The sequence below is a fragment of the Hypanus sabinus genome, chromosome 2, assembly GCF_030144855.1.
Source record: "Hypanus sabinus isolate sHypSab1 chromosome 2, sHypSab1.hap1, whole genome shotgun sequence".
In the NCBI taxonomy this organism is placed as follows: domain Eukaryota; kingdom Metazoa; phylum Chordata; class Chondrichthyes; order Myliobatiformes; family Dasyatidae; genus Hypanus; species Hypanus sabinus.
Window position 1 is genome coordinate 135,930,801 of NC_082707.1, and position 1,138,624 is coordinate 137,069,424.

At 39.3% G+C, this 1,138,624-nt stretch overlaps 9 protein-coding genes across 11 annotated transcripts; 4 read left to right on the plus strand and 5 right to left on the minus strand.

Moving 5' to 3' along the window:
- The first annotated feature begins 8,022 nt into the window (after nt 1-8,022).
- On the plus strand, nt 8,023-25,516 carry emc7b (ER membrane protein complex subunit 7b). Its single transcript, XM_059955593.1, has 5 exons — nt 8,023-8,268; nt 12,498-12,617; nt 13,151-13,289; nt 14,960-15,040; nt 24,910-25,516. The coding sequence occupies exons 1-5, from the start codon at nt 8,057-8,059 to the stop codon at nt 25,054-25,056; spliced, it is 699 nt and encodes a 232-aa protein (XP_059811576.1). The 5' UTR covers nt 8,023-8,056; the 3' UTR covers nt 25,057-25,516.
- Nucleotides 25,517-38,546: 13,030 nt separating this feature from the next.
- On the plus strand, nt 38,547-42,950 carry zgc:194887 (uncharacterized protein LOC571819 homolog). The gene is made up of 3 exons (XM_059955608.1): nt 38,547-39,419; nt 40,218-40,389; nt 40,734-42,950. The coding sequence occupies exons 2-3, from the start codon at nt 40,230-40,232 to the stop codon at nt 41,426-41,428; spliced, it is 855 nt and encodes a 284-aa protein (XP_059811591.1). The 5' UTR covers nt 38,547-39,419; nt 40,218-40,229; the 3' UTR covers nt 41,429-42,950.
- A 93-nt stretch (nt 42,951-43,043) lies between these two features.
- On the minus strand, nt 43,044-67,914 carry chrm5b (cholinergic receptor, muscarinic 5b). Its single transcript, XM_059955601.1, has 3 exons — nt 67,817-67,914; nt 66,630-66,746; nt 43,044-47,179 (listed from the first exon to the last, which is right to left on the minus strand). Exon 3 carries the CDS (start codon nt 47,063-47,065, stop codon nt 45,530-45,532), a length of 1,536 nt encoding a protein of 511 aa, XP_059811584.1. The 5' UTR covers nt 47,066-47,179; nt 66,630-66,746; nt 67,817-67,914; the 3' UTR covers nt 43,044-45,529.
- An 8,366-nt stretch (nt 67,915-76,280) lies between these two features.
- On the plus strand, nt 76,281-171,024 carry aven (apoptosis, caspase activation inhibitor). Its single transcript, XM_059955627.1, has 6 exons — nt 76,281-76,773; nt 90,862-91,027; nt 150,323-150,393; nt 154,792-154,887; nt 169,275-169,599; nt 170,280-171,024. Exons 1-6 carry the CDS (start codon nt 76,555-76,557, stop codon nt 170,387-170,389), a joined length of 987 nt encoding a protein of 328 aa, XP_059811610.1. The 5' UTR covers nt 76,281-76,554; the 3' UTR covers nt 170,390-171,024.
- A 588-nt stretch (nt 171,025-171,612) lies between these two features.
- On the minus strand, nt 171,613-546,949 carry ryr3 (ryanodine receptor 3). The gene is given in 106 exon segments (XM_059955616.1): nt 171,613-171,746; nt 180,013-180,064; nt 184,086-184,186; nt 184,602-184,666; nt 185,464-185,620; nt 187,596-187,730; nt 190,064-190,210; nt 191,062-191,122; nt 196,695-196,822; nt 197,850-197,892; nt 198,795-198,925; nt 202,123-202,299; nt 203,888-203,974; nt 211,531-211,699; nt 211,805-211,854; nt 211,962-213,265; nt 213,781-213,862; nt 217,579-217,683; nt 221,608-221,736; nt 222,399-222,487; nt 232,191-232,271; nt 232,996-233,013; nt 233,276-233,349; nt 235,123-235,199; nt 235,505-235,584; nt 235,797-235,896; nt 237,187-237,237; nt 238,616-238,667; nt 241,717-241,823; nt 252,345-252,444; nt 253,075-253,187; nt 255,018-255,149; nt 256,621-256,680; nt 257,078-257,248; nt 265,937-266,029; nt 267,201-267,288; nt 268,175-268,415; nt 269,424-269,738; nt 272,998-273,128; nt 285,539-285,620; nt 291,581-291,819; nt 291,960-292,020; nt 293,632-293,681; nt 294,310-294,431; nt 300,118-300,182; nt 301,599-301,714; nt 302,642-302,765; nt 304,739-304,814; nt 310,589-310,654; nt 311,980-312,117; nt 314,836-314,925; nt 317,050-317,128; nt 317,975-318,138; nt 319,528-319,668; nt 320,444-320,534; nt 322,557-322,777; nt 323,325-323,494; nt 325,547-325,667; nt 325,842-325,944; nt 327,960-328,140; nt 335,352-335,487; nt 337,058-337,161; nt 337,918-338,050; nt 343,662-343,776; nt 351,808-352,081; nt 356,569-356,706; nt 370,337-370,439; nt 374,284-374,484; nt 377,722-378,529; nt 379,955-380,181; nt 382,676-382,762; nt 383,773-383,938; nt 386,896-387,056; nt 389,004-389,073; nt 393,979-394,193; nt 400,554-400,762; nt 401,802-401,976; nt 404,646-404,851; nt 416,763-416,910; nt 417,991-418,150; nt 423,829-423,912; nt 424,026-424,129; nt 429,834-429,938; nt 431,886-432,102; nt 433,379-433,571; nt 437,456-437,697; nt 438,520-438,653; nt 442,472-442,590; nt 444,886-444,981; nt 446,855-446,990; nt 454,900-455,074; nt 457,060-457,181; nt 459,066-459,230; nt 460,162-460,318; nt 463,853-463,927; nt 466,875-466,968; nt 467,213-467,312; nt 467,404-467,516; nt 467,818-467,896; nt 471,165-471,239; nt 477,334-477,348; nt 479,148-479,198; nt 490,355-490,375; nt 493,037-493,144; nt 507,949-508,068; nt 546,800-546,949. Coding segments are annotated over 106 exon segments (14,778 nt in total). The 3' UTR covers nt 171,613-171,650.
- A 118,257-nt stretch (nt 546,950-665,206) lies between these two features.
- fmn1 (formin 1) lies at nt 665,207-944,619 on the plus strand. Of its 2 annotated transcripts, XM_059955635.1 has the most exons (18): nt 665,207-667,431; nt 668,112-668,144; nt 678,962-679,076; nt 699,567-699,628; nt 746,850-747,661; nt 755,376-755,526; nt 789,269-789,356; nt 794,254-794,315; nt 812,122-812,210; nt 814,703-814,832; nt 815,558-815,704; nt 820,730-820,789; nt 823,171-823,291; nt 844,622-844,714; nt 872,684-872,735; nt 900,076-900,225; nt 938,656-938,737; nt 940,624-944,619. In XM_059955635.1, exons 1-18 carry the CDS (start codon nt 666,076-666,078, stop codon nt 940,666-940,668), a joined length of 3,648 nt encoding a protein of 1,215 aa, XP_059811618.1. In that variant the 5' UTR covers nt 665,207-666,075; the 3' UTR covers nt 940,669-944,619. The 2 variants fall into 2 exon arrangements, with proteins under 2 accessions (XP_059811618.1, XP_059811625.1); XM_059955642.1 differs by lacking the exon at nt 668,112-668,144.
- On the minus strand, nt 795,466-798,623 carry LOC132390627 (MAGUK p55 subfamily member 2-like). Its single transcript, XM_059963225.1, has 2 exons — nt 797,796-798,623; nt 795,466-795,651 (listed from the first exon to the last, which is right to left on the minus strand). Exons 1-2 carry the CDS (start codon nt 798,621-798,623, stop codon nt 795,466-795,468), a joined length of 1,014 nt encoding a protein of 337 aa, XP_059819208.1.
- A 458-nt stretch (nt 944,620-945,077) lies between the features above and the next one.
- grem1a (gremlin 1a, DAN family BMP antagonist) lies at nt 945,078-965,206 on the minus strand. 2 transcript variants are annotated; one of them, XM_059990287.1, is made up of 2 exons: nt 964,768-965,206; nt 945,078-947,880 (listed from the first exon to the last, which is right to left on the minus strand). In XM_059990287.1, exon 2 carries the CDS (start codon nt 947,877-947,879, stop codon nt 947,364-947,366), a length of 516 nt encoding a protein of 171 aa, XP_059846270.1. In that variant the 5' UTR covers nt 947,880; nt 964,768-965,206; the 3' UTR covers nt 945,078-947,363. The 2 variants fall into 2 exon arrangements, with proteins under 2 accessions (XP_059846270.1, XP_059846279.1); XM_059990296.1 differs by lacking the exon at nt 964,768-965,206 and adding an exon at nt 963,674-963,747.
- A 29,079-nt stretch (nt 965,207-994,285) lies between these two features.
- Nucleotides 994,286-1,055,515, minus strand: LOC132384498 (rho GTPase-activating protein 11A-like). The gene is made up of 13 exons (XM_059955650.1): nt 1,055,265-1,055,515; nt 1,047,772-1,047,860; nt 1,043,214-1,043,310; nt 1,040,074-1,040,327; nt 1,030,014-1,030,177; nt 1,019,643-1,019,789; nt 1,017,466-1,017,537; nt 1,009,039-1,009,135; nt 1,006,102-1,006,199; nt 1,005,291-1,005,420; nt 1,001,684-1,001,789; nt 998,682-998,826; nt 994,286-997,633 (listed from the first exon to the last, which is right to left on the minus strand). Exons 1-13 carry the CDS (start codon nt 1,055,376-1,055,378, stop codon nt 995,952-995,954), a joined length of 3,195 nt encoding a protein of 1,064 aa, XP_059811633.1. The 5' UTR covers nt 1,055,379-1,055,515; the 3' UTR covers nt 994,286-995,951.
- Nucleotides 1,055,516-1,138,624: the final 83,109 nt, after the last annotated feature.

A 1,138,624-nucleotide genomic window follows, 5' to 3' on the forward strand; every position in this document is an offset into this window, starting at 1 on the left:
CTCTGGGGATGATCTTTGCATCATCAATGTCCCAGGAGAGCTTCTGGAGGATTGGAGGGTTGCAGATGTTGCTCCTTTATTCAAGAAAGGGCGTATAGATAGCCCAAGAAATTATACACCAGTGAGTCTTACCTCAGTGGTTGGTAAGTTGATGGAGAAGATCCTGAGAGGCAGAATTTATGAACATTTGGAGAGGCATAATATGATTAGGAATAGTCAGCATGGCTTTGTCAAGGGCAGGCCATGCCTTATGAGCCTGATTGAATTTTTTGAGGATGTGACTAAACACATTGATGAAGGAAGAACAGTAGATGTAGTGTATATGGATTTCAGCAAGGCATTTGATAAGTTAGCCCATGCAAGGCTTATTGAGAAAGTAAGGAGGCATGGGATTCAAGGGAATCTTTGTGGAACCGGAACTGGCTTGCCCACAGAAGGCATGAGTGGCTGTAGACAGGTCATATTCTGCATGGAGGCCGGTCACCAGTGGAGTGCCTCAGGGATCTGTTCTGGGACCCTTACTCTTCGTGATTTTTATAAATGACCTGGATGAGGAAGTGGAGGGATGAGTTCATTAGTTTGCTGATGACACAAAGGTTGGAGGTGTTCTGGATAGTGTGGAGGGCTGTCAGAGGTTACAGCAGGACATTGATAGGATGCAAAACTGGGCTGAGAAGTGGCAGATGGAGTTCAACCCAGATAAGTGTGAAGTGGTTCATTTTGGTAAGTCAAATATGATGGCAGAATATAGTATTAATGGTAAGACTCTTGGCAGTGTGGAGGATCAGAGGGATCTTGGGGCATGAATCCATACAATGCTCAAAGCAGCTGTGCAGGTTGACTCTGTGGTTAAGAAGGCATACGGTGTATTGACCTTCATCAATTGTGGAATTGAATTTAGGAGCCAAGAGGTAATGCTGCAGCTATATAGGACCCTGGTCAGATCCCACTTGGAGTACTGTGCTCAGTTCTGGTCGCCTCACTACAGGAAGGATGTGGAAGCCATAGAAAGGGTGCAAAGGAGATTTACAAGAATGTTGCCTGGATTGGGGAGCATGCCTTATGAGAACAGATTGAGTACACTCAGTCTTTTCTCCTTGGAGTGACGGAGGATGAGAAGTGACCTTATAGAGGTGTACAAGATGATGAGAGGCATTAATCGTGTGGACAATCAGAGGTTTTTTCCCAGGCTGAAATGGTTGCCACAAGAGGACACAGGTTTAAGGTGCTGGGGAGCAGGTACAGAGGAAATGTCAGGGGTAAATTTTTTTTACTCAGAGAGTGGTGAGTGAGTGACATGGGCTGCCGGCAACGGTGGTGGAGATGGATACAATAGGGTCTTTTAAGAGTCTTTTAGATAGGTACATGGAGCTTAGTAAAATAGAGAGCTATAGATAAGCCTAGTCATTTCTGAGGTAGGGACATGTTCAGCACAACTTTATGTTTCAAAGGCCTGTATTGTGCTGTCGGTTTTCTATGTTTCTAATAGAGAGCAAAATAATGAAGTAGTGTTCATGGACCGTTGAGAAATCTGATGGCAAAGAGAAAGAAATTGCCCTAAAACATTGAGTATGTTTTTGCTGGCTCCTGTGTCTCCTTATTGATGGTAGTAATGAAAGCGGGCATGTCTTGGATGGCAAGTTTCCTTCATGATGGATGCCATCTTCTGGAGGCATCACTTTTTGAAGATGTCCTCGATGGTGGACAGGCTACTGCCCATGATGCAGCTGGCTGGGTTTACAACCTTCTGCAGCTTTTTCTAAGCCTGAGCACTGGTGCCGCCATACCAAATGATGATGCAGTCAGTCAGAATTATCTCCATGGCACCATTACCTATATCATGATCATAATTTTAAATATTACATGTTTATCAAGCTGCTGCTGGATGTCTAAATTAAAATGACTCGGTTAGTCAGCCATGACACTGCAAGGTTGGGGTATCGTTGTATGACTTTATCAAGGGCAGGTCATGCCTTATGAATCTGATTGAATTATTTAAGGAAATAACAAAAATATTGTTGAAGGTAGAGGAGTGAATGTAGTGTATATGGATTTCAGTAAGGCATTTGATATGGTTCCTAATGCAATCTCATTCAGAAAGTACGGAGGCATGGGATCCAAGGAGACCTTGCTTAATGGATCCAGAATTGGCTTGCCCACAGAAGGCAAAGGGTGGTTGTAGATGGTCTGTATGCTGCGTGGAGAATAGTACCCAGTGGTGTTCTGCAGGGATCAGTTCTAGGACCCCTCCTCATTATGATTTTTATAAATGACCTGGATAAAGAAGTAGAAGGGTGGGTTAGTAAGTTTGCTAATGACACAAAGGTTGGGGGTGTTGTGGACAATGTGGAGGGTTGTCAGAGGTTACAGCAGGTCATCAGTAGGATGCAGAACTGGGCTGAGAACTGACAGATAGAGTTCAACCCAGATAGGTGTGAAGTGGTTCATTTAAGACCTTGGTAAGACCCCATTTGGAGTACAGTATTCAGTTCTGGTCTCTTCACTACAGGAAGAACATGGATACTATAGAAAGAGTGCAGAGGAGATTTACAAGAAAGTTGCCTGGATTGGAGAGCGTACCTTATGAAAATAGGTTGAGTGAACTTGGCCTTTTCTCCTGGGAGTGACAAAGGATGAGAGGTGACCCAATAGGCATTCATCATGTGGATAGCCAGAGACTTTTTCCCGGCGCTGAAATGGCTAACAGGAGGAGGAGCGGCTGTAACGGAACACAATTTCCCTTGGGATCAATAAAGTATGTCTGTCTGTCTGTCATAGTTTTAAGGTGCTTGTAAGAAGGTACAGAGGAGATGTCAGGGGCAAGTTTTTCACACAGAGTGGTGCACTGGAATGCACTGCTGGTGATGGTGGTGGAGGCAGATACAATAGGGTCTTTTAAGAGACTTTTAGATAGGTACATGGAGCTTGGAAAAATAGAGGGCTAAACAGTAGGATAATTCTAGGCAGTTTCTAGAGTAGGTTACATGGTTGGAAGAACATTGTGGGCCGAAAAGCCTGTAATGTGCTGTAGATTTGTATGGTTTATGCTCTATATAAAAGGGTATTAATGTTTCTATCTTCCTTGCAGATAACTTTTATTGTACTGGAGAACCACATGGGCATCAGGATATGATGGATATGATGGCAAAATGATTCTAAGGGACCACTTGTATCAAATAATAATGGGGGGGGGGGGGGTGAGGTGGAACCAGATCAGAAAGCGTCTGAGAACCAAGACAAACAAAGGTAAAATTATTTATGTTTTGTCGATGATTGCTCACCTGTACAGGATGGTGAAAAGGGAGCCAAATGTGGGATATCTCTGAGGGTAAAAGAATACATTTACAAAGGTGAAAGCTCACATCAAGTATCCCAGAGGGAACAATAGTTTTTTTGTGTCCATTTACTGAACAGCCCTTAGTTAGTGACATCCATGGTAAGTTTACAGTTCTGTGAGATCACACTCAAGTGAATGGGAGTTGGGGCAGTGATTCACTCGAAATATCTATTGGGGTAGTTGCAGCCAAGTTTTTTCCAAAGGATGCTTTGGTTATTAACTGTACGCAAGATAACATTGTATGAGGGTGGGGGCAGGTGGGGGGGGGAGATGCTGAATTAAAAGAGTTCACAATTTTGGTAAATATCATGAGAATACGTGGAAATCCCTAAATAACCCATCAACACATGTTATTGTTATGAATGGTACTGGAAAAGGGATCGATTTATCAAGATGTCATCAAGGACGAGACCATTGGTCTTGTCTGGAAGAAATCGCAAAACAGAAACTTACAAATTGTGATTTCAGTACTTATGAAAATTGTTCATTGTCTATTTTCCCTGGATATAATCAGTCTTTCATATAATATGTATTGGTGGGGACAGACATATCACGTAGTAACAGTCACCACAAGTTATACCAAGGGATGGAAACAATACCCTTTTGAAAGTCACAATGTCACCGTACGGACTTTTGGAAGACAAACTTTGCCTCAACCAGCATGACACAGCAAAGAAGGAGAATTTCAAGAACCAACGCACTGAGACAGATAGAGTATCTGTGGGACTATGTTGTTGCTGAGTTGCCACCAATTTCTCACTTAACTGCAGACTGGACATGTGTTATGGAGGAGGCAAAGGACATAGTCCATCAGTGGACTAAATGCACTAAAGTAATTAAAACACGTGCTGGTAAGGCAAATGAAAAATTGAGTGAGACCCAGGCTTTTGGAGTAAGTTTTGGAATTGGGGAACAAGTGTTCAAATACATCTGTGGGTGAGAATAGTATCAGCTGCTGCTGTAATACTAATTTTATGTACACTGATAATTGTAATGCTTAATGCATATCAACTGAGAAGGTGGAAGGCTGAAATCATGCAAAAATTAGAGGATAATGCTTTTGTGAAACAGCAGAGACAATTGTTGGTATAAAGTGTGTGAATTTAGTAAGTAAATGTTAGTATCATTTATAGAATGTAAGTATTGCACACCTACTAGGGTTCCATGGCAGTCCTGTGGGCAGTCAACAGAATGAGAGGATAATGATCCTAAAATCAATATCTTCGGATCAAGAGTAGGTAATTGTTGGCCAGAAGGAACTACAGTATACAAATCAATGGATTCCGATGAATCAAGGAGATGGAGAGCAGACGAACCAATTGTCTGTCCCCACCCCCATTTTGCGGACTCTAAGCTGATGCTTGCTCTGGGATAATCTAATTAGAGCAATTGAGTGTGGACACAAGGTTCAGCTGCTAAATCCGAGACCACTCTCAGATGAGTAACTATTTACTCTGTAAAGTGGCAGATGTGATCTGTCATCTCATTAGACAGTGTCTGGGTCACCTGGTTTTGACTGTTTGAGCCAGTCAGAGCTGAAAGGAACGGGGCTGGGGGGAAGAAACCATAAAAGAATATTGGTTGTAACCCTGGAATAGAGCCAGTAAGAAGGTAACCCAAGTTGGTCAGGTGATCTTGAGCCAATGTGATGGAGATCCATCAGTTCAATTGATGAGGAACACCACAAGAGCCAGGAGCTCCAAATATGTAACGACAATAACTCTTCAGCAACCACAGAACAACCAATACGGATGAGGAGGACCCCACGGACACATGGAGATCGAGGAACGCCTGGCCAGCACAGACTCCTTTCCCTAGTAATACCTTTTCTCTGTATTGACTGTTCATGGAGGGTCAGGGACTTCTGTGGGTGTGCACACAGATAGTTTGTGAACCCACATGCTTTTTAGTTGAGACAATAAAGGTTACTTGTTAGTAATTACAGACTTTCTCTGTGCCTCTATGATCATTGTTACTAAGAGATAGACCCTTATTACACTGGTCACAAGCGACACAGCGTCAACTGACTGCAAATCTCCTGGTTCATCCACAGCTTTTGGTTTGGGTATATCTGGTATGTTCGCAGGTCCTGTAAGCACTCGTCCAGCTTCCTTGACCATACCTCAACGGTCTTCACCACAAGTGCGGCAGTCTTCAGTCTTTGTCTGTATGTCAGGAGTAGAAGTACAACCTGGTAATCAAACTTGCCAAGATACAGGCGTAAGCGTACCTAATGGTAGTTAACAGTGGTCCAGTATACTGGCTCTTCTGGTTCCACAAGAGGCGTGTTGGTCAAAGACTTCTTTAAGCTGGCATGGTTGATCGGGAAGGTTTTAGGGTGTGCTGTCTTGCGACTGCTTTTCACGGTACTCAGCTCCTCCAGTAGCAGCCCGACATTGACCAGCGGTGGAATGTACACTGCAACCAGTATGATGGCAGAAAACTCCCTCAGCAGCTAGAACGTACTCCACTTGACCGCCAGATATTCCAGGTTGGGCAAACAGGACTGAGACAGGTAAAGCCCCTAGGTTGAAGTACTGTGGATGAGCCATGTCTCTGGGAAACAAGTACACATTAGTCCCTGATGTCCCTGTGGTACTGCAGTCTTTTCCGGGAGCCTCAGCTTTAGTTTCCAGAGACTGTATATTAGACAGGTGGATGGTAGGGAGTGGAGGCCTCAGGACCCTACATTCCGGTTTTGCCTGCAGATCCTGTGCAGTCTGTTTATGATTTCCAGGGTGCAATTTGTCCCTGCCAAAAAAAAAATAATGTTCCTTGCAATAAGAGTCATGGAAATATTGAAATCTGTGTTAAAGTGTAAGGCCAATAGATGCTAAAATTAAGACAAAACTATAACGAGCTGTTATGTGGCTGAGCATGAACATCAAAATTCTGATTAACTATCTGCTCCTCTATAATTAGATAAGAAATTGATTAAAAGATGCACATGGGTTGTAGAAGTACAGGTTTGCAGGGTTTTACTATTTCCTGGTAGTCAAATACTGGAGACCGCCTAATGTTTATTTTACCTTAGTTGGAAGCTAATCATGAAGCAATTATCACACACAAGCAGCTATTTGCTCCAATATGTATTTGTCTGCATCAGGTGCTTGCTTTGTTTAATGTGCCATTTAGGAAGTTGGATGACATTTCATCAGAATTGCTGATTGGTTGTTGATTTCACCTTGGCAATTATGTGCAACTTTATGATTACAACTTCGAAAATTGTTAACCAAGTTCTCTCTGAAAATTATCAAGAAGCTCAGGGAGATTTTTTTCTCACCAGTCGTATTCTGGTTGCAGAATGTTCTTTGCTCTATCCCTTTACTTGCTGTTTCTTTAATAAACCCCGAGTGAATCAAGATATGAAATAGCATGAAAAACCAATCTAAGAATATGCAATAACATCCTTTGTTCCTGCTTTGCCATTCCACAAGATCATGCTTTATCTCAGTCACTTTCCTGTACTAACACCAAACTCTTGAATTCTTAAATAATCAAAAATAAATCATTTGCTGTCCTGAAATACTCAATAACAAAACTTCCACAATGCTCTAAGGTACACAATTCCAAGCATTCACGATCTTGTGTGAAGGAATTTCTTCTCAATTCTGAATAGCTGACCAACTACACATTATTCATTTCCATTGATGCTGCCTGACCTGCTGTGTTCCTCCAGCATTTTGTGTGTTGCTCTGGATTTCCAACATTTGCAGAATCTCTTATGTTGAGGAATAATTGGGTCTTTCTTAGGATGGCATATGGCCTCCACATTGGTGAGACCTGTCATAAATTGGGTGACTACTTTGTCGAGCTCCTCTGCTCCATCCGCCACAAGCAGGGCTTCCTGGTGGCCAAACATTTTAATTCCGATTTGCGCCAAGATGAGGCCACCCTCAGGGTGGTGAGCAACACCTTATATTCCCATCTGGTGGCCTCCAACCTGATAGCATGAATATCGATTTTTGTAAAATAAAAATTCCCCCCCCCCCCATTTCTCACTCTAACCTTTTACCTCTTCTCACAGGCCTATCACTTTCCCCTGAGTTCCCTCGCCCTTCCCTTTCTCCTATGGTTCACTCACGTCTCCTATCAGATTAATTCTTCTCCAGCCCTTTACCTTTCCCACTCACCTGGCCTCACCGATCACCTTCCAGCTAGCCTCCTTCCCCTCTCCCACCTTTTTATTCTGGCATGTCCCGCCTTACTTCTCAGTCCTGAAGAAGCCTCTCGGCTACTCACTTCCATAGATGCTTCCTGACTTTCCGAGTTCCTCTAGCACTTTGTGTGTGTTGATATGGCCGAATTATCTACTCCTGCAACCTATTTTCCATAACTCCGTTTACCTAACGATAGACCTGAAAACTGAATGATCTTTTTCATTCAAATGAACAAAGGCATTCTTATATACGAAATCATTTTTAAAAGGGCCACTTAATCGATCGTTGAAAAGTCTTGTTGAATTGTAAAATAAAATGTTAATTGAAACGTAAGACGTTGATTAACTTTTTCCCTCTGGGTATCCCACTTTTACAGTCCCGGCTCTAAGCAATGTGTTCTCAGCTTTTTTTTTCATATAGTTAGATTTACTTTTTAGGAAGTTCGCAGCTGCTAAACTTGCCGTAACCGGACCGCAAAGCTCCTGCGTTACAATAATCGGTGCGGGGTCAGAGTTGACGGCGACAGTGCGGCTGCGCAGCTCTCCTTGCTGGAGACGGAATGATGGCGGCGGTCTGCTGCTGTTGTCGGTTCCTCCCGTATTTGCTGCTGACAGCTCGCTGGTGGTTATGCGCTGGCTCGGAGGCCGAAGGCACCAGCGGGGAAAGGTTTAAGATCGAGGGCAGAGCAGTGGTGCCGGGAGTCAAGGCGCAGGACTGGATTTACACGGCGCGGGTGTTGGTTGAGGGAGAGGAGCACGTCGGCTTCTTCAAGTAACGACCGTGGAGAGGGGAGGGGGGAAGGGAGGTTTGGGGGAACAGAAGTTGGGAAGAGGGTGTGGGGTGGGGAGAAGATGTGGCTGTAGGCCCGGGCCGGAGGGAGCGCTGGGTCATTTTAACCTCCGGCTGCCAGTAGTCGCAAGGTGTCAGTCTCAAGATGTTTTCTTTAATTATATAAACAGTGGTGCCAGCTGTGGCTAAAACCCTCTAAATTTGGCACAAAGGAGAAGTAACCGGTTTGTACAGAGGTATGGAAAGTGGTGGTGAAACTGTTTAGGATTTCTATTTGGAATTACTTTGACTGGTTCATTGAATCAAAAGGGTGTATTCCTTAATATTTCAGAGCCTAAAAACATGTTGCTTTAAAGATCCTTAATGGTTTTTGAGTTTTCTTTTTATGGTATAACGTTGAAAACTCAACTGCCAATTTGCCCAGCACAGGCTCCCACAAACAGCAATGTCCTAATAATCTGACAGTGGTATTTTTTGAGGTATAAGCATGGACAGGAGATTGGGATGAAATGTCAGCTCTGCCATCAGACTTCTTGCTTCCACCTGAGATTGTAAAGCCTCAGTTTAATACCAACCCAAGATGTCTGATTTCTGACAAAATACCTAGTGACAGCCTGTTTGTTGTGTGTCTGGATTATGGTACTCTGGAGTGGGAATGGAAACCAAAATTTGAATTATTGCTCCCCAGCTAGAAGCTTAGGTGCAATTAGTCTCTCAATGCAGGCCAACAATTGGATTTTGGACTTGTTTTGTAGGATTCATCAGGCTATCTTATCACTCCTGCTAGTGTAACTGCAGTAGATCTTGAAATTCCAAAATTAGGATTCATAATCTCTGATTCATAATCTGTTATGAAGTGATATGAGTAGAATTGTTGCTTGTGCTAGTGACTAAATTAACACTGTTGTGATCTACATTTTTCCAACACACTCTTAACTGGCCTCCCATTGAAAATTCATAAATTTAGCACATTCAGGAATTTGGTGGTTCCAGACTAACAGACTTTTATGACGATTGGATATTATTTCTGACCACACTTCATATTCCAATCATCCCAGAGAATTAAAAGGAAATGTGAGAGCCAGGGAAAAGTTAGCATGAGAACCAGGGCCTGGTTGAATGGAAAGGAAATGTGGGAGCTGGGGCCCCAGTTGCTATTGTCCCTTTCCACTGGAACCAGAGCTCAGATGTGTCCAGAATCAGGTTTATCATCACTGACATAGGTTGTGAAATTTGTGCTTTGTGGCAGCAGTGTAGTTTAAGACATAAAAATTGCTATAAGTTACAAATAATTAGTGCAAAAGAGGGATAGAGCAGCAGTGTTCATGGGCCATTCAGAAATTGGATGGTGGAGGGAAAAGACTATTCTTAAAATGTTGAGTGTGGATCTTCAGGCTTCTGTACTCCTCCCCTGTACCTCCTCCCAGATGGTTGTAATGAGAAGAGGGCAGGTCCCCAATAGTGAGGATCCTTAAAATGGATACTGCCTTCTTGAGGCATCACCTTTTGAACATGTCCGCAGTGCCAGGGAGTGCTGACTCAACCAGTCAGAATGCTCTCCACAGTGTATTGTAGAAACTTGCTGGAGTCTTTGCCCACTCTCCTCAAATTCCTAATGATGTGTAGCCCCTGCATGTCATCTTTGTAATTGCATCAATATATTGGGCCCAGGATAGATCCTCTGAGATGCTGACATCCAGGACCGTGAAGCTGCTCACCCTTTCCTTGATGAGGATGTGTGCTCTCCTTATTTCACCTTGAAGTTCACAGTGAATTCTTTGGTTTTGCTGATGTCGAGACGCAAAGTAGTTGAGACACCATCCAAGCATCTGTTTTCTCTCACTCCCTCATTGCCATCTGAAATTCTGCCATCAATAGTTGTGTCATCAGCAAATTTTCAGATGACATTTGAGCTGTGCCCCATCACACAGTCACTAATGTAGAGAGCTTAGAGCAACGGGCTAAGCGTGCATCCTTGAGGTGCACCAGTGTTCATTGTCTGCAAAGAGGGGATGTTAATACTGATGTGTACTGTCTGTAATCTCCCAGTAAGGAAGTTAAGGATCCAGTTGCAGAGAGAAGTACCGGTGCCCAGGTTTTGAAGCTTGTTGATTGATGGTGTTGGATGCTAAGCTATAATTAATAAACAGCAGCCTTGATTGTGCAGGTGCACCAAAGCCAAGTGAAGTGTCAGGGACACCATGTTTGTTATGGAGTTGATGTGGCGGTAGGCAAATTGTAGAAGGTTCACATCATTGTTCAGGCAGTAGTTAATTCAGGCCGTGACCAGCCTCTTAAACCACTTAATTACAGTAGATGTGAGTGCTACTGGGGATAATAATTGAGGTAGCTCACCTTGCTCTCCAGTACGTTTGATACCCTTTTGAAGTAGCTGGGATCCTCTGACTGCAGCACTGGGTTGAAGATTGTTGGAGTTTTCAAGGACAGTTGGTTGGCACAGGTTTTCAGTACCCTGACTGGTATGCTTTTGGAGTCTAATGTCCTTTCAAGGATTATCTCTTGAAGGATGTTCTGACATCAGCCTTTGAGACAGATCACAAGGCCACCAGATTCTGTGGGGATTTGCAATGACATGGTGTTGTTTTCCCTTTCAAAGCATGCATGAAAGATGTTGAACTCCTCAGGGAGTGAAGCATCACTGCCATTTATCCTGTTGGGTTTCACATTTTAGAATGGCATGTAAATTCTGCCATAACTGTCACGCATCTAATTAACTTCATGCTGAATTGCTTTCTCACTCTCACGATGGCCTTCTGTAGGATGTACGTGGACTTCTTGTAGAGTTCTGGATCACTGGTCGTAAACACCCCAGATCCTGCCTTCAGCAAATTGCAGATCTCCAGGTTTATCCAGGGACTCTGGTTTGAATATCTTCTTGAAAACAGCATCCATCATCAAGGACCCCCCACATCCAAGTCATGCTGTCTTCTCACTGTCACCATCAGGAAGGAGATACAGGAGCTTTGAGTCCCATATCACCAGTTTTAAGGACAGTTATTACCCTCAACCATCAGGCTCTTGAACCAGAGTAGGTAACTTCACTCACCCCAACACTGAATTGATTCCATAACCTGTGGACTTACTTTCAAGGACTCTACAAGTCATGTTCTCAGTATTTATTTATTGTTGTTTCTTTTTTGTATTTGCACAATTTGTTGGCTTTTGCACATTGGTTGTTTGTGTGTCCTTGTGTGCAGTTTTTCATTGATTCTGTTGTGTTTATTTGAAAATGAATCTCAGGATAGTATATGGTGACATTATACTTTGACAATAAATTTACTTGGAACTCCTCCACAAGTGTCTTGCTGAAGTAAATCTTGTCCTCAGTTGCTCTGTCAAAATGGCTACAGGTGGCTTGTTGATTTGTAGATTGTGTGCAGTCCAGAAATTCCTTGTGTACTTTTCATGATGTTTACTACTGGGATGCAATGTAGTAAATAACTCTTATGGGGAAATGGTGAACTTAATTTATTAATAATTTGATTTGATGTATTTTAATTTAAGTTCACTAAGGTCTTCGATCTCAGAGTGATCTGCGTATGTTCAGGATATTCTTGAAGCATTAGCAAGATTAATGTTCTATAGTCAGAAAGAATCATTGACAAATTTGAAAGATATACAGAACTGAGTATTGGTTTTTAAATTTCTTGTAAATATGAAAGAATATATTCACCCCTAATCCATCAGCCCAGAAGAAATTGATTGGTCAATCCTAGCAGTGTTCAGCTGCTCTTTAATTCTGGGATTTTGCCTCCACTGCCCAATTTCAGGGGTATTTCTGTGTGATCTTCATGCTTTGCATAAGAACTTGCCTTTATATAATTAGAATTTGTTTTGTCATCATTGTTCAGTTTGTAAAAACACACTTGCCATACAGTGCTTTAGTGTTTTTATTGTTGCATTTGTTCATGGGTGAAAACCCAATCTTCATTCAAAACGCAGTCTTCTGTACCATTTTAGATTTCTACACAACAATGATGTCTTCATTGTTTTCATCACCTTCAGAACTATGGTTCCATTTTCTGCAGTGATTAGATATGTTAGGCATTGAGCGCAACTGAGAAATTTTGCCCTTTGTCTTCTTGCAGTACTTAATATTGCATTACAGTGACACAGTATGTGGGAACTTAAAATTATGTTTCTTTATAGAATAGCTTTAAGTATTTCATACAATATAACTTACTTTATAGGACAGATGGAACTTTCACTGTAAATGATGTCCCTTCTGGATCATATGTAGTGGAAATAGTTTCACCAGCATACCGCTTTGAGCCCGTGCGAGTTGACATTACCTCCAAAGGTAAAATCAGGTAAGAATGTTCCAACACTTGGAGTTGATTTTCTTGTACTGCAGCATGACATCATGTATTTTGATAGGTTTAAAAACTAATTTTTAAATGTATATCATGTTGGTTTTAATAATAATTAAAATAATTATTAAATAATTAAATAATCCCTCTAGCCCTTGTGGCTAAAGGGATCAAGGTGTATGGAGAGAAAGCAGGTACAGGGTTCTGAGTTGGATGATCAGCCATGATCATACTGAATGGTGGTGCAGGCTCAAAGGGCTGAATGGCCTACTCCTGCACCTATTTTCTATGTTTCTATGTTTTTTTTTTGTCAATAAGATTAAAAACAAACCATAACTACTGTAGTAAAGCTTATGTTTGCTTTCAAATTTTAAATAGTTCCCAGACTTTGCCATTGTTCAGGATCATATGTGAATAAATTAAATTCAACACCTTAACAAATTAGGGCAATTTCTAAATGAAACAAAAGGATGGAAAATAGTTGCTGCATTTTGGACAAGAAAATACTTCCTCATTATTTGCTTTCTTACCAGGGCAAGGCAGGTGAATTATTTAAAGGCATCTGAAGTCATTAGGCTACCATATCCAATACAAATCAAATCTACTGGTCCTCCTCCATACTTCATGAAGCGAGAAACATGGGGTTGGACAGATTTCCTCATGAATCCTATGGTACGTGTTTGTCAAAGATATATTACTACATCTCTTTACTTTGTTCTTATGAAACTGGAAGCTAAAAGACGGTTCTGCACAATATATTCAAAATATTTTATTTGGAATTTTATTACCTGTAATGGTGGACATGTTGAAATGACTTTCACCAATAATCTCACTAGGTATAACAGCCCTGTAATACTTCCCAAAAGCAAAAGAAGGGAAAGCTTCCCAATAATTAATTGGCCTTTATTTTGCATTGTTGGAACAAATCAACTAATGTATTTAAATGAATTGTGAAACCCCCTGGTTTCCTTGGCTGCACAAGTCTAAGGAAGAGACTCTCTGGTCCCGTGAGATTGAGATGACTCAATCCCACCCCAAACCTTGGTTTGTGTTAATGCTGTGTAATTTGCTACTTTGTTACAAATTAGTGCCAAATAGCAGACAGTACACTGCATACAGTTAAAAGAATGGTATTTATGAATCTTAACTAAAGGGTTAGTAAAAAACAAAAAGAAAAGGGCCCATTGTAATTAAGCAGTCAAATGTGCACAAGTTAGAGCTCAACTTTTCACCATATTGATTTCAGCACCTAGCTTCATCAAATAACGTCTTGCACTGGGTCGAATCCTATGACTTGTTCTCTCCATCGTCTTCTCTCTTCATCTCCCGCCAAACAAATATCCCAAGACCAACCTGGAGTCCCTCACCAAAAAAACCTCCCCCAGTTCCACCATCCAAATTGGATGGTACATGTTCCTCATCATCCCTTATCTTCAACAATAACCTAGACAGGCTGAAAGCACAACAGACTGCCCTTACAGAACTGCTAAATGAAATACCTACAGCATAACAGTAAAAATGTAAAACCAGGACATTACAGCTGCTATTTGTGGGAAGTTGTTACTTTATCTGATAGTTAATGTTTGTCTTCAATGACAGTGACTATTTAAAAAAAGTAATTTACATTGAACATTTTAAGATATTTCTTAGTAACAGACAGTAACTGTCTTAAGTTGTGTAGTTAAGGAAGAAATTATTATTCGTTCTTGTATTCTAATTGAGGAAGAATGGGAAGATAATCAATGTATAAGCTAGCTTAATGTTCATCTATATTGCAGAGCTTTTTTTTCAGCAAAAGCAGCTGCACAGTGCACTTTTTATGGAACAAGCCCATTCTGCATTCAATTACCCTTCCCTTCCGAATTCATCTTTATGCAGTAGGTCAGGCTCAGAGGTTAGCAGCAGTCTTGGAGCAATTCCTGAGTTGCTCAAAAGTATTTTCAGTCATGGGTTTGGGTGGAGTCAGGGTAATGATTGAGTTAAGTTTGATTCAGCCAGGAATTTGTACAATCTTTTGAGTGGTCTGTAATGAAATGTAAACATTTCAAGCAGTTATTGGTATGATTTAACATTATAAATTAGAATTAATTCGCTGGCTCAGTTTATACAAATAGATTATACAGAAATAGGCTAAGGGAAAATTACATACTTACCATTGTTCGACAGTTATTCTTTTTCATCTTTCTGTAGTGTTGTGCTTGTTTTGGTTGCAACGTTATACATAATTATTTTGAATGATAAAAGTTTGGAGTTGTGTCATATAGTTTTCCTCAGATGGGCTGAAAGTCAGTGAAAACTTCGTTTATAATAACTTAAGATTTGTACTTGTTGCAATTTCACAGGTAATGATGATGGTTCTTCCCTTGCTGATCATCCTCTTGTTGCCTAAAGTGGTCAACACTAATGATCCTGAGATGAGAAGGGTGAGTATTCAGCATTAAATCAAATACTGTGTGACAAAGTTAGTGAAGAGAAATTTGATCTGGATTTCAAAATGGACTGTATTATAAATTTCAAAAGAATGCTTGTGGTATGCTGTTGAGCCACTGGTATGCAATTTGAGGGAAGTACAGAACAGGATTTAAAATATTGAATTCATGGCAATCTTCACCTAATAACCTTTTATTAACTAACTTGGTTGATCAATTCACTTGTAATTTCCAAGAACTATTTAACTCTTTGTGTAATGATGTAGCAGTGTGCTACACGCAGCGCTGAAATAACGACACGGAGTCGGTAAACTGCAGTTAAAGAAGATTTTATTCGAACTTTGCGGCTTCGCTTTAAAGGCCTCCCTGATCCCGCCCTCGCCGGGCGCAGATGCTGTAGGAGGCACGTATTCATAGTCCCGCGCGAGCTTTTCCCTTTGTTAGTGAAGCAGACCTGGCACTGGCACCCTTTTCGGACTGGCCTTTATGCCGGCGCGCTGGCTATTTGTGAGCCGGTTCGAGTGCTCTAGGAAGTGGGTCGCCACATAACCCCCCCCCAGAACCGGCGATACACCCTCCAATGTCCACAGTCTGGGCTGGACCCTGTTTGGAAGGTCGGCCTCTGCGCCGCGGTGCCGGGAACTTGACCGGTTGTGCCATGTCCACATGGGCCGGTTTGAGTCGGTCCACCGTGAAAACCTCCTCTCTCCCCCCAACGTCCAGCACGAACGTGGACCCGTTGTTCCTGAGCACCGTAAATGGCCCCTCGTAGGGCCGCTGCAGCGCTGGCCGATGCCAGCCCCTTTGTACAAACACAAACTTAGAGTTCTGCAGGTCTTTGGGTACGCAGGTCAGGTTCTGCCCATGCTGCGAAGTGGGTATGGGGGCCAGGTTGCCGAGCCTCTCGTGTAGTCTGCCCAGGACTGCTGCGGGTTCTTCGTCGTGCCCCCTTGGGGCTGGTATGAACTCCCCGGGGACGACCAGGGGTGCGCGGTACACCAACTCGGCCGACGAGGCGTGCAGATCGTCTTTGGGCGCTGTGCGGTTGCCGAGTAGGACCCAGGGAAGCTCGTCCACCCAGTTAGCTCCTCGCAGGCAGGCCATGAGAGCCGACTTTAGGTGGCGGTGGAAACACTCCACTAGTCCGTTCGACTGTGGGTGGTAGGCAGTGGTGTGGTGCAGCTGAGTCCCCAAAAGGCTGGCCATAGCTGACCACAGGCTGGAGGTGAACTGGGCACCTCTGTCGGAGGTAATGTGAGCCGGTACACCAAAGCAGGACACCCAGGTGGTGATCGGTGCCTGGGCGCAAGATTTGGAGGTGGTGTCGGTGAGCGGGATCGCCTCTGGCCATCTTGTAAACCAGTCCAGAATAATCAGGAGGTGCCGCGCTCCTCGTGACACTGGCAGGGGGCCCACGATATCCACATGAACGTGGTCGAAACGCCGGTGGGTGGGGTGGAACTGCTGTGGCAGAGCATTGGTGTGCCGCTGCACCTTGGCCGCCTGGCAGTGGATGCACGTCTTGGCCCATTCACTGACCTGCTTGCGGAGACTGTACCAAACGAACCTGCTGGAGACCATCCGGACGGTTGTCCTGATGGAGGGGTGCGCTAAGTTATGAAGAATCGAAAACACGGCGCCGCCAGTTTGCCGGGACAACGGGACGGGGTTGGCCGGTGGTGACGTCACAGAGTAGGGTCCTCTCACCTGGGCCTATGGGGAGGTCCTGGAGCTGCAAACCGGAGACTGCGGTTCTGTAACTAGGGATCTCCTCGTCTGCCTGCTGCGCCTCTGCCAGTGCCTCAAAGTCTACCCCTTGGGAAAGGGCATGAATGTTAGGGCAAGAGAGCGCGTCCGCTACGACATTGTCCTTACCCGAGACGTGTCGGATATCCGTCGTGTATTCAGAGATGTAGGACAGATGGCGCTGCTGGCCAAGGATCGGACACCTTCGTGAACGTAAAGGTAAGTGGCTTGTGGTCCGTGAACGCGGTGAAGGGCCTACCTTCCAAGAAGTACCTGAAATGCTGGATTGTCAGGTATAGCGCCAACAGTTCCCGGTCGAAAGCACTGTATTTGAGCTCGGGCGGTCGCAGGTGTTTGCTGAAAAACGCCAGGGGTTGCCAGCGACCCGCGTTGAGTTGCTCCAGTACCCCACTGACTGCCATGTTAGATGCGTCCACTGTGAGGGCGGTAGGGACGTCCATTTTGGGGTGCACTAGCATCGTGGCGTTTGCCAAGGCTTCTTTCGTTTTAATGAAAGCAGCGACGGACTCCTCGTCCCAGGTAACGTCCTTGCCCGGACCCGACATCAGGGCGAACAGGGGGCGCATGATTCGGGCAGCTGAAGGGAGGAAACAGTGGTAGAAATTTACCATACCCACGAATTCCTGAAGGCCTTTGATTGTGGTGGGTCGGGTGAAATGGCGGACTGCGTCTACCTTAGCGGGCAGAGGGGTTGCCCCGTCTTTAGTAATCCTGTGGCCCAGGAAGTCGATGGTGTTGAGCCCGAACTGGCATTTGGCCGGGTTGATTGTTAGACCGTATTCACTCAGTCGGGCGTAGAGTTGACAGAGGTGGGACAGATGCTCCTGACGACTGCTGCTTGCTATGAGGATGTCGTCCAAATAGATGAAAGTGAAGTCCAGGTCGCGTCCCACCATGTCCATTAACCGCTGGAACGTCTATGCGGCATTCTTCAGGCCAAACGGCATGCGGAGGAACCCGAAAAGGCCAAACGGGGTGATGAGTGCCGTTTTGGGGACGTCGTCAGGATGCATCGGGATTTGATGGTATCCCCGGATGAGGTCTACCTTGGAGAAGATCCGTGCGCCGTGCAGGTTTGCTGCAAAATCCTGAATGTGCGGCACAGGGTAGCGGTCCGGTGTAGTAGCCTCGTTCAGCCTGCGATAGTCGCCGCATGGTCTCCAGCCCCCTGTTGCTTTGGGCACCATGTGCAGGGGGGAGGCCCATGAGCTGTCGGACCTCCGTTTGATCCCCAATTCCTCCATCCTCTTGAACTCCTTTGCCAGTCGGAGCTTGTCTGGAGGAAGCCTTCGAGCACGGGTGGTCCCTGGGTCGGGAGGTGGTGCTGTACGCCGTGTCGGGGGCGTGAACTGTGGTGTCAGAACCGATGGGAAATCCGCCAGGACTCTGGTGAAGTCGTTATCGGACAGCGTGATGGAGCCGAGGTGAGGGGCTGGCAACTGGGCTGCACCCAGGGAGAACGTCTGAAGGTCTCAGCGTGGACCAGTCTCTTCCTGGACAGGTTGACCAGTAGGCTGTGAGCCCGCAAAAAATCCGCACCCAGAAGCAGTTGGGTTACGGCGGCCAGTGTGAAGTCCCACGTGAACCGGCTGGAGCCAAACTGTAGCTGCACTGTACGGGTGCCATAGGTCCTTACTGTGCTGCCGTTCACAGCCCTCGGGGGGGACCCGGTGCCCTGTTGCGGGTGTCGTAACTTGTCGGAGGTAAGACGCTGATCTCGGCACTGTTGTCGACCAAAAAACGGCGTCCCGACCGCTTGTCCCACACATACAGGAGGCTATCCCGATGGCCAGCCGCCGTAGCCATCAGCAGCGGCTGGCCCTGGCGTTTCCCGGGAACTTGCAGGGCGGGCTACAGTGGCAGGCTTCTGCGCCCCACCGCTGGTGGTAGAAGCACCATTGTTCGTTGGGCTCCCCACCCCTGCCTCTGGGGTTAGCGGGCTCTGTGGCTGGGCCGGGTCTGGTTTGCTGCTGGGAGCGTGGCCTGGTGATCCGTGCGACAGACGCCTCACTCACCTTCTTAGTGTTCCACAGCAAGTCCGCCCAGGCTGCCACCTTCCGGGGGTCGCTGAAATTCACGTCGGACAGCAGCAGGTGTATGTCTTCGGGCATCTGCTCCAGGAATACCTGCTCAAACATGAGGGAGGGCTTGTGTCCTCCAGCCAGAGACAACATCTCATTCATTGAAGCCGATGGAGATCTGTCCCCCAAACCATCCAGGTGCAGTAAACGGGCAGCTCGCTCGCACCATGAGAGTCCAAAAGTCCTTATGAGCAGGGCTTTGAATTCCGTGTACTTGCCGTCCGCTGGGGGAGACTGTACAAACTCCTCAACCTGGGCCGCTGTGTCCTGGTTGAGGGAGCTCACCACGTAGTAGTAACGTGTGTCCTCTGAGGTTATCTGCCGAATGTGGAATTGGGCTTCTGCTTGCTGGAACCAAAGGTGAGGTCGCAGCGTCCAGAAGCTTGGCAGTTTCAACGAACAGATGCGGCGTCGTTCATCTCCGGTCCAAATATCGTTTCGACCGTTGGGATCACCAATTGTAGCGGTGTGCTACACGCAGAGCTGAAATAATGACACAGAGTCGGTAAACTGCAGGTAAAGAAGATTTTATTCGAACCACGGCTTCGCTTCAAAGCCTCCCTGATCCCGCCCTCCCCGGGTGCGGACGCTGTAGGAGGCACGTATTCACAGTCCCGCGCGAGCTTTTCCCTTTGTTAGTGAAGCAGACCTGGCGCCCTTTTGGGACTGGCCTTTATGCCGGCGCGCTGGCTATTTGTGAGCCGGTTCGAGTGTGCTAGGAGGTGGGTCGCCACAATGAGGTAATATAATTTTGTGATTCTCGGCAAAAGTATAAATAAAATAATTAATGTTTCTTAATCTGGTTATTTCATGATGTGTTGTAAGACTTGACTAATATACCCACTGATGCCCAAATATCTTTGGCTATGAGATTCTGAAAGTTCTAACTTTAAACTTGGGGAAGAGTTGATTTCACATGGAGACATTTATAAGATCATAGAGTTAGACTCGTATAGTACAGAGAACAGGCCTGTCAGATCCCTGAGGTACTCCATTGGTGACCGACCTCCATGCAGGATATGACCCGTCTACAACCACTCTTTGCCTTCTGTGGGCAAGCCAGCTCTGGATCCACAAAGCAATGTCCCCTTGGATCCCATGCCTCCTTACTTTCTCAAAAAGCCTTGCATGGGGTACCTTGTCAAATGCCTTGCCTGAAATCCACGTACACTACATCAACTGCTCTACCTTCATCAATGTGTTTAGTCACATCCTCAAAAAAATTCAGTCAGACTCGTAAGGTACGACCTGCCTTCTACAAAGCCATGCTGACTATTCCTAATCATATTATACCTCTCCAAATGTTCATAAATCCTGCCTCGCGATCTTCTCCCTCAACTTACCAACCACTGAAGTAAGACTCACTGGTCTATAATTTCCTGGTCTATCTCTACTCCCTTTCTTGAAAAATGAAACAACATCTGCAACACTCCAATTCTCCGGAACCTCTCCCATCCCCATTGATGACGTAAAGATCATCGCCAGAGGCTCAGCAATCTCTACCCTTGCCTCCCACAGTAACCCCGGGTACATCTCGTCTTGACTCAGTGACTTATCCAACTTGATGTTTTCCAAAAACTCCAGCGCATCCTCTTTCTTAATACCTACATGCTCAAGCTTTTCAGTCCGCTGGAAGTCATCCCGACAATCGCCAAGATCCTTTTCTGAGGTGAATACTAAAGCAAAGTATTCATTAAGTACCTCTGCTATTTTCTCTGGTTCCATACACACTTTTCCACTGTCACACTTCATTGGTCCTATTCTGTCACATCTTATCCTCTTGCTCTTCACGTACTTGACTTGGAGTTTTCCTTAATCCTGTGCGCCAAGGCCTTCTCATGGCCCCTTCTGGATCTTCTAATTTCTTTCTTAAACTCCTTCCTGCTAGCCTTATAATCTTTTGGATCTCTGTCATTACCTAGTTTTTTTGAGCCTTTCATAAGCTCCTCTTTTCTTCTTGTCTAGACTTACAACAGCGTTTGTACACCACTGTTCCTGTACCCTACCATGCTTTCCCTGTCTTATTGGAACATACTTGTGCCGAACTGCATGCAAATATCCCCTGAATATTTGCCAAATTTCTTCCCTACATTTCCCTGAGAACATCTGTCCTCAATTTATGCTTCCAAGTTCTTCCCTGATACTCTCATGTTTCCCCTTGCTCCAATTAAACACTTCCGAAGTTGTCTGTTTCTATCTCTCTCCAATGCTATGGTAAAGGAGATAGAATTGTGATCACTATCTCCAAAATGCTCTCCCACGGAGAGATCTGACACCTGACCAGGTTCATTTCCCAAAACCAGATCAAGTACAGCCTCTCCTCGTGTAGACTTATTTACATATTGTGTCAAGAAACCTTCTTGAACACATCTTAACAAACTTCACCAAATCCAAACTCCTTGCTCTAGGGACATGCCGATAGATATTTGGGAAATTAAAATCTCTCACCATGACAACGCTGCTGTTATTGCCTCTTTCCAGAATCTGTCTCCCTATCTGCTTCTCGATGTGCCTGTTACTATTGGGTGGTCTATAAAAAGAACTCAGTAGAGTTATTGACCCCTTCCTGTTCCTAAGTTCCACCCGCAAAGATATAGAGACAATCCCTCCATGTATTCCTCCTTTGTTGCAGCTGTGACACTATTTCTGATCAACGGTGCAACGCCCCCACCTCTTTTGCCTCCCTCCCTGTCCTCTCTGAAACATCTGAAGCCTGGCACTCAGAAGTAACTATTCCTGCCCCTGAGCCATTTAAGTCTCTGTAATGCCCACAACGTCACAGCTCCAAGTACTGATTCACGCTCTAAGCTCATCGACTTTGTTCATAATACTCTTTGCATTAGAATAGACACATCTCAAACCATCAGTCTGAGCACATCCCTTCTCTATCACCTGCCTATCCTCTCACACTGTCTACAAGCTTTCTGTATTTATGAGCCAACCACCTCTTCCTCTGTCTCATCAGTTTGGTTCCCACCCCCAGCAATCCTAGTTTAAACTCTCCCAATAGCCTTAGTAAACCTCCCTGCCAGGATATTGATCCCTGTAGGATTAAAGTGCAACCCATCCTTTTTGTACAGGTCACTCCTTACCCAAAAGAGGTCCCAATGATCCAGAAATCTGAATCCCTGCCACTCCAATCACTCAGCCATGCATTTATCCTCCACCTTACTCTATTCCTATATTCATTGTCGCATGGCACAGGCAGCAATCCTGTATTACCTCTTTGGTGCTGCTTCTCAACTTCCTTCCTAACTCCCTGTAGTCTGCTTTCAGGACCTCTTCCCTTTTCCTGCCTGTGTCGTTGGTATCAATATGTACCACAACCTCTGGCTGTTCTCTTTCCCACTTCAGTATATCGTAGATGTGATCAGAAACAGTCCGGACCCTGGCATCTGGGAGGCAAACTATCATCCATGCTTCTTTCCTGCGTCAACAGAATTGCTTGTCTGACCCCCTAACTGTAGAGTTCCCTATTACTGCTGCCATCCTCTTCCTTTCCCTACCCTTCTGAGCCACAGGGCCAGACTCTGTGCCAGAGGTGCAGCCACTATTTCTTCCTCCTGGTAGGCCATCTCCCCCCAACAGTACTCAAGCAGGAGTACTTGTAGCCAAGGGGTACAGCCACAGGAGTGCTCTAGCCTCTGATTCCTGCTCTTCCCTCTCCTTGCTTTTACCCACTTATCTGTCTCCCCAGGCCCTGGTGTGACTACCTGCCAATAGCTCCAATCTATCACCTCCTCATTTATCCCTGACCAGATGAAAGTCATCGAGCTGTATCTCCAGTTCCCTAACGTAGTCCTTAAGGAGCTGCAGCTCGATGCACCTGGTACAGATGTGGCCATCCCCGAGGCTGGGAGTCTCCTAGACTTCTCACATCTGACACCCAGCACAGAACACTGGCCTTGCACACATTCTTCCTGTTTGTATTCTACACAGGTGACCTACCTCACCTCAACCCGTTACTGCTAAAGCTCTCCTACGCTGTCTCCCTGTACTCTCTTGCCCGGCCTATAAAGCTGTCTCCTTTTAAACTCTTCTCGCTGTTCTCACTGGCTGATGTCCATGCGCTTGCGCAGTCACGCCCCGATCAAACCACTAAAGAAATAACCCATCCCTCCACTTCTTCATCCAGGCCATATTCTTCTAAATCTCTCCTATCCATGTATCGGTCCAAGTGTCTTTTAAATGTCATGATGTATCTCTCTCTATTACTTCCTCTGGCAGCTAGTTCCATGTATAGATCACTCTCTGTGAAAAAAGGTTGCCTTTCAGGTCCCTTTTCAGTCTTCTGCTCACATTGAACCTATGCCATCTAGCTATGGACTCCCTTTCCCTGGGAAAAAGACTGTGACTATGCATAATATCTATGCCCCTGATAATTTTACAAAGTTATATAAGGTCTCCACTTGGCTCCTATGCTCTGGGAAGAAAAAGTAAGAGCCTTTCCAGTCTGTTCTTATAACTCAGTTTCAAGTTCCTGGACATTAACATCTCTGATGATCTATCTTGGTCCCAACACATTGATGCAATTACAAAGAAGGCACAACAGTGGCTATATTTTGTTTGGAATTTGAGGAGACTTGGTATGTCACCATTGACACTCGCAATTTTCTGTTAATGTAATGTGGAGAGCATTCTAACTAGTATGGATAGGCCCCTGCACAGGAAAGTTGTAAACTTAATCAGCTTCAAATGAAGACACCTTCAAATGATGAAGCCTCAATAAGGCAGCATCTGTCATCAAGGGCATCCATCACCCAGGATATGCCCTCTTCTCATTGCTACTATCAAGGAGGAGCTACAGGAGCCTGAAACCACACACTCAACATTTCAGGAACAGCTTCTTCCCTTTTGCCAACAGATTTCTGAATGGACAGTAAGCCCATGAACACCACATTTTGCCCTCCCTTTTTGCACTACTTATCTACTTTTAATTTTTTAATATAGATACTATATAGTTTTTTTAAAATATGTTTTGCTGCCACAAAACAGATTTCATGACATATGCCAGTGATATTAAATCTGATGCAGATTCACAACTGGTCACTGACCTCCAGTCTGAAAAACAACCCTCAACCACCATCCTCTGTCTTCCAGCGTCAAGTCAATTTTGTAAGCAATTAGCCAGGTTGCATTCAAGCCCATGTGATCAAACCTTATAGACCAGTCTACCATGTGGAACCTTGTCAAAGGTTTTGCTAAGGTTTATGCAGATGTTGTCTAATGCATTGCTGTTGTCATCTGTCGATATGGTCACCTCTTCAAAACAATTCAGTCAAATTCATGTGTCAATGTGTCAAATTTACCACTCAAAACAAAGCTGATTGTTGTTAATCAGTCCTTTTTCTTTCAAGGTGCTTGTAGATCTTGTCTCCCAGAATCCTCTCAAATAACTTGCCCGTCAGCAATATTAGGTTACTGGTCTGTAGTTCAAAGGTCTGCAGCCTTTCTTAAATAAAAGCACAACATTAAAAACCTTCATCTTTCTGGAATTTGGTTGTTAAATGCTGAGTGTTTAAGATGCTTTTAGTTTGCTCCTTGCTTAATTCGCTTTAATTTGTATATTCAATTTTATCAATTTCAGATGTTTTGAAACACCAACTATTACTTGGAGCATGAATAAATATTTTATTTCCTATGAATGTAAATTAATCTAATTTGTTTGATCCAGCCTGGCTTTCCTTGTTAAATCAGAATGGTTACTGTTGTACGTAAGGTCAAAACTGGGGTATTGTTTTATAAGAACATATAAAAGTAAAAGAATATTTGTTTCTCTAAACTGCATGGTAGTCTTTGGAATCTTTTTTGTTAATTTCAGATTCGTCTCTGAAAATGTCTCAATATTTCACAATGTTTATGTTGATACACTGAGACTGAGGTGTGTGTGTTGCTGGCCCAAACTCAGTTTACTGCTGTATTGTGTGTTCTTAAAAGCTTTACTTAGTGTCATTGCATTTATTTACATGTACTTTATGAAGCATTGTAACAGCATGTGGTTGTTTACTGTTCTAGGAGATGGAGCAGTCCATGAACATGCTGAACCCGAATCACGAGTTACCAGATGTTTCAGAGTTTATGACTCGCCTCTTCTCTTCTAAATCTTCTAAGTCTGGAAGTGGCAGTAAGGCTGGGAAGAGTGGTGCAGTAAAGAGGAGGTAGTCCTTTGGAACATCATTCGAGGTTAATACACTGCCTATTTGTGCTCTAAAGAGAAATCACTGGTAGAACACTCGGCTGTTCACAAGGCAAAATAAAATCTGAGAAACAACATATGACTTCTTGAAGACAGGGGTTTAGTGTTTATGTATATTTTGAAACATCAAAAATTCTGTGTGCTTGCAGTGACTAGTACATTTGGAAGATTTATTATAATTAAATTAAAATGTAATGCAACATAATATCCTAGTTTATTTACTGCAATTTTTGGTAAGTATTTTTAATACATATAAAGTTTGTGCAAGAAATGAAAGTAATATAAAAATATTTCAAATCCTTGTTCATTTTCTGTTGTACAAGAAGGTCAAAAATTCATGATAGTATATTGACGATAACTTTGTTTCTGAGCTATGTACAGTATATTTCCAAGTGCACAAAATAAAATTGTACAATGTCAATGTAAGACTCTGACTTTTGGTATGATCATTATAGTATTATTAATAGCCACTTTGAATGATTGGGAGTTTGTTCTCCTGATTATAAGATTCTGTTTTGCTCCCATTTAATAGAAGTACAATATTTCACAAATTTAATTGCAGATGTCAAAAACCTCTTACTTCATCTATGACGATCCTCCCAAGAAATTGCATTTTCTGCTCATAGCATCTAAACATCTTGATGATGTCTATTGTGGCTGTTAATCACTATGGTAAGTTAGATAATAGCACGGACATGGAGACTGTATCAGTATACAGGTGTGCGCCACTTAACGTCCATTCGGACAACGTCAGATCGCATATACGTCCGTAATCCCAATCGGAGAACATGACATAGCAGGCGTAACCAATCTTGTGTATTGCGCGTCTCTTGAGTGTAGTAGTGTTATCTTTCTGTTTAATTTTCTTTTGAAAATATTACCATAAAGTGCATCATGGATTCTAAACACAGCAAAACCACTCCTAGTGTTAGTAGCAGCAAGAGGCAAAGGAAAAATATTGACTTGGAAGTGAAACAAGGTTATTAAACAATATGAAGGTGGAAAACCAGTGAATGCTATTGCTCAGTATTTAGGCATGTCGCACTCGACAATCATGATGATAGTAAAAAACAAAGAAAAAGTTCTCAAAGCTGTTAAAGGATCAGCTTCACTGAAAACTACAAGGCTTGTGAAAATGGGAGAGGGACCTATATCGGATATGGAGAAATTGCTAAGTATGTAATATGGTGTTCGCATAACGTCTGATTTCACAGAACGTATTGTGGATGTTAAGCAACGCATACCTGTAATAGAATTGACTCTGCAATTTGAAAGGGAGAAACTAAAATCGGATGTATGAGTATTACAGTGAAGTAAAGGGGACTACAGAAGCATGAGAGAGGAGCTGCTTCGTTAATTGGAAGGGAACATTATGGGATTGGAAGGGATGTTGGCAAAGCAGGAATGGCTGAACTTTAAGCAAGCAATTTGGAAGGCACAGGATAGATATATCCCAAATACGATTAAATATTCTAAAGGAAGGATCAGACAACTGAGGCTGACAAAATGTCAAAGACAACATAAAAGCAAAAGGGAGGGCATACAATATAGCAAAAGTTAGAGGCTGGAGGATTGGGAAACATGAACACCAACAGAAGGCAACTAATAAATCAATAAGAATAGGAAAGACAAAATATGAAGGTAAGCTAGCTAATAATATCAAAGAGGACACCAAAAGTTTTTTTTTACAGATATATAAAGAGTAACAAGAGTCAGGAGTGGATATTGGACCATTGGAAAATGAGGCTGGAGAGATAGTAATGGGGGACAAAAAAAATGACAGTATGCCAGAAATTAGAGCGTGTCAGAGGTTGAGTAGTGAGTAGTTGCTATTACTAAAGAGAAGGTACTTTGGAAGCTGAAAGTTGAAAGGTCACCTAGACCAGTTGGACTACACCCCAAGGTTCTGAAAGGAAGCTGAAGAGATCGTGGAGGCATTTGTTGTGATCTTTAAAGAATCAATTGATTCTGAAATGGTTCCAGAGGACTAGAGAATGTACATGCCACTCCGCTCTTTAAGAAGGGAGAGAGACAAAAGGACAGGAAATTAAAGGCCAGTTAGCCTGACTTCAGTGGTTGGTGAGGAGTGTTAGATGTTATTAAGGATGAGGTTTCGGGGTACTTAGAAACATCATAAAATAGGCCGAAGTTGGCTTGATTTCTTTAAGGGGAAATTTTATCTGACAAATTTGTTGGAAATCTTTGAGGAATTAACAGGCAGGATAGAGAAAGGAGAGTCGATGGATGTTGTTTGCTTGGATTTTCAGAAGACCTTTGAACAAGGTATTGTACATGAGGCAACTAGGCAAGATAAGAGTCCATTATGTTACAGGAACAATACTAGCATGGACAGAAGACTGGCTGATTTGCAGAAGGAAAGGAGTGGGAATACAGTGGGCCTTTTCTGGTTGTCTGCCAGTAACTAGTGGTGCTCTGCAGAGTTTGTTGTTGAGTCTGCTTTTCATGTTGTATAGCAATAATTTGACGGAATTGATGGCTTTATGGCCAAATTTGCAGATCGATGAATAAAAGATAGGTGGAGGGGCAGGTGTTGTGGATGCAGGGAATCTGTAGAAGGACTTGAACAGATTAGGAGAATGGGCAAAGAAGTGGAATACAGTGTGGAGAATGAAAAAAAGTTTAGACTATTCTCTAAACGGGCAGCAAAATCGGGAATCAGAAGTACAAAGGTTTGGGAGTCCTCATGCAGGTTAACTTGCAGTTGAGGCAGTGGTAAGGAAAGCAAATGCAATGTTTGCATTTGTTTTGAGAGGAATTAGAATGTAATCAAGAATATAATACTGAGGCTTTAAATGACATCAGTCAGACCACACTTGGAGTATTGTGAGCAGTTTTTCACTCCTTATTGAAGAGGGTTGTGATGCATTTGAAATAATCCAGAGGAAATTCAAAAGCATGATCCCAGGAATGTAAGAGTTAATGTATGAGGAGCGTTAGATGGCTTTTGGCCTGTAGTCAATAGAGTTTATAAGAATGATGGGGGGATCTCATTGAATCCTATCGATGTTGAAAGGCTTAAGTAGAGTGGAGATGGAGAGGATATTTTCATCTAATGGGGGAGTCTTGGTAGCACTAACGGGCACGGCCTCAGAATAGAAGGAGATTTGTTTTAGAACAAGATGAGGAATTTCTGTAGCAAGAGGTTGGTCAATCAGTGGAATTCGTTGCCACAAACAACTGTGGAGACCAAGTCATTGGATATATTTGAAGCGGAGATTGAGAAGACCATAAGATACTGGAGCAGAATTAGGCCTTTCGGCACATCCAGTGTGCTCTACCATTCCATTATGGCTGATTTATTATCCGTCTCAACCCCATACTTCTGCCTTCTCCCCGTAGCCTTTGACACCCTGATTAATCAGGAACCTATCAACCTCTACCTTAAATATACCCAATGACTTGGCCTGTACAGCTGGCTGAGACAATGAATGCCACTGATTCATCATCCTCTGGCTAAAGAAATTGTGTTTCATCTGTGTTCTAAATAGACAGTGCCCTCTGGGCCTGGACTCGCCCACTATAGGAAACATTCTCTGCATCCACTTTATCCAGACTTTTAAGTATTTGATAGGTTGCAATGAGATACCCTCACCATCTAAACTTCGGAGAGTGTAGGACAAGAGTTACCAAATACTCTTCATCTGTTAATCCTTTCATTTCTGGGATCATTCTCATGAATCTCTTCTGGACTGTCTCCAATGCCATCACATCTTTTCTTAGATAAGGAGCCCAAAACTGCTCACAATACTGCAAGTGTTGTCTGATGAATGCTTTATAAACCTTCAGCATTACATCTTTGCTTTTTGTATTCTAGTCCTCTCAAAATGAATGTTAATGTTACATTTGCCTTCCTTACCGCTGACTCAACCTTCAAGTTAACCTTTAGGAAATCCTGCACGAGGACTCCCAAATCCCTTTGCATCTCTGATTTTTGAATTTTCTCCCCATATAGAAAACAGTCCGCACTTTTATTCCTTCTGCCAAAGTGCATGACAATGTTATATTCCATTTGCTACTTCATTGCCCATTCCCCTGATCTGTCTCAGCTGTTGATAAGTAAGGGTGTCAAAGGTTATGGGGGTAGAGAATGCAGGAGAACAGGGTTCAGAGGAATAATAGATCAGCCATGATGGAATAGCAGAGCAGACTCAATGGACCAAATGGCTTAATTCTGTTCATATGTCCTATGGTTTTCCAGTAAGTACACCAAGCTAAGATGTTATGGCCATCACGAAGACTTGCTAAAACAGGGAGGAGCCTTCATGAGCTCCCATAGCCCCTGATAACCCTGTGATGTCAGTCTCTGAGATTGACATGAGAGTATCTTTCAGGAGGGTGTTATGAGACATGCAGGCTCATACTGTGAGTGTTACTTTAAGTGCACCTGAGTGAGGCGGGACTATGACGTCAGTCACAGGCTGGAGCAGCCTGCTGTGGACTTAACACAGAGAGTAAGAGAGAGACTGGGGAAGCCGGCACCTTCAGCTTGTCGCAGCTAAGGCTTGGAACTCTCCTATGCCCACAAGGGTGAGTTGATCATCAGATAAGTGACTGTGTCTTCGTATAATCCATAGGAGTGGATTTTGGGATATCCTGAGGGACCACTTTTGTGTTAACCCTTGCATGGGTATGTTGTGTGGTAACCAGTCGAAGATGATATTCCTGTGACAGGTTACAATTCATATGTGGATACGGACGGACTTGACGGACAAGATCTTCAACGACTGTTATCTCATTTTACCAGCGTGGAACCTGTGGAATTCGATGTGAATCATCCTCTCTCTACATTCCACTCTGAATTACAAAATCTCTCCAATCATCATTTATTCTGTGCATTACTGAACCATACTAATTTGCCATCTTAAGACTTCAATAACTAATCCTAAGCTTGATAGTTACACACACACCCATAACACTGTTAACTTTTGTTCATCTTGGTTAAGTTACTATATTAGAAGTAGATACTAATAAAGATAGTGGTTTTAATATTAAAACAGGACTCAGTGTGAAATCTCTTGCTGCTGATTTGTTTCTAAAACATTACAATTTGTAACAAGGGTGAACCCACAGAATGCAACCAGCATTGATAGGTACCTGGCTGAGTACTAAAGGTCTATGCTGATCAACTGGTTGGAGTGTTTTCCGATATCTTTAACTTCTCAGTTTGGCAGTCTAAGTTACTCACTGGCTTCAAGCAGGATTCAATTATACAGGTGCCTAAGTGGTAACCTGCTGCAAAGACTATTGTACAATAACACTTACAACCACTGTGATGAAGTGTTTTGAGAGGATGGTGATGAAACATATCAACTCTTGCCTGAGAAGCAACTTGGATCAGCTCCAAATTGCCTACCAGCACCAAAGTTCCACAGCAAAAGCCATTTCATTGGCTTTTCACTCAACCCTGAAACATTAGAATTTTCTATTGACTACAGCTCAGCATTCAATACGATCATCCTCTCAAAACTAAGCAATCAGTTTCAATACCTTGGCCTCAATATCTCCTTGTACAATTGGATCCTCAAGTTCCTCACTTGTGGACCCAAGTCAGTTCAAATTGACAACAGCTCCACAATCTCCATCAGCACAGGTGTGTGCTTAGCCCCCTGCTCTACTTGCTTTATACTTCTGTGAGGCTAAGCACAGCTCCAATGCCATATTTAAGTTTGCTGACAACACCGCTGTCATAGGCTGAGACACAGGTGGTTGCAAAGTACAGTATATTGTGTGGTGGAGAGTATATTAACTGGTTGCATCACGGCCTGGTATGGAAATACCAATGCTTTTGAATGGAAAGTCCTGCAAAATGTAGTGGATACAACCCAGTCCATTCTGGGGAAAGCCCTCCCTGCCATTGAGCACATCTACACAGAATGCTGTAGCAGGAAAGCAGCATCCATCAATGACGTCCACCACCACACAGGCCATGCTCTCTTGCTGCTGCCATCAGGAGAAAGGTACCGGAGCCTCATGACCCACACCACCAGGTTCAGGAACAGTTATTACCCCTCAATCATCAGACTCTTGAATCAGTGGGGATAACTTCACTCAGCTTCACTCACACCATCAATGAACTGTGTCACTTTCAAGGACTCTCGTTCTCATGTTCTTAATATTTATTGCTTATTTTTTATAATTATTTATATTTTTGTTTCTTTTGTACTAACCCGGTTTGTTGTCTTTTACACATTGGTTGTTTGTCAGTCCTTTTGTGTGATTCTATTATATTTCCTGGACTTATCTAGTATGCCGGCAAGAAAACAAATCTCAGGGTCGTATATGGTGACATATGTACTTCGATAATAAATTTACCTTAAGTTGTGAGCTTTGCTTACGAGAGGGACAGGACTGATAGCTCATCATACTTGGGTTTTGATGTTTTAGACAGGTTAGGAACGGAGGTGGGAGAGCTGCATTCTTAATGACGGAGAATGTCACAGCTGCACTCAGAGAAGACATCCTGCAGACTCATCCACTGAGGCAACACAGGGAGAGATCCAAAACAGGAAGGATGCCGTCTTTCTGATGCTTTTGAATTGTAGGTCTCTCAATAGCCAGTGGAAGATGGAGGTACAGATATGTAGACAAATATGTAGATAGATGGAAAAGCAACAGAACTGTTGTAGTGGGTGACATTAATTTCCCTAATATTTTTCAAATAATAGAGAACTATTATTCTAATGTTTCCATTTCCAACCTTTTCCTCTTGTCCTGTCTTTGTGATCTAATATAAAACAATGCTTTAGACAGTTTTATTTCACAATTCCACTTAATATCCCATATATTCCCGAGGTTTTTCCTTGGCACTTTGAGTACTCTTTTCAGTCATTCCTCGTAAGTTTACATGTGGAAGGAGAGAGGGAAGTGCTTCGGGGAGAGCAGCGTTTTACTTTCACAGGTCATCTGCGACTTGGGGCTTTTTTAGAGTAGACTAATGACTAATGACAATGACGTTCTACTAACGCAAAGAGAATTTAGTGTAAGGCTTCATTTCAGAGCCTGTCTTCCTCAGTTTAACCTGTAGCTGTGCATGGTTGATCAACGATTTTGAGTCCCTTCTAAAACAATGCTGTTATTAGGTAATTATTTGCATTAAGAATACATTGCAGATTATGATCTGCTCACTGTGATACACTGACTTGCTTTGTTTTTGCTGCTCCCCTCTGTGCCCTCTGGTGCTTTGGGCAGCAACCTTGCTGCTCCTTTAGCGTTTGCCCGTTTTTCACGAGGCCAAGTTGCTCACTCAGCCGAAGGAAGAGCATGCAAAGAGCCGGCTGAATTCAAACCTGTGACCATTCGCCTCGAAGTCCAGTGCACCAGCAGCCAGCTGATACACTGACTCTTGCCAACTAATTCTGCGGAAGTCTGAATATTTCATAGAGCATGATTATTGCTCTTAAGTTACCCAGAAGATTTTTTTTTGCATTTTGCAATGTTGGTTGTTACTTTAACTACATGGATAAAGGGGAATCTCCACAAAATCTTCACAGTGTTACGTCAAGCATGTTGGGATGGGAGAGGAACAAAGTTGTGCCTTGTACTTGGAAAAACAGTAATTTCCAAATTATTGTATGAGGGTGCTAACCTATTTTAGCTTGTTCCACTGGATGTTCAGTATATGAATATGCAAAACTAAGACTTAGACTTGTCAAGTATATCAAAGCCTTCAAAGAAGATTGCTGCTACACCATGTGTTGAAATTGTTTCTGCAGATTAATTATCTTGTAAGAATTTGAACAACTTGTTAGATTTTAAACTTGCTAATATGCTTGGTTCAGTGATAGCATATAAAAAAGATTTTCAGTATTTTGGTTTACCTTTTGGTCCTGTAATTATAGCTTTTTGAACTAAGTTTTAATTTCTATTCAGAGATTTTTGTTTTGTTTTGTTCTGAATCTGTTGTAATTGAGTCCGTTGTACTCATGACACAGCTTCAAATCTTATGCAAAAATGACTGACTGACTTATCTGCGACCCTGCACCACCATCTGGCTGAAGGTGGTCTTCCTCAATTACTTTTAAATCTAAATACCCAATTTACTGACACTGTGCTGGCTCAGTAATTCCAACCCACTTTCTCTAAAGCACGTATAAAGCAATTTCAATTAAATCTCCCCTCAGTGTCTATTAAAAGAACAAACTGAAGCTGTTAGATCTTTCCTGTATGCCAAATCTCCTGTACCAGCAATCCCCTGGCTTAGTTTGAATTTTATAATATCCTTGTAAGTATCAAAACACTTCTGCATATCTTCAGGGATCTGTTGGGAATGGATTGAATTCCATCTGCCCTTCTCCCCTTCTCCCCTGCTAATCAGTTTAAAGTAGATTCCTGGAGATCCTGCTCACAATACTGATGCATGTGTCTAATACTTGACCACATGACTCTGGTCACTTGACATTGAATCAAATTAAATCCTAATTTAAGAGCATAATTCAGAGAGAATGCTGGATGGACAAGAACAAATTCAGAAAAGTACTGCAACATCTCAAAGGAAAGAATGCAATACCAAAAAGAATATTGCAATAATTTTTTATAGAGTGTAATATGAGTTTAGACAAATCTTAACTTTGTGTAATGGTGCAAATTGGGTAGAGTCATTAATTAATTTACCTATATATATTTAATATTTTAAAGTCTTGTATCTCATGGATTCAAATTTTGTCCTATCATATTTTTGACTTATTTGCCAATTTTAAGGTATCATTACCAATTGGTAACTTTTAAGGTGATTAGAGCCAAATTAAAAATGGCTTGCTGACACCAACTTTATACAATTTTGTGTTAATAGGCTATAATATTTTAGTCTGTTCTTGAATTTCTGTTTGTAGACTTTAACCTTTGAACAATTTTGTAATTGTACATATGGTTTTTAATGGCTTTATCTACTTTATTAAATAATTCTCTCTTCCCACCGCCAGGCTGGTTAGTAACTTCTCATGTTTGGACAGGGTATGGATTCTTTAGCTTGTTATGATCTTATACAAAATCAATGGATAACTAATAAGCTTTCTCTCTGAATCATTATTATTGGTTAACTCAGCTGAGATAAAGAACTTCATTGATCTATGTGCCCTATTGAATGATGGTATTAGCTGAAGTATTGAAGGGAATGAAAATTATTTTAAAATGTCTTATAATTACAATCATCACTAAATATTCTTGAAGAAATCAATTGTGAATTTGTGGAACCCTTGATTATTTTCCAGGAAAACAATGAAAATTTTACCTCTTCAGACAACAGAAAAAAAATCAACTAATGCAATTTTTAGGAAATTAACTACAGAAGTCAATTATTTTACCAAACTAAATTTTTGGGTGAGACTGTTTCTTTGCAAGTTATTTATTGCATTATGATTTTTTAAAACTACTTTATATATTGTTACGAATGTGCCGCAACCCTGAGGGGCCGAAGGGTACAAAGTCGCCCCCTCCTTTTTGAGAATCGCAAAATCGCTATTAATTCGGGTCTGGGACCCAGGAAATGAGAGAGAGACACACAGAATCCACAAGGTTTGGAATGTGTCCTGGCCTCAGCGAAACTAAGCCACTGATAACGGCCATAGTCTCTTGGAGACGGAATTGTGTATTGAGTACTGTACTATTCATTGACGCCCCTCAGGGGACGTCCAGAGTGGGCTGGTTGAGGGATTGCATCATCCCAACCTGATTGACATCTGAGACCTCGTGAGTAAGGATAAAAGAGGGTCTGGGGAACAACCCCTTTAGAGGCACCAGGAGAAACATTAGAAATCCCATGACAGCATTTATTAGCGACAGCCGGTGGGGGCTCGTGTGCATCCTTCCCTTGCCTGGGATTGGCGGGCTCACCACAGAAGAACGGCTTAGCTAAAGGAGAGGCCACAAGTGAACGGCCACACCAACGAGACTCCGACGGATCGAAATCATAAAAGGAAAAGCCGGCAAGTTTTTCTCCCAAAACTCTCTCTCTCTCCAACTTTTGAAACACAGCAGTGCCCAAAGGCTGCAGCCTGCATGAACTGAGTGAACTTTATATTTCCATCGGACAATACATTATCCCCTAGACAATGATAGAGCTTATTTCTTATTGATTATTATTATACCCACACTTTTATTTGTATTGACGACGTATATTATCTGTATATTTGCATTGATATTATTTTTGTGTATTTTTACTAATAAATACTGTTAAAAATAGTACCATCAGACTTCAACGGGCCTCTCTATCTTTGCTGGAAAGTGACCCAATTACAGGGTTCGTAACAATATTGACATCATTGACTATGTAGTTACTTATTTGCTTGAGTGGGACAATGTGAAGAAAAGATTGTGCAGTGATTTTGTTTACTTGATATCTTCATTGAGCTTTGTAATTATTTTTTCTGTATTTTCTACCCTTCATTTATCTCATGTTATATCAGTAGGTGGAGTTGATGTGCCATGATATTCATATCTGTAATTGTATCATTTATGCCTTTATGTGGCACTGTGGCATGTATTTTCTATGACAACTACATCATAGGCAATGTTGTGGTTGAAGGTTTGCTATTTATAAAGTATAAATTAGACATAGATGGTGACAATACATCCTTACTTTAATAAAGAAATCCAGAAGTTGCTGTTGAAAATGATATGCCCACCCTGAAGCATCGTGTTCAAAGGTGAAATAGCAGGTTCATTGTTGCAGTGACCTTTGGACATGGTAAGCTTTATTTATTACCAAGTAATTTCTGCAGTACTGAAAATTAACTTCCCCATCTGTCCTATTGTCCTTTCAGATTTTAATTGTACTGTTTTATTTAATGTAACCTTCTCTATGACAATATTGAAGGCCATTTGAGCAATCAATCAATGCGGGCTCCCAGCAAAAGAGTTGTATTAGACACATTCTCCCTCTTATTTCCCTTTAATCTTACAACTTATTCTTTGTCACTTGCCTACCAGTTCCAATTATATAGTTTGCTTCAACCTGCATTAAGGAGTAATTTACAGTAGCCAGTCAATTTAGTACCATCTCCTTGAACTTGGAAATAAACTGGTGTACCTGACAGGATCCTGTATGGGTGCAAGGAGAAATTGCAAATTCCACACAGACAGCACGAAGATCAGGGTCAACTTCCAGTCACTGGATCTGTGAGGGAGGAGGACCAACTAACGTTCTGTCATGCTGGTTATCCATCTCTCTTAAACCAACCTTTGTTTGTTTCATATTCCATACTTCATTTGACATTAGATACTTTGTCTAGTGCTTCCTGCTTCTGTCCCAGTGTCCAGAACCTCCAATCTGAATTGGTTAAGTTCCTTACACTGGAGCACTGTAGTAGAAAAGCAGAATCCATCATTGAGGATGCCCACCATCCAGTCCGTGCTTTCTTTTTGCTGACGGCCACTTGCTGAGGTACAGGAACCTTAGTTCCCACAATACCAGGCTCGGAAACAGTTATTACCCTTTAACCATCAAGCTGCTGAACTAGAGTGGGTAACTTCACTCACCTGAACACTGAACTGGTTCCACAACCTGTGGACTCTCTTTCAAGGACTTTTCAACTCATGTTCTCAATACTTATTATTTATTTATTAATATTTTGTTTTTGTCTCTTTTTTTTTTGTATTAGCAGAATTCTTTTGCACATTGGTTGGTTGTGCAGCCTAGTGTGCAGTTTTTCATTGATTCCATTGTGTTTATTTGAAAATTAATCTCAGGGTGGTATATGGCAACAAGTGTGTACTTTGACAATAAATTCACTTTGAACTTTGAACTTAAACCTTGCACGTGAGCCTTATATCCTCTAGTGGAGATATGCATTATTGCCAGCTGTCATGATCTTATAGCTTAAAAGTTTAGCAACTGACATCTCCCACCGACAGGAAAGCCATGATGCATATTTTTACTGTACCTATAAACCTAATGGTGTTATGTTGTGTTCAGACAAGCCCTTATTGTGCTTTGGCCTCAGGAGCAGCATTCCCATTAGCAAGCAAGTAGAATTATTCCACTGATTGAAATGCTTACAGATGTGCTAACTAAGAAGTCTTAACATGAGGCATCCTTTGGCCCATCCTTTATAAAGCCTGGAATATTTAAATGTAGATAGGAAAACACCACTTTCCTCTTTAAAATGATTAAATGAGACACTTGAAACTTTTTCTCAAGAGGAATGTGTACTGCAGGCACTAATGCTCAACACTGAATTGAATACTGTATTTCATTACAGTATTGCGGTCATGCTGTCCTTTCAGAGATGCTCTTTGTTTTTTGAGTGGTCCATTAAGCAAAAGCTATTTTGTTTTCTTCGACCAGGCCGGAACATTACTTGGTTCTGAGTTTCCCCTATATAGATAAGTTAGAATCTAGAGCGAAATTGCAAAGCAGGGAGAAATCAATGGAAGTTGTTTACTAGGATTATCTGAAGGCCTTTCATGTGCCACACATGAGGCTGTGAAACAAGATAAGACCATGAGACATAAGAATAATTTGGAAGGCTTGTGAAGGTAGAGGGCAAAGTGAATGCAGCAAATGCAGAGAGGAAAACCTGATGCAGTCGGCAAGAGGACTGTGACTTGGGAGAAGATTTGTTTTCCAGCAAGACAATGACCCCAAGCCTAAAGCCAAAGCTACACAGGAATAGCTTAAAAACCAGAAAGCTAATGTCCTGGAGTGGCCAAGTCAGAGCCCAGATCTCAATCCAATTGAGAATTTGTGGCTGGGCTTGAAAAAAGCTGTTCACTCATGATCCCCATGCAATCTGACAGAGCTTGAGTAGTTTTGTAAAGAAGAATGGGGAAAAATTGCAGTGTCCAGATATCCAAAGCTGATAGGCTCAAGGCTATAGCTGCTGCCAAAGCTGCATTTACTAAATACTGACTTGAAGGGAGTTAATACTTACACAATCAATTATTTTGTTTTTTTATATTTTTAATTAATTTAAATCACTTTGTAGATGTCTGCTTTCACTTTGACATTAAAGAGGCTTTTTTCTGTCAATAGTTTTTAAAAAAAGCCAAATTAAATCCACTGTGATTCAATGTTGCAAAAAAATGAAACATGAAAATTTCTTGGGGGGGGGTGAATTCTTTTTATAGGTATTTTTATACTCAGTGACTTGGCCTCCACAGCTGTCTATGCCAATGAATTCCACAGATTCAGCACCTTCTTGCTGTGCCCTCTGGACTCTCCCTCTAATGGAAACATTCTGTCCACTTCCACGGTATCCAGCCTTTCAATATTTGGTAGGTTTCAATGAGATCCTCCCCCCCCCCCCCCCCATTCTTCTGATCTCCAGCAAGCGCAGGTTCCTGCAGGCTCCTCATATATTAAGCCTTTCATCTGCAGGATCATTCTTGTACCGCAACCACCCCCCCCCCCCCCGCGGATCTTTTCTGAGATAAGGGGCGCAAAACTGCTCACAATACTCCAAGTGTAGTCTGACCAATGCCTTACAAAGCTTCAGCATTACAAGCTTGCTTCTATATTCTGATGCTCACTGAATGAATGCTTTTCTCACCACCGACTCCGTTCCAGTGTTTGTCCTCCACTGTAAGTTTACACAATTGACACTTCTCCAGCACACCGTTCATTCTTTATTGCCTCTTTTATCTATTTCCCTCAGCTGGCTCCATCATCAGTTTAAAATCCCCTGCTCTGTTACAGATCTTCCCTTTAGTTCTCAAGACATACTTCATTTCTAACTCTCAGTTCTGATGAAACTTTAAATATCCCGATGCCTAAATAGATTGCAGACGCTGCAATCTGGAACAAAAAAAAAGGACACTGGAAGAAATCAGCGGGCCAAGCAGAACCCCTGAAGCACTAGTGTCAGGTCTGGGTCTGAAACATACACTGTCTGCCTCTACAGATGCTGCTCGATCTACTGAGTGCCTCCAGAGATGATGCTGAACGTGCGGAGTTCCTTCGCTCTTATCACAAATAAACACATCTCACCAGAATCACGGTGTTTTTATGATCTTTGTTTTCCACAGTTTGACTGCTCCATTTCTCCAGTGGCCCTCCCTTGAAAGAATGGCATTGACTGTGGAATAATCAGAGGCCAAGAAAGCTACTGTGTTTTATTATACACATTCTTTCCTTCACAAGTCTAGTTCAAAGTGCACATATAGCAAATGAAATCCTGTAAAATTGTCATGTTAGACTTTGGTTACTGAACGCACCCTGGCTAATGAGAACTAATTGTACATTGAACTGAAATGTCAGCACTTCCCAAAGTACATTAAGGGATGAATAGGTGCTGACAAGTTCCTTCACATATATTCTTTCTGCTTTGATGAGATTTGCTATGTGTGTATAACTGAATTTACTTCACATCGAAAGGTAAGTTCTGATACATTCGTATGTTTCCTGTTAATATCTAGTTTGTTAGAACTAGATTGGAGGACCAGTTTAAAAGAGTAGGATTTTAAAATAATTGACACTTAATTGTATTTAACAATAGATGATTAAACTGTATACTGTAGATATTTACACACAGAATGCGTACAAAAGCTTAGTATATAAAAGTATTTGTACTTAAGTGATTAAATTCACACAACTGAACCAATTATTAGTTCAGGACCGAATGCCTGACTTCTGCCCCTTTGTCTTATGGTCTATTAGTTGATTAGTGTAGCAGTAGAAACCTTAGAATAAATGAGTTAATAATTACACAGCTTAATAATTTTTACTCTTTGCATATTTCCATTAAATTGATAAATTATTTCACTGTAATGATTTCTCTATATTTACTGCCAGTTTCTGTACATCAATGTCAAAAAAATTGATTATTACCTGCCAGTAGCTTGGATAAAGTCTCAAAGTGAGATATCAATTTGTGCTTATCTTCCAACATTGATGTGGTGATCCATGAAGCCTTTTACATAGGAACTCTTGCCAGAACAAAAGAATCTCATCAGAATTGTAGCAATTAATCTGGACTGACAAGTAGCTTCTAGTCTCTGTTTGAAACCATCTGATGGTGAGGCCAAAGCTGTTACCTTTATGTTGCCAACCAGTGTGCTCCAGTTTGAAGTGATCATGTACACTGGGGCAACAATGTATGGACGGGAAATTGTTTAATCCATATTTTTGACACAAGGTTTATGTAATCTTTTTCTTATCTTATTTTTTCCCAAGAATTCAAGCGCAATGTTAGTGATGAATTTGAGGAGCCTTTTCACCATTACCCTTCTGATGTTGTTGAAGTATACCACTTTGATAAGCACTGAATCATCAATGGAACTCAGAAATGCAGATCTTTTAGCTTCTAAAGATTATGCTCGTATCATCAATTTGAGTCAGCAAGGCGGTAAGTCTGAATTAGCTTCAGTTTGGATGTTGTGTATGTCCTTGTGAGGCAATAATTATAGTTGTGTGGATCAATTTTTTTTTGTACCTTTACCACAGTAAAATACAATGCAGCAAGAAAGTAGAGCTATTGGGATGTCAGAATTAGTATTAATATTATGTTAACACAGAATAAACCACAGAAATTGGCATCTGCAAAATAAAGGGCTTGTTTAATGTGGATTACATGTCTGGCTACTTGTTTCACAAATTGACAATTTTCCTTTTCTTCTAATGCATTTTTGCTAGATGAAAAATGTAAAATTGCTCAACTGATTGTTGTACTAATCATTTTGTGTTGTGCAGGTTTTCCAAGTGACTGTCATGAGATTTTTCAGCAGTCAGAAAGCAAAGCTGAAGATGGCCTCTATGTCATTCAGTTAATGAAGGATCTTCTCGTTGTTTACTGTGACATGCACAGTGCAGATGGGGGGTGGACAGTCATCCAGCACATCACTGTTAATAGCTCATTGGACTTTGACAGAACGTGGCAGGACTACAAGCAAGGATTTGGTTTTATTAATGGTGATCACTGGTTGGGCAATGAGTTAATACATAGAATCACCAGCAGGCCAAATGAATATAGTTTGGGAATCAAATTAGTCAACATGAATGGAGAGGTGAAGTGGGGAGAATATGACCCATTTCTCATTGAAGGTGAAGAATCCAAATATAAAATCAGACTTGGTCTTTATCGTGGAACTGCAACTGATGCTTTGACACAAGATACAGAAGCTTATATTCATGACAACCAAAAATTCACCACAAAAGACAGTGATAATGACAACTATTATCGGAATTGTGCCAAACTGGAGCTCAATGGGATACCAGGTGGAGGATGGTGGTATAATGCCTGTGCTGGAGCCAATCTAAACAGAAAAAATGTTATTTACTGGCAGAATGATTGCAATAAAGATAACCAGTGCAAGTATGCATGGATGATGGTAAAGCCTAATAACAGGGAAGTCAAATGCAGCAGTACCTTGCGTGATGAGTTATAACTATGGTGCAAAAATTAAAATAAATCTAATAATTCATTTGTAAGTTCAACAATTCATTGATTTTTTTTGAACAAGTGCATGTTGTGCTTATTTACCAGAAAGAATGGTAAAAGAAGATGCCCGATGTAATTGAGCAAATTAGATTAGTTACTCGCTCTACAGCATCATACTGCCTGCATGAGTAAATTTTTATGTGGAAAAGTTTTTAAATACTCTGACATGATTAATATAGTTGTTTTGAAATATGATTGCTTCTGTTTGTGATGTGAGTTCAAATCTCTTCAGATGGAAGAATGAAAGTCTTTGCATGATAATAATGAAGAGCTTGAAATTAAATAGTGTCATATTCAAAGTTGCAATAGTGCCATTATATATCCAATATTGAAATATCCGGGGAAATGACTTTGGGTGAGAGTATATGCTGAATAAATAAACATTACCTGTAGATGAATATAATGAAATATTGATAACGTTTTGAAAGAGAATATATCCCTTATCAGCAAAAAGTTGCGAAACCCAACTGAAAAATCAAACTTAAGATCCGCACTGACGGTGTGAGGTACAGAAAATGCAAATTAAAACAAGCAACAGTTTCAAGATGACCTATGTATGATTGCAACAATCCTTTATCCTCTGCACAAATTAATTCTCCTCAAATTTATAAACTGTGCTAATAATTTAATTATTTCCAGGGCAAATTTTCTTATATGCAATTTAGATATTACTTAAAAGTTTAAAGATCTATTTGTTTATTTTACTCTGTGAATAAAATAATTTGGCTATAATACATGTGTGTGATGATTTGGCTAAGATGTATGACACTCTCTGTTCCATCGGCTTGATTGTCACTAAATACTAGCAGTTATGAATGAAACTGCCAGCATTTGCCTGTTTAAACATCAGTAAGTCCAAAACTTATGTGCATGTATTGTCAAATGTGGATATCTCTACTTGTGTATCTTGAAACGCCAACATGTTCCACCTCTCCAGATTAGCCCCATCACCCATTGATGTTAGTGACCATTGGAGGACTACATGGAAAAATAGAAAAGAGAAAGCTTCCTTTTATTTAATTATTTGTGGTTTGTTCAATATTTGTAATTATTTAAAATATTTTATATTTGTTGTTTAGTTTTAGTACAAATATACTATGTATATAATTTCCTAAATCATTATTCTACTTTAATAGATTTTAAATGTTAATCATGAATATGGAGGACCTCCCTAATTAATTTAATTTTAGCATCTAATTTTTAGTGGATGCAATTTTATAAGTTTTATTAAGTTCTCAGGCTATACAAAAGAATAAAATAGATTGGATTCAGCTCCTGATTCTTATTAGTATCTTTCTTGGAAGTGATTGAAGATGTGAGACCCAGCTCAGATAATTCCAGTGGATGTTTAACTGTGCAAATGTCCGTTTCAGAAGGTTGACTGTCTGGACAAAAAAAATTTATTTATTTTTATCCTGGTGAGTTGTTTCCATTGAAAGAAAAAGATACCTTACAGAATTGTTCTTTTCTTCGAAGCCTAAATGAATAAAAACTCCATGAATCTTAAACAGGTCTATTTGTAGGTTTTGTACATATGGCTGTGAATTAGGAGAATGTTATACTTGACTTTATTGACAAGATATATGATACATTTGTGGTAAAATATTAAATTGAAACAATACGATAATTGTACAAACATATACAAACCTGCACATCTGCAATACCAACGTTTTTGTAACAAAGGCTTTCCATTCAGTTTGCCAAATAGATATAACATTATTAGATGTAAATTATGAATCAGGTGTTTAGAAGTTCAGTAATCGGCATACAGGACATGTCAATAGTTAGCATGTAAGCAGACCATAGTCAAGAAATGCCCTCATGGAGCCTAATTTAAGATTGATAAAGAAAGAATTGTTTAAATTAGAAAGATACAGTTTTACTACTGACACCACAGCTAAGGGCAGATAGTCACAAGAACCCAAAATCTGATGATTTTTTTATGCATGTATATAACATACCTCTCAATTAGTAAAAATTATTAAATTTTGCATTGGACATTTCCTCTGGAATTTCAGAAAACAGTTCGGGAACCTAACATCAAGAAAGTATGCTCAATAAAGCTTTTTGCAAGTAATGTGAATGAATGCCGAAGCTTTATACAGTTCACTAGAATTGATAAAATACTTTTGAAGATAATAGCATTGTCAATGCAAATGTTTTTTAACTGTAACGAAAAGCACCGAAACATTCACTACTTTAGCAAAGACCTTGGTTGTAACAACATTGTTTTGAACAAAAGAAAACTCAAAATTAAAAAAACAAGGTTTTCTGCATTTAATTTTCATTTTGATTTTAAAAACTATTTTGACAAAATTACAGGCAGGATGGTCAGTTAATATCTAAATATACTATAGGCACATTTCCATTTTTAATTATTATTGGGTGAATTGATTTGTGCTCATGGAAGTGGAAAATGGAATTTCTTGTAGTTTTGGATGTAATTTTAATCTATATGACAGAACTCTTATATAGACCAGACCAGGTTTAAAATATAAAATGTTCATGCATCACAACAGCCCCGACATGGGAAACCATTCTATTGGTGTCAATGCAATCTTTTACACACCCTATACCACTCGTCCTTGCAGCTTCCTCAACAGACAGTGCCATTTAGCATAATACATACAGTTCTGCACACTAAACTCAAATTTGGGACTAAGTAGAATCTTAAATATCTCATTTTACTTAAAAGCTAGCATTTTTAAGGTAATTGAGTTCCTTGTGGAACAGGTGGCATAGTGGTGCCACGGCCTTGCAGGACCAGTGACCAGTGTTCAGTTTCAATGTACACCTTGTATCTGCATATCCTTTTGATACCATGGCTCCTAGGTTAATTGGAAACTAAATTGTCACTGGTGGGTAGGTAAGCGGTGGAAGCTGGAGGGAGTTAGTGGTAATATGGAAGAATAAAATGGGATCGGTGAAGTGTTAGTGTAAACGTGTGCTTGATGGTCAGTGCAGATATTATAGGCTGAAGGATGTATTTCCATGTTGTGTTGCTCTGTGGTCTCACTTTATGAAATAAAGGTATGGTGTATTTTATGCGTTTGTAGTTTAAAGTAAGATTTTGCTGAATGAGGTTTGCCACTTCATTGTGCCTGTGTAAGTAGTCAGATTGAGTTAAACTGCTGTGGGATCCTGTAATGGGTTGGACTGTTTCTGGTTTTTGTATTTATCATACTGAATTTGTTGGCCTCTTGTTAAGTATTTTTGATTTTGTTGTTGTGCTAACCACCTGGTCCTGTACTGCCACATGGAGCCCCTCTATTTTTGGGAAGAGGTCTCCGACTCTGAGCCATGCGTTCGATTATTATAATTCGTAATACAACATTTCAGGGAGTGAAAATTCACTCCGAGCTTCATTTCCTGATCACCATCCAGTAACTCTGTTGAACAGAGACTTCACATGCACAGGTGGTGAGGTGGCTTAAATCAGCCTTGCATTCACACCTTTCCCCCTTCCAGTACTGCAATGGCCTGCTGATCCTGTCACATTTACAGCTGTAGGATATCAAGTGCTGTGAAGCCCCACCTGTCAGTAGGTACTGCTTTTAAGGAAGGAAGGAAGGGAAGAGTAGTAAAACAAGTTACCAAAAAAAACAGACACCTCAGTGTAAATGAAACAACCCTTTCTCTGCACAAGGGATGCATTATGGCATTATTTGACCTATAATTCAGAACCTTAAGCACTGTGATTTGCGTTTGGTGTAATAGTCTTTTTGAATAGTGAAGTGTTTATCATTGTGACAAGATAGCTTGAGGATTAACAAGGGTATGGTGACCAGTGTCATGTGATTTTCCACAAAAAAATTCAGTGCCAGCTCTTAGACTTCATTCCATGTGCTTACAGTTAGCGTTTGGTCTGTTCAGTTTCTTTAATCATAAGGAAGAAGTTCTGTCGAGGCTGTTATTTCAATTCCGATATTTTGCAAATAAACAGTTATTGAAGAGTAGTCAATAATTAGAGGTGGAACATTGAAAGAACTATGTAATATCCGCTTTAATCTCATATTTTAAAGATGTAACTTGCTGCTGGCTAGACAATTCACTTTCGCTTCCACTGAAATAGTAACAGCATTTTGAAAGTCGTACGGAAGGTTTTGTTACACAGAGCATAGCACATGGGGTTAACTGTGCTGTTAACGTAACAGAGCCAGTATCCCAGATGCCACAGTGACGTTGGGATACAGTATGAGCAGAACGTTGAGACTAATACCATGATATTGTACGGTGTCCATGTGATAATGAAAGCCAGTAGAATCGCGCTAAGTGTTTGTGCTGCCTTTTTTTCTTTAATCAAAACCAACCGTTTTCTCTTGGTGATCTGCAGTCTGAGATTTGGATCCATATTTCTAACATATGGAACTTCTGGTTCAGTGGTTGGGCAGGGTGTTACTTTTATTTCAGTGCAACCATTACTTGTGTCTGAGGTGGATGAGGAGCTGCTATTTTTGACAGCTACTTTATTACCTTTGTAAGAGATGTACCTTTTATCCTTCTGTCTTTTCACAGGGGTCACCAAATAATTTTGATTTTCATAATTATTTATCGCAGGAGGCTCTTCTGAGGACACATTTGTGTCATCCTCTCCAGGGTATTCATCGATCTGATTCTGTCCTTGAGACGCTGAGGAGGCAGATTTTGGGGTGAGCCTTTCATCGTCTTCTGACATGGGGTAGTTTGCAAAAGAATCTAGGTTGCCACCTTTTAACCATTCATCTGTAGCATTCTGTATGTGTGTGGATCTTAGAGTCACTGTTGTGCTTCTGTTTGAAGACCACGATACTTGGAATCTTTCCCTGTGTGTGAGCTTGTGGCCTACACATCCAAAGCAGGATGCTAACAGAGTCCTTTTGGAAACAACTACCTCATCTTCAGGGGCGAGGTTTGATGCTTGCAATTCCGCCAGGTCCTTAGTGCGTCTTTCGGTCTCTTTATAGATGCGACAATACAATATCGTCATCACTGACACAGGGATGTAGAAAGCAGCTATGGCCGTGCCAAAGGTAATAGTAGGTACAGATAAAAATTGTATCTGACATTCATTCGAAGGAACCGTTCTTTCTCCAACTAAGTATTGCCAGCATAAAATTGCAGGGGCCCACAAGATAAAGGATATTAACCATGCAAGTCCAATCATGATACCAGCCCTTCTGGGAGTACGCTTAGCCCTATAGGTTAATGGCCGTGTGATTGAGAAATACCGGTCGAAGCTTATAAGGAGCAAATTCATGACAGAAGCATTACTGGCTACGTAATCCAATGCAAGCCACAAATCGCACGTCAGATTTCCCAGCAACCAGGAGCCAATTAATATATAAGAAGCGTAGAGATTCATTGAAAAAATTCCAATGATGAGGTCAGCACAGGCCAAACTTAACAGGAAATAGTTATTCACTGTCTTTAGCTGGCTGTTCACTTTGAATGAAACAATGACTAAAATATTACCTATTATCGTTACAAGGCTCACAATAGCAGTAATAATGGAAATTGATACTACTTTCAATAGACTCTGTCCATCCTCTTGATTGGAGCTGTTACCAGTCATGGATCCATTCCTGAAGAGATCTGATTCCATCATTCTTGAAACTGTCACAATATCCACAATAAGCAAAGAGCAAAGCTTGCTATTCCAATGATGAAAACTAAGGAGTTGCTTTTGCAGGCGTTCTCCTCCTTTGCTTCTTTGATTCTTCTGAGGAAGAAAACATGTTGTTACTGATTTTATCTCATTAAGTAACTTGCTTCTTGACCTCCAGAAGTTAACCTGATTTAATTATTCTAAATGACTTGGCTGATTGATGAAAAACAACCAGGGCAACTCATACAGTTTCAAGTACATCTCAATTGTAAATTTTTGATTCTTCCTAAGATGAAAACTTGAGTTCCTTTTCTTGAAGTAGTCCTTGGTCAGCCAGTAGTAACTTACTACAGAATGACAATAACATTGGTGAAATAAAACACAGTGTAAAAAGTAACAATTATTTGTAGTATAACTTGTTTCTGAAATATTACTGTGCCATAGAAGTAACATAAGTAAGCAGGTTCTTCTCATGAGTGGAAAGTGATCTGTACCCATTACCTTTAATTAACGCAAGCTTTATGAATCTGAATTCCTGCTGAAAGCAGAATCAAGGAATTGAATCCAAATACATTCAGCAATGTGATAGTAAGGTTACGGTGAGGCCACCCACTGATTATTCTGTACAGTTTTGGTCTCATCTAAAATTGGATATATTCACCATAGAAGAAGTGAAGCAAAGATTCACCAGATGGATTTCTGGGATGGCAGCTAGTCATTATGAGAAGAGACTGAGTGGGCTGTGAAATGCTCATAATTTTAGATGCCTTTGAAAGCAAGGAGGATGTTTTCCCTCAACGAAGAAGGGTGTCACAGTTTCAAAATAAGAAGCAAGGAGACATTTCTTCACACAGAGGGTAGTGAATCTTTGGAATCATCTGACTTGAGAGCTGTGGATTTATTGTGTTCAAAACAAAGACCTACAGATGTCTGGATACTGGAAGAATTAAGGGGTACAAGTAGATTGAAGTGGGCGAATGGCCTATTCTAGTTTCTAATTCTTGTATTCATTAAATAAATGCAATTGTATGTCCCTCATCTTGGGGACAAGCCCTCTTCTCATTACTAACATCAGGAAAGAGACACAGGAGCCTAAAGACTCACACTGAAAATGTTTTAGGAAAACCTTCTTCCCCTCTGCCATTTTTTTTCCAAATGGGCCATAAATCCATGAACACCATGTCACCATTCCTCTTTTGAACTGTTTATTTATATCTTTATTGGAACATAGTAATTTTTTTAATGTCTTGCTCTGTGCTGTTGCCACAAAGCAACATGTTTCATGGCATGTCAGTGATAAACCAGATTCTGATCCTGGAAAGTGTAACTATTTCTGTCCTTTAACCAATTCTGTGAGTGGCATATCAGGTTAAAGCTCAAAGTACATGTATGTAACCATCTGCAACCCCGAGATTCATTTTCTTGCGGGCATTCACAGCAAATACAAGGAAACACGATAGAATCAATGAAAAACCACCCACAACAAGACAAACAACCAATGTGCAAAAGACAATAAATTGCGCAAATACAAAAAAAAATAATGATATTAAAAGCAGACAGCCTTGTGGTGCATCAGTACCGATGGTGATTGCGGAGGAGATGTTGTTGCCAATCTGAACTGACTGGGGTCTGCAAGTGAGGAAATTGAAGAAACCAGTTGCACACAGAGGTATTGAGGCTTAGGTCTTGGGGCTCTTGATTAGTTTTGAGGGGATGATAGTACTGAATGCAGACCTGTAGTCAATGAAGAGCGTCCTGACGTTCACATCTTCACTGTCCGGATGCACTCATTTTGCTGCTGCCATCAGGAGGGAGGTACAGGAGTCTTGGGATCCCCATCTCCAGGTTCGGGAACAGTTATTACCCCTTGGTGACAGATAAGTATTGTTTGAATGTGCAGAGAAGCTTATATTTCACAGCTTTTGGAGTGGCTTTTTAAACCTATATGTTATACTCATAAGTACATATAAGAATCAGGTTTATTATCACTGTGAAATCTGCTGTTTTATGACAGCAGTACAGTGTAGTACATAAAGTATTTCTATAAGTTACAAAAAAATATAAATTTGTGCCAAAAAAAGAGCAGCATAGTGTTGAGTTCTGGTCATTTGGAATATGTAAGTATTTAGTAAGCAAGCGCACTCCCCCGTTATGTGTGTGCGCATGGGAGGAGGAAAGGGAATTGTGGGATATAAAGGTGGCAGGCCTCAGGAATTGAACGGAGATGTTGATAGTAAAGTTGCTTAAACAAATGAAAAATGTGACATTGTTCTTTGGGTGTTAACAGGATAGTTTCCAATTATAGAATGCCACTAGCATTTGATGACAGCAAGCTTTATGAAAGCTGGAACATGGACTTGTGTTATGGAACTGGAGAGAATGAAGCAAGCCTTGGCTGTTGTGTCATCGTTTTCGGGAAGAGCAAGAGAGTCCACGATGGGAATTTTGGTGGAAGACTTGAACAAAGATGACGGTATGAATATGCTCTGTCTTGAATTGACTCTGTTTTTACAAAGAAAAGGATTGGATCTATGAGGCTTATTCAGACTTCCACAAAATTTATAGACAATTCTAAAAATATGGCTAATTATTATTACTGATTTTGAACAGAAGTACAGGTGCATACATTGAATATAAAATGGAACTTTCTGACACTATTAGCTTTTAAATTGTTGGATACTGCATATCTAGGCATACAGGTCAGACAGCTAGTGTTAATTGTATGCAGAGAACTTACATTTGCACTTATGAAATCAGCACTGAAGAGGACTTTTGGAGAAAAGGTCACTAAGACAACAGTTGAAATTAGTTTGAATCAGAAAATGGCAAACTTCACTGAGAAGAAACAAGCGAATAGCAAGCGTAGGTCCCAGAAGGACCAAATAAGGGTACCATTATCTGGCACAAATCCAATAAACACGTACAGTAGGAGATTAAAATGTGCGGTATCTCTAAGTATTTATCACTGGGCAAGAAACTGTTGACACAGAAACAAACAAGTTAAGCTAACTGAAGAAAATAACAAATGTTAAGATGTAGAAGTGCCATATCACATTGTTTGTGAGGTAATCACTTACTAATGCAGAGATTTCCCAGCCAGAGGTTTTGATGAAGATCTGCTGTTATTGATACAGCATGCACACGCACAGTGTGTGGAGAAAAATGGCTTGAAAGCTGTGTAAGTGAACTAAACTGGAATGAAGTGCAGAAACTGGTGAACACAGATACAGCCAGTTTTGAGGCATTCAAATTTGGTGATGGAAATACTGTATGTTCCACAAAAAGAGTGAAAGTACCCATAAACACAGGGCAGACAAATTGTTACATTGAACAATTTAATGGTGGTACCAGTGAACATTCCATTACTCTTGAGTAAATCTTCCCTAAAGGAAGCAGGAGCAGTTACTGGATATGGAGAATGATTCAACAGCCACTGTCTCTTCAGCTCATCGGCTCCAGATATTACAGTGTGAACATTCCAGATGAAGGTATTACTGAGAATGAATGTGAGAGTGAAGTATTAACTTTCACACAAAACATGACTATAGATGAGAAAATGTTGTTTGTTTGAACTTCACAAGAAGTTTGGACACGCTTCAATTGATAGACTTCGCAAACTGCTCAAGAGTTCAGGAAACAAAGATGCAGATTATTTTTCAATTCTAAAATTGACAGCTGTGAGACATGCCAAAAGTTTGGAAAATCCAAACCTAATCCTGCATTTGGTCTGCCACTAGCATCTGAATACAATGAAACAGTAGCCATAGACCTACATGAACTGCAGCAAGAAGTATGGTATCTCCATATCATTGATAGTTCACACCTTTCAGTGCTGGTAGCATTGTTAATACAAAGAGACCCTCAGAGATACTGCAGAGAACTTTAACACTGAAACAAAGACAACAGTGGCATATAGTACTTGGAGTAATGGACATCTGGAGTGAAACAATCAAACGCTTACAGAAATAATGCTGAAGGTAAAGAAAAGCAAGGGCTATGATTGGAATACAGCCCTGGACTGGGCCCTTATGGTGAAGAATACCATGTACAATGTATATGGCTACAGCCCGTTATCGATTGCTGTTTGGTCAGAATCCAAACCTTCCCTCTGTACTGGTTGACAGACCACCTGCTCTAGGTGACCCTACAAGGAGTGATTGGGTTGGGAAACATATTTCAACACTGCATGCAACAAGGAAAGCTTTCACTGAAGCAGAGTGTTCACGGAATTTGAAGAGCACTGAGGGTACGGGTCCATCCTACAAATGACAAATATGACACAGGGGACAAAGTGTATTACAAAACAGCATACTATACAGAATAGAAAGGTCAGGTTGGAGTATTCGTGAGACATGGAGGTACAAATGTGGGAGTGTATCATTCTAGACTAGATAAAGCACAAAATGAAGACCATCAGAACACCATGGAGAATGACATAAAAAATGAAAAGCACTTACCAGGAACATGGCCACATAGCACAGACAGGGATGAAGAGAGTGCAGTTGGGGACTCAATAGAGTTGCTCAATGGTGGCACAGACAGTGCGGAAGAGAGTGCAGATGGGAACTTAACAGACTTGCCTGAGCAGAAATTATCACAAGTGCAAAGACAACATGGAAGTTTCAGTCTTAAAACAGGACAAACTGTGAGATTTGTAGATAGATATTGGTATCTCATACAAGGCTGAAGTCTTAGGTCGAGCAGGCAAAGCCACAGGGAGAAACAAAAGTTGGTAGAACTTGAATTCCCTAGAACCAGTCATGGACACTGGCACTGCAGAGTCAATTGACATGTCACGTGTTTTCAGACTTCATGTTGAATCAAGTACAGATCAGGCTGGACTATCTGAGAAATGTCAAGTTGAAGATGTCCTAGTAACTAAGGAGGTGTCTTTTGAATCTGCAAAACAGGATAAAATCAGTAGTTGGAGAAATAACGGTGTGTTTGAGGAAGTTAGAGAGATTAGCCAAAAGACAGTGTCTACAAGATGGATGTGCACCCTGAAAGAAACCCCTTCAGGAATTATACCAAAAGCACACCTAGTAGCTAGAGCTTTTGAGGAACCGAAATTAGAAGAACTCTGAAAAGACTCACCAATGTATGCATCAGTCTCTCCCACTACTTTTCTCAGTAATATGTTAAAAGAATTGGCAACCCCACCGTATGGACATAAAATCCGCATTCTTACAGGGAATGGACTTGTCACATGACATTTGTATTCAACCCTGCCTGAAGCCAGAAGTGAAAGAACACTGTGGAAACTCAGGAAGTGTGTGTATGGTCTAACAAATGCATCACTCTACTGGTATAAAAGGGTCAAGGAAATAATGCTAAAAACAGATGGAAAGATGTCACAAGTGGATCCAGCTGTGTCTTACCGGTAGATTCAGGATTTCATGTGATTGGAGTATTTACCTGTCCTGTAGATGACCTCAGAGGGGAGGCTCACAAAACTTTGCCACGAAGGTTATCTCTCAGCTAAAGTCAGACTTTCAGGTTGGACAGGATGAATGTGCTATGCAGGGATAGGATCCCTTGCTGTCGACAGAACAGTAGAACTGGACAAGGAAAGCTTCTTCAGACAATCTGCATTGAATCCTACTGTGCCACACAATGGGAGGCACCCCTCAGTGAAAGATGGGCCAGATTCTATGGGTGGAAAGACACGGCACACCTGACATTATGTTTGAAGCCTGCAACTTGGCATCCAGCAGAAAAAATGCCACAGTATATATTTTAGGAGAGGCAAACAAGATAGTGCACAGAATTTAATCTGAAAGTGTAGCCTGGAAGTTTCAACAGCTTGGAAAAGATAACTCACTGAGACATGTTGTCTTCGGTGATGCCTCACTCTGAAATCCTTCTGATGGAGGGATTCATGGGGGATATTTTATTGTACTGATGGGAGAAGGAAGATTTTCATCCCTCTGTTGGGAATCAAAAAGGATCTGAAGAGTTGTAAGGAGTACGCTGGCAGGAGAAACCCTGGCAATGTCTGAAGGCATTGACAATGCTGATTTTCTGGCCACACTCTATTCTGAGCTTTTCCATAGTGACCCAAAGAAGAACAGTCTACAAATAACTTGTGTCACAGATGAAACTACTCTTTGGTTGATGCCATCAAATCCACTAGTCAGTTACAGAGAAGAGGCTTCATCTAGAGATAAGCAGTATCAAAGAACTTGTCCAAGCATTGAGAATTCATCACGTGCTATGGTCAACTACAAAGGAGCAACTAGCTGACTGTCTCACAAAGAAGGGAGCTCCAGCTCTTGAGTTGTTAAAGGCACTTGGTGAAGGCATTTGGTACCTTGAGAATTGTATTAACATCAAGGGTTAGAACTATTTCTCATATCCCAATGGACATTCAAATTGTTTGGACATTTGAACTGTCTTTAAATTTATTTTCAAATTTGAAGTTTGTAACATATACATAAAAAATATGGGAGATTGTTGACTCCTGTTCACTTGAACTATGTAAATAATTAGTACATATGCGTACTCTCCGTTTTGCATGTGGGAGGACGAGAGAGAATTGTGGGATGTAAAGGTGGTGGCCCTCAGGTATTGAATGGAGACATTGAAAGTAAAGTTGTTTAAATAAAAGAAAAACTTGTCCTAGTTGTTTGGGCGTTAATACATAGCAAGATAGTGTTCATAGACCACTCAGAAATCTGATGCCAGAGGGGAAGATGCTGTTCTTAAAATATTGAGTGTGTGTCTTCAGGTTCGTGTATTGAGAAGAGGTCATGTCCTGAATAGTGAGGGTCCTTAATGATGGATGTCTTTGCAATGCCTTTTGAATATGTCCTCTTCAATGGGGAAGCTCATGTTCATGATGGAGCTGGCTGAGTCTAAAAACTTCTGCAGCTTTTTCTATCCTGATATACATGCATGCTCTTAATGATCGTTATGGAATGTTTAAAAAGCAAACACAAGGAAATCTGCAGATGCTGGAAATTCAAGCAACACACACAAAATGCTGGTGGAATGCAGCAGGCCAGGCAGCATCTATAGGGAGAAGCACAGTCGACGTTTCGGGCTGAGACCCTTTGTCAGGAATGTTTGGAGGGGTGTTCTCTTCTACTGACCTACTCTTTCCATCCCATTAGTAGTATATTTGACATGATAATTATTCACAGGAGAAGAGAAAATGTTAATAAATAAATAAAGTGTGAAATAAAGGTATGTAGGATGACTCATGTCTTTAAATCGTCAAATAGACTGATGAATCCAAATTTAACATCTAAATGATTTACAGCACATAATGGGGCCATTCTACCCTTCATTTCCATGCTGGCCAAAGGATTCAGTATTCTAGCTTCCCTGGCCTTGATAAGTGACAGTGCCTCAAGTACTCTTCCACGTCCTCTTTAAATATATTAGGAAGTTCTCCCTCTACCAACTTTATTAGTAGCAACATTCATACCAAAAATTTCCCTAATGCCCTTTTCATCCTTTTACCCAATAGTTCATATGTATGTCTCGTTGTGATTGTTCTCTTGATGAAAATGGTCTCCCCATACACTCTGTGTCTCCATGGGGTTTCCGCAATATCGCCATGTTTGAGTCTCCATGGAGTTTCAGCACCTTGATTAAATCTTTTCTCAACTTCTTATATTCTGTAGAAAATAATCTCAGTCTAGCCAATATCGCCTCAAAGTGAAAAGTTTTCAACTCTCACAATATTGGTAAAACTTCTCTGCATGGTCTTTCGTGCTATCAGATCCTTGCATATCAGACTCTTTTAGAGAGACTGAGGAAGGCTAAACAGTGGATAAGGCATAAATGCAGTCAGTTTGATGGGTTGAAATGTGACTATTTTAATGCAGGAAGTATCAGGGAAATGGTGATGAATTTAGAGCATAGGTTAGTACATGAAACTGCAACATCCTGGCCATTACAGATATTTGGCTGACACAAGGGCAGGAATGGCTGCTGGACATTTCAGGGTTTAGATATTTTAAAAGGTACAGGGAGGGAGAAGAGATGGGGGAGTTGCATTGCTAATCATGGATAGTAAGACAGCTGCAGAAAGGGAGGACATCATGGATGGGTTGTCTACTGAGTCAGTATGGGTAGAATTTAGAAACAAGAAGGGAGCAGTCACTCTATTGGGCTATTCTATAGACCCAATTGCAACAGAGACACTGAGGAGCAGATTGGGAAGCTGTGGTGAACTACATATACCTGTCTGGACATGCCCCCCCACCCCCACTAACTGCTCCTGTGGCTCCTCCCACAGACCCCTGTATAAAGGTGATTGGAGGCACTGCTCCTCCCGCAGTCTTCAGGATGTTGTGTGGTGGTCTCTTGCTGCTGACAGTGCATTCTTCCAGCTAATAAAAGCCCATCTCGACTCACGTCTCCGAGAGTTATTGATGGTGCATCAGAAGCAGATTTTGGAAAGGTGAAAAATAACATGTTTGTTGTTATGGGTGACCGTAACTTCCCTCATATTGACTGGCACCTCCTTAGTCCAATAGACTTACCTAATTATTGCCCGTCACACTGCTGGCATTTAGGGCAGCATTGATGGTTCCTCTTGGTCTTGGCATTGTTCAGTGTTTCCTTCATCTTACCAGTAACTTTCTCTTGGTTATCACTACGGTCAGCCCTTAATAGTTTTGCTAAACAGAGAGATCTTGGGATCCAAGTTCATAGCTCTTTGAAAGCGGCTACACAGGTCCACAAGGTGGTTAAGAGGGCTATGCAATGCTTGCTTTTATTAGTCGAGGCTTTGCGTTCAGAAGTCAGGAAGTTAGGTTGCAACTTTATAAAACTCTGGTCAGGCTACATCTGGAGTATTGTAAACAGTTCTGGTCACCCTACTAAAGAAAATACGTTGAGGTTTTGGAGAGACTGCAGAAGAGGTTTACCAAGATGCTGCCTGGTTTAGAGGGCACGTGCTACCACGAGAGGCTGGATAAACTTGGGTTGTTTTCTCTTGGAGCGTCAGAGGCTGAGGGGAGATCTGATAAAGATCTACAAGATTATGAGAGGCAAAGATAGAGTGGACAGAGAGTATTGATTTCCCATGGTTGAAATGTCTAATACCAGAGTGGGCATTAAGGTAACAGAGGATAGGTTCATCAGGGATGTAAAGGGTAAGTTTTTCCTCAGATAGTTGTGGATGGCCAGAATGTGCTGCCTGGTATGGTGGTGGAGCAAGTACATCAGAGGCTTTTAAGAGACGTTTGTATAGGCACATAAATGAGAGGAAGATGGAGGGATATGGACATGGTGTAGGTAGAAGAGATTAGTGTTTGGGTGTTTTCGATTTGTTTTTTAGCTGATACGGCACAATATTGAGGGCCAAATGGCGTGCTGTACTGTTCTAAGTTCTATTATACGTTGCTATTCTGAAAAAAACATCAAACCAGCACTAACATTAATATTGTGCAGTACCTGTGAAATCAACTGATTGTAATTTAGTGCTTAAAAAACATGGAGATTGTAATCCAGTGAGGGAAATATTGCCACTTGCAAATCAATAATATATCGATTGCAATCCTACAAGAAATTCCAATTGCAATCTTACAAAAAGTTCAGAGTGCAAACCTATGATATTTTGATGCAATCCAACAATATTTTGATTGCAGTGCTAGTGATAAAAAGTACATGCAAATTAAGTTTTACATGAGATTAAACTGAGACAATGCCAAAGTTGAGAAACCTACTACACGAAAAGGGGGAGCTGAATCTCCAGTAATGTGTGAACAGATGATTGATGGTTTGAGTTCTTACCCAAAGAAAATGTTTCAATTTGATAAGAAAATATCTGAATGAAGTATACCATCAATGTAGAGTTGATAAAGAAGGCACGTCATAAGACCTTGAGAATGCCTGAGGAAAAGAGCAAACTTGGATAGGGTAACTGTTTTATCACAGTTAAAGATACAAACATGTGGTCAGTCTGAACAAGTGAAGAAGTTTGCTGATCAATTGGGAGAGAAATGTGAAACGTTTGGTAAACTACAAAAACAGTAAAAAGTCTAAAAGCAAATATTTGCACTAACTGAACAAGTGAATAAACAACATTGGTATAATCGAATCTAAGGGTATTGTATGGAGCTAAGAAATAAACTGAAGCAGTATCAGAAAGTCCAGCAACCCCTGACATCTCCTTTGTATCTACTTCCAAGTGCCCTAAAACTGTGCCCTCTCATATTAGCAATTTCAGCCCTGGGAAAAAGCCTCTCACTATCCATATGATCAATACCTCTCATTTTATACTCCTTTATCAGGTCACCTCTCATCCTCCATCACTCCAAGGAGAAAAGAACGAGTTCACTCAACCTATTCTCATAAGGCTCCCCACTCCAGGTAACATCCTTATAAATCTACCCTGTACCCTTTCTATAGTTTCCATATCCTTCCTGTAGTGAGGTGACCAGAACTGAGCACAGTACTCCAAGTGGGGTCCTATATAGCTGAAAGATTACCTGTCAGCTCTTGGACTCAATCCCATGGTTGATGAATACCAATACATCGTATGCTTTCTTTACACACAGTCAATCTGTGCAGCAGCTTTGAAAGTTCAATGGATTCAGACCCCAAGATCCCTCTGATCCTCCACTCTGCCAAGAGTCTTACCATTAATAATGTATCCCGCCATCATATTTGACCTACCAAAATGAAGCACCTCACACTTACCTGGGTTGAGCTCCATCTGCCCTCTCTGCCCAGTTTTGCATCCTATCGATGTCCCGCTGTAACATCTGACAGCTCTCCACACTAAAAACAACACCCCCAACTTTTGTGTCATCAGCAAAATTACTAACCCATCTCTCCACTTCCTCATTCAAGTCATTTATAAAAATAACAAAAAGTAGGGGGTTCCAGAACAGATCCCTTAAGCACAGCACTGGTCACCAACCTCCATGCAGAATATGACCTGTCTACAACAATTCTTTGCCTTCTGTGCGCAAGCCAGTTCTGGATCCACAAAGCAAGGTCCCCTTGAATCTCATATCTCCTTATTTTCTCAATAAGCCTTGCATGGGCCACCTTATCAAACACCTTGCTGAAATCTATATACATTATATCCACTGCTCTACCTTCATCAATGTGTTTAGTCACATCCTCAAAAAATTTCAATCAGGCTCATAAGACATGACCTGCCTTTGACAAAGCCATGCTGACTATTCCTAATCATATTATACCTCTCCAAATGTTCATAAATCCTGCCTTTCAGGATCTTCTCCATCAACTTACCAACCACTGAAGTAACTAAGACTCATTGGTCTACGAGTTCCTGCGCTATTTCTACTCCCCTTCTTGAATAAGAGAACAACATCTGCAATCCTTCAATCCTCCGGAACCTCTCCCATCCCAACAAACATCATTGCCAGAGGCTCAACAATCTCCTCCCTCACTTCCCACAGAAGCCTGGGGTATATCTCGTCCAGTCCCGGTGACTTAGTCAACTTGATGCTCTCCAAAAGCTCCAGCACATCCTCTTCCTTAATGTCTATATGCTCAAGCTTTTCAGTCTGCTATAAGTCATCCCTACAATGGCCAAGGTCCTTTTCCATAGTAAATACTGAGGCAAAGTATTCATTAAATATCTCTGTTTGATCCTTTGGCTACATACACACTTTTCCACTGTCACACCAGATTGGTCCTATTATCTCATGTTTTATCCTCTCGCTCTTCACATATTTGTAGAATGCCTTGGGGTTTTCCTTAATCCTGCTCAGCAAGGCCTTCTCATACCCCCTTCTGGCTCTCCTAATTTCATTCTTAAACTCCTTCCTACTAGTCTTATAAATTTCCAGATCTCTATCATTACCTAGCTTTTTGAACCTTTCATAAGACTTTCTTTTCTTCTTGACTAGATTTTCAACAACCTTTGTCCACCACGGTTCCTGTACCCTACCATCCTTTTCCTCATTGGAACGTACCTATGTAGAAGGCCACACAAATATCCCCTGAATATTTGCCACATTTCTGCCATATATTTCCCTGAGAACATTTGTTCCCAATTTATACTTCCAAATTCATGAGTGATAGCTTCATATTTCTCCTTACTCCAATTAAATGTTTTCCTATCTAGTTTGTTCCTATCCCTCTCCAATGCCATGGTAAAGGAGATAGAATTGTGATCACTATATCCAAAATGTTCTCCCACTGAGAGACCTGACACCTGACCAGGTTAATTTCACAATACCAGGTCAAGTACAGCCTCTCTTCTTGTAGGTTTGTCTACATACAGTGTCAGGATATCTTCCTGAACACACCTAACCAACTCCACTCCATCTAAACCCCTTGCTCTAGGGAGATGCCAATCAATATTGGAAAAATTAAAATCTCCCATCACGACAACTCTGTTCTTATTACACCTTTCCAGGATCTATCTCCCTATCTGCTCCTCGATGTCCTTGCTGCAATTGGGTGGTTTATAATAAAACACCCAGTAGAGTTATTGACACCTTCCTGTTTCTAACTTCCACCCACAGAGACTCTGTAGACAATCCCTCCATGTCTTCCTCCTTTTCTGCAGCTGTGACACTATCTCTGATCAACAGTGCAATGCCCCCACCTCTTTTGCCTCCCTCCCTGTCCTCTCTGAAACATCTAAAGCCTGGCACTCTAAGTAACCATTCCTGCCCCGGAACCATCCAAGTCTCTGTAATGGCCACAACATCATAGCTCGAAGTACTGATCCACACACTAGGCTCATCTGCTTTGTTCATGATACTCCTTGCATTAAAATAGACAGTCTGAGCGCATTCTTTCTCTATCACCTGCCTATCCTCCCTCTCACACTGTCTACAAGCTTTCTCTATTTGTGAGCCAACCGCCCCTTCCTCTGTCTCTTTAGTTTTGTTTCCATCCCCCCATCAATTCTAGTTTAAACTCTCCCCAAGAGCTTTAGCAAACCTCCCCGCCAGGATATTGGTCCCCCTTGGATTCAAGTGCAACCCTTCGTTTTAGTACAGGTCACACCTGCCCAGAAGCGGTCCCAATGATCCAGAAATCTGAATCCATACCTCTTGCTCCAATTCCTCAACCACGCATTTATCCTCCACCTCACTCTTTTCCTATACTCACCGTTGCATGGCACAGGCAGTAATCCCGAGATCATTGCCTTTGACATCCTACATTTCAGCTTCTTTCCTAACTCCCTGTGGTCCGTTTTCAGGACTTCCTTCCTTTTCCTGCTTATGAGGTTGGTATCAAGATGTACCACAACTTCTGGCTGTTTTCCTTCCCACTTCAGGATATTGTGGACATGATCAGAAACATCCCAGACCTGGCACCTGGGAGGCAAACTACTATCCATGTTTCTTTCCTGCGTCCACAGAATCGCCTGTCTGCCCCTCTGGCTATAGAGTACCCTAGTCTTCTGAGCCACAGGGCCAGATTCTGTGCCAGAGGCATGGCCACTGTTGTTTCCCCCAAGTAGTTCCCCCCCCCCCAACAGTACAAAAACAGGAGTACTTATTGTTAAGGGGGACAGCCGCAGGGGTACTCTGTACTCTCTAGTATCTGACTCTTGCCCTTCCCTCTCTTGACTGTTACCCATTTATCTGTCTCCCTAGGCCCTGGAGTGACTACTTGCCTGTAGCTCCTCTCCATCACCTCCTCACTTACCCTGACCAGCTGAAGGTCATCAAGTTGCATCTCCAGTTCCCTAATCCGGTCCCTAAGGAGCTGCAGCTCTCCTGGACATCCCACATCTGACACCCAGTACAGAATATCGGCCTCACAGACATACATCCTATTCATATTCTTCACAAGTAACTTACCTCACCTTGACCCGTTATTGCCGAAGCCCTGTTGAGCCAAAGCCCTCCTACTCTGACTCCCTCTACTCTGTTGCCCGCTCTATAAAGCTGTCTTCTTTTAAAATTCTTCCCACCGGTCTAATTCACTGTCATCCATGTGCCTGCACAGTCATGCCTTGACTTGTAATGTATACTTGTGAGTATCACATGATTTTGATGATGTTGTTAATGCTGTTGGGTATATCTGAAAGAAATAGTAGTCTTCCTTAAGACAGCATCATGTACTAGCACTTAAGTGGTGGGGGGGGGGGGAATGTGCAGTAATAGGCAGGGAGCACTGTACTTAAATACCTGACAAGTAACAGGATTTGAACAGAATATCTGTTAACTATGAAAATTCAATAGAATTAGCAATCTGGTATAAGAAGTCCATCCAACATTGCCTCAGCCTCTTTTGTCTTTCCTCTTTGTTCTGTTAGGGTCTCTTTCTCCCCCTCCATCCACTCTCACGCTTCATTTTTCTGCTTTCATCTTCTTTGCGATATTAGCACTTAATAAACAATCGTAAGCAACAAGTTTTATGCCTCAGTCTTGACTTCTGAAGAACCTCAGAACGAGAGCATTGGTACCAAACAGGACATTCTTTTAAAGTGAATGGAAAACAGCTTAGGAGAGCTGTCAGCGGTAGGTTTGTGTACATAGAAATTGATAAATGTCTAGAATGCCCTGCTGGGAGTAGTGGTACATTAGCAATATTTAAGAGACTCTTAGATAATCATATGGAGGAAAGAAAAATGGATGGCTATGTGTGAGGGAAGGATTAGATTGATCTTAGGGTAGCTCAAAAGAGTGGTAAAATATCATGGGCCAAGGTGCCTGTACTATGCTGTACTGTTCTATATTCTATGCCTAGTGTCATCAGGTTTGATTAGAGAATCTACAGTTATATTTACTAGAATTTAGAAGATGAACAGTTAACTTGATTGGCTATTTTGGGGATCTGATGGGGATGGGGAGGGGTTGGTAGATAGATAATCCAATTAATTCCACCATTTGAAGTGACTTGGACTTGTGGTAATGTTTGGAAGTTGGGGTCAGGTCTTTCAGAAGTGAAGCGAGCGAGCATTGCAACATGATGAACTGGTAGAAATTTGAAGCGTTTTCCCACAAATGGGAGTTGATGCTTGGTTAATTGTATTAATCTGTTCACCAAGGATATATGGAAAAGGCAGTTATATATAATTAGGTCACATAAACCATTAATTGGTGGATCAGCTTCTAGATGCCAAATAGCTTCCTCCTTTTGTAATAATTCTCAATAGATTTTGATCAAAAGTGTTTATGTGAAGATTTGTAAATGTAATGCATTTATATTTTACTCAGAAACACAGCAACATAGTTAACTCTAAACTAACCTCTAAAGTAGGAAGTCACGGCTTAAGAGAAGTTGGTGATTTCCAATCAATTTCAGTTTTGGAAGTGAATCTTACATAAACAAATAAATGAAATAGCAAGAAGTTTGGTGATAGACGTATGACAGGAGTGATGTTCCAGGAGACTTCAAGAGCATGGGGTAGAATGATTGAATGAAGTCAGGGCAAAAGGTCACTCACACCTCCTTCATAACATCTCTTAACTATTTCATAGACTTGGTCACTTAGCCCAAGGTTAAAATGTTTGAGCAACTCAACAGGTCAGGCAGTGTCTATGGAAAAGAGTAAATTGCTGACATTTCAAGCTGAGATCCTTCATCAGGACTGGAAAAAAGACATTAGACTAAGAAAATGGGGGGGAGGGGGAGGCAGAAGTACAAGGTGAAACCAGGAGAGGGGTAATGGTGAAGCAAAGAGCTGGGAAGTCAATTGGAGAAAGAGATAAAGGGCTGTAGAAGAGGAATCTGATGGGAGAGGACATAAGGCCTTGGAAGAAAGAGAAGTGGGAGGAGCACTAGAGGAAGGTGGTGGGCAGGTAAGGAGATAAGTTGAGAGAGGAAAATGGGAATGAGGAATGGTGAAGGAGAAGCTTGGGGTGGGGTGCATTTACCAGAACTTTGAGAAATCAGTGTTCATGCCATCAGAATATGAGGTGTTGCTCCTCCAATCCGAGTGTGGCCTCATCACGACAGCAGAGGAAGCCATGGACTGACATGTCAGAATGGAAATGGGAAGTAGAATTGGAACAGGTGGCCACAGGGAGATCCCACATTTTCTGGCGGATAGAACATAGGTGCTCAGTGAAGCAGTCTCCCAGTTTACGTCAGGTCTCACCAATATACAGGAGGCCACACTGGGAGCACTGAATAGGTGTCCAAGATGATGAGAGACATTGATCGTGTGGATAGTTGGAGGCTTTCTCCCAGGGCTGAGATGGCTAGCACGAGAGGGCACAGTTTTAAGGTGCTTGGAAGTAAGTACAGAGGATATGTCAGGGGTAAGTTTTTTACACAGAGAGTGGTGAGTGTGTGGAATGGGCTGCTGGCGATAGTGGTGGAGGCAGATATGATAGGGTCTTTTAAGAGACTCCTGGATAGGTACATGGAGCTTAGAAAAATAGAGGGCTAGGGGTAACCCTAGGTAATTTCTAACATAAAGACATGTTCGGCACAGCTTTGTGGGCCAAAGGGCCTGTATTGAGCTGTAGGTTTTCTATGTTTCTGTAACTATCTAATATATAGAAAGGAGAGATTTATTGGTGCAGGTGCATAGTTTCCTGAAAGTGATGACACATATGCAAATGATAAAGACAACATTAGGCATGCTTGCCTTCTTCAGTCAGGGTACTGAGTATAGGGATAGGGATGCCATGTTATAGCCATACAAGACCAAATATATGGCCATATTTGGAGTACTGCATTGTTGCTCTGCTGTGGGAAGGATGTCCATTTAACTGGAACAGCTGCAAAAATTATTTAGGAGGATATTTACCAGGACTAAAGGATATGAATAATAAGGAGAGAATGGAAGGACTAGGACTGTATCATGATATGATAGAATTCACCCTGCAATTTGAGAAGGAGAAGATAAAGTCAGATGTATCAGTATTATAGTGGAGTAAAGGGAATTCGGGCGGCATGAAAGATTAGCTGGCCAGAATTGATTGGAAGGGAACACTAGCAGGGATGATGGAAGCATTGCAATGGTTGGAGTCTTTGAGAGCAATTCAGAAGGCACAGAATAGATAAATCCCGAAGAAGAAAGGCAATCATGGCTGACGAGAGAAGTCAAAGACAAGAGAGTGGGCACATAATAGTGCAAAAATTAGAGGGAAGCCTTTAAAAACCAAAAGAAGGCAACTAAAAAAGTCATAAAGAAGGAAAAGATGGAATACAAAGGTAAGCTAGGCAATAATATATATACCAAAAGTATCTTCAGATATATGGATTGACATGTCGGAATGTGAACAGGAAGTAGAGTTGAAGTGGCTGGCTGCCGGTGACTAGTGGTGTTCCATAGGGGCCTGTTTTGGGACCGATTCTTTTTATATTACATGTCAGTGATCTGGGTGACAGAACTGATAGCTTTGTGGCCAAGTTAGCAGATGAAACAAAGATAGGTGGAGGGGCAGGTAGTGTTGAGAATGTAGAGAGGCTACAGAAAGACAGACAGATCAGGAGAAGGGGCAAAGAAGTGACAGATGGAATACTGTGTTGGAAAGTGTATTGTCATGCACTTTGGTAGAAGAAATAAAAGTATAGGCTATCTTCTAAATGGAGAGAAAATTCAAAAATCCGAGGCGCAAAGGGACTTGTGAGTCCTTGTGCTGGATTATCTAAAGGTTGAGTCAATGGTGAGAAAGACAAATGCAATGTTAGCCTTCATTTCAACAAGACTAGAATATAAAAGCAAGGATGTTATGTTGAGGCTTTATAAGACACTGGTGAGGCATAACTTGGAGTATTGTAGGCAGTTTTGGGCACCTTATCTAAGAAAGGATGTACTGACATTGGAGAGGGTTCGAAGAGGTTCATGAAAATGATTCTGGGATTCAAAGGCTTTTCATATGAGGAGTGATTGAGACTGGGCCTGTACTCACTGGAATTCAAAAAAATGAAGGCGGACCTCATTGAAAACTATTAAATGTTGAAAGGCCTCAATGGAGTGGATGTGGAGATGATGGTGGGTTATTTAAGACCAAGGGACACAACCTCAGAATAGAGTGATGTCCATTTCGAATGGAGTTGAGGAGGAATTATTTTAGCAAGAGAGTGGCGAATCTGTGGAATTCATTGCCACAGGCAGCTGTGGAGGCTAAATCATTGGGCATATTTAATGCAGAGATTGATAAGCTCTCATTTAGTCAAGAAAAAAAGGCAGCAGATTGGGGTTGAGTGGGAAATGAATCAGCCATGATGAAATGGCATAGCATACCCAATGAGCCAAATGGTCTAATTCTGCTCCTGTGGTTTTTGATCTTATGGTCTTTCTCCGCTGGTATGTTGGTGGCTGAGAGGTGAATTAGAATATTATGAAATTGTTATAAAATAATGAGAAGAGATAAGGTGAATTGCATTGTGTTTTCTCCAGGGTGGTGGGGGGGGGGGGTCGCTAAATTGAAAAGTCATAGGTTTAAAGTGAGAAGAAAAACAATTAAAAGGGAACTGTGGGGTAACTTTTTCCAAACAGCAACTCATACATATGTAGAATGTGCTGCTAGAGGAAGTGGTGGAGGCCGGTGCAGTTAAGATATTTTAAGCACATTTATTACAGGGATAAGGAAGGTTTAAGGCGTATGGGCCAAGTGTGGGAAAACAGGACTGGTTTAGTTAGGCATCTTGGATGGCATAGGCAAGTTGGTTTGAAGAGCCTGTTTCTATGATGTCTGTCTCTATCATGCAAAGATCCTGCAGAATGCAGCATGGCATTGAAAATTCTGTACTTGGCTCACTGAGGGCCTTGTGCCTCTCCAGATCAGCAGGAGTGATTAACAAGATGTTATATGTCAACATATGAGAGGCAGCCTAGGAAATGGAGTAGGTTGGAAGTGGATCAGCCTCTTCTGTCACAAGCTGCTCGGCTGGCATACTTCCTATTGCACTTGAAAGAATTTAAGAAGGAAGCAAGAGCAAGGAATGTAGTCTGGGTGCAAAGTTTCAATATTAATCACAAGGAAGGGCTTGTCAGCTCAAGGAAATAGCAGCTTTATTGGGCTTGCAGCAGCTGGAGGGAGAATCATACGGGGGACAAGTGAACTTGACTTTGATCTTGCCAATTTGCTTGTTGCCAGCCTCTAGCAATAACTGGACACAAAGAATCATGGAAAAGAAAGGTCATGGCGCTGAAAGGTGCATCTTTCAGTTCCTTTCCCACACCTTTTCCCCATAGCTCTGCAAACAATTTTCCATCACTGGCTATCCAATTCCCTTTTAACATTGTTTCTACCCCTTCAAGTCCCTGATTAAACTAATATTCTTTGAAACAAGATTATTTCCCTTGCAGAATTTTATAGTATCTTAAAATGATGTTTCAAAAATCTTGACCCATTTGCTCAGGGGAAAGATAACTTCCATTTATCTAAACTCATCTTAATTCTGTACATTTCTGTAAAATTTCTTCAGTGAAAATATCAGTAGCAGAAGAATTGTTTTCAGAAATGTTCTGGACAGTACGATCAGGTGCCATTTACCATTACCCTGCTCATCAATGACCAGACTGAATTTTGCCAAGACCACATGGCTCTAACCTTATGGTCCAAGTGCATGCAGCGCACTGAGATTAATAGGTAAGGTGGGAGTGACTGCCCTTGACATTAACCTGAGCGAAACGTCAAGGAGCTTTGGTAACGTAAAAGATATGCACACAAAAATGAAAACATTCCAATGATTGGAACCATACCTCATAGAGAGGTCGATGATTGTAGTTATTGGATATCAATCATCCAATCCCCAGGACATCTTTGATGGAGTTCCACAAGTCAGCATCCAAAACCCAGCTGGCTGCTTCATCAAAGACCTTTATAACACAAGGTCAGAGTTAAGGGTTGGAGACACATGACACTACCAGTGATTGTTTCATGATATTTAGTTCTATTCACAATCACTTAGTGAATGAAACAGACTATGCCTACACACAGCAAGATGTAGATAACATTTAGTTATGGCCTGATAAGTGCCAAGTAATATTCATATCAAGCAATGTCTATTTGCAACAAGAAAAAAATCTAATCACCTTTTCTTAACATTAAATAGGATTATCATTGTCAGATCCAACTACCATCACCATTCTGGGGTGCATCACTGGCCAGAAACATCGAGAACATCCACAAAATTACTCTGGCTTCATGAGGAAGGTTAGGGGCTGGGGGTACTACAGTTAGTGATTTACCACTTAACATCCAAAACCTTTCAGACACCTATAGGATGCAATGTATATTTGTCTACAAAATATACAGCTTTTACTCACCTAGGCTTCTCCAGCAGGACATCCAAAACCAATGACCTCTTTCACCAAGAAGGACAAAGGCTTCAGGTGTATGGGAAAAGCACTACATAAACTTCTCCTCTAATTTACACATCATCCTGACTTGGAAATACATGGCCGTTCCATGATTGTTGCTCAAGTATATATCCTGGAACTCCTATGCCATGGCTACTGCACCAGAAGGACTGCACTTACAACAAGCTGGAGGAACTCAGCAGGTCGGACAGCATCCGTAGAAATGAGCAGTCAACGTTTCAAGCCGAGACCCTTCATCAGGACTCACTGATGAAGGACTTCGCTGATTCATTTAGGGGTGGGCATAAAAACTGCCTTTGCCTTTAATGCCTTGAGCTCAAGAAGCTCCCAAATTAAACTAATTACTGTTCTGATGTCCTAGCATGTTCTTTGTTCTTTTATTTCTGTCAAGTCATAAGACCAGAAACACAGGAGCAGAATATGGCCATTCAGCCCATTGAGTTTGCTCCAGTCATGGTCACATGGCTGATTTATTCTTTTCCTCTCAACCCATTCTCCTACCTTGTCCCTGTAATCATTAACACGCTTACTAAGCAAGAACCTACCAAACACCACTTTAAACATACCCAATGACTTGGCCTCCACAGCCAAACCAGGGGACTTGCTGCAGAGTTCTCAGTCAGTCGTACATCCTGCACGAAAATAAGCATACAAAGATTAGTTCAGACTTTATCTTAATCTCAATAGTAAAGATGAAAGTAGTTATTTCAAAAAGGTTTTTATTTGAAATAATGACAAAAATTCAAATACTTAAATAATTCTAGATATTTTAAATGCTAACTCCTGACAAGAAATTCATATAGAAAGAGTCTGTTAAATCTTATTTGAATCCTGCTCAGTCTTTATTTTAAAGTTAATATTGCCCCTGACCATCTGGCCTCTTGATGCTTCTAGCTCCAGGTGGTAACCATAAGCCATGCCATTTATTTGATCTAAAATTATCGCTGCTATCATCTTTCCAATAGTTATTATAACTCCCACTGTTTCTGGATTAGTGGTGACTCTGGTTGTGTATGTTGAAACCTCTATATTGCTCCTTGTGGGTAACATTTTGCTCCGCCCTCTGGGTGACATAAGGGTTGCTGGTATCCAGGCATTTCTGCCAATATCTAGTGTATCTCAAAACCCGAGTGAATCTATTTTATTTGGTCATTTCTATTCACAAGGTGCCCTTAACTTCATCTCACTATTATAAATGTTTTGCCTGCATCTGGTGGCTGCTGGTGAATCTTTTGCTGTAAATAAATCAGTGTTCTGTTCTAAACCAGTTCCTCTGTATTCTTTTTATGTGATGTTCAGGGTTGAAGTACTATGTTGATCTTTCCTGTGCTTATGATCTCTGTCTGTTCTGGGAGAGCTATTGATTTCATTTATTTCTTTTAGGTATTTAAGTTTGGAACATTATGTTGAATGAAGGTTATTTTTTATGTGTGTCTCTTATAATTGGATGTAAATTCAAATCAATCTGATATGTTTGGTTGCATCAAATGCTTTTTGAGGCCATTTAGTTTTACATCCCAGTCATGGTACATTGCTGTGCACACATAGATTAAGTCATAACATATGTTAACTTTCTTAGGTAGTCATCCACAGTCTTTGGAAGTGCACTTCTGTTTGCCGTCAAATTTTTATTTCAATTAGCCGAAGTGTTAAATTCAGTTTTGGTTTGCAGATCACTGCTGACCTTGGCTTGAACTTCCAGTACTGTGGTGATCTAAAATCAGGTTTTCTATTTTACTGGCCAGCAATATAAAACAGAAGCAAGTTATTCTCCAAAATTTGCACCTAAGAATTTATAATCACTACTTGCCTATTCCTGTGATCTGGACTTATTTGCTAGATATATTTCTAGATATAGATATATATAGTCTATATTTGCTAGATATTTGCTATATCCCCCTTCCCCGCACAAAAAAAATGAACAAAGAAAGGAATGAGCACATTAACCCCCAAATAACCTCCTCCTGCACAAAAAAATGAACAAAAGGGAACTGGCAAATGGACCCCCAAATCCCTCTCCATGTACAAAAAAAACCCCAAAAGAGATCGGGCGAAACACACAGAATATAAAAAACTTTGAAACTGGAAGAAAGTCTATAGTCCAAGTCCACAATCAAAATGCATAAAAACTGGGCAACACTCTCTGGCAGGCCTTTTCCTCTCTGTAGCAGAGCTATCAAAAGACAGACAGGTGTTGTTATCCCCCTCCACACTTGGCTTGATGCCTCGATCTTCCTCATTGCTTTAATCAGTGAATAATCACTTTGATCAGCGAAATGGAGTCAAACGTCGATTTGCACCCACTGAAGTTTGCAAACATTGCTTCAGTCTCCCGGAATCACCTCAGAGACTGCAGAGTGCTGAAGCACCCAAACAATCTCCAAGCTTCCACAATCACCTCGATGTTTCAATCTCCCTCATTGCTTTAATCAGCGAAATGGAGTCAAACATCAGCCCCACAGCCATCCTGCGGCCTGCCTGCCTTGAGGTTTGTGCATGCTGCCTCTGCCTCCCAGAATCCTCTTGGAGATTGCGGAGCACTGGAACACCCAAACGATCTTCAAACTGCAAACCACAAGCTCTAACTGTTCCAGAATCACAGCCAAGATGAAAAACAAATGTAAATGACATAAAAGGAGTGATATATATGGTTTCAAGATCTATCCAGAGGATGTCAAATGAAGGAGTGTTGTACGCAGGCGTCATCTTGACCGGATAAGTCCCCGAGTCAACAGAGGCAGATTTTGGAAAGATGTAAGATCAACAGGTTGAGCTGTAATGGGTGACTTTAATTTTCCCTGAATTTATCTTGGACTTCTTCAGTACAGAGTGCCATGTTGCACAGTGGTTAGCCTGATGTTATTACAGTTCAAGGCATCCAAATGTTTTCCCTGTGACCATGTAGGTTTCTTCCTACAGCCCAAAGATATACCAGTTAGTAGGTTAATTGGTCATTGTAAACTGTCCTGTGATTAGGCTAGTGATAAATAGAAGGGTTGCTGAGTGGCTAGGCTTATTGGACCAGAAAGCTCTGTTCCATGCTGTATCTCAAAAGAAAAACAAAGTAAAAAGTAACCAAGCAAGAAGCTTAGTCTGGGTAGAGGAACACACACAACAAGCTTGTGGAACTCAGCAGGTCGGGCAGCATCCGCGGTACAACAGGCTGGAGAAACTCATCAGCACGGATGCTGCCTGACCTGCAGAGTTCCTCCAGCTTGTTGTACGTGTTGCTTTGACCACAGCATCTGCAGTGTACTTTGTGCTTAGTCTGGGTAGAGTTTGTTGTTTGCATCCAGGAGGGTTTCTTGGAACAGAATATAGGTAGCCTAGCCAGGAATGTGGCTATGATGGACCTTTTATTGGGAAATGAGCTCAGCCAGGTAATTGGGGTTTCCTTGGGAGAGCATTTTGAGAACAGTGATCACAACTCTGGAATTTTAAGATAGTTAAGGATAAATCCAGAACTCAGAGGAAAGTTTGGCGTTAGCAGAACTACAACATGATAAGGCAGGAACTGGAAATAAATGGGGAGCAGCCGTCTCTGAGTGTCATCTGATACGGGAGTGTATTTTTAAAAATCATCTGTCCGAAGTCAGGACTGAAATATTCCAAAGAAGAAGAAAGTGAAGGATAGGATGATTTGTAAACTGTGAACAGGCTCCCTGAGGTGCCACCCCTTTCACTTTTCAAGCGGCTTTTCTGCCCCGCATGTGCAGTAGCAGAAGGAGCCTATACTGTGGTCCTTCCCTAGAAAACCTTAGGATTGGTTATACCAAGCTTCAGTGCATTCACCAACACGTATACTGAGCCAATTTTCTCACATCCTCTCACAAACATCTCCCTGTCCAGGATGACCAACAGGTTTTGGGTTGGCCAGAGAGTGCACACCAAATTAGAGCAAATACCTCAAGGAATGGACCATAGATCAGAGCATCCTCTGGTACACAACTGCTGAGAATAAACCAGGACATGGACCCTTGCCTCCATCTCCACATCCTTTTAGCAAATCTGCATTATGCAAAGAGGTGGTTGACTGTCCCTTCCCCACCACAGCCAACCTGTGGGTTGTGTATATTGGGGTGACCATCTGTAGAGAAAGGCTTAGGGAACAAGCACACAGAATCCAAATTGTCTCTGTCTCATAGCGTCTGCAATCCATTCAGTGCTAACCACTGCCTGATGGACTTGTGGTCAAAGGTGTTAACTTGGAAGAACTCTTCCACATAGGACAGGCAGTACAGCAATGTTCAGCTGACTGGGGTACTGCATGGTAGAGGGACCAGTCCTATCTTCCACATCAGTTAGAACCTCATTACATAGTGACCCAGTGCCAACATAACTTTGGGTCCATACACCACCTGATACAGCCACACACAAAGAAGGCCATCAGGATGAAAGCACCATTGGGTACATTTTTTACCCCATTCTCAAGGGACTTGTGCATCATGACTTGGTGGATCCCAGATAAACTGGAAGATGTCTCCAGTACTGAAACAGAGGAGTGGGGAACAGGCTACTCATGTACCTAACAGCATCCAGAGAACATATCACATCATTTACCAAATTATTCCCAGTTATTGCCAAAGAACACCATTTCTACAAAGCTAAGTTATGTTTGACCTTCCTTAATTTGCTCCAAACAGTTCTTGTTATACATCTTAGTTCGTCCAAACCAGATTTCCAGCACCTTCAGGTTGTCAGGCCTGATAGTGAAGAGGACAGCTGCCAACTGCCCTGAGGTTGATTCTGGCTCTCAATGCCATTCAAACTGGTCATAGATGTTGATCAGTCTGAAAATTGACCATGGAACCAAGCAGGAGATGGCTAGATCATCCAGCAGTAGAGAGATTTCTACTTGTGTCACCATTTCCTGACAATGTCACTTTTCTTATACTCTTTTCCTTCCTGATGGGTTCAGCAAAGTTTCTACACAGCACACAAACGTGGGGCGAGTGGACAACTCTGCCTGACTCTAGATGATGAGGAAGCTATCTGTCTCCCATCCATTTATTTGGACTGCTGTATGGATATTTGTTTACAGCAGTTGGATCTAATTTATAATTCCCACCTCAAACCCATTTTGGAGGACACACCCATCATGTATGGTATCCTGTCTAAGCTGACCAGGCAGCACCCGTCCCTCTGTCCTATACAGAGGTACTGGTATCCCCGAGTAGCACGTGGCTGCCCGTGATTTTCTAGAGCAGCACAGATTTGGTGTAGGTGGATAATTGGTCTCAGAGTAGACTTGACCTGGTTGGTGATGGTCTTTGACAGAATCTTATAATCCACACTCCACAGTGTAATTGGTTTCTAATTATTGACGTCCTTCCTCTCCCACACCACTCCTGCTTGTTGATGAGGGTGGATTATACTCTTCCTCGTGGAGTCTGACATGCTCCCAGCTAGAAACATAATGTTGTACACTTCCTGGAGACCTGGAGCATCCAGTCCCACAATTCTGACAGTATGCTATCACTTCCTGGATTCTTCAACTCTTCCGGGGCCAATGGCTGATCCTGGATCTCCCACTTACTGTCGAGCACCTCTGTGACAGAGTATAGGAAGTTCTGTGCTGTCTGTGGTTTTACTGTTATACAAACTGGTAAAAAGATATCTGCAGGTCCTTAGTACGTCTGTCTGTGAAGATGTAATTAAATTGTCCTCTTCCTTAAGGTTGTGTATCACAGGGCTTCCCCTGTGAACCTGTCAGAAGCATTAGCATGCCTCATCCTGTTCCACAAAGTGGACCTTGGACCCTTAGATGATGTTGGGGGATTCAGAGTTAAGGGCCACAGCTTGCTGGCTCTTGCTGGTTCCCATCCACCCCTCTTGACTGCATATGGGGAGGTTGTTGCAAATCTTATATGGGGATAGTTCTTGGTTGCTTCTCACCAGTAAATTGGGATTTCAAAGAGAGACTTCACAGTTCTCCAATCTGTGTAATCTCTCTTTACAATGCTTTCTGGGGTCAACAGCATGACATTCAACATTCGTGTCGCCCTACCTGCCTTCTTGCCCTCCGGTAGGTGACAAGCGGCATGAAGGACGCTGTGGTTAGAGAATATTAGTGCAATGTCGGTGGTACTGTCTGTGACCGTCTTTGGTGTGAAAAGGAAATTATCTGAGGCCATACTGAGCTGTCTGAATCGGTCCATATGTGCTCCACCTGCAGGGTGCTAAAGGCATTGCACAATTTTGTACCTTTAACCATTTCCATCCGGAGTTGAGTTGCTGTCCAGTTTCCTGTTGGCACTACCAGATTTTCCAACTGCATCAATGATGAGGTTGAAGGCTGTGGACAGAACAACAGATAGGGACCTTGCCAGTAGTGGTGGGACCTGCTGGAGGATAGCTTGTCATTCATTTAGCATGGACGAGCCGTACACATTGATTAGCCGGAGTGGCCTTTATTTCAACCACAAGGCATCATCCCATTCCCTTCACCTCTTTGCCACCACTACAATGACCTCTAATCGTTGTGGAGTGTGGCAGCCTGCACTCCTGTAAAAAAGATTACATCTGTCTTGACTTTGGTAAAGTATTGGAAGATGTTAACACATTGTACAGTGTTTAAAAAAGGAGGGAGAGAAAAACCGAGGAATTATAGACTGGTGAGTCTGACGTCGGTGGTGGGGAAAATGCTGGAGTCGGTTATCAAAGATGTGATAACAGCACATTTGGAAAGAGGTGAAATCATCAAAGTCAGCATGGATTTGTGAAAGGAAAATCATGTCTGACGAATCTTATAGAATTCTTTGAAGATGTAACTAGTAGAGTGGATAGGGGAGAGCCAGTGGATGTGGTATATTTAGATTTTCAAAAGGCTTTTGACAAGATCCCACACAGATTAGTGTGCAAACTTAAAGCACACGGTATTGGGAGTATGGTATTGATGTGGATAGAGAATTGGTTGGCAGACAGGAAGCAAAGAGTGGGAGTAAACGGGACTTTTTCAGAATAGCAGGCAGTGACTAGTGGGGTACCACAAGGCTCAGTGCTGGGACCCCAGTTGTTTACAATATATATTAATGATTTAGACGAGGGAATTAAATGCAGCATCTCCAAGTTTGCGGATGACAGGAAGCTGGGTGACGGTGTTAGCTGTAAGGAGGATGCTAAGAGGATGCATGGTGACTTGGATAGGTTAGGTGAGTGGGCAAATTCATGGCAGATGCAATTTAATGTGGATAAATGTGAGGTTATCCACTTTGGTTGCAAGAACAGGAAAACAGATTATTATCTGAATAGTGGCCGATTAGGAAAAGGGGAGGTGCAACAAGGCCTGGGTGTCATTGTACATCAGTCATTGAAGGTGGGCATGCAGGTACAGCAGGCGGTGAAAAAGGCAAATGGTATGTTGGCATTCATAGCAAAAGGATTTAAGTACAGGAGCAGGGAGGTTCTACTGCAGTTGTAGAAGGCCTTAGTGAAACCGCACCTAGAGTATTGTGCACAGTTTTGGACCCCTAATCTGAGGAAAGACATTCTTGCCATAGAGGGAGTACAAAGAAGGTTCACCAGATTGATTCCTGGGATGGCAGGACTTTCACATGAAAAAAGACTGGATATTCTAGGCTTGTACTCACTGGAATTTAGAAGATTGAGGGGGGATCTTATTGAAACGTATAAAATTCTAAAGGAATTGGACAGGCTAGATGCAGGAAAATTGTTTCCGATGTTGGGGAAGTCCAGAATGAGGGGTCACAGTTTAAGGATAAAGGGGAAGCCATTTAGGACCGAGATGAGGAAAAACTTCTTGACACAGAGAGTGGTGAATCTGTGGAATTCTCTGCCACAGGAAACAGTTGAGGCCAGTTCATTGGCTATATTTAAGATAAAGCTAGATATGGCCCTTGTGGCTAAAGGGATCAGGGGGTATGGAGAGAAAGCAGGTACAGGGTTTTGAGTTGGATGATCAGCCATGATCATACTGAATGGAGGTGCAGGCTCGAAGGGCCGAATGGCCTATTCCTGCACCTATTTTCTATGTTTCTATGTTCTTCACACTGCATGTTTAGAGATGCCAGTTTTCTCTCTGTGGTTATATTATCTGAGTTCTAAGATCACAAATGTAGTCTGTTGTTAATCAGTCTGAGACCTCCGGCACAACAGACTTGGCGAATTGCCAGTATTTTTGGGCACAGGTACTAGGAATGGTGCCTGGCTCTCTCTCTTTGTGGTCTCCTCACGGCCTGTGATTCTTTCTGTATTCTCCGCTCATAGCCCGTGACTCTCCTCTGCGCTCCCCTCTCACAGCCCGTGACTCTCTGTGCACTTGTCACAGCCCGACTCTCTCTGTACCTTACAGCCCGTGACTCTCTCTGTGCACTTGTCACAGCCCGTTACTCTCTGTGTACCTTACAGCCCGTGACTCTCTCTGTGCACTTGTCACAGCCCGTGACTCTCTCTGTGCACCTTACAGCCCGTGACTCTCTCCGTGCACTTCTTACAGCCCGTGACTCTCTCTGTGCACTTGTCACAGCCCGTGACTCTCTCTGTGCACTTGTCACAGCCCGACTCTCTCTGTGCACTTGTCACAGCCCGACTCTCTCTGTGTACCTTACAGCCCGTGACTCTCTGTGCACTTGTCACAGCCCGTGACTCTCTCTGTGCACTTGTCACAGCCCGTTACTCTCTGTGTACCTTACAGCCCGTGACTCTCTCTGTGCACTTGTCACAGCCCGTGACTCTCTCTGTGCACTTGTCACAGCCCGTGACTCTCTCCGTGCACTTGTCACAGCCCGACTCTCTCTGTACCTTACAGCCCGTGACTCTCTCTGTGCACTTGTCACAGCCCGTGACTCTCTCTGTGCACTTGTCACAGCCCGTGACTCTCTCCGTGCACTTGTCACAGCCCGTTACTCTCTGTGTACCTTACAGCCCGTGACTCTCTCTGTGCACTTGTCACAGCCCGTGACTCTCTCTGTGCACTTGTCACAGCCCGTGACTCTCTCCGTGCACTTGTCACAGCCTGTGACTCTCTCCGTGCACTTCTTACAGCCCGTGACTCTCTCCGTGCACTTCTTACAGCCCGTGACTCTCTCCGTGCACTTCTTACAGCCCGTGACTGTCTTTGACTCTCTTTCCCTCTCTCATTTTCCCGTCACTGCCTGTAACTTTGTGGCTGTGATCTTTTGCTCCACTGTGACTTTTTTCCCTCTCTCTGCCCGCCCCTTGCTGTCTCTCCTCTCTCGTTGCCTGGCTGCACCTCTCCTTCGCCGCTCCTGGTCCTCTCCCTGTCCCTGACTTTCTCTCTGCTCTATTCACTGCCTGCACATATTATTCGCCGCCCGCTTCGGCTATGGAGGAGGTGCCGCAACGGACTGGGAGCAGAGGCCAAGGCCGAGGCCGCGGTCGCCGGGGAGGAGGGAGAGGCCGCGGCGGCGGCCGAGGTTCGCGTGGGACCGGGGACCGACAGCAGCAGCCAGCGGAGCCCGAGCGGCGGACACCGGGCCGCGACTTCCGGGAGGCACGGCCGCCCCGAGGCCGAGGCCTCGCCTCCCGGCCGCCAGAGCAGCAGGTAGGAGGAGCGCCCACTCGAGGGGTGGGTTAGGCGTCAGGTTGAATGTGAGCGGACTTGGACTCAGGTGCTCGGTCTCTAACCCCATCCGCCAAGGGCCGGGCCCTGCACCCAGGACGGCGGAACTGCCGCCACTTTCCTCCGGACTTTGCACCTGGCTGGTGGAGGAGGTTGGCTGGATGTACAAGCTGCCCCCGAAACAATCACCATCTCTCCACAGCTTCCTCTTCCTTCCCAGTGCATTCAATTTCCCGCTCGCGGTCCACACATTTATACCTGGTTCTGCTCCTAGTATTACACAAACGCTGAACACGTTGCACTAACTGCTGTGAATGATCTGATCATATGACTGATTGTGGAAAGAAATTCAACAACGAGGTCGAAATTCAACCCTCGCAGTGTCAAGTTTTCGGCCCTTTTCAATATCAATGCAGTGCAATCACGTTTCCTGTAATAACTGAATGGTGTGCAGTGCTCAATTTGTGGGTTAACTTGTGTATGATTCCTTGATTTTATATCCCTGTTTGAACCTTTTATTGATTTTTTGAGGGATTAAAGCTTTATTGGCAAGGCTATCTTTTAAACCCCACTCATATTTGCCCCAGAGAAGATTTTGGTAATGAAGAAAGGAATCCCTTTGCCTTTTTAACCACCTGACTGATCTTCAAGAATTTAAGGCCCATACTATGGTCCTGTTGTTCCAGCACACCACTCCATAGTTCATTGTTTTGCCTTTTTGTACCTCCCCAAATCTATTAGTTTACACATTGATGTCCTTTTGCCACTTTTTGTCCTGACTACAACTAAAAAATAGGTTGAATAAGATACTGAGGCCTGTTGCATATTGCTGTATGAGATTTTTTCCTCCACAGTAGGTAACTGAGAGCTAGAGGTCATAGATTTAAGCTGAGGCAGAGAGATTTAATAGGAATCTGAGGGGCAAATTTTTCACTTAGAATGTGGCCAGTATATGGAATGAGCTGCTTAAGGAATTTTTTTTGGGGGTGGGGTACATTAACAACATTTAAAAGGTACTTGGAGAGGTATATGGATAGGATTGAGGGATATGGGCAAAGGGATCTCAGTTGGCATGGACTATTTGGGCCAAAGGGCTTGTTAGCATGTTGTAGGATTCCCTGAGAGAACAGATGCAGCTAGATTTCAAGGATAGACATATGTAGTGCTAAAATCAAAGTTTGCGGGAGCAGTGGGTGTCAGGCTGCATCAAACATAAGCAGTGTGATGTTCACTCGTTCGTTATATTGCTGTGTTGTATGACATAAGCGATCGTGGTCTTTTCATGAAAGAAGTGGTTTACCGCTACCTTCTCCCGGGGCAGTGTCTTTACGTGACAGGTGATCCCAATTATTACCAATACTCTTCAGAGTTTGTCTGCCTGGGTCATTGGTTGCATAACCAGGATTTGTCTGCTCCCATGGCTTCACATGACCCTGATTGGGGGTGGGTGGGCTAAACAGATGCAAAAATTGCCCAAGGGTGACCTGCGGGCTAATGGAGGGAAGGAGCGCCTTACATCTCTTTTGGTAGCGACGCATCTCTACCCCGGCACCTGGATGAGCAAGGTAAAATTTCCAGATGTGGTAGATAAAACTTAATACAGGGGAATGGAAAAAATATGGAACAATAATTAATGGGTGTTTTTGGCCCTCATTAATGTCCTTGCCATCCAACATGTAGACTGCTCCCACATCTCGGTGATGAGTAACCAGATCACTCATTCTGATCTGTTTGGTGGAGCCTCTCTTCACCAAGCTCAGATTCGATGAAGTGCAGGGATTCATTCCAAGTTCACAGCATAGCATCAAGTCTGAAGTCAGTGGGGTACTTAACTTTGAGTATTGGGACTGCGGGACATGGGGGCACAGAAGCACCTGCTCCACAAATTGGCACCATGTGGATTCAAATGTCTCTGTCATCAGGTCTTTCTGTATGGTACCAACATCATGGTAATCAGTAGCTATTGTGCCTTACAAACTTAGTGCTCTGCAGAGTGGTGTTGAGCTTGGTACAGAGGATTGAAAGACACTGTTTTGAAGGATGTACAGAAAAAGGCTGGTTTTTGCTGCTGAGCTACTTAATCATGCCATTGCCTTCTTGTGGCAATCTCAATAGAATTCTATTTGGCCTATTTTTTTCCTTCTCTTCATTAACTTCAGATCATGCAAAGCACAGTGCCTATGTTCAAATGCTCAGCAAATTCCATTTATCCATCACCTTGTGCCTGTTTATTCACATGCTCTTGGTTAAGCATTGTTTCAACTCTTGTTCATATCCATCAGTGGCTTCATCTGTCCATCTTTTTGTAATCTTTCTGAGCACTCTAATCTTCTGATTTGCTTTCTCTGAGCTAATCCTGAATTCGAATGCATTTCAAACTTAATTGCACTATCTTTGGCAGCTGTGTTTTCAGTACTTAGACCTTGAATTTTTCCCTCCTACCAAAGGTAAGAACTTTGTTCTTTTATCAGCTTAATTACTACTTTGTTTGATAATGTTCTTCAGGGGTGCCCTGGGATATTTTTTTGCTATTTAAAAGCATTACATCAGTGGAAGTTGTTGTTTAGGCTTCGAGGTTCATCTGTATCTCCTAGTTCAGTACAATTCACCCTGATAAAAGAATACATTTATATATCTTGTCAAGAAACAGACAAACCATTTCACATTATTCTATGTTATACAAAATATATTTAGGAAGCAGATGTATGGCCTGAGGAAATCCCAATTGTTTTTCAGTCAGCAGTTTCAGGGCAGGTACTTGATAGAGTGTGGCATCAAGGCAGCCTGATAGAGCTGCAGTTGTTGCACATACTGGCACAAAGGAAAATGGTTGTGGTTGTTGGATGTCAATCATCCCAGCCCAGAATATCATTGCCAGAGACAATGAGTTTATTGTTGTATGTATTTATACATGTAGGCACTGGTGCAGTGACAAACTTACTTGCAGCAGCATCACAGGCACATTGTTCATCATGAGTCATCAGCACTTCCGGAGGACTGTGTCCTTGGCCCAGCCATCATCATCTGCTTCACCAATGACCTTGTTTGCATCGTAAGGTCAAAAATAGGGGATGCACAATGGTCAATTCCTGCATGAACCGAGACCTGGATAACATTTAGCATGGACTGCCACAAAAGTGCCAGACAGTGATCATTTCCATTAAGAGAGATGAACCATCTACCTTAGGCATGCATATCCTGTCTTCATTAGTAATTTGGGCGGTGGGTGCAGTGGGTCATCATTGATCTGAAACTTAACTGGACTAGCTGATTGAATGTTGGGGCTACATGAGCAGGTCAAAGATTAGATATCCTGTTGCGAGTGATTTAGTTTCTGACTCCCCCTAAGTTACCACTATTCCTAAGACATCCCATGAAATGCTCTGTATTTGTCAGGCTGTGGTAGTCTTCAACCTCAAATGTTAACTATGTTTCTCTTTCTTCAGATGCTTTTTTTTGTTGGTATAGGATATAAATCTTATTCCTATATAGTAGTTAATTTTCCTTTCATCATTAACCATAGAAGTTATCCATTAGTTTACTCCAGACAGAGTTTGCAAATTGCAAACTCTAGGGTCAATGTAAATCTTTAAATTGTGTGAGGGATGAGGCAGAAGATGTTTAGAAAGGTTGAAATTAATGTTGAACGTAATATTCATATAATTAGATTTGTTTGAAAATAATTTTGAAATACATGATTTAATTGATGCCCAGAATCCAGTCTACATTGATGTTTTAAAGAAAATGAGTCGATGTTTCTGGCAACTGTTGCTTATGGAGGAAATATTCTTTTTATCATTAATATTTTAAAAATGACTAATCTTTATCTCAAGTAATTTTTCAATCAATGTTTACTTATATCTCCCAATAATTCAAGTGTTAGCTTTAATTGCAATTCAGCAGAATTATAGATGGGATTTTTTTTGTCTGTTATTTCCTGGTTCGAATTTAATGATTTACTATCATTTTTACAATTAAGTGAACTTCGCAGTGTTTGGAGTTATATAGATAAGGCAGGTTCCTTGGTCAACACAGTGGTTCCAGCAACTGAAACACTGGAGTTCATGATTGTTGGCCAGTAATTGAACAGTAAAACAGCAATGTTTTACATTGAGTGTGCTGTGGAAATGGCCTAGGATGCCGCCATGCAATCTGGCAGAACACTGCCATGGAAAACTATGCCAATCATGAAAAGATTTTTTATTAGTTTTGAAAAACTTGATAATCTAATATACACCAGATTTTACTGATAGTTTAGCTTAATATCAGGACAGATAAGTTCCCCATGCCAGGCATGATCTACCCTAGGCTACTATAGGAAGTGAGGGAAGAGATTGCTGCAATGTTGTCAATGATCTTCGTGTCCTCACTGTCCACAGGAGTAGCACTAGAGGATTGTGGAAGATGGCACATGTTGTTTAAGAAAGGAAATAGGGATAAATCCTAGGAATTTTAGACCAGTTAGTCTCGTGTCAGTACTGAGAGAACTAATGGAAGGGATTCTTAGGGACAGGATTTATGAGCACTTAGAGGAACACAGTCTGATTAGGGATAATCAGGGCATATTGAAAACCCGGTCTCCAGCACCATCAGTGCATGCTCCAACGACCATGGACAGCTTCAAAGCGATTGCGCAGCCACCGACTGCGACTCCAGCCTTGAACTCCAGGCCGGGTCTTCACATGCTGTGACTGTGACTCCTGTCTCCCCTTCCCCACCACCACTCTGCAATCCCCTCTCCCTCAGATCCCATCGTCAGCTCCTGGGCCCTCAGAGGCTCCATCTTCCTTTCACTCTAACCCTTCCCTCTCCACTGACACTACCAGCCTCCCTCCCCCACCCCCCCAATCCCATCTCTCATCCGTGCCGGGTCTTTACCATTCCCTCTGACCTTCAGCTCTCTGAGGCAGAGCGCTCTGTCCTCAGTAAGGGCCTCACCTTTGTCCCCCTTCACTCACACCTCAGCGAGGTGAACTCTTCTTCCGCCGGCTCTGTCTTTGAGCTTTGGCAAGGACTCTCATACCCCCACTGATGACCCCTTCTCCTGTCTTCAACCCTCCTCCTCTTCGTGGACACCCCGCTCTGGTCTTCTGCCTGCTCTGAACCTCTTATTGCTAATTGCCGATGGGACATCAACCGTCTCGACTTCACCACACCCTGTTCCAATTCCAACCTCACTCCTGAACGCTCTGCTCTCCGCTCCCTCCGCACCAATCCCAACCTCACTATAAAACCCGCTGATAAGGGGGGAGCTGTTGTTGTCTGGCATATTGACCTCTACCTTGCCAAGGCACAGTGACAATTCTCTGATACCTCCTCTTATTTACCCCTTGATCATGACCCCACTAAGGAGTACCAGGCCACTGTCTCCTATACCATCACCAACCTTGTCAGCTCTGGGGATCTCCCATCCACTGCCACCAACCTCATAGTCCCACACACCTCACTTCCCGTTTCTACCTCTTGCCTAAGATCCACAAATCTGCCTGTCCAGGTAGACCTGTTGTCTCAGCTTGCTCCTGCCCCATCAAACTCATTTCTCCATACCTTGACACCGTTTTATCCCCCCTTGTTCAATCTCTTCCCACCTATGTTCATGACACTTCTCACGCTTTGAATTTTTTCAGTGATTTTAAGTTCCCTGGCCCCCACCACCTTATTTTCACCATGGACGTCCAGTCCCTATATACTTCCATCCCCCACCAGGACGGTCTCAAAGCTCTTCGCTTCTTTTTGGATTCCAAACCTAACCAATTCCCCTCTACCACCACTCTCCTTCATCTAGCAGAGTTAGTTCTTACTCTCAATAATTTCTCCTTTTGCTCCTCCCACTTCCTCCAAACCAAGGGTGTACCCATGGGCACCCACATGGGTCCCAGTCATGCCTGCCTTTTTGTTGGCTTTGTGGAGCAGTCAATGTTCCAAGTCTATACGGGTATCCGTCCCCCTCTTTTCCTTCACCACATTGATGACTGCATTGGCGCTGCCTCCTGCACACATGCTGAGCTCGTTGACTTCATTAACTTTGCCTCCAACTTTCACCCTGCCCTCAAATTTACCTGGTCCATTTCCGACAAGTGCTACACCTGCCCTTACACTTCCTCCCTCACCACCATTCAGGGCCCCAGACAGTCCTTCCAGGTGAGGCGACACTTCTCCTGTGAGTCGGCTGGTGTGGTATATTGCATCCGGTGCTCCCGGTGTGGCCTTTTATATATTGGTGAGACCCGACGCAGACTGGGAGACCGTTTCGCTGAACACCTACGCTTGGTCTGCCAGAGAAAGCAGGATCTCCCAGTGGCCACACATTTTAATTCCACGTTGCATTCCCATTCTGATATGTCTATCCATGGCCTCCTCTACTGTCAAGATGAATCCAAACTCAGGTTGGAGGAACAACACCGTATATACCGGCTGGGTAGCCTTCAACCTACGGCATGAACATTGACTTCTCTAACTCCATTAATGCCCCTCCTCCCCTTCTTACCCCATCCCTGACATATTTAGTTGTTTGTTTTATTCTCTCTATCTGCCCATCACTCTGCCTGTTCTCCATCTCCCTCTGGTGCTCCCCCCGCCTCCCGCCCCACGATCCTTTCCCTTCTCCAGCTCTGTATCACTTTCGCCAATCACCTTTCCAGCTCTGAGCTTCATCCCACCCCTCCGGTCTTCTCCTATCATTTCGCATTTCCCACTCCCCCCACTAATTTCAAATCTCTTAGTACCTTTCCTTTCAGTTAGTCCTGACGAAGGGTCTCGGCCCAAAACGTCGACAGTGCTTCGCCTATAGATGCTGCCTGGCCTGCTGTGTTCCACCAGCATTTTGTGTGTGTTGTCTGATTAGGGATAGTCAGGATGGCATTGTACCTCACAAACCAAATTGACTTTTCTGAGGAAGTGACAAAGCAAATTGATGTAGGTAGAACTGTGGACATTGTGTACACTTAGTGGCCATTTTATTCGGTACACCTGTACACCTGCTCACTAATGCAAATATCTAATCAACCAGTCGTGTGGCAGCTCAATGCATAAAAACATCCAGACATGGTCAAGGGGTTCCGTTGTTGATCAGACCGTACATCAGAATGGGGAAGAAAAGTGATCTAATTGGCTTTACCATGGAGTTGATGCCAGACGGGGTGATTTGAATATCTCAGATACTGCTGATCTCCTGGGATTTTCACGCATAACAGTCTAGAGTTTACAGAGAATAGTGTGAAAAGCGATAAAAAATCTAATGAGTGGCAGTTCTGTGGCCAAAAATGCTTTGTTAATGAGAGAGGTCAGAGGAAAATGGGCAGACTGGTTTAAGCTGATAGGAAAGTGACAGTAACACAAATAACCACACACTACAAAAATGGTGTACAGAAGAGCATCTCTCAATGCACAGCATGTCAAACTGTGGATGGGCTACAACAACAGAAAATACAAATAGACACTCAGTGTCTATAGATTTTAGCAAGCCAGTTGACAAGGCTCATGCAGAAAATCATGAGCGTGAGATCCATGGAAACCTGGCTGTGTGTATTTGGAATTGGAATTCCCACAGAATACAGAAGGTGGTAGTAGATGGAGCATATCTGCCTGGGCGTCATTGAATAGTGGTGTTCCAGAAGGATCTGTTCTGGGACCTTTACTCTTAGTAATTTTTAAATATGACTTGGATGAGTTAGTAGAAGGATGGGCTGGTAAGTTTGTAGATGACACAGAGGTTGGTGGTTTTGGGGTTACTCTAGAAGGTTGTAGGTGACAAAGGGACATAGACAGGATGTAGAGCTGGACTGATAAGAAGCAGATGGAGTTCAATCCAGAAAAGTGTGAAGTGCTACAGTTTAGAAGGTTGAATTTGAAGTTAGAGTGCAGGATTAATGACAGGGTTTTTAGTAGTATGGAGGAACAGAGGGATCTTGGGGCCCAAGTCCATACATCCCTCAAGGTTGCCACTCAGGATGATAGGTTGGTTAAGAAGGCATATGGTGTGTTGGCCTTCATTAGTCAGAGGATCGGGTTCAAAAGCTGTGAGGTAATTTGTAGCTCTGTTTTGGTCAATGCACACTTGGAGTATTGTGTTCTGTTCTGGTTGCCCCATTATAGGAAGGATATTGAAACTTTAGGGAAGGTGCAGAGAAATTTACCAGGAGAAAATGTCTGATGAGGAAAGGTTGAGCGAGCTAGGGCTTATATCTTTGGAGTGATGGAGAATGAGAGGTGACTTGATAGAGGTGTGCAAGATTATAAGAGGCATAGATAGAGTTAATAGCCAGTGCCTTTTTCCCAGGGCAACAATGACTAACACCAGAGGGCCTTCTTTAAAGTCAGTGGAGGAAAGTTAAGGAGAGTGGTGGTTGAGGGTGGTATATCAGGGACATTTAAGAGACTCTTAGATAGGCACATGAATGAAAGAAAAATGAGGGATATGTGCTATATAGGAAGAAAGGGTCAGGTTGATGCGAACCAGGTTACACATCAGTATGACCTAATGGGTCAACTGGCCCATGCAGTCCTGTACTGTTCTACATTAATATAACCACACATCCATCATCACATTAGATAGAAATCTATTATTTAGATTCCACATACAGTGTGACAGATTATCATGAAAGTCTACCAAAACTGCCAAGTCTGCTGTATATATCTCTGGGCAAACAGTTAGCAATTGTTAAATTACAAAACTCGACCTTGATCTGATTAAACTTTCTGAATCAAAGCTCAAATCCTGCAACTTAATTACCAAGGACGTTACAGAGGAAATTGCACTGAATTTCTGCGGTGAAGGTGGCCACGTATTTTCAAATGTGTGTTTGAATCACACAAGTGAAAGAAAACCTATGATAGGGTGGTAGGCAATTTGGTGCATTTTGTCAGCTGAGAAGGTCTGATCTAATCCTACCTTCCAGCACTCGTCTGTTTTAATTGTGATGAAGTTTTCTGCTTCTACCATCTTTCAAGCAGTGAGATCCAGATCCCTACCACTCACTGGGTAGAAATAGCATTTCCTTATTTACAGTCAGCTTCTATATTTACTTCAAATCCATGCTCCATTCTTTAATCCTCTGCCAAAGGAAGTAAGATCTTTCTGCTATCTAAGCCCTAGCTGATTTTATATACCTTCAATCAAATTTCAAAGGAAAACAATTTGCCCCATAGCTACTGTTCTTCACTCCTGGCAATGTTCTTATAGTAGTTTTCTGTACCTCTCCAGTTCACTTTTTTCAGAATTGTTATCTGTAATTGAAGAGGTAGTCTAGCCTATGTTATATATTCCCTCGCCCTGTTGCACCTTCCCCAAACTCTGGATTAAATTCTGTTTTCCACTTTTCTGCCCAACTGAACAGAACTTCTGTATTCTCCAGCTACTTAAAGCTTTCCTTCTCATGGTCATCCACACAGGTAATTTTGCATCATGTGCAAAGTCCTTTATCACATCCACCACATTTAGACCTAATTGTATTACCAAAAGCAGGTGGTAAGGGACCACTGGTAACAATCTTGCAGTTACAGAATCACCTACCAACCATAACCCTTTGCTTCTTATTACTAGACTAGGTTTGGATCCAATCTGCCCTTGATCTCTCCCTGGCTTTTCTTTTTGACTAGCCTGCCATATTGGAATCTTGTCAAAAGCTTTGCTGAAATCCAGTTAGGCCACATCAAATACACTTCCCTCACTGTCCCTCCTTGTTACCCCCCCCCCCCCCAAAGATTCCATTGTTAGACGTAATCTTGCCTTAAAATATTTGTGCTATTTCTGATTTCTCTTTTTTTTACAAAAATTGGTTTATCCTCTTCCTTAGATTCCAACCTGTCATGGAAATTTAGCTAACTTTCCTGTAGTTATTTGGTTATTCGTTTCTTCCTTTTTAAACGGTAGCATGGCACAGGAGCCCTCCAATCTTCTAACTCCACTTTTTAGCCAGGCTGATTGAAAAGTTATGGTTGGGGATCTGACATTTTTCCCTTGTTTTTATTAATGGCCTTGGATATATTTCATGCAGGGCAGTACAGTAGTGTAGTGGTTAGCACGACCCTTTACAGTGCAGGTGTCCTGGGTTCAATTCCCACCACTGTCTGTAGGGAGCCTGTACATTCTCCTCATGACTGCATAGGTTTCCTCCAGGTATCCTGTTTCCTCCCATAGCCCAACACCGTACCGGTTGGTAGATTAATTGGTCATTGTAAATTGCCCCGCGATTAGATTCAGATTAAATTGGGAGATTGATGGGCGATACGGCTGGGAGGGCCTGTTCCACACTGTAAGTCAATAAATAAATAATCTGATGACTAAGATGATAAACCTCTGTAATACTTTCCCTTTTACAGTAAGACTCTGATCATTCCTTAACCTTGGGTGTTTGGTAGAGCTGGTTTGGCCACTTTTCCAGACTCTTGGATATCACACCAATTAATACACCTGCACCCTTTTAATTCAAAATTTTTTAGATCTTCTTCCCAATAAATAAGTTTCCTGGTGAACCAGATAAGCTTAAAGGGAATGTGGAAGAGAAAACAGTGTTTAATAGGAGCATGGGAAACAGGGCCCCAGTGAGTTTAAAGGGAGAGTGGAAACAGGGCCTCTGAAGGCATTGTAGGAATAGAAACCTGATGTGTGTATAAAACCACAAGAGTCAGTAGTTGGGTGAATGCACACAGTCTTTGTCAAAAACTGTAAATCAAAATGTAGAGGACATAGGTTTGTGAGAGGGAAGAGATTTAATAGGAACCCGAGGGGGCAACTTTATCACAGCGAGGGTGATCCGCATTTGGAATAAGATGCTTGAGAAAGTAATTTGAGTCAAGTATATTAGCAACATTTAAAAGACACTTGGACAGGTACATGGAAAGGGATATGGGACTAGTGTTATTGGGGATCTTGTTTGGCCTGAAGAGCCTGTTTTCTTGCTCTCTGACTATGTGTCTAAAGGGAGTATGGGAACCAAGATCCTAATGAGCCAGATGTTGAACCATCAGGATTTCCAAAGAACTGGAAGCAGATTATTTTATTATACAGTATTTGTCTCATCTAATATTTCATATCTTTTGCCTTAATCACGCCCCTCTTTTGTGTAGATAATTGCAAAGCATTGTAAGTCCTACCTGCATCGAGGAATGCCAGTTTGCAGCAGTGAAATTTAGGCCTTTTCAGCCTCTTCAAGATGGGAAGCATGCATAACTGCCAAAGGTCACCTCCAGCTGACCTGCTCTAACCTATTGCGTGGTTATGCCAAATCCTACGGATACTCTAGCCCTGGTAAAGCAATATACATGGTGGACTCGCGTTTGCTGCTTGTACACCTTAATGTCTCCAGGATAAGTTATAACTAAGGAGAAGGATATTGAATTGTGTAAGGTAAGGGAAACAAGTAGGGTAGTTATGGAAACTATGATGATTAATGAAGAGGATGTACTGGTGCTTTTAAAGAATATAAAGGTGGATAAGTCTCCGGGTCCTGACAGGATATTCACTAGGACCTTGAGGGACGTTAGTGTAGAAATGGCAGGGGCTCTGACAGAAATATTTCAAATGTCATTAGAAACGGGGATGGTGCTGGAGGATTGGCTTATTGCTCATGTGGTTCCATTGTTTAAAAAGGGTTCTAAGAGTAAACCTAGCAATTATAGTAAGTTTGAACGTCAGTGGTGGGTAAATTAATAGAAAGTATTCTTAGAGGTGGTATATATAATTATCTGGATAGACAGGGTCTGATTAGGAACAGTCAACATGGATTTGTGCGTGGAAGTCCACGTTTGACAAATCTTATTGAATTTTTTGAAGAGGTTACTAGGAAAGTTGATGAGGGTAAAGCAGTGGATGTTGTCTGTATGGACTTCAGTAAGGCCTTTGACAAGGTTAGTTAGGAAGGTTCAATTGTTAGGTATTAATATTGAAGTAGTAAAATGGATTCAACAGTGGCTAGATGGGAGATGCCAGAGAGTAGTGGTGGATAACTGTTTGTCAGGTTAGAGGCCAGTGACTAGTGGTGTGCCTCAGGTGTCTGTACTGGGTCCAATGTTTTTTGTCATATACATTAACGATCTGGATGATGATTGGATTAGTAAGTATGCAGATGATACTAAGATAGGTGGCGTTGTAGATAATGAAGTAGGTTTTCCAAGCTTGCAGAGAAATTTAGGCCAGTTAGAAGAGTGGGCTGAAAGATGGCAGATGGAGTTTAATGCTGATAAGTGTGTGGTGCTACATTTTGGTACGACTAACCAAAATAGGACATACATGATAAATGGTAGGGCATTGAGGAATGTAGTAGAACGGAGTGATCTAGGAATAATGGTGCATAGTTCCCTGAAGGTAGAATCTCATGTGGACAGGGTGGTGAAGAAAGCTTTTGGTATGCTGGCCTTAATAAATCAGAGCATTGAGTATAGGAATTGGGATGTAATGTTAAAATTGTACAAGGCATTGGTGAGGCCAAATTTGGAGTATTGTGTACAGTTCTGGTCACCGAATTATAGGAAAGATGTCAACAAAATAGAGAGAGTACAGAGGAGATTTACTAGAATGTTACTTGGGTTTCAGCACCTAAGTTACAGAGAAAGGTTGAACAAGTTAGGTCTTTATTCTTTGGAGCATAGAAGGTTGAGGAGGGACTTGATAGAGGTATTTAAAATTATGAGGGGGATAGATAGAGTTGATGTGGATAGGCTTTTTCCATTGAGAGTAGGGAGGATTCAAACAAGTGGACATGAGTTGAGAGTTAACAGGCAAAAGTTTAGGGGTAACACAAAGGAGAACTTCTTTACTCAGAGAGTGGTAGCTGTGTGGAACAAGCTTCCAGTAGAAGTGGTAGAGGCAGGTTCGATTTTGTAATAAAAAAAATTGGATAGGTATATGAACATGAAAGGAATGGAGGGTTATGGGCTAAGTGCAGGTTGGTAAGACTAGGTGAGAGTAAGCATTCAGCACAGACTAGAAAGGCCAAGATGGCCTGTTTCCATGCTGTAATTGTTATATGGTAAAATAAAACTTCCCATTTTTCTGCATAAGATAGCCAACCAGGTTGCAAAGCTGTGAGTTTATGGCCTGTTCTAAATTTCTAATGAGTGGAGTAACACTGCTTTGTTTGGCTGTATTCATGGGTATTCATGTTAGTTGAATGACAATTAAACATGAATTTGAAATTAATCGTAGGTTTATCCCTACCTACAGAGGAGGTAGCTACAAGAGTTTAAAGAAGGTCTGCAAAATATTTTAAGGAACCTTGTGGACTTATGCAAGATAATGTGTAAAATGCATTTGTTTTTGGAAGTATGAACAGTAGCTATAATAAAAAGTGGGTAAAGTCATGGTACCATAGTGGTCAGCACAATGCTATTCATCTGAGTTTGAAGTTCAATTCCAGCAACATCAGTAAGGAGTCTCTTCAAGTCCTTCCTGTGGATTTCCCCCAGGTGCTCTAGTTTCATCCCACAGACCAAAGGTGTAGCAGTTAGGTTAATTGGTCATTGTAGATTGTTCAGTGATTAGGTTAGGGTTAGTCAGGGTTGCGGGGGTTACTGGGGCGGCATGGCTTGAAGAGCCAGGAGGGCCTACTCTGCTCTATCTCGCTAATTAAATAAAATGAAGAAATAGACTTCAATGGATGTTGGTTGATTGCAGGAACGGAATAAGCTATGAAGCTCAAAAGTCATGGCATAGAGACATGATTTGTGCGTTTCATGTCTTGTGCAGTGTGTTTCTTCTAATAACTGATTTTGCCCTAAGGGCTGTGCATGATTTGTATGTGGTCATTACATAAATGTTCAAGTTTGCTGTCTGCAGATTAATCATAATGCAATCTTTCAAAACAGTCTAGGGTAGTAACATATTACTGCCAGTAAGGGGTTGAAAAAGCCTGTGTAGATTTCATTATTGCACAGAGCATTGATTATGAACTTGACAAGATTGTCCCTTTATTTGACGGATCAAAGTGGTCAGGCACCCATGGTGAAGTACAAAAGTGCATTTCATGTTGAATATGGTATACTATAAGGGTTATGAGCTTTACTTATTCAAATTGACTGCTTTTTCAGTCCCGATACACATTTTGCTTTAGCAGTTTTTTTTAATTTTGAAAGGTTGAGGAGGACGTGGAAACAAAGGATGAGTGCATTCAGCTTAATGAATTTTCGAGAAGACAAATAGTTTCAAACTGGGACAGATATAAAACTGAAGAGAAAGAAGGCGATGATGTTGAAGAAACTTTGCGAGGTGCTGATTTCAATGTGCTGTTAAGTTTTGCAGGTAGGAAATCATTGGTCCTCAATTATTCAATTATATTAAATACTGTAATAAATTTTTACAAATGAAGATTCTTTTGACATTTATGAGTTGCAGTTTTTATCGTGATTTGCTAATGCTGAAAATAAGTATGGTGCAGCACAGGTGGAAGATAACTTGAGCAAAGAAATCAGTCTCTGTTGTTGCATGTGCATTTTTTTCTTGTTCGCCATAATTTTCTTTTGGAATAGCAACGACCCCCCTAATTTCCTTTCTCACTAGCTTTCGAGGGAGACTTTCTGTTGGAAATGTGCCATTAGAAGATCAATATTATGGGCCTATTCACATTTGATTTATAGATTTTAATATAAATTAAGTCAAATTAAAATACAGGCTTACACAAATAATAAATGTTATTTTATGTGGAAAAGTGGTTGCTATGTTGTTCACAGCAACAGAAAGCATGTCTCGTCCTTAAACTGAGTGCAAGAAGAAAAGTTTTAGAGTATGTCAAAGATTTATTAATGTAGTGAGAAAGACATAGGAAAAGAGGGCTGCAGTTTTAGCAATCTGAAGTTCAGGTCCTAAAGAACAATGTTTAAGTAACATTTAGATTTGTTATTTTAGCATTTGGCATATTGTGTTCCATTTTGGTGTATATATCGTAATTTTTGATTTATGTTTGGTATTTTGGGGAGAACCTTAAAATTGAATGTAATTTTGATATTCTTAGAGGGAAAGATTATCAATACCTTAGAAAAGTGTTGCACTACATTGCAACTTCTGAAGATGGGAGTAGGCCTGCCTGATGAACTGGTCCTTTTTTTGCTTGCAGAGAATATTCAAACATGTCTTTACCTAACTTTCCTAATAGAGTATAGAACTAATCAGGTTTTGTAATGACTTGCAAAAAAAATCAGACATAAATGAACAATCTCATTGAGAATAACATTTCAGTTTTACAGAAAGCCACATAATGGCTGATACTGTTTTCACGTGACCGGTAACGCTAATTATTCATTAGGAATATGCATATTCTAATTTCCTCCTACTGCATCTGTCACAAATTACTATTCTAGGTACAGCAGTGATCCAGATGGTACCCCAGCATAGATCAGCTCACTCATTGAAGTAGAGGTAGAACATAGTTAACCCTGACAAAAACCCATCTAGCATTTCATTGCATACAAGATCTTTTTGCAACAGAAAAGTTGAAAGTCTGCAAGAAGTGTTTCTGTTGAACCTGCATATCAGTGTCATTGTTCCAAATCCTTGAACCTAGGTAGATACTGAACTATTTATGTGGTTTACACTACCTCAAGTTATGATGATGATGACACTACTTCAAGTTATACTTCTGTAAAAAGAGAGGTTATAAAAAGAGACAATAGAACTGAAAAACAAGTATTCAAGCATAATGAAGTATGAGACAAATAAGGCATCAAAATAAGTGTCAGATTGTACTGATGAATTTTATAGAAGATTAATTCTTATAACTTAAGGAATAGAAACAGGAGAGGCCCCATGTATGTGATCATCAGGATCATGGCTGATCTTTAATAGCTGTACCACTTTTACATGGAAGTCTTGTTTCCTCTAAATCTCTTAATATCTAAAATTAATATCTGAAATTAATATCTTAATATCTGAAATGTATGTGGTGAATGAGCTTCTGCTATCTCTTTGGCTTGAGGATTATATTGATTCAAAATCTTCTGAGTGAAAATTTACTTTTCTTCTCTAAATGGTCAACACCTAATTTTGTGATTGTGATCCTGGTTATGGACATATCATCTCCACCTTCCTTTCTCGTCCTGATGAAGGGTCTCAGAGGAAACATCATCTCTCTATCTTTTCTAACCTTCTGTGAGATTACCTCTTATTCTTCTAAATTCCAGTGGGAACAGGCCCAGTTTGTTTAACCTCACTTTGTATGATAAATCATTCATTCACAACAATCAATTTGCTGCAAACTCTCTACTGTAAACATATTCTTCCTTGACTAAGGAGACTAAATCAGTGCAGAGTATTTTAGAATTATCTTGCCAGCACTCTGTACTATTAGAGCAAGATACTGCTATTCTTGTTCTCAAGATCTCGTGCAATGAAAAGCAAAAGCACACAGAAAGTGCTGGAGGAACTCAGCATGTCAGGTGGCAACTATGAAAACGATAAACAGTCGATGTTTCAGGCTGAGGCCTTTCATCAAGACTGGAAAGGAAGCTGGAAGATGACAGAATAAAAAGTTGGGGAGAGGAGAAGGAGAATTGCTAGAAGATGTGAGGTGAAGCCAGGTGGGTAGGAAAGGCAAAGAGCTGGAGAGAAAGGAATCTGATAGGAGAGTAGAGTGGATGAGAAGAGAAAGGGAAGGAGGAGAGGACCCATGAAGAGATGATAGGCAGGTAAGAAGAGGTAAGGGGCCAGAGTGAGGAATAGAAGAAGAGGGGAGGGGTAGTGATTTTTTTATATATCAAAAAGAGAAATCGATATTTATGCCATCAGGTTGGAGGCTGCCCAGGCAGAATATAAGGTGTTGCTCCTCCACCCCGAGTGTAGCGTCATTGTGCCACAGAAGGAGGCCATGGACTACCACATCTCCGACACCTCATCAACTTTGGAGAACTCTCATTCACTGGCTCCCTTGGGGTGGCAGAGAAACATAGAGTGAATCAACAAGCTGTTTTCAATTCTAAGACTCTAGTTCTGTTTCTTAAAAAAAATCTTCCAGATATAGGACATCTAATATAAAACATAAAATGCTGAAAATTCTCAGCAGGTGAAGCTGCATCTGTGGGTAGAGAAACAGAGCTCACGTTGCAAAGATGATGGGGAAGGGCAAGAGGATGTCCCTGATAGGGTAAGGCTGGGATAACCATGGGAATAAACTGTAATCAAGGTTATCTGGTCAATGCACTTCTCCCAATGTCACGTACTGAATTGCAGAAGTTAAACACAGATTTGGTGACCACTTTGTGGCATACCAGTATTCAGAGGTTGCCCTGAGCTTCCCATTGCCTGCTACTTTTGTTCTCCACTACTTTGAAGTATTGGTGTGTGGTTGCAATGACACCCAACACAAGCATGAGCGATAAAACCTCATCATGGTGTTGCAACCTTGAGTTTAACATTGAAATCTACAGTTTAACATAACTCTATCAGTTGCCATCCATGGCAGTGATTTAGCTTGGTTCTGCCACTGTCATCCATCCACCCACCTCCCCCATCTTTGATCTGTATCTTTCTCTGGGAGTAAGTGACCTGCTGACTCTGCTCTGCCAGCACAGTCTTCCTGCTTTGCATTTCACAACTCCCATGTGTTTGTCGCCAACTGTTCCCATTCATTCATTGACAAGATAACCAGCTTACCAGTTTATCTCCAGGATCACCCTAATTTTACTCCATCAGGGATATCCTCATTACACCCACCCTCTCTGTAGCTATATCAGCATTTTTTTTTGTCGCCTTCCCAGCTTTGACAAAGGAGCGTCGTCCTGAAACATCAGCTGTTTCACTTTTCACACACGCAGCCTGACCTCCTGAGTATTTCCAGTTTTTTTTCTGTTTTTATTTTAGGATATCCTAACATTATTGTTTGATATTCTGAGAGTTAGGTATGTGGCTGGTATATTCGAGATTCGTTTTGGACTAGTAAAAGTGATATAACACATTGCTGCCTTTGTGAATATTGCCATGTTTTTGGTCAAAATTAATGTTTATTTCATGTGTGTAATCAGATATTTACAGTTTAGGTTTCCAGATTGAATTTTAAGTTTATTCATCTTACTAGCTAATAACTGAAACTGAAATAGGTTGCAGGTGGAGTTCTAGAGGTTACTCATTTATGCTTCACTGACTCCCACAAAGGTTGTTTGCTGGTAGCTTCTGTATTTATGTTTTACTCAGTTTTCACTGCTGATTTAGGAAGATTAGTTTGTTGTGGAAGGAATGCTGAAAATTGCAGGGATGTCTGCTGTGTCCTTAGGTTTGCCTGGTGATGCCATTAATTCCTCTTTGCTGCTCTGTGTGTGTTCCACATGTGATTACATGTTAACCTTCTATTTTTCCTACTCAATCTATCTGCTTAATTACTTTTCCCATACTGATTCTTTATTTTTTTTGGGCATTGAATTGAAAACATAACATCGTGACAGATACTTAGAAATTTTACATATAGTCATATTATGAGCATTACCTGAATGTATTTACTGGCAATGTCTCACACCACAACGGATATTTGTCTTCAGTGGTGGGTACTCCATATATCCTCTGGAAAATTTACATTCCACTTGAGAGATTTTAACTTAAGTACAGACACCCTATGTAAAGTGTTACTTGGCAAGCATAGAACAATTGTATGCTAATTAACTCAGCAGTAAGGTTGTTTAAAATTGTCAGTAATTTGTGGAATGTGGCCATTTGTAGTGTTACAAATAAAGCTTGTACAGTGTCTCATGCTTCAGTAATTGTTTGCAAACATCATGAGGTTTGTAGACAGCAACTTCCATTTCTATCGTGCACTTTCATAGTGTTTTAGTGCATGCTACAAAAACATAACTCCAAGCAGTTTAGAAAAAGCCAGACACATGAGGCAGCTCTCTGAGGTTTGGGGAAAACCAAGCAGTTGGGAGGGTTGCACGAGCAGAGTTAATGCAACTAATATTAAGGATGCTTTTGAAAGCATTATAGTAAGAAAGATGATGGATTTTAAGCAATTCCAGAAGCCAGGAGCATAGCAGCTGAAGGAATGAAGAATAATTTTGTATCAGGGAGTGAAAAATATGAGGAGGCAAGTATAAATGAAGGTTATAAGGGACAGTAAAGCAATGGAATAATTTAAACATCAGGATGGAAGTTTTATAATTGATTTTTCGGTCATGGAACATCAACCAGTATGATTATGATACTTCAGTGTGGAACGTGACAGATGCTGCTTCATTTGAAGTGATAGACAAAGGTTAGTTCCCCATTGTTGTTGGGGCATGTAGCTAGGACAGAAATAGCATAATGATGCTTTAAAAAATGTAGAAAATGCTTCTTTAACTGTATTCAGACTTTGCACCATTGATTTATGCTTATTTAAAATATATACAGTCTGTTGAAGATAATTTTTAAAGCATAAAAACTGTATTAATCTTTCATATTTGCTTTTGCAATGAATATTAACTTTTGAAATCAGTATTGGTGGGGTTTTATTCATATATTCAATATATTTGGCTGGCTTTTTTTTCTATCTTATATTCCTGTTATATGTACCCTGCCTCACTGTTGTTGGTAGTCCTTGGAAGCCACAACTAATTAACTGTTGTTATATGTGAGCAATAATTTCAATAAGGTATTTGGCTATGGGATGCATCGGAGCTGAATTTAGCAGTGGGCTTTCCTAGGCATACACAATTTTCTTTGAAAGAATTAAACTGTAAATCGAGGACCTCTGGCCAATTATCCATTACAACATTTTCATCAGTGATTTGGTTAATAATTGATTGGTTTTGAACTTGAGGTGTTCCTGGTTCTCTAAATCTGTTAGCAGAATATGATTAAGTTTTTTTTTTGTGCTGTACATTCCATTACCAAGCCTCAGTGCAGACTTTACGTTGAGAGTGAATGCATTAATGCTCGACTTTCTTTGGAGTTCTTGATTCAGTGAATTTTGTATATTATTTAGAGAAACAGTGCATTGAAAGGAAGTCCAGGCTCCCTCCTCCGAAAGGTACTCTCAAAAGCCTGGGTGTCCTTTTGGCTTTAATTTTTCACCATTTGTGTTGATAGTTGAATTTAGCACTGGATGAAAGAACGGAAGATACGCTCAGTTACATGGAAGCCTTCTAAATATTAGAAGTTCAGATAAAATCCAAAATAAAATTGGGAGTTGTTAGCCTAATTAAATATGCTGGGAAAGCGCCTTGAAGATGTGGACTTTTTTACTTTCTAATAGGCATGTAGTATCATAAATCAATTTTTGTCCAGTCTTGGACCAGTTTTGCATCCCCAAGCACCTTTCTCCCCTAACACTAGGAATAAAAGTATTCAGCTCCCACAGAGTAAGGTGTTTTATGGCAGTGCTGGAATAGAAAGGGTAAAATTGTTGAGCCCTATATGGTGTAAAATTAGACGTAAAATTGTTGTCTCTTTTAAGTTAGAATCTTATCTTTATGTCTTTGCATGTATTATTTTTCGTGAGAGCAGAGCATTCAGATAATAGCTGCTATTCTGACCTTAGTTATTTGACACTTTTGTATTTTTCTTTGTGAATTTGAACAAATATTTAATGCTGAATTAGATGGCAAACAAAAATGGATCTCAATGTTCTTAGATACCAAATTTTGCTTTGTGACTTGAAGACCAGGGCCAGTTTTGTTTGTATTGAGATGTAGTTATTTGCAGAACAAGAAATTTTATTGTCTAAAATGGTTATGTATAATAATTACTCTACAGATTCATTTAGGCATGTGGCTGGGTAAAGATAAATGAGTTCCTTTTGACTCAATTCCAATTTAATCAAAAATCCTTTGTAGTCTATTGACTTTCATTTACAAAATGCACATGGGGCTTAGTCATAGGAATTGAAAAGGGCAAAATTTGCAAAGAACCAGTAAGGCAGGGCTGTATAATACAACGCCACACGTAAAGATTATTTAGATATCTTAAAATGGCTAAAATATCATAATAACATATTACTTATTAAACATATACTCAGAGAACGTGATCCACACAACTGATTAAAAAACATGCACAACAAACAATCTGCTAACAAAATAACAATATGCATGTATATAGCTTCATTTTCACTGACCAGTATTCTTCAAAGCAGATCTAATAAGAGTCTGAAGGCAGAAGGTTAAGCATGCAAATACAGCCGTATCCCATCGGTTTTTCTTCTCTTCAAAAATGTGAATTCCAATTTTTAGCAATTTTTCTTCGTAAAGATGATGTCCTTTAGAAGCTTTTAGTCCCCTTTTGTCATCGTCACTGTACAAAGCTGTTTCAGACTTTCCCTCGCATTCTGCATGAGGAAATAACATTGACAGCTATAAAAAATTAAAAGCTGTCACTTCTGTTTACACAGTGTGGCTAAGTCAACTGATCTGAAATAATTCCAGGGTTCACAACGATCTTTTAAAAATTCAACAACTGCCGAAGCCTCTGTAACGTGCTCTGGTTGTTCTGATGGTCACTATTGTCTTTGCTAATTAAAGTCTGCTGCTCATTGGCATAAGAGCTGATACCAGGGGGCTTTGCTGGAAGTTTACAGGTTTGCATTTTTAGTTTGAAGAGACGGATCAGGGTGGAGATAAATGTTCATCGTGTCCTGCATTTCAGCTTCTTGCAACTACATTGTACACACTAAGAGATTTAAAAAAACTTAAAGGGCAAGATGTGTCATAATCTCTCAGGAGAACGAGGATGTACGGCATCAAAACCCTGCTGATTGAGCTGTTCAGTTTATGCAATGACATGCTTTCATACATAGTAAACTAATTGATGTATTTGAAGGAAAGCAGTGTTTGCAAATTGGGGCAGCAAATGATATGATAACTGCTCCTTATTTGCTTTTGTAAAGCCTTTTCATGAAGGATTAATTTATAATGACTAGTAGATCTGATTTTTTGTTAAATTTTATATTTTACAACATGATAATCTCTGCTACTCCCTTGTGTTTTGTTATAGGTACAAAATGTTAATTTCTGTTATAAGTTATATTAATCAAGGTGTGGAAGTGAAATACTGAGTACAGTTTAACATTGACCCATTGAGCCATCATGTGATGGCTCAGGTAGGCAACACACTGAATATGATTTTTGAACGATAAAAATCATGCCATATTTGATCCTTGGTCATTGTCTGATATGAATTGTGCAAGTGTGACAGACATTTTTTATGACAAATATTTTTGAAGCAAATACAAACAAAGATATAAGGAAGGTGTTTTTAGTTAGCACTATAGGTGTGGTACCATTTTTATGCCATTTACAGCTTAGAATTAATAGGTTCCGTTGCCTGATTCTGCATTGGATTAACTGCACAGCAGTGAATTCATGAAGCCACTTTTATGCTTGAGCTGTGTTGAGTTTGTGGGTTTATGTTGATTTTACAGAATAAGTATGTACTTGATTGGCTATGCACAAATCATTTTCTGTTCACTGCATCCAGCAATGTGATTTTTCCTTACACTCAAGAAAACAACAAGACCTTTGAGCCATGAAAATGTGGTACTACGAGTGCACAGAAGAAGCAGTTTCCAGAAATTGAACTTAGACAGCCGGCTCCACACATATACTCTTGTCAGAATGTTCTACTGCAAAACTGATAGTGACAGAAGACTGACAGTTGAAGTTGGGCTTTGAATTGACTGCCCTAGGTGATCTGTCTTCAGTGTTCTGCAGTGCCCCAGTGAAGCTAATGGAAGATCAGCACATCATCATTCATTGAGGTACATTGCAATCTTTTGGGCACCGCGAACCAGACCAGTAAATTTACTTTGGTGGAATGTAGATACCATGTACGTGCCATTGTGTATTATTTTCTAGATTCACCTTTTATTATTTTGCACGGGACTTTCAATTACCTTTTGCCATCACCTCCTCTGGAATTCAATCAGTTCCGCCTTCCAGCTTATCACGGACAGTCTAGTCCTTCAACCCCACTCAGAAATTGATAGCAACAAGATAGAACATGAAAATTAACTTGCAAAGAATATAAGCATGGACTTTGGGAAAGGTGATTTGAAAAAGGGATGACTGGCAAGGACATCGCAGTATCTTTACAAATAGAATCAGAAGAATTATTTTGAGGAGTAAGGATTTAGAAGAGGGTTAAAATTACTTTGCATCTATCCTTGTGGGAGCTGAATGAATAAATATACAAAAATATTGCATTTTTGAAGTTAGTGAACTGGAAAGCTGATAAATCCAAAGGACCTGATACTCTACAGCCCAAGGTTTTGAAATGATGTGATTTCGAGATGGTTTAGAGTTGTATCCAAAATTCTACAGACACTGTCAATAGTAAAGTAAGTGTTGAAATCCTTAAGAAAAGATCAAATATCATAATAACTTGGAAAGGATATGAGGACTTAGCAGAAACATCATAGATTTATGACTTTGCTTCTGGAGTTCTTTGGGGATGCGACTAGTACAACAGATAAGGAGGAACCAGTGGATGTGATGTGTATGGATATCTGGAAGACCTTCAATAAATTCAACACAGAAGCAAGGGTAAAATGCATGGAACTAGAAGTGGTATACTGAAGTAGATTGAACATAAAGCAACAAATGGGAATAAACAATTAGTTCTCAGATTGGCAGATTGTGAATAGTGGAGTATTGCAGAGTTCAATGCTTGAGCAGTTTGATATCTGGTACTTTTGTGTTCTAGTTGTGTTTTCAGAAACTTTATATTCATTAAAAATACTTCTGTTTGAATTGATTTGGGAGAGAACTAACTTCCAGAATTAGAATACAAATATAGTTTAAAATAAAATTGAACATTTACAAAAGTACTAGATTTGAAGGAGTTTCATCTGTAAACTATTTGATTCCTTTTAGTGTTTAAAAAAAATAAGGGGACATGATCATAGAGCCATAGAGTCATACAGCACAGAAACAAACCCTTTGGCCAAACTGGACCCCACTGGCCATCAGGCACAATAATTATTTTGGTTAAATGGCATGATACTGTTATTCTTCGAAGTGCTGAATAAGCAGCTCTACTTCCCTTGTGGTTTGTGCAGTATATTTAGAAAATGAACTTTGAAACTTCTTTGTCTTTAAGGACAATGCTAAATGTTTGGCAGCAGTTATAAAGGAGCATATTCGGGACAGCTGTACATAGCCATCACGTTATTAGACCAAAATGGAGTTTTTAATGACAATTTTCTGATATTTGTGGGGCAATGATTTTTACAGCTTTAACTTTGATAGTCATTAAGCTATTAAGTATTCGTCACCCTAATGCAGCTCATCATACTTTTGATGATGGACCATCTATTTCATTCTGTATCCAAGGGTGCGGTTTAACTAACTTGCCTTTTCTCCATTGTGTGGTAGTGACTTGACATTTGTTTGGTGCAATGCTGAAATAGAACTGACAAAACAAATTTATTCTGCTGTGATTAAGCATTAGTCTTGCCTTTGTGATAATATTGCTTTCATTTGTTTGTCAGTGCTTCCATTTCAATCTGCTGGCTGTTGTGTTTTTCATGACTTAGCTGGTAATAAATCTGACCCAGACTCTTTACAATATGTTTTAGAAATAGCTGGAATAACAGGTTGTATATGCCGGATAGGGTAATTAAACACAGTCCAAAATCTATTTACTTAGGCTTATTAGGGGCAACACTCCCTGCTAGTTTTTAACCCACTTTCATTTTCATTTCTAACATCTATTAACCGGGCTCAAGACTTTAATGCATGGATCTTGTTTCTGCCATTGGTGGTGAATAAGCCATGTATGTGGTGACGTCAAAAACTGACCTGAAGTTGAATATTATCATATGACTAGTGAGAAAACATTTTGACTTGAAATTGAGGTTTGGATGTAAGTATGTTCCCTTTGGATTAGAATAGAAAAGAGGCAAGCAATTGCTGATAAAGCTTCATGCGCCTAATTGCTAATACTTTTATCAATGGCATTTGGTCAGTAGAATGCTCAGAGCACCGACACAATTAGTTTAGGTAAGTGGTGGTGTGTAGCATGCCACTAAGGACAATCTTTGGCTTGTGTGACACAGCTGGTGAGAAATTAAAAGCACAGCAGTCTAATAACAAACTATTTGCCACATTATAATACGGACTGAATGATGGGTGGGTGTGGTACTGGTAGCGACTGTAAGAATGGTCACTCTTGTCTTAAATAGCTGCAAGGTATTGTTGGGAGATTTGGTTTTTGAAGCTCAGTAATCTCATCAGTAACCAAAGAGATCTGTAGCTTCCTTTGAATAAAACCACCTGGCTTCCGGATATAATTGGAGAAGTGCGGTAGTGAATTGTTAATTTCAGAAATGAATTGTTATTTCTATGTTCCAGGCAAGTCTAAAAGCCAAATCTTGGAGGTGAATGAAGACTAATCCCTTGTCCTGTGCATTGCAGGCTTTAGAAAGTCTTTGAGGTGTCTGAAAGTGGGTCATTTGTCAAATTCTGATCAGTTGTTGTAGCCATGTGATTTTTATGGGAGGTCCAGTTATTTCTGGTTAATGTGATTTCCAGAATGTTGTTGGTGGATGATGCCATTAAGTATCCAGAGCGGATCGTTAGATCAGCTCTTGTTGAAGATGGTCACTGTACCTGCACTTCTGTAGTTTGAGCGTTACTTTCCATAAATCTTCCCTTGCTTGCCTGGTCTCTGCGTTTTGCTGCGTGCAGGCAGGAACTGCATCATTTGTGAATGGAGTCAAATATTGTGTAAGCTACAGCAAGCACCCCTTAACTAAATTCATGATGAAAGGAGGATGTTCTACGAGTCTGTGGTGGCCAGTGCTATCATGTTTGCTGTTGTGTGCTGGGGCAGCAGGCTGAAGGGAGCAGGCACCAACAGAATCAACAAACTCATTCGTAAGGCCAGTGATGTTGTGGGGGTGGAACTGGATTCTCTGACGGTGGTGTCTGAAAAGAGGATGCTGTCCAAGTTGCATGTCATCTTGCACAATGTCTCCCAACCACTCCATAATGTACTGGTTAGGCACAGGAGTACATTCAGGCAGAGACTCATTCCACTGAGATGTAACACTGAGCATCATAGGAAGTCATTTCCGCCTGTGGCCATCAAACTTTACAACTCCTCCCTCGATGTGTCAGCCACCCTGAGCCAATAGGCTGGTCCTGGACTAATTTCCACTTGGCATTATTTACTTATTATTTAATTATTTATGGTTTTATATTGCTATATTTCTACACTATTCTTGGTTGGTACGACTGTAAGGAAACCCAATTTCCCTCGGGATCAATAAAGTATGTATATCTCTTATTCAGGAACCAGCTAAAGATGGTTAGGCTTCAGACATTGTCCTGAGGACTTCCCATATCTTGTTTATGGGATAATTGACCTCCAATGGTCACAACTGTCTTTGTTTGTGAAAGATGAGGCTCCAGCTATGGCAGTACTTTGCAGCTGGCTTCAGTTTTACTGGGGCTTCTTGATACCACATTTAGAAATGTGCTTTTAGGGTGTCAAGGAGCAGTCACTCTCGCAACATCTGTGGAATTCAACTCTTCGGTATTTGGACCAAGGCTTTTGTAATGGTTGGAGCCAAGTGGTCCAGGCAGGATGCAAGCTTTGATGAGCAGCTTGTTATGGCAGAAATACTGCTTGATAATATTGATAACAGCTTCTGTCAGGTTGCTGCTGATTGATAGAAGACTAATTGGTCATAATTAGACAGAGAAAATGTATTGCTTTTCAGGAATAGCAAAGATTATTATTTTCTTCTTCTTAAGGTAACCCTTAAGTAGATTTCTTTGCTTAATGTGTAAGTTGTTGTCTATGCTATGACAATATTTTAGAATAATTTCCTCCCATACTTACCACTTCAGTCTGTCTATAACACCTCTTACGATTCAAAAGAACACTGAAAATGTATTCATCTGCATATTGCCAAAGCATATCTTATAACCATAATTATGTCATAGAGGAGTTAGGCTTTCATTCTTTTCTAATAACTTTAAATATAAAGGTAAATAGAAATCTAAATATCTAAAAATGTAATTTGATGGAGTTTGAAGAACTAATGAAGGGTTTCTTAAGATGTTCTAATTAACATTTTAAAAGAAAGATCAGAATAACTGCAGTTCTACAAATGTATTTTTAATTGATTGAAATATTTTATGACTTGATGACCTGTAGAACTGTTTTTTTATATAGTTTTTAATTTGTTTTAGAATATTAAGCATTCTAAGAGCTTGAATGGTGTAATTGCTGTTAAAGCCTGGGTACGAGGCCTTGCTGGCTTTCAAGCCCTTTTTTCACCTGGTTCTGGATAATTACCGCTCCTGTGAAAGAACTGACAATAATGCAGGCTTGTTGCTATGTTGGACTAGAATGGTTTCAGGCAGCAAGCTGACACTGACAGAGACTGAAATTACTGATTTTTGAAATTTTATTTTTTGGGGATCTGGAATCAATGGCAAGGCCAGTGTTTTCAAGGAATCAACCACGTATGTTCTCAGTATTTACTTACATATTTGTCTTTTTTTTGTATTTGCACAGTTTGTATTTATTTGCTTATCAATCTTCGTGTGTAGTTTTCATTGATTCTATTTGTATTTATTTGTTGTACAATAAATGCCTGCAAGAAAATGCATCTCAGGGTAGTATAAGTTGACATGCATAGTTAGAGAATAAATTTACCTTGAACTTTGATTGATTATCTACATTTATTTGCCCTTGAAAGGTTTGTGGTGAGGGAACCTTTGTTCTCTGTGTGGTTAAGATATTCTCAGAGTGCTGTTGGATAGGCAGGGAGCTTCAGGATTTAGACTCAGTAGTGGAGAAGGACCAGTGACTTGGAAGGACTGGTTCCAAGTCAGGATGGTGCAGTACTTGGAAATGAATCTACCAATGGCAGTACTGCCATCTGCTTTCCTTTTGCCTGCTGCTTTTCTTTTTCTTAATATTACACTTCGCAGGATTGCAAGGTCCTCTCACTTTCAAGCTCTCTGGCACTGGCACACTGTTGATAAACATTTGCAGTACACTTGAGTACATCTGGGTTCATTGGAAGGGTGCTAGAAAGTAAGTTTGATTGGACTGAGAAAGAATGTAATTTGATATCTTCTGAAAGACTGATAAAAATGTAGTATAGAGAATTGCCCCAGGTTTCCATGTAAATGGGCAATAGCAAAGTGGGGCTAGAGATACATTTATATTATAGTTCAAACAAAATGTAGCAGTTCTTAAATATTGAACTAAATTGATTCAGAAATTACAGAAATTAGTATTCCAACAAGGTTTTACAGCCCACCTTTTCTGTCCTAGGCTTTAAAGAGCTATCCAACTTAATCCCACTTCCAGATTCATAGCCCTGTAGGTTATGGCATAGCAAATACTTATCCAGGTAACTTTTAAAAGCATTTGGGTTTTCCACTTCTTATCACCCTGCTCCATATGCTCATAGACTTCTGGGTTAAAGACTTTTATTCTCAACTTCTTAATAATCCTTCTGCATATTATTTTGAATCAATGATTCTTGCTTCTTTGCTTCATTACTAACGAAAATGAAATATTCCTGTCCATTTTTTATTCTGCCTCAAATAGATTTTCCCAGATAAACTAAATTTCCTTTCAACCTTTCCTCAAACTGAACAAGGAGTGCAAGAGTAGTAGTTTCTGTGTCCTTTAGAGACATTTTGTATGTTCTATCTAATAGGATCACAACTGGTGAAACACTGTACCATTTACTGGTCATTCTAAATAGGGCTCACTTAAAGTTAATCATAAAACTCAGTGGCCACTTTATTTGGAAACTCCTGTACCTAATAATGTGGCCACTGAGTGTATGTTCGTGGTCCTCAGCTGCTGTAGCCCATCCACTTCAAGGTCTGATGTGTTTGAAGACATGCCGCTCGACACACTGTCACTTTCTTGTCAGCTTGAACCAGTCCTTCCATTCTCCTTTACCATCTCTCATTAATAAGGCGTATTCACTCACAGAACTGCTGCTCACCGGATTTCTTTTTTTTGTTTTTCACACTATTCTCCATAAAGTCTAGAGAGTGTTGTTCTTGAAAATCCCAGGAGATTAGCAGTTTCTGAGATCCTCAAACCACCCAGCCTGGAACCAGCAATCATTCCACAGTCAAAGTCATTTAGATCACATTTTTCCCCATTCTGATGTTTGTTCTGAACAGCAAGTGAACCTCTTGACCATGCTTGCTTTTATGCATTGAGTTGCTGACCAATGATTGGCTGATTAGATATTTGTATTAGCATATGTGCCTAATAAAGAGGTCTCACTGAGTGTATATGAATCTATAGTACATGTCTAAATTTGGTAATGAAACCTTTTTATTTGAGCACCTGTGCTCTTAATATATCCTCCATTGAGCACTCTGTATTCATTTTATACAGATTTAGCAACAAATCACTGTTATTACAACTTGTCAGTTTTTCATTGTTCATTTTTAAATTGTTGTCTTTTGTTTTTCTGAGAAGAAATCCTGCTCATTGCCAAAGTGATGACGAATATCAAGCTGGCATACAAGAGATTTATTGGTGTCTTCACACTGGAAATAATTTACATTTCTTAAGTAAATAGAACTTGATATATCCTGACATTGCACAGATGTGTAAACAAGTTCTAATGGAATAAGCATCTTGTTTAAATTTAACTTGTAAAATTTCCCAACCAGTTTGAAAAAGTCCCCAGGGGTGCAATTTATATTACAAGCTTTCCATTTATTTTGGTATTTTACTTCACGAAATCAAACATTGCAAAATGAATTAGGAATATTGACAAATACATAATAAAACATCCAAGCAGAAACATTACATAAATGTCAATTTCTCCTAATTATCTTTCATTAACTTTCATAAAGGCACCGTGCCACAGAATATTTTCAACACAGTACATCCAAAGAGGTGTATTAAATGCCTAATTGTTTTTCAGATCATAGATAGGCATCAGTGCACAAGTCAATTCCTTAGCAGTCATTGGTCAAATTTACTGCATAGATGGGCATCAGAAATTATGTTCCCCTTGGCGCTAACCTGACCTTTAGTAACATTTTAACAAAGCCTGTTTTTTGAGCTACAAAAAAAAAAGGAATTCAAGTGGTTTATGTTTTCTCTTTCCTACCTATCACATAAACTAGCTTGAAATATTAGTAAACCAGAAAAAAATCCTTAAATCACAAGCATGCAAATAGAATTTTTTTGGTCATCTATAGCATAGGACTTTAGTTCCTAATGGATAGTCCTCAGAAAGAGACTGTCCCATTCATTAGGAACTAAAGTGGCAATTGTGATTGGAGGCCAGATGTGAGTGAAAACTTAAACAAATACTTCTCACAAACAAGAGAAAATCTGCAGATGCTGGAAGTCCGAGCAACACACACAAAATGTTGGAGGAACTCAGCAGGCCAGGCAGCATCTATGGAAAAAAGTACCGTCAACGTTTGGGGCCGAAACCCTTCAGTAAGACTGGAGAAAAATAACTGAGGAGTAGATTTAAAAGGTGGAGTGAGGAGAGAGAGAAACACCAGGTAATAGGTAAAACTTGGAGGGGGGAATGAAGTAAAGAGCTGGAAAGTTGATTGGTGAAAAGCAGAAGCCATGGGAGGAAGGAGTACTGGAGGGAGACAATGGGTGGGCAAGTAGATAAGGTAAGAGAGGGAAAATGGGATTGAAAATGGTGAAGGGGAGGTGGGGTGGGGGGGGGGGGGGTAGGCAGCATTGCCGGAGTTTTGAAAAATTGATGTTCATACCATCAGCTTGAAGGCTACCCAAACGGAATATAAGGTGTTGTTTCTCCAACCTGAGTGTGGCCTCATCACGACAGTGGAGGAGGCCACGATGGACATATCAGAATGGGAATAGAAAGTGGGATTAAAATGGGTGGCCACTGGGAGATGCCGCTTGTTCTGGTGGATAGAGTGTAGATGCTCAGCAAAGCGGTCTAGTAGACAGAGCGTAAGTACTCAGTGAAGCATCTCATATTCATTCACTGTGGAGATGAACATAGGATTGGAGAATTCTGGTACAAATTGCCATGGAACACAAGGAGATAGTAGCTGCTGTTACAGGCTTAAAGGTTGATAATCATCTGGGGGCAGATAGTGTATATCCCATAGTGATCTGGAAGACAAGAGATGGGATTGCTGAGGCTCTGAACAGAAATTTTCAAATCTTTTACAGCCATGAAAGAGATTCTGGATGACCCGAGTACATCAAATGTAATACCATTTTACAATAAAAAGTAGGGTGGGACTACAACCAGAGGACATAGGTTATTGTGTTCAATTCTGTTCACCTCATTATAGGAAGTATGTGGAAGCTATGGAGAGGATGCAGAGGAGATTTACCAGGATGTTGCCTGGTTTGGAGAACAAATCATATGAAGCAAGGTTAGCAGAGCTGGGACTTTTCACTTTGGAGTGTAGAAGAATGAGAGGGGACTTGATAGAGATCTACAAGATTATGAGAGGCATAGATAGGGTGGATAATCAGTACTTGTTTCCCAGGGCACCAATAGCAAACACCAGAGGGCATATGTACAAAATTAAGGGAGGGAAGTTTAGGGGAGACATCAGGGGTAAGTTTTTTACACAGAGGGTTGTGAGTGCCTGGAATGACTTGCCAGGGATGGTGGTGGAGGCTAAAACATTAGGGGTATTTAAGAGCCTCTTGGATAGGCATATGGATGAAAGAAAAATGGACAGTTATGGGTTAGTGTGGGTTTAGTCCTTTTTTTTAAGGATTATATGGGTCGGCACAACACAAAGGGCTGAAGGGCCTGTACTGTGCTGTAGTGATCTATGGTTCTATGGTTAAGGGGGAAATGTGAGAGGTTTAATATGAACATGAGGGGACACTACTTCACTCAGAGTGAGAGTGTGGAATGAGCTGCTAGCACAAGTGCTGCATGTAAGCTCCATTTCAATGTTTAAGAGGAATTTGGGTAGGTACATGGATAGTAGGGACGTGGAGGGCAATGGTCCCAGTGCAAGTTGATGGAAGAAGGCAGTTTAAATGTCGTCATGGACTAGATGGGCTTAAAAGCCTTTTTTTTGTGCTGTACTTCTCTATGACTTTTATTCAAGAAGGACAGCAGGTCTCAGCCAGGTAACTACAGACTGGTAACCATAGGGGTAGGGAAATTACTTTTAAAAATTCCAGGCGACAAAATTAATCTACACTTGGAGAGACAGGATTTAACCAGGATGGTCAGCATGGCTTTGTTCAGGGGATATCTTATGAGAAAATTTTTCAAGAAGGTCACCATGATGTAGTCCATATGGACTTCAGGAAGGTCTTTAACAAAGTGAGGTAAGAAACATAGATCCAGTGCAATTTTGCGGATTGAGTCCAATATTGGTATGGTGATCAGAATTAGAGGGTGATATGTGAGCTTTTAGATGACACAAGAGTTGGTGCTGTTAATAGTGAGGACTGTCTTCAGCTATGGAACAATATTGATCAGTTAGTGAAATGGGCAGAGAAGTGGCAGATGGAATGAAATCCTGAATAATGTAAGGTAGTGTATTGAGGGAGAACTTGGTGAACATAATAAATGGTAGGATCTTATAAAGTGGGGAGAAACAGAAGGACTAGGGCACAACTGTTTAAGGATTCCTGAAGGCAACAACACAGATACTGTAGATAAAGCGATTAAGGAGATATAATCAGAATCAGGTTTATTATCACCGGCATGTGACATGAAATTTGTTAACTTAGCAGCAGCAGTTCAACATAATACATAATCTAGCAGAGAGAAAAAAAATAAACAAGTAAATTAATTATGTATATTGAATAGATTTTTTAAAAATGTACAAAAACAGAAATACTGTGTATTTTAAAAAAAAGTGAGGTAGTGTCCAAAGATTCAATGTCTCTTTGGGAATCGGATGGCAGAGGGGAAGAAGCTGTTCCTGATCCTGAAGCTGTTACTTTTCTCATTCACTGGGGCATAGGATATAAACACATGGAAGTATGGTATAACAACAATATTGTGCAAAAGCCTTAGGCACATATCTATACCTAGGGTGGCTAAGGCTTTTGAACGGTACTGTGTTTGTCAATGTGGAGTGGAGTGTGAGTTTGTAAATTTAGTGGGAGCAAAGCATGTTGGGAATGGTGAGAGTGGAGAGCTGATGGAGGGGTGCAGGACAGGTGCCAGAGAAGGAGTGCCAGGGGTGGAGGGCAGCATGGGTGCAGACACACAGCCCTGAGACACCAGGCAGGGTCATTTTATTCCAAATAGTTAGGTTATTGATCATTACGTAATGTCTCTATGGTGCTTCCTGCTCCCTCCCCTCTCCATTCCCCTTTTCCCAATCATGATTCCCCTCCTCTCCCTGCCCCCTTCCCACTCTCAATCCACAATAGAGACCAATATCAGAATCAGGTTTATCATCACTCACATATGTCATAAAATTAGTTTTTATTTTAAAGCAGTATGGTGCAAAATATAAAATTACTACAGCACTGTGCAAAACTCTAGGCACCCTAGCTAAATAGAATGTGCCTAAGACTTTTGCACAGTTGGGGTTGTTGGTGGCACAGGTCGAAGAGCTGGAAGTGTTGTATCGCAATGAATAAATAAAGTGCTATATAAGATAGAGGAGCAGAATTAGGCCATTTGGCCCATTGAGTCTGCTCTGCCATTTCATCATGACTGGTCCAGTTTTCCTCTCAGCTCCAGTCTCCTGCCTTCTCCCTGTATCCCTTCAGGCCCTGACCAATCAAGAGTCTGTCAACCTCTTCCTTAAGTATACTTAACGACTTGGCCTCCACAGCTGTCTGTGGCAACAAATTCCACAGACTCAGTACACTCTGGTGAAAGAAATTCCTCCTCATCTCTGTCCTAAAAGGACACTCCTCTATTCTGAGGCTGTGCCCTCTGGGTTTAGACACTCCAAATGTAGGAAATGTAGCAATGTACTACATACAGAACTAGAGACAATGACACACAATCGGTAAGTCGTTTCGAGACTAGTTCATTCAAACTTCGCGACGCTGGCATTTAATCCCTAGTGCCTGCCCTCTCCAGGCGGAAATGACATCAGAGGTGCATTACCAAATTCTCCCCCCGCGCGCTGGCTATTTATGAGAGGGTTCGCCTGCGCAGAAAGTGGTTTGCCACAGAAACATTCTTTCCACATCACTCTATGAAGGCCTTTCACCTTTCGATAGGTTTCAATTAGGTCACCCCTCATACTTCTAAATTCCAGTGGATACAGGCTCCGAGCCATCAAACACTCTTCATATGACAAGCCCATTCAATCTTGAAATAATTTCACGAACTTCTTTTGAACCCTGTCCAGTTTCAGCACATCCAATCTAAGATAAGGGGCCCAAAACTGCTCACAATGCTCCAAGTGAGGCCTCACCAGTGCTTTATAAAGTCTCAAAATTACATCATTACTTCTATATTCAAGTCCTCTTGAAATGAATGCTCATACAGCATTTGCCTTCCACACCACAAACTCAACCTGCAAGTTAACCTTTAGGGAATCCTGCACAAGGACTCCCAAGTCCTGTTGCACATCAGTTTTTTTTTTGTATTTTCTCTCCATTCATAGAATGGTCTACCTTTTCATTTCTTCTACCAAAGTGCATGACCATGCACTTCCTGACACTATATTCCATCTGCCACTTCTTTGCCCACTCTCCTAATCTAAGTCCTTCTGTAGCCTTGCTACTCCCTCAAAACTACCTGCCCCTCCACCAATCTTCATATTGTCTGCAAACTTTATTGTCCAAAAGTCAATTGAATAAGCATTCACAAAGAAAAGAATATGGGAAAAATCTAGGACAAAATGTAGTGTACCTTGGATAATTCCATTGGAAGACCAAGCAGTATTTTACATTTGATTTTTTGTTCGGCCTCCTTTTCCAAAAAGAAAATTTGGACTTTTCTTAAATTGTATAATGTATAAATTACGCAAGAAAAAAATAAACAATTGAAGTGAACAACAACAGCATTCCAAATCGAAGCTGAGTCCTCAGACCCGAACCTCGGAGCAGCCTGGAGTAGGCCCAAGCTCTGTTTATTAGTTCGTTGTATTAGCGGCCAGGGAACACAGCAGCCAGGGCAGTCTTTATAGCCTCATATATATATTGCGGTACACTTCACACACTTTTTTTCTCACCGTAACATATGAGCTAGTTCATATTAGAACTGGCATGGTAAAGATGATTTATACTTTTTGGTAAATGTAGAAGGGATCACAGTTGGAAAAATTTGTGATCCATTTTGACTTGAGGCATAGCATCAGTTAATTCTTCAGTTATTTTGAGCAATGGTTGCCGCTGAACTTTTACATTCTGTTTTTTGTTCACCCTACCATTGTCATTTTGGCCAATTGACATTTTTGCTTGAGCTCTTAGCATATGGTCCACCATCTAATATTTCTACTTCCATCAGCTATTCCTTCTAAAACATCTGAATGTAACAGCCTGAAACAACAGCAGTAGTCCATTAAAACTTGCTGCAGCACATGCATTTTGCACAGCTATTTCGAAAAACATCAGCTGGCACTTTTCTCTTCATTCATAATCCAAAACTAGTCAACTGTTTTATACTATAAGTCTAAGTAGCATTTATAGTTGACTTTTTCATGTTTAAGCTTTGTTTAATATTTAATAGACTCCCGATTAACCTGTTATTTGCTGTAGAACTCAAAAAGTACATTCAAGTATGTTGGCTCATTTAGCTGTAAGTGTTTCATCATTTAACCTGATTACTTAGTTAATAGAAAAGCTAAACATTTAATTGCAATAACTACTTATTTTACAATATTTGATTTCTTGCTATGTGTAAGTTCACTTGATCTATTTCTTCTGTGATTGCATACTAGAACAAATGGTAAATTGCTGCTAAATAATGAAACATTAATTTAATCTTTTTCCCCAAGTTTATATTAGAGACAGAGTGGAAGGTCTTTATGTTAATGTGAAGGATTTTTTTGCATGTAAGTATCCATGAATCTTTTTAAGCACTGACCTCTGTCCTTAAATATGGTGATACCTTGATATATAGCTAATATCCATCAAAAAGTCATCTCAAATAGAGAAAAAGAAGTAAATTCCAATGAATGCATTGATTTCAATTTTATTTAACAATGATAAGTTTTCTAATTTAAATTGAAGGTTGCTGTGTATTCACTGGAACAATGCTAAATGTCATCTACCGTTTTGATTAAAACTTGGCATCAAAATAGGTCATGAAGTGTTAGATTGGTAAAAAGAGATTTATGAACATTGCAATTAAAGTTTATGGAAATGAATCAAATTAAAACAAGATTCTTTGCAAGCTACTTGACACCTGTCTGCATAATTAAGCAGATGTTGTGGAGAAGTAAGATAGTAAGGAAGAAGAGCTTTGTGGTTGGGTCTTGAAATTTGTCAGTGTCGATAACCTACCGGATATCTATGATCAGTGCTGTTTATTTGTTCCCTGGTTATCATTTCCATATTGATAATTATGTTGATTATAGAAGATTTCACAATTTTATAAGTTACTTTATTGAGAATATGTGTTTTATTATTGTTTAGAAGAAATTAAGTCAAATTACTGCTATTAAAGGCAAACTGAAGTAGTATAAAATAGAAATGTTGTTTAGGGCATAATATTCTTAAATCTTTAAAAGAACAAAATATTTTATGTACAGGCTTGTTTTCAAGGGGGTCTTAACGAACCTTCCCTTCAGTGGTATCAGTATCTAATATTTTAAATCATTGTTGTCTTCATCATCCCCATCTGTTTTCTCTGATGAAGTCCATAGAATCATAAATATTGTAATTGTTAAACATTTTATTAAAATATTACAAGGTCTCATTTTTAGCATATACTTTGTATAGTTGTACTTTTTACCCAAATGTATCGCGAATTTACATAAAGGAATGTCTGAAGGACATCTAAAATGTGACAGTTATAACGTTAGTCTCTGTTCCTGTCGAATAGTGGTCTGGGAATATGATCTTTCAAAACCCAAGAACATTTTGTCTTTGAGTTGATTGACCATGATTCTGCATAGACTATACCCGTTGTTAGCCTCCTCTTTTGATATGGTTGTCCTTTAGGGTTAGGGTGAGTACGCTCTTTCACTTTTAATGTACCTTTTTCTCCCCGCAACCACTTCAATATTTTGTTTTCAGTTATTAAGGTAGCTTCCATGAGAACAGTGCCAAGAAAACTCACCTACAGGAATATAATGTAAATCAATTTTCTGAACAGTTTCTAAGGATACACTCCGCAGGTTAAATCTGAAAAGATATTTGTCAGTATCCACTGCACAGGGAAAAAGACTCCACTGTCTTGCCTTTTGTCAAAAACGAAATTGCTAACCTGAACCTGCAGTGGTGTTGGTCACTGTCAGGCAGATGCCATTTATCTTGGTCAAACGCAGCATACTGTATATGCAAACTATAATTTTATCAGGAATTTCAGTGGGGAATGGCCACAGAGCAAAACTGATATTCTTCATTGATTGAAATACATGAACTGAAAATTTTTCCTGATGTCTGTAGCACCATAACAAAGGACGTTCTGGATTGAACTCCTCGGGTCACTGCACTGACAAGATAAAGTAATTTTCTCAATTTCAGCTGCAGGAATCTTTGATGAAGCAATTCAATGATGATAATAAACAATTATTCTGCTTTGGGCACTGCCTGATTGACCATTCTAAAGTGGCTTCTGAAACATTAAATATTTCCAAAATAAATATGACCACAAACATACTTTGATTAATATTAGTTCATCTGGCTAAAGAGAGAAAAAAAATTACAGTTGTGCTTGAATGATTTAGCTTTCATCTTTTCTGTATTCCACATATCCATTTTAAGCTTGTGATAAAATTGTACTTGTCATTTCAGCCTTCACCAATTTGAAACTGTACTTTCCCTTATTGTCAGGAATAGCCTTGAAGTCATTTATATACTTGCCTTTGTTACCCTTCTTATGATTTTCTATTTGACTACAAATCTTCAAACGTCAATATTTTTCTCTTGTCCTGTAGTTCCCATTGATGCTGAAGTTCTATGTATGTAAGACATTTCTCATCTGTCAGCGTCATATCATCTGTTGACTTGGCCAGCTTGTGTGAATTTCTGAATCTCAGCTGGTTTGTAGTAATAACAGTTGGGAACTCAGTACTGAGCTCTGGAATACTCAGCTCAGAGATGGCATAATTTCTCAACCTTAAACTTGAAATTGTGCAAGTTATCAGCTCATTTGGAAGTTACTCTGCTCTATTTAATACACGATTAATTTGTATCCTCCAGAGCTGGAGAGTGAGAAGCAAGTGTATTTGTAGCATAATTAATGAAGCAAAGCTGCTATTCACTAGGTTGTTACCATCACTTTTTCCCTACCAGAAAGCACTGCATCCAGCATCTTAGTTGTATGTTTGTAAAACAGGCTTCAAATGGGATAGTCCATCCCAAGGTACTATTCCAGTGAAAGGAAGTTGTTACCACGGCTTTCATGACACGTGCAGTAATTATGAGAACACTAACGAAACAGAAGTACTCTCACGCTGGATCAAACATGGATCCCAGACTTTTAATGACACAGCCTCTAGCCATGGCATAAGTATGAATCAAGTATTACTATTATATTCTGGTAATCTTTTTTTTGCCGCAAACTGAATTTCAAGGATTTTCAGTAATATTTAATGTGTTAAATTACAGAAAGATAGCTAGCATTTTTGGGACTAAACCAAATTCACATTTGGTCTTTAATTGCTTCTTTGGATGGTATTTTGCACACCAACAGTTGTTGTGGAGAGATTGTGAGATGAAAAGGATCTTATGCCATCAATTTACCAAATTGAATAGAATATTTGTAGCATTCTGAAGCCATTGCATTTAGGAACTGCATACAACTCAGTGTTGAAAACTGTTGAATTATACACCAAAAGACATGATTTATTTTTATCTAACAGGAAAATACTCAGTTTAGGAACAATGCCGTATTTCTTTTGAGGAGATGAGCTCAAGATCTGTTTCATAAGTTATTAAACTTCAGGCCATGATGATAAAGTGCATCAGAGCATTCACAGTGTGGAGCATTCCTGTTGGGCACAGCATCCATGTATGTCTCCAAGTGGTACTTTCTCATGAGATGTGAATCTGCAAGGCACTCTGCAATCTTATGCCCTGGCTCAGTGCACTTCCATGTGTGCTTAGTTTGGCTATTGCCACAGAAGATTACTTTCTGCTTTTGGCATGGACTGTCATAGCGATGTGGGTGCCCATGACTAGTATGTTGCAGATGTTGAAGGATTATCTACTGTGCCAGTTTGTGAACAGGTGCAAAATCTTAATTTGAGGAAAATTGTCTCTGGCTTAGAAAACGTGTGTGAAGATTATAACAAATGAGTAGCTGATTGGAGATGGAAGATCTTACTTTTTTTTGCTCTGAAAAATATGGCCTATTTGAATTCTGACACAACCGATTATATTGTGTTGTGTTAGCATTATTCTTGTGAATTCCAGTTTGATCTGGTTAATGATTTTAAAATATTTTTTTTCAGATAATACTGAGCTTAATTTAATTGACCCAGTGCTAGGTTGGTTAATACTCTTTGGATTAGTGTGCAGTGTTAGAACACTACAGGATAGTACAGGTCTTTCGGCCCACAATACTGTACCAACTTTTTAACCAACTCTATGATCAATTTAACCCTTCCCTCCATAGCCCTCTATTTTTCTATCATCCATGTGCCCGTTTAAGATTATTTTAAATGTCATCAATGTATTTACCTTAACCACTGCACATGGCTGGATATTCCATGCATCCACCACTCCCCGTATATAAAAAAAAACGTATCTCTGAAATCCCCCCATATTTTCAAAGGTTCAAACATTTATTTATCATCAAAGTGTACAACTCTGAAATTCTTCTTCTCCGGATAGCCTCAAAACTAAGAAAGAAAAAGGATGACAGCACGATCATCAACCCCCAAATCTCCCCTCCCCGCACAAAAAAATAAACAAAAATCGGACAGGCACATCAGCCCCCAAATACCATCCCCCTCCCCGCACACAGAAAAACGAGAAAGATTGGGCAAAAAACACATTATGTAAAAAACTGTTAGACTAAAAAGAAAAGTCTGTAGTTCAAGTCCACATCCAAAACGCCGAAAACCTGGTAACACTTGCTGGGCACAGTGGCTGACTCTCCTCTCTCAGGTCACAGAGCGCTCCCCAGCGGTCAAAAGGCAGGCAGCTGGTGCTTAACATCCACATTTGCCTCGATGTTTCAATCTCCCTCCTCGATTAGCAAACTACAGAAGCTTTAATTGACAAAATGGAGTCCCACTCACCTTAAAATTATGCTCCCTGGTATTAGCCATTTCCACCCTGTGAAAAAACCTCTGGCTATCGACTCGATCTATGTTCAGTGGCCACTTTATTGGGTATTTCCTGTACCTAATAACATGGCCACTGGGTTTATGTTTGTGGTCTTCTGCTGTTGTAGACCATCTACTTCAAAGTTTGGTGTGTTGATCAGAGATGCTCTTCTGCACATCACTGTTGTAATCTGTGGGTATTTGAGTTACGGTTGCCTTCCAGTCATGTTGAACCATTCTGACTTTTCTCTTATGACCTCTCTCGTTAAAAAGGAGTTTTCACCCACGGAACTGCTGCTCACCGGATGTATTTTGTTTCTCGCACCTTTCTCTATAAAGTCTAGAGACTGCTGTGTGTGTGAAAATCCCAGGAGATCAGCAGTATCTGAGATACTGAAACTACCCTGTCTGGCACCAACAATTGTTCCACGATCAAAATCCATTTCTTCCACATTCTGATGTTTGGTCTGAACAGCAACTGAATCTCTTGACCATGTCTGCATGCATTTTCAATGTCATTTCCAATATGTAAGTGTAAAAGAGAACAAAATAATTGTTGCTCCAGATCTGATGCAGCATATAAAAGACACACTAAAATAAAGAACACAATAATAAAAGAAACATGATAAATGCATACTTAGATTAGTTATATGTATATAACATGATGCTAGTTACAGGAGTGTCTGTACATAAGGTGATTCTAACAGGAGATGATAAAGTGGTGGGGTGGGGTGAATTGGGGGGGGTAGAGATGTTGATCAGTTTTGCTGCTTGGAGCAAGTAACTGTTTTTGAGTCTGGTGGTCCTGGTGGATACCATGTAGCTCCTCCCTGATGGGGGTGGGACTAACAGGCCATGAGCAGGGTGGGTGGGATCCTTCATGATGTTACTGACCTTTTCCCAGCACCTTTCTGTATACATGCCTTTGATGGCGGGTAGGCTGGTGCTGGTAATGCATTAGGTAGCCTACCCACCACTGTACAGTTTCTGTACCATGTGGAGATGCAACATGTTAAGATCCTCTACCGCACGTATCTAGAAGAATGTAAGTATTGATGTGCATATTCCAGCTCTCTTCAGCCTCCTCCAAAAGTAGAGGTGTTGGTGAGCTTTCTTGATTGTGTAGAAATGTACCGGAATCGTGAGAGGTTATATGATGGGTATGCACTCCCAGGAGTTTGAAACTGCTTACAGTTTCATTGCTGGGCTGCAAAATGTAAAGAGGGGTGTGAGTGGTGCAAGTTGTCCCAAAGTCGATAACCAACTCCTTGTCTTGTTGACATTAAGGAAGAGGTTATTTGCCTGTCACATGATTAGATATTTGCATTAACAAGCAGGTGTAAAGCTGGACATAAAAAGTGGACCACTGATAGTACACCTCTATCAACTTGCCTCTCATCCTGCTTTGATCCAAAGCAAAAAGTCCCGTCCTCATATGACATGCTCTCTAATCCAGGTAACATCCTGATAAATCTCCTCTGGGCCCTCTCAAAAGGTTCCACGTCCTCCCTAGAATGATATGATCAGAACTGAACATAATATTCCAAGTGCTGTATAACCAGGGTTTTATAAAGCTGCAACCTCACCTCTTGGCTTTTGAACTCAATCCCCTGACTAATGAAGGCCAAATCACCATACACTTTCTTAAACACACTATCAACTTTCTTGGCAACTTTGAAGAATCTATGGATGTGAACCCTAAGATCTCTCTGTTCCTCCATATTGCTAAGAATCTTGTCAGTAGTCCTGTATTCTGTCTTCAAATTTGAGTTTACAAAGTAAGTCACTTCACATTTTTCTGCTTTGAACTCCATCTGCCACTCCTCAGTTCTGCCTCCTGTCGATGTCCTGTTGTAATGTACAACCAACTTCTACACTATCCACAACTCCACCAGCCTTCCTGTTAATCGGCAGTTGTTAAGTTCCCATTATTATCTTATTTCAATTCAATTTCCCTCTGGTAGTCAATAATTCTCAGATGACTGACATACTTAAAGTGGAGATTGATAGGTTTTGATTAGTAAGGGTGTCAAAGGTTACACAGAGAAAGCAGAAGAATGGGATTGAGAGGGATAATAAATCAGCCATGATGGAATGGCAGAGTGGACTTAATGGACTGAATAGGCTAATTCTTCTCCTCTGTCTTTTGATCTTATGGTCTAAAGGGCACAGGAAGATGAAGGACTTTCAAGGACACAGGCAGGTCTTCAGCTCCTGTCAGTCTTGTTATAATTTGCAACTGAATGTTTTGTTACAGATCAAAGCTCTTACCTTGAGCTGTCTTTTTTACAAAGACTGTGGACTTTAGTCAATAGGATCTGTTGAAATTATATTTTTTTTGTTTTTCAGTTAATTATGACTGTAGTCCAAGAAGTTAAGATATGTAGGGCGTTGTGTATTTAATGTTTCACTAATTTTTGAGTAATCTTGTGTATTGGTTGATTAAACAATTTTGTTTATTTAGTTAATTAATTGGGGGACATTGGTATAAAAACATGAAATGCATATATCACGCTACCACGTGATATGTGCATACCTCACTTAAAGTAAACACGAAGTTAGACTCACATTCCTGAGAAGCTACAAAATATATCACAAGATAAATTTTTTTTGAAAAAATTTTATCAACTGGTTGATGATAATTGGCTCTCAAGTTAACTGGCCATTTTCAATTTTAAATCTAATTGGTGGTCAGTTTATAATGTAACAAATCTTTGAGAGCAGGCCCCTTGAAAATTGTACTCACCATTTTTTTTAGTTTGGCAACAGGTCAAAGAAGCACTTGTCCAGAGAAATCAAGGAGGTCATTCCATACATCATAACTCATCATTCAGAAAAAGAATAACTATTCACTCTGTCATGGCTGCACTCTGGTGCAGTAGCCAGAAGCTGATGGGTTGAATTCTGATTTGAGTACTTTGTGACATCATTTCTGCTGTTGTGTAAGTATAGTTTTGGTGGATTGTAGTATTGTCAAAGATGTGCAGTTTTCCAGGAGGTATTGGACGAAATCTGGCTGGATCCAGTCTCCTCACTTGCCGAATGGGTTGCAGAAGGCTGTTCTTGCTAGCCGTGTGCACTGTTGATTGGGCAGTGAAAACTCAGCTGTAACCAGGCGCTGCACTGTGCGGTGTGGTGTGTTTTAGTCCCAGCCAGTTCTTGAAGTCCCTTAAAAGATGTGCAGACAACTTTGTGGGTCATGTGCCACCCCCAGTTTCACTCTGTATACCAAAACTTTGCTTTTTGAACTTATCATGGGTCACCTTCTATAAGGCTGCAGCACTGATGTGTTAGATAATCCACGTTCTTGGGCTAGGCTGAAACAAAGGTATATTCATCTTAATATCATTTATATGAAATGTTTTTAATACTACTGCATGACATTTTTGGTAAGCCTTATTCGATGACTAACTGAATTAGCTTTTTGCACATTTAAGACACTTCTACATGGAATAAAACTTTGTCTATGACTACAGTTGCATTTTTTATCTGTTAATGGAAATGAGTTTTTGAACAGTATTAAATAATATTTGCTGAAAGAAGTTGCTTTTATAATCTGTTGACCATGTGGGCTGTGTCTTTAAATAGCGAAGCAGTAAAACTAATATTATTGTTGCTTCAGTGTAAATTGATTTTGGAGGCACATGTTTAATAAAATGTTTCCGAAAGTCCGCAAAGGATATAAGTCTTAGCTTTCATTTAAATAGGCAGCCTTCTCACGGTGGTTAGGAATGGAAAATAAATTAATCTGGTCACCTACAACAAACAAAAATTTCCTCAGTTGACTGGCTACATAGGCATTGGCAGTAAGGTCAACTGACCAATCTATGTAAATTGTTTAATTGATTAAAAATATGATGTGAATTAATTCTGCTTTGCACAAATCATTTTGTGGCTACAACATTTCTTTGTCTGTCTGGATATGTTGCCTATGATAATGTATTCTACACAGTTAATTGGTCTTTGAAAAAAATTAAAAGTTGAAGTGATAATTATTTTTCACAAGCAGAAAAATGCTAGAAATACTCTATAGGTCAAACAGCGTGTATGGAGAGAATAACATAATGCAAGGTCATTGACCTAAAGTTTGCTTCATTTTCCCCCTGATGCTGCCAGAGCGGATGAGCATTTCAAGCACCTTGTTTCTAATTCAGATTTCCAGCATCTGCATTGTTTACCTTTCTGGTTTAATAGTTTACTGTTAATTTGCATGATATCAATTCTTGGAACCGTAGAATTCTTATATCACTGAAGAGGCTCATAAGCCTGTGTGAACTTTGTGCTAGGTTAGAGCAATCTGAATGGTCCTTTCCCTCAGTGTCCAATTTTATCCTTCACATTCCTCTCTACTTTTTTGAAAGGTGCTTCCTCTATCATTTCAGCAGCGCATTCCAGATTATAAGAGATTACTATGAAAAAATGTTCCCCTTGTCAATGTTCTCTACTTCTTAATCCTTGAACTTCCAGTTGCCTTTTTATTTGTTGTCTAACTCTGGACAATTTTGTGAACTCTTCTAATCTTCTGTGTTTTTAAAGAATTGTCCCCAGTTCAATCAGCCAAGTGAAACTTCCCAGCTTCTCCATTCTGACAAGTAAGGAGAGCTTTTCCGGTTCTCCAGATCATTAATATAGCGGTCTAAATTACATTGAATCTGACACAGTCCAATCATTCTACTAGCTTCCCTATGTCCCTTTCTTCTCTATTGTACTTCCATTTTTATGACTAGGAGTTCAGTATTTTTTTACTTCTATTTCTTTTTGCTCAATTGTTGACAAAGGTATTCATCCAGACTCAGTTACAACCAGTCTTTTGTGTTCTTTCTTTTTCTCAATGTTTAGCCTTATTATTCCTTTTCTCCCCCTCTCCCTCTCCCCCTCTCCCTCTCCCCCTCTCCCTCCCCCCCCCCCCACTTCCTCCCTTTTTGGAAAAGGCAGGTATCAAGTTTTCTTTAACATTCTCTCCAAAGTCTTCTGCCTTCTTGTATCGATATCCCAACTGGTTATTTTCACACTAAATTATCTAGTTGTGTACATTCATCTTTCTCCATCTTAACTATTGCACACCTTGTCATCTTTCACTCTGAATCCTTTTTATAAAAAAAAATTAATATAAAATATATAGCCTCTCAAACCTGAGGTTACCTGGCTGATTGTAGGTAATTTCACCTGTCTACTTTCCTGTCCTTTAGTAATTTTGCCTAATAATAATCAGTTAATCTCAGTCTTACAATTTCAATTGTCTACCTCTTGAGGAAGAACGATTTCCATTACCATCAGGCCTTTAAAGTCTTTGAATTACTGTCCTAGTTCTTTCCGTTCTCGTGCAGTAAACTTTACTGTTGCCATTGTTGATGTACTCCTTTGATCTTTTCAGACCCTCATCTTGAGTTCCCAATAATGATAATAAATAAATAAATTATGTTGTGTGATACTAGGCAAATCCAGTCAATTTGCATTTCAGTTAAGGAAACTGCTTCAAAATTACTAAGAAGCCTTGATTTAATAAAAGGTTGTTAAATAATTCCTTCAAAGCTTAGGTAGAAGCTCACAGTGTGAGCTTCTTGAAATGTGACTCTAAGCAAATTATTCCAATTCAGCTTACTTCATCAAGAGGATGTAGAGACTTTGGAGAAGGTTCACCAGGATGTTGTCTGGATTAGCGAGTTGGCTATAAAGCAGCAGTTCCCAACCTTTTTATGCCAAAGGGCTCTGTGGACCCCAGGTTGTGAACCTTGCTATAAAGAGAAGTCAGACAACCTTGGATTGTTTTCTCTGAAGTGTTGGAGGCTACAGCCAAGCTGATAAAGGTTCATAAAACTAAGAGAAGCATAGGTAGGGTTGCTGGTCAGAGTCTTTTTCCCAGGATAGGAACATTAAATACTAGATAAAAATAACATAACAAAGAAAATGTGTAGGGAGTGTTTGGTGCCTGAAATGCACTGCCAGGAGTGATGACAAGCATATATGAAAGTGCATTTAGATGGATATATGAATATACAGGCAGATAGGTTTTGTTTAATTTGGCATCATGGTTAGCACGGGTTTTGTAGGCTGAAGGGTTTGTTCCTGTGCCATATTCTTGTATAATTTGAGTTGTTTAACATTACACGATACAGGAAAAATAAATTTGATGCATCATTTGAACTAAATGCTTTTATTTCGAGGAGAGGCTGTACTGTTCTGCTGCAAAATTAGAAGCACTTATTTTAAATCACACAGTCGTGGTTGAAAAGTGATTCTTAAGAACTTTGTAGATCATTCATTATTTCTGGCCCCATTGAAAACACTGAAGTAATGATATGACAAGCAGTAGCTGGTAGGGCATTTCAATAATACTGGCTATTCTAGTGTTTCACAGACTGATACACATCCTGTTTTTAAACAGCTCTTATGACAGCTGAGTCTTCCACTTCAGAAGTAAGCAGGTGTTAAGCTTGATCCATTATGCATATTGTAATTGTGAGCTGCTGCACACAGAAATTGTGGAAATTTGTTTGTTCCTGTACATGGCGCATTCAACTCATGCACTGCGTTTATGTGACCATGTGATTGTGGTTGAATACAAATGTGCTAAGTACCCTAGTTATATAACCATATAACAATCACAGCACGGAAACAGGCCATCTCGGCCCTCTTAGTCCGTGCCGAACTCTTAATCTCACCTAGTCCCACCTACCCGCACTCAGCCCATAACCCTCCACTCCTTTCCTGTCCATATACCTATCCAATTTTACCTTAAATGACACAACTGAACTGGCTACTACTTCTACAGGAAGCTCATTCCACACAGCTATCACTCTCTGAGTAAAGAAATACCCCCTCGTGTTTCCCTTAAACTTCTGCCCCCTAACTCTCAAATCATGTCCTCTCGTTTGAATGTGGCAACCAAAGCAAATTTGCTTGCAAGACTCAGTAACCCAAGCAGCATCCGTGAAGAGAGAAAGAGTTAATGTTTCGGTTTGATGACTGTCTATTGACCGTTGACCTGTCAACCTTATTCCATTGCTATGATTGTAGCTTCAGAAGCAGATTGCACATGGGATGTCTTTCTGGAGGTCTGGAACATGCACTTCCACTTCATGCTGAAGTTACTCCTTCTGTTCAGGATTCAGACTCTTCTCATATGGGACGGAGGTTCCAAGATGGTGACTGAAAAATAAATAATATAGGAAAGAGAAATTCGGTGCAGAAAGTGAACTAAGTGTGTTTAATTAGAGGAGGGTCTGTACTGTTCTGGTGTAAAATCAGAAGCAGTTAATAGAAGCCAAAGTTGTCACTTACTACAGGATATGTAGTTCCCTCCATACACTTGAAGTTCAATTAAAGGCCTACTTCATTCCCCATTCTGTTCTGCTTTCTGCATGATAATTCTAAAGTATGAACTTCCAAATGAAGTTTTCAATGTGCTGTACAGTGCAGATGGGTAGTACTGATGAAAAGCGGTTATTGTAGCACTATTACAGAGCTCGGTAAATTCAACTTCAAGATGTTTCTAGTGAAGTCAATGTGTATTCATTGGAGATTTATATGGGCATTTGGTGGCAGCATTCAAATCAAAGATTATGTCATCGTACAGAAACATAACCCCTGGACTTTAAAGAAGTTGATTGTCAGTTCAAATATGTAATAGTGGAAGAGACACGATGTCGCTCTTTATCTATCCATGGTATGAGCAATGAAGAAAGTGCATTTAATGTGAATGGTACTTTACTTGACCATGTCACTGCTTTCTTTGAGTCGACACATTCCCCTGATGGTTTGGGGGAATTGGAAATTTTGTTTCTCTCAGGACCTCAAGGCATCTCAAACTGGCTTTTGCTGATTATGCATTGTCACTGCTGTAGGAAACATGCAACTAATCTGTCCTGGAGGCGTTGAAATAGACTCTGACCCATCGTGTCCATGCTGACTATAAAGTACTATTGATGGTAGTCCCATTTACCAGCAATTGGTCCATTGCTGAGTTTGCTTTCACTATTTAAGCGCTTGTCCAGCTGCTTCTTAAATGTGAGAGTTTCTGCCTCCACTATCTTTTCAGTAAGCCATTTTTGATTCCAGCTACCCTCTTGATGAAAAACATGTCATCCTCTAATCCCCTCTAAACCTCTTATTCCTTATCGGAAACTCTGCTTTTTCCAATAAAGTCTGAAGAATATTGCCGTGATAATGCGGCTTACCTTGATCTAAGGTCTAATTTTGTGGTTGACACCTGTGGTTCTTTCATCCTTTACATCTGAATGCCATCTTTATCATGCACTCACTGAAGCTTCCTTAAGCTTCAAGATTCATTTATTATCATAGAATATATAAATTATACAACCTTGAGGGATGGTTGCTCACTGGTAGTACCAAAGCTTCAGAGCCTGTCTTAAATAATGGAACAACTTTAGCTATCCTCATATCCTGCAGCACCTCACCTCTGCCAGAGGCCCTGCAGTTTCTGAACAAGCCTTCCACAAGGTCCAAGGGAAAAGCTTGTCAGGCAGTGGGGATTTATCCACCCTAATTTTCCTCAAGGAAGCAAGAGCCTCCTCCTCTGTAACCTGTATATGATACACAACCTTACCCCTTCTCCTCTTCTCCACTACCCACGTCCCCCCCTCGCTGTCCCCCGACTCCCCCCCCCCACCGTCCTCCAAACCCCCTCACCGTCCTCTGCCCCCTCCGCTGACCTCCGACCCCTCCTTGTCGTTCTCTGAACTCCTCCGCTATCCTCTGACTCCCCCTCCATCCTCCCCCAATTGCTGCCCTTTCCCTCACCATCCTTCTTCCCCAACCCCTCATCCTCCATCCTCCTCTCCCCTCCCCCTAATCCTCCTCTCTCCCTTCCACCCTTATAGCCTCACTAAACAAGCTGTCCCGTCTGTCCTATCTGACCTCTGCCCTGAAATTTCTCCTACCTACCAATGCCATCCCTCCTGCACTAACATGTCTAAAACAACAGAAATCCAGAGCATTGAGCTGCCAGTCCTCCCCCTCCCACTATGAATTCTGACTACACACACAAAATGCTGGTGGAACGCAGTAGGCCAGGCAGCATCTATAAGGAGAAGCACTGTCGACGTTTCGGGCCGAGACCCTTCATCAAAACTAACTGTGTTCCACCAGCATTTTGTGTGTGCTTCTCATTATAGATGCAGCCTGGCCTGCTGTGTTCCACCAGCATTTTGTGTGTGTTTGAATTTCCAGCATCTGCAGATTTCCTCGTGTTTGATCAATTCTGACTAATGGCCACAGTTTCGTCATTTCACATGCTGATCCATGCTTTGAGCTTCTCTGCCTTACCTACAAAATTTGCATGGAGATGGACGCAGCTCAGAACTTTATTCCCACTATGCTCAACCTTTTGATTCCTGTCTTTGTATGAAGGCTTAACATCATCGTTCACCACAACCACTGCACTCTCTGCTCTGGTACTTTGGTTCCCACCCCCTGCAACTCTAACTCTACAGAGCAGGCTTGGCAAAACTTCCCACAAAGATATTAACCTCTTTCAGTACAGCTTCCACCTTACCTAGAAGATACCCCAATGATCCAAATAGTCTCCTTAACCACATGTTAAACTGTATTATCTTCTTATTTCTGGCCACAATAGCACGTAGCACTGGTAGCAGACCTGAGAACACAACCTTGGAAGTCCTGTCCTTTAACTTAGCGCCTAATTCCCTGAACGCTGCAGGAGCTCATCATCTTTCTTACCCATGTCATTGGTACTGACATGGACCGCGATGTCTTGCTGCTTGCCCTCCCACTTAAAAATGCTGCAGGCTCCATATGAGATGTTCCAGACCCTGGCACCCGGGAGGCAACATACTATTCCGGAATCTCATTCCCATCCACAGAATCTCCTGTCTGTTCCCCAAACCAATGAATTCCCTAACACGACAGCTCGCCTCTTCACTCCCTTCCCTTCTGAGCCACAGAGCCAGAGACCTTTCTCCACCTTTCCTCTCCACATTAATGCATCTCAGAAAATATTTTTTTCACTGTATTTATCATCCCATTTCTCTCTTGCTGTGCTATCCTGTTCATTGACAACCTTCCTTTCACACTCGAGTTTCTTTTTGTACATGAGGACATGATATTTAGGGATATGTGCATTGAAAAACTAAAGTATTAAATTGCCTGTATAGCGGTGTACTGTATTAGCAGCAATTGGTGTGAAACGTCACACAAGTGAGGAATATATCATTAGGGCTACATTCAAGGTGAAAGCACTCGACAGATGAGAGCTCTGCCAATGAATGCACATCGGATAAAAAAATTAAAGAAATGAGTCAGAAGCACCAATTGAGCTAATCGGCTGTGATGTAGCAGTCATTACAGAGAGCAGGGACATGCTTAGCAATTAAATATTCAAAGCAATCAGAAACAATTAGGAGCTTCAAACATTGCAGTGGATTCAAACCTAATGGGCTCTTGAGGGAAAATGTGGGCAGTTAGAATCAGAAACCATGATTGTCTTTTCCCCTGGGTTGGGGAACCCATAATTAGAAGGCACAGACACAGGACATTATGGGAGGGAACTTCTTTACACAGAGTGTAGAGACTATCTGGAATGTGTTGCTAGATCGAGTGGACGAGGCGGATACTATTGCAACCTAAGAGGCATGGGTACATGGAAGGAATTGGAGTATTAGGGGCCAAATGTGGGTAACTGGGTCTAAACAGAAAGGATAGCATGGTTGGCAGGGACCTGTTGGGTTGGAAAAGGCCAGTTGCTGTGCTCAATGACTCTATAAAGATAATATTATGACATATAATAAAGTGTCAGACTTGAAATTACTGCAGTCCATCCATTTCAGAGTAGAGGAAGAGGATGAAATACCAGCAGCATAACCAAGCCAAATGTAAGTTGGGGCATGTGCAGTCATTATCTGAACATAATTAAGAGATTGTAATGGTGAATGGTGTAATTTAAAATGGACAGATTTACTATGATTAGAAAGAAGATGTCACAGCTGTCAGTGCTCCTGCCTTATGTGTCCCAGCACTGAGATTTCATCCTGATTGACTGGTTTCTCTGTGCACTATAAAGATTGTTTATTTTTTGAGATAGAGCACAGAATAGGCCCTTCCGGCTCTTGACTGCACCGCCTAGCAGTTTAATCCTAGCTAATCACGATTTACAATGACCAATTAGCCTACTGACTGGTACATCTTTGGACTGTGGGAGGAAACCGGAGCACCCGGAGGAAATCCATGCAGTTACACAGTGGTAGGAAATGAACCTGGGGTGCTGGTACTGTAAGGCATTGTGTTAACCACTACACTACCGAGCCACTACACTACCATGGGTGAATGTTAAGTATATTGTGTGTAGGAACTGTTTTTGCCATGAGCTGCTCATGGGTTTTTCCACCTACTGGGCAATATTCTGTCACATTTATGGTTTGCCCCTTAATGGGGAGAGTGATTTTGGGAATGAGGTGAGCCATGCTTGTAGAAAGAGCAACTTCTGACTTGCTCAGTTATTGATAGGGTAATGGTGATTCTCTAGATTATTCTCCTTGCTTTCCAATTGTTGGAGATTATTACATGAATGTTACTTGTCACTTATCAGGCCAAGTCTGGGAATTATCCAAGTTTTGTGCATGGACTATTTTTAAAAAAAACTTAAAATGCAAAAGGAATTGCTTAGAATGCAGTCATTGAACAGTCTGTGTTATATTAGATTTTGTAAAACATTGGATGAATTTCTGGAAGGTCAAAAATGACAATTTAGCTCCTTCCGATCTTCTTGCATGTGTGGTCTGTTAGTGGGTAATGTTTGTGAAATGCCTGTACAGAGTAAACACTGTAGGTCTATTAGTGACTAAGTGTCTGTTGGTCACTTTGAGGGCTGGGTTGATGGATTCTTTCTTAGTATCTACATTTGAGCTTATTGTTTATGTGTCCAAGGAATGTTGTGTGCTACAAGATAATGGAGAGTGACCATCAAAGTGTCTGTCTGATTTATGAGGGTACTCTGAAGCTGAACACTGTGTTAAAGGACACAGGATGTGTTTGGAAAAAAAGCAGGCTGTGTTGAGACAAAAGATCAAAGAGATGGTCTCTGTGTGTCCCTGCCTTGTGAAGCTTGTGATTATATTGGGCTACCTTCCTCAGCTTCGTCGAACTTCAACTAAGGATTGGAAATCAAGATCAGTGCCTAGGACCCGGGGTAGTTTCATGTGCGAGTCATAATTCAGAGTTCCCCCAATGACAACGACAATCAAGTGGTGACTGAGAATTGTGAGCCTTGAAACCTTTGTGCTTTGCAACAATCTTTGGGAGTTGTGTAGTATTGTATGTGGTTTATTTGTGCTTTCTCTTTTATGATAATAAATTAGTTTTAAGTTACTTTGTTATGCTTGTACACTTATTGCTATGGCTCCCAGACACTTTCTTGAATAGTTTGGGTGTGATCATTCCAGCCCATTGAACTTTGGTGCTGCGAGCAGGATCTAGGAAAATGTGAAGGTTGAGAAGCAAGTTGAGTGTTCAGGTCCCTAAGACTTATCAGATCCATGGATCACAGATAACTCTGAGGGTTTTGGATCGCTGACTAATGTTCTGAATAAATGGGGTCCTCCTGAATATAAGGAGAAAGTATTTGCTGAATAGTCTGGTGTTAAGCTTCAATTTGTAGTATCACAGTGCCTTAAGCGTATAGTTTTTCCCTCTAAAAGTGATTCTCTGCCTCTGTAGGGATGAATTTTATGACTGCATTGTGGCTGTTGAGTATTGAAACAGCTAAGCTTTCTGAAGAAAACAAGCGACTGCAGTGTGAGTTGGCCTCTTTGAGTTCTCAGAACACATTTTAAGTGACACGCCACAGACGGGGCAGGAGCGTGCTAAATGCTCCAAACCTGAATAGGCTGCCGTGGCTGTTGGGAATATCTGGTATGATGACAATTCAGATGGGGATGAAAACAATAGAATCAGACATGTGAACTTTAAGGAGGATCGCTGGAATGCTGATGAAGAAAATCAAGCTGTGGCGGCTATGACTACCACCGCTGAGACCAGTATCTGTAACTACATGACCAGTTACAGAATTTAGCCCAAAGGCTAAATGTTTTTTAATGTGCATGAATTGATTCAGTTAGGGTCATTAACGACAGAACCATTGGTCCCGACTGAATTGTGAGCCAGTGAGGCTGCCGAGGTTGAATGCTTCCTGTGGGGACTGGTCATACAAGCTGTCCGTGCTTGCTACCCTGCCCGTTTGGATTGGGATGAGTGTCCTCATGCTTGAGGCTATTTCACACCTCTGTGATATGGCATCACAGTCTACCATTGGCTATCTCCTTTTCCCTTGGTATGCACATCTGATTGATGGGATGGGGACCCTCATGATGGAAAGGCATCTTGTGGCTCTATTTGGGCTTATTGCAAGAGACTAACAGTCTACTGACCCACCTGGAAGTGTCAGATGTAGATTGGGAATGGGAGTAAGTTAAGGCTGTTTTTGAATCCCCGCAGCAGTAGGGGCATTCTGGGCGCATGGTGAATGGTACTAGGAATGCCCTAAAGCAGCCAATGACTGTGCCCTAGCATCAGTATCAAAGAGCCCCTCTTTCTGCCATAGGAAATGTTCCTGACCCTGCTGAAGGCTTTCCTGCTGGTGTTCTCTTTGTGTTATACCATGAGCATTGTGACCCAGGCGGGTTGCATTCTATTCTATTAACCCTGATAAAGTACAGGGCCCAGCTGCGATTGTTCATTTTCTGTGAATACAGTGGACTAAAAACAATAGAATCATTGCTGATAAGGTTGGAAATAAGATCCTAGGCATAGCCCACCCCCCACCCCCAAGGATGAAAGGTCTTCCTGTTTTGTTGGTAATGCTATGTCTTGGACTTTATTTTGGCTTTTATGGCCTTTTGGGATACTGGCGGCATTACATACTGCATTTGACTATGTTCCACCACCCTTGTACACTGTGACCAGAAAGAGATGTAATTTTGTAATGGGGTCCCAAGCAACATCAGCTTTTGAGGCTGTCGCCTCTGTGTTACCTCATCTCCTTATTGAGAGGGCCTCCCCTTTGAATTGCAAGTTTCTGTTAACGTTGATGTGGCTGTCCGGAGCCTATGGTAGAAATATGGAGGAAGGATTATGCCTCTGGGTTTATGGTTCCGAAAGCTTCCTGATGTTGTCTTCAGATACACTGCATTTGAGAAATTACTTTTTGCCTGCTGCTAGGCTTTGATAGAGACTGAAACACAGATAGGACATTCTCTCATTTCTCTAAAGATTTGAGATCCATTTATTAGCCAAGTATAAATGATATAACGTTGAGATTTGCATGCTCACAGGTAGCCACAAAACTAGAAATCTGAAAGAACCCAATTAAAGAAAGCAAAGAATAAAAACAAAAAATAAAGACTAACAACACTCAATGTGCATGAGAAAACAAAATCATGCAGATATTTGAAGCAAACAACAACAGCATTCCCAACCAAAACTGAGTCCTCAGATCCAAACCCTGGAGCAGCCCACAGTAGGCCCAAAGCCTTATCAGTTCATTATATTAGCAGGCAAGGAGCACAGCTGGGGCAGTTCTTCATAGCCTCAACAGCATGGAGATGACCACCGCGGAGTACACACTGACCTTCCCATTATGGGGTGGGTACTCTGACACACTTACTCATAAGGTAGGGCGTGCACAATAGAGTTCAGTAGTTAAGTGGAAATGGTGTGTTTCAGAATGAGCATCAAAGGGACCAGACAGAATTAATAAAGTACATGAACTGGTTGCTGAATCCCCTCAGGCTATGACACCCTCACCTGAAGCTACTCTGGTTGAAGTCTCACCTTTGATCTTCTTACTCCTGCTCAACAGCAGCATGCCTGGTTCACCGCTGGCTCTGCGATGTGGAAGAATGGTGCTTTAAATCCTCTCACACAGTAAGTTTTGAAGAAGGGAGGCTCTGATGGGCTGAGTCATTACGCAGTGTTTGTAGCAGTGCATACTGTCATTATGCGTGGACCCGAAGAAGCCTATATTTATACCGATTCTTGGGCTGTTGCTAATGGACTTGCTGTCTGGTTGTCCTAGTGGAACCAGCAGTCTTGTACTTTTATGGGGTGTGCCTTCTGGAGACTGGGGTTATGGGAGGACACTTGGAGGCGATCAGCACATTACCAATTCGACACCCATTTGAAGCATGACTATATTTAACGATGTTACTGACAAACTCTCGTGTTGATGCAGTGACATCTAGCTCTCAGCCTCAAATACCATAATGGCCACTCGTCCGGTAGGTCCATGAGCCTTCTGGTCGTTTGTCGGTACGGAGTACCGTGGAGTGGTCTTGGCTGTGTGGATTATTCCTTCCCACCGATATACTTGGACAACAGTAGGGAATTGGAGTTATGTTTAGAAACTAAGGACTGATAGCTTGCAAAATGACCCTTGGCTGCCTTACACCATGGGTGTGCCTCTGCTCAGATTTGGCAATAGGCTATTCAGTCCCCTTCCTTTTCAGAAGTGATTCCAGCACCTACGGTGGACACAATTTGGGCATTAGAATATTTTGCTTATGCCTATGGTAATCCGCTTTAAATTCTATCCAGTAATTGTTTGCACTTTCAGGTTGAACAAATGAATGGCCTATTAAAACAGCAAATGTTTTTACTTACTCCTGCCATGACTTTGTCTGGTTGGTTACCTGTCCTTCCCCATGCTTTGTAAAATTTGAGCAACCTCATCTTGAAAGGAGGCACTCCCTTTTGTTAATGACAGGACAATCTATTCCTTTTGTTCATGATGGCATAATGGAACGTGCTGATAAAGAGACAATTCAGTTCTGCAATGGGGCTATATTATGGGTGACATACCCAACCTCCCCTCCAATGGAGCCAACGGTCAATGAAATACATACTGGGTGATGGTAGGAGGACAGACCCATCATCCCTGTGTGGACATGGATAGCAGGGAATGAAAACATTTCTAACTATCCACTTTTGTTTTTAAATGTTCCTGTCAGAATGTTGTTTTGTTCTATTTCAATGCTTGCCTTGTGTTTTGTTGGATGTTGGATTTCTGTTAACCTGACAAGCCACTGATAACTTTGTGATTTGTAAAAGTGATATTATTCTTTAGGGAAAAGATGTACATTATATGATATGCTGGGGGCCTAGAAGTGTGAGGGAATGTTGTAAACCTAGAGTGACTGGCCTCATACAGTTTTTTTTTGTGAAACAAGTGGCAAATTGATTGCAATCTGAACATTGATTGAACATTGAATTCTCCAACTTCTGGTAATTCCCTCCCTCTCCCTTTCTCTATCACACTTTCACTCTGCTTCCTCTTCTAGCTGCCTATCACCTCTCTCATGATTCTGCCTTCTTCTGCTACCCATAGTGCTTTCCCCTTACTTTCCTTCTTCATCTTTCCTGCCTATCCCCTCCCTGCTTCCCCACCCCCACCCCTTAATCTTCCCTCTGATTGGTTTTTCACCTGCACCTTCCCCCCCACCTTCTTTATAGGCCCCGCCCCCTCCTTCAGTCCTGACGAAGGGTCTCAGCCCGAAACGTTGACTGCTCCTTTCAACAGATGCTGCCCGGCCTACTGAGTTCATCCAACTTGTTTGTACATATTGATTTGACAACAGCATCTGCAGTGTACGTTGTGTTTACTGATTGTAATCTGACTCTTAACATCCCTGATCACAATGTAGAATTTGTAAATCTTATTCATTCTGTTTGAATGGTCAGTGAGATGTTGTTAATTCCCCCCCCCCACCCCGTTACAGATGAGGACCTTTATTTTAATGTGAATATTGAGGTTTATACTTGGATCTGTATAATTTCTCAAATTTTAATTATCCAAGGGATGTTAATAGGTATTCTTCGTTTTAAGCAGAAGGAATAGTTCTGTGTATCTTTATACTGCCAGACGTTCAAGGGGTGAAATGTGAAATTAGATTTTGTAGAACATTGGGTGAATGCCTGGAAAGTCAAAGTGACAATTTAGCTCTCTCTGATCATCTTGCATGTGTGGTCTGATAGTGGGTAATGTTTGTGAACTGCCTGTTCAGAGTAAGTACTGTAGGTCTGTAAACACTGGAGCAGACTTGATGGGCTGAATGGCCTAATTCAGCTCCTGTGTCTTATAGTCTTGTGGTCTGTTATTGTCTGTGAGTGATTAAATGTCTGTTGGTCACTTTGAAGGCTGTGTTGATGGATTCTTTCTTAGTGTCTACATTCGAGCTCATTGTATATGTATATAGACATTAATGTCCTTTTGTAAGTCCAAGAAATGTTGTGTGCTACAAGATAACGGAGAGTGACCATCAAAGTGTCTATTTGATTTATGAGGGAACGCTGAACACTGTTAATGGACAGGATTGTTTGAAAAAAAGCAGGCTGCGTTGAGACAAATGATCAATGAGTCAGTCCGTCTTTCTCTGTGTGTCTGTGCCTTGTGAAGCTTGGGATTATATTGGACCAAAGTCCAACAAATTCCAGCTGTGTTGGACTTCAACCAATGATTGGAAATTGCGATCAGTACCTAGAACCCAATGGTGGTTTTATGAGGAGTTGGTATTGCCCAGACAACAGTGATGGCCAGGGATCTTGAGCCCTGAAATCTTTGTGACTTGCATGGTTTATTTGTGCTTTCTTTTTTTAATGATAAATTAGGTTTAAGTTACTTTGGTGTGGTTGCACACTTTTTACCACATCTCCTGAATGCTCAGATAGCTTGGGTCTGATTAATCCAGCCCATTCCACAGCCCCATCTCTGAATTTACAGTGGGACAATAGTAATTAATGCTTTCCTGAAAAATTCAATAAATAAGATCCCGGCTCTTCTCGGGCTTCCAGCTGGGTACAGGTATTGGTTTTAAACAACACTTCAATGGCAAACTCTGCCATCTTCAATAGGCATTATCCCCGATGAAGATGGCAGAGTTTGTCATTGGAACATTGCAGATATTGATTAAGCCAGAGAAAAGTTTATTCATCATGTACTCCAGGATAGCACTAGATCCTTTTTCAATATCCAGGTTAATATATAAAGCAAACTTAAGGTGCTTTGTACACTTTCGTGATTAAACAAAGTATCTTTCTCTGTATATTAACAAAGAAGCACGTGATTTTTTTTGTTTGTAAGGTTTTTTTCTCTTTGCTGTCAAAATAAAATTAAAATTAATGGTACTTTTGTTGTTATTGTGCAAATTATTCATTAGCTTGTGGCAGCAAAGATATAACTAAATTATGAGTCACCATTTACTGAGCTATTTGCATATTTGTGAATGACACAAACTTGATAAATGTGTGCATTAATGACCAATTAATGCGATAATTAATGGCCACAACTTAAAATTAAGACCGGCACAGTAGTGCCACTGTAAAATTGCGGCTCTTGGCCCCAGAGACCCAGACTGAACCCTGTCCTCAGATACTGCTGTTTTGGGGTTTATACCTTCTCCATGCCACCATGTGGGTCCTCCGAATGTTCTACATTCTTATCGCATCCCAAAAAGGTGCATTTTGGTAGGTTAATGGGCCACTAAAAATTCTCTCTATTGTATAGGTAAGTGATAGGATGTGGGTGAGCTGGCCAGAATAAAGTACGTGATTAACGTAGTTTTGGTGTAATGACTGCTTGATGGACAGCACGGACTAGTGGGCCAAGCTGCTTGTTTCTGCATGTAATGTCTCTTGTCTCTTAGGTTTTAATCCAGTCCTTCTTTCCTCCTCTTTATTTCACTCTGTATCTGGTTTCAGTAGAATTTACACTTCTTTATTTGTTTCTTATGCTATCTTTCAGTCTTAATGGTTAAGGTGATGAAAAGGGAAGAGGTCCTGAAAGCAGGTTACAGGGAGTTAGGAAGGAAGTTGAGAAGCAGGACTGCAAAGGTAGTAATCTCGGGATTACTGCCTGTGCCACGTGACAGTGAGAATAGGAATAGATTGAGATGGAGGATAAATGCGTGGCTGAGAGATTGGAGCAGGGGGAAGCGATTCGGATTTCTGGATCATTGGAACCTCTTTTGGGGCAGGTGTGACCTGTACGAAAAGGACGGGTTGCACTTGAATCTCAGGGGGACCAATATCCTGCCAGGGAGGTTTGCTAAGGCCGCTGGGAAGAGATTAAACTAGAATTGTTTGGGGGTGGGAACTGAACTGAAGAGACTGGGCAAGAGGAGGTTCGCTCACAAATAGACAAAACTTGTAGACAGTGCGAGAGGGAGGATAGGCAGGTGATAGAGAAGGGAAGCGCTCAGACCGAAGGTTTGAGATGCATCTATTTTAACGCAAGGAGTGTTGTGAACAAAGCAGATGAGCTTAGAGCATGGATCAGTACTTGGAGATAGGATGTAGTGACCATTACAGAGACTTGGATGGCTAAGGGATAGGAATGGTTACTTCAAGTGCTGGGTTTTAGATGTTTCAGAAAGGACAGGGAGGGAGGCAAAATAGGTCAGGGTGTGGCACTGTCGATCAGAGATACTGTCACAGCTGCAGAAATGGTGGACACCATGGAAGGAGGTTAGAAACAGGAAGGGGTCAATAACTTCACTTGGTGTTTTTGATAGGCCGCCCAATAGTACCATGAATATCAAGGCGCAGATAGGGAAACAGATCTGGAAAGTTGTAATAATAACAGAGTTGTTGCGATGGGAGATTTTAATTCTCCAAATATCGATTGGCATCTCCCTAGAGCAAGGGGCTTAGATGGGGTGGAGTTTGCTAGGTGTGTTCAGGAAGGTTTCTTGACACAATATGTAGATAAGCCTACAAGCGGAGAGGCTGTACTTGATTTGGTATTGGGAAATGAACCTGGTCAGTTGTCAGATCTCTCAGTGGGAGAGCATTTTGGAGATAGTGATCATAATTCTATCTCCTTTACAATAGCATTGTAGAGAGATAGGAACAGACAAGTTAGAAAAGCATTTAATTGAGGTAAGGGGAATTATCAGGCAGGAAATTGGAAGCTTAAATTGGAAACAGATATTCTCAGGGAAAAGTTTAGTGTGGAGTTCTGCATAGGTACGTTCCAGTGAGACAGGGAAGTTATGGTAGGGTACAGGAACTGTGGTGTACAAAGGCTGTAATAAATCTTGTCAAGAAGAGAAGTAAAGAAAAGCTTTCAAAAAGTTGAGAGAGCCAGGTAATGTTAGATATCTAGAATATTATAAGGCTAATAGGAAGGAGCTTGAGAAGGAAATTAGGAGAACCAGAAGGGACCATGAGAAGGCCTTGGCGGGCAGGATTAAAGAAAACCCCAAGGCACTCTACAAGTATGTGAAGAGCTAGAGGATAAGACGTGAAAGAATAGGACCTGTCAAGTGTGACAGTGGGAAAGTGTGTATGGAACCGGAGGAAATAGCAGAGTACTTAATGAATACTTTACTCCAGTATTCACTATGGAAGAGGATCTTAGTGATTGTAGTGATGACTTGCAACAGACTGAAAAGCTTGAGCATGTAGATATTAAGTAAGAGGATGTGCTGGAGCTTTTGGAAAGCATCAAGTTGGATAAGTTGCCGGGACTGGATGAAATGTACCCCAGGCTACTGTGGGAGGCGAGGGAGGAGATTGCTGAGCCTCTGGTGATGATCATTGCATCATTAATGGGGACGGGAGAGGTTCCGGAGGATTGGAGGGTTGCAGATGTTGTTCCTTTATTCCAGAAAGTGAGAAGAGATAGCCCAGTTAATTATAGACCTGTGAGTCTTACCTCAGTGGTTGGTAAGGTGATGGAGAAGATCCTGAGAGGCAGGATTTATGAACATTTGTAGATGTATAATATGATTAGAAATAGTCAGCAAGGCTTTGTCAAGAGCAGATCGTGCCTTACGAGCCTGGTTGAATATTTTGAGGATGTGACTAAACACATTGATGAAGGAAGAGCAGTAGATGTAGTGTATATGGAATTCAGGCAAGGCATTTGATAAGGTACCCCACTGAAGGCTTATTGAGAAAGTAAGGAGGCATGGGATCCAAGGGGACATTGCTTTGTGGATCCAGAACTGGTTTGCCCACAGAAGGCAAAGGGTGGTTGTAGACGGGTCATATTCTGCATGGAGGCCAGTTACCAGTGTAGTCCTCAGGGATCTGTTCTGGGACCCTTACTCTTCATGATTTTTATACATCACCTGAATGAGGAAGTGGAGGGATGGGTTAGCATGTTTGCTGATGACACAAAGGTTGGAGGTATTGTGGACAGTGTGGAAGGCTGTCAGAGGTTACAGAGGGATATTGATAGGATGTAAAACTGGACCGAGAAGTGGCAGATGGCATTCAACCCAGATAAATGTGAAATGGTTCATTTGGTAGGTCAAATATGACGGCAGAATATAGTATTAATAGTAAGACTCTTGGCAGTGTGGAGGATCAGAGTAATCCTGGGGTCCGAGTCCATAGGACACTCAAAGCAGCTGCGCAGGTTGACTCTGGTTAAGAAGGCGTATGGTGTATTGGCCTTCATCAATCATGGAATTGAATTTAGGAGCTGAGAGGTAATGTTGCAGCTATATAGGACCCTGGTTAGACCCCACTTGGAGTACTGTGCTCAGTTCTAGTCGCCTCACTACAGGAAGGAATTAGAAGCCATAGAAAGGGTGCAGAGGAGATTTATAAGGATGTTGCCTGGATTGGGGAGCATGCTTTATGAGAGTAGGTTGAGTGAACTCAGCCTTTTATCCTTGGAGCAATGGAGGATGAGAGGTGACCTGATAGAGGTGTATAAGATGATGAGAGGCATTGATCATGTGTATAGTCAGAGGCTTATTCCCAGGGCTGAAATGGTTGCCACAAGAGGACACAGGTTTAAGGTGCTGGGGAGCAGGTACAGAGGAGATGTCAGGGGTAAGTTTTTTACTCAGAGAGTGGTGAGTGTGTGGAAGGGGCTGCTGGCAACGGTGATGGAGGTGAATACGATAGGGTCTTTTAAGAGACTTTTGGATAGGTACGTGGAGCTCAGAAAAATAGAGGGCTATAGGGAAGCCTAGTAATTTCTAAGGTAGGGATATGTTCGGCACAACTTTGTGGGCCGAAGGGCCTGCATTGTGCTGTAGGTTTTCTATGTTTCTATTGGTACCATCATTCACCAAGTCCCTAGGTGCCCCTTTAATCTACTTCAAACTAATTTTCAAAAAAAGGTGAGTCTAACTAATGGGGCCTGTTCCAGTAAAATCAGAGGTGGTTAGATATTTGTATCCCGTGTGCTGCATGTATTTGAGAAACCCCTTAGGTGAATAGATGGAACATAATGAGCAGGAATTGTTAAAAGGAATGCCCTCCGAAACACTTCCTACCTACTGCCTGTTATGCCACTGGTGTTTAGGGCAACAATGAAGGTTCCCCATTTCTGGTGGTGGTCAGGATTTCCTTTATCGTGAAAGTAGCTTACTCTCAATTTTCACTACTGTTGGTCATGTAAGTTCCAGGCGGAGACTCAGGAATACCATCGCACTCAGATGTAGAAGGGTTCTTCATTGCTGTTTCCATAACAGTTTTGTCTTACTGGTCAGGGTTGTAGCCCTAAGCTGAACTCCTGCACCTGAAGGTCCGGTGGACCTCTCTTAGTCTGGCCTGTATCCTTTGACCTGTTTAGCATGGGTGACTCTAGCAAGAGCCAAAGTATAAGACCCTGACTCCACCCAGCGTAGTTCTCCAGGTCACTGAGGCATGCAAGCCTCCAAACTGCAAGAAGGTTGTGGTCGTCTTGGAGGTCTGAAACACTTTAGTTCATTTGAAATCTGAGGGTGGTTCGATCACATTCTGTTTGGATAAGATTTCTCAACGTTATATCCTTTATGAGGTGTGCTTAACTGTACCTTTTGGATTATCTGGACTTCTCTGTACAAGAATCCTTCATTTGCTGTATATAGTCTAATGGAAATGAATAAAACTTAGGCTGTGTCTGGAATATTGTGTGCAGTCCTCTTGTCATGTTACAGAAAGGAAGCAGAGGCTTTGGAGAGGGTGCAGAAGAGGTTCAGCAGCTGCCTGGATTAGAGACTAAAGACTTTAAGGAGAGGTTGGACAAACTTGGATTATTTTCTCTGGAGTGTTGGAGGCTGAGTGGTGACCTGATCGAAGTTTATAAGATGATGAGACACAAAGATAGGACAGGTAGTCGCAGTCTGTTTCCTTGGGTGGAAATGTCTAATACTAGAGGGCATCATTTTTAGATGAGGGTGGGGGAATTTTAGTGTGTTTTCTGAAGCAAGTTTTTTTTTAATGCAGAAAGAGGTAGGTGTATCTAACTTGCTGCTTGAAAATGGAGTGGAAGCGGATAAGAGGCATTTCAAGAGCTGCATGGCATTCAGAAAATGGGGGGGGCATAGACCATGTGTTGGCAGGTGGGATTAGTTTAAATTGGCATCATGGCCAGCACCAGTGTTGTGTTCTATATATGTAATCTATGTTCTATATACGTCATCAAAAATATGAAAATGATTAAATAGGAACATAGTGGTATTGACCTTTCCTGCATTTTGACCTTTCCCTGCAATATGTCAAGAAACTCTTCTTGAAAATGATGTCTTGCCAGTATAGAAAATGCAAGAATATTCTACAAATCTCAAAAGCAAACATAATTTGTAAAAAAATCAAATAACTCCAGTTGCTGGAAATCTAAAGCAAAAGCATTAAATGCCGGAAATACTCAGCAGGTCAGGCCATAAATATGGATAGAGAAACAGGATCAATGTTTTAGACCTTTGAAGTGGTCACCATCATAACTGCGAAGGAGACAAAGTAGCTTTTAGAGCTACAGGGAGGGTTGGGGAGAAAGAATGTCGCTGACAACGAGATTAGCTGCAAATCAGGTTAACTGCACAATGAGTGGATGGGAGGTGAGTGTGAGAACATTTTGCAAAAGTGAAATGCAGAGCAGGAGCCCATCAGTCAGGCTGGGGATGTTCTCCACTCCCACAGAGAGGAAGAAATGGGGGGGGGGGGGGGGAGAAAACTGTGATATTATTCCAGCTGCGGACAGGGAAGTCAAGTTACCTGAAGTAAATGAATTCATTTTTCAGGCTACAAGGCTGCAAAATACCCAGATTACCTCGAGCCTTGTGTTTGGCTTCACTGTAACAATACAGGAAGCCAAAAACCGAGAGACCACAGTGGGAATGGGATGAGGAGTGGGATAGTTCCTCATCTCAGTATTACCTCAGCTGATTTTTCTTTTTTCCTTTTAATTTCTCTCTCACTCTCTCACTCACTCTCCCTTGACATGGCCTGACCTGCTGGGCATTTATAGCACTTCTTGTCTTTGCATTTAAAGAGCTGGAGTTGCAAGGGAATGGGAACCAGAGCACCAGAACTAGTGGAGTGGTTATGAAGAAAGATGGTGGTAAGCCTACAAACAAGGTCAGGAATCAAAAGGTTGAGCATGATGGGATTAATGTTCACAGCTGCAAGTATTTCAACAGAAGGGGTATTGTAGGAAAGACGATTGGGGGGCATAGATCAACACGTGGAATTACGACATTGTAGCCATAATAAGGGTTGCAGGAAGGGCAGCACTGGCAGCTCAATTCTTTGGAGTTCTTTCTGCTGTTTTAGACATAGTAGAGCAAGAGGGATGATCTTACTAGTCAGGGAAAATGTCACGACCGACTGATGAGCTTGTCTAGTCAGGCTTCATTTGTAGAACTGAGGAATAAAAAAGGTATGACCATGTTAATGAGATTATATTAAAGACCACCCAATAGTCCGCGGGATTTAGAGGAACAGATTTGTGGAGAAATCACAGACTGTTGCAAGAAACATAACTTTGTGATGGTAGGTGACTTTAACTTTCCAAATATTGACTGAAACTCCCAAACTATAAAAGGGCTGCATGGGAAAGAGTTTGTCAAACGTGTTCAGGCCTTAATCAGTACATAGAAGTCCCAACTAGAGAGAGGGTGATACTGGATCTCCTATTAGGGAATGAGACAGGGCAGGTGATAGAAGTTTGTGTCACCATTATGTCACTAAGGGGAATCACCTTGCATCTAGTGATCATAACACCATTAGTTTCAAGATAATTATGGAGAAGGATTGGGACAGACTGTTTTCAGTCAAATGTGTACTTGATACAAGACCTTCAAAAGTGAAATTTTGAGGGTACAGAGTTTATATGATCCTGTCAGAATAGAAGGCAAGGAGAATAGGTTTAGAGAACTTTGGTTTTCGAGAGACATTGAAGCTGTGTTTAAGGAAAAGGAGGAGGTGGAAAGTAGATAAAGGCAGGTAGGAACAAATGAGGTATTTGAGTATAAGAAATGCAAGAGAACACAAGAGAATCAGGAGAGATAAAAGGAGACATGAGGTTGCTCTAGCAGACAATGTGAAGGAGAATGCTCAGGGCTTCTTCAGATACGTTAGATCAAAAGGATATCAAGGGACACAGTTGGTCCTCTGGAAGATAAGACTAGTAATCTATGCATGAAGCCAAAAGAGATGCGGAGATCTTTTGGATTGTATTTACTTGAGAAATACACAAAGTCTATAGATGTGAAACAATGCAGCAGCAAAGTCATTGACACCATACAGATTACAGAGGAGTAGGTGTTTGCTGTCTTTTAGCAAATTAGGGTGGATAAATCTCCAGAGCCTGACAAGGTGTTCCCTCGGACCCTGTGGAAAACTGGTGCTAAAATTGCATATCTTTAGCCATGGGTGAGGTGCCGGAGGATTGGAGGATAGTTGTTTCATTGTTTAAGAAAGGTTGTTAAGAAGAACCCAAGAAGATATAGATTGTTGATGAGCCTGACATCAGTAGTGGGAAAGTTATTGGAAGGTATTCTAAGGGACTGGATATGTAAGTGTCTAAAACGTATACCTTCAGTCCCTTAGAATGCCTTCATTAGAATATGGGACTGATTCGGGGTAGTCAACATGGCTTTGTGTGTGGTAAGTCATATCTAACCAATGTTAGAGAGTTTTTCAAAGAAGTTACCCAGAAAGATAATGAAGGCAAGGCAGTGGGTATTGTCTACATGGGGGAGGTCCCACATGGGGTTAGTCAAGCAGGCTCAGTTGTTTGGCATTGAAGAGGAAGTAGTAAATTTGATTAGACATTGGCTTTGCAGAAGAGGCCAGAGAGTGGTTGTAGATGGTTGCCTCTGACTGGAGACCTGTGAATAGTGATGTGCTGCAGGAATTGGTGCTGGTTATGTTGTAGTTTGTCATCTATATCGATCATCTGGGTGATAGAGTGGTAAACTGAATCAGCAAATTTGTGGATGGCACCAAGATGGGGGGTGTAGTCAGGAAGACTATCAAAGCATGCAGCAGAATCTGGACCAGCTGGAAAAATGGGCAGAAAAATGGGAACTTACTGCAGATAAATGTGATATCTTGCACTTTGGGAGGTCAAACCAGGGTAGGTCTCATACGGTAAGCAATGAGGTGCTGAAGAGTACAGTAGAACAGAGAAATCTGGGCATGCAGATCCCTAATTCCCTGAAAGTGGTGTCACAGCTAGATAGGTTCGTAAAGAAAGCTTTTGGCACATTGACCTTCATAAATCAATGTATTAAATGCAGGAGTTGGAATGTTATATCAAAATTGTACAAGATGTTGCTGAGGCCTAGTTTGGAACGGTGTGTGCAGTTTTGGTCACCTACCTACAGGAAAGATGTAAATAAGATATGAAGAGGACGTCTTCACTCAGAGTGGTGAGAGCGTGGCAGCGGTTGATGAGAGTTTGATATCAATATTGAAGAGAAATTTGGATTTCTCTTCAATTCTATGGATGGGAGGGATATGAAAGGCTGTGGTCTGGGTACAGGTCGATGGGACTAGGCAGATTAATAATTTGGCATGGACTAGATGGTCTGAAGGGCCTGTTTGTATGCTGTAGTGTTTTATGACTCTCTGATTATAATCTTGCAGGCCACCATTTGTTCTTGGAGTCTCCTCTAAAATTTATTGCTAGAATGATTAGTCTCAGCTTTTTTTATGCGTAATGGTAATATACGCTGGAGGGAAAGAAGGAATTGTTGAGAATAGTATGATGATGGCCTGCTGTTAGCTTATTTTATCTAACTGTGTGTGTAGGCGATATTTTTCAAATATTTATTTCCACCTTAAATATTTCTAATTAAATGGCCTCCACACCCCTCAGAGTGGGGGAGTTGTCAGGAAACTTTCAGACATTTTCTACCCTTTCTTTTTGTGCTGCCCCACCCTTTGCAAGTCTTCTTCTTCCCCCACCCCAGTCTGTCTTTCTATCTCTCTTTTTCCCTCTGATCTTTGCTTCTCTTTATCTTGATTTTTTTTGTATTATATATTAAAGTATTATATATGAATGCACAAAGCATAAGGAATAAAGTAGATGAGCTTGAGGCTCAGTTGGAAATTGGCAAGTACGATGTTGTGGGAATAACAGAGGCATGGCTTCAAGCGGACAGGGCCTAGGGAATGAATATTCAAGGATATACATCTTATCGAAAGGACAGACTGACTGGCAGAGTGGCTCTGTTGGTGAGGAATGATATTCAGTCCCTTGCAAGGGGGGGGGTTATAGAATCTGGGGATGTAGAGTCAGTATGGATAGAACTGAGAAATTCTAAGGGTAGAAAGACCCTAATGGGAGATATCTACAGGCCCCCAATCAGCAGTCTGGATGTAGGGTGTAAGTTGAATGAAGAGTTAAAATTGGCATGTCGCAAAGGTAATGATACAGTTGTCATGGGGGATTTCAACATGCAGGTAGACTGGGAGAATCAGAATGGTACTGGACCCCAAGAAAGGGATTGTGGAGTGCCTCTGAGATGGATTCTTAGAACAGCTTGTACTGGAGCCGACCAGGGAGAAGGTAATTCTAGATTTAGGGTTGTGCAATGAACCAGAGTTGATCAGGGACCTGGAAGTAAAGGAACCATTAGGAGGTAGTGACCATAATATGATATGTTTTAACCTACAATTTGAGAAGGAGAAGGGAAAATCAGATGTGTCAGTATTACAGTTGAACAAAGGGAACTATGGAGCTATGAGGGAGAAGCTGGCCAAAGGTCAATGGAACAATACCCTAGCAGGGAAGACAGTGGAACAACAATGGCAGGTATTTCTGGGAATAATGCAGAAGGTACAGGATCGGTTCATTCCAAAGAGGAAGAAAGATCCTGAGGGGAGTAAGGGGTGGCCGTGGCTGACGTGGGAAGTAAAGGGCAGTATAAAAATAAAAGAGAAGTATAACATAGCAGCGATGAGCGGGGAAACCGGAGGACTGGGAAGCTTTTAAAGAGCGACAGAAGATAACAAAAAAAGGCAATACGCCAAGAAAAAATGAGGTACGAAGGTAAACTAGCCAAGAATATAAAGGAGGATAGTAAAAGCTTCTTTAGGTATGTGAATGGCAAAAAAATAGTTAAGACCAAAGTTGGGCCATTGAAGACAGAAACAGGTGAATTTATTATGGGGAACAGGGAAATGGCAGATGAGTTGAACAGGAACTTTGGATCTGTCTTCACTAGGGAAGACACAAACAATCTCCCAGATGTAATAGTGGCCAAAGGAACTAGGGTAAAGGATGAACTGAAGGAAATTTATATTAGGCAAGAAACGGTGTTGGATAGACTGTTGAGTCTGAAGGCTGATAAGTCCCCGGGACCTGATGGTCTGCATCCCAGGGTACTTAAAGAGGTGGCTGTAGAAATCGTGGATGCATTGGTAATCATTTTCCAATGTTCTGTAGATTCAGGAACAGTTCCTGCTGATTGGAGGGTGGCTAATGTTGTCCCACTTTTCAAGAAAAGTGGGAGAGAGAAAACAGGGAATTATAGACTGGTTAGCCTGACGTCAGTGGTGGGAAAGGTACTGGAGTCAATTATAAAAGAAGAAATTATGACACATTTGGATAGCAGTAAAAGAGTCAGTCCAAGTCAGCATGGATTTATGAAGGGAAAATCATGCTTAACTAATCTTCTGGAGCTTTTTGAGGATGTAACTATGAAAATGGACAAGGGAGAGCCAGTGGATGTAGTGTACCTGGACTTCCAGAAAGCTTTTGATAAAGTCCCACATAGGAGATTAATGGGCAAAATTAGGGCACATGATATTGGGGGCAGAGTACTGACATGAATTGAAAATTGGCTGGCTGACAGGAAACAAAGAGTAGTGATTAACGGGTCCTTTCGGAATGGCAGGCTGTGACCAGTGGGGTACCGCAAGGTTTGGTGCTGGGACCACAGCTGTTTACACTATACATTAATGATTTAGATGAAGGGATTAAAAGTAACATTAGCAAATTTGCTGATGACACAAAGCTGGGTGGCAGTGTGAAATGTCAGGAGGATGTTATGAGAATGCAAGGTGACTTGGACAGGTTGGGTGAGTGGGCAAATATATGGCAGATGCAGTTTAATGTAGATAAATGTGAGGTTATCCACTTTGGTGGCAAGAACAGGAAGGCAGATTACTATCTAAATGGAGTCAAGTTAGGAAAAGGGGAAGTACAAAGAGATCTATGTGTTCTTGTACATCAGTCAATGAAAGCAAGCATGCAGGTACAGCAGGCAGTGAAGAAAGCTAATGGCATGCTGGCTTTTATAACAAGAGGAATTGAGTATAGGAGTAAGGAGGTCCTTCTGCAGTTGTACAGGACCCTGGTGAGGCCCCACCTAGAGTATTGTGTGCAGTTTTGGTTTCCAAATTTGAGGAAGGACATTCTTGCTATTGAGGGAGTGCAGCGTAGGTTCACAAGATTAATTCCCAGAATGGTGGGACTGTCATATGTTGAAAGATTGGAGCGACTGGGCTTATATACACTGGAATTTAGAAGGATGAGAGGAAATCTAATTGAAACATATAAGATTATTAAGGGATTGGACACACTGGAGGCAGGAAGCATGTTCCTGCTGATGGGTGAGTCCAGATCTGGAGGCCACAGTTTAAGAATAAGGGGTAGGCCATTTAGAACAGAGATGCGGAAAAACTTTTTCACCCAGAAAGTGGTGGATATGTGGAATGCTCTGCCCCAGAAGGCAGTGGAGGCCAAGTCTCTGGATGCATTCAAGAGAGAGTTAGATAGAGCTCTTATAGATAGCGGGGTCAAGGGATATGGGGAGAGGGCAGGAATGGGGTACTGATTGTGTATGATCAGCCATGATCACAGTGAATGGTGGTGCTGGCTAGAAGGGCCGAATGGCCTACTCCTACACCTACTGTCTATTGTCTATTGATGTCAAAGACAGGTGAACAGTTCTAGACCTGGTGACAATCAATTGTATGACTGTTAAGATTTTGTTAGTTTTGGTAACTGTTACAAGGTGGGGGGGGGGGGCGAGGGTGCTCGCGGAGGACCCAAAAGCAGGACACAAACACGTTTTTCTAAGGTTCAATAAAATAGAGTTTATTACTCTTTATAAGGAGAACCGTGATGCAAGGATAGAACAGGGAAATCAAGGAGGGCAAAGAGGAAATGGGAATAGGCGTCATGAACGAGGGCTCAGGCCCAGGACTAGGCTGGGACTCGGGGTCTGGGGGGCCAGGACTTGGAGATCAGGGATCAGAGCCAGGACTCGTAACACAGACCTTGGACTTAGAGACTTGGAACGCCGCAGCCAGCACCTGGTACTTTGGACTTGGAAGACCAAGGCCAGGACTTGATATTTAAACACAGGACATGAAACACTGAGCCGGGACTCCGCCTTAAGACACCAGGCATGGAGCCGAGACTCTTTAACACCGGGTCAGGACCCTTCTAGGGTACAGGGCCGGGACCCCTCTTAAGACAGGACATGGATACGGAGACCACACAACGACAGTCCATTCGAGTAGCGGCAAACGGCCTACCTACTGAACTGGATACAAGACGACAAGACAACGGATGGTACTATCATTGGATTCACGCTTGTTCCAAGCTGTGGGAGCTCTTAACTCACCCCTGGCGGGTTAACCTTGCCCGGACCCACACTGGCAAGGGAAGACGAATTGCTGGCACTTGCTGCGAGAGGAGTCTTGGCTTGCTCTGGCTAGAAACTTAAGTGACTCCAGCTAGATGACTTTGGCTCGCGGTAGCTACGGTGATTTCGCTAATGCTCCATAATGCTCTCGTGCTGAACAGCTGAAGCCGGGGGCTTATAAACTGCTGGTTCAGTCAAGAGTAGATTGCCTTAATCAACAAGCTTGAGGGACACAGGAAACAGGGAACAAGGAGTCAACGGTCCAGATCATAACACAACCTAGATAAATTTAAAGGGAACCTGATCCAGACCATGACAGTAACACACCACTGCCACACTAAAGTGGCACACTTTTGTGTGTGAACTGGGACTGAACATGTTACAGTGATATTTCCTGGGTGGACTTACAAAGGTTGAATGAATTCTGCCTTAACAAAGCAGGTGGAAAGTACATAGTACTATCTAGAATGGGCAGCTTGATAACTTGAATGAATTTAGTATTGTGGGCATGTTTAGAAAAGTATGACACCGAATAGGCCCTTCAGCCCATCTTGTCTATTCAAAACCACTTAAGCTACATACTCCCATCAACTGGCTCCGGGACCATAGTCCTCCATACCCCTACCATCCATGTACCTATCCAAATTTCTCTTAAATGCTGAAATCAAGCTCACTTACACCGCTTATGCTGACAACTTGTTCCACATTCTCATGACCCTCTGAGTGAAGAAGTTTCCCTTCATGTTCCCTTAAACTTTTCACCTTTCACCCTTAACCCATGACCTCTGGTTTGGTTGTAGTTCCACCCAACCTCAGTGGAAAAGGCCTGCTTGCAATACCCTATCTATACCCCTTATAATTTTGAATACCGCTATCAAATCTCCTCTCAGTCTTCTACATTCTAAGAAATTAAGTCCTAGCCTATTCAAAGTGTCACATTATTTGTTGAATTAATGCTTAGAGCAATGGGTACTGAAGAGAAAATTCACCTTTGTGAAAGTACACAGATATGAAATACTTGCTTTTGAATTTTCACATCACATGCTGTTAAAAGTAATTGATATTTTATGTTTATGCTGCTCGGATACTCGTATCTGTAGGCCAGCTTCTGGCATTTAAATTATTAAATCTGGCTGTCTTGCCTGGCTATATAGTTGTTGAACTAGCTTATCACAGGTCTGCGAAGCTGCTTCTGAGATAAGAAAGCTAGACTTTGCATTGTAAATCCTGAAAGCTGGGGCACAAAAACTAGTCCCTGAGAATCCGATTAAAGCTACGCCAAAGACAAGCTGTGCAATTGAGTGTAAAGCCACTGGGCTGTGGTGAGATAGGCTTTAGTAATCAGTATAGTGTAGATCTGTAGAACAAAAATCATTTGGAATTAAATTTGTCCCCAAGTATCTAGGTGTAAATCAATGTTGTTGAAAACTTGGACCGCCTTCAATAATAGTTATTCTGAACATTCAAGCAATAACTACAACATTTAAGTTTGAAGATGGTTGTATATACTTTGTTAATTTAGACTTCTGTTTCAAAACAAAATGGGCAGGCAAATTGAGTGATAATCTTTGTGATTTAAAATAAATATTATAAATGAATATGAATATTTAAACTTAATATGAATATTTTCACTGGTGAATATGCTGATAAAATTCAAGTCTTGCGTCATAGATTTAAGTGCATTGTCCTGGCTATAATTATATTACTGAAAGAATATGGAATTGCCAGAAAGTGCTGGATTTCAGATGATATTTTAGTCTGGAATCTTCTGTGGATATGTGAAACAAAAGTCCAAGGTACAATTGTAAGAAGTGGGGCACTTTTCCAACATTCAACCAGCATTAATAAACAGATTATCTGGTTGTTTACATCATCATCTCTCATTGGAGTTTGATATGTGATTGACCACATTAGAGGCAGTGATTAAATTTCAAAAGTACTTCAGTGGCTGTGAAAGGTGCTGTACAAAATGCAAATACTTTCTCATAGGACATAATATTTCAAAACCTTTTTGTCAGATTGTACTAATGTGCCTTTTAGAATTGAAATTTAAAAAAAAGTTTCAATCTGGAAATTAAAATTAAATTTCAATATAAAAGCACTGTATGCTTTAGGTAACATTTCAACATTGTAGGATAGTATATATGTATATTTGTAAAATAATCTTAACTGATATTTTAAAATCATTCTATTTTTAATAATTTTATGTAAGATCAATGATTCTATTCCCCATTTATGTGAGATAGTAAGAATATGATTTCTGCTGAAGGGTCTCAGCCCGTAAAGTTGACCTGCTGAATCCCTCCAGCACTCTGTGTGTGTATTTTCAGTATCTGCAGAATCTCTTGTGTTTAGAATGTGATTACTGTTTGACGTATATGATTGATAGAAAAAGATTTCTGTGAATTGAAATGTAACTAGAACTTGTCAGGCTTAATTATGCCTTTGTTTTATTACAGGTGATTCATTTGCACAGTTCCGTTTTGCTGAAGAAAAGGAATGGGAATTAGAAGTTTCCACATGTAAACAGGTAAGACTGTGCAAACATTTCAAATCATATCAGAATCAGGTTTATTATATATACACACACCACCTCCCTGATGGTAGCAATGAGAAAAGGGAGTGTCCTGTGAAGGGGCTCTTTAATGATGGAAGTTGCCTTTTTGAGGCATTGCTCCTTGAAGATGTCCTGGATGTTGGGGAGGCTTGTGCCCACGATGGAGCTGACTGAGTTTACTACTTTCTACAGCTTATTTTGCCCACAGTTCATCAATTTTATGGTAGTAAGGCTGGCAATGAAATTGCATTGGCTTTGTAATCCTTTGCTGTATTGTTTGCACTGGGGTCTTGCCTCAGTTCAAGCCCAATCCATTTCAGGGTCCATGTGCAACTTATGACGCTGTTATTTGATTCCCTGACTTCTTTGGTATTTGAGACTGGAGAATAGCCATTTCAGAAGACAGGAAATGCAAGAAACTGCAAATGCTGGAATTTAGAGCAAAAAATGAGTTTGTGGGGGAACTCAACAGGTCAGGCAGCATCTGTGGAAGGAAATAGATATAATCTACTGCCCTTTGTTGCTTTCACTTGTCTTCTTCCAACCTCCATTGCTATATCTACATTTCCCCACACCAACTTGATTCTATCTTATGAAAACAGGTTGAGGGAACTCGGCCTTTTCTCCTTGGAGCGACGGAGAATGAGGGGTGACCTGATAGAGTTGTATAAATCTATGAGAGGCATTGATCGTGTAGATAGAGGCTTTTTCCCCAGGGCTGAAATGGCTACCACAAGAGGACACAGGTTTAAGGTGCTTGGGAGTAGGTACAGAGGAGATATCAGGGGTAAGTTTTTTTATGCAGAGTGGTGAATGCGTGGAATGGTCTGCCAGCAACGGTGGTGGAGGCAGATACAATAGGGTCTTTTAAGAGACTTTTGGATAGGTACATGGAACTTAGAAAAATAGAGGGCTATAGGTAAGCCTAGTAATTTCTAAGGTAGTGACGTGTTCGGTACAACTTCGTGGGCCGAAGGGCCTGTACTGTGCTGTAGGTTTTCTGTTTCTATCTGCCAAACATCCATTCTACCTAGATCCAGCTATCATTTGTCAGTTCTTGCCTTATCTCTCCCTCTTACCTGTTTATACTACCAATCTTCTTTCTACTCTTTCAACACAAATGACGTGTCTTGACCTAAAACATGCATTTCCCTCTCCGTATGCTGCCTGACCTGCTGAGTTCTTTGAGGAACTCACTTTTTGCTCCAAGACAGACAAATAATTTCCTGTCAAACTTTGACATGTAATTGGACATACAGCCTATTCACAATGGTATAGCCCAGGGGAAGCCATCTAGCCTGTTGAGTGAATGTTGGCTTTAACGTTATTAGTACCATTCTCTAGCTCTTTCTATTTGACTCTTAGCTAATTCCTTTCTGAATCTGTTGTTTGAATCTTCTTCTGTCACCCTTATTTGTGTTTAAGCCAATGCATTCCAATGGGCTGTTGTAACCATAAAAGCAAAATTAATTAGAGTAACTGAAATTCAGAAAATGTCATGATTTACTCTTGAACAGATAACAGTTAGGGTACTTGTAGGAAAAGGAAGGTCATTAGAGAAATAAATTCTATAATTGGATGACTCATCTATCATCATTTAATGTCCTGTCCCTCGCCGGTCCAGTTTGTTTCTGCTTTTCACGAAGGATAATGACTCACACTGGGATTTTGTTTTAGTACAATTTTCAGTATGTGGGTGTTGCTGAAAAGCCTTACGTTTATTACCTATCCCTAACTGCCCTTGAGAAGATGATGATGATCCACCATCTTGAACAGCTACAGTCAGGAAATAGTACAGTTTGCTGGTAAACTACACTTGGTACCAATGAAGGGACAACGATGTATTTTCATACATTGGGTAGGTTGAAGGCAAACTGTATTCCCTTCTAAATGGTGGCGGGGTGTGGCTATGTCCAAAGTTAATTTGTAATGACCAGTGTGTGCAAAATCTTGTGCTGTGCAATTTTTTGCCCAGTGGCAACATGTGTGCACTGTATAATTTCTTCAATAAAATCAGTGTGAGTAAGCCAGTTCTAAAATCTGCAGACCAATTATTGCAAACTCCATGTTGTCAACACCATCTGCGTCAGAAACCAGAAAAGGAAATGTGATTGTGTATGATCATGAAATATACTTAACACGCCAACGAGGTAGAGGGTGACAACCTTTTGTGTGCAAGTAGCAAAAGATGTGTGTGCATGCACACATGCACAACTTAGAGGGAACATTGGCTGTGTCTCTGTCAAAGGAGGTGTAATACACTCTTTCACTTTGCTAGCCTACGGGTCACCCTTAGGCAAGATGTAACACCTGCTTAGCCCTCTAATCAAGGTCACATGAAGTCATGGGAGCAAGTGGTGGATATCACAAGTCCTGGTTACACGACCACTGACACCAAGCAGACAATCTCTGAAGAGTATCGATAATACCCGGGGTCACCAGTCTAGTAAAGACACTGCTCAGAAGAAGTAATGGCAGACCACTTCTGTAGAAAAATTTGCCAATAATAATCATGGTCAAAGACCATGATCAGCCACTTCATACAACCTGCCACATGATGATGATGATAATTCCCTTCTATAATGTTCTACCAAACATACTGAGGCAGGTGCAACAAAATTTATACATTGGTTAAAGCTCCCTATATAATCTGGTCTCTAAACCATAATCTTCCTCACTCTCTCAGTGTGTTCTCATTGTCCTCACTGTCACTATATTTTTCCATTTTCGCTCCTTTCTCACTCACTCTTTTTCTTTCTCATTTCCCTTCCTCTGCACTTCACCCTCTGTTGTCCTCACTCACCCTTTTGATTCCCAGAATCCAGAGCACATAGGATAGGACCCAGCTCATTTTGATACAGATTATGGCTCCCTCTGCACAGGAACTTAAAATAGTCCCAAGGCTATAATTGTCCCTTTAAATGAAACTAGGGCAGGAAGAATATGTTTGAATGTGGTGAAAAACTTCTGTGCCATACTGTTGAAAACTTCAGATGAACACATAAGCCATTAGTAACAGATTAAGACTTAAAACTCCCTCTTTCAATCTCTGTGTGCTTATCTAGGTATCCCTTTCTCTCAACAACCTTGCATTCAATGTCAGTAAGACAAAAGAGCTGATCAGGAAGGGTGGAAGGGTAAGACGCGGGAACACAAACCAATTCTCAAAGACGGATCAAAAGTGGAGAGAGTGAACAATTTCAAGTTTCTGGGTGTCAAGATCTCTGAGGATTTAACGATTCTGCAATGAAAGCAAGACAACCGCTATATTTCATTAGGAGTTTTAAGAGATTTGGTTTGTCATCTAAAACACTCAAAAACTTCTATAGATGTACAGTGGAGAGCATTCTGACAGGCTGCGTCACTGACTGGTATCAGAGTGGAGGTGGAGGGCTACTCCACTGGACCAAAAGAAGCTACAGGAAGTTGTAAAATTAGTCAGCTCCATCATGGGTATCAGAGTGGAGGTGGAGGGCTACTCCACTGGACCAAAAGAAGCTACAGGAAGTTGTAAAATTAGTCAGCTCCATCATGGGTACTACCCTCTGAAGAATCCAAGACATCTTCAAAGACCAGTACCTTAGAAAGGTGGTGTCCATTATTAAGGACCCCCATCACCCAGGACATGCCCTCTGCTTATTGTTACCATCAGGAAGGAGGTACAGAAGCCTGAAGGCACACACTCAGTGATTCAGGAATAGCTTCTTCCCTCTGCCATCCGATTCCTAAATGGACATTGAACCCTTGAACACTACCTTACTTTTTTTTTATATATTACTTCTGTTTTGCATTATTTTGAATCTACATATATATACGAACTGTAATTGATTACTTTTTTTTGTATTGTACTGCTGCCGCTAAGTTAACAAATTTCATGACTCATGCTGGTGACAATAAACCTGATTCTGTAATTCTCTCTCTCCCTTTCCCTTCTCCTCCCACTTCCCATTTATGGATAAAAGAGAGGTGTGGGACCAATGGGATTTCTCTCCCAGGAACTCAGTGAGCTGAATGATCCCTTTCTGTGATTCCCTGGTTACTGCTCCTGACCTGAAGCCTATTAAACATACGACTAAACTTTTCCTTTACTGGAAAACTCAATGCTGCAACATATTTTTACCCACACATCTCATTTAAGGGAAGTAATGTTTTCCTTTTTGGCCTGATATTTAAGTCAATTTGTATTTGGTTAGGACACAACTGAAAAAAATTAAAAGTTAATGTTCAGAGTTAAACAACATAGTATTTAATAGTTACAACTGGAAACCAATATTGACCTTTTTCCAGAGAGTTGAATTAGTTCGTATACTGTAATTCATATGTACTTCCTACTTGCTTAATGATGTACTGTCAATTGGTTCGGTATTTCAGGTATCACCCCTGTTTATAGATTGTCACTCTCTGGCTCAGTCTCTTCAAGAACTGCCACTTCACCTTCAACTGAATTTGGAACCTGAATTGGTACAGGTAGGATATCTTTATTAACTGTTCACACAACACGGAAATGTTGATTTACGTTAGCACTTTTCAAGTATTTCTGTGAGTAGTTTATTTTTCATTGATTTGGTAGATGAAAATAAGTACCAGTAGCGGCTCTTCCTTGGGTTTTGATATTAGAGTGTATGTTATGAATATAACTCGTTCCATTGGCTTCCCTTCGAGAGTAATGTCTGCTGAAGCAGAGTAGATCTGTTTGTAGCTCTTTGTTTTCACGCATTTAGATCAGTCGCTAGGAGGTGCAGTAAGGGCAGTGGTATTGTTATAGTCACCCCTTCCACAAAGAAAGAGCAAGCAGGAGCATTCCAGTGGCCATTGGTGCCATGACTTCAGAAGGAGTTAAATTTTGTTTAATTGAACAGTTTAGTTTTATTTCTCCATGGCGCTTTACATGAAATCTAAAATAAAATAATCTGGAAGTACTCGGCAGTATCTGTGGAAATAAGAACAGAATTAATGTTTCAGGTTGAGAAAAGTTAGAAAAGAATATGCGGAGGAAGTGAAGGGCGGAGCAGAAGGGGACACGCTATATAGTGGAGGTCATGAGATACAGTGGTGACTGAAAACGAACAACAAATATGCATTAAAATGAAGCTTAAATGGGGACAACAGATGAAATCTGACAAACAAGAACAGGAGAAATGGGGTAAAAATAACCAAGAGCTGGAAATGAGGTACAATATTTACCTAAAGTTGTTAACTTTGATGTTGAAGACTGATGTGTAGCATTGTTCTCTTGAAGACGAGATACTCTTCCTCAAGATAACATTTAGCTTTGCTGGAACTGGGTGAGGAGCCAATGCCAGATGAAGAGTGAGAGGGGTTAGAGAATTGAAGTGACTGGAAATTGAAAGTACAGGGCCACTTTTGCATATTGTATGGGGGTGATCAGCAAAACACCCATCCATCCAGTCCGTCAACCTTTTCTTGTCACTATCCTTTCACAGACTTTCCCCTTCCTGTTCATTACCCAGTTCTGATCAAGTATGTTCAGTCCAAAATATTACTGCATTTTCTAATGTTGCATTAGGAATTTTCATTGGATCTGGTTGTGTGAAGATGTATGACTGTTGCTTTATTTATTTCTGATATTGTGGCCTGCAATTCAAATGATTGACGGCAAAGCATAAAACATAGAGGAAGTATTAAGTAAAAACACAAAATGCTGGCAGAACTCAGCAGGCCAGACAGCATCTATGGGAGGAGGTAGTGACGACGTTTCGGGCCGAAGCCCTTCATCAGGCTGATCAGGGTTGCGGCCTGAAACGTCGTCACTACCTCCTCCCATAGATGCTGTTTGGCCTGCTGAGTTCGGCCAGCATTTTGTGTTTTTATTTATTTCCATCATCTGGAGATTCAGTCGTGTTGCCGAGGAAGTATTAAGTCTCATTTTCTGCTCGTTAACCATGACCTGTGCTTGTTTCCCTCTTAAAAGTATTTATTCCTTTTGAAAGCTACTCTGAAACATGCGTTCACCAACCTTTCGGACAGTGTAATTTTCCTCCACTGTCAGATAACCTCTGATTCCTACAACATGGAAACAGAATCTTATCTACTGCATCCAAGCCAGCCAGAAACACTCATCTACACTAATCCTATTTATAATGGGCAGTTTACATTAGCCATTTACCCATCTAAACATGATATCTTTGGCATGTGGGAAGAATTTGGTGTTTCGAGAAATACCCATCATGTCACTGTAGGGAACATGCAAGCTCCACACAGTCAATGCCCGAAGTTTAGGACTGAATCCCAGTCTCTTGTTTTGTGAAATAGTAGCACTAAATACTGCACCTTTCTGCTGTCAATTACCAGCATTCACAAGTATCCAATGTTATGCTTTTGACCCAAAGAAAATAACTTCACCTGCTCCATTGTCAAAGCATTCCCACAACCAATGGACTCACTTTATCTCATGTTCTCAATATTTATTGCTTATTTTTTTTCTTTTTGTATTTGCACAGTTTGTTGTCTTTTGTACACTGGAAGTCCAAGCTGGTGCAGGCTTACATTGATTCTATTACAGTTATTATTCTATTATGGATATATTGAATTTGCCTGCAAGAAAATGAATCTCAGACTTGTACATGGTGACATACTGTATATATACCTTGATAATAAATTTACTTTGAACTTGTGTTTTGTAATCCCAGAAACCGATCAAAAGAAAAACACAGGAGCTGGGATGGTATCTACTTAGTTTCTTGCTTAGTGAGGTGCAGATGTGACAAGGTGGTATAATAACATATGCCATTCACGTGTTTATGTATAACTCAAAATGAATTATATAAACAACAAAGGATGCTTATCAAACAATATTATTCAAATATTACTGAAATATTAAATATTATTATGAAGGTAATAAATTCTGGATCTTGAAGCAAAGTAGCATTGAGTCTCCAAGATCTAGTATTAATGGAAGAGTCTGAAATCTTGATAGATAAGTCTTAAATTGTCCCATTCAGTCCTGAAGATTTCATCGCAGTGGAAGATTTTTTACTCTTGTGGGATAACGTCTGTGCTGTCTTTACGACAGTTATTTAGTTTATAATATTTTCGCTTAGTAATTCATTCAATAGTATTTTCTAGTTAGAATTAGAAGTGTTTAAAGTATATTCATTGCATGTAAAATATATCGGCATGCGATGACGTCACATCCGGTTTCGCCGCGTCTTGTGGGAAAACACCGGTTTGAAATTAGCGCGAGGGTGGGGGCTTTCCACGAGGCTCACCTGAGCACAAGCAGTTTTGCAGGCATGAGAAATCACAGTGAGAGCAACGCTGTAAGTTAATAGATAATCGATATATTGAACTAAGATGTTAATAGTGATCCTGTTAGAGGTAACGTCGGTAGATAATGTTTATGCTTTCGTTAGTTAAAGAGTCGCGGATAGTTTGCATGGAAGTGTATTTAAAGTAGTCAATGGAGCAGGTAAACTCTCCCTGTATACTGCACCTTAGTGTAATGTAGTTATAGTCACCTTTGCAAGTATTTACACTTGAAATGTGATATTAAGGAAGGAACAAATACTGTATCAATCTTGTATTGTTTTATCAACAGTTTTCACCATATGTTAATGTGAAGAGTGAACAGTAAATGGTTAATCTTACTGCGATCTGGTTCTTATTAACTGTGGTTTATCCGGACGTTAAATTCGGCGTTTCGTTACACCCGAAGGAGAACGTGACAGTGAAAAAGCGGCATTATCAGGTGTTTCAAGTGCTGCAATGTCAGCTCAATCCAGCATCAAGTCGACGCCGCCCAGCGACAAGGGCAGTAAACCGACATCAAGTAAGCCCACCCAGGCGTTATCAGGTGTTCCAAGTGCTGCAATGTCAGCTCGATCCGGGATCAAGTCGATGGCGCCCAGCGACAAGGGCAGTAGAACGACATCAAGTAAGTCCACACAGGCAAGAGCCAAGGCAGAAGCCGCCAAGGTGCGACTGCATTACGCCAAACAAGAGGCAGTTTTGAAAATGAAACTGGCCACCAAAGAAGCCGAAAGGGCCGCCAGACAAAGAGAAGAGGCTGCCAGAGAAAGAGAAGAGGCTGCCAGACAAAGAGAAGAGGCTGCCAGAGAAGCCGAAATCCAGAGAGAACAGGCCGCCAGAGAAGCCGAAACCCAGTTGGAAATGACAAAAATATCGACAGAGTTGCATGTGCTGCAGCTAGAAGGAGAAGGAGAAGCTGCCAGGGTGGAAGCAGAGTACATAGAAGAAGCTGAAGGGTCGCGTGATCTGACCGAAACAAGCTCTGCTTTGGAAAGGACCAGACTGGAACGCACGAGCGACTATGTACAATATCAAGCAGACAGGCAGGCTCGTCTCCCCTCTCCATACCTATTCGATAACTTCCCCAGCTACGAGGAGGAGAATTTACCCTCGCGGCCCCGCGATGAAGTCAAGAATGAAAGAGCTGACAACCGATATACTTTGACACCAAAGTTACAAAGTTCGATGCGAAGAGACGCGGAGGTTGAATCCAGGATGGCAAATTCCATGAGAAACGTGCGTTCTCAGTCATATGGGCGCCAACGCACTTCTCCAGCCCACATGCCGCTTGCAGCCGATCCCACGCTGCAGTATTTAGCACGACGGGATCTCGTCACTTCGGGACTGTACCAGTTTGACGATAAACCCGAAAATTACCGTGCTTGGCTCTCCACATTCACCAACGTGATTGACGGGGTCCAGCTCAGTGCAACCCAAAGGTTGGACCTTATGGCGAAATGGCTGGGGAAAGAATCACGCGACCAGGTGAGACGCATGCGTTCAGTGTACATCAACAAACCTGAGCTAGCCTTAAGCGAAGCGTGGGAGAGACTTTGGGAGAGATATGGGTCCCCCGACATTATTGAAAGGGCGCTATATCGACGTCTGGAAAACTTTCCTAAGGTGTCAGCCAAAGATCACTTTAAGTTAAGAGAATTCGGAGATTTACTCATGGAGATCCAAGGCGCCAAAGAAGATGGCTATTCAGCTGGTCTAGTATTCCTAGATACTCCATCCGGGATTAGACCAATTGTGGACAAACTTCCATTTGGGCTGCAGGACAAGTGGCTGACTGTTGCCTCAGAGTACAAGGAAGACCACGATGGTCGATTTCCTCCCTTTGAGCTCCTCACTAGGTTTGTGTGCAAGGAGGCGAAGAGGCGAAACGACCCTAGCCTTGTAGGTCCAGGAAGCAGTTCGATTTACACCAAGCCAAGCAGATCCGTTTCGAATGTTTTCAACATTGATAAACCCGTGTCAGTGCTCAAGACCGAAGCCCTTACAACTAACAACGACCCTGGCAAGTATTGTCCATTGCATAACAAACCTCACCCCCTGAAAGCATGCAGAATGTTTAGGGAAAAACCCCTTGAAGAGAGGACGGCTCTTCTCAAGGAGAAAAGAATATGTTTTAGATGCTGTTCCTCAACCTCTCACCTCGCCAGAGAGTGTACGATCGCCGTGAAGTGTCCGGAATGTGGCAGCCCAGATCACGTCGAGGCCATGCATCCCGACCTGTCACCACAAACCGAGAGCGCTCCTTCACCCCCACAACAGGACGGCGGGGAGGGAGAGGCTCACTCTAGGTCAATAGCTGTCAGCACGAACTGTACAGAAGTTTGCGGTCAAGCTCAGTCAAGTCGTTCTTGTTCCAAGATCTGCCTCACTAAGGTGTACCCTAAAGGAGCCAAAGACAAGGCCATCAAAGCCTACGTGATTCTGGACGATCAGAGCAATCGTTCACTAGTCAGTCCAGAGTTCTTTAAATTATTCAACATTGAGAGTGAGCGGTTCCCATACTACCTCAAAACTTGCTCAGGCAACATGAAAACCCAAGGAAGGAAGGCAGAAGGCATCCAGATCGAGTCCCTGGATGGTAAAGTCGTCATCTGTCTCCCTCCGCTCTTAGAGTGCAATGAAATCATGAATAACCGCGCTGGGATCCCGACACCAAGTGCGGTGCTACACCAGCCGCATCTCCACCACATCGCCAAACACATCCCAGAACTGGATCCGAAAGCGGAAATACTCCTGCTATTAGGAAGAGATGTTATCCAGGTACACAAGGTTAGGCAGCAGATCAATGGACCACTCAACGCCCCCTTCGCGCAACGTCTGGATCTGGGCTGGGTGGTGATAGGAGAGGTGTGTCTCGGTGACGTACACAAACCGATGGTTAACACACTCAAGACCAATGTGCTAGAGAGTGGCCGCCATTCAATCTTTCGACCCTGCCCGAGTGTCCCGTGCATCAAGGAAGCACAACAAGGCGTTAACAAGCGCGAGGCAAGCGACGAGTCGCTGGGCCAGTCAGTCTTCGCTCTAACGAAGTATGACAACAAACTTGCACAATCAGCTCAAGATACCATTTCTTTAAAAACCAAAGACACCAAGGTCTTCAGAGATGAAGCAAATAATGGGGTTGCCCCATTGCCAATCAGAGAACCACGCCAGCGCTCACCAGATAACAAAGAGCAGGCAGTCAAACGGTTCACGTCCTTACGGAAAACCTGGAAAAGGAAACCTGAGATACAGCAACGCACCCGATTGGCCCACGAGGTACTGTGCACCCTAATGACAGAGGTCACAGCCATTATAAACGCACAATCATTCCTACCTGTGTCTTCTGACCCAGAAAACCCCTTTATACTTTCGCCATCAACGCTCCTTACGCAGAAGGCAGGAGCACCTCCTCCACCAGGAGACTTCTCAGACAAGGATTTGTACACAAAGCAATGGAGACAAGTCCAGGCTCTGGCAAATCCGTTCTGGTCCCGCTGGAGACAAAAATATCTACCTTTGTTGCAACAGAGACAAAAGTGGACAGAACCCCGAAGGAATCTTCAAGTTGAAGACTTAGTCCTGCTCAGGGACAAGCAAGCCACCCGCAACAGCTGGCCAATGGCCAGAATCACTGCTACATTCCCTAGCGAGGATGGACATGTCAGGAAGATCGAATTGAAGACTACCGACCAAGGCGATGTGAAAATTTACCAAGGGCCAGTTACAGAAGTTATTCTACTTCTACCCAATGACTGATTAAGAGACTAAGTTTGTACTCTGCTCATTGTGACCTTACGAAGGTCAAGCGGGGAGTGTGCTGTCTTTACGACAGTTATTTAGTTTATAATATTTTCGCTTAGTAATTCATTCAATAGTATTTTCTAGTTAGAATTAGAAGTGTTTAAAGTATATTCATTGCATGTAAAATATATCGGCATGCGATGACGTCACATCCGGTTTCGCCGCGTCTTGTGGGAAAACACCGGTTTGAAATTAGCGCGAGGGTGGGGGCTTTCCACGAGGCTCACCTGAGCACAAGCAGTTTTGCAGGCATGAGAAATCACAGTGAGAGCAACGCTGTAAGTTAATAGATAATCGATATATTGAACTAAGATGTTAATAGTGATCCTGTTAGAGGTAACGTCGGTAGATAATGTTTATGCTTTCGTTAGTTAAAGAGTCGCGGATAGTTTGCATGGAAGTGTATTTAAAGTAGTCAATGGAGCAGGTAAACTCTCCCTGTATACTGCACCTTAGTGTAATGTAGTTATAGTCACCTTTGCAAGTATTTACACTTGAAATGTGATATTAAGGAAGGAACAAATACTGTATCAATCTTGTATTGTTTTATCAACAGTTTTCACCATATGTTAATGTGAAGAGTGAACAGTAAATGGTTAATCTTACTGCGATCTGGTTCTTATTAACTGTGGTTTATCCGGACGTTAAATTCGGCGTTTCGTTACACCCGAAGGAGAACGTGACAACGTCCTTACTGACAAGGGGGTGTAGGGTCACTCTGCTTGGCAGGTGAGATTTGTGGCTGTGAAACAATCTCAGGTTCTGGGGCCCTGGGGCCTCCTCCATGGTGATAGTAGGAGTAAACTGGGACTGCAGGTAGTGGTTCTGACAGCTCTGGACCCCTTTCTTCTCTAACAATTGACTCTGCACTCCTCAACTGATCGATGTGTTGTCTCCAGATGACATCAGACACAATCTCCACTGTGCAGGAGAGTGGTGAGAGTGGTCCAGTTCTGAACTTGGATCTTGCCAGGTACCTACTTTTGATCACCTTGCCAGGAGTGTTTGCCCAGTAGTGAAACATCAAGCCATTGTTTGAGGAACCCTCAATTTGTCCCAGCTGTTGGTCCTGCATACTCCTTCTGAGATTAGGTTTGAGGAGATCCAAGTGTGAGCACAAGTGACAACCCAGGAGCAGCACAGCTGGTGAGTTGTTTGTTGTGGAGTATACTTCATTGAGACAAGCAAATAAGAAATTGACGAGCTTCAGGTTCAATATCAGTGTAGGATGTCCTGCTGACATTGTTTGCAGAGCATTCTTTGGACTCTAAACAGAATTTTCTGCCAAGCCATTTGTTGCTGGGTGGTATGGTGCAGATGTAATAATATGCCTTATTCCATTCATTTTCAGGAATGACTGAAAGTGTTTTGCAACAAACTGGTCCATTGTTACTGACAACCAGTCCTTGGAGGAGGCTTCTAACGTATCAGCAATGTGAGGATGTAGTGGAAACTGTTGGGAACACTTCTGGCCTCGCTCTAACTAGGGCCACACAGCTCCCCTGCCATCTGCCACTGATAAATCAGTAAATCAAGTTTGCAGCATACCACATTAACAATGTTCAAAAGGATCTTGCAGTCAGAAGAAAAGCGACCGTGGCGGCCATTTGCTATTAGACTGCAAATCTCCATCGACTCAGGCAGCAGCACATCGTGCAGCTCCTTCATTTTCTCTGCTAGCTAGCTGATGTGGTAGACCTGCAGTCCTTTAAGTTCTTAATGTGTAGCAGGATCTTGCGATCATTAAAAATATATTAAATATGACAGTGGCACCTTTTGTTGACCCCCTAGAAGCCGCTGCAACAGGACCCAAACACGCCGTCTTCTTACGGGAAGATGCAGTAAACCCACATGAATTCTCTGCCAGGGCAATGCAGGCCATTCCCAGGGATGGAGAGGCAGTGCTCTTGGCATCTCAGACAATGCATGGCAAGCTGCTAGATCTGCTGATCCATACCAGGCCACCAGACAAAGGGTCAAGCCAACACTTTTATTTTGACCACGACTATATGACTGGCGTATAGTCGCTCCAGCACTTTAGCTGTCAGCTTGGATGGTAGAACAGCTCTCAATCCCCACATAAGGCAACACCTGTCAAGAGCAGATTCCTCCCAGTGCTGGTAAAACTGGGTGTCCTGGAATTTCTGCAGCACATTCCAGCCATTTTGGGTTGCCATGTAGACCTGAGACAAGGTGGGGCCTTTTCTGGTTTCCTTTGGATCATCTCTGCTGTAATAGGAAGACTTTAAAGGCTGCAGAAGGATTTAGACAGATTAGGAGAATGGGCAAGAAAATGGCAAATGAAATACAATGTTGGAAAATGCATAATCATGCTCTTTGGTAGAATAAATGTGCAGACAATTTTCTAAATAGGGAGAAAATCCAAAAATCTGAGATGCAAAGGGACTTGGTAGCCCTTGTGCAGAACACCCTAAAGGTTAACTTGCAGATTGAGTCGATGGTAAGGAAGGCAAATGCAATGTTAGCATTCATTTCTAAAGGTCTAGAATATAAGTGCAGGGATGTGATACTGTGGCTTTATAAGGCACTGGTGAGGCCTCATCTTGAATATTGTGAACAGTTTTGAGCCCTTACCTATGAAAAACTGCTGGCATTGGAGAGGGTCCAGAGGAAGTTCACAAGAATGATTCATTCCAGGAATGAAAGGGTTATCATCTGAGGAACATTTGATGGCTCTGGGCCTGTATTCGCTGGAATTTAGAAGGATGAGGGGGAATCTCATTGAAACCTTTTGACTGTTGAAAGGCCTAGACGGAGTAGATGTAGAAAGGATGTTTCCCACAGTGGGGAAGTCTAGGACAAGAGGGCACAGCCTCAGGATAGAGGGGCGTGCATTTGAAACAGAGATGAGGAGAAATTTCTTTAGCCAGAGGGTGGTGAATTTGTGGAATTTGTTACCACAGGCAGTTGTGGAGGCCAGGTCGATGGGTATATTGAAGGTGGAGATTGATTGATTTCTGACTGGCCACGATATCAAAGGTTTTGGGGAGAATGGGGCCGAAGAGGAGAGTAGAAAGGATCAGTCATGTTTGAATTGCAGAGCAAACTCGATGGGCCAAGTGGCCTAATCCTGCTCCTAGTCTTATGGTCTTATGGACTTTCAATTTGCATTAGGGAAAATACATCAAGAGGAGAGTCTTCTTTTGTAAATTTTTCAGGTATTTCCTTTTCCAAGGGTAAACAGGACAATGCATTAGCATTTCTATGAATAGTTGTCCTCTTGAATTTGATTTTGTAATGGTGTCCTCCAAGAAACAGAGCCCATCTCTGCATTTATGCTGCTGCCTTTAGTGGAACACTCTTCTGTGGACTGAAAATGGATTTAAAGTGGTTGACGATTAGTAATGAGGGTAAACTCTCTACCATACAAGTACTAGTTGAAACATTTTATAGTCCAAACCAGACTCCAGGCCTCTCTGTCTATCTTTGCATATTTTTTCTTTGTAGTGGTAAGGGAACATGATGCAAAACTATGGGGCATTCACTTCCATCACTCAGAATATGTGACATGACTGCACCTCAACATAAGGTGAGGTTTTACAGGCAATCTTCACTGGATGATGTAGATCATAATGTGTGAATACAGTGTCTTATATCACCACTTCCTTTGTCTTTGGGGAAAGTTACCTCACACTGCTTTCTCCATGGCCATTTCTTCCTGATCTGTAATAATGAGTTCAAGGGGTGAAGCACAGTAGCCAAGTTTACCAGGAACCTGTTTTAGTAGTTGACAAATCTTAAAAAGGACAGCAACTGTGACACATCCTTTGGCTTTGGGGCAGCCACCACTACTTGGATTTTCTTAGTACACTTGTGTTTCAATGGTGTGACCACAGTAAGTGATGCTTGGTTTAAAGAATTCACACTTATTGTGTCATGCTTTGAGCCCATAATCTTTCTAAATCTTTTTATTAGTATTAATAATATGGACAGAATACAAATGATATATTGATAAAGAAATTAACAACATACACATTCCATTACATATGAAAAAAGAAACATACATAATAGTTACAATATATATGAGTTTACCAAGACCTAAGCCATAAGATATATGTATGGACATAGTAAATCTAAATATTTCATAATGTATAATATAAAGAAAACCGAAAAGAAAAAAAACAAAAAAAAAATTTATAATGCAAAACTAGCTAATCTAATAACTATAAAAAAAGAAACAAAAAAAAGAGAAGGAAAACAAAAAGGGGGGCTGTTTATAATATCTCACAAAAATAAGTATTCATCAATGCCGTCACTTCCGGTCCTATCAAAATACATAAGCTAAAAGCTGGGAAATCAAATGAACTTGGCACAGGGTCATATTACATCATATGAAAATGTTGAATAAATGGTCTCCATAACTCTTCAAATTTAATAGGTCTCAAAAGTACCACTTCTAATTTTTTCTAAATTTAAACATAACATAGTTTGAGAGAACCAATTAAATACAGTGGGAGGATCAATTTCTTTCCAATTCAACAATATAGATCTTCTAGCCATCAGAGTTAGAAATGCAATCATTCGACGAGCTGAAGAAGATAAATGCAGTGAGTCTAACATTGGTAAACCAAAAATTGCGGTAATAGGATGAGGTTGTAAATCGATATTCAAAACCGCAGAAATAATATCAAAAATATCTTTCCAATATTTCTCCAAAAATGAACACGACCAAAACATATGAGTTAAAGATGCAATTTCAGAATGACATCTATCACAAATAGGACTTACATGAGAGTAAAAACGAGCTAATTTATCCTTGGACATATGGGCCCTATGTACGACCTTAAATTGTATTAGTGAATGTTTGGCACATAACGATGATGTATTAACTAATTGAAGAATTCTATCCCAATTCTCACTAGAAATACTAAAACTAAGCTCTCTTTCCCAATCCTTTTTAGTCTTATAAAGAGGCTCTGAACGTATGAGCCCATAATCTATTTATCTTTTTAACACTGTCTTGAGGTTTTGGAGGTGTTCCTTGTCTTCCTTACTGGTAACAATGATGTCATCCTGGGCAGCCTTGTAGCACCTGGTTCATAGCTTTCTGCCAGAGTGCAGGTACAGATACTGCTTGTAAAATAAAGCCTATTATAAAGTTAAAGCCCTTTGTGGGTACTTATGGTGAGAAATGCTTTGGACTATACTTCCTTCTGCATCTGGAGTTAGGCTTCTGCTAAGTCCACTTTGCTGAATTGTTTCCCTCCAGAAAGGTTTGCAAAAATATCCTGTATCCTGGGTAGTGGGTTTTGATCTACTTTCAGTAGTGTGTTGATGGTGGCATTAAAATCACCACAGATCCTGACAAACCCACACTTCTTGGCTATTGGGATCACTGGCATTGCCCATGGGCTCCACTCAATATTGGATAGAATTCCTTCAGCGTTTTTGTGATCGAGCTCACTGGCTACTTTATCACAAATGATACAAGGAACTGGACAGGCTTTGCAAAAACTGGTGTTGCATTTTCACATTATTTTAACCTTGATATGTTTGAGTTTTCCAGTGCTATCCTTGGACACTGCTGTGGCATCATCCAGTACCTTTCTTAATTCAGTTTCAGTTGACTCTATTGCAGGGAATGTGATATGCAAATACAAGGATGGATCACCAATCAAGTTGCAGTTGTCTCAGGCAACCATGGCCTCACAATGCTGGTCCTCCTGTTTTTACTACATAAAATGTGGCTTGTCGGTTGTTGTATTTCAGTGCTACAGCTGTCATTCCCACTGTGTAAGTTCTTATTCGGATATCTGCAGGCTTCAGTGCAATATCTTTGATCTGTTTTTCAAACTCATTTTGTGGAATGACTGAAATAGCCGAACCAGTGTCCAATTCCGATTTAAGTAATGTGTTGTTCACTTCTAGTGTAAGCCATATAGCTTGTTTCTTGCTAGTTTTCACATTGTAAATCTTAAGACTATCCAATCCTGTGTCACTCTCATCATTAACAGATTTTTCATCAACAGAATGCACATTAGTGCTCTAATTTGTTGCATTTTAAACCCGCAGTGGTGTGATGTATGAGACCCTGCCACAACAAAATCCAATTTGTTCGGCCTAACATGTTTCTGTTCAGATGTTGCAATTTTGTTCACGTACAGTTTCACTCCTGATTGCAGTTCAAATGCATTTCTGGATGCTTTTTCATTGATACAGCAACTTCAACTGCTCTCTTAAATGTGAGTTGGGCTTCAGTTAGGAGGCATTTTAGAATGCTTTCTTGTGAGGTTTCACAAACTAAACGATTTCTCATTGCATCATTAAGCCCATTACTGAACTGACTATACTCAATTTCTTCAATTCAGCCACATAAGCTAAAATGGATTCCACTTCCTTTTGATTCCGCTTATGAAATGTAAAGCGTTCTGCGATCAACAATGTTTTCAATTCTAAATGTTCCTGCATTATGTTCATGATACCAGCAAAGCTCACTTTGGCTGGTTTGGTTGGGGTAGTTAAACTTCTGAACAAGCTGTATGTTTTTCCACCTATTGCACTCAGTAACGCTGGAACTTGCTTTTCATTTGCTTCAAAATACTGCTCAATTCATTCAGTATACATCATCCGGTTATCCACTGCGCAGTCGAACGTGTCATCTTTCCATTGTAGCCAGCCATTTCTGCTTTTTTTTATACTTATTACTATTATTATCATCTCCCAGTACTTACTGTTTATGAACCCGTGAATTTCATCCATTTTCTGCCTTTTTTAAACTCAACCATCTTTCTCCCTTTCCGAAGAAACAACGTTATGCACTTTTTTTAAAAACTCTGACATCTGTCTCCCCTTTGTGAAGAAATAATGTGCTGCACTTTTTTATGTTGAACGTCTTGCTGCATCTCAATAGGCAGGTAGTCATCTCAGTTTAATTTTAAAACTTCCTCGTCACCACAGTTATGTTGTGTAACTCCAGAAACTAATTAGAAGGAAAATACAGGAGCAAGGGCGGTGTCTACTTACTTTCTTCTTTAGTGTGGCACACACATATGATGTGGTGGCATACTAACGTATGCCATTCATGTACTTCTGACATATAACCCATAATGAGTAAGGCAAAAACAAGAATGCGTAATCAAATAATATATTTACAATATTAATCAAATATTTTTGAAATATTAAATACACTACATCCAGTTCTCCATAATTTTTAAACAGTTGTGTTCTCTTAACCTTTTAATATTCTGTGAAGAATATGACTGAAATAGTACTAAGGAAGTAAATCTCCACAGCAGCTTTCCGTTACTTTAGCTTACGGTATTCATTTCTTTGATTATCTATATTTACCTTTAACTTGTCCATCCTGCTTTTTTTTATTAATCAAATTTTGTTAGTTTTATTTTACATAAATGTCAGTCAGCCCTGTATGACAACGAACTGATTAGGTAGATGTTAGGTTTACTTTATTGTTAAACATCTACAGTTTTCCAGTCCTTTTTCACAATTTGTAAGCATTAGAAGACTGCGGCCAGAGGCTCTGCAACATCCACCCTCACTCCTCCTAGTAACCTAATTTACCTCTGTTGCAGGCTGTCTCATTCTTCAACTTTAAAAACCATAAGATCATAAATACATGCCAATATTTTAATTATCTCATTTTACTATTTTATCCTGTTTCTCAGTGAACTTTCTCAGTAGCTGAAAAGGCAGGAATGAAAGCAATGTGGAACAATAACATTTTAATCTTCAGTAGTTAACATTTTTAATGAAAAGGCCAAAGTGAATGTCGGTGTTACGTTTTAAGTTTCTTTCATATTTAGGTAAATCCTCCTGCAGAGCTACCACAGATCAGACTGAAGAGTGTGGATGAAGAGCACAGTAAATTTGGTCAATTTAGAGTACCTACTCCGGCTTCCTCAACGAATGTGGACACCATTCCGGTCAACTGCATGCCCGACCCTCTAACACAAGTAGCTGATAGTATTAACCCTGCGCCTGCATTGCAGGAGCCAGCAGACCATCTGGATGAGGAGCTAGAATTTTTACTTCAATTGGAAACGCCTGTCAACAAGAATGATATTTCCTTAAAAGGAGCTAAGAATGTAGAAGTTCTCCATGATCCTGAAATGGTTAATAATTTAACTGGTGAGACATTTAGACACTAAAAGCATATTTTATTTTTAAATGGTACAAATGACCTTATTTTGAAGATTTAGTAAAATAGCATTAATTTCCTCTGCTTGAATGTAGATGAATAATGTATTTGATCTAATGCAGCGTACTTTCCAAAGTGCATGTGAAAACAGTAAGTTACAATGTAATACATGATAAATCCAAGTTGTAGTTTATGAACTTGCTATTTTATTTCAATTTATTGAAATACAGTGCGGAATAGGCCCTTCTGGCCCTTCGAGTCACACCGCCCAGCAGTACCCTCAATTTGATCCTAGCCTAATCACGGGATAATTTACAATGAGCAGTTAACCAACCAGCTGGTATGTCTTTAGACTGTGGGAGGACTGTGGGAGCACCCGGATAAACCCACATGATCACAAGGAGAACATGCAAACTCCTCACAGGCAGCAGTGGGGATTGAACCCTGGTCTCGTATACTGTAAAGCATTGTGCTAACCACTACTCTTACTGTGCCACCCTATTTTATTTGAGATTGGGGGAAACAAAGCAAGAAAACACATTAATTATTGCATCTGTACATATGCATGCTTAGACTTGAAGTTGATTTTGTTGTATAGTAAGCATGCAAGGTGGTTTTATTTTTTATATATTGTTGTTGTTACAATATGATTTCTTTGCCTTTCGAACAGACTCCTGTGGTGCAGAGGTGATAGACAATACAAATTCACAACCAAGAGTAACAACTAAGAAGGACACCGAGGAGGAGCTTGAAGATTGGTTAGATAGCATGATCTCATAATGTTACCATGACAGACTTACAAGTGCATGAATCCTGACAAAGAGTACTTGACGCCAAACACAACAGCAGCATTGCATTTCCTGCACAAAGCAGTTGGGTAATTGCTTCAAAAGCATTTATTTCAACAGTATGATATCAAAGTGGAGTTTAGGAGTTTTACCCTTAGCTATTGAAAACATGTTCAATTCAATGAATGGCTTAGAATTATATGTAAAAGGAAACCATCTAAACAGTTATGGAAAAGGTAAAATTCACAAGCTTACTTTGTTATTTTCTCAATGAAGGGTTAAGTTACACATTAATAAAATGCCATTAAGCAAAGAGATTAATTTTAAGAGCTTTGATTGTCTATGTGTACATCAGTGCTGGTGTGATTCACATTAATGCAATTACAGTAGGTTTAAAAAAAAAATCTTTTCACAGGTTGATTCAAAAAAGAGATGTCACATTCATAGCCAAAGGAATACAGTATTTATTTTGTGCCTTCAGTGTGCTCCAGTATCGGTTGTAACAGAATGATACACTGTCATTATTCTCAGATTAAACAAAAGCATATTCTTCTAAAAAAGATACTTTACTGAAGTTCATTGCTTTGTTTCAAAATTATGCATTAAGTTGCAGTTAGCACATTTGAATGACTTAAAATTGAAGCTTTTAAATTGTAAATGGTGTTAATTTGAAAATGTACAATAAAGCATACAGCCAGATGCACAAGAAAGATTTGAAGGATTATAGAGTTTCATGAAATTAAATGCTATATCCAGAAAAAAACATTATAAATTAACAGCTCAGCTGCTGCTTTGGCAACAGGTTTGTCTACAGGTTTGTACAGCATACAGTAAGACTCAACAATGTGAATAAACTGAACAAATACTAACTTAGTTAATTTTGTTTTGAGAAGCATAGGCTAGAAAACAGACATACAAATTGTTGTTTAGCTTGGCCACAGGTAAGGCACAATTTCTTTTGGTTATTTCTTGGAATTTATGACAATGTGGTTCTGTTTAATCAGTTAGCCAAAAGCCACAGAAGAGTTTAACTTCAATATCTTCATAACACTTCCAATTCTGTTAAATATTACACTTTGTTTACTTTAAAGTTGAATGTCATTGTGTTTAAGACGGTTGTATTTTCAACACCTTTCACATTTATTTTTATTTTGACTTGGAATAGTAAATGTCCATTCGCTTTATTTTGTATAATACACTCATGTCAAGTTCCATGTGTTCAATCAGTAGGTAAGTTCAAGCAGGGTTAACATTTATCCAAGCTGATCCTCATACTGTTTACGGAAACAGTCTCCAGCAGGGAAGAAGTCCCAGCAGCGTTCTTGATACATCTTCCATACAAAAGACTCCTTAAATTGATTGAAAATAATGATTAAAATTATATTTTGTGTATAATGCATTGATAATTTCATGATTATTTCATGATTACTTTTAAAATTAACTTTACATTATTATTATACAGTATCTTGAAAAAGGATTCAGCCCCTACATTTTCACATTTTTCTGTATCATTTTTTAAATTTAAAATATAGATCGAAGTAGGTTTTTTTAGCTAAATATTATGCATCATGTCCAATCAAAAGAAAAATTCCAAAACCTGTCAACAGTTTACTAAGAAGTAAAAACCAACATTGTGAGGCTTAAACAATATTCATCCCCTTTGTAATTACTACGCTAACTTTCCTCAGGTGCAGTACCATATATCATCTTACCAACTCACCTAATTCGTTGATGTAGAGAATTGAAAGATCATCTGTTATCAATGAATTCATAAGAATAAGTACTCTCTCTGTCTCTGTAAGGTCCAACAGTATGGTAGATTTTCAACAGACCAAACCAAAATGAAGACAGAAGAGCATTTGAAAGAAAAATAGAGGGTTATGGGGTAGTGCGGTTTAGTACTTTTTTTTAAGGATTTATCTGGGTCGGCACAACATGGAGGGCTGAAGGGCCTGTACTGTGCTGTAGTGTTCTATGGTTCTATTTAAGGCAAGTTAGGGAAATGATAATAGAGGCACACAAATCTGGGGAAGGATACAAGACCATTTCAAAGGCATTGAACAAGCTCAGTGCAGACCATTGTTTTAAAAAAAAAGCGGAAAATATATGAAATCACAGCCACACTGCATAGATCAGGCTGCCCCTCTAAACTCAATTGCTAGAGCAGAATGGCACTTATAAGAGGGCTACTGTGATGACAACAATCACTGAGTGAGCTGCAGTAGTCAGTGGTGCAACTGGAGATGAGGTTCTTGGCCCCACAATCTCAAAGGAAGAGTTATGGAAGAGTAGCAGGGAAGAAACCCTGCCTAAAAATAAAAAAAATAACCTTGCTCATAAAGACTTTGCAAAGCGTCACCTAGAAGATGTTGTAAATATGTGGAAGGATGTCTTGTGGTCAGATAAGACTAAAGAGGAACTTTCTGGCTTCAACACTAAACAGAGTGTGTGGCATAAATCTAATACTGAGCACCAGCCAGGTAACACCATCCCTACTGTGAAGTATGGTGGAGGTAGTGCCATGTTATGGGGATGCTTTTCAGCAGCAGGGATGGGAAATCTGGTCAGGATTGATGGCAAGATGATTGCTGTAAAATACAGAGAGATCCTGGATTAAAAACCTGCTAACCTCTACCAGAAAGCTTAAACTGGGGAGGAAGCTCATCTTTCAGCAGGACAATGATCCATTGCACACCACCAGAACAACCATACAATGGAAATAACTCAGAAAATGTGTAGCTCAGGTATTTGATGGTTGGGTTGAGTTGTTCCCTGATCTTGTCAATCCATTTGCAAATGTTTTTTCACGATATGAGGAGATATCATCAGCTCGCTGCACATTTGAGGTGGGCCCTTCAAATGCTTGGCTTTTATATACTCATCAATCATCTGGTTGGTCCGACTGCTCCAAGAACATAGAATACATAGAATTTTGGACATGCATAAGCAAACAGCAACACTGAGAAGAGTATTCTGCAGACCTAAAGAAAAAACCAGGCTATTGGACAAGACTAATGTTGCCTACTAAATCCAATGCAGGGACTGCAGCAAATATTACATCATCTAAACTAGGAGAAATCTATGCACAAGGATCCATGAACAGCAACTGACTGTTAAGCGACATGACAAACTCTCCCTAGTCTCTACCCATGAAGATTGAGAGGGGCAAAAATTTGACTGGGTATCAATGAAAGTCATGGCACAAGTGAACACACGGCATGCAAGAGAATTCTTAGAAGCATGGTTTTCCGCAAACAGACATGTAGACCTGGAACCTACTTATAGGCCAATACGGGCAAAATTCCAGACCACATTGCACGGAGTGATGAGACCACGTCTTTTGTGTCACAATTGAGTTTCGTAATGACGCCCAATCAGCTGATTAAGTACATAAAGGCCAAGCATTCGGAGAACACACCACAAGTGATCAGCACAATGATGATGTCTCCATATGGAGATGAAACATTTGCAAATGGATTGCCGTGATCAGACTCAACTCAACCACAAACAACCATGGAATATATTCAAATGAAGAAAGTGATATCTTTGAGTGGCCCAGTCCTGACCTTAACCCAATCAAGCATCTCTGGCAAGACCTCAGGATTGCTTTCCACCTCCTCTCCCCAACCAATGTTCTGCTGCTTGAGCTATTTTGCAGGGAAGAATGGGCAAATCTTATTCAATCACATTGTGCAAATTTAAAGCAGACTTATCTAAAAGGACTACTGGCTGCAACAGCTGTGAGAGGAGCTTCAACTAAGTACTGAGCAAAGGGGGAATGAATACTTTTGAACAGCTGATATTTCACTTTTTGAATTTTTTTGTTTTTCTTACTTTACAATTCTCCATTTTTGGTTTTACTGTGAAAAAAAGGAGCATGCGATTCACAAATAAATATTCTCAGTTAATTTGTTCAAAATCCCTGCTTGGAATTCAAGGCACCAAATATATACAGCTCAACCAGTCCACAATCACCATTTATGCTCCACTTGAACCTCCTGCCTCTTGTGTTTGCTTATCTAAACCTTTATTCCCTTTTCCATTTATTAGTGTTCACCTCTAGTTTGTTATATACCTCCGCAGTATTAAGTATACACTCTCCATTTAGCATGTCATGCACATTCATAAATTTTGTTGTTCATTTCAGAATGTAAAACAGAAATGTAGATGGTGAACAGCAGTGATCCTAACATGTTCTCAGGGAATATCCTCAGAATTTCATTTGCTTATTTATCGCCTTTTGCTGTTCTAAGTGCACTGATTTCATTATCTGGTATCATTCCATCTGCTAAACCCTGAAGCAAAGTAGTAATTTTGTATTTGTGCCATCTTGTATTGTTAATGATATTATATTTCTATTCCAACTCTCATCCAAACCATCCTCCTCTTGATGTTTCTGGAAAATATTTTGATAGAAGACCATAATATATAGGAACAGAATTAGGCCACTTGGCCCATAGACTGTGTCCTACCATTTCAACATGGCTGATCCTTTTTCCCTCTCGGCCCCAAGCTCCTGCCTTCCTTCATGCCACGACTAATCAAGAGCCTATCAAGCTCTGCCTCAAATATACCTAATGACTTGGCCTCTACAGCCGCTTGTGGCCTCAAATTCCACAGATTGATCACCTGGCTAAAGAAATTACTACTCATCTCTGTTCTAAAAGGCTATTCTGAGGCTGTGTTCTCTGGTTTTACATTCTCCCTCCATAGGAAACATCCTCTCCACATCCACTCTATCGAGGCCTTTCAACCTTCAATAGATTTCAATGAGGTCAACCCTCATTCTTCTGAATTCCAGTGAATAAAGCCCAGATCCACTAAATGCTCTTCATAAGACAAGCTTTTCAATCCTGGAATCATTTTCATGAACCTCCTTTAAACCCTTTCCAATGTCAGCACATCCTTTCTTAGATAAGGGACCCAAAACTGCGCTCAGTACTCCAAATGAGGCCTCACAGTGCTGTATAAAGCCAGAACATTACATCCTTGCTTTTATATTCTAGTTCTCTTGAAATGCATGTGAACATCGCATTTGCCTTTTTCACCATTGACTCAACCTGCAAATTAACCTTTAGGGAAATCTGCACAAGGACTCTCAAATCCCTTTGCCCCTCAAATTTTAAATTTTCACTCCATTTAGAAAATAGTTTATCCTTTTATTTCTTTTACCAAAGTACATCACCATACACTTCCCAACTCTATTCCATCTGTCACTTCTTTGTCCATTCTCTCATTCTCTTAATCTATCCAAGTCCTTCTGTAGCCTCTCTACTTCCTCAGAACTACCGCCACCTCCGCTCATCTTTGTATAATCTGCGAACTTGGCCAGAAAACCATCAATTCTGTCATCCAAATCATTGAAATAACATTAAATGAAGCGGTCCCTACCCAGACCCCTGTGGAACACCTCTTGTCACCGGCAGTCAACCAGAAAAAACTCCCTCTGTTCCCGCCCTTTGCCTCATGCCAATCAGCCAATGCTTATTCATGCTGGTATCTTTCTTGTAATACCATGGACTCTTAACTTGTTAAGTAGCCTCATGTGTGACACCTTGTCAAAGGCCTTCTGCAAATCCTAGTACACAACACTAACTAATTCTCCTTTGTCTATCCTGCTTGTTATTCTTGAATAATGTTTTTTCATTAGTACTCTAACTACAGAACTGTTTTGATTTTCCCAATCCTTTCATCTCTCATTATATACTTGATGCATACTTTTATATCTTCAGATGTTAAATTATTTTTTCTTCATCCATGAAGTCTTGTGTACATTTAATTTGTTACACATCAAAATATATTCTTCCTGCAATATGATGAACCCAATTTTGAATGTTGATTGCCCTCAGCATTGCCCATTTTATTTTACTAATTCCAAACACACCTCTCAATTTCAGGCTTTCTCTCGTCTACAAACCTGGCTTTAAACATGCTTATGTCATAAGAATATAAGAACATAAGAAGTAGGAGTAGGAGGTAGGCCATTGGGTGCATCGAGCCTTCTTTGCCCTTCAACAAGATCATAGCCCTTAATTTCCCTAATATGCAAAAATCTATCTAACCTTGTCTTAAATATATTTTACCTAAATATATTTACTCCGCCGTTTCTTTGGGCAGGTTCACCAGTCTCTGGGAAATGCAGTTTGTCCTCATCTCCTTTCTAAACTTACTCCCTCAAATCTTGAGGCTATGTCCCCTAGTTCTAGTCTTACCTACCAGTGGAAACAACTTCCTGCCTCTATTTTATCTATCCTTTTCATAATTTCATATGTTTCTGTAAGATCTTCTCTCATGCTTCTGAATTCCAGCAAGTACAGTCCAAGGCAACTTAATCTCTCCTCACAGTCTAACCCCCTCATCTTGGAATCAATCTGGTGAACCTTCTCTGCAGTACCTCTAAAGCCAGTATATCCTTCCCCAAGTAATGAGACCAGAACTGTACGCAGTATCCAGATGTAGACTCACCAGTACCCTGTACAGTTGCAGCATAACTTCCCTGCTCTTAAAATTCAATCCCTCTAGCAATGACGGCCAACATTCCATTTGCCTTCTTGCTAGCCTGCTGCATCTGCAAACCAACCTTTTGCAATTCATGCACAAGCACTCCCAAGTCCTCTTGCACAGCAGCATGCTACAATCTTTTACCATTTAAGTAATAATCTGATCTTCCATTTTTCCTTCCAAAGTGGATGATCTCGCATTTACCAACATTGCACTCCATCTGCCAGACCCTTGCCCACTCACTTAATCTATCTCTCTCTGCAGACTCCCCATATCCTCTGCAAAATTTGCTTTTCCACTCAATTCAAGGTCATCAGCAAACTTAGATACACTACACTCAGTCCCCTCTTCCAGATCGTTACTGTATATCATGGACAGTTGCGTGCCCAGTACTGACCCCTGTGGCACACCACTCACCACTGATTGCCAACCAGAGGTAACACCTATGTATCCCAAATCTCTGCCTTCTATTGGTTAACCAATCCTCTATCCATACTAATAATTTACCCCCAACTTATCTTATGGAATGGCTTTTTATGTGGCATCTTATTGAATGCCTTCTGGAAATCCAAGTAAATAACATCCACCTGTTCCCCTCTATCCACTGCGCTTGTTATATCCTCAAAGAACTCCAGTAAGTTTGTCAAAAAGGACCTGCCTTTGCTGAATCCATATTGTGTCTGCCTAATGGATTCATTTCTTTTCAGATGCCTCACTATTTCTTCTTTAATGATAGCTTCAAGCATTTTCCCGACTACAGGTGTTAAACTAACTGGCCTATAGTTTCCTGCCTTTTACCTACATCATGTTTTGAACAGTGGTGTGACATTTGCCTCCTTCCAATCCATCGGGACCTGCCCAGAGTCTTAAGAATTTTGGTAAATTATCACCTAAACCTCAACTGTAACCTGCCTGTGCAGGTTATTGCCTATGCCATTGTAATTTACTATTCAGTAGCCAATAGACAACTTCCACCAGTGATTTTTTTCCCTTTACTTTTCCTAATCTCTACCCAGATGGATTCAACATTCTGCTCCTCAGATCTTATATCATCTCTCATTATTGCCAATTTCACCCTCAATTATGAGCGCTACCTTTCTGCCTGTCCTTCTGTGTTACCTGATATCCTTGGAGATTTAATTCCCAATCCTCTCCACCCTGCACCACGGTTCTGTAATGGTCACCAAATCATACCCCTTTATTTGTGCTGCAAGTTCACTGACCTTCTTACAAGTACTGTGGGCATTCAGATAAAGTGCCCTTATACTCATTGTGCTTTAAAATCTAAATCTTTGTCTCTTATGCACTTGACTTTTCTGCATTCCACCCTCACTTTTAGCTCTTTTAGCTTTTTCTTTTACTTTATCTATTCACACTTTTCACTTTTACTTTATCCATACTTCTTCAATCTGTTGAACCCACCCCCCTGCTACTTAGTTTGAAGCCCTAACCATAACCCTAGTTATGCGATTTGCCAGGATCCAGGTCCCATCACGGTTCAGGTGGAGCCCATCCCCAATGGATGAGCTCCCTCCTTCCCCAATACTTGTGCCAGTTTCCCATGAATTCAAACCCACTTCTCTCACACCAGTTCTTGAGCCAAGCACTTAACTCTTTAATCTTCTTAACTCTGTGCCAATTTGCACATAGCTCGGTTAGTAATCTAGATATTACCACCTTTTTGGTTTTGCTTTTTAATTTGGTCCCTAGCTGCTCAAATTCCCTTAGCAGAACCTCTTTCCTTCTTCCACCTATGTTGTTGATACTCACATGGAGCACAACAGATGGATCTTTCCACTCCCACTGCAAATTCCTCTGCAGGTCAGATAAGATGACATTTTTCTGTATGAAATTCTTAAAAAATGCTGTTCCTTCTTCGTTTTTAGTTGAAGTACCTCATGGTAATGGATCTTTTCAACCCAATAAGCCTGTGTTGCCCAATTATACCCATGTGACCAATTAACGTCCTCATATGTACGTCTTTGGAACGTGCAAAGGAATCACAGCACCCAGAGGAAACCCAGTGGTCACGGGGGCAGCATACAAACAGACAGAAGTGTAACTGAACCTGGTTTACTGGCACTTAAAAGCGTTTACACTAACCTCTACACTACTGTACCGCTCTTCCTTCTCTGGGTTTCTACTGAGATCTGAATCCAATATCCAACGGTCCTTAATTGGGTTGTTTACATAATGAGTTAGAAATAAGTCTTGCATATTATTAGAGTTGCTTTTTTCCCCAGCCAATTAATAATATTTACAATGCTAATGTAGTTGAAATTCCCCTATTACTGATCATTTCTTTAATTTATGTGCATATTGTGCTCGCTGGGCTGAAGGTCTGGCTCTGAGCTGTATGACTATATTTCACTAGTAGTTTTTTAATAGACCTGCTTTCACATTGAACAATCCTGTGTGAACTCTGGTTCTACAACTTTAGTTGCCCTAAGTGCTTCCTGTTTCTCCATTTTCCTGTTCTGTTCAGCCCATCAATTGCTCCTCAATATAATGGGCATCATGTGCAGCTCTCTCCTCTCCTCACCACAGCTTTATTTGTAATGTTACATAACAACAGAACTATTATCTTTGAATGGTCCAATGAAATATCTGTAATTTGATCATTGGTAAAGTTTTTAAAGTATTGACATTTAAAATCAGTTTGTGGGTTTGCCAAGTTCTGTATCTTCCAACTGTTCTACAAGGCAAACTGCTCTGCATTCATAGCTTCTTGTATGCTTCAAGGATGTTATTCCTTGCAGCATTTGTGACTCACTATGCAACTTCAATTCTTCATCTTGTTCTTGATCTTAACTTTAATCAAAGAAAAATATTTCTCATTGTGAGTTAGCATAGGCTTGTTCAGTCTCACTGCCTTCCTCACTTATATAATCAATATTTCCCGAAACGCTTAAAACAAAATGTATATTCCATGTGGATACAATGAATTAAAAGAGGAGAATTCATTGAAAAAGAATGCAAAGACTTTTGCCCTTTGTCAGATTTCAAATGAAGCACAAGTGTCAAAACAAAGGCAATTTATTCAACTTCAGTTCGTTCACTTCACCTCGCCCATAGTTCTTCCCCTCCCCATCCACCCCAAATTCCCCTTCCTACCTGACCAGTGTGTTCAGTTTCATCCTTATTAATGAGGTACATCATGAAGAACCTGAAAGAAAATAAAAATGTTTTTAATTCCAGTCAGTTTGCACAAACTGCAGCCCATAGCTTCTTTGTGCTCATGACATGGTGCAGAGTACTTATTCACATGGCGTAGAAATAAGCCCTTTGGTCCACCTCAACCATACACCCTCTCTTTCTTGATGACATCTGGCTGTAGCTGGGCATTCAGAACAGCACACAACACTCCCAGTGCAGTCTCACAGCAATAATGTGACATCAGCTCTTGTATGCACTGCCCTCTTCACTATTTTCAAATAGCTCTCCCGTGCTTTTCCTTTTCTACAACCACTCTCCAGGACCCTAGTATTTTCTGTTTTATGTTCTGTCCTGGTTTGACTTCCCAAAATGCAACATTTCACCCTTGTCCAAGTTAAATTTCATCTGTTCCTTGACTTATTACCAACAACCTTAATGTTCTCTGTAAGCTTACTATGTCATCAACATTCTCATCCAAATCATTAACTTAGATTATGAATGGGGGGGGGGTGTCCAGCATTGGTCCCTGTGGCCCACCACTAATCACAGGCTGCTAATCTACACCCTTCAACACCACACTCTACTTCCTGTCATCATGCCAGTTGTGTCTAGTTGCCCAAATCCCATATGCTCTAATCTCCTGGACCAGCCTACCACGACAAACCTTATCAAAGGCCTTGCTAATGACAAAGTCCATATTAGCAACAACTAACACCCTGCCCTTGTTAGTCTTTGGTCATTTCTTCAAAAAGATACATTCAAGTTCTGAGAAACAATTTCCCATATACAAAGCTATGCTGACTATCCTTAATCAGTCTTTGTCTTTCCAAATGCTGTCAGACCCTGCCTCTTGGAATCCTTTGCAGTAAGTTTCCCACTACTGATGTTAAACACACCAGCCAGTATGATTGGTGTTGCTCAATTCATGAGGTGGAGCTTGGCTACTTGTATTGAAAAGATACGTCAGTTACATGGTTTTAAAATGCAGGTTCAAAGAGATAAAAATGAAGAAAGTTGTGGCTGCAGTGAGCATCTCAGAAAAGTAACATCTCAACAGGTCAAATGGCCTTTTAAATCAATACCAGTGCTGTTCAAGAGCAATATATGCAGTTCTTTCATCGTCTTGGCGGTTCTTTAAGATATTTACTCAGCTCCCTTTTGTATCTGTTTCCACTACTCCCTCTGGCTAGAGCCTCTTTATTAACTGTTCAGTTTTTGTTGAAAAGCAGTTTGATGGCCTTTAGTAGCAAACACAAAATGCTAGAAGAACTCAACAAGTCAGACAGTATCTATGAAGGGTCTCACCCCCAAACTTTGACTATTTATTCTCCATAGATGCTGCCTGACTTGCTGAGTTCCTCAAGCATTTTGTGTGTGTTGCTTAAGATTTCCAGCATCTGCGGAAGCTGTTGTGCTATTGAAGGCCTTTACCTGCAGTGAGCTGTTAAATTGCATAAAATGCAGTCCCTTGGGATCAGATACTTAGAGCTGAATTTAAGTCAAGGAGGTAAAAAAAGAATTGATATAACCATGGTGACCGTATGGGTGAGATCAAACACAACCTGGCAATATGAATTTAATATTTGAAATAACAGTATTGTATCTGTTAGAACTTGACCAACAATTGAAAAAAATTACTATGCTTGGTGCTTTAATACATTGTGAACGTATGGGGTGCAATGGGATGATGATGCATTTCTGCCCTGATTGGCACTGAGCACTTTTTATGTGCATTACTTTGCTAGCAAGAGCAGTGAAATGGCCACAATTGTCATGCTAATCTCTCTCATTTGCCTATTTATTTTGAAACCCATCTTTATTGACACTAATAATGTCTGTTGTTTGCCAGGCAGCTACTTTCCTTGCAATAGCCAGTTCTCCATTTCTGTTTTGATGTTAACAGCACTCAAAAGTGCACAAATATGAAATGTCCTAAATTGATGTGGCAGCTCATTTATAGCATTAATTTCAGAAGTCAAACTCAGTTCATACAGAAAAATGCAGATCAAAGCTTCTGATAGCTGTGACTTGGAATCAGACTAAATATATTTTCAACAGTAATTTATCAGAGCATGCCATTGTCTCCCCACTTTAGGCTGATCATCCCAACTATACACAATGTCAGTAATATGTAGTTCCCTTCACTAGATATCCTCATTGACTCAACCCTGGAACATCTGGACAGCACAGGTGTTTACATCAGAATGCTCTTCATCGACCACACCTCAACATTCACTACCCATCACCCCCTCAAATCTAATCAATAAGCTACAAGACATTGGTCTGATTACCTCCTTGTGCAATTGGATCCTGGATCACTTACAGACTCTAGTCAGTTCAGATTAGCAGCAACATCTCCATGATCTCTATCAGCACAGGTGCACCACAAAGCTCTGTGCTTAGCCCCCTGCTCTACTTGCTTTACACTTATGACTGTGTGGCTGAGCACAACTCCAAAGCCATATTCAGGTTTGCTGGTGACACCTTTGTCATAGGCTGAATAAAAGGTGGCGATGAATCAGCAAATAGGAAGGAGATTGAAATCTGGCTGAGTGTTGTCATAACAATAACCACTTCCTTAATGTCAGCAAAACTGAGGAGCTGATTATTGATCTCAGGAGGACACTGGATGTCCATGAACCAGTCCTCATTGGATGATCAGGGGTGGAGAGGGTTAGCAAATTTAAAGCTAATATCTTAGGTGCTATTATTTCTGAGGACCAGTCCTGGTCCCAGCATGTAAATGCAATTATGAAGAAAGCACAGCAGTGCCTTGACTTTTTTAGGAGTTTGCAGAGATTTGGCATGACATCTAAAGCTTTGACAAACTTCTATGGATGTATGGTGGAGAGTATATTGACTGGCATCACAGCCAGATACGGAAACACCAATGTGAACTTACTTGTACAAGAAGCAGTGTATACAGCCCAGTCTATGACGGGCAAAACCCTCCCCACCATTGAGCACATCTACATGAAATGTGTTGCAGGAAAGCAGCATCCATCTTCTGGGTCTCACCACCCAGGACATGATCCCTTCTCATTTTTGCCATCAGAAAGGTGGTACAAGAGCATCAGGACTCACCACCACCACCAGGTTCAGCAATAGGTACTACCCCTCAACACATCAGGCTCTTGGACAAAAGTGGATAACTTCACTCAACTTCACTTGCCTCCTTATTGAAATGTGCTCACAACCAATGGACTCACTTTCAAGACTCTTCATCTCATGTTCTCGATATTTATTGCTTAATTATTTATTATTATTTCTTCATTTTGTATTTGCACAGTGTGTTATCTTCTGCACTGTGGTTGAATGCCTTAGTTGGGGAGTATTTCATTGATTCTGTTATGGTTACTATTCTATAGATTCTGTATGCCCACAAGAAATTGAATCTTAGGGTTGTATATGGTGACATATATGTACTTAAATAATAAAAATTACTTTTGAACTTTGCCGGATACAGACTTTGGAGACTTTTGTATTTATGTGGTCTTTATTCTACTGATTTTTTTCTGAAAAACTCATATCATAGAAAGACTCCATTCCTGACATACAAAGACATTTATGAAATTATTTTTACTTAGTTTCAATTTATTTTAGTAATCACTAGAAAGAATGATATGATGGCAGACCATAAAAAAAAAACATGCTGTCTTTTTTTCCCTCATAGCCAAACATTCAGCTGAATGGCTTAAACTGAATTTATACAATCACTATGACTGTGTTGTATTTAGATTGTATAAAATATTCAAGTTCATATCCTGTTTTTGGAGCCAGGTGGGGGTGAACAACAACCAAAAAAAATACTAGATGATTTAGTTTAGGACTGCAAGCAAAACCCATCAAAATTTGGGCCATTATTCCCCAAGCAGTTATTTATTTAGTTCTCTTTAAATAGTTTATATTTCAAACTTGAATTATTGGATTCCTTCTGACAGATTTCCCTTCCTCAGAGGAAGACTGGCTATCTCTCCTTCATGTGACTTTGTTATCTTTACAAAACTGTTTAATATAGCATTCATACTCACAGGTAGTTTGCAAGGTTGTGCTCTTGCAAAGTATGTATCTCAAAACCATGCGGTGTTGTGTCAAAGTAGTCATTTCCAATCCCGCAAATAAAGCATTTGGTCTAGGACAGAATGAAAAAGCAATCATTGATTCAAGTCATTATTGACAATTATCGTCTTATCTCCTTTACGTTATTATTAATGTGTACCATTTCTTCACTTTCTGAGGATTTTTTTAACTTCTTGTTTAATAGCATGTTTGTATAATTAACCCAGAATTAATCTTGGCCTCTGGTACTGTTTGGTTGTGCATTCTTCCAGTTTCCTTCACCTGCTCTGATTTTCTTCCACATCCCAAAGGCTTGGTGGTTGGTCAGTTAACACTCTTACTTTAATTTACCTTGAGTAAACGATAAATTAATCATAGGAGAAGTGCAGAGATTTGTTGAGAGACAATAGGTACAGGGAAATGAGAGAAGGAAATAAACATCACCTAATGCCAGAAAGCAATTAGAGTATTAATTGTAGCGTACACACCTCCATGTCTTCTCGCACTTGCTCCTGTTGGTCTCTCAGCTCCCCAAAAGCATCAATAATCAAACCTAATCACAGAAAGTGATAGCATAAGCAATTTACTAGTTGTTTATGGATTACATGGCACTAATACCATACACTCATTCAAATCCAGATCTACATGTTCCTGAGAAGAGGCAACACTTCGTCACCAAAACCAAATGAAATTTGACTTATCTTTAATAGACGTCTGATACCAAGTGTTTTGCTCAAAGCACAGAATTAACTGTCACCATTAATTGAGATAATATGATCTTCGTTAATATGCTGGACACATTTTGATAGGCACAATCTGTACAAAATCTCTGTAATTTCAGCCTCAATGATGGGTCTTGATCCAAAATTTTGACTGATTATAATACTTCTGTCTAAAGATGCTGCCTGACTTGCTCCAGCATTTTGTGTTGCTCCAGATTTCCAGAACCTGCAGTCGCTCTTGTACCTTTGTAATTTAGAAACCTTTGAACTGGTACAATCTTTGTATCAACTAACAGGAAATCCCAGACTTTTCCAGAGGGAAGAGCAAAGCCCAATCATCCCACCCCATCCCCCATTTCTGCTGTCATTTTCACATATATTTTTGAACTATTCTCAGTGTTCCTGTTCCCTTTATGACAAGTAGACCAGCACCGCCAAAGTAGTCCAAGTGTACTCTGGGAATGCTACATTATATGCTGGATATTTAAAAATAAGGAACCATGGAAGAAATTTGATGCAACTCTGTGCAAAGGTGAAGAGTGAATAAAACTAGTCAGACAACTCTTCCATGAAGTGATTATTGAAAACAAATTCTTGCTCAAGTTTTTCTTGTAATAAGAAAACATACCCTGAATAATAGCTAGTAGGATGACAATGACAAAGAAGAAGAATGTGATGTCAAAGATGATTCGGTACATTTCAGAAGGATCACCAGCAGGGTCTTCAATTTCATCTCCAATGCCACCTCCAGCTCTTACACCCACATACATGTGGAACAAATAGCACTGAAATGAAAAAAAAAACATTGCCATAATCTTGTTGGTGTTTGTCTGCATTGTCAAAGACTTAAGTGTGTTGTAAAGGTAGGGAGCATTGAATTAAGTCAGAATGGCAAAAAGTGAGTCATTCTTTGAATCAGTGCTGCAGTTTCAAGGTCCATTAAATATTCTCTTGCTTGCTTTACCTTTCCTGGGTTGAATATGTGGAAGTCAGCTAGTGTTCCTACTTTATGAGATATGAGCATGTGTTTGAATATCCCCATGTGACTAATTCATAGTTTGCAGATGATCACAGAGATGGAAGATAATGCAAGGTTGCTAGGAGATGTTGAATTATATCCCATCTAAAACTCCATTTATTCCATATGGAAATAGAGGGAGAGGAAATTGAAAATATATAATTAATGATACTCAAGTGCTAAGAAAAGAGAATTATAGCTAAATAATGTATGATACTGAAAGTGGATGGTGCAATAGTGGCATCAGAAACAAAATTTTACATGATTGGGAATAGCCTCTGGACAATAAATGGTTACATAGAGGATAGGATGCATAAGACTTTTACACAATACTGTAGTAATTTAATGTATTGCATTGTACCACTGCCAAAAAAAAATATTTCATGACATATATGAGTGATGATAAGCATGATTCTGATATAGGTCTCTATTATGGACTGAGAGTGGGAAAGGGGATAGGGAGAAGGGAATGATGGTTGGAAAAAGGGGAAGGAAGAGGGGAGAAAGCAGGAAGCACCAGAGGGACATTCTGTAATGATTAATAAACCAATTGTTGGAAATCAAATAACCTTGCCTGGTGTCTCAAGGGTGGGTGTGTCTACACCCGCACCACCTTCTGCCCCCAGCACTCTTCCTCTGCCTCCCGTCACCTGTCCCACACCCCTCACCCAGCACTGCACCTTCACTATTCCCAACATCCTTTGCTCCTGTCAGACTTACAAACTTGTTCCCCTTCACATTGACAAAGACAGTTCTGCACAAAAGTCTTAGGCACGCTTGCTGTATATACAGTATGTGCCCAAGATTTTTGCACAGTACTGTATGTAATTATATTTATTATAACTCAGGAACAAATTGGTGTCTATTTGAAGCAAACTTATATAATGTGAATTCTGCCTTACTGAAAGTACATTAAGCTGATCTAAGGATCAAAACTGAGTGAGATATTGCTGTGGTGTTCAGTTAAATTACCCACTTTACTTTTCTTGGCTTTGCATGATTCTGAAAATGCATTTCTACAGCAATTTCAGCACAATTATGCCAAAAAGTGAGCTCTCAATGATAATTGCAGGATATCCACTTGCATTCACAATTCCCAAGGTAAAAAAGCAACTGCACAAATTTGTGGCAAGGCCTGAGCTAGGATCAGACTCAGCCAGGTGTAAGCAAAGATACAGTACATGTGCCTTCAATCCCACTTTTTCATGACTTTCTAAGCATTACCACTATTAAAATGATAACAAAGTTCATTACTATCCCAGAGATCAGAAATTTAACTCTATCAGCAACATAAATATACAACTCTAACAGCAGGTCAGTTCTGCACTTCCTAACACTTTACCAACATCTACATGTCACATCAGGAGTGACTTGGAAAACTCATGTCTGGACGAGTATACTTTTCAACAGCACACAGAAAGCTTGAAACATCTTGTTAAACAGAGTTCCCACATTGACACACTCTCATTATCTACACAGCATGGGTACATTCTAAAGCACTGACAAAATCCACTGCAGCAGCTCACCAAGACAGAGCTAACAGTGAGTTACAACCCCCTAGCCTGTACGGCAAAAAGTGCTACTTGGGCCATAAAGAGTCAACCCTTTCTCTTCACTCATTCAAAATCCGGAAACTGCCAACTGCAGAATAGCCGTAGTGACAGTACCTTCCCTTTGTGAATGAAAGGGAAGGTGTATAATTATGCAAAATAAAGGTGGTGGTATTTATATTAAATTCCTACCGTCATCATGTCATCACACTTCATATCTGGTTCATCTTCATCTTCGCTTTTGTTGTAGAATTTGCGGAAAAAGTTGAAAGCAACCACTGTGTAGAGATACACGACAACTGCCAGGAGACCAACAGTCAGCACAAGCTACATGAAGGAAATGAAAAAAAGTTTTAATATAGTGCAATGCCAAATAAAGAGTCCTGCCCTTTTAAATGCTGTCCAGGTACTATACAAACCAAAGGAAAATGCACTAATTGATGAGCCAGAATAAGGTCTATATTACAAATGCAAGTTAAATAGCTGTTCACAAAGGTGGTGGAGGAATGATGGAAGAAACTGGGAAACAATAGATGGAAGTGACAAAGGTCTGAAGAAGACAAGACTCCAATAGGAGAGGACATGTAACTCAGAAGTTGCAGTTAGTATCTTATTTACACTCTTTATAAAACCAGCAAGGGTACAAGTAATCTTGTTAAATTTACCGACACTTGGGTAAAGTTAATTCATCAGAAATAACTTTTGATATTAACCTTAGCAGCTACCTTCAAGTCAGACAGGTAGGATGTAGAAAGATTGATTTTCCTGAATGTTTCAGCTGTAATCAGGACTGCTTGATATTGATATGTGAGTATCAAGCCGCACCCGGTGCCTCTTTCAGAGTCAGGATCTGAATACCTCTTGTTCTGGTTTTAGTAATGTGGCAGTTGGAATTCCTCCAGCACATGTATTTTTATTGCTATTTTGCAGCTGAGAAATGGTCACCACACCACCAATTCTTACCCCTGTTCAGACTTGAAATATGATCTAATGTGGTCATAACAAATTAAGTAAAACTATGGAAAGGGTAAGTTAAATCTCTTCAATCATGCAATTCTCTCTAGTGATTACTGGAGGTCAAGAAGATTGCAAATAGTCCAGCACTTCTGAATGAAGGGAAGTGTGATAAATCTGGCAGGTACTTTTCTCAGGCCTGTCAGTACAGATTTGTTGAAAGCAAATTGTGCCTGATACATTGATCGAGTGATCAATTGAGCAGGGTAATAGGCAGAGTGGAAGATTGTGCTGTCGATACCGCACCATTCAATTAACATAAGACATTTTGACGAAACCCTTATTTAAAGGCATTAGGAAAATTTAAACTCTGGGAAGTAAAACCACCTCCGAAGCCTGTATACAAAACTGACTAAATGAAAATGCAGGTAGTAGTGATATGATAAGAAGCTTTTAAAACTGGAGGAAAATAAAGAAGACTTACAGCATCTGTGGAAACAGTTAATGCTCTGATGAAGGACTTCAAACTGAAAAAATAACTGTTTCTCTCTCCACAGATGTTGCCTGATCTGCTGAGTTTCTAGCATTTTTGTCTTTAAAGAAGCACCACTGTCTCCCAGGCTGAAAATTGAGTCTTGCACTTCATGGTACATATTAATGATAGGTTGCATTACAAAGTAATTATAAGTTGCATTACATATACAAGGCATAATTTCAAAATTTTTATTATTTATCAAGAGCACCAAAGTTGACAATGAGAAATGCAACAACACACCTCAGGAATGTAGACATACAAGTAAATTTAGAAAGTGAAATAATAATAGACAAAATACTAAATATTACTTTACAATCGTCAGGAAAAACAAAAGAGCAATATAAATTCAATTTTTTTTGAGTGAGTGCAGTATATTAGCGAGAAGGTAGGGATGTCAGGACAAGTGACTTGGGTTTTCGATGAGTTGTTCACAGGATATGGACATCAACTGCAATGCCAGTATTTATCAGTTATCCATTAACTTAAAAGGGTGGTGGAAGTAGATTCTGTGATCAAAAAACATAGTCACTGAAAAGCGAAATACTTTCAGAGCTATAGTAAGATGCCTAGTGACCTGGCATAAGCACAATGATTCAAATGGATTCCTCCCAGGTTCCCATTTTCTTTATTTTTGAGGATGCAATCATATTTTGGTATACAAGTTTTGTTTTAGGAAACTTTGTTCACAGAAAGAACAATGAAAATATGAATGAAAGTTTCAGTTAATTAAGCATGGAAGACCAATAATTTACTGGAACGTTAGATGTAATTGGTGAGAGACCAGCATCTCTACAAATCAATGCACTAAAATGGGCCAAATACCTCTATCATCTTTTGAACCTTCTTAAATATAAATCAATTAGACAGCTGGACGATTACAAATAGTATATCACTTGTAAAAAAAACTGGAGGAATAAACCAACAAGCATATGTCAATAAATCTAGAATTGATAGTAGATTCAACACAGCTGAAGTTAAGTCATGTTTGACAAACTGGATTTTGTTCAAAGTCTATAATCCTATTTACAATAATATTATGAAAAACAAAACGTTTGGATCTACTTTTTCAAGCTATTACTAATCTCACATAAATCTTAACAATAATTTTTCAGATTATTCAAGATTAAAAATTCTAAGACATTAATCTTGGCTTTTGTTTCATAATTCTCACCTGTTTCCCATTGTGTGTTACAGATGACAATATCGTACGCAGTGTCTTAAAACCCATAGCAATATCTAGCAAGTGAGCAGCAAAGAAGAAGTTGTTGTAGTGGCCCAAAATGGACATGGTTGTGTACCAAGCCAGATACAAAAATGACTGCAAATAAAAATTATAATAGAGAATTTTCATTACAAGTCCTTAGGAAACAGTTAGTTATTACATTCGAAATAATGTATTTAATTTGAAGCAGAAAATCTCTTGGAACTAAGACAAAAGCCATTTAAAGAAATCGTTATGTCATTGTTTTAAAACCTTTAGTTTACTGTTAATATCTTGTCAAATGTATTGACAACCAAATGTCACATTCAGAATGGTAAGCATTTTGTCCAAGTCACTACAATGCTGTAAACTGTAGCTGAAATAAAACAGCAGCATTAGCTGTGTGTTTCAGGCAGATGTCTAGCTTGAGAACCACAGTTCGAGAATTATGAGATACAAGAGCTAAATTGTTGAATCCTTAGGGAAAAGAATTTGCAAATTAAGACACATTGGAATAAATTGTTAAGTACAGCTCAAGGAACAGAAGAAAAAGCATGAGGTGAGAAAACTAGAGTAAGGATAAGAAAGAGCAGGTTGGCTGAGCAGAACTTCATAATTTAAATTTTAAAGTGTCATTCAATTTGAATTACTTCATTCCATAGATTAAGCTACATTTATCAATGCAGGGTGAAGGATTTTCCTCTAAACTGACTTTTTGGAAACATAGCCGACCAACGTAGGCTGCAAGGTTTAGTTTCTTACAATACATTACTTATTTAAGTAGACAATTGTTGGATGATTGAACATATCAGTAATACTGACATCGAACGTTTTTATATGATGAAAAGAAATTACAATACGATTTGCACAAACAAATCTAATATTTTCAGGTAGAGAAGATGCACACTGTAAATATAGAAATGAGAGCAGATTAAATAAAATGAGTACTTGCTTTTGATTGTACTTACATTATCAGTGAACACAACTCCAAGTTTCCAAATATGGTATTTTAAATCAATGGAACCCAACCTGCAATTAAACCAAAATGAAATGTTGAAATGGTCAGGAGTTTCTTCTTGATTTTTTTTCCTCAGTTTTCCTTCTGACAAAGAAGATCTTTCCTCCAAGTGGAAGCTGCTGTTGGACTTCAGAGTGCTGGCCTGATATCTCACAGATAACTTGTCCATTGTTCAAATTATTTATGGAACAAATGTATGATGCAGGATATCTAGCTCAACATTTCGTGCAATGTATGTGGATATCAGAAAAAAAAGATCATTTTGTAAGATCTGCCAAGGGTAGGACATTCACAAAAGGCAAGTCTCTTGGGAGTATTGAGGAATTGAGAGACCTCAGTATATGAATGATTGCATAGGTAGATAAGATAGCAGAAAAGCTGTGCAGGATACTGCCCTTCATTAGTTGGGGTATACAATACAATATAACATAAGAGCACAGAGGTCATTGCACAACTTGATAAAACAGCAGGAACATTGTTTACAGTTCCTGTGCCACACTATAGGATTGTACTGAAAATCAGAATCAGGTTCAATATTGGCATACAAAACTAAATTGGATTTTTTGCGACAGCAATATATTAGACAGTAAGACCATAAAATACACAAGCAGAATTAGGTCATTTAGCCCATCAAGTTTTCTCCACCATTTCCTCAAGACAGATCCATGTTTCCTCTTAGCACAATCTCCTGCCTTATCCCCATATCCCTTCATGCCCTGACTCCACCTCTGCCTTAAATATACATAATAAATACTTGGCCTCTACAGCTGCCTGTAGCAACAAGTCCCACAGATTCACCAGTCTGGCTAAAGAAATTCCTCCTCATTTCTGTTCTAAAAGGATGCCCCTCTATTCTGAGGTTTGGCCTCTGGTCTTAGACACTCCCACCATTGAAAACTTTCTCTCCACATCCACTCTTTCACAATTTGATAGGTTTCAATTAAGTCACTCCTCATTCTGCTGAAATCCAGTGAATACAGGCCCAAAGCCATCAAACACTTTTCGTGTGACAAGCCATACAATCTGGGAATCATTTTTGTGAACTTCCTTTGATCCGTCTCCAATTTCAGGACATCCATTCTAAGGTAAGAGGCCCAAAACTGCTCATAATGCTCTAAGCGAGGCCAGTGCTTTATAAGGTCTCAACTTTACATCCTTGCTTTTATATTCTAGTCCACTTGAAATGAATTGTAACATTGCATTTGCCTTCCTCAGCACAAATTCAACCTGCAAGTTAACCTTCACGGAATCCTGCACAAGGACTCCCAAGTCACTTTGCATCTTAATTTTTGTGTTTTCTCTTCGTTTAGAAAATAGTCAACTGTTTCATTTCTTCTACCAAAGTGCTTTGACTATACACTTCCCAACACTGTATTCCATCCGCCATTTCTTTGCCCATTCTCCTACTTCCTCTCTACTTCCTCAAACTAGCTGCCCCTCCACCTATCTTCACATCTTCTGCAAACTTAGCAACAAAGCCATCAATTCTGCCATCCAAATCATTGACATAAAATTGACATAAAAAGAATCGGTCCCAACACAGACCCCTGTGGAACACCACTAGTCATCTGCAGCCAGTCAGAAAAGGCTCCCTTTATTCCCACTCAGCCACGACTTTATCCATGCATAATCTTCATTGTAATACCATGGACTCGTAAGCTTGTTAAGTAGCCTCATGTTTGGCATCTTGTCAAAGGTCTTCTGAAAATACAAGTACACAACATCAACCAAATCTCCTTTGTCTATCTTCCTTATTATTTCTTCAAAGAATTCCAACAGATTTGTCCGGCAAGATTTTCCCTGAAGGAAAACATGCTGACTATGGCCTATTTTATCAAGAGCCTCCAAGGACCCCAAAACCATATCCTTATCAATTGACACCAGCATCTTCCCAAACACTGACGTCACACTAACTGGCCTCTATAATTTTCTTTTTTCTACCTTTCTCCCTTCTTGAAGAGTGGAGTGACATTTGCAATTGTCCACTCTTTCAGAACTATTCCAGAATCTAGAGGTTCTTAAAAGCTCATTACTAAGGCCCCCACAATCTCTTTCAGAACCCTGGGGTGTACACCATCTGGTCCAGGTGATTTATCTACCTCCAGACCTTTCAGTTTCCCAAGAAACTTCTCCCTAGTAATGGTAATTTCACACACTTCTGACTCCTGACACCTGGAACTTCCACCATACTGCTAATGTCTTCCACATCATGATCAAAACCATTCATGATGTTAGGTTTTCCTTTGTAGGAAGTAATGGCCTGCAGACCCTGATGTGTACCTGACTTCGTCTCTAACCTCAATCAGAATTGTTTTATCAGTCTTAAGATTGCTTTCTGTAGGCTGTACCTGGACTTCTTGTATAGTTCTGGATCACTGGTTTTGAATGCCATAGATCTAGCTCTCAGAAGACTACAAATCTCCTGGTTGATCCATGGCTTTTAATTTGGGTATGTCAGTATGTACAGGTTTTGATGAAGTTGGTGACAACTATGATGTATCATTCAAATTCAAATACGAATCCCTGAATGTTATACAGTCCACTGGCTCAAAGTGGTCCTGTAAGCACTCCTCTACCTCCCTTGATAATACGTTCCTGTCCCTCACCACAATTGCTGCGGTCTTTAGTCTCTACCTATATGTTGAGAGTTGAAGTACAGCCAGGTGATTGTACTTGCCAAAGTGTGGGCATGGGATGTCATGGTAAGCATTCTTTTTGGTGGTATAGTAGTGGTCAAGTCTGTTGGCACCTCTAGTTCCATAGATGATATTTTGGTGGTAGTTGTTCCGAGACATCTTCAAGCTGACCTGGTTGACATTCCCCATGATGATAGGAAAGGCTGTGTGCTGTTTTATGCCTGCTGTTACAGAGCTGAGTTCCTCCAGTGCCAACCAGATGTTGGGCCTGAGGTGGAGTGCACACCACTACCAAGAGGATAGTGGGAAGTTCCCTTGGCTAATAAAATGGACAACCCTTGACCACTAGATGTTCCAGTTTGGGTGAGCAGGATTGAGGCAGAACTGCCACATCTGTGCACCTTGATGTGTTAATCATAAATATCCTCTCCCTCCTATTCCTTTAAAATACTTAGTTGTAGCGCTGCATCCAAAATAGCAGGTGTGATCCATGTTTCCATGAAGCAATGTACACAGCAGTCCCTGATGTCCCTCTGGTACTGCAGTCTTGGTCTGGGGTCTTCAAAAGGGTACAGAAAACACTTAAGAAACTTGCCTGTGATGGATAGACTTGACTTGAAATGTAGGAGGCCATGGAGAAGATAGATAGGAGAAAATCGTTCATTATCGTCGAGGCGTCTTTAGCCAGAGCAAACAAGTTTAGGATAGGTGAAAGAGGTTCGGAAGAGATCTGAAAATCATTTTTTTTTTAACCAGAAGGAGATTGGAATTTTAAACACAATGCGTGAGTGGATGGTGGAGATAGGTAGTCTCAGAAGCTCTGGATAATTATTTGAATTGCCATGGGCCAAGTGCTGATAGAACAGGATTAGTATGGATGAGTGCTTTATGGTTATTATGGATAAGGTGGACTGATGAGTTCATTTTGACTCAATAATACAGTTAAATAAATCTTTTTGTCTTTTATGAGAGGTGATTGATAAGTTCGTGGCCCAAGGTAGAAGGAGTCAATATTAGAAAACCTAGCTCTTTTAGTTTTCCTACATTTACACACTTAGTCCAGTGGTCATGGAGCACACGGATCCCTTCTTTGTAGAAGTCGGCGTCTTGGACTTCCAGAAGTGGTCCACAGCATTGGTGATTGATAAATTTGTGGCCTCGTGTAGAAGGAGATAAGTTATTAACTTCAAACTTTCTGCATAATCACTTAAAGAGTTGAACTGCATATGCATGTAACGAGAACTGTATAACTCATCTCCTTCTACCTTAGGCCACAAACGCATCAATCACCCCGCTATCAATCACCACTTCTACAAAGAAGGATCCGTATGCTCCACGACCACTGAACTGTGTAAATGTAGGAGGGGACAATGTTGAAAAATAAATGTGCTAGGTTTTCTAAAATTGACTCCTTTTACCCTAGGCCACAAACTTATCAATCACTCCATTGTATAATACATGTTGAGAAACTTTTGCAATTTTGTTTTGCAAGTTATAACTAGCAGAATAGATAAAGATGAACCCGTTCACGTGGGGTGCATTTGTATTTCCATAAAACCCTTGACCAACTACAACTTGAAAGGCCACTAACAAGATTACACCACATGATATTGGAATAGTATGCTGGCATAAATTGAAAATTAGCTAACAGACGAAAATTGAGTAAAAATGCACAGGCTATTTTAGGGTTCTGAGGGTATGACCAGGGTATGAGTCTTAGCCCCAGGAGATGGTACAGGAGGCTGAAGACCTACACCCAATGTTTTTTGAACAACTTCAGACTTCTGAATGGCCCATAAACACTACTTCACCATTCCTCTTTTACATTATTTAATTATTTTTTGACTTTGTAATATTTTATGCCTTGCACAGTACTGCTGCCATAAATGAACAAATCTCACAACATGTCATTGAAAATACAGTATACATATTCTGATTCAGTCCATAATAATGAGTTGAGTGAGAAGATTAATTGAAGTACATCTAACTTTGCTGTTGATACTAAAGAGATCACATGGGCTGTTAGGGGGATATAGTGATCTTTGGTAAATGAACTGGCTGAGTGAATGGCAAAGATGTGGCTGGTGGAATATATATGTAAACATATGAAGTCAACCACTTTGAGTGGAAAAGAAAAGTAAGAAGGTGGAAAACTGTTTTAATCATTGACTGAAAGCTTTTGATGTTCAGAAGAACCTGAAACATTGAAAGTTATATAAATTCAACAAACAACCAGGAAGGTGAAAACTATCAGTTTGAGTCTGAAAGAAGACATTAATTATATCGGACTCTAGTGAAACTGGATCTGGAAATATCATGTACAGGTCATGCCTCCCTAATGAGGGGAGAATGTGATTTAAATAAAGGGAGCATAAAAAAGGTTAATGAGTTAAAATTCCCCAGATGCATTTTTTCCCTGAGAGATTAAGTAAACTGCAAACATATTGCTTTAAGTTTTGAAGAATGAGAATGATCTCAATGAAATAAACAAAATTGTATAACGGTTTGACAGGGAGGATATGAACCCGGCTGGGTTGTCTAGAACAGGGTGTCAGTGCCTCAAAAGAAGAGTCCATAAACAGTTCGTCCTTCATTCTTACAGTTAGTCAGACCCACAATGGCTTGACTTCATCCGATGTCCTGCTTATAAAATTCACTTTTCTAAGGCTATATAGAAGATCAACTTAAAGTCTTCAGCAAATACTAACAGAGGGTAGGCAGTGCCAACATTAATTTAAAATCGTATTATTGAATACTTCTAGACAAAGTTCCCCTTTGCACAAATGTGTTTGAACACATGAGAAACAAATATGCTGAGCTGAAAGTCTGTTGTGTTGCTCTAATCAAATTCAGCATAAATTTGTAAGCTTGATCAAAGTATTCTAAAGCTATATTTTGATTCCTTCTCTATAAGATGTTAAAGAATATGGATTCAAAGTTCACTCACCAGGATAACAGTGTTGCTTCTTGTTCTGGGGCCTCCTCAATGGGACTAAAATCTAAAGAACTTCTGTCCACACCCAGGAGCTCTGCAATCCGTTCAACTCCATAAAGGTCTCCATACTTATTAATAACCTGAGAGACATCAATGGTCACAGAGTTGTATGCAAACAAACATAGGTAATTTCAACAAACGCAAACAAATTAATATGATGTCAAAATGTCCCATGAGACTTCATAATGGGGAAAGAGCAGTTATTTTTGACTACAATGCAAAACAAGAGATGCATGGTGTCACTGAAATAGCATGTACAGCCATGGGATAACAGAGATGGAGTTGGTCAATGTATGAAAACATATTAACCAGAAGAATGGTTTAGGGCACTGTAAGAATGGGTTCCCAACAACTTCATGATGTCTTGAGATCTCCAAGCATTTAAATAAAGTTCATATTTCTGCCTGCCGTAGGAGCAAAATGGTGTGTTCAGTCATTTATAGTATGGCATCAGTCCTGCATTTCTTATTTTGTTTTTCTTTGACTGAGTTGCACTCATTTAGACCTAAGCCTCATTTCTGCTTTTAGGCATGTTACAGTACCAACTGATGAGAGATCTTTGGCCAGTTTTTATAGACTTGTCTCCTGGTCATTATCACATTTCTCTCTGCTGGAGGGTGGGTAGGAGCACTTACGCTAAGGATGATGAACATTCCTTTGAAACTAAACTTTAAACTTAGTGTCCATTCACTGCTCAGATACCAGATGGTGGTGGTGGTACAGAGGGAGTGGAGGGTCAGAGAAATTGGTTGTTATGTTCTTAATTTACATTTTATTGATACAAAGTGAACACTGCTTCAGTATGAGGTGTGAAAATGAGAGATTTTTCTTGGACACATCAGGGTATTTTGAAACTGTCTGGAGGTGCAAGATGTTTTTGCAATATCCTGACCATCAATGCTCCATCAACAAATGCCATTGTAGAGTAACTTCAATTTCTCTCCTTGCTGCTTATGAAACAGCATGCAAAATGAGTTACAAATATTTTTTCTGATAATAAGGATAGTACAACCTAACTCACTCTAAGTACTTTAGCATATTTGAAGCTATGAGTAATACTACACCAATAGTTTGCTATTATTAGTGACACTAGTCAACGTTGCTTACCTTTCTTTTGACAAACTTGTCCCAATAATTGTTGGGGAAGGATCTGCAACAGTATAAGAAATGTTTAAGAAATTGTGCGGTGTGTAATTCAATTGAAGGCTAGATCCTCTTGACTATTTAAATTCAATGAACACCCTTTTCTATCCATCAAAAGTAATTTTCCCTTTAGGTGATGGCTAAAAGAGAAGTGACTTCAGATTGATCTCTTTTGTACCCACCAAAATCAATAGTAATGTGCATAAAGTTTGTCAGAATTAGATCAATAAACACATTCAAGCATTTAAATACTTAACAGCTTTCATTAAAACTTACAAGCAGTGATGGGTTTTGAAATCACAAGAAGCAGCTGTGCTAAACAAAGACTATGCTATATTATAGTACAAAGGTAAAACACAGTGGGGAACCAATTGACATAAATGGTCTAGAACCTCAGCACTGAACTAATACAGAAACTAATCATTTCCTCAATATGTACATAGATGTTGTCGTTCGAAAAATTATGAAAGGGTCTCACTAGAATGTAGACATGAGAATAGTAAATCAGTGAATAATAAGGGCTGAGTGTAATTGGCATTGAGCAGGGAAGTTAAGTTATTTTAACTGAATGCATAAGCATTTATAACCAGAAATGAAGTTATGGGATGTGAATAGTTCTTTCTGATCTGTACAGCTGTGGGGAGATGACAAAAGGGAAAAGAAACATCAGTCTCTGCTCTTTTACACCTGTTCGTTGTGGTCTTGATGGACAACAGTGAGTGAGTTACCTATCCACAAATCGCTGTACCAATTAAGGAATCCAAAGTAAGGCAGCGTTTGACAATAAAACAAGCTCTTAAGAAGCACAGCTTGTTTCTCCGTAATACTGCTGATTAATCAAAATGGACATGGTTCCTGGTTTTGTGTGGACCTGTCATCTGTATAACTTGAATGGAGCTCTTTACGTACGGTGTGTTGATGACAAGGCGATCCCACTGTCCTTTAATATCATCATCGGACGGTTGCTCTGTTATGTACAGCCCATCAAACTCCAGCTTTCTGGCAATCTCCTTTTCACGCTTGAAAACTACAAGAGGGACCTTTGAAGATAATAAATTAATGAAATACTGCAGATGCTGGAAAGCCAAAGCAACACACACATGTTGGAAGAACTCAGCAAGTCAGGCAGCATCTATGGAAATAAACAAACAGTCCACGTTTCAGGCTGAGACTTTTCTTTAGGACAGAACCGAAGTAGGATCTCAGCCCGAAATGTCAACTTTGTTCATTTCAATGGATGCTGCTTGACTTGCTGAGTTCTTCCTGCATTTTGTGTGTGTTAAATGAATAAAACCAATTTCCATATTCAGTTACACAAAGATTATTGTTATCAAGAAAAATGAATGTTTCAGTGTATGCTTTAAGTATTACTTACTGACCAAGTAACATTTGCTTGAACCCTTGAGATAGTGGAAGGCATTATTAGTCATCATCTAGAATTGATGTTATTGCAATAACAAATTACATTTAAAAAATGCCCTCTTCGCAACCATACTATTGGAAGTTAAAAACAGAATTGGTCCAGATGAAATAAAGAACATAACGTAAAGTAAATTTTATGGCATAGCCCAAAAGTCAGCAGAGTGGTGGAAAGACAAACTTGTTTTTGAATGCAAGGTCCAGGAGTGTGAAACATGGGCCAGTCAGTATTGCGACAGTGAATAAAAATGAATAAAGCAGTTAAACTGGGGAAACTCAGAGTATTGGTGAAGATTATAGAAATAAGAGTCATGGAAACGGGCCCAGCTTATCCATGGTGCCCACCAAGGTAATCCCAGCTGTTCGCTTTTGGCCAATGTCCCTCTAAACCCTTCCAATCCATGTATTTATCTACACAAAGCAAAACACAATATTCCAAGTTCAATCTCAATAACGTCATGTAGAGCTGCAACATAACATCACAACGACTGTACTCAGTGCCCTGACTGATGAAGATCCAGCAAGGCCACCAGTCTACCTGTGATGCCACTTTCAGCAAACTACGTACTTGTACTCTGAGGTCCTCTGTCCCTCAACCCTCCCCAGGAACTGGCCATTCACTATGCAAGTAGTACACGAGTTTGATTGACACTAATGACACATCTGAAAACCACAGAGAGATTTGAACATGATGAAAGGATGTATTGAGATGTATTTTCCTACTAGAAACAAATGTAACTAACCTCAAACAAGACTGAGATGTGAGGCAATGGTGCACAATAATGCACGTTTTGCATCATATCAGGTATTTGCGAATTGAGAAATAAAACAGAACCAAAAAAGCATACGGTAACAAAATGCAAGTGGGGGTTTCAGGAGCAGGATCAATGAGGCAGGCATGGAGACAAGTAATATTACTTAGGCTGAAATTGCTATCATTTTATTAGAGAGAATAAAGGGTCAGAAACTCAGTTCAAGTGGGTTGCCATGGTTGCAAACTAACTGAAAAAATTGCAAGTGAAGGCTAGTGAACTGATGGTTAGGGACTGGCGTGTTATGACAGCGATGAAAGGCAGAAGCTTGTCTACCCAGTTTTTATCTGGAGGAAATATTCTCTCATCTCCTTCAAATGTTGAATCAGATAAAAGACAATGAGCTGGTTAGAGGGAGAAGAATGCTGAGTAGTTAGCTTTCAGATAATCCTGACACTGGTGGTTTTAGATTATGTTGCCATGTGATAGGATATCAAGAGAAGCAGATTGGGTGTCAAGGATAGAATTTTTTTGGGGGGGGGGAAGAATCCAGTGATAACAATGGACAATTGAAAGGAGAAGCATCATTTTTTTGGCTATGACTAGGATTTTAAAGCAACACTGCCTAAAGTGTATTTTTATCAGATAACCTCTGTAATGTGCAGTTGAAGTTATGGTTTATAACCAAAAATTTCTCTGACAATCTTAAAGGATATTTACAAAGTGATGAGCATAATAATAGATACAAAACCAGTGAACCACAAAAATGCAGGAACTGGTGGTGCCAATATTCTGAAAGTTGTAACTTCTGCATTGCAGCATATGAAAGAAATAGGATAGATGTGGCAAGAGCAACATCAACAGTGGGGGAGCTAGGACAGTCCAATCTGTGGATCTTGGGCAACGAGCAGTGCGTGGGTTGAGACACTATCAGGTTAGAGGCTGACCTAACGGAAGGGGACTCTAGTGATTTGATGAGTTCATTGGTGGTGCCATGGTCCAGGGATTGGCATGAGCAAGTACTGAGAGCTGCTGTCTGGCACTTGCAAGAAAGAAGTCTGTCTGCCAGACTACAATGGCACCGCCCTTGTTTGTGGGATTGATGACTATGTTGCGATTAGTGTGAAGTGAATAATTGGGAGAGATGACATCGGGGCTGACAGGGGGAGTAGAGAAATCAAGGCAGATGATGTTACGGAAGCAAAGGCAGAAACAATGAGGTCAGAACCATCAGGTTAGAAGCTATGGAGTTGGGACCCTACCAATTTATTTGTTGCATATGATAACACTCTTTGTTCCTGTTGTGTTTATGTCTGTGAGGATTGTTTTTTATTATGCATGTGTTAAGCTAGGTTGTAAAGCGAAGTATTATTGAGCTTTCAGCACATCTTGTGTTTCTCATGATTTAAAGTAAGAGGCATTACTACTCTAAAAAATCATACTGTTATAAATCTTAGTATCAGTAGTGAAATTAACGGCAACCATACCAAAAGAAAACTGGCTATAGTCAGTTTTAAAAGAAAGCTGATGCCTTTTTTAAAACATGGATATAAATACCTTACATAAGGTATACTTAAGGTAATAGAGGCTTTTCCCTAGGGCTGAAATGGCTAGCATGAGAGGGCATAGTTTTAAGGTGCTTGGAAGTAAGTACAGAGGAGATGTCAGGGATAAGTTTTTTTTACACAGAGAGTAGTGAGTGTGTGGAATGGGCTGCCGGCAGTGGTGGTGGAGGCGGAAACGATAGGGCCTTTTAAGACACTCCTGGATGGCTACATGGAGCCTAGAAAAATAGAGGGCTATGGGTAAAGCCTAGGTAGTTCTAAGGTAGGGGCATGTTCGGCACAGCTTTGTGGGCCGAAGGGCCTGTATTGTGTTGTATGTTTTCTATGTTTCTATGATACTATTTTACAGTATCAATTAGGCATTTCAAATCTTGAGAATTAGTTTGTGACAAAAAAGGTTAAAGTTTGGCTTCTGGACCTTCTTTCTGAAACGGTCTAAAAGAGATAAATCTCTGTACAATGTTTTTGAAAGTGGGAGAGCTTGAAATTGTTGTACTATACCTTCAATATGTAGTAGCCAATAACACAAAGCATTGAGATGACAGTGTGAATAATTGCAAGAAATGTCAGCATCGGAGCCATGTATCCTGTAGTCTCCTGTAACACGTAGTAATCCACATTATCATCATTCCAGAAACTGAAATCCTCTTCATCTTCATCAGCTGGAGGCTCAGTCACCTTGAAATAGACAAACGATTTGAAATGCAAAGATTTCATGGCCAAACATCTATTGTATCAAACCTGAGCAAAATTTCTGTTTCTAATCAAAATAAATTATTCAAAATTATATTCTGAGTGCAAAATACTCAAAATATAATAAATTAACAGGTTTTGTATGTATTCTGAAAAATAATAAATAATCATATTTTCTATGAACTGAAATGTTTTAAATTTAAAATATAAAGTTTTTTTCATTACAACTGAAATTAATTTCCATGTACGTAAATATATTTAGTATAATTTTTCATATTTACTGCCTTCAGGTATTTTAATATCAAACATGGATTTAGAGCAATGATTTTCAGGATAAAATAGTTATAGCATTGTTGCAAAGATGGATTCAAAGATTCTGAATATTGATTAAGATCAGTTTGAAGTCCAATTATGGAATATAACTTACTAATGTTTCTATTGACTACCATCCAAACAAGTAGCATAACAACATGAGAAATAGAAGCCAAAGTACGTCAGTCCAGCTGGTTGAAATTGGATAACCCTGCATCTTTCTACACCATAGTTTACTTGCCATGTACTTAACTTCACATAAGCTGTCCATTTTCTCCTGAAGCCACTCTGTCTTGAACCTACACTGCCATCAATATCATTAGACAACTTGGATTTTTTCCCCATTAGATTGAATTTTAAAATCATTAATAAAAGTCATGAACAGCAGAGATGCCTAATGTAAGATCTACTCCCTACTTGATCCATAAGGAAAAGAATTGCTATTTGTCAAAAAAAAAGTTTTCCTAGCAAACCTCCTCCGATCTCAAAATATAATAATGGTGGCAGTCACTAATTAAAGCAATCAATCTCAATTGATCTGTCAACAAATCTGGATGTGATGTGAAGCCTAGGTCCAAAACCACCTGTTGTTTCCAATATGGCAAGGCTTACCATGCCAGTTCTCAGATTATTCAGATGCATAACAAAACTACTAAAAAGTAATTTATGCAGTGAGATATTCAAATATGTACAAAATATAAAATGATACTGGTTATATTTAAGAATGATTTGTATTTGCTTCAAATGTCTGGCAATACAAGGCATACACTAATGCCATCTTCTTTTAAAACATTGACAGTTACTGAATGTAGTTAGTATTTGGAGTTCACCTGGAGCTTTACCTCCAATATCACAATAAGGTCCATTCCCTTTTAATCCAACAGATAGATGCCTAATTCTGTGGGAATTCCAACTACTGATCCCCTGTTTTTTTAGCTTATTTTTTGCAAGCATAAAGCTCATGACGAAAAAATCTTTCCCAGCATGAACTCTCTCTAGACTTGTCCCAATCGTCTTGGTATCACTGAGGCCCAAATGGCACCCTCTGCTTTAATTTTCATTGGATACTCACAGCAAAATTACCATTTAGATTACTCTGTATGATCTGATTCATTTAATCTTCATTGGTTAGGAACATATTATTATCTCAACCTTGCCATTCTGCTGAAATAGTCTTTGTTTTATTTTTGCAATGTTGCCCGAGAAATATAATGCAAAGCAGCAGTAACATTAAAAGAAGTGCTGACACTATTTTCAATACCTTGTAGAAAAGCAGAATGAAATTGATCGCAAATGCCACAAATAGAGCAAGTAGCCTCAGATTGTAGAAATTCCTGGCTAGATAATTCTGAAACAAAAAGTAATGGTTTTGTGATATAATAACAGTTAATCAGAGCCACAGGTAATTTTTAATTTGATCACTTACAGACAACTTCTGTCTTGCCACATCTGAATGCTTACGTTGAATAATTTCCCCCAAATACCACAGAGACATTTCTATTGAAGAGAGCTACGATAGCAACTATTCTCATTTAAAATCATGACACATACTGCTTCTGAATTCACATTTGCAGAATGAAGAGCAATTAAAAGTGGATAAACCCGCATCCAAAATGCCTATTACAGCGAAAAAATAAAATAACAGATGGAAAAAGAACAGACAATTTGATTTTCTTTTAGCTATGAGAAATACGGCTTTAATCGATATGGCCTTAAACAGATGGCCTCAGTCGAAATTTCAGCTAAAGTTCATCTTCCATTGACTCATGAAATAAGTTAAGAATTCTTGAATTACATTAAATTGAAATGTGACAGCTAATTGTGAACCTATGTAATATTTATGCAAAAGAACTTCCAAATAGTGCCACTATTTTAATATCCTTCCGCTTAACCACGCATGGACAGGCTGGCAAGCGACAAAAGAACTGCAAGCATGTCCAAGCCTATTAATCACCCAGAAAGATAGCTGTGTAGCAATAACATCAAAGTTTAATTTCAACCCTTGGTTGGATCATATTCATTGAGGCAACAATCCATTATAAATATTCACAGTGATAATGGTTAAAAGGGTGGTTGATTAACCTTGGGCTCTGCTTGATGTTTATTGTATTTCTTCTCGTCACTTGGATTTGATTAAATGATCACTCATGTTGACAAATGAGGTATTAGAAACTAACAAATTATGATTGCTGGAGGGTTTTACACCACTGATTGTTCTGACATTGTGCAATGTAGAGGGCACAAATGGTAGCAGCTTTGCACACTTAAATGTGTATTTTTATTTCTGTCAATAGGTTCAAAATTCTGTCCAATATCTTGACATGTAGTTAAAATCGTACATGCCCTGCAGATATTGGGAAGAAGGAATATTTCAGTGACTGCTTCAAGCAGATGTTCAGACATTGTGGGGTTTTAGGTAGTGGAAGTTAAAATAATGGTAGTTTTGCATTTACGTGTATGTAATAATTTGTCAAGTTAACATATCAGCATATTTTTGCTCACTTCACAATTTTTCCACAAGTCAAACAGGACAAGGTTATTTTAATACAAATTTTTCAATTTATTAATCAATGGATGAAGAATAACATGCAAATTTACACAAGCCCATCTTCCATCTTTCATAGCATGAGTAATGTTGGCTTTGAAGACATCAAGGCCATCTGGTGATCTGTTGAATATTCAACATTCACAGAACCAGGATATATTGTAATCAGCAGAGCATGAAGAATGAATATACCAGCAAGTTTTGGTTGCCTTCTCTACTGCATTACATAATGTTCCATGATGAAGTCACTTCAGTACTTTTTAAACAGTCTATTTGATGGCAAGCAAGAGAATTGCTCATGCAGATATATATTGATTCAATCAATCTTTCACCTCATGAAAGGAGAGAAAGTCCCGTGTACCTTAATAGTGTGATCCGCATGCCCTCTCTTCTGCGCAAGGCACAGAATTTCAACAACTACTGAAATAAGCTATAGCATTTTCACCAGCGTTCAGTTATATTCCTTGACCAAACCAAGATGAGAAGACATGTGATCGTTGGCTTCTGATACCACCTTACCTGCATGATCTTCACAGGCTTTAGAAACCCCTGCCTTAGAGATCTGGAGTGACATTTTCGCATTCACTCCAATTCACATTACAGTAATTGAGCCATCTCTGTTGAGTAAAAGACTGAGATTTTCCAGCCAGGTCAAGCTTGTCCTAATTTTGTACTTTAACTCGAAGACAGAATGTTAGAAGGGAAGTATTTTTAAACATCATGTGTATTCTTCAACAATTAAGCATTTGGAATACTGTGCCTCAGCTGTGCTATGCAAAAATTTAGTTGAGAGAAGGACAGCTCAATATCCCAGGATACAGATGTTGCAGATGTGATGCAGGTACGGATGAATGAGGAGTAGGAGTTGCCTTTTTGAATAGAGAGGACATAACAGTAATACATAGAGGTGACGTTCTTGGGGATCATTCATGAGGTGATATGGGTAGAACTTAGAAACAAAAAGGGGAGGGTCATTCTAGTATGACTGCATTATAGATCCCCTAATAGACAGCAGGAACTTCAGGTGTGTAGAGAAATCGCCCATAGTTGTAAAATAATAGAATTGTATTTGTGAGTGATTTTAATTTCCCTAGTATTGACTAGGTGACCCAGACTGTTAAGGGCCTGGACAAAGTGGAATTTGAGAAATATATCCAGGAAAGTTTGCTGAGTCAATATATAAAGGATCCTGCTTGTGGTGCAATACTGGATCTTCACCTAGGAACAGGGCAGGGAGAATAACTGAATTGGAAGTCTTAAAGCACTTTGGTTCTAATTACCATAATTCCATTAGTTTTAAGGTAGTGATGGAAAGGATAGGACAGCTCCAGAATATGGTGTCCTAAAGTGGACCAGAACTAATTTTGGGGTAATTAGAAAGTGAACCTCTTTCTGAATGGTAAGCGGTGTGGTGAACTACATACACCTGTCTGGACACGCCCCCCCCCCCCCCCCGACTGCTCCTGTGGCTCCTCCCACTGACCCCGGTATAAAGGCAATTGGAGCCTGGGCCCAGCCCTCAGTCTCCAGGATGTAGTATGGTGGTCAATTGCTGCTTGTTCTTTCTTCCAGCCAGTAAAAGCCTATATCTCGCCTCACGTCTCTGAGAGTTATTGATGGTGCATCAAGTAGGAAGTCTTTAAGAGTGCAATAGCAAGTTTACAGGAGCAGCGTGGTCCTGTTAGGGTGAACGATAAAACTGGCAGGTTTAAGGAACACTGACTGATGAGAGATTTGAGGCTCTGGTCAAGAAAGAGGAGAAAACATATATTGCAATACATGCAAAATGCTGGAGGAACTCAGCAGGCCGGGCAGGATTATGGAAAAGAGCAAACAGTCGATGTTTTGGCCTGAGACTGCGGTCCTGATGAAGCATCTCACCCCGAAACATTGACTGTACTCTTTTCCATCGATGCTGCCTGGCCTGCTGAGTTCCTCCAGCATTTTGCATGTATTACTTTGATTACCAGCAGCTGCAGATTTTCTCTTGTTTTTGAAGCATATATTGGGTTTATAAGATGTTAGGTTTATAGGTATATAAAATGATGAGAGGCATTGATCATGTGGATAGCCAGAGGCTTTTTCCCGGGGTTGAAATGGCTAACACGAGGGGCATGGTTTTAAGGTGCTTGGAAGTAGATATAGAAGGGATGTCAGGGGTAAGTCTTTCACCAAAGAGTAGTGGGTGTGCGGAATGCACTGCCAGTGATGGTGGTGGAAGCAGATACAATAGCGTCTTTTAAAAGACTCTTAGATAGGTACATGGAGATTAGGAAAATAGAGGACTATGCAGTAGGGTAATCCTAGGCAGTTTCTAGAGTAGGTTAAAGACAATCTCAAGAGGTCCTACAGCTATGTTAAGAGCAAAAGGGTGGCTATGGAGAGAATAGGGCTCCTTGGAGATTAGCAGAACTGCATTCATATGAAGAGTGAGGAGTTATTTGCAGCCTTATGGCACATTATGGTGAATAAATCTCAAGAATATGACTGAGTGCATCCTTAGAATTTATGGGAGGTCGAAGAGGAACTTACAAAGACCCATGTGGAGATACTTGTTTCATCACTAAGCCCACCGATGAGGTTCCCAAAGACTAGAAAGTGGTAATGGTGTTCTGTTGTTTGAGAAATGTATCAAGGACGAACATGGAATTACAGGCCAGTCAGCCTGACAACACTAGTGAGGAAGTTACTGCAGGAAGTTCTGAAGGACATGGTCTAGCAACATTTGGATAGATGGTCTGATTAGGAGGAGACAGCAAAGCTTTATGTATGGAAAGTCATGTTTGTTGAGAATTTCAGAGTTTTTAAAAGAGGTAACCAAGAAAGATAGATGAGGGTAGGACAGTGGGTATTGACTATATAGACTTTAGCAAGGCCTTTGACAAGGTCCTGCATGGTATCTAGTCTGGAAGGCTATGTTCCACAGAAACCAGGGAGATCTACTTAGGTGGATTCAAAATTGGTTCAGAGGTAAGAAGAAAAGGTGGTGGTTGAAGATTGTTTCTTGGAACGGAGGCCTGTAACTAGTGCCACAGGTGTTGACATTGGGATCCTTATATTTGATTTATCCAGTATGTAAATAATCTGGATGTGAATATGCAAGGTTGGATCTGTAGGTTGTGGATGAATTGAAATTAGGAGGTGTTGTTGATAATGAGGAGGGTTATTGTCAATTACAGAGGGATCTCATTCAATTAAAAAATGGATCAAAGAATGGCAAATAGATTTCAATATAGACAAGTGTGAAGTGATGCATTTCTGAAAGTCAATCCAGTGTAGGAATGAGGGATAACCCAGAGGAATGTTTAAAATTATGAGAGGCACAGTTAAGGTGGATGGTAACAATCTTTCCTTCATGATAGGGGAGATCAAAGCTAGGGGGCATAAACTTAGAGGGAAAGAGGACAGACTTAAAAAGGACCTGAGAGACTTTTACATGCAGAGGATGGTGAATACGTGGAAGAGATTGCCAGAAGAAGTGTTTGTGACAGTACAACAGTATCGTTTGAGAAACACTTTGGATAGGTACATGGAGGGGAGGGGCAGAGGGATTTGGGTTGAACATAGGAAAATGGGTGGGAGCCATCATTGGCATGGATTCGCTGGGGTGAATAACCTGTATATGTGCTCTATTGCTCTATGACTCTATGACTCCATGTTGTAGCATATTACTGCACAGAGACATCATTCTAACAAAAATCACAGACCAAGAAACTAATTCTGTTTCTCCCTCCACTGATCCAGCCTGATATGTTGAGTTTTTCCAGCAGTTCCTGGTCCATGTTCCACATTCTGAGACAAAAGAGGATATATTTTGAGTAGTGAGGAAAATGCTTAGTTGGGAGTACCCCCAGGGAGAAAGAATATAAAAGCAGAGCTGTTGGGGAAGGGAATATCAGAGTGCAGAGCTCAAAGAGATAAGCTCACAGTGAAACAAATATACTGGATAAAAGATCATTGGAGCTAAACAAAGATCTGGATGTCCAAAGTTTGTAGGACTCCAAAAAGAGAAGGTATGAAAAGGTAAAAGCATGAAGAAATTTGATTACATGAATAAGCAAATTGCCTTTGAAGGTGTTAAGAAACTGGACACGGATGTAATACAGAAAGCACAGTCTGATGGATCAATGATCTAGAAGATTTTAAAGCTACAAGGAAGGAGAATAAGGAGGAAATTAGGAGAGCCTGAAGGGGCCATGAGAAGACCTTGGTGGCAGAATTAAGGAAAACCCCAAGGCATTCTACAAGTATGTGAAGAGCAAGAGGATAAGACGTGAAAGAATAGGACCTATCAAGTGTGACAGTGGTAAAGTGTGTATGGAACTGGAGGAAATAGCAAAGGTACTTAATGAATACTTCAGTATTCACTATGGAAAAGGATCTTGGTGATTGTAGTGATAACTTGCAGCAGACTGAAAAGCTTGAGCATGTAGATATTAAGAAAGAGGATGTGCTGGAGATTTTAGAAAGCATCAAATTGGAAAAGTCACCGGGACCGGATGAAATGTACCCCAGGCTACTGTGGGAGGTGAGGGAGGAGATCACTGAGCCGCTGGCGATGATCTTTGGATCATCAATGGGGATGGGAGAGGTTCCGGAGGATTGGAGGGTTGCGGATGTTGCTCCCTTATTCAAGAAAGGGAGTAGAGATAGCTCAGGAAATTATAGACCAGTGAGTCTTACCTCAGTGGTTAGTAAGTTGATGGAGAAGATCCTGAGAGGTAGGATCTATGAACATTTGGAGAGGTATAATATAATTAGTAGTCAGTATGGCTTTGTCAAGGGCAGGTCATGCCTTATGAGCCTGATTGAATTTTTTGATGATGTGACTAAACACGTTGATGAAGGAAGAGCAGTAGATGTAGTGTATATGGATTTCAGCAAGGCATTTGATAAGGTACCCCATTCAAGGCTTACTGAGAAGGTAAGGAGGCATGGGATCCAAGGGGATATTGCTTTGTGGATCCAGAACTGGTTTGCCCACAGAAGGCAAAGAGTGGTTGTAGACGGGTCATATTCTGCATTGAGGTCAGTGACCAGTGGAGTGCCTCAGGGATCTGTACTGGGACCATTACTCTTCATGATTTTTATAAATGACTTGGATGAGGAAGTGGAGGAATGTGTTAGTAAGTTTTCTGATGACACAAAGGTTGGAGGTGGTGTGGATAGTGTGGAGGGCTGTCAGAAGTTAAAGCAGGACATTGATAGGATGCAAAACTGGGCTGAGAAGTGGCAGATAGAGTTCAACCCAGAGAAGTGTGAAGTAGTTCATTTTGGTAGGTCAAATATGATGGCAGAATATAGTATTAATGGTAAGACTCTTGGCAGCGTGGACGATCGGAGGGATCTTGGGGTCCAAGTCCATAGGACACTCAAAGTAGCTGCGCAGGTTGACTCTGTGGTTAAGAAGGCATAAGGGGTAATGGACTTCATCAATCGTGGAATTGAATTTAGGAGCCAAGAGGTAATGTTGCAGCTATATAGGATCCTGGTCAGACCCCACTTGGAATACTGTGATCAGTTCTGGTCGCCTCACTACAGGAAGGATGTGGAAGCCATAGAAAGGGTATAGAGGAGATTTACAAGGATGTTGCCTGGATTGGGGAGCATGCCTAATGAGAATAGGTTGAGTGAACTCAGCCTTTACTCCTTGGAGCAACGGAGGATGAGAGGTGACCTGATAGAGGTGTACAAGATAATGAGAGGCATTAATCGTGTGGATAGTCAGAGGCTTTTTCCCAGGGCTGAAATGGTTGCCACAAGAGGACACAGGTTTAAGGGGAGTAGGTATAGAGGAGATGTCAGGAGTAAGTTTTTCACTCAGAGAGTGGTGAGTGCATGGAATGGGCTGCCAGCAACGGTGGTGGAGGTGGATATGATAGGATCTTTTAAGAAGCTTTTAGATAGGTACTTGGAGCTTAGTAAAATAGAGGCCTATAGGTAAGCCTAGTAATTTCTAAGGTAGGGACATGCTTGGCACAACTTTGTGGGCCGAAGGGCCTGTATTGTGTTGTAGGTTTTCTATATTTCTAATGGGACTTTACAATTCCTGCTATATAGATAGCAGAGACTGGGAATGTCAGGATTATGTTGGGTAGATGAAGAGATAATTGGAATAGTGGTGTTTGGGTCATTATGATGATATTACAGACCTCGTCATCCTACAAGACGACATTAAACTACAATTCAACACATACCAAAATAACTTGAGTAATATTAGACCATCCAACAATCCTTTCATATTATGGCTTTGTAATTGAAGTAGAGAGGAGGTTAAGACTGAACCCCAAACCAGATTTAATGCAATGCATAATTTGAACACCGAATGCACTATATAAATTGGAAGCTGAGCCACCTACCAGAGTCTTGGTTTGGTAAATTTCCAGTCCCTCCCAGAAGTTAGCCAAGAATGCCTCTGGTTCTTTCTTAGCCTGCCCACGTCGCCGCTTCTTTATCTTCTGTTCTTTTTCTTCACTTTCAACTAGTTGTTCTTCTTTGGCTTTGTCCTCCTTCTCGCCATCCTCCATGCTACCAAGGCAGCAACACGCCAGAAAACAGAAATTATTTACAGAGCACTAACTCACAATTTTAATGTAAATTTTTCTCCACAACATGGTTGGTAAAAACACTTACTCGGCCTTCTCAGACTCGGTTTTACTCTCAGCTTTATTCTTCCGTTCAATCTTGAGATTTAGTTCAATGGACAATTAAAAAAAAAGACTGTGAGCTTCATGAAAATTAAAACATTAAAGTAATGTTTTTAAAAACAGAATATGTGCTTAAAACTAACCTCTGCTTTCTTTTTTTGAGATACTGCCTTTTCAAAACTAGGGGGGCTTTCTGTTCCCATAATTTCCGAGACATCACCAAGACCTCCATGTGTATCACCTCCTGCCTTGCCTACTTTTTTGACACTTATACCAAATATATCAGGTATCATCTCAGTTTCGCTTTTTTCATCTTGCACTGTAGACTGAAGCTCTGTAACAACTCCCGTCTCTGGAGTTTCTGCCCTTTCCAACTCAGTCACATCTCCATGAATTTCAAGTTGTGTTGGATCCGGCATGCTAGCTAAAAGGTCAGTGACCGTGATGTTTTTAGCACCTTCAACTAGTCCACCCCCAAACATGGCATTCCACACAATCTGGAAAAATCCTTGTACTATGTTGAAGATAAAGAAAACAATGCCAATAAACAACATCCAGAAGAAGGAGAAAAATGCCATCAATAGCTCCTTGGTTGTCATCCTCTTAATTTTCTTAAACTGCCTTCTGATATTTCTAAATGTGAATATCCCAAAAAACTTCAGGAGCGCACTTTTGAAATCATGACAAGCTGACGCAAATGCATTTGAGGGCTGAGCCACCTCCTCCTCCTCTTCAGTTGGAGGAGGCTCTTCTTCATCATCATCAGCTCTTTCAGCTGCATCTGGCTCAGAGATTTCAGATGCTAATTGCATTTCAAATATGGTGTCCTCACAAAAATTCACAAAGAGTTCCATTTTTTCTGATTCTCCGCCTTCATTCACAACATCAAAGATGAACTGCCTTTTAGATTCCTTGACCTGAGGTTTCTCCCACTGTGTCCGACTTGATTCACTGATTTCAAAGTAGACTCTTTCTATGCGTTTTGCTGCACCCATGATTTCAATGCGTCCTAAATAGGGCTCAAAGTATGTGAGGACACTTTGTGCTGGTTTCAAGAATGTCTTCAGACGGCTATCATTAGGCATGTGCTCCGATAGATTGGTCAGTAATACAGCAACATTAAACCCGATATCCTTGGCTGGTTCATGAAAGCGGTCAATAAATTCCATATAATTAAATGAATCATTTTCGTCTGCTTCAACGCAAGATAGTAAGAATTCTATTTCTGACTGTACATATTTCTTCTGACTTTCCAAAGCCTTTTGGAATTCTTTCTTTGAAATCATTCCTTTACCATCTGGATCAAAATCTCTGAAGGTATCAGAAGTGGTTATATCCTTTAATTTAAGAAACATATCGAAGAACTTGAGTATCATCTCCACATTGCTGGAAGACTCAACCAATGTGTCTACCATTTGTTTACCTATAGTTCCATTTACAACATTCCCTAAGATTAAAAGAGAACATTAATTATAACTAAACACAAAAAAAGTATTAAAAAAAATTTCTAGGCAATGATATAAAAGAATTTCCATAATAATAATGCAATTTATTTCAACAAAAACAATCTAATTCTCCTAACTGATTTACTTAACAAAAGATGCATTTATCTATTTTCAAACAATGACAAAAAAAGTAGTAAACAAATTGCCTCTGCTTATTTCACAAATGCAAAGGCAATAAATAAGTGAGTGAGCAGGAAGTAAAATGCAATCAGGATAAACCATCAAATCAATATTATTAACCATTAAATCCTATGTAGCATTTGAACTCTTGCAGAGCAGTTCTTTAGTAATGGAACAAAGCTGTTATTACTAGTAAAAATAAATATCTGATAAAAATGTCTGAAAAAATTTACTTTGATAGTTGGAAATGTTTATATCATTAGCTAAACATGTTGCCAGTTTTAGACCAGATTCCGATTAATCTTCTAAAGCTTCTCAGCATGTAAAAAATATTAACCTTCCAACAATGACAACAGCATCACCACCATATCTTTCTGCAAATCCAATAACTCCTTGAGCAACTCAATCTGACTTGAATCCTGAAAACAAAAGAATACATTTGAAGTTTCTGTTAGTTGATTTTTATATAATAGAAAAGATATAAGCCTTCAGCTATTTTGTTATATTTAGTAATTTGAATTGACACTTACAGAGGCCAAGTGAGGAGAAGAATAGCTTGAGATCCAAAATCTATCAAAGTATTTCAGTATTATTGTAATTTAACATATACAAATACTGAAGCCCTTGATGAAGATTATGTTAAAAATTGTCATTGTAAATATTTTCAGCAAGAGAAGTCAAACCAATCTTGGAAAAAATATAAATATAGATTTGTATACTTCTTTTAAACTACCATTTTAAGTAGAAATTAATCTCAGTGCTAAGCTGGCAGCTTCTGTTAACTTGCTATTCTAAAGTAATTGAATTTTACTCAAATCCATGGCTCTGTCAACCCAAGGGCTTCAAAGATTAAATGGAGAGAGGAAATGAGAGGAAGACTTAAAATACCCATTTCCCCAAAGGACAGACTTACCAGTCTGTCCAACCACTCTGACTTTTTCAATCAGAAATGGTAAACTGTTTATAGAGTACTACCGGGGGAAGCTGCAGTGACCACATTGCTGGCACTGATGCCGTGGCTCAGAAGGGAAGGGGGAGAAGAAGAGTGCAGTAGTGATAGAGGACTCCATAATTAGAGGAGCAGATGCAGACTCTGTGGATGTGGAAGAGACACCTAAGTACCAGCATCAGGGATATCTCCAACTGGGTCTGCAACATTCTAAAGGAGGGTAGATGGAAGTAGATGGAAAAAGATAGATGATCTTGTAGCACAGTTAGAGATGTACAGGTATGATGTTGGGGGCAACACCAAGTCACGGCTGAAAGAAGATTATAGTCAGGAGTTTAACAACCAAGAATAAACTTTGTATTGAAAGGATAGGCAGCTTGGCAGATGGGTGGCATGGCTCTGTCGGTAAGAGATGAAATCAAATCCTTAGAAAGAGGTGACATAGGATCAGAAGATGCAGAGTCATTGTGGGCAGAGTTCTGGAATTTCAAGGGTAAAAAGACCCTGACTGAAGTTCTACATTGGCTTCCAGACAGCAGCCAGAATGTGGGGTACAAATTACAATGAGAGATAGAAAATGCATGTCAAAGGGGCAATGTTACGATAGTCATGGGAATTTAAATATGCAGGTAAATTAGAGAAATCAGGTCAGTGCCAATTTTGGATTCCAAAAGAGAACATTTATACAATGCCAACAAAATGGCTTTTAAGAGCAGCTTGTGGATGAGCCCACCAGGGAGTTAGCTATTATTATGGATTGGCTGTTGTGCAATGAACTGGATTTGATAGGGAACTTAAGGTAGAAGAACCCATAGGAGTTAGTGATCATAATATGATAGAATTCACCCTGCAATTTGAGATGGAGAAACTAAAGCTATTAGTATAAAGGGAATTACAGAGGAGCTGGCCAACATTAATTGGAAAGGGACACCAGCAGAGCTAACAGCAGAGCAGCAATTACTGGAATTTGTGGGAGCAATTTGGAAGGTGCAGGATAGATACATCCCAAAGAAAAAAGTAGTATTCTAAAGACTGGATGACACAACTGTGGCTGGCAAGGCAAGTCATAACCAATGTAAAAGCAAAACAGAGGACATATAATAGAGCAAAAACATTGGTGGGAAATTAAAGGACTGGGAAGCTTTCAAAAATCAACAGAAGGCAACAAATAAAGCCATAATGACAGAAGAAGATGAAATATGAAGGTAAGCTAGCCAATAATATTAAAGAGGATGATGAGTAAAAGAGAGGCAAGAGTGGATTTCAGGCCACCGGAAAATAATGCTGCAGAGGTAGTAATAGGGGACATGGGAATGGTGGATGAACTGAATAAGTAATTTGCATCATTGTTCACTCTGGAAGATGCTAGCAGTATGCCTGAAGTTCAAGAGTGCCGAAGGACTGATGTGCAGTTGCTATTACTAGGGAAAAGGAGCTTGGAAGCTGAAAGGTCTGAAGGTAGATAAGACACCTAGCCTAATTCTGCTCCTATGTCTTATGGTATCACGGTCTACTTTCCTGGAGCTTGAATATTTTAGTTTTAACCAAGCCCTTCTGTTCACTGGTCCACACTAAGATGGTGGTGAGTAAGCAGTTAGTAACAAATTCAGTACATTTTTTGATATGCAGACTTCATTTTTATTATTGACTTGGGTTCAGAGATCAGAAATTGATGTATCTCTTAACTTGTGTTAATTTAAAAAGTCTATTTTGATAAGTGCAATTAATTACCTCTGAAATGTTCCAAAAATAAAAACAAGTTTAAGCTCAAATTATATTGTGTTTCATTCAACAACTGCACCTCTACATTATTTGCATTTATGAAATTAGATTATCTAAATACTTTATAGAATTATATTATGCTTAGAATAACTGACTTCATTTAGGGCATTTGCCATTTATTAGATATATCTTTGCATGATCGGGTTTTTAAAAATTTTGCAAAGCATATTACTAAAATCGTGTGATGATGATGATATTTTAACTGAGAAAAATAGAGTATCTTGGATCTGAGCAAGCAGGACTGGAAAGAAAAAAGACATTTTACTCCTGTGAGTTTAGTTTGTAGTTACTAAAGATGCATATTCAGTACATTTAAGAGATAGGCAATGAGACTGGAATTTTTACAGAAGTGATTGTGGACTAGTGCAACTTGTGGAGCTGTATTTATAAAAACATATACTGTAATGGCACATTTATTATAGCAATATACCTGAAGGTCTTTCGAAGGAGCACTATCAAATAAAACATGATGTCAAGCTATGTAAAGAGCTATTCCGTTTAAAGTTAAGAGCAGTGGTTAGCCAATGTCCATCACAAGGACATCATCAAGTCATGGTGTCCTAAGAAGGCTGTGTCTATCACTAAAGACCCTCTCCATCAAGGACATGCCTTATTCTTACTATTACCATCAGAATCCTGATGACCCATATCAATGATCTAGAAACAACCTCTTCCCCTCTAACATCAGATTTTTGAATGATCCATGAATCTATGAACATTAGGTTGTTATTCCTTCTGTTACACTATTTTTTATGACTCTGAATTGTACTGCTGCTGCAGAACGACAAAATTTCACATCACGTAAATTAGAGATAATAAATCTGATTCTGATACTGAACAAGTTGAGACCATTTTCTGTGGTTTGTATGGCACAAATCTTTCTTTCCATTTAGGAACCCATGCCTGCATGTCCTCGAATTCCATTCTTCCAGTTGCTTTTCAAAGCAGTTTATGGAAACGAACACTGAGCAATCATCATCAAGTATACCTTTATTCAACTCTATGGAAAGAAAGTCATTAACAAGTTGCTGAAAATGGTTGGGCTGAGAACATTCCCCTATAACTGCTGCAGGAATGTCTGACCTCCACCAACTTAATGCTCAGTATAATTCCAACAAGTGGAATATATTTCTCTTTATCATACCTTAACTTATATTGATGTCAAAGTCAGTTATCATAAAACAATTTTCACCACTCAATATCCTTTTCTTTTAAATGCAAGACATGCAGTTCAATTCAGGACATCTCAATTTCATATTTGAAATAGCAGATAGATGGTCCTGGACAAAGTGGGCCATTCAGAAGCAAATCTAGGATTTTTAGAGCCTCTGTGCGATTTATTTCCTCAAACAATATTACGAATGCAGAAACTTGTGTTCATTAGCACTTGAGAGGTAGATATACCTGTGAAAGTTTCATTTGCATATTCGCAAAGACGTGCAGGAAACCGATCACTGCATCCCAGAGCCTGCTGTGGGCAAGACTCTGCTGATTACCAATGCAAGGGCCCTGCAGGAATAAAAGCAGATGAGATCTCTCTTAGAACAGTATGCCACTGACAAACACTGAAGGATACTTAGGTGTTAGTTAATTAGATTGGATAATTGATCATTCACTACAGTTCACATAGTGTGAATTTAGACTTCTGTTGATAACATAGTAAACATCCAATTTTTCAAAGTCATTAAACGCACTGTAGTTACACTATAATAACAAGGACATTCTTCCCAAACAGTTACTGCTGACCATAAATAATTCACAAGAGTACAGTGGTTTCCATTTAATTGAGACACATCAGGACCAGTACATTAACGGCTGCCCCAATTAGCTGATGTTTCTTGGAAATAGTTTAAAAAGGTATATAAAAGAAGACAAACTACTGTTTAACTGAGTAACAAATTATGTATTTAAATGAAACACAGAACAAATTAGAGTACTAGCAATATCATTACAGTACAATAACACTGTGGATTAGTTCCTAATAGATATTGGTGGAGGAACTCAGCCAGTGTACGAGCCCTTTTAATTGACTGTAAGTGAACAACGCCAGTGCAGTCACTAAGTACAGATAATAGACTGCCTTCAACAACTGGATCTCCAAATCTTCACTTTCCTTGTAACATTCAAGATGATTGTAAATACCTTAAAATTCTTTGTAGTTCCTAACTTGTTGAAGTAGTGAAATCACTTCATTTTCACTCCTGACTGTTTCTGGCATCTCTAGACCTGAATGCTTGAAACCGCAGTGAGCAAAAGAGTTCTGAATTGCCTTAGTGCATACTTCTTGCCAACTATCAGTGACAAAAATCACTGATTTTTGAACACAAGCACAAGCAACTGACTATTTAAAAACTGTTCACTCCTAGCATGATGCAGTGTCTAATGGCCACAGAAATGCACTCGACTGATGCTAGTTAGAAACTGTTTGGCAACAGTCTCCTGTCCGAATTAAGCAGCATAGTGCCCTAAATAAACAAAGGGAATCCCAGCTATTTTCTCAATTAGTTTTTGTTCTTTACGAGTTGTCCCAAATAAGTGACTGCCCTGATTAAATGGCCCAATTAAACAGAATCTACTGTAGTTAGTTTTAATTATATCTGACCATTGCCTTTTCCAATCTCTTCATCACTTGTCTATTCATGCAATGCTGCCTTTAATGATGGTGTTATTCACACACATTATGTGGGTGGATAGCTGATCTCACCGTCAGTCATTCCTATCAGCTGTGACGCTGCAAATTCAATTATTTGATTTCTATATAACTGTCCTTGACTTCCAGAATATTTTGACAAAAGCCTCCTTCCAGTTGAAAGATTGCGCTGTAATTTCTATCATGAATTTTGTTTCCTCTACCCCGTATTCTGATGAAACTGCCTTTCTTTGTTGTACCATTGCAAGATCTCTCTGGACAAGGTATATATCCTGATTTGCTTCCATCTCACAGACTATTACATTACTGTCAACAAATACTCTATTCAATTTAATCAGTATCTTTTCCTTAACCCTCAACATAGTTCCATGCTTTTCACAGAAACTAAGGATCTCAAACCAGCTCACTTTCTCCCTTTCTGTTCTCTGCATGATAGAACAGTAATGAAGGTATTGACTAGTTATTTTGTATCTTTTAAACAACAGATCCAGATCCATATTGCTGAAGAAAACCTCAGTGGTGAAACGTTATGTGAACAATAGGTTAGAGTCCATCTGTTCCTCCCAAGCACAATACTCTCACATTGTTAGACTTCAAATCTAAAGTATTGATTGCAAAAGATGAAATGATTCCCTGAAGATATGATAAGTATTTCATATCTTTTCTTTTTAATTTTTTTGTTAAATTATGATTCAAAGATATGGAATGAATCTTATTATAACCCTTCTTCAGAAATCAAAGTTTGGTTATATACTCTGAAGTTGTACCGGCCTCAATAGTTGCAAATTTGCCTGTGAATCAGAACATTAAAGATGCAGCCTCACACCAAAAGAAAAAAAGCAATACATTCACTGCATGACTTTAGTGCAGTACTGCCACTGGTGTTGAATTTTGGATGAAGATTTAAATTGTGATCTACCTGGCCTCTGAGGTTATTAAAGATTTTGTTGTAGTATTTTATTAGTAGGTAAGAGAGTTCTACCTGGTGATCTTGTAAACAAATATCCCTATCTCTGCTCTGAAAAGTATATCAGAGGGGCTATATAAGTAAGTCTTGTTTTTGACTTCTACATTCTCCAAAACTTCAGTAGGGTTGAATTTTATAGTCATAAGAAGTTTGCCACAATATTATGGGCCACAGAACCCATTCCTGTGCCATACTGTTGTTTGTTCTACATAATTATGTTGAAAATACTAGTGTTTACCATCAGCATTAAGCAGCAGTTGTGAGGTTTCCGCATGTGATTTTACAAGGAAATCCTGAATACAAGAGATTCTGCAGATGCTGGAAATCCAGAGTGGACCTCTTTTCCTTACCTGCCGCCCCTCCTTCTTCCTTTTCCTATGGTCCACTTTCTTCTTCTATCAGATCCTTCTTCTCCAGCCCCTTACCTTTCCCAACCACCTGGCTTCACCTATCATCTTCTTGCTATCCCCCTTTCCCTTTCCACACCTTTTGATTCTGGCATCTTCCCCCTTCCTTTCCAGTCCTGAAGAAGGGTCTTGGCCCAAAATGTTGACTGTTAATTCATTTCCATAGGAAACCCTGAAGTTGCTATCAATTCTTCCCCATATGCGGGTTTCATTTTTGATCTTTTTTTTGAAACAATGATAGGAAATAGGTGAACTGATGGAACTAAAGTGATGCATGAACTAATTTATTTCTAAGTATTCCTAAAATCTTATGAAAAGTGGTGTGATGCATAACTATCAGCTGTATAGAACCATGACTGCTCAGCAATCTGTCCTGAAAATAATTAGTTTTGTGTATGTTTTTCCTCAGATAAATGTTCCATAATATTATAAAATTTACAGAATTTTTATATAATTATGAATAATGAATTTTCAGATGCTAGATTAATTATATATTGTTCTACTTTTATTTAGCACACCAAACAATTGATTCGGAAAACAATTTTCATCCTTCTTTGCTGTTTATGATGAATTCTTTAATGTGATTGCCTGCTTAATTAGCTCAATAATGCTAGACACCAGGGATCCTTATGAACTGATGACGAACAGTACCAAATGTCAAACAAGGAGAATTTCACACTGCAGAGACAAATTGTTGCAGAGAGCTTTCTTCAAGGTCAGTCCTGAGCATGGTTGCTTTGCTGCTGCCCTCAAATCCTCAGCCAAATTTCTTCTTTTATGTAGAGGATAATGCAGAACTGTGTACTCTAATGGAGGCTACGTTAAGGTTTTGGCTTCATTCATCCCTATTATATTGTGTTCCTTATGGTACGTATAGAAGAGCATTAGCTTCCACTCCCTCCCACACACGGTATGCATATCCCTTTTAATGTTCCGTTAATCTTTTCTACCGGATCTCTTTGCTGTACTGCAAAACAAAATCTGTTCCTATCAGAGTACAAATACTCCTGTCATTTGACTCCCCATGTTCACTTCTTCACCCCGATACAGAAATAAACTTCAATTTCTGGAGAATAAATATATTTAGATGTAATTCTTGTATTTGAATTAAAGAAAGAAAAATGCTAATTCTAATCACATGTTCAGGCTATTTTAAAATGTTTCTCAACAAGAATGGATATTGTACTTCAACATATGAAATCTATAATGGACTTAAATACAGCTAAGGTCGAAAATGTAAAATTCACGAAAGTTCTAGTTAATCTATATTCCTTAAAGGAATTCGCCATGACACGAAGTCATGAATTGTAACATATCAAAGGTTAAGGTATTTTGCAATCCTTTAATTTAAAATACAGAACTGATCTGATACATACTGAATCTACATTTCTATATAGGAGCCATGTTACCTGGATATACTCAGTCAGCGAGTTGAAGATTTGTTTGGCCACTGCTAATGCTTTAGAGAAGTTGCGCTGACCTTGTCCATCCATAACATCTTTTCCTGAGTAATACCAATAGAAGTCACTGATAGACTCCTGGAATTTAATGAGACAAATTATATTAATTTTTTTTGGTTAACAAAACAATATATCTGAAACTTCTGCCTTCACTAAATCTGGATTTGAGGATGTTGGCATGCTCAGCTTTCTGTGCATTCCTCTACTGTCTCTCTCTTCACTTGTCATAACACGCCAATACCTGTAGTATTAGATTAACAGAATTTACCCTGAAAGTAATCAAGCTTCCCCTTTTTATTGCAAAATGAAATTATATCCCAAAGTTAAAAGTTTTGCACAAATGCTTTCTCTGCAAGTCAGGAAAACAAGAGAACATTTTATAGAAAATTTTAGTTTTTATGTTACCAAGTTGTAAAAATAGTGCTACTCAATAAATTACTGAGACATATTTTAAAAAGCATTTAGAATGAGTTCTATGTTTTCTTTCAAGCCCATCCTTGAGAAATTACTGGCATTCCATACAGTAGGTATCAACAATATTGTTCTATGGAGTGTGGCCTTGACTGGAAATATAATCAAGGCTCCCAGTCTATAGCAGCCATTCTAAAAGATCTTTGTATGCAGAGAATGAAGAACGGCAGCAGAAACTTTATTTTTTTTTCTACCTGCACTGGTCCCAAATAGGGCGTCATAAATATCAACCACTTTGTTACAAAAATCACTGCAGAGTTTTGGAATACCTGAAGACGCAGCAAATAGTCTACAGTGCTGATAATGATATTCACTGTAGTTGTGTTTCCTGTTTGAGTTCTTAGGTAATTCTGGAAGTCTATGGATTAAAATATTGGAGATTATACAATTAGATGTTATGTGTATAACTTTAGAGCTTATATTCAATATAAATCTTGAATCACAATCAGCATTAAAATCTAACAATAGGATGGTTACTAATAATCGAGGCTTAAAAGAAGATACAACATGTTCTTTGGCAAAATGGTAGGAACTTCTCCAGCACTAAAGTCCTGAAACAGAAACACTTTTCCAAACTTTGTCATGGCAAGAGATTACCAGGTGGATAGAGGAAAAGATTCTAAAACTCCCTGAGGAAAAGTAACCTTCTCCATGACCCTTGGGGTTCTCTGGTCTGGACTGTTCAAGGTGGAGAAAGAGATTTAAATGAGAACTTCAAATCCATGCACCAGGAACCATAGAAGAGAAGTGTTAATGATGGAGGGAGGGCACCACCTCACAAACCACCTTATCAGGCACCTAATACCTGAATATGGGAGAATCAGTGATTCCTACAATTTCCACATCTGTCTCCTCAGAACCAACAAAACAAGCAATTTATCTGAAGGGATTCCCTAAGAAGAAACCGGAATTTGGCTGCAACCAACCAAGTTAAACTTCTTACATGAATTAATAACCAGTAATTTCTTCATTGTTCATTGTGATAATGTAACAGTGCAGTATAGTTTCACGTTTCCCTTTGAAAAATCATTTAAGAACTTGCTGTTTCAGTATTTTTTGCTCGCACTATCAAGTCCGATTGGTTTAAAGTGATAGCTGCCAGTGGGAACTATAGACACTTCAGCGTATAATCCTTTGAATCTCTTTGGTTTTGTCTCTTAATGGAAGTGATAGCTTTCTAGGACTTTACAAAAGCAAATTGTTGTTTATATGTCAGAAAATGTAAGAAAAAAAAACATTAAATGACCCTGTCAGATGTTTGAGTTGAAAGCTTTGGAGTTGATAGAGACTGGCTCAGTGCCTTGAAACAAACAAGTTGATGTTAAATGGGTAAATAAAATACAGTATATTCTGGTTAATTGGGCCATAATTTAATCAGGACAGCTGTTTATTTGGAACAACTCTTAAAGAACAAAAGCTCAATTGAGGAAATAGCTAGGATTTCCTTCATTTATTTGGATCAGCTTAAGTAAGGCAGGAGAGTGTTGCCGATTTCTAACTGGCAGCAGTCACATGCATTTGTGCACCCGTTAGACACTACTGTGCTTAAAGTGACCAATATTTAAATAGCGTCAGTTGTGTGTGTTCGTGTTCAAAAAGCTCTGATTTTTGTCACTGATAGTTGGAGAGAAATGAGCAGCAAGACAACTCAGGATTGTTTTGCTCACTGCGGTTTCAAGCACTCAGGTTTGGAGATGCCAGAAATGGCCAGGAGTGAAGATGAAACTACTTCACTACTTCAACAAGTTAAGAAGTATGCCAAATTTGAAGGTATTGACAATCATCTTGAATGTTACAATGAAAATGAAGATTTAGAGGATGCAATTGTCTAATATTGTATAAAGGCAGTCCAATATTGGCACTAGGTGTCTGCACTGATTTTGTTCATTTACAGGTCAGTCAAAGGAACACGACAGATGAATTCCTCTGCTGATAACTAATCAGAACTGATACTAGGACTGTAGAGACATTGGTGGTGTCCTAATTTGTTATGTATTTCATTTAATACATAAATTGTTACTCAGTTAAATGGTAGCTTTTTAATACCTTTTCTGTATTTCCATGAAACTTCGGCTAATTGGAGCCACCACTTAATTGTGCCAAGCTGTACTGGTCCCGATGTGTGCCAATTAACCAGAATGCACTGTACTAAAATCTCCAAACTGAAACTCTTCCAGTTTTAGAGGAGGTGGCATGAGCAACACACTCATCTGTGTACTCAAAGTTCTTATTTCAGTTTCAACATTAGCATTGGCCTTCCATATTTCTCATACCTCAGCCTGCCAAAAACAAAAAAATTATGCTGCAAGGAACAAGGAGTGCCTTTTCATGATTGCCCATGAGCCAGGAAGAACAAGAACAGTTCTATACAACCTGATTAAGGATTGGATCTTTCCATGACCGTGCTGAATCTAGTGTCCCTCAGAGTCCATTTAATCCTCATGGCCTTCTTGTAATGACCTCCACAGGTACTCAGATTGCCACAACTCTTTCAGCTTTATCCATTTCTGAATAATTCAGCCCCCACCTCTCTAATACTTCCCTCGCATATATTTACCTTTCTGCCACCAGACAAGTCTCTTGGCTTTCCTGCAGCAATCCTTGAAGTAAACCTCCACAATACAAAGCTGTCCACCACACCAACCCCTACCTATTCATCACTGCACTTATCCCTGATTCCCATGAAGGAACTCTGCATGTTTATTTTGGGCCATGTTCAGTGTTATTGCAGAATTAACAAGGGATTTTGATGTAAATTAACAAGATGAGATGGGAGGTTAAAGCATTATAATCTTCTGCATTGTTTCTTATCAGTACTTTGAACCATTCTTAATGAGACTCTCTTGCAATTGATACTCTTAAAATTAATCTGCTGAAATTTTATTCCATGTACCCTTCTGGGCATACGCCAAATATGGTAATATACATATTGCATATGCTTTCATCACTAGAATAAATGAAGGAATTTTGTATAATACTACCCTTTAAACAATATTTACACCACTGGATATGACACATACTAGAAAAAATATATTGATGGAAGCAAAGCAATGCACACAAAATGTTGGAGGAACTCAGCAGGCCAGGCAGCATCTATGGAAAGAAGTTAACAGTTGACATTTCAGACTGAGACCATCAGGACTAGGAAGAAAAGACGAGAAGTCAGAGTAAGAAGGTGGGGGAGGGGAGTAAGGTGCTAGGTGATAGGTAAAACCTGGAGAATGGAAGGGGTTGAAGTAAAGAGCTGGGAAGTTGATTGGTGAAAGAGATAAAGGGCTGGATGAGGGGGAATCTGATAGGAGAGGGTAGAAGACCATGGAAAAAGGGAAGGGGGAGGAGAACCAGAAGGAAGTGATGGGCAGGTAAGGAGATAAGGTGAAAGAGGGAAATAGGAATGGGGAATGTTGAAGGGGCAGTAATTCCCATAAGTTCAAGAAATTGATGTCCATGCTATCATGTTGGAGGTTACCCAGATGGAATATAAGGAGTTGCTCCTCCAACCTGAGTGTGGCCTCATCGCAACAGTAGAGGAAGCCATGGACTGACATGTTGGAATAAGAAGGGGAAGTAGAACTGAAATGGGAAGCTATTGGGAGATCCCACTGTTTCTGGTGGATGGAGTAGAGGTGTTTGGCAGAGCAGTCTCTCAATCTATGTCAGGTCTCACTGATATATAGGAGGCCACATTGAGAGCACCGGATATAGCAAGTGATCACAACAGACTCACGGGTGAAGTGTTACCTTGCCTGGAAGGATTGTTTGGGGCTCTGAATAGTAGTGAGGGCAAAGGGTAGGGGCAAGTTTTTTCTTACTGTGACTTCTCATAATTTTTTCCCTTACTCTGACGTCTTATCTTTTTCTCCATTCCTAAAGAAAGGGCTCAGCCTGAAACTTCAACCGTTTACTCTTTTCCATAGATGCTGCCTGACCTGCTTAGTTCCTCCAGCATTTTTTTCTGTATTGTTTTGGATTTCCAGCATCTGTCGATGTTATCGTGTTGATTTGAGCAATCTTGCTACAACTTCTTTAAAAATTTTTTTTTTGAAAGCATTTCATAAAAATAAATTGGAACAACAAACTGCAGATCTTGGAAATCCAAATCAGTAGCAGAAAGTGCTAAAAATACTCAGCAGGTAAGGCTGCATCAATGGGGAAAGAAACAGAGTTAATATTTCAGATCAAGGACCCTTCATCAGAATGGGATAAGTGAGAAAAGATTTTAAGTTGTAGAAGAACAGAGGTGATGGAAACAGAAGGGCTGTAGGTGATTGGCTGTTGACTTTAAAGCCTAGCAGTCAGAGGCAGAAGACAAAGAAAGAAACCAATTCAAACAAAGGGTACAGTAAATCAACAGGGAGAAGGAAAAAAGGGTAGTTTTCAGAAATATTTAAGTTCAATATCCCAGGCCCTATAACATACCAATGTAGGAAAAGAGAGATGCTGATTTTAGTTAGACATCTCTGGAACAGTGTAGAAAGTCAAAGGCAAGGGTCTGAGCAGGAGTGGGACTAAGCATTAATGACTTCGCATCTTAGGACTGCCCTGGCAGACTGAACATAGGTGTTCTGAAAGCAACTGCTCAGTCTTCATTTGATTTCTATAACGTAGGAGTCAATACATTCAGAAGTACAAAAGCATCAGACTAAATTGACCCAAGTGCAAGTTAATGACTGCTTCATCTGTGGATATGTTTGGGAGGGGGTAAGAAGTAAAAAAGCAGGTGTTGGTTGCATTATGAGAAAGGGAGTGGTTAGTAGACACTCAGGAAGAAACCAAGGTTTCACAGAGGGAACAGTTTGGTCAGAGTGGTAAGGAGAAGGAAAGAGGAATATGTATTGGGTGGTGGAATTCATTAAAGGAGGTGGTGGAGCTTGGTCTACTCCAAGGGTCGGCAACCCGCGGCTCCGGAGCCGCATGCGACTCTTTGATCTCTGTGCTGCGGCTCCCCGTAGTTTGTTAGTTTTTGAAATGTAATTCGAAATTTGAAGATTATGGTGATCTTGTACAATCTAAAAACATTGTGGAGACCCCATTTCCTGGCACATCTGAACCGGCTCACAATTAGCCACCGTTCCTGCTAAGGGAGATAGCCTATGGGGGTTTGTGAGTACGTGTCTTTTGGAGCATCCACGCCCATGGGGACGGGTTGAGGGAGGCTTTAAAGCAAGGCTGTTTAGTTCGAATAAAGTTACCTTTGACTGCAGTGTCTTTATTTTAGCGCTGCGTGTAGCGCTACACCGCTACAACGTGTTTTTTATCTGTATTAATATACATCACCACTGTCAATGCCTGACACCCGCCAGTGCGCGCTTTCTTTTAATTCTTCGATCCAAGGTAGGCTACCTATGGAGTAACCTTCAACCCAATGTCTTTTTTTTGGAGTTCAAAATGTTTTTGTTGCATGCAGAAATGTAATTTCGTTTTCTCTGCAGGAGTTCATCAATTTCATAAATGCAACACATTATAGTTTGTTTATACATAGCATAAAGGCAAAAAAAAACGTTGTATGCAGTGTTATTTCATTTTAAATGTCCAACGGGTTTTGTGGCTCCCAGTGTTTTCTTTTCTGTGGGAAATGGGTCCATATTGGCTCTTTCAGTGGTAAACGTTGCCGACCCCTGGTCTACTCAATGTGTAGGCTGGTTTGGTGGAGAGTAAGGAGAAAGGGGACCCAATCTCTTTTCTGGCTGAGAGAGGCTGAGAACTGAAGTTCAAGGCTGATAGCTGAGTCACTTATGATAGAGCAGAAATCACTGTTGTGGACATAGGGAAGTAGCCTGCCAGGTTAACTTTGATCAAGTAAAATCGTAGAGTAAAAGTGTCCAATAAACCAGTAAATTTGATTTCCCAGGGTCAGCAGTACGAAATAAGAAACAAGCCCATTGCAATGTGCTCACAAAGAATGCATTCTTAAACTTATAACTTATGAATATTAAAATAACTTCCTTTACAGAAAGGTAATCAACAAATGGTTTAATAATTTTATTGGGAAAGTGTTATGGGGTGAGCAATTTAAGTAATTTGTTCTTAGTTTTTGCTTATTAATAACAAGCACATATCCTGCTGACTTTAGGCAAACTGCTTACGTTAATATGCAACTACATTTTCTAGATTTGTATCATGCCACTTCTATCTTCTGTTGTTAATTTAAATATGCTCAGTGCCATAAATCCCTCTTTTGAACAATACATTCAATGTTTCAGTTTCATTATGGTTTTCTGTCTCTAATAAAACAATATCACCCTGAAAATTCAGTTTCAAAATTTGCCAATAACGTTACTGATGTACATTATTTTGATTAATATTTGAATAATGATACATTGTTGGATTTACTTAACCAACTTAAAGCTTTTGTGAATTGATTTCATTTAGATATGATGTTATGGGCATCATAGTGTAATGGTTCAAAGAAGATCCCAGCTGGGAGCTTAACATCCAAGGGTACACATCTTATTGAAAGGATAGGTGGGTGGACAGAAGGAATGGGGTTTCTTAGTTCATAAAAAATGAAATCAAATCCTCAGAAAGAAGTGACATGTAGCTGTAGAATCTTGATGGGTACAGTTAAGAAATTACAAGGGTAAAAAGACCTTGATGGGAGTCATATAGAAGTCTCCGAATAGCGGCCAGGCTGTGAGGAATAAGTTAGAATGGGAAAATGAAAAGGAATAGGGCAATGTTATGAAGATCATGGGGAATTTCAATAAGTTGGTAAATTGGGAAAATCTGGTTGGTGCTGAGTCCCAAAGGAAGGAATTTTTAGGGTGCCTGTGAAATGACTTTTTTTTGAGTAGCTTGAGGTCAAGCCCACTTAGGGAAAAGACTATTTTGGATGGGGTGCTATTCAATGAACCAAATTTGATTAGGGAGCTTAAGGTAAAGAAACCTTAAGGGCCTGTGATAGAATTAACAGTAATATGATAGAATTTACCCTGCAGTTTAAAAAAGACAAACTAAAATTGGATGTATCAATATTACAGTTGAGTAAAGGTAACTATAAACTAAAAGAGTGGATCTGGCCAGAGATTATTGGAAGAAGAAACTAGCAGAAATGATTGGAGTTTCTGTGAGTAATATGGAAGATACAAAATCAGTTTATCTCAAAGACGAAGCAGCATTCAGAAGGGAAAATGAAAAAGACCACCTGTACTAAAGGGACTACACCCTTGGGTTCTGAAAGAGGTAGCTAAATAAAATGTGGAGGCATTAGCAGTGATAGGATTGCTAGATTCTAGAATGGTTCTAGAAGATTGGAAAATTGCAAATTTCAATCCATTTTTTAAGAAGGGAGGGAGGCAAAAGATAAGAAATTATATGTCCATTAAACTGCCTTGAGTTGTTGGGAAGATTTTAGAGTCCATTACTAAGGATGTAGTTTTGGGGCATTTGGAAGCACACATAAAATAGGTTGAAGTCTGCAAGGTATCCTTCGGGGAAAGTCTTGCCTGACAAATCTGTTGGAAATCTTTGAGGAAATAACAGGCATGATAGACAAAGGAGACTCAGTGGATGTTGTTTACTTAGATTCTCAGAAGGCCTTTGACAAAGTGCACAGACGAGGCTGCTTAACAAGAAAAGATAATAGCATGGGCAAAAAATTGGCTGATTGGTAGAAGGCAAGGAGTGGGAATAAAGAGGACCTTTTCTGACTAGCTGCCAGTGACTAGTGGTGTTTTGGAGTTATTGGTGCTGGGTCAACTGCTTTTCATATTGTAGGTTAATGATCCGGATGACAGTTTGAGGATATATGGCATGTCACCAAAGATTTGCAAATTTCTACAGAGATACTGTGAGAAGCATTCAAGCTGCTTGTATCCTCATCTGGTATGCAGGGGCCACTGCACAGAATAGGCAAAAGTTGCAGAAATTGGCAGACTCAGCCAGGTCAATCATGGGCACTAACCTCCAAAGCATCAAGGATATCTTCAAAAGGTGGCATCTAAAAGTAAGGACACCATTTACCCAGGACTTGCCCACTTCTCATTGCTACCATTAATGAGGAAGTACAAGGGGCTGAAGACTGACACTCAAAGTTTTAGGAACAGTTTCTTCCCCACTGGCATCAGAGTTCTGAACCCATGAACACAACCTCACTATTTTGTTTTATTTTTTGCTCTTTTTTTGCACTAATTTAATTTAACTTTATATATGTATATTTCTTATTGTAATTTACAACTTTCTTTTATTATTTTTTGCAATTTACTCTTTCCACAAAACAACATATTTCACAACATATGTCAGTTATTCTAAACCTGGTTTTGATTCTGATTCTGGAATTGATGGCTTTGTGGCCAAGTTTGTAGATAGTAAATAGTTAGGTAGAGAAGCAGGTAGTGATGAGGAAGCAGGGATTCTGCAGAAGGACTTGGACAGATTAAGAGAACGGGCAATGAAATGTATGTTCATGCACTTTGGTTATAGGTATAAATGCATAGACTATTTTCTAAATAGAGAGCACATTCATAAAGCAGAGGTACAGAGGCATTTGGAAGCCCGAAAGCAGAATTCTCTAAAGGTTAACTTGCAATTTGAGTCAGTAGAAAGGAAGCAAATGCACCATTAGGATTCATTTCGTGATGACTAAAATATAAAAGCAAGGGTGTAAGGCTGTGAGTTTCTAAGGAATTGGTTCAACCACAGTTGGAGCATTGTGAGCAGCTTTGGGCCCCTTATCTAAGTAAGGTTGTGCTGGAATTGTAGAGGTTCCAAAGGAGATTCATGAGAATAATCCCAGGAATGAAAGGTTAATGTATAAGAAGCGTTTGATGGAGTCTAAACTGATAAAGGGGAATCTCAATGAAAGTTATCAAGTATTGGAAGTCCTAGATAGAGTGGAAAGGATGTTACCTATAATTCTAGATTCAAGGACCAGAGAGCACAGCCTTGGAATACAAGGATATCACTTTAAAAAAATAAATTAGGAGGAATTTCTTTAGCTAGAGGGTGGTGAATCTGTGAAGTTCTTTGCCACAAATGGTTCTGGACACCAAGTCAATGAGTATATTTAAAATGGAGATTGATACTATCTTGATTAGTGAGGGCATCAAAGATTATGAGGAGAAGGCAGGTGAATGGAGCTGAGAGGGAAAATAAATCAGCTATGTTCAAATGGTGGAGCAGACCTGATGGACCAAATAGCCTAATTCTGCTCTTATAGTATTATGGTAATATTTACTTTGGTAACAGTTCCACATGGAAGACTTTGGTGAGTGATCAATTAAGCCCAATTATTTCCTTTTTCCCAAAATAAATACTTTTTTATGTTTACACATTTCCTATTTCAGGGTAAGGGTTTACTATCATTTTAATTGTTTTCTCCTTCCATATTTGATATTGGGCATTGATTTTAATTTTTGTTGTTGAGTACATTTCTCAAGATGCTATTGGTATTTTGCCCAAATACAAGTTGTTCATGCATATGTATCAACAGGGAGTACAGGCAAGCTGCCAGTCCTCTGAGGCAATAATATGATCCTGACATAAGGTTGTGCGTTCAGAATTTGGAATAAACCTTTGATCAAAGTGATTCAGACACTGGACAATTAAACTCACTAAATCAACAGAGAAACCAACCTCTTGTTTATTATGCATATTAAAATCAGGTGCAAATTTACTTAATGAGTTTTTTTCTACATTTATCACCTTGTCACAAGGAGAACTATCATTTGCAAATTTCAAAACACACCAAGCATTACATTTCTTCAAGTTGCTAATTAATATAGTCAGTGAGGCAAAACAGATCCCACTCAGTGTTTCACAGAGGGGAAATCAGATGAAACCAACTAATGCAGAATTATAAAACTGAATGGAGCATTTAAAGCCACATCATTGCATGAATAATTGGTGTACATACATTATTACTTTTACCTAATCAAATGATGCAAAAAAATAACTTTTTGGAAGTAACACAGTTCAGAGAATATTACAAATAAGTTTGTTCATAATAAGATTCTTTCCTATAAGAACCCATTTGTAATCACAGCTTACTTTTGTATCTCCACTACTTTCAAGTACTTGAGCTCATTTTGATGCATGCCAGCTCACAGATGAACTGAACTTACCATCATTATGTCCCTCACACAGCAGTTGCAAAAACCGAAACAAATCCCGAGTAAATTCATCATTCTGCAACACCTTGTCAGCTGGCAAGGTTGAAGAAAAATGAGAAGCGTACTGTTAAACATACATTTACGCTTAGCACACCAGTATAGAACCCATTTGAAATCAGGGTTTAATAAATGATGAATATTCACATGATACTGTAAGATAAAATTACTATTCATCACATTGCTTTAAGGTGTGTTCTTATTTTTATTTTCAAACTCTATATTTTTTTGTAATAGAACATTTGGCGAAAGGGCAAATTTTAAACATTTTAAACATTTTCATGTACATTCCTACAGACTTAAATTATTGACTTTTTTATGCATATCAATAAATAATCAACAATAAAAACAAGTGCAAAGCTAATGCAAATACACACTTTGAAAATTGATGCTGTTAAAAAGACACACACACACAAAGCTCTAAAGTGCATTCGAACAGCATCCACAAGGATTTAAAATTAAATCAAACCATGTTAAGAAAATAATAACCTTTCTATTTGATTTATCTTAAAATGCATTCCTCATCAACAAACATCAGTTGTCTGTAAGAATTCTAACAAACAAGCATTTTCAAATTATACTCAATGCAAGTCACAAAATAAGCATTTTCAATGGACCAGAAAAAAACTCTCAATTAACATCCATTGGTTATTAAAGGGTGATAATTCCAAATTTTAAAAAATATTAATATTGTATTAGTACTTTTTCTGGTGCACATTTGGTCAGTTTGCATTCAAAAATATCCAAACCATGTATTTACCATGTTCACGAACAACGACTGTGGATCAATGGTTTAAAGGTTCAAGGGAGGAGAAAAGAATCTGAGTAAATGATTTATTAATAAATTATCCCAAATAAAATAACAAAACATTAGTCATAACAATATGAACTTGAAAGACAAGTTACATTCAGCAATGAGAATGTCATAGTATTAAAATAATAAAGGTACAATTACAGAATATAATTCGGTAACATTTGCGTATTTCTGCTGGATAAACTTGTTACTGTTCTAATGACATGATAAAATACATAGTTCTTACGTGTTCCATCTTCAGATACCATTCCCAAACCTTCTGCTTTGTTTTGTCTCTCAAAGGCATTCAAGTCAAGGATGCTAAAATTACATAAATGGAAACAATGAACCAAGTGCAAAAGTTGCTTCTCTTATGGGGAGATTGAGTAATTATTAAATTGGACTGTTCTTTAAATGATATTCAATATATCACCACATTGAAATAAAATATAACTAAGTTAACACTGGATAGCACAGAGATGGGATTTTCAAAAAAAAACAGACGTCATCTCTGCTCTGCGTTGGAAAAACCTTGCAGACGTCATCTCTGCTCTGCGTTGGAAAAACCTTGCAGAGGTCATTTCTGCTCTGCGTTGGAAAAACCTTGCAGAATATCTTTGCTATTAACTATAGAAGCCTGACCCTAAGCTTGCAGTTGTCTGTCACTTGATTGCTCTATTACCACCATTCCAGGTTCTTTGTGATTGGCCTCTTATAGTTTTTCAATAAAGTCCAATCTAGGCTCAAGGAATTGTGGTGGTTCATTTTCCAAATAGGCCTACTGTTGGAATTCAGCGTTGAATGGAACAATTTCAGATCATCAGCTTTTCTTGCATCAGAGAAGGTTAGCTTTGAGGCAACATCAACTCAGACCTATTTTCCCTCCACAGGTACCACCTAATTTCCTGGTCTTTTCTGACATTCCCATTTACTCCAGGTTTCTGACAACTTCTGCATCCGGTACCTGGCATTTCCTGCATATGTTTCTCTTGTCCACTCTTCTCATTCAGCTCACTCTACTTACATCTTTTCCAGATAGATTAGTTGCCATTATTCAAGCCTTGTTCACCTTTTCAGAACTGACATAGAATTAAGTTATCTGCTGTCTCTAGGTAGCTACTCTATCAAAGTCATTTCATTTGTTCTTTTCACTCTTCCCCTTTCTAAGCAATTTAAAACATCTTCTGTTTTCTAACATTACCTGGTTCTGACCTGAAATATTAACTCTGTCTCACACACCAGCTGAAAATTAATAACCCAGTTGTTATTAATACCAGCTTTCCAACTGCTTTTGACCACTTTTACTTTAGAAACATTTTTATCATGTTTCCTTATGCAAATAAATCACATTCACATTCTTAAACAGGAGGCTTGTATAGATTATCAGCCAGCACTCTAAAATTTTACATTTTAAAGGAGCTATATTGATGGTGATTGATATCATTACTGAAATAGAATACCTTGTGATTTTCAGCCTGATTATGCAAAACAAATGCTATAATTTGTGATATGATGATACTTAAATTCCAAGGAAATATGAATCTGTAGAGTGTTTTTAAATTATGAAACATCACTTTCAGAACCTCTGCATTTCAGGGAAATTCTGAACATGGTTGCACATCTGTTGATACTCTATCTATTGTGAAACTGTCATGATTATGAATTACAATGTCGCTTTCATGCTCTGGCACCATTAATCTACAGCATATAATTACAAATCTCAGCAGTTTGGAATGTTTTAAACCACTACTGCAAAGTACCACCAGAACTGATAACAAGTGGGCAAGCGGTCCTACACACTTCACCAATATAAGTGACTTCTAGTACCCTATAAGGTTCTGCAGAACACTTAAAATGTGTCAAATTACTACACTGTGGTACTAGAAGTTCCACAGCAAAATTTTTAGGAAAAAAATAGACAATGAATAATAGATATGCTAAAACCATTCAGGTGCAATCCTACCTTTACTCAGAGAACAAAATCTTCAGAGTTGCATAAATAAGCAGGACTATATACAAACTAATAAACCTACAGAAAGGCAATTGCAAATTCAACACAACCCCATGTATATTTAGCTAATTTTGTTCTTTTACCTGCAGGATCGCATTAATCCAGATAGACTCCTGAAAAAGCCACTTTCCTTCTTCTCTTTCAAATAGTCCAACATTTTCTAAAGAAAAAGTAATAGGCTATGTGTTAAATATTTAGCAAATATGGTGTATTTTTATTCACCTCCATAGCCTATGCTAAATAAATGCAATTAATAGTTTCCTTCTGTATTTATGATTCCTATCAGTGCAGTTTTTTAGAGCCAACTTCAAAGCTAATTTGCTTCATTTTTTATTCTTTAATTAATGTTTTAAAATAATCGCTTTTGTGCACAGATAAATAAATCAGCCTACTTATAAACAAGATAGTTTTTTTCAAACTTTATTCAAACTAGCACAGAGGCTTTAATTGCAAATATTGATTTACCCGCTGAACATCAGGGTTACCACCATTCAGAATGGCAATACCTAGCTTCAAGCTTGTGGTCACCATGGGGCTTAATACACCTGTAAAACAATATAAAGTTATGAAGGACAATGGCAAAGACAAACTTAGAATAGTTAAATTAACACAATAGTAACAGAACAACATATAAAATTGTATCCATCCATTCCTTGTACTTCAACCACAAAACACAATCCATATTCATAAGTGCTTTAGCAACAGCTAGTTGGTAAATAATCTGGTTTGGTGTCATGTTACCATGGTTATAATCTACCTTTGCTTGCGCTAATCATCTGTAGAACCATCTCGGCTGCGGCACGTTGGTGAAGCCTTGCTTGCTGGTAAAGTGTCATTTGTTTCTCCATTTCCTTTTCCTTGTGGAACACAAATACAATCAATTTTAATGTACATTGCCAGGAAATACACAGTTTTTAAAGGGAATATTTGAGAATACAGTTTGTAATAATTCATAATAAAGGGGAAATATAACACAAAATATTTTTACCTGTACCATTGCAAACAAAATTCAGGGTAAATTTTAAAAACTCACTCATTTTAAAATAACTTTTACATTTTCACAAGGGGCTTCAAAAGGTGTTCTCAAAATGCCAGCTCTCAATCCCCAAAGCTTCCAGAACAAAATGAATTGTAGAGAAGTGTTGAGGTTGTGTTCATGAACTGATTTGACAGTAAAGGGGCAGATATACAATGCTATAGTCACTTTGCATAATCACCCCTAATATATCCTGTTTGATTAGTTACCCTTGGGCAATCAAACTAATGGACTATAGTTTAACAAACCTGTGACATAAACCTTATTTTCTCATAAAGAACTTACTATGATCAATATAATGTAAATAAAATGATACCATTTGGTATTCCATTATAGCCTTCTCCCATTTTGACTGTGAGGTCCACAGATCAAATGTAAAGAAGGGTGGGCTTTAACTACCGCATTACTGATGGCTTAAGTAGACCAATACACACAGCTGAAAATGCCATGATGCCAAATGTGCCCTCAGATATTTCAGCCAGATGATCATGCTAGGTGGCCACACAGTGCAGGTTGCTGCTTTATTCTCTCCTAGGTTTTCCTTTTCTAAAGTGGCCATCACAAAGAATTGCTCTCCCCAGGGTTCAGCAAATCAGTGATTTTCTATCAGTCTGGTACCCTCTTGCAACTGTTAGTTGGGTCCACATAGGCACCATTTTTGCTGAAAACCGATCTAAAAATTTTTTGAAAAATCATGTTCATGAGTTTTTTTTGCAGGACATCTGACGTTAATAGTGCTAACTGTAGCATCTGTTTAGAATTATAAAGGTGCAATGCATTTTCTAAACAATTGAGTGATATTCATCACAGCATTTAATTGAATGGGTTTGTTTTCTGTCACTTTACACTGGGATAATTGCTTCAGATTTGTTTTGCATAAACTGTAGATTAACATGTCGTGGAGAAATGTCTTGGGAACTCAACGACTCAGGATTTCAATGCCCATCAAATAGCAGAGTCCATTGTACATTACTACAAACCTTTTCATACTCCAGTATCACTGACATTATTGTCTATTTTTAGCACAACAAAAGGATATTATTTTAAAGAATTAGGCAATTTTGCAGAATAAACAAGCTCAATTTTTGACAACTTGCTTTTATCAACTTACTTCAAAGCTTTTTTCTTTCTCTTCATCTTCTTCTTCAGCAACATGGCAGCTCTAAGCATTGAATCAAAACATTAAAATTAGGTACTTTTGCTCAGCAAGCCAGTCAGGCATTGCAATGTCTTTGTAAAACAAAGTTTGCAAAAAAAAAAGCATTAATTTCAGTAGCATTATCATTTCTAACCTTAGTAGATTCCAAAATACAGATTTATCCAAGCCAGAAAACACATTACCATTTGAATAAGTTAAAGTCTATGACCACAAGGCTGGTTGGTCATAAGGCTGGCATTCTAACCTCAATTATTGCATATTGTCTTATCAGATCTTCTGCTATCTAAGAACAGATCAATTAACAATTAATGAGTTGATCAAAATTTTAAGTTTGATTCCACAGACACCATTGAGTTGGACTCCTTAGTACTGACAAAGAGGGTTTTGTGGAAAAGAGGATCAATGACATGATTATTGTAGCAATCTGCAATTATTCAGAATCATTTCGGGTATTTTGAAGATTCTATTTCCTAGTCAATACCCAGTCAGTGACTGTACTCTCAAGTACATGAACAAAGCCAACTGGAGGGGAATGCAGGTGTACAAACTCTTCAGTCATCATCCAATTGAATCATGCACAGCTCAAGTATTTGGACTCCATATATGCTTGCATCATAATTACGAGGCTGAACAGGTCAGGCCCTCCAGAAGCCACTGTGCTTCTGTAAATAGCAACAAATATAGACAACCTACATCTGAAGCTGTGAGGAAGAGTGGAGGGTGCAAAGGCCACAGCTATCCTCTACTCCTCCTATCCATTGCTGGTTTTACACTGAAAATACTAGGAATATTCAGGAGGTCAAGTAACATGTGGAGGAAGAAATAGAGTTGATATGTCAGGTCAATAATTTTATTTTGACTTTTCAATAACTATTGTTGGTGCCTTATAAGTAGTAGTTCCTTCCCTTTTCGGAAGGGCCTCTACACCATGGGTTAACCTCACCAATCTACCTGACATTCTGCTCAGCCCCCCCCACTATTATTATCTTGCTAACAAATCATTTTATTTACAGTACATTTCCCTTCAGAATTCATTGCTATTTAGGGCTTTTGCTATTCATATTTTAATCATTACACTCAGCTCTGTTGACTAAAGCTGAGTAAAGCCTCCTTGTTGAGGCTTGGCTCAAATTTATCATCATTAGGACAGTGTGCATCGTTTCACAATTGATATTTAATTTTGTTTCCACCATAATCCAAGTGTCTGTGCATCTCCACCCCTTTTCTTCATCTAATAGAAGCCAGATGATGAGTATTGGTGACTTCCCTTTGCACCCCGTCATCTGCATGATGATGAACAAAACGGGACATAGGAACAGTTTGAACAGTATGGCTTTAGCCAAAGAAATGCTTTATTTCTCCAACACTCCAGAGAGCTTACCTTTGCCATCATGTCAGCATATGCAAGGTATAAAGGGTCCTCTCCAATTGCACTGCAAACAGGTGGTATAGGGATTAATTAATTCTGCACCGTTGTCATATTTTATTGCGTACAACTTCTGATAAAAACTCATGTTTTGGTTAACATGATCATATATATAGAATCTTATAAACAGTAGAAGATATAACTGTCACAAACAAGAGAAAATCTGGTGATGGTGGAAATCTAAGAAACACACACAAAATGCTGGAGGAACTCAGCAGTCCAGGCAGAATCTATGGGAAAGAATCTGAGCCCCTTCATCAGAACCTGCCCGGCCTGCTGAGTTCCTCCAGCATTTTGTGTGTTTTGCAAAGATATAACCGTTGCAGCAGTTGCAATGACGTTTTGCAAACATCCAGCGACTACTGAGATCTCAGGTTTTAGGTCAGGATGAGCTCTTTGGGAACAGAAGCAAGCGTTTACGATACGAAGAACAAAGTATTCATCACTTTCAGCACAATCTCATAAAACGAGAAGAAATGGGAATGGCAGTTACGAGCCTCTTTTCTGAAATTGAGTTCACACTTGTTGGCTATTGGCGTCACTTCCTCCCTCAGCTTGTAACTTCTTATTGAACCACAGCTTAGGTTCACAACTGAGCAGCACAGAAAATGACTACAATTTGAAAATTACAAAATAATGTTGAGGTAGGTTTTCAGTCTCAAATCAAATATTATCAAATGAATTTAATTGTTCTGAATATCCCAGAAAAAGCCAATGAAAAATGCAACCTGGAGTCACTTGAAGCAAAGATAAGACCAAATTAAACTGCAGTAATAAGGCGGATGACTACTGAACACACGTCGCCTGCCTTCATAGAACATTATATAAAAAAATACAAAAATATTGTGTAGAAGTAGGCTTCAATGAGTGTGAAGAATTTTCTGTATTCTGAGAAAGCATTGGATACATTATTAGGGTTAAAAGACCACAACTCCCCAGACTCAAATTCCTCACACCATAGGGTTCTAACAGAGGTAGCTGCAAAGACAATGGATTCATTTGTGTAATTTTCAAACATTATTTAGACTTGGAAACTGTGTTAATTGATTTGAAGGTTGCCAATGGGATATCTCTTCAACAAAGGAGAGGTATAACATGAAACATCTTGCTAGACATTTTCAAGTATTTGAAAACTGGACACTTTGAAAATCATAATACATTAAAAAGGGGTTAATGTGATTATATAAATAGAACTAATGTTTGGCAAATCTAATCTGGATCTTTGTGTTTGTAATGAGCTAAGATACAAAGGGAAAAATTAGTGGCTGTGGTATATATAGATTTGCTAAAGACGTTTGTTCTAGTAATAGACAAAAGCTTATTGTATAAAATAAGGATTCAGGAGTTTATGGGCAGCATATGAGCATAATAGCAATGGAATGCTTCAAACAATAGTACTGAACCCTCAACTATTTATTAATAATGGTTGAAATGTATTCAGATTAGCTCGCATCACAAGATATTGCAAAACAGGAGAGTGAGAAAGTGAGTTTACAGAGGAGATGCAGAGAAACACAGAATGTGGGCTGGGGTGGCAGAAGGAGTAAAAAAGTGGAATATTTTTAAACAAAAGGGTGGGTGAACACAAAATTAACAGGCAGCTACATCAGTTGACCTACTATGCTGGGCTTCATGGTGAGAACGTTGTAGAAGAAGAATAAAGAGGTCTCCAGGTCCACACCTGGATCCGCAAGTATAGGTCTGGCCATTGAGTTCATGATATTCTGATTTGCAGGGAAGAAAGGCCGGTCCAATGAAGAGAGATGGTACAGAATGTACCCGCCCTCTGTGCAGTTTTGGAGGAATAAGCTGTAACCTCACTGATGCTGAGAAGGAGTGACAAGACTGAATGCTAAGCAGCTATGCCTCCAACTATAAAGTCCAGAGTTCATTGACCACATTATCAGGACAAACTATCAATCACTCAGGATCATACTCGGAGAAGTCTCTTTACTCAATAGGTAATGCACTGTTTATATTGTTTTTACCTCAGCTGTTCAGATCAATTCTTTGATGAATTAGGAGAATGGGAACGGATAAGAAATTAGAATTGAGGCAAAGGATCAAGCATAACCTTTTGAAAGATGAGGCAGGTTCAATGGAACTAATCATGCTTTCTGCTTCTATTTCTTATATTACTGAATACCTTTCATGGGAGATCATCTTACTACAAGCTTGAAGAACAGTGGGCAACATAACCATATAACAATCACAGCACGGAAACAGGCCATCTTGGCCCTCCTAGTCCGTGCCGAACCCTTAATCTCACCTAGTCCCACCTACCCGCACTCAGCCCATAACCCTCCACTCCTATCCAATTTTACCTTAAATGACACAACTGAACTGGCCTCTACTACTTCTACAGGAAGCTCATTCCACACAGCTATCACTCTTTGAGTAAAGAAATACCCCCTCGTGTTTCCCTTAAACTTCTGCCCCCTAACTCTCAAATCATGTCCTCTCGTTTGAATCTCCCCTACTCTCAATGGAAACAGCCTGTTCACGTCAACTCTATCTATCCCTCTCAAAATTTTAAATACCTCGATCAAATCCCCCCTCAACCTTCTACACTCCAATGAATAGAGACCTAACTTGTTCAACCTTTCTCTGTAACTTAATTGCTGAAACCCAGGTAACATCCTAGTAAATCGTCTCTGCACTCTCTCTAATTTATTGATATCTTTCCTATAATTCAGTGACCAGAACTGCACACAATATTCCAAATTTGGCCTTAGCAATGCCTTGTACAACTTTAGCATTACATCCCAACTTCTGTACTCAATGCTTTGATTTATAAAGGCCAGCGTTCCAAAAGCCCTCTTCACCACCCTATCTACATGAGACTCCACTTTTAGGGAACTATGCACAATTATTCCTAGATCTCTCTGTTCCTCTGCATTCCTCAATGCCCTACCATTTAATGCCCTACAATAACATAATGCACATTTATAAATTCCCTGAACACAGAAGTATTTCCCCCTAATTTCCAGTTGAGCTACCTTTTATAACATCAATATAGTCAATTTTACAAAAGTAGAGCAAGGTCTTTATTGTACCTTCGTTCAGTGAGGGCAGTGCGACTGAAGTGTAGTATAAGCTGATGAAGTGGGTCAGGTGCCTTCTCAGACTCTTCCTCCTCTTCTTCTGACGCAGTTGTGGATTTCTAAGCACATTTAAAGGTTTGTTTTTGTCCAAGTGGATGCAACAGCTTGCAAAAACTAAAGCTAGTGCATATTGTTATAAGAACACTCATGTTTGGCATCTGTTTAAAATTATTAAGCAGTGGTGTTAACTTGAAATATGAAAACAAAGTAAGTAGAAGAGAGCCAAAGCAGCATAATGTTTTGCATTAGCTTTTCATCTAAAAACAAAGAGAAACCATTTCAATCATAGGCTTTCTATTTACAGTGTTTTAGTGTGTACATTAAGCACATTAGAGGATTATCATGAGGTTCAAAGTGATTAAAATAAAATCTCAATAGTTTGAAAGGTATTTTGAAAAGGTCACCTACAAGACATGCTCATATATTAGATGGCTTGGATGTAGTTTAGTTAAAGTCAAAACAGATTACTTTGACAGCACTGATGAAACAGAGAAGTGTTGTGGAAAGAACATTATTGCATATAGTTTATGATAAAACCTGAGAATTTTTCACCTACAGAATCCAGTCAACATTGGACCTGTGGCAAAAGACCAGGAGAAGGCTTGAAATAAATCCTTGTGTGTGTAGTTGCCAAGCTCTCTAACACTGGAGTGAAATGTATGTATATTATTCAGGTTGGATATTTCATTTTTTCACCTGCTGGAAATCAGGCTTGGGTTATTAGGAACAGTTCAGCACACTGGCTTCTCACACCACTCTGCATGATTGCACATTTATCTCAGTAATGGGACACCAGACTCCATCAGGAGCATTCCTTCTTAAATAGACAGACCAGGCTCTAACTTCATAATCAGTAATATCTTCTCTTTAACCTTCCCTTGAATCACAGGAATCTGGGTTCTTAAAGGAAGCCGAGGATTCTTTCGCTCTCATGTTTTTCTCTCTTTAATTCCTGTAACAGATTCTATACTCACCTTCCTCCACCCACCCCCCCCCCACCCCAATTTCTTCACCCTACTATTGCCACGAGTAAAATGACATGTTCAGGTCTGTTTTGTATGACTTCCTGCTGTTCTGTTATAACGTTGAGGAATTGAACCAATTGTGCTACATTTCTACGTGACACTTAAGTCATGTTGATGCAAGGGGCCCAATTATTGATATGCATTAATAAATTAGCCTTTGCTTCATTATATTTTCCTTTTTATGCTCAATATTAATTAACTTTTTTGACTAGTACCCTTCTCTCATGATAAAACGTTGAATCATAGAATCATACAACATGGAGAAAGGCCCTTTGGCCTAACTTATTTATACTGATCAAGAGATTTATCTGAGCTAGTATCAGTTGCTTGGGTATGGCACATATTCTGCTTGTCCTTTTCTATCCTTGTACCTGTCCGAAAGTCTGTTAAACATTGTAATTACACCTGGCTCCATAGCTTCTTCAGATAGCTCATTCCAGATACCAAACACTCTCTGTGAAAAAGTTGCATCTCAGATCCTTCTAGATCTCTCCCTTCTCACAGATAATTTTAGACTTCCTTACCTGGGAAACAGAGTGTGAACACCAGCCTTGTCTATGCCCTATGATGCCACTATAAGGTCAAGCTTCAGGAACAAAACTCCCAGCCTATCCAACCTCTTCTTGTAATTTAAGTCTCCAGTCCTGCTAACATTCCCATGAACCTTTCCCACACCTGTTTTTTGGCTTAATTGGGGATTTCTGCACCCTTTTCAACTTAATTCTGGATTGGATGTTGTGTAATGAATCAGATTTAATTGGCAAGCTTACGGTAAAGGAACCTTTGGAAGGCAGTGATCAATCATAATATGAGTGAATTCACCCTGCAGTTTGAGGGAGGAGATAAAGTCAGTGGAATAAAGGGAATTACAGACGACTGAGCGAGGAGCTGGCCAAAGTTAATTGATAGGGGATACTAGCAGGGATATGATGTCAGAACAGCAATGGCTGGAGTTTCTGGGAGTAATTCAGAAGGTGCAGGATAGAAACATCCCAAAGAAGAAATAATATTCTAAAGGCAGGATGATGCAACTGTGGCTGACAAGGGAAAGTCCAAGTCAAAATAAAAGGAACAGAGAGGGCATATAATATAGTAAAAATTAGTGGGAAGTTAGATTGGGAAGCTTTCAAAAACCAACAGAAGGCAACTAAAAGAAAACATAAGGAGAAAAATATGAAGGTAAGCCAATAAAGAGGACACCAAAAGATTTTTCAGATACACAGAGAGTAAAAGAGAGGCAAGAGTGGATATTGGGCTGCTGGAAAATGATGCTGGAGAGGTAGTAATGGGGGACAAAGAAATGGCTGGACAAATTTAATAAGTATTTTGCATCAGTCTTCACTAGCAGTACGCAAGAAATTCAAGAGTGTCAGAGAGCAAAAGTGAGTGTAGTTATTGTTACAAAGAAAGTGCCTGGGAAGCTGGAAGGTCTAAAGGCAGATAAATAACTTGGACCAGATGAACTATTCCTACAATTCTGAAAGAGGTAGCTGAAGAGATTGTGGAGGCATTAGTAATGATCTTTCAAGAATCCCTAGATACTGGAATGGTTCCAGAGGACTGGAAAATTGCTAATGTCACTCCGCTGTTCAAGAAAGGAAGGAACGGGAAAAAAAGAACTTACAGGACAGTAAGCCTGACCTCAGTGGTTGGGAAGATGTTGGTATACATAACTGAGGTTAAGATTTTGGGATACTTGGAGGTGAATGATAAAGTAGGCCAAAGTTAGCATGTTTTCAGGAGAAATCTTAGCTGACAAGCTTGTTGGAATTCTTTAAGGAAAAAAAATCTGGCAGGATAGACAAAGGAGAATCCGTGGATGTTGTTTACTTAGATTTTCAGAGGGCCTTTGACAAGGTGCTGCACATGAACCTGCTTAACAAGATAAAAGCCCATAGTATTACAGGAAAGTTACAAGCTTAGATAGATTAGCTGATTGGCAGGAGGCAGAGAGGTGGAAAGAAGGTGGTCTTCTCTGGTTGGCTGCCGATGAGAAGTGGTGTACCACAGGGGTCAGTACTGGGACCGTTTCTTTTCACCTCAGATGTCAACAATTTGAACGACAGAATTGATAACTTTGTTTTCAAGTTTGCAGATGATATGAAGATGGGTGGAGGGGCAGGTAGTGTCGAGGAAGCAGGAAGTCTGCAGAAGAACGGATGGATTGGGAGAATGGTCAAAGAAGTGGCAGATGGAATAAAGTGTGGGGAAGTGTATGGTCATGCACTTTGGAAGAAGGAATAAAGGTGTAGACTATTTTGTAAATGGTAGGAAAATTCAAAAATCAGAGGTGCAAGGGGACTTAGGAGTCTTTGTGCAGGTTAACATGCAGGTTAAGTCAGTGGTGAGAAAGGCAAATGCAATCTTATTATTCATTCAAGAGGACTAGAATGTAAGTGATGTGATGCTTATAATGCATTGTTCAGACCGCACTTGGAGCATTGTAAGCAGATTTGCACCCCTTATCTAAGAAAAGGTATGCTGGCATTGGAGGGTCCAGAGAAGATTCATTTGAAGGACTCTGGGAATGAAAGAGTTAACACATGAGGAGCATTTGACGGCTCTAGACCTGTACTCACTAGAGTTTAGAAGAATGCGGGAGGATCTCATTGAAACCTATTAGAGACTGAAAAGCCTAAACGGAATTGGAGAGGAGAGAATGTTTCCTGCTGTGGGTGAGTCTAGAACCAAATGGCACAGCTGCAGAATCGAGGGACAAAGATGAGAAGAAATTTATTTAGACAGAGGGTGGTGAGTATTTGGCTGTGAATGGCAAGATAAAGCAGAGGTTGATACGTTCTTAGTTAGGCAGAGCATCAATGGCTATGGGGAGAAGGCAGGAGAATAGGTTTAAGAGGGATAAAAAATCAGTCATAATAGAACGGCAGAGCATACTTGGTGGGCTGAGTGGCCTAATTCTGCTCCTAAGTCTTATGATCTTAATTACATCCTTCCTATAGTTTGGCTACTATGATGTGAATCATATGTTGGATCAATCCATCCTAACTCCTGTACTCAAACCCTGACTGATGAAGACTAGTGTGCTAAATGCCTTACTCTCCACCCAGTCTATTGTGTGTTGCCATTTTCAGGAATTTTTCTACCTATACTGTTGTTGTAAGGTTAGCTAACCTTCTTAACTGAATACTACACTACCAAGTATGGCATCATCCACAAACTCACTATGTTAAGAACACTGTTATCCAGAATATTAATACTGATGTAAACAAAGGTGTACCAGTGTCCATTCAATTTTCTGTTGTCATCATATAGATTTCTCCGTCTTAAATGTTTGTTTTAAATTCATTTTTGAGATCGGGATGTTGTTGACAACTCAGTACTAATGGTCATTTCTCCATGTCCTTGAAGCAAGTGGTTAACTATATCATTTCAGTTGAGAAACAAGTAATATAAATGTATGTCACAGATCAGAGAAAGATCAGAAGCGTTACAATGGCAGATTTCCTTCCCTAAAGGCCATTTTGAACTAAGAGTTTTTAAACAATCTGGAAAATTTCTATTTACCATTTTAAAAACTAACTTATTAATTCCAGATTTATTTATTCATTTGAATTTAACTTACTGCCATGGTGGGATTGGAAACTCTGTTAATCGGTCCTCAGATGAGGTTTGTACATTGTGAATTATATACATTTCTCCCAATTATATAACCCCACATTCTTATGAAAATGTAAATGTGTGGTTTAGCAAGCTTCTAGATGACGCCAAGAGAGATGGAATTGTGAACAGTGTAAAGGACTATCAAAAATACAACAGGGTATAGATCAATTATAGGTATGGGCAGAGAAGAGTCAGTACACCTGCTTCCAGTACTCCTGAAGTTATAGACACTGTCACAGACGTCAGATCCATTGTCCAGAGGGTGAACCCATGGAAAGCATTGGATTTGGCCAAAGGGCCCACAATGTTGTGTCAAACCAATTAAATTAGTAATCAAATTGGTAACCTAATCCCTTCTGCCTACAGAATGCCCATATACTTTCATTTTTCTCACACTTGTGCCTATCTAAAAGTCTCCTGGAAGTCTCTAATGTATCTGCCTCTACCACCATCTCAGACGGTGCATTCCAGATACGCACCACTCGGTAAAAAGCTTGCTCCTCACATCTTATTTGAAATGACCCCCTCTTACCTTAAATGCATTCCCTCTATCATTAGACATTTCAAAGTTCAAAGCAGATTTATAATCAAAGTATCTGTATGTCAGTATACACTACTCTGAGATTCATTGTCTTGTAGACATTCGCAGTAAATTCAAAGGAACACAATAGAACCTATGAAAAACGGCACACAGGACAAACAACCAATGTACAAAAGACAATAAACTGTGCAAATACAAAAAGAAAAAAGTAACAAACAAAAAAAAAATAACATGCAATAAAGATTCCCGAAACGTGCGTCTCATAGCTGTGTGTTGGGAGAGTGAAGTAATCCCGTCTGATGGGTGTGGGTCCTGAACCTGGTGTTGTGGGTTCTGAGGCTCCTGCAAAACATATACTGTCTGTCTACTCTATCTATGTCTCTCATAATCTTCTCAATCTCTATCAGATCTCCCCTCAGTCTCCACTGCTCCAGAGAAAAAAATTCAAGTTTGCCCAGCCTCTCATGATAACACAGACCCTCTAATCCAGGCAGCATCCTGGTAAACCTCTTCTGCACCCTCTCCAAAGCCTCGACATCCTCCCTTTAATGGGGCAACAAGAACCTTATACAATGTACAATACTTCAGATGAGGCTTAACTAGAGGTTTATAAAACTGCAACATAACTTTCTGACTTTTGAACTCGGTGTCTCAACTAATAGAGACGAGCATGCCATAAGACTTATCAAACTGGGTAGCCGATTGCAAACATTTTTAACTTCTCTCTGCTTCAGACTGTGGTTCCCTCTATTTTAAGAAGACCACTTTACTATTGGTAGCAAAGAAAAATAAGATAAGATGCCTTCATGACTGATGCCCAGTGGCTTTAACACCTACCATTATGAAGTACTTTTAATGGCTGGCCATGACATGCATCATTTCCAACTTTCCAGACAACTCGACTCACTGCAACTTCCTTACACTCAACTCTGGAACACCTAGACCGTAAAGACAGCTATGCCAGATTATTGTTTATTTTTCTACAGTTCTGCTTTCAATACTATTATTCCAAGCAAACTTATCAACAATCTCCAGTCCCTGGAGGGGTTAATGCCTCACTCTGCAACTAGCTCCTTGACTTTTTGACCAAAAGACCACAATTAGGATAGGCAGCAAAAGCTCCATCACGATTATTTTAAACACTGGTACTCCACATGGTTGCTTCCTCAGCCCCCCTACTCTACTCCCTGTACACTCATGCTGTCTGTCCAGATTCTGCTTAAACTGCATCTGCATCAAGTAGAGGCACATTCTGCAAGTTTGGTAACAAGCACCGGAGTATGAGATACTAACGTCATGAATAGCTTTTACTTAGCTGGTGCTATCAACACTATTGAGAATCAGGAAGTGGATTCATTAATGAATAATTAGGCTCAGATACCTTTGGCAGCCATAGCATTTATGTGGCTGAACAAGATGCCTTTCTATATGTGGATGAAGATTTGTGAAAATAGTGTCATTGTATTTCAAGAGGAAGTAGTGAGACTTTCTCTCGGATGTGTTGGTCAATCCTTGGCCATTAAGTGGCAAGTAACAATCCTGCCATGTATTAATTAAAGACTAAGCATTGCCCAGGAACCATGGCTTTGAACTACTTATCTGCTGAAATACAAATAGCAGATGAAGTGAAACTAAGCCATAAAGACAATAAAACAAACTTAATCAACAATATTAATAATGCAACTCAACCCATAAAAAGTTCACTTATTTCCACCACAGAAATGCAGTGAAGACTTAAATTATCACTGAAGACCGTCACTACAGGGGAATACTATAATACCTCTAATATGGATGAACTGTCACTACCTTAACATTTTTTGATTCTGTTACAATTTATCTTTCATCTTATTGTATGTCAATGATCTATCTTTCTTGCATTATTTCATACTCCGGGCATCAAAAACACTGATCAATGTGAGATATGTTATAATGTAAGACTTAATAAATGCAACACTGAAAATTTTCGCTATCAAAAGTGGTGTCCTAATACCTTTCATAATCAGCATACTAAAGTTCATAAGCAAGCATAATCTAGTAACACATTCACATTCAATGCAATTTAACATTTTCATAGTTATATATAAAATAAAATTAGTATCCATTAGTTTGTTACAAGGCTCTTATATAACCTCTGTTAATGATGATATTATAAATTCTATACTGCACTGCCATGTTTTATGATAAGGACAAGAGCTATGATGTCTAACTAAAAGTACACAGGACCTTAAGGAAACAGCAGTTGGACAATTTTGGTCTCTTTATCGTAAGAAAGTATGTGCTAAATAGGGGATGCAGCAAAAAAAACACCACTAGGCTGGTTGCTGATATGGTGAGTGTATCATAAGAAGAATGATTAAATAAGCTCAGACTATTAGAAGAACGAGGCATGACCTCATTGGAACACACAAAATACCTGGAGGGATCAAGATTAGATGCAGGGGGGATCTTTCTCCTGAGTATGGAGTCCAGAATTCTCTCAAGATTCGAGGTAAACCAATTACATTTGAAATAAGGTGAAGTTTCTCACTCACTGAATGGTGAATCTTTGGAACTCCCTACACTGTGGGGATGCATAGCTCAAATAATAACTTCACAAAACTATGAGTGATATTTTGTTGGAGAGTAGAGAAAGCAAGAGATAAGAGGATAGGGCAGGAAAATGGCCTTGAGGTGGACTATTAGCCATCACATTATTGCACAATGGAGCTGAAGCAAGGGGCCAAATAGGTTAACTCCTGCCCCCCCCTCCCACCCGGCCTCATGTTTTGGGTTACCTTGAAGCCTTGTAACACACTCAGCAATGTATTATTTCATAACTAAGCATGCAGCAATAGCTCTCCAATGCATATCAACATTATAGCCATGGATCCTCTCTCATCCAATGAGAAGTAAAGGTTAGTGGCTAATGACACTGCTCCACCACATGGATGCTGAGGTTTTGGAGCTGTGTCAATTGTCCATTCTTTCAAAAGGAAACTGACATACTTCTACCCCGGGAAGGGCAGAAGACTTGTTCACAATTATTGTCTTCAACTAGTTGCGGTGAACATTGGCCTTGGTCTAGAAGTAGGTCAGTTGCCATCTGCTGGGCTAGATCAATTTTAATGGAGAAAGAGGTGAAAGTAATACTTAAAATATAAAAAAATAAATTCTGAGTAGAAACTGCATTATAAATGGCATTCAGTTTCTAGTTTAGGAATACAGATCAAATCTCACTCACAAAAAAAGGCCTTTCAATTTACTTAAAGCATTGTTACTCCAGAATAATCAATTCTTGCAGACAACTATCACCAAATTATTACTTCCACGATGTGTTATTTCAGATTCAGTGCCAAGTTCAAGCTGATGAATGCAAAAGCCAGTCCATCTTACTCAGCTCAAAAAGTACCTACCATTCACAGTAGCCAAGTTTTCATTCCAATTTCCAATGCAAAGCATCAAGGGAAAACAATTACCCCCAAACCAACCTTTCAGAACTGACAGAGAAAGGTGCACAGGTTGTAGACAGCTTGGCAACAGCACTACTTGCAGAATGCAGCATGGCCACTTGTGCTAAAGGTAGAAACCAGCTGCACAGGGGCCAGTACTTACAGCTAAATCCTCAATTAGTTTCTCCTCAAAAGAGTACTCCTCTGTCTCTATCCATGATTTCAGATAACTCTGAAGGAAGAGATTAACAGCACGATGCCTAGGAAGCGGGAGGGGATAGTAAGATTGGGAGGAGTGGGAGGTGAGACACATCTTTTAGTAGATTAAGGGAGACTTTTATTAATTGAAATAACAGTATAAGTCTATTAGTAGAGATTTGTACAACTTCAGCTCTCTGATTGGTCAATGGTATGAAGATTATATATCATGACAGTGCTAACTAAAGTATGAATGGCATATAAAATGGTTCTCAAGAGATTTGATGTTCATGTGCAACTGAAGTGAAAGAAAGAAATGAGGAACAGAAAGAGGATGAAATGCTGTTTCATCATAAACAGTCATTCGCTGTCATAGTTAGTTACAGATGTCATCGGATTCACGTATTTTAACTACAATTTTGGACTACACTGTAGTTAGCCCAAGTATTGGTAACAGTTAACAAATGGATTCTTGAATCTTGAAGGTCTGCTTAAATTTGTTCCTCCCCACCCTCCATCCTTCCTCCAGTATCTCACAAGAAATATCACTGATACATCCTCAACTTCTCTGTAAAAGTAATAGGTGTAAAATTTCAGATGACAACAGAAGTTAACACTCCACTGGTTATAATTGGTTAGAATCCTTTGTCCTCATGTGCTGTAACACAGAAATGCAGCGCCTCTTGAAATATATTAACTTTACAATAGTAAAAACATAATATGTGTCTAAAGGCATGTGCATTTATGATGCCTTTAAAGATTAATATCTATTTTTTATATGTACAGTGACCATTTTAGTAGGTACACAAATGTACCTAATACAGTGGTCACAGAAGTGGAATTCAGTGTGATCTGCGGCTGCTGTAGTCCATCTACTGCCAGGTTCGATGTGATGTTCCTTCAGCGGTGCTTGGCTGCACACCACTGTTGCAACGCATGGTTATTTGAGTTACCATTGCCTTCCTGTCATCTTGAACCAAACTGGCCATTCTCCTCTGACCTCTCTCATAGGACTGCCACTCACTGGATGACTTTTGTTTCTCGCACTGTTCTCTGCAAACTCTAGAGACTGTTGTATGTGAAAATCCCAGGAGACTTCCATTCACTGAGATATTCAAACCACCCCGTCTGGTACCAACATCCATTCCACAGTCAAGGTCACTTAGGTCACATTACTTCCCTGTTTTGATGTTTGGTCTGAACAATAGCTAAACCTCTTGACCACATCTGCATGCTTTTATGCACTGTTAAAGTTAAGTTAAAGTCTGTCCCGAGCCTGAGTGGAGTGACTGAGAGTACGAGACTTCCCCCCCCCCCCGGCCCCCAGATAGGACACCAGTCTATTATGAAGTTAACCCCCAGCATTTTGCCGGTACCCATTATCAGCTGGGTGGACTGGAGCAATGTGTGATTAAGTGCCTTGCTCAAGGACACAACATGTAGCCTCGGCTGGGGCTTGAACTCACGACCTTCAGATTGCTAGACCACTGCCTTAACCACTCGGCCACGCGCCACACACTTTATGCATTGAGTTGCTGCCATTTGATTGGCTGATTGGATATTTGCTTTAATGAGGTGTACAGGTGTACCTAATAAAATAGCCACTGAGCATATCTTTCTTCATGCAAGATTGCTGAGAGCTTTGGTTGATGGATTGACCAATCAGATTCTGTAAGGTTTACTGTACAAATTGAAGATGGTTGGTGTGCCAAGGGAAATGATTGCACAGGATAGGAAGCAGTGTCTATCAATCAAATGTTACTTTACCGCCAAACAGACGATAAGATTCTCAAAGTCAGTTTTCTTATATAGTTTTTCCAGCCACAGATGTTGATAGGCGTTCAGGAAGTAAATGTTAATTTTGTGTCTAAAGAAAAGGGATACATTTTTTGCATTGATCAATTTAAAAGCACAGATTTTTCTATATTATCTGCGGGATAATTCTCCATGTAGTGTGAATTAAAGCACGGTTTCTGCAATTAGTTCACTGCATTAAAATGATTTTTCTTAAGCATGTACATTGTTGTTTGCAAAGACAAAACTGCATATATATTCTGTATAGCATGATGAACAGACATGATTTTTGACTGGCTTCATAAACTTCATTAATTTAATATAAAAAGTTTGCACTGTGATTACTGACTTGACATTTTTGACCCAACCCGAAGCAGAACTGGAGCTCCAAATTGAAATGAGGTGCTCTCTTACAAGAAAGGAGGAAGAAATGCTAACAGGGGAAATTACTGTAGATGTTCTAGTCCAAATGATAGAGAACAGGGAATTGGTTTTCCCCTGGAACAGTGGATGCAGCTTGGAAGCTGAAGCTGGAAATGAAGTTTGGGAGTGATTGTTAATATATCAACAGCTTTATCAAAAAACAACTTCGAAATGGAAAATAAAGTTCAAGAAAGTAGCTAAATGAGATAAAGAATAAATAGAAATAATTGTTTTAAATATAATTTTCTTATTTACATGCAAAACACAGCATTTCTTCTACCTGGGAAGGTTATAAAGTGGTGCCATCCGGAAGCAGGCAACCACTGCTCGTTTGCGTTGTTTAGACATCAGTTTGTGCCAGCCTGTCTTCTTTGACCGTAATGGCTGCTCCACCTCGAAAAAACACATTCACTTCCTTAAATTTGGTTCAGATTTACTGGAAAAACAATGGATGCCATTAATAAAATGTGGATTGACTAGAAAATTCAGGGATAAAGGAACACACCGTGATGTACAAGCCTCCAGAATGTGCTAATTGCAATGGAGTCTGACAGCATCTCTTGGCTTAAACATATATACAGCCCCATGTGGGAATTCAAGGGTTCTAAGAGAAACCTTGCTCTTCTACAAGGATGCACTGTGTTAAGGAAGGTGCTTGGGATATTTCATCTCAAGTCTTCCACTAAAACTGAGAACGTTAGGGCTATTGCATTTGAGAGCAAATTGAATTTTAAAGATATTGAGTTTTAAAAGATACATTAATGATCATTACTGCTTTAAGGTCCACATTTTGATTTCTTAAGCTTGCTTACATTTTATTTATGTTCCCTGCTATCTAATGACTGCTGAATTTTATTTAAGAAGTTCAATGGTGCTCATGGCATTCACAGATACTGCATGGAACCTTCAAAAACACGGCAAGCAACTGCCAGTATAAGGAGTGGTCAATGTCATTCTGTTGGTGCTGAGCAGGATGGTTCTTTTAAATGTTATCTCTATTTATATTACACTGAGGTTAATATTGATGTAAGAGGTTCTTATCACTTTAAATCTTTACAAGCACTTCTTCCTGGTACTCTCAATGACGATACAAGCTAATGAACTAGATAACAAAGTGTAATTAATACTTCAGTAAAATTTGAGTAATATTGTAAATATGGTATATTGTTTGATCAAGCATTCCTTCCTGATAACATAATTCATTGTGGATTTTATGTAAGAAGTACGTGCATGGCTTACGTCATTACATCACCACATCATATACTGCATCTCTCACTAAGTTTAAAAAAAAACAAAGCAAACACATTCTCCTGGGCCCGTGTTTTTCTTTTGATTAATTTATGAAATTACAAAAAACAAATAGTGTGATAGATTCCAACTACAATATGACTATTACCGATGTAAATGGCCAAAAACTTTATTCAATCAGTTGTGTTATTTTCTCCATATTTTGTGTCATTGGAGAATTGATTATTATGCTCACTATTTTCTCATTATCAACATTTATTATGTTAACGGATTCTTAAAGCAGCTGGATATAATTGGAAAAAAGAACTGAGTGCAATTTCTTTAAACATATCAAAGCTTTCCATTAGATTTTGGTCTGAAGGGAATGAATCCTAATAAAAACTCCCAAAATGCAGATTTTTGTGCCAATCTATCCGTAAATAACTTACTGATTTAATTGCCCAGGGATGCAGTATAATGCTCTGAAATTTAGTTCTGTACCGTTATTACATACAGGGGATAAAACTCACATACCATTGATACACCAGTTACCAAAGTGCTCAGAGGTGTATAGATGATCAGTATCAAGCAACTGCTGTGTCTATTTGGAGAATGTGACAAGTTTGTTCTCTGCTATCTGAGAGTGATGAAAAATTTCTGAAAATGCAAAAATGAAACCTCTACAAGACGCAAGACATGTTATCCTTTTAACTAAATGACAGGAAAATTAACAAGCCATCAAGTTACAACAACATACTGAATAAATCTATCAGTATTCAATCATTAAGAAATTATTGCTATCATTAAGAAATGCAGTCAGTTTTGTGATGTCTATTAGTAGGAAACAGCTTCAAATGTTCCATTTGCCCTTGGTCATCCTGACACATCAGACAGTGGGATTTTTAATATGTCCATAAGATGATTGTTTATTTTATTATAAGGGATTATAGTTTTCAACACTTCTTTACGTTATTTGTTTATGTTTGCTCTGGTTACCTGTTCCAAGTGGAAAATAGCAGCTGAAATCTTTTGCACACGTTCCACAATCTTCTGAGGATCCATTCTCTCTTCGGGCTTGGCAATATCTTTATACAAATCCAACTGCCATCGAACTGCTGGGTCATCAGTCTGAATGGGAAATTGAAGGAATATTAAAACAAGTAGAAGGCAACCACAGGCAAGATTTGCATTCGGCAGCAAATAATGAATCGTTTCACTGAACTTCAAATCTAAATTGGGCGACAGCAGAAGTTGCCTTCTCTGATCAAGTTTCAGAAATGCTGGCCACAACCCAGCAATTTGACTTGTAAATTGATCAAGACACAGGCGTTACCTCTGGTGTTAATTACATTAATGTTTTAAACAGATTTTGTGTTAAGTTATGACCTTCAAACTATTTCCTAAAAGCCAATCTGAAATGTGGGGCATCTTTGGCAGAGACCATGAGTTTTTGTCCTTCCCTGGCTGCCATTAAGATCACAGATGAGCTGAGTGGCTCAGGTAGTGAGCGAGGGAGTTTCAGGTTTTAGCTTTGGTGATAATGAGTGATTGATATATCAGGTCGGGAATGTGACCGAATTGACTCTTGCTCTGGATGAGACAACCAGTACCATGATGGAAATGCTCTGCTGTGACTGTACAATGCTCACGTTAGCTGCTGACTAGAGATGGGAAGCCTGCCTCTCTGCCACATTTGTTCCAAATCTTCCTGCACATTTGCAGTCCCATGCTCTGGTGAAAAGCTTTTCCCTGAGCGCATCATTCAGATTATGGATGCAGAGTATAATATGCACCCAATCCTGCTCCTTCACAAATGCAACTCACTTTCAAGATTGCTAACGAGAATCCAGTTCTTTGAAATAATTGTATGATCAGATAAGCCTTTGTCCATTTTTGTTTTCTGTTACTGGTAAGGACGACTGAGTTTCCAAAGCAAGGGTGTGGGTCTCAGCTCATTCAAACATTGACCTGTTTGTGTAAATTGTCTTTATACTGTGAACATTATAATGCAGGTATCGGGTGGAAATCCACATTTGTCAATGCATTTGGTGTACTATTTAAAGAAGGCTTCATTTACAAGTATAGGAATTATGCTTAGATGACATATCAGGAGCTCATGTTCAAAATAAAATGCAGTTTAAGTAATAAGATGGTTAAAAAAAGACTTGATGTAACAAGTATTAGATGGTAGGATATCACAAAACATACAGAATGTGAAAATCAACACCTGACTAACAGTTCAGACGTGGGAACTCATGTTCTCAGTACTATTTATTATCATGACTTGTTTCTTTTTGTATTTGTATAATTTGTCAGTCTTTGTGTGTAGTTTTTATGTTTTCATTGATTCTATTGTACTTCTTTGTTCAACTATGAATGCCCTGTAATCTCAGGGTAGTATTAGTGACAAATACATTCTTTAATACAATTCACTTTGAATTTTGAAGTTAATCCTTTCAGCAGAAACATTGAAACATAGAAAACTTACAGCACAATACAGGTCCTTCAGCCCACAAAGCTGTGCCGAAATTAAGTAGAAAACAAGGTTGGATGTAACATGTGATCACATCCTTACAGTAATGCTTTTCTCAAATCCTACCTTATCCTGCAAATGTAAGTTATTTGCAAGGAACTCTTTCACTTCTTCATCGGTGTCTTTCTGTTGATGAAACAATACAGCTTTAAGGAAAACATTTGGCTGGATTAAGTTAAGTTTTTGTGCTTGTGAAAAGGCAGTAACATACATTTATAAAGTATTTTCATTATATGTTAATTTATAGGCAAATCTCTACCACCACATCCACATCAGACTGTAAGTTAGTCAATACAAGTTTTGTTTCCTTTTTTCCTTGAAGATACAGAAAATATTAAGAATACTGTGTGAATTTAAGATGAAGGGGCATTTTGTTTTAAATACATCAGTCAAATGCTGTCATGATCTAACCCAGGAATACTTAGATGTAGGTTTAACATCAACATGTCAAGTTTGTTGATTTGCTGTTTATGTTTTTAAAATTTACAAGAGACAATACTTAAGAAAAATACCAGAAACTTACCAGACTGTACCTCTGCTTGGCCAATGAGATTAATTCTTGGTCTCCTGCTGTGCACATATTTAAACCAATTGGAAGTAACTTTTTAACAGCTGCCACAATCAGTGATGTATGTATCGAGTAATAGTCACCTCTGCGCTTAATTTTTTTCCGTTCCTGGTTATCTCCCTCTGCCTGAAATAAATTAAATTGTTTATGGCAATACAGTATTTTGTATGAATGCTTATTTCAAATAGGTTATGCTATTTAGTGAATGTTGTGTGGTACTGACATATGATATGGTAACATATCCCATGTTCCATGGAATATCCCATGTTCTGAACTCCAATTACATACAAAGCTGACACAAAATTTCAAATTCAACACATCTCTCCACCCACTCAAAAGCTTCCTTTTCATTCCTGAAGGTGTTATAATGCTAGCATTTGGATCTATAAGTATAAAATGTGGTGTTTGCTCAACTGATGAGCCATTCTTTATAAGAAAGTTTTGAAATAGAATACTGGTAAGCTACTTAAGGGGCATTTAAAAGTAAGATCTCTCTTACTTGTTATCTACTATATAACATACACTCCAAACTATTGATCCCTGAAACTGGCACTGTTGCAATTACATGTAATTGTTTATTTACAATATTAACTAAATCATTGCTAGCCAAGGATCTAAACATTGTTCCTACCAATGCATACCATGTATCAGATCTATATTATGCAATTTACCACAAGATTTTTTTCATATACAGTAATACAAGCTATCACTTTGGTTTGCTTCACTTCACAGCAATGATGGATCAAGAACATAATAAAGAAGTCCTCTCAAGTCTGCTTCACTGTTCAATAGATTATAGTTGATCTGATCTTGGCCCCAAATCCACTCTCCTGCCTGTTCTCCAGGATCTCCAACTCACCCGGTCTAATTATCCATCTACTCAGCTTTAAATATATTAATGAATTAACGTTCGCAATTATTTGGAAGAGAGAATTCCAAAAGATTCCTCCTCATTCCTGTTCTAAATAGGCAACCCTTTGAAATTTTATGCCGTTTCTATATCCCTATATGAGGGAAAGATCTTCACAGTATAAATCCTGTCAAATCCTATTCATTTCAATAATATAATGCCTCATTCTTCTCTCAATATGTATATCATTCAGCTGTGAGATTTAAAGATGAAACCTTATTTAGCACGCCAGTGTTCTTGGCAGATTTAAAATCATTCTGAAGCTGAAAGCTTTTATGCACATGCTCCTGTGTAATCGTTAGAAAATGCTGAGAACCACTGCACCACTGAGAGGCTAAAATATCACTTTTTCACTACTTTACAAAGTGATGATGGCCATTGAATGCTTTGTGAACAGTTAGCTCTTGTAGTTCAGGATAATTTGACACCACACCTCTTTAATATAATAAACTGGAACTGATTGCAGTATTAACTGTTCAGACTGTGAGACAAACACAGTACTGCGCGCAAAGTTCATTGAAGAAAAACAATGTGGTTTTGTATAAATTATAAGGTAACCAACCGCATTTTCACTCAATCATTTAATTTTCATGTCAGCTAATACAAAAGGAAAGTATTTAATTAATAATACTGCCCCAACACATATTTACACACACAAAGGTAAATTGAATATGATACAAGAAAATGCATTGCCAGTACAAGAAACACAAAGATGATGATGCAGATGAAATGTATTGGTAAGCTGTGCTTATGGTGGGTTAGATGCACACTGGCTTTGATTTCAATGCTATCAACTCTCAGCTTCTCTTAGCTTAATTTAAGTGGAGCTGTACAATTCTGTTTAAAAATAGGCTCCTCGCATTAAACAATCTTGAATCTTGTTGCAGCTTTAAGTTTTACCACACTTTGATAAAGAAATAAATCAACCATTCATCAAAAATGTATTACATTGCTCTATCTACAGTCAAATTTGCTGTTACAAACTGCTTTCTTAAAGAAGTGTTTTAGGGCTGCAATGCATTGTATTATAAATCACAGATTGACATCTCATTCGGACAGTCGGTTAGATTATTTCTTTTCTATTATATTTTTGTTTAGAAGAACTGTGCAGCCAAATTTTTCCCCAGCAGTCCTCACTTTTTTCTCACTTTCATGCAATTTCTTTTTCAATTATTACTTTTACACAATGCATTCTAGATCAGCATAGACTATTATAAAATGTCATTTGGTGTTTCTGGCTCATGTGGTCTCTGGTTGCTGATGGTTTTATTACAGCAAGAGTTTCTCCTTCTTTTGTCTATAAAATAACTACTCGGGGTTCATATTGCATCCTTCTTCTTACCAAACTTCAACTTCTCATTTCCCTGCAGTAAAATTCATGCTCTATGTCTGTTCATTTCACCAGCCCAAGTAAGAACATAATGAATAGGAGCACAGGCAGCCATCTACCCCTTGAGCTGCCAACACTATTTGATAGGATTGTGGTTGATCATCAAATTCAGTTACAGGTCTGATTTCCATATTGCCATTTCTCTGAATTCCTTGCATTCACACCTTTCTGATTCTGATTCAGTAACAGAATATACTGTCACTAACTTCCTCATTGTAGATGACAGAATGCTAGTGAACAAAGTTGAAACCCTTACCGAGTCATTAGTGTACCCTACACTGCTCGTGTTAATGAGGTAGTGACTTGAACCAGGCAAGTGATTGGCAAAAGAGCCATAGTGGCATGAACATACACTTCTTTTGTTGGGATATGGAATACTGCACATTGCTAAGAGGCATGGAAGCAGGTTCAATGGTGGCTTTCAAGTGAGAAGAGGGTAAAAAAGGGACCATAAAAGATTCCATTATCTTAGTGAAGTGGGAGATAAGTAGACCTCAATGTACAGTCAGTACAGCTATAACGAGCTGAAAAACCACTTTTTGAATCTAACCAAGTGGCCGTTTAAAGTGAGGGTTAGTTTGGAAAACAAGATGCTGTGGGTGATTAATATTTTGCACAATCACTTTTATTGGATGTTCACCCTATTTCCATCAGGCAAGTTGGGTCAATTCTTTCTACCATTTTTTTATTCAGTTGCTGAACCAGCCTGGGGGATCCAAGCTAGCAATGATAGATGCCACAATTAGATTGAATAATAAATCACTTCAGATTAATGAAGAGGAAATTGGTCTCTTTTTAAAGCATTTGAACATTACATGAAATGTTAAACTTTGTCCTGTCTTAATCTGATGATGATCTGCTAATCCATTAAAATCATGCTAATCTTTGCACTTGAGAACATTTCAATAATGGATATATTATGTTAGATGGAAAAGTGCTTAAACCTTTAATCCAATATCCTTTAATGATATTACCCTGTCTTATAACAAAGGGTCTAAAACATGTAGTATACAACATAATTTCTGGAGAAATAAGGATTTGTACCTGCAGTCAAGTGAATCTAAATCCTGACTAAAATATTACTCTCACATTTACCACAGAGCAATGAAAAAGAACTGTTGAGTTTAGGAGAGAAATTCAATCTCCCAATTCTGCTAAAGTTCAATGAACCATATAAATGAATTTACTTATTTAGCAACACAGCACAGACTAGGCCCTTTTGGCCTTTCAAGCCACGCTGCCCCAGCAACCCCACGATCCCGGTCAATCCTAACCTAATCACAGAACAATTAGTCTACCCAGTATATCTTTGGACTGTGGGCTTTGTCACTAGTAGCACATTAGCCTCGATTTACCCTATGCAAAAGCTATGCTTTGAGAGCTGATTTTTACACATACTTCTCAGAAGCTGTACAATGTATGGCAAACACAGTTAGTCTTCTGCAGAGGTTTCAGACAATGAGCACAGTACAGTTTTCAGACAACTGCATATGCTATGAGTGTGGTCATTTAAAAAAAAAGACCTTAAGTCTCCAAGTCTGTTGTGCAGCCTTTTGCATGATGATGCAATCATGCAATCTGACCTTTAGGACAACTTGCTTACATCGCTTTGAAAAGGGAGAAAATAAACACAAAAAACATTAGTAATATGTTAAAACATCAAACAATTTAAAAATGAATAGATTTCATATGTTTTAACCATTAGTTTTGATCTGTCAAAAGCAAAAAAAAAGATCAAAGTGCTTTAAGTGGGTTTCCATTTTAGTGCTGTTAATTAATATAAAATATAAAACTGTGGAATTCTAAATGCACATTTATCATTTCAGTGATTTGATTTTTGTGCCCAAAAGGTGAGATATTAACACTTGGAAATGAAACTTTTTCTCTTTGCACCATTACCATTTGTAGAATAAAGAACTGACAGTAACAAGCTTTAACCTCCAACCTCAACAAAACATTGGTTTAAAATACCACTCTTTTTTTTCCACTTTATACAAAAATACATTGTTAGTAAGAATTCTAATGTTGTGTTAACTTGGGAGACTTTTGTATTTGTTTCTGAGGACCAGTAGGGAAAAGCGAAGTCAGGAAGGCCTTCTGTGATAGGAGAGTTGACCGTTAAGGGCAGAAGGTTCTACAGATGTAAAAGAGATGTCAGGATGGTGTGTTACATCCTAGATGCCAAGGTCAAATGTCTCAGAGCGACTGTAGAACATTCCCAAGGGGAGGGCAAGCAACCAGACATTGTGGTGCACATTGTCACCAAGGATATAGGTTGAAAAGGGGACAAAGTTCTGTGCAGTGAATATGGGGAATAAGGAAAAGAAAAAGTGAAAAGCAGGAGCTCAAAAGGTAGTAATCTATTGATTACTCCCAGTCTCATATAATTATTATTGGGGCAGGAATAGAACAATAGAACAAATGATTGTACAGCTGAAGAACTGGTGCAAGGGGTAAAATTCCATATTGTTGAATCAGTGCAACTTCTTCTGAGGAAGGAACAATGTGCACAAGAGGGATAAGTTGTACCTTAACTGGAGGGGAACCAATATCCTGGTGAGGAGGTTTGTTGGTACCGCTTGGGGGAGTTTAAACTAGTTTGACAGGGGGATGGGAATCAGATCACCAGGTCAGTAGGTGGAGGGATTGAGAGGAAGGTAAATACAGCAAGACCTTAAAGGAATTTCAGCAGGAGCAAGGTGATAGAGAAGATGGGACGGACAAGCTGAAAGGTACTCACTTTAATGCTAGGAGGATTAAGAGTGAGAATGATGACGTTAAACCATGGAACAGTACATGGAACTAAGATGTTCTGCCTATTACAGAGAGCGACAGGAATGTGTACTTAATGTCACAGGGTTTCAATGATTTAGAAAAGATAGAGAGAGAAGTTGAAGCTAGGTGGGGGGAGGAGTAGGGCCAACATCTCAACTGCACTCAGAGGTAACATAATGGAGGGCTCATCCATTGAGTCTATATGAGTAGAACTCAAAAAATTTAAAAGGTGCAATCAGTCTAATGGGATCATTCTGCAGATCCCCCCCCCCCACCCCCCAGTAGCTATCAGGACATTGGGGAGCAGATATACAGGCAAATTTTGGAAAACTGCAAAAACACAGGGTTGTAGTTAATTTCAACTTCCCCAATATAGACTGGAGCACCTCGGTGTGAAAGGTTAAGACAGGGGTAAAATCTGTTAGATGCACCCAAAAGGGTTGGAATTGGTCTTGAGAAATGAGCTTGTCCAAGTGACTGACTTTTCAATGGGAGATAATTTAGGAAAAAATGGGCACAACACCACAAGTTTTAAGACAGGTACCGATTAGAAGTATGGACTTGGTGGGAAGGTGTTTAGGTTGGTGTTGGTCAAAGTAAAAGGGTATTGGGTAGGAACCAGGGAGAGTTAATTTGGATCAACTGTTTTTGGGCAAGTCCATAGCTAACATGTGGAGTGTGCTTTTAGACTAACTGCACAGAGTGAAGGACAGGTATGCTCCTATCAGAAGGAGGAACAAGGACAACAATGTAAGGGATCTTTGGGTTACAAGACAGATGGTGAGTTTAATCAAGAAGGGAAAAAAATGCATGTAAGGATTAGAAAGCTAAAATCATCAGGGCCCTTGAAGATTATAAAGAAGCCTGCAAAGAAATCAAGAAGGGAATTAAGTGAGAAAAGAAGGGCCATGAAAAATTCTTAGGCATTCTATACTTATTAAGAGCAAGAATTAGGCAAAGGGTAGGACTCAAGGATAAAGGAGAAAATGTATACATGAGAGCAGAGGAAATGTGCAAGGTCATAAATGAATAGTCAGTGTTGGTACTTACCATGAGGAAGGAAGTGGTGGACAGTGAAATCAGTGTAATGAAGTCTGATAATAAGGTATTGTATTTGAGATTAAGGAAGAAAAAGGGCAGAGTCTCTTGAAGAACATTATTACTGATTAAATATACCCCAGATTTCTGAGAGAGGCCTTGGTATGTGTCCTCTCTAGCTACAGGTGAGGTCATGGAGGGCTGGAAAGTATCTAATCTTGCAACTGATGAATTTCATGGCAGTACTACAGAGGATTCTTTGGGATAGCAATTATGAGCATTTGAAAAACAATAGCTTAATTAGTGACAGTCAGCATAGCTTTGTGTGGGTAAGTGATGTCCTACTGACTTGATTGAGGCACTGTGTTTTAGAAGATTGTGAAGGTGATTGATGAGGGTGGAGCAATGGATATTGTCTACGTAGATTCTGCTAAGGTGTTTGATAAGGTCCCACATGATTGGCTCATCCGGAAGATTGAAATACATGCAATCCATGGTGACTTGGCTGTTTGGATTCAGAATTGGCTTGCCCATTGAAGACATGGAGGGGTATTTGATGAGACTTATTCTGGCTGGAGTTCTGTAACAAGTGGTATTCCAAGGGGATCCATACGGAATCTCTGTTGTTTAATGTATATAGAAATGGCTTGGATGAAAACATGGATGGTGGGTTAGTAAGTTCACAGATAATAGAAAGAGTGGTGGCATTGTGGGTAGCGTGGATGATTGCCAAGTGGTACAGTGGAATATAAATCAGGCTTGGCCTGAAATGTTGACCGTTTACTCTTTTCTAAAGACACTGGCCTGCTGAGTTCCTCCAGCATTTTGTGATTATTATTTTGATTTCCAGCATCTCCAGATATTCCCTTGTTTGTAAAGGCACAAAAAAAGGCAAAGCCCTTAACAGTGTTGATGTATGGAGGGATTTGGGGATCCAAATCCATAGCTCCCTGAAAATGGCTCCACATGTTGACAGGCTGGAAAAGAAGACAGATGGCATGCTAGTATTTATTAGCTGAGGCATCAGGTTCGAGAGCCAGCAATTGATATCTAGATTACTGCATTCGGTTCTGGTTGCTCCATTGTCGGAAGGATGTGGAGACTTTGCAGAGGATGCAGAAGGGATTTACCAGGATGCTGCCTGAATCAGAGGGCTTTAGCTATAAGTAGGGGTTACAAAAATTTGGGTTTTTTTTTTCTGGAGGCAGAAGGGAGATCCGATAGTTTATAAGATTATGAGAGGCATACATGAAGTCAACTGTCGGTATCATTATTCCAGGGGAGAAGGGTCTAAAATGGAGTGCTTTCATTTAAATAAAGAGGGGAGTAAGTTCAAAGGAGACATGTGGGGCTGGAAATTTCTTTTCCACAGAGAATTGTGGGTTCCTAGAATTCACTGTCACAGTTAATAGTAGAGGGAAATATGAGAGAGCCATTGAAGACACTTTTAGATAGGCTCATGAATGTGCAGAAAGTGGAGGGACATGGACATTGTGTAGGCAGAAGGGATTCATTTTTCTGTAGGTAGGCATTTAATTACATATTCAATTAATTCCACACAACATCATGTGCTGGAGGGCCTGTTCCTGTGCTCTGTTGTTCTTTATTCCATAGTACTGTGGAGTTAAATGTATAAGGAATTGGAAGAGTCTGACCAATGTACAGATAGACAGAGCTTCAATTTGATATTCATGTCTCCTTGCGGTCAAAATGTGAAAGGAACTTACTTTTATTAAAACCCAAATAGTGGTTCATTTAAAAAAAACAAGTTTCTCTCTTTTAAGATGACCTGATTAATAATAATTACCAATAATTAAACTTAGTTTATTTTTCAAACTCTTTTGTTTTCTAGGAGCATATTCCTATATTCATTGAATCAATATACAGATTCATATCTTTAATATTCAGTCCCTATAAAAAGAGTGATGCTTCAGGCATCAATCAGGAATTTTCCTTGGATTTTTCTGGAACCCTCAGGAGTCAATTTTGAATTTGAGGTAACCAGCTTTTTATTTCTTTATTCAGATATTGCTGAATGCTTCAGTTTCAATTTGTTCCTTTCTTCCTTTTCTCTTCTGCCTCTAATTACCAGTATTTAAAATTATTGCTACTGTAACAACTTTGGTCCCTACTCTTTTGCAGACATTCTGCCCATTCTCTCTATCCTGGACCCACCCCCCCACACTCAAACATTTTCTGCAAAACAAAACACTCTTGTTTTCTCACATTTTCAGTTCTGATGAAAGGTTATTGACAGGAAATGTTGTGACTCCGTTTTCCTTTCTCCAAAAATACTGTCTGACTAGCTGAGTTCTTCCAGCATCCTCTGTTTTTATTTAAATACATTAATTACATTGGCTTAGCTGCTTTGGAAAGCAAATACTTATCTTCCATTCCATTTCCTTTGTTGACATTTCTCCATGATCCCTGATCAGAAGCATTGCCAGATCAATAATTCACCAATTGATAGAAAGTGAAAAAAAGATTTTCTCTTCAATGTTTTTGATACATGAAGTGAAATTATTTATAAAAATACTTAGAGTGTGAAATACAGTTTCAAATGTGATCTGTAATTACCTCAGTTCTGCCATTCTGTACATTTGTCAACATTATCAAGACACTAACACAACTTAGCTTCAAAATAAGAAATTTAATCCTGGCATATATGTAGCAAATCAAGGAATCTGTAATTAATATTTACCTTGGACATTTTGCTCTTATTGTCTGCAATCAGGAAAGCCATGTTGTTGATTTCATTTTGAATCACAAAATTCTGCTCTTCCCGTTTAAAATTCTGTAGAATGGTGAGCGAAAAATACAAAGGTTGTTTGAGTTTTGCTCTTAGCTTACATTACTCCAACAAATAACAAAGTTTCTGAAATGATAGTCTCGTTGAAATGCTTACAGTAGTCTCTCCGACAGGCCTATTTACACATTAGAATGAAAAACTCTATGGATTGTTTTTCTCTAAAAGCACTTTTTAGCAACTAATATCCAAGCTCCAGTTCTTATGTTCAGGGATTGCTTAAATTATTCTCATCTGATAATTTTTGCTACTATTTGCGACCTCAGCAAAAGGCCATGAGGAAACCGTGTCTCTTTTGACAGTTTAAAATCAAGACATGAGATGGACTGATGGTATGGAATATTCTGAATGCAGGTGATTCTATGGACATATCTGATCTCCAGCCATCAACATGATTTGGTCTTCAGCTGAAGGTCAGGATGTAACTTACAACTGGTCCTTCAACCTTACACCACCCATGGCTGGCACATGTAGCACCACCTCACTCACTTCAATGAGGTCCCTGACCTGAATGTAGAAGCTAAGTGGAATGTTGTATTTTTTTTATTTTACTGCATTAATGTTTTAATTTTTTAACAATTAAAAAAGTTAAATAAATTAATTCCTTATTTAATTTTTTTTCATTTTTAGATTTTTTTTCCTACTTCAACCACTTTTAATGGTCTCTAATCATCAGAGATTTTTGGAAACAGTTGAAATAGCCTGTCAAAGCTGCGAAGATAGCAAGCAACTATTTTACAATTGAATGAAATATTTTATTTTAATATTCTACTACTTACAGTTTTAATAATCTTGCTTTATAATATTTTAACAGCATAATATCTATCTGAAGGCATGAAGGTCATCTCAATTCAGTTATCTAATTGCGCTAGGTGTAAAGGCATCAGCTTAATTTTTGTCAGCTTTAATTCTCACAGTTCAAGAGATTACATGAAGTAGGCATGAAAGGAGGGTAGCAAACCTTGGCAGAGTACAGCAAAGTCCTGAAAAGTCGTCAAATGACAGCATCACACAGGAACTAAGAGCACCAACTTGCTGCTACAACGAGTAGCTCAGTAAAAAGGATGCTTTTTTGCAACGTTCAGAATTAAGAGCTCTGCTCTAAAGTGAGGCATCATTAAAGTTAGCTTTTACACCAGTTTGTAAATTTATTCCTTACATGTGATTTACACCACAAGATGAAAATCTCAGCCACCATATGGAAGAGTTCATCAGCATCTGCATTTGGCTCCTTGAGCCATCTTGCCCTAGAAAAATAAAGCACAATTGTAGAATTCCAGAGAAACAGAGTGTAGTTTTCATCATGTTGAAAGTTTGAAGTAAATTTATTATCAAGATACATATAAGTCACCATAAACAACCATGGGGTTAATTTTCATACTCAATACATAATTGGATAACCATAACAGAATCAATGAAAGACCACTGTGCAAGTACAAAAATAAATAATAATAATAATAATACTAATAATAAGCGATAAATATCGAGAACATAAGATGAAGAGTTCTTGAAAGTGAGCCTATAAGTTGTGGGACATTTCAATGATGGGGCAAGTATTGTCTGTGACATACCCAGATAACCTGAAACTGCTTTGTAGGTTTGATTTTAAAAAAAGTAGGTTTTGTTAAATTCCCATATGTATAATAACAGTAAATTGCTTTTTCTTTGGAAGTATTTTGCCTTCCAAATTGTCCTTCCCTTACTTGTTTAAGGTGCTACTGTTACTGGGTTTATATGACCATCAACTGTTTTCAATAACAAGATGAGAAATATTTAACAACCAAGTGAAATTTGTCATAGTGAATTTCTAATATGATTCACATTAAATTTCATTAAAACTCTATGCTGTGTTCTTTAGTTATTTTCAGTAGAATGCCTATTTGTCTGTTTATCTAATGAGATAAATAGTTTGGAATGGACTAGCTGGGTCAACTTCTGTGCCGTATTTTTTCATGATTCTATGGCATGAGTAGTGATCATAAGTTGGAATCTCTATTCTAATCAGAAAGTATTGAATGTATATTCCAATGTAGCTGCATGTAGTGAACTCTTTGCTTTGAGTCTGCAATTACTCAGAATATCACTAAAAATTACATAGCCATTGATGCTTAACAATCATGTTAGTAATCTTACCTGTTATAATCCACATAGCGGATCAAAATTGGGTAGAAGGAGTAGAGATCTCGGCAGAGAACAGCAAATTCATCTAGGATTAGCAGTTCAGTCTCCTGGAAATCTACCTTATACTCTGCTTTCAGTTGTTCTTCTTCTAAAACAACTTTTATTGCTTTCTTTTTCAGTTTCTCTAGTGTTGGAATGAATTGGTTTTTCAGCAATTCAGGTTTGGCTTTGCTGATGATTGGCTGAGCATACACTGGAGAATTCAAAAAGAAATAGAAGTGGAAGTTTAACATGGTGGAATTTTAACATGGTTAGTCTTTTCTACTAACTATATGCATCATGCATGAAAATACCCCACGTGGTTCAAGAAATCATCTAACTTATACTGCATTTAGACCAAGTGGACAAAGTGTGTATTGCTGGTTCAAGTATTATGCACTTTTGCTTATTGTGGTTAGTTCCCAGCTTGAAACCAACCTACTCAAAGTAACAATTCAGCAATGGTACTGTCCATTAAGAACCTTTGGAGAAGTTGTTATTTATTTTAAGAATCCCGATATTCTGCTAAATTTTCTCTAATTGCTGGGATTGCTGTACACCTGAGGTCTTGTTGAACTGGTCAGTAAAGGGAAGCCCATGCAGCAGACATTACCATATCCTGTATGCAGTTTCTATTGAACCCTGATATCTCACCACTGTTCCCTTTACCTAGGCTACCATTTCCTCTGCCAGTTAATTCAAGAATGATATTAATAAGGTGCTTTCCTTAGAAGGGAGAATGAAAATGTGGAATTATCTTCCTCATATAACATCAGTTACATCAACCGAAAAATTACTAGTTTGTCTATATAGAGTTAAGAAGGCTTGTTGCTATAAAGGGCTACCAAAGTTTGTAGAGCAAAACTGGAAGTATAAAGTCAATGTACAAATTAGCTATGAGACAATTAAATGTGAAATCAGCTCAATGGAATGTACGGCCATTTCCATTCAATGCACACAATTAAATGACTGCAAAGGCATTTAGAGTGTGCTAAGTATTCAAAAGTCATTGCACTCTGCTGTGCTTCAGTTTAGAAATGGTATATAATTACTTTTACCATAAAATTGACTTGGGTATTATGTAATATCCATCAAATTTCATGCCGTACATTTAATAAGTTCATGAAGTCAAAACAGGTCTTTTGCTTCTACAAGTATGAAGCAGGATATTATCAACAAAACACAAGTCCCTATAGGGACCATTAAAATATTGCACTTTTACCTGCTAGCCTCTTCATCCATGAAGCATCATCGATGCCCAGGTTATTGTTCAAGATCTTCAAGATGTTGCCCAAGATTGCACTGAGATGCTCCGAGGTGACCACAGTACAGCAGTCCCCACTGGGGTTGTTCTCAGGGCCCCGTTCCCACCAGTATGACAGATAATTACACAACATGGGCAAAACTACCTCAATGATGTGAGGCATTTCTGTGTATCGAGCTCCAGACTCAGCTGTCTCACTGATCTCTTTTATTAGTGCATCTAGTTGAGGTACCTCTGGGCACACTTCCTCCACAGTATCTGGCAAACCTAGAACTAACAAAGCAAATTAAGTGTCAATATCATAAGCACAAGCAATTCTGCGCATGATGGAAATCAGAAGCAAACACAAAAAAAAAACTGGAGGAACTCAGTAAGTCAGGCAGCATCTACGGAGGGGAATAAACAGTCGATGTTTCGGCCAGAGACCCTTCATCATGGAGGCTTGGAGCCAAGAACTCAGTGAAGGCAGATGGGTTTGGATGGTAAACATTTGGATGAACTGTGTTCTAGAACATGCAGGCTGCAGCAGCCTAAGACAGAAATGCATGAGTCAGTTTTGATGAGCACTGCAGCAGGTAACCTTCAGATAGATCAAGCAAATCGAATGGTCATAAGTAGCTTTGAGCACCAGAAAAGACATCTAGCATTAGTCCATAGTGGAACCAACCAGGAGATTTGGTCATGTGAATTAAAACACGATTAATTAACATTCTCATAGTAAAACATCCTTTCAAAAAGGATTACGATAATATGATAAAAATCTCAAAACTTGATACAAACCATTGTTTCTGTGTCATGTCATTCATTGTCTTTGTTCGAAGGGAGACAACTGCAAAATTGCTGATTCAACCACAACAGCAGATACTGTTGCTGTTACAAACTGGGATGGGTTTAATGCTTTAAATTTTTATGATGTGACTTTCCTTTGCTCACTGCATTTTACTAGAGAAACCCCGTACTTCTAATTAGATACGTTGCTGTCTTGAGGTGTGGTTGCTCTGCTTTGTCATGCCCTTTCTAATTTGAGTTTGTGCTGAAACTTTGGTTTGGAAGTGAAAAGCTAAGGGCACTATGTGAGAGCAAATGCAAAGCAGGGGGTGGGTCAAATAAGATTCAGCCCATTGTTTATTGATTCAAATACTTATGCCTTCTCTACTGAATACAGACATAATTAACATAAAGCTCCTAGAAGTCTTGCCAAATCACACCCTAATTCATTGGGTCGACAGAGCTCAGTAGCTGATACTGAGACTTCAATACTATTTCTTCGTTTCATGGATTTTTCTTTGTTTAATTCTCTGTACCTGATTGGCCATAAACAGTTAAACAGCAAGAGGATGGTGTTTGCAAGTCCCAGGGCCATCTATTATCCAGCTTAATGTCCTTGATCAGTAATTTGGGAGCAATTCTTGTTGCATCATTCAAAAATGCAAGTTTCTGTAAAAAAAAGGCTGTTAATCTAATTGTATAGCAATTTCTAACTTTGGGTACTTGTGTTTCTTCACATTTCATACTGATATTGACCATTGCAGTGGCAACGTTGTTATCATTGTAATGACCATTTTCCCAAACACAAAAATTAAGAGGAGGCAAAGGATCATCTACATTGCCAAGATGTTTACAGGCCTTAAAGAAAGAGCTGTGGGTGGGGAGACAATTAGAATTTGTATCGGAACAAGCAAAATATTTAAAATAAAAGATGAGCAAACCTTTACTTCACTTTTGCTTTTCTCATGGTTTACATTTAAAATTTTAGATTAATTAATTAGTGGGTTACGCCAAAATACATATACATTGGGCTGTTGTCAGATTTAGCTCCCTCCTCTGACAGAGTGCATTGCTGCAGTTATGAGCAAAGGAATCTGGACTGAGATGATGCGCATTCAGGCTACTTCTCCATTAACTCTCAACAAAAGATGGAAGTACATTAGGCTCAGTATAATTGTGATTTCAAAATAAAATCAAAGTAGCTAGCTACTAATTAACTTCTCTAGCCCTGAACAATTTATTTTAAAAGTGAAGCATCTCATTCTCGCAGATATTATTCTCGCACCTCTTCTAACTTTTTCTGTTTATGCTTCCTCTTAAAACACCTTGACTTCAATATCTTTATTTTGCTGTTCATCATTTAGATAGAATTTCAATTTCCTTATTTAGATTCTGCATTTCTTAATGAGGATTCATCAATTAGATTGGTGGAAGAGCCTCAGTATTTCTCGCCCTTCCTGAACATGCTAAAGATTCCCAGTAGGATAGAAACCAGATTAGATTTTGGGATCTATCAGTGATGCAATTAACAAGTGTCATTGCTTGCCAACCAACTGGAAAATCTAGGCCAGAAGGTCTAGGGCCATACAAGGTGCACATTTAATGGTAACATTATAAACAGAACGATTTATATTTACAGAAGGACAATCACATAACAAGGTGTATATAGGAGGAAAATTGAATACTAAGTTACGAATGTGGTTCTGATGACTGAAGTCAAAGGACCGAGTTTAAAGGACAATTTGAAGAAGCATATGTTTTTAGTCAAAGGTACAGATGAGAATGATGGAGACATTACATTACAGTAAGAGACATTTTAAATTGGCTGGCTGAAGAAAAGTGTACAAGGATGTCACTAACTTGGTACAGTGAGCCTGCGGAGCTACAGGCTCCAGGAAGGGGCATCAGCCTTCAAAGGACCTTCCTGAAAGCAAACTGGGACTGCAGCATAATAAAGGGTGAGTGCGGAAAAAATACCTGCTTGGTACTTGGGTTCTCATAACCTCAGCGTTGCTGCAATGCAAAAGACAGAAGAGAACAGCCAGCAACAATCTGAACATTTTGTGCAGACAGAGAAAGCTTGTAAAAAATGGCCCAAAATTACTGACAGGTTCAGCATTCCAAATTCTGCTGAGAATCCCTTGCATTCCCTGAAAAATGGCCTCGGATACAGTGGTGATAAAGCTTGTGATTGACAGTAATGTGGGAAGGCTTTATTCAAAATGATTTGTTTCATATTTTTGATTATTTGTCAGTATTTTAGCTGTTTTAACATAAAAATGCTTCACTATATTTTGAATCATTTTGAAATGCTTTAGATTGGCTGAACGACGATATAACTTCTGTAGTTTCGACAGCTGGTAAAGCTGGAGTTGGGGGTGGGACAAATGTTTCCTTGCTGTCAAAACCTTTGGGAATGTTTCAATGACAGAGCTTCATTGGGCTACCAATAGAGGTATTGTGAACGCTTAGTCTAGCTGTTGGATTCCAGGAGCTTCAACTCAGCAAGGCCGGTTCTCTGGATCCCATTCCATTAAAAAACAGAGTGAGGAGTCCATAGCCTCTATTCCACACAATAAATATCAAATGTTGTAATTGTGACCAACTATTCAGTTTTGTACTTAATGTTATAAATTCACCTACAGTTCCATTAACCACATTCTAATCAAATGAACACAAGGTATTTGCCAATATAGATGCTGCATAGTGTTAGTTGACCCTGAAAACAAGTGTTTTATCCCCACAGAAAGACCACGTCACTTACTGATACGTTCTCGGGGTGATTTTGTGTTGAAAACTGAATGCGTATTGTGTATGTTGATAGATGGCTCAAGAAAAGCGACTGGCATGGCAGCTGCCAGTGTGGCAAGACATTCTCCAAGGACAGGTCGTTGTCTAAACAAAGGCAGAAGAAAAAGTATAAAGCCACGTTCTTGTCAAATAAAGGGCAATTATCTCCTCTAAAATATTCAACTGTACCAATATTGGAGAAGCTATGTTTGCCATAGCTGAGAACATGCTACATATTTTATGTACAATACTTTGATTGAAGGAGCATGTTGTATCGTAACTCAAACATTTTTAAGACTTATACAAGCAGTAAGAAAAAAAGTTATCCAGGAGATTATCAGAGATAAGATCCCACAAGTTCCTTTTCTCAATTAGACTAAATTTCACAGAGGTCAGCAAAAATATGAAGTGTTATGAAAGTGTAATTCTCCACCACTGGTTAGTAACTCAGTAATATTTTCTTGCTAATTCTAAAGCCAAATAATAAAAAAGTTACAATTGCAATTCTCAACACATGAGAAATTCCATTACTCTGTTAAAGCAGAATCCGTTGACTCCTTTATGGTAAAAAGTGATCGGTGTTAAGATAGTGGAATGCCTAACGACATAGGTCCATAGACACAAACTTAGAGTGAATGTTTAATGACCCCATGTTTAAAGAAAAGTAAACGTGAAACACCTGCCCCTACACCTCCTCCCTCACTACTATTCAGGGCCGCAAATAGTCCTTCCAGGTGAGACGACACTTCACCTGTGAATCTTTTGGGGTCATATACTGTGTCTGGTGCTCTCAGTGTTGGCTGCTGTATATCAGGGAGACCTGACATAGATTAGGAGACCACTTTGCTGAGCATCTACGTTCTGTCCACCTGAAAAAGCAGGATCTCTCAGTGGCCACCCATTTTAGTTCCGCTTCCCAATCTCATCCCAATATGTCTATCCATGCCCTCCTTCACTGTCATGATAAGGCCACACTCAGGTGGAAGGAACAACACCTTATATTCCACTTAGGCAGCCTCCAAACTGGTGCCATGAATATCGATTTCTCAAACTTCCGGTAATTCCTCCTCCCCTTCACCATTCCCCATCTCCTTTTCCCTCTTTCACTTTATCTCCTTGTCTGCCAATCATCTCCCTATGGTGCTCCTCCCCCCTTTTCTTTCTTCCATGGCCTTCTGTCCTCTCCTATTAGATTCCCCCTTCTCCATCCCTGTATTTCTTTCACCAATCAACTTCCCAGCTCTTTACTACACCTCTCCCTCTCCTGGTTTCACCATCACCTTGTATTTCTACTTTCCCTCCCCCCACCTTTTAAATCTACTCCTCATCTTTTTTTCTTCAGTCCTGTTGAAGGGTCTCGGGCCCAAAATGTCGACTGTACTTCTTTCGATAGATACTGCCTGGCCTGCTGAGTTCCTCCAGCATCTTGCGTGTGTTGCTTGGATTTCCAGCATCTGCATATTTTCTCTTGAGTGAGAAATTAGATTTGATGTGTAGTAAGAACTAATATTGAATTTTGACACTGGTTAACTCTGTCTCTGTATTGCCTCAATATACTTCTGCACAGCATTCAAAGAGGCGCACCTCAGGGGTGTGTGCTTAGCCCACTGCTCTACTCTCTCTATACGCTTGACTGTGTGGCTAGGAATAGCTCAAATACCATCTATAAATTTGCTGACAATACAACCATTGTTGGTAGAATCTCAGATGGAGATAAGAGGGCGTACAGGACTGAGATATGCCAACTAGTGGAGTGGTGTCGCAGCAACAACCTGGCACTCAACGTCAGTAAGATGAAAGAGCTAGTTGTGGACTTCAGGAAGGGTGACAGGAAGGAACACATACCAATTCTCATAGAGGGATCAGAGAGCAGCTTCAAGTTCCTGGATGTCAAGATCTCTGAGGACCTAACCTGGTCCCAACATATCAATGCAGGTATAAAGAAGGCAAGACAGCAACTATACTTCATTAGGAGTTTAATCTGGTATGTCAATAAATACACTCAGAAACTTCTGTAGGTGTACTGTGGAGAGTATTCTGACAGGCTTCACCACTGTCTGGTATGGGGCGCTACTACACAGGACTGAAAGAAGCTGCAGAGGATTGTAAATTCAGTGGGCTCCATCTTGGGCACTACCCTACAAAGTACCCAGGACATCTTCAAGGAGCGTTGTCTTAGAAAGGCAGCATCAATTATTAAGGACCTCCAGCACCCAGGGCATACCCTTCTCTCACTGTTACCATCAGGTAGGAGGTACAGAAGCCTGAAGGCACACACTCAGTCATTCAGGAACAGCTTCTTCCCCTCTGTCATCTGACTCCTAAATGGACATTGAAACCATAAATTCTACCTCACTTATTAAATATATATTGTTTCTGCTTTTTGCACAATTTTAAATCTATTCAATATATGTATATTGCAATTGAGTTACTTACTTATTATTGTTATTATTTTCTTTTTCTACATTATACATTGCATTGAGCTGCTGCTGCTAAGTTAACAAATTTCACGACACATGCCGGTGATAATAAACTGATTCTGATTCTGAGATGTCGTATTGTTAGCTCTGTCTGCTATGATTGACAGTACTTGACCAAGGTAAAACACTGACTGAATTGACAAGGTTGGGCGTTGCTGCCTGTGAGACTAACAGGAGATGAAGGTTGTGGATGTAGAAACAGGAAAACCAAGTTCTCCAAGTGAGAAGAAGCACTGTGAATTTGTCATAAGGAGGACGTGAGAGTGAGATTTGTCGAAAAGTTTGATGAGCATGCGTGGACTCAGCCATTCACTCTTTATATGGACTGTGTGAATGTGTTGTTTTTAAGGTGATCAAGCGTTATTGAGGTTCCAGGAAAGACCAGAGAAGAGCACAGCAGGATAGACGTGAGGCAAGGAACGATACTGGGCAGGAGGCCCAGAAGCATGTGACATCAGGGAGTTTATACGTACCATGGATGACAGACAAGTCACTAATAAGAACATTATAAATCTCATGAAGGACTATTATAATTCAAAAACATTGGAAGTTGTTTAATTGCAATGGAGCAAATGCTTGAGGGAGCAAACAGAACAGCAACTGGAAGTGAGATTGTATGGTAAGCTGAGAGACAGTTTTGCTCAGGGCATGATTCTGGGGTGCAAGCAGGCCCCAGGCCCATAATGCTGTTAATAGCAATTTCAACACTAATGGCAAGTCATGTAGATTGAAAATTGGCAGATACGTGAGTGCCAATCGCTCGGAGTCATCTGTTGCATGTCTCTGACCTTCTGTAAGCAACAATCTTTCATCTTCTGGTGCGTCACCATGCCTCTCTGTTCTTCAGCCTTTCCTCAGACCTTAGTGATGCTGTTGACCCTAACCAATCTCCACTTGGTCTCTTGGTAATGATCCTCAGCCTCACAATGCCCAATCACATTCTTGAAGAAGTTGAATAGCTAATAGAGGATGCAGACCCCAAGCGCATTAGAAGTGGAAACTGCAATGCATGCCAAGAGGTGGAACAGTCATTGTCAACAGTATTTATTGCTTGATACAGAGATAGGACTTAGTGTGACAGAATTACATTGGATATTTTACAGGGTATTTTAAATTCCGTGTGGCATTTTATAATGGTCGTATTTTAAAGTGAAATAGATGTGGTGTCTGCCTCACAATGGAACTATGATCAGTTCACAGTTATCTGTGCTGCAGATAGCATTGTCAAGACAAAAGATTTGACAATACTTATTGCAGGTCAGCCTGTACACATTGATAAGCTTAAAGGGCATCCAAAGAAAAGATTGTTACCATTGAATTCATTGTATTTAGTAGAGTGCTAAATAGATTGTAGAATTTTATTTGGTTATCAGTGTTGTGAGGAGTTTGTATTGAAATTTTTGTACACTGTATACCACATGGAGTATTTTTAAATGCTTGGGAATATTTATGTACATATTATGTAGATGAGGGGAAAGGACCAGATGTATATGTATCAATGGCTGAAGTAATCACTTCAGAGGTGTTAAAAATAAACTGTGATATAGGGTTTATAGACAGGAAAATTAAGAAACTAATTATAATTAGATAATTGCATGATTTCATATGTACAATATTTATTTGATGGCATATATTACTATATTCAGGCAGTTGTTGACATGGTTGTACAACTCTCGTTTGGAAAGGGAAACCAGTGTTGACTGTATACATACCTTTAAGGAGTCAATATGTCATAGTGTGGCCTTGATATACCTTTGCAAATGACAAGCTTTTTAATTTGAGAATGGCTGCTTTCAGTATAGGATACTCTGCTATTTCTACTCTCCAGCCTAAGTGACTGTAGTCACAGCAAAACAGACCTTGCAGCAAAGAGCTTCATTAACAGCTTTCAAATTGCTCTTGATTTTGTAAATGTGCGTGGAAACACAATTTGCAGAGGAAGAATGCATAATAGCTAATCCCACAGACTTTTCTTGCACAGCTGTTCCTGTCTACTCATGATCGACCTAATTTCCTAATGCATGGAGCGACTTAGCTCTCTTAACATTCTCTGTCATCTACACCTGCTTGGGCTTTAACAGTTCTGTTATATTAACAGTTATTTAAAGCTTCAAGCTCTGATTGATGAGGAAATGAAGGTAAAGTGTATCATAAAATAGTGTTTGAAACAGAATTTTTCCAGAACTATTGATGAAGCTTTCAGCAGAAGTCCATGAAATGAGGAAGAGCAACCCATCCAGAACACTATTTATCCTCTGCAAATGTCATGAAAAATGAATGGTTGCAGATGGCAGTCCATTCGACAATAAAGAATTATTACAGGATATTGCTCTCCATTGTAAATGGATACCCCCAAGCTTTCCTTTTTAATTGCTGCTCCATGTACAGCACAGAGGCAAACTCAGAGCTTTACAATGCAGAGTCTGTAGCAGAGAGCAAGTATTAGCCATAGCTTATAAAAATGATTTTATAACACTGTTATGTTAGCTGATATTCTTATAGTATAAACACAAGGTCTTGCTGATGCTGGAAATCCAGAGCAACACACACAAAATACTTAAGGATCCCATCAGGCCAGGCAGCAGCTATGGAAATGAATAAACAGTCAGCGTTTCAGGCCGGAACCCTGCGTCTGAACTGGAAAAGAAGGTGGAAGATGCCAGAATAAGATGGTTGGGGAGACATGAAGGAGAAGGGGCACCAGGGGGAGGTGATAGGCAGGTGAGGAGAAGAAGTAAGAGAGCAGAGTGGGAAAAAGAAGAAGAGGACAGGGAGAGGGAGAAATTACCGGAAGTTGGAGAAATCGATGTTCATGCCATCAGGTTGAAGGCTACCTAGACAGAACGTGAGGTGAGGTGTTGCTCCTCCACCCTGAGTGTGCCCTCAGTTTATCTATCATGGCTAAGTATTCCTCAAGTTTGCAGCAAACTATGTATGAAAGATTTACTGGAACATTTCTACAGTTTCCATCTATCAGATGTAAAATAAAATTCTTTTAAAATCTTCTGCTTATTCTAGCTAGTATATGTAAAAGATCCCTTAAAGAGGAGTAAAGTCTTCACATGACATATTGACTAACTCCATTCTCTGAACTAACATCACTAAGCCATTTATCTGGTTCAATCTTAATTGCTGATTATGTAGCTCTGATGTGTATTGACATAGAGAAAAGAATCACAAAAAGATCAAAAGAAAGAAGAGCCAAAAATAGAAATGCTGGAAATGCTCATCATCTTTCTGCATTTGTAGAAAGAGAAACAGACCATGTTTCATTTCTGTGACCCTTCATCAGGACCGGAAAAGAGAACATGCAAGTTTGTTTTCAGTGGGAGATAAGTGGAAGGGATATGTAGAACAAAGATAGTGTCTCTATTAGGACGAGTCAAAATGTTTTAATAATACAATTATTGGCACATTAAGCTTCTGAGCCTACATAATGAGTTGTTAACAGTTAGGTTCACAGCAGGCTAAATTTAAGCATTTAGGATAAGAAAAACTAAGCCAGCATGAAACTACAAGCACAAAAAAGAGGGGAAAAAACTAAGCAGATAGAATCGGGACAGTGAGACAGGTCATGTTTCAGTGAAGATACCTACATCAAACCTGTGGAAGAGAGAAATAATTTAGTCTGTGGAATGGTAAAATGAATGAAGCTAAGGGAATTTCTTTGATAGAGTCAATATGTGGCAGGTAGGATGGGGTGCAATGGTTGCGTCCAATGGTTTGACATAGTTCTGGCTTACTGGGGTGTATTCAGCAAGCCACACTCTAAACAAAGATGAAAAGAGAAAGATGGTCAGTTAAATTACTCTTATATGGACAGGAAGAGCGAGCACATTATTTAAAGCTAGATAGATTTAAAGTGAATAAATCCCCAGGACCTGACAGAGTGCATCTTCAGACTTTGTTGGAGGCTAGAGGATAAATTGCAGAGACTTCTGCAGAGATATTTACTTCATCACTGACCACTGATGAAGTTCCTGAAGACTGGAAGGTAGCTAACATTACTTAAGAAGGCTGGCAAGGATAAACAAGGGAACTGCATGCCAGCCAGCCTGATATCAATAGTGGAGAAGTTTCTGGAAGAAATTCTATTGAACAGGATCTACCAGCACTTGGGTAGACAGAGTCTGATTAGGACCAATCATTATGGCTTTGTGTGTGTGGAAAATCATGCTTGATGAGACTTTTAGAGGTTTTTTATTGAAAAAGGTAACCTCAAATATAGATTAGGGTAGGGAAGTGGATATTGTGTATTTAGATTTTAGTAAGGCCTTTGATGATGTCCCATACATAGGCAGGTCAGGAGGGTTAGGTCCCATGGAATCCAGGGAGATCTAGGTAGGCAGATTCAGAATAGGAGGTAGGAAGCAGAGAGTGACGGTTGAAAGTTATTTCTTGGAAAGCAGACTGATAACTAGTGTTGTGCCACAGAAGTCAGTGCTGAGACCTTTGTTACTTGCTTTATGTATGTATATATATTGTTTGGATGTTAATGAACAAAACTTGATCAATAAGTTTAAGGGTGACACAAAATTAGCAGGTGTGTTGATAGTGAAGAAGGTTATCGCAGTTTAGAAGGGGATCATGATTAGTTAGGATTGGGCTGAAGAGAGGCAAATGGATTTCAATACAGATAAGAGTGAGGTGATACATTTTGGAAAGTAAAGCTAATGTAGAACTTGTACTACGACTGGTAGGACACTAAGGGAATGTAATGGAACTGAGGGACTTCAGAGTATAGATGCATATTTTTTTGAAAGTGGCATCTTGGGTAAGCGGGGTAGTAAAAAAGGAATTTAGCATGCTGGTCTTTATCAGTCAGAGCATTGAGTAAAGGAGATGAAACATTATGTTGCGATTGTACAAAATAATAAGGCAAAGGAACAAAATTCGACCTTTCAGCCCATTGAGTCTGCTCCGCCATTCCATCATGGCTGATCCCGGATCCCACTCAACCCCATACACCTGCCTTCTCACCATATCCTTTGATGCCCTGACCAATCAGGAAATAATCAACTTCCACCTTAAATATACCGATGGACTTGGCCTCCACCGCAGTCTGTGACAAAGCATACACAGATTTACTACTCTCTGGCTTAATAAATTCCTCCTTACCTCTGTTCTAAAAGGTCACCCCTCGATTTTGAAGCTGTGCCCTCTAGTTCTGGATACCCCACCACAGGAAACATCTTCTCCACAACCACCCTATCTAGTCCTTTCAACATTCGGTAAGTTTCAATGAGGTGCACCCACATTCTTCTAAATTCCAGTGAGTACAGGCCCAGAGCTGCTGATTGTAGGCAGAATTTCAGATGGTGAGGAGAAGGCGTACACTAGTGAGATCAATCAGCTGGTTGAGTGGTGTTGCAACAACAACCTTGCACTCAACATCAGTAAGCCCAAGGAATTGATGGTGAACTCAGGAATGAGAAGTCTAGGGAACAGATACCAACCCTTATTCAGGGATCAGCAGTGGAAAGGGTGAGCAGTTCCAAGTTCCTGGGTGCCAGCATCACTGAGGACCTATCCTGGTCCAACATATTGATGCCAAAGAAGGCACAATAGCCTCTAAATTTCATTAAGTGTTTGAGGAGATTTAGTACGTCACCAGTAACTCTCGCAAATTTCTACAGATGTACTGTGGAAGGCATTCTAACTGGTTACATCACAGACTGGTATGGAGGGGCCACTGCATAGGATCAAAAATAGCTGCAGGAAGTTACAAACTCACCCAGCTCCATCATAGGCACTAGCCTCCCTGGCATCCAGGACCTCTTCAAGAGGTGAAGTCTCAAAAAGGCAGCATCTGTTATTAAGGAATCCTATCTCCCAGGCCATGTCTGTTCAGAAATCTGATGGTGGAGGGAAAGAATATTCCTAAAATATTGAATGTGTCTTCAATCTCCTGTACTTCTCCTTGATGAAGCAATGAGAAGTAGACAAGGACTGGGAGATGGGAATCCTTAATAATGGATGCACTGTTTATTTAATTTAAATTTATATATATTTTTATTGTGATTCATAGCTTTTGTTATTATGTCTTTCACTATACTGCTGCTGCAAAACAATAAGTTACATGACACATGCCGATGATATTAAACCTGATTCTGATTCTGAATGAATGGTGTCACAGCAACAACCTTGAACTCATTGTTAGCAAGAGCAGGAATTACTTGTGGCTTCGGGAATGAGGAGGAAGGTCCTCATTGAGGGATCAGAAGGTGGAGAGGGAAGGCATCCTTAAATTCCTGGGTGACAACATCTCAATGGATCTATCCTAGGCCAACACATTAATGAAATCACAAATAAGACATGCCAGTGGCCCTACTTCTTTAAGTGTTTGAAGAGATTTGATATGTCACCAAGGACTCTTGCAGATGTACAGTGGAGAGCACTCTTAGTGGTTGTATTACAGCCTGGTATGGAGGCTCCAATGCAATGGATCGCAAGAGGCTTCACAGAGTTGTAGACACAGCTAGCTTCATAATGGCACAACCCACTCTACTATGTCCGAACTACAGTGACAACCATGAGGACATTTTGAAGAAGTGGTGCCTCAAAAAGACAACATCCATCATTATGGACTGAGGACATGCCCTCTTCTCTTTACTACCATCGGGGGGAGAAACCGGAGTCTGAAGACTCCCACTCAGGAAAAGATTGTTCCTCTCCACCGTCATCAGATTTCTGAATGGTCCATGAACACCACCTCAATACTCCTTTCTATCTATTTATTTATTTATTTATTTATTTATTTATTTTATAATGTGTAGTAATCTTATGTCTTTACACTGTACTGCTGCTGTTAAACGATTAATTTCATGCCATATAAGTCAGTGACAATAAATCAGATCCTGAAACTGAAAAGAAGGCAGAAAAGATTTATGAGGATGTTGTCAGGACTGGAGTGCTTAAATCAAAGGGAATGGTAGGCTTGGCAAGGTTTTTATTCCTTGGAATGAAGGAGAACAAGGGGTAACCTTAGACAAAAGTTAAAACTACAAGAGGCCAAAATAAGATGGATGATGACAGTCTTTTCCGCAGGGTAGGGAAGAACAAAACTAGGGAGCATATAGTATATTTAGGGTGAGAGGGAGAAGCTTTATAGCAAACTTTTCATGAAGAGTGTGGTGAGTACAGGGAATGAGCTGCCAGAAGTAGTTGAGCTAGGTACAAGGGTATCATGGAGGGATTGGGACCAGCTGGGTGGGCAGCTTGGTCAGCATGGGGCCATTGGCTGAAAGGACTGTTTCCACACTGTTTTGCTCTATGACTCTAGAGAATTCAATATTAAGTCTGGACCTTAAATGTTTGTTTTACTTTTAACAGAAGTTGCCTGACCTGCTGAGTGTTTCCAGCATTTTCTGGACATGTTTCAGATTTCCAGCAATGGCTGTTCTTTTGATTTTCCAGTCATCATAACTAGACATTAAATGGGGCAGAATGTGCTATCAAAATCTGGCACAATAGCAGATGCCATACCTCTGTTTGGTTACATAGTCAATGTGAGAATGTCATTGTAAAAAAAATAGATTGCTGTCTGCTGAAAACGGCCTTTGCAACTGTGTCCTTTTAATGACAGGAGGTGGTTAAGGATAAAGATAAAAATTAGCTTCAGGTATTTTTAAAACAATCAGCTGCTTTTGTGACTAAAACTAAGGAGGAGTGCAACAAATAATAAGATGGGAACAATACTTTTCTATAATGGATATATAATGGTTCAACAAGTTTCAATGTAGATAACTGTTGGATATCACAGTTTGATTAAGCAAAAATAGGAGGTTATATATTACAAATAAAACATTTTGTAGAGGTAGAAGAATAATATAAATTGAGTAAGAATACGCAAATCACTGAATGTTGTGACATAAGCTAACAAAAGCATTAAAATAAAACTCTAGAATTCTTTGTTATTTCCTACAGGGATTGAATTGAAGAGAAGAAATGCAAAGGACAGCAATCGTAAGTTAAAAGAAGAATGCAGAACAAAATTCTCTGTTCACCGATGAGAATGCCACTTGGAGTGGTTGAATGGAAGGTGATGGATGCATTTGGTGATCAGCCAAATGTGAAGGTTACCGAAGAGATGGATAAGGAGAGCAAAAGGAAAAGATACAAGATGTGTGGGTATCTAATATAGAGGCACTGCTATTCTATGACACATACAAGATAAAGGCAAAGTCGAGAAGAAAGAAAGAAATTTAATTTTCCATTAATGCTATCTGCACCCCAGTGCAGTAGAAATTGCACCACTTGCATTAGGAGGGTATCTTTCTGCATAGATAATATTTAAATAGCTGTACAGGTTTGACGGCACACGCATCATTGCTTTAAACCATGTTTACTGCAAGGCTGCTACATGGGTAGAATATGAACAATTTAGGGCAAGATTAAGATTATTTTGTTGCACCTTGTAAGGACAATGAAACAGTACACTAAAAGCAAGATCCTTAACAGTGCTGCTGAGAAAGAGATCTTGGGATCCAAGTTTATAGCTCCTTGAAAGTGGCTACACAGGTCGATAAGGTGACTAAGAAGGCTTTAGAATGCTTTCTTTTATAGTCGAGACATTGAGTTCAAAAGTCAAGAGGTTATGTTGCAACTTTATAAAACTCTGATTTGGCCACATCTGGTTGCCCCAATATAGGAAAGATATTGAGGCTTTAAAGAGGATACAGAAGAGACTTACCAGGATGCTGCCTGGTTTAGAAGGCATGTGCTATCATGAGAGGCTGGATAAACTTGGGCTGTTTTCTTTGGAGCAGCACAGGCTGAGGGGAGATCTGATAGTGGTTTATAAGATTATGAGAGGCGCAGATAGAGTAGGCAGGAAGTATATGTTTCCCAGGGCTGAAATGTCTAATACCAGAGGGCATGCATTGAAGGTGAGAGGGGGTAGGTTCAAAGGGAATGTGAGGGTAAGCTTTTTACTCTGAATGTCGTGGATGCCTGGCATGTGCTTCCCTGTATGGTGGTCGAGGGAAATACATTAGACGAAGATGGAGGGATATGGATATTGAGTGGGTAGAAGGGATTAGTGTTTGGGTGTTTTTGATCTGCTTTTTTAGCTGGATCAGCACGACACTGAGGGCCAAAGGGCCTGTTCCTGTGCTGTACTGTTCTCCGTTGTCCATAATGATATAAGAACTCTTGTACCTCAGCTCACCCAAACTGAAAGTTTTGCTTCTGCAGGAGCAGGCCATTGGTCATTACTACTGAGAGTTACACCATGGTCCTGATAAAGCACAATGTTCACAGTTGGAGTCGAAGTCTGTCCAAACAACTGGAAACAAATCTGTGGCCCAACTACATCAACTCATATCTCCTCCCCAGAGACATCTACCCCCTATTCATTCTATACCCTGTTTGGAAATGGTGTCTGTATTCCAAGCTAAAGATGAGCAGTGTTGCAAGAGTAAGACAGACACAACTGTCTTCAACTGTTTGGCCATCCTACTCTGAACGGACTTCCGGTGCCATAGGGATGTACTAGCAGTTAAACTGGAGAACTTAGCATTGCTGTTGAACGCCTATCAGGGAGATCATTAGAGAACCTTAGTGGACATCAGCACATTGCTGAAATCCAGGTATGTTATTTTCTGGGATCATCCTTTCAGCGTATCACCTCTGTAAATTCTAGCGTTACTTTCCTGTTAAAAATTAATCTACCTTCATTGCTAAGGTAACTGTGGTGATAGCATGCCTGATTATTTTAGAACAATATATACTTATTAGAGAGCTTGTGTAAAAAAAAATCTCAATATTGTAGAATCTTTGCTGCCAGTAAGGAGTTTGTAAGTTCTCTCTGTGACTGCACAGATTTCCTCAGGTGCTCCAGTTTCCTTCCACGGTCCAAAGATGTACTGACTGGTAGGTTAATTGGTCATTGTAAACTGTCCTATGATTAGCCCAATGTTAAATTGGGGGTTGCTGGGCACCGTGGCTCATGGGGCTAGAAGGACCTATTCCATGCTGTATCTTAATAATAAATAAATAGATAAATCTAATTAAAACTAAAAATGATGGCATTACCTTTCCACATAGACATTCTTCCCTGTCCCCAAAGCATACAGGCTGCACAGGATCCTATAGCATGACACTTGGACATCATCCACTGTAAACACAAAACCATATTTCTGTGAGTTTAAAGCTCTCATTAAGCAATCTCCTACAACAGTTCTAATTGAAGTAAATATTTACCTGATATGAAATTAAAACCCTTTTCATTCTGAAATACCAATTCAGTCTTCCTAATTTTCCAACATTACGAAATGAAGGAAAAACTGGAAGAAAAGTATTCTAGGGCTCAAATAAGAGTCCTTTTCCTGTTTTTTTGGAGTAATATGTCACACTTATTATACCAGGAAACAACAAATAAGCTAGTTCAGTTGACAGTAGATTTTTTTTGTTTTCCATCCACTGACAACAAAATGCAGCAAGAAACCAGTTGTAAAACACTAATAAAGGCAGCAGCTGAAAGTACACCTATACTTTGAACATTATTTCTTCTTGATATCCTTTCAACTGACTTAGCCAGTATTACATTTCTGTACAAAAATACTTTCTCATTTATTCTGTTGCATTATACTATGCACCAATATGTTTACTGGTCTTTACTGACTTCATACTACAGACAGGAAAATCTGACTTTCCTCGTACTGGGCTGTACCCCCACCACCATCCACTCAATGGCTCCTATTTACAATCTCAAGGTTCTTGCAGAATTTCCTAGATATGACTTGATTTCAAACCTGAGACAGAAGTTATGAATATCAGTCCCATATATTCATAAACTACCAATGTCACAGCAAAAAACAGCATCACCTGTTACTGCTACATTGCCATTCCGAAAGAGCTTTTATTTCAATGGTCCTATTTGACTGATGTTTGTACACATTCTTTCTCAGTGTAACTTGCAAACACATATTGGCAACTCTTACAAGTTCCATAGGATTCTGCCTTCACCATCCTTTCTGAAATGGTAATCCACGATTAGGAAGTTAATGCAAAGAATCATGGAGTTGCACAGCATGAAAACTCGCCCTTCAGTTCATCACATTCACACCAAACTTTTGCCTCATTAGTTCTCTTCTCTCTTCTTCCCCCTTCCATCAAGCAGATAATGTAACAGTTTGAGAACACATACCATCAGGCCCAAGAATAATTTCTATCCTCCTGTTTCTATCCTCCTTGAATAATCTTCTTATATGATCAAGATGATTTTGATCTCTCAATCTACTTTGTCATGGCATTTGCATTTTACATATTTGTCTACCTACACTGCACTTTCTCTGTAACTGCAAGACTGTATTTTGTGTTTTGCCTTCCATTTGTTGAAATTATATATGGAATAATTTGTCAAGATGGCATGCAAAATCAACCTTTTCACTGTCTTGTGACTTGTATCTGATTCCACCATCTCCTCTGGCAGCAAGTTCCAGATATCAGTCACTTTCAGGGTAAAAAAACTAGCTCTCAAATCCCCTTTCAAGCTCTAAAAATAATGGTAGGATACACAGACTTGTTAACATGCAAGTTGATAACAACCTGCAGCCCGGATGGGATATTTAGTGAATAGTGCATCAGTAATTTCTGAATGATTCAGTGTGATCGTAGCAAAAACATTAACTTCTGTTCACGTTTCCTACATTTCATGTATCCATATCACAACTGATCAATAAGTATCAGTTTTGTCTTGACTCATGGTCCAATAGAAGTTTTTTTAAAAATTGGTCCTAAATGGTGACACCGGAAACCGAGCTCCTTTCAGACTCAGGCTTAACTACAGAAGATGGGGAATCTTGCAAACACGAGGAAATCTGCAGATGCTGGAAATTCAAACAACAACACACACAAAATGCTGGTGGAACACAGCAGGCCAGGCAGCATCTATAGGAGAAGCACTGTCGACGTTTTGGGCCGAGACCCTTCGTCAGGACTAACCGAAAGGAAAGATAGTATGAGATTTGAAAGCAGTGGGGGGAGGGGGAAATGCAAAATGATAGGAGAAGACCAGAGGGGGTGGGGTGAAGCTGAGAGCTGGAAAAGTGATTGGCAAAAGGGATACAGAGCTGGAGAAGGGAAAGGATCATGGGACGGGAGGCCTCGGGAGAAAGAAGGGTGGGGGGGAACACCAGAGGGAGATGGAGAACAGGCAAACAACTAAATATTTCAGGGATGGGGTAAGAAGGGGAGGAGGGGCATTAATGGAAGTTAGAGAAGTCAATGTTCATGCCATCAGGTTGGAGGCTACCCAGCCGGTATATAAGGTGTTGTTCCTCCAACCTGAGTTTGGATTCATTTTGACAGTAGAGGAGGCCATGGATATACATGTCAGAATGGGAATGGGACGTGGAATTAAAATGTGTGGCCACTGGGAGATCCTGCTTTTTCTGGCGGACCGAACGTAGGTGTTCAGCGAAACAGTCTCCCAGTCTGTGTCGGGTCTCACCAATATATAAATGGCCACACCGGGAGCACCGGACGCAGTATACCACACCAGCCGACTCACAGGTGAAGTGTCGCCTCACCTGGAAGGACTGTCTGGGACCCTGAATGGTAGTGAGGGAGGAAGTGTAAGGGCAGGTGTAGCACTTGTTCCATTTACAAGGATAAGTGCCAGGAGGGAGATCCGTGGGAAGGGATGGGGGGATACGAGTCATTGGGGGAGAGGAAATCTAGCACGCAGGCCTATTGGCATGTGGACATGCCCTGGTGCTTGTGAACGCGATCCTCAGCTATGGGTAAGTAGCCCCGCTGCCTTGTGGGCAGTTTCGGGTGAGATCAAGGCTACAGGAGTAAACCCAGACAGCAAATCTAGAGTGGAGCCCCTAAGGTGGCTGGACATCATTGAATATCCTTCCAGTACCTCCTGCAGCTAAGCTAGTGCCAAACATATTGCTTCATAAGCTTTCCTTTGGACTACACTGGTGAGGCCAAGAGAGAGATCTTGACGACTGGGCATTTCAAGATCTCCATATTTTCTGCCAAGGCTTGCGATGATTATGATGATCACCCATTGTTCCTTCAAGACAGATGGATGCCAACCAACCCATGTCAATCAATCACTTTATCCCAGAAAGTGAGCAGTTAAACATGTCATTCTACATGGTAATGAATTATTGCTGTATATTTAAAAAATGCATGATTTCCTAAGATTAACTTTATCTCACTTTTAATTCCTCCCATTTTTCATATTCTCTTTTAACTTAAATTTAATTTTCCCCTCTGTAATCTATCTGTGCCTTATATGACTCTAATTCACATTTGTTTATTGCCTTTTGGTTTTTAATACTCAATGGCCAAGAGACATTTTATTGTATTTTGATTAAATGTCAGCATCCTTCAATATCAGCTCTATTTCTCCCTGCGTAATGCTACCTAAAAGGCTTGGTATTTGCATTTTTTTTAACTTCAGATTTTAACATCAGTGATATATACAGTACTGTGTAAAAGTCAGAGGCACATATATATAGCTAGGGTGCCTAATCTCTTTTGTATAGGTTCAATAGGTACATTTAATGTCAGAGAAATGTATATAATATACATCCTGAAATTCTTTTTCTTTGCAAACATCCACAAAAACATATTACATCTTTCCAGTTAACAATTAACACTTAATACTACTGAACGAATACAAAGCTAAGTACTGTTATCTCTGTTTCTCAATCATTTTATTTTAATCAATATATAGTACTGTTCAAAAGTCTCAGACATCCTAGCTATATATATATATATATATATATATATATATATATATATATATATATACACTTCTGACTTTTGCATAGTCCTGTAGCTACAAACGAAGGAATTCTGCAGATGCTGGAAATCCAAGCAACAAACACAAAATGCTGGAGCAACTCAGCAGGACAGGCAGTGTCTATGGAAATGAATGAGCAGTCGACATTTTGGGCCGAGCCCCTTCATCAGGACTGTAAAGGAAGGGAGAAGAAGGTGAGGGGAGGGGAGGGGAGGAAGGAATGTAAGGTAGCAGGTGATAGGTGAGACCAGAAGAGGGAGGGGGATAAGGTAAAGAGTTGGGAATTAGTGAGGAGATAAGGGCTGGGGAAGGGGAAATCTGATAGGAGAGGACAGAAGACCATGGAAGAAAGGGAGTGGGGGAGTACCAGTGGGAGGCAATAGGCAGGTAGGAAGAGGTGTGAGAGGGAAATAAAAATGGTGAATGGTGAAGGATGGGGGGGGGGGGGATAATTACCAGGAAGTTTGAGAAATCGACGTACATGCCATCAGATTTGAGGCTACCCAGATAGAACATTAGGTGTTGCTCCTCCAACCTGAGTGTGGCCTCATCAGTAGAGGAGTAGAGGAGACATGGACTGACATGTTGGAATAGGAATGGGAAATAGAATTGAAATGGGTGGCCAACAGGAATTCCTGCTTTTTGAGGTGGACAGAGTGTAGGTGCTCGGCAAAGCAGTCTCCCAATCTACGTCGGGTCTCACCAATATACGGGAGGCCACACTGGAAGCACCAGATACTGTAAATAACCCCAACAGACTCACAGGTGAAGTGTCACCTCACCTGAAAGGACAGTTTGGGGCCCTGAATGGTAGTGAGAGAGGAGGTGTAGGGGCAGGTGTGGCACTTGTTCAGCTTGCAAGGATAAGTACCAGGAGGGAGATCAGTGGGGAGAGATGAATGGACAAGGGAATCATGCAGGGATCAATCCCTGCGGAAACTGAGGGGGAGGGAAAGTTGTTCTTGGTGGTGGGATCCTGTAGGAGATGGCAGAAGTTACTGAGAATTGTGTGCTGGATGTGGAGGCTTGTGGGGACGTAGGTGAGGACATGAGCAACCCTATCCCTCATGTGGCAGTGTGAGGATTGGTCAGGGTAGATGTGTGCGTAACAGAAGAGATGTAGTTGAGGCCAGCTCCTTTCTTTGAAGAAGGAGGACATCTCAGTTGTTCTGGAATGAAAAGCCTCACCCTGAGAGCAGATGCAGTGGAGACAGAGGAACTGAACAAAGAGAATGGCATTTTTACAAGTGACAGGGTGGGAAAGAGGTACAGTCACTGTAACTATTCACAGGCTGATCAAAACATCTTCCAAAGTTCCTTTTGTCCAACTTCTCTCTCTCTCTGCTACATAAGCTTACTTCTCTAGTAACTTACAGCATTTTTGAGCTGAACGGTGTGGGAGAGTCCAATGAAGCAGAAAATGCCAATCCAAACTCTCATCTCTTTATACACCACTACATTGGGGGATCGGTAGTGGAGAGGGTCAGTTCCTGGACATTAACATATTGAATGACCTATCCTGGGTCTAGCACGTAGATGCAATCACAAGGAAAATGTGCCAGTGCCTTTATTTTCTTATGAGGTTATGGAGGGTCAGCTTGTTCCCAAACACTTTATCAAACCTCTACAGATGGACTGTTGAATGTACTGGTTGCATCATGGTCTGATTCAGAAAGTCAAATACACAGAAAGCTGCAGAGAGTAGTGGGCTCTGCACAATACAATCAGAAGTGCACCCCACCCCCTCCCCCCCCACTATCTGCAGCACCATCAGATGTGTCTCCAAAAGGCTCTGCCTCAAGAAGGTAACAAGAAAGAAGATCTCTACCTTTCGAGCCATCCCATCTTTTCGCAGCTAACATTGGGCGGGAGGTGCAAAAACCTGAAGTCCCACACCACCAGGTTCAGGAAAAGTTGCTCCCCTTTGATCGTTTGGTTCTTGATCCAGAAAACCCTAATCACCTCTACAGTTTAGCAACACTATGATCACTTTGCCTAAAATCCACACTTTTGTACAAATTTTTTCTCTTGTAAAAATTGTGCCTAATTCATTTTTAATTTATATTTTTCTTGTGAATGCTGCTTAGATGATGCTATATTCCTGGGCTGCTGCTGCAAAGAAGCTTTTTTTTATTGCTTCTGCATTTATATACAGTATGCTTATGCATATGACAATAAACTTGACTCGTCTTTCTGTTTTCAGTCAATGCAAAAAACCAAATGGTTGCAAATAAAAGTCAAATTAAAGTCTACAAGTGAGGTAATGAAGACCCTTATATCTTTGCACTACGTTGAGGAACCGGGCTACTCACAGATCAAGTCAGTTCCAAACTGATGTTGACTAATATGGCCAAAGAATGATGTTAGCACAGGCAGCAGAACTACAGTCGTGTAATTGATATTCTGTGTAACTCCCTTCAGTTGAGATCGTGAATGTGTGAATTTTCCAAGTTTCAGATTTTCCAGCGTCTTTTCCAGATCTTCAGCTGCATTTTCAAAGAATGAACGCAGACCAGCTTTTACCAACTCTAAGCCAGACTTCATAACAGTCCTGGAATGCACAAAGGATAAGATGTACAATCTACTCATTTCCAGTGGGGGTTGGTGGGGGGGGGGGGGAAACAAGCTTTGCTTAAAAATCTTGAAGTAGGCGAAAAATTTAATGAAATATGAAAAAAATGCTGCAAATACCTGGGATCTAAAGTACGTGCCAAGATATGTAAACAGTTCACCATTGTTCCAGAATCAGTGCCTATAGAAGTAATTAAACAACTGAATATTATTTTTTTATTTACGCAAATACTATTAATATTTTAAATCTCAGTACCCCAATCAGGATTTTTATATATTAGAAGGCTACTTTTAACTACAAATAGGCAAGTGTGTAGAATTTGCAGCTGTAATCCTAAGGTGGTATCAGTTGGTTAATGCTACATCCTTAAAAAGCCCTTAGTGAATAGCAAGAGCGGAAAAACTGCTCTGTTACTGGATGGGAACAAGAAAGGAATCTGCTGGCTTTCATATAACTCTTCAGCAGGTAAGGTGTGATGCTTGGCAAAGGTGGCTGTGTAACTTATTTGCACATTTCCAAAGTTCACTCTTGCTTCCCCAAGAAAACAGCTTTCAGATGGCAAAGGCATATTCTACCAACCATGCAGCATATGTAATACTATATTTATGCACATACAGAACTTTGTGGTGTTGGTAGTCAAGAATAATTAGGTGGCACTCTTTCTGACTGCAGCAATGCATTTCTGAGGCCTAATTAGTTTTAAACATCTTTGTATTTGCTGTTGTGTGCTGGGGCAGCAGGCTGAAGGGAGCAGACACCAACAGAATCAACAAACTCATTCGTAAGGCCAGTGATGTTGTGGGGGTGGAACTGGACTCTCTGACGGTGGTGTCTGAAAAGAGGATGCTGTCCAAGTTGCATGCCATCTTGGACAATGTCTCCCATCCACTCCATAATGTACTGGATAGACACAGGAGTACATTCAGCCAGAGACTCATTCCACCGAGATGTAACACTAAGCATCATGGGAAGTCATTCCTGCCTGTGGCCATCAAACTTTACAACTCCTCCCTCAGAGTGTCAGACACCCTGAGCCAGTAGCCTGGTCGTGGACTTATTTCCACTTGGCATAATTAACCTATTATTATTTAATTACTTATGGTTTTATATTGCTATATTTCTACACTATTCTTGGTTGGTGCCACTGTAACAAAACCCAATTTCCCTCGGGATCGATAAAGTATGTCTGTTTGTCTGTATTTCTGGAAATTAACAACTATTATTCTCACAACTATATGTTTATGGAGATGTTGCACCCAAAATTTCAAGTTAGTTTGGTCCTAGGGGCACAGACACCAGATTACCTTGGATATCATCCACTGACAGATCAGGGAATACATTTTTTTCCGACTATCTTAAGAAACTTATCCTTCAGATCACTTTTGTAAAAGAACAGAGCTGGGTTCAGTTTGGTCAACATACTTATGCAAAAATGCAAATAAGTAGCACAACAAAAGTATAGATGACAAGCTGTGATTGATCACCACCCAAAAGCACAGATTTTCTTCAAACACATTTTCCTTCATATAGAAGAAACACATTGGCTTTTATTCCCTTTTTCCTGGGGATCTGTTGGAGGCAGCCTTCGAAAAAAGAGGATTATGAAAAATATTTTCAGATCATCTGAAGGATTTGGTTGTAGAAAAAAACTCTAAACAATAGGATGGATTGTAACCAATTCACACAAGTACCAGCCCCACTATTATATTCATAGGATGATCCTTAGCTATCCCAGCCTTGGTGCAATTGGATAATATTCAGATAATCAAGATTTTAGGGTAGGCTGCTTACCAAAGAGTGAGATCCTATGTCTGACTAGGGCTGCAAGTTTGCAGAAAATACTAGATCAGGAAAAAGCAGAAAAGAAGAAAAGGTAATAGAAATACATAGTTACAGAAATGTCCTCTGATATTGAACTATTAATAACAAGAATAAAACAAGCATTTTCACAGATTAAAGGTTCTAACATAAGCTATCTAAAAAGCTCCTACTTTCATGACTCAAGATCAAAGCAATAAAGTTGGGAAAATGCTTAATATATTTTATATTGAGATTCTCTAGTTCCCCAGTAGAATAAATTGGACTCTTTGCCTCCCAGTATATCTCATTATGATCTTGCACCTTATTGTTTACCTACACTGCACTTTCCTTGTAACTGTTACACTTTATTCTGCGTTGTTATTGTTTTACCTTGTGCTGCCTCAATGCTCTGTGTAATGATCTGATCTGTATAACCAGTGTGCAGGACAAGCTCTTCACTGTAGCTCAGTACATGAGACAACAATAAACCAACTCCAATATTTTAAATTTGGATTTGATAATTATTTGATAAACAGTGGCTTCCTCTTATTAGAACATAATTTAAAATATAATCATAATTCTCTGCACTTGAAAATTATTCCTTTCAAATGAATTGTCATGTAAAATTTCTGTAAAGTATGACAACTTGTAGAAACGAGCTTTGCCAACCTGGCCATCATTTCCTTTTCTTTATTGGATGCATATCCACTGCTGCTGAGGCTTTTGGTTGGAGAGGACAGGAAGTACATATAGTGATTCTTGAAGTATTCATCAATCAGGGGAAGCAGAATCTGGGAAAGAAATATATGAACGATTATTTCTACCAAGCACTGATTCTTAATTCTTTGCACTTTGTTCAAACTTTATTGCACAATAAATGTCCATTAACTCTTGAGGAAATATAACATGGATAAAAAAATGCCTCAACAATTACAAATTCTTAGCAATACATTTCAACTGATACAATATTCTGACATAGGCTGAATAAATTGACAAAGTAATTGGTAAACAGTGTCAGTGGTTTTCCACATGAAAACAATTTAACCAAGCTTTGTTTTATTGGGATGCAACATGAAAGAATTTGTTAGGAACCTATTCCACATGGTGTGGTTGACATGGATTACATTCTGAGATTGAAGCCTATCATGATAACAAAATGAGAAAAGAATACTTTGGAAAGCTCAGTGCTCAGCTTTCAAAAGAAAAGTAGCACTGCTCAGAGTCTCAGGATGTTTCACAATTTTACAGCCAGCGGAGCACTCTAGGAAATACAGCTTCAGAAGCATGGCAGCTGGTTCGTGCACAGTAAGTGTGCACAATGAGCTTTCAGGTGCAGCCAGCTTACCTGGTGGTGTAAACTGAGGGGCACCACAGATACTGCCCCTGTTTATTTCATAAGCTTCTATGTTCATTTGAGAGGCAAAACAAATCTTTTTTTACACCTCACCCAAAAGACGGCATCTCTGAAAATACAGTACCTTCTTTATGGAACACAACTTATTTCTCAAAGGTGGGACTCAATAAACTCAGTTGCAGCTAACACTGAATTTAACAGTTTTCCTTGATGTGTACCATGTTATATCTGCCATGTGGATCCTCCGATGCATCTATTTTAGAGTAAAGGCTGGTGCAGGATGAGTTCTTATTTGGCAGCTTCTCATTTATATCAAGAGGCTGGAATAACAATTCCCCAACACATTTATGCACGTACAAACCGGTCTTCACACTCAATCTATAAGCATTCTTATGGCCCGGATGGCCATTTCTCAGGACATACACTCCATGGATTATCAAACTCAGACAACACAATATTTTCTACATTTGCATCATTTTTTTGAATCCTGCTCTTGAGTTCCATTGTCATTTTATCAATGCAGTGCTTCCAAGATTGTAGTTTGATGCATGTTTATATTTGAACTCTAACTGCTTAGGCCTGCTCTTTAGGAATAATCTTCCAAAATTTTATTTTATTATCTCTCACTGCTGGAACAAGTTGCCCAAAGAGGTGCAATAGTGAAACCACAAGCTTCATAAACTATGGTTCCCATTGGATAAAATATCCTGCCAATCTACAATATCTCTCAATTTGAAGTAGCGAATAAGAGAGAGAGAGAGAGAGAGAGAGAGAGAGAGACTTAATAGCAGGTTGGGAGTGGTTTGAAAGGAAGAAGCCTCACTGACAGTGAGTGTTTTTGAGCCAATAAAAGGAAGGGACATGTAAGTGGGTGACATTTGTTGGAGCGGGCCAGGTCTAGAGTGGGAAACTTTGGCTCAACAGGTTTGGACAAGCACAAGTGTAAGTTCTAAGTAAGTTTCTAATAAGATTATTTAAGATTTTAAGATTTAAAATTTCTCCTCTTTCTTTGTCTATTAGTACATAGCTGGTGCACTAAGAATGGATCCAGGGTGAGTGTTCTTCGTGTGAGCTGGGGAGCTCTAGCAGACCTCCAGTCTCCCTGATAACTACATCTGCATGAAGTGCATTGAGCCACAACTCCTTAGAGACCACGTTAAGGAAATAGGACTGTGTTGCGAGCTCCATTCAAATTCTACGGTATACTACTAATTTCTACAATTTTCTCAGCATTCTCTGTTCAAGTAGCTGATAGTCACATTGGATATGATAGACTGACCCTTCTGAACATCGGAAAGATGGCATTTACCCACTATGTGCCACCTTTTCCTACACTGGGATCCCCTGTTTGCACGATCCATGGGGGGGACACATCTCTTACACCACCATTACCTTGGAAGAAGCAACAGAGGCGAGGGAGAAGAGCCAGCATCCTGGTGAGGTTGAGGCGGCATGCTAATTGGCTGCTGCTCCCTGGTATATTCCTGGCTAACGTTCAGTCCCTGGACAACAAGCTGTGCGAACAGTGGGAAAGAAAGGAATGCAATGTTTTGTGCTTTGTGGAGACCTGGCTGACAGAGGAGATTCTAGATCAGGCCAGCGAGCCCTCTGGGTTCTCTCTGTTCCTGGCAGACAGGCCGAAAAACCTCTCTGGGAGCTGTGTACGTTCCGCCGCAGGATGATACTGACCTGGCTCTCAAGGAACTGTACTAGACCATCAACACGCTGGAGACTGCACACCCAGAGGCTGCCTTCATTATCACCGGTGACTTTAATTGAGTGCCGCTGATGAAAGTCTCTCCGAAGTTTTATCGGAACATCCAGGTGAAAACTCATGGAGATAAGATTCTTGACCACTGTTACATTCCCTTACACAACACTTACAAAGCTCTCCTTCGTCCTGCTTTTGGAAAATCAGATCACTCTTTGATCCTGCTTTTGCCAACATACAGGCAGAAGCTGAAACAAGAGGCAGCCATAGTTAAAACCGTCCACTGTTGGTCTGACCAATCGACCTCCATGATGCGAGACTGCTTCAATGACATCAACTGGAATGTCTCCGAGTTGACGGCTGGAGTCACGTGCTTCATCCGGAAGTGCATTGACGATGTTGTCCCCCAGAAGTTGGTCAGGGTCTTCTCGAACCAGAAACCCTGGATCAATAGTTCCGTGCAAGCAGCACATAATGCGCGACATCAAGCTTCCATTGCTGGCAATCAACTACAGCTCAAGAAAAGCAGCTATGACCTGCACAAAGCTATCAAGGCTGCGAAACAACAATATAGGGACAAGATTGCGTCAAGATTCACAATGAATAGCACAAGTGACTTGTGGCGAGGGCTGCATACCGTCGCAGACTTCAAAGCCAAACATCGTGGTGGTGCTGCCAACATCGTGGCCTCTCTCCCAGATGAGCTCAATTGCTTTTAATCTAGGTTAGATGTCACTGACTCTGAGCCTCCGATGAAAGCCACCACTACAACCTGCAACCTGTCATCTCTGAGGCACGCAGATGTTTCCCATGTGTGGACAGTCACAAGACTGCGGGACTGGATGACATCCCAGGGCGAGTACGCAGGATGTGCACAGTACAACTGGCAGGTGTGTTTACAGACATTTTTAATCTCTCCCTCTACCAGTGCAGAGTGCCCTCCTGCTTCAAATTGTCCACTATTGTCCTTGTACCAAAAAAGACCAAGGTAACATGCCTGAACGATTGGCATCCTGTCACAGTCACCTCAATAATAAGCAAATGCTTTGAGAAGGTGGTCATAGATTACGTCTGCAGCATGCTACCACCCACACTGGACCCCCTACAATTCGCCTACTGACACAACTGATTGACAGATGACGCAAAAGCCACTGCTCTATATACCATCCTTACACATCTGGAGAAGAGGGATGCTTATGTGAGAATGCTGTTCTTTGACTACAGTTCAGCATTCAACACCATAGTTCCCTCCAGGCTCAACAAGAAGCTCAGAGACCTCGGCCTTAACCCTGCCTTGTGCAGCTGGATCCTGGACTTGCTGTCAGATCACCAGCAGGTGGTAAGAGTGGGTTCCCTCACCTCCACCCCTCTGACTCTCAACACAGGAGCCCCTCAGGGCTGCATTCTGAGTCCTCTCCTTTATTCCCTGTATACCCATGACTGTGTCGCCACCCACAGCTCTAATCTGCTAATTAAATTTGCCGACGACACTACATTGACTGGCCTTATCTCAAACAATAATAGGGAAGAAGTCATCTCTCTGACAGTGGTGTCAAGTAAACAACCTCTCCCTCAATATCGCAAAAACAAAGGAGCTGGTTGTGGATTACAGGAGGGATGGAGACAGGCTAACCCCTATTGACATCAATGGATCTGGGGTTGAGAGGGTTAACAGCTTTAAGTTCCTCGGCATCCCCATCACCGAGGACCTCATGTGGTCTGTGCATACCAGCTGTGTGGTGAAAAAGGCACAACAACGCCTGTTTCACCTCAGACAGTTGAAGTTTGGTATGGACCCCCAAATCCTAAGAACTTTCTACAGGGGCACAATTGAGAGCATCCTGACTGGTTGCATCACTGTACTTCCCTTAGTCGCAGGACTCTGCAGAGAGTGGTGCGGACAGCCCAGCACATCTGTAGTTGTGAACTTCCCAAGATTCAGGACATTTACAAATACAGCTGTGTAAGAAGGGCCCATAGAATCATTGGGAAACCTGAGTCACCCCAACCACAAACTGTTCCAGCTGCTACTATCTGGGAAACAGTACCGCAGCATAAAAACCAGGACCAACAGGCTCTGGGACAACTTCCTCCACCAGGCCATCAGACTGATTAACTGAGTGTATTTTATGTTACATTGACTGTTCTATTTATTAGAAATTATTATAACTGAACATTGCATATTTAGACAGAGACACAATGCAAAGATTTTTACTCCCCACTTATGTGAAGGATGTAAGAAATAAAGTCAATTCAATTCAATTCAATGCAACTCATATGGGATCCTGATGAAGGGTCTTGGCCTGAAACATCAACTGCTTACTCTTTTCCATAGATGCTGCCTGGCCTGCTGAGTTCTTCCAGCATTTTGTGTGTGATTAGTCAGGGATTGAAAGGTTATGGGGAGAAGGCAGAAAAATGGGATTGAGAGAGATAATAAAACAACCATGATGGAATGGTGAAGCATATTTGATGTGCCAAATGGCCAAATTCTGCTCCTAGGTCTTAAAGTCTAATTTATTTCATAAGTTCTCCAGCAACCATTTCGCCTTTTCTCTAATATCATGGAATATGATATTTGGAGTACTGCATACTGTTTTGATCAGCACACTTCAGTAAGATGTGGTAGCAACTGAGCGCAGAAGAAATTCACCAGGATATTGCCTGGAATGAGGGCTACAAGTTATAAGGAGAAATTGAATAGGCTAAATTGAGTCTCACTGAAACAAAGCAAGCTGATCTTATGGAGATTGGTAAAATTATGAGGGGCATAGATAGGATTAATATTCAGAGTCTTTTTTCTCTGGGCAGAGGAAATTAGAATGAGAGGGCACAGGTTTAATGTGAGATGACAGAAATTTAAAGAAAACATAAAAGGTGCTAAATATCTGGAACAAGTTGGCTAAGGAGGTGCCATAGTGAAACTACAAGCTTAAGATTGGATAAAATATCCTGTCAATCACACATGTGGAGACTGTGCTACTCTAACATCTTGGGACCAGTTTTATATTCAGTTTATATTATTATTCCCTATCTGCATTTTTATTGGAAAAATGTTTTGCTGATCTCAGAGATCATTTTCTGTCAGTTCAATTTTCTTTTAGGTTTTTTTTTACTGCTGTCATCATTATATTAAAAGTCTTGACCCATCACCAACTCAATAGTTGATGCACTTGTGTCTTTATTTGTTCATATTAAAATAAAACTTTATGAAATAATGAATGAATAAAAATTGCTGTCAATAGGTTTAAACTAAAATATTTGTTTAATGTTCCCTTTCGAGTAATTGAATACTACTTATTAATAGGAATCCGTGTCAAGTTGCTAGGTTTTGCCAACACTACAAATTCAACATACATTATCTATTGGGAAGTCAGAAATTTCTTTAGCAACCCCTTGTAATATAACATACCTTAGCAAAAAACTTTATCTCTTGCTCGTGAGATTTGTCTGCTTTACCACTACTGACAATGGCCTCTGTCAATACAAAAATAAATGGTTCAGTCACAGCAAGGTATTAATCTGAAATTAAACAATTACAGTCAAATAAATCAGATTCAGACAACTTCTGAAATGTATAAAGTGGAGCTCCAACTCCAATAATAAAATAAATGACATCTGTTAGTTCAAAAGGCTATGTTTCCAACAAACAAGCAATTTGTGAATCTATCAAAGCGAGTAAGTCTTCTTTTAAGAATCAGATCAAATGCTTCAAAAAGGTTTTTTTTTAAATAGCAGTTGAGTTTCTCAGTTCCTGTTTTGGCATTATGTATACTAGCTACATCTACAAATGAAATGTTAAGTGAAAGGGAGGTTGAGTTTGCTCCTGTGGATCACTTCAAAGTGGATTATGCCTAAAGAATACCCACTGCCTGGGTACAATTGTTCCACTCAGAACATACTGTAATCCTGCCCTGGAAAAAAATCTAGATATCAAATCTTTCTTACAGAATAAACAGGACTGATTTTCTTACTCAAACATTGATATTTTTAAATGTGCTAATTTTTCCTGCAAACTGTAACTTAATTGGTGTAAAATTAATTATGGCATAGAATTTGGATCTGGATCCTTTGGTTGATAGAGGAAGATGGAGAAAAATCCAGCATGGTGGTGGCTGGTGGGGGGGGGGGGCAGCTTTCCAAACATTAATCATGCAATACAGTAATCACACATCATTTGATATCAAAGTATAGACTTAGCAATTCAACTTCAACAATATTTCACAAACTCAGTGTTTCGAAATAAACACACAAGCCAGCATGCAGAAATTGGTTTACAGGCACAGTTTCCAAGTAAAGATGGGGGTGGGGGAGAGAATACAATCTTAACCCACGTTCTCACAGGAAAACATAGGTGAACAATTGAAATCTGCCCGAGCTGCCTGATTCCCAATGTAACCTACTGTCACAACAAATGGTAAGCAGATCTTTCTTTATGTACAAGTCTGACCCTCTCTCAGCATCAAGATCAGACTACACTTTTAAATTTAATTGCCAGAGAAAATCTGGTGTTTCAATTTCCTCTTAAGAAATTAAGAGGGCTGATTTTTCTCAATAATAATTAATTTGCCTTTCTAAAAATACAATCAGTTTGTGGATTTAGGGACAGGAATATTCCTCTGGATCCATGATGAAGACTTAAAACTCCTTTGCAACAGCTGAGAAGTTGGCCAATGTGGTTTAAGTATGGGCCTTGTATGATCACCAGGAGACCCAGACCTGCATACCATTACATACACAGTATTGACCCGGAGTTGTAAATCAGTTCTATAAACTGGTATAAATCCTTGAGTATTAATAATTTAAGAATGAGTATTTCTGTTGTGGTCTGTAACAATAAAGACAAAGAAGCAGTAACTGTTTGAATGTGAGTGAGAAGGAAGAATCACGTACCTAAATGTGCTATAAATTCCTGAGCTGTGTCGACACATTTTAACACCCTTACCAGGAATTTATAAGCAAATCGTTTCTCAAAAGAAGAAGAATCCAATTCCATATCTTTCAAGCCTCTGAAAATATATCATAATGATTAAAGTGTTGTGACATACAATGTTTAATACTGATAACTTCAACAATGCATTATTACTGTTCAACACCACACTAATTCTATACATAACACAAAGCTTCTCACAATGGCTTAGCAATTTCTGTGTCATCCTGCATCATGATTCGAGACTGTAATAATGAGGACTTCAGAAGTAGGAGCAGAAATCAGCCACGTATATGATTCAATAAAATCCTAAGATCTGAACTTGACCTCAGATCCACATTCCTCATAGCAGTTGAATTCTTTATAGACCAAAAATCAATTGCAGTCTTGAATATAGTTGATGATTCAGCTACTACAGCTCTCAATGGTGGAGAATTCCAAATATTCACAAATCTTGGAAAATAAACTTGCATCCCATGTCTAAATTCAGTATCTCAGAGCTGTAATTTAATTCTAGAAACCAATTTAAGTCTTTGTGAATTTCTAACTTTCAAATTGAACACTTTTGTTGTAGATCTTTAAATGTGCTATGAATTCCTGAGTGAATCCAACGTCTCAGTATCCGTCAATCACCCTCAGGGCTTTTTGTATTTCATTAAGATTACCGCTTATTATTTTAAATTCAAATGCATATCCATACAAATTGCTCAAAAATGTTTCCTCACAAGACAATTCTTCTGTACCAGGAATCAACCTGTTGAACAGTCTCTAAACTGCCTCTAATACAAATATATTACTCTTTAAGTCAGGAGACTAAATCTCTACACAATAATCCAGTTATAATGAGGCTTTCTCACTTTCATGCTCAATATCCAATGAAATAAAAGGCAAACATTCTACTTTCTTTCCTAATTACTTTACTTGTACCTACTTCCTAACTTTTTGAGTGTCATGTGTGAGCATACTATTCTCCCACTTGCTAAGTTGCATCAAGCTCATCCATTACCTAGATACTGCATAGCCATTCACTTGGAGGAACTTGAACAGCTCATGAGCCTTATCACGATCACGGGCCTTCTCCTTGGCAGTCAAGGTATCATAAGGCATAAGAGAGATTTGGCTGCCTCCACCTAGTTCAGGTTAGAAACAGGTTAGTTAATGACAAAGTTCAAAGTAAGTTTATTATCAAAGTACATATATGTCACCATATGCAACCGAGATTCATTTTCTTGTGGGCATACTCAAATAATCCATAATAAAATAATAATCATAATAGAATCAATGAGAGATTGTATCAGCTTGGGCATTCAACCAGTATACAAAAGACAACAAACTGTTCAAATACAAAAGAAAAAAAAAGCAATAAGTATCAAGAACATGAGATGAAGAGTCCTTGAGAGTGAATCCAGCAGTTGTGGGAATAGTTCAAAGATGGGGCAAGCGAAGTTATCTACACTGGTTCAAGGGCCTGTTGGTTGGGGCAGGTAACAACTGTTTCTGAACCTGGTGGTGTGAGTGCTGAGGCTCCTGTACCTTCTTCCTGATGGCTGAAGTGAGAAGAGGTGATTGGTGGCAGAGGTTCTTGATGATGGATGCTGCTTTTCAGTGACAACATTTCATGCAGATGTGCTCAGTGGAGTGGAAGGTCATATCCAATACTTCTTGTAGGATTTTCGTTCAAGGGGATTGGTGCTTCCTTACGAGACCACAATGCAACCAGACAATATACTCTTCACCACATATCTATAGAAGTTTGTCAAAGTTTTAGATGTCATTCTGAATCTTCACAAACTCCCAAGGATGAAGAGGCACCGCTGTGCTTTCTTCGTAATTGCACTTAAATGCTGGGCCCAAGATAGGTCCTGCAAAATAATAACACTGAGGAATTTAAAGTGTTGACCCTCTTCATCTCTGATCCCCCGATGAGGACTGGCTCATGGACCTCTGGTTTCCTCCTCCTGAAGTCAATAATCAGCTCCTTGGTCTTGCTGGTTGTTGTTATGGCACCACTCGGCCAGATTTTCTATCTCGCTTCTATGTGCTGATTTGGTGTATTAATCATGACTTGTTTATCAGAAAGCAAGCAATGCAACCTTCTTCCTGACAAATTACAATGAAATTACAGTCAGAAAGCAAAGCCAAAGGGCTTTCAAAGTACGTTCATTACATAGCACCTTCCACAATTCCGAGATGTCGTAACAAGCTTTACAATAAGGTATTTTGCAGGGTAGTCCTATTCTGGCAGTGAAAATGGAGTAGCCACGGATAGCAATAAATTATATGATCAAAAGGGAGTTGTGGGATCTTCAGTGTCTGCCAGAGAGGTTGAAAGTTACACTTGAATGATGATACCTCCAACAACACTGAAGTCAAACATGTTGTGAAACTTGGGAGTTGTGAAATACTTGAGATATCTCAGTTAAATTTTCTGTGTTTCTGGGTAATTTTTGATACTCCCAATAAATCCCATAACCAACCTATTTCAGCTTGCTGCAGCAAGGAACTTCACATCGAGAACTTTCAGAAGTAAGTTTTTATTACACATATTTGGTCCAAAGGATGACGATGATTATGCAAGGTGTTTTCGTAATAAACTCACATGTACAACCAAACATTTCAGATATTGAAAAACAAATGCAGTTTGGTCACCACTCACAAATACGTGGCTAGAGAGTTAGACTTTAGATTCCTTAAATGTTTTGGGTAGAATGTCGTTCACTGTCACTAACATGAGAAACACAAAGTAGGAACACCTGCACAGTGGGTTCTGCTTCCATTTAAGTCAAGGGCAAAAAAAAACATTGAACATAGAGTTTTAATTACAGTCATAATTGCACATTTTAGGCATGGATGACTGAAGGCAAATTTCTACATCCCATCCTAACCCTCCCTACCTCCACCACTGTCTTTATTACACTAGAAGAATCAATACATATAATGAACAATACAGTTCAAAAACAATTGTTGCAAGCTCATCTTGCTGAAACATAAATTGTGTCTCTCTTCACAGATGCTATCTGACCTGTTGTTTTTAAAATTTTATGTTGTTACTTTACATTTCCAGCATCTTCAAATAATTGTCTTGCAAAATTCACAGACTCACCTTTGCTTTCTAATTCAGTTTTCCTTTTCTTGGCCCAGATATTATAATAGTTTTCGGCTATGAGCTCTGCCATTGCCTGGGTAAGAAACCAACAGCAACATAAGGTTCTCATTGCTTTACTTATTAATGCTGATGTAGGTACATACTGACAATTTGCAATTCTCTTTATCACATGTGGTTGAAGTGACACAACATTTTAAAAAGTGATAAATTAAAGCTACCACCAAAAGTATGCTCTACAGTTCATTGCTTGCTTATGAAGTAGCAACATGAATAAAACTTACATGCACATCAGACATCATTTAACTGTGGAGAAATGGCAGAAAGATCCAGGGTGTTCTTACTATTATTTACCTAGCTCAATGTTACAATTAGAGTGCAAATCTGTACAGCTTCTGTGCTCTGATACTTGACTCAGCACGATTCATCAGAAGAGATTAAGTTATATGTTTGTATTCTTGGCGGGGAGGGGTGATTTAAAAAAAGTCAAGTGTTCATATATGTTGAAGCCATTTCCAGTGTACTTAAGTTGTGTTTTTTTACATTTCTCGATATTTAAAATGCTTGATTAATATTGAAATATCTTTGAATATCAGAAGCAACAAGTGTTTTGACAACTGTAGAAAGAATTCTGGCTTAGTGAAAAGACAACATTCTTTCATCAGCTTGCTATGGACCCCGGGTGATGGGATATAAGAATGCAGATACCTCAACTACACACAATACGTTTACCAGGAGCTAAGGTTGTATTTTGACATTTAGTTCTTCTTGGGCGAACAACATGAGGACAGGGCAACCTATTATTGTGGGTATGTGTGTAAACACAGGGAGCTGTAGGCCTGCAGTGAGCATGAGGCAGGGAAGAGAGGAATCGAGTCTGTGGGAATTATAGCGATGAACGTGATAAGAGTGTCTTTGGTGAGTACTGGGGTGATCTGAGGTGAGGTTGGAGATCATAAGCAAGGGGTGAGTGGGGCACTCTATGTACTGAAGACAAGTTTTTTTTTGAGGGGGGAGAAGAATATGCCAGTGGTTAGTATGAGGTGGGAGAGATATGCACAATGTAAGTGGGAAGCCTGGGGTGACCATATTTTGGATATGTGGGGAAGGGTCTGTCATGATGACAAGGGTAGCTAATGTCAAGCTCATGCATGTGGAGGGGGGAGGGTTCTTGTTGAGCATTTGGATGGGTGGTTATCACCGAGTATGAGGAGCAAAACGTGGGCCAATGTGCTTGTTGAGTAGGCAGGGCAGGTTTGGTCTGTGGAGAACAGTACACTGTAAATCCTATATCATGAACAAGAGGAAGTAATAATGAGATTTGTCAGATTTATTTTGGCACCAATAACAATTAAGTCCCTGTATCTTAATTTAGTTTTGACTTCTATATTCCCTCCTTTCTCTACATCTTAAAACCTGTTCATCTCTATTACTCCCCATTTTTAGGTGAAAGGCTGTTGACATTAAATATTACATTTGTTTAGTGAGCACAAGTAAGTCTTCACCAAAGAATTATGCAAGGAATTGGCAGAACATTAAACCTGCTCTTATTTGCAACAATGCTATTGCATCTTTTGCATCATCCACCAAAGTAGAAGGCTTAGTTTACCTTCTCAGTCAAGGAACAGATTCTCCTGCAGAGCAGCCCTCCCCATCTAGTGCAATGGACAGTCAGCTTGGCCTGCGCTCAATTCTCCAGCTTTCTGCATTACTTATATATCAATGATCTGGATGACAGAATTGACGTCTTTCTTTATGGATGATACAAAGATAGGTGGAGGGGCAGGTAGTGTTGAGGAAGCAGGAAGTCTGCAGAGGACTAAGACAGCACTTCAGTAAAAGAAATACAGGCATAGACCTTTCTCTAATGGGGAAAGAATTGAGAAATTGGAGGTGCAAAGGGATTTGGGAATCCTAGTGCGAGATCCCCTACAGCTGAACTTGAGGGTTGAGTCAGTGGTAAGGTAGGCAAATGTATTGTTAGTATTCATTTCAAGAGGACAAGAATATAAAAAACAAAGATGTAATGCTGGGGCTTTTTAAAGTATTGGTCAGACCACATTTGGAGTATTGTGAGTATCTTTAGGCCCCATATCTAAGGAAGGACGTGCTGGTATTGGAGAGGATTCCAAGGAGGTTTATGAGACTGATCCCAGGGATGAAAGAGTTAACATGTAAGGAGTATTTAATGGCTCTGGGCCTGTACTAACTGGAGATCAGAAGAATGTGGGGGCACTTCATTACTACCCACCAATTGCTGAAAAGCTTAGACAGAGTGGACATGGAGTGATGTTTCCATTAGTGAGAGAATTTTGGATCAGAGGGCACAGCCTCAGAATAAAAGGACATCCCTTTAGAACAGAGATGAGATAGTGAATATTTGGAATTGATTGCCACAGATGGCTGTAGAGGCCAAGTCACTGCGTATATTTAAAGCAGAAGTTAATGGGGTCTTGATTAATAAAGGTGTCAAAGGTTAAGGGGAGAAGGCAGGAGAACGGGGTTGAAAGGGGAAAATAAATCAGCCATGATCAAATGACAGAGCAGACTAGATGGGGTGAATGGCCCAATTCTACTCTTGTGTCTTATATGTTAAAAGATGACTTATATGAAAGGCTCTGATAGAGTGGATGTGGACAGGATGTTTCCTATTGTGAGAGTGCCTAAGACCAGGGAACACAGCCTCAGAATAGAGGGGCGTCCTTTTAGAACAGAGATGAGCCAAAATTTCTTTAGCCAGAGAGTAATAAATCTGTGGAATTTGTTGCCACAGGCAGCTGTGGAGGCCAAGTCTTTATGTATATTTAAGGCAGAGGTTGATAGATTCTTGACTGGTCAGGGCATGAAGGGATACAGGAAGAAGGCTAGAGATTGGGACTGAGAGGAAAAATAGATCAGACATGAAGAAATGGTAGAGCAGACTTGATGGGCCAAATATCCTAATTCTGCTGTATTTTATGGTTTTATGTTAAAAGTTAATTTACATGTCTAAAAGATGAGTGGATATTTTAAAAAGATGAGATGAATGATAATCATCTCACTGATCAAGGAATTAAGGACAATTAAAAGTCTGGACAATGGGGTTGACCTTAATCTTTACCATACTGAGGTGAGAATGTATACAGCACCCTGAATCCATTTAGACATTAGCATGGACTGACCCACTTTCAGATTAGATTAGATTAGATTCAACTTTATTGTCATTCTGTGGAGTACAGATACAAAGCTAAGTGAAATGCAGTTAGCATCTAACCAGAAATGCAAAGACTAGTGTTATTTACAAAATAACTGTGAATAAAAAGTAAGCACACAAATATAAAAGTACTGAGACAGTCTAATATGGGTGCAATACTGCTTAGCGCTGTGATGTGAGGTTCAGCAGGGTCACAGCCTCAAGGAAGAAACTCTTCCTCTGCCTGCTGGTGTGGGAGCAGAGGCTCCTGTAGCACCTACTGGATGGGAGGAGAGTAAAAATTCCATGGTTAGGGTGAGATGCATCCTTGATAATGCTTTTCGCTCTGCCCAGGGAGAGTTTATAGTAGATGTTCTCAATGGTGGGCCATTGGGTGCCGATAATCAGCTGGACAGTTTTCACCACATGCTGAAGTGCTTTGCGGTCGGACACGGGACAATTGCCATACCACACTGAGATGCAGTTGGTGAATTTGATCTCAATGGTACAGCGGTAAAGGTCTGTCAGTATCCTGGGACAGAGGTGAGCTTTCTTGATGTTCTGCAGGAAATAAAGGCACTGTTGCGCCTTTTTGATCAGGATGGAGGAGTTCAGGGACCAGATGAGATCCTCGGAAATGTGGACACCAAGAAATTTGGAGCTTGATATGCTGGAATTTCAATGCTGGAAATTGAACTAAACAGCAGAATAATAAACTTCACCCTTGACTCTCTCAGAGACTAAAGATTGTTGATGAAACAGCTGGAGATGTGTGAATACGATGACCAGATAACTTATCTCCAAGATACAAAATTATTTGTACATCAGGAATGACTTTGATCACTTTGGTATTTTCCTTGCTAAATGGAGCTCAGTTTGTTAAAACTTGCCACTTTTGAAAGGGGAAGTTACATGTTTTTGGGCATTGAGTTCTTATGCCCATTTCTAAAATCAAGTTTGGTCTTCAGCCAGAAAGGTTGAACAAAACCTCAGAATCAGATTTATTACCACCGGCATGTGATGTGAAATTTGTTAACTTAGCAGCAGCAGTTCAATGCAATACATAATCTAAAAGAGAAAAAGCATAATAAAAAAATTAAAAATAATAAATAAACGTGCAGAATAATAACAGTATACATATATTGAATAGATTTTAAAAACTGTGCAAAAAAACAGAAATACTGTATAGTAAAAAGAAGGAGGTAGTGTCCAAGGATTCACTGTCCATTCAGGAATTGGATGGCAGAGGGGAAGAAGCTGTTGCTGAATCGCTGAGTGTGTGCCTTCAGGCTTCTGTACCTCCTACTTGATGGTAACAGTGAGAAAAAGGCATGCCCTGAGTGCTAGATATCCTTAATAATGGACGCTGCCTTTCTGAGACACAGCTCCCTGAAGCTGTCCTGGGTACTTTGTAGGCTAGTACCCAAGATGGGGCTGACTAGATTTATATCCTTCTGCAGCTTCTTTTAGTCCTGTGCAGTCACCCCCGCTCCCCCGATAGCGGATAGTGAGATGCAGTCTGTCAGAATATTCTCTTGTGGTACACCTATAGAAGTTTTTGAGTATATTTGTTGACATGTCAAATCTCTTCAAACTTCTAATGAAGTATAGCCACTGTATTGTCTTCTTTATAACTACATTGATATGTTGGGACCAGATTAGATCCTCAGAGATCTTGACATCTAGGAATTTGAAGCCGCTGACTCTCTCCACTTCTGATCCCTCTATGAGGATTGATATGTGTTCCTTTGTCTTACCCTTCCTGAAGTCCTCACTCAACTCATTCGTCTCACTGACATTTGAGTGCCAGGTTGTTGCTGTGACACCACTCCACTAGTTGGCATATGTCACTCCTGTACACCCTCTCATCACCACCTGAGATTCTACCAACAATGGTTGTATCATCAGCAAACTTACAGATGGTATTTGAGCTATGCCTAGCCACACAGTCACGGGTATAGAGAGAGTAGAGCAGTGGGCTAAGCACACACCCCTGAGGTGCACCAGTGTTGATTGTCAGCAAGGAGCAGATATTATCACCCAACTGCACAGATTGTGGTCTTCAGGTTAGGAAGTCAAGGATCCAATTGCAGGGGGAGGTACAGAGGCCTGGACTGAAAACTGTTAAGTAAGTAACAAATGACATTATCAGTGTCAACTTCTCCCATCCTTTTCCTGATAAGTGAAGAGATTAATACAGTGGTAAATAAAGGTTTGGATATATTACGATTATTGTGAAGACCATACACTGAACAACATCCTACACAGTTAGGTAAACACATCAATATTGGAATAGTTTAGTTGGGGAGAGTTAGTTTTGGTGTGCTTCTGCATGTCACATGGAAGAGCAGTAGACCAAAGCAAACTAAATTAATCAATATTAATACCCATTTCAGGTTGCCTTTACATAGTGAAACTGTCTCTTCTGAATCATATCAATTATTCAGCAGAAATCCTAATAAGCCATTTACTGCTTTTGTTAATTTATCGGGATTAAGGTTTTGGCTTCCCTGCTTGAGAGTAAAATATTTGCAAATGAAGAGTGGACTATTTTGGAAAATTTCCCATCAAGCAGCTTTATCTGAAAACAAAAGTGGATGAAATCTGATCACATTACAGGAAGTCTCATTTGAACTGCAATTTATATGAGAAGGCAGGCAGCAGATGGTGCCACTGACCTGATTCTCTCTGGAGAGCAGAGCATTTGACAAGTCAACAGGAACTGGAGTGTATCCCCCCGAACTCTGCAAGAGAAAATTCAACAAGTTATCACCACCGATTAAGTGGCAGTTTAGCTCTCAATTTGTAACAAATTAAATGCCTTTATCCTGGACTACCCAGTAAAAATATTTATACCAGTAAAGACTTGGGAGGCACCATTCAGCCCACTGGATTCATGCTAGGTCCCAGAGGGACAATCCCATTAATCCCATTCCCCCCATGTTATTTTCCCTGTTCCCATACAACTTAATTTCTCACACAAGCCCACTAACTCATTTAATTTTTTTATATCATTAACTCACACCACCTTGGGAAGTGGGAAGAAACTAGAGTGACTAGACTATGGAGAGTCATGGAGAGAACATGTGAACACCACATTGAACATCCCTTCCCCTGAAACATTAGTTTCATTTACGACAGTGAGGTACATTTGCCTCTGGATTTGCAGGTAGGCAGGTGGATCCAAGGGGCTGTGAAGCAGATGAAGACTCAGTAGAGCTGGGAATGAGGAGGACTTGATCAATACAAATGATCATTTATTCCTTGATTTCCAACAAGGTAAGTGGCCAAATTGACACGATGGTGAGGTGTTGTATGGAGAATCACAGAGGAAGTCCACAAAAGGGAATTTGGCAGAAGGAAAAATGTTCTAACTATGATCTTGGTACGATTAGGGAAAGGTATCAGGTGAGGTCAAAAATAGCAAAGGAGATAATGATAAAGAAAACAAGGAAAGAAATATCAATATTTTTATGGATGACCTTTCACCGAGTGACTTGGGTAGAACATCTGCTCCTTCTGGCTATTTTATTGTGGAGTTCATTTCTCATCTTTCCTTCACTTCATCCATGGGAAACACATGGACATACAAAGAATCTGCAGGATTTAAACCAGCTGTTTGCTCACACAGTGGGACACTTTCATGGAACAAAGTCTGCCGCTGGAGATATACCAGCAGGTGTATATTCGACCCATTGGGTCATATTCAGCATTCTTTATGTCTCATCATACTGCTTGTTACTTTCCCATCTTGTCATGTTAACATCAAGACAATCACGTCAGAATAATTTGGGAAAATCCATTGGTCCAATTACTTATTAATTTAGAAAGATAACATGCACACTAAATGAAATCTCATCACATCAAGAACTTGCAGGTAGCTAACAACTTAGTTGAAATCAATGCTACAGAGATAACTGGCTTACAGGGTCTGATCAAAGCTGAACATATACCAAAAAGCCACATGAATAAGTGAAATCAAAAATGAATATTTCTCCAATCTCCTCATAAAACATACTTGAGAAAGTAACAGGAGCCACTTTGGTAGATCAGAGAGAAGTTGCTGTACCTGAGAGGACTTGCGTAATTTCTCGTTTTCAACATGCTGCATCATGGCTTCACTTTCTTTTGTCCTTTCAATGTTCCAGTTTAAAGCCAGCATGATCCGGAAAGATTCCTTGGATGGCCAGCGATACAATTCCTTTTCCTGTGTAGCAGGAGTAGCTTAATTCAATAATTTTAAAACTATATTGGAAATATGCAAAGCAGTTTTAAGGACTCTGCAAATTTCCATGACTACTTGATATTTATAGACTTTGCTGGAGTGATGCATATACCTAAAAATGAAATTAGAATATAAAGCATTATGAGGTTTATATTATTCTGTTATTGGGGATAAACCTATAGATACAAAGTCAGACCCCCAGTTACATAGTCTTGAGGGTTGTGTATTTTTGCTTTAAATAATGACTCCAATGTGTCATCTCACGTGGTGGCCTGTTTCACATTTCTACTCTACACTGGTACCTCCTGCTGTGCTGAGAAACTCTGTGCAAACCCTTGCCCTCTGCTGCTGCATTCTGGGAACTGGGCATAATCCTCAAACCTTCTCATTGTCGCTGCAGCAAGAATCTGACACTATGTCCTCCTCTGGTGCTCTCAACACTGAATCACCGAAGCTCAGCATAAAAATGATGTCCAAGAGACTGATGTTTGGTGAGCTGGGGCAGGCAGTGCAGCTGGTTAGCATTGAAATATGATATTCTGCCATGCCAAGGACGGTTACATACTGTTGAGCTTTCTTTACTATAGAGAAATCTCAAGGCTTGGGAGAGCTGTGCTGACAAAAAAGAGCTGTGGAGAAGGCAGATTTCATATGTAACAGGAGGTGATGAAAGATACCATATGATCTGGGCAGTCTGTCAACACTTGAAGCAGGTGCTGCCAGTCCCTGCAATGGCACACATTCAGTCTGCCAGCCCGCATGCATCCTGAGTTGATGTCTTTGTTTTTAAAAAGTACAAGCAATGTTTAATTAGAACTATCTAGAGCACCATAACCCATCAGTGCAATGGGAGTGTAGCTTGAAGTGGAAATCAGTATAGAGCATTTGAAAAAGGCTACTATTTCCATTATTTTGTTCAAATAATCTTTTTGAAATGAAGGTTACAAAACCTTGGCTAAAGCCCGTCTAAAATAGACAATGCCCAACATGGTTTCAACTGACACAAGGTATCTCTGATTGACTGAATTTACAGAAGTGATCTTTACCCCAATGAACTTTATAACATTACAATATTGAATCAGGCAATATGTTATATGATGTAATAAATACATCACAACATGTGAATTGCAAAGAAAAGACAAACTTTATAAAACCTTTCATGGTAACCCAGTATAAAAATGCAAAAAAGTTTAAAGAGATTTATTTAATCTGCTTAAAAATTTGACAAAATTGTTCAGCAAAAGTTGCTCTACAACATTTATAATACTTAACCCCAATACTTTAAAAATATTTCAAAGTAATCAATATACAACTATTGGAAAACAAATACATTAAAGGAGAGAGAATTTTCTATGTACTGGATACAAAATTGCTTGTTAATATTGAAAACAAAACATGACAAAATATAGCCTAAAATATGGATTAAGAATATGGGATTTAAACCTACTTTCATTATATCTACTTTAACATTACCACCAGCAGACTAAAGATAATTGGACATTTGTCGGAAGCAAAATATACCTTTGCATTTGTTTGATATTGCCATCAAACAGATAAAAGCTAATCTTAGCAAGGAAATCAATTTCAGCCAACTGGCACACATATTTAAATAGTGTCATGGTCTAAAGCACCTGCATTATTCAACCACAGAAGTGCTCTAATATCAGCTATGACATTATTAGGTGTAGCAAGGAAAATGTAACCAGGTCAACACACAGGTGTTCAGCATCAAATTAAGTTAAGGGACCCTTGCATTAAAGTAGTCCAAGCCGTGGAAATTCACCCTTAGGGAACACACAATCCACAACCAAAACAAATGATTTATGGAATAAAATCTGCTCTATGTGGGAAATAATATAGATAGAAAACACAAAATGGGTAAGAAGCAGCCTACTTTGTTGATTTTTGACTCAGTGATATAGATTGAAGAAGTCCTTTTCCAGGTTGAAAATGTCAAACACTGGAGGTGTTTAAGTTTAAAGGGGATTTAAAAGGACATTTTATGCAGAAAGAAAATGACAGGTGCCTGGAATGTGCTATAAGGCAAAGTGGTAGAAACAGATACAAATAGCATTATGTAGATGGGCACATAAATAGGCATGGGATGGTGGGATGTAGACCACATGCAGACAGATGGGATTAGTTTAAATTGGCATTATGATCGGCACAAATATTGGGCATTGTAGAGCCTGTTCCTGTGCTGTACTGCTCTACATCCTGATACTATGGGGCAATAAGATTTGGATGTGGGATGACAGTCATAACTGAGTCCCTTGTTTGCCAAACCTCTCCTAGCCTGATGTTGCCCGAATAGATATCTCAAAGTGTAGTAGTCCTGTGCTCTTAATCTGTGAGACCTCTTCTAATTGCACTGCACTGTGGAGAGCTGCAATAGTCATGTCCAGCTCTTACACTGACCCCTTAAAGTAATCCCTCATCCATTACTCCAGTTCTGTTATCAACATATTTTAACCCATTACCCACCTGTGCTCCTTCTATAACAGCTTTCTCCCATGAAACACTATCCTTAAACCCTGATATGAAACAAACACTTCCCTAACAGTTATACCAATGAATAAAAATTCAAGAGTGTAGTTGGAGCCAAAGCTTCATTAAGTGCTCCTATAATTTCATGAAAACAATGTAGCGACCACTAGTAACAACTCAATTTAAACACAAAACATTCATGAAATCCCTTACTCTTTCGGTTAATGTTTTAAACGGTCTCAATAACGGATGAGTCTTCATATTCTCATTGATTGTATCATTATATGTCCACCCATTTTGTATCTGTAAATAAGTAGCAAAACAATCTCATTTGCTGAAATGTACAATTATGCACTTTTCACAATTCCCTTTCATAATGATTTCATTACATTTTTCTCTAATATTATCATTCTCTCTTTACTTCACTTTACAATATAAACATTCCATATTTAACATTCCATATTACTCAGTGTTCGAGACTGGACACTCTTGGCAAGGCTGGCATTTATTAACTCTCTCTAAATGTCCTAGAGAAAGTTGCAGTGAGCCATCTCTTGAACTGTTGCAGATCTTCTGGTGAAGGTACCCCATAATACTGTCGGGTTCGGGATTCCAGGGTTTTTAGATCCAGCAACAGTAAAGAAATTACCTTGCAGTTCTACATTGGGATGATGGGCCAGTGAAAGGGAAACTTATTGGTGCCCAAGCTCCTGCTGCTCTTGTCCTAGTTAGTGGTGAAGGTCATTGATATGTCAGATGCTGTTGAAACAGCACAGGCAAGTAGTTGTAGCGCATTTTGTACATAATACGCACTGCAGCCACAGGACACTGATGGTCATTGGCATATCAAGTGGGCTATAGTGTCCTGGAAATCTCTGGTGCTCTGTGAGTAATATTGGAGCAGCACTCCTCCAGGAAAGCAGAGAGTATTTCTTTACTCCCTAATCCGTACCATGTAGAATTAGCTTCCATTTTTTAAAATGCTTTTGGCAAGTTACCTGCACTACCTGAGCAAGCGGACACACAAGTCCAAAAAAAATCTACACAGGTTTTCTGTGCAGTTGGATTGTCAAGTGTAAACAGAATGCAATGTTCAGAATTTCAATGTTGCTGAGCATTCTGCATTGTAGTTGCACTTGCAACTTGAATGTCACTCTAAAATGCAATTAAAATCAGTCATATGACAAGGCAAAGAGCTGCTGTGACTATAAAATTCCTACAAGGAGTTAGGCCTTCAACTTATTAAGTGTGGTAACTTGATGTAGATGCATTGTACCTTTCAGATGCCTGCTTAACCTTGAAGCAGTATTTAAATTTTTGTCCAATTCAGTACTAAATGCAAGTTAATGAAAAGTCTTATACTTAAAAGCCACCAGTTCCAATTCAAGGCTGTTGGCTTGTATAGATGCCTCTGTGTGGATTACTCTGAATGAAAGCACAAGCCTCAAGCTTCTTAACAGACGATGGATCAACAGTACTCTACATGGAGTCCAGCTGGAGAGCAAAAATTACAGCAGATTTCATCGCACTTCGGTTGGGAATTCTCCTGTCAGACTTGGCTTAAGTTCAGCAGTCCCTTTGGTTTTAATGGAGAAACATCAGCTAAGGAGTAAAGTGCAAGTATGAGCCTTTTTTATTTAATCAAGTTGATTTAAATGTATTTAGTTGTTTCCTAGTGTTTATATGGATTAAGTTTTCTACTTGTATTTTAATTGATCTTATTATTTAATAATGCATTTAATAGAATTGTTTCTGAATGATTGCTACTCCATGCCAGTGAGTTTCAATTTCAGCGAAGCTGGGGCTGGGGCTTATCTGGATTGTAAAGCATTTTTTCGTCACATCTTGTTAACATTGATTGCAAGTACTGATTGCACTAGGTCCTGCTGACCAGCAGAGAACCTGCTTCCCATTGGAAGAAGGCACCCAGGAACTTGTTTCATGTAAGGACAGCAGGCTGTGCAGAGTGCGCTGAAGAATAGAGATTAGGTTTAATTCTGGATGGGAGTCATTCAGTTACAGAGCATGAAAGCACAGCAGACCATTCAGCATCTGCGCATTCATTTCATTCAATTGTCCACACAGTCCCACCAAATCTGCCCGCATTTTACCATTCATCTCCAAACCAGAGGAAATTTCTAGTGGCCTATTACGCATCCTGCCATTTTTGGGACATGGAAGGAAACAGGGGCTTCCCGAGGAAACCCACAGAGTCACGGGAAGAAGTTGTACTCTCCACACAGTCAGCACCAAGGTCAGGATTTAACCTGGTTCGGTAGTTCCACTCGTCGTTTACTCATCATTAGAAGCTAGAGCTGCTGCAGATTTTCAGCATTATCATTTTAACTCTAACTTAAAATTAACTTCTTTTCAACTCCTTTTACTGAAAATACTGCCAATGTCCAAAATATGCCCTTAATATTTTACCTTCTCAAGAGCCCATTTCTCATGGAGATGTTCTGCATATTTGTTCACAATATGCTCCAACTTCTCAGGAATTGAAATACTGAAAGACAGGTTTAAAGACACTAAACAAGTTGAAATGAAGTTTTTAAGAAGCTATATTTTCAAAACAAAATTACCCTGCAACTAGGTTATGCAATTATTTATAATGAAACTAATGGAGGATTGCCAAATTGGTCAAAGAACCACCAAATTTGGTCAAGATCTTGCACCAAATAGTTTCTGAATGAAGTTTGAAATTGATTATTTTACCTTACTGCCAACGGGTTTTAAAGTTTCAACAAAGTGCTTTGTCAATGCTGTTCTCTAGGTAAGTGTGGGTTTTATATATTTTCTGTCAAAATTGTGCCAATTATGAGACAAAGAAAAGATGAGGATACATAGTTTTACATGAACTATATAAAATTATTCAGTGGTGTTGGTGCCATCTCAATTACCCTTACTTCCTCTCTTAATAGCTCCAGTTTATTTCTGCAAATCCCTTGGTAAATGCAGATTAAAAAGCAATATTCATGAACCTTATGTAATGCTGACATAGTTCATGCATGTTATTCAACGAAAAATTACTTTAGGAATAACTTTACAAATATTCAAACAAAATGAAAAGATGTTAGAAATTCTAATAAATTGCTTCATCTGTGAAGAGGCATTAACAGCAAAAATTTCTTCAATGAAATGTAAAACCTTCAGGATGAAGCTCAGAATTGCATTGTCTTTTAAACAGATGTGAATTTACAATTCTTTTTTAACATTATTAATGACCTAAGCATTGAGAGTTATTTTGCAGATTCACATTAATATCCAGTTCAAATCATAAACACTGATAAGTACTTATTGTATAGGGACCATATTCATTGAAGACCATTGTTACTTTATTCTGATATCATACTTAGAAGTGTTGATGGGTTTCGGGTCAAAGTTGCCTTTGTCATCCACTGATGCCTGTCTGTCCAAATCATTGGAAAAGCTGGAATCGACATAGTCAGGGGAGAGGGCCCCTCCAATAGCACTTAGACATGGCAAGGCCATTTTAAAGAGATCAGGGTGATATTTCTGTTGGAGAGATGTGACAATTAAATGGCAGGATCATTAACATCAATGAGAAGTACAGCTGATTACTGATAAAACACTAAATGTAACTATAAGCAATATATTCAGACCTTCAATTCAAACTGACGGAGCTGATCATTGCCAGCAATATATGTAAATAGCATCAATAATTTATACATTCACAAACACTGCACAACACAATAGATTGCCTATTAACTTCCTTCAATAATGTTGAAGATGTTTGAAATAATAACACTGTTTGCATATTGCTCTGTGATAGTCAAACTTAGGGTGGTGTTTAACAAAAAAAGACACACTATTGAAGCCCATTATCTATCACTTTCTCACACTTTCTTGAGATAAACAAGGACATTGCCTCATCAAGATTTTGCTGTTCTCAGAGCAAGCCCATTGCCCAACGTATCTTGCTGTTCTGTTAACATCTTCACTTTTATTATAGTTAATCCCTATTTCTCTATGTTACTGCCAGATCATCTCCAGTACCATTCAGCTCTGTGATTCTACTCCTCACATTTACATCTCTGTTTTTTCATTTGTTCTGTTACCACCCTCTTTGGCTCGGTGGAATTATCCACTTATCACAGGGTCTAGAAAAATATAGCATAGAAACAGATCCTTCAGCTCATCTAGTCCGTGCTGAACTATTCTTCTCTTTTGCTCATTTCTTGGTTGCCTGCTTCTTAAAACTTGTCTTCTTAAAACAAGTTCACTTGTGACTGAGGTCACTAAGCAAAAAAACTTGTTTATTTTTTTATATAGATGCTGCCTTTCTTATGTTTCCTTTTTCAATTTCAGCTGAATGCACTGCCTTCTAATATGGCCTTCAGGGGGGAATGGGATAAAAATCCAGTGCAGCAAAGTTACAGAGAAAAGACTGGAGTCGGGAGATGGAACTAGAAAATTGCTCTGATAAATAACCAGCACACACACAATGGGCCAAATGGCCCCCTTCAGCACTGCACCCATTCTGTGACTCTCTGGTTTTAGATTTCCAAAATCTATCTGAGCTTGTCAAAATGCGTTTATGTAATTCAAGAGAATTAACAGTGCTGCTTTGGATTCCTATGTTCAAGAGGATACCAAATACACTTCTTAGGCTTTTGCATTATTCTTAAAACACCAATTAGTCAAGGCTCAGAGATTTGTTTTCAATAAAAATGTACCTCTAAGAAAGCATGATTAAAATGTTTGAAATAATATGAGGCATATATACCATTTCAGTAGCTTGTTTACCTTTTTTTAAACCTTGGTGAAATACAGATATTTCCTTGCCTTTTTTGACATAATTCTCATTTACAGCTCTAATTTTCAATAACCAATGCAAGCCCAGATTTTAGGAAACCTTTAATGCGATTAAAGAATTAACCTTACTTTTGTTGAGAGTGCATCCAGAATTCCCCAGAACAATTTCTTGGTAAGGTGTAACTCTTCATCAGATGCACTTCCATAACTGCCCCATCCACATGCCAAGCAATAGTACTTCCAGCACTGTGTATAATGATTACTTAGAAGCTATAATTGAAATAAGAAATTAACATGAGGAGCATAAAAAGTTCCCCTTACACCCCTTCTGCTTTCTTCACCTTCCCATTTGCTCCCTCTTGAGTCCCTCCACCTTCCCTTTCTTCTATGGTCTATTGTCCTCTCCTGTTAGAGTCTTTCTTCTTCAGTCCTTTACCTGACCACCTATCACCTCTCAGCTTCTTACTTCATCCCCACTTCTCCACAAACACACCTCCCCCTCACCTGGTTTCACCTATCACCTGCAAGCTTGTACTCCTCTCCCTCTCCTCAGCTTCTATCATTTTGCCCCTTCCTTTCCAGTCCTGAATAAGAGTCTAGGCCTGAAATGACAACTGTTTATTCCCCCTCACAGATGCTACTCGACATGCTGCCTTGTTCTTGCATTTTGTGTTTGTTGCTCAAGAGTTCCAGCATCTGTAGAATCCCTTGAGTTTAAGAACAGGGTGGATGTCAACAAATGTCTGGGTGCAAGACCGGTACTGTCACAGAATCCATTGCAATTTCTCCTTGACTGGGAAATCTATGCCCAGATTCAGTATTTTCCATATACTTTATTAATATGAGAAATCAGTATTCCATAAATTATATCAAAAATATATCAAAAGATTTCTCAACTTTGGGACATTTTTTAATAAAATCTGGGAACTCAAACTTTAAACTTGTTGGAATTATAAACTTGACTTCCAACTGCAATTTAACGAATGATCAACAATTGTAAAGTACATAATTTTTAAATCCGTGAAAGACTATGTTAGGCATATACCTTTAGTGGCATTTTACAGTATTCGTTCAGAAGGGGAACGTCAAAAACAAAGCGGCGCAGAAGTGGTTGCAACATAGAAGGTTGAAGATACCTGCAAAGTAATAACAATTAAAAATTGTGTAGCGTAGGGAAAATTAAAGGTTCTTTAGATTTATCATTGAAAACATGCACAGTTTAATAAGTTCACTAAGGGTGAGATAGCACCATGGTTTACAAGTAATGGACATCATCTTCATTATCCTACATGGAATGTGATGATGGGGATTTGCACCCAATTTCTGTGTAAACAGATCCAGAACAAGATAAATCAAGCAGGAACTGGCAATAATTCTGGTCATTTTGATGCATAGCAGCCAAAGACCCAGATGAGAACCTCCTGAAAATGTCTTAAATGTTGTTCTTAGTCATAAGGAGAATCTCAGGTAATTGCTTCTTTTCCTATCCTGAATTGTTCTCTTGGGTTTCCCAAGAATGTATCCTGAACTTGCTCCTTTCTATATCTGATCTTTGACAACATGATCTAGAGACACCGTAACCTCCACACAATGTACGTTCATGGCATAGCTCCACTTCTTCATCGCTTTTCACAATCTCTTCAATATCTCTACACAGCAAGATTGTTGATTTCCTCTGATTTCCAGACGAATGAATAACGAATTCCTCATATCTTAGAATGACCTTTGTTTCTATCACAAGGCTCTGTACCATGGTAGTCCATCCATCCTCCTTCAGAATTATTGAGACAGACTTACATCCCCATATCCTGTAATTACAAAAACTCTTTCCTTTCACCCCTATTACGCACATCTACATCCTCTGCCTGCTGCTAAAACAGTTAATTCTCTAGAGTTAATGTTATGTTCTCCTGACTGGCTTCATATCCTTTAGAGAGGGAAGAGAACATGACAAAGTGATTATACCTACTCAACTCTCGTGATGATAGTTTCTGACCTGTTAGGTTCTCAGCCTCCTGGTGCTCCCTTGTCCTCATTTTTAGATCCCTACTCTTGCTGGTCATCACTTCTCTACATTTTTATTATGTTACAACTACCAACTCCAAAGTCATCATTCCTCTCACCCGATCTCTTGTATGTTTGCCACCTTTGCCCAGCTGCTGTGTATCTTATCCAGCCAAGGTCCCAGGCTCCACCCCTTTACAGTACTGTGCAAATAGCCTTAGGCACATATATACAAAGACTTCTGCACAGTACTGTGGTAATTTTACCTATTGCACTGTACTATGCCGCAAAAAAAGCAACAAATTTAATGGCATGTATGAGTGATGATAAACTTGATTCTGATATGGGTCTCTATTATGGACCGACAGTGGGAAGAGGGCAGGGAGATGGGAATCATGGTTGGAAATGGGGAAAGGAGAGTGGAGGGTGTGGGAAGCACCAGAGAGATATTCTGTAATGACCAATAAACCAATTGTTTGGAATCAAATGACCTTGCTTGATGTCTCAGTTCTGCGTGTGTCTGCACCCATTCCACACCACCACCCCTCCCCACCCCAAGACTTCTCCTCTGCCACTTGTGGTGCGCCACTCTCGCCATTCCCAATATGCTTTGCTCTCACCAGATTTACAAACTCACTCTCTGCTCTATGTTGACAAATACAGTACTGTGCTAAAGACTTAGACACCTTAGGTATATATATCTGCCTGAGACTTTTGTAGAGTACTGTATGTCAAATCCAGGGGAAGAGGATACAGTCAAAAAATTAAGGCCTGTTGCGACGAAATAGATCTACATGCTGAGTATGGTAGGAGCTCATTATTTTGCCATCAGATGGCATTTTTATATAAGGCTATTGGTAACTTTCAATCTGATGTTGAAAGGTACTTTTCTTAATCAAACATATTTAACTAAATACAACAAATACAAGTATTTGGAGTGAGGGTACAGGACAACATTGGTTCCTGGTCAAAAATCGGAAAATCTTTTGATGGATTAGGTGAGCAAATTTTTAAAAAATCACTATTTAAATTTTGTTTCCTTCACTCTACCCAAGGTACTTGAAAGATGATCAGCATAGTCATGTGAAATATGAAAAGACATATCACCAAATGTAATTCTCAAGATTTGAAATCGTGAATTAAAATGATTGTACCGGCATATTGACAGCAAGCATTCTTCAATTGACTCTCGCTGTGCTTTGGTAAGACAACGTCCTTTGGATAATCTGTATATTGTATGCAATGTGGAATCTATCAAAGGGGCAAAGTGTTCTGTCCCAGCAAAAAGAGGAGAGCATCTCGTGAGCAATGGAAGCACTGCTGAACAGAGATATCTGTTCAGGGCAAGGGCTACCTCCGTTGTATTTAAGTCAGCCTGTTGGAATGGAAAAACAATTATTGATGGGTAAACTGTAAAGACAGCAAATTTGTTTTTATTTGAATTAATGATAATTATAACACAAGGAAGATAAAAAGAACACTGCAATGAATATCTAATTTATTGATTTTATCTTAGGTTGTGACTTGACTGTTACTTCTTCAGCATGTGATTAGAATATATTATTGTCAATTACTCTGATTAGGCATGCTCTACAAATTCAATTTTGGCCAATTAGAATATTGCCCTCCAAGTGTAATTCTATTCCATTTAATCCCTCTAATGGAAGAACAGAAGCAATGGATAAAGTTTCTATCTGAAATCTCTTGTTGGTTTGCCATGTCGTAACGGAGAGAAGCCTAATACATATTAACTCTCCCAAACTTAATTTACATGTCATTGATCAAATTAATAAACATATAAGGAGAGATGGTCAACCAAAATAATGCATTATGACATACTAACTCAATAGAAGAAACAGTACAAGTAGCAGTGAACCAAAATTACATAACATTGCTGATGTTATTAAATCACTTTTACTTACTGATTCGAGAGAGGCAGATGCTCTTAGATCAGGTAAAAACCCAACTTCCAGCAAATGAAGGAGGAAACTTTGGTCCTCAATACCATAAACACGATCCAGAAACAGTACCATGGGTGCTTTGTGGTCAGGACAGAAACTTGCAGACATTGTTGGCTCAGAAATGGTTCCATCTGTCAAACCACCAAAATATAGTTCATAAAGTGCAGCTTGACAAAATGATTGTTCTGTTGCTGCATTAAATCAGATCTTATTATTGATAAAGTCCAAGAAATAATCATACATTCAAAATCCTTTTTCCCACCTTCTTCCTCTCCCAAAGATATTCATTGTAACTGCGTTTGGGTTTAAGGATGGCTGCAGCCTTTTACACCTCAATTTGTACTTATGACTGCATGGCAATACACAGCACCAATACATATGTAAGTTTGCTGATGACACCCTTGTTCTCAAGGGTGGTGATGAATCAGCATATAGGAGGGAGATTGAAAATCTATTTGAATGGTTCCACAACAACCCCCGACACAATGTCAGCAAGAACAAGTTAATTATTGACTTCGGGAGGACAAAACCGGAGGTTCATGAGCTAGTTCTCATTGGAGTATCAGAAGAGGAGAGATCAGCAACTTTAAATTCCTTGGTGTTATCACTTGAGAGGATCTGTCCTGGGTCCAGCACATAGATAAGTCCATTACAAAGAAAGCATGGCATCACCTCTACTTTCTTAGAAGTTTGCAAAGATTTGATATGTTATCTAAAACTTTGAAGAGTGGTGGAGAGTATATTGACTGGTTACATCACAGATTGGTATGGAAATACCAATGCCCTTGAATTGAAAAGCCTACAAAAAGTAGCAGATAAAGCCTTCCCCACCATTAAGCACGTCTATATGGAGCGTTGTCGCAGGTAGGCAGCATCCATCCTCAGAGACCCTCACCATCCAGGCCATGCTCTCTTCTCACTGCTGGTACAGGAGCCTCAGAACCCACTCCACCAAATTCAGGAACAATTATTACCCCTCAACCATCAGGCTCTTGAATCAGAAGGGGCAACTTCACTCACCCCAACACTGAACTGTTCCCACAGCCTATGGCCACTCTTTCATGAACTCTTCATCTCACGTTCCTGATATATATTGCTTATTTAATTTTTATTACTACTTTGCATGTTTTTTGTTTCTTTATATTTCCATATATGCCCATAAAAAATGAATCTCAGTGTTTTATATGGTGACATCTATGTACTTTGATAATAAATTTACTTTGAACTTTGAACTCAATTATCAATTCTCTGAGAGTGAGCTTGGATAAACTGTGTCAACATTGTTGATTCTCTCTTTGTGTCATCCATCAAAGTCAAATTTCTCTTCAGTCCTGATCTGTTATGATCCATGTATGCCAACTGCTGCAAGGTCTTGTACCATGCAGGAGTCATCCTCAAGTTGTGGAAAGACTATGAAGTCTTACGAGACTGTCTCTTCTGCAATCAGAGGCTTTGGCTGTTGTAGAATATCCCCATTTCATCGCAACAGCTCTTCATCTGCCAACTTCGGTGGTGAGAAAATTAAAAAACTGCATTCAGTCGCACAGAAGGAGCAGTCTGGCATTATAGCAAAACCCAATCTGGTTCTCACACAATACATACACAAGCTTTCAGTTGGCGTAATGACTGGAGGTAGAAAGTCTGCCTGATTTTCTCTTCCTTGACTGGATTTGCTGCAACCAGCTATTGTGCCTCACCTACATTCCCTGGCATTGAGCACCCAATAAAGTGATTTTAATAATACTTTTATAGTTCTCTGAACAAATGTCCCCACAACCTTCTTGCAAGCTGTAGTTCTGAGAGGAACTCCACAAAAATAGCAGCAGATAAAACCAGATTGGACATGCCTTCCTCCTGCTGGATGACACATCCTAGTGTCAGAGCTAACTAAGATCACTAACAACTACAACAAGCAAGCTGAAATGTGGTACACATTCAAGACCTGAAATGCGTTGTTTCAAATAATTCCAGCCACATTACAGCCGGCAAGGGCAGAGCAAATGTTAAAGTCTGCTCATTACATACAGATGTAGAGAAAAATATTTTTATGTGCCACTTATGTCATGGCTAGTCATAAAATGATGTATAATTTGACTCACCGTGAGGAAAGTTATGGGAAAAAATTACTTGCAATGAAGGGCTACCAATGTGTTTAACAATGTACTTCAATAGAAACGGCATACCTGGATTGACGACAGGCAATTTCAGTGGTATACTAATAATGCCCACCAGGTCCTCAGTTGGCACTAGAGAACGAAGAATAGCTCGGATTCGGATAGCTTCACCTTTGCCAGCTTGGATTAACTGGGGGATTAGTGATGAAAAGGTAGATGTTGGCAGACTGAAGACTTAAAAAATAATGTATCTCTACATTCAGTAAATTGCAAACCCAGTGAATATCTCAGAATAGATATTTCATTAATTTGATATAGGGGTAGAATGATCTTTTTAAAATAAACTCCTGAAAAGGTTTCTTACATGCATCTCTGGAGCACATCGTCCAAGAAGATCAATCAGAGCCGAATAGAAGGACATAATAGAATTACCCATATGCACAACTTCTTCATCCTCTTCTTTACCACTGTTTTAAAGAGGAGCCATTTAAACATTTTAAGTTATTCAAATAAATGAATGCAAAATAAAACTGTACAGAATTTTGGGTGCTGTCACATAACTTTGGTGAAAATGATTTCTTCTTCATGTTGATGCAGCAAACATAATGAAAACAAATTGGGGTTCAGGTACCAGAGCAAAGTGGAGAGAGATTATATCAGGATAGATTATGTTAGGGTCTCATTACACTTCATCTTATGACAACATACTTAATTTACATACAGTTCAATTCTGGTGTACGCTATTTCATTTTGAATTAATTCTAAATTATTAACTCAGAGAGCCTTGTATACAAACTCCTTGGCTTAAGTGCCAAAAGACTTTTGTGATCTGAAAAGAAATGCTGGAAGAGGCCCTAAATGCATTTTATGATAGATTGAAGTTTACAGTAATTGCAAATGCCTGGAAAAGTTCTGATGTGTTTGCAAAATGTAAATCTGGTTCGCAGTGGTACAATGGGTGTCCAATTTCAGTAAAGTACATGGAGTGCTCTACTTTGTCTTCTCATTTTTTAAACTTCCTCCATTTCTGCCCAAAGATCTTGATTCCATTGTAATATCAAGCTTTGCTGGTTAACCTTTTTTTAACCTCAAAGCTTAGAGATTAGGAGGATGATGGCACCTAACAGCGACTCCTTTGCCTGCATCTTTGGAAACAGCTCTACTTCTATCTTCAGTGTCTCTATTTTTCCTTTTCAGGGTACTTTTGAAGACCCTGATCTGCAGTTATACGCTGCCTTCGGTTTTGCAGACATGGGACCCGATCTTGGGGTCTCACTACCGGTAGCTGTTCAACATGCCAAGGACACGGCCTAGAAGATGAGCATACCTTCAGGATTCCAGGATTTCATGGCTCTGGAGGCAGGCCGACTCGAGGTCAGTGCTGTCGCTGAAAACTGGTGTGTCATGGGAGATGGAAGATCAAAAGCAGAAAAAGCAGGGAGCTGGCTGCTGGCTGTGTGCTCAGAGACCCAAGTTCTTTGGGCACAGAGCTTGGAAGAAGCAATGGAACAGATTTTTAACACCATAAATCAATGAGTTGTTTTTTTTTGTCTCCCATTTCACTGTGAAATGGGGACTCCTCTTTTTCCCTTATTAGAGAGAGAGAGAGAGAGAGAGAGAGAGAGAGAGAGAGAGAGAGAGAGAGAGAGAGAGAGAGAGAGAGAGAGAGAGAGAGAGAGAGAGAGAGAGAGAGAGAGAGCGAGAGCCTGTGGTATGTCCAATACTGGGTGAATGAGTAGTCTTTGGGGTACTGCAAGTCTGTGTCTTTATTGATGCTTTGTTACACAATTGAGAGCTGTGGGGGGTGTCATTGCTTTTTTGCTGGTGGAGTGGGGGGGTTGTTGCTTTTCTGCTGCTTACACGTGGGTGGGGGAGCTGGGGGGGCTTTAACATTATAACATTTAACTGTCATTCATTCTTTGGGGCACTCCTGTTTTTGTGGATGTTTGCGAAGAAAATGAATTTCAGGATGTATATTGTATAAATTTCTCTGACATTAAATGTACCTATTGAAACTTATTGAAGTTAATTTTACTTACTTACTTGTCATTGTCATGTTAATTTGTTAAAATGCTAAATACAAACAAGAATCTGCTGATGAGATTGAAGTCCAGTGACTGGAGACTGGAGGGTTGTCCTGAGATTAAAGGGCTGTGTATGTATGTGGGTGGATGGGTGGAATGGGGCTTGTTTTGTTGTTTGTTGTGTTCTGTGCTATTCTGCCAAGCATTGTGGACATGCTATGTTGGCACCGGAACGTGTGGCGACACTTGTGGGCTGCCCCCAGCACACCTTCAGGTGTGTTGGTTGTTAATGCAAACAACACATTGCTCAGTATGTTTAGGTGCACGTGACAGATAAACTTGAATCTTGATTCAAGATTCAATGGAAATTTTTATCCACACAGGCAACCTATACATAATTCTATTGGATTGTTAACTTCAGAACAGGAACTTGATTGAAAAAGAGAATTGTGACTCACCCATTTTTCCCAGCTTCAACAGGAGGGAGATCACGGCAGGGATCTTCTGAGATTTCAATGGCCTCCTTCATTGCCACTAACAAGCCACTTCCTCCTTCACCTCTTAGAGCAGGCCCAAAGCACTCTGGGCGACGAATCAGCAATTTCACAACAACACTTGCATTTTCCGCAACACTTTCACCTTAAACAACAAGGAGGATCATTTTTCTAACATGCATTCATTAGATCACACCTCTTTAGCGAGGTAAATTTATGGGAGAAATATGCAATTCAGATGAACACTTAATATCTTGCCATGCATAACGTGGCAGGAACTGATCTGAGATTGACATATAAAGCCATATTTAGAGCATGACAGATTTCTGAATATTAAGGGAATCAAGGGTTATTAGAAGAGTGCCTTAAAAATCCCAATACACCAAATCCACTGATCACCCTCATTTATTACTTATCTATTACATATTCTCCTTTACATTTGTTACTTCCTCAAATAACTCCAGCCATTTAGTTACACATAGTTTTTCTTTCCTAGATCCCTGTATGCTGTGCTCAGTTTGATGATTCTTTATAAGATGCTCTGCTATTACATCCTTTGGTATGGATTCCAGTATTTTCCTTTCTTTCTTTTTTTAAAAAAGTAGTGTGGGTCACACTTATCAGATCCTGACCTGCTCATTTAACCTATCTACATCCTTTTGTGGCTTCTCCATATTCGTATCACAATTTATTTTCCTACCAACCTTTGTGTCGTCAAAAAAAAAATTAGTGCTTCTGCCCAAATTATTTATGTAAATTGTAAAAGGTAGAGGCACCAGCACTGATCCCTTGGCATGTGTGCCAAGCAGATGCAGACTATTTATGCCTGTTTATTTTTGTTAGCCAGTCAATCTTCTAGCCATACCATAAGCACAGAAAATGCTGGAAATACTCAGCAAGTAAGGGAGCATCTGTAGAAAGAGAAACAGTTAATATTTCAGGTCCGGGGCTCTCAGCAGCAATGGGGAAGAGAAAAAAAAACAAGTTGATTTTAAATGGAAGAGTCAATGAAGAAAGCCTGGTAGAAAAGAGGGAATCTCTCTGATAGGGTAGACCAAATGGCTAAGTGTGGTAGTTAACTCTTAGTTTCCACAGATGTGCCTGGCCTGTCAAGTTCTTCAGAATTGCCTTGCTTTATTTTGCAGATTTCCAAAATCTGTAGTTTTTTTCTTATTTTATCCTATGCCAGTATGCTATCTCTTGCACTATGAGTATTTACTTTATCCAGTATCCTTTGTTATGACACCTTATTAAAGCTCTTATGAAGTCTACACTCAGTGCCCACTTTATTATGTACCTTCTGCATCTAATAAAGTGGCCACTGAGTGTATATTTGTAGTCTTGTGCTGCTGTAGCCCATCCACTTCAAGCTTCAACATGTTGTGCATTCAAATACGCCCTTCTGCACACCACTGCTGTAATGCATGGTTATTTGTTAGTTGCTTCCCTGTCAGTTTGAACAAGTCTGGCTGTTCTCCTCTGACCTTTCTCATTAACAAGACAATCACTGGATTTTTTTGTTTTTCACCTCATTCTAGAGACTCGTGTGCATGAAAATCCCCAACAATCAGCAGTTTCTGAGACACTCAAACTACCCTATCTGGCACCAACAATCATGACACAGTTAAATCACTAAGATCAGATTTCTTCCCTATTCTAATGTTTGGACTGAACAACAACTGAACCTCTTGACCATATCTGCATGCTTTTTTTGCATTGAATTGTGGCCACAGGATTGGCTGATTAGATATTTGCATTGATGAGCAGGTGTACATCAAGTGGACACAAAGTGTATGAACAATACTGTTCTTTTAGTTACCCTTTATTCATTGAATGTGCTCAAACACAATTACCTTTCACAATTGCGTGTTATGTCTGATTACCTTGTCTTTTTCTAATTGTCCTCTTCTGTCAACCTTAATAATACTTTTTCACAATTTTCCAATGACTTACAGTATTTTACTTATCTTGAAATTTCCTACTTTCTGACTCCCTTGCTTTTTGAATAAAGGAGTTACATTTGATATTTTGCAAAATGGAACCTTTCCCAAATCCAGAGTATTTTTGAAAATTAAAACCATCAACTATCAATTAAAGTCATCAAATATCTAGGTTGGTTTACTTTGAAGGGCTGTACTTACTAAAGTCAAGGTCTTAACTGGCCATGGCAGGGTATCAAGGTTGTTAAATTGATTCATTAATGTCACTTGTATCTAGGTTCAGTGAAAATCTTTGTTTTGCAAACCAACCATACAGATCATCACATCAATTGATTGGGAAAATATAAAGGAGAATAACAGAATGCAGAATAGTATTGTAGTTAGAGAAAGTACGCTGCAGGCGGACAATAATGTACAAAGCCATAACTAGGTAGACTGCGAGGTCAAGATATGTTTTCAATAGTGGACGAATCTCAAATGAGAGAACATACAAGATTGATAAGTGAGCTAAGTAAGAACAACTTTTTATTAACAGGGTGCTGAATCTCTGAAACTCTCTTTCCACTCTTACCTGTGAGTTTGACACAGAATTGAAATCTATGGGGAACTGTCACATAACACGAGGCGAGGCTTGGGCTGATCATAAAGTATTTTGGGATAGAACTGAGGGGTTTGGTGGCCTACTCCTGTTCCTTTTGTCTTAGAACTTTATATTCTTAACTCGTCGGCCAATTTTTTAAGTTACACAACTGAAACTAAGTATTTACAAAGGTCAAACAGAAATTATTTCTTGTAATAAAGCACATCATATATTTCACAGAAATGCCACAACCTGTAAGCAAATTAGGTCATTAGCCTCATTTTGCCACCTATGCCCAGAACACCATCTTAAAAAGACAAGTCACTGTCAGGAAGTCTGCAAGTCGCCACCATCCATCAGTAACAACTTTACATGATGTCTTCTTTTGGAAGAGGACAGCGAGGCTTGAGAGGAAGTGCGGCAGCGGCCATTTTCAAATTGTCCAATTGCTTCTCAGATCGGAGTTCTGAGAGGCGGGACTGCGCAGGCACGTGAAGGAGGCCCGGAAAGGAGGGAAGATATATAAAGAATGCCGCCTTAAGAAGCGGGCAGCTTCGTTTGCGGGCAGCAGAGTGAGCCGGGCGCAGAGTGTAGGGCTTGGGCTCAGGGGGCTTAGGCGGAAGAGGGCACAGTAGGCTTATCTTTTAGTTCTTGTATTTTCAGTTATTTGGGAGGTATGAGTGTGAGGGCAGCTTGTTGTTCTCGGTGTCAGATGTGGGAGATCCTGGAGTCTCCGAGCCTCCCGGACGTCCACATCTGCGCCAGGTGCGCCGAACTGCAGCTCCTGAGGGACCGAGTTAGGGAACTGGAGCTGCAGCTCGATGACCTTCGCCTGGTCAGGGAGAGTGAGGAGGTGATAGAGAGGAGTTACAGGCAGGTGGTCACTCCGGGACCACGGGAGGCAGATAGGTGGGTTACAGTCAGGAAGGGGAAGAGGCAGGTACTAGAGAGTACCCCAGTGGCTGTACCCTTTGACAATAAGTACTCATGTTTGAGTACTGTTGGGGGGGACAGCCTACCTGGTGGGAGTGACAGTGGCCGAGCCTCCGGCACAGAGGGCGGCCCTGTAGCTCAGAAGGGTAGGGTTAGAAGAAAGAGGTCCATAGTAATAGGGGACTCAATAGTCAGGGGCTCAGACAGGCGTTTCTGTGGAGGTGACCGGGAGTCCCGGATGGTAATTTGCCTCCCTGGTGCCAGGGTTCAGGACGTTTCTGATCGCGTCCAAGATATCCTGAAGTGGGAGGGTGAAGAGCCAGAGGTCGTGGTACATGTAGGTACCAATGACATAGGAAGGAAAGGGGAAGAGGTCCTGAAACGAGAGTATAGGGAGTTAGGAAGGCAGTTAAGAAGAAGGACTGCAAAGGTAGTAATCTCGGGATTACTGCCTGTGCCACGCGACAGTGAGAGTAGGAATAGAATTAGGTGGAGGATGAATGCGTGGCTGTGGGATTGGAGCAGGGGGCAGGGATTCAAGTTTCTGGATCATTGGGACCTCTTCTGGGGCAGGAGTGACCTGTTCAAGAAGGACGGGTTACACTTGAATCGTGGGGGGACCAATATCCTAGCAGGGAGGTTTGCTAGGGCTACAGGGCGGACTTTAAACTAGTAAGATGGGGGGGGCGGGAGACTATTTGAGGAGACTATGGGAGAGGAGGTTAGTTCACCAGTGGAGCAAGTAAATAGACAGTGTGTGAGGGAGGAAAGGCAGGTGATGGAGAAGGGATGCGCTCAGCCCAAAGATGTAGGGGAGAAGAAAGAAAAGGATAATAAATTTGAATGCATTGTTAGGGATGGAAAGAGAGGAGGAGATGGAGAGTATCTTAAATGTATCTATTTTAATGCTAGGAGCATTGTAAGAAAGGTGGATGAGCTTAAAGCGTGGATTGATACCTGGAATTATGATGTTGTAGCTATTAGTGAAACATGGTTGCAGGAAGGGTGTGATTGGCAACTAAATATTCCTGGATTTAGTTGCTTCAGGTGTGATAGAGTAGGAGGGGCCAGAGGAGGAGGTGTTGCATTGCTTGTCTGAGAAAATCTTATGGCGGTGCTTTGGAAGGATAGATTAGAGAGCTCCTCTAGGGAGGCCATTTGGGTGGAATTGAAGAATGGGAAAGGTGCAGTAACACTGATAGGAGTGTATTATAGGCCACCTAATGGAGAGCGTGAGTTGGAAGAGCAAATGTGTAAGGAGATAGCAGATATTTGTAGTAAACACAAGGTGGTGATTGTGGGAGATTTTAATTTTCCACACGTAGACTGGAAAGCTCATTCTGTAAAAGGGCTGGATGGTTTAGAGTTTGTTAAATGTGTGCAGGATAGTTTTTTGCAACAATACATAGAAGTACCGATTAGAGTTGGGGCAGTGTTGGATCTCCTGTTAGGGAATGCGATAGGTCAGCTGACAGATGTATGTGTTGGGGAGCACTTCGGGTCCAGTGATCACAATAGCATTAGCTTCAATATAATTATGGAGAAGGACAGGACTGGACCTAGAGTTGAGATTTTTGATTGGAGAAAGGCTAATTTTGAGGGGATGCGAAGGGATTTAGAGAGAGTGGATTGGGTCAAGTTGTTTTATGGGAAGGATGTAATAGAGAAATGGAGGTCATTTAAGGGTGAAATTATGAGGGTACAGAATTTTTATGTTCCTGTTAGGGTGAAAGGAAAGGTTAAAGGTTTGAGAGCACCATGGTTTTCAAGGGATATTAGAAATTTGGTTCAGAAAAAGAGGGATGTCTACAATAGTTATAGGCAGCATGGAGTAAAGGAATTGCTTGAAGAATATAAAGAATGTAAAAGGAATCTTAAGAAAGAGATTAGAAAAGCTAAAAGAAGATACAAGGTTGGTTTGGCAAATAAGGTGAAAGTAAATCCGAAAGGTTTCTACGGTTATATTAAAAGCAAGAGGATAGTGAGGGATAAAATTGGCCCCTTAGAGAATCAGAGTGGTCAGCTATGTGTGGAACCGAAGGAGATGGGAGAGATTTTGAATGATTTCTTCTCTTCGGTATTCACTAAGGAGAAGGATATTGAATTGTCTAAGGTGTGGGAAACAAGTAAGGAAGTTATGGAACCTATGACAATTAAAGAGGTGGAGGTACTGGCGCTTTTAAGAAATTTAAAAGTGGATAAATCTCCGGGTCCTGACAGGATATTCCCCAGGACCTTGAGGGAAGTTTGTGTAGAAATAGCAGGAGCTCTGACGGAGATCTTTAATATGTCATTAGAAACGGGGATTGTGCCGGAGGATTGGCGTATTGCTCATGTGGTTCCATTGTTTAAAAAGGGTTCTAGAAGGAAGCCTAGCAATTATAGACCTGTCAGTTTGACATCAGTGGTGGGTAAATTAATGGAAAATATTCTTAGAGATAGTATTTATAATTATCTGGATAGACGGGATCTGATTAGAAGTAGCCAGCATGGATTTGTGCGTGGAAGGTCATGTTTGACAAACCTTATTGAATTTTTTGAAGAAGTTACGAGGAATGTTGACGAGGGTAAGGCAGTGGATGTAGTCTATATGGACTTCAGCAAAGCCTTTGACAAAGTTCCACATGGAAGGTTAGTTAAGAAGGTTCAGTCGTTAGGTATTAATGCTGGAGTAATAAAATGGATTCAACAGTGGCTAGATGGGAGATGCCAGAGAGTAGTGGTGGATAATTGTTTATCGGGATGGAGGCCGATGACTAGCGGGGTGCCTCAGGGATCTGTTTTGGGCCCAATGTTGTTTGTAATAGACATAAATGATCTGGATGATGGGGTGGTAAATTGGATTAGTAAGTATGCCGATGATACTAAGGTAGGAGGTGTTGTGGATAATGAGGTGGATTTTCAAAGCTTGCAGGGAGATTTATGCCGGTTAGAAGAATGGGCTGAACGTTGGCAGATGGAGTTTAATGCTGAGAAGTGTGAGGTTCTACATTTTGGCAGGAATAATCCAAATAGAACATACAGAGTAAATGGTAGGGCATTGAGGAATGCAGAGGAACAGAGAGATCTAGGAATAATTGTGCATAGTTCCCTGAAAGTGGAGTCTCATGTAGATAGGGTGGTGAAGAGGGCTTTTGGAACCCTGGCCTTTATAAATCATTGAGTACAGAAGTTGGGATGTAATGCTAAAGTTGTACAAGGCATTGGTAAGGCCAAATTTGGAATATTGTGTGCAGTTCTGGTCACCGAATTATAGGAAAGATATCAATAAATTAGAGAGAGTGCAGAGACGATTTACTAGGATGTTACCTGGGTTTCAGCAATTAAGTTACAGAGAAAGGTTGAACAAGTTAGGTCTCTATTCATTGGAGCGTAGAAGGTTGAGGGGGGATCTGATCGAGGTATTTAAAATTTTGAGAGGGATAGATAGAGTTGACGTGAACAGGCTGTTTCCATTGAGAGTACGGGAGATTCAAACTAGAGGACATGATTTGAGAGTTAGGGGGCAGAAGTTTAAGGAAAACACGAGGGGGTATTTCTTTACTCAAAGAGTGATAGCTGTGTGGAATGAGCTTCCTGGAGAAGTAGTAGAGGCCAGTTCAGTTGTGTCATTTAGGGTAAAATTGGATAGTTATATGGACAGGAAAGGAGTGGAGGGTTATGGGCTGAGTGCGGGTAGGTGGGACTAGGTGAGATTAAGGGTTCAGCACGGACTAGGAGGGCCAAGATGGCCTGTTTCCGTGCTGTGATTGTTATATATGTTATATCAGTAAACACAAGAGCAGTTCCAATACTCCCTAGCTTGGACTTAATGTAGCAGAAACTGAGGCTAATTGGGACCAGCCCTAAATTTTGAACTTATCTCAACATTCGCCATGATCGCAAATCTGACATGAAACTTACCATTGACAAAGACTGCAAATCGTAAGAACAACAAGTAACGTTCTCCTTCAATAGGATTCCAGCCAATATCAGGATAACCTTTGGCCACTAGCATTGGGCAGCTCTGTAAGCCACATGCAGCAAGATAGGTTACCACCTGTCGAATGGAAGCATTCATCTGTTATTTATACCACTTTTATAATTGAAACAATATATATTGTCATTACCTTATTTAACATTTTCAACTTGTAACATTATAATAAGACACTTGAAAGTTAATGATCTCAGCCAAAAAATATTGTTATTACTCTTCAGGCATTGTACTTGGAGAGACGTCCTTGTGAACATAACCTTCATTAGTTTCATCTGCACATTTGTTCAGATTATTCACATTTTAGCTTACGCTGTTGTAACTAATTCAATAAGCTAACGAGATGCTTTGTCCTAGCTCATAACAATGGAACCTTACTATATGCTGGGGAAGACCTGCACTCGTTTTATGCCAAACACAAGAAAATCTGCAGATCCTGGAGATCCAAAGCAACACGCGCATAATGCTGTACGAGCTCAGCAGGCCAGGCATCATCTATGGAAAAGAGTAGACCTTCATCGGGGTCTCGGCTTGAAACATCGACTGTTTACTCTTTCCCACAGGTTCCTCCAGCATGTTGTGGGTGTTGCTTTGCTTTGTGCTACCTTGAACAAAAAGCACAATGTCAAAATGGCACCTTCATCTTAAACCCATGATACCACTCTGTGCCTTCAATTTCCAAATTCTCTTATCTTTTATTTGAGAAAATGGTGTTCCCCTCTTGCAAGCTTCTTCCAATGGTGTTTTGGGAATCCCACTCATCATACCACATCATGAATTTTAGGTTGGTGCCAAAGAGCAGGTTAAATAAATACTCAAATTAACAGTGCCACAAGAAATAAAGCACCCAAAAATAAACAACATGAATTAAAGCACACCAACAAGAAAGCATGTATTAAAACTCTGCTGCTTACTGCTGTGTGGAGTGAAGCAAAAATGATGCACCCAGACATTCCAAAGCCCATCAACGCTTTTCACACAAGTTCTTAAGTTGAATTAGTCCCTAAGATGATTCAGAGTATTGAAATGTACAATACCCTTAGAGAATAAGACCATATATTTTGGATATATACCTCAAGAATGGTTGAAAAGAGATAAATATTTAATGAACATACTGTTGGTGGCTGGTAAAAAGACTCTTACTAGGAAATGGTTATCACAGGAGAGCCCAACTTTGAACGCATGGATGGAAATTACAATGGACATTTACAAAATGGAGAAGATAACAGCATTTGTTAATCATAAGCTGGAACAATTTGATTCATACTGGGAAAAATGGTTTAACTACATAATGCCTCATAGTCCTGATTTTGTTCTCACAAATCAATGAATATGTTGTAAAAAAAGATTACTCCCTAATTGTACATAGTTGTTTCCTTTTGCTTGTTTTTTCTTTCTGCTCTTTTCTATAAGTGTGTACCTCAGATAAATAATTTGTGGAGATTTGTGATATATATGATTATATCACATATATGTACAATGTCTGAAATACATCTTATGGAAATGTTTGTTTGATGATGAACTTCAATAAAAAATAAATTACAAAAAAAAAGAAATGTACCAAGGGTCCTCCTGAAATGCTTCAGATATAAGAAGATCAACGTAAGTGATATTGACCCTATATTAGCGGAATTACCTTTTCCAAATCAGGTTCCTGCAAGTCAAGTGACAGCTCGTTGTTGTCCATCACTGAGGCGGCTGCCACATCTAGAGGAGTGGAACCTCGCATACTAGGGGATGCTGTTTGGAAAGAGTAAGTGCATTTACAATAATATAATTTCCATTGCTGTCAACAAACCAAAATAACTGTTAACAATGTATGACCACAGTCTAGACATTGTTCCAAAGCCCTCATCCACTCCAGGAACTGCATTTGCAGTTCAGTCATTCATACAGCAGAGGGCAGCCTCTCCTATATGTGCGTGTGGAGAAGGGTTATCTTCATTTTCAACAAAAGTATGAGAATACAATTCCAATGTCAAATTCACAAACCAACTTTGGCACCTGTCATTATGGGCCACTCCCAAATGCTATTTTCCACTTAATACCAATAGCATTATCACTAGTATTCAATAATAATGGGAGAAGATCCTGCTGTTGACTACTGCTACTTTTTAAGATATTCTTAGAAATATAATCAACACTGAAAGCTGTGTTAAGTATGACATGCCAAAGAAAGAAACTTGATAAAAGAGCTATTGATATAGCCCTGTGCCTTATGAACAGTTCAGAAATGAACCAGCATAACAGTAAAACAATGGACCAACTAAACTTGAATGTTTTGTTTTGCAAAGCATGTTCTAATGTGAAAGTGCGAAAGTATTAAAAGTAGCTTCCAAAATACTTCAATGCAATTTAAAAAAAAAGAATCTCTGGCAAACATAAATGCAGAAACTGTAGAACTTGTGTACTCCTGGCCCATTAGCTCAAGGTTAATGCTGTGACACCTATCTGTTCACATGAAACGATCTCATCAGTTAAAATTAAACTAGGTACCCAGTCCAACACTGCTATTTTCCAACAAGTAACTGAGATGATCAAACATGGCCTTCTGGTTCTGGCGGCTGATGCGGCAGAAGTAACACAGGAATCGACAGCAGCTTGCCACCATCTCAGGGAAAGCAATCTCCTATGCAGAGGCAATAAAAAGATTTTAGAAAGTGCCTGCTGAAACTAAAATGCAAACAAAACTTCAAATACCGACGCAAAGGCAAAAGTACTGCAGATGCCGAAAATCTGGAGAAATGGTGGAAAGTTTGAAATGTGAGGAGACAGTGATAGGTTAAGAGAAATGTCAAAACATTGACAAATGGTGCATAATATGGGGAAATGTGATATTGCTCATTTTGTAGCGAGAAGAACAGAGTTTTATTTGAATTGAGGAAATAAACTGCAAAAGCACTAACATAAGGGACTTGGGGATTCTTGTGCATGAAATACAAAAAGCCAGCAGACAAACGCAGCAAGTTATAGGGAAGGCCATAAATGTTGCCACTTATTTCAACTTATAAACATAGAGCAGTGTTATTGCAACTATATAAAGCACTGGAGTACTGAGCCTCGAAATGATGAGAACTATTATATTATTGGAGATGGGCCAGAGGAGTTTCACCAATTTGATCCTGTATACGGAGCGATTGTTGTACGAGGAAAAGTTAAGCATACCGGGGCTCTACTCAACAGAGTTCAGAAGAATGAGAGGTGATCTTAATGAAACATGTATGTCTCTAAGCGGACAGGACAACATAAATGCTGAAAAATGCTTCCTCTTATGGGAGAGATTTGAACTGAGCATGGACTCAGGGTATGAATGAATGAATGAATGTATGAAATTTTTATTTTGGTCAGTACAAACATAACAACAAGCATAATTTTCAACAATGATTTCATAAAACAAAATTAAATAATAAAAGTCTTTAAAACAGACGAAAAGGGTGTAGGTTGAAGCTACAGCTTATTATGCCTACTCCTCTTACTTATACAAAAACATATTTGGCATCGATCATCACATCAAAACAAAAAACGTCATAATCTTTTAACACAAAATCCAATTCCAAGTATCATTTATTTACTTTACTCCCATTTATTTTAAATCATGTATTTTATATTTGTTCTTTAAATTAATTTTAAATAATTTTTTAAACTTGTTAAATGTGGTGCATGTTTTTAAATTCTCACTACATCTGTTCCATAGATTCACCCCTCTGACTGAAATACAATGATTTTTTACATTTGTTCTTATCCTTTGTTTTTGAAATATACATGTACCTCTCAAACCATGTTGACTTTCTCTCATTTTAAACAACCTTTGGATACTTTGTGGGAACTGTCCATTTTTTACTTTATACATAATTTGTATTATTTAAAAATCTACGAAATCTTTGAATTTTAAAGTAATTAGTTGAATAAATAGTGGATTGGTTGGCTCATAATAACTTGTCTTATTTACAATTCGTATGGCTTTCTTCTGGAGTAGAAAAATTGAGTTTGTATTGGTTTTGCATGTATTTCCCCATACCTCTACACAGTAAGTCATGTATAAGTGAACAGCATAATGTATAGAAAGATGCCTGATTTAAGAATTCTTGCAACTGGGATGAGGATCGAGTCTTTGAAATTCCTTACCAGTTACATGTACAGTCTTTGTGTATATTTAAGGCTGAGGTAGGTAAGCTCTAATTAGCAAGGGAATCAAGGTTTATCAGGAAAGTGGACTTGAAGAACATTAAATCTTATTGAATGGCAGAACAAGCCAGCCAAGATGGCGGTGAGACGCAGTGGCCACTCCAGGATGAATATCTGTTATCTGTCAAGTAGGATGCCATGTACAATCCTGATTTGATGGAGGCGGACGTGTGAAGCACGGAGGAACACCTGGTGAAACTTTTGAAATGCTTGTTTCACTGCCGCTGCTACTGTGCAATCGAAAAATCTCTGGGAGGAAGGCCCCGAATCCTTGGCTTTGCCTGTTGCTTGGCGGCCGGTGCCCCCGTGCCGGGGTCATAGCGCTCGGCAGAGATGGTGCTCGGTGTTGGAGGGCTGGTCAGAGGCTCAAAGTTTTCGGACAGACTCGGAGTTGGCTGTGGTTGGAGCTCCCAAAGTGCTGTATCAGCAGGCTGTGGCGCTGGAGGTTCATGACAGGAAGAGTTTTTTCTTCCTTCTACCATCTGCGTGAGATGATGGGCTGTCGGGACTTTGAGACTTTCTTTTAAATCGTGCCATGGACTGCTCTTTACCAGATTATGGTATTAGTTTCAACAGTGCAAAGCATGTGTTATAATTATGTGGTCTTTGTCAGTTAGTCTTTTATCAATTATGGTATCGTCTGCACTGTTGAAACTATATGTTAACTATATGTAATCTATGTGGTTTTGTGTAGGTCTTGTAGCTTTAGGTTTGTCTGATGGGTTTGTAGTTCCTTTCCGGGGAACGTGCTAAGACGGTAGCGCGATATCGATACGCAGCAGCCTCTCCGGACTCTGGATTGGGGATTACCAAACATTATGTGGTTTTTCTTGTGTGCTCTGTTTTGTGCTTTTTCGTGATATCATTCCGGAGAATGTTGTCTCAGTTTTTAACTGCATTGTATTTGTGGTTTATAAATGACAATAAACTTAATCTGAATCTGAACAAGCTTGATGATCTGAATGGCCTACTCCTGGTGCCACAGTTATTATGTAATGGAATGCAAGAAACACTCATGCAGTTTAGGTTTGCTCTTGTGCAGAGAGAAACACAGTTAATTCTTAAAGTTGATGAGCTTTCATCAGAACTCTATTATTTTGATTGAGGATTTGTATACATTTGAAATCCACCTTGCTTGTGGATGAAGGTGGATTTAGAAATGAGTCAGTCTTCATTACTAAATCCACCTTTATCACAAAAACAAATTAGAAGAAAAATAGTTGTAAAATTTTGACTTTGGTTTAGAATATCTATTTCAGAGGGAGATTCTTCTCAGAAGTACCAACTGCCAGTTTTCTAATTTAAGGAGAGAAAATGAATTGTCCTGAAAACAGCTTTAAGATGATCTTTTGCACAAACATTTTAAAGGTGAACTTCAATGGTGTTGGAAGTCCTCTCTCTCAAAGTAGTAGATTTTGATTTTACACAAGTGTAAAGCTGAAAATACAAATTGGCAGAGGCTTATTGTAAGTTTCTCTTCTCTTCCATTTAATTAACTTTTTTTTCATATGATTAGTTAATTGCAAACTTTTGCTGAAGCTGGGATTTGAACTTAGGTTCGCAGACACTATTTCCTTTAACATAATTAAAATGTACCCACTTAGTTTCATGAGTCAATCTAATTACCTCCTCTGTTTCTGCCAGACCTTGTTATTTAAGCAAGCTCATCTTACTGACAGTTAGAAATTGTAGCGGATAGCATGGGAACGCTGAACAGAAATCTGAAAGGATTTGCTAGACTTGAACCTTATGTTATAATACAACCAATGCAAACAGCAGCAAGATCCAGGTAAGATTTAAAAACAGACTGGCAAGAGTGTAATAACCACCAATACAAGTGCCAGGAAATAACTATCACCAGCAGAATGGGTCTTAACACCTCCTTTATTATTTGACCGCATTACCATTGCCAAGTCTCGCAACGTTACAGTCCTGGAGTTACCAGTGAACAGAAAAGTTAGTGGATTAGCCACATAAATATTGTATCCACTATGACTAGAGCAAGCCAGAAGCTTGATACTCGGTGGGAATTTGGCCTTTCTACAGTTTATACAGCATGTCAGGAAAGCCATAGAACAATGTTCACATGCCTGAATGAATACACCTTCAATAATGCTCAAGTACTTTGATCACTTCAGTATAATTAATCTAGCTTCTGATATATATTGATGACTTGAGTGTGAATGTATAAATATAAGTTTGCAAATGACACAAATATTGATAGTGGTGTTTATAGTAGGGATGGTTGTCTAAGGCCACAGCAGGATATTGTCAGAAGTTGAGCAGAGCACTAGCAGGTGGAAGTAATTCATAACAAATACAAGGTGATATACTTGGTAAGTCAGTTAAGACTAGGACCAATACAATAGAGGGTAGGGACCGAAAGAGTGTTGATGAATAAGGAGATCATAGGAATCAAGTACATAATTCTCTATAAGTGGAAACAAGGGTGGATAGGATGGTGAAGGCATATGGATGTCTGCCTTCATGAGCTGTCTCTACTCTCTAAAACACTGACAGATGTCACACAAGTATCTAGTATATAGTTCTGAGGCATGCAGAAGCCCAACTGGAAATGCCTATTCATTCACATGTCATCCATCTTTTGAAAGATCTTAAACATTCTTCAATAGTTTGAAAATTTCCAATCGTTTATGCAGGGTTACAAGGAGCAGGGACAAGGGCAGTACAGTAGTGCAGCAGAAAGTTCTGCTGTCCCACCACTTCAGTGACCCAGGCTCCATCCTGCCCTCTCATGATGTCTATATGGAATTTGCATATTCTTTCACTGACAGCACTGGATTCCCTGAATGCCCTAGTTTTCTTACACATTCCAAAGATGTCAGGGCTAGTAACTTAATTGATTACTGTAAATTACTGCTAGTTTCAAATGGAGAGAGTCAGCAGCTTCAAATTCCTGGGTGTTATTAATTCAGAGAATCTGTCCTGGGCCCTGCATGCGAGTGCCATTATGAAGAAAGCACAGTAGCACCTCTGCCTTCTGAGAAGTTTGTGAAGATTTGGCATGTCATCGAGAACTTTGACAAACTTTAATATATGTGTGGTGGAGAGTATATTGACTGATCACTGTTTCAGGAAAGCAGTATCTACCATCAAGGACACTCACCATCTACACCACGCTCTCTTCTTGTTACTGCTATCAAGAAGATGGTACAGGAGCTGTAGAAACCACACCACCAGGTTCAGGAACCGCTAGTACCCCTCAACTATCAGGGTCTTGAACCAGAGGGGATAATTTCACTCAACTTTGCTAGCCTCATCATTGAAATGTTCCCACAAACAATGGACTCACTTTCTAGGACTCTTCATCTCATGTTCCCATTATTTATTGTTAATTTATTAATATTATTATTTCTTTTTTTCTCTTTCTTTGTGTATTTGTACAGTTTGTAGTTATTTTTTGTTGTTGCCTGTCCTTTTGGGTGTGTTCTGTCAGTGACTCTATTGTGTTTCTTGAATTTAGTGTGATTATCTGCAAGAAATTGCATCTCAGGATTGTATATGGTGATATATATGAACTTTGATAATAAATTTACCTTGAACTTTAAATTAAGGTGGAGTTGATGGGCAGTGAGAGAGATTAGGAGAGAAATACATGAGGACATGAGACTGACAAATTTGTTCTGAAAGCTGGCATCGGCTCATTGGGCTGAATGGCTCCATTCTTTGTTGTAAGAAAATAAATAAAAGGTGAACCTTGTTTACAATTTTGCACAAGGCCAGTAAGTTGTTTATAGATTCAGACAAATGGAAGAGAGGATTCAATCCCAGTTTCCTGGACAGAGGAAGAGAATCATTGACAATAGTCTGTGGCGAAGGGACCTGAGAAGTTCTTGGCAATAGTTAATGGGCCAGAAGTACTGGGCACGACTCCAAGGAGCAAAGATTTACAATACATTGTATGGCAATGAAAAGCAATTGCACAATTCATATTGGATTAATAGAAGATCAATAATGAAAACTTAGACAGGTATTTAAATTTTAAAGCAAATCCCACCTGGGGATACTTAGTTCACTTCTCTCCACCAAATTACCTGTGATTTGTTTCCTCCAAGCACGCTCACCATGATGTCCATTACGGTCTCGTGCATCCCCAGCACTCGCATCAGGTTTGGATGCTGATAGAACACCTTATTGTTGATGATGTCCCTGAAGAACACAACCCATCGGATATTAGCACAGGAGAACACAATTTAAATATCATTTACCCAGAGTATGACCTGCTAATGCTGATTCCAATTTATTTGTTGAAACAATTTTTCTCACTTTCTCCCTGAAGATATTAGCTTTTCGCTGAGTCCACTTCCTCAACATGGACTGTCTTCTGTCACCTTCACCAATTAACCATTAATAAAGTGTCACTCCATAAGACATAGGAGCAGAATTAGGCCATTCAGCCATCGAGTCTGCTCCCCCATTCAATCATGGCTGATCCCAAATCCTATTCGACCCCATATACCTGCCTTCTCACCATATCCTTTGATGCCCTGACTGATCAGGAAATGATCAACTTCTGCCTTAAGTATACCCACAGTCTTGGCCTCCACCACAGTCTGTGGCAGAACATTTCACAGATTCACTACTCTTTGGCTAAAATAAAATCCTTCTTACCTCCATTCTAAAAGGGTGCCCCTCAATTTTGAGGCTGTGCCCTCTAGTTCTGGATATGCCCACTATAGGAAACATTCTCTCCACATCCACCCTTTCTAGTCCTTTCAACATTCGGTAGGTTTCAAAGAGATTCCACCCCCCCACCCCCAGGCATTCTTCTAAATTCCAGAAAGTATTAGCCCAAAGCTGCCAAACATTCCTATGTTAACCCCTTCATTCCTGGAATCATCCTCATGAACCTTCTCTGGACTCTCTCCAATGACAACACCCTTTCTGACATACGGGGCGCCAAAGAGCTTGGAAAAATAGAGGGCTATGCAGTTGGGTAATTCTAGGCAGATTTGAGAGTAGGTTACATGGTCAGCACAACACTGTGGGTCGAAGCGCCTGTAATGTGCTGTAGATTTTCTATGTTCTATGTAAAACTATTGGCAATACTCCAAGTGTGGCCTGACTAGTGTCTTATAAAGGCTCAGTATTATCTCCTTGCTTTTATATTCTATTTCCCTTGAAATAAATGCCAACATTGCATTTGCCTTCTTTACCACCGATTCAACCTGTAAATTAACCTTCTGGGAGTCTGGCACGAGGATTCCCAAGTCCCTCTGCATGTCTGATGTTTGAACCTTCTTCTCATTTAGATAATAGTCCGCACTATTGTTCTTTTTACCAAAATACATTATCATACATTTTCCAACACTGTATTCCATCTGGCACCTTTTTGCCCATTCTTCCAATTTGTCTAAGCATTGCTTCCTCAGCAGTACCTACCCCTCCACCTATCTTCATATCATCTGCAAACTTTGCTGCGAAGCCATCAATTCCATCATCCAAATCAATAACAGACAATGTGAAAAGTAGTGGTCTCAACACTGACTCCTGAGATACACCACTAGTCACTGACAGCTAACCAAAAAAGCCCCCTTTATTCCAATTCACTACCTCATGCCTGTCAGCCATTCCTCTATCCATGCCAGTATCTTGCCTGTAATGCCATAGCATTTCATCTTGTTAAGCAGCCTCATGTGTGGCACCTTATCAAATACCTTCTGAAAATCCAAGTAATTTCCTTTGACTGCCCTGCTTGTTACTTCCTCGGAGAACTCTAACGGATTTCCCTTTCCAGAGACCAAGCTGACCTTGACTTAGTTTATTACTAGTCTCCAAATACCCTGAAACCTCATCCTTAATAATAGTCTCCAACACTTTCCCAACCATTGAAGTTAGGCTAACTGAGTCCTGACAGTAAATATTCACAGACCATTGGACAAACAAGCTCTGCCCAGTCAGAGCCAGAATTCTACTCAGCCTTCAAAGTTATGCATCCTCAGCATGGAATCTTGAATTATGCAGGCCGGGAGTAACTGTCTGCTCAGAGATGATGCTCATTAACAAAGGTTAGCTATGGTGCCCTCATAACTTAGACAAAGGCCAAATCACAAATTGGGTTTTGACCATGTCACCTCACTACCATCTCTCTCTGAATTTTGACTTGTCCTGACTGACATATAGTTACAACTCTGCTTTTTAGTCTGATACTTCTTCTAACAGATAAATCAGAATTTAAAGCTACACCAAAATTATGAACATACTTATAATAATAAAAACAAACATTTACAAGCAGAAGTGTAGGAAAGGCAGATGAGCTTAGGGCATGGATCAGCATGTGGAATTATGATATTGTAGCCATTAGTGAGACTTAGTTGCAGGAAGGGCAGGACTGGCAGCTCAGTGTTCCTGGGTACTGTTGTTTTGGTCATGATAAAGCAGGATGGATTAACTAGAGAGAATGCAATACTAGATCTCCGATTTGGGAATGAGGCAGAGCAGGTGACAGAAGTTGTGTAGGGGAATGCTTTGCATCTAGTGATCATAATGCAATTTCTTTCAAGATAAATATGCAGAAGGATAGATCTGATCCTCAGCGTTGAAATTCTAAATTGGAGGATGGTTATCAAAAAGGATCTGGCAACTGTGGATTGGGACAGGTTGTTTTCTGGCAAAGGCATACTTGGTAAGTGGGATGCCTTCACAAATGCAATTTTGAGATTAAAGAGTTTATACGTTCCTGTCAGAATAAAAGGCAAGGATAACAGCTCTAAGGAACCTTGGTTTTTGAGAGATATTGAGGCCCGGGTTAAACAAAGAAACAGGTACATAGCAGATGTAGGCAGGAAGAAGCAAATGAGATACTCGAGAAATATAAGAGAAGCTTGGAGGCAGTGCGAGGGGGAGGATAAGTAAGTGATGGAGAAGGGACACGCTCAGACCGATGGTCTGAGATGTGTCTATTTTAATGCAAGGAGTATTGTGAACAAAGCTGATGAGCCTAGAGCTTGGATCAGTACTTGGAGCTATGATGGGGTGGCCATTACAGAGACTGGGATGGCTCAGGGGCAGGAATGGTTACTTCAAGTGCTGGGTTTTAGATGTTTCAGAAAGGAAAGGGAAGGAGGCAAAACAGATGGGGGCGTAGCACTGTTGATCAGAGATAGTATCACAGCTGCAGAAAAGGAGGAAGACATGGAGGGATTGTCTACTGAGTCTCTGTGGGTGGAAGTTGGGAACAGGAAGGGGTCAATAACTCTATTGGGTGTTTTTTTTATATACCACCCAATAGTAATAGGGACATCGAGGAGCAGCGCTGGAGACAGATCCTGGAAAGGTGTAATAATAACAGGGTTGTTGTGGTGGGAGAGTTTAACTTCCTAAATATTGATTGGCATGTCCCTAGAGCAAGGGGTTTAGAGGGGGTGGAGTTTGTTTGGTGTGTTCAAGAAGGTTTCTTGACACAATATGTAGATAAGCCTACAAGAGGAGAGGCTGTACTTGATCTGGTATTGGGAAATGAACCTGGACAGGTTTCAGGTTTCTCAGTGGGAGAGCATTTTGGAGATAGTGATCATAATTCTATCTCCTTTACCTTAGCATTGGAGAGAGATAAGAACAGACAAGTTAGGAAAGCATTTAATTGGAGCAAGGGGAAATATTAGGCTATCAGGCAAGAACTTGGAAGAATAAATTGGGAACAGATGTTCTCAGGGAAATGTACAGAAGAAATGTGGCAAATGTTTGTGTGGATATTTGGGTGGAATTCTGCACAGGTACATTCCAATGAGACAGGGAAAGGCTAGCAGGAAGGAGCTTAAAAGAGAAATCAGGAGAGCCAGAAGGGGCCATGAGAAGGCCTTGGTGGGCAGGATTAAGGAAAAACCCAAGGCATTCTACAAGTATGTGAAGAGCAAGAGGATAAGACATGAGAGAATAGGACCAATCAAGTGTGACAGTGGAAAAGTGTGTATGGAACCACAGGAAATAGCAGAGGTACTTAATGAGTACTTTGCCTCAGTATTCACTATGGAAAAGGATCTTGGCAATTGTAAAGATGACTTACAGCGGACTGAAAAGCTTCAGCATGTAGACATTAAGAAAGAGGATGTGCTGGAGCTTTTGGAAAGCATCAAGTTGGATAAGTCACCGGGACTGGACAAGATGTACCCAGGCTACTGTGGGAGGTGAGGGAAGAGATTGCTGAGCCTCTGGCAATGATCTTTGCATCAGTGGGGACGGGAGAGGTTCTAGAGGATTGGAGGGTTGCGTATGTTGTTCCATTATTCAAAAAAGGGAGTAGAGATAGCCCTGGAAATTATAATCCAGTGAGTCTTACTTCAGTGGTTGTTAAGTTGATGGAGATGATTCTGAGAGGCAGTATTTATGAACATTTGGAGAGGCATAACATGATTAGGAATAATCAGCATGGCTTTGTGAAAGACAGGTCGTGCCTTACGAGCCTGATTGAATTTTTTGAGAATGTGACTAAACACATTGATGAAGGAAGAGCAGTAGATGTGGTGTATATGGATTTCAGCAAGGCATTTGACAAGGTACACCATGCAAGGCTTATTGAGAAGGTAAGGAGGCATGGGATCCAAGGGGACCTTGCTTTGTGGATCCAGAACTGGCTTGCCCACAGAAAGCAAAGAGTGGCTGTAGACGGGTCATACTCTGCATGGAGGTTGGTCACCAGTGGAGTGCCTCAAGGATCTGTTCTGGGACTCCTACTCTTCGTGATTTTTATAAATGACCTGGATGAGGAAGTGGAGGGATGGGTTAGTAAATTTGCTGATGACACAAAGATTGGAGGTGTTGTGGATAGTGTGGAGTGCTGTCAGAGATTACAGGGGACATTGATAGGATGCAAAACTTGGCTGAGAAGTGGCAGATGGAGTTCAACCCAGATAAGTGTGAGGTGGTTCATTTTGGTAGGACAAATATGATGACAGAATATAATATTAATGGTAAGACTTGGCAGTTTGGAGGATCAGAAGGATCTTGGGATCTGGATCCATAGGACACTCAAAGCTGCTGCGCAGGTTGACTCTGTGGTTAAGAAGGCATATAGTGTATTGGCCTTCATCAATCGTGGGATTTAGCTTAGGAGCTGAGAGGTAATGTTTCAGCTATATAGGACCCTGGTCAGACCCCACTTGGAGTACTGTGCTCAGTTCTGGTCACCTTACTATAGGAAGGATGTGGAAACCATAGAAAGGACGCAGAGGAGATTTACAAGGGTGTTGCCTGGATTAGGGAGTATGCCTTATGAGAATAGGTTGAGTGAACTTGGCCTTTTTTCCTGGGAGTGACGGAGGATGAGAGGTGTACAAGATAATGAGAGGCATTGATCATGTGGATAGTCAGAGGCTTTCTCCCAGAGCTGAAGTGACTAGCAAGAGAGGGCACAGGTTTAAAGTGCTTGGAAGTAGATACAGAGGTGTCAGGGGTAAGTTTTTTTTACACAGAGTGGTGAGTGCGTGGAATAGGCTGCGAGTGATGGTGGTAAAGGCAGAAACGATAGGGTCTTTTTAGAGACTCCTCGACAGGTACATGGAGCTCAGAAAAATAGAGGGCTATGGGTAACCCTAGGTAATTTATAAGGTACGGACATGTTCGGCACAGCTTTGTGGGCCAAAGGGCCTGTACTGTTCTATAGGTTTTCTATGTTTCTATGCAAGAGAACACTTAAGAAGCAAATCAGGAGGGCTAAAGAAGACATGAGATTGCTCTGGCAAACAAGATGAAGGAGAAGCCCAAGGGCTTCTACAGCTATGTTAAGAGCAAAAGGATAGCAAGAGACAAAATTGATCCTCTGGAAGATCAGAGTGGTAATCAAAGCCAAAAGAGATGGCGGAGATCTTAAGTAGATTTTTGTTTTACATCTGTGTTTGCTGGAGAGATAAATATAGAGTCTACAGGTGTGAGCTAATACAGCAGTGAGGAACATAGGAATCTACAGCACATTACAGGCCCTTCGGCCCACAATGTCGTGCCGACCATGCAACCTGCTCTAAAAACTCCCTAGAATTTTCCTAGCGTATAGCCCTCTCTTTTTCTCAGCTCCATGTACCTATATAAAAGTCTGTTAAAACGCCCTATTGTATCCACCTCTACTACCGTCTCTAGTCAGGCCACACTTGGAGCATTGTCAACAGTTTTGGGCCCCATATCTCAGAAAGGATGTGTTGTCATTGGAGAGACTACATTGGGACTAATTCCTTTTACATTTTTGTTAACGATTTAGATGATGGAATTGATGGCTTTGTTGCAAAGTTTGCAAACAATACCAAGATAGGTGGAGGGGAAGGTAGTTCTGGGGAAGTAGAGAGGCTACAGAAGGACTTACACAGATTAGAAGAATGGGCAAAGAAATGGCAGATGGTCTATAGTGTTGGGAAGTGTATGGTCATGCACTTTGGTAGAAAAAATGAAAGGGTTGGCCATTTTCTAAACAAAGAGAAAATACAAAAAATAAGGAGCAAAGGGACTTGAGAGTGCTTGTGAACATTAATTTACAGGTTGAATCTGTGTTGAGGAAAGCAAGTACAACGTTAGCATTCATTTCAAGTGGACTAGAATATAAAAGCAAGGATGTAATGTTGAAACTTATAAAGCACTGGTGAGGCCTCACTTGAAGTATTGTGAACAATTTTGGGCCCTTTATCTTAGAAAGTAAGTGCTGAAACTGGACAGAGTTCAAAGGAGGTTTATGAAAATGATTCCAGGATTAAACAGCTTTTTCATATGAAGAGCGTTTGATGGCTCTGGGCCTGTATTCACAGGAATTCAGAAGAATGAGGGGTGACCTCATTGAAACCTATCGAATGGTGAAAGGCCTTGATAGAGTGGATGTGGAGAAGATGTTTCCTATGGTGGGAGAGTCTAAGAACAGAGGACTCATCCTTAGAATAGAGGAGCATCCTTTTAGGACAGAAATGAGGAGAAACTTCCTTAGCCAGAGAGTGGTGAATCTGTGGAATTTTTTGTCAGAGGCAGCCAAGGAGGTCAGGTTTGTATGTATATTTAAGGCAGAGGTTGATGCATTCTTGATTAGTTGGGGTATGAAGGGATGTGGGGAGATGGCAGGAGATTGGGGCTGAGGGGAAAATAGATCAGCCATGATGAAATGGCAGGGCAAACTTCATCGGCCTAATGGCCTAATTCTGCCACTATGTCTTATGACCTACGGTCTTGTGGATCTGTGTTGGGTCCATAAATTGTTTGTCATTTATATCAATGATCTGGATGATAAAGTGGTAAACTGGATCAGCAAATTTGCAGTTGACACCAAAATTGGAGATGTGGTGGATAGTGAGGAAAATGATCAAAGCTTGCAGCAGGATGTGGACCAGTGGAAAAATGGGCTGGAAAATGGCAGATGGAATGTAATGTAGACAAGTTTGTGGTGTTGCACTTTGGGAGGAAAAAACAGCGTAGGACTTACACAGTGAATGGTAGGGTACCGAGGAGTGCAGTAGAACCAAGAAATCTGGGAATAGAGATCCATAATTCCTTGAAAGTGGAATTTCAGGTAGATAGGGTCATAAAGAATGCTCTTGGCTCATTGGCCTTCATAAATCAAAGTACTGAATACAAGAGTTGGGATATTATGTTGAAGTTGTAGAAGACGTTGGTGAGGACTAATTTGAAGTACCGTGTGTAGTTTTTGTCATCCACCTGCTGGAGAGATATCAATAAAATTGAAAGTGAAAATTTGCAAGTGTGTTGCCAGGACTTGAGGATCTGAGCTATAGGGAAAATTTGAATAGGTTCGAACTTTAACCTCTGGAGCGTAAAATGTGGAGAGATTTGATAGACTTATACAAAATTATGAGATATATAGACAGGCTAAATGCAAGCAGGCTTTTTCCATTGAGCACAGGTGAGAGTGCAACTAGAGGTCATGGGTTAAGGGTAAAAGGTGAAATGTTTAAGGGGAACATGAGGGGAAACTTCTTTACTCAGAAGGTAGTGAGAGTGTGGAAATAGCGGGCATGAAAGTGGTAGATGCAAGTTTGATTTTTACACTTAAGAGAAATTTTGAAGGGTACATGGATGGGAGGGCTATGGGCCAGATGCAGATCAGTGGAGCTTGGCAGATTAATAGTTCGGGATGCACTAGACGGGTCAAACAGCCAGTTTCATTGGTACAGTGTTTTATGACTCTACAAAATATTTCCTGCTGAAAGCAGCAAAATAACAGAGACATTTTAAAAAGGTCTTACTGGTCCATACCCTAATCCGCGAATCATTAGTGTTTCTTCCTGCTTTCCCATTCTAACACTAAGGAGTGATCGAATTTGTCCAAGGGAAACAAGTAGAGTGATCGTTTCCTGTATGGAGGCAGCACTGATGGTATATGCTTTCCGCATCGCTTGCAGGAGCTCACCAATTGCATCATATTGCCGGCGCAAAAGGCTAAACATAGTTTTAATCAGTTCTGCATCCTGAATGTACGATTCTTGAGACCAATGAGTAATAGTCCGTGAGATTAGTTGCGACAGGTTGGCTGAAACAGAGAAAGTTCAGAATACAAATGATTCACACTTGGTGAGTTACTTAATTAAATTGATATTCTTGACGCTACATAAAAATAGTGGATAATTTGACAGGAATAAAATAAATTTATTATTTAAGGAGCGATCAAAGTTTTGGCTGTAAAATGCTAGAGATTTTGTGCAGAGTTACAAAGAGGTAGAAATAAATGAAGGGATTAGGGGAAGAAATATGTAGTTTGATGGTGGAAACTGCTATTACAGATTGAGATGCGTGAATCTGAAGAGTAGATACACAAGAGGTGTGACCTGAGAGTGTGGTAGGAGGATGAGTGACTGAGACTTAAATGCGATAGGATCTTGGCAGCAGAGCAAAAGTCACACAGAGGTGAAAAGGCTGCGAAAATATGTCAACTGGTTATTTAAATCCATTAAACAGTAATTCCCTTGTTCGTGCGGTGATCAGATAACACTTCAATCTATTTTTAAAAGTCACTTTGAATGTTATTTTGCCAGCGTTCATTATTTTGGAAGATCCTGCATTCAGTGTGCAGGAGGGCAATGGGGCAAACTGCTCTCTGGCTGACTTCACTACCAAGTGACAGCCAGATCCAATTCCACTCTTAACTTTCAGAGGGACTTACAAATGTATTCGAAGAGACTTAAGCAGATAAGCCAACCCTGGAATCAACTATATGCTCTAAATTACTGAATATGCGTATGTAGTTTCATATTTTGAGGGTATCCAGATCCAAAACCAAATGCAGCAACCATATTTACCTTGAACTTATTACAGCTGTGGCCAAGTACCATTTGGGCCAAGTGGTATTTTAATTTTAATTTTACACCAAGCACAATTCAATGGTAAGCAATCAAGGTTACAGCAACGGGAGAGAATGTCCACCTGCTATACTGAACATTTTTTCCCACGCTTTTCTTTTTGAAGAGCTTCCAATGAAAAGCAACTTAAAATTTACTCCATACATCAAAGATAGACTGTACCTGTTTAGAATTATAAAACTGAAGCATCCTCCTTTGCCAAAAAAGTTACCTAAAACTTCAGATACATTTAAGACATTCAAAATCAACAAACTAGAATTAGTATAAATTTAAACTGTAAAATAAGTATGATTATTAGTTAAGCAACTTTAAGGATGGAGGCTGTATTAAAATTTTAAAAAGTATGGAAACAACATTCATTTATAACTGCTCATTGGCAACTTGATGTATGGAATGCCCATGGACGGGGATTCATAAACCCTTTTAAATCAATGACAAAATGGAGGTATTTAGTTTCAACATCTGCTCAGTCACTCCTGAAATTCATAGTGTTCTCTCTCAAAGATTTGTTGCCATAAATGCAGATAATAAAAGTGTTCTTTTCCTCTGAAGCCTGACTTTGACGTTTTGATAGATCAGTCAGTGCAGAAGCACTTTATCTATCTTTGCATATATCTGGAGGTGTTAATATGTGGTAGCCAATGTCTTTATATTGTAGCCAAGTAGCCACCTTTCATGCAGAGAAAAGAAGTGACCCTCAAATGGCCTAATCCACTTTTATGATTATGCCCAGTTAATTTGGATTGCTCCAATGACAAAACAGATATTCTTATGTTATATATTAATATTTCCAAAGAAGAATGAAAGCTGTCAGACAGGCCATAAGCTCGTGTTACAAACAGGCAATTCCTTCATTGATTCAGACAGCCTCTTCTTCAATACTTGGGGAAATTACAGCAATTTTTCTTAGGTGAATTAGACCAAGGAAGGTAATCACTAGTAATGATATGCTGCTATGGGCTGGAGAGGTTCCTGCTTATCAACCTGTTGACCCTACAAATATTTCTCTACCCTTGCAGAAAATTAAAAACACTAACGCTCAAGATTCAACTGCAAAATTAATCAGCTCAACTGCCTGCAGTGTCATCAGTAAATACAGTCTCAAGGGGTCTATTACAACCCATTGTGCTGAGGGTTTAATGTTTGGTGTAAACAGCAAATGAGTCTCAGAATCAAACACACTGGAGTTACTGAAGTAAAACTGTGGAACTGCAGATGACAGTACATCCCCAGTCTTAACTCATACAGGGACTTCATTATTCAAAGTAATATAATGAAAAATATCTTGCTCCAAGGAAAGTGCTTTGCTAGTAAAGGGGAGAAATCACCTTTTCATGCATATGCAATAAGCATTATTATTTATTTACTATATGCAGAAATTTTAGCATGCTTCTAACTATTTGGAAATCAGGATGGTGAAATAATTAGTTTAGATTGTCAGGCTGGACACAAACTTAAATACTTATTCGAGTGCTTGAACAAAAGACAGAATTTGTTGTAAATGCAGGGTACTGGCATCATCCTGTCCCTCATGAGAATGTGAATGTAGAAATACTTAAGTACGCCTAACGATATCATTGAGGTGCTGTCAGGAAGACAAGTGGCAGAGTGCAGAATTGCTGTCTTCCCCAACATTTAAGCAAGGGAATCAGCCTCCTCAGTTTGCACCTAGTTGAAGGCTCCAACAATCATGGTCCATTCACTTGAATGGGGAGGAATAACTGCAAAGGTAAACGTATATGACTGCAATTTTTTGTGTTATTCAAATTAGTTTTAGCAGAGCTTAGTGTGATTTAAAATCTTTTTTTCAAATGCTACACAATTTTTGTAATTTTAATTAATTTTTAATTTTCTTAATTTGTAAAGCTTGGTGTCTGGCCGTTCCTGTTGTCGCATTTTCTTAGACATCCCCATGATAACACTATATAACCTACGGTCTGTTAGCAGTAAGGTCATGTCAGAGGATCTGCAACTTAGAGTGCCACAACATAGAAGTAGCCCCTTCAGCCCAATTAACCTGCAATAACCATCAACCACCCACTTACACAGCTCCTACATTCATTTCTTTATTTTTTTTATTCTCCATGGATTCTTATGAACACGCCCACAATTCTACCATTCCCTTCACAGACCTGGGACAATTACAATGCTCAAGCATTCAGTAGTTGCTCAAGATTTCCAGCAAAATTAGAATCTCTTCGGTCTATAACCTACCAACACATGTTTATAGGATGTGGGTGTGGTGAACTACGTGTGCCTGTCTGGACACGCCCCCTGCTGACTGCTCTTGTGACTCCTCCCACAGGCCCCTGTATAAAGGCGATCAGAGCCTGGGCCTGGCCTCTCAGTCTCCAGGATGTAGTATGGTGGTCATTCACTGCTGGTTCCTTCTTCCAGTCAATGAAAGCCGATATCTCGCCTTTACGTCTCAGAGTGAGTTATTGATGGTGCATCAGTGGGTAAACACCAGCACCCCTGGAATAAACTAAGCGGACACTGGGAGAAAATGCAATCTGCACATAGACTGCAGATTTGCAGCTGCAGTTGACACCAAGGTTGCCAGCTCACAGGACAGTGGAGAAAGCTATCAAGGCTTGCAGTGTGATCTGGATCAGCTGGAAAAATGAGCTGAGAAATGACAGATGGAATTTAATGTAGACAAGCGTGAGGTGTTCCTCACTGGGAGGACAAACCAGGGAAGGACTTCAATAATAAATGACAGGGCTCTGAGGAGAACAAAGGGGCCTTGGAAAACAGATCCATAATTCCTTGAATGTGGCAACATAGGTAGTCAGGGTGATAAAGAGTGCTTTTGTCACATTGGCCTTTGTAAATCAAAGTATTGATACAGATATTGAGACGCTATGTTGGAGCTGTATGATATATGGTGAGGCTGGATATGGAGTATTGTATGTAGTTCTGGTAACCTACCTATAGGAAAGATATCAGTAAGATTGAAAAAGTACAGAGAAAATTTACAGAGATGTTACTGAGATCTGAGTTATACAGGCCAGTTGTGATTTCATTCCATGAAATATCAGAGAATGAGGAGTAATTTGAAAGAAGTATACAAATTATGAAGGGTATAGACAGGGTTAATGCAAACAGGCTTTTTCTCGTGAAATTGGGTGAAATTAGAACTAAAGGTCAAAGTTTAAGGGTGAAATGTGAAATATTTAAGAGGAATCAGAGGGAGTTTCTTCACTGAGAGTGTAGTGTGAGCACGGAGCAAGCTGCTAGAGGAAGAGGTGGATGTGGGTTTTATTTCTACAAACGTTTGTACGTTCAAGAGGAGTTTGGATGCATGCGTGGAAGGGAGGGGTGTGGAGAGCTATGGTCCATGTTCAGGTCAATGGGACAAGGCAGAATAACAGGATAGGCATGGACTAGATGGGCCGAAGTGCCCACTTGTGTGTGATTGTGCTCCATGACTCTACCAGTCCAGTGGTCAGTCCTGAACATAGGTTTGTGGTGCTGTGAGGCAGCTGTACCACAGTACCATCTACAAATCTGTACCTCATTCAGGGGTGACCACAGGCAGTCTGTTTCCTTTAGCAATTACTGGTCCAAGAGGTCTAAAAATGCGAAGAAGCTGATGCTCATCTTCAGAAGAGTCCAGATTGAAAGCTTGCAGTACTTCCATCTACATCTTAGCACTCACCAGGTTTTTCCACTTCTTCTTCACGTGGTGGCTCTTCTACTTTCTTTGGCTTCCCTTTGATTTTATGCACTATATAAAGTAATTTTCCCATCACAGATTCATCTTTTTCTTCTTCCTCCTCATCTTCAAATGGAATACCTAAAGGCAAAGCATATTGTCAGAATGCTGGCATTCAGTTCATGATCACTGGCATTGATAAAATATCAGTTGTGATCAATGGTGTTATGACAATGGGGTGCAACTAGTTTCTCACAGCTCCTGTGACCTGGGCTTCATCTGTCTGTATAAAGTATGCATGTCCTCTCTGTGACCACGTGGCCACATGAATTCTTCTGATTTCCTTCTACATACAGAGGTGCAGTTGCTTAGGTTAATTGGCTACAGAAAATAGTCCTCGACACGTTGGTGAGTAGTAGAATTGGCCGAGTTGATAGAAAGAAAAGTGGGAGAATAAAATGGAATTTTTATAACTGGGTGCTTTATGTTTGACATGGACTTCAAGGGCCAAAGGGGCCATACACTGCATTATTACCCTATCTCTATAAGTCTTCACAACTGATTGAGGAGGCAGAAAAGGGAAATTTAGAACAAAGTTAATTTGGACATGTATTTCACATTCCGTTTTATCTAGATTCTTGATTGTCCTATTTTCTTAAGTATTACAATCTGTGCTTCAAAAATCTGCACGGCAAAAATACATACATCAAGACGCTGTTTATCAGTTATAGGTCAGCTTTTAATACCATCATCCCCTCTAAACTAGTCAGTAAACTTTAAGAGCTAGACTTCGATACCTCCTTGTGCAATTGGATCCTGGATTTCCTCATTTGCAGACCCCAGTCAGTTCAGATTGGCAAAAATCCTCTCCTCCACAATCTCCAAAAACACAGGAGCACTACGGGGAAGTGTGCTCAGCCCCCTGCTCTAATTGTTTTATATCTATGACAGTGTGGCTAAGTACAGCTCCAACACCATATGCAAGTTTGCTGATGACACCACTATTTTGGGCTGTATCAAAGGTGGTGATGAATCAGCATACAGGAGGGAGTTGGAAATTTGGCTGAGTGGTGTGATAACAACAACCTCTCACTCATTGTCAATAAGACCAAGAAACTGATTGTAGATCAGGAGAGGGAAACCAGAGGTGTATGAGCCAGTACTCATCAGACAATCAGTGGCGGAGTTGGTCAGTAACTTTAAATTTCTGGGTGTCACTATCTCAGAAACCTATAAATATAACCTATCTCAGACACATATAAATATAACTGCAAAGAAAGCATGATAGCACCTTTATTTACCCAGGAGTCTGCGGAGATTCAGCATGTCAACAAAGACCTTGGTATGTGTGGTGGAAAGTGTGCTGACTGGCTACATTATGGCCTGGTATGGAAACATCAATGGCTTTGAGCAGAAAATCCTCCAAAAGGTAATGGATTTGACCCACTATATCACAGGGTAAAACTCTCCCTACTATTGAGCATATCTACATGCAACATTGCTGTGGGAAAGCAGCATCCATCTTCAAAGATCCTCACCACCCAGGCCAGGCTCTTTGCTCACTGCTGCCATCAGGCTGAAGGTACAAGTGCCTCAGGACTTACAACCAGGTTCAAGAAGAGTTACTACCCATCAAGCATCAGGTTTTTCAACGAAAGGGGATAACTGCACTCATATTTCACTTGAAATTGCCTTGTCTCATCTTAAATGCATGCTCTTTGGTATTAGACATTTCAACTCAGGGAATAAAATATACTATTTGTTTGCTCTATCTATGCTTCTCATAGTCTTATAAAGAACCATCGGGGTGATTGATCTTTGTGCACCAAGTTTTTATTGTTTCCAATAGCACTGTCAAATTTTGTATGGATCCTTGGGAAGAACATTCGCAACTGAGTTCACTCCATAAACAGCTGCATTAAGTTCATATGTGATACACATTCAGTCTTATTTAAATAGGGCATATATGTCATTTTCAATTAATGGCAAAGGGCATCAGTGCCCAGTGAGTAAATAAGACAATAAGATATAAGAGCAGTCCTCTCTTTACTTTTGTTCCTCTTCCGGGTGCATGAGTTTACAAGTTGGTTAACCCTTTCTATACCAAAGGATTGATTTTAGAATTATGGCTCAGACCATTAATTTTGTGTCTTGGAATACTAATGGTTTAAATCATCCAATTAAACGAAAGAAGATTTTCAAATTATTCCAAAGACTTAATGCTCATATCATTTTTGTACAAGAAACTCATGTGAGGAAGGAGGACAAATTTCGTTTCTTTTAGATTTTGGCGGGGTCAACAGTATCACGCAAATTCGAATGCTAAAGTAAAAGGAGTTTCAATTTTTATTGACTCCTCTATTCCATTTGTTCAACATGATATTTTTTCGGATCCTAATGGTAGATTTTTGTTAGTTATGGGTTTACTTTGTAATAAAAAGGTTGCTTTGGTTAATGTTTATGCTCCAAATGTGGATTGTCCTGACTTTTTTAAGTCCTTATTTACCTCTTTACCCAATCTAAATGAATATAAGTTAATAATGGGTGGTGACTTTAATTGCTGTTTAAATCCTTTGATGGATAAATCTTTATCTATCCAGACTTTACCTAATAAGTCAGCCACTTGTATTAATTCTTTTTTGACTGACAATGGAGTTTTTGATGTTTGGAGATTTCTGCATCCTAATGACAAAGAGTTTTCTTTTTTCTCACATGTTTATCACTCTTATTCGAGAATTGATTATTTTTTGTAGACTCTTGTTTTATTCCATTGGTAATCGGTTGTAACTATGATATTATAGCTATCTCTGATCATGCTCCATTATTACTTTCTATGAAATTTACGGATACAGCTTCTAATGCCAGACAATGGCGATTTGACTCTACCTTATTGCAAGACTCGGACTTTATAAAATTTATGAAGGAGCAGATCGACTTCTTCTTTTCAACTAATTCTACAGATGATATCTCCTGCGGAACACTTTGGGACACTTTTAAAGTGTATATACGTGGACAGATTATTTCTTATTCTGTTGGTTTGAGAAAATGTACTAAGATGGAAACTCTTTTATTGGTTGATAAAATTAAAGAGATTGATAAGAAATATTCGATTGCTCCTAGTAAGGAACTTTACAAACAAAGGGTTGAACTTCAAATGGAACATAGTTTATTACTTACATCCTCGATTGAAAATCAATTAATGAAAACTAGATCTGATTTTTATATACATAGTGATAAATCTGGTAAACTGTTAGCTAGTCAATTGAAGAATGCTTTGGTTAAACGTCAAATCACTAAGATTTGTCAGCAGAATGGGAATTTGATAGTTAATCATGATGAGATAAATAAGGCATTTCAAGACTTCTATACCTCCCTGTATCAACCTGAATTTCCTCAAGATCATAATACCATGTCTGATTTTCTTGGGAAATTAAATTTTCCAAGATTATCATCTGATGATCTTTCAATATTGGATACTCCTATTACGGATGTAGAAATTAAAGGAGCTATTTCCTCAATGAATTCTGGGAAAGCACCGGGTCCAGATGGTTATACAGTTGAATTTTTAAAATTTTTTTCCGCTACTCTTTCCCCTTGGTTATGTAAGGTTTTTGAGGAAGCCATTAGATTGGGGAATTTGCCACAATCTTTTTATAGAGCTTCCATTTCTCTAATATTGAAGAAAGATAAAGACCCTACTAACTGTGCTTCATATAGACCAATATCTTTATTGAATGTAGACTCCAAGATTTTTTCCAAGTTACTGGCATCTAGATTGGAGAAGGTATTACCCAAAATTATTTCAGAAGATCAAACTGGTTTTATTAAAAATCGCTATTCTTTTTTTAACATTAGGAGATTATTGAATATTGTTTATACTCCCTCACACGACACTTCAGAATGCGTGATTTCATTAGATGCGGAGAAAGCATTTGATAGAGTTGAATGGCCTTACTTATTTAATGTGTTGGAGAAGTTTAATTTTAGTCCGATATTCATATCATGGATTAAATTGATTTATCATACTCCAGTAGCCTCAGTGTTTACCAATAATCAAGGATCTCCCTTTTTTCACCTATTTCGGGGCACTAGACAAGGATGTCCACTTAGTCCATTACTATTTAACATTGCCTTAGAACCTTTGGCAATTGCCATCAGACAATCACAGGATATTTTGGGTATTAATCGTGGGACAGACATTCATAAGTTATCTTTGTATGCAGATGATTTATTACTATTCATTTCTAACCCGGAGAACTCTATCCCAGCAGTTTTATCATTATTGGCTCAATTTAGTGAGTTTTCTGGGTATAAGTTAAATCTTAATAAAAGTGAATTGTTTCCATTAAATAAACGGGTCCCAATTTATGGAAATTTACCCTTTAAATTAGTTAATGACTCTTTTACTTATTTAGGGATCAAAATCACAAAGAACCATAAAGATTTGTTTGGATTTAATTTTTTACCCTTAATTGATCAGATTAAAGGTTTGTTTACTAGGTGGTCACCTTTGTCTCTATCTCTAATAGGCATAATATAATTATGAAGATACGTTCAGAGCCCCTTTATAAGACCAAAAAGGATTGGGAAAGAGAGCTTAACCTTATTATTTCTACTGAGAATTGGGATAGAATTCTTCAATTAGTTAATACATCATTGATATGTGCCAAACATTCATTAATACAATTTAAGGTCGTACATAGGGCCCATATGTCCAAGGATAAATTAGCTCATTTTTACTCTCATATTAGTCCTATTTGTGATAGATGTCAATCTGAAATTGCGTCTTTAACTCATATGTTTTGGTCTTGTTCATTTTTGGAAAAATATTTGAAAGATATTTTTGATATTATTTCTGCGGTTTTGAATATTGATTTACAACCTCATCCTATTACCGCAATTTTTGGTTTACCAATGTCAGACTCACTGCATTTATCTTCTTCTGCCCGTCGAATGATTGCATTTCTAACTCTGATGGCTAGAAGATCTATATTGTTGAATTGGAAGGAAATTAATCCTCCCACTGTATTTAATTGGTTCTCTCAAACTATGTTATGTTTAAATTTAGAAAAAATTAGAAGTGGTGTTTTTGAGACTTCTATTAAATTTGAAAAGTTATGGAGACCATTTATTCAACATTTTCATATGATGTAATATGACCCTGTTCCAAGTTCATTTGATTTCCCAGCTTTTAGCTTATGTATGTTGAGAGGACCGGAAGTGACGGCATTGATAAATATTTATTCTTGTGAGATATTATAAACAGCCCCCTTTTTATGTTTTTTTTCTCTTTTTTTCCTTTTTTTGCTTCTTTTTTCTTCTATATTAGTTATTAGATTAGTAGATTAGCTAATTTTGCATTATATATATATTTTTTCTTTTTTTTCTGTTTTTTTATATCATATATTATGAAATATTTAGACTTACCATGGTCATACATATGTTGTATGGTTGATATCTTGGTAAACTCATTTATATTGTAACTACTGTTTATGGTTTTTTTCATCTGTAATGGAATTTGTATGTTTGTAATTTCTTTATTAATATATCATTTGTATTCTGTCCATATTACTACTAATAATAAAAAGATTTAGAAAGAAAGAAAGATATAAGAGCAGATTAGACTATTTAGCCCATCGAGTCTGCTCCGCCATTTCATCATGGCTGATCCATTTTTCCTCTCAGCCCCAATCTCCTGCCTTCCCTCTGTATCACTTCATCCCCTGACCAATGAAGAATCCTCAACCTCTGAATTAAACATACATTCAGACTTGGCCTCCACAGCTGCCTGTGGTAATGAATTCCACAGAATCACCACTCTTTGGCTAAAGAAATTCCTCCTCATCTCTGCTCTAAAAGGATACCCGTCTATTCTGAGGCTGTATCTTTGGTCTTAGATTCTCTCACCAGAGGAAACATCCTCTACACATCTACTCTATCAAGGCCTTTCACCATTTGATAAGTTTCAATTAGGTCATCCCCTATTCTTCTGAATTCTAGTGAATACAAGCTCAGAGCTATCAAAAGCTCTTCATATGACAAGCCATTCAATGCTGGAATCATTTTCATGAGCCTCCTTTGAAACTTCTCCAGTTTCAGCACATTCTTTCTAAGATAAAACTGCTCACAATTCTCCAAGTGAGGCCTCAGCAGTGTTTTATAAAGTCTCAATGTTACATCCTTGCTTTTATATTCTGGTCTTCTTGCAATGAATGCTAACATCGCATTTGCCTTCCTCACTACAGATTCAACCTGCAAATTAACCTTTACACAATTTTGCACAAGGACTCCCAAGTCTTTGTGCCTCAGATTTTTTTGTATTCTCCCTTCGTTTAGAAAATAGTCAACCCTTTCATTTCTCCTACCAAAGTGCATGACCATATACTTCCCAGCACTGTATTCCATCTGCCATTTCTTTGCCCATTCTCCTAATCCATCTAAGTCCTTCTATAGCCTCTCTACTACCTCAAAGCTATCTATCTCTTCACTTATCTTCATATCATATGCAAACTTTCCAACAAAGCCATCAATTCCAAAATCCAAATCACTGACATAACGGAAAAAGAATTGGTCCCAACTCACTCCCCTGTGGAACACCTCTAGTCACCGGCAGCCAATCAGAATAGGCTCTCTTTATTCTCACTCTTTGCCTCCTGCCAATCAGCCACTGTTTTATCCATGCTAGAATCCTTCCTATAATACCATGGGCTCACAGTTTGTTAAGCAGCCTCTTATGTGGCATCTTGTCAAAGACTTAAAAATTCAAGTATGCAACATCAACCAAATCACCTTTCTCTATCCTGCTTGTTATTTCTTCAAGGAATTCCAACAGATTTGCCAGGCAAGATTTTCCCTTGAAGAAACCATGATGACTACGACCTATTTTATCATGCGCCTCCAAGTATCCCGAGACCTCTTCCTTAATAATAGACTCCAACATCCTTCTAACCATTCTGGTCCGACTAACTGGCCTATAGTTTCCTGTCTGCTGCCTCTCTCCCTTCTTGAAGAGTAAAATGACATTCGCAACTTTCCAGTCCTCCAGAACCATTCCAGAATCTAGTGATTCTTTAAAGATCTTTACTAATGCCTTCACAATCTCTTCAGCCACCTCTTTCAGAACCTTGGGTGTACACCATTTGGTCCAGGTGATTTATTTCCCTTCAGACCTTCCAGTTTCCAATGAATCTTCAACCTGGTAATGATAACTTCACACACTTCAATATACCTGCCACCTGGAACTTTCACCATACTGCTAGTGTCTTCCACAATGAAGAATGATGTAAAATACTTACACAGTTCATCTTCCATTTCTGTTACTACCTCTTCAGCATTGTTTTCCAGTGGTCTGATATCTACTACACCTCTGTTTTACGTTTCATGTATCTGAAGAAACTTTTGGTATCCTCTCTAATATTACTGGATGGCTTACTTTCATATTCCATCTTTACCTTCTTATTGTCTTTTCTAGTTGCCTCCTGTTAGCTTTTAAAAGCTTCCCAATCCTCTAACTTCCCACTAGTTTTTGATCTATTATATGCCCCCTCTTTGGGTTTCATGTTGGCTTTGACTTCTCTTGAATATCACTCATTTCATTTTTCTTAAAGAGGTACAGAATGGAACAGGCCCTTCCAACCCAACGAGTTGCAGTGCCCAGCAACCCATCTATTTAACACAAGCCTGGCTTACAATGATCAATTAACCTTCTAACTGTTACGTCTTTAGGCCGTGGGAGGAAACCGGAACACCCAGAAGAAACCTACGGGCTCAAGGGGAGAACATACAAACTCCTGACGCCAGAATTGAACTTCAAACTCCATTGCCCTGATCTCTAATGGTGTTACACTAACCACTATGCTACCATTCTCTAATCTAACTTTACACAACCACTACCTTGCTCTTTGTAATCTCCTTGCTCCTCATTCTGTTTTTCTCAGTTCACAGGATTTAGGTTATCTTTTAGCGTTTTTGTGTATTTCACAGCATCTTACTCGATTATACTTGTTTTCCATGGTTATGTCATTTTGCCTTTAGAATGCTTCTTCTTCTTTGCTATGTATATATCCTGTGCCTTCCGAATTGTTTCCAGAAATTCCAGCCATTGCTGCTTTGCCGATATCCCTGCCAGTGTCCTTTCCAATCAATCCTGGCCAACTCCTCTCTCACGCCTCTGTAATTCACTTTTCTCTACTGTAATATTGATATATCTGATATTAGCTTCTCTTTCTCAAACTTCAGCGTGCATTTGATCATATTATGATCACTTTCCCTTAAGGGTTCTTTTACCTTAAGCTTTCTGATCAATTACAGTTCATTATAGAACACTCAGTCCAGAATAGCCGATCCCCTCGTGGACTCAACCATGAGCTGCTCTAAAGAGACATCTTGTAGGCATTCTAGAAATTCCCCCTCCTGGAATCCAGCATCAACCTCATTTTCCCAATCTGCCTGCATATTGAAATCACCCATGAATATTACAACTTGATCTTTTGGCAGGTATTTTTTATCTCCCTTTGTAATTTGTAGACCACATCTTTACTACTATTTGGGGGTCTCTATGTAACTCCCATCAAGGTTTTTTTTTTACTCTTGCAGTTCCTTAGCTCTATCCACAACAATTCAGCATCTTCAAACCCTATTTCAACCTATTTATAATGATTTGATTTCATTTTTTACCAACAGAGCAACACTGCCCCCTCTGCCTTCCTCCCTGTCCTATTGATACAATGTGTATCCTTGGACATTAAGCTCCCAGTTATAATCTTCTTTCAGCCATGATGCCGTGATGCACACAACATCATACATGTCAATCTGCAAATGCATCTACCTTATTCTGTACACTGCACGCATTCAAGTATAACATCTTAGGTCTCTATTCATTGGAACGTAGAAGGTTGAGGGGGGATTTGATCGAGGTATTTAAAATTTTGAGAGGGATAGATAGAGTTGACCTGAATAGGCTGTTTCCATTGAGAGTAGGGGAGATTCAAACGAGAGGACATGTTTTGAGAGTTGGGGGGCAGAAGTTTAAGGGAAACACGAAGGGGTATTTCTTTACTCAGAGAGTGATAGCTGTGTGGAATGAGCTTCCTGTAGAAGTAGTAGAGGCCAGTACAGTTGTGTCATTTAAGGTAAAATTGGATAGGTATATGGACAGGAAAGGAGTGGAGGGTTATGGGCTGAGTGCAGGTAGGTGGGACTAGGTGAGATTAAGAGTTCGGCACGGACTAGGAGGGCCAAGATGGCCTGTTTCCGTGCTGTGATTGTTATATGGTTATATCTTCAGTCTGTTTTCACCCTTTTTGATTGTGTTGACTACAATTTTGTCCTATCAATAGACTCTTCTCACTACATATTGCTTCTGTTTGTAAACCTGCTACCTCATCTTTAACACTATCACTTTGGTTACCACCCCCTTGCCAAATTAGTTTAAGCTCACCTGAACAACTCTAGTTGACTTGTCTGCAAGTATATTGGACCCCCTCAGGTTCAGGTGTAGCCAGGCCCTTTTGTACAGGTCATACCTTCCCCATAAGAGATTCCAGTGGTCCATTACTCTGAACCACTGACACCTGCACCAGTTCCTCATTCACACATTTACCTGCCAAATCATCCTACTCTTACTCTCACTGTCACATTGCACAAGCAGTAATCCTGAGATTACTACACTGGAGGTTCTGTTCCCAGCTTTCTACCTAGTTCCCTACAATCTCTGTTCAGGACCTCCTCATCTTGTCTACCTATATCACTGGTGCCAACTGGTGCCAATATGTACCAAGACTTATGACCGTTCAACATTGCCCTTGAGAATGCCATGGAACCAATCCAAGACATCCCTGATTCTGGCACCAGGGAGGCAACAAGCCATCCGGGTGTCTCCATCATGCCCACAGAACCTTATTTCTGTTCCTCCGACTAGGGAATCTCCTATCAAGACTGCTCAGTCCTCTTCACCTCTCTGCTCTTCTGATTTACATCACCAGGCTCAGTGCCAGAAACCTGCTCACCTCTGGTAGGTCGTCTCCCTCTACAGTATCTAAGGTTTTTAAAAGAACAATTGATTGGTAGTTGTTAACCTATAGAGGTGACAAATACTCATACTTCACCTGATAGCCCACGGTGTTTCAGGAACAGGCCATTAATCCATACATTGTGCCAATTTTGTCTTTTTTTTTTTGAAACTGATAGAAATACTTAATTGAACACTAAATAAATGAAATACTTGTGGACTTTGAAATGTCTACTGAAACACACTGACTTACAAGTGGCCTCCCAAATGGAACCTGCTACATTAAAAGTGACGAACAGATGGAAGGCTGGTTAGAATCCAAGGGTATATATAGCCTGTCAGTACAGTTTCATAAACCTATTATGTTGATGTGTTAAAATCACTAGAATGGCCTGAGAGTGAATGGGGGTGGAGGAGGGAAAGGAAGGGAGGAAGAGGGGGAAAGGGTGGGGGAGAGGGTGGGGGAGAGAGGGGGGAGAGAGGGGGGAGAGAGGGGGGAGAGAGGGGGGAGAGAGGGGGGAGAGAGAGGGGAGAGAGAGGGGAGAGAGAGGGGAGAGAGAGGGGAGAGAGAGGGGAGAGAGAGGGGAGAGAGAGGGGAGAGAGAGGGGGGAGAGAGGGGAGAGAGGGGAGAGAGGGGAGAAGGAGGAAGTTGAGAGGGAGGGAAAGGTGGGCAGGATGAGGAGGGGAGGGCAAGGGGATGAAAAATTGGTGAGAGAGGAGATGGGATGGGGAGAGGGGGAGGGGAAAGAAGGGAGGGAGGAGAAGAGGAGAAGGGAAAGGGGGAGGGAGAGGGGGAGATGGAAGAAGGGGAGGGGGAGATGGGAGAAGGGGGAAGAGGAAGAATGAGAGAGAAAGACAGACAGATAGACGCAGACAGTGAGAAAGAAAGTTAGTGACCAATAGAGAGTAAACAAAAGATAGAGTGAGAAAGAGACATTAACAGGAATCTTTTACAAGTTTAAGTTATTTCCCGTCTAGAAATATAGTTATAGTGATAGGAGAACCACTCTTGAGGGTGAACATTTCTCAAATCTATGGAGACCTTGACTTTCTTTGAAATTTAAAAGTGTGAGGGGATTTATTTTTATGGCACTGTGATGTTGATGCAACTGATACAAATATGTTGCAACAGAATAAGTACCTCTGAACTATTAAGTAAACTCTCCCTGATCCCTGTAATTGAGCTAGCAGACTGGGCATAATAAACACACAGCCTGCTGGAGCACTTTTAAAGACGTGAAGATCCACCGGTTTGTTCCTAAAGCAGTTAGCCTCTGCAGAAATGCAGGAAGAGTTGAATGCTATTGGAGCACAAATGGTCTGGTGACAAAACATGGCTACTAAGAAGCTACCTGTTGGGGATGAATGATCTATCAAAGAAGGTTTAATAAAGAAGCTGATCATATATAATGCATATCCTTAAGAATGGATCATACTGGTCACTTATATTCATCATGATGAGTATAATAACCACTGTAGAAGCTACTGGGTGGTGGGGTGGCGATATGTCTCTGCCAAAGGAGGAGTAAGATGCTGCTTCCCTCTGCTAGCCTAAAGGTCACACTTGGGCAAGGGGTAGGATCTGCTCAGCCCTCCAGTCAGGGCAACATGAAGCCATAGGAGCAGGTGGTAGATGATCATTTGAGTGGCCAGTGCATATCACAAGTCCTGGTTATGCAACCACTGACGCCAGGCTGACAATCTGTGAAGAAAATCAATCATGACTGGCGTCACTTGTCTTGTAAAAATACTACCCAGAAGTGGTTTAGTATTTCCTTCATCTGCAGAAAAATTTGCAAAGAACAATCACGATCATAAGACCATGATCACCTACATCATATGACAAGGCACATAATGACGATGATAGTATAGGAGCTATGATTTAGATGTCCTAGAAATCCATATCTGGGTGATTTCCTTCAATGTGCTTAAATAAAATGATGATCTAAATGATGATTATTGAGGAGGTCCACAGGGTGATTGAATCTCACAATAAAGAGCAATTGAGAATTCTTTGCATTTAAATGGAAAGTGAGCTACAAGATCATCATGGACTAGATGAGCTAAAAAGCCCATTTCTGAGTTGTAGTGTTCTATGACTCTATGATGAATTCATTGCTTCAATGAGCAGTGGAAAAGGCCATGTTAGGAGCCACATTAAGCAAGCTTAAAAATGAAATGGTGACCAGGCAGTGCTGCAACATTGGATTAATTCTTGCTTAATTCATTTTTAAGGATCTTGGCATTGCTGATATGGCAAGATTTATTGACCATCCTGCATTGATCTTGGGATGGTGGTGGTGCATGACCTTCAACTATTGCAATCCTTCTAGGGAAGATACTCCCTCAATGCTGATGGAAAGAGAGGTCCTGGATCTAGACCCACTGAAGATAAATGAATGGCTGCAGGACAGGAAATGAGGTGGTGGTGGCGCCAGCATCATTTATGGTCACACACACCATGCCGTAACCCTTTTCTTTTGCTTTGGGCTACCCAGCTGACTTTTCCACCCAGTAGGTAGCCAGTCTCTCAATCTGGTCAACTGCTGGAAGGGAACCGGAATTGAAGTTTTGTCATTAAATCCAGCAGGCATTCACAGGCTTCCTCAGCCATTACGTTTCCTCTCCACTTCACCAGCAATATCGAGGCACAAGCAGAAGAGGGAACGAACCGGTGACTCAGCTTCAGCAAAAGCTCGCCATGGATTGGATGGTAAGTGGAGCTGGTCGTTGATCTGAATAAAGAACTGAGAATCAGAGATAATTACACCCTATATTGGAAGATGGCTGTCTAGATTGTCAGCCTCTGATAATAGATTAATGCTGGGTCTTTAGTCTTTCAAGGAGGAAAGATAGGGCAGTATTGCAGGTTTGGTTGAACTGCTCTGCTGATACAGTGCAAGCAACCAGAATTTCATGCAAATGCATTCATGACTTTAAGAGTTATAGAGGTTTTTCCAGTGCCATGATTCAGACCCTAACATGTTGGTATAAATGGCACCTCAGAAGACACATGCAGAACCATTAATACTACAGGGTCTGGATTAACTGCCTACAAAAATCACTCCCAGCTATTATGAGATGTGTCCTCATTGCCAGCTGCTCCAGAGCCTCTGAGACTGCTCTTAGCTTGTTATGAAGGTCATCCCACACATTGCTACAGGTTCCTTGTATAGCATCACAGGATTGCATCAGGCAGCTTACTGTCTACAGTCAAGGCGCAAATAATAGGGCCCATGCTTGCAAATGGAACTACAGAATTTTCCCTTGAGAAAGGCCATGCCAGCTGAAGACGCGGCTCGAATTTTCAAGATGGCAGGTTTTCCAGTAGCCCAAGCTACCTTAAATGGTGCTGGGCAAAGTTGCCTCAATACGCTATTTCTGCATTACTTCCGTTTATATTTGATTTCTTCTCTATCTACAAATGGAATAAGAGAGCTTCTATTTGATGAATCAGTCGAGCAGCCTACTGGAGAAGCATCATGTGTACTTTTCAAGCTTCAGAGATGCCTGTGTTGATATTGAATCTGAACTTCCGTACTCTTGGCCAAATATATTGTCACCAGCACCAAACTAGTACATTGTGCCTTTTAATCCTTTAGTAGTTATTTCCTAAATTTCATTACTTAGACGTATTCATTGATTTATTAATTTGGCAAGAGGACAAGGTAACATTACCATTACTATAAATAAACACTGCAGCTTGGCTCAATGGAACAGCTGAAATGGTATACCCAGGGACCTCAGAGTCTCATTACTCACCGCAATGTGTTTGAAGGTCATCATGGAAGTCACACAGCTCTTCACGCATGTCTTCAGGGCAAGTGGAATTGTCATCACTCCTGAAGTTCAGTAGCATATTAATCTGCAGGAAAACATCAAAACTCAAACTGATATGCATGCAAGAACAGGCTATTAAAACGTAACTTGTTACCGGTGTTAATATTGTTTTTTAAAATGTAGTTTCACTGAGCAGGTCTGCAGACCATTGGCTTTTCATTTTCCATGAGGATACAGCTCAGTTAGTTGTCACAGGTTTCATGTGAATGGTACACTATAGTTTTCTCATTGTATCGAAAAGGCTCTGAAATGGGAACATGAAGTGCACCTGTGCACGACATACATACTCTCAAACATATTGAGTTACGTTAATTCTTCACCCTGTATTCAATAGTGGTTTGTAGAATTGTTTACTTTTGTAATGTGAAACTGCTTGTCCAGTCTTATTCTTAGTTCAGTTTGGGGAAGATGATCCCATTTTAGCTATTGTATGCAAAGATGGATGCAGAAAACAATCTGGCTATGGTAGAATTTACCTAGTATAGGATCCTCGTGATTCAGAATCAAAGCTATTTACAGTAACCTGATAACTCTTAATCTTCCATTGTTTTCCAAGATATCTGCAATTGTTTTCGCAACCAACTGTATATTCAAAAGGACATTGATAATTAATGAACCTATTTCATTTTCAGACATCATTCGCCAGACCACAAAATCTTGTCGTGTAAAAACTGTTTTCTTTCTTAAAGTTATCAATTATACTATATCTGTATTTTGTTTGCCGACTTATCTCCCACTGGAAAGAGTTTCAGGATATTCACTCTGCCAAAAGGTTTTGATTTTGAGCACCTTCATGAAGTGCTAAACAGCCTGTCCAACCCTTATAAAGAATAACTACAGCTGGTCCATATTACTATAGGCTCAGCTCTGGTGCAATGTCATCTGCACTGTCTCCAAAATGTGAACATTCAATAGCTAGAAATGGCTGCAATAAATCAGCTGTGGTCTAACTAGTGTTTTGAAAAGGGTCCAGCCAAACTTTCTTGCATAGTTTCAATGGATTTGTTTAGCTTCTAGGCATCCCAGAAACACATTTAAGATCATTGAAAATTTATCTTTCCAACTTTAATTATATATTTTAATTAATTTTATACAGATCTCTGCATATATAAAATTAACATCCACATATTGTTGTTTCTGTATCCTTTTAAAATGTGTCATTTGTTAATACAGTCTATCCTGATGATTTCCACCAAATGTATCACTTCACTTTTTTTAAAAAAATAACACAGTTAAGCTGCGTAGCCAGGAAACTGGGATCACGTGGTAATTGGAAATCACACACAGAGTACATCCGCTCCATAGTCTGAAGCTTGCAATCTGGAAAGTTAGTGCTGAAAAATTTGAATGATGTTCTGTTATCATTACTATGGGGAACCTGGACATTTTGACAATAACATTGCTCTCCTAAGTGAGATCTGATGGACAGCAGATGGCTAGTTTAAAGATTAAAGCAGTGGGTATGCCTTTATCTGCAGCCATAATCTGAAAGATCAGCATTGTCTTCAGGGAATTGGTTTCACTATCAACAATGGCCTGACATCTTAGTTACACCTTTGGAGGTTCTAGTACACCTTGTGGCCCATGGGTTCACTCTGGCACAGAATCAGTGCCTACACCTGTAAAATATGGATGACGTTATGGAGGACTTCCACGTGGACCTTGAGAAACATCCTGGTCTACATTCTAGGGACAATCTAATCCTCCTGGACACCTTCACTGCATGATTGGAAAAGGATGCAGTCCTGTGTCATGGTGTGATCTGCAAGGAGGGAGAAGAAAAGGCAAGCTGCAGTGGAGCCCTTATTTGACACAATGCTTGGAGAAGAGCTCTGTCAACAAACACCTTGTTCCTTCAACATGGCCCTAAAACAACAATGTTGCTACAAGTAGATCAAGATCGAACATCTCAGTCTCACAAAGATACTTCTTCCCACTCAGTATCTCACAGGCAACATTTGTGTACAAAATCCTTCACATCTCCAGGAAGGATGTGGCACCCAAGGACAATCTCCAACCATCAAGCCATTTGCACACATTTCTATCTGCTGGGCAAGCCAGGTTATTCGCTGCCTCCTACTGCAGCCCGGACACACTCTATTTTGAAAGTGTCACCAAGAGGTTACAAAGTGAATGGAGGAAAAGATTCAAAGATGCATTTAAAACCTCCATGACAAAAGTGCAACATCTCAACGGACACTTTGCAATCCCAGGCACGCACCCATGCAAAACAGAGATGTTACTGGAAACTTTGAATCATCTATAGAAGAGTCTGTTGTTCCTGCATTTGCCTCAATGATCCACACCACCAGAGTGGAAGAAAACCACCCTCAATCCTGAGACACTACTTAGGAAGACATTCAGTATGTACTTTAAAGTCAGCTTCTAGATGAATTAAAAACATATTTTCAAAGTTTGCCTTTCTCCCAAATAATTGCCCCACAAAACCCTGATATTCCTCAGTTGTTCCCTCGTTTGGTGTAGTATGGCCAGCTAGCTCCTCTTCAGCCTAAAAGGTCACCAATGGGAAAAGCTCTAAGCTGCTGAGTCACCAAGGACAATGCACTATCATGTGATCTTCCCAAGGCGCTCTTGATAAACTGAGTTGGCTATTCATCCAGAGCAACAAATAATGAATGTTATCTCAAACTATTGGTGAGTTGCTGGCAGATGCTCAACACATTGATCACATTGTCACATGTATACTTACTCAACACTTTAAACCACTGTGCTAATTTTTATTGTTAATAATTCTGTACAATTCCACTAAATTCATGGAAGTAGAAAACTCTGAGTATTTGGTATAAATGGTATCAGGTCTGGTATCAAGCTTGTGGTCAATTAACTGTGGATAACCTAGAGCAGCACAGGAGAAATATCACCATCACTCTCTCTACAAAATAATACAAATCCTTTCACAGGTTTGGCACTCAATGTCAGTGTCCTCTCCCTGACCACAGTTCCCAAGAATGAAGCTGTGATCATGCTCAGCCAGCTCTGATGGGCAGATCACATTGTCCGCTTGCCTGAAAAGGCTCTGGAAGGGAGCATCCCACTCTGAGCCCAGTAACAATAGACTTACTGGAAGACAGGAGTAAAGCACTTCTCTATGAAAAAGTGTAATGTCCCCAACAACTTCTGGGAATCTTTGATCTGTGATTACTCAATCTGGAGAAGTCATGAACACTTACAGACTCTATAATAGCAGGACACGGGTAAACAGTGACCAATTAAATTGTCTACTGTCCTTACAAAATCAATTTTTAAAAATTTTACCACTATTTATCAAAAAATTATCCTGCTACCAGTAAAATTTTACTTCAATGGTCTGTGAAGTATTTGTACTTGCCTTGTTATGGTCCAGGCAGCAAATGGACTTCCTTTGTCCTGGCCCCACCTCACATCTAAACTTGCATCTGCTTAGATGTAATTGAATGAGAAATTTGAGTGCTGAAGATATTGCCCTGGAGGATGTTACCATTGGTGGACATCATGGACACTGCTTGTGGAAACTGCCTATATAGGAAAATCTTAACACATCTATACTGAAATCATTACATAGTAATCTCCTGAGGGTAATTTTCCAATAAATGGCTTACTATATTTTCTAGGAGCGCTGAATAAATTGCTGGATTTGCAGCAATGCCCACTCAGAACCACTCTGCATTGATGTAAAAGTGGAATTACAAATGCATTCAAAAGATCAGAATAAAAATTATCTCATGTCACCTGAAGAAATCTGCTTTTAAATTCTCTGGAAGCAGCAGCATTCCTTTATAGTGCTGTCTCTGAAATACCCAAAAGCAAGGAGAGATATGCTGTTAATTACTATATGCAATTAACCCGTTCATAGAAATGTTGGACATTACCTGCTCCTGAGGAGGTGACCGGAACTCCCTTGACTTCTTGGCCGTTAAGGCTGCCGACATATCAAAGGCCAGCATAAGTTCTTCGTACCGGAACCTTTGGTTCCTTTGCAGCTTTACAACAAACTTGTCAGCAAAAGATGCAATGGCTTCCACTCGATGTCGGAGTTCACAGTCACAGAAGTAGTGAAGCAGTTCACACATCTAGAAAGGAGAACAAACTGCTTTTCATACATAAGTGACTGTTGTGGAAACACTAACTAAGAACACCAGAGTGACTTTGAGTTTCATTTTAAGAGTTTATTAGCGTGACATTACAGAGAGAGCCTGCAGCAGTCTCCACTGCCACCAGAACTCTGATTTTTAGGTTATACCGAGCTCATATTTATACAGCAAGACAAACAACTTCACATATCTTTGTTTGGAATCCCACGGTCAGTACATGATCAATCGTTTAAAAGACAGGTCAATTATCCCTCAGCACATCTAACAGTTCTTCCTGCTTCCTGTTATGAGGGTTCAAGTTTTACCCCCAGAGGCATCCTCCCTCCTGGGTCCAGGAGCCTAGCATCTTATTTACTGGAGTTCTTGATACTGTGCTTATCGTTCAAGGTTATGCTTGACACGCATCAGCAGTCTTAAGCCCAGCTGCTCCAGAATGGTCAAGTACACCATCATAAACTAGTTTTAACTATTTCTACCACAGTGCCCAATCATCTCCAAACAATCTGTTTGGCTAAAATTATACCTTTTAGTTCATCATGTCTTGTGAATATCACTTTCAAGCCTGGCAGGTATTGGCTGTACCCAATACAGCAAATATTGATTTGAATTTTAAATCCCTTATAAAGGAAATGACCAAAGCAGTATTTCCACACTTAAGAAACATTGCAAAGGTACACCCATTCCTGTCATGTAATGATACTGAAAAACTGATACACTCTATATAAAATAGATTATATTACTGCTATGCACTTTTTAATGGCCTTCCAAAGCAATCTATTGACAGACTTCAACTCATTCAGAACAGCACTGCTAGATTGGAAAGAAAACCAGGATGAGAGAGGGTAGCACTCCCATCCTAGCTACTCTGCACTGGCTTCCTGTATCTTTTAGAATTGATTTTAAAGTTTTCTTACTTGTTTTAAAACTCTCAATGATCTGGGACCAGAGTACATCACAGAATCACTTTAGATTTATAACCCAAGTTGAGCTTTCAGGTCTTCTTCCGCCAGTCTCTTAAATTTAAACAATCTCCCTCAAAAGATGATTGACGGGTCAGCTTTTTTGAACTACACTCCTAAACGGTGGAGTTCAGTAAGTGATGCAGACTCGGGTGACATTTTTAAACACAAGCTGAAAACCTATTTATTTAACTGTTCTTTTAACTAACATCTTTTTCTCTTTAATTCTCATGTTTGCATTTTATCCCATAATAAAGCACTTTGAATGTATGAAAAGTACTTTGTAAATAAGTTATTATTTTTATTCTTCTTCTTATTATTATTATTATTACCCTAAATATTCCTTGAATTGATTTGGATTATTAATCAATTTTAATCACATTACTTTGAATCGGAAGTCCTGTATTGACCAGAAAAGAACAGAAGATTTCCTTCCTAATTGGTTTCCATGGCAATCTGAGTGCCATCATAAATACCAGATATTTATTTACCAAAATTACAGGGTTATCCCAATTCAATTGTCCAAAATCTAGAAACTAATCCAATAGGTTAGACATTTTGCTCTCCTATTCAGTGTTTGTCCATCTACTGTAGATGGAAATAAATGCCAGTTCAACATTAAACAAATCATAAGCTGGTCAGAATCAACACTTCAGTTTTGTAAAGTGAAGTGCAGTTTGCTGTAGGAACTGTTGAGCAATGAACTGACAGCCAGCATTCTGTAGTGTGTAAAGTCTGAGTAATTATAGCTTAAATTATATTTGTAAAGAGGCTCTTCAAATTATCATATTCCATAATTTTACCCAAATGAATCCTATTAACTTGACTAGATATTCAAGTACAAAATATATTGCTGAGTCCCTTGTTGATATTTATTCATTTTTCAGGATCCGTGCTTGACTGTCAGCATTTATTCCTCACTCCCAGCTGCCTCCGAGTAAATAGCAGTGAGCCATCTTCTGGTAAAAGTGTTCACACAACGTTACTGGCAAAGTAGGCCCAGAATTTAGATCTAGCAATGAAATAGTCGAAAATTAACACTCAACTTGTCACTGACACCGCATCTTGCGAAAACATTTGAAAATAAAGTCAAATAGTGCAAGAGGGGCGGGGGCTGGGATCAACCTATGGTTCACAGCCCTGACCAGCTGAATCATTGGAAATTTTTTTTTCCATAAACAAAATGATTTTACTGTGCTCTATTTGGGGTTGTGTTTGATCAGTTTCTTTTCAGTTTAAAACATACCAAGTTAAACTAGCATGTTTCTTTTAGATAAATATATCTACTTTAGGGCATTGTTTATTTCCTAATTTCCTCTCCCTCCCAAAACCCCAACCAGCAAATTATTCACTCAGATGAGTATTGCAGTCAATTTCAAAATTCACTGACTGTTAAAGTTCAGCATGATATTAGTATGTAGTGACCAGAATAAACTTTGCCACACATGAATATCCATACTTATAATGGGAAAACTCCAATCCCCAGCTGACCATCTTCCTGCAACCTGAAGTTTATGCAAATGACATCAATGCCAACACTTTAGGCTTTTGCCCAATAGGTGGCACTATGGTGCCATTGCTCTGCCAGCAGTAATTGGGTCCAGCTAATACACACTATGTATACCAGGCATCTTCTCAGAGTTTTACTTAAATTTTGCATGCATCTTTGGCTGCCCTAGCGTCCAGCTGGTGTAGCCTCTCAAATTCTGCTGTCTGCTCACAGTTATTCACTTTCCTAACCCTTTATGTGGAAACCTTTCCAATCAGGTGACCTTCTGAATTTCTAGCCTCCTACAAGTGCATACGTGACACCAAAGGATTTCCTAGCACATATACAGGGCATGTTGCAGGAAGGTGTACTCTGGCTTTGGACTTGACAGGAATATCACAAGGAGTCAAAATTGGGAGTGCCAAGACCAGCTGTGCAAACCTTAGGCTTCCAGCAGGTGTCTGAATAAGTAGTGTGGAAGTCCCTCACACATTTTTGTTTCCCTAACTTTCACAGTTGTTGTTGGCATTACTGCAGCAGATCACGGCCATTATTTTTTTTTATCTGTTCATTTAGCTCTTCCATTTGTTAAACTTAAATTTTCTGGGCAAACTTCTACAGTAAGTTCCTTCATACACTAAAACTTCCTGGGTAATGCACTGTTCCCTAAGCTTTCCATTAATCTTTCAGGTACTCTAAAACAAAAATAAACACAAAATATGCATAGTTTGCCACACAGTGCAGAAATTGTACTGAAGTGTATCGTACCTGAAGTTTAACAGACTCTGGCAAACTTTTCTCCAGCAGTCCTTTGAAAGGGGGTTGAGTAACCTGTGTTACTGCTTCTCCGGCCTCTATAGTCTTCTCTTCATTTTTAGTGACAATCTCTTTCTCTGTTTTATCTTCATCCACTCTCTCCTCTTGGTGTTCACCAAACAAGTCAGATTCAATCAGTAGCAGAATTTTTTGGACGTCATTATCATCAAACATGCCTGTGATCAGCATGGTTTTAATCAGTTTGAGAATAGGAACTAACTGAAACTCCACACTTCCCCCCACTGGGTCTCGAATGTGTGGTCCACCACCCATTACAGCCTCTGTGAGCATTTCGATTGCTTTGACCTTAAGAATATTAAATGGCAACTTAGGGCTATATTGACGTCTATCGTCACTGGTGTTAACAAAACATGGCGATGAAAAGTTTAATCGAGGTCTCAAACAGGTGCTGAGTCCAACACCGGGAAGTCCATAAGTCCGATTATTATTTGGAAACAATGTTATACTCCTGGTTTCATCAGTTACAGGAATAATGAATTCGTTGTTCATAATTAATCTGGCTTCTTTAGCTGATTCAAGGTGTATACTTAAGAGGAGGTCATAGAATCCACTGCGTAGAAGCCCTGGCAGATATTTATTATCAATTGTATACAATAGTTGAGATTGATCGATGTGGCTACAAAGTGCATGGGCTACACGAGTGTTGCCCACGGCACACAAGGCACAGTACAGTTTCAATGTATGGTAATGGAACTTCATGAGGTCTTGATTTTCAATTAGCTCAAGGATGTCTATTGATCTGAAAAATATGATAAATATATTTCATTATGGCTCATCAGGCAAAACAAAACTGCGTGGTAATAATAAGAGTTAAAGAAATATGACAATAGTGCAATATTCCAGATGGTTGTAAAGGACTTTCCTAGTTTACAAATCAATAGATCATCACATCTAAACATACATAATTACAAAATTATATTATAAATGGATAAACCTACATACATGTGATTTTGGGCCCTCTTCTTCTATTGAGGATTAAATGAAAATCTAGGTATTATGGGGTCTCTGTGTATCATATTAATTAAACCAGCAAGGAATTACCCAAGTCACTGGAATTTAAACAATGCAATGTTTAGTAAAGTTTAGTAATGTTTTGTAAAGTTCACTAATTTTCACTTTGACGTCTAGCGCACAAAGGTAATGAAATATGAAAATTACCTAAATATTCAACAATTAAAATAGAAGAATTGCCTTGCAAAACAGCTTCATTTGAATGTTTCAAATTAGTATCTGTTATTTAATCAATTCAATGAACATCTCTTATCAATTCATTGTCTGTAACTAGTAAATAAGACGTGATTACAAATAAATCAGTTACTTTATATGTCAAATTCTGAAAATAGTCATTTCTAATCACAGCTTAACTGCACCTTGAAAAATGTTTTAATATAAAATATCTTATAATTATTGACCAAATCTAAAAGCCTTTTCATGAAATACCTTTGGATATTTAACTATTTCTCAATTTATCAGTGAGAGCAGTGTTAAATGTATTGTGTTTTTAGTAAAATATACTTAAAGGTGGCATTTTTGAAAAAGTGCAACCAATTGGACGTTTAGATGCAGCAAACTGAAAACACTATTACAGCTCTCATCTTGGATTAAAGAAGATGATGGTGAACACTGTCAAACCCATTGTGCGTAGCACAGAGATCCAGAAATCCTCCCCTACAGACCTATTTGCAGACTTTAAAAAATAATTCCCTATTGATCTGAACAAACCAAGATGTTGCAGCAGTGGCCCTCCTGGTATCATATTAAAAATGTATCGAATTGATTACCGACTGCCTCTAATTGCTGTTAATAGTGTGAATAGCCAAGATAAACAGTTAATTGTGAACAAATATGGGACAGTTAAAAAAAAGGATCTTCAGGTAGTTTCAATCAGCCGATAAATTTCAGAGAGATTAGTTCAATTATAAATGAATGGGTTATATTTATTGCTGTCTTGTTTCTATTGCAAAATGAATGTTGAATGCATGTAGCTGTTTAAAGAAGGTATCTTTGAATCAGTAGGAATTGAGCTGTATATAAGAATGCTTAATAGTATTCAAATAGAATCTTTTGCACTTCTTTCCCAAGGTACTAACAAATGGTTAATGCAAATTAGCTGTGATTTGCACTGCACGTATGATAGGACTTTAACAGTTTAAAGTATACCAACCGATTCTCCTCTGGAATATGCAATACCATCATCTGCAACGGCTGAAGACACTGCACAACCCAACCATGGTGATCACTAATCCTTGCTGTCTCCACGTTGAGAAAGTCAATGGGCATTCTGCTCCACATAACCGGAGTGATCATCTGTACGTCAAGTCGAGGAGGGCACTGTGGAATGGGATTCTTCTCTTCACTTTTAAATATAGCCGCAGACAGAGGCATTGCATTCTTTAGCAAAAGATATTAATAGTTTTGTTAATGTACAGCAATATGAATAGAACAATTAAACTGTCACCATTATTTAATTTTCATTTTATAAGTACAAAGTAGGAGAATGAAATAGCCCCAGAAACAAAACATTTCTAAATAAACCTTCCAACATTTAGAAGGTTTACATGTTAATTACAATTGGTATATTTCTAAGATGAAGTTCTTGTGCTAATTATAAAAGTCTCTTAAACACCTTGGTTACACAGCTTTCAAGTCAATAGTGTGTTTGTCTCTCTACTAATCAAGACATTTTTAGGTCACCAAAAGGACCTCAGCGTATGATTCACTTAGACTAGCAAGCCTCATAAAACGGTAAAATTCTGGTACTGCAACAGCCATGGGACTTGGCTGGGGATGGATTAGGAGACATTCCAAACTATTTAATCCTATTCCAATTCTTTCACTCTCTTTTAATATGTTAAACAAGTATCTACTAATTTTCCAGTGAGCCCAGTAAGTTTAAAGAGAGCAGAAAATATGTATGTACTCTGGACCCTGGCTCTGTCTGCAAACCGATCGACATACCTGAATTCCGATATTCCAGACTGCAAACTCAGATTCAGGATGTACAGTTCAGACCTGAATTCTGGCTGCACCCCCAGTTCGCACACTTAGACCCTCTGTTCACAGTCTGGATGATTGAGTGAGCCAGATACTGGAAATCTTTTTCTATCAGATGCTGGATTATCAGTTTAACAGTAGTCTGACACTGAACAAATTAACATCTTCCAGCTCCAGCTGTCAGCTAATTGCGCACGTGTTGAAGATTTGGTATTCCTAAAATTCGGAAATCTCCAATTGTATGTTTTAGGTTAACAAGTGAACCAGATGCTGAACCATCAGGATTTTAAATAAATTAGACCACATCACATAAATAAATTAGAATTACCCAAAATTTTACCAGGCTTCAGTCAGACTTTGTTCTGCACTTAGGGTATTTCACCAAGTAACCACTGCCTGTCTCAAGAGAATCACCGAACAATTTGAGGACAAAGCATTCAGAAAACACTGTGGAGGGCATTCTGACTGGTTGCATCACTGTCTGGTATGGAGACGCTCATGCACAGGAGGCTATATACTCAGCCAGCACCATCACGGGTACGAGATTCCCCACCATTGAAGACATTTTCAAAACCCAATGCCCCAAGAAGGCAGCATCCATCAGTAAGGATCCTCACCGTCTGAGAGTCATGCCCTCTTCTCATTATTACCATAAGGGAGGAGGTACGTGAGCCTGAAACTCACTCTACATTTTGGGACCAATATCTTCTGAACAGTATATGAAAGCTCCCTCATTATTCCTTTTTTGCATTATTTGTTTATTTATAATGCAACTTATAATAGCTTGTTATGCTCGCACTTTCCCAAAATGACAAATGTCATGACTTATGTCAGTAACACTGAATTGATTCTGATTCTGACGTATGAATAGGCCTCTCACAGTAAATCAATGTATGAACATAACTATGTTAATCGATAGTCAAACTGAAGGATCTTCATGATATGTAACTGTGTTATCATTCATGTATTCTGTGAACTCAAAACACAAAATACTACTTTGTGTGCTTGATGAGACATGAAACATTATCATATACGACTCTTTTAGAGTTAGTTCTTGGATCTGTCATTCTAACAAAAGTTCCTCTTTTTACAATGTATGGTTGCTAACTAGCTGGTCTGAAGAAGCAGCCAATGACATCCCCCTAAGCCACTTTCACTGCAAATACATATATAGAAGCGGAATCTTTAAGTAGGATCCACTGGATGAGTTCAAGTATGCAAGGGAAGAGAAGCAGTTATGCCACAATAACTTCCAGATGCTGTGTGGCTGCTATTAAGGCCCTATGATGCTTTGGGATTTCCAACATCTCAGGGAATCTGTAACATGTAAGCATAGTGACTCTTCACAACAGTGCTTGGTATATATGTGGTAAATTACAAGGTTTCCTGCCCCTATGGTGGGGGTTTCACCGTAGAACACTTTGGAGAAATGGTGCATTTGTGTAAAATGTCTCCCAAGCACAAAATGAAGCTGCCCTTAATTATTGTCAGTTAGATATACTGGAACTTGCCAAAGAAATGTGATACAGCCAAATCTGCATTTACCCTTGCAAATCGCTCTGGCAAAGTCTACTTTCACCATATACCACTTCTGCCAGTGGTACTCTGCATACATACCTCGACATGAAATACACTTTGAATCTTTGAAACTTAGTGGCGGGCATTTAATAAAAGTAGGCCCAACATTACTTTTCCATTTAATTGAGAAGCAGTACAGAGCTCCGTAGTTTAAAGGTAGGCACTGCACTGTCCCTGAGCTGGAGGCAGTGATTGTTCCAACAGTCACTTTACCATACCAACATTCTCAGGATTTTTCTTCCAATATACATTACAACAGCCAATCTTTCACAACCTATTTATAAAGCAGAACAATTGACATTACAACACCCACCTTCAATTTTCCAAGTTCAAACTGGAATAGATTCGGGCTTGTGGCCTGCATGAAAACAGCAGGAAACAACCTTGTGCTTGGCTCAACCTGGGAAACAAAAACATACAATTTACAAGTTTTATTTGGAATTCTTAACACTCAGGTCTTACAAAAAGAAATCCTCAAAATAAGCAATGAGGGTAGCTGACAGATACCTCATCTGTCCCAGGGTAAGCAAATGTCTTTTATCAAATGGTTGCGGAACATAGGGAGTGAAAAGTCATTTGATAATCTCAGCTCAGTTCCTAATCAAATTTATTTCAGATTGACTATAATCCGCCTGGCTATCTAAATATAATTAGATCCTCAAATTTACTGGATGAAGTGCACCAAGAAGTTGCAGCAGGATTAATTAGGTTGGAATTAGCAACAGCTATCTGGTCTGTGCTTCATAGACAGCATTATGTGATTATGGACATTCACACCTTTGACTTTCCTATTAACCTTTATTATGATACAGGTAATTTTAACAGAACCAAGCACCAACCATGCAGCCCTGACACTCCCATTCTGCCTAAGCAGTAGGAACAAAAACTGAATTTCCATAAGGGAATTGGATAAAATTGAAAGAGAATACTCTGCAGGACCATGGGAGTCAGTGAGTTGAATGATCTCTTTGAGTGTTGTAGCTGTTCAGTAATTTCTGAAGAGAGAGAGATATATATATACACACACACACACACACACACACACACACACATATATATATACATACATATATATATAGTATTGTGCATTTCAATTTTTTAAATTTTTTAAATTGCATTTTAAATTTTAAATTGCATTACTTCTCAACAGGCTCTCCTATTAGGAGAGAGAGATGAAGGTGACATGGCCGAGATGTTCATATGCCTTAAATGCAAATGAGCAAAGTAAAACTTCCTTGCTCTTAAATGCCAACCTACAGTTTTTTATGGGGATTAAATTTAATAAGCCTAGATACATTTAGGAAACTTTAAGTATGACATAGTTAGTTTGCAGAATATAGAGATCTGTACACATTTGCAGCTTTGTAAGCTAACTAACATTCCCAAAACAGCATTGGACAAGCCATTTACCTGGTAACGGATACCAAGATCCTTTCCATTTGCTGTGAAGGTTAACCAGCCGTTTGCGAGATCAACCAAGCAACCAACTACTAAGTCAGCACTGCTACCGCTTGATCCCTTTGAGCTGCTGAGAAGATCTCCTCCCCAAACCATATAACAATTGCTGCGCTTGACACTGCAAAGGAAGCAAACAAGCCAAACAAGTTTAGCACTTAGTCAAAAATAAAGATCATCCGGCAGGCAGGCATGTCAAGTAACAGAGCTCTAAATGACTGCCACCTTTCATGCAATTAAACTCAGTGGGAACTTTATTAGGTGCACCTAATCATTAATGCAAATATCTAATCATTTGCAATCAATGCATAAAAGCATGCAGACATGGTCAAGATGGTCAATCACTGTTCAGAGCAAATGGGGTAAGAAATGTGATCAAAGTGAATTTGACTAGACAGATTGTTGGTGCCAGACAGGGTGGTTTGAACACCTCAGAAACTGCTCATATCCTGGGATTTTCACACACAACAGTCTGTAGAGTTTACAGAGAATAGTGTGAGAAGAAGGGCAGTTCTGTGAGCAAAAATGCCGTGTTAATGAGAGAGGTCAGAGGAGAACGGCCAGACCAGTTCAAGCTGACAGGAAGGCGACAGTAACACAAATAACTATGCATTACAACAGTGGTGTGCAGAAGAGTATCTCCCAATGTACAATACATCAAAACTTGAAGTGGATGGGCTACAGCAGCAGAAGACCATGAACATACACTAAGTGGCCACCTATTAGGTACCTAATAAAGTTCCACTGAAGGTATTTCAGTGGAAAAGGCTGGGATGAAGTTGATACAAAACAAAGATCTCTCAGTTATTTTTTTTTGCCTTAGGAATCATTGGAATTTCAGAGATAAAAACCCTTGAATACGTCATACATATCTCATGGGTTGTTACAATTCTTATTCACTATTAATGTTGCACGATATGGTATTGAAATCACCAAATGTTAGCTCATTGTTTAATGCTACGTAATGTTCAGAGTTCATTCTGACGATATCTGTAAGCAGTCTGTCCATCCTCCCTGGGGAATGCATGGGTTTTCTTCGGTTTACTCCAGGAGTTTCTGAATCCTCCCACAGTCCAAAGACCTACCAGCAGGTAAACTACTCATTGTAAATTATCCTGCGTATAGGCCAGGTTGCTGATTGGGCCAGAAGGGCATATTCTGTACTGTATCTCAAATAAGTAAATAAAACATTCCAGTTTTGGTGAATCTCTTTAGTGTAGTTATCACAATTGCTTCCAGAGGTTTGGGGAGCTGCTATTGCTTTAAGAGACATACCACGTAGATTGTAACATTGTTACTCAGTGTTTGTGGCTTCATTTGCATGACAGTGATAACTTTTATACTTCACTTGATGATCTGTGCCCAGGTAGGTAAATGAGCAGAAATGATACCTAGCTCAAGAGAAGGTCCCAGTAAATGAGCAAATGGGATACCGGTATATTGAAAATGTGTGGAAGTAATGGAAGTACTTGCTCCTATTATTCACAGCTAATAACATGGTAAAGACAATATTAGACAAGACAGAAAAACATTCAAGTAATGCTTCAGTAAAGGAAAAATACTTCAGTAACAAAGGAAGGGTGTGAATAAAACTGGCAATGTAAAATTAAGGAAACCCTGAAGCTGTTTTACAAATACATTCAAAGGAAATGGATAATTAAGGAAAGAATGTAAACCAATGGAGATTTCCAAGGTGACAGATTCTGAGTGAACAAAATAGTAACACAAATAGATAGGGTTATGAACATAGGGCTGTTATGCTTGCCTTCATGGGTTATGGCATTGAGTAAGAGTTGGCATGTTCTACAAAACTTTGGTCAGACTGCACTCAGAGTAGCACGCACAATTCTAGTCATCGCATTATAGGAAGGATGTGAAATGGTGCAGAAAACAATTCACAACAGTATTGCCTAGATTGGAGGGCTTGAGTTACATGGAGACACTGAACAGGCTGGAGCTGTTTTCCTTGGAACAAAGAAGGCTCAACACGTTAAAGAGGTTTCTAAAGTTATGTAGGGCATAGCTAGGGTAGAAAGTCATAATCCTTTTCTGAGGAAAGGAGAATCTAAAACTAGAAAGTATAGGTTTAAGCTGTGAGGGGAAAGACTGAATGGGTATTTCAGGGGTAAGTTTTTCACACAGAAAGAGGGTGGTAGATATTTGGAATGAGCTGTCAGAGGAGGTGGAAGAGGCAGATATAATTACAATGTTTAAAAGACATTGGAATAGATAAATGGATGGGAAAGGTTTGGATGGGGATGGACATTGATCAAATACAGGCAAATGGCTTTAGCTTAAATAGGCATCTTGGTGCACATGGACTAGTTGAATGGACTATTTCCATGATTATTCTTTGAATCTATGAATCCATTTGATGCTGGACAAGATGCACAAACTTCTAGGATGTTGTTCAATGCAGGAACAAAGGGCAAGCAGCACAGAACAAGTAAATAAAGTGGTTAGAAACACACAAAAAAAACTTGATTTTAATAGCTGAGGAACAGAATACAGAATACAGGTTGATGTCAGAAAGTAAAACACAACTTTGACCAAGAATGAAGTCCTACATAAAATTCAACTTAACTGATGATGTGATTGTACCAGCGAGAAGAGAATTGTATCCATGAGGAAAGAATGTCCAGGCAAACGATAGATGGCTTTTTTTTGGTGAAGGGTGGTTAAATTTTCCGCAAAAGTTGTAAGAGGTCAACAGAGAATGGAGACAAAAAAAGGGAATTTCCCTCAGCAGAGAGTCAGTGACCAGAGAAGTTGATGAATACACGGTGAAATAAGATAGCAAATTTAAATGTGTGGGGACTGGTCACATTGCCACTCCAGGGAAGGCAATTTTGATGCTGAAAGCTCCAAAAAACTTCTTAAACACAGTACAATTCTCTTTCATTGCTTTTGAAGTATAAAGAAAAATCTTCTGTTTCTTAGGATTTTTATTTTCTGTTTTAAAGATTCTACCTCCCAGCATATACAGCAGATAAGGCTATAAATTATTACAGATTATTTATTTCATTAAAGAACATAATCATAATATATTACATGAAACTCTCAAACTATAGGGCATACCTTTCATGAACTCTGCCTTTCTCATCTCCAAGAGTGACAGTGACAGTCCGATGTTTATTCAGGTCAAATGACTTGCTGTGGTAATGGTAGTCAGGAGTTACCCAGCCAATCCACACCATAGATGGATCTTGGCCTGCAAATATTCTCACTGCATAATAATACTGTGTAGCAAAGAGACAACAGGAACACCTTACTATGAATATAAAGAATAGTCATTGTAAGAATCCTTTTTTGTGTAATACCATATGTGTGAATATTGTTTCTGAGGTAACAATAGCCTAAAATTACTTACAGATTTTATCAATGAAGTGATTATTCTCAATGGTAAAACACCAGATTCTTTTCAATATAGAATTGTTTGAATGATTTTTATACATATGCTTAATCAAACAAAGTAGTTTGAATTTGGAAGACATTGACAGCAAGAGAGAGATGTTCCGACAACATGGTCTCCACCTGAACCATTCCCTTGGAGAATCACATAATCAGGGCTGTGGTTAGGGCTTTAAGGGGAGATCTTGACTGACAAATCTGCTAGAATTCCTCGAGAAAATGACAAACAGAATAGACAAAGGAGAATCAGTGGATGTTGTTTACTCAGACTTTTAGAAGGCCTTTGACAAGGTGCCACACATAGGACTGCTAAACAAGACAGGAAAGGCACTAATTAGCACGGTCAGAAGTTTTCTAACTGACAGGAGGCAAAGGGTGAGAATAAAGGGAGCCTTTTCTGGTTGGCTGCTAGTGACTAGTGGTATTCCTCAGGGGCCAGTGTTGGGTTTGCAATTTTTCAGGTTTATGTTAATGTTCTGGATGATGTAGCCAAGATTGTATATGGTACAGGAGTCCTTATGCAAGCTTCCCTAAAGGTTACTTCCCAGATTGACTCAGAAATGAAGATGGCAAATGCAATGTCAGCTTTAATTGGAGAGGACCATAATATAAAATCACATTAAGAGTATTGTAAGCAGTTTTGGGCTCCAAATCTAAGGATGTGCTGCTATTGGAGAGGGTCCAGAGGAGGTTTGCAAGAATGCTCCTGGGGATGAATGAGTTAACATTTGAGGAGCACTTTATGGCTCTGGCCTATACTCACTGGAGTTAGAAGGATGAGGGGGATCTCACTGAAACCTACCAAATATTGAAAGGTCTGGTTAGGGTGTATGTGGAGAGGATGTTTCCAGTAGTGGGAGTATCTACGACCAGAGGGCACAGCCTCAGTATATTAAAAAAAACACCTCTTTACAACAGAGATGAGGAGTAATTTATTTAGCCAGAGGGTGTTGAACTGGGGGAATTTATTGCCACAAACTTGTCTGTGGAGGCCAAGTCATTGGGTATATTTAAAGCATAAGCTGATAATGTATTGATTAGTAAGGGGTAAAAGTTTGGAGAATGGGGTTGAGAGGGAGGAATAAATCAGCTATGATCGAAAAGCAGAGCAGACTCAATGAACTGAATGTCAGAATTCTGCTCCTACGTCTTATTGGTGATCCCCATACTGGATGTTGGGTGTTCTTTCAACACCAGTTAGTCAACAAATTAACAAATTTCACATCACCTGATTATGATTCAAATGTGACTTCATCCGAGCTTAGGCTCAGAAACTAAGCTACATTATTGAGCCATTATTGTTTTATTCAAGAGATTAAACCGAAACCCCATCTTCTTCCCATGTGGTGTAAATTATTCCATGCCAGTTTTCTGCAAAGGTATTGCAGCCTCTCACCTCACCTTCATGATGCAGGTGATTTGGTTAGTGCCATATTTCTCTTTGTGGATGTCTGTTGTGTGCAATGCCTTTCATTCAAGGTAACAGAGTCAACAGCACAAAGTACTTAAAGGCTGTATCCTCTCTATGAAGCGCCAAGGTCACAAAAGATTCTTTCTAAAAGCAAGTCTACTCTTTAAAAAGTCATGATCCAATTATCTTTCTCAGGACCTTAAAATTAAAAAGTGGACCTTATTTTGACATGAGTGCAGGTAATACAAAATATACATAGAAAAGATACTTTATGTCTCTGTAAGCACTATCTGAACATTGGTTAAAAGGCTTTTAATCATGTATGGGAATAAGCAGAGTTTCGTTATTGGTAATTGTACATTACCATTGAGGATTTTTTAATAACTTCTTGGTCAGCTCTGTCTCCAGATACATCGCGGCTCAATTTTGCACCCCTATGTGTAAAGAAGTAAATATTTTTAATCGAGAATAGTCCTTCAATAGTAAGAAATTTTCCTCACTGAAAATTAAAGGGACAAGTGTCCATTTCAAAAGAACATTTTAATCATTCATGCATAAATTTAAAAAAATAATTGTAAGAAAATGCAACAATTTGTGCTTCAATAGAAAAAAATTAGCAATGTTAAGTTGTTACGAATGTGCAAAGGTGAAGAGGGAGCAGGACAGAGCTGAGATGCAGAGGGAGCATGAAATTCAGTTAAAACAGCTGGAAGCAGCTGAAAAGGAGAAGGAAAGGGCCGAAAATCAAAGGGAGAAGGAGAAACAGAGGCAACATGACTTGGACATAGAGAAGTTAAGGCAAGAGCAAAGAGCTCAAGGGTCAGACTGAGAGGAGCAGTTTAGTGTTAGTAGGGAGTTTAGGTTAGTACCTCCGTTCGAGGAGATGGATGTTGATAATTATTTCTTGCATTTTGAAAAGGTGGCAGTGAGTCAGAAGTTTCGCAAAGATCAGTGCGTGGCATTGTTACAAAGTGTGTTAAAAGGGATGGCACAACGGGAATATGCGGCGTTGTACATGAAGGAGGAGGAGTCCGAGAATTATAAGAAAGTAAAGGAGGCCATTCTTCGGACCTATGAATTGGTACCTGAAGCCTATAGACAAAAGTAAAGAAATTTAAAGAAAGGGTGGAATCAGACATATGCAGAGTTTGCCTATGAGAAGGGTGTGCTCTTGGATCGTTGGTGTGCAGCAGAAATGGTGGAAGAAGATTTTTGGCGTCTCAGGGTGTTAATTCTGATTGAGGAATTTAAAGGTTGTGTTTCCGATGTATTTGAAAGAGAAGCCAAATAAGTCCATATCCGAATTTGCTAGGTTCGCAGATGAATATGCCCTAACCCACAAGACAAAGTTTTCCTTGAATAAAAGTTACCAGAGAGACTGTGGGAACGATAGAGAAAGCCCGCCGGCTGAGGCAGAGATCCCTCCGGGAGCTAGTGGTAAAATTAAGGAGGAAAGGCAAGACGGCAGGAGAGGTCCTGGCTTGACCTGTTTTAATTGTGGAAAGGGGAGTCATATTGCATCTAAGTGCCTTGCTCCAAGGAAGGAAAATGGAAAGCAGCAGTCCCTACAGGATGTATTGTGGTGATCAGTAAATCGACGAGAAAGCCCCAGGTAGACAGAATACGAGAGGGGCCTGAGAAATTTATTGCAGAAGGAACCGTGTCTGTGAAAGAGGGAGACACACTAGTTCCAGTGCGGATCTGGAGAGACACGGGAGCTGAGCTGTCATTGATTGGCAGTACGGTACTAGATTTTGGTCACGAGACTGGAGAGGTAGCTTTGAGAAGCATAGGAAAAGAGACAGAAGCAGTGCCCTTGCATAGGATCATTATAAATTGTGAGCTGGTATCTGGACCAGTTGAAATAGGGGTGTGATCAGAATTCCCGAGAATTGACGTAGACCTCCTTCTGGGTAACGATTTAGCTGGTGGTGACGTTTGGTCGGCCATGGAGCTGACAAGCCAGCCTGTAAGTGTTGAGGACCCGCCCCTAGATTCCATGATCTATCCTGCATGCGTGACCACTTGCAGCATGTTGAGAAAGGCAGCTGAGAATGAGACCAGTTTAAATCAGGCCAGTATCGATCTGGCCAAGACATTTTTACCGACCCTGTACCAAGAGGAGTTAGAGGGTGGTAAAATGGAGAATAGGAAAGTGAAAGAGAGTAAGGGAGAGGAGGTAGACCTGCCCTTAGCCAGGATGAAATTTATAGAGGCACGGAGTAAAGATGAGAAACAGATAAGGCTGTTAAAAGGTCCAGGGTTGGACATGGATGATTTGTCTGGTTTGGCAGAACTGTTTGAAGAAGTTGAAAATTTTAAATGTGTTCCCGATAATGAAATGAGAGCAGTCCTAGATGAAAAGGATGCCATTACCTTGAAGAAGTCTGCTGGGTTGGCAGATGAGGTTGTTTCAGCCCGCAGGGTTGAGTTTACTCTGGAAAGGAGTTTCCCAGAGAGTAACTGGGAGGATCAGGGGAACTTAGAATTTGAAAAGGGTACGGGTACTGAAAGCCTGGAAGAGGCAGATGTCCCGTTTGAGTGTGTTCAAGATGTGGATGCATGTGGTACTGAACCTAGTAAGGGAACTCAGAAAAAGTCTGAGATATTTGATTCAGTTGAAAAGGAATACAACCCTTGTGGGTCAGATGGACTTGGTTCAGTGAAGAAAGGGTTAACCTTGGTGTTAGTGAGAATTCCCAGTTGTTTGTGTTTGAAGGTGTGTTAAAAGTTAGTGAGGAGATAAAAGATGGTGAGGTGAATATTATTATTGAAGGGAAAGGGAAAAGTGGAGTTCCTAAATTGAATGAAGAAAATTTAAAGTCAGATGCAGCAACCAGGCTACAGAGACAATGACTTGGTAACACAGTGCCTGCGAATCAATTACAGGTTGATTTGGAATGTAAAGGTGCCCCACACGTTATTGTTACTCAAGAGAGTGCTGTGAAGAGGCAGAATTCGAAATGCTGTTTGGACAAAGAGGGGTTGCTTGCAGATCTTAAATTGAAACCTAATAGAATCAAGTGTCCTGAAGATAAAATTAACGACTTGCTTAAAGAATTGTGTGGAAATTTGGAAAATGGTCTAAGTTTGGAACACATTGTTGATAAAATAACTCCTATGAAAGGAGCATGCGAAAGCCTATTCCACACTGGTGCACAAGCTAACCACACGGGAGTTAACTGGAAAAGGGGCGAGGGTTGATGGGAAGCCATTTTAAATAACAGGATCCGGTTTTAAGGGATTTCAACAAAGCATGTGAATAATAAAGACAACCCCATGGAAGATTGACTGTTAAGTTTGAAAGTAACATGAAGATTAGTATTTGCATGAATTTTTGTAATATACACGTAAGCTAAGATCACAACTCTTTAGTTTCTGTTTGCTGGAGAAAAGGAATAAAAATTGGTGGTTCTCAAATTGGAGTCTGATGCTACAAGAATTTATTAAGGTACAAGATGTTAAGATATTAAAGGAAGTGACAACGTAATCGCTAACTGTTTAGATGCTGAATTGAATGTATAACTGTATTACTCTGTAGTGAAAAAAAACCTCTTTTGTATTGTGTTAGATTCTGAAATCCTGTAAGACTCTGTATTAATTAATTTTTACCAGTGGTAAAAATCTTAGAAGGAAGGGGGTGTTACGAATGTGCCACAACTCTGAGGGGCCAAAGGGTACAAAGTCGCCCCCCCCCCCCTTTTCAAGAATCGCAAGATCGCTATTAATTCGGGTCTGGGACCCAGGAAATGAGAGCGAGACATGCAGAATCCACATGGTTTGGAATGTGTCCTGGCCTCAGTGAAAACGGAACCGCTGATAACGGCTATTGTCTCTTGGAGACGGGATTGTGTATTGAGTACTGTACTATTCATTGAAGCCCCTCAGGGGATGACCAGAGTGGGCTGGTTGAGGGATTGCATCATCCCAACCTGATTGACACCTGAGACCCCGTGAGTAAGGATAAAAGAGGGTCTAGGGAACAATCCCTTTAGACGCACCAGGAGAAACGCTAGAAATCCCGTGACAGCGTTTAATAGCGACAGCTGGTGGGGGTTCATGTGCGTCCTTCCCTTGCCTGGGATTGGCAGGCTCACCACGGAAGAACGGCTTTAGCTAAAGGAGAGGCCACAAGTGAAAGGCCATGACAACGAGACACCTGACAAATCAAAATCATGAAGGTTGGAAAACCAGTAGCGGTAACTGTTCCCATTCGATTCCTATTTCTCTCTCTCACCAACAAAGTGCAACACAGTGACAACCAAAAGACGGCAGCTTGTGGAACTGCAGTGAACTGTATATTTTCATTGGACAATTCATTATCCCCTAGACAACGATAGAGCTTATTTCTTACTGGTTATTATTATACTTGCACTTCTAGATTTAGTATTGACGATGTATATTATCTGTATATTTGCATTAATATTATTTTTGTGTGTTTTTACTAATAAATACAGTTAAGAATAATATCATCAGACTTCAACGGACCTCTCTATCTTTGCTGGTAAGTCACCCAGTTATGGGGTTCGTAACAAAGTAAATTGAGGTAATATTATAATTCTAAAAAAAAAGAACAGAACATTTGTTAATCTAAGAATATGGGTGTACTGCAACCCTTGATTAAAACTTCCATTTATTTAATTCCCTAAAAATAGCTCCTTAACTTCTAAACTGCATTTGAAAGTCTGAACATTAATTTCTAAAGAATTCCTTTACAGTGAAACTGAGGAAGTGCCTAACTAGGTAAATGCATCCTGAGCAACACTGGTCATCTGTGATTGCCAGCTTGAATTTTGCTTCTAAGCCAGAAAATGACAGGCACAAATCCCATTACGGAAAATCCAAAAACATGGATAATATTTTTAAAGTGCATTTCCTGAAATTTGAAATCTGTTTCCTGTCGGTGACTTGCATGAATGGAGACTAAGGTAAAATTCAATTTGAGCACTGGTGTGCAAAGTATGCACTGCAGATTTCCTCAAATGAGGATTAATAAAAGAAGAATAAATGTGCCTTCTAAGAATCTGGTCAGCATTTCTTTTTCAAAGAGAGAATCTGATCATATATTCATGCATTTTGAAATTTTATTGTATGTGCAAAATTGATAGACTCATCGGTTATCCGATTTAAAAGTAGTCCATTTTGGTATTTGATATTTTGAAATCTACTGAAGATGAAGTATGAATACACATGCTTTTCTTTACAAGTTAAGCTTCCTTTAAAAGCTTTGACAATCAAGCCCTATATTGTGATTATCTGTGCATACACATTTATATACACGCAAAAGCCTACTTGTTCATGTAGCAAATAACATAATCAAATAAATGAAGGAAACTGACCTTAATTTAGTCTTTCCTAACAAAGTATCCGCAGTATGAGGTCCATTGTCATCAGTTGTATGAGGAATACTATCATGTTTAAACGCTGAATAAAACTCAATAGGCATACTCAAACGGTAGTATGACATTTCAGTTATGCAATTCTGAGTGCCAAATGTTTTATGGGTAACTTTTAAACAGGGTGGGCTGTCAACAGTTCCATCTATTCTTGTTACCTAGAAAATAAGATTCTAATTTTAGTTGGACATTTATTTTTCCACACTTTGTAAAGCTCCACAACTTTTATTGGTATTCAGCACTTCGGATGTTTATACAAATACAGTGCATTGAATTCCAGATAATTGGGCCATCATTTCATTGGGGCAGCTGCTTATTTGGGACAACTCTTAAGAACAAAAGCTGATAAGAAAATAGCCAGGATTCCTTTATTTGGGACACTATGCTACTTAATTGGGTCAGGGGACTGTTGTCGAACAGTTTCTAACTAGCATCAGTCATATGCACTTATGTAGCCATTAGATACTACGCTGTGGTCAGTTGCATGTGTTTGTGTTCAAAAAGCAGTGATTTTTGTCACTGATAGTCGGAAACAAATAAGCAGGAAGACAATTCAGAACTGTCCTGCTCATAGTGGTTTCAAGTATTCAGGCTTGGAGATTCCAGAAACTGCTGGGACTGAAAATGAAAATATTTCACTACTTCAACATGAAAGGAAATACGAAGAATTTGGAGGTATCGACAATCATCTTGAATGATACATCGAAAATGAAGATTTGGATGATGCAGTCATCAAAAGCTTTGTATGAAGACACCTATTTTGTTAATTTACAGTCAATCAAAAGAACACAGCAGCATACACTGGATGAATTCATCCGTTGTTAACTATTTGGAACCAGTACATAGTTTTAAAGTACTGTAGTACTATTTCAAAGTTGGCTCTGGCAGATTGGGAAGATGAGATCCATGCTGAGATCCAACAGCCAGGAAGGTGGTTCTGCAATGCTCCATAGAGAGTGAAGGGCATGAGAAGCTACAGAAGAAGTCATGGCCATCCACTGCAATCAAGGAAGATCCCAGTTGTGACGACTACTCTACAACCAGACTTGGACTCCTGAGGTTGAGAGAGTGGAACTGCCCCAGTGCAATGGCTTTTCCATTTTAAAACTTTCCCACAGATTTCCTGCCATCATCTGATATGACAGACAACCACCACCACGGTATTGGTGATGTTCTAATTTGTTCTGTATTTCATTTAAATACATAATTTGCTACTCTGTTGAGTCATAATTTGTAAATTTTATACCTTTTAAACTATTTCCATGAAACTTTGTCTAATTGGGGCAGCTGCTTAATTGCGCCAAAATGTGCTGGTCCCAATGTGTCCCAATTAACTGGAATCCACTGGGCATAGTCAATATATTGACAACTAAAATATAACACAGAATTTACACTAACAAAGAATGTGATCGTTGACATAAATTATAAACAGAAGAGATTCTGCAGATGCTGAAAATCTTGGGCAACACAGGTAAATACTGAAGGAACTCAACAAGTCAGGCAACATCTATAGAGGGAAATAAACCATCAATGTTTTGGTAGAGACCCTTCAGGTTTGGAAAGGAATTGGGCAGATCAGAATAAGATGGAGGGGGGAGGGAGGGGAAGGAGTACAAGCTGGTAGGTGATAGGTGGGACTAGATGAGGAGGAAGGTTGTGGTGGGTGGGTGGGGGAAGGGGATGAAATAAAACACTGGAAAGGGATGAATTAAGAAGCTGGCAGTGGTGAATCACAGCGACATTCTGCAGGCTATGTACAATACTTCTAAATACACCTCTTTTGAATTACTCTCACTGCAATCTGCAGTATGTAATTTTGCTCCAAGCAATGTACTATTAAATCAAAATAATGATCAACAGATATCACGATCTTCTGAAGAATTCAATGAATCAAGCAGGCACAGCACTTTTAAGCGGACAAAAGTTCATCTCAATGTCCAGAATTGAGGCAGGAGGGGAGGACTCTGAAATGCCTCCTGTACTCAGCATCTTGTTAGCAAATGTGCAGTTGCTGGAGCCAAAACTTTTGGGTCTGAGAGCAAGATTGCTGTATCAGAGAGAAATGAGAGATTGTTGTGTTCTATGTCTGAGCAAGACATGGCTTTATTCTGGCACACCAGGTACATCAGTCAGACCAGAAGGCTTCTCAGTTTACAGAATGCATTGAACTCTTGATTTGGAAAAGGCAAAAGGTGGTGGAGTGTTTTTAGTGATAAGCTCTCAGTGGTGTTCTGATGTGGCGATTTCGTTGAATTCATAATCCTCCAACCTTGAATACCTAATGGTCAAATGTTAGCCCTTCTGCTTACCAAGGGAATTTTCCTCGATCATCTGACTACAGTTTGTATACCACCAGAGGCCAACTATAATCAAGCGCTTGAGATACTGCATAATGCCATCTCCAAACAAGAAGCAGTTCATCCAGACACATTTCAATTATTAGTTGGGGACTTCAACCAGGCTTGTTTGAAGAAAACCCTGCCCAATTACCACTAGCATATAACCTATAGCATCAGAGGTCTGAACACACCAGATCACTGTTATACTGAGATTAGGAATGCCATCGTTCCATGCCCAGACCATATTTCAGTAAATCAGATCTCTTGGCTGTCCTTCTACCTACATACAAGCAGATACTACAGAGCAAAGCTACAGATGTTAGGACAACAAAGACGTGGTCACAGGAGGCAGAGAAGCGGCTAAGGGATTGCTTCAAGACAGTGGGCTGGGCTATTGTCAAGGCTCCATTTGTGGATCTGAATAAATACACCATGGTTGTTATGGACTTCATTCAAATAGTTGTAGATGACTGTGTCCTTATTCTGAGTCTTTCCGAACCAGAAGCCCTGGATGAACCATGAGATCTCCAATCTGTGAAGGTCAAATCACAGGCATTTAGGTCCAGTGTCAAGGACGGTTACAAGAGGTCCAGGTATGATCTCTAGAAAGCCATGTCACAGGCGAAGTGGCAAAACTGGATCAATAAAGCATGCTCACCAGTTGTGTTAGGGCTTGAATACTATCACCTCTTATAAAGTTAAATCAAGTGACATAGGCGACTACAGGGGTTCACTTCCAGATGACCTGAATGCATTCTGGGCTCACTTTGACCATGAGAACATGGAGGAACCATTACAAACTCCCACAGCCCTCAATGATCCTGTGATTTCAGTCTCTGAGGTTGATGTGTGAGCAGCCTTCAGGAGGGTGAACCCATGAAAAGCATACGGCCCAGATGGGATACCTGGTAGAGTCCTTGAAACCTGTGCTGATCAACTGGCTGGAATGTTCAAGGCTCTTCAAACTCTTTTTTCAGCAGTCTGAGGTACCCATCTGCTTTAAGCAGGCTTTAATTACACCAGAGCCTAAAAAGAAGGTGGTCACCTGCCTCAATGACTATCATCAGTAGCACTTACATACATAGTGATGAAGTGTTTTGAGAGGTTGGAGACAAAGTATATCAACTCCTGCCAGATAAGTGATTTTTTGGATTGACTCCAATTTGCTTATAAGAATAACAGGTCAACAGTGGATGCTATCTTACTGGCTCTTCACTCAACCCTGGAACATCTGGACAGCAAAAATACATATATCAGATTGCTCTTTATCGACTACAGCTTGGAATTTGATACCATCATCCCCTTAAAACTAATCAATAAGGTTCAAGACTTTGGCCTCAATACATCCTTGTGCAATTGGATCATCAATTTCCTTACTTGCAGACCCCAGTCAGTTCAGATTGGCAACAACATCTCTTCCACAATCTCCAACAGCACGGGTGCATCACAAGGCTGTGTGCTTAGCCCCCTGCTCTATTCACTTTACTCTCATGACTGTGAGGCTAAGCACAGCTCCAATGCCATATTCGAGTTTGCTGATAACACAAATTTCATCAGCAAACTTGAATCAAAGGTGGTGATGAATCAGTATATAGCAAGGAGATTGAAAATCTGGCTAAGTGGTGCCATGGCAACATCCTCTTACTTTATGTCAACAAGACCAAGGTCCTGATTATTGGCTTCAGGGGGAGGAAACCAGAGATCCAAGTTGACAAATAAGTTTACTTTGAACTTTGGAAAAGGAAGGGGCTGAAGAAGGAGGAACCTAATAGGAATCTAATATAAATTAACTAGATTGTACACTTCATGCCATGCAATGAGATTCGGAATTGCATTAACACAAATACCAGTGGAGTCAGGAACTATAACCGAGCCACATATTACCTCCTGAGTTCTGACAGCATCATGTAGAGAAACAGGATCCTTGGCTCAGTGAGTCTGTAGAAACTATTATGCACTCACCATTTTAATCTCCCCATGTTCTCATCAGCTGCCACCCCCCTTGTATTCCTCCCAAAACACTTATTAACCTACCATTCTGCATGTCTTTGGGAAACACGTAGAAATAACAGCTCACAGGGAACACCCAAGAAGTCACAGGGAGAAAGTGCAAACACCACCCAACAACATCCAAGGACAGAATCGAACTTGGCTCTCTGGAGGTGCCGGAGTAGTGGGTGCAGAGAGATTATGGGCAGGCTAGAAAGATGAACAGCTCAGCAGGACCCTGAAAGCAGATGTCCTGCTGGACTCATGACCCTTTTCTCCTAATTCACAGACAGCAACCAGCATCGCAGAGTGCATGACAAGAAAACCCATGGGGGGTGGGGGGGGGCGTGTTTCCAGCCTGAGACGCAAACGCAAGTTCCAGCAAATTGGTGGGAGGGAAGGCAGAGGAGAACGGCAGGTTTTGAAGTGGAAAGTGGCTGGAGGGCAATATGGAAAAGGGACCACTGGGCTTGAGAGAAGGTGGGGTCAGCCATGATTCTTCCATCGAAGTTAGAAGAGGGGGATGTTAATGAAATATCCGAACTCTCCGAAAAGGCCAAAGATTCTCCATTGTTACTGCCTACATCTGTTAACCTTCCTACCCAACAGCAAGGTAGAGGTTCTCAATCTGAAATTTTGACTATTCCTTTGCCTTCATAGATGCTGTATGACCTGAGGAGTTTCTCCTGCAGTTTGTTTTTTTACTGTAGTTTAGAGCATTCTCTTGTGTTTTCAGGGAATTTAATTAGAAGGAGCTAATATTTAGGTAAACAGTGCCACAGTAGGTAAAAGGTTCAAGGAAATTGTACTTTTCTTAAATGATAATTTCCTTATATTGACCTTTACCCATAATACAGGTGATTCCCATATTACTGACTGATTTTCAGGTGACAGAAATTTGCCTTTACAGGGCTCACAAATCACTTGCAAAATATTTAATCTATGGAATAAAATTTGCTCTCATGGGATTTATGGAAATAGTGTAAGCACAAGATATATATTTTTCAACTTGCATTTTTTGATGAAAAACCATGATAGGGACTGATTTCTAGCAATATAATGCACGTATGAATTGGATTGCCCTTATTACAATATGTTAAAACTGCAGACTGGTAATTCTAAAATCCTTTATAAAATTCTCATTTACCAGATTACTTAACACTGCACCACAAATAGAAATAGATAATACCATTTATGTCATTTTACCTATTTTTAAAATTGTAGTTAAAAGCCAAAAAATCAGAAAATGATATGAGAATGTCGTAGCCAGTGCAGTCTTCTTTGCTGCTTTATGTTGGGGGAGCAGCATCTGTGCTGGTGATGAAAAAATAAATAAATAAACTGATCAAATAAGCTAAATTTGTCCTTGGCTGCAGCCTGGGATCTTTTGAGTTAGTGGTGGAGAGGTCACTAAACAGTTATCCATGATGGACAACCTCTCCGTGACCTACCGAATAACCAGCAGAGCACCTTTTTGAACAGACTCATTCAGCTCCACCGAAACAAGGATTGTTACAGAAAATCTTTATTACCAAATGCAGTAAGCATATACAACTATTCATTTCTAGGCAACAGGAGAACACACATCATAGTACAATAGTCTCTGCTTTATTATTTTGTACATTATTATTGCATATTGGTACATTATAGGGTGTATTATTGTTCTGTACTTTATTAATAGTACACTGCTAAATGTGTTTTTAAATGTTGATATTGTCATTTCCCATTTGGGATCACTAAAGTTGTTATTATTATTATTATCATCATCATCATCAAATCCATTTAACATATTGCAGACTGTTCAGGTTTCAGAAATTTAAAAAAGAGTTGTAGTCGTAAAGTAACATTTTGAAACATGAAAAGCAACACAATTGCAATATTTGAATTATTCTAGTCAATTGACTCCATAGTATTCTGTTAACTTCAAAAGATAGTGTTCAATTAATTTCCACTGCAGTTGTTATAGGAAAGCCACATAGTTAGGCAATGAGGCAAAGGAGCAATTCAAATTCCTGAAACCTTGGTGGTTATTGGAATAATGCAGAAGGATTGTGCAATTTTTATTTAAAACTGTGTATTTGTTTATGGTGACCAATAGCTTTTTATTTAAAACAAGCCTATTGTGATGGATCTTGGAATATGTATATATAATATGATCAGAATACAATTTCATGAGAAACAATACCTTACCTCAATATGGTTGTGATCTTTTGGTACAGGGACAAACTGAGGTAGACGTTTACTGAACCACATGGCTACATCACGGTTCATGTTCACCGAGAAAGGCTCAAAACCCTCTTGTAAACCACACATTGTATAATACTTGAAAGTGGTTGCATCCTTTCCGAAATTCATTCGACCTATCTGAGACAAGCCCAGACAACAAATTGGGATTAAACCTAGAAAAAGATGGAAGGGAAAATTAATGATATTTATTTTACATTTGTTTTTCAAAATATTCTCAATTTTCCTGCATCAACCTGATTTGGATATGGAGGACCAACCAAGCTGATCCTTCTTATCCAAGAGCCTTCTTTGAGACAGAGTGTAAGATGAGTGAAGGCTGGGACTCAGGTCATGGACTCTAATAATCAGTAATGTTTAAAAATAGCTGAAAGAGTACAAACTATTATTTTTTTATTATAATATACTTAAAGTGATAAAGAAAAACAAGCAGTTACATAGCAGTAATGTTTACTTAGGGCTGGCGAATCCTTTTGACTTAGTGGGGTTCCACTCCATACACTGCCACCGCTGGTGTCGAGATAAGGGGCTAGGCTATTACACCAGTGCTCCACTGCTGTACTCAGTGACAAGACTGGTATTAGACCAGGAGATTAGAAGCATCAGAGACAAGCTGACACATGAGGACATATTCAGTCATTCTCACTGGAGCACTGAGCAGAGATAACTACGAGCAGGCTTGCAATTTTAACTTCTGTGATTCAAGCTGTTAATTTGAATAAATTATGAAAGATTTTTGAGGAATGAACAGAAACATCAAGAATACCACGCCAAGTCTAGTTAGGGGATGAAGACACTCAGTCATGCAGGTTCAGGGAAAAACAGCTTCAATATTCTGGCTTGTTTAATTGTCTTACTGTCATTTTCCAGAAAATAATTTTCTGGCATATTTGAATTGCTATCAATGAGAATCAAATTTTATCCAAAATAGATGAATCAGGTACAAATCTGGTTTAAAATAAAACCCTTGCAGCCATGCAAATTCAACATTAATTATAATGATTTTTTTATAATATAACATGTTTCACATACAGCAGCAACAATCACACAAAGAGTATGTACTTTTGAAGTCTCTTTGCATCTGATTCTGCTTAATCTCTCATACGTAGCCATAAGGTATTTCAATCAACCTGTCAGCAATAGAAGATTTCATTACCATGTAACTGAAATTGTAAAGCATAAATGTTAACTTACCATCTTCAGCCTCAAAATCTGTGAAAGCGAGCTCTGAGCCACTATTAGTGATGAGAAGTTCTCCATTTAGAGTGAATATCATTGATTTGTCATTCATATCAATCATACAACCAACCACATCACCAGGCTGCCAAGTACGGCCAAAATAAACACTGCCTCGGTGCCAGAACTGAGCCTGGAAAAGATAGGTAGAACCCGCAAGAATTTTAGTTTATCACTGTATGGTCATGACTCTCACCCTTCTTCCATCAATCTGGTAATCGGATTCGTACATCTGTTTCAGGAATAAGGTGCCCATTATGCAAATGATGTAGCCTACCCAATACAGATAACGAAGTGTAATGAGAGCATTAATGCTGGGAAAGTTGGATACACACCAAGGTCCTGTGTGCTCAGCAGAAGAAACTGATCATTCATAAATTATTCCCCCTCCTGGCCCATCACCAACCCCTGCCCCAACTACAAAAGTGTTGGTGTGTGCCCTCTTGCCTTATTTGCCACCTCAGAACCCATAAAACAGGAGGAGAAGCAAATCATCAACATACTGTAACATCTTCTTCTCAGATTGTCTCTCAATCCCAAGCAACAATCTCAGAAAAGCATGTGTATTGAATAATACCTTAAAACTTATGCATAACATTTCATTAATTACTGTTGGAAATAAAACTTCTGATCTAATAAAATGATTAACTTGGGAAATTTTAGCCAACATCTTTTGTAATTGCAATCTTGATGATGCATTGTTAAAAGAGCAGAATGAAGATTAAATCAGAATTGCACCAAATAGTCTCACAGAACGGGTTGCACATGACTATGCCAATGGGGAGGAAAAACAATTATAGTAATAGTTCAATTATCATTCTAATGAAGAAGTAGACAAATGCTGTCCCAATGATAAACAAGTTTTCAAGCAGCCGATGGGAATACCCAGATCTTTCTGGCCACAGGTTAGGAGAGCAATAACAATTTTGTACAACCCACATTTATTTAAATACATTTAGGCTCAAGATGAAGAAAAAAGAGCAGAAGTTGCTGATTTGGCCCTTTAAACTTGCTCTGCCATTGATCAAATTCAAGGCTGATCTTCCACCTGGGCACCATTTCTCTCAATTTCCAAAAATTGATTAATCTCGTTTTGAAAGAACTAAATGATTGACCCCCACAGCTCTCCAAGGTGGACAGTTCTAAACAGTCACCACCTGTGTGAAGCGATTTCTCCTCATCTCAGTCCTAAATGATTTGTTCTCTGTCCTGTCACTGTGAACTCTGGCTCTAGACTCTTCAACCAAAGGAAATCCTGCAAGAATTGTGTAATATTCAAGGGGATCTCTTGTTCTTCTAAATGATAAAAACTACCTCTTTAATATTCATCATCTTTGCATACAATATCCATGGTTGCTATGTTCCATGATAAAGAATAGAAGGCTGAAGGACTTTAGACAATATCAAAGATTATAGACAAAAATAATTTTTCTTGTGCTTTTTTATCTCATGGATGTTGCTAATTTTTTTCAAGGAAGTCCCACTCTTCTTGTCGTTCTTGACAAAAAGGTAATGAAGGGATTCAGTGTTAATGAGGAAGAGATCAAAGCACACAGTTTCCATCTATCAATACTCACAGTCAGAGAACCCGATTTACACATGACTCAGGAGGAGCTTCTCTTAAAAAGGAAGACTGCAGAATTTGGCCCAAATAATTTACACTTCATTTCAATTAGAAGTATTTCTCTGCCAAAGGGTATTCTGTACATAAAAACTTTTCACTTTTATCTCACAGGGCATTCCAGTCTGTACTGAAGATATTATTAATATTTGTTAGTCAGCTGTGCAACAGTTGGCAGCAATTGCGTCAGCTCTGGCATGAGCACCCAGTGCAATATGAAAAGGCTTTAAATCATGCAGAGTAACTGTAACTCCCCACATCGAAAGAATGGTTAATTGTAATTACAAGGCTATATTTGCTCACCTACATGGATCTACACCTCGACTTGGGACAGACTGCAAAGTTTCTACTTCTCAAGTAAAGCTTAATTTTGCTGTGTAAACCCCAACAAATACCAACGTTTTCTCAGCCACCACTTGCTAGCCAGGCTTTTCATATTACATGCAAATTAGTTTTGATGAAAAGTTTTCTCTTTAGTTTGCTGATGAACTTTAAATTACTCAGCAGTAGCCTGCTAAAATTCTATCTCCAGGAATTTTCCTTGTTTATGCTAACATTAGCACATTTTTCATCAGGCAGGCGCCAACTGCAGTTTAGTGTACAGTACTCCAGTTCAGGATTTTATCTTGCTGAAAACCTGTTTTTTAATCTCTAAATCATTAAATTGCCAACTGAACAGTTACTTCTTGACAATCAATGTAAATCCCTAAAGTAAGTCTTCAGGTTATGAGAATTTATGTATGAGAATTTAGGTCTTTTTATTTTATCTTGCTGAAAATTTAGGATTCAATATCAAACCTTTGAACAGGCAATATTTAATGTACTTCAGGTCAAAATTTTATCTTACTAAATACCTGGCTTTAATATCCAAGCCTTTTAATAGGCAATTGAATATGTACTCCTCGACAGTCATTAATAAAATCAATAATACCTTAAGGAAGATAGAAGGATAACATTTTAACTAGAATTTGAATTGGAATTTGGGCCTCTGAAATGGAATTTAACAATTGTAAATAAATAGTTTGTGAGAGCATGGGTATGCCTGGGGGATAATTCTTAAACCTGCTTCAGTAAATGAATTAAGCTGAAGAATATTCTGTTCCAAATATTATTTACCTGAAAATTAAACCAGAATTTGGATCTTAAACAAGTTGATGGGTAACATCAGGAGACATACCAACCTTACAGCCATTAAAAACAAAGGCATTTCTGTCAGAGCCCAGCTCTAAATCAGGTCTGCATGCTGGTCTTGCCCATCCAACACGCATTTCTCCTGCTGTCACCACCTCAAATTCAAAGTACCACTTCCCCGTCTTGACTGCAAAGGTCTTCTCCACTCGGAAGAAACGGAGTCTATCAACGGTAACTTTTTCCACAGTTTCACCAGCTTAAGATACAAAAATACCAAAGCATTTCACATTAAGTAGCTGGCAAGAACAAAATTTCAAGTAAGTAAGCATTTTAAGGAAATATTCAGTGAAGGGTATTTAGACCCAATGGGACAAAGTATAATCTAGCAGTCATACTTCATCAATGCTTTCACTCTGTCAATATTGTAGGAATTCTGTGTATTACTAATGAGATCACCTTTCATTTTTCTAAACTCAGGAAAATATCTGAATTCTGCTGTAAGAACATTAATCTCAAACTTTAATTCTGTTCTTCTTTCCACAGATGTTATCTGACTGTTGAATATTTCAGGTAGTTTATGTCCTTAGTTCAGATTTCTAACATCCACAAGTATTTGAATTTACAGTTTATGCTCAGCTTTCTTACTTCCGTGTCATTGGAGAAAACCACTTCTGTGAAACAATATGGTGAACTATTTTTGTACACCCACTAATTCATGTTCATCTTTTCTGCAGCAAGATAAAACCTGCCACACAATTTTCTGGGGGTCTCATCAGAAACCAATACAATTGCAATAAGATGTCATTACACTTGCTCTCAAATGCTCTTGCAATTTTGCCTTACTAATTGCTGCTACACTTACACTATGTCCACTGGTTCCACCTACCTATTCTGCCAGGTACAATGTCAAGAGCCTATGTTGACTCTGCCCAATTATTACATTTTACCATACCCTGTAACCAGTTGGCAAATAGTAAATTCTAGGATTTTCCCTGATACTAATATTCGCCCTCTAACTGGTCTGCAGTTCAATGATTTGCTCTCCCTCTTTTCTTAAACGCTGGGATAATATTTGATACTTGCATTCTATGAGAACTATTCAAGAGTCCATGGAATTCTGTAATTTGATAACAAGTGTATCTACCATCAGTACTGATATATCTTCCAAAACATTTGGATGTACAGAATGTTATCAGATCCTTGGGATTAATTGGCTTTCAGTCTCATTAGTATCTCTGGCACTATTTTTAACTCTTGCTTATTTCTCCCAGCTTCTCATTGATAGAAAAGCAAAAACAGAGAATGCTGGAAAAATTCAATGGTTCAGACAGCTTCACTGGAAAGGTGTTAACATTTCAGGTTGAAGACATATTTTATATCTGAAGACATCTCTGATTCACGGACTGTTAATCTCCACTATTTTAAAAGGCTCTGAAATTGTCCCAGTCCTACAGAATACTCTTTTTTGATGACTCTGTTCCTTTAAACAAACATACAAACATTCTCCAGTCCTGCTGAAGGGTCTCAGCCCAACATGTCGACAGGGTAATAAAAGACATTAAGGACATCCTGAACGCTAACAAGAGGGTGTTTAGAGATGGAAATAGGGAGGAGCTGAGGACAATACAGAGGGACCTGAAAACTAAGATCAGGGAGGCTAAAGACAGGTATAGGAGGAAGCTTGAGTGGAAACTTCAGCAGAACAACATGAGAGAGGTCTGGAGTGGGATGAGAACCATCACTGGATTCCGGCAAACTAGCAACAGAGGAGCTGAAGGCAGTGTGGACAGGGCCAATGAACCTAACCTGTTCTTCAACAGATTTGACAACGTGGCTCCTGCCCACCCCCCACATGATTCATCTGTTGTTGGCCCCCAACCAACACATACTCCACTCTCCCCTCCTACCCCTCCTCATAGCCCCCACCCTGCTCTCATGACTATACCCCTCCCACACCTGAAACCACCACGGTGGGCTTCACAGCTGAACAGGTGAGAAGACAGCTGAAACGTCTCCACCCAAGCAAGGCTGCAGGCCCGGATGATGTCAGCCCTAGGGTGCTCAAAGCCTGTGCCCCCCAGCTATGTGGAGTAATTCACATCTTCAACCTGAGCCTGAGTCTCCAGAGGGTTCCTGTGTTGTGGAAGACGTCCTGCCTCGTTCCTGTACCGAAGACTCCGTGCCCCAGTGGCTCCAATGATTACAAACCAGTGGCATTGACCTCCCACATCATGCTCTAGACTTGTTCTAGAGCAGCTCCGGCCTATGGTTAGGCCACACTCAGACCCCCTCCAGTTCGCCTATCAGTCCCGACTAGGAGTTGAGGATGCCATCGTCTACCTGCTGAACCATGTCTACGCCCACCTGGACAAGCCGGCGAGCACTGTGAGGGTCATGTTTTTTGACTTCTCCAGCATATTCAACACCATCCGCCCTGCTCTGCTGGGTGAGAAGCTGACAGTGATGCAGGTGGATGCTTCCCTGGTGTCATAGATTATTGATTACCTGACTGGCAGACCACAGTACGTGTGCTTGCAACACTGCGTGTCAGACAGAGTGGTCAGCAGCACTGGGGCTCCATAAGGGACTGTCCTGTCTTCCTTTCTCTTCACCATCTACACCTCGGACTTCAACTACTGCACAGAGTCTTGCCATCTTCAGAAGTTTTCTGATGACTCTGTCATAGTTGGATGCATCAGCAAGGGAGATGAGGCTGAGTACAGGGCTATGGTGGGAAACTTTGTCACATGGTGCGAGCAGAATCATCTGCTGCTTAATGTGAAAAAGACTAAGGAGCTGGTGGTGGACCTGAGGAGGGATAAGGCATTGGTGACCTCTGTTTGCACCCAAGGGGTCAGTGTGAACATGGTGGAGGATTACAAATACCTGGGGATACGAATTGACAATAAACTGGACTGGTCAAAGAACACTGAGGCTGTCTACAAGAAGGGTCAGAGCCATCTCTATTTCCTGAGGAGAGTGAGATCCTTTAACATCTGCCGGACGATGCTGAAGATTTTCTACGAGGCTGTGGTGGCCAATTCTATCATGTTTGCTGTTGTGTGCTGTGGCAGCAGGCTGAGGGTAGCAGACACCAACAGATTCAACAAACACATTCATAAGGCCAGTGATGTTGTGGGGGTGGAACTGGATTCTCTTACAGCGGTGTCTGAAAAGAAGATGCTGTCCAAGTTGCATGCCATCTTGGACAATGACTCCCATCCACTCCATAATGTACTGGATAGACACAGGAGTACATTCAGCCAGAGACTCATTCCACCGAGATGTAACACTAAGCATCATGGGAAGTCATTCCTGCCTGTGGCCATCAAACTTTACAACTCCTCCCTCAGAGTGTCAGACACCCTGAGCCAATAGGCTGGTCCTGGACTTGTTTCCACTTGGCATGATTAACATTATTATTTAATTATTTATGGTTTTATATTGCTATATTTCTACACTATTCTTGGTTGGTGTGGCTGTAACGAAACCCAATTTCTCTCGGGATCAATAAAGTATGTCTGTCTGTATTCTTTTCCTTAGATGCTGCCTGGCCTGCTGAGTTCCTTCAGTATTTTGTGTGTGTTGCTCGGGTTTCCAGCATCTGCAGTATTTCTGTTGCTTACTATTTCATGTCTGCTCTTTGCCATGGTTGGGCCACTTTTCTGACTTCAGAATTTATATTGGTTTAGAGTGACATACTAGTTATTTAGATGCTTATTGTTTCCAGCATTTCTGTTTTCACAGCATCAGAGCATTTACAGCAGACAGGGCCACCACTCAGTATGTCAAATCCACATTGGCTTCAAGTATAAGGAATACATCTCATTTCATCCCTCACTTGTTCCTTAGAGACCTGCAAATTCTTTCTTTTAGGATGTTTATCCAACTCTTATACGAATATTATAATGAACCTACCTCCACCACCACCTCTGAAAGTGCATCCAAAACCCAAATCACTGCAACGAAAAATAATCATTTTCCTTACCTCATTTTGCTGCTCCTGTCACTTATTTTCCAGTATCTGCACTATATTGGTTTAAGATGTTTTACGGTTTTATTCTTTGTACTTCAGGTTCAGTTTCTTCAAATATGATAAAAGTCTTGAATGATGGGCTGCATTTTCTTTTTACAGAATATTTATTTTTCAAGATGGCACTGATGAAACAACTGTGATGCTTTACTGGCAGCTTACAAAACTTCTAAATATACTTCTGAACTGCTCTCACTGCAGTCTGAAGCCTGTCATTTCCCTTTAAGTAATGTACTTTTGAACTGTCTTAATGAACTAGCAACTTCATGATCTTCTGAAGGACTCAACAGACTTAACTCTTAAGAAATGCAGGTATGGCACCTTTAGATGGACAAAGGTATATCACCATTGCTGGAAGAAGAGGGGAGGGGAGGATAAACTAATCCATCAGGATATGAAACTTCCTCTACAGAGTACCTTGTTAGCAAGCGTACAGTCGTTGGAGAACAAGATTGAGGACCCAGGGCAAGATTGCCTCAGCAGAGGGAAATGAGGGATTGCTGCATTTACAGACACATAGCTCACCCCACACACACCAGATACATCGGTAAGACCCGAGGGCTTCTTGATACACTGACTGCTGATTTGGAGAAAGCAAAAGAAGGTGGTCTGTGTTTCATAATAAACTCTTCATAGTGCTCGGACAGTGGGCTTGTTGGACTCTTGTTCCCCAACCTGAAACATCTAATCATTAAGTACATATCACTCTACCTACCAAAAGATTTCTCCACCATGATCCTAACCACAGTTTACATACCACCAAAGGCTGATGCTAAGCAGGCACTTGATGTATTGAATGCTACGGTCAGCAAACAAGAAACAGCCTTCCAAATCATTGGCAGGAACTTCAGTCAGGTTTGCTTGAAGAAATCTCTCCCCGATTATCAACATGTCACCTGCAGCACCAGGCGTCCCAACACACTCGACCACAGCTATACTACAATTAGGAGTGCTTACTTTTCCATCCCTAGACTATATTTTGGGAAACCTAATCATCTGGTTGTCCTTCTACCTGCATTCAGGCAGAGGCTAAAGAGGAAGACCCCAAAGGTAAGGACAACAAGGAAGTGATTGCAGAGGCAGAGGGGCAGCTATTGCATTGTATCAATTCAGTGGACAGAACTGTGTTCAAGGACTCATCAAAGGATCTGAACTAATATGCCACAGTTGTCACAGACTTTATAAAACAGCTGTAGACGAGTGCGTTCCCCTCAGAATCATTCAGTCTTCTCCAACAAGAAGCCTTGGATGATCTAGGAAATCCACAATCTGCTGAAGGCCAGATCAGTAGAGTTCAGGTCTCGCAACTTAGAAAAGTACAAGAGGTCCAGGTATGACGTCCAGAAAGTTGTCTCACATGTGAAGTGGCAATTCCAGGCCAAATTTGAATCATTGAAGGATACTCCTCAGCTGTAGCAGGGCTTAAATGTTATCACTTTTTATAAAGTTAAACCAAGATATGTAGGTGACAATAAGTTTTTGCACCTAGATGAGCTCAATGCCTTTTATGCTTGCTTGACTGTCAAAACATGGAGACACCTTCATGAACTTCCACAGCCACACTGACCCTGTGATTTCAGCCTCTGAGGGAGCATCCATCAGGACCCACAGAAAGCATATAGCCCAGACGGGTTGCTAGCTGAGTACTGAAGACCTGTGCTGATCTACTAGCTGGAGTGTTCATTGATATCTTAAACCTCTCACTTCGTCTGTCTTGGGTACCCACCTGCTTCAAGAAAACTTTAATTATACCAGTGCCCAAGAAGAATGTGTTAGCCCACCTCTATAACTATCATCCAGTAGCACTTACATCCACTGTGATAGAGTGCTTTGAGAGGATGGTAATGAAACATATCAACTCCTGCCTGATAAAGCAATTTGGATCCACTCCAATTTGCCTACCAGAGCAACAGGTCAACAATGCATGCCATCTCTCAACTCTGGACCATCTGGACAGCAAAGATATATACATCAGGATGTTCTTCATTGACTACAGCTCAATATTCAATACCATCATCCTCTTAAAACTAATCAATAAGCTTTAAGACCTGGCCTCAAAATCTCCTTGTGCAACTCAGTCCTTAATTTCCTCACTTGCAAACCTCAGTCAATTTATATTGGTAACAACATCTCCACAATTGGCATCAGCACAGATGCAGCACAAGGCTGGGTGCTTAGTCCCCTGCTCTTCTAGGGTTATACACGTGACCGTGAGGCTAAGTACAGCTCCAATGCTGTATATTTAAGTTGCTGATTACATCACTGTCATTGGCCAGCTCAAAGGTGGTGACAAAACAGCATATAGGAGGAAGATTTGAAATCTGGCTGACTGGTGCCACAACAACGACCTCTCACTCAATGTCAGCAAGACCAAGGAGCTGATTATTGACTACAGGAGAGGAAATTGGAGGCCCATGAGCCAATCCTCATCAGGGGATCAGAAGAGGAGAGGGCCAGCAACTTTAAGTTCTTTGGTGTTATCATTTCAGATGATCTATCCTCTGTCCAGCATGTGAGTGCCAGTATAAAGCAGGCATGGCAGCACCCCTACTTTCTTAGTGGTTTTGTAGATTCAGCATACTAAATATACTTCTATAGATACGTGGTGAAGAATTTATTGACTAGTTGCAACACACCCTGGTATGGAAATACCAATATCCTTGAGCAGAAAAGCCTACAAAAATAGTAGGTACAGCCCAATCCCATCATGGGTAAATTCCTCCCCACCATTGGGCATATCTATATGGAGCACTGACACAGGAAAGCAGCATCCATCATCAAGGACTCTCACCATCCATGCTGCTGCCATCATGAAGGAGGTACTGGAGCCTCAGGAACCACACCACCAGGTTCAGGAACAGTTATTGCCCCCAACCATCAGGCTCTTCATCCAAAGGGATTAACTTCTCTCAACTTCACTCACCCCATCACTGAACTGTTCCCACAACCTATGGATTCATTTTCAAGGGCTCCTCATCTCATGTTCTCAATATTTATTGATTATTTATTTATTATTCTTTTTCTTTATTTCTTTTTATATTTAAACAGTATGTTGTCTTTTGCACATTGGTTGTTTGTCCATCTTGTGTGCGGTCTTTCACTGATTCATGTGTTTTTTTGTATCTACTGTAAATGCCTACAAGATAATGGATCTTAGGGTAGTATATGGTGACATATACAATATTTATTTTGATAATAAGTTTAGTATGAACTTTAAATGTTATATTTGGCTATTTCTATTCTTCTTTTCTCTTTAATGATAAATGGCAATAGAGCCTCTAAATAATTTAATCTATTCTTTACCATTCTTTGTGATTTTAAGATAATTTTACAAACAGCTGTGAATTAGTGCCAGGGAAGTGACTTTCACAATGGCTGAAATACTTGGCTTCAGTGCTTGTTTTAATCTTGTTATACATTCTCTTACCATTCTCATTTTCTCTTGCCTTAAAATCCCAAGAATAATTCTGTTTATATACAGCAGACAGGAAGTGAAGGGTGGGAAATTTGCACTGGCCTGGTTTAGAGAGGCACAATAGGCTGGACAGTGATTGGAAATGCCAGTACTTTGCCACTTAGTCACAGCTGGCAAGAGACTTAGATGCCGATATCATTAAAGTTAAAATTCCAAGCTTACTGATCAATTCAGAAGGCTGTTTCAGCCAGGTTACTTGGCTGCTGACCTTCCTGTGGAAGCTAGATCCAGAACATGATCTGATACTCAAGTGATTTCCAAGAAGATTGTTGGGCAAGAGATTAGAAGGCAAAGAAGAATGACATTCTTCAAAAATTGAGGTAGAATAGTAATGGTGGTAATGTTACTGGATTAAAAAACAAAGTTCTAGATCTTTGATGAAAACATGAGCTCAAATCTTACCACAATTGCTGGTGAACTTAAATGCAAATCATGAAGTAAAATTGGAACTTTAGTCAGTAACCTATTCTCAATAAGAATAAGCATAAAATTACCAGGTTGCTATAAAAAAAAACAACTTCCTTCACTAATAACTTCCAGGGAAGAAAATTTGCTTGATTGGAGTCAATGTATGAATCTATTCCCACTCACCTACTTGTATCTTAACCGCCTCCATGGTCCAAGGGCAATTAGGAACAGACAATAAATGACATCTCCAATTACATTGTCATCCCACGTATTTTTTTGAAATCACATGGGTATCGAACTGTATAGGAACAGGCCCTCCAGTCCACTATGACTGTGCTGATCATAATGCTAAATTAGACGAATCTCATCTACCTGCACATGGTCTATATTCCTTCATTCTCTGCCTGTTTAAATGCCTCTGCCTCTACCACCTCCCTGGCAGCATGTTCTAAGCATCTACTACCTTTTGTGTGAAAGAAACTTGCTTTGCACATCTCCTTTAAACTGTACTCTCTGTTATTTCACATTTCCACCCTGAGAAAAAGGCTCTGACCACTTACCCTGCTTATGCCCCTCACAATGTTACAGTCTTTGGTCAGGTCACCCCTCAGCCTCCAACATTCCAGAGAAAACAATCTGAGTTCATTTAACCTTTCCTAACAGCCCATTCTTTATACCAAGTAACATCCCGGTAAACGTCTTCTGCCTCCACATTCATTCTGTAATATGTTGACAGAAATGCACACAATAGTCCAGATGTGGCCTGATCACAGCTGTAACTTGGCTCTTATATTCACAGCCCTGACTGATGAAGGCAATCATGGAATACACATTCTTTATCCACTAATGATCCCTCTTACATTAATGCTTCCAAGAGTTTCTGGCCATTTATTGTATTCTTTCCTCTTACATTAAACCTCCCAAAGTGCAACACCTCACACTAGCCAGAATTAAAATCTATCTACCATTTCTCTGCCCAAACTGCAAATGATCTCCATCCTGCTATATCATTCAAAAACCTTTTTCAAATACCCACATATCAATCCTTGTGTTATATGCAAACTTCATAACCAGTCCTCGTTGAAAGCTTTACTAAGATCCAAGTGGGCAACACCTACTGCCCTATACTCAACAACCATCTTCGTCACCTCCTCGAATAATTGTTGCGTTCGTAAGACATGTTTTCCTCTGAACACAGTCATATTAACTATCCCTAAAAGCAGACGTTTTTCTAAATGTGAGTAAATTTTATTGCTAAGAACCTTCTCCAGTAATTTCATGACCATTGACATAAGGCCCACCAGTCTATAATTGCCATAACAATATTTGTATTCATTTAATATTTTCATTTACAAGTATTGCAGACATTATTACTTTATGATTAAAAATGAAAAGAAAACAGCTTCAATTTTATTTATTGTTACTTATATCTTACTCATTGTGATTCATGTAGCTGGTAGAGACAGGGCCAACACATATCTGATTGTCAAAGACTCTCAGGGAGTTTCAAGAATAGCACATTCTTACTATGCTGCCAGTGCCAAGATGAGGCTGGGTCATTTCAGTCGTGCAAGATTGCCCACCCAATCTGGACCGTGCAGGTCTGAGCACAAGCAGACTGCAAGGAGCATCTCTGACTGGGAAGATCAAGTATTACATCCAGCTACCTTACATCAGCTGAAGTACTACAGCAAGCAGGAACAATCAAGATGATAGGCTTTCCAATTGGTTTGCTCTTCTTGAGAATACATAGAATATGATAATAAAACAATATAAAATCTGTTAGTGAAATCAGAATCACTTTATTGCCAGTATGTGAAACATTCTAGAACTGATTCTGATCCTCATAACTTCAAAGAAATACAACTGAGAATTGATCATGACTGACACTATATTTTATTGATTATAATTCATTGTTGCACTGGTATAAAGTTCAGTGACAGTGAATTATCAGCCAAGTTATACATATTAATGATTTGGAAAGCTGCCTGGTTATTGCAATAACATTCATAATGGTATGGCTGGCAGGGAAGCAGTGATGGACTGTACGATCAGCTTCACAACTATGAGAGCAGCATGTCACATAGGCCTTTGGAAACTTCATAGATAAGTAAGCAGTGCCAGATTTATGCAATCCAGGTTGAGCTTACGCATTATATAACAACTATAGTACATAAACTCAATAGTCCTCCACCATTGTTTGTTTGCTATTAATAACTATTGAATAAACACTGGGCACTCTAATTCACATTTTAATTTATGATGTAGAATGAGTGTGAAAATGTTCGTTTTGTTGAATATCTACACTTAATCTTCAAAAGGGAGGATTTCCCAGTGGCCAGCCATTTTAATCCCAATCCTATTTGCATTCTGACATGTCAGTTCATGGCTTCATCTGCTGCCATGATGAAGCCACTTTGTGTTGGAGTAGCAACACTTCATATTCCGTCTGGGTAGCATCCAGACCGATGACAAGAACATCTATTTCTCCAATTTCCAGTAACTTGTCCACCTCCCGCTTCCCTCTTCTTCAATTCTCCACTTTAGTCCTCTTCCTACATCTTCTCTTCTCCTCAAAGGCCTATCACCACCTCCTGGTGCCCCTCCTCCTTCCCTTTCTCCCATGGTCTACTCTCCTATCCTGTAAGATGCCTTTTTCTCCAGTCCTTTACCTTTTCCACCTATCGTCCGGCTTCTTATTTCATTCCCCTTCCCCCACCCACCTCACTTCACCTATCACTTTCTAGCCTGTCGTTGTTCCTCGCCCACACCCTCTTCTTCTGGCTTTCCCTTTCCTTTCCAGTCCCAATGCAAAGTCTCAACCCAAACCATCGACTGTTCATTCATTTCCATAGATGCTGCCTGATCTACTGAGTTCTTTCAGCATTTTGGGTTGCTCTGGATTTCCAGAAGGATCTGTAAAATATCTTTATAGATGCAGCGCTAGTTCAAGGTCTTATACTACCATCAAATAAATCAGTGATAGTAATTTTCTCGGTCATTACTGATAGTTTAATTGCAATGTGAACAGTTAAGGTGGTACATTTCATCATGGCTTGTCAGAACAGTGGTTATTTTGTGCTATTTATATTTATCTTGAATAAAAGCTGCAGAAAATGCATCATAAGTTAAAAAAATCAAAGCAAATAAAAAAAAAACAGAAGTTACACCTTGCACCTCCCAAAATAACATGTAACTTGATTGATTTCTGGAAATGAATGTTATTCTGTATGTCTCCATTCATCTACTTACTTGGGAAAAATGAAAATCATTTGTGCATGTTGACTGGTAAACTTCCTGTATAAACTTGCTGCTGCAGGTACAGAAAAAATTACCCAAAGAAACAACTGACCATGACTTCTGCCAAACAATGAGCAAAGTGGAACATCAAGAGAAGTGGATTTCATATTCACAGAATCATTAAACACCACAGAATAGAAACAGGCCCTTCAGCCCATCTAGTCCATACTGAATCATTAACCTGCTTAATTTCATTGACCTGCACCCAGACCATAGCCCTCCATATCGCTCCCATCCACGTACCTATCCAAACTTCTCTTAAATGTTGAAATCGAGCTCACATGCAACACTTGTACTGGCAGCTCATTCCACACTCTCACAACCTCTGAGTGAAGAAGTTTCCTCTCATGTGCCCCTTAAACATTTCACCTTTCACCCTTAACCCATGATCTCTAGTTGTAGTTCAGTGGAAGAAGCCTGTTTGCAATTATCCTATCTATACCCCTCATAATGTTGTATACCTCTATCAAATCTCCTTTCAATCTTCTACATTCCAAGGAATAAAGTCCCAACCTTATTCAATTTTTCCCTATAGCTCAGGTCCTTCAGTCCCGACAAAATCCTTGTAAATTTTCTCTGTACTCTTCCAATCTAATTTACATCTTTTCTATAGGTAGGTGACCAAATGTGCACACAACACTCCAAATTAGGCCTCACCAGCATCTTAGACAACTTCAACACAACATCCCAGGGCATTTTCTCTGTAGCTTTTACAAAGTATTCTGCATTGTTTTTCTTTAACCTTGTTCTATCTTAATGCATTGTGTATTGATTTCGATAGACTGTATCCAACAGAGCCAACAATTACCTTCTCCAGGCATGCCTTACCACATAAATCAATGGAGTGACTTGATTTGCTGTTTCTTCTGTGACTATGATACCTTAAGCATTCACAGTATTTTAATTTGGTTTTAGCAAATGAATAAATTGATTAGTAATTGCTGTACTCACCAACTTCCTGGTCTGAAGGCTCAATGTTGTAACCATAACCAATTAAAGTGCGAATTGCTTCACGTAAACTGTCTCTATTTGATTTTTTAGTTCGTTCATCAAGAAGACTATACGGCACCAGTCGAGGGTTTCTTTTGTTCTTGATATCCTGTAGAATGTGACAGTTAATGTCATCATATATGCTCTGGGTTCTAATTTTAGGTGTTTTCCCTGCACTTGCAGTTAAAATTCAATGAGAATGCATGTGTTCACACAAAGCTAGTGACTGAAGTTAAATAGAAACAGAAAGTGCTGGAAACATGCAGCAGGTCAGGCAACATCCTGAAAACCTAAGGCATGTACCATCAGGCTCAAGGACAGCTACTATTCCACTGTTAGCAGACTTTTAAACAGGCCTCTTGTACAATTAGATGAATTCTTGACCTAAAAATCTACCCCATTATGATCTTGCACTTTATTGTTTACCAGCACGATACTTTCTCTGTAGCTTTAACACTTTATTCTGTATCGTTATTATTTTGCCTTAATGCACTGTGTAATGATTTTGATCTGTATAAACAAAATGTAAGATAATCTTTTCATTGTATCTTGTTACAACTGTGACAATAATTAGCCAAGACCAAAACTGCTTTCTTTCTCTACTCTTTCAATCCAAATGAAAGGTCTCGATCCGAAATGAATGCTGACTGTCTATTTTCCTCCACAGATGCTGAATGACCTGTTGAATTTCTCCAGCTCGTTTTTCGCTTTGAATCAAATGCAAGGTCAGAAGAGCTTCCGAAAGGCCAATGAAATGAAAGATTAGCTGAACTTCAGGTGGGTCAATCAACTGTATACTTAGCTGAACATTAAGATGGCCATTTAAAACATTTTTATGCAATACAAGTTGCAATAAAGAAGCTTTATTGTATTACACTAATATGCGCTATATACACAATATAACTAACCTGCCACATATAAGAATACTTTAAAGAAGTTTAAAATATTGTCCAGAATTTAAAGTAAAATCACAGAATGAATATTAGGTACAAACTACTCCCTGTATTATCTGTTCTCAGTTCAACTTCATGCCTTGCATTTGCCAGCATAAGCGTATCCCACAAAGGGAATAAGTAATTGGTGTGAAATAAAATTGTCTGCTTTTCAAAATGATTTTATAAGCATAGTTTGTTACTATGTGGCCATGGAACATACGTCCATAATTCCAGTTATTACAAATCTCAGTCACCTGTTGGATGCCATAGGTCCACCCTTGCTTGATTCTGTCTTTAGCCCAGACATTATGTGCATTTTCTGCCAGCTTGTCAACCAATACTTCCTGGGCTGTGTGTAGTTTGACATCCGAAAGGTCCAGTGGGGCAGGCTTGTAGCCGTTTAACATCATGTAACTAAAATGCAATTAAAATAAATGATGAATAATATCACAGGTTGAAATGCAAAATACAATATTTTAAAATAATCAGCAAAGAATCAATTAGCCTCTAAAAGAAAAACTTTAAAAGTCAAATTTTCCATAAATGGAAACTTGTTAATCCTATTTTAAATTTGAAACACGTTGGAGGAATTACTGTTCCAAATTAATTACATGTTGATTCATCTTTAAAAAACATTTGCAGTTCCCTCTAGTTTTCATAGTAAGTATTCCTTATCATAAGCAAGCAGAAGCTAACTAATTGATCTTAATCAGTCAAAAGTCCACAAACTCCTATCCAAAGTGGAAAAGATATACTTGCTGTTCCATAAAGATTCCTTTAGGCTCAGGCAGATTCGGTCCAAGGCAGTTTAAGTCTAAGATCTCTTTCAAAAGACACATCTTTGGTATCCAAAAATATCTTTTTGAATATTATGATTGGGATGTTCTTTCAGAGACTAGTAGCTTAGCTAGGCCTCTGGCACTGAGACCAGGTGTGAGGCTCACAGCGATAGTGATAAGAGGCTTGATAGTGCATGAGGGCAGACAGTATATTCTGTGGATGCAGAAGAGATGACAGGATGGAGTGTTGCTTCCTGGGTGCCAGGATTAAGGATGTCTTTGAGTGAGTGCAGGAAGTTTTCAAATGGGAGGGCAACAAGTCTTTGTACAGATGACATAGGCAGATAGCAAGGGATGAGGTTCTGCAGGATGTGTTTAGGGAGTTAGATAAAAATATTAAGAAGAATACCTCAAAGATAGTGATCTCTGGATACTATTCAATGCCACAAGCTAGTGAGGTCAGAAATGGAAACGTAAGCCAGATGAATTCATGGCTCAAAAACCGGTGCAGGGAGTCCTTGTTCTTGTTAGGTTGAGGGGTAAACCTGCCAGGTTTAGGGAACCTTGGCTGAAATGAGACATTAAGGCTCTGGTCAAGAAAAAGAAGTAAGCATACATTGGATGTAGGAGGTCGGGATGAGTGAATGCCTTGATAACTATAAGAAAATAAAGAATACTCTTAAGAGGGAAAAGAGAAGGCAGAGAGAAGATCTGGCAGGTAGTTTTAAAGAAAATCCTAGAGGTTCTAGAGCAACAGTTTATTAAGAGTAAAATTGAGTGACAAAGCAGAGAGTAGATCACTTAAGATCAGCAGTGCTGCCTATATATTGAGCTGCTGGAGATGGATGGGACTTATAACAAATATTTCTCCTTGCTGCTTACTGAGGAGAAAAGCATGGCTGCTCCAGAGATAAGGGAGACAAGTAAAAATGTTTTGAAGAACATTCATATTCCCAGGGAGGTACTTTCAGCCTTGCACCTCATTAAAGTGGATACATTCTCTGGACCTGAGCAAGTGCATCCTTACTAGAGACTAGAAAAGAAATTGTAGAGACTCTTGTGGGGTTATAGAACAAAGAAACATAGAAAACCCGCAGCACAATACAAGCCTTTCAGCCCACAATGCAGTGCTGAACATGTACTTACTTTAGAAATTACCTAGGGCTACCCATAGCCCTCTGTTTTTCTATTTTCCATTGCCCTCTATATTTGCTTCATCATTATTACTGGTGAAGTTCTCAAACACTGGAAGGTGGCTAATGTTGCTCCATTGTTTAAGAAGGGTACCAAAAACAAGCTAGAGAATTGCTGGCTGATTAGTCTGACATCAGTAGAGGGGAAGTTACTGGAAAGAATTCCGAGGAACAGGATCTATCAGCATTTGGATAACCAGGGTCTGATGAGGAGGAATCAGCATGGCTTTGTGTGTGGAAAGTTGTGATTGATGAATCTTATAGAGCTTTATGAACCAAAGAGGTAGATGTGAGTAAGGCAGTGGATGTTGTCTACTTGATTTTGAAAGCAAGGCTTTCAACATGGTAGGCTTGTCTACAGGGTTAGGTACCATGGTGTTGAGGGAGAGCTAGTAAGGTGAATTCAAAATTGACTTGGAGATAGAAAGCAGCAGATGGTGGTTTAAGGTTGTTTGTTGGAATAGAAGCCTACAACTAGTGGTGTGCTATTGTGGATGATTTTGGGATCCTTGCTATCCATTTCTTATATAAATTATTTGAATGCAGATGCGTAAGGCTTGATCAGTAAGTTTGCAGATGACATGAAATTAGAGGTGTTGTCTGTGAAGAAGGTTATTGTAGATTAAGGGGGATCATGATTAGCTAAGGAAATGAGCTGAGGAGTGGCAAATGTATTTCATTAACGATAAATGCAAGCAGGCTTTTTCCACTGAGGTTGGGTGGGAGGTCATGGGATAAGAGTGAAAGGTGAAAAGATTAACAGGAACACAAAGGGAAACTTCTTCACTCAGAGGGTCGTGAAAGCATGAAACGAGCTGCCAACACAGGTGGTGCCTGTGAGCTCAATTTCAAAGTTTAAAGTAAGTTTGGATAGGTACATGGATGGTAGAGATATGGTCCCGGTGCAGGTCAATGGGAGTAGGCTGTTTAAATGGTTCGGCATGGAGTAGATGGGCTGAAGGATCTGTTTCTGTGCTGTATTTTTCTATGATTCTATATGTAGGACACAATGCATTTTGGGAAGTCAAACCATCGGCGGAATTATACTGTGAATGGTAGGGCATTAGGGAATGTAATGGAATAAAGAGACTTTGGAGTACAGGTGCACAGTTCATTGAAAGTAGCATCACATAGATAAAGTGGTTAAAAAAGGTGTTTGGCATGCTGGCTTTCAACAATCAGGGCACAGAGAAGAGCTGGGATATTACTGCATATTGCGGTTGTATAAATCATTGGTGCGGCCCTACTTAGAGAACTGTGAGCAGTTTTGTTCATCCGGTTGTACAAATATGTGGGTTACATTTGTAACCCACTGAGTGCAGAAAAGATTTACAAGAATACTGCCAGGACTAGAGGGCCAGAATTATAGGGAGAGGTTGGCCAGGCCAGGTCTGCATTGCTTGGAGCGCAGCAGAGTGGGAGTGATGTCATAGAGATTTATAAAAGTATCCAAGGGCATGGAAAAGGCAGATGGAAGCATTCTTTTATCCATGGTAGGTGAGCCCAAATCTAGGGGGCATCATTTCAGGATGAGAGGGAAAAGATTTGAAAGAGATTTGAGGGGCAAGTCTTTCCACACAGAGGATGGTGAATATATGGAGTGAGCTGCCAGAGGAATGACTGAGGAAGATACAAATTTAAGAAGCATTTAGTTAGGTAGACACAGAGGCAGGGTTCAGAGGGATATGGGTCAATTTGGACTAGGTGGGTGGTACCTTATTTGACATAGATTCATGGGGATAAAGAGCCCGTATCCATGCTGTACTATCCTAAGACTTTGTGGCACATAATGAAATGGAGCCACTTTTCAATGACCAGTGGCAGGAAGTATCTCTTCAGCCATTAATAACAGGAGGCACCTCCTCCTACCCAGAAAGCCCAGTGCCTTTGTCAAACCTGGAGACCAACCACCACCTCAGCCCAGACCACCAGAAAGCTTGCTCGCCACAACATCTGACTGACAACTGAAAGTCAAGTCAAAGTCAAGTCAAATTTATTTATAAAGCACACTTAAAAACACCCCATGTTGACTAAAGTGCTGTACAAACCATAACAGGTAGCTAAAATCACAAATACAAGAAACATAGATATAAACAACAAGGCACTCAGCTTATGGGCACAAAATAAACAACACAAGTCAATCTTGGCAAGCGTTAAAGTTCCCTGACCTCATTCCATTGTCATTAGTTCAACGAGCAGGTGGTCATGGTAGAACTGACAGTGCCTTGGGAAGACCGGATTGAGGAGGTGATTGAATGTAAGAAAGCCAAATACCAGAAGCTGGTAGGGCAGTGCCAGAGACAGGGGTGGCGGGCACAAAGCAAGCCTATAGAGGTAAGGTGTAGAGGTTGTGCTGTCTACTCGTTCTGCAGAACCTACTCTCTCCTTGGCATTATGGGGGCTGCAAAGAAAAGAGCCATCAGGACCGTTACAGAGGCTGCTGAGCAAGCCTCCAGATAGCTATGGATCAAGAGGTGTCACCCATGGACCAGTACTGCTGGGACTCAAGCCAGGGCCTGATTAACCTTGGCTAGGTCACCTGGGCGGGGGTGTCTGATGTTGAAAGACCTGAAACACCTGATGACCCCAGGGTACATCACTGATGATGTGTCCCAGCACATCCTAGGACGCATCTCACCATCAATATCATTTCAGAGTAAGCTCTCCCAAATGTAATCACTTCAAGGAGACAATGACACAGAAATTCTTACAGGATACAGTCCTAGGGCACAAACCAGACTCATGTACACATTTTTACAGTAGCACTGACTCTTTCCCAAAGTGCAGAAGATTTGCTCACTTGCTGTGCTGAGACAGGAGTGTCCAACTGCCAGAGCACGTCAATGGACCTGACTCAGTGTTACTCACCAGACCCTTCTGGGCTTAAAGGAAATCTGGGAAAAAAAAATCCTCTGAAAAATTTCTGTGCTTGGAATTGGGCTTACTACTGGTCATTACTCAGCCATTCCAGAAACCAAGATGTCATCTGTGGCAAATGTCCACACACGTGCACACCTCCACAGCAAACTTCACTGGAGGCTATGTTAGTAAAGACACCAGAGTACACACAGTGAACATTGTTGCCTGGGTGACTGCAGAGCAATCAGATCAAGGCATCCTTAGTCTGTGGTACTCATCCGATCCCAGCACTGCCACTGTGGATTCCATTGAATCACCTGATAATTTACTTTACATTGCTAAGCACACATTGTAACAGCAACAGAATCCCCACCAATGCTAACTAATGCATGAACTATCCCAGCTGATGGGATAATTTCTGTTGTTAGATTGCCACTATGATTTTTAACTCGCGAAAGCTGACATTAAGTGGTTTGACATGCTCATGGATAGTTTGCTGATTTCAAGCAATATTTTTGCATAAACCAGTAGCTGCTGGATATGGGTGCACAAATAGGCTTTTCTGGAGAATACAGCGTGACTGAGAGAACGAGCAGAGACCACTCAGAGAAATGCAACGTGCTACATAGAGGACGAAGGGAAAGAGGAAGAGAGTTGACAATCTTTTTGACTGGAATGTAAAGCCTGACAGTTTGAGGAGCTATATGAAATCAGGCTCTGTCCAATATTCCCAGGCTAAGGTTAGAGTGATCATGTTTGCTAGTAACTCCCAGCGTCCTCAACCCCAGCTGGAGCTCGGGAATTTCAAGGTCATCCTCCGTGGTATGTGAATTGGAGATAAAGAAGCATACACGCTGTATAGCCCAAAGCTGATATTCCCATGAAAATACAATGGAAAAAGACAATATTAGTTTCAATGCATTGCATCTCTAGATCTATTTACTTCTCAGCAAAGACTATAAACTGAGCAGAAAACAATTGTGATGATATGTGACTTTAAAAATAATTAGATCCTGCAACTTGTCTTACACATTTCCACCTAGTCGTATTTTGCAAAAGCATTCATTCAGATTAACTTGAAATCCTTAACAAAAATTCTGTGATCCTGAAAGCTAGCACAATTCACACGCATTTTTTAGTCCAAAATAGTAAACATGAATAGTATTATGAAAAGTAAAAAGTACATGTTGAAAAACCTGTTCTGGTCTCTTTAAAAAAAACACACCTCTCGGTAATATTCTCATGACTGTAATAAACTTACTTTTTGGGAAGTTTCATTCTTTGTAAATATTCTTCTGCTTTTGGTTTAATATGAACAACATGACAACCAAAAGCCAAGAGGGTCCTGTAAAGGCATTGCAGTAAACACTGTAAATTCATCAACTAAATGCAAAGACAAGGCAAGTTGATATAATTAACAGCTTTTTATCTTAATATTGAACAATGTTTTAAACCTACTTTAAGGTTTCAAGGGACATTTGTAAATTATAGTTTCTCTCTTGTTCTGGTAGCTTATCAAAATCCACCAAACAAGGGTGCTGTCTCTTATTGTCATCGCGTACCTGAATAAGAAACAAGGCAGTCATTGGTGAATAAAGCAGTGGGTTATTAATTGTTCCAATTAATCCATCTTTGATAACGGTCACATTTTTTTGACTGGCAAGTTGCTGGAAATGTGAGAAGCTTGCAGCAATGGAGTGAACGGATCTGGGATGTGAATGTATAAATAAATCAACTTTGTACTTCCTTAAGTAATCACATTCTGATAAATGCATACAATATATAGTGCAACCACTAACAAAGCCAGTATAGGCCAGGTATCAAGTAAAGAAAAGAAGGGATATTTTATTTTGAGACTCAGTACGGTACCAGGCCCTTCTAGCCCAGCAAGCCCACACTGCCCAATTACAATCAACCTACCAAACCATACATGTAGGGGGAAACTGGACCACTCAGAGGAAGCGGTCACAGGGAGAAGGTACAAACTCCTTACAGACAGCAGCAGAACTGAAGCTGGGTCACCGGTGTTGTAATAGAGTTAGACTAACTAATACGTTAGCATGCTGTCCCTTAATTCAAGGGTAAAGTTAAAATAGGTTAAGGGGAAGATTAGGTTAAAAAAAAGTTTAAAATAGGACTAGTTAAATTATTAACAAGAGAAAATCTGCAGATGCCAGAAATCCAGGCAACACACATAAAATGCTGGAGGAACTCAGCAGGCCAGGCAGCATCTATGGAAAAGAGTACAGAGTTGACATTTGGGGCCCAGACTCTTCATCAGGACTGGAGAAAAAGTTTCTAATGGGATCCCACGATGAAGCACATATTTCCCAGCCCCTCCCCACTTTCTGTTTTCCACAAGAATCTCTTTATGCAACTCCCTTGTCCATTTGTTTCAAGCTCCAAACTGTCCTTCCAAATGAGGCAACACTTCACCTGTGTGTCTGTTGGGTCATCTACTGTATCCCGTGCTCCTGGTATGGCCTCTTGTATATCAGTGAGACCCAACATAGATTTGGAGACTGCTTAGCCTATGCTCCACCCGTCAGAAAAAGCAGGATCTCCCAGTGGCCACTCATTTTAATTCTACTTCCCATTTCCATTCCAACATGTCAGTCCATGACCTCCTCTACTGCCGCAATGAGGTCACACTCAGGTTAGAGGAGCAACACCTTATATTATGTTGGGTAGCCTCCAACTCGATGGCATGAACATTGATTTATTGAACTTCTGGTATTGCCACCTTCCTCCTTCACCATTCCCCATTCCCATTCTCTCTTTCACCTTATCTCCTTACCTGCCCATCACTTCCCTGTGGAGCTCCTCTGCCTTCCCTTTCCATGGAGGCCTTCTGTCAGCCCTTTATCTCTTTCATCAATTGACTTCCCATCTCTTTACTTCAAACCTCCTCCCTTCCAGTTTTACCCATCACCTACTACCTTGTATTTCTTCCTCTCCTCCCCCCACCTTCTTACTCTGACTTCTCATTGCTTTCTTCAGTCCCAATGAAGGGTCTTGGCCTGAAACGTCAACGGTTCACTCTTTTCCATAGATGCTGCACGTCTTCATGCTACTTTTTGTGATGATTTTTTTTGAATCTAATCATGCAAGTAGTACAAAACTTTACATCAAAAATAGATAGCTAGTGAGATATCATGCTCACAAGGGCAACCATTGAGTGGTGTGGGTGATTTTTAAAATTAGTTATGTATTTGCTGTCACCTGAAGCTGATGTACTTGCACACAAACAACAGCAAGTGTAAGGCAGGATCTCAGAGTGGCTACCTACTTCAATTCGACTGAACATTCCCATACCAACATGTCTGCTGCCACCATGAGGCAAAACTCAGGTTGGAGGAGCAACACTTCAATTTCCATCTGGGTGGCTTCCAACCTTAAATATTTCCCTGCCAATAATTTATTTTTTATAACTGCATATACTTGGCAATGTTATTACATGTGAGTGCCACCATGAAATATAAAAAATTAATTAAAATATTTAATTTTCATCAAAATACTACAAATGAGATGGTTCAGAGTGATGAAACTAGGATCAGGTTACAATTCAGACATCAGTTCAACCCCCAATGCATCATGCACAAATTGTAACCTTTGGCATTAATGAATCACCAGATTGCTTTTCACATCAATTATAAAACTCCTCCACAAGGTTTTCACAAGAGTATGCTTCACTAGAAACTTCATGGCTGGGATAGATCAAGAGCAAGCCCCTTTCAACAAACAGGCCTTACTTTATATCTAATCTTGCTAAGGTTGAGTTTCAGACTGAGATAATACTGCATATAGTAGGTTAGTAAATAAAAAAAAAATGACTGTGGTGTAGCTGCCCTCTGTTACTTTGGACTTGGGTATGATATGCCAATGGTATTTAATGTCCACCTATTTTTACTATCACTTAAAGGCTAGTAAACAATACGTTGTCATTTAATGCAACATGATAGGAGGTAGATTATGTTGCTTTAATTGATGTGTCCTTCTATTACTGCTAAATGTATGGACCCTGATGAATTGAATTAATTTTAAACTCAGATTTGTTCTCTTTTTAAACAGCAGGAAAGAAATTAGCATTTTGATTTTACTTTCCCAGTTAGAAATTAGACCACAAAATAATTTTGAGACAGAATACACCATTGTAGATATCACAGTCATGGAATTGTAAAGCAGAGAAAGAGGACCTTCAGCCTACAGAGTCCACGCAGGCCACCAAACACAAGTCAGCACCAATCTCCGTTTGTTCTCCCCAGATTCCCAGCAACTCTCTCCAAATTCTACCATCCATCCCACTCGACCGAGCTTACACTGGTCAATTAACTGACCAATCAGCATGTCTACAGCATGTACAATAGGTGGAAACTAGAGCACCTGTGTGGTCACAGGGAGAAAGTGCAAACCTACACTGACACCACCAGGTGGGATAGAGGTAAAGGAAAGAGAGGAGGGAGAGATGTATGTTTGATTAAAGGAAACGTCGTGACAGTAGCCAGAGGTGAAATTACTGTAGGATCATCCAGTGAGGCTTTATGGATAGAGAAGAGAAATTAGAAGGGGCGATCATATTGTTTTTGAGTTGATACTATAGGCTCCCTAATAGTCAATAGGAATTAGAGAAAATTGTGGAGAGTTGCAAGAATAATTGAGTTGCCATAGTAGATGATTTTAACTTTCTTACCATAAGTTAGCACTACCATACTGTTAAGTACTTAGATGGTGTTGAAATTAAATGTATTCAGGAACTTGCAAAGATTTATTGAGGCAGGTTGTTTGTGGGCAAAAGGACCACAGGCAAGTGGGAGGATTTACAAGTGAGATAGCAAGAGCTCAAGGTCTGTATTTTCCTGTTGGATTGAAGGACAAGGCTGATAGGAGTAAGGAACCATGGATGTCATGTGCTACTGAGCTCCTAGCCAGACAAAAGGAGGCGGCATGGGTCAGTTTCAGGCACTTTCAATCGGGAAAATTTCTGGAAGGGTGTGGAGGATACAGGAGTGCACTCAAGAAGAACATCAGGAGAGCAAAATGGGGACATAAGATAGCTTTGGCTGAGAAGATTAAGGAAAATCCAAAGAGATATTATAAATATATTAAAGGGAAATGAGCTAGAGGGACAATAGTGCCCTTCAAAGACCAAAGCGGACATCTTCAAGTGAGATCGAAAAGGTCTTTAATGAATATTTCTCCTGTGGCAGCCTGTACACGTGGGACTCGAACCGCCATCGGGAGCTGTGGGTGGACACGCGGTAGTGCATTTGGAACTACTCGCTCGGGGCAAACCTTCTGGGGACAGTCTGACATCACGTCCACCCCGTGGGTCACAGGGTCCCATGGAAGGGGAGATTTAAGCGTGATTTTGAATCAGTAAAGGCATTCTGAGTTCAGTTCTCTCTGCCTCCATGTGTTTCTTTAGTAGTGCATTGCACGCAACTACACTCCTCAAGTTTTCTTTGGAGATAGATGTAAAACTAGGAAAGTAAACAGGAAGGTATTGAGGAAAGTCTAGACTACACTAGAGGAGCTTCTGGTTATCTCTAAAGGTATGAAGGTGCACAAATCACCAGGCATATCCAAGAACACCATGGAATGTAGCAAAAAAATACTGTGGGATCCCTGGCTAAGAAAATTATTCATCATTTCTCACAGGTGAGGTGCTGCTACACTGAAAGCTAACTAAAGTTGTGCTTTTATTTAAGGATAGCAAAGGAAAACCTGGGAACTATGATCAGTAAGCTAAATATCCATGGTACATAGGTTATTGGAGAGGATTCTTAGGAATAGTAGATACAGATGCCTGGAAAGACCAGGATTGATTAAGGGTAGTCACTATGACTTTGTGCATGGCAGTTTAAGTCTTACAAAGTTGATTGAGCTTTTTTGATGATATGACCAGACAATTCTATGAGGGCAGGGAAGATGATGTACTGTAGCTTAGATTGACTTCAGTAAAGGCCTTCAAAAGGTTCCACATGGCAGGCTGCTTTAGAAGGTGAGGTTGCATGGAATCCAGGGAGAGCTGTCTAACTGGATACATGATTGGCTTAACGATTGGAAACAGAGGGTGATGGTGGAAGGTTGTTTCCCAGGCTGGAGGCCCATGACTAGTGGTCTGCTTCTGACTAGAGGTTGGTACTGAGGTCATTGTTATTTGTCATCTATGTCAACAAGTTTGGCAACATGGTAAAGTAGCAGTTAGTGCAACTCTTTACAGCAGCCATTTAAGATCGGGGTCTGATTCCCACCACTGTCTCTAAGGAGTTTGTATGTTCCCCTTATAACTATGTGGATTTCCTCCTGATGCTCCAGTTGCTTCCCACATTTCAAAGACATACTGTACGGTTTATGGTTAGTGAGGGTTAGCATGCTATGTTGGTGCTGGAAGCATGGCAACACCAGCAGGCAACCCAGCATAATCCTTGCTGATTTGAATTGATGCAAATGATGCACGTTTCAATGTCAAATCCAGGTGGGAGTTTCAGAGCAAATGGCAAGGCCCTGGTAATTGTTGTATAATGGTGGAATGTTGGATACAACTACACGGTTCACTGAAACTGGAGTCATAGGGGTGTGAAGCAGCACCTCTGCTCTAGTTTATAGTGAAAATCTTCACTTCCAGCTGCAGGGTCAGTTACTAAACATTTCCAGTATTTTCATTAAAACTGACTTTAAAAGTAACTTTTCACAAATCCTTTTTTTTCTGAAAGTATTGCCAGAGAGAGAAAAAGAACATACATGCCTTTGGTAATCAACCTTCTCAAAAGCCGATTTATCCATATTGTTTACAATATACTTCACCGACAGCAACTCAGGCATACACCGTAAGCAGCTAACTCACTACATTAACAGATCATGAGAAGTCCATGTGATTGAAAAAGCTCACTAATATTACATTGGTAGGATTCTCTGCTTCCTGTGTTGGCCAGGAGTACATTTTGGGATACTGTATTTCCTCAGCAACTAATAATTGATTTATTTATTTTAAGCAATAGTGAAGTCAATCATAAGTACCGGTAGATACTATGGAAAGGGAAAGGGATAATTTAGAACATTAAACATGGGTCACAAAAGTAAATGAAAGCCTTCTGGCTAATGGAATTCAATAAAATTATTGGTTGTTCTTCTACTTCAGTGCTATTTTCCAGCATTATCCCCATATTCCGTAATTCTGTTACTATCCAGCATCATAGCAATCTGACAGATATATCTGCAGCAGAATTAATGCATCAACTTATCCCAGTCACGTCACTTCCTTACCTTCCCATAAGTCCAGCCAAGTTCAATTTTGTTTGTTGCCCATAGTTCATGAATGTTTTCAGCTAGTTTGTTCTGGACTTTCTCAAGGTGTGAAGGTAAAACAATCTGAATTTAAGAAAAAATTGATTGTAATGTCATTTTAAAATAATAAACATTAACTAACATAACAAATAATAATGAGGCAGCCTGCAGAAAAGTCCTCACCCTGACATAGTGGTGTCAAGAAAACAACCTCTCGCTCAATGTCGTGAAAACAAAGGAGCTGGCTGTGGACTACAGGAGAAACAGAGATAGGCTCACCCCTATTGATATCAATGGATCTGGGGATAAGACGGTGAACAGCTTTAAGTTCCTCGGCATACACATCTCCGAGGACCTCACATGGTCTGCAAATACTGGCTATCTGGTGAAAAAAGCACAGTAGCGCCTATTTCACCTCAGACAGTTGAAGAAGTTTGACATGAGTCCCCAAATCCTAAGGACTCTCTACAGGGGCACAATTGAGAGAATCACTGCCTGGTATGGGAACTGTACTTCCCTCAATTGCAGGACTCTGCAGAGAGGGTTGCAGAGAGCCCAGCACATCTGTAGATGTGAACTTCCCAAGATTCAGGACATTTACAGAGACAGGTGAATAAAAGAGGCCCAAAGGATCACTAGGGACCTGAGTCACCCCAACCACAAACTGTTCCAGCTACTATCATCCGGAAAGCAGTACCACAGCATAAAAGCCAGGACCAACAGGCTCTGGGACAGCTTCTTTCACCAGGCCATCAGATTGATTAATTCACACTGACACAATTGTATTTCTATGCTATATCGACTGTTCTGTTGTATATACTATTTATTACAAATTACTATAAATTGCACATTGCACATTCAGATGGAGACGTAACAAAGTTTTTTACTCATCATGTATGTGAAGGATGTAAGAAATAAAGTCAATTCAATTTCTCAATTCGATTTTCAATTCAATTTAATTCAATTTTTCCTTTAAGAATATAATTGCAGCAATAATTAGTATTTGGGGAGGAGGTAGAGATTAAAGAGTTCTGAAAAAGAGTACAGCTAAAATAAATTTATAAAGATTAATGGTCAGTGCATCAAAAGTAACTTCTCACTTTAAGTGTTTACTAAATTCCAATAGGATCAGTGAATTATGAATTAAAAGTGATAAAAATATAGAAGTTACAATTGAAATAGTACCACCAGAAATCATTCTTTAAAATAGATTATTCAACATATATCATAAATGTTTGCTGTGAGCCTCACAAAACAAATATGTGAGACTCAAATAGAAAAGGTTTACATAGTTCTATCATTTTCACATTACGTTTTTGACTGAATCACAATACAGTAGTTATTGCTGCTCTGACTTCTAGAGGACTAGTTCACTGATCTCTACCCATTAATTCAATTCCGATGAAGAGGTAATTAAAAATCATTTCCATTTTTATTGTTAACAATCAAACTGTTATTCAGATTTTTCAGAATAAGTCAGAAAAGACTTTGGTTCTTTATTTGTACAATTATTTTTATGTGAACAATGGATCATGTGTTATCCATTACAGCTATCTGCATGTACTGCAGTCTGCAGCTTTGGTAATAAAATTGTTTTGTGAACATGTTTCACATTAGAGAAAAATTGCAGAGCATCCTTGTTGCTGCAGGATAAATCTGGAATGTGAAAATTGCTCAACAGTAACAATAGCCATGAAAATACTTCATTGTAAAAAAAACCCTATCTGGTTTGTGTACAGCTATCAGGAGTGGCAGTTTCTATTCTATTTGACTTACTGTATGTGTGGATTCTGGGCCCACCAGTGTGGTTGTCTTTTTACTGCTCCTTGAATCAGGAGCAACTTGGAATGGACAGTTAATGCTGCTATTGTCACTAAAATTTACATCCCAAGTATGAATAAAATAGAACTGTCACATTGTTACCATTATTTTATAAATCGCACACACACACACAATTTTTGTGTAATTTGCTGAACTGCATAACATTGTAAAAATTTATTCACCATATTGCATTTCAAGAGATTTAAGTACCTGGCTGGTATCTACTGGCTTGGGGATGAAGGAGGCCTGGGAAAGATGACCTGGAGTTCCTATTAAGTCTCGAACACCATTATGATCTCTTTTGTATTCTTTAATTGGTTCTAATCTCATCTTTTCCTTCGGCAGTAGTGCTTCATAGCAGGGTGCATATCCAGGAGGAGGCAAAAATCTAAAATCTCCATGTTGTCCACCAATCAAAAAACGTACTCTTAAAAGAAAAAAAAAGTTAAATTACAACGCAGTCTCTCAAACTTAACCAGCCATATGTAATTCCTTTCATCGGTGTTAAAGAAAAGAATCATGCTGGGCCTATCTTCTTCCCATCTCATCATCCCTGCCCTGCCTTTAAACTTGTGTATCCATTGACACTTGTTTTACTATACATAGAGACTATTAAAAACTCCAGTCATATTGTTCATTTAATTTTAAAGCAAGAAGATAAATATCTTCAATTTGAGAGAATCAGCAATGTGACACATAAATGATTCTTGAAAGTATTTGCAGTGGTGCTACATGGAGAAATCAGAATACTCTGTAGAAACTTAAACATTTCTCCAATTCTACCACATGGCACTGTCTACAAACTGTATAAAATATAAACTTTGAAATGGATATTTTCTGGGCATGGACATTGCACAATTTATCGACTTACAATTTACTTTATATATATCCTTCAATTTCAAAGGATTGACTAAAACAGAGCAATATCAGTAGAACAGAGTGATCTAGGAATAATGGTGCATAGTTCCCTGAAGGTGGAATCTCATGTGGATGGGGTGGTGAAGAAAGCTTTTGGTATGTTGGCCTGTATAAATCAGAGCATTGAGTATAGGAGTTGGGATGTAATGTTAAAATTGCACAAGGCACTGGTGAGGCCAAATTTGGAGTATTGTGTACAGTTCTGGTCACCGAATTATAGGAAAGATGTCAACAAAATAGAGAGAGTACAGAGAAGATTTACTAGAATGTTACCTGGGTTTCAGCACCTAAGTTACAGAGAAAGGTTGAACAAGTTAGGTCTTTATTCTTTGGAGCATAGAAGGTTGAGGGGGGACTTGATAGAGGTATATAAAATTATGAGGGGATTAGATAGAGTTGACATGGATAGGCTTTTTCCTTTGAGAGTAGGGGAGATTCAAACGAGAGGACATGAGTTGAGAGTTAAGGGGCAAAAGTTTAGGGGTAACACGAGGGGGAACTTCTTTACTCAGAGAGTGGTAGCTATGTGGAACGAGCTTCCAGTAGAAGTGGTAGAGGCAGGTTTGATTTTGTCATTTAAAAAAAATTGTACAGGTATATGGACAGGAACGGAATGGAGGGTTATGAGCTGAGTGCAGGTTGGTGGGACTAGGTGAGAGTAAGCGTTCGGCACGGACTAGAAGGGCCAACATGGCCTGTTTCCATGCTGTAATTGTTATATGTTATATATGGTTATATCAGAGTCAAAATGAAATATCATGGTGTGGAAGAGACAATAAACTTACTTGGCACCTGCAGAGAAGCTGACCACTGGGAAGAACAGGCCATCTGTGTTGAAACTCTCAAACATTCCTTGTACTGGTTGTCCATTGATGCGGAAGGAAATGCTAGGTACACCTAAATCCAGGCAACAGCTAACTACGTCATCGGAGTTCAGTATGTGTTGATTTGGTGATGCTACAGCCCTAGCCACTCGACCTATTAGATATGAAAATAAACAATCTTCATATCAGAGTATTGAGAACAGAGTTTCAGCAACTTTTATCTTGTCGACATGAACATGTAATTTTCTTTGGAGTTCAGCTGAGGGCAATGGATTAAGGAAGATTAAGTGCAGTCTTGTACTATTTACATTTATAAGACAAAGAACAGTACAGCTTAGAAATAGGTCCTTTAGTCTTTCATTTCTGCACCAATCATAATGCCATTCTAACTAATCCCATTTGCCTGCACATGGTGTATATCCTGGAATTCCCTGTCTGTTCTTGTCTGAATGCTTCTTAAACATTGCTTTTGAACCTTCTTCGACCAATTCCCCTGGCAGTGCATTCTGACCTCTCTGTCTCACTCTCTCTCTCTGTAAAAAAAATCCCGCCTCCCATATCTCACTTAAACTCTAGAAAAAACATTCCAAGTTTGTCAAACCATGACTTGTAACTGATCCACTCCAATCCAGAAATGCAAACAGATTATTCCCCTTCCCCCACTCCCCCATGAACTTAATCCAACTGTTTCCTAAGGGGCTGCAGAACTCAAAAGCGTGGTAGGTGTCTGGAATGCTCTGCTTGGATTGGTAGTAGAGGTGGATACATTGGTGATTTCTGAGACCCATTCAGATAGGCACATGAACGTGAGGGAAATGGAAGAATATGAACATTGCGCAGGCAGAAGGGATTAGTTTAGCTGTTAATTTGATTACTAATTTAACTGGTTTGGCACAATATTGTGGGTTGAAAGGCCTGTCGCTGTGTTGTACTCTTCTATGTTCAATAAGTCTCAGGTGGTCGTGAGTCAGCTTACCGAGGTTTATAGGACACCTGGCTGAGTGGTGCTTCAACAACCTCTCATTCAACTAAGGAGGTGATTGTTGACTTCAGCAAGGATTAAGAGGATGGCCGTGTGCCAGTGTACACTGGGGACGAGCAATGAAGAGGGTCAGCACCTTTAAATTCATGGGTGATAATTTATCGGATGACCTGTCCTTGGTGTAACACATAGGTGCAATCTGGATGGCATGCCAGGGTCTTTATTTCTCTGGAGGTTGAGGGGGTTTGTATTGTTGAAAGTACCTTGAATGGTTGCTTCACGGTTTGGTAGGGCAATTTGAAAGCACAGGGATGCAAAAGGCTTCAGAGAGTAGTGGACTCTGCCCACGTCCCTCCCCACCATCAATAGTATCTACAAGAGGTGCTGTCTCAGAAAGACAGTTGAGTAGTAGATTTGGGGAGAAGTTGATGGGAATGTGTGATAAATAAAACAGAGTTAGTGTAAAATCAATTAAAGGGGCACTTATTGTCAAAATGGACTTCGTGGGCCAAACAGTGAGTTAGTCAGTCAGTCTCTTTCTCTCTCTCATGACAAAGAAAACCTGCTCTGAGGAAAGGTTATGAGGATAAAATACTGAATGTTTTTCTCCATCCACAGATGCAACCTGACCTGCAGAGTGTTTCCAGCATTTTCTGTTATCTCAGATTTCTAGTATCTGTTATTTTATTTAAGCCAGTTGTTCTAAATTGTTTGAGTTGTCAAAGCAGACCTATACTGCTCATGTGCCAGCCGGACTTCACTGCACTTGTCTTTTGAGAGCAACGAACCAGTGCTCTCTGGCAACCATTAACAATTCTTAGCAGAGCTCTTGGGCCATTTGAAACTTGTTTCTCATCTTGCACTTACTCCACTGAATTCTGATGGGAGTGTGCAAGTCAACAACCTCTTCTGAGCATGCCTCTCTGATTTGGGAAGAGCAATATTAATTGTTCGGGAGAAAAAGAAAAAAAAATATAAAAGTGTGAGACATAGTAGTTATTATCAGTCCTCATGAACTATTTCATATGGAACTACCAGCAGTAATCAAACAGACAATGTTGTCTGCAAAGACCACAGGCTAAGTGCTTCCAGCAGGGAGCACTCTGAAGAATAAGACTTGGAAACAGACATTACATGAAACAAACAAAATGCTGGAGGAACTCAGCAGGCCAGGCAGCATTGTATGAAGGGGAACGAACAGTCAATGTTTCAAGCCAAGACCCTTCATGGGCCTGGAAAAGGGCCAGAAGCCTGAGTAAGACGGTGGGGGTGGGGGGAGGGTTGGAGAAGCAGTATAAGCTGGTAAACGATAGGCAACACCAAGGGAGGAGCATGGTGGGTGGGGAGGGGTATAAAGTAAAAAGCTGGGAGGTGATGGGTGCAAAAGGTAAAGGGCTAAAGAAGAAGGAGGTGTTGCTCCTCCAACAAAGACCAGCTGAGGACAAACACCTCATAATTTGTCTGGGTAGCCTCCAAAATGGTGGCATGAAAATCAATTCCCTAAACTTTCGACCCTTCTTTTTGCTCACTCCCCATTCCCAATTCTGGTTACCCTTTCACCCCTTCTCCTCACCTGCCCATCACCTCCCTCTGATTACCCACCTCCCAGGGTGACTACCTGCCTATAGCTCCTCTCTATCACCTCCTCACTCTCCCTGACTAGACGATCAAGCTGCAGCTCCAGTTCCCTAACGTGGTATCTAAGGAGCTGCAGCTCAACGCATGACCTCCCGCATCTGACACCGAGCACAGAACACCAGCCTTACACACATATTCTCTGTCTTTATTTTAAACAGATAACCTACCTGGCCTCGGCCCTTTATCGCCGAAGCCCCATTGAGCCAAAGCCTTTCTACTCTATCTCCCACTACTCCGCTGCCCACTCCACCAATGCCCGCTAGGTAAATCTGTCTTCCTTTTAAAGTCTTCCTGCTGTTCTCACTGGCTGACCTCCATGTACTTGCACAGTCACGCCCCATACAAACTGCTGAAGGAATAACTATCACCTTTTCAACTCTGCTCGCTTTTAAACTCTTCCAACTGTTTTCACTGGCCAGCCTCCAAGCACTCGAGCAGTTGTGCCCCGTTCAAACTGCTGAAGAGTTCTTCGAGTATTTTAAGTGTGTACTCTGGATTTCCAGCATCTGCAGAATCTTCGTGTTTTTGATTATCATGCAACGTTTTAGGGTGCATTGGTCATTTGTACAAACAATAGAACCATGGTAATTGGCCTACATTGAAACACCCAACAGGAGAAAGTTCTGGACTAGCTAGTTTGCCATTTAGCACAACAAACATGATCAAAGCCATACTTTTCTGTCAGTCAATATTTAGAATATTCATGCCTCAATATATTGTTAAAGAGGGTTTGTTTTGGTTTTCTAATAAAGATATTTGAATATTTGGTGATATTCTTATCATTTAAGATGTGGTCCCGTTGTAAAAATATGCAATTCTATTGAACCATTTTTCTACAAACTAAACTACTGAAGTTAACTCTAGTATAACTTTTGAGCTGTATTTAATCATCTGCTGTTATGTTTGTGCTTAAAGTTCATAAAACATCAATATATTTTGAGTTCTGAGAGATTATCCCACCATATCACCTCTGCATGTTTGCTTTTTGTTCTGAATGAAAATCAATTGCATGTGTAGCTCTGGTCTCCATGTGACTCATCCAAAGTCAAAATAATAAAATTCCGTGTGATGGGCAATTTTGTAAAGGGAAGACGTCTAGGACATTCCTTTTCTGGATTTCAGCCACCTCCTGGACAAGATGAAGTTTGTTATTCCCTCTGGTTTGGTAACTAAGGGACCAATATTCCTTTGCATAATTTCCAAACATGTTGCAAAGTACACTTATGTACAAAGAATTTATCAGACACAAAGTACAGAAGGAAGGTATCAAAGACATTAATGGTTATTAAAACATCTGAATACAATGAACACAACTGAATTGTTAATTAATAATTTTTGCTAAAATGCAAAATGAAATAACTCAGAAATGACTATAATTAAGTTATTATTTAGTAAAATATCATTGTGCAGCTACCAACCTGACCATAAATAAAGTCCATCAAATCCATAAGAATAAAGATCATCTCCCACTCCATTTCCTCCCCATCCCTCTCCACCTCCAGGATAGGGAGCATAACCCTTCGCAGATGCCCAGCCAACACGCAAGTGAATAGGATCTGGAGTTAAAAAGTGATTGATCTGATCGACAACCAGCTCATAATACCATTTCTTGTATTGTGCTGACCCTTCACTCGTTCCCAAGAATATGTTGGGCCTTATGCTGCAAAACATAAAATCAGACACTTTAAAATGAAAGACAGTGCTGCATTTAGTTAAAAGATCTTTACAATCTGATGTAGAATATGCAAATTTAAACTACAAATTTGATCTTCTGTCCAATATTTTATTTAAGGCATATTTCAAAAAGACCAGCATTTATCTCTAACTTATTTCTGAATTATCACGGGAAATGTTAACCAAGTATGTCCAATGGAAATAGGGCAACTTGGTGATTGGATATATATTCCTCTCAGCAACTAAGAGGTCCACTGAGTTCTGGAAATGGTACAACCTAGGAATTTCACCTTGCACTTCCCTTTTAATGCAGAAAGGAAGGAGATCTGTTCCCAGTCCAACTATTCTCCAATCAGAAGAAAAACTAATACGATCCAAGTTAATATCTATCTCAGTTATGTCATCTGAATCAATTCTGGGAAAATATTGTACCATTTTTCATTTATCTAAAATTTAGGTTCTTCATGTCTTTCTTTAGCTCAAATCACTGAAAGATGACACTTACTGCAGAGAAATATAGATTGAAAACAAGCAATCTAGTGATAGAGTCAGACTGATGTTGCAAAAAAAGACACACATGATAGGATTCGTCCTCACTAGATCCAAATATCCAAAAAATGAGGCAAAGAGACTGAATGTGTATAAAATGTCCATTTTACATTGGTACACACATGGAGTGAAAACAACATTGTGAAAATCTGTTATCATTCAAACTCATCTATGAAGTTGAATGCTCCTGGTAAGTGGAAAAGTACAAACAAAATTATATGCATTATTTCCTTTATTGAAATAGAAATGTCTACATTACCTTGTTACACTGTTAACTAGGCGAGTTTGCAGAAGTAAATCACGATGAGGGAGCAGATTGTCACATATCAGATTCTGATTAGCTCGTATAGCAACACCATTGCACACACAAAGAGAACACAGCAGGTCCAGCACCTAGGCAGAGCAATGCATAACATGATCTGAATAGAACGTGGAAGAGTTACACATTCCAAATAACTATCACCGTATTGTTCCGGATGAGCAATTCCCAACTTGCACCAGGAAGTGAGGTGGTGGGTTGCAAGGTTTAAGTTTCAAATATGCCTTGAGTTTCTCTTGTAACCTGAGGCACCAACCAGCATCAGCATCCTCTGCATCCAGCTTCTCTCTGCTCCCCCGCCCTGAATATCCAGGGCTTGACTTGCACTTCGTTAGTGATCAGCCATGTGGGTTACATTACCTTAGAAAGCAGAGAAGGCCTTGAAACATGCATATTTCCAATTAATAGTTCTAGCAGAGTATTTTCGTCAAGTTGTATCACCTGCTTTAATATATAGTTTCCAGAGCCTCAAACACTGTGTTTATTCTACTGTAATGCTTTGCTAGGATAGTCAAAATATAGGTTACAAGTAAAAATGCGTTAGTTTCAAAGTGATTGCATTATGAGTGCATTCTAGGATTCAAGGTCAAACTCACAACTGTGGCTACATCCATCATATCAAAACCCAGGACCTTGATGGAGTCAGACATGTTGATTGTTCTATACAATTACAGAAAAGTGATTGCCTGCCTGGAAGATTCACTTTCCCTGATAACAAGCAGTGAACAGCATAGGTGGTATAAGTTCTAGTGTGAATATAGGGTATTAGGTAAGAAGTTAAGAAGCAGGACCTCAAGGGTAATGATCTTCATATTAATCCTATGCCATGTTCTAGTAGGATCAGAAATAGAAAGATAGGCCAGAAAATTGGTGGCTGAGGAGCTGGTGTAGCAGGCTGAGACTCAGGTTCTGGCAACCACAAGATCACAAGACAAAGGAGCAGAAGTAGGCCATTTGGCCCATCGAGTCTTCTCCACCACTCCACCATGAACTAAACTATTCCCCCATCTAGTTCCAATTTCTTGTACTGAGGGACAAGTTGCACTTAAACCAGAGAGGGACCTATATACTTGCTGGGAAATTTGCTTGTCCACATGGGAAAGTTCCCACTGGCTGGGGTGAGGGAGAATTTTGAGCAGAAGCAAATCCAGGGAATAGCTTAGAAACCAAGATAGTCAGAAACACAGTGCAGGGACAGGGAAAGGATACTCAGTTAAACTGCTTTTATTTCAATGCACGAGGTTTAACAGGTAAAGTATAGACTGGTTCCGGGGACTGCAAGGGTGTAGGCCATGACCGAAACATGACTGAAAGAAGGCCAGGAAGTGACAGTTAGGGAGCACTTTGGCTCTAGTGACCATAATTCCATTATTTTTAAGATATTGATGGAAAAGAATAGATCGTGTCTACAGGTTAAGGTCCTAAACTGCAGTGGGGCTAAATTTGTGGTCGATTGGATGAGCCTGATTGAAGAGAAAGGAATGAATTGTAGGTGGGAGGCTTTCAAGCATGTGATATCAAGTGTCCAAGAGCAGCATGGTCCTGTTGGGTGAAGGGTAAACCTATTAGGTTTAGTGAACCTTGCATGAGATATTGAGGAAAAGAAGAATACATGGTTTAGAGATGAGAAGATCTGCAGATGCTGGAAATCCAAGCAACACACACAAAATGCTAGGGGAACTCTGCAGTCCAGGCAGTGTCTGGAAAAGAGTAAACAGTTAATATTCGGGGAGAGACCCTTCATCAGGATCTTGGAAGGCAAGTTTAAGCAAAATCCCATTAAGTTATGTACTTATGATAAGAATAAAAGGTTTGGATAGGGAGAGAGAAGGTCTCGATGGAGATCAGCAGAGTTACCTATAGTATGTCTTGTGCTGCATGAGGTGGTTGGGACTTTTAATGAATAGTTTTCTTTGGCATTTACTCAGAGCAAAACCATGGATTTTCAAAGGGAAACTAGTGGTAAAGTTTTGGATAACATTTGTATTACCAGGCAGGAGGTACTTGCAACTGTACAAACACATTAAGGTAGATGAGTATTCAGGGCCTGAGCAAATGCATCTTCAGACTTTGTGGGAGGCTGGAGGAGAAATTGTAGAGGCCTCTAAGAAGATATTTGCATTAGTGTTAGTTATTGGTGAAATTCCTAAACATTGGATGTTGACTAATGTTGTTCTGCTGTTCAAGACAGGTGGCAAGGATAAGCCAAGGAATATAGACCAGTCAGCCTGACATCAGGAGCGGGGAAGTAACTGGAGGGAATTCTGAAGGACAGGATCTACCAAACATTTGGATAGGAAGGGTCAGATTAGGAGTTACATGGAAAGGACTTTGACAAGGTCCCACATGGTAGACTGATCTGGAGGTTAAGCTCTATGGAATCTGGGGAGAACTAGTGAGGTGGATTCAAAATTGGCTCTGAAGTAGGAAATAGAGGGTGGGGGGGTTGAAGGCTTATCACAGAATTAAGGCTAGCGAATAGCAGAGTGCCGCAGGAGTTAGTGTTGGGATCCTTGTTATTCATTATTTATATAAATAATTTGGATGCAAATCCACAAGGCTTGATCAGAAAATTTGCAGATGGCGTGAAATTATTGTCTTTTTGAATTGAACTGAATTGATTTTATTTCTTACATCCTTCACATACACGAGGAGTAAAAATCTTTACATTACATCTCCATCTGAAAGTGAAATGTGCAAATTATAATAATTTGTAATAAATAGTATGTACAGTGAGATATAAAACAGAACGATCAATATAGCTTAGAAATACAATTGTGTCCGTGTGAATTAAGCAGTCTGGTGGCCTGGTGGAAGAAGCTGTCCTGGAGTCTGTTGGTCCTGGCTTTAATGCTGTGGTACCATTTCCTGGCAGCAGCTAGTGATAGTGGAGAAGATTATCACAGAATACAGAGAGATCTTATGCTTTTTGGAAGTGAGCCAAAAATGTATTTCATTAACGATCAGTGTGAGATGATGTATTTTGGAAAGACAAACCTTCGAAGGATAGACTGGATGATAGGGCACTGGAGAACATAATGGAACATTAAGCGTACGAGCATATAGTTCATTGAATGCATCAATACAGGTTAGACAGGGTGGTATAAAAGACATTTAGCATGCTCAGGGCACTGAGTATAGTAGTTGTAACACAATCTTGCAATTACGTAAGTCATTGGTGAGGCCACACTTGGTGTATTATTTGCACTTTAGTCATCCTGTTATAGGAAAAACATGGTTAAATTGAAAAAATTGCAGAAAAGATCAGTGAGGTTGTTGCCAAGGCTAGAGAGCCCAAACCATGGGAAAGGTTGACCAGGAGAACAAAAGATGACATTACAGAGGATTATGATATCATATGGGCCATAGTTAAGGTGGATGATAGCTGTCTTTTCTGCAGGGTAGGGGAAATCAAAACTGGGTGATAGGGGTAAGATTTAAAAGTGATCTGAGGGGCATGTTTTTCACACAGAGGGTAGTGGGTATATGGAACAAGCTGTCAGAGGAAGTTGTTGAGGTAAGTACAATAGTTTAATATAAGAAACACTTGGGTAGGTATATGCAGAGGCAGGGCTTGGAGGGTTATAGGCTGAACATAGGAAATTGAGACTAGATGGATGTGCACCATTATTAGCATGGAGTTATCAGACTGAGTGCCTGATTGCTCTGTAACTCTATGTCCTTGGTAGATGAAGCCAACTCCATCACAGACTCTTGCATTTCAATTTCATTTTCAAACTACTTCAGTTTTTTTATTAATTACTTAAAATGTAATTTGCCGTTTTCTACTGAGATTCCATATAGGTTTCTGAGTGAAACAGTGACACAATCTTCAATCAATTTGAACTATAGAAAATAATTATGTTTATTAATTAAACTGATTTGTACACACCTTGTGGTTGCGTCCATGTTTATCCAGTAATGAAATGATAGATTTGATGTGGTATTCTTTGATTACATTGAGTGCTTCTGGGCTTTCAATCAAGATGCAATGCAGCACTTCCAGGATACCTAGGTCAAAGTGTTGAGTTGAAAATGTACAAGATGATCAGATACAAAAATCTGAATTAAATAAATACCATTTTTGAATTGTGAAAGCTGTTCATAAAATAGCAGTGATAAATGTCTATTTGTTGGGAATTGCTATCTAAGGAAAAAAGATCAAACAAATGCTTTTTCAATTATTTACAAATATCCAACTGAACCATCAGCTGAAATAGACTAGGTATTTCTCAGAAGCTGCTGTCCTTCAGATGGTATCTCCAAAATAACAGTATCCCCTCAAGATCCGGAGGACTGACTATCTGACTTGCAGAAAAACAAGTTCCACACTCGCAGAAACCACACAATATTTGCATGACCCCAATTAATTTATCCTACGCACACAGTATTTTAATGATTTCATTACCATTTATTTGGCATGTATTGGGCTAGGAATACAAGTATCTCTAGTCATTTTAGAGCACACTGTTTACCATGTGGGGACTTTGAACTTTTAAATCCAGCAAAGCAGATATAGAGATGCACAGAAGTTCATATTACCTTGGGAGGACTTAACCCTCAACCCAATCAAACTTGTAACCTATTTGTCATGCTCCCATGTCAGTATCATGTGTCGATGAAGCTCATGACAAACAGATCAAGTTTCCACAACATTAGAAAACCAGAGGAATGTCAGAATAAGGTGTAAACTGAGGAAATGCAAAGCTGAGGAGAGACAGAGACTGATGAGTAGAGTTGGAGACTATGGAATGAACGTTCTGGGATAATGGGGTGCAAAAAATGAATTCCAAGGGAGTGAAAGAAACTTTTCAGCATCAGAACTTCACCAGGAATGTCATGGAAATCATAAATAGGAAAGAGAAAATGGAGAATAGTAAATTTGAGCTTTTGCGAATAGGGATAATGAGGATTATGGGCTATCAGGGCAAAGTACAGAGACTGACAAATAACTGGGGGAGAAAAGAAGTAAGGAATGGAAGCCTAATAAAGTGCCACATGATTAGGCATCACAAGGTCGGAACATGAAATGATTAATATTCTGGCAGTGCCTTCAACCGTGATTGACAACCTCTTCTAACTTCCACTGAGAAAGGTGTACAGGATGAAAGTGCAATGCCAGTACCTGAACCACTGACATGCTCTGGTGAAGCGGGGTGGGGGGAGCAGGGATGGAGTAAGATCTGTTAATGCTCTTTTTCTCACAACCCTACTAGAAGAAGATGGACTAAGATAATAGAGCTTATTTATCATTTTAAAAACTGTTCTAAATGTAATCCTGTGACCATTGAATATAATTTTTTACTGTTAAAGTGCACTTATGTATGTACCTTGGTAATGCTAAAATAGCTACCTGTGCCTTTAAGAGAAAAAGGTGATGTCATTTTGCATGGGTGGAGTAGAACGAATGTTCTACGGAGAATGACGGTTCAGTGCTTTTCCCAGATTTGGTGAGGAAAGGTGTATAATATTTGATAATATCCATGTAAATCATTTATACTTGTTTGTAAGTCTAGAATATCCGTAATTTGACATGTCTTATATGTGGATGCTTTAGATTTTCTTGGCTAAAATTGATCAACACTGGAATATTGTGATTGTGCGAATTTCCTTATCAGCCTACTAGGTTTGTCTTTTATTAGTGATTCAACAAGGCAATATATTGTAAAAGTTTATTTTTGTCTTTCTTTTTTGTTTCATGACTGAATGTGGATGTATTAATCCCTGTTCACATTGTGTGAGCAAGGAAAACTCAGTTCAGGGTTTAGCCTAAATCTGTTTGGAAGTTAAGCACATGTCTACCAAAGTGAGTGTATCTCTTGGTTAAGATGAGATGTATTTATTCATATTTTTGATGTTGTGCATAAGGTACAGGGTTGGTGGGATTCCAACTTTGTTTGTAATTTTTTCAGAACTACCACTACTGTATTGATTTTGTATATTTTGTTTTAGATATTTTCATACTATATACATAACAAGGGTGTGGTCCGAAATTAAGCTGAAATTGTAACAGCAGGAACTGTGTTAATTTTTAAATTCATTTCATCATTTTTATTTCAATACCCTCTTTCTGCATCAAAACGTCTAAAACAGATAAAGGAATTAAAGACTTGAAAAAGTATTTGTTGTCCTGCATGTGCATTTTTCCCCAGGCTGGAAAATAGAAAACATGCCCACTTTTCAGCCTGGATCCTAGCTAGTGATCCAGTACACGTGCTATTTAAATTTAATTCTACCAGCATTTTCATTCATTGTGTCAGAATACAATGGGTTTTGAATTTACGCCCAAACAGAAAGCTTCATTACCTGATGAAGATTCCAGTCTGTCTAATTTACTGATCAACCAGTCTAAGTTTTTAGAAAACATGGCACAGTTACTTCGGTTACCACGTATTAGAGCAGCTGGGGAGAAGAAGATAAAAAATTGAAACCAAAAGCTTCAAATCCTCAAAAGAAACTTCCTCTTAAACAACAACAATAAATTATACAGGAGATAAACATTCATTCCACCCATTTGCTTCATGCACTGCGAGGCAAAATATGATTGTATTATAATTATATTTTAAATAATAGTATGAGTACCTTTCATTACAATGATTTTTGTCATAGCTACACTGAGAATTATTTAGTAGCAATATTCTTTTAAGGGCTAGTCCCTTTTGTTCAGATGCAACATCCTGCAGCTGGTAGCTTCCCAACTGCCACTGATCCTATTCTATTGCCCCCTTTAAAAAGAGGTTGCTGCTCCTGACTTATTCTGGTGATTCTATTTAAGTATCTTTCAATTTAATTCATCCAGCCCTTTTCCATCATTTCTTCTGCTCAATGTTTCCTTTTCTATTTAGACTTCTGTACCTGAAGTACATTTCAAGCAGTGAGTTCTAAAATTTGTTTGTCTGTTCCATAAAGACATTTCACACAAGTCCCCAATCGGATTTCTTAATATCTGCATCTCCATTCTCCAGTTTATATTTATGGCCATTAATATCAGGTCTTTGCCTTTTTGACTTCTAGAAAAGTTAGACCCAACATATTTATTCTCTTACTGGGTACAACCTCTTGTACAGATTTTCCAACATCCTCTTCCAGGCCATTGGATACCCTGAATGCTCTCAGTAAGCTATTCTGGGGGGCCATGTTGTTCCCAGTTCTAAACTCCATGGGAGAAAAAGAAAATGTTCAAATTCCTACAGTCATCAGCATGTGGCTTCGCAGGTTCAATTATTGCAGCCAATTCTTAAAGGGGCATACACCAATACCAGCAGCTTTCCTTGAGACACAGAGGCTTTTTGCCATTGATTGCATAGACACTGCAATAATTTGCAGGTATGGGTGATAAAAATGGTGAGTCCTCCCAGGGTGTCAGTAGGAGCTGGATAGGTCTGTAAGGAACACTGCCATGAGGAAATAAGATCTTTATTTGCTAAGTAATAGAGACCCCACAGCCATATGTCTGATAAGAAATCTAAAAGATGTCGTTGCGAGGACATAAATGTTGACTCTTTCGGAAAGCTTGCAGCGGAGGCAATGCACACTGTAAGCTACCATCTCTCCCAAATTGAAGAGTATGGAGATAGCATTACCTTCTGAATGCAGAGGTGAGCAGCAAACTCCAACACGAGGCAGAGCTTAGGAGAAGAAGCCTGAAATGATCCTCAGACCAGGAAGTTGAGAGCTCCCATAACCTGACCCATATAGAAAAAGCAGTCAAACTGCACTTGATATCGAAACTTATCACAGATTTCAGTGACGACGAGCAATGCAATTTGAGTGCCGGTTCCTTCAGAGGAAACAGAGTTTGCTTTTTCTCTGAGAATATATATTAAAAAAACTATTGAAAAACATAAGGTTGAAAACCTTAGTGCAGACAAAAATTGTGTGTTGTACTACTCAAGATGCTACTTGGGGGAGTTCTACATCAGCAATGAAAGTCTGTCGTGAGAAATGAGAAAATGAATTTTCCAACTGGTACAGACTCTGAAAGATATAGACCAAGATGTTTTACTCCAGATTAAGCCAGTCTTCAAAAGCATAGTACTGTCCTTTCTTTGCAGATTTAAGTTTGTGTATTTTGAACCCCAGTTGTATTATTTTTGAGAAAAGGTGAACAAAATTAATGGAAACTATTTCCCCATTAAGGGCCATTGGCATTCCTGAAAGACTTTTAAAAGCATGTTTTCATTTCTTCTGAGACTAATGGAACAAATTCATTCCTCCCATTCATCCTTCATCCACAGGCTTCATATACCAGAAACATGCAATCATGAAACTTTACCTAGTAGTTCATAAAGCAAATTCAAAATATCTTTCCATGCTGCTCCAACCTCTTCACCAGCAAGCTCTGAAAAATGTGCTGCACTGTGGTATGCGTTTAGCCGGTCAATGCAACTCAGGACCAATTTCAGCATTGTCTGACGCAATTGAAAGATGGAAGAAGACAACCAAGAAAAATTACAGAAGTAAATGTGTGATTACATTGTGAAAGCTATTTCCAATGTCTGAGCAAAATCCACACAACATTATGCATAATAATTAAATTCTTTCTGCAAAATAGTTGGTTAATAATATATTGTCACTCAAGAAGGGAATAATTACACCACTAATGTCAATACTTGTCACTAATGTCATAATTCTATTGGAGAGGGAGCATCTTTTCAGATATTTTCTGCAGTTTAGATTGTGCAACAGATCTTGAAAACTCTAAAGATTGGAAAATGATTACAATAAAGGGAAAATTTGTTATTTCCCTTTTGATAGTAATTATATGCACTCACTAAGATGCTTTCTTTGCCTATGTACAAAGAAAGAATGATAGAACAGTTAGCTTTATTTGTCACGTGTACATCAAAACAGTAAAACATAGAGTGAAATGTGTCCTTTGTATCAACAACCAACACAGTCCAAGGATGTGCTGGGGGAAGGCCACAAGTGTCACCCTGCATCTGGTGCTAGCACAGCATGCCCACAACTTATTAACCCCAACCTGTACATCTTTGGAATGTGGGAGGAAACCCGCGATCATAGGAAGAATGTAAAACCTCCTTACAGACAGTGTTGGGAATTGAACTCCAATCACTGGTGCGGTAAAGTGTTCAGTTAACTGCTATGCTACCATGCTGGTTATCTCTGCTCTTAGAACTGAGATGTGTTGTGATCACATCACTGCTCATTTGTTGAATTTTGAGCAGCCTTAGCTCTTCATCTAAATAATTTCGTTGACTTGCTGTGGTGAACTACATATACCTGTCTGGACACGCCCCTCTGCTGACTGCTCCTGTGGCTCCTCCCACAGACCCCTGTATAAAGGCAGTTGGAGGCACTGCTCCTCCCTCAGTCTCCAGGATGTTGTGTGGTGGTCTCTTGCTGCTAATCGTGGTCTCTTGCAGCTAATAAAAGCCTATCGTTCGCCTCCCGTCTCCGAGAGTTACTGATGGTGCATCATTTGCCAAGCCAGTTTTTGCAGGCCTGACTCTTAACTGAACATTTTCTCATCTACTTTGCTTTTTTGGAAACTGTTACCACAAAATCTTCACTGACTTGACTTAGTGCGCAAATGGAACTTTCTCATCCCATGTTGGAGTGACTATGATGGAGAATGGATAATGCATCCACAATTGCATTCCATATCAAGTCTGATTTGTAGTCATACTGAGACAGAAGCACTGTTCATCCTTGAATTTATGACTTTTCCATCAGTGGTATTACCATCAAGAGATGGACAATTCCAGTAATGATTTGTGATCTATTGCTGATATAAATTACATTTAAAGAAAGAAATTATAGAAATTCTTGATATTAACTGCAATACAGAGAAATCCCTTTTTAATCAGCAAATGTGCTACAAGAAGGTTTCTTCTTCCTATCATCCCTTACGTGGCTGATGCCTGCTTTTGTGTCATTGCCTGGAGCATTACAGACCAACTTAAAAGTATAATTTTGAACAAGCAGAATTCCACCATCTAGCTGTGTCTTTCATGTATAATAGAAATGTAGGTGGTAATGACACAATTTTGTCACACCTATTAGAAAATGTGTGCAATATTGCATCATTCTGAGTTCTAGGAGTCTTAATAGTGTCTTGTTACTTCTCTATAAAACCAATGTTTGCACCTTTCAACCCATATATAGTTCTTCTTGTTACACAAAAGTACTTTGGCTTCTTTTCAATTTGGATGTGATCACTCTAGCACACCTCGTAAAATTTGATAATTTCCCTCATTAGTAAGCGTAGCCATCAAAATGTCATACTAATTATACGTCAATGGTTTATTCTGAGTAAAATTTGATTAATAGTGCCTTGGAAAACTTTGAGATGACAAATCATAGAAGAGCTTAGTGTAAGAATACAGTCCCTTGAGCGTACTGTAAGTCAATACTTTTGGCTATCTTGGTTAATGTTGAGTGAGCATATATATATATGAGAACAATCCAAGTATGAGAACATATTTGTCTCAGCTAGATCTTGCAATATTGGTACTGAACAGGTTAATTTACTATGATCTTGTAATAATTACTCTTGTATCTCCTTTTGGTATCATGATCACTGTAGTCCAATTCCTTTCATTCCTCTTGACCATGATGTCTATTCTCAGAAGCAATATGTCAGGTTAATACCATTGACATATGTCATGAAATTTGTTTTGTGGCAATACAGTACAATATATAACAATACAATAAATTATAGTAAAAACATTTAAAACTTATGTTAAATAAATAATGCAAAAGGGAGCAAAAATAATGAGGTAGCTTTCATGGGCTGGTTCATTTTCGGTCCAGAGCGGAATGAAGCTGTTCTTCAAATGTTGAATGTGTGGCTTCAGGATCTAGTACCTTCTCTCTGATGGTAGTAACAAGAAGAGAGCATGTCCTGGATGATGGCAGCACTTAATGATGGAAGCCACTTTTTTGAAGGTGCCCTCGATGCTGGGGAGAATAGTTTCCAAGATGGAGATGGCTGAGTTTGCAATATGCAGCTTTTTCTGATTCTGTGCAGTGGTGCCTTCACTCCAGACAGTGATGCAACCAATTAGAACACTCTTCACAGTACATCTATAGAAATTTGATAGCCTTTGGTGACTTATCAAGTCTCCTCAAATTCCTAATGAAATATAGCTATTGTACTTCCTTTGTAATTGTATCAATTTGTTGCGCCAAGGATAGATCTTCAGCGATGTTGACACACAGGACTTTAAACTTCTCAACCTTTTCACTGCTGACCCCTCGATGAGGACTGGTGATTGTTTACTTGACATCCCCTTCCTGAGGTTCACAATCTTACTGACTGTGAGTGCAAGGTTGTTGTTGCAACACCACTCACCAACTGATTTATCTTACTCCTGTACACCACCTCATCAATATTTGAGATTCTGACAACAACAGTTATGCCATCAGCAAATTTATAGATGCTGTTTGAGCTGTGCCTAGCTGCTCAGGAGCAGTCATAGAGAAAATAGAGCAGTGAACTAAGCATGCATCTTTGAGGTTCACTGGCGTTGACTGTCAGCGAGGAGGAGGAGGAGGAGGAGGAGGAGGAGATGTATTTCTGATGTGCACTGACTGTGGTATCCTGGTGAAGAAGTTAAGCATCCAGTTGCCAAGAGAGGTACAGAGGCCCAGGTTTTGAAGTTTATTGATTAGAAGTGAAGGGATGATAGTGTTGAATACTGAACTATAATCAATAAACAGCAGCCTGACATAGGTATTACTATTGACCCTGTGATCTAAGGGCAAGTGAAGAGACATTGAGATAGCACCTCTGTAGACCGATAGGCAAATTGTAGTGGGTCCATGTTCTTGTTTAGGCAGGAATTAATTCCAGCTATGACCATTCTGTCAAAGCACTTCAGCACAACAGATGTGAGCGCAGCTGGGCGATGGTCTTTGAGGAAACTCACTCTGCTCTTCTTGGGCACCTGTATGATTGTTGTCCTTTGAAGCAAGTGGGAACCATCAAGGGAATGGATGTGGAAGCTGTCCGGGTCTACAAACACCTGGGAACTCACCTGGACATTAAACTGGACTGGACTGAAAATAAAGGGGCTCTGTACAAGGAGGGACAGAGCTGACTGTACTCCCTGAGGCGGCTCAGGTCACTCACTGTCTGTAGTACTAAGCTGCAGATGTTCTACAACTCAGTGGAGGCCAGTGTTCTATTCTACGCTGTGTCTGCTGGGGCATTAGGATCAGAGCAGCTGACACCAAGAAGATTGATTTGCTAATCAGGAAGGCTTGTTCTGTTTGAGGGGTGGAACTGGATTCCCTGGTGGTTGTGTCTGAGGGGAGGATACTGCAGAAGCTACGGGGCATTATGACAATCCCTCTCTCCCACTCCATGACTTACTGGGCTAACAGAGGGGCACCCTTAGTAATAGACTGATTCCACAAAGATGCATCACTGAATGTCAGAGGAAATCCTTTTGCACTGTGGCTTTTAGACTCTACAACTCCTCCTTAAATGTATAAGTATATGGTTTCATTGCATATCTCTATTTTGCAATATTACATTTTAATGCACACCTTGTATTTTTTTTCATACTCACTGCTTACATTTTGTATTTTAAAGGATATATATCTTTCTGAGCAACCTTGCAACAATAATCTCCTTCAGGATACATAAAGTTTTATCGTATCTTAAACTCCATCTAAAACAGTGAGAGTTTGAAGATGTGTTTGAAAACTCCTGCCAGTTGATTTGCTCAACTTTTCAGTACCCTACCAGGTACAACATCGTGACTTGATGCCTTACAGTGATTCACCCTTTGACATCAGCCCCCAAGACAGATCACAGTGTTGCCAGATGCTGCAGGGATTCGCACAGATATAGTTGTGCATCTGATTCCATCTCTAACTTCAATCAAAATTGTTTTCATTTGAAAGGTCATGAATACCGCAGATCTAGCCCTCAAAAACTGCTAGTTCATCCACAGCTTCGGGCTTGGGTATGTTCAGTATGTTCTCGAAGGCACATACATCTACCTAGGTCTTGAAGTCAGTGACAACAGTAGCATATTCATTCAGATTCGAAGATGAATCCCTGAGTAGTGTTCAGTGTACTAATACAAAGCAGTCCTGCAAGTGCTGCTCCGCCCCCTTTGATCATGCCTTCACGGTCCTCACCATTGGTCTGAGGTGAAGTCCTCAGTCACTGCCTATACGCTGGGAGTAGGTGATCAGACTTGCCCAACTTTGGGTGTGGGATGGCACAGTAAGCATACTTGATAATAGTGCAACAATGGTCAAGTGTGTAGGCTCTGGTTCCATGGGTGAAAACGGTGGCAACTGCTCAGAGACTTCTTCAAACTGGCCTGGTTGAAATCCCTCACAGTGATAGGGAAGACATCAGAGGGCGTTGTTTTTTGACTACTGATTACAGTGCTCAGCTCCTCCAAAGCTTGCATGATGTTGACCAGGGGTGGAATATACGCCACTATCAGGATGACAGTGGAAATCTTCCTTGGCAGATAAAATGGAAGACAATCAATTATTAGACGTTCCAACTTGGGGCAGCATCTCTAAGGTGGAAACACCACATTTGTGCACCATGATGATTTCCTTTTCTAATTCACCCACTTCCATTCAAATAGAATTATTTGTATTTAACACTGCCATCTCATTGAGGGCAGTATTTGGCAGGCTTTCCCTGGCACACAAAATAATCAACTAATCCTCATACTAAAATTTCTTTAGTAGCTCAGTTAAGAAATCCTCCAGATTTCTAATGAAATTAAAGCTCTTGAATGCTAAACCTCATCCTTAAGGATGTATTAAGTATTTGAAGTCACATTCCAAGTTGGTAACTTTCAATTATCTCTAAGATTGGAGGATTAATATGTTTCTTGGGAGGACAAAGGACATAGAGTATACTTCCTTAGATTATAGTATTGCGTCAAGTTCAACTTTTCTCTTGAATAATCTTGAGTTTTTCTGTGCTGTCTTCATTTATTTCTGCTTCTATGATGTTATTGATCTGAAGAATTTTCTCTATTTGTTTCATGTATGAAGCTTAGGACACAAAATCTCTGTTGAAAATCCAGTGCAAGGAGATGAAGTAGCTAATTTGACACCTTCTCCAAAATCCGTTCTCACCAAACTGATGATGTCACCATCAAAATATTTGCCCTCCATTTAGGTGCCTGTTAAGTGATTGCAGTCTTCAAGTCAGGTCCATTTTCTCTGCCTGCTAAAACTCATGACTTCATACCTCAACTCCATTCTATCCCCCTTGGTTCAGTCCCTTTCCACCTACATCCATGACACTTCCCACACTCTCGATCTCCTCACTAAGTTTCAAATCCCTGACCCTGAATGCCTCATTTTCTCCATGGATGTCCTGTCCCTATGCACTTCCATCCCTCATCAAGAAGTTCTTCAACCCCCCCCCCCCAACACTTCTTTCTAAATAAAAGAACCAAGCAGTTCTCCTCCCCACCACCCTCCTCCATCTGGGAGAACTGGCCTTCACGATCAACAATTATTCCTCTGGCTCCACCCACCTTCTCCAGACTCAAGGGGTAGACATGGCCACTTGCATGGGCACCAGCTATGCTAACCTTTTTGTTAACTATGAAGAAGAGTCCATGCTCCAAGCCTATCCCGGCAATGCTCCCCAACTCTTCCTCCACTATATTGACAATTGCATTGGTGCTGCTCCATACACCCATGCTGAGCTCGTCAATTTCCATCAACTTTGCCTCCAGTTTCCACCTTGTCCTTAAATTCACCTGATTCATTTAAGACACCTCCTTCCCATTTTTTAATCTTTCTGTCTCCCTTGTCTCTTCATCCCTCCCCACGAACCTCCCTCCTGGCATTTATCCCTGCAAGCAGCCAAAGTGCTGCACCTGGCCATTCACCTCCTCCCTCACCTCCATTCAGGGCCCTAAACAGTCCTTTTAGGTGAGGCAACACTTCTGGGGTCATCTATTATGTCTGGTGCTCTCAACACGGCCTCCACTACATTGGTGAGATCTGTTATAAATTGTTTAGCACCTCTTCTTCATCCACCACAAATGGAACTTCCTGGTGGCCAAACATTTTAATTCCCACTGCTATTCTCGTCAAATCAATCCATGGCATCCTCCTGTGCCATGATGAGGCCACCCTCAGGGTGGAGGTGCAACACCTCATATTCCACCTAGGTAGCAGCCAACCTAATGGCATAAATAGTGATTTCTCCTTGTGATAAAAAAAGGTCCTCCCCTCTTCCCTCTTCTTCTACTCCCCACTCTTCTCACCTGCTTGTCAGCTCCCCCTGGGTCCCCTTCTCTGTTGGCCCATTCTCCTCTTCTATCAGATTCCTTTCTCTCCTACTCTTTACTTTTCTTACCCTCCTGGCTTCATCTATCACCTTTTAGCTACCCCCCTTCCCCTCGCCCCACCTTTTCATTCTGGTGCCTTCCCCCTTCATCTCCAGTCCTGAAGAAAGGTCTCAGCCTGAAATGTTGAATGTTTATTCATTTCCATAGATTCTGCCTGACCTGTGGAGTTCCTCCAACATTTTGTGTGTGTTTCCTTTGATTAAACTGTCTGAAGTTTTCTTATCTCATACTTCCACTATAGTTGCCCTTTACTTCTCTGAGAATGGTGAAGCCTCTGTTCCGATCTCTTTTTTTGGAGTTTGGTCAGATACTCATGTCTGCAAGATTACCTGCTGCAATGCTGCTGGTGTGCTCTCCACAAGTCACACCATTGTCACTATCATGGTCTGCATGTGGCTGTTCACAGAAGCTCACAAATACAGTGATGGCTACTGCATCCGTCTGCCTACTGAAGTGTCAAACAGTATCTCTCTTCTGAAATTCATGCAGACCTGCTTCCTAACGTGCATGTAAAGTGTGGAACATTTTTCTTGCTCCCCATATAGGTCTTGGACCTTTAATAAGTCACCAATCTGTGGTGATGCAACAAAAACATTTGGGCTCAATGACAAATATCAAAATGGAAAAGTTCACTTACAAAGGCCAAGCATTCACACTATCTATAAATGGAGAGTTCTAGCTTCTATGAAAGACTGGTCTGACTATATACAGTGCAGTTACATCATTTGACTGTCATTCAAATACATCTGTCTATATAGAGAAGTATTCCACCTTGTTGTAATTATCCAATGAAACACTGTTTGTAACAGGCTCATATTCAAACAACCATCTGTTAGGCGGACCAAGTGAAATAATACTCAAAGCAAGCTGGCCAACATTTGTACTATATAATATCTGATGCACAATACTAGATGCCAAAGTTTTGACTTTAAAAATAAAATTGGAATGGCAAATGTCAACCTAAAATGTGGAAGAATAATACAACATTGCTACTATTTCTTACCTCTTCTTTAAATAAGTTCTGTCTGTTTCTGAGAGAACGTAATTTGTACTGTTTGTCTTCGTGTTTTAAATCCTCCTCTGGTGGATGGAAGTAAATGATAAGGTCTTGCAAGGCTTCCTGAACTTCTTTTATAGGTAGTTTGACAGGTCCACTTTTTCCAAGACAGTCAAGACCCCTGCAGAAATGTCCGAGTCATTTCTTAAGTGACTTTAAAACACAGTCCATCCAATGGATGACATAAAATAACAAAGTGCAAAACCAAGATACTGTAGTTGCTGGAAATACTCAACATGATAGTGCATGAAGACAGAAACAGTTAATGTCTCAAGTCAATTACTTTTCATCATATTCTCTTTCCATGGATGCTCCCTGATGAGTATATCCAGCATTTTCACTTTTGTGTAAATAACTTACTTCATTCAATAAAGCAACTCAAAACATCATAAATCACCTGCAAAGTGAAAAAATGTCCAGCTAGCATGGACGAGTTATGAGGAGCAATAAGGAGTCTGAGTGAAATGGAGGCTTTAATGGCTGTCCAGAGGGTTAAAGAAAGAGAGTCAAAGAATGCAAAGTATTTGTGCCATCAAAGGGGAAGAAAGGAGCAAGTGAGGTGGAAACAGAGGAAGGGATGACAAAAATTATAAGGTTGTTGGAGACTGCAAAATGTGGAAAGGGTAATGCCACAGGGAAAGGTCACAAGACAGGTGAAGCTTTAAACTCAAAGTGTCTGGAGAGAAGGAAGTTCAAATAAATCAAGTAAATAATATTTAATTGCACATCTCAGATTGAAGTTTATGGGAAAAGAGACCAGGAGTAAACTATGGAAAACATACTTAGAAATGGCAAAAGTCAGGGCTAAGCATTTTAGCAACATTATGGTGGGAATACTAATGAGATGGAATACGTTGTGCAAGTAGAACAGTTAGTCCTGACAATGGAGCTACGGTATGTTAGGTTAAAGAAATGGATTTAATATGAGTTGATTGTGTTCTTATCAAAGCTTGAAAAGGTAAATGGAAACAATTAATAACAAATGTAGTTTGTGATTAGTCTTCCTAATAATCAACTGGAATCAATTTTCACAAATTTATGACAGAATATCAGTCAGCCCAAAAGTCCATGGTGAATGGGTGATGGAAAGTTTCAGAGAGATGGAGTCAGCCAACATCAGCAAATACACAGAAACTGACCATATTTCTGGAAATGATCCCAAAAAGATGCAGCATGCAGCTGAGGAGGATAGCATTTTGTATAGTTTTGATGTCTGCAAGAGCAAAGTTATATGTACAAACGCAAAACGTTACTGCTGGTGATATTCTGTTCCTCCTTGCACAGAGGATCAAAACAAAAAATGCATTTTTCAAGAACTTCAAATAAATTCACACGATAAGGAACAATGAAAAAATTATGTCTTGCTCAGTCAGGAGTGACTGAATTTAAACTACATACCAACCTTTAATTACTGCAGAACAACCTCTCTGATCCTGAAATAAACAATCTTAAAAGTGAAGTTTCTATTTCCTCAGAAGGACATTCATAATTTGGTTGCTTTTTGTTTTAAGATCTTTTGGTCTGATATTTACATTTCTTCCTTCATCCAAAGCTTTTCTATTTTCCTTGCAGAATCCATTGCCTGTCACTGGATGCCACAGACCACCTGTTACTCACCAAAATCAAACTGGTGTGGAATAAAGGAAACATCCATTCTTAAGTCCTCTGAAAATTTGTAGAGAACATTTTTCTCTGGGACAACAAAAACAAACACCACTCCTTTGCTGCTGACCATAAATATTTAACCAACAGAACAACATATGAAGACACATTGCTTTAATTGTAATAAAACAAACTGCACTGATATCTAATGGATAACAAGTCAAAGTATAGGAGAATAAAATCAGCTTTGGTTGACAAAAAGTAGTAGTTAATGTCCACTTAAACCATTGATTGGCACCCCCTTTCACAAACATTTATAGTTATGTGAAAACCATGGCAACAATAGAAGATACTGACTTTGAATTACCTTTCTAACTTGATGACTCAGGGATAGAAATATAAGTTCAGTTTTGAGATGTAAGCATTTTGAAAGGTGAAGAGTAATGAATAATCTATTTCAGCAAGTGAAAATATAGCATAGAAGATATATTTTCTCTGAAGTACCTGATAAATTGATTAAATAAGATGGTTGTTTTTCGGATAATTCGAGCTGCTCGTGACTCTTCACTTTGACAACGCTGCAAAATTACACCATCATCCATATGTCCTTCTTGGTGCAGTATTACCTGAAACCAAGAAACTTTCTATGAATACAAACTTGTCCAACATTTTTCCATGTGAGTAAATGAAAACATGCATACAATACAAATTCCTGGAAACTAACTCGGAAATTAACAGACCAACTGGCCCTGAGAGCCATGCCAAGCTGAAGAAAGGGATTTTGTTTTTCCTGAATTTCTCCGGTCTACACAATTGGTATACTTTTAAAGAGAACGCCCTATCAAGTCAGAAAGCATCATCTGCCCACTTATTTTTTTAAAAATCAGCTTGCAGGAACATACCAATGACAATGAATGAATTGTACAGTTAGTGGAAAAATGCATTAGAGAAAATGTGCAGATGCTGGAAATCTGAGCAACACACACAAAATGCTGAAGAACTCAACAAGTCAGGCAGCATCTATGCAAAAAGCACAGTTGACATTTCCGGTCGAAACCCTTCGGCAGGACTTGAGGAAAACAGTCAAGAAGTAGATTTCAAAGGTGGGGGGAGGGGAGAGAGAAGCACCAGGCAATAGGTGAAACCTGGAGGGGAAGGGAGGAAGCAAAGAGCTAGAAGTTGATCAGTGAAAGAGACAGAAGGCCAGGGAAGAAAGAAACAAAGTCGGGTGGGGGGGAGGAGGAGCACCACAGGGAGGTGATGGGCAGGCAAGGAGATGACATGAGAGAGGGAAGAGGGGATGGGAAGTGGTGAAGGGGGGATGGGAAGTATTACTGGAAGTTTGAGAAATCGATGTTCATGCCATCAAGTTGGAGGCTGCTCGAATGCTCCAACCTAAGTGTGGCCTTATTACAACAGTGGAGGAAGCCATGGATGGACATATTGGAATGGGAAAAGGAGGTGGAATTAAAATGTGTGGCCACTGGGAGATCCTGCTTCTTCTGGCAGATGGAGCTTAGAAGCTCAGTGAAGTGGTTTGCCAATCTACGTCGGGTCTAACTGATATACAGGAGGCCACACTGGGAGCACCAAACACAGTATATGACCCCAACAGACTCAAAGGTGAAGTGTCACCTCACCTGGAAGGACTGTTTGGAGCCCTGAATGGTAGTGAGGGAGGAGGTGTAGGGGCAGGCGTAGCACTTGTTCCACTTGCCTCGATGGAGATCAGTGGGGAAGGATGAATGGACAAAGGAGTCATGTAGGGAGCAATCCCTGTGGAAAGCAGAAAGAGGGAGGGAGGGAAAGATGTGCTTGGTGGTGGGATCCAGTTGGAGGTGGTGGAAGTTTTGGAGAATAATGTGCTGGACGCGGAGGCTGGTGGGGTGGTAGGTGAGGACAAGAGGAACCTAATCCCTGGTAGGCTGGTGGGAGGATGAGGTATGAGCAGACATGCGTGAAATGGAAGAGATGCATGAGAGCAGCATTGATGGTGGAGGAAGGGAAGCCCCCTTCTTTGGAAAAGGAGGACATCTCCTTCAGTTTAGAATGAAAAGCCTCATCCTGAGAGCAGATGCGGCAGAGATGCAGGAATTGCGAGAAGGGGATGGTGGTTTTTACAAGCAGCAGAGTGGGATGAGGTATAGTCCAGGTAGCTGTGAAAGTCCTTTGGTTTATAATAGACATCAGTGGATAAGCTGTCTCTGGAGATAGACAGTGAGATCGAGAAAAGGAAGGGAAGTGTCTGAAATGGACCAGGTGAATTTGAGGGCAGGGTGAAAGTTGGAGTATTATTAATTCAGATTTAAACAATGGAATAGTGCTTTACTGAAAACATGGAATCACTACTATTGTTTATCTCTATCATCAGCACTGGCAAAGAGTGGATATTTATCCTTGAATCTTCTTTATTGCTTTAACAAGTTGTGCATCGTGTATCAGGCTATTCCTTATGAACTACATGAGAACTACATTACAAATTACCTTTGTCATACTAGCTATGTACTCACCTTTCGCTTCAGAGGTCCCAGACGTGCTGATTTGGCATCTGGAGCATGGTATGTTAACCAGAGGCTAGTGGCTACATGCTGAATAATACAAACTGAATCACCATACTTGATTTCTGGGACTCCCATACCTTCTATATCTCGTTTTGGGTGCAAGTCCAGCTTTTCCTTTGATATTTACATAGAATAAAAGAAAGATATTCAATATTGTTTTATGCAATTCTTTTAAGGCATGGCACAAAATCCAAGATGTCACAAATTTACTATGCAAACACTAAGCTTAAATGTCAATTAAACTTTCCCCCACCAAGCTTAATTTTAAGCTTCTTTCCATTATTTCACAGTTTATCTGAAAAAAAAAATTAGATATACAAATTTGAGCAAGGACAGTCTGGTACACCTTCAGACCTTCACTTTTCATGACCTTTTTCTCAGATAATGGTAAAAAAATGGGAATATTGTAACCTCATGTACTTGGCCGAAAATGGAATTTGGGTGGGTTGGGGAACACACATAACAGAGAAACATTTGGATATGCTGCCTTGAATTCTACTTCAGCATCTTTATGAAAAGCTAAGCTACTCACCCAAAGGCCATTTGGTTCTCATTACTCTAAACAGGCACAATGATATTGCAGGGCTTCAAATGCAAAACTAACTGTAGCCTGAGCAGGAACCACTGTAGATTCACTGCCTAGCTGAGATAGGCAGTGAATGGAGAAGGTCCTGCACCCTGTAGCTCCAAATGAAAAGTTTGGATAAACTTTCCAATCCAAATGACTTCCTGTCCAAACGTGCCCTCTGCTGCAGGCCACCCGATTACTAACCCGAGGTTAGTAGCCACTTTCTGCAGGTTTCAGGGCAGGTTCATTTTAAAAAAGGAATTAAAATATCCTACATCAGACATGGGGAATAAAGAATGAGTTTCTATCTCATCTCAATCATCCATTCACCAAAAGAAAAGGCCTGGAGATAAAATTGGCACCTAATATGACAAACAATAATGAAAAATCCATGAGAATAAAACCAGTTACAGTTTCTTTACTTCTACGTGATTATGTTCAATTCTATGTAACAGAAAGTCTCTTCTATCAACATACCTTTGACATTCTAAAGCAGAATGCTGTTGTTTTGGTGTCTGATTTAATGGGATCCAGTAACACAAGGCCCTGATCTTGAACTAAGCCCAGATACAGGCCCGTGGTAAGGTGTCGTAGGCGGAATGACTGGCCCCACTTTATATGACTGCCACTCCAACTAATTGAGGGAAAGAGAAAAGCAGGCAGGAATATAGATATAACAGCATACAATAAGCAACAATATTTTGAAATAATGTGCCTTAAGAGAATCAATTTCCTTTTATCTCTATCACAATTACAGGAGCTGTGGAAAAATGAAGGAATTTAGTTGGTCAAATGGCAGAAAGCTGGTATGATTAACTTAGGGTACATGTCTTAGCAAGGATATATTAGCATTGAGTATGGTGCAAGCTTACTAGAATATTACCTGACATAAAATTTTAAATTTTGAGAGTCAGCTTTCTGAACTTGATTTGTTTTCAGTTTTGCAGACAGTCTCTTTGATATTTTTTCTCTGATGAAGGATTTGGGAACAAAACGGCATAGTTTTGGAATACAAAGGTTAAGTGATAACTGAAATATGTTTCCCCCAAAGCAACGGTTAGGGAATGTGAAGTTCTTAGCCTGAAACACAATGGAAGTTGCGTCAGTTCCAATTTTAAAGTCACAGGTATGGGATGCAGCCTGAGAGAGGAGTTGAATACAGTAATGCAGCTGGTTGCCACATCAAACCAGAGACTCAAATTCCAACCTGCCTTCCGGTGCTCTCTGTGTAGAGTTTGCACATTCTCTCTGTGGATCATGTGGGTCTCCTCTCAGTGATCTGGTTTCTTTGCACATCCCAGCAACATGTGCTAGGTTAACGAATTTAGAGGTTAATTGGCCACTGTAAATTACTCCTCATATGTAGGTAAGTGATAAAATCTGGGGGAGTTTATGAGAATATAGGGAGAAAAAGAATACTATGGTATTTGTGTAAACAAGCTGTTAATGGTCAATGTGGATTTGATGGGTTGAAAAGTTTGTTTCCATGCTGTTTCTCTCTATGACTCTGTAATAAATACACTATCATCTCATTCCAACGTGGCAGAGAAACTCCAGGGACTGAATAGGCACACTTAATCTTACATGCCTAAATTTTTACCTTTTACCCCTTACTTCTTCCATTGTACTTTGCTCTTAAGAAGAGGTTATATTACATCTTATGGAAATGTTTGTTTGATGATGAACTTCAAAAAAAATTACAAAAAAAAAGAATTTTAAAAAAGAGATTATATTATGTGGAAAGATTAAACAGACTGGATCTGTACCCCTGGAGTTAGGAAGAATGGGAGGAGATCTTAATGAATCATGAATTATCCTGAGGAGCTTTAGCAGGAGGTATTGGTGTAAGTGGGCATCATGTGGCTGAAGTAAAAAGAGAACACTCTGGAGACGTGCAGCAGGTCAGGCAACATTTGTGAAAAGCAAAAAGGAATCAATTTATCAGGTTCAAAACCCTTCAGCGGGTTTTCTGTCTTTTAAATTAATAAATTAGTTTATTATTGCCATACGTGCCAAGGTATATTGAAAATTTTGTTTTGCATACCACCATACAGATCAATTCATTACAGAAGTACACTGAGATAGAACAAAGTAAAGCAGTAACAGAGTACAGTATAAAGTGGGAAGGTACAAAGGAAATGCAATGTAGGTAGATATAAGGTGCAAAGTCATAGCGACAGAGAGGGCAAATCTATCTTATCATACTAGGGAAACATTCAATAGTCTTATCGCATTGGATAGATGCCATCCTTGAACCTGGTGGTATGTGCTTTCCGGCTGTTCCGTCTTCTGCCCCATGGAAGGGTGAGAAGAGAGAATGTCCAGGGTGTGAGGAGACTTTGATTATATTGGCTGGTCTATTGGGGCAACAAAAAGTGTCCATGGAGGTGAGGCTGCTTTCCATAATGTGCTAAGCTGTGTCCACAACTCTCTGTAGTTTCTTGCAGTTACTTGCAGAGCACTCGCCATATCAAACCATGATAGATTGAGAAAGGAGCTTCCTGCAGCGCATTAATGATAGTTGGTGAGGTGCAAAGGGGACATGCCAAATTTCTTTAGTCTCCTAAGGAAGTGGAGGTGCTGGTCAGCTTTCCTGGCTGTGGCATTTACATACCAGACCAAAACAGGCTATTGGTGATGTTCATTCTAAGGAAATTGAAATTCTCAATCCTCTTGACTTCAGCACCATTACTGTAAACAGGAGGATGTGTACCATTCCACTACCACCCCCACCCCCCCACGATCTGATGTCAATGACCAGCTCTGTTATTTGCCAACATTAAGGGAAAGGTTGTCGCCATGACACTAGATGACTAGGCTCCTTATCTCCTTCCTATACTCCAACTCATTATTACTTGAGATACAGTCCACTATGACCAGGGGCTTGAAGCACTCAATAATGGGAGATATCAGAGCCCCAGGCCTTAGTCATTAAGACATGTTACCTTGTTTTTCTTAGGTACCAGGATGATAATGGTCTCCTTGAAGCAGGTGGGAACCTTACATTGAAGCAGGGAGAGGTTAAAATATCTGTAAGTATTCCCACAAACTGATCTGGACTGGATCCAAGGATATGGCTAGGATACCATCTGGACTAGCTGCTCTCTGCAGGTTCAGGCTTTGTCAGACTGATTTTATATCTACAGTGGGCTCAAGTGCTTTGGAAGTTGTCAAGACAGGTGGTGATATTCCAATCCCCCTCTGCTGAAAACTGATCAGGAAGGACATGCTGTTGTCAGTGATGCTACCTGCTTTTGGTCTGTAGCATGCTAGCCCTGCTACAACTGAGAGCTGATCTGGTACTCTCCTTGGGACTGGTATTTTTTTTTAGCATCCCTGATGACTTTAAAGAGGTCATATCTCAATTTCTTGTGAAGGTCAGGTTTCCTGATTTGAACAGCTTAGTCCAGGACTTCCAAAGGGAGTCCTGAAGCTGAAATCAAGAGCAACTTCTTCTTTTGAAATGTTGTGAACGTCAGGGGTCTCTGTTATGCTTGTAACTCCAAATCATTAAGCTAATTCAAAGGGAGATACAGGAGTCCGAAATGTGAATCTAACTTGGTGTTTACTTTACGTGAGGTGCACATGTACCACGTGGTATAGCTTGATGACCTATGCATTTCATATATTTATAGATATATAACTAGAAATGAATTACTTAAATGGACAAGAATGCTGAATTGACAAATATATAAACAAAATTACTCAAGTATATTTAAATATTAAATATACACAACAGTCCCTACTCCAGGGAGCTATGGCATCTGCATCATTAAGTATTGTCAAGGTCAAAATAGAATATTTTTAAGGAATGTGGCAGGAAAATGAAAGGTGGAGCAGTCCATAGCTAACTATATTTTTATGCATATTTATACCTCATCCTTCCTCAGGAACAGAAAGGGGAAGGTACGTCTTTTATTCCTGTCAATGAAGATCTTGCTATGGTCTCAATATACTGATTCATTTCATCACAAGGCCTCAAAACAATATCCTTATTCAATGCTTGGTCTATAGTGAGCAGAATAAATTTCTACCATACTATGCAAGGACGTTTGAGCTATTTGAGTAGGAAACAGTTGAAGAGAATATTTACACCTCAAATCTCAGTGTTAGACGGAAAACCTTAAAACTTTTACTGTGCTCTAAAGCTTAAATGTCTTAAAGTTACCTGATTCGAAGAGGTTCCACACGCCATAATGATCTGGCGAAGAATCCTGCTTCCCCACTTTCGTAGTTAACTGTTCTGTAAACAGATTACAAACTAATGTTTGTCAAAGGTATCAGGCAATTTTTATTAAGATTTCTCCTTCCCTGATTGAACAAAGGGTACCAGCAATCTGCATCATTGCCTCATTCTGCTGCTGGGTAAGAAATCAACAGACCCCACACAACTTTAAAATATTTGTGTTCTTAAAAATCCTACCAAATAAAAGCTAACATTTTGTATAGTGTGGCAGTGCCCAGTTTGCTTCCAGTTTAGTATTTCATTGATTACTGTGAAGATCGAAATAAATTTGCAGATACAGATATAATTTCAGATGTTCCAGCCTAATTGGTGCCAGTCTCCTAATGAATACAACAACACTGATAATGACAGAAACACCTAATATTGTCAAATTATAATATTTCATGCCAATAAAAACAGAAAGTTCATTTGTTTTACTTGTTCTATTAATGTAGTAATGACATTACAAGAGCAAGGATACAAGGTTACAAGAGCAAGGATGTCCTTTTGCATTTGTACAGGGCCCTGGTGAGACCACACCTGGAATATTGTGTACAGTTTTGGTCTCCAGGTTTAAGGAAGGACATTCTGGCAATTGAGGAAGTGCAGCATAGATTCACTAGGTTGATTCCTGGGATGGCAGGGCTGTCTTACGCAGAGAGATTGGAGAGATTGGGCTTGTACACGCTGGAATTGAGGAGATTGAGAGGGGATCTGATTGAAACGTTTAAGATAATTAAAGGATTTGATAGGATTGAGGCAGGAAATATGTTCCAGATGTTGGGAGAGTCCAGTACCAGAGGGCATGGATTGAGAATAAGAGGTCAGTTATTTAAAACAGAGTTGAGGAAAAACTTCTTCGCCCAGAGAGTTGTGGAGGTGTGGAATGCACTGCCTCGGAAGACGGTGGAGGCCAATTCTCTGGATGCTTTCAAGAAGGAGCTAGATAGATATCTGATGGATACGGGAATCAAGGGATATGGGGACAAGGCAGGGACTGGGTATTGATAGTGAATGATCAGCCATGATCTCAGAATGGCGGTGCAGACTCGAGGGGCCGAATGGTCTACTTCTGCACCTATTGTCTATTGACATAAAAATAAATGTAGCATACAGTATATTAAGGCAACAAATTGAGTGTGAGTTAAGAGCTGGAGGAAGGGTGTGGTCACTCTATGAAGTATGGAAACAACCAGAAAGGATGTGTGATTAAATTACATCAAAGGAACCTATCGTAGTACAGGTCCACAATCCCTTATCGGAAGTTCTGAAATCCAAAAAACTCCAAAAACCAAAGTTTTTTTCACCAACAGCTGACGTCACTCAGGTGTGATGTGGCAGCACTAGCAAAGGCCGCCAGACGTCAGTTGTGGCTCAGCGCTCGTACTGGTTACACGTGCATTTGCTGTTCACAGATATTCTGTTTTCACTGATGACTTTGTGTTTAATTTCACTGGGAAAATGCCAAAATGAGCTGCAGGTACTCTAATGAGTAACAATGAGAAAAAGAGAAGGAAGCACCTATCATTATCATAACGCAGAAAGTGAAGTTATTGCAGAAGCTTGATCGTGGTGAGTCTGTGCAGCGTCTTACTGAAGAAAATGGTGTCGGAACTACCACTGTATATGATTTAAAGAAACAGAGAGACAAGTTACTGAAGTTTTATAGTGACAGCGACGTTCTACATTTAAGTCGAGCCGCCCACTGCCTTTTTCATGATTACATCAACCTGTTGGGTCCAGGAAAGATGTTTGAGATATTGACACTCAGGAAGCTGCTCACCATTTCCATCATTGCACAATCAATGAGAACTGGAGTCTCTTCTTCCAATTTCCCTTTCCAAAGTCTACAATCTATCCCTTAGTCTTCCTGACATTGACTGCAAGGTTGTATCTGAGGCATTGCTCAGTTAGCCAATCTAAATTGCTCCTTTAATCGCCTCGTCACCACCTGAGATTTTGCCAACAACAGTGGTGTCATCAGTGAATTTTATAGATGGTGCTTGAGCTGTGCATAACCATACAATTATGAAGGTAGAGAGAGTAGAGCAATTGACTAAGCATGCCTCCCTGAGGTGCCCCTATAATGACAGTCTGTAAAGTGCAGTATGTAACAGACCCTGATGTCCCTCTAGTATTGCAGTCTTGCTCCGAGGTTGTCAATTTTATTTCCAGATGCTGTATAAAAGCCAGGAGAATGGTAGGGAAGAGTAGCCTTAGGGCCCCGTGTAGTAATCAAATCACAAACAAGAGAAACCAACAGATGCTGGAAAAGCAAGCAACACACACAAAATGCTGGTGGGCCTGCTGAGTTCCTCCAGCATTTTGTGTGTGCTGTTAGGGCCCTGTGTTTCAGCTTTACCTGCAGCCGTACCCAGCAGCCCTATTTCCTGAGACAATAGAGCTTCCAGCTGCTACACTCACTCACTGGGCAGCGTGGAGGCCCAAGTTTGCCAGGTCTAAAGATCCCTAGCTATTTTAAATGGCTTGAAAAGATGTTACTCACTGCAGTGACTGAAAATTCCAGATGTAGTACTTGAAAACCGGAGCAAATGGCAATATTTGATAATTGCCTTGGAACCTGCACACAAAAGGTTGTTCCTTTCTGGTGACATTATATGCCTTCTATTCAGTATCTGCTTAAGAGACCACAGAAGCATCTGCACAGAAGACCATTATGCATGTTTGCACTTAAAGATTGGCTTATCAAGTTTATTCTCAATTTGTAAAACTTAGAACCAGATGCTCTATTCAAATATTTAAAATTAGTTTAACATAATTACATTACAGAATTACCCCCCTCGGGAAATTAACAATATGAATGAGCATTTTCTTCATTATACTGCTTTTCATTCAGGTGCTTTACAATAAAAATGAATGCAAATGTAGCAAAATAACATGAACAGCAGGACTGCAAACAGGAACATTTTGAAAATGTGTTTGAAACGATTGTGCTGAAACTTACACATACTCTTCCTCTCTCTGGTTTGCAGGTGGGATGGTCAGACATTCATCATGGCCATGGAAAAGTCGTAGCACATGGCCACCATTCAGAAACCCTTACAGAGAAGAAAATGGAGTATATGTTAACAAACGTTACCTTGTGTTTTATTTGCTGCCATCTTAAGCCCTCAGTAGCTCCTTTAGAGCAAACCAAAAACAAAACATAATTTTTAAAATAAGAATACAGAATGCAAATACATAGCTTAGAGAGAGAAAATAAATGCAAAATAATTTAGTACAATGAAATTAGGGAACATAAGCATAATCTTTATGTTACAAACGAATTGGTAAAGGGCTCACCTTCTACTACATCACTGCTTGAACATATAGGGTGGACATTCCACAGTGTCTGTATGAAGGAGGCATCTACTTGTATGTTGCCATTGGAGATGGAAGTATGCTACAATAGAACATAGCTACCATCATGTGGACAGTTACCAGAACAAAAAAAATACACAGCAATGTGACATGCTTACGTGTTGTATACTTACCAAGTATCGCTCTGATGAAACACTGACCAGAATAAGGTCATCACCAATTCGTACCTTCTCTCCTTCAGATCGCTGTTTGGAAGCAGGATGTATAGTCCACCAACATGCTTCACCTAAACAAATGGTGTGTTTGATTAGGAAGATTATCACTATTAAAACAAATTCCTAAAAGTCTTTACTCAACTTTATTCCAGCTGAACAGAAAAAAGTAGTTTCAAGGAAACAGGAGTCTTATCAAGCAATGGAAAAAGGGTTTACCTGTTTTTGCAATTTTTAACAGAGGAAATAACTTATATAATTTTTCACAAAATCATTACAAGTAAATATTCAGTATTTAGGACTCACCTTAAACCAGTGAGAAGAATAAAAAGTACTGTCAGAAAATATAAAAGATAAAAGAGCATATTCCCTTACCGTTTGAATCTTCCTGCAGACCAACATCAAAAGCTAACTTGTCCGTCAACGACCTTGTTGTTGTCAAACAAGTCAAATACTATGAAGGAACAATTTAAAATAAGTTTTAAAAAATCATGTGCCCTCACGTCATTATTAACAATAACTGAATAAATGGCTGACATAGCCTGATGGTTATATGTCATAAACATAATATTTAATTTATTTACTTATGTTCTTAAAATATAACATAGAAGTAATAATCTTGTGAAAAAATCTAACCAGAATGGTTCATACTTATATTATTTTTGATATTTCATGATTTTCAAACTCTGAAGTGTTTTACATTCCAGTTATCAGAATGCATACTTTACATTGAAATATTACCATGATACTTTGCAGATGCTGGAAAGAATTAGAACAGACTATTTAATCCCTTGTATTCAATGAGAATATTGTTGTTCTAAAAATTAACCCCACTTTTTCTTTCATGTTCCTTAATATCCTTACATAGAAAAACACTTGTCTTCTGGATTTAAAACCTTCTATGGGCCTGGCGTTTTAAGGTGATAGAATTGCGGAAGACATGGGAGGAGATTTTGACCTTCTTTTGTATGGAAAAAAAGTGCTTTCTAACTACCCTTATGAATAATGTAGGTGATGCACCATCAATAACTCTCGGAGACATGAGGGGAGATATAGGCTTTTATTCGCTGGAAGAGAGCAGTCAGCAGCAAGAGACCACCACACAACATCCTGGAGACTGAGGGAGGAGCAGTGCCTCCAATCACCTTTATACAGGGGTCTGTGGGAGGAGCCACAGGAGTAGTCAGCGGGGGGGGGGGGGGGGGGGGGGTGGTGGTGTCCAGACAGGTATATGTAGTTTACCACAGTAGGATAGCATTAAGGTACTCATCCCTGTTTGCTAAGTCCACCACTTAAGAATGCAGTTTCAGATATAGAAAAAACAATATTGGATGAAGAAAACGGACAGTTATACCACAAACAGTGCTATATGTTGCAGTTTTCCAGACCTGGATACAGGAACCAGACCAGATACTATTGAATGCTTTTTGTTGCCCATTCTTAGAAGGCCTTTGTAAATCTAATGATTGTGTATTTCATCCAGAGACAGGATGACAGTTTACATTGCTAATGTTGAGGAAAATTCCTCACAGAAAATAAATGATCTATGTGGCATGCACTTCATCTTTTGGGTGTTGTCAGGGATAAAGTTCAGAGCTTTCTGTGATCTCAATAAATTGGTTTTGTTATCACTTTCCACAGATAGCAAACCAGGGAAAAAAAAACATTTTTGAGGTTAACATTATAAACATTTTATATAACTTCAAATAAACATAACTGCATAGACAAGATTAAGTTTAAAGCTGAAATATCACAAATCTAAAACAGTTTTATCATTAAGAAACCTTCTGTAGTTTGTAAATATTTATCTGAGTGAAATGCAGACAGAAAATCAAATTTTTTAGGATATTTTAAATTGAGAACATTGGAAAATTATAAGAAGTTCCTGTAAATTTATTAGCTATTTCAAAATATTCTATAGATGTATGTAAAACAATACTCTTTATGAAGCAGCACTGATAGAAATTCCTGATGGCACAATAGCATATTGGCAGACAACACTGATAGTTTCATCACAGTAATTTCACCAAGTGTATGCAATATGAAATGGCTTAGTATATAAACTCACACAATGGCTCAGATTTTGCAGATGTGATTTTATATACTAAATCATTTCATATTACATGCAATTGTATTTTTAACAAGTTTCAGAACCATTTTGAAATAGGCAATTTCAAAGTATACAAAGGAGAGTGTCTCATTTTCCACCCAGACGGTCTCAAAGCTCTTCGCTTCTTTTTGGATTCCAGACCTAACTAATTCCACTCTACCATCACTCTCCTCTGTCTAGCAGAATTAGTTCTTACTCTTAATAATTTCTCCTTTGGCTCCTCCCACTTCCTCCAAACCAAGGGTGTAGCCATGGGCACCCGCATGGGTCCCAGTTATGCCTGCCTTTTTGTTGGCTTTCTGGAACAGTCTATGTTCCAAGTCTATATGGGTATCCGTCCCCCTCTTTTCCTTCGCTACATCGATGACTGCATTGGTGCTGCCTCCTGCACGCATGCTGAGCACGTTGACTTCATTAACTTTGCCTCCAACTTTCACCCTGCCCTCAAATTTACCTGGTCCATTTCCGACAAGTGCTACACCTGCCCTTACACTTCCTCCCTCACCACCATTCAGGGCTCCAGACAGTCCTTCCAGGTGAGAAGACACTTCACCTGTGAGTCAGCTTGTGTGGTATACTGCATCCAGTGCTCCCGGTGTAGCCTTTTATATATTGGTGACCCGACGCAGACTGGGAGACCGTTTTGCTGAACACCTATGCTCTGTCCGCCAGAGAAAGCAGGATCTCCCAGTGGCCACACATTTTAATTCCACGTCCCATTCCCATTCTGACATGTATATCCATGGCCTCCTCTACTGTCAAAATGAATCCAAACTCAGGTTGGAGGAACAACACCTTATATACCGGCTGGGTAGCCTCCAACCTGATGACATGAACATTGACTTCTCTAACTTCCGTTAATGCCCCTCCTCCACTTCTTACCCCATCCCTGACATATTTAGTTGTTTGCTTTTCTTCGCTCTCTCTGCCCATCACTCTGCCTGTTCTCCATCTCTCTCTGGAGCTTCCCCTCCCCCCTTTCTTTCTCCCAAGGCCTCTCATCCCATGATCCTTTTCCTTCTCCAGCTCTGTATCACTTTCACCAACCACCTTTCCAGCTCTTAGCTTCATCCCACCCCCTCCAGTCTTCTCCTATCATTTTGCAATTCCCCCTCCCCCCACTACTTTCAAATCTCTTACTATCTTTCCTTTCACAGTTAGTCCTGACGAAGGGTCTTGGCCCGAAATGTCAACAGTGCTTCTCCTTATAGATGCTGCCTGGTCTGCTGTGTTCCACCAGCATTTTGTGTGTGTTGTTTGAATTTCCAGCATCTGCAGATTTCCTCGTGTTTGTCTCATTTTCTTTGCTCCAATGATTCCCATTCTCAGTCTGAAATTTTAAGATCGTTGATCTTCTTTAATTTAATCCAACTTCTGCTACGCCTTCCCTTCCTGTCTCAGTTCACAGTTGATAAGATGCTAGCTGGACTTCTATTTCCCATTTCTCATTTTTATTTTCTAAGTAGTCAGGAAAAGGAACTTGAATGTGACTCTAATTCATTTGCAGGTATTGTGACACATGCCCATTCCAACTTGCAAGGCATTGCTCTGTTTCAACAATATTTTTCCTGTTAACCTCATCTATGGCATTTAATCCCTATACTGTACTCACCATTCCACTATATGCATGCCGGAGAAGAATAGCATGACCATAAAGAAGGGTTCGGTGTCCACCCCCTTGAGCTGCCTAAAAATAATGAGAGAATATTAATTTTCAAGAAATATTAACGTTGCCAGAGATTTAAACCATCAAATGTGAGCCACCTCAGCTAAAAATCTTCTGTTGAATTCCATGAAAACAATAGGTCAGATGATAAATTGACATTTTGAACAACCATTCCAGGTGCAGTAAACAGTAGGGTAATCTGCTGTAAATGATGGTGTTAAAAGAAACTCAACAAATTTAGTCAGTTATTAAAAACAAAACCTCAAGAACTGCAGTGGAATGAAACAACAGTGACAAAAATCAGCGTTAAAAAATCACAAACTATTAATGTTCAAAGTTGTTAATTTTCAACTAACAATCCAGCAAAAAAATACTAGTTACCAAAATTGCTCATCATAATAGAGCAAAACCACACCATTTTTCCAATTCAGACTTAATTTTTGTGCAAATACACCAAGTAAATGTAATTTCTCTACCGATGCATAGTATTTGTAATGTGTTTAGTTCTCAGATTTAGAGTGGTTGTCATGATTTATTGTAAGGCAGTATTCTGTTTATTAATGTTTCAGTATTAGATTTGAAAATAAGGAAGGTAACTAGAGGATATTGATAAGCAATGATAGACAGCTTTTATGGTAACATTGATTTTAGGTGAAATATAGAAGCTGATCAAAATAGAGGGAGGCTAATGGCAATATTGATCAAAAATGTAAGTGATGTGTGAAGGAAAGATATTACATGCAGATCATAAAGGGGGCTGCATAAATTGAAATAAGTAACAAAAATCAGGCAAATAGATTGATGGAAGTTACCCTTCTCAAGGGAGAGTGAAGGGCAAATTTATAAACATTCCTGATAAGTGCAAAAGCACTGAGACAGCAACAGAAGGAGATTTTAATTGACCCAATTTAACTTAGTTATTGTAAATGCATAATACACAGAGGATTCCTATGGCACATTCAGTAAGTTAATTTTAACTGATGGGTAACTGTTAAGCCTAAATGCTTAAAAAGGTATGAATTTCAGGCCAATTGGCATAACTTCCATTGTAGGCAAATTATTGGAATCCACTTTAAGAAAACAATATAAACCTACTTTGGAAAGGCATAGTTTAATCAGCTGCTGAATGGTTAGATTTGTTTGAGCTATGGCCAGCAGGTGATTAACCAAACATTGGAAGGTGGGATGGGTTGGAGAAGACATTGTTGGTCGTGCATCCTTCACTTCCAAGCAGCAGCTCTTTCTCATGTAACAGAATGAACCAAATGGTCTCCTTCTCTTGATAATTCTCCCATGATCCCATTTAACTCTACTCTCTGTTTTTTGTCTCGTAGCTTTCTAAAGATCCTTTGTAGTACCTGTCGCTATCTCTGTATGTACTGACCTTGTTAGAGCCATAGTCATGGAACAATACAGCATGAATATGGCCCAACAAGTTCATGTACCCACTCAACTTGTCCCAATTTCCTGCATTTGGTCCATGTCTATACCCTGCACCTGCATGTACCTACCTAAGTGTATATTTAATGATACTATTGTATTATCTGGTCATCCATCCATCACCATTTGTATTACCTGATTGAGAATTTTGTCCTTCTCTGTCTCAAGACACAGCTGTTCCAACTTTTTGGGAGCAACAGGTACAGTTTCTATGACCATATCAATAAATACCTGAACATCAATAACATTCCTGTGACTGTCTTTTGTTGTTGGATCCACAGCTCTGGAAAGTGTGTCAGCCATGTACATGAATTTTCCAGGTGTGTATGATACTTTCAACGCATATCTTTGCAATTTGACAGTCGCTTAAAGGTTTGTTAAATAATGCAATCAAAGGCTTATGATCGATTTCAACATCAATAGATTGCCCTGACACAAACTGATGAAATCTCTAACAAGCAAACATAATGCTGAGCAATTCTTTTTCAATTTGGGCATACCTTGTTTCTGGATTGGGTAATACACGAGATGCATATGCTACTGGTAGCCATTCCTTATGTTTTTGCAGTAATACTGCCCCTAAGCCTGGTTGAGATGCATCACATGAGATTTTGATGAATCTCTCAGCATCACAGAATTTCAACACAGGTTCTTCGATGAGCACTTTCTTGAGATTTTGCCATGCCTTCTCCTGTTCATGATTCCAGCTCCATTCATTTTTCTTTTCTGTTAGCTGCCTCAATGGAGCAAACTGTTCCAAATGATTGGGTATGAATTTTCCCATGTAGTTGACCATTCCCTTAAACCTTTGAACATCCTTTTTACATTGAGGTCTTGGCATATTCTCAAAAGCAGAAATCTTCAATGGATCAGGACACACACCCTCTTTGCTGATGATATTACCCACAAAGGTAAGTTCAGTTACTCCTAGCTGACATTTGTCTTTATTCAATTTCAGGTTTGCCTTGCGAGTTGCCTCAAAGACTTGTCCAAGTCTGGCATCATGCTCTTGTTTAGATGATCCCCAAACAATAATATCGTCCATGGAAGTATCTACAGCTTCAATGTGCTCATATCACATGTGAATAGTTTTATCGTACACTTCAGGAGCTCATGCAATTCCAAATGGAAGCCTAAGAAAACGGTATCTGGCAAAAGGAGTGTTAAAGGTACACAACTTAGAACTCAGTTCATCTAGTTTAAGTTGCCAGAATCCAGAGGATACATCTAATTTACTAAAGTACTTTGCATTAGCAAACTGTGACATAATTTCTTCATGAGTAGGCCATTTGAAATGGCTCGATTCAAGGCATTTGGATCTAAGCAAACCCTCAGTTTTCCATTTTTCTTATCAATAACAAGCAAATTGACCCATTCAGTCGATTCATCAATTTTTTGTATGACTCCTAACCGTTCCATTCTGTCAAGCTCTATTTTCAGTTGATCACGTAATGCAAAAGGCACTTTTCTACATGGATGTACTATGGGTGGCACTGTGTTGTCAATTTTAATTGTGTGTTCTCCTGGAAGACAACCAAGCCCTTTGAAAAAGTCCTCATACTCTTTCATCCAGTCACTGTATTCTGACTCTGTGTCACTGTCCAGGACAAAGCTCTTTTCACCAAATTCAATCTTTTGAATTAATACTTGCAGATAAACCAAGTATTGACTGTACATTCTTAGGCACGATCACAAATGAAAGCATGTGAACCATATTGTTGTGTGATACTTTTCCTTTAATTGGAATGTCTGCACCTGAATACCCAGTCACTTTTACATTTGTCTGATGTAACTTTGGTCTTGGCTTTAATGCATTAAACTCAGATTCTGCAAAAACATTTACTTGTGCTCCAGTATCCAGTTGAAACAGAATATTGATTTGGTTCACTTGCATTGGAATAGTCCAGTCATTCTTACTTTGTTTTCACAAAGTAGTCCAGTCATTCTTACTTTGTTTTCACAAAGCACCTCTATATAAAACTTCTCACGTTCATTTTCAAGCACTGCATTTACTTGTTTTATTTTGTTTCTACTTCTGCAACTGCATGAAAAATGATTAATCTTACCACTGATGTTGCATTTTTTCCAATATACTGGACAGATTTTAGGTTGGTGCTATCGCCCACAATGATCACAAAGTTTTTTTCTTTCAGGTGACGTCTTGCTCTCCGTCGGTTTTGTTGTCACTTCATTATTTTTTCTAATATGTTCCCACTTTACAGAGTCTATGCTGTCATTCTCGATAAAAAGCTCTTTAGCCTGCAACATTACGGTCTCCGAAGATTCACAGAGTGCCACAGCTTTTTCCAAATTCCAATCTTTCTCTCAGACCATTATCCCGAATGCTGCAAACGAGTCTGTCTTTAATGAGAGAGTCTGTAAGCTCTGCAAACTCACATGTTTTACTGAGAATTCTCAATTCTGTATCAAATTAATCAATCGTTTGACGAGCATTGTGCTTGCATGTAAAGAATTTGTACCGTTCATACGTCACATTGTGCTTCAGTATACAAAACACTTCAAACTTGTTGATTATTGCTTTTAGATTCAAACTATCTCCATTTTCAAAAGTAAAATGGTTATATACTTCAATTGTGTCATCCCCAATCATGTGGAGTAGAATTGCAATTTTCATTTTCTCTGTTTTATTATCTGCTCCTATCGCCGATAAATAAATTTCAAAACACTGTTTAAATCTTTTCCAGTTTTCAGTTACATTTCCAGTCAGCTGAAGCATCGAAGGGGGTTGCAAAACTTCCATTCTTTAAGCTGCTAGCAAACAACAGAAAAGTTGGCGCTCTTTTTCGATTATCTTTGCTTCTCTCGCGTTAGCAAAATAAATTATTCTTCCAGACCTACTTCTGACACCATGTTGTGTTCTTTATACGTACCGTGGGTTACTCATAAAGACACATATTCGGGAAGGACATAACTAGAACTTTATTTACAACAGCAAACAACAACCACATCTTAACCTACAAGATTCTCAATCATTCTGTCAGTTCTGCTCATGCTCATAGCTCTTTCCAATCACGTTCTTACACATGCCATGTGATATCACCACACCTCCTAATGATTCTTTCAGTTGCTTTCTGTAGGTTTTTAAAAGCTTCCCAATCTTCTATCTTCCACTAATTTTTGCTTTATCGTATGCCCTCTCTTAAATTAGCTTTGACTTCTCTTCTCAGCCACAGTTGTATTGTTTTGCCATTTGAGTATTTCTTAATTTTTGGAATATATCTATCCTGTACATTCCTCATTGTTCCCAGAAACTCACACCATTGCTGCTCAGTTGTCACCCCTATCTCCTTCCAATCTACTTAGGCCTACTCCTCTCTCATCCCACTGTAATTTCCTTTTCTCCACTGAAATACTGCTACTTCAGACTTTACTTTCTCCCTATCAAATTTCAAGTTGAACTCAATTATATTGTGATCATTGTCTCCTAAAGGTTATTTTACCTTAAGCTCCCTAATCGCCACTGGTTCATTCATAACACTCAATCCAGTATAACTAATCCCCTTAGTTGGCTCTATGACAAACCGCTCTAAAAAGCCATCGCAAAAGACATTCAACAAATTCATTCTCTTGCGATCCATTACCAACCTGATTTTCTCAAAGTTGAAATCTCCAATGACTTTCCTAACATTGCCCTTTAGACATACCTTTTCTAATTCCCATTGTAATCTGTGCTCCACATCTAACGACTGTTGGGAGACCTGTATATAACCTCCATCAGGGTCGTTTTACCCTTGCAGTTTCTTAACTCAACCCACAAGGGTTCTACATCTTCCGAGCCTTCCACATCTTTCTACTGATTTGATGCCATTCTTTACCAGCAAGGTCAAAGGGCCTGTTTCTGTGCTGTACTGTTCTATAGTTCTATGAGTCTAGTAGGGATTTCATTAAAATTTATATTAGAAACACTAGCTGACCATAGTTTGTTGAGAGCATTCTAATTCCATTATGGTGAATAATTATTAGATTTCTGTGAATTCTCTGGCATTACACCTTTATCCAATCCTCAATGAAATGATGAGAAGTAGAATGTTATGTAATCAATGAGTATAATGCATTAATAAGGATGTCACTGCATTTCAAGGAAGTGGAATATTGAGTACAGCAGGCACTATGATTGGAGAAATGGAAACATCCAGTTTGCACTAAGAAACAAGTGGATGATATATCAGAGTAAGATTGGCACTGCTCCTGAGAGTTTCCCTTTTATTTGTAGCCCAACAGCAAATTTGAGTAAATTGAACTATTAACTCTAACTTATTTTTAATACTTTACTCCCTAAAAAATTTAGATTTCTGTCTACATGTCCTTTGTATTGTGCAGTAAATTTGTTTTGCCTCAATATTAATCTATATTGACAGTAGTTTTGAATTGATGCTTTTATTTTGTTTCCAATTGCAATCTATATAATTGATTATAGCTATGCAAGTTATGTGTAGCATGTTTACTGAAAAGATAGAGGAAGGTTTAGAACTCGAGTGTTTTTAATTACAATAATCACTACCTATGTTTGCTAACATTATAAATGGATTTCAATCAGGACTGATAGTGCCAGTTGGCAAAAGTACAGGATTTTAGCACTAAGTGCTAACACAGCAGTCTGGTAACTAGTATTATTTTTCAATGGACCATGAGCTGAAAAGGCAAATTAACTTACCTTTATCATAAATCTCTGGAAAGCAGAAAAGATGAAAGCAAATAACATGGATTAACATTATTACGCCTGTTTTTGCATTCTGCATCAAATCAACTGTGTGAAAAATGTGTAAGCATTTCAAATAGCTCACCCATTACATGGAGACTTTAATATTGAAGTGTATATAATTTTAAAACAAAATGGATTATTTAAGTGTAAAAATTGAAAAGATAGCTATTAAAGGTACATTTGAATCTGGATTCTGCCTTCCAACTTATATTAAACATCAATATATCATTTTATTTTGTGTCAAACTTGTACACCTTGTCTTATAAGTACAGTCAGCTCCTTGAAAGCAAGATTTTAATCTGAATGTAAATTGAATTGAGATTTCATCAGGAAATCCTTGTGGGAACATATTAGTGTCACATTGATCTTCTAATAGTTTACTGAGAATTATGAAGAACAAACCTTATGCATTTGTTCCACAATCTGTCTTCTTAGTTCTGCAGTTAAAATTATCCTCTGATTTAAAGTTAGAAAAACAGAACATACTTATGTTATATTATTGTGTAGTTAGACTTTGGAACTAAGTGTGGTTAGCATGATTGGACTACTCTCACAAGTTGAAGAGCTAAGTGACTCAAAACTAAGACTCTACAGCAGTATCACTGGTGGGTAATTTTAAATACAGCCTGATAAGAGTATATTGGCAATTTTTAAGTGAAATATAACAGAGATTTTTTAAGGTATAGGAACAAAGTATAAAATTCCAAAAATAATTGAATGACAAATCGAATTTCTCGATTTACCATGTCTATTTTGGAAAAATAACACCACGGTTTAGGAAAATAGTACAATTAACCTTTTTATTTCAATTTGCAATCATTTTAATGGGATGCCACAAAATCAAACTTTTAAGGATTACTTTATATATAGTTCTAACTTTGCATTAATTTTCTTGCGTAACAATGCTAATGTGTAAATTTTAATGTTTAAATTATGGGTGAAGATTCTAAATACATTAGTAAAGTTGTTTTTCATGAACTGTTAACTGTATAACTATCTTTTAGATGGTGTTTTCACTTGCAAACGTAAACACGAGGCACAAATTTAGCATGATAATGGCCAGATATGTTAAACTTTGAATAAAAAGTCAAACTAGATTCCTACTGAGACAGTTGTAAAAAATCCAAGTGTCCATTCAAAACTCATGATTTTTCAAATCAACTTGCTCACCTAACGGTAATCACTAAACTTAGTACCTTGTCATTTATTTTATATGGCACTTTTAAATTGTCTGCTGTTTTTGCTTACTTAGTAACATGATACCAATTCTAAAAGCAATTTGTCCTGGATTTGTACTTGGAGATGCACCAAGCATGTGACAAGGAATGATACAAGTCTAATTATTCCATGTGAAATAATTACCTATACTGATAACTGTTAAAGTAATGTAGAATGCTAATAAAGTCACAAACATCCAATAATATTAGAAGCTGTTATTTATAGTTGTTCACCAATTTGATCTGATAGCTGCTGCAAACTAACAAAATCTTCTTATCCCTATTTATCACTAGTAGACTCTGTTGCACAAATCAGTCTGATTTATTCTTTGACAGTCATACACAGCTCAGTCAGATATGGCTATAATGGCTCTCTGCAGCTCTTTTTGTTAAATTCAGCAAATTTTGCTCCCAATTGGAAAAATATTGAATGCACATGATAAATAATGATTGTAGTGGTTTTTATTTGTAGCCGTACCAATTACTGGTACTACTTAATCTAAACTGTATTTTTCCTCTTTATAGAAATATCAGAGCAACGATAGTTACCCTCAGAGATTTTTTCTTCTTGGCACTGATGGAACTTCTTTTGATAGAGCCCTTAATGCAATAAAAACAAAACAAAGAAATCTTTAGCTGTGTCCTGCTGGTCAATGATGTTACCATAAGGACCTACAGTCGAAGATGGCATTATGTACCAGGTGTAAAAAAAGATTAGTGTAAACTGTGTAATTAAAAGATAATCCTTTTTATATGTTGTAAGTAGAAATTTTGTGATTTTTGTTTCTGATGTAAATTGTAACTAAGCCAAGTTACATGATAGTATTATGTAATAAAATGTAGTAATATAATAAAATAAAATCAACATTGTTCTTTAAGAATGAATTTTTACTTTGTACAAATTAAAGCAGTCTGCAAATGTAAAATGGAGAACTCTACAAAATATTCTAAACTATGAGCAGATCTTGTAAGCACTACTCTCTCACCAGGAATCAAAGTGAAAAAGATATGATTGATGTATCATGATATAGTTTGATCTAATTATCTTTTTTGAGACCTGGACCTCATCTAGACCCATAATGTGTTTCTTTAACATTCTGATGAACGTGTAGGCTTCTAGCATTCATAGTCTTTATTCTAGCCCTCTGGTCTTTCTAGATGTGGTATCTATATTGGTTGGGAATGTAGGCAGAATTAACATGCCTCTAATGCCATGCCACCTTAATTAGCAGGCAATAGGTTCAATATGATTTATATTAATGTTCCCATGCATGGATCCCGTTGGCATTGATACTGCATTTTACTTTCTGCAACAGCATTTTACCACTACCATGCACATCACTTCAACATCATGGCAACTATTCCACACAATAAAATAAATTAAGTTATGCATCTAAAGTACTGTAATTAGACAGGTTTTCTCTTCACATTATGATCTTGGTTAGGTTGACTCAGTATATAAAAATGATAATTGAAGGTGTTTGTGAAAGACAAAGGTTGGTGTGCAGATGTACTGGTTGGTTATAACCTGCCTTGAACACAAACTTCTTCAGAATTTAGACTTCTTGAAAGCAGGAGATCAATATATCAAACACAATGTTGCAAAATCCAACCATAATCTACAGCTTTTGTCAACAAACTTCTGAGAAGAGCTTTATTCTTTAGGGGAGGTGTATCAGAATTCATTGTAGTTCAATTATCATGCCACACAATGTCAAGGAAGTATATGATGTTCCAGAGAAATTACTCAATAAAAGCCAGTTGTCATGTCACATTTAAAATTCCACTAAACCATTAGACCTTGGAAGTTATTGAAGCACATTTTTAATTGCCATTCAAATTGCCAAGTCCCAATGACAAATGCAAATGTGACATTAGATTACGTACCATTAATGCCTTTAAATTAAAAAAATCTACTAAGAGATGCAATTTGTGAGGGTTTGCCTTGAAATAATCTGCCAATATTCTGCAACTCTCATTGCAGAAGGTTGCACTTCATATAATTTGTATTCGCCACTGAACAAGAAATACTTATTTATAAAACATTTACATATTTGTCTTTACAGGCAACAAATGATAACATCAGAAACTGCATCCCCATAATGCACAATTAAACATAAACTCAGGATAATCCCAGTGAAAATTAACAGGACCTTCAATATTTAATAAATATATACAAGGTGGATTATGATGGAAGTGACCACTCATACATCGAGCCACAAGAGCAGGACTTCCAGTTTTCATTTTCATACAGAGGATATGTAACCTTAAAAGCCCCAAGAAAGGCAAGAAATTACTGAGTTGATACACTTAATCTGAAACAGTGCATCTTTAAAAAAGAAGTATAACAAGATTAACAATTTAGGTGTTTTGTAATAACAAAATGAAATAAAAACATTTTGGGAGACTAATATTTTTAGTTCACTTACAAACAGACAAAAAAAGCTTTCATGATAAAATTTATGATTAACATTTTACCAACTTCCTTTCGACTTGGTGATAAGCAGTTCTTAAATCATTTGCTAAAGTCACACTGCTGGGTTCGATTAAATTAAAGTAATGGTAAATAGGCTTAGTAAGTAAGTCGGCTAGAAAATCAATTCCATTATAACACAGTAAAAGCTTCCAAAAATGTATTTGCTAACCAAAATCATATTAGATGGTGTCTTGTTCCTAGAACAGAATTACTGCTATGGATAGATTGTTTTAAACATATCTGACAAACCAAAAATGAACCAAGGACCATATCTACATCAGCAGAAATGCATTTTCAGCCCATAAGCAAAAAGGGCTTGAATCAGCTGCAGCAGCTCCCAGATGTAAAGTAAACTGAAATAAGAAGACAAGTAAATCAACATTTTCTCCAGTGACTACACTGCACTTTTGCGAACATTTACACAATCCAGTAAAGAAGTGGGAACGAATAATGCAATTCATATCTTACGCACATTAGATCACAAAATCATTTTTAAAACTTAGTGTCACAGAAAACTGGAATGAGTTGGTTAGTTGCAGGTAAAGACTGAACATACTCAGGAGGTGCTTTAGGAGTATCTTAGGTAGGTGCAGGCTGACCACTCCTCAATGCACATCAGTAGCTCATCCATGGGGAGAGTTAGGAGTGCCAGCTTTCTACGCGTGCACGTAATGGACGAGCTCACCAGGTCCATCAACACTGCCTCTTTGGTCAAGAAAACACAGCAGTGCCTCTACTCCCTGAGGAGCTTGAGGCAAGTGAGGACTCCCCCACCCCACCACTATTCTAACCAATTTTTACAGGAGTACCATCAAGAATGTCCTGACCAACTGCATCAAAATACAAAGTACAAAGTGAATTTTATTATCAACGTATATATATGTGTCACCATATACAACCCTAAGATTCATTTTTTGTGGACATACTCAACATTTCTATAGAAAAGTAACAATAACAGAATCAATGAACGACTGCTGTTATGATCTCAGCCCCCTCCTTTGTGAGAATCGCAAGAGCACCCGTTGAAGGGGGGGGGGGGGGGTCAGTAGACCCAGTCAGAGAGAGAGAGAGAGAGACGTGCCAAATTGCAGGTACCACCAGCGATACAGAATAAAGACAACAGCGACTATTGTCTCATGGAGACCACGTGAAAAGCCCTCGGGCAAGGTGGGCTGGTTGAGAGAGAGAGAGAGTGCATCATCCCAACCTGACTGACACCTGCGACCCCGTGAGGAAGTATAAAGGAGAGTCTCAGGGGGACAGCCCTCAGACGCACCCAGAAGACACGAGAGAGTGATCCCGCAGCAGCGGGAAGCCATTCTGAAGGAAGCCACGTGCGTTAGATTCCGGGATTGGAATCTGTGGCTGGAATCACAGGAAACTGCTTTTAACTACTATTGGGGAGAGGGAACCAACGCTCCCCCGATTTCACGGAAGATTCATCGAGACTTGGCAAGTTCTTTCTCTTCTCCCCCCCAATCTCTCTCTCTCTCGGTCGCCCCACGAAAAACCCAGCGATTTCCAACGGGCTGAGGCCGGCAGACTTTCAGAGTGACTTTTATATTTCCAACGGACAATCTATTAACCCCTAGACATCAGCAGAGCTCATTTAATAATGATGATTATTAATATACCCACGCTTTAGATTGAGTGTTGACAATGTGCCCTATCTGAATGTATGTATTAACCCTACTTTTGTGTCCCTTTACGAATAAAACGTTTGAAAATAGTGACAACAGACTTCAACAGACCTCTCTATCTTTGCTGGTAAGTTAATCCAGTTACGGGATACGTAACACAGCCAAAATGGCTTTCAACCAGATTGCAAAAGACAACAAACTGTGCAAATGCAAAAAGAAGAAACAATAATATAAATAAGTAAACAAATATTGAAAACATGAGATGAAAAGTCTTTGAAAATGAGTCCATTGCTTGTGGGAACATTTCAATGATGGGGCAAGTGAAGTTGAGTGAAATTATCACCTTTGTTCAAGAGCCTGATGTTTGAGAGGTAGTAACTGTTCCTAAACCTGATGGTGTGAGTCCTAAAATTCTTGTGCATTCTTCCTGATGGCAGCAATGAGAAATGAATATGTCCTGGGCAGTGGGAATCCCTGATTCTGGATATTGCTTTCCTGCGACAGTGTTTCATGGAAATGTGTTCAATGGTTGGGAGGGCTTTATTTGTGATGGACTGGGTCATATCCACTACTTTTTATAGAATTTTCCATTCAAGGGCATTGGTGCTTCCATACAAGGCTGTGATAAAGCTCATGAATATACTCTTCATTACACATCTATAGAAGTTTGTCAAAGTTTTGGGTGTCAAGCCGAATCTCTGCAAACTCCTAAGGATGTAGAGATGCTGCAGTGCATTCTCTGCAATTGCACTTGCGCGCTGGGCCCAGGACAGGATATGGGAATTGCAACACATCTGACCACAAGTCCCCACAAAGGATTGAGAGGACTCATCAGAGACTCTCTTCCACCCATTAATGATATTTATCAGGAGTGCTGCATATACTGCGTTCTTAGAATCGACAAAGATCCCTCCTATCCGTTGAACGATCTCTTTGACCACCCCTACCATAAGAACATAAGACATTGGTGCAGAACTAGACCATTCAGCCCATTGAACCTGCTCTGCCATTCTATCATGGCCAACTTATTAATTCTTATCCCTCTAAACCCCCTGCTCCTGCTTTCTCCTCATAACCTATGATCAAGAACCTATCAACCTCTGCTTCAAATATACCAATTTTCTTGGCCTCCACAGACTTATCACCCTCTGGCTGAATACAATTCTCATATGTTTTTAAAGGATGTTCCTCTATTCTGAGTTTGCACCCTTTGGTCCTAGACCCATCTACTGTAGCAAGCATCCTCACCACATCCTCTCTGTCTAGGCCTTTCAATATTCGACAGGTTTCAATGAGATCCCACATGTTCTTCTAAACTCCAATGAGTACAGGCCCACAGTCATCAAACACTCTTCATACATTAACCCTTTTGTTCCCAGAATCTTTCATGTGAACTTCCTCTGGACCCTCTTCAATGCCAGCACCTTTCTTAGATAAGGGGCCCAAAACTGCTCACAATACTCCAAATGCGGTCTGACCTATGCCTTATAAAGGCTCAGCATTACATCCATAATTTTACTTTCTAGATCTCTGAGACATGCAATGCTAACATTGCATTTGCTTTCTCTGCCACCACTCAACCTGCAAATTAACCTTTAGGGAATCCTGCATAAGGACTTCCAAGTCACCTTTGACCTATGATGTTTGAATGTTCTCCCTGTTTAGAAAATAGTTACACCTTTGTTTTTGCTACCAAAGTGCATGACCGTACACTTCCTCACCCATTCCCTCAATCTAAGTCCTTCTGCAGTATCCCTGCCTCCTCAATGATACCAGTCCCTCCATCTGTCATCATATCCTCTGCAAACTTGACCCCAAATCCATCAATTTTACCATCCAAATCATTAACATATAACATAAGAAGTAACAGACCAACACAGATCCCAGTGGAACACAGCTAGTCACTGGCAGCCGACTAGAAAAGGATCTCTTTATTTTCCCCTTTCTCTCCTGCCAGCAAACCAACTTCTATCCATGCAATATCTTTCCTGTAGTACAATGGGCTCTTATCTTATTCAGCAGTCCCATGTGCAACAACTTGTCAGAGGTTTTTTGAAAATCCTAGTAAACAACATCCACTGACTCTTCTTTGTCTATACTGTGTGTTATTTCCTCAAAGAATTCTAAGACATTTGTCAAGATTTCCCTTGAAGAAAACCATACTGATATTGGCAAACTTTATCATGTGCCTCTAAGTACCCCAAAACCTCATCTTGAATAATGGACTCCAATATCTTCCCAGCCACTGAAGTCAAGCTAACTGGTCTTTAATTTCCTTTCTTCAGCCTCCCTCCCTTTTTAAAGAGTGGAGTGACATTTGTAATTTTCCAGACCTCTGGAACCATTCAGAATCTAGTGATTCTGGTAATATTGCTAATTACTTCATTACTAATGCCCTCACATCTCTTCAGCTACCTCTTTCAAAGCCCTGGGGTGTAATCCATTTAGTCCAGATTACTTATCCGCCTTCAGACCTTTCAGCTTCCCAAGCACCTTCTCCTTAGTAATGGCAACTGAACTCATTTCTGCTGCCTGACATGCTCAGATTTCTGGTATACTGCTGCTAGTGTCTTCCAGAGTGAACATTAACATAAAAACTGATTAAGTTCATCCGCTATTTCTTTGCCCTCCATTGCTACCCCTCCAGCATCATTTTCCAACAGTCCAATAGCCATCCCTCCTCTTTTACTCTTTATAAATCTGAAAAAAATGGAATCCTCTTTTATATTATTGGTTAGCTTACCTTCATATTTCATCTTTTCTTTCCTTATGGCTTTATTAGTTGTCTTTTGATTGTTTTTAAAAACTGCCCAATCCTCTAACCTCCCATTTATTTTTGCTATATTATACACTCTTTCTTTTCCTTTTATGCAATCTTTCACTTCCCTTGTCAGCCATGGTTGCCTCATCCTCCCTTTAGAATATTTCTTCTTTGGGATCCTGCACCTTCTGCTAATGCTCCAAGAAACTCCAGCCAATACTGTTCTGCTGTCATTCCTGATAGCGCCCCCTTCCAATCAACTTTGGCCAGTTCTTCTCTCATGCATCTGCAATACTGACATAGCTGACTTTAGCTTCTCTCCCTCAAACTGAAGGGTGAATTCTATCACATTATGATCACTGTCTCCTAATGCTTCCTTTACCTTAAGCTTCCTAATCAAATCTAGTTTATTACACAACACACAATCCAAAATTGCCTTTCCCCTAGTGGGCCCAACCACAAACTGCTCTAAAAAGTCATCTTGTAGGCATTCTATAAATTCCAACCCTTAAGGTCCAGCAACAACCTGATTTTTCCAATCTACCTACATATTGAAAACTCCTAAGACTACCATAACATTAACCTTTTTACAATTCTTTTTTATGCCCTGCTGTAATTTGTACCCTACATGCTGAATACTGTTCAGAGGCCTGTATATAACTCCCATCACAATCTTTTTTACTTTTGCAGTTCTTTAAGGTTCCTACATCTTCCAATCCCATGTCACCTCTTTCCCCGGAAGAGATCCCAATGTTACAGAACTCATAAACCTTGGCCCCTGCATCAATTCCTAAGACGTGCATTCAGCTGCAAAATCATCCAATTCTTACCCTCAATGGCATGTGGCAGAGGCAGCAATGCAGAAATTATGTCCCTGGAGGTCCTGCTTTACAGCTTTCTACCCAACTCTCTATATTTTCTTTTATGACCTCTTTCCTATTCCTGTCTATATCATTGGTACCAATATGTACCATGACTTCCAGCTGCTCACTCTTCCCACTCAGAACACAATGGACCTGATCCAAGACATCCCTGATCCCAGTAATTGGGAAGCAACATACCATCTGTGTCTTTCATGTCCACAGAATCTCCTGTCTGCTCCGCTAACTATGGAATCCACTATTACTCCCAGACCCTAAATCTAAAAAAAATACTTCTGCAAACCTGCCATTCCACACAATACACAGCTTATCTGAGAATTCTCTCAGGCTTAGAAAGTCAACAGCAGAAACTCCTTGTGTCCACATTTAATTGTTCTGAATAGAGTGTCCCAGAGCAAGAATCAGTTCAAAGTTCACAAAATGGGGGTCTGCAAGGACAGACTCTCAAAATGGCCACCTCCATTTCCTTCAAACACATGGGAAACAGTAAGCCAATTAGCCTGCCTGCTTCCACTGTTCTTATATTATTCAAATCCACTGATTTGCAGACTGTTGTTCTTTCTGCCCAATCACATCTTGCAGGTGTAGACATCAGGAACACTAGGGATCTCCCTGCCTTCCCACATCCTGCAAGAGGAGAAGTCCATTATCCTGCCTGGCATCCCCAGTTCTAACTTGAAATAAGATAGAAATAAAAATTAAACAGTAAAAAAATCTACCTACATTGAATTCTCCAACTTCCAGTAATTCCCTCCCCCTCCCTTTCCCCATCCCAGTTTCACTCTGTCTCTTCCTCCAGCTGCCTATCATCTCCCTCATGGATCCACTTTCTTTTACTACCCATTGTGCTTTCCCCTTACATTCCTTCTTCACCTTTCCTGCCTATCCCCTCCCCCACCCCTTGATCTTTCCTCTTATTGGTTTTTCACCAGGCACCTACCAGCCTTCTCCTTCCCACCCTCCCCCCACTTTCTTTACAGGGCCCCTGCCCCCTCCCTCTTCATGACAAAGGGTCTCAGCCCGAAACGTTGACTGTTCTTTTCCAAGGATGCTGCCTGACCTGCTGAATTCCTCCAGCATGTTGTGCGTGTTGCTTTGAACCCAGCATCTGCAGAGTATTTTATATCTACCTACAGTCTTCACCTCTCCTCACTGAAGCCTCTATGAGCCAAAGCCAGAGTTCTCCACTCTAACAGTGTCCACTCCTGCATTGGTTGCTCCACTTAAAACTACTTTCTGCTGGCCCTTGCCAAGTTCCTAAGTATGTATAATCCAATGTCTCCTCAGGAACTGTAGCATGCATAATGTCCCAACTGCGTCCACTCGGTTCAAAAGAATTCCGTCTCCCCCCACACAATCCAATGTCTCCTTGGGAACTGAGGCACACAGAATGTCCTGATTGCCTCCGCTTGCTACTTTTGAACTCATTCTCTCTCTCACTACACAACCCAGCATTCCCTTAGGATCTGTGGCACACAAGGCAGGTGGTACCACAGCATAAAGACAGGAACTGTTAAGATGGGAAAACAGCTTCTTTCCCCAGGCTGCAAGATTACTGAACTCGATTCCACCACCCAGGTCTCAACACATATGAAGCACCAGTAGAGTTATATGTTTACTTTTAAAACTTGAGTCATAAATGCACCTTTTTATTTTTTTATTTGTTTTACTTATTTGTGGTAATTTTACTTTATATGCTGTGTATGTGAGTTGCATGCACTGTGTTATGCACCTTGGTCTGGAGGAACATTGTTTTGTTTGGCAGTGTATTGAAAAAATTTCATGTCATTGTCAGCAAATTAAATTGCTGATGAGTAAAACTGTAGTATTAATATAATGTCTTTTTGGCCATCATCCAAGGCAATACAGGAAATATTCTCCCTCTGATAGTCAAGAGAGTTACATGCAGATTCAGCATCAATTGAGAAAAATCATTTAATGGGGTTTCTCACATAAAAAAAAAGTTTGCAAAATGCTACAGGGTAAAAATATTGTCAGTCCGGATTATCTCACAAACTTCCATTGTCTGTTTCTATTCAACCTCATCATCTCATGAAACTGGTACAGGCTGGTTTGGTTTGGGTGTTTTAATGCAAGGTGTGTGCCCACCCACTGCTCTGTCTCCTAAATGGCATTGCAGCAAGTAGCCCTCTTCAAAATTGTCAGCTTCCTTCTACCTGTCACCTCCCCTTTACCTTCATTAAGCTCAAGGCAGCAATTAGGCTTAGGGTTAAGGTGAAGTCTAAGAATCCAACCCTGGGAAAAATGTGAACCCTTTCATCTCCTACTAATATTACATCTTCATAGTCATAAAATTGTGATTAACGACTCAAGAAAAGTCCAACCAATTTCCATAATCCTATTCACAACCCTGAATTATGCCTCTGGATAAGTAGCAGAGCAAAAGAATGTAAACTTGGAAACCTCATCTGGCAACAGATTCAATCTTTTGCTTCACTGCTGGACTTAGCATCATATCCAGCAGCAGTTCTATAATCTATGGAGCTGAGGGGCTGAATACACCTTGCATTTGTCCTTGCCTGTTTTATACTAGCCACAGCTGCCCCTATTCATTCAAATAGATCTTCGATGAAATGCTGTTTGTTTTCCAAATTTTGACTTTTAATATTAATGTTTCAATTATTTTAAGATGAATGTGATTTTAAGTAAATTTAGAACATTCTTGAATTTTGTAAATAATTTTTAGCTCTGAAGTGACTGCTTATTGGAGAGATTTGGAAGCTATGGAAAAGTCCTTTGATGGCACGGGCTCTCAAAAGGTTATCAGGCAATTTGTAAGCATGAAGACAGTTTCTACGTCCAGACTTGTGGTCCAATCCAGTTCAATCAACAGCAATAGAAATGAGTATGGATCTGCACAATCACAATCTCTCGGTATGATTGTGTTCTTCCTGAATGTCAGAGCTGGGCCATGTCCACCTCTATCCGGTTTCCTGATTTCTTCAACCACAGTATAGGTAATCAGCAAATATTTATGATGATTTTATCAGCTGAAAGAGTTCCCATAGACCAGAAACAAAGGTGGACTTTGATAAGTTTTCATGGGATGAATTTGTTTACTTATTACATCAGAGTCCTTAAATCTTATGTTTGTCAGTCAGGAAGCACCACAATATTGCATCATAAAACCATCAGGAAGGAGGTACAGAAGCCTGAAGGCACACACTCAGTGATTCAGGAACTGATTCTTCTCCTCTGCCATCTGATTCTTAAATGGACATGAACCCATGAACTCTACCTCACTACTTTTATTTTTACTTCTGTTACTTTGCACTATTATTTAATGGACATACATATATATACTTAATCAAACTCAATTTTTTTCTTCTATATTTATAATATTGTACTCCTGCCATAAAGAAACAAAAGTCATGACATATGCCAATGATAGTAAATTGGAATCTGATTCATCAGTAAACAAAGCAAGATGAGAGAAGAAACTACCTACCAATGCAACTGAATAAATGTTTCCTATAATAGAAAAAACTTTGTCTGCAAAGTTTTTCTTTTGTAAGATCTATGGTATTTCTTTTTTTCCTATGAATGCCTGCAGGAAGATGAATCTCAATGTAGAATATGGTAATATATATGTACGTTGATAATAAATTTTGAACTTTGGAAGGCAGTTCAGGTAAGGTTTGGATATTGCTGTCATCTCACTTTAGGCATTACCAGATATTGTTGCAAAATTTACCATACCTGATCACTAATTCATGATTGAATATTTTCCTTAAAAACAAATTAATCAATAAAGAGATCCAAAATAATAAACAAAAATCACATTTTCCTTTCAATTGAAGTGAAAACAGTTGAATAAGCTGTTTTTCATCCTATCACAAAAAGGAGTAAATTAAAAACAAATAATTATACAATTGCACAACAAATTTAAGGAATTTGTCCTATGAAAGCAAGTTTAGAGTTCAACACTTTGACTGCATGCTTGTAAGAAGGGTGAAAAACCAATGAAATAAACATACCCATTTGGAGAAATCAATTGGCTAGCATGTTAAAAAAGAAACAGCAAAGAGAGAATAAATTACAAGCACATTTCTCTATCATATCCAGATAAGTCCTATGATCTTGCACATTGGAACACTCTTATTTATTTTTCATGAGATGTGGGCGTTGTCAAACTGATTGCCCATCCTAATTACATTTGAACAAAGAAGGCTGTTCAGAGAACACCACACTGCAGTCTGGTTTAGGCCAGAAAGTTTGGGCTTTGCCAATTTTCTCCCCAGAAGGAACAAATTGAAGTTTACTGCAGCTGCAGAAAACAAAAATTGACATAAAACATCTGCTGTGTAGTGGGCTAAACCACCTTCTTGAGTTAGCTGTAAATTCCTGACGAGAACAGTACAACAAATAATCCAGCTATCAACATACACAGGGAATAGATCTCAAGAGCTGAAAATAAATCCAACAGTTAAATTAATTTGCAAAGTCACACAAAGAGGCAAAATTCAGCAAAGAAAATGCATGAACTTGACCACACACTTGCCAAAATAATATCAATGATTTATTATTAATAATGAATTCGATAAAATAAGTGATTTTCAAATAACATGATATATCTTTGCACCACATTGGTCTGTACCATTCTGAGTAAGGAGAGATTTTGAGCACCTCAAAAAAAAAATAGAGTAGAACTTAAAATCTGAAACTGCAGTATTATGCACCATTAAAGAAAAGGTCTGAGATTATTTTATTTTAAATAAAGAAATCATTGCAGATGAGAACACGTACTGAATCTTCTTGATTCTGAAACAATGAGAACCCACACCAAAGTAGCCAATTTAAATAGAATTTGCTGCTCCAGGATTTACACAAGGCTCCTCTGACCTTATTTCAACCCAACAAAGATGATATTTCATTTCTTTATGCCTTCAGTCATCTGGGTTCCCCTTAAATGACTCCATGGATGTGCACCTTAACTAACTCACATGGTAGTAAGTCCAAAATCCTCACCACCCCTTCAATACAGAACATATCATTTGAATGTATTATGCAGCATCTAACAGTTATGACGTACATGTTCTTTTGACTTAATTTACACGTGAAAGCATTTTAGGACTAATTTTACATTCGGGATGAGCCATGAACATGACCCTCAAGAAAACTGTTCATGAAAATCTAGCATTCTGCAAGATGAAGACTTCTCCTTTATCAATGTCCCTTTAAGGGGGGATCTCTGGTGCTTTGGTGTCAATAAGCTGAGTGAACAATCCCATGAAGGAATTCTCATGAACTAGAAACCAAGAGTTTCTTTGATGAGGTTTCAAACATTTTACAGAACTCTCATTCCAGATAAGAATCTCTTTTTCATCACTGAGAAGTTAAGTACACAATTAGCAAGGTCAGCTTATTCGTTCTGACATCCTTCCTCAATAATCCTAGAGCTGGCTGACTGCCACTTTTGTGTTGGAAGGGGCTGTCACAAGTCAACCACATAGGACAGGCAGGATAAGGATGACAGATTTGCTTCCCTCAAGGAAATTAGTGAACCAGATGGACACTTACATCAAGCCTGTCCCTCTCTCCAGACATTCAAGCAGGCCTGCTGAGTATTTTGGTTACCTTCTGTTTTCAGTTATGGATATCTGGCAGGTTAGTCAATGTAATTGATAGTTATTTTCTATATATTTAACAGAATCAATCCCCCCCCCCCAGTAGTTATGGTAATGTCTTATCCACTGATAAGACTTTGAGTAATTTAACAAATGAGCTATCATAGCTACAGACATAATTTAGTAAAAAGCTGAAATATAACAATTTATTTTAAATTTAATATCAATTATGTTTTGAAATAATTTATCAAAGGGAAATGAGATCTACACATATATATTTCTCACTTTAGGGCCAGTAAGTTTGATATTGAATACTTGTGAAGATTTCTTATAAATTTCCTAAAAAATCGACTAGACTGCACAAAACGAAGCAAAATATGATTCTCCACAAGCCTGTAAGAGAAGATTAAGAAGCCCTACACCCTGACTGCAAATGTTGAATCACTGATCACAACATCTGGATTTCACGTTAAACTATTTACGTGGAAATGCTGAAGTTGATGTTCATTTTATAGTGTAATCAAGGCAACACTTTTTTTGTTGATGCAATATCAGCAAAATCCAAGCCACTTTGCATTCTACTCTGTCAAACCCCTGAATAATTATAAAGATTTCTATCAGACCAATTTTTTTGTTTGGAATGAGATAAACCTCCCAGCCTACTCAGACTTCTCCAATAGCTCTACTTTCTCTGTTTTGGTGCTGTACTCAATATATCATTTTAAAAAATATTCTTTCTCTAGTGCCCATATATTGACTTTGTAACGAGGAGGCCTGATTGATATACTTCAGTGTGATCTAATCACTATATAAATTATAACACACAGTACATTCTTTGTTCCACAAAATCTCTTGCCATGCTTTAGAGTAATAGTCTTTGCAACAGTGTACAATTTGGATGTTGATTTGTGGTGCCAATTCTATTCAAATCAACTTGATATAAGTCTGCAAATAGGTATCTTCTAAACAGCAATGATTAGCAGACTAGTGTAAATATTTTAAACCAAGAAAAACCCTCTGGCCTGGAAATAGCATTTATTCTAGAGCATAATGGAGCAGAAAAATGAAACACTTAAAATGTTTGATAGTTACCCCTTCATTGCTCTTTTCACTTGTACTGGTCAACATCTCCTGCAAGGCTCTGACTGACAATGACTGCTCCAGCACAAAAACACAGATGGAAAGGTCTGGAGGAACATACTGCAAATAAAGAACGAAAAAAACATGTTAGTCATTACAGTAATGGACATCTGTACTTCAAATTGCATGATGGCAAAACAAGATAGTAAAAGAAAAGAGATGATGTGAAGAATTTTTTATTGGCATCCATTAGTCTCGTGAGACCATGGATTTGCACCTTGGAAGGTTTCTAGGGCGCAGGCCTGGGCAGGGTTGTATGGGAGACCGATAGTTGCCCATGTTCCAAGCCTTCCCCTCACCACGCCACTGATGTTGTCCAAGGGAAGGGCACTAAGACCCAAGCAGCTTGACACCGGTATCGTCGCAAAGCAATGTGTTGTTAAGTGCCTTGCTCAAGGACACAACACACTGCCTCAGCTGAGGCTCGAACCACTGACCTTCAGATCACTAGACCGATGCCTTATCCACTAGGCCACGCAACAACACTTGTGAAGAATTAAGATCAATCTTTTACTTTTGTCTGTTTTGTTTATCTAGCATCAAGTCCATTGCCAAGTTACTCAACCGTGTGCATATATTTGTGTTATGAATGTACCACAGCTCTGAGGGGCCGAAGGGGTGGGAGCAGCCCCCTCCTTCCGGAGAATCGCAAGAGCACTATTAATTCGGGTCTCGGACACAGGAAGTGAGAGACAATGCAACGGTTTTGGCCATTGTTCTTAGAGGCACCTGTGTGGCGTGCATGTCCCTGCTATGTGACAGCTACCATGGATATGGACACCCTCGGGCAATGTGGGGGTGGGGATTGCATCACCCTACTTTGATGGACACCTACAACTCTGCAAGTCAAGATAAAAGGGGACTGCAGGAGGCAGTACCCCAGCGACGCACCAGAAGGACACCCTCGCTCAGTGTGCTCCCGTAAGCCACTCAACGCCACATGTGCTCCTAACTCCTTTGCCTGGGGAGCGGGTGGCTGATAATACCGAGAAGGACTTCGAACTAACAACGGGGAAACAACGTTCCCCTGATTTTACGGAGTGGCTTCATAAAGACCTGGGCAAGTTTTTTCCGTTTTTCACCAATCCCTCTAAAACACGTGAAACCCAACGATTCCCAAAAGGCTGAAGCCTGCAGACTTCTGAGTGACTTTTATATTTCCAACGGACAATATATTATCCCCTAGACAACAGTCGAGATTACTTCTTAATGATGATTAGTACTATACCCGCGCTTTAGATTGAGTATTGACGATATGCATTATCTGAATGTTTGTATTAACCTTACTTTTGTGCCCCTTTATAAATAAAAACGTTTGAAAATAGTGACATCAGACTTCAACGAACCTCTCTATCTTTGCTGGCAAGTTATCCAGTTACAGGATACGTAACATTTGTAACAACAGGATAGGTAACATGGTACAACTTGTAGAAATCCATGGAACTATGCAAAAGTTAATACATCTTTCTGGGACATTGGCATTTGATCAGCTTCTGTATTGTCCGATTATTCATGCTGTTCAAATTGGCCACTTTCGTGATGGCACTGCTCTAAACTGTAGTAGGAGAATGCTGGCTCCTTACATATAACATGAATGATGTGTGCCAAATAATACAAAATTAATATTCTGACTGAGATCAGTTCTGACCAGGAAGTAAGTTTGCAAGGTAAGATAATTATTACTGTACTTTCAACTGCCTTCCATATAGGAAGAACATGTTTTCCTAGAGGATTCTTCTCCATTGAATTGTATTTAAATTTCAAGTAAACTCTTAAAAATCCACCACAATTAGGTAACTGCAGGTAAGTACAATTGCATATGTTTGGACATGACCCAGACAGTACATAAAAAAGTTAATATGGAGATGAATTAGCTGACCATGAAGGAAGTAGAATTATTAAATATAAAGGTATTATTAATAATGCAACATATGGGATTATTCATCAAGACAAATCTTCTACTTTGTATTTAAACTTCCCTTTCCTTTGAATAAATATGTTAACATTCAATAACTGCAGTCATTGTTGAATCTTTATATACAGTAATACTTCATGAGGCCCAATACTACTAACAGAACCACATACTATGTAATTGCTCTGCCAGCATGTTATGGTCATAAAACTTTAGAATGGTTAATGCAGCTTTTCATACACTGCAATGACCCTCCAGTTTCTGAAATTAAAATCTTACCTGTAATGTAAAACATACTATATGTATACTCTTTCAAATTAACTTATATACCATTTCTAAAATAATTCCAGCACCCTGAAAGCAAATATAAATTTGGTGCAGAATATTATTTAACATGATTATTTTTTCTATTTATTTTTATATTGATGAAATGTCTTTTTCCACACATACCATGTTTTAAATTAAACTAAGCACTACCAAGCCAGAAATATCAATGGGTGAAGCATATAAGAGCAGGCTCATTGCATAGAACATCTGGCTGTGATCTTCGCATGCCCTGACTTACCCAGGCCATTGTGACGAACCTCTGTGATGCTTGTGGTATGGTCCAGATGGTGAGTTTACCATAGATGGCATGGGCTAGAGGACTTCCCTCTGGAAAATGTTTGGGTTATGGCAGGTTGGAGTAGAACTTCCCCTGCCCTGAAATCATGCAAGTTATTTTCATGGCTGAAATGGTTCCAACATGGGCACATAGAAAACTATTAAAATTAAAATGAATATTTTAAAAAAGAATGTCAACATTGAAAAAAAAATTAAAAACAAAAACAAATACTGGAAGAATTAAACTAAATTAAAGAAACTCTAATAATTAATTTTCCCTTTGTCTTCCGAGTCCGTGGCCTACAAAGCTCATTAAAATCATTAAGTAAATCTGTGGATTATCAGCGAGTCTGCCATCATTGCAGCCCAGCTTGGACGACCCAGTGATGTGACAAACTGATCAATTTGGCCCCCTGGGCAGCCATATTTCAGAAATCATGATCAAACTCCAAGGCTGACTTCTGTTTGAGTCACTGATCAGTGCAGTTCCACCAGGACTACTCGGGTCATTTTATTTCCCCTTTCACCCACCAAGACATTTCACGTGATTTCCTCATTTCCCATTCTAATTCAAGGTACTCACACAGAATTTACACAACTTGGTCTACATGATGAGATTGCTTGGCTGTTTAGAAGGCTGCTGACCACACGGAAGTGTACCTCTGTGCACATGTATGATGTGCTTGTTTTCTGCACCTGTTACTCTGACCGGCTCTCTGAAGAAGGCTGCTAACTTAAATATATCTCGTATTCCACTCAAACTGTGCAGTGGACTCACAGCAACACGGAAACAGGTTGTAATACTGGATGAAGCAATTTAGTATGTATTAAGGACTCAGGCTGACCAGAACTAATCAGCTTCAAACGGTACTAAGGCAATATTACATTAATAGGTTATCTATTAAACAACGTAGGGCCAAAAGGGAGTAAGCTCTTCAGAAACACAATAGAGTCTGCAGGTGCTGGAAATCTTGAACAACACGCACTAAATTTTGGAGGAACTCAAAGTCAGGCAGCATCTAAGAACGGGAACAGACTTCATGTCAGCATACCCAGCAAAACAAGCATTGACCTGCCTAACCAAATTAGACTTGAATCAAATAGTTTTATAGGCTATTTCAGAGACCAGTCAATAACTATGTATAAATTAGATGGGGCAAAGAGGGTACAGTTCCTTTCCCAGATGGGCATTATTGAATCAAGTAGTTTTCCCAACAACAGGTAGTTTCTGTAGCCTGATGAAAAACTCCCACGCTAGATCAAGCTTGTTCCATGAGGATAATTATTTGTTATTTTTTTATCTTTGCTGCAGATGTGCAAATGCAACCAAACATCTGGTACATTAATCAGTCCAACTGCAATATAGTATTGAAATAATACTCAAGTTAATCAGCATTGTTTGCTGCAATTTTGATAGTTACAACAAAATAAGATCAGTTTTCAATTACACTCCATATTTGGAAACTAAAGCTTTGCAATGACAAGAAAAATGCAGCTGTAATATCTTAATCTCCATTAAATGTAGGGAAAAAAATGAAAATAAATTATCACCAAACAAAATGTTGATGCAGTACAAGCAGTTAACCCTGACTGACTACCTTGCTGAATTTATAGCTTCAGATACACCTAGGCAGAATGTCTAGCAAGTGAAAACAGCATACTGACCCGAGTGAAAGTTTCTTATATCAGGTATCAGCAACCAAGCACCCATTAGTCTAAAAGCAAGAGTCTTAATTTAGGCATATTTGTTGCCTCAGCTACTTGGTAATACTAAAAGGATTTAGTAATGTCACGGTCTGGTCTGTTGACTCCCCATTTTCTGTTAGTTTCCTTTTCCCTGTGTTCTACCGGGCTCCGGGATTGGAGCACCTGATTCTCGTCCAAACCGGCAGCATAAACACTCCAGCTTTCATCTACTCTGGGCTGGACCGTCTCCTGAGCGGCACGGCAATGCACGTTCTGGGCAGCCAAAAATAATGGACTTTAAGTTGCTTCGGTGCCTGGGGATTGCTAAAATCTGACAGAATTTAGGAATTCTGTCGTTTTCATCAGCAGCTGAATATTGTCGGCCATTTGCCACTACTCCAAGTCAAGATACGAATTGACTGTCGTTGGCTGCTTTTGTCGTCTTGTGTCCAGCTGAGTATTGCCGCCCATTTGCTGCTACTATGAGCCAAGATACGAATTGTCTGTCGTCGTTGGGTTTTGTCGTCTCATGTCCCGGCTCCGTGTCCAAGTCCAAGTCCAGGCTCCTCCAGTTTGTTGTCCAACGTTCACATTCACATAAGCATCTAATCCTTGCTCTCCAGCTTTCCTGGCAACTATTAATAAACACACTTTGAGAATGCTACCTACCTGTCTGTATCCTGCACTTGGATCCATTTCCAGTCGTTCATTGGAACAAGTAAAATTACAATTGTCCATCATCACTAATGATATTTGTTTAAAAAAATTGTAGCATGCATTCTTTTTTCATTTTTTTCTGGTTTATTTGTGAAATCATTACAAGGCTAGAAATTCCTTAAAAAAAACAGATTAAGCTGACAGCAAGCAAACAACTGACATTATTTTCCTGTAGGCGTAAAATACAAAAGGTGAAAAAGAATATTCTTGAGAAAGGATAAACAAGGCAAGGATATAAATAATAAACACAAGAGATTCTGCAGATACTGTGAATCCAGGGAAACACACATAAGATGCTGGAGGAATTCAGCAATTCAGGCAGACTTTATGGAAAGGAATGAACAGATGACATTTCAGACCAAGACCCTTCATGAAGATGGGAAAGGGAAGAAGAAACCAGAATAAGAAGGTGAGGTGAGGGGAAGGATTATAAAACAGCAGATAATAGGTGAGGGGGTAGGTATGTGGGCAGGGGTTGAAATGAGAGGCTGAGAGGGTATAGGTGGAAGAGGTAAGGGGCTGAAGAAGGAATCTAATGGGAGAGGAGAGTGCACCATGGGAGAAAGAGGAGATGAGAAGAAAATGGGTAAGAGAGGAGCCAGAACTGGGAATTCAAAGGGGGTGGGGAAGAAATTATCTGGAGTTGGAGAATTACCAGAACCTGTTGATGCCATCAGAAATAATATGCAGTTGCAGAGTTAGATGCCAGGAGGATGATCAGTGGAGAGAAACAAGTGGTCGTGGGAGCATCGTACAGAGTGATCCCTGTGGAAGGGTAGGGAGTGGGGGAGGGAGGGAAAGAAGTTGGGTACAAAGAAGAAAATGAAGGATCTTGGGATACATGACCATTAATCCCTGAAAGCTGGAGGAAGTACAGATACAGTGATTAAAGTAGCATCCTAACTTCTTGTGCTCTGTACCTATGCTAACAAAGAAAGATCCAGCAGGAACTATAGAAGCTCTTTCTAGTTTCCAGCTTTTGGTCCATAGTTGTGGATTTCTTCATTTGTAAGTAGAATAAAGCAGAGTATTGGTCACCATACAATAAGGATAAAAGTGCTTTAGAGAGGATACAGACATGACCTACGAGGACCTTGATAGAGTTGAAGAATTTTAACCATGAGGAGCATTGGAAAGAATAGGATGGTTTCCTTGGTACAGAGAAATGGTGATTGAATGTTTAACTGCAGTGCAGAAAAACTGATAAATAACTAACAGCATACTGTATATTTAAGGTAATTTTTAGGAGGATTAAAAGGCATTTTACAAAAAATAATTTCAGTCAAAGGTTGGAAGGAGTCTGACACACACTACCTGAAAGACGGATGAAAACCCAAAGTGAATATCTATGTCACTTCACTAGTGCTCAAACCGAGCCAATCACAAAACAGTATATCACAGAAAACATCAAGGTATTGTTCATGCCTACCCTCTCTCCGGCCTCTGTCAATGATTTTGTACAACATCTCAGCTCTAATCTTACAGGCGTCAGTCACTGATACAACCACCCCCACAAGAGTAATGGAACATGCTGTAAGGTTTCACTGATAATGTAATGGTTTCTCTGTAGCAGCAATGTTTGGTTTATGACTAGAAATAACAGGGTTAGGAATGTTGTTGCTCTTTCTTGTGAGTCTGGAAGAGAGACTTTCATGGTCTTCTGCTGGGGAGAGATGAGAAGAGAAGACACGAATGGAGAGAGTTGATAGACCGCCGGATGGGGTGAACTTGGTGCGAGAGTTGAAGGGCAGTGACAATCAGAGGAGGTCGATGGTGAACAATTGACTTATCAGTGCGCTCCAACATTGCATAATGGACTGTTTCATAATACTGGGCCCTTTTTTAGTTTTTTTTTCATTTTTTTACTAAACATATAGTCAAAATAAGAATTATAAAGCTTAATCGCTTAATCGCATATTGTGTACTGTTTGTTATTTTGGGGTACTGATTTGTAACAGGGGACACATCGCACAGCATCCACCCAAACGAGATTTCTTAAATTTGGCAGGGACAGGTGTTATCCCCCCCTAGACTAAGTCACTAGCTGAAGCGAGAGTTACAATAAAAATTGTTTCCAGAAAGAAAAACTGCACAATGGAGAAACACCTTGCTGGTTAAACTCCAAAAGAGAGGGTGCCGGGAAGCTGAATACAGGTGGCAGAAAACAAAACTCCAGCTCGATCGTGATGCTTATAAAGAAACTCTTTGCATCTTTAATTTAGAGTTGAGACATGCAAGGCAGTCCTTCTTCTCTGATATTATAAAGACAAGCAGCAATAGCGTGTGTGCTTCATTTGCTACAGCTGAGAGGCTCACACATCCTCCTGTTTCAGTAGAACCTAAACTTCTATCTATAAAATCAGGTAATGACCTTGCATCCTATTTTACTGACAAAATTCAGAAGATTAGACATGCTGTTACTGTCTCTGCATCAGGCAGAGCTCGGTCATCCTTTCGTTCGCTTATAACTAATTTAGTTAGGATGACACAATTCAAAACCCATTGACTTTAAAACTCTACAAAAAATTGTATTATTCCTGAAATCTTCCTCCTGTTCCCTTGACATTTTACCTACAACATTTTATAAAAATGTTTTTAGTTGCATAGCACAAGACATTCTGCAAGTAGCTAACACTTCTCTTCTACCAGGCTGCTTCCCAAAAGCCCTGAAAACTGCAGGTATTCAGGCTCTTTTAAAAAGGAACAATCTGGATGCCCCAGTAGTTAATAACTACAGGCCTATATCAAACTTACCATGTTTAAGTAAAACCATTGAAAATGTTGTTTATTTGCAACTCAGTAGCCTTTTGGCACTAAGCAACTGTATGGACAGTTTCCAGTCTGGATTTCGACAACACCGTAACACTGAGACTGTTCTGATCAAGGTTTTAAATGGCATCTGCTTAAACCATGATGATAATAACATTTCAGTTCTGGTTTTACTGGATCTTAGTGCTGCTTTTGACACAGTAGATCATGGCATATTACTGGACAGACTGGAAGACTGGGTGGGACTTTCCAGTACCGTTCTAAAGTGGTTTAAATCTTATTTATAGGATAGGAACTACTTTGTATTGATTGGTAGCTACATATCTGATCTAACAAAAACGATATGCTAAATGCCTCAATGGTCCATACTAGGGCTTCTTCTGTTTAACATCGTGCTCCCTCAAGCTCAAATCATGGTAAGCAACAATATTTCCTTTCTTAGTTATGCAGTTGCCCCTCAGATTTATATTACAGTGTCCTCAAGCGACTATGGTCCCATACAATCACTAAAAAACAGTATTGAACAAATCACTGATTGGATGAGCCATAATTTCTTCCAGTTAAGCAAAGGGAGATTGAAATAATTGTTTTTGCTGTCAAAAAAATGATTGAAAGTCAGTTCTCACTTAGAATCCCTGTCATTACTGAGTAGAAACCAAGCCAGAAACCTTGGACTCTGACTTGAATTTAAACCACCACATTAAAACAATTACAAAGTCAGCCTGCGACCATCTTAAAAATATAGTGGGAGTTAAAGGGCTTATGTCTCAGCAAGGTCTAGAAAAACATGTCCATGCATTTATTTTTAATAGACTTGACTACTGTAATAGCGTTTTCATAGATCTCTAAAACAAAAATCCCTAAGACAACTGCAGCTCATTCAGAATACTGTTGTTAGAGTCCACAATAAGACCAAGAAAGTAGAACACATCACTCTAGTTTCAGATCACCACACTGGCTTCCTGTCCATAGAGGGTTGACTTTAAGATATTACTACTGGTTTATAAAGCACTGAATGGACTAGGGCCAAAATACTTCTCCAATCTCTTGCTGCATTATGAACCTTCCTGAGCTCTGGGGTCATCTGGGGCGGGTCTGCTTACTGTTCCCAGGTTACAACTAAATATAGTGAAGCAGCTTTTAGTTACTATGCCCCACATATCTGCAATAACCTTCCATAGGATCTGAAGTCTGCCCCAGCTTTAAGCTCTTTTAAATCATGGCTTTAAACTTCTCTTTTTGCTGTAGTCTTTAATTAGAATTTCCTTCATTGTAACTTTTATTTCTTTATTTTTATGTGTGATATTATTATCTTTATATTGTCTGAAATTTGAAGTTTAATTTTTAGCTTGTTCTATGTAAAGCACTTTGAACTGCCTTGTGTTTGAAGAGTGCTATACAAATAAACTTGCCTGCCTTGCCTTGCATTGTTCCTGAGACTGTAAGACTATTGAACACCCTATTAGCACCCAGGTCTCATCATCCAAGTAGTACCAGTAGCATTATACTCTTTGCATTTTAACTTGTGATGTAAAAGCACCTTATTACTTGTTAATTTATTTGTGGTAATATTACTATATTTGTTATGTGTGTGAGTTGTATGTACTGTGTTGTGCACCTTGGCCCAGAGGGATGTTGTTTCATTTGGTGGTATACATGTACATGATTGAATGACAATAAACTGAACTTGAACTTCAATGTTATTACTGTATTACTCTACTTAGACCCCCATGACAACTGTACAAAATTCCTCCATTGGGATAAAGAATTATTGGCACTTTTTGTGAAAGGTATGTCAAAAGGAATAACTTGGGTACAAAAGATCTCCTGGATAGTTGAATTACTCAGGAGAATTTCTTAATTTCTGGTTTTATTGCCATTAGTGCAGTTTATTGAGAAACTAACAAAAGTAAAGTACTAATCTGAATTTTGCTTTGCTTCCATCATTTAATTGCTGGATATGGATTACAAATCTCACAAACACGAGAAAATTGAAGATGCTGGAAAACCTGGAGGAACTCAGCAGATCAGGCAGCATCTATGGAAAAGCGCAAACAGTTGATACTTCGGGCAGAGGTGCTTAGACCTTTGGAAATGACTATGCCAAGGGTGTGGACCTCATTGTGTGTGGGCCCTGTCACATGCTGTGTCAGTCCATACTTGTCTCGGATGCAGAACAGCTCATTAGCACTACTGTCCTTGGGGTTATCAACATGAATATTAAAATTACTAATAATGACTACCCAAAGTCAATGCAAACAGTAGTTTCCCACCCTAATAGTCTCATCCAAATGTTACAGTACTTCCTGCCTGATGGTAGGGGGTCAAAGATTGTTGCATGGATGGGAGGGATCATCAGCATTGTTAAGCTCCTGTGTACACAGCGCTCCTGATAACTACCTTTGGTGGGTGGAAGATGATCCATTCAGAAATCCTTGCAATCATTTATAGGGACTTGAGTTGCATGTCTTGTGATTCCTGAACCAGTCAGTGATGCAGCTGGTCAAGACACCTTTGCTCCTGCAAAAATTGGTTAGAAATGGGGATGGGGTGGGGAGCCCTCACTCTCCTCAGGAAGTGGAGATGCTGCTGTGCTTTGTTGACCAGAGATATTGTTGAGGGACCATGTGAGATTGTCCATTATGTGCATCCCTAGAGTGTCAGACAGGGGGGGGGGGGTCATTGGGAACAGACCCAAATGCAAGACACAGACACTGAAGTACTGGGAACTGGACTGGACTAGAGTTAGGGATGGAACTGGTCACAGACTAGGAGCTGGGAGAGGAACACAGACTTGGGCTAGGAAAGCAGGACCAGGACAAGGAACTGGGAACTAGGAGCCTGGGCTTGGACTCCAAGCCAGAGACTGGGCAAGGACCCAGAACCTGGGTCTTAACTCAGGGTTGGACTCCAGAACTAGGCGAGGACATGACGTGGCTACAGGATTGGACGAGGCTTGGGTTCTTCAAGGCTTTCCTGGGCAGGATGAGGTACTCTTAGGCAGGACGAGGTACTCCTTCATGGAAGGCAGGGCCTGGACCCTTCTAGGACACCGAATTGGGAAGCCTACTAGGATGCAGGACCGGGATGACTGCCAAGGTAGAGCACCAAGGAAACTGTCAGGGATTCAGATGGAGAGGGGAAGGGAACAGACCAGCCTCAGGGTAACAGTAAAGACGGCCTGACTTACCCAACAGAGGTGAGGACAGGAAGGGACAGATCCAAGTGCAGGGTAACAGCAAGGACAACCTGACTTACCCCCACAGAGGCAAGGACAGGAAGGGAGCTCAGTCCAGGGTGGCTCTGAGCCTCAGGGCAGCCAGCAACCTTGGCAAGCTATGGAAACAGCCAAATCCATATCTAGCTCAGAGTGGCAGACGGCCACTCAGCTGGCCCCAGAAACAGCTGAATCCATACCCCAATGACTACTCCAACTAGAGGCAACCAGGCCTACTGCACAAAGCACAAAGGGCTGCTCTAAGGGGATACTGACGAGACAAACCAGCCCCCAGACTCAATCCCAGGGCCACTGATATTCCCAGCCCCAAGACAAGTATCAGGTGCCTATTATTAAGCCCAACTGAAACAAGGGACAGCCAGAAAACCTGGAGTCCAGAGTACATGGACCGGACCATTACCTGGAATGTGGTCTTCACGGACTGGACCATGACATAGAGACTTGGTTCTCCTAACTTTCTCCACGAAGGAGCTGGGTATGTACAGTTAGCTGCATCTTCCCAAAGCCTACAATCATCTTTTAGGTCTTGTCCATGTTCGGCTCAAATTGTTGTGTTCACACCAATATAACAGCCATTCTACCTCCTCACTGCACACCACCTCGCTGTCGTTGCTGAGGCCAAACCACTGTTGTGCCATCAACGAATCTGGTGAATCGATTTGAACTGGATCTACCAGTGCAGTCATGTGTCAGCAGTATGAACAGCAGTGGGCTGAGCATGCAGCCCTGTGCAGCACCAGTGCTCAACATGTTGGAGCTAGAGATGTTTCCGCCAATATGGACCAGCTGTGGCCTTCCTGTCTAAAAGTCTCGGATCCATTACAGAGCGAGGCAATGAGACCCAACAAGGACAATTTACCCACCAGCTTCTGAGGGATGATCATATTAAATGGCAAGAAAAAAATTGATAAACAGCATCCTGGAATATGAGGCACCATTTTCTAGGTGGGACAAGACAGAGTGGAGTGCAGAGTATGGCATCATTAGTGGACCACTTTCAGTGATAAATTAACTGGAAAGGGTTCAATTTAGCAGAAAGATGGGATTTAACATGATCCATAATTAGCTGCTCAAAGCACTTCATTATAGTTGAGGTCAGTGCAACTGGATGGTAGTCATTGAGGTAGGTTGCACTCTTGGGCACTGGGATGATGGTGGTCACCTTGAAGCCTGAGGGGACACTGGACTATTCCCGGGAAATGTTGAAGATGTCTGCTAGAACCTCTCCTGAACAGGTATGTTATTAAACCCACAAACATGAGAAAATCTGCAGATGCTGTAAATTCAAGCAACACACACAAAATGCTGGTGGAACACAGCAGGCCAGGCAGCATCTATAGGAAGAAGTACAGTCGACGTTTTGGATCGAGACACTTCGTCAGGACTAACTGAAAAAGGAGATTTGAAAGGGGGAGGGGGAGGGGGCTACCCGAAATGATAGGAGAAGACAGGAGGCGGAGGGATGAAGCCTACAATGGGAAGTTGATTGGCAAAAAGAATAAAAGGCTGGAGAAGGGGGAGTATCATAGGACGTAAGGCCTTGGAAGAAAGGAGGAAGGGAGCATCAGAGGAAGATGGAGAGCAGGCAGGGAGTTATTGTGAGATGTTATTAGGCCCTGCAGTTTTACCTGGGTTGATCCTGTAAGAGCTAACTGAGACAACCAAATGCACTCTGCAAGCGTAAGTGCTACACCTGTCCCTACACCTCATCTCTTACCACTATTCAGGGCCCCAAACAGCCCTTCCAGATGAGGCAACACTTCACTTGTGAGTCTGGTGGGGTCATCTATTGCATCCGGTGCTCCCGGTGTGGCCTCCTCTACATTGGCCAGACCCGACACAGATTGGGAGACTGCTTCATCGAATGCCTATGCTCTGTCCGCCACAACAGACAGGATCTCCCGGTTGCCACCCACTTCAACTCTGCTTCACATTCCCATTCGGATATGTCCATACATGGCCTCCTCTACTGCCATGATGAGGCCAAACCTCAGTTGGAGGAACAACATCTCATATACAGTCTGGGTAGTCTCCAGCCCCTTGGCATGAACATTGAATTCTCCAACTTCCAGTAATTCCCTCCTTCTCCCTTCCCCCATCCCACCTTCACTCTGTCGCCTCTTCTAGCTGCCTATCACCTCTCATGACTCTGCCTTCTTCTACTACCCATATTGTTTTCCCCTTAGATTCCTTCTTCACCTCTCCTGCCTATCCCCTCCCTGCTTCCCCTCCCCCACCCCTTGATCTTTCCTCTGATTGGTTTTCCACCCTCCTCCCACCTTCTTTATAGGGCCCCTGCCCCCTCCTTCTTTATCCTGACGAAGGGTCTCGACCCAAAACTTCTTTCAATGGATGCTGCCCGACCTGCTGAGTTCATCCAGCTTTCTTGTATGTCTAAATGCACTCTTGTTTTAAAGAATTTAGCCTGAAATTCTTTGGTGACTGATAATGCATCTTAAGTCAGTTGGATGAGCTTAAAATGAGTAACTTTCCTCCAGTTGTTTCGACCATGCGAAAAAATATGAAAGCAAACAAGTAGATTTGCATGGGAATTTTTAGATTAGGTTGTAGAGGTGGATGAGATGGTGAGAGGAGAAGAGAAACCCAGGAGGGAAGTTCAGGACTGACAATGGCAATGACTGTGTGAGGAGTCCATGTGGAACATGATCAAGGAGCGGACTCAGCGACCATTTTGTTTTGGGGGAAATGGTCCTCACTCAAGGGTGCTGCAATAATCCAACTTAAAGACGTATCCAAAGCAAATTCCAAGCACCAGAATTCTCCATTTTGGTTCCTTCCTACTCAAGTTCTTTTTAAACATCAGCAAATCTAGGCAGAGCATGTGCTGGGCAGACTGTGCAGAAGTAAATTGTTGCCCAAATTAAGCCTATGGTGGAGCTGCATGGTGCTAGGCACCACAGCGTGCATCTGACTAATAGTGTGGTAGGATATTATTATCACAGATGCCACAATAACATTACTTTCCAAAGTACTTTGTATTTTTAAATAATTGTATCACCTTGTACACAAAATTATTGAGCTAATCAATCTAATTTCTCAGTCTTGATATATTACGTTGCTAGGTAGATAGGACCAGTCCTAATGAAAGATCTCAACTCGAAACATCAATAGCTCATTTCCCTCCATAGATGCTGCCTGACCTGCTGAGTTCATTCAACATTTTATGTCTGCTGTTCAAGAGTCCCAGCACCTGGTGATTCTCATGTGTCTACATTAGATAGTTGTGCATGCACAAAAAGTGTCTGAAAATCTGCGACAACTTAAGATTGACACGGAAATTTGAAGACTGGATGCTCTCTGTGTGAAGGTGAAATAACTGATCACTGAATGCAAAGTGAAAAGTTGAGGGTCTGGATGGTGTTGTGAGGGTAGGGTTTGGAAGGACCTGCCTGAAAACTTCATCCCTGCAATTTATCGAGAGTTGTGTGATACATCTCTATCACTACATCAAAGTTACTGTAAATATGAAAAAAGTTGCAAAAAAACTACAAAGCAAATAGAAATGTAAACTATAACGTACACTAAAACTAGGCACAGCAATGAAAAATTCATCTTATTTCCAAGCAGCACTGGTCAATTCATTCATTAGACACTAGCAACTGCTGAAGAATAACTTGTTAAAATCTTCATTTCCCTGAATAGAAGACCACAAGACATACATAGGAACAGAATTAAGCTTTTTGGCCAATCAACTCTGCTCCACAAAAAAAAGGCAAGACAAAGAAAATAAGGTTCAAACTTAAAATTAGATTGGTACTTTATTTTTCATAATTCATTAATTGATTTCCATCTGATTAAATTGTTCATTGTACACAAATGCACATTTAACATTTTTTTCCAGAGTACTAGATTTTAAAGGCCATGTCATCAGTGAGAATAAATACTCAGCCAAAAACATGAAAAAGACGACCTGAATACCTTAGCTTCTGAAGTAGGCTCGAGAAAGCACAAACGATTACCAAATCCTTCAGCCGCCAGGCAAAATTTACGTTGTTCTTTATTGATGGTGGCAATGGACTGAAGTACAACTTCATCATCCTATAGAAAGAAAAATGAATCCGGTGAGAACTGGTTTATAGGTTTCTAAAATGCTGATTGACGAGTGCTTAATTACTGACTAGAAAACATCAACCAACAGTGTCTGAGACACTTTAATTATAATGTCTATGAAGTTTCTCAGTCATCCAGGTCATTGTATATGGTTAAAGAAGCCACCTCTGTCCCTGAATAGAGGGGTTGGGGTACGACACCACCTATCAGCTATTTACAATACAGTCCTAACATCCCTACCCCCGGCATTTCCACAACAATTCACACATCCGTTCATGCAAAGATAAGACTAATAACCATCTCATTACCTCTATGACTCTTAATAACTCTTAAGTGATTGCTGCACCTTTAAACAACTCACAGAGTTTATAAGCTGGAAAACTACCCACCATGGATCAGACTGAAGAAACCCCTTGGGTGAGTGGTGAAACATTTTCTAGGAAACACAGCAAGTCTAGTTGTCTTGATTTAATCATAAGGTTCTGTCACACTGTGAGAACATATCCATAATCAAAAGGAAATAGGCCCCAGAGTCCTCAGAATTGGCAATGCATAGCATAGAGTTTGATAGCATGAGGCCAGCAAACAAACCTTCTGCTGATTACCACCTACCAACCACCATCCCAGAGCGCACATTGGGTGTGGAAGCACCAAGACTGATTTGGCATTATCACTACTACTATCTCAGCTGCATTTCTGATGGATATCAATGTCAAGACTGGGTTTGCGACAGGTGGTATAAACCAACACAGGGCTTTAACTTTCTCTCCTCAAGTTTATCAAACTACTTGTTGCCGATGTTTAGTATTAGCAGCATTCACACTGTGCAGTATTTGTTGTGTTGAGTTCCTTCTTCACACTAAGGCCTCTGTATCATATACTGTAACTAAGTATGGCAGGTGACAGCAGTTTTACCTGCTGAAAAATGGCCATCCATGAAGCTCTGTGGACCAGAATCAGAACTACACCGTAACAAATTGTAGCCTCATGACATTGCCTCTCCCTCACCCTGTATATTTTGTGGCAAGTGGCTCACTTTCCAGACCCATCACAAAACCTTTGCAACAACCAGGTGGCACAAATTAAGGATGTAATGAAATACTCCCCCCTTTCCTCAGGCAGCCAGGTGACACAAAAGGCTCACTCCAATGGATGGCATCAGAGTGTGAAATATGTAGATCTGTCCAGCTCCCACAAATTTCAAGAAGTTGGACTCTATCCAGGGCAGAGCAGCTAATCTTTCTGATGTTCCCTCCATACCATTGCAGTATGGCTTCAGTTATACAGACACTGAGGTCTATTGCAATAACATGCAACTCTATGATCTTAGCTCTGCTACCTGGAATATTAAGGACAGCAACTGCAAGGACCCCTCCAAATTGAGACACACCATTTTGAACTAGATATCTATCTTCTTGCAGCCAAGTTCACAACCTGAAACTCCTCAGCCAGCAGAGCTGGGGGAGCTTATTCATGTATTGGATGACAGTAAATCAAACCAGCAACCTACTACCACTTTCTGAAGAGCAATTACGGATTGATAATAATGCTGGTCTCGCTACATTCTCCTGTTCCATGCCAATGAGAGTATTGTATCATTTGTGATACTGCCTTCATTTTGACAAGACGGTCTTCAAACATACTTCTAAACAAAATTCCTTTCATAACATTCTGATATACTTTATTAATACTATTTTAAATTCTTCATGTGATTTTTCCCTAGAAGCTTAGCTTCTCGTTACACCTGACATCACGATTCTACGTGATTTCCTCAATATAAGTTTATTTTCTTTGCAGTTTGGCAATTAAAATATTATAGTATTTCAAGAATGCTCAAATCCAAGAGTGATAAATGTCTTAGCTTATCTTAGTAACTGAAATCACCTTAATTATGATCTTGGAGCTGAACAATGCTTCTTCCATAGAAATTAGATTTTGCATATTACAGATGGGGAAATCCACAAATTTCTCAGGTTTGCCCATTCACACCAGTTTTTCCCAAGTCAATTGACTCTTTCAGGCTGCGTTACTCAGCACAGGAACTGACTGTAAAGATTAAAGGTTGCAGCAAGACAAGCTATTGCTACAGCTGGGGAAATAATTCCCAGTTGATATGATAAACTATAAATAAAGGTTAGCACTCCTGCAACCACAGAACTTGGCATTCATTCAGTCATGTCATGAGTTTGGATGAATAGTTAAAGCATTCATAAGGAGTAAAGGCTCCATGAAGATCCATATCTTCAACTTTGGCAATGACCAGTACAGAAATGAGAATATTCAAACTGAAAGTTTTACAACCATCTGAGCCAGAAGTACCAAGTAGTAGGGAAAGCAAGTATCACAGAAGATAATCTTCAAGTTGACATCAAGCAATGGCTGAATGCACTGAATAAAATAAAGACGTCAATTTCACACCTACAAAGTACAAAGCAAATTTATTATTAAAGTACACAGAAGGCAGCAATTCCTTATTTCCCTCCAATACACCTTAGATCCACAGTCTTGCTCTCCACCCACTGCCCATTTGCTAACAAGATGCTGGGTAGAGATCGGTTTTTCAGCCTGGCTTGGTGTCTACCCCTCCTCGCTCTCTTATGGCAATGGCAATGACCCTTTATCCATTTAAAGGTGCTGTACCTACACACCTAAAAGTTAATTCCACCAGGTCCTTCAGAAGACTGTGAAATCACCAGTTCATTAAGACAGTTCCAAAGTACATTACTTAAAGGGAATTTACATGCTGCAGATTGCAGTGAGAGTATATTTAGAAGTTTTGTAAGCAACCCACGGCATGTCGCCGTGGTTCATATGGAGACGATTTTGAACAGTGATAAATTCCAATGCTCTTCGTGCATTGGAGTACCTTTGCAAAGGCACATTTAGTGTTGAAGTCAAAGTCACCAGCAGCCAGTCCTCATCATGAGATCAGAGGTGGAAAGGGCCAGCAACTTTAAATTCCTCAGTGTTATCACTTCAGAGGATTTATTCTGAGCCTAGCATGTAAGCGCCTTAACAATAATAAACACGGCAGCTCCTCTACTTCCTTAGAAGTTTGTGAAGGTTCACCATGATACCTAAAACTCTGACATACATCAATAGATGTGTGGTGGAGAGTATATCGACTGGTTGCATCACAGCCCGGTTTAGAAACACCAATGCTCTTGAACGAAAAATCCTACAAAAAGTGTGGATTTGGCCCAGTCCATCACAGTTAAAGCCCTCTTCATCACTGAGTACATCTACACAGAGCACAGTCGCAGGAAAGCAACCTCCATCATCAGGGACCCCCACCACCCAGACCATGGTCTTTTCTCACTGGTGTCTTCAGAAGGTACAGGAGGCTCAGGACCCACACTGCCAGGTTCAGGAGCAGTTATTACCCCTCAACCATCAAGCTCTTGAACCAGTGGGGTTAATTTCATTCAACTTCACTCATTCCCTCTCCCCCCCACATTACTGAGCTGGTCCCACAACCTATCAACTCACATTCAAGGACCCTTCATCTCATGTTCATAATATTTATTACTTTTTTTTGTATTTGTACAGTTTGTTGTCTTTTTATTAGCTGTTTGTTCATCCTGTTGGATGCAGTCTTTCACTGATTCTGTTAGGTTTCTTGGATTTACTGAGCATGCCTAAAAGAAAATGGATTTCTCGGTTGTACATGGTGACATATATGTACTTTCATAATAAATTTACTTTGAACTATATTTCAGGAGCGGAAAGACAGTGGCCAATTTTCACCACAGCAGCTGATCTCATAAAGTTATCCATGTAAGTGCATTTCTCAGAATTTCTTTACAAAGTTGAAGTTGAATTTATGTTAAATACACATGCATGTATGTACAGGTGCAAACACATAGCTTCTTATAAACAGCTTTAACAGAAAAATAAAAATAATTGATTCATCTTATCTAGAGGTGCAGTGTGGAATAGGCTGTCCAGCCCATTGTGTCAAACAGTCCAGCAGCCCTCAACAACCCCCAATTTAACTCTAATTTAATCATGGGACAACTTACAATGACCGATTATTCTACTGAGCCAGTACATCTTTGGACTATGGGAGGAAACCAGAGCACCCAGAGAAAATCCACACAGTCTGTGGGGAGGATGTTCTTACAGAGGGCATAGGAGTGAACACTGAACTCCAACACCCAGACCTGAACTAGCATCATGCTAAGCATCAAGCTAGCCTGGTGCATAATTAACATAAATTATACATAATTTTATCAAGAAAAATCAAAACTCTATCAAATGAAAATAAAGTCCATTTTAGTGCAACGTAATCATAGTGTTGTTAGTTTTGCCATTTGTTCAAGAACTGATTGTTTGAGGGGAAGTAGCTATTCTTGAAACTGGTAGGACTTCAGGATTCTGTACCTCCTTCCAGATGGTAGCTGCAGAAAGATGGTTTGGCCTGAATGTTTGGGATCTCTGATGATGAATATTGCCTTCTTGAAGCAGCATCTCCTATAAATACTGTCAATGGTGGGAAGGGCGGGAAGGCCCTTGATATATTGGGCAGAGTCCATTACCCTCTGCAGCTTCTTCTGTTCCCGTGCGTTCAAATTCCCATACCAGATATTATACAACCAGTCAGTATACTTTCAACAGTACATCTGTAGAAGTTTGCTAGAGTGTTCAGTGACAAGCCAAACCTTATTAACCTGCTTAGCAAGTAAACTCATTGATGAGTTAAACAAAGATTCTGCTTGAGTTCTGGATCTTGCAATTGCAAGTAGCAGACAGTGGACATTACCCTACCACAGATCTTCTGATTCACTCTTTCCAACTTGCTTCCTCTTTCCTCTGCTGTACTTCTTTAAAGTCTATTATATCTCTAACTTTTCTAGTTCTGATGAAAGTCTGTTGACATTAATAAGTTCTTTTCTCTCTCTCTCTCGAGGTATAATAGCTATTTCCAAGCAACTATTATTTGTTTTCTATTTCAGAATCTAAGCAGCAACAGTACTTAAGTTTTGATAAAGTAACATAAAACTCATAGCTAAAGCACACATTAACACAATTTTTTAATTAATAGCCTTACCAATGACAGATACATAAGAAATATGAGCATTAATATGCCACTTGAGGCTAATTCATCAGTTCATAAGATCACTGTAGAATAATCTTCTTCCCTTAATGGCCAAACGTATATCAATCACAGTCATTATTTTTCACATTATTCCAGGATCCAAAACATTGTCAGAAAATTTCAAGAGTTCATAATTATTGAGCTAAGAAATACTTCCTCCTCTTAATTGTAAGTGGCTGATTTTATATCCTGTGACATGACCCTTGGATCTAGGTCCTGGACTCAAGAGAAATAGCCAGCTCAAAGCAATAACAGCTAACATATTCATGTTATAATTTTATGTCGACATGTCAATTTTCTTTGACTTACCCAGATTTCTCTATCTACTGTTACACTATTATCACATTTGAAGAGAAAAAATTTAACCATCTTTCCATTTCCAAGGTGGAAATGTTATATTTCTCCACATTATAAAGGTATATTCTTACCCAGTTACTTAGCCAGTTTATATAACTTTACAACAGCTTACTTGCTCACCCAGCTTTGTACTGTCCACAAAGCTGGATATATGACACATATTTCTCTCATCTAAATCTATGGATTATCAATAGCAGAGGCTCAAGCACTAATCCATGCAGCCCTAAAATATTTACATCAATTTGTTTAAAAGTATATCTGTTCTTTGCTTGCTTTTGACTTTTTCTCCTTTAACCAATACTTAATCCTTGCTAATTTTGTAAGAATCCATGTATAATATCTAAGCAAATTCCTCCTAAATATCCAAATAACCATATCCTTTCCCCGTCACCTGGTCTTACCTATCACCCGTCAGTTTACATTCCTTCCCATCCCCTCCTTCTGATTCTTATTCTTCCCCCTTCTTTTCCAGTCCTGATGCAAGGTCTTGGTCTGAAACATCGATGGTTTATTCCTCTCCATAGATCTGCTGGGGTCCTCCAGCATTTTGTGTGTAATACCACATCCACTGGCTTCTCCTTCCCTCTACTGCTTGTTCTATCTGCAATAATAAAATAATAGATTTGGTAAACATGATCTTGTTCTTATAGAACTGTGTTGACTCCACTTGAATCACACTATAATGTGTTGACGTTGTCACTCTTTGTCTGGGTTTAGGGCACTGCATCAATTTAACTTTCAACAATGCCAAGGTTAAATGCGATCATGACATATTAACCAATAGGACACAGTCAAATGCTCACTCTCAGTCATGTATGCAAAAGCAACACATGGTCTAAAATATTTATCCAAGTTACAAATCTGGAATCCGGAGTCAGTTGTGCTCCTGATTTTGCCACTGTGCTACCCGACTCACCAACAATGTGCAGGCAAGGCCAATAGTCACCCAAGCCCTGGTGAAAAAGGCCACATTTCCAAAGGTGTATATTTGTATAATTGCATTAAAATAACAGATCTGAGATACAGTAAGTTCAAATTCTGGATGCCATAAATTCTGCTGTAAGTTGATCTTGTTAATCGTTGGCACTTTCTTTTACTGAAACATGAACACCAACAGTTGATGATTCTTAATACAGGCTATGTTTAGAGCTAAGAGGTTTGCTGCATTCACTTACTTGCTTTCACATGTTGAGTCAATCCAAAGTGCAGGCCAAAACAGTCTCCTAGCAAATTAAATTTATGCTCCATTTATCATTTATGTGGCACAAAACAACAAATTCATAATTTTTATGCAAAAAATGCAAGTTGCTTTTAAAACTTCCATGCTACTTTAAGAATCCAGAATGATTTGCTAAAGACTCTCTAAAGAACTTAGCCACCTTTACTGTAAACATTCCTTACACTGACAAATGACTTTAGCTATTAAAAACAGGTGCAGTGAGATAGTGATACATTGGTGATCTGAGAGTTACTTTGACAGTAACTTGAGAGATCTAAATATGTTATGATCTCAACTGTTAGATTATATCTTGGCACAGAAAATAATTCCAACTTTCTTCTGGATCAAGATATCACCTCAATGTATCTTTATTTCAATCTTGAAAATTGAAAATAAACCTGTTGCATTCCTGAATTAAACTTATTAATCAAAGTTCGAAGTATATTTATAATCAAGGTATGTATACATTATACAGCCTTGAGATTTGACTCCTAACAGGCAGCCACAAAACAAAGAAACTCAAAAGAACCCATTAAAAAGACCATCAAACACTCAAAACGCAGAGAAAAAAAATCATGCAAACAATAAATGCAAGCAAGCAAATATCGTGCGGAACTGAAGTCCACAAAGAGTCTGTCCCCAACCCCAAGTTCATTACACTGCATAAACATGTGCAAAAGGAGCCTTTTTGCAATTCCACGTTCAAGATAATTTCATCTCAACAGATGTGTACTTTTAAAATGCTAGCACATCACATGGTATGATGTGGGTGATTACATGACAATTTGCTGTTTATTTCAAAGTCATGGTCATTAATAATCAAGTTCTTTTGATATATCTCCGTGTTCATTTGATTATGCAAGTGACAACATAAAAGAGCCAACAAACATCACAAGAAGATGTTGCAGCTTGAAGAGATCACAGAAGAGTGATTTAGAAGTGGAAGGCAGGGTGCAGCAGTGATGACAGCAGACAGTGGATGTGTCAGATAGAATAGCAGGACAGCAGGCAGGATTATGCCAATAATAATAGCAGAACAGCAGCAGTGAATATATCAGATATAATTGCAGGCTCGAAGTATACATGTGTGCTCAGCTCTTGACTCTTTCTTGGAGAGCCAGTGGATGAGCAATCCTGTGGGTGAACAGGTCTGTCGGTGTCCTTGGAGAGGACGCATAATAGAAAAAACACACAAGCATGAGAGAATAAAAGGCAATGTTGTTGATGATAGTAGGATCAGAAACTAAGTGGTGTCACAAACTATCTATCTGGCCTCATGAGAAAATAGTGAAACCATGACAAAACATTTTGATCAAATGCTGGAAATTTCTAGAAGCTCTGTTTGCAATGTGCATCCGGGAAAATAAAAGAATTAAATGGGCAAAGGAAAGACACCAGGTGTAATCCTCAGACTGTTTATATTGATACTGCTGGATCACTTGGCATGCAGAATGGTGAATGGGTGAATTCAAGCAAAGATCTTAATATGGTGGGCTTAACTTTTAAGAAAACATATAATGCAGCAGGATGGAAATGACACTTAAAAATGTGAGGACAGTTTTTCGGGACACTTTTTTGAGGTATAGGCAGGAAACAAGCTGGCAAAGATGGTAACAGAAATATGGTGTTCTTCTGTGCAGCAAGTCACATCATGGTGCTCCAAATAGATTTGGTTAAAAAAAAACATGAACACAGGTGGGAAGATTGAGAATCACTTGGATTCAAAATCGTAGAGGCTTTGGCAAGGATGTTATGGGAACCATCAGTTTCAGAATGCCCATTCTAAATGGCACAGTGTACCTATCTTCAGGAAGTAGGGCATACAACATGCAGAGATGCAAGTCCCTGAAGAAAGCAACTGCCAGTAAAGTTGATGGCCCCTGTATGGCTCAGAAACAAGAGACATGAAGTTATGAGTACTGTACAGAAAGTCAAGGAAGTAGAATGAGGAGAGCTTAATGGCATCTATCACGTTCCTGAGGTTATTGAATAGATTTAAGGCTACCTATGAATTGAGAAAGCAACTGTAAATGTATGCAAAGATACTGTGGCAAAGCCAATCTTTTCTAAGCCTGTTGAAACTGAAATACTTCAATGATTTTCCATTAAGACAGAAGAAAATAGTGCAACAATCGATCTGATGGAGGAAATCTGCTGGTTAATTAGCATCTGTGGCAGCAAAGGAATTATCAACATTTCAGTTCAAAACCCTGCATCAAATTTTGACCTGAAATGTCAACAATTCCTTTCCTTGCTCGACCCACAGAGTTCCTTCAGCAGATCTTTTTGTTGCTCTAGGTTCCAGCATCTGCTGTGGCTCGTGTCTCCAAAAGAAAAAGCCGTTGGCCTTATGTGGAAAAAGGATTGTTTGAGTGTGAGGGAAGTGAACTTCTGGTTCCCTAGAAGAGAACTGGGCCCATTATAACTATGGGTCTTGAGAATACACACCAATGGACATGGACATAGATCAGATCAAGCAACTTAGATTGAGGAACCGTGTTTTAGAAAAGATCAGACGATGAGACAATACAGTGCAGAATGTAGTCACACATTAGGGAAAGCTGGCCCTGCTCAAACAAATCAGTAGACTGTTGTGCTAGATAGGTAGCAAGAGATCATGAAACAGCAAACAAAATGGATCAGAGTTACAGGCTCTAGCTCCAATGAGATGGCTGTGGAATGCAGTGAGTACCATGCAATGTCCTTGCACAGAGAGAAAAAAGTACACCTCGGGAGGGGAATGCAGGAAACAACCAGTTCTCTTCATGAGGACAGCTCTCAAAGTAATCCCAGCATTCCCTTATTCTTTCCCTGTGATCCATTCTTTCTTGCATCACAATCCCCCCACCCCCCCAATTCTCTTGTCATCCTTTATAATAGGAGCAATTTACAGTAGCCAACTGATCTGCCAACAGGTATTCAGTACAATGGTCAAAACCTGAGTATCTGAGAACAAGCCACATGATCACTGACAGAATGAGCAAACTCCACACAGACAACGCTGGAACCTAGGATTAAACTTGAATTGCTGCAGTTGTACAGCAAGCATACTAACCACTGTGCCACCTTTGTAAGCAAGTCAGCAACTGAATTTTCAAAGATATGAATATTTTGATATAAACAATCACATCCCATGCAGTGAGAGATGATTAAAATATAGAGATCAAAATGAAAGAAAAGGACACATAATTGAATTAATGATCACAACTGGGTAAGAGTCAGGATTTACTCCAGAATTTTAGGAAGCCTCAAATCTGGTCACCACAGTAGCTTACTGTCATGCCAACCAAACTAGCAACTTTCGATTTACTAATTGTTTCAGCTGGGGGAATATTCAGTTTCTCTAATTACTTTCCCATTGAAAGGCAGAAGCAGTGAAGGTCCAAATTGATAAGGGTGAGCATATGCAGAATTCAATGAAATACCCTGGGTGGGTAGAGGAAATAATCAAAAAAGTTGAGGCATTGTTGATACTTCTTTCTAGCAGAAGCCATGTAGAAGTTTTCCAATATTTGAGAAATCCATAATTGTACTGCAACAATCTCAATTACTGTTAATAGTACTTTAGTGACCATATTTGTCTCAGTGTTTCAGATAGTTGATTTAAATAGTTTTTGTGCAACATCAAATTAAATTAAGTTAAAACATCAGAAGCGCCTGGCTTAAGGGATGTGTTAAATCATTTATAATAATGGATTAGTCTCGAAGGAGCAATGCACCTATTTCTGCTCCTATGTTACACACAAGAGAGTTTGTTCAGTGTTATCAAGTTTCTACGTTACCAAAATGATCTCAGAATTGACCTTGCTTCAGTTTATAATTTCAGCACTCTTTTAAGAGACTTGTAGGACAACAGACACATTTTTCTGTACGCATATGAAGTCATCTCAAAACGTCATGGAAAGTCAAAGTGCACATGACAGAGAACAATAAATAGACTTTATGTCCCGCAAACTAATTTACAATTGATAAATGCCACAGCACAGAGAAACCCTGCTGCAATGGACATACACAATAGGCCAGGTTAGCAGTAAAGTCATGTGTCTCACAATGATTTAGGAGCATATCACCATGGCTGTACCATGAGGCTATAAGGGTCATATGTAATGATTATGATACAGGCAAGTAAAACTGAGGCCATGCTCAGAGACCACCCCGGCAGCCTTTAGACATTAGGTGCAATCACAAGGCCTTTTTTTTCTCCCCCAAATACCTCAGAACACAATTGCCTAATATAAATTAATTAAAAGATGATATTAATTAAAACACACTTAAAGCATACAAGCTATCTTTTCAATGAAGGTGAGCAACAACCATTCAAAGGCTAGATAGTACATCTATATCTTGGATAAAGCTGATGGGTCAGATACAAAGTGCTGATAAACTTTGCAGCTTGCCATCCATTCTCCATGGCCATGAGGGTCAGCTGTCATTATGACACAGTCCAACATGCAACAGACGTAATGATCCAACAGACTACCTGAAGATAAAATTGTACCTGAAGATAACCATAACCTAACTTTACCACGTGTAGAACATATAGCTGGGAAATAATCCCTTACGTACCAAATGAGAAATAGAGATTACAGTTGTAAGTTAAACTACTTCCTTTATGCTGATTCTGTGATGGATTGAGGACAAATTTCACTAAAACTCACAAAGATGGTTTCTTAGGAATGAAATAATAAATATATCCTTACAATTAATATTTTTTTCTCACGTTATTTGATTATTACATCTGATATCAAAGATTTTGAAAATGCAGACATGTCCTTCCCTTCCCTCACTGTGGTCTAATTGTGGTCTAATCTACCCACCAATGTTACTTCACACCATTTCTTATTTGAAGCTTACAATTTGAAGAACACCATTCTTTAAGTTTGTTCTCTACATTCCACCATTCTAGATTATTTCTCCACCTTCAGTATGCTGCTGTTAAATATCAAGGGATGTTCTAACATACCAAAACTATTCAGGTGCAGGTTATTGCTGTTGCATTTACACCCAGTGACTGCAGTGCCCAATCTAATAGTGCATCTTAATTTTGCATTTCTGATCACCATAACATAGCAAGGTTAGAGCATGCAAACAAATTTACAAGGATGGTGTCCATTACTCTGAGGTTATGTCATTTTCCTCAAATATGAATGGGCTTACTCAAAGGAATCCTAATGGGTGGTCACAGAGGTCTTTAAAGTTATGAAAGAAAAGACTGGTCTAAATTAATATGGCAAGAAAATGGGAACCAGTATGATAGAGCTGAGGATCAGCCAGCATATTTACAAGTAGATGATGGGTGTAACATGAATATAAGGAAGGAGAAGCCAATGACTGGGTACAAATGCAGACAGAGCAAAGAGTTAAATTGTACTGCAGAGGCAAAACTCAAAAGGGCAAAGAATGTAGGATTGAAGGTGTTGCATTTAAATACACGTAGCATTTGGAATAAGGTGGACAAACTCATGGCACAATTAGAGATCAGTCAGTATGATGTTGTGGGCATCACTGAGACGTGACTGAAAGAAAGTCATAGTTGGGAGCTTAACATCAAAGGATATATTTTGTATCGAAGACAGGTAGGAAGGCATGGGCAGTGGTGTGGCTCTGTTGGTAACAGGTGGAATTAAATCTTTAGAAAGAGGTGACATAGGGTCAGAGAATGTTGAATCTTTTTGGATGGAGTTAACAAATTGCAAGGGTAAAAAACCATTATGAAAGTCATATATAGGCCTTGAAATAGTAGCCAAGATATGGGGTTGAGTTTGCAAAGAGAGCTGAAAAAGGCATGTAATAAGGGTAATGACACAGTTGTAAGAAAGGGCTTCAATATGCAAGGGAATTGAGAAAATCAGGTTGGTGTTGGATTGCAAAAGAGGGAATTTGTTAAATGCCTACAAGATGGCTTTTCAGAGCAACTTGTGCTTGAGCCTATTCAGGGAATGGCTATATAAGAATCAGTGTTGTGTAATAACCTAGATCTTTTTAGGGAGCTTAACATAAAGGAACCCTTAGAAGGCATTGATCATAATATGATTGAATTCATACTGCAGTTTGAGAGGGAGAAGCATAACTCACATGTGTCAGTATCACAATGGAACAAAGGGAATTACAGAGGCAGGAGAGAGGAGGTTGCCTAGGTGGATTGGAGGAGGATACTGGCAGGGATGACAGCAGATCAGAGGCGGCTGACATTTCTGGGAATAGTTCACAAGGCAGAGGATAGATAAGTCACACAGAGGAAGAAGTTCTCAAATTGCAGGAGAGGGCAACCATGGCTGACAAGGGAAGTTAAGGATTGCTTAAAAGCTAAGGAAAGGGCATATAATGTAACAAAAGTGACTGGGAAGTTGGTTGATTGGGAAGCTTTTAAAATCCAACAAAGGGCAACTAAAAAAGCTATAAGAAAGGAATAGATGGAATATGAGGGCAGAATAGCAAATAATATAAACATAAGAACATAAGAGATAGGAGCAGGAGTAGGCCAATCGGCCCCTCAAGCCTGCTCCACCATTCAACAAGATCATGGCTGATCCAATCTTAACTCTAGTTATCACCGAATCCCACAAGGCAACAGTGCCAACCAACAGGGCACCATGCCGCCCATTTTATTTTATTATTCATCCCGCCCAAACCCATGTGATCACCCAGGGGAAATAAAAACGACTTGCCAATTGAGGAGAAAAAATCTGGAAAATTCCTCTCCAACCCATCCAGGCTATCAAAAACTGGTCCAGGAGATCACATGGCTGATCTAAACCTAGCCTCATGTCCACTTACCTGCTCGCTCACCGTATCCCCTAATGCCATTTTTATCCAGGAAAATGTCTATCTCCGTTTTGAATTTATTGAGTGTAGTAGCTTCCACAGATCTCTGGGGCAGTAAGTTCCACAGCCCCACTACCCTCTGAGTGAAGAAATTTCTCCTCATCTCAGTCCTGGAACGGCATTCCCTTATTTTAAGATTATGCCCCCTAGTCCTAGTTTCACCCATCATTGGGAACATTCTCCCCGCATCCACCCGATCAAGCCCCTTCACAATCTTATATGTTTCAATAAGATCGCCTCTCATTCTTCGGAACTCCAATGAGTAGAGTCCCAATCTACTCAACCTCTCATCATACATCAACCCACCCATCCCCGGAATTAACCTAGTGAACCTCCTCTGCACTGCCTCAAGAGCCAGTATGTTCTTTCTTAAATATGGACACCAGAACTGCACGCAGTACTCCAGGTGTGGTCTCACCAATACCCGGTACAACTGCAGTAAGACCTCCCTGTTCTTATACTCCATTCCCTTAGCAATAAAAGCCAGCATTCCATTGGCCTTCTTGACCACCTGCTGCACTTGCATACTAACTTTTTAAAGCAGGATACCAAACATTTTTTCAGTTATAGAAAGGGTAAAGAGGGAAGTGAGAGTTGATATTGGACTACTGGTAAATGATGCTGGTGAGGTAGTAATGGGGGACAAAGAAATGGCAGATGAAATTAATGGGTACTTTGTATCAGTCTTCACTATGGAAGACACTGGCAGTGTGCCAGAGGTTAGTGAGTGTCAGGGAGTAGGAATGAGTGCCATTGCTATTACAAAAGAAAAGGTGGTAGGCAAACTCAAATGTCTTAGGGTGGATAAGTCACCTGGACCAGATGGACTACATCCCAGAGTCCTGAGAGAGATTGCTGAAGAGATAATGGATACATTGGTCATGATCTTTCAAGAATCACTTGATTCCTGGAGGACTGGAAGATTGCAAATATCACTCCACTCTTTAAGGGAAGAAGGCAAAATAAAGGAAATTATAGGCCAGTATAGACTAGTATGGAAAAACTTCTGACAAACTCAATAAACATGAGATGAAGAACTGAGTGGAAGTTTGTACAAATGGAATTAAATGAGGAAGGATGAGAAATGCTCTAGTACAGTAGAGTAAAAAATCAGGTGTTCCAAACAGATTACTTATGTGAGAGAGAATCTATATAATTCAATGTATCATGCACTTGCTTTGAAGTTATATGATGTGAAATTATAGTATGAATGACCTTTAATGTATTTTTCTTGGTAAGTGCTTCCACTAAAATAATGTACAGGGAAAATTCAAAAATATGTCTTTTTGCACTTCAGGGTAATTTCAATGTCATTTGTTATTAGCTTAAGATTAAAAAGGTTACAAAAACATTTCACAGAAAATGCCAAATGATTATCCATCCATTTTAATTCTGAATGTCCTCAAAAATTGTCTTTTAGTATTAAGTGGAGCTTCATGGTGTTAAGATAATTTAGTGGAAGTGTAGAAGGAGATAGCTGAATTGAACAGTGCAAATAAAGGGAAGTGGTTTCCATTACCAGAATAACTCTTTTAACTGGGAGTTGTTATGATCTGAAACTCACTAATTACAAAAGGCAATTTGAAAGAAACTTGGCAGAGAATAACTTGCAGGGTTATGGAGAAAGTGCAGGAGAATGAGACACAGACTTAATAACTAAATGGCCCTCTTCTATATCTTTATGATTTTAAAGTGCATGAAACAAATGTCATTTTCTAAAGTTCAAGAATGTACCTTGCACAAGTCTTAAGACAGACTTAAACGTTCTCTTAATCTAAGTATGCTCAGTGGCCACTTTATTAGACTCATTAATGCAAATATCTACTCAGCCAATCATGTGGCAGCAACACAATGCATAAAAACATGCAGAAATGCAAAGAGGTTCAGTTGGTATTCAGACTAAACATCAGAATGGGTAAGAAATGTGATCTAAGTGACTTTGACTGGGAAATGATTCTTGGTGCTAGATGGGGTGATTTGAGTGTCTCATAAACTGATAATTTCCTGGGATTTTCACATAGAACTGTCTCTAAGTTTACAGAGAATGATGCAGAAAACATAAAAAAAACATCCATTTCCGTGGGGGTAAATACCTTGTTAATGAGAAAGATCAGAGGAGAATGGCCAGACTGATTCAACCTGACAGGACGGCAGCAGTAATGTATTACAACAGTGGTGTGCAGAAGAGCATCCCTGAACAGACAACACATCAAACCTTGAAGTGGATGAGCTTTAGCAACAGAAGACCACAACCATACACTCAGTGGCCACTTTATTAAGCATAGGAGATATCTGACTCACTTGACCAATCTACATTGTTCCTTTCAATCTTCCTCTCAACTTACTTTTCTTTTTTTCTTAACATCTGTCATAAGGACAATGTTAGACAAAATAGCACCACATTGAAAATTTAAAGACAATCAGGCAAAGTTAACATTTTCCTTACAGCCTATAATATGTCATGCATTGCCAATACAACATTAACTAAATAAAGCACTTGTGTTTTCAACATGTTTTCTCCATTAACAGCAAATATTTGAAATAAAAGCATCAATCAAAAATTACCATTGAAGCATAGTAAATTTTCTACATAACAGAACTGTGGAAATTTAAATTATATCAGTTGTAGAAAGGGCTTCACTATGAGTCCTGCAGCAACTAAGAATGAGTGATACTTAAGAAAAATTTACACCAATGTTACCTCATGACAGTGGACTTTTAAAACTTATGAACTAGCTTAGTCGCAAATCTATAAACCCAAAGCTCTGTGGATTAACAGGAACCGTTTCTCAAGATGAGCTGGGAAATTTCAGCTTGTACTTGGCAGGGGCAAATCCCATCCGACAAACACTTCCAACTTCCTTGAATACATTGGTCAAATGAGACAGTAGACCTCTCTGAAGGGTTTGGCCATATTATCAAAAGTGATTGACAATCAAATATACAATGTTATACAAAAGCCAGTAACTGATCTCTCCAAGTACACATTAAACTCCAAAGGTTTGTCCAAGTCTCCATGTGTCAAGGCATACTAGGGGAATAATCAAACCCCTAATGGCTTTCTTGAGGTAAATTTTGCAAATTAGGGGTAAAATTTTCCTTTATTTTGGAGCAATAGATTTTTAAAAATAAACTGCACAGCACGGAAGCATTTTAAAAGGAATGCATTGTTTGTTTTATGAAATGAGCTTGTGGGAAAAAAAGTGATCAGAACGCTGCCAGCCATAAAGTCTAGCTTTTGGAGCTTGAATAATGAAGTTCATTTATGATAGGTAGCTGATTTGTAAACTATAACATTGAAAGGTAGCCTTTAATAGACCTCGTTGTTCAAAGCAACCATATGAACAGCTTGCCTTCAAAGGTTCTGGAAACAAATATCTTGAAAGTTTGCATTTTATAGGTAATATACATGCATGAAGGAAAATAGTCCTGTGAATTCTCTCAAAGAACTGTGAAGAACCAGAAACAAAAAGTCATACTCCCATACTCTACATTTAGCCAAAACGTTCTGCTTTACATCAATATAATAGTCCATCTTCTTCATAATGAAGTGTCTTCAGCTAACTTGAAGACAAGTTAGCTGGAAACCTAACTGGAAACCTGAGAAGGAAGAAGGTTCAATGCTAGCATCCCCTGATCCTTTTCTTTCAAAAAAAATAATGGTGCTCGACTAACATGCTAGTTAAGCACATCTCAGGAAGAAAACTCCAGTGGTATTTTATACTAAAACTTCCAAGCTGAATTTGAAGCTGGAAAGGTTATCATTTAAGATCAAATCTAAAATGATGATATAACAAAGTTGATAAAGGGTAAAAAACTGTCAGGTCCATTTTATAGCAATTAAAGACGAGAAAAGTGCTAAATAACAGTGGATCTTCATCTGCTTTGTTAATTTACAAAAATCCTGTGATTATTCACACTTGATTTCAGTTAGGATGTTGATACTGCAGCCTCTAAATAGCATGCTGAGATCAACAAATTATTGAAACAGAATGCACTATGCAGAATCTCCATGGAGGAGCAAGCACCAAAGCAAATAAAATGTTGAGTTCAGAGCTTCTAACAGTGGAGTGCAATTTCAGGCAATAATGCAACAACTGCCCTGTTCTATAGTTAGTCCGAACTCTAAGCCACTATATTTATTAACAATGACGTGATGCAAAGGAAATAGTGTGAACTTTGCAGGCAGTACAAAGTGTAATCATGAGACTGATCATTAATCATATAATCAGAACACAGAACTAGGAGAAAAGAAGAGAAACTTGGTGCTTAATAACTCCTTGCGTATATCAACTCATGCATTTGGTTCAGTCTCAAAAATGGTTTTGACTGCTCATAGTGAAATCTCTTTCCTGGATGAGCAAATCTAGATTTGGCAATGTTGGTAACAGTCCTTTCATTCTGATCCAAGCTATCACGAGACAAAGCATTGCAAATCTGGCTTCCATCTCCTGCTACAAAATCTCAGGAGCATTGCCTCATCTAATTACTTAAAACTTTAACTGGCTGTCTCGTATATTTACCTTCTACTTCAACACAAAACAAATTTTATCCTCCCTTTATTCTATCCATTTCACTTTACTTTTGGTAACGTCACTGCAAGGCTTTTGATGATTCTTTAATCTTACATTTTTCAAACTTACTGGATAATTATTCATCCATATTAGCAGTGGCTTTTACTTCCCACCAATTGATTTTGTTCAGTCACTTAAGGTGCTTGTTTATCACTGTTGGCAGGAGGAGGTATTTGTGCAACTTTGGCATAGTTAAATATAATTCCACAACGTTTTCAATGTTGAAATATAGCGATGATCCTACTGATGACAGAGAAAAGATTCTTTCCTGTTTCATATATCCGTAGTTGTTGAGCTATCCCAGCATTCTTCAAAGCTAACATTATTTTTGTGCCTATGGCTCAAGGGCAATCAAATATCTAAATAGTTTGCAAGCCAGAAATTCATACTTGTAAATAAAGTAATCATTTTGGAATAGCACAAATTGTTTAGGAAATATGATCTTTATGTTTACACACATTATGTATTAGTTGATCTCCAATGGCATTATACATGGGAAGTCAAGATGAAATGTGGTTTTAAGATGAACTGGGGATTAAGTATGAGGAATAGTTATATTAGGATGCACAACCAGTATTTGCACTTATGGCAAAAATCTGTACACTCGGTCCTTACTTTTATATCCCTATTACAAATGACCTTGTTTACTTTAATAAGAGTCGGCTTTGGTAAAATGAGTAGCCTGGATTTTATGGTCAGCTGCTCTCCTACAAAAGAAAGCACATTTACCTTGTGTAGATTTCCCAATATTGACTCGTATACAAAGCCAATTGTATCCTCATTAACATATTTCTGAATTTAAATTCCATGCTGTGGTAGGAACCTCCAAGAGGACCACAACCTTGTTATTGGGTTTGGAGGCTTGCGTGCCCCAATGACCCCGAGAGCTATGTTGGCTGGAGTCAGGGCTTTATGCCTTCACTCTTGGTAGGGTCACACATACCAAACAGGTCAAAGGGTAGAGGACAGACTGAGAATGGTCCACCGGTCCTCCAGTTTCATGGGTTTAACTCAGGGCTAACAACCCTATCTGGTAAAACATATTTGTTACAGAAATAGCAGTGAAGAATCCTTCTATATCTGAGTGCAATGGTAGTCCTTTCTCCACCTGGGTCTTGTATGACTGACAGTAGTGAAAACGGAGAGGAAGCTAAAAGTATGATGAAGGAAGCCTTGTGCTTGTCAGAGATCAAGGAGTTTCATTGCTGCCTTAAGTGTCAGGTGTAACAGACTGGGAAAACACTTGTTAATAAGTGCTATCAAGTTCAGAACTTATACATTTATACGTGCAGAATGAAAAATCCAAAGTTTTGAAGCCCTATTGGCAATTATGCACATGTGACGTCCATGCAAGATTTGAGATATGTCAATAATACCACATTCATCTACAAGGTTGCAGATCCAACTCCTTAGCACAAAGTCTAGTTTGGCACTCCAGTTCTGTAGTGGGGGGGGGGGGTGTTTGTTTGCAGCGATCCATCTTTCAGATGCAACTTTAAAATGAGTTTCTGGCTGCTCTCTGGGTGGACATGAAAGATTGCATCACAACTCTTTGAAGGAATTGGGAGTCATCCTAAGAATATTAGCCTAATTTTATCTTCCAGTTAACGTCACTAAAAGAATGATGTGCTCAAATTAGCATCAACAATTCAAAATAACTGAATTGTCTGTACAGTAGTCTGGAATGTTCTACAGTTGAAAGAATTGCAATACAAACACAAGTTGTTTTTCTTTAGTTACACCATAGAGCCAATAGTGGCACCACTGACCTTCTCTAACAGGAAGGAATAATTGCAATGTAGCAAGTTTACATTTATTTTCAGAAGATAAATGGGTGCAGTAATCTTGTTATAAAAATGTTTGATTAACATTGGAAAGAGTTTAAATCATAGGTGTCCTACACTTGTTTAAGCTAGAGAACACAACCTAATTCATATTTCAGTGTAGCGCAGTGGATTCCAGTTAATTGGGTTATCGGTTAATCGGGCAGCCACTTATTTGGGACAACTCTTAAAAAAAAACAAAAACTAATCAAGAAAATAAACAGGATTTTCTTTGTTTACTTGGGACACTATGTTGATTAATACGAACAAGAGACTGTTGAAACTGAACAGTTTCTAACTAGCACCAGTTACATGCACCTATATGGCCATCAGACTCTACACTATTCTTAGAGCAAACAGTTTTTAAGTAGGGTTAGTTGCGTGAGTTTGTGTTCAAAAAGGTAGTAATTTTTGTCACTGATAGTTGGTGAGAAATAAGCAGTAAGACAATTCAGAACTGTTCTGCTCACAGCGGTTTCAAGCATGCACGCTTGGAGATGCCAGAAACAGCTGGTAACGAAAATGAAATGATTTCGCTATTTCAGCAAGTTGGGAACTATGAAAAATTTGAAGGTATTGATTTTATTTTGAATTTTACAATGAAAATGAAGATTTGAAGGATGCAACAGGTTCTAACTAGCGTCAGTCACATGCAATTGTGAGGCCATTAGACATAACACCTGCTTAGAGAGAACAGTTTTTAAATAGCATCAGTTGCATATGCTTGTGCTATGTTATTTATTTGGGCCAATCAATGCTAAATTGAAAAACAGTGATTTTTGACAGTACTTCATGCAGGAAGCCAATGAAGGCAGTCCATTACCTGCACTAAGCGCCTGCACTGATTTTGTTCATTAACTGTCAATAAAAAGACCATAGCAGCAAACATTGGATGAATTCCTCCATCAAAACTATTAGGAACTAATACCGTTTTATAGTACTGTAGTAATAGTGGTATTGTTCTAATTTGTTCTGTATTTTATTTAAATACATAACTTGTTACTCAATTAAATTTAGTTAAACCATAGAGCCAATTTTTAAACTATTTCCATGAAACTTTGGCTAATTGGGGCAGCCACTTAATTGGGCCAAAGTGTACTGGTCTCGATGTGTCCCAATTAATCAGAATCCACTAAGCTAGCATTCCAAATCTAAGCTCCTGAGGCTTCAAATACTTTATTGAAGACTTCAAATATTTTTAAATCAGATCTGCTTTAGTAAGTTATTGTTCAGTTAAAATGTCATCATTGATCTTAAATATGGCGGCAAAAGGGGGAGATAATGTTCCACGACTATTTTGAGAAAATTATTGGTCAGGTTACACAAAACAGAGATAACATGAACAGTAGTATTTACCTGAAGAATCAGACACACAAAAAAGATTTTAAAAAATGTATCAAAGGAAATCAAAAGTAAACTTGATCTGTGCATGGAACATGTTAGATAATCGAACTACAAGGCTTAAACAATTTAAATAGAATATTGCCTGTACAGGTACTGCAAAATGCAAGAGTCCTAGCTTGCTGAGTTCAGTCTTGCTGTGATGTCCTTCATTTATGCTACGGTCCTGTATCTTGGATCTGGGACCAAATCCGTGAGTGCAAGATACAAGATCTCATTGGCTTCAAAAGAGATTTGTAGGCTATAGACTAGGAGACAAAAGTGTGGAAAGATCATTTTTAAATTTATTTCACATTACTTTAATGTCTTTAATTATTTATGTTTTATGTTTTTAAAGATCTCCTTCATCAATTTTAACAACATTAAAATGTCTCCACATATGAGGAATACTTATAACAATTAAACAAACTTGGCAGCTGAGAAAAGGGTCTGTTGTTGACATAGTTTACAGAAGTCAGCCTTTCTCAATATTACCATGAAAGCACTGTCACTGCTGGACTTGGCCAGAAGGAATTGCCCTGTCCATCACAAAGTCTGTATGGACATCGTGGAACAGTTGCCTCTATTTCAGGCTGGCTGATGAAGAAAGATTTGCTGCATCAATAGGATGAAGAAATGGAATTACAAGTTTGATGAGCCAAATCACATTATTCCAAGCTGTAATGTTCACAAGTCAAATGATTTATTTCACCTCATAAAATGCTCAAATTGAACTTTTGTCATAAACTGAACATCATATATGTTCAAGACTACAGTAACTTTGTGAAATAAAAAAAGGTGCATGATCTTAGATTGCATCTGTGAAAATAACAGAATTTAGGATGGTGGCTTTCAGATGAACATGGAACTGTCAGAGGATGAACGATGAAAATGGAATGTCTGCAATGGAACAAAATCAGGAAGACAGTAACTTACCTCATTTCCTCTGGAGAATCTTTCTTCCATAGCCTCTAATGTTATAGACCCCCCAACCATGTACACTTCTGTATCATTCCCACAAACCACAAACATGATTTCATACTATTCCCGCTTCTCAGAACTCATTGCTCCCTATCCAATTCTATTTGTTCTCTTCCTGCTCAGTTAAATTCTACCTACATATATGTGACATTTCTGACAATTTGGCCCATTAATGATTTTCTGATCCCAACTGGCTCAAATTTACCACAGATGGCCAATCCCCCACTCCTGCATCTTTCACTTTTTTAAATAGAATCCTAACCAATTCCCCTCTATCTCCAGTACTTTACTTAGGTGAATGTCCATCCATTGAGCAAAATTTTCTTTAACTCCATTCACTTACTTCAGAGGTGTAACCATGGGAATTTGTTTGAATGGTCACAATGTTGTATTTCCTGTTTGGGCTTCCCCAGTTTGATGATGATAGTCCAGTGCTCTTTTTTATTCTCATACTGAACCAGAATGTTTCAGTACCTTCGTCGTCAATATCCGCAATGCTCTCACTTTCAATGGTCAGTCTTTAACTTTTGCTCCATTTCAGTAGACTGATTAATAGACAGCATTCAGCCACAAGTCCACTGGTACACACTGGTATGACTTCATTCTTTTCCACAGAGCTTCCTCTAAATATCTACTCAATCTCCAATGCTATGTTGAAGTTTGCTAACCATGCCACTGTTGTAAGCCAAATCACAGATAGTGATCATTCAGCATATAGGAGGGAGATTGAGCCAGTCCTCATTAGAGGATCAGAGGTGGAGATGGTAGCAACCAGAGGCAGAAGACATATATGTACTTTGATAATAAAATGTATTTTCAATTTTGAATTGCTTTTTTCCTCACCCATACTTTTCACCTTAGGGCTCTCAATTATTTCTAATTCATTCCCTATTCTTTTTTTCCTCCCCTTCTGCTCTACCCAGAACAAGAACAGGATACTCTTTTCCTCATGTTTCACACCATTAGTGTCCATATTCAACTTCCTTCAATTCCAACCACCACAAACACATCTTCCCTTGCCCTCTGTGAGCAGTATTCTGAAGGGACTAAGCTTCCAGAACATTTTGATTCACTCTTCCATTTCCAACATAATAACCTCACTCTTTGAGTTTCAGACAAGAGCCAGGCACTGTCCTCAGTTTTACAAGCTGTAAAACCCAAGAAATAGTTTTAAACAGATTTTATGAGCTATTAAAACTTCAATGATGACTTAATTACAAACATTAAAATCAACATAGAAAGGAACTTGACTGCCCCTTTGTGTAGTATGTGCAGCCCTCCAAATTTCCATTGAAATCAGTGAGTTTGAGCTTGGGCTCAAGCTAACCTAGTGAAAGTCTTCGAAATAAATGCTGTAGACTTCCGTAACATGGGCACAGGAATCCCTGTGGAGTGCGTTGATAGAAGCAAACTATATGCCACATAAACAGATCAAGGCAGGAGTGTAACAGTGAATGCACTTAAGTACAAAGCTTCCCATCTTTTCAAAGGCTAATTAAGACTAATAGATTTAGGGGCAAAATAAGGCTATTTGGCTCATCGAGTCCACTCCATCAGTCAATAATGGCTGATTTACTTTTCTCAACCACATTCTCCCATCCTCTCACCATTATGCTTAACCCTTTACCAATCAAAAACCTAGCAGTCTCTGCCTTAATTACACCCAAAAACTTGGCTTCCACAGCCTTTCTTGGTGATGAATTTCACAGATTTGCCTGAGTAAATTCCTCCTCATCTCGGGTCTAAAAGTCCATCACTTTATTCCCACACTGGTTGTGCACTCAGATTCTAGGCTCTAATACTGGTAATTCTGTTTAGAACCACCACCCTTTTGCAGTAAGATATGGCTTATCAGTAAACTATCAGTCTCCCAGACAGCAAATATATGAAAACATAGCTGCCAATTCTGATTACTGCATACAATTTCATAATTTATAAGAAAATTATCAACTGTAGAATGCTTTACCTTGCAAAGTTTCATTGTAATCTCTTAGACAAATTATTCCTACCTGAGAGTTATAATCCTATAGGCCTAAAGCTAGTTCACGCAGAATAAATTAACAGTAACACGATCAAATTATATTTCTGAAATAGTTACTTCTTTAGAAATTCTATGCAGCAAGCAGTTAGCATGTGTCATCACTTTGCTAATGTGGTAGAGCTGGTTCAATGGTCTCAGAAGGCAGATGAGTGAACCAACCACATTAATCTTGGCAACATCAGCTTTTCTACATCTAAATTTATACCAGGGAGAACTGAACCAGAAGGTGGTATAGTTCCAGAAGAATTTTTTCTCCAAATAAGAGACAGTAGAACATGTTCTCATAGAAGTAACCTTTAACTTTTACCCTTCAAAAGAAAATGAAATGGTATTTACTTTGGTTGTCATTTCAGCATTTCTATTCTAATATTTATATGTGGTCTCTGAATAATCTTTTTTAACTACAGTTTATTAAAAAGATTTCTTAAAAATTGCAGGATAATGAATTAAATAGAATTGCATGGAATTGCTTCACAAACTACTATGCATTCTCATGCACAAGTTTTGTATCGTCATTTCACAGACTGACTAATAGAATAGTTACAGACATATCAGACCCAATAGTTCATTTATCAACACGGCTGATTTCAAAGAACTCTACTGAGAAATAAACAAGCATGGAAATCAATTCCCCCAAATTGCATCCTAAGTCAGTAGAACCAAAAATCTTTATATTGACTTTTAAATGAATTTCCCTGAATACAACACAATGAAACACTAAGTGGCCCATTTTGCACTACCAAACAGAATTCTGTTGCTTATTACCTGTATAGTGTTCCAAAATAAAATGGAATTCTAAATATTTCATTAAAATTTATGTCACACAGATGAGGGAAGGGCAAAGTGCTCATAAGATAGAGTTAATACTGACCTCAGTTCAGATTGAACTACGCTGCCTTACACACTGCTAAAATGTTAAATATGCAGTTAGTCTACCAGAGCTATAATTGGATCTACATGTACATTATCTGCCAGTGTAGAGAGTATGATTTAACATTTTCTTCTAAAACACAGTCACAAAATTTGGAAAACAATTTGTATTGCAACAACATCAGTTGATCATGATAGAACAGTTTGCAAACTTAATTCCATATTTCTTGATAATTCTTGACATTATTCTCTAGTGCATAATCACATAAAGAACATGTACTATCAATTTATGCTAACAGACAGAATTTGCAATATTTCTCAGTTGGCTAAATATAAGTAGGTGCCAATGTTGTCTAACCTCCAATAGGACCTAACCTTGTCATAGTTTGGAGGCATGGCTACCTCAAGAACCTGGAGAGCTATATTGGCTTGAGTCAAAGCTTTATGCTTTGGCTCTTGGTAGGGTCATCCACATCAAGCAGGTGAAAGGGTAGAAGCCAGTCTAAGAGTGGTCTACTGGCCTTTTGGTCCTCCTGGTTCGGGGGCTTAGCTCAGGGTTAACAATCCTGACTGGTAAAACAAAATTGCTATGGAAACAGCAATGAAGAATTCTTCGACATCTGAGTGTGATGGTATTCCTGAGTCTCCACCCAGGACTTGCATGACTTGACAGTAGTGAAAACTGAGATGATGCTACAGATATGATGAAGGAAGCCCTGAATACCACCAGAGATGGAGAACCTTCATTGGTACCCAACAGACAATGGCAATGGCATTGGGATTATTTTCTAAGATGCCATCCATAAAATAAACTAACAAATAACTGAAATCCTAACAGAGCAAGTGGCCAAGTGGTTAAGGCTTTGGGCTAGTGATATGAAGGTCATTTGTTCAAGTCTCAGCCGAGGCTGCCTTAATGACCTGGAGACCTATGAGAACTCCTTGAGCAAGGCACTTAACAACACACTGCTCCTGCATGTTTATAGCCCAGTGGCAGCAGTTGGTGCAGTATGGACAAGATAAGAGTTTAAAAATTATGAGTTATCTTTACTTTTCTCTATTTTATTAAGGATACAAAGTCATTGGAAGGAAGAGTCCTGGGCTGAACCCCTGAATCTACAGGATCAGTGGAATAGTATCCACTCTTAGTGTGGCCTCTACTTTTTGACCAGTTTGATATGAGTGACGCTACCAACAGCCAAAGCATAAAGTCCAGACTCCAGCCAACATAGTTCTCCAGGTCATTAAGGCAGTCACATTAAACAATCAGTTAAATCTCACATATGAAATTATGTCAACAACTAGTTAAGTCCTACTTATAATTTGACATCTAAATGTCTTATTGACTTAGCACAAAGCATGTAACAGCATGTTCTATGTTATGCTAATAGGGAAGTGATATCTCATTTCATTAAATTGCTTAAATGAACAGCTGAAAAAGCTGAAGTAATTGATTCATTAAAGAAAAGCAAAATATTATGGATCCTGGAAATCTGAAAAAAAAACTGATAATGCTTGAAATATTCAGCAGGTCAGGCAGCATCTGTGGAAAGTGTATTAGTTAATGTTCCAGGATGATGACCTTTCACAAAAACTGGAAAAAGCTACAGTTATTAAATATCTTACTAATTTCACACATCAGAAGCAAATGATGGGGCAATAGAAAGTGAAGCACAAGAAAATATGCGGAGTGGAATGAGTGCAAGAGAAAAACAACTGACAACAAAGAATAGCAAATATGTCTCTGTGAGGATGTGGATTCTGATGGGAAAAATATTCTTTTTCAATTTTGATATAGAGTCTTCAATCTGAAACATGAGACTATCTCTCTCTCTCTCTCCCTCTCTTTATTCAGGGATATTGTCCAGCCTATTGAGAAATTTTAGCATATTTTTTGCTATGATCGTCACTTAATCTTTCAGATATCTGTAAGTTCAACAGTAGACAATTTCCTATAAAGGTCTCATCAAGGAAAGACAAACTATCGTATCAGACCTATTTCTCCTTCTAAATAATTTTTTAAAAAAACATTCATAGTCAACTGTCAAAACCACTAATACATTAAAATTTTCAACAATGTTTACATCATTAACAAATTTATGGCACATAAAAACTACTGACAATTGCTGGTAGCTTTTACTGGGATTAGTTATTTAATGATTTGATTATATTGTAATATTCTGAAGAGCTGTGTATTGATTGCTTGCTTCAAAGTTGTTTGAATTTAATTTGGTAAATTGAGCCCAGCATTTTAATGAAGCACCACAGGCAAAAAAAAAATCAAATAAATACAACTTTTATTCTGACCTTTTATAGCTCTCTTTTTTTTATATATATATAATAGCTTACTTGGAGGTCCCCACTGTAAAATAAGGTGTGGCTGTGCGTTTCCTGTCTAGGAAAGTATAACAAAGGTAATTTTACTCAATTTCTTGCAGATCCATATTTTAAATCTTGTGAGTATCCAATTTTGTTAGTGAGAGTGAAGAAAGCGACCAACTACGAAGTTTCAATAATAAATATTCTTCAGTGTTTCTGAGGTAGCTAACAACCAATTTAATTAACATGTCTCAAAGGTCTATTAATCAGGCTATAAAATAGCTCATTGATAAACCTAATCTATCCACAGGATTCTGCATCTTTCATCATAAATCTTCTTGACAAAAGCTCCCTATTTACATGATTAATTCTCATTTTAGAAAATGAAATACATTATTACCTAGTCAAAGCAGTTTAAAGAACCTCATGAGAAAATCTGAAATGGCGATAGATAAAATAACACATTCACAATATCAGAAATGAACTAAAAGTATTCTATCACCATGTAAATTACAATACATTCATAAATGTCTGATGCAAAAGCATTTCATGTTATCTTCTCAATGTTTTTCTTCTGAATGTTTGAAAATACGGCACCCTATTTTCCTTCACACATCTCCTACTAGGCAAAAAGTGGCCCATTAATTATAATGTGGATTGTTGCTGATCAGGAGTTTTGGTGTTCAGGACTGCAAATGCAATCAAAGCAACATAGTTTTAAAAAAGTATTGGGAATTTGCCAATGATCACTTTTTTTTTGTCAAACTCATTTCAATTAAAATGATTGAGATAAATTTAAGGGTCACCTTAATAGAAAATAATTTTTATTAATCATTTCAGTTTTCACATGTACATTGCAAGCAAAATCTGTTCTGTAGTTTATACCATGTAAAAAACGTGCATCTGATTCTTCAAAGACCTTTAATTTGTGATCAATAGGTTCCTTGAAGAAAGCAGTTGAATTATACAGTCCCAATGCCGACATTTATCCCCAAACTAATATCATGTAAACAAGCATCTGGTCACTTGCAATGTTTTTATTTATGGAACATTCTCAATGTTTGCTGGGCTGTTGTTGCTTTCTATATTGCCATAGTGAGAGAACTTAAGTACTATAAACACAATGAGGTGTTTTGTGATTGATTGAGGGAGGCACAATTCGAAATCAGGTTTTCCTTTCTTTTATATCTTAGACATTTTAAGATTTCTTAAAACAGAGGAGCTGAAAATGAACATTTCAACAATTTATGCAACTGAAAAGTTGCATTCAACTAATGTAGTGTATTAGTTCAACTAATGAACTAATTCAAGACCTAGATTTTGCTGGATATGTTGGTGATTCTAAACAGAACTAATCCCAGCAAGCGGGCAGCAGGGGTAGCTGATATTATTGAGTGTGTCACGGAGTGCAGTATGAGCCAAGTAGTGGAGAAATAGATACATGGATCCATAAACCTACGGATTTTAATTGAGCTTGTGGAGCTGAAAGGAAGAAAGTACCTTTTTCAAAATTCATTTTTGTTTTCTTTCATGCCATATCATAAAAATACAGAATAGTTACAGCACTAGACTCAGCCATTCAGCCCTTCATACCTAGAACGGTTAGGCGCTATTTTCACATTGCAAACTTTTCTCCCTAGCTCTGTAAATTTTTAATTCACTGTACACAAGACCATAAGACCATAAGACATAGGAGCAGAATTAGGCCATTCAGCCCATCGAGTCTGCTCCGCCAATCTGTCATGGCTGATCCCAGATCCCACTCAACCCCATACACCTGCCTTATCACAATATCATTTGATGCCCTGACCAATCAGGAAACAATCAAATTCCACCTTAAATATACCCACGGACTGGGTCTCCACCGCATTCTGTGGCAGAGCATTCCACAGATTCACTACTCTTTGGCTAAAAAAATTCCTCCTTACCTCTGTTCTAAAAGGTCGCCCTCAATTTTGAGGCAGTATCCTCTAGTTCTGGATAGCTCCACCAAAGGAAACATCCTCTCCACATCTACCATATCTAGCCCTTTCAACATTCGGTAGGTTTCAATGAGATCCCCCCACATTCTTCTAAATTCCAGTGAGCACAGGCCCAAAACTGCAAAATGCTCCTCATATATTAACCTCTTCATTCCCCAAATCATCCTCATGAACCTCCTCTGGACTCTCTCCAATGAAAACACATCCATTCTGAGATATGGGACCCAAAGCTGTTGACAATACTCTAAGTGCAGTCTAGCTAGTGCCTTATGAAGACTCAGCATTATCTCCTTGCTTCTTAATTCTATTCCCCTTGAAATAAATGTCAACATCGATTTTGCCTTCTTTACCACAGACTCAACCTGTGAAGTAATCTTCTGGGAGTCTTGCATGAGGACTCCCAAATCCCTCTGCATCTCTGATGTTTGAACCTTCTCCCCATTTGGATAATAGTCCACAATATTGTTCCTTTTACCATTTCCCAACACTGTATTCCATCTGCCACTTTTTTTGCCCATTCTTCCAATTTGTCTGAGCATTGCTTCCTCAGCACTACCTACCTCTCCACCTGTCTTTTTATCATCCACAAATTTTGCCACAAAGCCATAAATTCCATTATCCAAATCAATGACAGACAATGTCAAAAGTAGCAGTCCCAATACAGACCCCTGAGGAACACCACTAGTCATTGGCAGCCAACCAGAAAAAGCCCCTTTTATTCCCACATACTGCCTTCTGCCTGTCAGCCATTCTTCTATTCATACTGGTATCCTTCCTGTAATGCCATAGGATTTTATCTTGTTAAGCAGCCTCAAATGAGGTACCTATCAAACCCCTTCTGAAAATCCAAGTAAATGACATCCACTGCCTCACCTTTGTCTACCCTGCTTGTTACTTCCTCAAAGAACTCTAACAGATTTGTCAGGCAAGATTTCCCTTCACAGAAACCATGCTGCCTTTGACTTATTTTATCATTTGTCTCCAAGTACCCTGAAACATCATCCTCAATAATAGATTCCAACACTTTCCCAACCACTGAGGTTAGACTAACTGGCCTAAAATTTACTTCCTTTTGTCTTCCTCCCTTCTTAAAGAGTGGAGTGACATTTTCAATCTTCCATTCCTCCACGACCATGCCAGAATCAAGTGATTCTTGAAAGATCATCACCAATGCATCTGTTATCTCTTCAGCAACTTCTCTCAGAACTCTGGGATGTAGTCCATCTGGTTCACCTCTATTAAAACCTATGACTTTGGCCTCACACTTTTTCCTTTGTAATAGTAGTTGCGGTCACTGCTGCTCCCTGACACTTGCAAACCTCTGGCACACTGCGAGTGTCATCCACAGTGAAGACTGATGCAATGTACCCATTAAGTTCATCTGCCATTTTTGTCCCACATTACTACCTCACTGGCATCATTTTCCAGTGGTCTAATATCAACTTTCACCTTCTTTTTATTCTTTATATAATCTTTTCATATCCTGCTTGCAGCAGCCACTCCGGAGCTGACATGTTACTTGTTAAGCGGGGGTGCTGTGCACAATCCTAATCTGATGAAAAACAGATATGGGAGCACAGAGCACCATCTGGAAATCTCCAGGAAGGCCCTCTTCATTGCTGCTGCTGCTGTGAGGTCCAGGTCTCTGCTGAGAAGAAAAGGCCCCCAGTCCTCAGGGGTTGCGCTGCCAGTGGCCATTGGCAGGGGCATCTTAATACGCTCGGCAGAGGATGGTGCTCAAAGAAGCTGTGCCAGAGGGGATGGTTGGAGGCTCGACAGACTAGGAGTCCACTGCGGTCAGGTTGCTTTCAGTGTGTGCTGCGTCTGCGAGGCTGGGTTCGACGGAGCTTTCATTGTCTGCTGCGTCTGCGAGGCTGAGTCGAGCGGCGCCATGGAAGTCCATAGCAGGGATATTCCCTTCTGTCATTGACGTGGGATAACGAGTCTATCGGGACCCTAAGTACTTGTGGAAACTGTGTGGTGGTTTCTTTCGAACTTCTAGTCTTTTAACGTCTTTGGACTATTTTTACTGTGCCCATGGTCTGTTTTTTTTTAAATCAATTATGGTATTGTTTGCAGTGTTGTAACTATGTGGTTTTGTGCAGGTCTTGTAGCTTTAGTTTTTGGTCTTGTTTTGTCTGGTGGATTTGGAGCTCCTTTCCAGGGAACATGCTAAGATGGTAGCACAATATTAATACACAGCAGCCTCTCCGGTCTCTGGATTGGGGATTGCCAAACGTTATGTGGATTTTCTGGTGTAGTCTATTTTGTCGTGTGCTTTTGTGCTATCATTCTGGAGGAACATTGCCTTATTTTTTAACTGCATTGCATTTGTGGTTTTTAAATGACAATAAACTGAATCTGAATCTGATTATTAACCAGTTTGCTCTCATGTTTCATCTTTACCCGTCTTATAGCTTTTTTAGTTGCCTTTTGTTGGATTTTAAAAACTTTCCAATCATCCAAGTTCCCACTCACTTTTGCTGCCTTATATGCCCTGTCCTTGGCTTTTATGCTGTCCTTAATTTCCCTTGTCAGCCATGATTATCTACCCCTGCCATTTGAGAACTTCTTTTTCTGTGGGACGTATCTATCCTGCGCATCATGAACTATTCCCAGAAACGTTAGCCATCTCTGCTCTGCCGTCATCCCTACCAGTACCCTCTTGGACAAGCTCCTCGTTCATGCCTCTGCAATTCCCTTTATTCCATTGCAATATTGATACATGTGACTTATACTTCTCCCTTTCAAATTGCAGTATGAATTCAAACTACATGATATGTCAATATTCAGTATTTGTCCACCTCCCTCCTGAAGGCCACACCAGAATCTGTCTCCACACATCCATAACCTGTATTGAAAAGATCTCTTTTCTTATCACTCTTAATTTTCATTCTCATTAATTTATACCTGAAGGGAACAGCCAGCCACGATCACTCATCACCTTATATTCTGAACCACATCTCTCCCCAGTCTTTACTTGAGAGAAAACACTCTCAGCCTCTCTTATTGATCCTTCAAGGTGTAGCCTCTCAACTGATAACTACAGTAAGTTTTGAAAAATTTTTGTTATTATTTATCAACTTTTAAAAATGCTTCAATCATTTCAGATTGCTTAATGATTTATTCAATTTTAAATATACTTTATGTGTTTAGACACATTTGAAAATGTTGACAGTTATCATAAATGGCAAAATTAGATGGCAGGGTTTGCCAGTAGTCAAGAAGTCCAGAAGAACTTCATGAAGACGACTTGCTCTGGCCTAACAAAGTCATTCTTTTAGAGCAACACACACAAATTGCTGCAGGGACTCAGCACGTCAGGCAGTATCTATGAAAATTAATAAACAGTAAACATTTCAGGCTGAGACCTGTCTTCAGGACTGGAGAGGAAGTGGGTAAAATGCCAGAACAAAAAGGTGGGTTGAGGGGAAGGAGGACTAGCTAGAAGATGATAGGTGAAGCCAGGTGGGTGGGAAAGGCAAAGGGCTGGAGAAGAATTAATCCAATAGGAGAGGAGAGTGGACTATGGGAGAAAGAGAAGAAGGAGGGGCACTGGGAGTGGGGGTTGTAATTGGCAGGTGAGGAGAAGAGGTAAGAGGCCAGAGTGGGGAACAGAAGAGGGAAGGGAGAGGAGAAAAAAAAATACCGGAAGGGGAAATCGATGTTCACGAAGACTGATATAAAAAAAAATGAACCTTTGCACGATACCTTACATACAGTTTAATGGAATTAGTAAATAGAAATATAAAATAGGAAATTATGGAAATATTCATCAATTCTGTTTTCATCTATGGAATTAACATTAATTGCATTTCTTCTTCCACAGAAGACATTTTTCATGCTAAGAATTTCCAGTAGTTTTTGTTTTAATTCAGATTTCTAGCTTCTGAGTTTTTTTGCTGTTTGACAAAAATGGTATTGGGTGTGCAATATTCAAAAGACCTGTTAATTAACATTCAGAACTAAGAAAATAAAAGCTTCCTGGGCACATTTAGAGATATTTGGCTAGACAGTGTCTCTAAGAGCAAAGTGGATTAAAGACTGACTGAATGAAAAAATAGCAGAATGCTATGCAGACTCAGGCAAATGCTTCATTTGCAGCCATCTACTGGAGTAATGTGCTATTGACAAAAAGATATACCCTAGTATTTAATCTTTTGTACTATTCCAATCCAGAAGGATAATTAAGGTAATAAATCTCATAAATCTGTTACTCAAAGTTTGTAGCATTAACAGTATAATGAGTCCAATCATAAATTGTATTCCGTAGCTTTTTTCAACCTTGGACATTATACTTAATATCTGGCCAGATTTTCCTTTGGAAATATCACTATGATAAACATGGTCATTGTTGTTTGTGCACAAGGCACAAAGATATTTACACAGCAAAATATGGAAGTTGCTCTCAAGATGTCCTGTTCTTCCCAAAATGGGCATATACTATCAACTCACATTCAAGTACATTGGACGGAGCCAAGCTGCACTGCTGTGATTACTTCATTGTATTGGGCTCTGACTCAGTAAGATAACAGCAAATTATATTTTAATTATTAGCAAACAGCCACAATAGCTCTGGAAGTTAACTTGTACAAGTGCTATATCCATTCTTTCAGCAAGGAATTTTTTTTTAAATATCTTTTTTTATAATCTCTCCCAGCATGCTCTATATTTCATTTTGTTTCTTTCTGGTTTGATATGACTAACACTTCTTTGTTCATACTCAACAAGTCTTCAGTTAGGTTAAAGGTCACTTGCTTGTTCACCTTGATATTTGGATAGTTGGTTCACCGCAATGTATGCAAATATACACAATGCTTGAATCAAGTACAAGGTTAACAAGAAAAAACATTGCTTTCAGTTGTGTTCTTCTGAACAAAATCCAGGCTAACACTTGACTTAGTCAAACCTTGTTTATATGAGGTTACAGTGATACGTATAAACTAGCTTGTAGTCTGCCTCTTTGTTGCATCAATTAATTACATGGGTCTAATTATAATCTTAGCATTTCAGCATATGATACTGAAATACAAGTAATTAAGATGACTTGGGCTAATGAGGAAATATCCAATTATTACTTGCTGTCTGACTGGTAATGTTTTGGCAAGAATAAATTAGCTTATTCACTCTGTTGTGCACAAATCCCATCAAGCCATGGCTGGTTGCATAAAGGCTAAAATAATGTGGAATTGTACAGTAGATGTGAGTTCAAGCTAGTTTTAATTGAAGCAGCCCATAATCCCCGAGATGTGGGTACTATTTCCCCACATAGTTCTTTGAAGATAGGGCAAAAAGGTCATGTGCCAATCTAAGGCTTTGATTTTTAAAGTAACATATTCCACAGTATTTGCAGTTCCCTGACCACAACATCACATTCTATCTTATCTTGATATTTTGGGCAGTATTTTGTAGCAATAAAAATAGACCATATTGCTGACTGTTACTAATCATCAGTAACTTCAAATGTTTGCACATGCATAATTAAATCTATAAATCAGGAAGACGTCCTACTTTTTCAGAAGCTAAGTAATAACGGTAACTCACCAGTGAAATGCATAAAGTGTGTGGACTTCTAGCTTTTCTTGATACAGAAGTATTAAAGACACCAGGAAAGCTACAGTTTGCCAAATCTTGTGAAATCATATTCTCCGTAGCAGTCAAATGTTAATTACTGCCAAATCATCATTCTGGTACTGAGAAATGACGTTGCCAACTTTAGTGTTTTCGTCCTTTAACTTATAATTTTGCCCAGCTATTCAAAAAAGTTTCACCTCCCTTGTCTCCTGTACCTCTCCTTCATGCATTTTTTCTTCTCTATGCCTAACCTCAGTTTCTGTAGCCAATTCAATATTGCATTTGATAATCTGAGACTTTGCATTTCAACTTTGTGCTACATATTAAAATGCTCCAGTTTTTTTTGGAGTAAGAAATTACTCTGGTCTTCTCCTTCCTTCCTTTCACAAGTTGCTGATGATTGTTGGAACCAATTACACGTTTTCCTTGACAAGTGGCTAACAGGGATTTCCAGATTGAAAGCTTATGGGTACATACCAGTATAATAAAAGAAACAACAAACAGTAAACTGGCAGTTAGTTGTGAAAGCTCACTATATAAAGAGTGGATTGCTAAAAGTAATACATAGCAGTTGTGCTGTCATGAATACCTACCACAGGATTATGATCCTCGACACTTTCATTTGAGCTGCCTTCTGTATAAATGTGCAAAATCTTGGCCATTTAAAATATTACCCCTTACTGAGTTCTCCAATAGTAACAAACTTACATCAGCCAATCACACTAAAGACTTGTTACTAAATCAAACAAAAATTGCTGTTATGTTTAACAAACTTATTTTTTGTTTACAGGAAGAAAAATTAAGCCTGTGGCATAAACATATGATTCATGCAAAAGATAAAATTTCAGACATCTTAATATTAAAACAGATAACTTTAGAATAATCATTCTGTATGAATTATACTGGTGCAAATAAAATCTATTTCTCAGAGCCAATAAGGTTTTCAACAAAAATGTTTTAAGTGCCATTAAAAACTTTTATACACTTCATTCGTTTGGGAGTTAGCTATTTCCAAGAGCTTGAAAGAGAGGGCAATTGTCTTTGAGCTATCAATTCAGTGACTACAAGAAGACTTACATCTGTAAATTTTCATTTCTATTTAGCATTAGATCCTGCAAAGAACCCAAGAAGTGTTGATTTAAACTCCCATATCTCTGTATGGAGCTAAACGTATGCCCTAACTACAAAATCTCCAAAGAGATTTTAAGGCATAAACTGTATGCTATTTGGCTCAAGAAGTCCACATCAATGTTTGCACCCCTTTCAAGTCTCATTTTCTTTTATTTAGTTACTTGTTGAGATACAGCGTGGAATAAGCCCTTCTGGCCCTTCGAGGCTGCAATCTCCCAAATTAATCCTAGCTTAATCACGGGACAATTTACAAAGAATAACTAAGCTATCAACTGCTATGCCTTTGGACTATGGGCAGAAACCAGCGCCCCCAGAACATACCCATCTGGTCATGGGGAGAATGTCCAATCTCCTTACAGGCAGCGGCAGGAATTTAACCCAGGTCACCGGTACTATAAAGTATTGTGCTAAGCACTACTATCTAAATGTATCAGCATAATCTCAATTGCCTTCTCTCTCACACGTCCTGCTTAAATGGCAGTAAACTTTGTATTTTCACTGCTCTTTGGGTTAAAGTGTTTCTTCAGAATTTCCCTTATGGATGTCTTTAAACTGGTGGCCATCAGTTAACTTCTTCTCCGTAAGTAGAAAAGTTCCTTTTTTAACCATTCAGCCAAAACATCTCATGACTTTAGCAAGCTCCCTTGTCTTTTCTTGTGAAAAGGGATGCAGACCATTGGTCCTTTCCTGATTTGTTTGCATTTCTGCCATCATCCTTGCAGATCATCTCTCCTGGTGCTCCCTGCATGCATCCAGTACTTCAACTGTGTGGTACAAGTTTAACACCCCCACCCCCACATTTGCTGCCAGCTTTATAGTGACATAATAAATATACAGTAACTGAGAGGTTTGCCATCATCATAATAAGTGTGGGCTCTGAAATTACTGTAATTGCTCTTTATATATTTATCATAGTACTGAATAATTACCCCAGAAAATGCATCACCAGAATCATATAAGCTTGAAGTTATTTGTTCACCTGGAAAGACAGGTCAGTTGCACTCATGTGGAATTGATAATTGACAATGAATTGATAAACCCAATCTGATTGCATATGTGTTGCATTTTTTTTCATTTAATTTAAATTCTGCATCAAAATGGTCCCACGTGAGAAAGGGGAAGAAGCTAGACAATTATTACCACCTTAGCAGAACTGGAGATGAGCAATGTACTGCAGGCAATGTCTACACTTTGAGAATTGGGGGGGGGGGGTGGCAAATAAACTCCAAATGAGCTAAAATATTCCAGTCTATGTTAAATTTTGCTGTGAATATAATGGCGAGGATACAAAATCTCTCTCTAGACTCCCTCCTAGTTGCTTAACTACACAGGACATAGGGGCCTAAGTCTTGAAATTGCTTTCCAATATTTTGTGGATTTGAAGTGATTTGGATTAATCAGTTTTCATACAATATAACTTTTTTTTGAGATTTAGATGTGCAGGTTTATCGCTGTGTTGGTAATGTAGCTTCAAGAGTCAAATGCTCACTTATAATAAAAGGCTGGAGGATAAAATGGTATGCAGTCAACACCCCCTCCAACGCCTTTCCTTTGTCAAGTGATGATGAACTGCTCCTAGTTACTTCTGCTCTTGGGTGAAATTAGAAGTTACTCTCCTCAGCATTTATCTCACGCTAGCTCCCTCCCCAGCTTCAACCCCACTCCAAGCGCTTGCTTGGGCAGTGGCCGGCCGGATGGTCCCAGAGGAAGCAACATGCCACAATGCACCTGTTGCGCGCGTGTGCGCCGCCAGCTCGTATCGTTTACAGTACAATACCGGGCAGCACATTCCCCACATACACCGCAGTCATCCCACTAAAAATAGGCAGAGCCACCATGTAATGAAGTTGAGCTGCGTGCCGCTCTTCTCCTGGGAAAGCCCAGTGTCTGAGGAAATCCAGTTTGTGTAAGAGTTAGTTTGAATTAGTCTTGACAGCTCAGCTTTAGGAAAGATCTACATTTTGCACAAGCTATCATCAACCACTTAATCTATTAAGCACGTAATAGTACTAGTAACTTCTTGTATTCTTTAAAAAATGCGCTATGTCTTTTTTTTTATTAAATAAGCGGCAAACTTCAAGCCGGTGTTAATGCGTTACCACGGTTCCCGGATAGCCGAGGAATGTTGCTAAAATAATCTCTCAGAAACCCAGCGGCGGGGAATGCACGTTTTTAAATACTGTCCCACGTACACTCGTTAAACTTGATACAAGATCATCACTACCACCGTGGATTTTCTGTCCTTTATCCTTGCAACGTGACATTAAGCGTCGTTGCACACAAGCATTGTTTGTGGCACTCCGAATATAATTCACTGGAGCATATTAACCAAAGGGAATAGCAAAATAAAGATAATCCACTTCAGCATCGAACACTTTCCTCGCCGATTTTTACACTGTGGGGGGTTCACACGAACTACACCACGGTTAATGCCAACAGCTCAGGACCTACGCTGCGTGACCACACAGAAATGCTGACTAAAATACAGGTTGAGTCGCGTTCTTTTGTTTGGGTAGAAAAGGGTTATTTCTATAACGACACTCACGGTTCTGAGGAACTGAATTTCATCTTCCCCTTCACCCCCTTCAGCCATGGTTGGTGAAGAGCCGGCTGTGCTCGCCCGCTGGACCCTTCGTCCCTCTACTGTCAGTAAGCCGCTGGTCTCTCGGTATTAGCATAAGACGGATCCATACATCCATATAGGGGAGCTTGGGCACGCCGTAAGCGACGACTGTCAATCAGCCCTCACTTTCATTGCAACTGCCCTTCCACGGGAAATTCCGAAACCAGTAAAACATTTGTTTGCGTGCTTTTTCTCATTAAGGGGAATTTGTCGCCCATCCAAACAAAACCCCAAATTTGTTTCCCTAAAGTGCTGAGCAAGAAACATAAAAGTGTGATTAATGCAACCCTTAGTTTCTCTTTATGATCTGCTCAGCGTGGATCACTTTGGTTGTGGGACTGAATGGTGAAAAAGAAACTATCTAGAAGCCTGCCCGATTTGCATACTAGCGTTTTTAACCACCGCAGAGCCAGGAACAATTTCACCCAGGTTATCTGTGGACGTAATAGTTTTCCACTTGTGCATATTGAAACAATCAGCTGCATTCAGCTGAAAGATGGTAGGGAATCCTCACACAGCTCTGCGCTCCACTTTGATTCTGCGTTTATAAGAACACCGCATTGAGGCTTCAAATCCGCTGCATTACGAGTTTAGAAGGATATTTTTAAAATTTCTCAGCATGTGTGAAAGTGCCTTGATGAATGTGCTTAATTGCCAGGTGTTAATACAAGATAACCAGAAATCAAACCATACACTGAGTGTGCGCTAACATTCCATGATCTAACTTGGTTATTATTCTAGAAAAGTGCTCGCTGCGGTGAGAGGGATCTCTGTTAAAACTAAATCTTTTCAGGCATCTTTAGCGGCCAGGCAGCAATATTGTTTTTCCAGTGCTTCTAAAATGCGGGAATCTCAGAAATGGACCGCTTCTAACTCACATATGATCTGAAATCACTTCACTCAACGTTCATTGTAGCATATAATTAAATATGTTTTCAAAATTGCTTATCTCGGGGTGTTGACAAATTGAATTTTATGGTTAAAAAAACATCCGAATTAATAAAAAAAATTACACCAGTGCAAATAGTTTATTTTTAAGAATAGAGTTATAGTCCTCATAAAAGTATGTGTCTGTAAATGACCAACCTTTTCTATTTCAGGCTCTGAATGCAAACATATGCAGTCTGTACAGTATAGGTACATTGAATAATAAGCTGTCGTCTTATTTTAATAATGCACTTGAACGACGTTCCAAACAAAATACCCCGGACTCCACTACTGTGGCACTTTTATATTTTCCTGAAGCTTCGGGGCTAGATTACTGAAAATTCAAAGGAAGCACTCATAAGAAACTGGGACTCCAGAAAATTTAAACTTTTAACTATTTCCTGCACAGATAAAAGCTATAACCAAAATCCAATAAGTAATTCAAGAGAAACTACAGTGCTAAGAATGTGCTACACCAAGAAGCATTTGAGGGGATTAGCATAGCTTGATTCCTGGGATGGTGGAAATGCAGCCTGAGAGTAGTTTATATTTACTAGAAATTAGAGGAATGAAAGGGGACTTAACTGAAACTTAGAGAATTCTGACAAAGCAAGTCAAACTGAATATGGGAAGGGTATTTTCCCTACCTGTGGTGACTACAACCAGGGTTCACAGTCTCTGGTTTCAGGAGCAGGGCCAGAAACACAGGACTGAGAAGAAAGTTCTTCACTAAGACAGTAGTGATGGATATTTTAAACAAGATGGATAGGTTTCATGCCACAAAAGCATCAAGAGGTATGGGCAGAGAAAATGGAGTGTAGAATTGAGGTAAGTGATCAGTCATAATTGAATTCTATGCTGGAGCAGAGCAGAAAGGCCGAATGGCCTTCTCTTGCATGATAAATACACAAAACCAAAAGTAGTGCACACATTCCTGCAAGCATAGAAGTGCAACACCTGCCCATTCACCTCCTTCCTCATCTCCATTCAGGACTCCAAACAGTCCTTCCAACTAAAGCAACACTTCATCTGTGATTCTGTTGGTGTCATCTATTGTACCCAATGCTCCCAATTCAACCTCCTCTACATTAGTAAGACTTGACGTGAATTGGGGGTTCACTTTGTCAAGCACCTCTACTCCATCTGCCAAAAGTGGAATTTCCTGGTGGCTAATTTACATTTTAATTCCTATCTGCATTCCTGTTGCAACATGTCAATCTATGGCCTCCTCCTTTGACATGACAAGGCCATTCTCAGGGTGAAGGAGCAACTCCTCATATTCTGTCAAGGTAGCCTTTAACCTGATGGCATGAGCATCAATTTCTCCTTCCAGTAATTTTTTCCCTCCACTTTCCTCTTATTTTTCTACTCTGGCTTACCTCTTCTCCTCACTTGCCTATCACCTGCTCCTGATGCCCCTCCTTCTCCCCTTTCTCTCATGGTCCATTCTACTCTCCTATCAGATTCCTTCTTCTCCTTTTCCACCCAACTGGCTTCACCCATCACCTTCTAGCTAGCACTCCTTCCTCTCCCTCCAGCTTTACATTCTGGGATCTTCCCCATTCCTTTTCAGTCCTGAAGAAGGGTTTCAGCCCAAAATGTTGACTGTTTATTTATTTCCCTAGATGTTTCCTGACCTGCTAAGTTTCTCCAGCAGTTTATGGGTGTTGCACTGGATTTTCAGCATCTGCAGAATCTCTTGTATTTAGAAAAATAGAAACATAGAAAAGATACAGCACAATACAGGCCCTTTGGCCCACAATGCTGTGCCAAACCTGTATTTCAGAAATTACCGAGGGTTACCTGTAGCCCTCTACTTTTTAAGCTCCATACACCTATCCAGGAGTCCCTTAAAAGACCCTATTATATCCACCTCCACCACCATTGCCAGCAGCCCATTCCACGCACTCACCACTCTTTGCATAAAAAACTTACCCCTGACATCTCCTCTGTACCTACTTCTAAGCACCTTAAAATTGTGCCCTCTCATGTTAGCCATTTCAGTCCTGGGAAAAAAAGCAAAGCATCTGACTATCCACACAATCAATGCCTCTCATCATCTTATCCACCTAAAAAAGTTAAATTTTACCATGATGTGCTTGAATGTAGTAGGGTGGGACAAGGATCATGTGGAGCATCAATGTCAGAAAAGACCAATTGGACTGAATAAGTAGTTGTGCTGTAGATTGTGCAATACAGGTTACTATCTTAGGTATTGTTAGGGCATTTTAGCACATAGAGTAAATAACTTCAGCCAGGGATCTTCAAATCTGAATATAGATTTTAGATTAAAATTAAAATGCAGCTCTGAACAATGGGTTCCTGAAAACCATGTATCACAGAAAATGCTGATTAAAATTCATTTAGATGTCTGTGGTGTGGGTGTGAAGCGGAAGGTGTGAAGTTTGTGTGTAGTTCAAAGAAAGTATTGAGGATGCATTGTAAATATGAAATTGTCCTTCGACCTTTAGCACATAAAATGACATGTAGCATTGGGTCAGGCAGATCTCTTGCTACAAAAGGCTCTCAGTATGATGCCTGATTTATATTTAACCCCACTTAAGTTTAAGTTAACTTACAAACTGAGCATAAGCTTTCTGTGTTGAGGTGTAGAATTGGCAATAAGTGGCACATACTATTAGATCTGTCAACTGCTGAAATTCATCAATTAAAAATCAAAGTGCAAATAATTTTCTGTTCAGATCAGAAATTACTTTAATAATCCAATTAATAGTGCTGCATATGTTGCATAGCTGCAGTCTCAAGCAAAGTTGCTTCACATACCTATGACCAAATATGGAAGATTCCAGTGTCACAAAGGTGGTGTGAAGTTAGAATGGGGAAGAATATCAAAATGCTTTCAAATAGAAACTAAATTTCTCCCACAAACATCACAACATTATTGATAAATGATAAAAGAGGTTCATTACTGTGGGGTCAGATTTATTTTTCTTGAGAAAGGCTCATCCTGCCAAACAGCATCTGTGGAGAAAATAAATAAACTAACAGGACACGCAGATGTCCTCTGCAACCAGAATTACAAAGTTTCTGCTCTTTCCATATTAGCTAATATACTTACTACTTGTTACACCATTTGCAATTAGGGCAGCAATGAAGGTCCTCCATCTCTAGTGGTGTTCAGGGATTCCTTCATCATGATGGTAGCTTCCTCTTTATTTTCATTATTGTTAGTCATACAAGTCCTGAGTGGAGACACAGGAATACTGTTACATTCAGATGTAGAAGGATTCTTCATTGCTGTTTCCATAACAATTTTGTTTTACCCTTCAGAATTGTTAGCCCAAGCTGATCCCCCAGAACCTGGAGGACCGGTGGGGCACTCTTAACTTGTTCTATATCCTTTGACCTGTTTGGCAAGGATGACCCTATTAAGAGCCCTGACTCCAGCCAACATAGCTCTTCAGGTCATTCAGGCATGCAAACATTCAAACCATAACAAGGTTGTGGCCCTCTGGAGGATGTTAACCAATATAGAGTGTTTCAATTACTTTCTCTTTAGCCATCATGCTTCCAGCTTTCACAATTTGTATTGCTAAAGTTGAGGAGACAGTTCATGGGATAGAGTGGAAAAACACTTTAATCTGTTTTTGAGTTCAATTTAAGATTACATAGAACAATAAAGTAAAATCCAAGATAATAGTTCTACCTGGATCTCAGAAGATGCTTATGTTTTAAGTAAAATAATGGATTTTTTGGGAACATATTGTATCTACTAGGAATAAAATATTTGAAGTGGTGCTTTCTGTAATGTTTTCCTTGAATTTTTATGGGGAGTTTTGGATTAAAATAATAGGATTTTGCTTCCATTAACAAAGCTTTAATGATAAAGCTATAATACATGCAATCAATACTCATATGCTACTTTATTTTAGTTTAAGATTTCCTTTAAGAGTACTCTGTAAACCGCTTCCTCAAAAACACTGAGGATACTTTATCTCATAATTCAGCCAATAGAAAGCTCTTTTTTCAATTGATACTGCTATTTTAATTAACTAGATCAAATACTTTTGTTTATGGTACAAATTTATGGTTATTATCAACTCATGGTTTTGTTCACAAGCAGGATAGTTGGGCAAAACTCATTGATAGTTGAAGTAATTCTTGAAACATGTCCTAATCATTATTAGCAGATTATTTACCTCCTTTCAAACTAGCAATCAACAACCAAAACAGGAACTAAATGATTGAAATTTGGTAGTATTGGGGCTTCAAAACAGTTGTCTCAACATTCAAAATGAAGGGCTCATTTTAGTCTAGGAATGTACTAACCACATTCAAAGAAGCTATTTCACAGATTAGGGTCCAAAGCTGTCTAAGTTACTAACTAGTATTTAAATAAAATTCCAATAAAGAATAAGCTTGCAGAAAAGTGAGAGCACATCCTGTGACATCTGGGTTCAATATTGCTGGATACTTTTATGTAGTGTGTCTCTTCTTCCAAAGAAGTGGACAGTCTGGATGAATGGACTAAAGCCAGATCTTTGAATGATAGTGCTGAGAGACAGCACTTTCATCTGCACAGCAGCCCTACACTGTCCAGCTAAACACTTAAGACTAACGTCTCTGGAGTTGAGCATAAATCTTGAATCTTCTGATTCAGAGCTTTATCAAGTAGTAGTATTTCTTCAATGTCCAGAAAGAACTATTTCTCTACTGCTTCACAAATTTACCAAAGTCGTCCATCAAAGCCTAATTGTATTGCCCCGAGGTGTCAAAGTCACCATGGGCAATAGCATTTATGCTATTGGCTCTTACAGAGCTGTAGAAAGTTACATCAGCGCCTCTTGTTTGATAGATTTAATTTGTGTAAGGATGTCAATGGAGCTATCTATACTAGAATAATAGTTAAATCTCTCTCCCAGATGAAAAGAGCAGAAGGCAAAGAGAGCATGAGGCTGTGCATGCATAGCTAGCTTCCCCTTGTTCGGAAATAACTTGAGCTAAGTTCACATTGTTTTACATGTTCCCACCTCGGCTGGAATTTGGATTTGGTTATCATGCTTTGTGACTTTGCATTAGGTCATACCAACCACCTGGAGAGTTAGCCATTACTATTGAATTGGAGTCCACAAGGAAGAGAACTAGTACAAAGGAGAAGAGTAGAAGTGACATCAATCCTTAGCTGTCAGTATTCTCTAATTACATTTCATTAAAGGGTGCTTCATATTATTCCTATTCCCAACACACTAATGTTTGCATAATCCTTATCACCATCCTTACAGAACTATTATTGCTTTCCTTCAGTATAGCCTTGTAGCAATCCTCTCAGTTCTCCTGAACTACAAAACTGCAAAACAGGAGTGCTTGCATGCTAAACAGTGAAAACAGCATACACCATCAAACCCACAGACAAAAAGGGTGTTGTTGCAAAGTGGTGCACTGACCTCTACTTTGCTGAGGCCAGGCAGGAACTCTCAGACATCTCCTCATACTTACCCCTCGAAGAGGGCCCCACTTCAGACCATCAGAAAACTGTCTCTAACACCATTACTGACCTCATCCATTCTGGAGAGCTCCCTCCCATCCACTGCCACCAAACTCATAGTTCCCTTATCCTGCACTGCTCACTTCTACCTCCTACAATCCTAATTGTCCGGGTAGGCCTTTTGTCTCTGCCTGCTCATGCCCCACTGAACTTGTGTCCTCATATCTCGATTCCAGTCTGTTCCCCTTGGTTCAATACCTTCCCATCTATATCGCCAACATTTTTCATGCCTTCGAACTCCTCAGTAACTTTCAGTTCCTTGGCCCTGACCACCGCATTTTCACCCTGGACGTTCAGTCCCTATACACTTCTATTCTATTTCAAGAAGGTCTCAAAGTTCTACACTTCTTTCTTGACAAAAGAACCAACAAATTTCCCTCCACTACCATCCTCCTCCATCTGGTAGAATTGGTCCTCACCTTGACCAATTTTTCCTTTGCTCCTCCAGCATTCTCCAAACTTGAGGGGTTGCCATGGGGACTTGCATGGGCCCCAGCTATGCCTGCCTCTTCAGTGGCTATGTAGAACAGTCTGTGCTCAAAGCCCTCCCCAGTTATACTCCCCAAATCTTCCTCCACTACACTGATCACTGCATCAGTGCTGCTTCATGCACCCATGCTGAACTTATCAATTTTATCAACTTTGCCTCTAATTTCCACCCTCTCCTTAAATTCCCTTGGTCCATCTCTGACACATTCCTCCCCTTTCTCAATCTCTCTGTTTCTATCTCTGGAGACAAACCTTCAACCAACATCTTTAATAAGTCTACTGATTCCCACGGTTAACTCGACTATACCTTTACCCACACTACCTCCTGTAAAAATGCTATTCCCTTTTCTCAGTTTATTCACCTCTACTGCATCTGTTCCCATGGCACAGCTTTCTTTTCCAGGACATCAGAGGTATTTTTCTTCTATAAAGAATGGGGTTCCGCTATTGATGCTTTCCCCACCCAAATCAGCTCCATTCCCTAGCATCTGTGCTCAGCCAATCTTCTCACTGTCTTAACAGTGATAGTTCCTTTTTGTCCTTAACTAATACCCCATCAGCCTCTGCATCACATTATCCTATGCAACCTATGCCATCTCCAAAGGAATCTTACCACTAAATGTATCTTTATCTCCACCACCCTTCCCCACTTCTGCTTTCTGCAGGGATTGCTCTCTCTGCAATTCCTTTGTCTATTCGTCCCCCCACATTAATCTTCCTCCTGGGACTTAGCCCTGCAAGTTGCTTAAGTGCTGCACCTGTCCATAGACCTCTAACCTCATATCCATTTAGGGCCCTAGGCAGTCCTTCCAGATGAGGCAACCACACCTGCAAATCTGCTGGGGTCATCTATTGTGTCCAGTGCTCCTAATGCAGTCTCCTCTACCTTGGTGAAACCTGTCATAAATTGGGGGAACCACTTCATCAAGCACCCCCGCCACATCTGCCACAAGTGGGACTTTCAGTTGCCAAACATTTTGTTTCCCAATACTATTCCTTTTCCAAAATGTTGGTCCATGGCCTCTTTTTGTGCCAAGATGAAGCCATCCTCAGAGTGGAGGAGCAACACCTTCTACTCTGTCTAGGATGCCTCCAACCTGACGACATGAATATCAATTTCTCCTTCCAGTTAACACATTTCACCTCCCACTTCCCTATTCCCAATTCTGACTTTTTACCTCTTCTCACTAGTTGATTACATCCCCCGGGTCCCCCCTCCTTCCCTTTCTCCTATGGTCCACTCTCCTCTCTTATCAGATTCCTTCTTCTCCAGCCCTCTACTTTTTCAACCCACTTGGCTTCACCTATCACCCTTTCCCTCCCCTCAAATTTTCAATCTGGCATCTTGCCCCTTCCTCCTCAGTCCTGAAGAAGTGTATCAGCATGAAATGTCGACTGTCTATTCATTTCCCTAGATGCTGCTTGACATCAGAGTAAGGTGGCTCTGTTAGTAAAAAATGAAATCACACACTTAGAAAGAGGTGACATAAGATTGGAAAATGTAGAAACCTTGTGCATTAAGAAACTGCAAGTGTAAAAAGACCCTGGGTTAGAAAAGGCATGTAAAAGAGGAAACTTTATCGTAGTCATGCGGGATTTCAATATACAGGTGCATTAGGAAAATCAGGTCTGGATCCCAAGAGGGAGATTTTTTAGAGTGCCTACGAGAAGGCTTTTTAGAGCAGCTTGCGGTTGAGCCCTCTAAGGGGAAGGTAATTGGTGACCATGGAGGAATTAAAATATGGAAGAAAACGCCAAACTTGAAAGGGTCAAGGACAGTGGAAGTAGACAAACCGATTGTCTTTGTTCTTGCCATGAGGTTGAAGGAATGGAGGCTGCCATTTTGCAAATCTGTTCTGCATCCTTCATTTTCTGAACTGGTGTTGTTTGGCTCAGACATTGTTTTAAAGTGGACACAATGATATGCCAGGCGATCTGCTGAACTAGGAATCATCTTCAAATAAGAAGTTATTTCTGAGGTATTCTTTGGTTAGATATAACATGCAGGTTTGTAAATGGTTTGGTCTGTGTGACTCATACCCTGAGTGATTCAAGCTGGTCCTGGTTTGGTAACTGATTTAAAACAAAAAGCCATAAATGACCAACTGTCACTTGCAGAAGAGAGCACTAAATGGATGCTGGCTTAGACCAGAGCTAATAAGAAGGTATTATAGGTCAGTCAGATGACCCTATAGCCAATAACACTGAAATGCAGCATTTGAACTGGTAAGGAATGAATATAAAAGCAGAGGCTTCAGAGATCCCATCATAAGGAAGACACACCATGCCATGGGCTGGGAGACGAAAGTCAATCATCTAGCCATGGGCAATCCTCAATTTCGGTGATGCAAATGGGAAAAGTGGTCTGGGTGAGTATTGGTACAAAGGAGACAGTAGAATTCATGTTTCAAGTTGATGACCTGGGGTTCAACAAAGTTATGTTGTTTGTGCAGAGACAACAAATTGCAAACTTCCAATAATTAAGAGTTATGTAGTGAGTTTCCTAAACTAGTTTTGTTAATGAATGGTCAACATAATGTTGGATTGGCTGTTGAGTAATGAACCAGATTTAATTAGGGAGCTTAAAATAAAGGAACCCCTAGGAAGTAGTGATCTAAATATGCAGGAATTTATCCTGCAGTTTGAGATGGAGAAGATAAAGTCAGATGTATTAATATTACAGTGGAGTAGTGAATTACTGAGGTATGAGAGAGAAGCTGGCCAAAGTTGATTTGAAGGGTTACACTATCAGGGATGACAGCAGGACAGCAGTGTCTGGAGTTGCTGAAGGCAATGTGGTTTAATCCAGCACACAGTAACCATGCAGTCTCTTTTTCCTTTTGTGTCACTGGACCAGGTAGATGAGGGTGCTGTCAAAATGGTAAACAATGGGGGAATGCTGTAGCACAGAAGGCACAGGAGCACATTTTACATAGAAACAGAGAAAATCTACTGGACAATACAGGCCCTTCAGCCCACAAAGTTGTGCTGAACATGTCCCTACCTTAGAAATTACTAGGCTTACCTATAGCCCTCTATTTTTCTAAGCTCCACGTACCTATCCAAAAGCCTCTTAAAAGACCCTACCATATCTGCCTCCACCACCATTGCCTGCAGCCCCATTCCACGCACTCACCACTCTCTGAGTAAAAAACTTACCCCTGACATCTCCTCTGTGCCTACTTCCCAGCACCTTAAACCTGTGTCCTCTTCTGGCAACCAGTTTAACCCTGGGAAAAAAGCCTCTGACTATCCACACAATCAATGCCTCTCATCATGTTATATACCTCTATCAGGTCACCTCTCAACCTCTGCCACTCCGAGGAGAAAACACCAAGTTCACTCAACCTGTTCTCATAAGGCATGCTCCCCAATCCAGGCAACATCCTTGTAAATCTCTTCTGAACCCTTTCTATGGCTTCCATATGCTTCCAATAGTGAGGTGACCAGAACTGAGCACAGTACTCCAAGTGGGGTCTGACCAGGGTCCTATATAGCTGCAACATTACCTCTCTGCTCCTAAATTCAATTCCATGATTGATGAAGGCCTTCTTAAACGTACGCATTCTTAACCACAGAGTCAACCTGCACAGCTGCTTTGAGTGTCCTATGGACTCAGACCCCAAGATCCCTCTGATCCTCCACACTGCCAAGAGTCTTACCATTAATACTATATTCTGCCATCATATTTGACCTACCAAAATGAACTTCACACTTACCTGGGTTGAACTCCATCTGCCACTTCTCACCCTGGTTTTGCATCCTATCAATGTCCCGCTGAAACCTCAATAGCCCTACACACTATCCACACCTCCAACCTTTGTGTCATCAGGAAACTTACTAACCCGTCCCTCCACTTCCCCATCCAGATCATTTATAAAAATCATGAAGAGTAAGGGTCCCAGATCAGATCCCTGAGGTACTCCACTGGTGACCAAACTCCATGCAGAATATGACCCGTCTCCAACCACTCTTTGCCTTCTGTGGTCAAGCCAGTTCTGGATCCAAAAGGCAATGTCCCCTTGGATCCCATGCCTCCTTACTTTCTCAATAAGCCTTCGATGGGGTACCTTATCAAATGCCTTGCTGAAATCCATATACACTACATCTACTGCTCTTCCTTTATCAACGTGTTTAGCCACATCCTCAAAAAGTTCAATCAGGCTCGTAAGGCATGACCTGTCCTTGACAAAGCCATTCCTAATCATATTATACCTATACAAATGTTCATAAATCCTGCCTCTCAGGACCTTCTCTGTCAACTTACCAACCACTGAGGTAAGACTCACTGGTCTATTATTTCCTGGACTACCTCAACTCCCTTTCTTGGATAAAGGAACAACATCTGCAACCCTCCAATCCTCCGGAACCATCCCCACTGATGATGCAAAGATCATCGCCAGAGGCTCAGCAATCTCTTCCCTCGCCTCCCACTGTAGCCTGGGGTACATCACATCTGGTACCGGCAACTTATCCAACTTGATGCTTTCCAAAAGCTTCAGCACATTCTCTTTCTTAATATCTACGTGCTCAAGCTTTTCAGTCCGCTGGAAGTCATCCCGACAATCGCCAAGATCCTTTTCCATAGTGAATACTGAAGTAAAGTATTCATTAAGTACCTCTGCCGGTTCCTCCGGTTCCATACACACTTTCCCAGTGTCACACTTGATAGGTCCTAATCTCATGTTTTATCCCCTTGCTCTTCACATACTTGTAGAATGCCTTGGGGTTTTCCTTAATCCTGTGCACCAAGGCCTTCTAATGCCTCCTTCTGGCTCTCATTTCCTTCTTAAGCTCCTTCTTTTTAGCCTTATAATCTTCTAGATCTCCAACATTACCTAGCTCTCTGAACTTCTTGTAAGCTTTTCTTTTCTTCTTGACTAGATTTATTACAGCCTTTGTAGTTAGTTAGGTATTTGCCACTATGTGTATGTTTAGTGTCTGTTCTGTCTTGCCACTTCAGGCATTCAGTTCAGCCAAGGATCTGCAACAGAGTTTTAAGGGTTAATGAACATTCAGTGTCATAGTCTTTCAACTTAAGGGACTTAAATAAGTACTTTTTTGACTTTGATGTTTGGTTGAGTGTTTCACTCTTTGTCTTGAGAATAAATAGTTAACATGCTTACTGCAGTGTCTTCTGTTCCACGCATTGAATCTGCAATGTTTCCCCTTTGCATTTGGTGGGGTCAGCAGGATCCTGTTTGTATAGAAGATGAGTAACTTTAGAAAGAAAGATAAGAGAGAGAACCCACTGTTTGAGGAGTGCTGAGACCTGGGATGCACCAACAACAGAGCAGGACTTGGGAGTCCGTAAACTGGTCAGACAAGTTGGACTCCCACGGGGTGAAAAATTGGACATCACTCAGTACTCGTACTTACTAAAACAGGGCTCCCCAGGAAAAAGGGGAACTGGAGGGATGTTTTCTGACTGTTGGCAACTATCATAAAGTACCAGCACGAGAAGATTGTACAGAGAGAGCAGGAAATAGTAAGTCTCAACAACAAGCTGGAGGATCTGCATCAGCACTGTACAACGGGGGAAACTGCTTGGCATATAGACAGGCCAAAAAGCTAGAAGACAATGGTAGAGAGATAGCCTGTTGGCTAGTGAAGGAGCAGCAATTCAAAGTTGACCAGTGGGACAATTGTCAACCAGATCCTTTTCAAGTTTGAACCTTGATGCTGTGGGGAGATGATCCCAGCATATGGAGCCAAGACAGTACAGGCCAGGCCAGTGATCACATAGTTCCATACCCAGCATGAAGGGCTTTGGACTGTGCTTCTTGGACCCTCATTGGACAGGAGGACAAGAACATGGGGGGGTGGGGGAGTAGTACAATGGGTCCCTCCGAGATAACAGAACTCAAGGAGTTCTCCACCAAGATTGAGAGATAGGTACAGATGCAGAAGTCAGAAAAGTCTTTGGCCACATGGTTGTTGAGGATATAGAGGGAGGGGATATACTGGAGCGAGTCTATCTAATCGAGAGAGGGATACCCTAGGGGGCACTATTGCCTCAACACGTGGTCAATAATGCTTTGACAATGCTGCTCACTTCCCATGAGGATTGGATGGTGGTCAAGGTCAAGTACCTCTCCCTCCTTGAGTGGGATTTAAAGCCCCAGGCGGAGGGCAACACAGAAGGTGAAAGGACCAGAGCTCTTCAGCAGTGTGCTCTAGGTTTACTAGGTTTACTCAGGTTTATACAGTGATAGTGATAGCGCACCAGAGGATTCTGAAATAACCCCTGAAGTGGTAGGGCATTTGGTTAGAACAGTGGTTCACCACTTGAAAGGGATGGTGCTGCCTTTAGTAGGACCGGGAGTCAGAGGTACCAGAATTTTTAAAAAATTATTTATTGAAATACAGCAATGGATTAGGCTTTGAGCCACACCACCCAACAACCCCCAATTTAATCCTAGCCTAACTACACAGCAATTTACAATGACCAATTAACCTACCAACCAGTACATTTTGTAATGTGGAAGGAAATAGAGGCACCCAGAGGAAACCCACACAGTCATGGGAAGAAAGTGCAAACTCCTTAGAGACAGCGGCTGGAATTGAACCTCAGTTGCTGGTACTGTCAAGTATTGTGCTAACCACTAGGCTGCAGTCATTCAGTTGCTGGAAGGGTCAGAGTATTTGGGAAAAAGTACACGTAGCCATATTCAGAAGTTGGCTAAGCAAACAGGTTGCTGGGGATCCTGCATGATCTGTAAGATGTTTTTGACGGTGCTTAAGGCTGGGGCACTCCCACCCTCTATATTATGCGGTCAGAGTACAGCCAGGGCAGAGTGGTCAGGAGGCCGTTAAGGTGAGGTCATTCCCCAAACCCTTGGCAGGATTCCTCCGATACCCCTCGCTGGAGTCTGTACAAAAGCCATTGTTTGACCTGCAGTGGCAGCAGGAGTTGGACGTTGAGTGGCACCTTCCTGCCCAACCCCTGTAGGGAGGTCATTCGCCTGTATTAAGGCGGGGTGGTGTTAAAGTGTGAATAGTTGAGTTTGAAAAATGTTGCACGAGATGTGGCCACACGTAAGTTTGTATGTGAGTGTGAGAGAGACAGAGAGATTGATTAATTCCACAACACATTCCTATGGATGGCATATAAGTATGTGAACCACACAAAAGCTTCAGACTGTGTGGGCTGCATGAAGGCCATCACATGTTGCAGAAGGGTTGTCACTGACACCAGTCCTCTTTAATAACAAAGAACAAGACTGTTGGAAGAACTTGTCAGGCTTCTCGTGATTTGGCATTCTGTTTTGGGGAAGCCAGCAGAGAATAGTCTATTCCAGCCAATTTCACTCCATACTCTGGGAATGGCCCTGCTTCTCAGTAACCCTCAGTGGACTAAGTGTTTTAAGGGCTAGTACTTCCTACAGAAAATATATCTAATTTCAAGATCCTGATTGGGAGAGTAATATCTCTGCCCACAGGGAAGGGGACAAAGCGTTGGTACAGGCAGTATGATGAGCAAAGGTCCAACCAGTCAGTGGGACACAGCGAGCAAGAGTGGGGGCAGTATCCTGGGACAACTGTGCCGACACCAACAGGTGCCATGAAGGTGGGCACACCCCGGATGCTAAGTGGTACATACTGGATTTGCAGCGCCTGTAACTTCCGCAGGATGGTATGACTGCTGCCATCCAGGATATGTGGTACAGTATTAATAGCCTTAGCAGCCTGCATGAGCATGCTGCCCATGAAGGTCATGCAGAAAGAGGCATATCACAGGGGCAGAAAGGTTCTGTGTAATAGCCATATGATACACCTAGAACTGATATGCTTTCCTCTGTGAAGGCGGCGCTGGCTAACGAGATGGCCACAGTTTTCAAGCACATAGAGGATGGGCTGACTCAGGTGTTGGTTGAAATGATGTTAACTTGGATGGTGGCCTTGCATAATCAGATGGCCTCAGTCTATCTGCTCCCAGAGAAAGGTGGCACCTGTACTGTGATTGGTCAGGAGTGCTGCTCCTGCATCCCCAACTTGTCTGGGAACATTCCTCACCCGGCTGATCATATACATACAAGATCAGGAAAGTAGGGGGATAGCTCCGTAAGAAGGGAGTGATTGGTCTTTTGGGGCATTCAGAGGTTGGTGGACTGCCATAGTAACTGGCGAGCTGAGTTCTGCGTATTATTGTGTTATGTTTTATGTGTAGTATAGTGAGGCATCCAAGGGGTTATACTAGCCTGCGGATGAGTGTCACGGTGTTGTCGCTTTTGAGGGGTGGAACATTGTAGTAACTGTCTTAACTTACCTGCTCAATGAAAGCCCCTGTCCATAGGGGGCAAGGACTGGCTCATGTAAGGAGCATTGCAGTCCCCCCCAGTGGCTTCCGTTTAGCTGATGATGTCACAGCTCCCAGTGGGGTTTAACTCCAGTGCGCATTAACTATGTGGTCTCTTTCTTCCTGTCAGATACCATGGACAAGGTAGAAGAGGTGCTGTGTAAACAGTAAACAGTGGGGGTATGCTCCAGTTAAGTACTTGCCAGTATGTGTATGTTTAGTGTCCTGCCACTTTGGGTGCTCAGCTTAGCTAAGGATCTGTAAAAGAGTTTAGCTTGAATGGTTATTGAACGTTTAGTGTCGTAGCCTTGTAAATTAGGGGGCTTAGCTGAGTACTTATTTGATGCTTGGCTGAGTGCTTCACTGTTTGTAAGTAAATAGTCAGTCTGCTTACTCACAATCGGTGTCTTCTGTCCCACACACCGTATCCATGAATCTGCTCTCCCATAACAGGAAAGATGAGGCAACCATGGCTGTGAAGGAAAGTCAAAGACAGCTTTAAAGGAAAACAGTGGGCATATAAAATAATAAAAATTATTGGTAAGTTAGAGGATTGGGAAGCTTTTGAAAACCAATAGAAGGCAACTAAACAAAACATAAGGAGAAAGAAGATGAAATATGAAGGTAAGCTAGTCAGTAATATAAAAGAGGACACAAAAAGTTTTTCAGATATATAAAGAGTAAAAGAGAAGTGAAAGAGCACTGGTTCGCTGCTGCCAGAATGCTTGGAAGAGGGCATGGCGGGCCATCCTAGTTGGCAACTGTGCCTACTGCTGCCAGGCTAACCAGCAGCAGTGTCCATTCAGCCTAATCTAGTCTGAGGATCACGTTTGGCTGTTTACCTGAGATCTATCCCTGCACACCAACTCCCACAAGCTCTCACCCTGGCTCATCGGTCCATTGTTCCTCAGGATCACACCTACCTCCTACATGTCCTGTCTAAAGGCCATTGGTCATGGACCACTCAACCCAGAAGAGCCTGTACCTCTGAAACCTAGGATAATGGAAGGTGGTCCAGTGTACATGGTTCACCGGTTGATGGATTCATGCCATTGTGGATGGGGTGTGCAATACCTACTCAACTGAGAAAGGTACAGCCCGAGGAGAGTTCTTGGATCCATCAGAAAGTTGCATAAGGGTGCATCTTCCCATCAAGACCTTGCTGAGAAAGGATGGTCCTGTTGCCCATGTCAGATTTGTCTGCCTCTATCACAAAAGGTCCAGAGGGTTTCAGATGGTGGTGAATGGGAGCAGTGGTGAAGCATCTCTTGAGCTCCTCGAGAGCATTGTACGCACCATTAGAGTATATTATTCATGAAATAGGTGACTTGGAGAGGGAGGCAAGAGGAGCAGTGATTTGGCTGTAGTTTCTGATGAATCAGCGATAGAAGTTGGAGAAGCACAAGAAGCACTGTATCTGTTTGAGGAAGCATGGTCAGGGACATCTCTGGAAATGACTGGAGTGTAGAACTGGCAATTTTCTACCTTGGAGCAAAGGTGGTCTTTGAGGAGACACTGAAGGACTGAATGGACATGACAGATGTTGTTTTAGGGATCCTTGGAGAAGATGATGATGTCAACGAGGTAGACAAACACATATGTCTCAGAGGATTTCATTAACGAAGGCTTGGAAAACAACAGGGCTGTTGAAAAGTCCAAATGGCATCACCAGGAATTCTTACTGGAGAGTGGGTGTTAAAAACACCATCTTCCACTTTCACTCATCCCCCTGGCAGATGCGTATCAGGAATGCTCCAAATGCACCATCCATCAATGTGGAGAGGGTAGTTGTTCTTAATGGTGATTTTGTTGAGTCCATGGTAGTAGATGCAGGGATGATGAGAATCAAAGAAGAACCCTGCAACAGCTGGGGACTGGAACAGTTAAATGAAGGCATGCTGTAGTGCTTCAATGATGTAGTCATTCATGGCTTTAGTCTCATGAGAGAAGAGGGGGAACAGATGACGTCTGGGAGGGGTGGAGACTCGGAGGGGGTCAATCACCCAGTCGTGTGGTCAGAGAGGTTGCAGAGTCCTGGCTTTCCTCTTGTCATCAATGTGATGGGAAGGTCGTGGTATTCCTGTGGGAGTTTGGTAACGTCAAGGGTTTCCTCCATCTTCAGAGAGATTTACAGGGTTAAATCAATGGAGGTTGCAGGCACATGGTCCAGCAGATGAGTACCAACTCAGCAGTGCACCGGATGAGCAGGTGAAGTAAGGATCATGAGTGGAGAGCCAAGGACAACCCAAGATGAGAAGAGTGTTGGGTGAGTCATCAGGTGTAATTGGATGGATTCACGGAGCTCTCTGATGCTCATGTGCATAGGCCATATTCATACTTTTGACCATCTCAGACCTCCAGGGACATCCATCAATGGCCATGATGCAGGAAGGGGTGAGAGATAGGCTCAGCTGCACACACAGAGTCTATCCAGAAAGTTGTCTGCAGCGCTGGAATCCACCACAGTCTCCTGTGCATGTAGAACCACTGGGGTGTGGAGGAGTATAGAGAGAGTGAGTCAGGCTATGGTATTGAGACCAGGGACTCAACTCTTCCTTTTGCAACAGGATTCTTAACTTCCTGACCTAGAAACCACAATCAGTAAGGGTAAGCAGCAACACCTCCATCACAATTATTTTCAACATTGGTGTCTCAGGCTTATTCTCTGCTCTCTATATATGTTACACGGGGGCAATGGAGGAGAACCCTAGTGTGGGTCACTGGCACGTTGACTCAGTTGGGGAAGCTGACGTAGACCTGAACGTAGAGCAGGAAACCAGAGGGATCTTGACAAGGAGACGGGATTCACAGGGACTCTCTAGAACTAGAGCTGAACTTAGAATTACTGGTTCTAATCAGAACCCGGAACAAAGTATCACACGAGAATTGACCAACGAACTGCCAATCTGTGATGGAGTCGTCCTCGTATTTATTTCCCAGTCTCTGATGGAAAGCCAGGTGTATGATTACTGGGTAACTAGCAGCAATTGACTGAAATTGAGTTATGATCAGGGAGAAAGTGTTAAAGGGGAACATCCAACCAGAACCATAACAATATACCCATGAATGTGTGGCTAGTTTCAGTTTCAACTCCAAATACAATTTTGCAGATGACACCACCATAGTGGGTTGAATCACAAATAACTTTGAGTTGGAGTACAGGAAGGAGATGTAGGACCTAGTGACATGGCACCATGACAACAACCTTTCCCTCAATGCCAGCAAAACAAAAGAGCTGGTCATTGACTTTAAGAAGGGGGCAGTGTACATGCTCCTGTTTATTTCAACGATTCTGAGGTGGAAAGGATTGAAAGCTTCAAGTTCTCAGGAGTGAATACTGTCTCAGTCTGACCTGGTCCCACCACATAGACAACATGGCCAAGAAAGCTCACCAACACCTCTACTTTCTCAGTCGACTAAAGAAGGTTGACATGCCGCCTTTGAATCTCACCAATTTTAAATTGATGCACCACAGAAAGCTTCCAGTCCAGATACATTACAGCTTTCTCTACCTGCGACCACAAGAAATAAGAGGGAATCCATGGAAGGGAGGCTGGTTTCTGTGATGTTTGAGCTATATTAACAACTCTTTGCAGTTTCTTGCAGTTGAAGCAAAGCCTTTGCCAATACAGCTCAGCACATCATGGAAACCAGCTTCCTTCTATCGATTCTTTTTATACTTCTCATTGCCTTGATAAAGTAGCCAACATAATCAAAGACCCCACCTACCCTGGACATTCTCTCTCTTCTCCTTTCTAAAAGATACAAAAGCCTGAAAACATCCACCAACATGATCAAGGATAGATTCTGTTGTTATAAGATTATTGAAATGTACCCTAGTAAAATAAGATCAACTCTTGACCTCAAAATCTATCTTGTTAAGGCCTTTCATCTAATTGTCTACCTGTGTCGCACTTCCTCTGTAACTGTGACACTTTATTCTCCATTCTGTTATTGCTTTCCCTCATCCTACTCAATGCAGTGTTGTAATGAAATGATTTGTATGAATGGCATGGAGAACAAAGTTCATCACAGTGCTTTGGTACATGTGACAGCAATAAAACAACACCACAATTCACCTTTAAGATGCACAGTGGTCACTCCTGCAGACTACTCCAACAGCACCTCACAAATTTTCAATGTCTACCACCTTGTTATTAAAGGGTGTAGATACCAGGGAGCACCACATTTCAGACGTATATTATAATTGTAGACTAACCTGATCTGGAAACAAGTCACTGGTTCTTCATCATCAGTGGGTCTGAATTGTGAAACTCCTACCCCAAAACTGTGGGAATGCCTTTACCAAAAGAAGCACAGTGGTTTAATGTGGCTTACCAGCACCAACTCAAGGGCAATAAAATATGGTAAATAAACGTTGGCTCTTCCAGTGATGAATACAAATATAAATAAACAATAGCACTAAATCCAGGACAGAAACAGGTTTTTCAAATAGCTGCAGTACAAAAGTTAAACCCATAACATGTGAGCCCTTATCACCCATTTCTGTGCTTATTTACTTATCTTACTGTTCTGATGAACTGTATTTCCAGTGGCTACATTTTTGGAGATTGAAAGTGCCTGCATTAGGTGGCCATGGTGAGCAACTTCAAAAAGTTACTGATGAAGGACCTTCCACCTAAAATGATCACTGTTTCTCTTTGCACAGATGTTGCAAAACTGCTGAGTCTTTGCAGCAGTTTCTATTTCCAAAGCTGTGCCTTGAGGTTCTGGCTGCAAGTTGCCGCAGATTAGTCAGAGCCAGGTCAATCCAACTTGCAGTGGAGAGCGGGTGTTGAAGTATGAAATATTATCACCCTTAAAGTCCAGGCTACTCCCTCAGGGCTGTGCTCCAGCCTCCCTTTGGCAATGGACTACTGCAACAGAGCGCAGGAGTAATGTGAGGCTCTAGAAGTCCTGGCAAGCGAAGTTGCTGAAAACCAAAACAGAGCCTTCTAAGGTTCTAGCTCTACAGTGCCAGTAAAGTGGTGGTTGTTATATAATGTCCCTAATATATCTGGTCTCTCCAGATATTTTTTAAAATATTTTTATTCAATTTTTAAGATAATTACATAGAATGAATAGAATAATATGATATGATATCAGACCTCCCCCTCCCCTTAACCCTTCCCCTCTTAACATCCCTATCTAAAAAAAAAAGAGGAAAAAAAGAAAGAAAGAAGAAAGAAAGAATGCCTGGATATCGGAAGATCCCCACATGCTCCATGGAATTCAAAACAGCTTTAATATATGTATTTGTTTCTTTTCCCAAATGACTAATAACTTTATCTTCGGAGCACCTATATATTTAATCCTTTTTTTTGTAAGTAAGGGTGCCAAATTTTCAGAAATATGTCATATTTATTTCTTAAATTATAAGTAATTTTTTCTAGTGGAATCCAGCTAAAAATTTCATTATTCCAACAATCCATACTTAAGTATGAATCCAATTTCCAAATAACTGCAATAGCCTTTTTGTCTGGATATTGTCTGGAGTTGAAATACTCCATGTCCTAGGTTCATTAGAATGCTACTCAATTCCTGTAGCATTTTCTAGTGCATGCCACCTAGAAATAATAATTGAGTGTGATAATTGGCTACAGAGTTGGAGAACAACAATTTCAGAAAGTCAAATAGAGGAGCCATGCTAATATAAAAGGTACATATAGAGATTTAGCCAGCTGTACCCCAATCTAAGATCACTGAATTTTTGGGAACCAGTATCCAATTTCCTAGTGCTAAAGTTAAATCAGCAAATTATTTTCCTCATTTTCCTCAATGGCATTAAAATGTTTGCATAAGTAGACATTGTTGGATACAATACACATCAAGGGTTATACTAATGGGGGCCAAACATTAAACAGATCTTGAGGATCTGAATTATATGAAATGGTTGAAAATATTAGGACTTCATTCCCTGGCCGGTAGGAAAATGAGGGGAGATTTGATAAAGGTATACTTTATTTCTATTTTATTTTATTTAGAGATACAGCATGACATAGGTATTTTTGGCCCTTCAAGCCATGCCACCAGCAACCCACCGATTTAACCCCAGCCTAATCACGGGACAATTTACTATGACCTATTAATTTACTAACTAGCACATCTTTAGTCTGTAGGAAGAAACCAAAGCACCCAGAGGAAATCCTTGTGTTCAGAGGGTGGACGTACACATTCATTACAGATGACATCGGAATTAATCTCTGAACACCACCACCTTGAGCTGTAATAATGTTGTGCAACCACTATATCACGATTGTGGTTAATGCAAGCAGGCTTATCCTCACTGACGTTGGGTGAGACTAGAACTAGAGGTTATGGGTTAAGGTTTAAAGGTGAAATGTTTAAGCAGGAACCACTTCACTCAGAGGGCAATGAGAATGTGGAGCAAACTGCCAGTGGAAGCAGTGAATGCAATTTCAATTTCATTATTGAAGATAAGCTAAGATATGCACATGGATGGGAGAGATTTGGAGGGCCATGATCCTACTGCAGGTCAATGGGACTAGGTAGAATAATAGTTTGTCTTAGAAGGATGGGCCTGCTTCAGTGCTGTAGTTCTCTAATAAACATTTGTAGATATGGCAGGCTTACCAAATTTCAAGGCGCACTGAATTTAAAAGCTTTGGCTCCCCTATTGGTATTTGACTTCAATTACAACCATTAAGCTGTCACTTTTATTGAATTTAGGTCTCCAGATGTGAAAGTAAAATTGTGGAAGAATAGATGGAATTTATGCCACTATTTACTTGCGCTTAATAACATTAGTCAGAGAGTTGTACCCCTTCCTGAATCACCTTGTTCGTGCTTGCAAAAACAGAATGTAACTACATTGTATAATTTATGTTTTTCTTGTGAATGCTGCTTAAATGTTTGAGCCTGTGATGCTGCTGCAAGTAAGTTTTTCATTGGCCTACACATGTACTTGTGCATGTAACAATAAATTCGACTACTTTTAGAGCACGGGCCTTCACCCATCTGATGCAAGGAAAATGATCTGTAGATGCAAGGTAAATGATAAATGACTGTGCAGTTTAAGGTTAACTATTTAAGGTTTAACTTATCACTTTGTAATACGACTATGGAGATTTGCTTTGTTCAACTCTTCCCATTTATATTTCCAGCTAGATTTTCCTATGGAAAGACTCAATAATAGCACTGATCATAACATACTCTCCCATCAATGTTCCCTCTAATTTTTCGAATTCAGAGTGTGCAAAAATCTTATGTTGTGCAATTTTTTTTTTCCTGTGACAAAGTATGTGCACACTGAATGCACACCTGGCACAGTTTATGTAGGTTTACAAAATATTTGACTTAATACTGCACAGAATAACAACAAAATAACAATACATATTTAAGTCACTCAGTTTCTTTTTCTCTCTGCTGTCTTTGCCATTTACCCATTCTTTGTAAACTCTATCTAGACTAATAGAACTTCCATCCAATTGATAGCTTTTGATTCTCATTAACATATCCAAATGACATTCACCTAAATGGTTTCTCTGTTTGTTTTTTAGTTGATTCACCAGGCTAAAACCTCGCTCACAGTCCGCACTAGATGCAAGAAAGGTTCCCCCAATGTCCATCCACTGTGCAAGGTCACAAAACTGTTCATTTTGAAGTACAAATGCCACCATTTGAGCAAAGTTTGAAATCAGTTTGGATTTAATTTTTTCTTGCACGGAAAATTTGAAATTATTAAACTGTCTAACTATTAGAGTATTCTCCTCTAGAAAATCATGATATTTTAGACATAAGGCATTAACTTGTTCATCACCAAATGTGAAGTCACAATCTGCAATTGCAGAGAAATCAAAAGCTGAAATTCTTGTACCTCATCTTCAGGAAACCTTAATGAACACAAAGACTATTTATAAAAGTCAGCAGCGAACCTGTATCTACTGTGACATTATCTTCATGTTGTTGACTTAGCAAAACTTTAACTTTGTCACTCCACGAAACATTGTCTTCAAGATCATGCTTTCTTATCTTGTTAATTTTGCCTAGCTCAAAATGAAGTAAATCAATCGGTGTCAGGCCACTCTTTTGCAGAATCTTGCACAGTTTAGCCAGTTCATCAAAGACATCACTTAAAACCTGTAAAATTACTTTGTATGTGATGTTTATCAATTTCTTGTGACAGTATTTAGCCACAGGGTCATTTGACTGATATTATTCAAAGTATGTGATCAGCGCCTCATAATTTTTTATTATTGCTATCCAAATGTGATTTACTTGCCCAATGATGCTTCAAAAAGTCAAGTTTCCAAATATCATCCCACTTCTTTCCACTAGCAAACTCTCCAGCAACTTTCGCATCATGACAAAACAAACAGATAACCCCAGTTTCCGAATCATACATAAATATTTCTCATAGCTGAACGTTCATGACCTCATGAACTTTTGGTGTAGCAGTTGCTACCTATTTTGTTAAGCCATTCAACTTTAGACAAATTTGCAGTTCTTTTGCTCTTTACACCCTTCGCTTCCTTTGAATTCGACATAGAGAATCAATATTTTTTTCAATATAAACTTAGTAAGCTACCTACAGGATTTTGTAAACTTTACGATATGAATACTGTCTGCCAAAGATGGCTGCCGCCATGATGCAGCTGTACAGACCGGAACAGGAAAGGTGAGATGACGAAAATGAGTGACGTGCAATCTGAATTTGAAAAACCAACTAACTAGTTAACAGAAACATTTAGCTAAAAGATTATTTTCAATAAGTATAATTATTAATTAATACATTATTTTAGGTAACTAACCTTTTGTGCACACATTAATTTCCTTTGTGCGCTGGTTGAACAACGTGTGTTCGCGCGCACATGCGCACAGCTCAGAGAGAACATTATCCTTCCTTATTTTTGTTCTGGCTGCTACGTTAATAATAACAATGAATTCAATTTCAAACATGACTTGATATTAATGGGTAAGAAACTTGCAAGATGTGGAGCATAACTAAAACACACATCTCTACAATATATGCATCTTTCATTTACATTTTCAACTTCAATTACCCTAACTCCCTGAACAATGACCTGGTTCCTGAAATCAAAGGCTGTGCTTGAAGTTGAACAACGAAACCAAGGGTAAAAATTGAGAAGGCACACCATAAATAAAAAAGTTTTACTTGCTCTGAGCATAGATCATAAATATGAAGCATTTTGTGACTTTCTCGTGGATCTGATAAGGCTGTGTTGTATCCCAACATTTCAGCTGATTATAATGTACACACTATTTGACTTCTTCAAATGTTGCAAATCCAGATAATTAGGAATGGAAACACACTGTCTCAGATTTTGCTGAGAACGGCCTTTGGCTACACTCATCACTAAAATGTCCATTTCCAGGGAATTTGGCTAACTGGCTGAGACTGTGACAGAGCTAAGCAGGGCTGTTTCAGGCTTCACCTGCATCAGATGTCACCTGGTGCAAGATCAACAGAGCAGATTAGAAAGCAGATTCCCCATTATAAATTCTGGAGGATTTCTGAACCCTTTTTTAATTCTATTTTGATAACCTTTTTTAAAAAAATAAGATTGGTGAATTTACATCTATATTTTGTAATATGGTCTTTTCAAAATGTCGTTTCTTCTTCCCATAAGTCTTTGTTTTTGAAACGTCATTTCCTTATATTTGAATATGGAATTTTTTTAAAGGCATATTACATTATTTTAAACTTCAAAGGTTATCCTTTTTTTATTAATGATTTTTTGCTTTTTTATATTATTTTTTCATTTTGATTGATATATATTCTTTTTGTTTACAACCCTGTATTTATATCTGGGTGTTATATAGTTTCTCTTTTCTTTCTTTTCATGAAGTCGCCGTCTTGAAAATGGGGCTAATATTAGTGTTAGTTTGTGCGCCTGCTGCTTGGCTTTTTTCCATGGGGTTGGGGGAGGGGGTAGGGATCTTCTTTCACACTTTTGCTATTTATTTTTTTGCTTTTAGTTTATGGGCCGACTTTAAATTATTAATATTGTTGAGGTGTCATGTTCTCCGGTTGCTCCTGAATCATTTTTCCTTCTTCCTGATTTATGGGTTATGTGTCTTTTTAACCTTTTATGATATACACAATTAGTATTGACATGATGGATAAGTCTGGTAACTTTATTTCTTGGAATACTAATGGTTTAAATCATCCGATTAAACGTAAAAAAATATTTAAAGTATTCCATAGACTAAATGCTAATATTATTTTTGCACAGGAGACCCATATTAGGAGGGAGGATAATCAACACTTTTTTAGATTCTGGAAAGGTCAACAATTCCACTCGAATTCTACCGCCAAAATTAGGGGTGTGTCTATTTTTATAGACCCTTCAATTTCGTTTACACATCATGAAATTATTTCTGATCCACAGGGCAGATTTTTGTTGATAACTGGTTCACTTTTTAATCGAAAAGTGGTTTTAGTTAATATTTATGCTCCAAACTTTGACTGCCCTGAATTTTTTAAATGTTTATTTACTTCCCTTCCTAATCTAAATGAATATATGTTGATAATGGGTGGAGATTTCAATTGTTCTTTGAATCCTTCAATGGATAGATCTAAACCTATTCGAATTCTTCCGAATAGATCAGCCTCACTTATTAATTCTTTTATGGTTGATTCAGGAATCACTGAAATATGGCGGTTTTTGAACCCTAAAGATAAAGAATTTTCGTTTTTTTCACATGTATATCACAGTTATTCTAGATTTGATTATTTTCTTATTGATCATCGTTTATTAACAGCTGTTATTGATTGTAAATATGATTCTATTGCTATTTCGGATCATGCACCTTTGAAGTTATCTATCAAGATTTCAGACTTTTCGAATAATACTAGATCTTGGAGACTTAACGCTACTTTGCTTCAAGATCCAGAATTTATCACCTACATAAAACAGCAAATTGACTTGTTTTTCTCAACAAACTATACAGAAGAGATTGACAGAGGAATACTTTGGGATTCTTTTAAGGCTTTTATCCGTGGACAAATTATCTCATATTCTGTCGGTAAAAGAAAACAAAGATATTTAGATATTGCTTTATTAGTGGATAAAATTAAAGAAAGTGATAAGATTTATTCCGTGACTCCTACCAAAGAACTTTATAAGAAAAGAGTTGAGCTTCAAATGGAGCATAGCTTATTATTATCTTCTTCAATTGAGAATCAATTAATTAGGACCAGGGCCCAATTTTATATCCATAGTGATCGAACTGGTAAATTATTAGCTAACCAATTAAAAGCCATTTCGACTAAGCGACAAATTATTAAAATTCGTAAACAAGATGGAAATCTGACTACTGATCATAAAGAAATCAATAACACTTCAAGATTTTTATAAATCTTTATATCAATCAGAATTTGACGGCGATCTGTCCATGATGGATAACTTTTTTAACAATTTGAATATTCCCAAACTGACAGATGAAGATCGTAGCTTGTTTGATGCTCCTATCTCTCTGGCCGAAATAGGAGAGGCCATCTCATCAATGAACTCAGGGAAAGCTCCTGGTCCTGATGGTTTTATTATAGAATTTTTTAAAACTTTTTCTTCTTTGCTTTCCCCTTGGCTATGTGAAATTTTTAATGATGCATTTGTTAAGAAGAGATTACCTCAGTCTTTTTATGAAGCTACTATCTCTCTAATTCTTAAAAAAGATAAGGATCCCACTCTATGTGCATCTTATCGCCCTATATCACTATTAAATGTAGATTCTAAGATCCTTACAAAAATTTTAGCTATTAGGTTAGAAAAGGTATTATCACAGATTATTTCAGAAGATCAAACTGGTTTTATTAGGAATCGGTATTCCTTTTTTAATATTAGAAAATTGATTAATATAATTTACACTTCATCACCCACAATTCCAGAATGTGTTATTTCACTAGATGCTGTAAAAGCCTTTGATAGAGTTGAATGGGTATACTTATTTAACACTTTGAGATATTTTAATTTTAGTCCTAATTTTATATCATGGATTAAACTAATATATCATAAACCTGTTGCTTCTGTTCTTACAAATAATTACAGATCTTCCTTTTTTCAATTATCTCGTGGTACGAGACAAGGTTGTCCCTTAAGTCCTTTATTGTTTAATATTGCATTAGAACCTTTAGCCATTGCTATTCGTGAATCTCCTAATATTTTTGGTATCACCCGTAATGAGAAATTATACAAGTTATCACTCTATGCTGATGACTTGTTGTTATATATTTCTGATCCTGACAGGTCTATTCCCGCTATTTTATCCTTGTTGGCTCAATTTGGTAGTTTTTCTGGTTACAAACTAAACTTGGATAAGAGTGATTTATTCCCTTTAAACACGCAAACTTTATGGAATGAAAGGACACCATTTAAAGTTGTTGATGATAACTTTATCTATTTAGGTATAAAAATTACTAAGAAATATAAAGATTTATTTACATTGAATTTTCTACCTATGCTTTATCAAATTCAACAACTTACTACAAGATGGTCTCTCTTATCCTTATCATTAGTTGGTCGGATTAATGCTATTAAAATGATGATTCTACCGAAATTTTTATATTTATTTCAAGCTTTACCAATTTTTATTCTTAAATCTTTTTTTGATAACATTGATTCAAAAATTTCTTCATTTGTGTGGCAAAATAAAAATCCTAGGTTAAGTAAAAGGCAATTACAAAAATCTAAAAAAGATGGTGGTTTAGCTCTACCTAACTTTAGATTTTACTATTGGGCGAATAATATTCGTAACTTAATGTATTGGAAATCAGATTTGGATTCACCATTGTGCCCACAGTGGGTAAATTTAGAATGCAATGAGGCACAGGGATATTCTCTATTCTCCGTTCTGGGTTCTTCTCTTTCTGCCGATTTAGTTAAATTTAATAAACAGATATCTAACCCTGTTGTCAAACATACATTACGAATTTGGTTTCAATTTTGTAAATTTTTTATTCTGAAAAACTTTGTTCTTGATAGCCCTATTTTACTTCATTTTTTTTTCAAACCTTCTTTGACAGATCAAGCTTTTAGCATATGGAAAAGGAAAGGTATAAAATGTTTTTGTGATCTTTTCTTTGAAGGTAGTTTGATGTCTTTCGACCAACTTTCCAACAAATTTGAGTTACCTAAATCTAACTTTTTTAGATATTTACAAATTAGAAATTTTTTACATAAAATTCTACCATCCTTCCACAATTCAACTTCAATGGACTTTTTAGGTATGATTTTTACCTTAAATCCCTATCAGAAGGGATTTTATTTATTTTATTTATATTATGATTATGAAGATACAACCAGAAATATCAGGTAGAATTAAACAAGAATGGGAAAAAGAACTTCAATATAATATATCAATAGAAAAATGGGAAAATTTTTTACAAATGGTTAATTCTTCTTCTATATGTGCTAAACATGCTTTAATACAATTTAAAATTGTACATAGAGCTCATATGTCTAAAGATAAGCTTGCTCGATTCTATTCTCATATTAACCCTCAATGTGACAGATGTCATTCAGATGTGGCTTCATTGACCCACATGTTTTGGTCATGTCCCGCTTTACATAACTATTGGAAGGACATATTTGCTACCATTTCCTCAGTTTGGAATATCGATTTACAACCTCATTTTATTACTGCAATTTTTGGTATACCAAATGAGGATGATAATCAGTTTTCCCCTTCAATTAGACGAATGATTGCTTTTGTAACATTAATGGCCAGAAGGTCTATATTACAAAATTGGAAAGAAGTAAATCCTCCTACCACGTTCCAGTGGTTCTCTCAAACTATTTCTTTTCTGAGCTTGGAAAAAATTAGAAGCACTATTTTTGACTCATCAATTAAATTTGAAGAAACTTGGGGACCGTTCATTCGACGTTTTCATATGAATTAATTTGGCCTCTTCCAGACCTTCTCTTTACTTATCCTTGTTCAGGTATGGAGTTCCGGAGTTTTTGACACTATCATATACAAATAAACTGTTATTATTGCCCATGTTAGTTTAGTTTAGCATTTTTTTTATATTTTTTGCCTGTATTTTTATAATTTTTTCTTTTTCTTTTGCTGATTATTTTTATTTTTTTCATATAATTATTATAGACTTGATTGATAATGTACTATGTTTATATGTTGATATTTTAATAGGATATTGTTATCCTACTACTAATTCAATTTCAAGTCTTATGCAGTTATAACCTATTTATTATTATATTATTTCTTTTATATATGAAATTCAATAAAAAGATTGAAAAAGAAAGAAATTCTGGAGGACTTCAATAACCTCCTCCTTCACCACTGAACCAAAACAACAGTGCTCATTCAGAAATGCTGAAGTGCCTTCGTCAGGGTCTGATGAAGGGTCTTGGCCCAAAACGTCCACAGTTTACTCTTTTCCATAGATACTGCCTGGCCTGCTGAGCTCATCCAGCATTTTGTGTGCCTTGCTTTGGATCTCCTGCACTGGCAGGTTTTCTCATGTATGAGAACAGAGCTCACTTAATCAGTTCAAGCAGAACTAATCATATCAGTACATAAACATAAATGCCAGTGTTCAATAAAGGACATTGTGGCTGGATTTTTTTCTAGAAGCACACTGAAACAGGTTTCATTTTTTAGAAAACTGTGAATTAGCACCTGATGTAGTGGTTGATTGTTCAAACTGGCACTGCTGCTTCTTAGAAAGATTTCACTTCCCATACTCTTCCATCTAAATGTTCTCACCAATAAATTCAGCAGTGGCAACCCTGTGTCATGAATAATGGGCAAGGGGTAAGAAAAATCTTGATAATGGGAGGTTGATTTTCTGTTCAAATTTTTATGTTGCATCTAACATAGCTTCCCACCCCCCACTGCCTTATAGGGTTTGTCATTTTTTGATGCTTCTTGGATACAAATTTATCCAAAGTTTGATCAGATTCATGTGTTTGCAATATATCACATCTCAAAACTTAAAAATTTAAAATGCCAATTAAGTTTCAATTAACTCATGAGGGATTTTTCCCCCTTTTGTGATACAGGGACAGGGAACACACACACAAAATGCTAGAGGAGCTCAGCAGGCCAGCCAGCATCTATGGAAGAGTACTGTCAGCGTTTCAAGCTAAGACACCTCATCAGGACTGAAGAGGAAGATGATTTGTCAGAGTAAGAAGATGGAGAGAGAGGAGGAAGTATTGCAAGATAGTAGGTGATAGGTAAAACAGGGAGAGGGGAGGGATGAAGTAAAGAGCTGGGAAGTCAATAGGTGGAAGAGAAAAAGGGCTGGAGAAGGAGGAGTCTGATAGGATAGGACAGAAAGTCTATGGAAGAAAGGGAAGAGGAAGGAGAGCCAAGGGGAAGTGATGGGCAGGTAAGGTGATAGGGTGAGAGAGGGAAATGGGAATGGGGAATGGGTGAAAGAGATTGGGGGTACCAGCCATTACCAGAAGTTTGAGAAATCAATGTCTATGTCATCAGGTTAGAGGTTACCCAGATGGAATATAAGGTGTTATTCCTCCAGCCTGAGCGTGGCCTCATTGTGGCACTAGAGGAGGCCATGGACTGATGTCAGAATGGGAATAGAAAGTATACTTAAAATGGATGGCCACTGGGAGATCCAGCTTTATCTGGCAGTTGGAGCACAGGAAATTACAGAGTAGTCTCCCAGTCTAAATCAGGTCTCACCGATATGCAGGAAGTCACAATGGGAGCGCCGGATAGAGTAGATGACTCCAACAGACTTCTCACTTCCCACCCTGTTACTTGTAACAGCTACCTGAACAATATCTCTTCCCATACCTCTTGTCCTCACCTACCATCCCACCAGCCTCCACGTCCAGCACATAATCCTTTGTAACTTCCGCCATCTCCAATGGAGTACCACCATCAAGCGCATCTTTCCCTCCGCTCACTTTCTGCTTTCCACAGGGATTGCTCCTTGTCCATTTGTACCTCCCCACTGATCTCCCCCCGGCAAGCGGAACAAGTGCTACACCTGGCCCTACACCTCCTCCCTCAATACCATTCAGAGCCCCAAACAGTCCTTCCAGGTGAAGCACACTTCACCTGTGAGTCTGTTAGGTTCATCTACTGTACCCAGTGTGGCCTCCTTTATATTGTTAAGATCTGACGTAGATTGGGAGACCACTTCACCGAGCACCTTTGCTCCATCCGCCAGAAAAAGTGGGATCTCCCAGTGGCCACTCATTTTAATTCCAATTATCATTCCCATTCTGAGATGTCAGTCCATGGCCTCCTCTACTGTCATGAGGAAACCACACTCATGTTGGAGGAACAATGCCTTATATTCCATCTTGGTAGCCTCCTTTTTGTGAACTTCCAGTAATGCCCCCCACCATTCCTTCGCCATTCCCCATTCCCATTTCCCTCTCTTATGCTCCTCAACCTTCCCTTTCTTCCATGGCTCTCTATTCTCTCCTATCAGATTCCCCTTTCTCTAGCTCTTTATCTCATTCACCATTTGACTTCCCAGTTCTTTACTTCACCCCTCCCCGGTTTCACTTATCACCTATTACCTTGTATTTCTCCGCTCCCCTACATTTTTACTCTGACTTCTCATCTTTTCTATCCAGTCCTGATGAAGTTTCTGACTGAAACATCGATTATTTTCTCTTTTCCATAGATGCTGCCCAGCCTGATGAGTTCCTCCAGCTTTGGATTTCCAATATCTGCAGATTTTCTTGTTTGTAAAAGGGACAGAGTGATCTTTTCTACAATTTTATCAGATTTCTGCCTAAACCATGAGAATACATAAAGAAATTCAAATACATTCATGGTAAACAGAAACTACACAGAGTTTTCATTTTTGCTAATTTTCCTCTATTTTTAGTCACTATGAACAAATTGATAATACTGGAAAAGCTTTGCTGTCGAGACAGCCCTGTAGACTCCAGACACCACAAAAAAAAAACAATATGGTATTTATGGAACATTACAGTTTCAATTTTCTATCACCGGAAGAAATGGAATCATAATGATGCATTTGAAGAAGCCAAATATTATAGTCATAGTCAGTTGACTATGTCAGTCAATATTCATAGTCAGCTGACTTAATAAAAATAAAGCTAACACAATGATCTTGTAGTTCACAATCCCCGTTGTGCAGTATGTTCTTGAAAATGAAAATAGCTGCTAGATATCTCAAACAGAATATTGGAAACACTCAGGTCAGACAGCAGCCATGGAAAGAAAAACAGGATTAACATTTCTGATTGAAGAATGATGTTCTGAATGATTGACAAGATCTGAAACATTAGTTCTGCTTATACTTGAAATGCTGCTTGTTTCCTGTATTTTCTATTTTTATCTGCACTTCAGTTTAATGTATTTTTGACAATTTTCTTGAAGAAACAAAACCCATTTGTTTTATAATTGATAGCATGGATTACACAGAAGAATGATATACTGCCATCTTAAAAATAACAGTTGTATAAATTAATTTTTCATTTTTCTGTTTCTCCCTATTCTGCTCCAAAAGATTTTGTTTCTGCCTGGGTAAATGCAGATGTAGCCACTGGTCAAATGTGATGTTAATCTCAGCAAGGGGAAATTTTCACCTCATTACCTTTTAATTTAGGGTGCGGAATGATTCAGGGAAGGAACTCAAATAGTGAACAGAAATGACAATTACCATGACTTGCTCACGGAGTGATCCTTTGAAGAGAACTTGATTTATGTGCAAGGGCCCTCCTGAATATTTTGTAAATCATAGACAAGGCTTCATTCATCCATTCATTCATTCATGTGTTTCTTTACCCTGCAGAATAAATCATCTGAGCCACCCCACCCAACAATCTCCCAATTTAACCTTGGCCTAATCACAGGACAATTTACAATGACCAATTAACCTACTGACTGGTATGTCTTTAGACTGTGGAAGGAAACCATTAGAACAATTCCCTAATCTTTTCACAAACAAGAGTAAGTCTGCTGATGCGGAAAGTTCGAGCAACACACACAATGAAACACAAAATACACACTATGGAAAACAGTACAGTCAATGTTTCATGCCTAAGTGTTGACTGTACTTTTTTCTCATAGATGCTGCTTGGCCTGCTGAGTTCCTCCAGCATTTTATGTGTGTTGCATAAATCTTTTCCCCAAATTTTGCTTAAGGTTTGATTAAGAAAGTGGACTTAAGGTTAAAATCATATCAGCCTCGCCTTGATCTATTGATGGGTAAGTCTGACACATTGTGTGGCTATTCCCATGTTGAGATGTGGATTCCTTCCAGACTGTCTGAAGTGTACTAATAATACAAGTTAGTTTGCAATATATATGTATTCAGAAATGACTCACATCATGTTGCTTTCATAGGAAACAATTTTATAATTTTTTTCCAATAAGCAACCTAGAGCAAATATAAATTATTTTAGAGCTTGAATAGCTTAATGATTTCTCATCATTGATCACAGTCCTCAAAGATGACTTAAACTAACCCATACCCTTCATGAGTAACTGGCAGCACACCACGTAGCTCTAAGGATGCAGTCCTGCTAACAATCTTGCATTTTGCAGAAGTCCACCAACAATTCTTTCCTCCACTGCAGAAGTAGTAAACCTGATGTCTGTAGGAAAGGACAATAGTTTTATAACAACCATGAGTTCAGCTTGATAGCTGAACTGTACTAGCGGATACAAGGATCAACCAAAGATCATTATTAGATGATGATCATTACTAGATTATTAGAATGGTGGTAATGCTCAATAACAAACTGTATAGATCTTGTGGGTGTTTTTTTGCATGCCAACAGTATGTCATTATTTCCCAGTGTGGAGTTGACAAAACACAAGGAATTTCAACATGAGGAGGATCAGAACCAGAATCAGGCTGAGTTTTTCCTCTCAGCTTTCTACAGCAATCACTCTCTCTGCAACTCCGTCGTATGCTCATCCCAACCAACCAAAACCAGCATTTATCCTTGTAACGGTGCTAAATGTTACACTTGCCCCTACTCATCACCCCCCCCCAAGACCTTCTAGGTGAGGCAGCAATTCACATGTGAATCATTTGATGTTATTTATTGTACCTAGTGCTCCTGCTGTGGTTTCCTCTCCATCAATGAGATGCGATGCAGGATGGGGTATCACTTTGTGGAGCACTTTCACTCCAACTACCATAACAACCAGGATCTCCCAGAGACCAGTTATTTTAATCCCTCTTCTCACTCCCACACTGACATGTCTGTCCATAGTCTCCTGTATTGCCAAGTTGAGGCTAAATACAGATTAGATGAACACCACCTGCTTTGGTAGTCTCCAACCTGACAGAACTAGCATTGGCTTCTGGTAGCCAAAACCCTCATCTTCTGTTTTCCCTCATTTCTCTCACCCTTTCCCTCCCCACCCTTATGACAGGTCTCACTCCCTGCACCCCATGACTTTACTGGCCTCTCCTATCAGCTAAAATGTCAATACCTGATTGTGCTCAACATTATTATTTTACAAATTGCTCATAAGTTTCTGAGAAAGCAATGCCCAAACAGTTCAAATCAACTACCGCTGAGCTATAACCTCAGATCTATAAACTTGCACATAATTTAACTGTAGAAAGTGTGGGCGGCCATTTAACTATTGTGAATCGGAGCTCAATTTTCCCGCAAATCAAATGGTGGAATCGAACACTCAAAGATGGCAAATAGTTATCAAATTATTACTTTTTACGGGTAACACAGATACTCGCTTTCCTGTACCTTGATTTGGTGTGTTAAACAATTTCCTTCATCCCAATTGAATAGGAAGTTAAGCTTCTTGGTCGCGTTGTTCTCCACCTTATAAAAGTTTTATTGACCTTCACCTCTCATCAATTACCAAGAATTTGAAGTGACTTTTTACCGAGTCGGCAGGCAATGGAAATAACCGCAACTAGCAAATTCCGTGGTCAATAAAATAACTTAGATAAGCAAAACAATAAAAACTATCAATTTATTTACTATAAATAGATTCGGTTGTCAAACATCAGTGGTTAACAATCTCTGCAAATATTTCTGGTTCATCGGGGTTTAATTTGGTAAAGATTTCTCGCTTGCATAAGAACTGAATTATTATTATTTAGGAAAGGATGGGGAGGTTGATTATACCACACGTGATTATGTTTCATTACAGAGCTTTGAGCATCCAGTTTAACAACTTGCGATATTGTGTCAGTGAAATAAGCTGCTTTACTTTATCCTAGGCGCTATTTAAACTCCAATTAAAAAATAATGTACGTATACTTCACTAGAGAATCTCTGAACATCACATTACGAATTCTCGTTTATTTTGTTGCTGAAAAATAATTAAAACTTTCCTCATTACCAAAGATGCTCTAAATTTTGAAATTACCTCAAGACTGCAAAATGTTTATGTCCCAATAAAATTTTTCGAAGAACCCCATCAACTCTATCTTGACGCATGCGCTGCTGGAAGCTACCCTGACAGATGTGTTGAGGAAACTACTCCGCAAAGGTATATTTCGCCTGATTGCAATGTTTTTGTTCCCCTTCTGCTCTGCTCCCTGATCTATAAATAACCAAGTGAGATAACTCACGCGCGTTGACTGCTTGCCAGGGATCGTCCCGCCGAGTCTCAGCCCCGATCGTTAACCTGATAGGTCCGATGCAACTGCGAACTTCTGTCCGTGTGGCTGTGCGTCCTGTCAATCATTCGCCCGGTTCCCAGCTCAGCTGCTGTCGCTACGAAACTGCCTGCGAGGGGGAGAAACACTGTTGACGAGGCAACAACATCTCGGGCCATCCAAAGTAAACCTCTGCAGATAATCCCGTCTCATCCACTGTACGCCAGGTAAATAGATTGTCAATAATAACTTGTTAAGAAGAGATGTTTTAAATACATAATAAACAGGCATTTTATGTGACATAAATGAACTTCAATATTCCTACAATATTGCTGCGGAAAATCTAGATGAACTCCGATTAACGTATTTGACGCAACGAAACAAGTGTATATTTGATTACTCTACGGAAACATATCTGTTAAGCAATTAGTACAGATTCCTGTGGAATCTTTTTGATATTTGGATTGTCACTGTTTAAAATGAATGCTTCTCATGCTATTAAATTGCACCTTATTTTAAGAATTGGTCATTGATCGGGTAAGTAATTCGAATCTAAAAATCTGACTATTAATTGTCTATGAATTATGAGTTTTAGGGTTGGGTATATTTAGAATATGGTAGATAGTAGTTTTGTTTATTGGGCTATTTTTTCCCAAGGCTTATTAAGCAAAATAAAGCTTCAAGAATTACAAAATTGTTCTTGATATCTTTAGAACAGGTTTAATTATTGATTGTATAAATTGATTCCATGTTATTGATTTTGGGGTCGCTCTTAAAAAGGGGGAATGGTGGAAAATGCTTAAAGCTAAATTGTTCAGAAATGAGGAATTCTGAATTTTCTAATGCACATTTATTGATGAATATCTAATAGTATTTTGATGAATAGTATTAGAATTTTGCACAAGTATTGTATTTGTACAATTTTGAGACAGAATTGGTCAGAATTACTGGAGCAGGACTTTGTGTATCCTAGTAGTTCACTAAAGTAACAAAAGTACATTTAGTTTTTAATACGAGGGCTGATTGATAAGTTTGTGGCCTATGGCAGAAGGAGTCAATTTTAGAAAACCTAGCACATTTATTTTTCAACATAGTCCCGTCCTGCATTTACACACTTAGTCCAGCAGTCGTGGAGCATACGGATCTTGGACCTCCAGAAAGTGTCCACAGATGGGTGATTGATAAGTTCGTGGCCTAAGGTAGAAGGAGATGAGTTATACAGCTCTCGTTACATGCACATGCAGGTCAACTCTTTGAGTGATTATGCAGAAAGTTTAAAGTTAATAACTCCTCCTTCTACCTTAGGCCACAAACTTATTAATCACTCCTGGGCACTTTCTGGAGGTCCAAGATCCATATGCTCCATGACCGCTGGACTAAGTGTGTAAATGTAGACGGGGACTATGTTGAAAAATAAATGTGCTAGGTTTTCTAAAATTGACTCCTTCTGCCTTAGGCCACAATCTTACCAATTACCCCTCATACTTGTCCACATATGTTCCTAGAATTGTGAACTGATTATGGCAGCATGAGGGAACTGGAAATCTGGTAATTTTTTGAAACAAGTGTATTAGAATAAGGAGCAAAGGAAGTGGTTGGACTCAGAAAAGTCAAATGAAAAGAAAGTTTAAGAAACAAGGAGAAGTTTTAAAAAAAAGTATTATTTTAAAAGTATTAGCCACTAGCCAAAGGGTTAGATTCCTCACTTTTAATTACTTTTTTGGGAATGAAATTTGATTGTTAGTCATCACCAACTATAATTTTGTGAGAAGAAAGATAAACTGGTAATAACAAGACTTGTATTTCTGCATCAATACAATATTTTAGAAAATTAGGTGTGTAGAGGGATTTGAGAGTCCTAGTGCAGGATCCCCTAAAGGTTAACTTGTAGCTTGACTCAATGATAAGGAAGGCAAATGAAATGTTACTGTTCATTTCAAGAGGACTGGAATACAAAAGCTGTGATGTAATGCTGAGGCCTTATAAGGTGTTGGTCAGACCATAGTTTGGAGTAATGTGAGCAGTTTTAGGCCACTTATCAAAGAAAGAATATGATGGCGTTCAAGAGGGTTCAGAGGAGGTTCACAAGAATGATCTCAGAAATGCAAGGGTTAATATATGATGGTTCTAGGCCTCTGGTTGCAGGAGTTTAGAAGAATGAAGGGGGGGGGGTAGAATCACATTGCAAGCGATCAAATATTGAAAGGTCTGGATAAAGTGGATGTGGAGAGGAATGGGGGAGTGTAGGACCAGAGGGCATGGTTTCGGAATAAAAGGATGTCTACTTAGAACAGAGATGAGGAAAATTTTAGTTAGTTAATTGGTGGGGAATCCGTGTATTTGACAATTAATGTGTAAATGAACAGTTTCATGTAGTATATTAAATAATTTAGTAAAATTCAAGTAATAAATATATTGTTTGATTAAGCATTCTTTGTTTACGTACTTCAATTTTGGTTATATGAAAGATGAATTTGAATGGCATATGGCATTATGCCACCACATCATAGCTGAGTGCCTCACCAAAAAAAGAAAAGAAAAACTAAGTAGTCAAGTATCTTAGCTTCTGAGTTTTTCTTTTGATTAGTTTCTAGAGTTACACAACATAACGGTGATGAGGAAGTTTTTAAATGTACCCAAGATGACTATCTACTTGTGGAAATGCAGCACATTTTTCTCCAGAAGAGGACAGAGACATTTGAGTTATGAAAAAAAGGCAGGATGACAAAAATAGCAAACAACATGTGCAACCATGAGTTCATAAACAGTGAGTAGTGAGTGATAATAATTTTTTTAAAAACCTGAAATAGCTGGCTACATCAGAAACATAGAAGTATTAGTCTGCATAGCAGATAATTGGATGATATATATTGAACGAATTGAGCAGTATTTTGAAGTAAATGAAATAGCCAATGAAAAACGAGTGCTGGTGTTGCTGTGTGCAGTGGGTGGAAAAGTATACAGTTTGCTTAGAAGTTTACCTGCTCCAAACAAACCAGCCCAAGTGAATTTTCCTGATATTGTGAATATTATGCAGGAACATTTAGAACTGAAACCATTGTCGATTGTAGAATATTTTAGGTTTCATAAGCAGAATCAAAAAGGAGAGTCCATTTCAGCTTTGGTGGCTGAATTGAAGAAAATGAGCATTGTCAGTTCAGCAATGGACTTGATGATGCACTGAAAGAACATTTAGTTTCTGAAATCTTATAAGAAAGCATTCAAAAATGGCTCCTTGCTGAAGGACAACTCACATTTAAGGGTGTAGTTGATATCAGTCTATCGATGGAAACAACAGACAGAGACACACTTGAGTTGCTGTCAGGAATGAAAGTAAGCAAAATTGCAACTCCTGAACAGAAACCTGCCTGGCCAAGCAAATTGCATTACCATTGTGGCAAAGACTCACGTGCACCAGGCCCATGCAGATTTAGAGGCAAAACTTGCAGAAAGTGCAACAATGTAGGACACATACAAAGAGCATGTTGCGCAGACAAAAGTAAATGAACTGTGTAGGGAAGAGAAAAAGATCAAATTTCAATCTGCAGCTTCAAAAAGAGCACTAATCTGCATCTTGTTTATGAAAAGTCTGATAATGATTAGAGTGATACAGGACCGAGTAGCCTTGAGATTTACAATGTGAAAACTTAACAAGAGACCAGCAATATGGCTCACATCAGAAGTGAACAGCAAATTAATTAAAATAAAATTGGATGCTGGCTCAACTGTTTCAGTCATTCCACAAAATGAGTTTGATTAACATTTCGGAGATTGGGGGAACATAATAAAATAGGCCAGTTAGCATGGTTTTCTTAATGGAAAATCTTGCCTGACAAAACTGTTGGAATTCTTTGAAAAACAACAAATAGGATAATCAAAGGAGAATTGGTCGTTGTTGTGTATTTGGATTTTCAAAAGGCTTTTGACAAGGTGTCAAACATAAGGCAGCTTAACAAGTTTGGAGCCCATGGTATTATTGGAAAGATACTAGCATGGATAAAGCTTTGGCTGGTTGGCTGCCAGTGACTGGTGGTGTTCCACAAGGGTAAATGTCAATGATTTAGATGATGGTATTGATTGCTTGGTGGCCAAATTTGCAGTCAATTTAAAGATAGCTGGAACAGCAGATAGTTTTGAGGAAGCAGAGAGGCTACAGAAAGACAGGTTAAGAGAGAATGGGCAAAGAAATGGTAGATGGAATGCAGTGTTGGGAAGTGTATGGCTATGCACTTTGGTAGGAGAAATAAAAGTGTAGACTATTTTCTAAATGGAGAGAAAATTCAAAAATCTGAGGTGCAAAGGGACTTGGGAGTCCTTGTGCAGGATTTCCCAGAAGTTGATTTGCAGGTTGAGTTAGGGGCAAGTGCAATGTTACCATTTATTTCAAGAGGACTAGAATATACAAGTAAGGGAGTAATGTTGTGGCTTTATAAAGCACAGATGAGGCCTCACTTGAGTATTGTGAACAATTTTGGGCCCCTTTTCTGAAAAAAGATGGTCTGTCATCAGAGATGGCTCAAAGGAGTTTAAGCAAAATGATTCCAGGATTGAAAACCTTATCATCTGAAGAGCATCTGATGGCTTTGGGCCTGTACTCACTGGAATTCAGAAGAATGAGAGGGGGATCTCATTGAAACTTTTCGAATGTAGCATTGGAAAACTTGAATATCAAGGGTAAAATAGTGTCAAGTGCAGATGTCACACCCAAGTTTTCAAAGCCAAACTAGTTATTTGTATCATCCTTGCTAAATTATCCAGTGAATTAGATTGCATGGACACTGAAAGAATTCTTTGCAAGGTTGATTGGAGTTTATGGGCAATGCCAGTGATCCCAGTAGCCAAGAAAGATGCATCTGTCAGGATCTCTAGTGATTTTAAGGACACTGACAACCCAATTCTGAAAGTAGATCAATACCCTCTGCCCTGGCTAGAGGATATTTTTGCAAACCCATCTGGAGGAAAACACTTCAGCAAAGTGGACTTAGCTGAGGCCTATGTGCAGATGGAGATGGAAGAAGAGTCCAAAGTATTTCTTACCATAACCACTCACTAAGTTTCTGGTTTAAGGTGAAGCTGCCAAAGGCATTTGACAGCTTACTGGTAGATCAGAAGTCGAGATTTGACTAAAAATGTAACTTTTTTATGGGGAACTATCACTATAGCCTGTAAGGAGGCAGGCAGAAGCAAGGCTGGTTTGGGAGTTAAACTGTGCTGGGGCATTGCAAGACACAATGTATTTGAGCTGGGGTTGCCAGCAGAGTTACTGTCACTGTTGGAATGAATGACTTAGAGAAGAGTCGATGCGGGAGAATTTCTATGACAGTCCACCTAACCTGAATGTGAGGTTGGATTGCTCCACGTGCTGAGCTGATGTGGTGAGATGAAGAACAACTCGGGCTGGGCCACCCCAGTGTATCATGGCACTGTTGTCCAGGTCCTGGTGCGAGGCACTATCCGGTGCTTGGACAGATAACCTGGCAACCTGAGTGTTGGGAATGGAGGTGAGAGTAGGGCTGATTTTGCTTGTTCTCCCAAGAATGTGTTTTACTTACTCTGTGGTGCCGAGGCTGTGACTGATCTCTTCTTTTCCCAGCTGGTGCGATGATCTGATACCAAGGCTTGGGCCTATTCCAGTTGCTTCAGGAGCAGATCTGTGGACTCAGTCTGGTTCAGAATGCTGCTGGCTTGCTTCTGTTGTTTGCATGATTAGTTTTCTTTTCTCTTTCTCTCTCTGCACAGTGGTTTTTGCTCTTTTTTTGTAAATTGGGTTATTTGTGTTTCTTGCTTTGTGGTTGCCTATAAGCAGATAAATCTCAAGGTGTATAGTTTATGCATTCTTTGATAAGAAATGAGTCTTTGAAGGGGCTTTATCTCTATAATAGGTTTATTGTTGGAGCAAAATATGCATCCTCGCAGAAAGCTGTGGACTAGGTGCTACCAGCCTGCGCAGGCACTCAGTGTTACCTGGATAACATCACCTGTTATCAGTGAAGATAAGAAGGAACATCTCCAAAATCTCAAGGCAGTGTTTAAAAAGATTAGAAGATTATGGGCTCTGAGCATGATGCAACAAGTGTGAATTCTTTAAACCAAGCATCACTTACTGTGGTAAGTGATTGATGCACCGGATTTACACAAGTGTGCTGAGAAAATTCAAGCAGTGGTAGCTACCCCAAGGCCTAAGGACATGTCACAGTTGTGGTCCTTTTTAGGATTTGTCAATTAATATAACAGATTCCTGCCAAATCTTGCTACTGGGCTCCACCCTTTGAATTCATTACTACAGATTGCGATGAAATGGCAAAGATCAAAGGAGTGTGAGGTGGTTTTCAGAAAGATTAAGGAAATATTGGCATCAGACACTGTACTCACACATTTTGATCTATATCATCCAGTGAAGCTTAACTGTGACGCCTCACCTTGTGGTATAGGTACAGTCACGTCACATGTGACGAGTGATGTTAGTGGATGACCCATAGCATTTGCATCATGTTCCCTTAACTGCTGACGAGAAAAAGTATGCACAGATTGACAGAATGGTCTTGAATCTGGTTTGGGTGTAAAACGTTTCAACCAGAATGGAGAGGGTTTATTTTCATTTCTGATCATCGGCCACTGGTGTCCATTTTCAATCCACTAACAGCAGCAGCACGAATGCAAAGTGGCTCTGTTTCTTGGCAGACACAATTACAAGATTGAATTCAAGAGGATGACTAATCGTGGAAATGCTGATGGATTGTCTTGTTTACCCTTGGAAAAGGAAATACCTGAAAAATTTACAAAAGAGGACACTCCTCTTGATGTATTCTCCCTATTGCAAAGTTTGATTGGTGTGGTTTATGGATTGGACTCATTTTTAGAGAACTCTGCAGTTCATGTTATAAGTGTTTCTGGTTACACTTTCTTATTGGTTTTTTGATCGGGGTACTTCGACTCAGGCTAGCTCTGCAGTCAATGGATGACGCAGTGCTAAACTGAACTAAGCTGAGCTGCACTGAACATTCCCAGACTATTTCAAGAACTCTTCAATTTGATGTTGAATATTCTGTGTGTTATTTGGTCTTTTTTGCTGTTTGTGCGATTTGTTCATTTTTTGCACATTGGGTATTTAATGTTTTCTTCAAAGGGGTTCCATAGTGTTTCTTTGTTTTGTGGCTGCCTGTGGGAAGAAGTATCTCGGGGTTGTATACTACATACATACTTAGATATTAAATGTATTTTGAATCTTTGAAAGTCTCTCTTTTACATCAAAGATGTTCCAAAGGGAAATACGAAAAGACCCCACAATGTGGCAACTCCAAAAGGCTGGAAGGTGCAGCAGAACTACCAGGTCCCCCATTTTTACCAGTGCTGGGATGAACCTGGTTTGGCTTTATAACTATTTGGATGTTGGAATCAGATTGCAAAGAGAAGTCTTTTAATTGCAAAAAAAACCTAATTTATGCATTTTAATTTGCTATCCAATGATAATGCACACTTATTCAAATGCTGTTTTTCTGGGTTATTCAGAAAGATGCATTTAAATTTCAACAGCAGCTTCTTGACTTTGAGACCTCCCCAAACATTGCACTTAGTGAAGATTTGTTATTTAAGGAAGCACGGAAGTCAATTTGCAAATGCAACTTGTCTGAAATTTAACTTCGAAAGACATGATCAAACCCACTTTTTTTTGTTGCGTTGCCTTTTAGTAAAAGGAGGATGTCTCCCTCCAAAGAAACTATACTGTGGCTCAGTTTCACATCTCTTCTGAAATCTATCATGTTTGTCAGTGGTGTGTTGCAACATGTATAATGTCCAAATATTAGACTGCATTATGTGCTGATTATTTGGGCCCTGATTTTAACCCACTGTTTTCAAACTTGAGATGAAGGTATCAGTTTTTTTTAAATAATGTGTTTATCTCTTTTTTTCAGTGAGTTTTGCCTCTAGAAATAAGCAGTCATTACACATTTAGAATTAGAGTTCAAATAGACCTATTTAAAAACTAAATCACACCAGGCACTTATTCATATTGTGCTGTCTTGTGATTCCTGATTCATTTTTAAGGCATTCAGAAACTGTAATCTTGGACAAATTTCAAACTTGAAGAATATCTATGAAAGCAAAACAGCATTTTCTATCCTTTTGTGCCAATGTTCTCATGAATCAAAGCTAGGTGGGGCTGTGTATTAACTAAGTGGATTGCAAAGAGGCATCAGAATGGTACAGATGGTATAAGTTAGTGGTCGCCTTTGAGACTTTCCCAGTAGATCCCGAAAAAGAAAAAGAAATACACAAAAACTGTTAGGAGCATTATAAAAATAAATAATACTAATTAGGATAATGGTAATACAGCAATACTCCCGCTACAGAAAGCTGTTTGTAAAGAGAGATTGTTTCCGTGGTTGCGGGGATTTAATCTGTTCTTTCTGCTCAGTGCACATGTGCGTCTCGCCCCTCCACCATGCACCGCATTTCAGTGAAAACCTCTGTATGTTAAATGTTGGTTTTGCTGTCCCAGATAAAGTTTTTCCTTTGGGCATGAGGTTGTTGAGTGGTCCTTTCTCAAAGTAGAAGTTACTACAAATACATTATGCCTGATAAACCTTTTGATGCAAAAGCAAATTTTACCCCTAGAGCACATATGTGAGTCGTTTCTAACCCACACTTAGTTGCTTTCCCTGGTTATAGTGTTTCTCTTTCTCCACTGCCCAGCATCGTGCATCACATGTGTGCTTACTGTTGTATTTTTTCAGCGTAGCTTGTACTGCATCAAAGTGACCGATTAGATAAGTGTACAGACTTTCATGAACATCAATATACGGCTCTCCATATACGGAGGCTCCATGAAAAAAGGCGAAAATGTACAAATTCCATCCAGAATGGGAAGAGGAATTTCTATTTACCTTTGTGAAAGACAAGTGTGTATGTATGTTGTGCCACCAAACACAAGCAGTGACTAAAAGAGGGAATCTGGAGTGGCACCACAGCACCAACCACCAGAAATTTAAAGACACCTAGCCCTCAAAGAGCGCAATCCGTGCCAGGAAAGCTGAGGAGCTGAAATCGGGATTGAAGGCCCAGTAATCATATTACACAAAACATGCTGCTCAAAAAAGGCTGCTATTGAAGCATTACTTCATGTAAGTCACCTTTTGACTAAACACAAGAAGCTTTTTATAGATGGCGATTTGTTCAAAGAAGCAATGGTCATTACCGCAGAGACTGTTTTTACTGATTATAAAACAAAAACGACATCAAAACTGCAATATGTAATATACCGCTTGGCCCTGCAACAGTGACAAGGAGGGTAGAGTCACTGTCGGAGGACGTGGATTGACAAGTGTTAAAGGACTTGTCACGCTGAATATTTTTCACTACAGTTCGATGAATCCCTGGATGTAATGCAAGCAGCTCAGCTTGTTGTACTTGTCAGAATGGCTTTCCAGGATTTTACAACAAAGGAGGACTTCCTCACTCTTTTGCATTTAAAGGCAAGAACAAGAGGTGAGGATATTTACAATGAGTTTAAAAAATGTCCGTGAACATGACATCCCCATTCATAATTACTCCTGATGGGGCCCCAGCAATGCGAGGTGCGCGTATTGGTTTTATAGCACTGTGCCATAATGACCCTGATTTTCCCGACTTCCTGGATTATCACTATGTGATTCATCAGCAGGCCTTGGCTGGGAAGGTTGTGGACTTTTCTCATGGAATGACACTGATGGTCAAACTGATAAACTTGATTCGAGCAAAAACACTTCGGTACCGCTTATTCAAGGTGTTATTGGATGAGCTCGAAGCCGCTTACGGAGACATAATTCTTCATGCTGATGTTCGGTGGTTGAGTCACGGCAAAGTGCTGCAACGACTTGTTGACTTGCTGCCTGTGATAAAGACTTTTCTGTCGACAAGAAACGAGGAGCATGAGGAACTGTCAGATGATGTGTGGCTACTGGATTTAGGGTTTCTGACAGACCTAACGGCTAAATTAAATGCACTGAACAATGACCTCATGGGCAAAGACCGACACCTGCCCCACGTGATAAGTGCAGTAAATGCGTTTAAGGCCAAGCTCGGTGTTTGGATTTCAAATTTAAAGACCAAGAGGCTGACACACTTTTCCAACTTGGAGAAAATGTTACAGGCCATCAAGGAATAAAATGCTTTTTGCCCTTAGCAGTACTGTGCTTACCTAGACAAACTGGCACTGGAGTTCGATTGGTGTTTTGGGGAGTTAAACGTCATGAAAGATATTGCTGCATTTATTTCAAACCCATTTCTGCCAATCAATATAGGACAGATAGCAGCCAAATTCCAGCAAGTATTTGATGTGCCAAGTGATATTGAATTGGAAATAATTGATTTGCAAAATGATGTCGAGCTCAAAGCAAGATCAAGGGACGGTGACTTTTGGAGGCTTAAGTTCCTCATCTCACCACATGTGCACTAAAAGTCAGTGCCTACTTTGGGTCAACTTATCTGTGTGAAATTGCATTTTCACAGATGAAAATTATTAAATCTAAGTACAGGAGCTGTCTTACTGACAGACACCTTGCAGACTGTCTCAGACTGGCTGTCTGTAGTTATGAGCCAGATTTCAGGGAACTAGCAGAAAGTATTCAGCCCCAGTCATCAAACTGAGTGCAACAGTCAATTTTTATTCATTCACTTTTCGTGTTGAAATAAAATTAAATAAACTTAGAATTAAAAGTATGAAGTATTGTAATATTCTTAAAGAAAGACAGCTATGGCCTGTTTGATATGCTAGTTACAGTGTTTTCTTGGTTGAACTAATTTGAAAGTTTGACAGAACCACTTTATGTAATTCAAATACAAGTAGCCCAAATAAAAGGCCTCAAGTTGGAAGTACAATCTGAGCTGTTATTTCTCTAAACAATTTAGTAGGTAGATCTTGCCTTTCACTAAGGCTCAGGTAGGGGATCTTGGGCTTAAAAAGGTTGGTAGAAGTGAATGAGTGATGGTACGTAGATTGAATATAGAAAAATGCAATGTCATGCATTGTGCTTGAAAATTTGTAAAGACATCTTTATCAAAGTTTTGAGAGTTTGAATGATTTGAACTAATGCTAGCATTCAGTACAAAATGGAGATGTTGTGCACCAATTATATAAAGTCTGAATGAATGTGTGTCTAGAACAGCCGTTCTTAATCTTTTCACCCTTGAAGGAACCCTTTTCAGATCTCAGGGAACCCATGCATAAAAAGTATTATATCTAGAGTTCACAATACATTAGCGTGATCAGTAAGTTGTAGATTTCATAATCCAAAATTAATTGTCAATGCTCTTTTGAGTAGAGAATAATTATTTTGCCAACCTTTCTTGGGGGGGGGGGAAAGCAAATAGTTAGGCTTAGCTTATTTTTCTTTCTTTCTCTTTCATAAATTTATAACAACTCAAAGCACACATAATCAATTTCTCAATTCTGGGTTGAACTTGAGACAAGTGCACACAGGTTTCATCTTCAACTAAAATGAAACTTTCTATCCTTGCTCTTGAAGATTTTTAAACAAGAAAAAGCTTGCTCACACATGTAAGAAGTTGAAAACTGCAGCAAAATGTTCGTTGCTTTCCTATGAATGGCAGGATACTCTTTCTCAGAAATCCAGAACTTGTCCAGGGGCAGGTCAGTAAATCTCATCTTGAGTGCATGATCAGAGTGTAGCCCATGAAATTCTTTTTCTCTCAAAGTCGAGTTCTCCGGCTGAGCAGAAGATTCAGAGAAGGGGTCCCTTACCCAGTCATATACTTGTGTTAAAGGGAGGAAGACGACTGTTCAATTGTGTTCTGCAGTTTTTCCAGGTAGTTTACAATAAGACTCGAGACTTTCTGATATCCTTCCTTACTCTCCGGCTGAGCAGAAGATTCAGAGAAGGGGTCCCTTACCCAGTCATATACTTGTGTTAAAGGGAGGAAGATGACTGTTCAATTTTGTTCTGCAGTTTTTCCAGGTAGTTTACAATAAGACTCGAGACTTTCTGATATCCTTCCTTACTCTCAAGCCCAAGCAGCAGTAGAAACATTTCAAGATTTCTTTTTGTAGCATGATTTTTCCAAAGATTCAGTTTCCTTTTAAATCCAATCTTGTCAAATCTTGTCAAGTGAAGTCAAAACATAATCTCCAGAGCCTTGCAGAGACTTGTTCACCTGTTTCATATGATGAAAAATATCTGTTCAGTAAGCTAATTTCTACAGCCATTCTTCATCTTCAAGGAACTCACCAAAATCTGGCCTCCTATTTTCTTGAAAGTACTCCTGCAATTCACTTTTCGGCTCAAGCACCCTGCTGGGCACTCTTCCTCTGCTAGGCCACCAGGTTTCTGTATGTGGCAGGAGGTTGGTGTGCTCTTTGTCCAGGTTTTCATATGTTTTAAACATTCTCAAGTGAACTGGCATTACAGATACTGAATAACTTGCTTCCTGAAACTCTTTACTGACTGTGACTTTATTTCAAAAGTTTAAAGGTTTGTTTTGAGATTCCAATAGTGGTTTAAAATTATCAGCACTTTTACGTGTCATATGGCTGTGATTTGTAGTTAAGCATCTTTTCAATTTTGCTGGAGCCATTGCTTCATTTATAAGTTTTTTGCCACAGACGGGGCACAATGGAACAGGACAACTCGGATCACCAGTCCATGTAAAGCCCATTGATAAGTAGCTTTCATTGTAAAGATATGATACTGGCTGATTACTTTAGTCCCACCCACTACATTTGTCTTCAGGACCCAGAGGAGGCTGGTGGACTTCTTCTGGGACAACAGGAGGCATTGAGTCTCTGCTGCAGTCCTGGTCATGGAGGGTGGTCAGTCATCAATCAGCTGGCGGGTCTCCACCTCAGGACCCTGCAGAGGTACCTGTATAGTGACCACCCTCCAAGTCTGCATGCGCTGGCAATGCACTTTCTCCGCTGAAGACAGTGCCTGCAGGAGGGTGTGCGGCTTCTAGCGGACGGCATCAGCTGTGCCACTTTGAGGGAACTGCCTTGCTTTTACTGAGAGCTGTTAAGGGTATGGGGTCTAGTCTCATCCGGACAGTGTTGTCCTGCCGCGGTGGGGGCCGGTGCTCTAGCTGAGAGGGGGACCAGTCCCTATCCTATCACTTGGGAAAGTGGAGTGGTTCTGATTGCACCACCACACGATGAACCGGAGGTGTTTGCTGGACCCAGGCCTCAGGATACCATGCAGGGAAGAGTCCTGCATAACATGAGCCATCTTGTGGAAATGTCCACCGTTCCTTCCATGATGCTCCAAAGCAATTTTTGTACGAGCTGCTCTTGCACAGCTTTCACTTCCCTTGCCTTTGTCTGCCAACCAGACTCATCTTGGCGGTCTGTGTTACCATCTGGCAGCGGAGAAAGTCCCCAGTGCAAATCAACTTATGCAGGGGTGTTTCCCCTGGGCCTTAGGAACCTGGGGTGGAAGATGTTGCATAGGGCAGTACCGTGCAATAGGTCTTTAAGCAGGTTCACTGACACCCTGTCCACCTCTCCATTCTGTGTCCGAGAGGGGTCAGTGTACCACACTGTTATGGAGTATGAGCAGTTGTTGTCCCTGTTTGAGTATCTGAGGGGGCTGCTGCTCAGGCTCTGGTTGCACTTCAGCCCTGTACTCCTTCTATACAGGTAGGGACAGGTTGCGAGGAGGATCTAGTGGTGGGATTACTCTTGGGCTTGGCCAAGATGGCTATTCATGGGTCCAGGCAGCAGAAAGTCAAGGGCTCTGCCAGGGTCAACTGACTGCACCTCTTCCGAGGATACAGTTGTGCCCAGCTGTCCTGGAGAAGGAGCATGCGGTCACAATGGGTACAGTGGGCAATTTCCAGGAGGGATAGGCCCAGCCAGGGAATTGACTGTTTTACAGAAAATAATAATAATTTGACTTTACTCACTGTCCTGTAAGTACTTTCTTTGTACTTCAAGTAAATAAATGTTTATAGTTTTTTTTTAAAAAAAGACTGAACTTTTGTGCACTAGTGTTCATTGTTGCACCAGTTCTGTGAAAATTGTATGTAGCCCTAGGCCTAAAGTCCTCCTCATCCATCTCACATCTCCTCTTCAAAAATCGACACACTGGACCATCTCCAGAAGGAAAATTTCTCTCCAATTTTCTACCTTCCTATCTTGCGTTTTAAAACTGTGGATAGATTCTAGCAATTAAACACAGTCCTACTGTGCACTGCCGTACTGGGCTGAGAGTCCTCTAACAAGATTGCTAACGGGGCTGCTCAGTCACTGCCTGTCACTGCTTGCACCAAGTTCAAAAAACTATGTTTATTTTTAATCACCATCTCTCGCAGAACCCCTAGCGACCTCTCATAGAACGCCGGTTGAGAAACCCTAGTCTAGAATAATTGTAAACAGTCTCCTTTGCGTATTGAAATGTATGTATTTCAACAAGCAAAGTGCGGGCACGCACACACCTGCTGTTGCAGCAAATGTTCACCAGGACTAGTGTTTTGTTTTGTATGAGGAAAGATTTAGCAAACAGGACCTGTACCTCTCACAGTTTAGAAGAATGAATGGTGATGCTTCCCTGTTGGGGTTTTCAAGAACGGGGTCACAATCGCTAAAACACAGATGTGCACACTGGAAGTCCAAGAACTCTTCCTCCAGCAAGAAACATCTGGCCTAAATTTTAAAATAAAAGTTTGTGGTATCACCACAGAGATTGATAAAAGATAGAAAGAATAGATGGGATAAATAAAAGTTTAGTAGGAGTGCTTTTATGAGAAGTTCTTTAAAGGAGCAATATGGCAGAAATGCTGAGTGTTTGAATACTTACTGATTGCAGAATGAAGGGAAAAGGTAGTCATCTAGGGGCAGAGGAGTTAAAATGGTTGTTGTTGAAGGTTGTTGAGCTGAAAAATATTGGATAGCTGGAGAGGGACCTAGAAAAATGTCAACTCACAGATGTGAACTTTAACTTTAATGGCTTTTTGAAACTAAGAACAAGTGCAAGTCAGGAAAACCAGGACGGATGGAAGAAGGACATCTTTCAATAAAAGGTATAAGGTGAATAGTTGGGTGAAATTACATTATTGAAAGAGTCGAATAATTGTGGCAGAGGATGCAGCAGCATTTGTGAGTCAGCTCAGATGATCTGAGGTGATAAAGAAGATATTTTTGCAGAATTGGTTATAAGGCTATGTTTGAATGAAGAGATATAGGATCTGACATTCTTGATTATGCATGAGTCTTCCCATTATTTAGTTAGGGATCAGCTGTCGGTCACCAAAAGGCTGTGGCAGTGTGACATTACTTTAAGTTGTGGATAGGTTAACAGAAGTGATGGGGAGGGAGGGAGGGAGAGATGAAATAAGTGCTACAAATTTGTAGTTGGAAGCTGTGGATGACCACGTTAAGGACAATGTACTAATGCTTAAGTATTTGCCTCCATCTTTGAGTAATTATCAGTCTTTATTTTTCATGGATAAAATCCTGTCAATGCATTTCTCAAATATAGTAATTCAATTAGAAAATAATTCATGTAATTTCCTTAAGTAAATGCACATCCCTTCATAATAAATATTCATTTCATTAAGTTTAACTATCCCACTGTAACTTACCTAATTAGGACCAAAACATGTTGAACGGGCCCCATTTTGTTCATTGTTTCATTAAATTTCTTTTGAGTCCACTTCATCTGTCAGATGCTTTTAATATTTGATTCCTTCATTTTAAATCTTTTGGCTAATCCCTCTGCTCTTTAAACCCTTTTGTTGAACTCTACTTAACTGAGCATTGACTTACACACCAACACCCCCCCCCCCCCCACTGGCCTCCCTTTGTCCCATCTCCCAGACCTCTGTTTCTCTTTAAAACTTCAAGTTAAATTCATTTGTAATTCTTCTGTTGCTCTTCACTCTTTTCTTTCAAACAACTGAATAACTACTAAAAGAAAAATGTTTTAAAAATTTAGTTTTTTATCAAAAATAGAAGTATTTACAAAATACAATGGATTCCATTTAATTGGGCCATTGGTTAATTGGGGCAGCTTATTTTGGACACTCTTAAAGAACACAAACTAATCAAGCTGGAATTCACTTCTTTTATTTGGGACATTATGCCATATACCTGGGACAGGAGATGTTGTGAGACAATTTCTAACTAGAGTTGGTCGCATATACTTGTGTGGCCATTAGATTCTACACTGTGCTTAGAGTGAATAGTTTTTAAATAGTGTCAGTTGCTGTGTTCAAAAAGCAGTGAATTTTGTCACTGATAGTTGATGAGAAATAAGTGGTAAGACAATTCAGAACTGTTATGCTCATTGTGGTTTCAAGCATTCAGGCTTGGAGATGCTAGAAATGGCCGCGAGTGAAAATGAAACAATTTCACTACTTCAAGTTAAAAACTATGAAGAATTTGAAGGTATCCACAATAATTTTGATTGTTACAATGAACATGAAGATTCGGAGGATGGAACTGTTGAAAACATGATATGAAGGCAGTCCATTATCTACACTAGATGTCTGAGCTGATTTTGTTCATTTACATTCAATCAAAAGAACACAGCAGCATATCTGTCGATAAATATTAGAAACTAATACAGTTTCTTAGTAATGTAGTAGCATTAGCAGTGTTCTAATTTGTTTTGTATTTCATTTAATTACTTAATTTGTTACTCAGTTAAACAATAGTTTATCTTTTTTACACCTTTTTTTAAACAATTTCCTTGAAGCCTTGGTTAATTGGAGTAGTTGCTTAATCGGGACAAAATGTACTGGTCTTGATGTGTCCCAATTAACTAGAATCCATTTGGATCCAATTTAACTGCTTTTATCCAAATTAATCTGATTTCTATCATAAACCCAATTCACTTTTGTTTTTCACCAATGTTAAGCTCTTTGTTTTTCACTTGCACCATTCAAAATTGCTAATTCGTTCTATGCTTGTTTCAAAAGTAGAATTAAATTGTAAACTGAATTCTGATTCCTGGTTGGACCAGTTGAGTTGCGTGTTATTTAGAAAGTGTCAGTTTAACATCTTCCTTAACATCACCAAGTATATCCCCTACAGTTAGCATAATATTGCAGTCCAACAATGCATTTGTTCAAATATCTTTCCATGATTCTGTATTTGACTATTCAAATGCAGACTTTTCTTTAAAAACCTTAATATAACAAGGTACAGTCAGCCCTCCTTATCTGTGGGTTCCGCATGCGCGGGTTCAATCAAACGCGGATCGGGAAAACCTGGAAGTTCTCTCTCCAGCTCTCGTTGTTCGAGCATGTACAGACTTTTTTCTTGTCATTACTCCCTAAGCAATACAGTATAACAACTATTTACATAGCATTTACATTGTATTAGGTATTATAAGTAATCTAGAGATGATTTAAAGTATATGGGAGGATGTGCGTAGGTTACAGCGGATCGGGTTCAAAAAATACCTGGAAATTCTCTCTCCAGCACTCATCGTTTGAGCACGTACAGACTTTTTTTCTTGTCATTATTACCTAAACAATACAGTATAACAACTATTTACATAGCATTCACTTTGTATTAGGTATTGTAAGTAAGTTGGAACAGGTACATCCGGTATTATTTAGTGTCAGTTAGTCAATTGTTTGTCTTAGTATATAGTATATATTTTACCTTTCTATGCACTTAAGAAATGTAAGTATTTCAATAATTAAACCACTGTGTTGCTTAGTAATAATTGTAGCTTTCATCGGGAAGGGCCTTTCACATGCGCCATTATTCTCACTTTATCCTTTAAAATTGTTCCGATCATTGACTGACTGTAGCCAAACACTTTTCCAATGACCAATGGCGTTTCACCTCTTTCCGATCACTTTATTATTTCCACTTTATTTTCAATCGTGATAGTTTTCCGTCAACAGAACAGAAACACTGCGGATTCAGCAGCGGCCACAGGCGGTGGGTCCCAAGCTCCCCCGGGTCCTAAAGTCCACCGCACTGAGACAGGTTAAATAAGGGACTTGAGCATCTGCATTTTTTGGTATCCTCGGGGGGTCCCGGAACCAGTCCCCCATGTATTTCTGATATCCTGCCATACCTTTTATATTTATGGATCACCTTTGTCTTACTGTAGTTTAAGATTTTTTTCAGTTAAGCTGTAGAATGAGAATTAATGAGTGTAACAAAGCAACAAACTATTAGAGCCTGCATGGCATTTAATGGCAAGTTTTTAAATCTGCACCTTTGAATTAGGCAAGACTCTTGTTTAATTATACCTTCTTATCTCTGGCTATGATCAATGAGGTATTTGCCGCAAATTTGGATCGGTGACATTCTAAATTGCAAGTGGTAAGGCACATGACTCAAGACAACATTAAAAATGCAGATTGTGTTATTGATTATTGATTATTTAAACCTTAAAGGATGTTGTTAATGTTGATGGATGATGGTGATAACTTCAATAAAATAATTTGATAAATTTCTATTTCTGCAGGACTATGACATAGTGAAGACAACTAAGTCTTCGGTGGAGCACAACAATCACACAATTTGTTTGAATCGAGCTTTTCAAACTTATGTTACTTAAATGGAGTAAATAATTGGTTGGAGCATTGCATACAATGGAAGACACTCATACTATCCAGCAGTTACACAAGCCTATCAGAGAACTGTGCTTCATCAGTTACTACTGCCCTGGGGGAGAGGCTAGATGGATTATGCAGAAGTGCAGTACATTGTTAGAGAGTTCTGTGAAATGTTTTACAGAATGCAGTCAAATGAAGGAGGGATCAGGGGTGGGAAAACCGAGAGGCTTGTGCTGTGATAACACTACGTACATTCAGAAACAAACTGAGACAACAGACTATGTTAACACTGCTGTGCCTTTGTGTGCTGCTGAAAATCAATCTATATTTGCAGAAGTGTTCATGATAAAGCCAGCTTATCATCTGATTTTGAATATGGGAAATCAAGATGGGAAACTTCAGGATGCTCAAGAGTCTGAAAATAAGCCTGATGATCAGGAAGAAGACTGCAGTGCATTTGATGTGATGCATTTGTCATCAATGTCATCTGACCATAAGAAATCTGAAACTAAAATCAAAAAGCTGAAAAAGCTTAGCAAAGGAAGAGAAACTACTGAGGAACCTTCAGGTAAAAATGTAAAAAAGAGATCCATTTCAGTTTCAGAACCTATTATGATAGGTGGTAAAAGAAATCAGAAGAAAGACACTGTGAGCAAATCTCCTAGTTCAGTTAACTATAGCAAAAACAGAAGCCTCCAGTCAGTCAAGGTCAGTATTGACTTGGCATTGGAAACAAAAGCACCTGAGTCTGAGATACAAGGAGACAACTTGGATTTTCAGAATGATACAAGAACATGTGGATTACAAGCTGATGACTGCACCTTTTTGCCAGAGCGTGACAGTGAATTTAATACTGAAGATCCAATTACTGGCAGCGATAGCTTATCGGGTGACCTACAAAACACCATCCAATTTCTGCAGCAGCAACACGACAGTTTCTTACAAGGAAAGGAGAAGACTGAGTATTTGCCTTCCAAGGTCTGGAATTTGCTGTCTGGGACAAATTTACCTTCAACGCAAAGGATTTATCACTCTGATGGGTTAACAAATGAGAACACTGTACATTGTGTGCTTCCCAAAGAACAGGCTGCAGATGTGGTTGCGCAAAAAGATGTTTCAACGATTTCAAGGGCAGAAGGAATCAAAAATTGTAGTCCATCTGCAACGAATACAAACGAATGTTGTGCGGAGGAACAAAACACTTCTTCATTGATAACTGGAATACAAAATGGAATTGTCAGCAGGTGCAATGTTGACTCCACATCAATGACTGCCATAGAATGTGGTCGTACTTGTCATGAAAAAAATACAGATAATGGCAAAAAGGACTATGAAGCTTTTAAGGAAAAAATACCAAACATTGCAAATTCACAGGTCTGTGGGTATGTCAACAAGAATCTGATGAATGTTGTTGAGAGTGAACAAATACATGAGAAAGGTGAATGGGACAGAGTGTTAAAGAGCAAGGCATATGAATATGGTACTACTCTGACTTGTGACCAGAGGAGATTATCATGGGAGGAAGGACTAGAAATTAAAGGAGAAATGTTTCTAAAGCCACTTGAAACTGTTGAAGAAGTTATCATGGGTGATCATCTTGTTAGAAGTAACAAAAGTGATTCTTTATCTTTACTAACTGCTATTGGTAATATTTTTAACAATTCATGTCCGAATTACAATACACAGCATCGTGTGCCTCCTCTTCCATCACCTTTGCCCTCAGAATTGCCTAGCCCTCAGCTTCATCACAGGATCCTTCCACTACCTCCATTAAAAATTGTGGATAAAACTGTAAATGAAGATTTCTTAAAGCTATGTGCATCCAGTTGTAGCTGTACTACATCAAAGGAAATAGAAATAAAAGATAAATTGAATGAACAAATGATTTTGGAATCAAATTTCAAGAGCATGGATGAAAATTTCCAGCAACAAGACTGTGAGGAACAAGGTTGGTTAAAGTATTTTTAATTTGGTTTGTAAATATCATTGTTCGGTGCCACAATTATTTTGAAAAGTCTTTGTGGAGTGGGTGGAGTGAAGTAAAGCTTACAGTTTGTAAATCACTGATTTGCAGAACTCTACACTGTTTGGTATTGAGTTTTCATTGAACAGCCTTCATGGTTGATTAGTACCACCGTTTTTTTTTTGGAACACCCACTAGTCGGCAATTTCAAAATGTGTCCATATCAATATTATAATTAAAATATATATTCTGACCCTGAGTACAATTTGGAAATCAAAGGAAAAGGTTAACTGTTAGCCTGAAGGATTGTTGATCCGTGTGTCTTATTATTTTGTTACTACTTTCCCTTGAAATTTGAGTTAAGGATATTATAACATCTGCTGGAAGTGAATGCACATGATTCTGAGGAATGAATGTCTTGTGATAATTCCTTGCATCTGATAAATATTTGCACTGGGAAAAGTTTCACATATGAAAACAAAGCTCTCCTTCATTCTAGATTGGAGATATCCGTAACTCAATCTGCGGTTGCACTAAGACATTAGTTAGTATAACACCAGTATTTGTACTGACATTAGCTTTTCATTGTATGCACTTTCCCAATCTTTGTATTTTAAAGCAGTGTTTTTATGCATGTTTTAATTGGTAAAACTTCACAGCATGAAGTGCCTTGAAAGGGAACTATTTGGCATTATGATTTAGTGATGGGCATTCAAGTGAAGCAAATTAGAATAAAAGAGAAAAGTTAAGTACCTCAGGCCAATTACATATCTAATTTGCATTTAATGAAGGTGCTAAAGGTTATCATCTAGATTACTTGTTTATTTATTTTAGTATAGTTATAATTTAATTAACTTTTTCTATCTTTTTATGTTGATATTTTATTAATTCTATAGCAAAATCCTCCCCATGAATTTGTTATTTTATGAATTAAATTGGGATTATGATGCATATGCACATGTTAAAATAGGTCAAAGTCAGCATGGTTTCCTTAATGCAGGGTTTTCCAACCTGGAGTCCGCGAACCCCTTGTTTTATGGTAGGGGGCCATGACATAAAAAAGTGTAACCCTCAGGTTCTTTTGGCTGTGTAAGTCTAGGTAAGACTATCTCTGAAACCCTGTCATGAAATCCATTGGGCTTCCCGTCATGCCAACACCTTTTCTAGTGCTTGCATGTAGGCCGCAGAAGTGGCAAGGGGGTTCTGTGCCTTTATGGCTCTCACTGCATCAGCAACCCACCCACTCAAACTTTCAACCAATCGCTGCCATTTTACGTCATCAGAGCACTGCCGCTCACCTAACATCTGAGAAGTCTGCTCCACCGAGGTGTCATACTCCTCTTCCCCTTTAGGGGTGGGCTTTGTTCCTGAGAATAGGCGGAGCCTACGATAACTGGGACTTTGAACCTGGGCAATTTTTTCCATTTATTCGCCAAAGAGGTAAGTGCAGATATCAGCTCAGAATTCTCACTCTCCACTGGGGGCAGAGACTCATTGGACATTCCAAATCGGACCACCTCTTCCCTTTGTTAAGCAGAAATGAGAGAACCCTGTCTTTGAAGTCCCTGCCCCCAGCTACTGGAGACTCGACTTGCAATTTGGCCCGCTCCCCAACATTCTCCTCCTGGAAAGTATGGACAGTCCCATGGCTCCCCCTCTCCTAGGGCCCCAATAGAACCAGGCAGTTCCACTGCTGTTATGTCAGTGTTAGTCTGTACTAAAACAAGGTCTGTGCCCACCATTTTATCAAATCTCTGCCCCACAATCATAACTTTGCCTATAGCTTTAACAGTACTTAAAAGTCGAATTAACAATTCATCAGGAGTATGAATATCTACCCCACTCAACATGCATGCATTCCTTACTGGTAACCCCATGGATGCACACCACTGCTCAACCCTAGCAGCATCCATATCCACGTATCAAAATCGCTTTTATGGGCAATAGTTCAGCACAGACTTAAACGCACAACCCACTGGTTCAATGCTCAGGGCAATCACACATCATCCAATAAAATCAATCCCGAATGATAGCCCCACAGATGTGACCCTCAGGTTCTGTCGGCTGTGTAAGTCTAGGGAAGACAATCTCTGGCCCTACCAAACGTATGAGACTGAGGGGCAAAACCTCCTGTTTGGGTGGATGCTGCGTGATGTGTTACCTGTTATAAATCAGTACCATGAAATAACAGACAGTACACCATACGCAATTAAATGATTTATCTTTATAGTTCTTAATTTGACTAAAGGGTTAGTAAAGTAAAACAAAAAGGGGCCATTCTAATGACACAGTCTAATGTGCACGAGTTGGAGCTCATGGTTTCCCTTCCATTAGTCTTCCCCGGGCTTCGTCAAACTCCGGCCCCACTCCAAGTCCACTCCTTTCTGGTGTCTATGACCTCCCCTTTCTGGCATCTTCTCTCCGCATCTTCTGCTGAACAAAAGACCCAGATCACCCTGGCCTCAGGCACACTCCCTACATTGGATGACGCACACTCCAAAGCCCCCATTATCTCTAGCCATAATTCAAACACTGCTGCTATAGAAGAACCATTTCATTAGCAGTGCTTCTACAGAAAGACCATTATATTATCAGTGAAACCTTTTCCAGGGTGTTACAAAAGTTTGGAAACCCCTGCCTTAAGCGGACATCTTAGCTGACAAATCTGTTGGAACTATTTGAGGAAGTACAAGCAGGATAGACAAAGGAGAGTATATGGATGTTGTTTACTTGCATTTTCAGAAGGCCTTAGGCAAGTTGCCACACATGAGGCTTAACAAGATTAAATCTCATGACATAATAGGAAAGATACTAGCATGGATAGAAGATATAGTAGGCAAAGAGTGGGACTAAAGGGAGCTTTATTTAATTGGCTGCCAGTGAGTGACTAGTGGTGTTCTACAAGAGTCTGTGTTGGGACAGATTCTTTTTATGTTATATGTCAATGATTTCGATGATGGAATTAATGATTTTGTGATCAAGGTTGCAGATTATTTGAAGACAGGTGGAGGGGCAGGTAGTGTTGAGGAAGCAGGGGGTCTCCAGAAGGACTTGGACAGATTGAGAGAATGGGTAATGAAGTGGCAGATGGAATATAGTGTAGGGAAGTGTATGGTCCCTGGGGGAAAAAAGATTCTCCCTCAGCACAGGTGCACCACAAAGCTATGTTCTTACCTCCCTGCTCTACTTACTTTACATTTATGACTACATGGCTCAGCACAGCTTCAAAGCTATATTTAAGTTTGCTGACGTTGTCATTGGCTGAATCAAAGGTGATGACGAATCAGCATATAGAAGGAACAGCTTCTCATTCAATGTCATCGAGACCAAGGAGCTGATCATTGAGTTCAGCAGGAGGCAACCAGTGGTCCAGGAGCTAGTACTCATCAGGGAATCAGAGGTGGAGAGGGTCAGGAACTTTAAACTCCTCAGTGTTATCATTTCAGAGGACCTGTCCTGGGCTCAGGACATATGTGTAATTATGAAGAAAGCACAGCAGCACCTCTGCTTAGAAATTTGCAAAGATTTGGCATGATATCCGAAACTATGACACATTTCTTTAGATGTGTCTTGGAAAACTTGACTGGCTGCACCACAGCCTGATATGGAAACACCATTGCCCTTGGATGGAAAATCTTACAAAAAGTAGTGGATACTGCCCAGTCCATCACTGGTAAAGCCCTCCCCACCCCCATCACCCAGGAGATTCATTCTTCTCACTATTGCCATCAGGAAGAAGGTACCAGAGCCTCAGGTCTCACAGCACCAGGTTGAGGAATGGTTATTACCACTCAGCCACTAGGCTCTGAAACAGACAGGATAATTTCACTCAACTTCACTTGCCACATCACTGAACTATGCTGACAAGCTGTAGACTCCCTTTCAAGGTCTCTTCATCTCATGTTCTCACTGTTTATTGTTTATATATTATTACTTCTTTCTTATTTACAGTTTTTTGTCTTTTGTACGCTGATTGCCCACCTGGTTGATGCAGTCTTTCATTGATTTTATAATGGTTATTCAAATTATTGAGTATGCTCACAAAAAAATGAATCTCAGTGTTGTATTTGGTAACATATATACTTTGATAATAAATTTAGTTCGAGCTATGAACCATTCCCTCTGACGCTTCCCACTCTGAAGCGGAATGTTCTGTTCTCAGCAAGTGTGTTATCTTTGTCCCCCTGTGCACGCACCTCAGTGAGTTCTGTGCCTGCTATGACATCAAGTTCTTCTTTTGTCACCTCCGTCTCAAAGCCTACTTCATTAGCACCCCATTGCCAATTACCTGCTTGTCAAACCTCCTGCTCTTCTTGACAACTCACTCTGGTCATCTGTCGGCTTTGGATCTTTTCATCTCGAACTACAGACGAGACATCAACTGTCTTGACTTGAGCACTCCTCTCCCCTCCTCGAACCTTACCCCTTTGAATGCCCTGCCCTTTGCTCTCTCTGCACCAATCGCAAACTCACCTTCAAACCCTCAGACAAGAGTGGTGCTGCTGCAGTTTGGTGGACTGACTTCTATGTTGCTGAGGCCAGGAAACAACAATGCCCATTGAAAAAGAATCCCCCTAAGGAGCATCAGGCCATTTGTTTTCCTGCACCATCACCAGCCTCATCACCTCTGGAGATTCCCCTACACACTGTTTCCTTAGCCTGCACTACTTTTTTTTCTAACTCCTACCCTAGATCCATAAACCTGATTGTCTGTCTAAGCCTATTGTTTCTGCCTGCTCCTGCCCCAGTGAACTCTGTCTGCATAACTTGCCTTCATTTTGTCCTCCTTGGTTTAGTCCTTTCCCATCTACATCCATGACACTTTACACTTCAAATCACTCCGTGCTCTGGCGCTGAACACTTCATTTTCACAAATGATGTCCAGTCCCTATAAATTATTATCCCCCTTCAAGAATGCCTTGAAGCTCTCCACTTTTTTCAGGAAAAAAAAACGAACCAGTTCTCCACCACCAGTACCCACCTCTGTCTCGCAGAACTAGATCTCCCCCTCAATAATTTCAGTTTTTGCTCCTCCCACTTTTTCCCCAGAGATGCCTGCCTTTTTGTTGGCTATAAGGAACAGTTCATGTTCCAAATCTGCCCTGGTAACACTCCCCAACTCTCTTTTCTATACTCTACCCAGGCTGAGCTTGCCATTTTCAGTCTCTTTGCCTCCGGCTATCTTCTGATACTTTTATAAACCTAGTTACTCTCACAGCTGTTTTGACTATACATCTTCCCACCATATAATTTGTGAAAATGCCTTTGGCGTTTCTCATTTCCTCCATTTACGCTGCAGCTGTTGTCAGGATAAGACTTTCCATTCCAGAACATCTGAGATGTTCTCCTTTAAAGAGCGTTGTTTACTTTCCACCATCATCGTTGCTGCTGTTACCCACATCTCCTCCATTCCCCACACATCCCCCATCTCCCAACTTCCTGCCACCATATCAGGCATAGAGTTCCCCGTATCTTTGCTTACTACCCCTTAAGTCTTCATATCCAGCCATCTGTAATTCCATTATCTAAACTTATTATTCTATCACTAAACACATCTTTCCTTCCCACTCCTTTCTGCTTTCTACAGGGATTGCTCTCTCCATAACTCGTTTGTCCACTTGTCCTTCCCAATGTTTTCTCTTCTGGCATATCCCTACAAGCGCTACATCTGTCCCATCTTTCCTCCGTCACCACCAAATAGTCCTTCCAAGTGATAACACTTCACTGAGTCTTTCAGGGTCAGCTACTGCATCTGATGCTTACTGTGCAGCCTCTTCTGCATTGATGAGACTTGGCTGCTTTGTCAACCGCCTTTGATCCATCCTTTCCCCATACTGGCTCCGCTCTTACCTCTTCAATTCTCAGTTGCCCATCGGAATCAGATTTAATATCAGTGGCATATGTAACGGCGAGCAAACTCCGGCAGAGTTGATGTGCTTCGGATTCCGCCTCTAACCTCAATTGGGATTGTTCTTTTGCTCTTGAGATAACCCTCTGTACATCGTCCCTGGCCTTCTTGCACAGTCCTTGATCACCAGACTTGAATGCCAGAGATCTAGCTCTCAGCAGACTATGAATCTCCTGCTTCATCCACCTGACAGCTTCTGACTTAATAACCCCTTCCCTAACCACCCACCTTCCCCCTTTCACCAGCACTTGTCAGCTTGTACTTCTCCCCTCCCCCTCCCCATCTTTTTATTCTGGCCTCTTTCCCGTTCCACTCCTAATGAAAGGTCTCACCCAGAAACATCGACTCTTTATACCTCTCCATGGATGCTGCCCAACCTGTTGGGTCCCTCCAGCATTGTGTGTGTGTTGCTTGGATTAAGCTGAAAGCATCTATGTATTTGCCAATGTGTTAAGCATTTATGAAGTTATTACCTGAAACATCTTGTTTAAACCTTGACTGCTATATGAATAGTTTTCTATAGAATCTGCACAACACTGAAATTTCTCAGAATTGTTGCACTTCAGGGAACTAAATAAGTAATAAATAAAATGCAGTAAGATTTTCATTTACTGTTACAATACTTATCATTTCCAGAAGACAGTCAGAAGCATACTTCCTCTCTTTTGTAGGCTGCATGGTTCACATCTGAATAGAACTATTTATTTCAAATTTAACATGAGCTTTGAGAAATGAGATGGGAATATTTGTGCAGGTAAACAGAAATTGAAAATGATAAGTAAAAACTTAAAATTCATCAAATTACTCTCATTATCTGTGATATCAAATGATTTTGATATATTTGAATTATTTCATTTGGAAATGTATAAATAGTGGCCCAATTTCAATAGATAAGGAAGCTTCAAGGAACAGAATATGATGAAAATGCTCAGTAGATCAGACTACACCTGTGATGAAAGAAGCAGAGTTCAAATTTCTGATGGAAAGTCATTGATCTGAAATGTCACTGATTTTCAGATGCTACATGATTTGTGGTGTATTTCAGCATTTTCTGTTGGAAATGAATGGAATCCTATCCGGCTGGGTCTCTTTGCAATGCTTTATCAAGTTCCAAGCAGCCATTTCACATAGCACACCAAACTCCTCCCTTACCGCTTCCCCTCCCCCAGCCAAACAGATCCCCATTCCGCCCACGCAGATAGAATTGATTAGCAGAAAGTCCAACTGTTGCTCTGAGTTGTGATGCTAGGGCTATGGCTTGCACTCCCCAGAAACTTTGGAGAAAACACACAATGACGAAGCAAACCTGGCCACAAAATTTATGAAAAATGCTGAACTTAAATGATGTCAGTAACTAAGCCAACTATGATAACACTGATATTTTTCTGACAAAATGAAATAAGGAACAAGTCTAAAGCTATTGAAATTTCATCAGGTGACTCCTGAAAACAAACTCCAAGCATTTAAAATAATTTTAAAGAAACTCAAAAATAATTTTTAAAAATCATAAAGTGCTTAATTGCTCACAGCCCTTGAGGTTGATTACACCACTGATGATAATGAGCCTGGTTAACGTGGCACAGATCATCAGTGTGGCTGATGCCTGTAGCAACGTGCTTTGTCACCAGCCTTCACAAAATTCCCATGAGTAAATCTGAAGGAGTTCAGTGTTGGAGCATAGTTAGTGATTGGCCAATTAACCAATGTTGACAGTACAAAACTTCTGTGTTTGGAAGTCTCAAACTGGCTGGTATTAATGTGGGTGACTGCTGTTTTAGTGCACAGAACTGTCAGCATTTCAATGTAAAATTCAACAATTATGAATATAATCTACTCCAGATGATATCTTTTTTTGTGGGAAATAAAGAATTTGTTTCAAATATTTGTTTTCAAGTGACTGATCTAAGCACTTAAGGCTTGAGAATGTTCTGTTTTATAAGAATCAAATCTGTAGATTTAGAATCTATCTTATCGACCTTATTAGAGTTAACAGCTTCCATAAAAAGTATCTTGTGCCTTTCGAAAGAACTGATTTTTTTATTTAAGTAATTAAACTAATTATCCAATGTAAGTTTGCACAAGAACAGTAAACATTCAGTTACCTTCATAACTTGTAATTGGAAAGAAATAATGTCTTAGCAACAAAACAAGTGAACATAACAGATTTGGAAGAAATCAAAACAAAATTAAGTGAACAAATGTATAATTTTGAAGGACAAGTATAGTGTTTGTGAAATTACCTACTTCAGTGAAAACCAGTTATTTTAAAATGTAAGAGATTGGACAATCTTGATGTTCACAAATACATGGCTGAAATCACTGAAAACCAGTATGGTAATGCAGCAGGTATTTAAGAAGTCAAGTGATATGCTGGCCTTTTATTAAAATCTCCAGCAGTGAAAGGATAAAGATACTTTAAATTTTGGTAAAGCCTTTATGAGATTTGGAAAATATGGATAATTTTTGGTTATCTTACTTTAAAGTAAGAGATATCAACAATAAAATACTGTTTTGGATACTGTTGGTGGGGACGACCTACCAGGGACAAGTTGCAGTGATTGTGTCTCTGGCACAGGGACTGGACCCTCAGTTCAGAAGGGAAGGAGGGAAAAGAGGAGAACAGTAGTGATATGGGATTCGATAGTTAGGGGGACAGGTAGGTGGTTTTGTGGAAGAGATCGAGAATCCCAGATGGTTTGTTGCCTCCCTGGTGCCAGGGTCCACAATATCTCGGATCGAGTTCTCAGTATTCTCAAGAGGGAGGGTGAGCAACCGGATGTTGTGGTCCATGTAGGGACCAATGATGTGGGTAGGAAGAGTGAGGAGGTCCTAAAAGGTGAGTTTAGGGAGCTAGGTGCCAAGTTAAAGGACAGGACCTCCAGGATAGCAATCTCAGGATTGCTACTGGTGCCACGTGCAGCTGGGTTTAGAAATAGTAAGATAGTGCAGATCAACACGTGGCTGAAGACATAGTGCAGGAGGGAGGGCTTCAGATTTATAGATAATTGGGCAGTTTTTCAGGGAAGGTTAGACCTGTTCCAGTGGGATGGTTTACATCTGAACTGGAGGGGACAAATATTCTTGCAGGTAAGTTTGCTAGAAAGGCTCCACTGGATTTAAACTAGATATGAGAGGGGAGGGGAACCAGAGTGTAGGAACAGATGTATGGGAGAAGGAAGAAAAAGAAGACAGTAAAGTTCTTTGTACTGTTAGAGATAAACAGAGAGGAAGAGGTGGAGAATTTCTTAAATGCATTTATTTTAATGCTAGGAGCATTGTAAGAAAGGTGGATGAGCTTAGAGCATGGATTGTTACCTGGAAATATGATGTTGTAGCTCTTAGTGAAACGTGGTTGCAGGAGGGGTGTGATTGGCAACTATGTATTCCTGGATTTCGTTGCCTCAGGTGTGATAGAATCGGAGGGACAAGAAAGGGGAGGTGTTGCATTGCTTGTCAGAGAAAATATTACAGCGGTGCTCTGGCAGGATAGTTTAGAGGGCTCATCTAGGGAGACTATTTGGGTGGCATTGAAGAATGGGAAAGGTGTAGTAACACTTATAGAGGTGTATTATAAACCACCTAATGGGGAGTGAGAATTGGGGGAACAAATTTGTAAGGGAGCTAGCAGATATTTGTAGTAAGCACAGGGTTGTGATTGTGGGAGATTTTAATTTTCCACACATAGACTGGGAAGCCCATACTGTAAAAGGGATGGATGGTTTGGAGTTTGTAAATTGTGTGCAGGATAGTTTTTTGCAGCAATATATAGAGGTACCAACTAGAGAAGGGGCTGTGATGGATCTTCTGTTAGGGAATGAAATAGGTCAGGTGACGGAGGTATGTGTTGGGGAGCACTTCGGGTCCAGTGATCACAATGCCATTAGTTTCAATATAATTATGGAGAAGGATAGGACTGGACCCAGCATTGAGATTTTTGATTGGACAAAGGCTAACTTTGAGGAGATGCAAAAGGATTTAGAAGGAGTGGATTGGGACAATTTGTTTTATGGGAAGGATGTAATAGAGAAATGGAGGTCATTTAAAGGTAAAATTTTGAGGGTACAGTATCTTTATGTTCCTGTTAGTTTGAAAGGAAAGGTTAAAAGTTTGAGAGAGCCATGTTTTCAAGGGATATTGGAAACTTGGTTAGGAAAAAGAGAGATATCTACAATAAATATAGGCAGCATGGAGTAAATGAGATGTTCGAGGAATATAAAGAATGTAAGAAGAATCTTAAGAAAGAAATTAGAAAAGCTAAAAGAAGATATGAGGTTGCTTTGGCAAGTAAGGTGAAAATAAATCCTAAGGGTTTCTACAGTTATATTAATAGTAAAAGGATAGTGAGGGATAAAATCGGTCCCTTAGAGAATCAGAGTGGACAGCTATGTGTGGAGCTGAAAGAGATGGGGGAGATTTTGAACAATTTCTTTTCTTCGGTATTCACTAAGGAGAAGAATATTGAATTTTGTAAGGTAAGGGAAACAAGTAGGGAAGTTATGGAAACTATGACGATTAAAGAGGAGGAAGTACTGGCGCTTTTAAGGAATATAAAAGTGGATAAATCTCTGGGTTCTGACAGGATATTCCCTAGGACCTTGAGGGAAGTTAGTGTAGAAATAGCAGCGGCTCTGACAGAAATATTTCAAATGTCATTAGAAACGGGGATGGTGCTGGAGGATTGGTATATTGTTCATGTGGTTCCATTGTTTAAAAAGGGTTCTAAGAGTAAACCTAGCAATTATAGGCCTGTCAGCTTGACATCAGTGGTGGGTAAATTAATGTAAAGTATTCTTAGAGATGGTATATATAATTATCTGGATAGACAAGGTCTGATTAGGAACAGTCAACATGGATTTGTGCATGGAAGGTCATGTTTGACAAATCTTACTGAATTTTTTGAAGAGGTTACTAGGAAAGTTGATGAGGGTAAAGCAGTGGATGTTGCCTATATGGACTTCAGTAAGGCTTTTGACAAGGTTCCGCACGGAAGGTTAGTTAGGAAGGTTCAATCATTAGGTATTAATATTGAAGTAGTAAAATGGATTCAACTGTGGCTAGATGGGAGATGCCAGAGAGTAGTGGTGGATAACTGTTTATCAGATTGGAGGCCGGTGACTAGTGGTGTGCCTTAGGGATCTGTACTGGGTCCAACGTTGTTTGTCGTATACATTAATGATCTGGATGATGGGGTGGTAAATTGGACTAGTAAGTATGCAGATAATACTAAAGTAGGTGGCGCTGTGGATAATGAAGTAGGTTTTCAAAGCTTGCAGAGAGATTTAGGCCAGTTAGAAGAGTGGGCTGAATGTTGGCAGATGGATTTTAATGCTGATAAGTGTGAGGTGCTACATTTTGGTAGGAATAATCCAAATAGGACATACATGGTAAATGGTAGGGCATTGAAGAATGCAGTAGAACAGAGTGATCTAGGAATGTTGGTACATAGTTCCCTGAAGGTGGAATCTCATGTGGATAGGGTGGTGAAGAAAGCTTTTGGTATGCTGGCCTTTATAAATCAGAGTATTGAGTATAGGAGTTGGGATGTAATGTTAAAATTGTACAAGGCATTGCTAAGGCCGAATTTGGAGTATTGTGTACAATTCTGGTCACTGAATTATAGGAAAGATGTCAACAAAATAGAGAGAGTACAGAGAAGATTTACTAGAATGTTACCTGGGTTTAAGTAACTAAATTACAGGGAAAGGTTGAACAAGTTAGGTCCTTATTCTTTGGAGCATAGAAGGTTGAGGGGGGACTTGATAGAGGTATTTAAAATTATGAGGAGTATAGATAGCATGGACATGGATAGGCTTTTTCCATTGAGAGTAGGGAAGATTCAAACAAGAGGACATGAGTTGAGAGTTAGGGGGCAAAAGTTTAAGGGTAACATGAGGGGGAATTTCTTTACTCAGAGAGCTGTGTGGAATGAGCTTCCAATAGAAGTGGTAGAGGCAGGTTCAGTATTGTCATTTAAAGTAAAATTGGATAGGTATATGGACAGGAAAGGAATGGAGGGTTATGGGCTGACTGCAGGTCAGTGGGACTAGCTGCGAGTAAGCATTCAGCACGGACTAGAAGGGCCGAGATGGCCTGTTTCCATGCTGTAATTGTTATATGGTTATATTCTTGCCATTGTGGGATGTAGTGATGATGTGCTAGTCCCACCATCCCTTTAAGCCCCATCCCCTCCATGTACCTATTCTAGTGCTTCTTCAACGATGGTATAATACCTGCTTCAGCTAGTTTTTCTGTCAGCTCAGTCTATGTACCTACCATCCTCTTTATGGAAAATTTGCCCATCGGGTCCCTTTTAAATCTGTCCCCTCTCACCCTAAATATATGCCCCCTAGTTCTGGTGGACTCTCCTATTCAGGGAAAAGGCTGTTACTGTTCACCTCTTATAATATTAAACATTCTTATAAGGTCATCTGTCATTCTTCTATGTTCCAAGGAATGAAGACCTAGCCTGGTCAAATCTCTCCCTGTGACTCAGTCCTTCTAGTCCTGGCAACTTCTTCATAAATCTTTAACACACACTGTCCAGTTTAACCACACTTTCCTATAACAAGATGACCTAGACTACACAGTACTCCCAAGTTTGGCCTCACCAACAACTTGTACAACTGCAACATGATGATCCAACTCCTATATGCAATGAACTGATTGATGAACACCAACCAGTATGCTAAGCAACTTTTTCACCACCCTGTCTCTCTGTGATGTCATTTTCAATGAACAATGCACTTGGACTTTCTATTCCCAAATCCCTTTGTTGCATTACACTCACTACTACCCTACCATTTATAGTACAAGTCCTGCACTTGTTTGACTTGAAAAACTTACCAAATTGCAACACTTCACACTTGTCAATACTGAAATCCATTGACACTCCCTAGCCAAGATTTGCTCATCTACAATAATCTTCTTCATTATCAACAAGACTTACTAATTTACATTGTTCACAAACTTAACTGATCAAGCTTTGTGCATTTTCAGTCAAATCATTTATATAAATAAGGCATAGCAAAGTTGTGAAAATCAACATTTGGCATGATGCTGATCACAGCTGTCCATTCAGAAAACAACTGTCAACGATCAATATCTTGTTTCCCAACTCCCAGCCAATTTTTGAATCCACCTAATTAACTGTTGCTGGATTCCATGGGGTCCAACCTTACAGACCAGTCTACCAAGGATCTTGATGAAGACCTTGCTAAAGACCAAATAGAAAATATCCACAGCCCTACCCTTGTCTATCTTTTTGGTTACTCCTTCAAAAAAAAAACTCTAAAAGTTTCATTTTCCACACACAAAGCCATGCTGATGACTCCTAAATAGACTGTCTATCTAGATACTAGTAGATCCTGTCCCTCAATTCCCTCCAATAACTTCCTCACTATTGATGCCAGGCTGACCATCTGATTGCTGACTTTGAAGTCCTGCTTCTTAATTTGTTACCTAACTCTCTCCATTCACTCTACAGAACTTGATCCCTCGTCTACCCATGTCATTTGTACCTACATTTATAATGACCTACGGCTGTTCACCCTTGCCCATGCCTCCCCTCCCCCCTTGAATTTCCTGCAACCATTCAGCAATATCCTTGACCCTGACATCTGGGAGACAAAATATCAACCTAGTGTCACTTCTCGGATCACAGAATCTTCTGTCTGAACCCTCCACTATCAAGTCTTATATCACTATCATCCCATCTGACTGGCACCTTTCCCTGTTGTGGCCTCAGAGCCAGTCATAATGCCAGAGACATGACTACTGTCATATGACATGAGAAAATCTGCAGATGCTGGAAATCCAAAGCAACACTCACAAAAATGCTGTAGGAACACAGCAGGCCAGGTAACATTTATGGAAAAGAATGAACAGTCAATGTTTAAAGCCGGAACCCTTCATCAGGTCAGGAAAGGTAGAGGAGGAGCCAGAGTAAGAAGGTAGGGGGTGGGAAAGAAGAAGTACAAGGTTGCAGGTGATAGGTGAAACCAGGCAAGGAGGGCATGGAGTAAAGAGCTGGGAAGTTGATTAGTAAAAGAGGTAAGGAGCTGGAGGAGGGGGATAGGAGGGGATAGAAGACTATGGAAGAAAGGGAAGGGGAGGTGATGGGCAGGTAAGGAGATGAGGTGAGAAGGGGAAACAGAAATGGGAAATGAAGAATGGGGGCAATTACTGAAAGAGTATCTCACCTAATCTTACTTGCCCATCACATCCTTTGTGCTCCTCCCCTTCCATGAATTTGAATGATGGCTTTGTTGCAAAATTTGCAGATGATATGAAAATAGGTGGAGGGTAGGTAGTTTTGAGGAAGTAGGGAGGCTATAGAAAGCCTTGGACAGATTAGTAGAATGGGCAGGGAAATGGCAGATGGAATACAGTGGTGGCACAAAGGGATTTGAGAGTCATTGTGCAAGATTCCCTTAAGGTTAATTTGCAGAGTGAGTCTGAGGTGATTATGGCAAATGCAATATTAGCATTCATTTCAACAGGACTAGAATACTGCATTAGAAGCAAGGATGTAATATTGAGATTTTATAAACTATTAGAGAGGTCTCATTTGGAGTATTGTGAGCAGTTTTGATCCTCTTATCTCAGAAAGAATGTGATGAAACTGGAGAGGGTACAAAGGAGGTTCACGAAAATTATTCCAGTATTGAATGGCTTGTCATATGAAGACTGTTTGATGGTTCTGGACCTGTATTCACTGTTACTCAGAATGGTGAGGGGTGACCTCATTGAAACCTATCAAATAGTGAAAGGACTTGGAGAGGATCTTTCCTATGGTGGGAGAGTCTGGGACCAGAGGACAAAGCCTAGGAATAGAGGGGCCATCCTTTTAGAACTGAGATGAGGAATTTCTTTAGTTGGAGAGTGGTGAATCTGTGGAATTCTTTGCCACAGGCAGCTGTAGAGACCAAGGCTTTGTGGCAATCTTAAATATATATGCATTTAAGGCAGAGTTTGATAGATTCTTGATTGGTCAAGGCATGAAGCAGGAAGCAGGCAGGAGATTAGGGCTGAGAGGAAAATTGGATCAGCTGTGATGAAAAGGCAGAACAGACTCAATGGGCCAAATGGCCTAATTCTGCTTCTATATCTTATGGTCTTATGGAAGTCTTAGACCTGTACGGCATGGAAATTGACATTAGGCCCTAAATCCATATACATAAATGCCATTTTATGTTCACCACATTTTTCTCAGTTGCGAGATTCTCTCCCTCACCTACACACTGGAGGGTAATTTACAGTGACAAATTAACCTGTTAAATTGCATAATTTTTCGAAGTGGGAGGAAACCGGAGTACCTGAAAGAAACTGTACTTTATACCCTTCGGCAAGATGGTGGCACTCTCAGATACAGCAGCCTCTTTGGGTCCAGCCACAAGTGTAATTATTACATCTTTTATCTCTCTTTTTATGAGTGCAAGGAACTACTGGTTATCAAGTACAGCAGGTGTACTCCAATAATGAGTTGCGCCATAGCAGCGGGGCTGGCCTTGTTGCTCACTGTTGCAGCCTGTTTCAGCCGCCCAGGGAAGAAGGCCTAAGAGATGGTATGTGAGGCAGTGTGTAATCCAACAAAAAATGTCTTGGATGTTTCTCTTGTGATCACAAGGCCTTGTTGGACATTAGTAATGTGGAATATTATAAGTTCGGTTCACTGGCTCATTGATGAGACTGACAGCGAGGGAGCTGTGTGGCCTTGTCGTAAAGACCAAGGCCTCATGTCCCAGTGCCACCTGTTGCAGCTGCCCAAGGACAAGATGCCGGAGTGGTGTGGCGTAGTGTCCATGCTGGGTTGAAGGCTGGTCCCTCCCAGGAGAGTGCTGCTCTCCTGTGTTCGCTTGGTGGAAGGCAAGTTGCATTGCATTCCTCTGTGGCTTAACTTTTTTGTCATTGTGCGATTTCCAGACTGTTGCAGCCTTGTTCTTGCTGACAACATCCCATGCACCATCAGTCTACAGGATATGACAATCAGGGACTTGGGTTACATTTTTTTGTGTAACTGTATAGTTACTGCTATTATATATGTGCCTTGTGCTGTGTATGACTGTTGGTACTGTGTTTTGTACCTTAACACTGCAGCAATGCAGTTTAGTTTGGCTGTTTCCATGGCTATTCGTGTATGATTAAACTTGAACTTGAAACAGCACCAGAGGTTAAGGTGGAACCTGGGTTGATAGAGTAGTTGTGTATTGAGGTAGAAGATCAGTTATGATCTTATTGAACAGTGGCACAAGCTCAAGGGGCAAAATGATCTGTTCCTGTTCCTATTTGTTGTATTTTTGTATTCTTACAGCAATTTCAATTAGCATGACGTATTCTTATGACAGTATTATTTTATTATAGTACAATTATGTCAGTGCAGGAAAGAGGTAGTTAAAAATTACAAGAAAAATGATTTGCCTTAATTTTGAATTAGTGCAAATTGGAAAAGCAAAATAAAGAATGTAAATTTGAATAGAATTTTGATTGTTTATTTCATGATTTCAGAGATGGGAAGAACAAGATTCCTTCTACAGAAAAGTTCATTTTTTTTAATAAGTGAATGAACAGACTTAATTGATTTCCTGCATGTTCACTCAACAAGTGCTGCAGGGCGTAGACCTGGATCATTCATCATCATCAGTATTATGTGCCATGTTGTATGGTGTAGGCAATCAAGGTCTTATAATCATGATTGTTATTGGCAAATTTTTCTGCAGAAGTGATATACAATTGCCTTTTGAGCAGTGTCTTTACAAGATGGGTAACCCTCAGCCATTATCAATTCTCTTTAGAGATTGTCTACCTGGCATCAGTGGTCGCATAACTGGGACTTGATATATGCACCAGCTACTCATTCAATTATCCACCACCTGCTCCCATGGCTTCATATGACCCTCACTGGGGCCTAAGCAGGTGCTACACCTTGTCCAGTGGTGACCTGCAGATTAACAGAGGGAAGGAGTGGCATACACCTCCTTTGGTAGAGACATGTTTCCACTCCTTCACCCTGGTTATTAATTTATTGAAAATCCAAAGCAGAACCTGTGCAGGCAAACATCCCTTAGTGACAGTAGGTCCAACTGACACTCTGGCCTCAACCAGGCACCAGAGGTAAAAAAATGGATTAACAGGGAAGTCCTATATCCAGCAGACAAACATAATTGACTTTTCTCATAAAAAGCACAGGAAATACCTACTGCCTGTGTTACACATGAACACTAGGTACGTTAGAGATCTCAGTTGTCTATGCATGTATTTTCAGTAATTGAACACACATGCACAAGCAATTGACATCTCCAGTACCCTCAGTGTTATCAGTAATTTCAGTCATTGGAAAGAAAAAGCAGAATAACTGTAGAGGTAAACATAATGTTTTTTAAATGGGGAACTGCTGGAAACACTTACCAAGTAAAAAGTATTTCAGGTAGAAGACACTTGAACAGTATATTAGGCTTGAAATATGATCTCTATTTCACTTGTTACAGATGCTGCCTGCACTGGTAAGTGTTAGTTACATTTCTGTTTTATTTAAGACTCTCAGCTTCTGCAGTTTTTAAATGTATTTTTGCAAAAGTAGCTTCTTTTGTTTCTGTAGTTTGAACTTGGCTGGAGAGTCAAAAAGTGATTTATCGGTTGGTGCAAGTCATATCTCCTTGAACTTAGCTTGATTTGAAATCTCTTTAGTAAAGCAAAATTGATGGTTTAATTCATGTTCCAAGCCTATACGGGTATCTGTCCCCCTCTTTTCCTTCGCTACAACAATGACTGCATTGGCGCTGCCTCCTGCACGTATGCTGAGCTCGTTGACTTCATTAACTTTGCCTCCAACTTTCACCCTGCCCTCAAATTTACCTTGTCTATTTCTGACACCTCCCTCCCCTTTCTTGATCTTTCTGCCTCCATCTCTGGAGACGGCCTAGCTACTGATATCTACTATAAGCCTACAGATTCTCACAGCTACCTGGACTATTCTTCTTCCCACCCTGTCTGTTGCAAAACTGCTATCCCCTTCTCACAATTCCTCCAACACATCTGCTCTCAGGATGAAGCTTTTCATTCCAGGACGAAGGAGATGTCTTCCTTTTTTAAACAAAGGGGCTTCCCTTCTTCCACCATCAACTCTGCACTCAAACACATCTCTCCCATTTCCCGCACATCTATCCTCACCCCATCCGTCCACCACCCCACTTGGGATAGGGTTCCCCTTGTCCTCACCTACCACCCCATCAGCCTCCAGATCCAATTCTCCGTAACTTCCGCCACCTCCAACAGGATCCCATTACCAAGCACATCTTTCCCTCCCCTTCTCTTTCTGCTTTCCACAGGGATCACTCCCTACGTGACTCCCTTGAGCATTCGTCCCCCCCCATCCCTTCCCACCAATCTCCCTCCTGGCACTTATCCTTGTAAACGGAACAAGTGCTACACCTGCCCTTACACTTCCTCCCTCACCACCATTCAAGGCCCCAGACAACCCTTCCAGGTGAGGCGACGCTTCACCTGTGAGTCGGCTGGTGTGGTATACTGCGTCCGATGCTCCCGGTGCGGCCTTTTATATATTGGTGAGACCCGACGCAGACTGGGAGACCATTTCACTGAACACCTATGCTCTGTCCGCCAGAGAAAGCAGGATCTCCCAGTGGCCACACATTTTAATTCCAAGTCCCATTCCCATTCTGATATGTCTATCCATGGCCTTCTCTACTGTCAAGATGAAGCCACACTCAGGTTGGAGGAACAACACCTTGTATACCAGCTGAGTAGCCTCCAACCTGATGGCATGAACATTGACTTCTCTAACTTCTGTTAATGCCCTTCCCCTTCTTACCCCATCCCTGATATAGTTAGTTTTTTTTCTCTCTCTGCCCATCGCTCTGCCTGTTCTTCATCTCCCTCTGGTGCTCCTTTCCCCCTTTCTTTCTCCCTAGGCCTTCCGTCCCATGATCCTTTCCCTTCTCTAGCTCTGTGAACCTTTTGCCAATCACCTGTCTGGGTCTCAGCTTCACCCCACCCCCTCCGGTCTTCTCCTATCATTTTGCATTTTCCCCTCCCCCTCCTACTTTCAAATCTCTTACTATCTTTCCTTTCAGTTAGTCCTGACAAAGAGTCTCGGCCCGAAATGTTGACAGTGCTTCTCCCTATAGATGCTGCCTGGCCTGCTGCGTTCCACCAGCCTTTTGTGTGTGGTGGTTTAATTCATATTGATTATGAACCCAGAATGTAAAATTTATTTGTTTATTGAGATGCAGCACGGAGTCGTCTCTTTAAGCCATACCAACCAGCAATCCCTGATTTAACCCCAGCCTCATCATGGGACAACTCACAGTGACCAATTAACCTACCAATCAGTATATCTTTGGTCTTTGTGAGGAAACCAGAGCACTTGGACTAAACCCACACAGTTACGGGAAGAACATACAAACTCCTTACAGACAGCAGCCGGAAAGTCAGCATTTTCTTTTGGGGACTTGTCTACTGACTGGGAAATGGAGACTATCACACCAGTAAATAGGGATGCTCTCTTGGGGCTATTGAAATAATGATATTATTCAGTAAATGCTTACTGTTGACCATAGGCATTCTGATGTTCAATTCAAAAGTCTTTAGATGAAATTCAGGGTCTTTATCACATTACCAAACTCTAATGACAGGCATAATTGATTATTCATTGCATTTACCAAGATACATTTCATTTTGTTTGTAGTCCCTGATAATTTAAAAATTTACTGTAGGAAAATCCATGCCATTAGTTAGCACGAGATTCTACAACTGCTGGGAATCCAGAGTAACATACACAAAATGCTGGAAGAATTCAGCAGGTTGAGCAGCATCTTTGGAGAGGAATAAAGAGCTGACATTTCAGGCTGAAACCCATCATTGGCATTAGAAAGGAAGGGTGAAGAAGCCAGAATAAGAAGGTGGGGAGAGGGGAAGGAGTACAAGCTGGAAGGTGATGAGTGAAGGGGAAGTTAGGAGAGTGGGGAAGGGTGAATTAACTGAGAATCTGAGAGTGGAAAAGGTAAAAGGTCAAGGATGAAGGAGAAGGAATCTGATGGGAGAGGAGAGTGGACCATGGAAGAAAGGGAACAAGGAGGGAGGTGTTAGGCAGATAGGGATAAGAGGGGAGCTAGAATGGGGAATGGAAAAAGAGAAGAAGGGATTGGGGAGAAATTACCGTCAGGTTGGAGGCTACCCAATCAGAATATGAGGTGTTTTTCCTCCAACTCAGAGTCTCTTCATTGTGGAAGTATAGGAGGTAATGGACTGACATTGGAACAGGAAAGGGCAGTTGAATTAAAATAATTGCTTGTTGCCAATGGAGTGAGGATGTTCAACAAAACAGTCGCCCAGTCTACGTTGGGTCTCACCAATACAAAGAAGACCACATTGGGAGCACCAGATACAGTAAATGACCCTACAGACTCTCAGGTGAAGTATTGCCTTACCTGAAAGGACTGTTTTAAGTCCTGACTGGAGGTGAGGGAGGAGGTGAATGAGCAGTTTATTGAAGGTTTCTTATTCTATGGTATCTGTGTTATTTTACATGATCCCTCTGCAGAGGGCAGTATTTCCTTGATTTTTTTTCCTAATCATTTTTGTCTTGTTGAATTTATTGTCTTAAACCATTCTGAATAAAAACATCAAAATGTATATTTTAAATGTTTCTCTAATGGAAAATGCATGCATTTCAATTGAAACCTTCTTCATATAAATCCAAATTTCCCTCTTTTTTTCTGTGTTTTTCTGTGCTGGGGACACTTGCCTGCAATTTGTCATGGAACTTGTAAAAAGTACTAAGAACAATTTTCTGATCGGCTGAAGTGTGAATTACAGTATAAAGACAACAGTTTTAAGGAAGAAAATGATTCCATATTGATGGCCCATGGGCCTATTATCTCTGAATGGCAATAGTCAATGCCAAATAATGGAATATAATGAGTAATAGAATTTGGAATGACTATGTGGCAGATTTTGTTTGCCACAATCTGCTTCTACTCAGGTGTTTATGGATCAAGTACATTCCACCAATTTGCCTACAAGACTAGGTCTGGAAGCATTGCATTTTGCAGGGGTGGATCTCCCAGGTTTTTATTGCACATTATCCCAGACCATTTGCTTCCTCTAGGTGTAATACGAAATACTTTTTTGTAGACTATTATATTTGCAGACCTAACCTCCTCATGTCTCTAAACTGTTCTCCATGTGCATTTAGGAAATAGGTGAACTGGAGCCCTAAATGTTCATCAGTGGCTCAGTCAGTAAAATTGGTCAGTTGCCATCCATCATTCCCTCATCACACCCACAACAAAAACATGAGTATTGTAAACATGGTGTTAGCAAATTAAATGCAAGTTACTGTTGCAGTTTGATGAAGTCTTTGAATTGCAATATTTTACAAATATGCCAATGACAGTTTGTTCTTGTAAAAGAAAACTTAGCCACAATAGCTATAGCACATGGTTGTGAAGTGAGTTCCAAGCTTGCTCGAACAGACATTACTTAAAATATAAACTCAACTGATCCTAGTCCTTTCTGATTCAAATTTCTGAGAGCAGTAAAGGCCAACAATGTCTGATTTTGGAATTTCTGATAGGATTTGTCATTTCTGCCATCACTTCAGGCAATAATCAGTTGTTTCTTTTTCTCTGTGGACACAGTTTCTGTCAATATACCTGTAGCAGGTAATCTTCTTCCCTTCACCTCAAATAAATTTTCCTTTTGAATATTATCTGTTACTGACTGATCTGTCATTTGTCATTATTTTGATTGCAACAAATATATGGAGCAGAAATATTATTTGTTGTTTAGGAACAGTTCTACAGAGTCCCTATTACTCTAGGGAGAAAGTGGTTTGGTTTGTACTTTCACTATTGCTGGGGAATGCCTTTAAAATAAGGATATTTTTGTAACCACTCTCCTATCAGGCAAAAGCAGAATTTGATGTTTAAAACAGAGATAAGTTTCCTTTAAGTTTGTTATAGCTGGGAGTAGTAGTGGGGACAAGCTCCCACCACCAATTCAATGATCTCAATGGCATGCGACTAAAATAACCTTTGATAACCAAGTCCAGCTTTTGGCCTTCATGCGTGGCTTAGCTACTAATCCCAGTGGCACCGTTTCTACTGACAGGAGAAGGGGCAAAGGCAAGCTACTGATGCCTTAAAACCAGTCACTTTGGGCAGATGGGACTCATTAGCTGTGGTTGCAGCTCATTTGGAGAAGGAAAACTCTGATCATAGACCTCCGCTGCCTTGCAGCCATACCCACTCATGGGGAAGACTTCAAGAGTAAGCGCCAAGGGAAAAACTAGAGCTGGAGTCCCTAAGGTAGTCCTACGTTGAGTTCAATGCTGAATGGCAGCTGCTGGTGCCAAGCTGTATCAGTCTCAGCTCCTTGTTTGGGTTCATCAGAAGTGTGGAGAGGGGGAGCTTGCTATATGGACAACAATTTGCTCTCCATATTGTACTGCCCTGGCTTGCATATCTAGAGAGCTAAGAGGTAACATCCCTGTTTGATCCTGGCAAACGAAGGCCTCATTATCATCATCTCATCATTAAATTCTTTTTACTTAAATCTTGAACACCTCCAGGAGAAAAAAAAACAGTGAACTAGACACTGATGAAATACTTTGTGTGTTTTATCCCACTGAAGATAGAATAGAGATGTTATTTGAAACATAGGATGAAATTCTATGTGGCTTCTGTATGAGAATTATGGAGATGCTCATATATGGATTAAAGTATTAGAGATTTGTTTTTGGAGAGCAAAGTTCTTTCTTTTGTTGATTTATTTTATTGTGCATAAACATTCAAGTAAGTTATATTCATTGGCTAACGTCCTGCAACAATTCAACTAGATCAATTTCATCTGCTGCCAGGTTCATGACTTGGTTACCAATGTCTCTTTCTGTATGAAACTATAACAATGTAGTAGATTACTTGTTACAACTATAAAGCTGATAGATTCATAGCTTCCAGAGATGTATAGCAACACACACAAAATGCTAGAAGAACTCAGTGGGTCAGGCAGCATCTATGGTCCCAGTCCTGATGAAGTATCACAGCCCTAAATGGTGTCTGTTTATTTCCCTCTTTAGATGCTGCTTAGACCTAGAGTTTCTCCAGCATTTTCTGTGTGTTGCTCCAGATTACAGGCATCTGCAGTTTATCTGGTGTTTCCAGAGATGTGTACTATTCTTTAAAATTGTCATGACAGTATTTGCTCCCTTCACATATAGGATATAAGTACCGGTATTTGGATTTCCTTAAAAACATGCTATTACCCAGAATATATTTTCATGCTCTAATTGTTTGCGTTATCTTAGATGTGATTAAAATTACTCCTGATGTCTAACTCTTGTGCTAATAATGCTAAACAGCACAGTGCATTATCAGTTCCTATATTACTTAAAAATTGAATTTAAATCATGTGATCTCTGCAGCGCAAACATCAGAGGTAGACTTCCTCTATTATCGTCACCGGTTGCATTTACTTTTATTGATGTTAAGGCCTGCAGATTTTTGGTCTTGTTTCCATCCTTAGTGAAGGAAGAGCACTCTCCCCCTTATTCACTCTCAGATTATCTTGTCATCAATTTTCAATGATTTGCCCAGAGACAGTCGTGCTGACCACAACATTTTCTGATTAGATTGTCCTGCAGGACCTAACACATGTTGATTATGTTGGATCCAACTGTTCAATTCTAGGACCAGACTGTTCAATTGTCATTTTCTTTGCTGTTTAACGATCGATTATCTGTCTGTATTCTGTATAATTATTTATCTACAAGTAACTGCCTACTCTGATTTTTGGTGGCTAGAGAGGCACATTCTGTTTAATATGCCTTGAATAGTTATACGAAGTATAATTCTGGAAGATTCTTTGTACTGCATTAAATGAATAAGCATATTCTCATTGGTTTATTTTTCTGCAGTATTGAATAAGAATTTCCTAATTGGTGAATTTTTATCTGTAATTTAGAATGGAATTTTCCCTTATCACTTGGTATAAAATAGCTAAACACAAAGCAACACCATCTTAATCTTCTTATTCTTTAACCTTAGCTTTCCCTGTAACTATCTGTTCAGTTTTCTTCTGTTCTGTCGACTCTTAATAAAACTATCATGAAGCAACAGGTTTTGTATCTGGTTTCTGACTTTTAAAAGAACTTTGGATTAAAACATCAAAATCCATCAATGAGGACGTGGCAGGAAGTTCCTGGAAGCCTCTGATGAGAAATGTGCAAGACATCACAAAGTTGTGTTATGCCTTGGAGCAGCAGTTGAATTTAAGGCAACACAATATTTTGGGAAATGGTATGCCTGATGATTAATGTTTTCCAGGCTTTTTTTTGTTTTCTAAGTTTACTCATTTATATGGTGTGGACATCGCTAGCAGTGTTGAAATTTATTGTTCATCTCTAATTGTTCCTGAACTAAGGAGGCAAACAGATTGGTATATTGAAATAGAATTTAAGTCAAACTGGAAAAGGATTTCCTTCCCTGAATGATACTAGGGAACATTAGTATGATGATCAATGGTTATCATTACTGACACTAGATGTTTTTTTAGATACAGATTTCTTTATTTACTTGAATTAAAATTTCCCAGCTGCTGTGGTGTAATTTGAACATAGTTCTCTATTATAGGACACTTCATCCTATTTTCTGGTGCATGTTGGCTAATTACAACACTGTCTTTTCAGATACACTAATATTTTGATATCAAGCAGTAGTAAGTCAAGCCAATTGGACTTGTTGAATTGTCTAAAGCACATTTCACCACTCATCTAAGAGGCTTTGTCAGTTTTGATCCATGGTGGGTAGATGTCCAGTTTATAAACTCTGAGCTTTTTTTTTAAAGATATAACAATCACATGAGTCATTAAGGGTCATAGAGGTAATGAGAGATCATTAGTTTTACCTTTGCATGAACGGAGGTGTGTACGTTGTGGAGATGTCAGAGTAGAGCTGTTAGGACTGCATTTTAAGTAGCAGATAGGTGGTATTGTACCCCACCCTCTCTGTTTAGGGATGCGATTTCCAGTTTGACAGTTTGAGGGCTTCTTTAAGCCCTCTTTTAAACTACTTGTCCTCTCTGTCCAAAATTTGCACATTGTTATCATCAAAGGAGTGTCCCTTTTCTCGGTGTAGATACACAGCCGAGTCGACCTGATGTGTTAGTTCTCCCTTGTTGGGCCATCCATTTGTGAAGTGGTCATTTTGTCTCAGAGCAATATTGTATATGCTATCCAATTGCAATGTGAACTGCACGGATCTCTGAATAGAAGGAGTGGCGAAACATCTTCTAGACAATGCAGCAAGTCCAGTTGCCTTGATTTACTACTGCTGGCCTGGATGACTGAGAACCTTCACAGTAATATGTTATAAACAATAGGTGCAGAAGTAGGCCATTTGGCCCTTCGAGCCAGCACCGCCATTCAATGTGATCATGGCTGATCATCCACAATCAGTACCCTGTTCCTGCCTTCTCCCCATATCCCTTGACTCTGCTATCTTTAAGAGCTTTATCTAACTCTTTCTTGAAAGCATCCAGAGAATTGGCCTCCACTGCCTTCTGAGGCAGAGCATTCCATAGATCCACAACTCTCTGGGTGAAAAAGTTTTTCCTGAACTTTGTTCTAAATGGCCTACCCCTTATTCTTAAACTGTGGCCTCTGGTTCTGGACTCCCCCAACATCGGGAACATGTTTCCTGCCTCTAACGTGTCCAATCCCTTAATAATCTTATATGTTTCAATCAGATCCCCTCTCATCCTTTTCTGATATCCAATTATGTTGATAGTTTTCTTTTTGGGGAAGTTTCATTGACAATTAACAGCATTTCTTATGATTGATTGCAAATTATAGTAATAAGATTTGTGAGAGTTTTGTTCTCCTTCAAAATGTATCTGCATAGGCAAGATGATTTTGCCCCTGTATAAGGTAACAAATCTACTGGGAATTTTAATCAAAAGAGTTTGACTTCTCCAGAAATGATTTTTCTATGACATACTAAGGTTGCAAAGGGGCTGAATGCAGTCTGTTTGAATGGTGGTTTATGCACTCAGTGGCCACTTTATTAGGTACGTTGTACACCTGCTCGTTAATGCAAATACCTAATCAGCCAATCATGTGGAGGCAACTCAATGCGTAAAAGCATGCAGACATGGTCAAAAGGTTAAGTTATTGTTCCGACTGAACATTAGAATGAGAAAGAAATGTGATCTGAGTGACTTTGACTGTGGAATGATTGTTTACACCATACTGGCTGATCTCCTGGGATTTTCATGCACAACAGTTTTTAGTGTTTACAAAGAATGGTGGGAAAAACAAAAAAAAAATCCAATGAGCTGCAGTTTTGTGGGCAAAAACATCTTGAGAGAGCAGAGAGAATGGCCAGGCTGGTTCAAGCTGATAGAAAGGCAACAGTAAATCAAGTAGCCACGCATTGTTTATTGAAAAAGGCTCAAACTATTTGTGATATCTATATATCACAATTGATAATGTATACTTCTTTAGGTCAATTAAGATCAGGAATCACAATAGCCTAGTGGTTGTGATTATGGGAGTAGCATTTCTTAATTCAGTGAATCATAATCAATTATTCAATGCATCTGTTAAATTATTGATAATTACCCTGGATTATTGAAAATACATACTCAACCAGTTCCCTCATCCTTCAGGAAAGAGTGCTCACCATCTCATCCCAATCTTGTTTGTGGAGCTTTATACCATGGCTACCTGTAAATGTGTTCAGGACAACCAGGTTTGTGCAGTCAGTACTGTTCTGCCAGTGTTACCAACATTTCACAAGCATGGTCAAAACAAAAAAGGTTCCTAGTTTTTGGTAGATTACATTAAATATTGTATTATTTTTTACAAGGAACACATTTTTAATGGAGTTATGTACTGCCTTTCCAGAGAATGGATCATTTGCTGAGAGGACTTCAGAAAACTGCAGACCAAAATCTTTGGGCCTTAAACTATTTCTTATGGATGGAGAAGAAATCTATGCCAATTCTCAGTCATATAAATATATGGAGTTTAAGGTAAGTCAAGACATTAAAATTATTGACTATTGTGCTTAAACTTTAGACGATGGAATTTTAGGGTTTCATAAAGCAGGAACATTAATCAATTCTTTGAATAAGAAAAGCTTTGCATTTGTATAAAATATGTAAGCTATTTGCAGAGCCATTATCTCAGTCTTACTTTGCTTATATCTGTAAAGTCAGTGTTGGGTGTGTTCTTTCTATTTTCCAGCCTTTAGAACCATGCTTTTTTTCATTCTCAGGTTCAGAAATGTGAGAACAAACCACATATTTTAAATTTACAAGCTGCAGAAGCTTGACTAGATTTTGAATACGATACTTTTGGCTTCCATAATTGATATTTTTCATTGCTGTAAATAAATAAATTAAGTATCTCTAATTGCTTATTGTTAAATTAATGTTTTTACTTTTTTGAAAGTACTGTTGTATTTGTACTGACAGTTGCTGATGATTAGATTTCAAAATTTTTTTTAAAGCTCACTTTTTGATCAGTGGCATGAACAGGAAATTACATCCAACCAGTTTTGGGGAACCAGAGGGTACAGTTTGACAACCATATAGAACGTCTTTTAATACAGATATGGTTAGAAAGTGGTTTAGAAGACCTGGAAAGCATTATGAGACAGCTGGAGACATACAGTGCCTATAAAAAGTACTCATCCCCCTTGGAAGTTTTCATGTTTCATTGATTTACAACATTGAATCTCAATGGATTTAATTCAGCTTTTTTTGATACTGATCAACAGAAAAAGACTCGTCTGTGTCAAAGTGGAAACTGATCTCTACAAAGTGATCTAAATTAAATAAAACAAATTAATTAATTGAATAAGTATTCACCCCCTTCAAGTCAGCATTTAGTAGATGCACCTTTGGCAGCAATTACAGCCTTGAGTCTGTGTGGATAGGTCTCTGTCATCTTTGCACATCTGGACACTGCAAATTTTCCCCATTCTTCTTCACAAAACTGCTCAAGCTCTTTCAGATTGCATGGGGATCATGAGTGAACAGCCCTTTTCAAATCCAGCCACAAATTCTCAATTGGATTAAGGTCTGGACTCTGACTTGGCCACTCCAGAACGTTAACTTCATTGTTTTTAGCTTTAGCTTAATGCTTCGGATCATTTTCTTTCTGGAAAACAAATCTTCTCCCAAGTTGCAGTTTTCCTGCAGACTGCATTAGGTTTTCCTCCATGATTTCCCTGTACTTTGCTGAATTCATTCTACCCTCTACCTTCATAAGCCTTCCAGGGCCTGCTGCAGAGCAGCACCCCCACAGCATGATGCAGTCATCACCATGCTTCATGGTAGGGATGCTGTGTTTTTGATGATGTGCAGTCACAGCGTATAGTCTAATGGCCAAGAAGTTCAATTTTGGTTTCATCAGACCATAAACCTTCTTCCAGCTGACTTCAGAGTTTCCCTCAAGCATTCTGGCAAGCTCTAGCTGAGATTTCATTTGAGTTTTTTTTTCAACAGTGGCTTTCTCTTTGCAACTCTCCCATTAAGCTGCAATTGGTCTAAAGAACCCAGCTAACGGTTGTGTGCACAGTCACTCCCATCTCAGCCACTGAAGCTTGTAACTCTTCCAGAGCAGTGTTCTCCCTCACTAGTCCCCTTCTTGCGAGGTCACTCAGTTTTTGAGAACGGCCTGCTCTAGGTCAATTTACAGCTGTGCTGTATTTTTTCCATTTCTTGATAATTGACATAACAATAATCCAAAGGGTATTCAGTGACTTGGAAACTTTCTTGTATCCATCTCTTGACTTGTGATTTTCAATAACCTTTTTGCAGATTTGCTTGGAGTGTTCTTTTGTCTTCATGGTGTCATTTTTCCCAGGGTACTTTATTCACCAGTAGTTGGACCTTCCAGATGCAGGTGTATTTTTACTACAATCTATTGAAACATCTTGACTGCATACGGTGATTGCCATTTAATTAGTCATGTGAATTCTAAAACCAATTTGCTGCACCAGTGATGATTTGGTGTGTCATATTAAAAGGGGTGATACTTATACAATCAATTATTTTGTGATTTATATTTGTAATTAATTTAGATCACTTTGTAGAGATCTGTTTTCACATTGGCACGTACGAGTCTTTTTCTGTAGATCAGTATCAAAAAAGCCAAATTAAGTCCACTGTTGTAAAACAATAAAACATGAAAACTTCCAAGGGTGGTGGGGATGAATGCTTTTTATTCACACCAATCATGACATTCAAAGGAGAATTAGACAAGTACTTAGGGAAAAATAAATCATTATAGGATCACAGAGTTGTGTTGATGGCAAGAGACCCTTTGACCTAATAAGCTTTGCTGACCATCATGCACCCAACTAACTTAATCCCATTTTGTTTTCCCCGCATTCCATCAGCTCCCTTCATATTCTGTCACTTGGGCCAACTTACAGTGGCCAATTAAACTTCAGTTCTGCGAAATTTGCCATATGAGAGGAAATCAGCGCACCCATGTAATGCCCTTGTGGTCATAGGGAGAACATTAAAACTCCATACATAGAACATCAGGATTGAACATTGATGGGGGCTTTGGGGTAGCAGCTCTACTAGGGTAATGGGAACATGGTGAGGGCAGTCATTCCACTTGCTTTGTGGCAGCTGAGACGTACTCAGAAAAATGAGCTGTTTTGTTTGATGTATCTTGAATCCTTTTGCTGATTCACTACATGGTAGATCTGCTCCAACAGTCAGCAATGGAGTTTAGACACTCTAAAACAAAGAACCGAGGATGTAGAACCAAAGTAGCAGTGTTAAACATACAGAAATAAAAGATGGATTTTGTAATGATTGTCAGTTGATGTCCTATGGTTCAAAGTCTGATTTGTTTTTTACTCTTGTCTGTACCAGATTTTTACTGACTGTTGAATGAAGAAACTGATTGTATTTGATCATTTGTCTTATTAACTTTGTGCTTGTGTTCACGGTGATAATTCACCCCAGTTAATGTTTCAAGTGCTGCAGAGATAGCAGATTCATTAAAAGTATCTAAAATGAACTGTCCATATTCCTGGTAGAGCTGAGGAATTTAGCCCTTAAAACTCGTCAGATTGCTTTGTGGTCAGAGAATAAAATAACTATTGCATAATTTATGTATCTTATGGAACTTGCCATGCATAGCTGGACGTGGAAGTAGAAAATAATAGATTACAATATGTATTATAACAGAATGACCATGTTGGGTTTGTTGGGCAAGTGTGTGGCTTGTACAGAGGTTGAGAACATGCGTCATAACAGTTCCAAAGCTGGCATCTACATGATTCTGTGAGAATTGATTACCCATTTAGCATAACATTGCTGCTATTTGTTTCGTAGTATAGAATTGAATTTATTTCTTACTTCCTTCACATAAATGAGGAGTAAAAATCTTTATGTTATGTCTCCATCTAAATATGCAATATGCAATCTTAGTAATTTATAATAAATAGAACAGTCAATGTAACATAGAATACACTCAAATCAGTGTGAGTCAATCAGTCTGATGGCCTGGTGGAAGACCTTGTCCTGAAGCCTGTTGATCCTGTCTTTTATGCTGTGGTACCATTTCTCAGATGGTAGCAGCTGGAATAGATTGTGGCTGGGGTGACTTGGGTCCTCAATGATCCTACTGGCACTTGTTACACACCTGTCTTTGTAAATGTCCTGAATCATAGGAAGGTCACAACTACAGGTGTGCTGGGCTGTCCACACCATTCTCTGCAGAGTCCTGTGATTAAGGGAGGTACGGTTCCCATACCAGGCAGTGATGCAGCCAGTCAGGATGCTCTCAATTGTGCCCCTATAGAAAGTTCTTGGGATTTGGGGGCCCATAACAAACTTCCTCAATCATGTGCAGACCACTTGAGATCCTCGGTGATGTGGATGCCAAGGAACATGAAGCTGTTTACCCTCTCAACCCCAGATCCATTGATGTCAATTGGGATTAGCCCATCTCCATTCCTCCAGTAATCCACAACCAGCTCCTTTGTTTTTGCGACATTGAAGGAGAGGTTGTTTTCTTGACATCACTTTCAGAGAGTTGACTTCTTTCTTGTAGGCCTCCTCATTTTTGTTTAAGATAAGGCCAATCAATGTAGTGTCACTGACAAATTTAATAAGCAGATTAGAGCTGTGGGTGGCAACACAGTCATGGGTGTACAGGGAGTAAAAGGAGGGACAGTACACAGCCCTGAGGGGCTCCTGTATTGGGAGTGGTATTGAGTGGTGGAGGTAAGGGTGCGCACTCTTACAACCTGCCAGCAATCTGGCAGCAAGTCCAAGATCCAGCTGCATAAGGCAGGGTCAAGGCTGAGGTCTCTGAGCTTCTTGTTGAGTCTGGATGGAACTATGGTGTCAAATGCTGAACTGTAGTCAAAGAACAGCATTCTCACATAAGCATCCTTCTTCTCCAGATGTGTAAGGATGCTATTGCATTGTCTGTCATTCGGTTGTGTCGGTAGGTGAACTGCAGGGGGTCCAGTTTGGGTGGTAGCAAGCTGCAGATGTAATCCTTGACCAACCTCTCAAAGCATTTGCTTATTATTGAGGTGAGTGCGACAGGATGCTAGTCATTCAGGCATGTTACCATATGTTTTTTTTGGTACCAGGACAATGGTGGATAATTTGAAGAAGGTGGGCACTCTACACTGGGAGAGGGAGAGATTAAAAATGTCAATAAGCACACCTGCCAGCCCTTGCTCCCAGCCCATTTTAAAAGAACCCATGCACGGGAAACTTGAACTTCAGCAAATCAAATTGGGGACCTGGTACACTAGGATGCAGTGGGGAAACTCTGGATGATTTCACAGTCAGGATGGGGATAAAACAAATGTATATCTCTCGCGGAGCACCTACAAGGAAGGAGTAAAAAAGGCACATTGCATCAGGGTTGTCCTCCTGATTAAATTTTTGGAGCAAGATCATGCCAACACAAACATATTTCATCTGAGGGACAACAACACCACCAACTGGCAACAGTTCCAGTTCAAGCACTAGAACCAATTAGATTGTCTGAGCAAAGTGTTCCATATCACCCAGGCCCAAACTGGCTATTTCACATTGGCAGCACCAGTAGAAGGATTGTGGTAAGATCAATCAACTTCAGAGTTCTCAAGGACAGACAATTATTAGTTCTTCTTGAATAAAGCCCACTGACAAACTGACCCTTGGCCAATGACAGTCAAAGAATACCCAGAATGTGACTGGCTGTGTGAAATCCAACATAATTAACATCTGTGAAGGAACTCCTGGCTGCTGTATCAAGATGACGGTGTGAACAAGGAATTACTTAAGCATAGATGGAATGCGCTCCTGAAATGGAAGGTGTACCGTGCTTCAAAGGAAAAAGAGTGGCTCTGCAGGTGCCTGAAGATAAGGGTCCAGCAGAAAATCTGCTACCTAAAGAACAACTGCAGATTAGTCAGAACAGAGGCTCTGCAACTCACTGGAAGTCTAGACATGTTTGGGTTCTTCAACACATTTCAGACTAACTCTGTTAGGGAAGAGAGGCAAGCAAACATCAATTGGGATTCTGTCTTTGACATGAGCACCACCACCACCACACCCCCTTGCCCCTGACACTGAACTACTAAACTACATTGACTACTTAGCCTGGCTTTGATGCAATTGCCAATTGACAGAAAGTAGAAAAGACCGCATTCAAACAAGGTGGAAAACAAAAACAGTCTTGGAAGCTGACAGTAGCCCTGCTGAAGTTCTAAAATTCGGCTGTTCAGTTATGAATTCGGTTTCATAGAGAATGTCTGGGGTGTGGACAATATTTCAGAGGATCTTAGAGAATGGAGACAAGTGTGAAAGTTGTAGAGTTATCTGTAGCATGGAAAGTAAATGCCAGTGTTCCATCTCCTAAAAGGCTAGTGGGTTGCTTACCAAATCTCAGTGCAGATGCTGACCATCCAGATGCAAGTGGATATGATCTCCAAGGGAAAGGCAGGGAGCAACACCAACCATTGCACATGATCTTTTTTTGAGCTGGTACAATCTTTGACTCCCTGTATAATGTTTGCCTCCACTATTCTCAAATTTGTCTCCCCAGAAAAACACCTCTCCTTGTTAAGTCTTCTTCATGACAGCCAATCTCCTTGAAGACTGGTGTCAGTAGAGGGATAAGTCAACCAACATCAGTGTCCTCTTCCAGGCTGTCAGCTGAAACATTGAGCCTCTCTTTGCAGTTAATCATTCCATTGGGCGCACCAGGTATTCACAAGCCCAACCACCAGTCTTCTGAAACAGGCACTGTATTCTATCCTGAGAAGCATTGCCAAGTGGAAAAGATTCAGGGATGCAATTAAAGCCACTTTTGGAAAAACTACCAGACCTTCACTAACACCTGGGAATTTGTACTTCATGGTCACTCAATGGGATAGGAGCATCCAAGATGAAAATGAGTATTTTATCTATGGTTAGGAGCAGTCAAAAGCAGAGGAGAAGCAAATCATACTTGAACACAGAAAACTGTCTCAAAAATGTAGATAACTGAATTGAACATGCACACATGAAGAGTATTTTTTTCTCCGTTACAGAATTTAGTTTTTGATTACATCAGCAGAGCCCACCAATGTTTTTAGAAGTTTGTCTACCTTGCTGCAGATACTTTGCATTGTTACTATTTTAACACTGTGTTTCTGATTCTGGAATTAAAAAAAAAGAAAGTTGACTTTAGTGAAATATCAACTGCCCCAAGAACAGTCAGAAGTCTGCCAATATTGTAAAAGGACCAGGCTGTATTTCTACTCCCAGGATTGCTTTCTTATTTTTGCATAATCCCTCTTTTGCAAATATTTTGGCTCTGTGTCTATTTCGGTGGTTTCAAAGGTACATTTAATGTCAGAGAAATGTATACAATATACATCCTGAAATTCTTTTTCTTCACAACCATCCACAAAAACAGAGGAGTGCCCCAAAGAATGAATGACAGTTAAATGTTAGAACCAGCTCCCCCCACCAACATGTAAGCAGCAGCAAAGCAATGTTCCCTCCTCCCCCACCAAGCACTGAAGTGTGCAGCAAAGAATCAATAAAGACACAGACTTGCAGTACCCCAACGACTACTCGTTCACCGGGTATACACGGGCACTCTCTCTCTCTCTCTCTAAAAAGGGAAAAAGAGGTGTGTCCATTTCACTGTGAGAGGGGAGACATAACAAACAGCTTTCTGAGGTACAATGTTAAAAGTCTGTTGTGTCGCTTTTTTCTGAGCTGTGTGCCCAAAGAACTCTGGACTCTGGGTACACAGCCAGCAGCCAGCTGCCAGCTTGCTGCTTTCAATCTTCCGTGTACTCCCACGACACACCAGGCAGCAGCACCAAGCTAGAGTCCTAATTCAATGGTGTTATTTAACCAAAAACAAAAAATTCCTGCCGCATATTGTAAGAATGGAAGAACTCGTCAATTTTTCATCAGCTGCTGTGATTTCTATTGTGGCCAGTCTGGGATTGTTCTAACATTTCGTATGGTTTACCACTTTAGTACATACCAGGCTTATCTTCTTACTCATCATGAATTTGGCAGGTGCAATGTTTTATGATCTTATGCTCAAGTCTGCACCTTGGAATTGCCTCAATTAATCAGGAACCTCTCAGATTTGCCCAACCATATAGTTGTGTAACCACTTGGCATCCTTATGAAAATCTGTATGTTGCCATTCCACCCCCATCACCATTAAAAGAAATTTGTGCTTTGTGGGTTCTTAATCTTTTAATGAAGTACTTTACTGATTGATATGAATAAAGCACAATATAGTACAGAATTCTTTTCTGTACTCCAAGTTTATTGATATCTTTCCTATTGGTAGGTGAACAGAACTGCACATATTCGATCTTGCCTATGTCTTGTACAATGTTGGCACTAATCAGTGCCTCCTATTCACTACACCCCCAATCTTAGTGTAACCCACAAATTTGCTGTCAGTTTGCCATATTATCATCCAAGTTGTTAATACAGATGATAAACAACAATGAACCCAGCACTGATACCTGCAGCACTGGTCACAGACCTCCAGACAGAGCAACAACTATCTACTACCACTCTGTCTTCTTCCACAAAGCCAATGCTGAATCCAATTTACTACTTCAGCCTGAATTCCAAGTGACTCAAATATCTTTTTAAATGTTGTAAATGTATCTACCCCAACCACTTGCCAGATAACCTACCAGATAACCACCATTCTCTGTGTGGAATAAATTTTACTCATTGTGTCATCTTTAAATTTCTGCCCTATCACCTTAAACCTATGTTCTCTAGTTATAGATTACCTTGCCCTGAGGAAAAAGACCTTGACTATTTATGTGAACAATAACTCTCACAGTTTTAAAAATTTCTTTAACTCACCTCTTCAGCCTACCACGTTCCAATGAAAATATACTGAGCTGATCCAATCTCTCCTTAGAAGTAAGGATTTTCCATTCTAGGTAGCACCTTGATGAATTTCTTCTACATTCTCACTCCCTACAACATTCTTTGTATAGTCCAATAATTACTTGCATTCTTAGGCTATACGAAGAATGTTGTAGGAAGAAAGAATTGTACACAGTACTCCAACTACAATGTAACCAATATTTTTACAGCTGCAAGAAGACATCCTTACTCTTACACTCAATGCCTTTGTCCTTTAAATACTAAATGCTGCCTTGGCTGCCCTATCTTCTTGCGTCACCACTTTCAAGGTAACTGTCAACTTGTACCCCAAAGTCTCTCCACATGTGAACACTCCTAAGATTCATGCCATTTACTTTTATTTGTCCTGCCAGAGTTTGGCCTCTAAAATACAGTACCTTGCTCTAAGTTACATCTGCTGCTGCTCTGCCCAGCTTTCCAACTGATCTATGTCCTTGACTCTCCATTACTTCATAGAATTATGTCAACTGCAAACTTGCTAATCAGACCATCTACATTCTCATCTAAGTTATCAAAAAAATGCCAACCTACCATTACCCTCTATCTCCTGTCATCAAGTCACTTTTGGATCCATTTTGGCAATGTGCCGCAGATCCTTTGTGCCTTAATTTCCTGGACCAGATTAGAATGCAGGACTTTGTTCATGTTAGCAACATCTACCGTGTTGCCTTCATCAATATTCTTGGTTATCTCTTCAAACAGAATCCCTATTAGATTTGTAAGATGTGATCTTCACTGCACAAAATTGCTATGCATTGTTAAGTGCATTTGAGATAAAATTCTTGGCCTTTGTGTTTTAGTGGAGCTTGCACATAACGAAGCTCTTGCTCACACTGCTGCGTTGAATCAACATAAATTTGCATTTATAGTTCCTTGTATATTTTTAAAACTTTTATTGTATCTTGAATGTTGGACATTCAGATGTTTTGTTACAAAATAACTTTACTGATTTCAAATAAATTAAACTGCACAATGCTATTATTTATTGTTCATTGAAATAATAGTCTTCTGTAATTTCTGTTGACATTGCCCAGTGACTCAGCTTCCCTGGCAAACATTCAGTTCTAAAATGGTGATGTCACCAATGCTTTATCGTTTTCTGAAGTTAATTTTTCACCACTGTCAACATATCAAACTGTTTTTGTAGAATGTAGTGTCTTTTTTTTGTAGTAAACAACAAATAATCATTTTTAGAATCAAGGATACAGAATGATGAAACCTATTGAGACTTTGTGGAATTTGTGGAGTGTCAGGCCTTGCTGTTTTAATGGAAGAAGTCTGATAATAAGTCTGTGAATTCCATGCGAATGTAATCTAATGTGGATATCAAGAAGTTGCTGGGAGTAATTACTCGTGCCTCCACAGAGTAATGCTTCCTCTAGTAGCAGAAGTGTTGTTGATAGCTTCATTTATTTGGGAGCTATATTGATAATGGCATGCCATGTTGATTTATTTTTTTTAAATTGTGGTACTTATTGCTTATCAGACTTGCTGTGAAACTGAGAAAATATGTGTGGAGTACAATTCCTTCAGAACATTAAACTTTACTCCAAAGTGCCCTGTTTCTCTAACAACTTAAAATTATTTTTACCATTTATTGTCATTCAGACCCTTTGTTATTCTCCTATCAATGTCCCAACCTTCATTTTGCTCTTTGGAGTGTTTCAGAAGTTTGTTTTTAACAATTATTTCTTTTGACTTGGTTTTCTGTGTGAAATTTTCAGTGGTTTAAATCTTACTGGTGGAGTTAGCTGGTTTTGAGTGGAACTGCTGAGTTTTGGCCATTGAAACTTAAATGAATCTTGGAGTTCTGCATGTGTCCAGCTGAAGCTTATTAATTAACAAATGCTGTATCTTTCACTTCCTCCCATTACTCGGCTGCCTGCAAAGCCTAGTTGTGGAGTTTGTCAATAGTCTGAGCTGGCCTCTGAGGTTAAGTTCTAACAACAGTAGACCATATTCTATCTCCTCTATTATCAAGTACAATTACCTTAAGGCAGTAGGAATATGCTTGAGAGGAGTTGGGGAACTGGATAAACTAGATAAGCCAAGGTGAAGCAAAAATTGGGATAGTGGAAAGTGGTGTCCAAACTCAGTTGTGGTTAACAACCTGGTTAGTCGGGTGAGGTGCTGTGCAAAGTACAGATGTGCCCCTTGCTTTGCACCTGTGGTGCAACAGTCTTTGAAGCTGCATTTTATTTTTATTGAACATTTGCAGAGATGTAATATGCGAATATCCAAAGAAAGTGCAGGAAAAAAAATCACCTATTTTTGCCCTCTTTCTTCTGCCTGCCTTTTATGTATCAAGTTACACATGCTGTGGGCATTTAAACACCAAACACTAATGTATGCCAGAGTTCTGTCTGTCCTCCATGGTGCAACAAATGGGTCTGGCTATATTTTTCCTGAACATTCCAGCCAGGATGTTTCTGATGGAAGACTTTGTTCAGAAAAATACTTTTGACCACAAGACAATTAGGCAAGGGTCTACAAGGAATGTCCTCAGTAATGTGGTTCCTATTGAATTGTCCCCAAGCAAACTGTTACAGTCCATTGGCAATCTTTTCAAACAAGCACAAAGCTTGATCTTGTTTGGTGGAGAGAGGCCCCTCCTTGATTCAGACACAGCTTAGGTTTCAATAGCCTTACATACTGCCCTTGAAATGACTGCCATAGGGATAAGACCCACCCCCTTGTCCTTCTGAAATGTGCATGTGCCAACACTGTTTGGGAAAAAATTCAGTTGTTTTCCTTGAGCTAGGAAAAAACCCAGTGTAACTAGGCTTTAAACTAATTTGGCAGTGTTATGGAAACCAGAGTGTTAGGTCAAATGATAGATCAGTGGGTGTACAGATAGAGGCAGTGTGTGGACTCTACTGTAGATAGACTATGAGGATGGATAGGCAGTGGATAGGACATAAATGCAGTCAGTTGGGTGGGCTTAACTGTATCTAATGCAGGAAGTATCAAGAACATTGGTGATGAACATGGAGCATGAAACAATACATGGAACTACAACACTATGTTGTTTATAAAGACAGGAATGGCTACTGGATGTTCCGGGATTTAGAATGTACAAGCCCTGTGGCCCATGGTATTATGGAGACCTTTTAACCTAAAAACTTGAAGCCCATTTCAAAAAGGCCAGGAAGGGAGGTGAAAGAGGTAGGGAAAGGCATTGATAATCAGGAATTGTTTCACTGCTATGGAAAGGGAGGGATTACCAACTAAGTCAGAAACTGGAAGAGGGCAATCAATGTATTGGGAGTATTCTGTAGACCGTGCAATAGCAGCAGGGATACTGAGGAATGGATAAGGGAGGCAGATTTTGGTAATGTGCAAGAATAACAGATTTATTGTCACAAGTGACTTCAACTTCCCTAATATTGATTGGCATTTCCTTAGTACAACTTTTTTAAATGAGGCAGAATTTGTTAGGTGGGTCCAGGAAGGATTCCTGACTCAGTAGGTAGACAGACCAACAAGAGGAGAGGCTGTACTGAATCTACTACTAAGCAATGAACCTAGTCAGATGAAAGATCTCTTAGTGAGTCAAAATTTCAGAGATATTGATCAAGACTCCCTGACCTTGAGCATAGCCTTGGACGGGGATAGGAGCAGATGATATGGGAAAGTATTTAACTGGGGGACAGCAAATTATGATGCCATTAGGCAGGAATTTTGGAACATAAATTGAAAATAGATGTTCTCAGGGAATTCTACAATATAAACACAAGGTTGTATCGGAAGCATTTTCAAGGGGTTCTGGATAGATCTGTCCTATTGAGACCGGGAAAGGATTGTCATGGTTGACAGGAGGAGTGGATTATCTAATTAAGAGGAAGAAGGAAGCAGAGTTAAGGTTTAGGAAGTAAGGATCAGACAGAGCTATGGAGAATTATAAGGTACCCAGGAAAGACTCTGAGGATTTACTTGGGAGAGCTAGAGGGAACATGAGAAGGTTTTGGCAAGTAGAATTAAGGAAGTTAAGGCATTCTAGATGTATGTGAGGAACAGGAGAGAGAGAGCCTTGAGAGAGAGTACGACCAATCAGGGGTAAAAGAGGAAATGTGCTTGGACTTAGAGGAGGTAGGGGTTCTCCTTAATGAATGCTTTGCTTCAGTATTCACCAGTCAGGGGGACCTATGCAAATGTAAGTTTCACATAGAACAAGCTAATATGCTAAAACATCTTGAAGTTAAGGAAGAGGATGTGCTGAGAAAGATTAGGATGGGTAAGTTCCCAGGGCATGACAGGATATACCTCAGGTTATGATAGGAAGCAATGGAATAGATCACTTCTCCATTGGCAGTGATCAATGTATCCTGACTGGCCACAGATTGGAAGATGATATATGTTACTTTTTTCTTCAAGAATGTAATAGAAATAACGTTCTGATTTATAGATCTGTAAGTCTTATAATTGTGATGGCAAACTATTGAAGAGGATTCTTCAAGCCAGGATTCACAAGCATTTGAGATAGTCAGCATGGTTTCATGAGGGGCTGGTCATGCGTAATGAGCCTGGTTGAATTCTTTGAGGAAGTGACAAAATACATTGATGAAGGGAAGATGTGGTGTATGTGGATATTTGGAAGGCATTCAACAAGGGTCCCTTGATAGGCTTTTTCAGAATGTCAGGAGGCATGGGATCCAGGGAAACATGGCTGGATGGATTTGCTCACAGAAGGTAGAGGGTAGTGGTAGATGGAGCATACTCTTCCCGGAGGTCAGTGACAAGTGGTGTCATCTAGGTCTGGTCTGAGATTCCTGCTCCTTGTAACTTTTATAAGTGACTTAGATGAGGAAGTGTAAGGGTGGGTTAATAAGTCCGCTGAGAACACATTTGTTGGTGTTGTATAAAAAATTGTCTTAAGTGACAAAGGAACATTGATAGGAGTTGGAACTGGGTTGAAAAATGGCATATGGAGTTCAATCTGGGACGGTGTAACGTGATGCACGTAGGAAGGCTGAGTACAAGGTTAGCAGTGTGGATGAATAAAGGGATGTTGGAGTGCATGTCCGTAGATCCCTGAAAGTTGCTGTGCAAGTTGAGGGTAGTTAAGGTGGTGTATGGTGCATTGGCCTTTATTAGTCAAGGATTAAGTTCAAGAGCTGAGAAATAATGTTGTAGCTCTATAAAACTCTGTTAAGACCACTTGGAATATTGTGTTTAGTTCTGGTGCAACAGAACTATAGGAAGGATGTGGCTCTTGTGGATGTGCAGAGGAGATTTACCAGGAGGTTGCCTGGATTAGTGAGAGTGTCTTGTGCAAAAATATTGAGCCAAAAAAGATTACTCAGTGCAAAGCAGGATGAGAGGGGACTTGATGGAGGTATATAAGATGATAAAAGATATAGAAAGAGTGAACAGTTAGTAATTTTCCAATAATATTTAATGGGCTTAGCCTTTTAAAATTTTTCAACATTTACCTAAAGTTTATCATAGGTTTTTCTTTTTACTCTTAGTGGAAGATATTAAATATACAAGTATGCACATATACCAACCTTACTTCTTGCAGCAAGTTAGATTACAAAGGTAGTGTATATTTTTCCATAGTGACCTATGAATGAGTGATAGCTTACCATAGTAAATGAGCTGTTAGTCAAACATGCCCTTTGAATTCAGATGTTGTCTCGTATCCAGAAAATGGAGAAGATTCCACTGAGATATTGAGGAACATGTATGCAGGCCAATAAGTGAAAAGTAAAACTAACAATCACAAGATGTTTGAGGAACTCAGCAGGTCAGGCAGCATCTATGAAAATGAATAAACAGTGTAAGTTTTGGGCTGAGACCCTTCATCAGTACTGGAAAGGAAGATGGCAGAATAAGAAGGTGGGGAGAGGGGAAGAAGGGCAAACTAGAAGATGATGGGTGATGCCAGGAGAGTGGAAGTGCGGAGATGAAGTAAGAAGCTGGGAAGTGATAAGTGGAAATGGTAAACGGCTGGAGAAGAAGGAATCTGAATGGAGAAGAGAGTGGATCATGAGAAAAAGGAAAGGTGGAGGGTCACCAGGAGGAGATGATAGGCAGGAGAGAAGAAGTTACAGGAAGTTAAAGAAATCAATCTTCATGCCATCAGATTGGAGGCTCCATAGACAGAATAAAAGATGTTTCTCCACCAACTTGAGAGTGGCCTCATCATGGCTGAAGGGGTGGTCATGAACTGACATGTCAAAATGGGAATGGGGATTGGATTTGAAATGGTTGGGCACAGGGAAATCATGCTTTTTGTGGATGGAGCAAAGGTGCTCGACAAAAATAGCCCCCACTCTAAGTTGGGTCTCTTCAAAAGGCCACAGAGCAGCATTGAATACAGTAGGCATCCCCAACTGATTTGTAGGTGAACTGTTGCCTCACTTGGAATGACTTCCCCCCTGAATGGAGGTAAGGGAGGAGGTATATGGGCAGGTGTAGCACTTTGTCTACTTGTAGGGATAAGTACAGGGAGAGAGATTACTAGGGAGGGATGAATGCACAAGGGAGTCACGAAGGGAGAGATCCCTGCAGAAAGCAGAGAGTAGGGGTGAGATAAAGATGTGCTTGGTACTATGGTCCCTTTGAAGATGGCAGAAATTGTAGAGAATGATGTTATTGTAGTGGGTGACTTCAACTTCCCTAATAAAGTCTGAGAAGTCCTTAGGGCAAGATGTTTAGACATGCCAGAATGTGTTAGGAACATCTGGGAGGGTTTCCTAAATCAATATATAGAGAGTCCAACAAGCGGTGGGGCCATACTGAACCTGGTATTGGGTAATGAGCCTAGCCAGGTGTTTGACCTTTCTGTGAATTAGAGAACAGTTATCACATAAAACTTCTTTGTTTTCAAGAGATATTGAGGTCCTGGTTAAGAAAAAAAAGATGTGTGGCAGGTGTAGGCAGTTAGGAACAAATGAGGTTGATACGGAGTATAAGAAATGGAAGAGAACACTTAAGAAAGAAATCAAGAGGGCTAAAAGAAGGCATGAAGTTACTTCAGCAGACAACATGAAGTAAAATGGTAAGGGATTCTACAGATATGTTAAGAGAAAAAGGATTGCAAGGGACAAGACTAGAAGGGTAATCCATGTGTGGAGCCAAAACAGATGGGGGAGATCTTAATTTTTTTTGCATCTATTTACTCATAAAAAGGACAGAGTCTATAGAAATGAGTCAAAGTGGTATCAACTTCATGGACCCTGTACAGATTGCAGAGGAGGAGGTGTTTGGCATCCTGAGGCAAATCAGGATGGATAAATCTCCAGACCCTCAGACCCTCCAGGAGGCAAGTGCTGAAATTGCTGGGGCCCTATCAAAGACATTTAAATTATCCTTAGCAACAGGAGAGGTACCACAGGATTAGAGGAGAGCTAATGTTGTTCTGCTGTTCAAAAAACGCTTGAAACATAAACCAGGTAATTATATGCCGATGAGTCTGATAGCAGTTGTGGGAAAGTTATTGGAAAGTATTCTAAGGGACTGGATATGCAAGTGCATAGACTGATTAAAGTTGGTCAGCATGGCTTCATGGCATTTAGTTCATGTCTAACCAATCTATAGAGTTTCTTCTTGGGAGTTACCAGGAAAGTGGATGAAGGCAAGGCAGTGGATGTTCACTACATGGACTTGAGCAAGGCATTTGACAAGGTCCCACATGAGAGGTTGATCAAAGAGATTCAGTTGCTCAGCATTCAATATAAAGTAATAAATTGGATTAAACTTTGGCTTTGCAGGAGAAGCCAAAGAGCGGTTGCCTCTCTGGAGGCCTGTGACTAGTGGTGTGCTGCAGGGATTTGTGCTGGGCGCTTTGTTGTTTGTCATTTATATCAATGGTCTGGATGATAAAGTGATAAACTGGATCAGCAAATTTGTGGATAACACCAAGAATTGGGGTATGGTGGACAGTGATGAAGGTTATCATGGCTGGCCGGGGGATCCTCATCAGCTGAAAAAAATGGGCTGAAAAATGGCAAATGGAATTTAATGTAGGCAAGTGCAAGGACTATGCACTTCGGTAGGACCAACCAGGGTAGGTCTTACACAGTGAACGGTAGGGCACTGAGGAGTGTGGTAGAATAAAGGGAATATAGGTCTGTAATTCATTGAAAGTGGTGTCACAAGTAGACAGGGTCGTAAAGAAAGCTTTTGGTATATTGGCCTTCATATATCAATGCATTGAGTACAGGAGATGGGATGTTATGTTGAAGTTGTATAAGGCATTGGTGAAGCCTAATTTGGAGTATTATGTGCAGTTTTGGTTACCTAACTACATGAAAAAATGTAAACAAGGTTGAAAGAGTACAGAGAAAATTTACAAGGATGTCCTCCAGGTCTGGAGGACCGGAGTGATCAGGAAAGATCAAATAGGTTAGGACTATATTCCTTGGAACATAGAAGATTAAGAGGAGATTTGATAAAGCTATACAAGATTATGGGGGGTACAAGATAGGGTTAATACAAGCAGTCATCTTCCACTGAGGTTGGGTGGGACTACAACCAGAAGTCATGGGCTAAGGGTGAGAAGTATAAGAGGAACATGAGGGGGAAACTTTTTCACTCAGAGGGCTGTGAGAGTTTGGAATGACCTGCCAGCAAAAGTCGCACATGCGAGCTCGATTTCAATTTTTAACAGATGGTTGGTAGGGGTATGGAGAGCTATGGTCCCAATGCAGGTAGATGAGAGTAGACAGTTTAAATGGTTTTGACATGGACTAGATGGGCTGAAGAGCCATAGAGAAGTCATACTTCTCTATGACTTTACGGATGCTCTTCTTGCAACTGTAGTCATCAAGGACACTGAAGGTCTCCCTGGCTTCCCACATCCTGCAAGAGGAGCATTCCACTATCCTGCCTGGCATCCTCCACTGCTCTAACTGCACACTAAGAAAGAATGAAAAAAGAATACTTAAACAAAAAAAGTTACCTACAACTTTTGTTTCTCATCATCAAAGACTCTAAGAGCCAAAGCTTGAGCTCCCCACTCTAACACTGACCGCCTCACACTATGGTCACTCCCACCATGGCGACTCCGCTTAAACCTGTCTTTTGATTGGTCCTTGTCAACTTCCTAATTATGCACAATCCATCATCTACTTGGGAACTGTGTGCATGGAATGACCCAACTGCCCCTGCCCACTTCCTTTAAACTCATTCTCTTCTGTTATGCAAGCCAATGTCTCTTAAGGAATTGTGGCATACAGAAAGAAGAAAGGACAAATTTGGCAAAGCAATGGAACTTTGTGTGTTGGGAGATGTGGTGAAGTTAGTTAAGAAAAAAAGGGAAGAATATGTAGTAAGTTTTAGGAAGCTAAAATCAAACAGAGCCCTTGAGGATTATAAAGAAGCCAGAAAAGGACCCAGAAGGGAATTAGGAAAACCAGGAAGGGCCATGAAAAGTCCTGGGCAAGTAGAATTAAAGAGAACTGCAAGGCAGTCCATATATTCATCAACAATAAGATGATGACTAGGGATTAGATAGAACCAGTCAAGGATATAAGAGGGAATATGTGCTTGGAGGTAGAGGGTGTGGGTGAGATCCCAATTGAGAACTTTGCATCAGTTAATATGAATAAGGAGGTCCGTGGGAGTGTCTTGATATGCAAGGGCATTTTGAGATAAGGAAGGAACTGGTATTGGGTGAAAACTAATCCTGAAAACTATAGACTGATGTGTCTTTCATCTGTAGTAGAAATTGGAGAGGATTCTTAAATAAATCTTTATGAGCTTTTGGAAAACCATGACCTAATTAGAGACAGTCAGCAGCCCTTTGTGCTGGAGCAAGTCATGTCTTACTAACTTAATTGAGCCTTTCAAGGAGGTAATGAAGGTTACTAATGAAAGTTGAACTGTAGATTTTGTATATATGGATTTTAATAAGGCACTTGACAAGGTTTGTCATAGGGTGTTCATCCAGAAGATTAAGATGTATGGGATCCACAGTGAACTGGCTGCAGAATTAGTTTGCCTATAGAAAACAAAGGGTAGTAATGTTCTATGTGACATTTTCTGGTTGGAGGTCTATGATTAGTGATGTTCCGAAGAACCTGTAAGGGCACCTCTGCTATTTATGATGTATATAAATTACCTGGATGAAACTAGATGTGTGGGTTAGTTTGCAGGTGATATTGAAGATTGATGACATTGTGAATTGTGTAGAAGACTACTAAAGAAATGTTACAAATTTCTGATGTTACAAAGAAATGGCAAATATGAAGTATTGCGCTTTGGGACATCAAGTGTAAAGGGAGAGTACAGTGTTAGTGGCAAGGTTTCTAACAATTGATGTGTAGGAGGATCTTGGATGTTCAAGTCCATAGCTCTCTGAAAGTGCATTACTGAGGATGATAGAGTGGTAAAATGCATATGGCATGCTTGCCATTATTAGCCACAGAAATGAGTTTGAGTCAGGAAGTTATCTTGCAGCTTTGTAAAATTCTAGTTAGGCTTTTGCTCCATAATATGAAGGACTGAAGGCTCTGGAGAGGGTGCAGGAGAGGCTTACCAGGATTCTGTCTGGATTAGAGGGCATTTGCTATGAGGGAAGGTTGGACAAATTTGAGATGTGTTCTCTTGAGCAGCAAAGTCTGAGGAGAGATCTGAAAGAGGTTTAGAAGATTATGAAAGGCATTGGCAGAGGTAACAGCTGGTATCAATTCCAGGGTCAAAACATCTAATGTTAGAAGCCATGCAATTAAGGTGAGAGGGGTAAGTTCAAATGAGATGTATAGAGAAAACTTCTTTTGTACACTGAATGTAGGTGCCTAGAATATGCCGCCAAGGGTGGTAGTGCAGGAAAATACAATAGAGCCATTCAAGACTCCTAGATAGGCACATGAATATGAACATGAATAGGAATTGGAAGGATATTAACATTGTTATTGCAGAAGGGGTTGTTTTAGTTTAGTTATGAGTTTAATTAGTTCACCTCATCATCCTGGGCTGATAAACCTTTCCCTGTGCTGTATTGCTGTATGTTCTGTTCTGTACCTTTTTGACTCATGTTACATAGGTGAAGAAAAGTCTTGGGGAGTAAGGAGGGAATCCAGTTGCCTTGAAATACCCAGCACCTAACCTGTTCTTACAGTTGTGGCTAATCCAGCTAAGGTTCAGATCAGTGCTGAACCCCAGGATGGGTGTGCAAGTGGTGATAAAGGGAAAGCAGCAGTCCCTATTGGATGTGCCATGGTAATCAGTAAATCGACAAGAGAGCCCCGGGTAGACAGAGTATGAGAAGGATTTGAGACTTGTATGTCAAACAGAACTGTGTCTGTGAGGGAGGGAGACACAGCAGTTCCAGTTTGGATCTGGAGAGACACGGGGGCTGAACTATCATTGATTAGCAGTAAGATACTGGATTTTGGTCGCAAGACGGGAATGGTAGCTGTGAAAGGAATAGGAAAAGGGACGGAAATGGTGCCCTTACATAGGATCATTATGGATTGTGAGCTGGTATCTGGACCAGTTGAAATAGGGGTGCGATCAGAATTCCCGAGAACTGACGCGGACGTCCTTCTTGGTAACGATTTAGCCGGTGGTAAGGTTTGGTCAGCAATGACGCTGACAAGCCGGCCGGTGAGCGTTGCGGTCCCGCCCCTAGATTCCAGGATCTATCCCGCATGCGCGGTCACTCGCAGCATGTCGAGAAAGGCAGCTGAGACAGAGAGCAGTTTAAATCAGGCCAGTATCGATTTGGCCGAGACATTTTTACCGACCCTGTACCACGAGGGTTCAGAGGGGGGTAAACCGAAGAGTAGTAAAGTGAAAGAGAGTAAGGGAGAGGAGGTAGACCTGCCCTTAGTGAGGAGAAAAGTTCTAGAGGCACGAAATAAAGATGAGAAACAAACAGAGCTGTTAAAAGGTCCAGAGTTGGACATGGACGATCTGTCTGGTTTGGCAGAACTGTTTGAAGAAGTTGAAAATTCTAAAGGTGTTCCCGATAATGAAATGAGGGCAGTCCTAGATGAAAAGGGTGCCATTACCTTGAAGAAGTCTGCTGGGTTGGCAGATGAGGTTGTTTCAGCCCGCGGGGTTGAGTTTACTCCGGAAGGGAGTTGCCCAGAGAGTAGCTGGGAGAATCAGGGGAATTTAGAATTTGGACCGGGTACGGGTATTGAAAGCCTGGAAGAGGCAAATGTCCCATTTGAGTGTGTCCAAGATGTGGATGCACGTGGTATTGAACCTAGTAATGGAGCTCAGAAAAAGTCTGAGGTATTTGATTCAGTTGAAAAGGAATGCAGTCCTTGTGGGTCAGATAGACTTGGTTCAGTGAAGAAAGGGTTAACTTTGGTAATAGTGGGAAGTGAGAGTTCCCAGGTGTTTGTGCTCGAAGGTGTGTTAAAAGTTAGTGGTGAGATGAATATTATTATTGAAGGAGAAGGGAAATATGTAGTTCCCAAATTGAATGAAGAAAATTTAAAGGCTGGACTGATATCAAACGCAGCAATCAGGCTACAGAGACAATGGCGTGGTACCACAAAGCCTGTGAATCAATTATAGGTTGAGTTGGAAGTTAATGGGGCCCCACACGCTATTGTTATTCCAGAGTATGGTGTGAAAAGGCAGAATTTAAAATGCTGTTTGAACAAAGAGTTTAAACTGAAAACTAACAGCCTCAAGGGTCCTGAAAAGACAACTAGCAACTTGCGTAAAATTAAAGAATTGGGTGGAAATTCGGGAAATAGTCTAAGTTTGGAACACATTGTTGATAAAATAACTTCTATGGAAGGAGCGGGCGAAAGCCTATTTCACCAGGGTGCACAAGCTCCCCACGTGGGAATTAACCGGAAAAGAGGCGAGGGTTAATGGGACTCCATTTTTAAATGGCAGAAGCCAGTTTTAAGGGATTTTGACAAAGCATGTGAATAATAAAAGACAACCCCCATGGAAGCCTGCCTGTTAAGTTTGAAAGCAACATAAAGATTAGTATTTGCATGAACTTTTGTAGTATACCCGTAAGCTAAGATCAGAACTCTTTAGTTTTTGTTGGCTAAAGAAAAGTAAGACCTAAAAATAGGTGGTTATTAAATTGAAGTCTGATGCTACAAGACTTTAGTAAGGTACAAGATGTTAAGCTATTAAAGGAAGTGACAATGTAATCGGTAACCATCTAGATACTGAATTGAATGTATAACTGTATTACCCTGTAGAGAAAAAAAACTTTTGTATGGTGTTAGATTCCAAAATCCTGTAAAAGACTCTGTATTACTTCGTTTTTTTCCGATGGTAAAAAAAAGCGTTGAAGAAAGGGGGTGTTACACCTGTGCCCCCACCTCCTTTTTGAGAATCGCAAGATCGCTATTAAGTCAGGTCAGGAGACCCAGGAAATGAGAGAGAGACGTTTGGAATGTCCTGGCCCCAGCGATACAAGCCTCGGAAAAGGTCATTGTCTCTTGGAGACGGAATTGTGTATTGAGTACTGTACTTCATGGAAGCCCTCAGGCAACTTGGGCTGGTTGGGGGATGGCATCATTCCATCCTGATTGACATCTGATACCCTGTGAGTCAGGATAAAAGAGGGTCTGGGGAACAGCCCTTGACACGCACCAGGAGAAACGCTAGAAGTTCCATGACGGCATTTAATAGCGATAGCCGGTGGAGGGCCCACGTGTGTCCTTTCCCGTTGCCCCGGGATTGAGGCCCTACCACGGAAGGCGGCTTAGCTAAAGGAGAAATCAGCCCCAACGACTCTCGAAGGATTGACATCATAAAAGGAATGGGCAAGTTTTAATCCGTCTCTCTCTCCAACCAAAAGCTGCAGCTTGAATGAACTAAAGTGACTTTTATATTTCCATCGGACAATACATTATCCCCTAGACAACGATAGAGCTATTTTTTATTGATTATTATTATACCCGCGCTTTTAGATTTAGTATTGACGACGTATATTATATGTATGTTTTCATTGATATTATTTTTGTGTATTTTTATCAATAAATACTGTTAAAAATAGTACCATCAGACTTCAACAGACCTCTCTATCTTTGCTGGTAAGTGACCCAGTTACGGGGTACGTAACACCATGCATTTACCAACATTGTGCCAGACCCTTGCCCACTCATTTAACCTATCTATATCTCTCTGTAGATTCTCCATCTTCTCTGCACAATTTGCTTTTCCACACAATTTTGTGTCATCAGCAAACTTAGATACACTACATCTGGTTCCCTTCTTCCAGATTGTTAATGTATATTGTGAATAATTGTGAGCCCAGCAGCGACCACTGCAGCACACCACTCACCACTGATTGCTAACCAGAGAAACACCCATGTATCCCAACTTTCTGCTTTCTGTTTGTTGAGCAATCATCTATCTATGCTAACTCTATGTATCCTTGTAGATAAATCTTTTATGTGGTACTTTATCGAACATGTTCTGGAAATCCAAGTAAATAATGTCTATCTGTTCCCCTCTATTACTGTGCTCATTATATCCTCAAAGTACTCTAGTAAGTTTGTCAAACAGGACCTGCCTTTGTTGAATTCATGCTGCATCTGTTTGATGGATCAATTTCTTTCCAGATGCCTTGCTATTTCTTCTTTAATGATAGCTTCAAGCATTTTCCCAACTACAGATGTTAAACTAACTGGCCTGTAGTTACCTGCCTTTTGCCTGCATCCTTTTTTGAACAGTGGCTTGACATTCACCACCTTCTAATCAGTAGGGACCTTCCCAGAGTCCAGAGAATTTTGGTAATTTATCACCAAAGCCTCTACTATAACCTCTGCCATTTTCTCAGTACCCTTGGATACATTCCATCAGGACCAGGGGATTTGTCTATCTTTAGGTCCACGTGTTTGCTCAGCACTGCCTGTTTCGTGATATCTATTGTATCAAGGTCCTCCCTCCCATCGCATCTATATTATCTCTCTTTGACATGTTAGAGGTGTCCTCCACTGTGAAGACTGACACAAAATAGCCATTCAAAGCCTCGGTCATTTCCTCATTACCCAATATCATTTCCCTCTTCTTATCCTCCAAGCACCTAGGTTCACTTTAGTCACACTTCTCTGCTTTATAAAATTATTAAAAAAATTACTACCCATTTTTTTATTTGGGCCGATCTATTTTTATAATCTATCTTCCCTTTCTTCATTGATCGCATAATGGTTCTTTGTTGCTTTTTAAAGTTTTCTCAATCTTCCAGTTTCCCACTACTCTTGGTGACCTTGTACACACGAGATTTTAGTTTGATGCCTTCCTTTTATTAACTTAATTATCCATGTCTGTCTCTCCCCACCCTTTCTGTCCTTGCTTTTAACTGGAATATACTTTGTTGAGAACCGTGAAAAATCTCTTTGAAGTCCATGCTTGAATACTACAGTGGCCTTGCTAGATGAGAGCATGGGCAAGTTCACCATAATTGCTATTAAAACTGAATTCCCTAGAACCATTAATAAACATTTGCCACCCTCTCCCCCACCCCCATCTTGCATGAAGGGAAGCGGCTAAAGATAACTGAGGTAGGACACAACCTTCAGGAATTTTGGTACTGTTGTCCAGAATTGATGTATGCCTCCAAGAATACTTAATGTGATGTTTAACTCTAGCCAGTGGAGAGCTTGCATCATGATTATCATTACCTTCACTTTTAGGAGGATCATTTGGGGTATTTGAGTGATGTCTTGATGTTCAGGATAATCACTGTTACTTCACCTCTGGAATTCAGCTTTTTAGGTTAGATTTGAAAATGTATAGAACCCAGTGTTTCTGACAGAATCCAGAATGAACATCACGATCAGGGTTATTGTTGAGTGCTATCAGTGATAACTCTCATGATTTAGTGTTCCTAGAGAACAACTTGGTGGTGATTATTAGCTTGACTGGATTTGACGTTTTTTGGTAATTTTCTAATTTGTCAGATAGATCTCAGTACTCGCATAAAAGGAATTCAGCAGGTCAGGCAGCCACTGTGAATGGAAATGGATAGTCAGTGTTTCAGGTGAAGACCTTTCATCTTGTCCAGACCAGAAACATCAACTGTCCATTTCCCTCAGGGGCTGTCTGACCTGCTGAGTTCCTCCAGCAGTTTGCTTCTTTTTCTTCAGATTCCAACATCTGCAGTTTCCAGATGTATTACATTTGTACTACGAAGTTTGGCTAGAGGTGCAGCTGGTTTTGAAAGTTGATTTTTCAGGACTGTTGTTGGGACTCAAGAGCTTTATTCTACCAGTTGAGTTTATCTGTTTCCTGAAATGACCTGGAGTGAATCAAACTTGTGAAGAGTGGCTTCTGTTTGGCACCTCAGCAGAACAGCAAAATGGACTTGTCGGTCAGTACTTGTGGCTGAAGATGGTTGCATCTTTTGCACTTACATCCTGGATTCTGCCATCCACTAAGACAGAAATCTTGACAGGGTCTTGTTATCTGCTTTATTTTCTGTTTGATGTTTATTTGCATGTAACAAGTCTGCAAAGCTTTAGTCTTGTCTATTAGATTTGAATTGTGATTTCTATCTACTTCTGTTCTTGGCATCCTGTTGTACATTCTTAACAGAACCAAAAATAGTTCTCTTGCCTGATGGTTTTCTGAGATTAAAGGCTATGCTTGAGTTTACAGATTTCAGTGAAAAGGCATTCAAGTGGCTTAAGAATGCCTCCTGAAAACACAGTTTTAACCTTTTAAAATCTTTTCCAAATCTACTTCATTTAATCTACAGTTGTTTAAATACAAGATATTCATTTTCATCATCTTCTGGTTAATTTAAACAATTACATGGATTTTTGGACATCAAATCATTGACTGAAGCTGCTTAACCGGTCAGGCAACAGCTGTAGAAAAAGAGATGGACTGATGTTGTAGGTCAACAATTGTTCTTCAGTGTTGGAAGTGTTAGAGATAAACAAGTTTTAAAATGTATTGTAAGGAGGAGAGGACAAAAGGGGAATATTGTAATAAATTTAAAAGTAAAGCAAAACAAATGGTGAGTCCCTTGGAGATACCAGTTTCCTGGTTTTAAGTGGTTTTTACTCTGCCATAAATAAATGTGTTATTGATTTACATTTCGAAGAACATAAATGCCTGAACTGCTGGAGCTTTAATTCACTTTAGGTAAACAAAATCTGAGATGGACCGTTAACCTCCTCTGATCAATTTGTTACTTCGGGCTTGTAGGACATTAGAGAATTCTCTGTGGGAATAGGCTAATATCCCTCCAAGATCTATAACTATTCATTTAATGTTAATACCATATTCATTATGTACAGTGATAATTACCTTATAGTGAACATCAGTGATACATTGCCAGAAGTTGTCATGATAGTTTCATCTTGCAGTAATTCACTCCAAAAACTCAGTGTCAAATGGACAACTGGGGGATTCGAGTCCTTGTCTACAGCCATGGGTGTAGTTATTACTAAGTGAGTTGTTTGAGATGAAAGCAAGGCTCATGCTCACTCAAAAGCATTTTTGAGCAAATTATGAGAATTCTTATTCAAATTACAATTTAAATGCTTTTATTCTTCATAATATCACGCTGGGGAAAAAACTACATCTATATCAAAGTTATGAAGATTAAGAATAGAGAGGGTGGACTCTAGGATGGGCAAAGAATAGCAAGGATGTGAGACAGGAATGATCTGACCAAATGAAGGAGAATCCACCTTGAAAGCTGATATAACCAGAAAACATAACACCTTTCTTCATCCTATATGATCATAAAATTTATCATTATTAATAGCTGCTATCAAGTTCATTGACAAGTAATCTTAAGCACTATTGTTAAATTTGTATATTAGATTATACCCTTATTGGGTATACCTGTACACCTGTTCATTAATGCATTTATCTAATTAGCCAATCATGTGGCAACAACTGAATGCATAAAAACATACAGACATGCTCAAGGGGTTCAATTATTAACACCTAACATCAGAATGGGGGAAAGGTGTGATCTAGGAGACTTTGACCATGAAATGATTGTTGGTGCCAAAGTATCTCAGCATCTGCTGCTCTCCTGGGATTTTCACTCACAACAGTCTATAGAGTTCACAGAAAATGTTGCAAATAAAAACAACAAAAAATATCCAGTGAGCCGCTGTTCTGTGGGTGAAAATGCCTTGTTAATGAGAGAGGTCAGAGGAGAATGACCAGACTGGTTCATGCTGACAGAAAGGTGCAGTAACTCAAATAACCCCATGTTATAACAGTGATGTGCAGAAGAGCATCTCTGAACACACAACATATTCAGTTTTGAAGTGAATTGTTACAGCAGCATAAGACCATGGACATATTCAGTAACCACTTTATTAGGTACAGGAGGTACCTGATAAGTTGCCCATTGAGTGTAGTTATAAATTAGGGAAATGAAAAATTATTGCATGATATATTCCTACAGCCCCCACCCCACCTCTGCTTTACGTCAGGGGGGTTGCATTACAAATAAGCCATTCCTATCCCTATTTTCTGTAATGCAAAAACTGCATAATTTTTCCATGCATTAAGAAAAGCAAGTTGGAAAAAGCATTAAATTTCACACGTATTTCATGCGAATGGTTCCTTTTATTCTTTATCTCATATTTTTTTGATAGTAATTTATGAATTCCCTAAGGGTGGATTTCTGTTACCCGAAACATTGTAATGCAAAATTAACCTGTATTTGCATCCTTGTATGATGTGCCAAAAATTCTTGACAAGAATATTATTTGTTTTGAATTGGGTAATGATTACTTTGAAATCAAATTCAAATTCCTTGTTTGACACACCCATAAACTCTGGATCTACCCAATTTCATAAATCTAATTTGTCTATAAGCAATGAGGGTTTTTGCTACATTTTTTATAAATATGAATGATTTTAGATCACGTGATTATTTGTCTTGAATTGTGTTATGATTACACTGAAATGGAATTCAAATTCCTTGATTGACACACCCATTTCAACTGGATCCACCCAATTCAGTAGATCTTACTTGTGTATAAGCAATGACAGTTTTTGCTATATTTTTCTAAATGCAAATGATTTTAGTGATACTGATTTGGTCTTTGTGATGGTTGTGGCTCATCATTGGAATTCTTAATCTACATTTGTTGCTGATTTGTATTTCAATGTGATAGTGTTGACCATGTGTGCAGAATTTGTGAAAATGGCATTGAAATAATTCAGTATTTCAAGTTGCTGTTTAATATTATAAATGTTATTTCTTTTGTGGTGTATCACTTGGCTACAATAGAAAAGCACACAACTAATGAGTGCCAAGCTGATCATACGATGGATATAGTATGGCATTAACTTAACTAAGAAAAAAAATTATCAGCCTGCAATTACAGGAAGATTTGATAGTATTCTCCTGTCAAGGAAATGAAGTTAAAAGGATATGCATTCACTGTTTGTTCCACCTATTCTTTTATGTTTGTTTCTGAGTTGTTAACGTACATGTTTCAATAGGTACATTTAATGTCAGAAAAATGTATACAATACACATCCTGAAATTCTTTTTCTTTACAAACATTCACAAAAACAGGGGAGTACCCCAAAGAATGAATGACAGTTAAATGTTAGAACCCCAGAGCCTTCTCTACTCCCCCTTCCCATACATAAGCAGCAGCAAAGCAACGACCCCCTTCTCCCACCAGCAAAAAAGCATCAGCACCCCCCACCAAGCACTCAAGCATGCAGCAAGCGTCAATAAAGAGACAAACTTGTAGTACCCCAAAGTCTACTCATTCAACCAGTAATTCAACATACTACAGGCTATTGCTCTCTCCCTCATAAAGGAAAAAGAGGTGTCCCCATTTCACAGCAAGAGGGGAGACATAACAAAGCAACTCCTTGATTTCTGGTGTTAAAAGTCCATTGCGTCACTTCTTCCAAGCTCTGTGCCCAAAGAACTCAGGCCTCTGAGCACACAGCCAGCAGCTAACTCCCATGGTGCATGAGGCAGCAGCACCGGCCTTGAATCCACCCGTCTCCAGAGCCATGAAAATCTGGCACCCTGAAGGCACACTAACCTTCCAGCCCACGTCCTTGGCTTATTGAAAAGTGGCCAGCTATGAGGCCCCAAGAGCAGGTTCCATATCTGCAAAGAACCAAAGTCAACGTGCAACTCCAGGTCAGGGTCTTCAAAACAACCTTGAAAATAAAAAAAAAAGATATTAAAGATAGAAATAGAGCTGCTTCCAAAGATTCAAGCAAAGGAGTTGCTGTTAGGTGCCATCACCCTCCTAAGCTCACCTCTTTCTTATTTAATTGGTTGATTTCCCTGGAAGGGTCAAATGGAGTCCAACAGATCCCCAGTGTTCTCCTTTAAATTTGCTGATAATATGAAAATGTAGGAGATCAAATGCAGGGAAAGGTATACAGTAATTGGGAAGACCTTTAGAAGCATTAATTTACAGAGGGATCTTGGGTGCCAGTTCATAGTTCCCTGAAGGTGGCAAAACAAGTAGGTAGGGTGGTAATGAAAGCATAATGTACGCTTACCTTCAAAGTTCAGGGCATTGAGTATAAAAGTTAGAATATTGCATTACAGCTGCATAAAAAATTTAGTTAGGCCACATTTGGAGTATTCAATGCAATTCTAGACATTATACTACAGGAATGACATGAACGCTTTGGGGAACGTACAGAAGACATTCACCGGGATGTTATCTTGGTTGAAATGTATTAACTATAATAAGAGGTTGGACAAACTTGGAGCAAAAAATAAACTGCTGGAGGAACTCTTCAGTCAACAGCATCTTTTATTGTTGGTGGGGAATGCAATTGACGTTTTGAGTCAACACCCTACATCACAGAACATTTGATTGTTTGTTTTGGGGTATACAAGGATGAGGGGAGACCTAATAGACGTGTAAAATTATGTGAAGCATGAAGTAGGGTGGGTGGTCAGTCTTTTTCTCATGGTACAAATCTCAAATATGAGAGGTCATGGGTTTAAGGTGGGGGGGGAGCAGTTTAAAGGAGATGTGCAAGTTTTTTTTTTAAACAGGATGGTATGTGTCTGAAATGTGCTACCAGGGGAGATGGTAGACGTAGGTATGATAGTGATACTTTAAAGCAGGGGTTCCGAAACCTGGAGTCCACAAACCTCTCAGTTAATGGTAGGGATCCATGGTATTAAAAAGTTATGACATCAATACAATGAAATACATGATAAATATAGATAAAAAACTGAATTACAGTAAGTATATGTGTGTGTGAGTATATATATTATATATCTTGGGCACTAGCCTGTAATGTACCCAGGACATCTTCAGAGAGCAGTATCTCAGAAAGGCAGTGTCCGTTATTAAGGACCCCCAGCACCCAGGGCATGGCCTTTTCCCACTGTTACCATCAGGTAGGAAATACAGAAGCCTGAAGGCACACACTCTGTGATTCAGGAACAGCTTCTTCCCCTCTGCCATCTGATTCTTAAATGGACATTGAAGCTTTGGACACTACCTCACTTTTTAAAATATACAGTATTTTGTTTTTGCACATTTTTTAAAAATCTATTCGATATATATAAAAACACAAAATGCTGGCAGAACTCAGCTGGCCAGACAGCATCTATGGGAGGAGGTAGTGATGACGTTTCGGCCCGAAATGTTGTCACTATCTCCTCCCATAGATGCTGTCTGGCCTACTGAGTTCTGCCAGCATTTTGTGTTTTTATTTATTTCCAGCATCTGCAGATTCACTCATGTTGTATTCGATATACATAATTGATTAACTTGTTTATTTATTATTATGTTTTATTTCATTTATTATTTTTTCTCTCTCTGCTAGATTATATATTGCATTGAACTGCTACTGCTAAGTTAACAAATTTCACGTTACATGCTGGTGCTAATAAACCTGATTCTGATATATGTGTATGCTTACTGTAATATATTTATATTAAATAGTTAATTTAAAACAGTGCAAAAAAAAACAAACAAAAGAAGTATTGAGGTACTGTTTACAAGTTCAGTGTCCATTTAGAATTGGATGGCAGAGGGGAAAAAGCTGTTGCTAAATCACTGAGTGTGTGCCTTTTACACTTTTTTACTGTCTGAATGGAGGTACGATGAGAAGAGGGCATGTTCTCGGGGTGGGGTTTCTTAATGAAGGACACTGCCTTCCTAAGGCACCACTCCTTGAAAATGTCTTGGATGCTATGGAGGTTAATACCCATGATGGAGCTGAATAATTTTACAAGTTTCTGCAACTTAATTTGATCTAGTGCAGTAGACCCCCCCCCCACCCCATACCAGAGGGTGATGCAGCTAGTTGGAATGCTCTCCATGAGTTTTAGTTGACAATCTCCAAATTAAATTTAGGCATCGTCTTGTCTTCTGCAAGCTACGTAGCTTTTATGGGAGAGAAACGGAGTTTTAGATCTATAGCCTCTGATCGGAATGGAAGATGACTGGCAGAAACTGTGGAGGTGGGCAGTAGAGGATGTTGTTGGGATTGTGAGGAGAATAAAAGTGAAGTCTAATATAGGTTTGGTGTAAATAAGTGGAAATATGCTGCATTTCTCTACCACTTTAAGTGTATTAATGTGCTCCACCTGCCATCATGTTCTGAACCTCCTTAGACGCTAGTATTCTGGCATAATACAGAATTATACCTTTTTCCCAGGTAAGGCCTCCTCTGAGCTGTTTGTCCATCATGAGACACTGTTATTTAGCTGCAAATTCATCTGCATCATCTACTGCTGTCTCTGGGCCTTTGAGATTGCCCTTCCTTTAGATATGCCTGTGTTGCTGCAATGGCAGCCCTTAACTAAGAAGTGTTTTTTTTCTCTCCTGGGAAATACTTATGATTCAGAATGATTTATTTCCATGCATATCCTGGGAGTTTTGATGGGGTCAGTGAGATCAATGTGTGAGTCGAGTATACTATCATAGATGGTTCAGTCAGTGATTTCCTGGGAAAGTAAGTGGGTATTTTGGGAAGTGGCTCTTCTGCCATTTACACAGAGCTTCCCTGAGCTCCCAGTGAATGGACTTGGGATTCATAATATCATTACATGTGTTCCTCCTCCATTGTCATTGGCCAAGGATTCCTGTGAATCGGAGGAGATCTTGTATCTTTTAATAGAAGCTTTCAGCACATCCTTGAACAACTTTCTCTGTTCACCTGATAATCTTACAGTGCTGGAGCTTGGAATGGAAGTCCTTCTTTATGATGTTCTGCTGGTGTTGAGGTTTGGATTTTCAAGCACTTATGTTTGTATTTGTTTAGAGTTGGTCCTGAGGTGTGAAAAGTGGTCTACATTTTCAGAATCAGTATCACATTTATTATTGGTGACATATGTCATGGAATTTATTATTTTGCAAGAGTAGTACATAAAATATATTATCAACTATTCATATATATACACACACGTGCGTGTATGTATGTGTGTGTGTATATATGTATATATATATATATATAAAACACACACACACACACACAGTGCCTAAGTCTTTTGCACGGTACTCTATTTGTCAACGTGGAATGAAGGGCAAATTTGTAATATGTATGTAATGAGGTAGTATTTATTAACCATTCAGAAATCTGATGGGAATGTCAGGAAAGAAGTTGTTCTTAAAACATTAGTTGTGTGTCTTTAGGCTCTTGTACCTTCCCTGTGATGGTAGTAATGAGAAGAGAGTATATCCTGGGTGTTAGTGCCACATGTTTGAGGCATCATCTTTTGAAGATTTCCTGGACAGTGGAGAGGCTAGAGCCCATGATGGAGATAGCAGTGTTTATAACCCTCTGCAGCTTCTTTTGATCCTGTGCAGTGGCCCTTCCATACCAGGTGGTGATGCCAGTTAGAGTGCTCTCTTTGTTACATGTGTAGAAATTTGCTAGAGTCCTTGGTAGCATTCTAAATCTTCTCAAATTCCTAATCAACTATGGCCGCTGGTGTGGTGTTAATAATTGGCCCAGGATAGATCTTCAGAGATGTTGACACCCAAGAACGACATAGCTCACCCTTTCCATTGCTGACCCCTTGATGAAGACCAGTGCATGACCTCCCCTTCCTGAAGACCACAGTCAGTTCCTTAATCTTACTGATGGTGAGTGCAAAGTTGTTCTTATGACACCACTACGCAACCAGCCAGTCTGTTTCACACCTGTATGCCTCCTCATCACCATCTGAGATTCTGCTGACACCAGTTGCGTTGTCAACAGATTTATAGATGGTATTTGTGCTGTTCCTAGCCATACAGCCATAGTGCAGAGCTGTGAGCTATACACATATCCTTGTGCCCGTTGATTGTCAGTGAGGAGGAAATTGTTATCCAATGAGGAAGTCAAGGATCCAGTTGCAGAGGAAGCTACAGAGGTCCAGATTTTAAAGCCTACTGAGGGAACGCTGTAGGTATTGAATGCTGAGCTGTAATCAATAAACAGCGGCCTGATGTAGGTATTGCTGTTGTCCAAGTGGTCCAGTGTTTTACAGTATCTCCTTATTAATCTTTGTTGTCAAATGATGGTGTTGTGTAAGGACTAATAAGTACATGATTGATAAATTCCTTGAAGCGTTCATTCTGGCAGATGCTGGGTATCTCTCTGGCATTCTCTCTCTGTTTGGCTGTTGGTGGAATGGCCCTTGGGTGTTGGGGCCAAAGGTGACTTTGACTGCACTGAGAACCAGTTTTCAGTAAGTTGTACTCACCCCTTTACAATTTGTAATATTAAGTCATAGATTTTGTTTTTAACCACACCTTTTAGCTTTTCCTTTGGGGTTTAGTGAGGTTTCCATCCTAAGCCTGTCCTCAGAGAGGTGACAAGCAAGGGGGGAACACTTAATCATGAGTTGAGATTTGCTGTCAAGACTGAACTTATCTAGAGTCTCAGCAACAAGTATTCCTACTGTGGAAATAAATCCCATATATAGGTCTTAACTTCAGAGGAAATTGCTGGCTTGCATCCTGAATGGAAACAAACAGAACACTTGGGTTATTTCAGTGATTTAAAAAAGATGGCAATGCTCCATAGCAGCATTGTTGGTAAACAGGGAGTAGTGAAAGCTAATTTGGATGGAGGTGTCATTTTGGCTTGATGGTTAGACCACAGCCTTGTCATTGCTAACACCAGAGTGCCCGGCAGCAGACCTTGTGGTAAAACCTTTGATTCGGGAGCCGGCTCTTCTTGGATTACATGAACTTCTGAGTGTGAATCTGGGAGGTGGAGTGTGCCAATCAGACCATGACACATTTAAATGACTTGGACTAACCACCACACAATTTGCTTTGTAATCTTCATCAGTTTAGTCCCAGAACAACAGAAGCAGATACTTAAAAGATAGTGCCTCATTGATAACATGTAAGTTTCGAACAAAACTGGAGCAGTAATGTGTTCAGAGTCTGGACTACAGCCAGGTCCATTACAATTAGCACCTGTAAAGTGACTCTTGGGAATCATTACCAGAAAATGGAAATCCAGGACCTATTTAACCATTAGGAGACAGGTATCTGTAAACAGCAGTAAGCTGAAAGCAGTTCTAAAATACTGAGAAGAGGACAGGCACAATTCTGCTCAGTTTAAGAAAAGAATAAACTTGATGTCTAATGTTACATGTTTCCAAAGAGTTGCTCAGGAGAGCCGCTGTGAAGCTATCATATATGCAGCGAGATCACAATGTCAGATGTTCAGTTTCTGTTCACTGTCACGACTTTTACAAGCTAACCCCATGAATTTGGGCTAACATTGAGATCAAGCTATTGTTAATGATTAATGAACATTTTTAAATTATTAACACCCCTTATGAAATGAGGTTATCTGAGGTTGCTCATTTAAATCTGTTTATCAGCAGGTTTGTATTGCATTTCATATCCATTGGTCTGTCTCTGTCACTCTGTACAAGATCTTTTTGTCCTTTTCTTTTAAAAAAAACTTCCTTTATCTATCTTTTTTATTCACTGTTTTGCCCAAGGTCTGCTGTAAGTCTGCTGTCAGTCACTTCCCAAACTGAAAAACAGCGAACTGAGCTTACATTTACATGCGCTTTAGTCCTCTGAATTACTCGCACTACAGTTACCTTTTTTCTCTCTGCTACTTGGATATGAATGTAAGGCAGAAATAATTACAATGTACAATAATGTTAAATTTAGAATTCTTAATCCTTGAAAAATGAAGTTTTCAGCCAGCATTGGTTAATGTAAAGCTGAGCTTTGATAGCCATGCAAGTTTGTGTACACAGCCAAGAGTGAAGATAACGTGGTTAATGCAGAATGTACTATAATTGTTCAAAGACTGGTTCAAGAGCAGAGAATTGAGAAATATAGCTTGCATATTGTTCTAAATTTAAGCTGTTTCTCTGTGGCTATTTCTTTTTATAGTAGGACCTATTTGAATTAACTGTTAACAGATGTTGACTTTCTTTAGCAGCTATTTGCAAAGTCAGGAGCTGCCCACAATGTAAACAAACAACATTTCCTCTAACTCAACATGTAAGCAATTATATATTCACTGTCTGAATATTTAGCTATATTCCCTTATTCCAAATTCTAAGGGTGTTGTTCATCTGTTCTTATAACTTCTTACTGTTGATGTTATGAAGACGTAATGTTTTTGAAAAAATATTGTGGTCTGATGTGATCAGTCATTCCACAGTAAGAGAGGCTCACAGAATTCCATCTGGAAAAACTAAGTGGTTTTGAGTCAGAAGGGGAAAATGTGAGTAGCTGTGCATTCTTCTTTAAGCTGTAGTCCTTCATATACTGATTACATAGCAAATACTTTCAGTTGTTCAACTACGCTTGCTGTCAGATTGCTCACTACTCCTACTGGTCATACTGGGTGGGGTTTTTGATAACTACCTGCCTGGACTGCGGAAGTAGTTGAAGGAGTTGGAAATATGAAACCAGTTCTGTGGGCTTTTATGCTTCACAGTCAAGCCGGAAACTCGCATTCCAGCTGAAGGCTGGAAGTCGCCGGAGGAGGAAGGTTACTTGTGTTCTCTGTCAAAGACTTTAGATTTTCAACTTCTGTTCAGAATGCAGAATTATCCGGTGATTTCAGGCCTGCAGCCCTCTAGCTTCACGCCAGTATGAACTTTATGGGTGATTTGAGACTCTGGCGAAGCCTGTTTAATCTTTCCCTGCCGAGCTCTTGGATTTTGGAATGCCAGTGAAGAGACCTTAAAGACCGGAGAAACAACAGGAAAGATGTTCTCAGAAGTTCATTCCTGCTTTTGTATTGGAATTTAATTTTGCTTGACAAATTTTTGTAGTTTTAAGGTTCAGCTTGAAGGTATAGGCCTTCTCAGTCAGAGTACTCAGTATTAAAGTATATACACTTTAATTTTGGGTGGAGAGAAAATTGCATGTAATTAGGATAACTATATTAATTTGTTGGATTTTTTAGGTAGCTGAAAATATATTTTTGTTCTAATTAATGAAGTAGAAAGCACAGCAACAGTAATATTCCTTTAATATATAGATGCTGTCAGACAGCAATGTTTGTTTGTAGGAGATTGAAAGACCTATTTTCATTAAGTGCTCACAGATTTTACATTTTAGTTTGGGGGATATAATAAACTAGTTGTAATCGGGGCTATGGAGGGCAAAGATTGAAGTACACTTTAGAATCATACAGATTTTGGAAATTGTGTACATTATAAAACCATTAATTATTAGCAGCTGATGTAAGATGTGTTAAGTTACTTAACTAAACATTTTCAGAAAGGCAGTTATAAGTTTGCTTAGTAGTAGCAATATGACAGAAAATTTAAGTAGTGCTGAAATGCATCAGGAAAAAGATTCAGCAGCTTCAGCCCCAGAAGCTGCTTCATCACTCTTCTCTTCATTTTCAATGAAAATGCCATTTATGGGCCAACGCAGTGGGACCAAGCCAATTTCAGAAACAACAAAACAAAAAGTTGAACAAGACAATGCATTATTAACTTTTTATCGCTCTCTAAGTCCCAACACTGCATCTGATAATAGTAAGGAGAAGAATGATACCACTAAATCTGATGAGCAGGTTGTTGCTGAAGCAAAAGAAGAAAAAGAAAAAATCAACACAGTGCAAGAAAAGTCAATAAATGACAAAACTCAAATTGAAAGTACTGAAAAGCAAAAAATATCCTGTGAACCTGAGCATTTGTTGGCACAGCCATTAATCAGAGACTTAGATGATGATAAAGTGCATGTGATTCGGGTTCAAACAACAAGTGATACTGACTCAGAGGATGAAGCTGGACAGGACAAAAAGCAAATCAGTGAAACTGAAATTGTATTGACAAGTAATGAAAATTCAGAGCACACTCCGGAGCATAATTTACAAAAGGATGAGGATCCTACATCAAGTCAGCAACAAGAAATCATTGATATTACTGAAACAGAGGAGACCGAGATAACTTCTAAACCTGAAGGTAAAACAGAAAACATCAATGATGATACTGAAAAAGAACAAAAATCACTATTTAAGTTGGGGAATAATTTAGCATTACCTATGTCAGCTGATGGTTCTAACAGTTCTACCCAAAGTTCTGTTACACAGTTGGAGAAAGCCTTTCAGATGCCTCCTCTGTTTAGTGGTTTGCGTTTATTGAAGAAAGGTGCTACAGGTGAGGCAAGGGAGACAATTTCAGAGATTAAACAAAGAGATACTGATTTGGCAATGTTAAAATTGACTCAACCGGGACAGAAATCTACAACAAAACTCTTAGCAGAATCATTACCAAAGAGAAAAGATGAAGGAAGGTCACAGGACCCAAAGAAGAATTCGGGACTTTTGGAGCAGCTCAGTCAGTTAATTTTTGATGCACCCAATGTGGATAATAAAACAGATGTTGCTGATGAATCTAAGAATTCTGAAAAGACAAATGAAGCACCACAAGAAGAACCAGCACCAGCTGAAGCACCTATTCGTGCCCCTAGTGAGAATACTTTGGAAAGTTTCAAATCCTTTTTCTCGGTCCGTACTGTCAAAAAAGATGCACTGGATCTGGACAGCCTGAAAAAGAAAAAAAGGCAAGAAAAGGAATCCTTAAAAGCTATATTTGAAAGATCATTCCTAAAGCAATCTTCTGAACAGAAAAAACCCGCAGAATCCGCAGAAGGAAAATCTGTATGTTGAAATCCCTTTTTCTTATGTTTTGAAAACCTATATTATATTATCAAATATTAACAGACAATTATGGTTGTAACTAGTTTAAATTTAACTCACCTGAGTTCTGAAAATATAAATAATATAAATATGAAAATAAAAGGACATGTATAGTAAGAAAAAGTATACATGTACCTTAAAAATCTACCATTTAGGTAATACGTGTTATGAAAACAGAGGTTATATTAACAATCAAAATTATTTTTCATTTGAAAAATAATGAGTTGTTTTTAAGTGTTACTCATCTAGCATTAAATATTGCATTTGTCAAATTGTAACAGATTAACTTGTCTACCATGATAATGTAATGTATGCTTACCGTTTGCATGTTATTGCACATACCTTTATAAAAGTTAGGCTTTCTGTAGTCATCCACTGGCAGTTTTCTTGTTCCCTGAACTTTTATGTAAATTAACTTTGTCGACCACTGGATTGTCTGATCTCAAATTCCCATCCTCTTTCTATATTAATTTCTGTGAAAATTTCACAGTTAATGAAGCCCAATGCAGAACTATACATATAGAATCATTTTTAATTAATATTTACTCAGGTGGTTTTAATTATGTTCCTTTATGATTTTATTTTATGTTTTTAATGACTGGCTTAATGTTCCATCTCATATTCTCAATGTGTCATTGTAGAGTGAAAGCCTCAGTGAAGCCCAGATCCAAACAGTGAGTAGAAATGAAAATGTGTTCCACCTACTATTTTTAGGTCAATAACTTCTTCACAACATGTTCACCTACTTTTTCCTTCTCTCTATACATAGTTTTGACTGCTAATTCATAGGTTCCATTTTAAACACATTTTTAAAGCAAATCCCAGTCAAAGACACATTTCTGACACTGGATGCAGGGATTATTTCTAGTGGCCTTCTCATGCTAGTACACTGAAGAGATGCAGTTTAAGTTCTTGAAATCTATTTCCTTCAATCCATACTTTTCATAAAAAGCTTCACTGAGGATTCTGCAGTGTTATTTGTAATAAAGTGACATTAAATTAGATTTATTGGGTGTGGTTAATGTGCTTACGATGCACATACTGAAATTGTATCTTAGGGTGAGGCCATCATCTTATTGGTTAATTTGACTTTATTAACTGGTTCAGTATAATACTTTGAGGGAATATATAAGTTTGCTGGGTAAGCTTTGTTGCAACTACTTAATTTCAGTGAGATTTGACTACTCACTGACAAACTGAAAAGTGATAAACCAAAACAGATGAAGAAAGCCAAGTACTCATTAGCTTAGATAAAATGTGATCACTAATGCTACATGTTAATCCCACATGGGTCACTTTGGTCCTTTATCGTCTTGGTACCATTACCATTAAATAAAATATGCAAGGTATTAATTTTACTTGTGAAGTAAAAACACTGAAAAATCCTGTTAATCTATTTCTCATTAGGACTTCCATTTCCCACTTTCTAATAAGGAACAATCGCAGTGCAATTTGAGACATCGGGGGTTTTTTTGTACCTTACTATAGGATGGCATATTGTTGTTTATTGAAGCAGTCTGAAGTTTCAAAATAGGGAAGTATTGTTACAATTGTCCCGAATGTTGATGAGTCATCTGTGGAGTTCAATAAACAGCTTTATCGCTCTTCTTTGAGGAATTATATACTAACATTGGAGGCAATGGAAAGAGATTCACTTGGCTAATACATAGGTTGAGAGGAAGTTACTAAAAAGTTGTATCTGTATTTCATTTTTGGAGTTTAACTGAGTGAGGAGCAATCAGAGTGGACTGTCTAAAATCCTAAGCATGCATGACAGAATAGATGCTAAGAAATGCCCATTAATGGTAGAGTCTCAAGCAAGGGGATATAGCTAAAAGATGCTCATTTACAAATGAAGTGCACAGAAATTTCTTACTGCGGATCTCTTGCAGAGGGTGACAAATCTCTGAAATCCCCGGAGGGATGCAGAGACTGGATCACTGGAGGTGTTTAAAGAGGAGGTAGATACGTTTCGAAACATTGGAAATTGATGGCTATAACGAATTGGGACAGAAGAGTGGTTGAAGCCTGGGATAGATCGCCACAATTATGTTTAATAGGGAAAGGGCAGGCCTGAGGGGCTAGGTGTGTTACTACTATTTTCTTATGTGCTATGGAACAGCAGACACCCATGGTATTGATGCTACTGAAGTACTAATATTGTTTGTTAGATTAGAAATCCCAAAACAAAGTACGGTAATGGATTTTAAGATCAGTGCAAAAAATCAGTTTTTGTTCCAGAATTACAAAGAAGACTATTTGGTGCATTATTTCTCTATTGGAGTAAGTTGAGGGACAAAAGTCAGTTTTGATATCAGGTGGACAATTTGCTCATTGAATAGTGAAGTGGGATCTGCTGCCTTCATCTGACAGGATAGTTAGGGCTTCAGCAGAAGATTTCATTAAAGGATGGAAAGTCCAAAAATGCAACACCCACTTAGAGCAACACATGTTGATAACAAGAGACCTCAGTGGAGCTTTTTGTGAATATGTATTACAGCCATTAAAGACAGAATGGTTATTTTCATGGGTCCAGAGAGTCTTCTGTTTACTTTCAATCATAATGCTCTCTGCTACTTCAATTATGGTTTATTAAATGCTTTGTATGAAGTCAAGCAGCAAAATATGGAAACTGTTCTTTCTCAAGTAAGGGACTGCAGGATTAGTGTGGGAGGGAACAAGACTTTGTATTAGATACAAGACTATAGGTTAATAAGAAAACTTTACAGGAGCAGTGTTTTAAATTATCTTCATCAGAATTGGGTTTAATATCACCAGCAGAGATTGTGAAATTTGTTAACTTAGTGGCAGCAGTGCAATACAAGATAACTATAGAATAAATAAATTACATTAAGTATATACAGTATATATCTATGTTAAATAGTTAAATTCAAAATAATGCAAAAATAGAAATAATAAAAAACAAGTGAGGTAGTGTTTATGGATTCAATGTCCATTTAGAAATCAGATGGTAGAGGTGAAGAAGCTGTTCCTAAATCTCTGAGGGTGTGCCTTCTTGCTTCTGTTCTTCCTTCCCGATGGTAACAATTTTTAAGGTTGCAGTTATAAAAGATGACATTTTCTTTGTCATTCTCCTTTGGATATCTGGTTTCAGAGAAACTAATGTTTAAAGTGAGGTGATTGGAGGTTATTTTTTCCCTCTATTTGTCAGGTAGATGCAAGTAATATAGCTACAATGAAATAGCTTTGCTTGCATCTACCTGATACTAAAACACAAGGCTATAACACTGTTACATGATATTGATGGCAGTCTCAGTCATTGCTCCATCCAGTGTTGTAAAATGATTGAATTAAGTTGTTTGAAGTCTGGCTTCACTGATGGTGAGGACTTAAACTGAAGTGTGTTCAAGCATCCACATGGTCCACCTGTCTAAAGATATTTGCCAATAATTGGGCTGAATTTTTTTCCAGTGGTATGTTGAGCTTCTTTCTTTTCAAGGATGGGTATGTTGATGAAATTATCTTCTCCAATTGACCATTTGACTGTCCATCATTCACAATGGAAAGCAGTTGACTACAAAACATTGGTCTGTTCCTTTGGCCATGGTTTACTTAACTTTGTAATTGGCCTTTGATTAATATACCTAAAGGCTTGTATTTTCACCAATATGGCTGCATTTTATGCATATTTATAGTGACTCTTGGCTTCCCTGGTGTTGAAGCTTAATGGTAGTCTGAAAGATTGCTTTTCTTAATTTCAACATTTATTGTCTGAGCTGAATAGGTTGCTAGGCTTTTAAAAAGGGAAATCCAGGTAGGAATAGCAAAGGAACACACACACAAAATGCTGGAAGAATTCAACAGGCCAGGCAGCATCTATGGAAAAGAGTAAATAGTCAATGTTTTGGGCTGAGACCCTTTGACAGAACTGGAAAAAAGATGAGAAGTCAGAGTAAGAAAGTGGGGGGGGGGGGTGGAGGAAGAAAGGCAAGGTAGTAAGTGATAGGTGAGACCATGAGAGGAGCAGGGGTGAAGAAAGGAGCTGGGAAGTTGATTGGTAAAAGAGGTAAAAAGCTGGAGAAGGGAGAATCTGATAGGCGAGGACGGAAAGCCATGGAAGAAAGGGAAGGGGGAGGAGCACCAGAAGGATGTGATGGACAGGTAACAGATAAAGTGAGAGAGGGAAACGGGAATGTGGGAATCATGAAGGTGGGGGGTTACCATTACCAGAATTTCAAAAAATTGTTTATCATGCCATCAGGTTGGAAGCTACCCAAACTGAATATAAGGTGCTGCCCCTTCAACCTGAGCATGGCTTCATTATGGTAGAAGGGGAAGCCATGGATTGACGTGTGGGAATGGGAAGTTGAATTAAAATGGGTGGCCACTGGGAGATCCTGCTTTTTCTGGTGGATGAAGCGTAGATGCTCCTCCTCCCTTACTACCATTCAGGGCCCCGAACAGTCCTTCCACGTGAGTCAACACTTCACCTGTGAATCTGTTGATGTCAGCTACTGTACCTGGTGCTCCTGGTATGACTTCCTGTATGTTGGTGAGACCTGACATAGATTGGGAGACTGCTTTGCCAAGCACCTATGCTCTGTCCACCAGGAAAGGTGGGATCTCCTAGTGGCCACCCATTTTAATTCCACTTTCCATTCCCATTCCAACATGTCAGTCCATGGCCTCCTTTACTGCTGCGATGAGGAGCAATACCTTATAATCCATCTGGGTAGCCTCCAACATGATAGCATGAACATCGATTTGCCGAACCTCTGGTAAAGCCCCACCATTCCTTCACCATTCCCATTTCCCTCTATTATTTTATTTTCTCACCTACCCATCACCTCCCTCTGGAGGATCCTTCCCCTTCCCTTTCTTCCATGGCCTCTGTCCTCTCCCATCAGATTCCACCTTCTCCAGCCCTTGATCTCTTTCACCAATCGACGTCCCAGCTCTTTTACTTCACCCCTCCCTCTCTTTCGGTTTCACCTATCACTTACTGACATATTTCTTCCTCCCCTACCCCCATCTTTTCTCTCCAGTTCTGATAAAGGGTCTCAGTCCAAAATGTCAAATGTTTACCCTTTTTCATAGATGCTGCCTGGCCTGTTGAGTTCCTGCAGCACTTTTATGTCTGTCTGTCTGTCTTGGATTTCCAGCACCTGCAGATTTTCTCTTCTTGTGATTGGACTACTACAGTACCGCACTATTTATTTTGCACTCTTTTTGCACTACGTAATTAATTTAATCTTTATATATAGTTGTAATTTATGTGTTTTATAATTATGTTTTGCAATGTACTGCTGCTGCAAACAACAAATTTCATGATATATACCAGTGATATTAAACCTAATTCTGATTCTGAAATACATTTGGGTATTGGCTGGATTTTGACAATGTCTTGGTTTCACAGCCACAATATCTGATGTTATATTAAATTTTTTAATTATTTATTGAATTTCCCCTGTTTCTATGGTAGGATATTTCACAGATTCATTTTCCCCAAGTTAACCATAATGCTCCAGTATTCTTTAAGCTTAGTTCCTCCCCGTCCCTTGTTTGGCAGATTGGATGGCAACCTTGCTGTTTTACGTTTGTCTGTTTTATGAGGTCGAGTTGCTCACTCTATGTTCATACGTGGCACGGGTGGAAAGTGTGCAAGGAGCCATCTGGTTTTGAATCCAGGATCTCCAAAGCCTGGGTGTGGATACTACTACACTACTGGCACAGACATCCTTTACGCTTATTCATTAGATCAGCGGTTCCCAACCTTTTCTATCCACCACACCCCTAGGAAATGTTTGATTACTGTTCACACCCCCTACAAAAGTAATATCACATTTGAAGATAAAGAAGTCTAATTTCTAATTTTTGAACCACATATAAAACAGCGGGTGAACAAATTGAACTTAAAAAAAAATAAGCTTTTAACTCAGTGCATAAAATGCAAATATAAATTGAGCAATTAGATTCTAATTTATTCAGAAAAAATTGTAAACAGTAAATTGATGAGACTCCTCAACTCTGAGGTGTAACTCACAGGTAACACTGATGAGAATCCTCAACGCTGACTAGGGCAGCAAGAGACTGGAGTGAGTTTACGTCTCACTCGACTCGGGCAGGGGGAGACTGGAGTGTGCTTGGAACAAACAATACTACCACTTCTCAAGGCACACTGGCAGCTGGCTGAGCGATGACTCGTGACTTGTCACTCAAGCACACAAGCCACTATTTGTCGCACCCCCTGAAATTCCATCTTGCACCCCCTGGGGGTGCAGGCACCCCAGGTTGGGAACCCCTGCATTAGATAATAGATTGTGGTCCATTATGCAGACATGAGTGATTAGTTTTGAGATCCTAAGTCTGACTTTTTTAATACAGTGATAGCACCATGCACAGCAAAAGAAGATCTATGTTCCTAAAGCAAGACTTTGCCTGCATAAATGCTATATGGTGGTCAATCCTACCAGTAATGATATTGGTGTGATCAAAATGGTTTTCTCTTGCTTTTTTAAATCACTTGTTACCTGCCACAGTTTGCCCTTCAGGGTTCAGCCAGCTCATTGAGTGGATTGTATGGTCAGAATTTTGGCAATTTAGAAGGTTGGCTGAAATGCCATTGGGTGCATGTTGGAGGAAGGAATTGATCAGTTGCTATAGACCTAGAAGCATTTGGAGGCCACTCAACATTTTTTTTTTTAAATCCTTAAAAGACATTTGTGAACCAGGTTATTCTCATGACTTTGCTCCAGTTGCACAGTATATATTATTGAAACAAATTTGGCATTCTATTTGTAATTAATAAATTGACTTTAAACTACTCACTGTCATGATAGATTTGGACTCCCTTCTTTGAATTATTATTCTAGCTTCTGTATCACTAGCTGGGCTGTATAACTACTTTGGTACCATTTTCCTAAAATTAGTCATTCAAATATGAAAAGTTCATTAAGCAAGAGTTTTGGTATTAAAAATGCCATTCATGGCATGTTGCTCTCTAAAATTGCTATTATTTAATGAATAACTAATAAATTAGTAATGATAATGTAACTTACAGGTTGAAAATGTTACTGTCCAGCTCCCTACACTTTATTGCTAATTCTAATGTTAGTCCCATTTTCTTGCAGTAGGTATTCAACCCTTCTATGCTTTTTTCTGCAAGTACCTGCCCTTCTAATTGTTGTGATTGTATCTGCCCCTACCATTTCCACTGTCGGCTCATTCCACATAATCACCACATTCTGTGTGGAAAAACCTGCCCCTCAGATTTCCTCTAAATTTCTTCCATAACGCAACAAGAGAGAGGAGCAGAATTAGGCCATTTGGCCCATTGAGTCTGTTCTGCCATTCCATCATGGCTGATTTATTATTCCTCTCAACTCCATTCTCCTGCCTTTTCCCTGTAGTCTTTGACATCCTTACTAATCAAGAACCTAGCAACCTCCTCTTTAAATATACCCAATGAGTTGGCATCCACAGCCATCTGCGGCAATGAATTCCTCAGATTCACCACCTGCTGGTTAAGTAAACTCCTCTTATCTTTGTTCTAAATGGGCATCCCTCTAATCTGAGGCTATGCCCACTGGTCCTAGACTCCCCCACTATAGGAAACAACCTCTCCACATCTGCTGTATATAGGCCCATCAATATTCGATAGGTTTCAGTGAGATCCTGCTCATTTTTATAAACTCCAGTGAGTCAGACAGAGTCATCAAATGCTCCTTTTGGATTAACTCTTTCATTTCTGGAATCATTCTCTTGAACTTCGTCTGGACTTCTCCAATGCCAACTCATCTTTTCTTATATAATGGACCCAAAGCTTTTCACAATACTCTAAGTGTTGGCTTACCAACCCCTTTTAAAGCCCCAGCATTACATCTTTACTTTTTATATTCTAGTATCTCGAAATGAATGCTAACATTGCATTTGCCTTCCTTGCCACAGACTCAACTTACAAGTTAACCTTAAGAGAATCCTGCACAAGGACTCCTATGTAACCTTTACACCTCCTGACTTTTGAATTTTCTTCCTGTTTGTAAAGTAGTCTACAGCTTTATTCCTTCTAGGAAAGCGCATGACCGTACACTTCCCTACACCATATTCTGTCTGCCACTTCTTTGCTCATTTTTCTAATCTCTCTGTCCTTCTACAGACTCCCTACTTCCTCAACAGGACCTGCCCCCCACCTATCTTTGAATCATCTGCAAACTTGGACATGAACCAGAAAAGGCCCCCTTTTTTCCCCACTCTTTTCCTCCTGACAGTCAACTAATTTTCTATTTATGCTAGTATCTTTCCTGTTATACCAAGATATGTAATACCTTATCTTGTTAAGAAGCTTCTGGCTAGCTGGCATATAACTTAATTTTCTTCTGCCTTCCTAAGGAATGGGGTGATGATGCAATTTTTCAGTCCTCTGGAACTATGCTAGAATCTAGTGATCCTGAAAGATCATTTCTAATGCCTCCATAATCTCTTCAGGTACCTCTTTCAGAAGTCAGACTTTCAGCTTCCCAAGCACCTTCTCCCTGGTAATAGCAACTACACTTCTTCCCCCTTACACTCAAAATTCTGGCACACTGCTAATGTCTTCCACAGCAAAAAGTGGTATAAAATACTTATTCATTATTCCACCATTTATTTGTCCCCCCCCCCCCCATTACTAACTCGCCTGAGTTATTTTCCAGTGGTTTGATATCCACTCTTGCCTCTCTTTTACTCTTTATATATCTGGAAAAGCTTTTGGAATACTCTTTAATATTATTAGCTAGCTTACCTTCATATTTCATCTTTTCTCTCCTCATAGCTTTTTTTGTTGCCTTCTGTTGGTTTTTAAAAGTTTCCAAATCTAACTTCCCACTGGTTTTTGCTATATTATATACCTCTCTTTTGCTTTTATGCTGTTTTTGACTCCCCTTGTCAGTCATAGCTATCTCATCCTCCTAAAATACTTACTCATCTTTGCGCCTTCTGAATTGCTCCCAGAAACTCTAGCTATTGCTGTTCTGCCATCATCCAAATCATTAATGTAAATGACAAACAACTGTTGATCTAGTCCTGACAAAGGGTCTTGGCCTGAAACATCAACAGTGCATCTCCCTATAGATGCTGCCTGGCCTGCTACGTTCCACCAGCATTTTGTGTGTGTTGTTGATCTAGCACTAATTTCTGCAGGACATGAATGCTTTATAGGCTTCCAGTCTCAAAAACAACCCTCTGTCTCCCACCAAGAACCAATCTAATTCTGTATCCATTAAGTTAGCTCACCCTGGATTCATGTGAGCTAACCTTGTGGATGGAAGGTTATTGATCACTGGGTAAATCCCATTAAAAGGAATAGATTTCCCTGTTGGCACTTGATGCATCAAAGGGCCAGAATCACTGGTTAACATGCAGCACAAGGCAGCTCATCTCATCTCACTTCTTGAAATCAGAGATAAGCTGGAGGTCTGACAATACTGAGCTGTAAAAATATCAACTGCAATTGGCATAACAGACACAATTAATGTTGTTGATCCTGACTGGAAAAGTAAATGCAAATGATTTGATTATTTTTCTTTACTTGCTTTTAATCAGTTTGTTATTAATTAACATACTGATTTTCAATTTTTGCTTAATATTTGCCATTTATCTGTAAATTTTTTAAATAATTATTTTTGACTGGGTCTATCCATTAGTGAAATTTAAAAATAGAAAGACTTTAGGTGGAATGAGCCTAAAATGTGATCCGGGTAGTCCAGAGTAGTCCAATTTGAGATGAAAAAAATTAGCCAGATAAATCAGTATTAAGTGGACTCAATAGAATTACAAAGGCATGAGAGAGTTACTGTTGAGTGGAAGGAGACACTAGCAAGAATGATGGCAGAACAGCAATAGCTACAGTTTCTGGGAGCAATTCAGGAGGTGCAAAGGTGAATAAGTATTCTAGGAGGGTGCGACAGCTATGACTGACAAGGGGAGTTAAAGAAGCATAGAAGCAAAAGAGAGGTATATAATATAGCAAAATCAGTGGGAAGTTAGATCGGGAAACTTTTAAAAACCAACAGAAGGCAACTAAAAAAGCTATGAGGAGAGAAAAGATGAAATATGAAGGTAAGCTAGCTAATAATATTAAAGAGTATTCCAAAAGCTTTTTCAGATATATAAAGAGTGAAAGAGAGGCAAGAGTGGATATCAGACCATTGGAAAATAACTCAGGCGAGTTATTAATGGGGGACAAATAAATGGTGGAATAATGAATGAGTATTTTATTCACTGTGGAAGACATTAGACATTGGATGAAAGTGCAGGTGGTATGATGACTAAGTTTACAGATGATACTGAAATTGGTTATATGGTGGACAGTGAAGAAGTTTATTTAAGATTACAATGGGATCTTGATCGACTGGGCAAATATGCTAAGGAATAGCTGATGATTTAATCTGGATAAATGAAAGGTGTTGTATTTTGGGAAGACAACCCAAGGCAGTACTTGGACAGTAAATGGCAAGGCTCTGAGGAATGCTGTAAAACTGAAAGACCTATGGGTACAAGTTGACAAGGTGGTGAAGAAGACATTTGGCATGCTTGCTTTCATCAGTCAGGCTTTTAAGTACAAGAGTTGGTACATCATGTTGTAGCCATGGGTAAGCCATGGGTAAAGCCACATTTGGTGATCTGGTTGTGACCTGCTTGAGAAAGAATGCAATTAAACTTGAAAAGATTTTTTAAAATATTTATAAGGCCGTTAGCTGGACTGGAGGGTTTGAATGGGCTAGGATTTTTTCCTTGGAGTATGGGAAGCTGGTGGGGGGGTGGTAACCTTATAGAGCTATATAAAATCTTGAGGGGTATAGATAAGGTGAATAGCCACAGTCCTTTCCCTAAGGCAGGGGAGTCCAAAAATAGAGGGTAGAGAGTAAAGATTTAAAGTGAGAGGGAGAAAATTTAAAAGGGACCCAAGGGACATCTTTTTCACATAGTGTGATGCACTTATGGAACTAGCTGCCAGAGGAAGTGGCAGAGGCAGGTACAAATATGCCTTATTTGGATAAGAATAGTTTGGTGTGGTATCAGCCAAACATGGGTAAATTGGACCAGTTTAACTAGATAACTTGGTTGGCCTGTATGAGTTGTACCGAAGGATCTGTTTTCTGTCCTATATCCCAGGATCCTTGAACTGAAGTCTATATCACATGTGAACTCCAAAAGTGTAATGCAGATATAAATTAAATCTAGCAGTAGGTACCAGCTATATTCTAATTATAGTTGACCTGGCTTGACATCATGTTCTGTGCAAATAATCAAAAGTTGTAGGATAAACAGAATTCAATCTGTCTCTGTGTATATCCTATATCATTAACCCTTCACATGTGGCAAAATTGGAAGGAATAAATGTGGGAAATGAGTATTAAAGAAATACACTGTAGATATATTCCAAAGAAATGCAACAAAAGATTCTTTATTGTATTAAAGTAAGAGCTACGCTAGGCACCTACCTTTCTTGAATGTGTTTTCCTTAATGTCTCTCTTTTAACTTTTATCACAGGATTTATCTCCATCAGAATCAGAAGACCGAACTCCTGGACGACTTCATGCCATCTGGCCACCCCCCAAACCAAAAGATGAGGAAGAAAAAGTGGGGTTAAAATACACAGAAGCTGGTAAGAAGCAACTTGATGCTCTATTAAATACATTGATATAAAATTCAATTAAAATATTTGTGTGGCAATTTTAGAAGTATTTGTTTGTATGGATTTTGATTTACTCTCTGAAGTTTGCAAATGTGACATGTCTAAAATGTAAGTGGCCCTCTTGTGCAGAACTACCACACTTAATGATATTAGCAGCTTGCGCTGGATTTGGGAAGATGTATTGAGTGGAAAATGGTTTGTATTTTTGATCAGAAACATACACTTCATTGAGAAGAACCATCTAGCATGTAGATACTAAACTGCATTATGTAAGTGGCTAACTGAGCAATTAGATTCTTCCTTTTGGTCTACCATATGTTATCCATATTATCCATTTATGCATCTTTGGGCCATATTGAGGCATTAAATACTCAATAGAGTTATATTAGTTAAACTTACTTTTGGATTGTATTGCACAGCATGTATTTTGTGACTGAAGTTGTATTCAGCCGAATCAGATAAACACCCAATGTACTCTACCTTGTAAGTTGATGTGTAGGCAAATTAATTCTGTTTGAATGGTATTCAACAGCATAATCTGCAAGTTAAATATAGAAGGTATCAAGTTTTGAACTGGGTTTGCAACATCTATCTACTGTTTCTAGATGTTTCACAAAGCTGAAAACAACCTGCAATGCCTGTTAGTCCAGTTCAGTTTTCGCTCCACCTGGTACTGTCTGTGACACAGTGTGACAGTAACCCAGTCAATGGATTGTTCACATTTTTTTCTGAAACTGTATTCATTTTATTGCTTTTATTTGGTAACTCCATTTTTGTTCTCGGTGCAATTAACCATTCCAGTAGAAATTGAAATGAGGTTATACCCATTTTGAAGTTTGTATTAAGCAGAATTTCCTTTCAATCTCTTAGTCATGGCCAAATGAGCAAAGCCTGCTGTGATTCTGCATAAGCATAATTGCAAGCCTTGAGGTTCTGATAGCTTTGGATAGTTGAATAGCTGAGATTTGCAGCACTGTGGTGTAGCTGGTGGACCTGCTGCTTCCGTTTTTGGTTTTCTGTTTCTTACTCAGAACATGAGCGATCCACTGATATCTACTAGGAACCTGGGGAATCTCATGACTACTTTAACTATACTTCCATCCACCAATACCTAACTATATTTCCAGTAAAGACAACCTTCCATTCTCTCATTTTCTTTGTCTCTGCCAAATGTGTTCTCCAGGTGAAGCTTTCTACCCTTGGACCCTTGAAATGTACTTCCTTGGGAAAATACCTTCTCTTCAACTGAGGTTGATGGAGCCCTCACATGCATCTCCCTTGTTTCCCATATGTCTACTCTCACCCCTTCTCTTACCAGTCTGAACAGAGAAACAGTTCAATTCAACAAAATGATGGAGCAACTCAGCAGGTCAGGCAACATCAATGGAGGGAAACAGGCAGTCAATGTTTTGGGCTGAGAACCTTCATCAGGCCTGCTGAGTCCTTATGAAGGTTCTCAGTCTGAAAAGTCACCTATCCATTCACCTCCATAGATGCTGCCTGACCTTCTGGATATCTCTGGGTGTTGCCCTTGACTTTTGGCAACTGAAGTTTTTCTTGTGTCTCCTAGAGATATAGTACCCCTGGTCTCTGGGTTTTGTTTCACTAGACTCATGGTGGAGAGGGATTCTGGGAAGACTGGTGAGAAAGAAATAGAGGGAAAGTGGAATATTGGTAGCATACAGTACAGTGGCCACAAATTGTATATAAAATGGTAAAACAGCCATCAGCCTAAAATATTCTGTTTTCCCCACCAGACCTGTTGGGTATATTGAACGTTTTCTGGTTTTGTATCTAATTTCCAGCATCTGCAGATTTTCTTTATCAATCTTTTATTAGTTAAATAAAAGTGTGTGTGTGTGCAAGAGGAGAATTATCCCAAACATCTATATTAATAATAATTCATATAAAAGGTAAAATAAACATTATCAAGATCATACATCATATTAATCTAATATTATGTAATAAAGAAAAAGATAATTGATTCTCCTCTTTTCCATGAAAAGAAAAAAGAAACTTTTATAATTATAATATACGTTTAAAAAACCCCACAAAACAAAAAGAAAACAACAAAGTAAAGAGAGAGAAAAAGAACTGGGCTGCTCAAACTGAGAGTGAAAGCAAGAAAAAAGAAAAACTTTCTGATTGAATCCAACATTTCGAGAAGGTAACTGGAAGAGCAATAAGTCAAAGCATATGAAAATATTAAATAAAAGGTCACCAGGTTTCCTCAAATTTAAAGGATGTATCAAATGTCCAACTTGTTATTTTCTCTAATCTGCACTTTTTTTATTGTTGCTTTCCATCTAGCTCTATCGCTGCAGAATGTTTTTGTTCCAGGACTTGCCTTTCTTAATGATTTGGCAACAAATAGGATTTCCCACTACTGCAAATTGGTTAAATGTGTTGCTGAAGAAGGCATTTATTAGGTCACATTTTTAACCATTCTTTTGTGCTTTAGAGGTGAGAAGTACTCTCTGGAAAATAATTGCTCAGTGTCTCACAAGGCTGCTATATTGTGATGAAATAACGTCCGGGGTCAAACACGGAGAGAATCTCCCTCCACACTGTCCCATCACAGACTCCCGGGCACAGACACAGAGTGAATCTCCCTCCACACCGTCCCATCACACACTCCCGGGGTCAGACACAGAGTGAATCTGCCTCCACACTGTCCCATCACACACTGCAGGAGTCAGACACAGAGTGAATCTCCCTCCAGACTGTCCCATCACACACTCCCGGGATCAGACACAGAGTGAATCTCCCTCCACACCGTCCCATCACACACTCTGTGGTTCAGACATAAAGTGAAACTCCCTCCACACCATCCCATCACACACTCTGTGGGTCAGACACAAAGAGAAACTCCCTCCAAACCGTCCCATCACACACTCCGGGTGTCAGACACATAGTGACTCTCCCTCCAAACCGTCCCAACACACACTCCCGGGGTCAGACATAGAGTGAATCTGCCACCACACTGTCCCATCACACACTGCCAGGGTCAGATTGTGATGAAAGAATTTCAGCTGAAAATAAACTATTTCTCTTTGAGCAGGTGCATCCTGATTTTCTGAATTCATTTCGGATTTGCAGTTTGTTGTAAACATTGCACACATTTTCAGAAATACTCATTATAATGTACCTAGAGCCAGTTTCAGTAATTGAATACAGGCATGAAATATAACTACTTAGGCTCATTCATTTAACAGTGCCTTGCGTGGTTCATCAGAACAACCATTATTAAATATCTCCATGGACCCACTTTGCCCCCCACCCCCGCCAACTCCTGTGGCCTGTAATGCCATATACATTATTTCTTCCATGAAGCCAAGATGTATCAATATTATACATTTAGCATTGGTGTTGTATTGCCATTTTAAGACTTGACTGTATGCAGAAGAAGTTTAGAAATGTATTATAATGAGAAGCAACACCAGTAAAACTTCTTCCCCCTAGACTCGTGTGGTCTCATCTAACACAAGGGTTATTTGACTGAGAGGTAATGTTGTTGCTGCAGTAATCCATATATTTCACCTCATCTACATCTCCTTGGTGAATCAGTTGTCTCCTACTGGCCAAATGGATCAGACTTGTTCTCCGAAATGCTTTCTATCAAGACCCGTTTACTAAAAGTACCAATTCATGGTCTCAATAATAGTATGAATTTCAGCCAACATGACTGGTCCTTCACTGTGGAGCAACACCTGTATGTACAGCTCTTGCTGGCAGATATCCAGGCAATCAACATTGTAAACCCATTTCATTTGAATAACAGTCTTAATATTCTCTTTGTGTTGAATGACTGATATTGTCAACTTGTACTACATGCCCACATTTGGAAATATTGCACCTCGGTTCACAGACGTTATCTATTTTACAAATTTTTATGACAAAGTAAAGGTTATCTGGCCTTTTGGGCTGTGCTGACTCCCAGTAAGACAATCTCACCAGATTTCCTCCTCCTCCTCCTTAGTCCATCTCTGCACTTTATTCTTTCTCACTTTCCCATTAACTCCCCTTTGGTTCTTTTTGGCACATAATGACACTAAGGCATAGCTTACATTGGTCTTTTAGTTCACCAGCATGGCTTTGGAAAGACACAGACATCTCTGGCACTGTGGCTCAGAAAGGAAAGGGGGATAAAAGGACTGCAGTAGTGATGGGGGTTCCTTGGTTAAGGGATTAGACACCAGATTCTGTGAGCACAATAGGGACATACGGATGGTATGTTGCTTCCCGGTGCCAGTGTCAGGGACGCCTCTGATTGGGTCCACAACATTCTAAAGGGGAGGGTGAGCAGCTGGTCTTGGTATATATTGGCGTCAATAACATGGGTAGGAAAAGGGAGGAGGTCCTGAAGAGAAATTTTAGGGAGCTTTGTAGAAAGTTGAAAAGCAGGATTTCCAGGGTAGTAATATCTGGATTGTTGCCTGTGCCATGCGTGAATGAGGTTAAGAATAGGATGATTTGGTAGATGAATGTGTGGCTGAAGAACTGGTGCAGAGGGCAAGGTTTCAGATTTCTGGATCATTGGGATCTCTTCTGGGGAAGGGTTACACTTGAACTCGAGAGGGAGACCAACATCCTTGCAGGCATGTTTGCTGGAACTGTTGAGGAGGATTTAAATAGATATGGCAGGTGTATAGGAAACCAAGTGATAGGGCTGAGGATGGGGGGGGGGGCAGTTGGTATACAAGCAGAAGCAGTGTATAATGAGACTGTCAGGAAGGACAGGCAGTTGATAGGGCAAAATTGCAGTCAGTGAAATGAGTTGCAGTGTAACGGGAACAAAATCGAAAAGGGGGTGATGAATACAGGACTGAAGGTGTTATATTGGCATTCATGCAGTACTCAAAATATGGCAGATGATTCTGCAGCACAGTTGGTGATTGGCAGGTATGACATTATGGGAATCAATGAATAGTGGTTAAAAAAAGATTATGTTGGGAGCTCAACATCCAAGGATACACATTGTTTGAAAGGACATGCAGGTAGGCAGAGGGGGTGGGGTGGCTCTGTTGGTAAAAAATGAAATCAGATCATTAGAAAGAGGATACCTGGGATCAGAAGATGTAGAATCATTGCAGAAAGGAACTGCAAGGGTAAAAAGACCCTGGCAAGAGTTGTATACAGGCCTCCGAACAGTAGCCAGAATGTGGGCTACAAATTTCAGTCGGAGATAGAAAATACATGTCCAAGGGGCAATGTTACTATAGTCATGGGGGATTTCAATATGCAGGTAGATTTGGAAAATCAGGTTGGTGCTGATTTTGGATCCTATGAGATGGCTTTTTAGAGCAGTTTGCATTGAGCCCACTAGGGATCAGCTACTCCAGAATGGGCGTTGTGTAATGACCTGGATTTGATTAGGAAGCTTAAGGTAAAGGGATTCTTAGTTGGCCGTAATCATAATATATTGAATTCACCCTTTAATATGAGAAGGAAAAGCTAAAGCCAGATGTGTCAGTATTACAATGGAGTAAAGGGAACTACAGAGCCATGAGATAGTTGATAGTTGATTGGAAAAGGATTCTAGCAGGGCTAATTCTAATTCTGTTTTGCCCACAAAACAGCAATGGCTGGAGTTTTTGGGAGTAATTTGAAAGGCACTGGATATATCCATCCCAAAGAAGAAGTAGTATTCTAAAGGCAAGGTGACACAGCAGTGGCTGACAAGGGAAATGTGGTGAACTACATATACCTGTCTGGCCACGTCCCCTGCTGACTGCTCCTGTGGCTCCTCCCACAGACCCCTGTATAAAGGCGATCAAGGCCTGAGCCCGGCCTCTCAGTCTCCAGGATGTAGTATGGTGGTCACTCACTGCTTGTTCCTTCTTCCAGCCAATAAAAGCTGATATCTCGCCTTTACGTCTCAGAGTGAGTTATTGATGGTGCATCAGGAAATCAAAGCCAAAATAAAAGCAAAATAGAGGACATATAATAGAGCAAAAATTAGTGAGTAAGTAAAAGATTGGGAAGCTTTTAAAACCAACAAAAGGCAACTAAAAAGCCATAAGGATCAAAAAGATGAAATATGAAGGTAAGCTAGCCAATAATATCAAAGAGGATACCAGAAGATTTTTCAGAAGAGTAAAAGAGAGGTGAGAGTAGATATTGGACCACTGGAAAATGATGCTGGAGAAGGAGTGATGGGGGACAAGGAAATGCCGGATAAACTGAATAAGTATTTTGCATTAGTCTTCACTGTTGAAGACACTAGCAATAGAAACATAGAAAACCTACAGCACGATACAGGTCCTTCATCCCACAAAGTTGTGCCGAACATATCCCTACCTTAGAAATTACTAGGCTTCCCTATAGCCCTCTATTTTTCTTTTTTTTTTGTAATTTATTTTTTTACTGAAGTTCATCATCAAACGAACATTTCCATAAGATGTATTTCAGACATTGTACATATATGTTATATAATCATATATATCACAAATCTCCACAAAGTATTTATCTGAGGTATACACTTATAGAAGAGAGTGGAAAGAAAAAACAAGCAAAAGGAAAGAACTATGTACAAGTAGGGAGTGATTTTTTTTTACAACAGATCATTGATTTGTGAGAATAAAATCAGGCCTATGAGGCATTATGTAGTTAAACCATATTTGGCAGGGAAAAAGGCCTAGAGTTTGTCTCAAAACTTTGCAATTAGCAAAGGAAAAGGGGAGGATGGGGCCTACCTTCTCTTAGAGATTATTATTTTGCAGCACAGTTGAGAGTTGTGATATGTTGGTGTAACCTGTCATATGATGCTCAATGGAAAAACATTGAAGAACAGGTACTTCCCATCCCCATACAAGCAATTATGGCTGATAACAACCTGCAAAGGTACATAAATACTATTGATAACCCATGGGTGAAATTGACTCTTAAAATATGGAAAACTACTATAAAAGAATATAATCTAGAGAGAGATATTGCAATTCTTAAATGGTGTGCATATAACACAGATTTTACACCAAATATATTGGATGCTAGATTTAAGGACTGGACAGCTAAAGGAATAACAGTTCTTTGCAACATAATGAAAGAAGGAACACTGTTCAGTTTTGAAATGCTTAAAGAGAAACACTTACTAGAAAAACAAGATTTTTATCGTTATTTACAGATGCAACAATATGTTAATAAGGCATTTAAAAATGTAACCAAGGCAAATACATGCTTGATAGAGCTCTTTAGAATAGCATATAATTCAGATAATGGTAGTAGAATCATTTCAAGCATGTATAAGGGGTTGTCAAATCTTAAAACACATTCGACTTCATACATTAAAACAAAATGGGAGAAGGAAGGAGGGATAATTAGATCTGAGGAAGAATGAACAACAATATGGAGATATCAATGGAAGTGTACCAGTTCACAGAAATGGAGGGAGTTTGGATGGAAAAAAACTTGATAAGTAATTTTATCACACCCTCTCAGAAATCCCATTATGATAGTAACCTCCCTGTTTGCTGGAGAAATTGTGGAAATCAAAATGCAAATCATTATCATATTTTTTTCTAAGCTCCATGTACCTATCTAAAAGTCTCTTAAAAGACCCTGTCGTATCTGCTTCCACCACCATTGCTGGCAGCCCATTCCATGCACTCACCACTCTCTGAGTAAAAAACTTAACCCTGGCATCTTCTCGGTACCTGCTCCCCATTACCTTAAACCTGTGTGTTCTTGTGGCAACCATTTCAGCCCTGGGAAAAAGCCTCTGACTATCCACACAATCAATGCCTCTCATCATCTTATACACCTCTGTCAGGTCACCTCTCATCCTCTGTCGCTCCAAGAAAAAAAGGCTGAGTGCACTCAACCTATTCTCATAAGGCATGTTCCCCAATCCAGGCAACATCCTTGTAAGTTTCCTCTGTACTCTTTCTATGGCTTCCACATCCTTCCTGATGTGAGGCAACCAGAATTGAGCACAATACTCCAAGTGGGGTCTGACCAGAGTCTTATATAACTGCAACCGTACCTATCAGCTCCTAAATTCAATCCAACAATTAATGAAGGCCATTACACCGTAAGCTTTCTTAACCATATAGTCAACCTGCGCAGCCGCTTTGAGTGTCCTATGGACTTGGACCCAATATGCCGTATTTCTGAAAGTGGCAGGGGGCAGAAGTGAGTGCAGTTGCTATAACTACAGAAAAGGTGCATGGGAACCGAAAGGTCTGTTGATAGATAAGTCACCTGGATCAAATGGACTACTCTTGAGGGCTCTGAAAGAAGAAGCTGAAGTGATTGTGGAGGCATTAGTAATGAACTTTCAAGAATCACTATAGTCTGGCATGGTTCTGTAGGACTGCAAAATTGAAAATATCACTCCAGTCTTCAAAAAGGGAGGATGACAGAAGAAAGGAAATTATAAGCCTGTTAGCCTGACCTCATTGGGAAGAAGTTGGAGTCAAGAGTGGTGCTCCACAGAAGTTGGTATTGGGATCATTTCTTTTTACATTATATGGCATTGATTTAGAGGACAGAATTGATGGCTTTGTGGCCAAGTATTCGAATGATAAAAAGATAAGTGAAGGACAGATAGTGTTAAGGATGCAGGGAGGCTGTTGAAGGACAGATTAAGAGAATGGGCAAAGAAGTGGCATATAGAATACAACATCAGGAAGTGTATGGTCATGCACTTTGGTAGAAGAAATAAAAGCATAGACTATTTTTTAACCGGGGAGAAAATTCAAAAATCTCAGGTGCAAAGGGTTCTTGGGAGTCCTCATGCAGGATTCCCTAAAGGCTAACTTGCAGGTTGAGTTGGTGGTGAGGAAGGCAAATGCAATGTTAGCATTTATTCCAGAGAACTCAGATATAAAAACAAGGGTGTAATACTGAGGCTTTATAAGGCATTGGTGAGGCCTCATTGGAGTATTGTGAGCAGCTTTGAACCCCTTATCTAAGAAAGGATGTTCTGACTTTGGATAGGCTTCAAAGGGGGTTCATGAAAATGATTCAGAGAATAAAAGGCTTATCATATGAGGAGCTTTTGATGGCTCTGGGCCTGTACTTACTGGAATTTAGAAAAATGAGTGGGAGAGGGGGGTTCTCATTGAACCCTACTGAATGCTGAAAGGGCTAAAGTGAGTGGATGTGGAGAGGATATTTCCTAACGTGGGGAGTCTCAGACCAAAGGGCGCAACCTCAGAATAAAAGGGATGACTGCATAAATAGGATTATATTATGAACCACCCAATAGTCAGCAGGATTTAGAAGAACAATTTTTTTGAGAGAGCACAGCTGTTTCAAGTAACATTAGGCTGTGATAGTAGGTGATTTTAACTTTCCACATATTGTCTGGAAAGAGTATGTCATATGTGTTCAGGAAAGTTTTCTTGATCAATAAATAGAGGTCACACCAAGATAAAGTGCAATACTGGATATCCAATTAGGGAATGAGACAGGGTAGATGATGGACGCAGGTGTAGAAGATCACATTGGATCTAATAATCATTATCCCTTAGTTTCAAGGTAATTATGGAGAAGGATAGATCTGGTCCTCAGGTTGAGATTTTAAAGGATTTGACAAGTGTGAAGTGAGACAGGTTGTTTTGTGGCAAAGACGTGTTTGGTAAGTGGGAGGCTTACAAAAGTGAGAGTACAGAGTTGGTATGTTCCTGTGAGAACAAAAGGCAAAGATAACAGGTTTAGTGATGGTTTTTAAGAGATTTTGAGGCCTTGGTTAAGGAGGAGGAGGAGGAGGTGCATAGCAGGAATAGGCAGCAAGGAACAAATAAGGTATTTGAGTATAAAAAAAATGCAAGAGAACATTTGAGGAGATCAGGGAGGTTAAATGAAGGCATGAGGTTGCCCTAACAGACAAAGTGAAGAATTCTAAGCACTTCTACAGATTTATTAAGAGCAAAAGGATAGCAAAGAGGTAAAATAGGTCCCCTTAAATGTCAAAATGGTGATCTATCCATAGAGCTGAAAGAGGTGGGAATGATATTAATTTTTTTTGGATCTCTATTTACACACAAGACAGTCACAGTCTATAGAAGTGAGGCAAAGCAGCAGTGAGGTCATTGACCATATATAAATTACAGAGGAGGAGGTGTTTGCTCTCTTGATGAAAGTAAGGGTGGATTAGTCCCCAGGGCCTCATGAGGTGTTCCCTTGGTCCTTGTGAGAGGCTGGTGCAGAAATTGCTGGGGCCCTAGCAAAGATATCTAAAACACCCTTAGCCATTGGTGAGCTGCCAAAGGATTGGAGGGTAGCTAATGTTGTTTAAGAAAATTATGCGCTGGTGAGCCTGAAGTCACTAGTGGCTTAAGTTATTGGATGATATTCTAAGGGACTGGATAAGTATTTGGATAGGCATGGAATAATTGGTAGGTGGTGTCTAACCAAACTTAGAGTCCTTTGAGGAGGTTATCAGGAAAGTTTATTAAGAAAAGGCAGTGGATGTTGTCCACGTGGCCTTTAGCAAGGCTTTTAAGAAGGTTAAGTCAAGGTTGGTCAAGTTTCAGTCACTTAGCATTCAAGTTGAGTTAGTAAATTGGATTTAGCGTTGGTTTCATGGAAGAAGCCAGGGAGTGGTAGTAGATGGTTGACTCTCTGACTGGAGGCCTGCGACTAGTGGAGTGCTGCAGGGACTAGTGCTGGGTCTGTTGCAGTTTGTCATTACATCAACAATCTGGATGATAATGTGGTAAAGTGGATTAGAAAATTTGCAGATACCACTTCACATTTTTCCATGCTTTAAAATATGCTTTAAGTGTAGTGGACTGTAAGGAAGGCTATGAAAGTTTTCAGCAGGATGTGGACCAACTGGAAAAATGGGCTGAAAAATGGCAGATGGAATTTAATGCAGACAAGTGTGAGGTGTTGTAGTTCAGGAGGATAAACCAGGGTAGGGCACTGAGAAGTGGGAATAGGGGAATCTGGGAATACAGCTTCATAATTCCTTAAAAGTGGTGTCACAAGTAGATAGAGTTGTAAAGAGAGCTTTTGGCACATTGGCCTTCATTAATCAAAGTATTGAGTACAGGAGTTGGGATGTTGTGTTGAAGTTTAATGAACCATTGTTAAGGCCTAATTTGGAGTATTCTGTCTGGTTTTGGTTACCTACTTACAGGAAAGAAGTCAATAAGATTGAAAGAGTACAGAGACAATTTTCAAGGATGTTGCCAGCACTTGAGGACCTGAGTTATTAAGAAAGGCTGAATTATTCCCTGAAGTGCAGGAGAATGGGGGAAGATTTGATAGAGGTATACAAAATAATGAATGCTATAGATAGGGTAAATGCAAGCAGTTTTTCCCCCCAGTGAGGTTAGGTGAGATTAGAACTGGAGGCCATAGTTAAGGGTGAAAGGTGAAATGTTTAAGGGGAACAAGTGGGGTGATGTACTTCCTTGCTCAGAGGTTAACAGGAGTATGGAACAAGCTGCCAGTGGAAGTGGTGGAAGTGAGTTTGATTCAACATTTAAGAAAAGTTTGGATAAGTGAATGGATGGGAGGGATATAGAGGGCTATCCCAGGTGCCGGTCAATGGGACTATGCAAAATAATAGTTCAGCATGGACTAGATGGGCCAAAGGACCTGTTTCTGTAGTGCTCTATGATTTATGACTCTAACTGAAAATACCAACAGAATTTTCGATATTGACAACATTCAACTGCACGTTTAAAGCATAAATCAAACCACATAACAAATTCAGACTTTAAAGTTACATTTGAATTTGACTGGGTACATTTTCTTTTTCATCTATTGTAGAATAAGTAGTAAGACCTGGCCATTTGCTTTAAACTTGTGTATCTCTTGCCCTCCTCTTTTGTGTCTTTCCCTCTTCACTTCACTCAGTCATATTTGGTTGTGCCTGTAGCCATTTATCTTCATGTTCTGAGTTTCCCCTGAACTTTTTCCATGCTTTAAAATATGCTTTAAGTGTCGTCCAACCAACTTTTTGTCACCCCTCACAATATATTAAGCACCGTTAAACTTCTAGATTAGAGTCAGTTATGTTCCTGTAGAACACTATTCATACTTGGGGTTTTTTTGTCTTCTAATTTTATGAAATTACAGCTTTCAGTTGGTGTAAAGCTTCACAACTCTGTTCTGACAAGGATTACTATCAAGATTAACATAGATTAATCAATAAATAATGGTCTCATCACAGATTTATTACATTCTGCTCTAGTTAATGTACTTTGGTGAACTTTTAATCCTCCATTATTCACTCAGAGATTGTGTGTGGATAAATGATTTTTTTTATTGTTTTCGTCAATTACAACCAATCCTTTCCAGGCCTGTGAACTTTAAAGGCAAATAACATTCAACATTGAAATGTTTGCCAAAGAAAAGAAAAATTTCACATGTTGGAATTCAGAATGAGCAGAAGTTATTAATGTCTGTCAAATTATGCTGATCGAACAGTAGATAAAAAAGTCTATTCCTACATGAAAAGAGGCTTATTGTATGTAGTCTCACTTAGAGTAACATACACTGCACAAAACCAGATGTTAGATGGACCACCGTCAACTACGTAGCTACAAAGTACTCATTTGTAAATAGCTACAAGTATTCTGATATGATTGATAGAACAAAGCTAATGTCAGAATGCAGTCATGACAAATTTTAATTGCTGGCATTCCTTAGAATATATTTGAGAGGAGTAAGCCACCTCTGAAAAGCATGCTACAAAAGGTAGTATTGATATTATAAATGCTGTTTACAGATATTCCAAATTTGACTTAAGACATAGATGAACCCCTCCTATGTCTTGCTATTAATTTATTCTATAACTAAACTGATACTGTGGTGCAAAAACAGCATACCTGGAATCTCATTGGAGAATAGTAGTATAATATTACCTCCATCATGGAATCTAATTACTGTGCACTTCTGAATTTACGCCGTGCCTATTTAGCTGAAGAAATCATTGTGTACTGATTTCAGACTTGTGATGTCAATACAAGTCTAGTCCTGCCAAAGGGTCATGGCCTGAAACATCACTGTACTTTCTTCCATAGATGCTGCCTGGCCTGCTGAGTCCTCCAGCATTTTGTGTGTCTAGCACGTAGAAAGGTTCACCAAACAAATGGGCAATACAAAATGCCAGAGGATGTTTCAGGCCAAGACCCTTTGACAGGACTGGAGTAAAAAAAGGATGAGGAATAGAACTCAGCAGAGTAGGATTTAAAAGATTTGCAATCCCAGGATTGCAAATACTTTGGAAGGTTGTCCTTCTGATATTGTCCATCCCTGATGTTACATAATTCCTTGTACCCCACATTTAATCTATCAATAAGAATGCATTCTGGGATCTTCATATACTTCTGCCACAATTTGATAGATGCTCGTATACCTGTAGTAAATAAGGCACAATTGTAATCCTCTCTGGATTAAGATAGTTGAATCTGAAACAATTTAAACATGGAATTCAGAAGGTCAATTGGCATGAAGGTTATGGTGGTGAATGGGGGGGGAGAGAAATTATTACTAATATTACTAATATTGAGACTGACCAATTGCAGATCATTAATAAATTTGTAAAATAGGCTTGTTAAGGGGAAAATGAAATTTAGTGTAGGAAAGTGTGTGGTGCTACATTTAATGGGAAGAAATAGCAAAAAAAAAGTTTGAAATTGAGAACAAGGGATCAAATATTGTAGTATACCTAATAGGGGCACAAGTGGAAAACGATGTACTGGAGTTAATTTCCACCAGGATTCATTGGACTTTTGATCACACTTAGAGCAATTTCTAGTTCTGGTTCCCTTATTATGAAAAGGATAACAATACTCTGGAGACAGTGTAGAAGAGAATTATAGGGACTATAGTAGAAGTCCCTATATATTATAGGGACCAGTGATTTTGCCTATCAAGCTGTAACTCTCTTCAGTAAGCTGTCCAAGTAGAGCTCTTTAGAATGGAGAAGGGTTTTATAGCATAGACTTGGATCAGGCTTTTACTCTTGATGAAGACATGTACTGGAACCCATAAGTGGACATGACTAAATCTCATCGTGAATTCAAGATTTTTGCTTCTCAACAGAAAATAGTTCAATTATGGAGCTTACTGCTGTAGAGGTTACCAGCATCAATGCATTATAGTAAAAGCTAGGCAAGCAAAAAAGGAGAAAATAACTTTCTTTTAAAAATGCAGTATATCTACAAACTGCTCAACAGATAAAGTGGCATCTATGAAGAGTGAAATAAAGTTATTGGTTCAAAAGAACCAAGAAAAATTAGAAATCAAACTTTTTTCATGTTGCAGATTAGAAGAAAAAGCCAGGAAAGTCTGTGGAGACACAGAGGTACTCAATCGCCGAAGTTATGTTGAAAATTGAGTAAGTTTAAAAAGGGAGACATGAATGAAAAGGGAAGAGAAGAGATTAAAAAAAAATCCAGGAGTCTGAACTGCGAGGTGTCAGCACTACAGATGCTGGGAATCTGTAATGAAACTGATATAAAATGTTAGAAATGTGCAGCAGCCCTGACAGTATCTTTAGAGAGCGAAATCCAGAATTAACATTATAGAATGGTGGACTTGACTTGGGTTTGGGCAGTTCTGATATAAACCGGGAAAATTTGTTATAATTTCTGAAATAAATCTTGACAATAGAGAGTAAAAGGATGCTAATATAGGATATTATTACCAGCACAGACTATTTGACCTGAATAATCTTGTCATAGGCTACCTAAGTACATTAGAAATGGACACAGTCAACCATCCAGCCCTTAGCATTATAAATTTACAGAAATTTCATCAGTCTGTATTTTCAATGAATGCAGGAATTGAACCTCTACTGTCTCCCAAGATGGGAAATTCTAAAGATTCACTGGCACCTGGGTGAAGAAGTTTCTCCTCTTCTCAGTCCTAAATGGTTTACTCCTTAATTTGAAACTATGACCTCCTCAGTTGGGGTAAATATCTTCACTGCATCTGGCCTGTGAATTTCCTCAAAATCCTATAAATTTAAATAAATTTGGAGATTACATTCTCTCTGGCAATCTTGTTTAAAATTTGGTGGGGTAAATTTGTCACCGTACTTTTAATTAATTACATTTCATTTCATTAGTCAGCCAATACCTGCTTGTTCTTTGCATATTGCATGTAAATGATTGGAAACTCACAGGGAGCTATAATACACAACAGGTTCTTTCACTCACTGAGTCCACATTGATCATCAAATACCCATTTGCACCAGTCCTACACTTGGCCCATTTTAATCTCGCCCACGTTCCCTTTCTTCGACTCTATTCTCACCAGGGGCAATTGGCAGTGACTAATTTAACCTTGCAGTCTACCAAACCTCACATTTTTGGAATGTGAGAGGAAACAGGGACAATTGAGAGAAACGCATGTAATCATCAGGCATCACCGCATGTCAAAATTGAGCCTGGATTGCAAGAGCCACAAGCAACTCTAGTTGAGTATGTGTATCCTCCTTGCAATGGCGGGGGACCTGGGTCCCTCACATATTTCCTGTGCTGAGCGGAGGAAGGGTGACAGTAGATGTTCACGTCACAAGAAGTAATTAAGATGATTGCCAGGTGATGAGGCTGCTGTGTCACTCTGTCCCTTTAGCTAATCAGCCATCTATGTCATGGCTGAAGCTTGTGTTCTGCTGCAGCACCTCTTGTGTTTTATAGTTGAGCAGCTGCAGAGAGCTACATTGTGACAAATGCCTGAAATATTCTCTGATCTGTCATTTGATTGTAGCTAACTCTTGTTAATATGCCTTGCAGGGAGTCATGAAATAGGCATGAGAAATCAACCCTTTTTGGTTTTCAGTCAGACGAGGTTTACTACATATTTTGCATTGGTGCAAAACATTATTTGATATCCAATGCACAAATTAGATAAGTAAACTATGAATATAACCCAATTGAATTTGGACATAATGCAATTACTTTAGCAGGTACATTTCAAATGTTCTATTTACACTTACTGTACTGTAAGCTAACGTTACTGAGATTGTGGTTAACATTATGAAGTAGAACATCACCTGCTGTTCGAGAACTGAAACCACAATAATTAGCTTAGGGACTTGAGTTAAATCCTCTTAAGTCAATAGTTTCTACCATTTCCTAATATGTAAAAGGTCGGGGGCGAATTTGTCTTTGCAGAGTCTGAACCTCCACTGTGAAAGGCTAAATACTGGTATGGGTTGAAAGGCAGATTGTCCTATGCCTGATCCTGATTCACATGTTGTTCCACCTCCTGGGAAAGATACATATAATCAGCTGTTTGTCCTCATTACCAGTTAAAGCTGAAGATTGGGGTTCCTGTGCTGTTAAATAACATGTAATACTTTAGTTGTTGATCCAGTAAGGAGGATTAAAATTACCCACAGCACTTTGAGAAGTAAACATCAAAAATATTTACCTTTTCATTCTTTAAAACATAGTATCAGATTGTAAGATCAACTTGGGTTTACCCTACATGTCCAAAAATACTCTTCCTCAATACCACAGAATTGGCAGCTAGGTACAAAAACCTTATTTGTCAGATTGCTTCTCTGTTATCAGGTACTAGGTGAGCTGAAATTTCAGACTCATAGGTATTAAAGAGTTCGAGGCAGCAGTCATCCAGCTTCAGGTAACCCACACACCCTCTGCACCTTTTTATGTTACTTCACTCCCCCACCTGGTTATATCTGCCTCTCATCTCTCTCTTATCTACTTCCACTGATTATCTTATCAGACCAGCATCTGCTTCCACTTGGTTCCACTCATCACCTTCCAAATGTCTCAATCTTCCCCCTTGCCTCACCCAACCAGGATCCATCTACCCCACCTTTTTCTCCTTATCTGTCTCCATCTATCACCCTCAAACCATTGTTTGCTAACAACACCCCTCCCTCTCCCCCACCTGGTTCCATCCACCTATCCTTACCCTCCTGACTGATTCCACCTATCACCTACCTGTATTTGCCACACCTTTCCCTCTCATGTCTTTATTACTGGCTATGTCCCTCTGCAAACTCAGTTCGAGTGCAAGACTGAGTTTGAAATGTGGAATAACCCTTTGCGGACAAGGAAGTGGTGGATGACCTGACCAAGTATTTTGCTTCAGTCTTCACTGTAGAAGACACTAGCAATGTGCCAGAAGTTTGAGAGAGTCAGGGGGCAGAACTATATAAAGTTGCCATTACTATGGAGAACGTTCTAGGGCAGTTGAAAGGTCTGACGGTAGATAAGTCACCTGGAAAAGATGGTATACACCACTGGGTTCTGAAAGAGGTAGTTGAAGAGATCAAGAATCACTAGAGTCTGGCGTGGTTTCGGAGGACTGGTAAATTACAAATGTCACTCCAATCTTCAAGAAGGGAGAGAGGCAGAGAAACTATAGGCCAGTGGTTGGGAAGATGTTGGAGTTGATTGTTAAGGGTGTGGTTTTGGGGTACTTGAGGGCACAGGATAAAATAGGTCATAGTTAACATGGTTTCCTTAAGGGAAAAGTTTGCCTGCCAAACATGTTGGAATTCTCTGAAGAAAGAACAAGCAGGTTTCCAAAGGAGAATCAGCAGATGTTATGTACTTGGATTTTCAAAAGGCCTTTGACAAAGTGCCACACAAGAGGCCAATCAACAAGTTAAGAGCCTATGGTATTACAGGGATGATACTAGCATGGATAGAGGATTGATTGGCAGGTGGCAAAGGGTAAGAATAAAGGGAGCCTTTTCTGGTTGGCTGTTGGTGTACCACAGGTGTTTCATTTTACGTTATGTGTCAGTGATTTGGATGATGAAATTGATGGCTTTGTGGCCAAGTTCATGGAAGTAGGAAGGTCGATGGATAGATGGTTTTGAAGAAGCAGAGAAACTACAGAAGGACTTAGATTAGGAGACTGGGCAAAGAAATGGCAAATGTAATACAGTGTTGGGAAGTGTATGGTCATGCACATTAGTGGAAGAAATAAAAGGGTAGTCTATTTTCTAAATGGAGAGAAAATTCAAAAATCTGAGGTTCAAAGGTCCAATTTTATGTCAGAGCAATGTATACAATATACATCCAGAATGAATGAAGTGCAAAGGGATTTGAGAGTCCTCATAGAGGATTCCCTAAAGGTTTATTTGCAGGTTAAGTCGGAAGGCAAGTGTGATGTTAACATTCATTTCCAGAGGACAAGAATATAAAAGCAAGGTTGTAATGTTGAGACCTTATAAAGCACTGGTGAGGCCTCACTTGGAGTACTGTGAGCATCTTTGGGTTCCTTGTCAAAGAAAGGATGGGTTGATATTAGAGAAGGTTCAATGGAGTTCACAAAAATGATTCTGTGATTGAAAGGCTTGTCATATGAGGAGTGAATGATAGTTCTGCATGTGTACTCACTGTAATTTAGGGGAAAAAATGAAAGGTGACCTCATTGAAACCTACTGAATATTGAAAGGCCTCATTAGAGTGGATGTGGAGAAGAGGTTTCCTATGGTGGGGCAATCTAAGACCAGCGGACCTGGACTTGGAATGGAAGGGTGTCCTTTTAGAACGGAGATGAAGAGGAATTTCTTCAGCCAGAAGGTGATGAATTTGTGGAATTTGTTGCCACAGGTGGCTGTGGAGGCCAAGTCATTCGGGATATTTAAGTCAGAGGTTGATAAGTTCTTGATACGTCAGGGCATGAAGGGATACGGGCAGCAGGTAGGAGATTGAGGCTGAGAGGGAAAATGGATCAGCCATGATGAAATAGTGGAGCAGACTCAATAGGCCAAATGGCCTATTTCTTCTAAATCTTATGGTCTTGTGACATCACTCTACAGTGACCCACTTGAGTTCATCTGTGGTGAAACCTTCACACGTACCTTTGGTACCTCTATGCAATAATACCAATGCTCTCTCAGAAGCCTCTTAAAACCCATCTCCAACCAATATCCCTTTAAATGGCTAAGTGTATAATTTGATTTAATGATGGATGCTGCCTCAAGAAGTTGGAATCTATCACTGAAGATCTCAACATCCAGACCAGGCCTTCTTACTACCATCGGCGAGAAAGTACAGGGACTTGAAGACATACGTTCAATGTTTTAAGAACAGCTTCTCCCCTCTGTGATCAGATTTCTGAATGACCCATGAACACTACCTTTTTATTTTTCTTTTGCACTATTTATTTATTTTGTAACTTGTAGTATTTTAGTGACTTGCCCTGTATTTCTGCTGCTGCAAAGCAACAAATTTCATGACATAAGTGAGTGATGAAACGGATTCTGATTCTCAAGTGTAACAACTGAATTAATGATTCTATACAAATAAAATTTGTTGCAAGCACTTATAAAGTGTATGTATCTTGCAACATTGCAAAAAGAATTGCAGATAGAAAATATTTGTGTGGAAATATTGTTATTAGGTTTTGGGTAAACATGTTTCTTTTTCTGATTATTTAAATCATCTTTCCCTGTAAGTGGGAGAAAGCATGCCTCAAGTTCAAATACATGTGAGAGATGATTTGCTGAAGCACAGAGCAACAGGCACACATATTTTAAAAAGCCCTGGTAAACATGGATATAAAAACTCATAATACAAAATGGATTGAAAAATTAACCAACCATGAAAATAATCTTCCAAGGAAAAACATTTTTTCCTTTAAATTTGCAGCAAGGTAATTCCTATATGATTTCTTAAATTGTTTATGGGAAGAGCAGGATGTGCACGTTAATAAACTACAAATAATTATTGGCTTGTTATAAATTACTTGGAAGAAATAGTCACCTTTGTAAAAGATAAATCTGCAACCAGCAGAGGGCGCTAGCATTCAGTTTTCTGCTGTGTTCCCTTTAAAACCAGTTGCTTGTTGAACGATACTGTGTCCTACTTTTAGTCTATCAATAGCAAATAGAGAAAACTCCAGAATATCAGTTTTCAGTTGTATATCAGGATGGAGAATGGAGGCTAGAATGAACTTGGGAAGCATTAGTAAGATAAGCATAATTGGTACATAATTTATTTTTACAGATGAATCTGTGAAAATACTCTGTAATGTCTGCTTAAAGGGAAATGTAGCTCCCCATCTTTACCCACTTTTGCAGAATGACAATTGACTTCTGCACTTAAAAACATCTGAATATTCTGGTCAATGGAAAATAAATGCTGTCTCAGCATACAATATCACCAGTTTTGGATTATTGCCTAAAGGGGATTACACCACAATGGATCTTCAATGTGATTTAGTCTTCATGCTGAATACTGAACTATCCAAAGGTACAGCATAGTAAATATAACGTCTTGCAATAAATGTGTTTAGAGTTTTATTTCTAAGTTATATAAATGTTCCATAACTGCAGTCACTCTCTACATTCCTCTCCTGTTCAATATTTTCATCAAATCTCATGCAAGTGAATTCCACTATAGTTTTGCAGAAATAGCAACTTTCTGAGTACATTCATCTTTCAAATATAAAAAAATTAATGTTTATGAAGTTAAACCAGCTTTTGAAGAAACATAATTTAAAGTATTATTCTGTTATATACATTAATAACTAAATCAATTAAATTTTTACTTGTATTCACAGAATATCATGCTGCTATTTTATATTTGAAGCGAGAGTGCAAGAATGAAATAGAAAAATTACAGGTAAGAATTTCTAATTACTTCTGAATGAGACTAAGATATATTTTCTGGCACGTAGCCATTTAAAAGAGCTAATTGAGAGAGGGCACAGCGGGTAATAGTGGTCTGGCACTATTATGCACTAAATCCAAATTTACCTACTGTGATGTTTGTGGAGAGGAGATTTGGACAGTATATTAGCTGATCAACTGGTAGCAATGTTTTACCCTACTAAATATTTAGCAGTATGTAATGTTTGAAATAAACAGCCTACTCTGGCACTAAAATGAATATGTATAAAATACACAGTTCTTTATGCTTTAAGAGTATTACTTTGGACTTCACAAGTGTAGCAGATTTTAAAGTACAACTTTTAAATGCTCATGCTGAATGATTTGGGTTTTTTCATATAACTAATCATATTAATCCATTAGCAGCAGAAGTATCAATATTTGAAGAAAAGTAGAAAATTTGTAATGAATTTGATATTCTCTTAAGAAAACTCATAATTGTTTAATAATCTATTTGCAATTCTGTGGTTCCGAAAGAGGACAACTTAAAAGCTTATAAAAATATTGGCGATAAGTTGAGCCAGTCAATGTTCATTCAGTTCTCTTAGAGATACTATTCCACTTTATTTGGTATTTAAATTGGTTGTCATAAAATGACAAACCTACCTATACAAAAGGGAAAATTGAATTAACGAAATAGCTAACTTTATTTTTAGTATGAGATTAGAACTATCTATTTTAAAAATGTTTTGATGAGTTTTAAAGGAGGAGGTTTCAAATAAATTTAACGAAAACAAGATACCTTGAGCTTTCATTGAAAATAATCATCTGTTATTTTGAAGTAAAAATTACCAAAAATATTTCAATAGTTAATTGTAATCAGTTATGAAATATATTAAACTGCTTGAGGTGAAAACTGATTTAGTCTCCCATGCGTGCTTTACAAGTTATGTGTGGGGGATTTATGTCTTAGCACTGCCAATTAGCAATCAGTTGATCAGTGCAACTGTGCCTGAACATTATCTTGTCACCACATTAACTTACAATACTGTCAGGATTTCAATTAACTACCCTTTGTATGTATTTTGAAGTCTGCCCACATAACCATTTATGTCTTGCAACAATGTTTATGGCACCTTAATAATTTTAGCAATAACATACTTTTTGCTGTGCATCTGGTCTATATTAACCTAACTGAGTTCAAAAACATGTTATGAGTGATAATTGAAGGTACAATTAGTTCTTTTTAAAAAAATTCTAGCTTCTGATACTGACAGCCAATGTTTAGAGACATGTTTTTGATCTGTAAGTGCTTAACAAGTTCTAAAATTGTAGATGCAATAATAATGAATGTTGTAAGAGTCTGAATTCAATGAGACACTGAAGTACATCAGTACTCAGTGTTATTAAGATGCCTGTCAGATTAAATTCTTCCGGTCCGCACAGCATGTGAAGTTCTTGTTTCTATATTGCTCCCCATTATCTCTCACTTGGCTCACCACTTTGTTGGAAAGAATTTTGACACGTTATCTGTTGCACCGTGGTGAGACACATTATTGTTATCTTATTGAAGAATGCAGTTATCAGAAAAGTCTGTGTGCCCATGGTTATATTTTGTGAAAGTGATGCCATTTGCTGGAGAAAGCAACAGTAGATGCTTCTGAGAAAGAAGGCATTATCCAACTGCTCATCATCATCCCCCTTGAGATCAGGGCCAAGCCTTTGTGCTCAGTGTGTTCAGAAAGTTTGGCAATGCTCTGCCTCTTTTTTTTTCTGCTGTTCATCAACTTCTCTTTTTTTATTATTGATAGCCTTGTCATACCGCATCTGTGTTCACAGAAGCAATGTTGACACTGACTATCCGGCACTGACATTACCATCACCATTTGCTCCTGCTTCATTTTTTTTTAATTGACTTTATTTCTTACATCCAACACATACATGAGGACTAAAAATTTTGATGTTACGTCTCCATCTAAATGTACAATGTGCAATCATAGTAATTTATAATAAATAGAACAGTCAATGTAACATAGAATACACTCAGATCAGTGTGAGTTAATCAGTCTGATGGCCTGGTGGAAGAAGCTGCCCTGGAGCCTGTTGATCCTAGCTTTTAAGCTGTGGTACCATTTCCCAGATAGTATCAGCTGGAATATATTGTGATTGGTGTCACTCAGGTCCCCAATGATCCTACAGACCCTTTTTACACACCTGCCTTATGTAAATATCCTGACTCACAGGAAGTTCACAACCAACTACAGATGCACTGGGCTGTCCACACCACTCTCTGTAGAGTCCTGTGATTAAGGGAGGCACAGTTCCCATACCAGGCAGTGATGCAGCCAGTCAGGATGCTCTCAATTGTGCCTCTTTAGAAATTTCTTAGGACTTGGAGGCCCATACCAAACTTCCTCAACCGTCTGAGGTGAAAGAGGCACTGTTGTGCTGTTCTCACCACTCAGCTGTTCTGTACAGACCACATAAGGTCCTTGGTGATGTAGTGATGTACTATCCTTTTTCTCCAGATTTGTAAGAGTAGTATATAGAACAGTGGCTATTGCGTCGTTTGTTGATCTATTGTGTCGGTAGGCGAATTGTAGTGGGTCCAGTTTGGATGGTAGCAAGCTGCAGATGTAATACTTGACCAGCCTCTCAAAGCATTTGCTTATTATTGAGGTGAGTGCGACAGGACACCAGTCGTTCAGGCATGTTACTTCAGTGTTTTTGGTAGAGTGACAATGCTGGATAATTCGAAGCAGGAGGGCACTCTGCACTGGCACAGGGAGAGATTAAAAATGTCAGTAAACACACCTGCCAGTTGAGCTGCACACATTCTAGTACTTACCCTGGGATGCCGACGAGTCCCGCAGCCTTGCAACTGTCCACTCATTGGAAGCATCTGCGTACGTCACCCTCAGGGATGACTGAACTGGGAGTATTTGGATTGGTGTCTGGTGTGCATGTGATTGTCTACACTATTTCCTCAAGAGGATTCAAATCCTATGACATCCAGTCACTGCAGCAGCAGCAGCCATGCTGGCCATGTTAAATGTTTTAAAATATGAATAGGTGCCATTGAGATAATGTTGAATTTGCCATAATTTATCAGTAGCTATTGAACTTCAGTCTCTGATATTTATTTGTATCACCAGGTAGTTTTTGCCAAGTCACTTTCTCCACCATACTTAAAGGCCAGGTTCCTCGAAATCCACTTTACCTCTAGTATGCTCCCTTCTATATTTATGTGGTAGTAATTAGATGTATATTCACTTCTAGTTCACTGCTGTGTTGTGCATTCCTTTTTCCTTAAATGAGTGAAAGGATTAACATGTGAATTTGCAGGAGCGGTTCCTCTTGTCTGCTCTGCCGTACCATAAAATAATAATTGATTTGGTTATAACCTCAATTCTTCCTATACCTGGTAATCTTCCCCCCACCCCACTGTCCCTATTTGTTTATCAAGAACTAATCAACCGATCTGTCTTTGCCTTAGGAACATTCAAGGACACCTCCTATTTGAGGAAGAACATTCAAAGATTCATCCCACCTAGAGACTAAACAAATTGATCCCCTTCTAAATATTAGCCCCAAATTCTACATTCTTTCACAAGTTATTCCCTCCACATTGACTTTGGAAAGATTCCTCTGGAATTTACATGTTTCAATCAAGGCACGTCTATGCCACTGTGCTGCCCCACTTTTAACATCTGCAATGGCTAAGTGAGGAGAATTCAGTCTGGTCAAGGAGATAATCTGTTGCCTCTCCTCATTACTCTGATTTCAGATCCCTGGGTCTCTAATTACCATAGGTTAAGATGCAAGAAAGAGGCGCATATGTGTTACAATTTGACAACAGAGAGACCAGAAAAGTAGTGAGCGTTGAACCAAATGTATTCATTGGGTATAATGCAAAAAAGTTGAAGTTTCTTTTACACTGGGTGAGGTGATGGGATTGTTATGCATAGACATTAAAGAAACTATTTCAGGCACTTTGGGAATGTAACAACCATAAAACATATCTGCCAATTCTCACTTGTGAGGATTGGCATTTGTTCACTTAATTTCTGAAATGTAAAGATTAATGTTATTTGTAGCTTAATTCAGATTCAGTCTATCTCACTTATAGAAATCCATCTTACTCAACACAGCCACATTGACAGCTGCTAGCAGGCATCTAAAATGTGGCCACATGCTTGGCTCTATTCCACCAAAAACAAATTCTCCTAAGCAGAATCTGAAAACAATTTAATAGTATAACGTTTTGGACAAAGATGGAGGACTATATTTTCCCTTGTCATTGTTTATTTTATTTCCTGTCTGCTACTATTAATGCAGTGAACATTCACCGTACTGAATTTCTGCTGCTTTAACAGGTTGATCTTTGATCCAGTGTCCTATCAGGTAGTGTTGCTGCTTCACAGCTCCAGGTATCCAGACTTGATTCTGTCCCTTAGTGTTGCGTGTTTTGGAACTTTGACATTATCCCTGTGGCCCTCCTGCTTTCTCCCCGTTGATCCAGTTTCACGTGAAAGATAGGTGAACTGACTATTGCAAATTACCCGTAATCCTTCCAAAATGGTTGAAGAATCATTGAGGACGGGGGGGTGGGGCGCGGGGAAGGGATCAGGGGGATTGTGAGATTGAATAGAGCACAGAGAAAATTAGTGAGAGAATGGCATTCATGAGAGGGCTGGCAGAGGCTCTTTGGCTTAAATGGTCTCCTTGTGAGGGTATACAAAAGGAAATATCATTAAATTTGTAGTGTCATCGAACACATGCTCCTCCCATCCATGTACCCATCCAAATTTCTCTTAGATATTGAAATGGAATCTGCATTTACAACTGCCACTGGCAAATCGTTCCACATTCTCATCACTCTGAATGAAGATGTTTTCCCTCATGTTCCCCTTAAACATTTCACCTTTTACCCTTAACCCAGGACTTCTAGCTCTAGTTCAACCAATCTCAGTAGCAAAAGACTGCTTTCATTTACCCTATTTATACACCTTATCTTTCCATATACCTCTATCAAATCTTCCCTCATTCTCCTATGCTCTTTGGAATAAAGTCCTAACCTATTGAATCTTTCCTTATAACTCAAATTCTCAAGTCTCAGCAACATTCTTGTAAGTTTTCTCTGCACTCGTTCAATCTTATTGACATCTTTCCTGTAGGTAGCTAACCAAAACTGTACACAATTGTCCAAAATAGGCTTCACCAATGTCTTGTACAACGTCAACATAACATCCCAACTCCTGTACTCATATGTCGATTTCTGAAGGCCACAAGCTTTCTTTATGACTCTGCTTACCAGTGATGCCAGTTTCAAGGACTTACGGATTTGTTTTCCCATTTCCGTCTGCTCTACCGCACTCCTCAGTGCCCTACCGTTCACTGTGTAAGTCCTAGTCTGGTTAGTTCTGTCAAATAATCACTTCACACTTGTCTGCATTAAATTCCATCTGCCATTATTCAGTCAATTTTTACAGCTGATCCAGATCCTGCTGCCAGCTTTGATAGCCTTCCTCACTACACCCCAATCTTGGTGTTGTGGTGAACTATGTGCCTGTCGGGACACGCCCCTGCTGACTGCTCCTGTGGCTCCTCCCACAGGCCCCTGTATAAAGGAGATCTGAGGCCTGACGCTCGGCCTCAGTCTCCAAGACATTGTATGATAGACACTCACTCCTGGTTCCTTCTTCCAGTCAATAAAAGCCGATATCTCGCCTTACGTCTCAGTGTGAGTTATTGATGGTGCATCAGGTGTCATCCACAAGTTTGCTGATCCAGTTTACTACATTATCCTTCAGATCGTTAATATGAATGACAAACAACAATGGACCCAGCACCGATCCCTGTGGCACACCACTCGTTGTAGGCCTCCAGTCAGGGAGGCAACTATCTGCTAGCTCTATCTGGCTTTTCCCATGAAGTCAGTGTCTAATCCAAATTGCTACCTCATCTTTAATGCCAAACAACTGAACTGTCTTGATCAGCCTTCTATGCGGTACCTTGTCAAAGGCCCTGCAAATGTCCATGTAGACAATTTACACTGCCTTGTCTTCACCAACTTTCCTGGTAGCTTCCTCAAAAAAACTCCATAAGACTGGTTAGACATAACCTACCATGTTCAAAGCCCTGTGTTTGACTTTCCCTAATCAGTCTCTTGCCTATCCAAATACTTACATATCTGGTCCCATAGAATATCTTTCAATTACTTCCCCACTACCGATGTCAGGGTTACCAGCCTACAATTTCCCAGCTAATTCTTAGAGTCTTTCCTAATGGAACAACATTAGTTATCGTCCAATCAACTGGCACCTCACTCATGACTACTAGTACTTCAAATATCTCTGCTGTGACCCTGCAATTTCTGCACTAGCCTCCCATAGGATCTGGGGGAACACCTTGTCAGTTTCTTGGGACTTACAGTATCTGCCCAGTTTGCCTCAGGACTGCAAACACTCCCTCCTCCGTAACCCATATACAGTCCATGACCTCGCTGCTGCTTTGCCTTTCTTCTATAGATTCTGTATTTATCGTCCAAGGAAATACAGTGGCAAAAAATCCATTTAAGATCTCACCCATATCTTTCATCTCCATACATAGATCTTCCAGAGGACTAATTTTGTCCCTTGCAGTCCTTTTGCTATTCATTTCTTTTGGAGCCTTTGGGATTCTCCTTCACCTTATCTGCTAGAGCAATCCCATGCCTTCTAGCCCTCTTGATTCCCTTCTTAAGTGTTCTCTTACATTTCTTATACTCCTCAAGTACTTCATTTGTTCCTCCCTGTCTTTACCAGCTATGCACCAACTTCTTCTTAACCAGGGCCTCAATATCTCTTAAAGACCAAGGTTCCCTAAACCTGTCTTCCTTGCCCTTTATTCTGACAAGAATATATACACTCCGTACTCTCAAAATTTTACTTTTGAAGGCCTCCCACTTACCAAGAACACCTTTGCCAAAAAATCAACTTGGCCCAGTCTACACTTACGCACACACAATGCTGGAGGAGCTCTGCAGGCCAGGCAGTATTTATGGAAAAGAAAAGTACTGTTGACGTTTTGAGCCAAGCTCCATCAGCAGGATTGGAGAAAAAGGATGAGGAGTAGATTTAAAAGGTGGGGGAGGGGAGAGAAAAACACAAGGTGATAGGTGAAACTGGGAGGGGGAGAGATGAAGTAAAGAGCTGGGGAGCTGACTGGTGAAAGAAATGCAGGGCTGCAGAAGGGGGAGTCCAATAGGAGAGAACAGAAGGCCATGGAAGAAGGAAAAGTGGGTAAGGAGTACCAAAAGGAGGCAATGGGAAGACAGAGATAAGGTGACAAAGGAATCTACGTCTAGTCTCACTGATGTACAGGAAACCACACCGGGAGCACTGGACATAGGTGAAGTATCATTTCACCTGGAAGGGCTGTTTAGGGCCCTAACTGGTAGTGAGGAAGGAGGTGAAGGGGCAGACATAGCACTTGCTCTGATTGCAAGAATAAGTGCCAGGAGGGAGATCAGTGGGGAGGGCCAAATGGACAAGGGAGTCAAATTGGGAGCGATCCCTGTGGACAGCAGAAAGTGGGGAGGAGGGAAAGATGTGCTTGGTGGTGGGATCCCATTGGAGGTGGTGGAAGTTTTGGAGAACTATGTCATGGACGTGGAGGCTGGTGGGGCGGTAGGTGAGGATAAGAGGAACTGGTAGGATGGTGGGAGGATGGGCCAATCTACACTTTACAGATTCTTTTTTTACATCATCAGAATTGGCATTTCTCAAACTTAGAATTTCAACCTGAGGACCAGACCTGTCGTTTTCCATAATTATCTTGAAACTAATAGCATCATGACCACTAGATGCAACATGTTCCCTGACACAAACTTTTGTCACCTGTCCTGTCTCATTCCATAACAGGAGTTCTGGTATCACACTCTTTCTAGTTGGGACCTCCATGTACTGATTAAGGAAACTTTGCTAAACACATTTGATGAACTCTTATTTTAATTATTAATGTATTAATTTTAAGCTGTGAATCAGGAAAAGGAAATTTAAATGTTTGTTAAATACATTTGCATGAAATAAGAAAGCTTTAATGAGATCTGTACTTCAGTTCAGGATAATAATACTCTGAAAGCAAAAAAAGCAGGCAGATTGTGGAAATCTGAAATTAAAAAGAGAATGCTGGAACATGTGGGAACTGAGGCAGAATCTTTGGATAGGGAAATAGTACATGTTTGGTTGAAGACTCTTCATCAGAACTGGACAAACAAAAAATGAGCAGGTGTTTAATTGCAGAGAGGGTGGGGAAGGAATGCTAAGACAAAGAATATCTCAAATTGGGTGAGACTAGTGTTGCTCTGGTGATTTCAATGCTTAGTGGGCCATCTGGTAAATACATTAATGAAGGAGGTTAAAGAGAGGGGATGTAAAATTCAGGTCAGAGGTGTTATGAGAACCTGAAACCAAGAGGGGAATGCTCAGAATAAACAAAAAATCGGGCAGGGGCTATGAGGAGAGAATAGCTAAATTAATGTTACAGGTTGATATGAATAATAATCTGGTTTATTTGCTGAGCATTTTTGTCGTACTTCTTACTAGTGTGGTCTAATAGATAAAAAATATCATCTAGTTTCTGTTGTTCTCCAACATTTGTATCTTATTTAGTTAAGTTTGAAGTCAAAACAGTCTCACATTAGTGAAAGTAATGTCCTCAATCCAGCTTTGGAAGTGTCTGAACCCAGGAAAGAGCACTAAATGATAGGAATGCAGCCAATCTATCTGTAATATAATTCACTTGGTTTGACTAGTTCAGATTTCACATTGTAGATCAGACTGTCTCCTTCCCTCTGCTGAGATCAGTGGAATGTATCGCTGGCAAGGAAAGACGTCTGTAGTGCTTCTTTTCAAAGTCAAAAATCAAGGTTACTGTTATATGTATAAGTACAGGTACAATCAAAAACTTGCAGGACCATCACAAGCATACAGCACCATATTAGCAGCATTCACAAGAACACCATAAATTAAACTTAAACTATACACAAATTTACAAGAAACCAATCAGTACAAAAAAAAAGTCCACTTTCGTTTCAAAGTACTCATACTGTTGCTAAACTGTAGTTATTAGAGTTTTGCTGGTTGGATTAAGAACTGAGTATTTGAAGAGATCTTTGATAATAGATCTTGCCTCCTTGATGCAGAGCTTCCTGTGGTTACTACCAATGGTCATTAGGGATATACCTGTGATGTATTGGGTGGAGTCCACTACACACTGCAGGTTCTTTTGTCCCCTTGCTTTCAAATTGCCATACCAGACCATGATGCAACTAGTCAAGAAACTTCCAACAGTACATCTGAAGAAGTTTGTTAGTATTCTATGATAAGTTGAATCTTTTAACCTCCTAAGAAAGTAAAGAAGCAGGTTAACTTTCCTTATGATTGTCCCTCTGATAAAACAATCTTGCTCTGAGGTCCTTCAGGGAAGGTAAAGGTGATGGGAGATTGTGATGGTAGAAAGTTTAATCAAAGTGGAGGTCTCAGTAATGCTCTTACATTGAACTTTAAGCTTCACTATTTTGTTTCAAGAAGACGTATATACTTGGAATTCAGTTTTTCCTTCTTATTGCATATACAAAATGTGATATACTACATTTTGTGCACATTTATGTCAGATTAATTCGACCCAAAATGCCTCTTGAACACTGTTTTCCTTCCTGCCACAAATAACTTTTGCATTCATGTTGCCCTCTTTCATTTGATCCCATAGACTTTCACTTTTACGACTAGCCAGCTATCTTCGGCATTGTCTGAAAGTTGCCCTTTATTAATATAGGTCACATCAAATCATCTGCCCATACTGAGTCTTCTTATTACCTCAAAAATTCAAAGAAGTTGATGAAATAGCTTGTTTCACAAATCTATCCTGACTGTCCTTGATTAATCTAAATATAATAATTTATGCTAATATGATATTACTAAATAATCCATTCTTATTTTAACATTATTACAATGGAAGCATTGTTCAAGTTCTTCAGCACCATACCTGAAACCAGAAAAACGAGAATATTTTTCATCAACATCTTCCATTATTTCAGCTCTTGCTACTCTGGCAAATATTTTTTCTAAGCCTAGCAATTCATTTACTTTCAAAATAGTTAAACACCTTAACATTTTCTTCATTTGTGTTTAGGCTTAAACTATGGAGGAAGGATTTGCTCATTTGCTGTTTCAAATGGATAAGGAGGGCAGGTTCAGCCTATTAAGTTTCTGTCCCACTTTGACAGGTTAGATAAATGGGGAGCAAGCAGGTTTTTGAAAGGTGCTCTCTATTTTGGGCAGCATGGTAGTGCAGTGGTTAACACAATGGTTTATTGGAACAGCACCCTGGGTTCATTTCCTGCCAGTGCCTGTAAGATATCTGTACATTTTTCCTGTGACCACGTGGGTTTTCTCGGGTGCTCCGGCTTCCTTTCACAGTCCAAAAACATACCAGTTGGTAGGTTAATTAGTCATTGTAAATTGTCCCATGATCAGACTAGGGTGAAGTGTGGGGAAGCTGGGTGGCACAGCTTGAAGGGCCTGTACCGTGCTGTATCTCAATAAAGTTTTTAAAAATAATAAATAAATATAACAAGAATTGACTTGTTAAAATTTTTGCCTGAGTTATTACGTCATTGTAAATGACTACCTCCTGTTCATGTACAGAATTAAGGTAATTGAAATTCATATTATCCAACAGGAGAGCTCTCAACTTATGATAAAGCTTGTGTCTTACTAATAATCTCTTCAATTGTAATATATATTTAAACACATTTTAGCATCCTTTAAAGGAAATTACTTTTTTAGAAGAAAAGTTATTTGTCTCCAATCAAACTTTTATGGCTCTGAGACAACTCAGAAACATGTTTGTTGTTGTCCTTTTTGGCTAAAGTTAGTTCACCCATTAATTAGCATAACATGTTGCATTTTCCAAGAACTCCAGGCAGACAAAGTCAAGCATATAGCTAGCCAAAAATGCAAACTGCTATGATGGATCAATACATGCCAAATTATGTTAAAATATTTTTCTGTTATTGTCTGATGCCAAGAAAATATCTGTATGGTTGAGTATTTTTGTAAAAAAAAATTGTGTTGTAATATTGGCCGTTTAAATGAAAAAAATGTTCTACGACAATAACTTGGAATTGTTTATTACAAGGCAGAAATAGTAGGAGGTTGGTTGGTATAGATCCACAGTCATCTTAAGGTACTGTATAACCTCAGCCCAAGTAAGTTAACTCCAGTAAATGATCTACTGAATTCATAATAGGTTCCAAACTGTGTCAGTGATTAGATAACAGTGATGATTGAAAGTAGTTTAATATTTCACCAACCTAGGATATGTCCAGCTTTTTGTTAGTATTATATTTTTGGGCAATACTTTATATTATGTGTTTGCTGCCTGTATTAAATCTTTGTAAATTTATATTTTTATTTTATTTTTATAAAAGCATTTTCACATTTGTACATCTAGTGAGTGTGTGTGTGTGTGTGTGCGTACTTGTTCATACGTTAAGTAATACTTTAATATTACTTGTTTTGCACTGCCTATTTTAGTTGGAGTAATATTAATACTGGCAATTAGAGAAATGTTTTTATTATCTTCCATTGGAAGCTGTAAATATATAACATCATGCATCATTTTCTCATGTGTTATGGTTTCATACATAAACTCAATTTTTCAAAAATCTGATGTCGGGTTTAAAACTGGTGCAACAATCCTCCTTGAAATTGGCCCTTGCCAGGTGCCTGATAACTTTCACGATCTCAGGTACCTCACAAAGTTCTGTCAGGCGTTGCTTGCTTTTAAAATCTAGCCCTTAAATTCCACAAATAAGTGCTTGCGTTATCGTAAGCTCCCCTAAATTCATGTCCTACCATTAGGCCTGTCAGCTCCGCAGGTGAAGTAAACAAAAGGTTGAGTGTTGTTAAAATGGTAACTGACCCAAATTTGAGTGTGTCTTGCATCTTGGCTTCTGCTACTAGTTAATAACCTGACTCTTGTTTTGGGCCTGAACAGAAGAGGAAAAGCAATTTTTATGTATCTGCATCTTTCAAATATACAAATAAATCAAAGTTTGGCAGTATATCTAAGGCTTGATCATATGATTATTTAATTACGTGATCAGTTGCATTACTTGAACATATTGAAGCATATTAATTCATTGCATGAACCCTTTTAACTTTGAATAAAAAAGGAACATCAGAATCAGGTTTATTATCATCAGCATGTGACGTGAAATTTGTTAACTTAGCAGCATCAGTTCAATGCAATACATAATGTAGCAGAGAGAGAAAAAAATAAATAAAACATAATAAATAAGTAATCAATTACATACTGTATATTGAATTGATTATTTAAAAATGAGCAGCTGACTAGATTTACAACCTTCTGCAGCTTCATTCAGCATCTCATGTGTGGACCAATGCTTCATTTACAAAGAAATTGCCTTTTTAATACTATATATATATACATATATATATATATCCTTACTCAATTGATCTTAGTATGTAGTTGCTGTATCATGAATAAATCTAGCCAGGTAATGTTCCACAATAACAATGTGCAGTTCACTGATTTTAGAATTAAGGCTCAAAACAAAAAGAGAAATTTTAAATGTAAATGAAGTGAAGATTTCCCAAAGGCAGTAATTCTAATTCCCTTCTGAATTTATACTTGCCAGATACTGAACTACTTTTGACATAGATCATACTAGTTAATTCCCTTAAACTGCAAAGTAAGTGAATAATGGACAGATAGTCTAAAAGATTATTGAAACATTTAAATACAAAAACAGTGGTAAAGTATTCCTTTTGTCTGCATTATTAGAATTGTGGAAAAAGTTGGCTATGTATTGAGAGTGAAATGCATTCTAAAGTGCATATATAGCAGACATGTCAAGGCTCTGTAAGAATAAAACCAATTCTGACTCTGCAAAATTCTCTCAGTTCACTTCAGAAAAATGTAAACCAGCATCCTCAGTTGGCTACTTTGGACAAGCCATGATATTCTCATGTACAAGATAGGAATCCCAATATAGGCCACCTCTTTTGAGTTCTGTCAAGGAAAGAGAGTATCAGGTGGAAAAAGGTTCTGAGGTTTTTGCCACATTTCATTCAGTCCCTTGGTGCTTGCAGTATTCTTCATAGCTTTTCTCACTTGTACCATTAATGATTTATTGGATTAGTGACATTCACAACCACACTAATTAGTTTTTAAAGCACAATGGACTTCGTAAGTAGATAAACCATCTTGGAGGAGTTCAATAATAAAATAGAAAATGTTGGAAATGGTCATCAGGTCAGGCATTACCGATGGAGAGAGAAAGAAATGGCAAAATAGCATGATGTGACTTAACAATCTTATTAATAAAACTGATTTTTTTTCTGAATCTGAGAAGCTGATTCTTCATGCAGTTATAAATTGTGCGTTGCAAAATGCGAAGTTGTGGAATCTGATTAACAACATGGGAAACTGTGTTAGAAGTTCTTGTATTTGCCATCAGCAAGCGTACAACTTGAAATTAATTTAGACAATTTCATCTGCAATCGCTTATATCTCTTGTTTCTAATACACTTGAGTTCACAGGACAAACCTACTTATAAGTTAGCATTAGCAAGTGTTCTCCCAGTCATGGCTCAAGGTAGTAGGAATGGTGTGCTGTGAGTTTTGCACCTTTGTGCTTTTGAAGTGTTTTTTCAATTGCAAGGTTGAATTTATTAGTTTCTGTTACGCCCTTGTTTGACTGGAACTGTGCAAGGAGCCTACTGGCTGATAGAATGGGAATGTGTCACACCATCAGTTTACACTTCAAAAGAGGTGGGCATTTAAAGGGGGGTATCCACAAAAGACTTTAAATTCCTCGGTCAAGGGAGGACATGAATTGGCCATGAACACAGGAATTCAAGATGAAAGCATAAGTTTTTGTTTCATTTTCCCCTCTATTAGAAATCATAGTTTCAGGTTAATTTCAAGCCTCCTGTAACCAATTAAAAACATGTCTTGGATACTGTGGCAAAGGATTATACATATTATCTACATTACTGCCTGTCTGGCAAAGTGAACTCCATGACTGTTAAACCCACACAAGCATTTCATGTTGGATTTTGTGAAGTTCCAAATTTAAATAAAGCAAACCGATCAATTCAAAAGGCATCTTTTTCCTTCAGGCTTGTGTGTTCCCTCATATAAGAGTTTTAATGTCATGTGCCTCGGGGATCCTCCTTCAGGAAATGAGGATGTTGCTATGAGTTTGTAGCTGTGTGAAAATATTGTTTCAAAGACTATAGGGTTAAAATAAATATAATTTTAATTCCTTCCAGAAGATTTTGTTTTAATTCAACCATAGGATATGATAACCTCTGGAAAAGCCCTCCCTTAATTTTTTTGCCGCTTTTGTGATTAATGTATTCATTTTGTCTGTGATTTCATCAGGGGGGAGAATGCATGTTTCCTGTCAAAAATGTTTAAATGTACTGCTGTTTATTTTGAAAATTAAAATAATCACAGCACCCATAATGTTGTGGTGGACAAAGTGACTGCTTTTGATAACAGAGTGCCTTCATGATCTAGAGAAAGTACCCCACTTACGTAGCTTCTTCCAGGGGCCCTCACAAAGAAGAACTCCACATTAACACCAATGGGGAATTCTCTTGTATGGCTTGACTTAAAAGAAGTTTATAAAGCTATTAAAACCACTAAACTGAAGGAATGGGCAAAATTAGTCATTTGCTAAGCTGGCAATGCCAGTATAACCACAGAGGCAGTGCATTGTTTGCAGAAATGTTGAAGATGGCCAGCTAGAACATCCCTGTTTGATCTACAGTTCTGGGAATGAATCAAGTGAGGGGGGTGAGATTGATGTGTTGTCATTATCATGATGAAGGAATTTTAGATCTTCACCAAACAGAGTTTTTCCTCACCTCTCCTATAATGTATCAATTACTTTGTCTAAATCTTGTTCCTGACATATGCAATGAGAAAATAGCCATTCAGACCCCATATAATATAATACATCTCATTTTAAGTGCTTTCCCCAGCCTTTTATGTTTCAAACCCTCTGGAATCTTTTCTTATGGCTAAAAATTTCCATTATCTTTGCAAAGCTGCTTTTTATTCCATTCACATATTTCATGCAATGTTGTTGCCAGAACTGCCTGCAGTGCTCCAGCTAATACCTAGCAATTAAGCATTGTTGGATTATAACTTCTTGCTCTTGCGTTCTATGCTTTGGTGGTAACGATGTCATATTCCTTGTTTACCTTGAATATATGGTTTGTCTCATTACCTGTGACGCTACAAGTCTCACTCTGAAGCAACCTTTCCTGTCATTTTGTTTTATAAATTTCTCAGAAACACTTCAATAAATTTGTATACCATGATTTTCCAATATCATATTTAAAATGGTTTATATTTGATAAGATTCCAAAATGTTGGTATTTCTTAAGATAATAAAATGAATCTCTACTTGGTTTTAATAAACATACTTATTTGGAAGCATCTCTCTAGGAAGTGCTCTGTTGCTGACACTAAGTTAGCTGGCCACTGAGTACTGGTATTTCAGAAACTCTCAAAAGAGATGCGTGTGCTGTCTGGCTACAGGATCCTTTCATCATGCCAGAACTTAAAATAGCAATAAAGTCTGACTGGTGAGGTAAGATGAGGTTCTTACTGATGATGGACTGCTTAAAAACATGTTTTAAAATTTAAAGGCACAGGAGATTCTGCAGTTGCAGAAAATCCAGAGTAACACATAAACAATTCTGATGGAGTGTCTCATCCGTTTATTCCCCTCCATGGATACTGTCTGACCTGCTCAGTTCCTCCAGCATTTTGGAAGTGCTTTAATCTCAAAGCCTTTTCTTTCTTTTGGAATTACTTAAACTTAGGCTTTCATGAGATATTGAGATGCAGTTGTGAATTAAGGAAGGTGAAGTATCTTGAGCTGCTGATTTACTGATGCAAAAGTTTGCCCTGTGTTTCAAAATGAAATATAGTTAGCAATATGATGCTGAGTAATGGCAATCATTGGCATTTCACATTGATGGTTTAGAAACTGGTTGCTCTAACATGGAGATATAGCAAATAATTTTGGCACCAGAACAGGTAAGTTCACGACAAACCCAACTCCGAAATTCATTTACAAGATATTAACAAACTGAGACCATCAGTCGGTACTGCTACCAGGTAGGTCACCATTGAATCCAATTTAAATGTGAGGTTCTTGTATCACTGATAGTGGCAACATAATTTTTTTGGGGGGGGGGCAGAATAGGACCCATTTTGGACTTCAGTACTGTCGTAGAGCTAGGGGAAGATCTTCAGCTGCTCCTCTCAGAATATTCAGTGGAATTTTATAAATGGGTATCTTGACTGATTGCTGGTGAGGCTGCATGTGAATTTATTTGTACTGAGAGTAGTTTGTCCTCCACTGGCAGTAAACCATTTTACAGTAAACCATTCACAGTAAACCATTTTCAAGAAAGGAAAATGAAACACTTATTTCATTGTTGTAAAAAGTTTAACACCATTTTGTAGATTAAGTAAAAAGTTTAACACCATTTTGGGTCCAAAACACTCTTTTATCTCACCAAAGGCGATAGATTGTGCTCTTCCAGCATGAAATGAGGGGTAACCCACTCACCACAATAGATGCCGGTAAAATTGTCATGCAACACCACATTTTTATTGTTTATTTTCAGGAGAAGTTGCTATTTTAGTTAAAAAGTAGTGCACTGTAGTGTTAAATAGATACCAGTACTACTTGGTTCAGTATATTGTAAATGGGGACAGGAGTCCAACTTGCCACATCATAATCAGAATCAGGTTTAATATCACCAGCATATGTAATGAAAATTGTTAACTTTGCAGCAGCACTACAATGCAGTACATGATAATAGAGAGAAGAAATTCTGTGAATTGCTGCCTTTCTGAGGCACCAATCTTTGATGATGTCCTGGATACTATGGCACTAGTGTGCATGATGAAGCTGACTAAGTTTACAATGCTCTACAGTTTACCTCTATCCTGTGCAGTAACCCCCCTCCTCCCCCAGACCAGATGATGATTTAGCCAGTTAGAATGCTCTCCACAGTACATCTGTAGAAACTTTCAATTGTTTTAGGTGACTATAACTCTTGTTGCAGTGCTTGACCACTTGCCCTATATATTGACTTGTTTTGTTCCTCAATCCTTTTATTGGAATTTCTTGTTTCACCACTCCAACTAGACAGGAAAAGTTTAGAGGGACACGGAGCCAAATGCAGACAAGTAGTACAGGCTCAGGTAGGCACCCTAGTCAGCATGGATGAGTTGGTATGCATGGCCTGTTTCCATGATGTATAGCTGTATGACCCTAACTTGAACTACAGACCGCTGTTTGCGGTTTGCTTTTGTTACCTTTACAGTTGAAAATGTAGCTCATGTTTAAAATCTATGCTTAGCAGGAAGTCTTGCTCTGATCTATTTTCAAAGCTCTTCTAGTTTTAAACATTTCTAACATAACTGCTCTCATCCTTTTCTTTCCAGAGGAGAAAGGACACAGGATGGTTAACTTTTCCCGTACATCATTTCCTGGGGTTCTGGAAACAACATTTTTTCTGTACTCCCTCCAATAAATGAATATACTTTCATAAAGAGTGAAACCAAATTTGCACGCAACTCTCCATATGTGGTCACACCAGGGCCAAATACAGTTTTAAATTACCTCTCTGGATTTATATCCCTTGCTACGCAGCCCAACATTCTTTCTGCTTTAAGTAAAAGCCTAGGCACACTGTTCTGATGATTTTTAGTCATACTGAAATCCCAATATTTCCTTCTAGTTTTGAGATCAGAAAGATAATTTATGTATGGCCTTTCCCCTCAATAGCAAGTATACTGCTTTGAATGCCGTTGGGGGGGAGGGGGGAGTGAAGAGCAGGAAGTCATGGTACATATTGGTACCAACAACATGGGTAGGAAAAGGGATGAGGTCCTGAACAGGGAATATAGGGAGCTAGGTAGGAGATTACAGAGCAGGATCTCAAGGGTAGTGATCTCTGGATTGCTTTCTGTGCCACACACCAGTGAGAGTAATAATAAGATGATTTGGCAATTGAATATGTGACAGAAGAATTGGTGTGGGAAGCAGGGTTTCAGATTTTTGGATCTTTGGGATCTCTTCTGGGCAAGGTAGGACCACTACAAAATAGACGGGTTACACCTGAACTCGAGGAGGACCAACGTCCTTGCAGGCAAGTTTGTTTTAGCTATTGGGGAAGGTTTAAACTAATTTGAAAGGGGCTCATGGATGGGGTAATTAGTAAACAAGTCAATGCAGTATGTAGTAAGACTGTAAGGAACAATAGGCAGTGGATAGGACATAATTGCAGTCAGTTGGATAGGTTGAAATGTGCATTTTTATACGAGAAGGATCAGGAAAATAAGGGCAATGTACTTAGAGCATGAGTCATTGCATGGAGCTACGGCATTGGGGCTATTGCAGAGACTTGATTGTCACAAGGGCAGGAATGGCTGCTGGTTGTTCTGGGGTTTAAAGGGACAGAGAGAGGGGTAAAAGCGGTGGGAGAGTGGCATTGCTTATCAGGATACTATTAGTTGCTAAAAAGGAGGACTTTGTGGAGGGATCATGTACTGAGTCAGTATGAGTAGAAATCTGAAACCTGAAGAGTGCAATCACTTTATTGGGAGTATTCTGTAGACCTTCCAATAACAACAGAGACACTGAGGAGCAGATTTTGGAAAGGTGCAAAAATACCAGGTTTGTTATTATGAGTGATTTCAACTTCTGTAATATTGTTTGACACCTCTTTAATGCAAAAGATGTATTTGGACAGAATTTGTTTGTCCAAGAAGTAGCCTTGACATAATATGTAGACGGGAGTTAGGGAAATGCACAATTGAAATGTGGAATTTGTTTTTGGAGTGCATGCATGGGGTTCTGTATAGGTTTGTCCTGTTGAAGCAGGGAAAGAATGGTTGGGTGAAGGAACCATAGTTGACAAAAGGTGTGGAACATCTAGTCAAGAGACAGAAAGAAGCACGCTTAAGGTTTAGGAAGCAGGTTCAAGTGCCTTTTTTTAGATCATGGTAGCAACAAACAGAAAATATATTTAATTACAGATAAACAAGATTGCCATTGATTTTATAAGGTTGAAAATTCATACTTATTTTCCAATGTTCTCAGCTAAGGCAATAACAGAATCATGAAAAAGTCCGAGGGAAATATGAGGTGGCATGAAGAAGAGTCAGTAATTTTCTTTTTCATTCAGCACAGATTGCTCACAAACACTGGGATGGTACCAAATTGGACAAGGTAGTTAATATGGATCACAAATCAATTCAAAATGATCTTGAGGAACTTTATGAGTAGATTGAATCATTCTGGGTCCAATTTAATACAATAGTCCGCAAGGTAGGACTAACGTTGATGAAGATTATATGTTAAGTTGGCTAACTGTAGAGCACAGAACATAGAATAGTACAGTACAGTACCGGTTCTTCAGCCCAATATGTTGTGTCAATCCTTCAATTTAACCTAAGATCTATCTCGGCCTTCCCTCCCATATAGTGCTCCATTTTCTTTCATGAATTGAATTGACTTTATTTCTTGCATCCTTCACACACAAGAGGAGTAAAAATCTTTACATTATGTCTCCGTTTGAATGTGTAATTTAATTGCTTATCTAAAGAGTTACAGGATAGCCAGGAAGAAGATTAAGAATGGAAATAGGAGAGATAGAAGGGGGACAGGAGAACTCTTGGGTAGTTAATTAAAAGAAAATAAAGCACTATATGGGAGGGGAGGGTTAGATAGATCTTAAGTTAAATTAAAAGGTTCAATAGGTACATTTCATGTCAGAGAAATGTATACAATATACATCCTGAAATTCTTTTCCTTTGCAACCATCCAAGAAAACAGAGGAGTGCCTCAAAGCCCCCCCCCCAGCTCCCCCCTCCGATGTGTAAGCAGCAGCAAAGCAACAATTCCCCCCCATCAGCAAAAAAAGCATCAGCACCCTCCACTGAGCACTCAAGTGTGCAGCATAGATCAATAAAGACACAAACTTGCAGTACCCCAAAGACTACTCGTTCACCCAGTAATTCGGCATTCCACAAGTGCGCGCTCTCTCTCTCTCCCCAATAAAGGAAAAAGAGGCGTTGTTGTTTCACATTGAGAGGAGAGACATAACAAACACTGATTTATGATGTTAAAAGTCTGCTGCGTTGCTTTGTCTGAGCTCTGTGTCTAAAGAATTTAGATCTCTCGGCACACAGCCAGCAGCCAATTCGCTGCTTTCGATCTTCTGTCTCCCACGACACACCAGATTTCTGCGGTGACACTGAACACAAGTCTGCCCACCTTCAGCCTCAAAATCCCAGAACCCTGAAGGCATGCTAGTCTTCTAGGCCGTGCCCTTGACATATCAAATGCCGCCCAGTCGTGAGACCCCGAGAGTGGGTCCCACTCCCACAAAGCACCGGAGTCAGCATTGACATAATATCTATGGAAAAGAGTAAACAGTGGATGTTTCGGGCTGAGATCCTTCACCAGTCCTGAAGAAGGGTCTTGGCCCAAAGTGTCGACTGGTATTCTTTTCCATAGATGCTGGCAGGCCTGCTGAGTTCCTCCAGCATTTTGTGTGTGTTATTCAAATTCTGCATTGTTTAAATTTCCAACAGCAATTAAAAGCTCTAAGAAAGAGAATCAACATTTGTAATAATTTTTAATAATAACAAAAGCATAATTGGGTTAGAAATAACAAGTATTAATCATGTTACTAAAAGTATGGTTGGACTAAAATAACAAAAGTTTATCCTTCTTTAGTGTGTTTAGAGTAGGGCATAGTCATAGTACTGAATGCATTTGAATAGGGAGGTAGAAAACAGACTCATACATAACAAATGCCATGTACATTAATCTCCCATTCACAGGAAATCTGGAACTCAGTAAACTTTGTGGTGCTCCTCAGGTAAATGGCCATATTGACTAGTTATTGGTGAATGCATGTTAATAGATTCCCATTATTTCCATGAATTTAGACCATTGCCACATCTATTTTAAGGATCAATGTTAAATATCTCTCCAAATGAACAACATACAATAATTCCGTGATTGGCAAGGACTGCCCTTTACTTTGTGTGCTATGGTAGCATTATAATTATACTACTGCACCAATAATCTGGAAGCTTAGACTAATGAATCTGGATTCAAATGAGCATGAGTTCAATCCCACCGTGGGTTTAAATTCAGTTTCTTAAATAAATCTGGAAAAACAACAAGAATCCATACAACCAAGAAAATACAAGATTAGAGAATCCATCTGGTATAATATTCTTTAAAGAAGGATATATACCACCTTGTATATGATCTAACTTAATGTGGCCATGAACCACTGGCAGTGCATTTGACATCATTATTTTACTCTGGACACTGGAATTGGTTTACTATTGTCACGTGCATCGCGATACAGTGAAAAGCTTTTGTTTTTCATGCTATCCAGACAGATCATGGCAAACATTATTACATAGAGGTAGCAAAAAGAAAATGCTACAAGATCTCGTGTTGCAGTTACAGAGAACATACAATGCAAGTAGATAGTGCAAAGGTCTCTATGAGATAAGTTGGGAGTTCAAGATCACCTTTTAATTTATTAGAGATCACAAGCACAGGATTAGGCAATGAGTATTAATGTTGCCAATGATGCCTGTGTCCTAGAAATAAATAATGGAATAATATACTTTCAAATAAATCAATCAAGTTAATCAAGTATAAACTAAAGCTACAAGTTCAAAAGTTATGTTAACTAACTTGGATTAGTTGATGGTGCAACCTCCTGTGTGCCTCCTTTTGCTCCAAACCAAACTTTTCATTGTATCTCCTTTTTCTCTTGCTACCATCTATTGAAAAGAATGATTCCTTTTGAATAGCAAGTTATCTGCTTTTATAATCTCTGACAGAATTGCTGGACTGTTTAGTTGGTCTCCATTCAGCCTATCCACACATTAGAGCAGACTTAATATGTTCAATTATTATACATGTAGCATGCTATCCTTCATTTTACTGACTGTTTCTAATTATACATGAGCGAGGGTGGCTCAGGGTCATTTGTGATATTTGAAATGGTATGTAATTACTGAGTGGTCTGCCAGGAACATTGTTGTTTTATTTGGTTAATTAAGCTATTATATTTCATAGACATAGAAGGCACTGAAAAGGAACAACACAATCCGGGCAACTTCTGGAGTAGCATGCAATATGGGTGATGCACATCACAAACTAGCTACACAATAAGAAAATGAAAAGCTTTCTCTTAATGTAGTCAAGAGAATGGCCGTATGGAGTCTTTCAATGGCTTTTAATATTAGGAGGAAATCTGCCTACAGCTAATAGTTCAGAATTTACTTGCTGTGATGTGGTGAGTCCTCAGGGAAGGATATGTAATGAAATGCTTGCCTGAACAAGGCACTGCTGACTTATTTAATACAGTGAAGCACTGCTGATTTAACAGTGTAAATTTGGTCATCTGAGATTGCCTGGTATTTATTACTAAGGTAAAAGTTCATCTAAATTAACTAGCAGTGGCAAGTCTCTGCTTCCATTGAACTAGGCTGCAAATTCATGGCTGGTACCATCAGAATTCATGCGCTGCTACTCAGTTCCATGGTCTTCTAGAGCATTGTGTATGTGAAGAAATCTATAAACCCTTATTTTATTCACATTCTCGTCCTTCACTTTTTTGCTGTTCTTTTCCTCCAATTTGAGGGATAGAGAAATTCTGAACGCAAAATATAGCCTTTCATGGATTTAAAAAATTATCAATAATTTGACAGGATTTTTCAGATGCTTTTAATGCAAGAGATACCAACAATCTCATTTAATCAAAGTACATACAATATATTCACAACAAAACTTCACCACTGTTGGTTGCATCTTTCTGGGCCGTAATACTCAATGTCACTACTGATTAAGGTTTCTTGGGTAAGAGGTGATGATAAACTACTTAGACAAATAAAGCCATGAGACCAGCATTCACATAGGGTAGAGTGGGGATTCATGGTCAAAGAGGCCAGAATAAAGATTTGTTACATTTTCAGTAAGGCTCTATAGATATCTCCCTGTTCTTCATCACATCTGTAACATGTAGTCCCATAGCTTTCTCAAGGATATTTTCCAATTTTTAAGCAATTGTTTGGAACCATCTCATGAGTAATTATTATTATTATTATTATTATTATTATTATTACTTCAGTTGTGAACATCATTTCACTACTTGCTCTTCACGTAGTCTGCAAAACATATACAAACAGTCTGCTGAATGTTCTTTCATTACCTGAGTGACAGCTCCACAGTGTTCAGAGTAAAAGGTCAGATCTTGCAAGAATCATTCATAAATAGATTTTCAACCAAGGTTTTAATGGAGGCAGGCCACTGGATTCAGTGTGACAAATTCAGTCAGAGAGGTTGCCTGAACCTGATGTGCATAATGGAAAAACAGCTTTTAAGAGTACAGCTTCACCCTCAGTGTTTAGGGAGAATAAGTGAGTATTTTCCAGTGTGGCTCTCTTTGCTTTACCTGGTGATGATTAATCTGGATCGTCAGAGTATAAGCCACACCTTTGAAATTAATGTTCTCTTACCTGAAATAGCCAGGAATAGAAAGAAGCAGCTTGCTGTTTAAGATGAAAGTGGTTCTCAGAAAGAGGAATGAGTGAGAGAAGTGACAAAATGCCACACCTGTAGGGAGGGCAGTCTGATCTCTCCTTGTGGCACTAGGAAAGTCCAAAGAAATCTTCCCAAATCAAAAAAGAGACATAACTTGTGCCTCTTTTAATGCCAATTTTGGCAGCTACTTAGGGGCTTAGTCAACTTAAGGGTTAAATTTATAAGTGCTTCTCGGTAATGTCATCAGACTTGGCTTCCATAATTGGAGGACTGCACAATAATTTGGGCGTGTGTAAGAATCTAAAGTACATCATTTACAAGCATTGTATGGCTGATGGCCAGAGCAACATTATGAAATCATTTTTGAAAATATTTCATCACAATTAACTTTTGATTGAAAATCAACAGTATCACAAGCTTACAATCAATTAGGATCTCTGGCATCAGTAGTTTGCCAAGTTAAATTCACTTCCCAGCAGCTAGAAAGAAAATTAAATTACTGTATTGACCTCATGTAAATGTATCACCCTTGCAGTATCAAATGGGAGCACAGTGGCAAGTGCTGAACCTGACATCTCCAGATTTTCACCTAATTTCTTAGATCCACAGATGCTATAATAGTGATGGATATTCAGATCCATGTCATCAACAAGATGTTTTGAATCATTACTTGCCTTGAAAAGTATAGATTCCTGGGATAGTTTGAAGGATAGCTGCTGAGGAGATGTGTCCTCTATAGGGTGAATCCAGAACATAAGGTCATAGTCTCAGGAAAGTCTCACGAAAGGTTGTATGTCTGATGGGATTCTTTGTCAAGAAAGCTGGGGAGGTTAAAGTACTGAATGCTTTCAAGTCTGAAATAGGTAAGGGTATTAAACGTTGAAGGTGTTAGAGGATTTTTGACCAGGTGGAAAATAAAGCTGTGCTATGATCTTACTTAATGTCGGATCAGGCATGAGAGACCATGTAACTTTACTCTAGCTCCAATTTCTTATGTCAAATCATAAGAAATGCCTTTAATTTACTTTCTTAAGTAATATAAATGTACTATATTTTCAGTTTATTTTTCCAAAAGGAAACTATTATCTACTTTCTTCTTCAGAGAAATACATCTGTCATCCCAGAAAAAAATGTATTCTTTTGCAAGCTGGATATTGATCAAGGGGCTTTTTTTTGCATAAATAGTCTTCAGCTATTATTGTTTTGTCTAGCCTAATGGCTCCTGTTGACACCAAGTAATGGAGGTCTGGTGTTTACAAGAGGTGTTAACCGGTGTTTCTGTAGTAGAGATGAATTGAAGATTTCCTTACAAGGTGGAAAAAAAACCTAAAGTGCCAGAAATTTCACTTCCAGATATTTTATGTTAAAATACTTTCCTGAGTTTTGATACTTTAAATTTATGAATTATTTTAGAATTTCATTTTCAATTGAAATAATTTTACTTAGATTACTGTGCATGTTGAAATAGTGTACAGTTAAATGTATCTTGAAGTCACTCTGTGCCATACTGTGCTCATCTGTCACAAGTTCCCTCACTTCATGGTCCTCCCTCTGGTGGTTCAGATGAGAACTGCAATACCCTATCACTGAGGCAAATCAAATACTGTACATCAACGTAAAATGTGCTTGAAATTTATTCCAATTATGAAGTGTGTTTTAATATCAACGTTGCATATAGACTGTGGGTGAGGACATGCAGCCAGCAGGATTCATTCCTTATTTAAGTGGTAAGCTTACATTTATCTTTTGCAGATCTACCTCCATTGACATGCTGCCCAAACAACTCTGATCAAAAATAACAAGGCCCTGTGCAGCATTAGGCTTTCTGCAAGTAATAGCATCAAATGAGCTGACCAAAATAAGCTCTGCTCATGAATCAGCTGAAGTAACTTTGCCAGACATCTAAGCGAAGCTTCGGTCTGAGGAGGTGTTAAAGCTGTCAAAGAGTTTGAACATCAATGTATTCAAAACATTTTGAAAAAAATACTTATATAATCAGAAAATCTTGAGAAAAAGAAAAAAAGTATTTCAACACAAAAGTAATTTATATAATTACATGCATTTAAGTAAGCTTGTCTTTGTCCCTTTTTGCTATTCTTCTCTGTTGAAAAGAAAGGGCTTACTATTCTCGTGCCAGTTCTAAACTGATGCCAATTTAGCAGCTGGCATAAGTCATGGTGAATTGCAGCAATGTTGCATTCTGCCAGTGGAAATCATGGAAGATGTAATGTCAATGTTCAGTGATAAAGAATAGCCAACTTCTTAGGGACTTGAACTGTCAGCATGTCTTCCCAAGTTCTGGCCTAATATTGATGGTCACTTTATTTCCTCTGTCCACATCTTTTATTAGTAACGTTAAGACAAATGTGCCCTTCAAATTAAGCCACTTTCATGCCAGTAGTAATAGGTGAAATGGGCCAATAAATGAGGTAATAAATAATCAAATTTGACGCAATCTTCCATTTTATGGTGTGGCATAAATTTTATTGGCTATAGGGCTTTTGAAAGTGATCCCTTCTCAAGTACTCAATGATGGTATTATGTTTACATCCCATTTGTTTTGAATTTTTTATTCATTGAACCCAGAAGTAGAACAGATGTTCCATCCTCACCTTGTTCACTGCTGATGTCCTTGATTAGGCAGTCCGTAATGCCAAATAGCATTTGTTATATATTTCAATACTTGAAAGAATTGTTAAGTTATTATGTAGGCTTATTTTTAAACTATTTGTAATAGATTATTTGATTTCTCAATCACCTTAAAAAGAATACAAACAGTGATGAAAAGTGAACAGCAGTTATTGATGAACAAGAGAAAAGCTGCCGATGCTGGAAATCTAAGCAACACACACAAAATACTGGTGCAAGTCAGCAGGCCAGGCGGCGTCTATAGGAAAGAGTAAACAGTTGATGTTTCGGGCTGAGACCCTTCATCAGGACTAAGGTGCAAAGATAGAGAAGTAAAATTCTGCAAATGTTGGAAAACTAAAACAATAACTTAGAAAAATCATTTGGTAAAAGAACATCTGTGGGAAGAGAAATGGTTAACATAAAGTTGTAGACATGAAAGTAATAGCGGTAAAATACATGTTTTGATTTCAGAAATAGGGAAAAAGTTTGGAGAGAACCAAAGAGATGGTGTGGAAACCAGGAAAAACTCAGTAACACTTCCTAGTGATGGAGATGCTAGCTAAAAGGCTGTTGAGTTAACCTATAGCGTATTTGGAGGAGCTGTAAATAGAAATAAATGAGTTGTTTATGATTATTACATGTACTGAGTCACAATTTAAAAAAATACTTCAAGCCATCTATTGAGTTCATTTCAGAATCAAAATCAGGTTTATTAACATAAAATTTGTTAGCAGTAGCAGTTCAATGCAATACATAATCTAGCAGAGAGAGAAAAAGAAATTAATAAATAAATAACATGAAACATAATAATCAAGTAAATCAATTATATATTGAATAGATTATTTAAAAATGTGCAAAAACAGAAATATTGTATATTTAAACAAGTGAGGTAGTGTCCAAAGCTTCAAAGTCCATTCAGGAATCGGATGGCAAAGGGGAAGAAGCTGTTCCTGAATCACTGAGTGTGTGTCTTCAGGCTTCTGTACCTCCTACCTAATGGTAACAGTGAGAAAAGGGCATGCCCAGGTCCTAAATAATAGATGCTTCCTTTCTGAGACACTGCTCACTAAAGATGTCTTGGGTACTTTGTAGGTTTCATCTGTTGAGGTTGCCTTTTGGGAACTGTTTTACTATCTGCCAGTGGCTCTATTTTTTCACCAGCATGTCAGAATCAATAATAGTTTGATGGCCTAATGCTGAGCAAAAAATCCTTTCACTCTTTAACTTCATAGCATTGTAAGGATTATCCGCAGTGGAAAAACATTCAGGTTTTCTCTCAGTCATGAAAGGTCTTGCATTTTTTCCTACATTTTCAGCTCAAGATTTGGCTTTGACTAAGTCTTTGGATCATCCAGAAGCTGTCACTTAAATGCCTCTGATCACACTTTCCCAATTTTGTAGTAGCTTTTAGCTGGTATTTTTGGAAGTAACATCAAGTACAGATATAGTTATATCAAAGGGGAAAATTTAAGTACTCTTTAGGAGGAGGTTTCTGCTTTCATCTGGGAACCTGTCAATCAGCCAGAAAGTCTAGAATTCAGTTTCAGCCAAGCTATCATCTCTAATGCTGCAAAGCACCTTGGAGCTAATGTTTCTGTTGCCAATTGTGTTAAATAATATTGAAATAACTTGCTATCTCTTTGCCTAGATTGCTTCATTGTGTGCAGTTTTGTGTGCAGTTTAGGTCCCCTAATGAGTATTGTGTGCAGTTTTGGTCCCCTAATCTGAGGAAAGACATTCTTGCCATAGAGGGAGTACTAAGAAGGTTCACCAGATTGATTCCTGGGATGGCAGGACTTTCATAACTAGACTTATACTCGGTGGAATTTAAGAGATTGAGGGGGGATCTTTTTGAAATGTGTAAAATTCTAAAGGGATTGGACAGGCTAGATGCAGGAAGACTGTTTCTGATGTTGGGGAAGTCCAGAACGAGGGGTCACAGTTTAAGGATAAAAGGGAAGCCTTTTAGGACCGAGGTGAGGAAAAACTTCTTCACACAGAGAGTGGTGAATCTGTGGAATTCTCTGCCACAGGAAACAGTTGAGGCCAGTTCATTGGCTATATTTAAGAGGAAGTTCGATATGGCCCTTGTGGCTAAAGGGATCAGGGGGTATGGAGAGGAAGCAGGTACAGGGTTCTGAGATGGATTATCAGCCATGATCATACTGAATGGCGGTGCAGGCTTGAAGAGCCGAATGGCCTACTCCTGCACCTATTTTCTATGTTTCCCAAACCTGGTTTATGTCTCAGGTTTTAACAAAATGCAGGACATAACTCTAACAAAACAATAGATAGATATTAATGTATAGCCCAAAGCAACCAATACAATGGTGATCATGTGACTAAAAATATGTACCAAAAAACCCGATAAAATTTCTTGTTTGTCAGATATTCCACCAGCTTTCCATTAAAATTAGGCACCACTGTAGCTCACCTAACGATGATATTGCAGCAAGAGTGTCATTCTTGCTGAAATACCATCAAAATCAAATAGTAATTAATAAATGTGCCATCTAACTACAGAAATTCATTTCCTAAATCAAGATCAGGTGAAAAAAGGTCAAATGACTTGTTCTTACTGATGCTTCCAAAATTGACTGGTTATATGACCGTGGACCTAAGACTTACCAACTTTTTAAAGGATCCTTTCATGCATTGGTGATCAATAGCCACTTGGCCTCTCTCTGATATTAAATAACTTAATATCGTCAAGAAGAGAACAAATCATAAGTGCTCTCTGTTGCTGGGAAGCCTTTTGAAACAACTGTATTTATATCTTCAAATGCATGCTGAAAGAAGAAAAGTACAAAGTCTAAGTTTTCTTTGGTTTTGACTCTGGTGACTATAGATCATGCTTTTGGCCTTGGTGGAAAGAGAGAATCTTATCTCATTTTAATTAACATTTATTTCCTCTTCCATGTTATTGACCATAACAGTGGTTCATCAGAAGGTGAGCTGATCTTGTTTACTTCTTTCCAAAGGAAAGCAGGACCAAGTGAGCCAGTGCAGTCAGCACATGCGCCTTTACTGATGTGATCCAACAAATATAGAAAAATAATTGCTGCTTACCGTATGAGTTGGAAACTCTGGCAAGAGTATTTCCAGTGGCTTCTGCTGATTGCTCACATGAGTTGTAGTGGGAATCTGGTGATTTTCCAGGAGAATTGTAATATACTTTTTTAAGGTGAAAAGTTTTAAAGTCTTATGCCCATTGCAAGTAGTTGCTCTGTAATCATTTGCTTAAGGCAATATATCTCTTTAAATTTTAAAATCCCCTTCTGCTTTTTCACATATATCAGTAAAACACGAGTTATCTTTATGTTCTTTATCACATCTGGTAAAACAATTTTGAGGTAGCAACGAAGATTATATTCATCAGGAACCAGACTGAAGGAGAGATCAATTTGTTTGATAAATAGAAAAGACGACTCTTCCAAGAAAATACTGATATGGGAACAATGCAGAGTATTATTAACTTGAAAATTATCTAGCAGCATGAGAAAGATAGAACCCATAGTCAAAACTGATGAGGTATTTTTTCTAGATCATTAGGTTTAGAATACTCTACAAGTTGTTTTTGCATGTAAACCTTTTATAAAGAAACTGGTATACTTATTAATACCATACAACAAAAAGCATTTAACTTTTTTTTAAGTTTTCTCTTTTCACCAGAGTTCCCTTGCTTCTTCAGATCTACAAAGAAAGAAATTAAATGTATTTGTTGTAATATATTTTAATATGTGAAAGTTAAAGAATATATATTTATATTAATTACTCATACTTTTGCAAAACTAATGTAAATACAAAGTACATCTAATTAATAACATATTTCACAAACTGTCTGATCTGGATAGTCAATGTTGCTGTAACATGAGATTGTCAGAGTTAGATATTGCTGGTTAACCATTGATGAACCTTGAATCTAAAGCCATACAATAAGTCGCCTGATTGGGATAAATTATTTGGAGGAAGCATATAACTCTTTAATGCCTGATCAAGATTTCAAAAATGAACATACAGTATGTTCCATGAAAGCACATTTGTCAAGCAATGTTTGATTTTCATGTGCTATTTCAACAGGTATGAAATAGATCAAATACCAGCATGTCTTTCTCAAAAATAAAGTTAATAGTGGTGGTTACACTTCAATATCTGAATATAATAAATTATAGAGATTGCTACAATTAAAACTAAACTTATGTTGCTCTTTCATATTTTTAAACTGTGTCATTACAGTTTACTGAAGTAAGTCAAATGCAAATGATTTGAATAATTTAAATTTCAGCATAAATTATTCAGTTATTACCAGTGCAGATTTAATATGGCTCTTGGTGCCAGTTTAAGATCAGCCTATTTTGCAAGTTAAAAGTGTTTTTTGGGGATACAAGGTGCTTCTTATTTAAGGAATATAACTACTTTTAGAGCTAATGCTGTCCAGATGCAAAACCAACATTTTATTGCCATTAAAGTGCATTTCTCTTGATATTATACAGAACCATTCCTGGTAAATTATGTCTTTAAACAAATGAATAGTTCTGTGTTAGTGATAATAAATGTTTCCATTAATTAAAATGATCATTATTTGATTGGAATTATTTTATACAAACTAATTTGACATTGATTTTCTTATTACTGAACTTTGCAAATCACTATTGCATCACATTGAAATTGACACCTGAACCTCAGTAGTTTTTTTTAATATCAGAAGCAAGCTAGTTTCATTTGACATGTTAGTTTCAGTAACTAATTCAGATTTAATTACCTGAATAGGTTGAGGGGCTTAACATTGCCTCCATGCCCAATTCTTCTTACTGGTTATAGCTCGATAACCCAATTGTACATAGTTCATGTAAACTTCCTTCTTGCTATGATGACAGTATTTTTCCTTGGTTGAAATGAAGTCCTAGTGAGAGTGCGAAGCATTTCCTGTGACACTCAGTATTGAAAATGTCTCAATACTCTTGGCATTAACTTGTTTAAAGAAAACAGTAAAGATATTTAGTGTAAATACCTGATAGGTTTGTACTGCTTTTATAGAAGTAGATATCTATGAATGTTATTGGCATCCATGTTATAGAAAAAAGTTTCCTGGTATTTTAATAGCCAATATTTGATAGTACATTGAGGATATTTTTCATTTGTTTCCTTTGACCACATACTAGTAGTCACTTGCCATGACAAATTTGGAGTAGGGTGCTTATTTTGGGAGACTAGTGTCGTGCATGCATAAAAGGCAGCATAGAAGTTGAACATACAGGAAGACAGGGATCGTTAACCCATTGACCATGAGCCTTCAATGTGTTTTTAAGTCTTGATTTTCAAACACTTTTTTCTCAGATAGCCTGTGCTGGCACACAAAACTTGTTGGTGGATTTCATTATAGGGTAGTTTGTGGGATATTGGTCCTCACTTTGTAGAGACTTCCCATCGATCTTTTCTGGTAGGGACAACGTTGTATAATAGAGGCAAGTCTATAGAGGATTTTTGCCTTATGGATGTACTGTGTAAGCCCCATTCTGTCATGTACTTTGGTGAAAATGACTTTGAAGCTGGCATTCGAATATGCATTTGTGTAAGCATTACCTCCATTCTGCAGTTGGTTGTCTGAGGTTTTAGTGACCTTCGTTTTCGAGTGGAGGTGATGTAAGTTGAATAGTTTCCTTTTTGTTCTATAAGTTACCTTGATCCCAGTGAAAAGCTTATTGTTCAGATGCAGTGATGTGAGAAAGATTGAGGAAAATGTTGGAATAATGAAGAGCCCTACTTGATACCACTCTGCACTGAGATTAAACTGTAAATTTCTGAATCTTTCAAATACAGTAGATTCTGGTTAATTGGGACCCATCAAGACTAGTACGTTTTGACCTAATTAAGCAACTGCCCATATTAGCTGGTTTCATAGAAATAGTTTAAAAAAGACAAACTTCCATTTAACTGAGTAACAAATTATGCATTTAAATGAAATATGGAACAAATTAGAATACTACCAATATTAATACAGTACTTTAAAACTGTATTGGTAGTTATCTATGGAGGAATTCATACAGTGTACATTGTCGTGTTCTTTTGTTAACTGTAAAGGAACAAAATCAGCACAGGCCCCTGGTGCTGTGTTCATTGCCTTCATGCATGAATTAGTGTCAAAAATCACTGCTTTTTAACTTGGTGTGAATCAGCCTAAGTTGATAACATAGCATGTGCATATGCAACTGATGCTATTTTACAACAGTTTGCTCTAAGCACAGTGTAGTGTCTAACAGCCGCATAGGTGCATGCATTAGAAACTGTTGCATTGTCCAAATCTTCATTTTCATTGTAAAATTCCAAGAAGATTGTGGATATCTTAAAATTCTTTATAGTCCCTAAGTGAAGTAATTTTGTTTTCACTCTCAGCTGTTTCTCGCATACACTAGCCTGAATGCTTGATACATCATTGAGCAAAACAGTTCTGAATTGCCTCAATGCTAATTTCTCACCAACTATCAGTGACAAAAATTATTGCTTTTTGAACACAAACACACGCAACTGATTCTACTTAAAAATCAGTCACTCTAAGCACAGTGTAGTAACTAATGGTCACCCAAGTACATATGACTGATGCTAGTTAGAAACACTTCAGTAATAGTCTCCTGTCTCAATTAAGTGGAGTAGTATTCCAAGTAAGCAAAGGAAATTCCAGTTATTGTCTTGATTAGTTTCTGTTCATTAAGTGTTGTCCCAAATAAGCGGCTGTCCCAGTTAACCAATGGTACAATTAACTGGTATCCACTATATTTCACTACCTCTATCATAAATATATTCAGTGATTTAGCCTCCACCACTCTTGAAGGTAAGTAATTAGAGATTTACTACTGTCTGAGAAAGTTATGTGTATGTAACTCAGTTTCAAATAACTGACCCTTATTTTGTAGCAACATTTCCTTGTTTGTGACTCTAATATCAGTGAAAACATCACAACGCCTGCCCACTTAGAATCTTGTCTATTCGATAAAGTCACCCAAATAAACTCTGAGGAGAACAGATCTAAGCAGGCTAGCCTTTCTTGATAGGACAACCCTCTCATCCCAGGAATTAGTTCCTCCTCCACAAAACATAAACCTAAACAGGAGTTAAGGGAAATTTGGCTCTGTTATTTCTAATGCCTTCTACTCATGTAACTAATTGACTTAAAACAAACAAAATTTATGAATTGAACATGAAAGCTAAGAGATCGGTGTCACATATGGTGTTAGCAACTATTTTCCACTATTATTTCCCTTCACAAATTTGCCATTTTTCTCTTTTTACTAATCTTGGCTCTTGTCAGCCAGAAATACAGTTATAGCACATAATGCATAGAGAGCCAAATAAAGCAGAAAATGATCGAGATATTTTTCTTTATGAAAATATATTTTGGAGTTTTAGAAACCTACTTTAAAATCTATTTTTGTCTGCGGTCTCAGCATGGAACTTAACTAGCTTGTAGTGTTTAGCAGTGAATCACTGAAGCGTCATTCATCTTTTCTTGTTTATTTTTATTGTGAACACATCGTCAGAATATTTGGTTGACTGAATGCTTACATTTTTATTCCTATGAGTAAATAAGAACTGTGACATTTTAGAGCAGTGAGGTTGAAAAATTCACAACAAATGAAATTTGCTTATTGCTCTAGAATTGCTGTCATTTGGGAGATTGTCACATGGAGGGGGAAGGAACTTACACTGGACAAGAAAATCCTGTTTTAAAAAAATAGATTTGAATTTTCCTATAGATGGCAACATTATTCCCAGAAACTGTTCCTCTCCTTGTTAAGTCAATTTTCTGCAAAGGAATATAATTTACTTCCAATTATTAATACAAATTTCTCGCCCCCTGACCTTGAAGTCTAGAAATTTCTCCTCAGTCTGTAAATATGAAGGTATTGCAACGCAGCAGTTCTCCATGACCCAATAACTTCTATTCCAATGCTTGTTGACATTGCTGATCAAGGTAAAATTTCTCACCCAAGAATTTTTTTAAATACAGTAGAATCAAGTTAATTGGGAAACAAAGGGACTAGTACAGTTAAGTAGCTACCCCAATTAGCCAAAATTCATGGAAATAGTTAAAAAGTATAAAAAAGATAAACTACTGTCTGAGTAACAAGTTTTATATATTTAGGTGAAAAATACAACAAATTAGAACACCTCCAATGCTATGACAGTACAATAAAACAGTGTGTTTGTTCCTAATGATTATCAATGGAGGAAATAATCCAGGGTATGCTGCCATGCATGGGGTGTCCAGGGAAGAGTAGTACCTCTGGTGAAGGGCTGGGTGTGTCCATTCTAGGTCAGCCCACTCACCTGTGGCTCCCCACTGGACACAGCTCTCACCCGTGGCTCCAGCTAGCTGTTTGCATGCAACAGTGCGGTACACTGCTTCGACAGGCAGGCTAAACCAAGTGAGGGTAGCTGGCAGGCCTCATAACCAGGTGAAATAGCGGCAAGCCTGTCCTAACATGTGAAATCAGCTCTGACAAGCTGGATGGATAAGATCAATAGTGAGATCCAACAGCCAAGAAAGTGGTTCTGCAAAGCTTTGTGGAGAGCAAAGGGCACAGAGGAAGTCATGGTCACCCACTACAACTAAGGAAGATCCCAGTTTGTGATGTCTACTCACAGCACATTACAGCTCTTTGGCTCACAATGTTGTGCCGACCATGTAACCTACTCTAGAAACTTCCTAAAATTTCCCCATAGCATAGCCTTCTATTTTTCTAAGCACCATGTACCTAACTTAGAGTCTCTTAAAGACCCTATTGTATCCGACTCCATCACTGTCGCCAGCAGTGTATTCCACACACTCACTACTCTCTGTGTGAAAAACTTACCACTGACACCCCCCCTGTACCTTAAAGCAATGCCTCCAAGCCTGAATGTTTGAAACCGCAGTGAGCAAAACAATTCTAAGTTGTTTTACTGCTTATTTCTTGACAACTAGCAGTGACAAAAATCACTGCTTTTTGAGCACAAATGCATGCAACTGATGCTATTTGAAAACTATTCGCTCTTAGTACTGTGTAATGACCACACAATTTCACGTGACTGATGCCAGTTAGAAACTGTTTGGCAGCAGTCTCCTGTTCCAATTAAAAAGCATAATGACCCAAATAAACAAAGTAAATCCCAGCTATTTTCTCGATTAGTTTTTGTTCTTTGAGAGTTGTAAATAAGTGGCTGCCCTGATTAACTGATAACCCAATTAACTGGAATCCACCATGTTACTGGTATTTTTACAATGTTTGATGTCTCATGAATATTTGCAAACTCGTTCCTGTTCCTTTAGTTTAACATCTTGTACAGCCTTAATACCATATTCAGAATAGTACAATTTTGACAGTCGTGTTATCCATTTTAAATAATGATTTTTTTCCATACTGTATAAGAGCTTGGGCTCAGTACTGAAATTTAGAAATGTTTTGAATTTTCATCAAATTAATTTTGTGGTTACACTCAACCTTAAAATATGTTAAATTTAATGTTTCATTTTTGCTATTATTATTGTCAGTTTATTTTACTATCTACTGTTTGAGGAACTCTGGATATATTAAAACGGCTGCAGGATCATGAAAGCAATTTCAATTTAACTGAAAATAAAAATGCATATTCTGGAAATATAAAATAGGCATAGGGCATTCTCGAAATACTCAGAGGCTGGGCTACGTCTGTTGGAGAGAAACAATCACTTCATCAGGTCAGGGACAAAGATTTAGATTTTAATGAAAAGCCTCTGTCTGAAATGTTGATTCTGTTTCTCTTCCCACAAATGTGCTGTGATTTGTTGAGTATTTCTAGCATTTTTACTTTTGTTTCAGTAAAAATTCATTTCCTTCTGTACTTGCTAAGTTTGAGCTTATGTGACATGTTCATTGTAGTAGTGATCCAATTTACAGTCTCCAAAGTGAGCTGCCTGTCAATCATCCATTAAAGTCATGTAGTTATGCTTAAGTTGGGCCAATAATAGTGGAAGTTATGTGTGTAATGTTATTCATGTGAGACCAAATATTGCTCAAAGTAGTTGATACCAGAAAGGTGGTCTTATTTGAAGCTTACCAACTAAATTGTAAAACCAGTTATTGGAGGTCAGAGGAATTTTTGCAGCTACTTCCACTCTGAGGAAGATTTGTTTCTCATGCCCTGAGAGCTTGTGAGACCACAAGTATTTTTGCTGCACCCATGGAGTGAGGGCTGAGATCCAGAACTGGGATTCTCATTCAGAATTGCTTTGTATTTGATTATAATGGAAGTAGAAGTGTGATTTGGAGAGAAAGAAAATGAGGCAGCATATATGATTGGGATGTTTTCCACATAATATTTACCTTCTCAAGCTAAGATTGTTTGGATATTTTAGTAAGGAGCTCTTCCTCTGAAGAATGTACTACGCTGAAGCAGCTACAGCAGAACTATGCAAGTTGGTAAGTTAAAAATATCCAGCTTGAGTTCACTTTCCCAACTGACGTTCTCATCAGGTCAGAATACTGTATGTTCTTCTTCAACTGCTGGTTCTCGAAAGCACTATAAGGCTTGGACCATCTCTTTCCTGATGTTGTACCTTTGCGTTATAAGCCAGCACTGGGATGAAGGTCAGATCCCAGTGGGCCTGACCTTGTGCTCTGCTGCTGGGCCTGGCACAGAGTCCAGTGCCTAATGCAGACATCTTGAGCTAACAAGTTAGGTGCACTTTAGGTCACTTTTAGAGAATCATTGAGTTTAACTGCTGGCCAGATTTTTAAGGTGTTTTAAAGTAAGTGGATTCCTTTTATATATTTTTTACATGTTTAATTGCTTATCAAGAGTTTTTCTAATGTCTCTGATTTGAGATACACAATAAAAACTTGAAGAATTTTTTCAGGGCAGTCTGATTTCAGAGGTTACTTTGGAATTGGAGTAGTTTGTCACATGTACCAAAATACAATACAAAGCTTGTTTTGCATACTGTTCACGTGGATCAAGTTATTGCACTGTGCATTGAGGTAAAACAAGGTAAAGCAACAGCAATGCAGTATAAAGTGTAACAGCTACAGAGAAAGCGCAGTGCAAGTCACCAATAAAATGCAAGATTATAACAAGGAAGATTGTGAGGCCAAAAGTCCATTTTACTGTTCTAGGGAACTATTTAATAGTCTTATAACAGCAGGATATAAGCTGTCCTGGAGCCTGGTGGTTTCAGGTTTTGTGTTTTTTTTTAAATTTTGTGCATAATGGAAATGCGAAAAATTGAGAATATCTGGGTGGGTGGGGTATTTAATTATGCTGGCTACGCCAGTGAGAGAGTAAGAAGTATAAAAAGAGTCCATGGAGGGTAAGCTAGTTTCTGTGATATGCTGAGCTGTGTTCACAACTCTCTGCAGCTTCTAGTGATTGTGGGCAGAGCAATTGCCATACCAAGGCATGATGCATCTAAATAGGATGTTTTCTAGGGGTCACGGATTTAAAAATTGATGAGATTCGGGATACACCAAATTGCTTCGGCTTCCTGAGGAAGTAGGAGCACTTCTTGACCATAGTGTCTATGTTAATGAACCAGGGAAGGCTTGTTAACTCCTCAGAATTTGATGCTCTCAACCCTGTTAGCATCAGCACTGTTGTTGGTAGCAGGAACATGTGCAAGTGACCAGCACTTTTGTTTTGCCGTCATTGAGGGAAATGTCACGAAGCTGTCTGTCTCCATCCTCTACTTGGGCTCATCATTATCAGAGATATGTGCCACAGTGTGGTGTTATCTGCGGACCTGTCGATGGAATTAGAGTGGAATGTGGCCATACAGTGATGAGTATATAAGGAGTAAAGTAGGGGGCAGTAGATGAATCTTCTGGTGCAGAGAGTAATCATGGTGGAGCTGTTGCTACCTATCTTTACCGATTGCTTTCTGTCAAGTCAAGAATCCCATTGTAAAGGGAAATGTTGATTCCTGAGTCTGGGATTTTGGAGATGAGTATGCTTGGAATCATGGTATTTAACGCAGAACTGTACTCAATACTGTCCAGAGGTTCCAGAAATATTGTTCATTGTTGACTGAGATATTGATGTTATTCATTGATTCTCCAAGTTTTTCACCATAACTGAAATATCCACAAATAACTGAGCACAAAACGGAGAACTTTTTTTTAACGACAATGAATTCAAAAGTACATATTAACCATTCTGGTGTCTCATTGTATTGTGTTTCAGCTGGGTGCTACTTGCATCTTTCTTTCTCATTCATATAATTATACCATACAGAAGGAAGCATTTAAACTATTATTTCTTTCTCAATGGCCATCCTGTTAGTCTCATGCTCTGAGTCTTTCTGTAAGGTCATGAAAAAATCTCCTTTTTAAATTAATTCACTTTTCTCACTCAAAATTACTTTTGAATGTACATCCATCCTCTTATTATGTTAGACAACCCATTGTAGATTGGAACAAAATATCTAATCTCCATCCTACTTTTTGTTTTGGCCATCAACTTTTGTCTATTGGAGATGTGAGAGAATGCAGACGCTGGAATCTGAAGCAATAACCTACTGTGGCGGTAAAGGGATGATCAACTTTTCTGGTCCTGATGCAAGGTCACAACCTGAAACATCGACTGTCCTTTTGCCCCCAGACATGCCGCCTGACTCACTGAGTTGTTCCAGAAGTTTGATTTTGTTCTACCTTGTATCTATTTCCCTGTGACCAACCATCATGCCACTGGAAAGTTTTTCCAAATTGAAGCACAACAGAAATTAAATGCATGATAGCATTTTTTCAGATTCTGGGTTTTGGATCACTTTGGAAATTCCTAGTTTTAAATACCCTTGTGCTCCTCATGTTCTTTCCACAGAAGAAGCACAAGGGACAATATCTTTCATGATCCCTGCATGATCCCTGTTGGAGCATGGTAGGAGAACATAGACTAAGTTATCTTGTCATCATCAGACCAACCATATTTTAGTAATGTAGCACTCAATTGAGACAACTGTAAAGAAAGACCCTGATGCAACCTTCACCATTTTAATCTACAGTACATTCCTGACCACCAGAACATCCAGTCCTCCCAACCTCCTGGTCCTCCAAGCCCCCATAGCCTAATTGCAAGTTTCAATCCTTAGTATTTCCCATCTCTCCTACTCCTTAATCTCCAGTCCCTCTTTCCACAACCACACTCCAGCCACACTCACAGGTTTCTGGTACCCAGCCCTCCCTCCCTCCCCTCTGCTCCAACAGTTGCCCTCCCCTCAATACTGTCTTCAATTCTGGCAGCACATTCTCAAGTACTAAAATATGCAATGGTCTTGAGTTGTTCTCAAGACATTGCATGTGAAATTTTCAGTAGAGAATTCCACAACTGAAATTGTCTTTCATGTCCTTGCGCAATCTAACCTGTCCATTTGAGAGCACTTGAAATTTTTGGCTCTCATGATCCTGAATACCACTTTTGAATTTTTGCCAATCTCCTCTGCTGCAATATAAAATTCACCTTTACTGTCTCCTTATGTTCTTCTTGTACTATCCTGTTAAATATCTTCACCCTCTTCAAAACCTCATCCACATTTCATTTATCCAACACTGGTCTCTACATAGACAGTATCAAAAGTGAGGGTTGAACTTAGGTGGCTGGAGCTCTACTAGCTATGCCACTGCAGCTACAGAGGCTTCAGTTTTGTTTTTTTGTTTATAACCTTAAGCCTAATCTACTGATTTACTCTCTACCCTTTACTGTCACGTTCTGTCAATTATTTCTTGTGTTACATCACTTTTTCTAAAGGTCAACATGTAAATGTACAGTATGTGATTACTGAAGTAGCTAACCCTACACATTCTTTAAGTGTTTCAAGTGATTTGCCTTCCTGCTTGGAGCACAATATGAACTTAACGGCCACGTAAACTATTGCCTAAATTAATCACTGATTATTAAATAAGATAAATATATTTTGCCATTTCACTTTGCTTCTCAAACTTTCACAAAGTAATTCTGTGACATTGCTTTTTTATTATATAACATTGTACCTATTTTGCAAGTCAATAGTGAGAACCTGTGCACTTCATTGAACATTGTTCCTGCATCATTTCTATTTTCTTCCCATCAGAGAAACTGCTCTGTTGTTTCTGACAATAATTTGCCGAGAGCAAAGATATTGTGCAGGAATACTGTTTGTTTCTCTACCTATAAGATATCTGAAGGGATCATTTAGTGCCACCTTTAACGACCTGAATAAATATGAGTTTTTAATGTCTATAGTTGTAGATCTACCAGCTGCCATACAGTGGCGCAGTATGTTTATGCTCCATGTTACAGTTCTCCACTTCAGTGATGTCCCACATATTTTTATTATTAAAATTCTAATGATATAAGCTACAAATTAAATACTATTTAAATAACCAAGAGATCATTTTACAATGTTACTGATATTTTTAATTGAAGCCAGTGCGGAAGATATAATTGCTGTCAGAAGGATTACTGGTGAAGCCTATGTGGGAATGTTTCTTGATGTTGGGAAAAAAAGATGCATTGCTTCTGGTTCCTATAATTTTTGGAGGAGTGATTTTCAGTAAACCACAGTGTGAACAGCATGAAAATAAGTGACTCATCTCAGTATTTTGTGAAAAATAAATCCTTAATACAGGAGGTAATTATTTTGATGCATGCTTAGAATTACCTTGTAACTAAAATGTGTATGCTGACTTCACAGGGTCCATTTTTTCAGTGAACTCTCCAAATTAAGCCCACACTTCCTCAAATAATTGGACAGTGAAGTAGTCATGCGTAAAAATTCCTTAATAAACGTCAAAGAGTGATCCAATACACTGGAATGCACACCGTCTATCAGGCTTCTTGCAATTCTTGTAATACTGAAGTCATCCAATTAATCCCACTTCTCTGCTCTTGCTCTATAAATACCAGTCAAGTTTAATGAAAGCTCCATGTGTTGCCTTTGATTCACATTAAATCTGTGCCCTTTGGATGCTTTTTACTTTGCAAGTTCTCTTTAGCTATAAACAAAAGGAGGAAATTCTGGAAATATTAGCAAAGCAGAATAATGTTTGTTTCTTCACAGAAGCTGTCTGAGTTGTGAATACTTCCACCTTTTTCTGTTTGTAATTTCTGATTTATATCACCTTCAGTATCTCAATTTTCAGTGATGATATATGCTTGTAATGTTGGAATAGCAGTGTGAGAGTTGAAATTAAATGCAGAATTGCCTGTAATTTGCCCTTAATGCAGAATTACCTTCAAGTTGAAGTTCATGTTTATAGGCATGGGGATGCATGACTAGGGTATAAGTGTCATGAAAATTAACTAATTTAAAAACAAATTGAATGCCGGTAACTATTATCTGGATGACAAGAAAAAAGTTTGAAGTTATGCTGCAATTTACTTCTGTCCCACATGCTCCCATTGCTCCCCCTGGATCTCCAGACACAAAGGCCAGAATTCTATTAGATTTTGTTTTATTATTTCTACTACTTGTCTATGACTTTTTATAATGTGCGTACCTCAGTAATCTATTTGCATAGTTTTTGCTTAGAAAAGAACTTTAACCTCATGTTGTGTTGTCATTCAAATGATGGAAAGCCAAATTACAAAGCTGAATGTTGCAAACAACGTGCAATTAAAAGCATATAAGTTTAAATTTTGTTGAATTACAAATAAAGAGTATATAAATGACTCTGAGGGTAAAAGGAGCCTGATTAAGTTTAACAGGAACGCATGAAACCAGGGCTGGTAAGTTTAAGAGAAGTAGGTGAAACATAAGTTCTGTGAATTTAAACAAGTATTGTGTTTATACAGAGATGAAAATATAAAAGAATCATTAAAGGAAGTAAGCATTTTATTAATTTCTTTCAGCAAATTGAATTAATCTAATAAAAAGAGACATGGCAAGGCACCTCAAAATCTGTAGAATGCCTATCCCACTCAATGTGGGAACTGCAGAATGCTTTGACTATCCTGGAGCCCAAGGTCTGAGTTTTACAGCGTGAACAGTAGCTGCCATCCAAGAAGCTGATGGTTTATTAGAAAGTATGTTTCATAGTGATCATCCAACTACTTTAGAGACTACAGTAAGATTGGAAATGCCTGTAGCCAGATTGGCCAAAAAAAAAGAGAGTAGGTAAATACTTAATGCGATCACTGAAGGTATTTTGATCTCCTGTCAGCTGTGTGTCAATCAGGGAGAGGCTTTCTCTGACAAATGCAGCAAGACTCAAGGCCATGGTATCTTGCATGGCTCAATGCAGTAAAAAAGGTGAAGAGAGTATAATTATTCACAATTTTTTTTTGTTAGAGTTAGCAGGATGATATTTCTGTGGTTGTAGGGGTAATTCCTAGATGGCATACTGCCTCTCTTGTAGCTGCAGAACATTCTGGAAGGTGGTGATTGGAGGGCAGTAAACAGCCAGAGGTCACAGTCCATATCGTAATGGTGACATGGGCAGTATAAAAAGCTTGGGGCCCTCATGCATACTTTAGTGAGCTTAGGAAGAGATTAAGACTCACAATGTTGATGATGACAATCTCCAGATCATCTAATGCTTAGCGGTTAGTGCAGACAAATGTGTGGCTGGACGAAGGGCTTCAGATTCATGTGACCTGTTGTGTTGGGGTTTGGTGGAACCGATATAAACTAAATAGACTACACCTCTACAGAACTGAGACAATGTCCTTGCAGATGCATAAGCAAGGCTGTGTGGTGAGGTTGGCAACAGAAGCAAAAAAGAGAACATACGAAGGTGGAAAAAAACGATTTGAAATTAAAGCACCAGAATATTTTTAGGCAGGACCAAAATATGAAAGAATGAAAAAAAAGTTTGAGCTTGATTTACCAGGACGTGCATGTAGACATAAAAGATTGGTGATCTGCAAGCTAAATTAATCATGTGCACTTTTGATTTCATGACAATAATGGAGACTTGCCTTAAATAAAAGGCAGGGATGGTTTCGAATTATTCATGTTTTTCAGAAAAATAGGGAAGGGATAAAAAAGAAGGAAGTGACACTATTGATTAAAAAAAGCGTTGCAGTGCCTGTGTGCATACATCTACTGACGCTTCTGGACATATCATCAGTGGTGTTCCTGGAATCATCGGGTCTTTCAACATCATACACTCTTCTCCAGGTGACCCAGCCGGGGCTGATCAGACCCCAGCTTGTGTCCAGATGGCTGGCTGCATATGACTCCATAGCTCCCCTCTCTTAAGCCACAGCCACCTTGAGGCCCTCTCTGCCGCATCGGTGGTACTGCGGATGGCTCTCCTCTTCCTCTCTCCCTCGATGCCCAAATTACTGTAGGCTGCCGAAATTGCTGCTGAAGAGAGATTATTTCCTATAATAACTCAGTTTATATTAATGAACAGCAGGGCCACAGTTACATGACTGAGACTATTCTATAGGCTACCAACCAATGTTATGGAGCCATGGAGTTCTACAGTGCATAAACAGGCCCTTCAGCCCATCTATTCCATAAAAGCCTGATCTTCTGCCAAGTCCCATCTAACTGCACCCAGACCATGGCTCTCCAGACTCTCGTTGCCCATGTACCTATCCAAAACTTGCTTAATGTTCCAGTTGAACACTCATCTATTACCTCCACTGGCAGTTTGTTCCACATTCATACCACCATCTGAGTGAAGTTTCCCCTCAGATTCCCCATAAATATTTGTTTTTTCACAGTAAACCTATGACCTCTAGTTCTAGTCTCACCCAAACTGAGAGGAAAAGGTCTACATGCATTCACCCTATCAAATAAGATTGACAAGGGAGAGGATGTGGGTGTTGTGTATTTGGATTTTCAAAAGGCCTTCGATAAGGTGCGTGCATAAGAGGCTGCTTAATAAGGCAAGAGCTCATGGAATTACAGGAAAGACATTGGAATGGGTAGAGCATTGGCTGATAGGCAGAAAGCAAAGAGTGAGAATAAAGGGATCGTATTCTGGTTAGTTGCCGATTACTAGTGGTGTTCCGCACTAGTGTTGGGGCCGCTTCTTTTTACACTGTATTTCGATGATTTAGATTATGGATTAGATGGTTTTATGGCTAAGTTTGCGGATGACACCAAGATAGGTGGAGGAGCAGGAAGTGTTGAAGAAACGGAAAGGTTACAGAGAGACTTGGTCAGTTTGGGAGAGTGAGCAAAGAAATGGCAGATGAGATACAATGTTGAGAAATGTACATTTTGGAAGAAGCAGTAATCGGGCAGATTATTATTTAGATGGGGAGAAAATTCAAAAATCGGAAGTGCAAAGGGACTTGGGGGTCCTCGTGCAGGATACCCTAAAAGTTAACCGCCAGGTTGGGTCAGCAGAAAGGAAAGTGAATGCTATGTCGGCATTCATTTCAAGAGAAATAGTGTATAAGAGTAAGCAGGTGTTGATGAGGCTCTGTGGGGCACTGGTGAGACCTTATTTGGAATACTGTGTGCAGTTTTAGGCCCCCTATCTTAGAAGGGATATACCGATGTTGGAGAGAGTTCAGAGAAGATTTATGAGGATGATTCCTGGAATGCAGAGGCTAATATATGAGGAGCATCTGTCAGCTGTTGGACTTTATTCATTAGAGTATAGAAGAATGAGAGGGGATTTAATAGAAACATTTCAAATGTTGAAAGGGTTGGACAGAGTAGATGTGGAAAGGCTATTTCCCTTGGTGGGTGAGTCCAGGACAAGAGGCCACAGTCCTTAGAGTTAGAGGGTACCGATTTAAAACAGAGATGAGGAGAAATTTTTTTAGCCAGAGGGTCATGGGTTTATGGCATTCGTTGCCACATGCAGCTGTGGAGGCCTGATCATTGAGGGTGTTTAAGGAGGAGATTATATATAGGCCTCCGTTAGTCTCATGAGACCATGGATTTGCGCCTTGGGAGGTTTCCAGGGCACAGGCCTGAGCAGGGTTGTATGGGAGACCAGCAATTGCCCAAGCTGCAAGCTAACCCCTCTCCACGCCACCGATGTTGTCCAAGGGAAGGGCACTAAGACCCGAGCAGCTTGGCACTTGTGTCATCGCAGAGCAATGTGTTGTTAAGTGCCTTGCTCAAGGACACAAACACGCTGCCTCAGCTGAGGCTCGAACCAGTGACCTTCAGATCACTAGACTGATGCCTTATCCTCTAGGCCTCACGCCAACATGAGGAGGAGATTGATAGGTATCTAATTAGTTAGAGTGTCAAGGGATATGGGGGGGGAAAAGCTGGAAATTGGAACTAGATGGGAGAATAGTTTAGCTCATGGTGGAGTGGCGAAGCAGACTCGATGGGCCGAATGACCTACTTCTGCTCCTTTGCCTTGTGATCTATCTATAACTTCATAATTTTGTATAACCTCTATCAAATCTTCCCTCATTCGCCTGCATTCCTAGTAATAAAGTCCTAAGCTATTCAATATTTCCCTGTAACTCAGGTCCTTAAATCTCAGCAACATCCTCATAAGTTCTCTGCACTTTGTCAAGCTTATTGATATCTTACTTCTAGATACAGTAGATGACTAGAACTACAGTACATTCAATACTCTAAATTTGGCTTCACCAATGTCACTAAATTCAAAATAACATCCCAACTCTTGTACTCAAGGCCCTGATTTGAAAGGATATTGAGAGATGACTTTGAAGGCAAATTACAGAGTTGTGCAAAGGTCATGGAGTAGTAATAATGGGGAAGAACTATTCTAAGTTTATGAAGTATGCTCAAGGCAATGTTCTTTACCTGACCCAATGGCTAAGATGACTTGTTGGACTTGGATTTGGAAAATGTACCAGGACAAGTTGAGAACTAGCAATAGGAGTCTTTCTAGGAAACAGATAATGAACTTTAGATATGTATGGGATAAAAACCAAAAATCATTCCAAGTTTAAAAATTGTCAATTGGAGAAGTGCCTATTTGAACAGGAAGGGAACGGGGCTGGCTCAAATGAAATGCAATCAAAACTTCTAAGGCAAAACTGTAATTACACAACAGAATATCTTTAAGGTGGTGATGTGGCAGCTTTCATCTAGCTATAATTAAGAGATCGTTTGTTGATTAAGACAATAGAGGGTAAAGCAACATGGAAAATATGAAGCTGACAGGTACCAAGTTGTTAACACAAGTTAGAACCAAGCTAATTATAGAATGTTGAGAAAAGGAAAAGGGACAGAGAGAGAATGCAAATGGCCCAAAATTGGGATGGGTAGTAAATGGTAATATACTTCAAAGAGGTATTGGAATGTTAGTGGAATAGGCAGATAAGATACCAAATATTATCCATTGATGGAGAAGAATCAATATAAACTTGAGGGTCTAAAAATCTAAATTCTAAAAGAAATACAAAGACATGGAGATCTGTGGATAAATGTGAATAATTTATTGACGCTGCCAGGCAAGATCTTGCCAGGCTGGGCTTTATTAATGGACACAGAGAGTACACGGTCATGGAAGTTGTGATGAAAATTTCTGCATGCTATCCAAAGCCTTCACATCCTTCTAAAGTGCTTAGTCCAGTCTTGGAGACAGCGATCCAGTTGTTACACAATGCACAGTTTTATATCTCATCACAACTTTCTTGTCCTGTACTCTATGCTTCCTTTTATAAAATCCAGGACTTTTTTTACCCAAATCTTTGGAGTTGTGTAACAAAATGGTTCTCTCTAACTTCTTTTATTAAGGTTCTTCCTATTCAGATGCTGTAGTTGCTGCAGCAATGCTATAGGCCTGCCCTTTTCATCAAATTATCATGAATACTGCCCATGGTATATTATGAATGGTTCATCCCAGAATAGCTGTGACTCAGCAGTCAGAACAATGGACAAAACTTGTTACATTGGAGCAAAGTATGGTGTGAAATCTGAAAGTGCTTGTAAAACTTAAGTAGCTAATGTCAAAATAAAGGCCAAAATCATAATTATATGCCCTGATAAGTGTACAATGTTATTAATTTGTTTTCTGTTTCCCAACAGCAAGAATTTGAGTTGAAACTTTTCCATGTCCGTGGGGAACATGCTGAAGCAATATCTAAGCATGAAGAAACCATTGCACAATTGAAAATTAACTTGGAAAATAAAACAAAGGAGGGAAAATCTGAAACAAGAGATGTTTCTGTTTCCACTGCAGATGAAGTTGTGCCAAAGACTTTTCGTAATGTTTGCATTCAGACTGACAGAGAAGCATTCATACAATTAAACCAAGAAGATAGCAGGACACCCAGGAGCAGCCTAACTATTCCAGGAAAATTGAACCTTGCTTCCTTGAACTTGAATGGCCAGTCGCCTCACTCTCTACAAATGACAAATGAGGAAGCTTCATTGTCCTCATCTTCACAAGTCTTAGAATCTCAGTCTGCTGCATCTTCATCATCACTCCCACTTTCAGGCCAGTCTCAAGATTTGACAACACATCTCCCTGACTCTGGAGCACCACCCCCACCTCCACCTCCACTCCCAGATTCTGGAGTACCAACTCCACCACCACCACCTCCTCCGCTCCCAGGCTCTGGACCACCACCACCTCCTCCGCTCCCAGGCTCTGGACCACCACCACCTCCACCGCTCCCAGGCTCTGGACCACCACCACCTCCTCCGCTCCCAGGCTCTGGACCACCACCTCCTCCTCCACTCCCAGGCTCTGGACCACCACCTCCTCCTCCGTTTGGAAATCCAAATGCTATGAATTCCAGCTTGAAGATAAGTAGGCACGTAAGGAAACCCATAATTGAACCGCGTCTTCCAATGAAGCCTTTATATTGGACAAGGATTCAGCTAAAGGATTCCAGGTACTGAAAATAAAAGCCAGTTGTGTTGACATATAAACTTGTACTTCATAGACATATTTTAAGTTTCTTCATTAACTATAATGAATATAAGCAAGGGTTAAATAGTCATATTAATCAATAGGTAGCTTTTGGTAGAAACTGACTTTTGTAACACTGAAAGAAATCCATATTTTTCTATAAGGATTCTCTGTTTACAAACCATTTGATTACAAAGAAATAATACAGTGATACATTAACTTAAACTGAAAAAATTTTTTATTGCTTCTATTTTAAACTGACAGCAGTCATGAACAGTTTGTTTGTGCATTCTATCTTTGATATCTGTGATTTGACATAGCTAACATTTCTTGTTTTGTACAAGTTTATATCCCAACCTTTTAAACCCAGACTAACTCAAAATGTCTAATCCAATAATTATAATTCAATGTTTTCATTTTTCACTTCATCTTCTCAACACAGTACTAAGGAACTTACAAAGCACTAATTATTGTGTGGTGTAATTTTTTATCTGCAAGGTTAAAATATGGTTATAAAAACAGTAATAAGTCGTATTTAAATCAGTAAGTGCTAAGAAATCTTGGAAGCAGCTTAGATTTCCTTATCATAGGTACAGCATATACCTTCAGGTAATTGATGATAATTTCCTATTTGCATTGGCATTGATTGTATTTTGAAACTGGAAAGGCTAGCCAAGAATTAAAGATATAGATTATTCCCATCAGTCTCTCATTTCTAAAGCCTAATAGCTATTTGATATCCAACACTGTCAAGTTCTCAATTTTTTTGACTTTTTGAAGTGGCCTAATTACAGTCAATTCTGAATTTCTGTTAGTGTTATGTGGATACTGCTTTTTATTAATTTGTTCGGATAATATAATTTGTTTATGCCGGCTTCTGAATGTTTTCTCAGCCAGCCTTTTATTAAATGTGCAGTTTTTGTTTCATTGGTGACAAGAACATCGATGGAAGAGCTTCCAGACACAGTTTAGACCTGGGGTTCCCAATCTTTTTATGCCATGAGATTTTACCATTGACCCAGGGTCTGTCAACCCCAGGCTGGTAACCCCTACAACACACACAAAATGCTGGTAGAACACAGCAAGCCAGGCAGCATCCATAGGGAGAAGCGCTGTCGACGTTTCGGGCAAGACCCTTCATCAGGACTAACTGAAAGGAAAGATACTAAGAGATTTGAAAGTAGGAGGGGGAGTGGGAAATGCGAAATGATAGGAGAAGACCGGAGGGGTGGGATGAAGCTAAGAGCTGGAAAGGTGATTGGCAAAAGTGATACAGAGCTGGAGAAGGGAAAAGATCATGGGACAGGAGGCCTAGGGAGAAAGAAAGGGGGAGGGGAGCACCAGAGGGAGATGGAGAACAGGCAGAGTGATGGGCAGAGAGAGAGAAAAAAAAAACTAAATATGTCAGGGATGGGGTAAGAAGGGGAGATGGGGCATTAATGGAAGTTAGAGAAGTCAATGTTCATGCCATCAAGTTGGAGGCTACCCAGCTGGTATATAAGGTGTTGTTCCTCCAACCTGAGTGTGGCTTCAAATTGACGGTAGAGGAGGCCATGAATAGACATATCAGAATGGGAATGGGATGTGGAATTAAAATGTGTGGCCACTGGAAGATCCTGCTTACTCTGGCGGACAGAGCATAGGTGTTCAGCGAAATGGTCTCCCAGTCTGCGTCGGTTCTCACAAATATATAAAAGGCCACACCAGGAGCACTGGACACAGTACATCACACCAGCCGACACACAGGTGAAGTGTCGCCTCGCCTGGAAGGACAGTCTGGAGCCCTGAATGGTGGTGAAGGAGGAAGTGTAAGGGCAGGTGTAGCACTTGTTCCGGTTGCGAGGGTAAGTGCCAGGAGGGAGATCAGTGGGAAGGGATGGGGGGACGAGTGGACAAGGGAGTCACGTAGGGAGCGATCCCTGCAGAAACAGAAGGGGAGGGAAGGAAAGATGTGCTTGGTAGTGGGATCCTGTTGGAGCTGGCGGAACTTACGGAGAATTATACTTTGGACCTGGAGGCTGGTGGGGTGGTAGGTGAGGACAAGGGGAACCCTATCCCGAGTGGGGTGGCGGGTGGATGGGTTGAGGACATTCCCATTTCCCGCACATCTGCCCTCACCCCGTCGGAGAGATCAAAAAAGGGGATTTCAAACAACTGGGATTTTCGTCTATCTGTTTCAAAAGGATGGATTTCCTAGTGGCCTCCCATTTCAATTTGACTCCCTATTCCCAATCCGACATGTTGATCCATGGCTTTCTGACTGCATATTCCCTTATGTAGATGAGTTTCTCTAGGAGTGTGTGTGTGTGTGTGTGGCTCTAGCTTTCCAGCATCCACAGAAAATATCTTGTGTTTATGCAAATAAGGGTGCAACTGCAAATAGAATTGAGTTGACAAATGGTAGGATAAAATTAAATGCAGTTTTTATTTAAATACACACAACATATATATGATTGATAGTAAAAGAGAATGAAATGTGTATGATAGTGTAACAATTGCAGTTATAGTGACTAAAGCAGAGAGCTAAATATGGGGTTACTTAATATTTAAGTAGGAAAGGCAAAAGCATAGAACAATTAAGCACTTCAGCCAATGCTGTCTGTGTTGACCTTAATGCCAAATTATTCTAATTCCATCGGTCTGTGCATAGTCTACTGTATATCCCTTCATTCCCTGCCTTTTCAAAAAGGGTGGGGAGACATTATTAAAGGTGAAATCATTACAGTACTGAAAATGATTTTGGCTGAGGAAATCAATAATAGCGTCATTATGGTGCACTGGGAATAAGTTGTGAGCTCTATTATCTGGTCTGTGTGTGAAGTGTGGAGCAGGAAGATCTGCCTAGAATGCAGGTCAGGCAACAAAAAGGCAAGTGTTCTGCAAAGCAGTCACCCAATCTACAGTTGCTTTCTCCATTTTAGAGGAGATCACCTTGTAAATACTGAATACAGTACCCTAAATGGGAAGCAGTGCAAGCGAATCTCTGCTTCACCTGGAAAAGACTGTTTGGGACCAGAGATGGTGGAAAAGTGTTGTATCGTCTGTAGCTGCAAGGGAAAGTGGTTGGTGCGAATGGAGAAGTAAACAGGGAAGTCATGAAGGGAGTGTTTCCTGTAAAATGCTGAAGGTGAGGAGAAGGATAATGTCAGTAGTAGTAAAATCTCCTTGAAGGTGGTGGAAGTTGCAAAGAATGACCTGTTGGAAGGCTGGTAAAGTGGAAAGACCAGAGGAATTCCATCCTTACTCTGTTCTGGAAGACAGGTGGTGAGAGTAGAAGCATGGGAAATTGATGAGGTGATACAGTCAGGGGCTTTTATAACAATGACAAAGGGCAAGCCACTGTTTAAGAAGAGGAAGACATATCATCAGCACCTATATGGAATGGTTTGTCATCAGCATTAATACCAGGAAGGCAGAGGAACTGGGAGAATGACAAAAAGTCATTCAAGAGGCAGGGTGGGACAAGAATAAGCAGGATAGCAATAAGGGCCTGTAGGCTTGTTACATTAGCAACTAGTCTATCTCCATTCCCACCAACCAATTCCCTTGCAAGTGCAGGTGATGCAACACTTATCTTTCAACTACTTCTCCTTCCACCATCCATTCTTTGTCCCACTCAGTCCAGTCCATGAGGGTGACCCTGAGGTACTCATTGTCTGTCACTTTAATTGTCCATCACAAGTATTAATACTGTTATTCAAGAAAAGAAGTGGGTAAAAACTCAGTAACTATTTGACAGTTAATCAGACATTTATAGCCAAAAAATGCTGCACATTTGAAAAATTATAATGTACTCAAGTAAACTCAACATGAAAGGGGAAACTTTGTTGGAACATCAAGCAGCATTGAACATCAACCTAGATAGCAATGGAACTGACCCTTCTGCCCACAATTTCGGCAAAATTAAACTAAATCTCTTCTGCCTGCACTTGATCTATTGAACTCCATTCCCTCCATATTTATGTATCTATATAAAAGACCCTTGAACACATCTTCTTAGTGTTCGTTGAAAATGTAACAAGCAGGGTGGATAGAAGGGAACCAATTAACCAATTGCTGCAGTGGATTTGCATTTTCAGAAGGTACCCAGTGAAGAAATACAGTTCTGGAGTTCACTGAAGGAGTATGTTAACATTATTCCAGGCTAACTCACTGAAAGCAGAGTTGGGATAAATGCATTCTTTTTAAATTGTCAAACAAATTTTTGATGTGCATTGAGAAGTGGTGCTGAGATTTGAACTATTTACAATCTACAGTATATTATTGACTTAGATGAGGAGACCAAGAGTCTTTAGCTATATTTGCTGAGGATACAAAAATGGTAAGAAAAACAAGTTTTGAAGCAGATATAAAGAAGCATAACTGAAATAGATAAGTGAAAGGACAATCATTTGGCAATGAATAATATGGGAAAATATTCATGCTGGTATGAAGAATGTAAGAACTGAATCTTAAACCCATGTGCGTGTTAAATCATTAAGTGTATTAGAGCCATAAAGCGGTACATCAGCAGTTCTTCAGCCTGCCATCCATGCCAGACACTGAGCACCCATTTTTACATTAATCCTCTCCAACCCATTTTATTGTCCTCACATTCCCACCACATCCCACATTCAAAAGATGTGTCATTTGTTGGGTTAATCTGCTACTACAAATTGCTTTATTATGTGGGTTGGTGATAGAATCTGTGGTGGTGGTGGGGGTGCAGATTAAGATAGGTTGAATGTAGGATTATTGTAAATGTTTGCTTGAAGATTGGCATTGACTTGGAATTGGTGGGCTGAAGGACCTATTTCTATGTTGGTGTGAGAAATCACCAGATATTCCCCAAGTAGAAATTCTACCCCAGTGAATTAAAGATTTTAAGCTGTGATGTTATAGATCTGATGCTTCAATGCTAAATTTCAAATACATTAGTGAATATCAATTTGAAGTAATAAGTTCATAAGATTTAGGTCTAATGCAGATTAGTAATGTTTATGAAGCATGATTTCAATGATGGAAGGATATATGACAATTTTACAATAGCAAATATACACTGTTTTCTTTTCAGTCAGTTGTTGTCAGGAATGCAAAAATGGGTTTGCCTATCCAGCCACTTGGGCTTCTATTGCTATTCAATAAGATTATGCTGATCTGATCTTTGCTTTTAAAACCTCTGTCTTCTCCATTTAACCCTCAGTTCTCACAATATGCAACGATCTATCACTCTTACTTAATTGCCCATGATCTTTAACCTGAGTGGAACACATACACAAACACACACACACACACGCACAAACACACATTGTACATTGTACAGAAAGAAACCACGTTTTTCACACAAGGCCATTTCTATCAGCTCTGCAAACATTGAAGTAATTCTTGCTCAGTCATTGAGTTCATGACTATTTTTCCTCGTTTTGATGGTGAATGAGTGGAAAGTTCCAATTACAGTTTTTACAAGGCATTTTGAACTGCTTTGTTTGTAAATGTTCCTAAAGTTGTACAAATACATTTAGTGAAATTTATTTGAGGCATAAAATTAAACTGCTTCTTAATATGATGGAGAAAGCCTGCTTATTTAACGTATGTAATATTGGCCCAAGGGACATATTCACAATTAATAAAAATAGCCTTTTTACTGCATTATAATAGATTTGAAACAATTAAGGTTGAGTTAGTTCAAAAATATTATTTTGGCACTATATTTATGTTGCACCAGATGCATCATTTCCTTGTAAGACCTATTGGTTTAATAGCAACAAGTTACAAAGCACAAACAGAACATTTTACAGTACTCCTCGTCCAACTGCCCTTTCTTATGGAGAAGACCCAATGAGAAAATAGAATGGATATTGTTTTAGTTATCCAGAAAGGATGAAAACAACTATCTGGAATTGTAAGTTATGTTGCTGTGGATGAAAACTTTCCAGCTGCTGTGGCTGGACTTGTGTTGCAGTTCCATAGAAATGAGCAGAAAAGAGTCATTTAGGGCACATGTTTGCCAACCCTGTATTTTTCTGATTATCTTTATGATCATAGTGTTACAAATGCTAAATTGTCAATTTACAATGGAATATATGAATAGAAATCTATACAGGACTTTGACATACTATATGTTATTTGAAAAAAGCACATTTGATGATGCTGTAAGAACATTCTTCATTCCAAGTTTTCTCAATTCCTTTTACCTGTAATATTTGCCTGTACTGCAATGTCTTGTTCACTGCCACAGCTTTCAACTTAACAGCAATTTGATGACTGTCCTAGAAAGTATATTCCATTAGGTAATTTATGCATTTATCCAAAATATACTTTATATAGCCAGAGAAAATTATCATTTCAGATTAATATCATATCACACTTCCTAATTCCAATTAATATCTTCTGTATACCAAATACAGTATTACTCTATATTTCTGTTCTGACCCAATGACTTGAATGGATATAGTTTCAAAAATACAAGCTCCAAGCAGTTTTAATTGCAAGTTCTCTTTCTCTTCCACACTCTAATATGTTTCTTTCAGAGGCAGGGGGCGGTGGAGGGCGGGGAACCATCAGAGTTTCATTGTTGATGCTGTAGTATTTTGAGAGATTACAGATCTTTTTTTAAAAAATCAGAAAATGTTAGTAGAACAAGAACCAGAAAGGTTTTGTTATGCAATTACAATGGCCAACCACTTGTATATTGGAGGAAGATGAGCAGGAGTCTGTGATTAAAGTCGGGAGGATCATTAGGAAAATGCCAGATCCTCAAGTCAATTGTGAGACGAGACATGTGATAACAGTGCTTATTACCCTCTTGTTCATTTATAGGTCATGGGCAATTGCAGCATTTATTTCTGATTCTAAACTGACTGCCAGCAAAATATAAATATGACTGAACCACTTCAAAACTAACAAAATCCCCTGAGTAAACAAAACTAGGATGTAATCGGATGGAGAGGAGTGGATCGATGCCCACTTCATTACATAGAACATAGAGCAGTGCAACAAAGGAACTATGGTTTTGTTCTATCATGTCAATATAAGAAATTCCACCTGCCTGCATATGATCTGTCTCCTCTCCTCCTGCCTGTCTAAATGCCCCTCAAACATTCCTGCTGTTAAATGTCAAACAGATTTTTTTTCTAACTTGCATATGCAATAAAATTGGTTGCCTGTTTTAAATGAATTGCTAAATGGCAGTGCATTGACCTTTATCAGTTAGGTGGATGGTAAAAAATCTGATTCATAACAATTATAACAAATATATAGCAACACGTGCAACAAGCTGGAGGAACTCAGCAGGTTGGGCAGCATCCGTGGAAACGAGCAATCAATGTTTCAGGCCGAGACCCTTGGTCAGGACGAAGGATAACAAATATATGAATTTGCCTGCCTTGTTGGTACATTGGGAAGTCAACCAGTTACCCAAAAATTGGACGCTTTTGACAAATTTCTGCTTGCATGTTTCAAATTGAACATTTTTTTTGAGTCAGCGTGCTATCTTGAATGATCTGCTGTGATTAAAGTTTAGATTCAGCCTCACATTTTCCTAAATAAACTAAATGTAAGTTTCCATAAAGGTTTGTGTCACAGCTTAATTTTTAATTTGCTTTGCTTTCTATTACTGCACTTAATGAACTGTTTATGTTAAAGCAATACATCTATCTTGTAGGTTGAGTACTTTAAGTCCAGTATATTATAAATAATTATTTACTCTGTTACCTTAGTGATGCTGAAGTGTCAACAATTTGGGAATCATTGGAAGAACCTTGTATCCAAGATGCTGAAAAATTTGAAGAACTTTTCTCGAAAGCAGCAACAAAGGAAAAAAAGAAGCCGTTATCAGACACCTATCAAAAGACAAACAAAACAAAAAAGGTTAGTTAACTTTTTATGAGTCCTTAACAGTGGGTACAGATATAGATGACAATCTACTTTTGAAATTATAAAACAATTATTTTAGGACTGCAGTGGCATGAAACTACTTATAATCACATTAATTTTACTTTTTCAGTTAACATATCTCAATGGTCATTTTTCACAATGTTATTCCACATCATGAATTTTTCATCTTTAAATTTATATTTCTTTGGAATTGCTGCCAAGTTGTAACATAGCAGAACTAAAACACGGCAAGAAAATCATTTACTCTGCCTGAACAAGACAACCTATCTCCAGTTTCAACAATGAAATTTAGCCTTAAATGTAACAGAAATTGCAGATAATGCTCAGCAAATTATGCACATTTATTGAGCGAGGTACTTTCTGCTGTATTGAGTAAGGTACTTTCTTACGTGGAGATAAAAAAAAATGACCTTTTAAAAGTAATAAGATGTCCTAATTCAAACATATCAGATCTAATAGGTGTTTCACAGATTTAAGATTGTTTAATGCAATTTCCTGTACACAGGCATTAAGAGAATGAAATCATTGTTACTCGACATCTGATGCAGCACAAAAGGAAACATGTTAAATAAAGAACATAATAATAATGATAATAATAAACACACCATAATAGGTTATATACATGGTTTGATTGTAACTTCATGAAGTAACGTTAGGATGTACATAAGGTGATAGTTGAGAAATAATAAAATAGTGGTAGACTTGGTGGGTGGAGGTGTTGATCAGCCTTACTGCTTGTTTTTGAGTCTGATGGCCCTGGCCTGGATGCTATGTAGCCCCCTCCCTGATGGGAGTGGGACAAACAGTCTATGTACAGCATGTGTGGGATCTGCTATGATGTTATTGGCCCATTTCTGCCAACTTTTTATAAATATATGTCCTTGGTGGCAGGTAGGCTGGTGCCCATGATATATTTTCAATTTTGACTACCCATTGCAGATCCTTCCTGTGCAGTTTCTGTACCAAGCAGTGATGGAGCTTGTTAAGATGCTCTCTACTGCACATCTGTGAAATGACATTCAGTATGGATGTGCGAAGTCTGGCTCTCTTCAGCCTCCTCTGAAAGCAGAGGCATTGGTGAGCTTTTTTGACTGTGGAGAATATATCTTGGGATCATGAGAGGTTGTGTGTGATGTACATTCCCAGAAGTCTGAAACTGCTATGCTGCTGGTGTAAGGGATGGGGGTAAGTGCTGCGAGTTCTCCTGAGGTCAAGAGCCATCTCCTTTGTCTTGTTGACATTGAGGAAAAGGTTATTTGCCTGGCACCAGGCTTAGAGCTCTTCCACCTCCTCTCTGTAGGCTGTCTCATTGTAGTTAGTGATAATCCCCACCACTGTCATGTCATTGGCCAGTGTGATGGTGTGATTGCTCAGGTGTCTGGCAGTCCAGTCACATGTGAGCAAGGTGTATAGCAATGGGGGAATGTTGAGATATTTTCACTAATGGAGAGTCGCAAGTGGAGACAAGAGGCAGGTCATTTAAAAGAGTGGTGCTTCAAAATTCCATCTCAGAGTGACCTCTGGAATTGTTTACCCTCAACAGAGGTAGAAATGAAATGTTTGAAAGATCAAGGAATTAAGGTTCATGGAGAACAAGTGCAGAAGAGGAATTGAGGCCAGCATAGATTAGCTATGATCATGTTGAATGATGGGGCAAGCTTGAGAGGCGTGGTGGCCTTCTTGCTCCTACTTTCTTGTGCCTTTGTGAGTTAATGTTTCAAGTTAATAACCTTACATGTAAAATGTTACCTACAGACAGCTTTTTTCATGCTTTTTCTGCAAAGATGATCTATTGTTTCTAGAAGGAGTTGAATTGTTAAATTCATCCTCAAAGTACTTCTGCAGTCAGCAGACAGAAACATATTAGTCTGTGTTGCCAGCGGGTAGGAACCTGAGTGAAGGGACTCAGGATAGGACGGATGGTAAAAAAGCAAAGGTAGCACGCAGGCAGCCTGATGATCAGACAAATTTGCAGCTGGTAGGGTGAGTACTAGTACGTTGGGCATACGGAATCCAAAAGGGTAGCAAATACAGTACTCAAAGTGTCATATCTCAATGCACAGAGTACAAGAAATAAGGTGGATGATGATCTTCTTGTTCTTGTCAGGTTTAATGTTGTGGCCATCACTGAATCATGGCTGAAGGATGGTTGTAGTTGGGAGCTGAATGTCCAAGGTTACACATTGTATCAGAAGGATAGGAAGGTAGGCAGAGGGAGTGGTGTGGCTGTGCTGGTAGACAATGACATCAAATCAGAGGAAAGATGTGACATAGGATCGGAAGATGTTGAATCCTTGTGGATTAAGTTAAAGAACTGCAAGGGTAAAAGATCTCTGATGGCAGTTATACATAACAGGAGCTGGGATGTGGACCACAGATTACAACAGGAGACAGAAAAGGTGTGAAAAGGGCAATGTCATGATAGTAATGGGAGATTTCAACATGCAGGTCGATTGGGGAAAATCAGGTCAGTAATGGATCTCACGAGTGAGATTGTGGAATGTTTATGAGATAGCTTTTTGGAGCAGTTTGTCATTGGGCCTACTAGGAGATCAGTTATACTGGATTGGGTGTTATGTAAAGAAGTGGAGGTAATTTGTGAGCTTAAGGTAAAAGAATCTTTAGGAGGCATTGATCACAATATGATTGAATTCAACTTGAAATTTGATAAGGAGAAAGTAAAGTCTGACATAGCAGTATTTCAGTGGAGTAAAATAAGTTACAGTGGTATGAGAGAGGAGCTGGCCAAAGTAAATTAGAAGTAGCTGCTGGCAAGGATGACAGTAGAGCGGCAATGGCGTGAGTTTCTGGGGAAAATCAGAAAGGTGCAGGATAGATGCACTGTATTCCAAAAACAAATAAATACTCAAATGGCAAAATAGTACAACCTTGGCTGTCAAAGGACATCAAAGCTAATGTAAAAGCAAAAGCGAGGGCATATGAAGCCCTGTTTTTACTGGGTGTCTCTGGAAATGTAGCTCGTTAGCCCCTTGCTAACAGCCACTGGGCTCAGGCTTCTTATGTCTAGAGTGTATACAACTTTGGTCCAACTTAGTCCGTGAGGTTGGGATGCCTCGCCCATCTAAACCCTAGTTTGAATGCTGTGTGATGTGCTGCCATTGGCAATCGACTGTCAGCAAAAAATAACAGATTGTACACTGCATACGTTTATAGAGGAGCATATTTAAGAATGTTAACTTAAGCAATCAGTTATTAAAGAAAGGAAAGGATAAAACAAAAAGGGCCCATTATATTTACGTAGTCACATATGTATGGTGTGGTACCAATCTTCCAGAAGCCATTGTTTTCAATGTACACATTGCACCTTCTGAATGTCATTCAAAACAAACAGGCTCTCCCATGGAAGTATTGGTCCATCCTTCTTGAAGCCATTGATCTGCAGAATTCACCTTGTGCAACAGGGATGGCTTCCTCAACCACCTTTCCTCCTGTCTTCTCCCAGCTGCTGGCAACAAAGTCCTTGACCCACACCTGTGTTCGTCACAAAGAAAACTTTGGAATCTCCTCCCAATTTCACCATCCTGATTGGCTGACACCACATTCCGAAATTGAACAGTAAAGCTCCTTATCTCAGCTCAAACCCAAACAGGCTGAAAGTAGAACAGGTTGCTCTTACAGATCTGCTAAAACTGAAATACCTACAGCATAGCAGTAGTGTTACACACAACAAAGCAAAAATTAGCGGGAAGATAGATGATTGGGAGGCTTTTAAAATACCTACAGAGAACAGATAAAATACTCATTAAGAGGGAAAAACTGAAATATGAAAGCAAGCTAGCAAACAATATTAAAGTGGATAGTAAAAGCTTTTTCAGGTATGTAAAAAAAAGAGAAATCTGAGTGGATATCACACGGCTAGAAAATAAGGCCAGAGAAATCATAGTGGCAGCTAAGGAGATGGCAAATGAGCTAAATGAGTATTTCCATCAGTCTTTACTGTGGAAGACACCAGCAGTGTGCCAGATGTTAAAGGGTGTGTGGGAAGAGAAGTGAATGCAGTTGCAAGGGAGAAGGTGCTCAAAAAGCTGTAAGACCTAAGGATACACAAGTCACCTGAACCAGATGAACTGCACCTAAGGTTTCTGAAAGATGTAGCAGTAGAGATTGTGGAGACATTAGAAATGACTTTTCAAAAATTATTGGATTCTGGCATGGTGCCTGAAGTCTGGAAAATTGCAAAAGTCACTTCACTCTTTAAGAAAGGAGGAAGGCAACAGAAAGGAAATTATAGACCAGTTAGTTAGCTTGACCTCAGAGGTGGGAAGATGTTGGAGTCAATTGTTAATGATGAGGTTATGGAGTACTTGGTGACACAGGACAAAATGGGATAAATTCAGCATGGTTTACTTGAGAGAAAATCTTGCCTGACAAACCTGTTGGAATTATTTGAGGAGATTACAAGTAGGATAGATAAAGTGGATGTAGCAGATGTTGTATATTTGGACTTTCAGAAGGACTTTGACAAGGTGCCACATATGAGGCTGCTTACCAAGTTAAGAGCCCATGGTATTACTGGAGAGTTACTGGCATGGTTGGAGAATTAGCTGATGGGTAGGAAGCAGCAAGAGGGAATAAAAGGACCCTTGTCTGGTTGGCTGCCAATGACTAGTGGTGTTCCACAGGAGTCAGTGTTGGATCTGCATTTTTTATGCTGTATATCAATGATTTAGATGATGAAATAGGTTATTTGGTTGCCATGTTTGCAGATGATACAAAGATTGGTGGAGGCGCAGGTAGTGTTGAGAAAACATGTAGGCTACAGAAGGACTTAGAAAGATCAGGAGAATGGGCAAGAAGGTGGCAAATTAAATACAATATTGGAAAAGGCATGGTTATGCACTTTGATAAAGAAATAAATGAACAGACAATTTTCTAAACAGGGAGAAAATCCAAAAATCTGAGATGCAAAGGGACTTATGAGTCCTTGTGCAGAACACCGTAAAGGTTAACTTGTAGGGTGAGTCAGTGTTAGCATTCATTTCAAAAAGTCTGGAATACAAGAGCAGGAATGTAATGCTGAGGCTTTATAAGGCACTGGTGAGGCCTCCCCTTGAGTATTGTGAACAGTTTTGGGGTCCTCATCTAAGAAAAGATTTGCTAGCATTGGAGAGGGTTTAGAGAAGGTTCACAAGGATGATTGCAGGAATGAAAAGGTTATCATACAAGGAACATTTGATAGTTCTGGGTCTATACTCGCGGAATTTAGAAGGATAGGGGGGTGGGATGTCATTGAAACCTTATTACCACAGGCAGCTGTGAAGGCCAAATTATTGGGTGTATTTAGGGCAGAGCATGATAGGACATGACATCGAAAGCAGAGAAGGCCAGAGAGTGGGGCTGAGGAGGGGAGAAAAGAATCAGCCATTATTGAATGGAGGAGCAGACTCAATGGGCCAAATGGCCTACTTCTGCTCCTATGACCTATGGCCTTCTGTTATATACACCCTTAGACACCCCTCCAAACCTCAGAATATGCTGAACATTTCTTTTCAGAAGTTAAAGGATTGAAAATCAAGTACATCTGATACTTTCTAACATAAGTATGGCTATAAATGTGGAAAACAGATACAGATGTTTTGCTTCTGATGATTGAATGAACCTTTCAATGCATAATTGAAAAAATTGCCTTCACTTCAGTTTCCAGCATCTGGAAGAAAGAAGTCAGATCCAATGAAGTGTCATCGAGTTGAAATGCTAATACTGTTCCCCTTTTCATAGATACTGCCTGGTGTGCTGAGCATTTCCAGCATATTTTTGGTTTTTATTTCAGATTTTCAGTATCTGCAGCTTTTTGGCTTTTCAAGAATTTTTAGATCTTTTAGTTGACAGATAACCATTTTGTATCCTTCAGAAATAACCTGGTAAGTCTGTTAAAACTATGGATTTTTATTGCATAATATGCCAACAACAAAAAAATAATAAAACTTAAACAATCTAAAAGTATAAAATAATAACATCTGCATTTCAATAGTATTGTGGAGTATGAAGAGCAATATAACACTGCATGTGGGATTTCAATCCATAACTCCAAATGTATATTTCATATTCAACAGATGAAACCAATCCACTGCATGAGGTTTTAAATTGGATCAAGATGCAGGTTGATAGTGTTGTTAAGAAGGCATATGATGTGATGGCCTTCATCAACTATGGGATTGAGTTCAAGAGCCATGAGGTAATGTTAAAGCTATATAAGACCTTAGTTGGACCCCACTTGGAGTACTGTGTTCAGTTCTGTTTACCTCACCACAGGAAGAATGTGGATACTATGGAGAGAGTGCAGAGGAGATTTACAAGGATGTTGCCTGGATTGGAGTGCATGCCTTACAAGAATAGGTTGAGCGAACTTGGCCTTTTCTCCTTGGAGTGATGGAGGATGAGAAGTGACCTGATAGAGGTGTATAAGATGATGAGAGGCATTGATCATGTGGATAGCCAGAGGCTTTTTCCCCAGGGTTGAAATGGCTAACACGAGGAAGCATAGATTTAAGGTGCTTGGAAGTAGGTACAAAGGGGATGTCAGAGTTAAGTGTTTTACACAGAGAGTGGTGGGTACGGGAAATGCATTGATAATGACAGTGGTAGAGGCGGATACAATAGGATCTTTTAAGAGATTTTTAGATAGGTACATGGAGCTTAGAAAAATAAAGGGATATCCAGTAAGTTAATACTAGGCAGTTTCTAGAAAAGGTTATGTGGTCAGCACAACATTGCGGGCCAAAGGGCCTGTAATGTGCTGTAGATCTCTATGATTCTGTGAATCTTATTGCCTCATCTTGGATTTCATTAAAGTAACTGTATAAGTTTACTTTTAATCTACATTTGCTTGCTGTGGGTTGAAACTGCACAGTAGTGACAGAGCAGGAAGAAATATAGTAGGTAGGAATGTTAGCCCTGTGACCCACGACTGATCCTGATCTTAAAGCAAGAGTTCTTCAAAATCTTTGGAACTAGCTTCTGTATCTCCAATAACAGTGTCCAATGAAGGAGATACAGCTTGCATAGCAGCCATTTATAAGAAAGAAGAATCAGTAGAATCTCAGGAATTGTGTTAAGTGATTTCTCTGGGATTGGTTAACCTTGATTTTTTAAAATATTTCTGCTAGCTTCATTAAAATTGGGTTCCTTAAGGTTATCATAACTGGGAGTGAAGGCAGGGGGGGTGTGGGTTGGGTGTCATGAGGATCAGCTCACATGACCTATTAAATGTTCCCAATGGCATTCATCTTAAATAGCTTTTGACAACTAAGTCCACCTCCTGGCCTTCATGTACGGCTTAGCTCCTAAACCTGGCAGAATCATTTCTATTGACAGGAAAAGGGGCAAAGGTGAGTTACTGGCGGCTTAAAACCAACCATTCCAGGCAGATGTGGCATGTCAGGGTGTGGTTGGCAGCTTACCAAGGAGAAGGAAAACTCTGATCTCAATCCTCCACTACCTTGAGGCTATATTCACTCATGGGGAAGGTTTTGGAAGTAAACCCCAAGGGAAAAGTTTGGGACTTGAGTCCCTAAGGCAATCCTGTGTTGAGTTCAACACTGAGTGGCAACTCCTGCAATGCCACTGATGCCAAACTGTATTGGTCTATGCTGTTTCTTTGGATTCAACAACAGTGTGGGAGACAACTTGCTCTCCAAATTGTTCTGTCCTGGCTTGCATAGACAACTAGAACACAACATCCATGTTTGACCCTGACAATACAATCAATTTTTGCAGTATATGGCAACTAATTTATTTTTTATTGAAGTTCATCTTCAATTCTATTAGGCACCTGTTTGTTTTACACAAGATCACCCATGAGAAAAGTTCTGATTTGTCCCATTTAATGTTAATAGTGGTCAGGAACAGGTGTGGAAATCCCAGTGGATATACTTCTGAATGCAGTTATTATGGAAGAGAAGTAACAGGAAGTTCTTAAAGCATTTATTAAGTGAGACATCGCAGCACATGCCATTGCTTAAATAGGTGCTTTGAGGGAACATATCTATTTTTATACCACAGCCCCAATTTCTCTTCCCCTCTTCTTATAACATTAGATACTTCTTTCAACCACCAGTCTTCTCCCAGAAAACAAGACAACTTTCTTTCCTCTCCATAGTAACACAGCTATTGCCACTGGTTGAATGTATTAGTACCATATAAGTGCACATTGCCTTAACTCATTCTAAACTCCTCAAAAAACAGCAAGTAAATGATTATCTCATTTCTTGAGTTTATGATGACAACATATTCTTTCCCGAGGCAAAAGAAAAACTGGATTCTGCAAATATGAAATTCAAGCAAAGAAGACTTGAAATATTCAGCAAGTTAGGCAGCATCTGTGAACAGAGAAAAGAAGTTCATGGTTAAGGTCACTGACCCTGCATTAGATCTTTCTTAATATTGGTCCACTTGTCAATTAATGAAATTTTGTATTTTCCTAAAGGCATGAAATCATTAGTTTCTCATGCTTTACCTAATATAATGTGAGACTTGGACAGCTCCAAAAGCATTTACTCCAGGAAGTGGATCAATATTGGTTAATGTCTGTTACTGTACAGCCTGGTTTTTCTCCTTTATTCTGTTTCTGTGGTGGTCTGATGTGAACCTGCTGTATACTTGTTCTCTTCCTCTGGCCTAGGTTCTAATTCCTCCTCCTGTGATGACCGCTTGCCTTTGCTACAGGGATCATGAGTGGAGGATAAAGCTAGCTGAGCATCACCCCTTTGGAAATGAAGAGTGAGAATAGTGGGGAAGGAAAGATTCTGGCTCTATGATTCTATTGCTGGGATAACTGCTTCTGATATGATGGCTGGAGTATATTGATCTCCCATGTAGGGAAAAAGTAAGAAACCTTAGCACTAATATTGACATCAGCCTTAACATTAAAGCATGTTAAGAGTTCAGATTATACAGTCATAGATAATACAGCATGAAAACTGGTCCTTTGCCCCATCTTATCCATGCTAAGATGCCTATAAAAGTTAAGCACACATCCATGTAAATTTTTCCTATCCATTTACCTGTACAGATGTCTATTACATTTTGTTATTATATCTCTGCCCACTTCATGGAATAAGTTCCTTAACCTAGGAACTTTCTTTCCCTTTAAAAGTCCTACCCTAGTTTACCTTCCAAAATGCGACACTTAACACTTAATTGAATTGAATGCAACTTACCATTTCTCAGCCCACTTACCCAGCTGATCGAGAAGCCCCTATAATTTTTTATAACCTCCGCTGTCTACAGTACCACCTACTTATTTAGTGTATGCTAGTGATATTAAACCTGATTTTGGTGTCTGCATGTCTTATGCCTCGAACTATTCCTCTCAGGTGTTAACTGTGCCACTTCTTCAAACTGCTTATATGTAATGAAAGAGTGGGAACAGCAGTGAGAACAGACACTCGCCAGTCTAACAAACAACCTCCCACCATCACTCTCCATCCTAACAAGCCAATTATGTATCCACTTAGCTGGCTCTCACTGGAGCCTTTGCAATGTAACCTTTCAGACGAGCCTTCGATGCAGGACCTTATCAGTGGGCTTGCTGAAGTCCATTTGATCAACATCCACTACTTTGCTTATGTTTTATCACTTTGAAAAACTTAAACAGATTCCCCAGCACAAAGCCATGCTGACTACCCCCGATCAGTCCTTGTCTATCCAAATACTGACTGGGGCAGCACAGTAGCATAGTGGTTAACACAACACTTTACAGTACCAGAGACTGGGTTCAATTCCCACCACTGTTTGTATGGAGTTTGGACGTTCTCTCTGTGACTGCATGGCTTTCCTCAGGTTTCCTCCCACTGTCCAAAGACATTGCGGTTGCTAGGTTAATTGGTCATTGTCAATTGTCCTGCGATTAGGCTAGGATTAAATCGGGGGTGGGGGGGTGTTGCTGGGCGACTTGGCTCAAAGGCTCATGAGGGCTTATTTCTCACTGTATCTCAGTAAATAAATAAATCCTATCCCTCAGGTTCCTCTCCTGTAATTTAGCCACCATGGTATGAGGCTCACCTGGCTTGTCTTTGCTGCCTTTTTTAAATAATGATACAGTATTAGCTGCAGTCCAGTCTTTCAGAACTTCACCCATGGCTTAAGATAACACAAATATATCTGCAAGGGCCTCCACAATTTCTTCCCTAGCTCCCCATAAAGTGCAAGAATGAACTTTTCAGTTCCTAGTAACTAACCACCTTTATATGCTGTGGGTAGTAGCTAGTGGCTCCATATGTCGCCACTACAGGGCGTGATGATCCGTCTTACACAAGTCCGGTTGACGGTACCCGGTATGGGTTCCTATCCAGGGTTACGGATCCCACTGCCTTGTGGGTATCATCGGGAGAAGAGAAGGGTAAGGAGTAAACACGGAGTGGAGCCCCTAAGGCGGTTGGATGATGTATCACGTCACCTCCCAGCAGTTCCTGCAGCCAAGCTGATGCCAAATGTACTGCTTTGCATTCCTTTGGACCACATCCGTGAGGGCAAGAGGGGGATCTTGATGTCTGGGCAGCCCAGGATCTCCATATTCATCGCCCAGGTCTGCGCCCAGTCCTAAACCGGGTGCATCCATTGCCTACTTAGACAGACGGAGCCATCATCAATCTGCTTTAAGACTACCAATAACAGCATCTTTGGTAATTTGTATTTTGGTTTATTATTGTCACCACAGTGAAAGACTTGTTTTGCATACTGTCCATATACATAATTTCATTACTGTAGTGCATTGAGGTAGTAAAAGTAAAACCGTAATGGAATGCAGAATAAAATGTTACAGTTACTGAGAGTGCATTGCAGGCAGACAATAAGATGCAAGGCTATAAAGAGAGTAGGGAGTGTGATGAAGTCCATCTTACCATGCTGGGGGTTTACTCAGTAGTCTTATTGAAGCTGTTATTGAGCCTTGTAGTATGTGCTTTCAGGTTTTTTGTATCTTCTACCTGATAAGATGGGGGATAAAGAAGAAAGTATAGTGAAGTGCTGCCTTTAATTATGCTGGCTGATGTTCCAAGGAACAAGAAGTGTAAATGGAGGTCATGGAGGGAAGGTTGATTTGCATGATGTGCTGAGCTGTGTCCACAAATCTGAAGTTTCTTGTGGTCGTGGGCAGAGCAGTTGTTGTGATGCATCCAGATAAGATACAGTATATATAATGCATTGATAAAAATTCAGGTTCAAACTTATTGGCATCTTATTGTACGTATGGTACAACTCTGGACCATGTGCACCCACAATACATATATCACACATAAAACAAAATATTACCCTAAGTAAGTTCTTAAAATATAATTCAAAATGCATGTGGTGTGTAGCACAGGTAAACATTTAAACATTACAGAAAGCAGTAAACAGCTTGCTGTCCTAGTGATGAGACCACAGTGGTGGCAGGGTATTCCTTAGTCTCATGGCCTGAGGGAAGAAGTTGTTACCGGTCTGGCAGTCCTAATCATGATGCTCCGGTACCTCCTTCCTGACAGTAGTGGGTCAAAGTTGTGGAATGGGTGGTAGCAATCTTTGGGCCCTTTGTCTGCAAGACTCCTGGTAGATGTTGTAACTGGGTGGGGGGGGGAGGGTGAATCTAATTATCTTCTCGACAGCTGCTACTGTCCTCTGTAGTCTGTAATCTGATGCCTTGCAGTTTGTATACCACACAATGATGCAGCCAGAAAGGATATTCTCAGTGGTGCTCCTGTAGAAAGTTGTTAGAATGGGGGTGACGAGCCTTGCATGTTTCAATCACCTCAAAGTGTAGATGCTGCTGTGCCTTATTGACGAGTAAAGTGGTATTGTGGGTCCAGGTTAGATCATCCAATATGTGCACCCCAAGGAACTTGGTGCTCTTCACTTTCTCCACTGCAATGGAGAGTGGTCACACTATGCCTTCTTGAAGTCCACTATCATCTCTTTTCTCTTGTCCACACTGAGATTCAAGTTATTGTTCCCACGCCATTTAACAAGCCTCTCTACCTTCTCTCTGTAAGCCAAGTCATCATTGTTGCTGATGAGGCCAACCACTGTAATATCATCAGTGAGCTTGATGATGCGGTTTGAGCTGAATCTGGCAGTGCATTCGTGAGTAATCAGCATGGACAGTAGCAGGCTGAGCACACAACCCTGGAGTGCACCATTCCTCAGCATGATGGAGTTTGAGATGTTGTCCCCAATTCAAATTGTCTGACGTCTTACCATTAAGAAGCCCAAGATCCAGTTACAAAGAGGTGTGTTGATTCCCAATGAGGATGGATTATCCTCTAACCTCTAGGCATGTTCGTGTTAACCGCCAATCTGAAATTGATGAACAACATCTTGGCGAATGGGGCATCATTTCATTTACTTTATTTTATTTAGCAATACAGCGTGGAACAGGCCTTTCAACACTTTGAACCGCGTCACCCAGTAACCCACCAATTTAACTCTAGCCTAGTAACGGGAAAATTTACAATGACCAATTAACCTACTAACCAGTACGTCTTTGGACTGTGGTAGGGAAACATGTGCATACAGGAAGGAATGTACAAACCTGCTTTCAGAGAACACCAGAATTGAACTCTGACACCCTGAGCCGCAATAGCGTCACACTAATCGCTATGCTACCTTGAGTCCTGACGAAGGGTCTCAGCCTGAAACGTCGACTGTACTTCTTCCTATAGATGCTGCCTGGCCTGCTGCATTCCACCAGCATTTTGTGTGTGTTGCTTGAATTTCCAGCATCTTCAGATTTCCTCATGTATGCTACCATGAGTGGAAAGTGGCCAGTGAGTGAGTGGGCCAGTAAAGGAGTGGAGCTTTGAGGCTCTGACTCGGGGAGCGGCCTTGTCGAGGGAAATGCCTTGTGAGGAAAGTGCGAGTCTTTGGCTTGAGAGTCTTCAGCGAAGAGGCTGAGGGAGGAGACTACGCCACAGTTGGAGAGGGTGAGAGGTGGTGAAGAGATGACAGGTAAACTGATTCAGTGTGATGCTTGCCTAATGTGGGAGGTCAGGGACACTGATAGTGCCTCTGGCTGCTACAATTGTGAGAAGCGTGTCCAGGTTCAGCTCCTGAAGGATCGTGTTTGGGCACTGGAGAGGCAACTGGATGACCTCAGGTTCATCCGGGAAAATGAGAGTTTTCTGGACAGGACCTACTGCAAGATCATTACACAGAAGATACCGGAGAGAGAAGGGGGGGGTGACGATGAGGAAGGGGTGGATGCTTGAAGTACAGGAGACCCCGAGGGATGTGTCTCTTGAAAACAGGTTCACCCTCTTGGAAGCTGTCGGGACAGAAGACACTGCCAGTCTGGGAGGTGGACAAGATCTGCGAGTCAAAAATTGGCACTGAAGCAAAGCCGAAGAGGCAGACATCAGGCACAGCCATGGTAGTAGGGGACTCCATAGTGAGAGGTACAGAAAGGGGTTTCTGCGGCAACAAGCGGGATTTAAGGATGGCGTGTTGCCTCCCTGGAGCCAGGATCCAGGACATCACAGACCGAATGCAGGGCATCCTCAATGGTGAACAGCCGGAAGTGGTAGTGCATGTCAGCACTAATGACATTGGGAAGAAGAGGAATGAAATTCTGCAGCATGACTTCAGAGAATCTCCAGGGTGGTTATCTCTGGTTTGCTTCCAGTTCCTCGTGCTGTTGAGGACAGGAACAGGGAGATATAGGATCTCAACGTATGGCTGAGGAGCTAGTGCAGGAAGCAGGGTTTTAGATTCTTAGACCACTGGGATTTGTTTTGGGGTAAGGATGAATTGTACAAAGGAGATGGGTTGCACCTTAACAGGCGGGGGACCAGCATTCTGGCAGGCAGGTTTGCCACTGCTACACGGGTGTGTTTAAATTAATAAGTGGGGGGAGGAGACAAACTGGAAATATAAGGATGGAGTTAAAGGGAAAAAGAGAATAAGAAAAGTTAAGAAAGACTACAGAATTAAAGGGGCAGAAAGCTCAGGAAGGGATCAGAGAGTATGGCCAAATACAATGGGGATCGATGTGAAAAGCAAGGGGAGCAATGGATTAAAAGAATTATATATGAATGCCCGAGGTATAAGAAATAAAGTGGATGAGCTGGAGGCTCAATTAGAAATTGGCAAGTATGATGTTGTAGGAATAACAGAGACATGGCTGCAAGAGGACCAGGGCTGGGAAATGAATATTCAAGGGTGTACATCCTATCGAAAGGACAGACAGGTGGGCAGAGGGGGTGGGGTGGCTGTGCTGGTGAGGAATGAAATTCAGTTCCTTGCGAGGGGTGACATAGCATCAGGAGATGTAGAGTCAGTATGGATAGAACTGAGAAATTGTAAGGGCAAAAAGACCCTAATGGGAAACACAAAACACACTGCAGATGCTGTGGTCAAATCAACACGTACAAACACACAGGAGGAACTCAGCAGGTTGGACAGCATCCGTGGAAACGAGCAGTCAACACTTCGGGCCAAGACCCTTCGTCAGGACTGAAGAAGGAGGGGGCAGGGGCCCCATAAAGAAGGTGGGGGGGAGGGTGGGAAGGAGAAAGCTGGTAGGTGCCAGGTGAAAAACCAATCAAAGGAAAGGTCAAGGGGTGGGGAAGGGGAAGCAGGGACCCTAATGGGAGTTACCTACATGCCCCCAAATAGTAGCCTGGATACAGAGTGCAAGTTGAATCAAGAGCTAAAATTAGCATGTCACAAAGGTAATGCTACAGTTGTAATGGGGGATTTCAACATGCAGGTAGACTGGGAAAATCAGGTTGGTACTGGACCCCAAGAAAGGGAGTTTGTGGAGTGCCTCTGAGATGGATTCTTAGAGCAGCTTGTACTGGAGCCTACCAGGGAGAAGGCAATTCTGGATCTAGTGTTGTATAATGAACCGGATTTGATAAGGGAACTCAAGGTAAAGGAGACATTAGGAGGTAGTGACCATAATATGATAAGTTTTAATCTGCAACTTGAGAGGGAGAAGGGAAAATCGGAAGTGTCAGTATTACAGTTGAGCAAAGGGGACTGTGGAGCCATGAGGGAGGAACTCGCCAAAGCTGACTAGCAGGGATGACAGTGGAACAACAATGGCAGGTATTTCTGGGAATAATACAGAAGGTGCAGGATCAGTTCATTCCAAAGAGGAAGAAAGATTCTAAGGGAAGTAGGGTGGCGACCGTGGCTAACAAGGGAAGTCAAGGACAGTTTAAAAATAAAAGAGAAGAGGTATAATATAGCAAAGATGAGCGGGAAGCCAGAGGATTGGGAAACTTTTAAAGAGCAACAGAAGATAACTAAAAAGGCAATACAGGGAGAAAAGATGAGGTACGAAAGTAAGCTAGCTAAGAATATAAAGGAGGATAGTAAAAGCTTTAGGTATGTGAAGAGGAAAAAATTAGTTAAGACCAAAGTTGGGCCCTTGAAGGCAGAAACAGGTGAATTTATTATGGGGAACAAGGAAATGGCAGGCAAGTTGAACAGGTACTTTGGATCTGTCTTCACTAGGGAAGACACAGACAATCTCCTAGATGTAGTAGTGGCCAGAGGACCCTAGGGTAATGGAGGAACTGAAGGAAATTCACATTAGGCAGAAAATGGTGTTGGGTATACTGATGGGACTGAAGACTGATAAATCCCCAAGGCCTGATCGTCTGCATCCCAGGGTACTTAAGGAGGTGGCTCTAGAAATTGTGGATGCATTGGTAATCATTTTCCAATGTTCTATAGTTTCAGGATCAGTTCCTGAGGATTGGAGGGTAGCTAATGTTATCCCACTTTTTAAGAAAGAAGAGAGAGAGAAAACAGGAAATTATGGACCAGTTAGCCTGACATCAGCGGTGGGGAAGATGCTGGAGTCAATTATAAAAGATGAAGTAGCGGCACATTTGGATAGTAGTAACAGGATAGATCTGAATCAGCATGGATTTACAAAGGGGAAATCATGCTTGACTAATCTTCTGGAATTTTTTGAGGATGTAACTAAGAAAATGGACAAGGGAGAGCCAGTGGATGTAGTGTACCTGGACTTTCAGAAAGCCTTTAATAAGGTCCCACATAGGACAGTAGTGGGCAAAATTAGAGCACATGGTATTGGGAGTAGGGTACTAACATGGATGGAAAATTGTTTGGCAGACAGGAAACAAAGAGTAGGGATTAACAGGTCATTTTCAGAATGGCAGGCAGTGACTAGTGGGAGACTTAACCTGTAATTATACTTGTAAGAAACTTCGCCCCATGGGGACTCTCTTTTAAAACAAAGGGGGGGGTGAATGTGGTGAACTATGTATACCTGTCTGGACACGCCCCCTGCTGACTGCTCCTATGGCTCCTCCCACTGACCGTGGCTCCTCCCACAGACGCCGGTATAAAGGCGATTGAGGCTTGAGCCTGACCCTCAGTCTCCAGGATGTAGTATGGTGGGCAACTACTGCTTGTTCTTTCTTCAAGTCAATAAAAGCCGATATCTTGCCTTCACGTCTCAGAGAGAGTTATTGATGGTGCATCAACACTCAATGTCAGCACTGTTTATGTATACAGGAGCATATTCACCACCCCCTTCCCAAAGTCCAGCTCTTTTGTTTTGTTGACATTGAGGAGAAGATGGGTGTCATAGTTATGACACTCGGCTCTTCTGTACTCTGACTCATCATTATTTGAGATTTTGCTCACTATAGTGGTATTATCTGCAAACTTGCATGGTCTAAGACATCAGAACATATTTTCTTCAATACTCTGGCTTCCATGATCTTCTCTGCAGTAAATCTGATGAGCAATATCCATTAAAAATCTTACCCATTTCCTGGGGCTCCACACATAGACAGTCATGCTGATATTTAAGGAGACCTATTCTTGGAGGTCTGTTTTTTTTTCTCTGTAAGCTTGCATATTTAACAGAATAGAGTCTAAATAGTTTCACCAAATTTAGGTTAATGAATGAATTGGCAAACTTGAATAATGTTCTTGTGTGGGCTTCTTCCAAATATGATTAAAAGCATTCGCAAAAATCAGTTTGTGCCATATTGTGTCATAGAGCTGAAACATTAAGGAATTCTGAGAATATAATTAGCTTTGTAAGGCCATTTAATTTTATGTTCTCCATTTTTAAAAGTTCTATTAATTTTACTTATAACAGGCATTGCCAGTAATGTAAATGTGTTTACATTGCTTGCAGCATTTTGGGATCAATCCAAACTGCTAACTAACATTTCAGCAGAGATTAGATGCTGTCTTTCATTGGTACTTCTGTAGTTTATAGAATAGTGTAGTTTCCGAAGGACGTGATTCATATCTCTGCCAGCCTCATGGTGCCTGTGCACTCCCAGACCAACTTCACTGGATCGATCATGGTGGCCTCTCTATAAACAAGTTCCAAAAATCCCACTGGTTACTTTTATTCATTGCATTTGAATTATGTTATCAGATTGATGCAAACTTTGAATCATGCTGATTCTACTTAAATTTATATGAGATGCATGTAAAGACATGGCTAGCTAAAGTTGTTTTATTATGATATCACATCTTTCTAAAACATTGAACAGACTGGAATCCTGATCTATGTAACTTCTAGTGCAAATTGATGATAGTGCATTGAGAGAAACAAGACATCTGGCGCCTGAGTAAACAGTGCAAAGACGTTTAAGAACCATTTAAGGTTTGGGAAGTAAATGAAGTAAAGATTGAAAAGTGAGTGAATTAAGGGAATAAATTCAATATCTAATCAGGTGCAGAGAGAGAAAACGACTGATTAAAAGAATGAATGGATATGTAAGAAAGTAAACTTGTGACATGTAACTTGATACTGGAAGGATATGACTCCACATCAATAATTGTGCCTGAGTAATTGGCAATAATTAGCAATTACTGCATAAATATTATTAAAATTCTTCTATGTTTTGTAATGCAAGACTTACCTTTCTGTTTTTAGTTTTAAAGAGCAGAAATATCAAGTTCAGAAAGGCTGAGTGTGATGCCTCTTTCATTTACAGCTAAAATGCGTTGAATAACTGCCAGATTCTAGTTCATAATGCTTCTGTCTCTTGCATGTGCAGAAGTTAGAAACATCATGAGCAAGTTGGGTGCCATACATTTGATCTTCCAATTGCTGCAAGCCAGTCCCAAACCAATCATTTGAATGGGATATCTACCCTGTGGATAGGTGCTATGATAATATATATGAGTGCTTGCTTTACTTTATCCTAATGTGTACTTTTAATTTATTTATGAGTGATATAATATGTTCTCAATTTTTTTCTTTACATTGTACAATTATTTACACCTGTTTAAGTTGTTCTGAAATGTCCTTGACTATTAGATAAATTTAAACAAATACTAGAAAAGAATTTGACTTCTAGGGAACCATCAAAAGCGATCGGGGGTGGCAGTTATAGTGTCTGAGGCATGCTTGTTGCCCAGTGCTTACAATGTCTCAAAAGGAGACTGGAGATTGTAGACAACACAACCAGACAGCTGACTGGGTCTGAGATGATCCAGCCCAGAATGAAGTATAAAGTAATATAATCTGAAAAGCACTGCAGTGGCACATTTGTGCAACAGGCAAAGCCATTGCATGTCAGCAACAGAGATCTGGATTTAATCCTGATCTTGGGTGTTGTTTGTGTGGAGTTCACATGTTCTCCCTGTGTCCATGCTCTTCTGCATTCTTAAGATATAACTAAGTTAATCAGTCAATTAAGTTTTCCCTATTGTGTAGCCAAGTGGTTGAAATGGGGGAAACTGATGAGAACCACAAACATGAGAAAATCTGCAGATGCTGGAATTCAAGCAACACACACAAAATGCTGGAGGAACTCAGCAGGCCAAGCAGCATCTATGGAAAAGAGTAAACAGTTGACATTTTGGGCCAAAACCCTTCATAAGGGCCCGAATCCTCCTTGTTTCCTAGAACTTACTATATTTCAGAAAAAGCCTGGAAATTATTAACAGCACGCCCAGGCAGCTGACATGGTCACAGTAAGAACATGCAAACTCCACACAGACAACACCAAAGGTCGGAATTAAACTCTGTCCTGACGAAGAGTCTCAGCCCAAAATATTGTTTGTTTATTCTTTTCTGTAGATACTGCCTGGCCTGTTGAGTTTCTCCAGCATTTTGTATGTGAAGCTGAGGAGAATGTGGGAATAATATTTAAAAACAGATTAATGCAGTATTAGTGTAAATAGATGGTTGTTGTCTTGCCATCATCATATAGGAAGATTTTAAAAATAGTTTAAGTTAAGATGGAGAGAAATTAAATGTGAGTTCTGGTTGCATTTCAAAATTAAATTTTATTGTGGAAAAACTACAATATTCCAGCATTGAAATTATTGCTTTAGATTTGATGAAAATTTAAACAACTCTTAAATTATCAGGCCCATCAAACCAATTTTGTTATCTTATTATGAGTTCAATTAAGCAATAATAATTTAAACCAAGTATTTTTGGCAAGCAGTGAGATACATATTAAAATATATTATTTAGATAAATATACAACTATAATTTTATTGTTCCTTCAGATGATTCCCGAACTTTTAATGATTTGTCCATATTAATCTATGAATTGTTTATTTTTATGTTTTGGTATATTATTTGTTTCATTAGTTTTGATTTATTGTTTTAAGTCTTTATCGTTTCCTATCCAGAAAGTAGAGATATAGAGAAATGATATTTAGGGACAGTGAGAAACACGGCCATGAAGCCCCTCAATACTTTTGGATTATGTTTGTGTCATGGCTAATAGGTCTTTAAACAACAATTGCCTACTGTTTCATCCAGAGCCATTGATTTGATGTCAAATTGATTTCAAATCTTCATATAATTAAAGCGTAGTTTCTTCATCTTTGTATACCCAAGAATCCTCCAATCCGTTACATTTTTGTCGACTTTTCTGCCTGATATTTCACTAGACATTTGCATCTTCATGGTTCCTAGCTCAAGTTCTTAATTAGAACTGAAAATCTTATTGTGAATAATAAAAAAAAAACAACAGCTCCAGTGAAACGAATGGGGTTAGAACAAAGAACATAGATCAGTACAGCACAGTACAGGTCCTGTGGTCCATGATGTTATTCCATCCTTATAACGGGCTCCAAGATCAATCTAATACTTTCCTCCCACATACCCTTCCCTCCATTTTTCTTTCATTCATGTGTCTTTTAAATGTCCATAATGCACCTGTCTCTACCACCACCCCCTGTAGTGCACTGCATGCACTTACCATTCTATGTGTACAAAATCATCCTCTAATTTCCTCCAATCACTTTAAAAGTATGCCCTCCCATAGTAGCCATGGGAAATCTTGGGAAAAGGGCTTCTGTGACATAGACGAGTACAGTATAGAAGCAGCCCCTTTGGCCCATCTGGTCTAAACTGATTACATCCCCCCTGCTTGTACCAATTACCCAGATTCAGCCCATAATCCTCCAGATCATTCATCTCTCTCAATGTACCTATCCAAATGCCTCTTGAGCATTGCAGTTGTACCTACCTCAGCCACTTCCTTGGGTAGCTCAATCCAGGTACTCACTACCTTCTGTAAAAAGAACTTGCTTCTTGTGTTCTCTTAAATCTCTCTCTTCTTACCTTGTATCTGTGCCCTCTGGTTTTGTATTCTTCAGCCTAGGGGAAAAGACTATGTCTGTCCACCTTAACCATATCCCTTGTGAGTTTATAAACTTTGGTGAGGTCACCCCTCATTCTCCTGCACTCCAGGCAATAAAGATCCAGAGTGGATAACGTCTTCCTATAACTCAAGCTCTCTAGTCCCGATTCACGTGATCTTTCCTCTAACAAGATGACCAAAACTCTGCACGACACCCGGAGTGTGGCCTCACCAATGACTTACATAGTTGCAAGGTAATGTCCCTCCTTCTAAATTTGGTGTGTTGACTGATAAAGGCTGGCATGATAAATGCATCTTCACCATCCTGTCTACTTACCTGATCGCTTTCAATGAGCTGTGCATTTGTAATTCCAGGTCCCTTTGTTCCATGACATACATCGGTGCCCCACCTTTAACTACCCTGGTTTGAATGTCCAAAATGCATCACCTCATGCATATTTAAGTTGCCATCCATCTGCCATCCCTCATCCATCTTCTAAATTATTTACATAAGTAATGAATAAGGTCCCAGCACAAACAAGAGAAAACCTGCAGGTGCTGGAAATCCATGCAATGCACACAAAATGCTGGAGGAACTCGGCAGGCCAGGCAGCATCTAATGGAAAAGAGTGAATAGTCAATGTTTTGGGCTGAGATTCTTCATTTGGACCAAAGGTCCCGATACTGACCAATCAGTTTCAAACATCAAACATCTTTTGTAGCACTGGGCAAATCTGAATCCAGCTCCCTTGCTCCCACTGAGTCATGACATAAAACTGAAGATCAGCCTGCCATGTAGGATCTTGTCAAAGCCCTTACTAAATTCCATGGAGATAATATCCACTGCTCTACCTTCATCCTCACTTCAGTTACATCTTCAAAAAACTTCAAACCATTCATCAGACATGACATCCTACACACAAAACCATGCTGACTATTCCTGATCAGGCCTTGACTAACTAAGTGATGCTAGATCCTGTGATCCTGTCTCTTAAATTCTCTCTAGTAACTTCCCTACAACTGAAGTCAGTCTCATTGGCCTGTAGTTTCCTGGCCTGTCCTTGCTACTATTCTTGAATAATGGAACAACACTATCCACCCTCCAGTATTCTGGAACTTTGCCAGGGTCCAGAAACTAAGAAGATAGGCAAAGGGCATTTGTTAAAGGGATGAGGTACTCATTTCCTTTGACAAAACAAAAATATAATTTTTACAAGATATCTTGGAATCTGTAATACCAAAAAAAAGTCAGTGAACTGCTGCTGCCCATTCTGCCATTTCATAAATGTAAGACTGCAGCTTATGGAGCTCTTTATTCATTATCTGTCCTTTGATACACTCGGCCATCTTTTGTTTTTCTTTCTCCATTCTTCTCTCTGCCAATATTTGAGATTCCCTGGAGCTAGATGACTCTTTCACCATAGGGCTGTTTCCTGGTAGCATTCCCAGCCTTCCAATCCAGTCACCGTCTTGGGAACTGTGGTGAACTACGTGTGCCTGTCTGGACACGCCCGCTGCTGACTGCTCCTGTGGCTCCTCCCACAGACCCCTGTATAAAGGCGATTGAGGTCTGAGCCTGGCCTCTCTGTCTCCAGGATGTAGTATGGTGGTCACTCACTGCTGGTTCCTTCTTCCAGTCAATAAAAGCCGATATCTCGCCTTTACGTCTCAGAGTGAGATATTGATGGTGCATCAGGAACCTAACATGAATCCTGGAGCAACAGATGCAGCCTCCATTGTTGAGATGTAGGTGCCCCTTGGCTGGCATGTTTGGGATAGTTACTGTCATTAACAAGCAGAGAGGCAATATTACATTCATTAATGAGTAATAGACCAGAGTTTTCAACAACTCAATAGTGCACGAACTTTTGTAATGATCATTATATGATCTGGTTTAGCAAGTACAACTGAGCAAGCATTAATTAAGTGGTGTGTCGCATCAAGAGATGTTGTAGACTGTTACATCATGTACCCTCTTGTAACCTTAATATTTCTCTTCCTTGTTGTAGTAACCAGAGACATGTTTCCAATATATTACTGTGCTGTAGAGGTGTAAAATACATAAAGTATGTAATCATCCTTAAACTGATAGTGGAACATTACCACTTTATATTACCATCTACTCTCCATTCTTTTATTAGAGGTATTTATTTCATTTGGGTCATGCCTTTCAACATTATTACACTACCCTCCATCTGCTTTTGGTATGAACAGAATTCTGTGGTCAGCATTTTGTGTCTGGCAGTGTGTTGCACACAGTGAATCTGTATGTCAGCTGATCTTCATTCCCTATTTATAGAATTTACCCCCATTTTATGCTATCAGATATGATCCTGGACTTCTCTATGAAATGTGATTGAAGTGTAGAGTATTAACAGTCTAATCACCATGCCTCCTCTCCCTTATGGGTCAGTGACTCTGAGCTGGAGAGATTAAATGTTCCAGTGTTATTGAAGATGTGTTTGCTTGGGCAGCCATGATGCCTTAAACCACCACAAATGGCACTCAAAGCACACAATCTGCTCTAAGATCTCTAAGTAGGTGTTATTGTTATTTTATATTTACCTTTTGGTCTTTGTAAGAGTCTTTTTATGCTAAAATTCATTGAGGATTTAACACTGGAGAAACATTGATGTATTTTCTAGTCCAGGCTTCCAGTGACTGCTTTTGTCATATGTACTGAGGCACAATGAAAAACTTTGTTTTGCATGCCATCCAAAATAATCTTTTCATCACATCAGGCATTATAAGGGGACACAATAACAGAATGCTGGAAGTGCAGTGCAGGCAGCCATAACAAAGTAGATTTTGAGGTCAAGAATCTATCTTTTTGTACTAGGGTCTGTACAATAATCTTAGAACAATGGGATAGAAATTGTCCTTGTATCTGGTGATACTTGCTTTTAGACTGTTCAATCTTTTGCCTGATTGGGTAGGGGGAAGGGGGTGCAAAGAGGGAATGTTTGGTATGGGTGGGGGATTTTGATTATTTTGGCTGCTTCACCTAGACGGTAAGAAGTGTAGACAGAAACTATGCAGGGGAGACTGGTTTACATGATGTGCTATATCCACAACTCTCTCTTCCGATCTCGTACAGCACAATTGTCATACCAAGCTGTGATGCATCCCAATAGGATTAAGGCTTTCGCTATAGTAGAATACAAAAGGAATGCCATATGAATGCGTTTGGCAGCTAAATCTACTACAAATAATCTCTGGAATATAGGGTGCTGTATTCAGTTTATCTTTTTCACTTTCTTATTTTATGTTACAGTATTTAAATGCCTAAATTAATTTTTCATAACTCTTTTCTGAAAGTGCTAACTGAAAGGAAACATGAGAAAAACATATACATGAAAAAAGGAAGCTACATGGCTTAGTTTTTGCTAAATTAGTGATTCACTACCTACACTCGCCATTTGAAGTTTTCCTTTCCACTTATTTTCCTGATTATTTTCTGGAAAGCAAAATGTCTTAATTGATAGTATCCCGAACCAAACTGGCAATATGTTACATGTCACCAGGACCTCGTGCATCATCACTGAATCAGTATAGTGGGCCCAAACAACGCCCACCCATGAACTGATGCAGAAACCTTTCAGGCAGCAAAACCATTACAAAGCTATGTCCTATTCCTGGCTGTCATGCTTTTGCAATGCTACTGCGTGTCCTGTAGCATATTTATAAACTTCCCCAAAAACTACTAAAAATAAATAATCGAATCAAACATTTTAAATTTTTTTACACTTTTTTACAAGTTACTGAAAATTATAAGCAAACTTGCAAACTCGTATTTCTTTCAATGAAACTTTAAATCGTAATTTTCTTTCTAGCTTCTGTAAAATCCCCTATTTACTGAATAGCCTGATAGACTCTGTGCCAGATTAGACCAGGCACAGTATCATTGACCAGGTTCTCCTGTGTAACCATTGGGGAATACTTGAGGTTTCATGCTCTGCCTTGGGATTCCATGTGGACAAGCATACTGATAGAACCACCAGCTGGAATATCTCAGCCTGCTCAGGACCTAAGCATGCACAAAATTCACAGGCATTTACCTAGTACCTGTCAGCAGTCTGGCACAGTACTGCTAGCATTTACCCACAAATTTCAGCCCATTATTGGAATGATAAAAATATGTATAGATGTGGTTTCTGAAAAAGGCAGCAGGATTTAGACATTTGATGCTGTTTGAATCCCTGTAGGAATCTCCAGGAAGTGGTATGAATTTAAGTTATGGAAATCATTTTTCTGCCCATTTTTTAGGCTTCCACGTGCAAAATAAAACTGGATTTGTAAATGCTTTATTTACTAAGTGCTAATGCAAATATGGAATTATCAAATAACACTGAGAAATGAAAATTACTTTTTTTCAGTCATGTACTTTACCTGAATGATTATCATATCAAAGGCATTAAAGGAAACAATATAGATTTTCTTCTTCTTCTCTAAAACAGCCTTAAGTAATTAATAACATCTGTTTTTTATTTAAGTCTAAAACAAGTGGTGCTCTTTCAAGAGGTAATCTTTTAAGGTTAGTTTAGCAATGTAAAATAGAAAAGCTGTACATGTCACTGCATTTCTTTTTGAATCATACACAAGCCTTATAACGCATATTTTAAAGTATTATGAACCAGTCTTCAATGCATTTCACATGAACCATGGTCAAAACCAAAAGTGAAATAGAATGGGAAACATCATAAGAAATATAATTCTTGACATTTGTTCCTCAGTTTTATTTCTCCAGAGTTATACCATCCATGGATATAAGTTTTTAAAATCTACTATGTATTTTTAAAAAAGCAGATCACTTAAGTCAGAAATTTAACAGAACTAAATGTTTTTCATCTGCAAAGTTTCAGTTTTAGGTGATTAGTTGCAAGATGCATTTATTTATTCTTCCTCTTACAACTTATCAATTCTTACAATATTTTAGTAGTTGAGTTTTGCATCTGACAGCAGTTAGAGATTGATAAGAAAACAAACAAAATAATTTTTAGCCTTAATGATAATATGCTTCTGAGAACAAGAACAATAATGTTTAATACCTAGAGAACTTCAACTTTAAATAGCTTAGTTTACAAAAATAATTTTGGCTTTATTGGTTTCCAAACTGTGATTCTACCAGAGTTCAAGAGTTAACTTTAAACAGAGTGATCCACCACAGATTTTCTACAGTTATTATATTGATATTTTAACTTTCTATTTGAAACAAAATGCCTAACTTTTTGTTGCAATGATTACAACACTTCCTCGCTAAGTAAATTATAACTGTACAATCCTGGCCTCAAGCCAAGTATAGAGATTATGGCATCTTATGTATTTGCCCCAGAATAAGGTCAATTGGAAGGTCATTGAAAGCTGTACAAATTAGATACAGTCAAAGACTGCAATTATCCCTGTTGGAACTTATTCCACCTCCAAGTATTGAAGTTCAGCAGGCATATGTGTAGTTTTGAGAGGTGACTATTTGAATTTGTGGTTACTGTGAAACAAGACTGAACTTATTAGTAAAGGTACAGATAAAGTTTGGGTCAAGATGTATATTCTTTTGAAGTATATACCAGAAGAAGTAGTAGTTCCCAGTTACCGCAAAGCTTTGGTTATGAATTCTTATGACTAGCATCTTTGAAATATGGATTTAATTTTGCTAAGCATTATTTCATTCAAAGAAGGTGACTTTCAAACCCATGAATTTGTTCAGAACTTATTAGTTATATAATACCTAATTTAATCTTAGCAGGGATCAAAGTTGAATTTGTACCGACCAGATTTTTTAATAAATGAATCTCAGTCTTCCCAAAGCACAGAATACTATATCAATCCCAAATTTTAAGAATCTAATTCAAGCTCTCCACCCAAATATTAATGGTTTTGCTGTGATTACAGTCATGCATTGTGAAAATTAAAACTACGAGTACAAAAAGGAGTAGAAAGAAAACAAATTGTAGTATTAGGTGGAATATGAGCAAGAATTTCTTTTCCTTGATTTTTTTTCCGGATTTGGGCATTGCAAGTGAGGTTGGAATTTATTACTCATCCCTAATTGCCTTTGAGAAAATGGTGAGCTGCCTCCATACACCACTTCTTGTGAGGGAATCCCAATGTGCTATTAGGTAGGGAGTTCCAGGGTATAGACCTAATAATTATGAAGGACTAGTGATAGATTTCCAAATCAGTATTCGGAATTTGGAAGAGATCCTGCAAGTCATAGAGTTCCATGTGTTGGTTGTCATTATCCTTCTTGGAAATGAGGCATTAGTTTAAGGAGGTGCTCTTACAGAAGACTGTGCAAAAAATTGCAGAGCATTACATAGTGCAATCATTATGGTGCAAGGAATAAGTGTGGAGAGTGCTATGTGGGATGCCAATCAAGTGGGCTTGTTTATTGTGAATGATATGAACACTTTTGAATGTTATTGTAGCTGCATTAACCTCAGTAGACAGAGGTTGTTCTACCATATCTTTGAAATTCACAAATATTAAATGACAATGAAATCACTTGGAGCCCAAGGAAGCCATATTGTAGTTCAGAATAAAGAAATTGCACTGATGATATGTAGTTTGTCTCAATCTTCACAGAGAAAGAAAAAAATTGTTGGCGTAACAAACAACTGCTGGAGGGCAAGTAACATTTGTGGGGATGGGGGTGGGGAGGAAGGAATTAGCAACCTGTATCAGACCGAAAAATAAGGTAGGTAGAGCCAGCTGGGTGGAGGAGAGGGTGAAAGTGTGAATAGTTAGAAGGGCGACAAACAGGAACAGTTGTTGGCCCCCTCTTCCTCATCATCATGATGGATATCTATTATCTATGCATCTCCATCCGCTATAAGGAAGGTCTTAAGACCCTCCATTTCTTTCTGCAGCCAAGAGTCAAGCAGCTAACTGGGCAACACAGTCAGCAAAGATAATTTGGGCTGAATGACCTGTTTCCATTCTGTATGTCTGTAAAACCGTTTCTCTTCCGCCAGCACTCCCATTTGCCTGGCAAAACGTCTTGACCTGAACAACCTGTTTTTGACTCCTCTCACTTCCTACAAATCAAATATATAGCCATGGGCACTCATGTGGGCCCTAGCTGCACCTTTCTTTTCATTAGTTGAATAAAACAGTCCTTGCTCCAAACCTTCCCTGGTCCCACTCCCCAACACTTTAATCCAACAACTCTTTATTACACTGATGTCTACATTGGTGATAGCCCTACACAACACATCAATTTTCTAACCTTCACTACTAACTTCCACACCACTCTCAAATTCACTGCAGCAAAGACTAACATTTCCAACCCTTTCTCCCATTTTCTCCATCTCCACTGCATCTGCTCTCAAGATAAAGTCTTCAAATTCAGGACTCTAGAATGTCTCCCTTTCTGCAGTGGTTGACTGAGCCATGTCTAGCATTTCCACTGTTTCTCTGACTTCTGCTCTCACCACAGCTCCCTTTGCAAATGGAGCAGAGGTAGTTTGCGTGGTCCTCGCCTTTCAGAACCTTCAATCACCACCATTCAGGGATCTAAACAGCTTTTCCAGGATGAGGCATCAATTCACATGCACCTCCTCCAACCTTGCCTACTGCATTTGGAGCTCAAAAGGTAGCCAGCTTCCTGTACACCAGTGTAACCAAGAACAGGTAAGACAATTGATTTGCAGAGTACCCGTTTTCTGTCCACAACAGCCATCCTGAGCTCCCAGAATGTCATTTCAGCTGCCCTTCACATTCCTACCCTGACTTGTCTCTGTCCTTGGCCTTATCAACTGCTAGGATAAGGTCTATTGAAAACTAGAAAAATAATACCTCATAATTCCACTATCAGTAGTGTGCAACACAATGGCTTGAACATTGAAATTTCCAATTTCCCTTACCTTCTGTTCCCTGCCCCTATTCACTTGGTACCCTCATTTTTTCTCTTTTCCCATACCACTACTCTGCTATTTTTATCTCCCTTCCCATCCTCTATCCACACATCTTACCACCAGATCCTCCCTTTACCCCATCTGGTTCTGTCTGCCCTTACCTCTGTCCTAATCACCTCATCATCACCTTTCTTACTTATCAGATTCTAGCATTGATAGCCTTTGTGTTCCTGATTATGACCCTTCTAGCTGTCTCTACCTTTATCCTCCTGTCATTCCAAATGGTTTGACATGTTTTGTCTCTGCCAACCCCCCCCCCTCCATCACCCACCTCTCAACTTTACCCCTCCTCCCCCCATCTATTTCACCACTCTTTATTCATACCTTTGTCACACCATCAACTTTTTGATCTTTCAAATATCTTTCTACTTCTTTAAACTACCATCACTGAAATTCAGCAGCCTTATTCAGAAGTTCTTGTGCATTTCAATTTTAAAATGACCACCTCTATTCTTTTTGTAAATCAAAAAGTTAACTTGCAGTCCTCGAGCTAGTTGAAACCTCTCAATCTCCAGTGGAATTTTCTTTTATCATGATGTTTTCATCACTGTCTAATTTTCTTAGTAATTGTCATTAATTGCTGGACGATTGTTCATTTTTGGCTTTCTTGACTTAGCTGGCATTTTCCTCATCAGAGGACTTTGATGAATTCAAAGATCTATCTTTGACAACTACGGCAATTGCAAACTGTTCCTTGATATTTAAGGTATTAATTAGATAATTTATTCCTAAGATAACCTAGATATAATTTTACATGAATGAGTAAAGATTAGTTGTAAAACAAGTTGTTTTTGACTTGCATTCTACTGAAGTCAAATTAGGGAATTTGCTTTGCCCTTGTTGCTTGTGGTATGCACTTTCTGATAACTATTTATTTGAGTCGATTTGGTAATTGTAAGGAAGTTCACTTGGAATGAAGTTTTTCTTATTCAAAGTTTAACCTCCGTATTATGTACTCACAAACGGAGAAAATCTGATCAACAAACCAGGTAGAACATCTGAGAAAATTTGTTCAACATGCCACATTTACTCAGCTTATAAATCAATACTGTTGAAGCCTTTGGTGTCAGAAGAACTCCAAGACAATTTTATGTTTGTAGTTTGAATCCTTTCTGTGAAAATGTGCTATTTCAGCTCTTCCCTATTTTATTATTTAAAAAGGAGATAATATTGACTATTTATCAACAGAGCAGAATTTTGCTGACCTCAGTAATATAATATGCTGGACACTTGTTGAGAACTATCATGTTTTATCATTTGTGTAAGTATTTGGTATTTTTACAAACTTTTATATAATGCAACAACAACAAATGAAATAACAGCAGGCTTGATTTGCAAGATTACGGGAACAAGTCAGGGGAGAGGACTAAGTTTGACTTCTCTTTCAAAGATATAAAATAAAATTACTAGCAGTTGCTGTAAACTTGAAATATAAATAAAAATACTGGAAATGCACAGCAGATTAGTCAAGAATTATTGAGAGAGAAGCACAGCCAGTGTTTCAGATCAATCTTGTTTCTTAGAAAGTTTATCTGATAAAAGATCTTCAACCTAAAGCATTATATCTGTTTTTCACTCTATAAATGCTGTCTAACATGCTGGGTATTTCTGTAAATTTTACTTTTATCCATCTCTATCAGATACTTAACAAGCAGGACAGACAGAATCACCTTACCCTATTCTAGTACCATTCCCTAAATTCTTATGATACAATATGATCAAATTCCTAATAGCTATATAATATATCCCATTATGTCATCTGAGTTATTGCTGCACGTGAGAAGATTTATTAATATTTCTAACAGAAAATCTCTCACCCACAGTCTTACCTCGCAATTATTCACAAGGGTGAAGTATTCTTTTGAAGCAGGGAAAGAATGCCAGACCGGGAAAGTCCAAAATTAGCTGCAACTGCATTCTTATTGTCCTATACACCCAGAGGTGAAAATAAATTAAGTGTTCTTACTAGTATGGTTGTTATCACTAGCATTACTGATTTAACTCATTTGTATTGATTGTACCAGCCTCTTTCTTAGCAGTATGCCTGATCAAATTGTCCTAGTTTACTTCTGCTTCCATCTGCAGCTTAAAAACAATTACTGTATAGTTACCCAGCTTCACCCAGTCAAAAAGGTCAAGGTAAATTTACTACCAAAGTACATATATGTTACCATATACAACCCTGAGATTTATTTTGTTTAAGGTATGACAGTAGGTGATAGTGTACTTCAGATCTACAAATACAGCATTGCCATGGGGACCACTTTGAAATAGCTTACATGTACATTGATCACACTTTCCTTTCAATATTGCCAGCATTTGAGATTTGTCATCAATTTCAGACATTGTGTCTTTTAATTTTAAAATTGTGACAGATACCGGATTTCTATGCAAGTGGTCTATAGCTAAGCAAGTGCAACCTAAAATGAAGTAACTTGCATGAAGAGAATTTTTGAGATGTGTTTGAATTTACAATCTCACCCTCCTGATTTGCTCTACATGCCTCCTCTGGGCAGCATAATGTTGCTGCTAGTGTAGCAATCTCTTTCTTTCTTTCTAAATCTTTTTATTATTATTAGTAATATGGACAGAATACAAATGATATATTGATAAAGAAATTACAAACATACAAATTCCATTACATATGAAAAAACATACATAATAGTTACAATGTAAATGAGTTTACCAAGACATAAGCCATACAATATATGTATGAACATGGTAAGTCTAAATATTTCATAATATATGATATAAAAAAACAGAAAAAGAAAGAAAAAAAATAATAAAAAATATATATATATATAATGCAAAACTAGCTAATCTACTAATCTAATAACTAATATAGAAGAAAAAAGAAGCAAAAAAAAGAGAGAGAGAAAAAAGGGGGCTGTTTATAATATCTCACAAGAATAAATATTCATCAATGCCATCACTTCCGGTCCTCTCAACATACATAAGCTAAAAGCTGGGAAATCAAATGAACTTGGAACAGGGTCATATTACATCATATGAAAATGTTGAATAAATGGTCTCCATAACATTTCAAATTTAATAGAAGTCTCAAAAACACCACTTCTAATTTTTTCTAAATTTAAACATAACATAGTTTGAGAGAACCAATTAAATACAGTGGGAGGATTAATTTCCTTCCAATTCAACAATATAGATCTTCTAGCCATCAGAGTTAGAAATGCAATCATTCGACGGGCAGAAGAAGATAAATGCAGTGAGTCTAACATTGGTAAAGGTGTAGCAATCTCAGTAGAACTTGGGGAATCCCTATGGGAATGTGGGGAGAATAAAATGAAATCAAAGTAAGTAGCCACTTCATTGTGCCATAGGGCCTGTTTCCATGCCTCTTTGTAAATAGCACTCCTGTCCCTCATTTTTATTCCCTCAAGTGAGTAAAGCACAGAAGTGATCACATCTCATGTACAACTGGTTTTGTCATCCATTGCCAGTTTATCATTGACCATCTCTGCCAAATCACCCAATTTTTCAAGGTCATCTTGGATACACAGGTCATCTTATTTTTACAACTATTTACCTCCTTAAACTGTTCTTCACTGTCTTTTCCCTGTTACTGCCAGCAACTGGATCCTTTTGTGTCCAGAATAATGAAAGCTGCCTTCATTTTGGCTCCCTTGCCCATTCCCTCATGCTAGAATTATTGACTGAACTAGCCTGCAGTTTATTTCTTAGCTTGCCAAACTTGCTCTGCTCACGAACCATGCCACCCCCTGCAGTCCATTCCTATCCTATTCTTCACCACAGAACAACTTCTCCTGACTCAATGGCAATAATTTCCTGTGTATAGGACACGATCATCTATTACCAATGCCCAAATAAAGCTTTTTCTTGATTTTGTTGTCCTTGACATTTACTGCCTATTTCATTCTCACTTTCAGTTTACAATTCTGTTGCAACAGCAATAAAAGTAGATCCAAGATCTAATGCAGGTTTTCTCTGTCATGTTGATCGCCAACAAATTCATGGATTGCATAAAATTTCCCATCGGACTAGCCTAGATTTTCCAGTTGTAACAACAATGAAATTGTAAGTATTTGCTCTCACTGAGACATGAAATTTTCTGTAACTTTGGGATATCTGCACTGTTCAAAATGGAACATGTGAAATTACAGTCAGCTGTCTCCATAGGGTGTATTGTTTAGCAACAGTATTCACTGGTAGCATGGAAAATGTATGAAATGACAATTATCAATGAAATATTCTTACTGTAAAATAACTTGAAATGGTATATGTTGCTGTATGAGACCTCAGTAAGTCATCTTTAGCCCATAATTGCTATCTGACAAGCTTCCAAACCCCATAAAAAAGTTTAATTTTGTGCATATGAATTATACTTTCTATAAAGTTCCACATCAGACATTCTGCAAACCATACGTTACCTGCTGGAATTTTATTTTTAAATCTTTCTATTCTGCAGTTTTTTCACCTCCTATGAAAACATCCTCAAAAATATGATACTCTTTTTGTATTGTCCACCTATATTAATCTTCCAATTTCTGTCTCAGCATCCATACAGTTTTAATACAGTGATTTGTTTTAAACAGAAGATGATAAGGAAATGGAACAGATTTGACAGCTGTACGTATAGAATTCACTCCATGTATGATGTGAATGAATTGCATTAAAAAGTTAACCATAATAAAAATGTAATAATAGAACACTGATTTGTTGTTATTTCTTTGATGAGATTTAATTCTGGGTCACGGACACCATTGATGCCTCCTTTGTGTTAACCATTTAATTTCAGGCCTGATCCAACTTTAAATATGCTTCTCGAAATACAATGACTTAGATGTGTTTTAAAATACTAATTTCCATTGGGATTACAGTTTATTTTATTCCTCATTTTAAAGACATTGGTGTATTTCTAGCACTTTCACTGTTGTACTAGGATGAATCATCCAAGCTGATTAGATTATCTCGATTAATTTTTTTATTGAACTGTATATTGATATAATTTCAAATATCAGATCACTGATGTGTTTCACTCTCTATAAACATGATAATACATGAGAACCATCAGTAACCAACCACAAATGCTGAAGGTTGCTGCTTACTTACACCCTTTAAGGAAAGAATATCTCTCTAGACTGGTCTCCATTATCACATAGAAGTTAACTGAAAATGTGTAACAAGTGATTGCCTTATCAGCTTTACTCGCCTCCCTCCTTTGAATTTCTTCTGTGCCAAAAACTATATATTGATGAAATTTTATTTTATTTATAGATTGTAAAGTTACTGGATGGCAAACGCTCTCAAACAGTTGGAATTCTTATATCAAGTCTACATCTAGAAATGAAGGATATACATCAAGGTATGTTTTGTATGTTCAAGCAAGATAGACAAATAACCATAGTTTTTTACTTACTTGTAGAACACAGAATATAGATTATTACAGCACAGTACAGCCCTTCAGCCTATAAAGTTGTACTGACCCTTAACTTACTCCATGATCAATCAATCAAATCCTTCACTCTCACAGAGCTCTCCGTTTTTATTTCATCCGCATACCTAAGAGTCTCTTAAATGTCCCTAGCGTATCAACTGTACCTCAATCACCACCCCGGCTGTGTATTCCATGCACTTATCACTCTCTCTGTAAAAACCTACCTCTAATATCCACCCTATGCTTTCCTCCAGTCACCTTAAAGGTATGTCCTTTCGTATTAGCCGTTAACATTCTTGGGGAAAAAAGGGTGCTGGCTATCCACACTGTGTATATGTCTTACCACCTTATACACCTCTCTCAAGTATCCTCATATCTTCCTTTGTTCCAAAGAGAAAAACACTAGCTCACTCAACATTTCATCATAAGACTTGCTCAAATTCAGAAAGCATTCTGGTGGATTTCCTTTGCATTCTTTCTAATGCTTCCATGTACTATTTACAATGGGATACCATAACCACACCAAGTGTGATCTAACCAGATTTTTATAGACCTGTAACATTACCTCATGGCTCTTGAACTCTACCCCTCTGACTAATGAAGGCCAACACATCATTTGCTGCCTTGACCACCCTATCTACTTGTATTGCAAATTTGAGGGTTCTCTGGACTTGGACCCCAAGACCCCCCTGTTCCTCCACACTACTAATAATCCTCTGTCATCAAGTTTGATCTTCCAACGTATATCACTTCACACTTTTTCAGAATGAACCCCATCAGCCACTCCTCAGACCAGCTCTACAGCCTGTTAGTATTCTATTGTAACCTACGACAACCTTCTGCACTATTCACGACACCACCAACCTCCACTTCCTTTTCTTAAGTCACTTATAAAAATCATAAAGAGCAGGGATCGCACAACAGATGGCAACGGAACACCATTGGCCACCAACCTCAAGGCAAAATACATTCCGTCTACTACCACCCTCTGCCTTCTGTGGGCAAGCCAACTTTGAATCCCTGGATCCCATACCTCCTGACTTTCTGACAGTGCCTACTATGGGGAAGCTTGTCAAATGCCTTACTAAAATCCATATACGCCATTTCCAAGCTCTACCTTCATCAATTTCTCACCTCCTCCACCATGAGCCATCTCTTCGGCCCCGATGTTGCCTTGTGCCATTGAGAAGCCTTTGGGATGAGCCCGAGCCCGGCTCTCCCAAGTTGTTCTTGGCCAACCACATCCCTGAAGCGAAGAGCAGACTTAGCACTCTGAATGGCTTCAGATGGGGTACATTTCCTCCCTGTTGCCACATGGGGAGCTGCTATTCGAAAGTCTAGCTGGCATTTTATATCATTTTAAACAAGTGAATAATGTATATATGATGTTTGTGTTCCTGCTTTCACAAAGAATTATGCAACAATCATGCCAGTTTTTCTGCCTTCCTAAATGGGATTTTCTTCATCAAAATCCTGTGGCGAATCTTAAATTGGAGAAGTCTAAAATCCAAATCCTACATACTTAACCCTACTTCTCATTTTATTTGTATCTACACTATTGTTGTGTTCAGTTTTGGAATTTAACGTAAGCAGATGCTCATCAGCAATTTTTGTTTGGACCTGTTCAGCTGCAGAAAATATTACATTACTATATTCAGAGTTTGATGCATGATTTACCCAATCCAGAAAGTGATTAGTTATTTTAACAACATTTGCCACCACAACAATATATTTATAAAATTAAACTTTTGGAAATTACTGATTGGTGTTGCACTATTGTATCGATTAAAGTGTCTGACATTGTAATTCATTGCTGAGGGATTTAACTCCAATCTGAGATTCCTTATGAACAGATTTCTGTCATGGTGTGTAACATGTTTCTCTGTGTGTTCTCTTTTCATGATAGCATTAATATGAAATCATTAATATTTCTTATTCTACTCAAATATACAAGGAGAAGGATGATATGCATTAATATGTTTTGAAAATGAAGGTATAAAAGGCATCATTCTGTGCATCCTCTCCAGGCTGTCTGAGAAAAACCCATTCAGGTTCATCCTGTTTCCCAGCTTTTGGTCTGTAACAAATTAAATCTCCCTCCTTTCCATTTTTCCAAAGAAAATAACTGGTACTCAGCTATTTTCTAAACATAACTAGAATTTTGTAATGCTGGCAGCATCTTTTTTAAAATTCCCTTGCATCCTCTCTTCTGTTCTCAGAATTTCCTGTGGGGTGATGACCAGAACTGTACGTTATCCCAGTTGCAGCCCAGTTTCTTGCTTGTACAGTTCTAATATAATAATTATTTTTCTATTATGCCTCTGTAAAGACCAGTATACTATCTATCTCTGATGCTCTATATGTCTGTCCATTATTTCAAGGATCCATTCCAAGATCCTGAAAGTATCCCTGGGAATCCCTGACTTGCTTACCTCTCACCCCCACCCACAAGTACATTTGGACTTCTCCAAAAAGAATTCCAATTCACACTCTGTGACCACCTGAACTCCATATTGATGTCTTCCTATAGCCTGTAACATTTCTCTTCATTGTCAAGCACATTGGCAATTTTAGCATCATTTGTAGATGTTTTAATTAAAGTTAAAATCATTGACACAGTCCACAAAAAACATTAAACCTGTTTTAAGTGCTGTGGAAAATCCCACAGCTCTAAAAGTTCCATTAACCATTAGTATTTGTTATCTCCCAATGAATTACCAGATATCAAAATATTCTCATTTTTGCTAAACTATTCAAAAGACTAGATAATTGTGATGGAGAAAAGCAAAATATTAAAAATACTTTAAAAAAATCAAGCCAAATACCCTGTTTGGTATGAGTGAAAAGAAGACCATATTTCTAATGTGTAATTGATCCCACCAGGATAGGTGAATGTTCCTTCTTTCCTAACCCTATATTAACTATTGAAACAAGCTGCTCTAACTTCTGTGTCAACTTAGCCCATGTTGTCAAATGCTCTTGAGAGAGGATTGTTTTGAATTCAGCAGAAACACAAGATATGTTTATTATGTTTGGAGCAGCTGTGGTGATTGCACACTTGGTACAATCTAAATAGTTAATTTTAAAAATGTCCTTGTGCTAGTTTGCATTTTAGGTCTCAAACCATTGTGTTAGATTAGACTTGCTAACCTAAAGCTGAGCAAATCTAGAAGTTTAAAAAATATTTCTTCATTCTGAATAACATGTAACATGTGTTCTTTTGAATCTGTCTCAAAGATCAAGGGATTTTGTCTTATGAACCTAGGCCAGAACTGGTGCCAGAACAATTTTGCTCATGAATTTTTGGGGCATAAGGGCTCTGCTAGTCTCTCAACTGCATGTCAATCCTATCACAATTCTCTGCATCATAAATCACACAGTTATTGTGGTATGACAGAAAGTCAGTCAGACCGGAGGCATCCTCCAGGGAGTGCTCTGTGGATAGTTGACATGTCTGTTAAAGACTGGCACAACAGATAGGTCACAAAGTTAAGCCGAGAGGGATTTTTATCACTGTGCTCATATTCCTCTGGTGAACTGCCTTGGTGACAGTCTCTGCTAAACTTTACAAATAAAATCTAATTTTGCTTTCCTCTTTTTCCACAAGAAGCATAATCCTTCAGGAAACCTTCCAGCTAGACTAATGTAAGCTACATTTGACTGGTCCCAGAAAGTCTGAGATGAGTGATGTTTGTGCAGTTAAAATTATTTTTTCAAGGTCTTTAAATCAGTATAGAATGACCTGACAAAGGGGAGAAAATCAGATTTGACTTGCTAAATACTGGAAGGAATAATAAACAAAAGAAGTGCTGCTTTTCTGTGGCTACCTGTGGAAAACATCCTTAATGAAATTTCCATGAGAATCTATGTTGAATACAGCAGAATGACATATGAGCTTTTATGGATGTGCTAGGCTAAATGTCATTCAAAAATAATTAAGTTTGTCTTCAGGTTCAGGATAGCATAAGCTCACACAATTGGTAAATTAATACAACCAAACCAAGAACATGTGGATTCCAAATACTCCATTCATTTTATGTGTCACAGTACATGAATTTAGTTTGAAAGTGTTTTAATGTGTGTGCCTGCTAGTTTGTTAAGTGCACAATGCTGATCTGTTTTTTGTCGTCAGTGACGGTTATTATAACCAAATGGGTACAATGCTACACTAATGATCTTTCTGTATATAAATTCTTGCTTTTGTGAGCGGACACCATAGTGCCACAGGAAAATGTTGCCTTAATTTACCTCAAAATAGATTTCAAAAGCCAGACTTGGCTGAGTAACAGTTTTTCTAGTTATAAGAATCCAATAAAATTACCAGCTCTTCACAGCATGTGTCTGCTTCCTTTCTGTTTATCTCAAAGTTTCAATAAAGTGGAAAATTTGAGCAGACAATATGTGTTTAGATCACTGGTAAGAATTTGTGATCCTTTAGAAAACTATCAGGCTGCATTTTGGGGAAGCAACATAGTAATTTTTCTTGTAAACCATATAACATTTTCAGTGCCAGGGATAGCTCTTAATGTTAGTTTCCATGGCTTGGAAGATTAGTCCAAAACAATATACAATGACATTTAAGTGAAATATATTACTTTAACCGTATTTCAGTTCTAATATATCAGAAACAGTCTTTTAAAATGTTGGTGCATTCCGTGAGCTATATCCTTTGACATTAAAATAGTGAAATGTTCATTTTCTTGTTTATAAGAGATGTACTGTATGTAGGATTCTATTCAGGATGCAGTACTAGTGCAATTTGACAGTAGGTTCAGCATTGCCAATAAATCTGATTTAATGCACTATATGTAACATATAATTTCAGCTATTTTAAATCTGGACAACTCAGTAGTGGATTTGGAGACCCTTCAGGCCTTGTACGACAATGTAAGTACTGATGCCATTAAAATAATCAATACATTATAGTCTTTGAAAATGTAATGCAGAAAATAATTGAATCTACGTGGTATATTAGTATTAGTTTTGGCTTGATGGTGAATACAGTATAATTTTCAATTGCATTTCATTCAATAAAGGCAAGGTAATGACGATTCTACTTGCTGTTAAATGCATGTTATCCATGAACTTCAGAATTTTAGTTTAAAAAAAAGTTAGTGCATCTTGTTTTTGGAGCCAAATTTTCATCATTGTGTTATTGGCAATAAAATGGAAATTTCGCTTTTCAAGTTCAGTGAAATGAGGTGTTTTGACATTTCTGGTGTGTTTAATTTACACCTATAATGACTTTGCTCAGTGGTTGCTCTATTGACCAGAAGGTATTATGACATTCAGTCACCAATTTGATTATGTTAGTCATGGTATTCTGCTTAATTGTCATTCTATTTAATAGAATTGGCTGTAAAATAACTGTCAACTTGCATGCCAACCTTGTGCATGATTTTAAGTATTACACCAGCCACATATAAGAAAAATATGCCTTTGCTTTTGTGCAATATGTGCACAACTAATATCTAACATACAATAACATATATAAGGATGAGCTAAAGCTCAATATGTAGACATAATGGATATCTGAGGCAAAAGGAATGCCATTGGAAGCATCAGTTATTATGGATGGAATTGAAATGGCTATAGCCCCTTGGAAAGTTTATGAACATGGAGTGCATTATGTGTGGGTACTCATCAGGAAGACTACTTAATGATAGGTGCAAGAAACATTGAAAATCAAAATAGAATGAAATATCCCTTTATAGTATATATTTCCCTTTGGTTCTGTAGTCATTTCTCCCATTCCTCTACCATAACTATTTTCTTAGACCTTCATGCATCACAGAATCTCACACCTTCAATCTTCTTTATTTGGACCATTAACATTTTCAAATTGTTCATGAGGGCAGAAACATGTAATAATTATTGCAACTGCCTATACTGCATTACCCATTCTATTTTTCTTCATTTCATTCTTCACACAAGTTGTGTAAAAGAACACATTGATCTCTGATCCTAATGCTTTTTGTGAGGCAGGCTGTGATCTGGGAAGTCTCTAGCTGAGTTATTCTGCACAGAACTTGAATGCCTATGCTGGCCGCCCTCTTGCAGAAGTCTTCTTCTTGATAAGTTTGACCTTGCCTTCCTTCTTGGAAAGGATAATCTTTTGCCTGGGATATGTTTCGGAAACCGAATCCTTAAGCTGGTTGATTCCAATCAAATTCTTCTGTTCATTGTACAGCAGGATAGAAGATGTAATAGCTTCTGCTGGTTTCTAAAAGCATTAAGAGACAGCTCAAAATACCCAAAGGTCTGCAGAGAGGATTCTTGACAACCTTTGCTGTTTTAAAGTAGGCAATCTGCATTTCTATGGAGAAAGAGGCGTCCAATGATCCTGGATCACTCCTGAAGTAAAGGACTTCCAGAACAGCATCGCATACCTCCAGTGCTTTAAAATTGTAAATAATGTTGCTCATAATAGGTGCAGCAATTTCACAGAGACTTGCCTCAAATGTGTGATGTTTCAAAAACTTCTTCTCCTCAGATGAGTCTTGCTAAAGTCTAAATCGCATAAACTCCAAAGGTTTTCCTAAAGCCTTCAAGGACACATTTTCATCCATCACACTTTACCCCATTTTACCCTGTCTTTTTTCTCTTTATTGATTGCTACATCTTAACTTAAATTTCCATTTCCACAAATTTAAGTACCTGCGAATGCAAGAAAAGTATTGAGGTAAATTGAGGAAAGCACCAAGTTAGTGGATTTTACTAGCAACTCTTGTGACTTGGTCATGATCATCCTTATTCTCATTATCTACATTTGCCAAAATGAAATGTCTTCATACTTCTACCCATCGTCAGTATTATTGTCATCATATCTGCATCTACCAATTTGGTTTAAACTTTCTTTATTTTTCTAGGATCCGAACATCTCTAGTAAGGCCAGCACATTGCCCAAAGCTAATTGCCCTTGGAAAGTTTAGCGGTAAAACTATCTCAATTCTGTCATGAAGGCACTCCCACAAGGCTTTTGGGAAGTGATATCCAGAATGCAATCCATAACGAGGAAGGACTGTCAATATATTTCCAAAATTTGTTTCTAATTCCAGAGACCTACATTAAAATATTGCAGTTAGTAATTTAAAATCAATGGTCTTGTTAAAGGTCTTGATAAAGACATTGCAAAAACTCCAGATTGCTGTAAAAACCTATTACTGTTATTCGGGGGATGAGATCTGCCATCTAGTCTAATCAATCTTTGCCCCCAAAAATTGGTTAATACCCATGTGATTAATTCCTAAATGTCCTCAGAAAAAGCTTAACAAGCCATTCAGTATAAGGATAAATGCCACCTTTTCCAAAAAATAAAATCTTGAAAAATGAATTAAACAAAATTTAGGATGATACAAAACATACAAAACAAGGGAGAAATCCTACAAGCAATGGGATTCTGTTGTACCTACTGCTCTTGCCAGTAGAAGTTTTGCTGGAATAGCCAAAATGAGTAATTGCAATACATAGAGTAGGTGTAAATGTTTAGCATGATTAATAGAGGATAAGAGGGTTGTATTGTGCAGAATAAGGCCAAGCTTCTTGAGAACAATACAGGTTTGAGCAATCTTCCATGTTATGAATAGATACCAGTGTGCTAAACATACTGGAACATCCTAACATTTTTTCCTTTTTCTCCCCTTCTCCCTCTCTCCCTCTCCCCTTCTCCCTCTCCCCTTCTCCCTCTTCCCCCTCCCTCTCCCTCTCCCCCTCTCTCTCCCCATCTCTCCACTCCATCTCCCCCTCCTCTCTCTCTCTCTCTCTCCCCCCATCTCTCTCCCCCTTCCCCATCTCTCCCCTCCCCCTCTCTCCCACCCTCTCTCTTATATATATATGAATGTATCTCTCTCTGTGCCTCCCTCTCTCCCTCCCTTTCCCTCTCCCCCTCTGAGAGATGATGGAGAAGCTTTCAAAGTCCAACAAATGACAACTAAAAAAGTTATAAGAAGGGAAAATAAATTGCTGATGAACAATGGGTACTTTGCATCAGTCTTCTCTGTGGAAGGCGCCAGCAGTGTGCCAGAGGTTTGTGAGTGTCAGAGAGCAGCAGTGAGTGCCATTGCTTTTACAAAGGAAAAAGTGTGAGGCAAAGTCAAAGGTCTTAAGGTGGATAAGTCACCTGGACCAGATGAACTACATCCCAGTGTCCTGAGAGAGGTTGCTGAAGAGATAACAGATCCATTAGTCATGATCTTTCAAGAATCACTTGATTCTGGCATGGTTCCGAAGGATTGGGAAATTGCAAATGTCACTCCACTCTTTGAAAAGGAAGGGAGACAAAGGAAAGGAAAATTACGGCCAGTTAGCCCAACGTCAGTGGTTGAGAAAGTGCTGGAGTCTACTATCAAGGATGAGGTTTCGAGGTACTTGGAGACTAATGTTGAATAAATTAAAGGCAGCATGGTTTCTGTGAAGTGAAATCTTGCTGACAAATCTTTTAGAGTTCTTCAAGGAAGTAACAAGCAGGGTGGACAAAGGAGAGGTAGTAGATGTCAGATTATCATTGACAGGATCATACTCAAAGTGGCGCTTCACAAATACCTGGCGTGGAGGATGTGGTTCCTGATAGCTAGGTAGGTTCTTAAGGATGACACTTCCACTGGCATTCTGGAGCATTTCCTGCAAGACCTTTGGATCATTCCCAACCTCTTTTCCATTCACTTCCTTGATGATGTCCCCCACATGTAGCAGACCTTGTTGGTCAATCATGCCTCCATGAAGAATTCGCGCAATCACAAGTTCACTGTTTTCAACCCTGAATGTTACACCCAAATGTTCACCCTTGACTTTGCGAATCCCCACCATTCGGACTGCATCAGGTGGGACAGGCTGATTGTTGAACGTAGAGTCCATATAAGACTCTGGACTTGGGGGTGGAGTTTCATAGTTTTTGGAGGCGACAGAATCATGAGCTTCCAACAGAGACTGAAAATGTGGTTCTTGGAGAATATGACTGAGTTCTGCTGCAGTATCATTCTCCTTGGCAATTGGAGTGATATCATTAATGATCTCCTTCACCAACTCCAAGTTATTATCATGCACAGCTTCCAGCTTAGTGTCTTCCAGTTTCTCATGCGCCTTAGCAAGTGACCGAACAATTGGGCTCTCCATGATTCCTCTTAGGAACAGTAAATCAAGATCCTTGGCTCCAGTAGAGTTTGGTAAGTCATTCAAGTTGTCCAAGACCTGCTGCATAGCCTACAATGTTCTGTCATCCTACAGGTCAATTACAATCTGCTTGATATACATCCTTTGCCACTTAATATTCTTCTGAAGAAATGCAATGAATATAAAGCTTGTCAAGCAAATTTCTTCCTGAAGTTTCACAATCTAGGTTAGTTCAGCTGGAATTTTAGTGTCTTTGAGTACAGAAGTTGGGATGTAATGCTAAAGTTGTACAAGGCGTTGGTAAGGCCAAATTTGGAATATTGTGTGCAGTTCTGGTCACCGAATTATAGGAAAGTTATCAATAAATTAGAGAGAGTGCAGAGACGATTTACTAGGATGTTACCTGGGTTTCAGCAATTAAGTTACAGAGAAAGGTTGAACAAGTTAGGTCTCTATTCATTGGAGCGTAGAAGGTTGAGGGGGGATTTGATCGAGGTATTTAAAATTTTGAGAGGGATAGATAGAGTTGACGTGAACAGGCTGTTTCCATTGAGAGTAGGGGAGACTCAAACTAGAGGACATGATTTGAGAGTTAGGGGGCAGAAGTTTAAGGGAAACACGAGGGGGTATTTCTTTACTCCAAGAGTGATAGCTGTGTGGAATGAGCTTCCTGTAGAAGTAGTAGAGGCCAGTTCAGTTGTGTCATTTAAGGTAAAATTGGATAGGTATATGGACAGGGAAGGAGTGGAGGGTTATGGGCTGAGTGCAGGTAGGTGGGACTAGGTGAGATTAAGGGTTCGGCACGGACTAGGAGGGCCAAGATGGCCTGTTTCTGTGCTGTGATTGTTATATGGTTATATGTCATTTACTTGGATTTTCACAAGGCATTTGATAAGGTGCACTTGTCATAGTATGAACACAAATAGACCTTCTGCCCCTTGAGGCTTCTAATAAGATAAAATCCTATGATGTTACAAGAAAGATACTGGCATGAATAGAGTAGGGGAATGGCTGACAGGCAGGAGGCAGCGAGTGGGAATAAAAGGAGCCTTTTCTGGCTGGCTGCCAGTGGCTACTGGTGTTCCCTGAGGGTCAGTATTAGGAACACTACTTTTCTTATTTGTCAGTGATTTGATAATGGAATTGATAGCCTTGTGGCAAAGTTTGTGGATGATACAAAGATAGGTGGAGGGGTAGGTAGTGCTGAGGAAGCAATGCAATTGCAGCAGGACTTAGACAAATTGGAAGAATGGGCAAAAAAGTGGCAGGTGAAATACTGTGTCGGGAAATGTATGATAATGCATTTGGACTACTATCTAAATAAGAAGGTTCAAATATCAGAAGTGCAGAAGGACTTAGGAGTCCTTGAGCAAGACTCCCAGAAAGTTAATTTACAGGTTGTGTCTGTGATAAAGAAGGCAAATGCAATGTTGGCATTTATTTCAAAGGGAATAGAATATAAAAGCAAAGAGATAATGCTGAACCATTATAAGACACTAGTCTGGCCACACTTGGAGTATTGTCAATAGTTTTGGGTCCCATTTGTCAGAAAAGATGTGTTGGCATTGGAGAGAGTCCAGAGGAGGTTCACGATGATGATTCCAGGGATAAAGGGGTTAACATATGAGGAGCATTTTGCAGCTTTGGACCTGTACTCACTGGAATTTAGAAGAATGCAGGGGGATCTCATTGATACCTACCAAATGTTGAAAGGATGAGATAGGGTGGATATGTAGAGGATGTTTCCTATTGTGGGGGTATTCAGAACTAGAGGGTACAGCCTCAAAATTGAGGGGCAACCTTTTAGAACGGAAGTAAGGAGGAATTTTTTTTGCTAGAGAGTAGTAAGCCTGTGGAATGCTCTACCAGAAACTGCGGTGGAGGCAAGTCTGTGGGTATACTTAAGGCAGGTTAATCATTTCCTGATCAGTCTAGGCATCAAAGAATATGGTGAGAAGGCAAGTGTATGGAGTTGAGTGGGATCCAGGATCAGCCATGATAGAATGGCAGAGCAGATGTGATGAGCTGAATGGCCTAATTCTGCTCCTGTATCTTCTGGTTTTATTAATTCATTAGCTGAGGTAGGGCAAGATATGGTAATAAGTAGAATTTCTTGCCCATATTGATCTAATACTTTGAGAGTTCATGGTTTCTGGAGCCAGTGCCAAGATTCCCTTGCACTTGTCATAGCAGTATGAACATAAGCAGGAACACAAGTAGGCCTTCTGCCCCTTGAGCCTGATCTGCCATTCATCAGCACCATCATTGTAGCCTTGATTCCATTAACATCTAGAAATCTGTTGACGGTTAGTTAACTTTGAAACAAATCTCGGATTTTAGACATTTGTGATATGGGCTTTACAGGGTCAAAACTGGACAGTTTATTGCCCCTAAGATAGTCTGTCCAGTTTTATTCTTTCTCTGTTTGAGTTTTCTGGTTAAGGATACAAACAAGTGGTTTGCTAGTGCATTTAAAAGTCAAATACATGATGTGTGTCTGGAGTCACATATAGGGCAGAACTTGTTTAGGACATTTGTGAGCCAGATGGATAGTAATTACTGCATAGCCATTGCTGATTTTGAGAAATATATCACTTAATCTCAGCCTTTATAGATCCACTGACTTTCTATAGCTAGTTGTATATGGCTCCCAACCCATTCTGGACCCTGCCTCAAGTCTGGCATGTCATTTCTGACCAACTATGTTTGTATAATTGTCCATAAATTTATCCTGTAACAACTGGGTTTTTGCTATCCTTTATGTGTGTTATTCATATGTTGGTATCAATGATGCAAACAAAAAAGATGGCCAGTGGCCAGTCTGCCGCTCTTTCTGCCATGTCAGGTCATTAAACTTTTTCTGGCAATAATCTGCACTAATACGAAGAAAAAATCAGCACAGCACTATTTCCATGCATGAGCTTCTTTTCCAAGCTATCTGCTCCTTTCATCCAAATTCTGGATTAAAATTTTGGGATTTCTGTCTCCTTCCTGTCCTCAGTTTTAGTTTTTTGGCTGCTTCTGCATGTCTTTCCACTGGAAGATATTCTTCAGAAGTGACACAAAATCTGCCATGAATCATCTATTATGATATGTCTTAATTAGCTTGCGCTTGGAAAATATCTGCAACTGACGCTGACAAGCAGCAGGCTGCTGCCGAAATCTTCGGCTTTCCCAGGCTTTTTGTAAGCTCTACTGTATTTGTTCAACACTCAGATCTCAGTCTTCTGTCAAAGTCGTTGTATATACTCAGTGGCCACTTTATTAGATACCTGAAGAACCTAATAACGTGGCCACTGAGTGTATGTTCATGGTTGTCTGCTGCTGTAGCCCATGTACTTCAAGGTTTGACATGTTCTACATTCAGAGATATTCACCACCGTTATAAAGTGTGGATATTTCAGTTACTGTTAACTTCCTGTCAGCTTGAACCAGTCTGGCCATTTTCCTCTGACCTCTCATTTTTGCTGCAGAACTGCCACTTACTGGATGTTTTTTTGTTTTTCACACCATTCTTTCTGAACTCTGGAGTCTGTTGTGCATGAAAATCCCAGGAGATTAGCAGTTTCTGACATCTTCAAATGACCCGATGTGGCACCAACAATCATTCCACATTCAAAGTCATTTAGATCACATTTCTTCCCCGTTTGGATATTTAGTTTGATTAACAACTGAACCGCTTGACCACATCTGCCTGTTTTTATACATTGAGTTGCTGCCACATTATTGGCTGATTAAATATTTGCATTAACAAGCAGGTATCCAGGTGTACGTAATAAAGTGGCAACTGAGGACTCAAGTAGGACAAACTCTTTATTGTTCTAAGCTGATGAAAAATAAGATACTAAATTCAGCAGCAATCCAACTTACTTGTAAGCGGCAGCTGAACAATTACATATACTTCCAGTTATTTGTTGCTTTTGGATGAAAACCAAAGTATTGGTTATATATGAATACAATAAAGTATACAGTGGATTCTGGTGATTGGTTAATCAGAGCAACCGCTTATTTGGGCCAACTCTTAAGAAAACCAAAACTCTTCTTGAAAATAGCCAGATTCGTTTTGTTTATTTGGGACACTATGCCACTTAATTGCCAAGCAGTTTCTAACTAGCATTATATGCATGCACTCGTGAGGCTATTAGACACTACACCGTGCTTAGATTGAACAGTTTTTAAATAGCATCAATTGCCTATGCTTGTGTTCAAAAAGCAGGGATTTTTGTCACTGATAGTTAATGGTAAATAAGCAGTCAGACAATTCAGAAATGTTTTTCTCACTGCGATTTCAAGCATTCAGGCTTCAAGATGCCAGAAGTGACCAGGAGTGAAAATAAAATGATTTAACTACTTCAGGTTGGGAACTGCGAAGAACCTGAAGGGATCAATAATTCACTTTGAATGTTACAATGAAAATGAAGATATGGAAAATACAATTGTCAATAGCATTGTATGCTGTACACAAGATGTCTGCACTGATTTTGTTCATTTACAGTCAATCAAAAGAACATGGCAGTGTACGCTGAATTCCTCTGCTGAAAACCATTAGGAAGTAATACACAGTTTTATAGTACTTGGTAGTATTAGAACTTGGTAGTTCTAATTTGTTCTGTATTTTATTTAACTACTTAATTTGCTACTCGGTTAGATAGTAGTTTGTCTTTTTTACTCCTTTTTAACTACTTCTATCAACCTTTGGCTATTTGGGGCAGCTGCTTAATTGGGCCAAAATGTATGGGTCCCAATGTGTCCCAATTCACTGGAATCCACTGTATATAGACAATTTCTAATGATATTTAAAGGTATGAAACTGCTGAACAAGCTGCCATTATAACGGCCATAACTTCAAAGTAAGAATATAAATTAAATACAAGAGATATATGCAAATAGCATTTGATAAGTTCCTGCATTTGTTCAACTGCAGAAATATGTTTTATCTATTTGTATAATTGAGAAGTTCTGAAGTACAAAGTTTTGTCCAAGGGAGGGCAAGTATTGGCCCCACTGTATACGGTAACTACTTACAAGATAAATTAGTTTATTTAATATTTCAGATGAGTCTTTCTAATTTGCTTTATTGAGAGTTAATTATTGGGCAGTATATGGCAGATCCTCTTGACTTTACTCTGAGTAATCTTTTAAATATACCTCAGTTTAACTTATCTTGAAAATTGTACTTCAAACAATAAAACAAAATGCTGGAAATACTGAGCATTTGTGAAGTTACAGATTTAATGCATCAAGGTTGATAACCTATCATCTAAAGCTGATGCTTGTCATGTGCATTATAAGTTCTGTTTTCCATTGAAGAATTGTTCATAATTCTAAAGAAATCTAGCTTTTATTGAACAGAATAGATGCAATTTTTTATTGCACACTCTTGATCCTTCTACTTCAGTGTCATTGATTTAATTTCCATTGCCGAAGTTCTTCGGAAGTTTGACACATTAAGTTATTTTTAGCATTCATTTTGTACTTTTATCCATTTTTGTGCTTGTAAATTAATCAAAAATTATACAAATAATTCAGACAAGCATATGTATGCTTTCCTTGTATGGTGCCTGTAAAAAGTGTTCAAGGCTATACAAACATACAAAATGCTAGAGGGATTCTGGAGGTCTGTCCTGATGAAAGATCTTGCCCTCAAAACATTGACTGATTATTCATTTCCATAGCTGCTGCCTGGCTTGCTGTGTTCCTCCAGTATTTTGTGTATGTTGCTCTAGATTTCCAGAATCTACAGAATCCCTTGTGTTTACTCTTGTGAGTAATCTGTTTCAACAAAATTGTATTTATCAATACGGCAGTTCTAATTTTTTAATGGACATAGGGGCTTCTTGAGACCGCACATGAAGTACTGTATGCAGCCTTGGTTTCTATATCTAGGACAGGATATGTTTATCTTTGAGACTCTGTAACATAGATTCTTTAGATTGAAGGATGTAAGTATTTTTTATTACAGAAAGATTAAGGTTTGTCTATTTTCACTGGTGTTTCAGAGAATGACAGCTAATCTCATTGAGAAATAAGAACCTGAGAAGAACTGACAGAGTAATTACTGAGAAGTTGTTTCCAAAGGCCAGACAGTGATGTTGTTTGATTGACTTGTTATGTGTAATGTACTTGAGAGTACAGAAATAGGCAAAAAAAACCAGAAAATAAATATAGGGTAATTGAGAGTATAATACATTAGCTCTTGCAGGTTGATTAATAACAGCAGTGTAGGAGACAGTGGGTTGAATTGTGCTAATGATGGCTACAGCTTTGGACTAACAGGAAATTCAGTTGGTACTACAGAAGTGTGAAACTTGCACAGACTGCTATAACTTCAGGATTGATCATGCGTACAGATGTTGCTGTATTTGTCACTCTGCTCCATGGTGGACACCACATTGACAACGTGACCAAGAGTACTGTCCTGATGGAACTCCACAGCATGATGCTAGTGAATTGGCCCCTGTATGGGATCCAAAACTTGCATATTTCATTTTGAAAATTATCTTTTAGAAAGTATTTTACTTTATTCTAATGTTAATTTATTTAATTAAGACTATTTACCTTAATGTCAAAGACATTTAAGCACAAAAAGATAATCCCAAAACTTTAAACTGAAAACAAAGTTCTTCCCCAGCTTTAATTCCTATCAAAGGCTGCCAGCGTACTGGGGCAGAGTCACTACCTCTGGGACATCACTGTGGTGCTACGGCTGGGCACTATGGTAGTATGGCAGTCAGCATGATGCCATTATAGCTCAGGGCATCAGAATTCAAACTTCAGTCCCGCATCCTCTGTAAGGAGTCTCTGTACATTCTCCCCAAGTAATGTGTGGGTTTTCTCCCACAGTCCAAAGACATAATTGTAAATTGTCCCATGATTAGGTTAGGGTTAAGTTGGGGTTGTTGGGGATTGCCAGAAGGGCCTATTCTGTGCTGTACTGTATCTCTCAATAGATTAAATAAATAATAAAGAACTAGTAATATTCTGATATAGAGACAGGCAGATGAATGCAATAAAATGAACCTGAATAGTGACCTAGATCCAGCACAGTTGGCCCTTCCAGTCCTTCGAGTCATACCAGCCAGCAACCCTTGATTTAACCCTAGCTTAATCACAGGATAATTTACAATGACCAATTAACCTACTAACCATCATATCTTTGGACTGTGGGAGGAAACCCATACTGTCACAGGAAGAGCATGCAAATTCCTTACAGGCAGCAGTGGGAGTTGAATCCAGGTCGTTGGTACTGTAAAGCAATCTGCTACCACTCTGCTACCGTGCATATCATGAGTGAAAGGTCTCAGCCATTTAACACTGATGGCAAGAAAGTTAGTTGCTCAGTTAATAAGCCTTTGTAACTTTTATTTTAGCTCCAATTGTATTCCAAACTGAAAACAGGTTTTTGGATAATAGGGAATCAAGAAGTACTATAATTGGTCATGAAAAGATGACTTATTGGTTTGGCTGTTAGGTCAAAGCTAGCTTGAGAAGTAGGTGGGTTATTCCTGATTCCTTGTTCCTCCATTCCTTATGTTCTTACTGCAGAGATAGCTTCGACCCATTGCATTTCAGGATTGCTATCCTGGACTTTTTTTGTATTCGCAAAGGTTACCTAATTTCTTTGAGAACTTTGTGATTGCCAAAAACAGCTGAGTGGCATTTGCATCAGAGATTTAGTTATTCTGGATCATGAACCAACCCACATACAGTTTTAAATGGAGGAAAGGTGAGGAAAAGGAAACCGATGTTTACATGGAAAATGGTTCTTTATTTAAATGATATCATGAAACGACCAGCTATTATACAAACCAAAGGTCACTGGGTTATCTAATCTTCACAAAAGTCAGCAGCTGAAAACAGCCTGTTCATGTTGAATCCATGAAGAAATGAAATACCTCTGTAGTGATGAAAATAGGATGAGAAGAGTAGGACTGCGTCTCATACCATCAAGCTACACTGGTAACCCATTCACTATCAGAACCCCTCACATAGATCTACCCTTTATGATTAGACCAATTCCTCTGCCAATCAAACCATCATTGTTAGTTTGTGAAAACTTCCAAAATGTTAGTTCTGTTCTTTGCCTTTTCCTTCCACTCTTCTGCAATTTAAACCAGTTCACCACCTCTCCATTCAACATCATTTTAAATCCTTGCGGTTGCTGGCTGGTCATTTATCCTGTCACTAGTTATATACACTCTTTACACCTAGACCAATCTGCATTAAGTTATGTAGGTGCACTTGGGCTGACAAATAAGAGTACTCCAATGCAGTTCTGTTGGCAGTGTGTTGAGACCAGAATTTATTATTATATATGAAAGATTCAGATTACTGTTGCAGGAATAAGAATGTGAAAAGAAGTCTTTGAACAACCCAATGAAAATATTTGTTGTCGTCACACTGATTTAATTAAAGAATGAAGTTTAATCGGAGGTTTTGCAAGACATTCATAAACAATTCTTATTACTGACAACATTGTAGAGAAATAAAATAAAATGATGGCTGAATTCTGGCATTTACTATTTCATACACAACCTAGAGTAAAAATGAACAATGGTAGGTATATTTTACTGTGTGACTGGGATAGCTTTGCTTAGAAGCTGCGTGTGGTACATTCGAATAGCTGTTTTTTGATGATTGTGATAAGATTCTATCAGTCAGGGAACCAATGTTGTTATGGTTACCAATAGAAGGAAATCTTTGTCCTCCTTACTGGAAAAGAACAACTAATGATTGTTGAACCAGTGCAGTCTGATTTATTCCATGATATGGCAAATATGCAGTACTGCAAAATGTTAATTTGAACATGACGTTGCAAACTTTATTTAAAAATGTGACTCAAGATCCACTTAAGTCTTTCATTTTTGGTCACCTTTAGGCTAAAAAAAATAGGATATGAAATTTATAACTAAGTTAAAACCAACCAAAATTTCCCTTCTGTTTACACTAAAATAGTGTTTTATAAATTAAAGATGATATTTGATTGCTAAAAGGGAACATGCGTAACTTTACAGTTTGTGTCTTAATTGTTGCTTTTCAAGGGATGGAAAATCTTTGTGAGTTGTCATGTTCATTCACAGAATAAAATTGACTGAACTATTTGACAAAACCCAAAAATTACACTTTGACATGACTAATCTATGCTCATCTCTGTCCAGTGTTTCTTGTTAGAACCTGGGGCAAGTTGTCTAACAAAATAAATGGGCAGCAGCTTGAAATAAAAGTATTTGTAGTTTAATAAGTTTCAATAAATATCAAAAATGTTTCATACCATCACTACTAACTCTCAAGCTGGAGAAACCCATCAGTGTTGTGGATGCGGGGAAATGTGGGAAACTGGTCTGGGACTTCAGATTTGATTTTTGCATTGGTTTCTTGATTTAACAACAAACATGGACAAAGTACTATCAAGAGAATACTATGCCATACTCCATCCAGCAATTAAATCCATAATTCTATATATACATAATACTGTTTGGTGGAGTCACTGAGGGAAACAATTATACTATATCTGTACAGTTTGCATATTCTCTCTGTAACACATGGCATTCCTCCATGCTACCTATTTTCTGCCTGATGCACCATCAATAAGTCTCTGAGACGTGAGGCAAGATATAGGCTTTTATTGGCTGGAAGAAAGAACAAGCAGCAATTGACCACCACACTACATCCTGGAGACTGAGGGCAGGGCTCAGGCTCCAATCGCCTTTATACAGGGGTCTGTGGGAGGAGCCACAGGAGCAGTCAGCAGGGGGCGTGTCCAGACAGGTATATGTAGTTCACCACACTGCCCACATCTCAAAAATGCAATTTAGTCAATTAATTGACCACTGTACACTTTAAATCAGTGCACAGTGAGTAGTTGTTGGGAAGATGGGGAGAAAAGAAATGGTTAGGGTAGAGTTAACGTAAAAATGATAGTTGTTGGGTGGTGTTTATTGAGAGAGAAGAAGGACCTATTTCAATGCTGTATTTCTCTGTGACTCTATGACACAAAATATAGAGGACTTGAATGTGAAGCATAAAGAGTGACTCACCAGTAATATCCCTGGCTGAGTAAGCCAGATCTTGAGAGATGCAGTTTTCACGTTAGCCTTGCAGGTTACAATGGGAACATTGGCAAGAAGGAAAATTCAACATGGTCTACATGTCACAGGTGCATCTATCCAAAGCAGCATTAGTGAACATTCCACAGCCTACAGAGACTAATTTCAGTCTCCACACTGTGGACACAACCTGTTGTGTCAGATTGTCAATGTGATACAGAGGACAGATAAGGATCAGATCTAACTGTGATCTACAATTAGTAACAGAACTATATACTCGGTGTATAGGTGTACTTTTATTAGGTGTACCTGCTTGTTAATGCAAATATCTAATCAGACAATCATGTGGTGGCATTCAATACATAAAAGCATGTAGATATGGTCAAGAGCTTCAATTGTTGTTCAGGCCAGATATCAGAATGGGGAAGAAATGTGATCAAAGTAACTTTGACTATGGAATGATTGCTAGTGCCAGACAGAATGGTTTGAGTTTCTCAGAAAATGCTGAGCTCCAGATATTTTCACACACAACAGTCTCCAGAGTTTAGAGAGTAAGGTGTGAAAAACCAAAAAAACATAATTGCCACTCACTGGATGTGGGCAAAAATATCTTGTTAATGAGAGACATCAGAGGAGAATGGCAAGAGTCCAAAAGGTTCCTCACCATAACCACTCGCAAAGGGCTTTATCACCACAGTGGGATTATTTACAATGTAGCATCTGCACCTGTACTCTGGTAGATAACTATGGACCAGGTGCTGCAAGGCTGCCCAGGCACTCAGTGTTATCTGGATGACATCGTTGTTACCATTAAGGATAACAAGGAACATCTCCAAAATCTCAAGACAGTGTTAAAAATATTGGAAGATTTGGTCTCAAAGCACAATGCAACAAGTGTGTGTTCTTTAAACTAAGCATCACATACTGTGGTCACACCATCAACACACAAGGGTTAGCACATGTGCTGAGAAAATGAAACCGGTGGCAGATATCCCAAGGCCAAAGGACATGTCACAGTTGCAGCCCCTTTTAGGATCTGTAAAATACTATAATAGGTTCCTACTAAATCTGGCTACTGTGCTCCACGCCTTGAACTCATTACTGCAGATCAAGAAGAAATGGCCATGGACAAAGCAGTGTGTGATGGCTTTCAAAAGTTAAACAGAATTGTGATGTTAGACACTGTACTCACACATTATGATCCACATAGTCCAGTGAAGCTTGGCATGCATTGTTCAGGATGCCAGCACATCCAGAAAAAAAGGGTCCAGAGCTGTCAGAACCACTTCCTGCACCCCAGAGTCAACTCCTACTGTCACTATGGAGGAGGCCTCAGAACCTGAGATTATTTGACAACCATAAGTCTGCTGTCAAGCAGAGTGACTCCCTCATCCCTGCTATCAGGGAAGATGTTATCCCACAAGAGTAAGAAATCCTTCACACAGATTAAACCTTTAGGCCCGAATGGGACAATTTAAAATTTACTATGCTACTAAGCTGTAGATGTCCATATACTAGTTTGATTGTATAGTATACTCTGTGTGTGTGTGTGTGTATAAAATAAAAAGAAAGATGCATTCTAATTGAATTGGAGTTTATATTTAACAGGGAGAGTGTTGTGTATTTAATATTTCTATTATTTGAGTAATATTCTGAATATACTGAACAGTTTGATTAAGCATTCTTGTTCCTTTAACTAATTTATTACAGGTTATATATAAAGGTAGGTGAATGGCATACCTCATCAGGCCATCATGTCCATATGTGAGTGCCTTGCTGAAAGTAAAAACATTACTGCCTCCCGTGTTCTTCTTCCAATTAGTGTTAAGTTTTGGAGTTACAAAACATAACACAGGAGGTACCTAATAAAGTGGCTATTGAGTGGATGTATCACAGGGACACAAGAAACTGCAGATGCTGGAACTTGGAGCAACAGACAATCTTCTGAAGGAACTCAGCATTGAGCAGCATTTGAGGGAGTGAAAGAAATTGTTGATGTTTTGAGATGATGATGAGAGCCTGCATCAGGATTGTATCACAATCTTCAATGTACTTGGCCAACATATCCTCTACTCTTCTTTTACCATTGAGGCAAATGATGAAACCTGGTCCAAGGAAGAACCTACATTACACATGATAAAGGGACAGTGAAACTGTTTTCTGGCTGGAACCTGTCTAACTGGTCACAGCAATATAATTATAAAGCTAAGAGAAAGGGACAAGAGGAAAAGAAGAGATTAAGCTGAATCTTGCTGGCTATTATCAGTGAGTCCGTGTGGATTCAAGTGGTGGATCTTAGATTTGCTGAGGAATAGTTTCTCATTCCAAGTTAAATTATTTTAATAATTATTTTGTTTTTATCTTAAGGCAATTATAAAGAGTTCTGAGGGAAATGGACTAAACAGAGATAGGAAAAGGAAAGTGGAAAGTGGGTCGTGGTGATAGGGTTTTAGGATTAAGGATAAAGTGAATGTTAGAAGAACAAGGAGAATATCATGAAGTCATGAATAGGAACATAAGTAGGCCTTTCAGGCCACATGTCTCTGCTGACCATCAATTATCAAACTTTACTAATAATATAGTACACCTTTGCTAATGGTATGATATAAAGAATGGAAATAATATGAGTAGTTAAATAGGTTAATAAGGAATAGATTAAAATTGTGATGGCTATTAGGGCCTGGAGAGAAGATTGTTCCCAAACATCAGCTTGCATTGCACCATGTTTTGGTGCATTGAATGATTAAATTTTGAAAAATTAAACATAAAAAAATGAGGACTTCTGCAATGTTCACAGCTTTCCTTCTGGGTTCTCCATGTGCCTGACACAACAGCACACAGAGGAATAGTGCGAGAACTGCAGGCCTGAATGTTATTCCAAGGATTTTCATTAATGCAAAGATGATGTGCTATTTGTGCAGCAGAAGACATTTACTCTGTTTGTAAGAACTGCAAGGAACCTCTGTTTTCTACCAACACAGAAGCAGTGGCCCTACTATGACCACATGTCTCCAGAATTCATTATGTCCTTGAGAGTGAATTAAGAGAAAACTTGAAGCATGGCTGTACTCTGACCTAGTAGAAGGATTTACATTATCAACATGACAGTTGCATGATGGAAGTAATGCCACAATCCCTATTTTTATAGGACATTACATCATGATGAATATCCAATTTAATGATTTTGGACTTTGCTATTGCAATACACAAATAAGTTTATAATATCATTACTCTTTTGAATCTCTGGCTGTTCAGCTGATATGACACCACACAAAATTCTGGCTGGAAATGTAATTTTGGAATCACTAGAGTTTGGTGCATGGTTCAGAAGTAAGCATGCAGAATGTTATCATATCATCAGATATATATCAATATTTTGTATTGATGACTTCTGGAAAATGCTGACAGTTTTAAGAGGATGTTTGATTACATTCCAGGTTTGAACTTCAGCCACCTTTATCTTTAATTGATTTTTTATAGTGCTGTGCTGAAATAGTGCAATTTTTTGAATGAACATTTAATTGTTCTCTGCATTACAGAGGGCACAACCTGACGAGTTGGTGACCATATCCAAATATTACAAAAAATCAACAGAGGAAGAGATAAAGTTACTGGACAAACCAGAACAGTAAGGACTTTTTCTCTTGTTGTACTAGTTGAAATGGAAAAAGGGAAAAACAGTGCATCCAGATGGAAGCCTATTAGAAGAGGTGAAATAATGGTGAGAAAGATCAAAGGAGACAGAAATAAAAATGTAAAAGTTGGCCCTAGAATATATTCAGAAATCAGTGGAACCAATAGCATGAAAGTAGGGTAAATTGGAATCCATTGAGCTCTAACAGGAGAAGTCAACTGAAGGACAAAAGATCCAATATAAATATTTCAGGAGGGTGACAGATGAAATAGACAAGCAGCAAAGAGTGTATGCTGGCCCCAGTATCAAGGCTTACCTGCCTCAAAATGTAGTGGGTCTCACTGGCCTTCTCCATCCTGATGTACAGCTAGGTAATTAGGTATTTTTATTTTTTAAACAGTATCTCTGACAGTCAAAGAGATAGGAAAATCTAGTAAAATTGAAGTAACCATTGTTCTTAATAATTTGAAACTGGATGTAGTTAACTACATGTGTCATATATATAAATAAATAAAATCAAACTCATACAAGCAAAGTCATTTTTCACACTTTCAAGTTAACTGTCCCTAACTTCTTCACTTCCCCCCCTCTAAGATTCTTCTTTAGAGCTGAATTCTAACAGTTTCCGAAGATCCAGCCAGACAGCGCTGTGTACATCCGTTTTGTTGTGGATAAGGTTGCCAGCTCTCCAGTATTGCTCTTAAATCTCTAGAAACTACACATTATTTATCTGACCACAAGAGCTTTTATTTTTCATTTTATTTTCTACACTTGAATTATTGTAAACGTTTGGAAAATTGGGGCAGCTGCAGCATCAGTCACTTTCAAAAGGGAGCTGGAAAGAATGGGCTTGCAAGGTTTGGGGAGAAAGTGGGGCAATGGGAATGGTTGGATTTCCCTTCCACAAATCCAGTAAATATTCAACATGCTAAATGTGTAAGATGGGTGAAGTGATTAATCCCAAGGACTCTAGCCTCTCTGAAAGAACAGCAAAATCAAAGCAGGGTAGGAAAAGTAGGTAGCTCAATAAGAGTATATTTGGTATGAAGGTCAGCAAGTCCTCATAAGTGACTCCTTTTAAAATCTGTAATCCAGAAATTACAAGATATTTTGCTATAAACTTGATGCACCATCAATAACTCTCTGAGACGTGAGGCGAGATATTGGCTTTTATTGACTGGAAGAAAGAACAAGCAGTAATTGACCACTATACCACATCCTGGAGACTGAGGGCAGGGCTCAGGCCTCAATCGCCTTTATACCGAGGTCTGTGGGAGGAGCCACAGGAGCAGTCAGTGGGGGGGGGGCGTGTCCAGACAGGTATATGTAGTTCACCACAAAACTAGACTTGATTTTGACATTGTGCAGTGATAGTATGCTGGGACCAGGTCACCCATGGACTGAGTTAAGTAGTCTATATCAGATAAGCTGCATGAACTGATCACATGACACACAGCCCTCCTTGCAGAACAGGTTTCACTATGTGGTGACATTTTATTTTATTGTATTTAGAGATATAGCACGGTAACAGGCTAACGAGCCAGCACCACCCAATTGCATCCGTGTGACTAATTGACCTACTAACTGTATTTCTTTGGAATATATGAGCAAACTGGATGCACCCAGAAGAAACCCATGCCGTCATGGGGAGAACGTGCAAACTCCTTACAGATGGCGGCAGGATTGAACATGGGTCTCTGATGCTGTAACAATGTCATGCTAACCACTACGATACGTGCTGCCAGTGCTGAATTTAGGATTGGGATGATGAGTGGGTGGCAGGCCAGGAGGACTGAATGGCAGCACATTTTTGTGCTCCTGTTTCTTCTGATGCTAAACTGTGTTTATGATTGGCTATCATTGGCCTTCAGTTGAGTTGCTGAAGATCCAGAGATGCAAATGGTCACAAAGCAGACTGGGACAATGTGGAAGTGCACTTGAATATTGAAATAACGCCTGTGTTTATTTCAAGAGAACCCCAGGACCATTTAGTGAAAGGGTTGACTAATAGTGTTTTAGTAATAGTAATAATAGTAAATAGTAAATTAAAATTAAACTAATAGTAAATTAATTGTATGTGTAACACTAAGCAGTTACAACAATGTAAAGTTTAGTGCTGTTTCAATGCAATAACAACACAGGATTCTGTATGAAATTCTCAGTATAAGAGCTAATGCTAATATTAAACTTGACTTTTTGGCTGCCTGTTCAAGTAATAGAACAGCTTGAATTAATTAGAGTGCTGGCTGTTACCTTGTAGTTTAATTATCACTCCATCTCTCCCCTGCTGGATCATTTATTGTGGCTTTTTAAGACTTATAATGAACCTACTGGAAGTCAAATCAGAAGAGTTCTGTTAATATCTTCAAGAAAATATTATTTTCATTATTTTTATTTGTAGTGATTTCAAATTAATATGTTTGTTTATTTGAAATGGATTAAATGGTTAAATCAGATTTGTATTAACTTTGTTTTTTTCCCAAAAGGTTCTTATATGAATTGTCACAGATTTCTAACTTTACTGAACGTGCAAATTGCATCATATTCCAATCTAACTTTATGGAAGGAATCTCCACGGTACGCCGCAAAGCAGAGAATATTCTCCGCCTAAGCAAGGTCTGATTCATTATATATTACAACTTTGGTAGAATCAGTTTTGGGCACCACAGTAGCCAAGCAGTTAGGAGTTCAATTCTTGCACCATTCGTTAAGGAGACTCTGTCTGCCCTCCACGTGCAATGCATGGGTTTTGCTGGGTGCTCTGGTTTCCTCCCACAGTCCAAAGATGTACTGGGTAGGTTAATCGGTCATTGTAAGTTGTCCAGTAACTAGTTTGGGTTTAATTAGGGTTGTGAGGTTGCTGGGGTGGCGTGGTTTGAAGGGCCTATACTTCATGCTTTTTCGCTAAATAAATAATAACAATGATCTGGGTGTCATTCATAGTGTCCTAAGATGTATTCTATTTGGTGTTGATATTGGGAAGAGGTTGATAATGCCAGATCTAAATTTATTTTTATCTGTAGATGCGGAAAAACTAGTTCTGTCCTGCAGACCTTGTTCCAACTATCTTTACAAATGATCTGTAAATGATTCACTTAAATAGTTTCATGGCATCTTTGTGAATATATTCTAGAATATCTAGTATTATGTTTCAAGTGAGTTGAATTTGCTCCAAAGTTTATAACAGCCATCAAGTTTATCTGTACTCTCAACGAGTTCCATTTTGGCTCCTCGACGAACCAGGAATAAGAATTGCAATATTGTTGGTTAACCTCCTATGATTCTGTTACTTGAATGTTTAAAAAGAGATTCACTCATTAACCAAGATATATTTTATGCAGAGCTTAAAAGACCAAGAAAGTGTGAAGATTGTGCTTGGTCTCATCCTAGCCTTTGGAAATCATATGAACGGTGGGAACAGGACTCGTGGCCAAGCAGATGGATTTGGCTTAGAAATTCTTCCAAAGTTAAAAGACGTCAAAAGCACGGTATGTTTTAGCTGAATTCCAGTTGTTATGAATGATGAATAATTAATTCCTTACTAAGTTTGTAATCACAGATATAAAACTAAGTAGATGGAAATGTTGTATTATTCCTGCAAAGCTTGGTGTAATAGTAATTCCTTATAATGTCATTGGTGCAATTCCCTAACTTGCAACTATAATGAACTTGCACATGTCCAATTGGTAGAGTGGCATGACGTCTACAACAACTCAGTGCCTTTCGTTAAGTAAAATAACTGCCTTTATCTATCATCTTGCTGTGATGCTGCGTGTAAACAAAGTCCATCAAGTATGTAGTCCATACGTAAGTGATATGAGCAAATTTTCTGCTCGTGCCTGTCTTAGGGCAGCCTGTGAGTTGTCTATAGGACTTCCCACACACATTTAAGCCTACTTGCCATCTGTGCAAAAATCTTGATTAGGTAGTTTTAGTAAATAAAACAATTAAATAAATACTTTATTTTTGTAATGACATTCCCTTATTCAAGTTTGAGCAATTATAGTAATCTTAATGTGATGACATAAGGAAATCCTTCCCCTCTACCCTTCTATCTATGAACTGAAACCTATGTGTCTTCACAAGTGTTGCTGAGGTCAGTCTGCTGATGACCCAATGGTAACTGATCAGAACATACTTCCCCAACTGTAGTATCCCTAAGGCTGACAGAGTATGCCTTTCAGCTAAAACATTTTGTGCCATGAACATCGGAAGATACAGCTTTCACTTTGATCTAATACTGTCCTTTCTCCTGAACAGAGTAAATGGGGATAAGCTCCTTCCCCATCCTATCTGCTATCAGTGTCAGATGTTCAATACAAATTTTAGAATTTACAAAGTCGCATTTCTAAATAACATTCCAGGTAATCAAATTAATTTCGATAGTCACATCTGGGTTACCTCACTTCAGTAAGGTTTCAAGTGGGAAGATAGTTTGATTAGAATTGTATATCAGAATCAGGTTTAATATCGCCAGCATATGTCACGAAATTAGTTGACTGTGTGGCAGCAATATATAATAATAGAGAAAGAAACTGAATTATAGTAAGTATGTATATACAAACAAGCTGGAGGAACTCAGCAGGTCGGGTAGCATCCGTTGAAATGGTTGCTGCCCGACCTGCTGAGTTCCTCCAGCTTGTTTGTACATGTTGATTTGACCACAGCATCTGCAGTGTACTTTGGGTTTGTTATGTATACAGTATGTATAGTTTGTTATGTATACAGTATGTATAGTTTGTTATGTATACAGTATGTATGTATAGTTATTAATTAAGTAATACAAAAACAGAAGTTAAAAAATGTATTAAGGTAGTGTTCATGGGTTCAATGTCCATTCAGAAATCAGATGGCAGATGTGAAGAAGCTGTTCCTGAATCATTGAGTGTGTGCCTTCTCGCTTTAGTACCTCCTTCCTGATGGTAGCAAGGCATGACATGGGTGATAGGCGTCCTTAATGATGAACGTCACCTTTTTGAGGGATCACTCCTTGAAGGTGTCATGGATACTATGGAGGCTAGTGCTCTTGATATAGCTAACTAGGTTTACAACTCTCTGCAGCTTACTTTGATCCTGTGCAGTAGCTTCCCCCACCCCATCTCCATATAAGATGGCAATGCAGCCAGTCAGGATGCTATCCACTGTACATCTATAGAAATTCTCAATTGCTTTTCATAACGAACCAAATCTCCTCAAACTCCTAATGAAATATAGCCGCTGTCATGCCTTCTTTGCAGCTACATTGATGTGTTGGGTCAAGGTTAGATCCTCAGAGATATTGACACCTACGAATTGAAATTGCTCACTCTTTCCACTTCTGATCCTTCTCTGAGGACTGGTGTATGTTCCCTCGTCTTACCCTTTCTGAAGTCCACAATCAGTTCTTTGATCTTGACGTTGAGTGCCAGGTCCATTTGCAATGGAGTTACATTTTAAATGGGAATACTAAATTTTAAAACATCATAAATCCTGTTTCATAAGTGAAGTGATAAGTGAAATTCTTCAGCATTTTTCTGATGGTTTTCAACTAAGTAGTTTTAGACTTTCTGCATAGATATGTCTTGCAGGACAAAACTACCAGCATGGAGCCTCTACTTTATGACAGTATGAATATTTTTGCCCTAGAGGTCAGATAGAAAATAAGCTCATAAGCAATCAAATCACACCCCTCTCTTACTCTCCTTTTTCTCTATATCCTCACAACTTGCACAAAGCTTTATTTCTTTCAGGTTGCGTTTGGATATGTAGCCATAAATGTAGCCATAGCCCTGTAATGTAGGTGCATTTAGTCATTCTCCCTGCAGGTTTTGCTCTGTGCTTTGCCCTTAATTTGTGATTTTTTTTCTAAAGTATGTTTCCTGTGGAAATAATAAATGGGCCTTCTGGCTTTAGGATGGTTAGGATTAAAGAAGGTTAAAAGGTCGGCACACCATTGTGAGCCGAAGGGCCTGTACTGTGCTGAAATGTTCGATGTCCTATGTTCTAAGTAGCCATTTGACTCGTCTCTAATAGGAATTCACCCCTGTTTGTAAGCTGGTACATAATAAAATGCTTGCTGAATTAGGGTGCACATGAACTCTGTAGTGGGATAGAACTGCTGAAAAGTCAATACTGCCTCAACACTTATTACATCCTGCAATCCTCGTTTTACTTTGCCTGTTACAATGCTAGTCACACTATTTAGACACCTTATTGAAGCACAATGATTACAGCAAAGGATTTTTGCATTTGGGTGCAATAGTATTAAAGCATTGTTCACAGTAGTAAAATATGACGTATGCTAATAAATGTCAAAATTTGCTGAATCAACATATTGAAACTTCTATGGCAAAGTAAAAGAATAAAAGTGCAAAACTTCATAATATTGAATAATTCAGGAAGAGAAGATTTCAAAAGAGAAGATTTTATATTAAAAGATTTCATGACATCAGAAACAACATATTCTTTAGCTGAGATATTCATTTAAGCCTTAGCAGTGTAAAACTAATATCAGGTGCAATGTGATTGACTTAAATACTTTGGAAATGACTTGAAGGTAATTTACTGAATAAGTATGTGGGACCAAGAGTATGTGTCTAACATGCAAACTACAGAAATAATAAAAGGTCAATGCAAGATGCTTTGGCAGATCATTCTAATCTTACTGCAGTGGGATTTGAAAGAACCTTTAGAAATGATTTATAAGTTATTTTATGACTTTTACCAAAAGATTAAATTTAACAAGAATTCCAGAAATGTGTTTATAACTGGTTTTAATCACATTTAAACATTCAATATAAATAATTTTGTAAGTATGCAGCTTACTTATGTTGAGAAAGTTCACAAGCATTAACCAAATATTGTTTTTTGAAAGGTTTTGTTCATTCCATACAGAGATGTAAGGAACCAGTGCCAAGTTATAATTAATTGCATTCACAGTTTTGTTAAATGACATATGGTTTAAAACAATGATAATATTGTAAGCTATTTGTCATTGTTAGCTAAAATAGAAAAAAATCAAATAGTTGTCTCAGATTAAAACCAGCTTTTATAGAAGTTAAAGGAAATAAGGTTTTTTTTGTTCATTAATAATTTCATCAAACTTTAATAAAACAAGAAAATTACTGGTCAACTGTTTCATGAGTACAAATATTTAAACACTTTGGGATTTTGATATATATCATTGGTGAAGTTTAAAAGTTGTAAAATTCAGTGAAACAGACCAATTACACAGAGCCTTGCTTGTGATGGGCAAGATTAAGGCATGAGCCACATAGTTTTGTTACTGGGATTGCTGTGCATTTCAGTTCTGACTTGGAATTTATTGAGTCAGAAGAACTTTCAATGTGGAAATGTTTGAACCTGTTTTCTGAATTATCTCTGCATAGATAATGGTAATCCTAAAATTTGAACTTCTCAAGTTCAGGGAAATTTCTGCTACATAATTGCCATATTTTTCATATATTTTAGTATTTACAATGTTTTAGTGCACTGCTTTTCGTATCTTAATTCTTTTTGCTGCGTGTACTGAATTTTCAGCTCTGTATATGCCCATGCATTTCTAATAATTCGCTGTTTAAATTGCACAAACTAAGCATGAGGAATATGAATTCATAAGGAGAGCATAACAGTATTTTATATTGTTTTTCTGAGTTCAGCTGAAGTTATTAAGCAATTTACTTTAAACACTGTCAACCCTGAATGTTGATTAATGTTGCTGTGGGCACCTGCTATAACTTTGGCAGATCTCTGTCAAGGGAATCAGAAGACCAGGGTGGGAGGTTAATAAGCTGCCATTTCACCTAAATCTATATGATGCCCATCAGATGTTCTGCCCAGCTCCTTCTATAATCCATACAGACAACTAACACTGGGACCGAAGATGGGATATAGTGAATCTTGAAAATACATTATATAGAAAATACGTTATATCACTCACTCGGATACCTAGACTACATCATGCAAACTGACCAACCCACTAGTAATTCTGAAACCCTCCCATGAATTTAAGTCGAGACCTGGCTACCTGACATTTTAAAATTTGTCATGTGAGTCTCATTGCCACCTGTCAATTAAGCAATTGGATAATCTTTCTCAGTTAACTGAGGGAGGAAGACAAGGCGCCTCGAGCTCAATGAAGACATTTAAGTTATGGACTACTGGCCCCTTCAACTTTAGGAAGATCCATGGCAGAGATCTCTATGGTTTTCAGAGCTGCTAATTCCTTTGCTGAATTTATAGAGAGGGAGTTTGGATAAACACATACATTTGACATGATCTCAGTTTCTATGTTAGTTTATATTTTGTTAAATGGAAAAGTAGGCTAATTAAAATCTGGAGGAAATAATTATACTGGTGCCAGTTTGTTAAAAATGAAATACAGGGTTATTTTCTCTTTGCTGTTTCTAACTTAGAATAAAATATGGCTAGTAGTCATCCATTAGTCAACAGAAAATTAAAAGAGCACACAGATACTTTGCTTTGTATTTAATATTCAGAGTAATCATTTACAATAAATTATTTTTTCCTTTTAGGATAATCAGATCAGTCTTTTGGATTTTGTTGCATCATATTACTTGCACCATTTTGACAAGGTAATTAATGGACTTTTATTTGCATTTCTGTTACACAAACTTGCACATCTAAGTTAAACCAAATAGTTATTCAAATCAGCTTCCCTTGGAATTTAACTTATTTACTATCATATTTTGTGAATATACTCTTGACAAAATTATCTGATTTTAAATCTATCAGAAAGACATTTTCATAAATATCAGTTTGTTTCAAATGTAAATTTAAAAGAAGATAAATTGTTTTGATATAGCTGTCATTATAAAAGTGGTTGATTTCTTTTGGGTTGATTTTCATTTAAACATTCATGACAAAGATTTTCCCTTCTTGCCACATTTGCCTCCAGAATGTCTACATGTCTTTTATGGACAAACTTAAAGGACATCTCAGTTGATTTTTTTTTCTCTCTCTGATCAGTTTTTAGCATTCATTTGGTTGAATATTTTCAGGGAATGAGAAGATGAGGGGTGGTAAAGCAGCAGATTTGTAGCTGAGTCAAATTTGAGAGATTAAGTCAATTAAAAGAGGATGGATCAAATCTGCACCTTGAGACAATATCAAGCACCATTTCAACCCATTAACATTCTACAGATACAGAATATAAGAAACAACAATGAAGGGAAGGGAAATCTAAATGTGGGCAAGAATCTAGAGATATGAAGGATAACATCACTGAGATATTTTCTTCACGTTACAATCCCAGTAGGTCGACATTGTAGTGTGTTTATAAGGAAATGCAGTAATGTTTTAGTTAATTAATTTATTTATTTTATTGAGGTTCAGCGCTGAATAGGCCCTTCTGGCCTTTCGAGCCACACTGCCCTGCAATCCCCCAATTTAATCCTAGCCTAATCACAGGACAACTTACAATAACCAATTAACTTACCAACCGCTACATCTTTGGACTGTGGGTGGAAACCAGAGCACACAGATGAAACACACGCAGTCATAGGTAGAATGTACAAATGCCTTACAGGCAGTGGTGGGAATTGAACTTGGGTCTCTAGTACTGTAAATCATTGTACCAAGTACTGTACTACTGTGCCACCCCAGTCAACATTTTGATAGACAAGAACTGATTAGGGATAAACAGCATGGCTTTCAGCTGTTTCCAACTTAGTAACCAAATGTCATTGCTTTCACCAGCTCCGTGGAGGATGGTAATTGAGTCCAGTTAACTTGATCATCATCAAGCTGTTGCACGCAAATGTGGACCAGGCAGTGTATTCATTTAAACAAAACAACTTCTGATCACCCTTGAAAATCAAAAGATGTGCAGTTGCTGGAAATTAGAAATAAAAGCAGGAGATGCTGGGGGAAAAGTTCAACAGGTCAAGCAGCCTCTGTGGGAAAAGAGTTAACATTTCAAGTTGGAGACTCTTTGGCCAAGAGCTTCTGTTTCTCTTTCCATTGGTGTTGATGTATCTGTGTGCTTCCTGTATTGTCTGTTTCTACTGTGATCATCCTGGCATGTTGGCTTCTGTTAAGAGCTGCTGAAAGAACAATAAAAATTATGGTTGGTGCTTTGGAGGAAGCAGCTAATCAGGTTTTCATGCATTAAATCATCAACACTGATGAAGAGTGAACAAATATACTTGTTACTAAGTGCCCAGACTGCCATATCCACATGCTGTAACGCAGCTACCTCATCAGGAGCACAAGGCACAATGAATTGCCTGATCTATGTGGTAGTCAACAGATAAATGGAGTTATTTTCATGTTTCCCTGTGTATCTGGGTGCACATTACAGTTGACAGCCAGCTGTATTAACTATTTAGTTAATACAAATAGTTGTACTGGTGACACTGGAGAAAAATACACTACATCAGTTGCTACTGCCGATTATTACAATATAAATGACAACAGGAGGAAAGCAAATTAAAAGAGAAATAAAAACTAGGTAGCAGAGAAGTTGAGGAGGACAGTGGGTGGAACGAAGGAAACGTGAAATAATGTGGCTTCTTAGGGGCAGTTAAGCTCTTTTATCTACATAATCCAAGCTTGAAATTCAATATGATAAGGTGTGGGGGTCAAAGCTGAGAGTTCTGCTGACGACCGATTGCATAATACTATATTCTTTCCATGAACTGATGAATAACTTCCAATACTAGACGTGTTTTAAATGGGTGTCTTTTACATCAGAAGCCATATATATCATGATTGCAGATAAAGTGGCATGAAAACAGATTCAAATAAATATTAAAATTGAAGCATTCATGTTTGAAACACAGGTTTGTAACACACTGAATCTGCTTCTGGAATTTTACCCAGAGAAACGCACTTCATTTCCATCAGGGTAGAATACCCACATACTTTCATGTGACATTAGTGAGGAAACTTGGGACAATCTTCACTGGTATCTGAACCAGAGACTGTATTAATATTTTCTTTTCTCATGTAACAGGATGCAGGAACGGAAAAAAGTATATATCCTTTACCAGAACCCCAGGAATTACTGCGAGCTTCACAAGTTAAGTTTGAGGATCTCACGAAGGATCTCAGGAAGTTGAAAAAAGACCTTGAAGGTATTGAAGCTTTCAAATATATGAAATAGTTGTTTTGGATTAAACATGATAACTTTCAGGAGTATAACATTTCCTGTTTATTTGCACCTAACTGTGTTGTCAGATCAAAACAAATTACATAAATTACACAAATTACATAAATAATTGAGAACGAAGAAATAAAGGAACAGAGAATTACACCTTCAAATCCCTTGTTATTTTTTGGTCCAATTACTTCTTTGATCAAAAGAGTAATTTTGCCCTTTCAGTAGAGTATAAGTTAATTTTTGCAAGTTGTTCTTTTCCAAATGGAGTTTAAATGATGTCTACCATTTTGGACACAGTCATATTTATGGTAATTTGTAGCAATTTTTGAAATAACTTTCAAATTACCTTCACTAAAAATTCACTAAAAATATGTAACCCTGAATGTAATTTTAAGACATTGGGCATTAGTATGTGTGAAATAGAGACTGTTAAAAATTTGCATTGGACTCTAAAAGCTGTGAATTTGACATGCAGGTATTTATGGCCTTAAAATTTAATTTTCATTCTTAAATATATAACTTTCCTTAAACCCTAATTGTATCCAAAGAATACCACTAATTTATCTTGACTTTGTAATTGGGATATGCTCATGAAATTGATGGAAATTTTAGGATTAAAGTGACATTAGCAAATTGGGTGTACAAATAGATGCAAGTTCTCAATGACACCACTGTGATCATAAATTAGAGTATTAAAATATTGTTATGACCATTCCTTTGAATGAGATGATGATGATGAAAATTAGCAAATCAAAACTAAAATTAGAAATATTTGTTCACACGTAATGACTTATCATCTTTTAAGCCAGTGAATGTTTTTGAGTTAGCTCACTTATGAAGCAGCATGTGTAGAAAAATAAGGATAGTGTCAGTCAAAAAAACACATTTATGTAGATCCCAAAGCAAAGTACTGAGAAAGTATCAGTTGTTGTTTGTTCAACCCCAGGACACTGAAGTACTCTTGTCATCTCTCATCCCTTGGCTCTCATAGAACCCTTGCCCTGCCCTCTGTATTAGTAGTTTGTGCAGAAACATGATCTGTGTTTGATCTCCTCTCCTCTGTCAGCAGGTTTCCAGCATTAAGTCGAGCTACTGTGTCTTTCAGACCTACATGTGTGCTACAATAAATTATAATCCAAAGAGATAAATGGGTATAATTGATAAAATGCTTCACCTTTTTGGTAAAATGCATTTTTTTTTTGCTTTAAATTAATTTTAATGGTTTGAAAGTATAATGGTTGCCTTTACAAAATTCAATCAAATTAGACTGAAAAATGCAAATGTTTTAATTGGCAATATGAAGCTATTTGTATACATGTCATGTTCTGTAAAGAACCTTAAATTATACCAGATTTAAGTTTAGTTTAGTGTACTATTTTCACATTTTACAGTCATTTTAATTTATTGTGGCTATTAAAAGGTTGTGGCTGCTGGCAAAATATCAGTGAAAGTTTAAAGCTAAACCAGATGTGATTAGAGACTGACTCCCAAGAAGCATCAGGCTCAACTATCCAGACAGACCCACTGGCTTCAGATGTGAATGATTTAAGTAATATTAACTAGTGTTGCCCTTATTATAGGGTGCACAGATTTATTTTATGGTTCGATGGTGTGAGCTGTTTGATTGTCAATTCAGCAGACCTTTGTCCAATTGCAAAAGGAAAAGACAATCAAATGTTTCTTTCAGTGAGATGTTCAAGGATTGTTTCCAGGTTCTGGAATGTTAATTTAATTCCTATTATAGTAATCACCCAAAGGGACAAAAAAAATCCCTACATTTATTGGCAACTATTTCCTTATACTATACCTATTCTCTGTAGCAGCTTGCTAGTTTTAGTTCTTAATTATGAGTTCCGAAAGTGGCTTCCCAAGTGAGTGGGTGATGTGGATGATTCCAGGGGAGCATCATGTGATACAGAAGAGTAGCTATTCCAGGGTCATGATTGAAGCACTTACGTAGAAGTATTGCTATTCCCTAGTGAGGCAGCAATAGCTGTGGTCATTGTTTGCAGCTAGCTGTAGGTACAGGCTCTGAGATGTTGTTACTAGGTGCCCTAATAATGTGATGTACCATATTTATTAAAGCCTTTCATATACACTGTATATAAAAGTTCTGTGAGAACTTCAGGTTTTCAGTGATGCCACTTCTACAGTTTTGAGGTCTCAATCTTACACAAGTCTTTCACAGAGAGGGTGCAGAATGTTTAAAGAATTTCAATGCTGTGAGAATTTGATTCCACGGTAGAAGTTCAATTGATTCTGTAATAATGATTTACAGACCCCTTTAAGTTAACTGAATTTCCAAGTTGGAACAACAGTGGTAATTGTGAATTAACAGGGAAATTTTGAGCCATGATTGTGCCCCATTATTTTTTGTAATGCTGCTTTGTGACATTCACAGGGACACCTTGCTGCAATAAAATGTAAGTGCTTCTGGTAATCACCTTAAAATATTAAAGAGATTATAATCATGTAATTTTCTGTTGTTAGTCCCAGCCATTCCATTCATTGAAGTTTTGGTAAGAGGCACTCTTCCTAATGGCCCTATATAGTGTAGTTTCTACTGAGAGCCCTTCTTTCCCTTTGCCTTGCTCTTCTAGCAGCTTGTTTTGCTCTCTAACATCTATCTTTATACAATTATGTTCATTTCTAGGCGCAAAGTCTACAAGGCCACCCATGAGTTGAAGGAACTTGTCTCAGAACAAGCCTTTAAACCATCAAACATCAGCCAGACCACACCTTGTAGACTATTGAAACTCTAGACAATTATGGGAAAGCTCCAAAAATCATAGAATTGCACTGGCTGCATGAAGAAATAATCCAGCAGCTAAAATTTAAGTAGTTCTTGATCTCTTTAAGGATTGCTGGTGGGGGTCCTCCATGCATAGAAAGTGTGTTCAGCTGTAGGAGCTACACCAACAAGTGTCCCAAAAGTTTATCCAGTGCACTTATCAGAGTGTGACAAAACCCAACTTTTGATTCCAAAATATCAAATAGTATCTTAAAAAAACTACTGCCAAAAAGCCCATTTTAATCCCAAAAATAGCTATCATGCAATGCACCAAATTCTTTGTTAGTAGTTCTGAAAAATCTTTTTAAGACTATTCACCATGTTTTCAAAACACTGCTTTCGTTGTCTTCTTTGATATTGTTTCGCATTGGGACTTGCCAGTATTTCACTGTTCTCACTTTGATAAAAGCTGAACTGGCGCCTGTAAAATGGGATTTATGCAAGTAAATCTGATATTGCAATGTTAAGGATCTCCCAAATAAAGTTGTACAGAACAAAGAATAATGCCCTATAATCAGCACTCTATGATGTAAGCGATACATTAGGAAATGAATCATCTGTTTATAGTAAGCAGAGTTTTCAACAAATGCAGATGAAAGATTTGTTCATATCTAAATCAGTGCTGTTATACTGTTCAGAAACGGTACATTCCTGTTTTTGTTTTTGTTTTTATATAGCATTTCCGATCATAAAACTTCTTAAAATCATTGATAATTCCTTATCAAATTGGACTTTGAAAATTTCTGATGTCTGCCTGAATGTGTATTTAATTACTTAGGAAAATGTAATTTTTTTTAGTTCAAATTAGTTCAAATTTAATTCAAATTAGATCACCACATCACTGTCCATTGCAAGTGGAAAGGAAATTTCAGTCAGTACCATGAGCACACAATATAATGTTAGTTTACAGCACTTTGAGTCTTTGTGTATTGTTTTCACACAATACCCACTCTAAGTTTATACAGTAAAAGGATGATTATCAGTTTGATTCTGATAGGCCGTGCCTTCAAATTGGCACAAGACAATGGAAGTATTATGTCTACAGATGGCGACAGCTGCTCAAACTGTTTCTGATTGTAGCCATATTAGAATAAGTAAGAGGAACAATTAAACTATGGTGTGCAGTCAAGAGCTTGAAGTGATCTTTGATATTTAGCATTTCACCTAAGATGGTACAAGGATTGCAGTGGAGAAGGCAGAAGTTCAGCAACTACTCAGCAAATCACTGCCTAAAGTTCAATTGAAATGTAACCTCCTTCCGTGCTAAGTGAGATTCATGACATTTTAGAGGTGAGGGACAGAACTTCCATATCTGTTTCCTTTTGTTTTTCTGTTTTCTAATTAGTACGCCATAAAATGGATTGTACCCAAGATAGCAGTACTTGAACTGACAGATGTGGGACATGTTTATGCAATCATGTTTGAATCCTAGATTGATCTAGCAAGTTGTTGGCTTGATCCGCTTATAAGTGGATCAATGGGAAAGGCAAAAAGAAATTGTAAATGGAACATCACCAACTTGGAAATGGATTGGCAGTTACTCATTTTTCAGGAGCCTTCAAATGGCTGGTCAGTCTATACTGATACTTAAAATTGTTGATTTATTCCAAACCCAGATACTTTAGTGGGTCAGAAACAAACAAACGTGCCCTTGTATTTAAATAAAAGTGAAAATACACTGCTTTCTAAGGATCATTTTTGGGGGAGTTAAAACAGAATTTTATTACAGATTATATTTTCAGATAATTCAAAAATTAAAACAACCTTTCAGTGTAAACCCATTCTACCTCATTCACTTCCTGGTTTTCTCTTTGCTAACTAGAGGCTCTTCATTCATTGCTGCTGAATGGTATTTTGTGGCACTCTGCTTTTACAAACTGCTCATCATTGAACAATGTACCGCAGCATAATGTTATTGAATAAGCCATCCTGTGAGCATATGTGGTATATTATTCAGCTCCATGGATCATATATTTCCAAAATTTCTGCTGAATCTCTCTCTATCTTTGGATGGGTAGTCAAGGAATGAAGATTTAATTTAGAAATTCAGCTTATCATTCTACCTGGACCTTTACATGGTTCTAGCTCTTTTTAGCTGTGATACTGGTACTGCAAAGATTTTTTTTAAGTTGCAAACTTTTTCATATCTGATTTGTTCAGTGCATGACCAAGATAAATTGTACCTACAGCACTAAACATTCAGAAACTTCATTATGAATTGATATTATTTATATCAAATTAAAGGCATTATTCAACGGGAATTTGCTATGAAAATGAAGGACCATTAAAACTTACTGAAATGTTTGAAAGGCAATTTTTCTTCTTGATTGAGTGTTTTTTTTATTACGAGTACTGCATTATGTTTGTTACATCTCAGTACAAAATATTTGTTAAGGTCATGGGTTAAAAGTGAAAGGTGAGAAGCTTAACAGGAACACAAGGGGAAACTTCAGTCAGAGGGTCGCGAGAGTGTGGAACGAGCTGCCAGCACAAGTGGTGCATGCGAGCTCAATTTCAATGTTTAAGAGAAGTTTGGATGGGCACGTGGATGTTAGAGGCATGGAACGCTATGGTCCCGATGCAGGTCAATGGGAGGAGGCAGTTTAAATTATTTTAGCACAGACCAGATAGACTGAAGGGCCTGTTTTTGTGCTATACTTCTCTATGACTCTATGACATCTTTTTAGAATTCTCATAACATAACTGACCAAAACCCATTTGGTCCATAGTAACATTATTGCTGCCCATGTTTCACCCACTGCTGTCCCAGTGGATCTGCAATTAACAATTGAAATAAGCTCTTCCAAAAGGAGTGAAGGTAATTAAAAAGCTTTAATGCACCTGATTGATCTATTACACTACAGGAAGTTGCTACCATATGACTTAGTTACACAGAGTGTAGGTTAATTGGAAATGAACTTCTGGGCGTCTCCTTCATCATTATCAATACTGTGTCTGGTCTGAACCAACAAACCCCCAAAATGCTAATTGGAAATATACAACTCTCAAGGATTAAGAGAGACTGAAGGACTACGGTTTCCAGGAACCAGACAAATTATGCAATGCAATGTTAGGTTCACTCATAACCACATTTTAACATTTAATTGTATATTAGGAAACATTGTTAATATCTTTAAAAGCATTACAAAGGCAAAATATGATGTAGGTATCAATGTTTACTTAGTGTGCCTGATTAAGCTCAGCTCTCTATAGCTTTTTTAAATTCAAAACACTACAGACAGAATAATAAATTACATTAATAGACATTTCTAACACTACTTTTTCTTGCTGAAACTTGTCCAAATACTTTTTAAAAATATCCATGGCTGTATATTCCTTACAGAATGAATATAGAATATTCTCTTTTTACACAGATGAAAGGAATGTAACTTTCTGCAATCCCAGTTAGTTGATTTACCTGTAAAAATGAACACAAAGGGCAAAAGCTGCTATGCACTTGAGGCTGAAGTATATGGTGTTTTAAATTGTAAGTTGTAGTAAAGTGTGAGAGTTAGGCAAGAAAATGTGAGCATTTTCACTATATGTACTATGTATATGTAGTCATACTGGAGCCACTTGCTAAAGATACATTATGTCAGTAGTCCACCACTGGTTGTTTAATTATTCTCAGCCGTTAGTATTCCGAGCTAGCTCTGTAGGAGGTAAGCGCTATCTTCACTCTGATAGGTACACGAGGGAAATCATAAATAGCTTGGAAACTGAACATGATGTGAAATCTATTTGTTGCCATGGCAATACAAGACAGGGGCTGCATAATTTCAACATTTTATGGCTTTGGTTTATTGGGTGTCAGAAAAAAATAATGTTATGGTGTTAGAAGACAGTGTTTCAGATTTAACAGTGGTAGTTTTAAAGGTGTTAAAGAAAACCATGCTTCCAGTGAAACCTGAAAGGACCCACTACTATGGTGATCCTGTCTGTTGTAGTTTCACTTTGTAGTCTGGATTTTCCATGGAGGCATTATCCCTAGGCAGGACCTCCATTCAGCAACATTGATCCCCTCTGCATCTTCTAGAACAGTGGTTCCCAAACTTCTTTGGTTACAGCCCCCTTGGCTCCCAAACAACATCCCTAGTGCCCCTCTCCCTATTTCTGGCCATTACATAAAAGCTATAAAGAATCTTCATTGCGAAGCACAGTGAAAGAAAATAGGAACTGCAAATTCAAAGCAGTGACAAATAATTGAAAAAATATTCAAATTTATTTAAAGCTACAAATAAAATTATTTCTTTATTTAATTATAATAAATACAATTTTCTCAACTATTTTAGAGTGTACATTAGTAGTCCACTACTTTGTTGCTTTTTCATCTTTCAGTGAGATGGATGGGCTTGGTGCAGTGATATCAGCTTCTCATCATCAGACTGAATGTCACTCATAAGAAGTCTCAGATCCCCACATTCAGTAATTTGCAGTCTGTTTCATTGCTTTGAAAGAATTTGAGCAACTGCACTCCACTAAGTTGTTAGAAAGACAATAATGAACATCTTGACATTTTTCCACAGTGCAGTATCACGTTCAGAGAATTCTTCCTGCAACCTAAAGTCATGATATGATTTTTTGAACCTCTGCTTCTGCTCAAAGTCACTTTGTCACAAGATCAGTGCTTCCTCCATCTTTCCTTTTAATTCCTCATTACAAGTGTTAAAGGAATGGATTTATTACCCAGTCTGGAATTTGGATTGAGAGAAGATCCTGAAAACTTTCTGACATGTCTCTGTGCAGCTCAGTTTACTTGAAGATCATCATCTGGTATCTTTCTTTCTCTTCCAACTCTGAGAGGCTCAGGAATTGGAAAAGGTCACAGCAGCCAATGCTGCACCTAAATAGGGCTAACCTGGACAGAAACATGGAGATGACTGATTTGACATTGATAAGGTTCACATCATTTCTTTGCAATTGAAGAGTAATTTCATTAAACTTTGCAAATACTGTAGTTCTGACAAATAAACAATGTCATGAGTTGATTCTCGAGTTGATTACTAAAGGAAGCCTTTGAATCTTCAAAAATTTTTATCTTGGATTCAAAAAGATCATAAAATCATCTCAGGCAGTTTTCTTTCGAGAGTCATCTTATTTTTGTGTGCAACAGCAAGCATTCAAACTGTTCATCATTCTCAATACAAAGCTCTCCATTTACTCAAGAACTCAGTGCATAGGACTTGATTTTATTTACCAATGTAATAGCAGTATTTAATGATTTGTGCAGCCAATCACTTAGGTTTTTTTGTGACAGGATGTTGACAAAGACACGGTGAATGATGAATATGTTTTTGACAGTTTCCTTCAAGAAAGTAATAAACACATGGTAACAACCCACCTGTGATGCCCACCTGTTGCCCAAGCAAGAATATTGAATGGAATTTCCTTTTCTTTGGAAAAATTGCCGAACAAACTGAAATATTAATGCACCCTTCATATTTGTTTCTAATCCCCTTTCAAATAACAATTCTTGAACAATGCTTTCATATTTTATGAAGCTAACATAACCAAGTAACAAATATTTGTTGCCTGGCAAAGTTGATTCATCCAATTGCAGAGCAAATTCTGTTGTCCTAAGTATGTTGCATAATGTGTCATCCACATTCTCAGATATTTCATATATCCTAACCAGAAGACCACAGTCTGCGGATTGGTGATAACATATCCCCTTCACTGACAATCAACACTGGCACTCCTCAGGGGTGTGTGCTTAGCCCACTGCTCTACTCTCTGTATACACATGACTGTGTGGCTAGGAATAGCTCAAATACCATCTGTAAGTTTGCTGGTGATACAACCATTGTTGGTAGAATCTCAGGTGGTGATGAGAGCGTGTACGGGAGTGAGATATACCAACCAGTGGAATGGTGCCACAGCAACAACCTGGCACTCAACATCAGTAAGATGAAAGAGCTGATTGTGGACTTCAAGAAGGGTAAGGTGAAGGAACACATAGCAATCCTCATAGAGGAATCAGAAGTGGAGAGACTGAGGAGCTTCAAGTTCCTGGGAGTCAACATCTCTGCGGATATAAGCTGGTCCCAACATATTGATGTAGTCATAAAGTAGGCAAGACAGCAGCTATACTTTATTAGGAGTTTGAAGCAATTTGGCATGTCAACAAATACACTCAAAAAATTCTATAGTTGTACCATGGAGAGCATTCTGACAGGCTGCATCACTGTCTGGTATGGAGGGGCTACTGCACAGGACCAAAAGAAGCTGCAGAAGGTTGTAAATCTAGTCAGCTCCATCTTGAGCATCAGCCTACAAAGTACCCAGGACATCTTTAGGGTGTGGTGTCTCAGAAAGGCAGTGTCCATTATTAAATTCCTCCAGCACCCAGGGCATGCCCTTCTCTTGCTGTTACCATCAGGAGCCTGAAGGCACACACTCAGTGATTCAGGAACAGCTTCTTCCCCTCTGCTATCCAATTCCTGAATGAACTTTGAAGCTTTGGACACTACCTCACTTTTTTTAATATACAGTATTTCTGTTTTTGCTCATTTTTAAATAATCTATTCACTATACATAATTGATTTACTTGTTTATTTATTATGTTTTATTTTATTTATTATTATTATTTGTTTTCTCTCTCTGCTAGATTATGTATTACATTGCACTGCTGCTGCTAAGTTAACATATTTCACATCATATACCGGTGATAATAAACCTGATTCTGATTCTGATTCTGATTTGTCTTTGAACAGAGTTGTCATTAAGTGCAATCGCTTTAATTATTTCGTTTTGTAACTCATGCAAAACTGTATTCAGAACCTCCATTACTGTTGGCAGAATCAGTTCTGCAGCTTTCCAGATTTAGCAATGTAACGTTGTATGAAGCATGTAAACCATCACTGTTTTGGTGTGAAGTGTTGGCAAATATGTTTTGCAATATTTTCTGTTTCTGAAAGTTTTCACAAAGTGACTGAAAATAAGCCAAGTTCTTGTTGGCTTCATCAGAGTGCACTCTCTTCAGCATTCAAGGAGCCTGGACTGTTTCACTTCCTCATTTGAAAAAATCTTTTTCACACAACAGACACATTGGTGCTGGTACAAATCTATATTTCAGATACACCACACTATTCTGTCTATACTTCTTTATTTGGTCTGTTTCTGCCATTTTCTTCATGGAGTAACGACCACGGTCATTCACCTATTGTTTAAATCCAATCTCAAGCACCGTGATCAATTAAGGAGAAGTTATGATGTTGTCATAGTTCAGGCAAATCTTGACTCTTTGTCTGAAGATACAGAAAGTGGGCTGTGGGTAGAGTAACGTGGTGAAGACCATTCAAAAGGGCAGATTCCGAACCACCCCATTGAACACCTTACTCTAATTCACAGGAATTGTGTCACTGAGTGAATAGAGTATAGGAATCGTACTAGCTTTCTCTGTACTACAGAAGTTAATGCGTGGGCTGAGCCTGGAATTAACACAGTTTCTTCAGTCCAGGTTTCCCGTGGTATGACAAGTACAGAAGAGTCATGTTGCTTTTTAACAACTATAACTTGTTTTGAGCAAAGTCTAAGAGAAAAATGGATTAGCAAGAGATGAGGTGATTACATGTACATTGTAATTCAATTATGAGGCACTAAGGATCAAATGCTTATTAAAAATAATTCATTTCTTAATGTAAGCCTGTAATCCCTCAGCTACCCCCCTTGCTAGCAAGCACCCCATTTATCTTTTTATCACCCACACTGCCTCCAGCAGGATAATATCCCCCACTTTGGGAACCATTGTTCTAGAATTAACCTCATTAAAAATGCATGTGATCTTTGAGCACTGGAAATGCTATTGATAAGAATTTGCCAGATCGTGAACATTAAGCGATGAACTGCCGCAGCCTTCTTTTCTATTTTTTGTTCATACTTCCATTCATTTCTGATTACAATTTTTTTTTAGAGTAGACTGCGATTTGTGGAGTGAGCATGCTCTCTACTGACAAATGAAGGTTGATTCATTTTGAGAAGGCAAACAAGGGAAGGACATTTACGGTAAATCATAGAAGTATATTGATAAACAGAGGGATGTCAGGGAATGAGCCCATAGATCCTTGAAAGTTGCAGAATGTACAAGGTGGTGAAGAAGATATATGGGAGTTGCCTTCATTGGCCCTGGTATAGAATATATGACTAAAAATGTCATGTTACAACTTTGTTAAACATTCATTAGGCCAGTCCTGGTCACAGCATTTAGGAAAGCATGAGATGGTGCTGGAGAGCCTGGTATGGAAACACCAATGTCCTTGAATTGAAAAGCTTTCAAAATGTAGTGGATACAGCCCTCACAGGTAGAGCCCTCTACACAGAATACAGTCGCAGGAGAGCAGCAGCAGTCAGCGAGGACCCCCCACCATCCAGGCCATGCTCTCTTCTGCCATCAGTAAGAATCTACAGTAGCCTCAAGACCCACACCACCAGGTTCAGAAACAACCACCACGCTCTTGAACCAGAGCGGATAACTTCATTTGCCCCATCACTGAACTGTCCCCTCAACCTATGGACTTTCAATGTCTCATCATCTGATGCTGTTGATATTTATTGTTTATTTATTTATTATTATCTTTCTTTTCGTATTCGAACATTGTTTGGTCATCTCTCCTGTTGGGTGTGGTCTTTCATTGCTTCTGTTGTGTTTCTTGTATTTACCTTGACATATATATGCACCTAGATAATAAAATTACTTTGAGCTTTGAACTTTTAAGAATGCAGAAGAGATTCATCTGGATGTTCCACAGACTAGATCATTATAGTTATTAAGTCAGCCTAGATAGGCACAATTTATTTTCTCTGAGGCAGATGAGTGACCAGCTAGAGGTGTCATGGTGTCCACTGGCCATATCAGAATTCAAGTATGGAGGACAGATAGACTTCAATGTAGGGATAGTGACCAAGGTTTATTCATAATGATTCCAAATGAACATCTGTGGCTCAGCCAAGCGATACTGTGGGAAGTAACGTTCTCAGATCTGGGACCCCACAATTAGCGCTAATAAGGCATCCACTTAAATAATACATGTAGCAAGTAATGCAGAATTCTCGAGCCTATCAAAATAAACTTAACAAGCTTAAATAGAAAGCACCGGGAGACCGCACTTCAAACAGCAAGTCGCTTGAGAAAAATAGAAGGAACTCCAAACAATTAACGACTCACATTAAACAATAATTAACCATTTCAAGTGCTCGAAAAACTTAAGAGCCCGAAGTTCCCAGTGCCCTACCCAGCCCCAAAGAGGTTATTACAGTACCCCTTTCCCTATGGCTGGCAACTGTTGGTTCAGGGAGACATAAAAACTCGAGATTCAGGGATGATGAGAGAGACCTGGGGATCCTCAGGAGAGACTTGGGAGTCCTCAACACAGGGAAAATAGTGAAAAAACCTTGGGAACATTGAAAAGATCTTGAAAATCTTAGAAAGTCCATGGAGACCTGGAGGGCCATGAGAAACTTGGAGAGCTTTGACAACCTTGACAACCTTGGATGCTTAGGCAGGGACACTCAGACTCGGAAAACTCAGGAAGTAGATTAGAGTAGGTCAGAATGTGGACTTGAGAAACTCAGAACGTCAGCTTGAGAATAGATGGCATTCTCACCTAAAGCCAACCAATGTCAAACCGCAAGTAACAAGTAACACAGAATCACTGAGCCTAACAAAAGCACTAGGAAACCGTATTGATCAAGTTGCTCAAAAAAAAGCACAAAGAGCTTCATATGATTAGCAACTCTTGTAAAACAACAATTAACCATTTCAGGTGCTGTTATAAACCTCAGAACCCAATACTCTCGGCGCCCCACACAGGCCCAATGAGCTCATTACAAGAACTATATAAATTTATGAGGGGATAAATAAAATAGATGGTAAGAATTTTTCCCTTGTGGGCAGTGTATAGGACATAGGTGTAAGGTGATCAGTAGGAAGTTTAGAGTGGATCTGAGGGCTTTTTTTCATAGAAAGTGTGATTGGTATCTGGAATACACTGCTTGAGGTGCTAGTCAATTCAGATATTCCCAGAATAGTGATGAAACACTATTGAGACAAGCAATTGAATTGTAGTAAATGGCACAAGAGTGAATAGGTGGAGCAGAAACCATGAACATGATGGGCCTAAGGGCTGTTTCTATACTGTTTGATTCTATAACTTTCAATATGGCTAGTTAGGAAATTAGCCATGTTGGCCAAACATCAAAAAAGGAACACTGAGTTAAATTCCATCTGCCATTCCTTTTCCCTCTTTCCCATGTGACAATTACCCAGCTGTAACCTTAGACAATCTTCTTCACTATCCACCACACCACCAATCAGAATCACAATCAGGTTTAATATCACTGGCATATGTTGTAAAATTCATTGTTTTGCGGCAGCAGTACATTGCAATACAGAATAAAAATGATATATTGCAATAGGTATATTAAAAATTAAATTAAATAAGTAATAAAGAAAGCCAAAAAAATTGTTCATGGGTTCATTGTCCTTTCAGAAATGTGATGATGGAGAGGAATAAGCTGCTCCTGAAATTTCGAGTGTGTACCTTCAAGAATGCACCTCATTCTTGGTGATAGCAATGAGAAGAAGGCATGTCCTAGATGATGGAGGTCTTCGATGCCATCTTTTCAAGGCATTGCCTTTTGAAAGTGTCCTGAATGCTGAGAAGGCTAATGTCTATGATGCAGCAGGCAGAGTTTACAATTTTCTGCAGCTTTTTCCAATCCTGTGCAGTGGCACCTCTGTGCCAGACAGTGATGCAACCAGTTAGAATGTTGTCCATGGTACATCTGTAGAAATTTCCGAGAGTCTTTAATGGCATACCAAGTCTCTTCAAACTCCTAATGAAATATAGCTGTACCTTCTTTAGTCTAATCTACAGTAGATCACTAAACTACTTTTATTGTATCTTGTATCTAGATCTTGAGAAATACTGATCCAGGAACTTGAAACTGCTGATCACTTGATGAGGACTAGTGTGTGTTTATTTGACTTCCCCTTCCTGATGTCCAGAATCAATTCCTTAGTGTTACTGACGTTGAGTGCAAAGTTGTTGTGACACCACTCAACCAGCTGATCTATCTTGCTCCTGTATGTTTCCGCATCATCATCTGAAATCCTGCTGGTACTAGGTGTGGCATGAAAAAATTTGAAGATGGTGTTTGAGCAGTGCCCAGTCACACAATCATGGGTATAGAGAGAGTAGAGTAGTAGACTAAGCGTGCATCCTCGAGGTGCATCAATGTTGATTGTTAACAAGGAGGAGATGTTATTTCCAGTCTACAATTACTATAGTCTCCCAGTGAGGAAGTCAAGGATCCAGTTGCAGAGGGAGGTACAAAGATCCAGGTTTCAGAGCTTGTTAATTAGTACTAAGGGTATAATTGTGTTGAACACTGAGCAGTAATCAATAAACAGCAGCCTGATGTAGATATTGCTCTTGTCTAGGTGGTCCAAGGTCAAGTGGAGAGTCAGTGAAATTGCATTGTTGGAATAGGCAATTTGCAGCGGGTCCAGGTTTTAGTTTAAACAGGAGTTGATTCTGACCATGACTAACCTCTCAAAGCACTTCATTACAGTAAATGTATGTGCAACTGAGTGATAGTCATTGAGGCAGCTCACCCTGCTTTTCTTGGGCACTGGTATGATTGTCGGCCTTCTTAAGTTAGTAAGAATCTCCAACTGGTGCAATGAGAGACTGAAGATGTTCTTGAAAATTTCCGCAAGTTGGTTGGTACAGGTTTTCAGTGCCTGTCCAGATACACCTTCAGGGCCTGTCGCCTTGCAAGAGTTCACCCTTTTGAAGGACTTTCTGCCATTGGATTCTGACATGTAGATCACAGGGTTACTAGATGCTGCAAGAATTCACACAGGTGCAGTCTTATTCTCCCTTTCAAAGCATACATAAAAGTCATTGAGCTCTTCTGGACGTGAAACATCACAGCTATTCTTGATGTTAGGAAGTGATGGCATGCAAAACCTGTCAGAGTGACATGTGTTACGTATCCCGTAACTGGATCACTTACCAGCAAAGATAGAGAAGTCTGTTGAAGTCTGATGGCACTATTTTCAAATGTTTTTATTTATAAAGGGGGTACAAAAGTAAGGTTAATGCAAACATTCAGATCATATACGTTGGCAAAACTCAATCTCAAGCGCGGGTATAGCAATAATCATCATTAAGAAATAATCTCTACTGTTGTCTAGGGGATAATATATTGTCCGTTGGAAATATAAAAGTCACTCAGCAGTCTGCAGGCTTCAGCCTTTTGGGAATCGCTGGGTTTCACGTTGGTGAAAAAAGGAAGACTTGCCCGGGTCGTAATGAAGCAACTCCATTGAATCAGGGGAGCGTTGGTTCCCTGTTGTTAGTTCGAAGTCCTTTTCGGTGTTATCAGCCACCCGCTCCCCAGGCAAAGGAGAAACGGAACGCACGTGGCTTTGAATGGCTTCCCGCTAGCACGGGAGTGCTGAGCAATGGTGTGTCCTTCTGGTGTATCGCTGGGGTACCGCCTCCTGCAGTCCCCTTTTATCTTGACTTGCAGAGTTGTAGATGTCCATCAAAGTAGGGTGATGCAATCCCCACCCCCACATTGCCCAAGGGTGTCCATATCCCAGGTAGCTGTCACTTAGCAGGGACACACAATTCACACAGGTGTCTCTAAGAACAATGGTCAAAACCGTTGCATCGTCTCTCATTTCCTGGGTCCAAGACCCGAATTAATTGTGATCTTGCGATTCTCCGGAAGGAGGGGGCTGCTCCCGCCCCTTCGGCCCCTCAGAGCTGTGGTACATTCATAACACGTATTCAATTCTGTCTCTAATTTTATCAGAATTAGGTTTTTTTTTCGCTCTTAAAATAGCCTTTCCTAGATCATACCTGGACTTCTTATATAATTTTTGATCCCCATCTTGAATGCCACAGATCTTGCCTGCAGCAGACTATTAATCTCCTGGTTCATCAAATATCTTTTGATTTGGATATGTCCAGTATGTTCTCGAAGGCACACACTCATCCACACAAGACTTGATGAAATCAGTAACAACTGTAGCGTATTCATTCAGATTTGAAGATGAATCCCTAAACATTGTCCAGTCCACCAACATAAGGCAGTCCTGTAAACGCTCCTCCACCTCCCTTAAACATACTGTACTTTCTTTGTCCTCACCACTGGTGCTGCCAATCTTGTTCTTGCATTAGTAGAATTCTTGCTAGGAACCATTATAAATGCCTGCATCAAATATTGTATGAAATATCTGTGTATATGTCTCAGGAACAGGTCTGCTCTTGTTCCCAGTGCAGGCAAGAAATCATTCCCTTGAAAGCACAGTCCTTTGGAACAATATCATAATGTAATAAGGTGAAATAGCATTAAAGTAGCATTTTAATGTTCACTCAATAATCACAAATACTGTTTCCCAAAGTAACGAGCAAGCAAGTTTATTTGTATAGCACTTTTCAAAAACAAGGCAGTTCAAAGAAGAAAATATAAAAATCAAACAACTAATTTCAGACAATATACAACAGAGTAAAATCACACTAAAAGTAGATATGATAAATGGAAGTTACAGTGCAGGGGATTGTAATTAAAAGCTACAGCGAAAAGAGAAGTTTTAATCCTTGATTTAAGAGAGCTGAAAGTTGGGTTAGACTTTTGGTCATCTGGAATGTTATTCCAGATACGTGGAGCATAGTAACTAAAAGCTGTTTCACCATATTTAGTTGTAACCTGGGGACAGTAAGCAGACCCGCCCCAGATGACCCCAGAGCTCGGGAAGGTTCATAATGCAGCAAGAGATCAGAGATGTAGTTAGACCCTAGACCATTCAGCGCTTTATAAGCCAGTAGTAATATTTTAAAGATGATGATGGACAGAAAGCCATTGTGGCAATCTGAGAACTGGTGATATGTTATACAACCTTGGTCTTAGTAAGGACTCTAGCAGCAGCATTCTGAATGAATTCTGATTGACTTTGCCAATCCAGGGAAAATCAGTAAATATTTAAGAATGCATTCTGTTAAATATATTTGTTACTTACAACAACTCTCCCTGCTGCAGTTTTAAATTGTTCATTTGCCTATGGTCAGCGGTGAGAATGTTTGAACGTGGCATGACTGCGTATTAAATGAATGAATGCATAGAAAGAGTTAGTTATAAGTGTCAGAAAAGTAGTGGTAAATGGGTTGCAACACATCCCCTTCATTCCAACTTCTTTCTTGCTTACATTCATCCAGGTATGAAAATAATAACATAGTTGATCAGAATTACTGAGGTGTTATGATGGTGGAATTCCTTACGAACATATCTAATTGGAGTAGATCACTAGATGAATGTGACAAATTCATATTTTTAGAAAGCTTCTAACATGAAACTAATCAACATTGGAATATTCTTGGAACTGGGGGCGATAAATAAATAACAACACACACAAAATGCTAGAGGAACACAGCAGGCTGGGCAGCATCTATAGGAAGAAGCGCTGTCGACATTTCAGGCCGATACCTAAAGAAGGGTCCTGATGAAGGGTCTCGGCCCGAAACGCTGATAGCGCTTCTCCCTATAGATGCTGCCAGGCCTGCTGTGTTCTACCAGCATCTTGTGTGTGTTGTTTGAATTTCCAGCATCTGCAGATTTCCTAGTGTTTGCGCGATAAATAAATATGTGGGTTGTGGTGTTGGTTAATTTTTTTTAAATACATAAATAAATAGTTTCACAATTGGAAGGCTATAAACAATGGATTCAGTACCTAGTCCTCAGTTATACCAATGCAGGACATATGAAATGTTCTCTCTTTGCTGATGAAGTAAAACCATGAGTATTGCTGAGGTTCCAAAGGTGCTTTACATATATTTAGACAAGCTAAATGACAGCATGGCAGATGGAGTGCAATGAGGGAAGAAGTGAGGTTATCTGGATGGGAAGAAAATCACAGCAATTACAATTACTTTTGAAAAGTGTGTGTGTTCTTTTATACAAGTCATTGAAGGGCAACATGCATGTATAGTAGATAATTTAAAAGGCAAATCATAAGGGTCTTTATTATGAAAGAATTTGAGAGCATATGTCTTATTAATATGAGGCTTTGGTGAGGCCCACTAGGAGTACAATGTACAATATTGGTCTTTTGTTCAAGGATGTACTTGCATTCTAAATGGAATGCTGTGAAGAACCACCCCATTGGTCAATAGGGTGATAGGTCTGTCACAAAAGGAAAAATTGGCCAAGCCTCTCCTTTAGTGTATAGAAGAGAGAGAGAGATGACTTTGCTGACAAAATTCTTCAAGGTCTCAACAAGGTGGATGCAGGGAGGATGATTCCCCTGGCATTGGTGTCTATAACTAGAGGTAACAAGTTTTTTAGGACTGAAATAAGAAGAAATATCTTCACTGAGAGTGTGAAAATACAGAGTTATGGAGGCTCTATCACTGGTTCTATTCAAAATGAGACTAATATGTATTAAAATAATTAACTGATATGGAGATAATGATAGAAAATGTTTGAAAATAGATTGACCATGATCATGTTGATGGACCAAGAGCTCTGTTCCTGTTCCCTTTCCTGGTGTTCTTATTTTAGGGAGGCTGGGTAGTCTCTTATGCAGTGGTGTGCAACATACTTTGGGTGAGGGCAGAATGACAATTCAGATGCCTATGGAGGTTTCCTTACTTTTTGGCCAGATACTGATAGCTGTAGACATGTACATGAAGACAGTAACAGCAAGTAATTGCATTTATTCAGTACCTTTTAATATTATAAAACATCGCAGGCCATTTCACAGGATTATCTTCAGACAAAGCTTGACTCTGAGCGAAAGAGTGAAAAAAAGGATAGCAAATGGTCAAGGTGATGCTTTTAAGGGTGAAGAGGTAGGGAGAAAGAGACAAAGGCTAAAAGTGAAAGTGGTAGAGCTGAAAGTTTAGCAGTTTAAGGCATAAGAGGAAGTGAAGGGCAAATGCAGATTTGAGCATCACAGAGTTCTTGGAAGAAGATTCGAGGATAGGGATGGTTCTTGAGGAATTGTAGCACAAGTTCAAGTTTGTTAACACAAGTCCAGATGCCCGGGGTATGAATGCCATGAAAATTAGCTTTTTGCTTCAGCAGCATGGTATGTTACAAATTAAATAAACATAGTATAAATGTTGTAACCTTAAATTAACCCACATTGTGCAAACTTACACAATACAATAAACAAAAAAAAAGAATCTCTGGAGACAATCTGTCAAACAACATATTTTATAAACCTACTGATTCCCCTAGTTACCAAGACTATACCTCTTTGAACCCTAAATCCTGTAAAAATGCTCTTCCTTTTTCTTATTTTCTTTGCCTCCATATATCTGCTCTCAGGATGTGGCTTTCCACTCCAGGACATCAGAGATGTCCTCCTTCTTTAAAGAATGGTGTTTCACTCCCTCCACCACTGATGCTGCTTTCACCTGCATCTCCTTTAATTCCCGTAAATGTGCACTCACCCCATCTTCCCTCCATCACAATAGTGATAGAGTCTCTCTTGTCTTTACCTACCACCCCTTCATCCAACACATCTTCCACAACTTCTGCCAACTCCAAAGGGACCCCACCACTAAACATATCTTTACCTCCTCCACCTCCCCCCCACCATCGCTTTCTGCATGGATCTGCAATTCCCTTGTCCATTCATCCCTCCCCATTAATCTCCCTCTGGGCACTTACCCATGCAAACGGCTTAAGTGTTATACCTGCCTATGCAATTCCTCCCTCACTTCCATTGAGGGCACAGTACAGTTCTTCCAGGTGTTGCAATACTTCACCTGCAAGTCTGCTGGGGTCATCTATCATGTCCAGTGCTCCCAAAGAAGCCTCCTGTACATTGGTGAGACCCGTTGTAAATTGGGGGACCGCTTCTTTGTGCACCTCCGAACAATTCACCACAAGCAGGGTTTCCCGGTGGCCAAACCTTTTTATTTCCCATTTCCATTCCCATTCCCATTCCGACATGCCAATCCATGGCCTCCTCATGTGAGAAGATGGGGCCATGCTCAGGGTGGAGGAGCAACACCTTATATTACCTCCAGCCTGATGGGATAAATATTGATATCTCCTTCCGGTGAACAAAGTTCTCCCCCTTCTTCCTCTATTCCCCACTCTGACCTTTTATTTCTTCTCACCTGCCTTTTACTTCCCCCTGGACCCCTCCACTTTCCCTTTCTCCAATTGTCCCCTCTGTCCTATCAGATTCGTCCTTCTCCAGCCCTTCACCTTTCCCACCAACCTGCCTTCACCTCATCTTCCAGCTAACCTCTCTCCCCTCCCCTCCATCTTTTAATTCAGGCATCTCCCCCTTTCCCTTTCAGTTTTGAGGAAGGGTTTTGGCCTGAAACATTGACAGTTTACTCTTTTCCATAGATGCTGCCTGATCTGCTGAGTTCCTCCAGCATTTTGTATATGTTATTTTGGTAAAAGTATATGCAGTGTTGGTAATGATATTCACAAAGTAATAGTCAGCAATGTAAAAATTACCATTTTTGGCTTCAGAAACCATAATCACATAGCTTAACTACATACAAATTGTTAAAAACTGCATTTTACATTAATAACACCCCATTAATTAAGTACTACACCTGCTCATTCACTTTCTTCAGTTCCATTTAGGACCCTAAACAGTCCATCCAGGTGTGGCAACACTTCACCTGCAGATCTGTTGGGTTTGTTTGCTGTATTCAGTGCTCCCAATGCTGCTTTCTCTACATTTGTGAGAACTGTCATAGACTGGGGGACCATTTTATTGAGCAACTCAGCGCCATCTGCAAAGAGTGAAATTTCCCCATGGTCAACCATTTCAATTCCTATCCCCTGCCCATTCAGACATATCAGTCCATAGCCTCCTCTTCTGCCATGATGAGGCCACTCTCAAGTTGGAGGAGCAACACCTAATTTTTCATCTAGGTAGCTCCAACCTGATGGCACGTACATTTATTTTCCAACTTCCAGTAATTGTTCCTTCACCCCATTCTCTCTTTTTCATTTCCCCATCGCTAACCTGTTACCTCTTCTCCTCACCTGGCTATCACCTCTGTCTGGTGCCCCTCCTCCTTCCCCTTCTGCCATGATAAACTCGACTCTCCTATCAGATTCCTTCTTCTCCAGCCCTTTGCCTTCTCCACCTATCACCTCCCATCTTCTTGCTACATCCCTCATCCCCCACCCACCTGATTCACCTAAATCCTTTTCACTTGGTCTCCTTCACTTCCCCCCACCTTCCTCCTTCATACCCAGCCCTGATGAAGGGTCTTGGGCTAAAACATTGACTGTTTATTCAATTCCCTAGATTCTGCTTGACTTGCTGGGTTCGTCCAGCATTTTGTGTTTATTAATAAAGACTCAGGTTTTAATTCTTTTGGCTATGGGTTTAATATTTCTTGGACTCCTGTTCAACATACCTTTAATAAGTTTGTGGGTTATAGAATAAATATTGTAACCTTGATAAATGGTTGTGTTTTGAAAACTTAGACTTTCCTTTGGTGATTTATGTATTTTCAGCATGTGAGAAAGAAACAGTCCTTGTATGCCAACATTCATCAGAGCAAGAACTCCAGCCTTTCAAAGAAAAAATGGAAGCATTTATTCAAAATGGCAAGTATACTTCTACACAACTTATGTAGCAAAATATAAATCAAATTTCCATATCCAGTGTGACATTTTGGACCTGAAATTTTGATGTTAGAATACCCTCACTGGTTTCTACAATTGTTATAGATTTTTGCCTGGATTTTGTTGGAGTTTTTTTTTATTTCTGGCAGTTCCACATGGAACTGCTCACATTTACCCAAACAAATGCTTGCAACTTTCAGGACCCACCTACGAATTCAGAAGTTCTGAGCACTGCCAGCAATACCCCAGCTGTGCCTCACTGCTGTCCAACAGTGAAGCACAAGTTGGCAGATGTTCGCCAGCACTTGTACTGGGGAATCTATTCTCAGATTCTGCACCAGTCAAATGAGGTTTGCATGGCCACAAGGAAGATTTTCTTTTTAAAAAAAGGTAGGTTATATTTCTTCAGTTATTTGTGTTTGCTTTAATGTTTTAATTATGTAAAAAAGTGTTCTTGGGTTCTTAATTTTAAGATTTCAGATCTACTTGTGTATTTCATTTTTAATGTTTTTAAATTTTTCCGAATGTCAGGAACATTCAGAAGCATTGAAAAAATATGAAGCATTGATAGGTTGCAAAATTAGTTTTATTTTTCATCATTTGATTCCAAAAGAATTTACTGAGCAGGTCTAGATCACCCAGGCTGATTATATCAAAAGGCATACCACATAGGACTTCAGCATTTGACACCTGGATGGTCTCAACCAGCAAGATCAACTACCAGATCTGGATGTGGTAACAACAGGCCTTGAAGCCTGGTACAGATCCCTGAAATTTCCTGCCCTGAGATGTAACTATATTTGGGAGTACTTTGAGCAGATGGCTTGCAGCAAAATTAAGGGAGTTTAAAGGTGTGCAGTAAATGCCGACCTTGCCAGTAACAGCTTTTTCCAGTACATATGTTAACAAAGGTAACATTTAAAGTTATGAACATAATTAAAATATAACATTGTTTCATATGAACAATCAGTCAGAAGAACAGATGATGAATCCAAATCCAAAAATCACAAGGTGATTTTTAGTTTTATTTTTCAATTCAGCTTTAGAACCAATGTTGTGTTTATGTCCTTGGAGAAAATTCACATAAGTATGTGGGGCCCCCATAATATTTAAATCTGCTCCTACCCTGCTGTAAGTAGCTCACCAGTGAAACTCCTCCAAAGTACAAGTAAAAGAAACTCTACTTCCCAGGAAGCATTCTCTTGAGTAAATAGAGAGGTATGGTCACCTGCTGCCTTGAGCTCTTTTGCTTATCAGCCCTGGGGCATTTACAATAGACTTAAATTATACTTAACTTTGTACCAGCAGTTGCAGAAATGCTGGACCATCCTGCCATTGTCCACCTGAAACATACAAGTGGTAACAGACAACATGTAAATAATGCCTGACTGCAGGATCTGTGATTAAGACCCTACACTGGATTGCTAGCCATTCCTGATGTCTTCCCTCCATGACATTATATGTAACTGAAGTTCCATATCATTGGCAGCTTTTATCGGTGGGGAGGGAGGGGGTGAGTTTCATTGGCAAGGCCAGCATTTATTTCTCATTATTAATTGGCCTTGAGATAGTGCTGATGAGCTGCCTTTCTGAAATGGTCTGATAACTGTCCTTCTGGTGAGGGTACAATGAAGAAATGGTAATATATTTGGTAATTAAGATGACAAGTGTCTCACAGGTGGTGCCTGATGATCAAGTGTGGATTTGGGAGGTGCGATCCAGCTAATCGTGATGAGTGAGCACACTGTATTTTGTAAATGGTATGCACTGTGGCCTTAGCGCACCAGTGGAAGAGAGAATAAATATTTAACATGGTGAATGAGGTACCAATCAAATATGACCTGAATGTTGTTGAGTTTATTAAATGTCATCTGAGCTGCTCTCATCCAGCTAAGCGAAGAGCATTCCATCTTGCTGTTGACTTCGGTCTCTGTGCATAGGTGCCACTTGGCAAGTCCACTCACTTTCCACCACTTTATGGATGATTGACAACATACTTAAAATGTTTAGTAGCTGGATGGCATTTCTGATCACTCTTGAGGATATAACATAGCTTTATTGTTAGCTGGATGCCATCTTGTAGATGTAGTGGAATTGTTTATTCAGAGGCACTAATTCTGGAGTGCACTACAAACAGGATAATATTGTCTGATTCCATGGCCTTTACTGGATCATATACTGTCCAGTGATATTAAACCTGATTCTGATTAATCACCTTGACAGTGAAATAATTCTGATTTCCTCAATTATGAAGTGCTGATAAAGCAATGACAAACTTAAAAAATATTTTTGAGACTCAGTATTAACTGTTATCATTGCAAATATAAATGGCGAAATGACAAAACCAAATCTAATGGCCATCACATCTCTTGGCCAAGGAGCTTCAGAAAGCTAATTCTAATGTATTTTCTCAGAGTACCAGTCACTGTTGTTTTGCTACATTCTTGGCTTGGGATCCTTCTGGTATTTAACTAATATAACTCTTTAAATCTGCTTGTTCAATATATTGATGTGTTGTAAATCTCATCAAAGCAAATAAACATAATTACTGTTAAAATCATATTCCCAAAACATCTCTACATAATATACATCCCATTAATCTACCAGGAATTCAATAGCTGAATGCTTGTCAATGAAATTAACTCAGCAGTGTAACTGCAACAGCCAATTGTGTTTTTAAACAAATCAACGGTAATAGAAATTTGTATTTAAATGCATATGTTAATAATAATGTTTGTGTATTCAGTTCCACTCCCTGTTGACTTTGTTGAAAACAACTTTCAGAAATGAAATACAAGCAGCATTTGCTACTGTATCACAGATTTTGTGCCTGCAACCATAAATAGGTACAATATCACATACTGTAGATGTTTTGCAAGATAATATATAAATGATATGTATTTAATTTATTCAGTTAATTTTAAGCAGGTCTTTAAACTTCAGTGAGATCTAATTCACATGAAAAAGATCAGTGAATTACAAGGCATGCTAATACAACTATTATTTTCTCTACAGACCACCAATCAACATTAGAAAGACAGAAAGATTATAAGTTAATTTTTAATATTTGCAGTGTGAGTGATGAGTGCACAATTATGTAATCTTTTCTGAGATATATATTGAAAGATCATAGAAACAAAGGATGGAGGAAATTCAGGTTAACATGCATTAAACCATAAGACAGTAAGATATAGGAGCAGAATTAGAACATTTGGCCCATCAAGTCTTCTCTGCCATCCATCATGACTGGTACATTTCCCTCTCAGCCCCAATCTCCTGCCTTCTCCCCATATCCCTTCAGACTCTGACTAATCAAGAATCTGTCAGCCTCTGCCTTAAATATACCCAATGACTTGTCTTCCTCAGCTGCCTGTAACAATAAGTTCCACAGACTCAACATGCTCTGGCTAAAGCAATTCCCCCCATCTGTATTGTAAATGGACAACCCTCTATTCTGAGGCTGTGTCCTCTGGTCTTAGACTCCCCCACCATAGGAAACATCAGCTCCACATCAATTCTGTTGAGGTCTTTCAACATTAGATAGGTTCCAGTGAGATCTCCCCTCATTCTTCTTGAATTCCAGTAAGTACAGGACTTGAGCCATCAAATGCTCCTCATGATAAGCCTTTCAATGGTTCAATTTAATATCAGAGAATGTTTATAGTATACAAGCTAAAATCCTTACTCTCGACAGACATTCCACAAAACAGAAGAAAAACCCCAAAGAATAAGTGACAGAAAATGTTAGAAATACAAAGCTTCCCCTCCCCTCCCCACACACAAGCAGCAGCCAAGCATCAACCCTCCCTCCCCCCACTTACTTGCTTCTGCAGAAGCATTAACACCCACCAACCATCAGGCAAGCAATAGTAAAGTTCCCCAGAGACCATGATGTAGAGTCCATCAAAGAACGATTGTCCATCCCAACAGTTCAACATCTCAGACTCTGTCTCTCTCTCTCCCCATCTCTCTTTCTATATCTATCTAACTCTACCTCTGTCTCTAAGTCTGTCTCTGTCTCTGCGCCTCTATCTCTGTCTCTCTCTCAAACCGAAAATGTTTTTCATGAATCTCTTTTGAACCCTATCTGATGTCAGCACATCTTTTCTTCAATAAGGGCCCAAAACCGTTCACAATATTCCAAGTGAGGCCTCACCAGTGCCTTACAAAGCTATAGGATTACATCCTTGCTTTTATATTCTAATTCTCTCAAAATGAACTGTGTTTGCCTTCCTCACCATTGACTCAACATGCAATTTAACTTTTAGGGAATTCTGCATGAGGACTCCCGATTCCCTTTGCACCTGAAATTTTTGAATTTTCTCTCCATTTAGAAAATAGTATATGCTTTTATTTCTTCTACCAAAGTGCATGAAGATACAATTCCTGATACTGTATTCATTATGCCACTTCTTTGCCCATTCTCCTAATCTGTTTAAGACTTTCTGTAGCCTCTCTGCTTCCCTGATACCACCTACCTCTCCACCTATCTTTGTATCATCTGTAAACGTGGCAACAAAGCCATCAATTCCTTCATACAACTACTTGACATATAATGTAAAAATAAGTGGTCCCAACACAGACCCCTGTGGAACACTACTAGTCAGCAGCAGCCAACCAGAAAAATCTCCCTTTATTCCCACCCTTTTTCTCCTGTCAATCAGCCAATGCTCTATCCATGCTAGTATCTTTCCTGTAATTCCTGTTAACGTGTTAAGTAGTCTCATGTGTGGCATCTTGACTCTCCTTTGTCTATCCTGTTTGTTACTTCTTCAAAGAATTCCAACAGATTTATCAGGCAAGATTTTCCCTTAAGGAACCCATGCTAACTTTAGCCTATTTTATCATGAGCTCCAAGTATAGTGAAACCCCATCCTTAACAACTCCACCTCTTTAGCTTTTCTGTTGGTTTTGACTTCTCTTGTCAGCCATGGTTGTGTCATCTTGCCTTTAGAATACCTCTTCTTCTTTGGGACATAATTATCCTACACTTTACAAATTACAACCAGAAACTCCAGCCGTTGCTATTCTACCATCATCCCTGCTAGTGTTCTCTTCCAATCAATTTTGGCCAGGTTCTCTCTCATGCCTCTGTAATTCCCTTTACTCTACTGTAATACTGATTCATCTGACTTCAACGTCTCTGTCTGAATTGCAGAATGAATTCTATCATATTATGATCACTAGCTCCTAAGGGTTCTTTTACCTTAAGCTCTTTAATCAATTCATTGCACAACAGCCAATCCAGAATAGCTGATCCCCTAGTGGGCTGATGCACATGCTGTTCTAAAAAGCCATCTCTTAGGCATTCTACAAATTTCTCCTGTTGGGATTCAGCACTGACCTGACTTTCCCAAATGACCTGCATATTGAAATCCCCCATGACTATCATAACATTGCGCTTTTGATAATGCATTTTCTATCTCCCATTATAAATTGTAAACTACATCTCTACTACCATTTGGAGGTCTGTATTTAACTCACATCAGGATCTTTTTACCCATCAGCTTCTTCACTTGACCCACATTGATCCTATACTTTCCAGTCCTATGTCACCTCTTTTTAATGATTTGATTTCATTTTGTTTGCTAACAGAGCCACCCCACCCCCTCTGCGATCCTGTCCTTTATAAGTCCTGTATCCTTGGACTTTAAGGCCCCAGCTATAATCTTCTTTTGTGATTGATTCAGTGATGCCCACAACATCATACAGGGCAATCGGTAAGTGTACTACAAACTCATCTACCTTATTCAGTATACTGGTTGCATTCAAAGACAACACCTTCTGAATTCTTCTGAACACCTACTACAATTCCTCTGAACTATTGCTTAAGTTAAACTTGAAGCCCAAGTGCAACCTGTCTTCAAAGAAAATAAATAAAAAATATCAGATACCAAATTAAAAATCCAAGAAAATGGATCTGGAAATTTGATTAATCAAGGTCCATTCTTGTGAATATTTTCAAGCATAGAAGCCTTCCAAAACTGTCTACAGTTGCCAGAAAGATCCTGCCACTCTCCTATAAAATTGTTAAGATCCCATGAATTGATAGGGTTGCTTCATTCCAATTTACAGATTGATACTTTATTGATCCCAAAGGAAATTAGTGTCACAGTAGCATTACATGTGCACAGATATACAAATATTAGAAAAGTAAGAAAGAATAAAATATAAGTTACCTCTAACCGGAGAGGGTCATCACTTCGTCGGCTATAGGTTGACTCATATGGAGCCTAATAGCCAAGAGTAGGAATGACCTCATGTGGTAATATTTAGAGCAGCACAGTTGTCTTAGTCTACTACTAAAAATGCTCCTCTGTTCAGCCAGGATGGTATGCAGAGGGTGAGAAACATTGTCCTGAATTGCCAGGATTTTCCAGAGGGTCCTTGGTTCTAGCACAGCTTCCAGTGTGCCCAGTTTGATTCCTATAATGGAGCCAGCCTTTCTAATCAGTTTATTGAGCCTGCTGGCATCATCTGTGTTGATGCCATTGCCCCAGCACACCACTACATAGAAGATTGTACTGATGACAACAGACTGGTAGAACATGTGAAGGAGAGGCCTACATACTCCAAAGGACCTCAGTCTCTTCAGGAAGTAGAGGCAACTCTGGCCCTTCTTGTACACAGCCTTTGTGTTGGTGCTCCACTCAAGTCTGTCATCCAGGTACAACCCAGGTACTCACCACATCCTCACCATCACTAGTAACAGGGAGCAGTGCAAGCTTGGTCTTCCTAAAGTCCATCACCATCTCCTTTGCCTTACTGATCTTGAACAGCAGATGATTCAGCTTGCACCATCCAACAAATTTCTTCACTGGGGCCCTGTATTCGTCCTTTTGTCCTCCCTTTATGCACCCAACTATTGCTAAGCCATCAGAAAATTTTTGCCTATGACATGATTCAGTGTTGTATCTAAAGTCAGAGGTATACATGTTCAGCTGTGCAGGATTAACACAACAATTACTGGAATGTTAATTTGTAAAACAGTAGAAACATTCAAATTAACTATGCATATTAAATCACAAGATCATTTTAATGTGTTGCATACTACATGCATTGCAACACTAGCTTACAATACATAAACCTAGGTTCTTCCCATTGAAAATGTGCAGATGTTTCTCAGACTCCCTTTTTCAGTTTCATTTGACCCTGTTACACTTCAGTAAAAAGGACCATAATGCACCAATTTAACTCTTGACATGTTTGGCATGATAGTAATGAAAGAAAGAATGTATGTTGAACAGAAATATTACTAAAGATTTTTTGTTTCAAAAAATATCTTTTTACAATTATTGTGTTTAGACAAACTGTTAAACACAAAATAATCTGCTCCAGCTGGTGGGTCTACACTAGTTACCAGATCAAGAGGTATATGGAAAGTAATCATTATCCAGCTAAACATATAATTCACTAATATGGCATTTGTGTCTCTGTTGCTGAAATTTCAAATTGGTTTTCATTTACTGTACAGCATATTGTCTGGAGCAGCCTAATGTCTATGCTTTTTACTTTTATTCTATCTTTCAAAGTTCAGCTAAATGTTTTTTTGATAGAAGTCAGGTCCATAGATTCTCATGATCAGTGACCATCAGGTATTGCAACCACAGTCTTAGTATCTTGAGTGTTCGCGAGTATTTTGAGCAGCAGCAACACACAGAATAGCTCGGTGATGCTGCCAGTGAAGAAAAGCTGCTTCCAAAAGATACTAACCAGCAAGCCTGGGGCACTAACATGAAGAACAGCTGACAAAACTTAATAACCAGGATGTGCATTGGTACTATTAGATCACCCTCTGGAAATGCAAAAAATTGGCATTAGCTGTCTCAGTGGCTCAGTGTAGTATGAATGAATAGAACATAGAACCGTACAACACAGGAACAAGCCCTTTGGTTCACAATGACTGCACTGAAAATAGTGTTAAATTAACTAAATCTTTCCCTATCCCGCCATTCCTTGCACATTCATCTAAAGGCCTTTTAACCTGGCAGCTTGTTGAAAGTACTCTCTGTATATAAAAAAAACACTTGCTACTCATTTAAATTTTCTCTTCTCATCTTAAATTCATATCCTCCAGTATTTGGCATTTCTACCATGGGGGAGGTTTTCTGACAGTCTGCCCTATCAATACCTTTCATAATTTTATACACTCATATCAGGTTTCCCCTCAGCTTCTGATACTTCAGAGAAAACAACCCAAGTTTATCTAGCATCTCTTTATTGCAAATACCTACTAAGCCAGGCAGCATCTTAGTAAACCTTTTCTTCAAATCCTCCAATGATTAGGCCCAGAATTGCATACAATACTCCAAGTGCGGCCTACTGAAGTTTTATATAGCTGCAACGTGATTTTCTCACTCTTGTACTTAGTGCCCCGATCTATGAAGACAAATTTGCCATAATCCATCTTCCCCCCCCCCCCCACCCCTTGCATGGACTCTTTCAGTGAGATATGAACTGGGGTCACAGGAACTCTCAATGCTGTTAAGGGGCCTGCAATTAAATGTACAATTTCCCCTTGTATTTGACCTCCTAAAGTGTAGCACTTCACACTTCCTTGGATTAACTCCAGCTGCCATTTCTCCACCAGTTCTGTAACTGATCTATCCTATATCCTACCGTTTCCACTGATTGCCTCTACACTGTTCATAATTCCATTAATGGCAAATTTCAGGGGTCTTCCCGAGAATGCCAATCCAGAAAGGCATTTTGAAAACTGTGGAAGGGTAAAGCACATTAAGAAATTAAATGGGGAGAAATGGTTCAAAGATGGATTTTGTGAAAATCTATAAACATACAATGATTTCAGGATAGAACTCCAGAGAAACAACCCGAATGGAGTTGAAGTCTTTATTACAATGACAGGGCAAATAGAAGTGAATAAACAGAGTGTCAGAATTCAAGAGGAAGAGCATTCAGAAAAGATATTTGATGAAAGAAGCTTAAAAAGATTGGATGGAATAAAGTCAACGAGGATTTAAGAGAAGGATTTTAAATTTAACAAGCAAAGTAGGTAACTACTCCAGCTGAGATGTGCTGAATGACAAAGTGGGCAGTTGCTGATGGATAAGTTACATGGTTAAGGCATAGGATGAGATCAAATGACCAACAACATGAATAGTCAGATTGAATCTGAGAGAATGACCAGGCTGGGCAGTAGAATAGTATTGGCAGCACGGAGTTTAATGACAATGTTTTTTTCTTCACAGTTCCGAGCTGGAAGAAAATTAAGCTAATCCAGAATCTGACTCTCTAAATATTTGCCTCAGCTTTATATGTGAGATGAGCTAACATTCATTTTACTTAGTAACATGAAGATGGGACAGAGTGGGGGGATGTTGCACACAGGCAGGAAAGTCATAAGTTTTATATAGCTGCAACATTACGTCCATGCTCTTACACTCAGTATCCTGATCAATGACAAACATGACATAAAGCTAAACACAGGAACTTCTGCAGATGCCAGAACACTTGAGCAACACACACAAAATGCTTGAGGGACTCGGCAAGTCAGACAGCATTTATGGAGAGGAATAAACAATTGAAGTTTTGGACAGAGCGTTTCATCAGGTCTGGAAAGGAAGGAGGCAGAAACCAGAATTAGAAGGAGGGGAAGGAGTGCAAGCAGGGTAGGTGAAGCCAGGTGAGGGGGAAGGAAGGTAGATGGGGTGGGGGGGGAATGAAGTAAAAAGCCAGGATGTGATAGGAGGAAGAGGTAAAGGAATCCGATGGGAGTGGACCTGAGCAAGGTAATGGGCAGGTGAGGAGAAGGGCCGTGCTGAGAGGGGGGCCAGAATGGGGAATGGAAAAATAGAGAAGGGGGAGTGGGGAGAGATTACCAGAAGTATGAGAAATCAGTGTTCATGCCATCAGATTGCACAGTCAAAATATGAGGTGTTGCTCCTCCAGCCAGAGTGTGGCCTCATCGCAGCAGTAGGGGAGGCTACAGTCTGACATACGAGAACGGGAATGGGAATTTGAATTAGAATAGGTGACCACTGGAAAAACCCATCTTTTGTGACAAACAGAGCAAAGGTACTCGACGAAACATTCCTCCAACTGGATATTACTAATGTAGAGTTGGCTGTACCAGGAGCACCGGATCTAGTAAATGACCCTGATGGACTCATGGCTAAGATATTGCCTCACCTGAAGGAGTTGCTTGGGGCCCTGAATTGCGGTGAGGGAGGAGATGCAAGAGCAGGAGTAGCACTGTCAGGCTTGCAGGGATAAGTACCAGGAGGAAGTTCAATAGTGAAGGACAAATATAGAGAGCAATTCCTAAGGAAAGCAGTGAGTGGGGGGAGGGAAAGATCCCGTTGTGGATATTGGAAGTTACAGTTGCTGAAAACATGGATTCATGGGGTGGTAGGAAACAGCAAAGCGAACCTTATCTCTATTGTGGTGAGAGGATGAATTGAGGGCAGATAAGTGGGAAATGGGAGAAATCCAGGTGAGGAAGAGAAACCCCTTCTTTGAAAAAGGAAGGGTTTTCCGTTCCCGTCCCTCCACTGCATCTTTTCTCAGGATAAGGCTTTCCTTCCTGGAACGCCAGTGCTGTGGTGTTCCATTATTTATGCAAACAATTTGGATGAGAAAGTACAAGGCAAGTTTGCAGTTGACTCTAAAATGCATGTATCATAGTGATAGCTTATTAAAAATTTCAGAGAGATCTTGATCAGTTAGGTAAGCGGACCAAAATTTGGCAAATGACTTACACTTTGGATAAGTGTAAAGTTTTGCATTTTGGGAAGTCAGATTTGGGTAGAACATGTATAGTGAATAGTTAGTATTATGTAACAAAGAGAGCCAGAGTACATGTGCATACGTTGGTTCGCTGAAAGCAGTGGCACAAGAAGACTAGCTGGTAACGAAGGTGATTGACACTGCCCTTATTCCATCAGGACACATTACTTATAAGAGTCAATGTTATGTTGCAGTTATACAAGACATGGATGAAAAGCATCTTGGAGTATTGTTATGGGAAAAACATAATTAAACTGGAAAGAGTGCTGAGAAGATTTAGAAGGGTGCTGCCAGGACTCAAGGGCTTGAGCTACAGGGAGTGGTTGGGCAGTCTGTGATGCTGCTATAAATTAGTTTTTCATTTCACCTGTGCACACATGTTGATAAAAGAATAACCTCAAATTGGACTTTGAATTTATTCCTTGGAACATTGGAGATTGGAGGGTGACATTATGGAGGTGTATAAAATCTCATAAGAGCTATAAATAGGCTGAATGCACACAGTCTGTTTTTCCCCGGTGAAGGGCAACTAAAAACTAGAGGGCACAGGTTTAAGATGAGAGGTGAATGATTTAAAAAGAACCTGAGAGGTAGCTTCTTTACACAGAGACTGGTGCATATGGAGTGATCTGTCAAAGGATGTGATTGAGGCAGGTACAATAATAACACTTAGAAGCCATTTGGATAACTACAGAGATAGGAATGATTTAGAGGGATATGGACTAGCTTGGTTGGCACCATGGTCAGCACGAATAAGTCTGTCTGAAGGGCTTGTTTCCATGCTGTATTATCCTGTGACTCCGTGAGTAAACTATGGAAACCTTTCTATACTTCAGTGAAATCCAAGCATAATTAAAGTTGCATTATGGTACTATGAACAAGTGCAGATTATAATGCATAGTATTCCACTAGAGGCTCACTTTCTGTTGGCTGCTCCAATTATAGTATTTTTTATTGTTGTACTTTGTAAAACTTTAATGAGCAATTTGATCCATTAATAAACTCAGGAATAACTTTATTTAGCCAATTATAACTTGCACATGCTATGGCTGATGTTTATTTAATCAGTGAGAGTCATTTGTTATCTTGTACACTAAGGAATCTGGTTTTACTTAGTGCTAACGCCTATGTGGAAACAAAGACCACTTCATGCTCTTCATGTTGTGTATATTTTTATGTCAACCTATATACTTTGAATTCAATCCAGAAATTGAAATTACAGTATTAAAGTTGAAGGTTTGGCTTGACTTTGTCCAGCCTGAATTTCATCCTTTGTGTGTACTGCTAACATCTATGTTTCTTTTGGTGTTTTTTTTCCCTAATTTTTCATTTCAATCTATGAATCAACTTTTCCCTGAATTTAAAAAAAATATTCTTAATCTTGTTGTTAATTGAAGTCCAATAAGTGTTGCAAATCTAAGCTGATTCCTTTCAAGAGAATGAAATGTGGCAATCTGTACTTAAAGAAAATTTCATGTTTATTACCGGTGGAGAGCAACAGAACGTCAAGGTATAGTAATTTATCCTCTGTTAGATATGCTAAGTGCTCACTTACCCATACGTTGAGATGTTCTTACAACCAACCAATGATCTCACTTTAAGGACCATTTATTTAATACCATTTATTTATATTCGCATTTGCACAGTTTGTTGTCTTATGCACTCTAGTTGATCTTTCATTGATTCTATTATAGTTAATATTCTATAGATTTGCTGAGTATGCCCTCAGGCAAATAAATCTCAGGGTTGTATGTGTTGACGTGTATGTACTTTGATAATAAAAATTTACTTTGAATTTTGAACTTACATAATTGCTTAAGTTTCCACATTTTGATTCCATTATGAAGTTAGAACTTAATATAAGAATCAGAAAATAATTCACAATTCCAACTACATCATGCATTAAACACATCTGACTTATCATGAATAATTACCATCCCTCTCCCCTATGTTAGATATATATTTAATCTAATGATTTGGCCTCTCTTCTGTAATTTTCACAATTCTTTGTTCGTGATTGATTATACTTAGTTCAAAACTTATTTTGGCCAGTTTGGCTCGGGAATCACTGTTTTGTACAATTATGGTATCTAAACATCTGTTGCCACTGTACAGTTTAATAATTCCTGCATAATCTTAAATCAGTCCATCAGGAATACGGCAGGCTTAAAATGTGAAACTCATACATCTTTTTATAGCATTTTTTTCAAAATGCGTCAATCACTGGGTTTCTGGGATTGCAAAAATTAATGATCTGCTAATGTTTTTAATTTTAACTGCAAGCTGATTAGTTTCTGCTTTATATGTGTAAGTAAGCATTTTTAGTAAACTGCATTTTGTTTTGATTGTTGACATCCAAACTTGCTTTATGTAGTATTTTGCTGTAGCTTTCTCTTTTGCAATCAGTGAACTGACCAGAACTTCAACTAATTTCAGTAAGCATAGCATTGAACGTTATGCTTACTGGAATAAGATATGTTTGAGTGGCATGCACAGCTAGCACTGTTGTTTAGCAACTGGCTCTAAAATAACTTTTTGTAAATGGGTTATTATTCTCTCTAATAATTATTTTCATATTCCATGCTTTCTAAAACTGAATTATTTTTATACTTTATAATTAAAAAAATCAGTCACCTTAATCTCACATGTATATCCCAATATTTCTATTAGCCTCTCACATAAAGTTTAGATCTTTCCATCTATTGGTTTACTGTCTTGAAAATTTTTTGTGTGATTGGCCGCTCAATTTGCTTAATGCTATTACTGTTTGATGCCCCAGATTCTGTATGGTAGCCCCTGATGACCAGGAGGAGAAAACTACATTACAATAATTTCTAGATTGTTGAGGATAATTTTCTTTGGGTTAATGTAAAGCACTGTCATCTAGTTGCAGAATCTGGGCCTTTATTATTTGAAAAAATATACTCTATAAAATTTACAGATATGCTGTACAGTGCATTCATATTTCAGCGTTCTCATTACATGCCATATCATTTCATTTACTTCAGCATGACTTTTGCACCTTTATATACATTTCACTTTATGTGAGTTCCAAATCCTCAATACGCAATGACAATAATTCCTTAAGCAGTGGCCTTTCCCTTTAACGTACCAAGTTTCAGTATGTCCTTCACTATAGAGTTCCACATTTGATAGTGGACGGCTCATTCACTCTGGAAGACCAGCAAATTTCAAGCAGATTAAAGGTGATTTCATTGAAGTGACCAATTTCCATCTACATTTAGTATTTTTATCAGAGTGCTATGTTATGCAGTTTTCAGAATGAATCCCAAAAAAGTCTTAAGGTCATAGAGTCATAGAAAATTATCACATAAAAACAGACCCTTCAGTGCATCTAGTCCATGCCAAACCATTTAGACTGCCTCATCCCATTGACCTGCACCCGAACCACAGCTCTCCATGCTCCTCCCATCCATGTACCTATCCAAACTTCTCTTAAACATTGAAATTGAGCTTGTTTGCACCACTTGCACTGCAATTCATTACCGTCTCTGATCAGTAGTACAACTTACCCACCTCTTTTATCTTCCTCTCTCTCTCTTATAACACTTTGAAACCCTGGAACATTAAGCATCCATTCCTGTTCCTCTCTCAACAAAGTCTCTGTAATGGCCACACATCATAGTTCCGTGGACTGATACATGCTCTACATTCATCACTTTTACCCATAATATTCCTTGCTTTAAAATACGCACACTTCAAACTATCCATCCCAATGTTTCTATAACTTTGCTCCTGTGTGTTTTCACTGGCTCTGACATCTACTTTCCTCTCCATCCCTCCACTTTCTGACCTGGTGCTTTAATTCCCAGTCTCTGTCAAAGTAGTTCAAACCAACCCACCTGCAAACCTTCTTGCCAGGATTTTGATTCCCCTCCAGCTAAGGTGCAAATTGTCCCCCTTGTACAGATCATCTCTGCCCTAGAAAAGGTTTGAATTAACCAAGAACCTGAAATACTGCCCTCAGCACCAATTCCTCAGCCACTCATTCATCTGTACATCTATTCCTGCCCTGACTAGCAAGTGTCACTGGGAGAAATCCAGAAATTTCTACCTTAGAGGTCCTGTTCTTCAGCCCCTTTTCCTAACTCCCTATACTCATTACACAGGACATTTTCCCCCTCTTTACTTATACCATTGGTATCAATGTGCACCACAACCTCCCGTTGCTCACCCTCCATCTTGAGAATCTTCTGCCGCCTCTTGGAGACATCCTGGACCCTAGCAACTGGGAGCAACACAGCATCCTAATGTCTCTTTCACAGCCACAGACTCTCCTGCCCATCCCTTAACTATTGATTCTCCTATCACAAACATTATGCCAGTGTTGTTATTGTTACATATTTCTGGGCAAGTGCTTTATATTGGCTTAGTATTTGCAGTTTTCATTTTAATTGGTACTACAAGCCCATTGTCTAGTGGAACCAGCAAGAAGAAACAGCTCATCATCTTAACCTCAACACCAATGTCTTGCACAGTTACAGTGAGAGTGTGTGTGTTTGCACACACGTGCATATGCTGTGAGAGAGAATAAGTCCTACCCATTTTTAAAAAAAGTATAAAAAAAAGAAACAGACAGCTGATTAATCATTGTCTCTGAGCTTAGCTGTAATTTTCAGAGTTGGTGATGGAGATTTATAATAACATAGTGCTTCCACTTTGAACTCCAGGTTATCCTCAAAAATAGTGTACCTCAAGCTTTACTATTACTATGCCTTTGAAATTGGACATTTTTATTCCCTGAACTGCATAGCTCCACACATATTGAACAAACATGCTGAATTTTGGGTTTGCATTGACTAAGGTAATTACCACTCACTAACTGAATTTACCAGTGGATTTGATTCACAACAAAAGCCAGACATCTGAATTCCATCTGCAAATTTGTGTGGGTTTTTAAAAAATTACCATGTTGATCAAGGCAAGATCTCATAGATTGGTGTCATGGAAACTCATGACTAAAGAACCATGAAGTAAACAGCTGACAAATAAAAGCAAATGCCCAAAATAAAGATTTGTATTGAAAAGGAAATAAGTGCAATTTATGTATATTTTAAGCTAAAACAAGCTTTAATTGCTATCGTCTCTGATCTCTTGTTACTTCATTATTGTGTAATACTCTGACACTTGTTGATGCAAATTATTATTACTCGACATTGCCAAGAAATCTGAAAATGGAACGCCAGCACAGTGCTCAGAAAGATCTCTCTGCTTCAGCACTTTAAAACTAACCAAGCAGTGTTCTAAATTTGCAGTTTGGATCAGTAAGCAAAAATAAACAATGCTTAATTGACTGCTTCATTTTTTTTTAATTTTACCTGTGTTTATGCCTGTGGTTTCCCATTGCCAAACTCCCATGATTAGTGGTAAGATTAAAATTGGAAGTATTTAGATACCATGCAGAGTGGAAGCTGCAAAGGGAAATGGTCACAATCCTGCAGATACAAATTCACATTAAACGATTATTTTAGGTTATTTCTGTTACCACTTTTACCTGATATGGTATAATTTCACTTTGTTATTTGCTCATCCATTCAGAAGAGGAATGGTGCTGGAGAAATTTTGTCAAGCTGCACAAGATAGGACACACAAGAAGAATGTAAATACATTTATTTATTGTTCTGTAACAATATGAGCACAGTTGGAAGTCTCAGCCAAGATAAAATAATAGATAATGGAGAGTAATTCTGCAGACAATGTTGACAATCAAGTTTTTCTGTCTATTTCAGAACTAGCTTGGTATTCAAGTAATCAATAAATAATTATTAACTAATATTCTTTCTGATAGAGATTAATAAGCAATTGGCTGATAATCATCAATAAGTTTTAAATGTAGATAGTGTACCTCCATAAGTATTTTATTATGTCTTTATGTCTTTGGAGTATTGCGTACAGTTTTGGTCACCAAATTATAGGAAACATATCAACAAAATAGAGAGAGTACAGAGAAGATTTACTAGAATGTTACCTGGGTTTCAGCACCTAAGTTACAGGGAAAGGCTGAACAAGTTAGGTCTTCATTCTTTGGAGTGTAGAAGGTTGAGGGGGGACTTGATAGAGGTATTTAAAATAATGAGGGGGATAGATCGAGTTGACGTGGATAGGCTTTTTCCATTGAGAGTAGGGGAGATTCAAACAAGAGGACTTGAGCTGAGAGTTAGGGGGCAAAAGTTTAAGGGTAACATGAGGGGGAACTTCTTTACTCAGAGAGTGGTAGCTGTGTGGAATGAGCTTCCAGTAGAAGCGGTAGAGGCAGGTTCGGTATTGTCATTTAAAGTAAAATTGGATAGGTATATGGACAGGAAAGGAATGGAGGGTTATGGGCTGAGTGCGGGCCAGTGGGACTAGGTGAGTGTAAGCGTTGGCACGGACTAGAAGGGCCGAGATGGCCTGTTTCCATGCTGTAATTGTTATATGGTATATATAGTTATATGGTTTATTACTCATAATGGTCAAATAATGTTTCAGAAATGTTTAACCTTGATTTAATTTATTCAGATGATTTAGCAAAAATTGAGGTATTATCTTAAATAGGACTATCCACAGAAACACTTAACTACATAAATCAATGTTACACAGACTTTTATCAATGATTTTGTATGGGTTATTAAAGAGTGGGGCGGTCTGTTATCCCACCCAAAAGCTGGAAAAAAATCAGAAGGTAGGCTATTCACCCCAGGCTTTATAGTATAATTCCAGACTCCATTGTCAAACTCCTTTGGAGAAAGAAATAGCATAAGCACTTCAGACCAATGACCCTTCAGTAGAAGTTTCAGCAGACTTCAGGATGATATGGTAGCATAATTATTAACTTTTTGGACTAGAAGTATGGATGAAACTGAGACATGAAACAAAATCCAACCAGGACCATTAAATTATAGGAATTCAATCAACTAGGTAAATTCTGAAATTAAAAATTCTGTCAGCACTCCATTGAATTTCTTTTCCCCATCACTCAGGATCAGGGTTGTAACTTCTGTTTGAAATTTAACTGGTCTTAGGCACAAATATGGGAATTGTTTTAAAAAACCTTTTAGTTTTTTTTTACCATTGTAAGCAACTCAAAAGAGCAGGTTGCTTTCATGCCTTTTGTGTAACCATCACTGACATCCACTGACTTGTTTCCATTTGTTCTTTGATCATTTTGAATTCTTAAATTTGACTTATTGTACTGTCAAGTTGTGTGCTGCTCTCACCTTGCATAAGATCTTTTAAATTTCTTCCTTTTCATACTTGTTCTCTACTTTTCTTTCACTCGCTGCCTGCAAGCTTCCTTATATCATTGATGACATTTGTTGCTGTCATAATCCTTGGTATGCATTCAACCAAATAAGCTCTGAGTGTTGCTGAAGTCTTAGTGATCCTCTCTGTGGTGTTATCATGTGTAATGACGTGTGAGAACATGATTGGAAAGAGTTCTGAGCATACGCAGAAATAACAGAATGATCTGGAACATGGCTTGGTAAAAACGTGGTTTGGTTCTGCTGCTGTAAATAAAAGTTCTATTTCTTCCAGAATATGATTCTTTATTTTTAACCCACAGTAAGTTATAAGAACACAATGCTGTCACAGGTGCAAGTGAGTCAAACACAACTGTTACCAATGCTTCACCCAAGTCAAATATGCAATTAAATATGCAGGATAGTTCTTCAACATGAGCTGCCTGCCTTACAAGAACACAGTAGAGCACTGCCCTGACCTCACAGAGAGGAAAAGAAAAGTTGATTTTGTTTCTTTGCTTCCCGAGGAAACTAAGCTCGTGTAGAAGATAATTGAACCTCCTTGAATTTTTGTCTATTGCTAATAAATCCTTTTACAGGTCTTGGAAGGCCTATCTTAGCACTTGACTATTATCAGTTAATGTAGGAGCTATAGAAGTCAATGAGGGTGCCATCCCATGAGGACATGGGTTGAAAACTTCCCAAGGATAATACACATTTCCATTGACTGGCAAAAGTTTCACTGAAGTCTGACCCCAGTCCCACTACTCTCTCATGAAATGAATAAAGGTGAAGAAAGCTCAGCTCATTTTCCATTTTCACGCTGAGGAGTTATTTACAGTTCATTGAGGCTGCTGTGCAGAAGTATGCAATCAAAGATGAAGTGCAGCCTGTTTGCAACTCATGAGTTTTAATTCCATGCAACTTAGCCATTACAGATACAAACTGAATATAATATTCAAAATCTTTTTGCTTCTTTCCACTTTAACCAATATATTTTGAAAGCATGTGCTGTCCAGTAAGGCTGCTTTAGCAATGTAGCTGTCATTTGGTTTCCAACTTGGCAGGATTTTGTTTGTAATGTGTGGCTCCTGCCTGGCTGGGATTATGAACTGTCATGTCTACTATGGAGCTTGATGCATTCCTGCCTGTACCCAGCTCACTCCCATGTTAAAGAATCAGATGATTTTAATGCAAAAACTGGAGAATTTTTGTTCTCTAATGCTGAAACAGTGCCACAAAAAAATTGAAGGCCCAACAGACCCTCTTAGCAGGTTTGCACTCCAGAGCCAATTCTCCAAAGACAAGACTAAGTGAGGCGCCACTATTCTGTGCAAATTAAATGGACTGCTAAGCTCAATAGATGCAGCAGGGATGCTTTAAAATCTGCCAGTCAGATTGGAAGGAATAGATTCTTTCACTTCTTTTCCCAGTACTGTTCTGAATTCATTTTTTTTAAGTAAGGAACCATCATTGTCTTGATACAGTTAAGACTTCCACAGCTATTTTACAAGCAAATCTTGCCCATTATTAGGCCATTGGGGAAACATTCAGCATGTCATTTGCTCAGCTGTTGGAAGAAATACTGAATCCAAATTTCAGGTAAATTACCCAAAGTTAGTTCTGATGGAATATTAATGGCATTTTAATATAATTTGTTTTGTTCTGGATTTCTAGCAACTGAATTTTGTTTCTCAATGGACTAAAAGCAGAACTAGTTCCTTCGGTATATGCAAACTTCTTGTTCGGGGACGTGGTACTTTATGTATCACTGATCTCGTAATAACTTGCTTTCCATTTTAATAAGATTCTGAGAACACATCTACAAGAACAGTGGCTGGTGTTCCAGCTGTATACTCAAGGAGGATGGAAAGGAGCTGCTGGACAACTTTAAATGTACAGGAGGTACAAACACTCCATCAGAGTACACAGGCTTTCTCACACTGATTGAGGCGCAGAGCAAGAAAGTCATGCTTTTTCAGTAAGACCTCTTCTCTTATGTGAAGGTTACACTGTGGTGATTTTACATTCTCCGGGCTCCTTCCAGATGCCACTGAGGGAGTCAAATAATCTAGCAACCCAGAAGCAGGCGCAGAAAGTTCCAACAGTAATGTGAAAATGATTTGACAATTTGTCATAGAATTATACAGCACAGAAAATGGCTCTTTTGGCCCACCTCATGAATGTCCACTGTGATGCCTATCAACGTGAATCCCATTTGCCTAAATTAGGTCTATAATCCTCTATACCTTTCCCATCTAAGTATTTGTGCAAGTATCATTTGAACAATGTAATTGTATCTGCCTCTACCACTTCCTCTGGCAAGTTTTTCCAAATAACTATCACCATCTGTGGGGAAAAGCTACCCAGAAGATCTTCTTTAAATATCATCTATGTAACCATAAACCTGTGGCCTCTAGTTCTAGATTCACCTTTTTGGGAAGAAGACTGACTATTTATCATATCAGTGAATGAGGCAGCATCTGTAGAGGGGAATGGGCAGAAAGAGGAGAAAATCTGCAGATGCTGGAGATCTAAGCAATACACACAAAATTCTGGAGGAACTCAACAGGCTAGGCAGTATCTATGGAAAAGAGAAAACAGTCAATGTTTTGGTCCAAGATCCTTCATCAGGACTGGAAAAAAAAAAGATGAGAAGTTAGGGTAAGAAGATGGGAGGAGGGGAGGAAGAAGTACAATATGGTAGGTGATAGGTTAAACCAGGAGAGGGGGAGGAGTGAAGTAAAGAGCTGGGAAGTTAATAGGGGAAAGAGATAAGGGGCTGGAGAAGGGGGAATCTGATAGGAGAGGTTAGAAGACCATGGAAGAAAGGGAAAAGGGAGGAGAACTAGAGGGAAGGAATGGGCAGGTAAGGAGATAAGGAATAGTGAAGATGGGGGTGAAATTATGGGAAGTTCAAGAAGACATTGTGTGTTAATACTATCAAGTGAAAAGTAAATATGGACGTAGGAAATGGGTAGTCAACATTTCAGGTGAGACTTTATCTAGATTAGGTTTCAGCATCTGCAGACTCTTATAAACTGTGGCTTTGGTTCTCAGAATTTTATAAGCCTATATAAGTGTAGTTCACCACATCCTGGAGACTGAGGGAAGAGCAGTGCCTCCAATCACCTTTATCTAAGGGTCTGTGGGAGGAGCCACAGGAACAGTCAGCAGGGGGCATGTCCAGACAGGTATATGTAGTTCACCACAATAAGGTCTCCCATCAGCATCCTACATTCCAGTATGAATAAACCCTGCCTATCTAATTTATCCTTAAAATTACCTCCTTCCCAGGTGAATTTGTTCTGTACCTTATTGCTACTACATCCTTCCCGAAATATGGTAACCAAAAATATATATAGTGCAGTCCACTCAATGTTTGGTGTGTGTGAAATATGATGCACCATATTTAATCTTCACACTATAGTACATACACACAATGTCCTAGAAATAAAATGGAGCTTCAGCATTTATTTTTATGCACCCCCCTTTAACTTGGGCAGTGTCACCACAATATCTGACTTACAGTTGAGAATGTTATACACCAAAATGTAACTAATGTGAAATAATAGAGTCATTGTCACAACTTTCCAAGTGAAGCTAGGAGGGTGGAGAAAGGCCATCAGTTGTAACTTTACTTAGAGTAAAAATCTAGAAGTACAAATACTTAAACAATTCAAATTGTCGAAATTAGTACCAGTTATGGAACAAAAGTTAATCTCATGTTAGTTCCTCTCTATTAAGTTAACAAGAGCTGGAAGCCATTTATTTTAAAAATAAAGAGAGAAATTTGATGAATTCAAAATGATAACAATACCAATGTCATATGTGTTTATATATCTATCAAATTGAAAACCTGCAGTTTGAGACAGAAAAGTCTCCTATTAATTTTGCACATTAAAAATCCCAATAAATAATAATCCCCAGTGTACTAGACATAACAAATCCTTTTTATGCTGGCAATGAAAAGTTGTAGCAAATCAGCCACTATTCGTTTAAGTTCTATTCAAACTAAATATACTGAGATTTATTTAATAGATTTGAACTTTTTACGGGAAGTATTGCTTAAATTAACAGTTTCTGTGACTTGTTTTTAATTCAGTCTGTTTCTTACTAAGTTATACCAACTTTATTTGTTTATTTATTGTTTGGAATCTATTTATCAATGCCAAGATCAAAATTTATTACAGAATTTATTACGTAATTGTCCTTGTACTAGATTTTCTTCTGGTAATTTAATGCACCATTTTTCTGATTACTCCTGTATGTGCAATTAATGGGCAGCTCTTTTATCTCAAATTATTGAGTTTTCAATTCGAAAGGGACAAAAACAATAGTTAATATTGGTGATTATGTATGTGAATACCTTGAATCATCAGTAAAAATCAAAGAAGAATGCTTGAACTTTCTTCCAGCTCAACTAATTTTGTTTATTTTCCGTTTGCACTTGTTATTGCTGGAATAATTGTTAATAATGTAGCTGTAGTAATATTCATAAGCAGATGACTTTATTGTCACAGTATCAACGCTGAGGTGTTAAACATAACTCTTGATATTAGAGTAGGTTAATCAATTGGGAAAGATCTCAGCCTTACATTTGAACTTCAAAATTGTTTTTATTCTAAATATTCTACCTCCAAACCATGATTATTTTGCTAAATTGTGATGTATAATATTATCTGGACTTGCAATTCCTCTTACAAATCCAACCATCCATTTTGAAATGCAACAATGTTTTAAACAAACATCTTTAAAAATAAAAGCAGATCATGAGACCTGTGAAATAAAGTATTCATATATATAGGTCAATCTGTGACAAGGGAAGCTTGTCAATAAATAATTCTGCCAACTTCTCTCTAAATCATACCTACCCTACTCCTCCAAAACTTGATAGTACTTCAAAAATAAAGAATTTACCACTTTGAAAGGTTTGATATTCTGCTGATCATTATTACTTACTGTATCATGTGTCACATTAATAAAACTTGTATAGCTGTTGTCCTGTTATCTGAATTTGTTGATTATAAAGAATACTATTAGGAAACATAATGGCTAAATACAGCTCTTTGAGCTACCTTGTGTTCTTAAAGGTCTGGGTACTTAAATTTGGCGCCAGTCTTCTTTCAGTGTGGAAGATTGCATTTGACATGGAATTTAGTTTCACAGATTGTCTTTCCAACACATTTGTCTTATGCAGAATTAAAGATGACAGTAGAAATTTAAATGTATACCTAGAACCATTCATGATTCTTCTACATCTCGTGGATATTTCTTTCAGAATCAGAATCAGATTTATTATCACTGCCTTATCTGATATGTAGTTTATTTTTGGCAACTGTACAGTTCAGACATAAAATTACAATACAAAATAAATAAATAGTGCAAAAGCTTGAATAATGTAGTAGTGTTCATAGATTCATGCACCATTGATGATAGAGGAGAAGAAGCTTTTCCTAAATTGTTGAATGCGTTGTCTTCTGACTCTTGTACCTCCTTCCTGATGGTGGTCGTGAGAAAATGGCAGGTCCTGGATGATGAAGGTCTTAGGATGGATGCTGCATTCTTCAATTCTTGAATCCATCAAAATCCTATTGAATTAGAACTGCTGGTGTAATTGCATCAGTGTGTTGGGTCCAGGATAGATCCTTGGAGATGTTAATGCCCAGGAACTTGAAGCTGCTCACCCTTTCCATTGCTAACCCCTCAGTGAGAACTGCTGGCTTGTTCTCTTACCTTCCCTTTCCTGAAGTGCTTCTTTAGTCTAGCTGACTTTGAATGCAAATTTGCTATTGTGACACCACTCAAGTAACTGATCTCTCTCACTCCTATATGCCTCCTCTTTGCCATCTACAATTTTACCAACTAACACAGGTGTCATCTACAAATTTGTAGATAGTGTCTGAGCACTGCTTCGCCACATGGTCATGAGTGTAGAGAGAACTGAGTAGTGGACTATGCATTAATTAAATAATGAGGGGAGCATAGTTCAAAGAATAATGCCAACCTCCAACAAAAATACAGCAAAATTCATATATTCATCTATATTTATTGACAAAATAGTTCACATAAGATTGAAATGAGAAAATCTGCAGATGCTGGAAATCCAAACACAGGCAATATCTATGTAAAAGTCGACGTTTCAGGCTGAGGTCCTTCTGCAGGACCACCTTCTCAGCTGTTTAATCTTCTCCATAGATGCTGCCTGACCTGCTGAGTTCCTCACGCATTTTGTGTGTGTTGCTTTGGATTTCCAGCATCTGCAGACTTTCTCATGTTTGCGACCAATGACTCATTTGATCTTTAATTTGTCAAGTCAGTCACCCTTATACTTTCTAACTACATAATCACAGTTATGTATTCCATGCAATTATTGACTCACTAAGTGCATCCATCACCTCTGCAACAGCTGGTAGATCAAACCTTAAAGAGCCCGGAAGTTAAGGCAGTGATCTGACAAGCAGTCATGAATATGAAGAATATATGGCAGAGAAGCAGCAGGATTTATGGTTTCAAGAGAATGAACAGAACTCTTAAAATACAAGCTATATTGTATTGAAATATAAGGCAACACACACACACACACACACACACACACAATGTTGGAGTCACTCAGCAAGCTAGGCAGCATCTGTGGAAAAAGTGCAGTTGACATTTTGGGCTGAGACCCTTCAGCAGGACTCTTGTTTCTATTGAAGTACAACTAGGAGTTTGTTAATTTTAGTTCTGTCAAGTTTACTACAGATTTCTCAATGCAGAGAACTTCAGAGGTACCTTGTATCTCAATGTTGCTTTAATTATTGAGCTTTTGTGTTTTCATGTATTTACCAGACATACTATAAGTCTCTGTAAACCTATTTGTCATCCTAACATGATTATTTGTATTTTCCAGAATTGATAGTGATACTATTTACCTAACTTTAACATGCTCACTGGATGTTGAACCTTTGGTTAATTCATATGGAGATTCAGTTAAAATTAGACTTAAAATTTGATGATCGAGTCCAATTAACATTTATCTGTCTAAATATTTCCTTGAAAGTATGTCTTTATTTGAAAGGTATTTTTTTTTTAATATTTCTTTGAAAGAACGTCTTGTTGTTTTGTAAAGGCGACATCAATTTGGTGTAATTATTGTTGACGTCAGGTGGATAAAAAGGTGTAATCAAGGAATTTAGTATAAAGGTAATCACAATATATTTTATACATCACAGATGTCACAGCAAAAGTACTCTGTGTCTAAGCTATAAAAGAATTATGTTTTAAAAATGATAATGACTTATGCATTTTTCACTACCAGTCATTGATCCTCAAAGTCACCCATATAGTCAATCATCCCTTTAACTTGTATAGTTACTGTTTAAACAAACCAGGCTGAATACCTCCTTGAGCACCATCCTTATTACAACACCAGGTTATCACTTCAACCATCTTTTTAATGAGTCATGCATCATGCTATAGTGTACACATGACCATGAATGTTAACACTATTATAGATAGCAATCCACATTAGCATCCTCTCATGCTTGAGGCATACACGGATAAAGATACCAATTAATGCACTGAGAACAAGATGGAAAGGAGAGTTGACCAAGATACTGAAAAGTAATGAAATAATGAATAAATTTTACATTGTAAAGAAAAACATTCATCAAGGAAGATAAGCATAAACATCTGTATCTAATAAAGTGGCCATCGAGTGTAGGTTCATAATCTTCAACTGTGATAGCTAATCCACTTCAGGGTTTGATGTATTGTGCATTCAGAGATCCTCTTCTGCACACCACTGTTTTAGTAAGTGGTTACTTAAGTCACTGGCAGCTTGGACCAGTCTGGCCATTCTCCTCTGTCCTCTGTCATTAACAAGGTATCTTCACCCACAGAACTGCCATTCACTGGTTGATTTTTTTTGTTCTTTGCACCATCCCCTGTAAACTCTAGAGATTGTCGTGTGTAAAAATCCTGCAAGATCAAGAGTTTCAGAGAAAAAAACCCCACCCCATCTGGTGCTAACAATCATTCCATGGTCAAAGTCACTTAGGTCACATTTCTTCCTAATTCTGATGTTTGGTCTGAACAACTACTGAACCTCTTGACCAGGTCTGCATGCTTTTATGCATTGAGCTGCTGCCACATGATTGGCTGATTAGATATCTGCATTAACAAACAGGTGCACCTAATAATGTGGCCACCATGTGCAGGAATTCCATTGCTTCTGATCATCAAAGTTCTGAATCAGGTAGAAAGATGAACAATCTGAATAAAGTCAATGGCGATCAAGTGAATTCATTCACTGAGAAGTAGAAGAAAAATCTGAGCAATAGATAATGGATGTTCTTTTCTTTCTTTTTGAATATTTTTACTTAGTTCTTACAAAAGAAGAATACAGAGTACAGGAGGATGTGTATAATATATATATCATTACAATATATGTGAATCACACTTATAGTTTCATTACCCCATAATCATGTAAATTAAATTGAATTGTAATATTGAAAAGTGAAACTTTATTACTATACAAAAAAAATCTAAACCCACTACCAAGAAAAGCTGTTTGGTAAAGAACGGTTTGGATGAAAGGGAAAAACACATTACAGGAAAGATAAAAATTATTTTTGGTTGAAGATCTAAAATTTTAAATGATTGCTTGCTGGAGGTTCAGATGGAAGAAGATATAAACTATTGAAAAAATTAAAAATAATTTGCAAATAAATAATTATTCCAGAGCTTCCAATATCCTATACTCTAGATCACTCCTAGAAGAACTGTGATAAACTGGAAATGTAGGTAGAGACTTTATACTTAGCTAAGTACTTCCCAGGAATTTCTGGCTTTAGTTTCTAACATCCTGATGGAAGTAGACTGATGCAAATTAGGAATTTTCACCACATTTAGGATGTTATTGGAGGTTGTGTGCTAGTTTTATAATTGTACAAAATAGTTGATGAAGTGTGTGTTGCATTTTGCCCTTATGTCTCTGGACACAGTAGTACTACTACAGTGCTGATGCTTGGCTGAGCACAATAATGTGTTAAGTATTGATTATTTGTAGAACAGCCCTTTTGTTCAAGAATTTTCTTAAATCTTAATGTTGGATCTGTGGAAAACTTTATTAAGTTGATTTTCATTAAAACATCTCTATACAATGTCAATTAATCACACAATGCTACATAATCTTTCATTCATAGGCAGTCAATCAGGATCCACTTTAGTGGCTTCTGATGTGACTAATGAAATAGCATCTTCCAAGGGCAAGAATGTGAGTAGTTTGTGAAGTAGTCCACCTCTTCTGCTGCTTGCCAGAGCCGCTATATGCTCCCTCTCTGCTACCTCAGGGTTCTCCATACCAAACCAAATGCAGATGAGCTAGGGGCTAGAGATTCCCTAGAGTTTATGGTAGTGAGCATAGAATTTTTCCCACTGTCTAGCTTGTAATTTATTTGCATGACAGAGCTGTGGAAATATTGTGTTTGTTTTAGGACTCTGACAATGGGAACACTACCACTATAAGCAGATCCTCTATAATGGGAATCCTGGCCTAGGAGAGGGCATTTATATTGGTTTGCTTATCCCTCCAGTGAATTTGCAGATAAGATTGGTAATATTTTTGCTATGCCTTGAGATATTTGCTGAAGGTATCCATCTCGCAAAAGTATATAAAAGGCAGAAATCAGGTACAATTCATAAAATGGAAGAAATTGCTTGTGAATGGTTGGAAGTGAGTTTTCTGAATCTTATGTTCAGTTGGCAGACAAATTGTAAGACCAAAAAAAAGTATAATTCTTTTTCCCCCAATCACTGCTCACAAAATCGAGCACTATTCTGGAAGCATACATGAAATAGTATTGTTGAGTTTGAACTCATCATACTGCTCAATGACTGTGATTTGTTTCTGTTTTGGCTAAAGAATGCATTGTGAGTTTGTCAACTTTACTGTAAATTAATATTTTTATTTTACTTCCAGCAAAAAATGAACATAAGGCGGAAGAAGCACATCTTGAAGAGTCACAGAAAAGGTAACTTGACTTACATTGTTGCCTATTTCATTTTATATAAATCTTTTTTTTTAACATCGGGAACCTTAAAATCATCTAATATTTCATGAGAAAAAAATTATTTAATTTTCCTGACTATTTTTGTTTATAATGCACTTTTTAAGTGAGTTAGGAGGAGAAACTGATATAAAACAGTCCAAACATTTCTGCATTGTTATTTATATCCTCCTGGTTGATTTGTATCTTATATGCAATAAAAATAATACTGCAGTTTTCTCACATACATTCAGGTGTAACCTTGACTACAGTTAACCAAGATGCACATGCATGCCAGCACACATTCATACGTACATTGCAGTAATAAATCAGTAAAAACTTGAGAAACAGGAGGGAATATAGATAGGGCCAGTAGGATAATATGCTGCTGGAAAGTAATGAAAGAGCAGATGCTAGAAATTTGAAATATGAAAATAACGGAAATGCTCAGTAAGAGTCCTTCAATCCTGACTGTTCTTAAGTTTGCAATGTCACTGGAGAACATCTCATTATCTTGCGGACGGCATTTGCAACTCTTTTTTAGGTGTATGGCTGGTTAGTTGGGTTTTTGCCATTTTCCAGGAGGTTTAGCCACTATCCCACTGGAGATATCAGAGGGTTGACTTCGTTGACTGGATATGCAGTGATTTCCTGTTCTGTTTGATTTTGCTTATACTCTATTTGGTGAGAATATACTTTAAAGCATGAGGAAAGCTATATTTTTCAGGCCTGACAACCAGAATTTTAATGGATTGGAAAACATGTTTCAATTCATTCTATATCAGTATACAATTTAGATATGCAAGAAGATTATCTAGAGGTATGAAATATTTAACATTGCCTGCAACTAAATAGCAGCAGAAATGCATTCAATATTAGATTATGGAAAGCAGTTATGTTCTTGATACTCATTAAAAATAGGTATTAGTTCCCATGTATATAGACTGATGTGTTTGGTGGTTTTAGCTTTGCATCAGTTTCAAGTCCTAGCTCTATTCCCCACACAATTTTTTAAAAACAGCATTTGTTTGATATTTTTACATATTTTGTTTTTTTTCTGCAATGAGACACGTTTTAACAAATTATTCTTACTGTCTACAGAATACTTTGAAACTAAAATTGCCAAAATTTATTCTCAATACTTTATAGATTCATATTGAACTTAAAGATTTACAAATTCATACAGTAGCTTTCAAGATATTTTAGTACTTTAATTGCTGTTATACAGTAGATGGACTTTCTGTAGAAGTGATTTTGCCTTCAATATGTCAAGAAATAATATGTTAAATCCAGTCCCAAAGTTAATGATATGATCCATATTATTTTAATTATACCTGAAGGACTGAATCAGTCAGATATAACAGATTCACACAGGAATAAAAGAAAGGAAAAAAAAGATATAAGGCCATAAGACATAGGAGAAAAATTAGACCACGCATCCCATCAAGTCTGCTCTGCCATTGTTGATATATTTTCCCACTCAGCCTCATTTATTTTTATTTCCTCTCTCTCTCCCCCCTCTCTCCCTCCCACCTCACCCCACCCCCATCTCTCTTTATATATTATATAGAGAGAGAGATCATGGAGCCTCTCCTTTTCCAGAGTCCTACAAATTATTTTCTCTTCTTCTTATCCATTTCTCTTTTGAAGGCAATGATAAACTTCGTTTTCACTTCCCTTAAAGGCAATGAAGTTTGGATCCTACTCTTGAATACAAGCAGTTTTTCCTTCAAATACACATAAGTTGTCCTTTACTTTAAATTTCTGTCTCTGGATGCTTGAACATTCGCTATAGCATCAATATTTCTCTATTTACAGTCACTATCACAGCCAGCCATGATGTTTTACAATTCTCTCAGATATCTTCTCAACCTCCTTCTCTCCTAAGTGACATGACCCCAGTTTTTCCTGTCTAGCCTTTTAACTGAAATCCCTCAAACCTACACCTATTGAAGTAACTGTTTTCTGCACTCTCTCCAAGACTCACATTCTTCCAAAAGAGTGGCAACCAGAATGTTTTGCACTGGTTCAATGTAACTTCACTGTCTTTGGATTCCAAGCTTCGGTTTATGAACACAGGAATCCCATATGCTTCACTGGCTATTCTCTCCTCTTTCAAAGATATATACACATGTATACTGTTGCTGTTTCTGCATCTCTTCTGCAGGTGTGCCACATTTTCTCTGCTGTTTCCTTCACTATCTCATATTAAATTTGATTTCCCTTTTGTCTGCCCTGGCTATGTATTTATGCAATCTGTGCAATCCTCACTATTTGCCATATTTCCAAGATTTGCATCATCTGCAAATTTGGAGTTTTTAACCTGCACTTTTTACCCTGCACACACATTCCAAATGGTGATCCCTATTCTAATATGGTTATTAGCACCACATCTACCCTGCATCCAAGGACAATTGGAAGAGTTATGGCAGGATCTCTGAAATCACCTACCACTCAAGAAACATTGAGTGCATTTCATCTCATCCTGGTGATACCTTTACTTTAAGCATGGTCAATATTCATTGTATGTACCTCCTCATCACTTTTCACCACATACATTATTTCAATAGCCTTTTTTAACCCAGATTTTGAAAACATCCTCTCATTATCATTTTGCTAAGCACCGCTACAAATTCCTGCATTGGCATTCCAGCTGTACTTTTTGCTTCTAAGTATTGCTCCTCTTTATCCCTAATTGGTGACATCCCTCTTCTTCCCACCTACTTAACACTTGTGGCAATGGAAAATGTCCTGATTCCCTTTTTATGGTGACTGTTGTTCTCTTCATATATTCTCTCTTTGCTTGTCTTGTTTTCCTTTTCATTTCCTCTCTCAACTTTTTACATACAAGCCTAGTTTTCAATTGAATTATTCACTAAACAGACACTTAAATTTTCACTTTCATCATTTTCCCCATCTCCTTTGCTACCAAAAAAGCACTGGGTTTGTAGCCTTACTTTCCTCCTTATGAGAACATATTTAGCTTTTACCTGTAATATCTGCTCATTAAATGGACTTGTTACAGTTTTAACTATTGATATTTGATTCTGCTTTATCCTCACCATGTCCTTCTCATTCCATTGAAGTGAGCTTGCTCCTTTTTATTATTATTGAATTTCCCCATATCTCTCTCCAATATTAATCTGGACTTCTGATCTGAAAATGCAAACTTGCATAATGGCTTGGTATGAATTAACTGGGTATAATCATTCCAAGCTATTATGCCAATTTGCACTTACTTGAAGATTATTACAAATAATAAATAATCAGACCGATTTAGGTTGACTTTACATTACAATTAAATCAATTTGCATGAGCTAAACCTTATATAGCCTCTAATTCTGTAAAAAAAAATGAAGGAAGTTGCTACAAAACCAAAATTATAATATCCTTTAACTTACTTTATCGATAATAGTTGGCTCTATGATATGCAAGTTATTATCTTCCTTTTTGCCACTCTCCTTGATACAATCCTTGTATTGATAATTTGTCAATAATATGGTAGATATAATGGCATACAAAGTAGGATACTGAATTAATTAGCAGATAATCAGTTATCATCCCAATCAAAATCTCATGACAAACAATTGATTTTCTGGTTTTTCCCCCTTTTAGATTTAAATACTGAATAACAATTAACATGATTTACTTTAATTATTAAAATATTTTGTAATCTGCTGTCAAATCAGTGCCACTATTTAATTGATCACTTGTTTGCCCCAGTTGCTTCCTGTAGAATAGATTAAATGGGATTTTATGATGGGGGACTTGCTTTATCAAACCTTTATGTGTGAAGTTAATTCAAAAATGTGTGAATGTTATTTGGGCATCTGCCAATGTGTCCCTGTGGTCTGATGGAATCTCAAGTGGAATAAAAAATGTTGGCCCTAACAGTTCAGTCCTAGTGATGGAATCCAGAAGTAGAACTGGCTTGATTGAATTTCCACCTACAGCTGGGAGATGAATCCTATTCATGACAATGATTTATGGTTACCTGTCTCACATAGATATGTACTGAATAGCTTTGACAGTAAATTGAAGACAGAAGTACATTCTTGTTCATGACCTGACATTCAGGAAATAGACACAATTTGTACTTATCAAAGAATCATAGAATTTTATCACATGGAAGCAGGTCATTTGGCCTAAATTGTCCATGCCAGCCAGTGGGCACCTTATCGTAATTACTAATTACATTAAGTTTCTCAAAGGGTATATCAGCCCACATCAATAACTGAAGATAACAGTGACATAATGCACTGTGATTAAAAATAAAATAATAACACTACAGTCATAAGTAATATGCAGCATGTTATTCAGGAACACTGATTACTATTTTATTTAGGTGGTCCCTCCACTCTTGAAGATGACTTGCTTTTACTGTTAACTTATGAAGCCGTTGTGGGACAGATAAGGCAGGAAAGGCACCGGATAGACACCGGGTAGTTATGAGTTGGTGGGCTTCTTCGGTCATTTATGTCAGACTTCCATCTCCTGCAGACATATGGACTGTGGTTCTCAGTGTCATTCAAAATTACCTTCCTCCAATTTGAGTTCTTCTGGGCTAGAGATTCCTAGGAGTCAGCAGAGATAACTGCAATTTTCAAGAAGCCTTGAGAGCACTGTTAAATCTTTTTCTCTGTTTGCCTAATAATCTGTTGTGACAGATCTTGGAAGATCGTGTCCATTTCAGGAATCTAACATTAAACATGCAACTGATTCAGCCTGCCTAACCTGGTGACAGAATTGTAGGGGATACTGTACTTGCCCAGGAGACAACACTAATGCTAGTTCAATTACCTCACCTGAGCATTTGTATGGTTTTGGGCAGTTAAGTTTGGTGATCTCTCTGCAGTGCTTTGCAAGGCATGCTATAATGCAGGTGTCAGAAGCAGTGATTACTCCAGCCTGGTTGTCGGTGAATTTAGTGTCCATTTCGAATCCTTAATAATCAAACACGCTTTCCCACAGACATCCAAAAACAATTGATGGAGCACGAAAGATGAAGCTGAAGCTGAACTTCATCAGCATCATCATCATGGAATGCAGATTGGTGCCAGGAAAAGCTGTGTCATTGCCCAATACTTTTTTTCTTCCCTGATACAATGCTACCCGTCTATACAAGCTATACGTCTATACAAGCTAATCTGCTTAACCAGTGTCACCCTATTTCAGAACTTAGGTCACCAAAATTCAGTAATGAAGCTGTAATACAACACAACAGACAACACTTGCATTTTCCAGACAGCAACTCAATCACTGAAACAAATAAGAGGATATATCCAGCATTAGTAAAACAGTGATCCTCAACCAACCTACTGTAATTAGATGGATCATTTCCCATACTTCAGAATCCATCGCTCGGTAAAGACAGACCAATTAAGACTACTCCATCTCTCTGTGCTGCTTTCACTTTTTTACTTTTAAGTTAAGTGCATTTTTCTAGATATTGCTTAGAAATGCAGAATCCCAAATGAAGGTAAATGGAGAGTTTTGTCTGATTAAACATTTCTCTTAATCGTTTAGAATATCAGCATCAGAATCAAGTTTAATATTTCTGGCATATGTCATGAAATTTGTTGTGCGGGAGTATTACAATGCATAATAAAAACTGTAAATTACAGCAAGTACATAGATATATTTAAAAAGTTAATTTAAATAAGTAGTGCAAAAAGAGAAAAAAAAAGAAAAAATAGTGAGGTAGCGTTCATGGGTTCAATGTCCATTCAGAAATCTGATGGCAGAGGGGAAGAAGCCATTCCTGAACTGTTGAGTCTGTGCCTTCAGGCTTCTATACCTCCTCCCTAATGGTAGCAATGAGAAGAGGGCATGACCTGGGTGATGGGGGATCCTTAATGATGGATGCCTCCTATTTGAGGTATTTCTCTAAGACATCCTGGATGCTGGAGTGGCTAGTGCCCATGATAGAGCTGACTGAATTTACAACATACTGTGGGTTATTTTGATCCTGTGCAGTGGCCCTCCCATCCCAGATGGTGATATAGCCAGTTGTAATGTTCTCCATGGTACATCTGCAGAAATTTGCAAGTGTTTTTGGTGACATTTCAAATCGCCTCAAACTTTTAATCAAGTATAGCTGCTGTTATGTTTTCTTTGTAACTGCATCAATATGTTGGGCCCACAATAGATCCTCAGAGATCTTGACCCCCCCCAGGAACTTGCAACTGCTCACTCTTTCCACTCTGATCCCTCTTTGAGGATTGGTGGTGTTCCCTCACCTTACCCTTTCTGAAGTCCACAATCAATTACTTGGTCTTGCTGACATTGAATGCAAGCTTGTTGTTGCAACACCACTCAACTATCTGATATATCTCAGTCCTGTATGCCTTTTCGTCACCATCTGGCCAGAGCCATGGGTGTAAAGAGAGTTGAGCAGTGGGCTAAGCACGCATCCTTGAGGTGATCCAGTGTAGATTATCAGAGAAGTGGCGATGTTATATGTTAGATGTTATGAGTATTGTGGGGGATAAGTGACACCAGTCAATCATTCAACATCAGTGCATTCTTATTATTAAAACCTAAGTACAGTAGACAGAGGGGTGCCTGTATCACCTGTAACTCTGAGAACTGACTCTGTCTCAGAATGAGCTACTTCAATAGCAATATCAAAGGCTTGAGTGATTTCTATCAAACTGTGGTAGGATCAAACCTGCAGAGTATCATCAGGCGGAAGGTCATATAATAGGGCAGCAGATAAGGAAACCATTCAACCCATTTTGCATTTGTCTTCTATTTATTTAACTATTAATCTCTCTTCCTCTGAAACTGAAGGAAAATGGGACAAATCTGAGAATGACTCATTTTGAGGATTAGAAATTAATCAGGCAGTGAAGGGTAAGAAAGCCCTTGACCATCTGCTGCTGTACAACAATGTCATGGGCAATTGCCGTTCTGCACTTATCAGTTGGCATTAGCTTTGTCTTATCAATCTTTTCACCTACCACAGCCAGAACAAGGTTTTGCTTCTAGTAGGTTTCCTGGCTCTCTTTCCTAAGAAGCCTGCTGAATGGTTGACTAGACTCAGGATAAGTTCCCTGCTCTCCTCCACCAATTGAAATCACCTCCCACCAACCATTTCTTTATCCTGCACTATTCACTGAGGCAACGTAAAGGAGTAAGTTTTTCAATCTGCTCTCCGTTTGGGGTGTCTTGCTTCTAGTCTGTTGTGATGGCAGTCACACAGTTACGCAACTACATTTGCTAACAACAGCAGCAGTAAAGTCCTTTTTGTCGTGGGAATATCACCCAAACCTCATTCCACGACAGCTGATCCTCCCCCACTTCCAAAGAAAATGGATTAAGGTACATTGATCTCTGAGCAGCAACAGAAATCCTGTTTTGCCACAGTACCACCACAAAAGGAAATCAAAGCAGCCAAGCCGCTGAACCTCTTAGCAGGACATCTACAAATTGTCACCCTGTAACATTGACTGAAAGGGACTTTACAGAAATAACCATATTCCAACCCTTTCATGAGTTTTGTATACATTAAAGAGACTATTCAATAATAAACTGATTTGCAGCTGTAATTTAAAATTCCCATTTAAAGCAAGTTTACTTTTAGCATTTACAATTGCCTACAGTGACTGAACTAATGGGTGGACACTATAGGGAGAAAAGGTGATATACCTAAAGTAGAGAATATATCTAGCCATTAATTGCTCCAAAGATATTTCTGTTGTTCTTTTCATTGTACTTGCTTTCATCCAGGAGGTAAGATATATTGAGGAAGAAATTTGTCCTCAGTCAGTGGCACAAAACATAAAATTTAATTCTGGCTCTTGTTCAGAAAAATTCCAATCTGCTGAAAATATTCGTATCATTTATCAACTGCTACAGATTTTGCTGCAAGTGGACAAAATAGAAATTAGGAGTTGATGGAAACCATTGGGATCCATGGCAACGACATCTGTTGTAAATAACAGTGCTGGCTGCTAGAGAATGCCAACTCAGATCTGAGGATCTGGAGTCCAAGACTCGGACATAAAAACAGTAGAGGGCTTATACTATGAATGGTGGGACACTGGGAGTGTAATGGAATAGAAAGGCTTAGGGGTGCAAGTGCAGAGTTTGTTAAAAGTGGCATTACAGGTAGAGAGTGGTGAAAAAGGCACTTAGTATACTGGTCTTCATCAGTCAGGATATTGAGTATAAGAATTGCAGTTGCATAAGTTAGGCCGCACTTAGAGTACTGTGTACAGTTTTAGTCACCCTATTATAGGAATTCTGTGGTTAAACTGGAAAGAGTTCAGAAAAGATTTACAACAATGTTGCCAGGATTAGAGGCCTAAGTTATCAGGAGGTATTGGTCAGACTAGTTATTTGTTCCTTGGAACGTAGGAGAATGAGGGATGAACTTATTAGAATTATAAAGGGCATAGACAAGTGGATAAGGGTATACAAGGGGGTATAGATTTAGGGTAAGAGGGGAACAACTTAAAAGGGACCTGTTCATGTAGAAGTTGGTGAGTATATAGAATATAATAATATAGAATGAGGAGCCAGTAGAATCAGGTACTGTGGTATAATTTAAGAAGCACTTGGATAGGTGAAGGGGTGGGACTTAGAGGGATATAGGCTGAATGCAGGAAATTGGACAAGTTGAGTGTGTATTGTGTTGGGCCAAAATACCTATATTGATGCTGTATTGTTCTATGACTCTATTATGATAAATCAGGGAGAGGAAGGTTACCTGGATACTTTGCTCAAAGTGCAAAGATATAACATACGAGTGGGTTTTGATAGATAGGGAAATGACATGAAACGGTATGACAGTCAAACTTTGATGCACACTATTATTTACACATCATATATATCCCTCAAGGCAAAAAAATCTCAATTGGAAAATTTGTGCAGCTTTGGCCATCGAGAAGAGTTAAAAATATTATTAAATCAATGAGAAAGACAGGCAATGACAAAAACAAAGCAGTAAACAAATGTTACTCCACTCTTTAAGAAAGGAGGAAGGCAACAGAAAGGAAAGCATAGACCAGTTAGCCTGACCTCAATGGTTTGGAAGTTGCTGGAGTCAATTATTAAGGATGAGGTTATGGAGTATTTGGTGACACAGGACAAGATAGGGCAAAGTCAGCATGGTTTCCTTAGGGGAAACTCTTGCCCGATGAACCTGTTGGAATTCTTTGAGGAGATTACAAGTAGGATAGATAAAGCAGATGTAGTGAATGTTGTATATTTGGACTTTCAGAAGGCCTTTGAGAAGGTGCCACACATGAGGCTGCTTACCAAGTTAAGAGTCCATGGTATTACAGGAAAGTTACTGGCATGGTTAGAACTTTGGCTGATTGGTAGGAGATAGCAAGTGGGAATAAAGGGATCCTTTTCTGGTTGGCTGCCAATGACTAGTGGTGTTCCACTGGCATCGGTACTGGGATCAATAATTCAAATGATGGAGTAGATGGCTTTGTTGCCAGTTCTGCGGATGATACAAAGATTGGTGGAGGGGTAGGTCATGTTGAGGAAACAGGTGGGCTGCAGAAGGACTTAGACAGATTAGGAGAATGGCCAAGAAAGTGGCAAATGAAATACATTACCACATGAAGAAATAAATGTGCAGACTATTTTCTAAATGGGGAGAAAATCCAAAACTCTGAGATGCAATGGGTCTTGAGAGTCCTTGTGCAGAACACACTGAAAAGCTAGCTTACAGGTTGAGTTGCTGGTGAGGAAGGCAAATGCAATGTTAGCATTCATTTCAAGAGGTCTAGAACACAAGAGCAGGATGTGACGGTGAGGCTTTATAAGGCACTGGTGAGGTCTCATCTTGAGTATTGTGAACAGTTTTGGGCTCCTCATGTGCTGGCATTGGAGAGGGTTCAGAGGAGGTTCACAAGCATGATTCTGTGAATGAAAGGGTTATTATATGAGAATCATTTGATGGCTGTGGGTCTGTACTCACTGGAATTTAGAAGGAAACCTTTTGAATGTTGAATGTTAAAAGGCCTAGACAGAGTAGATGTGGAAAGGATGTTTCCCATGGTGGAAGAGTCTGAGACAAGAAAGGACAGCCACAGGATAGAGGGGTGTCCATTTAAAACAGAGATTCAGTGAAATTTCTTTAGCCAGAGGGTGATGAATTTGTGGAATTTATTACCCCTGGCAGCTGTGGAGGTCAGGCCATTTTGGTGTATTTAAAGCAGAGCTTGACAGGTTTTTGATTGGACACATCAAAGGTTATGCGAAGAAGGACAGAGAGTGGTGCTGAGGAGGGAAAAAAGTAGGATCAGGCATGATTGAGTGGTGGAGCAGACTCAATGGGCCTAATGGCCCAATTCGGCTCTTATAGGTCTTATAGTCTAATGCTCTAAACACAGGAATTGATAACATTTCAGATTTTAGCAAAATATTATCTAGAATTCAAATAGGAAAAGAAAATAGAATGCAATAGTAAGGTTGTGAGAAACATAAAAGAAGATTGTAAGAACTTCTAGTAACATAAAACAGGAACAAATTAGTAAAAGTTAATTTATGGTCTTTACAGGCTGACTTATTAGGGAATAGAGAAGTGACAGTGAAATTAAACAAAAACTTTGCATCTGTCTTCACAGATGAAGTCACAGAAAACTTTCCAGCAATAGTGGAGGACTACATATATGGAGCAAATGAATAGTTTGAGAAATTAACCTGTAAAAATCTAGCCTTTGAGAAGGCAATAGAATTGAAGGCTTCAAAGATCCCCAGAATCTGATCACCTGCATCTTGGTTTAAGAGAAGTTAAGTACATAATGGGTGTACTGATTATCATCTTACAAAATTCCATAGATTCTAGAATAGTTTTCACAGATTGGAATGTATGAAATTTAATCCCACTACTTAAGAGAGGAGGATGAGAGAAAATAGGGCAGAATAGACTAGTTAGGCTGGCCTCATAAGGAAAATGAGGGAATCTTTTTTAAGGAAGTTGTAATAGGGCACTTGCAAAATAAGATTAGGATTGGTCAGAGTCAACATAGATTTATGGCTGACAAAATCATCAGAGATTTTTGACTTTGATATTTGCAGGATGATGGTGTGGTGTACTTGGGACATTCAATGAAGTGCCATACAAGAAATTAATAAACAAAATTGAAGCAAATATCCTGGTGTGGACTGAGGATTGATTAAGAGACAAACAACAAAGTTGGGAAAAGGGGTCATTTTCCAGAAAAGAGGCTTTGACTGGTACAGTGAGGTAGGGATCTTTGCTGGAACCTCAACTGTTAACAACTATATATAAATGATTTTCATAAGACATTTAGTTGTAACATGTTCATATTTGTTAATGATACAAACTTGGGTGGCAACATGGGTTTTTGAGGAAGATGCAGAGAAGATTCAGGTGGGAGTTGCAGGAGGGTGGGGGATTATGACTATGACTGGCTATGACTGGTCAAGGACATGACATATGGAATATAATGTGGCATCATCCACTTTGATTGAAACGATAGATTATTTTTACAGAGTGATAAATTGAGAAGTATTGTTCAGCCAGACCCAGTCCTGATGCATGAATCACTGAAAGTTAGCATGCAAGATTGACAATTTGCTAGGAAGGCAAGTGCTGGGTCGGACTATGTTGCAAGAGGATTTGTGTTCAAAAGTAGAGACAGCCTGGTCCAATTATGGAGACTCCTAGTGAGACCTCATCTGGAATATTATGTATTGGTCTGATCTCCCTACATAAGGAAGGATATACTTTAGAGTAGAGAGAGTGCAGCGAAGATTCCCCAGACTTACCCCCAAGATGATGGTTTTGATGTACAAGGAGAGATGAAGCACACTAGGCCTCTCTTGTGTTTAGAAGATTGAGAGATGATCTCATTGATACGTAAAAGATTCTTAAGGGACTTGATAGGATGGATCGAGAGTTAATGCTTCTCCTAGCTGGTGTGCATAAAGTCAGAGATCACAATCTTAAAATATGAACAGATATGAGAAATGTCTTCATTTAGTGGGTGGTGAGCCTTTAGAATTCACCACCCAAGAGGTCTGTAGAAGCTCCATCGCTGAGTATATTCAATGACAGAGATTGAAAAAAAATTTAAATATTTTAAGCAAATCAATGATGTACTGTAGGTTTAGTGCAGAAGGTGATGCTGAAGTATAATCTTATTGACTGGTGGAATAGAAGTAAGGTCCCAAATGACCCACTACTACAAATTCTTATGTTCTTTTTATGTGCTAACTTTCAATATTAGCTGGAAAACTGCGATTGTCTCCAAATTACTAGGTATTGTGAAATTCTTGTACACTGCTTTTTCTTCTTGTAAACTGCTCTGTAGGTGAAAATAATGCTACTTCATTCACTCTACTTCAGTAATGTACCCTTCATATTATTTTTCTGGCATCTGCACCATAACATTTCCATGTAAAAAACACCCTAGGAACATTATTTAAATTTAACATTTGATATCATGTGAATTAAGTTCTTTAAAAAATGATCGGTTTGCTTTATGGTTTATGCCTTGTTCTTGCATTGTGCCTTCAAGTTCCAGAGTGTCCACGTGACATCAATTGAATTGTATTTTACTGCATTATATCCTTATAATAAAGTTGTCAGTGAGGTTACACAATCTTCATGGTAGTGAAGAGGATGTTATAGAGAGGATGATTTATGGGGTCTTGCTTATTAATGAGCCATAAACAATGTGTATGATATCAAAGCATGTGTCATAGTGAACAGCTACTGTATTCATTTATCACAAATTTGAATACAGCCTTTAAGTTGACCAAACATCCTTTGATCCTTTTGGTTACATGCACATAATTTCAGAACAAATATCCAGATCTAAATGATCTTTTTATCCAAACATGCACTTGCAATTTGTTATTTTTCAGTAGCTTCTAAATATATCAAAATTTTATGGGTCACTACACTTCTGCATTTATGATGTTCACCTCTATATGACATGCAGGTGTACTTTAGTTATACAGCCAAATGAACTTGGGGTTATTGAGAACATAAATTTCCATTGTGAGAATTTGAGTGTTATTAGTTTAAAGACATTTTTGTTGCTTTCATGTCATACATGAAAAATGTTAGGTCACATCTTGAAACAGCAAAGCTCAAATTTATTTCATCGCTGTGTTTCCATAAGATCAAAGTTCTTTTTTGCGTTGTTCTCTTCTAAGGAAACATTAAAGTAGCTAAAATATTGAAAGTGCGTTCCAATCTGTGAACAACTTAATAAAAGAAATTGCTAAGAAGCTCTAACAAGGAACAAAATTGAAATAGTATTAAAACAGGCCAAAAATAAAAGAAATAAAAGATTTGAAGCAAGTACAAATACAATTTCTAAGTGAGCTGAAGTAAAAATATTCCAGTGGCATGTAACCTAATGTGGAAATACTGAAATCAATAAAGGTTTATGTGCAAGAATTGTTGTGACCTCAGTATGATATTATAATTCTGAAAGGATTAATGATGTTAGTACATAGAGTTAACTTGAAGAATTCTTTCCCATTTTATTTATTTAATTTTATTCAAAATGCATTAAATGTAGACACCATTATCAGATTGGATTCTGGTTTCATTAAATATTGCTTTCTTCAATTCCAGTAACCTTTCCTTCACATTTAATATCTTAGGACTTCAACCCTTGTGGTGTTTTGACATTTTTCTTATTTATTTTAAGTGATAAAATATATGATATTTCTTAATGATAAATAATTTAAGATAAAATTTATTTATCAGAATCATTCATTGTAATATATTCCGGGGACAAATTTTAAAGAGATTTTGGTTACTTTAAAGCAACAGGCAATTAAAATAGTTAATTTATGGTTGATTTTGCAGACAGAATCAGATGGCACTCATGTGAGGACTTCTGAATGAAGAACTAATCATCAAAATTTGATAATAACTATTTAATAATAATAAACTGTAAATTTATATTTGGAGGGGAAAATCTGTCATCAATTCGCAATCTCCCTTAAATGAGATTTTAATCTGCATTTACTTTAAGGATCATGTAGTACTATAAAAAGAGAAAGAACAAGGGTATACTTTCTGATTTTGATCAATGCTTGTTTCATTAGTGTTTGTGGAAGTGTAAGTATAAGGACTACCACGTCTTCCTCTATTACAAATGGTACACTTCAGAAGTACTTAATTGGATGTAAAAATGCTTTGCAGTATACTGAGGTCATAAAAGGTGTACATAAATTCCATCCTTTCTTATTTTCAATATCACTAAGACAAGTTAAATGTTTCCGTTAATTTAGAACATAAGTTGGTCAGGCTGCCACTATTATTTGCATGTGGCGAATATCCAGAAGGCAAAGTGCTGTTTTCCAGTCAGCAACTTATTCAAAAAGGTGTTTTTGATTGAAAATTTCCATCAGGTCAATGCCATCAGTGCCAGAGTTCCTGCAGTGATGTAGGCAGAAGCTCAATCCACAGGGTAGTTGATTGCCTTTAGACTTTCATACCCAAACATCACTCATCTCTGTTCTTCTCTCACCCCATCACTTAAGCCTTCAACTATGTCCTTAACTTTATAAATGTTTCCAATGCTTTCCTGACTGACCTAATAAAATACACTCCACAAAAATTCAAGCATATATTTAGAACCCATTCAAATACACATTAATCTGTATTGTCTATTTACATAATTCCCACTGACTTTTGTGATTTCCTATTCCAGATCACCAATCCCAGACCTAAAAACTGCACTGCAGACTTTTGTCCTGGCTACTCCTATCTCAATTCCCAGGAAAGATGAGGGTCACAGCACATGGGATCACCACCAACTATAGGTTCCACTTCAAGTTACATACCACTCTGACTTGAAAATAGCTAGCTCATCCATCCTTGTCACTGAATCTAAGTCCTGGAATTCCCTGCCCAACAATACTGTGGGAGTACTTTCACCAGATGAACTTCAAAAGTTCAGGAAGGTAGCTCGCAGGAGTTATACACAGGCAATAACGACTTTGCAGGCCCATCCATTGTGCAAACCAGCCTCCCCTCTTGTCTACATTTTCTGCTGCATCTGGAAAATAACAGCAAGGATCAAGGACCACTTCCTCCCTGGTTTTACATCTACCCTGCTGTCATTGGACTCTTGAGTGGACCTCACATATGCTAAAAGATGAACTCTTGATTTCCTAATCTATCTTGTAGTGGTCCTTGTGGTGTTTTTCCTCTACCCACACTGCTACTTTTCTGCACTATAACACAAGATTTTACATTCTGTTTTCCTTTTTACTTTCTTGATGTACATGTATAATGATCTGTCTAGATAGCATACAAATGAAAGCTTTTCTCTGACACAAGAGATACTGCAGATACTGGAAACCTAGAGTAACACACAAAATGCTGGAGAAACACAGCAGGTCAGGTAACACCTATAGAAATCAATAAAAAGTTGACGTTTTAGGTCAAGACCCTTCCTCAAGACTGAAAGGATGGGAAAAGCTTTTCCCTATATTTCAGTCCCTGTGACAATAATAAACCAATATCAAGAAGTAAACTACTGCATATTTGATTAATAATTTCTATTATCATATCAATGCATTGCAATTGATGTTGTACCTGACAGACTCACTGATGCACAATCAATAACTCTCTCTGAGACGTGAAAGGCGAGATATCAGCTTTTATTGACTGGAAGAAGGAACAAGCAGCAGTTGACCACCATACTACATCCTGGAGACTGAGGGCCAGGCTCAGGCCTCAATCGCCTTTATACCGGGATCTGTGGGAGGAGCCACAGTCAGTGGGAGGGGCCACAGGGGCAGTCAGCAGGGGGCGTGTCCAGACAGGTATATGTAGTTCACCACACTCACCTAACTCTGGACTAAGCATTTCCCTCCTCCCTGTATTTCACCTGAATGCCAGGGCCTTTCGTCACCGTGGCTGGATGTCAACAGTCTTTTCCATAAATCTTCTCATCTTCCAATGGATCTTTCTAGTTTTGAAAGTAACCCTTCGTTCTTTTATATATTTTCTTTTACCTTGTCTGGATTTTAGAAGTTACGTGATCTATGTTTAAAAAAAAATAAATGGCGTGCATTATTGTATATACCTTGTCTGGTTTTCCTCTTGCCCCGCTTCTTTTATGAAGCACATAGGAGTGGTTTACTCTGTTAAACTGCATTGTGAACATAAACTGTTGGCCTCCTTTTTGCTCTGGATCTCTGTTTCAGACTATTCTTCAGTATTAAGAATTTCAGCAACAGTTTAATGCAACATGTCACAACTTCGTTATTCCTGGTATTGGGAGACAAACTGAAAGTCTTTATTCAGGTTGTATATTTTAAATGGGCTTAAAATACTTCATACATTCCTGCCGCTGAAACTAAAGGATGTTCAGACTGAATGCTAACAGAATGATAGTGGTACATACAAACTTCACAGTGGAACCAATGGCGAATGTTGTAGTATAAAGGTGTTCTTCACAGCTAAGTTACAAGTAGATAAACCAAAACTCAGGTGGTAAAAAAATGACATTGGAAAAGCAAGCAAGTTACTGGACTTACAGAAATCCTTCTTGATAAGGTAGTCTTTTAAACGCCATTATTTATATTTGACACAATGTTAACCACCTTTCTTCTCCGTGGATTGTCACCCTGTCATGGTGGAAAAGCTTGTGTGGTCCTGAGATCCTGAGAGCAATGCCGTCTGGAGCTATACTCCTGGTAGGGTCACCCATGACGGTAAGGTCGAGGGTGAGGTCCCTGACAAAGAACAATCCAACCAAGATCTCAACGGTGGAACAGGCGGACAAAGTTACTTTGAACTCAACAGCTGTGGAGGCGGATGAAGGCTGCAACAAATCCATCAGCTCCAATCGTCGTGGTTTCCATGCCATTGGAATCAGTTCATTGATTTGTGAAGTATCATGTGCTTCCTGGAGTGCAACATCAAGTACACGTTAAACAAATATACACACACAGGCGTCTTCGCTCTGTGATAGATCAACGGAACAAAGACCATCATCCTCGACCTCAAGGGACAGCCACAACGACAATGAACCGCCTTTAAGGAAGTACAGAATTTAGAGGAAGTAAGGTTAGGCAGGATACTTTTACATTGATCCAGTCTGAACTTGACCAGGTCCTGTCCTCATGCTCGAACACTACCAGCTGAGTGCCTCCTCACAGCCAGTAGATTGGTCATGTGGACACAACATCTCTCTGCAGTGTTGCAAGTCAGAGAAGCTCCAGGGTTGTTTCCCAGAGTCAAGCAGTATAAAAAACAGCAACTGGGCCTCTGGCACTGCATCATAGCCCACCCTTAACCAAGATTGTCCTAAGAATTTGACAGGTTTTCAGGAATTAGGAAATAGCTGAGAATGCTAAGGAAAACCTAAGTTACTTTTACATGTCTTTCCATTCAAATCAGTGAACCCATTCAGATGAATGGGATTGTGCCCCACTGTCAGTCAAGGCTGGCATTATGCTAAGGGGGAGGAATACATCACTGAACAACACTTGAGTCCAGTGGTAGAGTGGGAGATCAATCAAATGCAGCAGCATCTGCCCATCAGCACGTTTCAGCCTTCCATATTGCAGTGTATACCTGTACACTGCAGCTAGCTGACAGTTCTTCTAAAGCAACGCAATCCAGCCCATTTAATTTCACATCCCAACACAAGTGTTTGAATACCCTATTTTCTCCATTGAAAGTATAGCTGTGTCTAAAAATCTCAATTAGACATTTTTGACATAAACGCTAGTGCTTTCACGTCATAAGAAAATATAAATATGGAACAATAAGGAGTTGCAACTCATTTCACTTGCACTGTCAATTAAATGTACAGTATGTTCACACTCATTATTCAGCTGCTTCATGGTGCATTTCAAATGAGTCTGCATCCACTTAAGTACTGTCCATACCATTGTACCTACTTGTGTTTTTTCCTTTGTGGGTTTTTTTTTAGATTGTAGTTTATTATTGTATTTTTCTTCTAATCAACAAGACAGAAACCTTCTCTATTCATTCTGTCACTTTCTTTGATTATTTTAAAAAAACTTTGAATCATACCTCCCACATCCTCTCCCGTATTTGTACAAAGCAGATTTTTCGGGTTTCTAAACAAATCTAAACTAATTCATTCTGCACTTCCAGCCAGGAAAGTCTCTTGATCAGAGATATGGAACTGTTTCCATGTGAAGCAGCCATTTACTTGTACTTCTTCCAGATTAATGTCCTGTATTTGATATTCACTCTGTGGTCTCTTCAATGGGGACACCATATGCAAATTAGTTGACCTCTTAGCAGATTGTTTGACCCTGAGCTTCCATTTGTTTATTACTTTAATATTCCACTCCCACTCAGACCTCTTTTTCTTTGATCATTTACCATTACAGTCAAGCTCAATATAAGTTTGAGGTACAGCTCTTCGTCTTCTAACTAGGCACATAATAGCCTTCCATTCTCCATGCTGATCTCAGCAATTTTAGATAATCGGCTATTTACATGTTTTCAATGTATAAGAATCCACATCGTGAGCACCAGTAGCAGGACACTAATTTGGAAGATGTACAATTAAATCGCTGCTTCACCTAGAAAGGGTGCCATGCCTTTATCTCCCTATCAGGTAATGCTCTACTTCTGGAGGGAAATTTTAATCAAAAGGGTGAATTGCTGTTGTTTTAACTCTAATTGAATAATATTTCTTAATAGAACTTAAGTAATATTTTGGAAACGCACATCAGCACGCAATAAATACGATTTGAAAACTAACAGAATAGAAAAAAAATCTAAAGGGACATGTGGCTACTCATACAGGAAGAAATGCAGAGGGAGAAACTAAAGCTGAAATGCGGTGAAATGAACTCTAATTTTTCCCTAAAGTGTAAATGTTGTTGATTCATCCCTGTAGTTATCCAGAGGTGTTCACGCATCAAATAAGCAGGTTGCAGATGGAGAGGACAGGATCAGTTTAATGATTCCATATTACAAGTAAAGAGCTTCACCCGTTGGCAGATTAGGAATTCACGGATCACTACCCAGAAGTTTCTGTCCAAAAGATCATAGATGTCTCTGAAATATACAGTTGATGAGTCAAGCACATATTTATAAACCTTTTTTTTTTGTGGTTCGCTGCAAATAGATGTCGGCAGCTCCAACATGGAAAAGCATCCCAGAGAGCTTCTTAAGAGTGCAATCAGACAGAAACAGAAGTCAGTACAAAGAGCACATATTAGGAAGAGTTATAAGTACATTCTATGGAAGATACTTAAAGAAGACAGGAGATGGAGTTGTTAATGTAAGGATTCCCTAACTTTAAAATCAGAGAGCTGGGAAGAACAGCCGCCTGTAGTGAGTGAAGGAGGAAAGAGTAAAATGAGAGGCCACAGGTAGAGAAATAATATTGTATAATAATACAGGTTATTGAAGAGAGATTTAGATATAAGCTTGGGGATTGTAGAGTGTTTGAAGACAAGGCCTCAATGTAGCTTGGCAACAACCATAGTGTTGCATGAGTGAGGCCTGTCTTCGGAACACAATACATATGGAAAAGTTTTGCTTACACTGGAGTTACAGAAGGTTGAAAGTAGGAGAAGCACTTTGACCAAAACAAGATGTAACAAAAGATTGGATGAGGGTTGAAAGGGGAGAAGTGATGGAGAGGATATCGGATTGATAATTCAGCTAAGAATCTATGAAATTTGGCACGATAACTGTGGAAGTGATGAAGAATGAGGCAACAAAATGCACTCAAACAAAATGGCATCGGTCATCTCAATGAAGAAATTTTAACCAAGCCATTAGTGAATACAGGGGAAGTGAAGAAGTTTCAGGCAACAGCAAAGGTATGGAATTGTATGTTGTAGGGATGTTTATGGAGACCTATGGAAGTAATCAAGCTCTGCTCCCCCAGCCATATGAAAAAAGTACTTTTATTGCTCCTATCCTTCCAGGCTGGTTGCTGAGAACTAATGCCTGAGTTTAAATGTAAATGCCTAGTGTCATTTGACTCAATGAGTATGATTAAAGATGGATTTTGACATAATGAATTCTGTATTCTGCTGTCATTAGAGCAGTCAGTTCTGGCACTTGCAAGTGATCCACAAATGCTTATTCCTATATTGGACTGCTGTGAAAACTGGTTTAAAGAAAATTAATCCAAAATGATTGATGTCATACAATTGACATGCATAGCTAATCTCTTCTATGTTTTATAATAAAAGCATATACCATTGCATAAGAAATGTTGTGGAAAATTTATGATAGAAGTATGAAATTCTTGAGTATATTCTTTACATCGGATGCCCATTATAATTTAAAATGTGATAGATCTTCATATACTTACAATTATTTTAAAATAAAATTGGCAAGGTCAAAAATCTTGGAGCTTTCAGAATTACAAAGTGAACAGAAATGGATGGCTAGATGTTTTACTGGAGCATCCAGAACAATTTTTCTTCATCTCCTTTTGACAGACTGTTGTTCTCATTTGGATTCCTCTTCAGAGCATAGCAATTGATAACAGTAGCTTGATGAATGTGGATTGTGGTGCCAAGCTCACACTTCACAATTTGTGGTTTTCAGTATAGGTCTATTCTGATGCCATGCTGCCTTTGAGCTGGAAACCTACAGAATGGCCAATAGATGCTGGCCTCACCTGCAATGCCCTCTTCCTGAAAAATGAACAAATAAAAACTTTATGATGCATTATGAATTTCTTCGAGATGGCAAAGATGACCATACATACCATACCTCTATTAACAAAGCCATGAAGACAGTTGAACATGAGGATATTTATGAATTTGAAATGCTGGTGGAACAGGAGCCAATATAGATCAACAAGCTCAGTACTGGTGATCGAATAGAACTTGCTAAGAGTGGGATATAGATGAATAATGGACAATGGCCTGGGAGAGCAGAAGCATAGGACAGCTATCAAGGAGGAATTGAAATAGAAGCTGGAAATCAATAAGCAATGGAAGGGGCGTTTGGCAGCAGATGGACTGGTATAGGTGAAGACTGACAATATTACCAGGGTAGAATTAGCAGTATTTGTGATGGAGTACATATGGTACAAAAGCTTAGTTCAGTGTTATGTAAGATGTTGTTGCAAACACAGTGGTTCACACTGAAGGTGGTTAAATGAGATAAGATATCTTCTAAAAGTTACTTTAAAAATGAATGTCTCATCTGTGTTGACCCTCCAGCTACCCACATACTTAAAATGGGTTAAAACTACAGACACAAATCTTCCTGAATTCCAACATTGTGGTTTGAACAGCACCAGTGATTCCAGTAGCACAGAGTTCTGTCCTGAAATGACACTGAGAGCTTTGACAAGTGCGAATCACCTTTTGCTCAGCATTACTGGCTGTCAAAGCTAGAAGGAATATTGAATGTCTCTGACATTCAGAGCAATATCAGCAATGAACTAAATATTTGTTTAAAAAATTAATTGTTAAATGAGCTTAAATGATTAAAAATTGTTGTAACATTAAGCAAAATTAAATTGTTTAATGTTACAATAATTTAAAATTTTGACTTGCCTTCTCACTTGTTTTCTTCTCTTTTATCTCACAATGAAAGAGAGAAAAATGAAGGATGTGGATCCTGCACTAGATCTAAACCATAACAAGGTTTAAATACTCATTTTCTTACATAAGTAGTTGGAAATTTTAGCAAGATCACACTCTCTGCTGCTGCACTGCAATGGAGGCCCTGCAATGGACAACCATGTTGCCTGCTATACCTAATAGGTTCAGGGCTACAATTTCTGGTGACAAATGCACAGTGCTCTTGGAATTGCTTCTATTTGCAAGCAATATCAAGGTCATAGACCCAGGTGCTTTCAAATAAAACATTCTAAAATTGGACCAATATCATTCCTCAGAGTTATAGTTTGTTCTACATTCCAAACTGCTGCTAATGCTTTTAGTGCTATTTACTCAATTCATCCTGTTAAACAAGGAGAATAAAACATACAAATCACTACCTTTGCCCTTCACCTTTTACTTTTCAAGGCATTTTAAATATATGTAAATACATTATTAAGTATACAGTACGAAGAATTCCACAAAATGCTGAAGGAACTCAACAGGTCAGGTAGCATCTAATTATTGGAATAAAGTTGACATTTTGGGCCAAAACCCTTCATGAGGACTATATATAGAATTGTAGTCTTCCACCTCTTTCCAAAATGCCTCTCCAAATAAATTTCATCTCTTTATGAGTTCACACATTTCCAGTAGCAAATAGTGGATTTTCATAGCAAACTTTTGATTCCTATTACCTTCATGGAAATGATACAAAATTAGTCCTAAAGTGTTGACTAAGTATTCCAGAAATCACAGGTTTAGATCACATGGCAGCCAATATTAATATTTTTTTAAATATTACAAGGTAGCACAAAATAAATATCACCAAAAGACTAAAATAGAAGTGTACTACTTTCAGTACAAGTCAACTAAAATCAATGGCCTTTTTATTGCCTGCCTACGATATTGTGCAAAAATCTTAGGCATGTGTAAAAAAAATCTGTAAAGAGAAGATGCTTCCAAAAAAATGAAATGAAAAATTTCTAAATATCCAAAAAGCTACTATAAAGATCAGTAAACAGTAGAAATCTAAATCAACTCAATATTTGGTGTGCCACCCTTTAAAAAAAAAGGCCTTTAAAACTGCATCAGTTCCTTTAAGTACACAGTCATGAAGTTTTACAAGAAAATCATCTGGGAGTTCTTTACGACCTCAGACATGTGTTTGGGGTCAATGTCTTGCTGCAGAATGAAGTTGGGACCAATTAGACATCTCCCTAATAGTATTTTGTGATGGAGGAGAACCTGTTTGTACTTCTCAGCATATTCTAACCAATCAGAACCTCCCTGATGGTATTGCGTGATGGATGAGAATCTGCTTGTACTTCTCAGTATTGCATATTCCATTAATTCAAACCAAATCACAAACTCCATTTGCAGAACCTGTAGGGAATCTTTGCTGGAATTCTTTATTGGCTGCAGACACTCATCCATATAGAGCCCCCCAACTCCTCTATGAACAAGCTGCCCTCTGTTGGCGTCAAAAATTTCAAACTTTGACTCATCAGTTCAGAGCACTTGCTGCCATTGTTCGACACCCCAGTCCTTGTGTTTTTGTGCATTGCTGAGTCACTTGGCTTTGTTTCCACTTCAGAGGAATGGCTTTTAGGCAGTAAATCTTCCATGAAGACCACTTCTGACAAGATTTCTGTGGACTGTAGATGGTCGTATTTGGACATCAAAGGAAGTCATTTCGATGTATTTCTTGTCTGCTGCACTCTGTTCTTGTGGCTGACCACTGCATTTCTGGTCCTCAACCTTGCCTGTTTCTTTGTGCTTCTTCTGAAGAGTTTAGACAGCACATCTTGAAAATCCTGTCTACCGCAAAATTTCTGCTTGGGATAGACCTTCCTGATTCTAGATGACCAGCTTGTGTCGTGTTGCTATGCTCACTCTTGCCATAGTGTAAAAATTGATATGAAGGTTAACTGTCACATCTGCCACACCTTTTAGTTTTGTTGTCCTTCAACCAGTTTGATTCTTTCTACACCATTTTTTTGTTTCAGTTAGTCAGTTTAATTCATACAACTCATTATACCTTTGATCATTAGCACCTGTTTGTTTAATCATACACTGGACTATATACATACCTACAAAGTAATCAAGTTTTTATTTGAAAAGCGGTCTATTACTTAATACAAAAAATTCTAACTTTTTTGGGAAAATAAATGTTTGAAAAGCTAAAATTTGCTCTTTTGTACTGACACACAAATGCAGAAGACAAAAAATAAACATCTAGAACAAAATTTATATTAAAAAAATCTAGGATGACTAAAACTTTTGCACAAAACTGTATGTTCCATTGCATTCCAGCAAGTTCAGGACTCCCACACAAATGCAGATGCCTCAAACATGCTGGCCCAGCTGTAACATTTATTTACTTATTGCATTGTACCACTGGGGTTCAGCAGTGGGGCAGTTGCTTCCTGATATTTCTCAAGCATTTATGCTGAGAAATCTGCATTTAAATCTTCACAGGTTTAGTATTTGCACAGTATTTGTGACCTCACTCACTGCATAATGAAACTTCTTCAAAAAAGAAAAGTATTATTGTCTTTCATATACAATAAAAATAAAATAATTTATTTTAAATTTTGTATTTAGTATGCAATTCTATACCATTAAATTTTTATGATCACTATCACGGGTGATTTGTTAGTGATTAAGGAAAGAAGCTTCATTAATGCATTGTTGGATACCCCATGTCATCCTCAATCTCCAGCTGCCCATTTAAATTACTCATGGTTAATAATATCATTTTAGTTTCTTCTAGGTTTTAAGAGACAGATATGAAATGGTAATGACAGTGTGCAGATGTGAGATGGTGGTTTGGTAGAGTGGGCTTGTGAGCTAGCAGAATTGTATTACCTTACATATTGATCAACTCTTTGATCAGTATCTCCAATAACAGAAGTTATTTGGTCAATTCTGAGACTAGGTGCAAAACTTTGTATTTTAAAGCAACTTTTGTTTGTGACAAAGGTGAGTTTTCCGTGTTGATGTATGAGTACAATTCCAAGAGAATAGCAGAAACAATCCCACAGAATCCTCTTGTCAAGATCCTGGAAGCTGATGTTAGTTATTTTGTTCCCTTGTATTGACAGTTTGACCTACCAAAGGCCCAAATTATCAGCTTTATCATTTCTAATTAAACTATATCTTGTAATGGAGTTGAAATTCAGCTGAACTCTCAAGTTGCCCCGTGCCGAACTTCCCAAATATGACTGACCAGATGTTGCATATTTTTGGCCCAGAAAAATTGTTCTTCATGTACTCCTTGAAGACTGCATTCAGCATGTCCAAAGGCCCAATGAGGCCTCTGATGTGGCAGATGAACATTGATGGTGGCAGTGGTGGTGAGAGGATAAACTGGAAGTTTAGATGTGGTCAAGGGTAAGTAGTTGGACTGGAATTTTGAATGTTGAGTTATATGGAGTGTATCAGGATAGACCTTTTGCATCTTCAATCATTTGTATACTTGTGGACACTTTAGAGGTAGGATTCTTAGGATGCTATGCCTCTGAAGGCATGGTTTGAACTAAAAACATTGTGTACATGCTAACACATGGAAGTTTTAATTAACAACATTTATATTATAATAAACAACATTTAACTTCCATTTATACACCAGCTTCATTGTAGCAAAACATATCAGAGCTCTTCACAGGAATATCATCAAATGTGAGATACCTATGTGAGATATTGGAGCTTGGTAAATGAGTTATGCTTTAAGAAGCATCTTAAAGGAAGCAAGTGAACTGAAGAAGTTTAGAGAGTTGTTTCCAGACCTTATGACCTCAAAATCAGAAAGAAAGTGGTGGTGCCAAAGTTTAAAAGGCAAAGATGTCATGATTGTTTAAGAAATGGAGGAGATTATAGAGGTATGGAGGGGTGAGCCTACAGAGGGATTTAAAGACCAATCAGAATGCAAGTTTGAAAATTGAGGGTTTCTTTAACCAGGGACTACTGTAAAGCATCAAAAACAAGAGAGAGGGGGAATGGGACTGTCTTAGAATGTGGAAAAAAGAGTTTTGGATGACAAGTTTGAATGAAGGTGTCAATAGCTAGGATTGTGCACGAGATATGATGTAACTTTAAAATTCAATACCAAAGGTATTTGTTATTTTTGTTGATAAATAGGAGTATTGTAATATAAAATGAAGTTATGCTTAAAGGATGAACTCTTGAGTAGATCCAAATACAGATAATTGTGTGGAACATTCAGCATCCTCTTAAATGTTTCTTTATTGAGATTGACATAGAGGTCTAGTCATCACAGCTACCTGGAGACTTTCCATTGTTAAAAGTGACTAGTGATAAAACAAGATGTACTTTCATGTAATTTTATTTAAATGATTAACATGATCACAATGGTTATGTAAAGAGTTTAAGCTGACAACAGAAGTGACTAATTAATGATCTAATTAATGCACCCTAGTGTTTATATGGACATTTTTACTATGGGGAACTCTTTGAAACACTTTTTACTGCAAATTAAAGCTTCTTTTCAATAATTTTTCTTTGTAATTTTACTGCTATATAAACCAATCCTGATGGTTTCCATTAAAATGATGTAGATCTATGTGTAAATGTTTGATGTGCTATTCACTTGAGGGGCAGTAAAATAATCATTGTTCAGTTAAAGACTAATGTGTGCTCAAGGGACCAAGGCTCATCACAGCTAGTGAAAATTAAGCTTCTTAAAATGTTTATCCTATCCTCTTGATCCTAAACTTTGATGGTGGAAGAAAGGTGAATAATCTGCAGGGTTCTAGAAGTTATGCTACTCTCTTGTTAAATATTAACTTCAGAATTTAAATATTTCTCAAAGACAAAAAAGCCAGGAAGGTCCATAATAATCTTCAAAGTGCTAGTATATCAAAATGCAGTGTGTGTTAGTTAAAACAGTGCAAGAAAATTTATTTTAATTACTTCAGAGAATGCTTGCCACATTGATAAGAGTGAAGGAATAATAGTTTTAAAAGAATGTCTGTGGTATCAAATAGCCATAGAAAACCTGAAAAATACAAATAAGAACAGATAAACATAAACTCAAAGCATAATTAAAACAAAGATGTACAAAATAGCTATTCTGGGCCAATTGTACCAGTGACTGTGTGTGGAACATGGGCTTGCAGTTACCAAATTTCTAAATAGTAGCAGAGCAGGAAAACAATTTGATGCATTATTTCATGTCATTACGTTAAATCCATGTCTGACTTTTATGTAGATATGTTTTTGAGATCTGTAACACAATATTGGATTTCATTGCATTTCAACTGAATGGCACCTTAGTTGTCAGAAAGAACATGATTTTAAACAGATACAAACCATTTGAAGTGCATGAATGAAAATAAAGTGTGCAGTTCAGATTTTATGTGTCTGTACTTATTTATGTTATGTGCCTGCAATCCCTCACTTTTGTAGACTAACGTGAACTTGATTTCATTCCTTACCCAGTTTTATTTTAATTTGTGGGGTTGGAATTGGTGATATAGTTTTAAATGATGATATTGATACCCCATTATTTTTCTATAAAGGCATTCAGTACTTGAATATTTATGCATGCATGTGGATATGGTTATATGGCAATTATAAATATCCCCTTTTGGGAAGACTTAGGTGTTTGAAGGTTACATTATACATGACAAGTGTTACTACCATGAATGTTGAAGCACAGGGAAGTCACAATAATTATAGAATCTTGGCTACTGACTTTGGAACAAGCCCTCAGGGAAACTACAGCCACCAGCAGGTTTGCGTGTTGACAGTTTTTTTTTTCTTTTCCTCTTAGCTTCGCAAATACAGTAAGGTTCTTTGGGGTGAAGCCAAAATCTGGGGAGAAAGAGATTACTCCAAACTACATATTCATGTTGTGGTTTGAGTTCTGTACGGATTTTAAGAATACTTGGAAACACGAGAGCAAAAATATCTCAAAAGAAAGGTAAGAACAAGATAAAATCTTCCATGGAAAACTTTTAATTATTTTGGAAAGTATTCATCTTTAATTTGAACATTTTTACTGTACCATCAAACTATATTTTCCTTGGGTTTTTTTTGTGAGCTCGTCTTAAAGAAGTTTGATTCCCTTAGGGTAGGTTGAAGAAGTTGCCAAAATCTGCTTTACCCACAAGGAAGATAAACACACATAATCTGATAAATTACACTTTCCCAACTCTTTTCAATTACCTGCTAATAAAGTGGAATGAGAGCAGTGCTAATTTGTAACAGATTGCTTCACTAGTGCATTTTTATGTTGAAACCGCCTAAATGAGCTGATATTATTGTTGCAGAAAGTACAGGCAAATAAAAGCAAATGCTTTTCCAGTTATTAAACTTCACTTGCATCAAAGAAAAACCCCCCAGACCTAGGCCACACTTAGCACAATGTCAGAGCCCCACACTGAATTTACGGCACCACATATGACCCCAAGTACCCTGCTGGGGACATCAAACTGCGTGACACTGCTTCTCGCAACAGTCTCCTGATTTTATTGGTTTGAGAAAGAATAACCTTATCCCATATTAGCTTTTAGGTAAGGTTTCATGAAGGAAGCTTTTATGTGAGAGCTACATTACAACTTAAAGATTGGCATTTCTCAGTCCTGTGCTCTTTCTGCGGTCCTGGGTTATAAGCTCTGATTCAGTATTTCAATTATCTATCAAAGTAAATAGTGAAATCACTAAGTTGTGATTTTTATATACTGAGATTTTTAAGCAACTGTGGAGGAAAGAAAGAAACATTCTGTCTTTTTCCAAAGTTAAACCATTGCATCAGAGTCCAATCTATTTAGAAACTTGTATTCAAAAAGTTGTCTATGCTTACAATCGTGAAATATCTACTGTGATTACTATGTATTACAAAGAAAAATGACATATATAATACTTCTCAAACAACTTAGTACAGCTGGCTGGCAGTTTTCTGAATTAACTCAGTTCAGGTGACAATATAAACATATTATTCTATTAAAGTTATTTGACTTTTATGTCATAATTACTATTACTTAATAGTAATAGTATTAATAGTATTACTTAAATACTATTCAAGAAAAGCTAGATGAATATCAAATGTTTAATATCTGATTCTATGGATACTCTTGGGGAAAGTACTGAAAATGAAGAACATTTAGGTAATATAACACAGTGCCATAAGGTTCAAAATTACTTCATTGCTGATAACTATTCATAGACTTACTAATGTATCACCTCCTTCTGTGCTGGATGAAATAAGAAATTAAGTTTTCTTCATGATACTGTGCTGTAATGGGAATAAGAATCTTATGTTCAACTGCTCCTTTAGGGTTAAAGATGCATTTTAATCAGACACAGAAGGAATCCATTAAGATATATAACCAAAATTGGGAGTTCCTTGAAATGTTGTAAAATGGAACAGCAGAAAAAACATCCACATCTAGAATGTCTTGTAAAGTCATGACCCTTAGTGACACTGTTTTCCTAAGTGTGAAACCGTTGATTTACCACCCAGTTTACTAGAAGTAGATCCAAATCGTTAATTGATATAATTCTAGGCTTTCTAGTGTTGTATTTCTCTTTCAGTTCCAACTCTATTGATATAGATCAATATTATGAAGCATTATTTGTCTAATGTTATTCAGCCATGCACATTTCTATATTTATCCATGTATCAATAGGGTTGACTTAGTGTAATAATATAAAATGGGTGATAAATTGTAAATCAAGATGTCAATTCACATCTAAGCATTTTATACCAGTGCACAATATTCGGATGCAACTCAGCCCAAGAAAATTAACTTAAAGTTGAAATTATAGGGTGTTGTAATGTCAGCAAAGAAGGACTATTAAGTTTCTGATCCAATATTAAATGACATTGAGCTCAGGTACATGATGTTAATATTGTTATGTTAATTTTTTCTGTTTATTTACCTTAGATACATGTGCCTTTAAATCTTATTGCATTAGATTTTTGCCAACACTCAGATGTTGTTAGTTTGTATTCATTCTCCAGATTAGCTCAGAGAAAACAGGAACTGTAGATTTATTTACACAAAGAAGAACCAACTCACAAATAGGGAAAGGCATTCATTGACAAAGAGACAGAGACTTATTAGGGCATATTTTCCAACCCACTACCCCTGTGCTAACATTGTATTGAAGCTGCGGTCCTACAGCATGATCAAGAGCATGTGATTTTATGTCCCAAGCTATTAACCCAGTGGCATATCCAACAAGGCCCAAATATAAGTAGTAAGCCCTGCGGGTACCTATCGGGATGTGGGGATTGGAATCTTCAGCCTGTTTTGAAGATCATTCTCCAAAATGTTTAAGTTATAAAACATAGTACAGGCCTTTCAGCTCATAATGTTCAATGATTTTAACCTACTCCAACATCAATCTAACGCTTCCCTCCCACATATTTCTCCATTGTTCTTAAGAACGAGTGATAGGGAGGGATTGAAGTGGATGGAGACTTGAAACCTAACACCATACATCCTTCAGTCAACCCCTCCACAGTCCCAATAGACTTTGTTTTACTGCAATCAGTGACATTCCTGGGCTTCCCTGAGCTAGGATGTCCACCAAACATTTGCAGCACTTTCTCTCCTTTGAACCAGCCCTGCACCTGATGAAAGTCTAGGATAAGCTCCATGTACTGACACATTGAAAGCAATAGAATCCTGGCAGGAACAGGATTGAAGACTTGGCAACCTGAAAGCCTGTCCCTTTTATTCCAGTGTTTCTGAAAGCAAGGATCAGAATAATCAGCCTGATTATATTCATTCTAAGATGTAAATATTCTGCCTCACAGACGAGACTAAAAGCAAATCCTGACACTTTGTAAATAATTGTATCCCACTGTCCTTGTAGTCTTTGATCCCCAATTTTTGTTTTTTCTAACTAAAACTGAAGCTGCAAATATGAAATATCATGTTTGTCACACATTCACCTATTAAGGAATTGCTATTAAGTTTGCTTCAAGATTGAATCCATTGAAACATTTTCAAATTATGTCAAATATTCCCACAATATTACAATAGATAAGTTCATCAATGGTATGACTGCAAGCAAAAAGAGCAAAGAAAGTGCAAGAATTGAATGGCAAGTCTCGTATGAGGAGCAGAATAGGATGCTACACCTTATCTGAGAATTTTACTTCTGGAGTTGAAAATCAGCTAGTGTTAATGAATCTTTGTGTGCTAAGTTCTACTCTTCTACCAGTAGAAAAGATACCCATGAATGGTCAATGGATGGCCCTCAATAATGGCCCCACTTCTGACGTTGACTCTGCCACATACTGCATCTGCAGATACCAATACAAAAAAAAATGGATTTCTTCTGAGGATTTCCAACTGTTTTGCTGTAATCTTAGCAACAAGATAAATCTCAAATAGCAAAATCTCAGATAACAGTCAGTAGGGTTTTCCTTAGTTTTGGATTTCTCCCACCCAGAGTTACAATAGACAAGTAAGAAAATCCCTACAGAAATTCATCCCTTCGTAATTGAGTTTAATAATAGCTTTATGTGAGCAAGTAAACAGGGAATGTTGTAATAAATATTTTTTGTTGAAAAAGTTCCAACTTACCACGATATTAAAGGTTGGAGGGCATGACTCTGCAATATTATTAATTCAAAAAGGAGATACCGTAATCATATAATCGTTGCTTTGATGTTCTTATATTTCAAATGTGCATGGAAATTCAGTTCTTTGACACTGATGGATACCAGAAACTAGAGATTCCAATGCGCATAGAAACATCCGCTTAAATTATGTTGTGCAGAGGGCATCTAGCCAGATTCTTTCTTGGCCCCAGGGGAACAAATTTCTTATGTGCATGAATGTATAAGGCCCCATGCAAACAGGCATTCAGAATTCCAGGCCTTCAGCATGGTTACACATCGTAACTTAGTGCAGTTTCAAGAGCATGCTATAAGCACAAACGTACAACCATGCTCTCCTGCTGTGATGGGAGCTTTAAAAGCAATGGTTCTCAACAGGAACCAAACCAAGAGTGGCAGGTAGAGTCAAGAGCAGTCATTGCACGTTTCCAACAGATGATCAAGCTTCATGGTAACAGAGGTAGACACACAGGGGAAGCACTGTCTCTAACAAAGAAAGAAGATCTCATTTAGCATATTGGAGACATTTAATCACAGGGATAATTATATAGCCATTTTCAATGGCAAACTCCTTAATAGCAACTCAGGTAGGGTCTGTCCCCTCAGCCTAGATCAAACAGATTCATGTTAATTATTTTAATTCAAGGTCCAGTATGTAGAGTTCAGTGTTGGTATGTGCACTAATAATGTTGCATGCTAATTGACATCATTAATCGGTGCCAAGCCAGGAGTGTTTTGCACTCAGTAACCTGTGACTGAGTGTTCCATTGTGCGCTATATGCAGATGAAGGTGTCAATTGCATTTAGCGAAAAGGTCTTAATGCAATTGAATTCCAAGTTTCAAAACAGTCTCAGAAATCAACGCTTAAAACAAAATATATAAACTGGCTCAAAGAAAAAGCCTTACTATATTAATAACAATTTATTGTAACAACTTATTAAATATACCATGATAACAATATTCTAAGGTGAAAAAAAGCTTTTATTTGCTTTCATCGCAATTTGATATGGATTTACATAATTTAGTCATAGAAATTCTATCTGATAACATACATATTTTGAAGACATATTTTGGATTTGCTTAGTAAATTTTTATATTCTAGTAAAGACTTCTCAATCTCATCTGTGAGGTTAGAGTTATAAGAAATAAAAGACCAAAAGGGCTTCATTAACAAAGATGGGATTCAGGTCTGAATAAATCAGAACTGCCTGGGATATTATGCAGAAAATAATTTCAGTTGCTGTTAACTCAAGCTGAGCTAAATCACACAATTAAACTACAAGAGAAACAAGCAACACTAATAGGTAAAACAAATGGTGTGTAATAAGGGTTGTCTTAAGGAGACTGTGATGAAATGCAACCAGTCATTTCATACATGAGAAAGTAGGCGTCACACAGTAGACATTTCACTTGATTTTATAGAGCCTGAATGAAAAGCAAGCTGCCAAAGGGCCTGATTACTGTCTCTCTGGGAAAGTATTTGAAATGTGAAAGGTGAATTGATTCATGTCTGTGTTAAGCTGGATTTATGAAAGACTTCTACACGCTGGGAATATGTTAATTTTAAATGCATCAGAATCAGGTTTATTATCACCACCATATGACATGAAATTTGTTAACTTAGCAGCAGCAATTCAATGCAATACATAATATAGAAGAGAAAAAATAAATAAAATAATAATAAATAGATAAATAGATAAATAGATTACAATTGAATAAATGGAAACAGTACTAAACTGATCTGCACCTTTTGTACAGATGAAGGCTTGTTGTTACTTTTGCAGCAAAATATGTTATCAGTACAACTTTATAATCCATTTCAACATCTTTTACATATTATGCTGTGGTTTATTATAATTGGGAAATCTTTAAAATAATCAGTCAAAAGTGCATGGCAATTTGATTCTACAGACCTGTACTACCAACAATAACTCACAGGAATTGCTCATCAGAAGATTATGGGCCAATGTTCAATCCAATTTATATAAGTATGGCCTTATTCTAGGAAGGAAAAATCACAGCAAAACCCTCAATAAAGAAGAGGAGTATCAAAATTACTGATCTAGGACCTCCAAGTGGCAACAGCCCTGGCTAGAATTTTTTGGGGTAGGAATATGCATAATAACTTCTCCCAGCTTCATAAAATGAGGAAAGATTTGGCTTGCAAGTCTAATCGGGCTTGAAAACCAGTACTCGCCCTGCCCAGTCAACTTAGGAAATGTCTACTATTTCCTATCACAATTAGACATTCTCACCTCCCCACCCCTGAGGTCAGCTGATGTGTCCTCCCACATGAACTTTGAATGTCCAGACCCTGAGGTGACACTTGTTTCCCAGTTCAGAGTGATGTCCATACCATGCCCTGTGCCCTCAGCATCTCACCACCCCTTAATACACCAACCAAGACACAACATTACCTGTTTCCTTCCCTGATGACACATACATTTAACAAGCTTTTCCAGCTACAAATAATTCCTAGGCTAAATTTGTCAACAAAAATTTGACTTTGGAGCTTATAAGCATTGATATGCCAGTTTTATTTTGACATACTACACTATATTCCATTCTAAATGGGTTTAATAATTATAACTGATTTTTCATTGCAGGTTAGGTAGCATCTGTGAAAAGAGAAACAGTTAATATTTCAGGTCAAGAATCCTTCATTAGAGAAAGGAAGTTAGTTACAAATTACAGAAAGCATCACGGGATGGGGTGAATGGAAATATCTATGATAAGGTGAGGCTATGGTTATAGTTATGATGATGAGCAGTAAATGAGTTCATCCTGTCAATGAGTGAGCAGGGCCTGTTAGAGAAAATCTGAATAAACAGACATAAAAGTATTGAAATGAGGGCAGTTAGCGATTGAGAACACACAAAAAGATAAAAGTCATGCAGTGCAGAACAGGAGGACATGTCTGGCAGATCAGACGGTGCTAATGATCTTTCATCATACTCTTTTACTACCTTGAATTCATGACCAGAATTAAGGTATGATACATTTAAAGTCACATACTCTGGGAATAAATGTTATTTTTAAAATTAAAATCTCTGCTGTTGATTTTTTGAAATCTGTATCAGATAGCCCATTTTATTTAGTACTTCATTTCCTAAACCTATTGTACATTCAGGCTTGTATTTATTCTATTTATTCTTGTTATTTATGCTTGTATTCTATTTATTCAACAGTGTCTATGTCTTAAGCAATACTTATTTTATTATATCAAAGTCAGTAATATATGTTCAAAACTACCGTGTAATAAAACAAGTAACGAATATAAAATAAGCAGTTTATTATGAAAGAGAAATTTTAATGTTTGTGTAATCTTAATATAAATGGCTAACATGTTTCTCTTGGAAGATGATGTGTGTATTAGCTTCAAAGGTCATTAGCACAAATTCTAAATGTTTTACTTCTCTCATTAGTCACACTGAACTTACATGGGTGCATGAGGCTCGCCATCTAGAGTGATGAATGACGATATCAGTCTTCTTTTGAAGGGATGCATTTTACAGCTATTATAGTCAGATTTCACATTTCCCCTCAATGAATTTCTGACCCTTTCCATTTAAAGTATTATTACTAGTTGTTTCTGACAACTTAATCAGAGCATTGCATGGTATTTACATCATCCTTATTTCAAAACTATCTGGACATTGGCTATGTTGCTAACATTCCATATATCTCATTGACCAATAATTTCATTCAATGATGATATACAAATAATTGCAAAACCTTTTAAAGATCATGAACACAAATGGGATCTTCCCAATGAAAATAAAAGATTGTCTTATTTTCCTTTCTTCAATCTATCCAAAGAAGGTAAAAGAAATATAACAAGTCAGACTACTGACCCTTAATGAATAGCAACAAAGTTTGAAATTGGCTCAGAGTACTGGATTAAATAATCTGATCCTTCATGGTTGCAAAAAATCTGTACTTGCTTGAACAAATCCTGAAAATGATGATAAAATCCTGAAAATGCTTACAATGGACCTCAATTTAGTTTTCAGTTGGTGATGTTTCTTGCAAGGACTTTATAAAACCCTTTTTTGAAAATACTAATTTTGCACTCAACCAGCATTGGAAACTGTTCTGAAGTTGGGTTAGGAGAATGTAAACAGATATTCAGTCTTCATTTTACATATGCAGTGTTTGGCCTAGAGATGTTTTATTCAGAAAACATTGCACAATCTGTAGATTCTTTGGGACACCCTTGCTGACCTTGGCAAGTCCAGGCATTCGCCAGAGAAGAAATACTTTAACGAAAGCAATGTTAATAATGTCTTGAAAAGGGCAAGTTATGAACAACTTTAATGTCTTGCTGTCACAAACTTTTAAACAAATGGTAATAATTTATCTCTTAAATAAATACATGAATTTTAATCTCATCAAAGTAAGGCTTTATCGCAGGTCACAATCAAGTCCACCTCTCACTGTACTTATTACCTTTTGATAAATAAAATTTAGTTAGCTGTTTTTAATTACTGTTCTTACTGTGTTTTAACCCCTTGTAATTTCTAGTTTGACGATAGTTCAAGCCTCAAGTCAGAGTATGGTAGAAACGAGGGTTATAAAAGTGTGATGTGGAGCCAACGGGATGAAAGGAAACTGAACAGAATTATAGGATATAGGAATGAGTGGCATTGAATCAAGGAAGAATACTGACCTTGGTACAAATCTGTTCAGAGCTAACTTAGTAACACAACCATGGACAAAATAAATTAAAGTATAATATGGGACAAAATGAAGAAAGCAAGAATAATAAATGGGAGACTGAGAGAGATTTGAGTGTGTGGCAAAATTAATGAAGAATGCAAGGAACAAAATGAATGATGAGATGGAGCCGAAAGAGGAATTGTAGCAATATGGGCAGTCCTGGAAAAGCAGTTGTGTGAGGTGGTTATTATGAATCTAAATGGAGCTGGGAGAGATAATGGGAGACATTTAAAAATAATTCAAAGGCCTTTAATTTGAGGGGGTTTTCAGAACAAGATATCAGGCGACACCTCCTGAGATTTAGCCACTACACATGACGTGCTCCATCTCATGAGACAACCTTCAGGTATTGCTGGTCCACTTTTAGCCATTTAAAGAAAGAAGGCTTATGAGTGGTGAGTTCAGATCCAGAACAATCCAATCCTTTGAGTTAAAGAGAGAAAAGTTCTTGATAATAAAAGCCAAATAAAAGGCTACGTCCAGAAGTTATTCATGCCAAGTATGACTAATTGATGATTAGATTTATATTTAGTGTGATGAAATGAGATTTAAGCACTAACAAATGCGACATATGCTGAACTGTAATGTTATTATAGATGAATGAAGTAAAATGGACTGAATGATCTTCCTCAACTTTATCCATCTTTTGGTCTCTTTGTACATACTCTTAAGAGGATAGAGGGCTCTGATTCAATTACAAACACAAACTATAAATTATTGCTTATTACAAATGTGAATGCCTTTATTATAAAAAATTGCAACCATTATAGAGGACAGAATGTTCTTTCAGTGTAGTTTAAGCTACACAAACACATTTTTTCCAGGTCATTTTACTTTGGGGAGTGAAAGAATAATGTAAATTGCAATTTTCACTACTCAAAGTACCCAGTTGTCTCTCTTAAACTGCTTAATGGTTCTTTACATGAATAAACCATGCAACAACTGGGATTACAACATTCTGAAAGTAGTAACAAGTGGCCCAGATTTCATGGTCAACAGTGAAATTAAACCATTTCCTAATGATCTCAAAGCAACCTGTCCACATTTTATTCTTTGTAATATCTATTTCACCTTTCCTGACATCAGTTGATGTTAGGGGTCATCTTTGGAGAATCCTAGCATGCAACAACAGTGATGTCATAAGCAACCGGAATTCCCACATTCTGCAAACCAGAAAGTAAAAAGCACAATTTAATTAATACTTTAGGCTTTGTACAGGGTGGAAAATAAAAACTGAAACATCTGTATGTGAAGCTGAAATATCAGAAGATTTTTTTTAATTTTGAACAAATGTGGAATTTTAAACTATGTAGATATGAGAATGTCAGTCTCCATATTTAAAACTGGATTTAGAATCAGAGAGCAATAATTTTGGAATAGTGAACTATTACAAAATCTTACATCTCAAACAAGTGACATTTCTAGGGAACTTATTGTTTATATATAGAATATTCCTTAATTGCTCCTATTAGTGCACAATCATTCACTTCCACTTGAGAAGGCTTCAAAACAGCTCACTTTCTGAACAGCCTCTGGATTTCTACATTTAACTAAACATGTGTGTACTTCAGAAGTCGCTGTCAGATTTCCTCTATTTATAACAGTAACGACTGAAAGCCTCGCTATTATTCTCACCGCAAATTCCGGGCCATTAATTTTATAGCAAGGGAGCATTGCTTGTGGCCCCATACAAATGAAATTGTTTGCTGGGAATGTGTTAACATGATGGTTTGCAGTCACTCCCAATCCTATAAACTTTCCTGTCATGCACATTGTGTTCCCCTGCCAAGTTGTTACCTATCATGTGCACTATGCTAATAGCAGGGGTAAATTCAAATAAATAGTTCTATTTTATGTTTTTCATACTTTTTTCATGAAAAGTGTATTTTCAAATATGGTTAGTCAAACATGTAGTGGTTTAACCATGAAGTAAATTAATCTTTTTTTCTTGTGTTTTATCTCCAGAACACAACAGACCAATTTTACAGAAATTTTTTTTTGGTCCTTTATTAATAATTTCTCTCAAAATCTTCATCAAAAGTTTAAAAGGGTTTTGCCTTTATCCTCTTCACAGTAGAGACCTTATCATAAGTCATAAAGGCAGAGGTAATTGTTTTAATTGCATTCATTTTTAAAACAAAATGCCTCCGCTGAAGGTGCCACTCTATCTGAAGCTAAATAAGTACAAAGACTGCACATTGTTTGTTTATGCAGCATGTTACTGTCGTGCTTTTTAACTTTATGCACCTCTTTCCCAGAATGTTCATTTTATCATTACTGATGTTTCTTGAACCAGTGGCAGCTCAGAGGGTAAGCACCGTGTGCCCTGGTCACATTTATGCCAACCAGCTGAAAACATAACACAACCTTCTAGTGATGGCTCATTAAAATGCCTGTAACTGATTTTAACAATCAACAGCCAGCTTTTCCAGAAAAGTTTGTTTGAGTGCTTCAATCTTTGTGTTTCAAGGCAGAAATCAATGAATAATGTGAGAAATAAACAGCAGCAAAGTACGTTTTTCACTTTGTCTGTTAGTTAGCTGTCAGTGTTAACATAAATTCTTGCAGTTCATCAAAACAATTTGGGTAATATGAAAGGATGCAATGATTTTTTAAAAATAAATCCTTATTCAGATAGGTGGAGCCAAGTTAATTGACACCTTTCCTATCACAAGTGGATTAAATATTAATTGTAAAAGTGGTCTAAATTTACCACCATTACCATGTTTTAAACTTTAACCCATCACAAGCTCTCTATCAATGAGAACACAAGGAAAAATCTAGTAATTCCAACTACCCAGGAAGAAAATAGTAACCAACAGTATCATAGAGTATCATAGCTACAAAATTATGAGCAAAACTGACTTGTCCTTTACAACCTGATGAGTTAATAATTATCAAAGTAAACTAAAACAAAAGCAAATCTGAATGACCTACAAATTCAATGTCCTCACTGAGCTGTATGGCTTCGAGTGCTGTAAGATATCAGCACAGCTAGAGACTTCCAGAAGATCCTCAGGACTTCACATTTTTCTGGATAAGAGGAACGAGGCACCGTCAGAGGATAAACTTAAAACTATTGTCCTTTCCGCAAAAGAGAGAAGATAGAAATGTTTTGGCCATGTGTGTTAAATGTACGGCTCAGACCAACCCTATGCTGAATGCCAGATGGGAAATGTAAAAGATGTCAACACAAGGAGTCTGGGTAAAGTACAGAGGAGAAAGTGTGCAGCCTTACATGGTGTACTGTCATCAATCACATGCCAACAGCAGCAGGTCTACATGATGATTTGCTTGCCTTGCATGGGTCAGCTTACTCTGACTGTCATGATTGTACTTATAACCTGGATGTCAGGAGTGAGCCGAAGGTCAGATGTTGACACATCTGATCTGCTCAGCTCGTGATCTCAGCACTATCCAGGGGCAGAACACAAATGCCTAGAATTTGCACAGGACCCATCTGTTTGAATGGGATCATCAAGCTTGATTGAAAAGGGAGTTTTGAGTAAGCAGTTGTCTTTTATGTTTTTAATTAATTTTCAGCTCTTGAAAGTGTTTTTAAGTAATTGTATTTTTCAGTAATGTTCTTATTTTTATAAGTCATTTATATCTATTTGACTGCTCTTACATGTTGATAATCATCAGGCACATTTAAAAGAAGTGAGTTTTCACAAAGCCATCAGGAGAAAACAGGGCCAAGCCAAAGGCCTAGGGACAGCACCATCCCACAGTGAATACACGGCTGCAAGTTCGCCCTAGGGTCAGCAAGAGTAAGTCTGGGTGGCAACTGAGATGGCAGCTACTGAGTGCTGTACTACTTGTGATTCTTTGTGATGAGTGAACATAAAAGGCTTACTAATCCTCCACCATGCTCCTTACTTTGTACTCAAGAAAATCATACTTTAAACATCCATCATTTTAGTAAAATATCAATGAACAGATAACAGAAACTATTTTAAGTCATTCTGGTAATATAATTTTTAAATCTCTTGACATTACACATTTTCTCTAATTGCAGTTCGTCTATTATCACTTTGTGACCAAGGCTGATAGTACTGGACCCATGTGTCTGTTGTGTGTGATGTCCAATTGATAATACTACACTAGTACTTCCAAGATAAGACAAGTAGCAAGGAAAAATATTTCTATATGCTTGAATACATGTAGTGCTCTGATTACTGAATGGCTCATTTCTGAGGTGTGAAAATTCAGTGGGTGCTATTTTATTGTAATATTAAAAATAATCACCTTGAATTTGTAATGGGAATGAGAAAATTATAATCAGTATTTTCAGACTGCACCATTTAGAGCTATGTGGACTTATACAGACACAGTTGGTGTCAAATTATCATTTTATTCAGTCTCTAAAATACAGTATGTGACATTAATTTTAAATGAGAGCTTAGTAAATGTTACTATCACATTTCTTGTAAAACATCCTGTTTTCCTTGGCTGTGTAAGTCTAGGGAAGACACTTCTCAAGTCCTGCCAAACTTGTGAGATTGAGACGGCTCGATCCCACCCCAAACCTTGGTTTGTGCGGTTGCTGTGTAATTTGCTACCCTGTTACAAATTAGTGCCACAAAATAACAGGCAGTACACTGCATATGATTAAAGGAATTATATTTATGAATCTTAACTTAAGGGTTAGTAAAGAAAAACAAAAAGAAAATGGCCCATTTTAATTGTCAAATGTGCACAAGTTGGAACTCATCGTGAACTTCTCTATCACTCATGTGCTGGGCCCTCGGTCAACATGAAAGCACACACCTCCTTCCGAACGTCGCTCGCAATCCATCTTAAACAAACAGATCTCCCACCAGATTGTATGATACAGCTGGTTCTCCCCAGTGCCTTCTCGCTTCATCTTCTCTCAAACAAAAGCCCCAAGCCAAACCTCACCAGAGAAACCTCCCTTCATTCGACCAATCTAATTCGATGGCACACATTTCTCCTCAGTTCTTATCTTCAACAATAACCCAAACAAGCTGAAAACAAAGTGCTCTTACAGAACTGCCAAAATGAAATACATACAACACAACAGTAAAAATATGAACAGGGGCATTACACTTGAATGAAGATATTTGAAAGATGAAACATGAAGGTAAACTACCCCATAATATAAAAGAGGATACCAAAAGATTTTCAGATTTATAAAGAGTAAAAGAGAGGCAAGACTGGACATCAGATTGCTAGAAACTGATGCTGGAGGAGTAGTAATTGAAGACAAAGAAATAGTGGATGAACTTAACAAGTACAGTCATTTGCATCAGTCCTCACTGTGGAAGACACCAGAAGCATGCCAAAATTTTGAGAATTTCAGGGTGCACTGAATGTCAATGAGTGTATTCACTATTACTAAAGAGAAAATGATTAGAAAGCTGAAGGGTCTGAAGGTAGATTAGTCATCTGGACCAGATGGACTACACCCCAATGTTCTGAATGAGATAACTGAAGAGATTTGGGAGGCATTAGAAGTGATCCTCCACGAATCACTAGATTCAAGAATACTTCAGGAAGACTGAAAAATTGCAAAGGTCCCTCCACTCTTTAATAATGGAGGGAGGCATAAGATTAAAAATTATAGGGCAATTAGCCTGACTTCCGAGGTGGCAAGATGTTAGAGACCATTATTAAGAGTGAGTTTTCAGGGCACTTGGAGGCATAGAATAAAGCAGGCTGAAGTCAGCATGGTTTCCTAAAGGGGAAATCTTGCCTGACAAAATTTCCTTGAGGAAATAAAAGACAAGATAGACAAAGGAGAGTCAGTAGATGTTGTTTACTTGGATTTTCAGAAGGTTTTTTTTACAAGGTGCTGCACATGAAGCTGCTAAACAAGATAACAGCTCATAATATTATCGCCAGTGACTAGTGGTGTTCTGCAGGGACTTTTCACGTTATGTGTAATGAATGGATGATGGAATTGATGACTTTGTAGCCAAGTTTATGATGATACAAAGATAGGTGGAAGGGCAGGTAGTTTTAAGGAAGCAGGTAGTCTGCAGAAGGTTTTGGATAGATTAGGAGATTAGAAGAAGTGGTAGATGGAATTTAGTATAGGGAAATGTATGGTCGTGCACTTTGATAGAAGGAATAAAGGCTTAGACTAAACAGGGAGCAAATTCAGAAATCAGAGGTACAAAGGGAGTTATAGAAAACTACAGCACAGAAACAGGCCCTGTGGCCTATCTAGTCCATGCAGAACCATTTAAACTGCTTAGTCCAATCGACCAGCCACCAGACCATAGCCCTCCATACACCTCCCATCCAAACTTCTTTTAAGCATTGAAATCTAAATCACATCCACCAATTGCATGGAAGCTCGTTCCACACTCTCAGCATCCTCTGAGTGAATAGGTTTCCCCTTATGTTCCCTTTAAACTTTTCACCTTTCACCCTTAATCTATGACCTCTGATTGTAGTCTCTCCCAACCTCAGTAGAAAATGCCTGCTTACATTTACCCTCTCTATAGTCCTCATAATTTTGTAAACCTCTATCACATCTCTCCTCAATCTTCTGCATTCCAAGTTCTAACTTATTCAATCTTTCCTTATAGCTCGGGTCCTCTAGTCCCAGCAACGTCCTTGTAATTTTTTTCTGTACTGTTCAGATCTTATTTGCATCTTTCCTGTGCAGAGGTGACCAAAAATGCACAAAATACTCCAAATTAGGCTTCACCAATGTCTTATACAATCCCAACATAACATCCCATCTCCTGTAGTCGATAATTTGATCTTGAAGGCCAACGTGCCAAAAGCTTTATGTCTCTACCTACCTGTGACTCCTGCACCAGGACTTGGGTGTCCTAGTGCAAGATTCATTAAAGGTTACTCCACAGATTGTGTCAGTAGTAAGGAAGGCAAATGCAATGTTCACATTCTTTTCATGAGGACAAAAATATAAAAGCAATGACGTAATGCTATGTGTTTATAAGGCATTGATCAGACTACATTTGGAGTATTGTGATCAGTTTTGGGCCCCATATCTAAGAAGGAATGTGCTGACATTAGAGTGGGTCCAGAGGATGTTCACAAGAACTGTTCTGGAAATGAAAGGGTTAAAGTATGAGAATCATTTATTGGTTATGGGTCTGTACTTGCTGGAGATCATAAGAATGAGGAGGGATCTCATTGAAGCCTACCAAATATTGAAAACCAGAGATACATTGCACATGGGGAGGATGTTTCCAATATTGGAACCAGGAAGCACAGCCTTGAAATAGAGGGACTTCCCTTTAGAACAGAGATGAAGAGGAATTTCTTTAGCCAGAGGGTGGTGAATCTGTGGAATTCATTGCCACAGATGGTTGTGGAGGCCAAATATTTGTAGAGGAGATTGATGGGTTCTTGATTAGCAAGAGCATAAAAGTTTATGGAGAAAAGACAGGAGAATGGGGCTAAGAAGGAAAATAAATCAGCCATGATTGAATAGTTCTGCAGATTGTCAGGGCCAAATGGCTTAATTCTATTCTTATGTCTTATGGTCTTGCATACATTGTTACTTTCTTTTTGCTCGCTTGTTTTAAACAAATCAAACATATAAACTCTCTTTTAAATACTGTGAATTGGCATCTGTTGATATCTGAATAGTTTTTATTTCAGATTTTTGCAGGTGAGGTGACTATTAGTCCAATCAAATTAAATGTCATGATGTATGCATTAATAAAATATATCAACATGTTTAATTCATAATTTATTTGTTTTCCACAACCTCAGAACCCATTGTTTCAGTAAGTAGCACGCTGTATTTTCTTAGTCTAGGCCAGAGTGTTGTTAGCTGCTTGGTGGCATTACATGTGGATAATTAGAATAGGGTGAAATAGAGAAGAGGATAAGAACATAATACCATAAGATAAGAGCAAGGTAAGAACTATTGTATCAATAACTGCAATATTTCTTTTGTGTATAAACATATACTGTAAGCTAGGCTTAATGAACCATTAAATCTATAATAGAAGTTAAATGTGCAATTAACATTTGCTTAGAAATCAGCTAACTCAGTGTAGTTTTAACCCATGCCTATGTCAGGGCCTGATTAATTAGTGAAACAATCCAATGGATCGGCTTCATTTCAGATTGATTTTGTGTCTTCTGGTTAGTATGAGCAGGAGGGCAGTTTGGTTCTGCCTCAGTGCTAAATTCTCGGATTGTGCAAATGATAGAAGAAGCAGATTGCTAAATGTGTTATAAGATTCATTGTTTTCAGTTGTGGTTAATGAACACTAAATTCCTATCAGCCTGGTCCATTTTATTGTCTCTTGCACCACTTCCCATTTTAACAACCTTCCTGCAATAATCTCCATTTATTGAATGAAATATTTTATAAGAGATGCCCCAAAAGTTAAACGCAGAAATAAATCTTCTACTTTGAGCATACTTTGCGTAATCATAGGCTGACAGATGGCCAATGTACAATGGCAACACAAGTGAATCTGCAGATGCTGGAAATAAATAAAAACACAAAATGCTGGTGAACTCAGCAGGCCAGACAGCATCTATGGGAGAAGGTAGTGATGACGTTTTGGGCTAAAACCCTGATGAACCCTGATGTCCTGATGAAGGGTTTCAGCCCGAAATGTCGTCACTATCTCCTCCCATAGATGCTGTCTGGCCAGCTGAGTCTGCCAGCATTTTGTATTTTTATTGGCCAATGTACAATATTTGTTTCATCCTGTTTTTGCTTTTAACAATAACTAATTGCTGAAGCATTATTTTGTTGTGAGTAAGAAAGCTAGAAAATGATCCTGTTTTCCAAAAAACAAAAAACATGTCGTTAAAAATAGCAAAAGAAAGTTACAGAAGTGTAAGTGTACAAAATTTTGTATAATGTCTGAATTTAACTGGAGTAGTGTAATTTATAAACTTGTTATTAAATGCTAAGCCCCATAATTCTAAAGTTCTAAAACTTTTTAAGCAGTTTAGATCTTCAACCAGCTGCCATATTTATAGTGATAGAGATGTGCAAAGGCAGGTATTTTCTTAAGAGATTTAAGTCCGCCTATTAACAGTGCTATGACTAAGAATCTTTGTTCCATCACATAACTCTATCTTTACCTCTGTCCATTCTACATTCTCTCCCTCCCATGCTTCAATTTCCTGTTTTTTCTTTCCCTGCGGGCAGTCCCATTCTCCACTGACCACTGCCAACCAAACCGTAGTTTATACTCCCACCTCTCCTCTCATTGTTTCTATCCCAACACTCTTCATTTGTGGTTCTCTTGCACTGATTATGCTGACAAACACCAGACAACATGTAAATTTGGAAGACTGCTGAACAGGAGATTGAAAGACCTAAATAAGCTCCTGTCTTCAGATTCATTGGGGTCTGGATGCTCAACTTGCCAAGTTTTTCTTGTATCCCTGCACTCTTTTGGATTGCTCTGAACCCCTATCAAGACCTTAATCCTAAATTTCCTCAAAACGTTTGCAGATTCCTTTTGAAACACAACAGAAGTAATAGGAGCTCATTGCCAACTTTGTGAAAGGAAAATGAGGCTTTTGTTCTGAATAAAGCAACTAGGACCTCCGGTGTTGTCAGGATTTTAAAATATATAACTGAGAGCAGGCTTGCCTACACTGAGATTATGTTGTTTTCAAAGGCTCGATAGATTCTGGAGAGCCACTTAACTGGGTATCCACAAGATGGAACCTAGCAAAGAGAAGAGAGGTTCCACCTAATGAAAACAACACAGGGCTGAGAGAAAGATTAAAACTCAGTTAAGTTCCAAACAGGAGGGTTAAAGAGGTGCATGGAGCCTTGAGGAAAGAGAATGCCAGGTGCATGCAATAACTGCAAATATGGAGTAGTTCAAATGAACTGGTGAGCCATGGAGATGGACCCAGCCAACCCATGTACATGAGCTTCCCCTCACTGGTGAGCTTGTTACATCAGTGCTAGAGTTCGCAGCAGAGTGCAATATCTAGCACAGCTGCTAAATCTGCAGCTTGCAGGATTTCTGACCACTTAGCATGGCTAGCTTATCCTTCACCCACTCTTGTGATCATATCTACCTCTTGTGGTCCTATAGTACCAGTCTACCTTGAACATTAATAATGAGGTATATTTAAAAGCACTTGAATACATACATTTTTTGAGTTAAAAAGAAATTTGCTTAAGTATAGCCTAATCTACTTGAAATTATTTGAAGGCATTAAATAAAATACAAGTGTTAAAATCCAGCCAGCTACTCCATTCAAATGAATGTGTTTGCCTGCACTGCTCATCTCTACTTTCTGCATTTCAAAGTGTAGTTGCAGAAGTCAGAGACGAACTAACCCTCAAATAAGACATTATCAGCAGTTCACTGCAGAACCACAGGCCAGAGGTATGTATATATAGACCCTTTATGTATTTTAACATTAATTACTTAAGTATCTATTTAGTGGGTTGGCATATTTAAACTGACTCCTGTGTTTTTTAAGAGATCATACAATAAAGTTTTATGTCCCCAAAATCCAATCTTCCTTTGATAGCAGTGAATGAATTCAATAGTATGAACCATTTAAGGGGCAGATTAATATGGCTTTAATTATGATTCATGTTAAATCTTTGTAATGGTGAGTGCAATTTTAGCGTTTGTTTTTGTTTTATAGGTTGTATTTACGTCACAGTTTTGTGTTGTGCAGAATGTAAATAGACTCCTCCTCATTATAAGTGTAGTCACAGTACTGCTGAAACTTCAGCAACATCATGGCTCTTAAATATGTTAGGTCTGTCATGCAGCTTTAATAAGAAATTTCATATTTTATGAAGCGCAATAATGCAGGTTTATTAGCACATTACTTTTACCAGGATTATTTTTTCTGGTTTGTTTTCTTGATATCTGTTTTCTCTTTTTCCTGAAATGCATGAAACTACATGTATTTTATTTCTTTTATATTGACTGCTATATTGACCTGCAATCAAGTATTTCTCTTCTGCTGTTACTGAACTTCAAGGTGAAGTTATTTTGATTCTCTTATTCCTTAATATTCCTACTTTAAATACAGCTGGTATCAAATTCTGTTTTTACAAAGAAATAAATTACTGCTACACATTGGCATGTAAAGGATTTGATATGTTCATTTATGATTTAATGACACTTAATATACCCTGTTGCACGTATCTTAGGCCTTCCTCCACATGTGTTCCTCAGATAAAACAAGAAAATTGTTTTCATTTCCCTGTGTGGATCTGTTAAAGCAGTTCCAAGATTAATTGTTCTCCATTTTCATAGATTCTTTTATGATTATTTCTTTCTCACATTGAAGTGACAAGAATTAAATTAACCTTTGTTGTTCTGTTTAAATTTTCAAATAAATAAATTGAGACTGGCAAAGAGTTAAGAAATATACAAAAGACCATCAAAACTGAAGAGAGTAGGAGAGATTAGTAAACTTTCAGTGATTAACACAAAGCTTGAACTTTAAAAAATAATTGTGTAAAATGAAGGAAAGTAAATTTCATCTTTTACAAAAAAACTTTGTATTTTTATAATAGTATAATGTAATTCTAATGCAAAATAGATTTTTCCAAACATTTTAACCCAAAAAATGCAAAAAAAACAGATGTTATTGATAGCATAAATGCTTCCCTATATTTCACATAACTTTTAGTTGGAAGGGAGGTGACAGGAAACAAAGATGTTAAAATTTAACAACTCTAATAATTGTTCTCATCCTCCTCAAAATGTTAATTTCTTTTTGTGGTTTGAGATGCTCATCATAGCTAATTTAATTTGCCATCCCAAGCTATGTGCTTCAGATGCATTGAAATATATAAGGTAACCAAAGAAACACTGATTTTATTTAACTTGTAAGTTTAATTAATAAATTTTATCTATTACCTAAATGTGGACGCAAAATTAATTTTAGCAGCTAAACTGAGGCCAGTCAACTTTGACATAGATCATTTAGATCCTCAGTCGTGCAGGAGATCATTCAATGTTGCTTAATCCATCCTAATACACTTGAATACAAATGTACAAATGGAAATAATCAATGTAATGGAATTGACCGAGAAGAAAATGTTTTCACGTAAAAGGCAGCTGCAGAAATGATGTGGCCCAAATCTTCCATGAAAACAATCCAGCATTTCTAAATATAAACATGAGCATTCGACCACCCCCCACCCCAAGACAAGCATGCACAAACACCAAAATACAGCTGATCATTGCAGATAAGACTACTGTGTTTGAGTGCTGGAACACATGAAATACAAATATTTGCAGATTTCCATTGTAGTTCAGCCTGCTGATTCAATCTGACACAGAACTGTGACTCTGCATTTCAATGAGAGGAATACTGGCAAGTGGAAAAGATAGTTTTCAAAACTATATATTTTTAATTTATTTGAGTTCATTTTAATGTATTTGTGCCTTCTAGTCTTTTAGTTTAATTGTAATAGCATGTTTCACTTCTGGTCATGTTAATGCCAGAGATGTTTACAAACATTTAAGCTGTATGTAACAGCTTTACAAGTTGGTTCTGTCTAAGGGATTTACAGTCAGAGAGCTCTTGCTATTCTGAGGCTCATTGATCAAACTGGACACAGCTTTGCTGAGGAAATTAGTGTCACTGGACCACTTAAGATCAGATCTTGAGGTTTTGCTGTCAGGTAGCTGACAAGCATGGATAACAGGCTGCTCCAAAGACCCTGTCTTTACTCGGGTTAAAAATGTTCATATCTACATGATGGCTGTGAAAAGCAAAGCATGCTTTGCAACTACTGTTTACTTTATTTGAAGGTAGACGTATAGTTTTTTGTTGTTGTGGATCAAGTAGGAAAGGCCTTTGAGAGGAACTAATATGATCTGGACCTGAACTAATTGATTTCAAATAGCTGGAACACCTACACCTCCGAACTGGTTGAAGCCGAGAATGTGATGAAAATGAGAGACAGCTAAGGTCTGGAATTCCTTGCCTTTAAGGGCAATGGAGACAGAGTCAATCAATCGTTTCAAGATGAAATTGGATAGGTAGAGACGTGGACAAAGATCAGAAATGTTTTCCTTAACAGATCACACATGATCTCATTGGGTTTATCAAGTTCCTTGCACCGCATAACAATTCTCTGATACCAGTTTCTTTTTTTGGGCTACATGGGAAGTCCTGGCCGGCCTCATATGGGATGTACATGGAACTTGGCTCGGATAAACATAAGTAAAGGATGTGCTCTCAGTCCAGTACTGTTGATTAATATCTGTTTCAGTGTCAGTAACTATTGATTTAATACTAGTATGTATTTACTGTGTGCAGACTGTTAAATGCTGATGTTAATTGTATCGGTGTGAGATTGAATAATCAGTTCCACTACTGGATTTGATCCTACATTCAGAACCCTCTTCTTTGATTGGAGAAAACATCTGAGTGTGTTGGATTTACACATCCACCCCTCGTGAACTAAATGCAGTTGATTATTTCATCTTGGTGTATTCATTAAGAATAGTGACAAATGACAAAGTAAATTTCTGTTTCTTGACAAACAATAGCTTTGGTGGTTTGCTTAACTGTCTCCCTGTAATGACTTCTTCAATTTCAGTTTTCTGCAGAAAGGTGCTTTGCATTTGACTTGGCAAACAAGTCAAATGGTGCAACAAAATGCATATTTATTTAAATTGCTATTTGTCAGAAACTCTTCTCAATCTTGTTGATTAATCTATATGTTGATCATTCAGAATAAAATTATTTTAAGTTATTATTTGCTTTACTTATTTGGCGAGAAGCGAGTGAAACACAGTACAGTACACTATTCATCAAAAACAAATAAAATATATATATCAGGTAACTGGCATGCATCTCACAGGGGAAACCCTGAGCAGAACAATATATGCTATTGAAGTAAAAAGGCACATCAGTTTATTCTCACCTTTATGACTCAACTATTAACACATTTTTAAGGCTTTTGCTACATGGCTATGTTATTAATGAATGATTAATTGCGCTGAACTACAGTACAAAAGGGTAAGAGGGCAGTTTAGATTAGTGGAGTGCATTGTAGCTAAAAGGAATGGCTTATAAACATAATTTTTCCAGAATTTCCTGTAGCTAGTGAACGAACTGCACCCATTGTTCATTAGACTTGCCCTAGCCCATTTAATTGCTATGACCTTTTGCACTGAAATTTCCTGTAAGTTAGAAATTCAAATGGTGTGATGTCCTCCTCAGAGCATCTACGTCTGTGAATAGGTCAAGAAACGTTGCATCTACTTAAACGTTCAAATTGAACAACTGAAGGTTGAACAGCACAAGATCTAAAACAGAAATTGTCAATTAGAACAGGGGTTTCATAGTCAAATCAGATTTAAAAATTGGGGAAAAAAGAAAAGGAAGTTTAGGTTAAAAGGGAATGAGAGTATGCAGAAAAAAATTATGCTGGAACTTTTGGTATCTCTCACTACAAATAAAAGTTGAACTCAAGGGCTCCATTTTGTAAAAAGTTAATTTTCAGCACCAGGAAGATGGTTTGGCTTTTGCTAGGACTGACAGTTAGTTTAGTCTTAGTCCCTTTCTCCATGGTCAGCGTGTAAGTTTACAACTAGTGGAGCTGCTACCTCACATCTCCTGCAGCCTCGGTTCAATCCTAACCTCTGGTGAGATCTGTGTGGGGTTTGTTCCGATTTCGTCCAGGAAATTTCCACCAACCTCCCAAAGATGCATTGGTTGGTGAATTAACTGGCTGCTGTAATTTGATTCTGTATGTAAGTGATTGAATCAAGGGATGCTGATGGAAAGGTGAGGGTACAAATAGGATTAGGATAGAATTAATGTGCATTGGTGGTCAATGGTCAGCATGGTCTCAATTGTCTGCATAGCTATATGATTCAATGCATATGACAGTAAAATACTAATTTCTAGCAATTTGAAGAAATGCAGTGCATATGGGCAACGTGTTCTGTATTTTTAGAGCAACACATACAAAATTCTGGAGAAACTCAGCAAGTCAGGCTGCATCTATGGAGGGGGGAAAGCGGTAAGTGAGGCCCTTCGTCAGAACTGAAAGAAATGCAGAAGCCAGAATAAGAAGGTTGGGGTAGGGGAAGTAGAGCAAGTTCGCAGGTGCTAGGTGAGACCAGGTAAGGGGGAAGTTTTCTGACTTCTGCCCCCTTCCTTTCCAGCCCTGATTAAAGTGTTTCAGCCCAAACCATCAACAGTTAATTCACCTTCATAGATACTAACTGACATGCTGCGTTCCTCCAGCATTTTGTTTGCATTGTTCTAGATTCCCAGCATCTGCAGAATCTCTTGAGTTTATGTTCTAAATTTTCATTTCTGACTTTAAGTTGGTGCTCACCTGAAATTTCTGTCCTATTTTAATGGTGATTTTTGTTAGTCACATTTGTTCTTCCAGTAAATTCAACCACTTTAATGTGATCCTGTCAAAAGCACTTTGAAATAGATGCTTGCATCAGGTATGTTCCTGATTGGAACCAGTTCATATCAGATTTGATTTTTAGTGAGCTCCCTATTTACAATCCCAACAATCATAGAAACAAGACATAGTGCCACATGGAACTCCTTATTCAACTGATCTAATTATTTTCTGACTGCCCCGAAGGTCTTTTGATCTGTCGGTTCCACATACTGCGTGCTCAATTTAACACTTGACTAACAAGAAAGATCAAATAACAAGATTAAGTGGATAATTTTAGGAAACCTGAAATTGTATTTAGTTCTCCATTACTCAAAAGTGGGCCAGAAAGCAAACGTTAATCACTTGAAACTAAATTCAGAGCACATATTTATATAATTTTTTAAGTACCCTGGTCATAGTGCATGTTAAACAAATTCAAGTAGTCCGGGATTTTATATACCTGGTGTTTTCACAACAGAGTTATATATCCACATATGCCTTCAATCAACTGAATAGATTGTAACAACTAGCTGTATTAACTCACACACACTAAACATAAGTCAAAGACCAAACTGTATTTGAATAAAACAAAATACTAGTATAGTACTGCAAATGAATGAAAAATATCAGTGATGTCATTAAATGTAATAGTCTATTCCATAAATTTAAATCTGCAATTTTAAATTTGCAGATTTAATCATTATTTAATTGCACAAGTTCATAAGAAATATTTTCTAGGTTTTCCCTCCCACTTGTTTTGCATTCTAGTGGTCCTATTTTGGGAAAGGTATTTCAAACACAAGTCGAAGTTTATAGAACAAGTGCAAAGTACCATGAAACTTTGAGGTAAAAACAGAAAACTGTGAAATGCTCCGCATGTATGTTGTATAGTGTGTTGTACTTCAGGTTGTACATACATTCTCTGATATTAAATTGAACCATTTGATGTGTAGAGAGAGAAACGGTTAATGTTTCAGACTGATGACCTGAATCTTGATCCCTGATTTTTTTTGTGTGCGTCAACTAGAAAACAAGGTAGAAAATTATCCTTTGTCACCTGCTCTAGAAAACAGGACATGGAACATTCCACCACAGCACAGGCCCTTCAGCCCACAATTTTGTGCAGACTTTTTAACCTACGCTAAGATCAATATAACGCTTTTTTCTCTTTTTTCTGTCATCCATGTGCTTATCTTAGAGTTTCTTAAATGTCCTAAATGTACCTGCCTCTACCAACACCTCAGCAGAGCATTCCACACACCCAGCATTCTCTGCATAAAGTGGTTACTTCTGACATCCCCTCTATACATTCCTCCGATCACCTTAAAATTATGCCTCCTCGTATTAGCCATTTCCTCCATGGCAAAATAGTCTCCTACTATCCACTCAATCTATACTTCTTATCATCTTGTTCTGGATGTGCAATTTTGTGGTTTCTGCATATTGTGCTTCATTTCCCAAAATTTAGTTCTAGTAAAGTTAAATTTTGGATTGGTGTATAAACTGGATATATTTCATTTTTGTGGTGTTTGTCCTTATCACCAAAGATGAATTACTACTCCTACAAATTTAATCTTCTCTTCAGTTTAGATCCTAAACTAGGAATTTGAAACGTAAATAGTAAACCTCAAATTCTTAAAAATAAGAGCACATTTTTCCATGACAGTTCTTAAATTTTATATAAGACTAAAGATTTTACAGATGATACACTCTAAATTTGCATGTTACATAAAAAGACAGAAGTTAATAAATTATATAAAATGATGCACAGCCTTGGAATGCTAAGCAGCAGCTTCTTCAAATATATATAGATGTGTTTGTATGACTTCTGATTTATCATTATCTCTGGATTCCTAAACTGATGCTCAGAATACATTTCCAGGAATGAGTGTTAATTGGATCAGGGGCTAAAGTGAGTCATTATACATGGAGGGATGTTTTACTGACAGTGCTGCCACACAGGGAACCTGCTGTGAAATTGGGACTTCACCACTGCTGCTCAATGTTGTTGTCAAGAATCAGGGTACCAGGAACCCGGCATGACTCCAACATCTTCCCTCTGATTCCATCACTCACTTAATCACCCATGCCATGGTTTGCAGGGGCTGCCCAAGGATACCAGGTTGGACAGACCAGTGTCAGTGGAATAGCTGCTCAGTGCTGAGATGTAGGCCATTGTTGGGGCTGGTAGCACCTGCTCGATGTGTTCACAGCCTGCCCACACACCTATGATGTGTTTTAACACCATGTGATGGATATGATGAAATCCGCTGTAATCCTCTGTCTTTGTTGGGCTGTATTAACTCCCCTCGGCCCAGAGATTAGGCTCTGGTGGCAAGTTCATTGGCTATAAATCTTGTGCAACCAAACAGAGAGTGAGCAGGGGGAAGGACAACAGTCTCCATGTCCACTGGTTCTCAGCTCCACATATGAGCAGCCACAAAACACCAGTCTTAACAGCAGACTTAGTCTCAAGCTGCAAGAATATCAACAGAGGGCAAGGATTTTCACCAGCTGGCTGGTATAGCAATTGGGAAGGTAGACATTTGTACCATATTCCCACCACAGGGGTGTACATTTCTAGTGATAGCTTTATTAAAGTACAGCAGAAAAAAATACCTGTGAGTGCTCACACTGGGGAAGCAAGATGCTGTAACAATATAAACTGTGGAGAAGTTCCAAGCAGGGTAGTGGTTACTCTGCTTGTTAAAGAGACCGAATAATGTAGCACAGAACCAAGCCCTTCTCTCCAATTCACCCATGCCACCAAAGATAGTCCCATTTGCCCAGATTTGGACTGTATTCCTCAAACCTTTCCAATCCATGTACTTATCCAAGTATCTTCTAAGTTAGGTTATAAATGCCTGTTAAACATTAGTAGAACTTAATTGGACAGGAGGGCATAGTAATAATTTCACAGTGACACCAGTTATATTTTTAGAGATAGTCTCAAGCTTAATAATGCAGTTAAAGTTATGTTGAAGTGATCCCAGGAGCTGTCACTTTTAATGTGAAGCCTGGTTTATCCAATAATAAGTCACCACAAAAATTGCTGATAAAATTATGGCTGAAATGGAGACTGTTCAGCCTATTTACTCAAGGAACTCTGTAAATCTGTTGTGATGATATGCTACATACCGGCCAGGTCCTTTTCTGAGCCTGATAAGAACTTCACTTCTTGTGACTGATCACCCAGCATGTTGGAAGCTGCTTATAAAAGGTGTTAGTCTCATCTTACATCAACATTATGCCTCTCGGAGGGGCATTGAAATTTTACTGAGATTTAATAATGTATTTCAGTTAATTCAAAAGAAATAAAGATGTGCCTTTAAATGCTGGCTTTGCTAGCAATGTGCACACCCTGTGCATGAATAATAAAAGAATCGAATTTTATGCACAGGGACAGATTGGTTAGATTAAACATCCTTTCTCCCTGTTGCAGGAAGGCAAAAAGTGTTAGTTCTCCCTTCTACCCTTGCAACAATAAATTTTATATCTTTAATTTGAATTGCAAGTTGATTTCCTTCCTTAACAAATAAGTAAATGTTTTTAAAATGACAGTAGAGGTTATAGCTGTGCCAGGAGTACAAAGTCATTGGCTAAATAACAAGACATAGTTGTATTTGACACAACCAGGCTGGATGAATTTCTAGTCAAATAGCCATCTTGATAGCAATATAGCAAACAGTGTTAAAAAAGGGTATTGAGTAAACAGTCTTCATCAAGATTAGGTTGTTTATAGCAAAGCCCACCTTACTATAAATCTTGATCATCTTCACTCCTCTGCATGGAAATCTGATCTTTTTTTAGTTTAAGAATAATCAGTAGCCAAAGTATTGAGTTTTATTTACTGAATTTACACATATTCTTAAAGTATTTTGTTGTGTCATCTGTGTTTTTAGAGCCACTATGGTTTTCTATCAAAGCTATAAATCTTTTTCACAGTTTGAGACAGTCTTGCTATTTTATTAATGGTCAATATACTACTGTATGTTTGCTTCAAACTGCTGTTGTTTTGACAGCATGTATCTGTCTTGAGTACTTTCAAACACAGTGTCTTATATTAAATGCTCAGTGCTGTGGTGTAATTTCTTTTTCACAATTTGCTAAATTCATCATAGATCGGCAGGCAATGTTACCATCACTGTGGAATAAGTACAGCTAAATATGTTCTGAGTTAGAGGTAGCCCCTAAAGATGATTTCTACCTTTTCACATTCAAGTGATCTGAATATGAGTATAAAAGCTCTTCATGTAATTATAATTTTAACTTTATGGGTATTTAATTTGTATACGTAGGGGTAGAAATTCTCATTGTCAAACTTGGGGTATTAGTTGGCTGAATGACTCACAAAGAATAAAATCAGACAGGCTGTGGCAGGGACAGAGCCATCATATTTTTAATTCTTTATTGAAAGAATTTGTTGTAGAGAGAGTGGGTTGAGTGTAACCTGCCTGTTTTATTTCCTTCCGTCTGCTGCTAACACAGTAAGGAGTGAATCTTCCCATATTAGTTCAGTTTCCTTTGTAATCAGAGTCCCTTTGAGGTCAAGTTAGTGTTCGGAACACTGTTGTTGATTAACCACCAACCAAGCATATTGATGGGAACTGAAGGTCATTGGTATCACTGACACTGTTGTCTGGGATCTTACCACTTGACTTGACATAATACTACTTGCCAGAACACTGATGGGTATTGTGGCGCTAGCTGAAAAAGCAAGTGGAATCCCAGTGGTGCTCTGTAATGTTAAACCTTTTGTAGAAAAAATATCTGCAATACCCTTTAGGTGTGTTGGAGTCAGTGAATCTCAATTCTTATCAATGTATACCTAAATTTCATGAGATTGGTTAAGTGAGGTGCATCTCACAAAGAGAAAGAACATTCCATAATAAGCAAATAGAAATTCTACCAATGTGGGTTTTTCAGTAATTGATTTTAGAGAGCTTTAAAGATGGTGGCCCAATTTTGCTGCATTAAATTTTTGGAGCTTTTTGGTTTATTTCAGTCCTATGTATGTGGAGAATTCCAATGAGATTTCAATGAAGGAGCCAAAAGAAGGTGACTTACGGAAATGTGCTTGTTATTTTGAGAGATCTTTAGAAAGCCTTCTGTGTCAATGAACTTGGTGGAGTCAACTATTAGTTTGGATGAGATGTGTTGAAAAGCTTACTGAAGCCCAAACATTCCTGTAGTGCCACTGTGGTCCCATCCATACTGCAGCTTCAGAAAACCAAGTCTCAGCTTTCGCTGCCCATGCCTAACTCCGTGCAGTGGCAGACCCAAGGAAGCTGTCTGTGTTCACACTGAAAAGTGTCTACAGAGAGTCACTGCAGTCCAGCAATCTGATCATGACTGGCAATTAGTGAGACACCAGCCTGGAGGCACTTGTTGTCCTCTCCCAGGCCCATGACATCAATGATCGCTCCATATCCACTCCGCCATTTCCACCATTGACTGTCAACCACGCAACCCAAACTGCTGCTGTGCACCTGGGAATCAGCAGTCTGCAACTGGGGTCTCCAAGATCCAGAAGCTCTCAAGATCATCTACAAAGATCATGTCACCAGCTTTCCCCTAGTCAACTGCAGTTACTGATGTGCCCCAGCACAGAAGAATCACTCAAAGGCTGAAGAAGGAGATGGTGTGAAATAAATGCAGAAGCTTAATTCATCAGAGTGGCATGTTAGTTATAAGTGTGGGGTTATAACTACCATGTTAAAAGTGCGTATTTTGTAATGGCTATTATTTTGGGATTGTGGCCAAATGAATGTTCTGTGAATCAGCAGCATTGGCCGCACAGGACCTCAAATTGTTGATGAATTGGAAACTGAGGTTCAATTTACTATTAACACACTTGGAAGAATTGATCATGGATCGCCGAGCCAGAATGCAGTTGTCCAGAACACTCCCTCCATATCTTCATCTTCTTACTTCCTCCACTTCCACTCTCAGGAATTAATTGGTATTAGCAGAGTGCAGTCAAAACTGATTGGACCGAAACCTGTCCTGTCTCCTGCTCCTGATGGTCTGCATCCGAGCAAAGGAATTTGGATTCTTTATTGATGATGTTCCAAAATTGCCAAGATTTTGCAGTAGCCCAGAAGGTGGCAAATGTAACTGTTGTTCAAGAATGAAGGGAAAGAGAAAACACTGAATAGTCATCAGTGTGGGGGAAATGCTGAAATCCCTTATTATTAACATGCATATAGGCCACTTAGAAAATAAAAAATACAAATATGTAGTTAAAATGGTTTTATTAAAAGAAAATAATTTGTGATGAATGTCATGGTGTATTTAGAAGATGAAATTGGAAAGGTGAGTAAGTAGGAAAGTGGCTATGGTATATTTGAATTTTCAGAACCCACTTGATGGGAATCACACTAAAATAAGAGTTAAAGGATTGGTTAAAGAAAGAAAACAGAAGGAATATATTTTTCAGTTTAACACACTATTATCAATCTTGTTAGCAATGGGCCCGAACAAAATTGATAACTTAAAGGGAAGAACAGTGTGACAGACTCAAGTTTACTGACATGCAAAGCTCGGTGGTAAACTGAATCTTAGGTAGAACACAAAGCATGATTACAAAATGACATAGATAATTTAAATAAGTCTACAAGAAAGTGTCAGAAAGACTATAGTGTGGGAAAGTTTGAGGTTATTTATTCTGTAAGAAAGAGTATAAATAAGTTGTTAGGAATGAAAATAGCCTTTATTATAAGAGATTTGGAGCACAAGAATAATAAGACTTCCTCAAGTTATTCATGGCTAGGTGAGGGGACACTTGGCATTTTGTATGTAGCTTTGTCCTCAACACATAAGGAAGATATTCTTGCCATAGATTCAATCTGCGCAGTTCACTAGGTTTGAATTATAAGATGATGTTGTCTTGTGACAAAGTATTGGCTAGAGTTTAGAAAAATGAGTGTATATCATTGTTTAATAAAATATTTTGAAAGAAATCAGCAGATTAATTGCTGAGACACTGGCTTTTACTAGCTGTCTAGAATTTAGAGATCCATCAAAGCAGAAGAGGGTCAAAGTTTTACAACTAAGATGAGGGGGGTATTTTACTTATAAAATTGTAATTCCTTGAAATCCTGTCCCTCAGTAATGGATGCTTGGTCATTCATTGAATGAGTTCAACAGAGAGATTAGAACAATAAATACTGAGAGAATCAAGGTTTATAGAGACCGGGTGGGATAAGCTAAGATATTAATGGATGCCAACTAGGCTCTAGGGAAAGTGTGCATCTATTTCCTACTCCTTTTCCTGCTCTGTGATTACTTTCCATTTATCTTCTACAGGAAGGGTCTGATCATTAATGATGACAAAGTTGCACAGCCCACAGCAGACCACCAGGAATCTTGAATTAACAGATCAGAGTATTCCAGAGTTCCTCCACCATAGTCCAGAGTGCAGTTTATTGTCTCTGCACACTAGTAATCTGCTTGGTCACATTTATTTTACAGAGTGGCAGTCATGACTTGCATGTTTCTGGGTATGTTTGAATCAGAAACCATGTCATTGTCAGCTTGACTGGTTTTGTAGGTCAAAAGACATTAGCGCAACTAACTGCTGCTGAATGAAGACAACAAAAATCGTCATAATATTTTGGAAGAACTCATCAGGTCAGGCAGTTACCAGTGAGGGAAATGGACAGTGAACAGTTTGGGTCAAGATGTTCACTGGATTGAAGGATAGAGGGGATGTAGCCTGTATAAAGGGGAAAGAAGAGGAGTGAGACATTGGCTTTTAAATAATAGGTGAATCCAGAGGAGGGGTGCAATGGAAGATGGAAAAATAGAAATATCAGCAGAAGCTGGGAAGTGATAGGTGGAGGTCTGAAGATAATGAATCTAATAGGAAGGGAAGTGGAGCATGAACCAACTAAAGAAGGTGAAAAGGGCCAAGGGGAACATTGCAGGAGGAGAATCAGTGGGAGGAGTGTATGGGTGATGGGCAAATGGAGTGGGTGGAAGATGAAAAAGAAATAGGGTACTGGTGACTTCATGAGTGTAAAACAAACTGTATAGATCAGGAGGAGAGAGAAAGGGTCATAGTGGGAGCAGTTCACCAGACGATGAAGAAAGTAATGTTCGTGCTGTAGAACTGCAGACTATCCAGGTGGATTAGTTAGTAGTATCCTGCACCATAGGAGAATCAATAATTTTCTGGCTTGCTCCCCCTAGTGACAATGACAAATGAGAATTTGTTGTATTTTGCTGTATTGAATAATTGACTTACCCAAAGGTAGATGGCAAATTGTGAGATGCCTCAAGTTTCTCCAGCTCAGCCCACAGCAGCTTTGACAGCCTCATCCAATGAAATGATTGTAGTTTGGACAGTAGCAGGAGGTATAATTCAAAGGGGTTATTCTTACCGAAATCCAGAAATCTCACTGACTATTCAATGCTGAGTTTCCAATGGGGAAAATACTCCCTGAACACCTTGTGTGGATTTGGCCTTCCACTAAGAGCTGTGCTCTGCATTCTCCTCCACCCTTCAAACAACTTTTCCTGCTGTGTGTATCCTCCACTCATTCTTCCAACCACATTATGTTCATAGTTGGATGTCTAGTAGTACTTTCATGTAGAAGCTTAGTCAAAACAACATCTGGTATATCATTTCCAATCTATTTTAAAGGTTTTGAAAAATGTTGAACGTGCCAAACCCTTGTAGATCATAAGAGCAACCAGTAAGAATTAATTAATAATTAACCTGCAAGTAGATGATCATCTTTCCTGCTGCTGAGTTAGTGTTCTGCTGCACACTGTTAAGAGAGGATACAAACTAGAGTATTTAATTTCATTTTCATTGCATTGGTTTCAGACTAATATTGCACACAAGTAGATGCCATTGACTGCCAACTGCATTCCAATAAAAGGTGCTAGCAATGCACACACTCAAAGCCAAACTAATATGCAATCTAGTTTTACTTGCATCAAAATTATAGCCTAGTGGCTAGCGCAACGCATTGCAGTACCAGCGATGCAGGTTCAATTCCCACCACTGCCTCCTAAGGAGTTCTATGTTCTCCCCGTGACCACACTGGTTTCCTCCAGGTGCCCTGGTTTCCTACCACAGTCCAAAGACTTATTGGTTGGTGGGTTAATTGGTTATTGTAAATTATCTCGTGATCAGGCTAGGATTAAATCAGGGGGTTGCTGGGAGGTGTGGCCCAAAGGACCAGAAGGGCCTATTCTGCACTGTACCTCAATAAAAAATTAAATATTCATGTGTGCATTAACTGAGGACAATGATTGTTTTGGGGCTTCTGATGTACATAATTAGGTGTAAAGAAAGATAATTGATGAAAAATTTTTGCAGCTCAGAATTTACAACCTGAAATTCTAAAATTAAAAATTAAAGCCAATCTTGAGATTTGTGAAATAACTTCTGGCCACTGGATTATTGATTATTTTGTCCTTGGTCAAGTCATAGGGGTGTCCCACATTAAAAAAGCATTTTGAACACTATTTATATATTTTCCCCTTCCAAGAAATTTTCTAGTCAAAAACTGCCACTATCAGAATTAGAATATGAGGAAGGATTTTAAATGATTTGGAAACTATTGTTGTACATGAACAACAGATTAAACAAATGGTTTGCAAATTATTATTATTCAGACACGTGGGGGAAGGGAGACAACGTGTAATTTTCAAAATCTCTATTTGGAATTTGATCAGAGATAAAATAGACTTGACAGAAGTATACAAAAACATGTTTTTTTCAACAACAATTTCAAGTATTGTGGCTTTTGCACTAGCAGATGGTAGCAATAAATGGTTTGAGCAAAAACATTGCTTGGACCTACATAACATGGGAAGGCAAATGTGCACATCATCTTTTGGTTCTTTAACATTTGACTTTTGTGTAGACTTTTAAAAAATCAATTTCTTAAAATTCAAGCTCTGTAATTATTTTAAATTTAATTTTCCTTATTTTAGACTACTCTACATTATAAATATATTAATGCTCTAAAGAAATTACCCATAAAGGTATAACATCTGAATATTGTTAGAGCAATGAATTAACATTGGTTTTTTTACAATCACCACAGAAGTGTGTTTTGTATAGGTATCAGAGATTGTCCATCCACTGTAATTCAATTGTCCATTCTTCCTCCATACATAACTGTCAAAGTCTGCAGGTTTTCTTTGTTGGACTTTTTTTATTCTCCATATGTTACCTTGATTATAAATTTTCTCAGATACACAACTTTCTTCAGATTTCTTGCTCTCTTTAACTTAATTCAAGTAAGTAAAAACAAGCATTTAAAGGAATGTTATGCACTAATTAGATTGAATTTATTATATAAGGATATTGGTAACTTTTAAGCAGATTTGGTGATGGTCATAAACAGAAATTTTCCTTTTGTTCTGTTTTGAGGTTTGATTGATAATACTTTTAAACTTAATAGTATTCATTCTGTATTTAATGGTCACAGCTTACACTTTATCATCAGAGGTTATATTGAGCAAATTGCTGGAGCTGCGTTTTTCAATGGTGTATGCTTTTCATAATTTTCATACTGCTATTTTAATTATTTTATTACCATATTTAATCAAATGTAGAAAGCATTCTGAAATGTGAATTAGTCCAATATTCTTATTTCAAGTTGATACTTATTTAATCTGAAATTATTTTGCTGCATGAAACTCTTCTTTCTAATTCTGGGATGTTATGTGTATGAAAAGTGGATATCGTTACATTTGTGGTGAACTCCATTGCTCAGGAGCCAAAAGTGGTATCAAATCACTTTGAATCTCATACTGGTCATACTATTAATATTAATAGATCTGTACCACTATGAGTACATGGTTAGAGAATTAATAAGGGATCTCCTTTCCAGAAACATAGATATGATCAAGCATAGCATCAAGTCTTTTGTCAATCCCTGTAATTTGGTGTTCCAGTCATGTAAATGTGAAGAGGTTTCTGCAAAAAGCATCAATCTACAAATTTACACAACATCACATTTTTGTGACAAGAAAAATTTTCATTCATCAAAAACAGATTAATTTCATTCAAACAATCAACAAATGGTGTAAAGACTGATCTTCTACTAAGCCAATACCATTGTTGTACATAAGTTGTCCTGTGTACTCTGAATTCACCTAACTCAGTAAATGCTGAAATTGTGTATTTTTCAAAGCATTCCCACAAATAGAATTACCTTAGTTTCAGTTTTCATCACTTCTTCAAGCTGCTTGAGGCCAGCTTTTTCACAAAAAGCCTCCTCGTGCACTATACAATGAAAGCCAATCAATGGATCTCCAACAGATTTTGCAAACAGATTGTCAAAACCTGCCTCCTTATCAATCACGTTAGATGCACCATCAGTTGTCACGGAAACTATTTTTGAAAGATTAACTTGTCTATCAGACAATCCTTTTGCAACTGCCTTACATTCTTCAACCCCGGTGGTGTGTTCAGTTAACATTAGCAAGTGAACCAGTTCTTTGCATATTTTATTTCCCCTACAAAATCAAGTAGTAATGACTAGGCCTGCTGATGATGGAACACCAGTGCTCTCATCAAGACAAGTGGACAGAAATTTACATGAACTAATATCTTTTGTTACTTTTTCTGCTATGTTTGTTCCCATCCTTAATATTCTTTCATTTACTGTGTTTCTGCTCACTGACAAACAATTTATGTGCTGATTGTCCAATCAAAAAGGAAAGGAGCACACTCTAGCTGTGGTTCTTTTACATATTCCTGATCACTGGGTGGTTTTTCATGTTAAACAATAATCTTTGAAACCTCAAAGCTGGCAACAATGAAGTTGGAACTACCTGAAATAGAGGTTATCAAAATAATTTGACCGAATATTTTTGTTGTTGATTTCTCACAAATTATATTTTCTGTTCTTGCTTATTTGCATTGAAGAGCCATTTATGAATAGTTTCATAATGTTCCTTTATAGAGGAAGCCTTTATAGAGGAAGTCCTGCAGAGCACTGATTCAGAATATGGGATGCATACTTTATCATGCTTTTTAATTATGCCAAATCTTTTACTCCACCACTCTTGAAAATATCTGTTGTTTTTCCATCATTTGAACATTTTTGCTTCTTTGGTGATATTTCTGACATTCTGTACAAACTAAAAAGCAGAAGTAGATATATAAAATATGTTTATTGCAAAAAAATTTCATGGAAGCACTAAACATTATCCAGCTTTCACTGTTATCATTGAATATCCATTGTGCACTCACTAACAACAGAAGAAAAGAGTTAAGCAAAGCAAAGACAAAGTCAATTGATCCAACAGTTTATTATCCAAGCACTGATGTGTACAGCAAACCTGCGAGGATTTCAAAATCTATCATCTACGCCACATGTTTTTGCAACCGTCTAGCTAACGCCAAGCTGACGTGCAATGTTTCCTGTGAAAATTTCTTGATCTTGGGCTGTTAAAAAGCATTCTCTGCTTTATTTGACCATAAAGATAACACTAGACAACAAAGGTTTTGCTTCCTGAATACTTTCAGATGTATCTTATGAAGTTTGGGCTGATGATTAGGAAAATCACCATGAAATTCCCCTATCACACTCCATTTCTTTTGAAATCGCTTACATTTGTTATTTCAATTCATAATTCAAGTCAATTAAAATGTTGCCCACAATGTAACCTGGAAAGTTTTCTATTTTGTTCAGTTATGTCTGGGCATGCTTAGGGTGGATGCTGCATGGCAGCACAGGTTTTAGAAAGGCTGTAAAAGCATCTCTCTTTCTCACACACACACCATTCTATGTATTGAGTTTACATGTATATCAGTTTACGATCATGTTGATGTGCATGCTCTACATGCTGCATAGCATATTTTGTGTACTCACTATAATAAAGTAATTGCATTTTCAGGAGAATCTGTGATAGCAGAATATCTTGCCAATGTTGCAACAGGCGTGATACTTTCTATAATATTTTTGGCAAGTATTTACTTAATTTCAAAGATGCAGCATGACTCCTCTTATTAAGAAAGCCTATGAGCTCTACTTTGGGTGTAAAATTGGTGACCAAGACAAAGCCTGGACTTCTCACATTTGTTGCACAACATGCATTGTCGATCTTGGAGCTTGGCTCAGAGGTACTCGGAAATCAATGACATTTGCAGTCCCGATGATATGGCAAGAGCAGAAGGATCATGTGACTGCTACTTCTGTCTGACCAGTGTGTTTGGTTTCTCGGCTAAAAACAAGAAATCCATTGAATAATCCAGCTTCAGCCATGAGACCTGTGCGGCACGACAATGGCCTTCCAGTACCGAAGCCACCAGAGACAGAGTCGAGGGGAGGCAGGAAACGATGCCATGATGCATGAGGCGGGAATGGAAAATGACACTGATACTGATACAGATTTTGAACCCATTATGTCAAGTGAGACTCATCTGATAACTCAATCTGAGTGAAATGATGTGGTCAGAGACTTGGCTTTGTCAAAGGCAAAAGCAGAATTACTGGGTTTAAGACTGCAAGGATGGAATCTGATGTCACCAGGCACAAAAATTTCTGTCTTTCAAAGCCGCCAAGAAGAAAATTGTGGCACATGAGCCACTTGTAGACTCAATAAAGATATTTTTGACTCCTCTTCCTATAAAACTGGAGTTTATGAGAAGTTCTATGAAAGCAATAAACAAGGAAGGTGAAAGATTTTGATATTTGAGACAGATGTTTCCTGAGTAACTGATACCAAAATTAAGCAAGGCATTTTTGTTGGTCCACAAGTGAAACAAGTCATCAGTGACAGGCCATTCGAAGAACTTCTAGTGGGACCAGAGAAAATTTTATGGAAGGCATTCATGGATGTTTTTGAAATTTTTTTTGGGAACTACAGAGCACCAAGCTACACACTTCAATATGGTTGACAACATGTTTCCAGCATACAAAACCATGAAGAGCAACAAGTCACTAAAGATTTATTTTCTGCATTCCCGTTTAAACTTCTTCCTTGCAAATCTTGGTACAGTCAGTGATAAGCATGGTGAATGGTTTTCTCAGGACATATTGTTGGACATTAAAGCAAGAAGCCTCAGACACTATGAATGAAAATCACCAACAAAACATTTAAGCAATTAAATACATTGTATTTAATAAAAGTTAACTTCTTGTTTCTCCAAATTCCTACACGATACAAGTAATCTGTAATTATATTTGTGTTCGGCTTAAAGTGGTCTATCATAACTACAAAAAAATTCTGAGGAAACAATACCTTCAAAAAAAACGTACTGTTTATTGTGTATCTTTAAATATTGGGTGGGTTTAAAGAATGAAGAGGCAGCACTTCAGGCCTTGTGCCATCAAAATTATTTATGTGTACTATCCTGGGTATGCATGCCATTGGTTTGCTACCCATGATAAAGTAGGGCAAACTGTTGGCATAAACCTTAGATGACTTAAATGAGGAAGCAATGAAATTTGTTCACCCACTCTGATTTCTCAATGATCTAAGTTCAAAGGCTCATAGGTGCTTTTAATAAAATGATAAGCCTTGATATTGCCATGTATCAAGGATGATTGAGAGTCAGAAGATTGGTTGGTTTACCTTCAAGGACGTTCAGATATAGAAAATTGTAATTATCCTGCATTTTAAAGATTTGAAGAAGGAGAACAAACTGTTTGCATAAGCATTATATAAGCATTTACAATTTGGGTGTGATTATAAAAGATAATTAAACCCCATATACAATAAATTGAAATGTAAAATATCTTTTTTTCAGATTGAAAGCGGCTCAACTATCAGTAAAGAAGATAACTGAAGAAAAGAGAGTTGAAACAAAGAAAAGAAACCCTAACAGCCTGGTAATGTTGTTTTTATTAGCAGTCTGTTTTCTGTCAATATCTATACAATGTACATTTCTTTTAGCTATTTAGTAATTGCAGGTTATAGAGTGCTAAGTATACTTTCTGGTTATTTATTAGTACATTTTATATATTGAGATATTTAAAGCAAAGAGCTTGTGTCAAGTTTCTTTAAGCGAGATATGCCAAATAGGTTACCCCTATCAAAAGTTATTATAAAGTACCTAGTGAAGATTCCTGGACTGGTACAAGCAAACTGAAAGGAAGCTATAATAAACGTCCTCAAAATTACAAAGCTTTTGATGGAACAAAGAGAGTAATGTTGTTTTTATGATTGATAACTCAATAAAAAGCATCCGGCCCAGATGTGGTACCTGGCTGAGTACTAAAGATCTGTGCTGATCAACTGGCTGGAGAGTTCACTGAAGTCTTTAGCCTTTCACTTCGGCAGTCTGAGGTACTTATCTGTTCCAAGCAGGCTTCAATTATACCAGTGCCTAAGAAAAGCGTGGTAACCTACCTCAATGACTATCATCCAATAGAACTTGCATTCACAGTGATGAAGTGTTTTGACAGTTTGGTGATGAAACCTATCAATTCCTGCCTAAGAAGTGACTTGCATCTGCTCCAATTTGCCTACTGGAGCAACAGGTCCATAGCAGGTGCCATCTCACCAGTTCTTCACTCAACCGTGGGACATCTGGACAGAAAAGATCCATACATCAGGTTGCAATTTATCAACCACAGCTCAGCATTCAACACTATCATCTCCTCAAAACTAATCAGTGAGCTTTAAGATCTTGGCCTCAATACATCCTCGTGCAATTGGAACCTCAATTTCCTCATTTCCTCCAGTCAGTTCGGATTGGCAGCACAATCTCCATCAGCACTGGTCTGCCAAAAAAGATGAGATCTCCCAGAGGTCACCCATTTTAATTCCACTTCCCATTCCAACATATCAGTCCATCAGTCACTGTCACAGTGAGGCCATGCTCAGGTTGGAGGAGCAACAGCTGATATTCCATCTGAGTAGCCTCCAACCTGATGGCATGAACATCAATTTCTCAAACTTCCAGTAACACCCACCCTCCTCTCCTTCACCATTCCCCATTTCCATTTCCCTCTTTCACTTTATCTCCTTACCTGTCCATCACCTTCCTCTGGTGCTCCTCCCACCTTGCTTTCTTCCATGGTCTTCTGTCCTCTCCTATCAGATTCCCCCTTTCCCTTCTATCAGATTCTGTCCTGTATCTCTTTAACCTCTCAACTTCCCAGCTCTTTACTTCACCCCTGCCACCAACCACCCCCCCGCCACCTTCTCAGTTTCACCTATCACCTTGTGTTTCTTCCACCCCTCCCCCCAACTTATTTTGATTACTCATCTTTTTTTCCCCATTCTGATGAAGCGTCTCTGTCTAAAACATTTACTGTACTTTTTTCCATAGGTGCTGCCTAGTCTGCTGAGTTCCTCCAGCATTTTGTGTGTGTTGATTACATGTGCAGATTTTCTCTTGTTTATGATTGGACATATAAATGATTATCCTAATTTGATAACCCCGCCCAATTTAAGTCCTGAAATCTTCAAAATGGGGAGTATTTGAACCACTAATGTGGAGAACTTGCTCCCCACTACCTTGTCTTAAAAAAGAGAGCAAAAGTAGAAGGAGCAAAAGAAAGAACTAAGCAAGAAAAGCAAAGTAACATTTGTTTTTGATATAAGTTCATTGTAGAGTTGAGAGCAGAGAGAATTCAGGATTTAAAATGTAACTTTTTCTTTCAAAATCTACAATTAACCTCATTAAGCAAACTCGTGGATTTTGGAATTCAGAAGTGGTCAAAATACAAAAGCTTTGAATAACAATAAGCTTACTTTGTTTTAAAAACAGAAAGAAAGACTACGCCAGAGAGAAGCAAATGTGACCACCAACTGAAGAAAACCAATGAGAAAAAGAATACTATGACTTGATGCTTTGTATACAGCCAAAATTTCGGGAATGTTTTATTGAAAGACCCACATAACTTTGCCTTGCTTATCTCCTTATGACAGCACATTAATGAGCCTTTAAACTTGCACATAAACATCAAAAGAGTTGTATTCATTCCAAACATCAGGAGCATTTCTTGTTCGTAGTTGGGACAGCAAGTATGTATTTCGGCTCACATACGAGAGAGGTTTAGATATTTGGTTTAAGTTACATATCCTAAGGAAACAAGGTAAAGGAGATCCTGAAAATTAAATGCTCAGTAGGTGGTTATTCTGGCAAGATATTCTGAACAGACACTAAGGTCCATTACAATATACTACTCTGGAAATATACTAGAATATCCATGGTTGCCGGAAAATTCAGTCACAATATAAACTTTGATTTTCATATACACATTCCATTCAATACTTTCTGCTCTTCTATAAAACATGGCACAAGCTCTCTTAAATGCCATTGGATTTCTCAGCCTTCCCCCAGCCCCGCCCACCAATAAATTGTTTCACTGGACATTTAAGACACTTGTTACAAAGATATAAACTTGTAGAAGATTCAGTAGAAGACAATGACCTGGTAATATTAAGCTTTCTCTTATCTCTGCAAAGAAATAATGCAAATTGTTTACCTTTAGCAGTATCCAATGTCATTGCAAAGTATTGCTTGGTACTTTACAAACTTGACTATTGCTCTGTACCTCAAATATAGGTGATACAGTAACCTCTTGGGGTCTGGCTAAGCACCAAAAGCTTTGCTACCACCACAGCACCCAATTTTTATTCTCTGTAGACCTGCTGTAAACTTGGTTTTTGTCCGCCATTTCTGTAAAAGTTTTTGCTGTGACCAAGTCTGAATGCTGTCCCTTCCCTACCCGTCATTAGGACAGGGTTCCTTTCTGTTTCCTGGCAACAATGAAAGAAAATAGCATCAGTGGGGAAGTCTCATCAATGCATTCTTGAGGAGAAAGCTAAGAATTTTGGAGAAGTCAGATTTACTGCTGGCAAATATCCGTAATAAATTCATAGCAATAATTAAATATATCATTACCACTCTCAGATATATCAGTCTTGTTAATATATTTTGTCAGTTTTTCTCTTTTCATGAATGCTTTATGTTTCTCATTGTTCATCATACAGGAGCAAATATAATTGACATAATCAAACCTTTTCAGTCTCTAATAACTTTACTCCATTCTTCCAGTAACTTATTATAATCTTGATCTCATTTTTTTTCTAAACATCTACTATTTCTAAAGAACTTTCAAATATATCATGTTTCCATTTTTAGCAGAGTCCATTCAGTCATCTGCAGAAATATTTCTTTAACAGATTTCTTCAGAAAATATTTTATACAGAATATTATGTGAATAAGTTATGGGTTTATTCTTAATATGCTTCATTAATATTGTATTTTATTGAACTTTTAATTAATAGTCCTAAGTGTTGTTCACTATAATGACTTTACAGTCAAAGGCATTCCATTCATGGTGAAGTGTGGTGTTTAAAGCCAGCGGGAGAACAAGAAAGATCAGATTTAATTCTTCACCTGTGCTACTTTAGCAGAGCTTAAAAGGAGTAGGAGAGCTGCCTTTTAGTGTATTTAACTTGACAGGAGGGACTGATCTAGCACATATTGATGACCCCATCTTAAATGCACGGAGGCTAAGTAAAGAGGATGATTTGAATCAACTGTGTTGCCTCTCATTAACAAATAATCTGCCACCTTTTGTAGACTGGATTTGCACTTAAAGTATAATGACATCAGAATGACTGTGAGTTATGTACTTAAAGTTGTGCGAGAAAATTATAAATTAAGGTTTGTTATGAAAGTTCTCCTGAAATTTATTTCTACTGAAGGGTGATAAGTGCTATATAGTTAGGTAACTAAGGCATAAGTATATTCCTTTACCAATTGGATTTTTTTTTTCATTTTACACCAGATATTTATAGAACATGATTCATTAATGGAAAGAATTTTATTGTTGTTTTATTGAAATAAAAAATGCAGTCTAAAAAGGGTTTTTTATCTTATTTGAAACTATTCAAATGTAAATTGGTTATTTCACTTGAACTTCTAAATTTAGTTTGAATGTACATGTTCATGAAAATAATATCAAGTCTTTATTACCAACTAAAAGGACGGTGGGTGTGGGTGGATGGGTTGTGAAATAAGCATGTCTGCTAAAGTAGTTTGTAGCACATTGTTAAGGGATTCTCAACAGAACACCAATAACCAAGGTACATAATCAATGTAAACTGTAAGATATAATTTGGCAGTATTGGAGAGGATTGCATATACAGTATGTGCAGTGTATAGCAAAATTAGAAGTAATTTATGAACTGTTTTATTATTTTAGTAAACAAGCACACAAGCACATGAAATAATTCCTTATCATTTGCTGAATATATTAAAAAGTGTTAAAATGTGCTGTTCATTTTAATGTTGGTTTATTTAAGCAACGTAGTGGGATGTTTACATAACTAGAGTGATATATTTTGATAAAACATGTTCTGAAAAATTAATAGAACTGAAATTACAACTTTTTGTGCTGGGTACTTCTGTGAACAATGGAGTAAACTATTTTATTCTATGGGAATTTGTCTTGAATTTATGGATATGCTCAGCTTGTGCATAATAGGCTTTATTTCTAGTTGCACTTTACAAATAAAATGACTAATTTGTCATTGAACTTTACTGATCAATTTATGTTTTTGTTATGGTTAACATAGGAATAAGAATGGAACTTTCTAAGAGTAAGAGCAAGGTTGATGATTATGTATCCCTGTTACCTTGTTCAAAAACAATAACTCTAATTATACAGTGTCACATAGTTGATCAGATTTACAGACCACTTAAAGCTAAAAATGTGGAAATATATAACAAATAATCTATTATCTTAATCACTTCTCCATGCCTCTTAGATTCATATAACTGAAAAGGATATGGATTTGCAGCAAAGCCTCTGCAGATTTAAAGAATTATTTTGAAAAAACCATTGCATAAAAATAAGTTTGTGTAGGATATTATACATTATGGATATGCGGTTTAATTTTTCCTACCTGCTCCATCCAATTTAGGAAGCTATTGCATTTGCTTTTGGTTATGTTGATCATTCCGAAGTTCTTACGTGAACATCTTCAACATATAAGTGAACTAAAAATATGATACTTTGTTCTCAGCCCCATAACAAATGCAATACATAATTTTGGAAATAAACAGGGTAATGAATCTTTAAAACTATTATTAGAAACCAAACCAAAACCTCATGTCCTCATTTTCTTTTGGACCAGTAACTAGAGATTGACTGATCCAACATTGTTGCTAAGTGCCTGTATCATCTGATCATCTGTGAACATATGCAAGTGCCTTCTGTGAGTTTAGAAAGACAAGATGCTATTGGCAATACAAATTAGCAGTCCACTGAAATCATAACTGATGTGGCAACTTGGAGCTTTGGCCAAGAATTGATGATTTTGTCTTGGAGAAATTGTACTATCTGCATAATGTAAAGATCAGGTCAGAATACTGATTTAGCCAAACTTGAGTCTGAGAAATGGGGTTTTGTTGGAATTGTGTTTTGATGCTCCAATTGAGACATTGAGATAAGATTTTTAGAGTTATTTTTTTAAAGTATTGTTGGTTCTTCTGTCATGTGTGGTGATAATGTGGCCCCCCCCCCCGTAATACCATAACCTCAATATACATTCCCTTCTTTCAGCAGAATTATTTTTGTGTCCTATTTATTGTTTTCTACTAAGTCAATTTAATTACAAATTAAAATGATTAAATGCTTGATATTACACTCTCTGGTGAATGTATTTCAGTGACAGTGATGACTTTATTGGCATCTCAAATTTCTGGAAAACTAATAAAAATCACTTTGTAAATGCTGTAATGACATGATTGATGGCTCTGTGTTCATCATTTAAAATATCTTTTATAAAGGAGACTTCATTAATAGAAATAATTTAAAGTTGGTTACATTCATTTAATGTTTTAAAATCTTTGTATTTTTGATAGTACTACACCTATTTAACAGCTGTTGAAGAGTACAAGATTACATAATTGATAGTGTAGAATTCATCTGTAGAAATTGCTCATATTTTCTGGAAGGAATTGATGGATGTATGCATGAAAATCTGTGATTTAGTCACCATTAATATATGTACCAAACATATTTGATTCAAACACAATTATACAATGTGTTTTGAAGTACCCACAATGAATTATAGGTTTGAGTCCCTTAGTCGTAATTCAGTACTTTTTATGATGAAAAAAACCACAGGGGTGAGCAATGTATTAAAATCACAGCAAGGAGCAAATTCCTAGCAAGAATAAAATGGAATGCAGTGCTTCGGAAGGTAGTTTTTATTTGTGTATTAACAGTTAACATGGCATATAAAATGCTTGGAATGAAATCTTATTTTGCTTAATTACAATATCTTTATGATGTCTTGTTTTTTTTAAACTTACCACATCTGGATGAGGCAGTGAAGATAAGCTAGCTCAACAACGAAATAATCTGCAGTACATGCAGTAAATTGAGTACAAGTATTACAATGCACAAGTAAGCATAAATACATACAGTGCTCATCATTTAATATTACTGAGTCAAACTAATTAATTGCTACTAATGATGCCTGGCTATACCAAGCAGAATCATCATGCTTACACTATACAGGAGAGCACCATGATCATGCAATCGCGTTTTCATTCAGTGTGTAATGCTGCTGAAGCATAAGATTTGCAGAATTATCAAATAGAAGGTTACTCCTGCTTCTTTTCATGATTTGACACTCCCTAAGAGAGCAGAGAAGAAATGCACTGGTTCCTCTTCACAATCTTAACTAAAACTTACTAATGGAATTCAGAGGGATGTTTTCAAGGACATTAAATCCAGGTTGGATTCAGCTTATTATATTCAGTATGGGTAGTATTATTTTGAATCTCGGATCAAAATTTCTTTTTATAAAATGTAGTGATCAGGGATCTGACAGCGTTATTCTGATATTGATATAAGTCCGTCATTTCAATATGAATAGCTTATATTTTGTAATGAATTACAGATGATTCCATACATTTATTCCAAAATGAAAATCATTCTCCAACAACCAAACAAAAACACGTGATTACTACCCATTTATTTTCATTTATCTTTGTCATTCACCATCCTCTCTTTCCCTGCATTCTCTTGAGTGCCACTGAGAACATATGAGCTACTTCTAAACATGCTTTATCTGCATGAGGAAGGTCCAAAGTTAATTCTGATTCATGTTACAGGAAAGCTTTTAGTTTCTCTTTCCCACATTGTAGTAATCTGTTCAAAATGAGATGCTCAGCATTGAAGCACCAGGTGTAACTTTATATCCCACCAATCCCACCAATCCACCCATTACTGTGCAATGATGCTCCATCACAGTGCTACCTGTTCAACCCAACAATTTAATACTTAACAGCAGTAACTGAAACATACAATATACTTTTTTTAACAGTAAAAAGCAGCAAGTATAATACATACTTATGCTAAGGGCATTAATTTAAAAGCCAAAATACTGTTGCCTTCTACAAATATATTCATAAGTACCACTTTTGTTCTTTCTTTGGTCTGCAAAAGGAGATATTTCAAGCATGTCAAAAAGTAACAGCCTCAGGGGGAATATAAACATGTAATTATAGTAGTAAATGAATGACACAAGGCTTGATCTCTGCATTCATCATATACTTAATATATATATGTAGCAGCAATAGTACCCTCTCCATACAATCATCTCAGCGGAAAAATAAAGAAATCAGTAAAGTTGTATGAAGGATCTAGGTTCAGTCCTGCCATTCTCTATCGTGTAGGTGGCAAAGGTGTTAATTATTCCCATAATTGTGCTCTTCAGGGTGTATAATAAGTAACATGCCCTTTTATTATAAGCCCATTAAAAATGCTTGTTTTTTTACAACATATCAAGATGGATGCTTAGTGCATCTAAGTGGTTTACAAGTGATTCTGTACTTGTATTTTGAAGTTCGAAGCTTTTGTGCACATCCAGCAGTTGGTTACAGAGGCACTTTGTACTGCTGCTAAAGCAATCAAAAGACAAGCATTGTCCAAGAATGCATTTCTTGCTTAGGTGATTGCTTTTCCTGTCCAGTCGCACTTCTAATGGCAATCATTGGAAGCATATTTGTGAATGACCAGCCAATTACAAAGTAAACTACTGGATATTTTATTAGTTCAAATATATTTTAAAGTCAAGCCTCTTAAAATGAGTTATGCATGATTTTAATTGTAAAGTAATTGTTCAATAAACTTCATGAATACCAGAATTACCTCCCTTTTGGTTAGCATTGTAGTATTATGGGCAAAATTAAGTTGAATACAATCTCACACAATGAAATGGAAATTAATTATTAAATAACCACAATGTTCTGAACAAGAGCTTTGAAATAATTATTTAAATATTCATATCCTTCTCTCTGACTATTCACACTCCACACAGTGGAAATTATCTACTCGGGGATTGGATCTGAATCCATGTCCTTAAACAGATAAAGGTAACTGAGGATACAAACATATTTAAATGCATCTGTCCCAGAGTTATGACTGTGGTTTATTACGTTGCAGGTTGTCAAATGGTGATGATGGTATTCTTCCCACTTTAGTTGAGATCGATGGAAATACAGCGACACTGTTTAACTCTCTGGATTCTTTTCTTCTTAATTGGAGGCTGCAGGTCAGGGCAATTTAGGGTGACTGTCATGGTGGTGAATCTTTTAGGCTTACAGAAGGAGCAGGACTGAAAAGAGCCTTCTTCCTTGTGGACATGCCTCGGTATGTAAAAAGAATTGCACTGGCCATAGCAGAACCGGTTGATGATGGTACGGCTGTTACAGCCTTCCTCATGGATGGTTTGCTTGAGGGGCTGTGTTTTGCACCAGTCCCGCTTCAGGTACTTCCTCTCAGTGACATGAAGTGCCTCATGACTCGACTCCAAGACTTCATCCACATTGCTCCGGTTTCCCGCCTGCTCCGAGGTGTTTGGCTGGCCTTTGTCTGGTGAGGGAATTGCTCCTTGGGAGCTACGATTTCTCTTCTTCCCAGCTCCCTCGCTGGTACATAGCAGAAAACACCACAGTAACAGAAAAATGCAGAGCACACACAGGGTTCGGTTCATCCTGGAGAAAGAGAGCAAAGTGCCTTCAGTGAGTATATCTATTTATAAAGTTTTAACAACATATTTGTGACATGGTTGACCACACATTGTTCTTCAGGCAATGATGCATCTACTGAAAATATCTAATTATGATTAGTTGACAGGAGTGGGTTGCCAGTATCCTTCTGCACCAAAGGTACAGAATGAGGTAATTTAGTACTTACACCATGGACTACAATTTTAAAACCCACACAGTTATGGTAGACTGCCACTTTGGAAATGTTCACATCTTTAAATGCACTCAAATATATGCTAGCCATCAATCAAAGGAAAATTATCTTGCCGGATATGTTCGTTGGCAATAATTCAATTAAAATAAATGTGGAATAATTATTATTTTTAATCAAACAGTCTCATATACAATAAATAATCACAGCAAGCAAGAGCACCTCCTTAGTTTGAAATTGGGCCTTAGGGTCTTTGAGCATTTTGCTGGGCACATGCCAATCTATGCGCCAATTCTCCCAAGATACGGGACGAGTGGAAATGTCAAATGATCCCCAGACTCCTGCAGTATCTTTTTCTCTCCACTTACTTTGGCCACAGTAGCTACTGGTGTTTCCAGAACAGATTAGGTCTGATTCTATTATAAGAGTCCAAACACTTGTTTCAGATGGCCACTGGGAATATCAAAAAATTAGCTCAAATGGTAGCCAGGTCATATGCCATTCAGAAGTCTTTGAGATTCATGATAATGCCACTCAAGGATTGATTTTTTTTTTGTTCTGCTTTTCATCTGTACAATGGGAATCAAGAAATGAGATTTCTACCCCTATTAGTCATCTTACTAGTGATATACACTGTGGTCAGTTTGGTAACACTTGGCAAATACTCCAATAACCTAAACTGAAGAGTTAAATAATGGTGATATGTTTCTCAATAATTATTTACAAAATAATCACTAATTAGAATGTCATGAAAATGGACTGTAGCACAGGTAGAGGAATGTTGACCTCCAAACCAGCATCTCCTTATTGACATTTATACAGATGCAGTGACTCAGGACTACCCAGACTCACAAGTATTTCAAGATGCAGTGAGCTGGATAAGTTAACCAAACCCCCAATATTTGTCCAGCAGAGTGGGGAAAGCTCCATCCTGTGGGAAAAAAACCTTAGGTAATGCATCTTAAGTACTTCATCAAACTCTGAAAATCATCCAAATGTGATTTAAATAAATTTAAACCATTTATTACAGACTATCAAATACTTTACAGCACGGAAGGATGTCAAACACTTACACCTTTTGCAAACGGTCTTTTTAAATAAGTGGTTGGCATTCATGCACATGGTGAAGGTGAACCTGGAGCTGCTTATCAGCAAGTCACTCCTTGAGGGACAGGGCATTCACGTGTCACCATGCATCTTGCATACACAAACCTGGGGTGCTAAGCTGCAAACTGGTGAACAGCACTTCCCTTCATTCTGGCAGACAGCCAGTTGAAAAGGTACAAGTCAAGCTTATGTTATTTTACAACATATCTATGTTCTTTTTAATTGCATAGCTAAAGGACAATGTTTTCAATGACAGTGTTAAAGTGAATATTCATAAAGACATGAAAGAACATTAACTAGCTAACTAATTTCACCATTTTCAATTATTTATAAGTTTGTTCAATTATTTGTAGATAGATATGTGTGAAATCCATCTTAGTTGCTCTTGGCTGTTTCTCTTGTGCTCTTTTCCATACATAGTGCTCGTTTTACCTTATTCTAATTTACTTTTTGTTTTGCTGTTTGCTTTAACTTTTTGTTACTTTAATTATTTTATTTAAGTGCAAATCCTTAAAGAAAAATTTACTGTGCCAATATCTGTTATCTTTGATTTAGCCGAACTAAAATTGGTTAAAATCTATCTGATTAGTAAACATGAATACAAGCTATAAGTCTGAAAGCTATTACGCTCATTAATACAAGGTACTATTTATGTTTATACATTTCAACCATTTTCTTAACGTAAACCTCTTTCATTTATGGCAAACTGTTTATTGATAGCTACAGTTCAAGTCTTAAGGAGTGGCTGCAAATGTATATGAGGTACACCTGCAACAGCTATGATGGTGGTTAAAGTGGGTTAAAGGGCTAACTTGCCTTGCCTTGTTCTGCGTTAAGAACTTCTGCATTGTGTGGAGTGCTCTCCTTCAACCAAATGAAGATCATTCTCTAGAATCTTAATTTAGATATTTGAAAGTGTTTGGGAACTAAAGTGAATCATTTGTGACATAGGTTTAAAAGTAAAAAAAAACTTTTAATGGAATGTTTTGAGCTTAAAAACAAAGAGGGTATCTACCATTGGACAATTCCAGAATGTTAGTATTCTATTATTAACAAAAAGGACAATTATCTTGATTATTAGTTGTGATTATTTTAATTGATTTGCAGCTGTAAGTAACAATTCAAACTAAAAAAAATAAATCAAAAAAAGTTAGTAAAGACATTTAACTAAATTCCTTAATTTACCCTTGTTCCTTTTAGCCATTTCCTTTCATTGAAATAAATGGAACAATTGCACCAATAGGCTCTTTCTTTATTTTGTTTCTGATATTTAAATATGTTCTTTATTTATTCAGTTTTTCTGATTTCACATCACTTTTAATCCAGTCAAAAGAATCATAGTGAACAATTGACCACAACTTAGTGATTGTTGTATTTACACAGAAATCTCAAGTTGCAGTTAATTCATTGAGGAGAAAGCCAGCATTTAGGTAGAGAATCATCATACAAAATGTGATCAAATAATTAATCTCCACTGTCACAATTTTAATTTTGAAAATCATGTATCCTACACCTTGCTCAAATCTTTACTATCATTTACTCTCTCACTGTTATCTTCCTGAAATGATTTGTCAGTCATCTTCAAGACTGATCCTATGAGATAATATTAATAGTCAAGTGCATCATCTGAATTGAAGTGAAACCCTGTCAGGTACACAACATATCCTAACAGAATTTAATCTAGGGATTCATTTGTACTACTAGCGTAGTTTTGCTGTAAAATAATTTTGCTTCAAACCAACACTGGCCATCCAAGACCAGCAAGCATCAGGGAATGATCTGACTCAGAAATAAATTATATTCTACAAAGTTGGTCCCTCATATTGCTTTGTTTTGTTTTAATGCCACATATGAATCTGGTGCAGTATCAAACCTGGTTTAAAAAGTGCTGAGGAGTCTACAGCTTTGGAATCAATTCTCTTCCCATTATTTTCCAGATGTTTATATTGTAAATGACAGGGGAGAACTATTTCCAGCCTTAAATTCAAGCATACTCTGTTGGAGATGTCCCATTTCAAGCCAATTTGAATATAGTCAATCAAAACATAGTTCTGCCTGGCTGAAACTGTAAATAAATTGAGCCCAGAATTATTGAAAGAAATCTGTACGCAACAGAGTATTCAGTGTAAGTGACATCTCCCAAATTAAAATAGACAATAGACAATAGGTGCAGAAGTAGACCATTCGGCCCCTCGAGTCTGCACCGCCATTCTGAGATCATGGCTGATCATTCACTATCAATACCCAGTCCCTTCCTTGTCCCCATATGACTTATGGCCAAATGAAAAATATATTGGGGATCATTTGATTAATTATTTGAGAAATGTAAAGACCTCCTTAAAGAAGTATGGCCACAGTCATTGAAATTAAAAATGAACATTAAAAATATGTACAAATTATTTTATTTCTTTAGCAAAATATTAGGTATTTAATTTTTATTTTCTTAGTTTTACATTCAATTTTATCGTGCTCACCACTTGGAGGAACTGTTGCCTAAATCAATCTCTTACTCACAGGAATGATCTAAAGTGATGGCACCCACAACAAATTCTGTGTGTAACTCCAGATACATTGGTTCTTTTATTCTCATTAGTACTATCAACATTTAATACTTACTGGAAATAGTTCGTAAATCGCCCATATTGAACCATGGCAATCCTTGTGTGAAAGGTGCTCACTCCCACTATGCTATGTTTAGGAAACTATAGCAATTTGATATGACTGCGTGGCTTAGTGGCCCAGATGGCAGTTAAAAACCAACCACATTTGGAGTCACACGTAGGCCAGAGAAACATAACATAAAAAAAATTTAGCAAACCAGAGGAATTTCATCATGGTCATCACTATAAATAGCTTTTAACTCCACATGTGTGGCATCATTTTTTTGATCTATTAAATTTACATTGTTCAACTGGCATGGTGGGAATTGAACTATTTCATCTATCTGCTTAGAGGTAAAATTATCAGTGTATTAAGTAAAAACAGAAAGTAATGAAAATACTCAATAGGTCAGGTGGCACCCATGGAAAGAGAAACAGACTTGGTACTTCAAGCTGATGACCTTTCATTGGATCTGGGAAAAGCTAGATAAAGCAAGTTATAAAATGCTGGGAAAATAGTGAAGGGAAGAGAGAACAAAAAGAATGATTAAATGGCAAAAGAGTGTGTTGAATCAGGTGATCAAAGTCTAGGAGAGCTACAAATGCAGAATGTGAAAGCAATTTCTTAGGAATGCTGAAATCTGAAATAAAAATACAAAAATAGTTGTAAATAATTCAGTGTATCAATGAGCCTGCTAGTTAGTAAGGTGCCTAGTTTGAATTAGAAAAGTTATTCCTTAAGCTTATATTGGTATTTGTTTATTTTTTATCACATTTACCAGGAAACAGTGTTTGGCTTGTCTTGCCCACTTATACAGATGAAATCATTGTACCGTGCGTAGAGGTAGAAAGAAAAAGATAAAGCAATGGCAATGCAGAATGGATTGTAAAGTTAGAGAAAGTACTCTGCAGGTAAACTGCAAAGTGAAATCTCATAACAAGGTAGATTATGAGGTCAAGAGTCCACTTTATCATTCAAAGAAATCTGTTGAAGTGTCTGATAACAGCGGGATTGAATCTGTCCCTGAGGTTGGTGGTATTGTTTGTCAGGATTTTGAAAGCAAAGAGAGGCAGGGCTCAGAACAAAAGTAACACAGACAATTGAAATAACAGTTCCAGCTCAGGATCACAACTGTAGATTGAATGGAGGTATTGCACAATGCAATCACCCAATTTACCAAGTATAAATTTCTCCTTTGCGCAGACCTCATCCCTTCACCTAGTTTGTAGACTACTATAATAATTAGTAAATAATCTGCAGCTTTTGTTATTACAGTAATAAAAGCAAAATTGTCTAAAGGTAAAACTGAGTTAATAAAATGAGAATTGTACATTTGATGAAATTTATACTTTAAAGCTACAATATTTATATTGTTGAATAGTTATAGCTTTAAGGTATAAACTCAATATGTTTTTTATTTTAAAAACAATCTGGCATGAAAGATAAGAGGCCTATTTTTAAAGTTAAATTTATCCTTGGACACAATTCTATTATAGACAGAAGTAAATGGGTTATTGTATAAGTAACAATTTAGACCATAAGCCCATAAGATATAGGAGCTGAATGAGGCCACTCAGCCAATTGAGTCTGCTCTGCGATTCCAGCATGGCTGATTTATTGTCCTTCTTATCCTCATTCTCCTGCCTTCACCCCCTAGCTTTTGATGCCTTGACAAACCAAGATTTCATCAACCTCATCTTTAAATATACCCAATGTCTTGGCCTCCACAGCCATCCATGTCAATGAATTCTACAGATTCACAACTCTCAGGCTGAAGAAATTCCTTCTCTGTTCTAAGTGGATGGCCCTCTATTCTGAGGCTGTGCTCTTTGGTCCTGAATTCCCCCACTATAGGAAACATCCTCTCCACGTCTACTCTAGATAGGCCTTTGAACATTCAATAAATTTCAATGAGATCCCCCATCATTCTCATGAACTTCTTTCATTCTTTCTTAGATAAGGGGCCCAAAACTGCTCATAATACTACAAGTGGGGTTTTGTAAAGCCTCAGCATCACTTCCTTGCACTTATATTCCAGTTTTCCTGAAATGAATGCTAACATTTGCCTTCCCTACCAACTCAAACTGCAAATTAGCCTTTAGGGAATTCTGCACAAGAACTCCCAAGACCCTTTGCACCTCTGATTTTTTTAATTTTCTCCCTCTTTAGAAAATAGTCTATGCCTTTATTCCTTCTACCAAAGTGCATGACAGTACACTTTCTTACGCTTTAGCCCATCAGCCATTTCTTTGTCCATTCTCCCAATCTATGCGTCATTCTGCAGACTCCCTGCTTCAACAACACTACTGGCCCCTCTAACTACCTTTGTGAAGTCTGAAAATTTGATCACAAAGCCATGAATTCCATCACTCAAATCATTGATATATAATGTGAAAAGAAGCAGTCCCAATAACAATCCCTGCTGAACACCACTAGTAACTGGCAGCCAACCAGAATAGGTCCCTTTTATTGTAACACTTTGCCTCCTGCTAGTCAGCCAGTCTTCTGTCCAAGCTAGTATCTTTCCTGTTTGGCATAATTGTCTGTATCCTAGAATAAACTCAGGGAAGTAACTCCAAAATCCACATGAGTTACTGAACTGCCAAAAAGTACAGGAAATAGGAATGACAGTAACAAGTATTGGAATCTCTAGTGTCGTGTTTGACACAAATTTATTTGGACATTTTCATTATTTAGAAGTTATCTATTCTTTTCCCTTTGTCAAAATAAATGATGTCCTGGATTAACAAAATAAGGTTCTACGTGCTGATGTTATGCTGATTTAATATACCACAGGACACATTGTAAAGATAACTACAGATACACAAGACCACAGGATAATCAGGCTCATCGTTTCATTTTGTTCCACTGTCTTCAACAGTGTTGTATTTTACTTCCACCTCCCTGTTTAGCTCAGCACTTCATTTAATGGTTATTCTTTGAAATGGAGAGGTGCTTCCTGAGATCAGGAAGCATTATATTTGATGTGCAATCATTACAGGTGATGCAATATGTATAATATCTTTCAAAGTGTTTTTACATCTTTAAAATTATTGCATAAGAATTGCCTTTTAGATATTTTAAGGATAAATGCTTCCTTTCATGAACTTCAGATGAAGGTTAGCAATATCAACTCATGCTTATTTGATTCCAGTTAAAACTTTGGTTCAAATTTAAAAGTTTCTTTTTGTTCCTCCATGAAACTGGGGGTGATTTACCAGTATTTAGTGATGCATTGGCTAGAGGGTGGAAAACTAACTCCCTGTTAGTTTTCATAAATTGAAGTATACATGAATACTTGCACAGATGGAACAGTTGGACCTATCAAAAGAAACAATGTTAGTTGAAAAGAAGAAAAGAAAACAGAGGGAAAGAGATTCTGGTTACTATGGCATTATACAGTATATTACATTTGCAGTCATTATTAGATTAATACTGATGTTGTTTGTATTGTTTCATTCCATATTTGAAAGTGATCAATGTCCTAATGGGCAAATATTTACATTCTTCCTTCACAATGAAATTAAAGTATTTCAAATGCAAATTATGTTTTTCACTATTTCAGGATCTATAACTGGAAAACAAGGTTATTTGGCTCAGGGATCTTGTGAATGAATATGAATAAATGAAGAATTTCTAAGAAAATGTTACCATTGAACACTTTTGGAGAGACTGAAGTGTGAAAAACATGTATTGCCTGAGGCAATGCATGCATTTATTGCCCCCTTGAGCTCTGATTGATTTCAATGGGAGACACAATCCAGATGTGTTAGAAAAAAATTTATTACCCTCTTGAACTACTTATTGTTTTCAATTACATATCATGTGAACTGGGTCCCTACAATGAGTCTAAATGAATTATATTGCCAGCCAATATTCTACTTTCCTACAGGACAACTGTAGCATAAGATATTCAAAGGTATTTTTCAACTTCTGAATTGTCATCACATTTTTTAATTTGGTAAGAACTCTAAATCTTTATTTTGTTTTCTGCCCTTTATGATGGTTGGTTTTCTATTCATTGCTTACTGATTCCATTCTATATATCACATAGAACCAAAGAGTAAGTATTAATATTAATTAGAAAATGTTCATGTAGCAATCTTCAACTACATACTAGTAATTACTAGCTTATACCAATTTTAAGATTCAAGATTCAAGTTTGTTTAGTATCATCTCCAGTATACAAGTGTAAAGGAGAATGAAATAAAGAGCACAAAGAGTCACAATAGGATAAAGAGTGCAATAATTAAAAAGCACAATAAATAAAAATACATAGGATAGCTTACATACATAAATTGATTGTACGTACATAAAGTGACACTAAGCACAGGAGTCTCTGTACATAAGGTGACCAGCAGCAAACGATAAAGTAGTGTGGAGACAAGCTTATTGTCACATACATAAGTAGCATAACCAGTTTCTTATATGAACTCTCTATAGCATGGACCTATTACCATTTTACTCATCAATGAGTCTTTTTGTGGGTATGCGTCCTGATAGGAAATTTTCCTGACTTTTATTTTTAAACATGGATATATGTCAGTCCATAAAAGCAAATAATGTTATTGATTGACTTTTGGTTTTGCTATCAATACACCATAAAAATATGATCAAAACTAGAGCTACACTTTTTCATTGTTATCAAGAGCAAAAAAGTGTGAATACCTTTGCATTAAATATTCTCTGTACCTATAAAAATTACTCTTAGAGGTTCATTAGATACAATTCTCATCGACTAATGAACTGGAAGCATAATCTACAGACTTCACCAGAAGGTTATCAATGTTAAGTGGTTTCAATGTTGAGTACAGGTTGCATAGACTGAATCTGTGTTCTCTTCAGCACAGGAGATTAGAGAATGAGCTAAGTGAAATGTTTAAAATGATTAAGGGATTAAAGGGCAGATAAGGTGAAACTATTTCCATTTGTCTAGAACAAGGGGCGTAATTGTAAAATTATAGGTGATATATTCCTGAGTGATTTTAAATAAAGTTTAATTTAAAATCTCTTTCTGTCAATAATCTGTCATGCAAGATCAAAACTGAAGAGGTGTTTACTATGTAACTGTATTATAATCTATTAAACCAAGACCGATAAATGGAATAATGCTACAGGTGAGCCAACGTTTAAATGAATGCTGGAACTGGCTGAACAGCCATATATTCTGATGTTTTGACTGACCATAGTAAGCTAATTAAAGTCCCTTGCAGATGGAAGAAAGGACCAGTCAAATTTTGACCATCCATTTTGAAGTAACAACCAACTTTTATCTAGTCCTGTTCACAGCCTCAGGACAAAGTCGCACAACAGTAATTACACTTCTGAAATGAATGATAACGTCAACTTGTTTAGATCTGGATAAACATTGGTGACGACATTGGGGTGAGTTTGGAATGGTAGTCGGACACATAAGATGGGCATCACATTTGTCTTCACTTGGAATCTGTAAGTGGGGAGTAGACCTCATTTTCACACCTTAGCTAAAAGATGGCACCACCAACAATTCAGCATTTCCTCAGTACTTCATTGAATTGCCAACATAGATTACGTACGTGAGTGGAATCTCCAACCACTAAATTTTGCACATTATATTCTAGTTAAGAACTAACATCAGCCAACAACTTACATTGCACATATTTTTATTTCTCTCCCATTTTAAGAGGTCCCCACAATGTACATTATGAGAAGCAGCATTTTCCAATAACCTTTGCAATCAGTCACCAAAATAATAGAAGGATCTGATGTTTGATTGTTGCTTCTCTGCCCCAAGGAAATGACAAAACGCTGTCTGTTAATTGCCATTATGATGAGGCTGTGATTACAAAAATCCATTCCACATTTCCTTTCTGAAGTATATTTTGCTGCAACATTGGACTGCCCATAAATAGCCTACTTAAGCAAAAAAATATTTCTTAAAATGCTGTCGGCAAAGGGAAAATCCTGCTGTCTCTGTGTGAACAGTAGTTGTAAGAGACAGGATTACCGATCAGCCTCCAGCCAATTTTGATAAGTATGCTAAAATAATATATTAGTGGGACATATTGAACATTACACCTTGCTGCTGACAGATTTAGACACATTATAAATGTTTTTACATGTGTATCCATAGAACAATGGGATATTGGCATATAACCAAGATTTTTCAATCAAATCCCAAATAAAATTATAATGAACATACTCTTTTCTAAATGGTGCTCACTTCTCTATTGATTGATTGTTTGGTGACTAATTGCTCATTACAGATACAATATTTCATTATTGCCGTTCTAATAATGCTACTCCAAAAGCATAGACTCAATACACATTTTACTCCTTGGATTCGATACAATCATGAATCAAAGCTCTTAAACTTGTGTATTTAAAACAGCCAGTTTAAAAATGTGTTTCTGTCAATCTGCCGGAAGAATTCAGCTGTTCAAGCAGGACCTATGGGAGGAAATGAATTGTTGTGGAAACAGCTGACATTTCCTTTTCACCCATGGCTGTTGTTCAACCTGCTGAGTACTTTGAGCAGATTCTTTTATTGCTCCAGATTCCAACAAGGGCAGTCTCTTGCATCTACACTGTTGCTATGGTAGGTGATAGTGCTTCTCTTATAGATGGTAGTGTTCCAATGGGCAATAGTCCTTGTCCTCAGTGGGAGAAAAAGGAAGAAATAGTCCTTGTCCTCAGTAGGACAAATTGTCATTGGACTAGTTGAGGTGAGTAACTGCAGTGTCCTTTGTAGATGATTCATACTGCAGCCACTGTGGGCTGAAAGTGAGGGGATTGAATGTTTTAGGTAATGGATGGACATACTATTCAAATCGACTGCTTTTTCCTGGATGAAGGATCCAGGATGTTGTTAGAACTGCTGTCATATAGGCCACATCATCACACTACTGACTTAAACCTTATAGTTTTTGTAAAGGCTTTGGGTGTCAGGAGGTGAGTCACCCAACATTATCTGGCTTCTAACCTTTCTTTTATAGTATTAATGTGGCAGACAATAGTGATAATATTTTTGAATGTCAAGGGTACGTGATTAGACTGTTTCTTTAGAGGTTGTCAAGCAGTTTTGTGGTCTGAGTAAGCGAATGCCATGACTGAATATTGTCTGGGTCCTTCTACGTGCAGACATGGATTGTTTCAGTTGCTGAAGGGTTTCAAGTAGAATGGAATATTATAGAGTCATCGGCAAACATCCCTAACTCTGACAGTATAGTGGGAGGAAGGTGATAGCTAAAGCAACTTAAGATGTTTGCACCTTGGAACTACAAGACTGCACTCATTTTTTTCCCCTGATATCCAATGACAAGCATTACTCGGGCACTAAGACAATTGCTGCCCTGGTGACAGTTTGGTGTTGATTGGCCCTATTGGTACCCAAAGCAAGTGTGGATGAGCAGGTTATTGGTGAGGAACTATCACTTTATATCACTGTTCAAGTTACCATCCCGCACAACGATAATAAAGGGTGGACATATTGGCAATTATTGGGTCCACCTTGCTTTTTCGAAATGGGGCACAGCAGGGAATTTTTTTTTACATGTTTGAAAGATACCAGTGTTGTGAGATCATTTTCTAGAGATGCAGTTACTTCTAAAGCACATTTCTTTAATATTACACCTGGGATATGGTCTGGTTCTATGCTGTATCCAACATTCAACCATAATGCCACTGCCTCCGATGATCCACAGAGTCTCATGGCTGCTCAATTTTAATCTGTCAAACCTGTCCTGATTCCAGTCTGGAACACAATGGCAGGTGTACCTGTTACAAACCTAGGCCTTTGTCTCTGTGAGGATCACACAGTGACTGCTTCTACAAATGCTATGGCGCTTCAATGCATCTGCCATAGGTAGTTCTGCAAAGACAAAGTCAAGAAGGTTTATCCCTCTGGTTAGTTCACTCATACCTACTATAGCCCCAGTCTGGCAGCCTAATCCTTGATAGTTTAACTTGGTCAGTCAGTGCTGGAGCTACCAAACCACTCTTTGCGATGGACATTGAAGTCTGCCATCCAGAGGAAGTTCTGTACCCCTGTTACTTTCAGTGGTTCTTCCAAGTGGTGTTCACAAAGAAGGAGCACTGATTCATTGGCTGTCTGAGGAAGCAAGAATCACAAAGAGATTTCCTTGCCCACATGTGATCTGTGGCTGCCATAGATCTAACTCACCGTCCCTTTTCTCCAGCCCATAGTGGTCTGTCCTGTGGTGGAGACCCATTGTCTGTAAGGTGTTGTTTGTCTGGTCTGTAGGACACCTCCCCCAATTTTACACCAGTTCCCATCAGTTTGTGAGGAAGATATTGTAAGATCAAATGGCTAGGGCCAACACTGCTATGTCCCTTAAATGAACTGTCAGATTGATGAAGAACTGCATGTGCACTAAGTAGCAAAAGCAGAATGCAGTAGAAAGGCTTAAATAATAATCACAGAAATCTTAAATAATCTTAAAACCAATGGATCATATCAAAGTTCTGCAAAGCCATTACGTCCAATCATGAATGACCATGGACAGCTAAGGGGAGAAGGAGCATTTGCTTCTTTTGTTTTGTGGTTGATGGTGAGTGGTGAAATCGTGTTTTATTCTTTCACTGTTTCAATGCAGCAGTAAAAGTACCAGCAAGAATTTAAGTGCTAACCATATCAAAAAAGTATGGAGAGGAATTGACATTATACTGAGGAGTTAATCAAAAAGATTTCTTCACCTATGTGCCCCACTGGGTTGCTTCTCAGAAAAGACTATGAACTTTATGCCAGGTGACTGCTGAAAGAATAAGGCAAAACAAGAAATCTGCCTTGAGTGTCGTCCTCAGTTCAGTTGCAAATTGAATAGGATATCATAAAGGAGGCCAAATATTATTAAGTTTTAAGTTTGTTTAAAAAATAATTGTTATTTTCCCAATGCTAGTCATCAAAAATTGTGGGGAAGAAGTCAGTATTCAATGCATATGTGGTGTTAACAAATTTCATAACATATGCCAGTGATACTAAACATGAATCTGATTCTGATTCTAAAACAAACTATTTTAATAGTGGAATAGATTGCTATCAAATACTTTGCAGGTATCTGACTCACCACTAAATTTAATGGGCCCATTTTTGAAGGCAATTTAAAATGGAATTATTTAATATTGAATTACTATAACAAGTCTGCAATTTCAGAATTATGTTACGAAAACCAAGAGTAAAATAAAATCCTATAATCTTTGAGGTATCCAGTGCTCAACCATTTTTGAATATCATATGGAGTGACTTGAATTGTTTGAAGCTTGGTTTCTGTGATATTTTAAGTCATCAATAAATGTCATTCTAATCATAATACTTTTAAATTTGTCTTGCACATCATTCAGCATAGCATTGGCAATGTGTGCAATTTTAAAAAATAACTAAATATGATAATAATCTCAAACAAGTTGACAGCATTTTAGTGCAGACTGATAGTCTGTGCAACTTACGAAAAAAGTAATAAGATTTTCTTGCAAAAGTTATTGACTACACAATGTATATAATAAAGCAATATGTTTATTGTCCATTTGTCCTCTTGTTTTGAGATTCTGTTGCAGCCCCTTTTCATTTAAAACCAACACTGGAAATGATTCCACCTGTTACACATCAGCTCTGAGTGGCAGCTACTGTATATTAAACCACAGTAAATCCTCCACAATCTTCTATCATTCTACATGAATATTGATTATTTTACCTTATAATATTGATATGAATGGCACTTATCATATCCTGTTGATGGCAGCATGTTTGATTTCATAAATAGAACTGTAGATTATAACAGTTTTCCAAATATTTTAACCTTTGAGGGTTGAAACTAAAGTAATTTTCACACAGGTTTAAACATTAACAAATTCATGTCCACATATCTTAACAATATTAGTCCATTTTGAGATTAAAAGCTAATTTAAAAGTTCTACCAATCAGAGGAATATCTGATATGAAATTTAAAGAATTTTTTGGCAGTAAAGTTGCTAGCAGAAGTTTCCAAGCTATAATGTTTTGGGTACTTTTAGGAGAGTAGGATGTAAAGGTTGGCCAGGAATTTACAGCAAATATATGATTTTAAAGATGTTTATTGTAATTGGAATGGATTAGTTGCAGCTTATTGAATTTACACAATAAATGGAAATGTACTGTGATGGGTTGGAAGGAGAAATTATTCTGACCAAATTTTCAGAAATCATTACATGGCTTTGTAATCTTATTATTTGATTTAAATTTAAAGTAAAGAAATTCCTTCATTAAATTTTTTTAAAAGAACGCTTCCAGCTCTAAAAAATTTCAAAATATGAGTTACTGGGTTTGATAAAATTGTGAAGAAACTACACCTCTGATGGTGCATCCATTCTTATTATTAGAATTATAGATAATCTTGATTTTGAAAGGAAGAAAAATTAACTTCAGCTCCTATGCCATATACCTTCCAACACATTTTCCAGAGTCTGATACTTTAATAAAAGGGGAATTTATCCATCTACAACATAACTAACATCTAACAAAACAAATCCAAGTTTAAAGCATCAGGATATCTCTGACAAGATTTTGACGAAGCCAGAAAATATTTCTATTAAATCCCTCTATGACCTGCTTACTATTTTTTTTAAAATACTACTCGTGGAGTAAACACGTTTAAAATGTTTCTTATTTCGCGTAAAGTACACTTAACTTAAAATTTCCAAAAGAAGAGAATAAAACAATGTTATGGAAAGGCTGATATAAATAATAAAATCATAGCATAGAACCCCTAAAAGTTTATATTTTTATTGATTTTTTTGCTATTGTCATAGAGTAATATATTGCCAACAAGTAGTTTTGGGCAGGAAGGGGATAACTTCCCAGGTACAGACATAACTTGAATATATTTAAAACTTAGTTAGTATACGTTATTGTTGCAAAAGACTTCCGGAATTTCAATTTTTGAAACGTATACACACAATGCAGCGCTTGTTTGCGCTAACACTTGAAAGGTAATTAATGTTCTGTAATTTAGGCTGGGGTTGAGATTTTGATCCTGTGCGACTGTGTTATTACATTTTAAATGTTGTCAAATGCACCATTAGTCTACATCCTATTTTACATCTTGATAGCCTAAACTATAACAATCACGTGAAGATTTTGTTTTTAAGATAGTGATCAATTACTTGTGTTACAACTTTGCTGACGATTTCTAGAGCAAAGTTGGATTATTTCCTAGAAATATTTTGGGTATTGAAATCAGGCAGCCTGTAAATTTACACTGAGCTGCAAAGAACTAAAGCCATAGCTTTATACTGATCTAATCTATGCAATCCCCGTCTGGTGGGAGATGGTTCCCTGTTCCTTTGAACTTCTCCGTGTTGGCATGCCTTTACAGACTTTGTGAATTAATGCAGCAGCTGCTGCCGTTTGTATTTTGGGCAGCATCGCTCGCGAATCGCAAAAGGCAAACTATTATGAATTGAATCGTTCTGCTCCGTAATTTGAGTACACTGCACAGCCGAATAAAAAAAAACAAGAATATTTAGTCTCAAATTCTTGGAGATCTTCAGAACTGAAAACAATCTAAATGGGATCAGGATAACGTAAATAGCATCGACACCGTGAATTCCTTTAAAGAAGAGCGGTCTTAAAATTGTGTCATAATGTTTCTTTAAACGCTTTGGGATGTTCGGGTCGTGCACGGCTTGAATTTTGACGACAGAATCAGTCGCTCTCTGGGAGCTCACTGCTCCCTCCCCCTGACGGCCAATGTAAGGCAGATCCTACGCTTCCTCCCCATAGTTGCGACTGTCTCTGCGATTCCCCTTCCCTGGTCTCCCCTGCTCGGTAACAACAGAAGACGCGAATGAAGCTGCGAAACCCCGCCATTCTAAACACTAAGCCGGATGGCCTTTCGAACAGTATACTTGCAGCTGGAATCATTTCAGACTACAGTACGTCGTGAACCGCGCCTGACGTCCCACCACGGACACCATTCGTGTCACTGCTGAAAGTGCGGGATTGGCAGCCGCGACAGGGATTCCAAATACCCGCGAGAACGAAACCAGGATTTAGAACACAACACAAGAAGCAAAGCTGTAGAAAGGGGAAATAAAGCGGAAAACACAGCACGGGGCAAGCAACTGGGAAGTATGGGGGGGGGGGGTAGCTTACACAAGGAAAGCTGCGAAAGATTTCAAGTACTGTATCAGAATTGAGCATATAAAGCATAAGATGAAGGAGGCCAGCGTGAATAAACGTGCGACCACACGGGTCATTGGCTTTTGTGAACTCCCGCAGTTTTTATCCATGTATCTGCCGATTATACCTGACCTCTAGGAGAGAGTAAAAGTAATGCTACTTGAAGTTTAGACCCAGAGAGAGAAGGCAAAATGAACTATTGCGGAATACCACCCGGTAGATTAGAACCACGGTGTTTTGAAACCTAGCGAATGCAAATTAGTCAGATAAATACTAAACTGCTCCCTACTAACTTGTGTTAATAAGTAAGTGCCAAAGTGATACACGGCACTCCGTCAGGTTAATGCAGTAGGTGCATTTGACTGTGATTCGGTGTTTGAAAGCTGACTTCAATTGCCCAGCTAGTTGACAACCAAAAAGAGTTGGGTAAAAGGTGTTTTGTTCCACTGCCGCCGATCAGGTAAGTGCCTGTGCACAGAATCGCCCACCGCGGCTACACTAGCCCACACAGGCTCTTCCTCTCCCAGGCGATACACGCCGATGGTAATTTGAGGAGGAATATACACAGCGCGCAACGATCGACGTGAATCGGTCAAGGGAGAGAGAAAGAGAGATTAAAAGTTCAAAAGCATACAGGATAGGAGAATGATAGTAAGCGCGTAAATAAAATGAAACTAGTCGACAATAGCAAAGACCTGGCGGTGTCGGAGTCAAAAATAAGCTCCCAAACCAATTCCCAAGCCGGTGCTCTCCGCTCTAGACTTCCAGCTGAACACACGGAATTCACAGTGGATGTACAATGCACCAAGTTCTGACTTACCTGCCCAGCGTTCTCTGTACAGTCACGTACGCAGCTGGCTGATGTTCCACGCGAAAGCCGGGATGCTATCGAAAATAAAGGGAAGCTCTGAATACTGATGTCTCCATAGAATGAACCGCTGATTTGCGGTATAATTTCTTCCCGAGCCGAGCAGTCATATTTAAAAGCCAGGAAGTACCCAAACCCTCTCGCGATCATTGGCCAGAAAGCTTGGAATTGCACCAGAATTAATCCGCCCACTGATTGAAATCAGGTTCTGGATTAGTTTGACACCACAGTCAATCCCGTTTGTTGCCACTGTTCAAACTCTGAAAACATTGTCGGGTTCGCATGATCCCAACTGAAAACGAAACGAAATTAAATAATTAATTCATATGACATACGTTGCAAACTCAACTGATGATGTATTTTTTTGTATTTGTATGACTACATTTTCACTATTACTTTCACCTACTCGTTGCAATCCCTCGAAACAGAAGTATGAAGTTGAGTCCTAAGAAAAATATTTTTTTACGGGGATACCAAGCCATCGGATTTCCCTGAAAGTACGATATCGATTAGAACGAATTTGAAACCAATACATATTCCCCATTGTGGACATGCTGTGATGTTGCTGGAATGTGTGGTGACTGTTGCCAGCCGCCCCCAGCACATCCTTGGATCTGTTAGGGATTAACGCAGATGACACATTCACTGTATGTTTCGATGTACCTGTAGTTAAAAAGAACAATCTGAATCTGAAACTTGCTGTGAATCTACGTAATTAATAGACATTTTATTTGATAATTTCTGCAGACGGTCAAAGTAATCTTATCGACATAAAACTGATGTTGTAGTCAATCTCACGCGGGTAAAATGGTAAGGGGTTGATTCGGTGAATTCCCTAATCATTTAAAGCAGCCGCCGTTAACGAGTGTTGACCCATTGATGAGAAGCAACCCCTTACTCCGGGAAATTTTTCACAGTAAATATATTCTTATGATACATGAATATACTCGATACATTTGTGTTATGATTGATTGTATAGGTTGATGATATCAGCTGCCATATAAACATTCCGCACTCTATTCTTCCCAACCATCGATTTTCAAAACAACCTGTGTTTGAAACAAGGGAAATCCGCAGCAAACTCATTTCAAAATCACTGGAAATGCTTTTTGTGGAACATTCATAGTTGGATTGGAAACTTATTTTTGAACGCATTTGCAAGGAAAGTTTCCCCAATTGCATAAACGTTTTTAGAAGATCATCCTCCACGTTTTCCTGAATGTGTGCAAGATTTTTTATACCAACTCCATCACGGGCACAAACCTGCCCAACATCGAGGACAATTTCAAAGGGCGGTGCCCCGAGAAGGAGACATCATTAATTAAGGACCCTTACAATCCAGGACGTGTCCCTTCTCGTTACAGCAATCAGGGAGGAGGTACAGTCAGCGATTCAGAAACGACTCTTCCACTCGGCCAAAAGATGTCTGAACGACTCATGAACTCACGAACATTATATCGTTATTCCTCGTGTGTATTACTGAAACATAGTAAATGTGTATGTTTTGCTCTATACTGCTGCCGCAAAACAACAAATTTCACAGCATAAATCAGTTATAATAAATCCTGTTCTGATGCTGATGCTTTCTTTGTCTTTTTGCTATTTACCCCTTACCATTCCAAAATTACCCTACATATTCCTTTATCCTGCTGTACATATTTGAATCTACCCTACAATCCAACTGAACTAAACTTCCAGCACTGTTTGGTATAATTCCACTCTGAGATTTGAAATGGTTCACAGTAACCCGTAACCAATCTGTGAAACTTCGTACACTTCAACGAAACTTAATAACTTAATTTTAAGATAATAATGATGAAGCTATGACATACAAACCATCAGAAATTGAATCATCCACACAAGTTTGTATTTTATCCCAAGAAAAACGAAATCAGGATGATTTGCCTTGAGTGAGAGATGTTGGAATGGATATGATTAAATCTGAACAGATGTTGTATCTTTACCTTGTAGCCTGTTGCATTTTGTTTTTTTTTTTGAAAACCTCCTACGTGAAGCTAATTTTCTGTCCAGGATTGCTATCTGATTTGTTAATTTCTGTTTTTGTTAGCATGTGTTTTGTTTCTGTACTTTTTTAAAAAAGCGCTCCCGTTTGTGTGTGCGTGTGAGCATGTATTACATGTACAAACTTGCCGATGCATTTGTACGAGTGCTACAAATTTGCGTCCTTAACTGATGCAAGCCGTAGACTGATATTTTCAGCATTTGCGCTCCTTAATAGCATACATCTTAACCTGTACAGTCCTTTTTTGAATGACCATGTGACTTGTATGCGTTCTTGATGTCTCTTAGTTTAACTTTTGCAGTGATGTCCTTGAAATAAACGTATTTGACACACGATTACCTCTTGCGGTACCTGGAATCCGGTGAAATTGATACCAGTTTGTTAGTAAGTGCCCCGCAGTTCCGCTAACTAGCGAGGTTGATGTGCTAAGCGTGAATTTCAGGATATTGGCAATTTTGCCAATTGATATGGCGTAGATCGATTTTTATTATTATGAAACGAGATTATTATCCCAGTGAGAACTGGCGTTTTCTTGAAAGTTTCCATCTTTGCGTGGGAGTTAGAAAATTTATTAAATTGACTCTTTAAGAAGCAGGCTATCTTTAGTAGTTACACCGCTGGTTATAAATTGACTATTAAGGTTGAAGCAGGTTGGCAGATTTCTGTTATAGGGCTACTGAAACAGAACTGACGATGTCCATTTATGACTGATTACCCGTGTGTCGTACATTCTGAAAGTCTATTCACCTTGATGCTTAGTTATCAGCCACTCGAAGCAGATATACAGCCCCATGTTTTAGCTTGAACACATATTCTACACAAAAGTGCCGTCAATCATCAATGATCTGGGCTACAGCCTGCAACAATCGTATCAGATTAACAATTTTATTGTTCCCATGTGCTCAACATATGCCCAGGATGCTGATCGCGATGGGTATTTATACGGTCTAGTGGAGCCGTCATTAAAAATGTTATACTAAGCATGGTCGAATCAGTCTAAATGACGGACATTTGACGTTCAATTATGACCCTTGTATAATCGTAACCAAATAGATTCTGCAAAAACGTAGAACTCGAATTATGTTTTGTGGATTTGCAGATCAACAATTTGAAAGAAAAAGGTGTTTGTATTATTTATACAAACAACTTTTGCTTTTTAACTTGTACACAAATATTTTACATTGTAACGCCCTGTGAAAGTCAGGTAATTAAAATGTTTTCAGCTATACTTCAATTAGTTAAAAGCTCTGAAGCTCTTTATATATTAAATTGGTGTATCAGTTTTGCAATATGGAAAGCTACTAACAAGTGTATCAGAAAGAGTAAGTATATGGAGAAGTACATTTGTAAAATAAAATATAGTATATTGTGCATTTAAAGTATTAACCATGTGTAAATTTACAGAATTTACAAAGAGAGGCTGTTATCAACAATTCTAAGATTTGGAAGATTATTCCAATCAATAGTATGGTATGAATGTTATATACACATTCTGGACTGAGAAACACATGGATATATGTTTTTTTATGTAGTATAGTTAGCTGGAGTTGGCAGCAAGGCAACTGGGATCCTGGTGAATAACAGGTTTAATATTTTAGTTTAGAATAGAAACTAGAAGTATATGACAGAGAAAGAAACTGGATAAATTGGAATGAAATTAGAATTAGCAAAGTAAATAAAGAAAATGAAAATTGGATAAAGAACAGAAACAGGAAGTCAAAGCAAAAAAAAAGAAACTAAAATTTTAAAAATTCTAGCAACAACTCACTAACTGCAAGAGTGAAGCATCAAAGTGTGTTTTTTTTTGTTTGTTTGCTTATTTTTTGAGATTCCAGCACTGAGTAACATGTTAAGACTGTAAATTGCATTGTTAACAAGTCCTATCACTTACCATTTTCAGCTCTAACCGACCATACACCTGAACAACTAACCAATGGTGGAAAAAGGTGTAAGCTCACTGTTTTTACCAGGGCAAGATGTTCAGTAAAAATTCATGGCAGCACAATCTCACCTTTGATGCAAAGGTTGCAAGGGAAATGTGTCCTTCTTGTTCCTGTAAATAAATATCACAGTAAATATACAGTTTGTTTTAAGACTACAGGGGTTATATTTGGATATAATCAGTGATAAAGTAAATATGGATTGCACTGCTTCTAATTTAACATTTCGAAAAAAACAATTACAAGTTTAATAGCAAATAGAGGCAGTTATTACAGGTTAACCTGCCTTAAAGTCATTCAGGAAATGGAAATTCATCCTTGTAGAATTCGGAAATGACTCCCCAAAACATTGTGATACAGAATAAAGTATGCATACGTGGAATTTGCGTGGGGAAAAAGTGAATAAGTTTTTGAACTTGTGTTCCTTGATGTACAAGCAGATGATACAGCTTCACAGTGCAGAAAATCATGATGTTTTCTAGGAAGACACATTTTGGACAGGGTTGAGGACGAATCTGCGGAGTGTCATGAATCTCTGGAATTTTCTACCCAAGGCATCGGTGCAGGTTGAGTCATCGAATATTCATGTTTTCAAGGCTGGGACAGAGTTTTGAACTATATTGAGGATCAGGATGCAGATGAACTATTTTGTATGACCTATTTGCACCTTCCCTCTGAGGATATATGGTAGATTCTGGTTAATTGGGACACATCGGGACCAGTGCATTTTGGCCCAATTAAGTGGTTGCCCCAATTAGCTGAGTTTTATGGAAATAGTTAAAAATTTATAAAAAAGACGGACTACCATTTAACTATGTAACAAATTATGTATGTAAATAAAATATGGAATATGTTAGAACACTACCAAAATTACTATAGTACTATAAAACTCTGTATTAGTTCCTAAAAGTTATTGACAGAAGTACTCATTCAGTACATGCTGACAGGTTCTGTTTATTGACTGTAAATGAACAAAATCAGTGCAGAAACCTAGTGCAGACAGTATACTGACTTCAAATAGTGCTTTCGACAGTAGCATCCTCTAAATCTGCATTTCAATTGTAATTTTTAAGATGATTGTCAATACTTTCAAATTTTTTTTAAGTTCCTAACTTGCTGAAGTAGTGAAATGATTTCATTTTCACTCCTGGCCATTGTTGGCATCTCCAAGCCTGAATGTTTGAAGCCACAGCGAGCAAAACAGTTCTGAATTGTCTTGCTGTTTATTACTCACCGAGTATCAGTGACAAAGTTCAGCTTTTTGAACACAAATACACAAGTGATGCTATTTAAAAACTCTGCACTCCAAGCATGATACATACAGTGCCTAACTGCAACACAACGTGCATGTGACTGATGCTAGATCAAAATGTTCTGCAAAGGTCTCCTGTCCCATCTAACTGGCATATTGTCCCAAATAAATGAAGGGAATCCCAACTATTTTCTTTAGGAGTTGTCCTAAATAAGCAGATGCCCTGCTTAACTGATGCCCCAATTAACTGGAATCCACTGTATTCTTGTATCTGATACATTATTCACAGATTATGTGTATTACAAATAACAGTGGTTGATTGGAAAGTAGAAACTTTCAGTTTTGTAATATATGTTTTCACACAAATATTTAATTAAAAATAGCAGCCGATTCAAGGAGATTTATACTGATGATTGATTTGGTTACAGGCACTCCTAAGGGAATTCATTATTATTTTCTAAACTACTCATTGCTAATAATGAAATATGTTTAACTCAAACAATGTGGACTTCTAACGACATTCATATTCTTTTGTGCCCATGCATAAGAAAACAGATATACAAGTTAAAATTATTATACATCCTGCTTTTAACAGTGATCAAAAAGAATTTGCTTTTTTAAAAGTCACCCTAAAGGATCCAAAGATTAGTTGCATCATTAACTTTTAAGATTCAAATAAAAAGGTTGTTATATTTTCGACTTGCAAACTTAAAGATAATTTTGGTGAGTTACTGGGTGTTACTTGTGAAAAACATGTAGTATATGCACTGCTTTAACTCTCCTGATACTTTAATAATTTATATTTATTGTTCTGACAAATGAAATGCATTATGACACATTGACAGGAAACAGTGGTAAATAACGGTAAGTGGTAAATACTGTGAGAGTGAGCCACATGTTTTAGTGAAGCAATATGGAGAATATATAACTTAAAGTTGCTTACAGCAAAAGGACACAACGGACAGCTGCCATTTGATGCAAGCAATGTAATAAATTTGAGTAATCTCCAAACTTTTTGCTGAATACTTCAGAAAAGAAACTATTGATTTAAAAATCTGCACATTCTAAACACCAGTATAATGACAACAATATTTCTCCACTATCCCCAGCCTTAACATTGAAAGAAATTGTATTTGAAATTCATCTTCTTCCTGAGAAAGGAACCAAAGTTCGAACTACAGCACAGAATAAGGCAATTTAGCCCTAACCTAATCACAGGCCAGTTTAGAATGATCAATTAACCTACTAATCGGTACTGTACATACATGTCCACAGAACAATTATGTATAGAGTCTTAGTGTTTGTGCAATGTCCTCCCACATTTCCCCTCTTTACTTTGCGATGGAGATGCAACATAAAGGTTTTTGCTCCATTGGATGTAAGAAATAAATACAAACAAATAAATAAGTAGATAGATGCATCTTTGGACTGTGGGAGGAAACCAGAGCACCTAGAGGAAATCCATGCATTCCACAGTGAGGAGATAGAAATTCCTTACAGAGGACGCTTGGATTGAACTCTGAACTCCAGCACCCCAATGTTGTGCTAACAGATATGTTATTGTATAAATATATCTCTTGAGATATATTTAATGTGAACTCTGAAATAATGAACAATAAAACATATATTAGACAAGATATTTAATAAAACCATAAAGGATAACATGCATTCTATCTATCTATCAATGTAGTGATTTATTTAGAATGACTGTGCAGAATAGGACATTCCAGGCCCTTCTACAATTAATACATTAATGTGTTTTTTTAATGAAATACTAATTATTAAATCGGTCATGTGTGGTGTTGGTCTTTTTAGTGACATATATACAGTAAATGAAGCCCACACAGTCAGTCAGTTGGGATTTATTTCTACAAGTTCTGAAGTGATTGAGTGATCTTTAGAGGATCTGTGCTCTCCTTTACAGATTAAGTGGGAATTGTTTGGCAGGACAATGGATGGGCTGTTTGCAGGTGGTCCTCAAGAGACTTGAGGTGCCTTTCAGATACTCCTCCTCCATTTTGAGGGACTCTGAAAGGCCTGTGGAAGTTGCATCTGTTTAAGTAGCCTTTCTGAATATGTATGAAGCATCTTCTCCATTATCCTCAAAATCCTTTCCTATGAGGAACTCAGAGTAGGTACTTAATTGTCTTGTGACAGGGGTGCAGGCAGAGTCTCATGCACCAGAATTATTCAAATGGAGTTACTGCCTTGATGCACAGGAAACTGGCCTAGGAAGGACACCAATATTGGTTCTTCTTTCCTGCCCATGAATTTGGAGGATTATGTGAAGTTAACATTGATCATAATATCCCAGTGCCTCAGTTAACTTGGGTGAATTTTCTGTGTTTTAACTGCATACAGGTCAGCGATGAATCAGTGGTACTAGGAGTTTACTGCCAGGTTCAAAACGTTAGCTTTTAAATGATCTTATTCTCATTTGGTCAGTTGTGAATTTTGTCACCAATTCTGCCTTCACTGTGAGCTGGCTTTGTTATTGTCATGTGGAAAGGGGGTATTGAGCTGTTGTGTGGTGAGGACAGGTTGGTAGTGATCTTTTATCTGGTAGACAATCAATATAGACCCATCCATTTCTCAACTTTGGTGATGGAATCAGTGATGGTTTGAAATGCATCACCAACTGTCCATAAACAAGCATGTGTGTCCTGGGAGTGAAGGTGATTAAGTTTGAGCAGCTGCCTGAGGGGGTAAAAGTTACTCTGTTCAATTTGGGACAGAGTGCTTGTAAGAAAGTGTGCAGCAGATGCTAAATGGTGTTGAACTTCTGTGGAAAGGCAGCTTTTTGGATGGTCCTACTTAGCTGATTGAGTTAAAAGCATTTTGTGAAGGCAGGAGCTCGCTATATTTTCCATGTTCTTTTTGCATTGTGAAAATCTTGCCCATTTTGCCCCTCGATGATCAGAGTCCACATTGTGATTCTGGAAGGAGTGATTCAGTACTAGGAAGAGGATATTGAGGATATTCCTCATGACAGACTGCATGGAAACACCATCCCCATCCTTAGAAATTTAATATGCCATGCCAAAGGTTCCCTGGCATGATGTTCTGTCCCAGGCTGAGGGAAATGAGAACGTGAAAATAATAATTTGCCACATCCATCATGTGGGATTTCATCTGTTCTGTTATTTTTGAACTGTTGTGTGGCTTTTTCAGCTTCTCATCAGGCCAGACTGGCATTGAGACAGCGGCAGATGTTGGACAAAGGGTTGGACTCAAAGTAAACTCTCTGGTGAGCAGTAGCACCCGCCCTGACCTTGACAAGTTCTCCATTCTTGGACGAATGTGTGATGGACATTAGATGTTCAGATTGCAAACGACTTTGACAACACTTGGATATTCATGCACATTGCGTTGGTTGCTCTCATTGCAATCCTCTCCATCAATAGGTCAGAGATGGTGCACACCACATCGATCAGACACAGGAGACTGTGTGACCTCATGGAGCATGCTTAAAATCAACCCCCTCCATCCTCTCAACTCCAAAATTATCCAAGTGGGTATACACCAGAATTTATTAACTCTGATCACTTATTCTCTTAATGTGGATCAGCACAATATCATGGGCGGAAAGGCCTGTACTGTGCCATACTATGCCATGTTCTTTGTTCACTGAGAACACCACACTGTTACATTACAAGTCATCCTTTTACACCAGGGACGATTCTTTGAAGGAGGCCCAACTATTTTCCTACACCCAATCAATATTTTAAAAAATTAATTACTGTACGTTTTCGCATTTTATTTTGTAAAGTATCTCCATGCACAAGTACTGCAGAGTATGTCTTACTGGAAACAAAACGTACAATTGCACACTGCCTGAATCAATGCCTGTGGACTACAGCAGAATAAATAGATGCTTCTCTCTCAATTAACTACAAGGTATATATCATACCATTCAGTAACTTAGTAAACAAAACCTTTCCTCCCTGGAGCAACGGAGGATGAGAGGTGACCTGACAGAGGTGTTTAAAATAATGGTAGGTATTGATCGTGTGGATAGTCCGAGGCTTTTCCTTAGGGCTGATATGGGTAGCATGAGAGGGCATAGTTTTAAGGTGCTTGGAAGTAAGTACAGAGGAGATGTCAGGGGTAAGTTTTTTACACAGAGAGTGGTGAGTGTGTGGAATAGGCTGCCGGTGGTGGTGGAGGTGGAAACGATAGGGTCTTTTAAGAGACTATGATGGAGTCTTTTACGAGAAAAGATGGAGTCTCTAAGCTCCATGTAGATGGTTACATAGAGCTTAGAAAAATAGAGGGCTATGGGCAAAGCCTAGCTAGTTCTAGGGTAGGGACATGTTCGGCACAGCTTTGTGGGGTGAAGGACCTGTATTGTGCTGTAGGTTTTCTATGTTTCAATGGAAAACCGAAAAAGGGAATTTTGATAAGAGCTAACAATTTGAAAATGGAACTTAATCACAGCTGTTAGGCGCAGCAAGTTGGAACACAAAGAATTATTTTGTCGCAGTGTAACCAGAGTGAGAACTTTTGGAGGCAGAAGTGCAAAACAGACACAAAACCTATTCTCACCTGCTACATTTCACACTCACGTCCACCCCCTACCAACCATTTTTCAGCAAACCTCAAGGCTAGAATAGTGCCTTGCAAAAATGCCCTATGGAGAGATTGGATAAAGAGGTCATTTGAACAGATTTAAGAGATTAATTTTTCAGTGGACTTCGTGGCTGCTCCCTCTGTTTCCATTCCCAGTTGATTCTCTGTCATTGGATTTTTTTTCTCCTTGGTGATAATTTAATTAGCTGAGTTGCAGGCTGCTCGTCCAGATGCAAGGGTTAGGTTACAATACCGCAAATCTCACCACTGTAGTTACCAAATTGTACTTTAAACAATAATATATTTTGGTGGTGGGCGAGAGGATGGGTTGGAGGGGTAGAATTAATTAATTTTCATAATTATGACCATGAAAATCATTCAACAAAGCCATGTGGATCTGCAGTATCCTTCAGAGGAGTATTGTCTGTCATGCGAATGCTGAAGTACCATCTCAGGTTCTTCCTGAGGTCCCGACCAACCAAGAACCCAAATTCCAGCCAAAGCAATTACTGCTCGTGGAATCAAAGAAAATGCCCACGTGCACTGTCCTGTATCAAGACCTTCTTTTAATGTTGAAGATGTGTATTATTTGCACTTACTGGCCCATTATTATCAAGTGGAACGTTTTGTTGAAATTTTTTTCCTGTGGCCAGAACTCAGTGCATAACAGCATGCAGATGTGGTCAAGAGATTCAACAGTTGTTCAGACCAAACATCAGAATGAGGAAGAAATGTAATCTAAGTGACTTTGACCGTGGAATGATTGTTGGTGCCAAACAGGATGGTTTGAAGACCTCAGAAACTGCTGACCTCCTGGGATTTTCCTACACAATTCTCTCTGGAGCTTACAGAGAATGGTGCAAACAATGAAATAACATCCAGTGAGTGATAGCTCTGGGGACGAAAACACCTTGTTAATGAGAGAGGCCAGAGGAGAATGCCCAGACTGGTTCAAACTGACAGGAAGGTGACAGTAACTCAAACAACCGCATGTTACAACAGTGGTGTGCAGAAGAACATCTCTGGACACACAACACCTTGAACATTGAAGTGGATGGGCTACAGCAGCAGAAACCCATGAACATACACTCAGTGGCCACTTTATTAGGTACAGGAGGAACGTAAAACAGTAGCCTCTGAGTGTATGTTCTTCACTATTCTGTCCACATGTCTTTCAATTTTAAAATGTAGGAGAAGAATTAGGCCACTTGGCCTGTTGAATCTGCTCTCCATTCCATCAAGGCTCATTTATTTTTGCATTAAACCCTATTCCCCCAGTAACCTTTGACACCCTTACTAATCAAGAACCTATCAAAATCCATTTTAAATATAGCAAATGACTTAGCCTCCACCATGGTGTGCAGAAATGAATTCCACAGATTTGCCAGCCTCCAAAGTAGGGTTTCCACAGGCCCTTGCTTAATAGTCTGGTTCATGATATAAAATGTTTGGGAGCCCCTGCTCTTCACTTCTGTTCTAAAGAAGCATCCTTCTATTCTGAGGCTGTGATCTCTGGTTCTAGACTCCCCTGCTATAGAAAACACCCTTGTCACAACCACTCTATCTAGGCTTTTCAATATTCAATAGGTTTCAACAAGCCCCTGCACACCTCCCCCACTGTCTCCCCCAATTCTTCTTAACTCCAGCAAGGACAGACGTAGAGCCATATATTAACCCTGTCATTCCCTGGATCATTCTCGTGAACCTCCTCTGAAACCTCGCCAATGCCAGCACATTCCTTTTAAGATAAAGGGCCCAAAACTGCTCACAATTCTCCACGTGCCTGATGCACCATCAATAACTCTCTGAGATGTGAGGCGAGATATCGGCTTTTATTGGCTGGAAGAAAAAACAAGCAGCAATTGACCACCATGCTACATCTGGGAGACTGAGGGCTGGGCCCAGGCCTCAATCACCTCAAGCAGTCAGCGGGGGGAGGGGGGGGGCGTGTCCAGACAGGTATATGTAGTTCACCACACTGCCGTCTGGCTCATGCCTTATAAAGCTTCAGCATCACATTCCTGCTTTTATATTCTAGTCCTCTCAAAATGAATGTTAACTTTACACTTGCCTTCCTTGCCACTCACTCACTCAATCTGTAAGTTAACCTTTAGGGAATCCTGCACAAGGGCTCTCGAGTCTCTTTGCACCTCGGATTTCTGAATTTGCTTCTTGTTTAGTAAATAGTCGACACCTATAGTCCTTCTACTATAGTGGATAACCGTACACCTCCCTACACTGTACTCCATCTGCTAATTTTTTGCCCATTCGCTTAATCTGTCCAATGCAGTCTCCCTGACCCATCTACCTATCTTTGTATCATCCACAAACATGGCCACATTATCAAAGAACTGTGGACCTGGACCCTTGGTCCCTCTGTTCATCAATATTTCTTATTACCCTACTATTTATTGTATATGTTCTACCCCAAATAGACTATCCAAAATATAACTCACAATAAACATTAAAATTTTGTTTAAACTTTTCTGACACTGGTCAGCTTATATATCCATGTATCAATTTAGAATGTTCCATGTTCTTTCAGTTCAAAGCAAGTGCTCTAGACTGTGTTTGTAAGTGATTTACTAAAAAGGTCCCCAGATTTGCAACATTGGTGTAACATTTCCTGTTTCTTCTTGCTGTGGTGTAAGTTTGTAACCAATGGAAAATGTTCTTTCTTTTCCAGTTACAGTACTGTAAAATAATCAGTATACTGTGAAGTATGAAACAGCCTCAGAGAGAGGAATCATATCAGTGCTGTTTTATGGTTTAATTATTATACAAAAATAGTTTTTTAAATAGGACTATTTTCTCATCCAACATTTTCAATGTATTTTTGCCAGTTATTTTTCCACATGATTTTGAATCAGGCTTGTTGGTACATTTGTATTTTGTTGAGCTTTGAGTTGGTTTCTACACACATTATTTTCTAAGACCATGTTAATTTTTCCTGTTTGGGTTTGCCCCAAAATTGGCAATTTTCTACCTTCTTTAATTTGCCCTTCAAAGTTAGAAAAGATTCTTTTTGAATAGAATGAATAATCAGAGGAGATTAAAATTCCTTTTGGGATTGTAAAAAAAATCCTGCAAAAGAATGCCTTAAAAACATTCCCCTTGGATTTAGCAACAGAATCAATGTAGCTAAATTCAAGGACTATTTTGTCTGCTTTACAATGGGTATAACCTTGACCAATTTCAATATCTGCAATTTACAGTTCATATCATCAAACAATCCTTGTGTAACACTCTTGTCTTTAAGATTAAACAGTGTGTTATGCCCATAAAAGTAAGTGCTCCACTTGAATATGGTTGTGGCCGGTGTCACTGGAGAACATACCTAAAAAGAAAACAGAAATGTGTATTATTATGCTCTATTAAAATGAGCTCTGTTGCATATGTTGTTAGAATTATTCAGAGAATCACTGCTCAATGTCTAAATATTGATTTAAATAATTGTATTTGATATAATTTCAAGGGGCCATACTGACTTTTCAGATACTTCACAATTTGGATTAAAATGTAGGTTTGCAGATTACACCAAAATCATTGGTGTGGTGGACAGTGAAGAAAGTTGTGCAAGGTTACAACAGAATCAAGATCAACTGGGAAAATGGGCCAAGGAATGGCAGATGGAATGATACATTTTCAAAAGGGAATTTACAAAGTTTGACGAACCCTGGGAAGTGTTGTAGAACAGAGACCAAGAGATAGAAGTACAGTGGATTTTGGTTAATTGAGCCAACAGATAATTGGTGCAGCCACTTACTTTGGGACAATTCTTAAAGAACAAAACCCAATTGAGAAAACGGTCCAGGTTCCCTTTGTTCATTTGGAACATTATGCCACCTAATTGTGATAGTGGACTGATGCTGAACAGTTTCTAACTGGAGTCATTTGAATGCACCTGCATGGCAGTTAGACACTACACTGTGCTTAGAGCAAATCTTTTGTAAATAGTGACAGTTGCATGTGTTCAAAAACTAGTGATTTTTGTCACTGATAATTGGCGAGAAATAAGCAGCAAGACATTTCAGAATTGTTTTGCTCTGTGATTTCAAGCATTCAGGTTTGGAGATGAAAGAAATAGCTGGAAGTGAAAATGAAATAATTTCACTACTTCATTAAGTTAGGAACTATGAAGAATTTGAAGGTATCAACAATTATCTTCAAAGTTACAATGAAAATGAAGATTTGGAGGATGCAATCATCAAAAGCACTGTATGAAGGCAGTCCATTATCTGCTCTCGGTGTCTGCAATGATTTTATTTGTTTAGAATCAATCAAAAGAACAGGGAAGCGTACACTGGGTGAATTCCTCCATTGCTAACTATTAGGAAACAATACACAGTTTTATAGTACTCTGGTGGTATAGGTAATGTTCTAATTTGATTTGTATTTTATTTAAATACATAATTTGCTATGCATAAACCCTTCTCGGGCTTTCAGCTGTGTCAAGGTGTCAATTTTAACTGATGTTTCAATGGCAATCTCTGCATTCTTCATCAAGGATGATGCCAAAGTATGCTTTCATGGAGTGTACTACAAATGCATTTCATATATTCTAAATGTTTTGAAAATCTTGTCTATTGTTTTAGTAATCAGAGATCATATAATTTCATATTTAAAGCAGTTAACTTGCCTCTAACCTTTCAAAATAATGCATAGTTATATTGTTACATCTGGAATCCATTATTAATACAAAATTACACAAGTGTGGTTATTCTTATTGAAAATATTTTGTAATCTCACAGTTGCTGCCCCCTACAGTAAATTATGAATGTGTACAAACTGCAAACTGCATGTATGGCAAAATTGATGTAATAGTCTGCTTAGGTTCATTTCAACACTGGTCAAAAAAAGGTACTGAAATTCTAGAAAACCTGTTTTTGATTATAATGAGCCAAAACTGACAACAAAGAAAAACAGAACATTGCTACTGATGCTGTTCATATACATGCACTGTCTTGCAGATAAGGCTTTCAAAATATTCCCATTTCCTAAATTTATATCAAATCTAACCTGTGTTAAAGTGTAAAACAAGGCAATGTTTAAAGTAATTTCAAATCTAATGTGTAGTTTTTCAATGAATTGTATTTCTGCCAAAAACCTGAAAAGTATTGTCTTTTTCTATTTTTCAAGCACTGATTTTTCTTGAAACAATTCTTATGCAATATGTCCAAAGTTGTCAAGAGTTCCTATGAGTTGGTTTTAAATTGAATAAAGTTGACTTTTCAATGAAAAGTTCCTAACAAGTTCTCATTAGGTTACTTTCATCGATGATTTTTAGGAACCTGAATAACTGCAAACTTGAGCTTTGTTGCTATGTACTTACAAGTATATAAAGGATTATATCTGAGTAATAAATTGCCAAAATTAACATTTAAAAGTATGGTAATATAAATACCTTAATTGTAGCCACAAATGCCTATTACCCTGTACCAACATATTAATACTGGATGCTACTAATACAAATTATCATACTGTAGCAAGGACAGAAATGCTGGAGAAACACTCAACAGGTCAGGTAGCATCTATAGAGAGAGAAGTGTAGTTAATGTTGCAGGTGATGACCTTTCATCAGAACAGTACAGAAGCTAGATGTCATCACCTGCCCTTCATTAAACATTAAACATCCTGAATTCTCTATTCAGGATGTTTAATGACATTTCCTGCACCCAAGTGTAAAGTTGAACAAAATCTGGATCTGATGCAGCACAAAAAGAAACACAAAAGGTAAATACACAATATAGTACTGTATTACAAAAACACAATACACATAAATACATAAGATAGCTTATATACATAGATTGATTGGATGTCCATAAGGGGCCACTTGGCACAGGAGTGTAAGTACATAAGGTGACTGACAGGAAATAATAAAACAGTGATGCTTGGGGGCATGAAGGGGGGGGTGTTAGTACGTGGAGGTGTTGATCAGCTTTACTGCTTGGGGAAGGTAACTGGTTTTGAGTCTGGTGGTATTGGTGTGGATGCTACGTAGCTTCCTCCCTGACATGAGTGTGACAAACAGTCCATGAGCAGGATGGGTGGGGTCCTTTATGATATTACTGGCCTTTTCCCGACACCTTTCTGTACATGCAGTATGTCCTTGATGGCAGGTAGGCTGGTGCCATTGGTGCATTGCGCCACTTTGACTACCCGTTGTAGAGTCTTCCTGTCTGCCACAGTGCAGTTTCTGTAGCAAGTAGTGACGCAGCTTGTCAGTACCCTGCACCTGTGGAACGACGTGAGTATGGATGTGCAAAGTCCAGCTCTCTTCAGCCTCCTCAGAAAGTAAGGGCATTGGTGAGCTTACCTGACTGTGCAAGATATGTTGTGGGACCACGAGAGGTTGTGTGAGATGTGCACTGCAGTTTCCACTGCTACGCTACCGACGTAAAGGAGGGTGTGAGTGGTGAATCCAACATTTGCACTGGAGCCTATATCCTGAGGGACGGGACACACAAAACCTTCAATAAAAGGTTATCTTAGCTAAGTTTTTTATTTGATTATAGATTTATTTCAATTAACTAATCGTTGTTTTACGTGAATGTATCACCGAACTACCTTCGTAACCCACTTCAGTTTTTACATATTTATTTCACTACAGGGGACGTGTCAAACATAGAACATGGAACATAGAAAATTCACAGCACGTTACAGGCCCTACGGCCCACAATATGGTGCCAACCATGTAACCCACTCTAGAAGCTGTCTAGAATTACCCTGCATGGCATAGCCTCTATTTTTCTAAGCTCCATGTACCTACCTAAGAGTCTCTTAAAAGACCCTACTGTATCCACGCCTACCACCATCACTGGCAGTGCATTCCCCGCATCCACCACTCACCCATCATACGTCAAGTCACACAGTTGTGCTGGGACCTTGGTGGATGCATCAGCAATTGCAAAATCAAATGATCAGCCATTAATTTACCATATAATTATCAGTGAATCTTCTCTAAGCTCCATTGAACTTTGAAAGAAGTCCTTGGCAGAAAGCAGCTAGTTCATGGCTTCGGGTTGCACAAGTTGAGGCCTGAACACTAGCGGTGCAGGGGCAGCAGACAGAGACTCTCCAGCACATCCCACCACATGAAGCCATCACGGGCCGTGCTTCGGATTCAGCACTATTGTTAGACCAGATTTATTCGGTAAATATTTCCCCCAAAAGTCATTGATTACTTGTGGTGAACTACATATACCTGTCTGGACACGCCCCCTGCTGACTGCTCCTGTGGCTCCTCCCACAGACCTCGGTATAAAGGCGATTGAGGCCTGAGCCCGGCCCTCAGTCTCCAGGATGTAGTGTGGTGGTCAATTGCTGCTTGTTCTTTCTTCCAGCCAATAAAAGCCGATATCTTGCTTCACGTCTCGGAGACTTATTGATGGTGCATCATTACTAACTAGTTGTGTTCCAGTACAGTGACACCTGTTGTACTGATGAAGGTAAAAATGCTTTATTGATGATATACTGATTGTTCATTAAATGGAAACTAATTCCATTGTTCTTTTGTATGGCTTTTGCTGCCCTAAACATTAGTGGTGTTACAGGCCCCAACTAACTAACAAGCTAGTATGGTTTGTTTTTATTCCAACAGTCTCTCTCTGGGGACAGGGTTGATTTAAAGTCAAGCCTCAGCCACCTGACACTTTACTAACCAACAAACTATTAGCTTGAATTTAGGAGTGAGCACCCTGGCCATCAAGTTCCTTGGCATATTTGATTAACTGCTGCTTGCCAACACTGCACCTGATGTATTTTGATTTATTTTCTCTCCTCTTTCTTCATGCGTGTCGTTTCTGATGTGACTTTTTCTTATTCTGCTTCCACCATTGTCACAGGGAGTTATGCCATCTCCCAAAAGTGAATATGCATGTGGGGTGGGTGGAAATGGTAATTATTGATCATTATTTAACAATTACACCTGGAGAAATCCATTTTCATTCTGATTGACCTCCAAGCCAATCATTTTTCTGTTGTATTTTCTCTGAACTGTCCCTGCTGTTCACCTAGCTTCTCTACATGATTAAACTCAGTAAGATTAGTAAATCTTTTTCCTGGATTGCCTGAATACCCATGACCAAGTGGACATCTAAGGCCAGTGACAGTATTCTAACAATGGTCTAACCAGTGATTTTAATGACTTACTGTTTTCTTTGCCTTTGTACTCTTTCCCTTTATGTGTATTGCTAATATTCCACAAACTTTGAAAATGTATGCATTTAAGTGTTTGAATCTCTACACTTTTCAATTCCTTTTAAAGTTATAAATATAAATTAAACATTTCCTTTTAATCTGCTCAGTGTTTTAGGACTAAATTTCAGCCCACTGTATTAACCTGGTTGACTTCCAGAAATTATCATTTAAACTGCACTCATTTATGTCAGTTGTAAGCTTTGGTTGGGCCCATTAGCCAAATTAAGTTTTTTTCATTCTATTTCTCTACTTTATAACAATAGTTCTCTCAATACTGCTATTTAAATCATTTCCAAACTGGAAAAAAGCATTATGTGCTGCATGTTTTATTTACTGTTCTAAAACCAACTTCATATCTATGCAGTCTTTGACTCAACTTCGTCAACAAAGCTACCGTCAATATCTTCTCAAATGTTTTGGAATATCCATACATCAACTTGCACTGCACTTCCTGTTATGATAGGGCTTGGAAGATAGTGAGAAACAATTTACCTCTTTGTGCTGTGTAGTGTCATAGAGAGCTGCTGCACAGAAACAGATCCTTTGGCCCATTGAGTCTGCACTGATTCTCAACCACCCATTTTACATTCACCTATAGTGATGCAATCTATATGGTCCCAAGGTGAACGTGCAAACTCCACACACACACGCACAATACCCGAGGTCAGGATTGAACATAAATCTCTGGCATAGTGAGATAATATCTCTGAGCTCTACTACCCATAAATGTTCTTAAATAACCCACATCTTCCTAAGTAAGATTTCATTTTATCTTGTTTTTCAGCCTTTATATGTTTACCATCTAGTTACAGTATTTGGAATTTTACCTTTCTTTTGAACAGAGGTTTATTTTGACAAAATTGTACAAAAAAGGTCCTTAGGCCCATTAAGTCCATGCTAAACCTCAGGAGCCTATCTATCCTTCTCTCATCCCATTTTGCTTTCTTCACAGTCTCCTTAGTTGATGGGACCATGCGTTGAAGCTTGCCTGTACACTAGGGCCAATTTACTGAGGCCAGTGAACCAGCCAATCTTCACATCTGTGGGGTAAAGCAAATAAACCAAAAACACGCGACAAAATGCACATGGTCATAGGGAGAAGTTGCAAATTCCACACAGCACCCATGATCAATATCAAACCCAGGTCACTGGGGCCATGAGCAGCAGTGCTATCCGTTTCCAAAGTCAGTGGTTGGGGGGTGGGGGTGTCAAAACTTCCACTGTTTCTCCTTTGCTTTCCACAGAACACTAAGTTGCAGGTATGTAGAGGTCAGTGATTTATTTATTTTAACTCTCAACACATCAGTTCTAGTCTCTGATCTTAAGAATCTATTTAATTCATCCATATTGAAATTAATGCATTCTATGTTCTCTATTATGCATTTGTGAGAGGTGAATTAAAATACTTTGACATTTTCATGTTTCCTCCCTCTTTCATGACGTATTTGCCACTTTAGTTGGACCCAGCTCACTTCCTGCTCCTAATCTAATTAATTCCAAACAACCAATGGTTGCATCCTTGGTTGCTTGCTCTTCCCCGTCTGTCCATTGATCCCTGATAGTGTTATCTGTTAACAGATGAGTTCTGAGGAAAGGAAAGGTGCTGCCGGAAGGACCGAGGGGTCTGGAGAGATGATCACATTGAATGGTGCGGTTGGCTTGAGGGGCCAGGTGGCCTCTGCTGTTCCTATTCTCTTGTGACGCAAACTGAGGACGTCTCTGGGATGAACTGAACTGGAGGAAGAGAACTATAAGAAAAAGCACATGCTTGAAGGATTTATATTTTGGTTACATATGCTGGGTTGAGTGGGAGATTATGGACAACTTATTTGAGATAATTGTATTTCCAGTGATGATCAGGTCATGATAGGTGGAAAAATTGTTAAGTTCTCAAGCTTAGATTGGATTCAGATTGTCTGTCATCAAGTTCAGTTTTAATTTGTACCCAACCGAATCATCGTCATAGAAACATAGAAATCCTACAGCACAATACAGGTCCTTCAGCCCACAAGGTTGTGCAGAACATGTCCCTACCTTAGAAATTACTAGGTTTACCCATAGCCCTCTATTTTTCTAAGCTCCATATACCTATCCAAAAGTTTCTTAGAAGACCCTATTGTATCCGCCTCCACTACCGTTGCCAGCAGCCCATTCCACACACTCATCACTCTCTGTGTAAAAAAACATATCCCTGACATCTCCTCTGTACCTACTCCCCAGCATCTTAAACCTATGTCCTCTTGTGGCAACCACTTCAGCTGACTATCACACAATCAATGCCTCATCATCATTGTCCTCAAAGATTTTAGGCCTGGTACACTCGAGATTGCATCCTACTGTCATCAGCTCTCTCAGATCTTACGATCTTGACCATGGCTGAGCTAGCAGGGAGTAAACAAAATTGAGTGCTCTGGGAAAATAATATATAGTCACATGTAGCCAGCAGAGAATGGTGACAAATACTAAAAGATTATTGTTATATCTAGAAGGAAAATAAATGATGAATAATAGAAGGAAGATATTTGATTACAGACAGACAGACATACTTTATTGATCCCGAGGGATATATCCAATCCATATCCAATATAGTAAAACTCTGACAATCATTTTTTAGAAATTGCAAAGAATTGGTACCTGGCTCATCAGGTAGTGTTTGCTGAACTGTTTTTCTCCCCCAGACACGAGTTCCTGCACTCCATTTTGCTCACTGGGGCCCTGGTTATCACACTCCTTTGGACACAACAGGACCTGGTTCCTACCCTGCCTTTCACCCTGGCTGGTTCCGTGGGACATTCATTATCATGAGTTTGGTAAAGTTACAGGAAAGTTACTAACAACATAAAGCAAAAATAAATGAAAGAGTTTCATCAGCCGAAATGCGAACTCCCTTTTTCCTCTCCACAGGTGATGCCTGATCTGTTCGAGCATTTCCACAATTTCTGGTTCCCTGTCAGAGTTCCATGATATGTAGTTTTCTCTTTTGCTTTTTGATCCCTTGTCTCTTAAAAAGTTATTGTATTGCTTCTCCTTAGATAACATTAAGTTATTTCAGACTTCAAAAGTGGACCAGAAAAGATGAAATGTGGAGAATTCTGACCAAAGTTGCAGTTTCTTTTTAATTTCACCACTTGAGAACCCACTTAAATTGTGGGCCTGCTGCATTAATGATGGTCAGGCATATAAAAAATTTGGATTTGTTGCACCAGAATATATTGCTGCTTTGTGCTGCAAACTTGCCAAGAAGAAGGAACCACTTACACTGGAACCTGAGATTGTCATTTCCAAGTATATGAGGATTTACTAGTCTAGAAGTTTCCTAGCTACTGTTGAAGTTAATGTAGTGACAGAGAACACTTCTGAAGGAGATGTTACCATCTGCTGATGCTGTTCCACTATAAACTGAGCTGGAGCATGGAAATAACAATTGAACTTGTAAATAAGGTGTCAGTCTTACCACAGATGCTTCCCTGACCTGGAACATCTGACAGTCAAGTGTCAGTCATTCTATCATCCGAGGGAGTTTTCCACCATCATCCTGGTTGCAGTGTACATTCCACCCCGGTCAACATCAGGCTGGCATTAAAGAAGCAGAGCACCATGATAGGCAGTCAAGACAGCACACCCTGATGTCCTCCTCATCACTGTGGGGAAGTTCAACCAGGCCTCCTCAAGGAAGTCTCTTGACAAACTACTACCAACATGTTGTATTTGGAACCAGAAGAGCAACACACTTGCCCACTGTTACGCCACAAGAGCACTTACCTTGCTACGCCATGCCCTCACTTTTGCAAGTCTGATCACCTGGCTGTACTTCTACTCCTGACATACAGAGACTAGGTCAGCAGCTCCAGTGGTGAAGACCATGAAGGTATGGTCAAGGGAGGTGGAAGAGTGCTGAATGACTATGCCACAGTTGTCATCAACTTCAGTGGATTAGTGTGTGCCTTCAAGAACATACTGGTGCCTGTGGTGAACTACATATACCTGTCTGGACACGCCCCTCTGCTGACTGCTCCTGTGGCTCCTCCCACAGACCCCTGTATAAAGGCGATTGGAGGCACTGCTCCTCCCTCAGTCTCCAGGATGTTGTGTGGTGGTCTCTTGCTGCTAATCGTGGTCTCATGCAGCTAATAAAAGCCTATCGTTCGCCTCCCATCTCCGAGAGTTATTGATGGTGCATCAACTGGACATAAACCCAGAAGCTTTAGATGAATCAAGATATTCATAGCCTGCTGGGGGCTAGATTTAAGGTGTTCAAGACCAGTGTTTGAGAGCACTACAGGAAGTCCAGATATGACTTATGGAAGGCTACCTTAAATGTGTAAAAGCAATTCTGAGTGAAGTTAGAGATGAAATCGGATGCATGACAGTTATAGCAGAGTTTGCAAGCTATTACTTCCTACGTCAAAGCCTAACATTATAAATGGCTTTGATGCTGCTCTTCCTGATGAGCTGAATGCCTTTAATGTAAGCTTTAAAAGGTAGAATAAACAAAATTATGTGATTTGCTGCATCTGGCTATCGTGTGCTATCAGTCTCAGAGGCTGATGTCAGAACACTTTTCAAGAGGCTGCAAGGTGAAAGGCCCCAATCGTGTATCTGGCAGGGCAGCAAAAACCTGTGCTAACCAACTGGCTGGAATGTTCAAGGTCATCTTCAATCTTTCATTGCTGCAGTCAGAGGTTCCCACCGGTTTCAAAAGAGCATTAATCATAGCAGTGCTTAAGAAGAGCATGGTGAGCTGCCCTAAGGCTAATTTATACTTGAGCGTCGCATTGATGCCGCAGGTAATGTGTACCCTATGCCGTACCCACGCAGTACCCTACGCTGTAGGGTGATGTGCACCTCTCCAGAAAAGTTACTCGCGCATCGTGTTGACTCAGACTGCAACAACTGTGATTGGTCCGCTTGGTAGCATCACATTTCTTCCTATGCATTTCCAGTTGCTTCTTCTCCGCCATGCTTGTAGGCTGTGTGTACACCGATGCAAAACAGGTGAACCAAATCTACCTGCCAACATGCGAAAATGTTTGAAATTCATTTCCACATCCGTGTCTCTCATGAAGAAACTCAACACAGTGGCATAGAAACCCTACCGCCAACTAGCGTTTTGGCGCACACCAACGCATGCTCGCTACGGCGTACAGCGACGCAGAAGTGAAAATCAGGGTTATGGTGCAGGCTGTGACGTAGCCCTTACGTACAAGTGTAAATCAGCCTTAAGTGTCTATCACCCAGTCGCACTCACGTCTACTTTGTTGAAGAGCTTTGAGAGGCTGGCCAACGCTAGAATTGATTCCTGCCTAAACACAGACCTGGACCACTGCAATCACTACAATGGACACAATCTCACTGCCTTGGATCAGCTGAACACTAGTAATACCTGCTTCAGGCTGCTTTTAACTGATTACAGCTCAGTGTTCAATGCCATCATCCAATCAGGACTCATAGACAAACTTCAAAGCCTGGGCCTCTGTACCTTCCTCTGCAACTGGATCTTTGGCTTTCTCATCAGGAGATCTCAGTGAACACTGGTGCACCAGTGTGCTCTACTCTATACTCATGGCTGTATGGCTAGGCATCATCAAGGACATCTTTAGAAGGCAGTGCCACAATAAAGTGGCATCCTTTGTTAAAGGACCTCATCATGCCTGCTCCTCACTCCTCATCAGGGAGGAGGTACAGAGCCCTGAAAAAATATACTCAATGTTTTAGGAACAGCTTCTTCCCCTTTTCCATCAGATTTCTGAATAGTCCATGGACACTATGTCACAATTAGACAATAGACATTAGGTGCAGAAGTAGACAATTCGGCCCTTCGAGCCTGCACCGCCATTTTGAGATTATGGCTGATCAACTACTATCAATTCTCGGTTCCTGCCTTGTCCCCATATCCCTTGATTCCCCTATCCATAAGATACCTATCTAGCTCCTTCTTGAAAGCATCCAGATAATTGGCCTCTACTACCTTCTGAGGCAGTGCATTCCAGACCCCCACAACTCTCTGGGAGAAGTTTTTCCTTAAATCTGTCCTAAATGACCTACCCCTTATTCTCAAACCATGCCCTCTGGTACTGGACTCTCCCAGCATCTGGAACATATTTCCTGCCTCTATCTTGTCCAATCCCTTAATAATCTTATGTTTCAATCAGCTCCCCTCTCAATCTCCTTAATTCCAGCGTGTACAAGCCCAGTCTCTCTAACCACTCTGCGTAAGACAGTCCAGACATCCCAGGAATTAACCTCTTGAATCTACGCTGCACTTCCTCTACAGCCAGGATGTCCTTCCTTAACCCTGGAGACCAAAACTGTATACAATACTCCAGGTGTGGTCTCACTAGGGCCCTGAACAAATGCAAGAGGATTTCCTTGCTCTTGTACTCAATTCCCTTTGTAATAAAGGCCAACATTCCATTAGCCTTCTTCACTGCCTGCTGCACTTGCTCATTCACCTTCAGTGAATAATGAACAAGGACTCCTAGATCTCTTTGTATTTCTCCTTTACCTAACTCTACACCATTCAGATAATAATCTGCCTTCCTGTTCTTACTCACAAAGTGGATAACCTCACACTTATTCACATTAAACGCCATCTGCCAAGTATCTGCCCACTCACCCAGCCTATCCAAGTCACCCTGAATTCTCCTAACATCCTCATCACATGTCACCCTGCCACCCAGCTTAGTATCATCAGCAAATTTACTGATGTTATTTTCAATGCCTTCATCTAAATCTTTGACGTAAATTGTAAACAGCTGTGGTCCCAATACCGAGCCCTGTGGCACCCCACTAGTCACCACCTGCCATTCCGAGAAACACCCATTCACCGCTACCCTTTGCTTTCTATCTACCAACCAGTTTTCTATCCATGTCAATGTCTTTCCCCCAATGCCCTGAGCTTTGATTTTACCCACCAATCTCCTATGTGGGACCTTATCAAATGCCTTCTGAAAATCGAGGTACACTACATCCACTGGATCTCCCCCATCTAACTTCCTGGTTACATCCTCGAAAAACAGATTAGTCAAGCATGATTTACCCTAGATAAATACTCTCATCTTGCATTATTTATTTTCTATATATTTCATATAGCAACTTATAGTAATTTTTAAAAATATATTTATTTATTAAATTTTAGAAAATTACAAAGAATAAATGTGATGATAAAAAAGTGAGAAAAATAATTTTGACCCTCCCCCCTTAACCCTTATCTAAAGAAAGAAAAAAAAGAGAAAGATTGCCTGGATATCGGAGGATCCCCACATGTTCCATGGAGTTCAAAATAATTTAAATATTTATTTTTACTTTCCCTAATTACTTTATAATTTTATCTTCAAAGGACCTATGTATTTAATCCTATCTTTTCTAAGTATGGGAACTTTATTGTTTATTGCCACTAAACAATAAAGTTCACAGCATAAGTCAGTAATAATAAACCTGATTTCCATTACATTTCTGAGTGTTTTATGTATTTAATGTTACAGCTCTGAACAGGCCCTTCTGGCACAACAAGCTGCACCATCAGGCGACCCACCTATTTAACATTTGCCTAATCACAGGAAAATTTACAATGAACAATTAGCCTACTCAGCATTATCATTTCGAAGGATCTGGCCTGGGTCCAGCACATAAGTGTCATTACAAAGAAGGCACGGTAGTGCCTCCACTTTTTTTAGAAATTTGCAAAGATTCGGCACATCATCTAACACTTCAATGAACTTCTAAAGCTGTGCTGTGGAGAATATACTGACTGATTGCATCATGGCCTGGTATAGAAACACCAATACCCTTGAACAGAAAAGCCTACAGAAAGTAATGGATACAGCCCACCCATCACATATAAAGCCCTTCCCACCGTTGAGCACATCTACATTTTGTGCCATCGCAGGAATGCAGCATCCATCATCAGGGCTTGCCACCATCCAGACCACACTCCCTTCTGTTTTGCAGCTTTTTTCTCTTCTGATTTTGCCTTCAAGATCTCATACCCTTGTCAAGTTAGTTTAAATCTGTCCCCATACCAGAAACCAAATCTTTTGTGAGGATACAGGTTATTTTCCTGTTAAACTGCTATCTAGCTTAGAAAAGCCCATCTCCATCAGAAATAGTCCCAGGGATACAAAGCCTGCCCTAATACATCCCCTCATTCAGTAATTATTAACTATTTTATTGCTTCATCCTCAGTAACATGTGGTGTGAGCAATAATCCAAAGATTAGCTTTTGTTGTCATGCTTTTAGTCCATCTTCCCAAACTGCCCTGCAGTTATTAGTGTCACCCTTGAACTCCATCCCCCCACCACCTCCTTAAGACAAGTTTGGGATCTATACTCAAGCAAAGCAAGTCCCAGCCAACATTCAGGTTTTGTTAAATGGTGGCATACATCACATAAATATCAGGTGAATATTTTCTTTAAAAAGGTCAAGCCTAACCAGTGTCCCTTAAAAAAAATCAGTGTAACTACCACCTCACTTATTAAAACACAATAGAGATCATCAAATTTGTCAACCAACATTGACCTCAGTGTTTCATTGGGTGCAAGCCAAGAGTTTTTTTTAAATTTTCTTTATTTTAGAGGTACGACACATTTGAGGCCTTCTGGCCCAATGAGCCCACACCACATATTAACCCATACATCTCTGGAATATGCAGAGGGATCCCATGTAGTCACAGGGAGAACATACAAACATGTTACAGACAGTGGCAGGAATTGAATACAGGTCATTGGTGCTATAAAGCATTATGCTAACCACTATGCTACTGTGCTGCCAGTTGATCGTAAAATTTAAATAGAATAAAGAACTAGTTTAAACTGATGACCCACCAGTACTGTAAGGACAAATTGGAATTGACAATAAATTCTGACCTTGCCAATGACAAGCATATCTTCAAAAAAAAAACACAACAGAATCACCTGTTTCACTGTGCACCTTCTAATGGTCTGCAGGAGAGTAACTTGAAAATATAAACCCAAAAACTGAAATTGTTTCTTCTTTTATCAACAAGATTCAGAATGTGGGTTTTTCACTTTAGACTTTCCCAGCAATGAAAATGCAGAGAATGTTGCGATATAGACTATGGGATTCGGTTTAATTGGCATCATGGTTAAGCCAGACAAATAGGTTAAAGTGCCAATTCTTGAGAATCAGAATCAGGTTAAATATCACTGACATTTGTCATAAAAGTTGTTTTGTGGCAGCAGTACATTTCAATCCATAATAAAACTATAAATTAAGTATATTAATAAGTATATTTTAATTAGTGCAAAAAGAGCAGAAAAAAATACTGAGCATCAAACGCAAAATGCTGGAAAAACTCAGCAGGTCTATGGAAAAGAATAAGTAGTTGACATTTCAGGCAGAGACCCATGTTCAGGACTTGGGACAAAATATTAGGTAGCGTTCATGGGTTAATTGCCCATTCAGAAATCTAATGGCATAAGGGAGGAAGCCATTCGTAAAATGTTGAGTGTGTCTTCGGGCTCCTGTATCACCTCCTTGATGGTAGCAATGAGAAGAGGGCATTGCTAGTGCCCATGATGGAGTTGACAGAGCTTACAAGTTTTCTGATCCTGCGCAGTGGCCCTCCACCAGCCAGTGACACAACCAGTAACAGTGCTGTCCATAGTACATCTGTAGAAATTTCCACGTGCCTTTGGTGACATACCAATTCTCGTCAAACTCCTAATGAAATATAGCCATGGCTCTGCCCTTTGTAATTTCATCAATACTTGGGCCCAGGATAAATCCTCGGAGATATTGACACCCAGGAACTTGAAATTTCTTTCTACTTTCGATTCCTTGTTGATGATTGGTGTGTGTTCTCCCCACCTTAAGTCCCTAATCAATTGTTTGGTCTTATTGGTGTTGAGTGCAAGGTGATTAGTGTGATACAGCAGATCTATCTCACTCCTATACACATCCTTGAGGTGAGCCAGTGTTGATTATCGGCAAGAAGATTTTGTTTCCAATCTACACTGACTGTGGTCTCCCAGTGAAGAAGTCAAGACCCATTTGAGAGGGAGGCACAGAAGCCCGAGATTTGGATCTGCAGATGCTGGAAATCAAGAGCAATACACACAAAATGCTGGAGAACCTCAGCAGATCAGACAGCATCTACGGAAATGAATAAACAGTTGACATCTCAGACCAAGACCCTTCTTCAGGATGCTGTATCTTAAATAAGTGTATGACAAACCAAGAGAAAATCTACTGTGTCATTTTTCAGGATTTTAAGTATATTAAACATTGGCATAATTAATACCTTTATAAACTTCAACAGCACAGGAATTTCTGAAAAACTAAACAGTTTTCCTCAACTCTTGAGATTTTTATAAATGACCTGGATGAGGAAGTGGAGGGATGAGTTAGTAAATTTGCTGATGATGCAGACTGGGGGTGTTGTGGATAGTGTGGAGGGCTGTCAGAGGTTACAACAGGACATTAATAGGATGTAAAAACTGGGCTGAGAAGTGGCAGACGGAGTTCCATCCAGATAACTGAGATGGTTCATTTTGGTAAGTCAAATATGATGGCAGAGTATAGCATTAATGGCAAGACACTTGGCAGTGTGGAGGATCAGAGGGATTTTGGTGTCTGAGTCCATAGAACACTCAAAGCTGCTATGCAGGTTGACTCTGTGGTTAAGAAAGCATACAAGTGCACTGGCCTTCATTAATCATGGGATTGAGTTTTAAGAGCTGAGGAGTAATGTTGCAGCTATATAGGCTCCTGGTCAGACCCCACTTGGAGGACTGTGCTCAATTCTGGTTGCCTCACTACAGGAAGGATGTAGTAAGTGTCCAGAGGAGATTTTACAAGGATGTTGCCTGGATTGGGGAGCATGCTGTATGAGAAATAGGTTGAGTGAACTCAGCCTTTTCTGCTTGGAGTGATGGTGTTGAGAGGTGACCAGATAGAGGAGCACATTGGCATTGATCGTGTGGATAGTCAGAGGCTTTTTCCCAGGGCCAAAATGGATAGCACGAGAGGGCATAGTTTTAAGGTGCTTGGAAGAAGGTATAGAGGAGATGTCAGAAGTAAGTTTTTACGCGGAGAGTGGTGAGTGCAAAGAATGGGCTGCCGGAGGCAGAAATGATTGGGTCTTTTAAGAGACTCTTGGATGGCTACATGGAGCTTAGAAAAAATAGAGGGCCATGGGTAAAGCCTAGGTAGTTCTAAAGTAGAGACATGTTCTGAACAGCTTTGTGGGCCAAAGGGCCTGTATTATGCTGTAGGTTTTCTATGTTTCTATTTTATCAAGGTAGTCTTACAACAAATTGTGCTTACATAATCCTTTGCTATTCACGCGCTATTGCTTAAATATCCCCACCTTCTCATCACTTTCTACTACTTAATACCATCTTGGCAACCATTTCCTTTGTAATTAATTAAGTACTTAGAAGAGAAATCACAGTATCAATTATGGGTGTGCATCAAACTACATAGGAGGTCAATTATTAAAAACACCAGAATGTAGCTTCTGAGGCTTAATTAAATGAATCTTTTATTTTCCAATATACAGGCAACTTTTTGTTTGTATAAATGAAAAGAACTGTTAAATGAACTGAGGCTCTGAAAGACACTATCTTAAGCATTTTACAGGTAAAATACTTCCAAAATGTATTTCCCCCTTTAACAGAAAGTGAACTGCAGCAAAATTTTACACAAACTGCAGATAGTGATTCATGATTGAGTGATCAATGATCTGGGATTGACAAGAACACCTTTGCTCTTCAGAGCAGTACCACATGACCTTCAAACACATAGCTAAGGGAGCAGATGAAATCAAAGTTTAGCTATTTGTCAGTATTATACATTGTCAGAAAAGCACATTGCAAATAATTCACTATTCATGCATGATATTTTTCTTAAACTTTCCACTCATTTTCCAAAGATTTCATCTGATGCAGTTTATTAGCATTATAATCACTATTTTTTCTATTGCATTTTGTTTCCTCCTTTTGAATAGTAATAACACTGGCTGACACATATTGCCTTTATTTCACTTCTTCAGAAGACAATGAAATAAATTTCATTTGTGCTTGATATAATTTTTCATTACAGTTCCACATACAGTACAGCACAGCATGATGTGCCAATCTTTTAACCTACTCAAAGTTCATTATAACCCTCTCCCCTCATAGCCCTCCATTTTCTTTCATCCAAGTCACTTAAATGCCCCAATGTATCTTTCACCACTACCCCCAGCAGTACATTCCACGCAACCATTACAGTGTAAAAGGCCTACTCCTAATACCCCCTCTATACTTCCTTCCAATCACCTTAAAATTATGCCCATATGAATTAGCTATTTATTTCCACCTTGGGAATATAACAGCACAGTAAATAAGAAAGCATTTTATTTCAAATTCTGCTTCATGTCACATGTTGCAAACACTTCCATATCATAATTTACTTTCATCTTCATATGAAGATTCTTACTGTTTACATTCATTCACAATCAACTTGTACCAATCATACTAGAATTACAGTATTAAAGTATTACGTCAAACCCAACAGAATTGGCTGTAAAAAGTTGAAAGATTATTGCATGTGCTTTTCCTGAACACAATAATGTTTATGAAGTACTTACTCTATTCAAAGCTACAGTACAATAAATTGTATCAAAACTACAGTATACTAAAAGTGCTTAACAGGATTTCTGGATGAGAAGATTTCAAAACCAACAAAATGTAATTTTAAATAGAATCAGAATGGCATGACCAGCTATGTACATTAGTATCATTTTGGATACAACTAAGCAGTTGAATGTGTTTTCCCCCCCAAATTTTCACATAATTTTATTGACAAATGTTCATAGAACCCTAGAATTTTACTCAGCAAGTTAAAGAGCATAAAGCTATCAACAGAAACCTGAATAAAACTATTAGCTGCCTATAAACAATTGAAAGTTTGCTTCAAGTCAATGGCATATTTTGAAATAGTTTCAAAAAGGTATTACCCAAGTACAAATATTGTGAATCATTATATTCAGAAAATAATTACACAATTAAAATTCAGGAAATTCCAGCATTCCAAGTAATTATACCCAAAAGTCACAATAAAATTAACTTAAGGAAAATGGCTTGTGCAATTGGAAGTATTGAACAGCAGCAATGCAAATTCAAGGGAAAAAAGGTTTCCCCCATCTATTTATAGGTCTATGGCTTTAGTTGTTAATTTTGTTGATATGGGGCACTTTGGTGAACCTTTGTACTGATTTTTTTCTTTCTCTGAAACTTTATGCAGTATAACATTAGAAATTGATTTTTCTGGGGTTGCAGCAGATGTTTTAGTAACTATGTTATGCTTTGGCAGCACACAGTCAGCTTGATAAACTCTTGATACTTTCTTATTAGTCCAATCCTCAGAAACTGACTGGTTGACATTTTGATCAGAGTTCTTCAGTTTGCTGCCCAAATTCTTTTCTTTAAACGCAGCAGTATGTTTTGTATGCATTGCTAATTCAGTTTTCCAGAATCCTTCAGTAGATAAGTCTTTTTGACAAGCATTGTCTCTGAGCTTATTTTGTTTAATATTAAAATTTTGTTTCAATGCTAATGAATTTTGATTAAATGACAAACCACTTTCATGACTTAATGGTTTAATTTTTGGAGAACCAAATGAAATTTTACACATTCTGGACCTGTTTGCTACTAATTTTTCATTGCTAGACGACAATGCATTCATCCTTCTAACAGATTGACGGACTGGAGTACGTTTGAACTTTAAAGGTGATCGCATAGTTTTATATTTTGGAGTTTGATCATTTAATGAAAGACTATTAAATCGCTGAATATGTTCAACCACTTTGAAATGATGACCATGTTCAGTGTCTGGCAGCTCTTCTACTGAATTATTTCGCAGAGGAATATCCAAAGTAGGCAACTTTGAAGAAAATTCTAAAGCTTGAGTTCCATCTGTAGAAGCTGAGCTGTCACCCTTATTTAAAGTAATCCCTAATTCATTGGCTAAGAATACAGACTGGTGCAATTCAAAGGGAGGGTGACCACTATCTGTGCCTGAAGATGGAGCAGGTAACTCACCAGGATTACAATTTTCATCCTGCTCTTTCTTTTGCTTATAGTTTGACGTTACTTGCTCAGACACCAGCCCTGGTAATGAAAATACCGTAGCACATTTTTTGTCAGTGTTAGTAGGATCTTTAACTAAAGGCGAAGATGTATTCTTGCTTTGAGGAACTTCAATTCCATTTTTCTCTTGCTGATCTGAACTACTAATGCAATTTAGATTATTGCTCATCTTAGATGTTCTGCTCACGTCAGTTGGGCAGGGATTTATTTTCCCATTTGTGAGTAATGTATTTGTAACAGGTTGGGATGGCAATTCAGTGGATGACCAATGAGATTGCCCTTCTAATGGTTGATCAGCTTTAAGGGTAGATGTACTGGGAACTTGCTGAGAAAGCAAATTACTTCCACATAAATCATTTCCAGTGGAACACTTGTGGCCAACAAACAATGAACAGAGGTTACATCCTGATTCAGAAAATGCTTTTTTAATTTTCAATACAGTTTCTCCAGTCTGACCATTCTCGTTTAAAGAACCACTGCTTTTTCTGATGCTGTTGTTCTGAGCAACATTCCGATTGTGCAATTCCCCAGGCACAGTGGGTGGTTTTGCTACAATTAGTGCAGGTTCTGATTGACAGCTTCCAGAATTTAGATAACTCTCTAATGTGGTTCCCACTTCCAAATGGTCACATGTTACTTGGGACTCTGTAGGACTAGCACAATTCCAAGATTTTCGATGAGCATCATTTTTGCACACTGGAGTAATAAGATTTTCTTCTGATTTACTTCTGTGCTTCCAACCTGGAAAGGAAATAAATAGAATAAGCAAAATCAATTTCAAATCAGTACAAAATGAAGCAAAGAACTAACAGTTAACTTTGAAAGTTACTGTCTTATGATGCACGTCAGTGTCTTGAAACTAAGATAGGTATGAGAACAGAAGAATCCGTACTCCTGAGAGAAGGCATGGCTTGTCCTCCTCCTCTCCTTGCATGAACAGCTTAATTTTCTACAAAACATTGTCATATGTAAGACAGCAGGATCTCTCTCAAGCCTTTGTTTATTTAACTGAATATAGAGTTGTTAGTGAACATATGTTTTCTTGTGCTTTGCCATCTTTTGCACAGGAATACTAACCCAGCTCTAAAGAAGTGGCTGTTAAGCAGCTTGCATCTAATTGTAATTCAGTAAAATTGGGTTTTATTTTTACCTCAGCACAAACGGAATTCAAGCCACGCACTGGCCACCATTTTCTTCTTTTGCAGTGCCTGGTGATAAAGAGTGACTTGTTTCCATTCTTATGCTGAGAGTTCTGAGGTTAACGATGTAACCACAAATGCATCCACATTTGGGTAGGAGGTACAGTATCTGAGGGGCTGACTGACTGGATAGAACAAAACTACAATAGTCTGGCAGATTTTCTGGACCACTGGGCGTTATTTCAATATCTCACTTTTAAAGTTAGTTAGAAAGTCATAGTTTGTTGAGTGTGTTTCGGCCATCAAATTCTAAATTTGTGTATATTTACAAAATACAATTAAGTTGGTCAGTAAAACTATTGAAAATCTTTTTTTTGTACTTTTGTCAGTTAAATAAGGGTTCAGGTGAATTAACATATCACAGATTTTTGTTTTTATTGCATTTTGGAAAATATCCCAACTTTTCTGGAAATGGGGTTTGTAGCTCCCAGATTTACAAGATCTGGAACTTGTGTATAATAGCAACATTTAGAATGAATTCTCTGCAATCACAATATTTTCATTTATAGAGTTTGAACATGATAATCTTAAAATGCATGTTGTATGGATAGAAGTTGCTTATTAAATAGCTGAGCATTATTAATATTTACCCTTTGCATCATTGTCCTTCTCATCTGAGGTAAATGGGGGATCAACTGAGAACCAGTTGTGGCTGCGACCTTCACCTTGATTTGCAAGTCGCCAGCCAATGTTTTCTGAACCATTTGGTGCTGGGACTCCAAAGGAGAAGGTATTCTGCACAGAAGCGTAAAAATGTGAAAAGAAAACTTGATTTGAGACAATACGTTCAAATTATCTTGTTCAGAGTATATTTATTACCAAAGTGCATGTTTGTCACCATATACATCCCTGAGATTCATTTCCTTGCAAGCATATACAATAAATCCAAGAAACAATAGAAGTAATGAAAGACTGCACCCAACAGGACAGAGAGACAATGTGCAAAACAAACTGCAAATACAAAAAAAAACAAAATATAATATATAAGCAATAAATATCAAGAACATGAGATGAAAAATCCTTGAAAGCGAATCCATAGGTTGTGGGGACAGTTTAGTGATGGGACAAGTGAAGTTGAGTGAAGTTATCCCCACTGGTCAAGGACTTGATAGTTAAGGGGTATTAACTGTTCCTGAATATGGTAGTGTGGTTCCTGAGGCTCATAGAAACATAGAAAATCTACAGCGCAATACAGGCCCTTCGGTCCACAAAGTTGTGCTGAACACGTCCCTACCTTAGAAATTTCTAGGCTTACCTATAGCCTTCTATTTTTCTAAGCTCCATGTACCTATCCAAAAGTCTCTTAAAAGACCTTATCATATCTGCCTCCGCCACCGTTGTCGGCAGCCCATTCCACGCACTCACCACTCTGAGTAAAAAATTTACCCCTGACATCTACTCTGTACCTACTCTCCAGCACCTTAAACCTGTGACCTCTTGTAGCAACCATTTCAGCCCTGGGAAAAAGCCTCTGACTATCCACAAAATCATTGCCTCACCTCTCATCCTCCATCGCTCCAAGGAGAAAAGGCCGAGTTCACTCAACTTATTCTCATAAGGCATACTCACCAATTCAGGCAACATCCTTGTAAATCTCCTCTGCACCCTTTCTATGGCTTCCACATTTTCCCTGTAGTGAGGTGACCAGAACTGAACACAGTACTCCAAGTGGGGTCTGACCAGGCTCCTATATAGCTGCAACATTACCTCTTGGCTCCTAAATTCAATTCCACAATTGATGAAGGCCAATACACCATACACCTTCTTAACCACCTGCGCATTTGCTTTGAGCATCCTATGGACTCAGACCCCAAGATCCCTCTGATCCTCCACACTGCCAACAGTCTTACTATTAATACTATATTCTGCCATCATATTTCACCTACCAGAATGAACCACTTCACACTTATCTGGGTTGAACTGCATCTGCCACTTCTCAGCCCAGTTTTGCATCCTATCAATGTCCCACTGTAACCTCTGACAGCCCTCCACACTATCCACAACACCTCCAACCTTTGTGTCATCAGCAAACTTACTAACCCATCCCTCCACTTCCTCATCCAGGTCATTTATAAAATTCACAAAGAATAAGGGTCCCAGAACAGATCTCTGAGGCACACCATTGGTGACCGACCTTCATGCAGAATATGACCCATCTACAACCACTCTCTGCCTTCTGTGGGCAAGCCAATTCTGGATCCACAAAGCAATGTCCCCTTGGATCCCATGCCTCCTTAGTTTCTCAGTAAGCGTGCATGGGGTACCTTATCAAATGTCTTGCTGAAATCCACATACACTACACACACTTATGGCAGCAGGAGTGAGAAGAGTATAACTTTCCCGCGACAGCACTCCATGTGGATTTGCTCAACAGTAGGTTGGGCTTTACCCATGATGTACTGGGCTGTATCCACTACTTTTTGTAGGATTTTCTATTCAAAGGCATTGGTGTTTCCACACCAGGCTGTGATGCAACCAGTCTATGTAATCTGCACCACACATCTATGGAAGTTTGTCAAAGTTTTAGTTGCCACGTCAAACGTTGAACATGTACACCAATAAAACAGAATTGCAATTTATATTAATACACAAAAGGATATTTTGACCCAGTTCATCATATAAACTTGTATTTCAATTCTTGGATTATAGAACTTTTGTGTGTGAGGGAATATAATCCAAAATCATGCCTATTTTGGCAAACTATGATTTCACCAAGTTTTAATTACATATGATTAAAAACAACTCAAATTTTTAGTTAACAACCAGGAGATTCGCGATGTCTCAAAACCTCCAGTTGTTTCCAATAGCTGAGAAAATCTTCAACTAATCAAGTAATTTATCTTAAAATTCTGGCAATTCCCTTCAACTACCCAGACCTTTACTTTCTGAGTTTAAATTATTTCAACATGTGTTAAAGATTTGTTGTAAGTAATATGTTATTTTACTGTGCAGCAGTCAGTGAAGGTTGATGGACCTCAAAACAGCACAGCAAAACACTGAGTATTTGTAGGCAAGAGAACAAGTTAGTATGAAGAGTGGTGTAACATGGAGGGAGGGTGATTAGCAAGGAAAACAAAACCAAAAACTGCAAGCTGTTTCATTTTACTGCTATAATCAAGCAAAATAAACCAACTGAAAGGCAATGCTATAAAACTGCAGACAAGTTCTTATTTCACAATTTGACTGACATTTAAATTCAGCTTTTCAATGATCAGTGAAAAATGGCATTAATAATCTGATCTATTGAAGCTCCATACTTAATCCCACAACTTCCACCAAAGCAATTTTAATTAAGTCTTTAAATAACAGCAATCCAAGGTACTAATAGAAACATGCATCATTATGCAAATTAGTCTACAAAAGATGCTAAATCGGATGTAAATAACACTTCCTTTTCAAGTGCAGTTTCAAAGTACTGGAGAGAAGATAGCAAAGGGAGGAGCACCTAAGGTGCATATTCACAGCACGGTAAAAAAAATCTAAAATTCAAAGTGCAGCAATATCAGGTTGGGTGTGACATTTCCAAATGAAGAAGAATATTCAACTATAAATGCATTTCAAATTTTAAACCACTATTGCAATGTCGACTTACTGTGTCTTTGCTTTTTCCAAGGCTAAATCTCAAACGCAGGGACTTACGGACAATTTCTTTGCGATTAAGTTTAGGAGAAAAGCAACTACTTTTTCCTGATTCCAACCTGGAAGACAAAGGATTTCTAAATATTTTAAGCTGTCTCAGACCTTGGATGACTCTGGATGTAATTGTTGTACAGGTGGTCCCCCATTTTTCGAACGTTCACTTTACGACACCTCGCTTTTACTGAAGACCTACATTAGTTACCTGTCTTCGCTAATAGAAGGTGTTTTTATTGTTACAAAAAAGGCAGCAAAGCAGCCAAGCTCCCCCTGGAACTGCATTCTAGCCGCCTGTGAGCATCTGTGTTTTATGTTGATTTATTTTGTGCATCTGTTAGCAAGATGAGTTCTAAGGTATCGGAAAAGCCTAAAAGAGCTCGTAAGTGTGTTACATTTAGCGTAAAACTCGACATAATGAGAACCAGTTGTGATCGTGGTGAACAAAGTAAGGACAGCCTGCACATTGAACCATTTGCACTATTTATACGGCATCCAATAATGGATAAACTAGAAAGTCTTTTGCTTGAGTGGATTGATGGGTGTACAAAGCACAGTGTCCCATTAAGTTATCTTATACTAAGGAGAAATTAGTCAGCTTTTTAATAAGCTGAAACAGAAAGCATGGGACAATGGTGATGAAAGTGTTACGAAAATGGAATTTTAAGGTAGTCATGGATGGTTTGATCAGTTTCTGAGGCGAGGGCAGCTTCATAGCTTAAAGCTTACTGGAGAGAGTGCTTTGGCTGATACTGAAGCTGCTGAAAAGTTCCCAGCAGAACTGAAGAAAATAATTCCAAAAGGTAGTTATTCATGTAAGTGTTTAACTGTGACGGAACTGCAATTTATTGGAAAAAATTGCTGAGCACCCCAACCTCCGACGACTCAGCCTAACACACCATCATCAGTGTGCTCGCTGTCTTCCTGATTCCAGTAAGTGAAACTACACTGTACATACATTATTTCTACTTTATATAGGCTGTGTATTTTTGTGTGTTATTTGATATGATTTGGCAGCTTCATAGCTTAAAGGTTACTGGAGAGAGTGCTTCATACTGAGATTATATGTCACACTAGACAGTGCTGCAATGATTGGAGAAAAGTACTTCTACTTTATATAAGCTGTGTATTTATCATATTATTCCTGCTTTTACTATATGTTACTGTTATTTTAGGTCTTGTGTTATTTGGCATGATTTTGTAGGTTATTTTTTGGGTCTGGGAACGCTCACAAATTTTTCCCATATAAATAAATGGTAATTGCTTATTCACTTTACAACATTCCGGCTTACGAACCGTTTCATAGAAATGCTCTACCTTTGGATAGCGGGGGGAACCTGTACTGGAAATGATAACAGCACTTTTCTCATGCTTCTGTCCAAATTTTCCTTATAAGTTGCAGACTGTATTTCTGGGTCAGAATCTTGGTACATAGATGAGATATGCATCAGAGCAAAATAAAATATTAGTATTGAGTATTCACAAAATGAGAGAAATATAGGAGCTCCTAATGTTATAGGTGACTTAGGAAATCCAACTTTACAAAAGTCTACCCCACAGTGTTTTTTTTTAAAGAATAAATATAAAATGAAATATGTATATATTAACTTGTAAAAATACATTCTTAAAACAAAGTATTTGACAAGGTCCCTCATGAGAGATTCATCTAGAAAGTCATGAGGGATGGGATAAGTGGACAAAAAATTGGCTTAAAGGAAGAAAGCAGAGGGTAGTTGTGGAAGGAAAGTATTCTGCCTGGAGGTCGGTGACTAGTGGAGTGCCACAGGGATCTGTCCTGGGACCCCTGCTATTTGTGATTTTTATAAATGACCTGGATGTGGAGGTGGAAGGATGGGTGAGTAAGTTTGCAGATGACACAAAGATTGGAGGAGTTGTGGATGGAGATATAGGTGGTCGAAGGTTACAAGAGGATATAGACAGGCTGCAGAGTTGGGCAGAAAAATGGCAGATGGAGTTCAATCCGGACAAGCGTGAGGTGATGCATTTTGGAAGGACAAACCAGAAGACTGAGTACAGGATTAATGGTCAGTTACTTAAGAGTGTGGATGAACAAAGGGACCTTGAGGTTCAAATCCATACATCCCTCAAGGTCACTGCGCAGGTTGATAGGGTAGTTAAGAAGGCCTATTGGTTGCTAGGCTTCATTAACAGGGGGATTGAGTTCAAGAGTAGAGGTCATGTTGCAACTCTACAAACCTCTGGTGAGACCACACTTAAGAGTACTGTGTTCAGTTCTGGTCACGTTATTACAGGAAGAATGTGGAAGCTATGGAGAGGGTACAGAGGAGATTTATCAGGATGTTGCCTGGATTGAAGAACAAGTCGTATGAAGTTTAGCAGAGCTGGGACTTTTCTCTTTGGAGCGTAGAAGAATGAGAGGGGACTTGATAGAGGTCTACAAGATTATGAGAGGCATAGATAGGGTGGATAGTCAGTACCTGTTTCCCAGGGCACCAATAGCAAAGACCAGAGGGTATATGTACAAAATTAAGGGAGGGAAGTTTAGGGGAGACATCAGGGGTAAGTTTTTTGGGTTTTTTTGTGTGTGTGTTTTTTTTTCTTTCTTTTTTTTAAACACAGAGAGTTGTGAGTGCTTGGAATGACTTGCCAGGGATGGTGGTGGAAGCTAAAATATTAGGGGTAATTAAGAGCCTCTTGGACAGGCACATGGATGAAAGAAAAATGGAGGGTTATGGGGTAGTGTAGGTTTAGTACTTCTTTTAAAAAAGGATTATATGGGTCAGCACAACATAGAGGGCTGAAGGGCCTGTACTATGCTGTAGTGTTCTATGTTTCTAAAGGTAATGATTATTAGCTATATTGTTGTTTTGCTTTGTAGTGTTAATTTATTTACTATACATGGATTTCACAATCTAACTAATTCTGATCTTGCATCTTATTGCCTACCTACATTACACTTTCTCTGTAGCTGGTACATTTTACTCTGCACTCTGTTATTGTTTTACATTGTAGTATTTTCAATGCACGTATAATGAATTAATATGTATGACTATTATACACACCAAGCGTTTCCCTTTCCTTCGTATATGTGACAAAACTATTCCAATTCCAGGAGCCTAGCAGATTAAAAAAAACTCATTTCTATCTTAATGTAGTAGCCCCCATCTTCTGAAAACATGCAACCTGGTTCTAAATTGTCCCAACAAGAAAAATATTCTCTCAGCATTTACCCTCGTGAAGCCTTGCCAGACATTGCACACTTTCTCCAAATCCAGAAGTTATTGACCCAAAAAGCTCAACCTTTCATCATTAGTGAATACCTTTATTTCAACAAATTTACAATTTGTTTTCTGAACTGCCTCTGTTGCAGGTTTATCTCTGTTTCAATAAGGAAAACAAAACCACACAATGTTTGAGGTGCCTTGTAAATGGCTGGATGATTCTAGCAAGACTTTGCACTTTTATACTGCACACCCTTTGTATTTTAGGTCATGTCAAATACATATGAAACAGATCTATGAATTAATTTACTAAACCTCAGGAACGTTAACTTAATGGGACCGTTTCAAATATTTGACAAATACCTTTCCATTCTTTTGTTTTCTAGTCTTTTACTTTTTCGTCGATTAATTGATGCAGATGACTTAACCGTAGCACTTCCAGTAGATAGCAACAGTGGACCTTGCAATGATTCCAACGACACTTGAGGACTACCTTAAACAAAAACACATTTTACCTTGTCACAAATTAAGCAAAAGCATGACATCATAAATCTAACTAATCTCTTTAAAGCTTTATTACAAACATATCTGATTATCATAAAATTTTTAAAAAGTCAGTAAGTGCCTATAACAGAAGAAGATGGACAGATTAAGTTCATGAGAAGGTGGATAAGCGTGCCAATCTCGGTGGCTGTTTTGTCCTCAAACAGTGTGAAACTAAAAACCATTGGCCCTGACGTTATCTCAGCAAAGAATATTTCATTACACTGACATATGTATATATTATAGATGGGTGGAGACGCTGGATGTCTGAGGAATGTCACATTTTTCAGGACACCCAGCCTTTAACAAATTAAAAGGTGTGACAAAAATATTACCAACAAAATTTGACAACCATACAAGCTGATAATGGGAGAAACCTTGGTCAAAATAGGATCTCAAGAGTTTAAGGAAGAAACGAGTTTTGTAAAGACAGTTCGTTGGGAAATAGAAACTGGCCAGACAACAGGCCAGAAGGACAAAATGACTATTTTCTGCAAATCCTTTGAAACAGCATTAAAATTTGTATTATACTCTCTTCATCATCTTACTTGATAAAAAAGCATGGGTTTACACCAGACACTAAATGACACTGAACAACTGCTCTAAAAAGACTTGTAAACTTCATTTTTACCATCAATCCTCTTGGTTCCAATAGATGATGGCGTACAGTTCTGGCTAAGAAAGCCACTGGGTAATAATTCCAAAGCTATATTGTGTCTGAGTGATCGCCTGTGAAGAGGAAGTAATTTTCACTTTGCAAATTTTACAAGGGTAATTTCAACTTCAAAAATCAAAATAAAATATTGAAACATTCACATAGACCAGCAAATTAAATTGTCATTGAAATTGATAAATTAATCGGGAAATTAGTTTCCATATTTTTAAAGGTATGAAGGATGTTGGCCTTCTTAAGGTCCGACTCGTAAAGTTCATGAATTCCTAATTATATTAGTGTGGGATGTGGTGGAACAAGAACTAGATGGGAAAGCAAGATTATCAGCTTGGTGGTAAATGACAGTCTGTCTTTACTTCACGTAATTCAACAGGATACAGGACTATATTAATGATGCAAGATACAACTTTATCTGACAGATTTCATAAAATGTTATAAAGATTATTCCAGAGTATTAAGTGTTACACTTTTCTCCCTCTCTATTAGAGTTGACATGCATGAGATTCAGAAAACAGAGTAAGGTTTAAAATAATATCAAAAGAAACAAAATTGTGACAAAGAATTTCAGCTGTCAAACAATATAAAATTTACTAATCATGATTATTTTTGGTCTGATATTAATATTGTTACACAGGCAAAATGACATGAAGATGATTGGTTCAATAAAATTTGCAAAAGAGCACTCCATGAATGTCTGATCACTGTTTGCCAGAAAGCCAAGTATGGATACTGTTTACAATCAAGCAATGATAATTCTAAATAAATGAACACTTAGCAAAACAGATTTAAAATGCAAGCTGCCTGATACATAGAATTCCCTTGGGAAGGATAAGAATGAAGAGAAAACAGGATTATATTGCATTATGAATTTTACATTACAAGTCACTTGTGAAAGTCCTTAGGCACATGATAGAAAAAGAATGTTATAACACTTGCGAAGGCGCCAAAAAAATTCATGAGGATGTTGCCTGTGATGGATGTGGCAGATTTGAAGAGAGACTGGAGAGGCTAGGTATGTTTCTCTGGACAGAGGAGGTTAAGAGGGAACATGATTAACACATATAAAATTGAGGGGTGTAGATCAGGTAGTATGCAAGAAATGTTTTCCATTATCAGAGGTAAATAAAGTGAGAGTACATACTTAGGATAAGGGGTATGAAAGGTAGAAGAGATCTGAGGAGGTCCTTTTACACATCAGGAGCAATGAGTACCTGTACTGTACTGCTGGAGAGTGTGTGGAAGCTGATTCACTATCAGCATTTAAGATTCTCAAAACACTTAAATTGGCTAGGCATAGAAGGCTTAAAGGCATGTACCAGAAGATGGGATCAATGAGAATACATGCTAAATAATCAGCCTGAAAGTGGCACGCTGAATTACCTGCTTCCATTCTGTTGGACTCTATTACCCCTCTGTGTGTTATCTTGTTATATAAAATATTAGGGAACCATTTCATTGAACACCTTTGCTCCATCTGACATTAAAGGCTGAATTTCCCACTGCTCTCATTTTAATTCTACTTCCCTATCCCATGGCCTTCTCTACTGCCAAGATGAAATCACACTCATGTTGGAGGAATACCCCATCTTCCAACTGGATGACCTCCAACCTGATGGCATGAACATCAATTTCTCTTACTTCCGAAAATATTTCCCCTCCCTTCCCCTTCCCCCCCCATTACAGCTCCCATCTTAACCACGTCTCTTCTCACTTGCTCATGACCTCCCTCTAGTGGCCCTCCTCCTTCCCTTTCTCACATGGTCCATTCTCCTCTACATCAAGAGTTCTCCTTCAGCCCTTTATATCTCTTCCGCCTATCAAATCCTGGCTTCTCACTTCATATCCACCTCCCCCACCCACCATTCTCCTCACCCAATTTCACCCATCGCCTGCCAGCTTGTATTCTTTCCCTTCCCCCCAACCTTATTATGACTCTTCCAGTCTAGAAGGGTCAGCCCAATGTTGACTGCTCATTCTCCTCCATAAATGCTATATAACCAGCTGAGTTCTTCTGGCACAGGGGCTCCCAACCTTTTTATGCCATGGACTCCTACCATTAACAGAGGCATCCATCAACCCCAGATTGGGAACTCCTGCATTTTTGTGTTTCTTACATCATATTTAATGTTTCCTGATGTTAACCTCTGTAGTGAATAGAAATTCTTATCCAGACCTCAATGGAAAATAAGAAATAATTTACCTCAAGTCTAATCTAGAAATTTTGTCATAATGCTCAAATGCATCAAATGATACCAATGAAATTGCACACACTTCGAAATATCTGAGATCTATGATTTGATCAGTGTTCATCAGCAGTGAAATAAATATTCAGAAGCCTGTGGTTTTTTGGAACAAAACTCTCAAACTATTAAGAGCAAAACTCTCAAAATTAATTTTCCTCATGATAGCACTAAATCAGTTCAGATTTGATTACAAGTCAGAAGAATGATATCAATCCACACATTTAGCATTTAAATCTTAAATTTATGTCAGATAAATTGATATTTTTGAAAGATCGATGAAAAACCTACAGTACTGAGCAAGTCCTAGGCATCCTAGATTTTTCATATGGTTTCAGATGGTATGGCCTCCACAGAGCCCTGATCTCAACACCATTGAGGCTGTCTGGGATTACCCGGAGAGATAGTATTTGAAATCATCTTTGCTTTACGTAATTATTTTACATGTGTCTAAGACTTTTGCACAGTACTGTATAGGTAGTTGTAAATTATAAAAATACATTCATTCCTGTAGCCCTCACTGTTTATGGATTTATCCAGCATTCTTTTTTTAAATGATCAGTTTCTCAATCATGTATCTTCAAGAATGAAAATACCTTGATTTTGAAGCCCCTTCTCTCCTCAGCTCAGCAGTATACTATAGGGGAAAATGTACCTTTTTTTGTTTGAAAATCCAAGGCTTTGTGAAGAATCTACCAGTAGTTTCCGTTTCCATGTTGGAGTTTTAATTACTGGCGTTCCCGAAGATGTTTCTAATCAAGTTTATACAAAAAATTATATTGCTATTTATTTGATATGTAAACACACTGAAGACTCAAACTAAGTTTAAAGCTCTAATAATGAATTTTATCAGATGATATAGAATACAAACAAAAGATGCCGTTTCAGACATTTAAGGTCATAGGAAATCTATTGGAGAGTTTATCTGAAATGGCTTATCAGTTTATAAGAAAACAAGAATGTCTGGACAGATCTCATTTTAACTGAAGACTGGCCAAGTCAGTATATCCTCAGCTGTACAGCAATGTGCCACTTGGAAATTTCATATAACTTGCAGCTTTGTTTTTTGTGAGCTCCAATGGTACAAATCCCCAACATCTCATTGATTTCATGAATTATCCCAGTAATGAGGTAGATACAAGAACATATCAGAGTATTGAGTATAGGTGTTGGGGTGTTATGCTGAAGTTATACAAGACATTGGCAAGAAGAAATATGGAGTATTGGCAAGGGGAAATATGGAGTATTGTGTGTGTGGTAAGAGTACACAGAAAATTTACAATGATGTTGCCAGACATGAAGGCCTAAATTGTAGGGAAAAGTTGAATAGGTTGACTTTATTCCCTGGCACAGGAGAAATGAGGGAAGTTTTGATGGAGTATACAAAACTATAAGGGGTACAGATAGGGTTCTCCTCCCCCCCCCCCCCCCCCACTGAGCTTTGGTGTGTCTGGAACAAGAGGTTAAGGGTGAAAGATGAAATATTTAAGGGGAACCTGAGGGGGAACTGTTTCACTCAGAGAATGGAACAAGCTACCAATGGAAGTAGTAACTGTGGGTTCAATTGTAACATTTAAGAGAAGTTTGGATAAGTACATGGATTAGAGGGGTAGGAAGGTCCAGTTGTGGGTTGATGGGACCAGGCAGAACAGCAGAGCAGCATGGACTGGATGGTCTGCTTCTGTGCTGTAGTGCTATATGATTCTAAATAACCATCAATATAAAAAATGAAATGGTTTAGAGAGGGGCAAAGAATGCATTGAATATGAAAAAGTACTCCACTCCATTTTTCTTACTATGATACCCCATTTATAATGTTTTTACAAAGTATTTTACTTCAGTAATACCAACCCTACCTATCAGTGATTCATACTCACCAAGTACCCAAGGATGCCTTTATCTGCTCAGTATGTGATTTTAAAGAGACTTGGGATTTGATCAATCTGCTGTATACAATTACCTTAATGCTATTCTATAAATCATAATACAGGTTTATTGAAAAATTGTTCAATTTAATTATTTAAAGCAATCAATGTAAACAATACAATTCCGAATCATTAGAAACCTCTCTACCACTCAAATTGCTGGAAAAAACAGTTACTGGCTAACATTAGAGTCTCTAAAATTGATGCAAAAAGCTGTCCAACTTTGTGTGCACCAGTTTACAAGACTTCAGTAAGCCAAACTGCAGAATGAACAGACACTTGATATTAAGGAACTTATAGTTTCTGTGGTCATAAAGGTGACTAGATTAAGTACAGCTAAGAGAACAATGGAAGAAATGTAACCTGATAATCTGACCCTTGGAGAAATTATTGTGGTCTGGGGCCTGCCAGAGGTGGGAATTGTATAACCAAATGAAGCCCACGACAATGGCCTTGGCTTAAAACCAAATGCAAAAAAAAATTCAGGTAGAGATAGTGAGCCTGCTGACCATTCAGAAATGAAGAGGAAGGCAAAAAACCAGCCTGGCATGATGGCAGAACAATTCCATACATGAAAGTTGGCAAATCTTCACATTTTCAATGGACTTAATTGGGATACGAGAATAGAAGATGACTAAAGATTAGGAGAAATTATACAAAACACTAAAGTCATGAGCAATAATAACCCAAAAACAACAATTATATATATAAAAAAAGAGGACCCTAAATTTGGAATACAAGGAAGGCTACTACCCACTGAATTGAGCCTGGCCAGTTCACCTTATATGCATTGCGTCTAATTACCCGTGATGATTTTGTGGTTCAACATAAATAAATAGCAAATGAGAACAGTAAGTTAAATGCAAAGTCATTAAGATTTCAGGATGAACAGAATGTCTGCATACTTTAAGTGAATTGAGTGCCAAAAGTCTGAGTTGTACTGAACTTTATATATTTCTGTCAGCCATACTAGTTGATACTCTAGGGGCAAGAGAATGAACTAAACCAAAGATACTTCCCCAATATTCAAAATCATTAAATAATTAACCATATAACCATATAACAATTACAGCACAGAAACAGGCCATCTCGGCCCTTCTAGTCCATGCCGACGCTTAGACTCACCTAGTCCCATTGGCCCGCACTCAGCCCATAACCGTCCACTCCTTTCCTGTACATATACCTATCCAATTTTACTTTAAATGACAATACCGAACCTGCCTCTACCACTTCTACTGGAAGCTCATTCCACACAGCTACCACTCTGAGTAAAGAAATTCCCCCTCATGTTACCTTAAACTTTTGCCCCCTAACTCCCAAATCATGTCCTCTTGTTTGAATCTCCCCTGCTCTCAATGGAAAAAGCCTACCCACATCAACTCGATCTATCCCCCTCATTATTTTAAAAACCTCTATCAAGTCCCCCCTCAAGCTTCTACGGTCCAAAGAATAACCTAACTTGTTCAACCTTTCCCTGTATGGTGCTGAAACCCAGGTAACATTCTAGTAAATCTTCTCTGTACTCTATTTTGTTGACATCTTTCCTATAAAATTCGGTGACCAGAACTGTGCACAATACTCCAAATTTGGCCTTACCAATGCCTTGTACAATTTTAACATTACATCCCAACTCCTATACTCAATGCTCTGATTTATAAAGGCCAGCATACCAAAAGCTTTCTTCACCACCCTATCCACATGAGATTCCACCTTCAGGGAACTATGCAGCATTATTCCTAGATCACTCTGTTCTACTGCATTCTTCAATGCCCTACCATTTACCATGTATGTCCTATTTGGATTATTCCTACTAAAATGTAGCACCTCACACTTATCAGCATTAAACTCCATCTGCCATTGTTTAGCCCCCTCTTCTAACTGGCCTAGATCTCTCTGCAAGCTTTGAAAACCTACTTCATTATCCACAATGCCTTCTAACTTAGTATCCTCTGCATACTTAATAATCCAATTTACCACCCCATCATCCAGATCATTAATGTATATGACAAACCACACTGGACTCAATACAGATACCCAAGGCACACCACTAGTCACTGGCCTCCAACCTGACAAACAGTTATCCACCACTACTCTCTGGCATCTCCCATCTAGCCACTGTCTTTGTAGCCAATTGTCTACAAAATCTCCTATTCTTTCCTTGCATGGCTACCCCCTATTAAAGAAGCATCTTATTAGCCTCATAACCATAATAATATGCAAACTGCAAACAGTGACTCAATACATGGCTTCATATTCCTTCGATACTGGTCTCTAATAAAATGGTTAAGAAAAAAAAACAGAACAAAAGATTAAAATCCAAAAGCTATTACAAGAGCTTCTATTATATACAAGCGCTCATAAGCTGGAGTAACATATTAGCATAGGCTAAATTCTCCATTCCCCAAGACTGGATGTTAAACACATCCAAACCTGATGTGAATAAATTTGGGGGCACAAAGATATAGGGATAAGAGATAAAAAACACAAAATGCTGGCAGAACTCAGCAGGCCAGACAGCATCTGTGGGAGGAGGTAGTGACGACGTTTCGGGCCAAAACCCTTCATCAGGAGTGAAGTAACACGGGATGGTCGAGGGGGGATAAGAAGTGGGGAGAGGGATGAAGTAGAGAGCTGGTAAGTGATAGGCTGGAGGGAAATGGGCTCGGGGGAAGGTGAATTATGGGAAATAAGAGAAAGAAGGGTAGGGCTGGGGGGGGAGATTATAGTGAGGGGGGGAAAAAAAGAGCGAAAGAGAACCAGACTAAAAGTTGAATGTTCATGCCGACAGGTAGGAGGGAGATAAGGTATTGCTCCATCGACCTGCTTGTGGCCTCATAGGGATAAGAGATATAGGGATGAGAATAGAAGGTAAATTTGAGATACTGGAGAATGCTAGAACAGGTTTAGGAGGATCAAATGGCTTTTTGCTGCTTCAAACTTTCTCCCTAAGAATTTATGTGGAGTGTGTTAAAAGGTTTTGTCCTCCACTCATCACATAATAAACACATGGCAACAATGTCAAAGTGATATATTTAGAGAATGCATAATGCAGATACTGAAATGTGGAGCAAACAAAACTGCTGGGAGAAAGTAGCTATGGAAGTAGAAGGTTGGTTGTTATTTTGCATTGACACCCTGCATCAGTACTGAGGCTGCAGGGGAGAGACACCCAGTATAGAGAAGTGAAGGAAAGTAATGATACAGAGCTGATAGGTGGTGGTGGTGGTGGGGCTTGTGATTGAGAAATAAATGGACAGAGTGGAAGAGTGGACAGAGGCTGATATGTGATAACTGAAACTAGATAAGGGAGGATGGAAGAATGAAGGGGAGATAAAACCAAAAAGGAGTTAATGAGTCAAGGAAACAGGGTGGAAAGGAAGGAATGGGAAAGGTGAACAAAGGAGAGAGAACGTGATTGCAGTGCTAAGAGTGGGAACGGAACACTGAAGTGGGTTACCTGAAATTAGAAAATTCATTGTTGATGCTAAGTTTACACTTGGTCTTGCCAATGTCTGGCAGACCATATCGCAAATAGTAAATGCAAGGGATCATATTGGAGCTGTTCATTAATCTCTGCCCTACCTGTAAAAGCTGTTAATGACCCTGGATGGTGGTGAGAAAATATTGAGGCAGAGGTTCCCATTTCAATTGACAGTGGTGAGGAGATGGGGGAAGAATGTTAAATGTTAACAAAAGGAAGGGAGACCCTGGGTGGATTGATAAGAGTGTGAAAGAAAAACTAATCATAGAGGAGTGGGTTACCTGAAATTGAAATAGTTCTCCAAGTCTTGACTTAAACCATTGAAGTCCATCTTCTTCCCTAACTCGAGGACCAAATCTATTTTTTATATGACTACCTTAAAGGTTACCAGACTTGGTCACAGGATACCTGCATAAAACTTCTACCACTTGCCATTCTTATTCCCTATGAGAAGGTTGAGTACAACCCCTTCCCACATAGGACTCTCCAATTCCTGCTTCAAGAAACCTTTTTGAATGCATTTTATCAATTTCCACCCCATCTAAGCCCCTTTCGCTAAGGTAATCCCAATAAATATTGAGAAACATTCATAATGTGAATCACAGCTGCTAGTCCTACCCTTCTCTCAGCCACCTTTCTGTCATTGCAACAATATCTTTAACCTATGTATTGTCAGCTTATCCTTCTTCCAGTCACATTTGCTGTTTCCAAGTATTCTGGTATTGTTCCACAATTTAGCAAGTTCTGAAAAATAATGCAATCACCTTCTCTTTAACAAAAAGCTTCCCAGTTCTCTGAGCTAGCTATCACTAATTATTGACACTTTAAATGCCCCACTTTTCCAATTCAAAGTTATCCTTAACTTTGTTTGCTAACCACAGATCATGCTGGTTTCTAATTGGGATATATTCCTGCTGAGTGGTATGAATCAGCTGTTTAAATATCTGCCAATGTTCAGCTTATTTTAGCAGTCCACCTTCAAACCATTATAACAGACCCGAAGTCAAAAACAATGGTTTTGGTCCTGTGGTGCTCACCAACAAACTGCGTTTGGAATTCTATGAATGTGTGGCTACTACCTCCCAAGGAATCTTTAATCACAATATCCCTTTTAAATTCTTCCTCATTACTCATAACCAGATCTAAAAAAAGTCCATTCCCATAATACACTGCTCTAAGAAACAATCCCTGAAGCACTTCACAAATTCATCTATAATCTTGCTAGTTTGGTTCTGCCAAACAAGTTTGGATATGGTTTTAAATTAAATAGCAGGGGGTGGGTTCAACAGATTGGAGTAGTATGAATAAAGCAAAAGAGAAAAAGTGTGGATAAAGATAATGTAAAAGCAGAAGTTAGAGAAAAGTAAGGGTGGAGTGCAGAAAGTCAAGTGCATAAGAGACAAAATTTAAAGACAAAATTTTAATGAGTACAAGGGCATTTTATCTGAATGCCCACAATATTTGTAACAAGGTCAGTGAACTTGTGGCACAAATCAGTATAAAGGGGTATGATTTAGTGGCCATTACAGAAATGTGGTTGCAGAGTGGAGAGGATTGGGAATTCAATATACGAAGGTAAGGGAGGTGGGGTAGAGCTCTTAATTAAGCATGAGATCAAGGCAATGGTGAGAGACGATACAAGATCTAAGGAGCAGAATGCTGAATTGTGCAGAAGAGACAGCCTGCAGAGAGATATAGATAGGTTAAGTGAGCGAGCAAGGATCTGGCAGATGGAATAAGTACAATGTTGGTAAGTGTGAGGTCATCCACTTTGGAAGGAAAATGAAAGATCAGATTATAATTTAAATAGCAAAATATTGCAGCATGCTACTGTGTGGAAGGACTTGTGCTTGTGCATGAATTGCAAAGGGTTGGTTTGCAGGTCCAGCAGGCTATCAAAACGACAAATGGAATTCTGGCCTTCACTGCTGGAAGGATTGAATTTAAGAGCAGGGAGGGTATACTGCAATTGTACAGGGTACTGGTGAGGCTGCATCTGGAGTATTACATGCAGTTCTGGTCTCCTTACTTGAGAAAGGATATACTGGCTTTGGAGGCAGTGCAGAGGAGGTTCACCAGGTTGATTTCAGAGATGAGGTGGTTAGACTACGAGGAGAGATTGAGTCACCTGGGACTGTACTCACTGGAATTCAGAAGGATGAAAGATCTTATAGAAACAAAATTATGAAAGGGATAGATAAGATAGAGGCAGGAAAGTTGTTTCCACTGGTAGGTGAGACTAGAACCAGGGGACATAGCCTCAAGATTTTGGGGATTTAGGATGGAGATGAGAAGGAACTGCTTTTCTCAAAGAATGGTGAATCTGTGGAATTCTCTGCCCGATGAAGCAGTGGTAACTACCTCAGTAAATATATTTAAGATAAGGTTGGATAGATTTTTGCATAATAGGGGAATTAAAGGTCTTGGGGAAAAGGCAGGTAGGTGGAGATCATGATCAGATCAGCCATGATCTTACAGAATGCCGAACAGGCTAGATGGGCTTGATGGCCTACTCCTGTTCTTACTTCTCGACAACAATCTTGCCCTTAATGTCAGCAAAACAAGAGATGGTAACTAACTTGAAGCAGGGCGGTGCCCATGCTCATGTTTACAGCACTAATACTGAGGTTGAGAGGATTGAAAGCTTCAGGTTCCAAGGAGTAAACATCATCAACAGCCTGCCCAGTCCAAAAAGACTGATACCATGGCCAAGAAAGCTCACCAACACCTACTTTCTCAGGCGGCTAAACAAATTTGGCATGTCCTCTCCGACCCTCACCAATTTTTATCTGAATACATTACAATTTGGTAGAGCAACTGCTCTGCCTGTGACTCCCAACAAAAGTGCCAAGTTCTGGATGCCGCTCAGCACATCACATCTCTGCCTCAGTAAATCAGCCACCATGGCCACCCACCACAGATATTCCTTCTTCTCCCATTGGGCAGAAGACAGAAAAGCCTGAAAGCATGTTTATCAGGCTCAAGGTCAGCTTCTATCTCACTGTTATCAACACTTGAACAGACCTCTTATACAAGATGGACACTTCACAATCAACCTTGTCATGACATTGCAATTTATTATTTAAATACACTGCACTTTCTCTGCAGTTTTTCCACTTTATTCTACATTGTTATTGTTTTGCCTAGTTCTACTTCAATGCACTGTGTAATGATTTGATCTATATGAACAGTACACAAGACAAGCTTTTCACTGTATCTTAATACATGTAACAACAATAAATCTGTTTCTTAAATCTTAGATAGAGTAGCCTGGGTAAAAGCCAAACCACATCCCTGAATGAGAAGTACATGTTTTCCGCTGTTGTAGACTTTTCTGCTCTTCCATAAACACCTCTATTTTAAAAGTCTTTGTATTTATTTATTTATATATATGTATGTGTGTGTGTGTGTGTATATATCTATATCTATATATATATAATTTATTTTGATATCATTGAAGCAAATCCAGCAACAATTTAAAATAACAAGTTTAGTTATTATCCATTATTTCAGTGGATTTGGTTTGGAGCAAAGGGACAAGATACAATATTAACAGATAAACTTAAAAAATTAATTTTTAACAGTTTGCTTTTTCTGTAAGTAAAAGTAACTTTTTTTGTACATAGCTTAGGATTTTGTACAAATAGGTCACAATTACAGTTCTTCTTTCACCTACCAGATGCATCAGTGTGAGAAGGAGCAGGTGTTCTATTTGATTTAAGTTTACTTAGTGCTCCACTAACAATATCTGAAATGCAAGAGAGGGAAAGAAATTAAAATTCACGCACATTTTAACTGATATGAATTTCCTATTTGGCAGATTCACAGTTCTTTCCAAAACAATTAACTTGTCAATAAAATTGTACTTTTCCTTGTATTTAAAAATGTTTAATAGCTTTAGGAAATAAAAGAATTTGAACAGCTGAGCACAAATATATCCTAAACTGCATTTCTGAACTTTACTTGAAATCCGGATTAAACAATTAAACATTTTAAGAGTATACTCATATTGTGTTTGTATTCAAAATTTAGACTACACTAGAAAAAATTTCTTGGCCATACTCACAATAGTTTGCACAAACTTAGTCACTGGGATTTTATCTTGGTTCAAATCTAGATTTCCAATGAAGTTACTGCTTGATGGCTGCAAACATTGTATACAAAGTTTGGGGGAAATAGCAAGCTGTTTAGTGAATTGGGTTTTCGTTCTGTAGCCTATTATTCAATGGTTTATAAACTTTGATCAAATTATCTTTCTTTCCAGAGATTTAGTTTAAATGTCTTGGAGGGTGTCTTTTAATTTTTGTACCTTCTTGACCAATTTCACATAGCTTTACCTGATGAAACATTAAATATTTCCCTCCATGGATGGTGCCTGAACTGCTGAGTTCCTCCAACATTTTGTGTGTGCAGCCTTACACTAATTTTAATTGGACAGAATGATTCATATTAACATGGGAAAATGTAGCAAATTTTCCAAAGCAGCTATCAAGCCAAAAATGCACAATCACAGAATCAGGCCCTTTGGCCCACCATGTCCATACTGACTATCAAGTATTTGCCAGAGGAAGCATCTGGTTCCAATTTTCCATGAAGATTTGGAGCCACCAAATCCAGATTCTAATAATGACCACTGCTGAGAAATAATTTTTAAAAATCACTGGATAACTGACAAGTTTGAATTCCAGCTCTCCACAGAAGGCAAGAATATTAAGGATATAAATACCAAACACAGAGAGTTGAATGCTGAAAAATGGAATGCACTCTAAAATATGCAAGTGCGTGGTCACTATTTTACAATGTCATTAGCAAAGTATACTTAGCCAGTATAAATTCTATCAAATTGATTCAAGGAAAATTAAATGCATCTTTTTTAATCATACCAATGAACTTGTACTTTTTGTTAAAAAGCCTATTCACTCAAACTGAGAATTACCATCTGGCATTTTTCATCACAAGATTCATTTCTTTTTCAATGGCCAATTCACAGACATCTGTTCTCAATTTAGGGAAGGTTCTACTGGAGACAACTAACAGTATGCCAGCTCTTTGATATTCTATGTACTCCTGTCCAATGGTACTGTTAAAGCAAGGTATTCACACGAAATGCTTTAGCCAAGAACTACTTGTTACGGCCAACTTGATTCAAGGTCTGTTGTAGACAGTCAAACAACATATCCAGCCATACTTCAGAAGGAACGCAAAAGTTCCAGTTATCTCTACAAAGCCATGAAGGTATTGCCATTCAACACAAAAACATTTTTTTCATTTAACAACACCATAACATGAATCATTCAGTTTACTTAAAGGTAGGTTTTCATATATTTTAGAAAAAGCCAAAGAACTGGATAACCAAGCAGTAACATGTTACTTTTAATGGCTTGTGTGTAGTAAATATTGACAGGTAGTTGAGGTTGGCAGCAAATTAAAGAACCTTTTTTGGTCACCTTGCTAATAATTGCACAAAATGGAAAGCAAGAAAATACATAGAAACATCCTTTTCTTAAACTGTATTATATCTTTCAATTATATTTTTATCATGGACAGAGAGAAAAATAAAGGTTTGAAAAGACATATGACTCAGAATTAAAAACAAAAGATATTAAATTATCAACATTAACTTTCTATTCAATATGTTCAAGTAAGACTTCAGTGCATTTTTAAATGCTGTATTCACTGCCAAGGGCTATAACAGTATGGTGCATGGAGAACAGATTATGATTAACAGAATTAAGTGTAAAAAATATTCCATTAAATATTATAGGCTATAAAAGATATTAGATTTACAATAATTTATAAAATAATATGAAAACATTTAGAAAATAAATGACATAGAAAAAAAATTGTAATGACCTCCAACACTTCGACGCCTTCGTCTTTTGCTCTCTTCCACTCTTGAACCATCTCCAGCTTCCAAGTTTTCTAATGAAGGTGTTTTAGATGCTGCACACTCACCAAGCATTGCTGGAATTTTTTCCAAGATAAACTCTGGAACACAACCTGAAGAAATAGGAGTGTATACTCAATTACAAACAAGAGAAAAATCTGCAGATGCTGGAAATCCAAACAACACACACAAAATGCTGGAGGAACTCAGCAAACCAGGCACCATCTATAGGGGGAAAAGAAAGTACAGTTGATGTTTCGGGCAAAGATCTATCATTTGTCCCGATAAAGGATCTCGGCCTGAAACATCGACTGTATTCATTTCCATTGATGCTGCCCGGCCTGCTGAGTTCCTCCATCATTTTGTGTTGTTAGGAGTGTATATTACTGACTTCGTGACAATTACATTATTTGTCCAGATTAACATATAAAAGACAATAAAGTGCAAGATGAAGCCCCAATTGGACCAGCATGTATAATGTTAAATACATGATGCCAGAATGACTATCATATTTGCATAAAGTTTCAATGCATTTGCAAATTTTAATGCCAGTTTCCAATATTATTTAAAGAACATGTTAAAATGGGGCAGGGCACTGAGCAGAAACCTGAACTGGCAAAAAAAAACTACTAGAGATAAGAGTGTATTTTGGATGGATGACTAACTACCGAGTTGAAGAGGTGAGTTTGAAGTAAAGATAGAAAAGAGGCAAATAAAATTTCTGATATGAATCAGAAATGCCAGGAAATTGGAAAAGGGGGTGTGGAGGGCACAACTGAATGAAAAAACGAGTTGAGTTAGTTCAGTTCCGAGTTGCAGTTTAGTCATTTGTGAGGAGGTTACACTGATAAGCAGCAAACCAAGCAAAAAGATTCGAGCAACCAAGTTACTTGTAATGTGGCGACCCATTTTCTATGCAGGCGAACCAGCTCACAAAATGGCACGCGCGTCGGCGGAGAGACCAGCCCCAAAATGGCACTGGGCCGCTTTCTTCACCAGCAAGGGGAGAAAGCCCGTGCGCGGGAAAAGACTTTTGTAATGCACCTCTGATGTCATTTCCACCCAGAGAGGGCAGGAATGGAACTGCGTAAAAGCCGGTGCCGCCAAGTTTGAATAAACTAGTCTGGAGTGCAACTTGCAGACTGCGTGTTGTTATTTCTAGCTCTGCGTGTAGCACATCACTACATTGGTGACCCCGACGGTCCAAACAGGATTTGGACCAAAGATCATCAACTCAAATCTGTTCACACAGTTTCGCTAAAACTGCCAACTTTCTGGACACTGCAACCACGTGTGTGGTTTGACCAAGCAGAAGCCCAGTTCCAGATTCGGCAGATTATCTTCTGATTCCACGCGTTACTATTACGTAGTGAGCTCCTTTGACCAGGAGACAGCCGCCCAGGTTGAGGATTTCATACAGTCACCCCCAGAAGGTGGCAAATATGTAGCATTCAAAGTGCTGCTCATAGGGACCTTTGGCCTCTCACGGCATGAGCGAGGTGCCCGCTTGCTGCACCTGGACAGTTTGGAAGACAGGCCGCCGTCAGCATTAATGAACGAGATGCTGGCCCTGGCTGAAAGACACAAGCCCTGCCTCACATTTGAGCAGGCGTTCCTGGAGTAACTGCCCAAGGACATACATCTGCTGCTGGCCGACGCTGATTTCAGTGACCCCCAGAAGGTGGCGGCCTGGGCAGACATGCTGTGGAAAGCCAAGAGAGAGAGCGGGGCATCCATCGGCCACACGCTCAACAGCAGGCCAGACCAGGCCCGGCAATGGAATGCACACAACCCAGAGGCAGGAGTGAGGCCAATAAACAGTGGTGTTTCTACCACCAGCGATGGGGCACAGAAGCCCGCTCTGCAAGTTCCCAGGAAACACCAGGGCCAGGCTAATAGCTACGGAGGCTGGCCATTAGGACAGCCTCTTGTACATCTGGGACAAACAGTCGGGACGCTGTCTCTCGGTCAACACCGGAGCGGAAATCAGTGTCTTACCCCCGACGGAGTACGACACCCACAACAGGGAGCCGGGACCCACCCTGAGGGCTGCGAACGGCAGCACGATACAGACCTACGGCACCCGCACAGTGCAGCTGCAGTTCAGCGCCAGCTGGTTCACGTTGGACTTCACACTGGCTGCTGTGGCCCAACCACTTCTGGGGGGGGTGGACTTCTTGCGAGGTCACAGCCTGCTGGTCGACTGGTCCGTGACAAGACTTTCCAGACATTCTCACTGGGTGAAGCTAAGTTGCCAGCCCCACACCTGGCCTCGATCCCCTCCACGCCCGTGCACAAAGGCTCCCCCCGGACAAGCACCGCCTGGCGAAGGAGGAGTTCAAAAGGATGAAGGAATTGGGGATTGTACGACGGTCTGACAGCCCATGGGCCTCCCCCTTGCACATGGTGCCCAAAGCAGCCAGGGGCTGGAGACCATGTGGCGACTACCGCAGACTGAACGAGGCTACAACTCCTGACCGCTACCCTGTGCCACGCATACAGGACTTTGCAGCAAACCTGCACAGGGCAGGCATCTTTTCCAAAGTAGACCTCATCCGGGGATACCATCAAACCCGGTACACCCTGAAGACATCCCCAAAACAGCACTCATCACCCCATTTGGCCTGTTCGAATTCCTCCGAATGCCGTTCACCGACGTTCCAGCAGCTAATGGATGCAGAGGGACGCAACCTGGACTTAGCATTCATCTATTTGGACGACGTCCTAATAGCCAGCAGCAGTCGCCAGGAGCATCTGTCCCACCTCCGCCAGCTCTACTCCCGCCTGAGTGATTTCAGCCTCATGATCAACCCTGCCAAATTTTAAATCTGACTTGACGCCATCGACTTCCTGGGCCAAAAGATTATCAAAGACAGGGCAACACCTCTGCCCATTAAGGTAGATGCGATCCGCCACTTTGCCTGGCCCAACACAGTCAAAAGCCTGCAGGAGTTAGTTGGTATGGTGAACTTCTGCCACCGCTTCCTCCCCTCAGCAGCCCATATCATACGCCCTTTGTTCACTCTGCTGTTGGGCAAGGACATTACTTGGGATGAAGAGGCCGCGGCCGCTTTTGTTAAAGCCAAGGAAATCTTGGCAGACGCTGCGATGCTGGTGCACCCCGGAACGGACGTTCCAACCACCCTCACGGTGGACGCATCTGACACAGCAGTCGGTGGGGTGCTGGAGCAACTCATCAAGGGGTGCTGGCAACCCCTGGCGTTCTTCAGCAGGCACCTATGGCCACCCAAACTCAAGTACAGTGCTTCGACCAGGAGCTGTTGGCACTATATCTGGCAATCCAGCATTTCAGGTACTTCTTAGAAGGCAGGCCATTCACTGCATTCACAGACCGCAAACTGTTGACCTTTGCGTTCACGAAGGTGTCTGATCCCTGGTCGGCCCGCCAGCAGCGACATTTGTCTTACATCTCCGAGTGCACGACTGACATCCAGCATGTCTTGGGAAAGGACGTCATGGTAGACTCACTCTCCAGACCAGCTATCCAGGCCCTGTCCCTGGGGGTGGAATATGTAGCACTGACAGAGGCGCAACAGGCAGACAACTAGATGCCCAGCTACAGGACCGCAGTCTCAGGTTTGCAGCTGCAAGCCTTCCTTGCAGGCCCAGGTGAGAGGACCCTCCTGTGTGACGTGGCTACTGGCCAACCTCACCCCATCATCCCGGCAATGGCAAGTTTTCAACATAGCTTGGCGCACCCATCTATCAGGACAACCATCCGGACGGTCGCCAGCAAGTTCGTGTGGCATAGACTTCGCAAACAGGTCAGCGAATAGGCCAAAACATGCACACAGTGCCAAACAGCCACAAGGTGCAGCAGCACACCAAAGCCCCGCCATAGCAGTTCGAACCTACCTGCCGGAGGTTCAACCACATTCATGTGGATACCATGGGGCCCCTGCCAGTGTCGCAAGGAGTGCGGTATCTCCTAACCATGGTAGACTGGTTCACGAGATGGCCAGAGGTGGTCCCGCTCACTGACACCACCACCGATTCCTGCGCCCGAGTGCTGATTACAACTTGGGTAGCACACTTCAGGATACCGGCCCACATTACCTCAGACAGAGGCACCCAGTTCATCTCTGGCCTGTGGTCGGCTGTGGCCAGCCTGTTGGGAATGCAGCTACACCGCACAACTGCCTACCACCCACAGTTGAATGGACTGGTGGAACACTTCCACCGTCACTTGAAGTCGGCTCTCATGGCCCGCCTGAAAGGGCCTAAGTGGGTGGATGAGCTTCCCTGGATCCTGCTTGGAATCCACACAGCGCCCAAAGAGGATCTGCACACCTCGTCGGCTGAGCTGGTGTACAGCGCACCCCTGGTTGTCTCAGGAGAGTTCCTACCAGCCTCAAGGAACCCGCAGCAGTCCTGGACAGACTACGCGAAAGGCTCAGCAACCTGGCCCCCGTATCGACTTCACAGCATGGACAGATCCTGACCTGTGTACCCAAAAGACCTGCAGAACTGTAAGTTTGTATTTGTATGAAGGGGCTCACACTGAGCTCCGCTACAGTGGCCATACGAGGGGCTGTTCAAGGTTTTCAGGAACAACAGGTCCACGTACGTTCTGGACATTGGGGGGGAAAGAGGAGGTTTTAATGGTGGACAGACTCAAACCAGCCCATGTGGAGTTGGCGCAGCCGGTCGAGGTTCAGGCACCGCGGCGCAGAGGCAGACCGCCCAGAGACTGATCCAGACTATGGACATTGGAGGGTGTATTGCCGGTTCTTGGGGGGGTGGGGTTATGTGGCGATCCACTTTCTACACGGGCAAACTGGCTCACAAAATGGCATGCGCATCGGCAGAGAGGCCAGCCCCAAAATGGTGCTGTGCCTTCTTCTTCACCAGCAAGGGGAGAAAGCCCACACGCAGGAAGAGACTTCTGTAATGCACCTCTGGTGTCATTTCTGCCCGGAGAGGGCGGGAACGGAACTGCATAAAAGCCAGTGCCACAAAGTTTAAATAAGCTAGTCTAGAGTGCAACTTACAGACTGCGTGTCATTATTTCCAGCTGTGTGTAGCACATCGCTACAGTAAGCAGTATGGTTCAATTAAACAATATTTCAGTTGACCTTATAGTTAATAACAAAGTGACAAAAGCTTGATGTTTAAGATTATCTGCAAGGCTACCTGTGCTCATGGTAATCATGCTGCACCTTCTGCAGCTTCACAGGTCAAAGTGAGTTCCAGTCTTCATTGTCATAGCTCTTCCATGAAGCAGATCAGACTACTTAACATTAGCTTGGCTTTTGCTATAACAACTAACAAATTACATACAACTAATGTAAAACATGATGTGTTTTATATTTAGAAGCATTTAAAGAGATCATAACTTCTGAATTAATAATCACAATAACTATTTTAAATGGCATTCCCGTAGAAAAATAATCCCTAAATAAGGTAAAATACAGGAAAGAGAACAAGGAAACTTAAGGATGGCAAATTTCCACATATTTATAAGAATTGCTTTTTTTATATAAATTTTGTGGTACAAATCTTGGGGTGGAAGCTTCAGCAGTTAAACTCACAACTGCATTTCATTTTGGTGGGTCAGATTGAAAAGGAAGTCTCATTTCTTAAAGGTAATTTGGTTAAGTGATAATTGTTGGAACTTGACTTCCAATACAGGCCATCCCAAGTAATGACTGGATTACACTCCTGGGAACTGCTCATAACCTGAATAGCTTGCAAGACAGAAATGCAGCCACAAACCGAGTTCTCAGATGATGCTCACAGCCCCACAGCAGCTGACAAATCCAAACCGCCAATCTTCTATGCTCTCCCTTGTATGCACAGGCTATACATAAGCTGGGAAGGACCTATATTACATTAATAGCAAAACCACTAAGAGTCTAAGTGAACCCTCAAGAATAGATATCATTCATAAAATGTTGGGTGACATCTACACTATGGGCTTGACTTCTAAAAGCAATTGATCTATTAAGAAATCATTTTAAAATATATTTGTACTGCATTTTTCATGTTGGCTCTGATCTTCAAATGAATAAATTGGATCACAATAAATTGATTTCACTAAGACCAAGAGATGAATGCTGATAATTCATGTTCAACTTAATTTCAAAAAAAAGTTACAAGTTTTAATTTATGTAAAAGGGAAGGAAATTATGGCAATGATAATATAGATAATCTTTAGAAATGCTATAAAGAAGCTATGAACATCCTTTTCTTACATGGACAACCTTAGATGGCGCCAGCGAGTGACTAGCAGCAACAGTTTCATACTCGAGATTTAACTTTGATCTTTTACTCATTTAGGTGCAGTGCTTCATGAGGTGAGACAGAGTTTGATTGCCTATTCCGAAATGACCTTGAAAAGGTAATAGTGATCTTCCTTCTTCAATCACAACGGATTTAATGTACATCTCGGCAAGAAATGTCAACTGTACAATTTTCCATGAAAACTGCCTGGCCTACCCCTCACATCCACTTTGAACCTACCCCCTCTCACCTTTAACGCCTGCCCTGATATTAGGTATTTCACCCTGGAAACAGATTCTGTGTCTACTATATTCACGCATCTCAATCTTACAAACCTCAATCAGATCTCCCCACCAAAGAAAACAACCCATATTGGTCTCACCTCTCATGAAAGTACATGCCCTCTAAACCAGGTAGCATCCCAGTAAACCTCTTCTGCACCCTCCCCAAAGCCACAACAATCAGTCCTATAGTGGGGCAACCAGAACTATGCAATACTGCAGATGTGCCCTAACCAGAGTTTTATAAAGTTGCAACATAATTTCTTAGCTCAATGCCTTGATAAATAAAAATAAGCATTCCATAAGCTTTCTTAACTACCTTAACGACCTGTGTAGCCACTTTCATGGAGTTATGAACTTGGATATCAAGTCCTCCCTGCTCAGCAACATTTAAGGGTATCTTTGCAGTTGCCCTTCCAACGTTCAACACTCACATTTATCTGCAACTGATCTATATCGCACTGTATTCTTCCCCAGTCTTCTACACCATCCACAATTCCATCAATCTTGGTATCATCTCCAAAATTACTAACCCACCCATCTACAAAGTGTACATTGTCATCAAGATCATTTATATATATCACGGGCAGAGGTACTAGCACAGATCCCTGCAGAATACCACTAATTACAGACCTCCAGCTCATACCCTTTGACCACAACACTGTCTTCGATGTGCAAGCTAGCTCAGAATCCAAGCATTCAATTTGCAGCAGACCACATTCAACTTAAATATTCTGTATTAGTCCCCCGATGGACTTGTCAAACACCTTACTAAAATCATGTACAACATCCACTGCTCTACCTTCATCAATCTCTTTCATCACCTTGTTAAAAAAAATCAAGTTGGTTGGACATGATCTGACCTGCAGAACACCATGCTGGCTCTCCCTTAATTAGGCCATGGGTTTCCAAATGCTCTTATATCCTATCATTAAGAATCTTCTCCAGCAATTTCCCCACACTAATGTGACTCATGTTTATAGTTCCCAGGATTTTCCCTTGTTCCTTTCTTAAATAGAGGTACATCAGCCACTGCTCAGTCCTCACCTGTGCCCAAACAGGTCACAAAAGATAATGGTCAAGACCCCAGCAATCGAGTTGTTTGTATCCTTCAATGACCTGGGGTAAATTCCATAAGGCCCTGGGGACTGAATACTCATTAGGAGACCCAACGCTTCCTCCTTGACTTCTAAATGCCGTAACATATTTATACATTCAGCACTGATCTCCTGGTCCTCTATGTCATTTTCCTTGGTAAATACTGAAGCAAAGTACTCATCAACTACCTCACTCACATTCTCCACATCCAAGGAAATGTTCCTTTCTTTATCCTTGAGTGATTCTACCATCTCCCTGGTTATACTCTTGCTCTTGATGTATGTATATTATACACACACACACACACACACACATATATTATATATATATATATATATATATATATATATATACACATACATACACACACACACATACATATACACACACACATACATATATATAATATACAAAATATTGAGATTTAAGGTGTGACATACCACCATAATGATGAAGCACATATACTAGAATACATATTTAAAAATAGTCAACATTTGCCAAATTTTATGCTCTTTTTAAAAATGATTTAAAATATGACAAATATAATACTACAGTGGGACTTAAAATGCAAAATTCTGACAACGCTGAATTAATAGAAGGCAACCAAGAAAAGCCAAGATACTTTTCTACAGGAGGAAGGGGAAAGTACATACGAGTTTGATTATAAACTTTATGTAAGTAAACTTGTTTGAAGTGATTTTAATCAAGCAAGCTCTTGCTAAAACGAAACATACAATGCAACCATTTAAGTAATTATTAGTATATTAAGTACAATTTAGGATAAGACAAAAATCGATTTTTTTCTTTAAAAATTCCTCTAATGACTAATTTTAAAACCATAAAATGCTGATTATATAACCAGAGTAAAAATGTGAAGAGGGAAAAAAGCACCAAAGCTTTGAACTTTCCTCAATGAAGTTCCCTCATGCACACGTTCCAAAAGAAAGCAAATGATACCACCAGTGAAGAATTTAATCAATTCTTCCTGTCCAATGGTAGAGCATGAAGATTAAAGCATAAATTATATACATTAACATATGCAGGATCAAACAATTCAGGTGTTAATGGCTCTTCTATAGCACTACTTTTCAGCTGATCCGGTGAGGAACTAACAATAATTGGTCTCAAGTGCTTATTATTAAAAAAAAATTGTTTCTAGTACTTTTCACTTAATGCTCTTAATAATTATTGCTTATTTATTATTATTTCTATTTGTATAGTTTTTTATTTGCATGTTGCTGTTGTCCACCCTGCTGGTTGTGGTCTCTCATTGATTATATTGTGTTTCTTGAGATGGCCCAGAGGAAATTATATCTCAAAGTTATATGGTGACATAAATGTACTTAAATAATAAAATTTACTTTGGCAGTTGTGTCAAGTGATTCACAAAATGCAAAGTTCAGAGTTCTCAATTTGAAACCCCTGTAACATTCAGAGAACAGATGCCAGCTAGATTCTTAATGTCTCGCATTCCATCTGGTTATGTCCAATCTGATGGCATGAACATCTATTTCTCTAACTTCCGGTAATTCTCCCCCTTCCCCTATTCTTCACTCTCGACTTCCTTCCTCTCTGCTTTTCAACCTGCCCATCATTGCCCCCTGGTACTGCTCCCTCTTCCCCTCCTACCATGATCCACTCTCTTCTTTTAGATTACTTCAGCCCTTTGCCATTTCCATCCAATACCTTCCTGCCTCTTGCTTCATTCCCCCTCCCTCACCCACCAGTTTCACAGATTACCTTCAAGCTTGTATTTCTTCTCCCCCCATCTGCTTCCCCCTTTATTCAATAGATGCTGCCCGACCTGCTGTGTTCCTCTAGCATTTTGTATATGTTACTCTGGATTTCCAGCATCTGTAGAATCTCTTGTATTTGGGATTCTTAATGATTTTGACTGAAATACAGCATTTATTTGGCCAAAATGCTGCATTCTGCATTTTTATTCTCTGTGGACACAGTGAACAGCATGGTAGATTGCACTTAAAAGACTGTCAGCAGTTCAGTCAGATCATCTAAAATGTTGAAATAACTTTTATTTTATAAATAAATTTTTATAAATAAATTTTATTTTTCAGTGGCTTAGAAATATTTGACATTTTGATCCAGAACTATGGGTTTGGAAGAGGTTCATATAAAAAGTTGACTTCAATGGAATACTGAAAGCCAATATGAATTTATTATAGTATGACCCTGTAAATAGTGAGAAGGGTATGAATTGGGCCTCCTGCAATGTATGGAAAAGATTCCTAACATCAAGTTGGTTATGTTAATTTTTTGAATAAAACCTTATATAGATTTTAAAAAATGAGAAAGTCTGCAGATGCTGGAAATCCAAAGCAACACACACAAAATACTAAAGGAACTCAGGTCAGGCAATATCCATGGAAATGGATAAAGTCAACGTTTTGGGCAAAAGGACTGAAAAAGGGGAAAGATGCCAGAATAAAAATATAGATTTAATTAATTTCAAATTAAACGAGCAGTTCCTACTCCGACAAGTATCAGTGTTATCTTTGTTAGCTTTTTACTGAAGACTTTACAAAAAAGAAACATTGACATGCAATGCCAGGAGTCAGCCACATTGTGTCTGTTCTCAACCACAGTAATGAGAAGTCAGCAGAGGCACCGCGCGCAGTCAAGACAAAATAACATTGATTGAAAAATTCCATGGTAATAAAATTAAAAGAAAAACACAATAAAACACAAATTACATACCAATGCCTTCAAAATTTTCAATCAGTGTGTGCACTGTTGCAGCTTGAAAATGAAGTTGCTTCTCTGCCAATGAAGTTACTTTTTCACTTCCATCTCCAGAATGGAATAGATTGGGTGCAAACACCACAGCAAGGTTATTAACATCCATTTTGTTATCTTTCGACCTAAATGAGAGCAGGGAATAAATTTCAAATCACTATATTGACCTTAAAAGTTTTCTTTTAACCTCTGTTGCATTTATGCACTTCGGTACCTCTCCACAACTGTAACTTAAATTTGTGAGATCAAATGTCAAGCAGTCTCACAACAGACAATATTTTGTAACTATTCACAACAAGATAGAGAAAATCTAGCCTAATGTGCCTTCCCTTACTTAATTGCAGCATTCACTAATAGAAATCAAGAATTATTGGAAAAATAGATGTCAATGCAAAAACTATATATAATTGTGCATAATCCCAATTTTTGTGTTTTGCAGAATAATATAGTGAGTTTTCCTCAATTTGTGCAATTGTGCAAATTGATCCACTATACAAGTGACCATAGAAAAGATGACACATTCTGTTATCTTTATACTCAATGGGCTAGAATTTGCTGACTTCCAGCAACAGTTTCAAACATAACTGTCAATACACACTGTTGAACATAAGCATCTTGGCTCTAACGAAGGATCTTTAAACTGAAATGGTTTATCTTCCTACCGATGCTGCCTAACTTAATGACTGTTTCCAACAAACTGTTTTTCAGATTTTCAGTACCCAGTGCTTTGACTTTCTGAAGGAAAATGTGAATGCAAGTAATGAAACCAAAGGCAAAAAACAAACTGCTGGAGGAACTGAGTGAGTCAAGATACATCTGTAGAGGTAAAAGGGTAGTCAACATTTCAGGTTCCAGGAGCCCTAGTACAGCTCTTGACTCAAAAAAGGCTATCCCTTTACCTCCACAAATAATGCTTGATCCAGAGTTTCTCCAGCAGTTTTTTTTTTAAACCTCTGTACTATTTACTGATTGTTAAGTCTGGCAGGTCAATCACCTACTGAACTCCATGTGGAAAATGATTTTGCTAAGGTAGCCCAGTTTAATTACATCTTTCTCAAGCTTAAAGAAAGCCCACGATCGGAAACTCCATTTATTTCAATGGAGGCTGTGGGAGCAAAATACCTACCAGCAGTGGAAGGAACATTCCTTACATTTTACACAAACTTAGTGCTTTTAGATGGAGAACAAGTGTGTTTATGTCTTCATTTGCTCTAATATTTTTAAATTATTTTCATGTATAGTAAAAGTTGTTGCATCTCTGACATTTAAAGATGTGTATTCTGGTTAATTGGGCCATCAGTAAATCAGGGCAGCCTCTTATTTGGAAGAACTCTTAAACAACAAAATCTAATCAAGAAATTACCCGAGATTCCCCTTGGTTATTTGACGCACGATGCTGCTCAATTCGGACAGGAAACTGTTGCCAAACAGTTTCTAACTAACATCAGTCAAGTGAACATGTGTGACTGTTAGACAGCACATCGTGCTTAGAGCGAACAGTTTTTAAAATAATATCAGCTGGGTGTGTTGGCGTTCAATTAAATAATTATCTCCCAGATAGTTGGTGAGAAATAAGCTGCAAGACAATTCAGAATTGCTTTGCTCACTACAGTTTCAAACATTCAGGATTGGAGATGCCATAAAGAGCCGGGAATGAAAATGAAACTATTTCATTACTTCAATAAGAACTATGAAGGATCTGAAGGTATCGGCAATTACCTTGAAAGCAGACAATAGGCCTGTAGCAGCTTCAATTTTACAGGCTCTCCACTCTACTTTGGATCACCTGCACAATAGTAATACCTACAGTACCGTGCAAAAAGTATTAGGCACATATCTATAGCTACGGTGCCCAAAACTGATGCATGGTACCATATTCATCAACATGGAGCAGAGAGTGAGTTTGTAAATCTGGCAGGAGCAAATGATGTTGAAAATGGCAGGATGGAGTGCTGGAGGACATGGGACAGGTAAGCAGAGAATGCCAGGAGTGAAGGGTGGCATGTATGCAGATACACCCAGCCCTGAGACATTAGGCAAGATCATTTCATTCCAAACAATCGGTTTATCGACCATTAAAGAACGTCTGGTGCTTCCTGCTCCCTCCCCTTTCCCCCACCATGATTTCTCTCTTCCCACTCTCAGTCTACAATACAGAGCCACATCAGAATTAGGCTTATTATCATTCATGTCATGAAGTGGTTTTTTTGCTGCACCAGTGGTACAGTGCAGCACATAAAATTATAAAGCTTTTGCACAGTACTATAGTAAAAAAGACACATATACAAGACTTTTGCACAGTACTGTATGTCAAGCTGCTGTTTGTTGATAACAGCTCAGTGTTCAACATAATTATACCCTCACAAAGAAGATCTGCAGATCCTGGAAATCAAAGAGAGAGAGACACACAGAGACAGAGACACACACACACACAATGCTGGAGTTCCTCCAGCATTTTGTGTAATTATACCCTCAGTTCTAACTGAGGTGCTCCAAAACCTGGGCCTCTGGCTTTTTGATCTCGTCACTTGACATTCGGTTTAACGCAACCCTGCCACTTTGATTTGGCCCACGCCTTCATTAACCAGGTCCAACACTTGCCTTTGTTGGATCTTGCCTCTCCTGACATCAGGTTTGCGGGACTCTGGCCAGGGTTAATCGGGATGTGCCTAGGGTTTGTGGGGGTGTGCCCCCCTTAGACTTTAGGATTAGGTTTGAGTGCTGGGCTGGTGGATGTCTATGTTTGGCTGGAAGAGGTAAGGCTGCGGCGATTTGAGTGGTGAGCTATGAGGTGCCATGGTGGATAAGCTCATATGGTGAATCCAGGTTAATCTAGCCCATGCCTTTCATTATCGTGGTCTGACACCACTTGGTTCAACGAACCGGTTGTGCACTGGGACACATCATCAGTAATGCATTCTCGGATCGTCAGGTGTTTCAGGCCTTTCATCATTAAGACATCCACCCCAAAGTGGCCCAGCCAGGGTTGCTCAGACCTGGGTTGTGTTTTTCCCATGGACTAGGACAATAAGAGGCATGTAATTCTGAGGGTAATGATATTTTTAAACATCATTACCTGTTATCTGTATGCCTGGGATTGCATGGGTTAAATGGACAGTGTTTTGTAACTGGATCCTTGACTTTCTCACCAGGGGACCACACACTGTGCAGATCACAAATAACATCTCCTTCCTGACAATCAACACTAGTGCATCTCAAGGGTGTGTGCTTAGCCCACTGCTCTGCTCTCTACAACCACAACTGTGTGGTCAGGCATACCCAAGACGCCATCTAGGAATTTGGCGATGATAACTACCATTGGTAGAATTTCAGATGGTGTCAAGGAAGTGTACAGAAGCAAGATAGATCACAACAGCAACACAACAGCGTCACAACAACAGCCTCGCACACAATGTCAGTAAGACCAGGGAATGATTATGGACTTCATGAAGGGGAAGTTGAGGGAACACACACCAATCCTGATCAAGGGATCAGCAGTGGAAAGGGTGAGCAGTTTCAACTCCTGGGTGCCAACATCTCAGAAGAATATATCCCGAGCCCAACATCCTGATGCAATTACAAAGAAGGAATGGTAGTGGCTACATTTCATTAGGAGTTTGAGAAGACTTGGTATGTCACCAAAGACACTTGCAAATTTTAAAGATACCATGGAGAGCATTCTAACTGGTTGCATCACTGTCTGGTACAGAGGGGCCACTGCAGAGAAGGCTTTGGCTCAACGGGGCTTAGGTGATTACAGGTTGAGGTGAGGTAAGTTATCTGTATAGAATACAAAGTATGTGAGAGAGGTCGGTTTTCTGTGTTTGGTGTCGGATGTGGGAGGTCCTGAAGACTCCCAGCCTCCCGGACTGCCACATCTGCACCAGGTGCGTCAAGCTGCAACTCCTTAGGGTGAACCACGTAAGGGAGTTGGAGATGCAGCTCGATGACCTTCATCTAGTCAGGGAGACTGAGGTGGTTATAGAGAGGAGCTATAGGCAGGTAGTCACTACTCCAGGGCCTCGGGAGACAAAGAAGTGGATAACAGTCAGGAGAGGGAGGGCAAGAATTGTCCCCCTTAACAATAAGTACTCCTGTTTGAGTACTGTTGGGGGAGACGGCCTACCTGGGGGAAGCAATAGTGGACGCGCCACTGGCACAGAGTCTGGCCCTGTGGCTCAGAAGGGTAGGGAAAGGAAGAGGATGGCAGCAGTGATAGGGGCCTCTATAGTTAGGGAGTCAGTCAGGCGATTCTGTGGACGCAGGAAAGAAACACAGATGGCAGCTTGCCTCTCAGGTGCCAGGGTCCAGGATCATTCTGATCACATCCATGTTATCTTGAAGTGGGAAGGAGAACAGCCAGAGGTCATGGTACATATTGGTACCAATGACATAGGTTGGAAAAGGGACGAGGACCTGAAAACAGACTAGAGGGAGTTAGGAAGAAAGTTGAGAAGCAGGACCTCAAAGGTAGTAATCTTGGGAATAAGGGCAGGAGAGGTTCTGGAGGATTGCAGATGTTGTTCCCTTATTCAAGAAAGGGAGTAGGGATAGCACAGGAAATTATAGACCAGTGAGTCTTACTTCAGTGGTTGGTAAGTAGATGGAGAAGATCCTGAGGGGAGGGATTTATGAACATTTGGAGGGGCATAATAGAATTAGGAATAGTGAGCATGGCTTTGTCAAGGGCAGTCATGCCTTACGAGCCTGACTTAATTTTTTGAGGATGTGACTAAACACATTGATGAAGATACAGCCGTAGATATAGAATATATGGAATTTAGCAAGGTATTTGATAAGGTACCCCATGCAAGGCTTATTTAGAAAGTAAGGAGGCATGGGATCCAAGTGGAGATTGCTTTGTGCATCCAGAACTGAATTGCCTACAGAAGACAAAGTGGGTGTAGACGGTCATATTCTGCATGGAGGCCGGTGACCAGTGCTGTGCTTCAGGGATCTGTTCTGGCACCCCAAACCCTTTGTAATTTTTATAAATGACTTGTATGAGGAAGTGGAGAGATGGGTTAGCAAATTTGCTGATGACACAAAGGCTGGGGGTGTTGTGGATAATGTGGAGGGCTGTCAGAGGTTACAATGGGATATTGATAGGATGCAAAACTGGGCTGAGAAGTGGCAGATGGAGTTTAACCCAGATAAGTGTGAGGACGAAGGGTCTCAACCCAAAATGTCGACAGCACTTCTCCCTATAGATGCTGCCTGGCCTGATGTGTTCCACCAGCATTTTGTGTATGAGTGTGTTGTTTGAATTTCCAGCATCTGCAGATATCCTTGTGTATGCAGATTGACTCTATGGTTAAGGCATTCAGTGCATTGGCCTTCATCAATCGTGAGATTCCTCACTACAGGATGTGCAAACCATTGAAAAGGTGCAGAGGATATTTACAAGGATGTGGCCTGGATTGGGGAGTATGCCTTATGAGCATAGGTTGAGTGAACTTGGCCTTTTCTCATTGGAGCGATGGAGGATGAGATATGACCTGATAGAGCTGTACAAGATAATGAGAGGCATTGATCATTTTTCCCCGGGCTGAAATGGCTAGCATGAGAGGGCATAGTTTTAAAGTGCTTGGAAGTAGGTACCGAGGAGATGTCAGGTGTAAGTTTTTTTTAAAAAAACGCACAATGGTGAGTGTGTGGAATGGGCTGCCAGCAGCGACGGTGGAGGCAGAAGTGATAGGGTCTTTAAGAGACTCCTGGATGGGTAAGTGGAGCTTAGAAAAATAGAGGGCCATGGGTAAGCCTAGGTAATTCTAAGGTAGGGACATGTTCAGCACAGCTTTGCAGGCTGAAGGGCCTGTATTGTGTTGCAGGTTTTCTATATTTCTATGTAAACTCAGCTATCTCCATAGGGGCAGCAGACTCCCCAGCATGCAGGACACCTTCAAAAGGCAATGCTTCAAAAAGGCAGTATCCATCCTCAAGGACTCCAACTACCCTCTTCTCATTATTACCATCATAGTGGTGGTACAGGAACCTGATGACACACTGAACAGCTTCTTCCCTTCCACCATCAGATTTCTGAATGGACAGCGAACCCATGAACAGTACCTCGATAGTTCTTCCCTTCTTTCTGCACCATTTCTTTATATACAAATTTTCCAGTGATAATAAAGCTGATTCTTACTCACATGCCATTAAACATTGTTAGAAATATCAGTACCTGGTTTTGTACAATTAAAATGAAAACATTTCTTTTGATGCACCCTTAGAAGAATATTGAATTCTTAACTTTGTCTTCCCTGCAAAACAGTTGTACACTATTGTATTTTAATTTCCAGAGTTACCCATACAACTCCAGAGATATTAGTCAAGGAATCTAGATTATTTACTCAATGATATAGCTATTCTATTCAACTGCTATCTTTAGATGTCCATAGAAATAGATATACAGCTGAAAATTTCTAATGTAGAATGGTTATAATTTGGCACAAATTATACTCTCATTATTTACGATGATGACTGATTGAGTAAGGGGCTCCTTTTCGGGATATATGCTTTTGCCTATTGTTAAAGCAGCATTAATCATCACGCCCTGTCAGAGCACAATGCTGATTCATTTTATTAATGGAGTTCTCAATAATATCAACAAAAGGCAGAGGTTTAACTCATTGGGAGAAATCAGGAGCCCATGTGTAGAACAAAAGTAAGGGCACACAAATTATATCATTATCCAAATGAACTAGAATTGCTTTTGCTGACAAGCATTCAATTCACCTTAATACCTCACAGTTAAAGAGGTATAAAATCTTGACGCCCAGTTCTAACATCAGGCACTCATTGGAAACACAATGTACCAACCCTGGAGCAATCAAAATACTTAGTATTTTGCCCTGACGTCAGAAAAAAAACCTCTTTTCCATCAGTAACTGCTGTACACTATGAAGGCTCTATTTCTCTTATGGATTCACATGAGCAATTTTTTTCCTTGTACAAATCACAATAAAATAAGATTTCTCAGTTAATTATTTCAGGAAATTAAGGTAGGAATTTAAAGATCAATTTTACTTTGGTAAAAAAAAATTATCTAGCATTTTCCCAGCATATATTAACGAATAAACTTTTCTCAGGCTTACAGCCAGGTATGACTGTATTTTATAACCAACGTTTCAATACTCCAAGAAGAGTTTATTCATCAATTTGTTTTTGTCCTAGGGAAGTACTAACCATAACTCTTGTCATCCCATCCCACAAGGGATGTTAAAATTAACAGGAATAATCTACCAATGAAATAGCAAGAGAGCCAATAGTCAAAGACGCTTGACTAATTATAAATGAAAAAAGAAAACACTAGAAATGTTTAGCAGGTCTCAAGGGATCCAGAGTGATAACAGAACTTAGATCACTTTAACATTTCATTTCAAAAATAGGAAAAGTTAGAGTAAAATTATTTTAAGACACAAAAGGACTACAGGAGAAGAAAAAGCGCGAAGATGTTTACAGCAAGGTAGAGCATAGGTTGATAAAAATACTGAAACCAGGAAAAAAAAGGAGCAGTAAAAACTTAAGGAATTAAAAATATATAGTTTGAAACTTATATTCATCATGAATAACTTTTCACCATTGTAGACAACCACGTCTGTTCCATTACCTGGCATTGTGTAATTACACTTTGCCTCCTGCTCACTTCCAATACTAAACTTTCTATATCAGTCTCCACATGTAACAAGTCATCCTCCATAATTACCAACACCTCCAATATGATACCAGATATCTTCAATCTTATTCCTACTTTGTTCTGAGGAAACCATTTCTGTCAGTACACCAGTTCATTTTCTACACCCTTCTCATAACACCATTCTAAGCATCAAATGAAACTGCCCTTTTCCCCCAATTGGAGATCAAAACACTAATTGCAAGTCTTCCACTGTAGACATTTGGTTACTTCAAAACAATCTCTTCTATACTGGAGAAACCAAACTACTGGCCACTTCACAGAGCATCTCCATTCTGCTGGCAAGCACAAGCACACTCATCCAGTTGCCTGCAAAGTTAATTCTCCACCTCGTACCTCTGCCCATTCTGAGCTCCTTTCCCATATCACATACCCTTCCAACAAAGCCCAATTTAAGCCCAGCAAACACCATCTCATTTTCCAAATTGGCACTCAACAATTTCAGAAAATCTTTGGTTGCAGTCTCTGTGTCTTGTACCTCCAGTATTGTTGTTTATTCCCTTCAGCTAGCAATTTCAGATATTTATTCATTATCTCCTATTTATGTCTCTTCCCAACCTACATTTCATTTTTTTGCTCTTACTACCCTTTCATGCTGCTCCATTTACTTCCATCTGCCATTTAATCTCATCTGTCCATCAGACTTGTATTCTCCACTGTCTTTGCATCTTAAGTTATTGATTCTTACAAAAGACCATCAAACCAAAACAATTTACCTTACTGCATTTGTTGATTGTCCTGAATACAGCATATCCAGTAATTTAAAAAAAAGCAAAGAAGCGCAGTTGCCAAAAGTCTTAATTGTGACAAATATTTAAGAGATTACAAATTACTGGAGAGCGAAACAGTTAACATTTCAGGTCCTTCATTCAAACTTATCTGAAACATTAACTCCCTTCCCAAATGCTAAATATTTCCAGCAATTTTTGTTTAATTCCAGGTTTTCAGCATGTACAATATTTTGAATTTGGCCTTAAGCAAGGCTCACTTACACACCAAATAATAGTTTACTAGTAGGAATACAGCAAGTAATTTTTAATGAAAATAAAGGGAACTGAGGTAGAACAAAGGAATAAATTAAATCATAAATACAGAACTTGGAATGAAAAGGGTAGGAATGATTAAAATAGCATATAGTTATACACGTTGCTACTGAAGTGAAATTGCTTTAAATTTGATCATTTGAAAAAGTATTTCAAAATACATTAAGAAATATAATATGCAGAACAAGATACGAGACTGGACTGGAAAGCTCACACACAGCCATTCATAAAGGGATACACATTTAAGTTCCATGAGTTCACATAAAAGCTAGGAATTTAATATATCTGGAATTAAATGACAATTAGTCTTACTAATAGTAACCAAGAAACTATTGAAGTTAAAATCATCTGTCCCCCTGCTATTCTTTAGGGAAGTAAACCATTCATAATTCAAGTCTAGCCTGCATCTCCAAATCCACATCAAGGTGATCAATACCTAACTGCTCTCAAAAAAGTTCCACTTAGATAAAGCAAAATAACTGGGGACTGGACAGATTGTTGACAATGACCCAGGCAATCTACCTTATTGTAGGTAGGCAGAAATAATGGAACTGTTGAAGTAGCAACACAAGTACCCAAACTAAAAACATGAGATAAGGAAGAGAAAATTAACTGAACCTCAAAATATAAGAAAATGAATAAACAAAATCATTGATTTGATTTGACAAATGCCCTGCTTTTATGCTGCAAGGTTCTAGAATTCCAGACAACATTTTCAAGGTAGTCAGTGCAAGTGGAAATAATATAAACCTACTCACCATTGGATTGGAATGTGTGGTTCTGAGTTACATGCTTCTGAACATAGCATTATCTTACAAAATGCTCATACACAAGGCAGTAAACCTGTAATTTTCATCTTGCACACATTTTTGAAAATGATGTAATTATTTACCTCAATAGAAAAGTTAAAAAAAAATGCAGAAACTATTTTAGGATAAGGTACCTTTTTAAAAAAAAACATGATAAAGTCAAGACAAATTAGACACAAATAAGCAACAAAAGGAGCAAAAGACACTTCCTTTTTTGTGAACAAATATAAACCACATATTTCCTAAAATTCATATAATGAAGATTTAAAAAAACTGCAGGCACTGGAAATCTGAAACAATGACAGGAAATGCTGAAAATAACTCAATGGGTCAAGAAACATCTGTGAAAAGAGAAACAGTGAATGCTTCAGGTCTGCAACCCTTGTTCAGGATTAAATTACATATTTCTGATGTATTGAAAATGATTTAGATACAAATATAAATTAATCTATTTATCAGTAATTTACCACACAAACCTGAGGGACACGTTATTAAGGAACTTCAGGAAATAGTGCAATGTATCAATAGTTTTCTCAGGGAGCAAACAGGAAAGAAGAATTGTGGCAGAAATCTTCTCATCATTTTGCAGCTGTTGTGCTCTGAAGAAGGCTTCATGCAATTCCAGTGGAAGTACAGGCTCAGGCAGCTCCCGAAAAAATTGTTTAACCAAACCTGCCACATCACAAGGTGGCGACAGAGTAAGCCATTTTTCACCCTGATTCACTTTGGCCTAGAGAAACAAACATATTGCATTCACATTAGTAGTGTGCACTCCAGAGAGAGATGTCAATAGATATAAATGCAGAACAACGCTCATGACACCCTACCAAAAATCATACAGCAAATCCCCTCAGATTGGAGCAAACTTCTTAAACATGTGAAAAAAATTTAAAAGGCCATGTTTGAAAATATTACATCCAGTAAAACTAAATGCAAGCTTTAATTTCATCATTTCATTACTTCTTTTGACAGCAAGACTGATCAGTATATGATTTGAAAAATGTGAAAAAGTTGCAATGTGCTTAATACCTTATCAAAATTAATCTATCCATTTTAAATATTGTCTACCAAAATAAGTGCACATGACATTCAATTAGTAGACTACATTTTTACCACAAAAAGCTTGATGAGCTTAACAAAGAAAAATTCATTACTCTTTAAAAAGCAACAAGTAAAAATAAACACAAGGAAATCTGCAGATGCAGATGCTGGAAATTCAAACAACACACACAAAATGCTGGTGGAACGCAGCAGGCCAGGCAGCATCTATAGGAGAAGCACTGTCAACGTTTTGGGCCAAGACCCTTCGTCAGGACTAACTGAGAGGAAAGATGGTAAGAGATTTGAAAGTAGTGGGAGGAGGGGGAAATGCGAAATGATAGAAGACCGGAGGGGGTGGGGTGAAGCTGAGAGCCAGAAAGGTGATTGGCAAAAGGGATACAGAGCTAGAGAAGGGAAAGGATCATGGGGCAGGAGGCCTCAGGAGAAAGAAAGGGGGAGGTCTTCAACCCTCCTCTTCTTCATGGACACCCCGCTCTGGTCTTCTGCCTGCTCTGGATCTCTTTATTGCTAATTGCCGACGGGACATCAACCATCTCAACTTCACCACACCCTGTTCCAATTCCAACCTCACTCCATCCGAACGCTCTGCTCTCCGCTCCCTCCGCGCCAATCCCAACCTCACTATAAAACCCGCTGATATGGGGGGGAGCTGTTGTTGTCTGGCGTACTGTCCTCTACCTGGCCGAGGCACAGTGACAACTCTCTGATACCTCCTCTTATTTACCCCTTGATCGTGACCCCACTAAGCAAGAAAAAAAGGAAGAAACATAAAGATCAGTGTAAAGACAACAGTCTCCTCCTCAGATGCAACCTGATGGGGGAAGAGAGGTACACAAAGATTGGACATCCAAAGTGAAGGTGAGGCAGATGGGACAGCAAATTAGATGTGACAAAATGATGGATTGCATGCATGGTGTCCATGATGTAGGTGGGAAGGAAGCAACCAAACAGGATCGGTCCAGTGAGCTACAGCAAGCAGAAATAATGGACATACCAGGACAGTCCAGTTCATAGATCTTGGGTAGGAAATAAAAGTGGGAAGTGTGGGTTTGAGGCAGTATTAAGTGCAAGGCTCAGGAGAGAGCCATGAGGGCATGTGAGAAAGTGGCCTGGTGTACATTGGTGGGGTCATAGTCCAGGGGAATGAGGTGGTGTCCAAGTGCTGCCACCTGGCCTCTGCAAGTAGAAATCAGTCCACCAGACTACAACAGCCTCACCCTTGTCTGCAGGTTTGTTGTCTAGATTGTGATTGATACAAAACAAGTAGTGTTGAACATTCAGACAGGATGTGGCAGAAGTGGGTGAGGGGAGTGGAGAATGTGAAACAATTGATGTTGTGGCAGCAAGATGCCTTTTACATAACAACTAAGTAAATATCCCAATGTGCTTGATAATTGCCTTAAATTTGACTCTGGGTTGTATAAGATATTAGAATTTTAACTCCAAATAGGCAGGTTAAAAGGAGGGAGGGAATGGATTAATTCAAAGGCTTGAAATCCAAAGTACAGCAAACAATGGAGCAAAGTTGCCTTGCGAAGACAACTTCATATTCAAGAGATCATAATTATTAGAAAGTAGGAATCTCAAGGGTAAAGGGCATGTAGAATTTTATGTAGTGTGTCGCGTGGCCAAGTGGTTAAGGCGTTGGACTGGCGATCTGAAGGTCGTGAATTTGAGCCCCAGCTGAGGCAGCTTTGTGACCTTGAGCATGGCACTTAACCACACATTGCTCTTGTCCACCCAGCTGAAAATGGGTACCGGCAAAATATGGGGGGTTAGCCTCGCGATAGACTGGCGTCCTATCCAGGGGTGGGGGGTGGAGGGAGAGAGAGTGTCTTCTCATACTCTCAGTCGCTTCACACCATGGAAACCAGCATAAACACCGGCCTGATGAGCCTATAAGGCTCAGGACAGATTTTAACTTTTTAGAATTTTATGTGGCAGGGATCAGTCGGTTGGTGGCGCAGTGACATCAGCACCGGACTCCGGAACGGAGGTTCCCGGGTTCAAATCCAATCGGGCTGTTCCCAAGTACTCTTTCCATCCGTGCCGAGTTGAGTGTTGAGCTCGCAACTCGACCTCGTAAAATAAAGAAAAATACTGCAAAATGTCTGTGTGAGGAGTGGCGCACCACACAGTCTTTCGTTCTGCACCTTGCAAGGCATGAAAATGCCCGACGCTGGCCTCTCAGGCCTGAGTCGACGTCATCATTGATCAGTGAAGGTGGAAGAACATTAAAATGAGGATGAAGATGTTAAAAACTGAAGTTCTCTGTAACAGACCAGTACCAGATGAGGTAATAATTTACATGATAACCAATCAAATTATATTCAGAATCAACAAATGAATGGAATGAGTTCGCTCTACAACACTACAACTATTGTGACATCTGGATTCTTTGGATATTACATTAAGAATAATAGAAAAATGAGCCATGAAGGTAGCAGTTGTGGTGCCAACGTTCCACTTCTATGAAGAAATGATGAAAGTGAAACTATCCTCATCTCATATAGAGATCCGGGGTTAGCAATAGAAATTAAATATTGCTCAGTACCTTTAAAATTTTAAGACGAGTCACAGATCCTGATTTTCTGAAGAGTCCTTCTGTGTGAATGTGCTTTTCTAAGTAGCTGCAGGCATCAACGAGAAACCTAAAAGTACAGATCATGAACAAAATGTCAGTTAGATTGCTGATTAATAATTTAATTATTTCTAATCTATTAAAATAATGTACAATTAGTTCTGACTTAACATTTAAGCGAGCTACAACCAGTGTGAAAGTGGAGTAACTGAACAATTTTCACTGAAAGGCTACCATTAGGAGACTATGATTAAAATATTATGTATCAGGTGGAGTTCAAGACTTGATATCTGATGTTATATATTTTGCAATATTTATTTCAAAAATATTCAACCGGACCAATTAGCTGTTTGTGTTAATACTAACAACTTGGATGAAAGCGTAGGAGGGATGAATAGCAAGTGTGCAAGCAAAACAAAAATCGGGGATGCCATAAATAGTGAAGAAGATTGTTTAAGGCTACAACTGGGAAGTTGAACAGAGCAAGTAGATTTAATCCTGACAAGTGCAAGGTGCATTTGGGAAAAGTCCAATAGGGGTAGGACATGCACAGTAAATAAATAGGCATTAAGGAATGCTGATAAACAAAGAGACTGAGGAGTCCAAGTGTATTGTTCCTTGAAAATAGCAACACAAGTCAAAAGGCCAGTGAGGGCATATGATACATTTACCTTCATTAGCTGGGTATAAAATACAAGATAGGGTATCACGTGGGAGATCAGGGAAACTCCTAGCAAGTGGGAAGTGTGCCCAGCTACAGCTCTTGACCGGCTGCATTAAGGAACTAGAGTTAGACGTACTTGGGACCATTCAGGACGTTGCCCTGATGTCGGGTCCGAGCAAGGACATTACCTGGGACGAGGAGTCCGCCGCCGCTTTCATTCAAACGAAGGAAGCTTAGGCGAACGCCGCAATGCTAGTACATCCCAGAGTGGACGCATCTAACACGGCAGTCTGTTGGGTGCTGGAGCAACTCATCGCAGGTCGCTGGCAACCCCTGGCGTTTTTCAGCAAACACCTGCGACCACCCGAGCTCAAGTACACTGCTTTCGACCAGGAACTGTTGGCGCTCTACCTGGCAATCCGGCATTTCAGGTACTTCCTAGAAGGTCAGCCCTTCACCGTGTTCACGGACCACAAACCGCTTACCTTTGCGTTTACGAAAGCGTCCGACCCCTGGTCGTCCCGCCAGCAACGCCACCTGTCCTACATCTCTGAATACACGACGGATGTCCGGCACGTCTCAGATAAGGACAATGTCGTGGCGGATGCGCTCTCTCGCCCTACCGTTCATGCCCTTTCCCAAGGGGTAGACTTTGAGGCACTGGCAGAGGCGCAGCAGGTGGACGAGGAGATTCCGAGTTACAGAACCGCAGTCTCTGGTTTGCAGCTCCAGGACCTCCCCGTATGCCCGGGTGAGAGGACCCTACTCTGTGACGTCGCCACCGGCCAGCCCCGTCCCATCATCCCGACAGCCTGGCGGCGCCGTGTTTTCGACTCCATTTATAACTTGGCGCATCCAAGTTGTCCGGACAGTTGTCCGGATGGTTTCCAGCAGGTTTGTTTGGCACGGACTCCGCAAACAGGTCAGTGAATGGGCCAAAACGTGCATGCACTGCCAGACGGCCAAGGTGCAGCGGCACACCAAAGCCCCACCGCAGCAGTTCCATCCCGCCCACCGGCGTTTCGACCACATTCATGTGGATATCGTGGGCCCCCTGCCAGTGTCGCGCGGAGCGTGGCACCTCCTGACTATCGTGGACCGGTTCACAAGATGGCCAGAGGCGGTCCCGCTCACCGACACCACCTCCGAATCTTGCGTCCGAGCCCTGATCACCACCTGGATATCTCGCTTTGGTGTACCGGCCCACATTACCTCCGACAGAGGCGCCCAGTTCACCTCCAGCCTGTGGTCAGCTATGGCCAGCCTTTTGGAGACTCAGCTGCACCACACAACTGCCTACCACCCACAGTCGAACGGGCTAGTGGAGCGTTTCCACCGTCACCTGAAGTTGGCCCTCATGGCCCGCCTGCGAGGAGCCAACTGGGCGGACGAGCTTCCCTGGGTCCTACTCGGCATCTGCACAGCACCCAAGGATGACCTGCACGCCTCATCGGCCGAGTTGGCATACAGCGCGCCCCTGGTCGTCCCCGGGGAGTTCCTACCAGCCCCACGGGGGCAAGAGGAAGATCCTGCAGCAGTCCTGGGCAGACTACGCGAGAAGCTCGGTAACCTGGCCCCCATACCCACTTCACAGCACGGGCAGAACCCGACCTGCGTACCCAAAGACCTGCAGAACTGTAAGTTTGTGTTTGTACGAAGGGGCGGGCATCGGCCACCGCTGCAGCGGCCATACGAGGGGCCGTTTATGGTGCTCCGGAACAATGGGTCCACGTTCGTGCTGGACGTTGGGGGGAAAGAAAAGGTTTTCATGGTGGACCACCTCAAACCGGCCCATGTGGACCTGGCACAACCGGCCGAGTTTCCGGCACCTCGGCGCAGAGGCCGACCTCCCAAGCAGGTTCTGGCCCAGACTGTGGACATTGGGGGGGGGGTGTATCGCCGGTTCTGGGGGTGTGGGTTATGTGGCGACCCATTTCCTGGCACATCCGAACCGGCTCACAATTAGATAGCCTACGGTGGTTTGCCAGCACAGAGCTTTGGAGCCTCTGCGCCACGGGGGGCAGGTTGAGGGAGGCTTAAAAGTGAGGTTGAGGGAGGCTTAAAAGTGAGGCTGAGGATTTCGAATAAAGTTTTTTCCTTCGACTGCAGTTACCGACTCCGTGTCGTAATTTTAGCGCTGCGTGTAGCACACCGCTACAGGGCGAACTTTTTTTGAAAAAGAAGCAGTGTGTGGTGGGTGCTTGGAAGTGCTGTCAGGGGTGGCAGTGGAGGCAGATGTGATAAAAGCACTTAAGAGGCTCTTGGGTGCATGAATGTGTAGGCAGAAGTAATTAGTTTAATTAGGCATCATTAACTTAATTAGTTCAACACAACATCATGGGCTTGTTCCTGTGCTCTGCCTTTCTATGTTCAATGCAGCAGCTTTATAAAATACTGGTCACTATAGTAAAGGAATTTGTCACACGTACATTGAAACATGTAGTGAAACTTGTGGTTTTGCGTCAATGACTTACACTGTCTAAAGATTATGTTGGGGCTGTCAGCAAGTGTCACCATGTTTCCAGTGCAAACACAGCATAGAAATTTATCACAGAAGTTATAAGCTAGCTTATATTAACAATGATCATCAATCAACTGCTTCAATTCTTGTACTCCAAGCAGGCCAATAGCTTGTGCCTTGCACTAAAAGTACTAGATCAGGGGTGGGCAAACTTTTTGACTTGAGGGCCACAAAGGGTTCTAAAATTTGACAGGGGGGCCGGACCAGGAGCAGATGGACGGAGTGTTTTGGTAATACACCTCATAAGAGAAAATAAAATATCATGGGATATGTAGAAAACATGTGCTTTAATTTCAATTGAAAATGAACAAATGCATTACAACAAAATATCTGTCTTTGAAGTCCCATGGTATTTAGCTATTTATTGAAATGTCTTTTAAAACACTGAAAATTAAATGAATAAAATACAGCTTTTTTTAATAGTAACAGTTATTATTTTAAAGCACTGAAAATTCTGTTATCCTTCAAGATATTATCATCATCACTCTCCTCCTGACTGTCTTTATTTCAAAAACGGTAGGAGATGCAGGTCTACTTGTCCTGCTCCTTCTTATTCAATTGTCCCCTGTGCCAAAACTCAACAACGACCCGCACAATGACAGAACAGTGAGAGCGCGCCAATATGTGGAGCTCTGTGCTCGCAAATCCCCGCAGGCTATCTCCCTTAGCCGGAACGCTGGCTAATTTTGAGCCGGTTCGGATGTGCCAGGAAATGGGTCGCCACAAGGTCACAAAGTAAAGTGCAAATGTGGAGTAATACGCTGCACCTCAACAAAGGTCAATGTATATAGAGTGCGTCATCTATTGGGAAGACGCCAGAATTGCGGGGAAAAAACGTTAACAAGGTTTATTAATATAATTTCATCAAGTTCTGCGGGCCGGATTAAAAAGCTTAACGGGCCGCATATGGCCCGCGGGCCGTAGTTTGCCCATGCCTGTACTAGATCAACTCTCATTTGAACAGATCCTTCAAACAAATGTGGGCTACCCTCAGCCACCAGCACACCCCTAAGGCTGCATTGTTTGTTAAAGCAAATGACACATTTCACTATGTTTCAATGTGATAAATCAATGAAATTTATGTTTTACCCACTCATATTTCAGTCATTGTTGCTCAATACACTGAATTATCCAAGTGAACAATGGGAAGCTAGGCTAAAATACCTTAAATACCCAGTAATTTAAATTAAAATTGACTTTTAAAGGAGTAATCCAAAGCATAAAAGGTTTGATCCAAAATATTCTAGTTTACTGCTCTTTCAGTTTCAAATATCAACCAAAAATCAAAAAATTAATATTCTAAACCTTTCAACAATGTGAAGAATCATTTAGACCTGACTACTTACTGAGGAATGCTGGCATGTTCAAGGAGAGTGCATCGTGGAAGAGCATGCAGAGGGGTACCAAACACTCCACTGTACGTTATTTTCTTGTCCTAAGTCCAAAACAAAAATAAACTGATTCCACAATTAAATATTACTGAATATCAAAATAACCCAAGATGGTACGTGTAATAAAAAAAAGAGACAACATATAAAATTATAACTCTGGTTAAACTCCAGGTGCGTTCCTTTACACACTTGACAATGCATTTGATTTGCAAACTCCCAAGATTTCTAGGAAAATCTGTGGAAAAAATTATGCGCTAGCCCAGAGGACTTTGTTTAAGTAGCTTTACTTGATAGTAACAGTAAACAGTGAAGGGAGTTCCATTTGTGGTAAGTTGCGCAAAGACTAAAGCCATTGATCAAAATGGGTAGATCAACAAAAAGTTGCAATTAAGTATTTGTAATTGAAGATTTTAAAGACTGATTTATAAATTTATAAAGCCCAAACTCTTGTCAATTTAATCCAACTGCACTGTGGTAATGGAAGTGATACACTTCAAGTCAAGTTATGATAAATGAAAAATACAGTTCACTGAACACCAAAAAAAAACACAAACTGCACAGAATAAAGCAAACTTGAGAAATTCAAGCCAAAATGATGGATGGTGGCACCTTCTTAAATAATCTGTATGCCAGGAGCTCCTAATAAAGCCACAGCACACAATGAACACAAACTGAGATTCTAAGATAAACCTACACCATATTCAAGTCATTACAAATAAAGCCATCACTTAGCCCCTAATTTAGACATAATACTTGATTTGTGTTAGTAGCATCTTTTGAAGGACAACAACAAAAAAACTACAATAAATTGCCACAAAATAACCATTGGGCTAAGATTATTCTAGCCATAATTTTTTTTTTGTTTCATTTAGTGTAGATGCCATCTTGACTGGAAGTTCATGAATAATCCATATAAAAATATTTTTCTACCAAATGGCTATAACAGCCATGATGAGTTGTTAATATGAATATTATGCCTGCTCAAATTGTCTGTGGGAACTTGCAAAGCCATGTATTGCCATCAGATCTATCACCAGTTCCATTTACAATGATGGTTCTTGCTTCATACCGAAGAACAGACCATCTCTAACATAAAAAAAAACAGAAAACACTGGAAACACTTAACAGGTTGGTTAGCATTTGAGGGAAGAAAAACTTTTGGACCGGGGGGATGGCGAAGTAGGCTGCTGGAAGAACTCAGTAGATCAGGCATCAATCGTGGAGAAAAAGAAACAGTCAATTATCCCACCTGGCACTTATCCCTGCAAAGTTAAGTGCTACACCTGTCCCTACACCTCCTCCCTTACCATCATTCAAGGCCCCAAACAGTCCTTCCAGGTGAGGCAACACTTCACTTGAGTCTGCTGGAGTCATCTATTGCATTCGGTGTTCCCGGTGCGGCCTCCCCTACATCAACGAGACCCGATGCAGACTGGGGGACTGCTTCGTCAAGCACCTCCGCTCCATCCGCCACAGCGGACAGGATCTCCCGGTTGCCACCCACTTCAACTCTGCTTCACATTCCCATACGTGGCTCCTCTACTGCCATGATGAAGCCAAACTCAAGTTGGAGGAGCAACACCTCATATACCATCTGGGTAGTCTCCAGCCCCGTGGCATGAACATTGAATTCTCAACTTCTGGTAACTTCCTCCCCCTCCCTTCCCCTATCCCACTTTCACTCTGCCTCCTCCTATCACCTCCCTCATGGTTCTGCCTCCTTCTACTACCCACAGAGCTTTCCCCTTACATTACTTCTTCACCTTTCCTGCCTATTCCCTTCCTTGATCTTTCCTCTTACTGGTTTTTCACCTGGCAGCTTCCTCCCTCTCCTTCCCACCCTCCCCCCACCTTCTTTATAGGGCCCCTGCCCCCTCCCTCTTTAATGCTGATGAAGGGTCTCAGCCCAAAACCTTGCCTGTTCGTTTCCACAGATCCTGCCCGACCTGCTGAGTTCCTCCAGCAGGTTGTAGTCAATTATTCCTATGCCTCTATAAATGTGGAGTTACTCCAGTAGTTTGGTTCTTTTATGACCATTATTGTTTTAGATCCAGCATCTGTTGTTACTTGTCTTTCATGTTTTAAATTGAAGGCCCTGTTTCAGAAATGGACTAGAGGGGGGTAAAAAATGTGAATTATGCCCTGCTTCCATATTCATATCACAAGTAGCCAAGTTTTATTTTCAACCTGCACACATGTATCTGGATTTTTATATCCTGTACACTGCTAAGAAATCCTGCTCATTGTATTCGCTTCTTTGGTAACTCCCTTGGAGACATGTCTATCAGTTGATAGTAAGGGTCCATGGCATAAAAAAAGTTGAAAATTCCTGCCTTAGAGGATAGGAGTCTTATACATCATTAAAAACAATTTAGTAAATGCCAGTACGACATTTCAAGAAGGGCAATAGAAACAAACCCACTATAAGCTGGTGACCCTTACATCAGTCGTAAGGAAATTATTGATTAAGGTTCTTGAAATAGGATTTATTTGAATCTGAGAAAAGCAGAAATTTATTAGGGATAGTCAGCATGTGGTGAAAATCACATCTTACAAATTTGAATGAGTGCTTTTGAAGTTGCATTCTGGGTAGTACAGTGGATGATATCAGCATGGAATTTAGTGAAGCATTACACAAAGGACCCTCGTGGTGTACCGTTCCAGAAAATTAAAGCACAAGACCCATAGAGATTTGGTAGTTTTGGATTTGAAACAGTTTTGGTATAATGGTAGCAGTAAGGGGTGTTGACTGGAGGTCTATGACTAGTGGTTTTCTGTAAGGGTCAATGCTGGGATTTTTGGTTGGAGAGGGTGCAGAACAGGTACCTTCAAAACCCATCAATAAGCTTCAAAACTTGGGCCTCTGTACCTCCTTCAATATAGTATATTACTTTTAAAGAAATTATGTACACATTCAGCCTGTGACTAAGTGTAGGCTATTGACAGTTCCAATTTGAAAGTAAATTTGAAGCCTATTCCTAAACAAATCACAAAATCAAATTAAAGAAAATAAGCTGTAGAAGCTGTAAATCTGAAATAAAACAAAACACTAGAAACACCAAGTAGTTGAGCATACATCTGTGGGAAGAAACATAGAAAATCTACAGCACAATGCAGGCCCTTCGGCCCACAAAGTTGTGTCAAACATGTCCCTACCTTAGAAATTACTAGACTTACCTATAGCCGTCTATTTTACTAAGCTCCATGTATCTATCTAAAAGTCTCTTAAAAGATCCTATCATATCCATCTCCACCACCGTTGCAGGTAGCCCATTCCACGCTCTCACCACCCTCTTAAAAACTTACCTGACCTACTGTACCTACTCCGCAGCACCTTAAACCTGTGTCCTTTTTTGGCAACCATTTCAGCCCTGGAAAAATGCCCCTCACTATCCACACGACCAATGCCTCTTATCATCTTGTACACCTCTATCAGGTCATCTCTCATCCTCCATCGCTCCAAGGAGAAAAGGCCGAGTTCACAACCTATTCTCATAAGGCATACTCCCCAATCCAGTCAACATCTTTGTAAATCTCCTCTGCACCCTTTCTATTGCTTCCACATCCACATTCTTCCTGCAGTGAGGTGACCAGAACTGAACACAGTACTCCAAGTGGGGTCTGACCAGGCTCCTATATAGCTGCAACATTACCTCTTGGCTCCTAAATTCAGTTCCACAATTGACGAAGGCCAATACACCATACACCTTAACCACCTGCGCATTTGCTTTGAGCATCCTATGGACTCAGACCCCAAGATCCCTGATCCTCCACACTGCCAAGAGTCTTACTATTAATACTATATTCTGCCATCATATTTCACCTACCAGAATGAACCACTTCACACTTATCTGGGTTGAACTGCATCTGCCACTTCTCAGCCCAGTTTTGCATCCTATCAATGTCCCACTGTAACCTCTGACAGCCCTCCACACTATCCACAACACTTCCAACCTTTGTGTTATCAGCAAACTTACTAACCCATCCCTCCACTTCCTCATCCAGGTCATTTATAAAATTCACAAAGAATAAGGGTCCCAGTACAGATCCCTGAGGCACACCACTGGTCACCGACCTCCATGCAGAATATGACCCATCTACAACCACTCTCTGCCTTCTGTGGGCAAGCCAGTTCTGGATCCACAAAGCAATGTCCTCTTGGATCCCATGCCTCCTTACTTTTTCAAGCTTTGCATGGGGTACCTTATCAAATGCCTTGCTGAAATCCATATACACTACATCTACTGCACTTCCTTCATCAACATGTTTAGTCACATTCTCAAAAAATTCAAACAGGCTCGTAAGGCACGACCTGCCCTTGAGAAAGCCATGCTGACTATTCCTAATTATATACCTCTCCAAATGTTCATAAGTCTTTTATATATTTGTATCATTCATGATTTGTGAAGACTTAACTATATTGTAACTATTGCTTGTGTATCCTTTCATGTTCAGTTTAAATTTGTAAGTTTGTAATCCCACTATGTATTAATCTTATCATGTTGATATTAATAATAATAATAAAAAGATTGAAAAAGAAAGAAAGCACAAATGTTCATAAATCCTGCCTCTCAGGATCTTCTCCATCAACTTACCAACCACTGAGGTAAGACTCACTGGTCTATCTCGACTTCCTTTCTTGAATAAAGTAACAACATCCGCAACATTCCAATCCTCCGGAACCTCATCCGTCCCCATTGATGATGCAAAGATCATCGCCAGAGGCTCAGCAATCTCTTCCCTTGCCTCCAACATTAGCCTGGGGTACATCTCATCTGGTCCCGGCGACTTATCCAACTCGATGCTTTCCAAAAGCTCCAGCACAGCCTGTTTCTTAATATCTACATGCCCAAGCTTTTCAATCTGCTGCAAGTCATCACTACAATCACCAAGATCCTCATCCATAGTGAATACTGGAGTATTCATTAAGTACCTCTGCTATTTCCTCCGATTCCATACATACTTTCCCAATGTCACACTTGATAGGTCCTATTCTTTCACGTCTTATCCTCTTGCTCTTCACATACTTGTAGAATGCCTTGGGGTTTTCCTTAATCCTGCCTGCCATGGACCGTTTTGGCTCTCCTACTTTCCTTAAGATCCTTCCTATTAGCTTTATAATCTTCTAGATCCCTAACATTAGCTAGCTCTCTGAACCTTTTCTAAGCTTTTCTTTTCTTCTTGACTAGATTTATTACAGCCGTTGTACACCACGGTTCCTGTACCCTACCATAACTTCCCTGTCTGATTGGAACGTACCCATGCAGAACTCCACACAAATATCCCCTGAACATTTGCCACATTTCTTCTGTACTTTTCCCCCCAAGAACAAATTTCCAATTTGAGCTTCCAATTTTCTGCCTGACAGCCTCATAATTTCCCTTACTCCAACTAAACAATTTTCTAACTTGTCTATTCTTATCTCTCTCCAATGCTATTGTAAGGGAGATAGAATTTTGATCACTATCTCCAAAATGCACTCCCACTGAGAGATCTGACAACTGATCAGGTTCATTTCCCAATACCATATCAAGTACAGCCTCTCCTTTTGTAGGCTTACTTATTGACCAGATAACATTGATTACAGCTCATCCCCCATGGTCATTCTGGTTTTATCCTGTCTGCAATATCACCCTCCCCCACTCTCCTTGTAGTTTATTGTGTCATGAAACCTTACTGAACACACCTAACAAACTCCACCCCATTTAAATCCCTTGCTCTAGGGAGATGCCAATTGATATTTGGGAAATTAAAATCTCCCATCACAACTCTTATTACTATACTTTTCCAGGATCCGTTTCCCTTTCTGCTCCTCAATATCCCTGTTATTATTGGACAGCCCATAAAAAACATCCAGTAAAGTTACTGACCCCTCCTTGTTCCTAACCTCCATCCACAGAGACTCCGTAGACAATCCCTCCATGACGTCCACTTTTCTGCAGCTGTGACAGTATTTCTGATCAACAGTGCCATGCCCCCACCTCTTTTGCCTCTCTCCCTGTCCTTTCTGAAACATCTGAAACTAAAAAAAGAGAAATAGAGCTTGTATGTCAGGTGAAAGAGCCTTTTTAATGGAACTGGAAGTGGGGCTAAATAAACTTGTTAAACTACAAGGAGAGTGGGGGACAGTGATATTGCAGACAGGATAAAACCAGGATGACCATGGGGGATGAGCTGTAATCAATGTTATCTGGTCAATGAGTAATTAGTAGCAGTTTGAGAGCGAGAATATAGACAAAAGACCATAGGAGTTCTGAACTGCAGAGTATAAAAAACACCAAACAGGTAAATTTGTGCACGTCCTCTGCCCCCAGAGGAAAGAGAAACAAGCCAAGTCAATATCACAGATTGACAACTGATAGACAGAAATTAAGTTAACTGAAATTGAAGAATCCAGTCTTAAGTTTAGAAGACTGCAATGTGTCCAAATGGAAGACTAGATGCTGCACCTTCAGCTGGATCATGTTGCACCCTCTAAGTATAACATTGTAACTGCCTTCTAAACATAGTGTCTGTACCATCAGAAAGGACAAGGATAGCAGATGTAGAGGAATACGGAATGCATTTTGCAGAATACCAGGCTGAACAGGAAGCCCTTGAAACAGGATGAAGTCTGGTCACATTTCAAAAAGCAGGCAATCCAAACTCAGGAAGATACAAGTACATTGAAAATTTATGAAGGTCATAACCAAGTTACATGAAAGAACTATAAAATTAAAATCACAGATATTCACACAGCCTTTAATTCCTCTTTGTATTATATTACCTGGGTATAAGTAGTAAATTTGAGCATTTCAATGAGAACCTGAATAATGACATTTTTCCATTACTTCACTTCAAAAAGTATTTATACTTCCTGACAAGAGGAGAAACATCATTTACTCCATTAAGTCTATCCTGGTTCTCAGAGCATTTCCATTTTCAACTTGTAACTGATTCTCTCCCACAAGGACGCAAATTCCACCCTGATTCTCTTTAACACCCTCGACACAATTCTTACACAATCTCTTCAACTACCTGCACAACCTGGGATGTAGGAAGAAACCAAGGCATCAAGGAAAAGTCGAGAGCACATTTAAAGTCAGTACTATACTGAACGCAGAGGCCGGAAATGTTTAGGAGCAGCACTAACTGCTACACTACTGGACCGCTACAAGACCATCTTTTAAAGGGTCTTCCCACCGATGCGTAGATTCCCCCTCCCAAATATACGCTTGCATGGATATGCCCTAACAAATAAATGTAGCAGTGCTGAACGCTCCGATCCCGAAAATGAATGCTTAAGATAACTCGTTTTGAATCCCAATACAATTTAGTGCATTTTAATACCCACCTCTGTAAACTATCATTCCACATATCTAACGGCAACATATACCTCCCCAACCCACACCTTTCGTAATGTAAATAACATCATACTATGTAACTGTAATGTTTTGGTAATCTCTTACCCGGCCTTGTGGCCGACTGTTAGAGTGAATCCTGTTCCAGTGTTTCACTTTTATGCCGTAGTCTCGGAGGTGCTGCACCACGGCGAGCCTCACCATGTTCCTTTCAGCCTTCATTCTGGCTCCACTCCTGTCCTCAGGGCACCCGCTGCCCCTTCACCCACCGACTCAGTTTCTCGCCCCCTGCCCCTTTACCCACCGCTCCGGACACATTCGCTCTCTCCCACTACCCCTCCCTGTTCTTCCCCTGCCGCTCCTCGTCCCACCAGCACCACAATAATCTCCCCCTCCCCCACTGGCGTCCCCTCACCCCCACCCGTTTGCCCCTTGCGCGTTTTTCGCTCGAACGGTGGCGCTATCCAAAAGCGCTTCTTATTGGTTGAAGCTATTTCAAATGTGGGGTCTTGCCACGTACGGGTGTCTTCGATGCTGCCTGAGGCGTAGTGCGCCTGCGCAGTTACCGACACTCCAACGGCCGCCGGCTGACTGAATATGAGGCTGGAAGCAGGGGGAAGTCTGGTCATGTTTTTAAAAGGCGGGCAATCTAAACTCTCAGAGGTATGAGTGCATTAAACATAGAGGAAGGTCGTGCCCAAGTTCCATAAAAGAATCGGAGGCAATATAACACAGCCACAATCCTTTAATCCTCTTTACATCATTTGCATGGTTATTTATCAGAATTAGATCACAATATTTTAAATGAGTTAACTGTTCCCTTTTGTCACTAAATCGTTCTTTGGGTTTAAAGAAAACATACTTCTCGACCATTTCTGCAGTAGCAAAATTAGTATTCTGCAACTCGGCTTTAATTGGGACAGGCGGTGCTCCATGAAACTGAAATTGTGGAGTAGTCATGTGCCCTTTTCTCACTTGCCTCTGTTGATAAAGAGAGCTTCCGTTTTAATTACCATAGTGGATTTTTCCTCTGTTTTAAGTGGTCATGGAGTGGGGAGTCTCCCTAGTAAATAAAGTATGACGTTTATTCAAAGGAAATTTGAGAATGTCCTTGAATCATTTCCCCTCAATTTCTTCAAGTGAATGAGTTTGGAATAGTGTAACTGATTTGGAAATTTGATGTTGAGGATGTAAATAATGTGACCCTGCTAATTAGGGCTAATTGAAAACCATTGCGGTCTCAGTATTAGGGATGTTTACCTAGGAGAGGATTTAGAAGATTTTGTAGAGATGGCTTTGATGGCATCTTTCTGGTGCTTTGTGGTGTTTGCTGGTAGGTGGACCAACACAGGAGCATGTCTAATAAACCTAGTAGCATTATGCTTGATTTGAGTTCTTGATCTTCAAATACAACTTCAGGTAACTAAGATGTCATTGAGCTGGAAAGAGTACAAAGAAGATTTACAAGAATGTTCTCAGGATTTGAGGACCAGAGTTTTTGGGAAAGGTTGGGCAAGCTAGGACTGTAATCCCTGGAGTGTCGGAGACTCGGGTAGCTTTTATAGAGGTCAATAAAGTTATGAAGGACTGAAAAAGGGTGAATGCACATGGTCTTTTTCCCAGGAACCAGAATCAAAAACAAGGCAGCATAGATTTAATGTGAGAAGGGAACTGAGGCAACTTCTTCATGTAGAAAGTGGTATATTTATAGATCAAACTGCCAGAAAGTTATAGACTCAGGTACAGTAACTATTTAAAAAAACAACTAGACAGGTACATGGACAGGAAAGATTTAGAAGAATGTGGGCAAAGGAACTGGCATAGATGGGCACCTTGGCTGGCATGTAAAAGATTCAGATTCATTTGTTTATCACATGTAAATTGAAATATACAGTGAAAAATGCCATTTGTGTTGACAACCAACACAACCACAGATGCTGGTGCCAGAATATGTATGCTCCCAAGAAGTACATAGTATGTCTACAATGCTCAGCAGAACAATATGGAACACAAACACAACAGAACAGAACAAGCCTTTCCATCCACATAAACAGTCCTCCAATCCTGGACCTCCAGGCTTTGGTCTTCGGGCTTCCACCACTTCACTTCCTATTGACCTATCGGAACAGGAAGGTGAAGTACAAGTAACCTATTTTAATTCTGATTCCCATTCCCATTCTGACATGTCAGTCTATGGCCTCTTTTGCTGCCGCAATGAGGCCACACTCAGGTTGGAGGAGCAATACCTTGTATTTCATCTGGGTAGCGTCCAACCTGATGGTATGAACATCAATTTCTCAAACTTCCGGTAATGGACCACACCCCTCCTTCACCATTCCCCATACCCTCTCTCTCACCTTATTTCCTTACCTGCCCATCACCTCCCTCTGGTGCTCCTGCCCCTTCCCTCTCTTCCATGGCCTTCTGTCCTCTCCTATCAGATGCCCCCTTCTCCAGTCCTTTATCTCACCAAACAACTTCCCAGCTCTTCTTCACTCCCCCTCCTTTCTGGTTTCTACCACCTTGTATTTCTTACTCCCCTCCCCCCACCTTCTTACTCTGACTTCTCATCTTTTTTTCTCCAGTCCGGATGAAGGGTCTCGACCCAAAAAATTGACTTGTTTACTCTTTTCTGTAAATGCTGCCTGCCTTGCTGAGTTCCTCCAGCATTTTGAAGGTGATCAATCCTTTCTTTTTTTCCTCAGTTCCACCCATAAAGCCCCACTGAATGAAGTCTCAGTAATTTCATCTACTATAGATTATGTATTTCTGTGATACTAACTTTTTTTCTCTTTGCAATATCACTGCCTGATCTGCTGAAAATTTTCTAAACTTTGATTGTTGTCCTGTTGTTTATTTTCTCTCAAAATACCCTCACCATTTTATGAAACAGGCTTAATCAACAGCCTACTCTCCTGTATTCTATTGGTTTATTTTTTTCCTCCCATCTCTGCATTTAAAAATTACTTATCTTTCTTTCTGATCAGCTAAGTATTTTCAAACTTTTTGTTTATTTTGCAGTTTTCCAGTATTTTGCATTTCAACAGTCAGTTTGGTGATGGCCAATGTCCAGTTTACATAGTCATGCAGCACAAACAGCTGCTTCAGCCCAACTTGGTCCATGCCAGGCACACAGCATCATAGAACAGAACATAACACTCTATGACCTTCAGTTCATGATGTTATGCCAACCCTTTAATCTACTCCGCAATCAGTCTAGCCTTTCCCTCCCACCTAGCCTTTCATTTTTCTGTCATCCAGTTGCCTATCTAAGAGTCTCTCAAATCCATCTCTACAGTGCACTTACCACTCTCTGTATTAAAAAAATACTACCTCTGACATTTCCCCTACACTTTCCTCCAAAAACCTTAATAGTATGTCCTTTTGTATTAGCTATTATCGGAAAATGGTGCTGACTCTCCACTCTATGTTTGTCTCAAGGAGTCGCCTCTCATCCGCCTTCACTCCAAAGAGAGAAGTCTGAGCTCATTCAACCTTTCCTAATAAGGCAAAAAGCATGCTCTCGAATCCAGGCAGCATCCTGCTGAATCTCCTCTGCACAGTCTCTAAAGCTTCCATATCCTTACTATAATGAAGAGACCAGAACTAAACACAATGTTGGTGTGGTCTAACCAGAGTTTTATAGAGCAGACTAGGCAGCATCTTTGGAAATGAGTAGTTGATGTTTCAGGCCAAGAACCTTCAGGAGAACTGAGTTCCTCCAGCAGTTTGTGCGTGTTGTTCCAATGCAACATATGCCTTCTTCACCCTCTATCAACTTGGATGGCAACTTCAAGAGATCTGTGGATGTGGACCCCAAAATCCCCCTAATCCTCCACATTGCTAAAAAAAATTCTATTAACTTTGTATTCTGCCTTCAAGTTTGACCTTCCAATGTGTATCACTTCACACTTTTCTATCAGAGTGCTATCTGCCGCTTCTCAGCCCGGCTCTGCATGTATCTGTTCCATTCTAATTTACAAAAATCTTCTTCATCATCCACAATACCACCAACCTTTGTGTCATCTGCAAATTTACAGTCCCTCATTCAAGTCATTAATAAAAATCACAAAGTGCAGAGTTCCCAGAACAATAACTGTGGAACATTCCTAGTCATTGACTTCCAAGCAAAATACACTCCATGCCTTATGTGAACAAGTAAATTCCAAATCCATGTATACAGATTTTCCTGGATAACATGCACCTGACCTTGTAAATGAGCCTACCATTGGGAACCTTGTCGATCTCCTTACTGTAATTCATATATCCACCCTGCTCTGCCTTTATCAATTTGTTTTGTTCACTTCCTCAAAGTCAATCATGTTCAGAGGTATGATCTGCTCCTCACTAGACCCTGCTTACTACCCTTAATCATACTATGCACCCACCACTCATAAATCCTGTCTCTAAGAATCCTTTCCAATAATTTGGCTGCCACTGATGTAAGGTTCATTGGTCTATAATTCCCAGGGTTATCCCTTTCACCGTTCTTGAATGAAGGAATAACATTTGCCAGCCACCAGTTTTGGGTACTACTCTTTTGGTTAGTGAGGATGCAAAGATCATTACCAAAGGTGCAGCAGTCTTTCCTCTTGCTTCCCGTGAACAGAACTTGGCCATTCAGCCCATGCTTTGCCATTCCATAAGATATTGAGGCAGAATTAGGCCATTGAGTCCACTCCGCCATTCAATCATGATTGATTTATTTTCTTTTTTTTTGGCTTTGCTCTGTAACCTTTGATGCCATTACTAATCAAGGATCTATCAGCCTCTGCTTTAGCTATACTGTATCCAATGACTTGGCCTGCGCAGCCATCTGTGGCAATGAATTCTACAGATTCACCACCCTCTGCCTAAAGAAATTCCTCATCTCTTCCAAAGAGGCATTTGAGGCTGTGCCATTTGGTCCTAATAGAAACATCCTCTCCACATACACTCTGTCAATGTATTTCAATATTCTGCAGATTTCATTGAGATTCCCCTCCCACCCCTTTGCATTCTTCTAAATTCCAATGAGTACATATCCAGGGTAATCAAATGTTCTTCAATGTTAACCCTTTCATTCCTGAGATATTCTTGAAAACCTTTTCTGGACCCTCTCCAATGCCAGCACATCCTTTCTTAGATATGGAGCTCAACATTGCTCACAATACTCCAAATGTAGACTGACAATGTGTCAGCATTACATCCTTGTTTTTATATTCTACTCCTCTGAAACGGAATGCTAACATTGCAATTGCCTTCCTGACTGCTGTCTCAACTTGAAAGTTAACCTTTTGGAAATCTTGCACTTGGGCTCCCAAGTCCTTTTGCACCCTGATTTCTGAATTTGTTCCCGTGTACAAAACAGTCTCTGCCTTTATCATTTCTACCAAAGTTTGTGACCATATACTACCCTAGACTATAGTCCATCTGCCACTTACTTGCCCATTCTCCTAATCTGTCCAAGTCTTCTCCATGACTTTATTTCAATACTCATTCACAAGAGATTCTACAGATGCTGAAAATCTTGATAAACACACACAAAAAGCTGGAGGAACTCAGCAGGTCAGCAGCATCTCTGACCCCTTTCTTTTCAGTCCTGTTGAAGAGTCTTAGCCCAGAACATCAACTGTTCATTTTCCTCTGTGGATGACTACTGACTTGCTGAGTTCCTCCAGCATTTTGTGTCCATTGCATTTTTCTTTTATATCTTTCTGATAGATCTCTGTCAAAGCCAATATACTCAATGCACACAAGTTTATATTTCTGTCCATGCAATGAATGGTAGTGACATACAAGTTTATTTATTTTGAAATACAGTGTTGAATAAGCCCTTCCAGCCCCACTGCCCAGGAACCCCCAACAATCTCGATTTAACCCTAACCTAATTACAGGACAACTTACAATGACCAATTAAACTATCTGATACATCTTTGGACTGTGGGAGGAAACCAGAAAACCCAGAAAAAACACATGCATTTCACAGGGAGGACATACTGAGACTCCTTACAGAGGATGCTGGGATTGAACTCCGAACTCTGACGCCGCGAGCTGCAATAGCATCCGATGCCGTGAGAGTGGGAGTAAAGGGAACCCTCTCCGGATAGCTGCCAGTAACTTGTGTTGTTCCACAGGGGTTCGTTTCACATTATATGTCAATAATTTAGATGATGGGATTGATGGCTTTGTTGCAAAGTTTGCAGATGATATGAAGATAGGTTGAGTGGCAGGTAGTTTTGATGAAGTAAAGAGGCGACAGAAGTACAGACAGATTCCGAGAATGGGCGAAGTAATGACAGATGGAATATAGTGTCAGGGAGTGTATAGTCATGCACTTTTTTAGAAGAAATGAAAGTATTGCTTATTTTCTAAATGGAGAGAAGATACAAAAACCTGAGGCGCAAAGGGACTTGGGAGTCCTTGTGTTGGATTCCGTTAAGATTAATTTGCAATTTGAGACTGTGGTGAGGAAAGCAAATGCAATGTTAGCATTCATTTCAAGAGGATTAGAATATAACAACAAGAATGTAATGTTGAAACTTTATAAAGCACTGGTGAGGCCTCACTTGGAGTATTGTGAGCAGATTTGACCTCTTATCTTAGAGGGGATGTGCTGAAACTGGAAAGGGTTCAAAAAAGGTTCACAAAAATGCTTCCAGGGTTGAATGGCTTGTCATATGAAGAGTGTCTGATGGCTCTGGGCCTGTATTCACTGGAATTCAGCAGAGTGAGGGGTAACCTCACTGAATGGTGAAAGGCCTCAGTAGAGTGGATGTGGAGAAGATGTACACTATGGTGGAAGAGTCTAAGACCAAAGGACACAGCCTCAGAATAGAGGGGCATCCTTTTAGAACAGAGATGAGGAGGAATTTCTTTAGCCAGAGAGTGGTGCATCAGCAGAATTCATTGCCACAGGTAGCCATGGAGGCCAAGTCCTCATATATATATTTAAAGCAGAGGTTGATAGATTCTTGATTGGTCAGGGCATGACCAACTTGCTAGCCCCTCCTAAATCCCATGTGTCCTTAACTTCCAGATGAGCCTGTCATTTATCTCCCTTCTTTAAAAATAATTCCAAAAGATTGGTCAGAAATGACCTCCCACATACAAACCATGCCTGATCAGGCCTTGACTATCCAAATGATAGCAGATTTTGTCCCTCAAAATTCCCTTCAGTAACTTTCCTGCAACTGAATTCAGTTCCTTGGCTTGTCTTTTTACCTTTTTTGTACAATGGAACAACATTAGCCACCCTCCAGTTTTCTGGAACTTCACAAGTGACTAATGATGAAGGACTATCTCCACAAGTGCCTCTGTGATTTTATTTTTGTCCCTGGCCTCCTATAAGGTCTAGGAGTGCAGTTGATCAAGCCCTGGCAATATACCCACTTTAATGCACCTCCATGTTGCAATTACCTCCTTTTCTCATGATATGTGTATGTTCCAACACTTCACTACTTACTTCCCTTATTTTTTTGGCATCCATGATATTCTCCTTAGTAAACACAGAGGAGAAAAAAGATGCTAAAAATCTCAGCCACCTCCTAGGGCTCTACATATTGGTCTTTAAGAGAACCTCGTCTCTTGCTTGTCACCCTTTTAGTGTGAAGACATCATCTTTAACTCTGATGCCAAATCCTTCTCATATTTTTTTGCCCTCCTGATTTCCTTATTAAGCCTGCTCTTAAACTTTTTATATCCATCAAGGGACTTATTTGTACACAGCTGCCTCAAATCAATGTACGCTTCCTTTTTATTTTAACCTGACTAGAGCCTCCATTTCTCATCAGCTAGGGTTCATTGAACTGTCTATCCTTCACCTTAACAGGGACATGCTGCCTGTGGACTCTTGATATGACCCCCACTTACCAACTGTTCCTTTGCCTTTAAATAGGGTCACCCAGTTAGCCCTGGCTAGATCCTGCCTAATATCCTCAAAGCAGTAAAAGATCTTTTAAAAGCAGGAAGCTTTTCAATGGAAGTCATTGATTGGAGTACTGCGTAGACAGAACAAGAGTGTTCACATGCAGGTCCGGCGAAGGTCTTTAAAAACCCATTCTCCATAAAAGAGGGGTACTGCCTAGCGGAGCGGTCGTTGTCAGAATAGTCTGAGGTAAAGTAGTAAGGCTTTGGGTCAACAGCTTTGGTGAGAACAGGTGGAGGCAAGGTAAGTAGCTAAGTTCATTCCTTACTTCTTATTTAAATCTTGAGAGAACAGGGTGTACAGAGCCAATGTTCTGTTCTGGGTGTCAGATGTGGGATTTCCAGGAGACTTCCAGCCTCCCCGATGGCCACGTCTTCACGAGGTACATTGAGCTGCAGCTCCTTAGAGACAATGTTAGGGAACTGGAGCTGCAGCTTGATGGCCTTTGGCTTGTGCGGGAAAGTGAAGCAGTGAAACACAGGAGCTACAGAGAGGTAATCACCCCCAAGGCTACATGAGACAGATAAATGGGTGACTGTGAGGAGAGGGAAGGGAGAACGTCAGATAATGGAGAGCACACCTGTGGCTGTCCCCCTCAACAATAAGTACTTCCATTTTGAGTACTGTTGGGGGTGGGTGGGGGGGTAGGAAGGACCTACCTTCCTCTGGCACTGAATCTGCCCCAGTACCTCAGAAGGGTAGGGAACTGAAGAGGATGGCATTGGTAATACGGGCTCCATAGTCAGGGGGACAGACAGGTGATTCTGTGGATGCAAAAAGGAAATGCAAATGCTAGTTTGTCTGGGTCCGTGCTGTTTCTGGATGTGTCCACAATATCCTGAAAAGGGAAGATGAGCTGCCAGAAGTTGTGGTACATATTGGTACCAACGACATAGGTAGAAAAAGAAAATAGGGAGTTAGGAAAGAATCTGAAGCAGGACCTCAAAGGTAGTCATCTCTAGGTTGCTGCCTTTGCCGTGTGACAGTAAGGATAGGAATAGAATGAGGTGACAGACAAAGGTGTGGCTGAAGAATTAGAGCAGGGGTCAGGGATTCAGATTTCTGGATAATTGGGACCTCTTCTGGGGCAAGTGGGACCTGTACAAAAGGGACGAGTTGCACTCGAATGCAAAGGAGGACCAATATTCTTGGGGGTAGGTTTTAATAGAGCTGTTGGGAATGATTTAAACTAATATGGCAGCAGGGTGGGAACCAGTATGATAGAGCTGAGGATGAGTCAGCAGGTTTACATGTAGATGATGGATGTAACATGAGTGTAAGGAAGGATAAGCCAATGATTGGGTACAAATGCAGACAGTGCAAACAGTTAAATTGTACCACAGAGGCAAAATTCAAAAGGGCAAAGAATACAGGACTAAAAGTGCTGTACTTAAATGCACATAGCATTCGGAATAAGGTGGACAAACTGGTGGTGTAATTAGAGGTTGGTTGGTATGACATTGTGGGCATCTCTGAGTCGTGGCTAAAAGAAGGCTGTAGTTGGGAGCTTAACATCAAAGGATCTACTTTCTATTGAAAGGACAGGCAGGAAGGCATAGGTGCTGGTGTGGCTCTTTTAGTAGGAGGTCGAATTACATCTTTAGAAAGATAGGACATAGGGTCAAAGAATGTTAAATCTTTGTGGGTGAAGTTAAACTGCACGGGTAGAAAAACCATTATGGGAATCACACACGAGGAAATCTGCAGATGTTAGCCCTGACGAAGGGTCTCGGCCTGAAACATCAACAGTGCTTCTCCCTATAGATGCTGCCTGGCCTGCTGTGTTCCACCAGCATTTTGTGTGTATGGAATCATATATAGGCCTCCAAATAGTAGCTAAGGTATGGGGTTGAGATTGAAAAGGGAGATGGAAAAGGCATGTAACAAAGGTAATGACACAGTTGTAATGGGTGACTTCAATATGCAAAGGGATTGGGAAAATCAAATTGGTGTCTGATCGCAAGAGAGGCAATTTGTTGAATGCCTACAAGATGACTTTTTAGAGCAGTTTGTGCATGAGCCTACTCAGGGAAAGGCCATCTCAGATTGGATGTTGTGTAATAACCCAGATCTTGTTAGGGAGCTTATTGCAAAAGAACCCTTAGGAGGCAGTGATCATAATATGATTGATTTCATACTGCAATTTGCGAGGGAGAATCATACGTCACAAGTATCAGTATCACAATGGAATAAAGGGAATTACAGAGGCATGAGAAAGGAGCTTGCCCTGGTGGATTGGAGGAGGATACTGGCAGGGATGACAGCAGAGCAGAGGTGGCAGACGTTTCTGGGAATAGTTCACTAAACGCAGGATAGATATGTCCCACAGAGGAAGAAGTTCTCAAATGGCAGTGGTAGGCAACAGTGGCAGACAAAGGAAGTTAAGGAGTGCATAAAAACCAAGAAAAGGGCATATAAGGTAGCAAAAATGAGTGGGAAATTGTATGATTGGGAAGTTTTTAAAATCCAATAAAAGGAAACTTTAAAAAAAAGCTATAAAAGGGAAAAGATGCAATAAAAGTGCAAACTAGCCACTAATATAAAACAGGATACCAGTAGGCTTTGCAGTTATATAAAGAGTAAAAGAAAGGTGGGAGTTGATATTAGACCACTGAGAAATGATGCTGCTGAGGTAGTAATGGGGGACAAAGAAATGGCAGATGAACTTAATGAATACTTTGCATCTGTCTTCACTGTGGAAGACACTAGCAGTGTGCCAGAGATCCGTGAGTGTCAGGGAGCAGGAGTGAGTGCCTGACTCACTCAAGGAAAGGAAAATGTGCTAGACAAACTCAAAGGTCTTAAGATGGACAAGTTACCTGACCAGATGGACTACATTGCAGCCCTAAAAGAGGATGCTGAAGAGATAGCGGTGATGCACCATCAATAACTCTCCAAGACATGAGGCGAGATACTGGCTTTTATTGACTGGAAGAAATTGACCACCATACTACATCCTGGAGACTGAGGGCAGAGCTCAGGCCTCAATCGCCTTTATACTGGGGTCTGTGGGAGGAGCCACGGTCAGTGAGAGGAGCCACAGGAGCAGTCAGCAGGGAGGGCGTGTCCAGACAGGTATATGTAGTTCACCACAAGCGGATGCATTGGTTATGATCTTACAAGAATCACTTGACTCTGGCATGGTCCCGGAGGACTAGAAGATTGCAAATGTCACTCCACTCTTTAAGAAGGAAGGAAGGCAAAAGAAGGGAAATTATAGGCCTGTTAGCGTAACCTCAGTGGCTGGGAAAGTGTTAGAGTCTATCATTAAGGATGAGGTTTTGGGGTACTTGGAGACCAATGATAAAATAAGTCAAAGTCAGCCTGGATTCTGTGAAGGGAAATCTTGCCTGACAAATCTGTTAAGAGCTCTATGAGGAAGTAACAAGCATGGTGGGCAAAGGAGAGGTAGTGGATGTCATTTGCCTGGATTTTCAGAAGGCATTTGATAAGGTGCCACACATGAGGCTGCTTATTAAACTAAAATCCTATGGTATTACAGGGAAGATACTGGCATAGATAGAGGTATAGCTGACAGGCAGGGAGCAGTGAGTGGGAGTAAAAGAGTTGGGAAATGTATCATAATGCATTTTGGTAAAAGGAACAATAGTGTGAACTATCATCTAAATGGGGAGAAAGTTCAAACATCAGAGGTGCAGAGGGACCTGGAATTCCTTGTGCAAGACCCCCAGAAGGATACTTTACAGGTTGAGTCTGGTAAAGAAGGCAAATGCAATGTTGGCATTTATTTCAAGGGGAATGGATTATTAAAGCAAGGAGAGAATGCTGAGCTTTTATAAGACACTAGTCAGACTGCATTTGGAGGGCTCCGTATCTCAGAAAGGATGTGTTGTTATTAGAGAGAGTCCAGAGGAGGTTCACAAAGATGATTTCAGGAATGAAGGGTTAACATGAGGAGAGTTTGGCAGCTTTGGCCTGTAGTCATGGAATTTAGAAGAACGTGGGGGGGTGGTGGGGGGGATCTGTGGAATGCTCTGCCACAGACTGCAGTGGAGGTCAAGTCCATGGGTATAACTAATGTGGAAGTTGATAATTTCCTAATCAGGGCATCAAAGAAGGTGTTGAGAAGGTAGATGTATGGAGTTGAGTGGGATCTGGGATCAGACATGATGGAATGGTGGAGCAGCAGACTTGATGGGCTGAATGGCCTAATTCTGTTCCTGTGTTTCATGTTCTTATGGTCTAAAGCTGGCCCTGCTCCAGTTCAGGGTTTTAACCTGTGGACTTGTTCTAACCTATTCCACAAACAGAGTTATGGCCACCAGAGCCAAAGTGGCCAACAGCTGTCACTTTAGCTACTTTGTTCCCTATGAGGAATTACAGCATTGCATGAGGAACTTTCTTGAATGCACTGCATGATTTCCACCCCATCCAGGCCTATTGCACTCTGGTGGCAAGTTGAAACCTGGAAGATTGAAATCTAGCAATACCCTTCTATTTTCACAACTATGTGCAATTTCTTAATATATCTACTCCTCAAACTCCAACTGCTATTGGGCTGTGTGTCTATTATGCAGACCTGCCATGGTGACCATCCCCTTCGTACTTATAAGTTCTACCCAAATGGTTTCATTAGATCCCTCTCTAAGAACTATCATCCTATTAAAAAGGCAACATCTCCTCCACTCCTACCTGTTCCTCTGTCACAACTAAAGCATTAGTATCCCAGAACATTGAGATGCTAGTCCTATCCTTATCCACATTTCTGTTATGGCTCCAACATTCCATTCCCTAGAGGCAATCCATGCCCTCAGTTCTGCCTGTTAAGCTACATGCATTGAAATACTGGAGATGCAATTTAAAACAGTATATCTCTCTTCTCTGTAAACATGGCTATATTGATTGATAGGTTTACACACTTTGATAACTACATGTCTTCTCACTGAATATGCTCTTGAGTCCCATCAGCTACCAGTCCCGTTTAAGTGCTTCCCCCACCCCCATTCCTGATGAAGGGTCTTGGCCCGAAACATTGGCTACTCTTTTCTCACAGATGCTGCCTGACCTGCTGAGTTCTTCCAGCGTTGTGTACGTATTCTTTGATCCACAGCATCTGCAGTTGTATTTTTGTTTTTTGCAGCTTAAATCCTCCCTGATGGCAAAAGGAAATTTCCTTACTAAAATATTTTCCTCCCCCACCTAGGTTCAAGTATAACCCATCCCTCTTGTACAAGGCGATTCTGCCCCTCTAAGGATCTCAATGATCCAAGAACCTGAACCCCTACACAAGCTCTTCAACCACACATTCATCTGGCCTATCTTTCTATTCCTGGACTTGCTAGCATGTGACACCAGGAGAATTTTCTATAGCTGCTCAGAGGTGTCCTTGATCTTACCACCTGGAAGACAACACACCATTCTGGTACCTCTTCTGCAGGCATAGAATCTCCTTTCAGTCTCCCTAATTGTCAAGTCACTGAGGAGAAAGCCCACAGGGGACCCTTGCACTGCTGTCTTCTTGACCAGGCTCTCTTAGAGGTCATCCATCTGTCTGACTCCTGTACCTTGGGTATGACCAGCTTAGTAAAAGTCATCTATGAAGCATCAGTGGGAAAGGCTTCATTAGATGTGAGGCATTTATTTTATATTAATCAAATATTTAGTTGAAGGTTTTTGGAAAAAAAAACTCCAGAATTTTGCTCTTTCAGTTTTCAGGATAGTTCAAAACATAATACACTTACATTCTTTTGCTTAAGAGTAATTACTCTAATTAAATTTTGCTCAGAAATGATAATATGATATAATAGAAGTGATAGTATCTAATAATCTGAAACTTAGCAATTTTTCCCCTCTCTTTGTGGCAAATTGGTAATCTTGAGTCATGTTGTGTGCCATTCAATAAGTTCAAAGCTTCATTTTATTCTCAAATTATGCATGTACAATACAACTCTGATATTTGTCCTCTCCAAGTAGTCATAAACTACAGAAAGGTCATGGGAGATGAAACAAAAGACATCAAACCCCACCCCCACAACCCCAAAATCTCCCATTCCCTTCTCCGCAGAAAATAGCAACAATAATAATCACTGACCCCCTTACCCTCAGAAAAAAACAGCGACAATAACAATCCCTGACCTCCTCACAGAAAAGTATATCGACAGTAGCATCAAAACCCCCAAACCCCTCTCTTATACACAAAAAAAATTAACAGATTACTCTCCAGCCAATGGGCCATAAGAAAGAAACCACTGAAAAACTGAAGTTAAACCAATATAAAGGACAATCCAAAATCACATAAATTTCAGAACATCAGAAACATCTTTTTATCTGCATTTGAGGAGAGCGGCTACACAAACTCCTTCTGTAAAGAGTGTGAATTGTGTTACACATTACAAAATTTCACAGGTGTGAATGTTATGAACTCGAGTTTTTGCAGAAAATCTGTATTAATATGTTACAGTTTGCTTGACCTAGTTTATCTTCCTTCCCCACAATGTCCTCTCAGATTTCTTAAACACAGTGGATTCTGGTTAATTAGGACACATCTGGGCCAGTGCATTTTGGCCCAATTAAGCAGTTGCCCAAGTTATCTGAAGTTACATGAAAATAGTTTAAAAGGTATAAAAAAAAGGCAAACTACTGTTTAACTGAGTAACAAATTGTATATTTACCTGAAATAGAGAACAAATTAGAACATCACCCATACTACTACAGTGCTACAAATCTGTGTATTAGTTCCTAATAGTTATCAGTGGAGGAATTCATCCACCGTATGCTGCTATGTTCTTTTGATTGACTGTAAATGAGCAACATCAGTGCAGACACCTGGTATAGATCATGGACTGCCTTCATACTACAAACAAGAAATAATCTGCAGGTGCTGGAATTCCAAGCAACACACTCAAGATACTGGAGGAACTCAGCAGGATCCTGATGTAGGGTCTCAGTCCAAAACATCAACTATACTCTTCCATAGATACTGCCTGGCCTGCTGAGTTCCTCCAGCATTTTGTGTGTGTTGCCTTCATACTATCCTTTTGATGATTGCATCCACCAAATCTTCATTTTCATTCAAGATGATTGTTGATACCTTAAAATTCTACATCATTCCTAATTCATTTCATTTTCACACCCAGCCGTTTCTGACATCACCAAGCCGGAATGCTTGAAACTTCAGTGAGCAAAATAGTTCTGAATTGTCTTACTGCTTATCTCTCACCAACCATCAGTGTCAAAAATCACTATTATTTGAATGCAAAAGCACACAATTGATGCCATTTAAAAACTGTTCACTCTCAGCATAGTGTAGTATCTATTGGCAATATAAGTGCATGTGACTGACATTAGTTAGAAATTGCTTGGCAACAGTCTCCTGTCCCAGTTAAGTGGCATAGTGTCCCAAATAAATGAAAGGAATCCCAGCTAGTTTTTGTTCTATAAGAGTTGTCTCAAATAAGTGGCTACCCTGATTAACCAATAGCCCAATTAACAGGAATCGACTGTATATACCAAGAATACAAAACAAAAGTGTTAATAGCTCTTAAGCCAGAAATAGAGTAGAAATGCTTTTTGAGTTACAACTTGAATTTGCAAGATTTAATTTAAATGTTCCTATGCTAGATTACACTTCTGCCAACAATCTGTTGTAAATATGCCAGTGTCTGAGTCACCATTTACATTGTTAAATTGTAATAATAGTGTTGGGCATTTGTAATATTAATTATACATTTAATTGATCCAATGGTTATCTGTAATAAAAATGTAATAGCAGTAAGGAGCAGTGAGTGGCAGTGGAAGAATCCTGTATCTTTTACCCCTGTGTCTCAACTTCAGGTTCAAATAATACCTAAAATATATGTCCTTGACTGCCTGAAAGTGAAAAACCCACAGTTTCATCTTTCCAACCAATCTCCTACCCAACCATTCACATGCTTTCAAATCTAACTATAACTCCAATAGTAAATTTTATTTGGCCCTAATCAACTTGGAACTTCAGAACTCTATATTTTGCATATTTGCTCTCTGTGGCTCTGTAGCTATTCATATTTTTAAAAAAACACCATTATTGAGGATTTTGTGCTTAGTTTCTTTGAAATCAGACCTCTCTGCAGTTTTTACTCACTGAAAACTGTTTCAATTAGTTAACTTCAGATTTTGGACATCTAAGACCATCATACTATTTTGTGTCTCCCTTTATTCTGATGTTTGTTTTAATAACATTTATTTCCCCTTTGTTTTAATTTCTTGTTATATATTTATTAATTGTCATGTTTTTTAAAGATTGGATTAGCAGGCCAAACCATTTCTATTGATCCAAGCTTCAAATACTACCTTGTCTAGTTTGACTTGGAAAATGCTCTTTTCAGCAATTTTTCTCCATGGAACCTAATTAAAAATGTTCATTGGGCCGTCTTGTTTGTTCCTACCCTCAAAAAATATTTGAGGAGGTCATACATTATAATTCAGAGCAGGTCTAATCACCTGGTCTTATACTTTCAAAGAATGTGAGCCATCCCTCAGTTCTGCCCTTTTGCCACGTTGAATGTGTTCTATTTAAATACCGAATTAAATTAATCCAGTGTCTGAAATTTGTGACCCACCCTAATTTTGCTTCAACTGAAGACTGTGCTGCAGAGATTGAGAAAACAGAAATGAATGATTGATTGGTGTGCTGGCCTTCATTAGTCAGGGAATTGAGATCAAGAACCACAAGGCAATGTTGCTGCTCTATAAAACTTTGGTTAGACCATACTTGTAGTATTGTGTTCAGTTCTGGGCACTTCATTATAGGAAGGACGTGGAAGCTTTAGAGATGGTGCAGAGAAGATTTACTGGAAACTGCCTGAATTAGAGAGCATGTCTTAGGGGATAGGTTGAGTGAGCTTGCATTTTTCTCTTTGGAGAAAAGGAGTATGAGACGTGATTTGATACAGGGTAAGGGGCATAGACAGAGTGGGTAGCCAGAGACCTTTTTCCCAGCGTGGAAATGCTAATATGAGGGAGCATGATTTTTAGGAGGAAATTATGGGGAAGGTGTCAGAGGTAAGTTTATTGCACAGAGAGTGGCAGGTGTATGGAGCACACTGCCAGGGGTGGTGATAGAGGCAGTTACATTAGGGACATTTATGGGCAATGTGAGAGGAAAGGTTGATGTTGAAGTAGGTTAGAGGGTCAGCACAACATCGTGGACTGTAATGTGCTGTTGTAATGCTATAATTTATTGCTAGGTGAATTGAATACAAAAGTAAGACAGTTTATATTTCAATTTTATTGGGCGTTGGTAAGGCCACATCTGGAGTACTGTTTATGTTTTGACCAATCCCCTTTTATTTTATGTTTTTTTTTTAATAAGTAGGGTGTATGGGCTGTGCAGGGAGTGGTAGCACCTCTGGTGAAGGGGCTTGTCATGGCCATTCAGGGGCAGCACACTTAGCTTTGGTCCCTATTTATGTCTCAGCTCTCACCTCTGGCTCCCAAGTAGCTGCTTGAGTACATCCTAGTACACTGCTTCAACAGGTGGGCTTAACCACTTTGGATTAAGGCTGGAAGGTTTCATACCCCTGTGAAGCAGGGACTTGCCTGTCCTAGCAAGCGCAGGCAGTTCCAGCAGACTGGGCGAATGAGATCAACGGTGAGATCACATGGCTTGTAAGGTGGCTCTCCAACACTTTGTGAAAAACGAACGACATGAGAAAGCACAGAAGCAGTCATAGTCATCCACTGCAACCAAGGAAGACCCCAATTCTGATGACTACTTGTACTACTGGACTCAGACTTCTGAGGTTGAGAGAGTGGAACTGCTTCAGTGCAACTACTTTTCCACTTTAAAAACTCTCCTGCACAGGTTTCCTGTTATCATCAGATACAACGGATAACTACCATTTTATAAGCACTTTCAGTTACTGATCAAAGCAGTTTTTATATGGTATCAAACTTTCTGCGCAGCAAACCTGCTTTGATTAAATTTAATCTTTGCTCAACACTAAGTCTTGTTCATCTGAAAAATCTAATAGCGGTTTACTAATCTGCAGCCCACAGAGTTGATTGAGAGTTTACGATTTGGGGTTTGTAAAATTTGGTTTGCCACTCTGCAAATTTTTGGTAGATTTTTCTAATCTCATCCTTTAAAATTAGTTAGTACTGTAGCCTTCTTGAGATATAACTTGCACAGGACATTTCATTGATTTTCCTTTCTCTGTATCGTCTTTAAAGTGCCCAGGTTGTTTGGATCCTCTGGTACCTACTTGCTATGCAGATAATATTTTCTCAAGTTCTCAGACCACTGTTGTAGATGTTCAATGACTTGTTCATAGCAAGTTGTTTAAAAATTGACTTGTTTCAATACAATTTCCATGAGTTGGTGAGTTTTAAGAGCTATTAAAGCTATATTCATACTGTTAATAAAAATTGTAAATATGTGTGTATTTGCAAACAACTTTTATTTTGGAAACTCTTTGTAACTGCTTTGGAATGTATTGACAGAGAAGCTTAATATTTATCATTTACTGATCATTTGTCCTTTTCACAATAAAAATCAATAATAAGTCCCAAAGAAATGTGAAAAAATGGTCTTTACCAGAATTAAGCTCTTAAAATCCTTTTGGAAGAAACTGGATAAAATGCTGACTTATTTCAAACACATCCTTTTTGCCTGAAGGATAGATGTAACAATTTGCCTTCAAAAATGGAGGAAAGAACATAATTCTGAAAAATAGTCCTGAAGTAATTAAACAACACAACTTAAATACAAATTTTCTCAGAAAACAAATTAAAATAGTATATTTTACTTTCTATAAATTACATAAACATAAAATATTTGACAATAGATTGTAACTGTTAAACAGGATAAACTTACGGTTAGCGATTTATTTTGGGTTTGTACAAATAACTTCAAATAGTATTTAAATTTAATAAGTAAAAAATAAATAGAACATAAAACATTTCAGCACAGGAACAGGCCAGGCCCTTCATCCCACAATGTTGTGCCGCTAATTGAATTATTAATCAAATGCCCTTCTAAACTAAACCTTTCTGCCTACACAGTTCCCATCTGGTTCCAATTCCTGCACATTCACTTGCCTATCTAAGAGTCTCTTGAATGCCACTATCATAGTCACCTTTACTGCCACCCCAGCAGCAACTTCCAGAACCCCATCACTCTCTATATGGAAGAAAAACTGTGCTGTACATCTCCTTTGAACTTACCCTCTACACCTTAAACGTTAGTATTAGATATTTCAACAATGGGAAAAAGATGCTGGCTATCAACTCTAAATCTCTATCAGATCTCCCCTCAGCCTCTGCAACTCAGAGGAAAAAAAGCAAGTTCGTCCACCCTCTCCTTATAGCTCATGCCCTCTAATCCAACGTAGCATGCTGGTAAACTTCCACACCCTCTCCAAAGTTTTGACATCCTTTCTGTAATGGGAATACCAAAACTGAATGCAATATTGCAGATGTGACCCAACTAGAGTTTTGTAAAGCTACAACATAACTTCCTGTGTCTTCCTTGACCAATAAAAGCAAGGGTGCTATATGCCTTCTCTGTAGCCATTTTCAGGGACCTCTGGCCTTGAACCCCAAGATCCCTCTCCACATCAATACAGTTAAGCGTCTTGCTATTATCAGAGCGCTGTTATAGATATCTTATCTCCCAAAATACACTTCACCTTTGGCCAAGTTAAACACTATCTGCTATTTCTCAGCCCATATCTGCAACTGATCTATATCCCACTGTACCCTTTACAAGTCTTCTGTGCTGTTCCTAACACCACCAATCTTCGTATCATCTGCAAACTTACTAACTCACCCATCTATGTTTTCATCCAGGTCATATATGTCATAAACAAAGATCCCATTAAGGATCCCTGCAGAATTCTACTAGTCACAGACCCCAGCCAGAATAAATACCATCAACCACTATCTTTGTCTTCAATGGGCAAGCCAAATATGAATGCAAGGAGCAATGGATTCAGTACATCTCTAATGTTCTGGGTGAGCCTTCTATGAGGGACCATGCAAACTGCCTTACTAAAATCTACAGTGTGTAGACAAAATCCATATCTGTACAAGTACATAACAGCACAAGACATAGAGCAAATTAACAGATTTGGCCCATCAAGTCCATTCCATCATGACCCCCTCTTAACCACATTCTCCTGTCTTCTCCCCATAACCTTTGACACCTTGAATAATCAAGAACCTATCAACCTCTGCTTTAAATATACCCAATGACTTGGCCTCCACAGCTGTCCGTGGCAGTAAATTCTACAGATTCACTATCCTCTGGTTAAAAAAAATTCCTCCTCATCTCTGTTCTAAATAGATGTTGCTCTATTTTGTGGCTATGCCCTCTGATCCTAGATTCCTCTGCTATAGGAAACATCCTCTCCACATCCTCTCTGTCCGGGCCTTTCAATGACTTCTATGAGATCCTCTCTCATTCTTCTGAACTCAAGCCTAGAGCCAACAACTGTGCCTCAAAAAGTTAACCCTTTCATACCCAGAATAATTCTCATGAGCTTCCTCTGGACCCTCTTCAATGCCAGCATATCTTTTCTTTGATAACAGGCCCAAAACTGCTCACAATACTCTAAGTGTGGCCTGATCAATGTCTTATAACACCTCAGCATTACATCTTTGCTTTTATATTCTAGTTCTCTGAAAAGGAATACTAACCTTTAGGGAATCCTGCACAAGGGCTCCCAAGTCCCTTTGCACCTCTGATTTTTGAATTTTCTTCACATTTAGAAAATAGTCTACACCTTTATTCCTTCTTCCAAAGTGCATGACCATACACTTCCCCACATCTGCCACCTTTTTGCCCATTCTCCCAATCTGTCCAAGTCCTTCTGCAGACTCCCTGCTACTTTAGCACCACCTAACTTTGTATTTTCTGCAAATTTGGCTAGTATCTGGAGTACTGTTTAGGATTTAAAGCAAACAATTCCATCATCCAAATCATTGACATTTAATGTGAAAAGAAGTGGTCTCATATCCTGCAGAAAAGGCCCCAATTATCCCCACTGTTTGCCTCCTGTCAGTCTTTTATCCATCTTTCCTGTAATACCATAGACTTTTATCTTGTTTAATAGCCTCATGTGCAGCTCAGTGCTTAAAGCCTTCTGAAAATCCAAGTAAGCAACATCCATTCACTCTCCTTTGTCTGGCCTGCCTGTTAATTCCTCAATGAATTCCAACAGATTTGACTGGCAAGATTTCTCCTTAAGGAAGCCAAGCTGACCTTGGCCCATTTTGCCATGTGTGTCCAGCACAAGAGCTCATCCTTCAACATCTTTCCAACCGCAGAAGTAAGGCTAACTGGCCTATAATTCCCTTTCTTTGGCCTCCCTTTTTAAAGAGTGCAGTGACATTTGGAATTTTCCAGTCCTCCAGAGCTGTTGTCAGAATCTAGAAATTTTTAAAACATCATTACTAATGCATTCACAATCTCTTTATCTATCACTTTCAGAACCTTGAGTTGTTGACCATCTGATCTTTCAGTTTCCCAAGCACTTTGTCCTTAATAATAGCAAATACACTCACTTTTGCCTGCTGAACTCTTAAAATTCTGGCATACTGCAAGTGTTTTCCACAGTGAAAACTGATGCAAAAATACTTAAGTTCGTCTTCCATTTCTTTATCCTCCAGTACTACCTCTCCAGCATCATTGGTCTGGTATCCACTCACCTCTCTTTTAATATTTATATACTGAAAAAACTTTTGATATCTTCTTTTGTATTGTTGGCTATCTTATGTTCATATTTCATTGTTTCCCTCCTTATGGCTATTTTAGTTGCCATCTGTGATTTAAAAAAAGTTTCCTAATCCTCTAACTTCCCTCTAGATCTTGCAAAATCATAAGCCATCTCTTGCTTTTATGCTGTATTTGATTTCCTTGTCAGCCATGTTTGCAGTATCCTCCTTTTAGAATACTTCTTCATCTTTGGGATGCATCTATCCTGCGCCTTCCAAATTGCTCCTAGAAACTTGCACAATTGCTGTTCTGCGATCATCCCTGCTAGTGACTTCCAGTCAACTTTAGCCAGCTCCCCTCTCATGCCTCTGTAATTCCCTTTACTCCATTGTAACACAGATACATTTGACTTTAGCTTCTCCCTCTCAAGCTGTAGGTTGAGTTCTATCATATTATGATCATTGCTTGCTATAGGTTCCTTTACATTAAGTTCCCTAATCAAATCTGGTTCATCACCTAAACCCCAATGCAGAATTGCCTTTCCCCTAGTGGGCTCAATCTAAGCTACTCCAAAAAAGTCATCTCATAGGTATTCTACAAACTTCCTCTCTTGGGATCCAGCACCAACCTGATTTTTCTAGTCCACCTGCATATTCAAAACCCCCATGACTATCGTAACACTGCCCTCTTTACGTGCCATTTTCTATCTCCCATTGTAATTTGTATCCCACATCCTGGCTACTGTTTGGGGGCCTGTATACAATTCTCATCAGCGTCATTTTACCATTGCAGTTTCTTAACTTTACCCACAAGGATTCTACATTTTCCTACCCTGTGTAACTGCTTTCTGCTTGACTTTTCAATATAGTGTGTATCCTTGCATGTTAAGCTCCCAACCATAATCTTCTTTCAGCTACTACTCAGTGATGCCCACAACATCATATCTGCCAATTTCCAACTGCACTCCAACATCTACCTTATTCCCTCTATTGGGTGCATTTAAATATACACCTTCAGTCTTCCAGTCATCATCCTTTTCTATTTTGCCCCCATGTTACACTTCAGCTCATCCCAGTGACTGCAATTTTGCCCTATCACACCATGTCCTTCCTCACAGTCTCACTATACACTGCATCTACTTGTATACCAACTATCCCATCCTCAGCCCCATCACTGTGGTTCCCATCCCCTGCCATATTGGTTTAAATATTCAACAGCTCCAGCAAACCTGCCCATAACAATTCTTTGCCATGCATTCATCTGCCAAATTATCCTACTGTTACCCTCACTACTCAGGGCACAGGCATCAATCCAGAGATTACTACCCTGGAGGTCCTGTTTTTCAGCTTTCTGCCTAACTTCCTAGATTCTGTCTTCAGGACATCCTCCCTTTGCTTGCTTATGTCATTGGTACCAATATGTACCATGATTTCCGGCTGTTCATTCTCCCCCTTTAGAAATCTGTGGACCCAATCCTAGACATCCCTGACTCTGCCACCTGAGAGGTGTCTCTTTCATGTCCACAGAATCTCCTGTCTGCTCCTCCAGTTGTGGAATCCTGTATGACTACTGCACTCCTCTTCTCCCCCATTCCCTTCTGAGCCACAGAGTCAAACTTAGTGCTAGAGACCTGATTGCTGCAGATTCCCCCGGGTAGATCATCTCTACCCCCCCCCCCGTACCCCACAGTATCCAAATTGGTATACTTATTTTTGAGGGGAACAGCTACAGGGAAACTCTGCGCTAGCTGTCTCTGCCCTTTCCCTATCCTGACAGTAACCTAGGTACCTTCTTCCCAGATCTGACACAAAGAGCACACCACTAACTCTAGACCCATCCTCATTGCACTACCAATGTACTGATAGACAAAGGAAGACAAAAAAAAGCAAATAAACTTCCTAGACACTTACATAGAGCCTCTGCCTGATCCACTCAAACCTGTTGAGCCAAAGCCCGTTGAGTCTAACACTGTACTCCAACAATGGCTGCTCTGCTTCCACTTGGCTTCTTTTGTTGGACTTTGCCGAGTGCCAAATAGATCATTATAATTGCAGCCCACGGAATAATCCCGAAAGGCTCAGAGCTCTTTTTGAACATCACACTCAATGATTGTAGCCCACCAAAGTATGGAGAGTCCATAGAGGGGAAGCTAGTTTCTGTAAAATGCTGAGGTGTGTGCTCATCTCTCTTGTGGATTCTTGCAGTCTCAGGCGAACCATGCCAAGCCATGATGCATCAGGACAGGATGCTTCCTATAATACTTTCGAAGGATAGAAATAGGAACAAAGGTTGAGAGGTCATAGAGGCAACAAAGGGCTGCAGATGATAGAATCTGATAGGAAAGTAAGGTGAGTGTAGGGTGGGAAGAGGGGAACAGTGGGATCGGAGTCCCTATAGGAGGTGAGTCTATGTGATGGGCAGATGGGGTGGGGGGTGAAGTATGGAAACTCTATGATAAGGAGCTGTGTGGTAGGGTGGTTTTGTAAAGAAGGGAGTGTGTAGGAAGACGTGGGTAGATCAGAAGGAGAGTGCAGGAGCAGATTCCTGAAATTGAAGAATTCAATGTTCTCATCATTTTGAGGAGGTGACCAGGCATATAGATTAGGGTACTGCAGTGGATGTGATCTACATGGATTTTAGTAAGGCATTTGACAAGCTACCACATGGTAGGCTTATTCAGGAAGTCAAAAGGCATGGGATCCAGGGAAGTTTGGCCAGGTGGATTCAGAATTGGCTTGCCTACAGAAAACAGAGGGTTGTGGTGGAGGGAGTACATTCAGATTGGAGGGTTGTGACTAGTGGTGTCCCACAAGGATCAGTTCTGGGACCTCTACTTTTCATGATTTTTATTAACGATCTGGATGTGGGGGTAGAAGGATGGGTTGGCAAGTTTGCAGACGACACAGAGGTTGGTTGTGTCGTGGATAGTGCTGAGGATTGTTGATTGCAGAGAGATATTGATAGGATGCTGAAGTGAGCTGAGAAGTGTCAGATGGAGTTCAACCCGGAGAAATGTGAGGTGGTACACTTTGGAAGGACAAACTCCAAGGCAGAGTACAAAATAAATGGCAGGCTACTTGGGAGTGTGGACGAGCAGAGGAATCTGGGGGTACATGTCCACAGATCCCTGAAAGTTGCCTCACAGGTAGATAGGGTAGTTAAGAAAGCTTACGAAGTGTTTGCTTTCATAAGTCGAGGGATAGAGTTTAAGAGTCGCGGAGTAATGATGCAGCTCTATAAAACACTGGTTAGGTCACACTTGGAGTACTGTGTCCAGTTCTGGTCGCCTCACTATAGGAAGGATGTGGAAGCATTGGAAAGAGGACAGAGGATATTTACCGGGATGCTGCCTGGTTTTGAGAGTATGCTTTATGATCAGAGATTAAGGGAGCTAGGACTTTGCTCTCTGGAGAGAAGGAGGATGAGAGGAGACATGATAGAGATATACAAGATATTAAAAGCAATAGATAGAGTGGATAGCCAGCGGCTCTTCCCCAGGGCACCACTGCTCAATACAAGAGGACATGGCTTTAAGGTAAGGGGAGGAAAGTTCAAGGGGGATATTAGAGGAAGGTTTTTTACTCAGAGAGTGGTTGGTGCATGGAATGCACTGCCTGAGTCAGTGGTGGAGGCAGATACGACAGTGAAATTTAAGAGGTTACTAGACAGGTATATGGAGGAATTTAAGGTGGAGGGTTATATGGGGGGGGGGGCAGGGTTTACAGGTCAGCACAACATTGTGGGCTGAATGGCCTGTACTGCGCTCTATTGTTCTTTGTTCATCATGGGACCATTGACTACTGGGTTGAACATGAGCAACACACACAAAATGCTAGAGAAACTCAACAGAACAGGCGGTATCTATCAAAAAGAGTAAACAGCCAATATTTCAGGCTGAAACCCTTCAGCAAGATGAAGGGACTTGACCCAAAGTGTCGGCTGTTTACTCTTTTCCATAGATGCTGCCTGGCCTGCTGAATTCCTCTGACATTTTGTGTGTGTTGCTTGGATTTCCAGTTTCTACAGATTTTCTCTTGTTTGGGTTGAATACGAGTTGCTTTTTCTCAAGTTGTGTGAGGCCAAGGACAGACTGGTCAGTGTGGGAAAGGGGAGGAGAATAAGAACATCTCTCAGAGCTTTAGATGACATGGCAGACAGAGTGCAGAGTTTACCTCATCTGCACTTGATCTCACTGATATAGAGGCCATATCATGTATACTGATGCAATAGCTATGGTTAAAGAAGATGCATTTCTTTACAATTCCAGCATGTGCAGTGTCTTGTTTCTCTAAATAGCTTACTAGGTCATTTCAGATTTGATCATGTTGTGGGTCTGGTGTGATATGTAAGCAGACCAGATAACACTGGCAGACTAACTTACCCAAAAGAGATGAGTGAAAAGATGTGTTTTGTTCTAGAAAAATCAGATATTTCCATGGTTACCATTGTCAGGTTATAAATTTTCATTTAAAAAAATTGTACGGATTTTAAATTATTAGATGATTGTACTGTGTACTTCATAGCTTAACCAAAATTCAAAGAAATCTAACTGCAGTGACTTCGAGATAGGGTCATCAACACCACTGCAATAAATTAGGATGTTAAATTTTCTTGTTTTTAAACCTATATAAATGATTATCTCTCTATACCATTATGAACAGTATGATTTTCATTCATTTTATATTAGCATGGTTTAACATCAACAAAAATAGGAAAAGCACATAAAAGGATCGGAAATGTACAGCAACTGCATGATACTTGCAGCTGCTTCACTGGCTGATTTAAAACACACCCAGTTATGTAAACCTTCCATTGCACCTGTGGTAAATGGTAGAGACCACCAGTCTTTTCTGGCTTCCTGTTTCAATTAAATGATTGAATTTTTAACTACAGTATATTTGACATGAGAAAAGCTTTGTTTAGTTTTGAGATTTTATTTGTAATGTGACACGAGAGTGCTGCTTATTTTATTCCTCAATAAAAATGTTGAAGTCAAATGTCACGAATGATTATGCATTGACTTGTTTGGCGGGGTTGAGTCACATAACTTGAATGCGTGGAACATTCAGTGATAGAAGCAACCTTTTGGGTTATAGCCGCAGTGAACCATGGGAAATCAACAACAGTATTCCCCATACCCAACTGTTGAACATTACAGACATTTCAATTTTACATTTGGTGTGCTTAGAAACATTGTAAAAAGTAATGGTGTGGAACTTTGCACAAGTCAAAGTTTGAAACCACACAAGTATACAGCCTGACCACAGACTCAGCACCTGTCTAGTTTTATTTTGCAAGTAATTGGAGTACGTAAAGCAAAAGACAAAATAAAGTGTGGGTAAAGGTAAGAAATCTCTAAAATTTATTAAAACAAGAACTTGTTCTTAATAGCTTCGTTTTTAAATGGGCTGTAACAATGACTTGGATCTTCTGCTTTGTTTCTATCACTGTTAACAGCTCCTTGTTAAATATCCTTTATATAGTGATATAAACAGATTCCATGAGAACTTGTTCAAAGTTAAGAACATGCATGTGAAGAAAAACAAAACAACCAATAAACATTGCTCAGAGTTTTAAATGTTAAGAAATATAGAAACATTTCAATGTTTGGAAGATACATTAATTTTCTATAAGCAAAATAGTCAGTAGTGAATATAAAGAAGGTACATGTGGAAAATGGATGCACTGCAGCTAAAATATTGACCTGCTTTAAATAAATTCAACAATGAGGTCCATAATATGTCAGAAAATACAGACTGCTGTAAATGGGAACATGCTTGTAATGAAAATACAGTTTTAAACACTGCTCAAATCCAAGTTAAATTTTGGTTTGTGTTTAATCTCATTGCATTTTGAAATGTATTTGCTTGCAGTAAAACAGTTTATTAATTCGGTAAAGGATGGTCAAGCCTTCTGCTTGTTACAGTTATGTTTTATTTGAATAAAATTTAAAGCTACAGTCCACATATATTAAGAAATTAGTAACTTCAGAAATAGGACAATCAGCTACTCAATCTTGTTTGTTCAAACATTCAGATCATAACTGACTTACAGCTCAACTTCATTTAACAAAACCTTGTTGTTTATCTCTTAAAGTGGGAGAGGACAAAATTTTACTTCAGTATGTAGACTTTACCCTTGACTCCATGTAATTTTTCTTGTAGGAAGTGCCAGTATTAATGTGTATTGGGTCTGGGATCTGAGAATCTCTCATCTGTTCATATTCATGACCCAAATCTGATCTTAAAACATGTAGCACAAGTGGTAATCTATCATTATTTCAGTAGCTTTATTTGGTGAAGTAGATTGGTCATAAGTACTGAGATCTGAAATGTCACACCAGTCTATCGGCCGTCAGCTTTACAAATAAAATCATGCAATGCATGATTGCTTAAAATCAAACTTTATTCTTTATTTGAAATGCTGTCATTGCTTTTACTTACTGCTCCACTTTAAAAAAAAATGAATGATTTTTCAATGGAATATGAATCTCCAGGTGCCAGTCATCATCTGTTGTCAGGGGAATTGTATGGTTTCATCTTGTACTCTTGATTTTTTTTCTTGATTTATTGACAGTTAAAAACTTTCCTGCTGAAGTAATGTTTTACAATGAATGTTACACAGGGGATATCATTGTTTTTGTGCAGTATCTATACTGATACACCCTAAATCAGTATCAATTTTAATAGTTTTTAATGGCTATAATGTATACTTTAGCACCTATTAACTCTAGTTTCAGTGTGCAGTTATCAGATATTTAGTCGTGTACCAACAACTTTACCAAATTTTAAATTATATATAAACAATGAAACAAATTAACCTGAAAATTGTTAGTATTGTAATACTGAGAAATATGCAAGAACTTACTGTGTTTCTGACAATTATACAAAAGATAGGTTACACTATTTTTATATTATATCACTTCTTTATTACATTTTGTGGTATAACATCCAGAATAGTTAACAAATTCATAATGAACAGTACAGAAAGTATTCAATCAGCAAATATCATAACAAGAGATTTAATTGAAAAAGTTCTTTTGTTTGGTGATTCTATGCCTATAATACTAGGAATTCAATTCTGAAATGTGCTATCACAGTACCATTGTCTTGACTGAGGGACTTGTACACACGGACCCAAATGTCAGCAGTGACCATGCAGTCCTGGTGGGTTAAATGGATTTCAACTAGAACAATTTAAGGGAATTGTGAACTGCTAGTAGTTGTTAGTTATTTCTTGTGGTTGCTTTTTGAGGCCTTACCATTTTATAACTCAAGTATGAATAGTTTAAAGAGTGGTTTGGTTGGAACTGAAGTCTATCCTGTTATTCAGAAGTTACTCAGAAGTTTGTGCTGAAATAAGAAATCTAAAGGTAGAATAAATGTCCTGAATGTGGCTGTATTTCCCACCCCACCCACCCTGTTTAGCCCTTTTCTAGACACTGCTAGGTATATTGATAACATCTTGGTTTGTGCGCAACTATTGCATGATAGTGAAGTCTATTATACAAAGATAGGTAATCTTACTCTTTCTGCTAGAGGCAAGGAGATACAGGGGTATGAGGATGGCAGGCCTCATACAATTCAAATTGTATCACAACTTGTCCATTTACATCATTAAGATTGGATTTAATTCTAATGCACAGCTATTCTGCGACCAGAGAAGAAAACGATGTTGTTAGATGTTATCTTCCAATGCTGTAGCTAATGACTGCACATAAGAAAGAGGACCAAATGCCACAGGATGTGTAGGAACAAAAAGGAAGATAAACTACAATGTAGGAAGGATGTTTCTGTCTGGGCTACAGGTGATCAAGATATGAGATTCTGCCAACTTCCTTTTCATCAAGTTCCACACTCATACCCTTCCATTAGTTATTTTCACACTGCCATTCCAACAAAAAAAATCACAAAATAACCAATTCTAATTCATTAAAATAGTTTAAATCATTTGTTTAAAATGTATACATTTAATCAACCTTGTGCAGTTCAATAGACCCTACTATTTGTGTGTCTTTGCCTCTTCTGGTGGCCACAAAAAATATTTACCTTAAGGGCAGAACATGTGGTGTGGTGTGGTGTTCACTGAAATCTTTAATTTCTCAATTCTGTAGTCTGAGGTACCCACCTGCTTCAAGCAGGCTTCAATTATACCGGTGCCCAAGAAGAATGTGGCAACTTGCCTCAATAATCATTCACCGTGATGAAGTGCTTTAAGAGGTTGATGATGAAACATATCAACTCCTGCCTGAGAAGCAACTTGGATTTGCTGCATTTTGCCTACTGGCACAACAGGTCCACAGCAGAAGCCATCTTCATTCAATTCTGGAGCATCTGGACAGCAAAGATGCACACAGTGCCGATGAATTCACCCCCCTTGGAAGTTTTCATGTTTTATCGTTTTACCACGTCGAATCACAGTGGATTTAATTTAGCTTTTTTTGACTGATCAGAGGACTCCTTCGTGTCAAAGTGAAAATAAATTTCTATAAATTAGTCTAAATTTATTACAATTCTTAAACACAAAATAATTGCATAATTACTCACCCTCTTCCCCCCACCTTCAGTATTTAGTAGATTGCACATTTGGTACCAATTACTGTCTTGAGTCTGCTTTGCACATCTGAACACTGCAATTTTTCCCCCATTCTTTACAAAATTGCTTAAGTTCAGTTAGATTGCATGGGGATCGTGAGTAACAGAGCTTTACAAATCCAGTCACAAACTCTCAAATGGATTGAGGTCAAACTCTGACTTGGCCACTGCAGGGCATTAACTTTGTTCTTATTAAGCTATTCCTGTGTAGCTTTGGCTCGATATTTGGGGTCATCGTCGTGCTGGAAAACAAATCTTCTCCCAAGTCATAGTTTTCTTGCAGATTGCATCAGGTTTTCCTCCAGGATTCCCTGTATTTTGCTGCATTTATTTTATCCTCTGTCTTCACAAGCCTTCCAGGGCCTGCTGCATGCTCATCCCAGAGCATGATGCAGCCACCGCCAGGATTCACAGTAGGGATGGTGTGTTTTTGATGATGTGCGGTGTTTGGTTTATGCCAAAAATAGCATTTAGTCTGATAGCTGAAAAGCTTAATTTTGATATCATCAGACCATGGAACCCTCTTCCAGCTGACTTCAGAGTCTCCCACAAGCCTTCTGGCAAACTCTAGACAAGATTTCATGTGTGCTTTTTTCCAACAGTGGCTTTCTCTTTGCAATTCTCCCATAAAGTTGCAAGAGGTGAAGCACCCAGGCAACAGTTGCATGCACAGTCTCTCATATCTTAGCCACTGAAGATTGTAATTCCTCCAAAGTTGTAATAGGTCTCTTGGTGGCCTCCCTCACTCATCCCCTTCTTGCAATGTCACTCAGATTTTGAGGACGGCCTATTCTAGGCAGATTTACAGCTGTATCATACTCTTTCCATTTCTTGATGATTGACTTAAGTGTACTCCAGGGGATATTCAATGATTTGGCAGTTCTCTGGTATCCATTTCCTAGCTTATGCTTTTCAATAACCTTTTCACAATGTTACTTGGACTGTTCTTTTGTCTTCATGGTGTAGTTTTTGTCAGGATACTGACTGACCAGCAGTTGGACCCTCCAGATACAGGTGTATTTTTACTACAATCAAATGAAATACCTTGAATGCACACAGATGGTCTTCATTTAACTAATTATGTGACTTCTAAAACCTATTGGCTGCACCAGTGATGATTTGGTGTGTCATATTTAAAGGGAGTGTGTACCGATGCAATCAGTTATTTTGTGTTTTATATTTGTAATTAATTTAGATTGCTTTGTAGAGATCCGTTTTTACTTTGATGCGAAAGAGTCTTTTTTCTGTTGTCAGTGTCACAAAAGCCAAATTAAATCCACTGTGATTTAATGTTATAAAACAATAAAAATAAAAACTTCCAAGGGGTGTGAATACTTTTTTATAGGCTCTGTACATCAGGATGCTATTTATTGACTACAACTCAACTTTCAATACCATCATCCCCTCAAAAATAATCAATGAGCTCCAAGATCTTGGCCTCAGTGCCAAGATCTCGGCCTCAGTGCCAAGATCTCATAGGCTGAATCAGTGTGGTAATGAATTAGCATGTTGGAAGGAGACTGAAAATCTGGCAGAGTGGTGCCATAACAACAACTTCTTAATCATCATCAGCAAGACCAAGGAGCTGATTATTGACTTTCAGGAGTTCCATAAGCCAGTCCTGATCAGAGGTGGAGATGGTCAGCAAATTTAAGTTCTTCAATGTTATTATTTTGGAGGACCTGTCTTAGGATTTACAAACAAAGCATAGCAAAACTTCTGTTTTCTTAGTAGTTTACCAAGATTTGGCATGACATCTAAAACTTTGACAAATTTCTATAGATGTGTAGTGGAGATTATATTCATTGGTTGAATTGTAGTCTGTTACGGAAATACCAATACCGTTGAATGGGAAATCCTACAAAAAGTAGTGAACATGGCCCAGTCCATCACAAGCATAGCTCTCTCTACCACTGAGCACATCTGCAGAAAAGCAGCATTCATCATCAGGGTCTCCAGACACCCAGGACATGCACCCTTCTCGCTATATCAGGAAGAAGGTACAGGAGCCTCAGGACTCACGCCACCAGGTTCAGGAACAGATATTACCCCTCAACTATTAGGCTCTTGAACCAAAGGCAATAACTTCACTTGCCCCATTATTGAAATGTTACCAGGACCCATGGACTCTCTTTCAAGGACTCTTCATCTCATGTTCTTGATATCTCTTGCTTATTTATTTATTATTTCTTTTTTCTTGTATTTGTGCAGTTTCTTGTCTTTTGCAGACTGGTTGACAGACCCATGTTGGTGCAGATTTTCATTGATTCTATTATGATTATTATGGATTTATTGAGTATGACCAGAAGGAAATGAATATCAGGGTTGTATATGGTGGTGTATATGTACATTGAAAATAAATTTACTTAGAATTTATCTGGGTTCTTTAACTGTGGAGGCTAAGGATGGCTCTTGAACAGCTGTTATACAGCATCTTTGGCTTCATATTGCTTAATCTCAGCTAAGGTATTGATGATTTCCTGGTTGACTGCCAGCAATAGTAAGACATCTAGCAGTTACAGAACCAACTATCATCCCAACAGAGGTTCATGTTCCACAAAATCTGTCCATCCAGGATGGAGGTCTTTCAGTCTTGGATGTGAATAGATTATACATAATGCAGTAGTTTAATCTTATAGAGCTACAGGGTGAGCATCTGTTGTAGTATTCAGACCAGAGCTGAACACTTGTCCTACAACAGTAGACAGATTTGGGAATGTCATTGTATTTTATATGTATGCTCATAGAAGTGAGCATGAATTTTAGAAACATCTCCACTTTAAACATACCCATGGATTGATTGACATAGAAAGACAAACTTTTCTTTATTACTTAACCCATGCAGAGTAAACCTACACCTTAAATTGGACTCAATATAATAAAAACATTTAGCAAACTCCCAGCAAGAAGGATAAGGTTTCCAGTAGAACCCCAACATCCACACAATGGAAGGCTGTATCCAGATTATCCTACAAAAGGATTAACTGATATCCTAAAATGGATTAATGAGCTTCCTTTGGGGGAAAAAAATATACCTTTCAGTTCTCCCCTTCCCACCATCTCTCCCAACCTTTTAAATATTTGACTCAGGTGTGCTTTCATTTATTACTGGTTAATAGTACCTATTAACAGTATTGATTAATACCAAATGTACTGATTAATAGTAATTAAATCTAATTTAAACAGTAAATGAGGCTAGTGTACTAATTGAAGAAGTGTACCATTTAATGGAGAGCTCAACTTGCATTAAACTTTCAATCTCTTCAAGTTTCTGGAGCACCTCTGAAAATGCAGTTAACTAATTTGCTACACCTCTCATTACGGTACCTATGACCAATAAAATCATCCAACACTTCTGACTATTAATATTGCATTGTCTCTTGTCCATATCTCAAGATTTGCATGGTGAATTAGCAGAAGCAAAGAAGTCTTCACTGAACTGATGTCAGTACCTCCAGTTGAACTCTTTTTGTGTGTTTCCCCCTAGCTGTCAGTCTGTGGTTTTGTATTGCCATGTGCTCTTACTCTACTCCGGCCCCTGTATTACTGAGTACTCTGTCTCTCATCTGTTTCTCATTATTACCTGTATTGCTACCACCTGTATCTCATTGTGCTCCACCTATCATCTGCCTCTCTGCTTATTGCTCGGTGTATTTCAGTCCTGTGTTTTCACCTGTTAGTTGCCAGATTGTGCTAGTGAATCTTCCTGAGCATCTGTACTTTGGCTGTCTGAATATCAACTCTGCCTGTTCCCTGAGTCTGTTTTTTTTTATATTTCTCTGGATGTTTTGATCTCTGCCTGATACTGACTTTGGTGCTCTCCTGGATTTGCTCCTCAGTAAATATCAGTGTGTACTGTATTTGGTCTGTGATTGGGTCTCTGCCTCAGTGCCCTGATAACTGTGTCTTTCCCATTGTTTGTATCCATAAATGTCAAGAAAGGGAGTCATTATTATTTGAGATGATACTCAAGATACTGTACAAGGTAAAATGATCAACTAAAATGTTCCAAACATTAATGTTTCAACAAATCAGCATTGCTTGTGCAGTCCAGATGATATTCTAATTGCACCAAGAGGATAGCCTTAACATAAGCTTAAAAATTGTTTAAATATGTCAATATTATTTGGATGTAAGCAAAGAAAACTTGTTCTCATGCATGAGGAAGTAATGGATGTAGTTTGAAAGTAGTGTTAGAAATAAACTGCAATCAGTTTAATAGAAACTTGCTTACTGCCTGTTATGTTGTTGGTGTTTTGGGTAGTGATGAATGTCCTCCATCTCTGGCAGTGTCCAGGGTTCCTTCATCGTGTCAGTAACTTCCTTTGTTTTCATTTGTCAGTCCTGCAAGTCCTGGGTGGAGATTTGGGAATATTGTTGTATTCAGATGTAAAAGGCTTCTTCATTGCTGTTTCTGTAACAATTGTTTGACCATTTAGGGTTGTTAGCCCTGAGCTGAACCTGAAGGACTGGTGGACCACTGTTTGTCCTCTACCCTTTGAGTTGTTTGGCATAGGTGATCCTACTAAGGGCCAAAGCATAAAGTCCTGACTCCAGGCAATGTAGCTCTCTGGGTCATTGAGGCACATAAGCTTCCAAACCATGACAAAGTTGTGGCCCTCTTGAAGGGTTAAAGAGAAAGTTCAAGAACAGTTACTACTCCTCAACCCTCAGGCTATTCAAACAAAAGGGGACAACTACACATTCTATTTCTAGTGTTTCCACAACCAATGGTCTCACTTTAAGGACTCTTTATTTTTGTTACTTCATTCTCATTATTTATTTATATTTGCATGTGTTCATTGATCCTGTTTAACAATTACTGTTCTATAGACTTGCTGAGTAAGCCCACAGGAAAGAATCTCAGGGTTGTATGTGGAGACATGTACGAGGGGTGATTGATATGTTTGTGGCTGGGGGGGGCAGGTGTGTGTGTGTGCACCCTCAACTCCTGGTGGAGTTGTCAGGGCGCCATCATAAGCTTTTTGCACTGATCTTTTTGGTGATTGCTCATCATATAGTGTGTCCTGGGCATCTGAAACCTGGCAGAGCCCATCCCCCTCCAGGTTTTTGGAGCCAGCTGGATTCAAACTTGGGAGTCTTTGCTCTGAAGTCTGGCACTGATGCTACTATGCCATCAGCCATAACTCATCAGTTAATAACACATTGAGGTGATAAGTTTGTGGCCTAAGGTAGAAGGGGATGTTATTAACTTCAAACTTTCTGCATAATCATTCAAAGAGTTGAAATGCATATGCATGTAACAGGAGCTGTATAGCTCATCTCCTCCTACCTTGGGCCACAAACTTATCAATCATCCATCTGTGGACACTTTCTGTTGGTCCAAGATCCGTATACTATGACCATTGGACTAAGTGTGTAAATGTAGGCAGGGACTATGTTGAAAAATAAATTGCTAGGTTTTCTAAAATTGACTCCTACTGTAGGTCACAAATGTATCAATCACTGCTTGTATGTACCCTGGTAATAAATTTTACTTTGATTCTTCCAAAAATCCAATACCTTGCAGTTACCCCAATTAAACACTAATTACCATCCTATGGCCCAATTAATCAGCAGATCAAGATCCTCTGTGAATCCTGAAAACCATCTTTACTATCTATGACTCTAACTATTTTAACATCACTGACAAACTTATAATCTCTTGTATTTTCTCATCCAAGTCACTGATATACAGTAGATGATAAAGAGCAAAGGGCCTAGCACTGTCTTGTGGGGGACACCATTAATCAAGGGCTTCTGTCCAAGAACCAATTCCCCACCATCACCCTCTGCTTCCTTCCATCTAGCCAATTATGCAGTCAATTAAGTAGCTTTCCCTGGATTCCATGAGATCTAACTTTCCATAGTAGCCTACCATGCAGAACCTTGTCAAAGGGCTTGCTGAAGTCCATACAGATTTTATCTTCTGTCCAGACTTCATTAACTTTGGTTACTTCAAAAAAAAATTTGTGAGACATGACCACCCAACACAAATCCATGCTAACTACCCCTAATCAGCCCTGTCCTGCCAAATGCATGCAAATCTTATCCCTCACTGTCTCCTCTAGAAACTTGACTACCACTAATAGTAGGCTTGCAGTTCTATAGTTCCCAGGTTCACAAAACTGGTAACCCTCCAGTCTTCTAGCACTTCACCTGACACTAACAATGATGCTTCAGCTAGGATACCCATGATTTCTTCTCGAGCTTCTCTTCTCTGAATATCTACCAAAGCTATCTCATGGTTCTCTGCTTCTGTCACCCTTTTCCTTTATTCTAACAAGACCATGCAGACCTTGAACTCTCATTATCTCACTTGTGAAAGCCTCCCACACCAGATTTCCCTTTGTCCGCAAACACCATACTCCAATCAACTCTTGCAAGATCCTGTCTAATACAGTCAAAATTTGCTTTGTCTCAGTTTACAACTTTAACTTCTGGACTGAATGTATCCCTTTCCATACAAATTTATAGCTAATATAACTGGCCCAAAAGAATGTCCCATTGACACCTCAGTTATTTGTCCTGCTCCATTTTCCAAGGGTAGGTTAAGTTTTGCCCTCTCCTTAGTAGGGTATTCTATATATTGTTCGTGGTAACTTTCCTGAAAACACCAAAAAAATTAGCATTATTATTATTACTATTATTGGGAAAATTAAAATCCCCTATTATGACACCCATTATTGCAACTTTCTGCAGTCTCTCTGAATATTTGTTCCTTTATTCCTGTTGATCATTAGGGTCTCAACAAAGTTATTATTCTCTTCTTTCATCTCCACTCATAAAGCCTCACTGGACAATTCCTCAATAACATCATCTTGGACTAGAGCTATGACATACAGTACTGCTTAATCAGAAATGCAACTCTCCCTCTTATCTTTCCTCTACTTCTATCCTGCCTATAACTCCTGTACAAAGGAAGAAATTGCTGCCAGTCCTATCCCTCCCTTAACCATGTTTCTGTAATAGCTGTAATATCCCAATGTAGCTCCCCATGCTCTTGCCTTACTAAATATGCCAGACACCCATAAAGAAGTAGCAAAGAAAACTGTGATCAAATATGCTTCTGAATTAAGTCCAGCTGTTATTCCAAAGATGCCAATGTGTGCTTAATGTGAGTCAAGGTGAAATATTAAGATTAGAGATGGATTTTCCAGTACTACGTGAGCAATGTTTTACGAATAGAAGTAACACTATAAGTAATGATGATGCCAAAATGTATGTCTTTTTTAATTAAGAAGGGATCGTAGAGGTCAATATGTAATTAGTAAATATTTGCATTAATTATGAACTATTAATTTTTATTTCAATTCTTCTATTATTTTATGAAAATAACATGGCAGTCTTGGTCAACTCCTGGTTGCAACAGTGTTTCTAAAGGTTGCTAGAGCCACTGTGAAGAGCCACTGAATAACTACATACATTTTTATCTTGAGTGTACCAAAGTGTGCACTCTAGAGTGGGCTTCAATAGGCATCAACCTCTAGAGTGCATATACCTTACTGCATATTATTTTGAGTATATGTGAAACTTCATTTTCTAAATGGATGTCTACAATGAAGAAATAATTAGTTTCAATAAAAATACAAATGAAATGTCTGGTATATTCCTCTCCCCCCCACCCCCCCCAAACCAAGCCTGAATCTGAAACCTACTTCTGTAAAAGCTTGTCTTCATTGCCTACCTTAAAGTAACAGTCTTATCCTGAACACAGCTATACAACTGTAAAATATGGCAGCAAATCAATCATAATACTTGTTTATATTCCATTTGTATTGAATCAGAGCATCACATGATATTTTTACAGAATGACCCCATGATGGTGCTGATAAATGGAAAAGAAATTTAATACCTATAATGCATACTAATGCACACTTGTGACAGTAAAGTGATGCATCAGAAAAAAATAGACTAGGATAATGCAGTTAAACTTTACTTCAACAGTTTATAAAGTGATGCGAAATTTCAAGAATGATTCCTGAAAAAAATCAGGTCAGGATATGTAAATAAGCAATATACTTAATACAGATGGAATCGAGTGAACGGTCCTCAACAGAATGCAAGTCCAACCTTTTGTTAGCTTGTGTAGTATAAAGACAGATTTTTGCTAGATGGGTGTATGAACATAATTGTATATTGCGTAAAAGGTGTTCTTGAACGCAGTGTAATTTAACAATTACAATTTAGTAAACTAGAGGTATAGAAACATTCAGGTACTATTAGAAAAGTTTATCACTACTTTGTTAAATTATATGAAGGAGTTATTTGACAAAGGAATGATGATTTGTATTTAGCCCTGTGAACCTGTTCTACTCATTAAGATCATAGTTGGTCTGACCTATAGCTACAATTTTCCTAATTTCCTTAAAAGCTTTTAGCTGGCAATCTTTCCTTTCAACTATAAAGATTGCTTATAAACTTCTCTGCATTAGTAAGACCAGACACAGATGGGGTGACTGCATTGCTCTAACCAGCATGCCAACCAAGATCTCCCAGTGGTCAGCCATTTTAATTCAATGTCCCATTTCCACAGTGGGAAGCTTATTCTCACCTCCTTCACTGTTGTGTCTGTCTTTGGCCTCCTCCATTGTCAAGTCAAAGCCAAATGCAAATTATAGGTACAGTGCCTTGTATTCTACCTCCAACCTGGTGACAGAATATCAAATTCTAAAACTTCAGTAAATGCACCTGAACTGGAGGGGGACTAATATCCTAGTGTGAAAGTTTGTTAATTTTTCATGGTGGTGTTTAAACTAGAATTGCAGGTGTTGGGAACCAGAGTGACAGAACAGTTAGTGGAGAGGTTGTAGAAGCTGATGTTGCTAAGATCTCAGACGAAGTTGGGAATCAAAAGGTTGAGCATGGTGTGACTGGTATCTAGAGCTGCATATGTTTCAGTAGAAGAAATATTGTAGGAAAGGTGAATAATAGAACTGAAGATGATATAGCTGGTTTACAAAAAGAGGCAATGTGTAGTGAGGAAAGGCTGTTGACAGGGCAAAATTGGAGTCAACGGGATGAGTTGGAATGTAAAAGACGGACAAAATCGAAAAGGGTGAATGCAGGAGTGAAGGTGTTATGTTTAAATGCACACAGCATTTAGGTTGATGAACTGGTACAGTTGCAGATTCATGGCTATGATGTGGTTAGGCATTACTGAATCATGGCTGAAAGAAGATTATAACTGGGAGCTTAATTTCCAAGGATACCCATTGTATCAAAAGGACAGGTAGGAAGGAAGGGGGGGGGCAGCATTTCTCTTTTGGTAAAAAAATGGAATTAAGAAAGGGGTGACATAGGGTTGGCAGGTGTTGAATCATTGTGGATAGAGCTAAAGAACAAGTGTAAAAAGACTCTGGGAGTTGTATACAGACCCCCAAACAGTAGTAAGGATGTAGCCTACAAATTACAACAGGAGATAGAAAATGCATGCCTAAAAAGCAATGTTACAATAGTCATGGGGGATTTCAATATCCAGGTAGATTGCAAAATTCAGGTTGGTGCTGGATTCCAGAAGGGGGGATTTCTAGAATGGTTACAAGGTGGCTTTTTAGATCAATTTGTGATTGAGCCCGCTAGGGGATCAGCTATTCTGGATTTGTTGTTGTGCAATGAACCAGAATTGATTAGAGAGCTTCAAGTAAAACAATCCTTAAGGGCAAATGATTATAATATGATTGAATACAACCTGAAATTTGAGGAGAAGCTAAAGTCAGATGTATCAGTATTAGTGTGGAGTAAAGGAAATTACAGGGGCATGAAAAAGGAGTTGGCCAGAATTGATTGGAAAAGTACACTGGCAGGGATGTTGGCTGGAATTTCTTTAAGCAATTCAGAAAGTACAGGATATATACATCCCAAATGCTGGATAAACTGAATAAGTATTTTGCACTAGTCTTCACTGTGGAAGACACTATCAGTATGGACAAAGTTCCAGGTGTCAGGGGCATGAAATGTGTGAAATTACTATATCTAGAGAGAAGGTTCTTGGGAAACTGAAAGGTCTGAACAAAGGTAAGTTACCTGGACCAGATGGTATACAGTCCAGAGTTCTGAAAGAAGTGACTGAAGAGATCGTGGAGGCATTAGTAATTATCTTTCAAGAATCACTAGATTCTGGAATGGTTCTAGAAGACTAGAAAATTGCAAATGTCACTCCACTCTTCAAGAGGGGAGAGAGGCAGAAGAAAGGAATCTATAGGCCTGATAATTTGACCTCAGTGGTTGGGAAGATGTTGGACTCGATTATTACGGGTGAAGTCTCAGTGTACTTGAAGGCAGGCCGTAGTCAATGTGGTTTCCTCAAGGGAAAATCTTGCCTGACAAATCTGTTGGAATTCTTTGAAGGAATAACAAGCAAGATAGACAAAGGAGAATCAGCTGATGTTGTGTACTTAGATTTTCAGTAGGCCTTTGACAAGATGCCCCATATGATGCTACTTAAAAAGCTATGAGCCAATGGTATAAAAGGAAATATTCTAGCACGGATAAAGCAGTGGCTGATTGGCAGGAGGCAAAGAATAGGAATAAGGGCAGCCTTTTTTGTTGGCTGGCGATGACTGGTGGTGTTCCACAGGGGTCTGTGTTGGGACCAGTTCTTTTTACATTATATGTCAATGATTTGGGTGATGGAATTGATGGCTTTGTTGTGAAGTTTTCAGACAGAGAGTAGTGAATCTGTGGAATGCTGTGCCACAGACAGCAGTGAAGGTCATGTCCATAGTATATTTAAAGTGGAAGTTGATAGTTTCCTGATCGGTCAGGGCATCAAAGGATATGGCGAGAAGGCAGACGTATGGAGTCAAGTGGGATCCGGGATCAGTCATGATGGAATGGTGGAGCAGACACAATGGGCTGAATAGCCTAATTCTGCTCCTATGTTTTATGGTCCAGGGCTTTCTGTCAGAGTGCAGGTGCAGATGCTAGTCCAGAAATAAGCCCATTAGAGTAATAAAATCCTTTGTAGGTGTTTATGGTGAAAAACACTTTGGACTCTTCTTCCATATCCATCTGTATGTAGGCCTCAGCTAAGTCCACTTTGCTGAAGTGTTTACCTCCAGAAAAGTTTGAAAAGATATCCTCTTTTATAGGCAGAGGGTGGTATTGATTTACTTTCACTACTGAGTTGATGGTAACCTTAAAATCACCACAGATCCTGACAGACCCAATCATCATGGCTATTGGGACAGCTGGCATTACCCATGGACACCACTCAACCTTGGAAAGAATTCCTTCAGCTTCTATGCCATCTAGTTCACTGGCAACTTTATCATGGGTAGTATAATGAACCAGATTGGCTTTGTAAACCTTGGGTGTGGCATTATCATTTAACGTTATTTTACCCTTAGTAAGTGTGAGTTTTCCAATGCTACCTTGGACACTGCTGTGGCATCATCCAGTATCTTTCTTCGTTTGCTTTCAGTTGACTCTGTTGTAAGGGATGTGGCATGCAAATAGTTGATGGATCTCCAATCAAGTTGTAGTTGTCTCAGCCAATCACGGTCCCACAATGCTGGCCTTCCTGTTTTTTTTATATATTACATATAAGCTCAATGTGTCTTGTTGGTTGTTCTATTTCACTGTTATGAATGCCATTGCCTCAGGAGTTACCTTATAAGTTATTAGTTAGGTATCTCCAGGCTTCAGTTCAGTATCTTTGGAATGCTGTTCAAACTCATTTTGTGGAATGACTGAAACAGCTGAGACAGTGTCCAATTCCATTCTAATGAAGCTGACATTCAGTTCTGGTGTAAGCTTTATTGCTTGTCTCTTGTTACTTTTCACGTTGAAATTCTGAAGGTGACCCCTCGGAACTGTTGCACTCTCATCATTATCAGATTTTTCAACAGCAGCATACAGGTTAGTGATCTTTTTGAAACTGCAACTTGACTTTTCATCTTCTTCTTTCCTTCTACAGTACATTTACTTTTCTCTGCCCAACATGCTCTTTGTATGTGCTCTACTCTGCTGCATTTTATCCAAGTTCCCACCTTTAAACCTGGTGTATGTGAGCCCCTGCCTCAATGCTAAAACAATTTGTCTGTCCAGGGAGGTTTCTGTTTAGATGTTACAATTTGTTCACTGTTACTTTCCTTCCTGACTGCAATTCAGTTGCGTCTCTGGCTGCTGTTCCTATTGATACAGTGATCCCAACTACTCTTTTAATTGTGAATTGTACTTCAGTTTGGAGCCATTTTTGAATGCTTTCTTGTAAGATTCTGCAAACTAAACGATCTCTCAGTGCACTGTTAAGCCTATCATTGAACTGACAATGTTCGGACAATCTCTTTAATTCAGCCACATCTGCTGAAATAGACTCTCCTTCCTTTTGATTCTGCTATTGAAAGCTAAAGCATTCTGCAATCAACAATGGTTTTAGTTCTAAATCTTCCTGTATTGCTTTCTCAATATCAGAAAAGCTCACTTCAGCTGGTTTGGTTGGAGCAGTTAAACTTCTCAGCAAACTGTCTGCTTTTCCACCAATTGCATTCAGCAAAACTGGCACTTTTCTCTTATTGGCTATTCCATTTGCATTAAAAACTGCTCAACTCGTATAGTATACGAGTTGAGCAGTTGTCTCTTATGCAATCAAATGTGTTTATCTTTCCAATGTAGCCAGCTATTCTGCTGTCTTTATTTATTATTATTATCTGATTGCTTATGAATCTGTGAATTTTGTGTGTTCTCTGCCTTTTTTTTAAACAAATTATCTTTGTCCTCTTCCAAAGAAAAACAAGCTACGCTTTTTTTAAACTCAAGCACCTCTCTCCCCCGCCAAAGAATAAAAAGTGCTGCATTTCAACAGGTAGGTAGTCATCTCAGGTTCATTTTAAAACTTCTGCATCACCACTGTTATGTTTTGTAACTCCAAAGTATAAAACTAATTGAAAGAAAGCATGAGAGCCCAGGAATCATGACAACTTCATTTTACTTTTATAATGAGGTGCACACTTATGACGTGGTGGCATAATAACATACCATTCACATACTTCAAGATATAACCCGTAAGTAATTATGTAAACAAAAGTGCTTAATTGAACAATATATTTACAATATTATTCAAATATTACTGAAGTATTAAATACACAACAGTAGGTGGCAGCACTTCATTTCCCTCTCTGCACCTTGTTGCCCTCTGACTAAATTTTCTAATCATAATATCTTTAAGAAGCATTTCCCTTTTTTATTGACTGTGAGAAATTATGCCTAAAGGACAACTTGAGCACACTGAGCAAGTCATTAGAAGGTTAGAAATTAATTTCGAAATGTTATTAGGGAGATCCACGCCATTCAATGAATGCTCAGTTGAAATCTCTAAGACAGCAACCAGCCACATGTTGCCTTTTTAAGACGTACAAAAAGGCTGGATGAACTCAGCAGGTCGGGCAGCATCCGTTGAAAGGTGCAGTCAATGTTTCGGGCTGAAACCCTTCGTCAGGACTGCTCTTGATATTGACTGCTCCTTTCAACGGGTGCTGCCCTACCTGCTGAGTTCATCCAGTCTTTTTGTATGTCTTGATTTGACCACAGCATCTGCAGTGTACTTTGTGTTGCCTTTTTAAAGTAGTGAAATGGGCCAAGGTACTTCACAAAGCTGTAAAGGAGCAAAGTGCTTATAATGAGATGTGCCATTGAAAGATATTTTTTGGAAGAGCAGTCAAGTCTTTGTCATGGGCATAGATTTTGGTAATTGTTTCATTGTTTTTCTAGAGCACAATCAGAGGCTTTTGGTCCCGAAAAAGAATTTAAGATCAGAGATAGTGAAGTTAAATGTAATGCTAATAGTCCAGGTGTTGTATTCTTTAATGACTAAATTACTAACAGAGAGGAGGAAAAGAAACTTGACTGGATGCTTGGTTATATTCATAAAAGTACTATGGCTGATTCATTACGGAAGATAGTTTAATTGTAACTGAGTCATTCTGATGTAGAACTTGTGTGCTTTTACACTGGGTGAATGTCACCTGCGAGGATGCTAGCATAGTGTGTATTAGAATTGATAAACTATTTGATTGCCAAGTGTTAAACGTGCATTTTTTGTTCATATTTTGGAGGCAAAATAGCCTTGAGTTTGAAATTATGAGATCTGTTGTTCCTGATATTGAACAAATTTTGCAGCCATTTAAAACAATGCAGTCATGAAACTGTTTTGGTACTGGATCAGAAATGCACATAGCGTGAAATGAGATCTAACTTTTGCAAGACGAATTCAATGAATCTGCTAGTTTCTGTTTTAAACCAGAAATAAAGTGATCAGACATTTAACTGAAAATACTCGTTGAGAAATATTATTTAAGTGACTCCAGCTAACTATAGTCCCTGTTGGATTCTAGCGATGTTTCAAGAAGTCCTTTGTTCCACAGTGCTCAAACATTAGTAAATGTTTCTTGGTAGGTCAAGGAACAATTAATGGTGTGGCAAGGCTCAAAAGTTGGGGTATTTAATTTTCAAATTCCTCCATTATGGTACATGTCTTATACCCGTTGACGGTACAGATGCTGACTATGCACATTCCTGAGGTGAATCATAACTTGTATTTTTCTCTGTTGGCTGGTATAGAAAGAAGAAATGCAGTAAACTGGAAAGCAGACCAAAGTTGCTTATGGCAGCAATATGTGCTGCTGATGCCAACTTCTGTTAGTGTTAGTGTTTCATTGCCTCTGGCAGACTATTGGTTGGGCAGACCGTCAGTTCAAAAGCAAGATAAATACTTGTATGGTATATGTGACCGTAATTCTAATTGAATACTTGACATGTGGTTATATTGATGAAAAAGAGAAGTAAAATAATTTTTGTGGCTTCATTCACTTAAGCTATCTTTCTGCTCCTTTGCTGCCCAAAAAATATAAAATACCAGCAACTATTTGGAAAGAAACATCAATAATGTGAACAGCAATAAGGTCAAGGTGGCAGAATGCTCCTTTTTTTTTGGATGAAACTCATCATTAGTTAATTACAAGCTTCAATATCCATTCTCAATTAGTTATACTAATAGTAAGGGCAATGCATAATTAACTCTTTCAATAAGGTGCTACTAAATACATAATTCACTGTGAATTTAAATTAGCTATATTTGTCAGGTTCTATTAAAATGAAAGAAAACAAGTTAAGCAATGTCTCCAATAAAATGGGACAGTTTCAAGAAATAAATATTTATCCCAAAAAAAGCAGATCAGGAAGTGCATCCAAATGTCTTTGCTTTCTGCATGCTTAATATAATTTCTAATAAGAAACCCCAAATGCCAACTCTGATTGTTGCCCTAAAATGGACCTATTTGTGTTTTAATTGTATTTTCTAAAGTGGTTATTGCTATTTTTCTTTGTGAATGCTGCTTGTAATGATGTAATGTGTCTGTGATGCTGCTACAAGTAAGTTTTTCATTGAACCTGTGTGTACATGTTAAAAGTTAATTTATTATCAAGGTACACATATGGCTTGATCCCATATACTACCCTGAGATTCATTTTCTTGTAGACATTCACAATAGATACAAAGAAACACAATAGAATCAAGAAAAACTACACACAAATAATGATGGACAAACAACCAATGTGCAAAAGATGACAAGTTGTGCAAATACAAAAAGAAAAACAAAATAATTATAATAAATAATAATATTGATAATATGAGCTATAGAATAGAGTCCTAGAAAGTGAGTTCATAGGTTGTGAAATCCGTTCTGTGTTGGGGTGAGTGAGGTTACCCACTGTGGTGAGGAGCCTAATGATGATCACCTTCTGATCCTGGTAGTGTGGGGACTGAGGCTTCTGTAAATGGCAGCAGTAAGAAGAGAGCATGGCCTGGATGGTGCAGGTTGTTGGTGATGGGTGCTGGTTTCTGTAACCTTGTAGATATGTCCAATGGTGGGGAAGGCTTTCTTTGTATGGACTTGGCTATATCCATGACTTTGTGTAAGCTTTTCTGTTTAAGGACACTGGTGTTTCCATACCAGGCCATGATGCAACCAGTCAGAATACTCTCCGTTATGCATCAAAAGAAGATTTAGATGACATGCCAAATCTTCACAAACTTGTAAGAAAGTACAGGTGCTACCATGCCTTCTTTGTAATGGCACTGACGTACTAGTCCCAGGCCAGATCCTTTTATGGGGCAATACTGAGGAATTTAAAGCAATTACCCTTTCCACCTCCAATTCCCTGATAAGGACTGGCTCATGGACCTCTAGTAGTCAATAGCTAGCTCTTTGGTTGAGTGAGACATTGTTGTTGTGGCACTATTAAACCAGATTTTCAATCTCCCTCCTATATGACTATAAACTTGACTTGGCTCAACATATATATCATCTGTCCATCATCCATCCTAGGAGGCAGCCTTGTCAACTTCTTTGCAGTATACACTGGCTGTGTTACTTCCTTTGCTGCCAAAAGGAATTCACAGAATTGAACTTGCCCTCATCAGCAGAGATGTGGCAATCTGAGTCAGTAGTGCACCTGCTCAATTCATTATTAGACCAGTTGGCTTTTAAAAGAGAGTGAAAATGACTGGTGGTGGAAAAAATTGAATAAATGAAGATGGTTAAGTAAAAAAAAAGAAAGCAGGAATTGATATCAATGCCAAGAAGAACCTTGAATCTTGAAGAATCTAGTCATTTCTTTGATAACTGGTAACTGCTCTGAGGGAGCTGGCAGAAGTTGTGGTGCACATCTGTACCAATGACGTAAGAAAGAAGGGTGACGAGGTTCTGCAAAGTGAGTTCGGGTATTGTGCTAAGTTAAATGACTAAAGGGATTTAATGTAGACAAGTGCGAGATGTTACACTTTGGGAGGACAAACCAAGGTAGAACATGCACACTGACTAGTGGGGAAAGAGGAGTGTGGAAGAACAGGAGGATCTGAGAATACAGATCCATAATTCCTTGAAAATGGCTTCCAAATTAGATAGGGCCATATCAAGAGCTTTTGGCACATTCGCCAATATAAATCAAAGTATTTAATCCAGGAGTATAAGACATTTATGAGGGCAAGTTCTGCTCAGTTCTGTTCACCTTGCTTCAGGAAAGGTATCAATAAGATCGAAAGAGTACAGAGAAAATTTACAAGGATGCTGCCTAGACTTCATGACCTGAATTATACAGAAAGGTTCTGTATTAGTACTTGATTCCTGGAGCGTAGGAGAATGAAGGGAGTTTTGATACAATATTATGAGGGGTCTTGATAGGGTAAATGCAAGGAGGTTGGGTGAGACTAGAGATCATAGGTTGAGGGTGAAGGGTGAAATATTTAACGGGAACATCAGTCAGAAGATGGTGATTGTGAGGAATGACCTGCCAGTTGGAGTGGCAGATGCAGGTTCAATTGTAACATTTAGGAGAAATTTGGATGAGTGCATAGATAAGAGGGGTATGGAGAGCTATGGTCCAGATGCGAGTTGATGAGACTAGGTAGAATAACAGGTTGGCATGGACTACATGTGCCGAAGGTCCCGTTACTGTATTTTGTACTCTATTACTTTAAAATATTTTTAACATTAGATATTAATTTTGTAACATCAAACTATAGTGTATAACTTAAATATAATTTTGCAAAGGAGTGCACCCCTGGTTCTGCCTCAAAATGCATTACTAAGGACTGATTTAGTTTGTGAGATGAAATTCAAAATGAAATGCATTTGAAATTTGGGCAAGAATGACAAATTTGTGGAAGATATTAATAAGCAATGATAAGTTACAAAATTTAATTGTGATATTCAAACATTTTATACATTTTATTCAGAAACACTCACAAACAAATGATACAGAGATTGAGCAGCTCTTTTCCTTATCAATTAGCCATCAATATTGAGTGAGGCCTAGGGATTGAGCAGGGAGGCATCAGCACTGGTATCTCAGAGAATCAGGCTGATTTGTTCCCTCTCAGTGGGAAGGCATTGCCCCAACACTAAATTTAATCCCTCATTAGCATGGCGGGCTAATTCAAACCCTGTAGAAAATCCTCCATGTCTGCCATTTTTCCTGTTCTTATTGGTTTGTGATATAGGCATGTGTGCACTCATCCTCTGTGAGCTTCCCCTTGCACCACCTCTGTGGTTTCCCTTGCACTCTCTCTTTGCAGAACATGCAGAATAGAGATTGAAAGTCACTGTGTAAGCAATTGAGTGAGCATTAATGGCCAAGAGGAAAATATTGCAGTAGGGGCCTAATATTGTAGAATCTACAATTTCCCTAAAATCATTATTTACGTAGAGATTTATGGATTTCCAGTTTAGTACATTTAACATTTAGATTTCTTTTTCAAGTCATTCTGCTTTCTTTTCTCCAAATAAAATTGCATTTATTCTGCACATATCACACATAAATTTTTTACAGCCACTTGCTGGAGGTTCTGTCTTTCAGATGAAGTGGATTAATAAGACCCCAAGACACTACTTCAAAGAAAAAAAGTGGATTGTTATCCCTGGGTTCTAGGCAATATTTGTCTCTTAATTAACATAACAAGTTGTGTGGTCATTTTCAGAGTCCTGTTTGTTGGTAAACAATTGGCTGTTATTTTTGACAATGTTCACAAAAACTGAATTTGAAGGAGATAACTGGTGTTGTACTGCAGGGACTAGTTCTTGATCTGCAATTGTTCATATTTTAGATAAATCAGTTGGGAGAAGGAATAGGATGGAAGGTCTCCAAATCTGCCTAAGAAACAAAAATAAGTGGAAGAACATATTGAGAAGTATACTGTGATTCTTCAATGGGATATCTAAATTGAATGAACTTTGATGAATGAGATTGTGAACTTTATTACGAGAAACCAATAGGCAGATATTATCTAAATGGAGAGAAATGAGTGCCAAATAATCAAGATGTTCTTGTGCATGAATTATAAAAAGCTGGTAGGAATTTCCAACAAGTAGTTAAGAAGGCAGAAGGGTTGGAGTACAGAGAAATAGCACAGAAGAGTTGAGTTCAGACTAGATCAGCCATGATCATTTTAAATAGCAGGGCAAGTTTGAAGGACCTCATAGCCTACACCTGCTATTTTGTTCTGTTCAGTGGTTGCAAACATTCTGGAAAATCTCGAATGAAGAAGCTATATAAAAATATATAGCTATATAAAAGCTCATCTTTTCTTCTTCTTCCTTTTCTTGTAATCATATTTTATAGTGGCCAAGTTAAATTTCTGGTTAATTAGGAAATTGCCTATGTGTTTGTTCATTTTCTAGCTGAATGTCAAGAAGAGGTGATTACAATCTCACTTGTTGGAGATGATCATTACCTAGTATTCTGTGGCAAGGCTATGACGTCCTACTTATTGTTTAAGCTGAATGTTATCCAGGTTGCACTGCAGGAACTGTCCAAATATAAGTAAACAGTAGTTTGTGTTGTATGATTCCTAATCAGTTTTTAAAATTGCTATTGCTGATGGAGGAATGCAGCTGAAAATGGTTTCATCCATCACTTTACCAAGAACTGTTGTAGCAAATCATAATGACAAACAATTCTGCAGATGTTGGAAACCCAGAGTAACTAGTTTGGGGATGTGGCTTTCTATTCCAGGACATCAGAGATGTTCTCCCTCTTTAGAGAATTGGGTTTCCCTTCCACATCATCTCCATTTCCCATACATCTGCACTCACCCCATCTTCCCTCTTTCTCAGTAGAGTCCCTCTTGTCCTTACCTACCACCCCATCAGCCTCTGCATGCAATACATTATCCTCAGCAACTTCCGGCATCTCCAAAGGGTTCCTACCACTAAACATATCTTTACATCCTCCTTCACCCCCCTCCCCCCACCTGAAGGATTGTTCCCTCCATGATTCCATTATCCATTCATCTCTTTCCCACTGATCTCCTTGCAGGCACTTATCCCTACAAGCAGCCCAAGTGCTACACCTGTCCATACACCTGCTCCCTCACCTTCATTCAGGGCCCCGAACATTCCTTCCAGGTGAGGTAACACTTCACCTGCGAATCTGCTTGGGTCATCTATTGTGTTCAATGCTCCTGATGTGACCTCTTCTACATTGGTGAGACCCATCATAAATTGGGGGATTGCTTTGTCGAGCATCCCTGCACCATCTGCCATAAGCAGGTCTTCCTGGTGGCCAAACACTTTAATTCCCATTCCCATTCTGACGTGTTGATCCATGGCCTCCTCTTGTGCCAAGAGGCCAGGTGGAGGAGAAACACTTTATATTCCCTGGGTACCCTCCAACTGATGGTCCCTTTCTTCCAGTGCACAAATTTTCTCCTCCCTCATTTCTTCTATTCTAACCTTCTGCTTCTTCTCACCTGCCTATTACTTCTCCCAGGTCCCCTCCTCCTTCCTTTTTCCTATTGTTCACTCTCTCTACTGTCAGATTCTTTCTTATCTAGCCCTTGACCTTTCCCACCCACCTGGCTTCACCTATCTCCTTCTAGCCAGCCTCTTTCCCCTCCCCCAACATTTAATTCAGCATCTCCTCCCTTCTCTCTCATTCCTGAGGAAGGGTCTCAGCCCGAAATTTTGACTTGTTTACTCTTTTCCATAGATGCTGCCTCACCTGCTGAGTTTGTCCAGCATTTTGTGTCTGTTGCTAAGAGAGTGATAGTTGTAGCAATATTTTTTTTTGCTGAAGCGATTGCCTCTGACAACCATGGCCCTTTACTCTTGGATGTGAGATATGATTCCAGTAGTGGAGGTACTCCTCTTTGATTCGAATTACAGTAGCTTAAAAAATTATTGGAGATAATTTATGGAATATTGTCTTTGATGTCAAGGGCTTTGGAAACTTGCCACTTCAGTTTGGCTCTTTTATCTACATTTGGTGAGTCTGTGAGGAAGTTTGGAACTGGTTACTGATGTACTTATCAATAAAGGTAGAAATACTCAACAGATCAGGCAGTTTCAATAGAAATAGAAATGGAGTTGACATTTCAGGTTACAATACCAGTACAATATAGAAAATTCTGTTGCTCAAAAGAATTATTAAGAATCAAGATCTTTGCCCTAAAAGATTGTTTCTATTTTTTTCTTTCTGCTGATATTACCTGACCTGATGAGTGCTTTTAGCATTTATTTTATTTCAGTTTTTCAGCATCTGCAATTTGTTAATTTTTCCTAGGTAAACTGATTGGTTTTGTTATTATTAATCAGAAACTTAACTTGACCAGCTACAATATAATGTCAGTATAAGTAAAAAGAAAGACAATTTTATGCAGCCCCTTTTTTTGGCTCAGCAGCAAGATGGTAACACAAAATATTTCATCTGAGCTTTTTTTTTTGTACCATTTCCAGTTTTAATTTTTCTGTCTAAATTTAATTAACCAGAGAAAACTTACAACAGTGAAGACCATTTGGATGGTCATTTATATATTAGTCAAAAGAATTATCCATCCTAATTTTTCCTTCAAGCACGAGGTATGTCGCCCTTCAGGTCACAAGTACACCTTTTTGAAATGTGGCTCTAGGCTGTGAATTCAAGACCCCTATTGCCATTTTTCCCCATCATCTTCCTTCTCGTTCTTCTACCAGATAGTTGGAATCTCTGTGGCCTGGCTTAGACACCTCACTAAAGAAAACGGGTCTCTTCAATTGTTCAAAAATTAATACACACCATTTCAGTTTTCCTTCTGCTTCCACTATTCTAAAAAGAAGTCTGGCATATCTAATCTTTTCTTACAGATGCAGTTTTTCCGTTCTGGTAAAATCATTGCAAATCTCTTCTTTTGTATCCCCTCCAGTGCAAACACATCTTTCCAATATGTGGTGAACAGACTGTGCATTGTACTCAATTTGTTGTCTAATTAGTATTATATTCAGTTAAAGCAGGCTCCCTTCTTTTCTAGTTGATTTCTCAACTAATGAGGAAAAGCATCCCACACACAATTTAACCACATTTGGCCTTGTGTTATCTAGGCATACACTCAGAGGTCCATTTGTTCCATCACACCACTGAAAAGCATCAGCTCAGTTTCTGCTTTAAATCCTTTTTGCCACATTTTCTGCCCAGTTGACTATACCATTTAGATCTCTACAGTCTATAGCTGTTCTCAGAATTTTAAATACTACCATATTTTGTACCTTATGGAAGCTGCTTTCTAAGACCATAAGCTGCTTTATAAGACCATGGCTGAGCCTTTTTTTTTAATTTCTTCCTCAACCCCAGTTCCCAGCCTTCTCCCCATAACTTTTAATGCCATGTCCGATCAAAAACCTATCAATATCTGCCTTAAATACACCCAATGACCTGGCCTCCACAGGCAACAAATTCCACAAATTCACCACTCTTTGGCTAAAGAAATTTCTCCACATGCCTGTTTTGAAAGGGCGCCCCTCTATCCTGGTGGCTCTCCCATCCTTTCCACATCTACTCTATCTAGGCCTTTCAACATTCAAAACGTTTCAGTGAGATCCCCCTTCATCCTTCTGAATTCTATCGAGTACAGACCCAGAGCCATCAAATGTTCTTCATATGATGACAGGAGAGGCTTGTCATGTATGATGACAGGAAGCCAACTCCCTGAAAAATAATCACAAAAAGAAACACACAGGGCACAGATCCCTGTAGAAATGCGACAGGTTCTGCTACCTTAGATTTTTAGAAGTAATTTATTCTGAAAAGCTGGCCAATAAGTTCCTCCAGAACCATTTGTTTTCATGTGTATGCTTAATGGCTGTGAGGTAGCCTTACAGGGCTTTGCATAAAACCATGAAGGCAGATGTCTGCACTTTCCCTTGTTAAAAAGACACCTAGTCTTCCTGCCCTGTGAAATCCAGGATAGAAGTTCAAAGTAAAATTTAATATGTCACAACATACAACCCTGAGATTCTGTTTCTGGTGGGCATACTCAGCAAATCTATAGAATAGTAACTGTAAACAGGATCAATGAAAGCAAAAGCATAGAAGACAAACTGTGCAAATGCAAATATAAATAAATAGCAATAAATAATGAGAGCATGAAATAACAAGATAAAGAGACCTTAAAGTGAGATCATTGGTTGTGGGAACATCTCAATAGATAAGTGCAGTTATCCTCTTTTCTTCAACAGCCTGATGGTTGAGGGGTACTAACCGTTCTTGAACCTGGTGCCATCAGTCCTGAGGTACTACCAGATGCCAGAAGAGAGCATGGCTTGGATGTTGAGGATCTTTGATGATTGATGCTGCTTTCCTACGACAACGTTTCATGTAGGTCAGCTCAATGGTTGGGAGGGTTTTACCTATGATGTACTGGGCCAAATCCACTACCTTTTGTAGAATTTTTCGTTCGAAGTCATTGGTGTTCCCATACCAGGCAGCAATGCAGCCAGTCAATACACTTTCCACTACACCTCTATAGAAGTTTGACAAGGTTTTGACAACATGCTGAATCTCCGCAGACTCCTGAGGAAGTAGGGGTGCTGTTGTGCTTTCTTTGTTGGTATGATGTGTCCAGGACAGATCATCTGAGATAGTGACAACCAGGAATTTAAAATTACTGATCCTCTCCACCTCTGATCCTCCAATGAGTATTCACTCGTGGACCTCTGGTTTCCCTCTCCCGAAGTCTACAATCAGTTCCTTAGTCTTATTGACGTTGAGTGAGAGGTTGTTGTTATTACACCACTCAGCCAGCTTTTTATTCTCCATCCTGTACGCTGAATCACCACCAGGTTTGATATGGCCCACAACAGTGGTGTAATCAGCAAACTTCAATATGGTGTTGGAGCTGTACTTAGCCTCACAGTCACAGGTGTGAAATGAGTAGAGCAGGGGGTTAAGCACACAGCCCTGCAGTGCACTAGTACTGATGGAGATTAGGGAGGAGTTGTTTTTTGACAATCCAAGCTGACAGGGGTCTGCAAGTGAGAGAATCCAGGATCCAATTGCACAAGGGGGTATGAGGCCCAGGTCTTGGAGTTTACTGATTACTTTGAGGAGGTGATGGTATTAAATGCTGAGCTGTAGTTGATAAAACACATTCTGATGTATGCATCTTTGCTGTCTGAATGTTCCAGTGTTGTGTGAAGAGCCAATGAGATGGCACCTGCTGTGGACCTGGTCCTCCGGTAGGTAAATAAAGAGTGGATCCAAGTCACCACTCAGACAGGAGCTGATATGATTCCACCCCCAGCCTCTCAAAACACTTTGTCACTGTGGATGTAAATGCCACTGGGCTGATGGGTACTAGACTCTGGCAAAGCGAGAGGCTGAAAATACCTGTGAGCACACCAGCCATTTGGTCAGCACAGGTCTTCAGTATTTGGCCAGGTAGTCCACCCAGACCAGATGCTTTCCTTGGATTCACCCTCTTGAAATCAGCCCACACGTCATGTTCAGATACTGAGACAAAAAGATCTTTGGGAGATGTGGGGGTGCACAATGGTTCCTCCATGCTCTGGTGGTCAAAGTGAGCATAAAAAGCATTGAGCTCATCTGGAAGCAAAGCTCTGGTGTTCCCCATGTTTCTTGATTTAACCTTTTTGGAAGTTATGGCATTCAAACCCTGCCACAAGATATGAATGTTGATATTGGATAATGATCAATATTTGCTTTTAATATTCTCCATAATCCAATAATATTTCCATATTCACCAGCTGGCATGTGATCAACCCACACACAGTTTTCTGCTGCACACATGGCCTATATTCTCTGCCTATCCTGTAATCATCACTGAGCATCAAAATTTCAGATATAAGTTTTCTACTTCCCCCTCAGTACTACACATGACAGGCCCATGCTTCTAAGCACACTATTTCTCCCGCTACATGATCCTTCGGACTCAAGGCCATGATTTTCTAAAACCCAGAAGCTAGCTGACACTACTTTTAATGAAATATATTCCTAGTTACATCATAATCTGTCAGTTATAGATTTAGGTGCACATTCATATGCATTTGTCGTAAGTTCTTCTTAATCAAGCCATTGTGCTTTGATTGTATGGTTTTAAAATGCATCAGATTTTGGCATCATTTTACTGTTATTGTAGGTATCACTGATCGGGGATAAGGAGCACCTTCTTTGACAGGACATTTAGAAAGGCTTGATGAAAAGTAAATAAGTAATTAAAAATAGAGGCTATATTGGCATTGATCAATTCTTGAAGGCCAATCATTTCACACAAGAAATCAGAAAGCCTCCACAGATGCAGCCTGAGCTGAGTTCCTCCAACATTTTGTTTGTTGCTACACACTTGAGCAATTTCAGTCCCTTGCATCTCCTGGCCTTTTTGACCTTTGCTTACAACTGGATTTCTGAGCACTTGAACTATTCAACCACAATAATCCGGAATGGCTGGAGATGTCAGTCTTTTGTGTTTGCAGACTTCACTTAGAACTATTTTAATATAGCAGATAGTAATTCAAGCAAGACCATTCTTCAGTTCTTGTTATAAATTGCAAGCAGTAAATTAAGGTTAAACTAGCTCACAGACTAAGATATGGTTTACAAACTGGTGACCATGAGGCGCTTGCGTAGGCATTTGACAATGGGGTTGTGTTAATTGCCCTGCAGCAATTCAGGCATCTATGAGTTTAAGTAATCTGCACCATTGTAAATAAATTCAAGGAAGCTTGCAGTTAGCAAAAGTATTTGAACATTCAAAGGTGTCTCCCGCTGTAGATAAGTAATTCAACAGAAGCATTGTTTACCCAAAGTATTAAAGTAAATGATGTCATTGTAACTATCAGAACAGCATTGAATTACCTGCTATTATCATTGGCCTTAAGGGTATAAAAGTGTGATTTACTTTGGGTTTGTGAGCCTCTACTGAGTGTCTCCAGAATGATGCCTGCTTATTGTAACAATATATCACCAGCTTTGGTGTCTCTCCAGTGACTTCAGTCACAGTCACAATATTTGGGGCCTGTCTGGGATACATTTGTGACCCACTGTGTGGCCAATGAGTTGAGCAGTCCAAAGGGGTATTTTTAATATTAGCACCCATGCTCAGAACTGTTCAAGCTAACAACCACGGAATCAAGAAGTATCTAAGAACACGACAGAGCTGAACTGGTAGATATGAACATGGGGTGTGTCTGTGTGTGTGTCTTTGTGTAAGCGACCAGCTATCAGACAGCTTTGAGTAGCTTGATGAGACGGTCACCAGTTGCAAAAGGTGTTTACTGACCGTTTGCAATGCCAGAGGGGTGTGGGTAGGATCAGAACACAGTATAGTATTATATTTGTTTATGAGTGTGTGCTTTAAGAATAAGTTTGAAACTTTGGGGTAATAGACTTTTATATGGAAAAAGATACAACAGGGATAGGAGTTCAGTGGCACCAAAGTGGAAGATTACACAGTACATACTCTGTGGTTTTTAGTATATACTGTTTAATTTTTATCTGTCCTTTATATTTTGCTTAGAATAGGAACTAGTATGGAGGTATTCAAAAGGGAAGTTATGCCCAGGTATATCTGTTGGCATAGCTTCAACTGAGGTCAGACAGTGGCAGGTTGAGAATCCTGATGACCCAAGCCAGCCTTTGACCCTGATTACGACCGTTCACAAGCCCTTCACCCCCTGGGAAAAACAGAACATTTTGTCAGAGCTACCCTTATTTAAAATCGCTTGTGGGAATTTAGAATTCTGGTGTAAGCTCAAAGAAATGATTAAAATTCACCAAGTGGACCCAAAATATATGCAGGTGTTGGTAAAAGCAAAATGCCTGAAGAATATGTGGGATAGTATGGCCAAGGGAGTGTGGGATGGTACATGGGCAACCAGTTGGGAATGCCAGTAACAAAGGAGCAATATCACTTCTTTAAGGGTGAAGTGAGGCAGTGACTGAGAGGAGGTGAGAGTAACTGGGGGACAATAATGTCAGTAGTTCAGAGAGCTGATGAGCCTACAATGGATTATGCAGAGTATAAATATTAAGCACAAGAGGAAAACTTAGGGTTGGACAATCTAGGGAGAGATGACCTAGCCTTCCTGAAAGTGTCAGATTTGGGGATTGCGATGGGATTGACCAACCCAGCAATAATATCGTGCATTGGGGAGAGGAGGGGGAGGAAAAGTTGTTAAGCAGCTGTTGTGGATATAGCTGCTGGAAAGAAATAGTATTTTCATTGTATGTCAGCAACTGGGGTACCTAGCAAGGAACTCTACGGAATAGACAAAGGAAGGAGATGATTTGTTACAGATCTGGCCTCTTGGGCCATGTATGGAGGAAGTGTCCTGAAAAGGAAGGAAGATGTAGGAGTCAACCTCCCATACAGGTAGAAATGACAGCAACATCGTTTCTTTCTGCTTTGACTACAGACCAAATTATAGAGCTAGTGAAGTCAACATCCAGGTCAGACAAATGCTGGGAGGACCCTCTGTCGCCATTGGTGGCCATCAATGCAATATGATGGAGGACACAGGATCATCAGTATTGATAATTGATAACCATGCCCATGACTAGAGAGGTGATTTACATTACCAGTGCAGGAGATGAGAAGTGAGCCTCAGGTACTTGAAATGGAGGAGTGCAGCTTCCTGCCAGTTTTTGAATGTGACCAGAAAATAAGAGGACTGTGTTGGGGTTAGACAGAGTAAAGCAAGTGCTATCACGGACTCAGGAAAGGGAGAAAAAACACAGGAAAGACAGGGACAGCAAGCATGTACGATTCCCAGAGCAGCTAACATAACCCACAGAGTGACAGCAGCCCCAAGCAAGGAGGGAAGGTAGGACAGTGTATGGAAATCATGTCAGGAGGTCCCAAAGGTCAAACACAGAGAAGAACTAATAGAAGCAGTGCAGCTGGATGCAGAGGTAGCAGCAATTAAAGTGAAGATACACCAGAAAGGGGAGAGTAAGGTACAGAAAGAGAATGAGTGTGCAAAGAGAAAATAGGAACACAAGTTGACAGAAATTCCTTGAGCCAATTCAATAGGTTTATATGGAGATGTGGAAGACCATTGTAACCAGGTTAACACTCTGAGAGACAGAGCAAAAAAAAACAGCAAAATATTGCTGATCAGAGAGAGTGAGAGAGAGAAGATAATCCTCCCTCATCTGGGGGACCCAGTCATGGTTAGGGAGCTTCCCGAAAAGGCAGGATTCACTACCAGATGGATAGGATCACAGGAGCTTCTCTGGAAAACTGACACCTGTGTTTGTGCGCAGATCCATTGAAGCAGCCAATGGAAACAATGGACTCAGGTTAAACCATATGACTCAACTACTTGTTGCCCTCACATTCTGAACAAGGAGACCAAGCACACCTAGTAACCATGTCATTACAGAGAATCTAAGTGATGAACACCAGCCAGTTGTTTCACATCTTACCACTCCTGATGAAAGCAGACCCACAGATGAAAGAGAACAGAACTGCGAATGCAAAAGACAGAGGGAGCACAACAGAAAGCTGTGAATAATGCATTAAGTATAACGATAATGGTACTCTGTAATGAATGCTGGTTCTTGAGGTCAATGGTTAGTTATATAGATCAGAGTAGAACAATACTGGGAAAACAGATGGGAGGAATCTGAGTTACAGCAGAAACATCAAGTTCCACGACTTCGATGGCAAGGCAGGTGGAGAAAAAGAAGAAATTGCTCACAGCATCTGAAGGCACCTTACCCCAGCCTGGAATGGCAGTGGACACAAATGAGCTGGGGCCTTTCATGATTAGACCAGAGATTGAAAGGACATACTAGGAGGCAGTACCACTGGGGTGAGGTCCTTGGAGCCATTCAAATAGAGACCTTCTGCAAACCCTCCTGTAGCTTGATAAAAGCACTGAGAGAATTGTTATCAGATTATTCTGACAATCTGCTGTCATGGCATGGAATATAAACTGTTGCCTGTGAACCTGATACAGCTATCTTGCTATGCCCCTGCCCATAGAGTAACTACTGATAGCCACTGCTGAGTTTTAGCTGTCAGACATTGAAGGGATGAAGATAAAGATGTGTAAACCGTTGTGGGTCAGCAGGGAAGGAGGTAACAACGCATGAATGACAAAGCTTCATTTTAAAGATTGGTTGAAATTGAGAAGACAAAAGTATCCAAGAAGAAGATGCATCCAGCTGCAGCTTCTGGCAATCCGCATTAAGGAGTTGGAATTGGAACTAGATGAACTCCAGATCATTCAGCAGGGTGAAGGGGTGATAGATAGGACATATAGAGAGGTAATTACAGGACACAGGAAACTGGATGACAGTCAGGAAGGGGGAAGGGGTTAAGGAGCCTGTACACAGTACCCCATTTGTCATCACTCTCAACAACAGGTGTATGGGGTCTTTGGATACCATAGGGGGTTGCCTTACAGATGAACGTCACAACATTCGGATCTCAGGCACTGAGTCTGGCTCTGTGACTCAGAAGCGAAGGGGGGAGAAGAGGCAAGTTGTGGTGATAGGGATTCATTAGTTAGGGGAACAGAAGAGCAGTTCTATGGTCAAGAACGAGATTCCTGGATGGCATGTTGACTTCCGGGTGCTGAGATCCGGAACATCTCGGATTGAGTGTTCAGCATTCCTAAGTGCAAAGGTGAACAGCCAGAGGTCGTGATCCATGTAGGTACCAATAACAAGGGTGGGATGAGTGAAGAGATTTTGCAAAAGGAGTTTAGGGAATTAGGTGCTAAGTTAAATGGCAGGACCTCCAGGTTACCCTTACCACGTGCTAGTGAGGCTAGAACTAGGAAGATTATGCAGTTTAATATGTGGCTAAGGAGTTGGTGTAGGAGCAAGGGCATAAGGTTCTTGGATCATTGGGCTCTCTTCAAAGGAAGGTGGGACCTGTACAGAACAGATGCATTTGAACTGGATGAGGAGGACTAATATAAAGCGGGATGATTTGTTAATGCTGAACTGTGGGGTTTAAACTAGAGTTGCAGTGGGATGGGAACCAGAGTCCCAGAACAGTTAGTAGAGAGGTTGTGGAGACAGATTTTGGTAAGACCTCCGACAAAGTCAGGAATCAAATGGTTGAAGTTGAAGTAATTAGTGTCCTGAGCTGTGCATATTTCAATGTAAGAAGTATCGTAGGAAAGGCAGATGAGCTCAGGGCTTGGATCAACACCTGGAATTATGATATTGTAGCCATTAGTAAGACAATTGCAGGAGGGGCAGGTCTGGCAGCTTAATATTCCAGGGTTTCGTTGTTTTAGAGGTGACAAAGTGGAGGGATTAAAGGATGCAAGGTGACATAACTAGTTAGGAAAATATCACAGCATTGCTCCATCAGGACAGACTAGAGAACTCGTCTAGTGAGGCATTATGGGTGGAACTGAGAAATAGAAATACGAATACATGTTAATGGAGCTATATTACAGATCACCCAACAGTCCGAGGGATTTAGAGGACAAAATTTGTAGAGATCGCAGACTGTTGCAAAAAACGTAAGGATGTTGTAGTAGGTTATTTTAAATTTACACCTATTGATTGGGACTCCCATACTGTAAAAGGAGTAGATGGGACAGAGTTTGTCAAAGGTGCTCAGGAACGTTTCTTCAAACAGTACGTAGAAGTCCCAATGACAGAGTGTGTGACACTGGATCTGCTATTAGGGCAGGTGACAGAAGTTTGTGTAGGGGAATGCTTTGCATCTCGTGGCCACAATGCCATTAAATTTAAAGTAACTATGCAAAAAGATAGGTCTGGTCTACTGGCTGGGATTCTAAATTATAGAAAAGCTAGTTTTGATGGTATCAGAAATGATCTGTCAAGTGTGGTTTGGGATTGTCTGTATTATGGTAAAGATGTACTTGGTAAGTGGGAGGCCTTCAAAAGTGAAATGTTGAGAGTACAATGCATGTATGTGCCTGTCAGAATGAAAGGTAAGGATAACAAATGTAGCATACCTTGGCTTTCAAGAGATATTGAGGCCCTGGTTAAGAGAAAAAAGATGGTGCATAGCAAGTATAGGCAGGTGAGCACAAAAGAGGCACTTATAAGACCATAAGACAAAGGAGCAGAAGTTGGCCATTGGGCCCATCGAGTCTGCTCCATCATTTCATCATGAGCTGATCCAATCTCCCCTTTAGTCCCATTGCCCCGCCTTCTCACCATAACCTTTGATGCCCTGACTACTCAGATACCTATCAATCTCTGCCTTAAATACACAATTATGTAGTATAAGAAATACAAGAGAACACTGAAGAAAGTAATCAGGAGGGCTAAAAGGCAGCTCTAACAGGCAAAGTAAAGAAGAATCCAAAGGGATTCTACAAAGATGTTAAGAGCAAAAGGATTGCAAGGGACAAAATTGGTCCTCTGGGAGATCAGAATGGTAATCCATGTGTGGAGCCAAAACAGATGGGAGATACCATAAATAATTTTTTGTGCATTTTTATTTACTCAGGAGATGGACACAGAGTCCATAGAAGTGTGTCAAATTGGCGTCAATTTCATGGACCCTGTACAGATTACAAAGAAGGAGACTGGCATAGAAAGACCTGCCTGTGATAGAGGAGTTCTAAATCATGAACTATTGGAAATTTAGTCAGTAAAGCAGACTTCTACCTTGTATTACATGAAAAACAACATTATTTGTATTTAATTAATAATTACTTATTTTGAAATGTGTGAATAACTTTTCTGTTCCTACCTTTTCTGTCCCTACCTATGTTTTTAATTTGGAGGGTTATATAATTTTTGTTTCTACTTCCTGGTTTCCTATAAGAATTGATAATTTTGCAAGGTTGAGCAGCCAAGTTAATTAACATCACTATTGCCAGCTTCTATCCAATCTGTCTTATGATGTCTCAGATCAAGAAATGGAAAATCCCACAGCTGAGATCATGGATATGGACTGTCCTATCACTCTTAAGCAGGAAACCCAGTCGTTCAGACTTTCTTGATACTTAGGTTGGTCTCTATTTTAAAAAATCTTAGCACAATCTAATCATGCTCTACCAGAGATTCTTCCTTTCATAGCTAACATCATAAAGCAATACTCCGGAGAAATTTTCAATTGCACCACATTTTATCAATAATTAGCCAAAACCTGAAATAATCAGAAATATTGTATATGGTAATTCTGTCAAGGATCATTCAATTGACCTTTCCAGAGCAGCTTTCAAGATCAAAATTAAAACAAAATTCTTGTAAATATCAGCAGATCAGGTGCAGATCAGAAGAGAAACCAATTTTTTTAAGTTGAAAGGGATGGTACTTTCTTAACAATCTCCCAATCTTTGTTACAAAATATTAACCATAAACATGAGCAATTTTGCAGATGTTTCAAGTATACACACACACACACACACACACACACACACACACACACACACACACACACACACACACACACACACACACACACACACACACACACACACACACACACACACACACACACACACACACACACACACACACACACACACACACACACACACACACACACACACACACACACACACACACACACACACACACACACACACCCTCCCACCACCAACATTTCAGGCCAAGGCCCTTTATCAGGACTGGCAAGGAAGGAGGAAGAAGCCAGAATGAGAAGGGAAGGTGTTCAAGTTGGCAGGTGATAGTTGAAACCATGTGAGGGGGAAGATGAGTGGATGGTGGGGGGGGGGCGGATGAAGCAAGAAGCTGGAAGAGGTAAAAGGCAGAGGAAGAAGAAATCTGATAGGATAGAAGAAAAGGAAAGAGGGATGGCACCAGAGAGAGGTGATGGGCACGAGAGGAGAAGGGGTGAGAGGAGACCCAGAATGGTGAATAGAAAAAGAGAAAAGGAGTAAGGAGAGAAATTACCAGAATAAGTTGATTTTCATGCCATCAGTTTGGAGGCTACTCAGACGGAATATAAGATCTTGATACTCCATTCTGAGTGTGGCCTCATCGGGCAGTAGAGGAGGTCATGGACCGAAATGTTGGAATGGAAATTTAATGTGGAATTTAAATGGGAGACTACCAAGAAATCCCGCCTTTTGTGGCAGATGGAGCAAGTTTGCTGGACAAATATCAATATTCAGATCATCAAGATAGTTTTGATAAATTTTAATAAAAACATGTTAACTAAAACTATTCATACAATTGCACAACCAATTTGTCCTAAAAATCAAATAAAATAGCCCATATTTATCATTTTAAGTAAAGAACAAAATGAAGAAAAAAAGCCAACTTCGAGAATCCAACCAAAAGTAAACTATACACACAATAGGAGGAAAAATTCGACAGAAGGATACAATTAAGCAATCTTTCTCAATCAAATTGGAAATTTCCTGTTGCAAAGATGTATCCTCAGGCAATAGTAGAAACCATAGGTTGTTCCCAACGTTTTTTTTTAAAACTGGAAATATTTACCAAAACACTTAAGTACCCACGGATTTTAAATATAGGCTTGTGGATCTTGACTGATGAGTTGTGGAAAAGATATGCACAATAACTCATTTCCATGCTCACGGTGAATCAGCATTTCAGTGATGGAGATTGGTTTGTTTTAGTAGCTCATTTAGATGAGCCATTCTTCCCTGCCTCACTGTCTGCTAAAAGAATTTGAGAGGACCTCAGATGATATACATTGAGAAAACAAGTTGTAGCAATTGATTTCAATATACTTGGGGATAATTGGAACAAAAACATTTTTTTAAATGATTGATCTTAATCTAACAGAAGGTATTAGTTAATTCACATCAGAATTAGCTCAGAGTTAGCTTGTCTGGTAAAGGTGACTCAGCAGTGAAATGACCCTATCCCAGATCCCTGCTAGTTGTTCTGGAATACAGTACTGAAATCCACATTTGGTTGCAAGATAAGAGAAAGAATCATAGTCAAGGTACATGAAAATCTTTACTGACATGACTGATCTGATGTTGTCTTCTGGGGGGCTGAATTTACTGGTCGTATTTACTTGAATAATAGGACAGATTTCCATTCTACTTTTGTGTTAGTTTCCTATCACAAGCAATACTGTTGGATGGTTATTGGAAAAGCCATGGTACCACTTCCACAATATTCCATGGCATCTTGCTTAAAATAAAGTCAAGTATACAAAGTATCCATGCAAATTATTTTAAAAAGACATATTAAAACTATTATTATATACAGACATTCCTGTTATTTTGCTCTATTTAAATGCTGGGCATCAAGGAAAATAAAACAAAGAAAACTCCCACATTGAAAAAGCTCCTTTTGTAATTTCAGAGCACCTCAAAGTGCTTGCAGCCACCAAAATACTTTAAAAATGTAATCACTATTACAATGTGAAAAACTTGGCACCAAGGTTGCACGTGTCTAGGCTGACCAACAGCGTCAATGATAATTTTCTTTTAAATTGGAAGATTAATGTAAACCAGAACACTAAGGTATTTTCATGCTTATTGAAATCTAACTCTTTGAACTCTTAAGATAAGAGGTTATAACCAGTCATTGTCAGTGTGCAAGAAATGTGACAACAGCAGTTTTTTGGTGTGCTCAGAGTTCCTTGAGGACCACCAGAAGTTGTCAATGATTTCCCATTAGTCCCCTAGTGGCTAGTCTTTTCCCATATGGTTTGTAAAAAACTCTGAACATGTAAAGATGTTGCATGTTTTGAATTCACTCTTGGCTATTTCCGACTGTAATAATAGCATTGAAAATATTACACCTGCATGAGCTGGTACTGAGATTTTAATGGAGCACGAATTATAATTACCGCTTATCATTTCTATCTGTAAAGTGCAATTTTATACATGATGATCCATTCCATTGCATATCAAACTTCAATTATTTTTTTAAAATATCTATTTGAAAATTTGCTAATGATATTAGTTTCTACCTTGACCTTGTTTGTATGGCTTAGTCTTTAATTTTTTTTCTCGGTAAGTTCTCTGAATGGGCTTGTTTAAAATTAAAGCTTATACTTTCTGGATTGTGGTCAATGAGATCTTCCATCTGAAATAGTTTGGCCTACTTGATGTCATGGGTGCTGAACAATATACAGCCAATCTTTGGAAAAGAATGAATAGTCAATATTTGGGCCTGAGACCCTTCACCAGTCCTGATGAAGGTTATCAGCCAGAAATATCAACTGTTTATTCCTTTCCTCAGATGCTGCCTGACTGCTGATTTCTACAGTATTTTGTGTGTTGCTCTGGCTTTCCAGCATCTGCAAAATCTCTTGTGCATATAGATCCCATCTTGCTGCCAACAGAATTAACAAACTGTAGGAAAGGAGAGCTTCATGCTATAGATATTGCCAGATCTTAATGGATATTTTTCTTTGAAGTTGGTGCCAAACATCTTCACTACTTTCAGAAAAATCTGGGCATTTGTATCCATCAGACTTAAATCCTGCCTGGCCTACAGCATTGAATCTATTTTGACTGAAATCATCAATTCCTTTTATGTTCTTCTATTATCCTTTGTCTTCTTTGAGATCACCTTTTCTATCTCAAAGAACGTCACTGCTATTTTCATTTGTCCTGCTATTGTCCTAAATTGTCTACTATTACAATGTTGTCGACTATATAACTTCAGTGATACACCTTAGTGTCCTTTGTCATTTAGATAGCATACCTTCATTCTGCACACAAGTAAGCAGCTTCTATTTGTAAGTCAGTTGATCTCTCCTTGTTCTGTTAACAACCAATACAGTATATCTGATCTTAAGAAATGGGCACAGAATTGGTCATCTAGTCTTTCAAACCTGCTTCAGCATTCATGAAGATAATTCCTGAACTTCTATTTCACAACATTATTCCCATTTCCCCTGATCCCCTTAATGCCAGAAGTCTATTGATCCCTATTTTGAATGAACACAATGACAGTGCTTCCACAGATGTCCAAGTAAATATTCCAAAGATTACTTACCTTCCAAGTGAAGAAATTTCCCCTCATCCCAGTCTCAAACAATCTTATCCCTTATTCTTAAAAAGTACTCCTGCCCCTATTCTCCCCAATGAGGGGAAACATCCACCTTGCATCCAGTTAAGATTTTTGGAAATTTTGAACAGATATCTTTTACTCCCCAGCACATTTTTAAATACAACCCCAGTCCATTTGATTTCTCCTAATGGCAGTCCATTTTTCCTGAAACTAGTCTAATAAATCTTTGTTGCACTCCATCTAACTCAATATTATTTTTCTAACAAGCAAGGTGCTGGATCAAGAGATGGCAAGTATTATTGATCGGAATGCAGTAGCTCTTTTTGGCAGGCATGGATGTGTGCTGAGAGGCCTCTTTCCATGTCATGAATTTCTGTTCTTTAATGGTTCAAGAGATTTAATTCAACAAATGCTCAGGAAATAGTATTCATTTTGTCAATCGAAAACTTTTCATTTTAATATTCTGAGAAATTGCTTTGTATCCAAGTGTTGTGGAGGAGTGTTCAGAAGGTGAGTTTTAATTAGGGAACTAAATTAAGTGATACATGTGTACTGGTAAAACACCTGGTATGAATGAATCCTATATTAAAGATATTTTCTTTAAAAATTCAGAGCAGTATTGTTAAGTTAGTCTTTATCAATCAGTTTAGCATTTTGATTGAATTTCTCTAACCTATTAATTATTTAAGAGTGTTTCAGATGTATGGAATATTAAATGCTCTGTACCAATCTTGTCACATTTTAATTACTTGGTTTTATGCTTCTGGCAGGTTCATCTTTTGACTTCCCCATACCCTTTGCAAGCTTCTGCTTAAACAAATATGAAAGAAGTCATATTTTCTGACTGAATCCAGAAAGTATGGTACCCTTACCACAGCACAGTAGCAGTAGAAGCAGAAGAATGAATAAATAATCTAGAATTGGGTCGGATTATCTTTGCAAACAAGGAAGTACTTTCAAGAGTTTTCCTAACAGGGTTAAAATGGAGTTGTTCACAGTAACATAGTTTGCATATATTAAAGAAAAGGAAGTTCTTTCTTTTCTTTGCCTATGCCTCCCTAATTCCCTCCTCCTATATTTCTTTATTATTATTATTTTACATACCTGCATTATTGACAATATTCATGGAAAAGTACAGCACAGCAACAGGCCCTCTGACAAATCTAGTCCATACCAACACACTTACACTGCCTACTCCCATCAACCTGCACTGGGACCATAGCCCTCCATATCCCTACCATCCATATACCTATCCAAACTTCTCTTAAACATTGAACTTGAGCTCAGTCAGCACTCTCACGACCCTCTGAGTGAAGAAGTTTCCCTTCGTGTTCCCCTTAGAGTTTTCACCTTTCACCCTTAACCCATGACCTCTAGTTGAAGTTCCACACAACCTCAGTGGAAAAAAAAACTGCTTGCATTTACCTTACCTATACCCTTCATAATTTTATATACCTCTAACAATTGTCCCCTCAGTCTTCTAGGTTATAAGAAATAAAGTCCTAATCTATTCAATCTTCCCTTCTAATTCAGGTCCTTCAACATCATTGTAAATTTTCTCTGTACTCTTTCAACTTTCCTGAAGGAAGGTGACCAAAATTGCATCCAATACTCCAAATTAGGCCTCTAACATCTAATACAACTTCAATATAACATCCCATCTCCTGTACACTTTAAATGAATAAGGGGGTTGTATTCCCAGATGGCTTTGTTCTACAGCACTCTTCAGTGCCCCTGTGTTCACTGTATGAGCCCTACTCTTCTTGGCTCTACCAAAATCCAACACCTCACATTTGTCTGCATTCAATTCCATCTGCTATTTTCAGCCCATTTTTCCAGCTGATCCAGATGCACTGCAAGCCATGAGAGTTTTCCTTGCTGTCCACTACATCCCCATTTTAGTATCCTCTGCAAATCATTGATATAGATGACAAACAATAACAGAACTAGCAATGATCCCTGCAACACTCCACGAGTCACAGGTCTCCAGTCAGAAAGGCAATTATCTGCTACCGCTGTCTGACTTCTCCCACAAAGCCAATGTCTAATCCAGTTTATTAACTCATCTTGAATGCCGAACGACTAAACCTTCCTGACCAACCTCCCATGCAGACCTTGCTAAAGTCCATGTAGACAATATCCACTTTCTTGCCTTCACCAATATTCTGGGTAACTTGCTCAAAAGATTCTATAAGTTTGGTTACACATGACCTACCATAATGATGTCATGCTGACTATCCCTAATCATTCCATATCTGCCCAAATACTCATATATCCCGTCCCTTAGAAGACCTTCCAATAATTTCCCATGACTGTAGTCAGGCTGACTGGCCTGTAATTTACTGAGTAAATACAGATGCAAATATCATTTAAGATCTTCCCCATCTGTTTTGGCTCCACAAATGGATTACCATTCTGATCTTCCAGAGGACCAATTTTGTCCCTTGCAATCCTGTTGCTCTTTACATCTTTGTAGAATCCCTTGGGAATCTCTTTTACCTTATTGCTAAGGCAACCTCATGCCTTCGTTTAGCCTGTCAATTTCTTTCTTGAGTGTTCTCTTGTATTTTTTTATATTCAATAAGCTCCTCATTCGTTCCTACTTGCCTTTAACTGCTTAGCACCTTTTTTTCTTAACCAGGGCCTCAATATCGCTTGAAAACCAAGACTCCCTAAACCTGTTGTATTTACCTTTTATTTTGACAGGTACAGACAAGCATTGTACTCTCAAAAAAAATCACTTTTCAAGGCTTCCCACTTACCAAGTACACCCTTGCCAGATCCTTTCTGCTGCTATCAAAATTGGCCTTCCTCCAATTAAGAATCTCAACCTGCAGACCAGACCTGTCTTTTTGCATATTTACTTTAAAAGCCAACAGATGCAAAGTGTTACCCTATGCAAACTTCTGTCACCTGCCCTTACTCATCCCTTAATAGCAGATCAACTATCACACACTCTCTTGTTGGGTCTTAATGTGCTGATTAAGGAAAGTTTCCTGAACAGATTTGATGAACTCTGTCTCATCTAGTGCTCTCACAGTTGGGGAGTCCCAGTCATTATGTGGAAAGTTAAAATCACCTTTTATAGCAACCTTATGTTTCTTGCAGCAATCTGCAGTTTCTCTACAAATTTGTTCCTCTTAATCTGCTGAACTGTTGGATGGTCTGTAATACAGCCCTAGTAACGTGGCCATACCTTTCTTATTCCACAATTCCACCCATAATGCCTCACTAGTTCTCCAGTCTGTCCTGACTAAGCACTACTGTGACATTTTCCTTACTAAGTAAAGCTACACCTTTGTCCCGTCTAAAACAATTGAACCCTGGTACATTGAGCCCCTCCTGCAACCAAGTCTCACAGCTCCAGTATCATAGTTCCATGTGTCGATCCACGACTTGAAATCATCTGCTTTTCCTGCAACACTACCTGTATTGAAGTATATGCAGCTCAGAACATTAGTCACACCATACTCAATTTTTTTTCAAATCTGATTATGTAATGCTAGTTTATATATATCAAAGAAACTATGTGGCATCATTTAACTCCCTCAGTATGAATTTAAATTACATACATACATACATATTTTGATTCCAACTGCAGAAGAAAATTTTGGAATAATTTCTTAAAATTAGCATTTCTGTTTCATAAAAAGTGCAGAAATTTAGAAGCACTGTAACTCAATTGTAAAAGCATGAATTTTCAAGAGCGTAAAGATAAAAAAAAAACTACGGCTGCTGGAAATCTAAAATAAAATCATAAAATGCAGGAGATGGTCCAAAGTCGTATATCATCTCCGGAAAGCAAAACAAAGTTAATACTTCAGGTTGAAGGTCTTTTATCTGCTGAGTATTCACAGTATTTTATGTTTTATGTGTGAAGTTCTCATCTTCGTTGAACAATGATTCTGTGTAGAATTCATCCAAGGCTAGCACATTACAGTCTTTTTTTAAAAAAATCTCTGAATTGATCCATGTAATATAACACAGTGTCAGTACAAAACTAATCTGATGGTGTCATTCAAATATTATCTATATTTTATTTTAAACATTTATAATGGGCCCGATGAAGTTATGGCCAGCAGCCATTCCAATGCATGTTAGGCCTCCAGCTAATGAGTGATTTGTTACTCTGCTCTGCCATTGGACTTCATGTGAAAGAAGAGTCACTGATAACATATAGGATGTGTCTTAAGAAATACTTAATTTTATAAGGCATGGAAGGCTAAATATTGGAAGATAGGAGTAATTCATCTCAGTGCCTTCTGAGTTGACATAGACACCATAGGCTGAAGGCTTGTTTGCCTATTGTATAATTCAATAACTGTTGTTCTAAGAATCAGTCTTATGAATCTTTGCTGCACTCTATCAGAAGTATGAAGGGAGGGGTGACTGTAGGCAGTATTTTAGAAATGGATTTCACCAAGCCCTCTATAATTGGAGCAACATTTCTTTCGTCTTTTATCTGAAATTAACTTGAATAAGTGTGAAATATTGCATTTTGGGAAGTTAAAGCAGAGTAGGACTTGGGCAGTAAATGTCAGAGTCCTAAAGAGTATTAAACAACAGTGCTGTTCAACACACTTCAGGGCCCTGACACTTACTATCTAAGTACATAGTTCCCTGAAAGTGGCAGCACAGGTAGGCAGGATGGTGAAGGAAGTATTTGCACACTTGCCTTCATTGGTCTGGACATTAAGCACAAAATTTGAGATGTCACATTACAATTGTACAAGATGTTGGTGAGACTGCACTTGGAGTATTGTGTGCATTTCCGGAGGTCCAGATGTAGAATGGATGTCATTACATTGGAAAGGATGCAGAAAAGATCCACCAAGTTCTTGCCAGGACTGGAGGGCTTGAGATTTAATGAGAGAATGCATAGGCTGGGCTTTTTTTCCCTTGGAGCAAAGGAGGTTGAGGAGTGATCTTATAGAAATATTTGAAATCAAGATGGGCATAAATAAAGTGAATGGCTACAGTATTTTTCCCTCTAGTAGGGGGCTGTAAAGTTAGAGGGCATGGATTTAAGGTGAGATGGGGGAAAACTTAAAGGAGACTTGAGGAGCATTTTCCCCCGAGTGGTGTGTACTGTATATGGAACAAGTTGGCAGAAGAAATAGTTAAACTAGAACATGGATATGATTGGTCTAAATGGGATATGAGCTAAATGGGAATAGCTCAGGCAGGCAAATTGGTCGACATAGGCTTTAGTTTTATGATGTATAACTCAATGATGTTTGTTTTCTTAATTGATTGCTGTACCTGCATGATCATTTTCAGTGATTTGTGTATGTGGAGTCCCCTCTTAGATACTGTAAGAAATAGATATTGAAAATTTCCCATGTTTCAGTCACTTGATATGCTCAACATTGATTGGTGATCTAGATTTACAGTATTCTTATTTTTACTCATTGGTATTAGTTTTTGTGTGGGCTGGATGGCACTATTTTAAATAATGTATGATACTCCCACAAAGTCGAGGTAAAGCAATTACATTAATAAAATGGAAAGTTTGTCTCATTGTGTGAAGTGCATTATGGAAGGTTAAATGAAATTGTTTACCCTTAAACACAGAGGGCAGAGAATGTCACTCTGCTTTGCATAAATGTTCCCCCAACATTTTATATGTTCCAGTGTTCTATTTTAAGGATTAGTGAGAATTCAGAAAGTCAATTAGGTCTCAATAATGAAATAAATTATATGAACATCTCTTAATACATTTCAAGTTGTTAATTTTTATGTAAATAAAAAGGTAGCAATTAACTTATTGTAATTTCTCAAATGTTTTCAGTGCAAATAACAAAGCCGGATGAATTATTATCCTTAATTTTTGATGAATTCATTAAGACCACAAAAGGTATTCCAATCTAGCTGATAAAATTTTCCAAATGTATTTCAGATCAGTTGGTAAGCTGTTCAACAGCCACATATTAGAAATCCATTGTAACTCTATACTACAAGGTACATTGTGAATCAACCTCTTAAATAATGGGCCAAAATATTTCGAGGCTTTGGCAAGTCCTAATTTTAAGTTACACAACAACTTTAGGTAAGAAAAAAAATGTATAATTAGAAATAAATATGTTTAACTTGCTGTCCAAATTGTGCCTGTCTAACTTTAGCTTTGAATGGATGGCATCTTGCTATCTGCATCACTATTGATATTTTCATGAACCTGCTGAATTGTAGAAGATTCAAAGTAAATCCTGCAGAACTATTTTGTGTTAGTAATTAATAAAGCACAAAACTATTAATGATGTGATCATTGGAAATTAACATGTCTGACACTATTGCAAGTGCAGAATCAAATTTTGAATTTTTATATGTGTTTAAATGTCTCACTTTAATAATTTTCTTTTTCTCTGACTCATTTTCTCTCTCACTTATTTAGTATTACATTTTTCAGATGTTTTGACTTTGAATCTAACCTCTTTAGTTTGTTTTCTGTTTTAGTCTTTCAACATTTTATTAAACAATTCTTATATTACATTGGAAAGCCTTGTGTCTAATTTGTTCAGTTTTCTTCGGTTTGCAGTAAAAGTTACTTTACACAAAATTGTGAAGAGTGCAGGATACATTGTTAAATGCAGTTAGAGTATTTGGTCCACTGTCCTCTTATTGAAGAGGATGTTTCCATAGGGAAATGGAAAGTTACGTTTTCGTGAAGTAAGCTGCATGGGGATTTCCATGATAAATACAAAGCACCAGTGAAGGTGCTTCAATTGCATTAAAAAATAAGGTTGAATTTTTCTGAAGATTATTATAAGTTTACAGATGTGTTATTTACTAGAGCATTTGTTTGTGTCTTGTTAGAATTATTGCTTTCAGAGGCAATGAAAGTACTTTTGGTTTTCATTGTGGCTGCATTTCCTATGAGATAATCAGTACACATTATTTGATTCTCTTGTCTTAGTAGAGCACATGGTCTTGTACTGAGCAGTATGATTTGTTTAATCATGGTCTCTGAAGAATTCCTGATCTCTAGTGATATGGCAATAAATAGCAGTATCGTTCCAACAGTAGATACTTATTTCCCTACCATCTTCTTTCAGCATTTTGAAAGAATCACTCCATCTCTCCCACATGACTCCCTGCTCTTCACATCCATCACCACCACAAGTCACTTTTTCTCGGCAGTTACCTATGTAACAACAGGAGATATAGCGTTTATTATCTCATATCTTTCCCTACCCTCCATTCAGGGATCCAAACAATCTTTCCAGGTGAAGTAGCAATTTCCATGAACCCAATCTAATGTACTGCATTTGTGATTTTCAAGGTGGTCTCCTCTACAATAGATCACCTGCATTCAGTCCACAGTCTTTAATCTCCCTTCTGCCTGCCAATTAAAGTCTCCATTCCACTGCTACTCTGATTAATTAAATGTGGCTCCTGCATGGTACAAAGAACAATGCAAACATGAGAAAGATACTTCATCTTCCATCTAGGCATGTTGCAACTTTCTGGACTCGATGTTGAATTGTCCAATAAATGGCAACTTTATCTTTTTTTCTTTCAGAATTGCAGTATTGTCCCACAATATATTTGATCTTAGTATCCAGATATTATATTAAGTGAGTGGAGGAAGGAGTTACCCAAAATCCTGGTTCCTTTCCCATATCTTCACTGGAAATTGTCTGGTTAAAGGGATAGGTGTATTGATCGTAATTGCTGTAGTTGTCCACACTATGCACACACTGGTGTTTGCAACCTACCTAAGGAGAGAGAAGTAACATTAAGATGAAGTTTTATTTTTTTTCAAATAGCTTGTTATTTTACATTTGTTTTTGGAGCAATAACTTCCTGCAATAAAAATCCACTTCAGAATATCTGTCATTACTCTGGCTTTAACCACTCTCTTGAACAGAGCATTCCAAATCCTCACCACTCACTGGGCGAACAAGGTCACACTCTAACTCTCTCCCCTAAATCCTAAATCAATGACTTTTTATTTTGTCTACCTCTGATACAGGAAAATGTTTCCTGGAATCTACCTTATCTATATACCTCAGTCATGTCTTCTTAACCTCCTCCATTCCAAGAAGTTTTGCTGATCTCTCCTCATATCTAAGGAGGTCTACCCCAGGCAGCATACAAATGAAACTCTTCTAAATCCTTCTAACATTGTCACATTCTTCCCATTATTTGGTGCCCAGAACTGCACAAAGTACATCAGTTGAGGCTTAAGTTTTATAAAAGTTAAAACAAAAAACATTCTATTTTCCATCTTGCCCACTTGTTTAACCTATCCGTATCCACTTGTAATCTCTTTAGGTTCTCTTTTTGTCGTTCATTATATTGAACAACCATACATATGGTGCCTTAGTCAAATTCATTTTGCATCAGTTGGAGATCCATGATTAGAGGCATTCTGCTGGGATTCTTAATGGCACTCTTGTTTGTGATATCTAGCATGCCAATGACTTAGATGAAAGTTGGGTGGGCTAGGAAGTTTGCAAATTATACAATGATTGGTGACATTGTGGATTATGCAGAGGATTGCCGATTATCCAGCAGGATACAGATCGGTTGCAAATATGAGCAGAGAACTGGCAAGTGTAGTTTAATCCTGCTTAGTGTGAGGTGTTGCACTTAGAGAATATCAAGGAAAGTACACAGTTATTGGCAGGAACAGACACAAAGTGCTAGAGGAAGTCAGCAGGTCAGACAGCATCTATGGAGAGGAATAAACAATTATATTTTGGGCTAAGGCTCTTTCACCAGGATCAAAATGTTGACGGTTTATTCCTTACCATAAATGCCTGACTTGTTGAGATCCTTCAGCTCTTCGTGTGTGGTCTTCAAGATTTCCAACATCTGCAGAATCTCTTGTGTTTACAGGACCTATAACTATGTTGATGTGCAGAGTGATCTTGGGGTCTAAATCTATATTTAATTAGTTTAGCACAACATTGTAGACGGAAGACCTGTTCCTGTCCTGTACTGATCTATGGTGTTCTATTGCTTCTTCACATGAACTTCAAAGAAGTATTGAGGGTTAGCTTAAGAGAATCCTTTACTTCTTCCTTTTACCTTGGTTAAATATCTTCCTTAAATTAGCAATCCATATCTATGAAACCATTTGCATGTGCTAGTATCCTATGATGATGTTGCATTACAGCTGAATACACAGTGTCTGCAATTATCTCTCTTAGTGCAAACCAGACTATGTTAATTCTGCAGATTTCCTCGTGTCTGTTAAATTTGTCCAGGTACAGAGGTTACAGCAGGCAGCCTAATGGGTACCATAATTAATATTGTTAGCTCTTATTTACTTTTCTGTCTCACCTAAAATGTTTCCCATAATTAATTTCTTGTGAATTGCTATGGCCATTACATAGGCAAATGAGATAACAATTATGAATCATCAACCGGTCATTAGCAGTAGTCACAGTAATCAGCAGTTTAAACTGATCATCTAGTGGCAAAAGATTAAGGAAGAAATATTATTCATGCCACACAGAAAATCCCCATAGTATGCAATAGCATGTCAGCCTAGAACTTGTTTATCAACATTTAAATGGAGCTTAGCTTTCTAACCAATAGATAAAATAATACAATTCAAGTTTTAAAAAATGTAATACTGTATTTTTGGACATCATGTAAAATAATAAGATGTCTTAGTTCTCCTCTCTCTCTGTGCTCTTTTGGAGAGGGGGAGGAAACAAAAGAGATATGTTAAAATTATGAAATTCTGGTGAGAGCTGTTGCAGGTAATTAACTCAGGTTTATCCTGGACCAGCCTACATTGGCAGTAGTTACATGAGGTGGTATTTCAAGAAGACAACATCTTTCATCAAAGGTCCCCACAGTCCAGGCTCTGCCATTTTCTTGTGGCTGCCTTCTGGCAGAAGGTACAGAAGCCTGAAGCCCCACACCACCCAGTTCAAGAACCAAATGGTTGTAGCTATTTCCCTACAACCATTCAGTCCCTGAACCAACCAGCAAATCCTTCATCATCACCTCTGACCCCTTTGCACTGCCACGGATTTATTTTGTTCTTGCTTGTAAACATTGTGTGAGAGGTAAATTGATTTATCATCATCACATCTACTATGGTACAGTGAAAATCTTGTATACCATAAGGGATGAATTTCATCTTTGATTAAGCTGGCTGCTTTACTTGGCCAGTGAGAAGTACTGGTGTCCGTGATGTTCTGAGCTATGTCCACCACTCTTTGCATTTCCTTATGGTCACAGACAGCAGTTACCATTCCAAGCATGATACATCTAGACAGGATGCTTTCTATCGTGCATCAATAACAATTGTTGAAGGTAAAAGCAGACATGTCAAATTTCTTTGTACAGATGAAGTATAGATGACATAATTGTGGCAGCCTGATGGCTTGTAATGGATAATGGAAACTAACACATCCCTGAGATTAAACAGTAAGATCTAAAAAGAGATGAGAAAAGTTGAAGCTAAACCATGTAAAAGATGGAGCAGGGTGGAAATAGGCAGCAAAAATAGTAAGTGGAGGGTGCAGCAAAATTGTTGCCAATGTCCTGGAAAAGCAATTGAGAGAGGAGACCTGTCTGGCACTGAAGCAAAGACGGTTCTCAATACCTGACAAAAATACAGGCACAGCATGGGCCAGTGTAAATTTCCAGATGTCTAGTAACAATGGATGAAGCTGGAGGAGAACTTGGTTAATGTGCAGATTAATTTTTTTTTGTGCACTTTGTTGTGACTGCAATCAAGGTCCACTGGGGCAACGCTGAAGCTGGTTATTCATCACAATAAGCAGACATTCTTCTGGATATATATATATACACACACACACACACAAACACACACACATATATATATTCGGATATGTCCATACATGGCCTCCTCTACTGCCATGATGAGGCCAAACTCAGGTTGGAGGAGCAACACCTCATATACTGTCTGGGTAGTCTCCAGCCCTTTGGTATGAACATCGAATTCTCCAACTTCTGGTAATTCCCTCCCTCTCCCTTCCACCGTCCCACTTTCACTCTGCTTCCTCTTCTAGCTGCCTATCACCTCTCTCATGATTCTGTCTTCTTCTGCTACCCATAGTGCTTTCTCCTTCACCTCTCCTGCCTATCCCCTCCCTGCTTCCCCTCCCCTACCCCTTGATCTTTCCTCTGATTGGTTTTTCACCTGGCACCTTCCACCCTCCCCCCATCTTCTTTATAGTGCCCCTGCCACCACCTTCTTCAGTCCTGATGAAGGTTCTCGGCCCGAAACGTTGACGGCTCATTTCAACAGATGCTGCCCGACCTGCTGAGTTCATCCAGTTTTTGTACTTGTTGATTTGACCACAGCATCTGCAGTGTACTTTGTGTTTATTCTGGAGATCCTCTTGCTAGAATCTCTCAAACTCAAAGGTACCTCACACTTTTATACCCTTAAGATCAATGGTAACTGTAGGTGATTCGATACAATTTCAATAGTTACAGTGCTAAGTGATAGTAGAGGGTCTCGTCTGCAAGCTTCCTTGAACTTGTTTAGAATGGTGCAACCCATTTTTGCCTGGAGTGATGCAGACCAATTAACACAATCAACTTTGTCTTAACTATTGTCTGATGCATATGCAAGCATCTCAAGTTTACCATTTTGCAAACCATATACCTTGGTCTGTGGGCCAGCCTATACTTCCCGGATAGTATGTTTATTTGCAAAGGTGTGCCTTAAAATTCAGTTTACTGTTTGCAATTTACAATTTACATTAAGAACTGAAGACCAGTTCTTGCCTGAATTGACATCTGCTATATTCTCACAATTCCAGAATACTCCATAACACTCTTGTGGGTGAGAAGTGATGTGAGATGATACTGCTGTAGAAAATCATACAAACTTACCCCAATGAGGCTTGATGTGGGGTAATTTTACAAAGAGATGTACAAGCACTAAGTTTTGTTTTCTGCCATCAAGGAATCAAAGATGGACTTTGAGTCCAGTGACCCCATCATGGTCAAAACTGGCCATGCTAATATTTCCAAAAGCTGCAGAAATCAATGAGCAGCAACTTTAAAAAGGAAGACAGTTTTGTCCTCTCCACCTTACTTACTGACAGACAACAGACCTTATATACCTGGCTGCATGATACAAAACCCACTGACTGCACAGCCTTTCAACCATGCTATCAATCAGATGTTGGAGGACAGTGAGTGAGAAAACATTGATCCACAGCTGACTTTGGATGAGCTGGAAATCTTTGACCTGTTGTTTAAGAGTAGGATTCTGGAAGCCATTGTTTACTGCTGCAGCTGTTCTTAATTCTTGTGAATAGTCTTCAAGTACAGAAAGTGCAGCATACCAGAGTACGCGAAGAAAGACATCATCATCCCTATCTGGAAAGGGAAAGTGACAGAATTAGAAACTGGCAGCCATTTTGTTAGTAAATATTGACAGTGTGTCCAGGGTCATTGACCACATCTTCAGAGCTTGTAATCTTCCTGAACCAGATACTTAGAATCCCTGTGAGCTTCACAGTGCTCATTCCATACAGTCACATACAGGACAGTAAGTGGCTCATCAGGCCAAGACTTGATCTAAAGCAATTTTTCAAAATGAAAAACTGCAGATGTTAAATTAAAAACAGAAAATGTTGGTGATAGTGCATCACTGATGGAAGACAAACAGCTTTTGATGAAAGATAATCAACCTAAAACGTTCACTTATTTATTTCTTCACAGATGCTGCCAGGTCTACCAAATACTTCCAAGAGTTTTCTGTTTTACACACCATTACCTGCTTGAGATTCTCTTCAAAATGGTGTTTGGTGAAGGAGCTTATGTGATTCAAAATACTCCACATCAGTATTACAATGTCATTGTCAAACAATGGGAGGGAGTTAGACAGCTTTCCAGTCAGATCTGGAGTCTCTTCCTGTCTCCCTACTTTTAATTATTGTGTCATTTCTTTCCTGCATCTATCAGGAAAGACAGAAGTATCAGGTAAGGAAGGTGGTGATAATCTTAGGCAAAGGAGCCATGTTGGTTAACTTTGCTCTTTGTTTCTGAAGCCCAGCAGTTAGTACAACTGCTCACAGGCATCCATAACTATTTTGAGCTGGTTTTGTAGGTAAAGTGATCCAGAAGTAGAGGAAGGCCATGTTTCTGAGATTGTGGAAGACACGAACAAATAGAAGCAGGGACAGGCCACTCAGTCTACTCTGTCATTCTATAAGATCATGATTAAAATTTACCCCAGCAGCAATTTTCCTGCACTTACCTATGTACCTAGCTTTTCTTGATAACCCAATGTTTGCCGATCTCTGTCTTGAGAATAACCAGTGACCAAGCTTCCACAGCCTTCTTGAGTAAAGAAAAGATCTACCAGTCTCTGAGTGAAAGGATTTCTTCGGTCTTGAACCCTCACTTTAGCACTTAGACACCTGGTTGTGGACACCTCGACAATCTTCACCATCAAGTTTGTCAGTTGGAACTGAGCACCTGTTCTGGGGAGACCTCTAAGCTGTATAGGAAACTCAAAGATATGTTGTTAAGATGAACAGAACCTGATTAGCTTGATGGAATCAGTTCCTCATTGAATCTGACACAACTTTGTCATGAGGTATTATTACTTTAAATTACAGCCAATTCAAACCATCACTCATTTTTCCAATCACAATTGCCACTCTGAACAATTATCTTAAAAGCTTTCATTTGCGGTCTCTTCTCTTCATTGCTCGCTGTTCATTTGGTACTTGCCTAGATGCCACTGCAGTGAGTTTCAATGAGGACTCTATCCCATTGAGCAAGCACAGTATATCCTTTTAATTTTCCTAGATTACTGGAAAAATCAGGCCATGGGGCCCCTCTTGGGTGTGCTTTAGGTTTATCCATAGGCATCTACTGCATGCTGATTTTAGCTGTGAGCAGATTTCACTTACCGTTGTCAATCTAAATTTCAAAAGAAATGAGCAATGTGTAATTTGGATAAGTCTGGATTAACTAAATTTTGAACAACAATCAAGTGAAATTGTTTGCAAACAAAGCAGTTCATTGCTTGTACCTACAGCACGACCTATACAACATCCAAGTATAGGCTGATAAGCGACATGAAACTTGTTTGCCACAAAATTCATTGGCAATAGCTGTCTTCCCCAAGAGAAAATCTATTTACTGATCCTTAATAATTAATGACCTTACAATTATTGAGTGCTCCACCTGGGCCATCATTCGCCAGAAACTCAACTGGGTCAGCTGCACGGCAACCTAGGTTACTGGAGCAAATCAGTGGCTAGATATCTTGTGGGGAGTAATTCAATTCCTGACACCTCAATGTTTGTTTACTGTTTACAATGCAGAAATTATGAGTGAGATAGAATACCCTCCACTTGGCTGAAGGTGCTCCATTGATTCTATAGAATCTCATCAATGTATGTAGTTGCAATGCGTATCATTTATCAAATGCATTGCAGTTACTTGCCTAAGCTAAACTGAGAGCAATGTTTATAACCAAGTAAAACAAAGGCAGCAAGTGCATGGGAACACTACCACCCATAGATTTCCTCCAAATTGCACATTATCCCAACCTGGTATTATGTTGTCTGTTGTAAATCCCAAAACACCCTCCCAACACCTCCAAACTGTGGTTACACCTCATCCAACAGTATAAGGCAGTGGCTTACCAGGGTTAGTTAAGGATGGGCAATAAATGTCAGTCTTGCCCATATGTTGTTGTAGGACAGTAGCATCCATCATCAGGGACCCTGTGTTGTTGTGTGAATGAAATCACGGGGGGAAAGTACTGGTAGGTACAAAACAACTTCTTTATTTGACAAAACAAGGTACAGCAGGCATCATACAGAGACACTTTCAGTTGAAAGGTCCGGCTGGCCTAACATGGGGCTCGATATTTTATGTGCCAAAAAAGGACAACTCCATATTTACAATCTATGGATGATGCTTTCTTTGAAAATACATACAATCTTCATACCTCCTGATACGCATCCACATCATTGATATCCAGATGAATTTTAATCAGCATTATCTGGACTGGGATTCATAGCTTTTAGGAACCCATTGTTCAGAGCTGCACTCCAAATTATATCCACAATATATTTTCAGATGTGAAGTCTGGTAGCCAAAGTCAATGCTAAATGTATGTGTCCTAAACCCAAAAATCACTCTAACACCCTCACCAGTAATGCCATGTTCTCTTCTTGCTGCTGCCATCAGGAAGAAGGTACAGGAGCCTCAGGACTCACACCACCAGGTTCAGAAATGGTTATTACCTCTCAACCATCAGGCTCTTGAACCATAGGGGATAACTTCACTTAACTTCATTTGCCTCATCAATGAAATATTCCCATAAACTATGGACTAATTTTCAAGTTCTATTTATCATGTGTTTTTGATATTTATTGTTTAGGGTTGTATATGGGGATGCATCTGTACTTTTATAATAAATTTACTTTTACTATGAAGTGGTGAAGTCTAGAGCCAAGAATTGACTAAAAATATTACTGCTGGAGCCAAATGATATTTTTAAAAAACTAAATTTCATTTGTTTAAATTCCCCACAAAAATTATGCAATTCTAATTTCAAACCTGAAGTCAAATTTTAGATACAATATAAACTGTATGGCTAATATATATTTCTCTTATAGTATTTAGTATCAGAGAATATGAGAGGAAATATTTAAAGAGTGATAAAGGCTAGTTGTCACCTTAAGATATTTAGTAACAGTAACAGGGATATCAAGGAGCAGATAGGGAAACAGATCCTGGAAAGGTGTAATAATAACAGAGTTGTTGTGATGGGAGATTTTAATTTCCCAAATATTGATTGGCATATCTCTAGATGGGTTTAGATGGGGTGGAGTTTGTTAGGTGTGTTCAGGAAGATTTCTTGACATAATATGTAGATAAGCCTACAAGAGGAGAAGCTGTACTTGATTTGGTATTTGGAAATGAACCTGGTCAAGAGTCAAATCTCTCAGTGAGAGAGCATTTTGGAGATAGTGATCATAATTCTGTCTCCTTTACAATAGCATTGGAGAGAGATAGGAACAGACAAGTTAGAAAAGTGTTTAATTGGAGTAAGGGGAATTATGAGGCTATCAGGCAGGAAATTGGAGACTTAAATTGGAAACAGATGTTCTCAGGGAAAAGTACAGAAGAAATGTGGCAAATGTTCAGGGGATAATTGTGTGAAGTTCTGTATAGGTACGTTCCAATGAGTCAGGGATGTTATGGTAGGGTACAGGAACTGTGGTGTACAAAGGCTGTAATAAATCTAGTCAAGAAGTAAAGAAAAGCTTACAAAAGGTTCAGAGAACTAGGTAATGTTATAAATTAGGAGAGCCAAAAGGGGCCATGAGAAGGCCTTGGCGGGCAGGCTTAAGGAAAACCCCAAAGCATTCTACAAGTATGTGAAGAGCAAGAGGATAAGACGTGAAAGAATAGGACCTATCAAGTGTGACAGTAGGAAGTGTGTATGGAACCGGAGGAAATAGCAGAGGTACTTAATATTTTACTTCAGGATTCACTATGGAAAAGGATCTTGGTGACTGTAGTGATGATTTGCAGCAGACTGAAAAGCTTGAGCATGTAGATATTAAGAAAGAGGATGCACTGGAGGTATTGGAAAGCATCAAGTTGGATATGTCGCCAGGACCGGGTGAGATGTACCCCAAGCTACTGTGGAGGTGAGGGAGAAGATTGCTGAGCCTCTGGCGATGACCTTTGCATCATCAATGGTGTCAGGAGAGGTTCTGGAGGATTGGAGGGCTGTGGATGTTGTCCCTTTATTCAAGAAAGGGAGTTGAGATAGCCCAGGAAATTATAGACCAGTGAGTCTTGCCTTAGTGGTTGGTAAGTTGATGGAGAAGATCCTGAGAGGCAGGATTTATGAACATTTGGAGAGGTATGATTAGGGGTAGTCAGCATGTCTTTGTCAAGGGCAGGTTGTGCCTTACGAGCCTGATTGAATTTTTTGAGGATGTGACTAAACACATTGATGAAGGAAGAGCAGTAGATGTAGTGTATATGGATTTCAGCAAGGTGTTTGATAAGGTTCCCCATGCAAGGCTTATTGAGAAAGTAAGGAGGCATGGGATCCAAGGGGACATTGCTTTGTGGATCCAGAACTGGCTTGCCCACAGAAGGCAAAGAGTGGTTGTAGATGGGTCATATTCTGCATGAAGTTTGATCACTAGTGGGGTACCTCAGGGATCTGTTCTGGGACCCTTACTCTTAGTGATTTTTATAAATGACCTGAATGAGGAGGTGGAGGGATGGGTTTGTAAGTTTGCTGATGACACAAAGTTTGGGTGTGTTGTGGATAGTGTGGAGGGCTGTCACAGGTTAAAATAGGACATTGGTTGGTTGCAAAACTGGGCTGAGAAGTGGCAGATGGAGTTCAACCCAGATAAGTGTGAGGTGGCTCATTTTGGAGGGTCAAATATGATGGCAGAATATAGCATTAATGATCAGGCTCTTGGCAGTGTGGAGGATCAGAAAGATCTTGGGGTCTGAGTCTATAGGTCACTCAAAACAGCTGTGCAGGTTGACTCTGTGGTGAAGAAGGCATACGGTGTATTGGCCTTCATCATTCATGGAATTGAATTTAGGAGCCGAGAGTTAATGTTGCAGTTAATATAGGACCCTGGTCAGACCCCACTTGGAGTACTGTGCTCAGTTCTGG

Bases quoted from the DNA above. Each gene is read 5' to 3' on its own strand.
- LOC132390627 (XM_059963225.1), bottom strand. From the start codon at position 798,623: ATGCAGCAGGTCTTGGACAACTTGAATGACTTACCAAACTCTACTGGA. The intron at 795,652-797,795 runs GTACCTCGAAAC...TAATGCTTTTAG, and splicing joins TATTCAACATTAGTCTCCAA to AAACCAGCAGAAGCTATTAC.
- grem1a (XM_059990287.1), bottom strand. From the start codon at position 947,879: ATGAACCGAACCCTGTGTGTGCTCTGCATTTTTCTGTTACTGTGGTGT.
- zgc:194887 (XM_059955608.1), top strand. From the start codon at position 40,230: ATGTTAGTGATGAATTTGAGGAGCCTTTTCACCATTACCCTTCTGATG. The intron at 40,390-40,733 runs GTAAGTCTGAAT...TGTGTTGTGCAG, and splicing joins CAATTTGAGTCAGCAAGGCG to GTTTTCCAAGTGACTGTCAT.
- aven (XM_059955627.1), top strand. From the start codon at position 76,555: ATGGAGGAGGTGCCGCAACGGACTGGGAGCAGAGGCCAAGGCCGAGGC. The intron at 76,774-90,861 runs GTAGGAGGAGCG...TAATTTTGAAAG, and splicing joins CCCGGCCGCCAGAGCAGCAG to GTTGAGGAGGACGTGGAAAC. The intron at 154,888-169,274 runs GTAGGATATCTT...TTTCATATTTAG, and splicing joins TGGAACCTGAATTGGTACAG to GTAAATCCTCCTGCAGAGCT.
- chrm5b (XM_059955601.1), bottom strand. From the start codon at position 47,065: ATGATGGAATCAGATCTCTTCAGGAATGGATCCATGACTGGTAACAGC.
- emc7b (XM_059955593.1), top strand. From the start codon at position 8,057: ATGATGGCGGCGGTCTGCTGCTGTTGTCGGTTCCTCCCGTATTTGCTG. The intron at 8,269-12,497 runs GTAACGACCGTG...CTTACTTTATAG, and splicing joins GAGCACGTCGGCTTCTTCAA to GACAGATGGAACTTTCACTG. The intron at 12,618-13,150 runs GTAAGAATGTTC...CTTTCTTACCAG, and splicing joins ACCTCCAAAGGTAAAATCAG to GGCAAGGCAGGTGAATTATT.
- LOC132384498 (XM_059955650.1), bottom strand. From the start codon at position 1,055,378: ATGAAGGCTGAAAGGAACATGGTGAGGCTCGCCGTGGTGCAGCACCTC. The intron at 1,047,861-1,055,264 runs GTAAGAGATTAC...TTTTGGACTTAG, and splicing joins ACAGTCGGCCACAAGGCCGG to GACAAGAAAATAACGTACAG. The intron at 1,019,790-1,030,013 runs GTATGTAATTTG...CTATTTCTTCAG, and splicing joins TGAAAATTTTGAAGGCATTG to GTTGTGTTCCAGAGTTTATC.
- fmn1 (XM_059955635.1), top strand. From the start codon at position 666,076: ATGACAGAAAATTTAAGTAGTGCTGAAATGCATCAGGAAAAAGATTCA. The intron at 747,662-755,375 runs GTACTGAAAATA...CTGTTACCTTAG, and splicing joins ATTCAGCTAAAGGATTCCAG to TGATGCTGAAGTGTCAACAA. The intron at 820,790-823,170 runs GTAATTAATGGA...CTCATGTAACAG, and splicing joins ACTTGCACCATTTTGACAAG to GATGCAGGAACGGAAAAAAG.